At 42.5% G+C, this 1,009,630-nt stretch overlaps 15 protein-coding genes, 8 long non-coding RNA genes, 4 other non-coding genes and 2 pseudogenes across 64 annotated transcripts; 15 read left to right on the top strand and 14 right to left on the bottom strand.

Moving 5' to 3' along the window:
• Positions 1–17,314: 17,314 nt before the first annotated feature.
• NRBP1 (nuclear receptor binding protein 1) lies at positions 17,315–30,194 on the top strand. Of its 2 annotated transcripts, none has more exons than XM_055540664.1 (18): positions 17,315–17,471; positions 20,312–20,546; positions 21,089–21,211; positions 21,401–21,502; positions 22,418–22,507; positions 22,651–22,691; positions 23,069–23,163; positions 24,668–24,751; positions 25,047–25,105; positions 25,267–25,365; positions 28,012–28,144; positions 28,333–28,438; positions 28,578–28,628; positions 28,722–28,857; positions 29,035–29,088; positions 29,177–29,240; positions 29,501–29,556; positions 29,644–30,194. In XM_055540664.1, exons 2-18 carry the CDS (start codon positions 20,337–20,339, stop codon positions 29,746–29,748), a joined length of 1,608 nt encoding a protein of 535 aa, XP_055396639.1. In that variant the 5' UTR covers positions 17,315–17,471; positions 20,312–20,336; the 3' UTR covers positions 29,749–30,194. The 2 variants fall into 2 exon arrangements, with proteins under 2 accessions (XP_055396639.1, XP_055396640.1); XM_055540665.1 differs by having other exon boundaries at positions 17,323–17,471; positions 20,317–20,546.
• Positions 30,195–30,220: 26 nt separating this feature from the next.
• KRTCAP3 (keratinocyte associated protein 3) lies at positions 30,221–31,940 on the top strand. Of its 2 annotated transcripts, none has more exons than XM_055540667.1 (7): positions 30,221–30,377; positions 30,511–30,695; positions 30,786–30,845; positions 31,039–31,245; positions 31,373–31,507; positions 31,612–31,725; positions 31,844–31,940. In XM_055540667.1, the coding sequence occupies exons 1-6, from the start codon at positions 30,350–30,352 to the stop codon at positions 31,717–31,719; spliced, it is 723 nt and encodes a 240-aa protein (XP_055396642.1). In that variant the 5' UTR covers positions 30,221–30,349; the 3' UTR covers positions 31,720–31,725; positions 31,844–31,940. The 2 variants fall into 2 exon arrangements, with proteins under 2 accessions (XP_055396642.1, XP_055396641.1); XM_055540666.1 differs by having other exon boundaries at positions 30,222–30,377; positions 31,847–31,940.
• An 82-nt stretch (positions 31,941–32,022) lies between these two features.
• IFT172 (intraflagellar transport 172) lies at positions 32,023–69,476 on the bottom strand. Of its 3 annotated transcripts, none has more exons than XM_055540662.1 (48): positions 69,199–69,476; positions 66,565–66,708; positions 66,209–66,321; positions 65,736–65,775; positions 65,365–65,430; positions 65,073–65,152; positions 64,774–64,861; positions 63,557–63,771; positions 62,529–62,652; positions 62,016–62,111; positions 60,979–61,140; positions 60,571–60,624; positions 60,246–60,349; positions 59,985–60,070; positions 53,708–53,820; positions 52,699–52,866; positions 49,622–49,758; positions 49,305–49,412; positions 47,399–47,483; positions 47,010–47,102; positions 46,441–46,518; positions 45,953–46,201; positions 45,695–45,773; positions 45,411–45,531; positions 45,076–45,220; positions 43,800–43,889; positions 43,107–43,204; positions 42,807–42,942; positions 42,601–42,717; positions 42,121–42,263; positions 40,143–40,236; positions 39,917–39,981; positions 39,544–39,724; positions 39,203–39,312; positions 38,919–39,048; positions 36,218–36,316; positions 35,923–36,032; positions 35,733–35,796; positions 35,548–35,634; positions 35,153–35,269; positions 34,489–34,599; positions 34,179–34,298; positions 33,591–33,686; positions 33,313–33,372; positions 33,129–33,227; positions 32,673–32,826; positions 32,379–32,470; positions 32,023–32,159 (listed from the first exon to the last, which is right to left on the bottom strand). In XM_055540662.1, the coding sequence occupies exons 2-48, from the start codon at positions 66,682–66,684 to the stop codon at positions 32,070–32,072; spliced, it is 5,187 nt and encodes a 1,728-aa protein (XP_055396637.1). In that variant the 5' UTR covers positions 66,685–66,708; positions 69,199–69,476; the 3' UTR covers positions 32,023–32,069. The 3 variants fall into 3 exon arrangements, with proteins under 3 accessions (XP_055396637.1, XP_055396635.1, XP_055396638.1); XM_055540660.1 differs by having other exon boundaries at positions 69,277–69,476; XM_055540663.1 differs by lacking the exon at positions 36,218–36,316 and having other exon boundaries at positions 69,277–69,476.
• A 2,117-nt stretch (positions 69,477–71,593) lies between these two features.
• Positions 71,594–74,716, bottom strand: FNDC4 (fibronectin type III domain containing 4). The gene is made up of 7 exons (XM_055539136.1): positions 74,340–74,716; positions 74,010–74,154; positions 73,808–73,923; positions 73,356–73,560; positions 72,788–72,877; positions 72,354–72,478; positions 71,594–72,183 (listed from the first exon to the last, which is right to left on the bottom strand). Exons 2-7 carry the CDS (start codon positions 74,128–74,130, stop codon positions 72,148–72,150), a joined length of 693 nt encoding a protein of 230 aa, XP_055395111.1. The 5' UTR covers positions 74,131–74,154; positions 74,340–74,716; the 3' UTR covers positions 71,594–72,147.
• Positions 74,717–79,072: 4,356 nt separating this feature from the next.
• On the top strand, positions 79,073–107,881 carry GCKR (glucokinase regulator). Its single transcript, XM_055541751.1, is given in 26 exon segments — positions 79,073–79,132; positions 79,446–79,488; positions 79,491–79,585; positions 79,762–79,835; positions 80,670–80,733; positions 81,117–81,150; positions 81,153–81,180; positions 81,489–81,552; positions 81,740–81,791; positions 82,275–82,276; positions 83,271–83,321; positions 83,323–83,366; positions 85,624–85,728; positions 87,066–87,166; positions 87,837–87,958; positions 88,198–88,292; positions 88,620–88,698; positions 89,090–89,186; positions 89,385–89,437; positions 89,439–89,489; positions 89,582–89,665; positions 100,396–100,545; positions 104,535–104,630; positions 105,223–105,261; positions 105,264–105,312; positions 105,315–107,881. Coding segments are annotated over 26 exon segments (1,968 nt in total). The 3' UTR covers positions 105,551–107,881.
• A 40,070-nt stretch (positions 107,882–147,951) lies between these two features.
• On the top strand, positions 147,952–156,349 carry SPATA31H1 (SPATA31 subfamily H member 1). The gene is made up of 8 exons (XM_055541750.1): positions 147,952–149,062; positions 149,312–150,715; positions 150,878–151,056; positions 151,315–151,606; positions 151,880–152,227; positions 152,729–152,803; positions 152,915–154,130; positions 156,259–156,349. The coding sequence occupies exons 1-8, from the start codon at positions 147,952–147,954 to the stop codon at positions 156,347–156,349; spliced, it is 4,716 nt and encodes a 1,571-aa protein (XP_055397725.1).
• A 1,988-nt stretch (positions 156,350–158,337) lies between these two features.
• Positions 158,338–183,749, top strand: ZNF512 (zinc finger protein 512). 2 transcript variants are annotated; one of them, XM_055540658.1, is made up of 14 exons: positions 158,339–158,853; positions 159,375–159,433; positions 167,641–167,828; positions 168,758–168,853; positions 169,145–169,228; positions 169,886–170,010; positions 170,517–170,603; positions 171,006–171,104; positions 171,694–171,861; positions 174,669–174,863; positions 175,652–175,753; positions 176,632–176,694; positions 178,165–178,263; positions 181,768–183,749. In XM_055540658.1, the coding sequence occupies exons 1-14, from the start codon at positions 158,824–158,826 to the stop codon at positions 182,074–182,076; spliced, it is 1,704 nt and encodes a 567-aa protein (XP_055396633.1). In that variant the 5' UTR covers positions 158,339–158,823; the 3' UTR covers positions 182,077–183,749. The 2 variants fall into 2 exon arrangements, with proteins under 2 accessions (XP_055396634.1, XP_055396633.1); XM_055540659.1 differs by lacking the exon at positions 169,145–169,228 and having other exon boundaries at positions 158,338–158,853.
• Positions 183,750–187,588: 3,839 nt separating this feature from the next.
• CCDC121 (coiled-coil domain containing 121) lies at positions 187,589–191,692 on the bottom strand. Of its 3 annotated transcripts, none has more exons than XM_055540643.1 (2): positions 191,011–191,692; positions 187,589–190,221 (listed from the first exon to the last, which is right to left on the bottom strand). In XM_055540643.1, the coding sequence occupies exons 1-2, from the start codon at positions 191,556–191,558 to the stop codon at positions 189,255–189,257; spliced, it is 1,515 nt and encodes a 504-aa protein (XP_055396618.1). In that variant the 5' UTR covers positions 191,559–191,692; the 3' UTR covers positions 187,589–189,254. The 3 variants fall into 3 exon arrangements, with proteins under 3 accessions (XP_055396618.1, XP_055396620.1, XP_055396619.1); XM_055540645.1 differs by having other exon boundaries at positions 191,247–191,383; XM_055540644.1 differs by lacking the exon at positions 191,011–191,692 and adding an exon at positions 190,430–190,914.
• Positions 190,213–214,221, top strand: GPN1 (GPN-loop GTPase 1). 5 transcript variants are annotated; one of them, XM_055540654.1, is made up of 14 exons: positions 190,335–190,354; positions 192,528–192,621; positions 197,864–197,903; positions 198,704–198,770; positions 199,628–199,665; positions 202,746–202,824; positions 203,035–203,129; positions 204,063–204,108; positions 204,966–205,112; positions 205,878–205,960; positions 207,316–207,355; positions 208,255–208,345; positions 211,587–211,694; positions 213,546–214,221. In XM_055540654.1, the coding sequence occupies exons 3-14, from the start codon at positions 197,896–197,898 to the stop codon at positions 213,629–213,631; spliced, it is 888 nt and encodes a 295-aa protein (XP_055396629.1). In that variant the 5' UTR covers positions 190,335–190,354; positions 192,528–192,621; positions 197,864–197,895; the 3' UTR covers positions 213,632–214,221. The 5 variants fall into 5 exon arrangements, with proteins under 5 accessions (XP_055396631.1, XP_055396629.1, XP_055396628.1 ...); XM_055540653.1 differs by lacking the exon at positions 190,335–190,354 and adding an exon at positions 191,693–191,849; XM_055540656.1 differs by lacking the exons at positions 197,864–197,903; positions 198,704–198,770 and having other exon boundaries at positions 190,213–190,354.
• On the bottom strand, positions 214,190–228,436 carry SUPT7L (SPT7 like, STAGA complex subunit gamma). 7 transcript variants are annotated; one of them, XM_055540646.1, is made up of 7 exons: positions 228,238–228,436; positions 227,326–227,426; positions 226,222–226,320; positions 225,451–226,068; positions 221,154–221,478; positions 220,036–220,333; positions 214,190–217,293 (listed from the first exon to the last, which is right to left on the bottom strand). In XM_055540646.1, exons 4-7 carry the CDS (start codon positions 225,861–225,863, stop codon positions 217,031–217,033), a joined length of 1,299 nt encoding a protein of 432 aa, XP_055396621.1. In that variant the 5' UTR covers positions 225,864–226,068; positions 226,222–226,320; positions 227,326–227,426; positions 228,238–228,436; the 3' UTR covers positions 214,190–217,030. The 7 variants fall into 7 exon arrangements, with proteins under 7 accessions (XP_055396621.1, XP_055396627.1, XP_055396623.1 ...); XM_055540652.1 differs by having other exon boundaries at positions 220,036–220,273; XM_055540648.1 differs by having other exon boundaries at positions 226,279–226,320.
• A 171-nt stretch (positions 228,437–228,607) lies between these two features.
• On the top strand, positions 228,608–253,621 carry SLC4A1AP (solute carrier family 4 member 1 adaptor protein). The gene is made up of 14 exons (XM_055540642.1): positions 228,608–229,418; positions 229,620–229,815; positions 231,219–231,341; positions 232,190–232,250; positions 232,578–232,717; positions 240,628–240,788; positions 242,245–242,314; positions 242,691–242,877; positions 246,095–246,206; positions 246,882–247,119; positions 248,888–248,974; positions 249,637–249,704; positions 251,519–251,588; positions 253,283–253,621. The coding sequence occupies exons 1-14, from the start codon at positions 228,759–228,761 to the stop codon at positions 253,330–253,332; spliced, it is 2,223 nt and encodes a 740-aa protein (XP_055396617.1). The 5' UTR covers positions 228,608–228,758; the 3' UTR covers positions 253,333–253,621.
• A 28,420-nt stretch (positions 253,622–282,041) lies between these two features.
• Positions 282,042–292,850, top strand: LOC129623337 (uncharacterized). The gene is made up of 2 exons (XR_008700494.1): positions 282,042–282,696; positions 292,554–292,850. It is a non-coding gene; the product is annotated as an uncharacterized LOC129623337 (long non-coding RNA).
• Positions 292,851–298,410: 5,560 nt separating this feature from the next.
• On the top strand, positions 298,411–302,018 carry LOC129622492 (uncharacterized). Its single transcript, XR_008700016.1, has 2 exons — positions 298,411–298,841; positions 300,565–302,018. It is a non-coding gene; the product is annotated as an uncharacterized LOC129622492 (long non-coding RNA).
• Positions 302,019–306,100: 4,082 nt separating this feature from the next.
• LOC129623336 (uncharacterized) lies at positions 306,101–310,239 on the bottom strand. Its single transcript, XR_008700493.1, has 3 exons — positions 310,126–310,239; positions 306,617–306,789; positions 306,101–306,371 (listed from the first exon to the last, which is right to left on the bottom strand). It is a non-coding gene; the product is annotated as an uncharacterized LOC129623336 (long non-coding RNA).
• On the top strand, positions 309,220–324,807 carry MRPL33 (mitochondrial ribosomal protein L33). 4 transcript variants are annotated; one of them, XM_055540637.1, is made up of 5 exons: positions 309,220–309,606; positions 317,296–317,314; positions 318,945–319,047; positions 323,691–323,785; positions 324,503–324,807. In XM_055540637.1, the coding sequence occupies exons 1-5, from the start codon at positions 309,447–309,449 to the stop codon at positions 324,585–324,587; spliced, it is 462 nt and encodes a 153-aa protein (XP_055396612.1). In that variant the 5' UTR covers positions 309,220–309,446; the 3' UTR covers positions 324,588–324,807. The 4 variants fall into 4 exon arrangements, with proteins under 4 accessions (XP_055396612.1, XP_055396613.1, XP_055396614.1 ...); XM_055540638.1 differs by lacking the exon at positions 323,691–323,785 and having other exon boundaries at positions 309,309–309,606; XM_055540639.1 differs by lacking the exons at positions 309,220–309,606; positions 323,691–323,785 and adding an exon at positions 316,262–316,496 and having other exon boundaries at positions 318,945–319,051.
• Positions 324,808–326,339: 1,532 nt separating this feature from the next.
• RBKS (ribokinase) lies at positions 326,340–422,126 on the bottom strand. The gene is made up of 8 exons (XM_055540636.1): positions 421,765–422,126; positions 391,248–391,380; positions 377,882–377,945; positions 376,879–376,941; positions 373,371–373,535; positions 366,138–366,229; positions 360,870–361,058; positions 326,340–326,631 (listed from the first exon to the last, which is right to left on the bottom strand). The coding sequence occupies exons 1-8, from the start codon at positions 421,860–421,862 to the stop codon at positions 326,458–326,460; spliced, it is 978 nt and encodes a 325-aa protein (XP_055396611.1). The 5' UTR covers positions 421,863–422,126; the 3' UTR covers positions 326,340–326,457.
• Positions 383,203–853,695, top strand: BABAM2 (BRISC and BRCA1 A complex member 2). Of its 12 annotated transcripts, none has more exons than XM_055540625.1 (12): positions 422,003–422,116; positions 425,664–425,815; positions 470,124–470,200; positions 518,091–518,185; positions 552,645–552,839; positions 570,989–571,063; positions 649,698–649,807; positions 754,486–754,585; positions 759,068–759,138; positions 762,141–762,223; positions 814,565–814,718; positions 818,194–818,679. In XM_055540625.1, exons 2-12 carry the CDS (start codon positions 425,688–425,690, stop codon positions 818,498–818,500), a joined length of 1,395 nt encoding a protein of 464 aa, XP_055396600.1. In that variant the 5' UTR covers positions 422,003–422,116; positions 425,664–425,687; the 3' UTR covers positions 818,501–818,679. The 12 variants fall into 12 exon arrangements, with proteins under 12 accessions (XP_055396601.1, XP_055396600.1, XP_055396604.1 ...); XM_055540629.1 differs by lacking the exons at positions 422,003–422,116; positions 818,194–818,679 and adding exons at positions 422,211–422,364; positions 853,225–853,695; XM_055540627.1 differs by lacking the exons at positions 422,003–422,116; positions 818,194–818,679 and adding exons at positions 422,211–422,364; positions 844,785–845,148.
• On the bottom strand, positions 383,980–385,109 carry LOC129623335 (uncharacterized). Its single transcript, XR_008700492.1, has 2 exons — positions 384,397–385,109; positions 383,980–384,344 (listed from the first exon to the last, which is right to left on the bottom strand). It is a non-coding gene; the product is annotated as an uncharacterized LOC129623335 (long non-coding RNA).
• LOC129623926 (small nucleolar RNA SNORA40) lies at positions 384,602–384,724 on the bottom strand. Its single transcript, XR_008700675.1, has one exon. It is a non-coding gene; the product is annotated as a small nucleolar RNA SNORA40 (small nucleolar RNA).
• LOC129623950 (U6 spliceosomal RNA) lies at positions 409,536–409,642 on the bottom strand. Its single transcript, XR_008700694.1, has one exon. It is a non-coding gene; the product is annotated as a U6 spliceosomal RNA (small nuclear RNA).
• On the top strand, positions 435,393–436,226 carry LOC129623333 (mitochondrial import receptor subunit TOM6 homolog; annotated as a pseudogene).
• TRNAS-GGA (transfer RNA serine (anticodon GGA)) lies at positions 522,777–522,848 on the bottom strand. Its single transcript has one exon. It is a non-coding gene; the product is annotated as a tRNA-Ser (tRNA).
• On the bottom strand, positions 547,954–567,668 carry LOC129623334 (uncharacterized). Its single transcript, XR_008700491.1, has 3 exons — positions 567,422–567,668; positions 556,092–556,188; positions 547,954–548,091 (listed from the first exon to the last, which is right to left on the bottom strand). It is a non-coding gene; the product is annotated as an uncharacterized LOC129623334 (long non-coding RNA).
• Positions 625,766–629,939, top strand: LOC129623331 (BCL2/adenovirus E1B 19 kDa protein-interacting protein 3-like; annotated as a pseudogene).
• LOC129623936 (small nucleolar RNA U13) lies at positions 675,619–675,723 on the bottom strand. The gene has a single exon (XR_008700685.1). It is a non-coding gene; the product is annotated as a small nucleolar RNA U13 (small nucleolar RNA).
• A 24,901-nt stretch (positions 853,696–878,596) lies between the features above and the next one.
• Positions 878,597–893,935, top strand: LOC129623327 (uncharacterized). 3 transcript variants are annotated; one of them, XR_008700489.1, is made up of 3 exons: positions 878,597–878,615; positions 890,131–890,345; positions 893,566–893,935. It is a non-coding gene; the product is annotated as an uncharacterized LOC129623327 (long non-coding RNA). The 3 variants fall into 3 exon arrangements; XR_008700488.1 differs by lacking the exon at positions 878,597–878,615 and adding an exon at positions 889,555–889,674; XR_008700490.1 differs by lacking the exon at positions 878,597–878,615 and adding an exon at positions 889,929–889,946.
• Positions 893,936–906,808: 12,873 nt separating this feature from the next.
• Positions 906,809–909,125, bottom strand: LOC129623326 (uncharacterized). The gene is made up of 3 exons (XR_008700487.1): positions 908,490–909,125; positions 908,234–908,376; positions 906,809–906,945 (listed from the first exon to the last, which is right to left on the bottom strand). It is a non-coding gene; the product is annotated as an uncharacterized LOC129623326 (long non-coding RNA).
• FOSL2 (FOS like 2, AP-1 transcription factor subunit) lies at positions 906,941–932,588 on the top strand. 4 transcript variants are annotated; one of them, XM_055540618.1, is made up of 5 exons: positions 906,941–907,516; positions 917,274–917,525; positions 922,383–922,490; positions 924,849–930,795; positions 932,387–932,588. In XM_055540618.1, exons 1-4 carry the CDS (start codon positions 907,415–907,417, stop codon positions 925,368–925,370), a joined length of 984 nt encoding a protein of 327 aa, XP_055396593.1. In that variant the 5' UTR covers positions 906,941–907,414; the 3' UTR covers positions 925,371–930,795; positions 932,387–932,588. The 4 variants fall into 4 exon arrangements, with proteins under 4 accessions (XP_055396593.1, XP_055396594.1, XP_055396596.1 ...); XM_055540619.1 differs by lacking the exons at positions 906,941–907,516; positions 932,387–932,588 and adding an exon at positions 909,119–909,498 and having other exon boundaries at positions 924,849–927,736; XM_055540621.1 differs by lacking the exons at positions 906,941–907,516; positions 932,387–932,588 and adding an exon at positions 909,119–909,503 and having other exon boundaries at positions 924,849–927,736.
• Positions 932,589–932,884: 296 nt separating this feature from the next.
• Positions 932,885–935,147, bottom strand: LOC129623325 (uncharacterized). Of its 2 annotated transcripts, none has more exons than XR_008700486.1 (3): positions 935,020–935,147; positions 933,465–933,643; positions 932,885–933,011 (listed from the first exon to the last, which is right to left on the bottom strand). It is a non-coding gene; the product is annotated as an uncharacterized LOC129623325 (long non-coding RNA). The 2 variants fall into 2 exon arrangements; XR_008700485.1 differs by lacking the exon at positions 935,020–935,147 and adding an exon at positions 934,828–934,932.
• Positions 935,148–1,009,630: the final 74,483 nt, after the last annotated feature.

Raw genomic sequence — 1,009,630 nt, 5'->3', positions numbered from 1 at the left:
AAAGGGCTCTTAATCTAAGCATGAGAAAGGCTGGGACTAAATTGGTGGCAATGGGAACAGAGATAAAAGAACAAATTAGACAAAAAGAAATGGACAGGATTTAGTAATAGGTTGGATTCAGGGGATGGTAGAGAAAGGAAAAATTCTCAAAGGATAAACAGATTATTTTAAAATACAAAACTAATCATGGCTTCCTCCTGCTCTTCAGAAAGTTCTAATGCCTTAACATAGTTTCCCAGACCTTTCATATTTGATTCAATCACTGCATGTCTCTTCCACTTCCTCTCTGTTTCTGCCACCCAGTGCTCCAGCAATATGTTTTTGGGTTTCCAATGCAATGGCACCCACTCCAGTACTCTTGCCTGGAAAATCCCATGGACGGAGGAGCCTGGTAGGCTGCAGTCCATGGGGTCGCTAAGAGTCTGACACGACTGAGCGACTTCACTTTCACTTTTCACTTTCATGCATTGGAGGAGGAAATGGCAACCCACTCCAGTGTTCTTGTCTGGAGAATCCCAGGGACGGTGGGGCCTGGTGGGCTGCCGTCTATGGGGTCGCACAGAGTCGGACACGACTGAAGCGACTTAGTAGCAGCAGCAGCAGCAGCATGCTTTCTCTTCCTATGCTTTCACCCATGGAATACACCTCCCCTCACCCACCCCCATCTTTTCTTCCTTTAGGAATTCTTCTCTAATATCCCTACATTGGTTTGGATCCCAACTTGTCTTTTCCTGATAGACTATAAGCCTTCAGGAAGGCAGAAACTCTTGTCAAACTTTTGACATTCTTCCCTAGTACACTTATCTGTGCTCAAAAGCATTTAAATACTTGTTGAATGAATGAATATAACTAAGGTTTTGACCCTGGATGACAAAAATTGGTACAGCCACTAACAGAAAAGGGTGTGATGGGGAAGAGGGGTAGTCCTAATTTGGGGAGAAAATGGTTTGATTTAAGGTAATACTTTGCCAACAAAGGTCCGTCTAGTCAAGGCTATGGTTTTTCCAGTGGTCATGTATGGATGTGAGAGTTGGACTGTGAAGAAAGCTGAGCACCGAAGAATTGATGCTTTTGAACTGTGGTGTTGGAGAAGACTGTTGAGAGTCCCTTGGACTGCAAGGAGATCCAACCAGTCCATTCTGAAGGAGATCAGCCCTGGGATTTCTTTGGAAGGAATGATGCTAAAGCTGAAACTCCAGTACTTGGGCCACCTCACGCGAAGAGTTGACTCATTGGAAAAGACTCTGATGCTGGGAGGGATTGGGGGCAGGAGGAGAAGGGGACGACAGAGGATGAGATGGCTGGATGGCATCACTGACTCGATGGACATGAGTCTGAGTGATCTCCGGGAGTTTGTGATGGACAGGGAGGCCTGGCATGCTGCGATTCATGGGGTCGCAATGAGCTGGACATGACTGAGCGACTGAACTGAACAACTAGATTTGCAAACATCGGAAACATTGGCTTGAAGTTAAGCTATGAGGGTAGAAGATGTTAATTAGGCCAGTTGGTCATCATGAACCTGGATGAGATCTCTTACTTATCAAGGCAGTGTTAAGGGAATGTAAAATTACTCAACCTCTTTTTTTTCTTCTAAGAATAGAATGTGACATTGTGAAAAGAAAAAAAAAGCAGTTTTGATATATAATGCCTGCATATGTGGTCTTTCACAAGTTACTTATTCTGTCTCAGACTCAGTTCCTCATCTATAAAAGACATACAATATCTACTTTTCCAGATTGCTTTAAGGCTGCTGCTGCTGCTGCTAAGTCGCTTCAGTTGTGTCAGACTCTGTGCGACCCCATAGACGGCAGCCCACCAGGCTCCGCCGTCCCTGGGATTCTCCAGACAAGAACACTGGAGTGGGTTGCCATTTCCTTCTCCAATGCATGAAAGTGAAAAGTGAAAGTGAAGTCACTCAGTCATGTCTGACTTTTCGTGACCCCATGGACTGCAGCCTACCAGGCTCCTCTGTCCATGGAATTTTAGAGAAGCTAAATATCAAATGCCAAGTTTGCATAAATGTTGTATTATTAGTCAACCAAAAATCTACCATTTATTAAGTATACATATATACAAGCTAAATATGGAATGGAAATAACATTAAATTATATTTACAAAAAATAGAAGACAGCCTGAAACAAAATGGGAGAAAAACAGATAAGGAAAAATGTGGGAAAGAAAATATGATTCAAAGAAAAAGTAAGGCACTGGGAGGGTAGTGGTAACCCTGAGAGGAGAAATGGGGGAGACTAAGTGCCTCATGGAAGAAGATAGGGAAGAGACAATGAATATGAAGATTATCTTCTCCCTCCTTCATCTCCATTTCCCCCCAACCACCACATTACAATTCTGAGGACACAAAGGTTTCATGCTTTGATAGGGAGCAAAAAAAAATTTTTTTTTACCAAAAATACTCCAAAACACTGTATTTCCAGATTGATTTACCTGAGTTCGTAAACTCTGAGCCTCAAAAATCTGGCCAGTCACACGTGGTAGCAGAAGCAGCTTCTTCTGAACATGTACTTTAGGGGCTGGCCTGAATGTAAAAAAGATCTCTAAAATATATACCAAGTTCACTCAATAAAAAGGGATAAAGGCATGGAATTAGTTTGTTGTAGGTAGAAAATAACTAATTCTAAGAATTTGGCAATTTCTTTACGTATTCACAGTATCTATTGCATTTGACTTATTTTTTTTAATAATAGGTTTGGGGGTTTTGTTTTGGTTTTTTGCTTCACTCCCTGTGGGATCTTAGTTCCCCGACCAGGGATGGATTGAAGCCTGGCCACAGCACTGAAAGCACTGAGTTTTTAACCAATGGCTGCTGCTGCTGCTAAGTCACTTCAGTCGTGTCCGACCCTGTGCGACCCCATAGAAGGCAGCCCACCAGGCTCCCCCATCCCTGGGACTCTCCAGGTGAGGACACTGGAGCGGGTTGCCATTTCCTTCTCCAATGCGTGAAAGTGAAGTCGCTCAGTCATGTCCAACTCCTAGCGACCCCACGGACTGCAGCCTACCAGGCTCCTCCATCCATGGGATTTTCCAGGCAAGAGTACTGGAGTGGGGTGCATAACCACTGGACTGCCTGGGAATTCTCAACTTTTATATTTAAAATTAGATTGCTTATATTTTCTTGTCCCTCAAATTGGTCAAACATTGAAAATAAACTGACAAATACTTGTCATTTTAAAAACTTTTGTTTGTTTCTGTTAGCCTCTCATGAGCTTCTTTCCAGTTCTCTCTCCTAAGGAAAGAGAAGAAAGTAGTTAAAGCCAGTTTTTCAAGCATGAATAATTGTCTACCACTGAGACATATCTGCAGATTTTGAGGGATTTAAGGGACCCCACACACACACTGCCAAGGTTGGGCAATGTTGCCTTAAAAGTTAAATGCTAATTTCAGAGTATAATGGGACACTAGTTAAACTGTAAACTTAAACATTAATTCAGGATAACTCAAAAATGTCAGATGTTAATCCAGATGATCCAAAAATGCTAAAAGGCTTTTATTGTAAACCTAAAGCACAATGTTTTAAAAGTCTTATAGAAGTGCTCGCTTCAACAGTAATCCCACTCCTGGACATATATCCAGAGAAAACCACAATCTGAAAGGTTACATGAACCCCAATGTTCACTGAAGCACTGTTCACAATAGTCAAAATATAGAAGCAACCTAAATACTCATTGACAGAGGAATGGATAAAGAAGATGTGGTACATATACAATGGAATATTACTCAGCCTTTAAAAAGGATGAAATAATGCAATTTGTGGCAACATGAATGGACCTAGAGATTACCATACTAAGTGAAATAAGTCAGACAGAGAAAGACAAATATCATATGATTGCATGTATATGTGGAATCTAAAAAGGTACGAATGAACTTTATTTATAAAACAGAAATAGAGTCACAGATATAGAAAAAAAAACTTACGGTAACCAAGAGGGAAAGGGGGAGGGATGAATTGGGAGATTGGGATAGACATATACATACTACTATATATAAAATAGATAATAAAGACCTACAGGTGTTGAAGAAGACTCTTGAGAGTCCCTTGGACTGCAAGGAGATCCAACCAGTCCATTCTGAAGGAGATCAGCCCTGGGATTTCTTTGGAAGGAACGATGCTAAAGCTGAAACTCCAGTACTTTGGCCACCTCATGCGAAGAATTGACTCATTGGAAAAGACTCTGATGCTGGGAGGGATTGGGGGCAAGAGGAGAAGGGGACGACAGAGGATGAGATGGCTGGATGGCATCACTGACTCAATGGACGTGAGTCTAAGTGAACTCCGGGAGTTGGTGATGGACAGGGAGCCTGGCATGCTGCGATTCATGGGGTTGCAAAGAGTCGGACACGACTGAGTGATTGATCTGATCTGATCTGATCTGTATAGCACAGGGGACTCTAATTGATAAGAAGGCTGAGCACCGAAGAATTGATGCTTTTGAACTGTGGTGTTGGAGAAGACTGTTGAGAGTCCCTTGGACTGCAAGGAGATCCAACCAGTCCATTCTGAAGGAGAATCAGCCCTGGGATTTCTTTGGAAGGAACGATGCTAAAGCTGAAACTCCAGTACTTTGGCCACCTCATGCGAAGAGTTGACTCATTGGAAAAGACTCTAAAGCTGGGAGGGATTGGGGGCAGGAGGAGAAGGGGACGACAGAGGGTGAGATGGTTGGATGGCATCACTGACTCGATGGATGTGAGTCTCAGTGACCTCCGGGAGTTGGTGATGGACAGGGAGGCCTGGCATGCTGCGATTCATGGGGTCACAAAGAGTCGGACACAACTGAGCGACTGATCTGATCTGAATGATCCATATGGGAAAATAATCTAAAAAAGAGTGGATGTATGTATAACTGATTCACTTTGCTGTACAGCAGAAACTAACAGAATATTGTAAATCAACTATACTCCAATAAAAATTTTAAAAGAAAAAAAATAAAATTCTTGTAGAAGACTCAGAGTGCCTTGAAAATTCAAGACCCCCAGATGGTAACAGACCACAAATTGAGAAACCTAACCTGCATATGAAAGATGTTTAGTGAGGGGAGAATTAGAAAAAAGCAAGAAGTTGAGACATAAGTTCTCCCAGGCTAAGCCACATCCAGGCTTTTCTGGGGGATTCTAATTCTACTTTTGACTGTTCATGTACTTCCTTCACATCCAGTTTCTGATGACATTATACTATTGATAAAAGATTACCTTTGGAAGCTCAACAGATTTTATGCTACATTCCTTCCTATGTGTGATTTTTTTTAAATTTTTAATTGGAGGATAATTACTTTACATTGTTGTTTGTTTCTGCTATACAACAGTGCAAATCAGCATAAATATATATATATATATATATATATATATATATATATATATATATCCCCTTCTTCTTGAGCTTCCCTCCCACTTCCCCCCATGTGGGATTAAATGTGAAAGATTGGTCCATGGAGGTGGAAAAAGGTGTGGGGCCAAGATTTAAGGCTAAGAAAAAAGAAACACAGATATTTTGAAGTTAGAAAAGAGGAGGGAAGGAGTCCATTTCTGAGATCTGGTCCAGTCTATGCTCCTAATTGTACTCATAAATTTTAAAGGGTGACCAATAAATGAAACATTTTTTAAAGTCAGTTTTTAAAATTTCAGTTTCGTTTTATATTTCTAGAAGGCAAGATGTAAATTCATTTTGAAGCAGTCTGCCTTTACTTAGGAAAATCACCAGGATGGGCCCACTACACATACATAAAGCAAATACTCACTTTTATCCTAAAGAAAATCATGAAATTACCATTAACCAAAATCCAGATATTTCAGACTGAGTTGCAGGGATTAATTTATTTGTGTTATAAATTATGTCTTTCACAGGATTGCACCCTTGTGGAGAGAGAGATCTGTTTCCCCCTAAATAAGAACATAGACTGGAATATTTCTTAAAATCCTTGTTTGTTCTTAGGAGACCATTGTTTGTTTTTATCCAGTGTTTGCTCACAGGTGATCACAAAACTGGAGCCACCCTGAGGAGTGTGCCAGTCTTTTCTTCGTACCTCACACAGGACAGACTGGTCTGAACAACTGGTATCTTACAAAGTGGTGGTAGAGCTGGATTACCGGAAGTCTGGAAAGTGTCCATGATTCCTGGGACTGTGTCAACCAGGCCAAAGTGGAGGTGAGTGTTTCCCCCTAAGGAAAAGGATAGTGCTTCAGTCAGACGTTCTAAAGTGAACATAAGCAGGCCTTGAACTGGAAAAGAAAGATTCTCTTCAGACTTGTGCCTCTTGCTGGCATGAAGACTGCAAGATGTGGCACAATCTAGAGATTCCTATTGGGGAATATGGGTAGGCTGAGCTGGCTCTGCCTTATCGGGAATCTGAAGAATAGCCACTTCTAATGGCTTACTCCTTGGAAGGAAAGTTATGACCAACCTAGACAGCATATTAAAAATAAGAGACATTACTTTGTCAACAAACGTCCGTCTAGTCAAGGCTATGGTTTTTCCAGTGGTCATGTATGAATGTAAGAGTTGGACTATAAAGAAAGCTGAGTGCTGAAGAATTGATGCTTTTGAACTGTGGTGTTGGAGAAGACTCTTGAGGGTCCCTTGGACTGCAAAGAGATCCAACCAGTCCATCCTAAAGGAGATCAATCCTGGATGTTCATTGGAAGGACTGATGTTGAAACTGAAACTCCAATACTTTGACCACCTGATGTGAAGAGCTGACTCACTTGAAAAGACACTGATGCTGGGAAAGATTGAGGGCAGGAGGAGAAGGGGACAACAGAGGATGAGATGGTTGGATGGCATCACCGACTCAATGGACATGGGTTTGGGTGGACTCTGGGAGTTGGTGATGGATAGGGAGGCCTGGTGTGCTGTGGTTCATGGGGTTGCAAAGAGTCGGACACCACTGAGCAACTGAACTGAACTGATTGGCAGTTATGGACTACTCCTTGTGTTTTGTATCTGTGCCTGTGTCTGGACTAAACTGAGCTTTGAGGAATCAAGTGAGAAGATATGTATTCATTGCGATGGGGCCATGTGGGGAGACTGAAGAGGTGGTGGTAAAGTTCAAGAGCCACAGTGGTTTGCAGCAGGGACAGCTGGCAAAAGTGACAGTAATTTCCAGGGAGGATCTGTGTCACACTTAAACATTCCTTAGAGATTCCTCAGTATCCTTTAAAGAACTCCTTTGCTCTGTTGGCTACTGAGAACTGAGGACTTACAAGCTGAGTCTGACAGATTGGCCCAAGAGTACCAGAGTGTTACTTAGAAAAGTCTTGCTGGTTCTTGTAGTCACCGTGAGGACAGAAGTTCTTAACTGAGACTCACACGCAAAGTAACAAATGACCTCACGTTTGTAATCTCTTGGTTCTATGATTTGCTAAGAGGCTTCCCAGGTAGCACAGTGGTAAAGAATTCACATGCCAATGATGCAAGAGATGGGGGTCTGATCCCTAGGTCAGGAAGATCCCCCCGAAGTAGGAAATGGCAACCCATTTCAGTATTCTTGCCTGGAAAATCCCATGGACAGAGAAGCCTCGTGTGGGCTACAGTCGCAGAGTAGGACACAACTGAGTTATTGAGCACGCACACACATATACACCCAGTAGTAATAGGAAACCTGCCAGCTGGAATCCTGCTACCCTCTCCACCAAAATGGCTTTCACACCACTGGAAGATTGTTCCAACTCCTACTTTCAAATGATTCTTTCCTCAGTCTTGATAGTTTGTTTAGCCAAGATCTTGAGAGGCTCCTGCAGAGCTCCACAGTTCTCTCCGTGTTTATCTCCATGCTTTTAGGCTCAAGTACTTCCCTGAAAATGTTACCTACCTTGGCTTCCCTGAACTCCAGACATTCCCAATGCAGTGAGATTGTCAGGCTTTGTTTGGGTTTCCTCTTCCTACAAAGTGGCCTGAAGTGGGGGTACCCATAGGATTCACTTGATTTGTTTCCCTTCTCTCAGGGATCAGTGTCCTGTGCTGCCTGTTGTCCGATGTCTGAAAACTGTTGCTTCATATATTTTGTCCAGTTTTCTAGATGATTAAGGCAGGAGGGTAAATGTGGTCCCTGTAATACCATCATGGCCAGAAATGAGAGTTTCCCAAGCAGTTTTAAACTTCTGTTTAAAATCTTTTGGCTGTGCTACACCACATGTGGGATCTTAGTTCCCCAGCCAGGGATTGAACCCACACCCCCTGCACTGGCAGCAGAGAGTCCCAACCAGGGAAGTCCCCCAAGCAGTTTTATAAATTGTCATTTATAGTTTTCAGTGAGATTGCATGGGTGGTTTTAAAAATTTTCCTTAATTCTTTCTGGTATATCAAAATGTACTTTGCTCCCACTCTTTAATGATATCTTGTCTGGGGATAAAATTCTAAGTTTATAGGGAAGTCCTTTATCAGTCATCACTGTTGTTTCATAAGTAATCTGTTTTGTTTTGTTTTTCCCCCTCTCTTCTCTGGTAGCTTTTTATAATTTTCTCTTTATCTTTAATGTTGTATAAATATTCCTATAATGTGCCTCAGCATGTGTTTGTTTTATTAATACTAAACGCTTATTTTTAAAATTTGGTGACTGATGTCTTTCATCAATACTTAAAAATTTTATCTCTTACAGTTTCAAACACTGTTTCACCATCATTCTGCTATTTTCTTCTAGAACTCTCAATATACATGTTGGGGCTTTTCATCTATCTGCCCTCTCTCTTAACTATATATCCTTATGTCTGTGCTATATTCTGCATAACTTATTTTCTATTCAATTATACCCAGTTTAGAGCTCTTGCTAACTTTTTATTTTCACTATCTTGTTTCTCTTAGTCCCAAACAAATGAAGCAAGGAGTCTCTTTGCCTGTTTTTGGAGAGTGTTTTGTCACTTTCTTTCCAAGCTTTCTCCAATAATAAACAAGTGTCCTTATCAGATTCTCTAGTCTTTTCATTTGCTCTCTGAAGAATGTTTCTCCTAAAGTCTCTTCTCTCTGAGATGTAAGAAATTTTGCAAAAACAAAGATTAAAATTCAAACTGAAAAGCCAGAGGTGATGTGAAGGGAAGAAAAATAACACCTATGTTGGAAATCTTTTATTCTTACTGCTAAAAAATAAGGCATATGTCACAAAACTCAGGGTGGAAAATCATAAATCTTACGGTCCAACTTCCTATCTTCTGAGACTGGAGAGTCAGATAAAAGGAGGGTTCAGTCTTCTTCAGACTGTTCTTCCTTCTCTTTTTTTAAGATTCATGGCTGTACTAGGTCTTTGTTGTCTTGCATGGGCTTTCTCTATTGCGGAGAGTGATATTTCTCTATTTCTCTTGTGCAGCAAAAGCTCTAGGCGCTCAGGCTTCAGTAGTTGCAGCGTGCGGGCTCAGTATTTGTGGCACATGGGCTTAGCTGCTCCTTGGCATGTGGAATCTACCCAGACCAGGAGGCTGCATTGGCAGGTGGATTCTTATCCACTGCGCCGCCAGGAAAGTCTCTCTTTCTTCTTTTAACATTCCTGTTTATCCTTTAAAACCCAGGTCAGGCAGACATCACTCTTGTTCTCTGGGAAAACTTATGTACTAGTTTCTTATGACAGCTAAAACAAGTTATCACAAACTTGGTGGCTTGAAACCCCACAAATTTATTCTCTTACAGTTCTGGAGGTCAGATGGTTGAAACTCGTTTCACTAGTTTAAAGTTAAGGTGTCAGCAGTCCCGGTTCCTTCTAAGGGCTCTAAGGAAGAATCTATTTCCTCTCCTTTCCTAGCTTTTGGAGGCTGCTTGCATTCCTTGGCATAATAACAATCTCTTGCTTCTGTGGTTACATATTTTTCTTTTCTGTAGTCAAATTTCCTCCTGCTGCCCTCTTTAATGGGCACTCGTGATTATATGTAAGAGCCTGTCCTGATAATCCAGGATAATCTCTCCATCTCAAAATGTTTCATTTAATTGCATCTAAAGTAAATTTTGCCTTATGAGGTGACATTCACAAATTCCAAGGATTAGGACCTTGGCATCTTTGGGGTCATTATAAGCCTTCCACAACTTCCCCTGTATTTTCCTTCTGTGGAGTCAAGCAGGTCTTCTCTATTCAGCCTGTGGAACTTTATACATACTTCTGTTGTACCTGTTAAGTAGTCACTTTTTTGTTTACACAGATATCTTCCTGAATATATCTGAGCCCTTTAAGGATAGGAGCTTTGTCTTATTCATTTGTCTGCCTCGGATGGCACCTGGCATGTACTGTTACAAGCCAATAGATATTTGCTTAGTTAAATTGAATTTTGTTCTCTGATTCCAGCCTAGTTGTGAGCTGTGAAATAATGAAATCTAGTTTACTAGTGCTAAAAGGGATCTCCAAAGGTCTTTCCTTAAAGTCTGAATCTGTTTTTTCAGGAAATAATTTTAGATTTAGAAAAGTTCTCTCTATTGCTACAACAAAGGTAAATTAAGTGTATGAAAACAAACAAAAGGTTTACATTAGGAGTTTTAGCCCAGAAAAAGCTATGGAATGACTTGATAATTATTTTAAACTCACAACATCCCTGTGAGATAAAATAGGTATTACCTTTAGGCCAGTAAATCATAGAGCAAAATAAATAATAAAGAAACTTGATTTGAACATAATTGAATATTAGTTGCAGACATCTTATAATCACAGATGAATTCTTAATTTAGATGAGCTGGGGTTTTTTCCTTAATTTCTCAGGGCCCTATGTTTATTTTAGAAGTTGACTCAATTTCTTATGACATGATGTGAAGGTGTAGAGCTAAATCATGTTTCCATTTCATAACTTAAATAATGAAGCTCAGAGGCCTAAGTTATGAGGCAACGTCTCCAGGAATCATTCCTGGACAGGAATAAACATGAGCTGGAATGATGGTTACCACCCTTCAGCCTAGTGATGAGCCAGGCTACCTACATCAGAATCCCCTGGGCAGATTCTTAGGCATATAGATACTCAAATCCTCCCTGTCCTCTGGATTCAGATTCAGTTGATTTAAGTAGGATCTTGGGAAGGTGTATGTTTTAAACCACCTTGTGTGTGCTCAGTCTCTTCAGTCATGTCCAATTCTTTGCGACCCTATGGACTATAAGCCACCAGGCTCCTCTGTCCGTGGGATTCTCCAGGCAAGCATACTGGAGTGGGGTGCCATTCTCTTCTCCAGGGGATCTTCCCTACCCAGGGATCGAACCCGCATCTCCTGTGTCTCCTGCATTGAAGGTGGATTCTTTACCTGCTGAGCCACCTGGGAAGCCTCGCTTAAACCACCTTAGTTCAGTTCAGTTCAGTTCAGTCGCTCAGTCATGTCCGACTCTTTGCGACCCCATGAATCTCAGCACGCCAGGCCTCCCTGTCCATCACCAACTCCCAGAGTTCACTCAAACTCACGCCCTAAGTATAAACCACCTTAGGTCATTCACAATTATCACAAAATCTAGGTTTATAGTTAAGAGGTCCTACAGAAGTGTAAGTGCCAAGATTGAGGCAAAGGAACATTTCTATACCTTTGATTATGCCTTCATTCTGAAAGAGGCTCTTTTGGAAGAAAGAATCTACATCACATCCCCAGAAGAATGCAGATTGGAAGTGTGACTGGTAAGTTGCACACTGAGGAAGAAAAGCTTTGAGCAGAAACCCAACTGATTTTCTAATTGCCCTGATCCATGGAAACCAAGATCTGAAAGATTCTGGACAATTTTATTGAGTTACGATTTTCACATTTTAAGATTCACTCATTGTTAACTCAGTGATTTTTTTAGTAAATGTACAAAGTTGTGCAACTATTGTGTCACAATCCAAGCTATAGTCCACTTAGGAGATGAGGTTAGTAGGTCATTTGGGAAGCTTAGATATGGATAGACTAGAGGCATTGTCTTTCTTTGTCCCACAATTATTTAATAAATTATTTGTTAAATATTCTTTTTTGAATAAAAAAGACATACATATGAGGACTTCCTTCGTGGTCCACTTAAGAATCCACTTGCTAATGTAGGGGACACGGGTTCAATCCCTGGTCCAGGAAGATTCCATGTGCCGCAGGGCAGCTACCCCTGTGCACCCCAACTACTGAAGTCCGTGTGTCCTAGAGCCCATGCTCTGCGACAAGAGAAGTCACCACAGTGAGAAGCCCACACACAGCAACAAAGACCCAGCGCAGCCAAAAATAAACTTAAAAAAAAAAGTACATATGGTGCAAAGTTCAAAGGCATAAATGATCATACAAGAAGTTTCCCTCCCACTCTGTCACCTAGCCATCTCGTTTCTGTTCCTAATAAATTAGTTCTTGAGGTGGATTACTAACCTGAAATAAAAATCTTTAGGCAAGTTAAGTCTTTAAGAGACAGTGGAGCATTCAATATTATCTTGGAGGTTGGGCACGATAACTGTCATCCTGGTTATATGTTAGAAGCTCATCAATGGATGTATTTTCTAAAGGATGGTGTAGAGAGAACAAAGAATATAACTTTGGACACACTGATAGGCACATTAATAGTTAACGAAGGGGGATTTCCTGGCAACCCAGTAGTTAGCACTCGGTGTGCTCACTGCCAGGACCCCAGGTTTGATCCCTAATCAGGGAACTAAGATCCCACAAGCCGCATGGTGTGGAATAAAGAAAAAAAAATAATAAAGTGGGAAGAACAGAAAGTAAAGGAGAAAAAGAAGTTGAGAGAGAAATAAATTAGTATTATGAAAAGAGAGGCATTTTAAGAATGTGCTATTCAGTGGTCCAATATGCTAAAGAGGTCATGTGAGTGAAAGTTGCTCAGTTCTGTCTGACTGAAATTCTCCAGAGCAGAATACTGGAGTGAGTAGCCTTTCCCTTCTCCAGGGGATCTTCCCAACCCAGAGATTGAACCCAGGTCTCCCACATTGCAGGTGGATTCTTTACTAGCTGAGCCACAAGGGAAGCCCAAAGAGGTCATGGAGAATGGGAAATAAGAAAGGGCTTTTCAAACAGAAGTTTATAATAAACTGAGTGTAAAGTTTCAGTAGCGATAGAGAAAGGATGGGATTCACATTGTAGAAGATTGGGAAAATATTAGGATTTTCCTAATATACAAAGAGCTCTTAAAAGCCAATAAGAAAAAAATAACCAACCCAGTTAAAAATAACTATGCAAAGAACATATACAGGCAAGAAACTGAAAATGAAATGCTTTTGGGCCGTAAACACATGAAAACAATGGTATTGGAGCAACTGGACATCCACATACACACATGCAAAAAAGTGAATTTAGACCCAGGCTGTATATACGTCACAAAAATTAACTCACAATGGATGACAGTCCTAAAGTGAATTATAAAACTATAAAACTCCTAGAAGATAACATAGGAGAAAATCTAGATGATCATGGGTGTGATGAGACCTTTTTTAGATGAATTGATAAGCTGAACTTCGGTAAAGTTAAAAATTCCTTCTCTGTGAAAGACAGTGTCAAGAGAGTAAGGAGACAACACAAACAGGGAGAAGATATTACGTGGTAAAGACACATATGATAAAGGACTGTTATCCAAAATAAACAGAGAACCCTTGGAACTCAACAATAAGAAAACAACTCAACTGAAAAATGGGCCAAAGATCTTAAGAGATAGCTTAGCAAAGAAAATATACAGATGCCAATTAAGCACATGAAAAGATACTCCACATCATATGTCACCAGGGAAATGAAAATTAAAACAAAGAGATACCACCAAACAACAACCCAAGGCGATACTACTACACACCTCCTGGAATGGCCAAAAACAGAACAAAAGACAAATGCTGGTGAGAATGTGGAGCAATGGAAACTCTCACACATTTCTGGTGAAAGTGCAAAATGGTACAACCACTTTGGAAGACTGTTTGGTGGTTTCTTATAAAACTAAACATACTCTTAATGTAGGATCCAGAAATTGCACTTCTTGGTATCTAACTAAGGTAGATGAAAACTTATGCCCACACACAAACCTGTATACATATGTGTATAGAGAGCTTTATTCATAATTGCCAGAACTTAAAAGAAGCAACCAAGATGTCTTTCAATAGGTACATGGATAAACAAACTATGGTTCGTCCAGACAATAGAATATTATCTAGCACTAAAAAGGAATGTTCTATCAAGCCCTAAAAAGACATTGAAGAAACTTAAAGGTATATTACTAAGAGAAAGAAGCTATTCTGAAAAGACTGCATACTGTATGATTCCAACTCTATGACATTTTGGAAAAGGCAAAACTATGGAGACAAGATTAGTGGTTGCCAGGAATGGGTAGGCAGAGCACAGAGGACTAGGGCAGTAAAAACACTCTGTATGCCATTACACACTTGTCCAAACCCACAGAATGTACACCACCAAGAACCTTAAGGTTCTATGGGCTTGTGTGATTATTATGGATTCATCTTTGATACAACATATACCACTCTGGTGATTTGATAATGGGGAGGCTGTGCAAATGGATTGGGGGTATGTGGGCAGTCTCTGTACCTTCTTCTCAATTCTGTTGTAAAATTGTTCTAAAAAGTTTTTATAGAAGAATGTTTAACTTCACTACTAATTAAGTATATGTGAATCAAAACAGTAAGGTATCTGTTTTTCCCTTAATCTATCACAAAGTCGAAAAGATCAGTAATACCCAATGTTGGTAAGGATGGTGGGAAGAAGGAACCCTAACATACTCTTGGTGGTATTATCATTTGATATCTTTCTGAAGGGCAACTTGGCAATATCTACTCAAAATGTTCTTAGTCTTTGACTTAGCAATTCCATTTTTAAGAATTCTGCTGCTGCTAAGTCGCTTCAGTCCTGCCCAACTCTGTGAGACCCCATAGACGGCAGCCCACCAGACTCCTCTGTCCCTGGGATTCTCCAGGCAAAAATACTGGAGTGGGTTGCCATTTCCTTCTCCAATGCATACATGCGTGCTAAGTTGCTTCAGTCGTGTCCAACTCTGTGCAAACCCATGGACAGCAGGCCACCAGGCTCCTCTGTCCATGGGACTCTCCAGGCAAGAATACTGGAGTGGGTTGCCATTTCCTTCTAAGAATAAGTGAAATCATTTTCACAAGTAGGCAAACATGTATGTAGCAGAATATTCATTACAGCTTTATCTAAAATAAGTAATGTTGGAAATAATGTGAAAGTTCCCTGGTACTTATTAATCAAACATGGCATATTTGGATAATGGAATACTCTACAATGGTTGAAAAATTAAAATAATGCTATATGTGCTGCTGTGGGGGAAAAAAGTAAGAAGAGTAAACTGAAAAAGATTATGTGGTATAAGCTTGCTTTTATTTTAAACTATATATATTAATATACACATAGGAAAGTAAATATGGAGAAATATACATCAAAGTCTTTTAATTATTTTGGTGAAAATAAGAGGTTTTCACTTTCTATAGCAATTAATTCACAATATTCATAGGATAGTTGTATTAAATGATTTAATATGTCATAAGGAATTAAATGATATGTCATAGGACTTCCCTGGCGGCTCAGACGGTAAAGCGTCTGTCTACAATGCGGGAGACCGGGGTTCAATCCCTGGGAAGGGAAGATTCCCTGGAGAAGGAAATGGCAATCCACTCCAGTACTATTGCCTGGAAAATCCCATGGACAGGGGAGCCTGGTAGGCTACAGTCCATGGGGTCGCAAAGAGTTGGACACGACTGAGCAACTTCACTTTGCCTTTGCGGAGGAAGGAATTAAAAGAGTGGAATACAGCACATACAAGCAACTATATAGTTACTTTACACTGTTTTTTTGAAACAGTTTATTACAATAAGTACATATTATTTCTTTAAGCAGAAAAAAAGAGATAATAAAAAATAATGTGGTATAAACACGGGCAACGTTTGACCATTTTTATTTTGGCAGCACGGCTGCAACACGATGGGAATCTTAGTTCCCTGACCAGGATTGGAACACATGCCCCCTGCATTGGAAGGGCAGTTTTAACCCCTGGTCTGGCAGAGAAGCCTCCTGGGGCATTTTAAATATGAATGAAAATGGACTTTCCTGGCAATCCAGTGGTTAGTACTTCAGCTTCCTCTGCAAGGGCAGTGGGGAATGCAGCTGGGCAAAAAAACACAAAAAAACCATGAATGAAAGGTTAAAAACAAATAAGAGCTTGAGGATGCCTAGGTCCTTTATGCAGATTTGAAAGGAGCTAGTTTAAAGGTAAAGGTCAATGATACTAAGACCTAGACAGGAGATAACGGGAAACTGCAATAGTAGTATCAACTGATATTTAATGTTTACTGTGGGCCAGGTATTCAGTGCTTTGGAAATTTACAAAGTGAAGAGATTAATCTGGATAGGAGGAGGAACATTCTTTCTTTGAGATGAGAACAAAGATTCTTAACCTCAACTCCCTGAAATTATATGCTAAATTTCGCGGGCAAAAGCTTTCTTAAAATATCCAAAACAAGGTCCAGATTTCTAAGCGTGCTGGCGCCCTCTCTTTCAAAGGTGAAAGCATCAAGGAACAAAGTGATTTTAAAAATTTTGAGGTGAAGAGATGGAAAATGAGACGACTTTTGCCAGTCTTCTATCAGTTAAACAGGACTACAGATGTCCTTTAAGGATAGTGAAATTTGGTGATTATGACATTCCCAAGTACTGATTGATTCACCCTTCTCCCTCCATAATATGTGTCTAAGAGCCGAGTTCACTTCTTTCCTTTGGGCTCTCTTCAATCTAAATTTTTTCCAAACATCTTTTCAAGGAAATCTGTGATAAACCTTACTGTTTCGGATCCTAATTTAGTTCTTACCAACTTTCGGTGAATAGCTTAATGCTTCTGATTCAGTATTTTTCCATTTGACAACTACTGCTGAAAGAAATTTTCAATTTCTTATGAGGATCAAGAGAGATAACATCTGTGAAAATCTTTTGCGAAGTTTTGGCCAACGTCAGTACTATCCACTTACGAAGCGTTAACTATTAATTTTCAGTTTTAATGTACACAGTAATTCAAAGAAAGTTTTCTGAATAGGTGTCCTGCACAGTCTCACCCCCAAATACTGAAAGCGGGTGGGCGCTCCTCTCGGATTGTGGCTACGTCTTTCGCTCCTTTTGTCTTTCAGTCGTACTAGAACTGTCATGGCGCCTTCAAGAAAAAGGGCAAGGCCTTCCTTTCGCCCAGCAGAATCATCCGGGGCACCAGGACCGGACCGAGGGGTAGACAGAGAGACGAGCCTCACTGAGACCGAAAATACCGAACCCTCCGAGAGGTCTCAGCCGGACAGGCGCAGCGGGAGGAGACCGGGTTGAAGGCTACCTCTACGAGCGACAGTACACCCGGGGCACCGCCCACTCTGGCCGCCCTGTCCAATGGAAACCCAACGGCAGTGGGGCACCGCCCACTGTTGGTCAGGACGCCGCGAGGGCGGGGCCCGCAGTTCGGTTGCGCCGCGGAGCGCAGCTGTGAGCGAGTCTTTCTGATCCGGGGCCCCGGAACCCGAGCTGGAACTGAAGCGCAGGCTGCGGGGAGCGGAGTCAGGAGGTGAGCGCCTAGGGGAGGGGGGGTTTCAGCGAGAGGACCGAAGGATCGGCCTCTAGGGCCTGGATCTGGGACCCCAGCAGGCGAGTGTCTGGAGGCGGCCCTGCTCACTCGGTGGCCAAGGCCCGGCCCGCCGGAGCCGGGGGGCCGCCTCGGCCCCACATTTCCTGCCCGGCCCTCCCCGACTGCCCCCGAGTGGCGGCAGGGCGCCCGGAATTCTGCGGGCGCGGGGCGCCAGGCCCCGGCGTTCGTGTAGAACTCGGCCTGACGAGAGGCGGGGCCGGCTGCGGGGGCGGGGGCGGGGGCGGCGGTCGCAGGCCCGGAGGCCTGCGGAAGCGCAGCGTCGGGGCCGCGCCTGCTCGCGGGGCTGGCGCGCCGACTGCGCGGGGGCGTGGCCTGCGCCCCTGACGGCGCCGCGGGGTTGGCCTCTGGTGAGGTGGCCGCCGCTGGCTACAGGGCCTGCTGAGGGGCCCAACGCTCCCTCGCAGTCAGCGGGCTAGGCGACCTGTTGGAGTGTTCAATTCCTCCTCGAGTTTATATCTGTCTGACTGGTCAGTCCTGCAGGTCTCAGGTCCTCTTCGGTCCGCTCTGGATGAGAGCGGGCGAGAGGCCTGTGGCCTGCGAGCTGTTGCTGAGGAGTTGAGATGCTGAGAAACAGATGCTGAGAAGCTGCAGTCCAAAAAATGAAAAACTTTGCAGGAAAAAACTTTGCAATGTTTTACCTGCACGGCTCAGAAGTGAACACTGTGCATCTTGGGGTGGCTGGAGGCGGCGAGGAGATTCCCTTTTTCCGTCTGTGGTCTTATTTAAATTTCTGAACGACTGACCCTGAGACAAAACTCCCAGTGTGGCAAAGGTTTCTTCATCAGCAGGAGGGGTCCTGGGCATTCTTGGGCATTGCCATCATCTTGCCTACTGGGGAGAGACTGGGGAGGGAGAAGACAAGCACATTCGAAGAGCGTCTATGACTGATGAAGGTCTGGCATCTCGTGCCATACTGTGGATTAACTGTCTGTGCCCTAGGTCCAGAAGTTTCTTTAGAGCCACTGGCCACAGGCTTCCTGTATTACAATTCCACTGATATTTCTTATAATGTAGCTGGGAACTTTCCTTAGCTGTTCAGATTCAGGATACATTCTATAAATACTCTAGAAAGTAATCCCTGTGAGCTTTTAGCTACTTTTCAGGAGGAGAAGAAAAATGATCTGTAACTTGAATTTTTTGGTAGATTACTAAAACTGTTGATCGAAATCCATGATAGGCAAGGACTGAGGAAAAAACAGGTGAAAAAGCATCTTACCAGATTTTCTCTGTAGTGCTTTGTTGCTCTCTGATATTTACTGGAATGTCATCTAATAAAAATCTCCTCCAAAATGAAAAAAAATTTTTTAAAAGACCATAGTGCAGTTAAACAGGCAGGCAGATTCTTTACCATCTGAGCCAGCAGGGAAGCATAGTGCAGGTTGATGGCAGAGATGGGCAGAAGAGGGCATCTGAGTTCTAAAAAGAAATGAGAGCTTTTCAAAAGATCCTGATCAGAAGCTTCTGTATTTTGAACTGACTTACAGGAGCAAATCTACAGGATATTTTCATCCTGAGGAGCATCCCCTTTAGCCCAGCACACATAGGTTCCAACTTCTTCACAGCCTTCATTCTTAGAGATATGGAATAACATTCAGCGGGTTTCCTATGACTCTCTGAAGTTTGTGACATTTAGCTTTTAAGAATTCTTTTTTCCCAAGAAGCCATGTCCATGTATAATACTATACACTATTTAGTGTAATATAGTACTTTTCCTGTAATGGCTTTGTCTTGAATTATTTGTGCTTAAAAGGGATACCTGTGTCAGATCCAGTGCCTCAGAGGATGGAGCCTTTGAGCCATGTTAATGAAATGAAAACTGGAAGATTAACATCTTAGCTGTGCCTTAAATTTAGGCTTTATGAGTGTCGGCATCTTATTTATATTGTTCACTATGGTATCTCAAGCACCTAGCTCAGTGCTTGGCCCACAATAGGTGCTTAATAAACATTTGTTGAATGAGTGAATAGAAAAAAAATGTTGCTAACCAGTACCCACCCATTTGCCACACTCACATCACAGGGAAGGTGAGGTCATCAGGAATGAAGTCACTAACCACTACCAGTTACCTGGCCCAAGGGTAGCCTCCTCATGGACTGGCAGGCTTATTCTGTGCATAGGAGGGATGGAGAGTGGATGCCAGGGTTATTCCAAGTAGAATAAATCAGCTTAGGGTTTCAGTTGGACAAATTGGTTGAGAATACTACAGCTCTAACTCGAGCTGGTTCATTGGAACATTTGGGGATCTGGAGTCATCTGCCCTGCATAGTGCCCTTGTAGCTTGGTTCTTGAGCATAGTGCAGATGAGGTAGATGAGAATTCAAAGGGAAGGCTATTCGGTAGGTGTTTGCTGAGAAAGAATGAGGGCCCTGATTCTGCTGTTCCATTTGGACCTTACTAAACATGAGTTGTACAACCATAAATCTTTTGTTTGCCAGTCTTGGGTGAATCATCTTTTTACATGATAAAATATGTTTATTAACATGTTTATTCATAGAAGCATATTCTTTAAGCTTGATGTGTACTTCAGTTGGTCACTGACCTGGGTGAGTCATTTCAGCCGAGATAGCTCCCCTTCTCCAGACTTGGAGAGTAGTTAATGTTTAGGGTTCATACAGGACTAATTCTGATTTTGGACTTAAAGGAAACAAGGGAGTTGTATGTTTTATTTACTTTTAAACCCCAGATTAGGTTATTAGGATGGAATCTATAGAATCTATTCTAACCCTCTCTACCTTCTCCTTCACCCTTGCTCCAACCAGTGCAGGCCTGAGTGTTTGTTCCAGCATGTCGGAAGGCGAGCCCCAGACAGTACTCAGCAGTGGTTCGGACCCAAAGGTAGAATCCTCATCCTCAACTCCTGGCTTGACGTCAGTGTCACCTCCTGTGACCTCCACAACCTCGGCTGCTTCCCCAGAGGAAGAAGAAGAAAGCGAAGATGAGTCTGAGATCTTGGAAGAGTCACCCTGTGGGCGCTGGCAGAAGAGGCGAGAAGAGGTAAGGCAGTGGGAGTGTTTAGTGGGAGTGGTGTTTCCCTGGTAACTCATCTGGTAAAGAATCCGCCTACAAGGCAGGAGACCCCAGTTCGATTCCTGGGTCAGGAAGATCCCCTGGAGAAGGGATAGGCTACCCATTCCAGTATTCTTGGGCTTCCCTGCTGGCTCAGATGGTAAAGAATTTGCCTGCAATGCGGGAGACCTGGGTTTGCTTCCTGGGTTGGGAAGATCCCCTGGAGCAGGGCATGGCAACCCACTCCAGTATTCTTGCCTGGAGAATCCCCATGGACAGAGGAGCCTAGCAGGCTACAGTCCATGGGGTTGCAAAGAATTGGACACGACTGAGCAACTAAGCACAGCACAGCACAGTGCGAGTGTTACTTCACAGTGAATTCTAAGAGGTGAGAAGTGGAGGGACAGAGTCTCAAAGGGGCAGACCAAACTTGAACAGGTCAGAGGCAGGGAGAAGATGATCGTATGGAGTATTACAACAGACAGTTCATGTGGTAACTTTAATTCCCTTTCATTTGAATTTCTTCTCAGGTGAATCAGCGGAATGTACCAGGTATTGACAGCGCATACTTGGCCATGGATACAGAGGAGGGCGTAGAGGTTGTGTGGAATGAGGTACAGTTCTCAGAGCGCAAGAACTACAAGCTGCAGGAGGTAAGCAATGGTGAAAGGATGCAGCCTGTGGGTTGTTAGAATGCTGGTGTTAAAGAGGAATTGATGTTGGGAAGCTACTAGGAGAAGAGTATGTTGGGGTTAGATCATTTCTAGTGGGGATAGGAAATGGCTTTTTAGGATGATAATGCTTTCTGAACATTGTAATCCCAACGTCTCTCCTGCTTCCAGGAAAAGGTCCGTGCTGTGTTTGATAATCTGATTCAGTTGGAACATCTCAACATTGTCAAGTTTCATAAGTATTGGGCTGACATTAAAGAGAACAAGGCCAGGGTAAGAACTTTTTCCTGAGCTTACTTGAAACAGACTAGCTACATTTATTGTTCTTTTTACATTCAGAAAAAGGTAGTATTGAAACAGAGCTGGAATCAGCTGGTGTTGAGATATTGTTGTTTGGTCACTAAGTTGTGTCCGACTCTTTGCAACCTCATGAACTGCAGCACACCAGGCTTCCCTGTCCTTCACTATCTCCAAGTTTTCTCAGACTCATGTCCATTGAGTCAGCGATGCCATCCAGCCATCTCATCCTCTGTCACCTCTTTCTCTTGGCATCAGTCTTTCCCAGCATCAGGGTCTTTTCCAGTAAGTCAGCTCTTCGCATCAGGTGGCCAAAGTGTTGGAGCTTCAGCTTCAGCACCAGCCCTTCCAGTGAATATTCAGGGTTGATTTCCTTTAGGATTGACTGGTTTCATCTTGCATTCCAAGGGTATGCCTATGACTATTACCTGTGCCTTTTGTCTGGTTATAGTCGGGGCAAATATGAGTGAATTTTTGTTTCTTCCTTGCCATAACTCATATTGCTCAGTAATTTCATTGCCCTATTAAATCTAAGGAAGTAATACTAAGAACAAAAGAGAGAAACTTTATTAAAAATACAAGGCTTCCACACAGACACAGAGAGCAGACTTGTGGACACGGTAGGGGAAGGAGAGGGTGGGACAAATTGAGAGAGCAGCGTGGAAACATACACATTACCATATGTAAAACAGGTAGCCAGTGGGAATTTGCTGTCTGACACAGGGAGCCCAACCTGGTGCTCTGTGACAACCTAGAGGGGTGGGATGGGATGGGAGATGGAAAAAAGAAAAACACCAGGCTTCCAAATTTTATGTTTATATCATATAAAAGTTACCCAGATAAGGGATCATTTCTATTGTAAAGCTTTATTTGTGTGTTCTGCCTCTCCAGGTCATTTTTATCACGGAATATATGTCATCTGGGAGTCTTAAGCAATTTCTGAAGAAGACCAAAAAAAACCACAAGACTATGAATGAAAAGGTACAGAGAGAGAGCAGACAAAGCTTTAGGCTGGTTTGGAAGTTTAAAAAAGATTATGAAGCTGATCAGGAAAGGGATGGAGGGAACTGTGGAGGGTGAAGAGAGTGGATAACTGCTGACTCCTGGATCAAACTCTATTCCAGGCTTGGAAGCGTTGGTGCACACAGATCCTCTCTGCCCTAAGGTAAGCAAGATCTGGTAGTGTCTTTCCCATATTTATTCCTGATTAGTTCCTCCAAACAAATTTCAGGGCACTACTCTGCTGTTCTTTTCTGCCCCACTTCTTTTCTTCCCCACTTTCTTTGAACCATATTCTCAAGATTAGGCCCCTATGGATCTTTTAAAGGGTTCATTCCAATGGCTTGACCATGATACTGTCTCCCACCTCTTTTTCCTAGTTCTTATCCAGCTATTTAACTCATCAGGCATAATGGAGATTCAGAGTGTGGGTATTACCTTTGTGATGACCAGCAGGAGACCAGGCCCTTGCTCTTCTTAACCCTTGGGTTCCCCCTGCCCTAATTTCCCACTGGCCCCTCTAACAGCCCAGTGCCCCCACAGCTACCTGCACTCGTGTGACCCCCCCATCATCCATGGGAACCTGACCTGTGACACCATCTTCATCCAGCACAACGGACTCATCAAGATTGGCTCTGGTGAGGGGAGGGAGAGGTTCTGGGCAGGGGAGCCTCGGGAATTTGGGAACCATGGGGGTAAGATGAAAGGAATGGGGGAAAAGAGCAAAATTCTGAGGTGTGGGCTGGTGATAAGAGAAAGGACCTTACTAGGGGCAATTTATAGAGAGGCCAGTCAAGTAGTGGAAAAAGGGGTAGGGCCTAATCTTGAACCTTTCTGGAGTGAATTTGGGGTTAATACAGAGATCTCGATAGAAGGTTGGCAAAGGGCAAGAGTTGGGTGTAAGGTCTGACTTGAGCCCCTGGGGCTGGACCTACCATCGGAGGTTCCAGGTTGTGCCTGCTGTGAGTGCTTTCATTTGCTGTGTACACGTGTGCAGTGTTTAACATTTCTGTGTGCCGTGTCTGTGTGTTGTGTGTCCATTTGTCTGGGGCTTGGCTGCTCCATCGCTCACAACTTTTCTCTGTTTTCCTCCCTCCCGCTTACGGGCTGCTCTGTTCCCAACAGTCTTTCATAGGATTTTTGCTAATGGTGAGAGCTCCCTCTGCCCTGTGTGGGGCGCTGTTTGTGCTTCCTCTGCTCCCCTTTGCGGCTGCCCAGTGCATGCAGTCATGGGAGCAAACCCTGTCCCCCTGCCTAATTATGCCTGCTTGGCTTCTGCCCTACCAACCCTTCGCCTGCTTGCCCTTCCATAACCTGCTTGTTTCCTGTGGATTCTGCCTGGCTGGCCACTTATGTCCTGGATTCTTACTCCCCCCTCATCATCAGGCTGGTTCCTTAAGTCATACTGTGCTCCCAGACCCTCTGTGACTTGTAGTCATTGTTTATGATCCGAGTGAGTCCAAACTGGGCCTGGCCCTGGTTCCTCGTTCAGCCCTGTGGCAGGCAGTGTTGAGGAATGAGAGGGTAGAGCAGGGGTCTAAAGTTTTTGGTGGATTCCAAGTGAAACTGATTTAAGGGTATTGGTTCAATTTTGAGCTCGTTTTAAGTTTCAGTCAGTTAAGGTGGATAAGAAGGAGGCTATCCTTCTTATGGTTGTATGTTAATCCTTCTTACCCATCTTCATCCAAGTTTCTGAGGTCTCTTAATTGTTGCAGATTAGGAAGGGCTGCCAGTGTTTTTATGCTGTATGCAGGGGGGATGAAAGAACTAGACCAAACATTTTCATGAGATCAGGGGGTAGATGTACCTGGGCTTTGGGGCAAGTAAGCAGGTCACAAGTGAAAGTTTTTCCTTAGGCTGTGTTGTACCTTGCCAGCCCAAAGACCCTAGGTACCTGTTAGTTTAGTGTGGAGCCTTTGTTGCTACTGAGTTAGGGACCTTAGATAAGAAGTGGTAGATTGAGAAAGGGGAGGCAGGTGGTGTTCATGTTTAGTTTGGACTTCCTGATGGGAAAGAGCTCAGTTTATGCCTGTTGAGGGTTAGAGACTTCAGGAGAGAATTTGTCTTTTGGGGGCCTCTCTCTGGAGCAAAGCTGTGCTTTGTTGACGGTGGTCAGATTGTGGGTATCTCCCCTACTCCCAGTGGCTCCTGACACTATCAACAATCATGTGAAGACTTGTCGGGAAGAGCAGAAGAACCTCCACTTCTTTGCACCAGAATATGGAGGTGAGGCATCCTAGTTTCACTTCCCTGTGCCCATCCCCCAGATTCTCCAATTTATAACCTAAGGGTCAGCGGTAACATAACTGAAACTGCTGTCCTTCTCTACTGACATGTGCAAAGTTTTAAGACATCTCTGCCCTGTGCCCATCCCCCAGATTCTCCAATTTATAACCTAAGGGTCAGCGGTACATAACTGAAACTGCTGTCCTTTTCTACTGGCATGCACAAAGTTTTAAGACATCTCTACCATGCCCTGCCCCACATCTCTGATTCACCAAAGCTGCTCTGTTTTCCCTAGAAGTCACTAATGTGACAACGGCAGTGGACATCTACTCCTTTGGCATGTGTGCACTGGAGGTGAGGAGACCAGAGGGGTGGGTAGTGGAAAGGGGTGAAATTAGAAGATAGAAGGGGAAATGGAGGGTTGGCAAGTGAGGTAACTGGTCTAGGGGAGTGATTGTGGAAACACTGAGGTTTCTTAGGTCTCTGTTTTTCCTTTTTATTCCCCCTCTCTGCAGATGGCAGTGTTGGAGATTCAGGGCAATGGAGAGTCCTCATATGTGCCACAGGAAGCCATCAGCAGTGCCATTCAGCTTCTAGAAGACCCATTACAAAGGGTGAGGATTCTTAGGATCACTTCTCCTTAACAGACTTGGAAATGTTTTTAGGTTCTTCTTCCTTCTAGCCACTGGGAGGGCTTCCCTTGTGGCTCAGCTGATAAAGAATCTGCCTGTATGCCTAAGACCTGGGTTCAGTCCCTCAGTTGGGAAGATCCCCTGGAGAAGTAAAAAGCTACCCACTCCAGTATTCTGGCCTGGAGAATTCCATGGACTGTATAGTCCATGGGGTCGCAAAGAGTCAGACACGACTGAGCAACTTTCACTTCACCCACTGGGAATATGCTCTCTTCTAAGAGCAAGAGAATATAAAGCAGAAAGGCAAAGTAGCATTTCCCTAGGTGTTTTTGATACACACACACATTCTGTCTCTCTCAGGTCAGGGGTTTAAGATGGGTAATAAGGTTGAGTCTTAAGGTTGCATGTTAACTTAGGTGTCTCTACATGAAGGCAGACTAATTTGATGGTTACCTCAGGTAATTGATACATACTCTTAAACAACCATCTTGATATTTTTAAACAAATTAATCAAGCCTTTGACTGTGTGGATCACAATAAACTGGAAAATTCTGAAAGAGTTGGGAATACCAGACCACCTGACCTGCCTCTTGAGAAACCTATATGCAGGTCAGGAAGCAACAGTTAGAACTGGACATGGAACAACAGACTGGTTCCAAATAGGAAAAGGAGTACGTTCAGGCTGTATATTGTCACCCTGCTTGTTTAACTTATATGCAGAGTACATTATGAGAAACGCTGGGCTGGATGAAGCACAAGCTAGAATCAAGATTGCCAGGAAAAATATGAGTAACCTCAGATATGCAGATGACACCACCCTTATGGCAGAAAGTGAAGAGGAACTAAAGAGCCTCTTGATGAAAGTTAAAGAGGAGAGTGAAAAAGTTGGCTTAAAGCTCAACATTCAGAAAACAAAGATCATGGCATCTGGCCCCATCACTTCATGGGAAATGGGGAAACAATGGAAACAGTGTCAGATTTTATTTTTTTGGGCTCCATAATCACTGCAGATGGTGATTGTAGCCATGAAATTAAAAGACGCTTACTTGTGGCTCAGAGGTTAAAGCGTCTGCCTCCAATGTGGGAGACCCGGGTTTGATCCCTGGGTTGGGAAGATCCCCTGGAGAAGGAAATGGTAACCCACTCCAGTATTCTTGCCTGGAGAATCCCATGGACGGAGAAGCCTGGTAGACAGTCCACGGGGTTGCAAAGAGTCGGACACAACTGAGCGACTTCACTTTCTTTTCACTTTACTCCTTGGAAGGAAAGTTATGACCAACCTAGATAGCGTATTCAAAAGCAGAGACATTACTTTGCCAACAAAGGTCCATCTAGTCAAGGCTATGGTTTTTCCAGTGGTCATGTATGGATGTGAGAGTTGGACTGTAAAGAAAGCTGAGCGCCAAAGAATTGATGCTTTTGTACTGTGGTGTTGGAAAAGACTGTTGAGAGTCCCTTGGACCGCAAGGAGATCCAACCAGTCCATTCTAAAGGACATCAGTCCTGGGTATTCATTGGAAGGACTGATGTTGAAGCTGAAACTCCAGTACTTTGGCCACCTGATGTGAAGAGTTGACTCATTGGAAAAGACTCTGATGCTGGGAGGGATTGGAGGCAGGGGGAGAAGGGGACGACAGAGGATGAGATGGCTGGATGGCATCACCAACTTGATGGACATGAATTTGGGTGAACTCCGGGAGTTGGTGATGGACAGGGAGGCCTGGCGTGCTGCGATTCAGCACGTGACTGAGCAACTGAACTGAACTGAACTGAATCAGTGTGAATTTCTCAAACCAGTCATTTGGGGTTGTATATTTATATAGTTTTAGTTAGGGAAAGTGCCCTGAAATAAATGAGCTAAGATTGAAAGGATATAAGGGTTTTGAATCAGGTAATAAGATATGGTAAGTAGAGTCTGGAAATAAAGATACAAAGAGGAGGTTAGTTTGTAAGTCATTACATGCATGTAAAAGGGACTGAAGAGAAAAGAAGGAACACTAGTGGGAATCTTGAGGGTACTGTGGAATAAGTTTCTAGTTCAGATTCAGGGTGCGATGTTCAAGTAAAAGATGAGGTATATGGCTTTTTGGCCTTCTACAGGGAAAGGAGGAAAGCAGGTTAATTGTCATGGGACCTAGGAGAGGTAAATAGGTAGGGGTTAGAGAAACAGAGGGAAATCCAGTGAATAAATGATGTAGTGGACAAAGAAAATTGTGATAGTAGGCTTGGGGAATAAAAAGATGGTGAATATTACTGTCCACAGTGGATGAGTTTGGGAAGAGAGAGGTAAATTTGGCGAGAATTGGAGAAGAAGGTAGGCAGTGAGTGGGCTAATAAAGCAGAGAGATAGAAAATAAGGAAAAAGATATCATAACTTTGAACAGCAAAGGGAAGAGAAAGCTTGTGGCTAGGAAGCAAAAAAATAAAACAATGAAAGACAATGAATGATATTTCATATATAATACAAATAGTTTTCAAAGTCTTTTCAAATACATTTAGCAATTTGTTGCCTTAGCCATTGCTGAGCAATTAGTATGAACAAAGTCTTGTGCTAGATACAGTGAGAGAGATAAACACAGTGGGCTGCTTACCAGATGCCTGCTCCACTCCCTTGTTCCCCTTTTCTAGGAGTTCATTCAAAAGTGCCTGCAGTCTGAGCCTGCTCGCAGACCAACAGCCAGAGAACTTCTGTTTCACCCAGCACTGTTTGAAGTGCCCTCGCTCAAACTCCTTGCTGCCCACTGCATTGTGGGACACCAGCGTGAGTCCTCTTGACCCTTCTAGAAATTTTTTTTCCAGTCTGGAGCCTTGTAACTCTTACTGGTGTGTTCTTTTTCCTCTTCTACTTCCAAAAGGATTCTTTCCCACCCTCCCCCAGGACCCCTGTGCCCTCTATAATATTAATCTGAACTATCCTTCCATAACTTCCCATTCCATCTTGCCCTCTAGACATGATCCCAGAGAATGCTCTGGAGGAGATCACCAAAAATATGGATACCAGTGCTGTACTGGCTGAAATCCCTGCAGGACCAGGAAGAGAACCAGTTCAGACTCTGTGAGTAACTAACTGAGAGGTTCTGAAAGGGACAGATTGGTCACTCCCACCTGGAGGTTTCTGTCAACTGTCCTTTGGGAATGGTTGAACCTGCTGTTTCTCTTCTTTCCTTCCATATTCTTTTTTTTTTTTTCTCCAGGTACTCTCAGTCTCCAGCTCTGGAACTGGATAAATTCCTTGAAGATGTCAGGTGAGAGAAGAAGGAAAAAAACTTCCTTTAGGAGGTAGGGGTGGGTGTCCGAAGGCATCTAGAGCCCATCTGACCCGTCTGATCTCCATTTAGGAATGGGATATACCCCCTGACAGCCTTTGGGCTGCCTCGGCCCCAGCAGCCACAGCAGGAGGAGGTGACATCACCTGTGGTGCCCCCATCTGTCAAAACTCCAACACCCGAGCCGGCTGAGGTGGAGACCCGCAAGGTATGGCTGTGTGGATGTAGCAGGGAGGGACATCTCAAATAAGGCTTTGTCCTGTAAAGACAGGAATGTGTGTCTGCTCCCTGGCACCCACGTCCTGTGGGCTGGAAACCCCAGCTCTTGGGGGGTTTTTGCTCACTGGTCTCTACTCTTGTGACCCTCTCTGCCTCCTCTCCCTAGGTAGTGCTGATGCAGTGCAACATTGAGTCGGTGGAGGAGGGAGTCAAACACCACGTAAGGCTCAGGGCCCAGGGCTGTGTAGCGCTGGGTGGCCAGAGGGTGGGGAAGGGGAGCCTCATTTTCTGACTGTCCTATTCTCCAGCTGACGCTTCTGCTGAAGCTGGAGGACAAACTGAACCGGCACCTGAGCTGTGACCTGATGCCAAGTGAGTCTCTCCTGTCCCTCAGAGGATGGAGAGTCTGTGAGCCTCACCTGTGAGGGACACTTTCAGGGGTGGGGAAGGTGACCTGTCAGCAACACGGGGACTCACTTAGAATGACTATCTTCGCCCCTAAAACTGGAGGGTGGATCTGATTTGACAGTTTTGCTTGTGTCCCAGCCAGGGTCACCTGGCCGGGGCTGTTGAAAGGGCTCCCGTGACCCTCAGTCGCGCACTGTGCTCACCCTCTCCTGTTTCTCTGTCAGATGAGAACATCCCGGAGCTGGCGGCTGAGCTGGTGCAGCTGGGCTTCATTAGTGAGGTGAGGCGTCTGCCTTCCGCCCCCCGAGGTAGGGCGGCTCCTCTGCTCTCTCTCTAGGCCGGATCTCACTGAGCCCTTCCCCTCCAGGCTGACCAGAGCCGACTGACTTCTCTGCTGGAGGAGACCCTGAACAAGTTCAATTTTGCCAGGAACAGCACTCTCAACTCAGCCGCTGTCACCGTCTCCTCTTAGAGCCACTCAGCCCGGCCCCTCCTCCGCGCTGTGGCCTCCGGAGAGGCTGCGGCTCCCGCCCCGCCCCCCAGTCAGTATTACCCCGTGAAGCCGCGCTCTCCTGTTATTCAGGAGGGCTCTGGGCTCCCTGGTTCTGAGCATCACCCTCCCCAGCCCCCCCACCCCTTTCTCTTCCATCCCTCTGCACTTTGTTTACTTGTTTTGCACAGACGTGGGCCTGGGCCTTGGCCTTCTCAGCAGCCGCCTTCTAGTCGGGGGCTAGTAGCCGAATTGCAGCTCCCGCCCAGCCTGTGTGGAAGGAGGCGCACGGGCGCGGGGAGCTGAGTTCTACCATCCCGCTGGGGCGGACGGGGCGGGAGAGAAGGGTGGTGCTGCAGGGGTGGCCCCAGGGGGCCATTCGATTCGCCTCAGTTGCTGCTGTAATAAAAGTCTACTTTTTGCTACGCGCGTAGTGTGTGTGTGTGTGGTGTGTCCCGCTGTCCGCCAGGGGGCGCGGAGGCCGGACCGCAGGTGTGCCGGGCGGGCGGAGCCCGCCGGGGCGCGGGGGCGGAGCCACGGCCGGCAGGTAAGAGCTGCCCCGCGGCGAGCGCCGACGGACCGGATGAAGTGCCGCCGCCTCTGCGCATTCGGTAATTTCCGGCCCCTCCGGCCTTGTTTTCCCCCCGAGGGCCCACCCTGGACCCGCCCTCGGGCCAGTGGCCGACCTGGGGTGGCCTCCGGCTCCTCAGCCGGCTCAGCCCGCCCCTCGCCCGTGCCTTGCAGACGCGGCCCGGGGCCCCCGGCGGCTCATGCGGGTGGGCCTGTCGCTGATACTGGTGGGCCACGTGAACCTGTTGCTGGGGGCCGTGCTGCACGGCACCGTCCTGCGGCACGTGGCCAACCCCCGCGGCGCCGTCACCCCGGAGTACACCACCGCCAATGTCATCTCCGTGGGCTCAGGGCTGCTGGTGAGCGCGGCGGGGCGGGGCGAGCCGGGGCCGGGGCGCGGGCGGTGGGGGCCGCCGAGCGGTGCGGGCCTCAGGTTTCGTTTCTTCCAGAGCGTTTCCTTGGGACTTGTGGCCCTTTTGGCGTCCAGGAATCTTTTTCGCCCACGATTGGTGAGATTTTTGGAGCTTTGAGGAGGAGGCCTGGTGCCAGGGAAGCGGGGAGGGTGTGGGGGGGGGGGGGCGCCTGATTCAGCTTCGTCTTTAGTGGGAGAGCGAGCCCCAAAGAAGAGTAACCGAGGTGTCTGGTCAGTGGGCGAGGCAGCCACCCCCCAGGCTGCTCACCCTGACCTCCTTCCCCTGCCAGCACTGGGCCCTGCTGGCGCTAGCGCTGGTGAACCTTCTCTTGTCTGCTGCCTGCTCCCTGGGCCTCCTCCTCGCTGTGTCCCTCACTGTGGCCAATGGCGGCCGCCGTCTTATTGCCGACTGCCACCCAGGACTGCTGGATCCTTTGGTACCGCTGGACCAGGGGTCTGGACATGCTGACTGCCCCTTTGACCCCACGAAAATCTATGTGAGTCCAATTATCTTCTCAGCCTTTTTGCAGTCCACAGAGCCTGGGTCCTGCCCTTTAATCACCCGCACTTGCCACTCCTGCCTGACTTCCTCTCCTTGTCTCCCGCCGTTCCTTCACCTTTTAGGACACAGCCTTGGCTCTCTGGATCCCTTCTGTGTTCATGTCTGCAGCCGAGGCTGCTCTGTCTGGTTACTGCTGTGTGGCTGCACTCACCCTGCGTGGGGTAGGGCCCTGTAGGAAGGATGGGCTACAGGAGCAGGTAAGGAAGATGAACAGGAAGGGCTCATTCTACACAGATTGTGTTGAAGAGACGCTGGATTATATAACTGAGGGCTGGAGCACTAATCCCACCCTTTTGTGTAGCTGGAGGAGCTGACAGAGCTTGAATTTCCTAAACGTAAATGGCAGGAAAATGTGCAGCTACTGGACCAAACGCGAGAAATCCGGACCTCACAGAAAAGCTGGGTTTAGGGCCAGGTAATGGGCCAGGAGGACTGTGGCCTGGGAAAGGGCAGTGGTAGGGAGCACGCCTGGAACTGGGTTGAGTCCTTTGCTATGCTGCTGGCCCTCTGACCAGGCTCTCCCTTTTGTCAAGCAGGTGCAGGTCCGAAGGCTCCGTTCACAAGGGTTTTTCACTGACCCCTAGGATATGTTTATATAGTAACAGCTGTAATAAAAGGACGTCTCTTCTACTTGATTATGTTTCCTTTTGGGGGAAAGGGGTGCTGGGCTAGTGTTGGGGGTGACCTTGTTCAAAGAATACAGTGGTCTCGGTTACTTACAAGACTTTAATGAAGGATGGAACCTACTGACTCTCCCAGTTACTGGAAAGAGAAGCTGGTGCTGGGCAGCCCCCCGCACCACTGACTGATGAACTTCAGCACATCTTGGCACACGGGGCTGTGGGAGGTCTGTGAGCAAACAGAGCAGGAGAGGGACTCAGCAGTACTGGGAAGAACATTCCCGATAGAGGGAAAACCAGCTCCATCTCAGTGTGGGGAGCAGGCTGTGGGCCCTGCACCTGCCTTCTTGACAGTCCACCCCCAACACATACACACCACCCCAGTGGTTGGTGCTGGTTGGTCTTCAGTGTTCTCCCTGCCCTCAGCCCTCAAGCCTTCCTCTCTAACCTTGATAGCCATAAGGAACTTGTTCCAGTTCTTCTTGTTAGCTGCCTTCCCTGGCCGCTTAAATTCAATTTTGTTCCTCAGAATGGGGTATCCTGGGGGTTGGAGGGAGAGAAAAAGATGAATTGGAGTGTGAGGGGGATTGAGAGGGAATAACAAAGAGCAAGTGAGGGGCAGAAAGTAGGATGTTCTTGTCTTCTGCATCCTTTACTGAATCACAGTAAAACAGTATCTTGATCCTGCTGTTTCCCCCTCCTTTCCACCCAGCACAGAATATGGTGCTCTAGGGTTCTGTACCTGTAATGAGGCAGGGCAGGGCCCGAACCCCAGTGCTGGCCGCCACCAGGGAAGCCTCGTAGGCCCCACGCTCATCCCGAGGTAGAACCTGCTCCAGCCGCTGGTCCATTGAGACTGTGAGAACCCAGTCTCGAACCTCTTCTCGCTGAGCCTCCTGGGAAGGACAGAGCAGCTTCACGCAGGGCAGGGCAAGTGGAGGGTGGTAAGGAAGGGGTTTGCTAAGCTGTCATCCCATGTACCATCTTTCACCCACGAATGAAACTCCTTGCACTGGCGGCAAATTGCAGCCTTAGCTTTTTCCTCTGCTTCTACTTTCACTGAAGGGATAGTGAGGGCTGGGGCCCCTCCAAAGACATTGCTGTCTGATGCCATGAGAGTGTTGGAGGACCATCCTTAAGAGTGCCCTCCCTTCCAGTGCAGTCGTGCTCGCGAGGCCTCCTGTTTCTGTGCCCTTACCGGGACGTGCTGCTTGGCTGGGAGTGGCACCTCAAAGGGAATGTCTGTGTCCTGAAAGTCAGAGTGGTCAAGGGCATCCAGGGTCCCTTCTTCAATTGCCTGTGGCAGAGCGGGCAGCCATGAGATGGGCACAGCTTGTGACAGGCCAAATCTTGCAACTTCTGGGCACAACTGCCCTACTCACATCAGTCAGATCCAAAAAGCGGTTGAGGAAGATGAAGGCCATGTTCTCCCAGCCAACTGCCTGCAACAGAGAAATGTCAGTAGGAGCGAGCAGCTGGCCTTGGCTGTTGTTCTTCCAGGATGCAGGGGGGAGAATCCAGGAAGATGGAGGAAAATGATATCCTCCACGACATCAGCCCACACTCAGCTCTGCTCTAACTTGAGCAGCTGGGACAGTCTACCTTCCAACTTTTCTTCCTTCTCTCCTCGGCCCCACCCTTGGTTGGCCCCATTGCTCACCTTGGCAGCAGTGCCTGCTTCATAGAAGGCCTTATCTGCAGGTAGTAGTTGGGTGTGACGCAAGAGTGAAACAGAAAGCCTGGCAGCTACAGTTTCCTGTGAATTAAAGCATTATGATTCTGGCACTATAGTGACTGAACTACCAGACCAATGATCTTATAACTAAAGCAGCCATAGAACCAGATCAACGATCAATATTAAATTGCTCCGAGTCATGGTCTGAGCTTTTTTCATCTGCACAAGAGAACTGGGCCTAGGTTATTTCCTCCCACCTCTAGAATTCCATCATCCAACTACAGTAACTCAATATAGTATCATGAATAAGCTAAAAGTATGTATCTTTTATAAGAGGTCAATGTAGAAATCATGGAATTAGAATGTTTGAGCATAAGGAGGCTGGAGCTGTGTGGGCACAGAGCCCTAAGGAGGTCAAAGGGATACAGAAAGGAAACCATCTCAGCAAGGGCTAAAGATTTCTTTAAATGGAAAAGAGACTAGGGGAGAAGTGGGCCAAGCTTGAGACTGTCCTGAACTTGCATTCATTCAGCTTCACACATGTGAAGTTCCATCCTCCCTGCTCCATCTCACCAGCTCTTTGACACTCTGGGCTGCAGAGCGGGTGGCGTAGTAGTGAGCAATCAACAGCATGGTCTCGAACTCCTCGTGGGCTGGAGAGTTGGCCTCACTGGACTTCACCAGGTTTTCACACTAGAGTGGGAAGAACACACAGCCTGGGTCGGGGGTCAGAGGAGTGCCAGGGAGGGCCAGAGGGGTCAATGGATGGCTGCCCAGAGGAAGGCAGAGCTCGAGGGTGAGTCTGGGTGTGAAGGGAGAGATGAGGGCAGGGTCGGGCGGCCCGAGCAGCCCTCCAGCTCTGCTGCCCGCCTGGCTTCCTCACCAGGTTGAAGAGGACGTCCCGGAGGTCAGCCCAGCTGTGATAGGCGTCAGCACTGTTGGTCCCAGGAGAGCTCACCATGTCAGTGAAGATCCTTTTGTAGATGTTGAAGTTCTGGAGGCGGAGGGAGTAGGGGAGCTGAGCGAGAGGAATACAACTACGAGAGAAAAGGGGAGTGGGGCCAAAGAAGAAAACTGGGCTGGAAATGGCATGTGGAGGAGCTATGGGACGCTGCTGGAGAAAGTGCTGTGTTTCAGGGAAGAGCAAGAAGGAGGGTAAGAAAACACCCATCTCTTCCTAACTGGTGTTCTGTGTGTGGGCAGATATGTGACTGTGAATGCACAGTCACAGTGTTAACGGCATAACACTCGGAGAGCTGTGCTGCTCAGACCAGAGAGGGGTGTTCACACTCTGGAGGAAGTTAGTCAGGCCCTCGAGGTGTGTGCAGGGCTCAGCTCTGAAAGACTGTTCCCTGTGTTAGCCTTCAGAGGGTAAACCCTCCAGAGAGGCTGTACAGTTCAGAAGAGCCTGGGCGGAGTCTCTGGGCAGGATGCTCTCTAACGAAGGAATTCTTTGAGAAGCCAGATCCTGAGTGGGGTGAGCAGTTGTCGAGGAGAAGGTAAGAATTTCTTTGGGTAAACATTCACTCTGAGGAGCAGGCTGGTACCTGTGGGTTAGCAGGGGCTCCATGCTGCACGTACAGGGCCAGTGCCTGGGCATAGCCACCCTCCCGGATCAGGTGAGTTGCATACAATGCCACGTATTTGTGCAGAATCTTGTAGTTCTGTTTGAGGGGTGCAGAAAAAGCAGGGGGAGGTTGGGGTCAGACCAGGCTGTAAGGGTGGGGTCCTGACTTGAGGCCATGGATTTGTTTAGGAGGCGAAGGCCATGTGCATGCCATGCTCTGACCTGATGTCAGAGCGTGAAGACTGAGCTCTCTGATGCTGATTAGGGATCTTTGGGGTTTGGCCTTTGGAGGAAGAGAGAGAGACACTCTCCAGGACAGGTTGGGAGTCAGAGGAAATACCCAGAGGGGCTGGCGTGGGAGGAAGGGACCAGTACCTGCTTGGTGGCTGTTTCAATGCACTTGTCCCACTGGCCCTGCTCCACATAGAGGTCCAAAGCAGCCACCACGTCCACACCCACTAGCTATGGACCAGTTAAAAAGACAGAGTTACACGAGGGAAGAAGAGGGAAAGTCTCTGAGCCTCCCTGTGCTCGCCTCCTGCTGCCTCTGCCAGTCTCACCGAGTCCACTTTGCCCTGGCTCTTGAGGAACTCTTTATAACACTGGTCCACATAGTCTTCATACCTGTGAAGGCATGCAGAAAGCTTGCACATCAAAGCCCCAGAAGCACACCCTTCCCATGAGAACTTCCTCCCAGTCTTTACAAAAGGAAGTAAAAGAATTGCTAGTGAGAAGGGGTCATGAGCTTACCGGGGATCTAGCTCCTTAGCTACACGCTTGGCCTTGTTCCATTCCTCACCCTCAATGAAAGCATCAATCGCTTCCTTGACGAGGTCCAGGTTCAGATAGAGCTCTGCAGCCTACACAGGGGAAAATCTGAGACTGGAGATGTCTCTCTCCCCTCCTTCCCGCCTCTCCCTTCTGGGAACTCTGGGGAAACAGAAATGCATGCCGAGCCTGCCAGGAGACCCCCCCTCCCGACTTCACACGGCTTCTACCCATCTCTGTGGAATCTATTTCTGTTCAGTCCCAGTGCCCTACTTACTGCGCTGTGCTTTCCAATTCCAATCAGCTGGGGTCCCACAGCCCGAACTACTTCCAGACTACGTGGGGGAGGTAGAAACTTGATGGAGAGTTCAGCTGCCTGAGTGGTTGAGCAGAAGATGGAAGTGGGCAGAGAGACAAATACTGCCCAGGGGTCCTCGACCTGCTCTATTTTTACCTCCAGATGCCAAGTTTCTTGCCTTCTCCCTCACTTTCCATCCTCTGGGGCAAATCCTGCCTCATGGTCCATCAGACCTTTTACATGACCGTCAGAGGACCTGTCTGTTCCTTTCAGCTCTTCCTCTTTCAGACACTCACTGCTGCCTGAGAGCACTGCATTTGGTTCTGTCACCTTTCACAAACTGGTTTCTCAAGGTCTTTGTCACAAACAGAACCCTTGTGGCATGGTGTACAGAAAAAACCCCTAAAGCAGGAGCCCAGGACACTCTGCAACTATTTGTGTTGGGCATTTCTGAGTTTCAGTTTCTTCACCCATCAGAGTGATGGTTGGTCTAGATTCATACTGTCCAGAACAGCAGCCACGAGTCACATGTGGCTAGTCCTGAGACGTGCTGTAACCTTACATATTTCAAAGACTTAGTATGAAAAAAGGAATGCAGACTACCTTGATAGATTTTTATATTGATTTTGTATTGAAATATTGATAATAGTTTTGGTATAATAGGTTAAGCAGAATATAATTATTTTTACCTTTTTCTTTACACTTATTTCAGTGTGGCTACTAGAAAATTTTAAAATTACATATATGACTTAGACCTTTGTGACCTGCATTGTATTTCTACTGGATGGTGTTGGTTTAGATGACTTTGGAGACCCTTTCAACCATAAAACTCAGTAATTCTACAAATCCTAGTGTTCCATGAGCTCACTCTGTTTATGCTGTGATGCTGACATCCTCACCAGATTTTAACTTCCACAGAGTCTACTTCAGCTATAGTCTATGTGAATCCTCCTGGTCTTTCCCCACCTGTTCTTGCCTTTCTTCTTTACCTGCCAAACCCTTCAAGGCTTATAGTGCTCCCATCCAGAAAGCCCACATAAAGAAGGTATAGTCATGCACAGACCTGGGTAAACAATGCCCTAGAGTAAGGTACAGCAGATGCTTCAGTTCAGTTCAGTTGCTCAGTCATGTCCGACTCTTTGCGACCTCATGGACTGCAGCACACCAGGCTTCCCTGTCCTTCACCAACTCCTGGAGCTTGTTCAAACTCATGTACATCAAGTCAGTGATGCCATCCAACCATCTCATCCTCTGTCATCCCCTTCTCCTCCCGCCTTCAATCTTTACCAGCATCAGGATCTTTTCAAATAAGTCAGTTCTTCACATCTGGTGGCCAAAGTATTGGAGTTTCAGCTTCAGCATCAGTCCTTCCAATGAATATTCACAACTGATTTCCTTTAGGATTGACTGCTTGGATCTCCTTGCAGTCCAAGGGACTCTCAAGAGTCTTCTCCAACACCACAGTTCAAAAGCATCAAAGAAAGTTCAAAAGCTTTCTTTATAGTCCAACTCTCACATCCATACATGACTACTAGAAAAACCATAGCTTTGACTAGATGGGCCTTTGTTGGCAAAGTAATGTCTCTGCTTTTTAATATGCTGTCTAGGTTGGTCATAGCTTTTCTTCCAAGGATCAAGCATCTTTTAATTTCATGGCTGCAGTGATTTTGGAGCCCCCCAAAATAAAGTCTGTCACTGTTTCCATTGTTTCCCCATCTATTTGCCATGATGTGATGGGACCGGATCCCATGATCTTAGTTTTCTGAATGTTGAGTGTTAGCCAGCTTTTTCACTCTCTTCTTTCACTTTCATCAAGAGGCTGTTTAGTTCTTCTTTGCTTTCTGCCATAAGGGTGGTGTCATCTGTATATCTGAGGTTATTGGTATTTCTGCCAGCAATCTTGATTCCAGCTTGCAGATGCTTAATACCTGATAAAACTTGCTAAACTCTCAAAACCAACCTCAGTCCTTTCTACTTCCTTCCCTTCCAACTTCAAGGGACTATTCAATGACAAGGCCTCACAAACCTTTGGGAAAATCTGCAGGGGCATCTGCACAACATTTTCAGGGATTGATCAGTCTCACCCCTTCATAAGTTCTAATACCCTATTTCTCTGCATCTGAGGCACATCATTAAAATATACATGTATCCCCATCACAAAGACCCTAAGAATCCACCTTAGAATTGATGAAACATACTAGCTTGGCTTAACCTGCCAGAGGCTTTTTTTCAGGAGTTGCTGAGTGGAGGAGGGGCCTCTGCTTTTCTCACGGCCTCCATCTGGCCCAGTTTCAGGGTCTGGATTTGCCCTTCCAACTCTGGCCCTAGGCCTACTCTTCCCTCACAAGGCCTTCCTGACCCCTCCAGGCCACAGAGATCTCGCTCTTCTCTGAACTCTACTTGAACTTCACTAGTGAACTTCCGTCTTCACTAAGTTGCAGTATTAACCAACTGAGCCGTGTGTTAGTCTACCTTCCCCCAATGTCTGTGTCTCCAGGTTCTGTTTTATATCCCTTTTTATAGCCTTCATAGATTCTGGTCTAGCATCCATCAGGCACTCAGTAGACACCTGCTACCTGACTGAAAACAAAGACACAGGAGGAAAATGCTGAATGACTGAGAAGGAATGCTGGGTGTGAATGGAGACGGGGAGCAGAGCCCGGCAGGTGTGGAACCTCACCTTTAGCCAGCACTTCTCCACCAGGCTGCTGCTTCCTGCGTCCCGCACTTTGAGGTAGCAGTCGACTGCACGGCTGTACTCTCCAGCCTGTTCCCACTGTCGAGCCTGTTCCACCAGACCCTCCATGCCCCTGTGTGAACGAGAGCCCTTGTGACCAGGACAGGGAAGGGGCAGTGTGGCTGAGCCTGTGTGCACCTTCTGACCCACCCCCAGTGCTGCCAACATTTCCTGGTCCCCTGGCTTCATACCTGGCCCCCTTCTTTCCTGGAGCCCTGGCTTCATACCTGGCCCCCTTCTTGGTAGCTTCCCGTTCATACTCTTCCTGCAGTGCCTCCAGCTGGCCTGGCACGTAGTCCTTGCAAATCCGCAGGGCATCGCTCCATAGTCCAGCCTCCTGCTCAGATTTCCAGGTATCAGGATGGCATGACAGCTTCCCACTGCACACAGGCCCACCACTATAGCCCACTGGTCCCTGGGTCCTTGGACCTCTTTTCCTCCTTCCCTCTGCTCCTCCCCTTTCCCCAGGGTTAACCTTCTCAAACACAGGGTTCAGTGTAGTGTGCTATGGGCTCTCCTACCTCTCACCCTTCCTCATGGGATTCCTCCCCTGAATCTGCTGCCCCACCTTATAGTAATTGAGGGCCAGGCCTGGTCTCTGGGCCCGAAGCAGCAGCCCTTCTGCTTTCTGGAAGTCCTTCTCCTCCAAGGCCCCCCGAGCCTGCCCCATGAGCACCTCGGCGACACTATCAGGGTCATGGGCCTCGGCCACACGCTGAGCTGCCTCCCAGTCCTGGTTATGGACAAACCTGTTTCCAGATGAGGACAGAGAGGAGGCTGAGTATAGGACTGAGGCCTCAATGATGAGAGGCAAACCACCGTGTCACTGAGGGGGGATAAGAGTTATTGGTACTAGGTTTAGATGAAGGTGAAAATGACAATGAGAGGTCCCGGGGCCGAGTCTGGGAGGACAGGATTAGGGAATTTGTGGGGTAACTCACATGAGGACTGCTTCCTTGGGTTTACCAGCCTTGATAAATTCAGCTTCAGCCTCTTCAAATTTTCCCTAGAGGGAGAGGGAAACAGCCATACACGATGAGGACGAGACTGGCACCCCAGGCAGCCCTGAGACAGGAGGTCTGAATGCCTGGCAGGAGTGGACCAGGGCATGGGAAGGAGGGCTCTGTGGTCAGAGTCAAAAGCAGTGGGGAAGAACCACATCCATACCTCATCCTCCAGGTACATAGCGTATCGGAGATGGATCTCAGGGGTTTTGTGCTTGAGGGCCAGCCGAGAGAGTTCAAAAGCAAATTCAAAGGAGCTGAAATGGGAGGTCCAAACAAGGTTTGTCTACACTATACTTCCTTTTATAAGAGAAGAGAAACAGAGGGCACAGATTGAGGGGAAGAAAAGGGGCAGATTTTTAAAAATCAACAAAATGATAAGAGAAGCATAGAGAGCACTATATCAACAGGCAGGAAGGACCCCTGGTGCTTCCACCACCTCCCACAAAGCCACATCTGCACTAGCAGGAAAATAATCTTCTGGAAACAAGTAAAACCACCCATAGCAATTTGACTCATTGCAGGATTCCTACTGGTGTTCTTAACATTTGCTTAAGAAAACCTCGCTTTTGGGCAGAAGTCTTGAATAGATGTTTTCCAAAAGAGGATATACAGATGGCTAACATGAAAACATGAAAAGATGCTTAACAGCAATAATCATCAGAGAAATGCAAGTCAAAACCACAATGAGGTAACAACTCACATCTGTCAGGATGGCTATCATCAAAAAAGATCTACAAATAACATGCTGGTGAGGATATGGAGAGAAGGGAACCCTTATGAAATGTTGGTGGGAATGTAATTTGGTGTAGCCACTATGGAAAACAGTATGGAGGTTCCTCAAAAAACTGAAAAACAGAACTACCATAAGATCCAACAATTATACTCCTGGGTATATAGCTGAAGAAAACAAAAACACTAAAGATACAGGAACCCCAATGTTCATAGTAGCATTATTTACAATAGCCAAGATATGGAAGCAACCAAGTGTCCATCAACAGATAAATTAATAAAGAAGATGTCACACACACACACACACACATGAATATTCAGTTCACACACACACACACATGAATATTCAGTTCAGTTCAGTCACTCAGTCGTGTCCGACTCTGCGACCCCATTACTCAGTCATAAAAAATGAAAATTTGCCATTTCCAACAACATGGATGGACCAGGAAGGTATTATGCTTAGTAAAATAAGTCAGACAAAGACAAATACTATAGGTTATTACTTATATATGAAATCTAAAAAATGAAACAAATGAAAATAACAAAACAGGAACAGACTCACCAATATAGAGAACAAACCAGTAGTTACCAGTGGGGAGAGGAAAAGGGGGAAGGGTAAGACAGGGATAGGAGATTAAGAGGTACAAACTACTCGGTATAAATAAACTACAAGGATACATTACACAGCACAGGGAATGCAGCCAATGTTTTATAATAACCTTAAATGGAGTATAATCTATACAAAATACTGAATCACCACGTGGGACACCTGAAACAAATATCGTAAATCAACTACACTTCAAAAAATTAATAATTTAACTTAATTAAAAAAAAGAAAAGCTCATTTTGCATTTAATGGAATCACATTTCCATTGTGTGTGTATGTGCTTAGTTGCTCAGTCATGTCCAGCTCTTTCTGACCCTATAGACTGTAGCCCACCAGGCTCCTCTATCCATGGGATTCTCCAGGCAAGAATACTAGAGTAGGTTGCCATTTCCTTCTCCAGGGGAATCTTCCCAACTCAGGGATCAAAACCAAGTCTCCTGTATTGCAGGTAGATTCCTTACCATCTGAGCCACTGGAGAGACCCACACTTTACTCACATCACACATTACTCAGCAGTAAATTACTGGCTTAGAGCATTTTAGCTTTAAAAATTGTTCTCTTTCCTCCTTTCTCCTTAGAACAGCCAAAGATTAAACACCCTTCTGAGCCCCCAGGGGAACAGGAGCAGAATTACTAATTCATTCTTGCCTCTCTATCAAGCTCTTCCAAGGATCTCTCCTTACCACATTTCTTCACTCTTGCTTCAGCCTCTAGAAATGCTTTTCAGTTATACATCAATTTTCTTTCTCTATATAGAGGCTGTCTGGAATGGGGCCCCCAGAGAGAAGGCTTGGGGCCTCACCAGTTGTCAGCAGCATGGTCAATAGCAGCTTCCAGGAGTCCCAGCTTGTTGAGCAGTCTAACGGCAGCCTCTCCTCCTAGGCTTTTTGCCCACAGATAGGCCACGTGTTTGTGGGCATTAGCTCCTCCATGAGCCTTGGCCACCTGAAAAGCAAAGCCCCTTGGCAACCCTCCAACACAGGGGTACATGGCTGCTCCCTTGTCATCTCTGACTTGACCTCAGCTTGGAAAAAGATCAGGTACCTCTCCAGAGCAGTAGGAAGAGGGCTAAATTTCAGCCCTATTAACCTGATTAGAGTCCAAGGATGGATTTCAGGTCGTTCACAAACCATTAAAATTGTATGTGAAATTTTGTGTGTAGGTGTGGACTTTTTTCAAAGATACCCACGACCAGTTTAAAATTAGACAGTTACTTGAGCATGGGAAAGCAGGATGGAAGGACCCTGTACATCCTTACCCAGTAAGGGGAAGACCTCCTTACCCGGTAAGCCTCTTCCCAAAGCCCATTGGACCGGTACATGTTCACTGTCGCCTTCCACTCCTGGGCCTCAAGGTAGTGATACTCAGCCTCCTGGAGTCGGCCCTCGGCCTCCAGCTCCTGGGGAGGGAGAGGCAAGTCAGGATGGGGAGAGGGGCAGATGGAGCCTCTTTGGGGAAGAGATGGGCGGCAGCAGGAGAAGGGCTCACCTTGCCCAGATGCAGGTGTGTGTCACTGAGGAGGTCTGGGTGGTGCTTCCCTACTAAGCGGATCATATCATCATACAACTTGTGCTTTTTGAACATGGTGATGGCAAGATCAGGCTCTTCCACGGTCACATATAGCCTGGGGACAGGAGAAACACCTGTGGCCTCCTAGACCCAGATTCCTGCTGTGAGAGTCGTTCCTAAGGGATTCTGTCCCTGTCTTCTGGGCAGAGGGCATATATCTGCAGACCCCAGCCCTCAAGCCCCGTATCCTGCTACACCTCTCCTGGGGCCACGGCTCACCTTTCAGCCTCTCGGTACTTGCCCTGCTTCTCCATCTCCTGAGCCTGAGTGATGTACAGCACCGAGACATCTTCTGGTCTCATGCACTTCATGGCCAGCTGTGCAGACACAGAGGGTCAGGGCAGCCTCAGGCACTAATTCCCAAGGGAAGCAGAGGGCAACACAGAGCGGACAGGGAAGTGGGGTTTCTTCAAGAAAGCCTGTTTTCACAGGAACTCTGAACTTTCCCAATAAGCACAGGAGTTTGGTTACTGCCACTCTCCTACTCAGCTCAGGGATCCCAAGTCCATAAGGAGCAGAGTAAGAACTACATTCTGCTAAGGCAGGAGGGTCAGAGATGCCCTGTGCTGGGTGGGGGCACACAATCCCACTAACTTACTCCTATTGCACCCACTGGGCTCTGGAAGCATGAACGAGAACAGTTACCAGTGTGACTAGAGCTCCAGCAGAGGTATTTCAGATTCCCAGCTCCCAAGGCCATCTGCTCTCTTCCGAATTGCAGGTTTGGGAACTAGAGCCTCTCATGATCCTTGCCTTTCCTTTTGGCTAGGCATCAGTTACCCAGACCGTACTCTGGTACTCTTCCTCGGCTTGCGGGGAGCCCAGTGAAGTGGGGAGATTGGCGACTAGGGGAAGGGACAACACAGCCATGAAGGTAGCATTCTCTTCTCATGAATGTCACCCGTTGCCCACCTTGTGGGCTTGCTCCCAGCGGCCAGCCTGGGTGTACATGTCTATGGCGTCTTTCGTCCGGTCTCCCTTAGTGTAGAGCTCTTCCGCAATCTGCAGGTGAGACAGGGAGAGGCACAAGGTCAGAGCGACAGGGTGAAAGCAGCCTGGAGGAGGAAAGAACAAACCTCAGCTGGGAGGGAGCAGAGCCTGGGACTCCATTAGCGTACAGTCACAGAGAAGACAAGGTGACTGTAGGTGTCTCAGGCTTTCTTCTGTTTTGATAAAAGACCAGCCCCAAACAGTATGAGGACAATACAGTGGGAGTTTAAGATTACTTTGCCAACAAAGGTCTGTCTAGTCAAAGCTATGGTTTTTCCAGTAGTCATGTATGGATGTGAGAGTTAGACTATAAAGAAAGCTTTTGAACTTTCTTTGATGCTTTTGAACTGTGGTGTTGGAGAAGACTCCTGAGAGTTCCTTGGACTGCAAGGAGATCCAAGCAGTCAATCCTAAAGGAAATCAGTCGTGAATATTCATTGGAAGGACTGACGCTGAAGCTCAAACTCCAATACTTTGGCCACCTGATGCAAAGAACTGACTCACTGGAAAAGACCCTGATACTTGGAAAGATTGAAGGCAGGAGGAGAAGGAGATGATTTGGTTGGATGGCATTACCAACTTAATGGACATGAGTTTGAGTAAACTCCGGGAGGTGGTGATTGTCAGGGAGGCCTGGCGTGCTGCAGTCCGTGGGGTTGCAAAGAGTTGGATACGACTGAGTGGCTGAACTGAACTTAAGATGGCCTCATGTTTTTGCAGTCCATGATGATTCTATACTGTAAATATGTTGGTGATACTCTTTTTTTTTTAATTAAAAAAAATTTTATTGAGGTATAATTTACAATGTTGTATTAACTTCTGCTTCAGTTTTATATATACACACACACACACACATATATATATATATATATATTCTTTTCCATTATGGTTTATTACAGGATATTGAACAGTTCCCTGTGCTATACAATAGGACCTTGTTTATCCATCCTATATATAATAGTTTGCATCTGCTAATGTTGAAGTTATTCTTGAAGCATCTCTCATGCTAGAGACCTGCTTTATATGTCTGGGAGAGGGTTCTGTGTCACGTCAGAGTGAAATGGTGGCGTGTTTCATTTAGGGTGGTGACATTGTTGGGCCCCAGTAAGAAGGATCTAGGGAGGTGGCCCTTTCTGGGCTCTCTCCTCATCCTCCTGTACTATACTGCTCCATGCTGCAGAAAGGGGCTGTCCCTCACCTCATACTCCTGCAGCGATGCGTAGTGTTGGGCCACGCGAGGATAGTATTTGGACGCAGTGTTCCGATCCTGCAGATCTAATATATAAATTGCCTTCTTCCACTGGCGGGCACCCAGGGCAGCCTCAATTGCTTTAATGGAGCACCTGGCATAGTTGGAAAAGGGATAAATGTATATGAGGAAAGAGGAAAATGGATGGAGGTAGAGATATCTCAAGCATACACCAACCCACATTCGGAGATTTCCCTTGTTTTAGTGAGGCCTTGGTGCCCTTGCCTGTCCCATCACCTCTCACCTCATGTCCAAATGCCCTCTGCACCCCTGGACCACCACACCTGGCTTCGATGTAATGATTAATGGCCGCATCGAGCTGCTTCTGCTGCACCAAGTGGTCCCCCCACGCCTCCTCTAGTCTCACCACTTCCACTGGGAATGCCAACCGAGCCAGCTCCACCGCTGCCGGAGACAGAGAGGGCATTCAGTGCAGGCTTCGGGCACCATGAGGCAGAGAAGTGAGGCGTGGAGTACAAGGGAGAAGTGGAAGGATGGGGGATCCCTGAAGCCAGGTGTCAGGGGACTGTTAAGGCAGGAGTCTGCAACACTGTGGACTGGCCAGTACCTTTCATGAATGCGCTGCCTTTACAGTAGCACTCCAGAGCCCGCTGTGGATTTCGAATCTTCTCAAAGAGATCACCTGCCTGTTAACACATCCCATGTTACTTCAAAGATACCCCTACTACACAAAAATCAACTGTCAGTCCCCAGTGTGCAGGATTCAGCCAGCACTCAGGGAGGGCTGTGCACTCCAAGACACCACTGGGTAGGAGAGGGCACTGAGCCCTGGGGGCTACGGGATGGGAACTGGAAGCCAGGGTACCCGTTCATACAGCTCGCCCTTGATCAGGGCAGCAGTGATGTGCTCCACCAGCTCCGTGTTGGCCAGCAGTTCCTCTCGGTTCAGCACCAGCCGAGCAGCCTTGGCGGGGAGCCCAGCTTTGAGGTAGAGGCTGATGGCTGCTAGCCCATCCCCTTGGCTCTCCTGAAGTTCGCCTGCCCGCTCCTCTTGCTGTGTGTCCATCAGCCACTGGTAGTAAGCCCGGCGCAGCTTCTCTAGGGCCGGGTGCCCCTGACATGCAGCAGAAGATAACCAGGAGTCACGCCCCTCCTTCCTGCCCCGCTGCTTCCCATTATGTCCAATCCCACTGTAACAGCCGAAATCCTCCCAGTCACCAGAGGCCCAACTCCCAGCACTATAAGGTCCAGCCCCAACACTGTTTCAGCTCCTGCAGCCTCCTTGACAAGAAGGGGTTTCTGATACTGGTGGGCCCTAGTTCTGAACAACTGTGGGGAAGACAGAACCGGTACCTTGGCCTCAGCCACAGCGATACATTCATCCCAGCGGTGTAGCTCCTGGTACATGTCCATGGCCTCCTCAACGGCATTCTAGGGGAGGCCGGGCAGAGGGAGGAGGGACACCAGGAAGACACGAGGATCAGAAATTAGCAAGCTCTCCTCAGCCTGGCTGAGATGCCAGCCTGTGTGGGTTGAAAGCTTCATCCTTAGTATGAAACTAAAAGAAGCATAAGCTTCAGGGCACCTTATTTGCACAGGCTCCTTCCAAAGCAACTTTTCTTAAAGAGGGCTTCTCAAACTGAATAAGCATTGGGCCTCACAAAATTGGGATCTATCTCCATGCACAAGAATTGTGGAGAACAAAGGGAGATGGTAGACTTTCTATGAAGTAAAGAAGTGATTGTCAGAACGAACCCAGAGGAGGAAATTATGGAGCAGTGAAATTCACTGTATAAACCTTTTTAAAGTTTCTCTCCAGGCCTCTGATAGCCCAGCTGACCAGCGCTCATTCTTCCTCTGAGTTTGCCTCACTTTTTTCTTCTCTGATCCCCTCTTCCATCCAGCTCCTCTGCTCCTATTACCTGTTCTAAGAAGATCATTTCCGCCAGCTTGTAGTTCTTCTCCAGCATGGCTAGTCGTGCTCGGACCTGATAAAAGTCTGTTCCTTCTCCACCCTGTGAAAAAAAAGAAGGTTCTGGTTATTCTGTTGGTGCCCATGAACAATTCTGTCTGTGTAAGTGGAGACAGGGAGGTCAGAGAGATGTGGAGGCTAAAGGCTTAGGAAGCTGAAAAACTTGGGGCTTAGAGGCTTGAGGTTTGGCAAACAACTCCAAAATGGCCTGACTTGAAGGTGGCGATGGGGAGGGCAGGGTAGAGGAAATTAGCCATGGCTGGAAAGCTAAGAGTCGTGGGTCTGAGTGCCAAGAGAAATCTCAGCTCAAAAAAGTGAACGAATCAGGAGAATACTTACATATTCCCGAGACACTTGATCTGCAATCTCATTGGTTTCATGGAGGAACCGAGCTTTTGCAACATGTCCCAGAGCAGAAAAGCACCTAAAGTATGGAAGCAATAACAATAACAATATTATTATAGAATCATCATTAATTCATTGGTTTAGCAGATATACGATGAGCATCATTATATGCCAGGCACTTGTTCTTGCCACTGGGGACACAAAGGGGTCCACTGGGGACACAAAAACAAAGATGAGGGCCTGGCTCCCAGGGAACTTACTTTCTAGTGGAAACAGTTAATTAGCAAACAAATAAACAAAGATTAATTGAAATAATGGAAAATGAAACTGAGGGAACTATTTAAGTTGGTTGTCAGAGAAGGCCTGTTCCAGGAGCTGTCATCTGAGCTGAGACCTGAATCCAAGAAAGAGCCAATCATGGCAAGATGGAGGAAAATTACTCCAGGCAGAGGGAGAAGCTAGTTTAAAGGGCCCAAGGCAGGAGTGAGCTTGGTGTGCTCAAAGGGACAAAGGATGCCTGTGTGGCTGGAGACTAATGGGCAAGTACCTGATATGAGAAGGAAGTGGGGTCAAATCTTGTGGGGCCTTAGGTGTTTGTGTTTTATACAAAGCACAAAAGCAAGAGAATGATTTAATCTAACTTATGTTTTTAAAAAATTACCACAGCTGCTATGGTTCTAAGAATTGTAGGGGTCTAAGTAGCAGTTTCTAATTAATTAAGAGACTAATTAAGAGGTTTTTGCACCACTGTATGCAGGAGATGGTGGTGGTCTGTTCTAGGGTGGAGACAGGGTTGAACAACTAAGAGATTTGGGGTACGTTATAAAAACCCTGGCTCACTGTCCCTATGACTTGCAGTGAGTCTAGCTGTCGGGGGATGGGATAAAAGGGACCAAGGACGAATCTTTGCCAAAGCCACAGCAGCTGATGTTTAATGAGCACTTCTGGTCTGTGCCCTTTGCACAGATCCTTTCATTGAGTCTCCCCTATCACTGCCACTCTGCCACTCTTCTTTACCATCCTGCAAGATGAATACTGTTATTATCCTGATTTCATAGAGAAAATGGAGAAGCCAAGGCTTGAGAAGGTTAAGTTAATCTCTCTAAAGTTACACAGTTGGTAAATGGAATCAAGATTTGAAATAGGAGAGTCTGGAGTCCCGTGTTTTTCCTATTAATTACACTCCTATAGCATTATTGGAATATACGCATCAACACATAGATTGTAGGGTAGAAACGTTAAACACTTGGAAGCAGCACCTAGTTACAAGGTGGGGGAGTGAAAACAATAAAAGACATACTCTTATAGGAAGTCAGATAAAAACAAATATCATATAACATCGCTTATATTTGGAATCTAGAAAATGGTAGAGATGAACTTATTTGCAAAGCAGAAATAGTCTCAGTTGCAGAGAACAAACTTATGGTTGCCAAAGGAAGAAGAGGGGATGGGATGAAGTGGGAGATTGGGATTGACATATATACACTATGAATGTATCTAATCAAACAGATAACTAATGAGAGCCCACTGTACAGCACAGGGAGCTCTACTCCGTGTTCTGTGGTGACCTAAATGGGGAGGAAATCTAAAAAAGGGGGATATATGTATATATGTATGAATGCCTGATTCACTTTCTTGTGTTAGCAAGAAACTAACACAACACTGTAAAGCAACTACAGCCCAATAAAAATTTTAAAAAATAAATAAAAGCCATACTGTCGTACTCTAGGATGGGAGGATGTTTGGAATAACTGCACTGTGGAAGGGTTCCATGACATCTGTTGGCATGGGAAGGCAGGAGGTGCCCCAACTCTGGGGAGGAGCAGCCCACGGGGAAGACACTGTGCGGCCATCTCTCCCTCAGAGCTGCCTGGCACCTGGGTTCCACAGCCCGGCTCACCTCTCAGCAATGTGTAGCTGCTTTGCTTCCAGTGACAGCTTACTCAAGGTTTTCCACATTGCTTCTGTTTCTGGGGTCATTTCCAGAGTTTCCAAGAAGGCTGTGGCCCTGCAGAGGGAAGGAAGCAAAGCACAAGGAATGAGTCCAAGGTCAGGAAGACACTAAGGAATATTGGTGATGGGGCAGCAAGAGGATGGGGGAGGCAATTATTTGCCCTTTTTGTCTAATCTCCTCCTAGGACCACCAGGTCCTTTTCAGACATGGCTGGTTTTGCTGACTTCCCCACCACCGTGCTGGTTATCAGCCTCGTGTCTCACCGGGTGTAGTTGCCGTCATCAATGGCTGTTCCAAACTCAATAAGGCCCTCATCCAGGGTGTAGGCAACTGTAGTCACACCTTCGGTCACCATCACCTCTGTCTTTCCCCCACCTCGCTCCAGACCTACAACATCACCCTGTAAAAATTCAATTCCCCCACCCCACCAGAATTCCAGGTGAGTGTTAACACAGGCTCAACTGCAGAAAAGACCCACCCTCATCCAACCCTACTGCTCACACTCTGAAGGAATGACTATACTCTCTGTTTTTCTGACACTTCCCTCAGGCATATAAAAATTCCCCATCTGTGGGGTTAAAGTACATCCCTGGGTTAAAGTACACCATAGCTATGATAGCACTAGTGGCTAGGGATATGTTGACAAAGTGTGGCATCCACTTCTGCTGCCAGCAGTACCGTGACTTGGTATTCGTAAAGGTTCTCCAGCTAAAATTCAACTTGAACTTGGAACATCCTTTTTAATGTATTGCTGAGTTCAACTGAAGAAATCACTAGGAAAACTTCCTGCTCCCTCTCCCACCCTTCCCCTCCACAAAAAGGAAGGTCAGTAAGTTAAAACCAAAAGAAAAAAAGACAGAGAGAGCAGGAAAAAAATGGAAGGTGAGCAGATGGGAAAACTATAGTTGCCCTAAGGCAAACATAGTATTAGGAGAGTAAACTTTGGGTCCTTCAGCAGAATGGGGAGGCCAAATCTGAGGATTTCTCATTAAACGTGGATCCTCTATTCAGTAAAGGAAACCAAAGGAGTACATAGATCATTAACATGCCTGATTCCTGCATAAGCAAATACAGATCATCTCTGGAGGAAAGCACGTCCAACTAAGGCCCTCAGGATTCCAAAAGATGACATTCAACGTAACATGAGCTCACAATTAAAAACTACCAAAATACCACTTAACAAACCACTAGCAGGAAGTAAACAATAACTACAGACAACAGTTTCAGACCTCCATGGATCTAGGATATAAAAAATAATAGGAAAAAAGACAGTTATGGAATATAAAATAATTATGTGTGAAACATTAGAGACCCAAAAGATGAAATATCAAGCCAGGAACAAGAGACTATCAAAAAATAGTCAGGCAGGTTGGAGAAAGAACCAAGTAAAGCCTTTAATTTTTGAAGTGGAAAAACAATACAATAGATGGTTTAAATAGTAGACTAGACAATGATGAAAGTGAACTGATGAACTGAAAGATGTATTTTAAGAAATTATGCAGAATGGGAGGTGAGTTTGGGGGAGAATGGATACTTATATATGTATGGCTTTGCTATACACCTGAAACAATCACAACATTGTTCATCCAATATAAATCCAATATAAGGTAAAAAGTTTTTTTTAAAAAGAAATTACCCAGAATTTACCATGGAGCTAAAAAAATTTTAGCATGAAAAGGCACAGAAGACAGGACAAGAAATCTAACATATGCCTAATTAGAGTTTTGATGGAGAGACTAGAGAATATGAGAGAAGAAGCAATGTTTAAAGAGATTATGGTTGAGAAATTTCCAAGACTGATGGAAATATATGTACTTACAAATATAGGAAGCACAATATACACCAAGCAAGATAAATAAAAAGAAGTTTATATCCAGACATACTGTAGTGAAATTTCAACACATCCAAAAAAAAAAAAAAAAAGATTAAAAAAGAAAGATATTAAAAGCAACCAGAGAGAAAAGACAGACCACCTATACAGAAGGGGCTATTAGTAAACCTGCCAGAACAAAAGAAGTCAATCAATGGCACAACATTTGCAAAAGGCTAAGAAAAATTAACTGTCAATCTAGAATTGGGTAGTGAGTCCAAGTATCTTTCAGTAGCAAAGCTCTAAGTAAAAATAGTTTCAAATAATCAAAACCTGAGCATTTTATCATCAAAAGACTTTAAAGAATCTTCTAAATGTTACTTTTCAAGAAGAGGAAGAAAAATAACTCCCGAGGGAAGATCAGCAAGGTTAAAGGAAAAGGTGAATGGGGAAACTGGCACTATGATGGTAAATCTAAACAAATTCTGTCTGTATAAAACAATAATGTCTAGCTTTGGGGATGACAGAAAGGAACAGAATACTGGACAACGGGGTCTTCCCTGGTGGTCCAGTGGCTAAGACTCCACACTCCCAATGCAGAGTTTGATCCCTGGTCAGGGAACTAGATCCCACATGCCGTAACTAATAGTTCATACGCTGCAACTAAAAGATGCCACAGCTAAGACCTGGCACAGACAAATAAGTAAATAAAATAAATATTACAAAGAACAACAACACTAAACAACAATGGCAAAGGGGAGGGAATCAAAGTTAAAGCCTTGTATGGTCCTTGTCTGCAGTGCAATGGAGGGTGGGTGGATGCTGCTTAACTTCAGACTTTGTTAATTTAAATACATAGTGAACTTTTAAGGGTAATTACTATACAAACAGGACATTTAATCTTCAAACCAAAAAAAGGTATTTAGAAAAGGACAAGCTCCCACCCACCCCAATCCAACCTTAATCAGTCTAAAATGAAGCAAAAAAGGAGGGGAAAAAAAGAGATTGATAAAAGAATAAAAAGAAAGCATCAAGTGCTCTACATACACCCGTGGCAGTCATCCTAGCCTAGCACACGGGCCTCTTTTCTGTTTCCATAGGCTCCTCCCAGATTTGGGATATTACTGTGTGTATGAGGTTGTCATGGGGTAGGACAGAGGGTGTAATCAGCAGTCTGAAAAAAACAGAACTCTGAATGGCTTGTAACAGAGAATCAGCACATAAGGAGGTGTGATATGGAATTCCTCCTCAACTGGGGATCTTCCAGTCTAAGGGAACTCCACAATTCGACTTGGTGAATTCCCACTATAATAGGGACCAGTACTCTGAGGGTCTAATATAATGTCAGAAATCTGAACAAGGATGGCTCTGGGGCCCAGACCACTGTGGGAAGCAGTCTAAGTGTCACCTGCCAACTCCATCAGAGAGGTTATGGGTGGCAGGCAGACAAACCAAGCAGCCTTCCCAGTTTCCTTGGGTTCCGATTAATCAGCTCGACACTATGTGTGAGGTGCCCTGGCGTGGACATACCCTGATAGACGACGTGGTGACCCTCTCAGGTGCCTCAATGTTGTACCACACACACAAGTTGTTTCGGTTCTGAGCCACCAGCACATCACTTCCTGGGACCCATTGCACGTAGGAGCAGAAGTTGAGGATCATCGTCTTAGAGCAGCTTTCAATATCGTATAGATGCAACTGGAGGAGCAAGAAGTAGATACACAATTAAGAAAAGATGTGGGTGTCTTCCATCTGGACCATTTCCTAATGGGGAAATGTGGTGAGCTAGCCCACTAGTCAGGTACATGCTGAATTTCAAAGCTTACTGAACTTCGACCATAAACCCTTCAAGTTCATGCTCAGTTGGTATATTCTGACACTGGCCAAATAAGAGATGACCAAAAGAGCAAAGGGCTACACCCTAGGAATTTAAGTTAGGTGAAAGTCAGACTTTCATTCCTAGAATAACTCTGGGCCAGAGTTATCGGTCTGGATTACAAAAATAAGGCCATGAGACAAATTAAATGGCCTAGAAATATGTGATGTGGCTTTTACATCACAGTGAAAATGAAATAAAAAATCACCAGGTAGTCCCTGAGGTCGAACTCACTGGCGATACCACACTGAGATCAGAATCAATAAAGGGCTGGGGGAGACTGTTTTCAAGTCAGCGTCAGTGCTAAGTGTGGCCGAAGAGCACTGGAGGAGTAGGTGTGGTAAAGGTCAGCTGGGCGGTGAGGAAGAGGAACGCAGGGGTGAGGATGGTTCATGAAGTCACAGATTTGTGAATAGAAGAGACACACCACTCCCAAATTCCCCTCATGACTTTGGTGCCTGCATGATACAATCTCTCAGGGTAAAATGGGATGCGTGGTGATATTAGATTTAGAAAATGTTGATCCTTCTGTGCTGTTCATTATGCTTATGGCATAGCCCCAAGAAATCATGCCCCATTCTGCCTCCCACCGCCCCTGGTGGCAGCTAGTACCATATCCTTTACAGACCAGTCAGTGGTTAAGGCCTTAGTAACCCTTCTCACACGAAGTTTCCGGTCCCTGAAGAGAAGCTTGTGCCCAGTCTCATTAAGTTCCAGCCAATCCACACGGCTCTCATGGCTGATGGTACCAATGTTGTAACCGCCAATTAGGTCCACTAGAGAGTAAAGGAAACAGGGTGAAAAAGACAGATTCCACATAATTACGTACAAAGCATCAGGTGGCTTATGAAAGTTTGGTTTTAAGAATGTTGCATTAGTCTAGAGCACGTCACTCAGGAGTACAAATGGTCAGTATAATATAGTTTTGCTAAGTTGTTTCAGATGCCATGTTTCTTCTAAATTTACAGAGATTTCATTTAACTCCGGAGTTAAGTTAGACCCACCAAGAAATCTGATTCCCCTCTGGGACTCTGGGACTTGTCTTATAGCAGGTCAGAACTATGGCTTCTGTTAGTCATGATAAGCCCCAGTTACAGCAAGCCTACCAATGAGAGAAAGCTGATGAACGAAATGACCTCAGTGATCACAGGTGCTCCAAGGAGTTACGTGTACACCTGAGTGTACAGGTGACATAAAAACACAGAGGGTCCACCAGTGTTGAAGGTGCACAGACACAATAGGAGGAACCTCTGACTAAAGTTAGAGGGTTAAGTGTAGAGGATAAATATTAGCTGGGTCTGAATTTTGTAGGTAACATTAAGAAACAATCATGCTTAGAACAGACCACTCAGGGTTGGCTAGGATGCTTTCAGGGAGTCTCCTGAAAAAAGCCCATTCACAACTCTTATATATTATCTTATACATTGTGATCCACATAGTCAAAGGCTTTCGCATAATCAATACAGCAGAAATAGATGCTTTTCTGGAACTCTCTTGCTTTTTTGATGATCCAGTGGATGTTGGCAATTTGATCTCTGGTTCCTCTGCCTTTTCTAAAACCAGCTTGAACATCTGGAAGTTCACGGTTCACGTATTGCTGGAGCCTGGCTTGGAGAATTTTAAGCATCACTTTACTAGCATGTGAGATGAGTGCAATTGTGTGGTAGTTTGAGCATTCTTTGGCACTGCCTTCCTTTGAGATTAGAATGAAAACTGACCTTTTCCAGTCCTGTGGCCACTGCTGAGTTTTCCAAATTTGCTGGCATATTGAGTGCAACACTTTCACAGCATCATTTCTGCTTTATTGACTATGCCAAAGCCTTTGACTGTGTGGATCACAATAAACTGTGGACAATTCTGAAAGAGATGGGAATACCAGACCACCTGACCCGCCTCTTGAGAAACCTGTATGCAGGTCAGGAATCAACAGTTAGAACTGGACATGGAACAACAGACTGGTTCCAAATAGAAAAAGGAGCACGTCAAGGCTGTATATTATCACCCTGCTTATTTAACTTCTATGCAGAGTACATCATGAGAAATGCTGGGCTGGAAGAAGCACAAGCTGGAATCAAGACTGCCGGGAGAAATATCAATAACTTCAGACATGCAGATGACACCACCCTTATGGCAGAAAGTGAAGAAGAACTAAAGAGCCTCTTGATGAAAGTGAAAGAGGAGAGTGAAAAAGTTGGCCTAAAGCTCAACATTCAGAAAACTAACATCATGGCATCTGGTTCCATTATTTCATGGGAAATAGATGGGGAAACAGTGGAAACAGTCACTGATTTTAATTTTCTGGGCTCCAAAATCACTGCAGATGGTGATCGCAGCCATGAAATTAAAAGATGCTTACTCCTTGGAAGGAAAGTTATGACCAACCTAGACAGCATATTAAAAAGCAGAGACATTACTTTGTCAACAAACGTCCGTCTAGTCAAGGCTATGGTTTTTCCAGTGGTCATGTATGGATGTGAGAGTTGGACTATAAAGAAAGCTGAGCACTGAAGAATGGATATTTTTGAACTGTGGTGTTGGAGAAGACTTGAGGGTCCCTTGGACTGCAAGGAGATCCAACCAGTCCATCCTACAGGAGATCAGTCCTGGGTGTTCATTGGAAGGACTGATGTTGAAGCTGAAACTCCAATACTTCGGCCACCTGATGCGAAGAGCTGACTCATTTGACAAGACCCTGATGCTGGGAAAGATCGAGGGCAGGAGGAGAAGGGGATGACAGAGGAGAAGATGGTTGGATGGCATCACTGACTCAATGGACGTGGGTTTGGGTGGACTCCGGGAGTTGGTGATGGACAGGGAGGCCTGGCGTGCTGCGATTCATGGGGTCGCAAAGAGACAGACATGACTGAGCGACTGAACCGAACTGAACTGAACTGATACATTGTCAATTCCGGAGAAAGCACTGGCAACCCACTCCAGTGTTCTTGCCTGGAGAATCCCAGGGACTGGGGAGCCTGGTGGGCTGCCGTCTATGGCGTCGCACAGAGTCAGACACGACCGAAGTGACTTAGCAGCAGCAGCAGCATACATTGTCAATTATCTTATACATTATCAATGAGCAATGTGCTTGCTTTTGTTATATATGCTTAAGATCAGATTGCCAACATCCGCTGGATCATCGAAAAAGCAAGAGTTCCAGAAAAACATCTATTTCTGCTTTATTGACTATGCCAAAGCCTTTGACTGTGTGGATCACAATAAACTGTGGAAAATTCTGAAAGAGATGGGAATACCAGACCACCTGTCCTGTCTCTTGAGAAACCTATATGCAGGTCAGGAAGCACCAGTTAGAACTGGACATGGAACAACAGACTGGTTCCAATAGGAAAAGGAGTACGTCAAGGCTGTATATTGTCACCCTGCTTATTTAACTTTATGCAGAGTACATCATAAAAACGCTGGGCTGGAAAAAGCATAAGCTGGAATCAAGATTGCCGGGAGAGATATCAGTAACCTCAGATATGCAGATGACACCACCCTTATGGCAGAAAGTGAAGAGGAACTAAAAGCCTCTTGATGAAAGTGAAAGAGGAGAGTGAAAAAGTTGGCTTAAAACTCAACATTCAGAAAACGAAGATCATGGCATCTGGTCCCATCACTTCATGGCAAATAGATGGGGAAACAATGGAAACAGTGTCAGATTTTATTTTGGGGGGCTCCAAAATCACTGCAGATGGTGACTGCAGCCATGAAATTAAAAGACGCTTACTCCTTGGAAGGAAAGTTATGACCAACCTAGATAGCATATTCAAAAGCAGAGACATTACTTTGCCAACAAAGGTCCATCTAGTCAAGGCTATGGTTTTTCCAGTGGTCATGTATGGATGCCAGAGTTGGACTGTGAAGAAAGCTGAGCGCCGAAGAATTGATGCTTTTGAACTGTGGTGTTGGAGAAGACTCTTGAGAGTCCCTTGGACTGCAAGGAGATCCAACCAGTCCATTCTGAAGGAGATCAGCCCTGGGATTTCTTTGGAAGGAATGATGCTAAAGCTGAAACTCCAGTACTTTGGCCACCTCATGCGAAGAGTTGACTCATTGGAAAAGACTCTGATGCTGGGAGGGATTGGGGGCAGGAGGAGAAGGGGACGACAGATGATGAGATGGCTGGATGGCATCACTGACTCGATGGACATGAGTTTGAGTGAACTCCGGGAGTTGGTGATGGACAGGGAAGCCTGGCGTGCTGTGATTATTGGGGTCACAAAGAATCAGACATGACTGAGCGACTGAACTGAACTGAACTGACTGAAGCTAAAAACCAAATGCCAGCTGATATCCACAACTGGGATGACCAACTTAAAAATGAATTTTTCTTTAATTCAAAAGCAAAATCAGTAAATCTATGTTTTAACGCCTCAATTTTAAGTACAATTAGAAAGTGCTAAAGCTGTGGGGACCCTATTTATATGAGCACCCTGAAATTACATATAAAATTATGTGTGTAGATATTTTTCTGGGAAAGGATTTATGCTTTTAATTAGATACTCAAAGGGGTTGGTGACCCAAAAAAGTTAAGAGATAAACTCTGTCAATGTACACTGAAGATGAGACCTACAGAGTGAGGTGACTTGTCCAAAGTCATATGGCTCACTACTGCTGTTAGAACTTAGGCCAGTGGACTGTGTTATTATTTGCATTATACTTACATTTCTGAGCTCAGAAACCTCATATGAAATATAAAACTCTTGAAATGTAAAAATATCTTAAGGACAGACCCATATGTATATGGAAACTTGATTTATGAGAGATGACATAATGTATTATTGGGTGAAGAATGGATTTTCAATAAATAGTTACACATATGGAAAAATAAAATTAGATTTCTACTTATATTATGCACAAAAATAAATTCCAGGTAAAAGGCAAAAATTTTAAGTGCCAAAATACAGGAGGGAGTAGAAAGGGATTTCCTAAATAAGACCTCAAAACCTACAAACTATTTATTAAAAAGTGATACACAACACTGTAAATCAATTATACTTCAATTTTTAAAAAGTGATGAAATGAACTACATTAAACTTAAAAATGTCTAAACACTAAGAGATGCTGAAAAGGAGAGAAAAGACAAGCCACAGGCAGAGACAAAATAACTGCAGCGCAAATAACCATCAAAGTCTATACCTGCACACACACAGAACTCCTTCAAGTAAACAAGAAAGTAAGTGAAAGGCACTCAGTCATGTCAGACTCTTTGTGACCCCATGGACTATACAGTCCATGGAATTATCCAGGCCAGAATACTGGAGTGGGTACCCTTTCCCTTCTCCAGGGGATCTTCCCAACCCAGTGATTGAACCCAGGTCTCCTGCATTTCAGGTGGATTCTTTACCAGCTGAGCCACAAGGGAAGCCCAAACAAGGAAAAGACAATCTAATTTTAAAAAGAGGCAATGGATATAAACTGGCAATTCATGGAAGAAGAAATCCAAAATGCCAATAAACAAATGAACAAAAAATTAATACAATGAAATATATTTTCATATATTGAATACATCAGATTGAGCCAATTATGAAGTCAGGCAATTTCAAGCATTGGAGAGGATGTGGAACTGTAACTGCTAGTGGGACTGTAAACTGGTACAACCTCTTCAGAGAGCAATTTGGAAATATTTAGTGAAATTGAGGATGTACCTCTTTTATGAGTCAGCAATTCCATGCTGGGTGTAAACCTTAGAGAACTGAAATACTGCAACAGGGAAAAACCAACAACTTAAATGTCCACCAATAAAAGAAGAGAGAAAAGATCCAAGGAAAATATAATGGAACATTAAGGATTTGACAGAATTTGGTATGGGTATAGAGGTCTTCCCTGTTACTAAGTCATGTCTGACCCTTCTGCTACCCCATGGACTGTAGCCTGTCAGGCTCCTCTGTCCATGGGATTTTCCAAGCAAGAATACTGGAGTGGGTTGCCATTTCCTTCTCCAGGGAATCTTCCCAGCACAGGATTGAACCCCTGTTTCCTACGTCTCCTGCATTGCAGGCAGATTCTTTACCCACTCAGCCATCAGGGAAGCCCATGGGTATACAAGTAATAATAATAAGAAAAGCACTTAGACTACTGCTTGGTATATAATAAGTATGTAACAAATGTAAGCTATTCATATAATATTATTATGGGTATACAAGTAATAATAATATTATTATTATGAATAGCTAACATTTATTAAGCACTTATCATATACCAGGCACTAGTCTAAGTGCTTTTCATACGAAGTAGGTGCTATTTTTATCCCCACTTTGTAGATGAGGAAACTGAGATACAGAAAGGATAAGTAACTTACCTGAAGATCACACAGGTAGTAAGTAGACAAGTGGGGAGGTTTGACTCCAGAGCTCTGCTGTTAACAACTACACTACCTGGATATGTTATTCTCTAATAAGCTTTTTAGAGAATATCATGCTATTTTTTATATTTTTCCCTATGCTTGAAACATTTCATGATACAAAATTAACTATTAATATATAAGTACGATTTATAAATGTGAACACTTGTGATATGTACATACAATGTGTCATCACTACTTATTAATGACAAACTATACAGAGAGTAAGTCCCCTTCCTAAGGGGGCTTACCAGTTCTAAGAATCTGTGATCCTATGAAGTCTAAACAGGAAAATTCTTAAATTTTCTAATGGTTCTTCTCTACAATTCACAATTTCCCAGCCCTAAGATAAATGCCTACAGAACATGAATAATTATATGGGCAGGCCTATACACATCAAGGTATCTATATCTAGACTTCTAGACACAGACACACATGTGAATTTAAGCATTTCACATATCCACTGTAAGAATGCAGACACACATTTACCTGCTGTCTCTGAGAGTCTTGGATTCTCCACTGCACACAATCCTGTGATATGGAAGTGCTTTATAAACATCAATTTTGTTATTACAATTATGAGGGAGTCTTACTCACCTATAGCAATAGTCTTGATATCAACAAGATAAGCCAATTTCTTATTATCCTCCATTCCTCGCTGACGCCTCTCATTAATACGGACACTGAAACATGAAAGGTCAGGTAAGGCAAAATGGGCTTAGGTAGCTAGGATGTTTAACAAGAGCTCTGAAACAAGACATGGGATGAAGGTTTTAGATTAACTTGAGGATACAGGAGTTAGAAGTCAAAAAGGAATTCTTTTGGGTTTCAAAAATTTAGAGAACTAGGTGGGGTTACCTGATGAGATGGGGGTTCATGAATTCAGTACGTACAGAACCCAGGGTATCATTACTCCCATATTCCACCAGGGTGAGCTCTCCAGCGTTGAAGATCATGCACACCTGGGGATGAATGGGATTGTTATGTGGTGGAAAGACTGCATGAAGAAAGAGACAGTCGAGGGAGGCACATTGCGAGTTTACAGCAAAGTCCACTTTTCTCTTTATTCTGTTCCTCTATTTCACCTTCCCATTTTATCTGCTGTTTCCTCAACCCCTTACCACTTGCCATCCTAAGACACAGAAGCTAGAAGGAGGTTTATGGTGAATCAAGCTCTACTCACATTTTCATTTTCAAAGAAATACTTCTCATTGCCACCAGATCCCTGCCAAGCTACCTGTTAAGGGGGAAGAAGACATAAGGAACCTGTGGATAACCACCCGAGGCAATGCTGCAAGAACAACAGGGTGGGACGCAGAGGGATTGATCTGGAGAGGTCTGACATTGCACAAGAGAGACGCTGTATCAGATTCTGCCTTGGTCCCTGTGCTTCTGGGAGAAGGTGTTAAAAAAAAGTCCAACAGCAGCGATTCAAATTCCAGGATTCTAAACCTGGATCTCACTCCCTGAAACCAGGTCCCCAACACAGGAATGTTAGAGCATCCCATGGAGACCTTCCCCAGGAACCCTGCCTCACTTGGACAGCACCTCAGGATGCCCCATTCCCCACCTCTCCATGTTTGGTTCCTACCTCACTAAGGCGATTTGTGGTCAGGTCCCCCAGCAGCAGTGTGTCTGACGTGTGGGCCACCAGGTAGCGTTCTTTTCCCAGGATTTTCACTTCTTCCACCTCATAGCCATAGTGTGACTTGAGTACCACTCGGGTCCCCGATGAGAGGTTCTTCACAATCACCTTGGTAGGAGAGGAGTCTCAGCTCCCCCAGTCCGAAAGTGGGGGGAATGGGCTGTGTCCTTTGCCTACCGCCACAGTGCTAAGCAAAAGCACATCTTGTTTCCTTGCCTGGCCTGGGATATTCTCCGTAAAAAGGACATCTCACATTTATAATGCTTTTACTATTTATAAAACGCTTTCATCTATTATCTCTTTCGATGCTTATAATACAAATGATTCTGAAAGTTCCACTGGGTTAAACTAATCACTCACCCTACGTTCCTGTAGCTCTCTACAAACTTTTATAACTTTACCATGTGTGCTATATTATTTTTTGATACATGTGTCTCCTTCACTAGAATGATCTCGATTAAGGGACAATGTATTACAGATAACCATCTTTGAATTCTCAACGTCTAACAGTGCTGACAGAAAAAGAAAGGACAAATATTTCTGGAGAAACTGAAAGACTGAAGGAATCAATGAATAATAAATGAAGGAAAGGAGGGTAGAGGTAGAGAAAAGATAAAATTGGGTTCAGGAACTAAGGCAAGAGCTTGCAACATCATATACAGTGAGTTCAGAGGCCCTAAAACAAAGGAATTCAGAATTATAATCCTATTAATTTCCCCAGTTGACATCCTATAGGGAGTCAAGTTTTAAACCAGGAAGATGTAAATGGCAATCTCTGTACCCCTTAAACCTGGTATTTAATCCTTCTCTTACAATAAGCTGGAAGACCTACAGTGGGAAAGTTGTCAGACACATTCTGTTCCTCAGAACAGCTCTGCCAGAGGTTAAATTTGAGTCTATGTTGGGGCCAGACCACAGGGTAGTACTGCAGGGATGAATGAGCCATGGCATGACCTCAGTGTGGTAGGCTATCAGCTGCTTACCTGGCTAGGTCCCACATACGTCAATTCAAACTTATTCTTGTAAATGCTCCTTCGAAGGCAGCAGTCAAACTGTTCCACTCCACCACAGAGTGTGCCCTGGAAGGGAAAGTGGCAGCATAAAGGGCAACACACACAGGATAGAGGCATGAAGAGGGTATTTAGAGACACTCTCAAACCCTAGGTTCTAGAATCTACAGAAGAGTCGGCAGTGAAAGGGCTGGTAGTTTTTGGAAGTATCAGCAGGAAAGAGGTGGCGCTTGCAGGACTCAAGAGCATCACATAGTTAGTGATGGGATATGAGGGAGAAACTAGCCCTGCCTATAAAACTCTTGACCCATGTGATCTCCAATAAAGTATGGATTTCTCTTTCCTGCCTGGAACTTCGGAGTTTTAGACTGCGATCAAAAGGGAAGAGGAGTTTCTCCAGTGTCAGGAGAGAGTACTTTAAGATAGGTGGGATTCTTCTTAATTTGAAGAAGTCACCAAAGCAGAAAGGGGTTACTAGTTGCATACCGCACAGAGTCGTGAGCCATCCCGCTTCCAGGCCAAGGCAGTGATGGTGTATAAGTTGGCAATCTCCTTGGGCTTTGCCTCTTCCCAGATGTTTCTCCGAGGACTCCAGTTGAGCACCCGAAGTCTGAAATTAAGTATGTGGCTTTTAGAAGAGATGGAGGCTGAGAAAAAGTGAAAATGGGCTTGTAATGGAAGGAAATGAGTTTTGCTACATCAGAGAACAGAGGAAATAAAAGAAAACAGACAAGGTGACGGGGGGTGGGGGGTCTAGTAGGAGAGGACAAAAATGTTCGAGGGAAGTAAACTGGGAAAATCAAGTCAAAAGTAAAATAGAGTAAGACAGATAGGAGTGAAAAAATAAAGAGAGACTGTGGATATTTAGAAAAATGAGCTGTTAGTATAGAGAAATACAGAAAAAGAAAAGAGAATTGCTAGGAGTCAGAGAAGAAAGAAAGGAAGAGACATACATGAGACTGAAAGGGACAAAGAGAGCACTGACAAAGCTGGGGTTAAAAGCACTCCAGGAAGAGATGGGACCTAGACTCCAGCTGTTTATGCACCGTCCCATCATTCATGCATTCATTCACAAACATCTGAGCACCTATGATATACTAGATGCTAATCTAGGCTCTGGAGACTTGAAAAAGAAAATAATAGAGGCTCTCTTCTTAAGGGCTCTTCAAATTAGCCCGTTAGATACAAACACCAAAGGATAATACAGTGTGATAAACACAAAGCCAGTAGTCTGAAAAGGCGCAACGGGAATACAAAGAAAGTAGAGATAAAGTCTGCTGTGGAGTCCTGGGGAGAGACTGAGACACACAACCAGAGCACGGTGCATCTTGGAACTGATGGCATGCTAATGGATGGTGGGAGCAGGAAGAGGAAAATGTGCATGAATTAAAACTTGAGAATCACTTGATTCTGACACTCAACCAGTCTTCCACTTTGGTTGGGAAGCAAAACTGGGCTAAAGAAGAGTGTACACAGGGAAAGTAGGCAGAAGCCACAGCTGGACAGGAACCCACCTGTCATAGCTTCCCAGCACAACCGACTGGCCCCCAGGACTTGCTGCAGCTGTGGTGAACTCCCGCTCCAGAGGGTCACGGCTGTAGTCAAAAGTTTGTAGCACGTGGCCTTCCTTTCCATAGGCCACAATCCTCCGGTCACAGCCTGCAGCCACAATGCTGTTGGTTGCCCACGCCAAGGCATAGGGTGGGCACGGATGGTTCACCAACTTTCCCTAAGAGTAGAAGAGGGTTTCTGTCACTCTGAGGACACCACCTCAGAAATTTCTCATTCCTAGCATCTGACACACTCCCTTGGACAATTCTACTTGAGGAAATCTTTTCCCCAACATTTTCCTGCCATAACACATTCTAATCTGAAGACTTCACAAATTATCTGTCTTTACCACACACTCATCTTCTATGACATTTTAATATATATGCACTTATCAATTTTATGTTCAAAATGAAAGTCGCTCAGTCATGTCTGACTCTTTGCGACCCCATGAACGACGCAGTCCATGGGATTTTCCAGGCTAGAATACTGGAGTGGGTAGCCTTTCCCTTCTCCAGGGGATCTTCTCAACCCAGGGGTCGGACCCAGATCTCCCGCATTGCAGGTGGATTCTTTACCAGAGGAGCCCCAAGGGAAGCCCTTATGTTCAAAGGGAAACCTCAAAATACTTGTTTGGAGATCTTCAATACTCACCTAGTAAGGCCCCCAAAGGAAGCTGACCTATACATCAACCAACACTGTATAGGCCCACAGGGAATATACGACTCCTTTATTTTAGGAAGGGCACATTTAATTATGATACAGATAATTCTTATTGTAAATGATTCAAACAATAGAGGATTAAAACATGAACCTTCCTTTATTCCTCTATGTTTTCCCTTTCAAGCATAAACAACTCTTTTGTTCTTTGAATTTATAAATATATGTAAAGCATTTTACATAAATGAGAATAATTTTTAATTTTCATTTCTCTCAGAGTCTTTATTTCCCTTTGCCTCAAGGTCCCTTCCACTTGATTCATCCTTTCCTATAACTATTAAGCTCTGGCCTCCTGAAAACAAATCCTCTTCTGCGGCCACATCCAGGTGTCTCTCTGCCTGAGGCCTCACCTTCCAGCCTCCTCCCTGAGCACCATAATCTAACTTCCTTAGATGTCCAACCTCCCCTAGGACGGTGCTTGGGATTTGCTTCTCTCCTTTCCCAGAGCACCCTTTATTCATACCTGTGACTCTCCTGAGCCTTCGTCATCAAAGAAATACCTAACAATGGTGCCATCTGCATGACCAGAGAGAATTCCTTTCCCAGAGCAACTAAAAAAAGGGAAAAGGAAGAAAGGAGAGACATAAAGGAAGCAGTTAGAACATCCTGTCTCCCCAAGAAAGTCCCCTTCCTCATCAGACTACTCTGCCTGTGGTTCCCGCTCCCAGCCCTCCCCATCGTTCACACTATGGTCCCTCAAGCCAAGACCCGAGCTTTTCCTACCACTCCCAAGCTTCTGGGATACCATTCTTCCTTACTCACTTTGTTGTCAAGGACACCACATAAGAATCTGTCCCATAGATGGTAGATGATTTGTTAGTTTTGGTGTTTGCTAAACGAACCTGAAAATGGGAGAGTGGACACAAGTCTGGTTAGGCTACTTTCAACTCTACCGAGGACCTTAGGAACAGAAATAAAAACACAAGAACTGTTCCCTGTGTGGTCTCTCCCCAATAAGTAACTTGACCCTCAGGGAGAAAATGAACCATATACCTCTTTCCAGAACCATTATCCCCATCCACAGCCTCTCCTGTGCTTCTCTTCCCTCCTTTACCTTTCCTTCAGCCAGCCCAAAGACAATGACGTATTCTGCTGGCCACTGCAGGCAAGTAACAGCACTCTGGAAGAAAGCAAGAATGAAAAGGATAAGCCTGTCTATGTATATGAGCACACAGATAGACAATCTAAACCTGAACAGCCTATCACATGCCACCACCCCAACCGCCCACAGGGAAGGAGAGGGGAGGACATGACTGGGTTCTAAGGAGGAAGGCACAGCGGGGTAAGCAGCCAGGCAGCACCATTCATGCAGCAGGAAAAGTCTGAGCTAGATATTAACAAATGCCAACTTCTGGCTGTATTTATAAGCAGATATACTGATATGTTTGTTCCTCCTGATCTCTCAGGGATTGGTTAGAACATTACCGTCTGGATGAACTTGTTACAAATGACTTTCTTGTCACCCCTGCCAAATAAAGGAGAGAAGCAAATTAAAAACCACATCCATGAATAAATGTCACAAATGATGCTGGGGGAGGGGAAGGAGTTGCAGACACCATCCTTGGCCCACCAGTGTTGCCTGTCACTCCACGGAAGCCCTCAGAGGAGGCATAAGGAGCCAGAGTAGCTTTGGAAGAATAATAAAAACAGAACATCACTCCTGGCTCCCCAGGATCTCAGAGGGCCTCCTTGTTGATCTAAGACTAATTCCTCCAGGGATGGGATCACAGGAAACACAGTGCAGGCAAAGGGAGGGCAGCAACAGACTCCAGAAGGCCCCTGCCTTCCAAGCCCCAGCATGACTCCTTATTTTATCCATTCCCCCTTCCCACAGAGGCATTTCTTCCTGCCTTTCCCTTCTTCTCTGGGACACCCCATCTCCCAATCTCTATCCTCACCAGTCTTCTCCAATCTTGTAGACATAGATGATGTTGTCAGTCTGTCCTATGGCAATCTTCGTGGAATCAGGAGAAAAAGCCATGCCCTTCACCATATAGCTCTTCCTGCCATACTAAGAGTCAAAAAAGAAAAAAAAAAATAAGAAAGAAAGAAAAGGACAGAAAAAAGAAGTAGTGAGTATACTGAAAAGAGAAGAACAGGTGCATATGTGATGGTAGTGGGCTTGAGGGCTTTGTACTGAGAAAAGGAAGGGCAGGCCATTTCCTATGCCTGTGGCTAGGAAGCAGGTTAGGAAGCCTTCTAGGCTTATAAGGTCCCATCAACAGATTAAGGTACACGTGAGTATTCCCTTCACCTTCATGTCGGCTGGTTTGGTGGAGAATTTATCTCTTCGCTCCCCATGTTCATCATATAGTAAGACCACACGGTCCACTGTGCAGACAGCAAATTTGGCATTGTTCTGGGACCATGCCATGCAGGTGACCTTTGCAGCTCCATCCTGCAGAGGTAAAGGGGACAAAAATAATCCAGATGCTGGCGGAGAATGCTATTAGCATTTCTAGTTCCATTACTTCTAGTGTGACTTTGGTCAATTTTCCTTCTAGCACAGTCCTTAAAACAAAGAGATGCCCATGATCTATCCAGGTCTCTGAGGCCTCAGAGCCCTGGATGGTGGAACAAACTGCTTCTAGAAACCATAATGCAAACGCACTAGGAAGTGACACAGTAATAAGTACCAGTGTGCCCCTACAGTGGCCTTCTTATTCCCTCATTCTGCTACTGAAATAAATGCAACTGGTCTGATTAAGTTTTGGTCTTTAGCCATTAATTCAATTAATGTTTTTGAGTACCATACTGAAAAAGGCACTTGGCCAAGGGCTGAGAGATAGAGACAAAGAGCAAAACGTGGTTCCTGCCCAAAGATCTAAAAATGGGAAAAGTCCCATAAGGGAGGCACATACAAAGCACTATAACAGTTTGGAAAAGCCTGAGATAATTTTCCATTTAAATGATCAACACTAAGCTTTGAAGAATGGATACAGTTAAGTAGGGAAATTCTCTGAGGTAGAAGAAATGGCATGAGCGATAACAAGTTCTGGTGAATAAACAGTCATTTAATTTAGCTGACACTACATTGTTAATAGCAGAACATAAGGGGGAAGGCAGGAAAAATAGATGGAGGCCAATTCAGCAAGGCTCTTTTAAGCTAGGCTGAGTTTGGACTTATTTGGGAGAACAGGGAGAGACAGTAAAAGTTCTGGAATGGGAAGTAAAATAATCACAGTTGAGACTTAGGATTCAAAAAATGCCTTTGTTTTTTATTTTTATTTCTGTCATTGTTGTTTTTTTCCCTTAACAATCCACTTCACAGAGGCCCAAATTAGAAGTGATCAACTCCTGGTGAATTATTCTTGCCATGTCTGTCCCTTCCACCACCAGCCCTGGTGGTCTATGCAGCAAGTTCTGCACTAAGGATTTCCCTCCTAGAAATTGAAAAGAAAATCTAGTTTCTGCTCCATTTGATTAACTACTTGGGCTGTAGAGCCCTGGCTTAAAACATTGTTAATTTTTACTTCTAACCTACCCACTTTCAACGTCAGAGGTAAAAAGGGCCTTTTCCCCATCAAAATCCTCAAACCAGAATCAGAAAATAGTCACCCCACCACCTTTAGCCTTCTCCAACTCTTGACTAAATTAGGTTAGGAGTGTTGAGGGCTCCTCATTAATTGTTGCTGACCATCTTCCTTCATCATTTTGCCCCATCCTGGGCACTCAGTCCTTTCCTGCATCTGACATCACCTTATTTTGAAAGATTGAAGGGAGATTTCATTTCCAATTATTCCATTAGGGTAAAGGAATTTTCAAAATACAGATTCAAAGCAATGAGTACACCTCTCTTTTGTTCTAGTTTCCTTCTATTTTCCTAAAGCCACATGCTCTGTGAAGCCTTCCTGAGTCCCACAATCAATCAATTCTCCTTTCTCTACAATATGTACCTCACAGGACTGTTGTGAGGATTAAATGAGGTAGAGAAGAGGATAATAGCTAAGTGTGTGATACACATTATCTCACTTTATCTCATTACTGAGGTAGGTGCTACTCTTATTCATCTTTTCCAGATGGAGGCACAGATAGTCTAAGTAATTTGCTCAAGTTTACAAACACAGTTTAAGTGGCAGTATCAAGATTTAAATCCATATGTACCTGATTCTATAATCCACAACCCCAACTTCTTTATTTATGCTGCCCTGGTACACGTTAAACATTCAATTATGACAGATATTCTTGCTTTGTATTATTTTGTCCTTTGAATTTTTTTTTTTTGTCCTTTGAATTTTGAATATCGTTCTCTCTTGTCTAACAGTTTTCACTCTGCTTTTTAGTTTACAAGGTTCTCTTGTGTACACTACTGCCTTTAACTCTTTCCCCTAATCCCCTAAAGCTGCGATTACTATTATTCCCATTTACCAAATGTAGAAGTTTGGATGAGTGCTTAAAGAGCCTGTGCGATAAAGGCTAAAGTCAGGGGTATCCGGTCATTTATTTAAAGTAGTGGTGACGCTGGGACTTGAATTCTGGTCTCCTAACTCCAAAACCCCGCCTTTCTTCAACATGTTCTAGGGTTACATCCCTAGTGCCCAGCCTCTTCTGAATCTGAGATTTTCACCATCAGAACGAACGGTGTGGTCGCCTGCACTCCCTTCGGTGGGACATGCACCTAGAGCGCTCATTTAAGCGATGTAGATTATTGTTAGTTGTTTACACACGCGCTTCTTCCTCTAGAACGAGCCTCTCGAAAGCAAAGGCAACAACTGGGTAAGTTCTGGAGCCCCAGCATGGGACCTGGTACACAACTGATCCGTTAAATGAAATGAACGGAAAGCTACGGTGCTCAGCAGCCCCTCTCGCCTACTTCACACTCTATCGACGGAGCAGAGTCCGTATCACCGCTAAAGCTTTCGGTCTTCTGCACACAGTAGGCGCTCACCGTTTTCAAACTTCAATCCCCCACTTTCCGTGGAACACTAAGGCGGGCGAGGGAGGGAAGAGGCACGCGACTCCTCACCTGAGGGCTCAGCAGCGTCCTCAGGTGCTTCAACTGCATGACGAACACCTGTCTCTCAGATGCCTACAGACAGCGACAACTCCCGTGGTTACCTGGACAACCCGCCACGCAGCCGCAGCGACGGCCGCTGACGCACTAGCGACCTGAGCGCGACACGCGTCGCAAGGTCACCACGCAGTTTCGTAGCTCAGCAAACAGAGCGCGCGCAGGCGCGTTGAGATCTAGGGCGGGACCCTGAGAGGGTTTGCTGACTTCTCTTCTCGACCAATCCCGTTGCGGCATGCAAACCCAAACTCCAGCCACGCCCACAAGCCTTCCGCAAACTCCCGGGTTCTACGTAATCGTAGTCTCTCTCGGTGTTTGATGTACGTAAAGGCGGCTGAGCGCTTTCTTTTAATCCTCACAACCCTGGAGGAAAGCGGGGCAGTTGCTCTTATAGGCCTTTTACAGTTGACAGAATTGAACCCAAATAGGTTATATAACTTGCACAGGATTACAAAGCTAATAATGAATACTCAGTATGTGTCTGCCAGGTACCGTGCGAAGTGTTGTACATGTCTCACTTAATCTCAAAGCCACCTTTTGACGGTGATAACATTATTAGTCCCACTTTGCATAATAGGAGACTCAAAAAAATTAGAGGGCTCACTTGTCTAACCTAACACAGAGGTTTAAGGACGAACTGGGATTCAAGCCAGAGCTGGTACGTTTATACACCCTTTGAATTCCTTCTCAGTGTCTAGCTCCTTATCTCTGTGCCATGCTACTATATACCGTGTGACACTCTCATCCCCAGAAATGATGTATCCAGAGTCTGAGAGAAATGTGCTTTGGAACCAGTGGTCAGAGGGTGGTAAAGCACCCTACTTTTGAACTGAAAAACGGTGGGGTTAAGACTGCTGCTTAGATCAGGAAGCTTTTATGGTTTAGGGCAGAGGGCAGACCAACCCTTGGCTCACCTAACAGATTTAGTCTTGTGATAACTGGGGTTGGAGCTTGGATAAGTATCAAAGATACTTCTTGACTTTGGATTGGGGTTCCTTTCAGAGGATGTAATTGATGTAATTTCTTATAACAAGGTAGAGTGATCAAGATGCAGAAAAGGGAAGTTATTCATAAGCCTCCATTGAGACTGGGAGGGTCATACGTTGACTGATTACATGAAGACTGTTACCTTCCAGACAGTGTAGCTTGTGCTGCCCAGAAAGATTCTGGGTTCTGAAGTCTTTCCCCCTTAGTGGTTACAGATGTCAACAGGTATTTCTTTCACTGGCACCAACCTCCCCTTGGAACTTGGGAAAAAGTGGAGGACAGTCCCTATTTTCACAGGAAACAAGTAGGCCCCAGAGCCCAAATTATAATTCTTTTGACAGGAGAGTTCCAACCCCAGTTTTATTTCCAGAATGCTCCTCTGGATATAATGGCAGAGAGTAAATATAAACTCATATATTCTTTATAATTATTATTGGCTTTGACTGAACCAACAGAGAGGAAAAGGCAATGGCACCCCACTCCAGTACTCTTGCCTGGAAAATCCCATGGATGGAGGAGCCTGGTAGGCTGCATCCCATGGGGTCGCTAAGAGTCGGACATGACTGAGCGACTTCCCTTTCACTTTTCACTTTCATGCATTGGAGAAGGAAATGGCAACCCACTCCAGTGTTCTTGCCTGGAGAATCCCAGGGATGGCGGAGCCTGGTGGACTGACGTCTATGGGGTCACACAGAGTCGGACACGACTGAAGTGACTTAGCAGCAGCAGAACAAACAGAGAGACATACAGACAGACAAAAGGGAAAGCAAGGACAGGGAAAAATAGGCACAGAAATGCACAGGAGAGGAACACTTTGCCCCCCGGGGATCCATTAATCTTTCATTTGTTCTAAAACCCTGTTCAGTACTTTACTGATTACTAGCTCAGGGTTGATGAAGTCAGTGGAATAAATGATGAAGAGTTGGGCTGCCAATGTGGCCAGTGAAGATAAAAAGTCTCCTGGCCCTCTCATGTAACATAACTTTATTTTCCACTGGTGCACAAAGAATTTATATCCTCCATTTTTTCTCCCTGCTCCTCCTTCTTACCCAACAAAGCAAAAGAATCGAGGGCCCTGGTTTTCCATGCCCCTTTCTGGCCCCTCTCCACTCATTCTAGACTGAAGAATCAAAGCAAACACCTTCAAATAAGAGTCTGCTCCTGTCAAGTTGGTAGTGGTGGTGTGAGAGGCCCTTGTGGTCAGGGGAGAGGCAGTGGAGAAGTGTACTTCAGCATACTAGACAGTATCGCATACAGTCAGCTGCAGTTTGTCCAAGAACCTTTATTGGAAAAATGTCCAAGGGGTGAAACCACCAGCAGCTGGAGGGGCTGCCCGTGAGAGGGGAGCACCTGAGGCTCCATGGAAGACGTTGGAGTAGTGCGGTGCAGCGTCTGCCTCCAGACCCAGACAGTCCTTTTTATTTTCTGGGGGAGGGGGAGTACCCACAGAAATACTGCTCTCTGAGACCCGGAGGCAAGATGTGGGCGCAGCTGGGGATGCCAAGGGTCCTGATGCAGGTGAAATGGGGGCCCCATTTGGGACCTAATGGGTTAGGGTTGAACAAGTGACTCTCCTCTGGACCTGGGGGGTGGAAGGATATATCCCATCTGATATCCACTCCCCAGGTCCAGGGGCTCAGAGCCTAACAGACCTACCTTCTGGCCCTGCTCACAGTGGAAAGAGGATGGATACCAGGCCTGAGATTGTGGGAATGCCATTACCCTCTGGGAAACTGTGGGATCCTTCAGTCTTGGGCAGATCACCATCTTGGGCACTCCCTGACCCCAGCCCCAGCCCCAGATTATTAGTGCATCCATCTTCTGGTTCTGCTTCTTCTCTCATACGTCAATAGTATTGATGGATGGTGACTTTTTCTGTGAAGGAAGATGGCCTGAGTCTCTAATTTCAGGAAAGTGATAGTTTCCTCCATCCCAAATTTCCATTCTCCCTCTTCTCCTGCCCCTCTATGACCCTTCTCCCTTTCCCTCGATACTTCTAGACACAACCCCCACCGCCCTTCCCGCCCTCACTGGCCCCACATCACCTGTCTTGTCCCCACTGGCCTTCCCTGAGGACTCTGTTCCGGTCCCTTCCCCTTCTCCTTGGGGTTGTTGTTGGAGTCATTGTCCTTGATGATGTCATACTGACGGCAGAATAGCCCGATTACAGCTGAAACACAATCATACAATCTGAGCCTTGATCTTGACCTCCCCAATCATAGCCCTGAAGGGCAGTGACATACCCACTGTTTTTGGAAAATCAAAGAAGAAAATCTTTGAATTCCTGTTCCCCATGCACATTACAGTCTTCATCATCCTCTCTGGGCTCCCAACAGCCTCCTCTCCCTTTCTTCAAACTTTTCCTGCTTATCTCCCCACACCGTTGTTCTCACCCTGTTTTTTCCTGACAACCTTCACCAACTCCCACCTTCATTCAGCCCCACTCAATCCACTGTGCCCCATCCAGCTACTTACTCACCAGCCCACATGAGCAACACCACCACAATGATGACCACCTCCCCCGTCTGCAGTGGTCGCTCTCCATCCAGACCCTCCACTGTGATGTCACCTGAGAAGGAAAAGAAGACAGACACCAGGTTCTGGGGAGCAACTAGAGAGCTATGCCTGTGCAGACAGTTCAGGATGGAGATGCTGGGGATTAGAGCCAGTGTAGACCTGTCGCAGCACCGTTGCTGGTAGCCCCTCTCTGGGAAGCTGCTGGCGGACAGGTGGTTAGAGACCAAACAGCAGGAGGGCTGCAGGTCAGGTGCTCACTCATGCAGGCTGCAGCTGCAATGAACTGAGGCTGGGTAAAAGGAAGCTTTAAAGCCCTTCCCCCCAAACAATTCCTTACCAGCCTGTCTAAACCCAGTCTCCTGCCAACCTGCTTTCCTTCCTTTCCTGGCAGTACAATGAATTATATCATCCTTCTACTCATCTAAGCTAGACTGCTGCTTGCTTTGCGGAAGTAAACAGGAGGCCAAAGACCAGGTAAACAGTCAGAGAATCCAAAGCTTTAGGGGGTGAGGAATAATCGAAACCCTCACCTGGGCTTGAGCTGTTGGAGGGTAGCCGGTCAGACCCCTTGAGAGTTCGGAAGTGCACCCGCGGCCCTGGGGGGCTCTCTCCCCGGAGGCCGATGCTCCTGACCTGCACTGTGTAGTCACTGTCTTCAGCCAGGCCCCAGAGAGCACAGGCCCGAGTCGTGGTGTTCACCTCTCGGATCACACGTTGCCCAGGGCCATTCTGTCGCTGCAGGGAGATGATGAGAGAGGAGGACAGCCTCACCCTGGTCCCAGGCCACAAGGCTTAGCCCAGGATTCTTGAACACCCAAGCACTCTGGAGGACTGGGGTGGAAAGGGTAGCCTGAGCCAGGGAACCCCAGCTACATGTCTCCCAGGGCAGGGAGGGGAGCTGGTGGGGGTGGGGGGCGGTGACCAGAGGGAATGCTCAGAGATCCAAGGACACAGGTTGGGGCAGCAGAAGGGTGATTCATACTTGCTGGGAAATGGAGTAGCCAATGACGATGTTGCCTTCTGGGACGTCCCAGGACACAGTGGCCGAGTTGGCTCTGAGGTGAGTGACTGTCACATTCACAGGAGACGGAGGCCGGTCTACGGGCACCAGTGTGTGAACAGGTTACCAGGGTCCACCCCCAGACTAGCTCTGGTGACTCCTCACCTGCTCCCCTTTTACTCACCTGCTCGCACAAAGCCCAGGTCGCAACTGACCAGCAGGAGGACCGTGGGGCTTAGATATGGGGAGAGGGGCATTAGTGAAGCCATGGTCCCCACCGAGTCCGCTGGGAGGCACCCGGGCATCCGTTTGACATCCAGGCGGGGCTCCTGGAGGTGGCAGGAGTTGAGGGGGGGGCGGGGGTCAAGGACTTGCCAGAAAGCACAAGCGGGCAGCTGCTCTCCCTGCTCCCCACTACCCACAGCAGCCCCAGAACCCCCCTTTCCCCTTGCCTTGCCCACCCCCGCAGCACCCCGGCGCCCTCAGTTCGCGCCTCTGCTCTGCCCACACCCACCTCCGCCGGTCCTCGCGGTGGGTCAGGCCTCGGGGGGCTGCTCGGTGCCCAGAGGGCGGCCCATCGCGGACTCCGTGGCGCTGTCCCTACCCCATCCCGGCGCGGGCCCGGCCAGGCGGGCAGCGCGGGACCGAGCTGCGGGCAGAGAGCGGAGGCGTAGCGGGTGCGGGCCGCGGGGCCCCGGAGCCCCCAGAGCTCGGACCGGCCGCGCAGTCTGTCCGGGAGCAGGGGGCGGCGCCCGCGCGGCCTGGCAGCTGGCCTGGGTCCCCGGGGCGCGAGGCAGTGCGGCTGCCCCCGCCGGCCCCTGCAGCGCGATGTGACCGTCCCGGCGCGCCAGCCGCCGTCTTCTGCAGAGCTGGCCTCGGTCGCTCAGCCGCAGCCCGGCCGGGACGTGCGGGCCCGCCCCGCCCCGCTGGGGTTCTCGCCGCCGTCATCACCGCCCCCCCAACCCGGTTCTTTCGGGGCTCCTCCCACGACCCTCTCATTGGCGGCCTCCAGGGCCCCCCATCCCTCCTGATGCCGGCTCCCGCCTGCTGAGCCCCCGCAGGGGGGTTGGGGGGGGGGGGGAGGGACGTCCCTCCGGACGCAGGTGCGAGGGTCTCGGGATCTGAGAGGCCCCTCCTCCCCAGATGGAATTAGCCAAGTTGGGAAGAGGAACTCCACCTTCGGCGCGCGAGGGGACAGAGTCATGGAGATAATAATTATTTTGACAATCTCCTACTTGTAGACTGCGTCAGCTTTTAAGTCTCTTCCCCATTCATGATCTGATATTGATTCCCTTCCTTCTCTCATTCATTTTTCCACTTATTAGGCAAATATTTATAGAGCTTTCTCTATGTGTCTGACATGTTAATAGCTGGAGATACAGCGATTATTAAGGGTTTTGGGTTTATAGGGGAAATTTAAAGAGCGACGACCTGTCTCAGCTCTGCGACTTACTGTGTGGTCTTAGGCAAATAGGTTAATCTAAGTTTCAGGTTTCCCACCTGTAAATCAGAGGATGCAAAACCTCACAGGGCTGCTGTGAGGATCAAATGACACAATATTGGGGAACGATCTTTAAAAATCTCATAACACTGTGTGAAGAGAGATTATTCTTAATTTGCACCAATTTGTTAGTTACTTCATTTATTCAATAAACATGTAAATCCTTAAATTATTTCATGCTTTGGTTGAGCATGAGACCTGGAGTGAGAACCTGGGTGTGAGTCCCAGTTCTCTCTGCTGTGTAATCTTTAGCAACTAACTTAACTTCTCTGAGCTTCAGTTTCATCATCTGAAAAATGAGCATGTCAATATCACCTTTTTTTTTTAATTGAAATATCAGTTCAGTTCAATTGCTGAGTCGTATCCTACTCTTTTCGACCCCATGGACTGCAGCACGCCAGGCTTCCCTTTCCATCACCAACTCCCAGAGCTTGCTGAAACTCATGTCCATATAGTCGGTGATGCCATCTACCCATCTCATCCTCTGTCATCCCCTTCTCCACTGCCTTCAATCTTTCCTAGCATCAGGGTCTTTTCCAATGAGTCAGTTCTTTGCATCTGGTAGCCAAAGTATTGGAGTTTCAGCTTCAGCATCAGTTTTTCGATGAATATTCAGGACTGATTTTCTTTTGGATGGACTGGTTGGATCTCCTTGAAGTCCAAGGGACTCTCAAGAGTCTTCTCCAACACCACAGTTCAAAAGCATCAATTCTTCGGTGCTCAGCTTTCTTCACAGTCCAACTCTCACATCCATACATGACTACTGGAAAATCCATAGCTTTGACTGGATGGACCATTGTTGGCAAAGTAATGTCTCTGCTTTTTAATTGGCTGTCTAGGTTGGTCATAGCTTTTCTTTCAAGGAGCACACGTTTCTTGATTTCATAGCTGCATTCATCATCTGCAGTGATTTTGGAGCCCCTGTATATTGTCACCCTGCTTATTTAACTTCTATGCAGAGTATATCATGAGAAACGCTGGGCTGGAAGAAGCACAAGCTGGAATCAAGATTGCCGGGAGAAATATCAATAACCTCAGATATGCACATGACACCACCCTTATGGCAGAAAGTGAAGAGGAACTAAAAAGCCTCTTGATGAAAGTGAAAGTGGAGAGTGAAAAAGTTGGCTTAAAGCTCAACATTCAGGGGTGGGGGGGTTAAAAAAAAAAAAAAAGCTCAACATTCAGAAAACTAAGATCATGGCATCTGGTCCCATCACTTCATGGGAAATAGATGGGAAAACAATGGAAACAGTGTCAGACTTTATTTTTCTGGGCTCCAAAATCACTGCAGATGGTGACTGCAGCCATGAAATTAAAAGATGCTTACTCCTTGGAAGGAAAGTTATGACCAACCTAGATAGCATATTCAAAAGCAGAGACATTACTTTGTCAACAAAGGTCCGTCTAGTCAAGGCTATGGTTTTTCCAGTGGTCATGTATGGATGTGAGAATTGGACTGTGAAGAAAGCTGAGCGCCGGAAGAATTGATGCTTTTGAACTGTGGTTTTGGAGAAGACTGTTGAGAGTCCCTTGGACTGCAAGGAGATCCAACCAGTCCATTCTAAAGGAGATCAGCCCTGGGATTTCTTTGGAAGGAATGATGCTAAAGCTGAAACTCCAGTACTTTGGCCACCTCATGCGAAGAGTTGACTCATTGGAAAAGACCCTGATGCTGGGAGGGATTGGGGGCAGGAGGAGAAGGGGATGACAGAGGATGAGATGGCTGGATGGTGTCACCGACTCAATGGACATGAGTTTGGGTAAACTCCGGGAGTTGGTGATGGATAGGGAGGCCTGGTGTGCTGTGATTCATAGGGTCGCAAAGAGTCGGACATGACTGAGCAACTGAACTGAACTGAAAAATAAAGTCTGTCACTGTTTCCATTGTTTCCCCATCTATTTGCCATGAAGTTTTGGGACCAGATGTCATGATCTTAGTTTTCTGAATGTTGAGTTTTAAGCCAACTTTTTCACTCTCCTCTTTCACTTTCATCAAAAGGCTCTTTAATATTTTGCTTTCTGCCCTGAGGGTGGTGTTGTCTGCATATCTGAGGTTATTGATATTTCTCCCAGCAATCTTGATTCCAGCTTGTGCTTCACCCAGCCCAGCGTTTCTCATAATGTACTCTGCATATAAGTTAAATAAGCAGGGTGACAATATACAGCCTTGACATATAATAAAATCATCATCTTTTTTTAATTGAATTATAGTTGACTTACAATGTATTAGTTTCAGGTGTACAACAAAGTGATTCATATATATATGTATATGTGCCAGTGTGCTCAGTCACTCAGTCAAGTCGTGTCTGACTCTTTGTGACCCCATGGACTGTAGCCTGTCAGGCTCCTCTCTCCATGGAATTGTCCCAAGCAAGAATACTGCAGTGGGTTGCCAGGAGAAGGAAATGGCAACCCATTCCAGTACTCTTACCTGGAAAATTCCATGGAGAGAGGAGCCTGACAGGCTACAGTCCATGGGGTCACAAAGAGTTGGACACGACTGAGCAACTTCATTGTGTCACATTAATATATATTCCTTTATAGGTTATCACAAGATATTGAATATAGTTCCCTGTGCTATATAGTAGGTCTTTATTGTTTATCTATTTTATTTACAGTAGTGTGTGTCTGTTAATCCCAAACTCCTGATTTATCCCTCCCCTCCTTTACCCTTTGGTAACCATAAGTTTGTTTTCTATATCTGTGAGTCTTTCTCCATTTTGTAAGTTCATTTGTATCATTTTCTTTTTAGATTCCACATATAAGATTCTATCTTTGTCTGACTTACTTCACTTAGTAAGATAATCTCTAGATGCAAATGGCATTATTTCATTCTTTTCAATATCATCTTAACGTATCAAATGAGATACTGTATGTGAAAAGTGCATTGTTCAGTGTAAATAAATGTTGGCTAAACTTGTATTTAGGGCAGATACTTTGGTTTCTAATTCTCACTGCAGTATTTCTATTTCTGTGGCCCTTTCCTCTGTAATATCCAGTTCAGCGTGTGCACCCCTGGGGCTCTGAAGCTTCTGTTGCCTTCTTTCTGAGAGGAGAGTGAAATGGGGTATGTGGGGCAGGGAGGACTGTGTGATCAGGGAGGACTGTGTGACCTGGTCTTCTGACCTTTGCTGACCCTGAGGACCCTGATCTCTGGCTTCCTGAGGCATCCTAGTTCCAGAGCACTGATGCCCAGGGATTCTCTCTGCCCTGGGCCTGAGTATTGTCCTTCCAGGCTCCAGGCCCTCCCAGAGAAGAGGCCATTGTCTGAAGGGCAAGAGTAATGAACCTTGGGTCTTCCTCTTCAGGAGCAAAGCAGAGGCTGGGGACTCTGGGTGCCTCTAGAGAGGGACCTGGGGAGCTCCCTGGGGGTGACCAGAGGGCTGGGGGACTAGTGATCAGGAAAGGATGCAGGCAGAGGTGTTCAGACGGGGGTGTTCAGAGAGGCCAGGGTACTGTGCCTCATTATCACTGTGCCTGATGAGATGGTCGGATGGCATCACCAACTCAATGGACCTGAGTTTGAGCAAGCTCTGGGAGTTGGTGATGGACAAGGAAGCCTGGCATGCTGCAGTCCATGGGATCACAAAGAGTTGGACTCCACCGAGCAACCGAACTCCACTGAGCAACTGAACTGATTGTGCCTCAGGTAAGCCCCTGCCAACTGGAAGAACAGTCAGTGTGACACAAGGGGTTGTGTGGCTGAAAAGGCAAGCAAGACAGTGCATCCACAGCATCAGACCATGCCAGGCACAAAACGGTTTCAACTTGTGACTGGGACCCCGGAGCCTGGCAAGTGGGAGGTGAGACACTTTCCCCATGTTGGCCTTCTGTGCTGATTCCTAGAATCCTGTCTGTTTTGGGCTTCCCTTCCCCCTGAGTTTCTGCTGTTCCTGCCCTCCTTCCTATCTTCCTCCCTGATTTTCTTTCCTTGATAGGCCCAGAGTACCAACTGCCAGCTAAATGCTGTGTGCGTGTGCGTGTGTGTGTGTGCACGCACACACGCGCATGTGTGTATGTTTGTCTCAACACTGTGCCTGCAGCCACTCCCACCTCCAGCAGGCGTGAATGAAGCTTTGGCTCCCTGCCCTTATCCTTGTCCCCGCTTCCCTCTCCTTGTCTGGGTATGAGGCAGCCCTGCCAATCACAGCGAAGTCAAATCATTGACCAGGGATCTGGACAAAGCTGATGCTGAGCAAATGCAATGTGATGCTGAGCTCTTCCAGGAGGAGGGGCAAGTCATGCCCACATACCAGGTGACCCAGACCCACCCCCTGGACACTGCAAATAAAGACGCCAACCCCAACCCCACCTCAGCTTCTGCCTTCTCAGGCCATGGTTCCTTATTTTTGAAACCCTGAGAGCCTCTCCACCCCCGACCCCCAGTCCACTGTCCTTTCCTTGGCTGCTGATGCCTACCTGTTGCCTCCAGCGACTTTACAACGAGTCAACTCTGACCACCATGGAACAAGTGGCTGAAAAAGTTCAGAAAGTGCTGAAGGTACCAGCTCTCCATCTCCTCCCTGCTTAAATCTGTGTTTCCCTCTACATTTCTATTTTCTTGGTCTCTATGTTTCACTTTTATAGACTTTAGTCCTCCTTTCTTCCAGTCCTCCCTCTTGGATCCTTATTGTCATCTTATCAATCAATAATAATTATAATAAATATTGTTGCATACTACTTTATGATTGACCATGCACTTTCACATCCATTACCTTCACAAAACCCTGTAAAATTGGTGTTATTATCTCCATTTTTTTTTTCAGATGGGAAAATGAAGACTTAAGATAATCATAGTGGTTGTGGTTTAGTCTCTAAGTCGTGTCCAACTCTTGTAACCCCTTGGACTGTAGCTCACCAGGCTCCTCTGTCCATAGGATTCTGTCCATAGGATTTTCCAAGCAAGAATGCTGGATTGGGTTGCCATTTCCTTCTCCAGGGGAATCTTCCTGACCCAGGGATTGATCCCAGGTTTCCTGCGCTACAGGCAGATTCTTTACCAACTGAGCTACCAGGGAAGCCCATAGTAGCTTGCCCAAATACACCCAACTAATACTTGCTGGATAATGCACTTCTATCTGTCTACCTACCTATCTAGGACAAAGCTGCTTTCCTTTTTTGGATTAAGTAAGGGTTTGAATAAGTAGCTAAGCGAGAGTTTTGGGTCAGAATGAAGTTTCTCAAATCCGAGGTTCTTTCTACTGCACGGCACTCTGTGTGTTCTGTTCACTTTTGTGATAACAGGAGAGTTCTCTTACTGACAAAGAAGAAAGCATACTTTCCCCAATGGGCTGGGGCCAGGAGACCTAGGTGTTTTTCTTTTCTCAGGAGCCTGGGGTGGGGTGGGGGGCTGGTGGTGCTGAGTGGAGGGGGCACCTCTGGCAGGATGGCATTCCTCATGTCCGTGAGTATTTCAGTCCCTGGTTTTGCTCTCTCTGCCTTCTTGGGGTGACCCTCAGGACCATAAAGCTCATCATGGCTCAACTCCCAGGCAGACTCCCTCCAGCTCTGACTCTCTTTCTTCTCTGAAAGCTAGATCTTGCTACGGAGCCCCATTTCTTCCAAGCCCATCTGAGCCCCACCAGTCCATTGCCAGTATCTCTATGGCCCACACACCCCCAGTCAGTCGTCTCCAAGCAGTGTCTTTAAGTGTCAGATTCCAAGCAGCACTAGCTAAACACTAACCTAAGAGAATCATTATACAGCCTCTCCTTTCCAGGTGTTGCGAATCCAAGATAATTGTTCCTTCCCTGTCTTTACTACTTCATGTTGTCTCCCCGATGGCAGGTCTCCTTTAACCAGCTGATGAAAGGTCTAGGACAGAAACCTACCTCAATACAGGAGGCGACAGGTAAGCCAAGTTGGCCTATGACTACTGTGCTTGACTTGAATAACGTCTTTTAGAAATTGAATTTGAATGCTTTAAGGCAGAGATTGTGTCAATTTGCTTTCCACTTTGCATTCTTCTGTTGCCTGACTAACCCTTCTAGGTATTTCAAGTTTTTCACCCCTACTGAATGTTTATCATGGTGCCCAACAAATAGGAGGTGCTCCTCAGTGGTAGCTTCCCCTTCATTTCCTCCTCTCCGGGGCAGCCTTAATAAACCATAGGCTGCTGCTTCCCAAGCAGTGCCACTGGCCTCGCGTGTGTCCTTTTAGGTCTGTGGTGGCCTCTAGGGAGGGGACAGAATATAGTGCCCTGGACAGGATTGAGGAACGGAAGGTCTGTGTTTTCCACTGACACTCAGCCAGAGACCTCTGTCCGTTCCTTCCCATGGGAACATCAAAGCCCCAATATCCAGCCAAAGCCCATCCCCCACCTCTCCCGCCCCTCCCCCACCCAAATCCCTGCCCTGACATCCTCACAGTAGGTTTGTGTCTGGAATCCTCTTGGTGGCCTCCCCTCCTAGGTGGCTGCTGGGAAGAAGAGGGTGATTGTCACTGGCGCTTCGGTGGGACTCTGTGAGTATGAAGATGGGTTGTGTGGATCAATTTTACAGGAAGGCACGTATAGGAGTGGAATAGCATGGAAGAGACATTAACAAGATTTATGTCGATTTAGCTCGAAAACAGGATTTGCATAAAGAAGTTTGATTTTATGATTAATTAGGATCCAGTTGTATGCATGTGGATCAAGGGGAAGGGATCCTGTCTTAGAATAACTGTGTACCAATCCATTCCACAACCAAAACAGAGAAGTCCAGGGGTCAGTCAACTATGTTGGTAGGTCAGTCCAACTGCTGCCTGTTTTTGTAAATAAAGTTTTATTGAAACAGCCATTTATGTTTACATATTGTCCGTGGCCACTCTCATGCTTTAAAGACTGAGTTGTGGAACAGAGGTCATAGGGCCCAGAAAGCCTAAAAAATTTGCCTTCTGGCTCTTTGCAGAAAAAGCTGACCCAGGACTAGTCCCTTGCTACTTAAAGTGTGGTCCTTACACCAGCAGCATCAGTATTACCCAAGGTTTGTTAGAAATGCAGACTATCAGGCCTCCCCACCTGGGATTTACTGAGCCTGATTCTGCATTTTAACAAGATTCCCAGGTAGTTTGAGAAGCACTGGGCTAGAGGACCCAGAGTTTCCTCTCAGCTCCACAGCTCTGACTCTGACTCAGGATTCACTCAGCAGAGCCTGGACCCCAGCAAGGGCTGGATGTGAAATGAGGTACGTGAGGAGAGCAGGACACTGACCTCATGGAGCTTTCAATTCAGTATGTTCAAACTTTCCTCCAGATTCCTCAGGGGAACTTGTTAAAAATGTTAAGTCCAGGGCTTCCCTGGTGGCTCAGTGGTGAAGAATCTGCCTACCAATGCAGGAGACGTGGGTAAGATCCCTGATCAGGGAGGATCCCCATATGCAGCGGAGAGGCTGGGCTTGTGCACCGCAACTGTTGAGCCTGTGCTCTGGAGCCTGGGACCCGCAGCTGCTGAACTCATTTGCTGCAATTATTGAGGCCTGCAAGCCCTGGAGCCTGTACTCCCCAACCAGAGAAGCCACCATGGTAAGAGGCTTGCGCACTACAACTAGGGAATAGCCCCTGCTTGCTGCAGCTGGAGAAAAGCCCTCACAACAACAAAGACCCAGCACAGCCAAAAATAAATAAGTAAAATTTAAAAGAAAAAGAAAATTAAAAAAACGTAGGTCTAAGGGATTCCCTGGTGGTCCAGTGGTTAAGACTCAGTGCTTCCACTGCTGTGGGCTGCAGTTCAATCCTTGGTTGGGGAACTAAGATTCTGCAAGCTACATAGTACAGCCAAAAATAAAAATAATAATACAAAAAAAGTAGGTTCATGGGGTTCTCCCCTTCAAATTCAGATCCAGTAGATTTTAATTGGGCCCGGGAAATTGCATTTAAACAAGCATTTGTGGGTATTCTGATGCACATGGGCCTCCGGCAGCGCTAGAGTAACCCCCTCATGGTGCCCTCCTCCCTCTCTAGGCTCCCTTTTTGGCAGGCCACATGGACTACTGCGTGGATAACCCAGACGTCTTTTTTGCCAGTCCTGGTTGGTTTCAACCCATTAAGCATGGCCAGGTGAGCCTTCTGTAGTGAAAAGTCGTGTCCAGAGCCCCGGGGGAGGCTGGGAAGGAACCTGTGAAAATTACAAGGCGATCACAAAAGAGAGGGCAGGGCGAATATAGCCTTGTTCACCAAATCTCAGAATAAAAAAATTAAAAAAGGGTGTTTCTAGCTTAGAAAGCTTTTGGTTGGTCAGTTGGTTTGTTCTCTCATTTCAGAAAGGACTGAAGGCAGCTTACAAAGGATAGATAAAATATAAGAAAGCATACATTGAAAGCAGAGTGAAGAGGTAAGAAAAACACAGGTCAGAAGACAGAATGAGCTCAGGAAAATGATCCCACAAAGACCAGTACTTTCATCTGCTGTGGGCCCCAAGCCTCTTTTCAAAGAAGAAGTAGTGAGTGCTGACTAGCCGCCTACTCTCTCTCCTTTACCTATTTTGATTATTTTAGAGCCCTTTCTCCTTCATTCCACGAGCCCCTTGGGTCCCTTTCTGGTTACTCACATCCCCATCTTGTTCCCCTTTCCTGAGATCCCTGTGCCTCCAAATGACCTCCCTCTTATTCTCTGTCTAAATGGCCACTTTGAGCTCAAGAAGGTCAGCATATTAAACCAATAATGCTTAATTGTAATTCTGTGGATGCACTGCCTTGAGAGTATTAAAAAAACGTAAGAAAGATTTTTGTAGGAGAGGTCTGATGTAGGCTTGAGGTAAGGTCCTGAAATATCTGAATTTTGGAAGCATCCTTGGAGATTCTGATATACAGCCAGGCTGGGGAAACTCTGCTAAATAAACCATTGGAGTGGGCCTCCTGAAGAAGTGGAGGGTTTCCTGTCACTGGAGGTATTTCAGCAAAGGCTTGTTGATTACTCAACAGCTGCTTTGTGTATCTGGTGGTGGTCTTGGGGAGAGGGACAGCTGAGTTCTTTTGCAGACTTTTTGAACTCTCAGATTCCAGGCATGTGGTGTAATTCACATGAAGGTATAAATGATCTCTTTTAATGGAGGACCTTCCTTTACCAAAAATGTTTCTGCTGCAGTGGATGCTAATTTCAGGCACTGTGACTAAGTGAAATGAAGGATTTCAAACAATGTAGGCGTGGAGATCTTCCAGTTGTTCCTTAAATCAGTGGCTCCCAAACTTGGCTGATCTTCAGAGTCGTCTGGGAAGCTTTTTAAAAATACAGATTTGGGGGCTCCACTCCAGAACTTCTGAGGCAGATTCTCAGAGTGGGCATGGAATCTAGAAATGGGTAATTATTAAAAAAAAAAAAAAAAAAAACAAACCTCCCCAGGTGATTTTGATGACCAGCCAAGTCTGGGAATCTCAGTTTTCAACCACACAGTAAACACTCTCCTCTCTCTGCTTAGGTCTCCTCTGTCTGAGGTCTGTACAAAGTTTCAGAAGTAGTTTGAGGACAAGTTATAGAAAACACTTTACCCAGTAGGTATATAAATATGAAACTTGTTTGACCCAGAAGTAATGCAGATGAAAAAAATATTAAAATAGTTCAAGAAGAGAGGGAACCTTTCTGGAATGCAATGAAAAGAGGAAGTTAGGGAAGCCATAGACAGAAATAACTTTTTGAGTTCTTGCCATGGTGAGTAATTCCCAAATTATCCCCTTTCAAAGCCTGGAGAGCCAACCACAGAAGATCCCCATTCTTTGAGATTCTGTGGTTTCACCTAAGCAGATAACAAACCTGTTGCTCTCCTCATCCACACTTTGTCTTGTTCTTGATTAACTTATTCAAGGGAGATTCCCAACTGTTAGGTGCTATACTTCAGACCTTGTAGCTTGGTTCTCTCAGTAGGAACTTCAGCTAGTGAGGGGTTCACTATATGGAGAGATTTCCAGACTATATTTCCAGGAATGGGAAAAGCTTCTGACGGACCCTAAAACTGAATAGGTGGTGATTGTGACATTTGGTTGATGGGCATTCTCTCAGGCACCTGCAGAGGGTGTAGCTAGTGTGGTCATGGCAATGAGACCTGTGGAAGGACCAGGTCATGAGGAAGTTCTGGTCTCAGGCTGGAACTTTACACTGGAGTGTCGGTTTTGTTCTGGGCTTCAGTTGCTGAATGTTTTATTAACCCTCATCCTTGAGGTTCAGGGACACAGTGCTCCTGTGGGCATCAAAACACATCTCTCTAGGAAATTGTAGACCTCTGACCCCAATCCCAATGTGGTCTCTGATCTCGATTCCCATCTGAGGTCCTTCCTTTAGGTTCTTACAGACAATCCCCCCTCTGTCTCTCTTTGGGCCCTAAAAATGATCCCACTGAAGACTGGAGTTCAACATTCTGACAAATAGCGGAGCAGATGCAGAAACTGCAAGAGAAACAGGAAGCTTTTGTGCTCAATCCTGCAACTGGGGTGAGATCTGCCACTGCCCCTACCCCTTGCCCCCAACTCAGGATGGTTTGCCATCGAGAGCCTCTGATTTTAGCTTCTGTTACATCTTGTCTGGATTCCTGGCATTGTGTGTCTACTGAAATGTTGTAAATCACATCCTATTTTCTCATTTTGTTTTTCGTCTTAAGATGTGTTATTTCCATTCTGGCCCTGTCTCTTAAATCAGTAATTGTTAAATACCTAAATGGTCTAGGGGAAGTTTCTATTTAAAGACATTCTTTTGAATCTGTGTGTGTGAGTGTTGTTTTGCTAAGTTCCTTCAGTCATGTCCAACTCTTGGCAACCCCGTGGTTGTAGCCTGCCAGGTTCCTCTGTGGGTATTCTCCAGACAGAAATACTGGACTGAGTTGCCATTTCCTTCTCCAGTGGATCTTACCATATAGAAAGTATCAAGTAGACTGGTGAACTGCTTTATGTCTCTTTTATATGTTTAAATTTCAAATATGGGATTTTAAAAACAATGGGATGCAGTTTCATCCTTCTGCCTTTCTAAAAGTCTCCAAAATTGACTTGGGCTTTCTAAGTCTCCTGTGCTCCTGTTCCTTTTGTCTCTGGATCGTGACTGCATCTCACTAGCATCATCTTCTCTTCTTTTCACCTTACAAAGTACCTTAACCAAATCCCTGATCCTCTCTGCCAGGGATGGGCACGTCTGTGACATTTCCTTGACCTTCCTTCTGCGAGATTGGAAGGCAGGAATTCCATATCACCCACAAGTTCTGTATGTTTCATCTCCCAGGGACTTATCTCTCCTCCTCTCTGCAATTATTTACTTTTAATCTCCTTTTCTCAAGCTCTTCTTTTTATCATTCTCTTTGCTGTTATCTCTTTATCTGTTTGGTGTGTCATGTCACATATCATGTTATGGCTGTTTCATCGGTCTGTCCAAAGAACAGGAAATGTGTCTGGATTAGTAAACTGCTATTTAAAAAGGGGAGGATGTAGTGGGGAGAAAGTTCTTGGGAAAAAGAAAAATCGTCTCTGAAAACCCTTATCCCCAAGTAATGGAAGACTCATTATTCTGGCTTTGTCTCCAAAGTCCTGAAAGTACCATAGAAATGACCAGAGCGGGGCTCTTTCTCTCTCCTCTTCTCTCAGTTAAGCTCTCAACCCAGCGTTCCTCCTCACAGCACACTGGGGGCCACTAGTCCTACAAATACCTGTGGAGTGGCCACTAACCAGAGCACATGTCCAAGAGCCACTGTAACCAGACTGCACGCACAGTGGTCACTAACTAATAAGCTCCAGGACCCTCTTTCCACTCCCAGATTCTCCTGGGTGTCATCATCACTCCCCAACCTGAGGGCCTCAGTGACTCCTTCTGGATGAAAAGTCGAAGCGCCACTAACATCCTTCTGGAAGCCCTGTTGCCAGCAGCCCACAAGACTGTGGACCATTGTAGCATCAGGACCATTGGACCATTGTAGATGGGGCATTGCAGCATCTCCAAGGTAGGCAGGATCTGACCAGAGAGAGATCAGAGTCGGGCAGCTGGGGGGACAGTGCAGATGGAGGAATGGCATATCCAGACCTGGAGACTAGGCTTAGCACCAAGACTGGGGCCCTGTTGGTCCTTCCCTGAGAAGGGAGCTGGCTGGGGACACCGGTGGTCCCATGACACAGTCACGGCACCTGGCTTGTTCCCAAGGGACCCTGGGTTTCTCATGTCCAGACCTGATCCCTGTGCCCACCTGGGACATCCAAAGCTAACATGGCTTCTGAGAGTCTTTGCTTTGGGGATGGTCCAGGCCATGTGGGGTAGAGGTCATATTGCTGTGTGCCTGCTCCCCTCCCCAGGGTCTCTTGCCTGGCTTCCACGTGGTTCACTTACCTCCTCGTCAACTCTCTGATCCCATCCTCCTCTCAGTGCTCTGGATGCTCTCTCCTACTCTGCTCTTTAGTCTTCCCACCAAAGCCCTTCCTGCCCTTCTTGAATGCAATCTGGCCCTTCTTCCTGCACCTCCACCAGGGACCAGCAGAACTTAGTTTCAAGGGAATTGTGCCTTCCCTTGAATTGCATGGGAGGGACCTAGGTTTTCTGAAGGGTGTACTGGGCCTGCCCTGGGAGATGGTCACCTTTCTCCCAGATGCCTTTTGGAAATCCTGCAGACATTTAAGCGGGCTTCTCAGGTGACCTATGGTCAAAGCCCCAAGATCACCACCCTGATGAAACAGGCCAGCACCAGGTATGTAGATATATATTTGGAGGGAGGAAGTGGCTTGGGCAGAGAATGTTCTGAAAGCAGCGGAGACTCTATGGGATATGTTAATATGGGAAGTTCTGGGGATGGGGACCTGTGTGTTAGAGGGTCAGGATAGGTTTTTGGTTCATTTATTCCTATGCTCTTCCGTTTGTATTTTTCTCTGATCTCTGGACTTTTTTCACTGTAATCTCTCCTCTCACGTCCTGACCTCTGACCCATACTCAGCCTGGCGAGAAAGGCCAAGTGTACCTGGTTGGCTGGCAGACCCTGGGCATCATTGCCATCATGGATGGAGTAGAGTGCATGCATAACTTTGGTGCTGATGGGACTCCTGTATAGACTTTCCTCCTGATTCTTCCTGATCCAAACCAATCGGTCTGCTATCCAAATTCTTTCCTACTCCAACCCATGGCAGGACGCCTTATTCAGTGTTCATCCTGCTCTACCTAGATAGGCATTCAGTCAAATGCTCCTTCTTTTGAACCTTCACTCAGTCCTTGATCCCTTGCTTAGCTATGGCCTCCCATGTGTGTTATTCCACACCCTGCAGCCCACTTGCCACTTTCCTCCCAGTCCCACTGACACCTTCCCAAGCCTGGAACCTTCCTCTCCTATGAAGCCTCTCAATCCTCTCTCCCTGATTTCCTAGATTTCTGAGATGTCCATGGCTTTCTCATTGCTGATCGCAGTGGCATGTTTAACCTGGTGGCTGAGCTTATCAACCAGGTGGAAAGATGATGGGATGTGGGGAAGCTGGGAAGATAACTAGTGTGCAGAGGGTGGGAGAAAAGAGGAAGGTGGAAACAGATAGGGGAATACTATGGGATTCCTTTCTAGAGAAGGGGAAATGGGTTAAAGGTCATGAGGCTTTGGGGCAGCATGGAGACAGTGTGGGAAGCTCTGAATTCATCCCCCCAACCTGGCTCTAGTCCAGAGCTCTTCCATCAGCTGCGTCATCTTGGGCAAAACACTTTTTACTTCTTTGAGTCTTGGTTTTTTATTGTACATCTGTAGATAAAAGCTCTGGACTCAATGTCCTCTAAGGGCCTCTTTGGTCTCCAAGTCTGTGTGCCAGAGTTTTTCATGGGAGGGATTCTCTCCTCTTTTTCTGCCCCAGGGTCCCCATTTCTCCTTCTCCCAGGAAGACTTCCTGACTTCCATCCTGCCGTCCCTCACAGAAACTGACACTGTGCTCTTCATTTTCACCCTGGATGGTGAGAGGGAAGATGGGAATGGTGGGGTGAGGGGCTGGAGGCAGCAGAGTGACTCAGAGGAACTATCACTTTTCCAGGTCTTAGGGTGCCTGCTCGGAGGTGGGGGCAGCAGTATGTATCCTGACTGGGCCCCAGGGCAGGAGGAAGAGCTGCCAGAGAGCCAGCCCTTCCACTCTGATGGCCTCTCCCTCTCCTTAGACAGCTTCACGGAGGTGCAGACACTGGTGGAGCAGGTGAAGGAGAAGACCTCCAACATCCAACATCCAGGCCTTGGCACACAGCACTGTGGGGCAGTCCCTGCCGGTGAAGGGCCAGACTTGAGGAGGGGACCCCGGGGAACGGTGACAACCAGGTCTTCCTGGAGATGCTGCTCCTGCTCCTCTCTCTCTCTCCAGATCCCTCTGAAGAAGCCCTTCCCCTCCATCATCAGCATCACATGGCCACTGCTTTTCTTCAAATATGAAGGGAACTTCATCCAGGTATGAGGGATGAGGAGGTAACGTCTACAGTGAGGGACACAGAAAAGGAGGGATCCCAGGAATTAGAAAACCCAGGGCTGGGACTTCCCTGGTGGTCCAGTGACTAAGACTCTGCTCTTCTACTGCAGAGCACAGGTTCAATCCCTGGCTGAGGAATTAAGATCCCACATGCCGTGTAGGTGGTGCTAGTGGTAAAGAACCCGCCTGCCAATACAGGAGAGGTAAGATATGTGGGTTTGACCTCTGGGTTAGGCAGATCCTCTGGGGAATCGACACGGAAATCTACTCCAGTATGCTTGCCTGGAGAATCCCATGGACAGGAAAGCCTGGTGAGCTACAGTCCATGGGGTTGCAAAGAGTCAGACATGACTGAGCCATTAACACTTACTTATGCTGTGTGGAATGGCCAAAAAACAACAACAACAACAACAACAAGGAAAACCCAGGGCTGGAGGGTAGAAAGGGTTATTTGACCTCCACAAAGCCAGCTGGGCAAGTTCTTGTGTTCAGTTCAGTTCAGTCGCTCAGTCGTATCCGACTCTTTGCGACCCCATGAATCGCAGCACGCCAGGTCTCCCTGTCTGTCACCAACTCCCGGAGTTCACCCAGACCCAAGTCCATCAACTCAGTGATGCCATCCAGCCATCTCATCCTCTGCCGTCCCCTTCTCCTCCTGCCCCCAATCCCTCCCAGCATCAGAGTCTTTTCCAATGAGTCAACTCTTCGCATCAGGTGGCCAAAGTACTGGAGTTTCAGCTTTAGCATCATTCCTTCCAAAGAAATCCCACAGCTGATCTCCTTCAGAATGGACTGGTTGGGTCTCCTCGCAGTCCAAGGGACTCTCAAGAGTCTTCTCCAACACCACAGTTCAAAAGCATCCGTTCTTCGGCACTCAGCTTTCTTCACAGTCCGACTCTCACATCCATGCATGACTACTGGAAAAACCATAGCCTTGACTAGATGGACCTTTGTTGGCAAAGTAATGTCTCTGCTTTTCAATATGCTATCTAGGTTGGTCATAACTTTCCTTCCAAGAAGTAAGCGTCTTTTAATTTCATGGCTGCAGTCACCATCTGCAGTGATTTTGGAGCCCCCCAAAATACAGTCTGACACTGTTTCCACTGTTTCCCCATCTATTTCTCATGAAGTGATGGGACCAGATGCCATGATCTTAGTTTTATGAATGTTGGGCTTTAAGCCAACTTTTTCACTCTCCTCTTTCACTTTCATCAAGAGGCTTTTTAGTTCCTCTTCACTTTCTGCCATAAGGGTGGTGTCATCTGCATATCTGAGGTTATTGATATTTCTCCCGGCAATCTTGATTCCAGCTTGTGCTTCTTCCAGCCCAGCATTTCTCATGATGTACTCTGCATAGAAGTTAAATAAAATAAGCAGGGTGACAATATACGGCCTTGACGTGCTCCTTTTCCTATTTGGAACCAGTCTGTTGTTCCATGGCCAGTTCTAACTATTGCTTCCTGACCTGCATATAGGTTTCTCAAGAGGCAGGTCAGGTGGTCTGGTATTCCCATCTCTTTCAGAATTTTCCACAGTTGATTGTGATCCACACAGTCAAAGGCTTTGGCATAGTCAATAAAGCAGAAGTAGATGTTTTTCTGGAACTCTCTTGCTTTTTCAATGATCCAGCGGATGTTGGCAATTTGATCTCTGGTTCCTCTGCCTTTTCTAAAACCAGCTTGAACATCTGGAAGTTCATGGTTCACGTACTGCTGAAGCCTGGCTTGGAGAATTTTGAGCATTACTTTACTAGCGTGTGAGATGAGTGCAATTGTGTGGTAGTTTGAGCATTCTTTGGCATTGCCTTTCTTTGGGATTGGAATGAAAACTGACCTTTTCCAGTCCTGTGGCCACTGCTGAGTTTTCCAAATTTGCTGGCATATTGAGCGCAGCACTTTCACAGCATCATCTTTCAGGATTTGAAATAGCTCAACTGGAATTCCATCACCTCCACTAGCTTTGTTCCTAGTGATGCTTTCTAAGGCCCACTTGACTTCACATTCCAGGATATCTGGCTCTAGGTGAGTGATCACATCATCGTGATTATCTTGGTCATGAAGATCTTTTTTGTATAGTTCTTCTGTGTATTCCTGCCATCTTGTGTTCTTGTGTTACCAGGTCACTAAGCAGAGTTCTCAAGTCATTGGGCTGCTGCATTCAGTTCTCTTGAGAAAAATGCAAAATATAGGATGGGCCACCAATCAGCTGACAGATATTCTTCTGTCCTTTTTCACAGGTTAGTTATCAATACTAGAGTCATCTACACTGTGCAGAAGCCTTTGAGGCATATTTTTTTTGCAAGTTGTCCTATGAGTTCACTGCAGATAACAGTACACTGATACAGTCCCTGCTCACTAAGGAAATTATGATCAGTACAAGCACTGGTAGTAACTGTAGCAATAATAATCACTTCGGGTGCACTTTGCAGTTTAGGGTTTGGAGTGAGCACCAGGATGTCTGGATGCCACTTCAGCTCTGCTTTGTGGCCCAAAAGAAAAAGCAGTTTTACGTATCTCTGGTCCTCAGTTTTCACACACAACATCCCTTATCCTCCAGAGGGCAGAACCAGGCCCCTGAAGGGTGGTGCTGGAGAGATGTGGCCTCATCCATTATTCAAACCACTTCCTCCAGGAAGCTTCCCAACTTGACCAGACAATAGCTGGGGTGCTCCTTACCTGCCCTCAGAACTCAAAGGAAGCCCCTCTCCACCTGAGCAGGGAATCCACACTCTTTTCAAAGTGTATCTTTGTCTTTCCTTCTAAATGGTGTTCATTCATCATATCCCTATTTCTCTTGGCATGCTTTCCACACTATTGCTTTTGAGCTCTCACATCTCTCAGAAGTCTTTTCCAATTACACCCACCTTGTCTAGACCCCTTCCTTTTATATTATATACTTCTTCACACTTATAGGTTCCATTGCATAGTCATAATACCTCATACACAGAGGCCTTTGCACTTTACAAAATATTTTATGTATGTTTTCTCAATTCTCTTAACAACCTCCTAAGGATTGTGTGTTCAATGTCCCCATTTCCCAAATGAGAAAGTTGAAATGAAGACATTAAGGGATTGTAATCATGACTACACAACTAAGACAGAAATCAGGCTTTTTAAAAATTAATTATTATTGTTTTTTGCTGCACTGGGTCTTCACCGCTGCAGGCGGGCTTTCTCTAGTTGTGGCGAGTGGGGCCTACTCTTCATTGCCATATACAGCTTTCTCATTGCTGTGGCTTCTCTTATGTAGCACAGGATCTGGGCTTGTAGGCCTCAGTAGTTGCAGCAGGTGAGCTCTACAGTGCAGGCTCAGTAGTTGTGCTGTGAGGGCTTAGAAGCTCCACAGCATGTGGAATCTTCCTGGACCCGGGATCGAACCCATGTCCCCTACATTGGCAGGTGGATTCTTATCCACTGCACCATCAGGGAAGTCCAGGAGTCAGGATTTGAACCCAGTTTGAACCCAGGTTTTGTGACTTTAAATCCGTGGTTTATTTCACCATATGGTATAAATTTCAACCATGTCCATGAGTTGTGTGAGACTCTTTTATTCATTCATTCAGCAAATAGTTTTAGAGTACCTGTCACATACCAGGTACTATCCCAGGGGTGGGGGATATAGTAGGGAATGATAATCTGTGATATTTTAAAGAACTGTATTTTTAAAGAAAATTGTAACTATGATAGCAATATATATTTTTATTGTCAAAACTTTCAGAAATACAGAAATCAAAGAGGAAAGAAACCATCATAATTCATCTTCTTCCAGGAAAACCCCTCAGACAAATTTTAGAGAATATCTCTCTATTTTTTAGTGCATATGTAAAATATTTATATAAAAATAGTATACTCGGCATGCTGTTTTTAACTTGCTTCTCTTTATTTAAAATTATAAACACCTTTCTGTACTAATGTTATTTACCTCATAATTTTATTTACTTACTTATGGCTGTGCTGGGTCTTGGTTCCTTTGCATGAGTTTTCTCTAGTTGCGGCGAGTGGGGCCACTCTTCGTTGTGGTGCATGAGCTTCTCACTGTGGTGGCCTCTCCTTTTGCGGAACACAGATTGTAGAGCACAGGCTCAGTAGTTGTGGCCCATGGGCCCAGTTGCATCCATGGCATGTTGAATCTTCCTGGACCAGGGGTTGAACCTGTGTCCCCTGCCTTGGCAGGAGGATTCTTATCCACTGCACCACCAGGGAAGTCCCTACATTTAAAATTTTCTTTATTTAGTTATTTATGGCTGTGCTGGGTCTTCTTTGCTGTGTGCAGGCTGCTCATTGAGGTGGCTTCTCTTATTGGAGAGCACCAGCTCTAGGGCACTCAGGCTTCAGTCGCCGTGGCACATGGGCTCGGTAGTTTCAGCTCTGGGCTCTAGAGCACAGGCTAGTAGTTATGGCCCATGGGCTTAGTTGCTCTGAGGGACATGGAATCCTGACCAGGGATCAAACCCATGTTTCCCGCATTTGCAGGTGGATTCTTTACCACTGAGCCACCAGGGAAGCTCTCTGCTTCATCATTTTTAATGTCAGTATAGTATTCCTTGGAATGGATGGACCATCATTTTTTACTCTAACCCCAGTCATCAGATGTTATAGTTTCAACATTATGGCTTTTATTAAAGTGCTGCACAGAATATCCTTATACACATATTTGACACTCTCATTAGTATAAACCTCCAAAAGTGGAATCACTGGGTTAAAGTATGTCTAAAATTTTAAAGGCTTTTTGATGCATATTGGTACCTCCAAAAAGGTTTATAAACAGAGGGTAAAATTGGTTGTTCCCCCACACCCTTAAAACACTGGGTAGCATTGTTCTTTTGAATCTTTGCTAATCAGCAAAGGGAAAAACAAAAAGCATTGAAGTGTGAATTTATATTCCATTACTATGGAGATTGGCTGCTTAAAGATATTTGTTGGCCTTTGAATATACATATATATATATATATTTTTTTTTTCTTTTCTTTTTTTGACTGCACTCTGCAGCATGTGGGATTTTAGTTTCCAGACCCGGGATTAAACCCATGCCCCCTGCATTAGAAGCAATTTTTATTGCTTCCTGAATATTTTTATTTTTTTCTATTGCTTCTTCATATCTTTTGGGCATATTCACCCATTCTTTTTTAGGGTATTTTTTTCTTACTAATTTATAAGAGGGAGTATATATAGCAAGGATGGTAGTCCTTTTTTCCCATTCTGTATTTTCCCCTGGTTTATTATCTTTAATTTCTACGTTTCTGATGTCGAGACACTTTATTTACACTTTTTTACATAGTCAGATCTATCAGTTTTTTTGTATGTGTTTGTGTGGTTTTTGTCTTTTGCTTGATTCTGGTTTTTTATCTTTTAAATGTACTGACATTGTTTAAAATAAGGAGGCTTCTTTCAAAGCTTATAAATCTTTAGTTGTAGAAATATTTTTGATGTAAAATCTGCCCACACTTTTATTTTGAAAACTTTCAAATCTGCAGAAAAATTGCAAGAATAGTACAATGAACACCCATATGCTTTTCGCTAGATTACCAGTCATTAACATTTTGCCACATCTGCTTTATCTCTTTTTTCCCCTGAATCATTTGAAATGTAATTGGAGATATGATACTTGACACAAATTACTGTGTTCCCTAAGAACAAAGGACATTTGTCTTCATAATTACCACATAATTATTGCTCGGGAAAATGACAATTAATACAACATGATTATCTTATACAGACTATATTCAGATTCCCCCAATTATTCTTGTATTGTTTTTATCTTCCGGATCCAGGATCTGATCAAGAATAATGCGTTGCATTGCATTTCATTATGTTTCTTTAGTTTCCTTTAATCTGGCTGAGTCCCTCAGTCGTTTTTTCTGTTTTTCATCAAAACAGTGATGTTTTAGAAGTCTAGACCAATTGTTTCCCAGTATGTGCCTCACTTTGGATTTGCCTGATTGTTTTCTCCTTATATTCACCTTAAATTTGGGGGCAGGACCCTGCATAGATGTGGCTGCTCCTTTATCGTTGTATCACACGGGAGGTTCCTGATGTCAGTTCGTCCCTTTGTTTGGTGGTGCTATGTTTGATCATTTGATCAAGGTGGTGTCTGTTAGGCTTCTTTTAATCTTATTCCTCAGCATCTTTCACCCATGATTTTAGCATCCGCTGATAATTCTTGGTTGAATCAATTATTACTGTGACAGTTTTCAAATGGTGATTTTTCTGTTTCTACCCTTCTGTCTACATTTATGAGTTGGCATTCTTCTGTGAAGAAAACCTCTCTTCTCTCCCCATCTTATCTACATTTGTTTGGTACTGATATGAACTCATGAATTTTGGTTGCTCAGTGTGTTTTAATCTATTCCTGTTATTACTCATTTTAATGCTCAAAATGCGAGCTCATTCAAACTGGCCCTTGTGTTCTTGTGACATATCTATCCACATTAGCATTTAAACACTCTACTGTGCTGCTTTTTGCAAAAAAAAATTTTTCCTGTTCTCTTATGCAACATACATACTCTTCTATGCCTTGCATTTTTGCTTAACAAGATATACTGAAAAGCTCTCCAGTTTATAAATCTCTTCTTCATTATTTACATTTGTGTGTGTGTGTGTGTTTATGCACCCGGGGGAGAATAGTATGACTTACAGTTGACTCTCTGCATCCGTGGTTTCTCCCTAGCTACATGTTGTTGTTAGTACTCAGTCGTGTCCGACTCTTTTGTGATCTTATGGACTGTAGCCCGCCAGGCTCCTCTGTCCATAGGATTTGCCAAGCAAGAATACTGCAGTGGGTTGCCATTTCCTTCTCCAGGGGATCTTCCCAACCCAGGGATGAAACCCACATCCCCTGCACTGGCAGGCAGGTTCTTTATCAGTGGGCCACCAGGAAGGCCCCTCTCCACATGTAGGGGCACGAAATGTAGGGGCACAAAAATGTTGGCCCAAGTTCGCCTTATACTTCCCCTGGTTCCAGCCGTGGGATCAATCATTTTCCAAGGAACCCTGATTTTTCAGTAGAAATTGATATTTATAGAGCTAGGTACTTGGTATGCTCACTGCTCCTGGCTTGTTTTGCCTCCAAGCCCTTTCAGTAGAAAGAAAAGAAAATATATAAAGATATATGTTTTCGAAGACACATGTATATACATGTACTCTGCTCCAACATCATCAGTGTATGTATGCATCTGTTCAGTCCTGCAGTGAATACCAGTTTTGGAACTGCTACCCTCGTACCACTGTTATCAACAAACTTGCCAAGAAGTGGTCAAGATTTTTGCAGTTCTTTTTGTCCCTTGGCCACATCCCACTCAAGGTAGATAAAGTGTTCAAAAGTCACTTGTATTAATTTTTTTTCTTTGTGGTTATGTTATTAATGTGAGATACAGTTAGGTTCATTTGTTTTTGTTTTCAATTTCAGATTTTTTTTCGGTGCTTGATCTAATTTTATCTTTTGAATGTGTGAAATGTGAAAGTAAAAGTCACTCAGTTGTGTCTGACTCTTTGCAACCACATGGACTATACAGTCCATGGAATTCTCCAGGCCAGAATACTGGAGTGGATAGCCTTTCCCTTTTCCAGGGTATCTTCCCAACCCAGGGATTGAACCCAGGTCTCCTGCATTGCAGGCAGATTCTTTACCAGCTGAGCCACAAGGGAAATATAACATGATTTAAAAGTCAGAACTTAAAAAGTTGTCTTCTTCTCTATTCCTTCCCTCCCATTCCTACTCATTCCTGCAAGTAACAATTTCATTTGTGACTGACTTCTCCTCCTGTGTCTTTTTTTACCAAAAAAAGCGTGCGTGTGCGTGTATGCTTTGCACTTCTTTCTTATACAGGAAGCAGCTTACTATATATACTCTTTTGTGCTTTTGCGAGGCATACTGAAAATAACTGCACTTTGGTTTATAGAACTCTTTTTTGAAAAGCATCTCTATTTTTATTTTTTTAAAGAAAGTGGTTTATTTATAAATTTATTTTTTAACTATTTTGGCCATGCTGTACGGCTTGTGGGATGTTAGTTCTCAGACCAGAGATTGAACCCGGGCCCTTAGCAGTGAAAAGCATGGCGTCCTAACTACTGGACTCCCAGGGAAGCTCCTGTAGAACTCCTCCTCATTGTTTTCCACGTTCAGGTGCGCTCTACATGTGCAAGGTCATTTGGGTAGTCTCTTCTGCAGGGCATTTGACCTGTGTGTTTATGTATATACATGCTGCTGCTGCTAGGTTGCTTTAGTCCTGTCTGATTCTTTGCTACCCTATGGACTGTAACCCGCCAGGCTCCTCTGTCCATGGGATTCTCCAGGCAAGAATACTGGAGTGGGTTGCTATGCCCGCCCTGCCCTCCCCCCCAGGGATTTCCCTACCCAGGGAGTCTCTTTTGTCTCCTGCATTGGCAGGCAGGTTCTTTACCACTAGTGCTACTTGGGAAGCCCTGTAAAATATATGAAATACACTCATTTTCTAATGATGTGGTGGTCTTGATGATCCCTTGATTGTGAATTCTTTATAAATTAGAGATATTAGTCCTTTACTTCTGATAAACAGGTAACAGTTGAACAAGGCAGTGGTTAGGGGCACTGACCCTCTACAGTGGAAAATGGTGTAACTTATAGTTGACTCTGTGTATCCATGATTTCTCCTTATCCACATTCCTGGGATAGGAACATTGTAGTACTGTGTATTTACCATTGAAACAATCCACATATAAGTGGACCCTTGCAGTTGAAACCCATGTTGTTCAAGGGGCTCTATATATTATATTTTCTATGAGTTTTAACAATACAAAAGTCTTTGCTTTAATATTTCTGGGGTAAAACTTAGCAGTCTCTCTTTTATTGAATCTGTATCTTGGGAAACAGAAAGCACCCCTCACCCTACCCCCACCCCCAGACTGGAAAGGAACTCCATCTGTGTTTTCTTTTAGTACATGTTTTCTTCTAGTAAAAATGGTCTTTCTCTTGCTCTCTTTTATTAACATCATTTTTTAAATGGAAGTCTGTTTATTTTACAATGTTCTGTTAGTTTTGGGTGTACAACAAAGTGATTAAATTATATAGTATATATAATTCCTTTTCAGATTCTTTAGGTCATTATAAGATATCATAACCTATACAGTAGGTCCCTGTTGCTTATCTGCTTTATATATAGACATGCCTAAATGCTAATCCCAAACTATCATTAGGAGCTTATTCTTGTGTATAGGGTGAGGTATGGACTCAATTTTGTATTTTTCTGAATGACTATACAATTGTCCCAGTATATATTTTTAAAGTTCATCTTTTCCTAAGTGATATGAGATGCTATCTGTGTCAAACACTCAGTTCCCAGGTGCAATGGTTTATTTCTGGAAATTTGTGTATGTCTATTGATGTGCTAATATCATACTGTTTAAATATAGATACTTTATGGTATATTTAATGTCTGATAAGGGCTAGTCCTTGCTTCAGTACTCTTCTGTATAACTACTGCCCCTTTTCCACATGACTTTATTTTTTATAAGATTTATTTATTTTTATTATTTTTTGGCTGTGGTGGGGCTTTGTTGCTATATGCAGGCTTTCCCTAGTCACGGCAAGCTGGGGCTACTCTTTGCTGCAGTGCAGGGCTTTTCATTTCGGTGGTTTCTCTTGTTGCAGAGCATGGGCTCTAGAGCACAGGCTTAGTAGTTGTGGCACGTGGACTTAGCTGATCCGAAGTTTGTGGGATCTTCCTGCACCAGGGATTGAACTAGCGTCCTTTGCATTGCAAGGCAGATTCTTAACCACTGGACCTACAGGGAAGCCCTCCACATGAACTTTAAAATGAACCTGTCTAGGTTCAAATTTGTAAAACTTAAATATTTTTATGTTTGTTTGTGTGTGCTCAGTCCTGTCAGACTTTTTGTGACCCCATGGACTGTAGCCCACTGTGCTCCTTTGTGCATGGAATTTCCCAGGCAAGAATACTAGAGTGGCTTGCCATTTCCTATTCCAAATGGTTAGTGATATAACTCAGATTTGATTGATATCTCCCCAGCTGCATAGTCTGACATGTAGCCGATAGCATCAGTATTGCATACTGGCCAGCTTTATTCTGATTGGTCAGATTTCTATTCTTAAACTCGAGTGTTTGTTGATCAGTTGTTAAGTATTTTCAATGTAGGCCTTGCCAGGGGTTTGTGTGACCAGCTATTTATAGGGTTGCAGAACAAGTAGCAGTAGTAGTATCCTGTTTCCTCAGCCTGGTTAGATCCAAGTCCTTAATCCCCTCAGTTCCTTTACTGGACTACTGGTACCCTCAAAGATGTTACAAATGCAAGATATGAGGGCCAGGAACAGGTGATAATTAATACAGTCCCATGTATTTGTACAACTTTTCAATTTCATTGTGATTTCATATCCAGGAAATGATTGTGGCTCATCACTAAATCAGAAGACCTGGATTTAGGTCCTGATTCTACGTTTCACTATTAAGTTATTTTACTTATGACTTCTAGTTTCCATATATGTAGAAGTGGGTATAGAAAAAAAATCTATTTCATAGGATTGTTTTAAGAATTGAATTAATTTTTCAATAAACATCACAGTAACCATGGTATTGATCAGTAACCATGTATCAGCCATTACCAAAGCAAATTTTGTCTGCACTTTTAATCCCTGGATTCCTGTCTTATAATAAGGCCCTGTTTATTCTGCTGCTTACTGATCCCTCATTTTCGATATCCCCATATATCTGCCCTATTTAGAAGTTCCAGCATGAGCTAAGCACCAAGTGGGTGCTGAATACAATGAGTACAGGGGCCCATGTGCTTCTTGGGCAGATTCTCCAAAACCACATGTTGGACCTCCTCATTCATAACTCTAAGCTCTTCTGGTGAGCCCTGGCCATGCTGCAGGTAAGGATGTGATGGGGTGGGGCTGGGTGGGGCCTGGCCCCAATGCCTAGGCTGCCATAAGAAGCATATTTCAGAGGAATGGAGATGTGTAGATGTGAGGGCTGACTTTTATTCTGTGCCTCTCCTCCTCCTCCTATCAAGTCTGTCCTCCTCTCTAAGAAGTCAGTGTGCACACATAGATGCGTGTTTGTGAAATTATAACTATTAGGCAGGAGTCCCAAGGTAGCTAGATCCAGATATGCAAAATGATGTGCCCTAGAACTTTCAGCATTTTCATACTGTTCATGGGGTTCTCAAGGCAAGAATACTGAAGTGGTTTGCCATTCCCTTCTCCAGTGGACCACATTCTGTCAGACCTCTCCACCATGACCCGCCTGTCTTGGGTGGCCCCACAGGGGATGGCTTAGTTTCATTGAGTTAGACCAGGCTGTGGTCCGTGTGATTAGATGGAATTCCAGTTGAGCTATTTCAAATCCTGAAAGATGATGCTGTGAAAGTGATGCACTCAATATGTCAGCAAATTTGGGAAACTCAGCAGTGCCCACAGGACTGGAAAAGGTCAGTTTTCATTCCAATCCCAAAGAAAGGCAATGCCAAAGAATGCTCAAACTACCACACAATTGCACTCATCTCACACACTAGTAAAGTAATGCTCAAAATTCTCCAAGCCAGGCTTCAGCAGTACGTGAACCATGAACTTCCAGATGTTCAAGCTGGTTTTACAAAAGGCAGAAGAACCAGACATCAAATTGCCAACATCCACTGGATCATGGAAAAAGCAAGAGAGTTCCAGAAAAACATCTATTTCTGCTTTATTGACTATGCCAAAGCCTTTGACTGTGTGGATCACAATCAACTGTGGAAAATTCTGAAAGAGATGGGAATACCAGACCACCTGTCTTGCCTCTTGAGAAACCTATATGCAGGTCAGGAAGCAACAGTTAGAACTGGACATGGAACAACAGACTGGTTCCAATAGGAAAATGAGTATGTCAAGGCTGTAAATTGTCACCCTGCTTATTTAACTTCTATGCAGAGTACATCATGAGAAATGCCGGGCTGGAAGAAGCACAAGCTGGAATCAAGATTGCTGGGAGAAATATCAATAACCTCAGATATGCAGATGACACCACCCTTATGGCAGAAAGTGAAGAGCACTAAAGAGCCTCTTGATGAAAATGAAAGAGAGTGAAAAAGTTGGCTTAAAGCTCAACATTCAGAAAACTAAGATCATGGCATCTGGTCCCATCATTTCATGGGCAAATAGATGGGGAAACAGTGGAAACAGTGTCAGACTTTATTTTTTTGGGCTCCAAAATCACTGCAGATGGTGATTGCAGCCATGAAATTAAAAGATGCTTACTCCTTAGAAGGAAAGTTATGACCAACCTAGGTAGCATATTCAAAAGCAGAGACATTTTGCCAACAAAAGTCCATCTAGTCAAGGCTATGGTTTTTCCAGTGGTCATGTATGGATGTGAGAGTTGAACTGTGAAGAAGGCTGAGTGCCGAAGAATTGATGCTTTTGAACTGTGGTGTTGGAGAAGACTCTTGAGAGTCCCTTGGACTGCGAGGAGATCCAACCAGTCCATTCTAAAGGAGATCAGCCCTGGGTGTTCTTTGGAAGGACTGATGCTAAAGCTGAAACTCCAGTAGTTTGACCACCTCATGCGAAGAGTTGACTCATTGGAAAAGACCCTGATGCTGGGAGGGATTGGGGGCAGGAGGAGAAGGGGACAACAGAGAATGAGATGGCTGGATGGCATCACCGACTCGATGGACGTGAGTTTGAGTGAACTCCGGGAGTTGGTGATGGACAGGGAGGCCTGGTGTGCTGCAATTCATGGGGTCGCAAAGAGTCGGACACGGCTGAGCAACTGAACTGAACTGAGAACTTTCAGCCTTTAGCTCTGCTTTCCTCTGGGTCGCTCTTATTCTCAGGCAGGTGTTCTCCACTAGGTGGCAAACTGGCCACCAGCAGTGCCAGCCTAACATCCTACCAATCCAGCAACCCTGGTGGAAGGAGAGTTTATCTGTCCCCGTGATTCCTGCAAATATCTGAGGGAGGGTTCTCATTGACTTGTCTTGGTTCACATGCCTATCCCTTAGCCAATCACTGTTCTTTGGGGGAAAGCAGCCCTCTGCCTAGGCCTGGGTCATGTGTTCCAATGAGGAAGGGGCAGGAAGTGAGCGTCAAACATATGTCACACGTGGCTATGAGAATGGGGGAACAATAATTCCCCAGAGGAAAATCAAGGTGCTGATGCCAGGAGGAGGAGAAACGGATGCTGAGCAGATAGCACAACAGATGGTCCTGAAAGTAGGGTTGCTAGATATAGCAAAGAAAAGTACAGGACACTGGTTAAATTTGAATTTCAGATAAATAAAGAATACTTTTTAGTGTAAGTATATTCCATGCAATATTTGAGACATACTTTCTCTCTCTCTCTCTCTCTCTCTCTCTCTCTATATATATATATATATATATATATATATATAATCCATCTGAAATTCCATTTAGCTGGATATCCAACATTTTAATCTTCTAAATCTGGTAGCTCTACATGAAAGGGATCAGCCAACAGTCATTTAGTGAGCGACCACCAGGGCCCCAAAACAACTTTTTTAAATGAGTAAAACCAACAAGTCAACTGGGAAAAAAAAGCCTTCATGCTTTTCTTGTTTCCAAAGTTGGGGCAGGTCAGGGGGGCCAGAGTATACATGATCCAATCCTTGCAATCCCAGTATGGCCCAGCTAATGGAGGAGAGACAAAGCCAACACTTGAAACAGAGAACAATTAAGTGTCAAATTGCATGATCCTTACTGAGGTCCAGTAGAATGTCAGAGAAAATAGAATAGGCACTATAGCAAAGCAGAAGGTTTCACAGAAGAAGCGATGTTTGAGCTAGGCCTGCAGGTTATGGCTAGGGAAAGGTGAAAGGCAGGGCATTCTGGTGAGAAGGAACATTAGCCGAGGCCCAGAGTAGGGATTAGGCATGATATGTGGGGGAAAAAGATCTGGAGTCATTTTCACAGAGTGGTGAGGGGTGATGCAGGAGCAGGAAGGCGATAAATTGTGGAAGATTAAAAACCAGACAGGAATTTAGACTCGCCAAATGTAGCTAGATCTGTGCTGTCCAAGATAGCAGCCACTGGTCATATGTGACTACTGGAGCCCTTGAATTGAACTGAACTCTACATTTTGTTTAAAAAGTGAAGCAGTGTAATTTTTTTCATTAAACACAACTTTATTCTTTTGGTAGGACTTTATTTCCCTTTTGCATTGAAATTCAGTGCCTGAACTGAAATGTGCTGTGACTATAAAATGAAAACTGGATTTCAAAGACATGGTACAAAAATATTATAAAATATCTCACTCATAGTTAATTTTTAATACTGTTTACATGTTGAAATAATATTTTGGATGTATTGGATGAAATAAAATGACCAAAATTTATTTCACCTGTTCCTTTTTTAATGCAGTACTAGAAAGTTTTAAATTATATATGTGACTCACATTTTATTTCTATTGAACAGAGCTGAACTATATAGAGAGGAGAAGGGTGATGAAAAAGAATAGAAGCAAAGTTTGCAGATGAACAGTCTTACAGCAGCATAAAAGATGGATGTGGTTTGGTAGGAAACCAGAGGGAATGAGTTCAGTTTAACATGACCAGCCTCTGGGGTTGGTGGGATGTGGCCAAAAATGTGATCAATTTGTTATTAATTCTCCAGTTTAACCCAGCCAATCAAGGCCCACCACCAACACTTTTAGCCCAATTTTCCTTTATATCTGGGGATTTGAGTTTGGGATTGCTTACCGGGATGAATTCTCTATGACTGGTCTTCGAGATCCCAGCCTCCTCATCTCCTGATTGCTTTTCCTTCCTTGACCCCATTCGTAGCTCCCCTGGCCTTCTAGCCCAACATTGACCTTCCCGCTTCTTCCACAGCGGTTCTCCAGACAACCCAAGCATGATGGTTCGAGAGCCTCCTTCAGGTGATCCACTTCCCTTAGCCACTGTTGGATGATATGCAGGAAGCTCCCATCTTCCATGTCCAGGTTGCACACGAGAAGGAACAGGTAACTCGCCAACTGCTAGTCATTTAGGAAACACCAATGGCAACCCACTCCAGTATTCTTGCCTGGAGAATCCCATGGACAGAGGAACCTGGCAGGCTACAGTCCATGGGGTCGCAAAGAGCCAGACAGGACTGAGTGACTTCACTTTCACTCTTCTGAGTGCTTACGGTGTGTCAGGAACTTGACTTCGCACTGAATTTACAAAGCTCAGTAACACTCTGCCAGGAGTTCCCTGTTCATGGAGGCAACGTGGGTTGTGACAAGTATCATGGAAGTGCGAAACAGGTACTACAGAAGTGCAGAAAAGGGGTCTTCAGTTTTGCCTGGAGGGGAGTTAGGAAAGAGAGGGAGAAGGGGTCTTTGAACTGGGTCATGAACCAGGCCTGGATTAAGTTTTCTGGGTCAGGATGAAGGCTTTTCTCTGCTCTTGACCCATCTCATTCTAACTTCTAGTCTTTGGAAACTCCCTTCTATTCTTTCATCCAACCTGGTAGCTTCTGACTCCCACACTGAATACGTGAGCTCCTCCAGGGTTCTTCCTCAGATGACCTCGTATTCTCAGGCTTCAGTTCTCCCTGCCTCTTCCCTACAGATGATCCCCATAGCCTTGCTGAGCCTCCTCTTCCAGTGCTCCAGTGCTCCATCCCTGAGGCCCAGGCACACCTGGCTGCAGCTCCGTCTGTGGGGCTGTGAGGAGCGCCCTCTCTCGGCCAAGTCGGAAGCGCAAGGCGGACCCCCCTGGAGACCCTCAAACCTGCCCTGCCGTGAACTGGTGTTTCTGGGCGCGTGGAGGGGGCCAGCCCAGCCCAGTCCACCCCTTGGAGACTTGCTGGGCCAGTAGCAAGTGTGGTGGGAGGAGAGGCCCATTCTTCAGGAACACCAGCTGTCCGGGGTGGGGAGACGGTTTCTCTCCTGGGTGAGAGCTTGCTCTGCAGCCAGTGGTCTCCACTTCCCCTGGCATATTCCGATTTCAGAAGTAAAACTGAATGTCGTCTTCTGAAAAGTTAACGTTCCACTCTCAGTTGATCAGAGTTAATAGACAAAGTCAATAGATCAGAGGGGAACAGGAAGAATGGCATGTGTTGGTCCCAACAACTGGCTTGTTTCTGTACTTCTCCGCCTACCTCCCAATTCCATTTTCAGTGGCCACTGACCCAGATCTTATTCCAGCTTCTTTATATTCCCCCATCTCCAACATGTAGGTACAAATGTGCACACACACACACACACACACACACACACACACATATATTTCACTCCTACACAGGATCACACAAGGAAGGAGCAGTAGGAACTTAGCTAATTCCAAGGAAAGAGAGAAGAAATTGTGTCCCCAACAAAGGACATCCAGAAAATAACAATCCTGACACGACAGGATCCTCATCACTAGAATGAATGCTACATCCACACATTTTAACATGAAGTGAGCATTGCATCTCCTAGGCAGTGTTTGCAAAGGAATGTAGGGAACTCTGGCAGTGCTGAACACCTTTAGATGGTGCACCCAACACACACTAGAAACCCCAGTACATTTCAGACCTCAACTATCATCTGTTTTGACAAATCAGAGGCACCCTGGCCCATCCCAGACCCCTGCCAGCTCTTCAGTGCCTATGAGGTATGAGCCTTGTAATAGAGAGCTGGCTCCCCCTTGTGGCCAGAGAGTACCTTGGTGCTAGATACCCAGGAACTCTCCGAGGACAAAACTTCTCTGAAGCTCACTTGAAACTTTTGGTACAAGGGTGACTGCTAAGGAGCCAAATAGATTTCAGTTTTATGAGAACAGAGTATTCAGCCCTTTAAAGACAGCCATAAGGGCCCGCTCTATACCTGTGGGCCTCCAGCCTCTATTTGAACTCCCTTTTCTTGTTCTACATCTACATTTATGTGGCTACCTCAGGTCTTTAACCAGTGTCCCCTTCCTCAACATCATTCTTATAGGGCCTTCTGATGGTCATCCATTTGGTTTTTATCCTCCACAAACACCTTTTCCTAACCCTACAAGTCAAGATGGATAAAGTCAGGAAAAGGCCCTGCAAAGGCTTTCAGTTTCTCTTGACCCACAGCTCTCCCATGCACTCTGTTGGGTAAATTCTTCTCTCCTCTTGGCCTCATGAGCAGGGTCAGGTCAGAGAAGATACCCAGCTTTCCAGGACTGGAGGAGGCAAAGCCAACATGTGCAGCAGGCCTCCTCCCACATGTGGGATGGATAGAGTGCAGGGTCAGATTTCCCCAAGGCTGAAGGCAGGACTACTCTGGAAGTCCAGAAAGTTTTTCTTTTTGTGTTTTTAGTTTACTAGCCAAGTACTTGGATGGTGCAAAGACAGCAAGTGAATTCATTACATGCGCAGTTGCATGTGACACATGTTATGAAAAAGGTGGACGACAACTCACCTTGGGAAACTTCAGTGGCTTGGCTATACTCTGGCACTGTAGAGCAGACAAAGACTAAGATCTGATCCCTACCCTGTAGGAACTCACAAGCATATATGAGCAATTCCAGGATAGGACAGAGATCACTGAAGTGGGTTAGAATACCAGGCTAGGTACAGAGAACTGCCAGAATTATTCTGAGGAGATTACAGAGTAGGCCAAGAGTCAGGGACAATATTGAAAGAAGATTGGGGTGGGGTGAGGGAACATTCAAAGAAAACCTAGGAAAGTCTGGAGACTTGCATGGGTGTGTAGATCCAGTATCAGAGAGTCAGGTCGTTGTCAGTGGAATCTGAGTTCTAGGAAGAGCTAAAGAGATTCAAAGATCTTTTTTAGAACTATCCAGAAACAAAAGATAAGATGATAATTTTTACCACTATATTTTGAAAAAGCAAATATCTGAGGTCAGGAACAGCTGGAGAGTAATCTATAACACAAGGCAGTAATTTATCATGAAATGACTAAAAGAGTCTATCCCAGAAGACTGGGTTAGATTGTGGAAGATGATGGAAACAATTTCCCACTACATCCATTTGCTAGATGAAAAGTAAGAGGTGAGGAGGCAAAATATATCTGGACATTGCATATACTTCATATTTAATACATTTAAAAATTGAACTCATGATTAACATATTTTAAATCAACTATACCGCAATAAAACAAAATTTTTGAAAAAGAAACAAGAATGTAAACTATCAGAAAAAATAAAGTCCATCACAAGGCCAGAAGAGGTGAAGGGAGCATGACAAGTTAATACAATATAATGCCTTGGTTGTATCCTGGGCAGAAAAGGGGCATTAGTGGAAAAACTGATAAAATTCAAATGAAGTTTGGAGTTTAGTTAATAGTGAACGTACCAAATCACATAGTTTTTTTGAATGTACCAAAAAAATGAGATAAGATGTTAACATTCAGTGAAACTGGATACATGCCATACAAGAACTCACTGTGCTATCTTTGCAGCTTTTCTGTAAATTTAAAATTTCCAAAATAAAGTGTTTTTTCTTTTAAGGTCAAATTTATTGTCATAAAATTATTTGTAATATAGTATTATTCTTTTCTGTGTTGGTTATATGTTTTAAATATAGCAGTGTATACATGTCAGTCCCAAACTCCCACTCCATGCCTCCTGTTCTCCCTCCCCCAGAAACCACAAGTCTGTTCTCTGTATCTGTAAGTCTGTTTCTGTTTCATAGAAAGTCCATTTGTATCATATTTTATTAATAGTTGCCACATATAAATGGAGTAACAAGTAACATATTCAGATTTTGGTTTATTTTATATCCAATATTACAACAAAGGGATAGAGAAAGGTAGAAAGTAAAAGAGTGGATGAAGATATACCATGCAAATATCAACCAAAATAAAATTGCTATAGCAATATTAATACCAGACCCAATAACTTAAGGCAAAAAGTATTACTAGAAATGGAGGGTCTTCATAGTGATAAAATAATTCACCATTAGTAAGTTATGATTTTAAATAACAAGTAAAAAATATTTAAACCAAAAACTATAGTACTCAAAAAAAGTACAGTACAACAGAGGATGAGATGGTTGGATGGCATCACTGACTCAATGGAGGAGTTTGAGCAGGCTCCAAGAGTTGGTGATGGACAGGGAAACCTGGTATGCTGCAGTCCACGGGGCCACAAAGAGTTGGACATGACTGAGCAACTGAACTGAACAGTACACAAAGGAAAAACAGATTCACAATCATAACGAGAAATCGCACACATTTGTCTCAGTTGTTATTATTCACTCACTAAGTCGTGTCTGACCCTTTGCGACCCCATAGACTATAGCCTGCCAGGATCCTCTGTCCATGAGATTTCCCAGGCAAGAATTCTGGAGTGGGTTGCCATTCCCTTCTCCAGGGGATCTTCCTGACCCAGAGACTAAACCCACATCTCCTGCTTTGGCAGGGTGATTTTTGCCCCTAAGCCACCAGGGAAGCCCTTTGTCTCAGTAGGTGGTGGAAAACAGCAGCCAAAAGCTTAGGAATAATATGCATTTGAACATTAAGATTAGCAGAATTGACCAAATGGACATAGAGGGACACTATCCTCACCACCTCCCACCCCACCCCTTGTCCCATATGCAGAAGAGGAAGCTCTAAAGAGACACTATTTTTAACACTTGCAGAATATATCTTATCTTTAGGCACATATAGAATTTTTAAAATTGACCATAAACTGGGAATAAAGTCTTAAAACATTTCAAAGGATTGAAATTAAAGTACATATTCTGACCACAATGCAACTATTAGATAACTAGAAAATTCCCCTTTGTTTAGAGATGTTTAAATGAACTACTAAATAATCCATGGATGAAATAAGAAATCATGATGGAAATTAGAAAATAGAACAGGATGATAACAAAAATTCTATATATCATAACTTGTGGCATGAAGCTAAAGTAGTAAGTAGGAGGAAATTTATATCTTCTAATGCACAATTAGAGGAAAGGGGCTAAAAGTGAATGATCAAGTCATTTATCTTAAGAAGCAAGTTAGAAAAAAAATTCAGCAAAATTAATTCAAGGAACAAAGAAGTCACTATATGTCAGTTATATCTTAATAAGGCTGGGGTTGGGTGGCAGAAAGTAGAAGTAAGGAAATAATAATGACAAAAGCACAAAATACTGAAATAGAATACAAACATTCAGAAGAGTTGGTTCTTTAAAGAGATTACTTGACAAATTTCTAGCAAGATAGATACAGGAAAAGGAAGAGGGGGAGAGAAAGGAGGTACAGATAACCAATATCAGAAACACAAAGGAGACAGTACTATATTTGAATAGCTGTATGTCAATACATTTGAAAGAGTAAATTAAATAGAAAAATTGCTAGAAAATACACTTATGGTTTTTCCAGTAGTCATGTATGGATGTGAGATTTGGACTATAAAGAAAGCTGAGCACTGAATAATTGACGCTTTTGAACTGTGGTGTTGGAGAAGACTCTTGAGAGCCCCTTGGACTACAAGGAGATCCAACCTGTCAGTCCTAAAGAAAATCAGTCCTTAATATTCACTGGAAGGACTGATGCTGAAGCTGAAACTCCAATATTTTGGCTACCTGATGTGAAGAACTGACTCATTGGAAAAGAGCCTGATGCTGGGAAAGATTGAAGGCGGGAAGAGAAGGGGATGACAGAGGATGAGATGGTTGGATGGCATCACTCACATGATGGACATGAGTTTGAGTAGGCTCCGGGAGTTGATGATGGACAGGTAAGCCTGGCGTGCTGGATGGGGTCACAAAGAGTCGTACACAACTGAGTGACTGAACTGAACTGAACAGCTCTCCAAAGCTCAGTCAAAAAAAAAAAAAAATCCCCAAACAAATTCTCAACTGTATTATAACCTTCAAATAAATTGAATCTGTAGTTAAAAATCTTCACTCACAGAAAACTCCAGGCTTGTATGGCTTTGCTGACAAGTTGTACAATCACTGAAGTATCAAATAGTTCCATCTCATACAAACTCTTTCAGAGTATAAAGAAAGAGGAAACATTTCCCAACTCATAAGTCTAGCATAACCTTGATATCAAAAGCCTGACAAAGACAGAACGAGAAGAAAATCACAGGCTGGCCTCATCCTTGCAAATAGATCACAAAAATCCTAAACAAATTCAACTGGAATACAGCAGTACATTTAAAGATAGAATGCTCAATTTACTTATGAAGATGTGTTCACAAGTTAGTAATTATTAGTAATCAGAAAAATTTGAGTTATAACCACTATGAAATAACATTACCATATATGCCTAAGTGGCCAAAATTAAACAGCCTGACAGTCACAAAGAGTCAGACAAGACTGAGCAACTGAAATGAGCTGAAACAGCCTGACTGACAATCCCATGGACAGAGGAGCCTGGCAGGCTATAGTCCACAGTATCACAAAGAGTTGAACATGATTGAGCAGGAGACAAAAAAAAAAACAGCCTGACAATACCACATGTTGTCATGAAAAAGAGAGCAAGAAGAACTGCCATTCACCACTGGTGGAACTATTAATTTACATAACCACTTAGGAGATCTTCCCTGGTGGCTCAGACAGTTTGGCACTGTCTACAAGGTTGAGTTACATCTACACTATAACCTAGCAATTTCATTCCTAGATCAATACTTTGATCAGAGATCCTCAAAGTATAGTTCTTGGACCAACATCATCAACATCACCCGGAAACTTATTAGAAATGCCAAATTTCTGGGCTCCAGTCCAACTTAATCAGCAATCAGCATCCTGCAATCTGTGGTTTAACAAGCCTTTCAGATGATTCTGATACATGTTAAACTACTGCCATAGAGCAATAGAAATATATGTTCACTAAGACACATGGACAAGGATGTTTTTAATAGCATTGTTGATAATGGCCAAAATGGAAAACAAGCCAAATATCCATCAACATCAAAATGCATAAAAAAATTATGGGACAGCTATATGATGCTATATGTATTATCTATATAATGCAACACAATAATAATGTGAATGAATCTCAGCTTTACAAAATAGCATGAATGACTCAAAATAGTGAGTGAATATTTAAGACACAAAAATACATTTTTATAGAAATATATTTATATAAAAAAAAGTTCTTGTTGAAATATATACATGTGTTAAGACCCCAAAACTGTACCTCCACCCCTAATCTTTTTTTTTAGAAATGCAGTACTTGTCACGTAATGTGTGCTCTTGTGACAGGCTTCATTCCTTATAATCTTTATGGTGACTGCAGAGTATTTCATAATACGGATATATCACATTTACTTAACCAGGTCCTTGTTGATGGGCTTTTCAAGAATATTATTTTGGCTGCCTCAATAGACTGAGAATTCTATGAGGTTAGAGACCATGTCTGTCTTCTTTTAAGACAGTGCCTACTATTCAACAGTTATTGCATTGTTTTCCCAAATGAATTTTCCTATAAGAAAAAAATGCCCTGGCCAGTTTTATTTATCTTTGTTGTCTACTAGACCATTCAGTGAAGTGAAATTGCTCAGTCGTGTCCAACTCTTTGCAATCCCATGGACTGTAGCCTACCAGGCTCCTCCATCCATGGAATTTTCCAGGCAAGAGTATTGGAGTGGGTTGCCATTTCCTTCTCCAGGGGATCTTCCTGACCCAGGAATCAAACCCAGGTCTCCCACATTGCAAGCAGACGCTTTACTGAGCTATGACCTAAATCAAATCCCTTATGATTATACAGTGGAAGTGAGAAATAGATTTAAGGGACTAGATCTGATAGATAGAGTGCCTGATGAACTATGGATGGAGGTTCGTGACATTGTAGAGGAGACAGGGATCAAGACCATCTCCAAGAAAAAGAAATGCAAAAAAGCAAAATGGCTGTCTAAGGAGGCCTTACAAATAGCTGTGAAAAGAAGAGAAGTGAAAAGCAAAGTAGAAAAGGAAAGATATACCCATTTGAATGCAGAGTTCCAAAGAATAGCAAGGAGAGATAAGAAAGCCTTCCTCAGCAATCAATGCAAAGAAATAGAGGAAAACAACAGAATGGGAAAGGCTAGAGATCTCTTCAAGAAAATTAGAGATACCAAGGGAATATTTCATGCAAAGATGGGCTCAATAAAGGACAGAAATGGTATGGACCTAACAGAAGCAGAAGATATTAAGATGAGGTGGCAAGAATACACAGAAGAACTGTACAAAAAAGATCTTCGTGACCCAGATAATCATGACGGTGTGATCACTCACCTAGAGCCAGAAATCCTGGAATGTGAAGTCAAGTGGGCCTTAGAAAGCATCACTAGGAACAAAGCTAGTGGAGGTGATGGAATTCCAGTTGAGCTATTCCAAATCCTGAAAGATGATGCTGTGAAAGTGCTGCACTCAATATGCCAGCAAATTTGGAAAACTCAGCAGTGGCCACAGGACTGGAAAACGTCCGTTTTCATTCCAATCCCAAAGAAAGTCAATGCCAAAGAATGCTCAAACTACTGCACAATTGCACTCATCTCACACACTAATAAAGTAATGCTCAAAATTCTCCAAGCCAGGCTTCAGCAATACGTGAACCGTGAACTTTCAGATGTTCTAGGTGGTTTTAGAAAAGGCAGAAGAACCAGAGATCAAATTGCTAACATCCGCTGGATCATCAAAAAAGCAAGAGAGTTCCAGAAAAAACATCTATTTCTGCTTTATTGACTATGCCAAAGCCTTTGACTATGTGGATCACAATAAACTGTGGAAAATTCTTCAAGAGATGGGAATACCAGACCATCTGACCTGCCTCTTGAGAAACCTGTATGTAGGTCAGGAAGCAACAGTTAGAACTCGACATGGAACAACAGACTGGTTCCAAATAGGAAAAGGAGTACGTCAAGGCTGTAAATTGTCACCCTGCTTATTTAACTTCTATGCAGAGTACATCATGAGAAATGCTGGGTGGGATGAAACATAAGCCGGAATCAAGATTGCCAGGAAAAATATCAATAACCTCAGATATGCAGATGACACCATTCTTATGGCAGAAAGTGAAGAACTAAAGAGCCTCTTGATAAAAGTGAGAGTGAAAAAGTTGGCTTAAAGCTCAACATTCAGAAAACGAAGATCATGGCATCTGGTCCCATCACTTCATGGCAAATAGATGGGGAAACAGTGGAAACAGTGGCTGACTTTATTTTTTTGGGCTCCAAAATCACTGCAGATGGTGATTGCAGCCATGAAATTAAAAGACGCTTACTCCTTGTAAGGAAAGTTATGACCAACCTAGACAGCATATTAAAAAGCAGAGACATTGTCAACAAAGGGCCGTCTGGTCAAGGCTATGGTTTTTCCAGTAGTCATGTATAGATGTGAGAGTTGGACTATAAAGAAAGCTGAGCACGGAATAATTGATGTTTTTGAACTGTGGTGTTGGAGAAGACTGTTGAGAGTCCCTTGGACTGCAAGGAGATCCAACCAGTCCATTCTAAAGGAGATCAGTCCTGGGTGTTCATTGGAAGGACTGATGTTGAAGCTGAAACTCCAATACTTTGGCCACCTGATGCAAAGAGCTGACTCATTTGAAAAGACCCTGATGCTGGGAAAGATTGAAGGTGGGAGGAGAAGGGGATGACAGAGCATGAGATGGTTAGATGGCATCATTGACTCAAAGGACACAAGTCTGGGTGGACTCTGGGAGTTGGTGATGGACAGGGAGACCTGGCGTGCTTCAGTTCATGGGATTGCAAAGACTCGGACATGACTGAGCAACTGAACTGAACTGAACTGAATAGCATAGGTTGATTCCTTTTAAATTTTGTTTTCAGTGAATTAGCTCTAGAAAATCCAGTCAGTTCTGGATGTGATGACAAATGAAAGTTCTAGACTTGGAAAATGTTACAGACTTAGAGTACAGTGATTCTCTAAGGTCATTTAATTTCTCTATGTGCTATCTTTTCTCTGTCTCAATGCAATAACAACTAGGAAATGTGTCAAGCATCAGATTAGGAAATCATATATCACACATTTTCTGAGAGTACCTACTTAAAGTATTCTAGCTTTCTTAAATGTACTTGACCTTATATTCTAATGTCTGGTTTGAAACATATGGCACCATACCTGGACCTCTAGGAAGTGACTGACTCCAGAGAAGACACTTACAGGGCAGGGGATGCCTTTTGGAAGGCTTGCTCTTTTGAAACCTTGCCACTATATTCTCTGGCCTATAACAAATGGTCCAGTCCAATTCTAAAAGAATCATAAAGGAGCTTCCTTGAGCATTGGCTGTCAGAGCAGGGCACAAAGGCAGCTGCAGAAAAGGGCAGTGACTGTATGACTCAGAGAAGAGACTCAAGCAGCAAGCACATTGGCTGGACTCTTGGGATGCCCATTGTGACGTCATATGGAGTTACAGCCTTGAAGGATAAAAGTGTTTGGCTGAGACTGGCATGGGGTTGAGTAATGGCTCCAATCTGGGGGCTCACCATCCCACTGCCACCATATGTCAGCCTTCTACTATTGTTTGTTTTTTTTGTCTGGGGGCTTTGGATGCTGTTTTCTGGGAAACAGAATAGGGAACAGGTGGCAGCCAAGACATGCTCGGAGGTACGTGATGCAACAATCTCTTGAAATTATCTGCTCCTTGACTCTGCTCCTGGAGACATAGAAACTCCTAATCTTGGCCTGTGGGAGGAACTGACAGTGGAAAGAGGGGGGTTGAGATAGTGCCTATGGATGTCTTCCTATAAGTCATTCTCAGTCCTTTTCCTTTCAATTCAACAAACCTTAAGCACCTATTATATATGGCAGCATACTGGGCATTGAAGAAGAATAAAACACCATCTCCACCTTTTCAAGGTGGGAGAGACAGTCAGACAGATATACATATATACATATATACATATAGCCCAAGGAAAGAGAAAGGGATGAGTTAACAGATGTATAAATATTGCTAAAGAGATGGGAGGTAAAGAGTATTGTAAGATCTATAAAATATCTTTGAGGGGAGCTTAGGTTTGAGTTGTGCTTCAGAGGAAGGATAGGATTTTAAAAGTGGATAGGATGAGGGGAGGAGAGTAATGGATGACTTTCTGGACAGAAGGAATTGATTGGGAGAAAGCAAGGGAAGCAGAAGAGTGTTGGGAGTGTTTTGAAGACAGGGGAAGACGCCTACCTGGATGGAGTGTAGAAGTGTAGGGAATGGTTTGGGGAAAACTGAGAGGAAAAGAGGTTAGAACGAGGAAAGAGGTTAGAAGTCCCCTTGTAGAGGGATTCAAACACCAGACTGAATAGTTTGCATAAATACTACTCTGTCTGCAATTGAAAGATATTAAAGATTTTAAAGCCAGGTGAAAGTGTGCTTAGATCTGTGCCATCTAAACAGAATTTAAACTTAAAAAAATTTAAACTTTTTTCTTCAAACATCATTTGGGAGTCTAATTAAAAAGCAGATTCTGATTCAGTAGTCAGGGGAAGGGCTTGAGAGTCTGCAATTCTAAGGAGCTCCCAGGTGATATTGCTGCTGTTAAACTGAGCACCATACTTTGGGTTGTTTGTTTGTATTTGTACTTGTTTGGTGTTTTGTTTCATTTTGGTTTTTGGCCACACTGCCTGGCAGAAATCTTAGTTCCCTGAGCAGGGATTGAATCCTGGGCCGTGGCACCGAGTCCTAACCACTGGACTGCCAGAGAAGTCCCAAGTACCATACTTTGAATGTGAGGCTTTACATACCTCCAGTGAGTGCTTCCCTACTGGCTCAGCTGGTAAAGAATCCGCCTGCAATGCGGGAGACCTGGGTTCATTCCCTGGGTTGGGAAGATCCCCTGGAGAAGGGAATGGCTACCCACTCCAGTAGAATTGCCTGGAGAATTCTAGGGACAGAGGAGCCTGGTGGGTTACAGTCCATGGGGTCCCAAAGAGTCGGACACGACTGAAGCGACTTAGCACCGCACAGCACAGTGAGTGCCTACGGTAGTTCTCTGGCTTGGTTAAACCAAAGAAGGCTACGTTAAAAATGTAGTGAGAGAAAAGGAACTGAAAGAATCAGAGCAGCAAGATGAGAAAGAGGACCTTGATTCACTCCCCCAGTGTTTATCACCTGCCACCAACACCATGTACAAGGCATTCCTCTGGGGACCATGGACGAAGCACTTAATGGAAGGAACAAAAATCTCTGCCCTCTGGGCTGTAAAAGGATAAAGGCCTCGGGTGAAAATTCGGATGTAGGAAGAAGGCAGAAAGAGTGAAGGGGAAATGCCAATGGTTAGGACTCTGAGCTTTCATTGAAGGAAGCATGAGTTTGAGCCCTGGTTGAAGAACTAAGATCCTGCCACACTATGTGACCAAAAAAAGGGCAAAGAGAGAAAGTGAAGACACTGAGTCTTTTTTCCTGATTGGACCTTAAATACAAACAGTTGACTATAAACATTATCATTTTCCTATGAGGACTATATTCATCTCTGTATCCTCTATGCCTGGTATACTACCTTTCATGTAGTAAGCACTCCACATAGGCTTGTGAAATCAAAGAATGGCTTCTCAGTTTTAACCCTGAATGATTGAAGAGATGGCATTTTAAACAACACAGGAAACATCTGACAAAAGTTACAAGTGTGGCAGGAGGCAGAAAATGTATGTAATGTGGAGATATTAATCAAGCTTCTCAAATTAATAGTCTAGACTTGGGCTATCCAGTCTAATATCTGTTGGCTACATATGGCCATTTAAATTTAAATTAACCAAAATTAAATAAAATTTAAAATTTGGTTCCTTAATTGCACTACCTACATTCAAGTGTTCATACAGGATGATTTCCATCATCATAGAATATTCTGTTGGGTGGCACTAATCTAGACTTTAGATCTTGGAGACAGATAGTGGCTATGTATTTGGCCACAAAGTCCTTTTAATTTTTTTTCTCAGAAACATTTCTCAAATGTGGCAATCCAGATTCAGTGTCAGTGTTTTACCTACAATTCCTCTTGAACAGTTTTCAGTCTCTAAGTGGTCTCCTACAAATGTTTTACAGCCTAAGAGCATAGACCCTGGCTCTACAAAACAACACAACGGCACACACAAAACCTCCCAAAGCTAATTGTGCCACTCCACTAAAAGTAACTAAAGAAACTAATAGGGACTTCCCTGGCAGTCCAGAGGTTAAGACTGTGCACTTCCACTGCAAGGGGTACACATTTGATCCCTGTTGGGGAACTAAGATCCCACATGTCTCCTGGCATGGTCAAAAACAAACAAAAAGAAACTAAAAAAAATTTCTCAGCATCCCACTGCCTGTGGCATTTCTTAAACTTTTTGACTTTCAAACTTCTTTGCCAAAATTTGTCAATCACCTTAAGAATTTAAAAATTGTTTCATCACTCTTTCATAATATTTAAGTGATTTGGGATAAATAATATTTCATTTTACAACACCATGTTTTTTTTCTAATTGCAAAGTTCATTTTAATATCATCTGTAAGAGATAAATGTTCACTTTTTCTCATGTAACAAGAGATGCACTTAACAGATATGAATCACCCCCCCCAACATTTAGGCATGAAAAATGGCAAATGTATTTCTTTGTCTACATCAAATATAATCCGGCTTAAACTTCCTATCACCTGGGTTGGCACAAAATCTAGTATCTGTTTTTCTTCCCATATGAGAACTCTGGAGTGGGTGCAATTTATCCAAAATAGCAGAGGGCAGGTCCTTAGCTATGGAAACAGCTGTTGCTTTTCTTCTTTGCCATCCGAAGGCAAAAATTGCAGTTGTGTGCCAAGCTTGGTCACAGAGACCTTTGCCAAGGCCCCCAGTCCACTATATCTGAGCTCTTAAGAGCAGGAGGAATAATTTGCATCAGGCTGAGGGCCTCACTACCCAGCAAACCTGTAGTGTCCCTGTTGCATCCCAGTTTCAGTGAGTCAGCTCATCTCTTCTTAACTCCAGAAGCACCAAACACTAAACCTCTGGCACAGTTCAGCTGAAAATCCTCCACAGGCCTAGTCTTATATGAGGGTTATCTCACATATTGAGATATATCATTCATTGGAAGTTCCAACCAATCTTTTCAGCACCCAAAAACTAGCTCCCTATTCCGGATTAGGCGAAACAAGACCATAAGAACACCGTTCTGGCTATCTTTTTTGGTGAGGGGAAACATTAGTTTCTCTCCCAGAAGAATGCAGCAATAAACACAAAGTGGAGTGTAACTTATTCCATGTGGCTCTTCTACATAAAAAAAATTCTCACTACATATTTATATAAGAAGAAGCTATTTTTTTCCAAAAATCCTAGTTTTTATTCAGGTACACAGGTTCCCCTTGACTTTCACCACAATAAAAAATTAAAACAACTACAAAGAAAAGCAGAGTGAGTCTATGAAACCTTTTATAAGCCAAAATGACACAAAGAGAAGCGATAACCTTAGCACATATCTTTCTAATGGATGCATAGTATAAATTAAGATAAAGCGCAGATGCTCACAGACACATTTCAAAGCTATGACAGCCTGATGCTGAGATGCTGAGTATAGTTCCCAGGGAAGCTGTGTGGCAGGGCCATTCTTGCTGCTGGAGTGCGTGCTGCTTCTACAATAACTCGCCGCAAAACGAATGTTGAATGCTTTTTGCCTTTGTTTCCCCCATAAAAATAAAAATCCTCTGCAGATTTCTTTCAGCAAAAACATATTAATACAGGTCTTTCTTAAAATGGAAGCAGCATAAAGCAAATTTTAAAGAAGTGGAGGATACTTGTAGTTACATGCAGTAAAATGCACAGACACTAAGGGTACCACTTGATGAATTTTGATAAATTCATACACCCATTAACTAACACCCCAGTCAAGGTACAGCAAGCATTGCCATAATCCTGGAAAGTTCCCTCATGTTCTTTTCTACTCAAAGGAAACATCATTTCTGATTTCTATCATCATGGATTAGTTTTGCCTATTCTTGAAACATGTTTAAATACACAATGTTTTAATATACAATGTATATTCTTTACTATCTGGCTTCTTTTTGCTGAGCATTTTTTTGAGGTTCATGTATGTTGTCAACAATGAATTCTAAAGTGCCATTATGTCATGCTTATTAGTTTGGGGACCTAACGTATATTGAAATATAGAATGATATTTAACTACCTGTTGGCATAAAAAATAGACCAAAAATTTTCATTTCATGATCCAGTGGCTATAATTCTTACATATTGCATTTCAAAAAGCCAGTTGTTATTTTATACTTAAAAATGTATATTTATTTGACAAAGTGAGGTTTCAGGATGTTCATTGCAAATGGCACATTGTTGATACGGAACCCTATTTCCAGTAGGAGACAAATTCCTTGGGCAAGTGGTAATATGTTTAATTTTAGTAGATGTTGTTGAACAGTTTTCTAAAGTGATTATATCCATTTACACTCCCACAAGTAGGATACGAGTGTTCCAGTTTCTCCACATTCTTGCCAGTACTTGTACCTAAGTTCAGTTACTCTAACGAGTATGTATGGTATTGCATTGTGGTTTAATGAGCATTTCCCTAATGATTAATGATATGGAACAACTTCTCAGGTTTATTGGTCTTTTGGAAATCCTCTTGTGAACTGTCTGCTCAATTCCTTTGCCCATTTGTAAGGACTGGGTTGTCAGCCTTTTAAATACTTATTGACTTTTAGGAATTCTTTAATTATGCATATGAGTCTTTTGTCAGTTATAGGTATTAAAAACAAATCCTCACTCTGTGGCTTACCTTTTCACTCACAATGGTGTTAATAAACAGAAGTTCTTAATTTTAATGAAATCTAATTTATAATTTTGGGTTTATGTTTAGTGATTTTTCTTTTTCCAGTGTGAAAAATCTTTGCCTTTTGCTAGGCTATGATGATACTCTTTTATGTTTCTTCTAAAAAGCTTTTTTGTTTTTTCCCCCTTTTCACATTTAGATCTATGATCCATCTCAAATTACTTTTTCTGTATGATGTAAGGTAGGGATAAAATTTCTTTTTTGTTCTACACAGATATCCAATTCCTCAGTAGGGCAGGGAATCAGTGCAATTTAGTTGCTCAGTCGTGTCTGACTCTTTGTAACTCCATGGACTGCAGCATGCCAGGCTTCCCAGTCCATCACCAACTCCCGGAGCTCACTCAAAGTAAGGCAGGGATGAGTATGAAATAAATGAGGCACTCAACTTGGGGACAACATTTAAGGTCACCATAAAACTTTGTGATTAAGATAATATTTAATGCAATATTGTTAAAAAAGACAAACAATGTGGAAAATCTATGAGGAACAAAATAATAGAATTTTAAAACTGACTCTGCATTTACATGACCATACCTCACCACCTCACTCTAAAATCATGGTCCTTTCTTCCAACACCATTTATTGAAATAACCATCATTTTCTCATTGACTTGCATTGGTGACCCTGTCATAAATTAGGTAATTACATATAAGTGTGGTTCTGTTTCAAGAGTCTCCTCTTTGTCACACTGGTGTATTTTCTATACTTGCACTGACAACTGTTCTTAAATATATAATTGTTTTGTAGATAGTCTTGAAATCTGGTCTAGTAAATATTCCAACTTTGATCTTCTTCAAAATTGCCTTAGCTATTCTGGGTCATTGAACAAATTTTAAAATCACTCTGTTAATTGTCACATAAAGACATTCAGGATTTTCATTGAAATTGCATTGGATTTGTAGTTCAAATTAAGGATAACTGACTTCCTAAAAATAATCAGTCTTCTGACCTATGAATGTATTTGTATCTCCATTTATTTAGGTCTTCTTATTTCTTCCAATAATACTTAGCTTTCAGTAAAGAAGGTTTTTTTAAAATTATAGTAAGTGATTGTTTTTCATTTTTATTAGGAAAATTTTCAAACAAATCAACAGCATATAGAAGTATTTAATGAATTTTCATGAACCCATCACCCATGTTCAACTCTCTTACCACATAATTTTGTAGCAAATCTCAGATAATATAATTTCATTAATAATTAAATATGAATATCTAAAAATTAAAGGCTCTTTGAAAATACTTAATAATATTATTATGCCTAAAACTTTAATAATAATCCTTTAATACCATCAAATATCATCAGTATTCAAATTCAATTGTCTCATAAATGATATAAATTATTGTTTATGTTTAACTCAAGATCAAATAAGGTCCACATATTGAGATTGGTTGGTGTGTTTCTTAAGTTCTTTCTAATTTGTGTTAATAGATTCTCCACCTCTATATTTTTCTTTGCATTATTTTTTTCTTTCCATTTTTGTATTAAAGAAAGATTGGTTGGTGGTTTCTTACAATCTTTCTAATTTGTAGATTCCCCACCTCCATGATTTTCTTTCTTTCCATTTTTTTGTATTAAAGAAAGGGATTTGCCGGGGACCAGCCCCGGCTGATCCAGGGTATTCGAAGGAGAGACGGCATAGGCGAGGGTCAGGAAACAACTGCTTAATTACACTTTAATTAAGGATACAAAGAGTAATAGAATGAGGATAGCTCAGTAGGAAAATTCAGTGGAGAAAAGAGGCTGAGTAGCTTGGTTTACACGGGAGACCAATAAAACTTCAAGACAAGAAGTTTGCACCACTTATGTAGGCCGCAGGCGTCCTTCCGTTCTCCCGAAGGAGAGGAGACACTGAGGCCTCCCCGGTCGGATCTTAGAAGCCCAAGCATAATTAGCAAGCTTGGTGGGTTCCGCGCTCCAGATGGAGACTCAGCCAGAATTTGAAAGAGAGAGCGACGTGGGGAGACCAAGTTTCAGTGAACAAGGCCCGCACTTTATTTTCCAAAGTAGTTTTTATACCTTAAGTTATGCATAGAGGATAATGGGGGAAGGGGTGGAGTCATGCAAGGACAGCAGTTCCTGGTCCTAATCGAAGCCAGGCTTTCAAACTTATCATATGCAAAAGTTCAGGTGAATTACATCATCTTCTGGCCTGGAGGCCTGTTAACATTTTAAGAAACTTATTTTTCTCTAAAGGTGATTATTCCATAGTCAGGCACCAGCCTCCAAAAAAGCATTGGACAAAGCTGCATTTTACATTTCTATACACCCATTATATCAATCAATACACTGCCAAGGACACAGTAGGTAAGGAGTATGGAAACTTAGCAGCAAACATTGGCCCAACAAGTGAAAAACCCTTCACCAATACAATTTCTAATCAATCTTTTAACTACTCAAAAGAATCTGTGTTTAGGCAGTTTAGAACATCTCCTGCCTCTCACAGTTGGGAGGCTCTGAACAATCACATGTGGCCAGAAAAACCTATTCAGGCAGGCTAGAGGATTTCCAAAGGAGTTTTTAGGTTGAAACACTGTCACACCCAGGAATTATTAACTGGAGTTGTAAGCTAACTCTTTTTTCAGAGAGAGGTAGTGGGGGACAGCCCCCATAAAGTCAGAGGTGTAGGTGAAAGCACAAAGCAGAAAGTAGGCAGACTCTGGTTTGGGGGGTAGATGCTCGAGAATTTCCAGGGGGACTCCTGAGGCTTGATCCCGCCTTTGCGTATGCCGAGCCTCCTTCCTCATGACCTTTGTCATGGGCGGAGTTCCTCACGCTGGCTCCCGGCAGTGATAGAATTCCAGTTGAGCTATTACAGATCCTCACTCAATATGCAATATGCCGGCTCCCAGCAGGGATTGTTTATCTTCTAGAGTTTTTCAAGCAGAATTTTGCTTATTAAATGCCCCAGTTGTCATTTATCATGTTTTGTTGTCTTCTGTGTTTCCTATAAATGAGGAAGTTGGATCTAAGACTTATCAGAATTAGGTTTGTTTTTGGGGGGCAAGATTATTTCATAGATAATGATGGTTATCAGGAGGTTCAGAGCATTTGGTTTGGTATAGTATTTGAAGTGTCATCTTCTAAATGATGCCAATGCCTGGAAATAAGTAGATGTTTTTATATTGATCTTCTACTCAGTGAAGTGAAAGTTGCTCAATCGTGTCTGACTCTTTGCGACCCCATGGACTACACAGTCCATGGAATTCTCTAGGCCAGAATACTGGAGTGGGTAGCCTTTCCCTTCTCCAGGGGATCTTCCCAACCCAGGGAATGAACCCAGGTCTCCCCCATTGCAGGTGGATTCTTTACCAGCTGAGCCACAAGAGAAGCCCAAGAATACTGGAGTGGGTAGCTTATCCCTTCTCCAGCAGATCTTCCCGACCCAGGAATCGAACTGGGGCCTCCTGCATTGCGGGCGATTCTTAACCAACTGAGCTATCAGGGAAGCCCCTTATGCTCAGAGACTTTGGTAAATTTGCTTATCACTCCTTAAAACTTACCTATATATTCTTGTTTGAAAAGTATATTGTGATATTCTACACAATTGTATTGTCTGAGAGTGATAATTTTATTTCTTCTTTTTCAATCCTTATGCCTCTTATTTCTTTTCCTTGCTCTTATGCACTGACTAGAACTTCAAGTACATTATTCAACAGAAGTGATGCTAGTGGAAATCTTTATCTTCTTTTTATTTATTTAAAAAATATATCTGTGTATCTATTTCTTTGGCTGCATCAGATTTTAGTTGTGGCACCTGGAATCTTGGGCAGAATCTTCTGTTGCAGTGCACTTAGTTGCTCTACGGCATGTGGGATCTTCGTTCCCTGACCAGGAATCAAACTCTCATCCTCCAAGTTGCAAGGCAAATTTTAATCACTGGACCACCAGCAAAGTCCCTTCTTTTTTTTTTTTTAATACAGAAGGACTTTTTCCTTACCTCATCCTTCATGTATATTGTTTTCTATGTGATTTTTGCAAATGTTCATTAGATTAAGAAAGCTTTCTTTTATTTCTAGTTTGCTAAGAATTTTAGCATGAATGGGTATTGAATTTTATCAAGGCTTTTTCTGCCTCTATTGAGATGCTCATATGCCTTTTCTTGTTTATTCTACTAATGTGCTGCATTACAATTAATTTCTAAAATATTAAACTACATGTGAATTCCTGGAATAAATATGACATGTTTGTGATGTTGTTCATGATCCTTTTTATGTATTAGTAGTTAGCTGATATGTCATTTAGAGTTTTTATATCTGTATTTTTAAAAGTATCTTAGAAAACATTTGCATTTTTTGTAAATGTTGTAATGATGAAACATTTGTATCATCACTTGTAATGATGAAAATGATTGACCTGTAATTTTCCTTTCTAGTACTATCTTTATCAGATTTTAGAATCAAGGTTATTCTAGTATTAGTATAGTATTAGTCGCTCAGTCGTGTCCGACCCTTTGTGACCCCATGGACTGTAGCCCGCCAGGCTCCTCTGTCCATGGAATTCTCCAGGCAAGAAAACTGGAGTGGGTTGCCATTCTCTTCTCCAGGAAGGTTATTCTAGGCCCCTACAATAAAGGGAGAAGTAATCCCTTTTGCTTTTTCATTAAAATAGCCAAAGCATTTCTATTACTCAGGAAATTCCAAGGGTTTTTGGACCTCTGGGCCAGGAACCCAAGACAAACACCAAATATATTCTCTATTATTATACACAACACTGCTGTGTGGTGTGTTTAGTTGCTTAGTCATGTCTGACTCTTTGCGATCCCATGGACTGTAGCCCACCAGGGTCTTCTGTCCATGGGGATTTTCCAGGCAAGTATACTGGAGTGGGTTGCCATGCCCTCCTTCATGGGATCTTCGCAACCCAGGGATTGAACCCAAGTCTCCTGCATTGCAGGCAGATTCTTTGCCATCTGAGCCACACACAACACCTGCACACCTGAACACATATGTGAGAGCAAGAGAGAGAATTGGCTTACATAATTATATGGGCCGACAAATCCAATATTCTTATGGCAGGTTGAAAACTCGGGGTTTCTATTTTTCAATCTTAAGGCAGAATTCCTTCCTCCTCAGGAAACATACCTCATTCTCTGCTTTAAGGCCATCAACTAATTGGATGATGCCCACCTACATTATGTAGGGTAATTTCTTTTACTTAAAGTCTACTGATTTTAGATGTTAATCATATCTTAAAAATACTTCTACAGGAACATCTAGACTAGTGTTTGGTCACAACCAGGGGTACCATTGCCTAGCATATAAAATTAACCATCATGACATAAAATTAACATAAGACTAATCATCGCAACCTTTTTTTTTCTAAGAATGTTATAGTTTTGGCTCTGCAATCTAAGTCTTTGATACATTTTTAGTTAATTTTTGTAACTAGCATGAAGGGTTCTTTTTATTTTTGGCTGTGCTGGATCTTCCTTGCTGTGCGGTCTTTTCTCTATAAGCCTTGAGCAGAGGCTACTCTCTAGTTGTGATGTGTGGGCTTCTCATTGTAGTGGTTTCTCTTGTGGCAGAGCCAGGCTTTAGGGCACGTGGGTTCAGAGTTGTGGTTCCCAGGCTTGAGAGCACAGGCTCAATAGTTGTGGTGCATGGGCTTAGTTGCTCCACACTACGTGGAATATTCCCAGATAAGGGATTGAACCTGTGCCTTCCGCAATGGCAGGCAGATTCTTTACCACTAAGCCACCAGGGAAGCTCCAACCACCCCCACAACTTCATTCTTTTCTATATGTTTATTCAGATGTCCCAGCACCATTTGTTGAAAGACTGGTCTTTCCCAATTGAATGGTCTTGGTATCCTTATAGAAAATCAATTGGTTGTAAATATGAGAGTTTATTTCTAGACTCTCAGTTCTAGTCCATTAATCTATATGTCCATCCTTATATTAGTACCAAACTGTTTTTGACTACTGTAGCTTTGTTGAAAGTTTTAAAATCAGAAAGTGTAAGTAGTTCAACTTGTTTTTCTTTTTTAGGATTGTTTTGGCTATTCAGGGTCCCTTGTAATTTCATATGAATTTTAGGATCAGCTTTGCCATTTCTGCCAAAATGAAAAATAAAAGGCATCCAAATTGGAAAGGAAAAAGTAACTGGGATTTTGATAGGACTATACTGAATCTGTAAATTGCTTAGGAGTATTGCCATCTTAATAAAATTAAATCTTCCCATCCATTATTAAGGCTGTCTTTCCATTTAAGTCTTCTTTAATGTCCTCAACAATGCTTTGTAGTTTTCAGTATGTAAAACTTACATCCCCTTGGTTAAATTTATTTCCACATAGACAAATACTGTATGATATCATTTATGTGGAAACTAAAAAATAATACAAACAAATATATATATAAAACAGTGTCACAGATTTAGAAAAAAACAGTCATTACCAAAGGGGAGAGGGAAGGGGGAAGATCAAATTAGGGGTATGGGATTAAGAAATACAAATTACTATGTATAGAATAAGATATATATATCATATAGTAATATTTTATATTACTATGTATAGAATATATACATTGTGTTTAAGGAATTATAACCATTATCTTGTAATAACTTTTAATGGAGTATAATATATAAAAATACTGAATCACTATATGCTGTACACCAGAAACTAATATTACATTGCAAATCAACTATACTGCAGTAAAAAAATCATTCTTAAGTATTTTATTTTTTTAATTAAAAGATTTTATCCTTTATGATACTAAAAATGGAATTATATTCTTCATTTTCTTTCCACATTGTTCACTGTATGTAGAAATACAACTTATTTTTGTGTGTTGATATTATATCTTTTAACTTTTAGAGGTAAATTTATTAGCTCTAATAATTTTTTGTATATATGTATTCTTTAGGATTTTCTGTAAGTAAGATTATATCATCTGTGGACAGAGATAATTTTACTTTTTCCTTTCCAATTTTGGTGACTTTTATTTCTCTTTCTTACCTAATTGCTCTGGTTAGAACTTCCAGTACAATGTTATGAAGAAGTAGTGAAAGTGGGCATCCTTTTTTTATTGAATTATAATTGATTTACAATGTTGTGTTAGTTTGACTGAAAATGTCTCTTTTTCATCTTTAACTTTAAAAAATTTATTTATTTTTTTATTTGAAGGATAATGCTTTACAGAATTTTGTTATTTTCTGCCAAATGGATAGTTTCACTGAGTACAAAGGTCTGGGTGGTTATTTTCTTTTAGCATACTGAGGATGTTATTCCACTGTTTTCTGGATTCCATTATTTCTAAAAAGATATAAACTATTAATCTTATTGCTCCTTTGAATGTTATGAGTCCTTCATCTTTGGCTCTTTTAAAAATTCAGCAACTTTGATTTTCAGCATGTACTTTCTAATGTACTTAAGTTTGGCTTTTCTTTGTCTTTACATTGCTCATAACACTTTTTGAATTTATAGCTTGAATCTCAGGCTTTTTCAGTTTTGGAAAGTTCCCAGGGATAAACTTTCCCCCTAAATATAGGCTTTAGTTTTTAGAGCAGTTTTTAGGTTCACAGCAAAACTGAGCAGTAAGTACAGAGAATCCCCGTATATCCACTAAACTATTAAATTTCTCAAATATTTTTCTATTCTCTCTCTTCCTCTTCTGGAATGCTTATCAGTTTGTCCTTCACATTTCTTGATTCTTATATCTTTTTTCTCTTTTTTTCCTCACCATGCTTCAGTATGAATATTGCCTTCAGATTTCTCTTCAGCTAGGTGCGTCTAATCTGCTGTTACACCCATTTTAAGTTCTTTGTTGTTGTTCTAGAATTTCCATTAGATTTATTAAAATAGATTCTAGTTCTTGGTTAAGATTCTCCATCTTGTCACTTAATTTCGTGAAGACATAAAGCATGTATATTTTAAACCCCATGCCTTTTTAACAATATCTGGATTGCCTGAGAGTTTGTTTGTAGTGCTTGTGTATGTCTCTTAGTTTTCAATCATTCAGTCTTATCTTCAAGTATACATGGCAATTTTTAGTTGAATAACAGATATTTTAAAAGTAAAATTTAAGAGATAATTCAAAGCTCTGGATAAATTTACTTTCCTCTAAACAGTAGAATTATTTTTGCTTCTGGAAGTCATCTAGAGTAAGGAAAGATGATCTTAATCCAATCAAGTATTAGACTCACTGAAGGCTGAGCTTCAATTTTAGAGACTAGTTTATTTCAGGTTTATTACTAAGCTATGGCCATTTGGAGGTACCAACTAAAAGCCTGGAATTTCTATTAAGGCCCCTCCTTCTTGGTCCCTGAAGTCAGTTTTTGTCCATTAGCCATATAAAACTACTGAATGTTCTGCTTAGACTTTTTTACATAATTTAAAAAATAATTTTATTTATTTATTTTTGGCTGTGCTGGGTCTTTGTTTCTGGTGGGCTTTTCTCTAGTTGTGGTGAGTAGGGGCTACTCTTTAGTTGCAGTGCAAGGGCTTCTCATTGCTGTGGCTTCCCTTATTGCAGACAGAGTATAGGCTCTAGGGCACTCCAGCTTCAGTAGTTGTGGCACATGGGCTCAGTAGTTGTGGCTCCCAGGCTCTAGAGTACAGGCTCAATAGTTGTGGCCCATGAGCTTAGTTGCTCTGTGTTTGTGGATTCTTCCCAGAACAGGGATCAAACCTGTATCTCTTGTATTGACAGGTGGAATCTTTACCACTGAGCCACCAGGGAAGCCCTTGCTTAGAGTGAACATCGACATTTTAGGAATCAGTGAACTAAAATGGACTGGAATGGGTGAATTTAATTCAGATGACCATTATATCTACTACTGTGGGCAAGAATCCCTTAGAAGAAATGGAGTAGCCCTCATAGTCAAAGAGTCTGAAATGCAATACTTGGGTGCAATCTCAAAAATGACAGAATGATCTCAGTTCGTTTCCCAGGCAAACCATTCAATATCACAGTAATCCAAGTCTATGCCCCAACCACTAATGCCGAAGAAGCCAAAGGTGAATGGTTCTATGAAGACCTACAAGACCTTCTAGAACTAACACCGAAAAAAGGCATCCTTTTCATCATAGGGGATTGGAGTGGAAAAGTAGGAAGTCAAGAGATACCTGGAGTAACAGGCAAGTTTGGCCTTGGAGTACAAAGTGAAGCAGGGCAAAGGTTAACAGAGTTTTGCCAAGAGAATGCACTGATCATAGCAAACACGTTCTTCCAACAACACAAGAGACAACTCTAAATATGGACATCACCAGATGATCAATACTGAAATCAGACTGATTATATTCTTTGCAACCAAAGATGGAGAAGCTCTATATGGTCAATAAAAATAAGACCAGGAGCTGACTATGATTCAGATCATGAACTCGTTATTGCAAAATTCAAACTTAAACAAAGTAGGGAAAAGCACTAGGCCATTCAGGTATGACCTAAATCAAATCCCTTACACTTAACACAATGGAAGTGACAAATAGATTCAAGGGATTAGATCTGATAGAGTGGCAGAAGAACTATGGACGGAGGTTTGTAACATTGTATAGAAGGTGGTGATCGAAACCATCCCCAAGAAAAAGAAATGCAAAAAGGCAAAACGGTTATCTGAGGAGGCCTTACAAATAGCTAAGAAAAGAAGAGAAGCTAAAAGCAAAGGAGAAAAGGAAAGATATGCCCATCTGAATGCAGAGTTCCAAATAATAACAAGGAGAGATAAGAAAGCCTTCTTAAGTGAACAATGCAAAGAAACAATAGTCTTTCCCAATAAAATGGGAAAGACTAGATATCTCTTCAAGAAAATCAGAGATACCAAGGGAACATTTCATGCAAAGATGGACACAATAAAGAACAGAAATGGTAGAGACCTAACAGAAGCAGAAGATATTAAGAAGAGGTGGTAAGAATACACAGAACAACTATACAAAAAGATCTTCATGACCCAGATAACTACAATGCTGTGATCACTCACCTAGAGCCAAACATCTTAGAGTGTGAAGTCAAGTGGGCCTTAGGAAGCAGCACTAGAAAACAAACCTAGTGGAGGTGATGGAATTCCAGCTGAACTATTGAAAAATCCTAAAAGGTGATGGTTTTAAAGTGCTGCACTCAATATGCCAGCAAATTTGGAAAACTCAGCAGAGGTCACAAGATTGGAAAAGGTCAATTTTTATTCCAATCCTAAAGCAGGGCAAAGCCAAAGAATGTTCAAACTATCCCATAACTGTACTCATCTCAAATGCTAGTAAAGTAATGCTCAAAATTCTCCAAGCTAGGCTTCAACAGTATGTGAACTGAGAACTTCAAGGTGTAAGCTGGATTTAGAAAAGGCAGAGGAACCAGAGATCAAATTGCCAACATCTGTTGGATCATCGAAAAAGCAAGACAGTTCCAGAAATGTACTTCTGCTTCATTGACTATGCTAAAGACTTTGACTGTGTGGATCACAAGAAACTGTGGGAAATTCTTCAAGAGATGGGAATACCAGACCACCTTACCTGCCTCTTGAGAAACCTGTATGCAGGTCAAGAAGCAACAGTTAGAACTGAACATGGAACGGACTGGTTCCAAATCGGGAAAGGAGTATTTCAAGGATGTATTTTAACACCCTGCTTATTTAACCTATATGCAGAGTAAGGATATCATGTGAAATGCCAGGCTGCATGAAGCACAAGCTGAAATCATGATTGTGGGGAGAAATATCAATAACCTCAGATATGCAGATGACACCACTCTTATGGCAGAAAGCAGAGGGGAACTAAAGAGCCTCTTGATGAAGGTGAAAGAGGAGAGTGAAAAGCTGGTTTAAAACTCAATAGTAAAAAACTAATATCATGGCATTTGGTCCCATCACTTCATGGCAAATAGATGGGGAAACAATGGAAACAGTGACAGACTTTATTTTCTTGGGCTCCAAAATCACTGCAGATGGTGACTGCAGCCATGAAATTAAAAGACGCTTACTCCTTGGAAGAAAAGCTATGACAAACCTAAACAGTGTATTAAAAAGCAGACACATTACTTTGCTGACAAATGTCTATCTAGTCAAAGCTATGTTTTTTTCAGTAGTCATGTATGGATATGAGAGTTGGACCATAAAGAAGGCTGAGCACCGAAGAATTGATGCTTTTGAACTGTGGTGTTGGAGAAGACTCTTGAGAATCCCTTGGGATGCAAGGAGATCAAACCGGTCCATTCTAAAGGAAATCAGTCCTGAATAGTCATTGGAAGGACTGATGCTGAAGCTGAAGCTCCAATATTTGGCCACTGATGCAAAAAGCCAACTTATTAGAAAAGAATCTGATGTTGGAAAAGATTGAAGGCAGGAGGAGAAGGGGATGACAGAGAATGAGATGGTTGGATGGCACCACCAACTCAATGGACATGGTGAGTTGGTGGAGGACAGGGAAGCCTGGCATGCTGCAGTTTATGGGGTCGCAAAGAGTTGGACACAACTGAGTGACTCAACAACAACAATAGTCATGGTAGTTTTTTGAAGCTTAGGATGAAGCTCTTTCTCAGAGAGTATCTCATCTGTTTTAGACTATGGCGCCATCAATCCAGGATAACTTCAAAATCATGGTTTGGGGACCATGCAGATGATGTGAACTTGAGCTGCAAATTATACAAAAAGTCAACCTGTAGTTACAACTTCTCAGATACTTCCTTCCAGTCCTCTTAACTTCTCAGTGTCAAAGCAACTTTCCCTTCAGGTCTCTGATGTTAGAAGTGGCAGATTTGTCATTTTGTTGTCCCAGTTGGATATGGTAGTCTTCTATGGATTTTTTTCCCCCTCATGCTGGTATTTTTGAAGTATTTTTTAAGAAGTTATTCTGTGCCCTAGGTCACAATGGTTTTTTCCAACATTATTTTAAATTTTCTAGTCTACCTTTCACATTTTAGTTTTTAATACATTTAGAGTCCATCTCTATATGCAGTATTATAAAGTGATCCAATTTTATTTTTCTCTTTATATTGAGCCAATTTTTTCATCACTATCTGCTAAAGAATCTTTTTCCCATTCATTTGTAGAATTCCTTTTTTTCATTTTAAGTAACCATATATATAGGAGTCTTTTTGAGTTCTCTATTCTGTTCTATTGGCTTACTTGTTCCTGTTTCCATTACCATAGATTGTAGTGTGTCTTAGCTTTTGGTACAGCAAGTCCTTTCTTCGCTCTTCTTTTTAAGGTTGATTTAGCTGTAAATAGAGAAGGCAATGGCACCCCACTCCAGTACGCTTGCCTGGAAAATCCCATGGATGGAGGAGCCTGGTAGGCTGCCGTCTATGGGGTCGCGAAGAGTCAGACATGACTGAGCGACTTCACTTTCACTTTTCACTTTCATGCATTGGAGAAGGAAATGGCAACCCACTCCAGTGTTCTTGCCTGGAGAATCCCAGGGACAGGGGAGCCTGGTGGGCTGCCGTCTATGGGGTCGCACAGAGCTGGACACCACTGAAGCGACTTAGCAGCAGCAGCAGCAGACCTTTATTATCCATACAAAATATAGAGATTTTTTACAAGTCCTTGAAATAGTCTAACTGAAATTTGAATTGGGAATGTATTAAGTATAATCTAATTGGGGGTATACTGACATTTTTATAATCTTAAATTATTCCAGCCAGAGCCTAGAATGTCTCTCCATTTATTCAGATCATGCTGTATGTCCTTTAATGGAGCTCTAATAGTCTTTTACATGGTGCTGTTCTGTCTTTTTGGTTAATATCTTGGTACTTGGTCATTTTATTGCTATTGTGAAAAACATCTTTCATTATTTAAAATTACATTTGTCTAGATTTTTTGCTACAGTAGAGAAATGCATTTATAAGACATTTATAAGTTGTGCTTGTATTCAGAAACCTTGGTGAGCTCTTTCATTAGCTCTGATGGAGAATGTCTTTGATTATCATTTCAATTGCTTTCATGCTTACTGTTCTACTCAAATGATCTATTTTTTCCCCAATTTTGATGTTATATTTTTTCTAAGAAGTTAACCATTTCACTAGGTATTTCACATTTATTATTATAGTTATTCAAACTATTTTTCTTCTCTCTCCTCTTCTACTTCAATTTTCAAGGAGCTATTTATATTTACTTTTGCCTTTTGCCCAGGACCACTTTTATTTTCAGTTTGAGGGCTCCTGACTACATAGGGCGTATAAATTAGAATTTTAAATCAGTATGAGGGTAGCTTCTTGGTTAAAAATTTCAAAGAAGGCTTTTTCCCTACCCAGAGTTCAAGCTTCCTTGTTTGGCAATATTTTTCTTTTTTCTTTTTTTGTCTGTGCTGGGTTTCTGTTGCTGCTCGGGCTTTCTCTACTTGCAGTGAGTAGGGGCTACTCTCTAATTGTGGTGCAATGGGTTCTCACTGTGGTGCCTTCTCTTGTTGGGGGAGATGGAGCTCTAGGCATACGGGCTTTAGCAGTCATGGCGCTTGGGCCTAGTTTCCCTGAGGCATGTAGAATCTTCCCTGACCAAGGATTGAACTGCATTTTTCGAGGAAGGATTCTCCTGCATTGCAAGGCAGATTCTTAACCACTGGACCACCAGGGAAGCCCTGGTGCTATTTTTTTTCTAGCTACTTTTTTTACCAAGTGTGTAGCAATTTGTGAATCCTGGCTTTTTTCCCCTGGGGTCTCATTTAAATACCACTTCACACAGGCCTTGTCTTTGTCCCCACCTTGCTGTTTCCTCAGCGGCTGACACTGCAAATGACCAAGGGCATTTAAGTATTAACAAGTTTCCATTCTTGTTTCTCAGTTTTCTCCTGATTTTTGGCCTGGAGATTTCCCTTACTTTCTTGTAAGGAGCTACATTCTGCATTTAAAAAGATGTTTGTTGTATTTTATTCAGCATTCCCAAGTTTTTATAATGGGAGATTATTTTAGGTCTATAATATGTAGAGATCATTTTGAGATAAAAATATAGAAAGGTTATTTGTAAATATATCAACTTGTATTTCAACATTAATTTTCGTTTTGCTTATGTTTTTAATCAATAGTCCATTATGGATGTAAATAATATATCAAGAAGTATAAAATCAATTTTAAACTGTCTAAAAGTCAAAACTACCACTGCATCTAGGGCTACTCTACTGAGTAATAAACTGAGTTTCTTCATCATCAGCATATTCATGAATTCCCAACTAACTGTTGTAAGCTCTTTTAATACACTTTCAGACACTGATATCCTAATTTAAAGAGAAGAAAAAAAAAATGTTTAGTTGAAATTGTAACAATGTCCCTTCTGCTTTCAAAAGGACCTGGAACACCCTTGCAGAAACACTAGGAGTTTATTACATACTGAATGGGAAATTCTGACCTGCAGGATGAAATGAAAATCCCATATAATCTGGCTTCCCACCTACTTTTTCAGCTTCATCTTTCACTACTTAGCAAAGATGCATCTGACAGGGACTTCCCTGGTGGTCCAGGAGTTAAGAATCTGCATGCCAATGCAGGGGACACAGGTTCGATCTCTGGTCAGGGAAGATATGATATGCTGTGGGGCAATTAAGCACATGTGCCACAACTACTGAGCTCCTGCTCTAGAGCCCACGAGCTGCAACTAGAGAGAGAGTAGACTCCACTCTTCACAACTAGAGAAGGCCTGAGCACAGCAACCAACACCCAACACAGCCGAAAATTAATTTATTTAAAAAAGTACCTGACAATTGTGATGCTCAGTGATACTCCTGCTTGCCTGGAAGGCTCTTTCTTCACCTAAAAACCTTCTGTTGATTCTTCAAACTCCAGTACAAATGGTAACTTCTTTGAGTAATTCTTCCTTTTTCTCCCAGGCAGTTAATCACTATCCTTTTTATGCCCTCACATTTCTATTTGTGTTACAGCATTTACCACGTGATATTGTAACTTACCTGTTTAGACTTCTCTTTTCCCTACTAGCATAAGTTCCTAGAACACAGGAATCATATTTATCTCTACAGTTTCAGCACCCCACACATCACATTGAACATAGTAAGTACTCAATAAATGATTCAGTATTAAATGAATGAAGTAACTGTTGCTGTCTTTATGAATGCCAAGTGTTTATATTTATGTCTATGAGGTGAAATGTGCTATCAATAAAGTCTCTAACCTAGAGCATTACTTGATTTTATTTGTTCTTTTTGTGCCTTTCTAGACTTCAAAGCAGCATATATTGAAAAAGATCCAGAAATTCACAGGTCAGAAAGATCTTATCTTTTATTCTTCAGTTTAAGACTAATGACAAATCAACTGCAGGGTCTGCTTTAAGACTTTAACCTGTAATAGCAGGTAGAAGGAAGAAGGTTGAAAAGATTGTGTTATATGAAAGAAATATGCCTTCTCTTTCTAGCAACTACACTTCTGAAGAAATGTAAATGGCTTCATAATTCTTTTCATGAATGAAAAGAATCATGAATTCTTTCATTCCTATCCTCGTACTTCCTTTTCTAATCTCCTTTTGTGCAAAGCTTAAAGTATCAGGAAAGAAACTCTGTGAGAGGGGTTAACTATGAAGAGTTTGGTGTAGGAAGTTTTGATATCTTTTTTCTCTACCATGTGCTCAGTCACTTCAGTCGTGTCCGACTCTCTGTGACCCCATGGACTATGGTCCGCCAGGCTCCTGTGTCCATGGGATTCACCAGGCAAAAGCACTGGAGTGGGTTGCCATTTCCTTCTCTAGTGATAAAGTATGAAGTGAGTGAAGGGAGTGAAGTGAAGTCGTTCAGTCGTGTCTGACTCTTTGTGACCCCATGGACTGTAACCTACCAGGCTCCTCCGTCCATGGGATTTTCCAACCCACTCCAGTACTCTTTTCTCTACCGTAGAGACTGAATAATACTTATCTTTTCCTCCAAAAATATGTATTTCTTTGTTTTCCCTACTTCTTCTCCCTACCATGATTATTCCTGCTGTTTGCAATGGCTTACATTTATTACATGGTGAAGACAGCACACTGTAGCTAAAAAAAGAGAAACAAACAAAATGAGACATTGGTTAAATCTGAGCTCTACCACTAACTAGCCTTTTGATTTTAGGCATGATTTTGTCTTTGTTTCCTTATTTGCAAAATGAGGGGATTGAACTAAGGTAAGGTCAAGAGTCATAATTCTAATAGATTCTTCACCTCTACTTCCAGATTCACAGTTGGAAAAAAATCTCAGGATGGGTTGCATTGAAGCTAACCTGAAACGGTGAGTAAAATCAATCTTTTCTGTGTATATTTTTTCTCTCTCTACCCTACTGATAAATCCTGTGAAAGTTATGAGTAAGATACCTGGGATTCTGTTTCACTTTCCTCACTATGATAGCTGTCTCCTTTCTAAGTCTCTCTTTTCATTATTCTCATCAGTTCAGTTCAGTTCAGTTGCTCAGTCGTGTCCAACTCTTTGTGACCCCATGAATCGCAGCACGGCAGGCCTCCCTGTGCATCACTAACTCCCGGAGTTCACCCAAACTCATGTCCATCGAGTCGGTGATGCCATCCAGCCATCTCATCCTCTGTCATCCCCTTCTCCTCCTGCCCTCAATCCCTCCCAACATCAGGGTCTTTTCCAATTAGTCAACTCTTTGCATGAGGTGGTCAAAGTATTAGAGTTTCAGCTTCAGCATCAGTCCTTCCAATGAACACCCAGGACTGATCTCCTTTAGCATCAATTGGTTGGATCTCCTTGCAGTCCAAGGGACTCTCAAGAGTCTTCTCCAACACCACAGTTCAAAAGCATCAATTCTTCAGCACTCAGCTCTCTTCACAGTCCAACTCTCCCATCCATACATGACCACTGGAAAAACCATAGCCTTGACTAGACAGACCTTTGTTGACAAAGTAATATCTCTGCTTTTTAATATGCTGTCTAGGTTGGTCATAACTTTCCTTACAAGGAGTAAGCGTCTTTTAATTTCATGGCTGCAATCACCATCTGCAGTGATTCTGGAGCCCCCCAAAATAAAATCAGCCACTGTCTCCACTGTTTCCCCATCTGTTTGCCATGAAGTGATGGGACCAGATGCCATGATCTTAGTTTTCTGAATGTTGAGCTTTAAACCAACTTTTTCACTCTCCTCTTTCACTTTCATCAAGAGGCTTTTTAGTTCCTCTTCACTTTATGCCATAAGGGTGGTGTCATCTGCATATCTGAGGTTATTGATATTTCTCCCGGCAATCTTGATTCCAGCTTGTGCTTCTTCCAGTCCAGCGTTTCTCATGATGTACTCTGCATAGAAGTTAAATAAGCAGGGTGACAATATATAGCCTTGACGTACTCCTTTTCCTATTTGGAACCAGTCTGTTCCATGTCCAGTTCTAACTGTTGCTTCCTGACCTGCATACAGGTTTCTCAAGAGGCAGGTCAGGTGGTCTGGTATTCCCATCTCTTGAAGAATTTTCCACAGTTTATTGTGATCCACATAGTCAAAGGCTTTGGCATAGTCAATAAAGCAGAAATAGATGTTTTTCTGGAACTCTCTTGCTTTTTTGATGATCCAGCAGATGTTGGCAATTTGATCTCTGGTTCCTCTGCCTTTTCTAACACAAGCTTGAATATCTGAAAGTTCACAGTTCACGTATTGCTGAAGCCTGGCTTGGAGAATTTTGAGCATTACTTTACTAGCATGTGAGATGAGTGTAATTGTGTGGTAGTTTGAGCATTCTTTGGCATTGCCTTTCTTTGGGAGTGGAATGAAAACTGACCTTTTCCAGTCCTGTGGGCACTGCTGAGTTTTCCAAATTTGCTGACATGTTGAGTGCAGCACTTTCACAACATCATCTTTCAGGATTTGAAATAGCTCAACTGGAATTCCATCACCTCCACTAGCTTTGTTCCTAGTGATGCTTTCTAAGGCCCACTTGACTTCACATTCCAGGATATCTGGCTCTAGGTGAGTGATCACACCATCGTGATTATCTGGGTCGTGAAGATCATTTTTGTGCAGTTCTGTGTATTCTTGCCATCTATTCTTAATATCTTCTGCTTCTGTTAGGTCCATATCATTTCTGTCCTTTATCGAGCCCATCTTTGCATGAAATGTTCCCTTGGTATCTCTAATTTTCTTGAAGAGATCTCTGCTGCTGCTGCTGCTAAGTTGCTTCAGTCGTGTCTGACTCTGTGCGGCCCCATAGACGGCAACCCACCAGGCTCCCCCGTCCCTGGGATTCTCCAGGCAAGAACACTGGAGTGGGTTGCCATTTCCTTCTCCAATGCATGAAAGTGAAAAGTGAAAGTGAAGTCGCTCAGTAGTGTCCAACTCTTCGTGACCCCATGGACTGCAGCCTACCAGGCTCCTCCATCCATGGGATTTTCCAGGCAAGAGTACTGGAGTGGGGTGCCATTGCCTTCTCCAGTCTTTCCCATTCTGTTGTTTTCCTTTATTTCTTTGCATTGATCACTGAGGAAGGCTTTCTTATCTCTCCTTGCTATTCTTTGGAACTCTGCATTCAGATGCTTATATATTTCCTTTTCTCCTTTGCTTTTTGCTTCTCTTTTTTTCACAGCTATTTGTAAGGCCTCCTCACACAACCATTTTGCTTTTTTGCATTTCTTTTTCTTGGGGATGCTCTTGATTCCTGTCTCCTGTACAATGTCACGAACCTCCATCCATAGTTCATCAGGCACTCTGTCTATCAGATCTAGGCCCTTAAATCTATTTCCCACTTCCACTGTATAAGCATAAGGGATTTGATTTAGGTCATACCTGAATGGTCTAGTGGTTTTCCCTACTTTCTTCAATTTAAGTCTGAATATGGCAATAAGGAGTTCATGATCTGAGCCACAGTCAGCTTCTGGTCTTGTTTTTGTTGACTGTATAGAGCTTCTCCACCTTTGGCTGCAAAGAATATAATCAATCTGATTTCAGTGTTGACCATCTGGTGATGTCCATGTGTAGAGTCTTCTCTTGTGTTGTTGGAAGAGGGTGTTTGCTATGACCAGCGCGTTCTCTTGGCAAAAGAGTGCCAAACAAAGAGAACACAAAATAGTGCATTCTCTATTAGCCTTTGCCCTGCTTCATTCCATACTCCAAGGCCAAATTTCCCTGTTACTCCAGGTGTTTCTCGACTTCCTACTTTTGCATTCCAGTCCCCTATAATGAAAAGGACATCTTTTTAGGGTGTTAGTTCTAAAAGGTCTTGTAGGTCTTCACAGAACCGTTCAACTTCAGCTTCTTCAGCGTTTGTGGTTGGGGCATATGCTTAGATTAGCGTGATATTGAATGGTTTGCCTTGGGAATGAACAGAGATCATTCTGTCATTTTTGAGATTACATCCAAGTACTGCATTTCAGACTCTTTTTTTGACCATGATGGCTACTTCATTTCTTCTAAGGGATTCCTGCCCACAGTAGATATAATGGTCATCTGAGTTAAATTCACCCATTCCAGTCCGTTTTAGTTCACTGATTCGTAGAATGTTGACGTTCACTCTTGCCATCTCCTGTTTGACCACTTCCAGTTTGCCTTGATTCATGGACCTAATATTCCAGGTTCCTATGCAATATTGCTCTTTACAGCACTGGACCTTGCTTCTATCACCAGTCACATCCACAACTGGGTATTGTTTTTGCTTTGGCTCCATCCCTTCATTCTTTCTGGAGTTATTTCTCCACTGATCTCCAGTAGCATACTGGGCACTTAACGACCTGGGCAGTTCCTCTTTCAGTATTCTATCATTTTGCTTTTTCATACTGTTCATGGGGTTCTCAAGGCAAGAATACTGAAGTGGTTTGCCATTCATTTCTCCAGTGGACCACATTCTGTCAGATCTCTCCACCATGACCCGTTCATCTTGGGTGGCCCCACATGGCATGGCTTAGTTTCATTGAGTTAGACAAGGCTGTGGTCTGTATGATCAGATTGGCCAGTTTTCTGTGATTATGGTTTCAGTGTGTCTGCCCTATGATGCCCTCTCACAACACCTACCATCTTACTTGGGTTTCTCTTACCTTGGACATGGGGTATCTCTTCACGGCTGCTCCAGCAAAGCGCAGCTGCTGCTCCTTACCTTGGACGAGGTCGCCCCTCCTGATCGTGAATGTGGAGTAGCTCCTCTTGGCCCTCCTGTACCCACGCAACCACCACTCCTTGGACGTGGGGTTGCTCCTCTCAGCCGCTGCCCCTGACCTCGGACGTGGGGTAGCTTACCAGTACATTAATATCACTTCAAGTACACTAACACACTCTGCTGCATCTAGTTTTTCAGAACTCCCTGTGGGATGGACCCAGGAATATGTACTCTGGTCAATGGACAGGAGTCTTCAACAGATTTTCGAACACCTGGAAAGTACAAGGTCAGGTGGTTTCTGAGTGGAGGTTGAAAGTGGTAGAGCTTTTAAGAGGGAGGAAGGAAGGGAGTGAAGGAGGGAGGGAGGGAGAGAGGGAAGGAGGAAGAGAGAGGGGGAGGAAGAAGAAAGATGGTTAGTTAGTTTTTGTAGTGGGGCAAAGTTTAAGAACCACTGGTCTGTGAATCATTTCTGATTGGAATGGGGACAAATGCATCCCTTTTTCCTGGTGGAGGAATTCTTTCCATAAATAAGCAATTAATGTTGGGGAAAGCAAGCTTTTTTGTTTTCCCTCAGTCCAAAATATTTTGCATTCAAAATGGCCATTGTCTTTCCATTTTCCTACTTTTTCCTGTTTCAAAACAAATGGGAACTTTTCTCTTTATTTCTTAGATCAAGTCTTATGGAATTGGGTTTGCCTGAACCACAGGATATGATTTCTTCTTCCACCTCCTCTGTTTTTGTGGCTCAGGAGCCTGTCCTACCCTGTTGTGACTGTAAGAATGCAGAACATTCTACTGACAGTAGCATCTCCTCTGGATCATCCTACAGCTCGAGCCTGTCTCACCTTCCCGTCTTTTCTGAAGAAACAACTTGGCAATTCCGGAGCCATAGTTTACCTATTTTACCCCAAAATCAACCTCCTGTGTTCAGGAACCAAGGCAGATCTCAGCCTTCTTTTATGCTTTCAGAGCTTGGGAAATCAGAACTTTTTCAGAATTTGGAAACTGTTTCATCCTTAAGCCCTCAAAGCACTTTTATCAACTCTTCTTTTGAATCTCCAGATCTCCACAGACAAGAAGAAAAAACAAAGGATAAGAGAAGAAGCAAGAGTGATTTGACATCAGATCATAAGCCAAATATTATCTTCAAAGAGAGACCACTATTGTCAGGGTCAGCTCCAATCCAGCTCTCTCCTTTGGCTAGGTGGGAGTTAGAGGGACATATGGCTTGGAAGGTTTGTACTTTGCGGGAACAAACAGTGCCTCTGCCTGTGAGGGAATCATGGTCAATGCTGAATTATTTAATTGAGGTGCAAGGAGGAGTCCCTGAACCAGAAAAACCCCAAATCCAGCTATCGATGCCCATTCATCAAAGCACTGAGCAAAATATCAACAATGAATCCCCAGACCTTCCATCTCTTCAGCTCCAAAGGAACACTGGAGTGGCATCTGGATTAAATAGAACAGAAACAAGAATTTCTCAGACTCTTATCTCAGGTAAGCAGTCACAACCTGGAGATGGCCCCCAAATCCTTGAATCCAGGCCATTAATGACATCAGTAGATACTCTACTTCCCAAAAGCTTAGGAGCTGACATCACTCAAGAGGAAATGACTTTACTGAAGAAGCACCCAAAACACGTGCTAGAGCTTAATATAAAGCAGAGGGTCTTAGGTCTTCCAGAAAAAAGGATACAACAGCAACAGACCCAGGTGCCTAATATGGAGCTGAACCCACAGCTACCATACCAAGTCACAGATAGTGTAAAAGTTACCCCACTGGCATTACTTCAAGTCATGGATTCAATGGGGATGATTCCAGATTCACATTCAGAAGTGATAGAATCTGTGGGTTTGTTCCAATGGCCACCAAATGAAGTTGAAAAACCAATGGAAGCCATGGAAACAGTGCATGTAAGCAAAAAACCATCATATCAAGTCATTAAATCAGTGGAGGTAACCCCAAGACCTCAGCAGCAAGTTATGGAATCAAGAAAGATAACTTCAAGACAGCTGAATCAAGTAATAGATAATGTGAAGGTAACTCCGATAGCATTGCTTCAAGTCATGGATTCTATGGGGATGATTAAAAAATCACATCCACCTATCATACAGTCAATGGGAATGACCCCAACAATGCAATATCAAGTTATGGAGTCAGTAAAAAGGAGTACATTGTTGGACCATCGAGTCATACAACCAGGAAAGACGAATCCAAGACTACGACATGCAGTCATAGAAACTGTGGAAATAACTCCAGGGCCACATAAAGTTATGCAATCAGTTAATGTAACATCAAGGCCACAAAGTCAAGTCACAGAATCACTGAAGATTACTCCAGGGCCAATATGTCAAAATATGAAATCATTTGAAACGATCCCAAGGCCATTGCATCAAGTGATGGATTACATGAAAGTGACTCCAGTAGCACTATTACAAGCTATGGATTTTATGGGGATAATTCCACCAACAAAGTCACATGTTATAGAATCTGGGGGTTTGATCCCAGATACACAGTCTCAGATTGCAAATTTAACCCCAAGGGCAATTCAATCAGATGGTTTGACTTCAAGGTCTTTTACTACTATTGGTACATTTGGAGTGGTAGAATCTGTGGGCTTACCTCCAAAGCCACCACATAAAGTCATGGAATCAGGAGGAGTGATTCCAATATCTCAAGCCAACTCCAGGATTGAGTTGACTCCTGGGTCATGTATTCAAGTGCCAGACTTTGAGGGGATGACTCCACAACCATATTATCAAGGCACAGAATCTATGGCATTAACACCAGGGCCATCTCATCAAGTCACGGAGTCTTCGAGGTTGACCCCAGGGCATCAAATTCTGGAGTATTCAGAGATGAGTCCAAGGCAAAGTCATCATGTAATAGAAACTATGGAGTTGACCTCTGACCCCTGGATAAAAATGGAGAAATCTGCAGAGGTGACACATTCACATCATCAAATGATGGAATCTTTAGGGACAATCCCAAGGTCACTGGGTACAGGTACAAAATCTATGGGAATGGGCCAAAAGCCACTGCCTCAAGTCACAGAATCTGCAGAAATGTCCACTACATCAGTTCCAGATGTGAACTATAGAGAGATGAAATCAATTCCACAAATTAAGGTTATGGGTTCTATGACGTTATCCCCAAGACTGCAAAATTTGAAGTCTGGGAAACTGGTTTTGGCACCAGAGTCACAAAATATAAAATCTGTAGACATAACCACAGGTTCAGTCCCAGAACTGGGAAATCACACACAGCCAGTCTCAACTGTGAACTCTATAGAACTGGCCACAGAACCAGAATGGCAGAGTGTAAAACCTGAGGAGTTGGCCACCACCCCACAGGGGCAAAATGAGAAATCTGTGCAGTCAGCCCCAGGGGCTCAGCTTCATGGTGTGAAATCTATCCAACTGATGCTGGGACCCCAACAACAAAGTAAAAAGTCTACTGGGTTAGTTCCAGCACCACAGTTGCAAAGTAAGAAATCTACAGATTTGGTCCCCAGTTCACAGTTGCAAGGTATGGAATATGTTCATTTGGCTCTACCATCAGAATTTCCAGGTATAAAAACTGTGGAATTGTCTCCAAGAGTAGTACAAAAAGATATGAAACCTAGGGAGTTGGCCCCAAAGCCATGGTCACAGGATGTAAGATCTGAGGAGACAGCCCCAATACCACTGCGTGAAGATGTAAAAACTCCTCAAATGGTAGAAAGTACAAGACTGACTCCTGAGACAAAGGTAGAAGGTATGAAATATGAGGAACTGATCCCAGGAGCACACATTCAAGCAGTAAAATCTGTAGAGGTAGACTCCAGACCAAATCATCAAGTCACAGAACCTGAAGGAATGATCTCACGGTATCAAGCTTCAGAATTTTTAGGCATGATCTCAGAACCAGGATATCCAGAAACAGAAGCAAAGCTAACCCCTGACACTGGTCACCATGGGAAAGAGTCTATGGGGTTGATACAATCATTTTTAGGAAGTACCCCCAGGTCACTGAGCCAAGCATCTATGCAGATGAACTCAATGTCATTCAGGGGCACTCTTGAGCCTATGTTCCAAAGTGTGAGAGCCATGGACGAAACTCCAGTGTCACAGCACACGACACAAGAATCTCTGGAGTTGGTACTAGGATCAGAGATGCAAGGTATGAAATCAAACATGTTGACCCCAGAGTCTCAGGATACGAAGTTTGTTCATCCAAATCTAGGACCATATTCAGAAGTTATGAATTATGAGGAGCTGATCTCAGAACCACAATTTCAAAATGTGAAATCTGTGTCATTGACCTCAGAACCACAGTCCACAAGTATAAAACCTGAGGAGTTGACTCTAGGGCCATTAAGGCATGATGATTTTGTGGATTTACACGTACCACTGGAAGAATCTAGTAGGTTAATTCCTGAGTCACAGTTACAACATGTTGAATCAAGGAAAGTGACCATGGGACTGCATTTACAAGGATTAAAATCTGTGGGTCTAACTTCCAGACCAAGGCATCAAGACATACCACCTACAGAGTTAGCTGCTGAGATCTGGCCACAAAAGGAGGAATCTGTAGTCTTGAAACCTGGTGGTGTGATGCCCAGGCTGTATTTTCAAAAAATTTCAGAGTTGACTCCAGGTCAAGACCATCAAGACACAGAAACTGTAAGACTGATTTCTGAGGATTTGCCCCAAGTTAATTTGCCCCAATTAATGCAAAAACCAACAGATCAAGTCATAGAATCTGCAAGAATGACTCCTCTAAGGCCACATCTTCAAGATACAGGATCATCAGAGATACCCCTAAGGTCAGAATATGCAAACACAGAAACTGTGGGGTTAGCAACATTTCCAGTTGAAAACATCCAGGAGGTAATACCAGTACAACCATATTCAGAAAAAGGATCTCTGGAGTTGACTTTAGAACCAAGGATGCAATATGAGGTATCAGAGCCACTACTACAAAATTTGAAACATGTGAAGTTAACCTCTGAGTCATCCCCATTAGTGGTGGAATCTAAACAGTTTATTACAGGAGCAAAACCACAAGTTACAGAGTTGACTCCAGAGCCACAGCTCCAGGAAGTAACATCCAGGCAGTTGGAGTCAGAGCCAAAACTACAAGACGTGAAATATGTTAATTTAATTCAACAGCCAACTACTACCAAAATGGTAGAATCAGAGAAGCCAATACAAGAGCCAGTCCTACAAAGTATGATACCAGAGGAACTGACTCAGGAGGTACAGCCCCAAGGTGAGTCCCTGGGACCACAGTTGCATAGTGTAAGATTTTCAGAGTTACGTCCTGAACCACCACTTCAAGGAGAAAGACTTTTAGATTTAATCTCAGGGTCTCCACATCACAGTGTGACATCTGATGAATTGACCCCAGGTTCCCCAATGCGAGAAATAAAATTGTCAGATTGTACCCCAGGACCAAAGCGCCAGAGTGTTGTATCTATACAGTTGATGGCAAAACCACAAACTCAAAGTACAAAATTCATGGAACTAAGCTCAGGACCGTGCTTACAAGGTGTTAGATTTTCTGATCTGACTCCAGACCCAAAGCATCAAGGTTTTGAACATGTGCAGTTAATGCCAGGAACACAGCTTCAAGATACAAAGGCTGTAGGATTTGTAACAGAGTCATCTTTGCAGTTAAGTCAAGGGCTCCCAGTTGAAAATATGAAATCTATTCTGTCTGTTGAAGGGTCACAGTTTAACAGCATGAAATCAGTGAAATCGACCTCAGAACTTCAAGATATGAAATCTGAGGAACTGAACCTAGGGTCAAGGCAGCAAGATGTCAAATTTTCTGAATTGACCTCAGGGCCAAAGCTTCAAGGTGTCAAATTTGGGAAGCAAATCCCAGAATCACCATTTCATAGTGTGACTTCCATGGAGACAGCTCTAGAGTTAGGGCTTCAAGATTCTAAATCAGCAAAGATGTCTCCAGGGCTTCAAGGTGTGAAACAGGTGGGGCCATGGCTACAAGATGTCAAATTTTGTGATCTAACATCAGGAGTTCAGTCTCAAGGTGTGAAATCCTCTGAGTTAAACTCAGGGCCACAACTACAATATGTGAAGATTTTTGAGTTAACTCCAGAACCAATGATGCAAGGAGAAAGATCTATGAAGTTGGCCTCAGGACCTGAGCAGCAAGGGGTTAAGCCTGAGATGTTAAGTCCAAAGCCACTGTTTCAAGGCATAAAATGTGAAGCAGCAGACCAAATGTCAAGCTTTGAAGGTGACATTTCTTATAAATTAGTTTCAGAGCCACAGAGACCAGATGTAAAATCTATGGAGGTGTCTCCTGGACTCCAGTTGCCAAGTGTAAACTATTCTGAGTTGACCAGAAGACCACTGTTGCAAGTTATGAAATCTTCTGGATTGACCCAAAGACCACAGATGCAAGATGTAAAACCTGCAGCGAGGACCCCAATCTCAGAGGTTGAAGGTTTACAATCTGAGGCACTAATGCCAGAGCCACAGCTGGAAGATACAAAATCTGTGAAGTTAACCCCAGGACCACATTTAGGAAGTCTGAAATCTATTCAGTTGACATCAAAGCCACAACTGGGAAATGTTAAATCTATGGTGTTAACCCCTGGGTCACAGGGGGAAGATGTGAAACCAGTAGAGGTGACCCCAGGCTCAAAACTTCATGGTTTAATATCTGAGTTGCTGTCCTCAGAGTCAGAGTTGAAAGATGTAAACTCTGCAGTCTTAACTCCAGGACAACATCCAAGAGGTATGAAATCTACATTGCTAACCCCAAGTCCACAGCCGGAAGATAAAAAATCTGTGGAGATAACCTCAGGACCACCGAGAGAAGATGTCAAATCTGTGAAACTCACCTCCGATTCTAAGCTTCAAGGTGTGAAATCTGATATGTTGGCACTGTCCTTAAGAAATCAAGGATTAAAAACTGTGACATTCATCCCAAGAATGCAACTGCAAGATGTGAAAGCTGTGGAATTGAAACTTGGGCCAAGGATGCAAGATGAGAATTCTGTGTTTTTGGCACCATGGTCATTGCTGCAAGGGCCTAAACTGCAAGGTATGAAACCTCAGGAATTGACAAATTTGACAAAGCCCCAAATGCAAGATGTGAAAATTTTGCAGCTAACCCCATGTCCAAAGCTTCAAAGTTTAAAACCTGTGGAGGAGACTCCAGATCAAGAGCTGCAATTTGCAAAACCTATGAAGTTGACCTCAAGGCCAAAGAAGCAGGTAGTAAAATCTGTGAATGCAAGCAGAAGACAAAAGTTTCAAGGAGTAAAATCTGTGGATTTAGCCCCAAAGCAACAGTTTCAAGAGACGGCAATTGTGAACTTAACTCCTGGGCCAAAACATGTTGGTGAGATATCTGTAATCTCACCAGAGCAGCAATGTGTGAATTCAGAGTCACTGAAGAGAGGGTCTAAGTCAGAAGATGGGATGTCTTTGGAGTTAATTCCAGAGCTAAAATTTAAAGATGGAAAATTAGTAGATCTCAACTTTGAATTACAGTTGAAAGGTAGGGAATCATCTGAATTGACTCCAGAATCAAATATTCAAGGTGTAAAATCTAAAAAGTTAAAACTTGAACCACAGTTGCAAAGTATGAAGTCTCCCAAGTTGACCCCAGGACCACAGTTACACCAAGTAAAATCCTCAAAGTCAACTTCAAAGCCACAGCTTCAAGGTGTGAAAACTTCTGAGTTTAAACAAGAGCCACAGCCTGAGAGTATGAAACATATTCAGTGGATACCAGGATATGAGTTCCAAGACGTGAAATCTGCAGGGTTAAATCTTAAGCCACAACCTCAAGGTGGCAAATTTGTAGAGTTGAAATATTCAACACAGTTAAGAGATGCGAAGTCATCTGCATTGCATCTGGGGCCAAAAATTCAAGGTACAGCATATATGAAGTTTAACCTCGGGCCACAGTTGAAGAGGGTGAAAACTCCTGAGTTGTCTCCAGGACCACAGATGCAAGAAGGAAAAGTTTTGGCATCAACCTCAGAGCCACAGTTTCAAGGTATGAAAATTGTGGAGTTAAACCAAAAGCCACAGTTTGGAAGTATGAAAACTGTTCAGTGGATGCCTGCACCAATGTTTCAAGGTGTGAAATCTCTGCTAAATCTTGAGTTGCAACCTCAGTGTGTCAAACCAACAGAGTTGATACAGTTGAGAGATATTAAGTCATCTGTATTGACCCCAGGGCCAAAGCTTCAAGATATACAATCTTTGACATCACTCCAAGAGTCTCAGGCTCAAGGTCTCAATGTGAAACCCTGTCTACAGTTTAGCAGAATGAAATCATGTGACTTGACTTCCAAGTCAAAGCTCTGTGATATAAAATCTATGATGTTCAAACATAGGCTTAACTTGCAAGATGGCGAATCTCCTTCATTGACCCTAGGACCATGGCATCAAGAAGTGAAACCATTACAGTCAGCCCCAGGAACACAGCTTCAAGGTGTGAAGTCTCCACTGCTTACACAAGAGCCACAGTTTCCTGAGGTGAAATCTGAGGTATTAAGCCAAGGGTCACAATTACAAAGTGATAAAACTATAGAGTTGAACTCCCCCCTACACTTGAAAAGTATGAAGTCATCTCAGTTGACTCTTCAGCCAAAGCTTCAGGGTGTGAAATCTGAGGATTTCAACACTGGGCCACAGTGGCAAGGTCTAAAATCTTCTAAGCTACCGTTTGAGACAAAGTCCCAAGACAAGACAGTTACTGAGCTAATCCCTGGCTCACAGTTGCAAGGTACAATGTTTTCTAAATTGACTGTGGGGACAAAGACTCAAGGTATCAAATATACAGATTTTGACCCTGGGTCATTGTTACAAGGTGTATACTCTTCTGGGTGGACCTCAAAGGCCAAGCTTCAAGATGTAAAACATAAAGAATTTAGCCCCTGTCCCCAGCTGCAAGTTCTAAAATCTTCTGAGCTGATCCCGGCATCAAAACTTCAAAATGTGAAATTGGTGTTCAACTCTGAGTCACAATTTCAAGGAGAGAAATCTTCTCAATTAATTTCAGACTCAAATTTACAAGATGTGGAATCTGTAAAGTCCAAATCTGGGCCAGCATCGCAAGGTGTGAAATCTGAGTTGACACTGGGGACAAAGCTTCAAAAAGTGAAATCAGTGGAATTCAAGTCAGGTCCACAGTTGCAAGATATAAAATCTTCTAAGTGGATCACGGGTATAAAGCTTCAAGGTGTAGAATCTATGAATTTCAGGTCTGGATCAAACTTGCAGGGTGTGAAATTGTCTGAAGTTATCCCAAGGGAGAAGCTTCAAGGTGTGAAGTCTGTAGACCTGAAACCTAGTCCAAAGTTACAAGGTGCAAAATCTGATTTGACTCTAAGGAGGAAGATTCCAGTTGTGAGATCAGTAGACTCTGGCCAACACTTAAAAGATATGAAATGTTCTGAACTGATTATGGGTATAAAGCTTCAAGATGTAAAATCTAAAGGGTTAAATTCTAGACCACACTTTCAAGGTATGATGAAATCTGAAGCGGTCTTAGGGACAATGCTTCAGGAAGCGCAATCAATGTTCAACTCTGAACCACAGATTCAAAGTAAAAAATGTTCTGAATTGATTCAAGGGACAAAGCTTCAAGATGAAAAATCCTTCAAGTTCAATCGTGGACTGAAGTTACAATGTGGGAAATCTGATTTATCCCAGAAGAGGGAACTTCAAGGTGTGAAATCACTGGAGTTCAACCCTCAACCACAGAGACAGGGTGAGAAATCTGATTTGAGGCTAGGGTGGAGGCTGCAAGATTTGAAATCTGTTGTTCCACATCTGCAAGGTGTGACATCCTCAGAGTTAACACCAAAGACAAAGCTTCAAAGTGGAGAATCTATAGAATTCATCACCAGGCCAATGTGGCAAGATATGAAACCTTTTGAATTGACTCTTGGTACAAAGGTACAAGAGGTGAAATCTTTGGGGTTCAACTCAGCGCCACAGTTACAAGATAGAAAATTATCTATGTTGACATCAAAGGCACACCTTCAAGGTGTGAAATCTATGGAATTCAACCCTGTGGCAGAGTTGCAAGGTGCAAAAGCTTCTGGGTCTATAAAGCTTCAATTGATAAACTCTACAGAAGTCAGTCCTAGCCTAGAATTTCAGGTTGCAAAATCCTGTAAGTTGGCCTTGGAATCAAAGATTCACAGTGGGATATCGTCTAAGAGCAATGCTAGAAAGCAAAAGCAAGATGAGAAATCGTGTAAGCTGAACCCATGGGAAGAGCTTCAAAATGTAAAAGTCATGGTGTTCAGTCCTAGGACACATCCACAACATATAAAATCTTCAGAATCATGCAAGAGGACAAAGCTTAAAAATGTGAAATCTTTTGAATTCAATCCTGACCAACAGCTACAAGATATGAAATCTTCTGATTTGAGTCTGGGAACAAGTCACCAAGGTATTCAATCTTTAGAGTTCAATCCTGGACCACAGTTGCAAGAGGTAAAATCTGAGTTGAGCACAGAAACTAAGCTTTCAGATGAGAAATTGCTGGAATTCAACCATGAGCCTAAATTACAAGGTGGGAGATGCTCTAAACTGAAGCCAGGGCCACAACTTCAATGTGTGAATTATACACCATTCAACACTGGGTCACAAGTGCATGATAAAAAATCTTCAGAGTTGAATCCCAGTATGGAGCTTCAAGGTAGAAAATCTAAGGTGCTCTGCGTTGGGCCAGATTTGCAAGGTGTGAATTCTTCTGCATTCATTTCAGAACCAAAACTTCAGTGTGTAAATCCAACTGGATGCAAGCCTGGGTCACATGTGCAAGGTACAAGCTCTTCTGAATTAACTTCAGTTTCAAAATTTCAAGGTATGGAGTCTTCTAAGTTAAATTCAGGGACAGAGCTTCAAAGTGAGCCATCTATGGTGTTCAACCCTGGACCACATTGCCAAGGTCTGAAAGGAGCAAAATCATCGGACCTGACTTCAGGGAAAAAATGTCAACATATGGGATCTGAGGAGAGACTAAGCACAAAGAATCAGTGTGAGACATCTATGGTGTTCAACCCTGGACCACACTGTCAAGGTTTGAAACCTGAATTGAGTCCAGAGTCAAAGTTTCTAAGTGTAACACCCACAGAATGCAACCCTGGGCCACAGATGCAGTGTGCAAATTCTGAGTTGAATCCAGAGCCAAAATCACAATGTTTAAATTCTATGGGTTGCAAATGTGGGCCACCTTTGCAAGGTATAAAATCCCTTGAGTTGACTTCAGGGGAAAAATGTCAAAATATGGGGTCTGAAGTGAAACCATGTACAGGGAATCAATGTGAGACATCCATGGTGTTCAATCCTGGACCACACTGCCAAGGTCTGAAATCTGAATTGAATCCAGAGTTTATAGGTGTATCACCCACAGAATGCAACCCTGGGCCACGGATGCAGTGTGCAAAGTCTTCTAAGTTGAATCCAGAGCCAAAATCACAATGTTTAAATTCTATGGGTTGCAAACGTGGGGCATCTTTGCAAGGTACAGAATCCCTTGAGTCAACTTCAGGGAAAAAATGTCAAAATATGGGATCTGAAGTGAAGTCATGTACAGGGAATCAATGTGAGACATCTATGGTGTTCAACCCTGGGCCACATTGCCAAGGTCTGAAATCTGAATCGATTTCAGGGTCAAAGTTTCTAAGTGTAACAACCACAGAATGCAACCGTGGCCCACAGATACAGTGTGAAAATTCTTCTGAGCTGAATCCAGAGCCAAAATTACAATGTGTAGATTCTATGAAGTGCAAATGTGGGCCACCCTTGCAAGGTATAAAATCTCCTGAGTTAACTTCAGGGACAAAATGTAAAGGTAGGAAATCTTCTGATTTTAATCCAGGGCCAGAACTTCAAGGTATAAAATCTGTTATGTTCAACCCTGTGCAGGATTTACAAGACATAAAATGTGAATTGACTCCAGGGACAAAATCTCAAGGTAGAACTTCAACAAAGTTCAACTCTGGCCCACAGCAGCAAGGTGTAAATTCTACTGGGTTGAATTCAGGGATAGAACTTCAATACTTAAGTTCTGTAAAGTCTAATCCAGGGCCACAGATGCATGGTATGAAACCCTCTGAAATGAACCCTGGGCCAGAATCTCATGGTACAAAATCTATGTTGTTCAACCTGGAATCACACTTGCAAGAAGCAAAATCTCCTGAGTTAACTTCAGGGACAAAGTTTCCAGAAGTCCAATTTTTGGTCAATCATTCTGGGTCAGAGCAACAAGTTGTGCAGTCTGTGTTCACTTTGGGCCCTCAGTTAAATGTTATGAAACCTATGTTATTTTTACCAGAGCAACTGTTTGAAGATATAAAATCTATGAAGATGAACAAAGAGCCACTGCTTTGTGGTACCAATTCTACAAAACTGATTTCAGACTCTGAGCTGCAGAATTTGAAATGGAACGTGTTTGCTCTAGAGCCATGTTTTCAAAAAGTGAAATCTATGGAATTAAATTCAGGGCCACATCCTCAAGGTATGAATTGTGGGGAGTTGCCCTCACACCTCAGGCAGCATAGTATAAGATCTGTGGTGTTTGCCCCAGAGCCATGTTTTCAAGATGGGAAACCTCTGGAGTTGAAACCAGAGACACAACCTCAAGATGTGAATTCTAATAAACTGATTTCTTGCTTCAGGCAGAAATCTGTAGTGTCTGTATCAGTGCCATGTTCTCAAGATGTGAAATCTATGAAGTCAAACCTACTGCCCCAATCTCAAAGTATGAATTTTTTAGGATCATCATCATGTCTCAGGTCACAATGTGTTAAATCTGAGATCTCTGCACCAGAGCCATGTCTTCAAAATATGAAATCTGTAGAGTTGACACCAGGGTCTCAAGAACAAGGCATGAATTGCCAGGGGCTGACTTCAGGATTGCAAGGTGTCAAATCAGGAATCTCGGCACCAGAGTCAACTAAGAACTTCATACCAGGACCAATGTTGACTAGTGTCAAATTTTCAAATTTATCTCCAGAATCACAGCAACAAGGTGTGAAACATTTGGAGTTTACTCCAGAACCAAAGTTGCAAAGCACAAGGCATGCAAAATCATCTGCAGTGTCTCTGCAACAAGCTATAAAACCTGTGGAGTTAGCATCAGAGTCACTGTTTCAAAGACCAAAATCTGAGGATCTAACTCCAAGAACAAGCTCTCAAATGATAGGCTCCTCTGAAATCATCCCTAGGCCAGGGCATCACTTTATAGAACATGAAGAGATGATTCCAAAGCCAATGCATCGAGTCCCTAAATCTGTTAGTTTGACTTCAATACCAATTTATCAAGTTACAGATTCTTCAAAAATGGCACAAAGTTTGGCACATCAAGACACAGAAACTGTAGAGAAATCTGTGAAGTTGATCCAAAAGCCAAAAGGAAAAGCCATGAAAGCTTCAGGAATGCCTCTGAAACTAGATCTTCAAGTACCAGAATTTGTTGATCTGACTCCAGTGCTAAGGAATCAAGATTCAAAATCCTTAGAATCAACACCAAAGAAAAGCCACCGAATCCTGGAAACTCTGGAGTTGCTCTCTCAGTCAGGGTCCCAAGTTAAGGAGTTACATACAGGGCAGCTGCAGCAAGTTGTGGAACCTGAAGGGATGACTTCAGGACCCAAGGATCACATTACAGAAACTATGGGGTTGACCTTCAAGACAAAGCTGAAAGGGGAGGAATTTCTTGGAAGGAGTCCAAAACCAGTAAGTAAAACCACTGATGCAGACAGATATTCAAGGCCCTACCCTCAAGCCCGGGAATCTGTGGAGGTGATCTCCACGCAAAAACTGCCAAGAGGAAAGTCTATAGCATTGATTACAAAGGCATTTCAAGATGTCCCAGAATCTTCAGAGATGACAGAAGGGATACGATATCAAGTTCCTGGGTCTATAGGTTTGACCTCTAAGCGATTCCTAAAGGCAAAGCAAACAGGTCAAGTTGCAGGATACGCAGAATCTGCAGAGGTCACCACTGAGACATGGCAACAAGGGGAGAGAAAAATGAAGCTTACACAGTCACAGAATCAAAGTACAAAATATTCAGAAACAGCCCCAGGACTACTGGGTCAAATTACAGAATTCATGAGGATTAGTCCAAAGCCACTAGAACAAGTCACAAACTCTACAAAGACACAGTTTCAAGTTGCTCAAGCAATAGGGGTAAAGCCAGTAGCTCCCATCAGAGTTGCTACACCTGTGAAAGTGACTCCTGGGCCACCATATCAAGTTGTGAAGTCTGTAACGTTAACATCATGGCCAAACTCTCAAATGGTAGACTGTGCTGAGTTGACTTCAAAACCACAAGATGTGAGACTTTCGGAGTTTACCTCAGGCTTAAGGTTGCAAAATGCAAAATTTAAGAAATTAAGCACAGAACCAAAGTACCAAACTTTGAAAAGAATGGATTTTACAGGGTTTCAAATTGTAAAGACTATGGGGCCACCACTTCAAATTGTAAAATCTGAGGAATTAGCACCAGGGCCAATTCCCCAGATTGCAGAACCAATAAGAGTGGGGCTTAAGGCAACAAATTACTTGGATTTATTCCCAAGGCTACATCTTCAAGAACCAGTAGAATCTGTAGAATTAACTCCAAGGCCAAATACTGAAGTGAAATCTGCAGAATTAACCACACAGCCAACATCTACACTTGAGGCACCTACAGTGTTAAATCATAAACAAGGGCTTCAGGCTGTGAAATCTACAGGGATAAAAATAGGGCCTCCTCAAGTCATGGAATCTGAGGATTTGAATTTAAGTGAGGTGTGTCAGAATAAGGACTCTGAGGAGGGATCATCAGAAGAAGAGTTACAAATAGGGAATTATTTCTCTAGGTTTGTAAACAACTCTTCAGACTCACTTACCTCAAGTTCTGTCAGAACATCTGAATTAGATCTTTGGGATTCTGAGATGCCACAAGCATCAAATGTATTGGATATAAAAAACCTTGTGACAGATATTTTGCAACCTGAGGAGTCTTTTATAGACCTTGATATGATACAATCTTCAACTTTTTCCTTATCCCTTCATAACCAACCCCCTGCTGAGACAGCTATTACTGTAAAAAACTCAAATTCTGAGATCCCAGGAGTGGATGTCATACCTAATGAAAGGACTAAGAGGAAACATGTGGAGGAGTCAGAGAGCTCACTCCAGAGACTCTCACAACATTCACCACAAGACTGGAGATCACCACCTAAGTTTTTCCAGGCAGAGTCAGGGGCTCAAAGAGCCCGTTCCTGGCCTGTCCTGGGCAGGCAACAGAATGTCTGGGAGAGTCGCTCCTCGAGGCCACGACTACCTAGAAAATATCTCTCCAATATGCTAATGATGGGGAATGTCTTGGGGACCACTATGGAAAGGAAACTTTCTTCTCAAACATCTTTAACAGAAAGAGCCACTGAAGATACCTGTCAATCTATTCAGAATTTATTTGGGGTTCCAGCTGAATTGATGACATGTTCTGAGAGACTGCTTGAGAAGGGTCAAGGTACTATCTCTCAGCCTTCAGTGGTCAAAAACTACATTCAGAGACATACTTCATGCCATGGTCATGAGAAGAAAACACCTTTAAGGATATGGACACGTAGTTCCATGCCCTCCATAATACAGCACTACTCTGGGAGTAGAAAGAGAGAAAAGAAAAAGTCAAAACCCTGCGATATATCCCAGGAAGTCATTCAGTACATGCCTGTTTCATGCACAGGGAGTCAGCCTCCTGCCCCAGCAAAGTCAGAGTCTTCCCTCAACATATTTTTTGCCAGGAGAGATTCTGTTCCAATGGAAGAGACTGAGAACTCACAGAGTGATTCACAGACAAGGATTTTTGAGTCCCAACACTCCCTCAGGCCAAGTTATCTTCCCCAGGCCAAGACTGACTTCTCAGAACAGTTCCAGCTGCTACAAGATTTGCAACTAAAAATAGCAGCAAAACTGTTGAGGAGTCAAATACCCCCCAATGTACCTCCACCTTTAGCTTCAGGTCTGGTCCTAAAATATCCTATCTGCCTACAGTGTGGCCGATGTTCAGGATTTAATTGCTGTCATAAATTACAGGCTGCTTTTGGGCCTCACCTTCTTATTTATCCACAGCTTCACCTTGTAAGCACTCCTGAAGGCCATGGAGAGATTAGGTTACATCTTGGCTTTAGGTTGCGAACTGGTAAAAGACCCCAGCTCCCAAAGTATCACAGAAGAGACAGACCAGTCACACCAAGGAGCCTTAGATCAACATCATTAAGGAAAGCCAAAGGTTATACACGAGCTTCCAAGAGTCCTACTTCTACAATAAATTTCCAGTCTGGGTCGTCCCAGGCTCCTGCTCCTATAGAAGTCCATATCAGGCAAAGGCAATATGACAGCTCTAGCCTAATAGAAAAGACAGAAATTAGAGAGCCTGGACACTATGAGTTCACTCAAGTTCACTCTCTATCAGAGAGTGACTCTGAAAGCTATCAGGATGAAAAATGGGCTAAAGTGAGAACCAAAAAGACCTATGATTCAAAATATCCAATGAAAAGAATCCCCAAGGAAGTTAGATCACAAAATACAAAGTTCTATACAAATGGTAGAGCTATAATACAGAGTTCCTCTAGGGAATTACCAAACCAGTTAAGAAGGAAGAGGAGTGGAGCATCTCAGACAATGACTGCCTCTTTAAAAAGACAACCTAAGAAATCCTCCCAACCAAAATTTATTCAACTGCTTTTTCAGGGCCTAAAGCAGGCAATTCAAACAGCACACAGAATTATGGCTTTGGCTGGGCAGAAGCCTGAGGACACAACAAGGTCAGACTATTTCTGGTCAAGCAAAACCTACCTTCCAAAACAAAAAGCCAGAGACTACTGCTCAACAAAAGACAGCAAAAGACACAGGATGCCAACTCTCAAGCTAAGGCATTCAAACTCAGTCACCAAGCAGGAAAGCACACAGTGGGAAGAAACAGACCAATTCAGACCAGCTCAACAACCAAAAAGGGATAGCTCTTTCCAACTCAGACCTAAGCAATTACCCAAGCCCACAGTTTTCCAAAGAATTACCACTCTCAAAAACATCTCAACCAGCCAGTGTTTGGGTCCTGTTCAAAATGAGAGTAGTAGCAGAGCTAAGAAAAACTTTAACAGAAATGAAATCTCTAACCAGGAGTCCAAGAACTTCAAACCAGGAATCAGAGTTCATGCTGGAGGGAGACTCTTACAACCTGGTTCTCTTATGAAGAGGACTTCACACAGTCACCTTAAAGGGAAACCCACACACAAGGAACGAAACCACCAGAGCTTCGGCTTCAGTAGGGAAAGAACCCCATGTTACTCTTCTGGAAGAAGCCAATACAGTCCCTCTGAGAGGAGCCATAGAAGTACCTCTGAGAGGAGCCATAGAAGTGCCTCTGAGAGAAGCCACCGCAGCGCCTCTGAAAGGAGCCACCGCAGTGCCTCTGGGAGAAGCCGTCGAAGTGCCTCTGAGAGAAGCCATCGAAGTGCCTCTGAGAGAAGCCATCACAGTGCCTCTGAGAGAAGCCATCGAAGCGCCTCTGAGAGGAGCCATCGCAGCGCCTCAGAGAGGAGCCATCGCAGCGCCTCTGAGAGGAGCCATCGCAGCGCCTCTGAGAGGAGTCATCCAAACCCTTCTCAGAGGAGCCATCACAGTCTCTCTGAGAGGAGCTATCGAGGTCCCTCTGAGAGGAGATGTCGCAGTCCCTCTGAGAGGAGATGTCGCAGTCCCTCTGAGAGGAGCAATCGCAGTCTCTTTGAGAAAATTCGTCGCAGTTCCTCTGAGAGGAGAGGACACAGTGCTTCTGAGAGAAGACAGCACAAGCCCTCTGAGGGGAGCAGACAAAGTCCCTCTGAGAGGAGCCACAACAATCCCCTCAAGGAGAGACTCAAACACAGCTCCCCTAGGCAGAGGCCCAGGCATGGTTTGAGTAAAGATTTCAAGAGTAACTCTAACACGTCTCCTAGAGACCACACCAAAAATCACCAAAGGAGGGCAAGTTTGGAGGCCTGACGCTAGTAGATGGAAGAGACCCGCCCCGTTATTCATTGCCTAGCTCAAGTCTCCCCTGAGCGGCTCTGGCTTCTTTCCTACTCGGCCAAGGCCTCCACTTCCTAAGCCCTCAGCAATGAAAGAGCTTCTTCGTCTCTCTACCTGGGGGGAGGGAGAGCGGGAATGGGTCTGTCACTTCCCTAAGATAAATAAAGGGGCAATAATTGACCTTCCTGTGCATCAAGAAAGACCACTCTTCTCGCGGGGTGGAGCCTGGGGGCGCCGGAAGGGCAGGAGAGATTGTGCAAACCGAGGGAACGAAAGGGAGGGGCTCTCAGGCCAAAGTTGACGCTCCAAACCCCACCCCCAGTTTCCCGGGTCCCACCGCGCACTGCCGGGGCGGGGTCTCAGAGGAAAGGGGGGCTAGTCACGTGACTCGCCCCTGCCGCAGCCCCCTCGGAAGCTGCTAGGCGGAAGTAGACGTTCGCCACCGGGCTCGCGGACCCGACTCCACATCCGGGAGCGGAGAGGAGAGCGGAAGTGGCGTTGGTCTGGCCGGAGCCCTTGGGTGAATTTGTTAGGCGTGGAGAGGGAGTGATGTCTTCCAGACTCGGTGCAGTGCCCGCTGTGAGTTTCTCGGTTTGACCGTTACGCTTTAGGGGTAGCGCTGTCGAGCGCGCCACACGCGGTGCCTCGCTTTTGTCCCCTGCTCAGAGTAGGTTTTCTCAGAGCTCAGCGTAGGCCCCACCCTTCTAGGTCAGATCTGTGAGCCCCCGTATTTCCCCCCCACTTTCTGCTGCCCGTTCCCCACCCCCCTTGGACTAAGTTCCTCGTCAGATTACCGTTAGTCTCTATTCCTTTTACATCCCCAATGTCTCCCATATCCTTTGTCCTGTCTTTCCGCCTCCCGCGTAGAGTCTTTCTTGGACCAGGGCTTTGAGAATGGAAGAGATGAAGGCTCTGGTGTTGTCACCTGCCTTGACCCCGTAGGTAGGGCGGCGCACTTTTCCTAAAAAGTCTTGCCTTGTTCGGTTTGCAGTAGTAGCCCCAGGAGAGCTTCAGTTCTTGGCGCAGGGGGATTCATCTTTTTGTGGTCAAGTTTCAGAGGTCCCTAGCATACACTCACTCATGTGCTTACCATTTGCTAGACCCCGGGACCCACACCCTTTAAGCAGCAGAGGAGCACGAGGATCGTGGGAGCTAAGAAGTAAGTGAGGTTTTCTGCAGTCCATTTATAATTGTATCACCAGCGTTGTCCAATAGAACTTCCTGTGATGATAAAAATATTCTGTATTTACACTGTCAAGTATGATAGCACTGGAAATGTGGCTAGTAGCAGTGAGGAACTGAATTTTAAATTGTATGTTGATTAACTTAAATAGCCACCTGTGGCTAGTGGCCATCTGATTAGACAGTGTAGGTCTAATCTTGGTGTGGGGGAGAAAAACGTCCCTTGCAAAAAAAAAAGTACGGATTATAATAAAAATGGAATGTGACTCTGTAGCCCTGCATTTCTTTAGACGTCATATATGTACTCATGAATACATTGATGAACTAGGGAAGGACTGATGAAAATGAATAAGTACTTATATTTTCAAACTACTTGGCCTCAAGCCTGGTTTATTATATTGTATACTGAATGCACTAAGCTTTTCCATATTCGTTAATACAAAAAAAATTCTTGTTCAGGAGATACTCAAAAAGGATTAATTCCTTCATGTAACGTTTACTAAATATCTGCTTTGTGCCAGTTGTGTGATAGGTTAGATACACAGACATGAAAAACACAAGGAGATCAACACAATACTGTGTAATGAAATATTTTTATTTCAAGAATTGTATATAGCCTTTTGGGAAGGGGAGTGATGTTTGGAAGGGAAGGGTTGCTGGAGCAAATCACTCCTAAACAGACTTTCAAGTCAAGGAATAATGGATTTAACCATAAGGAAAAGGATTTTTTTTGTTGGCTTTTCAGAAGAAATAACAGAATGTGAATTTGTAAAAGGTTTTAATGGAATAGCAAATGGGTAATTGTTAGGAAATGTAAAGGTTAATGGCCTCTCATCCATTGATAATCAGAATCATCCGGCATCAGAATCCCTATTTTTAACTGGTCTAGGATATTGTGAAGTTTGAGAATCACTGGTGAGAATTGAGATTAGAAGAGTAAAGGATGAAAACGTGGAAAAGATCAGTGTTTAAGGTTTGGGTAGAATAAAAAAAGGCTGTAGATGATACTGAGATGAACTTAAAATATTTTTCTAATAAAATATAACTATTTTCACCTCGAGAATGAACTAGGGGCTCTAAAGAATTCTTGGTAGATCAGAAAGGAATTAGAAATAGGTTAAACTTTTCATCTTCGTGATAAGAAGCCAAGACTAAACAACAAATTATTTTAAAGTCACTACCATTATGATAGCCATTGTTGGAGCCAAAAGCTTTTTCTTGTCATATTTATGGAAAGTGAGTGAGTGAGTGAGTGAGTGAAAGTCACTCAGTTATATGTCTGACTCTTTGAGACCCCACGGACAGTAGCCCACCAGACTCTTCTGTCCATGGAATTCTTCATGCAAGAACAATGGACTGGGCTGGATTGCCATTTCCTTCTCCAGGGGATCTTTCTGACCCAGGGATCAAACCTGGGTCTCCTGCATTGTAGACAGATTGTTTACTGACAAGCCACCACAGAAGCCCCAGGAAAAAGAAGTTTGATATTAATCTGGTTTTTAATAAATAATAAAAAATAAATAAACTCTGAGTTGATGAGTACTGTAAAATACTTGAGAATTGTTTTTATTGAGTGCTTTAAAAATAAGAGACCTGGAGAGAGAATTCCCTATCCACATTGACTTAATCCTCAAGGTGTTAATCACACTGACATATAAACTATTGATATTTCACTATACTCATGCTTATTCATGAGCAGGGAGCTGGGTATGTCTGAGTCCAGCCTTGATAGTATAGAAATTCCTATGAGGATGTTTCTAAGAGGAGTCATATGGGACTTGACTCTTTATAGCCTGTTGATACTATCAAGTCTTTCTGGTAGAGATTATTCCTGGGTGGGTTTTGGCCCTAGAGGACTGGCTATTCCCATTAAATTTTTTTTTATACCTTCACTGAGGTATAATTGAAGTGCAGTGGCTGCATATATTGAAAATATACGGTACCTTCAGCTTTGACATAATGTAAGTACCCACGAAACTGTCACCACAAGATAAGTTTCCCTGTCTCCCATAAGTTTTTTCATGTCTTTGCAGTTCATTCCTCCCTCCACTCCTGTTGCCAGACACCCACTGACCTGTTTGCTGTCACTGTACAGTGGTTTGCATGTTCTAGGATTTTACATAAATGAAATCAGACACTATGTCCTCTTTTTGCATGATTTTTTTCACTCAGAATAATGATTTTAAGTGAAAAATAGTTTCTATTGCTAAAAAGAATTCCATTATGGATATACCATAGTTTGTTTAGCCATCTACCTGAGAGATGTTTGCATTATTTTCAATGTGGGGGTGTTAGAATAAGACTGCCATGAACATTACGTGCAAGTCTCTGGAAAAATATTTTTGTTTCCTCGAGAAATACTTAATATATATTTGTTAAGATGGTATTTACCATCTTAGGTTGATTAGCTCATATGTCAGGAGTATGTTTAACTTTTTAAGAAATTATTTTGCAAGTTGGTGGTATGATTTTACATTCCTACCAGCAGTGTATGAAAGTAAGTCTCTAATTTTAGCAACTTTAATAGTGTATAGTGGTGTTTCATTTTGGTTTTAATTAGCATTTTCCTGATGAATAATGATGTAAAACATCTGTTTATGTGTTTTATTGGTCATTCATATATCTTCTTTTGTCAGATGTGTGTTCATGTCTTTTGCCACCAAAAAAAAAGTTTCGTCTCACTATTGTACTATTTAATTAAAAATTTTTTTTTAATACAGTTCCTTTGTTACATATATCTTGACTATTTCTTCAAGTCAGTGGTTTGCATTTCATTTTCCTAATGGCATCTTTTGAAGAGCAAAAGTTTTAAATTTATCATTAAAAATAAAAAGAATTTTATCATTCTTTCCTTTTATGTTTTGTGCTTTTTGTGTTTTATTTAAGGAAACTTTGCCATCTCTAATTGCAAAGATTTTTTTCCTGTGTTTTCTTCCAGGTGTTTTATAGGTTTTGCATTCAGATCTATGGCTCATTTAGAGTTAATTTTTATGCATGGTGTGCTATAAAGATCAATATTAATTTCTTATATATCTAGTTGTTGAAAAGATTTTCCTTTCCCTATTCAATTGCCTTTGCACCTTTTGTCCAAAATCAGTTAAATGTACATAGGTGTGGGTTTCCTTGGTGGCTCAGTGGTAAAGAATCCACCCGCCAATGCAGGAGACATGAATTCGATCCCTAAGTCAGGAAGATCCCCTGGAGACGGACATGGCAACCCATTACAGTATTCTTGCCTGTAAAACACCATGGACAGAGTAGCCTCGTGGGCTACAGTCCATGGGGTCACAAAAAGAGCCAGACACAACTTAGTGACTAAACAACAACATATATAGGTGTAGGTCTGTTTCTAAACTCCTGTTATCCTATTCCACTGATGTATATGTTTGTCTTTTTGCTAATGCGGAACTGTCTTGATACTGTAGCATTAGAGTAAATCTTGAAATCAGTTGTCAAGTACTTGTTTTTTCAAGATTTTTTCCCCTGTTATATTTTCTTTGCTTTTTAATATAAATTCTACAGTTTGTCATATCTATAAAAAGAAGCAAAAATAAAAAAGGAAGCATGCTGGAGTATTGATTGGTATATATATTGAATCTGTAGGTAGATTTAGGGAGAATTGCCATTTTTAACAATGTTGTATTTTCTGATTTATGAGCATATTTTCCATTTGTTTCGGTCTTCATTTTTTCTTACCATTGTGTTGTAGTGTTCACTGTAAAAGTCTTGGATAGCTTTTTTAAAAATTTTAATTGGAGGCTAATTACTTTAAAATATTCTGGTGGTCTTGGATGGCTTTTGTTAGATTTGTTTTTAGGTTCCTAGATTTGTTCCTAGATGCCTGTGTTTTTTGTTATTGTCGATGCTATTACTTTTATAAGTCTATTTTCTAGTTGCTTGTTGCTAGCAGCTACGAATACAGTTGAACTCTTGTACTTTAACCTTGTATCCTGCCACTTGCTAAATTCGTTTTTAATTCTAGTAATTGTTTCATATATTTCCTTAGATTGTCTTTGTAAACAAACTGTGAAAAATCTGTTAAAAAAATCTGCAAATCAGTTCAGTTGCTCAGTCGTGTCAGACTTTTTGTGACCCCATGGAATGCAGCACACCAGGCCTCCCTTTCCATCACCAACTCCCGGAGTTTACTCAAACTCATGTCCATTGAGTCGGTGATGCTATCCAACCATCTCATCCTCTGTGTCCCCTTCTCCTCCTGCCTTCAGTCTTTCCCAGCATCAGGGTCTTTTCAAATGAGTCATTTCTTCTCATCAGGTGGCTAAGATTTGTAGAATTCTCTGCTTTTCTTTTTCTGTCAGTTTGATTTTGTATACTCTGAGCCTCTGTTGTTAGACATGTACAATGAGTAATTATGTCTTCCTGATGTTATTTTTATTATGAAGTGTTTCTTTTTATCTCTGGTAATACTGTTTGTCTTGAGTTTATTTTATCTGATAGTAAAATAGCTACTCCAGCCTTAGTATGTTTGCTGATGGCGTAGTATAATTGTTTTATACCTTTACTTCCAATCCACATATGTCGTTTATATTTAAAGTGTGCCTCTAGTGGATAGCCTATATTAAAATACTTTTTTATTTACTCTCTCAATGTCTGACTTTCACCTGGAGTAATTAGGCCGTAAACATTTAAATTAATTATTGACATGATTGGATTTAAGTTTGCGGTTTAATTATTCTCTCTACCTTGTTTTTTTATTCCTGTATACCTTCTTTTGGATTATTTAAATGTTTAGTCTTCCATTTTATTTTATTTAATTTTTACTCTCCCCCCCACCTTTTTTTTGGTGGGGGAGAGATTTGGTAATGGTTGCTTTCAGAATTACAATATACATACATACCTGTCGTTTCATCATCTACTTAAAGTTAATATCCAACCACTTTGCTTAAATGTAGAAGCCTTAACAACTATATAATTGCTTTAACTGCCTGTTGCTGACTATTAAATTATAGCTGTTGTATATGTTACATCTACATTTACCTTACTAGATAATGTTAAAATTTTGCTTTAAACATTTTTTAATATTTATCCACCTATTTACCATTTCTCTTACTCTTTCTTCATTATTAAAAATCCAAATTTCCCTCTAGTGTCATTTTTTCCTTCAGTTGAAATTATTTCCCTTTGCATTTTTCACAGAGCAGGTCTGCTGGTGACAAATTTTCTTGGTTTTTCTTCATCTTAAGGGTATTTTTTACTGAATATGGAATTTCAGGTTGATGAATCTTTTCTCTTAGGATCTTAAAGATGATGATGTGCTGTCTTCTGTCCTTGGTTTCTGTTGAGAAAATCATCATTTGAATCACTGTTCTCTGTAATATGTCATTTTTTTCCTGGTTGCTTTCTGGATTATTTTAATCTTCAGTTTTAAACAGTTTCATTAAGATATATCTAGGTGTGTTTTTCTTTGAATTTATCCTATTAAGTGTTTGATTTGCAGCTCCTTGAATCTGTAAATTTTAAGTCTTTCATTAAACTTGGGGGATTTTTCCACCATAACCTTTTAAAAAATATTTTTTCTTAGTCTCTCTCTTTCTTCTTCTGTGATTCCAACTATATCTAGGTTAGATTTTTTGATATTGATCCACAGGCTGTTGAGGCTCTGGGGACTGTTCTTCAGTCTTTTTCCCTCTTTGTTCTTCAGATTGGATAATTTCTCCTGATCTGTCTTAAGTTCATAGATTCTTTCCACTGTCATCTCCCTTTTGTTACTAGTCCATCCAGTGAGTTTTTTATTTTGTTATTTTTCAGTTCTTAAATTTCATTTGGTTCTTTTTTATGATTTTTATTTTTCTGCTGATAATTCCTGCATTTTCCTTTATTTCAAGTGTGTTTTCCTTTCATGAAGTGTAGTTGTAATAGCTGCTTTAAAGACTTGGATAGTTCCATCATCTGCATCATCATGGAACTGACATCTGTTTATCATCTGTCCTTTAAGAATTGCTTGCATTTTACGGGTTCTTTGTATGCTGCATAATTTTGGATTTTTATTCTCAAGATTGTGAATGTTATTTGTGTAGATTGTGGGTCTTTTTAGCATCCTCTGGGGATTGTTGCTGTTTTTATTTCTGTTTAGGTTCAGACCATAAATTCTGTCCTGCTTCTGAAGGCATTGGTTCAGTCTTAGTTCCTTTGAGTCTTTTTTATGATGGTTTAGAGCTAAGGGGTTAGTTTTAAACTTTTTCAGGTTTTTCAAATCCTGTTTTCAGTTTTCCAATCTTTTCATACATTGGTTTGGATCTGTTTCACACTGATAACACAGGGGTTAGTCTGAGACTTGTGTGCTTTGTTCAAATCTTATTACACTTTTCAAAGCCTTTGCTAAGTGGTTTGACTATGTTCCATACATACATAGCTCAGGTTAAGCAGTGATTTGTGTGGATTTGTACACAGAATTATGAGATTACCTTCTTTGCCTGCCTTTACTCCGTGATTCACTCACATTCTCTAGTATGTAGAGACCCCTTTTCATGGATTCTAAGGCCAAAAAGTTTCTACTGGAATTTAAGCTGTCCATGCCGGTCTGCAGGTGGAGCCCATCATATTGCAAAGCCACTTGTGAGAGGGAAAAAAAACTAGAAAGCATACCTGTGTAACTCACTTCTACCAGTTTTAACTCTTCTGCACAATCTACCTGCTTTTGTTTACTTTTTGAGGTCCAGAGTTTTTAGTTGTAATCAGCAGGAGGAATGGGCTATAGTGGGCGTATGCCACCATGCAGAAGTGGGACATTTCTATATTAAAGCTGTAATATCGGACCTCATGTACAGAGAGCTGAGAATCATTTTTCCCTTTTTGTGGCATACTGACATTGTAAGCCCCTGTTATTTTTCTGTTTTTCCAATCCTCATGTCAGTCCCCTTCCTCCCAGAGACAGCCATACTAACAAGTTTGATATTTGTCCTTAAGTAGTTGAGTTCTTGTAAAATAGCTAGTGCTCTTTGTGTATTTGATAATTTACTGAATTGACATTGTACTATAGATCTTGTTCTGTTTCTTTTTTAATTCCACAGTATGCTTTTTAGTTATGTTTGTAGATGTGTAGAGGTGGTTTCTTGCTTCTAACAACTACATAGTATTCTGTAGTAAGCATGTATCAAATTTTACTTTTTTTTCCCCCTAAGAATGGTCACCGGTGTTACTTCTAAACTCCCTGCTACACAGACCTCTATGTGTAATTCTTACCAACCTTACCTCTAAAGTATTGTCTTGAGTTTGTTGGTTTGTCATCTCTACTGCAAAACTTTAGTTCAAGTTCAAGCTTAAGCTTTCGTCATCTCTTACCCATACTGTTGCGACAAACTGCCAGCTCTTCTCTTTTCATTCACTCGTCCTCTGTGGGTCATTTTTTTCATACAGCATCCAGCGTGGCCTTTCTAAATCTATCTGCCATAAATCCAAGGCAGGTCTCATACAGTTGGTTGGAAAGGGGGTGTCTCAGAGATCCTGGACGACAGTTTGAGAACTGCTACTCTACCACACTTTGAGCCACCTAGAAGATACTGTGTTGCTACTCAGTAATGTTTGTTAACTATGTAAGTGACTGGTCTTAGATTTGGAAATTTGGATCTAGCTGTATACCAGATTTCTGGCCAGTGTAACTCAGATAAGATAGTACCCTTCCTTTAGCTATGAAATCTAAGTATCATGTTGCTTAAGTAAGACAGGGTGCCCTGACATCAAGGTTTAGGGCTGAGGCTAAGGGAAAAGGAAGATGGATCAGACTAGAGCCTACAAACTGTTCTTTTCCTTCTTTATTCTCAGGGGTACTATTTGGTTACTGTCCCTCTGCCAGAGAAATAGAGAAGCCTGGATATACCTTCCTGTAGATCAGGGGATCTTCTGAAGGGTCATCAAACACCCTGTTACTTTTACTACTTTCTTTTATTTGATGAATTTAGGAAAGAATACCTATTTTGGCTATAAAGTGATCATTATGGAGAGTGTTTATTCTTTCTGATTACAGCAAAGTATAATAACAATTTTATGTATTGTATCAGGCCAGCTATTTTGCTAGAAAATTACAATCTAAATTGTTTTTATTATCAGGCTTCTTAGTTTTTTTACACAGGTAACCAACTTGGTTATCTTCTTAGGATATAATATAATTAATAGGAACTTTATCCCAGACCCTCCTTTGTGGTATTTCTCTTTGTGTCATGTTAGTAGCAGGACCCAATGCTCCATAAAGGATAATAGTTTCCAGTACACTATCCCTCACGATGACTCCTTAAGCGGCTCATCATCTGCTTCTTCATGTGAACCAGTGAGTGATTTTCCAGCATCTTTCCGAAAATCTACCTACTGGATGAAGATGAGAAGGATCAAGTCAGCTGCTGCTTCCCATGTAGAAGGTATCAGTATTGTTATCTTATTCTATCTTATTCCAAAGACAGAAAACTCTACTTACATTTTGAGGTCGTGGTTTAGTCGCTAAGTTGTATCTGACTCTTTGTGACCCTATGGATTGTAGACCAGGCTCCTCTGTCCATGGGATTTCCCAGGCAAGAATACTGCAGTGGGTTGCCGTTTCTTTCTCCAGTATTTTGAGGTAGCTATTGTAAATGACTTTTAAAGTATTAAGTACCACATATGTGTTTCTTATTAGTGATTGAATTTTCTTTTGGCTGTGCTATGCAGCTTGTGGGATCTTAGTTCCCCAACACGGGATTAAACCCGGGACCCAGCAGTGAAAGCACTGAGTCCTAACCACTGGACAGCCAGGGAATTCCCTTGAAATTTTTTAAGGTGTTAGGCTGTCACATATTATTAGTTTCATGAACTGTTCCTCTATTTTACTGAGTGAAAGTCTGCAGATCTTATTTCTCTAGGCTATACTGCTATCACCTTTCCTTTTCATATGAATTGAACTTTTTTTCCCATTGTTCTAGTTTGATCCTCTGTTGAAGGTTTAGGGGCAGGTGGTAAAAGGGCTATTCTAAGTAGAATTTTCTTAGTGGTTGTAGTCTGAAGGGTTCTTTGGAGCCCTTTATCTTGGACAGTTAGCCTCAAATCAGGATCAAACAAATCACACTGCCTAAAGGACCTTATTATTCACAGGGAACAATGAATCACTTGAAATGGAGAACAGCACAGAAGGAAAAGGGGACGTTGAGTCAATTAATGGAAAGTTATATCAACTTCCCTAAAAAACTTCTTGAGGCCTCGCTCGCTGATGATCTTTTTCCTTTCATGATCTTGTGATAGATGATTTAGCGGCAGGCCCAGATGTTCACATATAAACCATACTAAGATTTTGTTTTGTTTTCTTGTGTTATTTCAGGGTCAGGTGGAGTGTCAACCAAAGGAAAAAGGAAACCCAGGCAGGAAGAAGATGAAGACTATCGAGAATTTCCTCAGAAGAAGCATAAGCTTTATGGTAAGGGAGTAATTTTGCTAATTCTTTTTCCCTGGGTGCCTAGGTTTTGTTCTTTGAAGGTGAAAGGAACCTTAGGTTTTGGCCCTTAAGCACTTTTGAGCCCTTTGAATTTTTTGGCAAGGAATGGCCTCCAACTTGCCTTATTTTTTACCCTTTTCTTCTCTCTTGACTTAAGGGAGTCAGTTGGTTGAGGGAGTGGGGCAGAGCGTGTTGAGGAGGGAAGAGATTTTGGTGGTAGTGCAGGATCAGCAGAGGTGATGTGTCAGGCTTCAAGTTTCTGTTTTGCGTCAGGGAGGAAGCAGCGGCCTAAAGCTCAGCCTAATCCCAAAGCCCAGACTCGCCGTATTCGGAAGGAACCACCAGCTTATGCAGCAGGTATGCTTTCGGAAGCTTTGTGAGATCTAGTTCTCTCATTCTGTCTTTTTTGTTGTTGCTGTTGGTAAAGGAATGATGTACCAAAGCATTTCTTTAGGAGGCACTTACTAAGGACATAGGTTTGAAGATAAGTCATGTTCGTTCAAGTTTTGGCTCTTCATTAATTCTTTGACCTGCGTCTTAATTTCTGCAAACTTCAGTTTCCTTGTCTCTAAATAGGAATAATAAAGCAGTCAGAATTGTTGTGAAAATTAAATGGGATAAAAACATTCACCAATCTCTGGCACATACAAACACTTAGCAAACTGATTGTTACATATCTCAGTTACATATTGCATTTTTACATGCTGTTATGAAAAATGTTACTCATTGTCACTTATAGGTTAGTAAAACTGGGAAAAAAAATTATTGTCCATTTCTATAAGCCACTGGGCTTGGGAGCGCTTCTTGGATGGTTTTTGTCATGGGAATTGAGTAGGAGTTTCAGAAACTCTTCACTGTCTGAAAAAAATTATTTCTAGAAGTTATATACAGCAAGAGTCTTTCCCCCAGGAAGAGAAAAAGCCACTTTATGATACTTTTCCTAAAGTCTGAGATTGTGCTTTTTGTTTCTGGAGAATACCGCAAATTTTAAGTGTTCCTTTCTCTCCTTTGTAGGCAGTTTAGAGGAGCAGTGGTACTTAGAAATTGTGGATAAAGGCAGTGTCTCCTGTCCTACCTGCCAGGCAGTGGGGAGAAAGACCATAGAGGGCTTAAAGAAACACATGGAAAACTGCAAACAGGTTAGATAATTTGTGGCATTTCATAACTCCTATGAATTTTTACCCAAACTTGAAACCTCCGGCACTGTGTTGGATATGCTGATTATTGTGGAGAAGAGGCAGCATTGTGTCATAAAGAGTCTGACAGACTTTGGTTTGAATCGTCATTCAGCCACTTACTTGTTGGGTCATTTAGCTTTTCATTTGTGGACCTCAATTTTCACATTTATAAAGTAGTACCTGTGTAAGTCATGAGGATAAAAAAGAAGTACTTCATGCTAAGTGCCTGTCCCATTTCTTGACAAATACTGGCATTCAGTAAATGGTAGTTCTTATTATTTTAAAAATGCATAGCCGTTACCTTTTTGCCCTTGAGGACATGACAGTGAATTTGGGGCATTTTGAGATTCGTTATTATTGTATAATTTGGGAAATGAAGATACAGATGAGAGCATTTGCATAGGACTTTGTGACATTCTGTTTCTTTGTTGAACAGTTTGGCACTGAGCAGCATTTTTCCCTTGTAGGAAATGTTTACTTGTCATCATTGTGGGAAACAGCTTCGTTCACTAGCAGGGATGAAATATCACGTCATGGCAAATCATAATAGCTTGGTAAGAGTGTCTTCTGTCCTTCATGAACATGTGATATTTGGATGTCTTTACTTGGATGAGTGTAGATACCTCAGTGGAGATGGCTAAAGCTCTGGGACTTTATAGGGTTGTAAGGAAGAAGAGATCCTTTTGATAGAAGAGTTACACACAATGAAATGTGGATATGGAAGTATTTGAGGTATTTGTGTGTTTAGGTTAGCCCAAAGGTTCATATCCTGGGAGATAGAGGCTTTTAACTCTTAGTTCCTTTACATTCACTTTACTGTTTAGGAGAAGATGAAGAAAGCCAGGAGTCAGATAACTTAGATTTCGTGATCATCAGCTTAGGTTCTAGTCCAGTCCTTGATTCTCCTCATGGAATTTTTTTCTGTGAATCATCTGCCTGTTTCTCTTGTTTTCTAGCCCATTTTAAAGGCTGGAGATGAAATAGATGAGCCAAGTGAGAGGGAACGTCTCCGAACAGTTCTCAAGAGACTGGGAAAGCTGAGATGCATGCGTGAGGTAAGAGCCCAAAGACAGAAACTCCATCTGCCTGGAGCCTCAGGTCAATGTCTTTCTGTTACTTGCTCCCATGTCTCCTCCTCCCTTACAGACCTAGTTTTGTGTCATCTTCCAGCATCAGACTGACTTCTGATTTTCAAGGTCTCCTGAACTCATTAACAGTTCTTTATTTTCTTTCTCATCTCCAGAAATGTGTGTGTCTCCCTTTTCCTTTTGTTTGAAGGAGTTTCTTTGTCATCCTTTCTTTTGTGTGATAAAGAGGATCGTAGTAACTTCATGTGAGAAACTTTGATATTGCTGGGTATTTGGTATAGGGATGGAGTTCGATCATAGATCAAGGAGGAAGCTCTGACACAGAGGAGGTATACAGTTCTAGTTTGTTGAATGCTTACTAAATTGGTTGAATTTCATGCTTGGTGGTAGAAAGGATTGCAGTCGGGCCAGGGAAAAGGAAGGGTTGTGCCAGTGGGAAATGTTGGAGAGGGTCTAGTAATATCAGAGGGTCTAGTTGTGTGATATGGCTCTTTAGGAATTAGAGGTCATATCAAAATATGTAAGATTAAAATATAGGCCTTTCTCCTGTGTTCAGAGTTGCTCTAGTAGCTTCACCAGCATCATGGGATATCTGTACCATGTGAGAAAATGTGGCAAAGGGGCTGCTGAGCTGGAGAAAATGACCCTGAAATGTCACCATTGTGGAAAACCGTATAGATCAAAGGCTGGACTTGCGTATCACCTGAGGTCAGAGCATGGTCCTGTGAGTACTGATTACTTTCCAGACCCTGTTTAGGGGTTTATTCTGTGGTGACTGCTTTGCTGCTACATCTTCGTATATCCTTGGTCCCTCATTTGTAGTTCCTTTTATTCTGAATGTTTTTGTTCTCTTTTTCCTTGTTTCTTGTGCTCTTCTTTCTGCTGTTTGATCACTATTAGGTTAGAGAAATCAAAGTTTATTGTACAGTCTGGGTCGAAGTAAACTCAATACTATATTTTTAAGGCATAAGGCATTTTCCCTTAGCTAGAAATTTTATGGGACTCTATCCAACTGGTTTGGTCCCTCTATTCCAGTTTTCTCGTCCTGACTTTTTCTTTTCCTCATTACATTTCTAGACTCCCCCACCTCATGTTCCTTTTTAGCACTAAGTTTCAAGGTATAGTTTAGATACGGTCATTAATATTCACCCTTTTTAGTGTACATTATAAGAGTTCTGAGAAAAACATACATAACTAGTACCACAATCAAGATATAGAACAATTTAATCATTCCCCCCAAATTCTTTTGTGTCCCTTTGTAGTCAGTTGTTCTTCCCACTCCCAGCTGGCTGACCACCGATATATTTCATGTCCTTATAGTTTTGCCTTTTGGGGAATGTTATATAGATGAAGTTGTACAGTATATACCTTTTTGAGTCTGACTTCTTACCCTAAGCATAATACATTTGAAACTGGTCCATGTCTTACATGTATCATTAGTTTTTTCTTTCTTGTTTCTGTCTAGGATTCCATTCTGTCTAGGATGTTTCACAAGTTGTTTATCCATTCACCAGTTGAAGAGCATTTTAGTTGTTTCTAGTTTTTGGCAATTAGGAATAAGCTGCTGTAAATATTTACATAAAGATTTTTGTATGAAAATAAGTTTTAATTTCTCTTTGGTAAATAAAACCTTAGGAATGGGATGGCTAGGTCATATGATAAATGTATGTTTACCTTTATAAGAAACGGCCAAACTTTTCCAAAGCAGCTGAGCCATTTTCTCACCAGCAGCATATGAGAATTTTAGTTGCTTTACATGTTTATCAACTCTTGGCTATTGTCAGGTTCATTTTTGAAATCCATTCTAATAGAATATAGTGGTATTTTACTGCTGTTTTAAATTTGCACTTCCCTAATGACTAGTGATGTTGACTGTCTTTTCATGTGCTTATTGGCAATAATGTCAGTCTTTAGTGAAATTTCTTCTTTAGTGAAGAGTCTATTGAAATCCTTTGTTCATTTTATTGTTGGAGTATTTGTTGTTTTACTAATAAGTTTTAGGGCTTCCCTGGTGGCTCAGAAGGTAAAGAATCCACCTGCAATGTGGGAGTTCTGGGTTTGATCCCTGCGTCGGGAAGATCCCCTAGAGGAGGGCATGGCAACCCACTCCAGTATTCTTGCCTGGCTTCCATGATAGCTCAGTTGGTAAAGAATCCACCTGCAATGCAGGTGACCCCAGTTTGATTCCTGGGTCAGGAAGATCTGCTGGAGAAGGGATAGGCTACCCACTCTAGTATCCTTGGGCTTCCCTTGTGGCTCAGCTGGTAAAGAATCTGCCTGCAGTGTGTGAGACCTGGGTTCAATCCCTGGGTTGGGAAGATCCCTTGGAGAAGGGAATGGCTACCCACTCCAGTATTCTGGCCTGGAGAATTCCATGGACTGTATAGTCCATGGGGTTGCAAAGAGTCGGACACAGTTAAGCAACTTTCACTTTCATTAAGTTTTAAATATATTTTGAATTTAAAAAAATAGATTCTGGACACAAGTCTTTAAGCAGATACATGTTTTACAAATATTTTCTTCTGGTCTTAGTTTGTCTTTGCATTTTTTATAGTGTTTTTCAAAGGGCAGAATTCTTAATTTTCGTGAAGTTCAGTTTGTCTTTTTTCTCCCTTCATGGATAATGCTTTTGTTGTTATAGCTAAGATATCTTTGCTCAGTACGATGTATAATTTTCTTTTGCTGCAGTAAAACAGTCATCATAAAATTAATGGCTTAAACAATTTAAGTGTATTATCTCACAGTTTATTAGGCTAGAAGTCCAGGCTCAGCTGGTTCCCCTGTGTAAAACCTCATCAGACTGGACTCAAAGTGTTAGTAGGACTGTTCCTTTATGGAGGCTTGAGGGGTGAATCTGTTTGCAGGCTCATTAAGCATTAAGCTTAATCAAGAATTCAGTTCCATGCAGGTATAGGACCTTATTTCTTTGCTTGCTGGGAGATGTGCTCGGCTTCTGAAGGCCACCTGCAACCTTTGGCTCATGGGCCCATTCGTGTTTGAGTCAGCAACAGTATTGAGTCTCTCTCACCTTGGGAATCTTTCTTGTCTCTTTTTTCCTGTCACACCTGTCTTACTTAAAGTCAGCTGACTATGGAGATGAATTAGATTTACCTTAAAATTAAAACTAGATTAATGTTTGATTGATTAACTGATGACAATAGCCTAACGAAGTGGAGGCATAGAACCCTTCATGCCCAGGATCATAAGAATGTTCTCCCTAGGTTTCTCCTAGAATTTTTATACTTTTTATGGTTTATATCTAGGGCTATGATGCATGTTTATTTCTTTTTATATGGGTATGTGGGTATGTCTTGATTTTTAACCACTTGTCACAACACAAGAGATTTTATCCTGCTAAGAAGCTTTTTTTACCAGTAAAATATGCAGTAAGATGATGGAGCTTGATACTAGTGGTTAGCAAGCTAGTAAAGAATTATTTTGATTTTTAAGGCAGGAAGGACAGCCTTTAATCACTGGCTCTAATGGAAACCATTTCTCAGGCCTGTGTTTTACTATGTCTTATTCTTGCAGATATCCTTCTTTCCAGAGTCAGGACAGCCAGAGTGCTTGAAGGACATGAGCTTGGAGTCAAAGAGTGGAGGCCGAGTTCAAAGGCGTTCTGCCAAGATAGCTGTATACCACCTGCAGGAACTGGCCTCTGCTGAACTGGCCAAGGAATGGCCTAAGAGAAAGGTGCTTCAGGATCTGGTACCTGATGATCGGAAGGTGAGGCAGAAACTTGTATTAATTTTGAACCGTTACATCTGATATTGTGCTTACTACATGCAGAAAGGTAAACACATTTGAATTACATGACAAACAGTATTTTGCTCCTTTATCCTCGGAGATGAAGTACATATGATCCAGCTTCAGTGTTTGAATTCATGTAGGTTCCTAGAGTGACAGTCTTTTTCAGAAGTTCTTTAAGGAGCTCTCTTAATTTTAGACTACTTCCAGGGGAACCTGAATTCCCAGATGTTTGTTTGGTCTTTGCCCAGTGTGTTTTTACTTTGTTAGTTCATATGTAGTAGTTTAATATTTAGTTTAGGTAAGAACTCCTCTTATTTGTTTCAGTTTGTTTTTATAGCAGACCTCCTCTTCCCACCTACTTTCTTTTCCCAAATAAAAGCTTATGCAAAACACCATTTTATATGCTAAAAATAGAGTTGCACTGACTGGGGGTAGTGAGCCCAAAAATGAAAGAAAAAAAATCTTAAAAGCAGCAAAGCAACTGCATATGTACAAGAGAACTCCCACAGGACTATCAGTTGACTTTTCAGCAGAAACTTTGCAGGCCAGAAGGAGGTAAGTTTGAGCAATCTCTGGGAGTTGGTGATGGACAGGGAAGCCTGGTGTGCCATGTTTTTTGTGTATGAAAATATACTTCTGAAAAACAAAATATATACTTCCGTAACTCCAGAATTACATGACCTGAAGAGCTCACATAATTCCCTTACTTATGGGATATTTTGGTTGAAAGTTGTTCCTCCAATAAAATGTTTCCTGTCTTACAGTTAAAATATACTCGTCCTGGGCTACCGACCTTCAGCCAAGAAGTACTACACAAATGGAAGTCAGATATCAAGAAGTATCATCGCATTCAGTGTCCTAACCAGGTGGTTCTTTCTCTTTCATCTAGTCATTAAATGTTGATCAAGTATCTGCTGTTGTTTCAGTTATTTATTCCTTTGTGACAAAGCACGTGAAAGAGTTAAAACATTGATTACTTTATTAACAGTTCTATAAATCACCAGTTCTATCCACACTCAGAGGGCAGTTGTAGTAATACATGGCATCAGCTGGAATCATTTATGGGTTGCTTTTAGCTGGAAGTTCTGAGTGTTGAATGGCTTCTAAGCAGCCACTTCAACCGGGATATTGGCTGCCCATATGGCCTCTCTATCTTGCATTGTAGTTGGGTTACCACCAGGATACATGGTGACTGAATTCTCAAGAAGAATATTCCAAGAACATAAAGGAAAAGCTCAGATATCTTAGGCCTAGCTTCAGAATTTGTTCAGTATCATTTTCATGGCATGCTGTTTGTCAAAGGAATCACAGGACTTAACGCAGTTTCAAAGGGAGGGTTTATGACTCATTTCCTGATTGGAAAAGTGGGACAGAATTTCTCTCCATCCTTAATCAACTGCAATTGTATATGCAGTGCTTTGGGGAGGAGTAGATATACGAGAGACATTTATACCAGAGAAAGTTAATTTTTGCAAAACCTGAGCATACAATTTTTTGTGTGTTTCTAAGTATTGGAAAAGCACCAGAGAAGAGAATGTTTTAAGTTTTATTAAGCAGCTTGCTTATCTCTTTTTCTTTTACCTCTTCTTGTTCTCTGGCTTGCATATGTTTCTGTGTGGTTGTGGTGCAGTTTATTTGACCTCTTTCTCCCGAGGGTAGAGTGGGTTAATGTGAATGGCCAGATTGCTAAGAAAATGATGCTATTTGGTGTCATCTTCACATGCTTTCTTCTTCTCTTTTACAGGGTTGTGAGGCTGTCTACAGTAGTGTATCTGGTCTTAAAGCTCACCTGGGCTCTTGTACATTGGTTTGTAACATTCTGAACTATTTATCTGAACATGACCTCTAAAATAGTCTGACATGGAAGAGAATTCAGATTCGGTGAACAGCTAGTTATCCTGTTGTCTGTTACTTCAAAGACTGGTTTAGTTTTTTTGTGTGTGTCCCAAAAATTCTTGGTCTGTTACTAGGTGGGATACCAGGGCATGCCAAAGATGCAGAATACCCCAAAATAGCCATAAGTCATATCAATGAAAAAATTTGGAGAAAAATACATAGTTCTCAGTGCCTATCAGGGATTTAACTTTTTCCACCTGAGCCTGTGCTACTCTGGGCCTGTCCTGCTTTACTGGGCCTTCAGCTTCCTAGAATCAACTTAACATGTGTTTATCTAGATTGGTGAAGATCTCCAGAGCCATCTGAACTATACTGTCTTTCGGGGATGGGAGATGGGATCCGTGGATGTCAGGTTCACAGCCATTCACCTCACTGAATCTTTTCCATGTTGACCCAGGGGTCCTATAGCCCGCCAGCCCTGGGATTGTTGCCACTTTCCATTCCTGTTCAGCAGTATCTGCTCACACAAAATGAACACCATGGAAACCTGAAACTTCAGGAGGGGAGAGAAGTCTTTTAATTCAAGGCAACAAGGGAGTGATAGGCTCCCAAACCAGACCTGTGCAGGAATGCTTAGGGGTTTGTCACCTTGATCCTAGTTTGAGTCATTCAGCTAGGTCTTACGGAGGGTGCTCTTCTGATTCTGGATTCCCAAGGCATTCTGTGCAGCAGTTGATTCTAGTGGGAAGAATTACATGTTGGTCCCTCATTGAACTTAAGGCGTTTGATCATTTAGGGGGAGAAACCTGGAAGGAAGTAGAAGACATAGGGAAAATAGAAGAATGTGACATCTTACATAATAAAATTGGGGAACTTCAGATTGTGTTGGAGGCTTAGTGGGGCCAGTGTTTGGTATAGAATTGCATTAGAATAGATGTATTATGGCGATAATATACCCAAACGAGTTTTCCTAAATATATTGCTGTTCTTCACTTTGCTGAAGTCATATTTCCTCTTTTCATCTCTAATAGTCCCTACCCATTGCCCAGGTAGCACATGTGGCTTGTTGGAAGGGTAGTGTGAACTATTTAACATGTAATGGTGTACTTTAACTTTTACCTAGCATGTTGTCTTCTCCGTACGTTGAGGAAGGGAGGGTCTCTCTTGGCACTAACTTGCTTATCTCCTGAATTAGCAGTTTACTTGTGCTGTAACCATTATTTGTAGGTGTGACTTAGGATAGGCTTAAAGTGCTGGGTGGTGATTTGAGTTCAAACAATAAATTGTATTTTTTCAATATTGTAAATATATGTATGTGTATATATATGTGTGTGTGTACACACACTCACACACACACATAGATACATACATTACTGTTTGGGATTTTCGTAAATTTGTTCCTAAATTGACCAGTCATGCTTTTTTTCTTTCTTGAAAATAGGGAACGTTTGTGGCTGGAAAATACAAGTGTCTTCTCTGTCAGAAAGAATTTGTGTCAGAGAGTGGTGTCAAGTATCACATCAACTCTGTCCACGCTGAGGTGAGGGTCCTTTTTTCCCACAACTTCATAATCTTGTGGACCCCATGACTGTGCCACAGGGCACGTGGATTTTGTGACTCTTACTATGGGCTGGGACTGTCAAGAAAAACTAAAGGGTCCACTGGACTCATTAGAGTTAAAAGATGTCCTTAAATCAGATGTAGACTAGTATTTTTCTATGAAAGCATTTTGGCTTCCTTGGTATCTCAGCTGGTAAAGAATCTGCCTGCAATGTAGGAGACCCTGGTTCGATTCCTGGGTCAGGAACATCTCCTGAATAAGGGAATGACAACCCACTCCAGTATTTTGGGGCTTCCCTGGTGGCTCAGATAGTAAAGTATCTGCCCGCAATGTGGGAGACCTGGGTTTGATCCCTGGGTTGGAAAGATCCCTTGGAGAAGGGAATGCCTACTGACTCTAGTATTCTAGCCTGGAGAATTTCATGGACAGAGGAGCCTGGCATGCTACAGTCCATGGGGTCACAAAGAGTCAGACATGACTGAGTGACTTTCACTCACTCATGAAAGCATTTGAAATAACTGTGGCTATGAGCAGCCCTGATTCTTCTAATTAACTTGTGTGCATGGGCTCAGTCGTGTCTGACTCTGTTGTGAGCTCATGGAGTGAGGCCCACCAGGCTCCTCTGTCCATGGGATTTCCCAGGCAAGAATACTGGAGTGGGTTGCCATTTCCTTCTCCAGGGGATCTACCTGACACAGGGATTGAACCCATGTCTCCTGTGTCTCCTGCTTTACCACTGAGCCACCTGGGAAGCCCTCTGATTACCTGAAGTCCAGTTAAACTAGGCATTTGACAACCAGGCTGCATTTACACCTTTGGAATTCTTGTTTCACAGCAATGTCTATACTCCTGTTTTCTGGTATTCCAACATCTTTGAGCAACCTGTTTTGAATATTGTTGAAATACCGCATAGAAACAATGTAAAAGATGTTATTGAGAGAACTGAGGTAATTTGAATACTAACTATACTGCAAAGTGATAGTAATGAGTCATTGTTAATATTCCAGAATGTGATAACTGTATTGTAGTTATGCAGGGAATGCCCTGCATAACTTAGGCAGATACATGATGTTTTTAGGAATAAAGTATCGTGTCGGTAACTAAACTGAAGATGGTTCAGAGGAAGGAAGAAAGGGAGAGTTGGAGGGAGGGAAGAAAGGGAAGAGGGATTAACATTGGTCAGACTAGGTATTCATTGAACTATTGTAACTTTTGTGGAAAGTCTGTAAATTTTCAAAATTAAAATGTTAAAAGTTGAAAATGCTTTAAGTTCAGAATGTCAAGAGTTTTCTCTTGGGGAAAGTTTTTAGGAGTTCAGATGAACAGAGAATTTGTTTACTATAGAATAAACCCCTTATTGCAAAAGCTCAAGGAGTAGAGTGTGCATTCTCTTGGCATATTTTACTGAAGAAACTATTGTTGCTTGTTGGGGAAAAATAGCAAGCCCCTGCAGCAGTTCTCTGCCCTCAGATGTAATAGTTCTTAGCCATGTGGGCTTCAGTTCAGTTCAGTTGCTCAAGTCGTGTCTGACTCTTTGCAACGCGATGGACCGCAGCACTCGAGGCCTCCCTGTCCATCACCAACTCCCAGAGTTTACCCAAACCCATGTCCATTGAGTCGGTGATGCCATCCAAGCATCTCATCCTCTGTCGTCCCCTTCTCCTCCTGCCCTCAATCTTTCCCAGCATCAGGGTCTTTTCCAATGAGTCAGCTCTTCACATCAGGTGGCCAAAGTATTGGAGTTTCAGCTTCAACATCAGTCCTTCCAATGAACACCTAGGATTGGTCTCCTTTAGGATGGATTGGTTGGATCTCCTCACAGTCCAAGGAACTCTCAAGAGTCTTCGCCAACACCACAGTTCAAAAGCATCAATTCTTCTGCCCTCAGCTTTCTTTATAGTCCAACTCTCACATCCATACATGACCACTGGAAAAACCATAGCCTTGACTAGATGGACATTTGTTGGCAAAGTAATGTCTCTGCTTTTGAATATGCTGTCTAGGTTGGTCATAACTTTCCTTCCAAGGAGTAAGCGTCTTTTAATTTCATGGCTGCAGTCACCATCTGCAGTGATTTTGGAGCCCAGAAAAATAAATTCAGCCACTGTATCCCCATCTGTTTGCCATGAAGTGATGGGACCGGATGACATGATCTTAGTTTTCTGAATGTTGGAAGCCAACTTTTTCACTCTCTTCTTTCACTTTCATCAAGAGGCTCTTGAGTTGTTCTTCCCTTTCTGCCATAAGGGTATTGTCATCTGCATATCTGAGGTTATTGATATTTCTCCCAGCAATCTTGATTCCAGCTTGTGCTTCCTCCAGCCCTGCGTTTCTCATGATGTACTCTGCATAGAAGTTAAATAAGCAGGGTGACAATATACAGCCTTGACGTACTCCTTTTCCTATTTGGAACCAGTCTGTTGTTCAATGTCCAGTTCTAACTGTTGCTTCCTGACCTGCATACAGGTTTCTCAAGAGGCAGGTCATGTGGTCTGGTATTCCCATCTCCTTCAGAATTTTCCACAGTTTATTGTGATCCACACAGTCAAAGGCTTTGGCATAGTCAATAAAGCAGAAATAGATGTTTTTCTGAACTTTCAGTTAGTTTTTCTGGGCTTCAGTTAGTGTCATCCATTGTGGTTCCTGTTGCTTTACCAGTTGAAGCTTTGGGAATCCCTTTCCACATCTGAGATTTCTTCAAGAAGGCCAGTCCTTATTTTCTTTTTTAATAATACTGTAACTTTTTATGCTGCAGGAAGTGTTTGAGAGATAATTATCTCCTAACAAAATACGGTTTTGTGTAGTTCATTTGTTTCTCCAGTTTCTTCCTCAAAAGTTGGAACCAACAAATTTCACTTAGTCTGGGACTTGCTCCCAAGCATTTGTTCAATGATTTATGATGGCATTTATGAACTCTGTACTGTGGTAAACATGTTCACCTTGTTCCTACCGTTTTGCCTCACTTTCTTAGGCTACATTTTTTTAAACAGATGTTCATAAACATGTAAGTGCACAGAGTAGTGTAATGAACAGCTTTCACAGTCCTCTGTGTGGCCCATCTTGTGTCATTGATAATTGCATCCACTTTTCTTGTCCTTTTATGCTTATTTTAAAGCAAATTCCACTTAGGTGGTCTGGCTGCAAAATTAAAAATTGAAATAAAAATCTTCTATTACCAAATGCTTTATGTTTCATGAGGAGATCTTCAAAAGGAGAGGAATGGGTGGGATGATGCTAAGAAATCAGGCTTTGTAGATCCCTTACAGTAGTACCTGAAGTCATGTCTTAAATAAGAAATGCTTGTAATGACTGCTTTGTACTGAATTTCTCCAGTTTATAAGACACAGTTCTAAGCTCTAGTTTCATATCTGTTTCCTCCTTACTGTGTTCTTCCCTAATCTTACCTTAAAAAAAAAAGTCTTCCATACCGCTTCCTCGGGCACTGTATTTTGACTGGATGGTGTTTCTGTTTTGCCTCTGTAGGATTGGTTTGTTGTCAATCCGACAACAACCAAGAGCTTTGAGAAGCTGATGAAGATAAAACAGCGACAGCAAGAAGAAGAGAAGCGGAGGCAGCAGCACAGGAGCCGACGGTCTCTAAGGCGGCGGCAGCAGCCTGGCATTGAGCTTCCTGAGACAGAGCCAAGTCTTAGAGTAGGGAAGGATCAGAGGAGGAATCATGAGGAACTGCTAGTGGCGACATCCCGTAAAGAACCAGAGCAGGAGCCAGTGCCAACACAGTTTCAGAAAGTCAGGTCCCCAAAGACGAATCATAAACGAGGAAAGAAATAGGCAGTCAGTGTGAAAGCACTCCTGGGAGAATGGATGGGAGGCTGTGGTCACAGAGACCTGTGTGGAGAGGCCTGAGTCACGGGGGCTGAGTGAAGAGAAATTTACTCTTTCAGCTGTTTGTGTAACGCTGTGACACTCTCAGCTCCGTCCTCCTGTGTAAATTTCACTGTTTTCCCTACTGATTCTTGTGAACCCTCCACCACCCCCACCCCCATCTCCTTTTTGGTAGATTTTCCTGCTATTCTCATTGGAGTCCCCCTGGTTTTCTCTCATCTTGCCCAAAGAGCTCCCCCTTAAGGTCCACTGTAGGCCCTCTTGCCCTGTACAAGACTAAGAAACCTGTTTGATTATCCTTCCCATACTGGGGTATAGAATGTTCTTGGAAACGCCATTGATTTCGTAGTTACTCCATCATCTATCTTATAAAATGATTCCAAACTAACTTTTTAAAACCATACTGATTGATGATTTTGTATTTGTGATATAACAAGCCTAGAACCTAGAACTGTTGTCACTCCTTTAATAAGGAGTGACACTTATTAAAGCAGACACTCCCCTGTCTGCTTGGGTGACAGAATTTCTGGAGGCTGTTTGTTGTCTCATTATGGTTTTAGGATTGAAAGTGAGAAGATACTTAGAATAATAAAGCTAGACCCTCTGGACGCAGGTTTTCCTGGGAAATACTTCGTCCCAGGTGGCAGTAAGTAACGATGCACAGGCATGATATGCAGCCTTAGGAGGAATATGTCTCACATAAAATGACTGGAAAGAAGAAGGCAGCAGAAATAAATACCACCTCAAATGAACTTTCCTGCAGTTTATTTTGTTCCTGCAGTTTTGAGGATTGAGAAGTAATACCCTTTTACCTCTGATATTTGACACAGAACCCTAATATTGCTGGTACTGCCATGAAGATTGGTAGCCAGGGTGCACATTCCTTCTCCCCTGGACTTGACCTGATGGTTAGTCTGCACTCTGTTAAGTCCTTGTATCTCCCATTAGCCAAAGTCTGTCTCTGAATTTTCTGAGAATGTTGTTCTCTACCCTTTTTTAGATGTTGTGTTCTGTCCTCTTTATAACCTGAGACTTTGACACCAGGTGTAGATACTTATCTGGAGTTGGAAGGAAAAGTTCTTTTTCTGATACTCATGCCTAGCTGATAGTATCTGTTAGGCTGTTTCTCCTTAAGGCTGGCTTTCCCTGGAGCATTAATTAGAGCAGCTCTGTTATTGTATTTCTGAATTCTCTTCCCCCTTTCCATAAATATCGGTCTTCTATATTCTTGCCAGTTTCTGTGGCTTATGCCACATAAAAAGCCAGAGACCCTTAACCCTGATGTGGACCAGTACTGCCTTTTCAAAATCTGAAAGGCTGTTACCACTCTTAACTGTTCTCTGTGCTCCTCCATATAGCCTTAAAATGTGGGCTTTTGTGAAGACCACTTTGAAACATAGGAGCATTGAAACCTGGTTGGGATACTGCCAGAACAGGTAGTTTTGAAACGAAGGACATGGTCTGTCCACTCCACATTGTCATTGGCAGTTGCTCTCTTAAAGCCCTTTCCGTTCATGAGGATTGTCAGGGAGGAAAATGGAGAAGCTCTGTTAATTTCTGGTGAGTAAGATTTGGGGAGTGTTTGGCAATGGCAAGAAAAATAAATGACTGTGTTAGAATGATGTTTTCCATTGTTCATTGACTCCAATGTGCTACCTGTCTCCTTGCTGACACTGTGTGTGAAGGGAGGGAAATGATGACTAGAGATGGGAATGAGTTTTGAAGAAGTAACATACAGTTTCTCAGTAGTTGCTTAGGTTCAAAATTATGCTGGTTCAAATGAATCTACTCATACCTTGCTTTATTGCTCTTCCCTTTACAGATACTGATTTTGATTGAAGTATGTACAGTTGTTGGTTTAGACATAATGGTATTGCACACTATAAAGCAACTACAATGTAGTGTAGTCTACATTGCATACCTTTTATATGCACTGTTCAGTTCAGTTCAGTTGCTCAGTTGTCTCCGACTCTTTGCAATCCTATGAACCACAACATGGCAGGCCTCCCTGTCCATCACCAACTCCCGGAGTCCACCTAAACCATGTCCGTTGAGTTGGTGATGCCATCCAACCATCTCATCCTCTGTCGTCCCCTTCTCCTGCCCTCAATCTTTTCCAGCATCAGGGTCTTTTCCAATGAGTCAGTTCTTCGCATCAGGTGGCCAAAGTATTGGAATTTCAGCTTCAACATTAGTCCTTCAATGAACACCCAGGACTGGTCTCCTTTAGGATGGCCTGGTTGGATCTCCTCACAGTCCAAGGAACTCTCAAGAGTCTTTTCCAACACCACAGTTCAAAAGCATCAATTCTTCTGCCCTCAGCTTTCTTTATAGTCCAACTCTCACATCCATACATGACCACTGGAAAAACCATAGCCTTGACTAGACAGCCCTTCGTTGGCAAAGTAATGTCTCTGCTTTTTAATACGCTGTCTAGGTTGGTCATAACTTTCCTTCCAAGGAGTGTCTTTTAATTTTATGGCTGCAGTCACCATCTGCAGTGATTTTGGAGCCCAGAAAAATAAATTCAGCCACTGTTTTCCCATCTATTTGCCATGAAGTAATGGGACCAGATGCCATGATCTTCGTTTTCTGAACGTTGAGTTTTAGGCCAACTTTTTCATTATCCCCTTTCACTTTCATCAAGAAGCTCTTTAGTTCTTCACTTTCTGCCATAAGGGTATTGTCATCTGCATATCTGAGGTTATTGATATTTCTCCTAGCAGTCTTGATTCCAGCTTGTGCTTCCTCCAGCCCAGTGTTTCTCATGATGTGCTCTGCATATAAGTTAAATAAGCAGGGTGACAATATACAGCCTTGACGTACTCCTTTTCCTATTTGGAACCAGTCTGTTGTTCCATGTCCAGTTCTAACTGTTGCTTCCTGACCTGCATACAGATTTCTCAGGAGGCAGGTCAGGTGGTCTGGTATTCCCATCTCTTTCAGAATTTTCCACAGTTAGTTGTGATCCACACAGTCAAAGGCTTTGGCATAGTCAATAAAGCAGAAATAGATGTTTTTCTGAAACTCTCTTACTTTTTCGATATGCACTGGGAAACTGGAAAATTCACGTGACTCACTTTATTGTGAATTTCACCATATTGCAGTAGTGTGCACCCAAGCCCCCAATAATAGATGTGTGCCTGTAATTTGTTTGAGATTAAACTTGTCCAGTCTCATCCAGGGCCCTCGCAGGGGATCCTTTTATTTTTGCTGTCTGAGCCAAGGATCAGCAGGACACACTAGAGAGGGTTCTAATCATATTACTGAGTGTTTAAGTTTTTAAACCAAATTCATCAGGATAATATGTCCTGAAGTTGGACTGTATCAAGTCCAGCTAGATTTTGGAGCAGTGTGAACTCCCTGGACTTGGGAATGGACATTGGTACAATCAATTTATAAACAAATTGGCAAGATCTCTTAAAATTGAAGATCTGCCCTGGGACTCAGCACACCCTAGGGCTATATAGATTCCTCCTGCTCAGGGGTTCCAGTAGACATCTACAAGAATGATATTCCAGTCTAAAAATAATGATACTACAATCTTATTCCCAATTCATATTGGAAGCATCCTTGTACCAGACTACTGGCTGTCCAGCAAAATTGGACAGGGTTGCACAGTTACAGGGTTACAGGACAAATGACTACACTTCCCAGGGCTCCACCCAATCCCCCTATAGTGATAGGCTAACCAGCTAACTTCTCTAGTGGAGTGTGAGTAGAAATGTATCAATTCTGTGCCAGAACGTTTAAGAGGGTGAGTGTACCTCCATGCTCACTTTCCTCTTCTGGTAGATGCATATGATAAGGCATCTCTAGGGCATGGTAGAGCACAACATGAAAATGTTTGATTCCCTGAATCACCTCAAGAAAGACTATTTGCCCTTCAGGATGATCTCAGACTATTATATGGACGAAAAATAAATGTTCTTTGAGACATGATACAGTCTTGGGTCTGTTCATGAGCCTAGTCTGTATAACCTATTTGTCCCCTCCCACTAAGAGTCAGCTCTCCCCTATGCCTTCTGTTCACTCCCATATTTGCCTTTCCATTCTGAACAGTCATCACCTCTTGCCTTTTCAAGAGCTTCCTAACTGGATTCCTTTCCACTGGCTTGGTATACTCCACATACAACTGTGCTGAGTTTTTTATACTATAAATCAGACTTCATTCACTTGCTCAAAGCCTAATGATTTCCCAGTGCACTTAGAATAAAATTCATCCCACTTCGTCCTACAAGGCCTCCTTGTTGTCACCACTAACCTTTTTAACCTCCTTGGTCTCTGCTTCACCCTTTTTCTGTCCAGTCCCCAACTATACTTGGCCACATTGACTTCTGTTCCTTAATCCTCCCAAGCTCCTTCCCATCTTGGAGCCTTTGCATTCTCTGTTCCCACTGTCTGCTGCTGCTGCTGCTAAGTCGCTTCAGTCGTGTCCGACTCTGTGCGACCCCATAGACGGCAGCCTAGAATGTCTTCCCCCAATTGTACTGCAGGCTTCATTTTATCATTTAAGTCTTAACCTAAATTTTACCTCTGAGGTCTGTTCTAACACACTTTCTGTAACATCATCCTCTTTCCTTTCCAGCATAGGAAAGCAGACAAAAACTAGACTGAAATCTTAGTTGGCCAACCTGCTGCTGCTAAGTTGCTTCAGTCGTGTCTGACTCTGTGCGACCCCATAGACGGCAGCCCACCAGGCTCCCCCGTCCCTGGGATTCTCCAGGCAAGAACACTGGAGTGGGTTGCCATTTCCTTCAATGCATGAAAGTGAAAAGTGAAAGTGAAAAGTGAAAGTGAAGTCTCTCAGTTGTGTCCGACTCTTTGCGACCCCATGGACTGCAGCCTACCAGGCTCCTCCACCCATGGGCTTTTCCAGGCAAGAGTACTGGAGTGGGTTGCTGTTGCCTTCTCTGAACCTACTGCTGGCTTGCTGTTAAGAATTTCCAAGGGCCTTTATCAGATGACCCAACCCTTAAAGTTTTCAGAAGCCTCACTCCCAACAGAGAAAGCCAGAAGTACTATATGAGATCACATCCGTTATCTGGGATGAGAGGAATTCAAAATAGACAGGATGGAAATTATTCACTCCTGAATTAGATAATCAGGGTAGCACTGGCAGGAGGGGGAATTAACAGAATAATAAGATTCTCCATCCATCCTCCATTCCAACTCATTATCCTTAGTTATATATTTTCCTGTGGTTTTTGCATCCATAGAGAATAAAAGTTTCAAATTGTTTTGGATACCACGTTTTAAGAAACAAGCTCTATTTTCAGCTCCACTGACAAACTCTTTAGGTTAAGGTTTTTGTGTGCTACCTAACATTTGACTGTACACTAATACTGCATTTTTATTTTATGCACACTAGTATGAGGAAGACATTCAGAGTTGGTAAGAAGTGAGGAAAGATGAGTAGAATGTATTTACATTGGAACAATAATGAAATCACTGGGTAATCTTTAATTTTTTATTTTCAATAAAAAATTAGGAACCAAGACATTACACATTTAACAGCAAAGTTGTTAAAGCTAGAAGTAAAGGCACATGGATGCAGAATCCTTTTCTGAATCTAAGTACAAGAATTCATTTTACATATGAATGAAACTGAAAACTGGGAAAATCATTCTGAAGGTTTTCATCACTGACAGTTTCTTAAAAACATAAAGTTGATTCTATTTTTTCATAAGGGAGTGATGTTAAAATATGAAGCTATATTTCTACCAGGATTCAGCATTCAAAGAAATCCCTGATCTGATCATTAGTATGTCCTAAGTGCCAAAAATGTAACTATCCTAAAAGTCTAAACTGATTTAAAATACTATTCCTAGTTCAATTGAAGGGGCATAGATGTAGGATACCATGACCTAAAGCTAAAGTGCTCTTTCTGTTAAAACCAGTCATCTTTGTAATCTTAGAATTTGAGGATGTTGCTAGGGAACAAGATGGCAAAAGAATCTTCAAAAAGTTCTTCAAATATATGATCACTTTCTTTTGATACATTTTTCTAAAACAGGCAGAAGCAGTCAGTCATCTCACTCAGGTTAATGGTATTTCTCCACAGAAAATGGACTATACTGTGCTCTCTACCCTTCCTTCACAGAGTTAGATGGTATAAGTGAAAGTGTTAGTTGCTTAGTCGTGTCTGACTCTTTGTGACTCCATGGATTAGAGCCTGCCAGGCTCCTCTGTTCATGGAATTCTCCATGCAAGAATACTGGAGTGGGTTGCCATGCCCTTCTCCAGGGGATCTTCTCAACCCAGGAATTGAACCCGGGTCTCCTGCATTACAGGCAAATTCTTTACCGTCTGAGCCACCTTCGTAAAGAATCTGCTTGCAATGCAGGAGACCCAGGTTCAATCCCTGGGTCAAGAAGATCCCCTAGAGAAGGGAATGGCTACCCAATCCTTGCCTGGAGAATTTCACGGACAGAGGAGCCTGGCGGGCTACAGTCCATGGGGTCACAAAGTGTCAGATACCACTGAGCAACTAACATCACACAGTTTACTCAAAGTTAAAATTGTATGGGCTGAGCATCAGACAGCAGGTCATCCTGTTTACACTTGCTGTTATTAATCTTTCAATCATGAGAAAACTACAGAAGCAGCTACTTGATCACTAGCAGACTTTATAAAGAAGCTTGAAAACATTGCACGTGTGTGCTAAGGTGGCCAAAGAAGGGAGGATACATGGACATTGATTGTTTACAGAGCACAAAGCAGAATCTAACAATCTGAAATGCTATTCCTCAGGGGTTTCTTTTTCTGTAAAGAAACCTAACTTAGCTAGGTGGAACACACCACACAACTGTTCCTCTGTCACTTTCTCAAGGTGTTTTCCTGAGATGTTTTCACAGGTGGGTTTTTGGCAAATGTTACTGGGTTATCTGGAGGTATAAGGAACAGCCCAGTTATTACCAGGAGCTAATTAAAGAAAAACCTAACTTAAAGGGAAGCCAGTGCTACCAATAATCTAGCAGTACTGGTAGAGAAAAACACCTAATCCTTCACATTAACACATTATAATGGGTATTTTACTATAGCAACCTGAGATCTCAAAGCCTTCCTAACCAGGGTTATGTTATATAGCACCTAAGAATCCTTGCTCCAGTCTTGACTTAGTGTTATTTTAGAAATTTCTTCGGATGCACCTTTGATTTGGTGCCTAGGGCAGGGTTCCTTGTGGTCTTTGGAGAACCCTGTCCATTTGGGCACCGATTACGCCTTTCTTGCAGCTGTTGCCTCCCTCGCCTTAAGCACTCCACGTACCAGTGCTCCTGCTGCAGCAGCTGCTTCTTCTTTTTTAATTGGCTGTGAGTATCCTCCAACTGATGGCATTTCTGAACTAGCTCTGGAAGTTCTTTCTGTAACTGTTGGTGCTGTCTGTTGATGTTACTGTGGAACTCAGAAACGTGCTGCTTTGCTGCCTTCTCCAAGGCCTGGTTCTTGCTTTTCAGCTCCTTTGTTAGCTTCTTTCCCGACTGCCTTGCCTCTAGCTCACTCAGCTGTGCCTCCAGTAATGCTTTGTCCTGGAAGAACTGGACGAGCATCGCCTGTTTCTTTGCAGCGGTCTCAACGTGGGTCTTCTTTATCTCCTGCTGAAGTTTCTCAATTTCTCTGTCCTGTTTTTCCTTTATCACTGAAATGTCCCTCATTGCCTCCAACTGCTTATTCAAATTGGATAGAGTGTTTTCCTTCTCCAAGAGCTCTCTTTTAAGTGCTGAATTTTTGTTCGCATATTTGGAGGTTAATTCTTGTTTTCTTTGTTCAATCTTCATGCTTTGTTGTAGATAGTAGTTCCACAGCTTCTCAGTTCTCTGTCTAGACTCCTCTGTTTGCTTGGTCAGGTATTCCTGAAAGAACTGGTTTTCCTTCTGTATGTGATCTTTTTCCTCCAGTAGCTGCCGGGTTTCCACCACTAAGGGTTCTAGCCGAGTTTGAGTTTCTTTGATTTCTTTGTCCAGCTTCATCATTTCCATTACTGCTCTTCCCTTAAACCTCTTCTCAACCCTTGTTAGCTTCTCTGGCTTGAGAAAAGTATGTATGAAATTAACATCTGGTTGAAGGGAATTACTGGTGTCCTCAGCCAACCTGAAAGAAGAACAAAGGAGACATTTGCTCATGTTTTTCACGAGAAATTAGAAAAGAATTTTTAAAATGCACACTTGTACTGTAATTCATATCTCAAGTATTTGGGAGGACAAATTGATGTCCCTCACACAAGGTAAGTGGGTAGGAGTGGTGGGGGGAGAGGGGTAGAACTAGGGGTAAAGACAAGGGAGTGTAATTTACAACTGACATGTCTTGGCTGCAACCCTGAGAGGTAGTATCTCCAGCTTAAAGAGGAGAAAACAGGTTCAGAGAATTGAAGTGACTTCACCACAATGTACACCCCCAGAAATTACTAGTTTCTCCGAACTAGTCTCTGCGGATCTCGGTGTGGCCCAGCAACTCTGGGGCTCGGATCCTGCCAGGGTCCGGAGTCGTGCAGTCCTAAGCCGTATAACGTCCTCAGCTCATGGCCAGCCCTCAGTTCAGTTCAGTCGCTCAGTCGTGTGGGACTCTCTGCGACCCCATTGACTGCAGCACGCCAGGCCTCCCTGTCCATCATCAGCTCCCGGAATTTACTGAAACTCATGTCCATTGAGTCGGTGTCCAACCTCTGTCGTCCCCTTCTGCCTTAAGAAGTTAACTCCGGGAGTGTACAATGTACAACAGAGCCTGGGTGTAAAACCCACATCTCACAGCTTATTGAACACTACAGCCACTCCAAAGGACCACTGGAGCCAACTGGGTGACGGAGGAGTACACGCCTCAGCTCTTCAGCTTTCCGGGTGCCAAGGGAGCTAGGGTGGAGGGAGGTGCCCCTTCAGTACCTACTTGACAAACTTGTTAGCCGCCTGTTTTTCCCCGGTGTCACGGTTCTGTCCCTTTCGGGAGACCACCAGCGAGCGAGAGCTACTTTTGGGGGCCGGCAACACGCGGAAATAGCGTGTCATTACGGGGGTTATCCCCAGTTTCTCCGAACTAGGCTCTGCGGATCTCGGCGTGGCCCAGCAACTCTGGGGCTCGCATCCTGTCAGGGTTCCCTGTCGTGCAGTCCTAAGCCGCCTAACCTCCTCGACTGACGGAAGAGCTCTGACGGCCGCTTCTCCAGAGGCTCGGTTCCCAGCTCCCCGGGGGCTGACAGGAGAACGCACTCTCTTCACTAACGTAGCGCGGGAATCCCTGGTCTTCCCTGGGGTTCCTGGAGTTCCTGGGGTCCCTGGTGGACCCTGGGGTCCCTGATTGTCCTGCCCGCCCGGGGTCCAGAGCTTTGACCTTCCCAGGCCCTGCCCGACGACCGTGAACAGCTCTTTGGTTGGCCTTTTCCAGCCGTCCTCCCAGTGCCTCCACTTCCCCGACGGGGTCCCTAGTTGGGCCCCCATCCGGGTCACGACGGACAGAAAAAGGTGCACGCCTCGCCCCTTGGCCCTGCCCTTTCTGGCCGGTTGGGTTGGATTCGATTGGTTTTGTTGGGTTCTCGTCTCATTCAGAATCCGGAAAGTCGCGGGTGTCTCTCTAGCAAGTAGCGTCTCTATTGTCTAGTGGGCGGAGCCAGGAACAAGATGGCCGCGCCCGCATCTGCCACGGAATCTCAAGCATCAGGGGGACCTCGGCCCCCCGCGTGTCTGTTGGTGTTGGGAATGGCGGGGTCTGGGAAAACCACCTTTGTACAGGTGACCTACATGGCTCGGGCGTAGTCGGGGCGCGCGAGAAGTTGTCTGTGGTGGGAGTAAGGCCAGGGGAAAAAGTGAGGGAGGTCTCTCTGGGGAGTTGGAAGGAACTGATGCCTGCTTTCAGGGACATACCGGCAACTCCGGTTTCTTTCTCCGCGAAGCCTTCTCAGATCCTAACCTGGGTTCATTTAGACTCTTTTACGCACCCTCAGTGCCGATTTGGTACGACTGTAGTTGGTATAGGAATTGTCATGTTATTGCCAACTCCACAAGGCAGAGGCTTAAAGGAATTCTGGCGGTTAATAGAGTGCTGGGTTTCTAAAGTGTAGATTTCTAAAGAATTCTTTCTGGGATGCCTGCAATGTTTCAGGCACTGGGGATACAGCAGAAATGACAAAGTTCCCGCTTAGGTGGAGCTACTATTTTGGCGGGGAGATAGAAACCCCGCCCCCGCTCCAAGTTAAGTGATGGAGTGTAGAGGAGACTCGTGGATGTGTGACGAAGAAAGGTAGCATTTCAACTGAGAGTGAATGTTGTAGGTGGAGATCAGAGACGAATAAGGTAGAGGGAAATGGAAGTACAATTCTTCTGGTAAGTTGGATAAAGGAGAGGAAGTTCACTCTTGTCCCTTTGTCCTGCTCTTGGTCTCAGTCTATCCCTCTCTCCATGTCACTGCAGAGGCTCACAGGATATCTGCATAGTCAAGGGTGTCCACCTTATGTGATCAACCTGGACCCAGCTGTGCATGAAGTTCCCTTTCCTGCCAATATTGGTGAGTAAACTCTGCCAGAACTTGTGTAAAATTTCTTAGAGAATGGGAAGCTGTCAACCTATCCTACCCATCTTCAATACTTTCATTTTTAATGTTTTCTAAACTGCCTGATTTCATTTCCCTTAGATTTGCTAGTATCCTGAAACAGCCTTCTTCCTATTTACCATTTTTTCCTTGGTTTACTCCCTCCCCTTCCTTGTTATTGTTGTTCAGTCCTTCAGTTGCTCAGTCGTGTTCAACTCTTTTAGACCCCATAGACTGCAGCACGCCAGGCTTTCCTGTCCTTCACCATCTACTGGAATTTGCTCAAATTCATGTCCATTGAGTCGGTGATGCCATCCAACCATCTCACCCTCTGTTGTCCCTTTCTCCTCCTGCCTTCGATCTTTCCCAGCATCAGGATCTTCTCAAATGAGTTGGCTTTTCCCATCAGGTGGCCAAAGTATTGAAGTTTTAGCTTCAGCATTAGTCCTTCCAGTGAATATTCAGGGTTGATTTCCTCTAGGGTTGACTGCTTTGATCTCCTTTCTGTCCAAGGGACTCTCAAGAGTCTTCTCCAGCACCAGGTTTGAAAGCATCAATTCTTTGGTGCTTAGCCTTCTCTGTGGTCCAACTCTCACATCCGTACATGACTACTGGAAAAATCATGGCTTTGACTATATGGACCTTTGTCTGCAAAGCAATGCCTCAGCTTTTTAATATGTTGTCTAGGTTTATCATAGCTTTTCTTCCAGGGAGCAAGTGTCTTTTAATTTCATGGCTGCAGTCATCATCTGCAGTGATTTTGGAGCCTAAGAAAATAAAGTTTGTCACTGTTTCCATTGTTTCCCCATCTATTTGCTGTGAAGTGATGGGACCAGATGCCATTAGTTTCTGAATGTTGAGTTTTAAGCCAGACTTTTCACTGTCCTCTTTCACCTTCATCAAGAGACTCTTTAGTTCCTCTTTGCTTTCTGCCATTAGAGTGGTGTTATCTGCATATCTGAGGTTATTGATATTTCTCCTAGCAATCTTGATTCCAGCTTGAGCTTCATCCAGCCCAGTATTTCTCATGATGTACTCTGCATCTAAGTTAAATAAGTAGGGTGACAGTATACAGCCTTGATGTACTTCTTTCCCAATTTGGAACCAGTCTGTTGTCCCATGTTCAGTTCTAAATGTTGCTTCTTGACCTGCATACAGGTTTCTCAGGAGGCAGGTAAAGTGGTCTGGTATTCCCATCTCTTTAAGAATTTTCCAGTTTTGTTGTGATCCACACAGTCAAAGGTTTTAGCATAGTCAATGAAGCAGAAGTAAGTGTTTTTCTGGAGTTCCCTTACTTTTTCTATGATCCAATGGATGTTGGCAATTTGATTCTGGTTCCTCTGCCTTTTCTAAATCTAGCTTGTACATCTTGAAACTCTGGTTCACATACTGTTAAAGCCTAGCTTGAAGCCTTGCTAGCATGTGAAATCAGTGCAATTGTATGGTAGTTTGAACATTCTTTGGCATTACCCTTCTCTTTGGGATTGGAATGAAAACTGACCTTTTCCAGTCCTGTGGCCACTGCTGAATTTTCTAAATTTGCTGGCATATTGAGTGCAGCACTTTAACAGCAACATCTTTTAGGATTTTCAGTAGCTCAGCTGGAATTCCATCACCTCCACTAGCTTTGTTTGTAGTAATACTTCCTAAGGCCCAATTGATTTCACACTCCAGGATGTCTGGCTCGAGGTGAGTGATCACACCATCATGGTTATCCAGGTCAAGACTTTTTTGTACAGTTCTTCTGTGTATTCTTGCCACCTCTTCTTAATATCTTCTGCTTCTGTTAGGTCCATGCCGTTTCTGTCCTTTATTGTGCCCATCTTTGCATGAAGTGTTCCTTTGTTATCTCTGATTTTCTTGAAGAGCTCTCTGGTCTTTCCCATTCTATTGTTTTCTTCTATTTCTTTGCATTGTTCACTTAAGAAGGCTTTCTTATCTCTCCTTGTTATTATTTGGAACTTGCCCATTCAGATGGGCATATCTTTCCTTTTCTCCTTTGCCTTTAGCTTCTCTTCTTCTCTCAGCTAGTTGTAAGGCCTCCTCAGACAACCATTTTGCCTTTTTGCATTTCTTGGGGATAGTTTTGATCACCGCCTCCTGTACAGTGTTAGAAACCTCCGTCCATAGTTCTTCTGGCACTCTATCAGATCTAATCCCTTGAATGTATTTGTCACTTCCACTGTATAAGTGTAAGGGATTTGATATATGTCATACCTGAATGGCCTAGTGCTTTTCCCTACTTTCTTTAAGTCTGAATTTTGCAATAAGGAGTTCATGATCTGAGCCACAGTTGGCTCCCCATCTTGTTTTTATTGACTTCTCCATCTTTGCCTGCAAAGAACATAATCAATCTGATTTTGGTATTGACCATCTGGTGATGTCCATGTGTAGAGTTATCTCTTGTGTTTTTGGAAGAGTGTGTTTGCTATGACCAGTGCGTTCTCTTGGCAAAACTCTGTTAGCATTTGCCCTGCTTCATTTTGTACTCCAAGGTCAAACTTGCCTGATACTCTAGGTATCTCTTGACTTCCTACTTTTGCATTCCAGTCCCCTATAATGAAAAGGACATTTGTGTGTGTGTGTGTATGTGTGTGTGTATGTGTTAGTTCTGGAAGGTCTTATTGTGGGTCTTCATAGAACCGTTCAACTTCGGTTTCTTTGACTTTAGTGGTTGGGGCATAGACTTGGATTACTGTGATATTGAATGGTTTGCCTTGGAAATGAACAGAGATCATTTTTTCATTTTTGAGAATACATCCAAGTACTGCATTTTGTACTCTTTTGTTGACTATGAGGGCTATTCCACTTCTTTAAGGGATTCTTACCCACAGTAGTAGATATAATGGTCATCTGAATTAAATTTGCCCATTCCGGTCCATTTTAGTTCACTGATTCCTAAAATGTTGATGTTCACTCTTGCCATCTCATGTTTGACCACTTACTATTTACCTTGATTCATGGATCTAACATTCCAGGTTCCTGTGCAATATTGTTCTTCACAGCATTGGACTTTACTTTCACCACCAGACATATCCATATGCTGAGAAAGATTGAAAGCAGGAGAAGGGGACAACAGAGGATTAAGGAAGACCTGGTATTAAAAACCAGAAATCATTATGAGAACAATTTTGGAGAAAAAATGTTTCCATCTTTTCACTTAAAGCCTCAGTTCAGTTCAGTTGCTCAGTCGTGTCCAACTCTTTGTGACCGCATGGACTATAGCTTGCCAGGCTTCCCTGTCTGTCACCAACTCCCCGAGCTTGCTCAAACTCATGTCCATTGAGTCAGTGATGCCATCCAACCATCTCATCCTCTGTCATCCCCTTCTCCTGCCTTCAGTCTTTCCCAGCATCAGGGTCTTTTCCAATGAGTTGGCTCTTCCCATCAGGTGGCCAAAGTATTGGAGTTTCAGCTTCAGCATCAGTCCTTCCAGTGAATAATCAGGACTGATTTCCTTTAGGATGGACTGGTTGGATTTCCTTGCAGTCCAAAGGATTCTCAAGAATCTTCTCCAACACCATAGTTCAAAAGCATCAATTCTTCGGTGCTCAGCTTTCTTTATAGTCCAACTCTCACATCCATACATGACTACTGGGAAAACCATAACTTTGACTAGAGGGACCTTTGTTGGCAAAGTAATGTCTCTGCTTTTTAATATGCTGTCTAGGTTGGTCATAGCTTTTCTTCCAAGGAGCAGTATTTGATGGGGTAGGTCTACTGACTGCTGCATAGGTTTAGTTAGATATTACTGAATAAATCAATTTCCTTTTTATTTTGAATTCCATCCAAATAAATTTTTTTCTAGTTCTATTGAGATATAATTGACATATAGCATTGTATATGATTAAGTTGTATAACATAATGGTTTGATTTACAAACTCAGGAAGTGATTATCATAGTAAGTTTCAGTTCAGTTCAGTTGCTCAGTCGTGTCCTACTCTTTGAGACCACATGAACTGCAGCACGCCAGGCCTCCCTGTCCATTGCCAATTCCCAGAGCTTACCCAAACTCATGTCCATTGAGTCGGTGATGCCATCCAACCATCTCATCCTCTGTCGTCCCCTTCTCCTGTCATCAATCTTTCCCAGCACCAGGGTAGTGAACATCTATCATCTCATATAGATATAAAATTAAAGAAATGCAAAATCTTTTTTCCCTTGTTATGAGAACTCTTAATAGCTTTCACATGTAACATACAGCAGTGCTCGTTACATTTATAATATTGTATATTACATCTCTAGTGTTTATTGGTGTTAGCATTGGAAGTTAATACATTTTGCCTACCTTCATCCAATTGTTCCCTCCCTCCGCACCCACTTCTGGTAACTACAAATCCAGTCTATTTTTTCTGTGTGTTTGTTTGTCTTTCAGTGTAAGTGACCTGCCAAAGTATTATCATTAGTTCCTGGTATACAACATACTAATTTGAAATATCTGTAAACGTTTCAAAATGATCACTATGACAAATCTAGTTAATATCTGTCACCATACAACAGTATTATATTATTATTGACTATATTCCCCACACTGTACATTTCACTCCCATGACTCATTTGTTTTGTAACTGAAAGTTTGTACCTCTTATCTCCATCACTTATTTGTCTCCCTGACATCCACTCCCCAAGTTAATGCCTTTATAAAAATGTTATCTGCTTTAACTTAGTTACCAGTAAGTGAGGAGTAAAAAATAAGCCTTTTTTCTTGCTTTAACTCCCTTTTTCTATATGTATGGTCACTGAGAAAGTATTTAAGTTGTATAGAACTTTTCTTTTCATCTCAGACCATCCCTACTGTAACTGGAGAGCTCCTAGCCTAGCCTTCTTCTTGGGTTACTTGGCAGTTATCCTTGGCCATAAGGAAGTAAACCAGTGTGAAGCTGCAGAAGTTACTAATAGACAGTGCTGAGCATAGAAGCTTCAAAAGCTGGTTTCAGTTTCTTGTTGGGAGGAAAGATACTTCCAGGGTACCTTTTGTTCTCCTAGTCTGTTCCTGAACTTGCTTCTTTTGCTATCACAATTCAGTGATCTTAGCTTGAAAATTTGGGAAACAGATTTGAAAAGTGACTTGGATGCTAAGAGAGAAACTGATTTATTTCCTCAGAGGAAGCAGAGATGACTTGAGAGGTCAGTTGGCTTAGATATTAAGAGAGTCCCAAATTGTATTGTTTCTTATGTGTTAAATTCCATTTCTTTGTTTTTTTTTTTCCCCTCACAGACATTCGTGATACTGTGAAGTATAAAGAAGTCATGAAACAGTATCCTTTTCCACATCTACTTTGATGTTGGCTCATCTCTGGTTAGTTACTGTCTGTGTATTGTGTAGCTTTGAAAAAATATCTGTGCCTTTCCTTGTGAAGTATACTAGCAAAAGCATTTGATAGCTTTCAAGTAACTTTATAAAGAGGAGGGATGATGAATATGAGGAGAGGCATTGTAGGTGGTTAGACATCCTATTTTAGCTTGTGAGTTCCATTTTCTGCCTTTGTCCCAAACTGCAGGATGTTGTGATTAGCACAGAGGATGAGCAGCTAGCTGGTGGTGTGCCTGGGTCCACAAGGTAGTATTGCCTTGGTGGATACAGCTATTAGTCACCATCTCTTTAGACTGGGAAACTCAAAGGTTAGTAAGATCAACTCTAAGTTTTGGGTTGGTCAACTCTTAGTACATTGCCCATAAAATGTGTACTTTCCCTTTAGGTCCTACTGAGTAGGAAGACTGACTCCAATCCTCAGGTGACTTGAAGAGTGAGAATCAGAGCAAGGAGTGGTACATAGACGGTCTTCATGGCTAATACTCTCAGGCTGTCAATCCCTGAAATATCTGTCCATTCCATTTGGCCCATTTACGTGGCCATTTTTAAACAATAAATGAATGAGGTAGACATCAATAATGAATGTTTCCCTATGAGGTTAAGATTGTGTGGTACATTCCAGTCAATGGAACACTAATGTTATGCTGAGTTTGTGTGTGTGTGTGTGTGAGGGATTGTCAAGATAATAAACTTTATCATCTAAATTGATCTATGAGCAATTTAAATCCTTAACTTAATGTCTAGGTATGGACTTGGACCTAATGGTGGCATAGTGACCTCACTCAATCTCTTTGCTACCAGATTTGATCAGGTATATCTGTCTCTATTTACATAGACATGGCTGTGTTAAAACTTGTGACTCTTAAATGCCTTAGCTTGATCACATCGGGAAAGAAGGGCAATCCGTCTGGATGTCCAAATAGAACATAAGGAGGCATTTTGGTGGACAGAGAAGTAGGCTATGTGAGGATGATCAACATGGCGAGAGACTTCACACTGAATGTTTGTGGCAGCCAACAAAGCAGACACCTAAGAGGCTTGAGTTCTTTTGCTCTCTCTCTTTTTTTTTGGCCATGTGGCTTGCAGGATCTTAGTTCCCCAACCAGGGATTGAATCCTGGGTCTTTGGCATTGAAAACACAGAGTCCTAACCACTGGACTGCCATGGAATCCCCCCGGGTTCTATTCTTCATCTGTGCAGTTTTACCCCAAGGATGGGTTGGAGGGATGAGGAGTGGGAAGGTCTGCCAGGCAGAGAATGGAATGATTATGGGGCTTTTCACTTGCAGCAGATAGTTGTCATCTATTAGGTTTTCTCTGTCACATTCCACTTCCTTAAGAGAGTTTTGCATCACTATTTTTTTTTAACCTCGGTTTCACTCAGTGAGACAAGCTGTTAACACTTTACCAAAGCACCAAGAAAGAGACTTGGGACTGACAGATCAAGTCTTCAGCTCCTCAGGCCCTTGCCCTGTGCTCCAGGGTGTTGTGGTGCTGCAGGTGTGGCTTTTTTTTTAGTTCCATGAGCATGTTAGTTGGTGTCCTCAGATGCAGAACATAGAGATTCAGTTGTTAATGGTGCCTGTGAGGTGGGCCACTCTGGACAGGGCCCTGTAATTTTTTTTTGTTGAACTTGGATCCTGTTGTAATTGACATCTTTCTCTTTTAGGTGATGAAATTTATTGAGAAGGCCCAGAACATGTCTAAGTAAGTGATTTCAGTCTAATGCCTATTTATTACTCTGTAGTAGATGTATTTCTAGGTTTTTTTGAAAGATTTTGGGATACTATCAAGTTTTGAAAGAGTGAAGTTTGAGATGAAACCATGACAAGTGAAAAAACTGTGGGCAAGAAGACAAGTCATTGAGATGCTCTACAGTGTGGAGCTCAGTTTAATAGAATTCCACCCCCAATCACTTTGGAATATGGTTCTGGCTTCTTAGGAGGTATCTTTAGAATTTGAGTCAACTTGTTCAGTTGCCTTCTCTTGCTTGTTGGCATTAAAGTGTCTGAAATACCTTTCTAATCCTTGTTTAAAGTAATAGAATTCACATGATTCAGAGAGACTATTTTTTAACTAAAAAGTATTTAAAAATAAAATAGAGTAATATTCTTATTATCATTGTCTGTGATTAACTGTTGTTAAATTTTTAATAGGTTTGCTTTTAAAGGAAGATAATTTGTTTTTGTAAAGAGTATAGATATTACTGTGACTATTTCATACCATGCCTAGATTTAAAATAGGAAGCTATCACCCTTATTATTAGAAATAACAATCATTATTATCATTATTGCTACTATGAGGATATAGTAGCAGTGATTTATCATCCCAGGTGTTTCTGTTTATATGTACATAAATAGAAGGATGGCTGGGTAAGGTGTTTTTACAAAAAGAGGATCATATAGGAGTAGGTTTTTTTTAAAGTAACAGCTTTATTACAGTATGAATTCACAGACCATAAAGTACACTCTTTAAAAGTATACAGTTTAGTGGTTTTTGGTATATTCACAAAGTTGTGCATTGATCATAATCACCTGATTTCAGAACATTTTCATCTCTAAAAGAACCCCATTCTCATTAGCATTCATTCTATCCCCTGTTCCTCCAAGCTCCTGGTGGCTGCAGGCACCATTTTACAACATACATGCATTGAGGGTTCCGTTTTCTATACATACTTAACAGTACTTATTACTGTTTTTGATTACAGTCATCTTAGTGGGTATCAAGTGGTGTCACATTGTGTTTATGGTATGAATTTCCTAAATGATTAATGATGTTGAGCATCTTTTAATGTACTTCTTAGCCATTGGTATGTATTTGGAGAAATGGCTATTCGAATTTTTTTTTTTTTAAATAAGTTTCCAGTACACATTATAATTTAACATCTGTGTACACTGCAGAGTGATCACCCCCAAAGGCCAGCTATCATCTGTCACCATAGTTGATCTCTTTCACCTCTTTGACCCACCCACAACCCCTTTTCCCTCTGATAACCACTGATTTGTTCTCTGTGAACTTGCTTTTGGTTGGTTTTCTTTTCTCTTTGTTTCATTCTCTCTCTCCTTTTCCCAGATTATTCCACTTACGAGTGAAATTGTACAGTAGTTGTCTTTTTGCTTCTGATTTGTTTTACTTAGTGTCATCCATATTGTCACAAATGGCAAGATTTCATTCTTTTTGTATGGCTAAATACTTTTCTACTATGTGTATACCACGTCTTCTTTATCCATTCATCCATTGGTGAACATTTAAGTTGCTTCCGGGTCTTGGGTGTTGTACATAGTGCTGCAATGAACATATGGGTGTGTATATTTTTTCTAATTAGTGTTTTTATATTCTTTGGATAAATACCCAGAAGTGGAATTACTGAATCATATATGGTAGCTCTACCCTTCAGTTTTTGAGGAATCTTCCTACTGTTTTTCATAGTGGCTGTACCAGTTTATACTCCCACTAACAGTGTTCGAGTGTTTCCTTTTCTGTACATCTGCTTCAACACTTGTTATTTGTCATGTATTCGGTAAGAGCCATTCTAACAAATGTGAGTTGACATTTCACTGTGGTTTTGATTTGTATTTCCTTAGTAATTCGTGATGTTGAACGTCTTTTTTATGTGCTGATTGACCATCTGTGTATCTTCTTTGGAGAAATGTCTACATATTAGATCCTCTCTCATTTATGAATCATGTTGTTTTGTGAATTGTATGTGTTCTTTATGTATTTTGGATACTAATCAGATGTGATTTGCAAATATTTTCTGCTGTTTGGTAGGTTGCCTTTGGGTTTTTTTTTAGCCATGCCCAGTGACTTGTGGGGTCTTAGTTCCCCAGCCAGGTATTGAACCCTGGGCCACTGCAGTGAAAGCACCAAGTCCTAACCACAGGATCGCCAGAGAGTTCCCACCTTTTAGTTTTGATGATGTTTTCCTTTGCTGTGCAGAAGCTTTTTCATCTGTAGTCTCATCTTTTATTTTTGCTTTTGATTTCCTTGCCTTTGGTGTCCAATCCCCAAAAACTTCACTAAGACAGATGACAGGCTACTGCCTCTGTTTTCTTTCAGGTGTTACATTCTAGTTTTTCATCCATTTTGAGTTAATTTTTGTATGTGGAGTGGTCTGGTTTCATTCTCTTGCATATGACTGATTTTCCCAACACCATTTCTTGAAGAGACTTCCCTTTCTCCATTGTATGTTCTTGGCTCCTTTGTTGTCAGTTAATTGTCTGTGTATGAGTGAATCTTTGTTCTTTTTTACAAACAGCTTTATTGAGATATAGTTCATGTGCCATACAGTTTACCCATTTTGATTGTGCAATTCTGTGGCTTTTATGGTAGTTATAGAATTGTACAGCCATCACCACAAGTTTAGAACATTGCATCCCCTCAAGAAGAGACCCTCTTCTTTAGTTACCACCTTCTTCTTATTCTCTTTTTCCCTTTCCTCCATTTTCCTCCAACCCCACCGCTAAGTAAACAGGTTTCCCAAGAGATTTACACACCGGTTTTGCTTATCTCTCATTTTTAATGCAGTGTGTTTCTAAAACTGTCAGTTTCCTCTATGACTGTTTGCAGCACTGATGTATTGCTGCTCTTGCCAATGAACCTGAACACCAGACACTGACCAAAGCCTGGGGGAATGTGGTCTTCACTTTAATGGCAATGGGAAGATGTGAGACTTGGCATGGGAGGTTATTTCTTGTCTTAAATGCCCAGATGTTAATGTTTTGTGGTCTGGAATATCTTTCAGAATGCACAAGTAAAAACTTCTTTTATGATCTTTTTTGACACAGGTATGTCTTGATTGACACACCTGGACAGATTGAGGTATTCACATGGTCAGCTTCTGGGACAATTATCACCGAGGCCCTGGTGAGTATTCTAGGACTTGTTACTGAGGGTTAAGTAGAGAGCCAGACAAGAAAAACTTCATCTTTCTGCCTGGGAACTTATGTGGGATAGAGTCATAGAGCTCTGCACACCCTCCTAAAGTGGTTCTTCCTCTCCACAGAGGGTAGGAGAAGAGTTTGGGGACAGGTCAAGGACCTTTTGACTAAAGCTGTGATTATTCTGTGGCTTCAGGCATCCTCGTTTCCAACGATTGTCATTTATGTAATGGACACATCTCGAAGTACCAACCCAGTGACCTTCATGTCCAATATGCTCTATGCCTGCAGGTAATGCATTATTGTTGGGCATAGTGTTGTGTCAAGAAGTGAAGTCTCCATTTCTTCTTTTCCTTCATTTTTGAGTCCTGAGTGCTTCCCTCTCGGTTTGTGCTGCTCACACCCTTTAGTGTTTCTGGGTTGGTGAGGGAAGAGAAGCACATATGCCTTGGCATCAGCCCCTGGTCGTCTTTCTCCTTTGCTTATTACAGAACAGGTGATGAATGAAAGTGCACCTTCTGGTAGATGCATTGCTCCCAGTTGAATGAAATCCAGTTCTGAATAGAATAGAGGCTCTGGTCTAAATGCTTTTTTTTTTTTTTTTGTGCTAGGAAAAATGAGATTATAACATGAGGAGAGACTGAATTAAAAGATTCATCTGTGATTCTGCATGCACATATTTTCTCAAGCGTGGGGCTATTAGGAGAGGAGGGGCATGCCCTACTAGGCTATGTTAGTGCATTAGACCTAGGAGCAAGGTGGCCCATTATTAACACTGAGTTTAATTTTAGGCATTTGCAAAAAGCAAGCACTCCAGTTTGTCTCTTCTAATGTGACCAGGGATATTCCTTCCTGTTAAACACAAGAAATCCTGGTCCAAATAGAAATCTGACATTTGATAGCATGATTTTGTCTTCATAGTAACTGTTTAATAGACAGTTAATTTGGTGAAAAACAACACACATACATACACACATAAACATACCCAGGATCAGTACCAAAGCATTATTACTCCTAGAATAGGAGAGAGTGTATGTGTGTCAGTTGCTTAGTGATGGTGGTTTCCTGCTTGGGATGAGAGCACACGTGAGTGCTGTGTGAGAACGGATACCTGTATTAGAGTCTGAGCCCCTCTCCCTTTTAATTACTCAGTTCCATTGGATTAATAATGCAAGCAGGAGCTTAAGTGTTTTTACTAATAATGCCTTCATATTTGATTTTCAGCATCTTATACAAAACCAAGCTGCCTTTTATTGTTGTCATGAATAAAGTAAGTAGAGTCTTCTTCCAGTCTTGCCTGAATATTTCTTTTTATCAGAACCTTGTGTTAGAAGTTTGGTTAGGTGAGAAGGATGATTTCAGATGCTGCAGAGCAGATTGAAGCTAACTGAAAGCAAAGTTGTGAGGACTTCTCAGAAATGGACTCAATTAAATTGAATGGATATACTATATGTCACTGATTCTTCTCCAAAGTTATTTTAGGCTAAATAGAGTAACTCCTGGTCCACAGCATATGGCTTATCCCTCAAGATTAGGACTCTGTAAGTGGGGGAGGGACTGCCAGTCTGTGGGGAGTGGCAATTAAAACAAAACCAAAACTTCTCTGTGGTTGGTTGTTGGCCAGAATGCAAGAGACTGTGTACTTGACTTTGGAGCCTGGAAAATGCTGGCCTCCACTGTGGCCATGGTCACTTGGCAGTGGATAGTGAAGGGTCTGTTTTAACCTGGAATATACAGATCTTCATTTAATTATTTATACTGCATTCTTGGCTCTTTGTGGCTTGTTTCAGTGGAGGAGGAAATGGGGGAAGTAGAGAAGGAAAATCTATGAATGATTGCTCTTTGTTGTCAGCACTTAATTAAAAGAAATTGGGAGAAGGAACTTCCCTGATGGTCCAGTGGTTAAGACTCCATGCTTGCACTGCAGGGGATGGGTTCAATCCCTGGTCAGGGAACTAAGATCCACATGCTGTGAGATGTGGCCAAAAGTTTAAAAAATTTTTTTAATTAAAAATACAATTTTTAATTAAAAAATTAGTTTAAAAAATTTTTTAAAAATAAAATTTCCCATTGTTTGGGGTCTGACCTCATCTCTGGTTGCTGTTAACTGTCTTCTCTCTGGTACAGACTGACATCATTGACCACAGCTTTGCAGTGGAATGGATGCAGGATTTTGAGGCTTTCCAAGATGCTTTGAATCAAGAGACTACATATGTCAGTAACCTGACTCGTTCAATGAGCCTGGTGTTAGATGAGTTTTACAGCTCACTCAGGGTAAACTTTCTCTGTTGCTTATGCTGTCCATCTCTCCAGTTAACCTATTAATCCAAAGGACTGGCTTTGAACATATCTTTGGAGAGGAAGTTCATTACCTTCCGAAAAGTAATTTATAAGGCATTGCTTATTAAAAACTGGAGATTTAAAAGATAAATATGATAGAGACCCTACCTTCAGAGAGTTTATGGTCTAGTTAGGAGAGAAGGCTAAACACAGAGTTGAAATATAATGTATTGTAACTTATATTGTGATATCTTAAGAAAGATTTAAAGTTGGCCTGATAGTGGTTAGGTGGTAGATCACTTTTGAAATGAGGGATTTTGGAGGATATAGCACATATAGGTGTGCTTTGAAGGAAGGGTAAGATTTGTGTAAGCAAAAGAGGGTGTGGGTAGCAAGGAGTATGTTCACTGTCCAAGCAAAAACATTGACATACTAATTTTTATAGAGAACAGACTGTCGTTTGATGTGATAGGGAACAGATGAAAAGAACTGCTGCTTGTTTGGTCCTCATTTTCTTTTTCAGTTCTCTACTTTCCAAGGACTTATTACCATGACTTTTAAACTTAAAAAATTTTTTATTTCCATGACTTTTGAGTAAGCATGCTGTTCTGTATTCTTTTAGCGTCATTCTTTGCCAGGGACTTCTTAAGGTATCCAAACTTCTTCTATGACGAGTTTATGAAATTTGAACCAAATAATGTACACTATTTAAAAATAATGCCGTTGTTTCCTCAGTGGCATTAATGATGCTTTTGGCAGGTGGTGGGTGTGTCTGCTGTCCTGGGTACAGGTTTAGATGAACTCTTCGTGCAAGTTGCCAGTGCCACAGAAGAATATGAAAGGTGAGGACAAAAGAACATTTAATTGATGGCATTCTTAGTTACTCACAATTCTGATATGACAGCAGTTTTGTAAGGCAAAATGTTTTGGTTTTCATAATATTTGTATTATATTTGCCATGCAGATGTGTACTGGGTCTCATCACATTTAGGGTTAACAAGTACCCATTAGATTAAAAAAAAAACACACAATAATATAAAAAGACCCCACAATAATATAAAATCTTCACTTTATTGAATGATGAAGAGCAGGAGTCACCAGACATTGTAAAAGTCAGATATTAAAATTTTTGGCTTTGTGGACTGTAATAACTCTGTCATTGTGGTGTAAAAGCACCTATAGACAATTCCTAAACAATTGGGTGTGGCTGTGTTCTAATAAAACTTTATTTATAAAAATAGACAGTGGGCTGGATTTGGCCTGTTTGCCACATTTGTTGACCCCCGATTAAGAACATAGACTTTGGAGTCAGATAGACATGAGTTAGATTTCTTTTTCCTTCATTTAATAAATGAGTAACTGTAGCATTTATTGTTAAGATTGGTCATTGTGAGGATTATTTGAGATTATTTGAGATGATATACCTAAAGCACCTAGCATAATTGCCGGCAAATGGAAAACATGTTTCTTTATAAGTGCTTGTTATAACTGTTGTCATGGTTAATATTCGAGTTCCAATTTATCTAAAGGAAAGTGGAGTCAGAGCACCTATACACTTTCCTTAGGCCTGATAACTGGCTGCTTTCTAGCAAGCTTCATACTTAGTAAGATCCTAATAGCCACATTATTATTTTCAGACACATTATTTTTTGTTCATCAGACAAGAGTTGTGGGTTGTTTTTTTTTTTTTTTTTTGCGAGTGTTATCAAAGCCTCAGGATAGGCTCTTTTCTGTATCCTTTCATTGTTGCCCAGATGAACGACATAATTTATATACTGCTTCCTGAGTAGGCCTACCTTCTTTTACTCATCATTTAAACATCTTTTATTCATATTCATCCAAGTGTATGATGAACTCATCAGTCATGGTCTCTCCAGAGTTGATCTTCCCAGCTCAGCAGTCAGTCTTTTGTCTCTTTGCTGGTTTCAGGGTGGGGGTCAGGCACCTTGCTTTTCATTCCTTAGGGATAGAGTCTTAGTGACTAAGAGTTGTTACATCTGATGTTTGGTGGCATAAGATCGTTTGTTATTGTCAAAGTACTAGGAAAATAGAAGTGACATGGGGGCAGGCAGGGCCCACACTGCTTAGTGTTTCTGTCATCATTCATCTTTTATCTCCCTCATTGTTTAAGTAGCCTCTAGTATTTGTATAATTTGTCATTATTAATCAAAGGGATTTAGAGTGTTTCTCTTTCCAGAGAGTATCGTCCCGAATATGAACGTCTGAAGAAATCACTGGTAAGATAAGAAGCTGTTTGTGTTTTAGGGCTACTGAAAAACAGTCGCAGACTATGTCCTAATCCATCTATAATAAGTGATTTTGTTTTGGTATATCCTTTAGATACTTGTAAGTTCTTCCCTTGTAGCTCAGCTGGTAAGGAATCCGCCTGCAATGCAGGAGACCTGGATTCAATATCTGGGTTGGGAAGATCCCCTGGAGAAGGGAAAGGCTACCCATTCCAGTGTTGTGGCCTGGAGAATTCCATGGACTGTAACGTCCGTGGGGTTGCAAAGAATCAGACACAACTGAGCGACTTTCACTTTCACTTAGATACTTGTGAAGATACTTGTATCTTTTAGATACAGTGTATCCTTTGGATACTTGTTAATTTGACCTGTAAATTTGTATGTATGTTGTCTGGATGCACAAAGGTCTCTTTTTTCCTTCTCTAAATTTGAAGTAATAAAAATCAAGTTTTTCCTGTTATGTGTGCTGAGCCCTTCTAGTGCTACACCTCTACCCTGATTCCAAGGTCATTTAAAGGCTGTTGTAGAATTTTGTTTAAGAACAGAGAGGCAGTTCATAACTCTTACCCCAAAAGATCAGGTGTCCTGTCCCCATTGGCTCCCTTGGACATCTTATCATTTAGTCTTCCTGCTATGTCTGCTTGAGGGTTCTTTTGAAGATTTTGTGTTGAATTTCTGAAACCTCTAATACAGTCTGCAGAGCCCTCTGGAATGAATTTATGCTAATATGGGCCTACACTGCTTAGTGTTTCTGTCATCATTCATCTCTTACCTCCCTCATTGTTTAAGTAGCCTCTAGTGTTTGTATAATTTGTCATTTCCATTAGAAGTCTGGCATCTAACTTGGGCCTTCTTTTTTAATATAATGACATATTTTTCTATGTATATAGGCCAGTGCACAGAGCCAGCAGCAGAAAGAACAACTGGAACGCCTCCAGAAAGATATGGGCTCTGTAGCCTTGGACACAGGAACTGCCACAGGTACTGGAGGGTCTTCTGGTGTTAGGAACTAAAAGAAGGGTACAGTTATCTCCACTTAGTAGTTAGGTGCTTGGATTTAAGGGAGAGAAAGAGAAAAAAATAAAGTAAATGTGGTATTTTATGTCTGTCAATCAATTTAGATAAATCCTAGATCCAACAAGTAATTGGCTACCCTGTTTCCCAAGAGCTTTTTTAACCCTTTTAGGCTCCTGAAGAGGGAGTGGTCATGACATCCCATGGCCTTAGGGTACATGGCTTGATGTTAGGTTCTCCTAGAGACCATTCCCTAACAAGCTGAATCCTCTGCTCAGGACTCAAACCCACTTAATTAGACTTTCTCCTGACTATTGGAGCTCAGCCCTTATTTAGTTTCCCTGTGTAGGGAGCTTACTTCTATTAGTATATTCAGTTTTCCATTTTTTTCTCCTCTTTTTCTTTCTTTTTTTAAATTAATTTATTTTAATTGGAGGCTGATTACTTTATAGTATTTTAGTGGTTTTTGCCATACATCAACATGAATCAGCCATGGGTGCACATGTGTTCCCCATCTAGAATACCCCTCCCAACTCCCTCCCCATCCCATTCCCCCAGGGTCATCCCAGTGCACCAGCCCAGAGCACCCTGTCTCATGCATCGAACCTGGTCCAGTGATCCGCTTCACATATGATAATATACACGTTTCAACCCTACTCTCTCAAATCATCCCACCCTCGCCTTCTCCCAGAGTGCAAAAGACTGTTCTTCTGTGTCTCTTTTGCTTTCTTGCATATAGGGTCATCATTACCATCTTTCTAAATTCCATATATATGCATTAGTATACTGTATTCGTGTTTTTCTTTCTGACTTACTTCACTCTGTATAATAGGCTGCAGTTTCATCCACCTCATTAGAACTGATTCAAATGCATTCTTTTTAATGGCTGAGTAATATTCCATTGTGTGTATGTACCACAGCTTCCTTATCCATTCATCTGCTGATGGACATCTAGGTTGCTTCCATGTCCTGGCTATTGTAAACAGTGCTGTGATGAACATTGGGGTACACGTGTCTCTTTCAATTCTGGTTTCCTCGGTGTGTGTGCCCAGCAGTGGGATTGCTGGGTCATATGGCAGTTCTAGTGCCAATTTTTTAAGGAATCTCCACACTGTTCTCCATAGTGGCTGTACTATTTTTTTTCACACCAACAATGTAAGACGGTTCCTTTTTCTCCTCACCCTCTCCAGCATTTATTTGTAGACTTTTCGATAGCAGCCATTCTGACTGGCGTGAGATGGTACCTCATTGTGGTTTTGATTTGCATTTCTCTGATAATGAGTGATGTTGAGCATCTTTTCATGGGTTTGTTAGCCATTTGTATGTCTTCTTTGGAGAAATGTCTGTTTAGTTCTTTGGCCTATTTTTTGATTGGGTCGTTTATTTTTCTGGAATTGAGCTGCAGGAGCTGCTTGTATATTTTTGAGATTAATTCTTTGTCAGTTGCTTCATTTGCTATTTTCTCCCATTCTGAAGGCTGTCTTTTCACCTTGCTTATAGTTTCCTTCGTTGTGCAAAAGCTTTTATGTTTAATTAGGTCCCATTTGTTTATTTTTGCTTTTATTTCCATTACTCTGGGAGGTGGGTCATAGAGGATCCTGCTGTGATTTATGTCAGAGAGTGTTTTGCCTATGTTTTCCTCTAGAAGTTTTATAGTTTCTGGTCTTATGTTTAGATCTTTAATCCATTTTGAGTTTATTTTTGTGTATGGTGTGAGAAAATGTTCTATTTTCATTCTTTTACAAGTGGTTGACCAGTTTTCCCAGCACGACTTGTTAAAGAGATTGTCTTTTCTCCATTGTATATTCTTGCCTCCTTTGTCAAAGAAAATGTATCCATAGGTGTGAGGATTTATCTCTGGGCTTTCCCTTTTGTTCCATTGATCTATATTTCTCTTTGTGCCAGTACCATACTGTCTTGATGACTGTAGCTTTTTAGTATAGTCTGAAGTTGGGCAGGATGATTCCTCCAGTTCCATTCTTCTTTCTCAAGATTGCTTTGGCTATTCGAAGCTTTTTGTATTTCTGATACAAATTGTGAAATTATTTGTTCTAGTTCTCTGAAAAATACCGTTGGTAGCTTGATAGGGATTGCATTGAATCTATAGATTGCTTTGTGTAGTATACTCATTTTCACTATATTGATTCTTCCAATCTGTGAACATGGTATATTTCTCCATCTATTTGTGTCATCTTTGATTTCTTTCATCAGTGTTTTATAGTTTTCTATATATAGGTCTTTTGTTTCTTTAGGTAGATTTATTCCTAAGTATTTTATTCTTTTCATTGCAATGGTGAATGGAATTGTTTCCTTTATTTCTCTGTTTTCTCAGTGTATAGGAATGCAAGGGATTTCTGTGTATTAATTTAATATCCTGGAACTTTACTATATTCATTGATTAGCTCTAGTAATTTTCTGGTGGAGTGTTTAGGATTTTCTATGTAGAGGATCATGTCATCTGCAAACAGTGAAAGTTTTACTTCTTCTTTTCCCATCTGGATTCCTTTTATTTCTTTTTCTTCTCTGATTGCTGTGGCTAAAACTTCCAAAACTATCTTAAATAGTAGTGGTGAGAGTGGGCACCCTTCTCTTGTTCCTGACTTTAGGGGAAATGCTTTCAATTTTTCACCATTGAGGACAGTGATCACTGTGGGTTAATCATTCATATATGGCTTTTATTATGTTGAGGTATTCCTTCTCTGCCTGTTTTCTGGAGGGTTTTTATTATAAATTTTCCTTTTCTTGAAAAATACTCAGCTCCTCTGTCATTTCACCCTCTGTTCTCTTCAGACCCTCTCTGAACTTAAATTTCCATCAGGAAGTTTCCTGAACACTCCACACTTTTATGTTGGACTGTACCAGCACACTGGGTCCGCTCACATGTCTTTAGCCTTCATAGGAAAAACCATAGCTGCTTTCAAGCTGAGAGCTAGTAAAAACAAATGACATTACTACTAAGACAAGCTTCTTGAGAGTTGAGTTTTTCCTCAACTTAAAAATGAGACTTCTTGGGTTACTGGCACTTTGTGAAATAAACTAGTGTAGAAATGTTTAATGGTATGAACAGTACATTTAGGAGAGAGAAGATACTGCATTTTATCATGATCACTTTCATCCTGCCAATTTTTAATCATAGTTACTAATTCAAAATTACCCTTTTGAGGAGGCCTGTGTTCCTGATATGCTGCTGATAGTATTTTACATGCAGGCAGCTCATCTCCTGTGCTGGACCCTTCTGATTTGATCCTGACTCGGGGAACCTTGGATGAAGAGGATGAGGAAGCAGACAGTGATACTGATGATATTGACCACAGAGGTGAGAGGTGGCTGAGGTGACTCATGAAAACAGAACAACTGCTTATCCTCTCATTGTTTGCCTGGAGCTTTCTGTCATTGAGAGACTTTAACCATGCAGCCAGTAATAGGGGAGAGAGGAAATGGTAAAGGATATAGCACCAGAAAGGAGTTCCATACACTGAGAGTTCCTGGCCTTCCACAAGAATGGTTAGTACTGAGCTTATGGCCTTTTCTTAGTCTTGTGTCTTCTCTTTAGGTCCTAACTCAATTTTGAGGAACCCAGGATTGTTTATTATAATTGTTTTAAGAATATAGGAGGCCTTAGTGAACCTAAATTAGTCAGAAGGGACTGTAACATTGAGGAGAGAATGGCTTTGGAAACCCTAAAGGGTTTTATGTGGCATAGTTTTATAGACTGTGGACAGAATCTATTTCTTGAAACAACCCTTTTAGGTCCTTGCTGTGCTCAAGGGTAAACCTCTCTTTATTTCAGTGTGCTGGATGCTAACATGTAAATTGCCTCATTTAATAATATTTATTGAGGTATAATTTACAAATAATAAATCCCACTCCTTTAAAGTGTATAGTTCAGTTCAGTCATTCAGTTGTGTCCGACTCTTTGCAACCCCATGGACTGCAGCATGCCAGGCTTCCCTGTTCATCACCAACTGCCAGAGCTTGCTCAAACTCATGTCCATTGAGTCAGTGATGCCATCCAACCACCTCATCCTCTGTCATCCCCTTCTCCTGCCTTCACTCTTTTGCAGCATTAGGGTCTTTTCCAGTGAGTCCATTCTTTGCATCAGGCGGCCAAAGTATTGGAGCTTCAGCTTCAGCATCTATCCTTCCAATGAATATTCAGGGTTGATTTCCTTTAGGATTGACTGGTTTGATCTCCTTGCACTCCAAGGGACTCTCAAGAGTCTTCTCTAACACCACAAGTATATAGTTAGATGAATTTTAATACATATAGTCTTATAGTAATTACCATTATAAGCAAGAAACAGAACACTTCCATCACCCTAAAAGTTCGCTCATGCCCATTTTTATTTAGTCCCTTCCCCTACACCAGTTTCTGGCAACCACTTATATGATTTTTGTGCCTATAATTTTGCCTTTTCCAGAATGTCATGTAAGTGGAATCACAGTATTTAACTTGGCTTTTTTCACTTAGTATAATGCTTTTGTGATCCTTCCGTGTTATTGCATGTATGAGTAATATGTTTTTTTTTAATTGCTTAGTAATATTCCATTATGTGAATGTGCCTTTGTTTATCCATTCACAAGCCAAATGACATTTGAGTTGTTGCCAGGTTTAAGCTGTGGTAAATAAACTCCTATAAAGATTGGTTAATAGGTTTTTGTGTGGACACAGGTTTTCATTTCTCGCAGTTAAAAATATGTAGGAGTGGGATCTCATTTTAGTTACTTTACGAGGGAAGCATCTTCCCACCTATTGGTCAAAGAAATTGTACATTTTGGGCAACATGATAAATAGAACCTGCTTCTAGGAAATAATTCCTTATTGGGAGAAGTGAACATGGAGTGTCTTAAAGAGTACAGTTGACTCTTGATCAACTCAGGGGCTGGGGTACCTATTATCCTTGGTACAGTTTTAACAGTCCTCATATAACTAACTTATAGTTGGCCCTCCAACTCTGGTTCTGCATTTGTGGATTTCATCAACCATGGATTATGTAATACTGTATGTACTACTGAAAAAACTTTGTGTGTAAGGGGACTCACCCAGTTCAAGCCCATGTTGTTCAAGGTTACATGTACTATTTCTGATGGATGGGAGACAGTGGCTCTAATCCACCGGTCTAATGGGGAGAGTTTGAAAATAACTCACCTTCTTTTTTCCTTATAGTTACAGAGGAAAGCCGTGAAGAGCCAGCATTCCAGAATTTTATGCAAGAATCAATGGCACAGTACTGGAAGAAAAACAACAAATAGTTTCTAAAGTTCAAAATTTTGGAACTCTGTGTGAAGGACTATCTTTATCTCTGACTGGGGGCTACAATCTATAAAGGATGGTTTTGTTCAGAATAGCAGTTTGTTTTACTAGTGAAACTTCCTGACTCCGATGAAGCCAGGAATAGATTATTTGGACCTGCTAATAATTCCCATTGGCCTTCCCCTCGGATTTATGCAAGGAAGCATATTCTGTTTTTGGACACTGATATCCCTTTGAGCCTAAAACCGCAAGTTGTATCATTTGAACTCACATACTTTTGCTACTGATGGATGAAACAGAGAACTTAGTAGGCTGGATCTCTAGCCTCTACTTCCTGAGCATTTGCCTTTGAACTTGTACCGTGAGTTCCCTTCCTTTTTATCAGAAAGGGCGAGAGGAAACAGGAGCTTGGCCAGAATGACAGTGGAGTCTCCTTGGCAACCAGTCAATGTTGGTATGAAATGTGCCTCCCACTGGGGAGCTCATTATAGAACATCAGGTTCACTGAAGAAAGTGGGCAACACGTAGTTAGTAAGAATTCTACTTTAGATGGTGGCTTAGATAAAGAGTTTTTAATTTTCACTCTGTTGTAAGCCTGCTTGTCATCATTTCAAGTAAGAAAATCATCACAAATAGTCACTTCAGTTCAGAAGAGAGATTTAAAGCCACATGATGTTTACTAAAGTTCTGTGTACACACCACACCTAATAACGAGCAATGAAGCCAGGCCCTGTTTGTATTGTACTTTAATGCAGTGTGTCCTTCCTTAGTGATTTACTCAAAGGACATGGGTTTGGGTCAGGTGCACATTCCATGCATAATAGCCCTGGTAAGGGTTTGCTTCGCCTCCACATTCTTCACAGTATCTTAAAACATAGTAATATTTCTCTTAAGACATTTTATTCCTGCCTAACCTGTATTTCAGTTCAGTGGCTCGCAAAGTGTGGTCTCTGGAACAGAAGCATCAGCATCATCTGGCAAGTTACCAGAAATGGGACATTCAAGACCAAAATCAGAAACTGGGGGTGGGGCATGGGGCCTAGCAGTCTGTTTTAACAAGGCCTCCAGGGGATTCTGATGCATGCTAGGTTCAGAACAGTGTTCTAACTCAAACAGCCTATGGCATAATTCCAGACCAGGTGAATCTCAGGTATCAATGCTCTTATGACCTTTATCAGAGTACTTGAACCTTGGCCATCTAGTGCCTATTCTTCAATTTAAATCTTCTAAAAATAAAAATACTTTGTTTTACATAAAGTATTAATTTCAATACTATGTAACTAATGGGAACCACTGGTCTAAAAACTTGAACTTGTTCTTTAAGAGGGAACCACTTGGACAGCAAACTTGTACATACCTGTTTTTTTCCCTAGTGCCTTTGAATACTTTTTCATTTAAGAGGAAATCATCTGGCCTAAGCTCCATAACAGCAGAGACAGCCTTACGCATCTGTATATATCCCTTGCAAAGGACCCAGTACATAATGGGTACTCAATAAATGTTTGCTAAGTGAACTAATTAAATACTAAATGGCTACTTTCTAGAAACTGACCACCAGATGTGTACTTTCATCAGTAAATAAGGGGAAGTGAAGTGAAGTGAAAGTCGCTCGGTTGTGTCCAACTCTTTGCGACCCCATGGACTACAGTCCATGGAATTCTCCAGGCCAGAATACTGGAGTGGGTAGCCTTTCCCTTCTCCAGGGGATCCTCCCAACCCAGGGATCGAACCCAGGTCTCCCGCATTGCACGCGGATTCTTTACCAGCTGAGCCACAGAGGAAGCAAATAAGGGGAAATGAAACTAAACCTGGAACAGGAAAGGTTTAAACATGCCAAGGATGTCCAATTAGCAAACTTACAAATGCTTTGGCAACAGTTTAAATCATAACCTTATTTTGTTGCTGTTGTATTCATATTTATTCCCAATACCTGAGACATTTAAGGCACTCAGTGATATGGGCCTTGATTTCTAGTCTACTAAAAGAGTGCTCTAAATTTCACAAGACTTGTATTCTGCACCCCCAAAGCAAACTTCAGCAGTACTTAACTTGCACACATTTGCTAATTACTCCTGATTATTCCAGTGCTACATCAAGTATTTAATAAATAATGATTGACACTATCAGATGCCAAGTAGGGCAGATACTGCGATGGATAAGTAACAGCAGTCAAGCTGTTCAGGACATGATGTAAAGCAGAAAGGTGCATATTGTTAGCCTTTTAGAGGCTGCCCATCCAGTAGAAGTACAGTGTGCAGATGTAGAATTCTGGTAAAGGAATGGACCACTGTCCTCTGATGGCCAAGCAGATGCAACAAATGAAACAGGCACAAGTCTGTCTACGGACAGGTCCTGTTTGCTTCATTCACAAAGTGGAAGTGTTAATCGCTCAGTCGTGTCCCAGCTTTTTGCGACCCCATGGACTGTGGCCCGCCAGTCTCCTCTGTCCATGGGATTTTCCAGGCAAGAATATTGGTGCAGGTTGCCCTTCCCTTCTCCAGGGGATCTTCCTGACTCAGGGATTGAACCCAAGTCTCCTGCATTGCGGGCAGACTCTGATGAGCCATCAGTTTAATCATTCAAAAAGGAGAAAATGAAAAGAGCAACTGAAAAATGTACATGCTGAAAATACTGGGTTGCCCAAAAAGTTCGTTTGGGTTTTTCTATAGCATATGGAAAAGCCTGAATGAACTTTTTTGGCCAACCCAATGTTAAAAAAAAATCTGACTGGAAATAAAGAGAATTGGAATACATGGACTAAGTCTAGAGAAGGAAGAAGAAAAATATATGGTTGAGATAGGAGAGGGCTATTTGGATAAGCAAAAAGGCTGTTCACAGACTGCTGTGATTTCACAGGAGATTCTGTGGGCAGCAGAAACAGTTCGAAAAAAAGTACTGATAGATAAGCTGTGCAATGTTTAGCTATTTCCATTGGATTCCCAATGACTTGAACCAAAAATGAAGCAAGTTAAAAGAAAAAAATTGACATCTGATATCAGCATATATGTGAGTCTGTTCAAGCACAGCTGTGAAGCTTAATAGCATCTTCATCTTCATGCAGTGTAGGCCAGACCCAGTGTGATTCTTCTCGGTTGTGCAAGAGAAACAGCTTGAGAGAAGCTAAGTCACTTGTCACATGGTAAAGACAAGTCAGGGACACCGTTTTGGTCTCTGGATCACCATCCCGGTGTGATATCTGTGAAAGGTGGCTTGGTTGTGGAAAACAAAAACTGGATGCAGAAGGTAAAAGTAGACTTATTTGGTTAAATCCAGCTCCACTGATATCAGGAAAACCCATTGTGTTTTAAGAGTTCAATCATTATTTGTGGAAACAAATTAGAATCCATCAGAGTTTCTGTTGGGTCTTCTAGGTCTGAAGAGGTCTCCCTCTTTGCCTTTTATATTTTCCTCATCCTCTTTTTGCAGCGCTGGTTGAAAACAGGGGAGGAGCCCATGAGGCTGTCAGTGGAGTGGGAGCCGTAGCTGCTGTCTGAGTCATCAGGGCTTTGGGGGATCCCAGCTTCACTCATGCCTGACATTGGCTCCTCGAACACATCACTGCCCAGCACGCCGTGCCCAGAAACGTTGCCTTCTTCACTCTCTTGAGGCTCCATTTTCACGTGGGCCAAGTTCCAAAGAGGGGAAGCATTTACCTCTGTACCTGGGAATCGAAAAGAACACAGAACTAACTAGCAGCAAGAAAGGCTGGAACAAAGCAGATGGCATACACCACCCAGGGCTGGCTGATGGCCTTTGAGCTCAGTTTTCATTCTGATTCTCTACCTGCCTAGAGAATATGGTTGTTATTCTCTGCTCAAAAAGTTACCAACTCAAAATATCTTCTTTTCCACTTCCTCCCCTTCCTTTACCTCACCTCATCCATCTCCATTTCCCCTAAGCCAGGGAAAGTAAAGCTACGCAGGTGGAAATATTCATGGTTCAAAGGCAGGCACAACCATGGGTTCTTGGGCAAGTGTTACATTTGCCTGTCTTTTTACGGGGCTGTCTTGTTTTTGTGCCTTGTGTTTGGGTTCCTGGTTCTCTCTCACATTATGAAAAGTTAGTGATCACTACAAAATGGTGGCAGCAGTTCCCAGACTGCTGAAAAGAGACATGACCCCTATGTCTGCAAGAATTTCTTTCTGGCTCTCCTGCCTCTGTGTCTTCTAGCAATGCTGTTCTGTGGTTATTACGTCTCCCATAGTGAAAGGCTCTCTGCCCAGTACTTTGAAAATGTGGCCTAATTCTGTTTAGGCCACACTGAAGGACTGGCTGTTTACATCATTACTTCACTGATGACATAATTTATATTTCTAAAGAACTGGGACTTCCCTAGAAGTCCAGTGGTTAAGACTTCCACTGCAGGGGGCTCAGGTTTGGTCCCTGATCGGGGAACTAAAATCCCACATGCTGCATGGCACAGCCAATAAATAAATAAATAAATTGTAAAGAACTGAGCGTCTAGTGTTATTTGCAGTCCTTTTGACTTAGGGATCATTGAGCCATCGGGTTCTGAAGGGAATCACAGAGTCTATCTGGAAGAAGCAGCCAGCTGCCTATAACTGAGTTGCCCTATTTTAATCCCTTTCAGGTTCAACTTGTTGGTACTACTCTGACCAAGGAACCCCAACTATTCAAACGTCCTTGAGCAATTAACATTATTCCACTTGTCTGGAAGTTGCCTTAATTAACTCAGCACAAGCATCAGGAAAGACCAGAATACAGAGAACAGGAGGCCATCTGTCCACCTAGCTGGGTCAGCTGAATTAACTGTCATCAAGAGAGTAACAACAAATTTGGAAAACTTAGCAGTAGCCACAAGAATGGAAAAGGTCAGTTTTCATTCCAATCCCAAAGAAAGGCAATGCCAAAGAATGCTCAAACTGCTGCACAATTGCAGTCATCTTACACGCTAGCAAAGTAATGCTCAAAAATCTCCAAGCCAGGCTTCAACAGTACATGAACCATGAACTTCCAGTTGTTCAAGCTAGATTTAGAAAAGGAAGAGGAACCAGATATCAAATTGCCAACATCCGTTGGATCACTGAAAAAACAAGAGAGTTCCAGAAAAACATCTATTTCTGCTTTACTGACTACACCAAAGCCTTTGACTGTGTGGATCACAATAAACTGTGGAAGATTCTTAGAGACGGGAATACCAGACTACCTGACCTGACTCCTGAGAAATCTGTATGCAGGTCAGGAAGCAATAGTTAGAACTGGACATGGAACAACAGACTGGTTCCAAATTGGGAAAGGAGTATGTTAGGGTTGTATATTGTCATCCTGCTTATTTAACTTACATGCAGAGTATATAAGAAATGTCTGACTGTATGAAGCACAAGCTGGAATCAAGATGGCTGGGAGAAATATCAATTACCTCAGATACACAGATGACACCACCCTTATGGCAGAAAGGGAAGAAGAACAGCCTCTTGATGAAAGCTAAACAGTGAAAAAGTTGGCTTAAAGTTCAACATTCAGAAAACTAAGATCATGGTATCTGGTCCTATCACTTTATGGCAAATAGATGGGGAAACAGGGGAAACAGTGTCAGACTTTATTTTTTTGGGCTCCAAAATCACTGCAGATGGTGACTGCAGCCATGAAATTAAAAGACTTACTCCTTGAAAGGAAAGTTATGACCAACCTAGACGGCATATTAAGAAGCAGAGACGTTACTTTGCTGACAAAGGTCTATCTAGTCAAAGCGATGGTTTTTGCAGTAGTCATGTAGAGATGTGAGAATTGTACTATAAAGAAAGCTGAGCGCCGAAGAATTGATGCTTTTGAACTGTGGTACTGGAGAAGGCTCTTGAGATTCCCTTGGACTTCGAGGAGATCCAACCAGTCCATCCTAAAAGAAATCAGTCCTGAATATTCATTGGAAGGACTGATGCTGAAACTCCAATACTTTGGCCACCTGATGTGAAGAACGGACTCATTGGACAAGACCCTGATGCTGGGAAAGATTGAGGGCAGGAGGAAAAGGGGATGACAGAGGATGAGATGGTTGGATGGCATCACTGACTCAATGGACATGAGTCTGAGCAAGCTCCGGGAATTGGTGATAGACAGGGAAGCCTGTTGTGCTGCAGTCCATGAGGTTGCAAAGAGTAGGACACAACTCAGCGACTGAACTGAACTGAAGAACTGCATCTACATCCTAACTATAAATAATTTCAAAGAATGTCTGTAAAGCTGTGCTAGTTCCCTCTTCACTAATTAGGACGAGAATCTTTGTATCTCTAGATCAGTGAAGCTATACTTCTTTTTCGACTTTCCATTCCCCTGCCCATCCCTATTTTTGTTCTTTCATCTCCAGACTTTGAGTCTAAAATGCAAGAAGTACTGAGGCTGGCACATCTCCCAGAATCAAGATGGGTAGGTTGTTCTCTCTTACTTGAAGCCTGTGGTGAAGCCTCGACCTCCAGGTTAGATGGGAAGCGCTCGGTCTGAGTGCCGAGGACTCCCATAGGCAGTGACTGGTCTCCAGAAGCAAGGTCGGCCTCCAGTTCTTCACTGATAGGGAAGGTGATGTCGCTTACAGGTTCCTCCTTGATCTTGACAGGCTTCGTGTCCTCTGTGGCCTTCTCAGGATTGACGATCCTCTCATACTCTTCAGAGAGCTGCTTACTAATCTGTTGGCAAGCAAGAGTCAATTTTCCAAAGGAATGTTCAAAGCAAGTTGGATAGTCAGCCTGTGGCATCCAGTGGAAACAAAATATGAATATGAATAAAGCATCACAGCTAATGGGAGGAATTTGAGTTTGAAATTCATAAATGACAGGGACATGTAAAGAAAATTTGGCAGAGAACGTGTATGTGATTAATTAAAAGATACATAAAGGTAAAATATTTAAATGTATTATATCAGAACTGGGACAAAAGGTGACATTTTTGGCTATAAAAACTAACATTTGACATAAATACAACAGGTGGCTAATAAGCACTGTAGGACATCTGGATCACTTAGCAAAGCCGACTGGGTGTTATGAATTTCTTGTATTTCAGATTTGGGGAAACCAAAACAGTGAACAAAATGCCTAAGGCCACAAGGGTGGAAGAGATTAGATAGGTCTGGTTTTAACCAAAAACGCTGTCTCCCCCATCACACTCTACCTTTGAGGGCAGTGTCGTCTCACTGTTTTGCTCCTGGTTCATAGCACTTAACGCCATCTGAAATGATTTTGATCATTGTTTACCTGTTTTTGTCTCTCTCTCAACAAGAATGCAAGCTCAAGGAACTTGTCCTATTAAACTGCTGAATTCCACAATAGGCACTCCATAAATATGTATTGAATAAAAGCAGGCTAGCCACATGCTATAATTTCACTGACTGTAGAAGAACCCTGGGTCTGGCCAGGTCAGTGTGGGTCACAGCCGGGGCCAAGAGGAAAGTCAAGTTAAGTTCACTCTATTCCAGGCCCTGTGCTCTGCACCCTAGGCCAAGTGTTAGGGATCCTGCTGAACACCCCCAGATCACACATCTTTGCGCACCCCTCCTCGGGATCCTCTCACCTGCAGCATGTAACTGTGATAGTCCTTGATGCGGTGCTGCCAGAATTTCTGGAGGGAGAGCACGCTGCCGATGCCCACTTCATGGAATACCTGCTCCATCACGTCAGGGAAAGGAGTCTGCCCCAGCCGGGCTTCCCGATCCACAACAAAGCGCAGCAGCTTGGTGAACTTCAGGCAGTACTCGTGGGCCACATCAGTCAGGGTCTCCAGGACGCTCTCGTTAGCACACTCAAAGCCCGCGTGGGCCAGGATTGTGGCCACTGCCTGGTAGAGGAGCTGTCGGCAGGAGTGCCAGCTGAGTTCAGTCACAGGCTCCCCTTTCCCCCTGAAAGTGGAGACATGATGAGTGTCATTGGTTCTCTTGCAAAGGGGTGACCTGTCGTGTCTTCCTAGGCGGTTTATAATCCTAATCAAATGTCTGGCTCAGTTTTCCAGGAGAATTTTAGGCAGGTTATATGGTCCAGTTTTACCTTGCTGCCATTTCAGGGCATGTCTCAATGACCCACAGTCATATCCCTGAGTGGTTCCAATTACATAAAGCTTGCATAGGTGATAGGTGTTTATAGTAAACAGTATAAAAGGGTATCTACTGAAAAGTAAGTTCCCATCTTCTTGTATCAATTGCGTGATTTTGATCATTTTTATGGAGAAGGAAATGGCAACCCACTCCAGTACTCTTGCCTGGGAAATCCCATGGATGGAGGAGCTTGATGCAGGCTACTGTCCATGGGGTCGCAAAGAGTCGGGCATGACTGAGCGACTTCACTTTTAGGATCTGATTAATTTTAAGAGCATAGCTCAATGGTGCACATTTTCAGCATAGCATAGGTTCCTCACATGCTGGGCAATATATGGACCTCTAGAATTTAACTGCAACAAACCGTTTGTAAAATAGGAAAGCAATTCAATTTTATAAAAGCAGTTTAAAACATATATTGCTTACAAGCGACAGAGGATGAGATGGTTGGATGGCATTACCAACTCAATGGACATAAGCTTGAGCAAACTCCGGGAGATAGTGAAGGACAGGGAAGCATGGCTTGCTGCAGGGTGGGTCGCAAAGAGTCAGACATGACTGAGAGACTGAACAACAACAATCGCTTACAAAGCATTTTTATCCTACTTTATGCTGTGAAATTGGTAGGGGTCCATATTGTTATTCCTATTTGGCAGGTGAAGAAATTGAAGTTCAGAGGGGGTGATTTGCCGAATGTTTTTTGGTAATATAAATACAGCTTCTGACTCTAGATCCTGTGTTCTTCATAATACTCCTTTTTGCACCTAATCATTGTGGCAAAAATCCTATCTTTCTAAAACAAAACAAAAAAACTTCAAAAGTTGTCTGATTTCCTAAAAGTAACTTTTAATGAGCTCCTAATAATTCACCTGTTCTCCTGAAATTTCCTATCTTCTGCCTTCCCCTGACAAAGGCAGTAAATAGATAAAAATAAAATAGGGTACAGAAAATGACTCTTCCCTGTACACACTTTACATTTGTCACCCCGTGATTGCTGAGCAGAGTGCCTGAGGAGCTCTTCACCCACGCTGCTATTATCTGCTCAGCAGCAACTACTGCAATTCACCTAGTAATTGGAAAATAAGAAAACCAACTGTCAAGTAATTTTTCATTTACTCTTTATATCATCATTTCCCATGACCAGTTTCTCTGGACCAAAAGCTAAAGACTTCAGAAGTGCCTAATAAACAGAGCTAAAAAAATAAAAAAATAAAAAAAAATAAACAGAGCTAAATCAGTACTGTTTTACTTAATATGTGGACCCATCTTAAAGGAAAATAATTCTTCCTGCAGCCCCATAACTGATGCAAATTATTTCTGTAACAGTCTCTTAAATATATATAAAATAAACTATGTGTAAACTTCTGATGTTCACAGAATCTTCTTAATAATTAAAATTAGAAAACTGACACAAAACTACAAATTCTAAATAATAGCATCAATTTAATATGAGGGACAGTATTATTTTGTAAAAGCTAAATTTCTCGCAAAATGTAAAGTTGGTACTGAGTGCTACAGAGTAAGTATTCTTAAGTTGGGCACATCTATACCAATATGTGCCAAGCATGTAATGACACATTTCTCATTCCCTTTTTCACTATTTCAGTGTCTTCAAAACTTCCAATTAAACACGCACCATGACATCATCTTGCCTTAATCTGAGCCAACTGCAAACCTTACATAATAAGTCTATTTCTCTTCTTTTTTCATTAGTTTGGGACAATTAAAATAGTAGCAACTATCAACAGGCAGATGCAGTAAGTGATGTACAACACAATTAGTTATGAAGCATTTTTACCAAACATTTAATCTGAATCTTATCTTGAGAAAATAATCAGCAAATCCAGTCTGATTTGGAACAGACAAATGACCTGAACTCTTAAAAAGGATTAATATCATGTATTATAAAAGGGGGAAGCTATTCTAGCTTAAAAGACACTAAATAGGCAGAGAAAGACAAATACTGTATGATATCATTTATACATAGAATCTAAAACAAACTAGTGAACACAACAAAAAAGAAGTAGACTCACAGATATTGAGAACACACTAGTGGTTAACAGTGAGAGGGAAGGATGGGGCAAGATGGGGTAGATTAAGAGGTACAAGCTACTATGTATAAAATAAATAAGCTACAAGGATATATTGTACAACACAGGAAATATAGCCAATATTTTATAATAACTTTAAAAGGAGTATAATCTATACAAATATTGAATTACAGTGTTGTACACCTGAAACTAATACTGTAAATCAACTATACCTCAAAAAAAAAAAAAAAAGACACTAAAGAGGTGTAACAATGAAATGGAATACATGGTTTTTATTAGGTCCAAGACTGGGGAAAAATATACCTAATAAAAGATATTTTTGGGACAACTGGAAAAATCTGAATACAGATGTATTAAATGACAGTACTTAATTCCTGTTCACTTACTTTGATGTGATACTGGTTATTGGGATTATGTAGGAAATTTCCTTATTTTTAGGCTAACGTGAAGAATTTAGGGGTGAAATACTGTGATATCTACAACTCTAAAAGATTTGGCAAAAAAACTGTGTGTATGTATATATGTATACATAAATGTTTGTATATTTGTGAGTAAATGTGTGTATACACACTTATCCATATGTGAGAGAAAGTAAATGTAGTAAAATATTAACAATTGTTTAATCCAGGTGAAGGGTGTTTGGGTTTTTGTCATCCGATTATTTAAACTTTTCTGTAGGTCTGACAAATTTCAAAATGAAAAGACAAAAGTACTTATTTGGCATCAAATGCAAACTTTCATACTGAAATCCAGTAGTAGCACTAGCTTTTAAGGCAATCAGAGGATATGCAGCAGGGCTTCTCAAATTGAAATTTACGTATGAATCTCTGGCTGCTGCTGCTGCTAAGTCGCTTCAGTCATGTCCAACTCTGTGTGACCCCATAGATGGCAGCCCACCAGGCTCCCCCGTCCCTGGGATTCTCCAGGCAAGAACACTGGAGTGGGTTGCCATTTCCTTCTCCAATGCATGAAAGTGAAAAAATAAAGTGAAGTCACTCAGTCGTGTCCAACTCCTAGCGACCCCATGGACTGCAGCCCACCAGGCCCCGCCATCCATGGGATTTTCCAGGCAAGAGTACTGGAGTGGGTTGCCATTGCCTTCTCCGATGAATCTCTGGAGATCTTGTTAAAATGAAAATTCTGACTCAGGAGGTGTGGGTGAGTCTGACACTCTGCATTTCTAACAACCTCCCAAGTGATGTTGATGTTGCTGATCTCGGATCAGATTTTGAGCAGCAAGGATCAGGAACATTGTTATACTATTATTTCTTGAACTGTGTTATCAAAATGAAAATACACCATTAAAAAATTCTTGTATAGAACTCGTGGATTCCTAATAGTAAGAGAATAAGTCCATAAATCTCATCTTGAGGACAATGAGCTAAACCCACAGTATATCTTTTAATTAACAAGAAAAACTAGATTTGGAGGACTATGAGACCATGGCCTCTTTTACAAACCAGTGTAGTACTTTGCTCCTAGTAAAGTGCTTGGCATATATTAGGTACTCAATAAATATTTGTTGCATCAGAAAATAAAAAAATACAGACTCTGGATTTGGAAGAACATGGTTCAACTCTTATTAGACTTTCCACTAATTACCTGAGCAACTTTGGCCCAGTCATTTACTCTCATCTTAAGTTTCCTCCTGGAAATGTGGTGACATGCTTAACAGGGTTGTTGGGAAGATTTTTAGAGAAAAGTAACATACAGCAAAGCCTTGTCTTACCGATAAAAGTCACTCTCTGGGTCACTGTGCCGGACCTGGAATGGTGCACTGGGATTCTTACAATCTAAAGGAAGGAGATCATCAGGAAGAGGAGGTGACCCAGGGCAGGACGGAAGAGGTTCAGTCTCTTCAGTCTTTACACCTTCTGTCTGTTGCTGATTCTGGGCCTGTGCTGTGGCGATGAGGTTACGCAGACGTCGGTTGTGCTGGATCAGCTGAATGGTGTGGATGGTGAGGCTGCAGGGCTCTGAGGGGATGTCCAGCATAGTGGGGGGCTTGGGCTTGTTGGCTGAGGGTTGGTGCAGAGGCGGGTCATGGACTTCTACCAGTCGGAACTCCCGAGGGAGCAAGTCAAAAGAACTTCTGTTGGTCTGGCTTGACGAGATTGGTATCTCTCCCCAGTATCTCAACATTTTGGAATTACAAAGGAAGAGCTCCCAAGTTAAATGTGGATGGTATCCTAAAGGCAGTGTTTTAAAATCTCTAGCAACTGCAGGTTAAGGGCTTCTGTAGTGAAGAATACGAGGTCTAGCCAGGTATTGACATAAAAACTAGGCAGTTCAAGACCACTTAGAAAAAGTCAGTGTCAGCAACACTGTTGGACCAAGGACGTTCTTCCTGAAGAAATTAAGAGAAATATAACTGTTAATATCACAGTCATACACTGTGACAATTCCTACTGGACTGAACCACAAGGTAGAGTTTGGGTCTTTAGTAGACTAATAGCTGCAAGAGTATATTAGGCTATAGTGTCCATATTTTCCAACTCACCCCACTAACTTATTACCAATCCTGAATGATTTGCAAGGCAAAACACTTAAATGAGACCTGGAATATTTCTCAGAGTATCTTGACACATCTCTCCTGGATCTGCAGGAGAAAAAGGAGTAGAGTTAAAGATAGGAAAAGGTTCTTCTTCTTTTTCTTTTTTTTTGCTGTGCCAGGCAGCCTGTGGGATCTCAGTGCCAAGTCCTAACCACTGGACTGCCAGGGAATTCCTGAGGTGGTTATTAATCTGTGAATGCTTCCCAGGTGGACTAGTGGTAAAGAACCTGCCTGCCAGTGCAGGAGTAAGAGACAAGGGCTCAATTCCTGGGTCAGGAAGATCCTCTGGAGAAGGAAATGGCAACCCACTCCAGTATTCTTGCCTGAAGAATCCCATGGACAGAAGAGCCTGAGGGGCTACAGTCCAAAGGGTCGCAAAGAGTCAGACACTACTGAAGCAATGTAGCATGCATGCATACATGCCAAGCATGGGAACCTTTAACTAATCCTGGTGGGAAAATTTATGAACCACTATCCTAAACAGTCTTATGCATTCAACTTCTGACATTCATAGGGAAGAATCTCAGATATCTGCTATCTCTTAAATAATATCCCTTCTTTTAGTCTCTCCTTGTATCAAATCTACTCTCTACAGTGATGTGCTGTGCTTAATTGCTCATTTGTGTCCAATTCTTTGTGACCCCATGGACTGCAGCCTGCCAGGCTCCTCTGTCCTTGGGATTCTCCAGGCAAGAATACTGGAGTGGGTTGCCATGCCCTCCTCCATGGGATCTTCCCAACCCAGGGATCGAACCCAGGTCTCCCACACTGCAGGCAAATTCTTTACCAACTGAGCCACCAGGGAAGCCCAAGAATACTGGAGTACCCTATCCCTTGGCCAGGGGATCTTCCCAACCCAGGAATCGAACCCTTGTCTCCTGCACTGCAGGCTGATTCTTTACCACAGCTGAGCTACCATGTAAGCCTCTGTAGTGAGGCTAGACTTAATACTTTAAACTTAGACCTAATGACTTCCCATTGACTACTGGAAAAACGTCAGATTTTTTTGATTTACCATTCAACACCAATTACAATCCAGCTTCAACTCACCTTTCCAGATTCATTGCCCATGTGTCTCTTCAAATTCAATAAATATTTATCAAATGCCAAGTGTCATGTGAGGAGATAAAGACTAATTCAAAGTCCTTACCCTGAGGTGAGGGAGAAAAACATGAAAAGAATGTTTCAACATTAAAGTGTGTGGTCAGTGCTGTTCTAGAGACACAGACCAAGTTCAGTGAGAAAACACAAAGGAGGAACTTCCTGAAGAAAGTGATGATCTTAGTTCCAACAGTATTAGACTTCTCTGGTTGCAAATGCCATGCATTTCCACAGCTTAATGACGTGATCTCTACAGGCAATGCCTTGCTACCTGCCACATCCCTGGCAGGCTTGTATTCATTCTTAAGTATGATTTAAGTCACCACCCTATCACCTCCCCAACACATCTCCCCTTGTTAAGTCTCACATCACTTTCTATGTTTCCATCACAGCATTTATACCTGTATTTAAACTAGTACTTGTTTCAATTTTATTCTTCCATCTGTCTCTCACAGCTGTGATCTTGGTGTCTAAGATTTGAGTGCCTACTACATGCCAGGCTTTGCCTCTACTGTTAATTCAATTTTCCCGACCTTTCTATAAGTAGATATCATTTTTTTTTAAAGTAGATACTATTATTACCCCACTTTTTAGACGTGGAAGCTGAGGCCTTCTGTCTTGCCTAATGTCGGAAACACCTGAGAGGGAAGATCGAAATGGTCAGGATCCAGGGTGTGCACTCTTACCAACTACACTATGCTGCCTCAATTGGTTTCAGAAAGAATAAAAGAAGGAACGAATGCATGAACGAACCAAGTGACAACAAAAATCGCCCTCTCCCCTAACTTAACCCAAAGGAGCAGGAAGGACAGGCACCAAGCACGAGCAATGCCCACATCGCTACCAGGGCTCCTCCCTCACCATCAGCGGACTCGGACGCCAATCACAGTGTCCTGGGGTCGTCTAATGCTGGGGCAGCCCAGACACAGGGAGATGTGGACTTGGACCGAGGCAAGGAGACTCCACTATGGACTGCCACTTCGCAGGTACTGAACTCGGCGGCTGATGGGCTCCGAGAGGCCTGAAATATCAGGTCGTATCATGTCCGGAAGGCTGGTGTGTTGACCAGCGGTTCAAGGCTGCCGGAAGCGCGTCTTCTCAATCAGGCTCCGCTGCAGGAAGTTATTACGACTCGGTTGCAACCTCTAAAGATGTCCCCATTCTGACAGTACACTGACCGCCTTTTTCTTGTTTTCCTCTTACTACAACTTCCAGGGATAACTCGCTTCTTCACAAAGCTCTGGGTCGTAAAGGATCAACTCCACTGTCGCTGCTAAAGAAGCGTCTGGAGGCTGGAGAGAGGGAGACGTGGAGGGGAATGTAGAGACCTGAAGAGGGTGAGGTTTCCCAGGGACAGATTTTGAGGCTGCTCCTGATTGAGGATGGCTGATAGTCCCTCTCAGTCCGAGCCGCTGGCTTCGCCGGAACTCGATGACGACTTCAAGAAACCATCCCTGCCGATGCCCTCGGCGGCGCGGATTAAGGCCCCGGCCAACAATCCTCCAAACCCGGAGGAGGTGAAGGAAAGGTCCACGGCGCTGCCGGACTCTGATTCCGGGGAGCCGGATGTCCCGCCGGCCCTGCCGGACAGCGGGGAGACTAGGGGTCCAGCGGAGGAGCAGCCGCGACCCCACACGGCGGCTCCTTCCCCTGGCTGCCCGGCCCGGGCTTCCCCATACCGAGAGCCGCCGTGGGGCGGCCCCACCACGGCCCCCTACAGCCTCGAGACACTAAAAGGCGGCACCATCCTGGGCACCCGGAACTTGAAAGGACTGAGTTGCTGCCTTTTCGGGAGGCTCCCTAGCTGCGACGTGTGCCTGGAGCATCCTTCGGTGTCTCGCTACCACGCCGTGCTGCAGCACAGGGTGTCCGGCCTCGATGCAGAAGGCGACGGCCACGGGCCTGGCTTCTATCTCTACGATTTGGGAAGCACCCACGGCACTTTTCTTAACAAAACCCGCATCCCACCCCGCACCTATTGTCGGGTCCACGTCGGACATGTTCTTCGCTTTGGAGGCAGCACCCGGCTCTTTCTTCTTCAGGTAGGTAGAAAACCCTAGAATTGAAATCTCTGGAGCCCACCCGGGTGCGTTCCTGAGCTCCTTAAGTTTTCCCTGAGAAAGGAGATTGTCCTTTATGAAAGTGCGTTCCTCATCACCAGACGTCTGTATGCATTGCCTTGTTTCTGAAAGTGACTTCAGCCATCTTAAACTCTAAAAGAATTCTTTCGCTTGATTCATCAGGGACCAGAGGAGGATCGAGAGGCAGAATCCGAGTTGACAGTAACACAACTGAAGGAACTGCGCAAGCAGCAACAAATAATGTTGGAAAAGAAGATGCTGGGAGAAGACTCAGATGAAGAAGAGGAAATGGATACCGCTGAAAGAAAGAGAAATACTAGTAGTCAGGACGATGAAATGGGCTGCACCTGGGGAATGGGTAAGGCATTAAAACTGCTGCCAGAGGTTAATAAATCCGTTTCTATTGGTACAGTTAATTTTTAAAAATCATACAGCTTTTATGACTCTTTGAGAAAGGGCAAATACAGTTTGCACATAGGTTACCAAAACTTAGATTTATTAACTTTTATGATGCCAAAAAACTGAATTATGGGCCTAATTGATTTCTCTTCATGTGTTTTACAATGCACTCCCTTGTTCAAAACTCTTAGTGTATAGTTTAACAATTAAAATTTATTTCATTAATTAAGTACTGATTATTGCTAGAGGGAGTGAAACTACATTCAATCAAATAAAACGGGATATTATCTAATATAGGAGTTCTGTCGAATTTTTTGTACTTTGTGTAAACACCCTGAAATGTGAAATATCTAATCAGAGGGATAAATTGAATTTTCTGTAACACCAGACATTTTGGCAGATAGTTATTCAGGAGTGGAGTCTGAAAAGCTGGATGACCTTAACTGTGTTGTGGGGAAGACAGATAAATCTTATGAAATTACTCGTGGTAAGTGCCAAACAAGCTGGAAACCACTAGTATGCTGAAGTAAGGGTTCAGAGAAGGGAGCAGCCCCTGAGTACCTAGACCTGCACTATCCAGTGTTGTCGTCATCAGTCACACTGGGCACTTACGGGGTGGCCACTCCAAACTCACATGTGCCGTAAAGGTAAAACACACACTGGGTTTCAAAGACTTAGTGTGGAAAGAGAATGTAAAATATCTCATTCATAATACTTTTATTTTGATTACATGATAATTTCACCTGTTTCTCTTACGTTTTTAATGTGGCCAATAGAAAATGTAAGATTGCATATATGGCTTTCGTTATAATGCCTGTTGGGCAGCACTGACAGAACTTTGGGACAGTGTATAAGTTTATAAACAGAAGGGTTTTAAGCTGGGACTTGAAGGAAAGGAAAAGAAGCCCTTAGGAAACTGAGCATTGGAACGGTGTCCAGGGCAGGGATTGGTGATTTTTAAGGAAGTACCGAGTAGATCAGTCTGTTGGTGGACATGATAAGTAATGGAAAATTATATTGAAGACAAAGTATAAGACCTGGCTGTGAGAGAATGAGAATGCAGGACTGAGGAGTTTAGATTTTTCTTTTTTTTACATAGAGAATGTGGTAGGCAGTCTTGCTTTTAAAGTACATATATTGATGGAGAACAAAAGTAAGGTGCCATGAAAACAAGTTTTAACTTGTCACACAATGTAGAAAACCAAAGATATTCAGATGGATGGTTTTGTGCTTGTTCTTCCCCACCCCACCTTTCTTTTCGTCATTGGTAACTTATCTTTGTGCTGCCTAAAAGGATAGTGAGTGCCAGTCAGATAGGCTCTTATGTCTGATTGTCTTTGCTTTCTTTCCTGTATCCTGTAGGAGAAGATGCTGTAGAGGATGAGGCTGAAGAGAACCCCATTGTCTTAGAGTTTCAACAAGAAAGGGAGGCTTTTTATATAAAGGATCCAAAAAAGGCTCTCCAAGGTTTTTTTGACCGAGAAGGTATGTGTATAGATTTTGACCCTGTTGGTAAAAATGAATCCACAAGAGGGTGCTTTTCTAGACTTCAAGTACTTAGAAATGCTGTATTTTATCTATCGTCCTCCTTGTTCAGTTCTTGGCTGTGTGGTCAGTTGCTTCAGGTTTGTTTTGGAAATTGTAAAAATTCTGTTGGTCTTTTTTCACATCTTGGAAAAAGGAAGTACTTTTTTCCAATTCATCTCATCCTTCTCGGAAGATACAGGACAGGAGTGGTTGGGAGACGTACCCAATTTGTTACAATTTCTTTGTTTCTAATTCCCCTGATCTTTTGTCATTCTTAACATGGATTTCCACTTTATGTGATTTAAAGATTGTTTCCATTAAAAAAATAATTAAAACTGGAATAAAGCCTTTGAGATAATAATTAAAAAAAGAACGTTTCTGCAAAGAATTGTTTCAGTAGATAAGCTTTTAGGGAACACTTATATGTATGTGTGTGTATGAGTATAAATATATACATATGAACTATTTGCATTCTTCACTTAATAGTTACACTTCTAAAAACTAAGCAAGTGTGACAAGTTAACATTAAGTCTACAACTTACAAGTGTGAAAGCTTCTATTTAGTGGACAAACCTGTGTGTGGAGACTCGATTGTTTTGAGTTTGCCGTTCTCTGTCTCAAGCTTGTCCTAGTTTTATTATCAGATAATAATTCCTAGGAATAGGAAGTGAAATGCTTTGAAATTTAGTGTTCGATGTGGCTTGAGACATTTGTATTCTTACTCAACCTCTGCTATCTTTTCCCTTTGTATCAACTGGTAATTTTCAGATGCTATTAAAATTGTTTTGTCTTTCCTCCTCCCACAGGAGAAGAATTAGAATATGAATTTGATGAACAGGGTCATAGCACTTGGCTCTGCAGGGTGAGGTATGTTCTTTTCTCATAACATCCATTTCTGGAAAGTGGCTAATTTCAAGTTTAATTTATGGTTACAGACAACAACCCAAAGGGCAATTTTAGTCTTTTTGAGACTATTCATGAATTTGGGGATTGATAGTTTAGTAACACATTGGGTTTATAGAGGGATCGGTAAAAGGTGTAAGGAAAAGAATTGAAATTCAGCTTTGGCAGGATAGAACAAAATGAACTGAGATTAAAAAGCTATCTCAAAAATATGACTTATCATAAAATATTAATGTTTTTCATGTGATTGGAGCTTAGTTCTGTGCTTAAATCCCTCCCATACCAATGCAGATTACCTGTGGATGATTCAACTGGAAAACAGCTAGTGGCAGAGGCCATTCACTCAGGAAAGAAAAAAGAAGCAATGATTCAGTGCTCACTGGAAGCTTGTCGAATCCTCGATACTTTGGGATTGCTGCGGCAGGAGGCGGGTGAGTATGTGGGGACTCTCTTTCCCTTTTTAAAAAAAAGATGGATAGAAAGAAGGAAGATTGAACACATAAAGTAATAAAACCTCTTTTAGGGGAAAAATGTAAATTGTACAGAATTCTATGAAATGAGAAGAAAAACATTCTCTATCTCTTTAACCAAAGGTAACCTTTGTTTATTTATATTCTCCCAGACATTCTCTATAGACATGTGTTCAGAACTAGAACCTTTAACAAAATACAAACACTCACAGCAAATGCATTTATATTTATATTCTTTTGTGACTTTAAAAAAATTTTATTTATTTTTGGCTGCAGTGGGCCTTTGTTGCTCTGTGCGGGCTTTCTCTAGTTGCAGAGAGTAGGGGCTACTCTCTGGTTACAGTGTGCGGGCGTCTCATCACGGTGGCTTCTTTTTTTTGCGGAGCACTGTCTGTAGACTGCTGTCTCAGTAGCTGTGGCACACGGGCTTAGTTGCTCCATGGCATGTGGGATCTTCCAGGACCAGGGATCAAACCGGTGTGCCCTGCATTACAAGGTGGATTCTTAACCACTGGACCACCAGGGAAGCCCCTTTTGTGACTTTTTAACACAAGAATGTATCATGGATAGTTTTTATATTGTGTTAAATTTACCTTATTTTGGTAATTTTTATATCATTGCATTAAATTTGCCTTATTTTTTAAAAAATTGGGTAATTATTTTTTTTATTCCGAAGTTACTTTTTATTATTGCAAAGTAAATTACATATACTTTAAAACTACCAAAGTCTTAGAATATACCTGTTCTTATCCTGCCCCTCTGCAGTCTTCGACTCTAGAAGTCCTTTAACTCTTTCAATTATTTCTTCTGGCATTTAAATATATCCATATGTCTAATCCAATATCTTGTAATAACCTGTAAGGGAATATAACGTGCAAAACAAAAATTAATTACTATGCTGTATACCTAAAACTAATGCAGTGTTATAAATCAGCTATACTTCAATAAAAAAAAGTTTAAAAATTTTCATATTTCTAAAAAGCATGAGCATGCTGTTATATTTTTAGTCATGTAAACAAGTATTTAATGTTTACAAGGTTATGTTTATGCAAATATTAATTACAACTGAGCAGTTTTGAGTTAATAATTGTGTTTGTGTGTCATGTGTTTGATTTTTTTGGTACCTGTTTCTCATTCTTCCCACACATTTCAATAACCTTTTAGTGTGTTCTTCCATATGGTCAATTAGGTTAAGTAATTTATCAGTTCTGATTTTTTGGGAGACATTTCTCCTGAAGAACACTCTTCTTTTAAGGATGCCTGCTGCAGAACAGTAATCTAGGGCTTCATTTGTTATCTTCCTTGAGATTTCCTTTCTTTTTCTCTAGGGTTGGATTTTCTGTTTCATGAATTCTCATATTTCTTGGTTTATTCGTTTGTTTTAGTGGAACACATCTTTCTGTAGTTTTGGCAGGTTAGGAAGCTGGTACCAACAATAAGGGCATGGATGGTAATAATCTTCAGTGGAGTTCACATCTTTCATTTTTCTTGCTCTACTGTTGTTTTGGTGGACATCCTCTAGTAGATTCCTAAGAAAGGATAGATAGCAAGTCAGCTTTATTAAACTCTCCACTTTGGACGTAAAATTATTCCGGCTTTACTTTTGGTTAATAGTTTGGGAATAGAACTCTCAATTGGAAGTAATTTTCCTTCACAACTTTGAGGGCATTGCTCTTATATGACATCCAGCACTGCTGTTGAAGTCCTAAACTATTCAGGTTACTGATCTATCATCAGATCAGATCAGTCGCTCAGTCATGTCCGACTGTTTGCGGCCCCATGAATCGCAGCACGCCAGGCCTCCCTGTCCATCACCAACTCCCGGAGTTCACTGAGACTCACATCCATCGAGTCAGTGATGCCATCCAGCCATCTCATCCCCTGTCGTCCCCTTCTCCTCCTGCCCCCAATCCCTCCCAGCATCAGAGTCCTTTCCACTGAGTCAACTCTTCGCATGAGGTGGCCAAAGTACTGGAGTTTCAGCTTTAGCATCATTCCTTCCAAATATGTTATCTTTTTCCCCCTCCTCTCACTAGAAGTTTGTAAGAGTTTCCCTTTGTTCTTAAAGTTCTGAAACTTAACTATGATGTACCTTTCTGTGGGTTTATTTTTATCCATTTCCCTGGGTACTTGTTGGCTCTGTTTGATCTGGAAATCTGGACAGTTCAGGAACATTTTGGGAATTGTGCCATTCCCTCATTTTATCTTTCTGTTCTCTGGAAGTTTGTTTGTTAGATATTGAACCTTTTGGGCTGGTTGTCTGTGTTTCTTTTTTCCCTTCTCTGTCCTGTTTCTGTGTCTCTTTTGTTCTTTCTGGGATATTTCTACAACTTTCTTTCTGTATTTTGCTATCAAGATTTCAATTTCCAAAGCTCATTTTGTTCTTTGGATATTCATTTTTAAAATGTAATATGCCATTGTTGTTCATGGAATATTAACGTCTCATTGGTCTGCTGATATCTTTTCTCCAGGTTGTTTTTCTGTTTATTTGATGTCTATCCTGCATGGTAGAGGTCTTTCTCAGGTGTCATGTAGTTCTTAGTTGTAAAAACTACTTAGGGACAAAAAGGTGATGAGCAGGTGGGGCTATTTAAGTTTGAGCAACACTATAGAAGGATGTGGGTGGGCATTTTGCAGGGGAACTCCTGATGTAAGTATCTGTAGATTTTCCTTTTTCTCTGGGCAAGATTCTCCAGAGTACCCCTCAGTCTCCTGCATGAAGAGAGAGGACTGGCTGCCAGCATTCCTGGACCTATGTGGTAGAGATAGCTGAGCATGTTCTCAACATTTAGCCATTTTCAGGACAATGCTAGTTTTTGAACATAGTACCCATGCCCTCAATTATACTAGTCAATCCATAGTCCAGATACTTTCTATCTTAAACTCGGGGTTTTTCCTGGGGGTGGGAAGGACATGAATAGGTGGGGTAGATGATCTGTTTCTCCATCAGCTTTTACTCAGGCCTCTTTATTTTGTCACTGCTATCCAGCCCCAGTTCTAGATCCTTTTGAGGATTCTGTAGTATGATCAGATTGGTTCTGTTTTTTCCCCCCTGTTGGGTTAGGATTCCTTTTTTTTTTTTTTTTTTTTAGTTTTGCTAAGTTAGTTTCCACTCATCTGTCTGCTTTCTAATTTCCAAAAATGTGGTGGTGTTGCTGTCCCCATTCCTATTCTTCCTGTCTTTGTAGATTCAGTTCAGTCGCTCAGTCATGTCCGACTCCTTGCGACCCCATGAATCGCAGCACGCCAGGCCTCCCTGTCCATCAACAACTCCCGGAGTTCGCCCAGACTCACGTCCATCGAGTCAGTGATGCCATCCAGCCATCTCATCCTCTGTCGTCCCCTTCTCCTCCTGCCCCCAATCCCTCCCAGCATCAGAGTCCTTTCCAATGAGTCAACTCTTCGCGTGAGGTGGCCAAAGTACTGGAGTTTCAGCTTTAGCATCATTCCTTCCAAAGAAATCCCAGGGCTGATCTCCTTTAGAGTGGACTGGTTGGATCTCCTTGCAGTCCAAGGGACTCTCAAGAGTCTTCTCCAACACCACAGTTCAAAGGCATCAATTCTTTGGCGCTCAGCCTTTTTCACAGTCCAACTCTCACATCCATACATGACCACAGGAGATTTGGAAAACTCCGCAGTGGCCACAGGACTGGATAAGGTCAGTTTTCATTCCAATCCCAAAGAAAGGCAATACCAAAGAATGCTCAAACTACCGCACAATTGCACTCATCTCACACGCTAGTAAGGTAATGCTCAAAATTCTCCAAGCCAGGCTTCAGCAATATGTGAACCGTGAACTTCCAGATGTTCAAGCTGTTTTAGAAAAGGCAGAAGAACCAGAGATCAAATTGTCAACATCTGCTGGATCATGGAAAAAGCAAGAGAGTTCCAGTATTTCTGCTTTATTGACTATGGCAAAGCCTTTGACTGTGTGGATCACAATAAACTGTGGAAAATTCTGAAAGAGATGGGAATACCAGACCACCTGATCTGCCTCTTGAGAAATCTGTATGCAGGTCAGGAAGCAATAGTTAGAACTGTACATGGAACAACAGACTGGTTCCAAATAGGAAAAGGAGTACGTCAAGGCTGTATATTGTCACCCTGCTTATTTAACTTCTATGCAGAGTACATCATGAGAAACGCTGGACTGGAAGAAACACAAGCTGGAAAGAAGATTGTTGGGAGAAGTATCAATAACCTCAGATATGCAGATGACACCACCCTTATGGCAGAAAGTGAAGAGGAACTCAAAAGCCTCTTGATGAAAGTGAAAGTGGAGAGTGAAAAAGTTGGCTTAAAGCTCAACATTCAGAAAACGAAGATCATGGCATCCGGTCCCATCACTTCATGGGAAATAGATGGGGAAACGGTAGAAACAGTGTCAGACTTTATTTTTTGGGGCTCCAAAGTCACTGCAGATGGTGACTGCAGCCATGAAATTAAAAGACGCTTACTCCTTGGAAGGAAAGTTATGACCAACCTAGATAGCATATTTAAAAGCAGAGATATTACTTTGCCAACAAAGGTTTGTCTAGTCAAGGCTATGTTTTTTTCCGGTGGTCATGTATGGATGTGAGAGTTGGACTGTGAAGAAGGCTGAGCGCCGAAGAATTGATGCTTTTGAACTGTGGTGTTGGAGAAGACTCTTGAGAGTCCCTTGGACTGCAAGGAGATCCAACCAGTCCATTCTGGTTGGATCAGAACCAATCAGATCTGGTTGGATCTGGTTGAAGGAGATCAGCCCTGGGATTTCTTTGGAAGGAATGATGATAAAGCTGAAACTCCAGTACTTTGGCTACCTCATACGAAGAGCTGACTCATTGGAAAAGATTCTGAAGCTGGGAGGGATTGGGGGCAGGAGGAGAAGGGGATGACAGAGGATGAGATGGCTGGATGGCATCACTGACTTGATGGACGTGAGTCTGGGTGAACTCCGGGAGTTGGTGATGGACAGGGAGGCCTGGCGTGCTGCGATTCATGGGGTCACAAAGAGTTGGACACAACCGAGCGACTGAACTGAGCTGAACTGACTAGACGGACCTTTTTTGGCAAAGTAATGTCTCTGCTTTTGAATATGCTATCTAGGTTGGTCATAACTTTCCTTCCAAGGAATAAGCGTCTTTTAATTTCATGGCTGCAGTCACCATCTGCAGTGATTTTGGAGCCCCCAAAAGTAAAATCTGACACTGTTTCCACCGTTTCCCCATCTATTTCCCATGAAGTGATGGGACCAGATGCCATGATCTTCGTTTTCTGAATGTTGAGCTTTAAGCCAACTTTTTCACTCTCCACTTTCACTTTCATCAAGAGGCTTTTGAGTTCCTCTTCACTTTCTGCCATAAGGGTGGTGTCATCTGCATATCTGAGGTTATTGATATTTCTCCGGGCAATCTTGATTCCAGCTTGTGTTTCTTCCAATCCAGCGTTTCTCATGATGTACTTGGCGTATAAGTTAAATAAGCAGGGTGACAATATACAGCCTTGACGCACTCCTTTTCCTATTTGGAACCAATCTGTTGTTCCATGTCCAGTTCTAACTGTTGCTTCCTGACCTGCATACAGATTTCTCAAGAGACAGGTCAGGTGGTAGATTAGTGTCTTTTAAAAAAGAGATCTCTTTGCTGCAGTCTTAGTGGGGTGTGGGGAGAGAATGAAATTAGATATGTGTGTTCAGTATACCATCTCAACTTGGAAATTACCAGGTTTATTATTAATAAGGACTGTTTTGTTTGCAAATATTAGAAACCTAATGAAAACTCATATGGGGAAAAGGTTATTGGCTGCAGAAGCTAGACAGAGTAACTCACAGGATTGAAGAAAGAACTGCATGAACCAGGACTGCAAGTTCTGGAAGCAAAACTTAGTGCTGTGAAACCAGAACTCAGTATTCTGAGGACATATGCAACCTGTATATGTGTATATGTATGTCTGTCTCATGAGTGCATGGTTTTATTTTGCAGAGAGATTCTAACCCCATATGGAAAAGCTGGATGCTTACAGCCCTGGATTTGTATCTTCTGTCTGTAATAACCTCATTGGAAAGAGAGCCTCTTTTTCTCCTATATCTAAATATAACTCTGGGGGAAAGATTCTCATGAATCTGGCTGTGGTCACATGTCTATACCTAATCTAGGTGGAATGGGAGAAGAATTTTCTAAAGAAAGAGGGTACTTTTACCACACCCAGGAGAGTTAAATGATATAGGATAGATAGAAACATAATGGCTACCATAGTCCCCTGCTGAGGGACTGTCTAGATTTTCATTGTTACAGTGTTGCATTGGTAAATATGGTATGCTGCTGCTAAGTCACTTCAGTAGGTCGGACTCTGTGCAACCCCATAGACCCATAGACGGCAGCCCACCAGGGTCCTCTATCCCTGGGATTCTCCAGTCAAGAATACTGGAGTGGGTTGCCATTTCCTGCTCCAGTTCATGAAAGTGAAAAGTGAAGCGAAAAATGAAAGTGAAGTTGCTCAGTCGTGTCCGACTCTTCGCGACCCCATGGACTGTAGCCTACCAGGCCCCTCCGTCCATGGGATTTTCCAGGCAAGAGTACTGGAGTGGGTTGCCATGTCCTTCTCCTTACAAATAGAATTGCTGGATTAATTACATCTTTAATGTTGATGGATGTTGTAAGATTGACCATCAAAAGCATTGTGTCAGTGTGCTTTCCCACCAACTGTTTGAGAGTGTTTCCCCATATCCTTACCAAGTGAAAGTGAAAGTGTTAGTCGCTCAGTTGTGTTTGACTATTTGCGACCCCATGGACTGTAGCCCACCAGGCTCCTCTGTCCATGGTATTCTCCAGGCAGGAATACTGGAGCGGGTTGCCATTTCCTTAGACATTATTAATCTTTTCATGTTCTTTCCAGTCTAATATATGCTTCCCTTGTGGCTCAGCTGGTAAAGAATCCACCTGCAATGCGGGAGATCTGGGTTCAGTCCCTGGATTGGGAAGATCCCTTGGAGAAGGGAAAGGCTACCCACTCCAGTGTTGTGGCCTGGAGAATTCCATGGGGTCGTGAAGAGTTGGACACGACTGAGTGACTTTCACTTTGAGTCTAATATATATGAAATGGTATCTCATTATTTTAGTTGGTGTTTTTAATTGTTAAAAAAAAGTTTGACATCTTTTTAAATGTTGGCCATTTGTATTTCTTTTCTGTGAACTACTTTGATTATTTTTAAGATTTTCTTTTGGATTATTGGCCCTTTTCTCATTTATTTTTTTCCTTTTTCACTAATTGATTTTTGAGAGCTTTTGCTCATTAAATAAATTAGCTCTTCCTTTGTTTGTTTTAACTTTTTTATTGTGGTAAAACATACATATCATAAAATTTACCTTTGTAGGCATTTTTATGTATACAGTTCAGTGGCATTAAATGCATTCATGTTGTATAACCATCACTACTATCCATCGCAGAACTTTTTCTTCATCTCATACTGAAACCTTGTACCCATTAAATAGTAACTTCCTATTCTTCCTCCCTCCAGCACCAGGTAACCAGTGTTGCACTTTGTCTCTCTGAATTTGACTAGTTTAGGTACCTCGTGTATGTGGAATCATGCAATATGTGCCCTTTTGTGTCTGGTTCATCTCATTTTTAATAATGTCTCCAAGGTTTTCTCATTTAATCACTGTCTTGTTGGATTTTTTGAGACCGCCATGGACTGTAGCCCTCTAGGCTTCTCTGTCCATGGGATTTTCTGAGCATGAATACTGCCCTTTGTTTTTATATGTATTTTGGCAGCTTGTTGAGTCCTCTCTTTTAATAATTGGTGGTGGTATTTTAAGCTGCCTGCCTACTTGCCTTCTTTCTTTTTATTTTATTTTTTAAATTTTATTGTTTATTTTATCTACCTCTAGTATCTCGGAAAAGGAAAGCCAAGAACTGGGAAGATGAAGACTTTTATGACAGTGATGACGACACATTTCTTGATCGGACTGGCCTGGTTGAAAAGAAGCGTCTGAGTCGAATGAAGAAGGCTGGGAAGGCTGATGAGAAGCCAGAGACCTTCGAATCACTGGCAAGTTTTAGTTATAGAAGTAGCTGTGGTAGTATTATAAATAATGTATTATTCATGTTTGTTTTTTAATTTTTAAAGCACTAGCATTGAAATCTGGTAGTGAAGTATTATTTTTGTGATCTGTAAGTTTGATGGTAATAAACAACCATTTAGTCTTATCCAAGTTGGAAAAAAGTTTGGCTTGTTGCTAGAAACTGTATCTACCTCTAGGTGGGTTCAGTTCAGTTCAGTTCAGTCGCTCAGTCGTGTCCAACTCTTTGCAACCCCGTGAATCGCAGCACGCCAGGCCTCCCTGTCCATCACCAACTCCCGGAGTTCACTCAGACTCACGTCCATCGAGTCAGTGATGCCATCCAGCCATCTCATCCTCTGTCGTCCCCTTCTCCTCCTGCTCCCAATCCCTCCCAGCATCAGAGTCTTTTCCAATGAGTCAAGTCTTTGCGTGAGGTGGCCGAAGTACTGGAGTTTCAGCTTTAGCATCATTCCTTCCAAAGAACACCCAGGACTTATCTCCTTCAGAATGGACTGGTTGGATCTCCTTGCAGTCCAAGGGACCCTCAAGAGTCTTCTCCAACACCACAGTTCAATGATCCATTAATGAGCATTCTTTGGATATGATCTTACCATATCTTTGGATACGATCTTTGGAAAAAGAAAAGGAAAAAGTTCCAAATTGTGACATTCTGAGGTGCAACTCAGCTTGGCTTTTGGTAGTCAAGAATTGTGAAAGGAATTTTTGAGGAGTATAGTTCTGGTAATATAGGCACACCTCAAAGACATTGTGGGTTCAATTCCAGACCACTGCAATAAAATGAATATTGTAATAATATGAGTCACATGAATTTTTTGGTTTCTTGGTGCATATAAAAGGTATATTCACACTGTACCGTAGTCTCTTAAGTGTATAGTAGTACTATCTCTAAAAAAATAGTATATATTTTAAAAATACTTTATTGCTAAAAAATGCTAACCATTGTTCTATCAATGCAGAGTTGTGACAAATCTCTTATTTACAATATCTGCAAGTTGCAAGTAAAGTGAAGCTTCATAAAATGAGGTGTGCGTATAGTCTTAAACAATTTTCCTTCATAAAATTATCATAAGATGGCCTGCATTTTCACTATATTAATTAGTATTCAGAGTTTAAAACATTACTCAATGTCTAGCTTTTTGATTCATCAGTGAAAACAAATGCTTTGGGTTCTTTTGAATAAAATAAAGTCTGTGTTTTGTATATTGCTTCTATTTAATTCTTGGTTCTTTAATTCAGAAATCACTTCAATTAGAATTAAATAAATGAAAAATGTTAACTCCATGAGGAGCAGGTTTAAATGCACTTCTGAATTAATCCTCTTAAAACTTGTCACAATAATGAAAATAAGAGGAAGAAGAAAAGGAAAGCTACCATATTTTGAAAGATACAAAACATGCTAACCCTGTTAATTTGGTGTTATAGGTTGCGAAGTTAAATGATGCTGAAAAGGAACTCTCTGAAATTTCTGAGAGACTGAAAGCCTCCAGCAAAGGTAAGGGAGTGACTCATTAAACAAATATTTATTGAGTGTCTACTGTGTGTAGTGCACTTTGCTAGGTACTAAGGCTGTATTGGTTAGTAAGATATAACAGATATGGAGCCTTTCTAAGGAGCAACATAGAATTTTAGAACTACAAAGAATATTATAAATTATTTGTTTCAACCTTTTTATTTAATAGATGAGGAGAATGAAGCCCATTGAGGCAAAGTGACATTCTAAGATCTGGTACAACCAGTTTCCTTATTCCTAATATCAGTATCATTCTCTGTCCAGCTTCAAGTTAGTGACTTTTCTATGGAAACTTGGGCCGAATTTTAAAATATTTTCAGCCGTCTTTCTGAACACGTATTATCCCTTTCTTGGACAGCTCTGTCAGAGTCTCCGTCTCAGGACTCTTTAGATGCGTTCATGTCAGAAATGAAGTCAGGGAGTGCATTAGATGGTGTGTCCCGGAAGAAACTTCACCTGAGAACTTTTGAACTGAGAAAAGAACAGCAGAGACTTAAAGGGTTGATAAAGATTGTAAAGCCAGCAGAGATTCCAGAACTAAAAAAGTAAGTAAGTCTTAGTTATACTTGAAATTTTAAATAAGCATGTTTACATAGATACCATTCTGAATTATATCTTTGTTTCATAGCTAATCACTTTGGACTAGAAATAGATTATAAGAAACTCTTTAAAGCACAAAAGGCAGTGGTTTTGAAATGGGTAAAAAAAAAACATTTTATTTGTGAAATATAAACTGCTACAAGATTTTTAAAGAAAACTATATTGATTCCAGTTTCATTGGAGGGCTCTAAATTTTTACTTAATCTTTTAGTGCAGAGTAAACTTCTTTAAAAAGCAGAGACATTACTTTGCCAACAAAGGTCCGTCTAGTCAAGGCTATGGTTTTTCCAGTGGTCATGTATAGATGTGAGAGTTGAACTATAAAGAAAGCTGAGCACCGAATAATTGATGCTTTTGAACTGTGGTGTTGGAGAAGACTCTTGAGAGTCCCTTGGACTGCAAGGAGATCCAACCAGTCCATCCTAAAGGAGATCAGTCCTGGGTGTTCATTGGAAGGACTGATATTGAAGCTGAAACTCCAGTACTTTGGCCACCTCATGCGAAGAGCTGACTCATTTGAAAAGACCCTGATGCTGGGAAAGATTGAGGGCAGGAGGAGAAGGGGACGACAGAGGATGAGATGGTTGGATGGCATCACCAACTCAATGGACATGGGTTTGGGTAGACTGCAGCAGTTGGTGATGGACAGGGAGGTCTGGCGTGCTTCAGTTCATGGGGTCGCAAAGAGATGGACATGACTGAGTGACTGAACCGAACTGAAACTTCTTTAAAAAACAACATGCACAAAAGGCTAATTTCCCTAATATATAAGGACCTATCCACCAAAGAGACAAATGGGCAAAGGGTATCAACTGAAAGCCCACTGAAAAAGAAATACAAATAACTCTTAACTGTATAAAAAGAGAAATACAATTACTATACTTAAAATAAGAGAAATACAGGCACTACAGTGTATTACCATTCTTATCTATGATTTTAAAACCACAGATGAAAAGATATGAGTACAGATTGTCATTTTAATGCCTGTATCTGTCATTCTCAAGAACAAATTGATAACTCTTTAGTATATTTAAATACTTTTTAAAAGTGGAATCTGTTCCTTTAAAGTGGGGGAAAAAGCACAATCTCCTGAAGTTGATTTTATCGTTAACTTTGGTTTCAGGGGAATTATTGGACACAAATGATATTTGAATTATGTTATTGATAGATGGTAGATTAGCACTAGAGTTAGACTTCCTAGGTTTCATTCTCAACTCTGTCAATTACTTTTTGGGAATTTTTTTTTAATATATATAAAGCATCATTTTGTTTATAAAGTAGATTTGGAGTCTGTCAGTAGTTTAGCTTGACAGTCGGTCATAAATTGTACCTAAATGTTCTTTTTTTAAAATTCATTTTTATTTGGAGGATAATTGCTTTACAACATACTTTTTGGGAATTTTAAAGCAAGTTGTATAACTTCTTTGATCTTTACTTTCCTCGTCTGTAAATTAGAAGAAATGATGTTACAAAGATTAACTGAAAAGCAGTTAACAATGTGCTGGCATATATGTATTGTCATCTTGTCATAATTTTTACTGTCACTGATATACTTAGCAGCTATTTGTGGAATTGTTTTTGTGGAGCAAAGGTAAAAACTCAGGAACCATAGTCCAGAGCAAACAAATTAACAGTGAGTTTCAATTCCAATTCTGTAATCCTTTAATCTGCTAAGTCAGCTCTGTGAAGTAGTCCAAGCTAGAAGACAAAACATCAGCTTCCTCCAGAACCTCCCCTCCTGCTGTCTATGTGTCTTCAGTTTCTCCTCCCTTTCTTACTTTAGAAAGTAAAGTAAGAAAAAACTGCTTTAGAAAGCATCTGGCCTTCAGAGGCTGTGTATTTTCTCCCTCCTCTTCTCACTTGAGGGTTGAACTTCTAAACTTCCTACCTAATTCCATTCCTCCTCCACCCACAGCAACTCTTGATTGTGATCCCATCTTCTACTTTCATCTCCTTTGGGAGTCTTTGCGTGTCCTCCAGGCCAGCCAGGCTATTTAATGGAGCAGAGAAATATCTGTGTGCTCTTGCCTTTGCTTTCCTGTGCTTCCTGACACTTGTGGGGAGGGGATATGAGGGATATTTGACAAAGCATCTTTAAGGGCAGGCAGGCAGGATTTCCTCCGGTGGCCTTATCAATGCAATGGGTCTGTCTCAGTAGAGAAAGTGGGAGAGCACCTCTGAGAGGGGAAGACTAGGTAAAAGAAGGCAGGATTGAAACTGGGGCTTCAGTCGAGCAGAGTAATCAGTTTCTTGTATGGGTCCCTGTGAATCAAGAGTGCCAGTGCTGTCCTTATGTTCCAGAATGCAGGGTTGTCCTCTCGTCATGCAAAGAAAGCATAGGGCTTTCTTCCTTCTGTCTCCTCATGCTATCTTGTCCCTGTCACTTCTGCCTACTCTCTGAGTGTCTTGTCAGCTCAACTGCTGTCCTTTTTGTTTTGCTTTCTTTTTTTCCTTGCATCTTTTCTAATTTTTACAATCTCTTCTTTTTGCTCTTCCTTAGCTTTACCCTCAGGTGCTTAGCTTTTAAAACTATATTCAGCCAATGAGAACATTGACAGCTCACTAGCTGTGGGGTCTGTCATTAAGTCTTTGTCAGGATGTCCTGCCTCCCCTCCCCATACACATACTTTTTTTTTTTTTTTTTTTAACTTCTGTGCTCAGAGCTGTTGTGTGTGGTTATGATAAGTGTGGCCTCCAGGTAAGTAAGGTATTGAGTCCTTTTCCGAGGTTGGTGGAAAATAGGGCTTTACACCATGGATCCATTTCCTGCCACTTAGTGGGAATGGGTCATGTCTATGTGTACTGGCATGTTATGAATAAGTAACATACCGGCAGTACCCAGGTCAGTGTCCTTTGCCACTGACCTGTGTACTGTATGTATCATTTTATGAATGTGAAGTCAGATAGCATGTTGTAAATTAAGCACCTTGTAAATTACTAGACTGCGGTAGCAGCTTCATCTGACCCTTAATAGCTCTGTGTCAGTGTTGTCCATTCAAACTCTGCTGGCCTGAATCCCTCTTCATTGGTGTATGCGTAAGTGTTTACTTTATGGAAAGTTTTGTTTTGCCAAAAGTTTCTTTCTCGTGGTATTTTTAGATAAAACCTTAGCCTCACTGTGAGAGATATATATATATATAAATAATTATTTTTTCTTCCTAGAATTGAAAGTCAGGCTACAGATGGAGAAAACAAAGCTAAAAAGCTCACATTGCCTCTCTTTGGTGCCATGAAAGGAGGAAGCAAATTCAAATTAAAAACGGGAACAGTAGGGGTAAGTTGTAGGTCAAGGTCTTAAACTTTTAGCTCTTGAGTTATCCTGAGCGAATTTTTTTCTTTTCTTTTCAAAACTCAATGACTCATTGCACAGTAGTGTGAAAAGAGGCTGTGGACTTGTTACGATCACATCTTTTCCAGGATGTGGTTCTTGGATTTTTCTCTTCAGCCTAGGGTTATCAAGAATTGATGAATCAGGACTTCCTGGTGGTCCAGTGGTTAAGACTCTGTGCTTCCAATGCAGGGGGTGTGGGTTCAATCCCCGGTTGGGATCTAATATCCTACGTGCTGCCCAGCTGAAAAGAAAAAAGAATTGATGAATTGATTCATGCCAATTTGCATGTAACCGATTTGTGAATTAGAATACCAGTTTATTAATTTGTGATCAATGTTGCATTTAAGAAAGAGTCTCCTGTGGTTTTTTGGGGTTTTTTTTTCCTGGTGGATAGATGTTATAATATTCACACTCAGCTAACACTTGTTAATAACATAATCTATACACCTGGTTCTGCCATATGATTTTTCTTCCTTCATTTAATCCTTCCATCACTTTATGAGACCTTCCCTGCTGGCTCAGATGGTAGAGGATCCCCTGCTAATGCAGGAGACCTGAGTTCCATCCTGGTCATACTGTAAAGCTACTTGTTCATGGATTTTTTTTTTCCCCTCATAGAAGTTACCCCCCAAGCGTCCAGAACTCCCTCCAACTCTAATGAGAATGAAGGATGAGCCTGAAGTAGAGGAGGAGGAAGAGGAGGAGGAAGAGGAAGAGGAGAAAGAAAAGGAGGAGCATGAAAAGAAGAAAACGGAGGCTGGAAGCAGTAGGCTGCAGCAGGAGACAGAGCCGGAAGAAGCAGCGCAGGAGACGAGTCCTCCCACAGACTTCACATGTTCTAAAGAAACAAACCATGGTAGTGTCTTCTCTCTCCTTCCTATGCTGTGCAGTGGGCATTTGCATTCATCACGCATAGGTTTGAAAAAGCAAAGCCAGTCCTTGCTTATGCATTTTGACTTTGTGACACTTTGTGATAATGTGATACAGCTGACTGTAACATACCTTCCTGGTCTTTCTTTGATTGCCAGTTATTATTTATTCTCACTGCAAAATATGGGCGAGTATTTCCAGTGTGTTCCAGAGTTACTGAAAGTTGAAAGCTGTGGACTCTGAAACCTCAACGGCTGTGGAGCAGTCCTGAGCTGCTGCCACTCTGTGACCGGAGGCTGGTGGAACAGGGTGGATGACGGGGCCTGACCAGGTGGTCTCAGGGAAAGCCTTCCCTTAGTCATTTTTCCCCCGCAGAGGCTAAATATAATTGTATCTGCAGCTTGTACTTCTCAGGAAACATCATACCTCATTCATCTTTTTGCCACAGTACCTGGCCGAGAACCTGACATGTAGTTTTCACCTACCTCAGCAAAGCGCTAATGAAAAATGTAAAAGAGGAAATTGATTGGTTTTTAAATATTAAGTATTTCTTCTGCTTATAAAAGGCATATATGTTCATTTTAGAAACTTTGGATCATACATAAAAGTCCAAAGAAGAAAAGAGGAATCTGCCACCCCTAGATATTATTATCTTTTTAGTAGGCCCTTAATCCTTGTCAACTGCAGGGGTTATTTTCCTGCAGGTTTGTTGAACTGCTTTGCAAGATTAAGACTGCAGAGAAAAAAGGGAACATTAGGGAAAACAAAAAACATTGGCAGTAAGCATGTGTGGAAATGTGTGCATATGGACTTCCAAAACCAGGCATGTCCATGTGAAAACACCAGGCCTGCCTGGTATTTTTAAGTTACTTTCAGCTGTTTTAGGCACAGAAAAGTTACTGTTTCCTCATCTATGAGAAGTAAATCTTTTGTTTTTGCATTTTCCTTTGTTATTGGCACCATGCTTGACCTTTTCAAAAAAGGCAGGTATACATACTTTTTTTAGCATCTAGTCTTTGATTCATTCATTGTAAGGATGATACATAAGCAGCATTATAGGGGAGCAGTAAGTATTGTATTTTTTTATTTGTTTGTTTAAGGGCCCAAAAGCAAATGTGTGTGTCTAAAAATAGCCGATTAAAAGTTTTGGTTTATAAGATACATTAGTAAATGCACCTGATTAGGGGTTACTCCAGGCATTCATTTATTTATTAATTTACTTATAAAACAACATTGGGATCATATTGTACACGCTATTTTATCATCTATTTTTTTCTGTGTCTTAAAAAAATATTCTTTTAAGTGTGGTTTTAATAAGGGGCAAAGTGGCCCATCACATGAATGTGCCATAATTCATTTAATTAACTATTATTATGCATGTATATTTTTATTAATTTTTGCTATTATAAACATGCTTGTATGTAATAAATCTTGGTGCTCATCTTTGATTATTTTCTTTGAATATATTCCTTGAAGTAGAATTTTTGGTTAAGGAATATGTCCTTTTTTCAGGCTTTCAGTAAGTATTGCTAAAAAGTTTTGCTTCAGAGATGGCCAGTTTTTGAAGTAGAAAATTGGTGGTTCTCTGTTAGACATCTGGAGGCACGTTTATTGAAAACCTAATTAAGCTTATTGAAGCTAATGATAGGAAAACTGGATGATTATGTATGTACTTAGCTTTTCTTGCTTTTGTTTTCTTGGGTCCCCACCGCAAATTAAGTTAATACAGTATGCTTTGGTTCTGCATTTTATAGAAAACATGTCTCAACTCAGCCAAGTGGAACAGAATAAAGATTACCAAGAGATTAGTGAAGCAGCTGCATCGTGTGAGGAGCCCTCAGGCAAGTGGAACAGTGACTCCTCCGCTGCTCCTCACACCGGCAGCCAACCGGTGTCAGAGATGGGGTGGGAGCTGAGCTGCGGGGCGCAGACCTGGGGTCGATGCTGCTGCCAGGGCCATGGACAGAGTTGGAATATATGAGAGGTGTCTGTTTGGTGCCATCTCATTTGTCCTTCTTTTCCTCCTCTGCCTCCTGGGGTTCCCCCCCAACCCACAAAGCACCCTAATACCTTTGTTTTCCTCTGGCTCTGCAAAACCCTCTACAATTTTACCTCTTGCAGAGTTGAGTATGTGCCTATCATGAGGGTAATTCCAACATTCTTAAATTGGTTGAAAGATTGGCCTATTAAAAGGACTGGTTTTTTTTTTTTTTTCTGCTTTTAACTATAATGATTAAATTGTAAAATAGTAAAGTCACTCCATTTTCCTTTACCTTTTCAAAAGCTGTGATTAAATTCAAGCTTAGGATTTGAAAACTAAGGTTATTAATGAAGGGACAGTTCTGTCTTTATATAGTCTTTATGGTAGTCAGAGTTTTTGAGAATTAGATTGTGATGTTTTCTTCAATAATTATAATACTGTTTAAGGAGGAATTTTTCTTTTCTATTTTATTTTTCTGAAATAGCCATAGCCTCTTTTTTTTTTTTCTTTTTCATAAATTAGCATCAAAGAATGAGAATGAGAAAAGCAGAGATGAATTCAAGAAAAAGAAAGCTCCTGGTCCAGGCAAAGTAAGTATTTTAGTCATAATCTTCACTTCTGAAAGTAAAAATGAATCCCTTTGTCATGAACCATATCCAGAAGAATGAATCCAGGGGCTGTCTTAGCAGAATTCCCAGATGTCTACTACTCTTTCTTCTAGAAATCTGGGCTCTTTTATTTTTGAATTTTTATTTTTTTAACCTGTGGTGGAAATCTTTGTATTAATATATCAGTGCAGTGAGAGCTTCCTACCATGTGAAGTGAAGTGAAATAAAAGTTGCTCAGTCATGTCCAACTCTTTGCAACCCTGTGGACTGTCCATGGAATTCTGCAGGCCAGAATACTGGAGTGGAAAGCATTTCCCTTTTCCAAGGGATCTTCCCAACCCAGGGATCAAACCCAGATCTCCCGCATTACAGGTGGATTCTTTACCAGCTGAGCCACAAGGGAAACCCGAGAACACTGGAGTGGGTAGCCTATCCATTCTCCAGGGGATTTTGCTGACCCAGGAATTGAACCAGGGTGTCCCGCACTGGGGATGGATTCTTTACCAACTGAGTGATCAGGGAAGCCCTCCTACTGTGTGGGTGTACTCTGTTGAACCAGTTTCCTACCAATGGACACTTGGGTTCTTTCTAGCCTTTTATTATAACAGTGTTACAGTGAATAACCTTAGTGTATATATAATTGTGTTGCTGCTGCTAAGTCACTTCAGTCGTGTCTGACTCTGTGCGACCCCATAGACGGCAGCCCACTAGGCTCCCCTGTCCCTGGGATTCTCCAGGCAAGAATACTGGAGTGGGTTGCCATTTCCTTCTCCAGTGCATGAAAGTGAAAAGTGAAAGTGAAGTCGCTCAGTCATTCCGGACTCTTAGCGACCCCATGTACTGGAGCCTACCAGGCTCCTCCGTCCATGGGATTTTCCAGGCGAGAATACTGGAGTGGGGTGCCGTTGCCTTCTCCGTATAATTGTGTTAGGATAATGTAAGTTCCCAGAAGTGGAATTGCTAGGTTGTGTCAGGAAGTCCACCCTCAGGCTGGGTAGTTTCACAAGAGGCCCAGCATGTGATGGAATTTACAGCTGTGGTGTCATCATTCACATGAATACTGAGCACGGCCAGCAAAGGGAAAAGGCACGTGGAGTGAAGTTTGGGAACCAGGTACAAACTTCTAAGGGTCCTTGGGAACCAGGTACAAACTTCTAAGGGTCCTTTTCCAGCAGCCACATAGGCTGTGCTTAGTTCCCTTCACAATAGGTGACAACTTGTGAAACCGGAGAAGCTCATTAGAGACTCAGTCCCCAGGACTGGTATTGGGGACTGATCACATAGTAATCCTGCCTGGCATCTACCCAAATTCCATTGTCCTAGAAGGAAAGCAGGTGTTCGGCATAAACCACATTGTTTTTATAGTTTTGGCTCAGTGGGCCACTCTTGTCAGGTAGGGTAGTGGGAACTCTTCTGAAATCCAAGTTCCCAGATGCCAGCTAACAAGTCTTTCACACAGGCCCTTCAAAGGGTAACAGTTAGGCTGCTTTGTAAACTTTTTTGCACCTGGATCAAAAGGCAGATGTCAAATTTTCCTCTCTGGGGTTAGAACTCTGACCTGCATTGACTGCCTCTTTTAGAAAAAAATGCCACTCTCACTGGCTGACAATAAGCTTGTTGAAGCTTTATGGAAAAAAAAAAAATAAAGATTCAGAGAGTGATCCCCCATTTTTGGTTACTTATGTCAAGTTCATTAGTGGAAACTGTTCTCTCAATTTTTGTTTGTTAACAAAGATAAGGACAATAGTTCTTAGACTTAAAATTCTTTTGAATAAAATAACATCTTTTCTTTGCAGGTTCCACTGATACTTTCCTCCAAATATCCAGAAGATGACCCAGATTACTGTGTGTGGGTCCCACCTGAAGGTAGATGGGTTTTACTTTTCTTTTACTTTAAGATTTATTTATTTAGGTTTCAGAATAGGTAATATGTACATAAGTATAAGAACTTTACAAGAGTATATAGTAGAAAAGTCTCCCTTCTGGAGGAATAGGTAGATATTTGATGATACTAGGAAATTATTGTTAATTTTTTTTAAAGTATGAGTGATATTGAGTTATTTTTTTTTTAGAGAAAGTACTTATCTTCCAGGAATATTGTACTGTATAGAAGTGTTTGCAGATGAAATGATAGCTGGGACTTGCTTAAAATAATCCCGTGGTGGAGGATGAGGGAAGATAGAGGAGGGGCAATAGATAAAGCAGGATTTGCCACATACTGATAATTGTTGAAGCTGAGTTCTGGGTACATGGAAATTCATTATATTTTTCTCTTTACTTTTATGTATGTTTTAAATTTTCTGTAAAGTGGCAAAAAAAAAAAAAGTCTTCTAGCTGTGCTTTAGCTACTCAGTTTTTTCCTTTAAAGACAACCAAATATTAGTTTCTTATCACTTCTTATATACATTATATAAAATGCTTTTGAAAGCAAAATTTCATCACTTTTTTTTTTAACGTAAATGGAAGCATATCCTATACCTTACTGTTTTTGCATTTAATAGTATATGGAAATCCTTCCATAGCTGCTTACAGATTTCTTTTCTTTTTTTTTATGGTAACATAGTTCTTTTTTTATGGTATGGATATATCGTTACGTATTTAACCAGTTCTCTCAATGTATATTTGCTGTCTTTCCAGTCTTGTGCCATTACAAATAAGTCTACAATAAGTAACTTCTAATAAGTATAATTTTGCAAGTGTAGACGTGCACTTGTAGAAAACAAACTCATAAAAGTCAACATATTGCAGCAGAGGCTATGAACATTTTTAAGATAGTATAAATTGCGTTCTATAGGGATTGTCTAGTTTATGTTCATACGTACACCCTTAAGGTAATATAGGGCTTCCCTGATAGCTCAGTTGGTAAAGAATCCAGCAATAAAGGAGACCATGGTTCGATTCCTGGGTTGGGAAGATCTTCTGGAGAAGGGATAGGCTACCCACTCCAGTATTCTTGGGCTTCCCTTGTGGCTCAGCTGGTAAAGAATCCGCCCGCAATGTGGGAGACCTGGATTCGATCCCTGGGTTGGAAAGATCCCTTGGAGAAGGGAAAGGCTACCCACTCCAGTATTCTTGGGCTTCCCTTGTGGCTCAGCTGGTAAAGAATCCGCCTGCAATGTGGGAGACCTGGATTCGATCCCTGGGTTGGAAAGATCCCTTGGAGAAGGGAAAGGCTACCCATTCCACTATTCTGGCCTGGAGAATTCCATGGACTGTATAGTCCATGGGGTCCCAAAGAGTTGGACATAACTCAGTGACTTTCACTTAAGGCAGTATATGAGATACTTGTTTCCCCATGTACTTACCACAAGTTGCTTTTTCTGTGGGTTGGGTTTCTAATATGCTAGCAATTAATAGAAATGTAGGACTAAAATGTTTGCTTTTTATTTGCTAGTAAATGTTAGAGTAGTGGTGAAAAGACTGTAGTTTGAAATTATATACAAAAGGTCATATTTCTATTTGTTTTACTTTTCGGCCTACTGATGACTGGATATCTTTTCCCTCCTGACTTGGAAATGTGAATTATCTATTTTTCTTTGTTTCTTTTTATGCTGATATAGGCCAAAGTGGAGATGGCAGGACCCATCTTAATGACAAGTATGGGTATTGATTGCTTCTGAATCTTAAAGGAAGACCTTGTGGACCATGTGACATGGGATATTTAGGATAATATATCAAGTTGAATGTCCGGAGAAGGAATTCAGATGCTCATTTGTAAAATCTGGTGACTGGCATTTTCTTCTGTACTCCTAGCTTCCTAAATTTACCTACCTATCTGATTCTCTTGAATTTGATTATTTATGTTTAAAAGTGTTTGTGTATGTATGTAAAAAGGAACCATATATTTTGAGAAGTAGTAAAGTGAGAGACATGAGTGTATTAAAGTAAGAAGCTGAAAATGTCTCATGTTTATTTAAGGCCACAATGTCTTTCTTAAGCTTTAGGGACTATGCTTTTACTGAGCAATAGGGTGTTTTTGTCAGATGGGCTCTAGGATTCACTGATAATTGCCTCCTCAAGTAAGTGCTGAAATAGGAGGTCATGCCAGGGCATAACCCTGGGTTCTCTGTCATTCTTGGAACTAAGAATAGATACACAGTGGGGGTTTCCTACTCCCTCTCACTGTAAGCCTCCTGCCAAGTTTGAGGACAAATCCTGGCTTACCAGGACACAGTTCAGGAACACACAGCACACCTCATGCACTCAGGCACCAATGCTGATAGAGACTCAGCCCTTTGAATATCCTGGATTCTGACCAATCGGGTTAGTCACTCCTCCTGTGGAAAGGTGCAAATAAGGTTCACAGAATGAAAAGCTGGATGTCTTCTGCCCACTGTGGGGCTTCTCACCTTTGTAACGAGGGGAATAAAAGTTCCTTCCTCTCTGGAAACATGAAGAAATGCAGAACTATGTCTATTTCCACTCCCACTTCCCATCATTAGTGCCTCTTTTCCACAGGAAAGGAAAGCCTAAGAGTGGAAGCAAGGTGGAAAACCTGTGGATTCGGCTGGAGGCAGACATAGTAAGCAGGCAGGAGAAAGGCTGTGGCCCAACGAGAGGGAGTGGATGAGGTGTGGATTCTATGGGATGATGAGGTGGGCAGGAAGCAGTAACGAGAAACTTCAGTTACCCTGACAGATGTCTGGCCTGCTAAAAATAAGTCTGACTTCTCAGAAAACAATACCAATATTGGCGTTAAGAGAAACTACTATTTTGGACTTCACTTAGACCAACAGACAAGAACTTGATGTAAGGAGTGACTGGAATTTGGGGGCAGAGCGGCCATGCCACTGTAGATCTAAATAGTGGACTAATCCGGATCACTGATCTTCAAAGGTAAAACTCTTTATTTAAACAAAATTGCATGTGCAATCCTAATACTTGAACAGTTAAAAATATACCTAACTCTGGTTGAGTTGAAGGCATCAGGATTGGATGTACACACATACATACACCTGCATGCATATCTTCCTCTCCTCACTCTACTCTCACAGTGACCTTGAGGAATCCTAGGTGCTTCACAGAGCACAGTCTGCTTTAGGAAGGCAGATTTCTAAATGTTCTGGGAATAGTATGTACAGTCCTATGTCTGGAGAGCATGAGAGCAAGTAGGATTCCATTGGCCAAAATAAAATATAAACATGTAACTTGTACAGTTAACATCAGTGTTTAAAAGACCAGCACGTGGATCTTAGCTTCTTTTTTATCAAATAGGAGGCTTTGGGGACATGACTTATATTCCTTGAGCCTCAGTTCTGTCATGTTTGAAGCCGGGACAGTAATGCTTTTAGCTCTTTGGATATCGGGTTTATTCTAGGATCAAATGAGGCCATGTAGACAGATGTGCTTTACACAGTTTTGAAGATACTAGTAGCTGTTATTCACCACAAAAAAGATCATGACATCTGGGCTGACTTACCTGTGAGAGACTGGATCGTATCAGTGATTCACGACTGTAGCTGCTTATTAGAATTACCTAGGGAAATTTTAAAAGTTTTGATTCCAATACTTGAATCCCATGTCAGATCAATCTAATGAGAATCTTTGGCTTCCCAGGTGGTCCAGTGGTTAGGCTGCTGCACTTCTGCTGCAGGGGACACGAGTTCAGTCAGGAACTGAGATCCCATATGCTGCGTAGTGTGGCCAAAAATAAATAAATCAGAATCTCTGGGTCAATCCCTTTTAAAAGCAGTCCAGGTGATTTTAATGTACAACCATAGTGGAGAACCTCTGAAGCGGAGTTGGCAGACCATTTTTTTTTTTTTTTAATTAATGGCCAGGTATTTTAGACTGGCATGCCATACAATCTGTTGTGACTATTCAGCTCTGCTGTTGGAACGCAAATGGCATAGACAGTATACAATGAATGAGTGTGACTGTTCCAATAAATATTTACTCATAAAAACAGGTGGTAGGCCAGGCTTGGGCCAACCTCAGCTCTAGGCTAATTCACTTTTCAGGGTCTCATTAGATTCAAGATGTTCCTTACAACTTCTTCAGGATATTTGAAAAGTTTCTAATCAAAAGGCTAATTACCTGCTCCTGTACTATATGGTTGTAGTTGGTTATTAGAAATCTAAGTGATCCAGTGTCCTTTTCACAGAAACGGAGGCAAGGTTATTAGACATTACAAAAAATATTGTTAACACCAAGAATTCAACAAGTTATCTGTGAGCAGGGTGTCCCTAGTCTACTCTTGTGGCCTCCTTAGGAATTCTGCATCATATCTGCCTCTGTATTTAAAGAGCAATGGGAAGCCACTGGGATGTCAGTGATAGTGAAATGGTCAGATTTGGGTCTTTAAAGAACACTCAAGCTACAGGTGGGAGGAAGGATGGAAGAGGAAAGAGGATGCAGGAAGACCAGTCAGGAGTCTGCTGCAGATATCCAGCTGAAAGAGGATGGCAGCTTGAATTAAGTGGAGATCAAGATGCAGAGACCAGAAAGGGGTCCTTGCAACAATTTAACAAGTAAGATGGCGGAGACTGAGTGATGGATTGTCTGGGAGTAAAGGGGGAGGAGGCTGGAGGGTAATTACTCAGTCACTGGCTTGTACATCTGAATGGCTGATGCTGTTTGCTGAAATGAGGGGATACTGGAGGAGGACCTGCTGGAGGTGGAGGATATCATAGATGTCATCTGGACAAGTTGAACTTGATGTCCCTTTAAGACATCTAAGTAAAGATGTCTAGAAAACAGTTGTATAAAGAGGTCTGGATCTCAGAAGAGGGCTTGAGAACAATTTCAGTCTTCACCAGCTGAGCCTAAGATTCAGACCAGGTGGCAGGCAGAAATTTTGCAGGCAGACTCCAGTCTTGGACAACTGGTCTCCAAATCTTTGGTACTGGGAACAGTGTTTTTGCTACAGGTACTCATTTATTTGGGGAAAAAGTAAGTGCTACAGTGAACAGCATTCTGGAAAGAAAAGGTCAGTGGCATGAATTTAAACAGAATCTCGGTCTGCTTTAGGACATTTCTAAGGATTTTGCACAGTACTTGGTATATGCAATAAATGTTTGTTGAGTGCCTTCTCTAAAAATTTCCCCTGGAATTGTCCCAATCTAGGATGGAAAGTATGAAGTCCCATTATTTACCTATAGCCCATTATAAGCCTTTACGCATTACTACTTCACTGGAACTAGAAGGAGTTAACTATGTGGGAAATAATGACACAGTTCCTATCTATTGAACTTTGAAATCATCACCACAGCCTGGGGGATCTGTTGCTTTACCATTGAAATGCTGCCACCTCCCGGATAGGGTGTGACAAGTGACCAGCAGCTGTGGACGGCTTCCTGAGAATGGGAGCCAGGGGGAAGCCTGCCAGCCCTGTGGCAATCAAAAGCAGGAATCCAAACCCCTGTTGAGGCTGAGTTCCCTTGCAAGGTTTGGTCCACCCCTGTTTGGACCCAGCAGGTTTGATGAACTGTTGGGAAATGATGTAAAACTCTCCTTGACCTTTCTGGAGGGTGGGTCACAGTATCAAGCCAGTATGGCGTCTTCTCGTGACAGGCTGCTCTTTGATCCTGAGATTCCTCACTTGATGTGGGCATTGAGAACCATTTTTCAAGATTTCTTCTCAGCAATCTGAGAGGACTTTGCCCTGCTTTGTTTTAGAGATTTGGCGCAAGCACAGTCCAGGGTGGGACTGAGAGAGACTTCTATTATAGGGTTGACCAGAAGTTTTTACCCCCAAAGAGGACCCAGCATGGATGACAGGTTTGAGGGCTCAGCATACGATGGGAACAGTGGTTCCCACTGAGTGTAACTCCACCTTCTTCATCCCCCAAATCAATCTTTATTTCGAGTCTTCATAGAATTTGTTATTCATTTTAATGAGATATCAATAGAATTGATGGTATGACTTTGAGTAGATTTCTATTTGGAAAATGGGAAAAGATTTAAGAATAACTCTCCTTTTAAACTTAGTCCACATCCTTGGTTCTGACTGTGCTAATTGCCAATTTGATATGGAATTTTAAGTGTAGCATTTAGAGTCCTCATTTATCCTTAAAAGTAAAAGTCTGTTTACTTTCTGCAGAGAACAATTTTTCTTGCCATCTAACCCGTGAAAGAGCATCTTATAAATCAAGTGTATATCTTATATCTCTTGACGAAGCATTTCTGCAGGCTTCATAAGCCTTTAGTGGAAAAGGATTCTATAACCATCATGTCTAAATGTTTGTAGTAGAGGGTAGTATATAACATGAAACATATATCTCTTGAGGTCTTTGTCTGAAACCAAACACTGTGATTTTGTTTTGCTCAGCCATTTAAAGTACCTTCTTTTTTTTTTTTTAGCATTAAAAAAAGACTGACCCCAAGTCGATCTTAAAAATTTCTCCATATAGAGGTTTTAGGATTCATTCCTCTGTATCACCCACTGCCCTGACCCAAGCTCCACTCCCCCTCATGATTCCTCCCAGATTTCCCTTCCTTTAGTCTGTGCCTCATCCAGCTCTTGTCCACACCTCTGAGCTCTCCTAAAGAGAGAAAAACCCGAAAGAACTTCTTGGCCAGTACATCACTGAGCAGAATCCTCGTGTCTGAAACCTCAAAAGCCTCTCCATTATCCAAATTCATTTGAGGCTTTAGAATCTGTATCATAGGGTTCCTGTAATTTTTGATCATAACTCATTCGCATATGCTCTTATCACTTCCCTTTCTGCCACCCAACCACCTGTACCCTATACTCTAGTAACAATAGATTTGCCCTGAACAGAACTTTTACTTCTTCCCATATTGTCCATCAAGCCTTGCTGTACATGGCCTTGAGCCTCCGTTTCCTTGTTTATTAAATAGAGAAAATATGAGCTACCTCAGAGTATTGTGGAGATTAAATAACTGAGCTGTCTATAAAAACTTTAGCCATTCTTGATACATAATCAGCTCCCCAAAATATGGTCCTCTTGGGCTTCCCAGGTGGCGCCAGTGGTAAAGAACCCGGTAAAGAATGCAGGGGATGCTAGGGACTGGGGTTCTATCAGTGGGTGGGAAAGATCCCCTGGAGGACGGCATGGCAAGCCACTCCAGGATTCTTGCCTGGTGAATCCCATGGACAGAGGAGCCTGGTGGGCTACAGTCCATGGGGTCACAAAGAATTGGACATGACTGAAGCACCTGGGCATGCAGCATGCAATGTCCTGGCTTATGTCTACTCGGTAAAGTCCTACCCATTTTTCAAAAGTTCAGCCTGAGTCTCACTATCTTCAGGAAACCTTGATCATCCTGATTGTCACTAAACCCCCCTCTCTCCAGCAGCCCTACACACTGCATTTCTGCTTCTGTGATGGCTCTTGCTTGGATGGCCTGACAGCTGTTAATTATGTGTGTGCTTGGGCCATTTACGTTTGTAAGCATTATGAGTTGAGGACGGGAACTATCTTATTTTGGACCCCACTTGCACTTCATGGAACTTACCAGTTCACAAAATAGGTGCTCAGCTAACTTGCTTTACATGACTGAGGGTTGGAGGGCAAGTTCAAGTCCTGGCCCTTCTTACCATTGGGTTTTCCAGGCAGAGAAGGGACCTTAGAGCTCTTTGTTTCCAGAACTTTTCCAGATAAGCTGGATAATCTCAGCACCTACCATTTTAGCAGTGTTAACGCAGGCAGAGGCCTGGATTCCTGTCCTACTTGGGGAAAAATCAGGCAGAACTACCCCTTCCCATCAAGGAGTTCTGGGTTACAGCAGCTGGCTTTAACTTGGGCTTTTAAGTCCTCTGCTGGCCCTGGAAAATCTTGATCTGGATGGTTGGCTCTGGTTTCTTCAGGCTGTCACGCACAGCCCTTCAAAAGTCAATGCAACTATGTCAGGGAGTGACCACAAGAGGGCAGTAAAGCTCCATCGCTATACAGGAGTTGAATGCCAGAAGACAAACGTTTCAAAGCAGAAGAAAGAATAAGATCCTGAACTCTTTCACAATCAGGATTCTGAAAGACTTCAGGGCAGCAAGCTGGTTCAGGTCACCAGAGTCTTCCCAGGCCTAAGACCCAGAAGCAGCAAATTAGGGACTCTGACAAGCTCCCCAAATCTCTTCCCAGCCTGTTTTTTTTGGTGCTTCGTTTCACCTGGAGAAAGTCATCCTCCAGTCTTCATGCAAATATTCTATGGAGGAGTTTGCTGCTGCTGCTATCTGTCTTAAAAGTAAAAAGAGGAGCTATTATCACCTTTTGTCTAAGGAAACTGAGGCTCAGAAAATGAAGCAACTTGCTCAAAGGCATGCCAAGTTCATGGTGGAACCATAATTTCAGATTCTTTACTCATTCCTTCTAGTTTTCAGTTGTTTATATTTGTAAGGTTTGTGAGTTTCTCAAACAAAGACTACAGCTCATTTGTCTTTTTGCCTCTGCCTGCTGCTCCCTTAACCTTTAGGACTGTGAATGGGTGTGCTGTATATGACTCTGCCCATTAGGAGTTGGATTCTATGACCTCTCTTATCCCCTCTGTTTTAGTAGTTGTGTGATTTGGAGGCAGAGCCCTGACAACGACAGTGGTGGCCCTGAGTGATCCTACTGGCTGAGCATTTCAACAAGGGCAGCCACTTGGCTGCCAGCCTGTGACAATCCATCATTAGTAATGCAGGGAGGGCGGAGGACAGTTGGACAGTTTCTCAAAGTGTGCACCAGCATCGCTGGCATTATGAAAGTTGACTTTGGGGGAGGAGAACGAACATGTTTAATTTTAGTAGTTGTGAATATAAATATATGCATTATTATTTATACATACATACACGTATGTAATGTTGTATAGAATGAGGTCAGCTTTTAAGGTGAGTTTATTTGAAGAAGAACATTAAGTAACAATATGGTGGAATGAAACAGGTATACCATTGAGTGAAGTTCAAGGAACTGTGGTGGGACTTCCCTGGTGGTTCAGTAGCTAAGACTCTGCGCTCCCAGGGCAGGGGGTCCAGGTTTGATCCCCGGTCAGGGAACTAGATCCCAGACTACAACTAAGATCCCACATGCCGCAGCTAAAAGATTCTGCCTGCTGCAGTGAAGACTGAGGATCCCACATGTCGCAACTAAGACCTGGCGCAGCCAAATAAATACATTTTAAAAAAAGGGACTGTGATGAGGTGGGAAGATGCTGAAGTCACAAAACTATTTCATATTTGGCTCTGTGACCCTTAAGCCATGAAGCCCTAAGTTGCTGACCTTAAACAAGTCTTGGTTTTCTCATCTGTAAAGTCAGAGAAGAATTCTTGTCCTCCTTAACTCACATGAGAACAAATGAAAGCACAATGAAGTCTGGAAAAGTGTCCAGTGGTGCTGTATCACGATTCCCACTTGCACCCAGCTCTCCGTGGGATCTCCTCTTTACCACCACAGAGGGGGCCCCTCAACTAGCATCCGGTTCCCAGATCCCAAGGACCGAGTCCAGTGCTGCTTGTTGTCCACATCTGGGCCTGCCATTCTGAGGAGGAGGAGGAAGGAGGGGCTGGAGAAACCCTGGAATCAATCCAGGAACAAGTCCCAACACGTCACTGTTTGCTTTGTCATCCTGATTCAATGACCTCATACAAGGAAGGGAGGGAGCAGAAGGAGCTGTTCTCTCCCAGATACCTAAGGAGGCTTCTGACATCTCCTGTTTTCCTTGTCATGAGAAGAGCAGGCGCCAGGCTGTGATTTTTAAGGTCTGAGCTAATGCTGGAAGCGAAGGAGAACAGCACCTCCCATAACTGGCCAGACTCTGCTTCTTGGGGAGCTGCTTGGAGCAGAGGGGCAGAGGTGGCTGCGATGGGCATCGGAATCCAGGCTGTTGCCCCTACTCCCCGGAGGGCTCGAGAATACACAGCCTTGTCCCCGGGTTCTGAGCAATCTCAGCGCTACTGGGTGAACCCTGAGGATTGCCAGTTAGCTGTCCCTGAGGCTAGGGCAGCTCCTGGACTGGTTTTTCATCTGGTCCCCAAGGGGCAGCCACTAGAGTTGACAGAGGCTTCCGTGACCCTAGTGTTGTCATCCTCATATACCCTGCACCTTCACATACAGTATCCAGTGATACTTTCTGAGCATCTACTGTGTACCAGGCCTTTTGGGGAAATGAGACAGCTGTGTGTATCAAAAGGCTACACAGGACCTTAGACTCACCTTCTTACCATGGAGCTTGCTGTTGTCCTTACCATCTTCTGTGGCGGCTCAGACAGTAGACAATCTGCCTGCAATATAGGAGACCGGGGTCCAATCCCTGCATCGGGAAGACCTCCTGGAGAAGGGAAACGCAACCCATTCCAGTATTTTCGCCTGGAGAATTCCACGATGGAGGAGCCTGGGGGGCTATAGTGCTTGGGGTTGAAGAGAGTCAGACACGACTGAGTGACTAACACACGCACACACACACACACCAATCTCTTCTGCTACCCTGAACTTAATATTTAAATGAATTATCTTGTCAGCCAAACAAACTGCATTTGTAAGGTGTTCATTTCCAAGTTTTTTGTAATCAGACATTTATGTAACTGCAAATAAGTGCTTCTGATCAACACAAGATAATAACATTATGACACTGAATATCTAGTCACACAAAAGCAAAGAGATTTCAGCATTTTTGCTATCCTATTTATCCTGGTTGGGCTTTTTAAAACTTGAAAAGTAGCTGGCAGTCCACCTGAGGAATCAGTTCAAGGTTTTTGAGGCAGTGACATCTCAGTTTGGTTTAGAAAGATAAGCAAGCTTTCACAGGCAGGAAGAAAGAGATCCCTGCAGGCAGAGGGCGCAGAGCGGTCCAGGTGCTGGGCCCAGCAGCTCCATCCCTGGGCTGGTCAAGGGCATCAAGCTGTGGCTTGAACTCAGTGGGGTGGAAGCTGCGGTTTGGGATGGAGCTGATGGGGGTGGAGATGGGAACCAGGAATCTTATAGTTGAGTCTAGTCATGTGATGGTCCTGGAGAAACCGAGGCAGGAAATACCACTGGAGTCCCTTTGGTTCCCAAGGGCAGGAAGGAAAAAGATAGCAGAGGCCAAGCCAAAACTCTGCCCCAGAGCTGGCTGGAACCCTGTCTCCCACCCTGGCTGCCCCGCCCCTTAACTCCCAGAGCAAACCATTTTTCTGTGATTTTTTGGCTCATCTCTTAAATGTTCCAGAGTCAGAACAGGCTGTGCCATGGTTGAACAAACCTGTTGAATAAATAAACAAGGCAGGCCGTGGGGCTGGGAAAGCACCAGACGTGGGCCCCCAACCAGACCTATGACTTCGGTAAGTCTGTCCCAAGCCTGGGCCTCGGCTTCTTCCTTCAGCCATGAGAGGTGGGAGCCTGGCAGTTTGAGGGGTCCCTCCTAGCTCTGTGATATAAGCAAGTTGCCCACAGAGAGGAAAACTCCAGAGCTGCGAGTTCAAAAGAAGCCTCCTTTCTTCTCACTACCCAATGCAGCTGAGGGCTGCAGTATTGTGGCATGTGGGCTCAGTAACTCCAGCTCCCTGACTCTAAAGCACAAACACAGTTGTGGCACAGGCTTAGTTGCTCCACGGCATGTGGGATCTTCCCGGACCAAGGATCACACCCATGTCTCCTGTATGGGCAGATGGATTTCTTACCACTGAGCCACCAAGGAAGCCCCGAACTTTTCCACCTGTTGATGATTGTTGACCGAATCAAGAATTAGTTGTAAAATCAAGATCCTGGCTCTGATTTTAAGGCTGGTGTCTGTATTTCAGAATGATAGCATAGGATGGAAGGGAGGAGGAAGCAAGAGACAACATCTGGCTCTGTAAACTGTTTCTCAGATGTCTATCATGGAAAATGGAAGGTGACTGGTACTGACTTGCTAACCCTATTAAGAAAAAAACTGAGGGGGTGGAGGATTGGGAGCTTAGGACCAATACATAACCACTATTAATACTATGTATAAAATAGGTAACTAATGAGAACCTGCTGTATAATGCAGGGAACTTTACTTAATGATCTGTGGTGACCTGAATGGGAAGGAAGTCCACAAGTGAGGGGATATATGTAGACGTATGGTTGATTCACTTTGCTGTACAGCAGAAAGTAACACAACATTATAAAGCAACTATGTTCTTATAAAAATTAATTTTATTTCTTTTTATTTTATTTTATTATTATTTTTTTAATAAAAATTAATTTTAAAAAAGGAAAAAAACGACCTGGGAAATCAGACTGGATTTTAAGCAATAAAAGCTTTTACTTCCTAATGGAATAAGAATTTCTCCTTACCTAGCACTAAGTCCCAAACACCACACCAGCCATTAAGGAGACACAATATTTTTGGCCCTCATAACCACTCTTCGAAAGAGTACTGTAATCTCCAATTTATAGTTGAAGAAACTGAGATCAGAAGAGTGGAGGTGTGTGCCTAAAGTTATACATCTAGGAGTGGAAGAGTGTGGATTCTGACTAAGATCCGTTGGGCTCCACACTCTTACTCTTTTTAGAGGGAAGGAGCTTGGGGTCATGTCATGGCTTGCAGCCTCAACACACATCCCGCCAGTGCCAGTTTTCAATGAATTCCCAGCTTAAGAGTGAGGTAATTCCCACTCCCCATGTGGATGTTAAGCCCTGGAGTCCTGCAAAGAGGCTTATGAGGTCCCAGTGCGGTGATCTTCTGGCCCCAGCCAGCTGGTCCTTGAACCCTAGCAGCCCCCTGGCTGGAGTGTCCTGAGAGGACCTCCCTCAGCTCTGCTGCTGCCCCTGCGGCCCAGGTGGCAGGGCCATCCAGACATTGACTCAACAGTTCGCCTCGCTTGCCCAGCACGGCTGCATCTCCCATGCTTAGAAAGGCAGGAAACTGAACTCCGGTATTTTAGAAAGTCTTTTAACAATAAGCTTGATTAAAAGGGGGTTTTCCAGTTAACCCTGGAGAATTTCAGTTAACCAATGACTTATTGTGTTCTAGTTCTTTGAAATGTGGTTATCTGTGTTCATTGTGTATTTAGGGTAAATCTCATTTGCCAGACGATTCAATTAAACAGGATTTCCCTAAAGAGGGAAATCCTAAAATTACCGTTTGGTATAAGCCACAGAACCAGAGAATAACTATGTTGAAAAGGTTTTAGGGATCATTTAATAGGATTTTTTTATTGTTCAGATGAGGAAACTGAGGCCCATAGAGGACTATAACTTACCCAAGGTCACACGGCTTATTATTGACATAACCATTAATTAGGAACCTCACATCCAAAGTGCTTTCTGCCACATCAAGAATAATTACAAGGCAGGAAACCTTTATGTCTAGGGTTACCTGCAGGCTGAATTTATCTTGAGGCTGTGTCTTTTGTTTGTCCTGTACAGTGTTCTAAAAGTTGGGAAGTTTCTTGTAAAAATCCAAATTTGGTGTTTCTTTGGGAAAGCTGGACAATCCGGCCACACTGAGCCCAGTGGCAATGAAGAGGGGGCTGAGCTGCAGCAAGCCTTCTGGAGTGGGGTCATGGGATCTACATTCCTCCATACCCTGTCAGCTCACACCTGGGTAAGCTGACATTTCATGACCTGCTGGTCACTCTAGGCATTGGGATTTGGGTTCTCTGCTTTCTGGTGGAAGGCACTCCTTAGTTAATTAAAATAAATAAATAAATAAAAGAGGGCTGGAGTGGCCAGACTGAAAAATAGGGGAGACAATGAGGGATCAGAAACACTTGTGTTACATGCCAGGGTGCAGTGCTGGGCATGCAGCTGGTCCCAGGCAAGCTCAGATCAGGAGCTAGAAAGAGCTCCAAGAGCTTCTCATTTAGGTGAAAAAGGTTAAAAGTTCAACAGCAATAGGAGGGACTTCCTTCAGGGTCCAGTGGCTAAGACTTAGTGCCTCCCAATGCAGGGGGCCCAGGTTCGATCTCTGGTTGGGGAACTAGATCCCATATGCCTCAAAGGAGTTTGCATGCTGTAACTAAAGGTTTTGCACGCTACAATGAAGATCGAAGATCCTGTGTGCCACAACTGAGACTTGGCACACCCAAATAAATAAATATATATAAAGAAATAAACAGCAAAAGGAGATATAGCAGCTGGCAAGATAATATGTACTGATAAAGTGAGTGGAACAGGAAAGATGTGCTAGAGTAGTTCAGATGGTCAAGGAAGTTCTAGTAGAGGTGGATCCTGACTCAGAAGTTGACTTATTTTAAAGAATGGAGACACTGTGGGCAGAACAACTAGCCAGGAAGCTATTTCAGCCATCAGAGCCAAGAGCCAGGGTTAGGTGAGTGGAGACAGAGAGAGAGGGAAGAGGTGGAGGCCAGAGAGACATCCCCCAGTGGGGATGGACAGGATCGGATGCCTGCATGGAGGAGAGAGAAAGAGAACAGTCAAAGCTGGTGGATCCTTTGTGCCTGGGTGACCAGGAGGAGGTCATGCCCCAAACAGAGAAGGGGAGCTGGAAGGAAAAGCTGGATGGGAAATGATGAAGAATTTATTTCTAGACATGTTGAGTTTGAGGTGATAACAGGGTCAGGCAGGTCCAGGTGAGGAATCAGAATGCAGACCCAGAGCATGCCCCCAACCCCCAGTAAGCACTTTACAATCTAGCCTCCCTTTGCCCATTTGGGAGTGAAATCCTTAAACATATAGACACACTGATTAAATATAAGGAGGCCTACGTAGGGGAGGGGAACAGCAGAAGGGAGTGGTGAGCATGGTTGGGAGGAAACTGGCGAGAAGAGATGCATCTATGAGTACTCAGTTCTTTTGTGCTGGAGCTTTTAATCTGGGGTCTTGGGACACCTAGGGTCTCATGCACAGCCTTGTCCTTAGAGGCAGAACTGAAGTGTGTGTGTGTGTGTGTGTGTGTGTGTGTGTGTGTGTGTGTGAAGTGGAGGGATGGGAGTTGCCTAAGGACATTTTTTGGAAAGAGGGTGCATAATTTTCATTAGATTCTCAAAGGGGACTTGTCTCCCTGGCAAAGTTGAAAACCACTGAAATGGAAGCCCCTGCAGTCCCCCTGGTGGATCTGGAACACAGTGGTACCATTTATCCTGGTTCCCTGTCATTTTTTTTTTTTTTTTTTTTTCCAGATCCTTGCCTAGAAGTGTATTCTAGCCGGCCTCTCTCACCCGGAACAGGGGAAATGTCCCTCCTCCTTAAAGGCCTCTTTTTTGGGGTGGGCGTGGCTGAGTGAGTCCCCGAAGTCCCTGGGGTGCAGCGGAGAGGGGTCGAGGAGGCACAGCTTCCAGGGGACGGGAGGGGGAGGCTGCGGGGAGCCGGAGCGGATGTCACGGCTTACCTCAGAGCCTGAATTAGAAGGCTGAAAAAATCACAGCAGGAAATAACGTGGTGCCTAAAATAGAAGCATCAACTGGGAGAGAGGCCGGGAGTAGGTGGCATTTGAGGCTCCCGCCGCGTCCTCCCCAGCGGCTGCCTGACAAGCGCGTCGGAGGAGGAGGAGGCGTGCGGATGAGCAATGGGGCCAGAAAAGGCCAGAAAGGCCGAGGCCGCGTTTCTGCTGGGGAGGAGGGAAGGAGGCTCGGAAAACAGCCACAGTCTGAGGAGCAGAAGGGACCCTGCTGTCCTGGTCATCTCCCCGACACCCCCCCCCCCCGACACACACACCTCCACTGTCCCCCTAACCTCCCCCTTCCTTCTCACCACCCCCCAACACACACACACAAAGCCCCCTCTCCCCTTCCTCTTCCTTCCAGCACCTTCAGTCTCTCACCTTGCTTACTGCCTTAGCCTGGCCACCCCCACTACCTTTTCAGCACCCCTCCCTCCTCTCTCCTTCCCCCAAAGTCCCCTCCAGGCTTGTCATCTACAGCAGCGCCTCCACTTCCACCCCCTCCCACTGGCCCTGCCCCTCTCCTCCAAGCCCCTGGACTGCAAGGCCTTGGTCTCCAGACAGGAAGCTGCCTGCAGGCCCTTGCCGCCTTCCTGGGCCATGTAATCAGAGGTCATTCTAGGAGCAGCAGTGCTCAAGGTCAGCCTCCCTCTGCCTGACTGTAGTAACCCCTCTACCACCCCAAGCCCAGCCCCTTCTCCTCCTCTATGAGACTGCCAGGGCCTGGTGCCTTGGGAAAGGCCACAGGCAAGGGGTGGGGGTCCTTCACCTGGACTCTGGCCTCAGGAAGGTTTGAGACCACACAAAACCTTTGCCTGCAGACCTGGGCTGGCCCTCCTTCCATGGCCACGTCTATAGAGAGGACTCTCAGAACTGTTCCCTGACTGTTGGTTCTCCCGTGCATACATGCTCAGAGCAAACAGCCAGGCACAAAAACAGTAATGGCTACTACTTATAGAGCGTTTATGTGTACATATTAACTCACTAATCCTCACAACCCCACGAAGTAGGTATTTTTATCATTCCCATTTTATGGATGATGAAACTGAGGTTAAGACTCTTTCCTTCCACTGCAGGGGGCTTGGGTTTGATCCCTGGTTGGAGAAGTTCTACATGCCTTGAGGAACAGACAGAGAAAAAAAATTTTTTTTTAATTATGCAAAAAAAGAAAACGATGAATTAACTTGGCCATATTCACAGAGGTAGTCAGGGGAAGGGGGTCTGACTGCACGTCCTAACTGAATTTCACACACCATTGCCTCTCAGCTTAGTGCTGTTCTACGCAGCTCTTTTTTTCTGAAAAAGTGGATTTTGGTGTTTTTTTTTTTTTTTTTTCTGAAAATAAGCATAAGGTATTTGAGATTCTAAGCATGATGAGTGCTTGGAAATTTCAATTTTTTAAAAATCAGATAGTTTTATTTTTACTTCTCTGGGTTGTTTTTCCCCCCAGCTGTTGCTCTTCTGAAAACAAGTGTTCTCATTTTTGCCAGTCTCAAGTGCTGAGCGTCCTCATCACCATCTGGAATGAAGGGGCATTCATTCACGCTCAAGTGCACTGCCCACACACATACGTGGACCACTCGCTCCCTCCCGAATCACGCCTTTGTGTTGTTCTGGGGTTAATGGCTGATGATTTGCCAAACAGAATTCTCAGGGAAGGTATGTGGCTAACGTGGCTTCACGCAGGCTTTGTTCCCTGGAGGCTGGGAGTTATTGGAATCTTGGTAAGAAACAGTGGCTAAGGTTGTGGGTAGGGGACTCAAAAAAATGTCAGAAGGAAATAATAATGTAGTTAACATTTATTCATACTTACTAAATGCAAGGCTTTGTGCTAAACATTTTACAGGAATGATCTCATTTAAGTGACACAATAACCCTATGACATTAGTAGTATCATTACCATTTGACAGAAAATTTGAGGTCATGTAAGGCTTAAGGGCAGAGGTTCTGATGTACTGAACCAGCACTTACTGCAATGAAAACTTGGTGGTTTCTGCAAGGTTTTTTTTTTTTCTTTCCAATATGGAAATATCTTTGTCATTGCTAATTATAAAAGTAATACGTGCTCAGGACTTCCCTGGCAGTCCAGTGGTTAAGACTCTGTGCTTCCAATGCAAGGGGCAGGGATTTAATTCCTGTTGGGAAACTAACATCCCACATGCCATGTGGCTCAGCCAAGAAAATAGAAAAAAAAAAAGGTAGTACATGCTCATGGAAGAATTAAAACAACACATAAGTGTATAAAGTAAAACATTGAAGTCTTCCCCAATAATGCCCTTCTGCATAGACTTTTAATGCACTTCTCCATTTTAAGATACCTGGTATCTCACCATTATACTCCACAGTGGACAACTTTGCACATGTCAGTACACACTAGATGATTTCCTTAATTCTAGCAGGGGAATTGGTGAGTCAGAAGGTAGAAACATTTACATTTTGGTAACTTGTTGAAATGGATGAAGTATTTTATTTTAAGCCATGGTATTAAATGGAGGGTAAAGAGGCAGGGAAAATAGGCCTTTGTTCTGCTGGCAATAGTTTAACTAGTGCAATCTTTCTTTTTAAAGAAATTTTGTTTATTTATTTATTTGATTGTACCAGGTCTTGGCCACACGTGGGATCTTTGATCTTTCTTATGGCATGCAGACTCTTAGTTGTAGCATGTGGGGTCTAGTTCCCTGACCAGGGATTGAGCCAAGGACCCCCTTGTTGGGAGCATGGAGTCTTAGCCACTAGACGACCAGGGAAATCCCTAAGTAGTACAATCTTAAAGAAATATGTTAACATATATTTAGAGACTTAAAAATGTTCACACTTTTTACTTTAGAGCAACTTATGGAAGTCTATTGAAATCAAGGAAATAAGTGGAAAAGTAATATTTAGCATGATGATAGGCAAAATTTGGGTATGACTTAAATGTCCTTCAATAAAAGAATGGTTAAACAAGTCTTGAAAAAAATTATGACCATCTTCATGCTGGAATACTATATAGTCATTAAAAATGATGGTTTTGAAGACTCTCATAACATGGTGGAAATGCTGAGAAAGTAAAGTCAAGTGAAAAAGTAATATACAAAATTATATGCATGTATGGTTATAGTTGGAAACCCTCTGTAGCTCAGTTGGTAAAGAATCTGCCTGCAATACAGAAGACCTGGGTTTTATCCCTGGGTCAGGAAGATCCCCTGGAAAAGGGAATGGCAACCCACTCCAGTATTCTTGCCTGGAGAATTCCATGGACAGACCATGGGGTTGCAAAGAGTTGGATGTGACTGAGCAACTTTCATTCATTCCATGGTTACAGTTGTACTGAAAGAAACAGTAAAGAAATAGTAGCAAAATGATAGCATTGATATATTAAGAGTGTTGGGATTAATGCTGTTTTTCTTTTTCATTTTTTTTTGGTAGTATGGTTTATTTTTGTAGTAAATGTTATATTCGTTAAGAACTGCGGAATCATTGGAAATTATCAAAAGACTTTGCTTCCTTTTTCCTCTCTGGATTTGAGTTCTTACCTCTATAAATGAAGCAGTTAGATTGAAGTTGATGACTTCTAAGTCATCCCAGTCCTGTTATTGTATATTCTCTGATACAGGCAAGTGGTTCTTTCTGTTACAGAGTCAAAGCCCAAAGTCAGTCTTCATACTGAAAATGGACAGATCAGACTGGAACCTATTTTGTGACCATGAGCTCAGGTTATGCTTACATGTGTCAAAGCTTCCATATGAATTTGAAGAAGAAAACAGAATGTTGGTAGAATCTTCATAGATACATCTTTAGGCTCAGTGTTTCCCCCTAGGACCTGGGGTATTCGAGCAGTGACTGCCCAGCTTGTCCCAGTGTTGAGGGGCTGTGTCTTAGACCAGCTCCCTCCCTCATTCCCCCTGCTGTGAGTCTGTTACATTGGAGACCAGTAGGATTTCACTGACCCTGGGAAACAATGGGAAATAAGTGAGGCTAGCAGTCAGGGGAGACATGTTGAGTTGATCTGGAGAAATCCAGTTGATCTGGAGAAGTGTGTGTGTGTGTGTGTGTGTGTGTATGAAGGGACAAGGCTGGAAGAATGCTACTCTGCTGGCACAGCCTTCGTCAGAGCCCTGAAAAGGGCTGAGTGGGCTCTGACTCAGCTCTGTGACTCACCCTCTGTACTGCCGTCTCCATGCTCTGGGCACACCCTCTGGACCATTTCAGCCCAGCCTCCAGTGGAGGAAGGTGAGATCTGGGCCGGCAGCTCCGGATGACTCATCCTGCTGAGCTGGAAGGAAGGGGCCACAGCCCCCTCTCCTACACCCCTCCTCACCACCCTGCCTCCCCAGGAGTCCCCATGCAGGCCCAGACCCCATGTGGACGTTATGGCTGCTCTACTAGCAGCCCCCATCGAGGCTCAGCCCACCCACCCATTCAAATACCTGCTCCCATACCATCATTTCCTTGGTCCCTTTCCCGCGTTGTCCCCTGTCCTTCCTGTGGGCATCTGAGGTCAGCTTATAGGGAGGCTTGTAAGCCTCTCTGGATTGCCTGTCATTCTGTTCTTTGCATCTCACAACTTCCCAGCTTACAAAATAGTTTTACATCCCTTTTCTCATTTGATTCTCTGATACCCTAAGAAGCCTGGCAGGGCAGTAAACATCACCATTCTACAGGGAAGGACATGGAAGGTCACAGAAATGAAGGAAATATTTAAAGGAATTCATGAAGAGCATTGAGGGCTGTGATGCAAGAGGCTTGCTGGGGAAGGGCAGAGCTGTTAGGGCAACTGCAAGGCTTTTGACTGGACAGTGGGCTGGGGAAGAGGGACAGTGCTGGCCACTTTGTGACATGACAAGAAATGTGCCTGCCTTAGAGCAGAAGATGGGTGAGGTGTTTTGACTTTATCCCAAGACCAATGAGAGGTTCCAATGAGAGGTTTTAAGTGGGGGACCTGAGGGTGGCATGCCAAGGAGCCAGGAGGCTATTTCCATGGTTCAGATGAGAGTGGATGATCTACCTGTGAGCAGTGGCTCCTGGGATGATGTCAACCCTGAGAAAATTGTAATTTATTCCTGTAAAGAGGCCTGGAGCTCTCTGTAGATGGTGACTGGAGCCAAGCAGAGGGTAAGATGGATCGGGGAAGAGGAAGGGACACAGGGGACACCACAATTAAGAGCTGAGCCAGGGAAGGAGTGCTTTCCCTGCTTTACCTGAACAAAGGCATGTGTGGCCCCTGCGACAACAGCCTTTCAGGAAGAGGACTTGTAATAAGTGAAAGCGCTGCCCACCATGACCTCCATCCATGTGGACAAGACCCTGTGAAGGAGATGGGTTACTGTCACCTCACAGAGGCAAGTGTGAACACCCGAGGGAAGCCCTTGCTCCCCCTTCTGTTGTGGTCCTTCTCCTCTTCTACCCAGTGCTGGGCTATGCGGGTCACCAACTGAGGACACAGTCTTGGCAGGCAGCCAGTGAGTGGCCTCTTGGGAGAGTTCCCGGAACCTCCAGTGAGCTGTGGCTCCAGGCTCTGGGAAGGGGCTGGGCTTCCTGAGCCCTTTTACCCTTGGGCATTGGTGGAGGTGACAGGACTTCCAGATAAAATAGGGAATGTCCAGTTAAATTTGCATTTCAGATCGACAAAAAAAAAAAAAAAAAATTTTTTTTTTTAGTATAAGTATATCCCAAACATGAGATATACTTATATTTTTAAAGTATTTGATGTGTATCTGAAATTCAGGTCTGACTGGGTATCTGTCCTGTATTTTTATTTGCTAAATACAGGACAGACATCCATGGAGGTGCCTCACTGCCCCCTGCCTACCAAGGCCTCAGGGATTTTCCTTGGTCTGAGGTCACGATAAGACCCAGCCTCTGCATCCCTCAGCCTCCCCTGGGACTTCATGTGGGACTCAGGGTTGCATGGGGAGACATGCCTGCCCCGATGGCCTCCCACCTTCTGGTTAACTAGCATCGAACCCAAGCTACTGTGAGCTTCCACATGTCTGTGGCTTCCCACCTGGATGGACAGCTTGCTGCCTCTGCTTGTGAGGCCTAACTAGTGAGGGGACCGGGGCTCTCCTGCTCTGGCCATCAGCATCCCTCAAGGTGTCAGTTGCATCCAGGCCCAGTTGGTGGCCCCAGGAGCCTGCCGCTCCCAGCCACCAGCAGCTTGCACAGTGGGGCCCAGGCTGAGGACTGGAGGAAAATGAAGGTATAAGCTCTGCACTTGGGGTAGTGTAGGTGTGTGTTTGTTCAAAGGCCTATGTTAGAAAACAGCAGCACCACATCTGGCCTGGGCTTTAGAGTTCAAGGTGCTTTCCCATGTCTGAGCTCATTTGACCCTCACCAAGTCACGGTCAGGGGTGCAGAAAGGGAGCTGCCTCCTCCTTTATGGATGAGCGACCTGGGGCTGAGAGAGGTTAGGTCTTTGTCCAGAGTCCACCTATCCTAACACATGTGAGAGTGGCTGCTTCGCCCTGGCACAGAGCAAAGTGCTACAGCTCGGAGTTGGTGAGTTGGTGCTCTGGGCAAAGTTCCTTCGTTCCCACAGTAGGGGGCAGACCTGAGACCTTGCATTGAGAACCAGGTGGACCAGGTGGACAAGTCCTTTGTCCTGCCCTGGCTATAAGCAAAAAAGGCGGGCCTCCCTACCCCACCCCCTGCCCCGCTCTCACTGGCAGAGCTTAGAGAGCTTCCTCGGGATACATCTTATCTCCCAGCCTCTCCAACAGGAGAGGGGAGCGGAAATCTTGGTGAGGACCTCCCTGGGGCAGCAGGGCTGGGCGCTGAGTACCCTGAGTGAGGATCTGGCTCAGTCACAGCAGAGTCTTGGTGAATGCTGAGCAGACTTTGAAGGAGGAGGTCATAGTGAAGAGTGCGTACATGAGGAATGGTATATATTTACTCCACAAATATTTTCTGAGTATCCGCTGTGTGCCAATCACCATTCTAGATATTGGAGATACTTAGTGAAAGTCACTCAGTTGGGTCTAACTCTTTGCAACCCCGTGGACTGTAGCCTGTTAGGCTCCTCTGTCCATGGGATTTCCTAGGCAAGAGTACTGAAGTGGGTTGCCCCTGGAGAAGGATCTCCAGGGGATCTTCCCAACCCAGGGATTGAGCCCAGGTCTCTTGCATTGCAGGCAGATTCTTTAGTGTTTCTTTACCAAGGAAGCCCTGGGGATGCTTAAGGATAGAACAAATATGCATACACTGACACCTCACAGATTGCCTTCTCTTGCTTGTGAGCTATCTTGACCCCAGCAAATAGAATGTAAAATTCAGCCCCTTTACCAGTTTCTAGAAAAAACCTTTTTCCTCCAGACATGGGGGTGGGGTAGGGCATGTGTGTATAGGGTAGCGGTATTGTACTAAAGATTTATGGGGCCATGATGAGAGGCTGTCAACCCCCTCACAGGCTCTCACTCTGAATCAGTCCTCAGTGTAGGACACCCTTCTCCCAAGTCCCCGTTTTGGCCCTGCAGCCATCCTGGGGGTGCACCTGCTTCCCTCTGCTCTGCCTCCCACCTCAAGCTCCCAGCCTAGCCAGGCTTTCTCCGGCAGTTTTCTCTCAGATGTCCACTCTTGGGAGGGAGGGCTTTTGAGTCATTCTGTTGTCACTGTTTGGTCTCAAAGGACACAGTCTCTTTCTGCAAGGTCCCTACTTTCTGACATAGGGATGCTGTCCCTATTCCATTTCTGCTTCTCAGAATTATTCCAGGGTGAAATGACCTTGTATCTGAAAAGAATTGTTCTCAGAACCCTCCAGCGCCGTAGGTCATGTCAACGAGAAACACCCTTGACAGCGGCTTGCTCTCAGTGGTTGGGTCAGCCAGCGGAAGAGCAAGCCCAGCGTGTTTACAGGAGGAAAGCTTGAGCTGCGCCCCTCTAGTCCGAATCGCATGTGATTTAGCATCTTATTCTCACACTTTTGTTAATAAAACAAAACAATAAACACACACTACCATCAAAAGAACATTGACAGCCTGTGTTTATGTGTTTATGCTGTATCTGTCTCTAATGCAACCACTATGTAGATTTTTTAACAAAATGAGTTTTCACTCACTGTTGGGGGCTATGTTAATTAAACCAAAGAGGGAGAGCTAATCCTTTTACTGTGTCTTTCTTGCACTTTCTCTTCCTTTTCTTTCTTTCTTATTTTTTTACTTTCTCCCTTAAAACAGAGATGTAGGCCCTTCCATTAACATTGATTTTGGCCATCTCTGACAAGGCTAAAGCAGAGAAACTGGGCTCTGAGTATGTCGGTTTTGACTCTGCAAAGACTCCAACCAGTCAGGCAAATACTCTTTCCATCTGCTGTTCCCAGATAGGGTAGCTGCTCTACCCTACCCTTCCTGGAAAGGACCTTCCTGTGAGATCTGGATACCTGAATATGGTGCCTAGGGCAAGAGAGGTGTGAATGAGGAGAGCAAGGAGAGAGGAGAGGAATGGAAAAGAAGAGAAAAGAAAAAAGGAACATTGAGAGAGACAAGAGAAGTAGTGTAAGCTTTGTGAACTCAGTGACAAGAATGACAGACACGATGGCCATCTATACTTTTTAATGAGGAGTTTGATCTTTTGGCTGAAAGTAATAGAAACACAGCTGTAATTAGCTTGGGCTCCAAAGGAGGAGGCATTAGTTCACTTAAGCTGACTGTGGAGACAGCAGAGGGAACAATTGGGTTCATGGACGCCCTCAGGACTCACCCTCCTCTTTTGGGTGTTGGTTCCCTGAAGCTCTCAGGGCTGTGCCAGAGTAGAGAGAACTCCTCCCACCAGTGCCAGCACTGACACAAACCCCTGAGACATCTTGGCAAACAGCAACATACAGTTTTTCAGTCGTCAGATTTCAAAAATGTTCAACTCTGATCCTCTCAAGTATCGGTGAAGAACGAGGAAAATAGAGATGCTAATGCTCTGATATACTGCTGGAGTGGGTGTAACTTGTCCCAGCCACTTTAGAGGGACAGTTGACTCTATTTATTTTCATTTTTTTTTTTTTTTGGCCTTGCTGTGTGACTTGCGGAATATTAGTTCCCTGCTGCTGCTAAGTTGCATCAGTCGTGTCCGACTCTGTGCAACCCCATAGACGGCAGCCCACCAGGCTCCCCCGTCCCTGGGATTCTCCAGGCAAGAACACTGGAGTGGGTTGCCATTTCCTTACAGGGATCAAACCCATACGCTGGGTTGGGGGGTGGGGGGCAGTGAAAGTGCAGAGTCTGAACCACTGGAACACCAAGGAATTCCCTCTATTGTGATTTTAAAGGGCTTCCCTGGTGGTCCAGTGGTTAAGACTCTGCTTCCACTGCAGGGGGCGTGGGTTCAATTCCTGGTTGGGGAAGTTCGCATGCCTTGAAAGTGAAAGTTCCTCAGTCGAGTCCAAGTCCGACTCTTTGTGACCCTATGGACTGGGGCCTGCCAGGCTTCTCTATCCATGGAATTTTTCAGGCAATAATACTGGAATGGGTAGCCCTTCCCTTCTCCAGGGGATCTTCCTGACCCAGGAATCAAACCAGGGTCTCCTGCATTACAGGCAGATTCTTTACCAGCAGAACTACCAATGCAGCCAAAGGGAAAAAAAAAGAAAAACAATTTGCAAACTATAAAAACAAATGTGAAAATTATTACTCTGATGATGCCACTTCTCAAAATCCTGACCAGTAACTCTCACACGTGTACATAAGGAAATACAGGCAAGGGTGTTATTTGAAGTGTTGTTTGTAGCACAAAATTAGGAATAACTTAAAGGTCCATCTTTATAGTATCTTTATACTCTGAAAACATGGAAACTTAAAAAGAATGAAATATACACTGACATAAACCCCTAAGATATCTTGGTAAATGAAGAAAGTAATTTGCAGAATGATACATACAATATGGTGTCACTTAAGTATAAACAAAAACAAAAGTTTGAAGGTATGTCTGTGTGTATATTTATAACATATTTCTAAATGTGCCCAAATGCATAGAGAAAGTTCTGGTGAGGGACTAAGATTAAGGGTTGGGGGGGGGTGGTCACAGGAGACTATCAGGCTTGAATTTTTTCAATGATAACAAATTATGTATTTAGACTTAATTTTTAAAACTTAAAATGAAAAAGCTATGGAAGCATTCTGATCGGTTTAACTTTGGTCATGTGACTATTTCTAGACCAAGCACAGTAGCCAATGAGCCCCTAGGGTTCTATGACTGGCCCCAACTGGGTTACACACTCACCTCTGTGAACCTGGGCAATACATTTGATTGGCAGCTCTTTCCATAATTACATGTTGGAATGGTGAAAGAGGTGTTCCCCTAAAGGAGGGAGGTGTTGTTCTAGACAGGCAACATGATAAGTCCCTATAGTGAAAGCTTTTGAGCCAGCATTGTTCTGGATTTATGTAGGTGTCATCCAATGCTGAAATGCTTCATCCAGTATATTTCTGTGACAATATAGGATAAGGATTTGTTCTGCTCACTGGAAGTTCACCCATGGAAGTTCTGGGAATACAGTTGTTGTTGTTCGGTTGCTTAGTTGTGTCTGACTGTTTGCGACCCTATGAACTGCAGTACGCCAGGCTTCCTTGTCCTTCATTACCTCCTGGAGTTTGTTCAAACTCATGTCCATTGAGTCGATGATGCCATCCAGCCATCTCATCCTCTGTTGCTCCCTTCTCCTTCTGCCTTCAATCTTTCCCAGCATCAGGGTCTTTTCCAATGAGTTGGCTCTTTGCATCAGGTGGCCAAAGCATTGCTTGGTATAATAGATATTTGTAGAATGGAGACAACACTACCACAGTCTATGGTTATTTTCATAGTAATCTACAAATGGACAGCTGCAAAGGCAGCTCCTCCCAATGCTCTCAGCAAGGGCAGAAGAACAAAGGAAAAGGAAGACAAACCACCAGCTTGGGGCTTCTCCCAAGGCCAGGGAGTTGTCGTGACACAGGCTGGGACAGTTTGAGGATGATGTGGACTAGGTGTGGGGTTGGGCAGGGGGAATGTCTTCAACCCAGTTGCTCACACCCACTCATGACTAAGTGGTGATTTCTTTCCAGGCTACTGAGAGTTTGTAAATGCTCCTTTAGCTGGTGTAATACCTCACAGTTCAGCTATGAGAGATGGAGACACAGTAGAAGAGAAGGTGGCAAAAAGGCCCAGGTCACCCAGGATGGGAGACCCTTGGGGGGGAGTCACCTAACTCATCTAGATCCTTTCCTCCTCTGCAAAGTGATGAGGATCTCCTAAACAGTCTCTCCATGACCCCGTGACCATGTTCCTTCACTATCCATTGTAAACATGGAGGCATCAGCCACAACCATAATGAGGGTGTGGTTTTCGAAGAGAGGCCCCCTGAAGAAAGAAGAGCAGAGTCCCAAGGATTGAATCTTGGGGGGTACCCCCAGCAGGGAGGGAAGGGTTTGTAAAGGGTACCAAGGAAAAGAAGGAGTGGTCTCAAAGGAACAATGACAGACAGCTAGAGGTCAAGAAAACCAAGGGTACAAAAGCTTCTAGGAAGGCCTTCCCCTACCCCTGCAATGTTAACACTGGTGCTGTTGGAAGGATGCCTATGGGGCTTTGGAAAGAGAATGGTCCCAGAAAACAGGTGAGGCTAGAAGTCAGCCTGCAGAGGAGAAAGAGGGATATGACGTCCAGTTCTTCCTCAAAAACTTTCCCAGCTGTATCTAGCCTATGAGGTGAGCCCCAGGACAACTGGAGACCCCTTCTTCCTTCCTATCTTGCTGCTGGATGCTCGCCTCTGCCCCAGAGAACAACCGTTCTGCCCCTGGTCTACAGGCATGGAAGCCTCAATCCTGAGCCCCAGACCTGACTCTAGCCATTGTCACCCCCTCTGCAAGATAACTGGATCCTACTGGGTCCTGCGCCCACCCCACCTCTCTACTCCCTGTGGGCTGAGGTCCTCCCTGGAAGGGCGCAACCACCTGGAACCTTTCTTCCCAGGACTGGCCTCCCAAGAGCACGATGGCAGAATGAGCTTCCTTTAGCCAGCTCCAGAGCATGCCTGCCCAGAACCTCGGTGTTCCAGACCATGTGGTTTTCCTGTTTATAGTCTTCCCTGCTAGGCACGCTGTTGAGTTCCCAGCATACCTCTCACTTAAGCGCACTTCCTGAATGGAGAAATAGGGGAGAAATAATATGGTCTTAAGACACAGCACTAAAGTATTATAATATTAGACATAAATATATAGTATATAAATCATATAACATTGTAATGTATACAGCATCCATATTCCTATTAATATTAGTTTATTTTAGGGGGGTGAGGCTTTACTGTAGATACACAATTTGTATCTCTCTTTTTTTCCTCACATAACACCAAATCACAAGCATTTTACCAGGCCATAAAAAAACGTGTGAAGGCATTTTAATTAAGGCCAGGAGAGGCCAACGTAGAAACCAGTGTATAGTTGTAGGCAAAAGAGAAGGTGTGAGTGGAGAAAGAAAGCATAAAGATACTACAAGGTGAAGGAGTTCAGCCAGGGGTCCCAGTGGGGCCACGAGGGTGGAGGCTGAAATGGCAAAGCTGGTGGTGTCCCAGATAAGGAGTTGGCTTGCCCCTGTTTGCTGACCTGAATTTGATCCCTGGGTTGGGAAGACCTTCTGGAGAAGGGAATGATGGCAACCCCCCATCCAGTATTCTTGCCTGGAGAATGCCATGGACAGAGAAGCCTGGTGGGCTATAGTCCACAGGGTCACAAAGAATTGGACCCAACTGAAGTGACTTAGCACTCACTCACTGCCTTACTGTCACTCCTGCAGGTGCTCTAGTGACCCTCAGAGATCAGGCAGGGAGTCTACACTCTTTAGGTTCTATGGATTCTTCTGGTTGGAGAAACTTGAGAATTTTAATTGTGGCAACCAAACCGATTTAGTTGCTGTACGTTGGGTTGAGTCTAGCTTGGCTCAGTTTTCCCTAAGGAACCAAGAGGAGCTAGAGATGTGTATGTCTGGTAGAGATGAGAAACCCAAGCCAGATAGCCCACGGACTGTGCACATTCTAGGGTGGGTTTTCAGATACATTTCTTTCGTTTCCCACCACCTTGTCCCCTCCCCAGCCTCGTCATCGCTGGCCACCTCAACTCACACAGCTGGGATTCCACCCTGGTGAACACCTCCATCCTTTGCTGTCATCTTTACCCAGCATTTCATTCATTCATTGGAAATATTTAATGAGCATCTCCTGGGTGTCACATGCCATGTTATGCTGTTGTTATAAGTCACATCCATGTCCTCAAGAAGCTTCCATTTACCTAGCAGTCAGCTCAAGGGACCACAGAGATCACCAAACCTTTTGTCTGATTATCAGACTTCTCCCCTCACCATTAACAGATGACAGCTTTGCACACTTCCCCAGAAAAATATGCACATGCATAGACATGTGCATGCAACTGTGGGCAGCACCAACCTCCTGAGGCCCATTTATCATTTAAGGATCTATGTTCCCCAAGTTGCAAACAACTGATCTAACTGTCTCATTTTATAGATCAGGAAACTAAGACCTAGAGACAGAAATGACTTGTCTATAATGGATTATGGGCTGAGTCAGCCCTGGAAGCCAGGTGACTGGCTCCCCAGACACTGCTCCACTGGGCTCCTCTCTCTTCCCTGTTGGCTGGAGGAACCAGGCTAGAGAGGGGACGTAGGCCAGTTCCCTTTTCAGCTGCCAAGACCAGGATGTCCAGCCTACAGGCTCTGGCTTTCACCAGCCCTCTGGCTCCTGGGGTATACGGGCTAGTGAACAGGAGCTCCCAGAACAGTCTCTCTGACCCTGACCACCCCAACAGGTTCCCCCAGACGTCAAAGGAAATGTGATAGAGGGAACAGGATGTGTTTTCCTGCAAAATCACTTGTCTCACAAGATGATTTGCATACTGGTGGGACACAGATGTCAGTCCCTGCCCATTTCCTCCCTAGAGAAAAGTGTTCCCATCACAGCTTTCCCTGCAAGGGAGGAGACAGCTGTGTGGGCACAGCCCCAGGCCCCCGGGGATGACTTCCTGATAGAAGGGAATCAGACATTAGTGAGGACTCCCGGAAGTAAGGAGGCGCCTTTATTTGACTTCTTCCCACTCCCAGAGCTTGGCTGGAAGGGGCTCATGGCTCCACCTCTGGCAGTCAGCCTGCTTCTGTGATCCCTGGAGCCCTGGGCATCCCACCTTGCTCTATATTTGTTGTTGTTTAGTCTGTAAATCATGCCCAACTCTTTGTGACCCCATGGACTGTAACCCACCAGACTCTTCTGTCCATGAGATTTCACAGGCAAGAATACGGATCTTTCCTCCTCCAGGGGAATCTTCCCAGCCCAGGGATAGAACCCACGTCTCGAGTCTCCTGCATTGGCAGGCGGCCTCTTTACCACTGTACCACCTGGGAAGCCCTATATTATTATTGGAGTTAAATAACTGGAGGTTCACTTGCTAAAAGAGAGGGTTGACGTGATGATAGGTAAAAAATAATAATACTTAGTGTTTACTTTGTGTCAGACATTGCTCTAAGCATGTTACATGGACTGTAAATTCATTTAATCCTCACAAGGATCCATTGTGAGAAATCAGAGTTCAGAGAGGTTAAGTACCTTGCACGCATTGCATTTAGTTGTCATATTCTCTTCCAGTTTGGAATAGTTTCTCAGCCTTTGTTTATCCTTTAGTGGCTTTGTGAAATGCTCCTCAGTTCAGATTTATCTGCTGTCTGGCTGGCTGAGCTTGTATGGTCCGTTTGGTGGGCACCGAGGTCAGGTCCCGCAGCTGCAGAGGGGAGGAGCCCGGGCCAGGCACAACCTCCGGAGAGGGGCTCAGGGGAAGCCAGAGGAGGAACCTGGGCTGCCAGCTTCCCCACTTGGCAGATTTACTGGGAAGTGCCCCGAGAACGACAGAGGCTCTGTGGGGGCTTCTCCGTCACCCTTTCCCAGGAACAGCCAAGAGAGAACACGAGGGTGTGTCTCGAGGCCAAGTGCTTCCCGTTGTGGCTTCACTGAGGGCTCCACCAGCCCGGCCCCGCCTGGGAAAGGCAGCAGAGAGAGACGTCGGGATGTCCGGGAAAGGGTGGGTGGGGGGAGACCAGCAGGCCCAGTGCTAGGAAGGCGCTGCCCCTTTCTGGGAAGGACTTTGATGCAAGAACCCACCCCTTCACCCCTCCCTCCCCCGCGCCCTGCACTCCAGCTTCCGGAGGTCCCAGCCCGGTTCTCTGGAAGGCTCTCGGGGAGGAGGCTGCAGCCTGATTCTAATCAGAGGCTGGAAGTGGAGATGGGGGGCTGGAAGGCGGCTGGCTTCACTTGGCCCTGAGTCTGTGTGTTCCTCAAGGACTCCCAGCACAAGGCCCTGCCTACCTTTGCAGGAGCTCCATCAACAGGACTGAGGGCAGCAGAGTCTTTGATCCTGCCCCTCAGCTGCCCAGAAAAGTTCTGCCTTAGGCAGTAGTGGCTTGTTTGTTCGTTCATTCCTTCCTTCATTTTGTGGCTGAAGATCCATGTTCCTCACCCTGGCCTCACCCTCCTGGGGAAGAAGCTTGGTGGGCCCTCCAGGTGGCTGTCTGGGACTGGCCCTGCTTCTGTTGAGAACACGAGTCCACTCAGCTCCAGGGCCTTGGGTTCAGGCCACAGCCAGGGCTGAGCCAACCCCAGCTCAGTTTACAGTGTGGTAACTGTAACCACCTGGGGAGGGCGGTGCCTTAGGGAGCCAACCAGAAGCGGAGCAGGGAGAGGAGGAAGGAAACTAATACAGAGTGAGCCCAGAGGCCAGCAGGCAAGTGGACATCGCCTGAGTTCATGCACTGATCACAGGTATGCTGTGTTCTACCCTCACTAGCTGTTGACAATTGAACAAGTTCACGTAAAAATCCAGACTTCTGATTTTTCTTGACAAATAGAAAGATTTGGCAACCCTGAGCCTGCCTTTCACGTTGGCAGCCATTGTAAATCAGGAAACTTGATTGAGGAAACTCTCTTCACTAGTTCCATTACCTGCCTGTTCCCCAAGGGCACCTGTGATCTCATTCAGGCCTCACCACCATCCTGCTGAGGCCAGAAGCATTAACCCCATTTTAAACATGAAGAAAGTGAGGGGAGAGGTCGGTAGCCTCGCCCGAGGTCCTGGCCAGGGAAAGGCAGAACTGGGCTTCTCATCCAGGTAATCTCCTCCAGGTCTGGGCTCTCTGCATGCCCCTCAACTTTTCCCTGGTCAGAAGGCTGGTACTCCCAGCAGCAGCTGGGAGGACTGCAGATGCAAACAGCAAATGAAAACCCTCTGACTGTCCAGGTCTGGGGCCTCCTAAGCCTAAGCAGAGTCCTGAGCTGGGTGAAGTAGTGCTTAGCTGAGGCACTAGAGAGGCAACTCTTTACCCACACATGGAGCAGGAAGTGGCTGGTCATTGGTCCCACCTCCTCTCAGACAGGCAAGAGGACCCGGGCACCTCTGGTCAGTCTGGGTGGTGTCTCCCTTCCTGGCTTCTCTCCCTTTGCTGGAAGCTGTCTCCTATGGCAGGATCTTGCTCCATTTGGCCTTTTTACCACACATGGTGCAGGCCAGAACCATTGCTGGTTGCGAATCACAGCACAGTTCAGACCAGTCAAGCTTCCTTGAGTGGAAGCCCTCTTCCTAGTCGGTTGTATGTGTTCCTTCCTTCTGGAGAGGCTTGCTGACCCTTTTCCTGGAAGCGTTTGTCCAGTGTTCCCTGGCAGTTTTTAGGAATGAATGGAGGAGCAGTGCCTGAGGATGGCAGGGCGTCAGAGGAGGAAGGGTAACTGCCTTTTAAAAATAGCTCCACTGTGTATGGCACTCTATAAAGCCATTCACATCCACATATAGTATTTGGTTCTCACAACTTGGTGAGTCAGATAGAGTAGCAATTGGCAAATAACGCTCATCTAGGAACAGGCACGGGATTCTGAGTTCCATTCTTAATCGTGCAACTTACCTTGAGCAAGTTTATGCCTTCTCTTTCAGCTTGTATCTCCTCATTGACTAAAAAAGATAACAGTTTCTTTATAATGGGTGGTTTTTTGTTTTGTTTAATTAAAAAAAGATGCCACTCTCTCCCAGCAAGGCTCCTCTGCTCTATAACTTCCGGGAGTATTGTTCACATGGACTACCATGGATCCCCTTGAAACTGTGCCACCCATGGAACTCCTCATGTGTGTGTCATGATGTAATCTATGTGCTAACACAAAGCCTGGGAGATAGTAGGTGACTAACAAATGCGTATTGAGTGGATGAAGTAACTCACTCTGTTGGGATGGATTTTGAGGGGAGCTCACAGGAAGGAGGAAGTGGTGCTGGCTCCCTGTGGCTGGTATTGCATTTCCTGCCCATTTTTTCTGTGACTCTTGCCAAGTTGCCCTTTGTCCTAGGCCTCTGGGCTCCGAGCTGGCTGGAGGCACAGACTTATCTGTGGGGACTGGAGAGCTGGGTCTGGACTGGGTAATGACCAGCCTTCCGCTCACTTGAAGTTTCCGCTGGGGGGACTGGAAGCCACAGCATCCAGATGGCTAATTGCTTTGTGCCTGTTTCTGCAAATCACAGTGATTCACTGTCCCTGCTGAAAACATGCTCTCGTTTCAAAGATTTAATGGTTTCCAAAATTAATTTAGCCTCATCTGTTATCCCCCTGCCCTTCTGCACTGTCCCCTCCCCCTAGTATCCTCCCCCATCCCAGGATAGTGTTTTCCGATCCAGAAAACCCGCTTTCACCCTGCAGGGCATAGTGGAGAGGGGTGGGGAAGGTAGGCTCCTTTCCAGGGTCACCTGAGCACATACTGAGCGTGGATTTTGGGGGGAAGAAGCCTAGGAGGACAGGGCTAATGTTAGGAACACACTTACCTCCCACCATCCTACATGCTTTTGACCACCCAGCTCACTGACTCTCCTAGATGAAGAACTCCAAGAAGCTCCCATTTGCACTGCTTTGCTTATAAGACTTCCAAAAATCATCTTTTTTTTTTTTTTCTTCGCATGTGAGAGACATGGGCAGCTCTGTTTTAGGCAACTCTTTATGGTTCCCTGAGACCTTAGAGCCAGAGCTCTGGTTAAGAGGCCAGACTTTAAGAAGTTTTCCTCCATCTGATTCTGAATTGTTTCTTGACCATCTTAAGACTTCTGTTCTTCCCCGGTGATATAATCCCTCCCTCTGCCCACTATTCATTTATTTAATAAACAGTTATTGAGCTTCTCTGTATATCAGGCATGTGCTAAGGATTGAGAACACAGTAACCAAAAACCTCCACAATCCTGGCCTTTCAGGATTAACTTCCAGTCTAGAGTAGAGAAAGAAAAGGCCTGAGGCTAGCAGGCTGATACATTCTGTGTTAGGGAACAGTGGGGGTAAGGGAATACCCCATCTGGAGGAGCCAAGAAAGACCACTGGACAAGGTCATGCCTGAGCTGAGCCCAAAGTGATTAGAAGGAGTTATCCTGAAGAAGAAGAAAAAAGAGCGGGGAGAAGAAGAAGAGGACAGATGAGCAGTGTCCAGGTAGAGGAAATAGCATAAAGTCCAAGGCGGGAGAAACCGTGGTTCATGCTGAGGAGCTGCCCACCTGTGCAGCATGACTGGTGGGAAGACAGGGAAAGCAGGAGTGCTGAGAAAGGTGGCTGAGGACACATGTGGAGCCAGAGCAGCAAAGTCCTGTTAGCTCTTGTGGAGTCACTGCGGGATTCTAAGCATGGTCCAGTGCGTGCTCTGGAGAAAGCAGTGTGGAGAATGGATTGGATGGATAAGACTAGAAGTAGGAAGTCAGTCTGCAATGGCTGCATCTTAAAAGCATTCTGAGACCCTGGGTGAGATATTGCTAACCATATTTTATGATACAAATCGAGAAAATATCTGTATGGACTTGTAAAATTCTCTCTGTGACTCTTTTGGATTTTGCTTTATATATTTTAAGACTGTGATGTTGAAAACATTCAGATTCCCAGTTATCACATCTTCTTGGTAAATTGTTCCTTTTATCAGTATGAAATGTCCCACTTTTATCCTTATAATGCTTTCTACCTTAAATTCTATTCTGTTTTGTCATTGAATCAATCATGGTATATCTATGGCCAATAAAATCACAGAGAGAGGCATTCAGATATAATATGCCTCCTGATGAAAGTCTACAACACTGTCTATTAAGTATTCTGGTCAAAAGCTGAACCTGAATCAGATAAAAATTCCATATCTTGTTACTGATTCACAGGAAATACAGGGTACAGAAAAAGATGTAAAGAATACACAAAGAGGCAATCATAAAAATCCAGACCAAAATCCAGAAATTCTCAAAAAAAGATACAATTCAATAGATACAATAGAGAAATAGAATTTTAAATATATTTAACATATACTAAATATAATATTTAATATACATAATGTAAGTATATATGAAGAATAAAAAAGGAAGAACCTTACAAATTAAAAGAGACTTAAAAGATATATAGAACAAATACAATTTGATAAAAACAAACTTGATAAAAACATTTTCAGTGTGATACAATAGCCAAGAAGTGGAAGCAACCCTAATATCCACTGACGGATGAATGAATAAACAAAAGGCGGTATATACACAGAGTGGAATATACAGTGCCACAGCATGGATAAACCTTGACAACATTAAGCTAAGTGAAGTAAGCCAGTCACAAATGGACATATACTGTATGATTCCACTTATATGAAGTAATTAAAATAGTCAAATTCATAGAGACAGTAAGTAGACTGGTGGTTACCAGGGATTAGCGATGTTTCATGGGTATAGAATTTCAGTTTTGTGAGATGAAAAAGTTCTAGAAATCTGTTTATAATAAGGTGAAAATACTTGACGCTACTGAAATGTATACTTAAAAATGACTCAGATAGTAAATTTTATGTTATGTATTTTTTTAACCACCGTTTTTAAAAAGAATAGGTTCAAGGCAAAAAAAAAAAATGTGTGATAACGACACTGTGGTTATTTTTAAAGAGAGTCCTTAGCTGTTCTGGATGTGTACTGAAATATTCACAGCGTAAATAATAAGGAATCTTGGACTTGCTTCAAAATAATCTAAGACAAAGACAGAGGAGTGAGTGGGGATAGAGCTGAAATAATGTTACTTACATGCTGCTGCTTATTGAAGCTTCTATAATGGGTATAGGGAGCATCATTATATTATTTTCTTTATTTTGCTTACGTTAGAACATTTCCATAATGTATTAGTCAGCTTTTCTGTGCTAACAATTCTTTAAATCTCATTAACAAAATTTAGAGAGGCACTCAGTCTCTGGTGTGGACTCAAAGGACATTTTATATCCTAAACTGTCACAGTTTCTTTTTGTACAGGTTGGTAGTTCTTTTGGTGATGCAATTTTCTCAAAAACTTCACCTTTTTTTTTTTTTTTTTAAAGAACTGTTTGATTTCAGTCAACTCTGTGTGTCCAATGTTGTACCCATAATTCTTTTGGAGACTTGCCTCTCTTTCCTGACTTTGTTATAGATGATTTGAGTTAATCTGCTCCTGTGGAACACTGTGCATACTCCCTTTTTTAATCCAACTGAAAGGATTTACTAGGGGCCATCTCATAATGAGCTTCCCTCATCGCTCAGATGGTAAAGAATCTGTCTGCAAGTTTGATTCCTGGATTGATCCCTGGGTTGGGAAGATCCCCTGGAAAAGGGAATGGCTACCCACTCTAGTATTCTTGCCACCACACCCCCAGGCTTTAGATAATCAGTTCTTTTTCTGTCTTGATTTCAAAACTTTAAAATTTATTCTTGATATTCTCTTGATAATGTTTTTGATATCTCATTTGTTATCTCATTTCTGGAAAATTCTCACATATTCTTTGAAAAAAATTACTTTTTGTCACCCTTTTCACTGTCTTCCAGAATTCTTACTATCGGACTTTTGCCACTTCTTTCTTATCCCATCTTTTTATCTCTTTGATGTTTCTGGTTATGATCTAGAAAACAGTCCTTACTTCTGTTTTCTAACTCAAGTGTCACACCTCAGAATAGAGCTACAGATGGTGTAAAACTGCTTAGCCACAGTCTAGAATTGGCCCCACAGTTAATGCACACCCCACAATTCACGTTTCAGTCATCCAACCCCCTTTCTTTCAGTTTGTTTGACTGGTGTCTGGGACCAGGAGCACAGGGAACTGGCATCTTTGGCTTCTTCCTTTGCTGTCTATGTGAGTAAAACATTGTCTAAGTCTCAAGGTGGCTAAATACATCTTTACTGGTTAAATCAGTTAGGTCTTGACTTTGCTTTGCCTTATATGCATGGACTTGACAGATACCATCTGTTGATTTTCTCCATGGTAATTGAGGCGTTAGTTCTCTTATATTTCCCCTTTCTCATGTTCCCATATAAGTGTAGACGTGATTTTAAAAATTAGTAGTCAAATGTGAAACTGTACAACCATACAACACTGGGACTTGACTCCTGGGACACAGCAGAGCCTCCTTTCCCCTGTTGCAAATGCTTATCTTATGAATTTGTAAATATAATTTACTGCTGAAAAATAGTATTATATAATTATATTCCCTCTGACTTTGTGATGTTCTTGCAGTTAACACTTGTCACAGTTTTTGTTTTGCTTAGTTTCTTTATAATAGCTATTGCTTATGTTCAAAATGTTCTTTCATTTCAGTTCAGTTCAGTCACTCAGTCATGTCCAACTATTTGTGACCCCAAACATTGCAGCACGCCAGGCCTCCCTGTCCATCACCAACTCCTGGAGCTTGCTCAAACTCATGTCCATCGAGTCGGTGAGGCCATCCAACCATCTCATCCTCTGTCATCCCCTTCTCCTCCTGCCTTCAATCTTTTCCAGCATCAGGGTCTTTTCAAATGAGTCAATTCTTCACATCAGGTGGCCAAAGTATTGGAGTTTCAGCTTCAGCATCAGTCCTTCCAATGAATATTAAGGACTGATTTCCTTTAGGATGGACTGGTTGGATCCCCTTGCAGTCCAAGGGACTCTCAAGAGTCTTCTCCAACACCACAGTTCAAAAGCATCAATTCTTCTGTGCTCAGCTTTCTTTAGAGTCCAACTCTCACATCCATACATGACTACTGGAAAAACCATAGCTTTGACTAGATGGACCTTTGGTGGCAAAACAATGTCTCTGCTTTTTAATATGCTGTCTAGGTTGGTCATAACTTTTCTTCCAAGGAGCAAGTGTCTTTTAATTTCATGGCTGCAGTCACCATCTGTAGTGATTTTGGAGCCCAAGAAAATAAAGTCTGTCACTGTTTCCATTGTTTCCCCATCTATTTGCCATGAAGTGATGGGACCAGATGCCATGATCTCAGTTTTCTGAAGTTTTTAAGCCAACTTTTTCACTCTCCTCTTTCACTTTCATCAAGAAGTTCTTTAATTCTTCCCTTTCTGCCATAAAGGTGGTGTCATCTGCATATCTGAGGTTATTGATATTTCTCCCGGCAGTCTTGATTCCAGCTTGTGCTTCATCCAGCCCAGCATTTCTCATGATGTACTCTGCATGTAAGTTAAATAAGCAGGGTGACAATATACAGCCTAGATGTACTCCTTTCCCAATTTGGAACCAGTCTCTTCCATGTCCAGTTCTAACTGTTGCTTCCTGACCTGCATACAGATTTCTCAGGAGGCAGGTCAGGTGGTCTGGTATTCCCATCTCTTGAAGAATTTTCCACAGTTTGTGATCCACACAGTCAAAGGCTTTGGCATAGTCAATAAAGCAGAAGTAGATGTTTTTCTGGAACTCTCTTGCTTTTTCTATGATCCAACGGATGTTGGCAATTTGATCTCTGGTTCCTCTGCCTTTACTAAATCCAGCTTGAACATGTGGAAGTTTACAGTTCACATACTGTTGAAGCCTGGCTTGGAGAATTTTGAGCATTACTTTGCTAGCATGTGAGATGAGTGCAATTGTGCGGTAGTTTGAGCATTCTTTGGCATTGCCTTTCTTTGGGATTGGAATGAAAACTGACCTTTTCCAGTCCTGTGGCCACTGCTGAGTTTTCCAAATTTGCTGGCATATTGAGTGCAGTACTTTCACAGCATCATCTTTCAGGATTTGAAATAGTTCAACTGAAATTTCATCATCTCCAGTAAGTTTGTTTGTAGTGATGCTTCCTAAGCCCCACTTGACTTCTCATTCCAGGATGTCTGGCTCTAGGTAAGTGATCACACCATTGTGATTATCTGGGTCATGAAGATCTTTTTTGTGTAGTTCTTCTGTGTATTCTTGCCACCTCTTCTTAATATCTTCTGCTTCTGTTAGGTCCATACCATTTCTGTCCTTTATTGTGCTCATCTTTGCATGAAATGTTCCCTTGGTGTTTCTAATTTTCTTGAAGGGATCTCTAGTCTTTCCTATTCTATTGTTTTTCTCTATTTCTTTGCATTGACCGCTAAGGAAGGCTTTCTTATCTCTCCTTGCTATCCTTTGGAACTCTGCATTCAAATGGGTATACCTTTCCTTTTCTCCTTTGCCTTTTGCTTCTCTTCTTTTCACAGCTGTTTGTAAGACCTCCTCAGACAACCATTTTGCCTTTTTGCATTTCTTTTTCTTGGGATGGTCTTGATCCCTGCCTCCTGTACAGTGTTACAAACCTCAATCCGTAGTTCTTCAGGCACTCTGTCTATCAGATCTAATCCCTTGAATCTGTTTGTCACTTCCACTGTATAATCATAAGGGATTTGATTTAGGTCATACCTGAATGGTCTAGTGGTTTTCCCTACTTTCTTCAATTCTTCCCTACTTTATTCTTCTTTCTTCAGACTTCTTCAAGTCTGAATTTGGCAATAAGGAGTTCATGATCTGAGCCACAGACAGCTCCTGCTGTTGTTTCTCCTGACTGTATAGAGCTTCTCCATCTTTGGCTGCAAATAATATAATCAATCTGATTCAGTATTGACCATCTGGTGATGTGCATGTGTGGAGTCTTCTCTTGTGTTGTTGGAAGAGGGTGTTTGCTATGACCAATGTATTCTCTTGACAAAACTCTATTAGCCTTTGCCCTGCTTCATTCTGTACTCCAAGGCCAAATTTTCCTGTTACTCCAAGTATTTCTTGATTTCCTACTTTTCCATTCCAGTCCCCTATAATGAAAAGGACATCTTTTTTGGGTGTTAGTTCTAGAAGATCTTGTAGGTCTTCATAGAACCATTCAACTTCAGCTTCTTCAGCATTCCTGGTCAGGGCATAGACTTGGATTACTGTGATATTGAATGGTTTGCCTTGGAAACGAACTGAGATCATTCTGTCGTTTTTGAGATTGCATCCAAGTACTGCCATTTCAGACTCTTTTGTTGACCATGATGGCTACTCCATTTCTTCTAAGGGAGTCTTGCCCACAGTAGTAGATATAATGGTCATCTGAGTTAAATTCACCCATTCCAGTCCATTTTAGTTCACTGATTCCTAAAATGTCGATGTTCACTCTTACCATCTCCTGTTTGACCACTTCAAATTTGCCTTGATTCATGTACCTAACATTCCAGGTTCCTATGTAATATTGCTCTTTACAGCATCGGACTTCCATCACCCGTCACACCCACAACTGGGTGTTGTTTTTGCTTTGGCTCCATCTCTTCATTCTTTCTGGAGTTATTTCTCCACTGATCTCTAGTAGCATATTGGGCACCTACCGACCTGGGGAGTTCATCTTTCAGTGTCCTATCTTTTTGCCTTTTCAAACTGTCCACTGGAGAAGGGAATGGCAAACCACTTCAGTATTCTTGCCTTGAGAACCCCATGAACAGTATGAAAAAAATGTTCTTTATGTATCTGTTAAATATCTAACAATGTTTTTACCCCCAAATAAATAAATGTATGAAATAATCTATCACTATTCTCTCTCCACTGCCCCACCCCTCAAATTCTCTGTTTTCCTGCTTCAGTTTGAATGGGTTTTTCTCTATACCTGGGCCTCAGATGTCATCTTAGGACTTCCTTTTATCAGTCTTCTCCTTTGAATTGTTCTTCTGTTTTCTGGAATTTCTTTGTTCCTCCTTCTTGGCTTAGTCTTGCATTTCACTAAATCACACCCTTCACTATCTTCCTAAGAAAAGGTATGTGGGAGGTAAAATTTTTGAGTTCTTACATATCTGAAAATATCCTTATTCCACACTTACACATAGCCTTTATTTGGATAAGTATAGAACTCTAAGATTAAAATAGTTTTCTCTCAGAACTTTGGGTTCCCAACACTACTATCCTCTAGTATCTTGTACCACTGTTGAGATGTCTGATGCCCCAGCTTTTTACTCCTTCACATACGATGTGATTTTTCTCTCTAGATGCTATGATGTTATTTCTTTTATCTGGGCATTCTGAAATTCAAGTTATTCCTTGGTATTTTCCCTCCATTCTACTGGACATTCAGTGGGTATTTTCAATTTGGATATTTATCTCTTTCACTAATGGGGAATTTTCTTACATTGTTATTATTTTTAAAATAATTTATTATCCTTTGCTTTCTTTTTCCTGAAACTGCATACAGATGTCAGAACTTGAATAATCCTCTAATACTCTTTCTCTCCTAATTTTCATCTGTCTTTCTATTCTACTTTCTAGGAGATATCTTCAAGTTTATTTTCCTACTCTTTTGTTTAATTTTTAATTTTAGCTATCTATTTAAAATTCCTAATTGCTCTTGCTCATTCTCTGATTATTCCTTTTTTTTACACCATGGCTTCCCCAGTGGCTCAGTGGTGAAGGATCTGTCTGCAGTGCAGGAGACCTGGAGACTTGGGTTCGATCCCTTGGTCAGGAAGATCCCCTGGAGGAGGAAATGGCAACCGATTCCAGTATTTTTGCCAGGAAAATCCCATGGACAGAGGAGCCTGGCAGGCTACAGTTCATGGGGTCGCAAAAGAGTCGGCCACAGCTGAACAACTCAACCATTCTTTTTCATGGATGTGTATCTTCTTTTAGCTTTCTGAGGCTATTAAATATATACATAAAATTTTAAAATTCAAAAAATCATTTTCTTAAATTATCTGTATTTCTTCTGAGTTCCTTTTTTATTTTAATGTTTGTTTGCTTTAGTCTCTCTCTTTCATGGGGGATACTTTCTGTAGATTTCGGGTGATTTCAGGCTGTCCAGTTCTGTGTAACAGTGAGGATCAGTGTGATTGACAGCTGTGTGTGTGGGCAAGGATTTGACTGGTGGGCTTCATCCTCAGGCCGTTTCATTGGAGAACCATGAAAAGCCAATACTTTGAGGATTTCTCTTGGAGGCAGGTAAATTTTTTTCCAGTGAATCTTCTATCCAGGGGACATATGCCTGAAAGTTCCTTTCTGGGAAGGAGTCTGGTGGAGGGCCCTACTATTACCATATGAACTAACACTTAATGAGACATCTGCCCTTTTTTCTTGCTGGAATCCTGGAATTTGGGGATGCTCTGATTCAATTTCTCTAGAGAAACCTCCACTCTCTGGTAGGGGCATGGTTCCTGACCATGTGATGGAAGGGTATCTAGAGTTGTAATTTCTTCATATATCTCTTCCAGCCAGTTCCCTAGAGTCTAATCCCATGCTTCAAGCTCACTTCTTGCAGAACCTGGTGCCTCTAAATCCCCTGCCTCTCTGGGCTCTGTGGGGAGAGTCTACTCACTAATGACTATCAGTTCCTCTCCAGGTCCTTCATGTCTTAGTTTTCTCTAATCTGGCGACTCTACTACCATTCTCCAAGCCACTTTCTTTCTTCTTTTTTTCTTTTAAAAAATATTTATTTATTTGGCTGTGTCATGTGGCACGCAAGATATTCTATCTTCATTGCGGCTGCAAGATCTTTAGTTAGGGCATATGGGATCTAATTCCCTGACCAGGGATCAAACCTGGGCCCCCTTGCATTGGAAGAGCAGAGTTCCAGCCACTGGGCGAGCAGAGTTCTAGCCACTGGGCCAGCAGGGAAGTCCTTTCCAGCCCTAAATTACTGAACTCGGTCTTGTCCACTGATGTCCTCATTTCCACCCTCTGTATTCTCATGAGTCTATACTTTAAAAAGAATTTTGTGGAGTCTGTGGAGGAAGAGGAGATAAAGATACACGATCAGTTTGTTATCTCTAACTGGAAGTTCATACCTACTTTAAAAAATGGTTTCAGATTATATAAATAGTACATACTTTGTAGAAAATTTGAAGCAAAGTTGTATGATCCTACCATCCAGAAATAATCAATATTAACATTTTGGTGTATGGTACCTTTTTTTTACATAAACTTTTTGCTTTAGAATAGTTTTAGATTTACAGAAAAATTGCAGCGATGGTACAGAGTTCTCATATACCCCTCACCCAGTTCCCCCTATTATTAGCGTCGTACGTTCGTGGCACATCGGTCACGATTCGTGAGCCGGTGTTGGTTCACCGTTATTGTTGTTCAGTCTCTCAGCCGCGTCCGACTCTTTGTGACTCCGTGAATGCCAGAGTCCAGTCTTTATTCAGTTTTCTGTAGTTTTTCTCCAATTTCCCTTTTCTGTTGTAGGATCACATCCAGGATACTATGTTATCTAGTTGTCATGTCTCCTTAGGCTCCCCTTGACGGTGACAGTTTCTTGGAATTTTCTTGTTTTTGATGACTTTAACAGATTGACAGTTAGGTATTTTATAGAATGTCATTCAGTTGGGATTTGTCTAATGTTTTTCTCATGATCTGACTTGGGTGTGGGTTCTGGGGAGAGGAAGACCACTGTTATCATATCAAGAACACATATATCAGCATGACTTCTCCATCTCCTTGAAGGCAGAGTATCTATAATACACGAGTTATTTGGAATTCTTCTATATGGAGGTTCGTCTTTTCTCCCTCATTTATCTAATTATTCAATTTTTTATTTGTATTAGTATGCACTCATGAATATTCATTTTATACTTTGGGTTATAATACAATAATACTTTATTTTCTTGTTCAAATTGTTACAGCTTTAGCCCTTAGGAGTTGTTTCAATTGGCTTCTGTATTCCTTTGTGTTATGTACCCACTCCAAACCCCATCATTGTGGAGTTTTGAACTTTGTAAGATACTCCTGGATCATTCTGTATATTTCCTGCCTCAGTTCTAGATCAACCATTTCTCCAAGATGACCTAGTCCTTTTATTGAAAGATGGTATTAGAAATTGAGTTCTGGGCAGTAGGTGTGCTTGTTGCTACTGGGATTTCATTGCTTCTCGATCCTGTAGGCTGACATAGCAAGGAAATAGATGTGTGTATGCTAACCCATGTATGTGTACATATATCTATAAACATTTCCATATGTAACCATCTGTATTATATCAAGTTATACATGATTTCCCACTTATGTCTCTAAGTCATTACCACATGGATCATTCTACCCTGCTCCTGTTTGTCTGTAAACACCTACTCCAACAATAAGAAACCTGGCTCTCACCATCTGCCATTCATTTACTTAATTATTCAATTCCAGTGTACATGTGTTGTCAACCACCTGCTTTTTAAGGTAGGAATTTAATTATTCCCAAACTACTTATTTAACATGTCAAGATTCCATAAAGGACTTTATGCACTCAGTCCTTATCATCCCTGATCTGCTGCCAGTCTTCAGTTCGCCAGTCCAGGTTCAATGCAGGATACAGGAAGCTTGGGGCTGGTGCACTGGGATGACCCAGAGGGATGGTATGGGGAGGGAGGTGGGAGGGGGGTTCAAGATTGGGAACAAGTGTACACCCATGGTGGATTCATGATGATGTATGGCAAAACCAATACAATATTGTAAAGTAAAAAAAAAAAACAAAAAAAAAAAAAACAACTTTATAAAAAAAAAAAAAATAAAATAAAATAAAATGCCGATTCTCACACCGATGTCCTCTCCAGGCTTGGGTTGACTGAGTTTTTCCTAGTCTGTCTCCAGCTGAAATGTCCTTCTGTAGGTCTGCTGACAGGAATGCATCATTTCAGACAATCTCCGAGTAACAAACTCTTATTCTACCAAATCTATGCCTAAATGGTTGACCAGGTGGTATAAAAGGCAGAGCTTGCCTTTGCTGCGAGGAGAGGAGTACATTCTCTACATTCTTCCTCACTGTAGACAAAGTTCTCAGAAGCCACTTGGGCTGCAATGAGAGAGAGAAGTATCCCTTAAATGGTGTGTTCCCACATCACCACACACCACACTGCCTGAGGAAACACTGCTATAAATAGCATGTGGTCTCCTTACCAGTCGGCCACAGCCGAGTTAACCCAGACATGATGGAGACTTGGTAGGAAGAGGCAAAAGCAGAAAACTAGATAAAGCAAGAAGTGGGGAAGAAGAAGAATGATGTGGAAAGGGTGGTGATGATATTAATAATACATATAATTAATGATTTTAGTAATCACTGATATTTGCAGAAATCTTCCACATGCATGGTCTCATTTATTTCATAAAGTATAACAACTTGAAAAAGTAAATATTTAGTTCATTGTAAGGTATCTTATAGGTTAAATTGACTTTTGTGGGTTCTAAATTCAGGGTTCCTTGAGTCTAGAATCCAAGCTGGGCCAATGAGAGTTGGTCCTGGGACCATTGCTATTAATAGAACTATTGGAAAATAACATGTTCTCTTTTCATTGGAATTATAAAATAAGCATGGGTGGATGTTCAATATATCTAGTTATCTGTTTATTTGTTTATATGCATAGAGGAAGATCTGAAGATAGTATCCCAAGTGTTGACATCGATTCATTTTGGGGGGGTTAGGTAATTGGTGATATTTATGGTTTTTACATGTTATGTATTATTTATATTTTCTATAAAGCAGCATATTACTGTATATTATCATAGATTTTTCTGTTGTAAATTATTGGTTTAAATTTTATACTATATGTATGTTAAAATATAAATATAATACATTTATAATGTTTTCTTATTAATAGAGTAGTATAGTTTTTATACTAATATAAGACAGAAGTCCTTTACCCCCCATTTTTTAAGAATCATTTTGCACCTTCATAGCTGTTATTTTTTTAAAGATGTTTATTTATTTGGCTGCATCCAGTCTTAGAGTTGTAGCACGTGGGATCTTCGTTGTGGCACATGGGCTCTATGGTTGTGGTGCATAGACAGGCTTAATTGCTCTGCTGCATGTGGAATGTGGGATGTTAGTTCCCAGACCAGGGATTGAAGCTGTGTCCTCTGCATTGCAAGGCAAATTCTTAACCACTGGACCACTAGCGAAGTCCCCATGTAACCTCTTAATGCCCACTGATTCCTTCCCTTGGTTACTGACTCAAGCCCAGTTCCATATGCTTGGTAGGACACGCACCCTTAATCCCAGGATGATCCAGTTCTCTAGAATAACTTTTTCAAAATAAAGTTTTTTACCTTTTCAAAGTAAAGTATTTGTAAAAAAGAGATTTTTCAAAATAAGAATATTTAGGGACTGAGAGGTTCTGTTGGTTTTGGCCACATTCCATCAGACACTGCTGCTGCTGCTGCTGCTAAGTCGCTTCAGTCGTGTCCGACTCTGTGCGACCCCATAGACGGCAGCCCACCAGGCTTCCCGTCTCTGGGATTCTCCAGGCAAGAACACTGGAGTGGGTTGCCATTTCCTTCTCCAATGCATGAAAGTGAAAAGTGAAAGTGAAGTCGCTCAGTCTTGTCTGACTCTTAGCGACCCCATGGACTACAGCCCACCAGGCTCCTCCATCCATGGATTTTACAGGCAAGCGTACTGGAGTGGGGTGCCATTGCCTTCTCCGCCATCAGACACTAGGCCTCATCAAGGAGCAGAGTGGAAAAGTGGGTGAGGTTCTGGTGTCATGGAGGTGCTCCTGCTTGAGGCTGACAGTGGCAGGGGTTCCAGGGGTGGATGGGTCAGTTTCACTTGGATTTGTAGTCATTTTAGAAGAAGCTTGGTTATTTTTCTGTAGCCCTGCCAGAGGGAGGAACAAATCACAACCCCCAAACAAAAGAGAAGCAGCGCCAGTGGCCACGATCTTGCTGGGGTTCCCTCCTCCAAGTTTGTGAGAAATCTGGGAATTGTACACAGACCTGCCGTCCCTGCCCATCACCCACTCAATCCAGCTCTCTCCCACTGTAGACACAGGCCCCACTCTCAAGTCCCCAAAGCACAGCTAAGGCCAGGCTGCAGCAGAAAACTCCCCATAAACCCTGCCACTCATTCCATAAGAAAACCACCTTTTACAATTACGATGCAGAGCCTGTAGTTTCATGTTGTTCTGAATTGCATTGTCTCTTTTCCAGAATAGGTTTACATTTTATCCCTGCACAACCCCAAATCCTATTAAAATATTTGCCTAAAAACAAAAAGGATTATTCCCACAAGAGCAATTGGCTTCCCCCTCCACAGGAGATAGAGGAACTGGGATGAAAACCCAAACCCACACAGTTTAGACTAGCGCTTTGTTCCCTTTTCTCACCATTGCAGTTTTCAAAAATAGTAGAGACCACTTTCTTCTACACATTTCAGTATCTGCCCATTTGGAAGCAAAAGCCTGGGTCTAACAAGGGTCAGGGGCTTGGCTGGGGGACGGGGTGGGTGTGGGTGGGGAGTGTGGATAAATCCCAGGGGTGTGTGCCCTGGGATTGACTTTAGGAGGAGGGAGGGAGGTCAGGAGACAGAAAGTACCAGATTCCCTTTGGCTCAGATTTTACATCTTGGAGTCAGAAGTAGGGACAGAGGGATAGACAGCCATCACGGGCAGTTGACCTGACCACTGAGTGTTTATTTCATCTTTAAAGGAGGCACCTGGGATAGAGGACCTCTCAGCCTCCTTTCAGCCCCCAAGCTCTCTGGACCTCAGCCAGATCAGTGAGGCAAGGGGCTTGCTACCCACAGACCTTTTCCTGGATGGCAATCAGCGGCTGCCTGCCCACCTGCCCGGGAGCACTCATTCTCCCGATTCCAAGGCACCTACACTTCCCAGACTCCTTAGCTTGAGCTAACAGCCTGTTGTCCTCTCAATGACTCCACACCCAAGGGGAGAGGGAATGAGGAAACCTTCGGGAGAGTGGGGCCTATCTGATGAAGGTAAGAGGTGGGAGGCTGCCCCATTGCTCCTCGTGCCTTCCAGGTTCCCAAGGGCCCCCACCCAGCTCAGGAGGCATTTCTGGGCTTGGCTTCCTGGCAGAGGAGGTTTGCAGGCACTGAGGGAGCTGAGGAGGGTGGTGAAGGCCCTTGGCTCATAAATCTTCATCTTGGGGATTCATTAGGGATTTTTTCCAAGGACTCTTCCAGGGTGGAGGTGGGTGTCTTCTAATAGGTTCCCATCAGACTCAGGATCAGGTCCCAACTCCTCAGCCTGGCATCAGGATTCTGCAAAATCTTGCCTCAGCCTTCCTGGCCAAACCTCTCTTCTGTTATTTTTCCCAGACCCACTGAGGTCTAGCGACATAGAACTACACTATTTCCCTGGACACACTATGCATGCTCACATCTCTGTGGCTACTTTGCATATTGTTTCCTCTGTCTGAAGTGCCCACTGACACTTCTCAAAGAACTCCTATTCATTCTTCAAGACCCTACTCACTGCCTCTTCAAAGCCTTACTTGACTCCTTACACAGGGTTGATTGTTCTGTGCTCCAAGGGATAGGGTTCCTTCCCTGGCTCATCACCCAGTACGGTAATTATTGGGATTTGCATGTTTATCTTCCTCCTAGTGGCTCCTCTAGGGCAGGGAGCGTGTCATTTACTTCGGTAAACCAGTGCCAGGCTAATAATTCTTCAGGCAACATTTGTGTTAGAATGAACACCATTTCTTCTAGATTCATGGTATTTTGAGTAGCATTAAGAGAACGCTTCTGGGGACTTCCCTGGTGGTCCAGTGGTTGGGACTCTGTCCTCCCAATGCAGGGGACATAGGTTCAATCCCTGGTCAGGGAACCAGATCCTACATGCCACAACTAAGATCTGGCGCAGCCAAATTAAATAAACATAAAAAAAGAGAGCGAGCAAGAGAACACTTCTGTTACCATGGCCATTTCTTGGCCCACAATGCTATTTCTCCAGATAGGAGTCATATATCTGTTAGTCTGTGTATTCACACAGCATCAGTACAGCACTCCTCAGGTAACTTTATATCTGATTTATTTATTTTATGCATTTACCTGATGGGTGGTTATTATAGTTGCCATCATAAGATGAAGAGACTGAGATGCCAAGAGATTAAGCAACGTCATGTTCAATGTTACAGTCTGTGTATGGCAAAGCTGAAACTTGAACCCTGGTATTCTTACTGCAAGATCTCTGCCTACACCAGAGATTCTCAATAATCTTTGGATCAGCATCACCTGGGAACTGGTTAGACACGCCCATCATTGGGCCCCACCCCAGACCTACAGAATCAGAAACTTCTAGGGTGGGCCCAGCAATGCTTTAACCACCTGCAGGTGATTCTGTTCCACACTCAACTCCAAGCACCCAGGCCTACATCCTCAGAGCTACTCCAGTGGCTGCCCAGAGCCAGAGGAGGGCGCTCCAAGGCAAACTTTTACCCCTGAATAGTCATGGCTTCTGCGATAGAAACCTAGCCCCTGGGTAAAGGGGAAGGAAACAGGTGGACTGGGAGTTAGGAGCCAGAGTTCTAGTCCCACGGGTTCTGCAATTACTGACCTTACTGACCGTGATTTTGAGCACCTCCCTGGGTCTCAGTTTTCACATCTGTAAAGTGAGGATGTTGACTAAATGCTCTCGTCTCTGATTTCCCTTTGCGCTGTTATTTAGCTCTCCTTTGCACTATGTTGTCCATGGCAGGACTGCGATGAAGATGGAGTATGCATGCTCATGTTTCAAGACTCTTCCCCGTCCTTGGAAATTGATTGTTCCCAAAGTCCAGATCCTTGGGCCAGCTATCCTCCTGTCATCTTCTTCTTTGGCGGCAGAAAATGGGAGCAAACATTTGAGTTGACTCATGAAACTTAATTAGGCAAAAGGTAGGAAACTGTTTAATGATGTTGGATTGGACCCCCTCCGGTTGCCCGAGGCTCCTCATCTGAGCCTCTCCCCTGATTCCTCTCCTGTCGCCTGCTTCCTCACTGTGACTGTGCCAGACACTCTTGCTCACAGGACCATCTCCTGTCCCTGTCCCCGCTGTGAGCTCCTATGTGTCTCCTGTCCCTCTCTGTGGGGTTGCCTGGTTCACAGGCTCTTGGTAACTCCCCATCCTTCTGAGGAGGGGTTAAGGGTGATGTGTCAGGGTGACTTCCTAGGTGCACCAGCGAGGGGCTTGGTGACCAAATAGGGGAGCCCCATGAACACAGTGAAGCCCTGTCCTACTGTTTCACGTGGACCTCATGGCTCTCCCAGGAGTACATCTGATTGTGGATGTGTTGTGCTCATTGGTACCTGCGGGGGCCCAGCATTTAACCGGCAGCTGGCAAATCTCCTGTGTGCAGCAGGCTGAAAAAAAGGAAAAATGCCTCTTGCCCCTTTGAGATAATGATAAGAAACTCAAGGTGAGTAATTGCATTGTAAGAGTAGAGCCCTAAGGGACGTCCCTGGTAGTCCAGTGGTTAAGAATCTGCCGTCCAGTGCAAGGGACATGGCTTCAATCAAGGATGCCCCGGTCGAGGATGCCCCAGTCCCACATGCCGCAGGGCAACTAAGCCCACACACTGCAACTAAGACTCAGTGCAACCAAAAAAAAGTAGAGCCCCCCTGAATCAGAAAGGTGGATTGAAGAATTTTAATCTCTCAGGACCTGGGTGTCAGCAGGAGAACATGGCTGAGCTGTCAAATCCTGAAGGGCCCTGAGAATGTGGGCAGTTCTAGAAGTCAGTTAAAGAAGACATTGCCTTCAGCAAAGTCACAGGTGCCAGATAAATAGCACAGGTGTCTGTTAAATTAGTGTCAGGCTCAGAGAGAGACTCATCATGAGGTTTCCAGAGTCCAGGAAAAGCCTAAAAACTGCAGGACATCACATGTTGCTGGCAGCCTTTGGGTTAGAAACCAAAAAAGGTGGTTCTTAAACGAGGTCCCAGAGAGAGCAGGAGCCGACGATGATCCTTCATCAGCTAAAGCTCAGTGAGGCTGCACTTCTCAGCTGCAAGTAACCCAGGAAGCTGGGCTTCTCTTGGACTGAGCATTGGTGGAACTACATGTAGATAAAGAATATGTGTATATTCCAAACTCATCAAATTGTGTGCATGAAGTATCTTCAGCTTTTTGTGTGTCAATCATACCTCAATAAAATGATTTTTTAAAAAGAATATGTATGTGGATTTGTGTGTAGCTCTAGCTTCTGTTGTTGTTGTTCAGTCACTCAGCCTTGTCTGACTCTGACCCCATGGACTGCAGCACTCCAGGCTTCCCTATCCTTCACTGTCTCCCAGAGTTTGCTCAAACTTGCGTCCATTGAGTCAATGATGCCATCCAACCATCTCATCTGTCACCCCCTTCTCCTCCTGCCTTCAATCTTTCCCAACATTAGGGTTTTTTCAAATGAGTCGACTCTTCGCATCAGATGGCCAAAGTATTGGAGCTTCAGCTTCAGCGTCAGTCCTTCCAACGAATATTCAGGGTTGATTTCCTTTAGGATTGACTGGTTTGATCACCTTGCTGTCCAAGGGACTCTCAAGAGTCTTCTCTAGCACCACCGTTCAAAAGCATCAGTTTTTCAGTGCTCAGTTTTATGGTCCAAATCTCAATATACCCTTTAAATCAGGATACACTGTCAGTAGTTAGTGATCTCCACCCAGTGCCCTGGAGTCCCATGCTCATACCTTCAGCTGATGGATGCTTTCTTTGTGCATCCTGGGCCCCCACAGTGGGCCTGGTAGTTGAGTTCAACCTGGAAGCTAAAGACCTGCCTTAGTGGACCTGAGACTTCCCAGTATTCCAGGGACTTGAAGGCTGGGGGAAGAGCCAGGCATTGGTTAGGCTTTCTGGGACTGCTCCAGAATGGGTCCCTCCCTTCCCCAGTCTGCTCCTGTCCAGCTCAGTCTAAAATTGGCCTGCTTTCCTGCAAGACTTGGATTAAGGGATTCTTCTGCACAGGTTCAGAATGGATTTCAACCTCACTCATTAGAATCTCCTAAGCATCCTGCTCTCCATCTTAAATGACTTTACAGGTCTCAGAGCACTCATTTCTGGTGTTGTCTTCCATTCAAAGATTTCTCAAGTCCAAATACTTTGGTCCTTTGTTTCTGAGGTTGTGCAAGGAGAGAGAGGAGATGTGAGCTTTAGACTCAGCAAGCTGATGCAATCTAGCTGTGGGCTCTTTGGCGAGTCATTTTGCTTCTCTGGGCCTCAATTTTATCATCTGTAAAATGGGAATGTTGGTTCAGGTGCCCTCTGAGGTGTTCCAGCCCTAACATTCTGAGATTCTAGACCCCACTTTGACCAAAAGAGAAGGCTCAGAAGTCCTGTCCATCACTGCATGATGTCCAGGTGGAGGTAGAAAGGGCTAAGTGTAGTGTTAGGACAGCTGGGAGGACTCTGGGCCCGAAATATGCTTTCCCTTCATGGACTTGGATTGGGAGTGCCTGTTGGGTGGCGCCTGGCTGGAAGAAGTGAGACAGTCTCTTCCAGACGTCCCCCTGCCTGAGTGGTTGCCTCACAGGCTGTTACGTAGCTCTCCCTACCACTTTCCAGGGTGGGGCGGGGAAGGGCAGCTGGGGAGCAACTGATGCAATAGGCAGGCTCAAGCCTGTGTTCTTCGAAGACTAAGCAAAAGTCGGCTGGCTGGGCTGGGCCGACCTAGGCAACAGCTTCAGGGCCCTACTCTTCGCAGGGTTTTAGCTTCCTCTTCTCTGCCTGTAATTGAAATGGGGTTCATTCTCTGGTCACCAGAGCCAGTAATTGACACTTTGTATTATACGTTTACTCCTAGAGCTCTTTAATCTTATAGCTTAAGAGAATATCCTTCCTTGCTAGGAATGGGGACATGCACGAGTACACATACACAGTATAAGGACACACACACATACAATGCAGGGACATTCATGGATACGCGCATGCACACACACAGTGGGGTCCTCCAGAAGTAGGGTAATTGTTTTGAGAATCTGCTCCCACCAGACCGTGCTTCCCACCAGCTCTTCCAGGAGGAAGTGGATCCAGTCAAAAGGATCAGAGAGCATCAGAAGATGGGGACATTTCCTTTGTATAGCCGAAGCCTCCAAATATGCCCCAAGGGATGCCATTTCTATTCAAGGCCCATCTATCATATATAAATGAGTCTCTGGGCTACTTTCCATCTCCCAGGGATCTGGATGCCCAGAACACAATAACTAGTCTTTTAAGTTAGTGAGAAGGAAAAAAAAGGAAGTGCATCAAGTTCTCAATAAAAGGAACATGGCTAAATATTGCACTCAAACTATGCCTCCATCATAAATTCCAAGGAACTTTGTCTTACTAAATCCATGCTTCAAGGCTCTGTATTCCCTGCAAAAGGCTCAAGAAGGAAAGCTGAAGTCCAGTTGGGTTCTACGTCCCTTGTAATTATCATAATTTACTTTGTACTTACTATGTTTCAGGTCCTATGCTAAATGATTTATGTGATTTATCACATTTCATTCTCACAAAAATCCTATGAGATAGGCTACTATAATCTCCATTTTACAGATGCAGAAACTGAGGCACAGAAGTTTAAGTAACTTGCCAAAGGACACAGGGCTAGTAAGTGGTAGAGTCAAGGTGTTAACCTGATTCTCCTGACTCCAGGACCTAGGCTCATAACAATCTGAAAAACCCACACGTACAAATAGAGAGTTTAAGTGGCATAGACTCCTTCACATTACAAAAGGATTCGTCAGAATGTTCTCTAAATCCCAAATTCCTCTATAGCTTTAGTCGATAAAATCCATAATTTTATTTTCCAGGGTTTGTTTTATGTCCAAATTTTTAGGAATGTATTGTTTTTCTTTTTTAAAAAGTTATTTTTATTTATGCGGGATCTTTGTTGCTGCATAGGCTTTTCTCTAGTTGTGGCAAGTGGGGGCCGCTCTCTAGTTGTGGTGTGCAGGCTTCTCATTGCAGTGGCTTCTCTAGTTGTGGCTCCCAGGCCCAGAGTGCAGCTCAGTAGTTGTGGTCCTTAGGTTTAGCTGGTCTGCGGCACGTGGAATCTTCCCAGACCGGGGATCGAGTCCATGTTCCCTGCATTGGCAGGCAGATTCTTATCTACTGTACCACCAGGGGAGTCTAGGAACATATTTATTAACCTAACACACAGACTTTTGCTCTTTGGGAAGTGTCACTCCTAGACTTTCATCAAATCAGTTCATTCTGTTAATAGTTAACAACTGACTTGCTGTCTTATTGGCACTGAATACATTTAGAAAGGAGCTTTGGACAAGGTAGTTCTAATTTAAGTATGAATTGTATAATTATACATTTGAATATATTCACACATAATCAAATTTAATCAAATGGACAGCTCGAAAGAGTGAAATTGGAGTGTTTTCATGGTGGAGCAGGAGTTGGGGGCTTTCTTCTTGATTTGGCCGTCATCTTGATTTATAGATGTTTTATCTCATTAACCTTAATGTCACGGAGCTAATTAGTAACTCTGAAAACTGCAAAACACACTTGAAGCAGTCCTGTAGCTCTTTAACTTCCCCATGCACCAGATTAAACTGGACTCAGTTATTCTGAATCACAGAAGACATCTTTCAAAAGGTTTTGCCTCCTTCATTTGGAATGGCTTACTGCCATGAAGATCAAGCTGGATGTGGATCCCAGTTTTCCCTTTTGGCTGCACATCACATTACATCAAAACCGTCTGAATCCTTCAAATCCCTTGCTTCACAGAGAGACACACATATGCAGATTACTGTGATTACCTCTGTTTGGGTTAAGTACTCCCAGGACCCTGTGGAGGGGCCCAAGGATCTCACTGCCTGCGTTCTGCCTGCTGGTGAGCATCAGGGCAGCTATGTGGGGACCCAGCCCTGTTCAGGAGGCTGCCATCTTCAGGATGCAGAAGGTCCCTTGGGTCCTAAGAGCACTATGGGCATCCTTTTCCTTCTTTCCCTCTTTTCACCTCTGGACCAAGACCCTGAGGCATAGGTAGGTAGTCTTTCTTCCCTTCTGACTTTTTATGGGAGGAGGGCTGCTTGGCAAGTCCTCCCCACCCCCTCCCTCCCTTTTCTTATGGCTGAATTAGATGGTTGCTAGGATAAAGGATGGTAGACATCAAAGAGGCTAAATTAATCTACAAGATAAAGGGGAAAGCCATTCTCTGGAGAGAGAATGGGCTAGAAATGGCTGTCGAATGGGACTTTGGGTGAGAAAAATGGCCACTTCTCAGGAAACTTCTCAAAGGTTTCCATGATTTTTAAGGCATTTGGAGTTCAATTTATGTTTCTTTGAATAGGATACCATGTGAAGATGGAACTACATAAGGGAGGAAAGGGGCTCAGGTTTATTCTTTTTGAGAAAGGAAAGTGATTTAGGTAGCAAAATCTAAGATGATGACTTGCAGTGGGGTTTTCTGAATTCGCCTGGTCCTGGAACAGGACTGTGAATTGTAGGAGTAATAGAGAGCAGCCGGGAGCCTTGGATCTGTGGGTGAAGCTGAGGTTTCTCCTAGGAGGATTTCACACGAAGGACAAACTCCAGTGCTGAAATAGGTGATAACAAGTGAATCTCTATTCTTGATTTAGTTTGAAAATGGACTAGATTGTTAACATACAGACGAATTTTTGTGTGGGCCCTTGTTCCTTAAGTGCCAAACTGATGTTCTAATGCCGTTTGACGTGTCTCCCCGCTGAGTGACTCAGCGCTGGCCTCATGGACCCTCCACAGGCTCTCCCTCCCTCAGGGGTGCAGGTGTGTCCCCACCTCGGTCAGAGGCCAGGAAACTAACCACAATCTCCTGGCTAGAGACTCAGGCTTCTGCCTTGGAGGCAAAACAGGGTGAAACACAGGCAGGCAGGATCCCAAACCACAGAAGCTCAAGTTAGGTCATCCTTGTGAACATGACAACTCGCTGTCGTTCTCGATCAACAAAGAAGAAACACAGACCCATTCAAAATGGCCCTAAAAGACAGAATTTGCATGACTATGGCAACTTGCCATTGAATGCTATTCCTAAACAACTGAAAAGTTAATAGCCATTCTTTTCACAAGGCAAGAAAGGTGCAATGGTACATTCACACCAGGACAGGGGAGTACAGGAGTTTAAATCACTTTTCTGGCAGCCAATGAGTCCAGTGTCGGAGTTCACGATCCCTCCTTATATGCACCTGGCAACTTGGGGGACTGGGTGCTGGGCAGGGACCATCCTCCCAGGAGATGCTGCCGAGACATTCAGAGGATTGTCCCTCTGTGGGACCCGCCTCTCTGGAACAGTTAGAAATTAGGCTGAGGATTGGGTTGAAGGGAAGGAAGTCATAATGGAAAATTATTATTCTTTTGAAAACAGTTATTCATGGGGACTTCCCTGGTGGTCCAATGGCCAAGACTCCATGCTCCCAATGCAGGGGGGCCTGGGCTCGATCCCTGGTCAGGGAACTAGATCCCACATGCTGCAACTAAGACCCAGGGAAGCCAAATAAATAAATAAACTTTTTTTAAAAGGAAGGAAAATATTTATTCATGGAAACTTTGCCATGACTGGTATGGCCATTACCGTGGTCATTTTACTTTACCTTAAACATGGACCCCAGTTCAAGACAGAGGTAGATGAGCCCTAGGGAATGCACAGTTACTATTTATTCAATTCATTTGCAGGAATCAAGCAAATGAAGTTGATGATAAAAATGACATTGCTTTAGAAGGCATTCTCTCATGTTCACGGTATATTTAAAATAATCATTAGGAAAAAGGTCACGGTGTTTTGAAGAATCTGTCAGAAATCTTCAGCCCAATTTGTTCCTAGGGCAGGATGAGAATGGATTTCCTTTGGCTGAAATCCTAGCTTCTATTGTTAGGATGATGCAGAAATTTTGGATAATAGTACACATAGGAAAAACAAAGAGAAATATTTTCTCTTCTAGACTGACACCCTTGAAGACTACTTCAAATATGAATTATTGGTCTGTTCCTCTAAGGCTAGTTAAGAACAAACACGTTTGTCTTTTGTAGGATCTACTATTTCCCCAACTCACAAAAGCTATACTGGTTGCCTTTGACTCTGGGGTAGATCTTACTGACATCCATTTTAAACAGAGGAAAGAGGAGGTATGCTAGAATTGTTGCTGAGTGTAATTAAATTCTACCCACTATAAACATGTTGGAGGCAGCTTCATGGATTCCCTCCTCCAGACCAGAAGAGTTATTTCTGGAGCTGGGGCTCCTTTGGCCACCCATACCCCACTGGTTGGCTCACCCCCCGGTTCTTGTAGCGGACCTACTTGAGAAGACCAGTGTATTTTTTGGCTGCAATTTCATATAGCCTTTTCGTCTTCACAGATGAGACAACTAAATGCATTCCGGCCTCACATGGCCATGAGTTCTTCTCTGTGCCAGCATTAGGACCAATCTTGTCTTGGACAGAGGGCTGGAAAGGCTTAGACCCTAGAAGTTGGCATCTAGTCATGGTGATTACTGGCCCCACTCTAGCCTCATACCTGGCCCCAGAAACTGGACTCTTAGCTCATCCACTCACTTTACAAATATTTATTGAGCTCCTATCATGTGCCAGGCCCACAAATATGGCAGTAACTAAAAGAGGTGAAAATCTGTGCCCTTCTCTAACTTAGACTCTGTTTTAAAGAACCGAGCCTTGTCTTCCCATTCTTCTTTCAACCTTGATTCCCTGATCAGTTAGTCACTTCTTCTAGAACAATCTTCCTCAAACTTCAAGGTGCTTATGAATCACTTTGAGTTGCAGATTCTGATTCAGTGGGTCTACGGTGGGGCCTGAGATTCTGAATTCCTCACAAGCTCCCAAACGATGCTGCTGCAGCTGCGGGGGTGTTGCCTGGATTACACTATGGGTGGCACTGATGCACAGCCAGTAGCACCATCGGTGAGTCTTTCAGAAACACAGAATCTCAAAAAAAAAAAATCTCAAGCCTTACTTTGGACCTCACGGCTGAGAATCTGCCTTTGGACAAGATCCCCAGGCGTTTCTCCCCAAGGTCTAGAACAGTGATTCCCAAAGCACATGAAACATCAGAAGCACCAGGTGAGAGTTACAAACCGCCTGCGGGCCCTCATCCCCCACTGAGTTGTATTATTTGGCGTTGAACACCCCACGTGATTCTGATGGATAGTAGGTTTGAAAACCTCAAAGAGCATTTTCGGAGGGCACTTTCCTAGGCTCATGGGACCTCACAGCGAAAAAAGCCTTTGAGATGACCTGAGGATAATCGTCTGAGATTGTGGTCTCCTCTTAAGTTACTGTCACACAAGTTCCAGGTAAGGAACTGAGGCCAAGTCCTCCGGCAGGGCCCCTGGCTGGCACACAGTGGGGTCAGGCCTTACACCAAGTTCTCCTTCCACCACAGCTGCCTCTCCTGCTGCTGTGATGCAGAATGGCTCCCACCCACCAGCATCCCCAGATTGCTTCTCCTTGACCACACCCCAAATCTTCCTTTCCTCCTGCCAAGAGTCTCAGCCCATTACCTCCACACCCTCACACCCGCTTTATTTCAGCACCCACAGTTGCCCCCCTCTCCCCACCTGTGTCACCAACCACGTATTTAACTGGTTGACTTTCCCCAAAGGCCGATTCTGCCCACCCTTTGATAATGTTTGGAGCTCTTCTTGGGGAGGTGCAGTGTGTGGGTGGGAAGGGTGTTGTCTGCTGGCCTTCCATCCATCTCTCAGGAAGGCAATTAAGCTTCCTGCTCTTTGTCTTCAGTTCCAGCGCCTTTTTTGCTAAGTATTCTGCAACCTTCTGGAATGCAGGTGAGCACCTCCTCTCTTTACTGACAGCCCCAAGACTTCCTCATTCTTTCAACCTGGCTACATTCTCCCCTCCCCTGCCTGCACAGGTAGGTGCTGCTCACCGTCAAAGTTAAATGGACACACATGGAATTTATGGTCTACGCTAGGGGCCTTCACTTGGAGTCCACAAATCCCTAGCCCAATACTTTAAAAATTTGAGTGTACGCTAAAATCTCCTAGGGAGTTTTAAAACCCAGACTGCACTGAAATCAATTAAATTAAAAACTCTGGGGGTGGGAGGCAAGCATCAGTTGCTGATAAATCTCCCCAGGCATTTCTACTGTGCAGCCAAGGTTGAGAACTTCTGGAAAGTCCAGGTAAAATTGTTTCTGGACAAGTATATGTCCTTTTGGTGGAAAAACTAAGCCACAACTTTTAGCAGATTCTTAAAGGCTCCAATGACACTCTTCTACTTCCCTTTCTTCCCCTTTCAAAAACGGTGAGTTGACTGGTCTAAGATAACAAGCAGGAAGAACTTACCAGTTATTAGAGAAACACCAAATACATGTGTTAACTAAATAAGCAGGTATTAACATGTAGGGCAGAGAAAGTGCCTATTGTTGCTTCACGAAGTGAAGGGGGCTTGGGGATATTGTGTTTGGTGAGATGGGTTGATCCCTGTCTCTCTCCCAGTTAACAGGAAAAAGATGTGATTTCAGATGCTACCACTACAGAGATCTGATCACATCACTTAACTCCCCTGCTGCCCACAGAACCACGGACACGCCCCCACTACATCATCTTGGCTCCTTCCTTCCTGGTTACCTAGCCCCAGGGATCCTTTCTAGTCACCACACTCATTTTTTCACACACTCTAGCCCCAGAAAGATGTGCACTGCTTATTTTTTTTTTTTTGGACAAGTCTGTGCCCTTGCTTCTATTCTTCTCCTGGTTCCTCCCACTCTCCTTGTCTCAAGTGGACCTGGGAGGGGAGGTAGGATTGAAGAGACGGAGAATGGCTGAAGGCAGGGTTCCCTAGTACAGAAGGTGCTCAGTTCATACTTGTCAAAGTTAGTGGGGCACTGCTTTGTGTTAAGAGCTCCTGCTGGCGGGGAGTGGAGGGCGGCACAAGTGTGGGATTGGGAAGATATACAGAGACTCGGAAGCTCTGGCTTTCAAGGGACTTAGATGCCAGTAGGGAGGCAGACCAGTGATCCAAGGAGGGAAGGAAACATAACAAGTGCTCTTAGGGGAACCTGTGGAAGGTAGGATGGGAAGTGGAGGGTAAGGAGAGACTTCCTCCAAAGAGTGACTGTTATTCATTCTTCCAGAAAGGTCAGGCTCCATGGAAGAGAGATGGGGCTGAATTAGGAGAGTGAGGCCAGACTACAGAAGGCACTGAATGCCAACTTTAGGATACTCTGCACACAGATTGAACCTGGTTGGTTCCCCTAGGTCTTGCCAGCCTTTAGTCTTGCTCCCTCAGGAAGTTTTTGCTGTAATACTAAGCTGTTGAGGTGGAGGACCCGATTTTGAAACTGTCCAATCTGCCAGGAGGTGCCTGAGTTGGTGAAGTGAAGTGAAAGTCATTCACTCTCTGCTACCCCAGGGACTGTAGCCTGCCAGGCTCCTCTGTCCTTGGGATTTTCCAGGCAAGAATACTGGAGTGGGTTGCCATTCCCTTCTCCAGGGGATCTTCCCATCCTAGGGATCAAACCCAGGTCTCCTGCATTGCAGATGGATTCTTTACCATCTGAGTCACTAGGGGAGTCCCTACAGATGCGAGAGCTGGACCATAAAGAAGGCTGAGTGCAGAAGAATTGATGCTTTAAAACTGTGGTGTTGGATAAGCCTCTTGAGAGCCCCTTGGACTGAAAGGAGATCAAACCAGTCAATCCTAAAGGAAATCAACCCAGAATATTCATTGAAAGGACTGACGCTGAAGCTGAAGCTCCAATACTTTGGCCACCTGATTCAAAGAGCTGACTCACTGGAAAAGACCCTAATGCTGGGAAGGATTGAGTTGGTGAAGGTAGAAGCTATTCTTACCTTGTCCTGTAGTCTCCCTCCCTCAAATGCCCATGTGCCCAGGCCCCTGGGACAGCCAGGGAGCCGGGATCACTGACCCTGTAGACAAGAACAGTGGCTGTACTTCCCAACTATAAGTCAGGCAGGATGTAGGTAGGACAGTGGGCTGAACAAATAGGCAGTTAGGGGCCTCTCAGCACAGCAGAGAGGGGAACAGCTGTGATCCTAGATCCTCACGGTCGAATCCCAGTGCTAAGCAATGTGGGGCCGACCAGCACAATGCAGACACTGGCTAAGGCCCTGCGAGAGCAGATATTCAATAGATGTTGTTTCCCTCCATTTATTTTTCTGGGCTGAGAATCTAAGTTAAATAGCTCTACCTTCTCCCAGGTGCCAAAAAAGGATGAGTGCCCCTCCCCTAAGGACTATACCCTTTCCATTTGGGCTGCCAGGATGCTCTAATTGTTCTGCACTTTAATAAGGCACAGAGGGCTCATTATGTAAATTCAGACAAATATACACACATACCCCAGATCATAAATTACATCTATATTAATAAACATTTTAATTAACACTTACCAACTGCCAACAAAGTGTTAGGTATAAATAACAGGTGGATGTAGAGTGACGTAATAAGACTAGAAAGCCACTGCTTCTCTCTACTCCATACAAGAATATCAACAAACAGTGTACATGCTCTTTTTAAAAGTAAGCTTATAAGTTTGCCTGAAGCCTGAAACAATCAACAGTATACAAATTCTTATCATTGTTTGCCATTTAAATGTAAGTATTTATTAATAATTTAACATTTGTATGGTGTATCTCATTCCAGAGTCATTCATTCATTCATTCAACAGATATTTAATAGAGGCAGCAAGCATTGTTCCAGGCACCAGGATACAGGAGTAAAGAAGACAAAATTCCTGATCTTAAGATGTTTACATTCTGGTGAACAAAGATAGACAATAAGGAAATTAACCAGTACACAAGTAATATTAAATGATAATAAGAACTGTCAGAAAATATAGTGGGGTGGAGTGAATAGGGAGTGTGTGCCTGTGCATGCATGTGCTTGCCTGCTGCTTTTTTACATAGAGTGGACACAGAGGCCTCACAGATAGGTGAAATTTGAGTGACAGGACTTGTTGATGGGTTAGATATAGGGTGTAATAAAAAGAGGTATCAAGTTGGCCGCCAGGGTTTTCATATTTGCAACTGGAAAAGTTAAATTGCCACATACTGTCACAGAGGAAGCCTGTGGGGTGCAGTGCAATTTTGGGAATTTGATTTTGGATGTGTGATGTCAACGAGGCAATTAAATGCACCAGTCTGAAATTTGGAGAAAAGATTGGGACAGGAGACATAAATCTGAAAATGTTCAGCGTGTAGATTAAAAAATATATATTTATTTATTTGACTGTGTTGGGTCTTATGCAGGATCTTTGTTGAATCATGTGGCATCTTTCTTTACGGCCCACAGACTCTCTAGCTGTGGTGTGTGGGCTCAGTAGTTGCAGTACACAGGCTTAGTTACTCCACAGCATGTGGAATCTTAGTTCCCTGACCAAGGGTCAAACCCATGTCCCCTGAATGGCAAGGTGGATTCTTAACCACTGGATCGCCAGGTCCCAGCTTGTAGATTTTTAAAAACAAAGCCAGATGTGACCATCAAGGGAATGAGTGTGGACAGAGAAGAGATCCAAGAACTGGATCTGCCCTCATAACCTCATCACCTCCCAAAAGCCCCACTTGCAAGCACCATTATGTTGGGGATTAGGTTTCAACATATGAATTTGGTGCAGGCGAGGGGATATACAAACATTCGGTCTTTGGCAGATACTCTATAACTGTGGTCCTGAATTGATTCTGAAGTGCTGTTTCCTATCTCTGAGGAGGTATAGGTTTTGAGTGGTCTTCTGCTCCAGGCTGTTCCTGCTGCTGCCAATGCGCCCATAAAGCTCTCTCCTCCCTGGACAAGGCCTCTGCATGGTCAGACAGTTTGGGAAGGAAGACAATGGAAGTATGACAAAAGGCTGCCGGGCCTGTGGGTGGGATTTGAAACCTCAAACTGGAATCCAGAGCAATTGGGACTGGAAGAGAATGTGGCCATTTCCACAATCCAGAGTTTCCATGACTTGTGGAGTCCAAGATTCTGAAGTCATCCCTCAAGAGATGATGCTTCATTTTACACTGTGAGCTCTGAGACAGATTTCATTTAAATGAAAATTCTATGGCTTAAAATAAAACTTGAAATCCCCTAAAATCTAGTCAAGTGCTGTGCATCAGATGGTGGCTTCTATGTATCACTTCCTTCCAAAAGAACCAGAGTACCTTGAAGAAACGGCTGATTCCATGTTTGGGCCAGGGAAAGTACAAGGTTAACCTGAGATAGCTGGCGGCAGAAAGCAAGGAAGGAAATGCATTGAAAAAACACTGGACCAGCTTGAAGGGACTCCTAATGACCTCCTTTGGGAAACTTTGAACATCAAAAATAATGATGACCATGTTTGATTATAAAACAAGGGAAAAAATCCATTATAGTGATACTAAAAATTTAAAGAAAATTACACAAAGGGGAAAATGTCTTTGTCACCATTGGAAGTGACTCTTATGCTAATGTCTTACTTGAATATTAGTAATTAAAGAGAAAACAATTAGCATTTATCTTGCCTTTTTAGGAAAAATTATAATTCTGCCTCAATTGATTATAGAAAGCTTTTCTTTACAGAAGAAAACTAACAAACGAATAAGGAATGTAATGTTAGAAAAATTACCACTGTGTACCCCAAAACATAATTCCTGAGTAAAAAAAAAGATCAACAATGAATGCTAAAACCATTGAGGAAAGGTTGATGGGGAGCAAGATATTTTCATATGCTGAAGTATCACCATACAGAAAACTGCAAAGAGAAAATCTACTTTTACAATGAAAAGGAGGGAAAGGTTGTGATGTCTCTAATTTGCTTTTACACAGCTAGCCAAAAACCCAATCAAATAATATATATATATATAAAACATATATGTTATATATGCATATTAAAAATTCAATATACATAGCAGAATCTTAACATTTACTGAATTGCGTATACGGTTTGTTCATTATAATATCTTTTCTACTTTTTGATATATTCAAAATGCTTCTTCATAGAAAATTAGGGAAGGGGAAGAAATACTGTATAGACTCTGGGCCTCACCTCTGCTTTTAAAAGACCCCGGATGACTGATACACTCTCAGGAATGAGAATCACTGATTCAGTGCCCACATTCAGCCTGAAACTGAGGTCTGGAGAATTGAAATGACTTTCCAAGGGACAGAATAAATACTAGAATTCATATTCCTTGGCTTCCAATCTTGTGTTTTTTTCTTATAAATCTTCAAAAGGAATTTCTTAAATAAGAAGCCTTATCCTCTTGAACACCTGAAGCTCTTGTTTGTCAGCAGCTGAACTACACATGGTAAGGAAGGATTTGGCCACCTAGAGGGGGTTCATTTGTTGGAATCTGCTGCTAAGTTGCTTCAGTCATGTCCGATTCTGTGCGACCTCATAGACGGCAGCCCACCAGGCTCCCCTGTCCCTGGGATTCTCCAGGCAAGAACACTGGAGTGGGTTGCCATTTCCTTCTCCAATGCAAGAAAGTGAAAAGTGAAAGTGAAGTCGCTCAGTCGTGTCTGACTCTTCTCGATCCCATGGACTACAGCCTGCCAGGCTCCTCTGTCCATGGGATTTTCCAGGCAAGAGTACCAGAGTGGGGTGCCATCGCCTTCTCCGTGTTGGAATCCAGGTATGGGGAAAAAACCATTAGAGGTACCCAGGGCAAGGAAAGTCCTAATTTTTAAAAATTGAGTTGTATAACATTTTCTCTTTTCAATAATTTTATTACCTTCAGTGAGGATAATCCATGAGAATAAGTCTTTCACTTGTTTGTAATATTTAATATATATCTAAAACCACAGATTAGAAAAAAAAATCCTAAAGTCCTGATTATTAGTTGGGAAATGAGGTTTTGGCTGAAGTACCTGGTGTTGCAGGACTTGCAGGTTTCTTGCAGAGAGATGAAGATTGGAAGATGGCAAAGTGGTTAGGTCCCAATGCTAGTGGGAAAGGCATGAGTCTTTGCAGTCAGACAAACTCTGGGTTCAAATTCTGACTTTGCCATTCACTAGTTTTGTGACATTAAGCAAATTATGTGACTGCTCTCAATCTCAGTTATTTGCCCCCTATTGCCAGGTAGGTGCTTAGATACAGCAGTTAAGATGCCCAGGGCCCAGCCCTCCTAGAAATCCAACACATAATCAAGGAATAGGGATATTCAGGTGGAGTTCTTAATTCTGGAGAGACTGACAGTAGATCTTAACCAGATGGAGATGGAGTTGGGCCGGAGGAGGAAAACGAAGGCAACAATTTAAGGAAATAGTGCAGAAGCCTGATAGCCTGGAATGGGTGAGGAACATGCAGAGTTCCTGTGTCTTTAATGTAGTCGACTGCGATTATTTACTGAAATATGTATGGAAAACATTTAACTTTGACCCAGAAGTAGGAGTTAGGGTCTGGGGCACGAACCCCTAGCGATAACAAAGGTCCTCTCCAAAAATGAACAGGACTCCACACTCCAGCACCACATAAGAGGCACCTGGACTGTAGAGGACACAGAAAAGAGGCGGGCTCACCCCTGAGGTTTACGTAGGGGGCGTGGCTGTGGAGAACTTCCGGACTCCTTTTCCGGAATAGGTCTGTGCCCCGGAAGTAGTTGTTTGTTGCTGGCCCTTTGGGCCCGTTACCGAGTCTTCAGGGGTACTGTCGCCATGTTCCTGTCGGCGGTTACGTGTAAGTGGGGCTGGAGGCGGCGGCAGGGCCTGCAGCGCGGGCGGGAGGTGGTGACAGGTGGGCCCTGGGACATTGCAGGGTGGAGTGCGCACGCCGGTGGGGAAGCTGCCGCTGCGACGTCCCAGGCCTTCAGGACTACAGCACCCGGCATGCCCCGCGGCACGCTCCCTGTGGGGCGAGTGGGTCTTGGGGGTCTTCGGCGCAGATTTTGGGTCCGTTGCGGCTCATTCGGATGGTAGAGTCTGGCCGGCAGAAGTGGGGCTCTCCCTCGCCCTCTGTAGCGGTGTGTAAGCAGAATCGCTGGACGTTCTAACTGAGAAAACTTCAGAATTTTTAGTTCACTCATTTCGAGTTCTCAAGATGAGAAACAGTGATTGACCCTAGGTGGTACAGCGGGCTGGGAAAGAAGCCCACTGGTTCTTTAGTGCACCAGGCTGACTTCCCGGATGGATTTAATTTCCTTTCTCCACCTGATGTGATGGTTGTTGAATTTGCATAGGTTAATTTACCAGACAAGAGGCTTGTTCTAGTGCAAATATTTGCACCTTAGAAGAGGAGCAAATGGAGCAGATCTTTGGGAAGATTTAAAAGGTAGTCAGTTCAGCTGAAAAGAGATTGTGTAGAGCATTCCATCCAGAATTGTGGTGGTCCGATTGGATTTTTAAAAAGCATCTATAAAATCCTAACGGGATCCCCCAAAGCTCAGGAGTAGTTACTTGAGTGACAATTTATGACATATTTCATGACTTAAATATTTTTATTACAATCTTAAAATTTGAGCTGTATTTGAATTTTGCATAAGCAAGATAATGGTTTTTTTTCCTTTTCTATCCGACTTTTCCTGCCTATGAAAAAGTTGCCAAGAGCAAGTCAAAGTAAGTAGAAGTTTTTTTTTTTTTAAAGCTTGTTTATGTTAGATTCATTATTTCAGCTACTCTCAATGAATCCTTATGTTAAATTAAGCATTTGGCTTCAATTTTCTAAAGCCTGATTTGAGAATTACACTCGGTGAATTGTTTTGGCCCTATGAACTGTTTACTAAAATATTTTCCCTCCCTCCCAACTGATCTATTTAAGTGAGCTTTCAGTTAATTTACTTAAAAGTTGCTTTTGCTGTCTTGTTCCTAAAGAAATCATCAGGGTCCCCATGCTCTTTGGACTACTACTGCAGTTCTGTTTCCTCAAATTGAGGACCAGGGGCCACTTGTGTGGAGCTCACTACAGGAATATAACAAAAAAAGCTGTGATTTGACTATCCACAGAGCCAGTGTTGAGTTTTGTAATCTTTTGCATTCATGGTACAAGCATTTCAAAAATGGCAAAGGCTAAAGATTCCATGCTGTACCAGAGAGACTATTAATACCAAACTGGTATTTCAAAAATAAAATTTGTAGACAATAACTGAAGTAAGATGATCTGTGTTAAAAATAGAAAAATTCTAAAGCAGGCAGCATTTGTTTATAACCCAAGACACATAATAAATCCTTAAAGCTAGATTAAAGTTAATGAAAAACATATATGCTAGTATTCTTCCCTCAATATCTTTTATTGCTTTATATAGCTTTTCGCACAATCCAGTTAACTTATTTTCCTTCTTCACATTCTGTGGGAGTCTCCTGTGTCTTCAGTTTCTTTAGAGGTGCGCCCTGCCTCTCATGTTCTTTGTGTCCTTCTGGTGCCATGTGTCATATGTCTTGCCTTACAGACCTTGTGTACACAACTCACCTTCCATACTGTTGGTGTTACTTCTCCAGGATGCAGATGTAGACTTAGAGGGCCTTGCATATTGTGCTTGCCATAGAGCAAGTACTTAATATTGTATCACTCTAATGCATGAAGCACTATGCTGAACATTGAAAGGGATGCAAAGGTGTATAATATATTTTAGGTGCTTCAAATTCTTTTTGGAATTAGATGAGAAATCAAATAGCATGATCTACATAGGAAGATAAGACACCTGAAAAAGTAACAAACAGTATGAGGTATTAAAAGGTCCAGTGGGACAAAACATGAACTTTCTGCTTTGGATGATTGTAACTTAAACTATGAAAGGGAGCAACAAGGTTTTACACATTGTCAGTGTGAAAATTCCAGTCCCTTTATTCTGTTACTTCCTGATTTCACTCTTACTGCTCATACAAGAAAGATAAAGCTCTTCCAAGACAACTGTCCTCCTGACTGGCCTGCCAGGGTTACCAGTACTTGTGTATTTTCCTTGTCCTCATTTCTCCTCCTGAAATGTGGGGGTCTGAGTCTATTCCCACAATGCAGTTTGATTAGTCTTCTTGCTTTGGTTAGGTCATTTCCAAGGCATTCTGTGTAATGGAACAAATATTGGGAATCAGAACCATTCTAAGATATAGACTGTCTTAGAACTGAACTTAAGGTTTAATTGATGTCCCCACAAGTAATACTACTTGTATGGTGTTCTTAGAATGTGGCATCCCCCTATGACTGATTTTAGTCTATTTCCTTAGCTTGTAACAGCTTGCTTTTAAATCTTAGGACAATTCTGGTGAAAATGGTGAGCCAAGCTGGAACAGGTTTTTCCTTCAACACTAAGAGAAGCCGACTATGGGAGAAACTGACTCTACTGCATTATGATCCAGTAGGTAAGATTCCAGAAAAGTTGCTCCATAATAAATTCAAATGCTTCAAGGCCTGTTGCCCTTTTCAGATGATGTTGAACAAAGGCAGTTTTGTGGCCCCTTTGTCACTATAGCATTCATTCCTAGTGAATATTGAAAGTTTACTTTGGTGCTAGTTACTGTCCCAGGTGCTGGGATATTCATGGACATAAGATAGACTCACTGCCTTCAGTCTTGATGATCAAAGCCTGGTTTTGGAAGGGAGAGGAAGGAAGACGACAACTAATGCTCAGTGCTATGCGAGAAACAAGCAGGATGCTGAGATACAGGATAGAGTTGCAAGGAGGTAGATCCCATCTTCATTCTTTAGGTAGGATAGTTCAGGGAATGTCTCTCCGGTAAGAGATAGTTAACTGAAGATTTGAAGGTAAAAAACCAGATATGTAAATAGAATAGGTGATACTGTTCAGGAAACAGAAAGAGAAGTATGTCTAGGTTGAGTTGAATTCTAAGACACTTGGTTGGTGTTTAGAGTTGGAATTTGTGCTAGAATCTTATTTCTTCAAATTAATCCATTACATAATGAAATATAGGCAGTTAACGTCATAATCCCTGAGGGAGGAAATGGCAGCCCACTCCAGTATTGTTGCCTGGGGAATCCCATGGACAGAGGAGCCTGGCAGGCTTCAGTCCATGGGGTCGCAGAGTCGGACATGACTGAAGTGTCTTATCATGCACGCAGCATCATGATCAGTTATTTCGTTAACTAAGAACAAGGCCTGATAGACTCACTTCTGGCCAAGATGGAGCAATGGGACTGAATTTACCTTCCCTCCTGAAACAACAACAACAGAAGGACAATATAGGCAACAGAAGGCAGTGACCCTTGAGAGAAAGGAAACAAGTGCTTGTGAATAACCGGACAAAATGGAAAATTCTGTCTTCTTTGTTTACCTGCCTTCAGTCTTCAGATACATGAATGCGTCATGACACAAGCACCTGTACTCTCCAGGCAGTCTGAACCCCATTTTACAGATGACAAGCTTGATGCCAAGGATTTTAGTTAAGGACACATAACTAAAATATGTGACAGAATAAAGGTTTGAATTTAGGACTGTCTGACTCCAAAACCTAGGCCCTGAGTCACTTTACGTATGAACCTCTTATTGAGAGAGGAGGCTAAAACTCGCTCACTAGTGTGTGACCTCTGGTTGGGCACCAGTATGAATCTGCCTGACAGCCATCTTAATAGCTGCTTTCAGAGTTTGTAAAGAAGATCTTACAAGCTGTTCATTATGCTGAATTCATCAAAATCAAAAATAATATCACCTTCAAAAAAATTGGGGCTGTACCAGTGGAAAAAAGGGCTCTGAGAGGGATTTCCCTGGTGGTCCAGAGGTTAAGACTGTGCTTCCACTGCAGGAGTGAAAGTGAAAGTGAAAGTGAGAGTTGCTAAGTCGTGTCTGACTCTGCAACCCCATGGACTGTACAGTGCATGGAATTCTCCAGGCCAGAATACTGGAGTGGGTAGCCTTTCCCTTCTTCAGGGGATCTTTTCAACCAGGGATCGAACCCAGGTCTCCCGCATTGCAGGCGGATTCTTTACCAACTGAGCCACAAGGGAAACCCAAGAATACTGGAGTGGGTAGCATGGGTTTAATTCCTAGTTGGGGAACTAAGATCCTGCATGACATGTGGCCAAAAAAAAATTGTTATGAATTCCATTCTTTAACAGAAACAAAATTTCCTGCTGTTTTTATGATGTGAAACTTTCTGGTCATTCTTTAATAAAATGGGAATTCTAGGTTTATCCCTGATGATTAGCAGTCTGAATTTCAGGATATATATCTCAAATGATGGAAAATTATTAGAATGATAAGGTACAGGTCTTAGTCTGGGTTGATATAATGAAATAGATGACTTATAAACAGCACAGTTTTATTTCTCACAGTTCTGGGACCTGGAAAGCCCAATATCAAGGTGCCAGCATGGTGACTTTCTGGTGAGGGCCCTCGTCCTGGTTTATAGGAGGGGGTTCTTGCTGTGTTCTCACATGGTGGAAGGGCAGGCAACTTCTGTGGGGTATCTTTTATGAGGATTCATCCCATTCACGAAGGCTCCACCCTTGTGACCAAAGCACCTCCTCAAGGCCCCACCTCCTAGTACCATCACCTTTGTGGGTTAGGATTTCAACATAAATTTGGGGGAACACAAACTTTCAGACCATAGCAATATGATATTAGATTGATGTGGTGGTTTTCTCCCTCTGATTTCTTTGTATCAGCTGGTGAAAACCCAAAGTGATGAACTTTACAATAAAGTGGTTTTCTAGCATTTTAGCTCCTTTAGAGGTTTTTTAGGAACTTGTACAATGTTAATAAATGTTGATTGAATAACCTGTGAGATTTTAAGCGTGAAAATGTACTGGAATTTTCAGTCATAGTATGGAGATACTAGGAACTTTCTGTCAGATTGATTTTACATTTTGAGGTCGGGAAAGGATACAACCATAAACAGTTCCAACCATGAGCTGAAAGTGGAAGAAAATATTCATATCTATATTTCAGACAGACGATTAGAGCTTTTCTGAGAAGGAATCATTGGAACCTTGACAACACAACTTTGTCTCTTCTGAAGAAAATGTTCTGGGATAGCTGACTGCTTGGCATTCTGCCCACCTACCGAATGCCCTGTGGGCTTGCATGATGTTTGCCTTGCGGCCTGCCCCATTGCCCAGGGTACCAAATAGCTTGGCAGTTGTCCTAGCATGTTTTACTGCAGTGAGAAAATGGTGTAAGGGTTAAGGGTAGTGTTTTGCTTGTCTGCTTTACAAAGAAAATCAGGCAAGGAAACATGGAAAAATTCCCAATTATTTGAGGACTTCATGGTATATACTCTATGGCTAGAACCAGCCTATGTCTTTTCAAACTCCTTTTCCTCATGTGAATCTAGATGCAAATTTCCCAGGAGGAAGGATTAAAGGCTGAGGCATAAGTGTATTAAACTCTGTTAAATATATGAATTATATTATAAAGAAAATGAAAACTTGTCAGTTTTAATTCCTTGGATGACTAAACAAGACAATATTGACTTTAATTGAAGCAGAATAGATTTAGGTTAGATGTAGGGCAAGAACTTGACAGATTCATTCTTCTATGAATTAAGCAGCAAATATTTTGACAGAAAATTAATTTATTGTTTATGACTGAGGATAGCAGCGTGTCATCTGGACTCAGCTAACACATAGTGAGTGTTTGCTCTCTGGCAGCCCTGTGAGGGAGATGGAGTTAGCCCTCTCATGGGGAAGAAAACTGAAGGAAGAGTATTTTGAGAAATTTGCCCAAGAACTTAGAGTAGATAAATGGTGGCGGCAAGGCTTGAACCCAGTCTTTCTGATCCAGGCCCCCTATTTTTTCTATTACATGGAGCCAGTCTAGTTTATTTTTTTCCTTTTTTAATCAGGACCTTCCCCTGTGATCAGCACTGTTGTTCTTATCTCCTGCCACCATTTGTCTAAACTAGATGCTCTTCCCTGTTAGTTCATCCAAATGCTGCTGCTGCTTGAGAGCCTAAACTTGACCCTCCTTGTGAGATGTTTGCCTCACCATTCCAGTCCCTTTTAGTCTTTAGGTTCCTGTGGGGCTTACTGGATGTTCATACAGGTACCTCATGGTATATTGGTACTAAGTCAGGGACTCTTCTTACACTTTCATAAATCCCACATTGCCTAGCACAGTTCTGTGGACTTAAATATTTATTCTTTGAATTAAGGGAATGAACGCAGCAAGTATATCAAATTTTCACGAGTAGTCTTCATCAGTTATTCCTATCCAGGGTCACTTAAATAACCTCCTGACCAGTTATCCATGAGACAAGTTCTTTTTTTAATCCATTTTTTTAGTTCCATGTAGAAAAACATGGCAGAGAAGGCAATGGCACCCCACTCCAGTACTCTTGCCTGGAAAATCCCATGGACGGAGGAGCCTGGTAGGCTGCAGTCCATGGGGTCGTGAAGAGTCGGACACGACTGCACAACTTCCCTTTCACTTTTCACTTTCATGCATTGGAGAAGGAAATGGCAACCCACTCCAGTGTTCTTGCCTGGAGAATCCCAGGGATGGGGGAGCCTGGTGGGCTGCCGTCTGTGGGGTCGCACAAAGTCTGATACGACTGAAGCGACTTAGCAGCAGCAGCAGCAGAAAAACATGGAAATATTTTTTGCAGTGAATAACATTGATGGGAAGTTGTTTGGGTTCTTTACTACTGTCTTCAATGCTTTGTAGTCTTCCTTGGAATTTGAAGGAGCACTGGTCCTACTTATGTTTAATACTAGATCTTTTGAAATATATTTAAAATATTCCTATGTACAAAGTAATAAAATACATTATTAATTTTGTAGATAAGTTTCTGTTGACTGGTTAATGGTTATTAATTTTAGCTGCCATCAGAATCATCCTAAGAGTTTAAAAAAATACAGACTTCCAGTCCCACTCTAGTTCTACAGAAACAGAATTAGGGTAGAGATGGAGGTAAAAGTAGGAATGTATTTAAATAAGCTCCCTAGCTAACTGTTGATAATAGTTTGGGGATCTCACATGCAGGGTATCCATATTAATTAAAGAAGAATAACAAAAAACAAAGCTAAAATTTCTTTGTGTGGTAGGGACAAGTGAGTTGCTGTCATGTCATACATAGTCTTTGGAGTTCCTGGATCTTCCTTGGTGCACTGTTCTTGTTTTTTTGCAAAGAAAAATTCAGGTAGGGTGGTTTTGTGTGTGTGTGTGTGTGAGAAAGAGAGAGAGAGATGTGTGATGTTAGTGGAATGCTATATAGGGCATTACAGGAACTATCAAAACCTTATTGCCTAGCATCTAGTCTCTAATCTTTCATGCAGGCAGTGAGCACTTTTGTTTGGTGTGTTTCAGAGAACTATACTCTGTTATGATATTCATAATAATAAGATTTGGGTTATAATAGTAAATCTGTACTTGGATATATGAAACCATTTCTGGAAAGTACAAGGTTTAATGTGTATTTACTCTTCAGCCAGGCTTCCTTTTCTTCTGTGGTCTGCTCAGTTTTTACCACTCTTTTTCTGGAGTCCAGCTTTTTCCTACAATCTCTCCTTGCTTTACCTCATACAAGAGTGCGCATTAGCTGAGTGAAAAAATTTTTTTGCCTGTAATTTTCTTTTTTTAATTTGAATATTTCACATTGGTTATATGTGACTTTGTGGGGTATCAGGGATGCCACTGGTTGGCTGGTGGGCCTTCCCTGTTTTCCTTACCATTTTCTCCAGTCCTCTCTGGTCTCTGGGATCAGTGAACTGAGTTTGCAAGTCAGCTCCATTCTCATGACAAAGGAAAGTAAAGAAGAGAAAGGAGAGGGCTCATGGTCTGATGTGTATTTTTATTAAAAAATGCTGACGATAAACTTTTTAGTTTTCTGCTACAATCCTTTTTTCTCCTCCTACAGTGAAAAAAAAAGTCCTCTTTGTGGAACAGAAAAAAATACGCTCCCTCTAAACAATGGATTGAAAATGAATTTGATTTATAAATGAGAAGATCGAGGGTGGGATACTGATTCAGAAATTCTGCAGCGTGTAATAAAAGAAGAGGAAATGGCATGGAATCACTGCCTCCTGTGATTTGAAGGCCATTGTGAAGGAAAACAATGCAGTGAAAACAAGTTCTTCATATTAGGACATATACCATTGCATCACATTTATTTATCTTTCTGGATATTTTTATAGCCCTTAATAAAATATATTAAAATAGCCTGTGCTATTGTCTTTTAGTGATGTTTTCCCCCACTATTTGAAATTTAAAAACTACAGTACTAAAAAATAACCATTGTTTCATATAAGAAAAGAAAATTTTCCATAGTGAGATTTGTGCAAGAGTTTCCAGTCTGCCCTCACTTGTACTTCATAGAAAAGGCAGGGTCATGGTCCAGAGAGATCTTGAAAGAACTCCTGTGCGATAACACAAATGGCAGAGGTGAGCAGGAGTGAAAGGAGGAAGCCAGCCTGTTAACACAGAAGAAACCAAGAGAACTTCTGTTTTTGATCTGTGCTTATATAATTAGAAAAATGCCATTGGTCCACACTCTCAAACTCAGGTCACCAAAGCAGTATCTAGGATTTTCTAGGAACAGTTTGGACTACTAGAATTTTTTTTTTTTTAATAAGAGGTGCTATAGTGTATTTCCATAAAGCTAATGGCTCAGCTCTTGGGGCAGTGGTACTACACAGCCAACCAGCTTGGAAATTCCACTGATTATCCCTAATGTACAGGTAAGAACTCCTGCCCTCCCCAGATCTGTAACGCTTTCCCACCCAAGCTGTTGTTTACCACAAGTTTTCAAAATTGCCCATTTCTCTCCCTGTCAAATTTCTCGTTGAAGGTAAGGATCAGCTCATATTTTGAGCTCTGCTGGTATGTATCCTAAAGCATTTAAAGCATTTATAGGGGAGAAGGATGGAGTGTCCACCATGACCACAAGCATTAAGAAACCAGTGCTGTTCCTGAGTAACAGGTGTTCCCTCCCTGCGGCCCAGTCTTGTCTCCTGAGGAAATGTGAGAGCGCCTCTCTGGAAATGGAATTAGACAGTTGTTGAGTCTTAGAGGCCTGTGGCATTACAGTCAGCTCTTTTTCTGGCATCTTTTGTTAAAGCTCTAATTGAAAGCAATAATAGGTGAGATCTTGGCTATTTTTAGATTGAAACTCTACATTGTGGTATTGGGTTACAAGAAAAGTACTTCACTTGATTCTACCTAAACCCAGTGTAAAGGGTCTGTGACATGCATGAATCACTTAAAAAAAAAAAAAAAACAACTTAAAATCTGGCTTAGCAAATGACTTGTCTATTTAGAACATAGGCTAAAAGTGGTCCACAGGTGGTGTTTACAATTTTAAAAAACTCAGTTGCTGATACTTAAATGTTGAAAGATTTCAATAAACATCTAAACTTCTGGCTTCTCTTGCAGAACCAGAAGCTCTGACAACACTCAAGGCAAAGCTGAACATCAGCTGCCCTTCTTAGGAACTACTTGTGTGACCCAAGTCATACTCCTCTTTCCCTTATTTAACATTCTCTGCTCTGATTCTAGACACTGTTGCTTGCAAATTCTGCTGTTTGGTGTACATAACAGTATTCATGATGTGTTGGCAGTAGAGTTTGCTGGTTCCTGAATGGCGGGGTTGTTTGTACGGGTCTTTGTTGTAGTATCCTTAATTCTGTCTAGTTGACTTTTGCATGAAAAGCAAATCATTATAAAGAAATAATTGAAGGCTTGAGGATGACTTGGTAAATGAACATAATATTTGCAAAGAAAGGAGGTGGCATTTTATAGTAAGCTGCTAATTAACAGTGCTCATCCTTAAGTACATTTTATTTCCAGGTATATTTACTTTGGAGTTAATAGCAATCAAAACAGATCAAGGGGTAGGTCTTTTTTGTATGGATAAGATGACTGTGTTCCTGTGACCAGGACACTGACCGCTGCGATGAAATTAGATCTCTTGAGCATTTCTTCCAAGGACAGATGGGAGTAGTAAGCCAGGTAGAAGGCCAAAGCGCCCACAAAACTGTCACCAGCACCCTGTAATTCAAAGCACATTTATAGAGAGAAGCATATAGTCATTTGTTGCCCAATCTGTGTTTTCAAAATATTTAAGTATACTTTTAACTTTAGTTTTAGGTTTACAGAAGAGGTACAAGGATAGTAGAGATTTCACATAGCACACATCCAATTCTGTAAACATCTAACATCACTAGGGTACGTTTGCCACCACTAATGAAATAACAGTGTTATAGTATTAACTAAACTCCGTTCTTCATTCTGGCTTCCCCGATGGCTCAGTGGGTAAAGAATTGCCTGAAATGCAGGCGATAGAAGAGATGTGGGTTTGATCCTTGGATGGGGAAGATCCCCTGGAGGAGGAAATGTTCATCTTCTCCAATCCTTGCCTGAAAAAATCCCACAGACGGAGGAGCCTGGTGGGCTACAGCCCAAAGGGTCGTAAAGAGTCAGACACGACTGAGTGAATACACATACACACCCATACTTCATTTGGATTTCATTAGTTTTGCTTAGTGTCTTTTTTCTGTTCCAAGATCTCATCCAGGATACCTAAATTACATTTCATTGTCATATTTCCTGAAAGTCCTATAGCTTGTGACAATTTCTTAGACATTCTTTGTTTTTGATGACCTTGATAGTTTTGAGGACAGGTTGAGTATTTTGTAGAAAGTACCTCCATTGGGATTTGTGTCTGTTTTTCTCAAGATTAGACTGTGTTTATGGTTGTAGGGAGGAAGACCACAGAGGTGAAGTGTCATTCTCATCAGAGCATAACAAGGGTACATACTGTCAACATGACTTACCACTGATGTTGATCATGATCGCTTGGCTAAGGTAGTCTTTGTCAGCTGTCTCCACTCTAAAGTTACTCTGGTCCCTCTTATCACACTGTGTTCTCTGGAAGCACATGACTAAGTATAATCCACACTTAAGGGGTGGGGAGCTATGCTCTACCTTCTTGGGGGTTGAGTATCTCCATAAATTATTTGGAATTCTTCTCTGTGGAAGATATGTTTCTTTTCCCTCATCTATTTATTTAACTTTATTTATATGAGTATGAACTCAGGGATATTTATTTCATTCCTTGGGCTATAATCCAACACTACACTATTTTGTTGCTCAAGTTGTTCCAGCTTTGACCATTGGGAGTTCTTTCATCTGGCACTTGTGTCCTTCTGATAAACTCTCATCATTTTGTTTTTTGAGTGCTTTCCTTATTTTCTGACATTATAAGATGCTCCAAGCTCATTTTGTATATTCTCTGCTCTAGAGCTCGAATTAGCTGTTTCTCCATTAAAAATTCATCAAGGAAGTGGTGAGAGGCATTCAGATGTTATTTTCAAACTAAATGTAGGGACATATAAGGCTTATTCCATTTTCCCTGAATTTCCAAAGGCCTGCATTGGTGAAGGCCTTTGGAAGCAAAAACCACCAAAGAAAGTCTGTTGACCTCGCCTTCAGATTGGGCAATACTTAGTCATGTGTTCATCCAACAAATGTGTTTAAAATAAATCTGATGACACAATTTCACTTGAAAAATCACTCTGGTATTTAACGGCTTTCAGGGTCATTGTCCAGTTTTCCCCAGTTTGTTGCTTCCTTAGTCCCAAGGGCTTTCATAACAAATCTTGAGGCTCTACTCGAGCCTTTACAAAGAACCTTGGTATGCAGTACTGTTTCAGTTGCAGTTTAAGTATTTAATGAGCTATGTGCCTAGCACAGTGATGGGTATTTGAAAAACAGTAAAATCCATTGTGGATTAAAGGCTAAGGTGGCAGTACTTGACACATACTGTTGAACTACAAGGAAGGGTTTGAGGAAAGCCTGCTTAAGGGGAGTCCTTATGAAATGGGACAGATTTATAGGGAGAAGGAAGGCCTTAGAACAAAGATATAGGAGGCGGAAGGAACTGGGTGAGCTCATGAGACAGCGAATGGCTTAAGGAGAATGACATTTCCCCTTGTTTACACAGATAAGCCGTCAATATTAAACTTGCCAAGGAGTCATAGTAACACAGGTGTGAATTCAACACTTTCCTTCCTCCCATAATGTTTTCTGAGTACTGAAAAATGTCAAGCACTATGCTAGGTGCCTTAAAATTGTTTATTAGTGTTTCCTCATGGAAACAATGGAAAAAGAGACAGATATGCCCTCCCTTAGTTTGGAGCACAGCAGTGCGACAATAGACAGGTCTGAAAGCAGAGAAATCATGAGCTAGGTCGAGGGTGTATTATGAAAACATGGGAAATACTACAATATATGAGGAGTTACGGCAAACCCCCCCCCCCTTTTTTTTTGGGCAAACTTAAGATTTCACATCTTCATTCCTCCTTATATCATACACAAAGTTAAGCTCCAGGTAGGTTAAAGGCTTGAATGTAAAAAAATAAAACTAACATAATATGAAAATTTAAATGAATATTTGAATAATTCCAAGTAAGGAAACCATAAGCAAGTCACTAAACCCCAAAACCATAATGAAAAAAAGAATAGATTTAATTTATAAAAATTAAAAAAAAATATGTCCAAAGACACTGTAAATAAAGTTAAATGAGGGACTTCCCTGGTTGTTCAGTGGTTAAGACTCTGTGCTTCCTCTGCAGGGGGCCCAGGTTCAAGCCCTGGTAGGGGAACCAAGAACCCACATGCTGTGTTGGTCAGGCAAAAAAAAGCCAAACGAAAAAGTACAAATTTGGTGAAAATTCTTTTAGTATATATGACATATTCCTAATATTCAAAGAACACCTCCAAATTGCTGGGAAAAAGACAAAACCCAGATAAAAATGGACAAAAGATACAGGTTTGAAACTTCAGAAAAGGAAAAGTAAATTGCCAATAAGCAAACAAGAAAAGTTGCCACATTATCAGCTATTAAAGAAATTCAAATCAATATTTTTTACCCATCAGACTGATAAAAGAATAAGATTGATAGCAAAAGCAGCAGGATGAAGATAGAGAGGACAATGATACTCTCATATAATACATTTGTTGGTAGGAATGGAAAAGAGCAATACAGTATTTGTTAAAAAATGTGTATGTCTTTTGACTCGGTGGTCTTGCTTCTGGGAATCTACAGAACTGAAGGCTCTTATATATTGGGATATATGCCCAAAGATGTTGACTGCAGCATTGTTTCTAAAGACAAAATACTAGAAATAATGTGATTTTCTATCAAATAGGAGAATGGATGAATAAACTTATACTTTTGTATTATGGAAAAAATATGCAGCTGTTAATAAGGAAAGGTTAGCAGTATATGTACATACCTGGAGGAATGTCCATTACTTGAGGCAAAAAAGATTTCAATATCATGATTCTATAGAGGGTTAGTGGGAGAAAAAAGAAAAACAGCTGTGCCTAGAGTATGTGTGCATTTTTTAAAAAAATACAGAAAAAATGAAGGATAGGTATCAAATTATTAAAATTTATTTTTCTTATCTGCAAAGAATGGCAAATTCTTTTTTTCCTACCTACTTGTATATTATTGTTTAACCTTGTTATTTAAGCTTACTGTTTTAAACTTGTAATACTTTTCCAAAAAAATTTAAGGCAGTAAGCATATTTAATGAGAAGTTAAGTCATGCCTCTATGCCTTGCTCATTTTTAACTTGCAGCCTAACCAGAGCAGAGGCACAGGGCTGACGGGAAACATTCTGGCACCAGTGAAGACATTAGGCTTACATACTCCAGTCAGCTAATAGGCCATTTGACTGCAAAGGGGATTTTTAAGGAAGTTTAAAAAATACTGTACCTATATCTGAAAAGACTCTCCTAGATCACTTAAATTTTTCCCCACTATAGCCAAAGTCATGGAAACACAGTGCTTGGTAGAACTGTGTGTGCCAGAAGCATTATTTCGGCACCAACAATTTTTACAGCTTGATTTCCATTTATTCTCAGTGCTATACAGTTTGTTGGTAGATAGCAAAGGCAAATCCTTTCTGTATTAAAAAAAGGGATTTTTTTTTTTCCCTGCAAAGAAAACTCTAGGCTAGATGAAAGAAAACCGAAGTCTTGATGACTTCACTGGAGAATTCTAGCAAGTGTTTAAGGAAGAAACAATACTAATTCTACATAAATTCTTTCAGAAAATAGAAGAGACAAGGGAACACTTCCCAAGTCATTTTATAAGGCCAGCATTACTGTGGTACCAAATTCAGACAATGACATTACAAGGAAAAGCAAAATAAAACAACAGATCAGTATCTCTCATGAATATAGGTGTATAAACCTTAAAATTTTTAGCAAATTGAATATATATCATGACCAAGTAGGGTTTATCCCAGGAATGCAAGACTGGTTTAACATTTTAAAAAAAGGAATTCACTATATTAAAAACCTCAAAACATTGTATATTACTTATACTCCAAAAAAAAACCAAAAAAAAAACAAAAGCAGAAGCAGAAAAAGCATTTGATAAAATTCTACATTCATTCATGATAAAAATTCAGTTTGGAATAAAAGTATAACTCAATCTTCTTGATAAAGAACCTTTATGAAAAATCTATAGTTAACATCATTCTTAATGAGAAAGACTGAAAGCTTCCCCCTCTAATACTGAAAACAATTCAAAGGTTTGTTCTCACTGTTTCTGTTCAGCATCATACTGGATTTCCTTGCCAGTGCAATCAAAAAGGAAAAGCAGGAAAATGTATACAGATTTGAAAGGAAGAAGTAAAACTCTTACTATGCAGATGGCATAATCACCTATGTAGAAAATCCTGCTACTGCTGCTGCTAAGTCGCTTCAGTCGTGTCCGACTCTGTGCGACCTCATAGAAGGCAGCCCACCAGGCTCCGCCGTCCCTGGGATTCTCCAGGCAAGAACACTGGAGTGGGGTGCCATTTCCTTCTCCAATGCATGAAAGTGAAAAGTGAAAGTGAAGTCGCTCAGTCGCGACCCCATGGACTGCAGCCTACCAGGCTCCTCCGTCCATGGGATTTTCCAGGCAAGAGTACTGCAGTGGGGTGCCATTGCCTTCTCCGATGTAGAAAATCCTAAGAAATCTAAAAAAGTTACTAGAAGTAGTGGTAACCAGTAACTAATAACCAATATTTTAAAAAATCAATTTTATTTCTATGTACCAGCAATTATTAATAATAAGAAATTAAAACAGAGCAATACCATTTGCAGTAGCATAAAAAATATGTTCAGTTCTCCCTAAACTGATCTACAGATTCAATGCAATTTCAATAAAAACCCTAGCTTGCAATTTTTAGAAACTGGCAAACTGAGTCTAAAATTAATATGGAAAAAATAAATAAATAAAATTAATATGGAAGTGCAAAGGACCTAGAATAGACAAAACAATTTTGAAAAAAGTAGAACGAAGTTGGAGGATATCAACTATCTGATTTCAAGAGTTACCATAAGTTATAATAATCGCAGATGTTGATGTAAGGATAGACATGTAGATCACTAGAACAGAAAAGAGAATATAGAAATAGACCCACAGATATATATGGTCAACCTATTTTTGAGAAGGCAATTCAATGGATGAAAGGACAGTCATTTCAACAAATGGTGCTGGAACAAATGGGAATCTATATGCAAAACATGAAACTTTACCTCACACTGTACACAAAAACCAACTTCAAATGAGTCAGAAACCTAAATGTGAGCATTAAAATGACACAATATCCAGAAGAAGAAGATACAGGAGAAAAGCTTTGTAACTTTGTGTTAGGCAGATTTCGTAGGACACCAAAAGCATGAAATATTAAAAAAAACTGATAAACTGGACTTTGTCAAAGTTAAAAGTTTTTGCCCTTCAAAAGAATATCAAAAGGCAAGCCACAGACTGGGAGAAAATATTTGCAAAACATATGTGATAAAGAACTCATAACTCGATACTAAAACTCAATATGACAAGCCAATAAAAATGAGCAAAAGATTTGAACAGAGGGGTCTTCAAAGAAGACACAGATGGCAAAAACAGTATATATAAAGATTCTAGACATTATCAGACACCAAGGAAATCCAAATTAAAAACAATGAGATAATAATACATACTCATTAGAAAGGATAAGTTTAAAAAGACTAAAATACTGACTTTTGGTGTAGATGTGGAACAATCTCATTCATCGTTTGTGGGAATGCAAAATGACACAGACACTTTGGAAAAGACTTGGGCAGTTTCTTATAACATGTAACATACACTTAACGTATAACCCAGCAGTTCTCCTCTTAGGTATTTACCCAAGAGAAGTGAAGACATACATCTACATAGAGACCTATATGTGCATGTTTATAGCAGCATTATTTATAATTGCACCAAACTGGAAACAATACAAATGTCCCTGAACTGATGAATGGGTAAACAAACTGTAGTATATCCATATAATAAAATACTATACTTACAACGAAAGGAAATGAACTGCTAATACAACAGCATGAATGAATCTCAAAAGTATTGTGCTTAGTGAAAGAAGCCCATCAAAAGACTACATAGCATATTGTATGATTTCATTGATATGAAAGTATAGAAAAGGCCGAAGTATTGAGATAGAAAGCAGGCCAGGGGCTGGAGAATATCAACTGCAAAGGGACTGCATAGAGAGCTTCCTAGAATGATAAAGTTCTGTATTATGATCATGTTGGTAAATGATTATATGCATTTGTCAAAACTCATTAAATCATAAACTTAAAATGGGTGAAATCTTATTGCATACTAAAATGATATCTCCATAAAGCTGATATTTTATAAATAAAGACTGGGATAGGGTGGGGGCATTCAGACATGCAGGGTCATAAATTGTGAAAACCTTAACTTTCTTAAGCACACTGGGATTACTACTGATTTTCTCTAAAGTGCATGGTTGGGATAATTACTGAGATGTTATGACTGTCACATAGGAATCTGTCTGTTTTTATATTGAGAGCCCTAATTCTATCACTGCTCTTCCACTACAGATGTGTCTCTTTTGACAGCGTGGGCTTTAAAGTTAGATAGATTTGTGTTTAAATCTTGGCTTTAAACTTAGTATTTTGGGGACATTGGGAAAATTAAATTCTCTGCGACTTAGTTTTCTTGTAAATAAAATGCAACTATTAACATCTTCCTCATGGGGATTTTAGGAATCTGTCATTCCCTGCTGCTCAGTATTCTTACCCAAAGTCATCAAATAGAACTCTTAAGTACTTCACATACCTTTCCACCGTACTTCTTTGACCTCCGTTGCTCTTCTACCCTCAGACTGGGCATATTAATTCCACCTTTGGTTCTTTCCCTGCTCTTTCCCATCCTCAACATTTCTGCTGAGTCCCCCTTTCTCTGTGTCTAGTCTGAAAGACATTGATTGTACCTTCTCTCACCTGTCTGTGGAACCCCTTTCTTTCCATTTTCAAAAAGGCCTTCCAGATTACCCCATTTTGCCACAGCTATTCAAAACACTTCAGTCATCTATGTGTTTAAGCTTAAAAGTGACATAAACATTTTCTACTTCCTGTTCACCTTTGCAGATATTGGGGTGTAGATTAAATGTTCAAGTTCACATAAAAAAGAGATCCACTTGCAATTAGGTTGACCTAAAAAATGGAGAAGTAATTTATCTAAGGAACAGATCCCAAATATGGATAAGTTGTTAACAATTACATTAAAATTTATTAAGGGAAGACTTCCCTGGTGGTCCAGTGGTTAAGAATCCATCTGCCGATACAGGGGACATGGGCTTGACCTGTGGTCCAGGAAGATCCCACATGTCGCTATGGAACAACTAAATCTGTGCTGCAACTGCTGAAGCCTGTGCACCCTCGAGCCCGTGCTCCACAAGGAAGCGTAGCCCCTGCTCGCTTCAGCCAGAGAAAGCCTGAGTGCAGTGGTGAAGACCAGCACAGCCAAAAATAAATAAATAAAAAATTTACTAGTAATCCATAAATCTATACTGATATTAAATAAAGGGAAAAAAATGCCAGCTAGTAAATACAGAAATCTGAAAAATCACCATTTTGAACCCAGAGTAATAATAACTAATTCAGGGAAGAATCATCAATGGATACATGAAAACTGCTGAACAAAGGTCTGATGAAGGCAGAATATTTCCAAGTTTCAAAGTCTTTCCCCACAGATTACCTATTAATTACAAAAGGGAAAAAGAGTAACTCTACATGGAGAAATCTGGTGGACAGCACCTTGACCAAGGGATCAACATACCAGTAAAGGGAGAAACGGACATCACATGCTCCCTGATGTGGGGCCTCGAAAAGGAAATACAGTCACTTGTGTAGTATTCCTGCCCCAAATGCATAACCTAACTTGGATTATGGGGAAGCATCAGATAAACCTAAACTGAGAAGAATTCTATAAACAATGAGGTTGTGCTTTTCAAAAAAAGATCAATATCAAGAAAGGCAAAGGTTAAGGACCTGTTTCATAGTAAAGGAGACTAAAGTGACATGACAGTTCAGTGAGATGCATAATCTTGGACTGGCTCCTGCACAAAAAATTTATAAAGAACATTATTGCACTGTGCATGGAAGATAAGATTATCTCAGTGTTAAATTTCCTGAATTCAGTAATTACATTGTAGTTTTTTTTTATGTCCTTGTTCTCAGGAGATATATCCTGAAGTATTAATAGGTAAAGAGTCACCGTGTCTGCAACTTACTCTCAAACTGTTCATCAAAAAAAAAAGTATCTTTATGTATTTTGAGAGACAGCAATAAAACAAACTGGCAAATCTGTTCGCATTGTAAAAATGTTAATAATTGGTAAAACCGTGAAGAGTATATGGGAGTATTGCAACTTTTCTGTTCTTTTAAAAATTAAAATTTTTGTTAAGAGAAGTTTTTAATAAAAGAAATTTTACTAAAGAAGTTTAAAAAAATCAATGTTGGTCACTCTTGAATTTTTAAATGGTCCAATTTCAGCCTCTGAATGATTTCCCTCTTTTTCTAAATTCAATCAAGTGGACATCTGAAACAAGCTAGAGCGAACTGAACTGAGCAAACCTCTTTCCTGCAATTGGGAGTACCCCATCTCATTGAGGCAGTTTCCTCTGCCACTGAGGACTAGGCAGTGACACCCACCTGCAAGCCCAGGGGACTGGAAGGAACATTTTCTGGCTGTGACACTGAGTGCAGAGAAGCTGAATTCTGCGATGTCTGTGGTAGCACTGCAATGGTGCCCAGTGCTCCATGCCAGTAACACAGCTGGTTTTCAACCAGGAGCTTTGACTGAGGCAATTCCATGTGTCAAAACTCCTCTGCGAGGCCAGAAATCTTATCTGGTTCTTCCCGATCTGCTGACTCCCCAGAGTTACACAATCCTTAAAAGTACAATGTGCTCAATTAATGACTGCTGATGGGCCAACTCTCAGCTGCCTGGGTCTCCACCTTCTCACCAGAAAAGAGATGGTGGGAGTCCGGGGTGGTGGTGGACTACATTCTTCTTCACAAAGAAGGCAGCCGTCTAGCCTCATTCCAAAAACAGTACAAGAAAGCAGGGAGGCTCCTGGCTGACAGGGGGCCATCAGCTCAAAGACGTGAAGGCCAGTAAATACTATCTTAAAAGTCACATTGCATCAAACAGTGAAAAAACTCTGAAATTTAAGCATGAAGGGGTGGGACAGTACTACTTACGTAAAAGAGTGTTAGGGAAAGGAAGGGAGTGAACTTCTATTGTCTGCTCTGCATCCATCAGGAGGCCGCAAATCTGGGTACTTTCATACACCCAAGACTGACCTCATTTCATTTTACAATGACGCCCCCTGCCCCCAACCCCCCACACACACACCCCAAACCAAGCTGAAAAGAGTCTCCCTCCCTTTCGAATATTTATTTGGCCGCACAGGTCTTAGTGTGGCACTCAGGATCTTTAGTTGTGACATGTCAGCTCTAGTTCCCCAACCAGGGATTGAACCCGGACCCTCTGCCTCAGCATTGGGAGTGTGGAGTCTTGGCCACTGGACCACCAGAGAAGTTCCTCCCTCCCTTCTGATGTATTTGTTTGTACTTCTTTAGGACACTTAAAACACTGTAGTGACTATTTGGTGTATAGGCCTAGAGTCTGGGACAACTTGAAAACTCCTTGAGGGCAGAGACCATATCTCCGTCCCCTCTGTCTCTGACTGCCTCACTCAGCGTTGACTGGGTGAGCTGACCTGAGTCTTGATCCTAGCTTCACTGTGTTTTTCTCTCCTGGTGCTCTCTTCCAAGGGGGCCACATGTCCCTCACTGAACTATGTGTGACTTTGTTTTGTATCAGTGAAAATGGAGGTTAGGTTGCCACGGCCCAGCTACTTGATAGTCTCATTGTTGAATCTATTTATACCACAAGGCTTTCAAGTGCCAATAAATTACTCGGCTGTTGATTCACATCTTCAGTATAACTATTTTTATACATTGGTAAAATTTTTTTTTTAATGGAAAGTGCTTTAAAAGTAGAAGCTGTATTGTATCACTGTGATTTTCCTGTAAGTAACGTTCTTTCCAATCAATCATTCTTGGAATAATGGAATAGTTCTCATTGATACAACATGATGGTTTTAACCTTTTACTGAAAATTATTTTTGTGCCAAAAGGGGTGATGGCATAATTCATCTATCTTCAATAAAAATACCCAGGTGGCTACTATTCATTGCCTTCTCAACAATAACTTCCTCTTAAGGAAGAGCCGCCCTTAGAGAATGGATGTGCCATTCTGAAAGTCCTGCTCTCCCGAGGGCCTGCCACTCCTGGATATCCTGCCACAGCTGGAGTACCCATGAAGTGGAAGGAGCAAGACACGCCTGTGGAGAACCTGAGGCCTCCAGTGGGGTGGAGGGTGGGAGGGCAAGGCACTCTGCAGGGCTGGTGGGGCAGAGATAACACTCATGAGCAGCTGATGAGAGGAACCCCAAGAGGAGAATCTGAGAGGTGGGTACTCCTAAGGACAGCACCCAAAGGTGGCTTGGGGAGGGGACAGCCTCTGGCACCAGGACTCGATGCAATGTGGCCCTGGGGAGGCTGGTGGCTGTTTTCCCTTCTCCTCCCTTTCAGACCATCCTCTCTGTCCACCTGCCCCCACTGCCCATTCCCTCCCACTGCCCCTTGCCTGCCTGAGTCCTTGACTGTGACCCTGGTCTGCTCCTGCACTGAGCTCACCGGCTCAGTCTCTCAGGGCTCTGCTGTCTGACAAGAGACACAGTGATAAACCTCATAGGTATTGATGGGGCTGTAGAGTCTGGTTATACAAGGTGGTTCTGCATGAGGGTGCCCAGGTGACAGGGTGACCCTGGGTCTGCAGGCCAGGCTCAGCACTCTGAGCTGCGTGCCTATTCAGAGGCACCTTCTGATTTGCACAAAGTGCCTCAGGGGTTGGCAGCAAGCCTGGGGGATCCTTATTTTAAAACAGAGGAAACTAGGATTTAAGGAGGTTAAGTAACTTGCCCACTGTAGGAATAAAGGAGGTAGATGGCAGTAAAGACTGTACCAAGGACATCTGGGTGGAAATCTAGCGGCAGAGCAGGTGGATAAGCTATTTTGGGACTGAGATTGGGCTTCTGGCTACTGCTCAATTTTTCCTGTTTCCCCAGGGGAAGGACTTATGTTTTCTGTAGTGATGAAGAATGCCAGGAGTGAAGACCATGAATGTCTTCTGGAGACATTCCAGAAGACCAGAAAGACCATGATGTCCCTCTGGAGGGGGTCCCGTTTCTCTCTGCATGTTTGGAGCAGGAGCGGAGAAGAGAATGGGAATCAGAGTTGCCCTGAGCAGGTGTGGTGGAAGAGGGCGGGTCTAAAGGGAGCAGAGATTTCAGGAAAGAATAACCAGATAAATAATCAGTTTAGCCTGGGTAAGGAAGGAAGAGGTCAGGAGGGGTCAACAGGTCAGAAGAAAACAGGTAACTAAGGAATATGAGAACTAGTGTAGGAGAAGAAGGGTGCGAGCTGGTTGTGCGATGTGAGTTTATTCCCACAGAACAGAAGCGGTGCCAGGTATTAACCATTTCCTGGGAGTCGTCATGGGAGTGGGAGGCTGGAGTGGAGGTGAAGAGTCCTGGAGTCATCGTATGTTGGTAGCATTGCAGGGGTGGGAGGGGGATGGAGAGAGAAATGGTGATGTGGATGCCAGCGTCTTAGATAAACAGAGAATGACCAGGAAAAGAGGTCCAGGCTTTGTAATTGAATTGCATGAGCCTCGAAGATGCAGGAATCTACAGGAGGGGAGAGAAGGGGCGGCTGGAAGCCGCAAGAATGTGCCTTAGGACCAGGAGCAGCTTTCACCTACAGGGGCTGTGTGGGGAGTTAAGGATGTGAAAGAGCTTACTTATGAAGAACAGGACAGCCAGAGGTTTAGGGGGCAGAGATGTGCAGAGCAGTAAGGCACCCTCTTGGGGCCCTGTGGCTCTGTGACCCTCCTTGGTCTCTGCTCTGGGTCTGTCTTCCCCCTCCGGCACTGTGGCTGTTGGTATTCTCCCAGGTTCTGCCCTTCACCCACTGCCTTTCTCGTCCCCCTAGTATCCTGGGTGTGTCAAATACTGTGCTGTTACGGTCTCGACTGCTATGAATCTGAGGAGTCCTCAGTCATTACGTTTAGCCCAGATTCTCCTCTGTCTTCAGGCTTGTGTATCTTACCTACCTGTGAGTCAGCTCAACCAGCCTCATGTCTCTCTGTGGCAGGTGACTCTAACTCCACATGCCTGAATCAAACTCCTAATCTTGACCAAACATGAGCCTTTTCTTGTCTTTTCAGTTTGTGGCACTTCCACCCTGAAAATCTTGGGGGTCTTCTAGATAGCCACCAGCTGCCAAGTTTAAATTCTAAATATTTCTTTAATCTGTCCCCTCATCTCATCCCTACTCCATCCCTACCTCATGCTCACATAACCACTGGAGGACCACGTTCACTTCCTTAGCTATTCGCCCTGTCTCTGATCTGGCCCCTTCTACTCCATCCTCCATACTGCTGTACATCGGGCCACCTCACTTCCAGCTTAAATCCCTTTGAACATTTCTCATCTTTCTTGGGATAATGTTTTAGCTCCTTAGCATGGCACACGAGGCTCCCCCTGCCCACCTCCCCAGTTTCATCTCTTACTTTTTCCTACTCACACATGTAACCTTGGGTCTTCATTCATGGAGATGTCTCTGCTTGACCTCATTCCTACATTAACTCCTAGACTCAACTCAGCTATGAACTTAGTTATCACATATTTATTGACTGGTACCATATTCAAAGCACTGCGTTTTCCCGGATCCCACAAGTCTGGGTTACATACCCTCCTACACACCCCCGCCCTCCTCTGTGGTCTTTATCACTTCCATACCCTCGCACTAGTGCAAGGCCAGGCTCACTGCTGAAATATGTGCTGACTGAATCAAGGACTGTCAGGAGGCTGGGTGCTGAGTGATCAGGTGAGGAGCACACGCTGTCTCAAGACTGCCCTGTAGGAGGGATGACAATGAGAGACCTGTGAAGGTCCTAGTTTGCCAACTTCCAGTTGATAGAAAAATGGAAGAGTTGTAAGGCGTGATGGGTATTAAGTGTGGCTAGAAAAAAAAAACACCATGTGGTGAAAATCCCCAAGGTAAGAACTGTCAGGCGCCTACAGCAGAACCTAGATGATCTTGCAAGAATGATGTCATCACGAGGGTTCATTTGTTAGGAATCTGTACCCACACGGGATGATTCATCACCCAAACTGCAGAGGGACCCTAACAGTTAAAGTCCTTGCATTCCTGCCCAATGTGTTAACACATTCCATCTGACAAGCAGATACCACTTTCCTTTCTTCTCAGAACCTCTCCCTACACAAAGCTATTCAAAGCCTACCCTGTGGACCTGAATTCCTCAGCCACGCTTGTGGTTCTTGAGGCCAGGGAAAAGGCAAATGGGATGAAACATGACTAAATCCCAAATCAAGGCGCTACTTCTCCTTCATAAAAAAGAATATTGCAAGGGGCTCAGGAAAGGGACAGAGAACAATGGAAATGCACCAGGCTCGCTGCTCCATCCCATCCCTGTGCAGGCAGGGCTGCTGAGGCGCACTGAGCTGGCTTACCCTCAGGCTAGCTTGGTGGCAAGTCCTGCTTTGCTCTTGCTCCCAGGTTCCAAGAATGGGGCTTCTGCCTCATTCCTGTGTACTGGAGGTTTAGGCATGAGCATCTGGTTAGACCTGGGAGAAGAAACGTCATCCTTTGTCCTTAAAGGGCTAGTCATGGATGGGCAGGAGACCTGGTGTCATGAACTTTGGTCTTGGCTTTGAAGGAGCACAGAGGGAACACACACATGGAGTTAAATCCCACCTTCTTCCCTCTATGTTTCCTCTGTCATCATTTGGGAATGGTAAACCTACAGTGAAGTCCCTCTGTACACAGCTGGGAAAAATGTGTTTCTCAAGCGGAAACATGTTTTCTCAAGTGGGACAATGCGGTAAACGGTGTGGAGTCAGACAGACCTGACCTGAAGCCCTGATTTCACCACTTTGGCGAGTGGACTCAACCTCTCTGGTAAACACTGAACTGGATAACGCATGTGAAAAGATCTAGCACGGTGCCTGGAGCACAGACAGTGCTCATCAAGGTGGGGGGTACTGGGTGGTACCATCTCAGAGGCCCTTTAACTTGCTAGCGTTTTGGGAAATGAAAGCCTGTGATCTAAGTTGGAGGGTTCTAAGGGACAAAGAAGGTCATGTTCCTGTGGATCCCACGGCTGGGGGTTTCTGCTGTGCCTGGCATTATGTCCCCAGCTCCAAGCAGAAGAGGGCCTCCAGAAATGCTCTAAGAGTTAGGGAAGGCAGAGGAGGCAGAAGCATGTCCCGCAGCTTTTAATTACAAGGAAGCTAGGCTCCAGAGAGTTCTAGCACTGACTATCCATGTGTGCTGGGGTCTCTGAAATCCATTTCTCTGTGGGGGCAAGGGAGATCTTTATGAGGCCTTTAAAGAGTTTGTGAGCAGAGACTATAGAGTGTAAAATGAGAAGCAGAGAGGTCAGCGCAAGACTGGGGAACCTGGTAAATCTCCTGCTTTCATTTGGATGAAGGAACAGAGGGAGAACAGTGAGCAAGGGTTCCGGGAGAGGCTAGAGCTGGGAGGGGCTGGAGGACTGCCCGGGAGGGAGAGGCCCTGCTGCACACAAAGCTGTGCATCTCCACCTGCGCTGCTGCTTTGATGGAGGAACTGCCTGCATCCCCACCAGCCGGTCACTGGGCTGGTCAGAGGGCTCCTGCCAGTGAGAGGAGGTGGTGGCAGAGCCCCGAGGGTGGCAGGCAGGCTGCATGGATAGTTGCGGGGACAGTGTGACTCAAGAGGACAGTCCTCAAGCTGTGCTGGAACCTGATGTCAGGGCCTCTCCTGGTTAGTGATGGACACTGGGTCAGCTGGTCCACCTTCTCTGTGTCACTGACCTTACCACTCCAAATGTGAGCAGAAAGAGAAAGGCCCTGTTAGACTCTTCATTCCCTCCAGGGCATGCATTCTTAATGGAGGGTGAAAATTCATTCCTGTGTGCATGGGAGAACCACAGTATGTAAACAGACATACACGTATATACACACATGTGTATATATAATATATACATATGTATATATATTACACATATGTATATATTATATACACATACATTTATTTATATATATATACATACACACATACACAGAGAGAGAAAAAATATGAATGAGTATCTGTGGTGTTAAAATTTCATGGGAGAAGATGACAATTAGGAAAAAAAAATCTCTTAAGAGGCTCCTTGGGGTGGTAGGTGGTGATTAATGATTAAAAAAAAAAAAATGTTTGAGATACTCTAAAGTAGGGCCTCTCACCACAGAGAATTGCCAGTGGCCAGTCATATGCTTCCGGTGCAATAAGGAGCCCTAACCAACAGCCTCCAAACTGCAAGGCTTGCTAGGCAGGTGTTGGTAACTCCCTGGTTTCTTTCCACTGAGCCAGAAATTCCTCCATCTCCCAGCCAGTTCCCTTCCTGTTTACCTCATTCGACAGTCTCCATGGACACCAGTGAGCCGAGGGCAAGCCTCAAACCCTGGAGCGAGGACTTTCATGAGGAGATTAGAACTAGTGTAGCCTGGCTTATCTTGCCAAGGCAGGAAAAGGGCAAATGTTCTCCTGGGCAGACAAAACTGAAGCTTAGACGATAAACATACCACAAGATATGATGCTGCTTATACAAGAGCCCCATTTCATAGCTTGAATCTGAGTATTTCTAATTTCTCTTATCAACACATATTCCCATCATAAGGATGAGATCACATCCTTTCCAACTTCAACCTTCCAGCCTTCCCTAACCAGATCAGCTTAGGGATTCATGATGGATAGTGAGAATCCAGTCTTCTTATCATTACTGTGTAAATGCTGCTGATTTTTATTTTAAATAAATCTTAGGGAACATGGACTAATTATTCTGTCATAAATGTTTTGATTTTGGTTTCAACTACTGGTCACCTTAATTTATTACATTTAAATTTCAGTTAGTTGGCTGAGACAGTCTGCTTTTAAAATAGTGTGATTGAAAGAAAACAAATATTTTCTGCCTTAATGTATTTCAAATGATCACTATTTCATATTTATCAAGTAGGAAGCCACATGCAACAAAGTTTTGATGTGATTTTTATTTCTGTCTTAAATAGACACAGCATTTTCCTTGGCTCCACAATTAATTAGCAATTTGACTTAAAAAAAAAGCTTGGTTGCGATATAATTCATATTCCAAATAATCTATCCATTTAAAGTATACATTTCAGTGTTCTGAATATTCAGTTCAGTGCTCAGTATATTCACAGGGTTGAGCAACTATTAGCACAGTCTAATTTTAGGAACTTTCATCTCCCCTAAAAGAAACTTTGGACCCATTAACAGTTACTCCTCACTCCTCCCTACTCCCCCCAGACCTAGGAACCACTAATATACTTTCTGTCTCCACAGATTTATTAAATAGGCACACATTTGGAGCAAAATCATTTCCTTTTCTAATTTCATAATTAACCAACAGCTTATTTTCCCATAATTAACCAATAATTTAATCCTAATTAACCAATTAGATTCCTATAGAATCTCTTGACTTTAGCTGCCACTGTGTGTGAAAAGTAAAGCTGATGTTGGCCTAGTGGGAACTGTTCTGTGTCACTAAAACTGAATTCTCAGTAAGCACTAAGGCCACAGATTTAGCTTTCTTCCTGCCCAGATATGGTCTCTCAGGAGTCTGTAAAGTTTTCAAGTTAAGTAATAAATGCACCAGGAGCTTGGTGTTTATGAATTCCTATGGTGAAGCTGTTTGTAAGTGCTAACCTCTGAGGGAAAATCCACCCACACTCTCTTCAAGCACAGACACATTAACGGGTCTGTTTTACAATCTTGGTTGCTCTAGATTTGGTTTGCTGGAGGGAGCTTCTCTTTGGTCCTCTTGGCAGTGACTAGGATGCAGCAGTGGACACTGAGCTTTCTTTTGGAAGGTTGTGATTCCCTTGCACAGGGCTGATGTGGGTGGTTTCAGCGCAGACCCTTTCACTGCTAGTGTGTGCCATGTTCTGGCATGAGTGTGCAGTGCCCACATACATCGTCCATCCATTCTCACCATCACTCATCACAGAGCTTTCCACAGAAAATAGCATGTCTGAAAATGAATATATTTTCCTTGCCCCTTGTGGCCACTAGTCAGGCAATAGTTTCTCTCTCTTAATACCAAATAAATCGGTGGGTTGCAATGGCAGAATCTTAGACATATCTACCAAGGTGATGAATCAGTCATAAAATGAACAAAAAGGTGGATCTGGCCAAGCAAATGATAACTACAGGCCTTTCCCCAACTCTTTGCCCTGACATAACGCCAGGATTACCAGATGCATTTCCATAGTACTTTCTGGTTTCCAGTGCATATTTGTAGTTGTGACTCACTTTGAATCTCATTACAATCCTGTGAAGTAGGTAGGGTGGGCCTTTCATTTTCCAGATGAGAAACCAAGTGTTAAGAACTTGCTCAAGGTCAAATGGCTAGGTGGCAGACCTGGAACGTTTCAGTGGAAGACCAGTCTCTATTAAAGCAGTCCCCTGGAGAGGCATACATGTATTCCAGCTATGCTCAGAAAGGTTTTGAAACCCGTTTTTGGAATGTCTTAAAAAAGCAGTAGCACATCTTTGAATATCCTCAATAAAGGCAAGAGTTCATCTTGTAAGCCAGTGGTTCTTAAACTAGGATTGCCTTGCTAAATGCAGATCATTGAGCTCCACCACCACCGTTTCTGATCCATTAAACCTGGCCCAGGATATGTGTTTCTTGGAGAAGGAAATGGCAACCCACTCCAGTATTCTCCCCCAGAGAATCCCATGGACAGAGGAGCCTGGTGGGCTACAGTCTATAGGGTCACCAAGAGTCAGACATGACTGAATCGCATGCATGCATGTGTTTCTTATGAGTTCCCAGGTGATGCTAATGTTACTGGTCCAGGGCCACACTTTGCGAATCACTATCCTGAAGAATTTCTTTCTGGGAAGAGTAAATCATTTAGAATCAAGTCTAGCAATTAAGGTGGGGGATCCAGCTAGGAAGTTCCACCAATGGCCAGAAACAATGGCAACTGTAAAGAACAACACTGGCGGTAAGGGAGATCTGAATGAGCGCTCCAAAAGGTGCTGAGTAACGGCCGCGCACTGGACTGACCCTTCTGGACGTGTGCTAAAGAACAGTTCTCCTAAGTGTTAGGAACACCTCGTGCAGTCATACATGTCTGAAATGTTCATTATCAACCTTTTATTTTCCAGCTTTAGAAAAACAAGAGAAACCACGGACGAAACACCCACATTAGAAAGAATCCATATTAAGGAAGAATTAATAGCTATTTACAGCAGCTGAACTAGTCAGACTGGTCGAGTGGGGTCCTTTCTGTGCTGCAAACGTGATGGGTGTGGAAGATGAGGGGAAAACTTTGAGTATTCCTACCCTGACTTTCTGTTGAGATCAGGATGGAAAAAGTGAAAAGATCTAATTCTGGATGCCAAAGATAAACAAGCAACATGTTATGGGGAAAAAAAATACCAGCAGAAAAGAAAAATGAACTGCATTAGGTACTTAAGCTGGGAGTCAATCCTTCATGTCACAGTAGGGAAGAAAGAGGTGGAGAACTGCCTAAATATTGCTTCTAATTTTATTTTCAATTCTACATTACATTAAACTCTCCGTGTACTCGTCTTTAATTTACAGCAACTGCTGACACAAATTGGTGTGCCTTCTCTTCTTTGACATCAGTATTTCTCTTGAATTATGCATTTCCATCTGGAATGAGGTTTATGGGGCTGAAGGCTTCTTTCATTTAGATGGATGAAAAAAGAGAGGGATCAATGGGGGGTCGAGTGCAAAATCTAAGTAAGGTGGGGCCAGATATGTACATGGCAGCATTTCACTCTCTCCAAAGGTTGTAAGTGGTGTTAAAAAATGACTCTGGTCTTTCAACCTTCAACATACTGATTAAAATTCAACTACTAGAGAACAAGAAAAACTCTACCAACTTTCATCCCAGAACTGCCAGATTCTTTATTTATTGGTACCCTACTAATATTTAATAATAATTTGTAAGAGTAGGGTGATCATAATAACTGCATCACTTTGATCTGATCTAAAATTGAGTCAGGGACTTCTGTGGTGGTCCAGTGACTAAGACTCCCTGCTCCCAATGCATGGGGCCCGGGTTCAATCCCTGGTCAGGGAACTAGATCCCACATGCTGCAACTAAGAGTCTTAGCCTATTCCGGGGCAGGGGCAGGGGCATGGCCAGCACGTGCCCAGCATGCTAAGCTGCACAGAATGGCCTGTGGAGACTGAAATTGATTAAAAACTCCATTCTGCCCCAAATGACTGTGGTGTATTAATTTATGCTATAATTTAAAGAATTCCACTATTAACGAGAGAGAAGTAAAATCCTGAATATGAGCTAAAACTGGAATAAAAAAGGCCCATTCTTCAGGCACTATTAATGGAAGCTTTGTATATAAATAACTTTATATATTGATGAATAAATGGCACTGACAACTAAAATATCTGTTCATCATTCACGGGGTTCTAAAGACTGCCCTGGCCTTCTGTGGTCAGTGATCTTTTTCCGTTGTGACGCCACCATTCGAGACAGAACACAGTTAATCCAATATGATTTAGTATCTCAGAGAAGATTTCTTCTACAACATTTTCTGCCAAATGTTCCTCTTCTAACAGCTGCTTTTTTATTTCGGTAAAAGCTACTTGAAATAAAATCATTGTTCTCTGTGAAAACTGCATGCTAAATAATATAGAGCTACCAGATTATTAAACAGCAAAGGCATCTGATAATATTAGCACCAACCACAGGTCCCACTTCTGCTGATGCACAACATTTTGAGTAATTAGTCATTGCACAATATTGTATTTATATCCTTTTTTTTTTTTTTTTTGCTTGAGCTGTTAGGCCACAAAATCAGCAGGCAGTTGCTGTTATAAAAGGGTTCTCTGGGTTATTTATAATGTTTCTGCTTCCTTACAGTTACTGCTTCACTCTTGGGTCTTGGGCCAGGTCTATACTGTGAAGGACCTGAGCAATTGTTCTGTGAATCTAACTGCTGAAAGCTGGTGTAGGTGATTCACAGTGCGCTGTGTGGGCCTTGGCTGGAATACCTGGTATTCTTGTCTGCCTAACCCAGATTCATCACATACTGGCTGTTGTGTCACTTCATCAGCGGGGAGACTGTGTAGTTTCATGAAGGCTGTGTCTTTATCAGGAGTCAGCTATTGTCTAGGGCACCGGTGGTAGGGCGAGATAGGTGAACTAGCATCCTGTTGCAAAAGAGTTTCCTTCAAATGTTATTTACTTTAAATGAAGGATAAGTTTTTCTTCCAAATGTTTCTCTGTTGCATAGACCAGTGATTCCCCCAAATGGTGGCAGGCAGCCAGGCCTGCCCAATAGAAGGACACAGAGGAATCAACAGAGCATTTCATTGTCTTTTTTTGTAAATGACAGAGGCGTCTTTGGTGCCCTATGCAGAGAATCACTGATGATATGAACTGTATCTAATGGGAGGAGGTCTGAGCCTTAAGTGAGTCTGGGCTCAAAAAAAGCTGAGAACCAGAGACCAGTAGAATGATCTATTTGTTCTGACAATGAAATAGGCATCTTACGTAGCCCCCACCCTGCCACCCCCATTTGTAAAAAAAAGGAAATGAACTACCATTATGTCCTCTGAATTCTTAAGAGCTCTCAAACCCACGTCTCCACATCCCTCGTTGCCTTGTTGCCAGTCTAGGCTGCCATAATCTCTCAGATCAATGCAACACTCTTTGGATGGTTCTCTCTGCCTCCACTCTTGTAATCTCCAATTTATTCTTCACTCAACGGCCACGTTAATCTTTTTATGAAGTACAAATCTGATAAACTCTATCCCTGGCTTAACCTCTTTTCAATGACTCCCACTGCCGGCCAGAGAAAGTGCAAATTCCCAGGAGTGGCAAACCAAGGCCTTCACGACCCATCCCCGTTCCAGATGTGCGTGCCTACATGTGTGCTCAGTCACGCCCAGCTCTCTGTGACGCCATGGACTGTAACCTGCCAGACTCCTCCGTCCATGGGATTCTCCAGGCAAGAACACTGGATCGAGTTGCCATCTCCTCCTCCAGAGGATCTTTCCAACCCAGGGATTGAACCCGTGTCTCTTGTGTCTCCTGCACTGGCAGGCAGATTCTTTACCCCTGCACCATCTAGGAAGCCCTGTATTCCAGCTGTATCTCATCCTTTCCCACTCTTCTTGTACTTTGACCTCTTTACAATCAGAACTACTTAAAAAAGCACAAGCACAACCTGTTCTCTTGCTTCTGAGCCTTTTCATGAGCTGTTGCTATAGATTTTAAAGGAAAGAAAGTAGGAGGTGGGAAGCAAGAGCGACTAGTTACCCCTTTAACCTCTGTCCCACGGTAGTACATTTCTCACCCCCCTGCCACACACACACACACACAAACACATGGCATTCATGCAACTCCTCACTCACATGGAGCACACGTCATCAACACTGAAAATACACAAGGCAGACATACCACTAACCTAACACACTCACACTTTATAACACACTTACACACAAAGGGCAGACAGATGGTCAGCAAGCTGTACCCCACACAGCTGTTTTCTCACGTCTGTGTCCCCCTGTCAGCAGCCATGGGCACCGAGGGCAGTGGGTTCCAACTCACTGGGCTCTACAGTTTGGCTCCAAATGGGTTTTTCAGCTCCTTATTCCAAGCCTACCCAAGAAGTGTCCTCACACGATGGAAACCTCTTAGGAGACCTACAGTACAGTCCTGGGAGCTCTGCTCCTGGGGATACAAGCGTAGCATCCTAGAAAGATGAGCAAACAGCAGACTGCCAGCTCACTGCTGTGCCCTCACACTGATGTCCAGGACACTGAAGGAGCAGGACGAAGGGGAGCTTAGGCATAGGAAGCTAAGAAGACTTAATCATGGATGGGTAAGCAAGCTCCCGCAACCTCATCCTATCCTTTTTTACAGGGAGAGGGACTGTTTCCTGTCCCTTCTGTTAGGGGCCTAATGGATTTAGATTTTGCTCTCCTGACTTTTGCTAAGGCTATAACAGTTTTTTTTCCCCACTACATCCTACTCCCACACCCCTGCCCCTATTATCCCCACCACTGCTCTTCTTTCATCTCTGGCCATTATGGCTTCTGAAGCAGGGCCAGGGGAGACACTTGGGAGCACCTAAGATGTCCACCTCTAGGCATCTGTACCAATACATGCAAGTCCAGTTCTGGCCATGGGATGGTACTTTAGAAAAATGGGAAAAAAACCTCACAAAAAACAGCCTTGTATCTGGCCCTGGTTCAATTCTTCAAAGTGAAGATGACATTTCTGGTAAGCAGTTACAATTAGATTTTTAGAGCCCTGGGTTTTCAAATGTTCACATGCAGGATTAAGGAAGATAATTTAAAATGTTTAATTCTGCCTGATTAGCTAGTAAATGAGGTGATCTGCTGATGTGGAAATAATGTAATAGAGTTAATAAGGCCCCCCGGCATGACAGATGTCTTGTGCCTTGTCGATCAGTCTCCTCAGCAATTACCTTGTCCTCTGTCCTTTTTTACTTACTTTTTTTTTTTTTTTTATTTTTATAGTCAATGAACTTTGTTTTGTCATCTTCATCTTTTATGGCAGCCGGAGTCTGCAGAGTTTGCACAGACATCATGCCCATTTATTAGTATCATTCCTAAGGTGAAGATGACTATCTCAGAGCTCATTTGGATGTAGGTTTTCTTTCTTCTATGATGCCGATTTCAGAGATGTCATTTAGCCTCTGTAACTTTTTTTTTTTTTTTTGGGACCTGGCCTTTCTATGACTGGAGGTAAAACAATCAAAGGGTATGTTTTAAGATGGGAAACTGGGTAATTATTTTGTTTGCAAATCATTAAAAAAGAGCATTTGTACCTGAGATTGAGTCTCTCTGTTGGCATACTCAATGTGGCATTGAAATACTGAAAGGCATCCTGTAGCTTCTAGTACCCCGAGAACACCGGGGGTCAGCAAGGCTGCATGCGTGCATGCTGAGTCGCTTCAGTTGTGTCCGACCCTTTGCGACCCTATGGGCTATATAGCCCGCCAGGCTCCTCTGTCTATGGGATTCTCAGGCAAGAATACTGGAATGGGTTGCCATGCCTTCCTCCAGGGGATCTTCTTGACCCAGGGATCAAACTCACATCTCTTATGTCTCCTGCCTTGGTAGACAAGTTCTTTATCCCAAGTGCCACTGGGGAAGCCACTCAGTGAGGCTAAGTGACTTACTACTTTCCCAGTAGGAGCTGGAACTCTTTCCTTATTTCAGGAGGACCAAGCATTGTACTGAGCGCTGGGATGTTAAGAGTCAGATAGATGGGCAGGCAGACCTAGAACCAGTTCCTGACTCTTCCGACTAATGAGCTGGATGACTCGGGGCAAGTTGTTTACCTTCGGGAGTATAACTTTCTCCTCTCTAAGTGGCATCAGCCCATCTTGCAGGGTTGTTCTCAACATGTGAGGAAATGCACAAGGAGTGTAGCACAATGCCTGGCCTAAAGCAGCACTCCGCTTTTCATTATTAGTCAAAGGGTCCTCACGTTCCCAAGAATCTGCAAGAACCAAGGGATTTCAGAGGTTGAAGACACCTCCGAGATTGCCCACTCCAAACACATCATGTTTGGATGTACCACCTGAACCCCAAACATAGTGAGTCATTTCCCCAAACTGTCTGCTGTTACTGGTTAAATGAGGATGAGAACCCAGGACTTCACCTGCCCCTAGCTACTGGGACCAGTGATTCCAGTTAACCCATAGGTAATCCTCTTGAGATATTTCATTAAAAAGGTGTTTTACACTGACCCTAAATTTAGGGTTAGTTAGTTTGCTCCAGCTTATTTTTTCCTCACAGAACAGCTGACCTTTTGAGATTCAATCTCAGTCACCTCTGAAGCATGCTCATTTGCTTTCTTGTGCCAGTTGACTTGGGTCAGTTCGGTTTAGTTCAGTCGCTCAGTCGTGTCCGACTCTGCGACCCCATGAACTGCAGCACGTCAGGCCTCCCTGTCCATCACCAACTTCCGGAGTCCACCCAAACTCATGTCCATTTAGTCGGCGGTGCCATCTTACTATCTCATCCTCTGTCATCCCCTTCTCCTGCCTTCAATCTTTCCCAGCATCAGGGTCTTTTCAAATGAGTCAGCTCTTTGCATCAGGTGGCCAAAATATTGGAGTTTCAGCTTCAACATCAGTCCTTCCAATGAACACCCAGGACTCATCTCCTTTAGGATGGACTGGTTGGATCTCCCTGCAGTCCAAGGGACTCTCAAGAGTCTTCTCCAGCACCACAGTTCAAAAGCATCAATTCTTCTGCGCTCAGCTTTCTTTATAGTCCAACTCTCACATCCATACAGGACTATTGGAAAAACCATAGTCTTGACTAGACAGACCTTTGTTGACAAAGTAATGTCTCTGCTTTTAAATATGCTGTCTAGGTTGGTCATAACTTTCCTTCCAAGGATGTGTCTTTTAATTTCATGGCCGCAATCACCATCTGCAGTGATTTTGGAGCCCCCAAAAATAAAGTCAGCCACTGTTTCCCCATCTATTTGCTATGAAGTGATGGGACCAGATGCCATGATCTTAGTTTTCTGAATGTGGAGCTTTAAGCCAACTTTTTCACTCTCTTCTTTCACTTTCATCAAGAGGCTCTTTAGCTCTTCTTCACTTTCTGCCATAAGGGTGGTGTCATCTGGATATCTGAGGTTATTGATATTTCTCCCAGCAATCTTGATTCCAGCTTGTGCTTCATCCAGCCCAGCGTTTCTCATGATGTACTCTGCATATAAGTTAAATAAGCAGGGTGACAATATACAGCCTTGACGTACTCCTTTTCCTATTTGGAACCAGTTTGTTGTTCCATGTCCAGTTCTAACTGTTGCTTCCTGACCTGCATACAGGTTTCTCAAGAGGCAGGTCAGGTGGTCTGGTATTCCCATCTCTTTCAGAATTTTCCACAGTTTATTGTGATCCACACAGTCAATGGGTCACCATAACATAAAACCACAGTCTAGGTGGCTTAAACAACAGAAGTGTATTCCCCACAGTTCTGGAGGCTAGAAGTCCAAGGTCAAGGTGCCAGGAGATAAGTTTCATTCTGAGGCCTCTTTTCCTGGCAGGCAGGAGGCTGCCACCTTGCTATGTGCTCACATGACCATTGTGAATGCACACACAGGAGAGTGAGCTCTCTGGTGTCTCTTATAAGGGCACTAATCCTACTGGGATCAGGGTTCCACCCTTATAATCTCATTTAATCTTAATTGCCTCCTTATAGGCTCTATCTCTAAATACAGTCACTTTGCGGGCAAGGGCTTCAACATATAAATTTTGGAGGAAGCACAATTCAGTCCAAAGGCTTGTATTACATATGCTCCTCCATCCCTCATGAACCCTTCCATTTAGGTTGGTTTCTTTTTTTCTTTCTTTTTTTGTCATACCATGGCGGCATGTGGGATCTTAGTTCCCTGCTGAGGGATTTGAACCCGTGCCCCTTGCACTGGAAGTGTGGAGTCTTAACCACTGGACCACCATGGAAGTCCCTCAGGTCTGTTTCAAATAGAAGGTGCACGAACAGTGAAGTCCATGAACTAGTTAGTACCTCAACCTGAGGCATCTCTTATGGCCTGGCCCCTTTTACAGCTCCTCCAGGTCATCCATTAGCCAAAGACCAAGAGATGTGGTAAAGCCAAAGTCTGGATCATTCATTCTGATATCATTTGTGAGAATGAGGGTTAAAGAGTTACGCTGAGATATATAAGCAGACTCATTCAGAAAGAAAACCTGAACATGAGTGAAGTTTCTCTGAAGATCTGCTGTGCATTTGAGTGACAAACAGGCACAGTGCAGCTCTGACATTTATTCTGATATTTCCAAAGGAAACTGTATAAAATAACATGTTTTTGATGGAAATTGTTTCTTTAGAAAGATTAAGGAAAAAACCGTCAAAAGTGTGTAGTGAAATATCCAGATTTATGGAGGCTCAAGTATGATGGATCTGAAGGACATGCAAATCTACGTGTCCATATATAATCAGGACTATCCATTCAGAGGTCATCCTAAATCAAGGGCTACTCAACCTACACATAGAGACTTGGGAATGCATGAGAGGTTCCTTATGAGACTGGGAGTGAACTGTGGTCCCTTTGTGAGAACAATGCCCAGTTTGCCCCTTGAGAAATATTACCTATCTTACTTGCTAGATGTGGCTCCAAATAGGTTTTTTGCTATGTCTGAAAGTCGTATTTATTCCAAATTTCAAAGTAATACATTAAAAATACAGGTTTATGGAAAAATTGCAAACAAATAAGAAGAATGTGGAGTAGAACATAGAAGTCCTCCTTTATAACACTTTCCTATCCTCCAGTTTATTCCCTTTCCCATGAGTAACGGAAAACAGTTTGCTGTTTTATCTTTTTCATTTTTATATTTCTTTTAAATTATACTTATGGATAGCTAGAGGTATTTTTAAATCAACGGCACCATACTATATCATTTGACCTTTTCTACTGATGATTATGTAAACCTGTCTAGTCAATTTTTTGGTTATAGCAAACAAAGCTAAAATAAACATTCTAGGACAAATATTTATATATGTGATCAATCCTGTAGGACAGATTCTTAGAAGGAAATATACTGGTTTAAAGGCAACACATGTTTTAAAAATTGCTATTGTCAAATTGCCTTCCAAAAACATTCTGTGAATTTATACTCCCACCAGAATTACATGAGAGCATGTGCTTTCCAATTTATTTGGACTTTGACATTAGCAATTTTTTATTTTTTGTGACCTAATGGGCAGTGAAGGGAATCTCACTGTTATTTTGATTTGCATATTCCTGATTTCTTGTGGGGTTGAACAGTGTCTAATTTCTTTTTCTTTTGTATTTCTTCTTCAGTGAATTGTCTATTTACATTATTCTAAAGAAATGTTTGATTTTTTTGAGTTGTAGAGCCTTCACATAATAACACATTCACATTTGCTGTTAACAGATATTCAAAATTATGCATAGAAAAATCTGGATGAATTTATACTAAAATGTTACAGTGGTTACATCTAAGTGGTAGGATCATGAATATCAGACTTTCTTTTTTATACCTCTCTATGTTGTTTGTTCTTTTCTCCTCTTGAACACTAAGCATGTATTAATTTCAGAAAGTGGAAAAAAGTGTGATTGGGGGGTAAAGGTGATGAAGGCTCTCAAGGCAATTCTAAAAGAGCATTTCCCAAGGTACTCTGAGTATTGGCAGTATCAATATAGATGTAATTCACCTAAGGTCAAAATTTGAAAGAAACAACAGTCACTTCTTAAATAATAAATTGATAGTTAAAATTAGCCTTATTATTTTATAGTTACCTCTTTAGCACCCAAGATCCTGTCATTCAGGATGTCATTCATTCATTACCTACTGTATTTTATGGCCCAACCCTTTCCGAAGTATTGGCAATCAACAGTGAGGGGCATGCAAACATTTTGGCTATAACAGAAGTTTCTGGACAGAAATGTGCAAAGTCTCTATTGAAGGACAAAATGGCTACTAAGCTTCAAAGACCCCTTAGAAACTCTACCAATTATTAACAAGTGCAAAGAATGTACATGTTGATCAGAAAGAAGGAGGTGGGAGAAAGAAAGGGTTGCTAGCAAAACACAGTTTAAGGAGCATCACAAAAACTGCCACTGGCGGGGCCATGTGAGACCTGGTGAGTCCCCAGTCCTCTCAGCAAGCCTGTGGCTCAGGAGGAAACAGAACCTAAATCTGCTGGAGTTGAGAAACACCTCCTGAGAGCACCTAAATTCAGTGGTCCTAATTATATCTGACAAATGGCCAGGTGGCTGGGGATGGGAAGCAGGTGGAGACTGGGGGCAAGGTCACACCAAGATGGAAATAATGATCTTTCCGTTGTTGGATTTTCAAAGACTGAACTACCATTCTGGATGACATCTCAGAAGTGGGTCAATGGGAACCTATGCTTGAGAGCTGAATAAGCCTGTGCTTGGATGGCTGAAGGCCAGACCCCAGGATGAGGGCAATATACCAAGGAGGTTACTTTAGAAAGCTGTGGGTAGCCCACCGGCCCCAGCAATCTCCCCACCCTCATGAGCTGGCTTCCAGATCAACTTTAACAGAAACAATTCCACTTCCTACTGGTACAGTCTCCAGTTTGAAGCTGATTCTCCAGCCCTGTATTGTCCCTTGGGGATATCCTAGCTGCGCTGATGCTGTCTAATGCCTCATCAACAACTGTGAATACCACAGGACTCAAATGGATAGAAAGAAAGAGGAATAAAAAAATAGGGAAGATGAATCCCTCATCTCACTGGCTTCTGATTTTTCTCAGTTTACTTATATACCCTGAATTATGATGATTTATTATAAAGCGAGTGATTATTGAAAAGACAGATTTAGCCTATGGGCTGAATTCTTAAAATTAAGAGTGTCAATGTAGCTTCTAGGACTTAACCATTTACACATGGAAACTTGTAAATCAGGAATTTTACAGAGTCGACAGACCAAGGATAATTAATGTTACAGTATGTTATTTCACACGGTCACAATAATCCTACACCATGCTTACACGTGTGTAACTCTGACAGTGGAGTGAGTGTTCAGTGCAGTCATGAACACAAGAAAGCAAGCTCCTGACCTTCAGGTTGGAAGGACCTGAGCGAGGACATGAGTGCCAGAGATGGGAAAAGAGACACATCTGTCACGTCTTCCAAACTGAGCTGAGGACATCTGCAGCTATTGCCACCCTCTCACTCTAGTACAACGGGAAAAACGGATTAAAAATAGAAGCGATACATCCAACTATTAACACTGAGGCAAAACCGAACATAGCCTACAGAGGCCTGGTGTAGAGGGGGCGATGGCTCCTTCTAGGGCTGGCTGGCTCCAGTGGACAATGTGCCTCCTAACTAAAGAGGTTTCCACCATCCATGCCATTCCTGATGTACTGAATTCCCCCCAAGATTTACAGATATATGACTGGAAAATAAAAAAGTTGGCTATATTTAGGTTGCACAGCAGGAGTTTTTGCTAAGGTGTAATGGATGAGGAGGAAGAGAAAAGGGAGAAGGTTACAAACCGCCTGAGAGCCAGTAATACCCTCCTGACATGAAAGTGAAGGAGCCCATTTATTCAGAAGAAAATGCCTCCCTGGGAGTTCCTCACCTCACCAGGTGCATTAGCTCATCTTTACCAGGCTTATGAAGAAGCTGAACAGTTGTGTGCAGAACAAGCAAGAGTTTTAATAATGAAAGTGCTGGATGAGAGGAGAAAGACAGCGTACAAAAGCTTGAGGGAGATTCTACGCCCAGAAAATAACTACCCTTGTTTCCTGTGGCACCTTCGTTGCTTGGAGTTGAGGAGAAGGATGTTGAGTGCCCATTCAGTAGATTTAGTAGAGCAATTAAGTGAAAGATTCTTTATCACAAGAGTATCCATTAGTGAAGTAGCTTTTTGTTATTTTTGTCTGTTCTTTGTTTTCTCAATTGAGAGAGAAATACACACACCATAAAATTCACCCTTAAAAAGTGCACAATTCAGTGATTTTGAGTATATCCGCAGGGTTGTGCAACCATCAGCACTATCTAATTCTAGGACATTTTTTATTACCCCCAAGAGGAAGCCCTATGCCCATTAGCAGTCACTCCCCTTTCTGCCCCGTCTAGTAACTGTCAATTCACTTTCTGTTTCAACAGATTTACCTACTCTGGATATCTCATATAAATTGAAGTGAATTTATATGAAGGGTACAATATGTAGACTTTTATGCCTACCTTCTTTCACTTAGTATAATGTTTCAGATGTTTATCCATGCCATAGCATGTATCAGGATTCCTTTCTTTGGCTGAATAATATTCTATCATATGTGTCTACCACAATTCGTTTATCCATTTATATCAGTTGATGAAATTTGGTTTGTTTCCAATTTTGGTCTTTTATGAATAATGCTGTGTGAATACTTGTAGATAAGGTTCTGTGTAATATAAATTTTTATCTCTTTTGGCTATATACCTGGAAGGAGAATTGCTGAGCCTGTTGTAATTCTAAATTTAACTTTTTGAAGCACTTCCATAGCGTTTTCCAAAGTGGCTACATCATCTTGCATTCCTGCAGGCAATGTTTGAGGCTTCTGATTTCTCACATCTTAGTCCAGAGTTGCTATTATCTGTTTTTGATTATGGCCATCCTAGTGAGTGTGAAATGGTACCTCTTTGTGTTTTGCCATTAAAAAAAAAATCCAAGCCATCCATATACATAGTGGATGTACACTAAAAGACAAAGCTTAAAGTGTAAATGTCCCATTCCTCTCCACTCCCATTTCTATGAAGGAAATACTTTAAATTCTTTTATTGCTTTCCTCTGTTTTTATCTTCTATTTCTTGGAGTGTTTATACTGTGTGGTTTTTTTTTTTTAAATCTGTTTTAGATATTATCTGTTGAATTCTAGCTAAAGAAGATGAGCATTTAGTTCTCTTATCTTCCCTGATGTGCACGCAAATACACACTCATTTTATTTTTCCATTTTCACAATATGATTATAATCTCCATGTTTGGTTAATTAATTATTGTTTCACCCTTAAATTCTGCAAGAGAGCTAAAAATCTCTGGGCGTATTCAAACACACTGAATAGCTGGCTATTCCACTATTTCTTTCTTTTTCCTTGTTTCTTTTTTGTTTCTGGAAGACATTCCTTCCGGAATGGAAGAGCCCTCCAAGCTCCTGCTCTAATCTGGACTGACTGAGGATGGGGTTTCTGCATAGCTATTGTCCTGGAACTTTCCTTCATTGTCACTGACTTCTCTCTCTCTCTCTCTTTTTAATTAGTTTATTTTTTAATTGAAGGATAATTGCTTTACAGAATTTTGTTGTTTTCTGTCAAACCTCAACATGAATCAGCCATAGGTATATCCTCTCCCTTTTGAACCTCCCTTCCACCTCCCTAGCCATCCCACTCCTCTAGATTGATACAGAGCCTCTGTTTGAGTTTTCTGAGGCATACAGCAAATTCCTGTTGGCTCTCTATTTTACATATGGTAATGTAAGTTTCCATGTTACTCTCTCCATACATCTCAGCCTCTCCTCCCCTCTCCCCATGTCCATAAGTCTGTTCTCTATGTCTGTTTCTCTATTGCTGCCCTGCAAATAAATTCTTCAGTACCAAGTTGCATCACCTGTTTCCTGGACCCTATATCTTCCTCGGTCTTAGTTTTATCCCAGTTTACACCAGCGTATCTTTCAGTATCTTTATTCCTCTGTCCCTCCATTACTATCTTCCTTTGTGCTTAATAGATATTTTCTAGTGTACCATTTAACTATCTTGATTTTTTCTTTTTTTTTTTGTTCTTAGTAATTGTAGTTAGTTGGTGATTCCAATTAACACCTTAACTTAACCTAGTTTAGATTAATATTAACTTAATTTCAGGAGCATACAAAGTTGTTTATGGATGCTTTCATGTTACCACGATAGTGCTGAGTGGTTTTAACAAAGCATGTATGCATATGGCATATAAAGCCTAAAACTCTACCATCTGGCCCTTCACAGAAAACTTGTCAATCCTGATCCAGCACCCTGATCTTCCTGATCCCATCTTCTCTCTCTTGCCTCCAAGTATTAAGTAATCTGTTCTCTCTAAACTGTCACTGCTTCTCACCTTTCCTGAACCTTAAGAATTAATTGCAGGAGCTCAGAAACCAAACGAAAGGGCACAAGACAATATCAGTGAAGTGTGAAAACCTCCTTGGCGCACACGGCTGTACCTAAGATGCTCAAAGTTATTACCCACCCTCATCTGTGAAAGCCAATCCTTCAACGTGAAATCACTGAGCATTATTACTATTGATTCCAATTTGAACATTTCCAAGGCTAGTTTCTCCAATCAGTCCTATACCCAAGCAGTGCATTTCCACATGAATGTTCTGTGTGGGCACAGGTGGCTTTCCCTGATCAGTATCCACTTCCCATCCTCTGAAAAGAGCTCTTTGATTTTTATTTGACATCGGGGATGGGATCATGATGTGAGATAGTGCGGGAAGGGGGCTGCCAGGGGCTACCACCCGGAGGGTGCCGGTCTGAGCTCAAAGCCCACCACAAGGCAAGCAGAGCTGACAGAGCAAGGGTGAACAAGTGAGTCCTGAGGACACGGTTTAGTCTCTGCGTTCTGTCGTACCTTTGAATGTTCTACTTATGTGCACCAGATACAACCCTTGTTTGGAGTTAAGTCGTTTAGGTTGTACTTCTGGTTGGTAACTATGAGCGAAAGGAGTTGTGACTGCCACAGATGCTGAAAGCAGAGGCTGAGCCACTTCTCGGCAGCCACAGAGGTCCGACAGCTTCACAAGGACCCTTTGTTTTATTTTCAGCAAAAGAGAACAAACTCTTCTGCTCTAGTTCAGGACCTAGAATAGTTTTAGTCTAATGGAGGACTTCCCTGTTGGCTCAGACGGTAAAGTGTCTGTCTATAACGCGGGAGACCTGGGTTCGATCCCTGGGTCGGGAAAATCCCCTGGAGAAGGAAATGGCAACCCACTCCAGTATTCTTGCCTTGAAAATTCCATGGAAGGAGGAGCCTGATAGGCTACAGTCCATGGGATCTCTAAGAGTCAGACACGACTGAGCAACTTCACTTACTCAATGGAGGACTGAGTTCAGAACTAATAAGGAGTCTCTCAAATGCAAGTTACTGTCTTTCTCGACAAAGCAGAAAAACGAGTGGTTTCAGAAATAAGTAAATATGATGAGAATAACACTGCCAAGTATAGTTTATCAAATTCCTGATAAAGCACATTTTAAAAAGCATTCAGGATGTAATTTTATGTAATAGAAGTACTCCTTGCACTTATGTATTTCAACACATATTTGTATCTAAAACTTTATCAAATGCCCATAAACTTCTGTTTTGATAAATGATCCACATTTTAAAGTCTTTCCTAAGCAACAAAATAAACATACTGTATAAATATAATAAAACATACAATATATAATAAATTAAATATATTATCTAGTATATATATATAATACAATAGTAACTAGTGCTCCTTGCTATTTCATTCTAGGCAAGAGGCTTGTAAGATCCGGCAGTGTGCTTATTGTTTAAAAATCTGGCCCCATGAGGGCAGAGACTTTGTCTTGTACATCACTATATGCTGCTAAGTCACTTTAGTTGTGTCCAACTCTGTGCGACCCCATAGACAGCAGCCCACCAGGCTCCCCCATCCCTGGGATTCTCCAGGCAAGAACACTGGAGTGGGTTGCCATTTCCTTCTCTAATGATGAAAGTGAAAAGTGAAAGTGAAGCCGCTCAGTCGTGTCCAACTCGCAGCGACCCCATGGACTACAGCCCACCATGCTTCTCCGTCCATGGGATTTTCCAGGCAAGAGTACTGGAGTGGGGTGCCACTGCCTTCTCCACATCACTATATATATGCACGTAATACATGACTGGCATATAGCAGGTATTCAATCAAGGCTTATTCAATGAATGAATGAATAAAGGTAATATGGGTATAATTTTACTGATATTCCAGTTTTATGGAGGAAACTGATTCAGAGAGGCTAAGGGACTTGTATAAAGTCCCACAGTGGGCTAGAGAAGGTTAAGATACAGTTCTCCAACCTGATTGATTGTTCTTCTCTTCCAACATATTACCTCTTAGGGCCTCTACCGCATGATCCAAAAATTCAGGTGCAGTATCTTAGTTACTAAATGATGATTTTCAAAGGCCAAAAGGATTCTGAAATTGAAAAACCTACCGTAGTATCCACAGCCTTGACCTTCTCCGTGGGAATGTGCTTTGGGACAGGTTCTGTCTGTGACAGCATCACACATCCTTCAGCACCTAAGGTGATGATTACGACCTGGCAGCCCCTTTCCAGGAGCACCAACGCAGCCCTCCCAGCATCTGTGGGGCTGCAGACCTCAAGGCCGGTCAGAATCTCAGCCTGAAATACACAAAAGAGAAACGAAACAGTGTTGAGAATAAGTGACTGGGTCCACTTCTAGATTAGATCTGTTTTTCTAGGAGATATCTCCCTTCTTTTTCATAACAACCAAGGTCATGGCAAACACTGGTGGATACTGGAAATAAATGAAATAATAACAGGGACAACAAAAAAACTATGAAAGATGTTCCTGGGACAACTGGGAAAATTTAAATGTGGCATGAATATTAGATGATAGTATAGAATTACTGATAATTTTCCTAGGTGTGATAATAGTATTGTGGTTCCTCTTAGGAGATGCAAGCTGAAGTGTTCAGGGTTGAGGGATCATGTCTGCAGCTTACTCTCAAATAAATCAACCAAAACAAAAATAAATACACACAGGGGAGAGGGGAAGCCAATGGAGCAAAATGGTAACAACTGATTAGGTGGAGAGGATATGAGTATTCATTGCCCATTTAGCTTTTCCTTATTTATGATGATTTTCATAATAAAGAGTTAGAAAGAAGGGAAGGGGGGAGGGAGGAAAAGAAGGAAGCAAGGGGCCACTGCCAATGATTTTTGATGTAAATCATACCCATAACTTTCACACCTAAATCCTTTTAGTCCTCTCTTGGGCCATAATGCCTTTTTCATATTACTAGTTTGCAAACCATTCATTTCTTCTGTTTGTTTTGCTTGAGAAGATGGAAGCAGAGTAGGAGAGGCTCTGATATATAGCAGAAAAAGTAATACACTGACATTCAGAGACCTCCACTGCTCACTCACCTGGAAACTTCTCCAAGTCACATAAAATCTGTAAAATGTGGGGCTTGGACAGGATCAGTAGTTTCTCCCAGAATATAAACAAGACTCTAGCTAAGTAGGGATGAAGGGCTGCAGTCCTGCTTCCTTGCCCGGCCAGCATCTCCAGGGAACCTTTATGGTTTTGAGATAAGCAGCTGAAAGTACACTGGACTAGATGAATCATGTGATGCTTTTTGACATAAAAAGTTTATAGCCAGATTCTGTCTTTTCTGTGTTACAGTTTAATCATATACCATATTTACTTAAGAGTGGGTCTGTCCCTTCCTGTGCTTGCTCCAAACGTGCCCAGATTAACCCTTCTTGCTGCCTATAAATCATCTCAGTATCTGCTCATTCTTGGTGTCAGTTTTCCCAAGAGCACAGGTTTCACTAACCTCACCATGTACCCCCCAGCTTGATCTTTTCCATAGACCCTTTCAGTCTGAGTGGGTTATACTGTGAGGCCACTTTCCTTTTTCTTTTTATAAAAAAGAAGGTTTGCATTAATCTTCATTACTGGGATCACTTATGTACACTGAGCTAGATGGTTCATTTTCAGAAACATTGATTTCTTGTGGTTTTTAAAAAACCTTTTAAACAGCTATTCTTTAATGAAAAAATCTTGAACATGAAAAATAATGCATAAACACTCATGTACTTACCACCCACCTTTAATAAATTTTACTTAATTTTATTAAATTGTACTTTATTTGCTTCTAATATTTTTCTTTAAAAAAGTTAAATGATATCTTCCACATATATTATTTAGCAATGTAGTTTTCCTCTTAACATTTAAAAATTTGTGTTGATATATATAGCTTAAAAAAAAAAAAAACTGCTCTGTATTCCATACTGCAAATATGCTACAGTTTAAACAAAATCTGTTCTCTTTCTCATGGACACTTTCATTTTTTTCCATTTTCCCCCTTTATAAGCAATGATGTATTGGATATTCTTGATATTTATATGTAATCTTTTTTCCTCTAGCTGTTTAAAAATATTTTTATCTTTATTAAACCCCTTGATTTTATACAGTTCCAGTAAAATGTACATTAATAGAAAGTTATATTTATTTACTTTATATGGTGCTTTTAATACACTTTTGATGTTTTGAGGGCTCATGTCTTTTCTCAATTCTAGAAAACACCCTGCAGTTTTTCCTCTAATAGAGTTTCTCTTCAGTTCCATTCTCGTCTTCCTTCAGTGCAGTTTGACACATGTTGAAGCCTCTCAATCTGTCCTTCATTTCTCTAATTTCCTTTTTAATAGTTAACTATTTTTCTTTTTGTACTATTTTCCAGGAGAATTGAGTTTTCTTCCTCCAGGTGAACTGATCAAGATTCTCTTTCAGTTTTCAAATTCTTCATCCCACTTTAATGTTTATCTTTCTATGAGTGCTTTAAAATTTTTTTCAATGACTACTTTTTCATTTTCAAGACTTCTGATTGGTTGGTTTTCATATTCACATACCATTGCTTCAATTCTGTTTTTCTTTCACAATTTCTTCTTTTTAAAAAATTTTTAATTGGAGGATAATTGCTTTACAGTGTTGTGCTGGTTTCTGCCAACAACAGTGTGAATCAGCCGCAAGTATACATTATGTTCCCTCCCTCTTGAACCGCCCTTCCATCCCACCCCATCTCACCTTTCTAGGCTATCATAGAGCGCCAGGTTGAGCTCCCTGTGTTCACCTTTTTTAATGAATGAGAATCTTAATCATACTTATTTTAAAGTCTTTTTTGCACTGTTTTATTATTTGGATTTCATCTGGGGCAAATTCCTCTTCAGATTGTTGATTCTGCTGGATCTCTCGCAGCAGTACCTTTCTGTGTCTGCAGGCTCACTGCTCGCTGTGAGGTGGAGAGTCTGCAGATTTCACTCCCACCAGGTTTATCCCTGTCTTTCTAGTGGTTTAATGGCTGCATCCACTAGGTCCCAGAGTGAGATGTTACATCGACAACAGGGAGTTCCTCTTCTGGGGTTCTTGGCAATACTGTACCGCCCGTCCAATCTCTACGTCATCAGTTGGCTTGGTTTTCTTTCTGATCTGAGGCAGTCTCTCTGTTCTCCTATCTCCACATGTTGGGAGCCTTCTACATGTTCTCAGCATAGCAGCTTCCACCACTCTTTCCTTAGCAGGGAAGCCTTTGCCCAGCACTTCTGGTTTCCAGCCATGGGCACTGCTCCATGCTCCCATGAGTGGCACCCTTTCAGTGCCCATTACCCATCCAGCCAACAATGCCAGCTTCTGGGGCTGGAGTATAGCATACCCAGGGCTAAATGCTCTGTGATTCTGTTCCATTTCTGATCTGTAGAGTTATTTATCTTGTTTTTGAGCTTGTATGTTTTCGTTGTCTCTTTTTATATTTATGAATCAGTGGTTTGTATGTGGTGCGCAAGGCGTATCTTAGAGCATGTATTTACACTGTTATTATGATTAGAAGTCATCCATGAGAATGTTAAGTTTAAAAATTTTTTTTATTCCATTAAGTTTTTGAGGTCAATTTCCTTAAAGACCAGAGTTCAATTCATTTGTTCATTCATTCCATAAGGATTTACTAGGTGCCAACTATGTTCCAAATATAATATAAAAGGTGAAAATTTCCAAAGATAACTATCAATATATTATCACGTTGTATATGCTCTTTTCACACTGTGACAATGAAAATCTTCTATTGAGAGGGTACCAGGGTGTACTTTCCTATGTCAATCATTAGAATGGGCTAGAAAAGACGCTGTGTGACTTACAAAAGTCACATAAAAGCTACCATGTCTTCTGCCAGGCTCTTGTGCTCTCTCCTTCACCCTTCCTTAGGAGACTGGATCTAGTGGGAACCTAACTTCCATATTGTGAGGAAGCCCAGGCCACAAGGAGAAGCCATGTGTAAGTGTTCTGGCCAACAGCCAGCATGTGAATGAAAGAAGCTTTAGATGATTCCAGCCCTCAGTCTTTGAGTCTTCTAGCTGAGACCCCCAGATATTGCAGAGGAGAAACGAATCATGTCGCTGTGTCCTGTCTCACTTCCTGATGCACAGAAACCATGATGGACATAAATAGTTACTGTTGTTGTAAGCCACTGGATTTGGGGGTAATTGATTATGCAGCAAAGATAGCCATTGGGATACAACAGTGAATAAGAGATGTCCATGCCCTTCCAGGAGAAGACGGAGGTATTGAATAAGGAATCCGAGCTGTGATGAGTGTTTGAAGAATAAACAGTGATGCTCTGTAAGTGTCTAACAGGGAAATCTCAACCAGTTTGGCAGTTGAGGTTAGTCTAACATCTTATTGTGAAATGGCCACTATCTCCCACAGTTTCTTTTTCCCAGCACAATGCTTGGCTGTGATGGTTGCTCAAAAATATTGCGTAACCTATTGTGGCTTCTTGAAATTATTCTCCTTGTGGCAGTCTTCTTTCTTGTTTCCTTTATGTTCTTGAGAGATGAACTTAACCAAAAGGCAGATCAGGAAATCCTAAAAACCTTCATTCGGCCTTTGTACCAAGCGGAAAACTACTATTACAGTTTATTAATTATAAACTGTCTTTCTCTGTATGTTGCATTGTATAATACGTCTTGCCTCGCAATGGTGGGGGTGAGTGCTGGTCTAAAACTGTCTAGTCGATAAAAGGGAAAACACGGAAATTTTTTCCCTAAAATACTTCAGAATGAGTGGCATGATATGAATCTATATAGACATTTTATGCAGATATATACATTATGACCCTGAGATGGACTGAGAGGGTGGTTCCCCGACGGAGTTGCCACCAAGGGCTTCCCATGGCATCAATGGAACCTGTGTCTGTCTACCAATGCAGTCACAGGGTCTTCACAACAGAATGTAGCAGATGCTCCAGGGTTATATGTTAATTATTAATAGCACTGCTTGATAAAATATAGGACTTTCAGTTAAACTTGAATTTCAGATAAACAACAAGTAATTTTATAGTATGTTTAGTATATTATTTCTTGTTTGTCTGAAATTCAAGTTTAACTGGGTGTCATACTTTTGTTTGCTCTCTCTGGCAGTTCTAATGGTAATTAGTCCATAGACTATGGAATGATTAAATAAGAAAACAGAACATGGGTATGACTCAGGGAATCCTTTTCCTTCTAGGACTGACTACTTTCCTTTTTTTCTACAACCCAGTCATCCAAAAAAATCTGTTTTCATTATGCCCAAGAATTCACATGCATTAAGGTTCATGTGGTTAGTCCTGGATTCTTTGCTTTATCCACATACATGAAAGTCTTTTGGTCTCTCAAGGAATGAGCACAACCTTCCATCCTTACCTCACTTTCATTGCAGCAGAACACATCCGAGAGGGTGTAGAACTCGGGGTCCAGGTCAGCAATGGCAGGCGCCGGATTGAACAATGTTTTCACTACAAAGGAGTGAAAAGGGAGTTCCGTGGTTACTGTTTTTAACATGGTGCATTTGTGAACATTCAGTAAGAGAAACCCCTGAGTACAACCATTTTCCCCCAGCAGATTAAAAAAATCAACTTAGTTATAGATGTAGAAAAGTTTGGACTGTCAATCTCTGTGATAGCCTAGTATCAATTCCTTCTTATGTCCATTTGGTCTGCTTTTTACTTTTCAACATTTCAGCCCCAAGGGCAAGCATCAGTATTTACAACTAAGGTGGTAACAATGGCTGCACCTTCTTTGGTCTTACTCAAAGTTCTGGCAAAGAGCAAGAAGAACATTAAAGAAGAATTTGAATGATGTGGCATGAAAGGACATGTGCAAATGTGAACATCCAGGCTGGTGAACATTTTTGCAGATTACTTTAAGCACTTTTAGTCGCAAGGCTAGTTCGTAAATGCATTTTCCAGGAAAAAAATAAAGACATGATAGAAAGGAAACAATGAACAGCTCAAAAATTTCCTGGCAAGGATAGTAAGTACATGCATTTCATGTACATATGCATGTTTTGAGCACCTATTCTTTTAATATCTTACAAATATATTCCACGTACTCACGCAACCATGCACATGCACACAAAAGCTTACAATCTTGGCTTCTATGGGCAATCTGGGAACATAAAGTAAAGATTGATAAAGGAGGAGAAATTCAATCAGAGGCTGAGAGCTAGCTCTGATAGGAGACTGCAAGAGGAGAGTGGGTGGGGACAGCAGAAAGGGGAAAGATGAGAATGTCACAGCCACCACGGTGTCAGAAGTACATTTTTCAGAGGAGGAAAGTGAGCCTCAGAGATGAGGTCAGCCTGAGGACACACACTGGGAGATGGTTAAGCAGGGTCCCTACCCAGGGTCCTCTAGCTTGAAGTCTAGGGTTTAGTCATTTCTCAAGTGGTTGCCTCTCTAGGACAGGACTTTGTCCATAGCAACACAAGCCCCCCATGCCAATGCACAGTATTTAACAATAGTCTTTGTTGTGGAACTTTGTAAACATTTTTAAAAAGTATTTAAAAATTATATTCACAGGAAGTTCTCCTGTCAAAACACTTATGTATCCACCAGAATACCTGACTAGATTGGTCGGTTTTTTTTTTTTAACTTATTTTTAATTGGAGGATAGTTGCTTTACAGTGTTGTGTTGGTTTCTTGGTTGGTCATCTTTTCCTTACCCAGGTCCACTGACTTATGTGTTTAGTAACTCTAATTTACTATAAACCTGCAGAGTAAAATACTCTAGCTGCAGTCCTCAGAGACTCTTCTAGAACAGTGGTTCACAAACTTGGCTGCATATCAGCCTCGCTGGGAGAGCTTATTAAAATGCCCGATTTCTGGGTTCCACCTTCACTGAATCAGAATCTCCGGGGCTAAGGTCAGTGAGTGTGCATAGTAACAAGTTCTGTAAGTGGCTCTCCTGTGGTTAGTTTGGTGCAGATCCATCCATGTTCCTGGGGAAGATGTGTATCTGCACGTAGCTAGTGAAAGCTGTCCACTCCTTCTGCCTGGGGAAGTGAGCTGGTGTATGGCTGCACCTTCTTTGGTCTTACTCAACATTTTGGTTTGGTCGGTGGATGTTGACCAGCGGTTTGTAGGCCAATGCTATTCCCACATTTTCATTATTTTAGAATCTAGAATGTCCACCCACAGAAATTCTATGGTATATTTTTGGCTGCTCATATTTTTGCACAGGGCTATTGGGAAGCTTAAATTAGAAAATGGATGTAAAAGCCCTGTGTAAACTGTAAAGTGTTGTACAAAAGTAAAGGATTATTACTGTTATTGTATTGTCCTTTAGCCATAGCCCCATACCCCTGCCTGTCCACCCATCTTGTCTGCCTTCTGTTGAAGTTTGGATCCTGGCAAAAATCTCTCTCATTGGTTTTCCCGCTTCAGCAAGGTCTCAGAGATGTCAATTATGCATAAAGGCTGTCATTGCCCAGCATTCTAAAACACCCATTTAGTTTTTAGGTTTTCAAAACAAATATGTTGTTCCCTATTTTCCACAGGCATAGAGTTGAAACACCATTGCTCACCCTATCTGATCTTCAGTTCTGTACCCAGCAGCTCTGAGCACAGGTTAAAGCAAGCTGTCAGAATGGAACAATGGGACAGAGTCATTTTTCTTATAAAAGTTCCATTTTATTGCAAAAGAGCCTTGATCTAGCAATTCCTTTTCTAAACCTGTCCTACTCACACACACCCAGGCCTGCAAAGATGAGGCACAGTAGTGTTCATTCAGCTCTGCTTATAACAGAAAAAAACAAAAGAAACTAAGTATCTATCAGAGTAGATAAAAAATTATGACAAATACTCCCGGCTGCTATGCAAAAAAATGAAGCAGATCTCTGTTTTGTTATAGAAAGACTTCTATAATTTATTTATAAGTAAAAAAGTATTATAGTAAAGTCTGTGCTAAGAGTCCCCTCTTTTTTTAAACAAAAGAAATAAAATATAACTATATGTATATTTATATTTATATACCTACACAGAAGAGAAAAAAGTCTGAGAGATTACTCACTAAATTAATAAGTGATTAGTTACAAAAGGCTGAGAATAAATCTGACCACAGATTAGCTGCTATATACCATGCAAAGACAAAATTCTTAAAATATATATACTATCTCACATCAAAAAACAAGTACACTCTGAGTGAAATGATATAATGTCTTGGTTTCATTTCTAAATAATCCAAGGGTATAAGTGAAACAAGATTGGCTAAGTGTTGATAACTGTTGAAGCTAATGATAGTATATATGGGTTTACCATACTATCCTCTATATGTTCACATATATTTGAACTTTTTCACAATAAAAAAACAAATTTTAAAGAAACAGTTACATTGAATTTTAAGCAATAATTGCTGGATTGAGAAATTCTGCAATTTAATTTGACTGTAAATACTGTATAAAAACCAGTCAAATCTTATTTGCCTATATCTTACTAAGGGGAAGCATTCTTACCAAAAGAAATTGAATACGTAGGATTAGAGTCCAACTAATAACTAAATTTAGGAGAAAAGTGAAACTACCATAAAGAAAGGATCCTCTTTGGCTCATGCTACCATAAATAAGCATGGATATTTTACCATGATGACAAAATGAAGAATCAGTAGATGGAGCTCATCAAAGAAGAATGCAAATTTGTAATAGTCAAGATGGAAAAAAAAAATGATGTCATCCTAGAACCATGCGAAACTAGAGAACACAGGATGTGCAATGCCGTGGAGTAACTTGGAGTTGCAGAGGTGACAGACGGTACCTGACAGTAATTATTATTCATTACCACATACAATGGACTAAACTCCCGATTGTCTTAGCCTGTTGATGGCTGGCACAATAATATCAGTGAGGAACTGGTGAGGCCCAGGAAGGCAATTGTACAGGCAAAGACAGGAAAATGAAGCTGACTCTTAATGATGTCAGCATGAAAGGCAGAGGCTGGATAGTTAAGAAGGCCCTACGAGTGAGCTCAGAGAAACAGAAGACATCACCCTAAGTAAAGAAACCATGGGAGAATTGGGCTACCCAAAACACCGGCTAGCCAGTCTCTCACTCTAGAGCTTCTTCTCTGTGACTGGAGCAACAAAAACACCCAAAGCTTGGGTGATGTGCTGAACTATGTCATCAAAGTCAAGGTGGCCAGCCAAGAAGCCTGGTTTGCTAAATGGAAAAGGACTAAAGTGGCATTAAAATATATTTTGTATCCTACCTAGAATTTAATTTCTTGGCAATCTTATAATTTCAATTATTTATAATTGTTCCTGTAATGTTCCATTTGCTTTAAAATGGATATAAAGACCAGAACCAACATGCATAATTTCATCACAAGCAGCTGCAGCACCAGCTCTGCTGTGGGCCTTTCTTCCAACACTGTGACCTAGACAGGAGAGGGCTGCGAGGGATCTCACGTCACTTTTGACGTTGCAGGTGTTGCGTAAAACCAATGCTTTCATTTTGGTAAATTCTGAGACAGTATATACAAAGATGGAGCGGGGACTTTCTTCTCTGTATTTTAACACCTGATATATAATCCAGTTGTACAATGTGTTTAATTCAAACCTCACTGCTTATAAATATAGAGATAAGGGAGTTGTGAAATAAACCCATGGCAATGGGTTTACTGTCGTCAATGGATGACGACAATGATTTTACCATCTTTGTTGTAGATGGAATAATGCTGATCAGCACCTATGCCAGCCCTGGGCAATGGACAGGACACTCAGTGCTCAACAGATCTTCATGCTCTGCCTGTTCTGCTCTGTGATTAGCCCACTCTCACATTACAACATTAAAGGAATGTGAGGGCTCTCAGTCCGACTCCCATGTTTCACGGAAGAAACTGAGGCCCAGTGTGAGGAACTGACATACTTGCACGAAGTCCTCCATTTGGTAAGTGATTTGACTCTGAATTCAAAGCCATACGTCATGACTCCCAAACCAGTGCTACTTCTATTGTACTATACACTTCTCTCAGGTGAGAACGAAGACACATTAAATTCAAACACACACACACACACACACACACACCACTCACAGTACAGAATCTAAGCTATGTCTGACTGATAAGTACCAACTGGAGACCAGCTGGATACTAGACAAAGGCACACATGTGCACGGTTGCTTGTGTATGTGTTTTATGTGGGCAGGTAGGGGACACTGCCGAAAACACTGTAGGGTCTTGTCTCTGTGACTTAAGCAGTAATAACACTGAAAGCTTAGGCTACATGTTGGAGAGTATTACAATTCATTGGTTTCACTTTTCTACAGATACTCTTCATAAAGGCTCAGTTCCTTGAAATCAATGGGACACGGCAGTTTCTTTATTTAAAGTTTGCCCTAGGACACAGAACTTGGGTCTTGGAGTCTGGAATTGTGGTATCTACAGTGACCTTGGTTGAGCCAATTACTTAACCTCTCTGAGTCTATCTTCTCCTCTTTAATCTGGGAGAAAAATGTGTGCCTTACTTTGTCATAAGGCTTTTCTGAGGATCAAATATGTATGAAAGTGCTCTAAACTGTAAAGTACATATAGGTGCAGGTATTACTAGTCCCAATATTACAATTTAAGAAAGATCATGCAGAATTTCCTGAGGCATGCTGGCTCTTCAGGGAAAATGTAAAGTAGACTAGGTGGACTGTGGCCCTCCATCACCTACTCCTGCCCATTCCTGATGCCCCAGGTCCTCCAGCTCCTCAACAGAAAAACTGCCTGGCAGATAACAGAGGAAACACTGCTCGACCCCAACCAAATGACCGCCCAGGTCAGGCTGCCTGCCCATCCAGATAACTCTAGCCTCACCTGTGAAAGGTTAGCTCTTCCACTGTGGTTGCTGTACCTTTCTCTCCTCCACAAGCTGGGTAGGTAACAGGCTATTAGACTAGGACAGAAGGAAGAGTCATCTCTGAGAAGCAAGGGATAGCAGGAAAAAAAGAGAAGTTACATGAGAACATGCTTTGACCTATACAAGGAAAGATAAGAGCTTGAATGAAGAGGCTCATTGTACTCACATCGCCTGATTACGATGTGCAGTGTGGAGAATGTTTACCATAAGCCTTAGACTTTATCTGTGACACCCTAAGAAAACGTAACCAAATGAGTTTTGGCTTAAAATTCTTTCTGACGGCTTCACGTCCATTAGAAATACATTAAATGTCAGTGAGAATTTGCCACAGCATGTTGTTTTGCCAAGAGGAAATTTGTTAAATCAGGACATACGTTTTAAAATTCTCCACAAAATCATTTTCATAACTTATTTTCCATTTATTGCTATGTAGAACACTTATACTTCGAGAGAAAGCACTTATAAACATACACACACACACACACACACATACTTTTCCTTTTCTTTTTTTCCTTTTTGTCTTGATGAGAAAGTTTGATCTGGAAAAGTCAGTGTGGTTCTCTCCCTATTTTCTTCTTAGTATAAGTCACAAAACTATGGCCACAATATCAAGAAGAAGCCACTATCTTAGATAAGTGGCTACTTTTTATTTTTATTTTTTTCACCAAAGGGTGCTGAGATCAGGATATTATCCTAATTTTAATTTAAAAAAAGAGGTGAAAGAGGGAAGACAATTGGTGTCTACTGAGAAGTACTACACCAAACTTGGCATCCTATTTTATTTCATTCTTAGAACAATTCTTCAGTGTTCTTGCGTGGAGAATCCCAGGGACGGGGGAGCCTGGTGGGCTGCCGTCTATGGGGTTGCAGAGAGTTGGACACGACTGAAGCGACTTAGCAGCAGCAGCAGAACAATTCTGTAGGGGAGTATGTCTATATGCGTTTAACAGATATGGCTCAAAAATATCAGATAATTCTGCTAAGACTATAAAGCTAACAAGGAACAGAAATGGGATTCTAACTCAGATGATTTCCTATTAGTCAGTGGTTAAAAAAAAAAGAAGCAAACAGAAAGAAACTACTTAGATTTTTTTCAAGTTTGTTATATGTTGGGGTGAGAGAAGGGGAGTGGGCGAGAGAACAGATGAATCAAGATTAACCATGAGTTGACAACTGTTGAAGCTGGGTCATGGGTTTCCTTATAGAATTCTGCCTGCTTTTGTGTGTTTGAAAACTTCCAAAGCCTAAGATAAAACAAAAAGGGCTACTTAAAGGACATTGACAACATAGAAAATATTACATATAAATAATCTTTTGTTGTTTTTAGGAAAGATGATAAAGTTTTACAAAAAGGAGGAAGATTTAATCTTCAGTCCTTGAGATGTTTATCCAAGTGTACCTGGGCAGTGATTATCCATGACCTTAAGCTTAAACTCTGCTTCTCAGAATGGAACTTATTCTACTACTTAGAGTATATCTTGGACAAGGGGCTCTTTCAAAGATTCCAGCTACTACATGAGTTATTTCTGCTACTAGACTCAAGATTTATATTTCAGAATATCAGAAAGGCTACTCATGTTATTTCTCCCCTCCCCATTTGCAAGGTTTTCTAACATTATTGAGAACTACAGGAAGACAGTGAATCTCAGATGGGAGAAAATATTTTACTGCAGAAAAATATGGCATTGCTTAACTTGAAAGGTTAACTTTCACTGAGACAGTGATAAAAGCTTTATAGAAAGAAGGACAAATGTGTAAAATTACCTCCATTGCTGTGGGCTATTCTCAGGGCTTCCAAAGAAGTTGCAGGAGTTACTTCTAGCTGGCAGATCATCACTTTGGCTCTGCTGATGGCACTGGCTGCTTCCCTCAGGTCTTCTGTATTCAAAAGTAAATTTGCTCCAGCTACTATAACGATGATATTCTGGCCTATAAAGAATTTCTAGATGTTTATATTAAAAATCAAGCAAAATCAAGCAACAACATCCTGCAGTGTTACATTCACCCTCAGAAAACCATTATATAACAAATGTGTTATAAGTATGATTTTTAATATTTCTAAGCCATTCAGGTTAAATTTTGTATTCCCCATGGATCTTCTTTTATATCTCTGTAGGAATTATATTATTCTTATCATCTTGAGCAAAATCTAAAAAAAAAAACAAACATATTTCCCTTTCAATATTCTTATGTACACAGAATATTAGCTGATAAATTATACATAACATTTTGTTTCTCTTATGGGAAATGGCTGATACAATGTATGTGGTAAAGATTCTGAATCCTAAATGACAGACGTCATAATGATGAGTATAAACAGGAAGAAGCTTGCTTAATGCTAAAAACTAATGCTCTGTAGTACGCAGTCAGTTCACGTGTATGTCCCAGGGTATTTTTAAAAGTGATTTTGTAAATCAAAACACATTTTATAATATTAAACAGATAAAAACTGTACTAGGTAAGTAGGGAGACAGTGGTATCTGGACTGTACTGTACTAGATCAAACAGAAGCAAGACTGAGGAATCTTGTATGCTCATCACTTGGAGCCACTCTCTACAGTCTGACCCAAGCTGGGGAGGGGTGGTGGTGCATTTTCTCTGTCAGGTGAAGTCTCCAGAGCTGTGCCGTCCCTTAGGGTAGTCATGAGTACAAGCCATGTGTGGTGACTGAGCCCTTGAAATGTGGCTCGTCCCAACTGAGATGAGCTTCAATTGCACAATACATAGCAGATTTCAGAGACTGAGTAGTAAGATAAGAAGGTAACATATCTCATTAATTTTAAAGAACATTTTGATTACATGTTGAAAGGATAATATTTTGGATTAAGTCAATATATTAAGATTAATTTTACCTGGTCCTTTTACTTTTTAAAATGTGACTAAAAAGGTGGCTCAGTGGTAAAAAATCTGCCTGCCAATGTAGAAGATGTAGCTTCGATCCCTGGGTCAGGAAGATCCCTGGGAGGACGAAATGTCAACCCACTCCCGTATTCTTGCCTGGGAAATCCCATGGACAGAGGAGCCTGGTGGGCTACAGTCCATGGGGTCACAAAGAGTGAGACACGACTTAGCGACTAAACAACAACAGGGGAAAATGTAGATTTATGGATATAATTTGCATTATAGTCTATAGGACAGCCTGACTCAGAGGGATGGGCTGCAGCAGTCTTCTAGTGCTCTAGGCTGCTTGTGCTGATCATGTATAGACATGACCTAAAACCTCTTCCGACTACAGAACACGTGCCGGCCTGTCATCTTACCACAGGTATGTGTGTTGACCAAGGAGGACCTGATAACATGGGGGTGGTTCAGGGTAAACCCAATCTCAGTACTGGAAAAATTCAAAGTACCTGCATCCTGGAAGACAGCATACCTCCTCTCCTCTCTCCTCCAGTGACTTCATTCTCTCGGCCACAGTCCACTGCTGCTCTGTGTTGCTGATGGGTTTGGCCTGGCTTTGGCTGATGTGCAACAAAGCCCAAGACTACAGCTGTCTGGTGGACACTGTCATATGGCTAGCTCATTCATACCTTAAATTTAACTAGTCAGAACCACTACTCATCCCTCCACTTAAAGATGCTGCTTGTTGCCTCTCTGGGTGTTTGTGTTAGCTCTTATCCCATATGCTGTATTGGAGAAGGAAATGGCAACCCACTCCAGTGTTCTTGCCTGAAGAATCCCAGGGATGGGGGAGCCTGGTGGGCTGCCGTCTATGGGGTCACATAGAGTCGGACACGACTGAAGTGACTTAGCAGCAGCAGCAGCAGCATATGCTGTAAACCAGACAAAGTTTACTGTAATAGGCAGCCCATACACAATATTAAATTATATCTTTGCATGGAAAACGTGGTATTGTGTCACCCAGATAAGGAAGAAATAGAACTTGACGATATCCCTAGAAACCCCCCCACCACCGAAAAAGAGGATTCAGACAGGGAATGAGCTGTTGTTGGAAGTGATAATTACATAAGATATGGCTTAAAGTAATGGACACAGACTGCTGTTAGAATGAAAACTTTCGTCTACTGTTTTTAATTGGAATATATTTTTTGGGGTTGTTATTGCAACTTTGAGATCACTAAAGTAGACTAAAAATACCATAATTTCTGTGATAAATGATTTTGTGAAACTGCATTATAAATAAAAGACACATTGGGACAGTTCAGTTCAGTCAAATCCTAATTTAATACAGTGTACTCTGACTCCTGACAGCACAGTAGGTTCTTCTGTCCTAGGAGCTCCATGAAATGCTTGGTCCTTCTGAATATTGTGTGTGTGTGTGTATGTGCCCAGTCATGTCTGACTCTTTGTGACCCCAGGGACTGTAGTCTGCCAGGCTCCTCTGTCCATGGAATTTTCCAGGCAAGAATACTGCAGTACGTTGCCATTTCCTACTCTGGGAGATCTTACTGACCCAGGGATCGAACCCTTGTCTCCTGCATTGGCAGGTGGATTCTTTATCACTAGCACCATTCAGAGGGTGGTGGGAAGCTCTCTGAATATTAACTCTGATTAAAAAAAATCTTATTTAGGAGTTTTTATACTTAAAATAGTTGGCAGAAATTCTAAAAACTTTCCTTGAGGGTAAAGAGAAGTTACTGTTTTTTTTTGACTGCACCTTGCAGCATGTGGGATCTTTGTTCCCCAACCAGGGATGGAACCTGCACCCTCTGCAGTGTAAGCATGGATTCTTAACCACTGGAACATGAGGGAAGTCCTGGAAGGTTACTGTTTTTAAAAGACACATTTCAACTATTGCAAAGTCCTGTGACAGACATGGTTGTATATATATACTTTTGAGATTTGATTGCTGTTTAAAGAGCAGACAAAATTGAACACTAACGACAAGTTATAGGCAATTGGTTGCTGCCATTTGCTCAGTAAATATTCTATAAATATGATTCATCAACTTTCCTTTGCACCTATCTATTTACATGTATTTACTTAGTAACTGAAGTGACAGATGAATACTTAACTACTTTTAGAGATAAATATCAATTCTGGGTTCACATGAAGGGTAATGGGATGCTACAGAATTTAAGTATAATTTTGAGGCAACTATATCACCTCATTTGTATTGGACGGACAATTTTGTATTTGAGCAATCGACTTGGGAAGTATAAATAAAGGGAAACATATATATTTAGATTGGAAAGACCATACATTAGGCCTTGGAGTGGTGGGTATGGTAAGAGATCCACAGGAATAGGGTAAAAAATGGATGTTTCTGCTCTAGTTCTGGGAACGATACTCCAACGTGCAAAACATATACCTTCATTATCGACAATGATAGAAGCAGCTCCTGTCGCAGCATCTTTAGTCTGATATGTAAATTCTAAAAGAAAAAAGAAATCATCACGTATGTACAGCCTGGCAGGGATAATCTATTTTTTAACAATTTCAATGCAACACTAATCCTTGGAAAACTTTTTAACCTTTAACCATCTGGAATGATAAAAAAGAAATAAGTAATTAGTGCTAATTTATACCCATCACCTACACAGTGAGGAACATACAAGTCTTCACACTTAGTTGTGCCTTTTTTCTACATTAGTGGCAGCCCAGTAAACCACCCCAGCTTCCAGTTCCTTCAGATTATTCACAGTGGTACATGTGCATTTTCCTAGACCACCATATTTCTTTTCTTTAGTGAAAGAAATGACAGACTTGAGATGAAAGACTAAAGGTCAGACTCGTAAAATGAACTTGTTTGATTCTCTTCATTTTCATAAGCTTTGCATCTCATCAAGGATTATGGTCTGGCGTGTAAATGGAAATGTTGATCAGGCAGCCTTTGGCAGCAGCAAAAAGCCCTGAACTGGAGCCAAAGACCTGCATTCTAGTCCTAGCTCTGGCTCCAGCTTAGCTGTGTGCTCTTGGACACATTCAGAACCAATCTGGCCTTCAGTTTTCTCTCTTGTGAAATGATGGTATCAGCATCAGTGGTTTCTCAGATCATTTCCAGCTATGACATTCAATGACTTTTCTTAAAATATCTTCTGTGAATGCAGCACCTGTTTTCTCTTGTCACCTACTTTTGAAACATTTCTACGAGATGAAGGTTTGTAACCTCCTACCATTTTATTCCCATCTGGAGAAATGTATATGAAAGAAGTAACCAAAGGGTAGTCAAGCAAGACTAGACAAAGCTGAGCATAAAAATTCTCTGGCCACCAGGGGAGGATCTAATAACTCTATTCTATATTTGACTTTTCTTATAACCAGATTCCAGAAGAAAGTTATAAAAACTAACTTTAAGAAAGATGAAATTTTACCTGTAGAAATATCATTCTGTTTTAAGTTTTCTATATAATCATTGCCAAAGGAATCTTTGCCAACCTGTACCAAAGAAATGATGAACATTAGATGTTTTACACTTAGTAAAATGCTACAATGTAGTTTTTAGAATACTTAGCATTTTAAAAGGGCATATCTGCACGGTACTTTATAAACATTAACTAATTAATCTTCTTAATGTAAGATGCTAGACTTGATTTCAACCCAAAGAATTGTTATATATTAATGTTCCATTTATATCCTGCCTAAAATGTGAAGCATTTAATGACTGTCACAAGTTCCATAGCTTCATTCTCATTTTGATCTGTTCGTACGAAAATTCCCATTGAGACAGAGCTGTCCACCATCAACAATCCTCAATATTAATGAAGAATCTCTGTTATTCATACTATCTATACTATTTATAGATAGTATATATCTATATATACTACAGAGATACTATATACTATCTATAGATAGTATATATCTATATATCTACACTATCTATAGTACATACTGATATACTATAAATCACTATACATGAAGACAACTTTGGATGACCTGCCTGCTGTTTGAGAATCTTCTTTATCTTCTCCTCTGACCCAGACATAGGGAGCAAAGAAGAGGGAATTTAAAAAGCCCTAGCTAATTTGGGTAAGTTGGTACAGTTGAATTCTGTTGTTTAGCATCCTAGCATGCATTCTGGTAATGATACTTCAGTTTTTCCTTTGGACTCTTCCAGTCATAGACAACATGAGTAGGGTGACCTATTTGTTACAAATAGTGAATCTGTATTGACACATAATTATCACTTAAACCCCACAGCTTACATTTGGGTCCACTTGGGTATTGTACAATCTTTGGGTTTCGACAAGTGTATAGACATGTATCCACCATTATAGTCTCATACAGAATTTGTTGTTGTTCAGTCACTAAATTGTGCAACCCCATGGATTGTATCACACCAGGCTCTTCCATCCTCCACTATTTCCCGGAATTTGTTCAAATTTATGTCCACTGAGTCGGTGATGCTGTCTAACCATCTCATCTTCTACCACTCTCTTCTCTTGCCTTTAGTCTTTCCCAGCATCAGGGTCTTTTCCAATGAGTACACTCTTGTACTCAGAATACACACACACACACACACACATAAAGCTATGTATCTTATTCCTTTCATAAGAATAATATAGTCAACTGGGAGCATATCTATGCCTAGGTTCCAATGTTTATTGTATTGAAATGTGGACAAAAAGCAATGGAGATCTGAGTCCTATTTAAAAGGACTTTCTAAGTCCTTTTATTTGTACATTACAGAGTTGCACAGATGACTTGTGCAATGTTTTGTTGTTGTTGTTGTTCAGTTGCTAAGTCGTGTCTGACTCTTTGTGACCCCATGGACTGCAGATACCAAGCACCTTTGGCCTCCACCATCTCCCAGAGTTTGCCCAAATTCATGTCTGTTGAGTCGGTGATGCTATCTAACCATCTTATCCTCTGCTGCCCACTTCACTTTTTGCCTTCAGTCTTTCCCAGCATGAAGGTTTTTTCCAAAGAGTCAGCTCTTTGCATCAGGTGGCCATAAAAGCATGCCATCTTCCCTATTTCCTCTCCCACAAAATCTCTTACACATTCATTCTTCTGGATTTACTTTAAAAAAGGATGAGAGAAGTGAGCGTCTTCCAATCTCCTGTTTACTTCTGACTCAAATGTAAGCCTCCTCCCCAGCAACTGGAAGTTGAAAACCAGAAGACCACTGACAAAATGTGGTCCACTGGAGAAGGGAATGGCAAACCACTTCAGTATTCTTGCCTTGAGAACTCCATGAACAGGCAGAAAGATATGACACTGAAAGATGAACTCCTCAGGTCGGTAGGTGCCCAATATACTACTGGAGAAGAGTGAAGAAATGACTCCAGAAAGAATGAAAAGATGGAGCCAAAGCAAAAACAACACCCAGTTGTGGATGTGACTGGTGATGGAAGTAAAGTCAGATGCCGTGAAGAACAATATTGCATAGGAACCTGAAATGTTAGGTCCATGAATCAAGGTAAATTGGAAGTGGTCAAACAGGAGATGGCAAGAGTGAACATCGACATTTTAGGAATCAGTGAACTAAAATGGACTGGAATGGGTGAATTTAACTCAGATGACCATTATATCTACTACTGTGGGCAAGACTCCCTTAGAAGAAATGGAGTAGCCATCATGGTCAACAAAAGAGTCTGAAATGCAGTACTTGGATGCAATCTCAAAAACGACAGAATGATCTCAGTTCGTTTCCAAGGCAAACCATTCAATATCACAGTAATCCAAGTCTATGCCCTGACCAGGAATGCTGAAGAAGCTGAAGTTGAATGGTTCTATGAAGACCTACAAGATCTTCTAGAACTAACACCCAAAAAAGATGTCCTTTTCATTATAGGGGACTGGAATGGAAAAGTAGGAAATCAAGAAATACTTGGAGTAACAGGAAAATTTGGCCTTGGAGTACAGAATGAAGCAGGGCAAAGGCTAATAGAGTTTTGTCAAGAGAACACATTGGTCATAGCAAACACCCTCTTCCAACAACACAAGAGAAGACTCCACACATGTACATCACCAGATGGTCAATACTGAATCAGATTGATTATATTATTTGCAGCCAAAGATGGAGAAGCTCTATACAGTCAGGAGAAACAAGAGCAGGAGCTGTCTGTGGCTCAGATCATGAACTCCTTATTGCCAAATTCAGACTTAAATTGAAGAAAGTGGGGAAAACCACTAGACCATTCAGGTATGACCTTAATCAAATCCCTTACGATTATACAGTGGAAGTGACAAATAGATTCAAGGGATTATATCTCATACAGTGCCTGAAGAACTATGGATGGAGGTTCATGACATTGTACATGAGACAGTGATCAAGACCATCCCCAAGGAAAAGAAATGCAAAAAGGCAAAATGGTTGTCTAAGGAGGTCTTATAAATAGCTGAGAAAAGAAGAGAAGCTAAAGGCAAAGGAGAAAAGTAAAGATATACCCATTTGAATGCAGAGTTCCAAAGAACAGCATGGAGATATAAGAAAGCCTTCCTCAGTGATCAATGCAAATAAATAGAGGAAAACAATAGAATGGGAAAGACTAGAGATCTCTTCAAGAAAATTAGAGATACCAAGGGAATATTTCATGCAAAGATGAGCACAATAAAGGACAGAAATGGCATGGACCTAACAGAAGCAGAAGATATTAAGAAGAGATGGCAGGAATACACAGAAGAACTATACAAAGATCTTCATGACCCAGATAACCATGATGGTGTGATCACTCACCTACAGCCAGACATCCTGGAATGAGAAGTCAAGTGGGGCTTAGAAAGCATCACTACAAACAAAGCTAGTGGAGGTTATGGAATTCCAGTTGAGCTATTTCAAATCCTAAAAGGTGATGGTGTTAAAGTTAAGTGCTGCACTCAATATGCCAGTAAATTTGGAAAACTCAGCAGTGGCCACAGGACTGGAAAAGGTCAGTTTTCATTCCAATCCCAAAGAAAGGCAATGCCAAAGAATGTTCAAACTACTGCACAATTGCACTCATCTCACACTGCAGCAAACTAATGCTTTAAAATTCTCTAAGCCAGGCCTCAACAGTATGTAAACCATGAACTTCCAGATGTTCAGGCTGGATTAGAAAAGGCAGAGGAACCAGAGATCAAATTGCCAACATCTGTTGCATCATTGAAAAAGCAAGAGAGTTCCAGAAGAACATCTATTTCTGCTTTACTGACTATGCCAAAGACTTTGATTGTGTGGGTTGCAACAAACTGTGAAAATTCTTCAGACCACCTTACCTGCCTCCTGATAAATCTGTATGCAGGTCAAGAAGCAACAGTTAGAATCAGACATGGAACAACAGACTGGTTCCAAACTGGGAAAAGAATGCATCAAGGCTGTATATTGTCACCCTGCTTATTTAACTTATATGCACAGTACATCATGTGAAATGTTGGGCTGGATGAAGTACAAGCTGGAATCAAGATTGCCGGAAGAAATATCAATAACCTCAGATATGCAGATGACACCACCTTTATGGCAGAAAGTGAAGAACTGAAGAACCTCTTGCTGAAAGTGAAAGAGGAGAGTGAAAGAGTTGGCTTGAAACTCAACATTCAGAAAACTAAGATCATGGCATCCAGTCCCATCACTTCATGGCAATAGATGAGGAAACAATGGAAACAATGACAGACTTTATTTTGGGGGGCTCCAAAATCACTGCAGATGATGACTGCAGCCATGAAGTTAAAAGACTCTTGCTACTTGGGAAAAAAGCTATGACCAACCTAGATAGCATATTAAAAAGCAGAGATATTACTTTGCCAACAAAGGTCTATCTAGTCAAAGCTATGGTTTTTCCAGTAGTCATGTATGGATGTGAGAGTTGGACTATAAAGAAGGCTGAGTGCCGAAGAATTGATGCTTTTGAACTGTGGTGTTGGAGAAGACTCTTGCGAGTCCCTTGGACTGCAAGGAGATCAAACCAGTCAATCCTAAAGGAAATGAACCCTGAATATTCATTGGAAGGACTGATGCTGAAGCTGAAGCTCCAATACTTCGGCCACCTGATGTGAAGAACTGACTCGTTGGAAAAGACCCTGATGCTGGTAAAGATTAAAGGCAGGAGGAGAAGGGGACAACAGAGGATGAGGTGGTTGGATGGCATCACCGACTGGATGGACATGAGTTTGAGTAAAGTCTGGGAATTGGTGATGAACAGGGCAGCCTGGCGTGCTGCAGTCCACGGGGTCACAAAGAGTCAGACATGACTGAGTGACTGAATTGAACTGAACCAGAAGTCAGAGGAATAGAAGCCAAGTAAAGGAGTCATTCATTGCCCACCACTGAGAGCTAAGTGAAAGTACCTTGAAATCCACAGTGAATGCTACAAGGGCAAGGCCCCTGGAATAATGACAGTTACAAAGGAATCCTCATGGGTATTGTTGGAGGCTTTCCCATTTTCCCTTCACACTTTGGCTGTCAAATGTGTGAAAACTTTAAATGTTCCATGAGGCAAAATGGCACTTGTGTGAATCAGGGCATCTGGAACTGAATTTCAGTTTTGTTATTATCCTAATTAAAAGGCTTTGCAGTTTGCTGTAAACTGTTCCACCTGAGCCAGGCTGTAGGGTGGGACTTGTATGAGTTATCTCAGGCAGGTAGGAAACCAAGATTTCTCAGCCTGAGGATGCCCAGGTTACACCCCAGACCAATTAAATCAGCCCCCGTGGCAGGCGGGACAGTGGCAAGGTCCCCAGGTGATTACAATGTGTGTAATCACTGAGAGCTAACCTCCAGTCAAGGCTGCTGATTGCATGGTTAGAGCTGGGAGAGTGTCCGGAAAGCTGTGTCTGAGTGGAAATGAAGAGGGGGAGCATAGTCTTGCTTGGTTTCCATTGGGAAGTCAGCTCAGTGGGAGCCTGGAGGGACCTGCAGAATCTTCTGGGGGCAAGGGGCCCATCAGGGTCCAACACTGCATCAAGGTACTGTAAAATCTGAGCTTTCTTTGGCTTGTGTTTGCTGACTCCAGACTGATTTTGACGTGGCCCAGGCTTGCTTCCCCTTGCTTCTATTTCTCCGAAACTCATAGTTGGCAAAACAGTAGGATTTCTGTTTTTCAGAGTGGTCAGTAGAGGCACTCCTAACTTGAGTGGTCAGTGTTTGTATTAAAAACATGCTGCGAGTACAATATATTTATGCCTATTTCCTTGCCTTCTACTTACAAGAACTAAGAAGTCCTTTCGTCTCTCCTCTACCTAACCAAACCTCACCTGTTTTTTAAGCATCAACTTAAGGCTTACCTTCTCGATTCTAGCCCTTGATATTCCTTTCATTTCCAGAACTCCTACAGCATTCCTCATGGATACCCTATAATTAAACACTTAATTGAATACCATCTTATCATGTTTGCCCAAACAGTCTTGAAGTCTAGTCTTCCTAAAAGCTTACTGGAGACTCTAGCTTAGCATATATTTATCCCTCCCCCAGTCCTGTGCACTAAAGGTGTTCTGTAAATATTTGATCATCTTAATTGCTTGTCAGTTCATTTTCCTTGAATCTAGCTTATCATTCTTTTTTTTTTTTTTTCTGCACAAAGGTTTCTTTTTATTCATAACATAGACAAAGTTATTTAAGTCAATAAATTTTTAAGGATTTTTCACACGTCCTGATTCTTTCCACTGCCAATCACCATAGCTCCTCCAAGGTTGTCATCTTCAAGGTAGCCCTTTCAAAAAGTTCTGCTCAATCCACAGCTGTGATGCCACAGTTTTAGTTGGGCCTCTTAGATCTTCAGTGGAGTTCACTTCAAAGTTTGCCACCTGTAATCTTCAAGATCCAATATCCTCAAGAAGTTTACTATAGGATCCTGTTTAGGGTCAGGAGATGGGATCTGTCTAGTTCAAAAACTTACCAAGTTCAAATCATATTAATTCCTAAGTTATCACACCCTAAAACTTGACACAGATCATTGGGATATGCCAATACCTAAAGCATTAGACATATCTTTGCAAAATCCAGACACTGTATTCCGAAGATAAAAGCCTAAAAAAAGGAGGCCATCTTTGTTTGTTTTATGTCAACATTAAAACTGAGTACTAGGATCAATATACCTGGTAATTTAGAAGCTTATTTAGCTTTACAGCCCTGGAAGCAATCTTTATGCTCATCAATACACATCCATTTTATGGATCATGTTCCTTCTTATCTGTATCAAAACTCATACTGAACAATGAGTTGTGGGTTGCAAAAGAGGATTTACTTTCGCACTTGTCTGTAGCTTATCATTCTTAAAGGGACATAATTTACAGGCATCTAGACTATGATGGTTATGGCTACAGAAAGCTTCTAGCCAAGGTTTTGCTTAGATCAGCCTTCTTAAAGGCCCCCTCACATTCTCTTGATTGCAGCACTGAAATACTTTTGGGAAGAAAGACTCTGGGAAAACCACATAGTCTGAGGTAGCCTGTGTCAGGCTGTTGCAGGTGAGAGAAGCCAAGTCAGCAGCAACTAGGGATAACCACTCACACGTAAGCCAAGGCAACTTACGGAACGCCAGGTGCTCTTCAGGAAATCCCAGGTTTCAGCCCTACCTGAACATTGTAGAATGGAACTTTCTGCAATCATGAAATGTTCTATATCTATGCTGCCCAATACAGACACTTGAAAATGTAGCCAGCATGACTGAGGAACTCAATTTTTTTTATTTTTAATTGAAGGATAATTACAATATTGTGTTGGTTTCTGCCATACATCAAAATGGATCAGCTATAGATATACACACATCCAATCCCTCTGGAGCCTCCCTCCCACCTCCCTCCCCATCCCACCCTAGTAGGTTGTCACAGGGCCCTGGTTTGAGTTCCCTGAGTCATACAGCAAATTCCCACTGGCTATCTACTTTACAAATGTTAGTGGTTATGTTTCCATGCTACGCTCTCCATTTGTCCCAGCCCCTCTTTCCTACCCTCTGTCCCCCGTGTCCAGAAGTCTGTTCTCTTACGTTTGCATCTCCATTGCTGCCCTGCAAACAGGTTCATCAGTACCATCTTTCTAGACTCCATATATAAGTGTTAATATACAATATTTGTTTTTCTCTTTCTGATGAAGAACTCAATTTTTTATTTCACTTGAATTACGTTGAAATATAAATAGCCACATGTGGCCAGTGGCTAGTGTAATGGACAGTGTGGCCGTGGAGAGACGTGAATTAGGATCATGGAAAAGTAAAGGGCCGGACTGTGTTGGAAACAAGAGCAGTTCCTCATGCTGAGGGCACCGAGGTGCTTCCTTCACTCCGAGGACTGGAAAGATCTCTCTGCATCGAGGGAGAGCCACTCAGCGGCTTCCACAGTCCAGAACTATGACCGGTGCTGAGAAGAGTAACTGCAGTTAGTACGGTCATGATAACCAACATTGTCAAATGGGTGAGGAATGATGGGCTGCTTGGAATCCTTGAATGGCAGAAAATATCTAGTAATTCCACCCATCAACATATACTTGAGGTAAATGAAACAGGGGACCAAGATAGCATACCCAGGGACACATGAAATGATCTATACTGCTAAAAAAATCACATGTATTAAAACAGGTTCCTGAGTTTCAAAGTTAGAATACATGAAGATACAATTAACAGTAAATCTAAGTTGAACATAATTTAATCTTTGTGATTCAAGAGATTTTGTGGCTTTTCAGTGCCTGAGGGTCACAATGAGCAGCATGTTGAAGAGGCTATAGGCTGCATTTGTTGTCACATAACAAAACTCAGCAGTTGCTTTTTTTGGAGGAAAACCCTCCTGGTAATTTTATAACTTGTCATTTGTGGCTTTATCATAAAAGATGAAAGAAGAATACATAAAATTCCAGTTTATGCTGTCTGGTTGTTCAAATCCTAGATAAATGGGTGTTTACCTTACTGAATGACGGCTTTTAACATGCAAAGTTAATGTTTCAGTCTCCATTATCAGGCCTGCTTATCTGAGAGTGGTGGTGGGTTTGTGGTAATCCAACTGTTTCTTCCATTCTTCCTGTATGAGGCATATTGGTTAGGGTCATAGGATCCTAGTGTTTGAACATGCATTTCTATCAATACAGCCAACTAGTTTTAGCTAGTCATCTTTCAACAGAGTTCAGAAAAGAGATTTCACTTCATTATGTATGTATGTATGTATGTAAAGGCCTGGTGACTAGTTTTTGATCTTTGAAGATTAAAATCTCAGTGCACAATCAGTGGATTGTCCCACAGTAATCTAACATAGAGGGCTTTCCAGGTGGCACTAGTGGTCAAGAACCCGCCTGCCAATCCAGAAGACTTATGTAAGAGACTCAGGTTTGATCCCTGGGTCAGAAGATCCCCTGGAGGAGGGCATGGCTACCCACTCCAGTATTCTTGCCTGGAGAATCCCATGGACAGAGGAGCCTGGTGGGCTACAGCCCATAGGGTTGCAAAGAGTTGGGACATGGCTGAAGCAACTTAGCACACGATCTAACATTTAGAAGGGTACTTTTATGGCTAACGTGATGGATACATTGCTTTTCAAGTTTTTTGTGGTGAAGGATCAGGTTTCTGTTTAATTTTTTTCCCTTTTTTTCATTTTCTATACATTATAGACTAATAATTTTTAAAATACAACAGTAAAATAAAAATACAAGTCATATAAAATACAAGGCCTAATTTATTATTGTTATATTCAGCAGCTATAAAGGTACCTTCAGATTGCTGAAAATGCTCCTGCTTACTCTCAAGTTTCTGTACTGTCCTGATCAGTGACAGTTTGCCCTGAGGAGCAGATTTTGAGTGGAACTGCTCTAACATACTGCCTCTGTCACAGACCTTTATGCCTTTAAAAAATTAAAAAAAAATTTTATATTGGAGCACAGTTGATGTTCTGTGGGAGAGGGCGAGGGTGGGATGATTTGGGAGAACGGCATTGAAACATGTATAATATCATATGTGAAACAAATCGCCAGACCAGGCTCGATGCATGATACAGGATGCTTGGGGCTGGTGCACTGGGATGACCCAGAGGGATGGTATGGGGAGGGAGGTGGGAGGGGGGTTCAGGATGGGGAACACGTGTACACCCGTGGCGGATTCATGTTGATGTATGGCAAAACCAATACAATATTGTATTTAGCCTCCAATTAAAATAAATAAATTTATATTAAAAAAATGTTGTGTTAAGTTTTAGGTGTACAGCAAAGTGGTTCAGTGTATACACATACATGTGTCTATTCTTCAAATTCTTTTCCCATTTAGGTTATTACAGAATATTAAGCAGAGTTCCCTGTGCTGCACAGTAGGTCCTTGTTGGTTATCCATTTTAAATATAGTAGTGTGCATATGAATCTGACCATTCTTAAGAGAAAATAGATGCTTGCTTATATGACAGTTTAGACTATCCCACTGTGTGAAGGAGGGGAGACCAGGTAATTTTGTGAAGGTCCTCCCAGTTTGCTGATTAGCTGTGTGGGCTGTCAGGGTCCACACCTGCTCATGGCTTCTTTCTACCCTCACGGGAAACAAGGACCCTGGGCTTATGCTGGGTCACTGAACCTTGAGCTGTTTATGCTATCATGGTCCTTCTAAGCTGCCGGTTTTTGATATTTAGAAATAACTTCCTTCTAACGTTTGGCTTCAGTGAAATGGAGGAGGAGGAAATACTTAATTTGGGTGAGGTCCGATGCAATGTGTCCTAACAGGCTCTTTGCCCTGCCAAGTAGACCTTCATTTTCTATATCTGCCTGAATTTTTAATGTTAAAACATCACCTCCAATTATGCTTGGACCATGACCTTGGCTCATGACTCAGTTAAGTACTGACTGCACAGCTCTTAACTTCTGGAAGTGTTTCATTACACATGCATCACTGTACACATGTTGATGGACTCTTGTTTAGCAGCCCTCATCACAGCTGAAAGACATTTCTCCTGAGTTCAGTGCAAGATGTTGTACCTGTATCATCAAACAGTGTTCCTTCATCAGAGCTCGAATCTGAGCTTACTGCAAGGCAGTAGTAGATAGGTTAATGTTGCTAAGAAAGCCATAGAACATTTTCTACCTGTTTTTCTTTTGCTTCATCTATTCATTTTTATCTTGAGTAATTTAATGATTTTGGTTTTCTACTTGGAATTTGTTATCTTTAAGAAATGGAGAAGGCAATGGCAACCCACTCCAGTACTCTTGCCTGGAAAATCCCATGGACGGAGGAGCCTGGTAGGCTGCAGTCCATTGGGTCGTGAAGAGTTGGACACGACTGAGCGACTTCACTTTCACTTTTCACTTTCATGCATTGGAGAAGGAAATGGCAACCCACTCCAGTGTTCTTGCCTTGAGAATCCCAGGGACGGGGGAGCCTGGTGGGCTGCCGTCTCTGGGGTCGCACAGAGTTGGACACGACTGAAGTGACGCAGCAGCAGCAGCAGCATAAGGCAGTTAGGTTAATTTGCTCGATAAAAATATACCTCACAATTGAATGAAATATTATGATTAATGGTTAACAATAACTCTAATTACAAAGATATTTTATTTTTAAGAAGCCTAAGAATATGATGCACTTTGTTTAAGCTTAAATAAATCTATATCTAAAGGTGCCTCAGGGTATCTAAGCAAAGTAAACTTGTACAGGTTTTAGATGAGGCCATGTTTCCATGTCCTTTCAGTACAGATAATCAGGGTAAATTTTCACTGTGGGGCTAAACCACAGACGACTAGATCAGGCACTGTAGACATAAAGAACTTTCAGAATTGTACAGGTGCTCACATAGCCATCACACACATACCAGAATAAAACAAACAGCACAGCTGTTTAATCAACCTCCTTACTGGAGCACTTCCCAAAATACAGCCCTCTGTCTTCTATTCTGCTCACCTCCACTCCTATGGTTTCATGATTCATTTCCCAAGTTCAATTCCACAATTCAAATATTTCTATTTTGCATTTCTCTTTGCCTCAATGTTCAACAGACCTAAAATAAAACCAACCTCAAAATCATTGAGTTGGGTGACATTGCAGGGGACATCCATTTTTGACTTTAATGGGCTACAGGAATGGCTTTTATAAAGCTTCCAACAGGGGGTTCTCTAACTCTCCTTTCACATCTCCAACTCTAGGGGACTCCCCTCTGCCCAGGGCACCCATTTTTGGTACCTTGCTTCCAATACCAGTACTAATTCTCTGTCCAGGTTTCCCAGCCAGGAAATGATACCATCTTCTTTTCACTTCCCAAGCCCTGCTTAAAGCCTGCACCATCTGATTGTTCACCAAACCCCCATTTCTAATCAGGTATAGGATGGGTCAGGCCTAATACTTTTAATCAGCTCCTTCTCCCAGTCCCATAATTCTTAGCACATAATAGGTCATCAATAATTAATTGCTAATTGATATTTTAAAAATATTAAGAGCTCAACCTTAGCAAGTGAAGGTTTCTTAATTTGAATTTTGTGCTTCATGTGATGTTTTTGACCAAATAGCCAGGTGAGAATTATATCATCAATTAGAATAAAGATACAGTTCCTTAGCAGATGAAGTGATAATTGTAGAGTTTATACATCATTTAAAGACTCCTGTGGAGAGAAAAGTGCTGTATATAATGGGAAATGACATTTCAGAGAAATTTTGGTAAAATCTACCCAGCTCACAGGAGAGAGATTATTCCTTTAAATTTCTCATGTTTTTCTTATCTTCTACTGTGCAGACCCTAGCTAGCTTTCCTAAAGCAAATAAATGATTTTCCCCGTTATACCAATAACAAATACAAATAACGGGAATTTTTCCTGTTATACCAATAAAATTTCATTAAAGATGCAAAAATTGAAACTTTGGCAGCCAATTTTGTTTTATTTTCAAATAATTTCAGTATAATGGATAGAAACAAGATTTCCATACTTTACATGTCTTTTCTTAACATACCTGAAAACAGAACTAAAGATCAGTTATGTGCAGTTCATTAAGGCCCAGATTCCTTTCTGATCTGAGATATAGCATTAGAAGGAAACAGCTTAGAGGTGAGGCAACCACCAGTTATTAGACCAAGTTTCCAAAAGCCATGCTGCTGGAGTGAAACTTGCTAAAAACAAGATGATTCATGCTGTTGTTTAGAAGCTGGACCACAGGAACCTGTCAGAGTAGACTAATTCCCCTCACTTCTCACACTCCAGTTATAAAACCTGTTAAATTCAGGGAATGCAGCATTAAGTTATTTGAGGACTGCTACTTCCCAGAGGATTCAGTGAGGTAGAAATTAATACAAAGGACAAGGAAGATTACTCTCTCCTATTTAAATCTTTAAAAACAATGAGCCTCTCAAAGGCTCACACAGATACTTAAACATGCATGTACATGTACTTGTTTATAGCGGCACTGTTCACAATAGCCAAAAGGTGGGAACAGCCCATCAACAGATACATGGATAACTGGTATATACAATGGAATATTATTCAGCCACAAAAGGAATAAAAGTACTGATACATGCTATAAGGTAGATGAACCTTGAAAACATTATGCTCAGTAAAAGAAGCCAGACACAAAATGTCACATATCATATGATTCCATTTATAGGAAATATCCAGAATAGATAAATCCATAGAGACAGAAGGCAGATTGGTGGTTGCCAGGGGCTGAGAGGAGGGGGAATGGGGAGAAACTGCTTAATGGGTAAGGAGTTTTACTTTGAAATGATGGAAATGTTCTGGAACTAGATAGATATGGTGGTTGTATAACACTGTGAATATACTAAATGCCACTGAATTGCTCATTTTAAATAGTTTATAAAAAAACGAGCTCATGTCTTAACCAGGTTCTTGCCTCTAGAACCCTCTTCACTGTACTTTGTTCTTACCTTGCACACCATGGATGTCTTTGCTCCAAGCCTAGCAGCTTGGACGCACTGGTTGGCACCTTTCCCTCCAAAGCCAATAAAAAACTTATGTCCATGGATGGTTTCTCCAGTTTTTGGCAGACGAGAAGTAAGGCTATAATTTAAAAGAAAAAGAGGGGGGAAAAGCACATTGGAAACTGCAGTCAATTTGAGTTTTTCAGAAGACAGAGGCAAGTTTATCTGATGGAGCCCTGGTCTTAGCAGCCAGAACTGCAAGCAGGAGCAAGAAGGATTCTCTTTTCCTTAAAGATAATATTCAGTAGTTTGTATCACTATCAAGAAGTCATCTGTTTGACAAAATTCCTCACTCTCACACCACTGTAGCTCTACTTCACAGCACAACTCTTAGCGTCTGTACTGCATCAGGGTTGTTCATGGGTGCCTCTGTTTTCCTTCTCGTGGAACTCTAAGAGGGAAGTAACTTCATATTCTCCCTTCCCAAGGCCCAGCACAGAACTTTATTCACAGTGGGACTTGAAAAATGGGACCAAGTTAATGTGTTCTGTACAGGTCTATCTAGTCACTTACGAGAAGGAGGAAGTGTGCTATAATTCTGGTAACCATGTGTAAGGCCTAAGGAGAAGAAGGAAGTTGCAAATCCAGGCATGAAACAGTCTTATTTGTTTCCTTGGGGGTGGGGTGGAAGTAGGGTATTTAGATGGCAGGATTAGGTTTTAGTCCTAGTCCACCTTGTATACCATCCATTTCATGCACTGACTCAAAAAGAGCATTAATCAAAAAAAAAAAAAAGGATTCTAAAGATCTTAGTTTACAATTTTTACTATAGAAAATTCCAAACATAAAACTATAGAAAATGTTATAGTGACTTCCCCCAGCCCCATGTACCTATCACCCAGATTTGATTATTGTCAACTCAAAGCCAATCTTTTTTCAGTTTGTACCTTCACTGACGTCTCCAAGTGCTAAGGAATTTTACTGACATGTTACTGCCTAGTGAGGATAGTATTAAGTGAGGCAGAAAGAGTAAAAGACTTTCTCTAGGATAACATTAAAGATGTAAGATGTGAGGAAACAGTACCTTTGAAGAATAGACAACTTTAAAAGGAGAAAGAGTTCTGGGTATAGGGACAAATGGAGAAGATGGACTCCAGCAGCATGAGGACTGCTCAACTGGCCACAAAGAAGTGGGCCAAGGGCTGTGCGTGTGTGTGTGCTAGGTCGCTTTAGTCATGTCCAACTCTTTGCGACGCTATGGACCGTAGCCCAACAGGCTCCTCTGTCCGTGGGGTTCTCCAGGCAAGAATATTGGAGTGGGTTGCCATGCTCTCTTCCAGGGGATCTTTATACCCCAGGGATTGAACCTGGGTCTCCTATATTAGCAGGTGGATCCTTTACCACGAGGGCCTGGAGCCAGTGGAGAGATAGCAGGCATTAACTAGCTTTAGACAAGAAAGAAAGGCCAAGAGATAAGTCCACAATAAGTCAACTGAGAACCTACTCTGCTTTAGCAGGTTAGAAATTTATATTCATTTCCCACATAGGCTGCAATCTAACAGAAGACAGTATCTTACTGTATTAGAGTAACAGAACAGTGCCAATTCCTACAGGTCCCTAACAGCCTATTTGCAATGACTGATGCCAGGAACACATGATCATGTCAATAAAAACCAAGTTTGACCTGTGAACCTCCCTTATGAAGTTATAAAAGTCTCAATAAATTGGGCTAAAACATTGCTCGGTTCCCTAGCAATGCCCTGTCAAATATGGTTATTTGAGATTCAAAAGAGATTCATCAATAATTTGAAAACATCCCACTCTACTCCTCCCCTTTTCAATTCTATTTTTATCTTGGATTCTAAATGCATTTATAGTACCGATGGAAAAAATATACATCTACAAGGTTCACTTCTGAAAAAGGTACTCAATCAAGAGAAAAATGCTCTTAATGTAATGTTATTATCCTGTCATTTAATTTAGCAATGACAAGTGATGATGAGAGTTTGATTTGCATCAGAAATCTTAAGCACTTTAGGATTCTGTTATGAACAGGCAATGATGAGTAATCTGTGTGATTGAGTAACTGTGTGAATTCTTGGCTTATTGATGCTGCTACAAACAACATTCATAACAACCTTAAGAAGAAAAAAGTATCCAATGTGGCTAAAAACAGGCCGAAATAACTTAATTAGTAAGACTGTCACTAAATAAACTTATGACTTCCACTATATTTATACTTAGATCTGGGTCACAATTCACTGGTTTGAATTAAGTGTATTTTTTATTATCAACTGTGGGAAATCATGAAAAACATATCACCAGATTATTATTGGGATGTACGTGTTTGTGGGGGAGGAGTGAAGTCAAGGGTACAGCATGTATGTGTTTGACGTGGGAGCAGATGGCTGAGATTTAAACTCATTTCTAAACAACTTATATTAACACAAGCACTGTACTGATTTAGCCATCACTTAAATTTCTCACTCCTTTGGAATGCTCCTATTTTCTTTCCTGTCTGCATCTCTGTTCTACTCTTATCTCTTCCTCCCCTCAGTTGTCGCCTTTTCCAGTACGAGGACAGGGACCAATGTCTGTACCATCTTATCCCCATTTGCTGACTGGATGAACCTTTGTAAGAGTCTCCTCTTGTCTCTGAAGAGCAGCAGAACATGCCACCCCAAAATATGACTGTAGGAGTTGAGGACATGCCACTGCAAAATGTGCTGCTTTGGCATATTATCTGGAGTTGTGGGTACTTGAAAACCAGCAGATGCAGGGACAGGTTTGCTCTGAACTCCCTTATAGGAACTCAGCTGTCATCAATCCCCTTCCTGGAGTTTGATCAACCAGATGGGATGACTCTTGTCACAGGAAAGGAGAAGAGAAGTCAATACCATGCCTAGACAGCCTTTCTTGCAGACTATCACACCTCTCATCTATTTTTCTAAGGGCCATCAGTTCAGTTCAGTTCAGTTCAGTCGTTCAGTCATGTCCGACTCTGCGACCCCATGAACCGCAGCACGCCAGGCCTCCCTGTCCATCACCAACCCCAGGAGTCCACCCAAACCCATGTCTATTGAGTTGGTGATACCATCCAACCATTTCATCCTCTATCGTCTCCTTCTCCTCCTGCCCTCAATCTTTACCAGCATCAGGGTCTTTTCAAATGAGTCAGCTCTTTGCATCAAGTGGCCAGAGTACTGGAGTTTCAGCTTCAACATCAGTCCTTCCAATGAACACCCAGGACTGCCATCAATCTGTTCTAAAAATCATTTACTCTCCCCTAAGGGTTCTACCAGGCTTCCCAGGTGGCTCAGTGGTAAAGAATACACCTGTCAATGTAGGAGACATGGGTTTGATCTCTGGTCCATGAAGATCCCCTGGAGGAGGAAATGGCAACCCATTCCAGTATTCTTGCCTGGAAAATTCCATGGACAGAGGAGCCTGGTGTCCTACAGTCCATGGGGTTGCAAAAGAGTCAGACATGATGTAGACTAAAAACAATGAAGAGACCTACCACTCCCCTCTCCCTTCCCTATTAAGATGTTATTTAATCCCAAATTCTTGTGGATTCATTTCTTCCCCTGGATATCTCCCATGTATATCTGAGGGATACATGTTACTACATTTCTGTTTTCCTCTTGCTAATCTGTCTTTCATTACAGGGGTCTCAGTCAAGAACTGAGAAAGGTAGAGGGAAGGTGGTTATTTCCTCCCCTACATCTCTTTTCCATGTCTCCCTTGTAGGGCATCCTTTGTTTCTTATTTGAAGATGTGGAGGTGTTGATAAATGGGGAAGAGGAGGCTGGGATGACTGTTCAATTGTCTGGCAATTACAATTCCATGTTTTACAAGACCTTGTCCACTGCATTCCCAATATCAGCAGCATTCCTTTTCTATTAATATAAGCAAGAACTGTAACTATCGTTCTTACGTTCAGACATTAAGTCAACAAATGTTAAATCAGTGTTTTCCAATGAACTTCTTACAGGGGCAAAATCAGCTTGCTGACAATAAGACAAAATCTAACCATGATGCAAGTAACAGAGGCGTGAAAAAACATGTTACAGAATAAGATTAGTATAACCTGATTCATGTTTCTTAAAAGGAAAAAGATACTATGTATATATCCTCTTATGATATGCAAGTGTATAGAAAATGAAATGTTAATGACAGATATCCATGAGAAAGATGGGAGTGGGGAAAGTACATGGAAATGTATGTACCAAGCATATCTTTGTGTTTTATGGGAAGCCGCTTGTAACTATTTTAGATTTATCTGGCCTCCCTGCATCCCAGCACCAGTTGGCTTCTTGCAGGTGCAACCTAACAGAGCCTTGCCTTGGGTGACCCTCTCACCATTTCAGGGTTTCTGTTTCTGTTCTGGCTGTCCTGCAGGACAGAGAAATCTGTTAAAATACATCAAGTATCTTGGTATAGACACTTCTGCTTCTTGGCTTCACTTTCTCTGGATCTTGCTTCCTGGATTATAGTCCAGCATAGAGGATGTGCACTCAAGCCTTTGTCTTATGGATCTGCTTTCTGCTGAACCCAGAGTAAGGCAGTTTATTGCTGATTTATTATTTTTTAAAAGTGAATGAGTTAAAGAGTGGAAAGTGGACTGGAGAGCAACTAGAAAATTAGTTATAAATGGGCAGAAGAATTTCTGAATTAAAGATCCTAATTTACTTTGAATTAGGTTTTTCTATCTTTTTCTTTTCTTTATTAAAGCCATGAAGTTAAGGTCAGGTTCATGAAAGAACCTGCACAAAGTACTGTCCTCTGTATGAAAGCATCACCATGATTCTTCCCAATTCAAACATGAGCTCTCAGTAGGGTGTCAAAGACTGTACTCAAATAAATACTCAGAGGAAAAAAAAAAGGAAGTAGTACTGGTAGAAATATGGGCATCCCAGGTTGCTCAGTGGTAAATAATCTGCCTGCCAATGTAGGAGACTGGGGTTCAATTCCTGGATGGGGAATATTCTCTGGAGGAGGAAATGGCAACCCACTCCAGTATTCTTGCCTAGAGAATCCATGGGCAGAGCAGCCTGGCAGGCTACAGTCTGCAGAGTCAGAGTTGGACACGACTGAGCATACACTGGTAGAAATACACTGTTGCTACCATTTTAATTTTTAAATAGTATAAATTTCTGAATGAAGGAGAAAACCAGATATAAGAAATATATTTGAATTTAAAACAAATCTGTAGCTTTAAAATGTCATGATATTTCAAATTTGGACAGAAGGAAGAACCAATAAATGTTTAGAGGTGGCCCCCCAGTCTCCTGGGCCATGAGAGGCCATGCAGTTAGAGCTTAGTTGTACAAGGCAGGAGGCCTGAGCCACTCACAGACTGCATTACCTTTGACAGCTTTTCCCTCTTTGAACCAGATTCTTCTCTTGCAAAACAGGTTTAATAATACTTGTCAACTCCTTAAATGCCTGGGTTTTGTACTCTGAGTTATTTCACTGACAGGTATTATCAGAACAACTTATCAATTGCTTTTAACTTCTTGACAATGACGTCCCTGTTAAAGATTCTCACAGATGATTCATATTGAAGGAAGGAATGACCTGGTGAAACACGGATGAGAAGTGTTTTGACCAAAGAGGTCACACTGATACTGACTCCAGCCAAAAGTCAAAGGATGTGCTGCTTTTTGGCTTTTGAATTCCATCCTTTCTTCTTTCAGGCTGCAAGCTTCTGACACATGGTACACCCCTGTAATGGGGGATTGTACCATTCGTTTTTACTCAGTTAACATTCATTATGCTCATTTATTATTCCTACAGCCTGTATTTTTCACCCATATCTATTCTTCTCAGCATTTGTGTATGTCACATTTACAAGCATAAGAGTAATTCCCAAACCAAGCTGGTGACAGCTATTTCTACCCTTGTAAAAAGAACTTAGCCTCAAAACTAAAACTTCATTTTGTGGAGCCTAACCCTACATTTTCAGACATATACTTAAGGTTTATTTAAGGAAATGAAACATGAATTAGGCTTTAAATGCGTCTTAACTGATTTCCATTTCTAACTCTTTTCCTGGCTAAACAAGCCTGTGGCTAAAAAGTCATTTTGTCTGAAGATACAGCTACTCTTGAATCAATATAGATAAACAATATTCTAGTCAGAAGTGGCCAGCCTTTCAGCATGTCATATACCTGACCCTTATTTATTTAAATTTTGCTTATGTGTGAAAAAGCATGCTAGTCATTGGAAGAGCTAGTAAAGCTTGAGCATGTTATGGTCTTCTTCCGTGTTATGGTCTTCCATGGCATTTCATTCACTACTGTGCTCAAGTGTTACCTCCTCGGAGGGGCCTTCCCAGACCACCTTACAGGTGAGATACCTGTACCTAACTGAATTTTTGTGAAGTATTCATTCATTCATTCTGATAAGAAGCACTAAGTTTTTGAACCAGATCCAGGCTTTTAATTACTCATAATTGTGTTAGTTCTCTGTGTACCAATGCCCCATGGGGTGAGGTGATGAGAGAAACCTTTAAATAATGAATTTTGGGAGCTGATGCAGGACAACCACCACAGCTGCTGCTCCTCCTGCCCTCTAGAGTGGGATGGGCAGAGAGCAAGGGTGGGAGGGAGGGATGGCGAAGAACATGACCTACTGACCTTTGCTCTGCACTGTGAACCAATCCTCTTAGGCGAAAGGAGGGGGAGGTCTCTAGCTTTATAACCCCAAGAATGTAAATAAATGTATCCAAGGAAAAGTCTAAATCTCTCCAGAGGTCTCTGACTTTTAGGCTTTGTTTGGCATTCAAAAACATTCTTTAATCCAAGTGCCAACAGACTTTCTCAGAAAGTCCTGATCGCACAGCAACGTGAAAACATTTATGGAGAACTGCTTCCCAACAATTTTCTTCATAGCAACACCACTGCCCAACATTACAGCACTCATTTCTGTCCTCTTGCCCTAGTTTATTCAGGATTAATTGTACTCTATTTCTTCTTCACTATACTTCCCGGGTGGCTCAGTGGTAAAGAATCCGCATGCCAATGCAGGAGACACAGAAGACCTGAGTTCAGTCCCTGTGTTGGGAAGACCCGCTAGAGAAGGAAATGGCAACCCACTCCAGTATTCTTACCTGGAGAATTCCATGGACAGAGGAGCCTGGTGGGCTACAGTCCATGGAGTCACAAAGAATCAGACAAGATTGAGGGAGTAACAGTGATGTGTTATTGACTCTCTTTTTCTATTTTTAAAAGTGACTGATCTACGATTTACAATATGCACTTTAACTTGGTTTATTTCCCAATGTTACTACTTTACTTATAAATGTAATTTACAGTAGTATTCTTCCATTTTCCCTTCTTAACCTTTGTGCTATTCTTGGCATACATTTTACTTCGACATGATATAAACCTTACAATATTGTGTTATTTTTATTTAAGTTGTCAGCTGCCTTTTAAAGAAATGAAGAAATGAAGAAAATAACTCTTTGCATTTACCCAAAGATTTACCACTCCTGGGGCTTTTCATGCCTTTGAGTGCATCTGAATTTCCGTCCAGTATTATTTTAGTTTCCCCTGAAGAACTTCCTTCAGTATTTACTGTAGTGCAGGTTTCTACTAAGAAATTCTCTTGGCTATTGTTTTTGTCTTTATTTCCCCATCATATTTGAAGGATATAGAATTTTATGTTGACAGTTTATTTTCCCAGTACTTGAAAGATTTCTTTTTTTTTCTGGTTTGTATTGTTTCCCACAAGAAGTCTGCAATCAATTTTTGTTCCCCTTATGTAATGTGTATTTTTCCCTCTGGATACTTTTAGGAGTTTCTGTTTATAATTGGTTTGTAGGAATTTGATTACACAGTGTCCTTTGCTATGGTTTATATTGTTTATTCTTCTTGGGGTTCATTGAAATTCTTAGATCTATGTGTTTATAATTTTTATAACGTGAAAAAAATTCAGTCATTATTTCTTCAAATATTTTTTGTGCCTCTCCCACTATGTTTTTCTTCTTAGATTCCATTTACATATACGATACACTGCTTGTCTCACATCACAGAAGCTTGTGCATTTTGCTCAGTCGTTTTTTCCCCTCTATGTTTCAGTTTAGATAATCTCTATTTTGTCTTCGAGCACAGTGATCCTTTCTTCCATAATGTCTACTCTGCTGATAAACCCCTTCAGTGAATTTTTCATTTCAGATATTGCATCTTTCATTTCTTAGACCTCCATTTGCTTCCTTTATACATCTTCCACTTTTCTCCTCACTATATTCATGTTCCTCTTTAAATCACTGAGCATATTTATAAGGGCTCTTTTATAATCCCTTTCTGCTAATTCCATTATCCTTGTTGTTTCTGTGTTGGTTTTGACTTTTATTTCTTGGTTATGCATAACATTTTCGTGATCCTTTGCCATGTCCAGTGACTTTTGCCTGAATGATGAAGATTGCAACTACTGTATCAATGAGTATCTTAATTTTGTTGTATTTTTCCAAAGGGTTGAACTTTGTTTTTCCAGGCAGCTAAGTTGTGAGTCTGTTTGTTCCTTTGAGGATTGTTTTTAAGAGTTGTTACACTGAGTATCAGATCAGATCAGATCAGATCAGTTGCTCAGTCGTGTCCGACTCTTTGCGACCCCATGAATCGCAGCACACCAGGCCTCCCTGTCCATCACCAACTCCCAGAGTTCACCCAGACTCACGTCCATTGAGTCAGTGATGCCATCCAGCCATCTCATCCTCTGTCGTCCCCTTCTCCTCCTGCCCCCAATCCCTCCCAGCATCAGAGTCTTTTCCAATGAGTCAACTCTTCGCATCAGGTGGCCAAAGTACTGGAGTTTCAGCTTTAGCATCATTCCTTCCAAAGAAATCCCAGGGCTAATCTCCTTCAGAATGGACTGGTTGGATCTCCTTGCAGTCCAAGGGACTCCCAAGAGTCTTCTCCAACACCACAGTTCAAAAGCATCAATTCTTCGGCGCTAAGCCTTCTTCACAGTCCAACTCTCGCATCCATACATGACCACAGGAAAAACCATAGCCTTGACTAGACGAACCTTTGTTGGCAAAGTAATGTCTCTGCTTTTGAATATGCTATCTAGGTTGGTCATAACTTTCCTTCCAAGGAGTAAGCGTCTTTTAATTTCATGGCTGCAGTCACCATCTGTAGTGATTTTGGAGCCCAGAAAAATAAAGTCTGACACTGTTTCCACTGCTTCCCCATCTATTTCCCATGAAGTGATGGGACCGGATGCCATGATCTTCATTTTCTGAATGTTGAGCTTTAAGCCAACTTTTTCACTCTCCACTTTCACTTTCATCAAGAGGCTTTTTAGTTCCTCTTCACTTTCTGCCATAAGGGTGGTGTCATCCACATATCTGAGGTTATTGATATTTTTCCCAGCAATCTTGATTCCAGCTTGTGTTTCTTCCAGTCCAGCATTTCTCATGATGTACTCTGCATATAAGTTAAATAAGCAGGGTGACAATATACAGCCTTCACGTACTCCTTTTCCTATTTGGAACCAGTGTGTTGTTCCATGTCCAGTTCTAACTGTTGCTTCCTGACCTGCATACAAATTTCTCAAGAGGCAGATCAGGTGGTCTGGTATTCCCATCTCTTTCAGAATTTTCCACAGTTTATTGTGATCCACACAAAGGCTTTGGCAAGAGTAGCCTTTACTTCAGGACAAGTTGACCCCTTTTACTAAATCCAATAAATGGTCCTTATTGGGTCTCTACTGAATGCTCCAGGGGTTCAACAATGTCTCTGGCTGGACAGAACTCAACACCTCCCATTCCTGTATAATCTCTGGGACATGTTCAGTTTGCAGCTCTCCAGTAGGAGCCCAGTTTTGTGGCATTTCTTTTTTTTAAACATTTATTTGGCTGTGCCAGGTTTTAGTTGTGGCACATAGCATCCTTAGTTGGGATGTGTGGGATCTAGTTCTCTGATCAGGGATCAAACCTGTGCTCCCTGCATTGGGAGCACAGTGTCTTAGGCACTGGACCACCAAGGAAGTCCCCAGTTTTGTTGAGTTTCTATGTATGTCCATTGAGCATTTAGTAATAAAATCAAAGGGACTCCTATGCAGATTTCTGGACCTTTCTCTGGTTAATTTCCTCCTTCCCAGTATGTGTTGCCATAAATTCTAGCCACTGTAGTCTTCCTAAATTATAAACTCAGTTTTCTCAGCTCATGAGAAAATGCCACCATGCTTTCCTTGAACTCCTCCTCTTTGTGCCATGGTTGGTAACGTGCTTCCAGGGCTCACCCTATTTGTTTCCTTAGTCTTCTGGATAATACTCCTGTTTGTCCAGTATCAGAAACAGTTGCTTCATAGGTTCTGTCCCATTTTCTAGTGGTTTATAGTGGTAAGATAAGTCTAGTATTAGTTATTCTAATACGGCCAGAAGTAAATATTTTTGAACGAATGGTCTGTACCTTAAAAGGTGCTTAGATAGTTCTTCCAATGTAAACTGACTCCTCTTCCAATAGAGGACCGAGTACAGAAGGCACCAGGAGAGGCACACAGGTCAAAGTATTAAAAACTTTAAAGTACCAGCTAATGTCAACTATTCCTATTCATATATGTGTGTGTGTGTGTGTGTGTGTGTGTGTGTATATATATATATATATATATATATATGTATATGTATGTGTATATATATACAGACACATATATATGGCTTGCGCCTGCAAATGCCAGAGACATAAGAGATGCAGGCTTGATCCCTGGGTCGGGAAGATCCCCTGGAGGAGGAGATGGCAACCCACTCCAGTATTATTGCCTGGAGAATCCCTTGGACAGAGGAGCCTGGTGGGCTACAGTCCAGAGTCGCAAAGAGTTGGACACTACTAATGTGACTGAGCACACACACAAACAACATACATACATAGCTCCTTACTCCCAGCTGGGAAAAGTCCTGGAGAAAGAAGAAAAGCTTGGATAGGTAGGTGCAGAATGAGCTAATTTTGGAACTACAAGGTGCAAGAGGAGAGGGCAGGAGAAATACATATATGTGTATATGAGAGATCAGTGAGGGGGGACTGGACAAGATAGGATAGCAGAAAGGTATGTAGGATGAGGAAAGAACTATTGAGGCCAAAGCATTTATCAAAGTTCCTGATGAAAATGTTTTAATTCTTTGAAGAAGACAAGCAAAGTATGATAGTGACAAAGAACTATAAAACCAATATTTTATTTTCTATTTTGCCAGTTAATTATAGTACATTTTAAATTTCAAAATGACTTCTGTCACCACCATTGTAATTATCTGTAGGCTACTTCTTGCCATCTGCTGGTGTGTATGCTAAGTCACTTCATTCGTGTCTGACTCTTTGTGACCCTGTGGACTGTCGCTCTCCAGGCTCCTCTGTCCATGGGATTCTCCGGGCAAGAATACTGGAGGGGGTTGCCATTTCCTTCTCCAGGGCATCTTAACCCAAGGATTGAACCCATGTCTGCTGGGGCTCCTGCATTGAAGGCAGATTCTTGACCGCTAAGCCACCATTGTTGACCGTCTCCTATGACTCCTGCATTGGCAGGTGGGTTCTTTACCACTAGTGCCACCTGGGAAGTCCAGCTGTTAGGTGGATGAGCCTAAATTATAATTCCGGACTTAGAAATCCACTGCCATGGTCTTTAAACCACTCAATACTACTTTTTTTCACAATCAACTTTCAATTTTTTAAAATGAAAACTTAAAAAAACTACTCTCTTAGCAATATAGTATTATTTCCTATAGTCACCCTGTTACACTACATCCTTACAACTTTTTTATAATGGGCAGTTTGTTCCTTTTGAGCCCAGACCCATTTTACCCACCCCCGAACCCCACCTCTGGCAACCAATAGTCAATTCTTTGTATGTATCTTAGTTTTTAAATTAAAAAAAAATTTTTTTAAAGATCCCACGTATAAGTGATATCTATTTATATTGTTGCAAATTGTAATTTTTTTCTTATGGCTGAATAATATCCCATTGTATATATGTATAACCACATTTTCTTTAACTGTTCATACATCAGTGGGCCCTTAGGTTGTTAGTTCTATTTTTAATTTTTTGAGGAACCTCCATTCTGTTTTTCAGAGTGGCTGCACCAATTTACATTCCCACCAACAGTGCACAATGGTTCCCTTTTCTCCAATGCTTATTTCTTGTCTTTTGATAATGGCCACTCTAACAGGTGTGAGATAATACATTGTGCTTTTGATTTGTGCTTTTGATTTTCTTCATGATTAGTGATCATCATTAGTGACTGAGCATCTTTTCATGTACCTGTGGATCATCTACAGGTCTTTGGAAAAATGTCTATTCAGAACTTCTGCCCATTTTTTAGTTGTGTGTTTATATATATATGCTATTGAATTGTGTGAGTTCTTTATATATTTTAGATATTTTTCCTCAATTTTAACTATAACACTGGACATTCAGTAGCTATAACATATATTTAACATTTTTATGAACATAGAAAAGAGCAAGCTCTGTATTCAAAAAGACTTGTAGTTCATTGCATTCCTCTACTCCCTTTGACTGTGGCACCAAGTGATATTACACAGGAGAACAGTGGCCGCCACACAATGTCATAATAGATAATTGTTCATTCGGCTGCAGGATCTTCACTGCGTCATGAGGGATCTTTCCGCTGTGGTGCACACTCTCTAGTTGTGAAACATGGGCTTAGTAGTTGCGGTGAGCGGGCTTAGTTGCTTCATGGCACGTGGAACCCTAGTTCCCTAACTAACTAGGGATCGAACCTGCATCCCCTGCATTGCAGGGCAGATTCTTAACCACTGGACCAGCAGAGAAGTCCCGATAAATGTTCATTCTTAAAATTTAACTTGTATGTTGAATCTCTTTGCATACGCTATTCCCTATGATTGGAAATTTCTTTCCCCTGCTTCTTTTTGGAGCCAGTCTATACGCGTCCTTTAAAATTCAACTCAGTTATTACTCCCTCTGGGAGTCTGAATGTAACTGTGTGGGTTAGCTGCCCTGCCTCTACTCTCTAGCAGTCTATGCTATCTCTCATAGACTGTATCCCATCTGCTTCTATATCACCATGGCCTAAGACTTTGCACATACACACCAAGTGTCCAATAAACAGCCGTTAAAATATATGTACATCGATAGTGCCAGATACCATTTCTTCTTCTTTTAAAAATATATTTATTTATTTGGCTGTGCCAGGTCTTAGTTGTGGCATGCAGGGTCTTTGATCTTAATTGCAGCATGTGGGATCTTTGTTCCCTGACCAGGGATGGAACTGGGCCTCCTGAATTGGCAGCATGGAGTCTTAGCCGCTGGACCACCAGGGAAGTCCTCAGATACCATTCTTTGAGTGCTTGTAAGACAAACAGTGCACTAAGCATCTTACGACTGCTAAGTCACTTAATCCTTACAATAACCCCAAGACAAGGTTATTATTTTCATTTCCATTTCACAGATAAGAAGAATGAGAATTAGATTAAAAAACATACCCAAGTTCACCCAGTAAAAGACAGAAGAGCTAGAATTCAAACCAAGGTTGGTCTGACTCCAAAACCCATATAAGATACTATGTACAAATGTATTTAATGTCCCTTGGAATTATTTACATTTCGTGTTTTTATAATTTCTCACATAATTTTTGGTAGCTGTACTTTTGAAGAACATTGGAATTTTGCAAGCTGAACCAAGATGGTAAGGTGGGAAAACCAAAAATGGTGTTCTTTTCCTTAGAGTTCAGAAGGAATTAAGTTGATGGATCAAAGAAGAAATCCAATGATATTTAGGAAGTAATAAAAACTAAGTTATAACAACAACAAAAAGTTACAAGCATACCTCAGAGATATTTCTGATTCAGATCCCAACCAGCACAATAAAACAAATATTGCAATAAAGTGAGTCAGATGAATTTTTTATTTCCCAGTGCATGTAAGTTACCTTTATATTATATTGTAGTCTATTAACGTGCAATAGCATTACATCTAAAAAAAACAATATACCTACCTTAGTTAAAAATATTTCATTGCTAAAAAATGCTAACTATCATCTGAGCCTTCAGCGAGTCATAATCTTTTAGCTGGTGGAGTGTCCTGTCTCGATGTTGATGGCTGCTGATTGATCAGGGTGAGATAGCTGTGGCAATTTCTTAAACTAGGACAACAATAAAGTTTGCCACATCAATTGACTCTTCCTTTCATGAACGGTCTCTCTTTACAGTGTGCAGTGCTGTCTGATAGAATTTTGCCCTCAGCAGAACTTCTTTCAAAATTTGAGTCAATCCTTTCAAACACTGCTGCTACTTTACCAGCTAAGTTTATGTAATATTCTAACCCCCTTGTTATTGTTTAAACAATCTTCATAGCATCTTTACCAGGAGTAGATTCCATCTCATGAAACCACTTTCTTTGCTCATCCACAAGCAGCAGCTCCTCATCTGTTCAAATTTTGTCATGAGATTGCAGCAATTCAGTCATATTTCAGGCTCCATTTCTAATTCTAGTTCTCTTGCTATTTCTACCACATCTGCAGTTACTTCCTCCATTGAAGATTAAACCCTCAAAGTCATTCGTTAGGGTTGGAATCAACTTCTTCCAAACTCCTGTTAATGTTAATATTTTGACCTCTTTCTATGAATCACAAATGTTCTTAACAGCATCTAGAATGGTGAATCCTTTCCAGAAGATTTTCTATTAACTTTGCCCAAATTTATCAGAGGAGTCACTCTGCCAGGTTTAGCCTCATGGAATGTATTACTTAAATAACAAGATGCAGAAGTTGAGATTACTCCTTGATTCATGGGCTGCAGAATGGATGCTGTGTTAGGCATCTCGAAACATTAATCTCATTGTAAACAACGGTAATCTCAGTGTATATCTTCATCAGAGCTCTTGGGTGACCAGGTACACTGTCAATGAACACTAATATTTTGAAAGGATTTTTTTTTTCCCTGAGCAGTAGGTCTCAATAGTGAGCTTAAATAGATGTTGTAAACAGACGTCCTGTCATCCAGGCTTTGTTGTTCCATTTACAGAGCACAGGCAGAGTGGATTTAGCCTAATTCTTAAAACACCTAGGATTTTCACAACGGTACATGAGCACTAGCTTCAACTTTGAGTGGCCAGATGCATTAGCCCCTAATAAGAAAGTCAGCCTGTCCTTTGAAGCCAGGCATTGACTTCTCTCTAGCTATGCAAGTGCTAGATGGTATCTTTTAACATGCAGCTCTTTTGTCTGCACTGACAATCTTCTGCTTAGTGTAGCCACCTTTTTATGATCTTAGCTAGATCTTCTGGATAACCTGCTGCAGCTTCTAATCAGCACTTGCAGCTTCACCTTGCACTTTGATGTTATGGAGATTGCTTCTTTCTTTAAACATCATGAACCAACCTCTCTGCTGGCTTCAAACGTTCCTTCTGCAGCTTTCTCACTTCTCTCAGCCTTCACAGAATTGAAAAGATTAGGGCCTTGCTCTGGATTAGGCTATGGTGTAAGGGAATATTGTAACTGGTTTGATCTTCCATCCAGACCACTAACATTTTCTCCATATCAGCAATAAAACTGTTTTGCTTTCTTACTATTTTATGTGTTCACAAGAGTGAACTTTTAATTTCCTTCAAGAACTCTTCCTTGGCAGTCAAAATTTGGGTAACTCTTTGACACAAGAGGACCATCTTTCAACCTCTCTCTGCTTTAGACATGCCCTCCTCACTCAGCTTAATCATTTCCAGCTTTTGATTGGAGCCTGAAATATGACAGAGAGATGTGCGACCCTTTCACCTGAACACTTGGAGGCCACTATAGGGTTATTAATTGGCCTAATTTAAATATTGTTGGTTGTCTCAGGAAACAGGGAGGCGTGAGGAGAGGGAGAGAGATGGGAGAACGGCCGGTCAGTGGAGCAGTCAGAACACACAAAACATTTATCAAGTTTGAAGGCTTATATGGACGTGATTCAGCAGCTCAAAACAATTACAAGAGTAACATCAAAGATCCCTGATCACAGATCACAGTAACAAATACAATCATAATGAAAAAGTTTGAAATCGTGCAAGAGTTACGAAAATGTGACACAGAGACATGAAGTGTGCAAATGCTGTTGAAAATATAGCATTGACAGACTTTCTCCACACAAGGTTTATATAAAATTTCTGTTTGTGAAAAACATATCTGTGAAGCACAATAAAATGATGTTATACCTGTACTGAAGAACTGCTTATAATCTTTATGAAGCCTGAAGGACTTTAGAGTTGAGTTTCTTTAAGAGTTTTGGCAGAGTACAGCTGACCCTCGAACAACTAGCTTGAACTGCGTGGGTCCACTTATAGTCAGATTTTTATTCACTAAATACACACTGTTGTGCCTCATGACCTGTGGTTGGTTGAATCCACGGATGTGGAACCATAGATATGGGGGGCTGACTTAACCCCTGCATTATTCAAGAGTCAAGAGTACTTATTTGCAAACAGGTAACTGACAATTTAGATATGTTATTTCTCACTTGAAAAATGAAGATTTCTAATTTAGAAAAAAATTAATATTATTGCTATCACAGTCTATGGATTATATAGCATTTTAAACTAGTGGTGAAAATCCAGATGTAAAATATAATATGTAAAAGGTTCTTAAAAACTGCTGCACAAGTTACTTTCTGCAACATTATGGAAGAATTGCATTAGAAAAAAATTTTGGCCACAGAGGAAAAGCCAGTATCTAAAATGTGATATATTTGGGAAACAAACTAAAAACAAAACAAAACACCTCTAAGTCCCCCAAAATCCAAACCCCAAACAAAACCCCCAAATTTTGTTTAGAAAGCAAATCGACCATATACATACAAAGATCATTTATACCTGCCTGCCTTCTGCAGATATACAAGAAATGCCCCAAGTCAAGCTAGTATTACAAAAATTGTGAAGAAAGTAAAGATAGATGGAGACATTTAAAGTGCTCACATGAAGATTTTAAGAAGATAATCAGTTGTCATAAGAACTTTGCACAATTCAAAGAAATCCTCCCCTGTGACCTTTGTTGTATGACCTTATCCTACAACGAAAGGGTAACTCATCACCATGTAGAGAATACTAACACGTGATTAAAATTATATCCAATGAGGCAGACTTTGACTTAGTAGTATTCTTGCCTGGGAAATCTCATGGACCGAGGAGTTGGCAGGCCACAGTCCACAGGGTCACAAAAGAGGTGGACATGACTGAGCAACTGCATGTAACTATGGAAGAAATACATTGGAATCATCTCAGACCTGTTTGGGGTACTTAGTTCAACTGTCAGCACACATTAATTATGTTATTACATTCCAGGCTCTGTCTTGAGGTTCTGGGGACATCCACACCCTGTTGTCACCGAGCTTACAGTCAAGTGCTAACACTGTAAGCTTACTCTCAAAATGGAGGAAGATCCAGCCACTTAACTATGAGGTAACTATCCTTAGCAGAACTCATGTAATTCAAGAACTGATATCCATTGGGTCACTGTTCTGTGACACAATGTGTCAGGAGTTAACACTCTGTATTATCACAGCTGAGAGACTGTATAACCAGGTATTTGCTGTTATTTAGTTGTTAAGTCGTGTCTGACTCTCTGCGACCCCACGGACTGCAGCACGCCAGGCTCCTCTGTCCATGAGATTTCCCATAACCAGGTATGGTGTCACTTAAAAACTGATGTGCTCATCTGTGCCAAGGATGACTCCCCAGGGTCAGGAATAACCCTACTCCCATTCTCTCAAAGGGTGATTTCTCCAAAAAATTGAGTGTGTTTTGCCACATTCACATGACTTCACAGTTCCTGGTTTTATTGATTAATCACTATTCTCTACCCTGGTGGCATATAAAAATCTATGGTGGTAGGATGGGAGGGAGAAGGGAGGCTCAAGAGGGAGGGGAAATATATATAATTATGGCTGATTCACGTTATTGTATAGCAGAAACCAACACAACATTGTAAAGCAATTATCTTCCAATTAAAAAATAAAAACATATTTTTTCTCTCTGCAAAAAAAAAGAAGTAAGATAACTGGGCTTCCCTAGTAGCTCAGACAGTAAAGCATCCACTTGCAATGCAGGAGACCTAGGTTCGATCCCTGGGTCTGGAAGATCCCCTGGAGAAGGAAATGGCAACCCACTCAAGTATTCTTCCCTGGAGAATCCCCATGGAAGCTGGTGGGCTACAATCCATGGGGTCACAAAGATAATTGTAAAGGTGAATAGTTATTAAATATTTCTCTATCTTTATTGATCACCTTAAAAAAAATCTATGGGAGCAATTTTTTTTTTTTAGAGAAATCTCTGCTTTTATTGGCCAGCAGGTAAAAATATGGAACGCTTCACGATTTTGCGTGTCATCCTTGCGCAGGGGCCATGCTAATCTTCTCTGTATCGTTCCAATTTTAGTATATGTGCTGCCAAAGCGAGCACTATGGGAGCAATTTATTTAAAAAAAATTTTGATGACTGGGCCCTATCCCTGGAAGTCTAGTTTAATTGATTCTAAGGGCAGCCAGTGTTGAGACCTTTTTCTTCTTCATTTCCACAGTGTCTTATGCTAGCTGGAGTCAATTTTCTAGCTCTACTTTCACTTTTACTCTGTTAGTTCTTTGCTAGAGAAAGAACTCTCTTTCATATTAGACTCCTCACAATTTTTTTTTTTTTCCCTCTGAACACTCTCATTTAAAATCTCAAAGGGAAGGCAACAGAATAATGGACAAAAGACACATGGACGGCCAATTCTCAAAAGAAGAAGTACAAACGAACAAACATCTGAGAAGACACTCAATCTCACTAGTAGTAGAACAAGAGAACATTTATCACCTTTCAAACCAGCAGTGTGTTGGTTAGTTTTCTAGGAAATAGGTGTTTCTCACATTGCTGGTGGGAGTGTATTTCAGAACACTTTTTATGAAAGCAAATTGGCAATATATTACAAAAATGTTATTTCCCTTGATCTAGAGATTCTACATCTAGGAATTTTCCTAAGGGAAAGGAAACAAGTCCAAAAGATGAGAGTTCAAAGAAGTTTATCAAAGCAAATAGATCAACTTACAGATAAAAATTTAGGACATTGTATCTTCAAGTACTACAGTGGTGAAACCATGCTGTTGCTGAGTGTGGGGCTAGTGGAGAAGGTGTGAGGTTTACTGAGCTCCTCTTCTGCACAGACATCCCCTCCCCCACCAAGCATATACTTGTAACATGTATGCATGCACAAGGGAGATACATAATTGCATAAGAGAACATAAAAGAGGGATTACTAGGCAGGACCTGCCTCTTGAGAAAACTGTATGCAGGTCAGGAAGCACCAGTTAGAACTGGACATGGAACAACAGACTGGTTCCAAATAGGAAAAGGAGTACTTCAAGGCTGTATATTGTCACCCTGCTTATTTAACTTATATGCAGAGTACATCATGAGAAACGCTGGGCTGGATGAAGCACAAGCTGGAATAAAGATTGCCGGGAGAAATATCAATAACCTCAGATATGCAGATGACACCACCCTTATGGCAGAAAGCGAAGAAGAACTAAAGAGCCTCTTGATGAAAGTGAAAGAGGAGAGTGAAAAAGTTGGCTTAAAGCTCAACATTCAGAAAACTAAGATCATGGCATCTGGTCCCATCACTTCATGGCAAATAGATGGGGAAACAGTGGCTGACTTTATTTTTGGGGGGCTCCAAAATCACTGGAAGTGGTGATTGCAGCCATGAAATTAAAAGACACTTACTCCTTGAAAGGAAAGTTATGACCAACCTAGACAGCATATGAAAAAGCAGAGACATTACTGTGTCAACAAAGGTCCATCTAGTCAAGATGATGGTTTTTCCAGTGGTCATGTATGGATGTGAGAGTTGGACTATAAAGAAAGCTTCTGAGTGCCGAAGAATTGATGCTTTTGAACTGTGGTGTTGGGGAAGACTCTTGAGAGTCCCTTGGACTGCAAGGAGATCCAGCTAGTCCATCCTAAAGGAGATCAATCCTGGGTGTTCATTGGAAGGACTGACATTGAAGCTGAAACTCCAATACTTTGGCCACCTGATGCAAAGAGCTGACTCATTTGAAAAGACCCTGATGCTGGGAAAGATTGAGGGCAGGAGGAGAAGGAGATGACAGAGGATGAGATGGTTGGATGGCATCACCAACTCAATGGACATGAGTTTGAGTAGGTTCTGGGAGTTGGTGATGGACAGAGAGGCCTGGTGTGCTGCAACTCATGGGGTCACAAAGAGTCAGACATGACTGAATGACTGAACTGAACTGAAATGAACTAGGCAGGAGCTAAAAATAAGAGATAAAAGAAAAAAATCTTACCCAGATTTTATAAACTGGAAAAAAAAAAGGAAGCTTAAACAGGTAAGATGAAAAGTGGGCAGTTTAAAAAGAAATGCAAGATAGAGGAAAAGTACAATTGCTATAGAAAATAATATGGTTCCTCAAAAAATTAAACAGAATTACCATATGATCCAGCACTTCTAGGTACGTACCCCAAAGAACTGAAAACAAAGGACTTGGAACAGATATATGTACAGCCAAGTTTCATAGTAGTAATATTTACAGTAGCAAAAGTGGAAGCAACGCAGTGTCCATCGATGGATGAATGGATAAACAAAACGTGGTGTCTACACACACTGGAATATTATTCAGCCTTACAAAGGAAGGAAATTCTGATACATGCTAAAACACAGATAAACCTTAAAGATGTCATGCTAAGTGAAATAAGTCAGTCACAAAACGACAAATACTGTATGATTCCACTTATTCATGAAGTACATAGAAAAGTCGAATTCATAAAGAAAAGTAGAATGGTGGTTGCCAGGGGCTGGGGGGAGGGGCGGTAGAGTTATTATTTAAATGAGTACAAAGTTTAGGTTTGGGAAGATGAACAGTTTTTAATTATGGGCTTTTTGAGTTAGTGGTTCTCAACCCTGATGCATATTAAAATTATCAGAAAGTAATCCAAAAAAACCCAAGGGGGACTCTGTCTAGCTGGAGGAAATCGACCAGGTAGGGTGGGTCTATTTTTAAATTTTCCCTGCTGCAGCTAGGGTGGTAAAGACTGGTGTAGGCCAGAGGAAATAAAATATTGTGATTTTTCTATAACTTAAGAAAATAAGTTCTGGAGATGGATGGTGATGATGGTTGAATGTACTTGATACCACTGAACTGTGTACTTAAAAGTGGTTAAAATAATTTTATGTCTAGTGTATTTTACCATAATTTAAAAAAATCTGAAGAAAAAAAAAACCTGTAAAGGACAATATTAAGCCCTTTGATACAGGTAATTGCATTATTTGCTTTTTCTTCCTTGCAAGGAAACTGTTCCCTAGTAGCATTTTGAATTCCTCCTTATCTCTTGCAAATATATGTCAAACTGCTGAAATGCTACTCTAACCTTCACGATAATGTGTTAGTATCTGAGAGTCATGGAGAAGGCAATGGCAACCCACTCTAGTACTCTTGCCTGGAGAATCTCATGGACGGAGGAGCCCGGTAGGCTGCAGTCCATGGGGTCGAGAAGGGTTGGACATGACTGAGCGACTTCACTTTCACTTTTCACTTTCAAATAGGTAAATTTTGATCCTGGCTCCAACCTTTATAGGTTGGGGCCAGATCACTTAAGTCTTCCCAAGTCTTGTTTCCAATAATTAAAATGAATAGGGTAGCAGACAAAAAAGAACTGACTCAAAGTCTCTAGTTTCATGGTATTTAAGTTTCCAAACCACACTTTTGCTACATTACAAATATCTTTGTTACATGGGTAGCTGAGTTTGTATAGTTTCTGTGTTTTTAAAAGTATTGGTGTATTTACTATCTTAGTTTCATTATTTCCAATAAGCAGTTGTGAATTTCCTGAGCCAACTTTGTCATTAATTTCTCCATTATAATTATAAAAGCCTATCTGTTTTTTCTTAAATCTCAAAGCCAAATTTAGGATTCACTCCCTCCCACCCCCTGCCCCCCTACTCCCTGCCAGGAGGGATTTGACTGCCTTATAGTTACTTGATAACACTTACTTTGATTTTTTAAGGAGTAGAATCCTTTTCCCTGCTAAAAAGCATGAAACCTAGAATTCTTTTGTTCCACAAAGTGCGATTCTTTCTAAGAACTCCACTTTCCAGGTCTTGTCAGTGTGGGAAAGCTAACAGGGTTTGCTCATAAAGAAGAAGCTTGACTCATGCCCATTTTACTTAACAGATGTTTTGAAGTCTTTTACTCCCCAAGTATTTAACTTTTTTCCTCTTCTTTACTTCTCACTACTGTCTTAGTTAAGGCCCCCATCAACTCTTGTGAAGACCACTGCTTTCCCTTGGGTGTCTCTGTCTTCAAGGACAGGATCTTTGATGGCTTCCAAACATTGCCTTTTTTTACATCTGCCTTTGGCACTTAGCAAGCTAAGTGAAATGCAAACCTGACCTTGTCATTTCTATACTTTGAATCCTTCACTGGCTCTCCGAGCCTACAAAGACAGACCCAAGCATCTTAGCATGGCTGGTGGGGCCTTTAATTGACACCTTTTATCTGATGCTCAGTGTACAGTGAACAGACCCAGTGGTTGCTGTCCCTGGCACACCCATGCATACCCACAGCCATGACTTCATTCCTGTGTGACCATCCCAACTGGCCAGGATGTTCTCCCTTTTCAAGACTTGGCTGGGGAGGCATCTTATCCAGGAACATTCCTCTGTGCTCCCACAGAACCTGCAGGTACCGAGCCCATCATACTACAATGATCTGCCTCTGTGTCTGCCAACTTCTTTGGTCTGTAAGTTCCTCAGGAACCTGTTACACTATGGCCATGTTACACCAATTGCAGTATCCCCAGCACTTAGCAGTCTCAGCATTTCAACATTAAATATAAGTAATCAAAATACTGGAGCACATTCATCACAAAGCCCACCTCACTGTGCTCTCCTCACCATGCAGACACTAGGGCATGAAGAGCTGGCCAAGGAATAGATCACTAAGTGAAAGTTGCTTAGTCGTGTCCGACTCTTTGCAGCCTCATGGACTATACAGTCCATGGAATTCTCTTGGCCAGAATACTGGAGTGGGTAGCCTTTCTCTTCTCCAGGGGAATCTTCCCAACCCAGGGATCGAATCCAGGTCTCCTGCATTGCAGGCGGATTCTTTATCAGCTGAGGCACAAGGGAAGCCCAAGAATACTGAGGTGGGTAGCTTGTCCCTTCTCCAGGGGAGCTTCCTGACCCAGGAATCAAACCAGGGTCTCCTGCATTGCAGGTGGATTCTTTACCAACTGAGCTACCAGGGAAATCCCAAAGTGTAATAATACCAAGCAATAGGTGCTCTTTCTTTGTCACATGCAATTTACCTTTTAACATGTATTTTCTTTGAAGGGACCAAAATTTGCAAATTTCCCAGGCATGATTGCTTTTGAATTTAGAGAATTCAATCGACAGAAACATGTTCAATGAAATTTTAATTGAAAAATTGATTTGTAACTGATAAGCAACTTTCAAGGCCAATTTAAGGAGCAGAAAGAATAATGATGATATGATATTCTTCTTATATTGGGAATGCATGATACTTCTTGGACCAACATTACTTTGGCTTTTACTTTCCTGAAAATGTGACTGCTAGGGAGATCTTTCTGTTCTAAATACAAGTCAAGAAGCTTTTGTGGAAGGCAGGTTAGAAGGTACTATAATTCGCCAAACACATATAACCTTTTCTAGGTATAATATAAAATTTTGCCTTTTTTTTTGTAATCGAGGTCCAGCATTTCATCCACTTTGGATCTAAAAAGCTTCTAAATTCACTTCTGCCACCATCCAATTAAAATCTTTTGAGAATTAAGCAATCATTTCCTGACTTGCCAAGGATTAAATTTAGATGCTTGGTTGAACATGAGCCTTATCTCTCCAGCCATCACTTTTAATTGGAGCATGTAAAAGGATAACATAGGGTTTTAGTTGACATCATAGTCTATTGCCATGGAAATGTAAACATGGGTTTGTATTAAACTTGTCTCCAAGCAAGTTTTAGGGGTACAGATAGACTGGGAGACAGGAGATAAATTATGTAAAACAGATCCTCTCAATGTTGGAGTGCCCCAGGAGCACAGACCTGGGTGATCTCATCTTGTCTCATGGCTTTAAATACCATCTATACACTGATGACTCTCAAATTTATATCTCTAGCTCAATCTTTCCTCTGAACTCCAAACTCATATATCTGTCTTCTTGACCACTTCAGCTGGATGTCTGACAGGCACCTCGTCTCACACATCCAGCCTGAGCTGTTAGTACCACCCTCTCCCTGTGCAATTTGCTCTATCACCATCTCAGCACATGTCAATTTCCCCTTCCACTTGCAGAGGGCATAGAACTGGGGGTAATGCTTGACCTGTCTCGTATTCCTCCGCAACTCCTGTCAGCTCTACCTTTAAAATATAATCAGAAGATGCTCACTTCTCCCCACTTAAACTGTTCAAACTACCATCGTTTCTTGCCTGGACTACTAATTGACTCTTAACTGGTCTCCCTGTTTGTGTTCTTATGGGTCATATCATGTCACTTGCCTGCTCAAACCCTCCAGTGGCTTTTCGTTTCATCCAGGGTAGGACCCACTGGCCTTTAACCATCAATTATCTTCTCCTCTCCCTTGTTTTCTTCTTCAGCTGCACTGGACTCCTGGTAGTTCACTGATCCTACGAGGTGTGCTCCAGCCTCTGGGCCTTTGCATGTGCTCTTCTTCTGGTGATCTGTATGGCTTGCTTCCTTTCTTTCGGTAGGTCTTTACTCAAATCACTTTCTCGCTGAGGCTTTCTGTAGCTAACGATCTAAAATTACTATTTCCACCCGTTTCATGCTTTATTTTCCTCAGCAGTTCTGTAACAGGCTGTGAATTTTACTTATTTCTACTGATATTGTTTGTTTCTGCCACTAGAATGTAAGCTCCAAGTGGCAGGGACCTTTGGCTGTGTTTTTCATTGCTGTATCCTCTGCCCTTAGGGAAGTGCAAAGGCACACGGTATAAAACCAATAAATATTTGCTGAGTGAATAATTTTAAAAAACGGGTGATACATGTCATAAGAAATAAAGACTAGTGAAAGCATGATTAACCAGTGTCTAAAAAAATTCATCCGTTATTGTGTTTTCATGGGAATCTGTCTTTGGTGGAGCTCTGACTTAATTTTCCACAAGAACAGACTTGAGTTCTCTTATCTTTGCCATTTGGAACTTCAGAGATGATTGTTCAAGAAGGAAGAGAATAATTAAATAAATACAGGTGGGTAGTAAATAATGTTCATTGTTTGCCATGTTGGATGAGCTAATGATTTTTAAAAATTATTAGCACACAGAGCTTACTATTCATAGTGGACTGAAATTAGAAATGAAAAAAGCTGCTCATTGATTGCATTAGCAGTGTCTGGCACCCAGTAATGTAATATATAAAGTGAGTTAGACTTGGATACTATCCAAGAGGGCTTAGTTACTGAAGTAGTTTCATTTCTAAAGTGATTCTACAGTACAGGCATGGGTGTCCAGGTTGCTTATAGTTAAGCTTAGACAGAAACTAAGAAATAGTAATGGAGATCCTATCTTTAGACTTGAAAATGATAAATCTTTAGTTGCTATTCCTTGCCAACTTACAAAGTAAACACTTAATGAATGCACAGACTATAAGCCCTTAAATGAACTGGAGATGAAAAGGGCAATAAATATGTGCCAGAGTTAGCGGTACAATGATATAATGGAAAGATAAAGGTTGAGAAACCCAGGTTCCCACTGACTGGCTCTATGATTTGGGGTGAGTCATCTAACCTCTCTTAATTACCTCATCTGTAAAATGTGGAGGATGGACTGATAGGCTTCAGTGGTCCTCCAAGCTCTACGTATTATAAGATTTTTTGACTTTAATCACTGTGGCAGGCAGAATTATGCCCCACCCCCACCTCAAGAATGTCTACATCCTAATCCCTAGAACCTGTTAATATGTTATATTATATGGCAAGGGGGAATTAAGGCTGCTAATAAGCTACCTTAAAATAAGGAGATTATCCTGAATTATCCATTTGGGCATAGTGAAATCACAAGGGTACTTAAAATGTAGACGAGGGAGGCAGAAGAGTGAGTGTGAGAGTGAAGCTATCTGAGAAGGGCTTCACCAACCATTACTGGATTTGAACATGGATGGGGAAACAATGGAAACAGTGCGAGACTTATTTTGGGGGGCTCCAAAATCACTGCAGATGGTGACTGAAGCCATGAAATTAAAAGACGCTTGCTCCTTGGAAGAAAAACGATGACCAGCCTAGACAGCATATTAAAAAGTAGAGACATTACTTAGCCAACAAAGGTCCATCTAGTCAAAGCTATGGTTTTTCCAGTAGCTATGTATGGATGTGAGAGCTGGACTATAAAGAAAGCTGAGTGCAGAAGAATTGATGCTTTTGAACTGTGGTGCTGGAGAAGACTCTTGAGAGTCTTCAAGGAGATCCAACCAGTCAATCTTAAAGGAAATCAGTCCTGAATATTCACTGGAAGGACTGATGCTAAAGCTGAAACTCCAATACTTTGGCTACCTGATGCGAAGAACTGACTCACTGGAAAAGACCCTGATGTTGGGCAAGATTGAAGGCAGGAGGAGAAGGGGACAACAGAGCATGAGATGGTTGGATGGCATCACCGACTCGATGGACAAGGTTTGGGAGTTGGTGATGGACAAGAAAGCCTGGTGTGCTGCAGTCCATGGGGTCGCAAAGAGTCGGACATGACTGAGTGACTGAGCCAGTCACTGAGCTGAAGAGGCCATCAGCCAGAATGTGAGCAGCCTCTAGAAGCCAGAAAAGGCAAGAAAACAGATTTCCCTTAGAGCTTCCAGAAAGGAATGCAGTTCTACAAAAGACATGATTTTAGCCCAGTTAGACCTGTATCAGACTTCTGGACTTCCAGAATTATAAGTATTCAATTTGTATTGTTAAAGCCATTAGGTTTTTGGTAATTTGTTAATGGAAGGGATAGAAAAATAATACAAGCAAAGTTGGACCCAAGTTTATTACAGACGCAGGCTTTTAAGTAAAAATCCTATACTCAGGTATTCTGTAAAGATCTTCAGAGGTAGCAATAATCAGAAACCATGAGAAGCCTGTTAGAAAAATCGTGGGAGAGTATATGTGTGTGTGTGTCCATGTGCACACTTGAGCTAAGTCACTTGAGTTGTGTCAGACTTTTTGTGACCCCATGGACTGTAGCCTGCCAGGCTTCTCTGTTCAGGGGCTTCTCCAGGCAAGAATACTAGAGTGGGTTGCCATGCTCTCCTCCAGAGGATCTTCCTGACCCAGGGACTGAACCCTCATCTCTTACATCTCTTGCATTGGAAGCCGGGTTCTTTACCACCAGCACCACCTGGGAAATATACTAGCAATTCATGTGAAGAATAGAAATCTGGGTACCTTATAAAGAAAAGAAAATGTCAAGAGAAGAGAGATCAAAGATTATCTACAATGTAAGAGTTTCTTCTCTGGATCTCACTGTACTCATCTATAAGTACAGGGAAGGACTGGGATAAATAATCTCTAAATTTCTCTAGCTCTGAGATAAGCTTTTTTTTTTTTTAATTTATTTTTTTTAATTTTATTTTTAAACTTTACATAATTGTATTAGTTTTGCCAAATATCAAAATGAATCCGCCACAGGTATACATGTGTTCCCCCTATCCTGAACCCTCCTCCCTCCTCCCTCCCCATTCCATCCCTCTGGGTCGTCCCAGTGCACCAGCCCCAAGCATACAGTATCGTGCATCGAACCTGGACTGGCAACTCGTTTCATACATGATATTTTACATGTTTGAATGCCATTCTCCCAAATCTTCCCACCCTCTCCCTCTCTCACAGAGTCCATAAGACTGTTCTATACATCAGTGTCTCTTTTGCTGTCTCGTACACAGGGTTATTGTTACCATCTTTCTAAATTTTTTAATGCTGACAGATGCTAACATGGGCTTTTGAGACCCTCCCCTCCCCAAAGTTTGAAGAGTATTCATTTTAGAAAGTAACTATAATTATCTTTAATGTGTAATAGTCAAGCTTCACAGAAAGCTCTACTTAGTTTAACAAGGAGGGGGCTCTGAATTCTAACCCTGACATTCTTATTCAGGTAGATTGCATGGGGAAATTGTTCAGCTTTCCTTTTCTTCTGTTACTTCCCCTATAGGAGTATGGTAAAATTTTAGTTAGATGGATTTTCTAAAGAATGAATTATTTCAGATGTCTCAAGGTTTAGTCCTTTATGTATTGAATAACTAAACTTTAAATATATTTGATGGAACTATATCTAAAGTAAAACTCATGCTCCATTTTTATATACAATTTAATGATTACCATAGTCCCTTCTCTTGAAAAGAGTCATGACTAATAACATCAATTACTAGAGTAATGCTCTAGACAGCAGTTGGCAAGCTATGGCCTGCAGGCTGTTTGTAAGGTGTGCTGCTGCTGCTGCTATTGCTAAGTCACTTCAGTCGTGTCCGACTCTGTGTGACCCCATAGACGGCAGCCCACCAGGCTCCCCCGTCCCTGGGATTCTCCAGGCAAGAATACTGGAGTGGGTTGCCATTTCCTTCTCCAATGCGTGAAAGTGAAAAGTCAAAGTGAAGTCGCTCAGTCGTGTCCGACTCTTAGCAACCCCATGGACTACAGCCTACCAGGCTCCTCCATCCATGGGATTTTCCAGGCAAGAGTACTGGAGTGGGGTGCCATTGCCTTCTCCGTTGTAAGGTGTAGTTTTTTATATTCTGTACATGTTAAAAAAAAAGGTGTGTGGGGGGATATATGATCTTAGACCCTATGTGGCTCAAAAAGTCTAAAATAAATATTATCTGGCTCTTTGCAGAAAGGTTTGCTGACTCCAGCTCTAGAGAAAGATGTGTAGGCCTTTTCATCAAATGTCCAAAACTAGACTGAACTTTTGTTATGTCACTAAATGAAAAACATTCATCTTGGCACAAGGTAGCTCAAGTATTTGTGGAAAAATAAAGGCTCCAGGCATTTTTTTCTTTTTGGCTGAGCTGCACGACTTGTGGGATGTTTAGTTCCTGAACCAGGACTCCAACCCCAGGTCCACATCAGTGAAAGTGCAAGAGTTCTGTCCACTGGACTGCCAGGCATTTCTCCAGGATCTCGGCATTTAAAATTCTTCTGTTGCTTGTTGATACACTCTCCTCACTTTCAGGTTTTTTTTTGTACTTACTACCTGCCCCAGGCAGTCTCTCCCCCTTTCTAATCTCAGTCCGGAAATTTGATAACCTAGCTTATAAACATTGTAAACGATGTAAGATTTAGTCAGTTATGTGAAGACCCTAAAACTAGTTTTTAAGTAAATCACAGGTGGTTTAGTGCAGGGATTTGGTGACTAATTTTGCTGGTCCCAAGACCTTTTTATTTATTTCCAGGTTCTCAGCTGTCCTTTGAAAAGACAAGGTGTCAGGACAGATAAGGTCTTACTGTAGTGTGATCATTTTTTATTTTTATAATATAAAAATAGCAGTATATCTGAAAAGCCACTCACCAAAAAATTAAACTCAAGCAATCTAAATGGTAGGATTTTCTTGGAACATTTTTTTTTCCTTTAAAATAAATAAACATTACTTTTACAATCAAAATGGCGATTTCATTAAAAAAAAAAAAAAAGATATCTTGTAACGATCTCTCCATCCAATCTCACTGCCCTAACTCAACTATTTTCATCTAGCATATTTTGCTTATTCAATGACTTTAAAATGGTTGTATATACTGGATTTTTAATTTGACTCACATTTGGTTTGCCATGGGTAACCTGTGGTTACTCTAATACTGAAAAATAAGCTGTAAATATGAAATGCAAGAAAGCTGACAATCAATATGGTGAAAGATGACTGCCTAAAATTTTGGCTTCGGCTCCACCCATTTTTCTACACATTCACACATATAATACCCAACCTGGATAGTGTTACTGCTCAAAACACTTTCCTCCATTTAGTGTGCAAAAAACAACTCTATTAAGTGGGCACATTCTCGGAGATAAAATGACTTGGCCAAAGTCACTCGGCTAGCCAGGGAACAGGTTTAGCAGCCTAGTCAAGAAAATAGGAGCAGGTCTTTGGAGGCGCTGCTAGTTAAACGAGAGCTTTCACTACACGCTGGCCTTTATGTTCCCTCATCTGACAATGACCTTTACAAACTCAAACCTGCCTCTTCTACCCTGTCGAGGCACGTGAGGCGGGCTGCAGAAATCTGTGGGCCAGTCGCTCAGTTGTGTCCGAGTCTTTGTGACTCTATAGACTGCAGCTCGCCAGGCTCCTCCATCCATGGAATTCTCCAGGCAAGAATACTGGAGTGGGTAGCCATTCCCTTCTCCTGGGGATCTTCCCGATCCAGGGATCGAATCCGGGTCTCCCGCACTGCGGGCAGATTCTTTCCAGACTGAGAAGCTCACATCCCAAGTCAACACTCCATCCCCAAAGCCCTAGTTCCAAGGCAGAGAGAAGAGAGAGCACAGTCCGCCCCTGGCTGGAGGCGCAGCTTCTGCGCGCTGGTCCCGAACTAACCTGACCAGGTCGGTCATGCAGGAACCCACCACCACCACCGCCGCTGCCTCCGTCACCTCCTCCTGCCACTGCCTCCCAGGGTCCCCAGACGCGGCCATTGCTCAGAGTCGGCAGTATCCAACCTGGAGGCTGCCCTTTAACCTTTGCCCCACCCCGTAACCAGAGACGCCGCTCCCACGTTCCCTAACGACGCGGGCCTTCCGGACGCCCGGGTGGGTCGCCCACCTGGATGCCCGAAATAACCCCATCCACCAACTGCCCCCAGTTCTTCCAGGAATTATCTTCCTGCACAGCCTCTCGTAGCAGAGCCATCCTACGAGTTCCAGACTCCGCACAGCTCGCCGCGCACGAGGTAGGCGCGGAGGTAGGAACTTTCAGGCACTAGGGGGACGCCCTTCCGAGCGCCCGGCCTGGCGCGGCCGGGGACGCGCACGCCGCCCGGCTCCAGGGCCGCCGAGGGGGCGGGGCGGGGCGGGACGTCCGCGGACGCGCACGCATCCGGCCCGCGGTGCGCGCGCAGGTTGGTGCGTCGGTCGGGGGCGCGCTCGGGTAACCTGTACCCCACGTAGTCGCCGGTTACCGATCCGACTTAAGTTCCAGGTACCTGGACTGGGGCTGGTGCGGGGAGGTTGGATCCCGAGTTGCACAGGTGGCGCTGAGGACCGTGGTTTTACATATGCCCAGGGCTCGCCTTCTCTTCCTATAGAGAAGGCCCCTGTCCCAAAGATGCCCTACTCATTCCCGTCACGCTGGTCCCCTCAAGAACGAGCCCGCAAGGCCAGAGGCTGCTCTCTCTCCACACCTAGCCCGCCCCCTGGTTCCTGATTAAGCTCAAGACTCTTTGGTTTTTCCTGCCTGATTAGGGGATCATACAATTTGGGAGAAGGTGTCCCCTTTTAGAGCGGGGTGGTCATTCTTTGGGTTCGAGCTGATTGTTTTTCTTGAATGCTGCCCCTTGGAGAAATTACTTCCCCTGTGTACTTCCCTCGTGCGCCGTATGACGTCGACGTGACGCATCAGGACGCCACCCCTTTCCGTTCCATGACGTAAGCTGGGCACGTGTTTCCGTGTTTGTCATCCCATCTTAATTGCGAGAAGGTAGACGATGCTTTAGACGTGTTTGTATTCCCCAGACTGCCCATTGAAGTACCTCATGTGACCCTATCTTGAGGCAGCAAAGCTGTGTAAAAATTGTATTTCTGCATTTCCTTCTGTATATTACACGTCAAAATCAGGAAATAGAAATTTCACAACTAGCTGTCAAGGGAAACGGGCCACAGTAAATTTTTGCCTATCTGGGAACGATTATTGTGCTTTGTTGTGTAAAAAATACTACTGGGAGATCATCCCCCATCTGTGTACCCCGCTCAGAAGCCAAAGAACGCTATTTGGTGACCTCTGATTTTGGAGTCAGGTTTCTCCCCCCCCTCACTTGTCTAGAGAAGTCACAGCAGCTGTGCTTGTAACATTTTAATGCTGCATGAAATCTTGCACTGTCAAAAGATAGTATTATGGCTGTTCAGGAAACAAAGACAGATTCATTCCTTCAGGTGTCATTCTAAGGTCATGACAGTTGCTGAATTGGATGGGGTGTTGTCACCTTAAGTATAGTTTGGTTTCTGGAGCAGGTTTGTTCCCTCTAGCATTTTACCTAGTGAATCACTTAGGCCAGCTTCAGCAGTAGGCCAACATTAGTCTAATTTGTTTCTATTTGTCAAGCAACCGTTAGTCTAAATTCATGACTTTTTAATTCATTTTACTAGATGTATACTTTAAAAAAAAACAAATTCACTTTGATGCTTTTCTCTTTGCTATTTATTTGAGAAGAAGTTGGGTATAGTGGACTTTGAGGGAGATCTGGATTTGAATTCCAGTCCTTCTGCTTGGTAGGTTTGTGACTTTGAGTAAGTTACTTAGTCTTGCTCAACATTAGTTTTCTTATCTTTGAAATGGGAACAATAATATTAAACAGAGGATGAGTTAGTTGTTGGGAAGTAAATGAAATTGCAGCTAGAGATGGGTAATATAGTGCCTAATATTCACTAGATTTTGAGAATGTCTTGGTTCTGTTTCCATTTTTCATAGAAATGAGTGATGAAATAATAATAGGTATTATGGGAAAACACATGGAAGAATAATTTTGTAGTGTAGGTAAGGTCCTTTTGCTTTTTTCCAAAATGACTATTTCTGTTTTGCATATGATCTAGATAAGTATCCTTTCAAGAACTGTGACATCAATAAGCAGAAATAAAAGTGGAAATGTTGCAGAAATAGGAAAAAAATAGACTTCAAAGGGATAATAGGTCTAGTATACTATTCAAAGACAAATTATAAGTTATCTATGTCATCTGTAAAATGGGAATTCTAATATATGCCTTACCATCCAGAATTGTGGAGGTCAAGTGCACTAATGTTTATGGAAGCTCTTTATAAGTGATAAAGTGTTATAAAATGTACTTGATTTTTATGACTGATAATACAGTGCATTAGATGTTTATTCTTATTTTGTGATGACATATTGGAATGGTGGTGGGAGGCCATCTGTTAAGTGGTCAGAGGAGGACCTTATTTTATATTTGCAGAAAAGATGATTTGAACACTAAAGTATAAAGCTTTTTCTACTTCAGAGGTACTTTTGGGTGTCATCAGTATGTAGGGTCACAGTGGGTTTTTTGTTATTATTTGTTTTTATGATTGTTATTTATTTTTTTGCCCTTTATTACTCTGAAATGTTTAAAATGGGTACTAGTTTTCAGCATTTATAAGGGAGCTGTAAATCCTCATAGGGCATAGTGTATGAAAACTAGAATGAGCACATCATTTACTTGCAATTGTAACTTGCAGGAAATTAATTTGCTTTTGATGTGGGATTATCCTTTCAGATTGAGGAAGAAAATGATCATTTAAATTGACTTATTCACCTCTGAAAGTGGAGGCTTTCATTTAGAAATCTATTAAGAGGAATTCATGTACTCCCTCCGCCAGCCCCATGGGTTTCCAAGTAATTTAGAGATGATTTATTGGTTTTACTTTTGTATTTTCAAGTGTAAGAACTTCTTAGTGCCTTAGAGTCAAAAACTTTTAGATCTATGATAGTTTGTGTTGCTTAATATCTGGATAGGTGTGTGTTTTCATGATTTAATGGTTACCTAGATTTTTGCTACATCTCAGATATGCTATTTTCTACAAGATTTTTTGAGGGCATAATATCTTTTCTTCATACCTAAATATTTTTGTAGCTCTTGTCTCCTTATTCATCTTTATTAAAAGATGCTTCTTGATGCTTATGGTGTACTAGGTACTTCTGTTAAACACTAGAGAGTCAAGACAGTTCTTCAGGGAATAGATCACTAAGCAGGTAATTATACTGTGGAGGGGAAATAAGAAAGAGGTGTATCAGTAAATACACCTACAAGTAAATAACTTGTAAGTAATAATTGCAAGTATATTTGCTTATTCTGAAATTTTGCAGTTTTATCAATCAAGTTCTTTCTCTTTGTGGGGACACAGAGGGGGGACTCCTAACCTAGCAGCGTGTGTGTTTTTTATGTCAGGGGAGAGGATTGTCAGTAAACCCTTCTTGAGAAGGAAGGACCTGCCAGTTGTAAGACAGAGTAGGGCAGCTTTTAAGTAGAGTGTGGCAGCATAGAAACTGGCTTTGAAAAGGGGGAGGCAGTTAGATTTCAGGGGTTGCTGCTCCTCCTGCAAAGTCTGTGTCTTGAGTAGGTGAGCAATAGTGAGCTAGGCTCTTTTGGAGGGTCAGTGCAAGAGGCTGCCATAAGACAGGAGATGAGGTATCAAGCAGGAGACACTTCTGTGTACTGCACCAGTTTCCAGTAAGATTGTAATGTCTAGTTCCTTTGGATATTCTGATCATCATTCTTTCCTTCTTCTTTCAGTGGTGATTTGCAAGGCAAGTTAAAATGTCTCCAGAAGTGGCCTTGAACCGAATTTCTCCCATGCTCTCCCCATTCATATCTAGCGTGGTCCGTAATGGAAAAGTAGGACTGGATGCAACAAACTGTTTGAGGATAACTGACTTGAAATCGGGGTATGTACCAGAACCAATTCATCCGTTTCCTCATAACAGACCTTTCTCACCAGGCTTGTAAAAGTTGAACACCACAAAAATTCATCAAGTCATGCCCTTATCATGTGTTAAGTTGGTTTTGTCCAGTTGTTGACATTTTATGTTTCAGGTTATTTAGTTGTGCTGTGGGCCGTTGCCTCATGATCAGAATGTTTTGTGTGTGTGTGTGTGTGTGTTTGTGAGATTAAGGCATATCTCTTTGTTAACAGTGTGCCGTGTGGTTTTTAGCTAGTGTGTTTTTCATCATTGACTTGTTTTCTTGTTCTGTGTTCTGCAATTCAGTATGCACTATAAGAGTTGGGATTTGAGATTGTGAATCTGACATTATTTGATAGTCTCTCCTAATAGGAAAATTGTAATTGCTAGTCCAAAATGAGTCATTTTTCACAATGGAGTTGAAACAGTAATATCTCATGCCTAGAAATGTTGCATTAAAAAAACCCAACTTTTTATTTTGAAATAGATTTACTTAAAGAATAGTTACAAAAATGCTACAGTAAATTAATGCTGTTACATGCTGATAATTGTTCTATAAGTCTTATTTGAATTTTACCAGTTTTCCGGTTAATGTCCTTTTTCAGTCCAGAATCCAATCCATGATACAGATTGCATTTAGTTGTCATGTGTACCTTATCTTCCAAATCTGTGACAGTTCTTGTCTTTCATTGTCTTCCATGATTTTGAAGCTTTTAAAGATAGCATTGGTTAGTTACTTTGTAAAATATTGCTCAATATGGGTTTGTCTAATGTTTTCCTTTTATCAGAGTGAGAAATAACTCACTCTGATACCTGCCCTCAGTATTACAGAAGGGATGTATGATTTTCAGTACATCATTAAGATTGTGTGTATCAGGTTTTGCTACTGTGAAACTGATTTTCCCTTTGTAATTAGTAAGTACATTATGCAGTGTGTTTGACATTGTGCAGATGTTCTGTTTCTCATCTTACTTTTGTTTGTTAATTTCAACCTCCATTAATGGTTCTTGCCTGCAATAATTGTTACAGTGGTTCTTGGATAAGAGTGATTTTTAATTTCCCTTTTCCTCCTATACTTAGTCATTTAATTCTTCTGTAAAGAAGCATTACCCCTTCCCTGCCAATTATCTGTTTATTTATATCAGTATGAATTTTGAGGCATTTATTTTATTCTTAGAGTCATAATCCTCAATGAACTGTGTTCATTAATTTTTTTGCTCAGTTGTTCTAGCCTTTGTCATTGGGAGCTCTGTCAAGTTGTCTTTGGAGCATATCCCCATCATTTTTTGAACATTTTCTTACTAGAGATACTACATTCTTGATTTAGCTCTTCTTTTAAAAGGTCTTTTATTTTTACTTTCTACAAATCTTGCTATTTTCTGACTAAGCTGAAGACCTGGATATAAGTAAGATAGAGAAGACTAGGTTAGTTGGACATTTCATTGGAATGGTACGATGCTTTTTAAGTAATCAGTGGGTAGGGGTTTCTTTTTGAGGTGATGAAAATGTTCTAAAATTAGTAGTAATGGTACACGACTCTCTATTATTCTAAAAATGACTGATTTATGCACCTATAAAGGTGAATTTTATGGTTTGTGAATTATCTCTCGTTAAAGTTGGCATTAAAAAGACAAACCTGTGTACCCAGGGTTATTTACTGGCTTGAATGGATAGGACATGGAAAAAGATCTTTCTTCTTTAGTTTGTCACAAATATTCTTTTCAGAGATATTGAAGATGTGACAGGACTGATGGCAGAGGACTGGGAGCTGGTTTATGTCAGATGGTAAAGCACATAAACCTGAACTTCCTACTCTTTTGTTGGTATCCTGAGAGCACAGTTGGATTCATCCAGATAAAGTCACTTTACTTCTTCTTTGTAGACTCCCTGTTTGGTGCTCCCAAATTCCTGAATGTTTAGTTGAGTGTTTAGGTGCAAATAGTGGATCTGATGATTAATTTGAAATGAATCAACTAAACCTGGCCCTGCCTGGACTAACTCTGTAAAAAATACTTGAAAGGGTATTTAATGACTTGTAGTATTTATGGAGTTTACTTTCTTTAGATTTAGAAAACGAATAAAATTATCTCTACCTACATTAACAAACCAGCTACAGATAAAATGATGTGAAAAGCCTTATTAATCTAGAGCATTATTGATGCCTTTTATGTAGTACTTAACCGAAAGATTCATGAAAGTTCTTTTGAAGCTCATTAACAATTCTTTCCTCAGTGTTTCAACCAAAGTATGAATTCCTGAAGTTTCTATAGAAAAACAATGGCAGAGTTAGAGAAAATGGTTTTTGTGTGTGTGTGTGTGTTGATTTTGGCATTTCCCATTCTTTTAGACCAGCAGCCAACTGGTGACTCAAACGGTAAAGAATCTACCTGCAATGCAGGAGATTCGGATTCAGTCCTTGTGTCTGGAAGATCCCCTGGAGAAGAAAATGGCTACTCACTCCAGTATTCTTGCCTGGAGAATTCCATAGATAGAGGAGCCTGGAGGGCTAGAGTCCATGGGGTCACAAAGAGTCGGATGTGACTCAGTGAAAGACACTTTTATTTTTCAGTCAGTTATGAGAATTGGGATCCATGTTTGGAATTTCTCTTAACTCAAATGTTTAAAATGAGGAGACTAATTTTTATAGATCATAAGAGCCAGTATTGTTACTATAAATAGCTACTTGCCCTTGAAGAGTTGAGGTACCAGGGTTTCTGTATTCTAGGTCTGACTCACAAAAGGACGAGTTAGGCAAGAATCTATGCAAAGTAAGTTTTTTTTTTTTTAAATAGCAATTCACTTTTATTTCTCTTATGGCAACTAAATCTCTCTGCCTTATGTAAGATTATGTGTGTTTCCAAATTCCATTGCTAGGCTGTCAGTATCAAGGACAGGATTCTTATTTAAAATATTTTTATGCCTCTCTATAAAAACAAAAAATATTTTTATGCCTTGAGAAACCTGTATGCAGGTCAGGAAGCAACAGTTAGAACTGGACATGGAACAACACACTGGTTCCAAATAGGAAAAGGAGTACGTCAAGGCTGTATATTGTCACCCTGCTTATTTAACTTATATGCAGAGTATATCATGAGAAACGCTGGGCTGGAGGAAGCACAAGCTGGAATCAAGATTGCCGGGAGAAATATCAATAACCTCAGATATGCAGATGACACCACCCTTATGGCAGAAAGTGAAGAGGAACTAAAAAGCCTCTTGATGAAAGTGAAAGAGGAGAGTGAAAAAGTTGGCTTAAAGTTCAACATTCAGAAAACGAAGATCATGGCATCCGGTCCCATCACTTAATGACAAATAGATGGGGAAGCAGTGGAAACAGTGGCTGACTTTATTTTTTGGGGCTCCAGAATCACTGCAGATGGTGATTGCAGCCATGAAATTAAAAGACACTTACTCCTTGGAGGGAAAGTTATGACCAACCTAGATAGTGTATTCAAAAGCAGAGACATTGCTTTGTCAACAAAGGTCTGTCTAGTCAAGGCTATAGTTTTTCCAGTAGTCATGTATGGATGTGAGAGTTGGACTATAAAGAAAGCTGAGCGCAGAAGAATTGATGCTTTTGAACTGTGGTGTTGGAGAAGACTCTTTTTTTTTTTTTTTTGGAGAAGCCTCTTGAGAGTCCCTTGGATTGCAAGGAGATCCAACCAGTCCATCCTAAAGGAGATCAGTCCTGGGTGTTCATTGGAAGGACTGATGTTGAAGCTGGAACTCCAATACTTTGGCCACCTGATGCAAAGAGCTGACTCATTTGAAAAGACCCTGATGTTGGGAAAGATTGAGGGCAGGAGGAGAGGGGGACGACAGAGGATGAGATGGTTGGATGGCATCACTGACTCAATGGACATGGGTTTGGGTAGACTCAGGGAGTTGGTGATGGACAGGGAGGCCTGGCGTGCTGCAGTTCATGGGGTTGCAAAGAGTCGGACACGACTGAGCGACTGAACTGAACTGAACTGAATGCCTCTGTAAGTTCTACCATGGTGTCTTTCTAATGTAGTAAGTAAAGGTTGAATGAATGAATGCATTAGCTTTTTTCACAGAGAAGTTGCTCTGTTTGGGGATCAGAGTAGTTTGGACATGTGGTTCAGAACATGTTTGTTGGTCTGAGAGTTGCTCACTTAAATTCTGTTATGCATAATCCTTTTAAATGACATTCCCTGAAAAATGAGTTGGTTTTAGAGATTACGGTCAAATGTGTTACAGTACTGGGTTTACTCTTCTAGGTGGAATTAATATTGAGATCTGGAGGGGCTGAATTTTTAATGTTAGGGAATTATTCCTTGAGCCTACTGAACATTTATTAGCTCTCTGCCCTATGTTAATTTGATCACGAGCATGTGTTATTTGTAAGATGCCATATTTTGTCTTTTTTTTTAGTGATTTGCTAATCTCGAAGATGTCTAAGTGTTCCACATCCTGGAATGGTGCCTGAGAGGAAAGCAGGGGAGGGCTCACTGCAACCTGCGACAGCTGAGCCGTAATATCTTTTTTCAGCACATCACAGTGACTCAACCTTACTGGCACATGGCTGTGTTTGGGGCATCTGCTATGACATCTCATCCACCCACAATTACCTGTTGCATTTTTTGGGTCCATGTTCTGAATTTCATTACTTAGTTAAAAATAGATACTCAGTGTAGTTGATTACTAAATGGAACAGTTTTGAAATATGAGTGTTGTCGGCTTTGAAGACTGATCTCAGATTGGCTGCTTTACTCTCTAGCTGGCAGGCTGAGCCTCTTTAGCCTCATGTCTAGAAGGGAGTTGCTGCCCTGAGAAAGTGTTAGTCGCTCTGCTGCTGTTGCTGCTAAGGCGCTTCAGTCGTGTCCGACTCTGTGCGACCCCATAGACGGCAGCCCATCAGGCTCCCCCGTCCCTGGGATTCTCCAGGCAAGAGCACTGGAGTGGGTTGCCATTTCCTTCTCCAGTGCATGAAAGTGAAAAGTGAAAGTGAAGTCGCTCAGTCGTGTCCGACTCTTAGCAACCCCATGGACTGCAGCCTTATCAGGCTCTTCCACCCATGGGATTTTCCAGGCAAGAGTACTGGAATGGGTTGCCATTGCCTTCTCCAAGTCGCTCAGTTGTGTCTAATTCTGGGACCTCCAGGTTCCTCTGTCCATGGAGTTCTCCAGGCAAGAATACTGAAGTGGGTAGCCATTCCCTCCTCCAGGGATCTTGCCAACCCAGGGATCGAACCTAGTTCTCCCACACTGCAGGCAGATTCTTTACCATCTGAGCCACCAGGGAAGCTTCCCTGAGAGGCAATAGTTTAATTTGGAAGATGGGCAACTTAGTTAACAATTTAACTATCTAGCTGTTCACTTGGTCTTTCCATTTTACTTGCTTTTTCATACTCTTCTGTGATCTTCCTTTTTCCCTGTGCATATTTTTATACTTTATTCATTATGTATAAATGTATGTCTAAATAATATGTAGTATTGTTTTATATGTTTAAAAAGTTTATGCAAAGGATACCATACTGGATGTATTCTTCTGCAACTTGCTTGTTTTGCTTAGTGTTAAATTCATGAGAGTTACTGATAATTATATTTAACGGTTCTCATTCTTTCATTGCACCGCTGTATCATATTCCATTGTCTGAATATGCCTCCAGTTTTTTAATTCACTCTCATGCTGACTGACTTGTATGTTATTTTGAGTTTCTTTTGACAAAGCAAGCCATGATGAACATTGTCCCACCTTTGCTCAAGAAGATATTTTGAGATTATTTTCTGGGGCAAAGGTTTTTGAATTGGGTATGGTTACCCATTTTTGGTTGTAAAATCAGTGGAATGAGTCACCCCAACATTTAACAACTGAATGAGAAGAGAATGGAACTATCAGAATGTGTCACACTTAATAAGAATAAGCACCATTTTGTGAATTTTCCTTTGAGTTGTATGCTTGAACTGGGTCACAGTATAAAATGTATGTGATGATCAAAAAAGTTTGAAAACTACCCCTTTAGGGTATATTCATAGAAATGGAATTGCCAGCTTTTAGGGTATGTGGTATTTTATTCCATTAGATATTGCTGGATTGTATCAATTTCCTTCTACCAAAAATGAATAAGAGTTCTCATTTTTCTATAGCCTTCACAATACTCTGTGTTGTCAGACTTAATTTTTTGTGAAGCTGATGGATGTGAAGTGGTATCTCATTATGCTTTTAATTTGTATTTCCCTGATTACTAGTGTAGTGAAGAATCTTTTCATTGATTTCTTCTTTGGGAATACCTTTGCTCATCTTTTGGACTTCCCTGGTGGCTCAGATGATAAAGAATCCGCCTGCAATGTAGGAGACCTGGATTTGATCCCTGGGTTGGGAAGATCCCCTGGAGAAGGGAATGGTTACCCACTCCAGTATTCTGACCTGGAGAATTACATGGACAGAAGAGCCTGACAGGCTGCAGTCCATGGGGTCACAAAAAGTAAGACATGACTGAGCGACTTTCACTTGCCCATCTTTTAAGTGGATTGTTTATATGTATGTGTGTGTGTATGTGTATATATATCTATATATATCTATATCTATATCTATATATATATATATAGAGAGAGAGATATCTTAAAATGTTGTTTATGTAGTTTGGATACTAATCTTTCAGCAGTTACATATATTACAATCTCCATTTAGTTTGTGGTTTATGTTCTTAATTTGGTGCTACTGATACCTAACAGTTTTAATTTAATGAAGTCATTCATCAACATTTTCCTTTTTAGATTTGTTCTCTTGTGTGTGTGTGTGTGTGTGTGTGTGTGTGTATTTGTAAGAGAGAGAAAAGAACCATTTCAGGAAATTCTCTCCTACTCAAAAGTTATATGTCTTTCTCTCAGAATTTTAAAGTTTTCCTTTTTGGGTCTTTAAATAGGAATTTATTTTTCTATAAAATACGTTGTAAGATAGGAGTATAGTTTTTTTCCACCAATGGATAATTGGTTGTCCCAGCATATTTCTTGAAAAGCTCATCCTTTGCTTGTGGCTCTGTAATGCTGTGTCTCTTATTATGTCAAGTTTACGTTGCACATGGATCTATTTCTAGGCTTCCTGTCCTGACCAGTCAACCTCCTTGTCCTTGTGCTAGTTTGTGCTATATTAACTATTACAACTTTATAGTGTATGTTGTGATAGCTGGTAGGAAAATTTCTCCTCATGTATCTTGTTCTAATTCTTAAAACTTGTCTTGCTTAACCAGATATCCTAAATACTCTTTTTTATAACCTCATTTATTTTGTTTGCTTGTTTGTTTTTTGGCCACGCCATGCGGTTTGCAGGATCTTAGTATCCCAATCAGTGATTGAACCCAGGGCCATGACTGTGAAAGTACTGAGTCCTAACCTCTGGAACTCCAGGGAAGTCCTTCATTGAAATGGTTGCATATGTAAAGAATCTGCCTGCAATGTGGAAGACCCGGGTTCAATCCCTGGGTCAGGAAGATCCCCTGGAGAAGAAGACAGCAATCCACTCCAGTATTCTGGTTTGGAGAATTCCATGAACAGAGGAGCCTGACAGGCTCCAGTTCACGGGGTCTCAAAGAGTCAGACATGACTGAGTGACTTGCACTTTCACTTTTCACTTTCATACTGTTCTTTAAGGATATACCGTAATTCACTGAACAAAACTCCTTCTTTTTGACTCACTGAGAAAGGAAATGAAAGGAAACTGACTTGATGAGGGGCTAATTGAGAATTGACCATCAGGAAAGCTCTCTCTGAGGAAATGACATTTAAGGTGAATCATGAAAGATGAGAATACTTCAATGTGAAGAGCTGGGGAAGTTGTTGTAAAAAGGGAATATCATGTTCAAAGACAGGAGAAAGCTTCCATGATCAAGGATCTGCAAGGCCACTGTGGTTGGACTATAGGGAGGGAGTGGGAGAGGAACATAAGGTGAGATTCTAAAGATAGTCAGGGGCTAGATTATGCAGAGTCTGGTGGGCTAAATTTGGGAACTTGGATTTTATTCTGGGTGGAATGAGAAGCTATTGAATGATTTTAAGCAGAGTGACATGATCTGATTTATATTAAAAATATTACTGGTTGTTATATGGAAAATGGTTTGTGCAGGATAAGGTAGAGTAGTTAGCTGTCCATTACAATAGACCAGGTGAGAGATAATAGAGTCTTGGAATATGGTGGTGCCAGTGGAGATGGAAAGAAGTGAATGTATTTATAAGTTATTTAGAAGGTAAAATCAAGAATATGTTGAATTTGGGTTTTGAGAGAGTCAGGAATGACTTCTTTGTTAGCTTGAGTGGGTAGGGTAGATGGTCATGTCATCTGCTGACATGGGAAGGTAAGAAGATGGATGGAGGAACTGCTTAAATCTGGATTGATTGTGGTCTAGGTCTGCCAGGCAGCTCTCATTGTATCATGTATCATTCCCTTTACCTCTTTCCTGTGTTGAATCTCATATCTTACTTTCTTGTTTTACCTTCTAGCTTTGTTGGAGGAAGTACTCCAGTAGCATCCTAAGAAAAAGAGAAGAGGAGGTTCCTTTTTGAGTTCTTGGAAGTCTAGAAGTGTCTTTATTCTACTTTAAGCTTGGTTGATAATTTGGACAAGTACAAAAGTGTAGGTTGCAAGTTATATTCCCTGTGAAATTTGGGAGGCTTGATCGGTAATCTTGGGGACTCCTAACACATATTGTAATTTTATGGATGGAGTATTCACTTTTCTGCAGGGATAGTAATTGTAGTTTTTTTTTTTTTTTTTCAGTTGAGGTATAATTGACTAAATTTTTAAAAAACACTTCTTCTTTACCTTGTAGTATCCCTGTTTTCTCTTTCATCTTGGTAGCTTTCCTTAAACTGATGATTCTTGGCTGTCCATGTCTATTAAAGAGTGTGAGGTTCTGAAATGTGAAACTGAAGCTCTTTGAGCGTAGGTGGGCTTGTCAACTATTGAGCCTCACTGCAGTGTTATCAGGCAGTGTGGTGCTGTGGTTTATATTTATCTCCTATATATTTGGTCTTCATCCACAGTTTGAGGCTCATAGCTCCCCAATTCCTTGGAATTTCCTGAATGATAAGGGCAATGGGATAACATTTGGTCTCTTGTCCTCAGTTCCTGAACCTGCTTCGGGGAAGGTGACTATTCGTTCCCACCCAAGGTTGGGAGCTGGCCCCTTAGATCGTAGTCTTACAGTATTGAGTATTCCTGCTACATATTATTGAGTATACCTCTTCAGGAATATGGTCAATTTCTCTTCTTCACATCTCTTTTTGTATCTATGAATAAAAGTTTGTGTTTTCTTCATTTTGTTCCTGCACATTTACTGTTAACTTATTCCTAGGTTGTTTATTCTTTGTGTGCTATCAGATAGAAATTCTTAGTGGTTTTTTGGCATATATGAAAGCTAGTACAGAAGTTAAAGTGAAATCAGGAGATGTATTGAAAAATTTAATAATTCAGAAATCTATTATCAGAATACTGAAGAATACTTAGGGAGAATTTGGAGAAAGGAAACATAACCATGACTGGAAGAGCTGAAGCATGGCTGGGGAGTGGGGCTGGGTGGGCACAAGCCAGAAGTCAGGGTGATGGGACTGGAACCCTCTGAGCCATCTTTAGAGGTGTTGGGTAGCAGCATCATATAGTGGTGAGTATGCAGGTTTTTTAGCTGGTGAGGTCTGAGTTTGAATCCTGACTTTAGTGCTTAGTAGCTTATGACCTTTGGCAACTTACATACCCTTTCCGTGCTTTTTCTTACACAGGGATGATGTTAATAATTATCTTATTAGGTAGTAATGAGAAGCCTTGTGGAGCCCAAGGTGCTGCTATGGCTTCCAGTGGGGCTGATGTTAACATTTTTGGCTGGGCAAATGAAGCTTCTGAAATGCCAGATTACATGGGCGATTGGCTTGAGGGCATCTACTGCCTCATCACTGATAGGAATGCTTTTCGGAAGAACTTAGTTTGGGACTTTTTGCTGTGGGAATGTGGCTCTCCAGGAGTTTGAGTGACATTGATCTAATGGTACCTCAGCTTGGGGTGTAGCCAAAAAGGCACATAGAACCTCTGTGCTGTACTCGAACCTTCTAGAAACAGAGCCTCCAGTCTATGAGTGTCACAAGAACTTGCCCAGAGGGGCACCTTTCCTCCTCTGCCTGATTTGCTTTCTCCACAGAGTCTACTCAGAACACCATTCTCTGGTCAGCAGTCAGGTTTCAGCTACAGTGGTTTTCTGTAAAGTTCTGTACATGGTTGCTAAGTTTCTGTAGGAAATTATCTTTGCTCCTGTCTTGTGGAATGACGTAATAGTATTTTAACAAATACGTGAAATAAAGACTACTCATAAAGATAAAATAATTATAGAGATGAAATGAGATAACTTATGTAAAGCACTTAGAGTAACTTGGTCATAGTGCTCAATAAATGGTAGCAACTATTATATTACTATTGTTATATTACATATAGTATATATATTTTTTTTTCATAGTTTATATATTTTATATATTTATTATTTCACTGTATTATTGTTGTTTGGTAGTTGGTAGAGTCACATTGGCATTCCAGAATCAGGGACTCTGTGAAGAGTGAGTGTCCATGTGAGTGGTATAAAGGAACTGTCTAATAAAACCCAGGTGATTTGAGCAAGCTAAGAACTCACACATGTATAACAGAGATCAGAAATCATAGAGCAGAAAAGCACAGGAAAGCCAGAGACTTTTGTTTCTAGGGTAACTTTCTGTAACTTTCTATCTTGTTCATTGCTTTTTGGAGTTCTATGGAGGGAGGAAAAAGTGTGGCTAACTGAGACCCAGCAGGGGGATATATTCATTGGGAATATTTGATTATATTGAAGAATGAATGGGTGTGAAGATACAAACTTTTTTTTTTTTTAAGCAGATGGAGCCTAACAGTTTTAAACAGCTATTAGAGACTGAACATTGCTTGTCCTGAGCAGAGACAGCAACAGTTTTTAGCAGAGGGTTAATAAGCCTGCCTGGCAAGGCCTGTTAAGATGGTGTGCAGGCTAGATTAGGGAGCTCTGTTGGAGGGTGGAGAGTTAGTGTGGGGAGTGGGTGGATGGGGTTGTGGATATTACAGAGCAGATCTTTGGCCATGGTTCAGGGTGTTATTGGGAGAGGGCAATGGCACCCCACTCCAGTACTGTTGCCTGGAGAATCCCATGGATGGAGGAGCCTGGTAGGCTGCAGTCCATGGGGTCACTAACGGTTGGACATGACTGAGCGACTTCACTTTCACTTTCCACTTTCATGCATTGAAGAAGGAAATGGCAACCCACTCCAGTGTTCTTGCCTGTAGAATCCCATGGACGGAGAGGCCTGGTGGGCTGAGGTCCATGGGGTCGCACAGAGTCGGACACGACTGAAGTGAGTTAGTAGCAGCAGCAGCAGCAGCAACAACAGGGTGCTTATCTAGGTACCGAAGCATCTAGAAACCTAGTGAACGGTGCATGGTGTTGACGTTTTGAATGCTGTCACCATGTTCAGGTCATCCTCTAGGAATTAGTCCTTGAGCTGTTTCAACCATTAGAAGCACGTCCTCCTCTGCCCCAGCCCCATACTCTGTACTTGTCTAAGATCTTTGTCCTGAGCAGCCTTCTTCTGATCATAATAGTATACTGCTGCTGCTGCTGCTGCTAAGTCGCTTCAGTCGTGTCCGACTCTGTGCGACCCCATAGACGGCAGCCCATCAGGCTCCCCCGTCCCTGGGATTCTCCAGGCAAGAACACTGGAGTGGGTTGCCATTTCCTTCTCCAATGCATGCAAGTGAAAAGTGAAAGTGAAGTCACTCAGTTGTGTCCGACTCTTAGCGACCCCATGGACTGCAGCCCACCAGGCTCCTCCATCCATGGGATTTTCCAGGCAAGAGTACTGGAGTGGGGTGCCATTGCCTTCTCCGATAATAGTATACTATGTAATATAAATAATGTTAATGAAACAGTTAATGGGTCTTTTTAATGTTTCAAAGAGCTGTCATTTATTTTATATTTTGTACTTAGGATTTTTGGGGAAAAAGTCAGAGTGGTGATACTGTCTTTGACCCAGTGAACTCTGCCATCACTAGCCTTGGGAACTTTTGCTAGGATTCCACAGTCTTCCCACAGAGTCTGGGGTGGTGAGTGCTAGGATAAATCTGAGTCTGGAGTTTTAGATGATTATCAGTCTTGGGCTTTTCGTGCCTTATAGTGACTTCATTTCAGGGTGGCTTCTTTTGGGTAAGGGGAATAAGTAGAGGGAAGTAGCCAATTTAATGTGTGAAGGAAAGAACAGAAGATTCATTTAGTCAGTTCCTGGCTGTACTTTGCATTGTTCAAGGGAACAAAAAAATCACTCCTACCCTTATTTTTGTCCTCTCTGTTATGTGCAATTTTAAGGTAGTATTTTTTGACTAGTTTTTGTTTAATTAAAATGAAAAATTTGTAAATGGCCTGATTAAAGTGAGGCTCTTTCAATACATGCTAATAGGCACATCAGTTTGTTTCAAGGCTCCAATTAAGTGTTCCTGTGCCATCACTTACATGTTAAAGGACCCCCTATGTCCAAGTAACACAGCCCCCTTTTTAAGCTTCCATGTTGTTTGAATTATCTTGCTTTTTGATGCCATGGTCTTGAGAAATAATTTTGTAATTTTCCTTTCCAGGGCCACATTTCCTGAGTCATTTAGTTATCTTTCTAATGGCATGTTATGAAAGTTGTTTTTCCCATTGACCTTGCTTCTCTTGACTTTTTGAAAAATGTATCCCTTTTGTTTTCTGAAAAGGTTTTTTATCTCAACCTTTGCTCTTGCCAACTTATTGATAAGAGATCTTGAATCAAGTAGAAGTTTTGGGAAACATTTTGATGTTCTACTATTAAGTAGATATACTGCCCTCAGAAAAATTGCTTGTTTCATCTGTAGACAAATTTGTAGCCTGCTAACACTTCTTCAGTTAAAAAGGATTATTTAAACATTTTTGTGTTTCAGTAAAGTATGAACATGTAGGTTCAATTTGGGACTTAATGTGGTGACATATACATAACATACATTTACCATTTTCACTATTTTTAAGTGTACAGTTCAGTGTCATTACATACTTTCACATTAAACAAGAGCTGCCCATTCCTCCCTTCCCTCAGCCTTGGCAGTCACCATTTTATTTTTTGTCTTTGAATCTTACCACTTGAGGTACCTCATGTAAGTGAACTCAGGAAGAATCTGTCTTTTTGTATCTGGCTTATTTCACTTAGCATAATATCTTCAAGTTTTATCCATAGCATGTGTCAAATTTTTATTTTCTTTTTCTTTTTTTTTGGCTGCATCTTGAGGATCTTAATTCTTATAGGATCTTAGTTCTCTGGTTAGGGATAGAACCTGGGTCCTTAGCAGTGAGAGTGCAGAGTTCTTACCAGGGAATTCCCAAGATTTTCTTCATTTTTAAGGCTGAATATATTTCATTGCATGTATATGCCACATTTTGTTTATCCACTCTTTCATAGATAGACATTTAGGTTGCTTCTACCTTTTGGCTATTGTGAGTAATGCTGCTATAAACATGGGAGTACAAACATCTGTTTGAGTCCCTATTTTCAGTTTGGGAATATACCCAGAAGTGGAAGTTCTGGATCATATGATAATTTTATGTTATCACCATACTGTTTTCCATAGTGTGCTTTATGTTCAGTCACTCAGTGGTGTCTGACTCTTTGCGACCCCGTGGACTGTAACCTTCCAGGCTCCTCTGCCCATGGAATTTTCCAGGCAAGAATAGTGGAATGGGATACCATTTCCTCCTCCAGAGGACCTTCTAGCCCAGGGATCACACTGGCATCTCTTGTGTCTCCTGCTTGGCAGGTGATTCTTTACCACTAGTGCCACCTGACTGTTCCCACAGTGGCTGCTGCCTTCTGCATTGCCCCTAATGCACAGGATTGCAGTTTTTCCACACCCTCACCAACACTTGTTGGTTTTAAAAAAAATTTTTTTTTAAATAATTTCCAAATGTATATGAAGTGGTATCTCATTATGGTTTTGATTTGCATCTCCTCAATGATGTTGAGTATCTTTTCATATGCTTATTGGCTATTTTATATATCTTCTTTGGAAACATGTCTGTTCAAGTCCTTTGCCTATTTACATTTTTTCATTGATGTTGTCTAGGAGTTTTTTTATGTATTCTAGATATCAAATTCCTTATCAGATATTTGATTTGTGAATACCTTCTCTCACTCCATGGGTTGCCTTTTCACTCAGTTGACAATATCCTTTGATGCATAAAGTTTTTTACTTTTGTTGAAGTTGAGCTTATCTGTTTTTTCTTTTGTTGCCTGTTCTTTTGGTGTTATATCCAAGAATTTTTTTTTTTTCTCTTTTAAACCAAGAAGTTATTGCAGAATCCAGTGTCATGAAGCGTTACCCCTGTGTTTTCTTCTAAGAGCTTTATCATCTTAGCTCTTGTAATTAGGTCTTTGATCCATTTTGAGTTTTGAATTAAATATTTTAGGGTATGGCATAAGATTGGGGTTCAACTTATGTTTTTTTTTGCCCATGCATATCCAGTTTTCCCAACACTGTTTGTTGAAAAGACAATCTTTTCCCCATTAAATGCTTTTGGTACTATTGTTGAAAATCATTTGATTATATATTCAAGGGATTATTTCTGGGCTCTCTATTCTGTTTAGTTGGTCTGTATGTCTGTCTTTATGCCAGTACCACACTCTTGAGTATTATAGCTTTGTATTAAGTTTTGAAGTTGGAAAGTATGAGACCTTCAACTCTGTTCTCCTTTTTCAGGATTGTGTTGGGTATTTGTGAATCCCTTGAGTTCCCATTTGAGTTTTAGGATAGCATTTTCTGTTTCTGCAAAAAATGTCATTGAGATTTTGATAGACATTGAGTTGAATCTATAGATTGCTTTGGGTAATATCAATATTTTGACAATAGTAAGTCTTCAGTGAACATAGAATGTCTTTCCATTTATCTGTGCCTTTAATCTCTTTCAGAAATGTTTTTTAGTTTTGAGTATTCCAGTCTTTTGCACCTTGGTTAAGTTTATCCTTAGGTATTTTATTCTTTTGATACTATTGTAAATGGGATTGTTTTTGTAATTTCCTTTCCAGATTATTTATTGTTAATATATGGAGCTGTAACAGAATTTAGTGTGTTAATTATGTATTCTGCAACTTTGATGAATTTATTTATTAGTTCTAACGGCTTTTTTTCTGGTGGAATCTTTAGGGTTTTCTAAATGTATGACCTTGTCATGTGCAAACAGAGGTAGTTTGCTTCTTTTTCAGTATGGATGCCTTTTATTTCTCTTTCTTGCCTAACTGCTCTAGTTAGGACTTTCAGTACTGTTTTGAATAGAAGTGGTGAAAGCAGGCATCCTTGTCTTGTTCCTGACCTTAGAGAAAAGGCTATCAATCTTTCACCATTTTTTCCCCCTTCAATTTATGCTTTGATTTAAGTCTTTGGCTGAGAAGGCAAACTAAATTAAATACTGTGAGGAAAGCTACAACAGTACTGAAGTTGTGAACTTATTCTTGAACTGTAAATTCTTATGAAACTAGCTTCTGTAAAAGAGGCTGCCCTGATTTATTATTAGCCAGAATAATAGCAAGGGGAACACCTTCATAGTTTTACAAACAGTTGAGGGTCTTAAAACTCAAAGAGGCTTTTTTTACCTTTTCAGTCTGTGCAAGCACATGGGTTTGTGTCCACACTGTATTTTTAGCTTTATGGTGTAAATGTGGCTGAGTACATTCTGTTCTGTGTAGGACTGAGGGATACAGTCAGGAAAAATAGAGGGGATGAACCTGTTGACAATTTGGGCTGTATATGAGTGGCTTTTAGTGGACTTCTGTCTATAAAATAGTCACAACAATAGTAGCAATAATAGTAGCAACAATAGTAGCAATAATAGTAGCAATAATCTTGGCTAGGCAAGTTAGGTATATAACCTCCTGCACATCACATCACTGCATAAGGTGTAGATATTAGCATCCTCTTGTTACAGGTGAGGAAGCAGTCCTGAGAGGTCAAGGTAAGGGTCTCAAGCTGTTACATGGCAGAACCAGAATTTGAAACTAAGTCTCTGATTTTTACAGCCCTTTTGCTTTCCCCTGAATTTGTTGTTTTTGTTTGATTTTAGTTATGCCACCATATCTTTAGTATGGACCTTGATTCATTGTGGTACCAAGAACGTACCAGGTGATAAATGAAGGTACTGCATATATTTTATTTGGTTGGTTAATTTGAACTCTGAGGTGATGTCACTTGTCTTGCCTTCTTTCTTAGCTCTGTCTGTCTGTGCTTGCTTCTCTTTAAAGGCTGGAGACGGCTGTGCTGAAATTGAGTCAGGCCTTTGTGTCAGCGCTTCTTTAGAGGGAGTGGAGAGCCTGTTATCAATACACTTGCTTCTAGCTAGAATAGAAGCCTTTTTATTGAGAATTAGTGACCTAGAAAATACTATTCCTTGTTATTATTTCTGTATTAGTGTAGACCAGGCTGGGATTGGTTAACTCAAGCAACTTTATATTGAGCATGTGCATGCTAAGTCCCTTCAGCTGTGTCTTACTCTATGTGACCCTATGCACTGTAGCCCACCAGGCTCCTCTGCCCATGGAATTTCTCAGGCAAGAATACTGGAATGGATTGCCATTTCCTTCTCCAGGAGATCTCTCCCCAACCCAGGAATTGAACCCTTGTCTCTGGTGTCTGCTGACGAGACGAGTCTTTGCCACTAAGGTGAGTCTTTGCCACCAGCACCACCTAGGAAGCCCCAAAGTGTTAGTCTCAGTCGTGTCTGACTCTGCCACCTCATAGACTATAGCCCACTAGGCTCTTCTGTCCATGGGATTCTCCAGGCAAGAATACTAGAGTGGGTAGCCATTCCCTTCTCCAGGGGATCTTCCTCACCCAGGGATCAAACCTAGGGCTCCTGCATTACAGGCAGATTCTTTACCATCTGAGCCACCAGGGAAGCCCTCTTATACTGAGCAGTAAGGACAGTAATATGATAAGAGCTGTTATCATTAATAATGCTATCATTATAAGTGCTTTGAAAGATATTATCACATTTGATCCTTATAATAATCTCTTAAGGCAAATGAGGTAACTGAGAGATTCAAGTAAGTTAAGTGACTTGTTCAGGGTCATCTAGCTAGATGATACCATCAAAAGCAGGTCTCCCCTCTTTTTCTCCATTACAGTATCTGCCTTTTTGCTAATTTCAAGCATATATATATACACACACACATACACACACTCACACACACATAAACTTGAAATAAATGTACATACACACACATGTATTTGTTGCCTCAGAGAAGGCAGGCTTCTCATCTGGCATCACAGCTATGTCCTCAGTGCCTAGAATAGGACCCAGCCCAGTAGAGGAGCATTAAGTATAAAGCTGGGAATCTGAGAGTGGATTTCATGGTTCCAGGTTCAGAACCATATCACAGTTGTCTCCTGGGGTAAACAAAGTAAGTCATTAGGATCTTGAGGTTCTAATGATCCATGAGGGCATCATGGATCAAAAAAGTGGCTAGTTGTTGCTACTGCTCACTTCTCCTGGACATTAAAGTTTTAAGCTCATTGATTTAAAAAACTTTATTGAAGTACAAAATACATTCAGAAGACTACACTTAATCAAATGTGAATATAACTGTGAATTTTCACAAACTGAACACATTTGTGTAATCAGCACCCCCCAAAACGGAACATTACCAGCTCCTTAGACATCCTTCTGGCACTCTTCCTTCTCCATCACACACAAAACTACTATCCTGCCCGCTAAAAGCATAGATTAGTTTTGCTTTTTTTTAAAAAAAAATCTGGTACAAGTAGGATTTATATTCCACAAGACACCATTTTGTGTCTGGTTTCTTTTGTTCAACGTTACGTTTGTAAGATTCTACATTGTGGTGGATATATTGATTCTCCTGGCTGAGCAAGGAGTATTCCATTATTTGAACACACCTGTTTATCTCTTTGGCTGTTGGAGGATATTTGGGTAGCTCCTTGTTTCTGTCTTTTTAAAAAAAAAAAATTATTTAATTTTTGGCTCTGCTGGGTCTTCCGTGCGACATGGGCTTTTCTCTAGTTACAGTGACCAGGGGTGCGCTCTAGTTGCTATGTATGGGCTTCTCTTTGCAGTGGCCCCTCTTGTTGCGGAGCATAGGCTCTAGCACTAGTGGGCTTCAGTAGTTGTGGCTCCCAGTCTCCAGAGCACAGGTTCAGTAGTTGTGGCGCTCAGGCTTAGTTGCTCCGCCACATGTGGGATCTTCCTGAATCAGGAATTGAACCTGTGTCTCCTGCATTGGCAGGCGGATTCTTTACCACTGTGCCACCAGGGAAGCTCCTAGTTTTTGTCTTTTGTGAATAGTGCTGATGTAGACATTCTGGTTCATGTCTTTTGGTGAATGTGTATAAACATGTTTGAATCCTCCAGATTTTAAATTAAGAACTGTTCATTAAGGAGAATAGATATTTAAAAATGATTTCCATTTCATATTGTATCTAAATAAGGGAGGAGGTTATGGAGGGAAAAAAGAAGGGCTGGAAAGGAGGCAGAAGGGCAATATGGGGAGATTAAATTGGGAGAGGGAAAGATCAGAGAGAAGAAAGGGTGAAGAAAACCAGAGGCCAGTATCCAGACATTGAGAAGGGCTCCTATGTAAAGGGAGCTACTGAAACAGACCCCTAACCCAACCTTGAGTGTGGATTTCAAGGTTACTTTACTTCTTTTTTTCAAGGAAATTAAAAAAAATTTTTAAATTATTTTTATTTGTAGGATAATTGGTTTGTAATATTGTGTTGGTTTGCAATACATCAACATGAATCAGCCATAGGTATACATATGCCCTCTCCCTCTTGAAGTGCGTCTCTTTTTAGTCTCATCAACTCTTCTCAGAGGCTGTTTGATTTCGTCTACCCATTTCCCTCCATCTACATTGTCAGCATCAACTCTTATCTAACTAGTCTCTTCATAAGTGCTCTAGGTCTTCTCTGTAATTCTAATGAATTTAAGTTAAAAATAAAAAATAGATCCTGTGACTCATTCAGAATTATTGAACAGCTTCCCTTTGCTCTTAGAATAAAATCTCCAAATGCTCATTGATTTGCCATGTGGTTGGGCTCCTCTCCCCTGTTCTGCCTTATCTTGTGTTGCTTTCCTCCTTGTTCCCTTCCCTGAGCTTCACTGACCTCTCTGTTCCCAGAAGGCCCCAGACCTTTTCCAGGTGGGGCTTTTGCTCACCTTCTTCCTTTTTCTGATTCATTCTTTGCCATTACTGATTGTCTGATTTTTGTAATGCTTCAGATTTATCTTGCATGCAGCTTTTTTTAGTTTCAGAGGAGTCCCCCAGCCTCTGTCTGAATTAGATCTCCTGGCTGTGTTCTTCTGTAACATGTTATTTTAGCACTTACTGCCATTTGAAATTATGTGCACAGCTGATTATTTAATGCTGTGTCTTGCCAGACTTTTAGCTCTATGAGGGCAGGCACCATACCTGTTTTGTTCAAAACTTAAAACCCTGCAGATGGCACAAAGTAGGCACTTGGTAAATACTTTTTGAAGCTCTAAGAAACTGTGCTGTGAGTGGAGTAATCTCAGTGGCTCACCTCTGGGAAGTATTGCCTGTACTGTCAAAGTGCCACTAAAGGAATGTTGATCAGGACTGAATGCCAAGTAGCTTAAGTGTCAGTCTACAGCATAACAGGTACTATATGACTGTGTATACCTGCATGCATGTGTGCGTCCTAAGTTGCTCAGTTGTGTCTGACTCTCTGTGACCCTATGGACTGTAGTTCACCAGGCTCCTCTGTCCATGCAATGCTCCAGGCAAGAGTGTACTGGCATGGGTTGCCATGCCCTCTCCAGGGGATCTTCCTGACCCAAGCATTAAACCTGGGTCTCCTGCATTGCAGGCAGATTCTTTACTGCTGAGCCTTCAGGGAAGCCCTTATGTATACCTCTGAATTTCTAAGTGTACACAGGAAGGTTTGGAAGGATATTAAACAAACTTTTTTCAGTGTTTAACTTAGGAAAGGGAAGGAGTGTGAGCAGTAAAGGGATTCTTGGTACTTTCATTTCCGTATTATTGTAGTTTTTTATAGTAAAAGCTTTTTTTTTTTGGCTTGTGTTTATTTTAAAAAAAGGTAGATTTGGCTTAAGAACAGTTTCTGCTGTAGGAGCCCAGTGGGATGAGACAGTAGCAGGAGATATTTGTCTTAGTATTAAGAAATGGAACTTGAGGAAGAATGAAGTTCTAGAAAAAGCGTATTTTTCACTTTTTGCTTTTCCTGGTGTAGGTTTATCATCAGGATTATTGTGTGAGTATATTTTATATTGTAATAATGACGGAACTTTCAGTAGTATTCCTGGAAGGAATATAAAATTTGTTTTATTGTGAATTGAACAGTAGATTCAGAGCTCTAAATAGACAATATCTTTTTGTATATCTGCCTGTCTTTTACCATAAAGAAATGAGTGATAAATGTATTTAGCATTTGTGAATAGTATAAAGCTCTCTTTTCATTGGCTTTCTTTGTCTAGAGTAAATCCATGAGGAATGTTTTTATAATCATCCCTTAAAATTTATGTGTATATATTTTTAAAACATGTGAGGACATAAGTCTCAGAGAGGTTAAGCAACTCATTCAGGGTTACTTAGCTGATAAGTGGTGGAGGATAGGACTGGATCCTGGGTCTTCTTTATCAGATGTTGTTTATTTTTCATGAAAGCATTGGCCAGAAAAAGATAAAAATCACTTATTAATACAGTATGCTGGGGAACGGGTGTTTTGACCATCTACATTTGTGAAACATCTTTATATATGACACTAACAAAACCCATTTACTGGATAGATTTTAGAAATTGTTAGACAGTTGAGACTAAAACTTAAACATCAGAAAGAGGTCAGTAGTTGAAGTTATTCAGAAAAAGCTGTCTGAAATAACATTTTCTAGGCAATAAGTTACTACAAATGAGCTAGCTCTCAGCATTTTAGATAATTTGACAAGAGTTTGTAGATGTCTACAAATCAAAAAGACTATGGGGAGAGAATATAATTTTATAGTTGAAACTGGAGCAGAAGTTAAAAACATGTAGTTTTTTTATTAAGACTGTCACTGATTCATTCTTTGACCTAAATCTCAGACTCCTTCGTAGTTCCTTTTTTTTTTTTTTTTTTGCTTTTTTCCATTATTCAGGTTATTGAACAGTTGGAAGCTTAAGTGATATTGCAAATCTTAACTAAAAGTATGTAATTATTGGCATTCTGGAATTTTCTTATAGTACAGCCTTGTATATTTATTCAACTTTTTCCTCAGAGTAGTATTGATCATATTTTTGTGTAATAAAAATATCTTCGGGAATTGTTTGTTCTTGGCAGGTTTTTATAACTACAGCAGTTCCCCTCCTCTCCTCATTTTATCCATGAGAGATACGTTCCAGAAACCCCCAGTGAGGCCTGAAACTACAGATAGTACTGAACTCTACATGTATGGTTTTCTTTCTCTACACACATATTTATGATAAAGTTTAATTTATAAATTAGTCACAATAAGAGGTTAACAACAATAATAAAATAGACCCGTTATAACAATGGGGCTTCCTGGGTAGCTGAAACCGTAAAGAATCTGCCTGCAATGCAGGAGACCTGGGTTGAATCCCTGGGTCTGGCATATCCCCTGGAGAAGGGCATGGCAACCCACTCCAGTATTTTTGCCTGGAGAATTCCATAAACAGAGGAGCCTGGTGGGCTATAGTCCATGGACTCGCAAAGAGTAGGACACGATTGAGCAACTAACAAACACACACAGTTATAAAATATACTATAAAAAGTTGATGCTTTTGAACTGTGGTGTTGGAGAAGACTCTTGAGAGTCCCTTGGACTTCAAGGAGATCCAACCTGTCCATCCTAAAGGAAATCATTCCTGAATATTCATTGGAAGGACTGATGCTGAAACTGAAGATCCCAATACTTTGGCCACCTGATGTGAAGAACTGATTCTTTGGAAAAGACGCTGATACTGGGAAAGATTGAAGGCGGGAGAAGAAGGGGACAACAGAGGATGAGATGGTTGGATGGTATCACTGACTCAATGGACATGAGTTTGAGTAAACTCTGGGAGTTGGTGATGGACAGGGAGGCCTGGCATGCAGTCCATGGGGTCACAAAGAGTCGGACACAACTGAGCAACTGAACTGAACTGAAAATTAAGTGCCTGCAGTGTCTCTCTCAGGTTATATTGTGAGCACCCTTTTTCTTCTTAGGATGATGTGAGACGATAAAATGCCAGCATGATTAGGTGAATTGAGGTGAATGACGTAGGAATTGTGACTTGGTGTTAGCTTCTCACGACCTGACCATTTGTCAGAAGGAGGATCATCTGCTTGGGGTGATCCTGGATCATTGAATCCTGACAATGTCAGTGACTGGATGTCAGGAGCAGACTGCATTGATTGTTGGGAATTCCTTATGGGATGGCCGAAAATTTCATCCTGCTACTCAGAAAGGACATGAAACTTAAAACTTATGACTTGTATATTTTTGGAATTTCCCGTTAATTCCTTTGGACTTTGACCATTGGTAACTGAAATCTTGGAAAGGGGAACTGCATTTAAGGGGGGACTTGTTATTGTTGTTTAGTCACTAAGTCATGGCTGACTCTTTTGTGACACCATGGACTGTAGCCCACCAGGCTCCTCTTGTCAATGGGATTTCCCAGACAAGAATACTGGAGTGGGTTGTCATTTCCTTTTCCATTAAGGAAGACTCTGTATGTATTCTATCCATCTTTGTACTTATTTGTGTAAGAAATGAAAGAACATGTAAGTCAGGAAAGAGTTATGGGGACCAAAATAGTTCAAATGGAGAATTGAGAGTCCAGGTAGATTGGCAGAATTGCAGAGGTATCAGATCTTTAATCATGAGTTCAGGATGCAGCAGGCCACTACTTCAGGTGTGGAGGCCCTAGGATTTAGACTTGAGCGATACTTTCTTTAGACTTTCTAAAACATTGTGACTTGCTGCCACAGATTCTGCCAGCAGTCATATTATAAGATTGGGTGATTCCCTTCAAACTGGATCTCAAATTACTTAATATCTTTTTAAAAGGAATGAATCCAAGAACATGTTGGAACTACATCTGGATACAAATGAAGTAGTGTTACAAATTCTGAGCAGTCAGATAATCTGATGATAAATTATAAGCAATGAACTATATTGATATTACTGTCAGTTTAGCAGGGATATCAAAAGAACACTTGGCAAGGAATAAATTAATAGTGTTTGTTACTATAGTGGGAAAACCAAAGTGAGTGGAGGGACTGGGGGACTTCAAAGTAAAGCAGTTTATCTTTATAATCAAAGACCTTCAGCATTTAAATAAAGGATATTTAGCTAAATGCTTCTCAGTTGTCTTTGGTGAAGGACTAGAATTTTAAAAAGCTTCCAGTCTGTCACCAAGTCCTACTTTTATAAAATATAATAAAAAGGAAATAGTCAAAAAATGAAATTAAAAAAGACACATGATATACAAGGCGTGGCTTTTTTTATGTTAAACTCACCAGACTTAAAACTGCACTTGTAAATTGTTATAAAATTTTCCAAATTCTTACTCTTAGTATCTATTCTTGTCTCATCATGGATTAGTAATAGTTTGTAGTCTAGTACTGGTCCATGGGTCTCACTTTGAGTATCACTGTTCAGGGGGTTTCTGCATTCTAACAGTCTAAGAGCTGGCCTTTTCAGAATTCTGAGCGGTGAGACGGTGGTACACTAGTGATAAGTAATTGCTAGCTACACATGGGATAATCTGAGATAATTTTTTTCCTTTTTAAACAAATACAATAGAAAAATATGGTAGGAGGTTGTAAGAATGCAGACTTCTCTCAAAATTACTAAAGTTTTCAATTAGTGGGTCAGTGAAAACTGAGAGCATCCTTATTTTATTTATGTTTTCTGCATATAGACCAAAGAAGCATGACTTTTGAGTAAGGAGAGAATGTTTACAATATAGTTCTTTTTTGGGAAACCTTCTTACTTTATTCCTGTTCATTTAAAAATTTTTTTTTTTTTTTGCTTTTTGCCTGATACAGCTATGTATAGATTTATATTTTCTAAGTAGGTAAACATCTTAACACTATGACAGTGACTTGGGTGGTAATTCAGTTTTTCTCTCCTTGTAACTGATGAAGGTTTTTATTGACTGGGCTAGGCACATTTCGGAGAAGGCAATGGCACCCCACTCCAGTACTCTTGCCTGGAAAATCCCATGGGTGGAGGAGGCTGGTAGGCTGCAGTCCATGGAATCGCGAAGAGTCGGACTCAACTGAGTGACTTCACTTTGACTTTTCACTTTCATGCATTGGAGAAGGAAATGGCAACCCACTTCAGTGTTCTTACCTGAAGAGTCCCAGGGACAGGGGAGCCTGGTGGGCTGCCGTCTATGGGGTCGCACAGAGTCGGACACGACTGAAGCGACTTAGCAGCAGCAGCAGCAGGCACATTTAGTCAATTTTTATTACACTATTTTTTGTTAAAATGTTAACATTTGCCGTTTCAAATTGTTTAATGTAGTTCATGGTAGAATTTGTTTCTTTATAAAAACTTAATATAGTTGTAAAGAGAAAAACAAATATATTAATGCATATATGTGGAATCTAGAAAAATGGTATGGATGAAAGTATTTGCAGGGCAGAATAGAGACGCAGATGTGGAAAACGGTCGGGTGGACATGGAGGGGAGAAGAGGGAAATGAACTGGGAGATTGGGGTTGATGCATGCGCACTGCCGTGTGTAAAACAGGTGGCTGGTGGGATCCTGCTGTGTAGCACAGGGAGCTGAGCTATAGCGCAGAGCCGTGCTCTGTGATGGCCTTGATGGGTGGTATAGGGGGCAGGGAGGGAGGTCTAATAGGGAGGGGCTGTATGTATACATATAGCCGATACACTTTGTTGTGCAGCAGAAACTTACATAACATTGTAAAGCAACTATATGCCCCCAACCCCCGCCAAAAAAAAAAAAAAATAAAGAACTGGTGTTGGCTTTGAGGTCATATTATAGTTTAACATTACCTTAATCTAGTCTGGAGTTAATAGAATTTCAGGATTGGAGGCATTAAACCCTAACATCCACCATGTGATCTATTAGCCCTTCCTGATGCTTCCTTGCTACATACCTACTCAGGCTGTGCCTTAGTATCTCCAGTCACAGGAAATCTCGAGTCCCAAGGCTACTCATTGGGCACCTGTGCTTTTAGAAAGTGCTTTTGTGTCACTTCTGCTTACTGACACAGTAAGGAACAAACTTAATCAGTCCTCCACGTGACAGCACTTTGAATAAAGGAAGGTAGCTGTCGTGTATTGTGTTTTTCTCTTCTGTAGACTGGCATATAACCTCTGCTTATACCCTATGATTTGTGTCCTTTTACCATTCTTGTTGGCTTTTCTGAAAGTGATCCAGTTAACCTCTCTGCTTCTTAAAGTGTAACACCTAGAACTGAGTGACTTGTTCAATGGATAGCTTTGACCGCTGTGTAGTATAGTACTGTTGTCTTCATTTTTCTGGAAGCTACATTCTTGGAGGTTGTTTTGGACAGAGCTCTGGTAGCAAACCATTTGGTAGGTTGTAATCCATTGGTGTGTTATAAAATCATGTTAGTGGGTCTTGATCCACATTTTAAAAAATATCAAATAGGATAGAATTGAATAAAAAATTTCAGTGCATTTCATGTAGTATTATAGCAAAAAAATTTTCAATTTATGTAGACACATACACACTCTTGTGTACACTTGTATGTGTGCATACTCAGCACATGTGTGTGTACTGGGTGGTGGTATAAAGTGGTGACATGTAAGTTTGTTCCTGTGTGTCAGAAACGTGTGTATGTCTCTGGTCTTGACTTGAGGCTTTCTTCCTTGCCTCTCTCTGAGGGCTGCTTCCGGTCTCTTCTGGCTCTGCCACCACTTAGATCTTCCAGCTGATACTCTTTGTTCTGCCATAGGCCCTGCTATGCAACCTGAGGGGCATCCTGGGCTCCATTTGAGTTGGCACCTGGGGAAATCCCAGCTCTGATTCAGTCTCTGCACAGTGGGACTACTTCTGATAACTTTTGTCTGTAGATTAAAGAAGGCATAGTAATGAGGTGAGGAGGTACACTGAAGGTTTTTTTGGTGGTTGCTTTAAATTCTAAAAATTATTGCCCAAGTGAAATTAAGGCTTTAATGAAAATAATGTTTGAGACAGTCTTTCCTTCTCCATATTTTTGATTTTGCAGTTGTGCAAAACTGTTTCGCAGTACTTCTAACGGTGAGTACTTATTCTGTGCCAGAATCTGTTCTAAGTACTTTATCTGTATCATGTCAGTGGATCCTCATACAACTCCATGAAGTGACTATCATCCCCATTTTACAGATGAGGAAATTGAGGAAGAGACATACTGTTTAACTCACACAAGGCTTTACAATTCATGGTGTTTAACTGTTATATCCCTGATGGCAATCTAAGGAAAAAATCCTCTAAAACAACCTAACAATGTAAAATACATGGATAGTGTGTTTATCCCATTGCCCTGTAGTTCTTGATACATCTATATTAATATTACTAAATCTTTTCATAATCACTTAGAAGAATTTGAGAATTAAAATTTTTTTTTCATCTTAAAAAGCACCTCTCACCAACAGTAGTGGGAATCCTTTAATGACACTGCAGTCTGTTAATTCCCCCGCTTCCCTTCTTCTCTGCTCTCCCATTCTATCCTCCATTTTTATCTCTGCCTTGTCTGTCTCCACTGCAGTTCACTCTTCTATTTTTTGCTTGTTGTTTTTTCTTCTCTCTGTCCCCTGCCAGTTTCCCATCTGTTTTTTTTCTGTACCTTCCCTTTGCACCGTTCATGTTCACTCAAATTTATTTATTTTTTTATTAGAAAAGCATATATTGAGCAGCTAGTAAGTGTGAGGCACTGTGGAGATACAAACATAAATAAAACGAGTATCATGAAAAATCAGTAAGAGAAAGATCAAGGCTCTGCTAGTTCATTCCTTTGAGAATCTGAACCACTGGAGCCTGCCAAGATAAACACTCTCCAGTCCTTTCTTGTAAGGAGCAGGAATTGAGATTGAGATCTAGATACATAGGATATAAATGATACAGAATATAAAGCCGAGTTCTGAGAATAGGGAATACATCCATTTAGGTCATGTTTGGGGTCAAGGATTGAAAATGGTGGCATAAAACTGTTATAGGAATATTTTTATTGAACAAATTAAAAGTGTTTAGTGTAAAAATTGCTTTTTCTAAACTTATGTTGTATAATACATTAAATGTAAAGGAGTAGTATGTAAGTTGGCCTTGTCCCTGGGGATTTCTTACGTATTTTTTTTTTTTTTTAGTGTAAGAATTAACGGCATTTTCACAATTGGAATAAGAATCTGTCGAGGACATTTATGTAACTTATTTTGACTTTGACATGACCTTGAAGTGTGCTTGTCATCTCTGGCTCCACTTGCTCACCTGTACTATATATGCAGTAGTTATCAGGTACCTCCTGTGTGTTGTCAGGTATGCTGCTGAGCACTAAGGGATCAAAGATTTAAAGTACTCTAGTTCATTATAGAGCTTTTATTCTAGCAGACTATTTGTGTCTTTGGTTTTGCCCTGTTAAGGACACTTGCTGGTAGGTATTTTTCCTTCCTCTGTCTTGATCAGACCCAACTTATTCTTTGAGGCCTGTTATATTCCAGTGAACCTTCTTTGATTCCTTCTGCTGAAAGTGGTTTCTCTGCTCCCTCAGCTTCTATTGTGTTTATTTTCTTTAGCCACTAATTTGGCAATTAATCATGTTAATTGCTTTGTGACTTGTATCTATTGTTGTCTTGAGTTGTTATTTAAGTTGTGCCTTGTTTGACTTTCACAGATTTGATTTTTGTCTTCTGATTACAGTTCAAGGTTCTTGAGGAGAGAGACTCCTTTCTGTAACTTATAGCAGTGATCTTGTTCAATCATGAACCTCAAATAATTTGATTATGAACCCCTAATATATGCAAGTTTATTTAATTATAAAGCATGCTTGTATATTATAAAGCAAATATAAAAAAGAATGATATATCCACTCTATATATAAAATAGATAATCAACAAGACCTACTATATAGCACAGGGAACTCTACTCTGTATTCTGTTGTAACCTTTGTGGGAAAGAATCTAAAAAAGAATACCTGAAACTAACAATACACTGTAAATCGACTATACTCCAATATAAAGTAAAAATTAAAAAATGATATAAAATGGAATAAGCATTACTGTAAATATAATTTATATAATTGAAAAATTGTTTTTGGCTGTGCTGTGAAAAATGCAGGATCTTAGTTCAGTTCAGTTCAGTCGCTCAGTCGTGTCTGACTCTTTGCGACCCCATGAATCACAGCATGCCAGGCCTCCCTGTCCATCACCAGCTCCCGGAGTTTACTCAAACTCATATCCATCGAGTCAGTGATGTCATCCAGCCATCTCATCCTCTGTCGTCCCCTTCTCCTGCCCCCAATCCCTCCCAGCATCAGAGTCTTTTTCAATGAGTCCACCCTTCGCATGAGGTGGCCAAAGTATTGGAGTTTCAGCTTTAGCATCAGTCCTTCCAGTGAACACCCAGGACTGATCTCCTTTAGAATGGACTGGTTGGATCTCCTTGCCGTCCAAGGGACTCTCAAGAGTCTTTTCCAACACCACAGTTCAAAAGCATCGGTTCTTCAGTGCTCAGCTTTCTTCACAGTCCAACTCTCACATCCATACATGACCACAGGAAAAACCATAGCCTTGACTAGACGGACCTTTGTTGGCAGAGTAATGTCTCTGCTTTTGAATATGCTATCTAGGTTGGTCATAACTTTCCTTCCAAGGAGTAAGCATCTTTTATTTTATTTTATTTTATTTTATTTTTAAACTTTACATAATTGTATTAGTTTTGCCAAATATCAAAATGAGTCCGCCACAGGTATACATGTGTTCCCCATCCTGAACCCTCCTCCCTCCTCCCTCCCCATTCCATCCCTCTGGGTCGTCCCAGTGCACCAGCCCCAAGCATCCAGTATCGTGCATCGAACCTGGACTGGCAACTCGTTTCATACATGATATTTTACATGTTTGAATGCCATTCTCCCAAATCTTCCCACCCTCTCCCTCTCTCACAGAGTCCATAAGACTGTTCTATATATCAGTGTCTCTTTTGCTGTCTTGTACACAGGGTTATTGTTACCATCTTTCTAAATTCCATATATATGCGTTAGTATACTGTATTGGTGTTTTTCTTTCTGGCTTACTTCACTCTGTATAATAGGCTCCAGTTTCATCCACCTCATTAGAACTGATTCAAATGTATTCTTTTTAATGGCTGAGTAATACTCCATTGTGTATATGTACCATAGCTTTCTTATCCATTCATCTGCTGATGGACATCTAGGTTGCTTCCAAGTCCTGGCTATTATAAACAGTGCTGCGATGAACATTGGGGTACATGTGTCTCTTTCCCTTCTGGTTTCCTCAGTGTGTATGCCCAGCAGTGGGATTGCTGGATCATAAGGCAGTTCTATTTCCAGTTTTTTAAGGAATCTCCACTGTTCTCCATAGTGGCTGTACTAGTTTGCATTCCCACCAACAGTGTAAGAGGGTTCCCTTTTCTCCACACCCTCTCCAGCATTTATTGCTTGTAGACTTTTGGATCGCAGCCATTCTGACTGGTGTGAAATGGTACCTCATAGTGGTTTTGATTTGCATTTCTCTGATAATGAGTGATGTTGAGCATCTTTTCATGTGTTTGTTAGCCATCTGTATGTCTTCTTTGGAGAAATGTCTATTTAGTTCTTTGGCCCATTTTTTGATTGGGTCATTTATTTTTCTGGAGTTGAGCTGTAGGAGTTGCTTGTATATTCTCGAGATTAGTTGTTTGTCAGTTGCTTCATTTGCTATTATCTTCTCCCATTCTGAAGGCTGTCTTTCCACCGTGCTAATAGTTTCCTTTGATGTGCAGAAGCTTTTAAGGTTAATTAGGCCCCATTTGTTTATTTTTGCTTTTATTTCCAATATTCTGGGAGGTGGGTCATAGAGGATCCTGCTTTGATGTATGTCAGAGAGTGTTTTGCCTATGTTCTCCTCTAGGAGTTTTATAGTTTCTGGTCTTACGTTGAGATCTTTAATCCATTTTAAGTTTATTTTTGTGTGTGGTGTTAGAAAGTGTTCTAGTTTCATTCTTCTACAAGTGGTTGACCAGATTTCCCAGCACCACTTGTTAAAGAGATTGTCTTTAATCCATTGTATATTCTTGCCTCCTCTGTCAAAGATAAGGTGTCCATATGTGCGTGGATTTATCTCTGGGCTTTCTATTTTGTTCCATTGATCTATATTTCTGTCTTTGTGCCAGTACCATACTGTCTTGATAACTGTGGCTTTGTAGTAGAGCCTGAAGTCAGGTAGGTTGATTCCTCCAGTTCCCTTCTTCTTTCTCAAGATCACTTTGGCTGTTCGAGGTTTTTTGTATTTCCATACAAATTGTGAAATTATTTGTTCTAGCTCTGTGAAGAATGCTGTTGGTAGCTTGATAGGGATTGCATTGAATCTATAGATTGCTTTGGGTAGTATGCTCATTTTCACTATATTGATTCTTCCAATCCATGAACATGGTATATTTCTCCATCTGTTAGTGTCCTCTTTGATTTCTTTCACCAGTGTTTTATAGTTTTCTATATATAGGTCTTTAGTTTCTTTAGGTAGATATATTCCTAAGTATTTTATTCTTTCCGTTGCAATGGTGAATGGAATTGTTTCCTTAATTTCTCTTTCTGTTTTCTCATTATTAGTGTATAGGAATGCAAGTGATTTCTGTGTGTTGATTTTATATCCTGCAACTTTACTATAGTCATTGATTAGCTCTAGTAATTTTCTGGTGAGTCTTTAGGCTTTTCTATGTAGAGGATCATGTCATCTGCAAACAGTGAGAGCTTTAGTTCTTCTTTTCCAATTTGGATTCCTTTTATTACTTTTTCTGCTCTGATTGCTGTGGCCAAAACTTCCAAAACTATGTTGAATAGTAATGGTGAAAGTGGGCACCCTTGTCTTGTTCCTGACTTTAGAGGAAATGCTTTCAATTTTTCACCATTGAGGATAATGTTTGCTGTGGGTTTGTCATATATAGCTTTTATTATGTTGAGGTATGTTCCTTCTATTCCTGCTTTCTGGAGAGTTTTTATCATAAATGGATGTTGAATTTTGTCAAAGGCTGTCTCTGCATCTGTTGAGATAATCATATGGTTTTTATTTTTCAATTTGTTAATGTGGTGTATTACATTGATTGATTTGCGGATATTGAAGAATCCTTGCATCCCTGGGATAAAGCCCACTTGGTCATCGTGTATGATCTTTTTAATGTGTTGTTGGATTCTGATTGCTAGAATTTTGTTAGGGATTTTTGCATCTATGTTCATCAGTGATATTGGCCTGTAGTTTTCTTTTTTTGTGGGATCTTTGTCAGGTTTTGGTATTAGGGTGATGGTGGCCTCATAGAATGAGTTTGGAAGTTTACCATCCTCTGCAATTTTCTGGAAGAGTTTGAGCAGGATAGGTGTTAGCATCTTTTAATTTCATGGCTGCAGTCACCATCTGCAGTGATTTTGGCGTCCCCCCAAATAAAGTCTGACACTGTTTCCACTGTTTTCCCATCTAGTTCCCATGAAGTGATGGGACCAGATGCCATGATCTTAGTTTTCTGAATGTTGAGCTTTAGGCCAACTTTTTCACTCTCCTCTTTCACTTTCATCAAGAGGCTTTTTAGTTCCTCTTCACGCTTCCCTGGTGGCTCAGAGGTTAAAGCATCTGCCTGGAATGTGGGAGACCCGGGTTCGATCCCTGGGTCAGGAATATCCCCTGGAGAAGGAAATGGCAACCCACTCTAGTACTGTTGCCTGGAGAATCCCATGGACGGAGGAGCCTGGTAGGCTACAGTCCATGGGGTCACAAAGAGTCGGACACGACTGAGCGACTTCACTCACTCACTCATCTGCATATCTGAGGTTATTGATATTTCTCCTGGCAATCTTGATTCCAGCTTGTGCTTCTTCCAGCCCAGCGTTTTAGGGGTCAAACCTGCACCCCCTTGCAGCAGAAGCACAGAGTCTTAACCACTGGACCAAGAGGAAAGTCCCAGGTGTAACACTTTATGTTCATGTTTAACAAATACTTATAATTTGATTTGGAGTAAAGAAATGAGTATTCCCAGTTAGAAATTTTTAGAAAACTTACTGGCTCCATAAGAGTTAAGAAAAATTCAATTAAAGAGGAGATGAAGATTATGAAAATAAACTATTTCAAAATGATTTGGTATCATGGGAAAGGAAAATGTGAAGTTGCATATGCAGGTGGCTGTGTTAATCCACTGACAATAAAAAATCCAGCTCAGATTACTGTGATCAGTACTAAGCCTAGACATGGTACACATTCATAGCAGTGGTCAAACCGAGTGTGCATTAGAGTCTCCTGGAGGGCTTGTTAAACCATAGATAGCTTAAAACATATTCTTACAACTTAATGAATATTAAAACATGAACGTCTGAGTTACCACTACCCTGATCAAGAAATACAATGTTTGGCAATGCCCCAGAAACCCGTTATGTGCCTCTTCCCAGTCACCACCCCATTCTTCCCTCATTGGTAGACCACTGTTCTGACTTTTGTAGTCATCATTTTCTGCTTTCTTTGCACTATTTTTATCAGTATACAAACATTATAGTTTTTTTTTCTGGTTTTGAATTTCAAATAAATGGAAACACACAGTATGTATTCTCTCTTTAAGCAATATGTTTGTGAGATTTATCCACCTTGTTGCCTGTAGATATGGTTTATTTATTTTATTGGTATATAATATTTCTTTTGATGATTACATCCTAATTTGTCTTCCTAGCTTCCTGAGCTTCCCTGGTAGCTCAGCTGGTAAAGAATCTGCCTGCAGTGCAGGAGATCCTGGTTTGATTCCTGGGTCAGGAAGATCCCCTGGAGAAAGGATAGGCTACCCATTCCAGTATTCTTGGACAGTGAAGAATCTGCATGCAGTGTGGGAGACCTGGGTTTGATCCCTGGGTTGGGAAGAACCCCTGGTGGAGGGCATGGCGACCAACTCCAGTATTCTTGCCTGGAGAATCCCATGGACAGAGGAGCCTGGTGAGCTACAGTCCGTGGCGTCACAAAGACTTAGACATGACAGAGCGACTAAACACATCCTGTAGCTAATAGGCATTTATATGGTTGTTCAGTTTGAAATTCTAGTTTAGTTGTTCAGTTTAGGGCTATTTTCAAAGCTTGCTACTGTTATTGACATTTTTGTATTCTTTGGTGAGGGCTTACCTGGTGGCTCAATGGTAAAGAATCTACCTGGCAGTATAGGAGATATAGGTTCAATCCTTGGGTTGGGAAGATCCCCTGGAGAATGAAATGGCACCCCACTTCAGTATTCTTGCCTGAGGAATCCCATGGACAGAGGCATGGTGTCACAAAAGAGTTGGACACAACTTAGTGACTAAACAACAAATTCTTTGGTGAGGTGGTGGTGGTGGTGGTTGAGTTGCTAAGTGGTGTCTGACTCTTGCAACCCTATGGACTGTAGCCCACCAGGCTCCTCTGTCCATGGGATTCTCCAGGCAAGAATACTGGAGTGGGTTGCCATGCCCTTCTCCAGGGGATCTTCCCGACCCAGGAATCGAACCCAGGTCTCCTGCATTGCAGGCAGTTTCTTAACCGACTGAGCTATGAGGGAAGCCCCATTTTTGGTGAGGTATATGTACACATATCAATTGGGATCATTTTAGGAGTAAAATTGTTAGATCATAGGGTTGTATATGTATTTAGCTTCAATTACTACTGTCTAGTGGTTTTTCAAACTGGCTGTACCAATTTATACTTCTGCCAGCAGAGTGTAAGAGTTCTCGTTTGTCTTCATCCTTGTCAGTACTTGGTTGAGATTTTAATTTTAACTACCCTGATGGGTGTGTTGTGGTAACTTATTGTGGGTTTAAGTTGTATTTTTCTGGTGACTAATTCAGTTAAGCACATTTTCATATGTTTATTGACCATTTGGATCCCCTTTTATAAAGTTCCCCTTTGGATCTGCTAACTTAATTGCCATTTTCTTACTGACTATACAGGAGTTCTTTATATATTCTGAATATGAGCTTTAATCAATTTTGTATGTTGTAGATATTGTTTCCTACTCTGAGGGTTGTCTTTCACTGCCTTATGTGTGTGCTAAGTTGCTTCAGTCATGTCCAACTCTTTGCGACCTCATGGACTATAGCCCGCCAAACTCCTCTGTCCATGGGATTCTCTAGGCAAGAATACTGGAGTTGGTTGCCATGCCCTCCACCAGGGGCTCTTCCAGACCCAGGGATTGAACCCACATCTCTTATGTCTCCTGCATTGGCAGACAGGTTCTTTATCGCTCGCACCACCTTCACTCCCTTAATGGTATTTTTTGATGAACAGATCTGTAATAATATTAATGTGATCCTATTTACCCATCTTTTCCTTTATAGTTAGTGCTTTTGGGGAATTTTTGTTCACCCCAAGTTCTTTTTTTAAAGGTTTTAATTTTGTATTGGAATATAGCTGATTAACAATGTTGTAATAGTTTGGGTGGACAGCAGAGGAACTCAGCTATGCATATACATGTATCCATTCTCCCCCAAATTCCCCTCCTCTCCAGGCTGCCACATGACATTGAGCAGAGTTCACTGTGCTTTAGAGTAGGTCCTTGTTTGTTCACCCCAAGTTCTTGAAGATATTCTTCCATCATCTCCCTCCATCCCAGGTTATCTTCTTAAAATATTTTTCTTTCTTTTTTTTTACATTCAGAGCTTCAGTCCACTTGGACTTGATTTTTGTGGAGTGTTATGAGGGTAGGCATTGGGTTTCGTGTATTTCACTGTAAGTATCAATATGTCCAGCTGACCCAGCATCATTTATTGAAAACAGTTTTCTTTCCTCACTTCTGTGTAGAGCTACCTTTGTTAGAAATCAAGTGTTCAGGTATGTGAGGGTCTTTCTCTGGACTCTGTCTTCTGTTTCTTTGTTCTTTTTGTCTATCTTTGTACCAATATCAGTACTTTAATGATTTATAGTAATTTTTGATAGCCAATAGAGCAGGTTCTCCTACTTAGTTTTTTTCTTATTGTGGTAAAATATCACACAAAATTTACCATTTTAATCATTTTAAGTTTATGTTCAGTATCATTAAGTATATTGATGTTGTTGTGCGGTCATTGTCACCATCCATCTCTATAACTTTTTCATCTAGCAGAACTGCAACTCTGTACCCAGTAAACACTCTTTCCCTTCTTCCCTCAGCCCCTGGCAACCATCATTCTCTTCTAGGTCTCTCTGACTTGGACTACTCTGTGTACCGCACATAAGTGGAATCATACAGTATTTGACCTTTTGTGGCTGGCTTGTTTCATTTAGTGTAGCTTTTTCAAGGTTAATCCATATTGTAGCATGTGTCAAAATTTCTTTCCTTCCTAAGGCTACTGAATAACATTCCATTATGTGTGTAGACTACATTTTGCTTATCCATTCATCAGTTGATGAGCACTTGGATTGTTTCCACCTTATGGCTATTATAAATAACTCTTTCAAGTTTTTCTTCCTCAAGAGAATCTAGTCTATTCTTAGTTCTTAATATTCCATTTACATTTTAGATTCTGCCATTCGGTTCCAGATCAAGTTAAGAACTGGTGTCTTTTCATTAAGTTTCTTTTAATTTATGAACATGGTATCTATGTTCTTTATTTTATTTTATTTTATTTATTTTCTTCTTAATAATAGCTTTTCTATATAGTGCTCTTGTGCACCTTTTGTGACATTTATTTCTATATATTGATTGTTTGATGTTATTTTTAATGGCATCTTTCTAAAAGTTTTTTATTTTTTAACTGACTATTGATGGTATATCAATATACATATACAGTATACAGTTGATTTTGTGTATGTTTTTTGTCTAGCAGCTTTGCTAAACTTGAATGTCATTTCCAGTGATAGATGTGAAGATTTTAAAATGCTTTCTACATAAGGCCATATTACCTACAAATAAGTATAGTTTTATTTCTTCCTTTCCAATGTTTATACCCTTATTTCCTCATACTGCAAACTTGGTACTAGCCAGGATTTCAATTTCAGTGTTAAGTAAAAGTGGTAACAAAGGATATCCTTGTTTCATTCTGTCTCAAAGGTAAAAATTTAACATTTTGTTCCTAGTATAATGTTGCTGTACGTTTTTTATAGATGGCTTTTACCATATTAAGGAAGTTTCTTTTTTATCCTTGTTTTCAAAGAGTCTGAAAAAATATGAATGGATATTTAATTTTATCAAACACTTATCCTGAACTTACTGAGATAATCCTCTTAATTTTCTTTACTGTTCTGTTAACAGAGTGAATTAAATGCATATATTAGAAAAGAAGAAAGGTTGAACAGTAATGAGCTAAGCATCTATCTCAAAAAGTTAAAGGATTTCCCCTTGCCTACTTAACTGTTAAAAATAGTATTTGAGCCCATCATTCCTACTGAAACGATATTATAATGTAAACCACATTTTTGCTATAGAACACCTACTAAGATTTAAAAATACTCCCCACTCTAAAGTCAAGTTGAAACCTCTCATTTGTAAATGGAGATACAGCGGAGAAACTGAGAATAACAGTTGATGCCACATGAACTGGCAAACACATATTTTTGAATATTTTAATTTTATAATTTTTAAAACATTCTGGGCTGAGTCACTTATTTTGGTAATGCCATTTTGGATTCCTATGCTATGAGTTAAATCCCTCACTTTCTAGTAGGGTTCAGAAATAGATTTTAGACTTTAGAGATGTAGAGGATGTACTTGGTATATCAGGAACATCATATGTCATCAAGTGGGTAGTTCAATCTCCTGAATAATCATCTGAAACATCTACCTCAGTGTGATTTTGCTGCTTTCTTTTACCAATTTTAATTCATGAGTCTTCTTGTAGAAAGGCCTAAGACTTGCCCTAGTGGGTTTTGATGTAGTCATCTAGTTGTACCATAATTTCCTTCCAAGACTGAAGGTGAAAGATTCTGTGAATCAGAAGTTCAGATACCGCCACAGATAAAATGCCCATTTTATAGATTATTTAGATAGCTGTTAAGATATCCTACTTCAGGCTTCTAGCTTCTTTATTGCTGAATTTCAGTCTGGAAACCATGATAATTTTGAAAGTGCTTTAGTCTGAGTGGAATTGTTGATGTTAGAGTTAATTCAGAGAAAATGTGCTGAATATCAACTCACAGTAATTCGCTCTAATTTATGACTTAATAGTTATTTAAAATGCAGTTATTGGTCTTTGAACCTGTTTTTGCTTCATACTCACCTGGTATTTTAGGTTGCCAAAGCTGAAGACTTCCTTCTTAGCTGATGTTAAATATTGTTGGTTAAGCACACACGTCATTGTCAAGAAAACAGGAAGCTATGTAGGAGAACATGCCAAATGGTGAATTAATAGTTAGAGTAAAGGAAACTGACGTCTACTCAGGGAAGAAACCCTAGACTCATCTACTTTGTTCTTTTTAGGTGGCTTGAGGAATAGAAATGGTTTGTCATTACTTTTTTCCAGAAAGTATGTCAAATAATAGGTTTAGCTTTAAACTGGAAAGCATATATTTTGCATTGTCTTAAAAATGCTGATGTCTTAAAGGTTGTACAATATCTTCATTTAACTTTGTTAAATCAAGATTAATTCTTGGCTGTTACTCAGATCGTGTGAAGTCTTGTGAAATTGCCTACCTTTTCTTCTTTATAGTGAAACTCTCCTTATTTGAGTACGATCTCAGTAATTAGGAACAAGTAATGATTTAAAAAAGATTCAAATCTAAATTTACATTTCACTATTATTTAAAGACTTTGTTGAATAAATCAAGAGTGTCAACACTGCAGCACAGATTTAATCAAATACATTTGTTGAGAAGAGTTATAATTCACATTTTTCATTAATTCTGATGGTTTTCTCTTTAATTATTGAGAGACAATTTAGTTTGGTGGTTAAGAAAATGGGCCTTGGAGCTAGATATCCTGGGCTTGGATCCCAGGTCTGTCACTTACTAGCAAGTTATATAGCTTTTATTTGCCTCAGTTTCCTCATCTGTAAAATGGAGACAATAATAGCACCTATTGCTGAAGGTTGCTGTGGGCTTAAATAGTTTAATTAAAGAACTTAGTGCCCTTTGCACAGTAAATGCCCAATAAATGTTAGCTGCTATTGTTATTATTTATTTTGAAAATAGAGTAATTTTTAGGTTATGGCTTTAAATTCTGAGTTGCATGGACAATTCTTCAAAGGGAGGACCTTCCACAAAAAGTCACTTTTAACTTTCTCAGAGGTGCAGATGAGAATGGCTTCCCAATTCCAGTTAAATCATTGCTTCTTGCAGGAAAAGAGCACTAGACTGGGAATCAAATTTTTTGCAAACCTTTCATTCAGCAAACTGTTACCTCCATGCATAGTTGTTGGACTCTCCATGTCCTCGACATAAGTGCTGCTGGATTCTAAAGATTAGAGATGATTTAAAGATGCTTAGGTCAGGGAGACTAAGATGTGACTAGAGTGCCTTGGAAGTGGTTTCCAATCTGTTGTCGTCTATAAAATGACAATTTTTGAGTTTAGTTGATGATTTCAGTCATCAGTACTGGGTTCGTAGCACTGTGCTGAATTGCTGTACTAAGACATTTTGAAAATGGTAAAGCAGTTCTTGGCACCAAGAATCTTAGAACTGGTAGGAAAAACAAACCACCATTAGAAAATAGATCAAAGATAATATTGAGAGTCATGTGATTAGATGGGAAATAGGAAATTGTAGGGATGATAGTTTGAGAAGATTATTATGCTTAGCATTTTATCACATCAGTGGTTAGCTCCAATTTCTTAATAAGGTACCAGAGTAAACTGCCTGATTTGATGTTAACTTGAGAGGAACCTTCTTTTTCTTAGAGTACATCATGAGGAACGCTGGGCTGGAAGAAGCACAAGCTGGAATCAAGATTGCCAGGAGAAATATCAATAACCTCAGATATGCAGATGACACCACCCTTATGGCAGAAAGTGAAGAAAAAGAGCCTCTTGATGAAAGTGAAAAGAGGAGAGTGAAAAAGTTGGCTTAAAGCTCAACATTCAGAAAACTAAGATCATGGCATCCGGTCCCATCACTTCATGGCAGATAGATGGGGAAACAGTGGAAACACTGGCTGATTTTATTTTTCTGGGCTCCAAAATCACTGCAGATGGTGATTGCAGCCATGAAATTAAAAGACACTTGCTTCTTGGAAGGAAAGTTATGACCAACCTAGACAGCATTTTAAAAAGCAGAGACATTACTTTGTCAACAAAAGTCTGTCTAGTCGAGGCTGTGGTTTTTCCAGTAGTCATGTATGGATGTGAGAGTTGGACTGTAAAGAAGGCTTTCATCAAAGAATTGATGGTTTTGAATGGTGGTGTTGGAGAAGATTCTTGAGAGTCCCTTGGACTGCAAGGATATCCATCCAGTCCATCCTAAAGGAAATCAGTCCTGAATATTCATTGGAAGGATTGATGGTAAAGCTGAAACTCCAATACTTTGGCCACCTGATGCAAAGAGCTGACTCATTTGAAAAGACCTTGATGCTGGGAAAGATTGAAGGCAGGAGGAGAAGGGCATGACAGAGGATGAGATGGTTAGATGGAATCACTGACTCAATGGACATGAGTTTGAGTAAACTCCGGGAGTTGGTGATGGACAGGGAAGCCTGGCGTGCTGCAGTCCATTGGGTCGCAAAGAGTTGGATACGACTGAGTGACCAAACTGAACTGAACCGAAGCATCACTTGGGAATTCCCACATGCATAATCTTTTTTAAAAGGGAGCTCAACACCCTTTGTTTTCTTACCTGTTAAACTTTAAAATAGTGAATCCCCAGTATAATGAGGTAATTAGAATTTAGTGGAAGATACATTTTTAGAGCATGGTTCATCCCCAAACCCTTTTTATGTTATAATGGTAAGATGTCTTTTTGTTCTTGTCATTGCTGTATTCCCAGCTTCTAGCGCACTGCTTGATGTGTAGTCAACACTCAAGAAATATATTTGAGAGGGAATCCCGCGACGATCCAGTGGTTAGGCCTCTATACTTTCATTGCTGAGGGCATGGGTTCAGTTCCTGGTCAAAGAACTAAGATCCCACAAGCCTCCACTTGGTGTGGCCAAAAATGAAAAAAAAGTAAGAAAACAAAAATATCGTTGAAAGGCAAATTTGAAGTTACATTTGAATTGTCAGCAATTTTTAAGTCATTAAAAATTATTTTATTACTAAAAGATATTGGTCTTTTTAAACCTTAGATCTAACTATGTTAGCGCAAGTTGCCATTATGCAAATATAATTTTAATGAAGTTAGTAGCTTCTTACTTACTAGCTTTTTCATACTTGGGTAAGGAGATGTCTTTCTAGGAGAATGAACTTGCGTACTGTATTAGTTCTCTGTTAACTGCATTTGACCGCAACTTCATAGGAGACCTTACACCAGAGTTGCTCTGCCAAGCCATTCCTAAACCCTGACATGTGAGAAACTGTGAGAGATAATAAATATTAGAAATGTCATGTTTTGTGATATCATAATATAAAGAGTTTCATACATCTCATTTGAAGACTGTTCATCAGTAAATCACCCTGCCTTATTTCCTTTTGAAAAGGAGTGAGGCACTTTAGAAGAAAAAGATTAATCAAGCCATCATAGCCAAGTTTCCTGAGTCAAGATATAAAAGAATATGTTTAGCTTTAAAATATTTACTTGTAGAATAGTTCATGTTCATTATTAATCAAAACCATGCAGAAGGTCATTGAAGAAAGTTCTAAGGATCACCCCAAATCCTACTACATTTGGTGATGCTCTCTTTGAAACCTGTTTTTGTACGTAGACATAAGCACACTTAGATCTTTCTTTTCCATATGTGGAACCTTTCTTTTCATCTGTGTTTTTCAGTATTTTTTAAACCCAAACGTTTTTTTTTTTTTTTGTATTAATTGAAAAACTATTGGCCTCCTTGAGTATGGTTTGAAATTTCACAGAAAATTAAACAACATGACCAAAACCAGTTTTAGACGGAGGTAATTTAAAAAGGAAACAGTTTAATCTTAAATGAACCATCAGGTAAGATGACATTAGCTTGTTTCCCATCAAGCTGTTTATCCTAAGAAATATGGAAGACAGCATAACAAGATATTTTAAATAATTTGCTCAATGTTTCCTTGGAGGAGAAGCTGAGTGCTGTTTAGGAGAGAGAGACAGCTTAGCCTTTCTTCTCTGCTCCCTTGAATAGTTTGGTTCTTGGCCCCAAATTTGTGTATACCTCTCAGCCAGACAGAAGCCCTGCAGTTAACTGGAGATTAGCTAATGTAACCCATGTATAGTCCTGCTTGAGGACTGTTACCCCTGCCACCATCGCCACTAAGTAAGTGATCTTTCCAACAATAGACAGGGCTCTTTTTTGATGAGTTTTTCTTCTATCTTCTTTTGTGTGTGTGTGCTGCTTTAGTGGCTCTTTTAGAATGGCTGTCCCTCCCATGGATCTGCCTCTGTTTCCTGGAAGAATTGGCTGTCAGCTGACACTCAGCTCTTGACTTCCCTTCTCCCTCAGCTTGCTTCTCTCCTAGTTGTCCCTGTTGAGTAAATCCTCTCGTCTCCATCGCCCCTGGTCTTTCCCCAGCCTAAGGGCCCAGCATCTTTCTTGCCTGTAATGGATTCGTCTTTGGTTTCTTGGTTTCTGTTTTACCTTTTCACAGTCCCCTTTTCCATACAGTGTACTGGATAATCTTTTAAAAACATAGACTCAGATAATAATACTCTTCCTAAAACCCTCCTTTGTACTCAGAATAAAACCTGAATTAATCGCCACTACTTCCGTGGCTCTGCGTGGTCTGTCCCTTGTGTATCTCTTTTCCTGATCTTTTGCTGTTCTGATCTCCTGCAGTCACTCTGCTCTAGCCGCATTGCCCAGACTTAGCAAGATCCCTTCCCCCAGAAATACCCAACTTGTTCCTGCCTTCACGCCTTTGCACCAGCTGTTTCCTCTGCCTGGAATGCTCTTCACCAGAACTGTGCATGGTTGGCCCCTTTGCATTATTCAGGTTTCAGATTTCACCACCTCCAAGGGTCTTTCCCAGTCTTCCAGCATCGTGTGGCTCCTGTTTTATTGCAGCTCCCTGTTTTATTTTCTTCATCACATTTAGCAGTCTTAAACTATCTTTGCACATTTGTCGCTTCTTTTTATTTTTTAAATCATTTCTCCTTCCCTTGCCAGAATTTAAGTATCATGAGACTGTAGCTCTTGTCTATCTTGTCCACCCTCTATTCCTAAGACATGGAACAATGTTCAGTCAGTATTAGCTAAGTGAAAAGAATCAGTGAGTGAATCACTCAGATGGAGAAATGAATTTTTTTCTGCCCTGAGGTGGCTGGGACCAGCCATTCAAGTAGAAAAGGAGGAAGGTGAAAAGGCAGAGCACAAAGACACTTTCCTAGACCTGGTTTAAGCCTAAAGTGAATAATATAAAGTGTGGCACCACAGTGACTGTAATTAATTCAAAATTTAGTTCACATAGTAGAAGGATGAATTTATTCAAATTAGAATCAGATTAATCTTGAGGATTTCCTGTACTACTAATAACTTCAGTCATTAAGTGATGTAGGTGATTTGATCTTCAAGCCTCCAAAGACACTTGATTGTATGTTTATTTGTTAAATTATTTAAAAACATTGTTGAATATAATGTAAGAGAAGAAAATTCTTAGTGTTGCTTATAGAGTCATTTCTGTCATTAGATTATACTTCATATTTTATAATGTTAGTGTTTAAGTGTTTTCCGTAAGTGTTTTCAAAGAACTACTATGTTGTAGGCTAGAAAAGATGTTACTATAAGAGAGAGATTTTAGTACCTTTAATAAAATGTGCCCCAAAGAATTTTTTATGTTGAAAGGTAAAGGAGACTGTGATCTTAAAACTTGTAAAAAAATTAAAGTAAGTTACTCTGTAATTACTAGTGCAGTTTTGTTGTTTAGTTTATAAACTAATGTTTTTATTGGCCCCTAAGGATAAAGAGGAATACTCGACCTGGTGTGCGTGCGCTCAGTCACTCAGTCTGGTTTATGCTAAATACGTTAAAATTTCTGTCTATTTTTCTCTTTAACATTTATAGAGTTTTGGGAAAAAGTAATAGTAAATCTCATATGAGCTCTGAGTTAGTGTTTTTAGAGTCAGCACTTCTCAAATTTCGTCTCACATGCTGGTTGCCTTTCACAGTGGCCGTCTAGGGAAGTGGCACATTTGTTCCAACAGCTTCCTTTCCTTAAACCACTTAGGTAGGTTCTTTTTCAGAAATGTTTCTTAGGCAGTTTTGGAGTTCTGAAAAAAATCCTTCTTACTCTACCAATGAAATGCTTTGCTTATTTTTTTGACTAAATGAAGACATACAACTTCCTCAACTGACTTCATATTAATATTTTATTAATTTATGAAGTCAATATTGCTGTTACACAGTTGAAGTTATGACTCAGAAGATCATGAGAGATAGTTTACAAAGTAAATCTGTGTAAAGAACAAAGAACATTGTATAACCTTGCGAAGTAATAGATTTAAAAATAAAACAACAAGCTGTTGAGACCTGAGTGACTAACTCACCCACCCCCCCTTTTAAATTTGCATTTTATCTGAAACTGAGTGCAGAGCATTGTGCTCTGCTACAGATGTAAGTTATGGGGTGCCAAATCTAGAGGAAGCGCCTTGTTTTCGGGGAAAGAGAGAAAACCATCTGGTACCAGAAAAAGGCCAAAAGTGGGCTCTTTTTAGTACTAACTGAGTGAAAACTAAGAGTCTATATATAAAATATGACCATAAAACTACGCTTCTTTTACAATTCTTGGCATCAAAGACTACAGACCTGTTTTGGATCATGTACCTGTTTTCAAAGTTGAGATACACTTCTTTGAGAGAAGTAGCTGAAGCAGTGTTGGTATTTAATGTTAGAAGGCATATAGGTTTTCTTGTGAGATAAATGAATTATTTCTTTGAACACAGATCTTATTTTGTCTTAGCCTCCATGACCATTAAGGGCTTTTATTTTGGTCTATAAGTCAGTGTTTTAATCACTGGTCTGTAAGGATTACTTTTAATTAACTTTATTTAATATTATAAATATGTGGGGTTTTGAGAAATGCTTTTCATTTCTTTCTTTTTTAAAAAGCTGCACGTCATTGACTCCTGGACCCAACTGTGACCGATTTAAGTTGCATATACCATATGCTGGAGAGACATTAAAATGTAAGTAAATGATGACTATTTTCCTGAAAATGTAGATTACAGTGCTAGCTATTGGACTTGGTGCTTTAGTGTTTTTATTTCTGGCTTTTAAGTGTTATCTCGTAAGATATCAATCAGAAGGATTTACCATTTTTTGAAAATTTGTCTTTCAGTCCTAGTTCTAGTCAAAGTAAGACAGTTGGCAGGCAGTAAGTTGTGGTCAAGTGGGCATGCATGTGTTTTTTATTGCAAAGATCAGAAATATAAATGACTATAAGGCCAGACTGGTAACATGAATGAGGGAAGTAGGCTAGGGGTGGCAAGTTGGAGCACTCAACCCAGTTTTGAGGGGTTACCCTTACTGATTCATTGAGAAAAGGTGGAAATCTGCATTTTTATTTGAATTCTCTGTTTTAGACATTGGCCACTTCTTCAGAATTACAGTGTGGGCCAGCATTATGTAGGCCAAACCAAATGTGTGTGTGTGGGCTGCCTTGAGCTCTTGAAACTCTGGTTTGTGACCTCGATGAATAATATGCAAGACCTCCTGTTGGATTTAGTCCACCATCTGCAGCACTTGCCTGGGTTGCGTCAGCACTTCTCTGCCGTAATCACCAGGACTAAAGCTGTAGCCTGTGATGATGGAGATGATGATCGCTTTGGTTGGTTAGTATCAGTACTCTCATCAGGAATTTTCCCTTGAAACCATTCTACTGAACAGGGTATGAAAGTCTGACTTTTCTTACAAAGAGGAATAAAGAGCAAAGATATTGAAGGTGGGACAGATGGGCAAACAGTACCTTTCAGACCATGGATTGTGTGTTTTGCCATTTTAGGCCAGGAAAGGCCACATCTTAATATTTGTAGAATCACTTTATATTAATTTACCAATTGAAACATGAACTGAAAAATTTGTGACGTGCTGACCTGTTAACCTTTTATTGTTAGGTCATTCTCTGGAAACCATTAAAATAGAAAAGAATTTCACCTGACTAAGATAGTAGGACAGATTGGATTGCTACTTTTTTGGGGAAAAATATTATTAACTAAATTTGAAAGAAATGATAAAAGTAAATCATTAACATGGTAAAAAATATAAGTAGTTCAGAATTTTTTAACATATGAAAGCAGTGGTCCTCTGTCCCATTTCTCTCCAATCCTAGACCTATGTCTCAAAGGTCTAGGATTTTAAAACCTTAAAAAAAAATTGTTTCAGTGTCTAGTTCTCCTGGGGATGATCTCCATATATCTAAGAAATATGCTTATGCCTCTGTTTCTTGGCTTATCAGTTTTAGATGTTACTATCTTTTGACTTCCTGCACTGATGCATGAGGTATTGGCCTGTTTTCATTGTACCATTTATCTCTCTCTTGTCATCTTCATCTTATAAAGTTACATTATTGTGATTATATCACCACTGTTGGTTCCTGTATTGGGAAACAAGGGAACAGTGAGAGACTTTATTTTCTTGGGCTCCAAAATCACTTGCAGATGGTGACTGCAGCCATGAAATTAAAAGACGCTTGCTCCTTGGAAGAAAAGCTATGACTAACCTAGACAGTGTATTAAAAAGCAGACATTACTTTGCAAACGAAGGTCTGTTTAGTCAAAGCTATGGTTTTTCCAGTAGTCATGGATGTGAGAGTTGGACTATAAAGAAAGCTTTCGCTGAAGAATTGATGCTTTTGAACTGTGGTGTTGGAGAAGACTCTTGAGAGTCCCTTGGACTGCAAGAAGATCCAACCAGTCCATCCTAAAGGAAATCAGTCCTGAATATTCATTGGAAGGACTGATGCTGAAGCTGAAACTCCAATACTTTGGCTACCTGATGCAAAGAACTGACTTATTGGAAATGACCCTGATGCTGGGAAAGATTGAAAGCAGGAGAAGAGGGCAACAGAGGATGAGATGGTTGGATGGCATCACTGACTCAGTGGACATGAGTTTGAGCAAACTCCGGGAGTTGGTGATGGACAGGGAAGCCTGGTGTGCTGCAGTCCATGGGGTCTTAAAGAGTCAGACATGACTGAGTGACTGAATTGAACTGATTGGTTACCCTATAGCTTCAATTTTTTTTTTTTAAAGATTGTTTGATGTGGACCACTTTTAAAACCTTTATTGAATTTGTTACAGTTTTGCTTCTCTTTTTTTATGTTTTGGTTTTTTGGTCCCAAGGCATGTGGGATATTAGTTCCCTGACCATGGCTGGAACCCCCACACCCTGCATTGGAAAGCAAAGTCCTAACCATTGGACTGCTAGGGAAGTTCCTTCTTTTTTTTAAAGACTCATTTAAAGCATTGTATTGTATAGTTAAATGAACAGCTCCTAAAAATTCTTAGTAAATGCCTGGCACACAGTTACCACTGTTGGTTCTTAAGCAAAATCTCTGTGCAATAATGATGCTCACTTAGTGTGCTTTTGTTTAGTTTCCCATTAGCCAGTATTCTTGCCTAGAGAATCCCATGGACAGAGGAGCCTGGTGGGCTGCCGTCCATAGGGTCACACAGAATCGGACACAACTGAACCGACTTAGCATGCATGCATGCATGCATTGGAGAAGGAACTGGCAACCCACTCCAGTATTCTTGCCTGGAGAATCCCAGGGACAGAGGAGCCTGGTGGGCTGCCGTCTGTGGGGTCGCACAGAGTTGGACATGACTAAAGTGACTTAGCAGCAGCATCAGTAGCCATAGATTGTGTCTTTTGGCTCCCCACTGTGTAAGATGATGATATTAACCCCTGTCCTCCTTCACCTCTCAGTTTTTGTCTTCTGTTATTTTCCTTTTGCATTGTCAAAGTTGATAACTTATTGTCTGTTCTAAATCTGTAATTGCCGTATGTGCTTTGTCTATAAATTGCTTGATTGATTACCTTGCAGGCCTGCTCCTGCAGTTATCCCTGTAGGCTTCACCTTTATTCTCTTGGGTTTGACCTTGCTTTAAAAAATTATCTGAAAAACTCTCAGATAGATACCCTTTGAGGTGCCTCAGTGCTTCAATATGGAGGCCAAACTAAAACCTCTTTAGATTTCCAGATGGAAATTGTTTTTTAATATCTGTTGATATTAAAATAGGATAGAATCATCAAAATAACTGAAACCAACTGCATAAATTTTGAAACAAGTTACTGCTGTCTGATAGTATAAACTATAAAAATTTATATAAATAAAGTCAAAACAGATGAACGGACCCTTCAAACACCTAGTTAAAATTCAAGTGAAGATCCATTGAACTTATTGGACTGGTGTTTTGTGAATCTGCCCACCTAATGTCAGTGATTATATAGCAAGGTTATTTTGCTTTCCTTAATTTGTGTAACTTTTAGGCCATGGCAATTAAAGTTTCTCTCTTTGTAACTGTATTTATTTAAATTATTTCAAAATTAAATCTCTTTACAGTATTTTATACAGTTTAATCCCTTGGTATCGATGGGATTGGTTCCAGAAGCCCCTGTAGATACTCAAGTCCCTTAGATAAAATGACATAGAACATTCGGTCCTCCATACTCATGCGTTTTGCATCCATAAATATGGAGGGCTGACAGTAAACATTTCTAAGCAGAGTTTGTTGAATTATGATGCATCAATGGTAGTAGTAATGTAAAAACCTTCTTTATCTAATGGTTCTCATTGAAAACTTATGGTATGAGATTTAAACTATAATTTTAACCAAGGCTGAAATCAAAGTATTTGGAGTTTACTTATTACATAACTTTAAACTCAGCGAAGTTAGAAATGGAGACCTTTTTGTTTATTTTGTTTATCAAATTATATCTTCAGACCCTAGCACTGTAATGATATTAAGTTAGATATTTATTGAAGGAATGTGATGAATGCATGCATGAATTTTTTTTTAAATTTTTTTAAATTTTATTTTATTTTTAAACTTTACATAATTGTATTAGTTTTGCCAAATATCAAAATGAATCCGCCACAGGTATACATGTGCTCCCCATCCTGAACCCTCCTCCCTCCTCCCTCCCCATACCATCCCTCTGGGTCGTCCCAGTGCACCAGCCCCAAGCATCCAGTATCGTGCATCGAACCTGGACTGGCAACTTGTTTCATACATGATATTTTACATGAATTTTTGAATCTTAGTGTTCAGATTTTTGTTGGTTGAAGTATAGTGTAGTAAAGAATGTGACATTCTGTTACTTGTATCAGCCAACAGAATTCAACAGAAATTCAATCTTTAGAAGTTATTTATTACACAAGGAATTTGTAATTGGAACATTGCTCTTAACAATTCAGAAAACAGGAAGGACATACAGTATTTTGCAGATTTGGAGTCTGTTTCCATTTTCTTTCTATATTTTACTGTGCCTTCTTAAAGCAGATTAATGAAAATAATGTGTGACTAAATTTTATATTTTGGAATGTTTTATGTACTAGGAAATAGTTCTTCTATAAATGTTTCATCTGGAATAAAGGAAGCTGAATAAAGGAAGCTTTGCAGTTAATAATAGTGAAAATGAAAGACAAAGGAGAGGGCATATTTCTACCTGTAAATTTATGAATTGATTCCTTAGAATTACCTGTATGTAAAATGAAATAACAGACATTAAAAAAAAAACACAGAAGATTATCGTGCATTAAGAATGATGTTTCCTCAGCTTTTTTTAATGTGAAGAGAAAACTGTTGGGTGTTGAAAGAGGTGCCAATTTGTGTAAGATTCTCATGGAAAATATCAAAGGATATCTGAATTGAAGAGAAGTCCTTGAATTGCATGATTGTAGAAGAAATAACTAGTACTTACTTAAAGAGGATTGGAAAAGTGACTCTTCAGTGATCAAATTGATTTAAATAAAACAAATAGTAATGTCTAGGACAGTGCCACTGAAATGACTCAAAATATGCAAGGTACAGCAAAATTCACAGAGGAAGATGAGAGTCATGTATATGCGTATTTGTAATAACTGTCATGCTCTATAGCACTTAACTCTTGAAAAAATTATTGTGTTTGTGCTTTTGTGTATCCTATTTAAATAGGGTGGTAGTGAGGCTGTTTTGATCATTTTATTTCCAGTCTGTATCTCATATTTTATTTCTAGTCTGTACCTGGCATTTAAAGGGACTAAATACATGTTTGTGAAATGAATGAACCATGCTCATTCTTTGGATATAACACTAATGAGGTTTGATGAAGTGGCAGAATCCTGAAATATTCTCAATTTTACAGGTTTTTTGAACAGCACTATTTCATAACTATAAAGAGAGATAATGAAAATATTTTAAGTTTTATAAAGCAAATCTGTGGCTAGTAAATCAAAAGATTTCCTAACATTGGTTTCAAATATGAAATTATCTTTTGTTTAAAATTTCTGTTTTTAATACTCATTTTGTTTCAATCAGGGACTGTTTGGTTATAAGAAACCCATTGGAACAAACATAAACTAAGGAGTTTGTTTGTTTGTCTTTATAAGGAATTAAGTGAATTCCAGGGTGCCCATGGACAGGAAGTATAACCAGGCCTGGTAGGGACTGGAAGGATGGTGGGCACAATAGTAACCACGCAGTATCTGTGTTCTTGAGTGTCTTTGTCCTGTAACATATTTTCTTGTCATCATATTCACTTTGTTCTTTTTAAAAAAATTTATTTATTTTTAATTGGAGGATAATTGCTTTATAATGTTGTGTTGGTTTCTGCCATACATCAACATGAATCATCCATAGGTATACATATGTCCCCACTTTACTCTTTTTCCACCAAATTTCTCTTTCTCCTCACAGAGAATAGAAATGACTTCCTGAGCCCCCCTAGGACATGATGACTAAGCTCATGGCCAGCAGAGACAGCCTATGGTCTAAATTCCTGGGAGAGAGGGTCTGATTGGCATCTTGGGCTGGGTGTTCACTTGTGATCCAGTCATATGGTCAAGAGTTTTGGTTAATGGCTTGGGTACTAGAGGCCAGTTTAACACAAAGTGAGCATGGGGTGGGCAGGTACCCACGAACCTATCTATCACACTGTTTCAGGAGTTCTTTCTAAAGAGCTTCCAAGTGAAACTAGAGACATTTTCCCTTTGTCTTTAGCAACAGAAGCAATGCCATTGTTTATCATCTGAGAGGAATGATGAATATTTCAAAGCCATTTGTGACAGAGTCAAGAAGTCATGCCAAAAAAATTATCTCCAAAGGTTTTTGAAGTTGAAAGACTTTCCCAGAGGAAAAGCTTTTTTCCCACAGGAAAAAGTGAAAAAAAAAAAGATAATGATTTGAATAATATATTATTATCCTCTTCCATGTCTTCAGAGGAACAGTATAAAATTACTGTTCATTTCCAAAGCTTTGATACTACATCACTAAATTTAAACTTTTTTTGAGAATTATTACAAGAAAAAGAAATCAATCTCAGAACTCCTATTTCAGTAGAATGCACCATTTAATTGAACAATGGTCAGACACATACAAAAATTTTTATAGGCAAATTGCAAATAGTGTTCCCGAATTTCTGCTTTACTGAATCTTGAAATTCAGCTTCATTTTTGATTCTGTCTCAAGTAGTTTGGCTGCTTTATGTGTGTGTGTGTGTGTGTGCACGCTTCTTTCATCTCAGGTCTATTATATATTACTTTGTCTTAGCCAGTCAGCATAGTAAACTCAGAATACTCTCTTTTCCTCCTCTTTGTCCTCTAAGACTTCACTTATGTAGTACTGTGTAGAGACACTCAAGGTCTTCATACTGATGACTGTCAAACAGAAACTAAACCCCAAACTGGTAACACCAGAAGGCCCCAGTGGTGTTGTGGAGAAGTTTGTTGCATCAGCTGAAGGAGATACTAGGGTTCTGTTGATATATCTAAAAGAATCTTGCACTTGCCGTAGGTTTGTTCTCATACCTTGTGTTTTGAACTTTGGTGCATCCAAAGGTTGGCTGCTGTGGCTGTAGCTGTTGGCAGTTTTGTTGGGATGACAGTGTTATTTTATGAAAAAGTTCTAAATAATCTGCTTGGGAAATGTTAACCACGTAGTCTTTCCCCTCTTCCCTTCAATATTTTAGCAGCCAAATCCCACAGCCTAGCATTAACACTGTCACAATCTGCCCTTCCAGCCCCTCCATGGGCCCCCTTGGTGGACCTAAGCTGATGACAGTCCCAGTCAAAAGCCTGTACAAATGATTTGCTTGTTGTCCTTCTCAGATATCCTGCTTGTCCTCTTTCTGCTTTTGTTCACACTGTTTAGTTTTCAGTGTTTGTGCTTAGTTGCTCAGTTGTGTCCGACTTTGAGGCCCCATGACTGTAGCCTGCCAGGCTCCTCTGTCCATGGGATTCTCCAGGCAAGAATACTAGAGTGGGTTGCCATGCCCTCCTCTAGGGGATCTTTCCAACTCACGGCTCGAACCCGCATTGCAGGTGGATTCTTTATCCTCTGAGCCCCAGGGAAGCCCTTTAGTCTTCAGTAGGACTTCCTGATAGCTCAGTTGGTAAAGAATCTGCCTGCAATGCAGGAGACCCTGGTTCCATTCCTGGGTTGGGAAGATCCCCTGGAGAAGGGATAGGCTACCCACTCCAGATAGGCTTCCCTTGTGGTTCAGCCGGTAAAGAATCCGCCTGCAATGCGGGAGACCTGGGTTCGATCTCTGGTTTGGGAAGATCCCCTGGAGAAGGGAGAGGCTACCCGCTCCAGTGTTCTGGCCTGGAGAATTCCATGGACTATACGGTCCATGGGGTCCCTAAGAGTTGGACATGACTGGGCAACTTTCACTTTCAGGATGGACCAAAGAAATAGTAAAATGGCCTGACAGTTCTGTGACATATTTGGTTCTTCACTCGCACTCACCAGCCTGCCTCTCCAGTGGTTGCACTCTCTACAGGGCTCCTTGGCCAGCACTCTTCTTGTCTTCAGGATCAGCTGCAAGGAGAGGAGGAGTGAACCAGGACTTTTACTAGGACTTGTAACAGTTGCGCTAAGTAAAAAGTTGGATGTGCAGTCCAGGGATTTAGTTTGGCATCATGCTGAGAAGCATTATAATTTTCCTTAGTAGCATAGTTCATTTTACTTTATTTTTATCTTTTTAAAAGATTCATTTACTTAAGGATTATTATTATCTAGCATTCAAGGTATATTTAGAGGCTAATTAGGGAGGCAGGTCACCTTTGATTTAGTGACTGTTCTAAAAAATGCTCATTGAAAGGCAAGTAAAAAGTGCTAATTTTGTGGATTAGACATTAACTCTCCCTTAAACTTTGAGGATTCCTTTGTCTTGGTATTTCAGAATGTTTTTTTCTTGGAATTCATGGAATGTTAGAAGAATTTTTAAGAATAGCAACTAACATTGTTGAAATTTTGTAAAGTGAACTTAGTTATAGCTAACTGTATATGTTTAAATCTGGTTTTGATGCTGATTATTATATATTAAAAATGATATAATTGTTGAAAGTAACTTATTGAACATATATTTATAGAGTATTAGACTTATTTTTATACATGTTCTCATTTAATCACACAGTAAGTTTGGAATAGAAATTTATATCCCACATTTTTGTATTAACTTTATAGAGGTATAATTTATATAAAACAAAATACCCATTTTAATGTACAGTTCCATACATTTTGGCAGTTAGAAATAGCTATTTAATTACACTACAAAATGTAGAACATTTTCATCCTCCAAAGATAATAGAACATTTTTTTCCTCCCTGTCAGTCCCTTCCACCGTCATCCCCCAACCCATGATCTTTATCTTCTCTCTGAAATTGTAAAACAGTCCTTCCTAATTTAGTTAGAATTTCATATAAATGGAAGCATATACTATATAGTTTTTGGTGTATGGCTGCTTTTATTCAGCCTGATGTTTTTGAGATTCATCCATATTATTCCTATATCGGTACTTTGTACCTTTTATTGCCAAATGGTAGAACATTGTAATTGTATGGATATACCACAGCTTCTTTTTTTTTTTTTAATCATTCATCAGTTGAAGGTTATTTGAGTTATTTCTAGTTTTTGGCTAGTATTCATAACGGTGCTATTAAATTTTTGTTCACATCTTTTTGTTGAGATACGTTTTTTCATTTTGGGGGGTAAATATCTAGGAGTGGTATTGCTGTATTGTAAACTCTGTTAATGGTTCAACTGTTTTCTAAAGTGATTATATTATTTTGCATTCTAGTTATGAGCAATTTGCAACCATATTTCATAGTCATGCCAATGTTTGGTATTGCTGGTCTTTTAAATTGTATCTGTTCTGGTGGATGTGTGTAGTGTCTCCTTGTGGTTTTGATTTGCATTCTCATGTGCATATTGGCTATTCATATATCTTTTCTTAACTGTTCAGATGTTTTGCTCAATGTTTTGATTGGATTGTTGGTCTTTTTGTTGAGTTATATGTTCTTTATATAGTCTGGAAAGAAGTTGTTTGTCATCTTGTCAATATTTTCTAATAGTATGTGGCTTTTCTTTTCATTTTTTTTATGGTATCTTTTTAAGAGCAAAAGTTTTTAACTTTGATGAAGTCCAGTTGGACAGTTTTTTTGTTTTATTGTTTATGCTTTTGACTTCTTGTTTAAGCAGTCTTTGTCTACCTGAAGGTCTTAAAGGTTTTATCCTAGAAGCTTTCCACTTTTATCTTTAACATTTTGATCCATTTTGGGTTAACTTTGACCATATCTGTGTTAATCAAATGTGGGCCCATTTTTGAAGTTTACGTTGTATCCCACTTATTATGTCTGTTCTTACATGAATATAACACTGCCTTGATTGTAATAGCCTTGTAGTAAATCTTTAAATCAGGTACAGGAATCCTACTACTTCTACTATTTCTGTTTCCATAGAAATTTTAGAATCAGTTTGTCAGTTGTCTACAGAAATCCTGCTGAGACTTCCTTGAATCTGGAGGTCAATTTGTGGACCTTAATAACATCAAGTCTTCCAATGGATGAAAAATGATAACCTCTTCATTTATTTAGGTCTTCTTTAATTTCTTTAAGTATTTCATAGTTTTTAGTGAACAGGTGTTATACAAATTGTGTTAAATAAATCTCTGAATATTTCATATTTTGATGTTAATTTGTAGTACACATATTTAACTTCCTTTTTCTCTTTATTGCTCATCTATTGAAAATAAAATCCCCCCATGTTTCTTTTTCTTACTTTAGTGCATTGACGAGAATCTTGTTGTTGGATTCAAGTGATGAGAGCATATATTCTTGCCATGTCCAGATTTTAGGGGAAAGTGTAAAGTCTTTCACCCTTAACTATAATGTTGGCTATATATTTTTCACAGATACCCTTTATCAGTTTAAAAAGTTCCTTTCTATTCCTAATTAATTGAGAGGTTTTTGTTTTGTTTTAAAATAAAAAAATGGATGTTGTATTTTGGCAAATACTTTCTTCATCTATTGAGATGATCATGTGATTTTAAAAAATTTTACTAATATGGTGATTAACTTTTGAATATTCAGGTTATCTTGCATCTCTGATATAAACTCCAATTGGTCATGATGTATTAGCTTTTTAATATGTTGTTGATTCAACTTGCTAAAACTGTTTAGAATTTTGCATTTATGTTCATGAATGATACTGGTTTGTAATTTCTCTTATGCTCTTTACTGGTTTTAGCATCATAGCAAAACTGATTTCAGAATAGAATGAATTGTGAAAGAATAGTGAAGGAAAATTGTGAACCATTTTCCTTAGTATTTGGGAATGGTTTCTGAAGAATTCATATTATATCTTCCTTAAATGTTTGATGGAATTCTCCAATGAAACTACTTTCAAGTATAGATTAAATTTCCTTAATAGATATAGGCTTAGGTAATCTACTTCTCAAGTGTCAGTGGTTTGTATCTTTAAAGAAATTTGTCTGTTTCAAACAAGTTGATGAATTTATTGACATAATTTTTATTTATTTATTTTTCTTGTTTGGTTCTTTTATTTTTTTTTAGTAATATATATATTTTTTTAAATATGTAGTCTGCAGTGATGTCACATTTGTTTATCCTGATGTTGGTGACTTGTTTCTTCTCTCTCTCTCTCTTTTTCACCAGTCTGGCTGACTTTTGAATTTTCTCTTTTCAAAGAAACAGCTTTTGACTTCATTCATCTTCTCTGTTGTATTTCTGTTTTCTATTTTATTGATTTCCATTCTGATCTTTAATATTTCATTCTTCTCTTTGATTTTTCTTGCTCTTCTTTTTTTAGTTTGTTAAGTAGAAGCTGAGGTTACTGATTTGAGATCTCTCTTTTTCTACTAGCAGTATTTAATGATATAAATTACTATCTAAGGACTGCTTTAGCCTTGTCTCAGAAATCTGGATATGTTATATTTTCATTTTAGTTCATCATATTTTCTTATTTCCTTTTTGATTTCTTTTTTGACCCATGGGTTATTTAGAAGCATATCATTTAGTTTCCAGAATTTTCTTGATTTTCCAGATATCTTTCTTTTAGTGATTTTGAATTTGGTTCCACTATGGTCAGATAACATATTTTGTATGATTTACATCCCTTTAAAATTGTTGTGACTTGTTTTATGGGTTATGATTTGGACTGTCTAAGTAAATGTGTAGTGTCTTGTGAGGGTACAAAGTTGTTGTCAGTTCAATACATGCTTACCTTAGTTATCTTTGGGCAATTTCCCCCTGCTCTCCTTTTTGGCAAGATTATGGCACTGGCAATAGTGTCTTCATATTAGAAAAGAGGGACTTGAAGTTTTTCAGAGTAGGTAAAGCAGAGACTTTAAAATTCTGGTCTGACCTAAGAATTAAAGGAAGCCAGTTAGAACCTTACATGGAACAACAGTGACAGATTTTATTTTCTTGGGCTCCAAAATCACTGTGGACATTGACTGCAACCATTAAATTAAAATAGGCTTGCTCCTTGGAAGAAAAGCTATGACAAATCTAGACAGTGTATTAAAAAAAAACAGAGGCATCACTTTGCTGACAAAGGTCCGTATAGTCAAAGCTATGATTTTTCCAGTAGTCGTGTATGGATGTGAGAGTTGGACCATGAAAGAAGACTGAGTGCTGAAGAATTAATGATTTCGAATTGTGGTGCTGAAGAAGACTCTTTTTTTTTTTTTTTTTTTTTTTTTTTTATGGCCCATGTAATTTTTATTTATTTTTTTTTTTATTTTTATTTTTTTTTAATTTTATTTTATTTTTAAACTTTACATAACTGTATTAGATTTGCCAAATATCAAAATGAATCTGCCACAGGTATACATGTGTTCCCCATCCTGAACCCTCCTCCCTCCTCCCTCCCCATTCCATCCCTCTGGGTCGTCCCAGTGCACCAGCCCCAAGCATCCAGTATCGTGCATCGAACCTGGACTGGCAACTCATTTCATACATGATATTTACATGTTTCAATGCCATTCTCCCAAATCTTCCCACCCTCTCCCTCTCCCACAGAGTCCATAAGACTGTTCTATACATCAGTGTCTCTTTTGCTGTCTCGTACACAGGGTTATTGTTACCATCTTTCTAAATTCCATATATATGCGTTAGTATACTGTATTGGTGTTTTTCTTTCTGGCTTACTTCACTCTGTATAATAGGCTCCAGTTTCATCCACCTCATTAGAACTGATTCAAATGTATTCTTTTTAATGGCTGAATAATACTCCATTGTGTATATGTACCACAGCTTTCTTATCCATTCATCTGCTGATGGACATCTAGGTTGCTTCCATGTCCTGGCTATTATAAACAGTGCTGCGATGAACATTGGGGTACTCGTGTCTCTTTCCCTTCTGGTTTTCTCAGTGTGTATGCCCAGCAGTGGGATTGCTGGATCATAAGGCATGTCTATTTCCAGTTTTTTAAGGAATCTCCACACTGTTCTCCATAGTGGCTGCACTAGTTTGCATTCCCACCAACAGTGGAAGAGGGTTCCCTTTTCTCCACACCCTCTCCAGCATTTATTACTTGTAGACTTTTGGATTGCAGCCATTCTGACTGGTGTGAAATGGTACCTCATAGTGGTTTTGATTTGCATTTCTCTGATAATGAGTGATGTTGAACATCTTTTCATGTGTTTGTTAGCCATCTTTATATCTTCTTTGGAGAAATGTCTATTTAGTTCTTTGGCCCATTTTTTGATTGGGTCATTTATTTTTCTGGAGTTGAGCTGTAGGAGTTGCTTGTATATTCTCGAGATTAGTTGTTTGTCAGTTGCTTCATTTGCTATTATCTTCTCCCATTCTGAAGGCTGTCTTTTCACCTTGCTAATAGTTTCCTTTGATGTGCAGAAGCTTTTAAGGTTAATTAGGTCCCATTTGTTTATTTTTGCTTTTATTTCCAATATTCTGGGAGGTGGGTCATAGAGGATCCTGCTGTGATGTATGTCAGAGAGTGTTTTGCCTATGTTCTCCTCTAGGAGTTTTATAGTTTCTGGTCTTACGTTTAGATCTTTAATCCATTTGGAGTTTATTTTTGTGTATGGTGTTAGAAAGTGTTCTAGTTTCATTCTTTTACAAGTGGTTGACCAGAGTTCCCAGCACCACTTGTTAAAGAGATTGTCTTTAATCCATTGTATATTCTTGCCTCCTTTGTCGAAGATAAGGTGTCCATATGTGCGTGGATTTATCTCTGGGCTTTCTATTTTGTTCCATTGATCTATATTTCTGTCTTTGTGCCAGTACCATACTGTCTTGATAACTGTGGCTTTGTAGTAGAGCCTGAAGTCAGGTAGGTTGATTCCTCCAGTTCCATTCTTCTTTCTCAAGATCGCTTTGGCTATTCGAGGTTTTTTGTTTTTCCATACAAATTGTGAAATTATTTGTTCTAGCTCTGTGAAGAATGCTGTTGGTAGCTTGATAGGGATTGCATTGAATCTATAGATTGCTTTGGGTAGTATGCTCATTTTCACTACATTGATTCTTCCAATCCATGAACATGGTATATTTCTCCATCTGTTAGTGTCCTCTTTGATTTCTTTCACCAGTGTTTTATAGTTTTCTATATATAGGTCTTTAGATTCTTTAGGTAGATATATTCCTAAGTATTTTATTCTTTCCGTTGCAATGGTGAATGGAATTGTTTCCTTAATTTCTCTTTCTGTTTTCTCATTATTAGTGTATAGGAATGCAAGGGATTTCTGTGTGTTGATTTTATATCCTGCAACTTTACTATAGTCATTGATTAGTTCTAGTAATTTTCTGGTGGAGTCTTTAGGGTTTTCTATGTAGAGGATCATGTCATCTGCAAACAGTGAGAGCTTTACTTCTTCTTTTCCAATTTGGATTCCTTTTATTTCTTTTTCTGCTCTGATTGCTGTGGCCAAAACTTCCAAAACTATGTTGAATAGTAATGGTGAAAGTGGGCACCCTTGTCTTGTTCCTGACTTTAGAGGAAATGCTTTCAATTTTTCACCATTGAGGATAATGTTTGCTGTGGGTTTGTCATATATAGCTTTGATTATGTTGAGGTAGGTTCCTTCTATTCCTGCTTTCTGGAGAGTTTTGATCATAAATGGATGTTGAATTTTGTCAAAGGCTTTCTCTGCATCTATTGAGATAATCATATGGTTTTTATTTTTCAATTTGTTAATGTGGTGTATTACATTGATTGATTTGCGGATATTGAAGAATCCTTGCATCCCTGGGATAAAGCCCACTTGGTCATGGTGTATGATCTTTTTAATGTGTTGTTGGATTCTGATTGCTAGAATTTTGTTAAGGATTTTTGCATCTATGTTCATCAGTGATATTGGCCTGTAGTTTTCTTTTTTTGTGGGATCTTTGTCAGGTTTTGGGATTAGGGTGATGGTGGCCTCATAGAATGAGTTTGGAAGTTTACCATCCTCTGCAATTTTCTGGAAGAGTTTGAGCAGGATAGGTGTTAGCTCTTCTCTAAATTTTTGGTAGAATTCAGCTGTGAAGCCGTCTGGACCTGGGCTTTTGTTTGCTGGAAGATTTTTGATTACAGTTTCAATTTCCGTGCTTGTGATGGGTCTGTTAAGATTTTCTATTTCTTCCTGATCGAGTTTTGGAAAGTTGTACTTTTCTAAGAATTTGTCCATTTCTTCCACGTTGTCCATTTTATTGGCATATAATTGTTGATAGTAGTCTCTTATGATCCTTTGTATTTCTGTGTTGTCTGTTGTGATCTCTCCATTTTCATTTCTAATTTTATTGATTTGATTTTTCTCCCTTTGTTTCTTGATGAGTCTGGCTAATGGTTTGTCAATTTTATTTATCCTTTCAAAGAACCAGCTTTTGGTTTTGTTGATTTTTGCTATGGTCTCTTTTGTTTCTTTTGCATTTATTTCTGCTCTAATTTTTAAGATTTCTTTCCTTCTACTAACCCTGGGGTTCTTCATTTCTTCCTTTTCTAGTTGCTTTAGGTGTAGAGTTAGGTTATTTATTTGACTTTTTTCTTGTTTCTTGAGGTGTGCCTGTATTGCTATGAACTTTCCCCTTAGGACTGCTTTTACCGTGTCCCACAGGTTTTGGGTTGTTGTGTTTTCATTTTCATTCGTTTCTATGCAAATTTTGATTTCTTTTTTGATTTCTTCTGTGATTTGTTGGTTATTCAGCAGCGTGTTGTTCAGCCTCCATATGTTGGATTTTTTAATAGTTTTTCTCCTGTAATTGAGATCTAATCTTACTGCATTGTGGTCAGAAAAGATGCTTGGAATGATTTCTATTTTTTTGAATTTACCAAGGCTAGCTTTATGGCCCAGGATGTGATCTATCCTGGAGAAGGTTCCATGTGCGCTTGAGAAGAAGGTGAAATTCATTGTTTTGGGATGAAATGTCCTATAGATATCAATTAGGTCTAACTGGTCTATTGTATCGTTTAAAGTTTGTGTTTCCTTGTTAATTTTCTGTTTAGTTGATCTATCCATAGGTGTGAGTGGGGTATTAAAGTCTCCCACTATTATTGTGTTATTGTTAATTTCTTCTTTCATACTTGTTAGCATTTGTCTTACATACTGCGGTGCTCCCGTGTTGGGTGCATATATATTTATAATTGTTATATCTTCTTCTTGGATTGATCCTTTGATCATTATGTAGTGACCATCTTTGTCTCTTTTCACAGTCTTTGTTTTAAAGTCTATTTTATCTGATATGAGTATTGCTACTCCTGCTTTCTTTTGGTCCCTATTCGCATGGAAAATCTTTTTCCAGCCCTTCACTTTCAGTCTGTATGTGTCCCCTGTTTTGAGGTGGGTCTCTTGTAGACAACATATGCAGGGGTCTTGTTTTTGTATCCATTCAGCCAGTCTTTGTCTTTTGGTTGGGGCATTCAACCCATTTACGTTTAAGGTAATAACTGATAAGTATGACCCCGTTGCCATTTACTTTATTGTTTTGGGTTCGAATTTATACACAATTTTTGTGTTTCCTGTCTAGAGAATATCCTTTAGTATTTGTTGGAGAGCTGGTTTGGTGGTGCAGAATTCTCTCAGCTTTTGCTTGTCTGAAAAGCTTTTGATTTCTCCTTCATACTTGAATGAGATCCTTGCTGGGTACAATAATCTGGGCTGTAGATTATTTTCTTTCATCATTTTAAGTATGTCTTGCCATTCCCTCCTGGCTTGAAGAGTTTCTATTGAAAGATCAGCTGTTATCCTTATGGGAATTCCCTTGTGTGTTATTTGTTGTTTTTCCCTTGCTGCTTTTAATATTTGTTCTTTGTGTTTGATCTTTGTTAATTTGATTACTATGTGTCTTGGGGTGTTTCGCCTTGGGTTTATCTTATTTGGGACTCTCTGGGTTTCTTGGACTTGGGTGATTATTTCCTTCCCCATTTTAGGGAAGTTTTCAACTATTATCTCCTCAAGTATTTTCTCATGGTCTTTCTTTTTGTCTTCTTCTTCTGGGACCCCTATGATTCGAATGTTGTAGCGTTTAATATTGTCCTGGAGGTCTCTGAGATTGTCCTCATTTCTTTTAATTCGTTTTTCTTTTATCCTCTCTGATTCATTTATTTCTACCATTCTATCTTCTAATTCACTAATCCTATCTTCTGCCTCTGTTATTCTACTATTTGTTGCCTCCAGAGTGTTTTTAATTTCACTTATTGCATTATTCATTATATATTGACTCTTTTTTATTTCTTCTAAGTCCTTGTTAAACCTTTCTTGCATCTTCTCAATCCTTGCCTCCAGGCTATTTATCTGTGATTCCATTTTAATTTCAAGATTTTGGATCAATTTCACTATCATTATTCGGAATTCTTTATCAGGTAGATTCCCTATCTCTTCCTCTTTGGTTTGGTTTGGTGGGCATTTATCCTGTTCCTTTATCTGCTGGCTATTCCTCTGTCTCTTCATCTTGTTTAAATTGCTGAGTTTGGGGTGTCCTTTCTGTATTCTGGCAGTTTGTGGAGTTCTCTTTATTGTGGCGTTTCCTCGCTGTGTGTGGGTTTGTACAGGTGGCTTGTCAAGGTTTCCTGGTTAGGGAAGCTTGTGTCGATGTTCTGGTGGATGGAGCTGTATTTCTTCTCTCTGGAGTGTAATGAAATGTCCAGTAATGAGTTATGAGATGTCTATGGTTTTGGGGTGACTTTGGGCAGCCTGTATCTTGAAGCTCAGGGCTGTGTTCCTTTGTTGCTGGAGAATTTGCTTGTTATGTCTTTCCCTGGAACTTGTTGGCCCTTGTGTGGTGCTTGGTTTCAGTGTCGGTATGGAGGCGTTTGATGAGCTTCTGTCAATTAATGTTCCTTGGAGTCAGGAGTTCCCTGGAGTCAGGGATTGGACTTAAGCCTCCTACTTCCAGTTATCGGTCTTAATTTTACAGTAGTTTCAAAACTTCTCCTTCTATACAGCACCACTGATAAAACATCTACGTTAAAGATGAAAAGTTTCTCTACTGTGAGGGTCACTCAGAGAGGTTCACAGCGTTACATGGAGAAGAGAAGAGGGAGGAGGGAGTTAGAGGTGACCCAAATGATATGAGGTGGAATCAATAGTGGAGAGAGTGGGCTAGCCAGTAGTCACTTCCTTATGTGCACTCCACAACTGGACCACTCAGAGATGTTCACGGAGTTATACAGGGAAGAGAAGAAGGAGGCAGGAGACAGAGGTGGCCAGAAGGATAAAAGGGGGAAATGAAAAGGCGGGAGACAGATCAAGCCAGTAATCAGTTCCTTAAGTGTTCTCCACCGTCTGGAACACACAGAAATTCACAGAGTTGGGTAGAGTAGAGAGGGGTTAGGGAGGAGATACAGGTGACCTGGTGGAGAAAATGGAGAGTCCAAAGGGAGAGAGAGCAGTCAAGCCAGTAATCTCGTACACTAGTGAAAAATGGGTCCTGAAGATTGGGTTCTTAAAGGTACAAAATTGGTAACAAATACATAAAAACAAAAATTAGAAATTAGAGTAGAGTTTGGAATTTCAAAAATGCAATATTAATGAAAAGGAGAGGGAAAAGAAAGAGAGAAAAAACGAACAAAGAAAAACAAACAAGGTCGTGAAAGTAATAAAGAAACTACAGGTACAAAATTGATAACTAATACCAAACAGCAAAAATTAAAAATCCAGAGTAGAGTTTGGAATTTCAAAAATACAACGTTAAAAAAAAAAAAAAAAAAAAAAAAAAGAAGAAGAAGAAAAATAAAGAGAGAAAACAAACAAACCAACAAAAACAATGTCGCAAAAATTATAAAGAAAATACAGGTACAAAATTGATATCAAATACCAAAAAGCATAAATTAAAAATCTTGAGTAGAGTTTGGAATTGCAGATATACGATGTTATATAAAAGAAGAAGAGAAAGAAACAGAGGAAAAAAAAAAAGTCACAGCAATTATGAAAAAAACTATAGGTACAAAATTGATAACATATATCAAAAGGCTAAAATTAAAAATCTAGAGTAGAGTTTGGAATTTCAAAAATGCAATGTTAAAGAAAAGAAGAAAAAGAAAAAAGAAAAAGAAAAAAAAAAAAAAAAAAAAAAACCACGGTCAAAAAATTATAAAATATATATATGAAGTTTGCTGAAGAAGAAAAAAAAAAAAAATATAGGGTCTTTTTTTTTTTTTTGCAAAGTAATAGTTATAAAAGTGAGAATTAAAGAACAATAGAGGACTTAAAAAAAATTTTTTTTTAATTAAAAAAAAAAAGAAAGAAAGAAAGATTGATCGTAAAAATAGTAAAAATATATCTAGGTCTTTCTCTGGTTTTGTTGTGAGTATTGTGGGTTCAGTTCATTTTTGGCAGTTCCTTAGTCCGACTTATATTTCTCGAGATCTATAGGCCCCTTCCTATGTAATCCGTAGTAACCACAGGGTTTTAATCTATGGCCTGTAGCTTCCAAGGCGTTTCCCTCTGTTAGAGCTTCTTCTGTTTGCTGGTCTCTTCAGTGTCTGGTTCCCGCCCTGACACAAAGGGGACGGTGGAGGACCCTATTTTTTTTTTTTTTTTTTTTTTTTTTAATTTAGGCTCACTTGTTCAGCCGCGCTGTGGGGAGGGAGGGAGGGATGCTGCAAACAGATAACACTGGTGTGCGCTCGAAGTGCCTCAGCCACACTGGGTCTGCCCCCGCTCACGGCGCGTGTAACCTCCCTGCCCACACTGCTTGGGCTCTAGGTTGTTCCGCTGGGAACAATCAGAGGCCAGCCCTGGACTGAGCTCCCAGGTCCAAGCCGCTCAGGTTCAGGCACTCGGGTAGTCCTCAGAGGCGCAGACTCGGTTGGGCCTGCGTTTTGTGTTCTTCCCAGGTCGAGCAGCTCAGGCGATGAGGTGCTTGGCGGGCGCCAATGCTGCGACTTATCGCCTCCCCGCCACTCGGTTATCTGGGTGTAAAACCGGCGCACCTTCTCAGGCAGATGTTGACCGTCCAGACCCCCAAGAAGTTTTAGTTAGCAAAGAAGCCTGCTTACAGTTTTATAGATAGTGTCTCTCTGGGGCTGCGATTGCCCCCTTCCGGCTCTGGTTGCCTGTCACCGGGGGGGGGGGGGGGGGGGGGGAGGTCTGCAGCCGGCTATTTCTGTTCAGTCCTTTGTTCTGTGCGCGGGCCTGGCGGTGTCTTAGGTTAGGGCTGGCTTTTCGCGTGGTAGATATCCCACAGTCTGGTTTGCTAGCCCAAATTATTTCGCTCAGATAGCGCTCAGGACATTCGGCCCGATTCTTACTCTAAGGGACACAGCCCGCGCCGCACTTCCCTGCCCAGCCCCCGCTTGCTAATGCCGTGTGCAGGCGTCTGCGCTGCTTCTCCGCTGGGGGAGTTCCCGTAGGGCTCACAGTCCGCGATTTTTAATTGTTTATTTATTTTTTTTTTTTTCCCCTCCCTTTTATGTTGCCCTCTGTGCTTCCAAAGCTCGGCACAGATTCGGCAGTGAGAGGGTTTCCTGGTGTTTGGAAACTTCTCTCTTTTTAAGACTCCCTTCCCGGGACGGAACTCCGTCCCTCCCTCTTTTGTCTCTTTTTTTGTCTTTTATATTTTTTCCTACCTCCTTTCGAAGAGTTGGGCTGCTTTTCTGGGTGCCTGATGTCCTCTGCCGGCATTCGGAAGTTGTTTTGTGGAATTTACTCGATGTTTAAATGCTCTTTTGATGAATTTGTGGGGGAGAAAGTGTTCTCCCCGTCCTACTCCTCCGCCATCTTGGCTCCTCCCCCCTGAAGAAGACTCTTGAAAGTCCCTTGGACAGCACAGAGGTCAAACCAGTCAATCCTAAAGGAAATCAACCCTGACTATTCATTGGAAGGACTGATGCTGACACTGAAGCTCCAGTACTTTGGCCACCTGATGTGAAGAGCCAACTCATTCAAAAAGACCTTGATGCTGGGAGTGATTGAGGACAGAAGGAGAAAGGGGCAACAGAGGTTGAGATGGTTGGATGGCATCACTGATTCAGTGGACATGAGTTTGAGCAAAGTCCAGGAGATAGTGAAGGACAGGGAAGCCTGGCATGCTGCAGTCCATGGGGTCGCAGAGTCAGATATGACTGAGCAACTGAACAACAAGAAGTCAGATTCTTAATGGAAGTGTATGGAGGGCCCAGATGTGCTCTGTTTGTTTTGAACTAGTTCTTTTTCTTCATTATTTTGGTCCTTAAGTACATGCAACCTCTCTCACCTCTAGGATATTTCTACAGAAGGTAGTATAAGACCTTTTGGGACATTTGATGGGCATTCCAGATGGCATAGGCACTCCAGATCACTGTAGGTTGCATGGCAGGATTTGTGTGTTAGTCACTCATTCATGTCCAACTTTGTGACCCCATGGACTCTCTTAGGTGGCATTTTCTGATTGCTGATCTCCATTGATTTTCATTGGGTCATTAGTCTATTTTAGAGGAAATAATTGAGATTTCATATTTCTGTTAGGTAGAAAGTTAGGCATGAGCAACAAGGGTTGGCCTAGCTGGAAAGGATGCAAGCTGATCTCTAAACCCCACCCCAGACACACCCAGGAGAGCTGCACAGATATGCTACAAAAATAGCCACAGAGACTTCCAACTCCTGCACTTGCTCCCTAGGCATGCAGTGGATACAAACTAACCACAGGGGTTTCTCCAACTTGGTCACATGTGCCCTTGACATACAGCTATATCCTCAAGTAACCTTAGGCAGCCTGGAGCCCATTAAGGGTTCCATGTATGTATAAATATTCTATACATACATACATATGGTTATAACAGACTGAATTATGGGAAAGGCACCTGCAATAGAGCCTGTTGTTATTAACTTGCAACTGTCAATCAAAACTCTCAGTCTAGGCCCACTTGGATGAATATGTAAAAGCCCTAATTTGCATATACCCAGACACACCCCTTCCCTGATTGGCATTGAGCATACACCTATTTGTATTCCCTTTCCTGATTGGTGGTGGGTACAGGCTGTGTTTTGCACAGGGCCAGAACCAAGAGTTGGAAGTATAAAAGGGAAGCCAAGAGGGATCATGGCCTCTGCTTTGGGGTTTGCCTGCTCCCATGTCAGGAGTGTATTATCTGCTGTCAGTTTAATAAAAGTTCTGTCTACTTGAGCTGTAACTGAATTGTAACTAGTCTGTTGTTTCAAATCCTTGCTACCGCTACAAGAGCCTAGAAATCCTGCCTAGTTGAGCTGTAATTAGGCCCTCTGCCATACCAAATCTTTGTTACAACAAAACAAGAACCAAGGCAGAGAAATAAACCAACCTGACATTTCCATCCTCCCAAAGGATATGCTGCTGCTGCTGCTAAGTCGCTTCAGTCATGTCAGACTCTGTGCGACCCCATGAACCATGTCTAAATTTCCTAGTATGTGATATCATTCATATTAACTTGTATGTGTTGGTTCTTAATGACTCAGTCTCTCTTTATATACTTGTTTGTGTGGTAGATATGACTCTTCTGTTTCTACTGAAATTAAAAAGTGAGACTTCTCTCTGATATAAGAAGCCTAACTCTTCATAGCCTTTTAATACTTTTCCCAGGTTGCTGTCAAACTTCCAATTTATTGAAAGCCTTCTTCACATTTCCAGAATCAAGCAAAATCTTTTGATTCTTCTACAGGTTCTATATCAGTATATAAAAAAGAAAACCAGCAGTGACTTTATCCTTCCCATTTCCCTTTTGATGCCATTCATGTTAATATCATTAGTAACCACCCCACCAGAAACAAATAAATAAAATTCTTGTTTTTCTTCTGCTTTTGGCTACAGGCTAGGTTGTAAAAAGAAGAGAACAAAATGTTTTAGTATGCTCATGTCTTTAGTGATGGGGAATTAGAGCCATTAAAAAAAAATAAACAAGTTAACCAAAAATATGGCAAAATAGGAAGGTAGATGCAAGAGGATTTCGGAAGTCCCAGAGCGTTTTACAGATACGGGATTTCAGGTGAAGACCACATACATCCAACTTTTCAGGGAGGTGAAGGGACACAGGAAGAGAGTTAGCTTGAGGAGAAAGAGAAAGGAATTTAAAAAAAGTTTTCATGCGGTCTGAATAAAATTTATAGCTTCTCCCTCCCCGGGCCTTAGAAATTAGACTCTTTTCCTATTATTGTCACTCTGTATGAGAAACTGTTTGATAGTGGTGCTGTAAAGCTGAATTGATGTGGCTGCAGTTAGTGTATAGAAAAGTTCCAACTCCATCTCTAGTTAGTTCTTCCTTTGTACTTATGCCTAAACCTCTTCATCTGGAGAAGTGCCAATTTACCACTACATTTAAATAAATAAGAACATTTCTCATCAATAGGGGTGGCAAATTTAGCCCCTCTTTAGAGCACTGAGCAATTTATGACCATATGTTAAATACCATAAAACAGCTTTAAAGACTTGGTCCCTGGCCATTGCCAGATTGTACCGTAGGAGTAGGCAGCACTGCGAGGGACTGGGAATGTTTCCTCCGGCCCTTGGAGGCCTCAGTAACTCACTGATGTCACAGCCAGAGAGGCCTGTTTTCAAACATTCCCTTTATAAAGGTGAAATACTAAAAGATTCCATTTTGGCATTTGGGTGCAAAGAAGGCAAGGCTTCTTTTTTAATTTTTAAGGGTCGAAATTAGTATGGAAAGTGTTGTGTGGGAGAATGAGTAACTTGGCAGCAGCGAGTCCAGAAGGCAAGTCTAGGAATAGGTAATAGATATCCTACTCATTCTTTTTCTTGGAGTGTGAACTGGACTTTTATAAGGCGTAAGCAAACCAAATATCACGTTTCTCAATCGTTTTCTTTTTGCCAGCTTTTATGGAATTAATATTAATGTTAAAAACAATTTTGAAAATTTCGTCCTATAGGGCTGCCAGTTCCAAGGATTTCTTTTCTTCCAGGAGTGTGACTCATTATTTGGTGAACTCCAAATATTAGTTTTTATTCTTACCATCATCACAGCCTGTGAATCATTTATGGCATTCTGTGGGCTCATGGCTGAGAAAACGAAGATGTGTGCCAGCAAGCATGTGATTTTTTGGTCAAGTAAGTGCCATAGGATCTTTGATGGACTTCTGACACGTGAGGAAACCACTGGTTCAGGCAGGGGGACTTACTAAATAGGAATGGGCCTCAAGATGCTTTGTCTAAGATCTTTCTGACTGTTCTCTCTGACGGATAACTCTTCCTACAAAGGAAGATGATGAAATTGGGTGTCAAAGGTCTAGGAATCCTAGCCTTCTTAAATGTGTCAGTGCCAGCCCAAGGGCTGACTTCCTGTCAGTTCCTGTGTGGTTTGCACTACATCCTCTTTGCACCAGATTAGTGTTTTAGATCATCTATCATAACTGCTATCCTGTGAATTCTTGGCAATCTGATCTCACTCTGCAGAAGGCAGCTGGCACCCTTGTCTAGGAAGTGCAACTGGAGAGCTCCCGTCTCCCTCTTCCTCAGGCCAGGAAGTACACTATTGTTATCCATCGGTGCTTTCTTCCTTTGAAAGAACAAAAAAATCTTCAAACTTTGGCAACTCCTAAAAGTGCTGGGTAGCAGTTTGAAATGACCCTTTCCATTTTGTTGGTCTAGGGCAAAAACTTGAGTGATCTTTGACATCACTTGTAAATCTTGTCTGTCTGTCCCTGATGCACGTATATGCATTAGTGGACATTTTCCCCCATTGTGAATGAAGTCACGCTTAAGTCTTCAGACTCACATCAGAGTGCTTTGTTTTATTTTGGGCTTTGATTTTCAAGGATATTCTTTTGACTTAGGCTATGTTGTTGCCCAGTTATTTCTTCTCTGTGTGTCTTCTTAACAGTGGGAATTTTCAATTCCTGTTACCAGCATTCATTAAAGACTATTCACTTTGGATATGACTTCAGTATTTGCATTGGATTTTCACTCTTTGGAATAAGTGATAATTTAAAGCACATTTCTTCACTGTTGAATGTAAAGACAAATGTCATCTTAGTTGTCCTGATTTGTCATGCCATAGTTTGGCATTTGTCATGCCAAACATGACATGGTTCATGTCATACCATGAGCTATATTGTGGATCTTAGAATAGTTTTTTTCCTTTCTCATGACTCAGAGGTCTCATTTGGGCAACTTGATTTTATTCACATAGAATAGGAGTTACCTTTAGCTCAGGTCATCTAAAGAACTCGTTTATAAGGGAATATAAACCCATGGATGAGTTATTTTAAGTGGCATCCTTCAGTCTCTCTTGGCACACATCATTTTTACTTCTCACTCTTCTTCCTTTCATCTTATGAAAACCCCATCTTCTGTAAGGTTTCAAAATTGATGTAGCTCTTGGTTTCTTTTGTGTTCTGCTTCTTAAGATGAGTGAGGGGAAAGGAAAGGTAAATTGTGCTTCTTTACAGAAAAAAGGTGAACTTTCTGAAGGTGAATTTTATATTTATGGATGTCAGGCAGTATCATCATATAAAGAGCCTGAATCCTACTAATGCACTAAGAACAGCATGAACGGAGAAATTTGGATTTCAAGACATGGGAGAATTTGTTATTCAGATTATTTATAGCCAATCAAATCTGTGGTTCCTGAAATAATACACTGTTAAACTCTAGGGGTGGTATCCCTGAGATCTGTAAGGTCTATATACCTCACACAGTAGCTGATAAAGAAATGCTTGTTTATTAAATAAGACCAGAGCACTAAAAGAATTATTTATGTGGAAAGTCTCAATTGGAAGGATACTAAATTTCAGAGGGACTTTAAGTAGGACATGGGTTATCTAAAGATATTTGAGAAAGAGCATCATGGTTTCTGCATTGAAGACAGGGAAAGAGAGCTCTGAAAGTTTATATAAATCTACCAGGTTGACATGCATATTTAGAAAGAAACAGGAAAAAGACTCACAAAGGCAGTTTTGCCAACACTTGGCTACAACAGGACTAAATGACTTAACTTTGTAAGAACAACTCTTAATCAATGAATCTCTTATTTTAAAATGAAAAATATAGTATATTGGGAAGGAAAGAATAAATTGACTTTGTCCTGTGGGTAGCAGCGCTTTTGATTCTATCTTCAGAATGGATCGGAGAAGCAGATCATGAAATGATTAGTGAGACATTAAATACGTTGCTTGACAGTATGCCTAAAGCCTGTGACGAAGAACGAATGCTCCGTATTGTTGAAATCAGACAATTTGGTCATCCTAATGTAGAGCAAATTGCAAAATGGTTTGTTTTGCAGTTAATTTTTTATTGTTCTTATTTTCCTGTTTCTCCTTTTTCTGTTTTTCTGAGTATAATTTCACTACTCTTGAGTAAGACAAGTTCCAGGCAGTTGTCCTCAGACATCAGACTGTTTACCAGCTTTCTCAGGGTTGGCCGTCTCCTGAAGAAAGGAGAGGTAAGGATCCACGAATCTCAAAGCACTTTCGCCCATCCACTCATCCAGTCCTTATTGAGCGCCTCCTCAGTCCAAATTCGGAAGCCCAATACTTGAGGGCCTCCACTATTTGGCACCATCATAACGTTGTTCACATTCTCCCTTTACCCACTTCTTGACTCTGAACAAGACTGCTTGAACAATCTGTCCCTAACCTTCATTTTCATCTCTTACCTGCCCTCTCCCTTCTGAACATCTCTTTCTTACCAGTGTAGTCTACTTGCTATCCCCTGGGCACATAATTTGCTTTCTGCCCCCAAGTTTCGCTCATTCTCTTACCTTTGCCAAATTTCTCTGTTTTTTTGAAGCCTACTATGGAAAGCCCTCAGCAGTCATTTTAAGAGAGATTGGATTAGACTGAGCATGATTTCAAATTGAAGCAAAGCAGGCAGTGAAGTGGGAGGCTGTGGCAGGTTGTCTGTAGATGGTCATGGCAGTGTCTCCTCCTCTGCATGCTCTTCTGTACTCAGTGAGACCTTGCCACCTCTCCTTCAAGAGTTGGAGTGTAATTTTCCTCCCCTTGAATCTGTGTGGGCTTGTGACTGTTTTGATCAGTAGGGTATGATGCAGATAATGGTGTTTGACCTCTGAGGCTGGGTCATCAAAGATAATTGAGTTTTTGTCTTATTAGCAGGGACACTTGTGCTTGGCGCTTTGAGCCACTGCCTGAGAAGTCTGACTGCTTTGAGGTTGCCGTGCTGTCTGGTAGCCAGGCCATCTGGAGACTTCACATATAGGCACTGCAGTTGGCTGTTCTTGCCTTGGGATTATCCCAGCCCAGATATTAGACCCTTCAAACGAATCTGTCCACTAGCTGAGTACCACTTGGCGATATCAGTCAGTGCTGTGAAGAGTAAAAGAATCACTCACCTGCATTCTACCCAGGCTTCTTTCTTGGTTTCTCACTCGCTCTCTTTTTTTCTCTTTTTTTTTCATTCTTCTTGTTGCTGTTTTGGCTGTGCTTTGTGGCTTGTGGGATCTTAGTTCCCCAACCAGAGATTGAACCCACACCCTTGGCAGTGAGAATATGGAGTCCTAATCAGTGGAATTTTCTCTACCCAGGTTTTTAACCCATAGAATCTGTGAGCATAATAAGAAAGTTGTTGTTTGAAGCCTCTGAGTTTTGGGGTAGTTTGTTAGGTAGCTTTAGTAATTAGAATACAGACCCTGATGAACAAGAGTGGATTAAGAGCCTGTAGGAGGGCGGCAGAGGTGGGACCCAGGGCAGAGACCAGAGGTGAGGTCTGCAGAGGGAAGAGGAGAAGACAAAACGATTAGGAGAGAAATGGGAAATTACTTTTCATTTTATATTGGAGTATAGTTGATTAACAATGTTATGATAGTTTCAGGTGGACTGAATCAAAGTGATTCAGTTCTATTCTTTTTTGAATTCTTTTCCCATTTAAATTGTTGCCCAATACTGAGCAGAGTTCCCTGTGCTATACATCGGTCCTTGTTGCCCCTGTTTTAAACATATCGGTGTGTACACGTCAATCCCAAACTCCCTAACTCTCTCTCTCTGCTTCCCCCCAACCATAAATTCATTTTCTAAATCTGTGAGTCTGTTTCTGTTTTGTAAATAGGTTCATTTGTATCATTTCTGTTTAGATTGCTTATATAAACAATATCGTGATATTTCTGTGACTTAACTTCAGTCAGTATGACAGTCTCTAAGTCTACCCATGTTGCTGCAAATGGCATTGTTTCCTTCTTTTTAATAATATTCCACTGCATATATATGCTGCACCTTCTTTATCCATTCCTCTGTCAGTGGACATTTAGGTTGCTTCCATGTCTTGGCTGTTTTAAACAGTGCTGCAATGAACACTGGGGTGCATGGACCCTTTTGGATGCTTTTCTCCAGATGTGTGCCCGGGAGTGGGATTGCAGGATCATATGGTGCTTCTCTTTTTCGTTTCTTGAGGAACCTGTATACTGTTTTCCATAGTGGCTCCACCAGTTTACATTCCCACCAACAGTGCAGGAGGGTCCCCTTCTCTCCACACCCTTTCCAGCCTTTACTGTTTGTGGAGTTTTTGATGATAGCTGTTCTGACTGTGTGAGGTCATATCTCGTTGTAGTTTTGATTTGAAATTTCTCTGATAATTAGTGATGTTGAACATTGTTTCATGTGCCTCTTGGCTATCTGTATGTCTTCTTTGGAGAAGTGTCTGTTTACGTCTTCTGCCCATTGTTTGATTGGGTTGTTTGTTTTGATGGTATTAAGCCACATAAAAATGGGTAAATTTTGAGGGAAAAAGGTGGGGAATTCACATCGATGATCTATTATTATTAATTATATATGTATATATATTAAATTTGTTTTTGAATTATGTTACTTATTTTCATCTCTGGGTGAGGTTGGAGTTGAGGTCATCTTTCAAGAAGCAGAAGCTCTGGAGAGGGCCTGGCTGCCTGATGGAGAGAACTGAAGATAGCTGACCTGCTGTCAGCTCTGGCCTTTGACAGGTATCTGGTGAGGAAAGACAGAAGCTTGGTGTATATTCATTATGGTGTGCTTTCCTCAAGTGTATACTGTCGGTGTGAAGTACTTGGAACCCTCAGAAGTACAGGAGACCCTCCCCAGAAGGCTGCCTTGGACCTCTGTGGCTGTGTGGGAGTTCTGAACCTCAGCATGGCTCTTCAGGATTAACAATAACACACAGCTGCCTGTGGTTTTGGGGAATGAAAAGGATCCTACCTTTGCCTGGGGACATTGTTTTTAAGTAGCAACTTTCTTGAGAGAAAAGGGGAACACACCTCCAGTTTTAGTTAAGGACCTTCAGAGGGCTTTTGTCCACACTGAAGACTCAGCACGTGTTATGAATTGAGTGTTGGCATTGCTTTCATAAAAGAATTGTTTTCTGTATCCATCCAGCAGTCTGGCCGCCAGCCACATGCAAGTCAGTTTATTTCTGCGAAGAATTACATGCTCCCTGTCTAAGTGGACTCTTAAGAGTCTGGGAATCTGCAAGTTTTAGACAGCTTTCCATTTAGTAAAATATTTAATTCATAGTTGGAATTACTGTTGTAAGGAGAAAGATGCTATAGCCTCATTGAAATACTATTACTGGATAAAAGAGTGCTACTTTCGTGACAAAGTAACCATGATGTATCAACCCTTTGCTTCATGTATTATGGTCAGGATAGAATTTGCCCCTGTGCTGTAAAAGATTCTTCTGTTTCCCTTGGTCTCTGTTAGGTGCTTTTAGATTTCACTATTTCTTATCCCAGCTCCCCGCCTCCCCCCAACTGTGTTGGAGTGACCCTGGCACTTCTGAGATGTTGTGACTTGTTTTTGTATACCTCTCCAACCCTTCCCTGAAAATGGCAGGACATGTAAATAACTTGATCTTACAGATCCTGCTTGATCTGTTTCTTTCTGACTTGTGAAATTTTCCTGTCTGGAGCTTGACTGTCTCTGTCCTTTGTTATTATCAGTTTGAATTTAAATTAAACAGAAAATCTGTCGTGATACCATTGCTTAAAACTGTTCATTTTCTGTTGCTTTATTTTTCAGTTTTCTTTTTTTTTAGGGGGTATTTTGTTTGAATGTTGGCTAGAGCTTTAACTGTTCTTACTTTGGTAGTGGTTTTATTTTTATGAATTTTATCATTCCTTGCTTTCTGCAAAGCATTTTCTTTTATCTACTTTTGAAGAATTTTATTTAGTTTGTTCATCTTTATTGTTCAGCATTCTAAATTTTCATTCATTTGGATAGATTTCCCCCCTACTTTAGCTTCTGTGGATTACATGACTTGCTTTTGTTCATTGTTAGACTTGTTTGACTCTTGTCGTGTGTGAACTCAAAGGATCCTTCACTATTTATTTATTTATTTATTTTTAGCATCTTTTTTGGTCCAGCTGCTGGGCATTTCAGAGTTATTTGACAGTGAGAAGTATTATTCTGTTTTTTTTGTTTTCATTAATTCCACAGGCTAGTCCTTGGTTTTCACAGGGTTTCTGAAAGTTTATGAGTGGGCTTTTGCACCTTCTTCCAAGCCCTGTTTTGTGGGAGCTGAAGCACAGGGCCCGGACTGAGATTGTTCTTTGTGTGCTCGTTTGATTCTGCCACTGGTGCTCTGGTTTATGCCAGTGGGTGCAGTCAGCAGAAGACACATTGCTAAACAGTGAACTCATAACTGAAAGAAAGATTGGTGTGGTTTTTTCCTCCCCATCTAGCATTCTGTGGTTATTTCTCCTGATTTTTTGGCAAGTGTTATTTGCCTTTGTCAAGCTGTGGCCACATCAGCCTTAAATTTCTGCTTTGTATAATCCAGCTAGGAATTAGAAAGAAGTATTTGCAATTGTATAGCATTCCATATTTTTTGAAGTATTTATACTTAAATGATCTCACTCTAATTGCCCGACAGCTCTCAGAGGGCCAGTGACTTTGCTTCTTCACATACAAGAGCGGACTTACAGAGTCTAAGTGACAAGGTCACATAATTGGGAAGTCAGGGACCCAAATCCAAGACTTCTGAGTACAAGCCTGATGCTTTTCCTGCGGTTAACATGCTGGGAAAGAATTACTGTCTTTATTACCATACACTCATAATTGGCTTTTCAAGTAGACTCAGATAAAGGCAAGTCGGCGTGGTGAGAAAGTCATGCAGGAAATAAGGACAAGCAGTGGCATTGGTGAATAGGAAGTAAACACAGCATCGAACACTCATGCCTTCTGCCATACCTCAGCTGGTAAAGGTGTGGTGGTCAGTTTGACTAATAACCTGATTGGGAAACTAACTGACATGCTTCCACTTTTGTGTGGATCTTTCTTGGACACTTGAAGAGTAATAGCTCATGGCTGGATGTATTTGTTTTGTTTGTTTCTGAAGGCAGAAATCACAAGCAGAAGTTGCTGAAAACAGAATGAGAAGTTAATCAGGTTTGTGAGAGATAAAGGCTAAGTGTCACCCCCGAGATGCAGAGAATAGTCCAAAACGCTGATTTTACTGTGTGTGTGTCTTTAAGCCTGTGATCTTCAGTTATCTTATAGACCTTGACCTAGCAACATAGCTTTATCATTCAAATCTATTATCTGGCCTAATACATCTTTCATTGTCTTAATTATATCTTTGTGATATAATAAAATCTGTTGTTTAATTTGCAGTCAGATCATAAATTAAACAACAATTTTAATCAACTTTTCAAAATCACTTGGATGGTTTCTCTTTAATGTGGAAAAGATGAGGGAAGAAAATTTAAAGGTCAAGATAGCTTAAAAGTCAAGATAATAAAATGGATCAGTTATGTAGAGCCAAACTCTTTGGGTATTTTTGAATGAAAGAATTGGCTTTTCATTTAAAAATGTAGTTAACGTTTATTTAGAAATGAAATTATCAAAAGATTTTGACCTTAGCATAAGCTTTAAATATCAAATACTCAGTTTTATTTTATGAAACAAAAGGAATCTTAAAGGAGTTAGATATGATCAAAAGCAAATTTAATTAAAATAGAATATTCTACCCTCAACCTATTAGTCTTTCTGTAATTCCTCTTATGAGACACATTGTATTGTTAAAACTTATGTCATCCTAATAATTAATTGAAGTAAAAGAATTTTATTTTTAGAGCTGTAGACTCTTTGATGTCAGGTAATCCACTACCAGTTGTAGCAGTTTCTTTGGTAAATGGAGATATGGCTACTGTCATCAATGGGAATCTTATCATTCATAACACAGCACTGCAGAGTGCTCTTCAAAAAATATTTTTTGTCCCAGAGACAAAACAACTTTATTTCCTCATCTGTATGACAGTTTCATGGTACTAAAAGGAATGCTTAGTGGAATTCTTGTTTGAATTAATTAGCCAAACCAAGATTCTTTTTAGAGTGGTGATCTTTTTTTGAAAATGGAATTGCTGGAATTACTAGAATTACCAAATAATTATTAGGGTTGAGAAATTGTGGGTAATAAGCAGACTACAGATGAGGAAAATCATGGACCCAGTATTTAAAGAAAAAAGAGAGATATATTCTTAAAATGACAGATTAATTTTTATGTTGATGCTGGTTAAGCTTCAATAACTGATTATTTATTTATTTTTGAGCTGATTGTTAAGCAAATGGTTTGAGAGCATTTAAAACATGTTATATTTTTAGTAGCCAGCATAGGTTTCCTTATAAACAAGTTATGCCAAAGTAACTTATTTCTTATTTTTGGTACATCAGCTGACCTAGGAAATAATTTTAGCAAAAGTCTGACCATATCTCTGTGATGTTCTTCTGGATATATATATTAATAAACCAAAAAAATGGTTAAGTAAATTTTCAGTAATATGTACAATCACTGAAAAGTCTCTAAATGAAATACTCTAGGGTTGTATTTTTGACTATGTTTTAAGATTTTTATGAATGATACGGGCTTACGTGTTCAACTTGTGGGAGAACACAAGTTTAAAGAGGCTAATACAATCTCATTACCAGGCAGTATTCAGATTTCCCTGAGTCGATATATACACACAGACACACACATACATATGTAAACAAAATGTATTTGTGTGTTCACAGTTTGTTTGGATAGTGAGAGTGTATGCATTGCAATGATAGGCTGGTGTGTTATTTACAGTCGTCTCATCTCCCATCCTTCCTTCTTTCTCGTTTTTCCTTTTTCTCTTCATGGTCTTTTATGTCCTGTTCTCTTTCCTCCTCTTCCTCCTTCTTCAGTTTTCTTTCTCTCTTTCTTTTTCAGTCTATTTGTGAAGAAACTGGGGCATTTTGTCCTACAGAGTTTTCCCCCATCTGAATTTTGATGATTTCAGCCACGTGATTTAGCATGTTCCTTTGCTGATGTGTATCCTGTATGAATTGGTTATCAAAATGAGTAGTTTCCTTTGCATTTTTCAAAGATAACTTGATTGTTTTAGTGTTTCATTGTTAACTCATGGTTAACTGGTTATTGGAGTTTCCCAGATGGCACAGTGGTAATCTGCCTGCCAATACATGAGACACAGGTTTGATCCCTGGGTCGGAAAGATCCCCTGGAGGAGGAAATGGCAAACTATTCCATGTTTCTGCCTGGGAAATCCCATGGACAGAGGAGCCTGGCAGGCTGCTGTCTGTGGGGTTGCAAAGAGTCGGACACAACTGAGCACATGGGCCTGACTGACTTAATTGGTTATTAATGTGTTTAGCCCATTACATTTATTGTTGTTGATACTTGAAGCGACCCCTCTTTGGCCAGTGAGAGCCTCTCCGTGATGTTCCTGAGTCTTTTCAGTATGACCCCAAAAGCTTTGATAGCTTTCTTGCTTGCTGGCGTGACCAGATGTTCCAGGCTCATCTTGTACTTTTTTTGCCCTGGGCCCCCAGCTAGCCTTTTCACTCTTCCTCTTCTTCCAGGGAACAACTGGGAAAGGAGTTTTTTTGTAGGAAATTGTTGTACTTTGCAAAGTTGTGTGTCTGTCTCTAGTGAGTTGCTGAGCCAGATTCTCTCAGGTCTCAACCTACACTTTGGTTTGTTAAGTTGGTAGAGGTAGCTTTAATAGTGTGAACCATTCTCCTCTGTTTGAAGTAGCTTGGTTTGTTTGTTTAGCCGTCTGTTCCATTTTTTTGCCTTTTGGGTACAGGGATTCTACATTCCTTTTCTGGCTGTGGATTAGAAGTGGAAGGACTGAAGCCCAGTCTCATGACACTAAACTGTAGGGGCTCAGACAGAGCCCTGAGCAAAAAACCGTCAGCGATGTGGTAATGAAAACGCCCACCCAGTCATGGTTAAACATTTCATTTTTCCAGGAGGAACGTACCTTTCTTCTCTGAACAGCCACATGTTCTGCCTTAAGTTTGGATACTTAGAACAGCGGAGCCTGAGACAAGGATTTGGGTACAAATAGTTTATTTGGAAGGTGATCCCTGGAAACATAGTGAGGGAGTAGGGAAGAGAGACAAAGGAGGCAGAAAAGCCAAAAAAGGGTGTATAAATGAGTGGGTTATTGCTGTGGGCAAATGGGGTTAAACCGTACTTCCAGTCTTCCAACTGTAAAACTCTTCCATATTGTCCCAAGGAAGGGCAAGGAATGTTTATATATCCATTCTCATCCTTTAGTCTTAGTGTCATTCACTTTCACTTTTTGTAGCCTTTGTTTTTTGTTTTGTTTTTTGGCCAGGCTCTCTTTTAGGCCAGAGAATGCCCTTAGGGAAATAGGTGAGGTTACTTAATCTGGGTGGGATTGGGGGCAGGAGGAAAAGGGGACCACAGAGGATGAGATGGCTGGATGCCATCACTGACTCGATGGACGTGAGTTTGAGTGAATTCCTGGAGATGGTGATGGACAGGGAGGCCTGGCGTGCTGCGATTCATGGGGTCACAAAGAGTCGGACACAACTGAGCGACTGAACTGAACTGAACTGAAGCTGGGTGGCTATTAGTTTATAGTGTGTGTGTGTGTGTGTGTATGTGTGTGTGTGTGTAGGGGGTGTGTAGCAGGATTAAGAGGTGAGGTAGGGGAATGGGAGTGGGGTCTGGGGCGGGGAGGTTGGTTTGCTCCCCAGTGACCATTTGGCAGTATCTGGAGATAATTTTGATGGTCACAGCCAAAGGTAGAGGAGAGTACCACGGGCTGGTATTTAGTGGGTAGAGGCCAGGGATATTGCTAAACATCCCTCTCATAGGGTTGCCCTGTGCAGCAAAGTATGGAGCCCCAGATGTCAATGGGACTGAGGTTAAGAAGCTCAGGTGGAATCCAGAGCTGCAGTGAGTGCTGCGGTGGGGGGACCAGGGGGTGTGTTGGGAGCACTGGAGGTGTCTGCTACATTTCTCTACATGTGCTTTGGGTTTCCTGCGACTCTGCTTTTTGCTCATGATGCTCCCTTCATAAATTCATTTTTAAATCTTTTTCACTCTTTAATTTTTTGGTATAAATTCTGTTGTTATTTCACTTTTTATAAGAGAATATATTAATGTATTTTGTAAATTTTTTTTTTCTTTTAGAGCCATTTTTGTTATCTAACACACAGCTCAAGTGCCACTTCTCTGATGAAGCCATCTCTTACATTCCTTACTAATTCCTCCATTTTCAGAATTTCCGTGGCATGTTATTTGTCTGTTTACTGTGACACTGATCTGTTTTAACCTTATACCATTTTTTTCTGTCAAATTTTTATTTTTAAAAATAACATCTATAAAAATTTGAAAGAACTGTATGATGAACATCTGTAAACTCTTTGTCAGTTGTCAACATTTTACCATATTTATTTCTCTCTTTACTCACACACATGTGCAGATGTATGAAGTTATAGATTTTATTTATATCTATATGTCTTCATTTTTTGTAGAATCATATTAAAGTGAGTTGCAGACATTTTGATACTTCACATGTAGTACTTCAGTATCTCTAATGAAAAGGACATTTTTCTTCTACAGAATCTCATGCCATTATCATACTCAAGAAATTTAGCATTGATACAATGATATTATCTAATATGTGGCTCATATTTATATTTTCAGTTGTATGGTGATGTCCTTTTAGCTTTTTTCTGCTGATCTATGGTCCAGGGAAGAATCATCACTGTTCTTACTGCTCATCTCTCTTTTATTTTCTTTAATCTTGAAGAGTTCTCTAACCTTTTTTTGTTATTGTTGTCATTGTTGTTGTTTTCTTTTTTCATTCGTGATATCTATGGTTTTGAAGACTCTAGGCTGGTTGTTTCATTGACTATCCCACAATTTGGTTTGTCTGATTATTTTTCTTCATGATTCCATTTAGCTTAAACATGTTTGTCAAACTTTCTAAACCAGTGACATTATGTCCTCAGTGCGGTCTTCATAAGGTCCATGTTGCCTGTTCCATTGTTGGTGTTGCTGAGCTTGACCATTTGGTTAAGTTAAGGTAGCATCTGCCAGGTTTCTCTGTTATAAAGATAGCCTTTTTTCTATTGTAATTTATTAGTAACCTGTGGGGGTGATGTTTGAGACTATCCTGTTCCTCAACAAGATTTTGTAAAATGGTTTTAGTATCCATTGGCTAATCCTATACTGAATCAATAATTTATCAGTGTTTATAGTTTTTCAGAGAAGACAATGGCACCCCACTCCAGTACTCTTGCCTAGAAAATCCCATGGATGGAGGAGCCTGGAAGGCTGCAGTCCATGGGGTTGCTAAGAGTCAGGCACAACAGAGCGACTTCACTTTCACTTTTCACTTTCATGCATTGGAGAAAGATGGCAACCCACTCCAGTGTTCTTGCCTGGAGAATCCCAGGGACGGGGGAGCCTGGTGGGCTGCCGTCTATGGGGTCGCACAGAGTCGGACACGACTGAAGCGACTTAGCAGCAGCAGTAGCAGCATAGTTATTTTCTTTTTTTTTGCGGGGGGGCGCGGTGTTAGTTCTAAAAGGTCTTGTAGGTCTTCATAGAACCATTCAACTTCTTCAGCATTACTGGTTGGGGCATAGACTTGGATTACTGTGATATTGAATGGTTTGCCTTGGAAACGAACAGCGATCATTCTGTCGTTTTTGAGATTGCATCCAAGTACTGCATTTCGGACTCTTTTGTTGACCATGATGGCTACTCCATTGCTTCTAAGGGATTCCTGCTCACAGTAGTAGATATAATGGTCATCTGAGTTAAATTCACCCATTCCAGTCCATTTTAGTTCACTGATTCCTAGAATTGCCAACATCCGCTGGATCATGGAAAAAGCAAGAGAGTTCTAGAAAAACATCTTTTTCTGCTTTATTGACTATGCCAAAGCCTTTGACTGTGTGGATCACAATAAACTGTGGAAAATTCTGAAAGAGATGGGAATACCAGACCACCTGACCTGCCTCCTGAGAAACTTATATGCAGGTCAGGAAGCAACAGTTAGAACTGGACATGGAACAACACACTGGTTCCAAATAGGAAAAGGAGTACATCAAGGCTGTATATTGTCACCCTGCTTATTTAACTTCTATGCAGAGTACATCATGAGAAACGCTGGGCTGGATGAAGCATAAGCTGGAATCGAGATTGCCAGGAGAAATATCAGTAACCTCAGATATGCAGATGACACCACCCTTATGGCAGAAAATGAAGAGGAACTCAAAAGCCTCTTGATGAAAGTGAAAGAGGAGAGTGAAAAAGTTGGCTTAAAGCTCAACATTCAGAAAACGAAGATCATGGCATCTGGTCCCATCACTTCATGGGAAATAGATGGGAAAACAGTGGAAACAGTGGCTGACTTTATTTTTTTGGGCTCCAAAATCACTGCAGATGGTGACTGCAGCCATGAAATTAAAAGACACTTACTCCTTGGAAGGAAAGTTATGACCAACCTAGATAGCATATTCAAAAGCAGAGACATTACTTTGTCAACAAAGGTCCATCTAGTCAAGGCTATGGTTTTTCCAGTGGTCATGTATGGATGCAAGAGTTGGACTGTGAAAAAAGCTGAGCGCCAAAGAATTGATGCTTTTGAACTGTGGTGTTGGAGAAGACTCTTGAGAGTCCCTTGGACTGCAAGGAGATCCAACCAGTCCATTCGAAGGAGATCAGCCCTGGGATTTCTTTGGAAGGAGTGATGCTAAAGCTGAAACTCCAGTACTTTGGCCACCTCATTCGAAGAGTTGACTCATTGGAAAAGACTCTGATGCTGGGAGGGATTGGGGGCGGGAGGAAAAGGGGACAACAGAGGATGAGATGGCTGGATGGCATCACTGACTCGATGGACGTGAGTCTGAGTGAACTCCGGGAGTTGGTGATGGACAGGGAGGTGTGGCGTGCTGGGATTCATGGGGTTGCAAAGAGTCGGACATGACTGAGCGACTGAATTGAACTGAACTGATAGTTATTTTCATATCTCCTAGATTGCAAGCTTTATTGAAATAGAATTTCTTGGTTCTTTTTCTGTTACTGACATGACTCAGAGTACTGTATATGGTTAATATTTTTTGAGATATTGAGTGAATTAATAAGATTATCTCTCTAGAAAATGAGAAAAAAATTATTCTTTCATTCTGCCAGTTCAAGCTAAATCTTTACAGTATGTAACTACTTCAGTGGTTACATACTTTTTTTGTTAAGCTTCTTCAAGTATAGAATAATCAGTTACTCTTTTGTTTGTTATTGCTTCACATTTCAAGATTTTTTCTATAGTGTCTTCCAAATGACAGTGTTTCTTATTCTGTAAGTGCAAAGTTACTTACTCTTTACTTTTAAACTAACCTTTTTATTCACCCAAACATGATATTTAGTTCACAGAAAGTGAAATGCAAATACATAGCAGTTTAGAGGCTATACCTAAATTAATTAACATCAGTTTTTCACTATTTCATGACAGTCATCATTACTGACTGTTTAAAAATTATATTTGATTCCTAACTACTTTTAAAAACTATAAAAGAATCATAGAAAGGTTGAGAAAGCTTACTTTCTTTGTATGGTGTCAGATACATTATAGTCATTAAAAAAGATTTGGTAATAAATTGTATTAATGAAACATTTTGTGAATATGCATTAGAAAATTATTACGACTAAAATTGTCTGCAGTAGAATATTTATTACTCAATAAGTAATGCTAATTCACAGCATTTGGCTTAAGATATTATTTTATGTGCTGAAATAAGAACACAGAAATTCGAGGGTGAAGGTTCATTTAAAACATATTATAGCATCTGAAGATGGGACATTATACTACTAATTAGCCTAAGTTTCTAAGAATCAGCAACATAGCAAATTCCCTTTGATAACTTAAGAATTATGTAGCTTAGGGTTAATTTCCTGAGAACTGTCTCTTATTGTACAGCAACCACTGAAACAACCGGCATATTTTATCTGAAGAAGAGAAAACTAAAAGAAGAGGTCATTTGCAGATAGATGATTTAGGGACTGCCGTGTAGAATAATGCTTAGGTTAGGATTTCCATGAATAGGTAAAAGTGATATACAGGCATATATATTCTTCCTATATAAGAAGGTACTTTATCCATCAACTAATAACTGTCCAGCAACAGAATATGCTGCTTATGAAGTTGTAAGCACATTTTACCCGGAAGTGGCCGTGGAAGGTTGGGTGACCTCTCCTTACTTTCCTTTCATTTCCTTTGTTCTCTTCTTTCCTTTTATTTGTTCCTCTAGCTCTCTGCTGCTCAGTGTGGTCACTGCTAGCCACATATGGCTGTGGAGTACTTGAAATATGAATAATCTGAATTTGAGGTGTGATGTAAATATGACACATCAGATTCTGAAATCTTAATACTAAAAATAATATAAAAATCTCACTAATTACCTTTATATTGATTATGCATTAAAATGATACTATTTTGTATCTGTTGGCTAAATAAATATGTTAAAATTAATTGAGTTTAATTATTTTATGATTATTTATAAAATATTTATTTCTTAAGATTATCAATTACAGATAAGAAGATGTAAATGTATTCCACCCTATCTCTCTCAGTGGTTGCAATTAAAAACCCTAGAATACCTAAAGAATGTAAATAGCAACTACTTGAGGACTCAGAAAAATAAATAATAGATACTAAGAAGAGAGATATGAGCTTAAAGAATGGCCCATATAGAGCTAAGAGGTTAATTTCCTGCCCCCCTTCCCCATCTTTCTTCCTTTCCCTGGATCCTGGAACCATGTGGGTGTGGACAGAAGAAGCTTCAAGGAAAACCCTTTCTCTTGGCTCAGAAGATCAAAAGGATTGAGTGGGGGTTAGGATGGAGCTGTTTTTAAACTGCTGGCCCTAATCGGGTAATGAAACCGGACTCCTGCAGCAGCTTCCATAACTCTTTTCTTTTGTTCTTTCATCTTTAGGTGGACATAGACATAAGAAGTGCACTTGGGGAGGCTATAATTCCTACTTGCTGCCATAACACCAGGCAGATGCACCCCTAGGAGCCAGAGAGTATAGAGAGAAATTGTGAAGCGGAGGGAGCTGGAGAAAAAGCATCCTTTAGTTTGTGTGTGGAATCTCAGACTTATCCTCGGGCTGCCCGTGTGTGGAACTGGACAGAACCAGTAGGGCAAAGTCTTTGAGAACTGGACTGTAGTGTAGCCTCTTGCCCAGGTCCTAAACTGGTTTCTGGGTAATAAACACTTGGGGAAAACCAGGATAGCATGAAAAGGCTTTGAAAACTATACTGACATTTGAACCAAGCCCACAGAATGTAGTTCTGCACTTCTAGTCTGAACCTAACTTTTTATCAACTCATTTGACAACTTAAATGAACAAATTCCTCAAAAGACTCAAATGATTGAAATTCACTCAGGAAGAAGTAGGTAGTCTGAAAAATCTGATATCTGTTAAAACAATTGAATTCATAGTTTATAAAAGAAATATTTCAAAAGTAAAACTCGAGCTCCAGATTGTCTCAGGAGAATCCTACCAAACATTTAAGGAAGAAATAGCACCAGTTCTACACAGTCTCTTTCAGAAATTGAAGTGGACACAGAATTTACCAACTGAGTCTATAAGACCACATTTTCCTGATAGCAAAACCAGTCAGAGAAAGTACAGGAAAAACAAAGCATACTATAAACCAGTATCCATCATTTAAAGAGAGAAACCACTCTTCAAAAAATTACCAGCACATTGAATCTGTTCTGTTTTGTTCAGTCGTCAGTCATGTCCGACTCCATGTTGCGACCCCATGGACTGCAGCACACCAGGCTTCTCTGTTCCTCACCATCTCCCAGAGCTTGCTCAAACTCATGTCCATTGAGTCAGTGATCTAGTGGGGAAAAAATGTATCACTACCAGGTGGGTTTTATCCTAGAAATAGATAACAGGTTCAACATTTAAAAATCAATGTTACTTCCATTGTTTACAGACTAATATAAGCTATATGATCATACCAATAGATGCAGAAAAAACATTGAACAAAATTAAAAATCTCTTAATGATAAACCTAAAAATATTATGATGGGCTGTAAACTAGAGAGCTAAATCTGACAAGTTGGAAGTGGAATAGGGGTAAATTTAAAATCCTGAAATGGCTTCTGAAATTCAGGTGTCCAAATTAAGACCAAGTCTTAGCATTAGTGTATATGTAAAAGTTTGGGGGCTTTTTTAGTTGACAGGAAGTATAACATGAGTTAACATTGATACGGCTGCCAAAAAAGCTACTTCAATATGCTATGATATTTGTTGGTACAAGTTTAGGGTCTAAAATGAAGGCATGGATTTTTATTTGTTTATTTATTTATTTTTTTACTTGATCTGTGTTCTTTAGAGCATACCTGAAATCTTGTGTTTGGTTCTGGGTATTACCCTCAAAGAGGACTGTAGACAAACTGGTACACATGCAGAGAAGAGAGAGGAAATGGTAATAAAGGAAACGGAGACCAAGTCATAAGAAAAGTAGTGGAAGAAGCTGGGATATTTAGCCTGGTTACTAGATGACTTTTGGTAGGGTTGAAAGAGAGGTCATAAGAACTGCCTGTGAATAATTGAAGGGCTATGATATTAAAGTGAAACTATACTTGTTCCATAAATTCCTAAGAACCAGTGGATGAAGTTTTCAGAGAAAGAGAGATAAAATTTTCAGAGAAAGGTAGGTTAAATTTCAGTGTAAGGAAACATTATATCAGGAGTTAGAACTAACTCTTGAAAAAGAGTTACCTCTCCAAAATCTTTGGTAAAACTATTGCCTAAACCTACCTTTCCAATGAAAATTTCCTTCAACCTGGCATTTCCACAAGACTCTTGTCTGACCCTTATTTCCTATAGTTGAGAGTTTCAGTAAATAATCATTTTATGTAGCCACTGAAAGAGTATTTCTTCCATCACTAGTGGGCTTCCCTGTACACCAGTCATTTGCCATTTGAATTGTTTCTTTGAAACTGTGTTTTCCTGTCAGTTATTTCAGCTTTAAGGTAGACGAAGTAGCACGATACTATTCATTGATGAAAATAAGGAAGGAGCTTGGGGACAAGCTGCATTCCTTCTATAACGGGAGCAGGACAAGTGACCCACTCTGCAGCTCTGGTGACTGGGCTTCCTGAGATGGTGCTCATATGTTCCAAAGAGTGTCAGCTACCAAGACACAAGAATGTAGACAAAAACTTTCTTGCTCCTATTGTGCTTTTTATGAAGAATTACAGACATATTTTCAAAGAGAAGAATTTCTGCCCCATTGGTCCTACAGTTGTAGTGCGTGAATTTTCAGGGAATCATGAAAATTAAGACTTACAACAGCCCCATTTTGTTGTTAGGTATTTGTTATACTTCTAGCCATTCTAGGAGTTTTGTTTCTTTACTTACTTTTTTTTTAAACTTCACCTTATATCGCCTCTGATTCTATTTTTATTTCTTTGTTCTCTTGCCTGCTCTTCCTTTTTATGAAAAGTTGGAGCAAGCAGTATCCAAGGGTTCTGTCCTCTGAGTTCCTATCATCTTGTCCAGGGTGAAATAAAGGAAACATGATGTTATTGCTCTTCTCCGTGATTTGTGTTGGTCTTTTCTCCACCATCTCTGCCTTGAGGTCAGGGACTGTGTTTTCTACTTCCTGTATCTCTCCCCAGGTGTCCAATATGTGCATCTGTGCATGGTGGGTTTTTAATAAATGTTCTTGACTGATTTACTGACTGTTCTTCCTAGCAAGGAAACAATGCTGCATTTTATTCCAAAGAGGCTATACAGTATTAAGGTAAAGTATTTTAGGAGTTCTTTGAGGTTGAAGGTAAAGAGTTTGAGAAATTCTGAAATGTTTAAGAGTGTGAGATTCTGGAAGACATTTAAATTTATTTTTTGTTTTGAAAATTACTTGTATTTTGCTCTGTGTAGTATGGTAATGTCTCTGCCTCTAAAAGGATTGTTACAGTTGAGGATATAATCATTGGTATACATTGTTTCCTTGAAAAATTTTTTTTGTATATTTAAATAATTTTGGCAGCTTAAAAATTTTTTTTAGATTAAAAAAATTAACACCCCCCCCCCCCCCGGTACTCTCCTTTAAAAAACCCATTGGGAGACTTCTTGAAAAATAAAGATCTTTGTAAGTATTCATCTTATAAAAAGATTATTTGCTTTTAAAAAGGACTCATTGCAGAGTTTTTTTTTTTAATGGAGAACTCTACAATTGAATTTTCAAGATGATTTTATTTATAAAAAGTAATTTACTCATAACCATTGAGTAAACACCTTCTAATTTATTTGTGTTTAAGTTCAGATTAAAGTGAGGTGAATTTTTGCATCAGAGTAAAAAACAACAACAATGGCTTTATTGAGATAATTCACATACCATGCAATTCACTCTTCGAAGTGTATAGTTCAGTGGTTTTTAATACATTCATGAAGTTGTGCAATCATCAACACTAGTTCCAGAACATTTTCATCTCTACAGAAAGAAACTTTGAACTCATTGCCTGCTGCTGCTGCTAAGTTGCTTCAGTCGTGTCCGACTCTGTGTGACCGCATAGCCGGCAGCCCACCAGGCTCCCCTGTCCCTGGGATTCTCCAGGCAAGAATACTGGAGTGGGTCGCCATTTCCTTCTCCAGTGCATGAAAGTGAAAAGTGAAAGTGAAGTCGCTCAGTCGTGTCCGACTCTTAGCGACCCCATGGACTGCAGCCCACCAGGCTTCTCCGTCCATGGGTTTTCCAGGCAAGAGTACCAGAGTGGGTTGCCAGTGCCTTCTCCAGAACTCATTAGCAGTAACTCCCTATTCTGTCCTTTTTAGGCCCCTGGCAACCATGGATCTACTTTCTGTCTCTATGGATTTATATATTCTGGACATTTCATAGAAGGGGAATAATACAGTAATCATATAATATATGGTCTTCGGTGTCCGGCTGTTTTCACTTAGCATAAAGTTTTCAGGGTTTATCCATATTGTAGCATGTATCAGTATCTTTTTTTAAACTTGAATAATATTCTGTTATATGTATATACCATATTTTGTTTATCCATTTATCAGATGAACATTGGATTGTTTCTGCTTTTTGGCTATTGTGAATGCATTCATGTGCAAGTTTTTGTGTGGACATATATTTTCATTTTTCTTGGGTATATACCCAGGAGGAGTCATGACCTAACTCTAGCATTTTGAGGACTTGCCAAACTATTTTCCAAAGTGATGGCACCATTTTATATTCTCACCATCATCAAATGAAGGTTCTGATTTCTCCACAACCTCACCAACACTTATTATATTCTCTCTCTCATTTTTTTAATTTAGTCTCATCCTTATGAGTATCAAATTATGAAAAACTCTTTTTACTCCATTGAGTTGTCCTGGCACCCTTGCCAAAAATCAGTTGACTATAAACAGAAGATTTATTTTCAGACTCTGAGTTCTATTCCATTGATCTGTATGTCTGTATTTATGTTGTTGCCACACTGTCTTAATTACTGTGGCTTTGTAATCAGTTTTGAAATTGGGATGTGTGAGTGTTTCAACTTTGCTCTTTTTCAGGATTACTTTCTGTTCATACAGAATCCCTTACATTTCCATATGATTTTTAGGAGTGGTTTTTCAGTTTTCTGCCCAAAGAGAAAAAAGCCAGCAGGATTGTTTGAAATCCGTACCTTAATTTAGGTAGTATTGCTATCTCAACAATATTGTCTTCTGATCAGTGTACAAGAGATGTTCATCTCCCTTATATGTAGGCTTTCTTAAAGTCTTTCAACAATGTTTTGTAGTTTTCAGAGTACACATCTTCACACTTCTTTTGTTAAGTTTATTCCTAAGTATTTTATTCTTCTTGATATAGTTGTAAATGGAATTATATTCTTAACTTCATGTTTGGATTGTTTGTTGGTAGTGTATAGAAAAGCAATTGATTTTATACATCCGTCTTGTATTCTTGGAACCTTGCAAAACTTGTTTATTAGTTCTCATTGTGTGTATGCATGTGTGAATTCCTTAGGCTTTTCTCTATGCAAGATCATGTCATCTGTGGATAGAGATAAGTTTGCTTTTTCTTTCCAATATAGATGCCACTCATTTCTTTTTCTTGCCTAATTACCCTGCCTAGAACCTCCAGTACAGTGTTGAATAGAATTGGCAAGAGTAGATATCCTTGGATCAGATTCATAGTATTTAGTGGTTTGGAAATATGTATTACTGACAATGCTCCTTTGAGAATTTGAAAATCCAACTTTGTGTCCTCCTGTAGTAACAAAATTTCTTCTATTGGAGTTTAGCATGCTATTTATTTTTTGAGCATCAAGGCACAATAGATTCTAGCATGGCCTTCCCCAAAACTTCAGTGCCTCTGTTTTATTAACTTATGAGTATAGTTGAGTAAGAATGAATAATTAGAACGTTCATATTGTCTTTGACTCTTAGTCTTAGCTTGGGCTAATGCTTTATAGTTAGCGCATTTGAAGGAGGTTTATAATTTGTAATAGATACTGTTAAAAACCAGAGATGGTGATAGTGGTAGGGTGAAGGAAAGGTAGTGCTTTTATTACTTTTGATAATTTAACTCTACACCCAACTTCTGATGAGTGTAACTCTTCTGTACTTTATTCCTTACTGTAGATTTTGTCAGTACTTAGATATCCAATTCAGAGAATAGGATTTCTTTCATATATTGAACATTTCTTGAATATATTCTCTATGTATTGTATTTTGCCCTGTCAAACACATGAAGTCAGTATAAGAGCATGCTTATTCTCTGACTGCGTGTGAGATATGTAGGAAGATCAAGTGTATGTACTTACTTTGTACCACTGTGGATTTGTGCTTCAGTGTATGTGTTCTGTCCCTCTTACTAAATGTGAGCTCCCTGAGGTTAACCATCCTTGTATTGAAAGGCTGTATATCATAAAGCCTCACATATACCATGTGTTTATTATGAATTTTTAAATGAATGGAGCCACTCAAGTATAAGCCTCCAGTTAAGTATTCTCACTCAATGGCATGACCAATCAGTATTGTTGAATTTCACAAATAACAAGGATCAGTGTGTCCTGGATTTATCAGGGAAGGCTTCATACAAGAGAAGGTAATTAAAGGGGCTCACACAGGATGAATAAGAACTGAGCAAAAAAAAAAGAACTGAGCAAAGAGAAAGAGCATTTCAACTAGGTGTCATAGTTTGGAGTTCAGTGAGTAGATTGTGTTGATTGGAATAGAAATTTAGTATTGGCTTTTAGATATCTAAAGAAAAGGGTAGATAAATAAGGAACATTGTGTTTTGGAGGCCTTAAATTCCAGTTTGAAAAGTTTGCTCTTACTCTGTTAGAGAACCATTTGAAATTTTTGGAGGCACAGCAGTACTTTAAGATTTGCTTTATGATAGTATGTGTTATGGGCTGGAGGTATTGGGAGAGCACTTAGGAGGGTATGGTAATAATTCTTCTAGTCTGTTGCTTTTTTAAGAACAGAGTTCTTCATTTGCTTTTTCATGCTCAGCATAGTGCCTAGATGAGAGTTCAAATATTTGTTCTTTGGATGCACACATATATGGACTAAGTCATCTCAGCCTGGGTTGAGCAGTTAGCAGTAGGAAATAGCATATAAGAAACACTTTGGGGGAAGCATTGAGATGATTTGTTTTCTAAGAGTATAAGGATGTGGGTCAGGTCAAAGATGACATTGAAGTTTCAGCCTGGGTGATTAAGGAGTAGCGGTGCCATCCTTAGAAACAGGGAAGTCAGTTAGGGGAAGAGAGGAGTGAGAAAGTGATAGTCGTGGGCATGTTTTTAGACATGGTTGAGTTTGAAGTTGAAATCCAGAGTACACAGGGTTAGTTAGGCTCAAATGAAAACTGAAGTCTGAATGTTTAAATTTAGACGTCACTACGAAGTATTATTGTTTGAGTAGTAAAAATGTTTGGACTGATATAACGCTATGTGTGTACAGGGGTGCAGAGGTTGTGTGCATGTATACAAACAGATACAGTCTTACACACTAGAACCCAATATGTGATTTAGAGTGTGGATATGCTAATCTGTTAGTGGAATGATAAAGACTGATTCTTTGTGTGAGCAGAGGGGAAAGAAAAGGAAGTTAAAGAAGGAGAAAGGGGAGGAACAAAGAGGTAGAACTTATAGCACAGATTTGGCAAGGAATTTTTGTCTTATGCTTGAATATAATACTAGTAATAACAGTAGTGGTACTCCTGTATGACTTGTTGAGTGCTTGCAGTATGCCAGACATCTGGCTGGACATGCTATCTTTTTTACCCTCATAACAAATCTGTGGTGTCAGTACTATTATATCTCCTTTTTAACTGATGAGGAATCTGAATACTGAAGAAGTTAAAACTTGCCCAAATGACTTGAACTAATAAACAATTAGGAAATCTTATGAATATAAATCTGACTTTTTGGATTCTGAGCCAAAGGTTCTTTCCATTATACCAAAGGTTTGTATGTTTAATTTCTTCAAGGCCAGGACTTTATCTTTAGAAAATCAGCCCTTGATAAAGGCTTATTAATTAGCAGGCAGTGATTGGACAGTCATGTTTGCTATTAACAAAATCTGCATGTACTGTGGATGTAGTTGTTTCTACTTTTCTACCTGGGTATTTATATTTATGTGCTTCCCAGGTGGCACTAGTGATAAAGAACCTGCCTGGAGTTCAATGCAGGAGACAGAAGCAGGTTTGATCCCAGGGTTGGGAAGATCCCCCTGGAGGAGGGCATGCCAACCCTCTCCAGTATAGTGTATTAGGAGGTAGCACTTTTGACTGCTTGTTGTGAATGTTAATTTAAAAGAAGGTATCAATTCTTTTTGTTTCTGAATGAAAGTGCTTTTCAGTATTTTTGTTAAACTACTATAAACTTGTTTTAGAAGTTTTTCTGATGCACTGCTCCGATCATTCATACATTTGCAAGGAGATAAGAACTGACATTTTCTGTATTACAGGGGATATAATTTTCAATGCCCAGTACCCAGAGCTGCCTCCCGATTTTATCTTTGGAGAAGATGCTGAGTTCCTGCCAGACCCCTCGGCTCTGCATGTGAGTACTACAGGCGTGTTCTGTGTTCAGATGATCTTTATTTGTTGAAAGGAAAATAAAGTTGCCTGTTGACAATTCTTTAACAGATACATTTGCTGAACACATAGATTTTTTTCCACCCCTTTTTTTCCCTCTGTCCTGTGAAATAAGTACAACTCCTTTTGTGCCAAAATTGTTTAAATAAGAGGTTTTTTTTTTTTTTCCTTCATTGCAGCTTTACTTGCAGACTATTTTGAATTAAATAAAGTCTCTAGCCTTTTGGTTAAAATATTGTTGCTTCAGCTTAAGGAGACATGTTGAAAACATTTTCTTTGTTTTAACTTAATATTTCATGCCTGCAATCAATTTTCTAATGTTTACTAACACTTCATCACAGGACTTGTTAGGAGAGTGTTTCTTGGCTTTTCAAGAGGCCTTTTTTTGTATAGAAGTGAAAGTGGCAAATTTGGACTTGTATGCGCATTATCTCAGTCTTATTATCAGAAGGGTAAAGACCAGATTAAGTGTTCTTTATAAAGCAAGACCAAAAACTGTGTAATTGAAGTAAACTATTTCTGGATTTAAAGCAGAGAAAGGGGTGGTAGAATTGATAGTTGTCAGAGCACATGCGGTTTGTATAAAAAGTGTGTTTTTCATGGCTGGTGGAGAAAAACATATGCCGTTTTGTTTAAAAGGTCTGACCAGACAAAATGTCTCTTTCTTTCCTTTCCCAAGTTTTGGTTTTGCTATGATGCTTGTACCATAAGAAGTTCTATTGTTGTTGAAAAACTTTGTTCTTAGTTGTGTTTTTTTGAAAATTTTTTGCTGCATTGAAGTTTTGTAATTAAAAGTTTGAGAATTTGCTTTGAAATCTTGCCCTCTGTCCCTTTTTTAAAAAGGGAAGTATTAAACAGGAAGTATTAACCCAAACCTAAAGAATTATCTTAAATTTTGGAACACAACTGTATAAATACAGTTGACAAGAGTAGAATGGATTTGTTACAAAATTTTTAATATTTACACATAAACTGTTACTTTAGGTGATTTTTTTTTTTAATTGTAGTTTATCTGTTCAATGTTATGTGGCAGCCTGGATGGGAGAGAAGTTTGGGGGAGAATGGATACATGTTATGCATGGCTGAGTCCCTTTGCTGCCCACCCGAAGCAACCATCACATTGTTAATCAGCTATACTCCAATATAAAATAAAAAATTTAAGAAAAAGAGAGAAAAGAAATGCCAAAAAAAATTTAATTGAAGCTTTGTAAAAAGAATTTCAAGTTTGGACCCTTTAAATGCTTCCCTGATAGCTCAGTTGGTAAAGAATCCGCCTGCAATGCAGCAGACCCTGGTTCGATTCCTGGGTCGGGAAGAGAATCCGCCTGCAATGTAGTAGACCCTGGTTCGATTCCTGGGTTGGGAAGATCTATTAGAGAAGGGATAGGCTACCCACTCCAGTATTCTTGGGCTTCCCTTGTAGCTCAGCTGGTAAAGAATCCACTTGCGATGTGGGAGACCTGGGTTTGATCCCTGGGTTGGGAAGATGCCCTGGAGAAGGGAACAGTTACCCACTCCAGTACTCTGGCCTGGAGAAATCCATTGTCTGTATAGTCCATGGGGTCACAAAGAGTCAGACAAGATAGCGATTTTCACTTCCCTTTAAATGCTTTGTATTACAAATTCACCCCATGTTGAAGCTGAAGGCCTTACCTGAAGAAAATAAGGCAGAAGTACCCCTGTAGATCTCTCCTGTATTAAACCTGCCCAGTGGAAGTAGCATATGCTAAATGCCAAAGTTATATAACAGGCTAAGTGCTCCAGAAGTTTAAGGATACTTGTCAGAAAAGGCTTTGTTGTGGAGATGAGATTTGTATCAATGTTTGCAGAATGGAGTAAAAGTGTGGGCAGTATAGTGGAAAGTGTTTCAAGTGAAGGGAATGACATAAACAAATGATAGGTATAATATATTATAGAATAAGGTGCTTGACAGCTTTGCTGAAGAGTAAGTTAATATAAGGAAGGGCTAGAAAAGGCTAGAAATATAAAGTAGGGTGAGATTGTTGAATCCGTTGAATTCTAGGTTAAGCGTCACTGAAGGAAATGAAACATGGAGAATTGTCTAATAGTAAGTAGTGTGGTTAATATACTAGATTAGAAGAAATTGAGGAAGAGAATTGAGAACTGTTGTATAGATCTAGGTGGAGGTGGGAAAGGGGCTTTAAGCTAAGATGATGCAAGAGGAAACAGATGTAAGCGATAAATACATGTATACAATTTATTTTTTTGGAATTGCCTTTAAAATTTGCAAGGCACATCTTCACTATTGGCAAGGATTGTGAGTGTATTAGACTTTATGTTTCTATTTATTTATTTATATACTTATTTATTTGTTTTGATTAGAGTGTGGACTTTAAAAGCTGTAAAGGGCTTTAAGTTTTATCTTATTCCACTTTTCGGTTTTAGTATTCAGGAAATTGACCTAGATTTATATTGTTGCGTTGGAGTTTATATTATAACTTCACTTATCTGATGTTTAGTTTTAAGTGGAGTTACTATTAAACATTTTTGGGAAATTAGCTGCAGAAGAACAGCCCAAAAAATCAAAGCACTGTGTCTAAAAGAAAGATCCCAAATCTAGGGGAACACCTGTCTCTAGCTATAGTTAATCTCAGCCCTCAAGCAGTCTACCCAGTGCTTCTTCACAGACTAGTGAGTGAGCTGGGAAAGCCTAGAGAATCAACTGGATACCACCTTCCCTAGTTGGGTGACGTCTACACAGCTCTGGAGGGAACCCTGTATCTTTCCAAACAGTACTTTGAAGTAGCTTATAGGATACACAGAGGGTTAATAAAAATATATGAGGTGGTTATATATATTTAAATATTTTCTTTGGAAAAATGTCTATTCAAATCCTTTGTCCATTTTTAAGTTGGGTTATTTGTCTTTTTATTGCACTTTTCACCATTTCATAAATTTGGGGCTATGTGAAGTCAAGTGGGCCTTAGGAAGCATCACTATGAACAAAGCTAGTGGAGGTGATGGAATTCCAGTTGAGCTATTTCAAATCCTGAAAGACGACGCTGTGAAGGTGCTGCACTCAATATGCCAGCAAATTTGGACAACTCAGCAGTGGCCACAGGACTGGAAAAGGTCAGTTTTCATTCCAGTCCCAAAGAAAGGCAATGCCAAAGAATGCTCAAACTACTGCACAATTACACTCATCTCACACACTAATAAAGTAATGCTTAAAATTCTCCAAGCCAGGCTTCAGCAATACGTGAACCATGAATGTCCTGATGTTCAAGCTGGATTTAGAAAAGGCAGAGGAACCAGAGATCAAATTGCCAACATCCACTGGATCATGGAAAAAGCAAGAGAGTTCCAGAAAAACATCTATTTCTGCTTTATTGACTATGCCAAAGCCTTTGACTGTGTGGATCACAATAAACTGTGGAAAATTCTGAAAGAGATGGGAATACCAGACAACCTGACCTGCCTCTTGAGAAACCTGTATGCAGGTCAGGAAGCAACAGTTAGAACTGGACATGGAACAACAGACTGGTTCCAAATAGGAAAAGGAGTACGTCAAGGCTGTATATTGTCACCCTGCTTATTTAACTTCTATGCAGAGTACATCATGAGAAATGCTGGGCTGGATAAAGCACAAGCTGGATTCAAGATTGCTGGGAGAAATATTAGTAACCTCAGATATGCAGATGACACCATCCTTAGGCAGAAAGTGAAGAAGAACTTAAGAGCCTCTTGATGAAAGTGAAAGAGAAGAGTGAAAAAGTTGGCTTAAAGCTCAAAATTCAGATCACTAAGATCATGGCATCCAGTTCCATCACTTCATGGCAGATAGATGGGGAAACAGTGGCTGACTTTATTTTTCTGGGCTCCAAAATCACTGCAGATGGTGATTGAAGCCATGAAATTAAAAGACGCTTACTCCTTGGAAGGAAAGTTATGACTAACCTAGACAGCTATTAAAAAGCAGAGACATTACTTTGCCAACAAAGGTCTGTCTAGTCAAGGCTATGGTTTTTTCAGTAGTCATGTATGGATGTGAGAGTTGGACTGTGAAGAAGGCTGAGCGCCGAAGAATTGATACTTTTGAACCATGGTGTTGGAGAAGACTCTTGAGAGTCCCTTGGACTGCAAGATGATCCAACCGTTCCATCCTAAAGGAGATCAGTCCTGGGTGTTCACTGGTGGGACTGATGTTGAAGCTGAAACTCCAATACTTTGGCCACCTGATGTGAAGAGCTGACTCATTGGAAAAGACCCTGATGCTGGGAAAGATTGAGGGCAGGAGGAGAAGGGGACGACAGAGGATAAGATGGTTGGATGGCATCATCAACTTGATGGACATGGGTTTGGGTGGACTCCGGGAGTTGATGATGGACAGGGAGGCCTGGCGTGCTGCAATTTGTGGGGTCGCAAAGAGTTGGACACGACTGAGTGACTGAACTGATTAAAAGTGAAAGTGAAGTCGCTCAGTTGTGTCCAACTCTTTGCGACCCCATGGACTGTAGCCTACCAGGCTCCTCCCTCCATGGGATTCTCCAGGCAAGAGTACTGGAGTGGGTTGCCATTTCCTTCTCCAGGGGATCTTCCCAACCCAGGGATTGAACCCGGGTCTCCTGCATTCCAGGCAGGCGCTTTAACCTCTGAGCCACCAGGGAAGCCCAAGGACTGAACTGATTAGGTATCTATTTCTGCTCAGGTGACCAAATGCCCATGTTCAGGAGAGATGGATTTTCTGGGATTTTTATGTTCACTGTTAAGATAGGACAGTCCTGGGGGAACTGGGATACTGAACATTGTTGTTTATTCACTGGACTGGAAGCTTCTTGAGAGTTTGTTTTGTTCCCTGTTGTATCCTATGGTCTACAAGAGTGCCTAGTGCATTGAGATTAGATGAACAGTTTGCCTTCAAGGTTCTATATTCCTCAAGGGACTTGTTGGTTTCCAAGACTGAAATGCTTTAAATGAAAAATTCAAACTAGAAGAAAGATTCAAGTTTTGATAAATTTGGGGGATAAAAATCAGTTAACAGAAACTCTGAAGCAGTGATTTTTCAGCCTTGCTTTTGCAACACCCTGTGGTGTGTTCAACTGCCTCAAAAGGTATTGTGAAATTCTTTCCCCTCAAAGTAACAGTGATAATTCACTTTAATTAAAATAAAATTGCATAAAGGAGGAAGGGTGGATCATATGTTTAAATGAGAAGAATGTGTTGCAATTATTGTGTATTAGAAACCACTGATATCTGACTTCCTAATTTAAAGAAGGTGACGATCTTATGTTTGGGACAAGCATCTTCAGGGTAGGGAACCTAATGCTACTGCAGGTAGTACCTACTGGTTGTGTAATTCCTTCACTAACTCTGTTCTGCTCGCGTGGAATGTGACTGTATAAAGAGTATTGTACTAAACATCTTGTCATGTCTCCTCCCCTGCTCTTCTCTGTGCTCGAAGACATGTTTTGAATGTATCCATGCAAAATAGTTCATATCTGGTGTACATAAAAAGTATTTGAAATACATGTGAAGAAAGCACTAAGCTAAGATGGACTGCATGGCCTATTGAAAAATGCCATCCAGGTGTGTGGTGCTCCTGCTCCTGGACACGTCCATTGCCATGGCCACTAATGTATTATAAAATAGGATGCTCTGCATTTTTTAAATATCTATTTAATGTTTCATTGGAGGGCTATAAAAGAGTCATCTTTCACCCTGAAGCTGGACATAATCCTCAAGACAAGTAAGTGAACAGAATTGCAGCCTTGGGTGATATGAACAGGGATAGAGGTGTATGCACAGGGTGCTATGGGACATTTAGGGGAGAAGTTTATCGGATCCATGGATAGTTAAGTGTCGGTGACTTAAAAACATATTATTTGGTTGTTTATGCTCTCTTTTTCTAGAAGGTTCATCGTTCCCTTCTAGAAGGTTCATCATATCATAGGCAGATACGCATTGATGGATCACCTTAATCTGGACAGGGACTCTGCTGGGTTGAGGCTGATTTATGGCTCTCGTCAGGATGTGTCTACCTCTGGTTTGCTGTTGCTCTTGAGGTAGAGCTCTTCAGGATTTTTAACTGAGAATCTGGCGTGGTCAACATTCCTAGACCCTTCAAAGTGCTTGGGCCAATAAAATATTTTAAAATATACTGACATGTTATTTGGGCTTCCCTGATAACTTAGTTGTTAAAGAATCCACCTGCCATGTAGGAGACCCCTGTTTGATTTCTGGGTTGGGAAGATCCTCTGGAGAAGGGATAAGCTACCCACTCCAGTATTCTTGGGCTTCCCTTGTGGTTCAGCTGGTAAAGAATCTGTCTGCAATGCGGGAGACCTGGGTTTGATCCCTGGGTTGGGAAGATCCCTTGGAGAAGGGAAAGGCTACCCATTATCCAATTATTCCAATACCCACATGGCATGGATCTTTTCTTAAATTTATTTAAATTGGAGGATAATTGCTTTAACATGTTGTGTTGGTTTCTCTGATATATCAACATGTATCAGTCATAAGTATACCTATGTCCCCTCCCTCTTGAACTTGCTTCCCACCCCTCTAGGTTGTCACACAGCACCAGGTTGAGCTCCCTGTGTCCTACAGCAAATTCCCACTGGCTATCTATTTTACATACGATAATATATGTTTCAATGCTACTCTCTCAGTTCATCCTTCCCTCTCCTTCCCTCACAGTGTCCACAAGTTTGTTCTCTATGTCTGTGTCTCTATTGCTGCCCTACAAATAGGTCTATCAGTACCATTTTTCTAGATTCCATATATATGTGTTAATATACTATACTTACTTTTCTCTTTATAACTTACTTCACTCTGGAAACAGGCTCTAGGTTCATCCACTTCACTAGAACTGACTCAGATTTGTTCCTTTTTTTGACTGAATAATATTCCATTGTCTATGTGTACCACAACTTCTTTATCCATTCATCTGTTGATGGACATCTAGGTTGCTTCAACATACTGGCTATTGTAAATGCTCACAGCATGGATCTTGTCCTGACAGGTGTCATATTCTAAATTTTGTTTTGTAAGACTGCTGATAACTCTGCTCTGCTTTTCAGAAGTGGTTGCTTAATTTTTAACTTCTTGCCCTGGGCTGTCCAGAACTTATCAGATGTTTTGAGGAGAACTGGCTGCATGCTTGATGTCTCTCAGGACTCTGTTCTGATGATTTTTTAGAGTTCAGCAGCAGCTTTGTGCTGTGCAAAGCTTGGTTTATCAGTTTGCCTCCTTTGCCCCGAATTTGTAAATGTCCCAGAGATACCTTTCCCTAATGCTTTCTCCTCTGAATTCTCAGCCCCTCCAGTTCTCATTGCTTCAGCAGATGTTGAATACCTTCAGATATCTGGCTTTCTGGTTGTTTTGCTGAGAATGTCGGTTTATACAAAGCCATTCCATCCTATCTGGAAGCAAAAACAGTTGTCCTACATATCATTTTGTCCTTTACTTTAGAAGCAAAACTAAAAATCTTTCAATTCAGTTCAGGTCAGTCGCTCAGTCATGTCTGACTCTTTGAGACCCCATGAATCGCAGCACGCCAGGCCTCCCTGTTCATCACCAACTCCCGGAGTCTACCCAAACCCATGTTCATCGAGTTGGTGATGCCATCCAGCCATCTCATCCTCTGTCATCCCCTTCTCCTCCTGCCCCCAATCCTTCCCAGCATCAGGGTCTTTTCCAGTGAGTCAGCTCTTTGCATCAGGTGGCCAAAGTATTGGAGTTTCAGCTTCAACATCAGTCCTTCCAATGAACACCCAGGACTGATCTCCTTTAGGATGGAATGGTTGGATCATCTTGCAGTCCAAGGGACTCTCAAGAGTCTTCTCCAACACCATGGTTCAAAAGCATCAGTTCTTCAGTGCTCAGCTTTCTTCATTGTCCAACTCTCACATCTATACATGACTACTGGAAAAACCATAAATCTTTAGTGGACTGTAAATACCACTTACTTTCTTGGTAAGAATACAGAATTAAAAAATTATTATTCATAATAAAAATACTTAATAAAAATTTCAGTAACATTAATAAAAATTAATAAAATGTTAAAAATAATGTACTTTTTTGTTTCTTCTAAAAACCTAGATTTTAAGTTCCAATAGATTTTCCTAAGGTGGAAAGAAGGAAGGGTAAACATTAAATAGAAATGGCATCTCTGGTTCTCTTGGGTTGTTCAGCTTGGATTCAAAGGATACATCAATGTATGGTTTCAAGTGAACATGAGAAAATTACCAGAAATTTCAGTGTGAACTTGGTTTATATGCTGATGAGTTAAAAACTCTATATTTACACCATGATCTATTTTTACTTACCAGCCATGGAAGCATTTTATGAGGTAGGAAGATAACATTGTTCTTTGTAAAATGTACCTCCTAAGGGGAGAGAGTAGAAAGGTCCCCAGTCTAAAAATGACAGTTTATATAAGTTCATCTATTTTTTTCAAAGGTGTTGCTACTATAACAATTGTGGATTAAGGAGAGGAGTATTAATACACACACATATGCATACACACACAATTCTGAAGGCATGTGTTATAAACAAGGCTTTAAAAGCACAGTTGTAGAAAAACAGAACATCTTGAAAGTACAAACAAGGTACATTTAAAATGTTCACTCTCATAAGACAAATGAAAAAAAGGCAAACCAAGTTATTTTTTGAAATCCAATGGCAAATATAACATTTAGCAGATGTTGCCAGTTTTGATTTACTCAATTGAATTTGTAAAAATGCTTTTAGGAAAATGAGGTACTGAATTGAATATGAAGCATTTCTGTTCAAAAATTGCTTACTCAGAGGATTATTTAATGATCGGTTTTGAAGATTATTCATTGTCTTTGGTTGGTTGGTCATCTCTCTTCATCATCCTCTCTTTTTTTAATTCATTCTTTTATATATAATTTTATTTATTGTTTTTGGCCATGCTGGATCTTCGCTGCTGAATGGGCTTTTCTCTAGTTGCGTTGAGCAGGAGCTATTCTCTAGTTGCGGTGCATGGCCTTCTCATTGCAGTGGCTTCTCTTCTTGTGGAGCACAGGCTCCAGGGCACATGATCTTCAGTAGTTGCGGCACACGGGCTCAGTAATTGTGGTTCCCGGGCTCTAGAGCACAGGTTCAATAGTTGTGCCACATGGGCTTACTTGCCCCGTGGTATGTGAAGTCTTCCCAGATCAGCGATCAAACCCGTGTTTCTTGCATTGGCAAGTGGATCCTTTACCACTGAGCCACCAGGGAAGCTCCATCATCCTCTCCATATCACTTTTCTTTCTCTCCAGCACTCTCCTCAAAGAGTTGGATTTTTAAATTAAAATAATGTATTTTTTTAATCATTAATGACAGATTGTATAGAATACAGATAAGTACCAAGAAAACATATCCTTAGTCACACAGTTAAGAGATGAGTATTAAAATGTTAATTATTTTAGTGTTTTTACTCCCAGTATTTTTCTCTGTCTCTGTCACATGCATACATGTCCTTTCCACTTTTCAGCAGTTATTTTTTTACCTTACATATTATTGAAAGCATTTTTCCTTTGATGTTATGATTTCATCTGAAACATCTTTTAAAATTGACTTCTGTTCTTCTGCCCTGGAGAGGTTAGTGCCTTCCCAGGAAAATAAATATGAAAGTCACTCTCTGAAAAACTAATGTATGCATATTAATTTCATAACTATTCCCAGAAGTGCACCCCCCACAACAGGTAGCTAAAAAAGAAAAGCATCAAAAATCTGTGGAATTCTTAAGACCACAGGGGTATGTTTTCTTGATACTGGCAAGATATTTTATAGCATGGCTCTCAACTGGGATTTGTCTAGCATTTTTCTTATGGTTAGACCATACTTACGGTCTTTTGGTAGGAAGACCTCAGAGCTAAAGTGCTGTTTTCATCACATCAGGTTTAGGGTACATACTATGAATATGACTTATCACTATTGATATTGACCTTGATCACTTGACTTGAGAGAGTGTTTGTCAGGTTGCTTTACTGTAAAGTTACTCTTTTCTCATCCTTTCTGTACCGTCCTTCTTAGAAAAGAGTTACTGTGTGTAAGCCACACTTAAAGATTAAGGGGTATGATCTACCTCTTCAAGGGCAGAATACCTGCATAAGTTATTTGTAATTCTTCTGCATGGGAGATTTGTGTGTTCTCCCATGTCACTTATTTATATCATTATGGGCTGATAGGTATTTGTTTTATACTTTGGGTTACAATCCACTGCTGCTGCTGCTGCTAAGTCACTTCAGTCCGACTCTGTGCGACCCCATAGACGGCAGTCCATCAGGCTCCCCTATCCCTGGGATTCTCCAGGCAAGTATACTGGAGTGGGTTGTCATTCCCTTCTCCAATGCATGAAAGTAAAAAGTGAAAGTGAAGTCACTCAGTCGTGTCCGACTCTTAGTGACCCCATGGACTGCAGCCTACCAGGCTCCTCCAATCCACTACTGTATTATTTATTTTGTTGCTAAAATTGCTCCAGCTTTGGCCATTGAAAGCTATTCAGTTGGCTCCTATCTTCCTTTGACATGCCTCCATTATTATAGATTTGTTTGTTGGAGCACTTTCTTTCTTTATAGGACTACAAGATACTCAGTCCCAGCTTATCTAGTTCCTGCTCTAGCCTTAGAATCAACCATTTCCCCAAGAAGCCCTAGTTCTTTTATTTTATTGGAGAAAGGTATTGGAAACCAAGATCTGAACGCTAAGTGTGCTTGTTGCTACTGGGGTGTCCCCTTTTGGGTCCTCTCAGCATATAGATCAAGGAAATATATATATATAGAAATATATGTATATATTAGCCATTTGTATCTATATTAAGTGAAACAGGATTATTACTGATGTTTTCAACTCTAATTCACTACCACATGGATCATTCTAGTCTCTGAAAAGTGTTATTTCAAGATACCATTTGTGTGTGTCCTGATCTCTGCTTTATTGAAATACTATTTCCAGCTGCTTATTTGTCAGTTAATTCCTTCTACAAGCATGTATTGAGTCTGTAGTATATTTAAGCCTTTGTATTAAGTATTAGGAATATAAAGATGGATGATTTAGTCCCAGTTTCTTCAGTATATATTTATCCAGTACCTCTCTTGTCAGCACCTGTGCTCCATGCTCACAGTTCAGTAGCGGAAGAAATCTGGCTGTAGATAATTATGATATAAGGTAGAAAGATAATAACAAAATTCAGATGAAGAAATGCTTCAAGAAGGGAAATCATATGATGAATTGTATCAATTAGATTCTGGTAGCATTCAAGTGACAGAAAATGTAACCTAACTGGCTTAAGTAAAAAGAGGATTTATTGGCTCAAATAACAGAGAAGACCGGGGTGGAGCTAGCTGGGGGCATGGCTGCTTTTAGGGTCAAATACTTAGTAGCATCAGGGCTTTGTTCTACCTCCCCCTCTTCTGGCATTGTTCTCAGGTTCTTCATAGCATCTCCTAATACCTCTAGGTCAACATCACAATACCAGAGTAAGAGAAAATCTGACATCATGAACAAAAGTCTTAGAATTGAGACTTGTTAGTCTTGATTAGCCTCACTTGGGTCATCATATCCATGAACATTGTTGCTCTGGGGGCTAGAATGTGCTGGTCAGCTTAGCTTTGTACATGTGCTCCATTCCTTTCACAGGTGCTGGTTTTATGATTATTAATTGAGCTATATACATTTTTGTTTTGTGACCTTGTCTATGTATGTATTTTATAATAAAATATTAAAAAATTGAATTCATCACTCAAAAATTAGCATAATTACTCAGATTCAGAAAATTCAGTTAGAAGAAAAACACTTCTAGATTCATGATGTCAAAATTACAGATAACTAGGCAGTAAGAGAAATCTAAGAATAGCTAGAGAAAACGAAAGTGTGACTATTAGACTGTTAGCTGACTTCTTATGGCAATATGGATGATAAAAGACAGTTAAACAATATCTTTAATGCAGTTAAACAAAACCACAGTCATTTAAAATTTGTTGCTAGTAAATATATCCTTCAAGAATTTAAGTGAAATAATTACATTTTTAGGTAACAAAAACAGAGAGTTCATCATCAGCAAATCTTTACTAATTCTTCAGGGAGAAGAAAGGTTTCACTTCGAAGATTAGAGATTTATTAGGAAGATTAGGATATATTCCTTCGGAAAGGAATGAAGAATAATAAAATATGATGAAGGGAGATAGCAGTAAAGAAAGTATAAAATTACACATCATCCAGAAGGTATTTCAGCTGCAGTTGTCTTTTATATTTTGGTGGATGTTAGGATTTATGTTCCCAATAGACTTCATATGTGCGTGCTAAGTTACTTCAGTCGTGTCCGACTCTTTGCGACCCTATGGACTGTGGCCCACCAGGCTCCTCTGCCCAAGAAATTCTCCAGGCAAGAATACTGGAGTGGGTTGCCATTTCCTTCTCCACACTTCACGCAGGCAAATATTAAAATTAAATGAGTTTTTCTTAGTATTTACTAATTTGGGAATGAGGATGTGGATGTATGTAGGGTGAGAAAAAAAATGGCATTAAAGCTTGCCTTTACAATTGGTTGGCTTAATATTGCCATCCTTCTTGCTAACTCTTCTGTTCTTATGTTGCTGCTTTGTGTAATACTGTGATTCTTTCATGGGGACACTGGAAATATACCAAACCTCCTATCTCCTAAAGATACTACCTTAGTCTAGGTTAGAGCCGGGGTACCAGTGGTTTTCGAAAGCTCATTCTCGTGTACAACCAGAGCTGAAAACTAAGGTTACTGAAAACGAATATAATTGAAACAGATCTGAATTCTGGTTTCAGCTCTGTTGATTACTATGTGGACTGTGCTGACCAGGGTACTTAACATCTATGTGTTTATTTATTAATAAAACTACTAATATTAGTACCTATCTCACAAGGCTGTTGTGAAGAATAAAGTAACATTTGAATGGAAAAATGGAAATAAAAATAGAGGTGGAGAAACCAAAATGACCAAGGGCAACGTATAATCTTAACTATAGAAGGTTTAGCAGATGTTTGTATTTTCAGAGAAGCCCTCTGGTTTCCCTTTATAACTCAAAGCAGTTTATTCTGATCTTTGAGTTTGCATTTTAACTCACATCAAAGTGAGGTTTTGTACTTATTTAATGTCTTTAGGTTTGGGATTATTTTACTATACTTGGGTTATCTGTGGGGATAAGAACATTAGAAAGGGAAACAGTATTATAAATTTGAAACTAATTCTAATGTATGCTTTCTCCAACATTTTTAAAAAGAAAGAAAAAAAAAAACTTTAGCCATTTAAAAACGTTTTTCGGATAAATTATCTGTATCCGGCTGAGAATTTTATGCCAAACTGCAGCCCCCACATAAGCTTGGAGGAGCCAAGATATTTAAACCTGCAAAGTAAAGTGCCAGCACAACCTTTACACTGGTCTGATGTAATCATTTAACCATAGAATGGTTTGTAGCCTCGAATTGACAGTGACTCAGTAGACCTTGTATACATTTAAAAATGTTTTTAAGTTGTTGGGATTATGAAAATACCATAGAAGCACAATATTATCATAAGTAAAACACTTAACATATTTAATGAAGCTTCTTGAATATGTTTCAAGAACATTTGTGAAGAAGCCAGATTGAAATGTAGCAAGTCTGGATTATAATAGATTTTTAAAAGAAGGTCAGCTCATTACTTATAGTATCTAAAATATAGCATACCAGAAGTGATCAGTCACATTTTTAAATCAAAGGAGTTCTTTAGAAGATTTGAAAAAATTAATTGGTAAGAATAGTGATTAGTATAACCATTGTATATAATTTATATGTTTAAAGGTACATTTTAAAAGGATTTATTTCTTTTATTACTTTGGAGATGTTTGCAAGGTTAACACGAACTTTTAGCACAGCCAGGTTCTATGAGAATTATTTTAAAAATGTAAAAATTTGTCCCAGTGAAGTTTGATTTAATGTAAAAACTAGTATATTATTTTTGTGTTATTATATGAAAAGTGTATGTTAACCATTTGTTTTACTTTCAACCTTTACCTAGGTAATACTGCTCCTAAAACCAAATTAACTAAATCCACCCATGTTAGATTTAAAGAATTTTAGGGTCAGAAAAATATGAAAAACTGTTTTGAACATTTGAGTTTGTATGTTTGTCTTGATATATGAATAGAACTGACTAGAAATAATTTTGGTATTAGGTATAGATTTATGTTATAAATGTTTCTTTTGAAGTTCATAGTGACTATATCATAGGCACCCTTAATTATATTCTTACTGAATCAGAAAATCTGTAAATAGTAATTTTCAGGCTTTTAGGACTAAAAATAAACAATTGAAATATATCCATTAACCTAATAACTTTAACTTCCTGAAGAGAGCAAAGGATACTTTTCTTAATTTTTGTTGGTACTTTTTTGTACCTTTGTATTTATGACTATTAAAATTATGATCTAAAATTTCATGTTGTTTTGCAACATGTCCTGTGAGAATTCATTTCTAAGACAGTAGTGCAGTGTAAAATGTTAATAACATTTAAGGTAAAGGATGAATGAAGATTTTGAAAACTGAGAAACTCTTTTAACTGGATTAAAAAATTAAGATTACTGATATAGTTTCTTTAACTTTTAGTATGAATTTTTAACTAGCGATTTTTAGAAATCAAAGCAAAACAAAATTCTAACTATAGAGTTGCTTTATTTTAAAAAGTGCTTCATTTTAAAAAATTTTATTGTGGAAAATTCCAAGTATATACAAAAGTAGAAAGTATTATATAGTAAATCCTCATGAGTCCCACCCAGCCTCAATAATTGTCAGCCCATCATCAGTCTTGTTTTATCTGTACTCTCATCCACTTACTCCCTAGCATATTATATTGAAGCAAATTCTGTACATTTTATCATTTCATCTGTGAATATTTTCATATGTTACTAAAATAATAAGGAATCTTTTAAAACACATAACCAAAATATCATTATCTTGTCTAAAAAAAAAAAATAACAGTAATTCTCTAGCACCATGGAATAACCAGTGTTCAAATTTCAAATTGTCTGAATCAAAATCTATGCATTGTAATTGTTACGTCTTTTAAATATCTTCTAACTTGTCAGTTTTCTCCATGTTCACCCCGCCCCCATTTGCAGTTTATGATGGAAGAAGCAGATCTATTTGTCTTATAAAATTACCACAGACTAGATTCTGTTGATTATATTCCCGTGGCACAGTTTAACATGTTCCTCTGCATTTCCTATGAATTGGTAGGTGGAAGTATGTCCCAGATTTTGTGCACCTTCAACCACCTGGTACATAGTCACAAACCAAAAATAACCCCACCCTCCCAGAGAAAGAGGTTCTGAATTTTATGATAGGGACTACATGCTGTATTTTATATATGAGCTATAGAAGCATCTTTAGTTTTCATTTAGATAATTGTGTATAATGTATGACTGGAGATTAAAATTTACAATGACACTGGATATAGCAAAATGAGACAAACGTTTGTATAGTAGATAGAAAAGAACTATCAAAAGCAACAGAAGGATTATTAAGGTAAAGTATCCTGGATGAGTTCATTTTAAGGACAGCCTATTCACTTAAAAACCTCTAAGGATATCATTGTTTTTTAAAAACATACTGGCAGTATAATACGCTCTCATAAAAATGACCTTGGTTCATCAGGAAAGGTGAATTATATTTAATATGGCTTATTTTAAAGAATAACCACAACTAGAGAGTCAACAGTTTGGTATTTAAAGGACTGAAGAATTACCATGGCTATAAAATATGGTGTTGTGGTTAATCTGCAATTCCTGTTAATAATATATGTAAATATGTACATTTCAAAGATAGGAGTCATATATAAAAATTATAAAAATTCTGCTTTATCAAGAATAACTGGGAAATATGTGTACTGGTTAATCAGATATTCAATATCATAAAAATTTGCTGTGGACGTTATATATAGATCACCAATTCTTTTAAAATACTTGATTTTTGATAAAATTACTCTTTACCCTTAAAGTAAAAGATAATTTGATCTTTTTTTGATGATTCAGAAGCTTTTAAGGGACTGTTTATAGCATCAGAATTATTATTCAGCTTGATTGTCATATTGTAGCTGCATCGTAGAGTTGATTAATGCAGATTTCCAAAGTAATGTTAATTACCAGAGCATTATCACTGGATTCAGAAAGCCCAAATGGGCTTTGCGTCTGTGGTGTTCGCCGAGAGTCACGTAGAGAGACTTACAGGAACCAGTGTGCATGCATTTGTGTGTGTGGCTGCGTGTATAGATGTTGACACATGTGCACATGTGTACATATTACTGTTAGATTTATAATCTATATTGTTAAACACATAACACATATATACCGACTTGTGACATGTGTAGCCATTACTAGTGCTGAGGAAATTGCAAATTGAAGGAATTTGATCGAAATTTACCAAGAGGAAATTGGCTCCAAGGCATAATGATTTTGGCTGGAGGAGAGAGTGATCCTGGCACGGTATGCTCTCTGTTTCCTTGTGAGGGCTCCAAGATGATAAGAATTAGCTACATAGAGGCAGATGCTTGGTAGTTTTCTGGAAGCACAATTATAAGGTTTATGAAAAACAGGAAGATCAACATCTCATGCAGGTTTTTTTGAACGGAGAACTGATTTAATGTGCTATTTTGTACCCCTTAGACCTTGACTGTTGAACCATGATAATTTGATTTTTAAAATAATTTTTTTTTCTTATTTTAAGTGTGCTAGCTTTTGGAGAGAAATTGTGTCTTAAAAATGCTTTTAAGATAATATTTTTCAGATTGTTCAAACTTTTAATGATTGATGACTGTAATTAGTCATATTGCAATATTGTATTTTCAGAATTGCTGTCCCATTTCCTTTTGTCTACTTCTTCTCATAACCACAGATTAACTTGGCTCCCAAGAGCCAGTATCTCTATTGACACTGGAAAATTTTCAGATCCTTTAACTTAGTTTATAATGAATTGAATAGTAGTGGTCATTTGACAAATAATTTTGAGTGCCCACATTGAATAGCCCATGATGTCTAGCATGCCTCTTGCACACAGATGAGTAAGATACTGTCCCTGTTCTTGGGTAGTTTATAGTCTTATAGAAGAAGGTAATACGAAAGAACTGTAGCACCCATTCTTCATGAACAGTAGTGGGTACACTGAATAGGAGAACTTTCTTTTCATCTTCAGTTTTCAGTGTCTGAGAAACTAGCCATTTGTTTTGCATTTTGCTTACGTGACGCCAATAAACACCTTATGTATCTACTGTAAGTGAAGGGACCAAGGAAGGAACTAAAAATTAATCTTAGTAAATTCCCTAAAATCTGAATTTAGGTGTTGCAAACTCAGATGCCTAGAGGAGCCAGCCAGGCAATACAAATGAGTGAAAAAGGTCAGTATATAGCAGTTGTAATTGGTGGTGGTTGTGTCCTGCTGAAATGTGTATGCTTTGTCTGAAGATTTTCAAATAGAAATTTTGTGTAAGTCAAAGAAAGTGTGTCTGCAGGCTGAAGCTGCCAATTTGCAGTCCCTCTGTAATTCCTTTCCATGAAATGTTCCTTTGGTATCTCTGATTTTCTTGAAGAGATCTCCAGTCTTTCCCATTCTGTTGTTTTCCTCTATTTCTTTGCATTGATCGCTGAAGAAGGCTTTCTTATCTCTTCTTGCTATTCTTTGGAACTCTGCATTCAGATGTTTATATCTTTCCTTTTCTCCTTTGCTTTTCGCTTCTCTTCTTTTCACAGCTATTTGTAAGGCCTCCCCAGACAGCCATTTTGCTTTTTTGCATTTCTTTTCCATGGGAATGGTCTTGATCCCTGTCTCCTGTACAGTGTCACGAACCTCATTCCATAGTTCATCAGGCAGTCTATCTATCAGATCTAGGCCCTTAAATCTATTTCTCGCTTCCACTGTATAATCATAAGGGATTTGATTTAGGTCATACCTGAATGGTCTAGTGGTTTTCCCTAATTTCTTCAATTTAAGTCTGAATTTGGCAATAAGGAGTTCATGGTCTGAGCCACAGTCAGCTCCTGGTCTTGTTTTGCTGACTGTATAGAGCTTCTCCATCTTTGGCTGCAAAGAATATAATCAGTCTGATTTCGGTGTTGACCATCCGGTGATGTCCATGTATAGAGTCTTTTGTGTTGTTGGAAGAGGGTGTTTGTTATGACCAGTGCATTTTCTTGGCAAAACTCTATTAGTCTTTGCCCTGCTTCATTCCGTATTCCAAGGCCAAATTTGCCTGTTACTCCAGGCGTTTCTTGACTTCCTACTTTTGCATTCCAGTTCCCTATAATGAAAAGATACCAAAGGAACATTTCATGCAAAGATGGGCTTGATAAAGGACAGAAATGGTATGGACCTAACAGAAGCAGAAGATATTAAGAAGCAATGGCAAGAATACACAGAAGAACTGTACAAAAAAGATCTTCATGACCCAGATAATCATGATGGTGTGATCACTGACCTAGAGCCAGACATCCTGGAATGTGAAGTCAAGTGGGCCTTAGTTAGCATCACTATGAACAAAGCTAGTGGAGGTGATAGAATTCCAGTTGAGCTATTCCAAATCCTGAAAGATGATGCTGTGAAAGTGCTGCACTCAATATGCCAGCAAATTTGGACAACTCAGCAGTGGCCACAGGACTGGAAAAGGTCAGTTTTCATTCCAGTCCCAAAGAAAGGCAATGCCAAAGAATGCTCAAACTACCGCACAATTGCACTCATCTCACACACTAGTAAAGTAATGCTCAAAATTCTCCAAGCCAGGCTTCAGCAATATGTGAACCATGAACTTCCTGATGTTCAAGCTGGTTTTAGAAAAGGCAGAAGAACCAGAGATCAAATTGCCAACATCTGTTGGATCATGGAAAAAGCAAGAGAGTTCCAGAAAAACATCTATTTCTGCTTTATTGACTATGCCAAAGCCTTTGACTGTGTGGATCACCATAAACTGTGGAAAATTCTGAAAGAGATGGGAATACCAGACTACCTGATCTGCCTCTTGAGAAACCTGTATGCAGGTCAGGAAGCAACAGTTAGAACTGGACATGGAACAACACGATGGTTCCAAATAGGAAAAGGAGTACGTCAAGGCTGTATATTGTCACCCTGTTTATTTAACTTATATGCAGAGTACATCATTAGAAACACTGGACTGGAAGAAGCACAAGCTGGAATCAAGATTGCCCGGAGAAATATCAATAACCTCAGATATGCAGTTGACACCACCCTTATGGCAGAAAGTGAAGAGGAACTAAAAAGCCTCTTGATGAAAGTGAAAGGAGAGTGAAAAAGTTGGCTTAAAGCTCAACATTCAGAAAATGAAGATCATGGCATCCTGTCCCATCACTTCATGGGAAATAGATGGGGAAACAGTGGAAACAGTGTCAGACTATTTTTCTGGGCTCCAAAATCACTGCAGATGGTGACTGCAGCCATGAAATTAAAAGACGCTTACTCCTTGGAAGGAAAGTTATGACCAACCTAGATAGCATATTCAAAAGCAGAGACATTACTTTGCCAACAAAGGTTCATCTAGTCAAGGCTATGGTTTTTCCTGTGGTCATGTATGGATGTGAGAGTTGGACTGTGAAGAAGGCTGAGTGCCGAAGAATTGATGCTTTTGAACTGTGGTGTTGGAGAAGACTCTTGAGAGTCCCTTGGACTGCAAGGAGATCCAACCAGTCCATTCTGAAGGAGATCAGCCCTGGGATTTCTTTGGAAGGAATGATGCTAAAGCTGAAACTCCAGTACTTTGGCCACCTCATGCGAAGAGTTGACTCATTGGAAAAGACTCTGATTATGGGAGGGATTGGGGGCAAGAGGAGAAGGGGACGACAGAGGATGAGATGGCTGGATGGCATCACTGACTCGATGGACGTGAGTCTGAGTGAACTCCAGGAGTTGGTGATGGACAGGGAGGCCTGGCGTGCTGTGATTCATGGGGTTGCAAAGAGTCGGACACAACTGAACGACTGATCTGATGTGTAATTCCTTAATATGAATGAAACCATCATAAAAACATTTGAGAGAAAAGAAGTGGTTTAAAATTAAACACAAATAGGGACTTTCTTGGTAGTCCAGAGGTCAAGACTCCTCACTTCCTCTACAGGGGATAAGGGTTTGATCCCTAGTCAGGGAACTAAGATCCCACTTGCCACGGTGTAGCCAAAAAAAAAAAAAAAAAAAATTAAACACAAATAAATACTTCCAATTTAAGAATGATCGCACCATTTAGTAAGCTATTTGGTGCTTTTTTCTGGGGCATAGATGATGGTAAAGAATGCACCTGCAATGTGGGAGACCTGGGTTTGATCCCTGGATTGGCAAGATCCCCTGGAGGAGGGCATGGCAACATACTCCAGTATTCTTACCTGGAGGATCCCATGGACAGAGGAGTCGGGCGGGCTACAGTCCATGGAGTTGCAAAGAGTCAGACACGATTAAGCACAGCACACAGATGGCATTAAATTAGGGATGATGGGTTCTCAGGAGGAGCCTGGAAGATAGAAATCTAGGCAGATGAGGGGGATCGAGTTTGTAGGAATTCACAAGAGTGATGTTGGTTCTCCATCGTTGAAGATTTTCTTTTCTTGGTATAGACAGCCCTGGATTTCAAATGTTAGTTATTGTTAAAAATAGGTCACAGGCCTGAAGACACATTCTGTTATTCCTGGGAAATGTTCAGGGCAACTCGAATGGAAAGCTCTAGTGGATGGAGCCTTTAGCCATCATTTAAACAGTGGATCTTATGTGAAGGATCAATGAATTTATATGAAATTATTTGGGTCTTTGAGCACAATAAGAAAATTTGTCAGAAAGATGATCTAACTTCCTGAGTTTCTGCCTTGCTATCAGGATACGTGAACATGACTCCAAAAATTACAAAACAGATTCTCTAGGGCCACGAAGTGGGTGTCCCTCCAGGCTTACTGAATCAGTGTCTAAGTGTGTTATTGTTGTTCAGTTACTAGGTCATGTCTGACTCTTTGTGACCCCATGGGCTGCAGCATGCCAGGCTCCTCTGTCCTCCACTATTTCCTACAGTTTGCTCAAATTTATGTCTGTTGAGTTGTTGATGTTACTTAACCATCTCCTCCTCTGCTGCCCAGAGTGCAGGATCTGTTGAGTCTGTCTTTTTAATAGATACTTTTACAGTTATTCTGGTGATAGACAGGAGGGGAACTAGAGCTGTAGGTAGAAAAGGTTTCATATATTGCTGAGAATACCAGGTTTCTTTGGTCAATGAAGATTGTATACCGACAGACCTTTATTAAAGAATTTTTTTTTAAAGTGGTATTTATTGGTAGAAAGAACCCCATTGTATCTGATAAAGTGTGTTGATGGTAATAGATATTGGTGGCCTAGGTTATAAGGGCATTGTTAAGATTCTTGAGGTACGTCGTTGGCAGGGTATGTATTTGTAATTATTTACGCTGAGACCCAGGGAAGATTGGGTGGTACAATTTGAAATAGATACTTCTCTTTAGTTGACTGTGAGGAGCACCACAGTTTTGAAAGAAGTGGTTAGAAGAATGGCCTTGGGGACTGGAGAGGGATGTTGAGTTTAAGGAAGTAAAAATTGATGAACCTGAGCAATAATCACTGTGTATGCTGAGTTGACAAATGGCTTGGGGCCGTCGCTGTGGCTGCTATTGTGGGGCCTATTTTTAATCTCTCTGGAGAGAATCTGTACAAAAGATGTAAAGGCTTATTAGTCAAAGCTGCACACTTCAGGCTTGGCATGGAACCAGCATTCATAAGACACCTAGTACAGTGCGTCCATGCTGATTGTTTCACTCAAGTGGAAGAAAGGTAAAAATACCTCCTGTTTACAGGACCACGAAGTCAGTAAAGGCCTCTCCGAGCTCGTGTTAACAAAGTGCTCCCAAGACACATGTTACTAATCAAAATGTTCTTATCTGGTTTGAAACAGTTGTTCACTTTTCTTCCTTGCAACCTTCAACAGCACTATTGAGTTTTTCAGAAATCTCACTTTATTACTGAATCAAACACTTTACTGGTATTTGAAAAGCTCTGGGATGGGGAACATCTCCAATACCTATTTCAGATTCATTTTAACTTAACGTGTATTGAATGAGCTGTAATATATAGCAGTAGAGTCTTCCATCTTTCCTTCCTTCCTTTTAATTTACTTTTTCCTTAAGGGAAATTATTTTAATCATTGTTGGGTTTGTGGAAATAGATTAGTCCTCTGTGTAGATTTTCCTGCAGTAATGTAAGACGCTTTCTTTTTTCCTCTGGCAGAAAACATAAGGACCCATGTCAAATGTATACTTCAGATTAAAGGGCTCTCAAATAATGATCAGAGTTTATGAATGTTTCCCTCTTTTCTTTGTCTTAGGGAGGTGAAATAGTGACATGGTGTATCAGTACTCTTTTATTTCTTCTCTCCCTCTCCTTTTCCTCCTCCTTCCTCATTTTCTTCCAACAGAAAATCTGATTGAAATTAGCTTAAACAATAAAGGGAGAGTTCATTGACTTACAGAACTTAAAAGACCAGAGGTGGGCTTCAGATAAGGCTTGGTCCAGTGGCTACAATAGTGTCATTTAAGGACCTAGTTTCTATTCCTTTTCTTCTGTGCTCTGCCTTCCACTGTGTTGACTTTATTCTTACTCTTCATATTCACCCAGCAGCTCAAGTCTCTTCCTTAGTGAATATAAAATTGTTACTCAAGTTCAAACTTTGTATTCTCCTATCATGGGAAGAAAGAATACTTTTATTTCTCAGAAGTCCCAGCTGATGTCTTCATTTTCCTCATTGCACTTGATTGGATGTGTGCACATAGCTGAATTTCCTCGGTGCACAGGAAATGTTGATGGGGTTAAGCAGTCAGGACCATGGAGCTTGAAGTAGAAGGTCTTACTCAAAACTCATGCCTGAGAGTGGGGAGGGGTGGTTTCCCAAGAAAATTTGGGTTTGTCTTACCAGAAGAAGGGAAATGGATGTTGGAAATCAAACAATAGATGTCTACTAAATGTGGGTTTAGGCCAAGGACGTTATATGGACCTGGGGTGAGGTGGAGTTTTTAGGGGGAAGGATAAAGACATTGAAAGCTTTACTATCTTGTGTGTTACATTTTTTGGGTATCTTTTCTTTTAGTTGATGGTCTACTTTACATTGCTTTTTCTTCCTTGCTCTTTTAGCAGTTGCCTGTGGCTGGTGTAACAGGAAGAGCTTGAAGAAGAGCTTTCTTTTCAGTTGGCGTTTCCCTTAATTATTTATATGCACACTGTGTTACTAGGACTTTGGTTGCTTCAAGACCGCTGGCCAGAAAGGCCCAAGACTGGGATTTTGGCTAAGAGGACAAAGGTCTGTCAAATACTGCCAGTCTGGAATTAAGTCCAGGGAGGTCGCTATGGTGAGGAGAAGCAGTTGTGTAGTATAAATCACTGTAGCCCAGGGGCCAAGTCTAGCTAGGGAAATCATTAATAGGGCAGGGGTCAGAAACCAGGCGTCGGAGCTTGCAGGTGTTTGTCTGGTTAAAAATAACAACTTGGTTGAAGCTGTTTGTTCTCTTGTTTTGTTCCATATGGCTCATTCCTATAGGTCTCTTTGTGATTATCATAGTTGGAAAGAAATGAGAATCTACCCTGAGGTCTGGTCCTGACTTAAGTGGAGAAGAGATTATTGTCTTGACAGGGGAGACTGGGTAGGATTCCTGTGGTGTTGTGACTCACCTATGGCTATAAAACACTCAGCGCCAACAAAGGCTACTAAGCTTGAATCATCTTCTTCCATTATTTAAATAATTTGCTCCAAGTTTAAAATCTCTGTGCAGAAATTGGGATTCATCTTTTAAGTTTAAAAGACTCCTGAAGACATTTTTCTAATGAAAAGTGAAATCCTAACAAAGTGTTTGCTTTAACTAAATGATTGCAGTTAATTTCTTGTAAAGAAACACAGAAGCACACTTTAACTTAAAATAAGCTCACACTGTTGTTTCTTGTAGTACAGCCAGGAAAACCAGAAACAAGCTGTTTCCTTCAAAATCACATCCCTGGATGATATTCGAGCAACCTGGACAATTTAAATGCATTCCCAGGAAAAACAATTTAAGTCAAGTTGGAAATCATATTTGCTAATTTCCTTTCTGTCATGGCAGTGTTGCCTTTTATTCTCAGAATCCCAGTAGGCTTGATTGAGAAGGTGCATGGCATCTGCGGCTCAGGTGAATAGCAACATTCACTTCAGAGCCACAGCCAATCTGGGGTTATGAAAGGTTTTTTTTTTTTAAATTGGGGTTTTGGTGAACTGGATACATGTACAGCCTAAAGGAATTTAAATTGCTTTGAAACACTTTGCTGGCCGGACAGAAGGATTTCTAAATGTTTAGGGATCACTAGTCAAATTCACTTTCATGCATTGGAGAAGGAAATGGCAACCCACTCCAGTGTTCTTGCCTGGAGAATCCCAGGGACGGGGGAGCCTGGTGGGCTGCCGTCTATGGGGTCGCACAGAGTTGGACACGACTGGAGCGACTTAGCAGCAGCAGCAGTCAAATTTTAGTCTACACTGACATTTTGTTCAAATATTGAACTTAATAATATTATTTATTTATGCTTTTTAAAATTTATTTGAGAAGCATTTTGGCCCCAATAGATTTGATTTTGTATTTTAAAGATAGCACCTTAAAGTTGTGTGTGTAGAGACAATATCTTAGGGAAGAAGTAAGAGTGGATTTGGTCATTATTAAATCCAGCAGTTAGTGATTTTAGTGTTTCCAGTCTTAGTTTATATTCATTTTGGAAAAGATGCTGGTCCTGTGCTCTAAATGGTTGTACTGTTAAGAGAAGAAAGGCTCATAAAGGCTCTGCGGAGCCTCTTTGTTTTCAACTTTGTTCCACTTGGAGCAGGGTTTCCAAGATAGAAAAGAATCTGCTCTTTACTTTCTTCCTCTTGATAGACAAGAAACGCTGGGTCAACAGATGTGGTTTGAGATTTCTTTCTTCCCCTAGTCTCTTCCACCCTAGGCTGCTCCCATCTCTCCAACCCAGCTCCAAAGAAACAGAACTTAGAAATGTGCCGGGTGATCCTAGAGACCTATTTGAAGTAGCAGTTTAGCGTGTCCTGGGGTTGCATGCTGGTCACTTTCTTTTTGGAGGAGCTGAAAAGTCATTTGTAAGCAACTTCTCATGGGCAAGAAGCGATATTACAGTGTGTTTTTTTTTTTTTTTTTTTTTTGAGTTTTCTAAATGGAGCTAAAACTCTGTTTTTGAGATATATTGTGCTGTGCTTAGTCACTCAGTCATGTCTTACTCTGCAACCCCATGAACAATAGCCTGCCAGGCCCCTCTGTCCATGGGGATTCTCCAGGGAAGAATACTGGAGTGGGTTGCCTTGCCCTCCTTCAGGGGATCTTCCCAACCCAGGGATCAAACTCAGGTCTCCCACATTGCAGATGGATTCTTTACCGTCTGAGCCACGAGGGAAGTGTGTATTTTTGAGATACTTTTGTATATTTTAGATTAAAAGCATGCTGGCCTGTGGAAGAAAGCAAACATGTATGTCAGTTCCAATGAGTCTGCTGAACATAAAACAGGGATGGTAGAGAAATTCTGGTGTGATGCACCAGTAGGTGGTAGATATTTGAAGATTCCCCAGAACTCCTCTGTTATTTGGAAGTTTTGCTTACCTAGCAATTGTTGGTGAGGCTGCCCACTGAATGGCATTTAAAAAAAATTCAGATTTAGGATTTATTTTTCCTTTTCTCATTTGTGAACCTGCAAATGAGTGATCATGCGGAAAAGTGATTTTTCAGAAACCAAGCTATTTGTATATTTTGCCCAACACATTACCTTTGTCCTTCTCAAAGATGTTTATCTGTCATGTTCTATATTGGCATAGGGTTAGTATCACATTACCATTAGTATCCAGAAGATTTAAGCCAGAAAATGGACTGCTCTCCTTTTTCTTTTTTTTCCTGCAAGGCAATAAATCAGACCTTTTAGAAAAGCCTAGGTCACAGAAAATCCAGGGAAGTTAGTTGTTGATTGAGAGGGAGGTCAGAACCTTGGAGAGCTCTAGAGAGAGAGCGGGGACAGAATGCAGTGGAAGCTGCCATGGCTGGCCCCAAGCAGACTAGGTTTTTTTGAGAAGATTGTGGTTCCACTTTGTTTATTGTTAAGATATGTATGATTTAAGGAGATAAATCCCTTTTACTCCCAAGCCATGAGTGTGCACGCACGCACTCTCTCTCTGTATATATATAGATATATATAAAATATATAATTTCATGACTTGGGGCTACAGCGTTATAAACCAGAGAAATGCTTTTCTTCAGCACATCTGGAAGATCCTCCAGGCATTGTATGATTTCAGATTCCTCCTGGGAGGACCTCTGGTATCATGATGAAGATGGTCACAAATAGGAAGGATAAAAGAAGCATAAGATTTCAGCGAAGTGTTTACTACTTACTAGACTAGATCCACTTCCCAAAAAATAAAATTTTTTTCCAAATGACATGTTAGGTAAAACTTCAACACAACCCAAACTCAAACCAAACCAAAACAACCAACCAAACAAAAACCAAAAGCAGAATGACAGAGGTGTTCTGGTTAAAGCAGGTTAAGAGGCTGGGATGCCTCTACTAGGACTACTCCTGGCTCCAGCAGTAGCCACTGAACACAGGCTGCAAATTGCCACATTTGAGCAGAGTACTTCAGTTTACTTCTCAGACATAGTTCTTAAGCAAGTGTGAGAATTTAACTTAATTGTACTTCTAGGAATATTTTTTACTAGCCTGTATTAATCCCAGAAATGGCCGTATGTTGGTCGTTGTCTTAGCTTTTCATTTGGATGTCACAGATTTGCATCTCTTTCTAATTAGCTTCTGTGCTTCCAAGAACCCACTGAGTTTTCAAGACTGTAATTAACAGCAACTTCAAAGAACATGGCAACATTCTCAAATCTCAGATTCAATAGGCTCTGCTTATAAGAACGAAGAGAATTATTAGACTATTTGAAAATAAAGCCATTGAGGATTATAAAACTACCCTAATTAATTTTTTGCCATACCAATATTTATTTCTGTGAGTACTCTTATAAATTATAGAGGTCTCAGTGTGGCTCCATCTGGGGAATAAGAATAGTCTTTCTGGAGAGTAGAGGGATCTGATAACATAGGTTGTGAGGAAGACTTACCTTTGTTCTTTATTCTCTTATGCTATCAGAAAAAATGCTATTTCTCCTACCATGTGTATATTACTGTTTCAATGAAACATTAGTTTATGAAAAAGAAATCAATAAAATCACATTTATTTGCTTATTAGTAAGGTTATATACTTTTCACACATTGTTTTTTAACTTTTTATCAAGATATAATTGACATACAACATTTAGTTTTAGGTGTACAACATGTTGATTTATGTATATATTACGAAATGAATACCACAATAAATTTAACTTTCATCACCATACAGTTATAGATTTCTTTTTCTTGTGATGAGAACCTTTAATATTTACTCTCTTAGCAGTTTTCAAATATATAGTACAGTATTATATGTTGTGTACAGTACTAGATAGTTGTATGTAATTTTGTAATGTTTCAGATAATTTTAAAGAAGTGTTTCTAATTCATATCTATACTTTATCCTCTTATTAAATAACAGTTTTTATTATAAGCATTTTTTAAAAGAAATTTTTTCCCCCATATAAGATTTTTTTTTCCCCTTCCTTATTAGTCAATGATGGTTCCAGGGCTCAATTACTAATTTGCTTATTTCTCTTCTTCATCTCCCCAGTGCTGTGAATCTAGTACATTGTTTCCCGACTCTTTTCATATATTTGTGTCATTGTGAGTGAATTTGCTTTAGTATGACTGAGAAGCCTTGTTTTGAATAAGTGAGATGTGATTTGGGGGTGAAGTGAGTTAGGCATTTGTAAGAGTTATAATCTGCTCTGTTCTCACGTAAGGAAGCTCACATAAGAAGCTGAGGATTGGTTGTGCTTTTTCAAGTCTGCAGGGCCATCGATTTGGGAGTATAACACGTGTGGTAGAGTGTATTGATGAGAGAGACGTGGGAAGGTTGAGGGTCACACAAACAGGAGCATCCCTCAAATCAGGCAGTCTGTACAGTGAGCCAGAGTGGGGAATCCAGAATTACTGCTAGATGGGAGACAGGTTGTGACTACAAAGAGGCAGATGCCAATTCTTTGGTTAGAAGCTGATACTTTAGTGAATATCATGTCACTGAGGGTTGGCAAGTTTACATTCTACACTCTCAGTTGTCTATGCTTGAGTATCATCAGAGTTGTTCAACCTCTTTAATTAACCAGCATTTAAAAAGCACTGGCATGATATCTTCCCTGAACTGCTTCATATGTGTTTGGTGAGAATGAATAAAGTTTCATGATAGTAGTTCATTTTTTCACTTTTGTCTGTTTTCTCTTATACTTTTATCACTTTCTCCTAATGCATTTTTACTCCTTCCTATGTTGATATATTACATGTCCCATGCCTACTCTTCTTGACCATCCTCATTTAAGATTTCCTCTTTCATATATCACCAATAATAAGTAAAATAAGAACCTTGTGCATAGAGAGAAAAACTTACTTTTCTCTTTTTCATAAAGAGGCTTCTTAACTTATGCTCCCTCACCCTTTCCTTGAAGAAGCTTTGCACATTTTTCTCTTATCTCCTTCTCAAGAGGGTGGAAAACCCCAACGTCTTGCATTGTTAGACCTGTTTTTAAAATATGCTTTAGTCTTAGAAAGTGACCAAAATCTTGTGTATCTTCTGTGTTCTCCCCTTCTAGGCCAAGTAATTCAAAGCACAAATGACTTCATATGTAAAAGTGGTCATGCAGCAGCAGTAGAGGAATTTTTATCCGAGTGAACATATCTCTGCTTCCCTTGATGGGAATGTTTTTCAACTAAGTTGTTTTCCACTGAAGTGCACTTGGAATGGCCAGAGAGGTCAAATGCATTTCCATGTATTGGGAGGTTGTATTTAATGGAAAGGAACTGCTTGGCATGTCGTTACTATGCATTTAATAATTAGATTGAATCACTTGAAATGAATTCAAATTGGTAAGAGGTGTTTGCCAGTTTATATGCTTTCATAATTTAAAAAAATTTTGTAGATATAGGCTGTAACTTGCCAAATAGCTAAAGAGAAATGATAGAATTAACAATTTAAAATGAGAGACTTCTCTGGTGGTCCGGTGGTTAAGCATTTGCCTTCCAGTGCAGGGGACACTGGTTTAATCCCTGGACTAAGATCCCATGTGCCACGGGGCAGCTAAGCCTGTGGGCTTCAACTGCTGGCCCACACGCTGCAGCTACTGAAGCCTGAGTGCCGAGAGCCCGTACTCTGCCACAGGAGAGGCCACTGCAGCCAGGGCATGTGGCACAACCACCAGAGAGCAGCCCCTGCTCACAACTGGAGAAAGATTGCTCGTGCAGCACAGAAGAGCCAGTGCACCACAACAAAGACCCAGTGCAGCCAAAAACAAGTAAATAAATGAGGTGAATAAAGAGTTTAAACTGAGGCAACTGAAGCTTTTTCTTTTTGTGTTGGAAGAAGGACTTGAATACTTGACCAAGAAAGGGAAGATTGTGTATTTTTTCTATATGTCAGTGTTTAATGATGATTTCTGAAAGAAATGCATAGCCAGCTATATAATGATCATTTTGAGTTTTATACTGTGTTGTTATATCCTGTTGATACTTTAAATGTGGTCTTGAGTACCTCAAAAGGACCTCAGGCTCTTGAGATTCAGAGGTTTGCCAGTGAGGAGTTTATACTCTTTTTGTTCAGTCACTTCACAGCAAGGGCTGTCTTTGATTCACTGTAGAATGCTGAAGCTCCTGCTTTTTCCTCTGTTCATCAAGTCTTTATTGGATATTCCCGAAGAGCTATCTTTCCTATAAGTGAAAGAGCATTTAGTGACTTTTCCATTGTCATTTATTCCCTAAGTCAACCCACTCATTGGGGAAAAATCATTATTATTCTTTTAAAGGATATATTTCTTTACCTTCTGTTTGTTTTCTTTTGATAGAAGACTTCTCTGGTGAGATTGGTCATGGTATTACTGAATGTGATTTTTTGGTATTATATAAATGAAATGTGTTAACATTTGGAATATTTCCATAACTCAGTAAATCAGTATTTTCTAAATGACCAATGAATGATGGTGCAAAGTCATGCATGAGTAAGTTTCATTTAAAGTACAGGATAGACAAATGGAATTTAGGGTAAGAGTGTGAAATATTTATCAATATAATTTTATCCTACTGATTAACACAGGGAATTGCATTCAATATCCTGTAATAAACCATAATGGAAGAGAAAAAAAGTAGTTTTAGATTCCACATTACAACTAACCTTTGAGAAACCACCACTTGTTGAGTTTTGGTGTAGTATCAAAGAAGAACATCCAGAATTATTTGGAAAGGCTGTAAAACTACTCTTCTTTTTTCGAAGTATGTATTTGAATGAGGCTGTATTTTCTTCATATACTTCAGCCAAAACAACATATTGCAACATTGAATGTAAAAGCACATATGAGAATCCAGCTCTTTAATTAAATCAGACATTAAAGAGTTTTGCAAGAATATGAAACAATGCCATGCGTCTCATGATTTTTTGGGAAAGTACAGTTTTTTCATTAAAAATGTTTTTATGTTAACATGTAGTAGGATTGTTAATTTTAAATGAATTAGTATTTGAAACTTTCTGTTTTAACTTTTACTGTAGTAAATTTAATCCATATAATTCATATATGTAGAAGCTCCTTGGGGTCCCCAATACATTTAAGAAGGTTCCTGAGACCAGAGTGTATGAGAACCTATGCTGTAGTGCTTAAGCGGGGACTTGGAGCCAAATTGCTTACGTTCAAAACTCAGCTTTATTATTTAATAGCTCTGTGACCTTGGACAAGATACCAAACTACTTTTGGCCTCAGTTTCTCATCTAAATAAAATGCTATAGTAATGTAACTTGTAGGTTGTCTTAAGGATTAATTTGAATATATGAAAAGTTATTAGAATTTATATAGTACTCAGCAGGCTATATAATTATCACCTTTTGAGCAATTATAATGTATTGGTGTTTTCCTTTATAGATGCCAGATTTCTAAATTTCCGGAGATTCAGTGTTTTGCGGTATTAACATGGTCTGTCATCAGTAAAGTCCCAGATACCCTTAACTTCTCTACACCATTCCCCCCGCCCCAACCCCGTCAAAGTCAGTGGTTCTCAACCTTTGCTGTATTTTAGAATCACCTGGGGAGCTTAAACAAACAAACCCTCAGTGCCCAAGACACACTTCAGACTGACTCAGTTAAACCAGAATCTGGAGGTGGGAATAGGGACCAAACATAGTATTTCTCACTCTTGAAGCCTGAATATTCAGATCCTCTGCCCTGAGATTCTGTCTTTCCTTCCATGTTCTCAAATAATTTATTTATTACAGCTGATTTCTCTCTCATCTTTTGTATCACTACACTTGGAGGGGCGGTAGGTGTTCTCCCTGCTCAATGCTGCTGCCAAGGAAACCATCGTTCCGTTTTCCCTGACACCCCATCCCCAGCCCTGAAACTCAGCCCATCAGACAGAGGGGGTAGGACACACCCCTCCCTCCTTGTTGTTATCTAGAGACATCCTTTGAAGATTTTGGCACATGGCTCACAGTTATTTTCTCAGCACTGTTGATTGCTCTTTTTGTGATTGCAGGTGATTTAATATTCACATAAACGCTCCTTCCCACATGCGGGCCTCTCAGTCCCTGACTTCCTTTCCTACAGGGATCTTGTCCTTCCTCCACCCCCCTCAGCCAGACACATGCTCAGCCAGTCCTTGTGAGTACCCATTACAGATCAAACATCCCGTTCTCTGACCACACCTCCTGTCTTTTAGAATTCATTTTTTTTAGAATCTCCCAGCTCACCAGAACCATTGGTCCTGTCATTTTCCCACCAACTCTCACTTCTCTTATGAACTTACTTTGCTTTTTCTTGGCTTAGGGCGTCCATGTCCATAATTACAATCATTCTTCTGCAAGCCCTCAAAGATCTCTTGCCCCTCTTTCTTTCTATTGTACTTATCTGGCAAAATCCCAACCTTTGTTAAATCTAAATTCCTCCCACTCTACATTGCACCCAGGCGAGGGAATTTATGCTGATTGGTCTCACTTAAAAATCATACCTCAAGCTCAGTGGGGCTTTTAGTGCTGTCTGGAATTCCTCCTCCATTTCCCCAGTTCATTCATTGTTTATTGTTCTAAATGACTATTGCATACTCTCGTCTCAAACTTCCTGTATCCCCTCCTTCTTCCTCACTCTCAGCCGATGGCCTTGTTTCAAGGAGAAAATGTAAACTCTTAGGAGAGAACCACCACAAGCTTCTATCACCGCATAGAACAACCTGCCTACATTTGTAATTCTAAGCTGGCCTTTTCTCTTGTACCTACAGATGGATTCTCTGTGCTCGTTTCTAAGGCGTCCCTCTTGGAGATCCCATTCTGCCTACCTAATTGTTATCTTCTCTGATGGTGTTCTGTGCCCACTTCCCTTTACAGCAGCATGTTCCCTTCTCTCTATGGGGATATTCCCTCAGACTATAAACATCTGAGCAAAACTTTCTCTTCCCCTCTGGTTACCAGTTTGCATTGTCTGTATCACGTTTCTAATTTCTTTCTACTCATTCTCTCTTAAAGCCTCTACAGTCAAGCTTCTGCTTCACCAAGATAGCCCTTGTGGAGCACACTGCTGACCTGTGTGTCAACATACCCAGCCGTCAGTTCCTAGGCCTCCTCTTACTCAGCAACACCATTTGGCACAGCTGATCACTTCTCTCTTTTGAAGCTCTTCCTTCACCAGTTTTCTCAGTAGCATTTATTACCATCTGATTTTGTTGATTATTTATTTTGGCCAATGAAACTGTAAGCTCCTTTAGCAAGGACTTGGTTTATTCCCGTCACTGCCTGTAACAGTGGCTGACACGGAATAGGCACTTGATACGTATTTGTTGAATATGTATCAACATACGTATACTGTGAGCTTAAAATACGTGACTGTGAGCGTAAAAGCAGCTATATACTTGTCAGATCTTTCCCATCTCCTTTCCTGGTCAGGCTATCACAGCCATGTCCTTTATCTTTTTCTCCGGACCTTGCATTTCCTAACTGTATTTTCTGTCATCTCTACTCCAGTCCTGTCTTTTTCAGGCTGAACCACCACCATTGTGCTTACGTGTCTGTGGGGCTCTAATGTTTACAGAGCGTTCATTTATATCTGGTATTATAGATGCAGATGGTCTGTGGATCTGAGTTGAATGACATTAGCATTTAATGCTGAATTTAGGTGCAGATGGAAGAAATTAAAATTATGAAAAAATAAGAAACAAGTCTTCAGGGCTAAAATTTTGGTCTTCTTAGGATGTTTTGGTTTCTTGTTTTGTTACTACCCTACTTTACACTTTACTATTTCTGCCTGCCCATAGTGGAATTCTCCTTGATTGTCTGCAAGAATTTTTAGAAAGCAGAAGAAATCAACAAGTTCAAGAGGCCCTTTTGACTTCAGCTCCGAGCTTATCATTAATTAAGAGTAGTCTGTTTTTCTCTTAGATTATTTGTGGGAATATGAATTGGTGCAGCTTCTATGGAAAACAGTATGGAGGTTCCTTAAAAAAATAAAAACTATAGAGTTGCCACGTGCCCAGCAATCTCACTCCTGGGCATATATCCAGAAAAACTAATTGGAAAAGATACATGCTCGCCAATGTTCATAGTAGCACTGTTTATAATAGCCAAGACATGGAAGCAACCTAAGTATTGCTTAGGCAGCATTCATTGGCAGATGAATGCTAAAGAAGATGTGGTACATACATACAATGGAATATTACTCAGCCATAGAAAGAAGGAAATAATGCCATTTGCAGCTACTTGGAGGTTAGAGATTATCATACTAAGTGAAGTAAATCAGAAAGAGAAAGACAAATACCCTATGATATCACTTACATGTAAAATCTAAAATATGATAAAAAGGAACTTATTTACAAAATAGAATCAGACTCACAAACTTAGAAAACAAACATGGTTACTAAAGGGAGAAGGGTGGGGGAGGGATAAATTAGGAGTTTGAGATTAGCAGATACAAACTACCCTATATAAAATAGAGACGCAACCAAGTCCTACTCTATAGCAAGGGAACCGTATTCACTATCCTATAATAAACCATAATATGAAAAAGAATATATATATACACATATATATATCTGTGTGTATAATTGTGTCACTTTGCTATACCCCAGAAACTAACAAAACACTGTAAATCAACTATACTTCAATTAAAGAAAAAAAAGTAGTCTATTTCTCTTAGATTTTCATCCCTCTTTCCCTGTATATTGATGAGCCAGTGTGATACTGGATTTGTGTGAAAACTCATTTGTTACTGGGCTTTTCTTTTTGGCTTCTACAGAACCTTGCCTCCTGGAATCCATCAAACCCCGAATGTCTCTTACTGGTGGTGAAGGAACTTGTGCAACAGTATCACCAGTTTCAGTGCAGCCGCCTTCGTGAGAGCTCCCGCCTCATGTTCGAATACCAGACGTTACTGGAAGAGCCACAGTATGGAGAGAACATGGAGATTTATGCCGGGAAAAAAAACAACTGGGTAAGGTTTTTCGAGAAAGGGAGAAAAAGGTCACTTTATCTGTAATAGAATAAAATAATCAATTCCAACATTCATTTATAATAAACCCTGGCCATTTCCTTAGATAAACATGATTGAGGATGCCCGGATACTCTCTCAGTCTCACACCCACAGCCCCTGACTTCTGAGTGTCTGCAGCTGGGAATATGAGTCTCCAAATTTTGCAGACTTCCCAGCCGATATCTTTGAGAAACCACATAAACATTAAGGTCTCTTCAAAACTCTGAATTATGAGAAAGTATATCGTATCTCAGCCAGACGGGAGAGGTCAGTAACTCTGGAGCTAACTAGCTTATGTGGAGCCTTTTATAATTTCTTTTACATTGTGTGATCCTTTAAAGACACAAGTCAGAGTGTATCACTTCTCTGCCCAGAACTTTCATATCCCTCTCTTTTTCTCACCGTAAAAGCCACCGTCTTTCCAGGGGTGTAAAAGAGCTCAGCGTGATTCCCGTCACCACCATCCTCCATCCATCGTTCCTGCTCTCTCTTCATCTCCTGCTTTCCTGTCTAAAAATAATCATCTCAGCCACACTAGCGCCTCGCTGTGCTGCAGACACACCAGACATGCCCCTGCCCTTGGGTCTGTGCATAGCTTTCCTGTCATCTGGCTTGTTTCCCCTATACAATCACAAAGCTAATGCCCTTCCTCCTTAAAGATTTTACTCATATGTGACTTTCTTAGAAATGCCTGTATTAACACCCCCAATTTTTTTAAACAACCTTTTTTGAGGTATTATTTTGATATCATATATCCACCCATTTTAAGTGTAAAGCAAGTTGAACAACCACCATCAATCCAGTTTTCGAATGGTTCCATCATCCCAGTGATATCCCTCAATGCCCATTTATAGTTAATTCTATTCCCACCCCCAGTTATGGGCAACCACTAATCTAGTTTCTGTCTATATAGGTTTTCTTTTCTGAACATTTCATGTACTTGCATACTTGGGAAATACTGTGGGTTTGGTTTCAGACCCACTTAAGCAAATATCAAAGTGAGTTACATGAATTTTTTGGTTTCTGAATATACATATGAGTTATATTTACACTACACTGTAGCCTATTAAATGTGCACTAGCACCATGTCTATAAAAAACTTTTGATATGTTCTGCTTAAGTCCAACGTATACACCGAGGAGGCATTACATAAGAGTGAATACCCCCAGAGATCATCGGGAGCCTACCACACTTCCTTATTATGTTTGTTGTTTGTCTCCTCCCAATGGAACGTAAAATTCCACGAAAGCAGAGATATTTGTTCACTGGAAATATCGTAAATACTTAGAACAGTGCCTGGCATATTGTTTACATTCCATAAACATTTGTTGAGTGAATGAATGAATGAGTAAACTCTAGTTTATTTAAGCACAGAGTAAGTTTAGGGTCCCTTCTCCGTGTTAAGCCTTTCAGATTTCTCTCAGTCTTTCTTTTCGTAGGTTAAACATACCTCTCCCTTTTTGATCTTCAGCTCTTTCTCAAAGGACATGTTTTCCAAGGTCTTAGATGTGATTAATGCCTTTGAATCAGTAGGACTAAAATTTATCCTTGTTACAAATCATCTTGTTTGTTCAGTTCAAGGCTTTTGGTTTGTTTGCACTTTGTAAATTTATTTCATTTTAAATTAAATTTGCTGTCTTAACCGTCTGCAAGTGTCAGTGCGGTAGTGTTAGGTTAGTTCGCCTTGTTGTGCAGTCACTCTCGAGAGCTTTTCCATCTTGTAAAACTGAAACTCTGGACCAATTGAAACACTAACTCTGTTTCCCTGCAGGCCTTGGCAGCTACCTTTCTACTTCCTGTCTGTGTGGTTTTTACTCCTTTAGACACCTCATATAAGTGGAATCGTCTAGCATTCGTCTTTTTGTGATTGGCTTATTTTGCCTAGCATACTGTCTTTGAGGTTCATCAGTGTTGTAGCATGTGACAGGATTTCTCTCCTTTTTGAGACTGCTCGGTATTCCAGTGTACACTTATGCCACATTTTGTGTTTGCATTCATCCATCAGTCAACATTTGTGTTGCTTTCACCTCCTGGCTATTGTGAATAATGCTGACTACACCTGAGTATGTACAAAGATACTCCTTTGAATTCTTTTGAATACATCCCCCAGAGTAGGATTGCTGGATCATATTGCTAATTCTGTTTTTAATTTTTTTTTTTTGAGAAATCTGTATAATGTTTTCCATAGTGGCTGCACCATTTTATATTTCTACAAGTAGTGCAGAGTTCAAGGTTTTTAAACTGTTATTTTGAAACTTTAATCTATTCATATGGATAGTAAGGAAAACTTTACTGAACTTAGTTTATCCTCTAATCCAAGCATTTCTCATATTAAACAATCAACTTAGTTGTCCTTTCAAAAGAGTTGTTAGGTTAATTTGGCATGACTTCTTGATGAACCTGTTTGTGTTGTCTTTAGTACTGATAGATTCCTTTAAAGACAGGAATCACTGTCAAACTAATTGGTCTTTAGTTTTTAGGATTTTCCTTCCTACCTAATTCCCCCTTTTAATATTAAGGCTGACTTTAAATTTATCCAGTTTTATGGTGCCATTTCTGATCTAAGAATGTTTGAAATTATGTTCATTGGCCCAGCTAATACTTGAATTGTAGTTCTTCTGAGTGTAGGAGTATAGTTAGGTAGTTTGAATTTATAGTATATTTAAAACTTTTAATTTAATGTTACTGATTCTCCATTCTTTACTTATAAAACCTACTACTGCTATGTTACCCCCAGATTATTTTCATATGCTGTTGAGTAGTTTGTAAGCATCAGGGCAACAATGATTATGGACTGAGGGGAAGTAAAGAAACTGAGAACCCTGTAACAAGACAAGGTGGACAATTGGAGGTTAAGCTTACAGCAGATCAACCCAAGGAGGAGATCAACAGAAGTAGGAGCTGAGACACTAGAAGTGAAAATATAGGTATATGAGTTAGTTCCTGGTCCAAAAACAGAACATAAAAGTGAGTCTTGCAGAATGAAACACATTGGAGCTTGATGTGCTGCTTCAGGAACATGGTAAAGGACAACTTGCTACTGGAATTCAAATACACCCCAAGAGTTTGGTTGACAAATGTGGGATGCTAGCAGAAAGAAAGGAGTTTGATTTTGAGGTGAGATCTTTTGAATCAGAGGCTTTATTAGTATCCTACTGCTGCTGTAACAAATTACCACGATCTTGGTAGCTTAAAACAACACAGATATATTACCTTATAGTCCTGGTGGTCAGAAGTCCGAGGTCAGGCTCCCTGGGCTAAAATCAAGTTGTTGGCCAGGCTGTGCTCCTTCTGGGGGTCTGTTTCAGGGCTGAAGAAACCAAAGAAATGGGCAGATGTGCTTCAGAGGAATTATCTTTGAGAAATGGAGAAGCAGAAAGATCCTCAGGGCTGTAGAAAGTAAAAACATTCTGGAGATTTTTGAAAGAAATTGCACTCAGGTCTTTAAGTGGATGATTTGCAGGCATTTAAATTAGAATGCAATAGTCAGTTGGAAGAATAGTTAGGTAACTAAGAAACAGTTATGGCAAACTTATTTTATCCTTTTAAGGAAGGTGAATATTATTAGATTATCTCATTTTCAGTAAAGCATTCAGTCATTCTCTCTTAGTATTCTACTGTGTGCTCCTTTCTTAGTTGTCTGAGTCTCTGGAAGAGCTACATCTAAGAGATTGGATGTACGTCTAGTTTGCCATCAGATGTCTTGTGAAATGTCACAGAGATGCTCCTTTGATCCTATTTTGTTCCTTCTTTTATTAGGTAATTGAAAGGCATGCTTTTCAGTTTTTCTGATAATACAGAGCTTGGAAAGATAATTATTTTGAAAGACTACAAAATCAGTATTTTAAATGATATTTATACGCTCTGGAGTGCTGCACCATACCTGTAAGATATAATTCAACAGGGCTAAGCCAGTATACAAGTGATAAAGAAAGTCTACTATGCTGCTAATGGTTGGAATAAAAAAAGCAGTCCTGGCTTTTGCTCTTGAAGATGTTAAAATCCAGTTAAGAAGACTCAACACGTATTTGTAAAAGATGAAATAGCAACGCTAAATAGATTGCCTCAAATGGCATGGACAGCCTGTGTATGAATTCAGAAGAAGACCCAATCACTGAGAAATGAAGTAACTATGGAGCCTTCACTGGTGAACCGGAATTGACCTAGGCCCTAAAGGAAGGTGGAGATAGGTAGCACTATAGGTAGAGGAGGTCAGCAGGTTATATGGTTGCAGAGAAACTTAAGAGGGAAATTCCCCAGTGTTCAGTGATTAGGACTCCACTGCAGGGGGCCCCGGTTCTCCCTCTGGTTGGGGAACTAAGATCCTGCAAGCCATGTGGTGCACCCCCAAAAAAGAAAGAAAAACTTACAGGCGTAGCATATGTGGGAGACAAGAATTATAAGTATTCATATGACTGGTTTACGGATCAGTAAATCACATCTCTTATGTCTTACTGTAGCAAGAAAACATTTTAATATGAAATAAATTGATATAGGAAATAAAATATGAAAACTAATATATTCTTTTAATAAAATAGAGCAAGAATCAATATGTTCTTCCTGGGCTAAATGTGAATCCATGTATTGTGGTTCTCCTGATCCTACTAGTCCACCTGATAAATATTTTCTGTAAGGAATCTAAGACTGTGCATAATGACTGAAGATCCTTGGATTACAACATCCTGTGTTCATTTGAGAGGATGGTGGCTTTCTATTCCCCTTTCTGTTTCCACCTTTGCCATTACTGAAGTTTTCTTTCTAGAACATATGTTTACATTCTTAACCTTCCATTTCTGCTCTAAAAGTACAAGGCTCTTAAAATCCTGAGATGCCTCTTCCGTTTTACCATCAGTTGGCAAAAGGAAAAATTTAAAAACCATGTAGAAGAGAGAGCGAAGGCTCTCGTCTCCTGTCAACCTTCTGACAAGCAAGTTAATTTGAAATACACTGCTTCTCCATGTCACTGCAGACACTCTTCTTTTTTCTCCCCAGTTTCCTGTTAGAGGATTTCACCAAGCGCACATTTGAAAGTAAACACTAAAATTAAAAAAAATATATCAGCACAAACTCTTTATTATTCTTTGCCATGGTCTTTTTATGAAGCCATCTCTCTTATTGCTTTGTCCATCTCCTTTAATGAATAGAGTTTTTAATGAGTGGGGTTTTGAACACTGTTTTCTTAGTCTGTGCTGGTTTTATAATTTTTAATAAATGCCATTTTTTTTTAAATCGAGAGAAAACAGACGATACATTGGGATGCAAGGTTACCTGTTCAGAATGAAGAGTTCTAATGTTCCTGCATGATCAGAGTAATTTTAAGAAGATATATTAAATAGTTGCAGATTCACAAGAAGTTGCAAAATAGTACAGAGAGGTCTTATACCCCTTCACCTGGTTTCCCCCAGTGGTTATATTTTATAAACCAAGACATTGACATTGACACCAAGTATGTGTATGCCATTTTATCACATGAGTAATTTCCTTTAACCACCACTGTAGTCAAGATACAGATCACCACAAAGACCTCCCTCCTGCTATTTGAGCAGTTATTTTTAAGATTAGAATTTTAATTTTGATGAATGTCCCAATGTAAGCTATAGATACTAAAATTATATATACTGTTTTGATACAATATATCAACATAAAGGTACATTATAAGTTTTCTCAATGGACAAAATTTAAGGTCTCACTTTATACTGTAAATAATCAACTGCTTTCCTGCTTGTGTCAGTAGTATCTAAAGAACCAATGTCAGTTAATAGTACCAAAGCACAGTAAGCAAATTTGTGAGTTTTTCTTTGGCTTTTGTTTTAATTATCAGAGCTCAAAGTTAGTTTATCATCCCTAATATTTTGATCAAAGGCATTTTTCTTTCCTGCTATGAAAAGAATGTTTTGAGATGTTCTAAAACCACATATTTTCACATATTTTACATATTAAAGATCACCAGTGGGTGATCTGTGAGATAAAACATTTTTTTAGCAACTGATTTTTTCCTTTTGTGGGAATTTTCTTAATAATGACATATGATGGAGACTGAAACAATTACCCCCGCCCCACCCCACCCCCCCTTTTTTTTTGCTGTACCTGGCCACAAATCCCAGTAAGATTTTAAGAATGTATGGCTTATCAACTCTGGCAACATTTTAAAATACCGTGCAGAGAAGAAAGGAGCCATTTCATGATAGCTCTTCATCTGAATTAATGACATGCTTTTGTCACCCCAACTTGCTGTGATATTATGTTTGAAGGAAAGTATATGAGCAGTGTTAAAAGATAAACTGAGACATACTAAAATTTTTAAGTTTATTTGAGCAAACGTTGATGCATGGTGGTTAGGAGCATTCTACTGCTAAGAGTTATGGGCAAGGGATTTAGAGAGAGGACTTGGAAGAAAAGCAAGGCAGTTGTTTGGCTAGAGCTTGAAGTGGTTGCATTATTTGGGAAAGACTAGTTGGCTGTTTGTGACTGGCTGTTCTTCTTAATCTTAAGGCATTTACAGGAAGTGATTCTGGCTTAGGTTTCCGTTTGCTTAAGTTGGCTACCAAGACATTAGAGTCATCTCATCCTTATGGTCTCCTTGTTTGATTAATTTTATAACAAGGTGGTTCGAGTGTAAGCTCCTTTAGGGCAGAGCCTTCAACAATACGTGAACAGTGAACTTTCAGATGTTCAAGCTGGGTTTAGAAAAGGCAGAAGAACAAGAGATCAAATTGCCAACTCCATTGAATTATAGAAAAAGCAAGAGAATTCCAGAAAAACATCTTACTTCTGCTTCATTGACAATGCTAAAGCCTTTGACTCTGTGGATCACAACAAACTGTGTCATACACTAGTCATATAACACACATGAGGCTACTGAGCACTTGAAATGTGGCTGGTCTGAACTGAGATGTATGCAAATGTGAAATACAGAGTTCAGGAAACTGGCACAGAAAGTGGTCTCATTAATAATTTTTCATGTTGATTATATGCAGAAATGATAGTTTTTTAGATATACTGGATATATATTTTTGAAATTAATTTCACCTTTTTTTAACCTTTTTAAATATGGCTATTGAGTTCATTTCAGTTCAGGTGCTCAGTCATGTCCGACTCTTTTCGACCCCATGAATCGCAGCACGCCAGGCCTCCCTGTCCATCACCAACTCCCGGAGTTCACTGCGACTCACGTCCATCAAGTCAGTGATGCCATCCAGCCATCTCATCCTCTGTCGTCCCCTTCTCCTCCCGCCCCCAATCTCTCCCAGCATCAAAGTCTTTTCCAATGAGTCAACTCTTCGCATCAGGTGGCCAAAGTACTTGAGTTTCAGCTTTAGCATCATTCCTTCCAAAGAACACCCAGGACTGATCTCCTTTAGACTGGTTGGATCTCTTTGCAGTCCAAGGGACTCTCAAGCGTCTTCTCCAACACCACAGTTCAAAAGCATCAATTCTTCGGTGCTCAGCTTTCTTCACAGTCCAACTCTCACATCCATACATGACTACTGGAAAAACCATAGCCTTGACTAGATGAACCTTTGTTGGCCAAGTAATGTCTCTGCTTTTGAATATGCTGTCTAGGTTGGTCATAACTTTTCTTCCAAGGAGTAAGCGTCTTTTAATTTCATGGCTGCAGTCACCATCTGCAGTGATTTTGGAGCCCCCAAAAATAAAGTCTGACACTGTTTCCACTGTTTCCCCATCTATTTCCCATGAAGTGATGGGACCAGATGCCATGATCTTCGTTTCTGAATGTTGAGTTTTAAGCTAACTTTTTCACTCTCCTCTTTCACCTTCATCAAGAGGCTTTTTAGTTCCTCTTCACTTTCTGCCATAAGGGTGGTGTCATCTGCATATCTGAGGTTATTGATATTTCTCCCAGCAATCTTGATTCCAGCTTGTGCTTCTTCCAGCCCAGCGTTTCCCATGATGTATTCTGCATAGAAGTTAAATAAGCAGGGTGACAATGTACAGCCTTGACATACTCCTTTTCCTATTTGGAACCAGTCTGTTGTTCTATGTCCAGTTCTAACTGTTGCTTCCTGACCTGCATACAGGTTTCTCAAGAGGCGGGTCAGGTGGTCTGGTATTCCCATCTCTTTCAGAATTTTCCACAGTTTACTGTGATCCACACAGTCAAAGTCTTTGGCATAGTCAATAAAGCAAAAAGATGTTTTTCTGGAACTGTCTTGCTTGTTCGATGATCCAGCGGATGTTGGCAATTTGGTCTCTGGTTCCTCTGTCTTTTCTAAAACCAGCTTGATCATCTGGAAGTTCACGGTTCACATATTGCTGAAGCCTGGCTTGGAGAATTTTGAGCATTACTTTACTAGCGTGTTAAATAATGTCAAATTGCATAGAAGGATCAGAATAGCTGGAAGGTCTGGAAAAGGGTGACCCTTTCACTGCTGGCCACGATGATGGAGTAGATATTCTGGTGACACCATTCTGCCACATGGAGCAGGGGATACAAGGGGCTTCTCATCATCTCTGTTTAATTTATGCCACTTGGGAGTTAAAGTCTGATGGCATTTCACCTGTGGCAGGGATAAACTTGTGTTTGCTCCTTTGGAAAAATGTGTAGCATGGTAGTGAAATCTATTAGAGTCACTTCTTATAACTGTCCAGGTTTGTTTGTTTTTGTTTTTAACCGCATGGAACTATTGGGAGTTGAACAGTATTTAAAATAATAGAACCAATGACAGGGGCTCTCAAATTTTTATTGTTTGTGTAATGGAATTTGCTATATTCGATTTTGACCTGTATGTCACTAAGAGTACTTAGGATCTTGTCACAACCATTTATTTGTCAGGTTTTTACTTTATTTACTAAAAGTGGTTGTGTGCATGTATGGGTGTGTATGTTTGGGCCTAAATTTCTTTATATCTCAAGATGTTTAAATGAATATGGTAGGTTTTTCAATCTTACTGATCTTTAAAAGGACCTTTATTATTATTATTTTTGGAGGCCTGGCGTGCTGCGATTCATGGGGTCGCGAAGAGTCGGACATGACTGAGCAACTGAACTGAACTGACTGATCAGTAGAAAATTCCAACTTTCCTTTAGCAGCAGGGCCTATCAAGTAGAAAAAACCTGGTTTTACAGAAACATATGAAGCACAGAGAAAATCCTTTGCCTGCACCTCGCAGAGCAACGTGTGAGGAAGGACTGGAATTGTGTCGCCTCACTTGTATTTGTGATGCCACTTGTTGGTTCTGAAGTCTTGGGTGCCTTGCCACATTTTTGGTAGTACTTAGCTGTTGGGGGCACCCCTTGCACAGTTTCCTCAGTGTGAGGAGAACATATGAGTATCTTCAAAGAACTGACTGAGTCCAGTTTTAAAAGCTTCTCTCTACATATAAAAGGAAGAAGATCAAGAATCTCGTATTTGAAGTGTTCTGTAAGACAGGTCCTCAGACTTTTTTTTAGGGCTTTGGGGAAATGTATGTATAACTGTACCCTACCTCTCCCAAAGAGTTGCCTGGTTTTCAATTCTTTTCAATGAATTTATGGTAACAGTAACTTTTTCATTGTAAAAACTGTGGAAATAGTGTTGATTAGATCAGGAGACACCTGAGCCAAGCAGAGTTCTTGCCTAGGAGTGTGGAGTTAGTTGTGAGAGTAAGATTGGTCTTGCTAGGAGTAGCTGGTCTATAACATGTATATCTAGGACCTTTTTTCCCCTCAAATTATCTAGTCAAAAGAATCAGAAAGTGGTAAATAGAGAGTAAGATGAAGCACAGAGAGAGTAGAGATAAGAGACAGAAAGTCCTGGGGGCATTAGAATTCTTTGAACTGAGGCTGGACTGCTTTTAAAATATTAGATTCCCTGAGATACTGCATATCTTTAAAATAAACTATCTTTTATTTGCTCAATTTAGTTTGAATTAGAATTCTCTCACCTGAAACTAAGAGTCCTAACTTAGTTACCTCCAATGCATCCTGTAAATATCTCCCTCCAAGCATCCCTTTGTAATATTTTGTCTGTTTGTCAAGATAGACTTTAAGCTCTGTGAATACAGAGACTGTATTTTGTTGATCTTAACATCTCTATTATCCAGCCTGGGACTTGGCATGGTGGGTGCTCAATAAATGCTTGTTGAATACATGAATGAGTATATGATTATAAGCATCTCATTATATATACTTCTAGTTTTATTTTTCAAATCTCTAAAATGTTTTTGAGTGGGTAATATATTCTAGTGTTCAGAAATCAAAATGTATATAGTAAAAAGTCTCCCTCCCATCATTGTCTTGTGTCCACCCAAATCAAACCTCCTTCCTTCCTTTTTCCTACCCCAAAAAGCGCTGGTGTAGCTTTTATCTAGTGTAGTTTTTCAGGGTTTCTTTATGCGCATATAAGCAAATACAAATACACACATACACATATATACATACATATATGTATGTGTGCATGCAAAGTTGCTTCAGTCATGTCTGACTCTGTGCGACCCTATGGACTAGCCTGCCAGGCTCCTCTGTCCATGGGATTCTCCAGGAAGAAATACTGGCGTGGGTTTCTTTGCCTTCCCCCTGGGGATCTTCCTGACCCAAGGATCAAACTTGCATCTCTCCTGTCTCCTGCATTGGCAGATGGGCTCTTTACCACTAGTGCCACCTGGGAAGCCCCTATATACATTGATATTCCACCTTTTTATGCAAATAGTAACATATATTACATACCCTGTTTTGCAGCTTACTTCTGACTTTATATAGCTCAGATCTTTTTTCCATATAAGCATTCCTTTAAAAAAATGATTGTATATTACTACACTGAATAATTGAACTGTAATTTATTTAATATGAATTTATTGTTGGGCATTAAAGTTGTTTTAAATCTTTCACTGTTACAAATAACACTGTGGTAAATAATCTTGTACATCTGACTTTGCCTGTGTTGCAGTATGTCTATAAGATAAATAACTAGAAATGGAATTGGTGGATTAAAGATCATATGTGTTTATAATTTTATCACCAGAATGCCCTCAGAATGTTTATACCAATTTATTAACCCAGCAGCAACATATGAGAGTGGTTGTTTCTCCACAGCATTGCCAGTTGTAAATTACACATATTTGCAGATTTCTGTCATGTTCCACTTTGCATAATGGCCAGGTAGCTCCTGTTAGACTAACCCATCCACAGATACAAAGCCATGTGCCTTAAGGCACTGGAGAGTGATCAAAAGCAGGCAGATATTAGGTGGGAGGTTGATACTTAGAAGGGAAAGCAGAGCTTATGGGATAAAATCTAAACATCTCATATGTGTGAAAGAAAGCAGGCAAATAATTTGATTAAGTAATGCCCAGATATTTTCAAATAGAATGGAAGACATGCATTTACAGATTTAAGAATCTCAACACACCCCAAACAAGACAAATGCAAGGAAAAAACAAGGCACGTCATAGTCAAAATACTGAAAACCAGACATAAAGAGAAAATCTTAAACCACCACAGAAAAGAACACTCTACATAGAGGTGAAAGTTATTTGTGTCACCACTAACTTTTCATCAAAAACAGTGGAGATCAGAAGACAGTGCAGTGCTATCTTTAAAGTGCTGATAGATTTCTCCCGGTCTGTTTGGTGAAAAATGATACTCAATTTAGTTTTAATTTGTATTTCTTTTGATATGAATGAGGTTAAGCATTTTTTCATATGCTTAAGAGTCTCTTGTATTTCTTTTCTGTTTATCCTTTCTTTTTATTCTCTTGGGTTTTTAATCTCTTCATTAAGAGCATTGTTATTTGTGGTGGAGTTGCAAATATACTTTCCTCAATTTGCCAGTTGTCTTTTAACTTTGTTGATGGTGGTTTTTCTCATCCAAGCAATTTTTATGATCAGGTAGTCAAGTTTGTCTATCTTTTCTTTTGTGGCTTTTGAATTATAAAGTCATTCCCTGCTGCCAGCTTTTATAAAGACAGTTGTCAGTGTTTTCTTCTATATGGTTTCAGTTTTTACACTGAAATCCTTAGTCCACTTGGAGTTTTTCCTTATATATGATGTGAAATATGGGTCTAAGTCTTATTTATTTCTAGATGACTACCCAGTTGTCCCACATTATCAGCCAGGCACTAAATCTTCTGGACTGGTTTCCTGTCCCATTAGTATGTCTGCTGATGTAACAGCAGACTATCCTGCTGTAATTACTTTGTTTTTATATGATGCTTTGCTGTTTGGTATAGCTAGCCTCCTTTCATTGCTTTTCCTTTCATTGCTTTTCTTCTTCACAGTTTTCCTGGCTGGTATTTAGTCTTTTATTCAGAATAGAAGACATTTATCAGTTCCTGGCTGGTATTGATTGTTTATTTTTCCACACGGTCTTTTGACTCAGCTTTTTAAAGTTCCCTCAAGTAATGAGCCCCAAAGCCTGGACAGGGGCTTCAGGCCAGGTCTTCCTGAATATGCTCTCAGAGCTGTCTTCCCTTTTATGGATATTATTTTTTGGAGATTTTAAATTATAGGAGTATTATTTTATTTTGGATTAATGACTGACTCACTCACTAGAAATATAAGCTCCAGGAGGGCAGGAATCATGTTTCTTTTACTCACTGCATTTGTAGTGCCTCATATAAGGCCTGGCACATGTGAGGCTCTTAATCCACAGTAATGAATAGGTGAATAACTTTTGAATCTTGAGGTTGAGTTTTGACTCTCTCTTATACTCTCAATGACTTCAGGCAGGTTTCTTGACTGTTCTAAGCCTCAGTTTTCTCATTTCTCAAGTCGATGTAAATGAATTATTCCTACTGAACTGGGCTTTGGGAATAACTAAATGATATATCTTAGAAAACATTTTTGTGAAGTGTGAGATGTTCTAATTAGACTAACTTTGGCTTTCCTTGTCACCTGTGGCAGATAATTATGCATTTAACAAGGAACAATCTCTAGATTTAGGCTGTTGGTTCTGAGTCCATTTGAAGATTCATCCTTACTAAGCTGTCACACAGCTGAAGTTAGTTACTCTTGAGTATTTCTTAGCTTTTAGCCACCTAAGCATTAAGACAGTCAATTTCAGATAACAGCTTGTTTGTTGACAGCAGACTGTCTCTAAGAAAGGAAATACAATTTCACTTTGCAGAGCAACCTTGTTTTGGAATCCATTCTGCACAAGATGTCTACCTGCCACTTCTGAAAGGAAAAGAGAACTACGACGCAGCTGCTGTTACCAGAAGAAAAGCTTAGACCTAATAAACAGCCAAAACTCAGCGTTGTTAGTTTAAGTTACTTGCCAATGTACTATAACTTGAAGGAAAGGGAGGATGTGCATATTTATTGCTAATGCTGGGGAGATTGCCATTAAAGCAGTTGGCAGAACGGCTGACATTTTAACGGTCGTAGGTCAGATCATCTTCTGCGTCTATCAAAGAGAAGATTTGACCAAGGATTGACAAAAAGGAAATCAGATGATTCTGTTGACTTGGCTGCATCTAAATGTCTCCTTTTCGGCTTACAGGAAAGATTGCTATGGAAGCAGTCTTTGATGTTGCAACAGAGTGGCTGTAAATTGCTTGACTAACTGTTGGAACTTCAAATATAAAAACACAGGAAGAGTCACTGTCTGAGGTCGAACTTGAGGAGTTTTCACTTGTGTTATGCTCCTCATGTAATGTTTGGGGCTCAGATTTTACATAAGATGTGTTTTCAATCACTGTTTACTCAGTTTCCCAAAAAAGGGTTCACTTACAGGTTGCAAGGAAAATCTGTGGCAACTGAAAACTGAATTCTAGAACCTTAGTCTCCAACGTTTCTGACGCTATTGGAAACAAGTGCAAAATTTTTTTTGTTCTCTCAAAGGCAAAATAAAGAATGTATAGTAGGCTTGAAAGTTAGAGATCATAAAGCACTTTTTATGGTTTCCAAAAAGTTCAAATTCTTTACACACTCTTAAGTTTTTTTATTATTAATTTAGTTATGTAAATCAACCCTTTTCTGATAAATAAATTAATATTAATCCCGAGATCAACATTTCTTTTATTGTGAATTTAGCTGTATAAATCAGTCTTTTGCCACCAAACATAAATTTATATTAGTTCTAGGATCAACATTTTGAGAAGGGATAAAATAGGGATCGTCTGAGCATTTTAAAAAGAATGTTGGGCAAAAATAGCCAGTAGAATAAAAATACATTGTGCAAGCTAAAATAGGGCAAAAGAGCTAAAATGCAGCCCATGGACTAAAATAACTGGCAGTTCAAATGAGTCCAAGGGCTAAATATGTGAATATCTTCCGATTACCTTATATGTAGAAGAGTTTTTAATTTTTTAAATTGCACATTTCACTTCTTTTGTTTTCAAAAATACTGTAAGAGCCATTGAGTTTAATAAACTACAAGATCGGAGTTTGTTAACATTTTAACCTACAGGTTGACATTTTTAGGCTAGTAGGTAGAAATGGCTATTTATTGATTGGTAGGGAGTTTATCTAGTAGGCATTTAATGTTCACTCATTTTATGAGTGATTCTTGCACAGCCTACAGGGGTTTAGCAGTGGTGCACACTGGGGAAGTTTCTAGGAGACCTGAGATCAGTGTTAGTGCTTATTTGTGCCAGAGACACTGACCTTGTTGCTGTTTCTTGAACATCCAGGTGGACTCCTGCATCAGGCCTTTTTACGCTTGTTCTCTTTACCTGAGATATTTCCGCCATGTTTCATATGGTTTACTTCCTCACCTCTTTCACATCTTCGATCAGTTGTTACCTTGTCAGATGCCTCTATGAAGAAGCTAAATGCCTACCATCTGAGACTTTTGAGCCAAGGAGAAATGTAATCTGACGAACATTGAAAGGATCTGTCTTCCTGTGGTGATGGGAATCAGTTGCACGTGAGCGATGGCTGCAGCGTTTAGGTGTGGTTGCAGTCATCCGGGCTGGAGATAACAATGGCTCAGGTCAGATGGTTATGGAGGTGGGGGAATGTGGCTGGACTGAGGATATAAATTGACAGTAGAGTCAGCAGGATTTGCTGCCACTTGGAATGTGGATGCAAGAGAAACATAAGAGTCAAGAGTGATGCTGAAGTTTTTTGGCTTGATAGAATGAAATCGCCATTCTTTGCAACGAGGAATGAATATCAAAAGGAAAGTACAAAATCAAGATTTGGGTTTTTGTTGTCATAGCTGGATAAATGAAACTTGAAGTAGAAAAATATCTGAGATGGAGATAAAATATTTGAGAGTCATCCCGGCATAACATCAGGAACCTGTAGGAAGTAACCTGGTCACCTGGGGAGTGTAAAGAAAAGAGGTCTTGGGAAGAAGTGCTGGTACACAACAGTATTAAGAGGTTGGGGAGACCACAGCGAGGGCCAGTGAAATAAAAAGCTCAGAGAGACTGGCTCTTGGAAATCAAGTAGAGAAGTTTCCAGGAAAAGAGTGATCAGCTATGCTGGAATGCTGCTGATAGAACAGCAAGAAGATAAAGACTGAGAAAGGACATTAGAGTTGGCAATGGTGTGGTCACTGGTGACCTTCATGAGCTGTTTTGGGAGAGGGATGTGGTGGCAGGGCTGACTTAAGAGGCTTTTGGAGAGAAAAATAAAAGAAAATGTAGACCTCAAATGTAGACTAATCTCTAGAGAAGATAATTTTGTATAGTAGAAATGAGATGGGACCTGAAGAGGGTATGAAGTCAAGAAAGACCTTTCAAATGATGTTTTCACGCTGATGGGAGTGAGTGGATAAAGAGGAAAAAATAGAGTTTACAGAAGATGGAAAAGGGGGACCATTCCTGGGAAGCTGTATTCTTTGATGAGTTTTCCTCCCTCTATAGCCTTGTATGCATCACTCAAGGGAGACTTTTCTGTTCTTTCCAAAATCTCACTGGGCTGGATTACCCTCTTATGTGTTAGTTGCTCTGTCATGTCCAATTCTGCGACCCCATGGACTATAGCCTGCTAGGCTCCTCCATCCATGGAATTCTACAGGCAAGAATACTGGAATGGGTTGCCATTTCCTTCTCCAGGGGATCTTCCCGACCCAGGGATGGAACCCAGGTCTCCTGCATTGCTGGCAGACTCTTTACCCTCTGAGCCTGCAGAAAAGTCCCATATTCCCCTCTTGTAAGTTCCTGTATAATTCTGTTTCTCCCATACATACCCCTTTCAAAGTATGACCTCCTGTACTTACACTTCACAGGGTATGTTAGTCCTCTAGCAGCTTCAGTTCAGTTCAGTTCAGTGGCTCAGTCGTGTCCGACTCTTTGCGACCCCATGAATCGCAGCACGCCAGGCCTCCCTGTCCATCACCAACTCCCGGAGTTCACTCAGACTCACGACTAAAACCACACTTTCTAATAATCTGGGACTATAACAGAAGATAAGAATTTTATCAGGCTCTTTCACAAACCTTCTCTTCCCGTCCATCATGATGAGGTGTTTATAGATCCTTAAGTGACTCTCAACTGTTCTCTTAAGTGTTGGGTTGTTAGTAGCCTGTGCGACTGGGGTTCCATACTGTGTCAAAGATGATTCTGAGGTTTCTGGCTTGAGAGACCAGAAGAATGGAATTAGTATTTACTGAAAAAAGGAATAAATATCAAAGGAAGAGCACAGCTGCTGAGCCCTAAGGAGTAGCATCATTTCTCACCATTGGCATTCCTGGTGGCATGATGACCTCTGGGACCTCAGCATTGATTCTGGCCATTTGGTTCTCTGTTTTCTGCGTTTTCTGTCATGGGATTAGGCTTGTGGGGTTGAAGAAGTACTCTGTCCTTAGCCAGAGGTTGATGTTAGTTAAAAAATGTTGCATGCAGTAAAACAAACAACACACAACTATGTGGATGGTAGCTATCATTTTTATCTTTTGAGCTCAAGGTTTATATTTCTGTTTGCATTTTCAAGGTTTTAGGTCACAGTTAGGGCCAGGACCTTGAAGCCAGTCACTTGGGTGTTTGTAGAAAGGAGTGGTGACTCTTGTGAAATCTTATGTAAGAGGTGTGCATACATCCTTAAGTGTGTTCATCCACCCATCCATAAAAAATGTTTATAAATGCTTGCTATATTTAAAGATGTGTTAGGGAGTTTGAAGTGCTTGTTTTGTAGGAGGGAAGAGGTAGAGATTCAGGGACCTCTTTAGTGGTCATAATGTGAAAAAGGCAGAGACCACTCTTTAGAGTAGTTCTAGCTCATCCCGAGAGTTCTTTGTTCAAACAGCACATCGTAAGAAAACCCATGGTATCGTAAGGAAATCCCAAGCTGCACTGCAGGCTTGCTATCAGAGAGGCTGAAAGACCTAGACCCTCACTACCTCAGCACCCCTCTTTGTTGCCTTTGTAGAAGTTTCTTCGAACTCTGAGGTGTCTGCATAGCACAGGTGGAAAAACCCCTCCTTCTAGACCATGACAGAGTTGTTTTTCTTTTTTTTTTTTTAATGTCATTCCTTAGTCTTTCCCATCATAAAAAATACAGTAAATTATGATGATTTCCCATTTTAAATTGAGAGGGAAACTTTTACATGAGTTTTCTGTTTTAGAAAAAAAAATAGAAGTTATTATTTAACTTGGTTAAATGTTTTAAATCACAAAACCTCTGTACATCTTTCCTATAGAGACTAGTTCATAGAACTGCTGAAAAATTTTAGTTGATGATGATGCTATTAACAGATCATCAGGAGTTTAGAGTCTTATTTGGGGTACCTGCTGATATACTCCTTTATATACGTGGATAGAAGTTTGACCTTTGTTCTTACTTCCAGATGTAGTATAAAGATGGTGATTTATGTCAGTAGCCCATGGGTTATAAGTGAAATGGTCTGAATGCTTTAGTAAAATCAGGTGAATCGAATGGGCAGGTCTGTGCCTATTGTTTGGATTTAAAAAAAAATCACACATTCATGTATTCTTTTCATACTGTTAAAAAACAGAAAGGTAATACTACTGCATTATAATTCTAGTGCACATTTAAAATGCAGATTAAAAATTCTAATTGTATTTTTTAGTAACTAATAATTTAATAATGCTTTTTGATCCTCCCCTACTTTTCCAACTTTCTTTTCTTGCTTGATGTTAGGAAACCCAAATTGAAGATGTCTACAGTTCAAATAGGTTGAACTTGTGGCCTTGGCTGTAATTGTAACTTCATAATCTATTTTTTATTTTAATCTTATTATTAAACCTTTTTTATTTCTTGCAGACTGGTGAATTTTCAGCTCGTTTCCTTTTGAAGTTGCCAGTGGATTTCAGCAATATTCCCACGTACCTGCTCAAGGTAAAAATGTATGATTATCACTATGAGAATGCAGTTGAGCTTTTTAAGTCATTATTTAACTTTGAATATTTGTATAGTTTGCCAACATTTTGTTTAGATGATGAATTCTATTAAAAGTTTTATTGCATGAAGATCCAGTGAGTTAGTTACCTAACAGCTAAAATCTTAGCCCTAAAAAATAATTTCAAAATGGACTTTGCTTATAAGATAAAACTAGTATAAACAAATTAAGCCTTGGGAAAAAGACTGCCTTTAGTTAATGATCTTTTGGGGATGAAAGACTCTTAAAAATTACCTTAATATTCATTTTGTCTTTAAGTAGGATTGCATATTAACTATTTTGTGTTACAGGGCATTTAATTTTCTTTATTTATGTTAACACTTGATCTCAGGCATCTTCAAAGTTAGACTGCCCCAGAGAGATCTATAATTGAATTAGGCCAGTGTATATGGTACTTTAAAATACAGTGAGGGCAGGGGATGGCTTGGGAGCCACTGCTTTGGGAAGGGGTCTGCAAAATGCTTTGTAGAGGAGAGGTGGAACCCAAATCCACATGAGGCTGTGATTGTTGTTGGTTAGTAGCTCAATCGTGTCTGACTGTCTGTGACCCCATGCACTGTAACCCACCAAAGTACTCTGTCCATGGGATTCTCAAGGCAAGAATACTGGGGTGGGTTGCCATTTCTTTCTCCAGGGGATCTTCCCAACCCATGCATCGAACTTGGGTCTCCTGCATTGGCAGGTGGATTCTTTACCACTGAGCCACCAGGGAAGTCAGGTGAAAGAAACTAAATGGACCAGTGAAATGGCAGGTTCCGAACAGGAACTCTTGAGACAGGGGCCTAAGTTTATCGTGGATGTGGTTTTGGGTATCACCTCAGCCATGTTTAGCCTGTGGTGATATAGCTTTGCTGTAATGTAAGAAAAATTTCTGCCTTCCAAATTTGATGTTATTCAGAAAGTTAATCATATTTATTACAGTCTAGAGAGAAGACAAAATCCTTGTGCAAGTATTCCTGTGTATTATTGTAGTCATAAATAACATGAGATTATTCCTGATAGTGATTGGAATTAAAGTATAGTCTGATAGAATATAAACTGTAGACCATAGGAAAAATTAGGACTTTTTTTTTTTTAGCATTCTACCCATGGGATTTATTAGTTTTTCCCCCCTAAGTAAAACATGGGATTTTTGTGCCTCATTAAATTTTCATTTTTTATTTCTAGTTGACTGTTTTCCCACTCTGTATCCACGAGTTGTGAAATCCAAGTGAGAATGAAAGTTAGCAATTTATATTAGTTTCTCAATACTCCTGTTGTGGAAAATATACATATTAGACCTGTAATTACCAAGCATAATTAATTTGGTTTCAACAGTTACTGTGCTCTATTAGAATAACAAAGTCTCCTTGGAGACTCTTACATAACAGACTCACTGACTTCCATATGTCCAGTTAAAACTCTATTTCTGCTCATTTAAAACAAAATTTAATAGTATATGAGAGGATTATTATTCACATAGTCACTTTAATCCTTAGTTTATAGTTACAGTGTCTTTGTTTTGATCTTTTGGGCCTTATCAGTTTGAATGGTTATCCTGTTTATTTGAACTTAGTGTTGCCTCTGCTCATGTTCTTGAAGGTCAAAGGAAAAAAAAACCCACTTCTTGGATCATAATCTCTGTAATTTTTTTCCCTCTTCAAAATCAAATTTCTGTATTTTCTGTTCTAAGAATTCTATCTTCCGATTGTTATGCCCTTACTTTCCTTGCCAGTCAGATAGGAAAAAGGTAGAACCTATTTGGCAAAATTGGAAAGTGGTTTTTTTTTTCCTCTCCCAAAGTACAATGAAGTACTTTTTCTACTCTAAGTAAAACACCTACCTTGCAACACTAATATCTTTCTGGATCTTTTAGTTCCTGCAAAGAGAGTAAAACAACAGGACAAAAAATATCAGTGTAGGCAGGTTCATTTTTTGCCATACCCTCGCCAGCATTTATTATTTGTAGACTTTTTGACGATGGCCATTCTGATTGTTGTGAGGTTATATATTATTTTAGTTTTGACTTATATTTCTCTAATAGTTAGCAGTGTTGAGCATCTTGTCATGTACCTGTTGACCATCTGTATGTGTTCTTTGGAGAAATGTCTATTTAGATCTTCTGCCCCTTCTATTTAGGTCTTTTTTATTTGATTTTTTTATTGAGTTGTATGAGCTATTTATATGGGTTTTTTTTTTTATTGGGTTATATGAGCTGTTTGTATATTTTGGATATTAACCCCTTATTGGTTATATCATTTGAAAATATTTTCTCCCATTTAGTCAATGGCCTTTTCATTTTGTTGATGGTTTCCTTTGCTGTACATAAGCCTTAAGTTGAATTAGGTCCTGTTGATTTATTTTTCCTTTTGTTTTCTTTGCCTTAGGAGACAGATCCAAAAAATATTGCTGTGATTTATGTCAAAGAGTGTTCTGCCTATGTTTTCTTGTAGGAGTTTTATGATTTCAGAGCTTACATTTAGGTCTTCACTTCATTTTGAGTTTATTTTTGTATATGATGTGAGAAAATGTTCATATTTCATTCTTTTACAAGTAGCTGTCCAATTTTCCGGGAGAAGGCAATGGCATCCCACTCCAGTACTCTTGCCTGGAAAATCCCATGGATGGAGGAGCCTGCTAGGCTGCAGTCCATGGGGTCGCTAAGAGTCAGACATGACTGAGCGACTTCACTTTCACTTTCCACTTTCATGCATTGGAGAAGGAAATGGCAACTCACTCCAGTGTTCTTGCCTGGAGAATCCCATGGACGGAGAAGCCTGGTAGGCTGCAGTCCATGGGGTCGCACAGAGTCGGACACTACTGAAGTGACTTAGCAGCAGCAGTAGCAGTCCAATTTTCCAAGCACAGTTTATTAAAGAGACTGTCTTTTCTTCATTGTATATTCTTGTCTCCTTTGTCATAGATTAATTGACTGTAAGTATGTGGGTTTATTTCTGGACTTTGTTCTGTTCCATTGATCTATATGTCTGTTTTTATGTCAGTACCATACTATTTTGATTACTGTAGATTTGTAGTATAGTCTGAAGTCAGGGCATGTGATCCCTCCAGCTTTGTCCCTCTTTCTCAAGATTCTTTTGGCTATTTGGGGTCTTTTGTGTTTTCATACAAATTTTAGAATTCTTTGTTCTAGTTCTGTGGGAAAATGCCATTGATATTTTGATGGGGGTTGTAGTGAATCTGTAGGTTGCCTTGTGTTGTATGATCAAGAATTAATGATATTAATTCTTCCAGTGTATGAACATTTTATATCTTTCCATCTGTTGTGTCATCTTCAATGTCTTTCATCAGTGACTTATAGTTTTCTGAATAAAGGTGTTTTACTTCCTTAGGTAAGTTTATACCACGTTATCTTATTTTTATGGATGTGATTATAAATGCAATTGTTTTCTTGATTTCTTTTTCTGGTAGTTCTTTGTTAGTGTGTAGATATGCAATGGATTTCTGTATATGAATTTTGTGTTCTGCATCTTTAGTGAATTCATTGATGAGCTCTAGTAGTCTTTTTCTGGAATCTTTAGGATTTTCTACGTATATTATCATGTCATCTGCAAACAGTGACAATTTTACTTCTTCCCAATTTGGATTCCTTTTATTTCTTTTTCTTAGCTGATTGCTATGACTAGGACTTCCAGTACTGTGTTGAATAAAGGTGGTAAGAGTGGGATGCTATCATTCTTTTATATAGTAGGGGGAAAGAGATAATAGCATGATCATTTAAAAAGTTTGTGTATGATAGTCACATTTTGTGACTTGTCATCGGAAGACTGAATGTTAGTAAATTTGTGGATTTAAAATTCCTCACTCTTCTTACCTTCCCTTAGGAAGAGGGGAGGGTTTTGCATTCTGTGCAGCCAGAAAAAGGATTAGGCTGATTAATCTCCCTGGATTTTTTTTTCCTTTGGATGAATACTTGCTTTGTCCTTTATTATGCAGAATTGTTTGAAAGTCCATTTAATTTTACATATTTGCTAGGAAGGAAACTGATAACTTCCTCCAAATAGTTTCTTTTTAAAAATATAGCAAGCTTGTTAGGGTGATATATAATATATTGATTGAAGTTGTTTCTCAGAAAGCATAAGATACCAAATATTAAAAACCCCCCTGATCCTGGTAAATGAATATAAATTCAATGAATTTTTATTTAGTGAAAATAAATTTTATCCTTATAAAATTTTTTTTCTCTGAACCATTCATTAGATGATGCTTCAAAGTTTGAAACTTTTTAGTTTATGAAATTTTTTGGATCCAATAAAGTCACACTTAATAAGCAGCTTTTATAAATAAAGACTGCTTTAATTCACTGCTGTGAAATCTGGTCTTAAAACAGTTGTCTGGTGCTTGAAAGACCATAAAAAATTCCCAGGAAACCCTCATCTTATCTGAAAGGAAATAGTTTCTGTCTAATCAAATAGGAGTAGGCATACCTTTATAAAAGCAGGAATGTGTACCTGGAAGAAAGTGCCATAAAAGTAGGGTGCTGTTTATTCCAGTAATAATTCTGATTTATCATTGCTAAAATTGAGCCAAATTTGCATTTGAGACTTAATCATGTGGAAAGTAATGAGATGGTCTAGAAATAGCCTGCAGGATATTTCCCTTTATTCCTTCATTAAGTAGGAGACAAATGACTGCTTTTAGTTCATTGTCCTTGTCCCACCTCCCTTCTGTAGAGAATCCGGGCTTAGAGGAAAGCATACTCTAGATCAGGGGCTCTAGATGTCTGCACTAGAGGGCACGATAGTAAAATTTTAGGCTTGCAGGTCATGTGGTCTCCATCACCACTACTTAACTCTGTTGTCACAGCGTGAAAGCAGCTATGACAGTAGCTAAATGAATGATTATGTCTGGGTCCCAATAAAACTTTATTTACAAGAAACCAGACATTAGATTGGCTTTAGACTGTGGGCAGTTGTTTGCCAGTCCCCTTTCCTAAATTATAGGATGGAAAGTGGGAGAAATATTGCTTCACAGTATCTTCGTAGAAAGATGAGAAAAAAAAGATTTGGTTCACAGAGTTCAAGTTGTTTTTTAATACTGTGGTCTGTTTGTTTTTATTTAACTAGTACCTTGAGGTTGGTTGTAGTCTCCCTCCCTCTTTTCTTCTTCCTCTCTTCCTTTCCTTCCTTATTTTCTTCCTTCCTTTATTCCACCTTCTCTCTTATATTTAAACAGTCTGTTAGCAGCATATAATTTACTAAGTTCTCTTCCAAGTCTTAGTTCCCCTAACTGTTAAAATGTGGTCAGGCTATTGCATACCATATTGGGTTGTTGGGAATATCAGTGAGATGATGAAGATGGTAGTACTTAATACACTTCTGAGCTTGGAGTAAGTGCAGAATAGAAATGGTTTTGATTTCATTTAGTCATTAATTTATATTTCAAAGTATTGAACTTGTTGTGTTCTAGGAAGAAAGTAAGCACTTCATTGAAATTAAGATAGAGTTATAGTTACTGCTTCTTTTTTCTTCTGTCCTGTTTTCCCCCCATCTAGAATTCAAAACCCAAATTTTCACTTGCCAAACCCAAATTTTCACTTGCCTCAAATTTTTGTATATAATTTATGGTAATCTGAACATAGTATTTTTCCCTACAGAAAATGAAGAATAGTCACAGGCAGCTTCTGTGAAATTTCTCCTTTTGGTTTTGTTTTATTGTTTTACTGTTTTCTTTTGCTCTTATTTTTTTATGGTATGCTTTTGTTTTTTCCTCTAAATTATAATTTTATAGTGGAGCTGTGTCTCAGATCACTATTAGTTGACTAGCTTTGTTGCCTTGTCCCCATATATCTTGTTAGTTCTTCAAGTAGAGTGTATTCTATTTCATACAATGCTTTAGTATCATGAATTAGTTCATACATGATTGATAAATAGTGGAAGTATATCAGTATAAGGCAAAAGTTGCCATGGTTTATAGTTATTAGGTTGGCCACCAAATAACAGCTGAATGAAAGTTCACTAGTGCAGATGAATTTAGCAAGCTGTGAAGGGTTCTTGTGGCACACAATGTCCATTCACTTCATTCCTTCCACTTGGCTCAGTTTTGCTGTACATTCTGTTTTTAAGTATTTACTGCATAGCCTCTTCCCATCTTTGTGGAAAAGAAACAAACATAAGACAATAAGCCAGAGCTCTTTCTCTCTGGCATCATTACATTTTGTCCAAAACCTGCTTCTCCGCTGTAACTTCTAATGATCATGTCCCTCTACGCTTTCCTGTAACTCAGCTGTTTCAGGCTTTCCTTGTCACCCCTTTCATTAAGTTATCTTCAGCTTTTTAAAAGTCCTATACTTAGTATAATAGTTCTTTGTTTATTACAACTAGAGCATGTCATTTTAGGTATATTAGTAGTTTCACTGGATATACTTTGGTTTTTGTTAATGCTATAGTTACAGAGTTGTACAGGCAACTGTAAGGTAAAGTCTAGACTTGCCATAGTTTTCTCATAAGCCTCTTATTTTTAATGTGTGATTTATCAGAGTGCAGTTTTTTAAAGGAATGCAGTTTTTCACTTTATAGCAGAAGCACTTATATTCAAACAGCCAGAGATTCTGTTCTTTTGTAGGCTAGGCATCTTTTGTCCTTTGTGCTTATATGTCATAAGTCTGTAAATCCTTCTCTATCCTTGTGCTTGTCTTCAGTAGGTATTCCAGATTGCTGGCATCTCTCTTAAACTGTGGTGCCCAGAAATATGCACAAAGCTTCAGATAGGATTGATCAGGGCAATGTTCATTAGAACTCTGATCATCACCATTAATTAGTATTTATTGAGCTTGTGAAGAAAAATTAAACCTTCTTATTTTACTAATCCTGTTTTATGTAGTTGGTTTTTTAAGGCAAAGTATAGATGAATCCCGTAATATTGATTCCTTTTTTCCCCCCCAGTTCGTTTATGGGGGAAGTATTGCCACCTGTAATTCAGAAAGGAAAGTGTGGATTGAAACCAGATAGTTCAGTGAGGGTAACAAGAATTATAAGATATGATCATTACAGGTTGACCGTTTTTTTTTTTTTTGGAGCTGTTTTCTCAATGGTGACATTTCCCCTACTCACATCATAAAGTTACTGCCCGGCACTTGACAGGGGTAGTGTCAGTTTATCACTGTCATCTGTTACTGTTAATGTGTTTTCATCAATCAGCGGACGTACAATTCAAATAAAAGTAAAATCTAGTTTGGTGTGTAGGATGATTGCATAGACAATAGTAATGTAAGTCATAATAAATTAAGTACCATAAGAGAAGTACAAAGTTCTTTAGTGGATTGGTGAGAGATTACATCTAGGTAGAAAAGACCTTTATAAAGGAGGTGATATTTGAGATGGGCCTAAAAGACTTGTTTTGATAAAGTATGAGCGTGGTTTTAGGTGGCAAGGAAAGAACATTTGGAGAATAGTGGAACAGTTTAGTTTGCTTAAATGACAGAACATGTGTACAGACTAGTGAGAAATAAGAAAGGAAAGGCATTTAAACATACATAATCATATAGAAAGTGAAAGAAGTGAAAGTGAAGTTGCTCAGTTGTGTCTGACTCTTTGCGACACTGTGGACTGTAGCCCACCAGGCTCCTCCGTCCATGGGATTCTCCAGGCAAGAATACTGGAGTGGGTTGCCATTTCCTTCTCCAGGGGATCTTCCCGACCCAGGGATCAAACCCAGGTCTCCCGCATTGCGGGCAGACGCTTTAACCTCTGAGCCACCAGGGAAGCAAGGGAATGATATAGATAGAGTCTTAAATATTCAACCATGGAGTTTAGTGACTGTTTTAAGTAGTACTATGATTGGGATTGTATTCAGGAAGAGAAATCTGCCAAAAAAACAGTATATAAAATGACTGGGGAGAAGGAAGAGGGAAATGAGGCAGGTAGGCAGGGTTCAAGGAATGTAGAACTGAATATTAAGGCTCAAGGTGACCATGTTTCAGACTCGATGAAGTTTTCATACATGTAGGTGGTGTGCTTACCCACTCCAGTGTTCTTGCCTGGAGAATCCCAGGGACGGGGGAGCCTGGTGGGCTGCCGTCTCTGGGGTCGCACGGAGTCGGACACGACTGAAGTGACTTAGCAGCAGCAGGTGATGTGCTTACTCACCTAACTCAATGATCAACCTGAGAAAGTGAAGGAGAGGAAACGGTATAGTCAGAACCTTCTAGTCAGTCCTATCCAAAGTATATGTTTTTACTCATGAAGAAATAAGTACAGAATTGATAGTCTTTAGAAGCATTTAAAGCAATTTGACAGAATAATCATATGTCTGTTGACTGTAATGATAAAAATATTGGGTTTGCATTTTGATGTTTAAATTTTTTTCTCTTTATAATAACTCATTTTTAATGTATTTTATGAAGCCATCAATCTGTGAAGGATTAGAAAAAAACAAACAAACAGTAGCGTCTCCTTTATCGTAGATATTTTGAGAAGTACTCTTCTGGCTCATACCTTGTCTTCTAGGACCCTGGCTGCCCTTGCCTCCCTTATCCTGAGACACAGCAATCTCTTAAGTATCCTTGGGGGTGTTCAGTTTTGTTCTTTTTTGCTGAGCTGGGTGTTGTATTCACTGTTAGACAATGTTCCAGTCTCCTTTTTTTCTTTATAAACGCACCACCAAGATTTGGAGTAGCAAAAGGAAGCTTCAGCCCTTGATTAGGATGGCATCTAATACAGAACTGGTGGAGAGGGATTTTGTTTTTTTCTTTTATAAAATATTTTAAAACAAATTTTAACAGCACACTTATATTTTGATCTTAGTTTCATTACAAAATAATGTCACTGTGATATTTGCCCTCTTTCTACTATTTTTCTGAAGATCCCATTCCTTTCTTGAATCCATTTACTGCAGCTTTTTTTTTTTTTTTTTTTTTTTACATGATAACCATATTGTTGAAATGGGTGACTCCCAGAAACAATGTTGGTGTCATTCTTTGTTCCAAGGGTGCTTATAAAAAGCTTTGGCTCCCTTGAAGTAGGATGGACAATAATTTAGGTTTTTCAAACTTTGTGCTAACTCTGGAAAAGTAGTCTATACTGCTTTGAATATCTGTTCAGTTTGTGGCTATTTCATGAAAATAGTCTTTAACATAAAATCCTGGAATATTAATGGTGATGGTATTCTTAGCCTCTGTTGCATAGCCTAGTACTCAGCAAAAGTGTGGTCCCCAGACTCCTGGTGTCACCAAGACCATTTTAGAGGGTCCATGAAGTAAAAACTATATTCAAAATAAAATTAAGAATTTATTTACCTCAAGATTGAGTAGTGAAGTTTTCTAGAGGCTACATGGTGTGGTAACATGTCATCATCACTCTGATGGGCAGTGACGTGTTGGCTTATGTGTTCTTGTATTTAAAAAATTTTTCAGTGTTTACCAAAACACATTCAAGAAGAAATGGCTAACTTGAATAGTCTTATGTCTGTTATAGTTAAATGGTTAAATACCTTCCTGTAAAGGAAACTATAGGCACATGATGCCTTCACTGGTAAGGTTTATCGACTATTTAAGGAAAAATAATACATGAATTCTACATATTCTTTTGGAAAATTGGAAAAGAGAGAATACTTTCTGACTGGTTTTGTGAGGATATCATTACCTGATCATTACCATTATCAAATGAAGATATTACAAGAAAAGAAAAATACAAATGAATGTCTTTCGTGAATATAGATGCAAAATTCAAAATAAAATTTTGTATTGTATTGAAATTCAATACAGTAATATATAAAAAAAGGTAACATATATCATGACCAAGTGGAGTTTATCCCAGGGGTGCAAGATAGGCTGCATGTTTAAAAAACCAACAATATGATTCACCGTATTACCAAACAAAAAAAGAAAGACTGTATGATCATCTTACTAGGCACAGAAAGAACATTTGGCAGAACCAAACATCCGTTCCTGATTAAAAATCTCTAAATAAAAACCCAGGACTAAAAAGGGACTTCCTCACCTGGTAACTTGTATCTCTGAAAAGTCTATAGTTAATATTATACTTAATGGTGGAAAAGACCACTGTTTTTCCTCTAAGGTTAATAGCAAGGCAAGGATGTTTACTTTCACCAGTACTGTTCATTACTGGAGTTTCTAGCCAGTGCAATAAGGCAAGAAAAAGGAATAAAAGGCACACAGAGTAGAAAGGAAGAAGCAACTGTTTTCATGCACAGAGGATATGATTATTATGTAGAAAAACCTAAGGAATCTACAAAAATGTTTCTAGAACTAATACATGAATTTTGTCATGTTGCAAGATACAGGATCAATATATAAAAATCAATTATAGCACTTTCACTTTTTTTCCCCTAACAACAAATAATTTGATATAAAAGCTGAGAGAAGTTAACTGGGTTATGCAGGTTACCTTATCTATATGTGGCAGAGCACAGGGTTTCCGTTCAGGTTGGTCTCACTTGAAAACCCAGGCTCTTTCCACCATGAGAGATTGTCGTGCAAGCTAGTGGTAGAGCAGGCCTGTTTCTTGGCACAAAGGGGAGGAACTTTATTGTTACACGTTTGTAGATCAACATAGGTCTGTCTAGCCTCTGATATAGTAGAATTATGAAAATACTTCTATTTTTGACAGGAACTTTTTGGGGCAAATACATTCCACCTCTACCCCTCTCTAAAAAGTTACTTCAGCAAGTCATTTGGCCATGAATGGAACCTGCTTCAGTCTTGCGTATCCTGTAGTCACATGTGTCCTGCTTTGTAGACTGGTAGAGTCACCTAGCCTTGTTTCATTTGAAATCTATTATAGCCTGTCCAGGAAACTTTATTAGTACCTCTAAACAATTACGTCATTAAAGAGCAAAACTTACGAGCCCTGTTAAGGCTGCGTAACATCTGTTTTCCACCCTGAATATAGTTAAGCAAGTTCCCACAGTAATTTCAGAATGATTCAGTCTTTTCTAGGTTCCATAACTGATGTTGCAAAAAAATTGGAAATCAACATGAGGCTATTCTTTTTCAGTTTTTCAGTCATTTTGAATGATTACAATACTCTACTGTTTAGTTGACAGTTGATCTCTTTTAGGAAATTTGTCATAATCCTATATGCAGAGGATTAACAGGCACAGAGCTGAGATTTTATGCTAGAACATTCAGGCAATCCATAATCTCAGTAAAAAAAAAATTTATACCTGAAATTCAACTTATTTACCTTCTTAGCACACTATCAGCTGTTTCATTATTAGACAATAACACAACAGTTCAAAGCAGTTTAATTTTAGTGAATAATGTGGCATAAAGCTCCCTAAAATTAAAATCTACAAAGCAAGAGTGCTGTCTGATTTACAATGTGAGGTCTTAACCTGCTACCACTGTTACATCTCATTCAGGAATTCCATCCATGCCTCTTTTATGCTATGTATTAAAATTTTAAGGAAGAAAAGATAATAGATTGACATTAAGGGGCTTCCCATTCATGATCCTGTCACACAGCTCTTGCTTCTCACCCACAGGTTTTACAGTTGGCAGCCAGGTCTTAATGCTGTGGGAACTCTGCTCATGAGATCCTGGCCATGACGAGATCACCCCTTGGATCTGATTCTCCTTTAATCTCCTCTTTCTTTTCTAAGCATAGTCTGGTTCTTTCCTTGCTTAGATATGGGATGTAAGGAAACTATATCTGCACACATGCTCTGTTTGGAGGGGCTCTTGGGATAGCTGACAAAGTTCTATTTTTTGACCTGGGAGGTTCTTTTGAGGGTGTTTGTCTTTTAGTAATTCACTAAGCTATAGATATTTTTGTGTGTCAGTTTCTGTACTTGTAGTTGTATTCTTTAATAAGAAGGGTTAAAAAAAAAGAAACCCAAAAATATTGAATGTAGAGGGTTTTAAGGAATTGTATTCTAACTCCATTTGTCATGGCTAGTCTTGTCTTTTGCTAAGAAACTCAGGGCTGTAAAATCTATTATATTGTAAGAAAATCTGCTTCAGAGCCATCCTCAGAAAGGGGTCCATCCATTCAACAAATATTACTGAATTGTTACTGTATTAGGCTCTATACTTGATACTGAGTATGTGTATGGGGGAAACCTTAATAAATATGATCTGTGTCCTCACTGTGCTTTCTAATTGTATCACTGATATCACAGGTTAAGAGGCTATTTATTCTTTGATATACTGTTTGGGAATATTGTCATAAAGATTTATATTTTTATCTGAAGTCATTATTCCTGGTAGACATTTATCCCATAGGTAGTATAGCAGTTATTTACTATTGCATAATAAATTATTCCAAAACTTAATGCCTCAAAACAGTGAACATTCACTATGTCATAGTTGCCCTGGGTTAGGAATTTGGGAGTGACTTAGCTGTGAGTTTCCAGCTCAGAGTCTTTCATATGGTGACTGTCAGGATGTTGGCAGTGATGTAGTCATTTGAAGGTTTATCTCTACCTGGAGCATCCACTTCCAAGATGGCTCACTCACAGGACTATTGGCAGGAGAATGTAATTCCTCATTTAGACGGACTTCTCCATAGGCTGCTTGAGTGTTCTCACAACATGGCACGAGCCTTCCTCCAGGGCAAGTACTCTGAGAGAGTAAGAAGGAAGCTTCAGACCCAGTGTCTAAAGTCTCACAGTGTCTCCCTCATTCACTTAGATAGAAGTGGCTTAAGTCCAGCCCACAAATAGAGGACTTTCTGGTAGTCCAGTAGCTAAGACTTGGCACCCCTGATGCAGGGGCTCTGAGGTTCAATCCCTGGTCAGGGAACTAGATCCCACATGCCGCTACTAAGAGTTTGCATGCTGCAGCTAAAGATCCCCCTTGCTGCAACTTAGACCTGGCACAGCCAAATAAATAAATACATATATTTTTTAAAAGATTTATTGGAGATGGCACATGGAAGCCAGAAGTGTAGGTTAGAGGAGACAGCAAATGTCTAGACGTGACATGATACAGTAGTAGTGGTACATAGAAAGGAAAGGATCATGTTTGTGAGCTTAAGCTCTTTATGGCAGAATTAGTATTCTCTTTATATTTCCCTGCATTTTAGGATACTCTCCTGAACACAGTATATACTCAGGAAGAATTTGCTTTAAAAAAAATATGTGTTTGTGTATATCTCACATGCTAGTAAAGTAATGCTCAAAATTCTCCAAGCCAGGCTTCAGCAGAATGTGAACTGTGAACTTCCAGATGTTCAAGCTGGTTTTAGAAAAGGCAGAGGAACCAGAGATCAAATTGCCAACATCCGCTGGATCATTGAAAAAGCAAGAGAGTTCCAGAAAAACATCTATTTCTGCTTTATTGACTATGCCAAAGCCTTTGACTGTGTGGATCACAATAAGCTGTCGAAAATTCTGAAAGAGATGGGAATACCAGACCACCTGACCTGCCTCTTGCGAAACCTATATGCAGGTCAGGAAGCAACAGTTAGAACTGGACATGGAACAACAGATTGGTTCCAAATAGGAAAAGGAGTACATCAAGGCTGTATGTTGTCACCCTGCTTATTTAACTTATATGCAGAGTACATCATGAGAAAAGCTGGGCTGGAGGAAGCCCAAGCTGGAATCAAGATTGCTGGGAGAAATATCAATCACCTCAGATATGCAGATGACACCACCCTTATGGCAGAAAGTGAAGGAGAACTAAAGAGCCTCTTGATGAAAGTGAAAGAGGAGAGTGAAAAAGTTGGCTTAAAGCTCAACATTCAGAAAACTAAGATCATGGCATCTGGTCCCATCACTTCATGGGAAATAGATGGGGAAACAGTGGAAACAGTGTCAGACTTTATTTTTTTGGGCTCCAAAATCACTGGAAGTGGTGATTGCAGCCATGAAATTAAAAGATGCTTACTCCTTGGAAGGAAAGTTATGACCAACCTAGACAGCATATTAAAAAGCAGAGACGTTATTTTGTCAACAAAGGTCCATCTAGTCAAGGCTATGGTTTTTCCAGTGGTCATGTATAGATGTGAGCGTTAGACTATAAAGAAAACTGAGTGCCGAAGAATTGATGCTTTTGAACTGTGGTGTTGGAGAAGACTCTTGAGAGTCCCTTGGACTGCAAGGATATCCAACCAGTCCACTCTAAAGGAGATCAGTCCTGGGTTTTCATTGGAAGGACTGATGTTGAAGCTGAAACTCCAATACTTTGGCCACCTCATGTGAAGAGTTGACTTATTGGAAAAGACCCTGATGCTGGGAAAGATTGAAGGCGGGAAGAGAAGGGAACAACAGAGGATGAGATGGTTGGATGGCATCACTGACTCAATGGACATGAGTTTGGGTAAACTTTGGGACTTGGTGATGGACAGGGAGGCCTGGCGTGCTGTCATTCACAGGGTCGCAAAGAGTCAGACACAACTGAGCGACTGAACTGAACCGATACAGTATCTGTAGAATGACAACATGACAGTGTAGATGATTTCTTTTATTATTTTAGCAAACTCTGCTTTTTCTGCTGATTTTTAAAAAAAAATTATGATCCACATTATAGCAATTAAAATCTTAAATCTGAAGAAAACATGGAAAAGGATATATAATTCTAGAACTCATTCTATTTTTATTTGGTATATATATTTTACTTGGTATGATGAGACTAGTCTAATAAAGGATAGAAACAGACTCCTGATTATGTAATAGCCTGCAATTATTTTTATGGCTATTGCATTCCAGTCTTCTTATGCAATATTTACAATGTACATGTGTAACAAGGGTGCAATACAAGTTCTAACAATCTTAACTGTAAATCAGAATCAAGTCACGCAATGTAACATCTGTGAACTTGCTTGGCTGATGCAGACAACCTTTGTTAAGAGTACATAAAATTCTAAGTTTACAACTCTGTAGTAGATTTGGGGTTTTAAGCTCTAAAATTTAATTACCCTTCCCACCCTATAATTAATTCTGCCAAGACATTTTGATATTGGTTTAATTGTGAAGATGGGGAAAACTCATATATTACAGTTTGAAAAAAAATGAAATGTTTTAAATATTCTATGAATGTGATGAGAATTTCAGCAGATTATGGCTACAAAAGATTATGATTCAGCCTGAAAACATAACCTATGGAAAATCATCAACTGTGCAGAATGAGCTCTTCCAGATGACAGATCTTACTAGGAAAACCTGCCAATAAAAGAGAGAATGCTAGAAGAAAAAGAATCCTGTTGACTTTCAACATATGGCCTCTACACTGACATTCTTATAGCTTTTAGTGAATAGCAACCCAAAATAACTGGGTTGATAAAAACCAAAAAAATAAAAAAAGAATGCATGAATTAAAAAAAATTCTGCTCTGATTTTTTTCTTTACTTTTAGTTCAGAGGACTTAAAAAAATTTTTTTTTAAATCGAATATTGAAGTATAGTTGATTAACAGTGTTGTGTTAGGTGTACAGCAGAGTGATTTATATACATATACATGTATCTATTCTTTTTCAAATTCTTTTCTTAGGTTATTTGAGAGTATTAAGCAGGGTTTCCTGTACCATACAGTAGGTCCTTGTTGTTTATCTGTTTAAAATACAGCAATGTGTACCTGTCAATCTCAAACTCCTGATCTATCCCTCCCCCTTCCCCTGGTAAGCAATGTGTACCTGTCAATCTCAAACTCCCGATCTATCCCTCCCCCTTCCCCTGGTAATACATGAAGGTGATGAAGTGGTACATCTTCCTTATAGTTTCACCTTTCAGGATAGTAGTGACTCCTAGCAAACTGAAAATAAAAGACAAATATCCATATATATTTAGGCATTAGTGAGAAAATCTGAATCATCACGTATTATCCTCTCTATCGGTTCTCTTGGCTACATACTCCTTGCATTGGTCTTTTTCTTTCCCACTCTTCTTTCCAAGGATCCTGCTTTTTACCCTTTTTTCAGTTCAGCCTTTTGAACTACTTAAAAAGAAGTAGGCCACTAAAGATGATCAGTTTACTTCTTTGGAACTATGAAGATTATACAGTGTGTCTCAAAGTTTTGTGATTGTTGACTCATGTATTTGTTTTCACTTTCATTCAATATGGAGTACCTACTGTGTGCCAACAACCACTGTAATAGAGAAATCTATAGTTTATAGGCTAAATCCTGTCTGATAATGAGTCAAAGATTTAGTTACAGCAAGTTAAGCATAGAGATCAAGTGTACCTCTAATATTTCCTTCCCTGAAATAGAATGGACTCAGATTATTCCCTCTAGAGAGCTCTTAGTTTCTTCTGAATTCCATTAAGGTTGTACCACTACCATGGGGATTGTAGTGCTAATTTAGAGCAGTATTGGCCCAACTAGAAGATTAACTGCCAGGTAACTGCAAAGCAGTGCATAAATTAACACACAAGAGCCATAAAAGTCTCTGTTCCAGGTCTGTTGCTTACTAGTTGTGTGCTTTGGTACATACAGAATTGCAGCCTACTTCCAAGAGTGGCTCTGAAGAGTAAATGAGTTGATATCTGTAAGTGGTTAGTTCAGGGACTACCGCAGAGCCCTCTAGGAATGTTACTTACTATCATTACTCCTATTGTGATTGGTATAAAAACTAATTCTTAAAATAACAGTACAAATATTTACTACTATGATTTACAAACAAATCCAAGGCTAGATGTTACACTGAATATATGCAAAAGAGCTAGACCTATTTTAAGGTACAGTTTCAAATAGTTTCATTAAACCTAACTGAAATCAAAGTACTTTTTCATTCTAGTTTTTTTTATAGTTTTAAGAAAATTTTTAATTCGCACAAATCTTTCTGGTGTCTTTTTTTTTTTTATGTATCAGGGATTTTATTTTATTTTATTTTATTTTTTTTTTTAATTTTATTTTATTTTTAAACTTTACATAATTGTATTAGTTTTGCCTTTTTATGCCTGCTCTGGAGATGCTGTGAAAGCTTACCCCTTTATTGCTGCTGCTGCTGCTGCTGTGTCCCTTTAGTCACGTCTGACTCTGTACGACCCCATAGACGGCAGCCCACCAGGCTTCCCGTCCCTGAGATTCTCCAGGCAAGAACACTGGAGTGGGTTGCCATTGCCTTCTCCAATGCATGAAAGTGAAAAGTGAAAGTAAAGTTGCTCAGTCGTGTCCGACTCTAGCGACCCCATGAACTGCAGAAAATCCTCCGTCCATGGGATTTTCTAGACAGAAGTACTGGAGTGGGGTGCCATTGCCTTCTCCGAACCCTTTATTAGCTAACCTAAAAGTTTATGTCCATGGTAGCCCTTATTCTAATACCCCATGCCTGTCTCTTTGTGGAGAGAAAATACTTTGTCATCTCTAACTTCCAGTGAAGCCATACCTTGGCTTTCTTCACAATTCCCTGGGGAAGTATTAATTGGTCAGTAAAAAAAGAAAACTGAAACACTAGATCACATAGGAAGCATCATCCTATCTTATCCCCAGTTCCAGGAAACGCTCACTTACTGCTGTGGTCTCTAAAGTACCTTTCTTGTTAATCTTAAATTGTTAACAACTTGGTTTTGCCCTGGCAACATATTTTCTTAAAGAGATTATGCATTTCTCTCTTTAAATGGATATTAAAACCATCAGAAGAAAGCAGTGTTTCACATGTAAAGTTCATTGGGCTTTACTCTCAAGTACAAGTTATACTCCAAGTGTATGCACTTTAATTTTTGTAAGTTAAACCTTAAAAAAAAGATGCTAAATTACAGATAAACCCTGGGCAGGAGCTCAAGTCGCTGGAGCTCAAGCCTGTAGTCAGATAGTCTGTGTCTGAGATACAACTACACAGCCACCGCTTACTGTGTTACCTTGGTGAGTTGCTCAAACCCACTAAGCTTCAGTTCCCTTAATTATAAGATAGTAATATCTGTCCCTGCTGCTTCTGCTGCTAAGTCGCTTCAGTCGTGTCTGACTCTGTGCGATCCCATAGACGGCAGCCCACCAGGCTCCTCTGTTCATGGGATTCTCTAGCAAGAACACTGGAGTGGGTTGCCATTTCCTTCTCCAATATCTGTCCCTAACAGGTGACATCTCTCTAATGTCACCTATTAGTTCTCCCTCGAATTTCTGTGCCTCATCTCAGTCACAGCCTTCTTCCTCACATCAAGGATAAGCACTACTCTGAGTTTTAGGAAAAACCATTGAGATTCTTTATGGTTTCATTAACCAAGTGTGTAGCCTTCAATTATGTAGTGAAAAGTGAAAGTCGCTAAATGGTATACGACTCTTTGACTCCATGGACTGTAGCCTGCCAGGCTCCTCTGTCCATGGGGATTCTCCAGGCCAGAATACTGGAGTGGGTAGCCATTCCCTTCTCCAGGGGATCTTCCCTACTCAGGGATTGAATCCAGGTCTCCCTTCTGCATTGCAGGTTGATTCTTTACTGTCTGGTGGTTACCAGGGAAGCCCAAGAATGCTGGAGTGGGTAATCCATCCCATCTCCAGGGAATCTTCCTGATCTAGGAATTGAACTGGTATCTCCTGCATTGCAGGTGGATTCTTTACCTGCTGAGCTACCAAGGAAGCCCCATCCTTCAACTATAGTTGTGTCCTATCTGTTGTTTTAAATTTGATGTGTCTTCATGTGCCCCCGGAGAGGCAATGGCACCCCACTCCAGTACTCTTGCCTGGAAAATCCCATGGGCGGAGGAGCCTGGTAGGCTGCAGTCCATGGGGTCACTAGAGTCAGACATGACTGAGCGACTTCACTTTCACTTTTCACTTTCATGCATTGGAGAAGGCAATGGCAACCCACTCCAGTGTTCTTGCCTGGAGAATCCCAGGGACGGAGGAGCCTGGTGGGCTGTCGTCTATGGGGTCGCACAGACTCGGACACGACTGAAGTGACTTAGCAGCATGTACCCCAGTGTTCATTGCAGCAACATTCACAATAGCTAGAACATGGAAGCAACCTAGATGTCCATCAGCAGGCGAATGGATAAGAAAGTTGTGGTACATATACAAAATGAAATATTGCTGAGCTATAAAAAAGAATGCATTTGAGTCAGTTCTAATGAGGTGGACGAAACTGGAGCCTATTATTCAGAATGAAGTAAGTCAGAAAGAGAAACACCAATACAGTATATTAATGCAATTTAGAAAGACGGTAGTGATGACCCTATATTCAAGACAGTGAAAGAGACACAGATGTAAAGAACAGACTTTTGGACCATGTGGGAGAAGGCAATTTTGTGACGATAGGAGAGAAGAGCATTGAAACATGTATATTACCATATGTGAAATAGATGACTGGTGCAAGTTTGTTGCATGAAGCAGGGCACTCAAAGCTGGTGCTCTGGGACAATCCAGAGGGATGCGGTGGGGAGGGAGGTGGGAGGGGGGTTCAGGATGGGGGGACACCTGTATTCATGTCAATGTATGGCAAAACCACCACAAAATTGTAAAGCAATTAGCCTCCAATTAAAATAAATTAATTAATTTAAAATTTTGATGTCTTTTAAGTCTTCTTCCTTTTTTTGGGGGGCGGGGGGGCTACAGGTTCCTCCTTTATTCCTTTCCTTTCATCTTTCCCCCCCCCGAAAAACACAGGTCACTTACATTTAGAGTTTCCCACAGTCTAGAGTTTGCTGATTGCAGACTCATTGTCTGTGAAGTATGTTCCTATGTGTTTCCCTCAAATTGGCAGGTAAATCAAAAGGCTTAATCAGATCTGGGTTTAATTCCTTTGGCAAAACTATAGGTGGTGGTGTGTTCTTTTCTCAAAAGGCACATAAATATTCTTTTTGTGATGGTAGCAACCATTGGCACTTAATGCTTAGATCCATTAATTCATAGGGAGTTGCAAAATGGTGATGCTTAATTTTATCATTGTCTTTCTGTGGATTAGCTGGAATAATTGAATAAGGAGATACTTTCTCTCATCTGCAATTTGGTTATCCAACGATTGAGTTCATATGGGAAAGGCTGGTCCAAAAGCACTGAATCCTAACCCCTCCCCCCATTTTTGTTTCTATAATGCAAATCTGTTTCTTTGACTTTAATTCTTAGTCTCTTCATATCAATTTACATAATGATTAAATTCCTGAAAAGTAGTTAAAATTTTCTCATATATGTTGCAGTAGTTTGAAGGGGAAAACAGCTTGGGTTTAGTTTCTTTGGTAAAACTATATGTGTTTCATGCATTGGAGAAGGAAATGGCAACCCACTCCAGTATTCTTGCCTGGAGAATCCCAGGGACAGAGGAGCCTAGTAGGCTGCCGTCTATGGGGTCGCACAGAGTCGGACACGACTGAAGTGACTTAGCAGCAGCAGCAGCAGCAGAGGTGTTTTTGCCTTTTCCTTGAACAGTGAAGACAATTTGTGGGAAATGTACCATGTTGAAAACTTATTTATGCAACACAGTGATTTATAATGTTCAGTTTTGCTCACTCCCAACCCTGACGCCCGCTGTAAACTTGGCGGTGCTGTCCCCCTGTGTTGCGTCCGATGTCGCTCTCTGTGGAGCCTGCGGCCATGCCGGTCACCTTCCCTTTATCTTCATTGCATCTGAGGACCACCTGCCCCTCTAGTTTTACTCAGTGGTGATAACCCTTTGCTGCTTCTTATCTGGCCATGGTTTCTCTTAGAAGTGTAACACTCCCCCACCCACTAAACCACAAATGAATTCAGAGCATAATCTTGGAATTTTCTTTCCAAGCTAGAAAGTTGCGTATGTGGTGTTTCTGTTGGAGCTGAAGCTGGTGGAGCTGATAGAGACCAGATCTTGAATGTTGCAGAGAGCAGACTGCGCTTTGTCAGTTTTACTTTTCAAAATGTTTGAGGTGGTATGTAAAGAAATAAGAATCATTTGTTACCACAGCTTTACTCTTGTGACAGGAGCCATGACAACAGAGTCCTTCTCTGACCCTGAACTCAGTTCCTACCTAAGATTTAGGATTGCAAAAGTGTGTCCTAATAAAGAGCTAGTTACGGATTTAGGAAGATGCTTGAAGTGGGTGAAATGTCCACTTGACCTTCAGATTCCCCCTTGACTCAGTTAGGAAAAGTTGATGGTGTGCTGTGCTTTGATGTCTCCCCTTGTTACTGTCTATTAATGTGAACCTTAAGTTCAGAACACTTTTTGGTTGTTCAGCTTAGCATCTCTTAGGGCCATACCAAGTTCTCTCTAATCTCTGGTCGAAAATCAGATGCTACTGGTATCATTTATATTTCTTTATTCAACAGATTTACAGAGTGCCTTATTTCTGAGAAAAGGGGCTAGGACCAATGCTTATGAGGCAGAAGTGAAATTTTGTGCTTTGTAGATTTGTGTGTATGTCTGTAAATAAAACAGGATATTGACTTCCTCAACCCTTCCTAAGAGTGTCATTATACTATTGGTAAATCTTCAGTAGACCCATTTTGCTCTCTCTGGACTTTCACATTTTCTCGTCTTTAAAACTCCATGGCTTTAGTACAGGTAGGGGAAGATTGACAGTGTGCAGTATTTATTGGAGGGAATGGTCATCCAAGCAGATGAGGACCAGTGGATGGCACTTGTTTATCATCCATAGACACCCCATTGATTCAGATAAATTTGGATTTTCAAACTCGTTTGAAATGTAGACTCTCCTTGAGAATAGTGAACTTTATACTCTTAGTGTACATTTAACCTAAATAGTTATTTGAGATCATGCTTCTGCCAAAAATCTTTGGGAACTGGGGAGATTGCTACAGACCAGGAAAAGGAGGCTTTTTTTTTTTTTTTTTTAAGAAGTTCCCATAGGGCATGCCTAAGGTAGTCACAGACTTTCCCAGTTCATGGACCATCAGGACCACATCTGTGTTGAACTTTGAAGATTTTCTATACTACTTAGTTAAGAAGTCAGCTGTTGTCTTTGCCTCCTTCCAGTTTTAATACAAAGTACACCTAGTACAGTTAATACAAGTTCTGACAAGCAAGCTTTTTTCTTGATCACAATGGAAACTATTTGAATCTAGCAGAGTATTCTGGGACATACAATTGTCTGGATTGGACCACACCTCTGGTCCAAAAAAGCTGAGAGGGCTGTTTTTTTTATTTCTTCTTTAAAAAAAAAAAAAAAATGCAGGTTAACTTGGCCTGCAGGCTCCTAACAAGTTAGTGAGGAAGTTGTACAACTGTGGGGCCCCATCTCTATAGTAAGCGGTGGCTCCTTAGTTCATAATGGCATTCCCTTCTAGGCAAGGAAAATTGGTACTTATATAAGAAAGGATGAAAGTACAGTCATCTCTCAGAATCTGTAGGGGATTTGTTTCAGGACCCTGGGAGGTTACCCTAATCCTTGGGTGCTCAAATTCTTTATATTGCTATAAAGTGGCACAGTATTTAAATATAACCTGTACACATCTTTTAGTGTACTTTAAGTCATCTGTAGATTACTTATAATACCTAATACAATATATAAGTGCTATGCAAATCATTGTAAATAAACACTATGAAATTAGCTTCAGGGCAAATTCAAGTTTTGCATTTTAGAGCTTTCTAGAATTGTTTTCCCCCAAATATTTTTGGTTTGTAGTTGGTTGAATCTGTGGATCTAGAACCCTTGGATACAAGGGCCAACTGTAAGGTTAAGTTTGAAAAAGCATTGCATTTTCTTATTACCATTTCAAATTAGAGCTACCTTAAAAACAAAGTATGTTAGTATGTATGTATGTGTGTGTATGCACCTACCAGCCCAGCTTTTTCCTCAGGTCCATCACTTGTATTTGTTTACAAGTCTTTGTGTTCTGCAGTTTTTGATAGATAGGGAAAATCACTTTATCTGTTCAAATACAGTGTTCATATGCAGCGTTTGCTGTTGTAGTTCAGTTACTGCAGTTACTGTAGGCAGCTAATCAAATAGAGTGCTTTTGGCCTGTGATTCCTCTAAGTCTAATAAAATCTTTATTTTCACTTCATTTGAATAAGACTGTGTACTTCCATATTGTCTCATGCCTTTTTCCTCATTTGCTGTATATATTTTATAAATTACATATTATAGATTATTACTGGAGAAGGTGATGGCACCCCACTCCAGTACTCTTGCCTGGAAAATCCCATGGACAGAGGAGCCTGGTAGGCTGCAGTCCATGGGGTCGCTAAGAGTTGGACACGACTGAGTGTCTTCACTTTCACTTTTCACTTTCATGCATTGGAGAAAGAAATGGCAACCCACTCCAGTGTTCTTGCCTGGAGAATCCCAGGGACGGGAGAGCCTGGTGGGCTGCCGTCTGTGGGGTCTCACAGAGTCGGACACGACTGAAGCGACTTAGCAGCAGCAGCAGCAGCAGCGTAGATTATTACATTTAATTAAAATATTGAGGTCGAAAATTTCATCCCTGTTTTTTATAAAATTTTATATTTGAAATGTTTATGGAGATAACTCCTGTTTTAGTAATTTAACATACAGTTTAATTGGAGGTCATTTCAATCCTAGATGCCCACCTAACATTTTTAATAAAGTATCTTATCATTTCATTTTTTATGCTATATATCTGTACCATGAGCTTGTAAAAGATAGATTCAGTACTTTATCTTTGTATCATCGGTACCTAATTTAGATGATCAGCAGTGTTTTTCAGCTCGACATATTCTTTCATTAATTGCAAATTGGTAGTGGGAGTAAATGACTGAGAAAATCTATAAGTATTCTCTCAAATACTATCATCTTTCATTTTCAGAACCTGAGCAAACCTTTCAGCCTTTAGGTTTTGGAGACAAACACTAAAATTGCCCAGAGTTTTGTCTACTTACTGACAATAGAATTAAATATAATTAATGGGAGTGGAGAGACTAGTTAATTATAAAAGTACAAAAACGTTTGTAATACAAAGTTTAACTTTCTGTATTTGAATATCTTCTTACAGCATATATAAGTAAACTTTTTGCTCTTTAAGGACTAGATCCTTAAGAGAAGACTGCTGCTCTTTGTTCCTATGTTTTATGAATTTAAAATACTTTTATAGAGTATATAAAATGCTATTAAAATTGTAGTAACTTTTGGTTTTTATGCTGTGGTATAATTATCCTTGATTACAGACTTCACAAGAGGTAGTGTATGGAAGAGCTGTTTATCTCACAAACATTTTCACATAAGATTCTAGAACTTACATTCTAAGAATAAAGGCTCTTCTTTTTGAGGTAATTTAAACCTAAATGAATATTATTTCAGAGAAAGATGAACTTTATTTTAAAAAAGGACAACTGTCTTTGGTTTTGAAGTACAAATATTTGTTAGCATGGATAGTTCTGAACACCCAGAATGCTCCCAATGTCTAATTTGATCATATCGCTTCAATTCTTTTCCTAACCTCCCTCCCCCTCTTTAATCCCACCCCAAAGAAAATGCTCAGAAAATACAACATAGGCGCCAGACACTATTATCAGACTTCTTTTCTTTACTTCACTAGAGTTTCAGTATCTTGAGAAGGAAGGACAGTCTTAAGTGCGGTTTTCATCAGATTATTTGTTCAGTTTCTCAGTCGTGTCTGACTCTTTGCACGGACCCCATGGACTGCAGCACGCCAGGCTTCCCTGTCCTTCACCATCTTCCGGAGCTTGCTCAAACTCATGTCCGTTGAGTCGGTGTTGCCATCCAACCATCTCATCCTCTGTCGTCCCCTTCTCCTCCCACCTTCAATCTTTCCCAGCATCAGGGTCTTTCTAATGAGTCAGCTCTTTGCATCAAGTGGCCAAAGTGTTAGAGCTTCAGCATCAGTCCTTCCAATGAATATTCAGGATTGGTTTCCTTTAGGATTGACTGGTTTGATCTCCTTGCTGTCCAAGGGACTCTCAAGAGTCTTCTCCAACACCACAGTTCAAAAGCATCAATTCTTCGGTGCTCAGTTTTCTTTATAGTCCAACTCTCACATCCACACATGACAACTGAAAAAACCATAGCTTTGACTATGCAGACCTTTGTCGGCAAAGTAATGTATCTGCTTTTTAATATGCTGTCTGGGTTTGTCATAGCTTTTCTTCCAAGGAGCAAGTATCTTTTAATTTCATGGCTGTAGTCACCATCTGCAGTGATTTTGGAGCCAAAAAAATAAAGTCTCTCACTGTTTCCATTGTTTACCCATCTATTTGCCGTGAAGTGATGGGACCGGATGCCATGATCTTAGTTTTTTAAATGTTGAGTTTTAAGCCAGCTTTTTCACTCTCCTGTTTCACTTCCATAAGAGAGGCTCTTTAATTCCTCTTCACTTTCTGCCATAAAGGTGGTGTCATCTGCACATCTGAGGTTATTGATGTTTCTCCTGGGAGTCTTGATTCCAGCTTGTGCTTTATCCAGCCTGGCATTTCACATGATGTACTCTGCATGTAAGTTGAAAAAGCAGGTGACAGTGTACAGGCTTGACATACTCCTTTCCCAATTTGGAGCCAGTCCATTGTTCCATGTCAAGTTCTACCTATTGCTTCTTTCCCTTCCATTATTAAGTCAAGACAATTCATTACTAATAGAAAGCAAGGATGACTACTAGGTTTCTGGCTTGGGTAACTGGGTATATAGTGGTGCCTTTTACATAGATGGGGAGGATAGGGAGGGAGAGGGGTACAAGTTTGGGGTGGGATGCAGAGGTTGAGGGGTTGACTAAGAATTCCAGTTTTGACACATTAATTTGGAGCTGCCTAGTAGACATTTGGGCTTCCCAAGTGGTGCAGTGGTAAAGAATCACCTACCGATCCTGCCAATGCGGGAGACACAAGAGATGCAGATTCCATCCCTGGGTCAGGAAGATCCCCTGCAGTAGGAAATGGCAACCCACTCCAGTATTCTTGCCTGGAAAATTCCATGGATAGAAGAGCTTAGTGGCCTACAGTCCAGGGGGTTGCAAAGAGTTGGACATGACTGAATGACCGAGCACACACACACAATAGATATTTGGGTCAAGATATTCAGTAGATAGAATCTGTAAGTTAAGTCTGGAGTTTGGAACAGAGGTTGAAGTGGAAATGTAAACTTGGAAGTATTGCCCAGATGTATTGGTAATTTGGATTGTTAAAATAAAATTCCTTTCCAAATCTCTTGATACTTGAAAAAATAAAACAACTTGGAAGTTTTTAGCACGGAGACATTGCTTAGACGCATTGGAATGCCCGGGGTCATCTGAAGAGAAAGTACAGAGACTGAGTAGTCCAAGCCCTGAGGATTATTTAGAGGTCTTGCAGAGGAAAAGCAATCAGTAAAGGAGACTGGTTAGTAAAATGGTAGAAAACCCAGGAGAGAGTGACATTGCAGAAGCTGAGAGAGGAGATAGCCCAGAAGAAAGCGCGGTCAACTGTGTCTATTGCAGCTGAGCACTGACTGAGAGGAAGATAGTGTTAAAATATGATGGCTACGTTGCTTGTTCTTCATTTATTCATTTGTTCACTTGTTATTCATTAAACAAATGATTTTCAACTCAGATCTTAAAGTTATTAATATTTGCAACTTGAACCAGTTTTTCATCTCTTATTTTTGTGTCAGTTAAACATACAAATTGACATATACTCTCAAATAAATTGGGGAATATTTATCTCAATTTCTCTATCAAATTATCAATACTTTCTAAGCAATAGAAATTTATAGAAGGGAAAAATGACAATAAAAACCATTACTCAAAAAGGCATCAGGCTTGCCAAAGTGGCCTCAAAAAATTTCAGGATGTTGGATAATTGAGAAGGGTGATAGGGGGAGGGATATAAAAGGGTGGAGGATACACAGGCACTTCTTTTGTATTTTATGTGTTTCTTTATGTGCATAATTGATAAATTGGTGTTAATTGTATCTGTCTGAACTATTTCATTAAAGGGAAAAAAAAACCTTTTACATGCATGTCTAGAGAAAGTCTTCAGAATTTGATGATGGCTTCAGTGACAGTGTTTCTTCATTTTCTTTTTTGTTGTCATAAAAATAAGGCAGGAATTAGAATAAAAGGTAAATAAAAGCTCTTTGTTTCCTTTATTAGGAAATATAGCTTACTAAAGAAAAGTTTTATGATTACTTATTGAATTGCAGTACAATTTTATTTGTACATTATTTCACTGTTGATAAGTATGACCAGTGTATTTGTTTTTTTTAACAGGATAAAACCACAAAAAAGTTCAGTAATGTGTACATGGGAGAGATCCAGGAAATCTGAGTAACTCCCTTTGTATATATTTCTAAATAAAATTTTGAGCTCTAGATCCTTGGTCAAGTATCTTTCCTTCATAATTCTTTTCATGGGAAATTCAGAGTCTAATTACATTATTTGGATTTACAGTGCTTATTAAGGAATATGATTCTCTGAGAATGTAAGCACCCCCTTTAATTTGCAGTAAAGATGGATGGATTTAATTTTATTGATTGAAACAGTGTCAAAGACATTAGAAGATAAAATGCTTTATTTTTTTATTCTCAGATGGACCCTTTTGAAGAAAGCAGAATTATCCTAATTGTTCACTATGGCATAAACAGTAAAAGTTATTTTCTACCGTTTTACAAATATGTTACCCAAAGATCAGTCATGAATCTGGGCTGATAGTTAACTATGTACTAGAGGTATATTTCTATGGATTTACTGTACATTTATTTGCATAGTAAATTCTTAAATAGCTCCTAACTACAGAAGCTCATTTTTTAAGGAACCCTTCAGCAGTCCTTTTATAAAATGAGTAACTTTTTATAAGTACCAATTTTTAAGTTGGATTTTTCAAAATAGTTAACATTGGATGCCCTGTATTTTATTTGTCCTTAATTAATCATGTTTTCTGGGAACGGTAAGAAACCTGTCTGAGTTTCAGCCTTCTTATTTTTAATTCCAGAATTTGACTAGATAATCTCTGAGGTTCATCCTTAAAATTCTGTGATGCTCATTTAAAAATAACTGTGTCATACAGCATTTAAAAAATTATTAAGGGCCTGTGTATTATTAAATGAAAACAATATTGGAACATTGTGGGGAAAGTGAGTGTGATCTCAGTTATGCAGATGGACAGTTACATAGTCTGTCTATTGGGCAGACTACTTGGATGAGGCAGAAAAATCCATAAACTCCCTGCCTTGCCTAAGAGGGAAAAAAATCTCCAGAACTAGTGGAAGAGATGGTACTGCTTATAGATGAGCTATCCATCAGCTGATGGTTTTTTAAACAATTGTGGTAAGATATATATGACAGAATTTTCCATCTTAATCATTTTTAAGTAGTATAGAGTTCATGCATTCACATTGTTGTGCAGTTATCACTGCTATCCATCTTCATAACTCTTTTCAAGTTGCAAAAATGACACTCTATGCTCACTAAACAATAACTTCCCATTCTCTCCTCCCTTCAGCCCCTGGAAATCATGGTCACACTTTCTGTCTCCATGATTTTGATGACTCTAAGTATCTCATATAAATAGAATCATATAGTGTTTGTCTTTTTGTTAACTTGCTGATTTTACTTAGCATAATGTCCTCAGAGTTCATCTGTGTTGTAACATAATGCAGAATTTCATTCCTCTTAAAGGCTGAGTAATAGTCTAACGTATATATGTGTGTGTGTGTGTGTGTGTGTGTGTGTGTGTGTACACTATATTTTGCTTATCTGTTCATCTTTCAGTGTACACTTTGGTTGCTTCCACATTTTAGCTATTGTGAATAATGCTGCTATGAAAATAAATGTACAAATATCTCTTCAACACCTTGCTTTCAGTTCTTTTGGGTATATACCAGAAGTAAAATTACTGGATCATTCAGTAATTCTATGTTTAATTTTTTGAGGAACTGTCATACTGTTTTCCACAGCAGCTTTACCATGTTACATTCCTACCAACAGTGCACAGAATTTCAGTTTCTCCACATCCTTGCTGATACTTGTTGTTCTCTGTGTTTTAGAGAGCAGCCATCCTAATGTGGGTGAGGTGGTGTCTTATTGTTTTGATTGGCAGTTTCCGTAATGATAAGTGATATTGGACATCTTTTGATGTGCTTATTGGTCTTTCATATATCTTCTTCGAGGAAACATCTGTGTAAGTCCTTTGTCCATTTTTGAGTCAGGTTATTTTGTTTTTTTGATGTTGGGTTTCAGGCATTCTCTCTATATTCTAGACATTAGTCCCTTATCAAATGTGTGCTTTGTGAACATTTCTTCCCTTTCTCTGAGTTGCCTTGTTATTCAGTTGATACTTTTGATGCAGAAAATTTAAAAAATTCCTTATGGAATCAGATTTGCCTGTTGTTTTTTGTTATCTGTGCTTTTGGTATCATATCCAAGAAATCATTGCCAAAGCTAGTGTGAAGCTTTTGTCCTGTGTTTTCATCTAAGAATTTTATTGTTTTAGTTCTTACATTTAGGTTAATTTTTTGAGTTAATTTTTGTATATGGTGTTAGGTAAGGGTGAAACTTCATTCTTTTTCGTGTGGCTATTCCATTTTTCCAGCACTTTCTGTGGTAATGGTTATGAATAACAGTAAACAAAACAAGTGATCCTGTTATGAGAGACCAATCCATGCCCTTGATTTTCAGTGCCCTGTAGACCACATTGTTTAGAGCATGGTTCAAATAAAAGAAAATTGCTTTTAAATCCTTGTAAAATTACCTTGACATTCTCATTTTTAGTAGCCCTCAACAAGCATATCAATTTCATTATTTCAGTGAATTCCCTGGTTGATTAGCTGGTGACTTGATTTAGTAAACATTTGTCAGGCTATGTCTTCCCTGGAGATATACTAAGCTCGGAGTATGTAAGGCATCTTTTCCTCATCCAACAGTGTTAAGTTAGGAAAGTGTTGTGGTAATATTATGAGTACAATTGTCTAAGAACATTAAGAACCTTAGTCTGGATCTTTTGTAACCATAAAAGGCAATGTGTCATGCTTTCCTGTTTTGCATGGATGAGAAGGGAGTAAAAAACACCAAAAGAATTTTTATTGCATAGAAATATTTCCTTCCTAGCAAGGAGTGTGTGAAGCAATAATGAGCCTAAAAAACAATCTTATATATTAATAGTAAGGGGAGAGAAAGGCCGGGAAACACAGTACAGCCACACAGACTCGAGGGCTGATCATGAAACTGCTGATTCCAGCCAGGGTCCCTTCTCCCTCCCTGCATAGCACTTCACTTTAATGTGCATCTTCTCACAGCCCTCTTAAGATGGGTTGGATAAGTTGTAGCTTCCTCTGTTTGGAAGAGGAACTTGTCAGAGTCTGTGGTGCAGATAATTGATGAAGACAGGCTAGAACCACACTTCCCTAATTGCCAATCTGTGGCTAAGACCAGAGGAGTGTCCTTTGTGTTGAGAAATTGTTTTCCATGATGCAGATTGCTCAGTACAGAAGATGTCATTTTTAGTGTATCCAGTGGTAACTTGATCATCATAGACCGTCCCCACGAAATACCATCCACCTGAACTGCGGGTTTGAGCACAGCTTGACGTGGTCATCACACCTCAGCACATCTTAAGAGCACACATTTTCCACCAGACTGATTCACACTGGGCCCTTCTCACATTGTTAATGACATACTGCTCACACTTCTTTTATTACCATTTCCTTCATCTTGTTCCTAGAAGAACTTAGGTTGCTGAATTGAAATGACTGTGAATCTCTGTTTACACCAAATTAGAAGAGGCCAGGGGCTTCCTGAGTTTGTTTCAGACCCATTGCCTTTCGGTAGACAAATCTGCTTCATTCTCTGGGTGTGGAAATGATAAAGCTACTGAAAAGGTACAGGAATTCTGTCAGGTACTCTTCTAAAGATGTGTTTATGTGCAGTTTATTTTTTTAAACAATTCTGCACTGTGTATAAGAATTAAGGTAATAATACCTTAATATATGTTCTTACATATTGTTGTTGTTTAGTTGTTAAGTTGTATCCAACTCTTGTGACCCCATGGACTGTAGCCTGCTAGGCTCCTTCTGTCCATGGGATTTCCCAGGCAAGAATACTGGAGTGGGTTGTCAGTTCCTTCTCCAGGGGATCTTCCTGACCCAGGGGTCGAACCCATGTCTCCTGCATTGGCTGACAGGTTCTTTACCACTGAGCCACTAGGGAAGCCTCTCTTATATAATAATAATATCTTTTTAGTAATGTATCTTTTTAGTAATGAGTTATAGTAACAAAGTGAAGATAATCTAAAATTATTTATTTTCTTCTGAGATGAGGAAATAAATCTTGAGACTAAACAGAGCTGCCTAACATTTTGTTGGTGTGACGGTGATGTGTCCTTGGGACATGATTGGGGAGGAGAAAATAAAAACCAAGCCATTCACTCTGATACCAGTGATTTGAAAGTGGAGAGCAGTTGTTCTTCAGCATAATGCATTTTTCTGTTTGAGGTTAGAAGTGTCGCATTCCCCGGGAAGATACTACAGTGCATTCTCAGTGCAGTGCAACTGTGTGGTGTGAATTCTCTGATGTGGTTGAGAATTGGTATTGCATAGCTTTAAAAGACATGTTTTAAAGATAAAAGAATGAGGAACAGAAATGTGGGAGGAGGGAATACTTTATACCATCTTAATTCTGTTAGTGGCTAAGAACAGCAATGGCCCAGTTACCCCTGGGTTCCAGTTCCATCTTTATCACTGACTCTGACCATGGGCAAGTTATTTGACTTATTTATGCATTTGTATCCTCTTCTCTAAAATGAATGTAATATCTATCTCATAGTCCAGTTGTAAGGATAAAGTTAGATAACTCATGTCCACTTCATTATAGTCTCTTGCATGTAAGTCCTCAGAAAATTATTCTTAAGTCATTTCTTCACTTCTATATGTAGTTTCCCTCCTATTCTTAGCTTCTCTCATAGCTCAGGTGATAAAGACTCTTCCTGAAGTACAGGGGACCCAGGTTCAATCCCCGGGTCAGGGAGATCCCCTGGAGAAGGAAATGGAAACCCACTTCAGTATCCTTGCCTGGAAAACACCATGGACAGAGGAGCCTGGTGAGCTGCAGTCCATGGGGTTGCAAAGAGTCGGGCACGACTGAGCTAATAACACTCTCCTCCTATTCTAAGTGAAAATTGATTCTTCCCTCTTCTGTGGAGGTCTCATTCCCCCCCCCCTTACCTTGACTTGTTGAAGAAGTATTAAAATGCAATCTTTTGTCAACCTGTACCATTCTCTTCCTCCTTACCAACTTTGGATGTGAGATGGTGATCCACTCATCATTCTTCACCCTGCTATAGTCTTTCCACCTTCATCTCTGCTTCCACTGCCCCTTTTTGCTGTGCCTTATACTCATCATTGCTTCTCTGCTTCTAAGGTTCTCTCTTCTGTTTGCAGAGTCTTGAGCTACTGCCTCTTCCATCCAGGTCTGTGCCTTGAGCCATTCGCTCCCTGTTGTTGTTGTTTAGTTGCTAAGTCATGTCCAACTCTTTGGCAACCCAATGGACGGTAGCCCATCAGTCTCCTCTGTCCATGGAATTTCCCAGGCAAGAATAATGGAGTGGGTTGCCATTTCCTTGGGGATCTTCTTGACCCAGAGATTGAACCCACATTTCCTGTTTGGTAGGCAGTTTCTTTACCACTGAGCCACCTGAGAATCCCACTTACTCCTAGACACTGCTAATCCCCTACCCTTCCTGGTCCCCAAAACCTACTTCACTACCACCTCCTGCTTCACTACCACTTCACTATCACCTAGCCATGCGCTTGGTCTGCTGTGTGCTCTTCCCCTTTTTGCAATCTGATGGTAGAACAGTATGGGAGAAATTTCCAGAACCATGCTGATTTGGTCCACTACCAATTTGTGATTCTAATTTCACCTTGGGCCCTTTTTGTGGCTCAAAAATTTCTTATCAATTCTTTAGCATATTTTCTGCAATGACTGAAAATATATATTCCATTTTCTCTGTGCTTCCAGTTCTAAGTAGCCATCCTTCCTCTTGGGAAATGATTTTACCTGTTACTTCATGAGATTATTGATGTTTCTTGCTACTGTGCATGTATGGTCATGATCCCTGGAAAACTCATAACAAAATGTTACCTGGCAGCATTGTATCTCTGAGGTCTGATTGAACCTTTAAGTAACCAGGTATCTAACTCTTGCCTTTGTCTTAGCTTTAGAAAGTGGCCATCTTTGACATAGATGATGTTTCCTTCCTTGTATGTGTGTATTCAGTAATTTGATGAACTGTGTTTATTGAGGGCACTGTCCTATGTTCGATAGTAAGAGATGTTAAAAAGAGAGTAAAAAACACATGCAGTTTTTACACTTGTGCTAACACTTAGAGAAGGTCTAAAGATAGAAAAGTCACAGAAACTACCAAATTGACTAGAATAAGGGTCTGAAAAGGCCTCTGAAGGGGTGTTAAGAGGGAACTCAGAGCTGGGCTTGGAAAAGAGATGTGTCATTTGATGAGAAGGTCTTGCGGAGGACATCTCAGGGATGTGAGTGGCATTCTTGGCTGGAACAGCCTGAGAGCAGACCTCAACTCTGTTGAGAGATGCGTGCAGATAGGCATTTCTCTAGCAGACAACATAAATGTAAACCCTTGTAGAAGCTTATATATAGAATGTACCCATCATTTTTTTGTGGGTGTGTTGAATTATATTTGAAAGTAGAACTTGGAAGGGCTCCATGACCTAGGCAGTTCCTTTCCTCCCTTCTAGTTATAGGTCTTGAGGTAGCCAAGGGGTATGTGGAGGGGAGGATGTTTATTTTGGTTGTGCACCTTGGGTATCTCCATTTCAGGTGGTTTCCTGAAGAGAGAGTGTTGATGCCTTTTCACGTGCTGTAGACATTTTAGTCTGTTGCTGAGGAGAATAATCCTAGAGATTTGATCCGTTGGAGGAATCCAGGAAGCCTAAGTGGTGGACTCTGACAGCTGGTCTAGACCGGTAGTTTAGGGGCCATGGTCCATGAAAACAAGGCCTAAGAATCCCTTCTTCCTTCTCATAGTCTGTTAGGAAACCATGATAAAGAAAGAAACCCAAGGTAAACTTTAAAGCGTCCCCATTTTTGACACCTTCCCAGTCCTGTGTACTTTATTTTAAAAGATAGACTATGTATCTGGGCTTGCTGGTGTCATTTTACTTAGTGTAGTGTTAGAAGCACATCAGACTAATCTCTTTTTTATTTTTGTTTAAAAAAAGAAAAAGAAGGTTGCTCTTACAGAATGAAGAGTAATAAATAGTACTAGAACCAATAAAAGGAAGGCATTTCAGTCCATTTTTACAAGAAATAACACTTTCAACCTTTCCACTTTGTGTATTTCCCAACTTGAATACTGCTCTTAAATGTCATTTATAATCAGCTGTAACATAAGGAATGTTTTAAATACCACATTTCAGTTGGAGATGAATAGAACATAACTTATATTGTGTTAACAAATACATAAATTGCTCTAAGGTGCATATTAAGCTTTAATGGGCAAAGAGATAAATATTTTGTGTCTGTTAATGTTTAACTCAAGTAACAGTAAATCTCTAAAGTCTACCAAAACATGAAATCATTGCACAATGCATGGTGCTTTGTGAATGTATTCTTCAGAAGTGATTTATGTATCTGACTTTTATGGCACTGAATTTCAAAACCTCATAAAGAAGTCTTTTAGAGAAATGTCATGCTGACCTGTGTTGAGGGAGAGGTAAGATTTGCCTGTGTGATCAGCTTCATACCAACTTCACTTTCAAAATTATAGATGTAGTTGAAAAGTTACATATTGCTGATATTCAATAAGTATTTGTTAAATGAATTAATTACTTGAGTCATGTGTTAATGATCTCTCTAAAATTTGAGCTTTTTAGCCCCAATAACTGAAAGTTTATTTCTCATATATCATATTATCATTCTTTCCTTCCTGTTGGGCAAACCGAAGAGAATCTTAGTGTTTCTGGGACTTTGCCTCAGGATCATCACAAACTACTTGTATGTACTTTAAAAATTCATATCATGGCATCTTTAATATATGGCAGTTTTAATATTTTGGCATCTCCTACACATTGATTTATCAGGGAAAATTATGTCTTTATTTTACTTTAAATGAAGTACTGTTTTCAGAGATGATTTCCTTAAATCCATCTGCACTGAAAAAATGTAATTGATCTGACATTTTGTAAAGGTTTCATTGAATTATATTCTTGTCTTATGCTGTGCAAGGATACGTACGTATACATTTTCAGCTAGGATTGGCTTTAGGATGTGTTAAGGAAAAAAGATAACAGTACATATTTTATGATCAATATATTTTAATTAGTCAGTTTTCAAATGAGCTTGTCCATCTGTAAATTGTAGATAGGATATGCCCAACTGCAGGAAAAAATGATTTAGCACTTAGACAAATAGAAGAAAGCATTTTGGATATATCTGTGTGAAGCTCATATCCAGGAATTGGCTGGTTTGTGTATGACCCAGTGTTCTAACACATTGACACAATCCCCAGTACAAGGAAAAACTTGACTTGGGCTTTAAAACACAAATACTCTTTGAGTTCATAAAACAGTTTTCTTTTTTTTCCCCCTTCCTAACTAAATTGATTTAATTATTTATTAACCACTGTGAGTAAATTTGGACCCTGGAGTAAACATGCCTCCATTTTTGAGGAGCTTACATTTTCACTTTACCAGTGGAAGGGTTTATCAATGAATACTTGTTTAATGCATGTGGACACCTGTTTCAGGGTTAACAGGTTTTTTTTTTTTTTTTTTTTAAGTTTAGCATGGCATGGCATGTAAGTTCCTTTTGTGATTGATTGAGGTGTTTTTTTTTTTTTTTTTTTTCCTTGCCTGAAGGAAAGCAAATGTTTAAATATGCTTTCAAGGGCCTTATCTATTTTTCTAGTCTTGTGATTTTATAATTTAACTACTGTAAAACTTCTTAGAAATAGTAAAACAAGTACTTTGGTAGAGATGTATTTTTCTCCTCTTCAAATGAATAATTTCAAAAGAGTTCTTAGGACAAGCACAAAAATGCACCTATAAGTCTCAAATAAATTGCGTTTTCCTTGATTCCAACATGGTTTCTTGAATTGTTTCTAATAGCTTCATATATCTTCAAAATATCTGTGTAGTCAGCCTACTCTCCAGATTGTTGTTGCTCAGGTGCTCAGTCATGTCCGGCTCCTTGCAGCCCAGTGGACTGCAGCATGCCAGGCTTCCCTGTCCTTCACTATCTCCTGGAGTTTGCTCATACTCATGTCCATTGAGTTGATGATGCCATCCAACTGTCTGATCCTCTCTCGCCCCCTTCCCCTCCTCCAAATTAAGAGAAAACAAATGTTGACTTGGTTTTCCTCTGCTCTGCCACTGTACTTTAGCAACCTTTTGATATATTTTTGTTTCAAGAATGCAAAATTAATTTTAATATCTGTTTAAGCAGATCTTCTCTGTAAATTAGCAGAGAAGCAACCCTGCTGTTTAAACAAAACAAAAACGTCTACTCATGTAATTCATCATAATATAGTTGCCTGTTCATTTTGTCCTTCAGTGTGGATAAACAGAAGGTGAATGTGTAGGCAGTTGGGACCCTTTTGGCATGGAGACTCTTATCTTTCTAGGAAATTGTCTTATATTTTTTCTTTGAAAATGTACTCCATTTCATTTTCTTTGTTCTCTTTCTCTAGAACTCCAGTTTATTGGAAATTAGACTTCTGGATTATATTTCTTTCCTTTTTTTGCTTATTCCTCTTCTGATTCTCTTTGCCTTTTTTCATTCTACTCTCTGGGAGGTTTTTTTTTTTTTGTCGTTATCTTTTCCATTGATATTTTAAACTTTGCTATCATATCTTTAGGATATTAATTCTGTGTTTTTTTAATTTCAGTTTTTCTCTGAGTTCTTTCTTGTTTATGTTGGAAGCTTTCCTTGAAAACCTGGTAGTTCTTTTATATTTAAGAATGAGATATTAAAAGTCTAAACAGAAGCTGTGTCTTGCAGTGGGTGGTGGTGGGGGAAGAGAGATTGACTTTGTGTTTGTGTGTGTGTAGGGAATGCTTCGGAGAAGGCAATGGCACCCCACTCCAGTACTCTTGCCTGGAAAATCTCATGGGCGGAGGAGCCTGGTAGGCTGCAGTCCATGGGGTCACGAAGAGTCGGACATGACTGAGCGACTTCACTTTCACTTTTCACTTTCATGCACTGGAGAAGGAAATGGCAACCCACTCCAGTGTTCTTGCCTGGAGAATCCCAGAGACAGAGGAGCCTGGTAGGAGGCCGTCTATGGGGTCGCATGGAGTCGGACACGACTGAAGCGACTTAGCAGCAGCAGCAGGGAATGCTTATTAATTGAGGACTCAGCTGTGGAAAAGATCAGGCAGTGAGCACTCTTTTTCACTTGGAGATACTCAATGGCCAGAATCAGTAGGTGCTTCTGGAGGAATTTTTAACTTCTCTAGAGGGTAATATTTTGTCTCCTGCCTGGAGACAGAGGAGAGGTGTGAGAACATAGAGACCTGACTGCTGACATTCTAGGAGTGAATTTCTGGTTTCAGCTCTGTGATGTGAAGAGTTCGAACAGCCTAAGACCCATCCTTACCACAAGAAAAATGCTGGACAGACAGATTTTTGTGAACCTATCAAAGAGCCAAGGTTACAAAACAAATGACCACCCCCAAATCTGGAAAGAGACAGGGGCCTTCAATAGATAAGAACATAAGCATTCTCTTATCTGAAGTAGAAGTCACTGCATGGTGGTAGGACGATGGAACTAGAAATTTTGATGAATTGCTGGAAGCCAAGGCTGTTGAGAACCTGATGTTTCTGGGGCCCACAGCCATAAAAGGACTCTGTTCCTCTTTTGCAATCTTATACTTAGAAGATTCTCTCCTTTTCTTTTGGCTTGTTGTCATCTAGATGTTTAGGATCATAAATGGCTAGTATTCTACTGAAACTTGTCATTTGGGTGCATAAAGTGGTGACAAGCATAGTTCTTTATAGCTGGACCCCAGTGATGGCCCTAAAGCTCTTTCTTAGGGTCCCCTCCCAAGCTGCAGGGCTTTAAGTTGAACTGCTCTGGAGCTGCACATGTGGAAGACAATGGCCCGTGAACTCCTGCAATTATTCTTTCTCCCAGGTGAGGAAACTTTTCAGGGCAGGGTGACTATTGAATTCCCAAGAGATTTTGAGCTTTTTGATGCCAGTGGTGCTCAACCCTGGCTACATTTGAAGAGCTTTCACAACTCCTAATTGCTTAGGTCACACCCAAGACCAGTTAAATCAGGATCTCTGGGGCGGGGTCCCAGACACCTATAGTTTTTTAAACTCTCCAGATGATTTCAAAGTCACTGTTCTGAAGGACAAATTAAATCTTTTCATTTCTGAGTAGCCCTCTGTATCTTCAGAGACAACCTGGAAAAATAATCTCTGACTACCTGTATCTAGTACACACCTGGTAGGATTCTGTAGCCACTTTATACCCTGTGGCTGACAGGCCACACTCATTGTGTGTCTGTGTGTGTATATCTGCCTCGATGTGACAAATCTTCTGTTTTATTATTGTATCCCAAGTGTCCAAAATCACTGCAGGTGGTGATTGCAGCCATAAAATTAAAAGATGCTTACTCCTTGGAAGGAAACTTATGACCAACCTAGACAGCATATTCGGAGAAGGCAATGGCACCCCAGTCCAGTACTCTTGCCTGGAAAATCCCATGGACGGAGGAGCCTGGTGGGCTGCAGTCCATGGGGTCGCTAAGAGTTGGACATGACTGAGCGACTTCACTTTCACTTTTCACTTTCATGCATTGGAGAAGGCAATGGCACCCCACTCCAGTGTTCTTGCCTGGAGAATCCCGGAGACAGAGGAGCCTGGTAGGAGGCCGTCTATGGGGTCGCACAGAGTCGGACACGACTGAAGCGACTTAGCAGCAGCAGACAGCATATTCAAAAGCAGAGACATTACTTTGTCAACAAAGGTCCGTCTAGTCAAGGCTATGGTTTTTCCAGTGGTCATGTATAGATATGAGAGTTGGACTATAAAGAAAGCTGAGCGCCGAAGAATTGATGCTTTTGAACTGTGGTGTTGGAGAAGACTCTGGAGAGTCCCTTGGACTGCAAGGAGATCCAACCAGTCCATCCTAAAGGAGATCAGTCCTGATGTTCATTGGAAGGACTGATGTTGAAGCTGAAACTCCAATACTTTGGCCACCTGATGCGAAGAGCTGACTCATTTGACAAGACCCTGATGCTGGGAAAGATTGAGGGCAGGAGGAGAAGGGGACAACAGAGGATGAGATGGTTGGATGGCATCACTGACTCAATGGACATGGTTTGGGTGGACTCGGGGAGTTGGTGATGGACAGGGAGGCCTGGCCTGCTGCAATTCATGGGGTCGCAAAGAGTCGGACATGACTGAGCGACTGAACTGAACTGGAGTGTCTAGAACAGTCCCTGTCCTAATAGGTTATCAAAGATATTGGTAAAATTAATGAATTCAGCTTTTTTTCTTTAAAAGGGGGCAAAGACTGTTAAATGGTCAAAACATCATTGCATAGTCTTGATTGTTAAGGGCTGTACCAGCCTGGACTGTGTGGCCTTCAGTGAGGAAAGACCTTTCCTTTTCCTGTAATGTGTGTTTTGAACACCCACGGTTTGCAGAGGGCTGTGACGGCTGTGATGAAACACACACCTTCGACACTGTGCCTCGGAAGAGCTAAGACTCAGAGAGCCAGACCTCTAGAGAAGTAACAGACTTCTCAATACAAACGTGAAAAATCACTGTGAGCTAGATTCACTTTTCCATTTAACAAGTGGGTTTTGACCATCTCTGTCTTGTACTCATTGTTCTAACCATGGGAGGCCCTGAGGTCAGTTTAACAAATTCCCTGATATTGGTCAGTAATTTAAAAACGTAACTTTAGGGCCTGATTTTCATTCTTTTCATAGTCATATTTTGGACCAGAGCCCAAATGATGGATTTCTGGCTCTGATAATAGATGATGAAATCTGTAATTGCACTTGTAGTTTATAGTAAACAATCTGATGAGGAAAAAAAGTGGATATTTTTATTATCCTTATTTTATAGATGAGGAAACACTTTTTAAAAATTATTTATTTATTTATTTTTGACTGTGCTGGGTCTTCATTTCTGTGAGGGCTTTCTTTAGTTCTGGTGAGTGGAGGCTACTCTCTCCTTTCTATAAGTAGGCTTCTCATTGTGGTGACTTCTCTTGTTGTGGAGTAGCAGCTCTAGGTGTGTGGGCTTTAGGAATTGAAGTTTCCTGTGATCTTAGAACAGAGTCTCAGTAGTTGTAGCGCATGGGTTTAGTTGCTCCAAGGCATATGGCTACTACTGCTAAGTCGCTTCAGTCGTGTCCGACTCTGTGCGACCCCATAGACGGCAGCCCACCAGGCTCCCCTGTCCCTGGGATTCTCCAGGCAAGAACACTGGAGTGGGTTGCCATTTCCTTCTCCAATGCATGAAAGTGAAAAGCAGCCCACCAGGCTCCTCCGTCCGTGGGATTTTCCAGGCAAGAGTACTGGAGTGGGGTGCCATTGCCTTCATATGGGATCCTCCCAAATTAGGGATCGAACCTGTGTCTCCTGCATTGGTATGCAGATTCTTTACCACTGAGCTACCAGGGAAGCCCAAGATGAGGAAGCACTTTTAATGTACTTCGAGTAACTTGCCCAGGTTCATAACCAGTAGTAGGACAACTGGGATTTCAATCTAGGTCCTCCTGTATCTTCAAATATTCAGAGTAAGAAGCTTAGTGTTTTGCTTGTTACATTATGGCAGATTGGATTAACTTTGTACTTAGTGCAATGAAGTTACTGTTAAAAATTTAGTTACAATAAATCAGTTTCAATGCCATTTATATTTGTTTTGAAATCACCTAGCAGTTATCCCTTTTAAGCTCTGTGGTGTTTTTGTGTGCATGTGTACATACACTTGTGCATGCATGTGTGCGTGTGTTTAACGAGTTAGCATTATTTTACAGGAAGATGTGACCTTCTGAAGGTGCCTTCAGATGAGTTGGCAGAGCCACTCATTACACTTAGAAAGGGTTTTTCAGTCTCCAGTGTTCAAATAATCTTGGAATAATTTTTACCTGTCTTTGTTAACAGGGATTATACTTATAACTTCTTAACTCCTAATACACGATTAAAAGGTACTAATCAAGAGATGGCCAAATGACAGAGAGCTTGTATCTGGCACAAAGAACTTAGGTCATTGAGAAAAGTAAATTACCTCTTCCAGTTTCTATTCTAGCTGTTGTTTTCATGTCCTCATTGTCTTTCCTGAAGATTTCACCTATCAGAATATTTAGTTTTGGACTTGAAATAGATAGAAATGGTTCTAGGTCAGGGTGCCTCCAAGGGGGTTGTTTTTCTTTAAGATCTCTATTCTTTAAGACAGATGTATCTTCTGGTTTATCTCTGGAAGATACTCATGTGTAAATTATACATATAGCCAAGCAAAGGACCCACGGCCAAGTAGAGTCATTTTGTTTCTGGAATTGGAGGGCAAGGGTTAAAGCCCAGACTTGCCATTTGCTGTGAGCGCAACCTTGAGCAAATTACTTAGCTTTCTGAACCTGTTTTCTTACCATGAAGATTAGGATTGTACAATTTATGTTTCTGTATTTCTGGGTTTTGGGAGAATCAAGTGAGATGTGTGTAAACACACATTCTTAACTACCAAGTGCTGTGTAAATGATGGACTTCATTGTTTAAAATCTACCATGGTGATCATGTCGTTTTCCTCACTCTTTAGCCTTAATAAAATATTTTCCCCCTGATACTACCTTTATATTTTAGTTTTTCAATTTCATGTAAAGATATGAAAGCAGTCAGTTTGTTTTCACGTACGTTCTGCTCTCCATCAGTACTTCTTGTTTTCCAGTCCTAAAACAATTAAAATGCAGCCAAATGTTAATTAAAACCTTGCTTTGATTAAAAATGGTGTAAAAAAATGCTATTTTCTTTAATAGAGTTTTTTTTTTTGTAATCAAATGGTACTTAGGTGTTATTTGCTCGGAGTTTCAGTTTTTCTGTTGAACTTGCCTGGGAAAGTAGGGGTGCCCTTCCTGGTAGGGGTGAGGTTGGGGTAGGGCCAGGGAGACTAGAGTGTATCTTGGATGACTGTAGGGATGGGAAGTAGTAGAGTTTCATTGCTGCTTATGGTGTGAATGGAGCAGTTTTGTTTCTCAGAGTCAGGGAAGCATGTGTAAAGATACAAGCAGTAAGTAAATACAAATCTCTGATGTTTAACATCATCCTGAATTGCTTCCTTGTCTCTGAAAGATAAATTATTAGGACTAGGGAATATGGAGTTAAAGTGAAATATGGCTTAGTTTTCTCCTTATGCTACCGTGGGAAAATAATTTTGTCAATAAAGGTGTGTGTGTGTGTGTGCTTTAGTCACTCAGTTGTGTCTGACTCTTTGTGAACCCATGGACTGTAGCCCACCAGGTTCCTCTGTCCATGGGGATTCTCCAGGCCAGAGTACTGGAGTGGGTTGCCATGCCCTCCTCCAGGGAATCTTCCCAACCCAGGGATCGAACCTTGGTCTCCTGCATTGCAGGTGGATTCTTTACCATCTGAGCCACCAGGGAAGCCCAAGAGCGCTGGAGTGTGTAGCCGATCCCTTCTCCAGGGGGACTTCCTGACCCAGGAATCGAACTGGGGTCTCCTGCGTTGCAGGTGGTTCTTTACCAGCTAAGCTACCCTGGGGGCCCCAATAAAGGTGTACAATATGCTTATATAATAATTTCTCTAATTGTCTTACACGTAAAATTTAGCAACCATTCTCTGAATTTGCCATTTTCAATCTATGCATTGCTAAAATCAGCTGTAAATTTCAGCCCATCAATTAGTAGATTTGGTTATTATGAGGCCAGAATAACTCTACTGAAACCTACTAGGATACTGCAAGAATAGAAAATTATAAACTGTTATCCATCATGTGTGAGCACACAGAAAGCTTTAACAAAATATTAGCAAATAGAATTAAATATTATATTTAAAATGATAATAATACATCATGACCAAGTAGAATTTTTCCTTGGAATACAAGGTTGATTTAACTTCCAAAAAGCAATGTAATTAACTGTGTTAACAAAGAATAAACATATGATCACTTCAGTAGAAACAGGAAACACATTTGACAAAATTCAATACCCATTCATAATGAAAGAAAAGGAAAACTTAGTGAACTCTAAGTATTAATAGAAGGTAACATCTTCAGTCTGATTCAGGGCATCTGTAGGAAAACCGTAAGTAACATCATACTTATGATGAAATGTTGAACGTACTAAGCATCAGGAAAAACACAAGGATGTCTGCTTTTACTACTTGCATTCAACATTGTATGGGATGTGCTAATCTGTGCAATAAGGCAAGAAAACTAAATAAGAGACACAACGATTGAAAGGGAAGAAACAAACATGTATTTGCAGACATTACAATTGTGTGTGTAGAAAATCCGATAAAATCTACAAAAAGGCAATACCTTTACAAAGGGTGAATTTAGCAAGAGCGTAAGATACAAGGTTAATATTAGAAATAATTTATTATATTTAAGTACACTAAGAGAAGAACTAGAAAATGTAATTAACAGCAACATAATTTAAAGCAGCATCAAAAACATAAAATAGTTAGCAGTAAAATTAATTAAAAATGTAGAAGATCTCTACACTGACATTTATAGGATATTACTGAGGTAACTTATAGACCTAAAAAAATGGAAAGATAAAACATGAGGTAGACCTTGGGAATCTTGAAAATACCCCACGATGCTTTGAAACAGGGGCCTGGGGGAAAAAATAGGTTAGAATGGGTTCCTAAAACTGCCGTAGTACTCTGTACCTAAGCAATCAGTCTTAATCATTATATGGAGGCTCCCTCAGCCCCTCCCTCCTTCCCTCCTTCCTTTTTTCCCTTTGTTACACACATGCACTCACACAGACACACACTATCGTACCTTAATCACTTGTACATATTTCTGCCATCCTCAGTGGACTGTGAGCCCTCATAGGTTCAGGATCATAGGATCTTATCTTCTTTGTCTTCATATTCTCAACATTGGGCTTAGTCTCTCTGGCACGTGTTCCCTGAGTAAGCTGTGCAAAATACATTTTGCTGGTGTCATCTTCAGGCCATTCTTTTTGGTTTCCATTGAAGTATAAAATGGCAACTTTTGAGGAACTTAGTTTAAGATGTGATTTGTCCCTGTTGTATTTAGTCTCACTGAATTTTAATCATTAACAGATCTTTGGGCTATTTTGATCCAGATTTGAAGAGTAATCTTTCTATCCATTGTCTGCATGTACTTTACAATCATGAAACTCTCATAAAGAGTGTTTTCTGTGTTAATCCCAACAATTTCCATGTGGTAGATAGGACATATACTATATATATATATATATTTTTTTTTCCATTCTCAGGAGGAAATTGAGCCAGAAGGTAAACAGCTTGCACTGGGTCTTGTGGCTAGTACCTAGTAATGCTAGGAGGGCTGAACCCATTTCTTTTTTTAAAATAATTTTTGACCACACTGCAGAGGCATGGGGAACTTCCCTGACCAGGGATCAAACCCATGCCCCCTGCAGTGAAAGCGTGGAGTCTTATCATCAGGGAAGTCCCTGAACTCATGTCTTTCTATTTCAAATTCATTTTTCTTTACTCCACCATATCACTCACCACCATCTTAGTTGAGCCATTTGCCCCTCTTTTGGAGAAGACAGCAAGTCAGCAACATTGTGTCAGCGCTCTGCTTACTTTATTCTCTGCATAACCACACCTTGCTTTGGGGGCCAAGAGCCAGCTATTGTGTATACTTGTAATGGCAGTAAATATAGAACATTAATTTCCTTGTGGTTTCTTTTCAATATTTAACTTATCCTTAATTTAGTTTTTTTGTGATGTAACCATTCCTTTGTTTGTTTACTTGTTCATTCTTTTATCCGTCCAACAAATGTTTATTGACCATCTACTGTGTTTTTCAGGTGTTGAATAAAACTGGGGCTGAGCCCTCAAAATGTTCACAGTTTGTGGGGAAACAGATAAGAAATCAATTACTGTAATAATTAAGAGACAAAAGCAGACTACCTTGTGAAATATTTGAACCAGTCTGAGAATCAAACATTAATACTGCTATTAGAGATTGACAACATGAATTGATGGCAAACTAGGGGGTGGGAGGGCTAACTTATGAAATGATAACCAAATTCTTATCTGTCCTGAGCCAGGTTGAGGAACACATTGAAATGTCCAGCAGTATTTTCTGGCCTGTTCAGGGCAGGCCCAGGTTAGATCACCAGAACAATGAGCTGTCCCTTCTCAAATTTAATTTAAGTTTTAAATCAGATTTGAGAAAGTTTTCTATAAAAAAATTAAAAGCAACTCAAATATGTATTTTTATGTAGAGAAAGAAATGACAACATTATATTTAAATTCAGTGTTAACATCTGTAATGAGGATAATTTAAGGTCTGTACAGTAAATGCTTTGTTAATTCAGAGACCTACTTTTTAGTCTTGGTCATAACTATGCCTGGCCCAGATAGGTACTCAGTAAATCTTCATTAAAGGTTTACTTTAATTAAAATTTATTTCAATAAATTTCCATTTATTTTTCAATAAATTTAGAGGCATTAAAAAGATCTAAATATAAGTAGAAAGAGGAGATTGTGTTAGTCACATAATATAGTGTTTTAAGATACTCCTCTTGGTCTGATGTAAGTATTCAATTTTTAAAAAAATAATAAGCTTTAAGCTTTCTTACAAATGAAGAATCTGATGAATATTTGGTTATAAGTTAAATGTAGGTTAAGTCATATAATTACAGAATGTTAAGAGTAGAAAAGCTTTAGAAATCATCAAGTCCAATTTTAAAGTTAATGTAAATAAATAGATTCTGAGTCATTTACATGACTCAGAAATTGTAATATATAAACAGGTACCCATTGATAAAAAAACTCACTGCCATCCCATTTTCCTGAGCTCCATTCACCTTCCAGTTCTCTATAGACAATCACTTTTATTACTTATTCTTATATATCATGGACAAGAGGAACCTCGTGTGCTATGGTCCATAAAGTCACAAAGAGTCGTACACAACTGAAGTGACTTAGCACAGCACAGCACACACACGTTTCCTTCCAGGATGTCTTTATACTAGTACATGCATGTGCATATATGCAGTCTTATTTATCCTTCTCATACAGGTGTCATACCACATACACTACTCTGCATTTCAGGGTGTTTTTTTTTTTTCCTTAACAAATGTATTTTGGCAGTCTTTTTATGCTCCCATATAGCCCCCTGTTACTATGTTTTTCACACATGCCTAGTAGTTTATCATGTGAATGTATCATGGCTTCTTTACTCATCCACTGGAGACACCTGATTGTTTCCAAACTTTGGCTATTATAAATAAAGCTGCAGGTGAATAACTTTGTATATGCGTTATTTCCTATATTTGCTGGTATATTTGTAGGCCAAATTCCCAGAAGTAGGATTTCCAGGTCAAAGGATAAATGCATTTGTTATTTTGGTGGGCAGTGGCGAGTTTCCTCCATAGCAGTCACTCCATTAGGAGTGACAGAGTGAGGACATTTCTCCAGGAGATCTTTCTAGACCAAGTTTTGGTCAGGTGCATGTCTTCCGTGCTCCCATAATACCTTTTGCTTCCCGTAGCAAAGCCTTTATCACATGTGCTGTAATTGTTGATTTATTTACCTGTCTTCCTGACTACATGTTCATTATTATAGTTTTGATACTTAACACAGCACAGAGCCTGATGCAGAGTTGATACTCAATAAATATTTGTTGAATGGATGAATGGAAACAAGTTCAGTCTTTTGATTTATGGTCCTCCTTCCTTCCTACTTTCATTTTCTCTCCTTCCTCCGTCTTCTTGACCACATGAAATCGGGCAGGACCCACATCATACACCGAAAAATCTGGGACTAGCTGGGGAGATCAGTGGCGAGATGGGAACAGGAGGCAAAGCTTTGTACCCAACCCTGGCCTAATTGGATTTTCATAATTTATTCTACTAAGTTAGTAGTTATGGTTGTGATACCTTAAAATGGTCTTTCATTGCCTAATTAAGCTGTATATATTTCCAGGGTTCATTTTTCTTGGACTACTTTTTCAATTAAATTCTGTTGATTGACTCTTTTTCTTGATATGCTATGGGTAGTAACCTTACATCACATGCATCACATCTCACCAGTCCACTCTCTCTGTCTTTAGATGTCTAATATCATATTGCATTCTATTGGTATGTTTGATATTTGATATATTTAGGGGAATAGATATTTTTATCATGGAAAATGTCTTGTCTGTGATAATATTTTACTTTTGGGGGAGCAGTTTTAAAGTTCTCTCTCTTCCGTAGTTGGAATAAATACGCTATTCTGGTTTCTTCTACATGTATTTTCGCTCTTTAGCTTACATGTATGAATGAGCTTAAGGCTCTAAGTTACTTCTTTGCATTTGGGTTCACTTCCCAGTTGCTCAGTAGCACCTTTTCCTCTCATAGGATTGCTTTAGCCTGGTCATTATTTATGAATTCTATTCTGAGTTTTTTCTGCTTCAACTAATACCCTGTCTTTCTTTAAGAAATAATTTTCCTTTTGTAAGAATTTAAATAGTTGGAAACCACTATCATAACTTCAGTGTTTTTCTTTTGGTGTTTTTCCAACTTTTCAGACAGATGTGTTTTAGTACCAATATCAAATTCTGTAAAATCAGTATTTTATTTAATCTACATAATAATTTGGGGAATGTTGTCATCTTTACTATATTTAGTTTTCCCAGCATGGAGCAAATTATATTTCTCCATCGTTCTTTAATTCAACTATCAGACCTTATGTCATTTTGAATAAGATGTCTCTAATTTTCTGATTTAAATTAATACCCACTTACTGAAATTTTTGTCATCGTTATGAATGGGGTCTCTTCCACTGCATTTTTTAGCTGTGGCCCTTGTTACTTAGGCCCGTAGTAGTTTCAAATGGCTTTTTATCCTGCAATTTTGCTGAAGTTGTTACTTTAAATAATGACTTAGTTTTGTTTTTTTTTTTTTAATTTTAAATATTTTTGTGAATTTTTTTTTGGTTCTGATTTTTGTTTTTTGGCCATGCCACACAGCATGTGGGATCTTAATTCTCTGACCAGGGATCAAACCTGCACCACTTGCACTGGAAGCATGGAGTCTTAACAACTGGGCTGCCCGGGAAGTCCCAACTAATTTTAAATTGATTTTAGTAAGTTGTATAATCATGTAATTTCACAACATGATGTTGAACTATGTCATATATAAAACATATTTTTTCTTACCTTTCTATGTTTGTACTTTTTAATCCTTTTCCTAATACCTAATGGCTCATTCAGTGAAGTAACTATTAATATCTTCACTTCTCTAAGAACTAGGAAATAGGGGAATCAAATTACCCTGTGAAAGCTGTAGCCAGCACATAAACAGATGAAGATATTAACATGAGATATTCTCTTTGGGAGGTGAAATGGACCCCAGATGAGCGATATTACACCTGTTTGAATGTAATCATGTATCTGGAGAAAGAGTATATCAAATGAAAACTAAGGAAAGAAGAGGAAAAAAAGATTGTTATAGAGTCAGTTTGGTAGTAACTGTTCCAGTCTTATCCAAGATAAAGGAATGGGTGAATTTTGAATAATCTGAATTATTGCAGGATAAAAAGCTATTTGAATCTACTACAGACCTATGTGCCATGGGCCACAGCTAGAAAATGCACTGGAAGAGACCCCATTTAGAGTTGGATGCAGGAGGATGTTGCTCATAGTCTAAGCACTCCTAGTATCCCATTGGCCCCACTGACAAGATTATTCCTAGGGTGAGCTTGACGCATCAGGCTTTATTAAAATGCAGTTCCTCTAACTCACCTGGGTTGCCTGGCAGCCCACATGGGTCTTTCTCATGCAAAGAGCATGCCGTGATAAAGGGGCTTGAAATATTCCATTCCCTGTGATTAATTTATCATTACAAAGCAATGGACTGGCATTATGGGGATAGAACACACTAACCATGTGAACTTGGAATATTTTAGTACCTAATTTCCCATAGTAAACTAACAAGTTAGCATTCTGGATGTATGTCACCTACCCTTGGGCCCTGGCCCTGCAGTTGGTGTGCAAACAAAATTGAGTTTCTGAGCTCAGAAGGCTCAAAAAGAATATAAATGTGCTCCTGAGGTCTCTTGGAGAGAGCCCGACAACCTGGCTGTGGTGTTTGCATTGGCAAAAGGCTGAGAATGAGTATTTTAGTTTTCTATGAGCACTTACTGCAGTGATGCTGGGATTCTTACCACTTCTCCTTTTCATGTGACGAATTTTAATATTTTCCTTGTGTCCAGTCATGCAAGTGTAAACTTTGCTTGTTCATAGTGGAAAATTATTTTAATGTTGTCTTGTATTTTATTTATTAAGATTTTTATTTAGTTATTAGAGCCATACTCATAAAAAACTATTGTGACTATCTTGTCTGTTTATGGGAAAGAAAACCATATTTGCTTTTATTTCATAATGTATATAAATGTTGAGTCACTGTATTATGAAACAAATGTAATATATGTTAGTTATACATCAATTAAAAAATTATATTTGCTTTGTGAAGTAGATTGAAAAACATAACATTCTTATCTATTTTTGGAAAATTTAGAAACATTCTACACCAAACTGATTGGCCAGAGGCATTTTTTAAAACAGTAGTTCCTAATAACATTTCTTTTTTTATAATTTTTTTTTTTTTCCATTTTTCTTTTCCGTTTGCTGTTTCTGGGTAATTCTTTTTTGTTCTCCAGTTATGTTGAATTTTTATCCACTTCTGTTTAACTACTAAATTTATTAGCAGATAACTAAAATTTATGTTGCCCCAATTAAAAAAATACTATTTTCTAACGTGTAGTCTTGATTTAATAAAATGATTTTTCTCTGGATTAGTGTTACATTTTGCTTGTTATGTTTTTTCTGCTCTTGGTTTTATTTTTGCCTTTTCTGATTTTAATTTGATATTCTATTTTATTTTCCTAAATTCTTTTAGACAGATTCGTATTTGTTTTTATTTCTTTCCTTGGTAATCTATACAGTTGACAAGCCTGATTTTCCTTAAGATGGCTACCTGACTTTTGAAAGTCCTGTGAACTGAAATGCTTTCTTTATGGATATACATGTAGGGCTATACCTGCAGCCACTTGTAAATCATTTGAGAATTGCCTTCTAGTCTTCACAGTCAAATGATTTTATTACCTTTTATTTGAATAGAGATAGGAAGCACAAACAAGAAGGCACTGGAGAGGAGACTATAACTAGAAGAGAGAAAATATTATCTGTTGAGTTTTTTTTTTTTTTAATGCCACAGAGAGAAAACAGCCAGGAAGTGAGATGTCAAATGAAAGGGCAGATGAAGGCTGCTGGTCCACGGAGGTGTAACCCTGAATTCAAAGTCAAGGGGCTGGCCCTCTGCCAAGCCAAGCAGGAAGTGGCTTTAACATCATCAGTTGTGGGGCTGTTCGTTTATCATGGTTAGAAGGGACCAAACTAGAAACTGATGCTGCACAGTCAGGCCAGAATTTGCCAACAAAGAGTTTATACACAGAGAAGGCAACTGACAGGTATCATTTCCAGGTGCACGGGCCAGGATCAGTGTGTGCAGGAAACAGATGCGCCAGGTGTTCCAAGGTGATCTGGGATAACAGTGACAATGATGGTGGCCACAGTGATGGCCACCCTTTATTCATGGTGTAACTGATACCGTCGTTTTATGTAACTACTCCCATTTTACAGTTGAGGAAGCAGAGGCTTATCCAGGTGTTAAATAACTTACTCAGCCAAGTGGACATAGCAAGCAACCAGGGGAGAGCCTGATTCTCACTAGCTTGTCTAATCTGGAAGCCTGCACTCTTTCTACCTTTATCACATGGTCAGGAATCTAACATGCACAGACACATTCACACATGATTCAAACGACTGACACAACAGGATTACAGCTGCTGAACCTAGGATGGAGTTTATATGTTTTTCCAAGTGTGGTTTTTCCATACTTGGTGTATGTCAACAAGAGCTGGCAGGTATGTGTGAGGCAAGGTCTCCTGAATTCCTGCCACTGAGATTATAGTTCTAATGCCCTCTGCCTACTTCTCTCCCCTGTGCCATAAATGAGAAAGTGTAAGTTTTCAGAGCAGAGTGAGGGCTGAGGCAGAGTCTGTCTTTCCAGGCTGTGAATCAAAGGGCTTCGCCTTCAGTTGCCCTGCTTCCCAGTCTGTGTGTGAGGAACCTTCCGGCCTCTTGGTTTGCCCCACTTCATAAATTGCAGCCTGTGCAGGCAGCCAGCCAGGTTGGGAAAAAATATTTGTTTATATTTATTTTTATCTCACCTTCCTAGAATTTCTACTGTTTGTACATGTTTTATGATATTTATAATGTATTAGCATAGCAGTCCATGTATATAGCTTTTCAGTAAATACATAGAAGATATGTTGATCTGAAGCCCAAACTTTAAAAAAAAATTTTATTGAAGTATAGATTACAATGTTGTGTTAATTACTGCTGTACAGCAAAGTGTCAGTTTATATACACACACACACATACACACACACACAGGCTTCCTTGGTAGCTCAGATAGTAAAGAATCTATCTGCAATGCAGAAGGCCCAGGTTTGATCCCTGGGTTGGGAAGATCCCCTGGAGAATGGAATGTCTTCCTAGTCCAGTATTCTTGCCTGGAAAATTCCGTGGACAGAGTCTGGTGGGCTACAGTCGGTGGGATTGCAAAGAGTTGGACACAACTGAGCAACTAACACACATACACATATATACATACACACATCTCTTTTTCATAATCTTTTCCATTGTGGTTTATCACAGGATATTGAATATAGTTCCCTGGGCTATACAGGTTATCCATTCTATATATTGTTTTTAATCTATTCTCTATGTAATAGTTTGTATTTGCTGATTGCAGACTCCCAGTCTATGCCTCCCGCCCACCGCACCCCCAGCTTGGGAGCCACAAGTCTGTTCTCTCTGTCTGTGAGTCTGTTTCTTTTTTGTAGATAAGTTCCTTTGTATCATATTTTAGATCCCACATATAAGTGACATCTTTTGATATTTGTCTTTCTCTTTCTGACTTATTTCACTTAGTATGATAATCTCTGGTTGCAGCCATGTTACTGCAAATGGCATTCATTCCTTTTTATGGCTGAATAATGTTCCATTGTATATACGTACCACATCTTTAGCCATTCGTTTGTAAATGGACATTTAGGTTGTTTCCATGTATTGGCTATTGTGAATAGTGATGCTATAAACCTGGGGGTGCATATATCTTTTTAAATTAGAGTTTTGTCTGGATATATGCCCAGGAATGAGATTGTTGAACCATATGGCAATTCTATTTTTAGTTTTCTAAGGAACCTCCATACTATTTTCCATAGTAGCTGCACCAACTTACATTCCCACCAGCATTATAGGAGGGTTCCCTTTTCTTCATGCCCTCTCCAGCATTTGTTATTTGTTGACTCTTTAATGATGGCCATCTTGACCTGTGTGAGGTGGTACCTCATTGTAGTTTTGATTTGCATCTCTCTAGTAATTAGCACGGAGAAGGCAATGGCACCCCACTCCAGTACTCTTGCCTGGAAAATCCCATGGACGGAGGAGCCTGGTGGGCTCCAGTCCGTGGGGTCACTAAGAGTTGGACAAGACTGAGTGACTTCACTTGCACTTTTCACTTTCATGCATTAGAGAAGGAAATGGCAACCCACTCCAGTATTCTTGCTTGGAGAATCCCAGGGACAGAGGAGCCTAGTGGGCTGCCGTCTGTGGGGTCGCATAGAGTCAGACATGACTGAAGCGACTTAGCAGCAGCAGCAGCAGCAGCAGCAGCAGCAGTAATTCGCAGCGTTGAGCATCATTTCACATGCCTACTGGCCATCTGTATTTCTTCTTTGGAGAACTGTGTCTTTAGGTCTTCTGCCCATTCTTTGATTGGGTTATTTGTTTTTTGTTGTTGAATTGTATGAGCTATTTGTAAATTTTAGAAATTAAGCCCTTGTTGGTCACATCATTTGTGAATGTTTTCTTCCATTCTATAGGTTGTCTTTCATTTTGTTTCTGGTTTTATTTGCTGTGCAAAAGCTTATAAATTTGACTAGGTCCAATTTGTTTATTTTTGGTTTTATTTCTATTGCCTTGGAAGACTGACCTAAGAAAACATTGGTATGATTTATGTCAGAGAATGTTTTGCTTATGTTCTCTTATAGGAATTGTATGGTGTCACATCTTAAATGTTTAAGTCTTTAAACTATTTTGAGTTTATTTTGTATATGATGAGAGGGTGTGTTCTAACTTGATTTACCTGTGGCTGTCCAGCTTTCCCAGCACCACTTGCTGAAGAGACTGTCTTTTTCCCACTGTATATTCTTGCCTCCTTTTTCAAAGATTAATTGACTATAGGTGTGTGGGTTTATTTCTGGAAACCAAATATTTTAAATTGATATTTTTAACTTAATGCTTTTAAATGTTTGGAGGTCAGTATTCTAGGGCAGTAGACTCCAAACCTGATGAGCAGTTCAAGCTCTTTGATAAGTTGAAAAAAAAAAAATCCATGTTTCCTTGGCCCAGATACGTGTACTGAATCATAATGGCCAGGGGTAGGGTCCAGTAATGTGCTTTTAAATAAGGACCAGGGTTGGAACCACTGCTCTAGGATATGGTTCCTAAAAACTATCTTATTGCTTATAGTTGCTGGGAAAAAATCTTAGTGCCAATGGTATCAAATAGACAGTTGGAAACCTATAGTGCTTTGAAGAGTATTTATGAATAGGCTTACTTGTTGTTTGTTTTCCCCTGTGGAAAGGTAAGCTCCAAGAGGTGGTCATTATCTATCCTGTTCCCCACTTGTTCCTAGAATAGTGCCTGACACATAGAAGTGTTCAGTAGTAAATATTTGTAATAATAATAATAATGAGTAAATAATGAGACCCTTTCCCTACTGTAGTTAGTATGTGTCCCTGCTTTCTTCAAGTACCAAAGAAAGAATTGGTGTCAGCTACACTGCTGTCAATTTGAAGTAATCTGATAAAATCCTTGGTTATTCCACTCTTATTGCAATGTTTTAATGTTCAAAAATTATGTAAATTCTCATATTTTATTACATTTGTAATGCCATCAAAGAAAGTAGTGGAGGTTGGAAGATGACATAGAGAATCGCTTTGATTTCATTTCATTTCAAATCCCTGTGTCTTTAAGGAAAGGGCTAAGCTACAACTTGGTCATTCTCCAGATCCAAGAGGAAATGGATTGTAGCAGTTGTGCCTTTGTAGAGCAGATGTTTTGGTTGGAAAGACTGTCAGCCATCTGACTCATAATAAATCCTCAATTCCAGTAAATTCCCAGTTTTCAGTTATAGTAGGTAGGATGCAAGAAAACAATGTCTTCCACTTTGGGAACTTTGAGCTTGTTTCACATATTACCACTACCCCCTGTGCATTATTGTGTGTGAAAGGATGAAATACTAGGGGAGGTTAAGAGCAATTCCAGGAATAGACTCAGTGGTGTTTGTAACGGAGACCATTGGAGGTAAAACCAAAGCCACGGACTTGCCTGACATAATACTAATGATGAGAAACATAATAGCATTGAGTTTTCTTATATATTCCCCTATTAAATCATTTTTAAATTATACTGATATGAATAATATATAAAAAAGCCTGTAGTTTCCCTTTGTCTTATGGGGAGGATTCCCTTTTATTTTTTTCTTCATAAAACTTTGAAAGTAAGTATATGATTACTTACATGTTATCTTGAATTTTAGAAATTTGTTTTATGGGGAAACCTATTCATACATATAAGCTTTTCAAAATTCTGCCAAGACCTATATCCAGTGTTTTATATGGATAAATCAAGATTACAGAAATGATAATAAACATTTCACATTTTGTATTATGAGCTTGGTGGAGGGAATTCATTATTGATGAAGTAAACTAGCATCTCATTGTCATCCCTCTGCTTTTATGTAGCAGTCAGTTTCTTTTTTACTATCACCAAAGTGAGCAGAATACCATAATCTTCACAGAGATAAATGAGGAATTCAACATCTCATTGCTTCCTCAGAGAATGACAGTCCAAGCGAGAGCACCATTGCTCTGGTCAGGAGCTTGAGATTTCTGAAAGCTCCTTTTTTTTCCTTAATATTTATTTATTTATTTTGGCTGTACTGGTCTTAGTTCCAGCTTGCGGGATCTTCATTGAGACATGGGGGCTTCTTAGTTGCTGGGCATGCAGACTTCTTTGTTGCAGCATGCATGTGGTATCTAGTTCCTTGACCAGGAATTGAACCTGAGCCGCCTGTAATGAGCGACCAGCATCTTACCCTCTGGACCATCAGGGAAGTCCCTCTGAATGCTTCTTAGGTGACCTCTTCAACCAAGTGAAACAATAAAAGTTTGGAAGGAAGCAGTTCACTTGTCCAGAACTCCTGACATTTCCTGGATTGGTCTTTGGCTTTTTCCTTATCTAGTATCACATTATTTAGAAGTAATACTATTTTCTATATACTCCTTCTGTATCCTTTTGTTCTTTCTGTTTTTAGCTGATTAAGTGGTCATTGTATACTCAGAAACCTCATTTAACATGGTATGTTAAGTGCTCATTTTTTTGGTCTTTATATTCTAAGGCACATTTGTACATCGTCAGAATTGCTGTCTCATCTCTTCAGTGACAGAAAAGGTAGAGAAAACAGTGCTCCTGAATTCACCCACTGATAAAATCTGAGATGTGGGAGAGTCATAGCAGGAGGCAAGAGGCAGACGATTATGACTGCGACATAAAGGGGAGAAAGCAGAAGTGGTTAGTTCCGTGAGAACATGTCTTATTAATCTTGTCTCTCCTGTGGTGAATCACATGATGCCTTGCATGTAGCAGGCTACTGGATTGTGTGGGAAAAGCATAGGCTATGAGTGAGAGAAATCTGAATTTATTTTCTAATGCTCCACTTACTAGTATAAGATTTTGGACATTTTGCTTAATCTCTTGGAGAAATTTTTAGATCTGCAAAATAGAGATGACAATATCTATCTTGAGGGTTGTTGACAATGTAAGTTTAGGTGTGATGTGTGGTACCCAGACAGAAATCAGTCTTATTAAACTATTTTCTGTAAGAAACTGGAACTACTTTAGGCATCAGATCTTGACTCCAGGATCAGGTGGAGGTCAGCCATTCCTGGTAGATAATTGTAACCGTACCTGGCAAAATTCCTTAATTTGGGGGAAAATGGCAGTATTTGGAGAAATTATTTAACTGTGTTGTGATTTGAGAATTATATATATTTTATTATGCAGTTAAGCATAAACATGTACCATAAGACTTTAAAACATGTATAATGGGTTTCTAATTTAAGATTCCAACTCCTCTCCTCCTTTTTCTTCCTAAAGAACAGTGTCTTTGTATGGTCTGGTCTAGATTTTTATCATCTATTAATTGTCCTTTTTTATATTTGGAACAATATCAAATTCATACTAGAAATGTAAGAACAATACAAAGCATTTTTTTTAACCATTTGAGAGTAAGTTGCAATGTGATGCCCTTGATCTTCATATACTGTAGCATATTTCTTAAAAATAAGTACATTTTCCTACACAATTCCAGTATAGTTATAAAAACCGGGAAATAAACATTGATGTAGTACTACCATCCAAATGTGAGACCTTATTCAAATTTTGCCATTTGTCCCACTGATATCCTAATGGAGAGAAGAATTCCACTTAGAATCATGGATTCTATTCTTTTGTCATAGCTCTTCAATTTTTAATAGTTCCTCAATTTTTCCTTGCCATTCACAACCTTTTTGAAGATTATAGACCAGTGTTTTAAAAATGTGTGAATATGGGTTGTCCGATGCTCAGCCATGATTGGATTCCATGTATGCATCTGTGGCAGGAATAGCACAGAAGTGGTGCTGTGTTCTCACTGCACCTCAAGTGGCACATCTGATACTGATTGATATGATCACCTTGATGACTTGTTTAAATTGGTATCTGTAAGGCTTTTTACAGCAAATTTGCTTTTTTTTTTTTTTAATGTAGTCAGTAAGGATTTTGTGGGGTAGTCCTTTGAAACTATACAAATATCCTGTTTTTCATCTAACTTTCTTTACAGCAGTATGGACCCATGATTTCCTGTTTGAGTTAATGGGCTATATAGTCAGTTAGCATCATTGTTTATTTTGATGCTCAGTGTTATTTCTATATCTAATCTGTGTGTATTAACCAACCATGTTCATACTGATACCTCCATTTCCAGTTTAATATGCTGAATTTGTTTATACATATTTATATCTTTCTTCTTTGAAAGTGATAAATCCCATTATCCATAATATATTTTGGATATACTTCCCATTGCCTATAATATATTATAGCTATATTACATTAGTTATATATGTAACCAACATGTAACCAATTGGTTACATATGTCCCAGTGTTTCTGCTGTCCCTCCGTCATGTGGGCACCTTCTGCACTCCACTTGGGCTCAGACATCCTGCACCAAATTGCCTTTCTATGGGGACATCCTTCATGTTCTGCTCTGGCCCACTGTAGAGCTCCCCCTTCCTGCATTTAGTCTTGCTGTGCAAGCTGCTAGAATGTTCTTTGTAGAGCAGTCTGATCACGTCATTACTTTGTTTGTAATCCATTATTGCCCTGCCCTTAAAAAAATAAACTCCTTGGTTGTGTTGCTGCCTGAGAACTGGAGAAGGTCCTTGCTTCGGGGCTGCAGCTCTTCAGCCGCCTGACAATGTCACCTCATTTAGTAGAACAGCCACTGCCCCCGCACAACAACAACTGTGAGAGAGGTGAACAGTCTCTGCCACTGCCTGCCGGCCTCAACAGTTCCTGGGTGGAGCTCCCCGTGAACAGCAGCAATGGCAATGATAATGGCAATGGGAAGAATGGGGGGGCTGGAGCACGTACCCTCCTCGTCCTCCATCCACAGCAGGGACATGGAGAAGATTCTTTTGGATGCACAGCATGAATCCGGACAGAGCAGTTCAAGAGGCAGTTCTCACTACAACAGCCCTTCCACAAGAAGATGGGCAAGTCATGTTTGATATGGAAATGCACAGCAGCAAGGACCATAGCTCTCAGTCAGAAGTTGCAGAAGGAGAGAAAGAAGTGGATGCTCTGAAGAAAAGCATAGACTGGGTGTCCGACTGGTCCAGTAGACCTGAAAACATTCTACCCAAGGAGTTCCACTTCAGGCACCCTAAACATTCCGTTTCCTTAAGCATGAGTTAAAGTGGAGCCATGAAGAAAGGAGGGGATCTTTTCCACAGAGTTTCTTATGGTGTTCATTCCATCTCTCTTCCTCTCCCATGTTTTGGCTTTGGGGCTTGGCATCTACATTGGAAAACAACTGAGCACACCTTCTGCCAGCACCTACCGAGGGAAGAGAGGAGCCCCGGGCCAGTGTGTGACTTGTGATGTGGTGTCTTCTCACAGTAATTCATTTGAACTTGAGACCATTGTAAGAATGACCCAACCTCCACCCTCTTTTAACATATCCAAGTTCCAGTAATTCTCAAATCCAGTATTTTATTCCAACTTTGTTGAGGCATTTTACTAAGCTCATTCCCTTTTTGGCCTGTAAAACACTTTAGAATTTTCTAATAAGAGTTTACTCTTGTTTAGAAATTTGCAAGGGCTTCTTTTCCGCAGATGCCACCAGCAGATTGTAATTTTGTCAAGAATGTCATTGTCTCCTCTCAGTACCACCAGACCCAGAACTGCATCCTTCATGGTATAAATCTTACTCTTGCAAGATAACTCCTACCTGTCTCTTCAAACTAGACCAGGTTGCAAATGATATGAAAGCTTTGGTGTTTTGTTTTTCAAGACAAAGGCAAGCTTCACTAAACTTAAGAAAAAAGAAAACAAAAACAAATAAAACAGACAAAATATGACACAAGGAAAAAAAAATCCTGGGCAATAAAATTATTTAAAAAAAAACCAACTCCTTGGCTGAAATACATCGACGTTATTACGATCAGGCCCTTAAACTTGTCCCAGAACTTTCCTGTGGGCCAGTGGTCCGGTGGCTAAGACTCCACAGTCCCAATGCAGGGGGCCCAGGTTCCATCCCTGGTCAGGGAACTAGATCTCACATGCCACAACTAAAGGTCCCACATGCTGCAACTAAAACCCGGTGCGGCCAAATATTTATATATAGACTTGTTCAGCTTCATCTGTCACCCCTCCTCACTAGTGTCCATTGTTTCAGCCTTTCTGAACCCTGCCCTGGGTGTGCCATATGCCTCTGTACCCCCATATCTTTCCACGTGCTCTTCTTTCTTCCTTTCACTTCCTTATACTTTCTATTCCTTCAGAGCACTGTGATTCATTCCAACTAAAAGCATTATCTCCTTGATGTCATTTAGTCACTAAGTCGTGTCTGACTCTTTTGCAGCTGTAGTCAGCCAGGCTCCCCTGTCTGTGGGATATCCCAGGCAAGAATACTGGAGTGGGTGGCAGTTTCCTTTTCCAGAGGATCTTCCTGACACAGGGATCGAACCCCCATCTCCTGCTCGGCAGGGGGATTCTTTACCACTGAGCCACCCGGGAAGCTCAGCATTATCTCCTTAAAAAGCTGCATGTGACAGCCAGTTTTGCCCTGTCTCTAACTCCTCTCCTTTTTTCTACCAGAAGTTCACACCTGCATTATAATATACCTTTATTCTAACAGGTTTAATCAAATGGTCAGTTATTTTTTTTGTTTGTTTGTTTATTAAGTTTTCCTACTTGTCTCTGAAGATTTTGAGGGTGTGTGTTCCTAGCACCTTCTGGGTGGTGCCTAACACATAATAGGGCGTTAATAACATGTTTATAGGGATGAATGAATGAATGAATGAGTCCTGAGGTCAGCACCAAAGATATAATCAGTATAGAAGGAGAATGGAACTAATTGAAGGCAGAAGAAAATAAAAGAAATCTGCAATATATTTTGCCCATAGTGCATAGGCTATAGTAGGTCCAGTCATGGTTATCTTGGGGAGAAGCCCAGTTTAGTTTGCTGAGGCATTGGGAAGGTGTTCTGTCTGCCCTTGTATTTTTTTTTTTTAATAGTTTGCTTGTTTGTTTTTTAACATAGTTCATGAAACCTGTTTTGGATTATTGTGCAGGTTTTCTTGTACACTTAACCAACATTTGATTCTGTAATTAACAGACCCAAGAGAGCCTGGAACTTAAAGGGTTCAACTTAATCTGCTTAATTACATTCTTTCATGCTTATTTGATATTAATATAAAGGTTTTTTTAGTAAGTTTAATCCACATTCCAATGTGAACCAGAAATGTTAAGCTGTTAATAGCTTCCCTGGAGAATTGCAACTTGCTTGGATGCTTCAGTACTTTGATCATCATTTATGCATCGTGAAATGTCACAATTTCTGTTCATAAGCACAAAACTGCAAATGTTCATCAATTGGTCTATCTTCAACCTGTTATTAGCTTAGAAATGAAGTATTCTTCACTAACCCAAGCCAGTGATAAAGTCTAACTCAATTTTTAGTTGATCTAAATCTAGTCATCAGCACTTCTATAATTAGTCAAGTTCTAAATAACAAAACCACCTACTCAATAGTTATGCTAAGTCCAACATTGAGTTTTTCATTTTGGGAACTTTTTAGTATAATATGTTCTTCATATGAAAATTTCCACTCTTCATAACTTCCTCCTCTTTTGGGGTCTTACATTTTCTTTTTGATTCACACAGACCTCATTTAGTAAGTGGCACAGTTTTGGAAGCAGATTTGGATATAGTAGATTGATGTAGTGAAAAGAAGCATTGATGCAAGAATCAGCAGTCATGAGTTTTGGTTTCAGCCCTGTGACTAATCAGCTCTACACATCAGACAAATCACTTCCCTTATCTAAGTTTCTCCATCTATAAATCTATGAAGGGTGGGTGTTGGGATCAATGGCTACAAACTTTATTTTTAATAAAATAGAAACCTTCTTACAAGTGAAATCTTTCTCCCAGTGCCCAGTATGCAAAACACAGTAGTAGTTGCTCTTAAGACACTTGTAGGTACACATGATCCCAAGTTTTCCTCAGAGCACGAGGTTACAACCCCTGGCCCAGATCTCTAAAGGTTTTTTTTTCTTTTTTTTTTTTTTTAACATTCTCTGATTTTATTTACCCTTGACTCATGTCCTTTCACCTTTGGCACGTTACCAGTATCATTGACCCAAAGGGGATAGTGTCCACAATACTAGCTCTCTTGATCTGGCCCCTTTCTCTGGCTCCTCCATAGCTTATGGATGTGGCCAGTTAGAAGAATTTTTGAGAAATATCTTATTGTATTTTTCAGCTTCTACCACAGTTCTTTCCTCCATTTAACTCTGAGTTTTTGGAATATGCCACAGAGACTTATTTTTAAATCCTAAACTTTGTCTAAGATACCTTCCATAGCCCCGTGTGACATCACAGTTCCTCTGTGTTCTCCTGTTTAATCACAGGATGAATATCTCAGTCCATTGCTTTTCATTTCTCTCTCTATTTTTGAACCTGTTTTCTCTTCCTTAAATGTCATTTCTCTAAGTCAGTGCTTCTCAGACTTTAATGTTCTAGAGATCATCTAGGCCTTTGTTGTAAGTGTCCCCAAGGTGAAGCTGATGCTGTTGGTCTGATTAGCGAGGCTCCACCCACATAGGCTTCAGCTGCTGGCTGTTCAGGAAGGTAATACCACACCTGCATTTGGGATCTGGTATTGGTTCTCTGTCTCTATGCGTTTTGAACTAGATAACCTGGAATACCAAAGTGGTAGAACTGATTTTCCTGGGAAAACACCAGGACTTGCTGTTTAGCATCTTCCAGGCTGGGAAAGTTAGAGCTCCTTTTCCTGCTTTTTACTACTTGTAAAAGTTTTGCATTTTTTCACTTAGGATGCTCATTACTCTCCTGCTTTATCTCCTTATAAAAGTCTAATGTCAGAAAAAGTCTGATGAATTCACTCTTAACACATAGAAGAATTGATGAGTTTTTCAGCCTTACCTTATAATGATTAATCATGTCTTATCTTACTGGATCTCTTATTGAAGAAGGAAGAAAAAAGTTTCTCATCTTCATGTTTTTACATATGAAGTTGGGAGATGGATTCTTGCCATTTTTTCCCTTATTGTTTCCATCAAAATGTCTTGCACATGGTAGGTAAATAATAAATGAGTACTGACTTAGTGATAGCACATGGTGTGTTATTTGGAAGTTGATTAGAAATGGCAAAAAGATTGCTTTTGCCTTTTTATCTTGTAGGGTTTGATCTCTCAGTCAAGTGTTAGAACTTGAATTTTCCTATTATTCTAGAGGATATCCTGAATCCAAGGATAATGGCTCATTCTGCCCTAAATTACACCTACTAATTTATATTGGAAGATCAAATTAATAAGAAACATAGACCTCTGCTATTTCTGCAAGGGAAGTCTGCTTGTGGAACCCAGTTTTGGATCAGTAGTTTCCTGGCAAGCATATGTAGTCATTTTTTTTCATACATATATTCATACATTTGTTCATCAAATATTTACTGGGTGCCTACTTTTGTGGTAGGCACCTATATAGTAGGCACTGGGAATACGACAGTGAATGCAACACTGCCCTTAAGGAACTCAGCCAGATACATGATAAGAGCACACACGTAAGTAACTTTAAAACACAGACAAAACAATCAAATGTTATCATATGAAGGGTGTAGCTAAACATCTGTAGGATCCCAGAGGAGAAACCATTACATCAGAGGGAAGGGCCAGGAAGTCTTGTGAGAGGACATGGCAGCTGAGTGTGACTTCAGAGAGCAGATAGAATTGGGGGGTTTGGGGTTGAGGGATGCAGGGTTGGAAGAAGGCATTCAGAATTGAGTGGCAGGATGGCGTGTGGGCAGCTGCTGCAGTTAGGGTGTGTCAGTGACGTAGTGTGGAAATGAGGTTGGAAAGATACATTGTAGAGGCTGGAATGCCAGGGGGCACTTTTGAGTCTGAGAGAAAGATGCAGTATTTACTTCTCAGAGCTCTTTTCCATTCTGAAATCATTTATCCAGCCAGTTCCAGAGGGATATGGCTCCAAGCCACTAGATTTTTTCAGAGCTCCTAGCTGCCCTTTAGTTTCTGAAGATAACATCAATATGCAAATTAGAAGATCTCATTATAATACTTTAAGGAGAGAGTGTCTAGTAGGTTCCATTTTCTGTGCTAGCACCTGTGGTTTTTGATTGTCGCCAATTAATGAGGGTGCGGTACCAGGTGGCTCAAATCACGTGGAAGTAACCAATTGCCTAGTTGCCATGGGCACCAAACAGTTTGTGCGAAGAGACTGGCTGGGTGGGTGGGTGCAAAGGTGTTATGCGCTTCTAGGATGCCTTTCCCTTCTGTCCTCACTCACAGAACCTTCCAGGAAGAATCTCTAAGCCCCATAACTCAAAGCCACCTACAAGGAGAGGAAAGGGTGGAGCTTTAACAGTAGGAAGAATAGCATGGCAATGGATATGATCTCAGACCCGGAGTCAGGGAGGAAGGAATAAGAGAAATGAAACAGCGTTTAACGAGCCCCTTCTTCATGCCTGGTTCTGTGCTCAGCTACTTTCATACACTTTTGCCAACGCCATGAGAACCTGTTGCTTCCTGTGATGCCCACATTTAGCACGTCTTACTGAAAAAATACAAAAACATGCAAACTCTTAGCAATTTTTATTTGTATTTCTGTAGGAGGAGGCAATGGCACCCCACTCCAGTACTTTTGCCTGGAGAATCCCATGGACGGAAGAGCCTGGTAGGCTGCAGTCCATGGGGTCGCTAAGAGTCGGACACGACTGAGTGACTTCATTTTCACTTTTCACTTTCATGCATTGTAGAAGGGAATGGCAACCCAGTCCAGTGTTCTTGCCTGGAGAATCCCATGCGGAGGAGCCTGATAGGCTGCAGTCCATGGGGTCGCTAAGAGTCAGACACGACTGAGCAGCTTCACTTTCACTTTTCACTTTCATGCATTGGAGAAGGAAATGGCAACCCACTCCAGTGTTCTTGCCTGGAGAATCCCAGGGACGGGGGAGCTTGGTGGGCTGCCGTCTATGGGGTCGCACAGAGTCGGACACGACTGAAGCAACTTAGCAGCAGCAGACAGCATATTCAAAAGCAGAGACATTACTTTGTCAACAAAGGTCCGTCTAGTTGAGGTTATGGTTTTTCCAGTGGTCATGTATAGATATGAGAGTTGGACTATAAAGAAAGCTGAGTGCCGAAGAATTGATGCTTTTGAACTGTGGTGTTGGAGAAGACTCTGGAGAGTCCCTTGGACTGCAAGGAGATCCAACCAGTCCATCCTAAAGGAGATCAGTCCTGATGTTCATTGGAAGGACTGATGTTGAAGCTGAAACTCCAATACTTTGGCCACCTGATGCGAAGAGCTGACTCATTTGACAAGACCCTGATGCTGGGAAAGATTGAGGGCAGGAGGAGAAGGGGACAACAGAGGATGAGATGGTTGGATGGCATCACTGACTCAATGGACATGGTTTGGGTGGACTCCGGGAGTTGGTGATGGACAGGGAGGCCTGGCCTGCTGCAGTTCATGGGGTCGCAAAGAGTCGGACATGACTGAGCGACTGAACTGAACTGGAGTGTCTAGAACAGTCCCTGTCCTAATAGGTTATCAAAGATATTGGTAAAATTAATGAATTCAGCTTTTTTTCTTTAAAAGGGGGCAAAGACTGTTAAATGGTCAAAACATCATTGCATAGTCTTGATTGTTAAGGGCTGTACCAGCCTGGACTGTGTGGCCTTCAGTGAGGAAAGACCTTTCCTTTTCCTGTAATGTGTGTTTTGAACACCCACGGTTTGCAGAGGGCTGTGACGGCTGTGATGAAACACACACCTTCGACACTGTGCCTCGGAAGAGCTAAGACTCAGAGAGCCAGACCTCTAGAGAAGTAACAGACTTCTCAATACAAACGTGAAAAATCACTGTGAGCTAGATTCACTTTTCCATTTAACAAGTGGGTTTTGACCATCTCTGTCTTGTACTCATTGTTCTAACCATGGGAGGCCCTGAGGTCAGTTTAACAAATTCCCTGATATTGGTCAGTAATTTAAAAACGTAACTTTAGGGCCTGATTTTCATTCTTTTCATAGTCATATTTTGGACCAGAGCCCAAATGATGGATTTCTGGCTCTGATAATAGATGATGAAATCTGTAATTGCACTTGTAGTTTATAGTAAACAATCTGATGAGGAAAAAAGTGGATATTTTTATAATCCTTATTTTATAGATGAGGAAACACTTTTTAAAAATTATTTATTTATTTATTTTTGACTGTGCTGGGTCTTCATTTCTGTGAGGGCTTTCTTTAGTTCTGGTGAGTGGAGGCTACTCTCTCCTTTCTATAAGTAGGCTTCTCATTGTGGTGACTTCTCTTGTTGTGGAGTAGCAGCTCTAGGTGTGTGCGCTTTAGGAATTGAAGTTTCCTGTGATCTTAGAACAGAGTCTCAGTAGTTGTAGCGCATGGGTTTAGTTGCTCCAAGGCATATGGCTACTACTGCTAAGTCGCTTCAGTCGTGTCCGACTCTGTGCGACCCCATAGACGGCAGCCCGCCAGGCTCCCCTGTCCCTGGGATTCTCCAGGCAAGAACACTGGAGTGGGTTGCCATTTCCTTCTCCAATGCATAAAAGTGAAAAGTGAAAGTGAAGTCGCTCAGTCGTGTCTGACTCTAGCAACCCCATGGACTGCAGCCCACCAGGCTCCTCCGTCCATGGAATTTTCCAGGCAAAAGTACCGGAGTGCCATTGCCTTCTCTGGACTGAAGCGACTTAGCAGCAGCTAAAAGATCACCATTTTTGTGCCAGTTGTTAAGTTGTGTGATAAACTTGCAAAGCAGTGTATGTGTTCAAATAGCGAGCCTCTATGGTTTGACATCCATTAGCATTGGCACCCCTGATCCATTTTCCTTCATTGGGTGAGGTTAGGGAGGCTACAGAACAGTGAGGGCAGGCTGTTCCATCCAAGGCTTGGGGTGGGTTACTCTGCTGTTTCAGATCTTCCCGGATGAGAAGCAGTAAGTGCAGGGAAGTAGCCTAGTTGCAGCCGTAGCCTGGTGCTGAGGCAGATTGCTCCAGTAAAGCTTTCTTCTGGCACGTGCAGAGACATGCCACACCTCTCAGTCCTAAAAGCCCTTTCCAGGTTCTGATTAGAGCCTGGCATTTAATAGTATGCATCAAGTATTTAGATAACCCAAGGATGAAAGTCTCTTTTTAGCACTTAATTCTGTAAATTTCCATTTGCCATGGTTATCATCTGTATGAGTCAGTTTAATCATTTACGAGAGAAAATGTTGATTGTACATGAAGGAAAACTACCTCCAACCAGCTGAAGCACGTAGGCAATTTATTGGCTTTCTGAAGTCAGAAAAAGGTTGAAGGCAAACAACAGGAGGAGCAGGACACAGCTGGACCAAGCACATGGGTGTGTGTGCTGCCAGGACTCTCTTTTCTCTCAGCTCTCCTTCTCTTGGTTGTCATTGTTACTGTTCAGTCACTAAGTCCGCGTCCTACCCATGGACTGCAGCATGCGAAGCCTCCCTGTCCCTCACTATCTCCCAGAGTTTGCCCAAGTTCATGTCCATTGAGTTGGTGATGCCATCCAACTATCTCATCCTCTGCTGCCCTCTTCTCCTTTTGCCTTTTCTAGGGTGTGGGCTTTGTTCTCTCACGATAGCCTGGCCTCTTTTGTGGATGGGGAACATGGCTACTGACAGTTTCTTTTGCCTCTGCAAAAGAACTAGGTCACTCTTCTAGGGACCCCTCAGCTCTTCCCAGGGGGTTGGAACTGGTATCTCTGCCAGGTACTGTAAGGATTGGGGTCTAGGAGTGGGGACTGGAAGAGAAAGGGGCTTCCCAGGAGAAGAGAAGGTGTCAGCCAAGTAGTATCACAGATGTCCACTATATCAGCTTTCATTTCAAATCTGTGTTTTCTATCCTTTACAAAGAGCTGTATGAACTCCTATGTAAAAGCTTTATCTACCTTTTCGTTAAGTTTTGGAGACATACTGAGGATGTGGTAAATGGTGTTCATATTTGTTCCATATGTGCTTAAAGAAAACTCACTATCGTTTTAACTTGTTTTGTTGGGCTCCTGGAGAACAGTCTGGCACAAGGTTTTTATCAGTAGGTGTGCGTAAAATCACAACTCAGATGTCTGAGGATGTGGTTTGGTACAATTTGTAAAACAGTTGCAGAAACTGATGCTTATATAAATAAACTTAGCTTCTTATCAACTCATTAAGAATACATTTTTAGAGTAATAGAGGAAATCCCACACTCCAGGTTCTTTCTCTAAAAATGTTGGTGAGGAGAGAAGGTAGTGGAAGCCAGGGAATATTCTGTGCTTCTAATGAGGACCTTGGCTGTATTGCAACTCCCCACCCATCCTCCTATCCCCCCAGCCTCCAGCTTTCTAGAGAAAAGGCTCCATTTCACACACCATTTAGTCAGAAGGTTAGTGTTCTCAAGACTATGTCTGTTAGGTATAATAACTGTTGAGACAGTAGTTGACCAGTGAAATCTTGATTATGATTGTTTTGAAAAAACCAGGAATTCTTTTTCCCCAAAGTTATTTGTACAACATGTGTTTCAATTTAGTTTTATAAACAGAAGCTATAACCAACATATTAGGGGTGAGTACAGCTTCACAAGCAGATTCCTGCATAAATGAGGGCAGTAAAATGGTTTCTGTTTATGAAAATAATAAGCAAGATATAAATTAGAAAAACGCTAGAGCCATACTATATCATGACATCTCGTAGGAATGAACTCAAGGTGTCACTTGTAGGAAACACGGTGGTGACAGCAGCGCCATCCTGGTGTTTGGGGCTCCCCTCTTAGAGCTGCTGTTCCAAGAATATGGCAGTTATCCTTTCCCGACCTCATGATCAGCTCTTCTTATTTCCAGAGTGTAGTTAGTTAATCATGTGCTGTGCTGTGCTATGCTTAGTCACTCAGTCGTGTCCGACTCTTTGTGACGCCATGGACTGTAGCTGGTCAGACTCCTCTGTCCACGGGGATTCTCCAGGCAAGAATACTGGAGGGAGTTGCCATGCCCTCCTCCAGGCCTGGGATCTTCCCAACTCAGGGATCGAACCCAGGTCTCCCACATTGCAGGCAGATTCTTTACTGTTTGAGCCACCAGGGAAGCCCTAGTTAATCATAGAATGTGCCGAATCGTACATACAATTGAAGGAAGGTTGATATTATGCCTTAGAACTCCACAGCCCTCATCAGTGTTCTCAGAGAAGCCATCCTTCTTCCTTCGATGAGTCTGTGTAAAGATGTCAAATAAATACATTTTGTTTGGCATGGTGATCTTTATAGCTTTTAGTCTTTGTACTCTTGGAATTTTAAATTTCTTGCTCCACAGTTTCTAAAAGTAAACATTAAAATACATAAAGCATATATTCTTTTCAATTTGCTTTGAATACGTATTGATGCAGTCAGGATAGTCTTCTTGGGATAAAAAGGGAATAGGGAGTGGTTCCTTAAGTTTCTCATGGTTGTTTGAAGCACACAGGATTTAGACATTAAATGGAGGACGAGTACATGTACAGCAGATCTCTGCTACCTTTTCTGCATGTGAGTTTCCACGGTTTTTACATTTTTCTCTGAGCACTGATACTGTCTTCTTTGTGCCCAACAGCATGTCAGTGGGTATAGCATTGTGGCTAGGAGTCTGGGTTCTGAGTCAACATACATGACTTCAAAATGCATTTTCACCGTTTGATCACTTTCAGCCTCAGTTTCTCCATCTGCAAATGTGTAATAACAGTACCTACCTTATAAGGTTGTCATGGTGATTATATGAGAGAATGTATATAAAACACTAAGCAAAGTGACTATTGAGTAAACCCTTAATAAATGTCACCTGTGGTTGTTAGACATAATAGGAAGTAGATCTCTACCCTGCCCTCAAGAAATTCACAGTCTATTTGAAATATAAACTCTACACTGCTTAAATAGCATGAGGAATTCATAAGGCAACATGTAAAAACTACCAAGAGTAGACATAGATCACAGTGCAGTTGAAAGGAATCTTAATGAAGCAAGTGAATTTACAGAGTTAAATTAAAATCACACCACTTAAGAAAAGGAGAGAAAGAGCATTTTTAAATTATACTTTATTTTTTGATTGAAATATAGTTGAGATACAATATTATGTTAGCATCAGGTGTACTACGTAGTGATTTGACATCTGCATACATTAAGAAATGATCACCACGATCAGGCTAGTAACCAACTGTCCCCACACTAAGTTATTGCAATATTATTGACCATATTCCTTATTCTATATATTATATCCCTATGACTGGCTTATTTTATAACTGGAGTTTTGTACCTCTTAATCCTCTTCACCTATTCTGCCCTTCTCAACAATCACAAGAGAAAGAACTCTTTTTTTTTTTTCTTTTTGGCTGCATGGCATGGCATGTGGGATCTTAGTTCCTCGACCAGAGACTGAACCTGTGCCCTCTGCATTGGAAGTGTGGAGTCTTAACCACTGGACCAGGGAAGTCCTGAGAAAATGTTTTTTTATAAGGGGAATGGCAAGTGCAAAAGTGTTAGTCAGGGAAACACATGAGAAGTAGCCCAGTTTCTCTGGACTAAGCAAAGAGAATCGTTTTATTCTCATCTTCATTTGGTGAAACCAGATCCAAAGTAACTCTCTTAAAGGCTGTCTTCACACGATATATCAATATATTGAAGTGAGTGTTAGCCAAGAACTCAGTATGTGGTGAGGTAAGCTGTAACTCGGCTTTCAGAATCCCGACCCCAGTGCTGCAAGCCCTGCTGCATGGAACAGAGGGGCACAGGGTCAGGACCAACTAGCAGGCCAAAGGGCCCAGTATGACGCCCATTGATTCCTTACTCTTGTATCCATTTTGCTTTCTGACTGAACTGCCTTTCCTTGCACTTATATATTTCCCAGCACACTGAGGAAGAGAAAATGACCTGATTTCCAAAACGAGCAGTGTCATTATTGGACAGAGAATTCTTAGCAGTGAGACCAAGGTCTTCCCTTAGGTACATCATTTTTCTTATTCTTCCATATTTCTTTTGCTGTTGTTCAGTCGCTCAGTCATGTCTGACTCTTTGCAACTCCATGGACTGCAGCACGCCAGGCTTCCCTGTCCTTCACCATCTCCTGGAGCTTGCTCAAACTCATGTTGATTGAGTCAGTGATGCCATCCAACCATCTCGTCCTCTGTCATCCCCTTCTCCTCCTGCCTTTAGTCTTTCCCAGCATCAGGCTCTTTTCCAGTGAGTCAGCTCTTTGCATCAGGTGACCAAAGTATTGGAGCTTCAGCCTCAGCATCAGTCCTTCCAATGAATATTCAGGATTGATTTCTTTTAGGATTGATTGGTTTGATATCCTTGCAGTCCAAGGGACTCTCAATAGTCTTCTCCAATACTACATTTCAAAAGCGTCAATTCTTCAGCTCTCAGTCTTCTTTATGGTCCAAACTGTCACATCCATACATGACTACTGGAAAAACCATAGATTTAACTATATGGACCTTTGTTGGTAATGTCTCTGCTTTTTTAATACGCTGTCTAGGTTTGTCATAGCTGTTCTTCCAAGGAGCAAATGTCTTTTAATTTCATGACTACAGTCACCATCTGCAGTGATTTTGGAGCCCAGGAAAATAAAGTCTGTCACTGTTTCCATTGTTTCCCCATCTATTTGCCATGAAGTGATGGGACCAGATGCCATGATCTTAGTTTTTTGAATGTTGAGTTTTAAGCCAGCTTTTTCACTCTCCTCTTTCACCTTCAAGAGGCTTTTTAGTTGCTCTTTGCTTTCTGCCATAAGGGTAGTGTCATCAGCATATCTGAGGTTATTGTTTTTCTCCTGGCAATCTTGATTCCAGCTTGTGTTTCATCCAGCCCAGCATTTTGCATGATGTACTCTGCATATAAATAAGCAGGGTGACAGTGTTTCTTTTGCTTAATGTCTTTTTTTTGACTGCATTGCATCTTAGTTGTGGCAGACGGTATCTTCCTTCCATCGTGCAGGATCTTTCGTTGTTCTGCACCAATTCTAGTTGAGGTGCGTAGACTCTCTAGTTGCGACCCTCGGACTCAGTTGCCCTGGAGCATGTGGGATCTTAGTTCCCTGGCCAGGGATCAAATCTGTACCCGCTTCATTGCAAGATGGAGTCTTAACCCCTGGACCACTGGGGAAGCTCCTTGTTGTCATGTCTTAATGCTAGTAGAATCCAATTCAAATTTTAACTGGGGCTGCTTGTACTGATATATAACAGTGAATCTAGAGGACATGTTATTGTAAATCTCCTGTCTCAAGTAATGAGAGGCCACTGCTGAGTCTCCATAAACTGTCTTGACCACTCTTGAAACTTCTGTTCTCTCCTCACTCTTTATCCCTTTCTCCAGCTTTGATTTTCCTCCATAGTATTTGTAACATACTATATGTTTTACTTACTTTGTTCCATGCTTGTTAAATGAATGGTAGCATTGTGAGTGTCTCATTCTCTTACTTGAAAAAACTTGACTTGGAAAAACCTAAATTTATGTAATCTGATGACAAATCTATACTGTCAAAATTCTGGGGCCTCTAGAGTACAAACCTCATTTAGTGTATTTTAAAATAAGGTTCTGTTTTGGAAATTTTTAATTTGCTTATATCTTTAAAAAAACTCATACCTTTTGTATAATGAGGTGCTTACTCAGACGTAGTTTTTAGTCACCCTAGGAATCATGATTAATCCTGGGTCTTATTTAATATAATTTTAAATATAACTCAAAGTAGTTCTTACTCTGTTTTTGACAGACGGGATAATAGCTTCTTTATAGTCTTTATGTCCACAAACTGGTTTTACTAGTAATGGTTATAGTTTTGTTGTAAAACTTTTAGAATTGAGAAATGCAATTTTTTTTTACAGTCTTCCTATGTGACATGTGGTTTGTAATATATATTGTCCAGCTAATATTTTCTATCAGCAACTAGTTAATTGATGGTTTGATCCTACATATAGGATCAACATATAGGGGCTTGTTTAATGCCTGCTTTCCTCATTTGGAAAATTAGCATATCAAAAAAGTACAGCATAATGATAAATTGTACTTGTGTCTACTTTCATTTCCAAGGCTAATTATTGTCTTTTTTATACTCTTTTGATATTACAGTGAGCCCCAATGGAGAAAAGGTGTATAAATAAACCATTATAACCTAAGCAGAGTGTTAACTTTTATTGGTCAGTATATCCTTCGCTTATGTATGGTTCAGATTTGAGTTTTCTTTGATAAAATCTGAACTAGTTGTAGATTTAAGGCACGGAAGAGATAAATATTGAGAATCTTTGTAACAGAAAGCATTTTCTGTTAAACTCCATCATTTACTCACTCTTACAGTCATTCCTGTGCTAATTCAGTTTTTTTCAACCAATTTGCTATGTATTTACTATGTTCCAGACACTGGGGATACAAAAATGAACAGGAAAAACTCCCAGCCTGCAAGGAACTCACCATCTAGTGACTATTCACTGCAAGCCACAGGAAGCCCTTTCTGCTATAACCAAGTGCCATGCCAAATCCACTGATAATGCTCAGCAAAATATCACAGCCATGATTGCCTCGCCATATGCATATCAGTGCCTGACGTGCTTTTGTAAAGGTGTGAGGCAGTATTTTTGTTTCAGCTTTAGCAGATTCGGCATTGTCCCCCACCCCATTTTAGTCTGCTGCAGTTTCAAATGGCGCAGATAGGAAGCCCTGAAAATGTGTACTTGTACATTTTAAAATTTCCCCTGCTACACTGTTGCCACCCCCTGTTTTCCAAATGCTGCCATTAGTGGTTACAATAATCATCTGTAATGTTAGCTTCTAAGAACCATGGTACAAGAGCTTCTTTTATAATTTCCCAGATGGGAAGGAACACATGTACAAGCCTGTTAGAGCTGCAGAAACTGGAAGCAGCACTGTGTAGATTTGTATTTTTGGAACTCTTTGGGCTTATTTAAGCTCTCAAAGTCAAACTTACGTATCCATTAGAAATCAAATACCCGCTCGGGGGAAACTCATGTGCCACACCAAGGGGAATAAATCATATTAAAGAAGTTCGTAAAAGGAACTCCTAGAAACAGCTATTTTCATACTCAGACTAATGTTTCGTGTACTTTTTGCAGGATGCCAGATAATAAATGTTGATTATGTAAACAAGGGTCATTCTGGTTGTTTGGAGGACTGTCTCTGAGCATTTCTGTTCTTTGCTTAAATAGTAGTGAAATGCAAAGTTCAAAAGCAGGAAAGGGAAATAACTATGTTATTCATAGGCATATGGAATGAAGCTGTTAATTAAAAGGATTTTTAGTGGCCCCCATTTTTTTCAGTATTTTTTTTTTAAATTTTAACAGAGTTCTGTGGCTTGTAGTCAGAGACCTTTAACAAGGAAACTCAGTTGTTGGGCAAAGGTATCTGAAAGTCAGTTCAATGTTAATTCTTTTTTTATTGTCTCTCTGAAGGTGACTACCCTAACTCCAAAGGGAACTACTTTAGCACTTAGATTATAAAATGAATTTGTCTCTCTGAATCTGAATGTTTTCAAGCTCAGCTTCACCCTTAATTTTAAATATTTTATGAGTTTTAGAATCATATAATTACATAGTTTCTATTTGCTGAGCCTATAAGTATTTTTAAAATTTTCCATCCTTACTTTATAGAAAGGAACATACAAAGTTGGATTCTTTCTCATCTAGAAAAGAGTTAAAAGTGATAGATAAACTCAGACTCCCAATCTTGGCTTTCCTTTTAAAACCACTAGTTCTGGGGACTTTGGTTTACTGGGGAGGGGAGGTAGGGGAGAGGACAGGAGCCAGGAACCAGTACTTAGTTTCCAGACATCACTGGTAACAGCAACTTTTGTAAAATCACTAGGTGTGGAGGAAAAAGGTTAGGAATTAACATTAAATTGTTTATTGATTTATCCGTTCAGCAGACACTGAGTGGTTTCTGTGTCCCAGGCACTGCGCTACTTGTTCCTTGTACATACTTCCTCTGTCAGCCCACCTAAAGATATAGTCCAGATATACATGCATTGCAAATCTGCATGTAAAAATAAAAGTGTAACAGTGTTAGATGAAAAACTAAGAAAACGGTTAAACAACCTCTGAGTTATTAGCCAGATTTAACCCTATAGAATTCTCAATTTTCTTCTGATGTCAGAAGAGCCCCCAGACAAAGTCCAAAGCCAAAAAGAGAAAATATTTATAATACATGGGATAGACAAGGGTTAGTAAATCTAATAAACAATAACAAAAACAACAAAAAAGTCCAAAAACCTTTAAGCAAAATGGGCAAGAGATTTGATGGGAAAGTTTATAGGAGAAATGTAAATAATCTATAAACAAGTAAAAAAAAAATGGCCCAGCTTCATTCATTGAATATAAATTGAGGTACAATTTTCCAGCTATCAGATTGCCAGTGTCAAATGAAAGAGAAACAGCCAGTATCATCCAGTTACTCAGGATGAACGGAAAGAGGCTCTTTCTCATACTGATGCAAATTCATGGGCCCAACTGTGAATTTTAGAAAAACAATCTATTAAAATGTAAAATGTTTATAGCCTTTGACCCAGCAAGCTGAGTTTTAGTTATCTCCCAAGAAATAGAAGTCCCACTACTAAAGGGTATTTATCCAAAGATACTTACTGCAGCAATATCAAGTGGCTAAGAACTACAGGCAACCTGAATGTCTGTTGCTAGGGAAATGGCTAAATACAAAATAAATCCATGACGTGAAATATTATGTGACTATTTAGAAAGCCAGTGGTAGAGTCCTGTGTATAATAGGACTCTTATTAGGGAAAACAGAAGACACAGTTAAAGAGTTATTTATATGCAAGTGTGTGTATGTTTTTATGATCATAGAAAAAGCTGTTTAAGGCCACATACACGGTTACTATTGGTTACCTTGAAAAGCAAGGATGGAAATGCCTTTTTAAAACAACAACACAAAAAAAACTTCTGTATTGTTTGAATTGTTACAACAAGCCTGAATTTTGTAATGTAAAATGAAAAAACAATTGCGAAGTTAAAAAAGAGAGGAAGAAAAGAAAGGAGGAAGTGGCCAAAGAGACAAGAGAAGACCCGGAACATATAGTTTCTTAGAAGCAAGAAGGCATATTTTCAGAGGAGGGAGAATTCCATGTCAAATACTGTTTAGAGATTGAGTAAGATGGGGACCGAGAGGCATTTGTTGTCTTTAGTGACTGTCCTGGTAGGAAGTAGGGTCAGAAGGCTACTAGAGTGGGCTAAGGGGAGGTTAAGAAGAGGGGAGGGAGTGAGACAGGGAGTGTGGAGCAGTCTTTCAGCAGCAGTCTATGCAGTGGAGGAGGAGAGATGTCAGAACGCAGGGAACTAAGCAGAGACCAGCATGATTTCTTTTCTTTCTTTTAAAAATTTTTGTATTTTAAGATGGGAGAGACTTCCAGTCCTTGTCCCTGTGTATACTTGCCACAGTGGTGCATCCTGTAGACACAGGAGAAGGCAGAGCAAGGAGATCAAAGATGCTAGAGGTAAGCAGGTGAGTGTGAGGACCAGCTTCTGAAGATGCAGGAGAAGCTGGGCTGAGGCCTGTTTTAGACCAAAGGAAGGACATGATGTCTGAGATTCCCAAGTATCACAGGCAGTGATTCTTAAAGTCTGAGTTGGGACCCTCCTAGGATGTCTGCTGAGAACTTGCGATCTGATTTAGAAATGTGGGTGGGCTCTTAGCAGTGCCTTAGTGTGAAAAATGTGCAATTCTATTAAGTTTCTTAAAAACTTGTATTTGATTTGGAGCCATTTGTGTGTGTGTGTGTGTGTGTGTGTGAGTCACTCAGTCATGTCTGACTTATTGCAACCCAATGGACTCTAGTCCACCATTCTCCATCCATGGGATTCTCCAGGCAAGAATACTGGAGTGGGTTGCCTTTCCCTTCTTCAGGGGATCTTCCTGATTGAACCCGGTCTCCCACATTGAAGGTGGATTCTTCACTGCCTGAGCCAACAGGGAAGCCTTTGTAGCCACTTACCAACCAGAAATGAATTGTTAAGGGTTATTAAAATTTTCTATTCTCAAATTGAAATCACCATGCTATGAGAATTTATTCTAATTTGGTATTTGCTTCAGAAGTCTGCCAAATAGTCAGTGCTTGGCAGTGATTGTAAAGTACATTCACATAGTGGTAAGTCCCACAGTTTTAATTCAGGACAATTTAGTGTATCACCAGTTTGGCTTGAGTTGATTATGACATTTGATTGTTGCTATTCTTATTTTTTAATTATAAATTACAGTAAGGTTAGCTTTATCATTATCAGTTCAACCTCTCAATGTTTCTTTGTTTTTGTCTTATAATATTCTTATAGTTCAGTTCAGTTCAGTTGCTCAGTCGTGTCCAACTCTTTGCGACCCCATGGATTGCAGCACGCCAGGCCTCCCTGTCCATCACCAACTCCCGGAGTTCACTCAAACTCATGTCCATCGAGTGGGTGATGCCATCCAGCCATCTCATCCTCTGTCGTCCCCTTCTCCTCCTGCCCCCAATCCCTCCCAGCATCAGAGTCTTTTCCAATGTGTCAACTCTTTGCATCAGGTGGCCAAAGTATTGGAGTTTCAGCTTTAGCATCATTTCTTCCAAAGAACACCCAGGACTGATCTCCTTTAGAATGCACTGGTTGGATCTCCTTGCAGTCCAAGGGACTCTCAAGAGTCTTCTCCAACACCACAGTTCAAAAGCATCAATTCTTCAGTGCTCAGCTTTCTTCACAGTCCAACTCTCACATCCATACATGACTACTGGAAAAACCATAGCCTCAACTAGACGGACCTTTGTTGGCAGAGTAATGTCTCTGCTTTTCAATATGCTATCTAGGTTGGTCATAACTTTCCTTCCAAGGAGTAAGCATCTTTTAATTTCATGGCTGCAGTCACCATCTGCAGTGATTTTGGAGCCCCAAAAAATAAAGTCTGACACTGTTTCCACCGTTTCCCCATCTATTTCCCATGAAGTGATGGGACGAGGTGCCATGATCTTCGTTATCTGAATGTTGAGCTTTAAGCCAACTTTTTCACTCTCCTCTTTCACTTTCATCAAGAGGCTTTTGAGTTCCTCTTCACTTTCTGCCATAAGGGTGGTGTCATCTGCATATCTGAGGTTACTGATATTTCTCCTGGCAATCTTGATTCCAGCTTGGGCTTCTTCCAGCCCAGCGTTTCTCATGATGTACTCTGCATATAAGTTAAATAAGCAGGGTGACAATATACAGCCTTGACGTACTCCTTTTCCTATTTGGAACCAGTCTGTTGTTCCATGTCCAGTTCTAACTGTTGCTTCCTGACCTGCATATAGGTTTCGCAAGAGGCAGGTCAGGTGGTCTGGTATTCCCATCTCTTTCAGAATTTTCCACAGTTTATTGTGATCTACACAGTCAAAGGCTTTGGCATAGTCAATAAAGCAGAAGTAGATGTTTTTCTGGAACTCTCTTGCTTTTTCCATGATCCAGCAGATGTTGGCTATTTGATTTCTGGTTCCTCTGCCTTTTCTAAAACCAGCTTGAACATCTGGAAGTTCACGGTTCACATACTGCTGAAGCCTCGCTTGGAGAATTTTGAGCATTACTTTACTAGCGTGTGAGATGAGTGCAATTGTGTGGTAGTTTGAGCATTCTTTGGCATTGCCTTTCTTTGGGATTGGAATGAAAACCGACCTTTTCCAGTCCTGTGGCCACTGCTGAGTTTTCCAAATTTGGTGGCATATTGAGTGCAGCACTTTCACAGCATCATCTTTCAGGAGTTGAAATAGCTCCACTGGAATTCCATCACCTCCACTAGCTTTGTTCGTAGTGATGCTTTCTAAGGCCCACTTGACTTCACATTCCAGGATGTCTGGCTCTAGGTGAGTGATCACACCATCGTGATTATCTTGGTCGTGAAGATCTTTTTTGTATAGTTCTTCTATGTATTCTTGCCACCTCTTCTTAATATCTTCTGCTTCTGTTAGGTCCATACCATTTCTGTCCTTTATTGAGCCCATCTTTGCATGAAATGTTCCTTTGGTATCTCTAATTTTCTTGAAGAGATCTCTAGTCTTTCCCATTCTATTGTTTCCCTCTATTTCTTTGCATTGTATAACTAGACTTTTAAAATACATTTGTCTTGTGGTTCACATATGAATCATCCATGATCATTTTGCTTAAGCAAATATGTATGTAACACCCTGCCATTTGCATGTACAGTGGTACACTTCATAGTAATATGTTTCTTGGTAATGTTTACTATTTAAATAACTTACAGTATATTATCAAGATAGATATAATAAAATTCCTAGGGTATTTTAAGATTTTGTTGTTGTCTGATGATATAAATCATGTTTATAGTGCATCTTCTTCCTAGGAAAAGTAAATTTTAAGCCATTTGTATGTATTATATAAATTATAAGACATTATATATCTTGCTAGCTACTGTAACTTCACTACGTTTTCGTCTAATCCTTTATTAACACCAGATTCACTTTTCCCTTCTTGGAATGTGGAAACAACTGAAAGATTGGTGGGGATCTTTTTATTACTATGGTGGAGTTTGATCGGAATGTTTGAAAGCTGTCACTGTTAAAGAGTGACTAGATATGTGGCAAAGCATGTATGGAGTCTCAAAACTTGAATCCAGGTGACCCACACTTCTGGCCTTATTGCTGGCAGACAGTAAGCTGGTCACCAGAAAAATGTTACGAGAGCAAGTACTAATAACATTGTGTTTTTCACTAACTGTTTAAGGATGTGAATGAAGACCCAGGAGAAGATGTGGCCCTCCTTTCTGTCAGTTTTGAGGACACTGAAGCCACTCAGGTGTACCCTAAGCTGTACTTGTCACCCCGAATTGAACAGTAAGTATCGGTGTCATAATTTTATTTAGCCTGATGATTCTTCTTGTTAATGAGACGTGATTGCTACTTCTTTTGCCAGTCTTAAATTCTTAGAATGGCTTCTCTTTATTGACTTTTGTTTTCTTAAAGTGAATTGTATTCAACGTTTAGATTCCAGATTAAATGCAGACAGTATTTGCCATAGTGATCTTTGGATAAGACTTAGCTCTGCAATTTGTGATGTGAATACTGTGCCTGGGTCCAAAATTGTGACTCCTTATGAATGTCCCTGGGTATGTGTGGTTGGGCTTCCCCTGATGGCTCAGTGGTAAAGAATCCGCCTGCCAAGTAGGGTTGGGAAGATCCCCTGGAGAAGGGAATGACAACCCACTCCAGTATTCTTGCCTGGAGAATCCCATGGACAGAGGAGCTTGGTGGGCTACAGTCCATAGGGTTGCAGAGACAGACACAACTGAAGTGACTTGGCACGCATGCACTGGCTAGTGGAGAGAGGGAACCATGCAGACATTGTGGGGGCGGATCTTTCAGCCAGGGGAGAGCATTCCAGACAGCAGGAGGGAGGCTGCTGGGGACTGGGAATCCCAACTCTGGGGCTGGTGCCGCTCGTATGAGCTCCTGAAGCACTCCCCTGTATCCCTAGCAGAGTGCACCCTAATAGTTAATGCATGCGGGTTAACCCATCTGCCTCCCCTCCATTCAGCAACTCTGAGGATTGTGCCCTGCTTGCCAGACTAATAGCTTAGCCCTGTGTCCCCTGGCAGTCCATGGGGTTGCAAAGAGTCGGACACAACTGAGCAACCGAACTAAACTGATGTCCCCTAGGGCTTCCCTGGTGGCTCAGTTGGTAAAGAATCTGTCTGCAATGCAGGAGACCCGGGTTCGATCCCTGGGTCAGAAAGCTCCCCTGGAGAACGGAATGGCAGCCCACTCCAGTATTCTTGCTTGGAGAATCCCAAGGACAGAGGAGCCTGGCATGCTATAGTCCCTGGTATCACAAAAGAGTCAGACGTAACTTAGCGACTAAACAACAACATGTGTGGTTGCCTTAAAGAGGACTGCTGAACAGCATCCTACTCAGTTTCTTGTGTATTCATAACTCTTCTCATTGTTTGTAAAAATGTAACCAGTATCCTGACAGTATTAATTTACTCAGAAGTTAGTGAAGGGAATATTAGAGGCAGGTAGCTTAAAAAGATGACACATTTTTTGCATTGAAATAGTTCTGTATCACTTTACACAACATTCAGACTATGTGGTACCAGTAGTTTGATATTACGTTTGTGTTTTAACTCAGTAACTTTGTTCATCAGTAATGAATCTTATAAGCACTAACCTCACAATGTGCTTATTGTTGGCTAAAATGCTTTAGTAGCTTATTCTATTTCAAAGGAAGTTGAGGTTCATTGAAAATGGATTGTAAGCAGATTTGGTTGGGAACTTCTGACAGGACAGATTTTTCATCAGCAGAGAGAGTTTTTACAGACTTCTGCTTGAAATGTATTATTAAAATTCTCTGTAAGTCATCTAGTCAGGGTTGGCTGATTTCTGTCTGAGATGTGGTCACCATCCACCTTCATATACCAAGCTCATTCACCCCCCCTCCTTAGTTGCTCTTAATTCATGAATCATAAACATACCATCTTACACACTGATAAAAGACATGGCTCTTTATACTCAAATATGGAAGATTATGAGCATTAATAACCCACAGGCATTCTCTCATCTATTTATATTACCTCTGACAATACCTGGAACAGGATCTTACAGTAGCAGTCACTCAGTGAATCTTTTCATTTTTAATTGAAAATACTGAACCATAGCAGTAAGTGGCCAAAGGGTATTGGAGATAATACAGTGAAGTGGTAACAGGCAAGGGTTCCGGAGTCAAGCATATGTGATTTAAACCTGGATTCTGTCACTTACCAACTGGCAAAATAGTTAACATCTCTGAATTTGTTGCCTCATCCGTAAAATAGGGATAATCATACCTTTTTCATAGTTTTGTTTTGAGGATTATATTAAATACTGTTCATAAAGCATTAATTGCAATGCCTGTCACTACAGCAAGTTGGAGCTAGTAATGTTATTATTATTGATAGTGTTTACAGGAGAAGAATGAGTGACTGAGTGAGTGGTTGGTAGAAAAGGAGAGGATGAGTAGCCATGTGAGCAAATACTAGTTCCGGAGTAGCCACTCGGTACATACAGAATGCATTAAACTAAGAAGGTATTTTGATGATGCGAAAAGAGAGTTGTAAACCAATCACAACATATAGGTAATAAGAATATTATCAGTTCAGCTGCAGCCAAGAATTTGCCAGCATTTACATTATTTTTCTTTGAAGTGACTGCTCCTAGTTTGCAAGTAAACTTGGTAATAAAATATTTCTCGCTCTAAAATCAAAGATATGGTGGGAAAAATTATTAGTAAAGGGTATATTTTAAAAGTGATTTCCTGTTTCTAAAATCTGGCTTTCTACACCCCCAACCCCTTTTATGTTAAGAACTGGCCACAGCTTACTTTTCCAGATCAGTTTCCTGTCATTTCTCCCCATGTATCCTGTTTTCCTGTCCTTCAAGCTGGATTCCTTCACTTGAAGTTTTCTACATTCACATGTACTCTCTTGCCTCTGTGCCTTTACTAAAACTGTTACGTCCATGTAAAATGCCCTTCTCTAATGCTGTCTTTGTGTTGAAATATTATACGTTTTGTAAGGCTTTTTCAACTGCTGTCTACCACCCATTTTCCCTGGGAAAAATTAATCTAGCCTTCCTCTGAGTTCTTACAACACTAAACTTATATCATCACTCTTATAATCTGTACATAGATTTAGTTAGTGTTGTGCTTTTTTTTTCCCCATCTTTTATCTATATCGCAAGCAACTCACAGGCAAGGAGCATTCCTTTAATGCTTTTACAAATGCAGTGCAGGGTAAATAATATCAAATAATAGTAAATAATTGACAGTGTTCTAGGGCAGTAAGTAATTTTCACAAGAAAATGTGAAAATGCATCATTGAGAGGTTGTACATTTTTACTGTTTGATACAAGTTCCCTTAATAGAACTGCATGTGTAATACCAAAGAAAACGATTAAACGTTCTTATACCCTTGAGTAAAAGTTGTAAAAATGAGCTTTTAGAGAAAGTTAAAATGGAAAGTGGTCAAATTGTGGTATGATCTTCTACGGGCTTACATAGTTGTTAAAGTTATTCATATCTTTGGCCTGACTCTTATAGAGTTCAGAGCATAGAAAAGAAGTAATGTCATTTCACGAAGGTCAAGGTCATAGGATAGATTTTAGGAACTGAGAGAAGAGCGGTTGCCACTATCTTTGATATTGTGTTAAGCTCTCATTTCTGTGTTTCATACAATCCGTCAACTTTTAACTGTTGAGGCATTGATTATAGAGTCAGACTTGGAGAGTTCTTTCAGGAGTCATGGGAAAAGCATCCTACGTGGACCCGCCCGAAGCCGATGCCAGACGCTTGCCCTAGCTCAGGCTTGCACACTTTTTGGCTTCTGCTATGGCTCTTTCGAGGAAGTCCCAAGTCCCATGCACTGTATTTGACAGGCAGAAGCCCTGGAGATCGACAGCCTGATCCACAGTAGGTAAAAATTGATAAAAGACTTTTCATGGCATGGGAAGCTGTCTTGAGCCTGGGAAATACCCTGTTTTAGTCTGGCTGATGTAATGTCTCTGCCCCAGCTAGTCCATGCAGTAGGCAAGGGCACTGTGCTCACATTAACTAGTCTCAAAAATAGGAAAAGGCTACTCTGGGGTCTTGTCATCACATATAGGAAGAGGGATAAATTTACTTTACCCTAAAGATTTCTAGGGATATGGATACCAAATGTCCCCAAATTAGAGGCTCCCACAAAAGAGAACATCTGTCAGAGACACTAGGTAGAAAACTCCCAAATGTATTATAATTTATGAAGCTCTGCAATGCGGTCTCACTTCAGAAATCTGTCCTGGAACGGTTGTTTAGTGTTTCTGGCAGTGCCGGGACGCATGACTGACTGAACGCCTGTATAGTGTTTAGATGCTTGTTGTTTCCTGGTCTCTCGCTGTGTTTTGTATATGGCTTGCAGAGTAAAAGGTTCTGAGGACTTTGTGTTCTTCTCCAACAAGGGGCTTTTATAAAATGCACATGTTTCTGGGTCCATACATTTGTTTTCAAAGGAACCCAAGCCAATCAGTTGAATTAGACACTAAGTAATGTTCATTAAAAAAAAAAAAAAAAAGTGGTAAGGTATGCAAGAAAAGCTAATGGTCAGTTATGTAAAGTAGATTTTGGTTGAATAACAGGAGAAGCGGGGTGAAAAACTAGATTCCAAACCAGTTGCCTTTTTTTCCTGGCAGGAAAGCTGGAATCGTAGGGTTACGTCATCAGAGCTGGCACAAATCCTTCCTTGCCTTCACCTCCGCCCCAGACTGTGGCAGTTCCAGCGGTGACACCAGAGGTCAAATGGCAGCAGAGGCTGCACAGTTCTCTTCCCCAAAAGGTGTGGGCCTGTCCTTGGCTGCAGCCGGTTAGTGGGAGTGGTTTGAAGAAAACCAGCTCGTCACTCCCTGTGCTGTTCCCACTCCGTGCATAAAAAGAGGACTTCAGCCCCTGAGGCGGACCAGGTGGCATCTTTCACAAGTACAGAATTTGTTTTTAGAACTTTGTGTTGTTGAGTTACAGTCCCGCCTTGGAAATAAATACTCAAAGCTTACCAGCCCACAGACATTCACCATTAGTGAGGCCTGTGTGCCTGCGAATATCCATGCATGCGTTCTTTCAAGCAACAAAAACACATTGAAAAGTGACCCAGTATAAGGTCCTTTACTAGATGCTTCAGAGAATGTCAAGAAAAATGAGATACGGCTTATGCCCTTAGTTTGCATATAATCAGTAAGGGAGATCAGAACAAATATGGCAAGTTCCAACTTGTGTGTAGAAATAGCACAATAAGACTTGGCATGAGAAGCCCTCTGTTCCTCCACTTGCTAACTGGCAGTCTTGCTCAAGATACTTTAACCTTTTTGAGCCTCATTTCATCTTCTGTAAAGGGAGATAAATCTTAAGCTTCAGTTTCATCCAGTCCAAGGGGATATGGAAGTGCCTACAGTAGTGTTTGACTCATGGTTGATGTTCTGTTAGTGCTTCTCGAGTTATATAAACACCCAAGAAAAGATATTAACTACTGAAAGACTTCAGGGAAAGAGAAGGAAATCACAGTTCCAGTCAACCTGTTGAGGAGGGGACTTTGGAAAACTTTGGAAAGTGTGGCTCTGCCAATGTGACGTGGCTTTTCTAGAGATTAGATATGGTAATACTGTAGCAATAAAAATATTTTTGTTTAGTGTTTTGAAATGTTCAAGTTGCTTTACAATTTACCATCCCATCTAATCTTCATGGTAATATTCCTGGCTTGCATTTTTTTTAATTGACATATAGTTAGTTGATTTACAATGTTGTGTTAATTTCTGCTGTACAGCAAAGATACACAGTTATACACACACACATTCTTTTTTGTATTCTATTGTGTTTTACCATAGGATATTAAATAGAGTTCCCTGTGCTATACAGTAGGACCTTGTTTTTTTCATCCATTCTGTGTACAGTAGCTTTTATCTGCTAACCCCAGCTTCCCACTCCATCCCCCCCAGCCTCCTCCCCTTTGGCTACCACAAGGCTGTTCTCTGTGTCCATGAATCTGTTTCTGTTTCATAGATAGTTTCATTTGTGTCGTACTTTAGATTCCACATGTCAGAGTTATCATATGGTATTTGTTTTTCTCTTTCTGACTTCATTTAGTGTGGTAGTCTCTAGTTGCAGCCATGTTGCTGTAAATGACATTATTTCATTCTTTTCATAGCTGAGTAGTGTTCCATTGTATACATGTACCACGTCTTCTTTATCCATTCATCAGTAGATGGACATTTAGGTTGCTTCCAGGTCTTGGCTACTGTGAATAGTCTAGCATGACTTTCATAATACATCTTTTCCTCTCTAAAAGCTGGATTTCTTAGATCCTTCCTGGTATCCTTCACTGTCTTTACTTCCTTTCCAAACACATTAAATTATGCTAAATTATGTTTCCCGTAATTCCACCCTAGGCCTCTTTCACGGCCTCACATCTTTGTGGACGACCCCCAAATCCCCATTTCGAATCCCAGCTTTCCTCCCTGTCTACAGGTCTGCTTTTCTAGCCATTTGATAGATTTTGTGTCTGTGTGTTCAGCTGACACCTCAAATTCAAAGTGTCTGAAATGAAACTCATCATTCCTCGAGTAGATGTTTCTGCTTTGCAACCTTCTTTCTGTTCATAGCGCTCTCATGGTCTTCAGTGCCCAGTGCTGTATCTCAAGATCAATAGTCAGCCCATTGTTTTATACTAGAAACCCTCTCTCCACAGTGTCTTTATTTTTGTCACTCTTCCTGTCATTTTAGTTCAGTTTTTCAATTGCCACATCTCCTGATAGCCTTTTAACTTTCCCTGCTATTTCAGTTTATTTAGCACAAAACTCTCCTGTCTTCTTAAAGTAAGTTCTAGTCATATCATGTCCTTTCCTTGCTCCATCCACACCACCAGTGCCTCCCTGTTACCCACTGAATTAAGCACATCTCTCTCATCATCCAGAGTATTCTCTCTTTTAATCCCATCTGATCTTTCTACCCTGATCTGGCCTCTATGTATTTCCTGTTGTTCAGCCAAACTGGTTTTTTGTGTGTGATTTCCTGTGAAAACAGTTTTTATTTTTTTCATTGTTATACCTTACTACTTCTTATACTTGAACATTAAATTTATTTCCCTCTCCTGTAGGGTCTGTCCTCTTAGGCCTTTTCCCTCACCACCTCCTTTGTGGAGTGTTCGTGACCGCCACCGTCTGTGTGCCCAGCATGACTGTACTCTCCCCTATTTGTGCTTCTGTTGTCATATTGTTTCCCTGAACTATAAACTCCTTATGGGTGGGCTTCTTCTTCCAACAGTTGTGGCCTGGCAAGCCACAGCCTACCTCCTGCCAAGCTGGCCCTGCCCTTAGTCCCCACGTGAGCTCAACCACAACCCCCACTGATTAGACTCCCTGTAGGGGCAGAAAGCTCTGAACTCCTTATATCCTGTGCCTGCGAAAGCAAGTGGTTTCCATCATTATTTCTTCTTGGTGTACTTTGTGACCAGCCAGCAGGCTTTTCCCCCTTGTGGACCCTGGCTTTGTTTGGAGAGGTGGAATTTATTTTGTAGAGGGGCTTATCAGCTGAATCCTGGAAGTGGTGCATATGCTTGTGATCGCATATAATATATACAGTATGAAGTGTTAGTCGCTCAGTCGTGCCCGACTCTGCAACTCCATGGACTGCAACCCACCAGGCTCCTCTGTCCATGGGATTTTCCAGGCAAGGATACTGGAGTGGGTTGTCATTTCCTTCTCTAGGGGATCTTCCCAACCCAGGGATTAAATCCAGGTCTCCTGCACTGCAGGCAGATTCTTTACCATCTGAGCCACAAGGGAAGCCCATGTGATCACATATGACCTGTCAACTCCTCCTCCTGTGGCCTCTCCAGCCTCCCCTTTGCCTGTCTTTTCCCCATGGTGTGCCTAGCCACAGACATAATCACTGTGAATATTTGGCTGGCCTGTAATCCACAAAGGCTGGGATAAACTGAAATTTGACCAAAGGGACTAGAGAAAAAGGGGATGAAGAGAACTGAATATTAATACTTAGGGGTGAGAGTCAGTGAGATTGTGGATATTAAATTCAGATAAACCAGATAAAATAAGTTAAAAGCAGTGAGCTAATTCAGTATTTTGTGAGTTTTATTTAAATTTGATACTGAATACAACATCTTAACAGGATGGGAAATTTTCATTTTAGATGCTAAAAAGATTTTTTAGAATAATTGAGGAGGCGTGCGATTAAACACAAATATATTTAAAAGAATTCTTGCCCTTTAACTTTTAAAACTGTATCAGTTGTCTCAAGAAATGGACCCCAAATCTCTTGTGGTGATTTTGTGTCAGGATTTAAGTAATAGAACATCATAGTAAACATGGTTTAATTTAGCTTTACTTATGTTTACTTGAGTCACAGAGATAATCCTGTAATAAATATTGTGCTGCTGGAGATTTTTTATTTTTACCTTTGATAAATACATAGTCCTGAGTATGCTAAGACAACCAGCTGTCAGAAGATGCATATTTGGTTTTAGTGGAGCAAGCTATCTTCGCCTCTGGGGACTTGAGATGTTCGTTTTACTAGTCTGGGAGCAGGGCCAGAAGGGTTCTTCGTGACTTAGAATGGAATTCTGAAGAGTAAGTTCAGCAAGTTTTCATTAGCGAGTTTGGCCTTTTGTCTTGCCCGTGCCTCCCAAAAGATCAAGGGCTCAGCCTGCACTTTGAAACAATACAAAAAAGAACCAGAACAGAATTTAGTTCTGGAAGAAAAATCAATCAGTCCCCAAATAACCATATTTTTTGAAACATTCTGGTGCAGAACTCCCACCTCCCCAGCCACCCAAGTTAGTGATAGATTAATGTTTTTAATCTAGCTGTCTTTTCAGGCAAACAGTAGACTTTCAGAAAGAAGATGTATATAAATCTGTGATAGCTTAAATCTCACTGGTACATGGTTCTTAAACTCGTTTGACCTTTAAGCTCTTAGATTTGTTTTGTGTCTTTGGGCAGTTCTCTGCCTTGCTTCTTTTAAATGCTTTCCTCTTCTCTATTTTTTTTTTTTTTTTTTTTGATCTGATCTATCTTTATTTATTTTTTTTTTTTAATTTTATTTTTAAACTTTACATAACTGTATTAGTTTTGCCAAATATCAAAATGAATCCGCCACAGGTATACATGTGTTCCCCATCCTGAACCCTCCTCCCTCCTCCCTCCCCATTCCATCCCTCTGGGTCATCCCAGTGCACCAGCCCCAAGCATCCAGTATCGTGCATCGAACCTGGACTGGCAATCCTCTTCTCTATAGTGTAATGATTAACTTACATTCTTACAACTTAGCTTGATATCTTTTAAACTATAAGATATAATGTGTCCTCGCTTAAGAGTGAGTGAAGCCGCTTAGTCGTGTCCGACTCTTTGTGACCCCGTGGGCTATAGCCCACCAGGCTCCTCCGTCCATGGGATACTCCAGGCAAGAATACTGGAGTGGGTTGCCATTTCCTTCTCCAGGGGATCTTCCCAACCCAGAGATCGAACTCAGGTCTCCCTCATTGCAGGCAGACGCTTTAACCTCTGAACCACCAGGGAAGCCCTCCTCACTTAAGAGCTGAGGCCAAGCACCTTTCCATTAAATAGCTCAAAGATTTTGTGCCGAGTTTTTTCTGTAATGAAAATGAGAAGTTTATGATTTTCAATTTAAATGTATATATCTCAACAGTGAAGCTCTGAGCACTGATCATTACATATAGCCAGTGTTCATTTATATTTCACAAGTAGGAAAATCTTCCTCAATGAAAGGTCTGAGATAAACAGTGAATAGTTCTTGAAAACATTAAGCTGTTTTCAAGAAGCAGGAGCAGAGAAATTACAAAGCAGAAGAGAAAATGGTCTAGAATGTTCCAGAACTGATGGAAGACACCAAATAAAGGAAATACAAGGAATCTCAATAGCCTAAATAAAACAAAATTGACATCTATACACATCATCTGAATAGCAAAGATGTAAAGTATCTGAAATAGACACATCATGTGTAAAGGAACAGCAGACTGACACAGACCTCTTTGAAAATCTTGGAGAGCCATGGACTTTATCCAGGGAAATATACAGGTGCAAAAAGTTCAAATGCAGTTTTGAGAATACCACACCTGCCCCTAAAATCAATTCATAAACTTTGTTTAAGAATCATTGTTCTTGGTTTCATTTCTGCATTGTTAATTGCCTTCTACAGTATCTCATGCTGGAACAATCACTGAAGCTTTGAATTTAATATCTAGAGTGTAAGTCATCATCTAACGTTACCCATTTCCTCTTCCTCATAATCTGCTTTTTTTCTATGTTCTTATTTTCAGTAATGATTTAACTATGCTTCTACTGACCTTAGCCATGAAACCTAGGCATCCTATTTTTGACCTTCCTCCCGCCATTGTTTCCTGAACTTAAAAGCTAAGTTCATTCTCTTTTCTCATAAGCGATCACTCACCAGTTTTATCCAACTCGTTACTTTTCCTTGTATCTCCCAGGCATATTCCTTTTTAAAAAAGAGCTATCTATTCTACTTTATACTCAAGTTCCAGCATTTTTTCTTTCATACTGTCTTGAAGTCTGAACTCCTCCAAGACTGTTTCTTCTTATCCCATTGTTTCAGCTACTTTACCCTTTAATCCTTTTGGTCAAGAACTGAGTGGAAGTACAATAGAAACCCGTGTGTAAAAAAGGTGGCATGAAGGTATGAAAAAGTTGATCATCGGTGCTATGAGGCACTCATCCTCATTCTTTTCAAGTGTGAGGACCTGTTTTTAATGTTGAAACCTTTTACCCAAGGTTGACTACAAAAAGTCAACACAAGAAAATTTTAGTATGATGGAATTGTTCTGTATCATGATGGTGGTAATAGATATACAACTCTATGCATTTATCAAAGCTCAAAGAACTGTGTGTCACAAAGAGTGAATTTTACTGTGGGTAAAAAATAAACTTAAAAAACATTTCACAGACTTAAATAGAAAATAGTAGTACTTTTTAGCATTTCATGTTATTGCTGCTAAGTCACTTCAGTTGTGTCCAACTCTGTGCGACCCCATAGATGGCAGCCCACCAGGCTCCCCCGTCCCTGGGATTCTCCAGGCAAGAACACTGGAGTGGGTTGCCATTTCCTTCTCCAATGCATGAAAGTGAAAAGTGAAAGTGAAGTCGCTCAGTTGTATCCGACTCTTAGTGACCCTATGGACTGCAGCCTACCAGGCTCCTCCATCCATGGGATTTTCCAGACAAGAGTACTGGAGTGGGGTGCTATTCACGTTATTAGTGATGAATTAAATGCCTTTTCAGTGACCTTACATTTTATTAATCATAATAGGTTATATATTGGAAATAGGCTATATTTAGGTTGTATAACCTAAATAGGTTATATTTAGGTTGTATAACAACAGGTTATATAAATTGGAAATGGATACACACACACACACACACACACACACACACACTTGTATGTGCTGTATATTTGTGGATAGTATATGTATATAAGTATGTGTATGCATATATGTATCAGTTCAGTTTAGTTGCTCAGTCATGTCCGACTCTTTGGGACCCCATGAACTGCAGCACACCAGGCTTCTCTGACCTTCACCAAGTCCCAGAGCTTGCTCAAACTCATGTCCATTGAGTAGGTGATGCCATCCAACCATCTCATCCTCTGTTGTCCCCTTCTTCTCCCACCTTCAATCTTTCTCAGCATCAGGGTCTTTTCCAGTGAGTCAGTTCTTTGCATCAGGTGGCCAAAGTATTGGAACTTAAGCTTCGAATGAATATTCAGGGCAGATTTCCTTTCAGATTGACTGGTTTGATCTCCTTGCTGTCCAAGGGACTCTCAAGAGTCTTCTCTAACACCACAGTTCAAAAGCATTAATTCTTCATCACTCAGCCTTCTTTATGGTCCAGCTCTCACATCCATACATGACTATTGGAAGAACCATAGCTTTGACTAGATGGACCTTTGTCAGTAAAGTAATGTCTGTGTTTTTCAATATGCTATCTAGGTTTGTCATAGCTTTTCTTCCAAGGAGTGAGCATCTTTTAGTATGATATGTATATATACATTTGTGTGTATATACATACATATACATATTTTTATATATGTGATATCACACACAGCATTTACATAGCATTTAATTGGAATTCAGATGCTTCAGTTCAGTTTAGTTCAGTTCAGTCGCTCAGTCGTGTCCGACTCCTTGCGACCCCATGAATCGCAGCATGCCAGGCCTCCCTGTCCATCACCAACTCCCGGAGTTCACCCAGACTCACTTCCATCAAGTCAGTGATGCCATCCAGCCATCTCATCCTCTGTCGTCCCCTTCTCCTCCTGCCCCCAATCCCTCCCAGCATCAGAGTCTTTTCCAATGAGTCAACTCTTCGCATCAGGTGGCCAAAGTATTGGAATTTCAGCTTTAGCATCATTCCTTCCAAAGAAATCCCAGGGCTGATCTCCTTCAGAATGGACTGGTTGGATCTCCTTGCAGTCCAAGGGACTCTCAAGAGTCTTCTCCAACACCACAGTTCAAAAGCATCAATTCTTCGGCGCTCAGCCTTCTTCACAATCTAACTGTTACATCCATACATGACCACAGGGAAAACCATAGCCTTGACTAGACGGACCTTTGTTGGCAAAGTAATGTCTCTGCTTTTGAAAATGCTATCTAGGTTGGTCATAACTTTCCTTCCAAGGAGTAAGCATCTTCTAATTTCATGGTTGCAGTCACCATCTGCAGTGATTTTGGAGCCCAGAAAAATAAAGTCTGACACTGTTTCCACTGTTTCCCCATCTATTTCTCATGAAGTGATGGGACAGGATGCCATGATCTTCATTTTCTGAATGTTGAGCTTTAAGCCAGCTTTTTCACTCTCCACTTTCACTTTCATCAAGAGGCTTTTGAGTTCCTCTTCACTTTCTGCCATAAGGGTGGTGTCATCGGCATCTCTGAGGTTATTGATATTTCTCCCGGCAGTCTTGATTCCAGCTTGTGTTTCTTCCAGTCCAGCGTTTCTCATGATGTACTCTGCATATAAGATAAATAAGCAGGGTGACAATATACAGCCTTGAAGTACTCCTTTTCCTATTTGGAACCAGTCTGTTGTTCCATGTCCAGTTCTAACTGTTGCTTCCTGACCTGCATACAAATTTCTCAAGAGGCAGATCAGGTGGTCTGGTATTCCCATCGCTTTCAGAATTTTCTACAGTTTATTGTGATCCACACGGTCAAAGGCTTTGGCATAGCAATAAAGCAGAAGTAGATGTTTTTCTGGAACTCTCTTGCTTTTTCCATGATCCAGCGGATGTTGGCAATTTGATCTCTGGTTCCTCTGCTTTTCTAAAACCAGCTTGAACATCAGGAAGTTCACAGCTCACATATTGCCGAAGCCTGGCTTGGAGAATTTTGAGCATTACTTTACTAGCGTGTGAGATGAGTGCAATTGTGTGGTAGTTTGAGCATTCTTTGGCATTGCCTTTCTTTGGGATTGGAATGAAAACTGACCTTTTCCAGTCCTGTGGCCACTGCTGAGTTTTCCAAATTTGCTGGCATATTGAGTGCAGCACTTTCACAGCATCATCTTTCAGGATTTGAAATAGCTCCACTGGAATTCCATCACCTCCACTAGCTTTGTTCGTAGTGATGCTTTCTAAGGCCCACTTGACTTCACATTCCAGGATGTCTGGTTCTAGGTGAGTGATCACACCATCGTGATTATCTTGGTCGTGAAGATCTTTTTTGTACAGTTCTTCTGTGTATTCTTGCTTAGTGTTCAGTAAATTAGTAAACCTGTAAGTCTAAGGTCGCATAGTGTCTTGAAACCAAAAGATTGAAAAGGCTTGCTACAAGGGGTGTATAATGAATGACCATTTTTCTAAGAATGATGATGTTCATGCTTATCAATATTTGCTTCAGTAAGAGCACATTTTAACTTCCTTCTTGTTCTCAAAATAGCTAACATAATCACTATGTTAGGAAGCAGTTTTTAGCCTCATTGTTTCGGCTCACAGTGGAAGGACAGATTCATGAAGACCCTGCCACTTGCATTCCTCTCTGCCCAACACAAGCACCTAGGTTTCTGAGTTTAGCTTACAGTGGAGAGAGGAGCTCCAGGAGCAAGGATCCAGGGGGCTGAGCCCCGACACTTTGGGGCTTTCTTCTGATGTTTGGGCCTTGATTTCCAGGAAGCTCATGGGTTCACAGCACTTCTTTCCCAGGGCTTCCAGCTCTCGGATGTTCCACTGGTTCTCATTTTTCTCAATATGTTTCCATCTCCACAAGGATCTGTGAATTGGTCGGTTGTTGTTTAGTCACTAAATTGTGTCTGATTCTTTGTGACCGCAGGGAATGTAGCCCTCTAGGCTCCTTCTCTGTCCACAGGATTTCCCAGGCAAGAATACTGAAGTGGGGGAATCGAACCTGCATCTCTTGCATTGGCAGGCAGATTCTTATTGTTGAGCCACCAGGAAAGCCAAATTGGTCTATGACATTAATATGAATATAATAGCTTTTACTTAGTTTTCAGAGCAGAGTGTGGATGTGCATAGGGTGATAAGTCAGTTGGGTTTTAAAAATAAAGTCATTCTACCTCATCTTCTTCATAAAAATGTATATGATTTGTTATGTCCACAACATGATTTCAGTGGGTAATTACTTAATACCAAAAGGTAATGGCATGGTTCTTGATTACAAGTGTTTGGTAGGAGTAGGTAATGACTAAAGCTCTTAATGTGTAAAATTAATGTATAAAGTGGAACCCTTATATTGTTGTTGGAGGAAAGGTTGAACACCAATGTTGTCAGATTTTACTGTGTGACCTTTTATTAAAGAACATGTAATTTGATCCTGGTATGTCTGATTTTGAGTCTTATAATATAGGGCTAATAATTATATTGGACTTTTTCTGCACTGGTTAAAAGTCAGACATGCTGTCTTTCACTAGCAGCACTAATGACTTTAATGAGTGGATAAGCCTTTAGTTTAAAACAAAACAAATGATGAGTTAATATAATATTGTAACTAGGACCGTAACAGGGAATGGACATCCTGTCTGTGAACATTATCTTTTATAGACAGCTTCAATAAAATAGAGGTCGTACCTGAAAAAGACTGAAATCTGCTACCTTGCCAACTTTAAGCTAAAACCAAGCCATTAATTTGAAGAATTTATATATCAGTGGAAAATTTATTTTACCAACAATTTTTTTTTCTCTTACATGTAAAGAGCTTTGCCCTCCCGCTTTTTAATCCCTCCCATCCCTACTCCACCCCAATCTTTGAAAAGGATGATGTAAGATTGGGTTATTTTGTGCCAAGTTTTCATCCTGAAACACGTTTTTATAGCCCTGTTTCTCTGAGAAAAGTTTGTGACCAAATGGCAATAATGTTTCCATGTTTCCGTTTCCTCCTCTGATCTTGTGCTTTTGTGCAAACTTCAGTTTTGTCAGAGTTTGACATGACCAGTATAATATGTGTGCTAAAGAAAATTACATTGAAAGCTTTTGAGGATTTATTCATTATACTCAATATGTATTGAGTATATGTGGTTCCTTGGGAAAAACATTCAATGTATGTGGTTCCTTGGGGAAAAAAGACTGTAGAGGGTATTATCTTTAAATTTTAGATTCTTCTGTTCTTACAATTAAAAAACCCTTCAAAATATTTGTTTGTAGGTATCATTCGTTTTAGTGATTGGTTTCTGTTATTTCTATTCTATTAGTGACTCTTCATTTACTTTTTGCACATACTTTCTTAAGGACACAGATAAACTTTGGAGCCCTGTTTTTTCTTGGTCAGTAGAGAATTTAACATTAAAGGTCCAGATGGTAGAAACAACTGAAATGGTTGTCAGTAGGAAAATGACTAAAAATACTTCGGCATAGAATGAAGCAGTAAAGGACCAGGTAGATTTCTGTTTACTCACATGGAAAGTTTTCTGAGTTAAAAAAAAAAAAAAAAAAAGAGCAAATATCAGAAAGATGAGCAGAATTGTACGTTTTTATGTTTTAAAAAAGCTAAAAATCAGAATCATAGTATATATTCTCTACAAGGGAGTGTGTGTGTATGTGGGTGTGTATATGTGTACTGGATACTAATGGTAGCTGATACTTAATGAGTATTTGGGTCACATGTTTTTAGTATGCTGTACCCATTAACTCACTCAGTCCTCACAGCAACCCTATAAAGTTGGTTACTACTGTTGCCCCCATCTTATAGATGATGAAGCTGAAATTCAGAAGGGGTCTCTTCAGTTCACTGTCTGTCTGCCTCCTATCCTCCCATAATCTCAGGAAGAAAGCCCATAGCTTTTTACTTGGTACCTTATTTAAAGTGTGTTTCTTCATTTGTAGCTTTGATCTTTTTCCTACTTTCCACTCCATACTCAGTACAGACAGATATTTCCTAGTCAGTCTTCAGTTTCCTTACACACTTTGTTGATCAGAGCAGTTTTGCCTGTATACCTTTCTGGGCTGATTTTTATAGACTGTTTTGGAAGGATCCCCCATCATTTTAGTTCCAAAGGCTAACATAGCTTGAAGACTAACTGGGTCCAAGGTCTGATTCAGCCCTTTTGCCCAAATTCTCAATTCTCGATAAATGTAGTTGAGCCAAGGCATACTCCTCCCCTCTGCTCTCAACAGCCACTTCACCTCTCTCCGGCCCAGCTACCCTTCCCATCAGGAGCAAGTCTCTAGTGAAACACCAAGGCAGAGCACTGCTTGGCCATAAGACAGATGGCAGTTTATGGCCTGACTGTAACTTTCTGGTTCTGTTAACCTAGTGCAAATTACATCTCTGTGACTCAGTTTCTTTATCTATAATCCTCTTAGAAATTTTGCTAAGATTGAATGAGAGAATGTATATAAATTGTTTTAAGATCAGTTCAGTTCAGTTCAGTCGCTCAGTCATGTCCGACTCTTTGCAACCCCATGAATCACAGCATGCCAGGCCTCCCTGTCCATCACCAACTCCCGGAGTTCACTAGTGCCTGGCATATTGTAAACACCAGATACTTAATAAGTTGCTGTGTTATTATGACTGTCATCTCAATCAATGTTATCATCTTCCTCCTCCTCTTGAAATACTTGGAGATCCCGATTTTTGAAAATTCTACTCCAGATACTTCCCACCAGGACCAGGGGTATTATCAGTCCCCTGAATTCATTTAGGATAGGCTAGTGGGGGAAATACAGGAATAGACATGAGAATATCATGGTAACTATGACAACCATGACCATCAGTGGGCAACCTCAGACTGCTGACAGGCTAGACCTATTGAGTATTAAATCTGGATACTGCTCAGCCTCTGAGATCTTCAGGCTGAAGCAGGCTTGCAGTCAGAACGAGAAGGTCTGGAAAGTCTTCAGCGCTCTAGTGAATCCATACTGATTTTGGCTTGGGTCTTAGTCTTAAGAACTCTTACGTGGATCAGATTTCCAGCATTTTTAGGAATTTTAAGAAAGGTCAGTTATGGGCTTTTCAGTTCAGTCTGGATTTAGAGGTTTTCAGGATTCCCAAAGGGAGTCCTGGAACTAAGGAAGTCTTCTTCTGTGTTAACCAGATTGTCTGGGTCCTGAGTTGGGCTGCTTACAGAATGAAGTGGGATCTGAGGATCTGCCTGTCATTTGGGCCTTTCTGGAGATCTGAAAGGAGGCTTTTGCACATAATCCCTGTTCCTCTGCATAATCACTGTTGCTTGCATACACGACAACTAGAAAGTTTCAGTTACTTGCAGAGTGAAGAGAGGGCCTATCCGAACCCTGACCTTGGACTGACGAATTCTGAACGCAAAGATTACAGTAGGCCTCAGGGCAGCTTTACCCTGTTAAGCCTGGCATGGAACCTCTTACTCCCACCAGCTTTTTGGAGCCCTGTCTGTCCTTTCTTAGAAATTAAAGTCGCTTCCTTCTTCATTTTAAGAAGTCATTTTTAACTTTTACATCATTGGCTTAACACACTCGTCAAACAGATTAAGAACTTTAAAAATATTATTTAGATTTTTTTGCCCCCTTCCTTTTTATCTTTCATTTTTTAAAGAGAAAAGACAAGTGGTAACACGTACATTAAAAAAATTTAATTTAAAAAAGAAGTACATTAAAAATTGATTATTTTTCTCATTAGGAACTTCTTTTGAGAACATGACACATTTTCTCATGTGGATGTTATTCTTTGTTTTGTCATGTGGCCCTGTCCGGTGCAGGGCACGGCATTTAGCATCCTCAGCCCTGCCTGTTGCTTGAATGACCTCTCAGATATTGAGACCATTTCATGGTGTATGTCCCCATGCATTTCCATATCCCCCTAAGAGGGTGCTGTCACCCCGATTGAGATGGAAACTAATAACCTTTTTCCTTTGAATTCCAGATTATAAAATGAGCACTTTGTTAGACTGTTTATTTGAGAACCTTAGTCCTATTCTTAGCAGAGATTTCTAGGAATCCCAGAAGTACTTTACTCTTACTCTGTGGATGTCAAGCCTCTTCTTTACAGACCAGGATCTCATCTCTTGGGACGTAGCTTCCACAGAAACAGTGTCACATAGCTCAGGCTGGCACATTTCAGGTTTGGCCTTGCCCTTCTGTGTTACGGCACCCTTCAAATTGGGCTGCATGGAGACGTCTGCTTTGGGGCCGCAGTAAGGGTATCATGACTTTTTAAGATTACTAATTTTTTCTAGTGTGACCAGCCCCCTACTAATAAGTTACATTTCAAATTGTATGCGTATGTTGATTATTTGGACTCTGGGATATGCTTTGCCATGGAAACCATTCAGTACATAGTTAGGTTACCAAGGAAACTAGATGTTCTCAAGCCATAGTGCCTGCCGTGTAGAGCAGCACATTTAGAGGGATAGGGCCCAATCCTTTTATTCCTCTTCAGTGGCTGTCACTTGTACAGCTTGCCTTGCTGGGCGGTGGCAGGGGGCCAGCAGTGACCCAGTCACAGCAGATTGGGCAGACTCAGTTCAGCCAGTACAAGTCTATATACCATCTTTCTAAATTCCATATATATGCATTAATATACTGTATCAGTATTTTTCTTTCTGACTTAGAAACAATGACCCTATATATGAGACAGCAAAAGAGACACAGATGTAAAGAATGGACTTTTGGACTCTGTGAGAGAAGGCGAGGTTGGGATGATGAGAGAATAGCATTGAAACATGTATATTATCATATGTGATATAGATCACCAGTCCAGGTTCAATGCATGAGACAGGGTGCTCAGGGCTGGTGCACTGGGATGACCCTGAGGGATGGGATGGAGAGGGAGGTGGGAGAGGGGTTCATGATGGGGAACACATGTACACCCATGGCTGATTCATGTCAATGTACAGTAAAAACCACTACAATATTGTAAAGTAATTAGCCTCCAATTAAAATAAATAAATTAATTTTTTAAAAAGTATATACCAAGAGGTCTGCAAACAAAGCTCAGGCATATCTTCTCTATATAAAGTATAAATGCAAGGCAAACCACAGCTGAGCTGTCGCTTGGCCCTGGATTGTTGTCTGAAACAGTGGTGATCGCCTTTCCTTTATTGCTTGTGAAACCCCCTATGCATCCCAAAGCCAGGGCAACTGGAGCCAGAATGAACACAGAGCGAATGGGGTACTTTTTTTTCTTCCTTGAATTATCAAATGTCCTTGCAAGAAATTACTATTTCTGAGCCTCCATGTGGGCCCTCTGTCACCCAAAGAAAGCCAGCCAGCTCAAACCAAACAGGAGTCTGTCCACAAATGCTTATTAACCCACGATCTAGGTTCTTGAGTATTAACCACGTTTCTCTGTTATTTGCCACTTATTCCAGTAAAGATAGGAACCGAGTGACCTCTAGACCCATTGTAGTCTTCTAAAGACAGGGGTAGTAAGAGTATTAGTGCTCTCCTGTTTTTATTGCCTGTTTTGAAATTAAGCTGAATTTGGCTTAAATGTTTATAGTGCCTGTTTATTGCCTGCCCTAGCATGGTGGGTTAGAGTCGCCTTGCCAAGCAGTGCTGAGCCCTTCCGTGTTACTCCTGGGCCTCTTCACTTGGTGTCCTCTAGTCAGGGTGATGGCTGCCATCCTCCTGTCTTGTCATCACCCTTTGGGCCTTCCTCATTTTATAGTCTGTTATTTCTCATCTTTGTATGCTGTCTTACTCAAAATATTTTCACTTTACATACATATTGCACTTCCGACCTTAGAAGTATATTCTCCACATTTACCTTTGCAGGCTAGATAGGACACGCATGGCCATCTCCATTTTCCAGAGTTAAAGTCACAGCTCAGATACCTTAAAGGCCTTGCCCAACTCTCCCCCTTTCCCGACAGGTCTGGAGCTGGATCTCGGGTTCCGAGGCCCAGGTTTCTCATGCTCTTCCCACCGTGGCAGTCTGCGTGCCTGTGCGGTTGCTGCTTCCTGCAGCCCTGCTTAGATGCTTAGTTGCTCAGCAGACCCCATGGACTGCAGACTGCCAGGCTCCTCTGTCCATAGAATTCTCCAGGCAAGAGTACTGGAGTGGGTTGTCATGCCCTCCTCCAGGGGATCTTCCCAACCCAGAGACTGAACCCAGGTCTCTCACATTGCAGGTGGATTCTTTACCGTCTGAGCCACCGGGGAAGCCCATGAATACTGGAGTGGGTAGCCTATCCCTTGCTATTTTCCTGCTTTGGGTTTTTACTTCAGTGCTAACCATCCCTGGTAGAGAGCTAAACTTCCTTCTCCAGCTGCTCTAGACAGAGTTCTTGGTGCTTTGGCCCTGCTGTACCTCTTCAGCAAATTGGCAGTCTCAGACTGCCATGACTCCTGCCATGACTTATTTATTAGTGAATTAGTACCTTTGCATATTTTATAAAGTGAATTAATGCCTTCAGGTATTCATCTTGATGGTTAATAATCATATTTTGTTTTTATATAGTGTCTTTTCATCAGAAGCATATATTATCTTCCATTATGTAGGGGAGGTTAACTAGTTAATTACTTGTCTAAAATCTTAATAAGAGCAGAAGAGGGGAAAAGGGAACTCATTTCTTTGAGAAGCTCATGTGAAACAGACATCGAACTAGGAACTTTAAATATATGATTTCATTTCATCTTCGCAAAAGTTCTGTGATGTTTCTGTAAGATGGTATAGAAAAACTGAAATGAACTTTTTGGCCAACCCAGTATTTTGAAAAAACTGTAGGTCAGATAAGCCAAGTAACTTATACTGCAGGGAAAAAGTAGATGAAATATTGAAATCTAGCCTTCTCTGGTCTGAAACTCATGTTCAGTCTACTCTCCTGTGTACCTTCCTCTTGGGCAAAGGGCTCAGTTTGCAGGGCTTATAGTAACAAACAGAAAGGTGCCTGGGACACTGGGTAACACAGAGGGGATGGAGGTAAGCTGGAGGACAGCTATTTCTTTTTCCTGATAACTCCCAGCAAAGAGCGAACTCACTCCTTTCCTTTTCCTCTGAAGATCATGAATGTATTGATAAATGCTCCGATACAAGTTTGAGCTTGTCACTTAGTTGAACCAGATGGTAAAGAGTCCACCTGGAGTGTAGGAGACCCAGGTTCAGTCCCTGGGTTGGGAAGATCCCTTGGAGAAGGGAATGGCTACTGTAGGGGAAGAGCAAATTAGCCAAAATGGCTCTCTGGCACCACATCTCGCCCCCTGTTTTGTAAATAATGACTTTGTATGGTTATGCAACTGCTGAGATAATTTGTAGACCTATATAAGCACCACCGGAAAAGCCCTTGTGGCTGTATCCGCTGGGTCAACCACAAGAGAATACAGCGTGTCTGCTGCTTGTCTGCCTTGCTGCTGTGGCAGTCGAGAGAGAATAAAACATGTTTGCAGTTCCTACGGCCCCTCACATCTTCTTCCAGCTTCCCCACTTGCTCCTTGCCTACCCTGGGTTAAGTGATCAGCGATGCAATTGGCATAGTTGGCAGGATACAACGAGACAGCTACCCACTCCAGTATTCTTGCCTGGAGAATTCCGTGGACAGAGGAGCCTGGTGGGCTACAGTCCATGGGGTCACAAAGAGTTGGACATGACTGAGCAAGTAACACTTCCAAAGTAATCAGGAGCAACGAGTCAGTGTTTTAGGAGCTGTTCAAGGAGGGCCCATTCAGAAACATCACCCACGCCAAGCAGTTAGAAAGCTGCTTGGAAAGAGTGGTGCTTCTCTCCTAGAAAGGCAGTGAGACCTGGGGAAAAGAGGGCCAGCCTGGAAGGCAGGAGTACCGTGTTGTGGTTGTATGACCTAGGTCAGTAAGTCACCTCACCTGGCTGGGTTCCAGTTCCCTTAGCTGTGAACGTGGGAACTGAACTCAATGGGCCCCCCAGCAACTGCCGTTTTATTATCATAAACATGTCTTTAGCATATTCGTAGGAAAAGAATCTTTAGAAAACAAGACTGAGAGAATGATGAAAAACCTCTTGCTACTCAATGTCCTTGCCAATGACAGTTTTTCGTTGGGAGCCTAGTGTCAGTCGCTCCCAGGGGTCTGACTCTTTTGCAGAAAATAGGGCACCACTGGAGCCGTGCTGCAGTCAGACTTGTGGGTGAGACAGTTATTGATTAGTGAGTGACTGGGGATAGTGTTTAAGGTCTCCAAAGATACCTGTGATTTGAGATTTTGCTCTGTAGGTTTTAAAGAAAACATATCCCAGGCTTTGAAATTTCTCTTGGACACTATTTACAGCTCTTCTTGCTGACTCCAGATGACTTGTGTTTATGCCCACGTGCTCCAGGCAGATCGGCTGCTCTGGAGGTGTGTAATCACTAAGAAAGGAGGATAATGACATACTTGTTCACTGGACAGTCAAGTGTTCCTACAGTAATTCTTAAATAGCTAAAGCTAATAGCTAATTACTTATATAATAAGTATGAAAAAAAACTATAATTTAGAGCAAGATAGTTAAAAATACTTTGGTCCAATTTGATCTCTTAATAAACTACAAAAAATTTAACATTTGTGGTTTAAACTGCCTCTGGCTTTCTTTCCCTAAATAGAAAATTCAGTTCAAATCCTTTCTTGGAGAAAGACAGGAGAATTTCCAGAGCTTTCAGGGGACCTTCCCTCTTCCTTGAATCTAGCGTGGGCCTTTTTTTGCTCTTGGCGAGGAGAGGGGACGTTGCAGGAGCGGAGTAGCAAGGAGGACCTGGGAGGCTTCCCTGCTCTACCATAAAGGTGTCTGTGGTTGGAGGTTGGGGAGGCAGGACTGGACAGAAGGAATTGCAGAGAACCAACAATTGAAAAAAACCCAGGATGAATGATGCTGTCTGGCCCTTGTGGATTCATGCTGGAATACCAACAGAAATATCAGTATTTTGATTTGTAAAAATAGTGTGATACCAGAATACCAAAACTAGTAAAATTTCCCTTGGTGGAGTAAGGAAGGGAAGACTTCACAGAAGAAGTGTGATTTGAGCTGAGTTTTAAAGGACAGTCACTAACTACTAGGCCTTGAGCCCTAAAAAAACATCAGTTGATTTGGCTGGTGACCACAAGGAGAATTTCACGTGGTGTTCGTTGCTCTGTTGTGTCTGGCTCTTTGCGACCCCATGGACCATAGCCTGCCAGGCTTCTCTGTCCATGCACTTCTCCATGCAAGAATCCTGGAGTGGATTGCCATTCCCTTCTCCAGGGAATCTTCCCAGCTGAGTTACATGCTATTCCTTGCAGGAGTTCAGTCTGTAATTTAACTGGGGGGCAGAGGAGGGAATAGTGTAGATAGCTCTTCTGTTCTTTCGTTCTGTTCGTTTATAGTTCTGTTCTTCATTCAGCTGCATCTTTTCTACCCCTTCTCCTCTTTGTAATAAAAGCTTCCAGTAATCACTTGAGCAGTTCTGTGTGTTATTCTTAGTGGGTAACACTTTGATACATTAACACCTCATAACATTTCACATAGAGTTGTTTTTTTCTCCCCAGTGACTTTAGCATTTAAGAATGCAAAGACACATTAGGATTTTGGATCCTGTTTCTTGGATGCTCCTCTTTTCAGAGGCTTATTCACAAATGGCTTTTTTTTTCCTCATACTTTTTCTTTAATGGGCATTAAATTGGCCCATTGTTTGTCACACCTGTTTTCTGAGCTGCTAGTTGGTGTATTTGAAAATGCAAAGCCTGTAGCAATCACTTTTTCTATCTAAAGGCTTTTGTTCTGCTTTATTCTGTTCATATACGTGAGTATTTCTTGAGGTTGCGTTTTTGGAACAGCTTTTCAGTTCAGCTTCTTTTTGGTCAAGATTTTAGAGATTCTAGTCCAAATCTTAGCCATTTACATTGCTGTTTAATTAAAGCTGTGTTTAAAAAAAAAAAGTAGTTCATTCATTTCACTTAGTTTTGCTGTCTCTGAGACCTCCAAGTCTTTGTTGAATGTGTTGAATCAGAATTTTGCTGTTTTAGATGGCTTTCTGGAACCCCAAAGAAGTGCTTTTCAAAAGTATGACCAGAAGACTGTTCATGTGTAGTATAGATTTCCTGAACTTGTCCCAGAACTACCAAGTTAGACTTTTGAGGGCTCTGAAATCTAGGCTTTTAAAAGCTTCATAGGTTGTGCTGTGCACATAAAATTTGGAAAGTTCTGTCTTGAGCATTTATTTATATATTATATTTGGGATTTATTACCTAATTGTCTTTAGGACATGCTTGAGTGAGGTTTGGACTTTCTGCGGATTCTCTTTGATTTGACTTTTGTGAAGCATACTCCTCAGAAAGAGTAGGGTCATACTTTCCCTGGTATTCAGGAGCATTACAGAGAAAATCAGGCTCCAACAGTGTTATCTGAACCCAAGTCACCATAAGGCCTCTTGTTTGTGCGATGCTTTGATACGTACAAGGGCAGCACACCTACACGTGATGCTTGGAAATCACCCTCCTGGGTCACAGAGGGCCACATAGCACATTAGACATTAGAATATAGCTAGTCTAAGCTCTGGAGCCTTGTAATAATAGTAATTACCATAATGATACTTTGTATTTCTCAAGTGTTTCTAAGCTGAAGGTCTTCAAGTGCCGTATTAAATATGGTATGCAACACCCGGGCAAGAGACAGTGTTAAGTTTCTCATTTTATAGATTCAGAACCTAAAACTGAACAAGAAAGTTAAGCTTTGACACTTTGACACTTCTTTGGGATAATGACACATTCAACTTAGAGAAATGGGACTCTTTCCAAGAAAACGTTTGTGATTTGGGGGGAATTGGAGGAGCAGTAGTGGTAGGATATTTTGGTGTTCCAGATTATATCCTAAGTGAAAACGTTTTTTGGTTACTTTAATTAATGCCTTTAATAACTAGAGGTGTTACCTGGAAAACACCATCATTTTATTAGAATTTCTGTGCATCTTATAAATCCCATGTTCCTTTGGGCTCCTCATCTGCCTTTCCTTTACTGAGTCTTCTTTATTTTCAATCATTTATACAAGTCAGAATATTAAAAATAAAATAAATAAAACCTTCTAGAAAGGACCTTAAAGATCATATGATCAGGCCCCTTTGTTTTATACGACAAGATACTTGAGACTTGAAGGGTTAAGTAAAAGACTCACCCAAAATGGCCCAGAAAGTTTGGATATGAAAGATACAAACATTTAACTTCTGTAGTCTTAACAAAGCTCAGTGGTGCTCTACTACAGCATTCTCAACTGTAGTCACCACACTTTACATTAGACCCTCAGACTTCATTCATCTTACAGCTACAAGTTTGTATCCTTTTACCAGCTTCTCCCTCATGCCCCACCTCCAACAACTTTCCTTCTGTTTCCAGAGTCCTTACATTTGTGTGTTTTATTATATCTCTGTTCTCAAATGAGCTGAAATATACATTAAGTGAATACAGTATAGGGTTGGGAGTCAGTCCAGGTCCTTCAGAGTCCCTGTATAGTTATCACCTTTTTTTTTTTTTTTTTTTTTGCCATTTTTCTTTCTTTAATGTTCTTTTTAAGTTCACCTTTGGAGCCTACAGTGTTTCCTTGCTATTACTACCTTTTACATTTTCTCCTATTTGCTTTTCCTGTGTTCTTCCCGTCATCTCCCTTCTCTTTCTTCTGCTTTTGTGAACTAATAATACTGTTGCATTTTAAATAGTTAAATATCCAAGAAACATAAAATTAAGTTTTTTTTTTTTTTTCTCTTCACGTCAGACGGGTAATGTGCCAGTGTTGTAACAAGGTTTGCGGAGAGGCACATGTCACGCAACAGCGTGAACACCCAATCATCACGCTCACGAACTACAAAAGGATCCATCCTGAATATGTTTATCATTTAGAAAAGGCAGACTTAATTAAAGAAAAAGTACTGAGAGACTTCTGGAATATTTGAGGTTTTTTTTCTTAAGCACTTTAGCAACTGTAGAAATAAATCATTCTTAATTATCTCAATCTTCAGCATTCTTTAGCTCAGCAACAAGTGTATGCATAACTAGCATTCCTCTTATGGGTGATTTCTGGTGACTTTTGCCTTACAAATAAAATGAAGAACAATTCCTAAGATAACAGATTAAGAGAAGATAGGAAATTTATTCATCAAATGATTGATAGAAAGGGATCATCTCCTTATAGCTAGAGTGCAGTGTAAAAATCTCAGTGCAGGCTGAGAATGCTGGTGACTTATGCAACAGAGTTCTTCATCTTCATACCCAGATGACTGAGCTAAAGGTACACAGTATAAGTACTTGGGAAAAATGGAAAAGGTCTTACAAAAGTGTTAAATTAGGAACTTCTTATTTGAAGCAGTTCAACTCTGTAAATATTTATTGGGAATCTGAAGAATAAATATTAGTGTACTAAAATCCAGGTGCTGGAGACACTGAACTACAGGAAGAAAAGTAGGAACAGTGAGGGAGCATAGTATTTATTCTTCCCCCTGGGAAAGGAAGACAGGGACAGAAATACTAACCACATAATTCCCCATCTTGACCACCAGAGGGGGCTGTCAGCCATAGGCAGCTCAGTTGCTGTTCCATCACGCTTCCATTTGGAAAGCAATGGGGTGAAAGAAGTGTGAACTAATTGTTATCTATCTGGATAATTCATATCATGAGATACCCCTGTGTTATGTTTACCAGAATTTTCTACATCACTTTCCTGTTTTTACCTCCTGGTACCTGAGAAGAAAATGGGAGTAATCTGATGTGATTTGTTTGTAGAATAATGTTAGTTATTATTGACTCCTCTTTTTCTGAAGCTTATAAATTTATTTGGGGGCACAAGTATGGATAGGTTTTTCTAAGTATATGTACCCACACTTAAGAGACAGCATGAGAAAATTTATTTCCTACTTTTTTCTGCCTGTAATCTTGCTATCCTAGTCAGTTTTTAGTCTTCCGTCAAGATTCAGATTAAATGTCATCTCCTCTCCAGAGCCTTTCTTGGCACTATTCTGTATAACAGAGCTAAGTGCTCTCTTTCATACTCCTGCATGGCCTTTATGCTCAATCAGGGTTTTTAACTTCATTGAATTAAAATTTCTTCAGTTTATCTCTGTCACTAGTTGGAAGATCCTAGAGACTACATGGTATTTATATTTCTGTTCCCATTGCTGTGTACAAAACCAAATACAAAACCTGGTGAGTATCAGTCACAGAGTGAGTAAATTTTAAAATATTTGTGAATGACAGTTCTCCATAGACTATTTAAAGAATATTGTATTATATATTAGTAGTTATGGAGCCTTTCCCAGAATTATAAATAAGCTATCAGGAGTCATCTTACAAAATAATTGATTTTAGAAGATGTTTAGAAAGTCATATTTATCCTAAAAGGGAAGAGGTTATAGGGTTAGCTTTGCAGACCAGGCCCTATATGTGGCTTATCTTTTCTTCCTGTAGTTTGCTCCCAATGCCGCAGCTTTATGAAATTTTGAGACCTATTTGGAATTTTGATTTTGTGACTTGTTTGAAATGCATTTTTTATTACTTTGATTAGAGAGAAATAAGTATTTTCTTTAAATGAGTTTAGGTAGTCTAGGGACATCTTTGAGTAGTAGGTCAAATTTGATTCAATATTATAAATTTTAAAGTGGAACTTAATGGGAAAATGTGATTCACTCCATTCAATTCAATTGATAGAAATCTTTTTCATAGCCAACTTTTCTTTAAAGTGAATTATGTGTTTCTGTTTAGAAAACAAATGTATTGATGTATAATTTTTAGATTTCTATAAGGATGAAAATAGTAAGCTCTTTGACTTAAAGAAAATTGTAAGACTTTTTTTTTCTAGAAATAACATCCCAGTTACTTCCCTGTATATGGAAAATTTCCATTTCTCTTATCTTGACTGGAGAAGTTTCTCCTGGGCAGTTTAGAACTCTAAAGAAAAGTATTTCATCATCTTAAATGAGCATTTATCAAGTGACTGCTATGGGAAAGTCATACTACAGTCTCTTGGAAAAACCCCACTTATCCAAAGGTGAGACTCCTGGTAACCCCCAGGAAAAGAGCCATGCTCCCTGGACTCAGGGAAAGGGAGTGAGTCTGAGTATTGAAGAGCCTATTTTATTTTTATTTTTTAATTAATTTTTATTGGGGTATAGTTGCTTTACAGTGTTGTTGAAGAGCCTGTTTTAAGGACAAACTCTGATTTTGTTTTATTAATATACTGACCTGGCAAACTTGGTCAGCCTATTTTTACACCCTCAGCATATATGAAGTAACATACGTGAAGGTAGGTAGGCTGATCTACGTATACTTTTGGCAGCAGCAGCAAATACAACTTTAAGAAAGCAGGAAAAAAAAAAACAAAACCTAAATTACATTATATCAACTGACTTCTCCAGTGTTGGCTCCACATCATCAATAGAGTTTAATAGTGTAAAATTAATTCTGTTCAGCAGATTATTTAAGGACATGAGTGGGGAGATCAGACAAGCCTGGGTTCTAATCTCAGATACATTCACCCAGCCATTCAAGCTGAACTTTTCTTCTATGTCAGGAATATCATGAAAGCAATTTAAAAACAAACTGGAAAGTTATCTGTCACAAATATAACAATAATTAACATCATTTCTGTATAAATGATCAGAAGAACACTTAAGATCCCATTGTAATAAGATAAAGAATAATGTCTTTCAGTTTCCAAAAGAGGAATAAGACAACAAACAAATATCAAACCATGTTCAGTGTCCCCTGATGATCCAGAAACTCAAAACAAAAACAGCACAATACTTGCATCAGGTTTAAGTCTGCAGGACAGTAACCTATACAAACAAACTCAAAATGAAGAAGGGAGAAAAGACACAGATCTAGAGGAAAAACAAAAATGACTGTTTATATTATATAGTTTCATCAGGAAAGTTTCAAAATGCTGATATACACACAGTTCTCTTAATAAGGTGGCTCTCACTTCATGCCTCACTATGTGATCCTACAACTCTTGGTAGCAAAGGTACTTTTGGTCAAGGACTCCCTGTCTCTATTCTGTATCTCTGTGCTACTACTGTTTTACCCCACTAAGAGGGTTTATCCCTTAGGACTAGAATATTCACTCTTACATTTGTATTTTCCTTTTTTCAGACCCTTCTGGTCTGTCTCCTTCATTATTGAGAAGCCAATTCTTACTCTTTCAACATTACAAAAGAGGCGGTGAACTCAGCTTGAGACTTCCACCCTACTCTTGATCCTGCGTGCCTAAGGCAGCTTTCGCCTGCATTATTATTATTTATTATTGCATGATTGACACTTTGACTCTTTAGCTAGGGATTGTGGGAGGTTTTTTCAATAGAAAAGAGGTTGAAGTTGGCAGAGTAGGAAATCTTTGTTTATTCTCATTAATGCCTTTGTCCTTTCTTTCTCTGTTTCAAGTTATCACCTGTGGTTTAAGCTATCTGGCAGCCTCAATTCTGCTTTTAGTTCATGCCTGGAAATTTTATTGGTATGGAAAGCATATTTTGGAGTCTTAAGTACCATCAACAAAATTGTCTTTTCAGTTGAGTGGGTGAGAGAAGAAGCTTCTGTTTGATCTGAAGTTCCTATGTTCTGAGTGAATTGATTTATGTCAAAGTATTTCAGGATTTGTTTGTTTATTTGAAGAAATGAAAAGTATAGTAACCAGTTTTTGAGTGCCTGTCACATGCCAGGTGGCTCAGTGGTACAGAATCCACCTGCCAAGCAGGTTCGATTGCTGGGTCAGGAAGATTCCCTGGAGGAGGAATCGGTGACCCACTCCAATATTCTTGCCTAGGAAATCTCATAGAGGAGCCTCGTGGACTACAGTCCATGGGGTTGCAAAGAGTTGGACATGACTTAGCGACTAAACAGCAGCAGCCCACGCCAGGCACTTGACTAGCATTGTTTGGGTCGGGGTAGGGAGTTGTGAAATAAGGATAAAGATGTCACTGCCTCAAGAATGACAGTCTCCTGCTAGAGACAAGCACAGCAGTAACCAGCTGGAACAGTGTGGTCAGTCCTGTACTGGAGGTGGGCACGCAGAACTGCAGAACTTGGTCTTCTGGAGGCCCAAGGACTCACGGAAGGTGTGGCTCCTGACGTGGACATTGCAGGAAGAATAACAATTTTCCAGGAGGGGAAGGGCAGCCAGAAGGGATGTGTGAACTAGGCCCAGGTGGGAGAATGTGCCTGGCATTTTCAGACACTGTCAGGGAACCACTATGGATGTTTAATCATGTGTCATCCTGGCCGTAGCTTAATCATGTGCCAGAATTTAGTTAGGTAATACATGTACCCAACTAAAAGTTAATGATCCAGAAGGATTCTACATCCTCCAAAAAAAAAAAAACCCACCAAATTATTCTTTTGTTCTGGGCTCTATGCACAGAGCTTACCATGTGTTCAGCTGGAGCCAATGTCCATCCAGGTCCCTCAGCCCCCTAGCCTGCTGGGTTAGTGTCTGTCTTCATATATTATGTGGCCAGCGTTTCCCCATTCACTTGGCTAGGGCACTGGGCTGCGGAAACAACAGTTTAAAGGAGCCCACACACGTGCCCTTGCATTAAGCACCACCCACACAGTCACACACATATGCTTTTTGTATTCCTTTCTATTATTCCTGATAGAAAATTGAGCTCCCAGAAGGTACTTTCTAAATATTTGGTGGCTTTTTTTTTCTTTTTCTTTTTTGGCACAAGCACTACATTTAGCACATGCAAATATCACATACACATTTATCCAGAAGACTGAATTAAGTGAACTGGGAAGGGACACAATTGTTTAATAAAAGAAAAATAAAAACAGTGGTAGGTGGAACTTCAAAGGACTTCATAATGAATAGTGAGTGTGGGCAAGTGAGCAAAGGGTGTGATCTGGTGGCTGTTAGTGACAGTGGTGAATAGGAGAGTTTGGAAAGTACAGAAACTTGTGGTCTAAGAGTTGTCAGAATCTGGTACATGAAAGATTTCTGCTATCCATGCTTTTTTCCCCTTTAATTTAAGGCTATTTAGTCAAATTTCTGGAGACTACTACAAAGTTAAAACTATTAGTGTGGTTTCTCATGAATTTATTAATGATGGCTCATAACTGTGGTGATAGCAGTTTGCAATTGTGAAGAGCCAGCTTTCCAGCAGATTCCCTTTAGAGGAAAGGCTCATAACTGAGGAATTAGTTAAACCAGCCAGACATCTTCAAGGAATTATGGGTAAGCAGTTTTCTTTTCAAGTGGTTTATAAAGCATCTGAAAAATGGCACTGTGGGGCAGAGGGCACATGTCCAACCATTGCCCTTCTGGGGGAAGGGACACTAGTTGGCACTTTCTTGTCTTTAGTTGCCTGAACCCCAGGACTATTCTGTGATCCCTAGGGTTCTTGGGGTGACTCTAGGGCTTGGGGCTGGTGATGGAGGAAGCCGAAGACCCGCCTGCTTGAGCAGGTTTCAACAGTGCACATGACCCCAGAGTTTGTCATGGGGATGAGGACAAGAATTGGGTTGAGAGTAGGTGGAAAGTGGAAATTATATATAGGTTAGATAAGAATATGCCAATTTTAATTTTCCCCATTTTCAAAGAGTGTCTGATTTGATCCAGCCTCCCAGTGTCTCAAAGCTCCTTCTTCCTTTTATTCTGAAACTGTTTAGAACCCAGATTCTCCTTCTACTTTTCAAGCAAGGATTAGCCAGAGCTCTGTGGCAGACCTGTCCCGGATATTATCCTGAAGCCCCTTGAGCAATGCTGAGCCCTGCATTCATAATGTAAAAGGGAACACAAAGTGGGTGTGTCCCTTCTGGCACTTGTCCCCTTCCAGTTCTTTTGTGGTCAAAGAGTCCTGCACAGCAATTGCTCAATGCCAGGGTGGCACAGCTGCAACTCATTTAACCACTCATCTGTTGAGTGAAGGACTGTTTCCTTTCTACATTTTGGGTAAACTGAGGGATGAGATGGTTAATTGTTTAATCTAAAGCCAGAGATAGACTCTGGTGGATCTTGGACCAAACATTTGGACATCCCTTTTGCTTGCTTTCAATTTCAAACATAATTCAGTAGGTTATACTGTTTCCTGTACCTTAATTAGCATAAGTTTAAATCTGAGCAATGGTAACCATCTCTTCAGATCAAATACTATCAAAAAATGAATACCATTGGTTTCAAATAAAGCCTTTTGAATTCATACTCAAGTGGTTAGGGGATTGGCAGTTAGTTGTTGAAGCATAAAATTTAGAAATTTGAAATGTTGAACTTTTCCTGTTCGATGCTGCCTTTAGGAGATGTTAAGGGCAAGATGAAGAAGGTGCCACCTTTGGACTCTTGAGTACAGGGCTCACACCTGGGCAGTAAAGATACAGGACACTTGAAATGTACACCACTTTCTGCAGAGGGGCACAGTGAGAAACTAGAACTCGCATAGTGGTTAAAGTATGGGCTCCAGAATCAGAAGGACCTGGCTTTGAATCCCACCTTTGGTGCTTACTAGCTGGTAATACTGGACTAGTTCCTTAACCTGTCTATGAGTCAGTTTTGTCCCCTGTAAACTGGGCATAGGGACAGTTGTGGGGATTGAGTTCCAACACATAAAGCACGTAAAGTGTCTGGTATACACAGCCACACACAGAAAGCACTCATGCAGGAGAGCTCTTCCTGGCGCGACCTCCTCTGTTACCAGCCTCTTTCCTAACTAAGCACTGTTATGCTCATTAACACATTTCATTTTCCCCACCAACCAGCCAGGTAATCCTCTTCCTTCAGCAGCTAGAACAGTGTTAGCTGAACATTTGCATTTTGAAGCATCTTGACTGAATATGACACTGCATTGGTGACATTTTGATAGCTGTCACTGCATGGTTTAGTTCCAGCATCTTTCAGCACATTCAGAAGCATCAACCTTTACATGTTGGGGCGTCTCCAGCAGCAATTATAGCCACAAATGAAGAAAAGCTATACATGTTCCCATAAAATATCGAGATTTGTGTCACAGGCCTCTGGTGACAAAGACTTGTTGAACTGCTAGATGTCAGCTTTTTTCCCCCTTCAGATAAAATTAAACTGTGGTGTAACCATCCACTCCATTAGAATACATTGGTTTTTCAATCACAGTTCTATAGAAAATCAAATGTGGTACCATATGCATGCATAAGCATTTTTTATTGTGTGTGGACAGATAGAGGGGTGTCCCAAAGAAAAGATGTTGGAATTGTGTTTGAGGGCAGGCTTCTGGCATGCCCCACCCTACCTCCGACCCCTGTGAAATCCTTGCTGTTCCCTACACGCCTTCCCAGCCTCAGCTACTCTGCTTTCTCCATGACCTTCTTCTGAATGTGAAGCTCTGAGTGCTGGTACTTGTTCCAGCCAACTCAGTAGGTGGACTCTGGTAAGTTTTATAATTAGTTTTCTTAACAGCCCCAACTGGCCACTTTCAAAGTGATTCTGTTAAATGCAGCCTCTTTATGTTGTATGGCATAAGTCAGTAGCTGGCTCTACCAGGAGACTTCAGAGATATAGAGAGCTATATGCCTAGGCGGGGGGCGCCGGGATGGGGGGAAGAGTTTTTTTTTCTGGACTTGAGGCAGGTCAGAGCAAAAAGATATCTGGGGGAAAAAAAAATCCCGTATGACTTAGATAATCAAGGCACCATGGTTATCATGACTTAAACTCCTTGTGTAAATAACACAGAGCCAGGAACAAAGGTCAAGGGAAGAAGCATAAGGCCGTCACCCCTGCCTGGTACTTAATAAAATGCCAGATTTAGACATTAATGCCATAATGAAAGAGAATCATAAAAAGCCTGTGCTCGCAAGGCGTTAGGAAGAGAAAAGGCAAGTAAATTGAATGTCAGTACAAGTTTTGACCACAGTCAGAAAGAAGGATGGAGAATGAGGCAAAGTCTGTCTTCATCTTGACACGATGTACTGTTCAGAGTGAAACTTGTGTAAGATGGGCTGGGCTGACAGACTGGGTCAGAGGGTGCAGAAGTGGACCCACGTGGCCCAAGACACTGAGGTGAGGTGATCTACTGTCTTGAGGATAAATTAAAGCCACCCATCCCTCCTTGGGGGTGTTTCCCTCAGGGCACTCACTGCCCACTGAAAATTGTTAGTGTTCCCATCTAATTTCACCTCTTGGCCCACAGCTACTCACTTCTACTCTGTTAGGGAGGCAGAAACTAACAGGCGATCCTGGAGACTGGAGAAGAATTTGCCCAAGGATCTCTCTCCTTAACAGAAAGTCCCAGACTCAGTGACTGATTGCAAGGGACACATCTGGCACAAGCAAACAGGTGCTTTCAGCGTATTGTACTGAGTATCTTGATACCAGGAACCATAGGGATGGGAAACAAATGCCGATCCCCCTGCATGTGACATGTCTGGTGACTTTAATGGAAACAGTGAAAATGGAGTGTTGGGAGAAACCCGTACAAACAGAGCAAGGCAGTTCTGTACGTACACGTGATTGGTGTTTGCCCTTCCCTCCTTCTGTGTGTTTTTTGCCATGTCAAACACACTAAAGGAGAGCTGCCCCCAGCCCCAGCCCTGACTGGAGAGAGTGGAGTGTGTGCTAGCCTGGAATAGGCCTCTTTCTGGGCCACTCTCTGGACTGTCTGCACAGAGAAAACACAAATAGAAACCTCGGGCACGTAAGGACACACACAGGCCACAGATCCTGTCAAAGGGGCTCCATCGTGTTCCGAGTGAACAGATGTTTATTCCACAACATTCTCCTTGGGGTTTGTCCAACGCATTAAAAAAAAAAAGGCAAAATAAAACAGTTTACACTAATTATTCCCTTTTGCTGCCTTTGCTTGTTTTGCTTTGCTCTTTTCTTTTTCCCATACGTTAAAAACTATTCGTGTGAGGAAGTTCTGCCCAGCTGCTTGCTGGAACAGACCCTTCCATAGCTTAAACCAGGAACCCTTTGTTCTTGGATCGGAGTGGAGCTCAGATTGCCTTGTCACATGTGTCTTGGCACTTCTTCCTTTAAGTTTATAGGCTTTTTAAAATCCATTTCCTTTTTACTCCAAAGATGATCGGCTTTCATAACTTTTCTTCAAGTGAATTAATCCAGAGCGCCTCATTGTTTTGGGTTTTCTTCCATGGTTCAGTCAGTATTTTACTCAGCAATCATGTATTAAGCACATCCTAAGTTTGGTGACTATCATACCACTATACTGGGTATTAAAAGAGGAATTAAACACTATTCACTGTCACTATTTTGTTCATATCTTCACTTCATTATTCATTTCCTTCATTCAAGAAATATTTTTTCTGCTCTTGCTGTGCACCAGGTCTGCACTGGGTGCAGAAGAATCAGTAATGAGGAAAACCAGGCTTGGTCCTTGCCTTCAAGGAATTCCCAGTGTAGTGGTGGAAAAAGACATGGAGAGAATTAATTGCAGTTCAGGGTGATACATGCTGTATTAGCGGGGTGTTCAGGGTTCTTTGAGGAGTGGGAAGAATGTAATGGGCTCTGCCTCAGGCATAGAAATTACAGAGCGTACCTGATATGGGAGAGTATTGTAGACAGAGACAACAAGATATTCAGAGTCAAGGAGGTATGAAAGAGTATGTTTGGAAAATGAACATTGGTTCAGTGGGGTCAGTATCTAGGGTGCAAAACCAGGAGATACAGCAGATGAAGCTGGAAAAGTAAGATAGGCATCCAGGTTGGTAAGGTCATTTTACACGCCACGTTTAGAAATCTAGAATATGTTATATAGAAAACGGGGGGAGGGAGCAGCAAAGGCTCTTAAGCAGAGAAAATACATACTCGTTGCCATGGGCTGAATTGTGTTCTTTCCAAATTCATATATTGAAGCCCTAACCACCCCCCCACCCCATATGTCAGAATGTGACTATGGAAAGAGGATTTTTAAAGAGGTAATTAAGTTAAAATGAGGTCATCAGTGTGGACCCCAGTCTGTATGGCTGGTATCTTTATTAAGAGGAAGTTAGGGCACAGATACACACAGAGGGATGACCGTGTGAAGACGCAGGGGAAACTGGCCATCTACAAGCCTGAGACAGAGGCCTCAGAAAAAACCCAACCCTGCCAATACCTTGAGCCTGGACTTCTAGTCTCCAGAATTATGAGAAAATAAAGTTCTGTTTTTTAAGCCATTGACTAGTGAAACACTTTCAAAGAGAATATTTAAGTAACTTAACATAGGAAAATATTTTTGAGACTTCTTAAAGATTTCAGAAATATATTTATTTTTAAGTACAGTTGGCCCTCCATATCCAGTGGTTCTGCATCTGTGGAGGTGGCCAACCAGGGATTGAAATACTCTGGGAAAAAATCTCCAGAAAGTTCTGAAAAGCGAAACATGAACCTGCTGTGTTCAGGCAACTATTTACACTGTGTTTAAACTGTTTACATAGAATTTACATTGTATTAGGTATTATATGTAATCTAGAGATGATTTAAAGTATGGGGAGGACTGTGCCATAGGTTTTATGCAAATGTCACACCACTTTATAGCAGCCATAAATTTTGATATCTGCTGAGGTCCTAGAACCTACTTCTGATGATTGCTAGGGGACAACTATAATCTGTGTGTTTCCAGTTCCAGTTCAGTTGCTCAGTCGTGTCCTACTCTTTGCGACCCCATGAACCGCAGCACGCCAGGCCTCCCTGTCCATCACCAACTCCCAGAGTCCACCCAAACCTAAGTCCATTGTGTTGGTGATGCCATCCAGCCATCTCATCCTCTGTCGTCCCCTTCTTCTCCTGCCCTTAATCTTTCCCAACATCAGGGTCTTTTCAAATGAGTCAGCTCTCCGCATCAGGTGACCAAAGTATTGGAGTTTCAGCTTCAGCATCAGTCCCTCCAGTGAACACCCAGGACTGATTTCCTTTAGGATGGACTGGTTGGATCTCCTTGCAGTCCAAGGGACTCTCAAGAGTCTTCTCCAACACCACAGTTCAAAAGCATCAATTCTTCGGTGCTCAGCTTTCTTTATAGTCCAACTCTCACATCCATACATGACTACTGGAAAAACCATAGCCTTGACTAGACAGACCTTTGTTGGCAAAGTAATGTCTCTGCTTTTTAATATACTGTCTAGGTTGGTCATAAGTTTCCTTCCAAGGAGTAAGCATCTTTTAATTTCATGGCTGCAACCACCATCCACAGTGATTTTGGAGCCCAGAAAAATAAAGGCAGCCACTGTTTCCATTGTTTCCCCATCTATTTGCCATGAAGTGATGGGACCAGATGCCATGATCTTAATGACAGGTTATTTTCACTATTTGTTAAAGCAGTGTAAGTCCCTTTGGTAGACAACATTTTGTTGGTTGAGATTAGTTACTCTATATATTCCAAGGTAATTAACCCGTGGTACCTATAACAATAATGTTCACATATTGAGTGTTTTTCCTGTGCTGTCTTATTTAATCTGCATTTTTACCCCATAAGGTGGATGCCATTAATATCTTTCTTATTACTGATGATGAAACAAAGTCTTAGAGAAGTTAGTAATTTTCCCAAGACCATACCACTACTAAATGTCAGAACTAAATTATTTTATCTATCTAAATGAGAGTTTTCATTTATACTTGGAAAGACTTTTTTGGACCCCATCCAAGAGCTTTTTGTTACAGAAGAACTCAAGGAACCCAATGTAATGTACTTTCACCTGAAATGTGTCCTTGTGGTCTAGACTTGGAAGATACTTTTAAAGAAGATCCAGCACAGAGGTGAACCATTTTATTATAAAGGGTGGATTGAAAAAAATACACCTTTTATCTCTTTGGCTATTATAAAAGTTTTATCCTTTGTACTAAATTAAGTAATTTAACCAGAATCTGATTTTGTTGGAAGACCATTCTTCATACTTTGGATACTGTTATCAGAGTATGTTTGATTCTTTTATGAGCCATGGCCTACTACTTCTAGAAGTCTGCACATAGCCTGGTTTGGTATCATGGGGGTTCGTTTCTGCTTTGTACAGGTAATAACCACTTCTAGTGGCTGTGAATTTTTCTCCTTTCATTTACTCCAAATTCTACCCCCTTTTTAGGTTTTGAAAGGTGGGACCATGCAAAAGCTGAAATGGATTGGGTTTATGACCCAAGGCCCTTTTTACCATTTTTGCCCAATGCATTGTTCAAAGTTATCAGCGTGTTTATAATTCTCAGAGGACAGGAAAATTAGTTCTGAGCAAGATCGTAATATCTGAAACTTGTTTTTTAAATGGATTTGAAGGACCTGCCTAAAAGTTGAATGGTTTCAAGTCAGACTGGAAATGCAGACAAGAAGTTATTATAATCTTCACACTTTCTCCCTTTGTCTTCTGTCTGGGTGGGCACAGATCTGCTAACTTCCTCCATGGTGTGAGATAGTTAGTCTCACTTGTCCCCAGATCACTTACTTCAACTAAACTTTCAAAAAGACAGTGACACTAGGCATAAAGGTTCAGTCTTATTAGTCAGTCATTTATTGGTTTAATTCTAATACCCTGCTTTTTTCCCCTCATGGTGTGGTGGGGCTTCTGAGCAAACTATAAAAGATGTAGCTTACTTCCAATATGTGGGCTTCTGATTATCTTCCTGCTCACATTGAAGACCTGATAACGGAATTTTAGTATGGATTTATTTAAACCTTTACTTCTTTTTAAACCCTAGGAAGGACTGTGGGTTGTTTTTTAAGAGCAGTTCTGAGCTCTGTATTGGAATTTTATTTCAAGCTGTGGTAACAACACTTGAAACCTATTACCTTAACTATTGTTATAGCTGTCTTTGGTTCAGGGATAAAAATCACTTTTATTTTATGTGTATGATAAAAGACATTTCTATTTTGCTCTAAATATGTCCAGTGTTGTTGGCATTGTTGCTTCTGGAAGATTATATGAGAATATTATCTTGAGAATATGTGTTGAAAACTTTTAAAAGGTTCATATCAATTGTTCAGGATTTCACTATGTTAATATAATTCTAACCTGGGTCTAATCTAACATGAGGGCTTTTTAGCTGACATTTTTATGTTCTTTGTGACCTCTTCAAAGAAACAATCTAAATATCCAGTAATAAGGGACTAGCCAAGTATATTGTGACATATCAGTGTAACAGAATCCTGTTATCCATTTAAAAAATATTTAATGTCATGAAAATATATTTATAATATAGGGCATTCCAGAAGTCTTCAGTTCAGTTTTAAGCTTTAATAACCTTAGAAGTATAAATGCTTCAAATTTTCAAAAAGCATTCTTTGAAAGTTTAATTATGTAAATTTCTTTTATATTGGTTTCACTTTGTGAATTTTGAGTCATTTAAATTTTTTTGATTTCAGGTAATATTTGTCAAAGAGACTAAAACAAAATTAAAATTAAAATTAAAAATTTATCTGAAACTTTACAAGTAATGCATATTTTATAATCTTAAGCACAACAATTATAAAACAAAAGATAAATAGGAGTGATAATTTATTAAAGTAGACTTTTAAAACAATTAGTGCAGCTTGATTCCAAGTATTTAAAATATATATACTTGAACGCATTGAAAATAGAAAAGGAAGGCTATACATCAAAACTAATAGTAACTTTCTCTGGGGTAGTAGGATAACGAATTGTTTTAATATTCCTTTTTGCTTTTCTCTATTTTTCAAATTTTTCTATTTTAAAAATTTTTCTATTTTTCTCTAATTTTCTACATGAGCATGCATTACTTTCTTATTCAGAAAAATGTTATTTAAATACTTTAAAGAATAGAACTAATATTTTGACTTCTCTGAAACCCAAAGGTCATAGTTAGTATATGTAAAAAGCCAGGAAATATTAACTCCATCCACCAATTGTCATTAAAGTAATTAACTTAGCTATTAATTCTGAAAATAAAGAACAACTATAAAATATAAGAAAGAGTCCTCCCTAAAATAGCTAAAAGCTGTGTTCCAAAGCTTTTTGTTTGATTGAAACTATCATATTTTAAGATATTTTTAGATGTTTTTGAACTACAACAGAATCATACAACTGAAAGTGGGAGATTAGAGGGCATTTTGATTATCATTGTTTTGTATTTTATGATTCTAAGAGATTATACAAAGATTAATGAATAGAAGCTACAAAGGAAAAGAATTTAACTTCACAAGAAGAAATTCATTTCTCTTTCACATTTTAAGACATTTTTTAAAGAAAAATCAAGCAGTATATCCATAATATGAAATTAAAATTTTAAAAAATTTAAGCAAAGAAAATGATATAAAAGGATATACAATGCAAAGGACATTTTCTGCATTCCCAGACCACCTAGACTTCCAGTTTCTCTCCCCCATTATAGCCAGTTATAAAACTGTGTTCTTCATGAGTATAAAAGTATGAAAGTATCTTTTCTGTCACTTGTATATCATACTATACAAAGTATGCTGCAACCTTTTTTTTTTTTTTTAAACTACACAATATATCATGGAGATTATTCTGTATTAAGCCAGGTGGGTCTATTGAATGTTCGTAACATAGTTTATTTAACTAAATCCTTGATGATGAACATAGCAGTTTTTATTTTCATTTTTCAGCCTTTTGCTACTCTCCTTAACACTGAATATCTTTATACATACCTTGTGGAATACTGTTCTAACAATCATATATGTCAATGAGAGATGATGGTGGGATTCTCATATTCCTATAGTACTGATAGTTTTGAAGGCTTTTCCCGTATATCTTCTTTGCTTCATTTGTTTGCCTTCTGAAATGATTAGCTGTCCGCTGCTGGAAGTGGGCGACCATCAGGTGCATCCAAGGTTGCTATGGAGAAAGATCATTCATTTAATGGTTGGGAGTGCCCTCTGGTTAAGGAGTCAAGAAATAAGACAGTCCATTCATGTTTTCCTGTCTAATGGGTCTTCCCAAAATAAAGGCTTTCCCCCCAACCCCCACAGTTGGTATTTTCTTATTGATAGCAACTGAAGGCAAAGGAGGGGAAATCTTATTGTCCTTTAATTGTTCTTCATGTTTTGTGCTCTATGCTCATTGTTAATTGGACTGCTGTGGCTGAGAATTTCATTTATCCCTTGTTGGAGGCACCTCTTAATTCCATATTGAAAGTGAAAGTCGCTCAGTTGTGTCCAACTCTTAAGTGATCCTATGGGACTATACAGTCCATGGAATTCTCCAGGCCAGAATACTGGAGTGGGTAGCCTTTCCCTTCTCCAGGGGATCCTCCCAACCCAGGATCAAACCCAGTTCTGCATTGCAGACGGATTCTTTACCAGCTGAGCCACAAGGGAAGCCCAAGAATACTAGAGTGGGTAGCCTATCCCTTCTCCAGCGGATCTTCCAGACCCAGGAATTGAGTCGGGGTCTCCTGTATTGCAGGTGGATTCTTTACCAACTGAGCTATCTGGCACCTTGAAGCCAGGGATATGGAATTAGCCCTAATCCCATATTAATGAATAAATCATGTCATTGACACCAGGACTGACTCTTCTAGGATAGGTATAGCACTTGAAATGTTTAGTGATTTGTAGGAGACATGTCAAAGTTTGTAGATTGGGACCTTATTTTCCTCAGATTTAAAAATTAATGTCTTTTCCTTCTCTTCAGCTAACTTAGAAACAATGGCTACTTGATTTCTTTGTGTGTAAATTTTAGAACAAAAGACTTTCTTAACATGTTGTATGTTCTTTAGAGTTTAGTTCAGAGATGTGATCAAAAGGGAACAATAAAGTCAGAGGAACTCAGGAAATGCAGCTGTACTAGAGGCTCCCTACCTCTGCTGTGCTTTCTTTTCTTGCAAGGGGTGCATGTGTGTATTTACATTGTCCGGCACACCATCCTTAATAGAATTGACCAGTCCTTTTTTTCTGGCATCTGATAGCATGATCAGGTAAGTGTGTTTGTTCAGGGCTTTGAAGGACAACATCTACGATACCATGCATGGGTTTATCTCCCTATTCCTAACTTGGACATTCATTGTGTTAATTTTTCTCATCAAAAAGCCAAGAACAGATTCTTGTGCGAGTTTGGAGGAGCTCCTCTGAATGGTTGCAGAACAGGGACGATGCAGCTGTGTGTATCATGCCTCTGTGTTTAGCCCTAGCGTGCATTAGCCCCAGCCCACCTTCTGTGCATTTGCTTCCCTGTCCTGCATCTGGCTCCCTTGGATAAGAAGAGCACTGGAGGGGGTGGGGGCCAGGGCTTTGGGACCCTGCCTTGACATGTCTTTTTTTCACCGGGACATTCTGGAATTGTTCTTTCCATCAGCTTATGGTTCCCTGTAAAGAAGACTTGTCTCGGCATGATGTGGCTGCTCTCAGAGTAGTGTGTGTGTGTGTGTGTGTGTGTGTGTGTGTGTGTGTAAGAGGGAGGCAGGGAGATGAGGATGGGCAAAAATATTCCTATATTCTCCTGTAGTGAATAGCAGAAATCAAATTTAGAATGTTGTCAACAAGCATTACAAATATGCTTTCTGAGACTTGGCAATTTAATGCAACTTTTAAGATCTAAAACCTCATGTATTAGTCAGCTCAGGCTGCCATGACAAAACACCACAGACTGGGTGCCTTAAACAATAGAGTTTTATTTCTAACAGTTCTGGAGACTGGAAGTCCAGGTTCAAGGTGCCAGTCTGCTCGGTTTCTGGTAAGGGCTCTATTTCTGGCCTGCAGACAGCTGCCTTTTCACTGCCTTCCTCACAAGGCACAAAGAGCAAGCCCTCTGGTCTCTTCTTCTAAGTGTGTTGATTGCGTTGGTCCAGGGCTGTACCATGACTTCTTCTCATCTAATTACCTCCCAAAGGCCCCTTCTCCAGATACCATCACACTGAGAGTTAGACCTTCAGCACATGACTTTGAAGAGAGCACAAACCTTCAGTCGTTACATAAGGAAGCCTTGGTGGGTAGGGTGCCCTGGCACAGGTTAGCATCTGCTTTTGACAAGAACCTAATTGAGCAAAAGCTGACTAATAATACATAAATAAGTGACTCTTTACTTTCCCCACTTTGGTGCATACAAATGGCACCTCACTCCAGTTCTCTTGCCTGGAAAATCCCATGGACGGAGGAGCCTGGTAGGCTACAGTCCATGGGGTCACAAAGAGTCAGACACGACTGAGCTACCTCACTTTGCTTTACTTTCCCCACTTTGGTGCGTACAATTCACAGCTTGAACTCAAGCCTCTAGGCCTCATAAGACTTCAGGCAAGGACCAGGTGGGCTGCCCATATCCCTCAAGTCCACACAGGCCCAGGAAGGCATAAGAAGGGTTTTTGTTATTGTTAGTTATCTGGGGTGTCCTAGGATTCAGAGCAGCAGGAGGATGTGCTTTAAGTCATTACAAGCAGCTACAGTGACCCAAGCCAGCCCCAGTGATCTGGCTCCCAGATTGTAGAGTGCAACAGGGGCGAGGCTTTGGATCACACTGAGTGTGGCTTTAATGCGTGCAGACTGACTTCATGCCAGGATCACAGCGTCCCTAATCTTTCCTTGCTGTTTTTAGATTTTTAACTCAGTCAAATCTAGTTGTTGGATTAACATGATGTCATTTCTGTTTGATTTATCAATGCATCACTTGACAATGTACTGCCAAGAAATCAATGACAGTTCTGTATTGCCAATGAAAATTTCTGGCAGCTTAAAGCATTCTGTGGTACAGGTTGATACATGACCTTTGGGTTTGCAAGCCTTGGATATAATCCAGGAGAAAACAAAAAATGAAGATGAGATTGAGAAGTTGAATTTACAAAGTTTAAAGAATTAGGAGAATGAAGAAAAAGATTAACCATAAACTCCTTTAGTATATAGGAATTTGAGTAAAAAAAATTATTAAGGGGCAGAATACCTTGCTTGAAGTCATTAAAAGCAGCTAGGAATGCAGGGAGATCAAACCAGTCAATCCTAAAGGAAATCAACTCTGAATATTCATTGAAAAGACTGATGCTGAAGCTGAAGCTCCAATACTTTGGCCCACTGAGACTAAGAGCAGACTTATTGGAAAAGACCCCGATGCTGGGAAAGATTGAGGGCAGGAGACGAATGGGGCAACAGAGAATGGGATGGTTGAATGACATGACCGGCTCAATGAACATGAGTTTGAGCAAAATTTGGGAGACAGTGAAGAGCAGGGAAGCCTGGCGCGCTGCAGTCTGTGCGGCTGCAAAGAGTCACACATGACTTGGCTACTAAACAATGACAATCCCTTGCTTTAGAGTAGAATGGTACTTTCTAGCCAATTTATTTGTGAAGTACCTTTCACTAAGAAGTTTTGATTTTCCCATTAGTCTTCATAATAGGAATCAGAAATATAGTTTTGCATAGGACTGTGTTGTAAACCCTTGGGATGGCCTATTCGCCCATTCATTCACTCATTAAACAAATATTTATTGTACATTTACTGGCAGTGTTCTAGGCACTTGGGGATACAGCAGTGAGCAGAAAAGATGAAGTTCCTGTCCTCATGGAGAGTACACTGTAGCTGGCAGAGACAGACAATAAAGTAAACAAGAAATATTCAGAAAAATAAAGCTGGGAAAAGGGACAGGGTATGTGGATATGGGTAAGGGTGAGAGATGAAGTTGATGTTTTGGATAGGGTGGTCAGGGAATGCCTCCCTGAGAAAGCAGCATTTGAGCAGAAGGAAGTGCAGGAGTGAGCCATGCATAGATCTGGGTGAGAAACACTGTGGGGAGAAGAGTCAGCAAGCATGAAGGCCTGAGATGGGAGGCTGCTGAGAGTGATCCAGGATCAGCCAGGATTCCAGTGAGGCCAGGGCACAGCCAGGCAGTGGGGAAGATGAATGATGTGCTCTGTCATTTTATCCAGATCACTCTGACTGCTGTCATGTGAATGGATGAAAGGGATCAGGGTAGGAGCCAGGAGACCAATTAAGAGGCTCCTGCAAGAATCCACGGGAGAGATGATGGTAGCTTTGAGTGATAGCAGCACAAGTGATGGTGAGTGGCAGGTTTCTGAATATATTGAGGCAGTTGAGGATTCGCTGATAGATTGGATGTGGAGTGAGAGTGGAATTATTGGAATTAGGGGTAATTTCAGGGTTTTTGTTTGGTTGGTGAGTTTTTATTGGTTTAATTTGAGAAATTAAATAGCCATTTACTGAAATCAAAAGCACTGTGGATAAGTGCAGATAGAGGAGAGAACACCTAATCTGAGTGCTGGAGCTCTAGAATGAACCAGTCCAGGGCAAAGGTGAAAGTCTAAGTCAGAGGTCAGCAGATTTTTTCTGGAAAGGGCCATATAGTCAGGAGTTTATGCTTTGTGGGCCAACAATTCAGCTATGCCAGTGTATCAAAAAAGGAGCATAGACAATGTATAAAGTAAGGAACAAGGCTGCGTTCAATAAAACTTTACAAAGCTAGGCAGCGGGCTGCATTTAGTCCATGGACCATAATTTGGACCATAATTTGCACATCCCAGTGTTTGTCTCTATGCCAGGAGTTTCCCTTCTTTCTTTCATTCTTTCTTAGACTCTGGGATTTTCTTTTATTCCAGGCAGACACGTTACCGTCTAAGCCACCAGAGAAGCCCCTTTATTCCAGGAATCCCTTTTAATTAGATAGCCATACTGTGTAATAGAGCCAGGATCTAACATTACACTTTACTGTTAAATTGGTCTGGCCTGATTCAGTCAAGAGAAGTCCTAAATTCAAGATACTATTTTAACGTTCTGTGCCTTATTATTTTTTAATTCACTTATATGAGGAGAATTACACAAAAATCACTGATAATGCAATGATGGATAATCAGTAAAAGTCAGTTACAGAGAAGGAGACAAATTTGCAGCAGGAAAGATTTAGGCTCTATATAAGTAATAATATTTTGATGGTAAAAGTTGTTAAATATTTTGCCCAATACAGTTCATGGGATAACTATCTTAAAAGATGTTAGTTTTCTTAGGATTTTGCTTTTTAATGTTATTTGTACAATTTGAAGTAACCCACTGCGGATGGTGATTGCAGCCATGAAATTAAAAGACGCTTGCTCCTTGGAAGGAAACTTATGACCAACCTAGACAGCATATTAAAAAGCAGAGACATTACTTTGCCAACAAAGGTCTGTCTAGTCAAGGCTATGGTTTTTCCAGTGGTCATGTATGGATGTGAGAGTAGGACTATAAAGAAAGCTGAGTGCTGAAGAATTGATGCTTTTGAACTGTGGTGTTGGAGAAGACTCTTGAGAGTCCTTTGGACTGCAAGGAGATCCAACCAGTCCATCCTAAAGGAGATCAGTCCTGGGTGTTCACTGGTGGGACTGATGCTGAAGCTGAAACTCCAATACTTTGACCACCCGATGTGGAGAGCTGACTCATTGGAAAAGACCCTGATGCTGGGAAAGATTGAGGGCAGGAGGAGAAGGGGACGACAGAGGATGAGATGCTTGGATGGCATCACCGACTCAATGGACATGGGTTTGGGTGGACTCCGGGAGTTGGTGATGGACAGGGAGGCCTGGTGTGCTGCAGTTCATGGGGTTGCAACAAGTCAGACATGACTGAGTGACTGAACTGAACTGAACTGATGTACATTTTATAGTCTGAGGATAAAGGCATAAATGCATGGCTTTGAGTTCTCTTTTTGACCATTAATAGTAAGTAATCTGTTCAGTTAGTAATACGTGTTTAAGGTTCCTTTGTGTCTTATTATGGCACGATCATTTTTTTTTAGTGCTGAATAATATTCTGTTGTCTGGATGTACCACAGTTTCATTTATCCATTCATCTACTGAAGGATATCTTGGTTGCTTCCAAGTTTTGGCATATGAATAAATTTACTGTAGACATCCACATGTAGATTTTGGTGTAGATCTAAGTTTTCAGCAGGAGCTATTAGCTCATACGGTAAAGCGTCTGCCTGCAATGCAGGAGACCCGGCTTCAATCCCTGGGTTAGGAAGATGCCTTGGAGAAGGAAATGGCAACCCACTCCAGTATTCTTGGCCTGGAGAATCCCATAGACAGAGGAGCCTGGTGGGCTACAGTCCATGGGGTCACAGAGTCAGACACGACTGAGCAACTAACACACACGCAAGTTTTCAACTCTTTTGGGTAAATGTACCAACCTAGATAGCATATTGAAAAACAGAGACATTACTTTGCCAACAAAGGTCCATCTAGTCAAGGCTATGGTTTTTCCAGTGGTCATGTATGGATGTGAGAGTTGGACTGTGAAGAAAGCTGAGCTCCGAAGAATTGATGCTTTTGAACTGTGGTGTTGGAGAAGACTCTGGAGAGTCCCTTGGACTGCAAGGAGATCCAACCAGTCCATCCTAAAGGAGATCAGTCCTGATGTTCATTGGAAGGACTGATGTTGAAGCTGAAACTCCAATACTTTGGTCACCTGATGCGAAGAGTTGACTCATTGGAAAAGACCCTGATGCTGAGAGGGATTGGGGGCAGGAGGAGAAGGGGACAACAGAGGATGAGATGGCTGGATGGCATCACCGACTCGATGGACATGAGTTTGGGTGAACTCCGGGAGTTGGTAATGGACAGGGAGGCCTGGCGTGCTGTGATTCATGGAGTCGCAAAGAGTTGGACACGACTGAGCGACTGAACTGAACTGAACTGAAAGGCACACAATTGCTTTTGTTTGTTTGTTTGTTTTAAAAAACGAAAACTTTTTTTTTTTTTGGTGTTTAAAGAAACTGCCAAACTGCCTCTCCCAAAGTGGCTGTACCATTTTGCATTCCTGCCAGCAGTGAATGAGAGTTTCCATTGCTTTGCTTGCTTCACTAGCATTTGATGTTGTTGATGTTCTTAGATTGGGGCATTTTAATAGGTGTGTAGAGGTGTCTTTTTCCCTGATGACATGTGACATGGAACATCTTTTCATATGCTTATTTTCCATCTGCTTATCTTCTTTGGTGTGGTGTCTGTTAAGGCCTTTGGCCCACTTTTTTATTTGGGTTGTTTGTGTATTTGGGCTTCTCTGGTGGCTCAAAGGTTAAAGCTTCTGCCTGCAATGTGGGAGACCTGGGTTCAATCCCTGGGTCGGGAAGATCCCCTGGAGAAGGAAATGGCAACTCACTCCAGTATCCTTGCCTGGAGAATCCCATGGATGGAGGAGCCTGATGGGCTACAGTTCATGGGGTCGCAAAGAATCAGACACAACTGAGCAACTTAACTAACTAACTTGTGTATTTGGTGTATTTAATTGTTTGTTTGGTTGATTGGTTGGCTGGCTGGTTGAGGAGGCAGAATGAAAAGTGTATTTCCAAAGAATTGTTACTCATGTGTAAACAATCCTAACAACCATCTAAATAAAGCAGAACTGTGGAGAGTCAGTGTCAGAAAGGATTTGGAGCATTTGTATTGCAGTTCCGGATTCTTAGCCTTTAAACAGAGAACCCAAGTTGGGGTGGGTGTGTCTGCTGTGAAATTATTGCAAAGATGACAAACTCATATGAACACTCACTGTTGTTTGTAGACTAAATAAATAATGTATAACATCTGTATACCATTCCTTTAAAAATGAATGCAGACTCTGCTGTGATTAGTAAATTGGAATTTTATTTTCAACTGTCACTGTATTGAGAGTTTCTTTTTATCATTATTTATTGCACAGATTTTTGAAGTGTAACTGCTTTCTAATTGCACAGATTCTTGAGGTATAACTGCTGCCATTTGATTAGGCCGAGAGAGATTTTGATGTGTTAAAATGCCCCTCATGCCTGAAAAGTTTGAGAAATGCATTTCTAGTCCAAGTGCTCAACTTACTTTACAGCCTGGGACACTGAGATCCAGAAGATTTACCTGACTGCCTTGGGGTGATGGAGATTGTCAGTAAGAAAGTAAGGACTAGATCCTGGTTCTTTGGGTTCCAGAAGTGAATTTTTTTTTTTTTTTAAATAGGTCATATATGGCTTCCGTTAATCCAAAACATCCCTTTGAATCACACAATACACTTCTTACACTAATTACACTTCAATACACAATCACACAATACAATTTACAAAAATATACTTCTCCCCTCAATGTAAGTGAAGGTTGTATAATAATGAGGCATGAAGTAAGCAAGCCACAGCAAAACAGTGTGACACATGACAGTGCCTGGGTTCACTTTAGAAAAGTTGGGACATTTCTGCAGTTCAGCAGCCAGTCACCAGTGCAGACAGCATCTAAATAAGCCTGACAGGTGTTCGCCCCCTTATCATTCTTAGGCAGATTCCATAGACGCACTGTCAAACCAGCCACACAGCTTTTCACATCGCTTTTGGAGAGAAGATGCTACACAAAAATCAAGTGCACTGATCTGTTTGTGAAAGCTGAGAGCAGACGCCAACATCTGTTAACCAAATGGTGGTGGTGTACAAAATGCGTCTCCTGTTTATGTTTGCGTGTGTGTTTTTCTTTTTCCTATTTTTTTTTTAAGAAGGGACTTATTTCCCTCGGAAAATCTTCATATTAGAGAGCCAAAAAGTAGTTATTTGATCACAGAGATACATACATAACGCTTCCCTCCGTGCTCTTATTCATACAAAACTTAACTCCTAGTCTGTTGAAAGGTTGCGTTTGGACACAGGAGATAAGTGTGCACTTGCTTAGCTGGGTCTCCAACTCCTTTCCTGTTGTTAGCTTTCTTTTGTAAGTGAAATAAATTCCGGGCTTTCTGTGAAGCTTAACCAAAGTTTCAGGGCTATGACTTAAAAAGGTTATCTGCCCTGCCTTCTATTCAATTCTCTCTCTCTTTCTAAGTAGTTTTACAATTCATAAAACAGTTACTGTGCATTGCCTTTCCATATAGGACATATTTAATATTAAATGCATCCTTGGATAGCATCCACACACTACTTCATGAGGTGGTTTTAATTAAGTCACTTATTTTCTTAAGACTTCATCTTGATAATTTTCTTTCTTGGTTCATAATGAGATGGAAAATATTTCTGCCTCTACTGTCCTGAAACCTTTGTACTCTTGTCTTATGTTTATTGAGACTGAAAGTAAGTAAGGCTGTTTAAATCATGGGTGTCTGTAACCCATTTATGTTGAGAAATGGGTCTTTGAATAGATTAAAAAGAACATAAAGGCAGGTGTAGAAGATGCTTGTCAGCTGAGAAGACCCACCCAGTTTAGAGTAGTGTAAATGCCTCAAAACCTCATTTCTTATAAGAACACAGTTATATTAGAACAGAGCTCCAGAGATAAATTCATCTGCCTGCAGACAGAGCCATACACCTGAGCCCCAGGTGGGTGTTTGTGTTTGGGTTGTTTCTAGGTAGAATGATCTCATGTTCTGCCCTTACCTCAGGATTGTGCAACACTGATACACACCTGTGTTTTGATCTTTAAAATCTGTCGTGCTTACATGTCAAGCAATTGTAAATAACTCATGGATGATCCAGAACACACACCTGCCAGAAACAGCACTGGGCACAGTTTTGGAACTGGCTTAGACTCCTGTGATATTAAACTCAAGTTATACTGAAAATATATTAGGTCTCAAGTTCCAGTCTAGAGCCTGAGACTCTTGTCTCAATGTGTATTGGTCCACAAGTGACCCCCAGTGCAGGAGTCGGTGCATGAGGGCTTTCCAGATACTCTTAAAGAGAGTGGGACAAACTACCTAGAAAGTAAGGCAAAGTACCTGAATCACCACCTTTCTTTTATTTTCAGTATTTATCTTAAATACTTAAAGTATTTTTTGACCCTTTTAAATACATCTTTATTTTTAAATGTGACCATTTAAAAATGTGTTAGTCGCTCAGTTGTGTCTGACTCATTGCAGCCCCATGGACTCTAGTCCACCAGGCTCCTCCATGCATGGAATTCTCCAGGCAAGAATACCGGAGTAGGGTGCCATTTCCTTCTCCAAGGGATCTTCCGGATCCAGGGATCAAACCCGGGTCTCTCACATTGCAGGCAGACTCATTTCTGTCATATCTGCAAATCCGTGGTGAATTCCTACCTTAGCGTACCACATTTTCATCCTGTCCTTTCTGGGCGTCTTATCACTTTCTTCATCCTACTTCCACATTCCCCTGTGTGACAGTGGCCCAACATCCCAGCCCTTCAACTGGCTTGCTGCTTAAAAAACACTGTTGATGACTTCCTTAAACTGTCCCGCATTCTTTGTGGCAAATAAGTTTGAAACTGATTTATTATGTGGATTGGGGGACCCTAGAGTTCAAGGGTTTGAAAACAAGCTGGTTACAACCTTAAACTCTGCTGAGAAATAGTTAGGGCCGGAGTTCAGTAGTGGGCCCAAAAACACTGAAATAAATTACTGGATATTGGAGGGTAGAGTTTGGCCTGTGTCTTGTAAACAGACTCAATCAGATGCTAACAGCTATTTGTCAAAACTGTACATACCAGAGACTGAAATGGAAAGTGGACAGAAGCCTCCATGCAACTAGGCTTCCCCTGACAACAGGCCCTGGGGCTCTTTTAGAACTGCCATCTAGGAATGTAGCGGGATGGTCTCTTCAAGTGCTTTCCTTCCTAGTGAGCTCCCAAAGGACAAGAAAACAAATGTACAGTTCCTTGAACCCCTTAGTGTCCAGGCTATTGTTGAATATAAGAAACACATATTTAATATTTGTTTTTTTATCTGCTTAACTGTAAGGTAGTACTGAATACAGGCTAGAGTTTTAGACAGGTTTTGTTTGCTGAATTTATGAGTGCCTTCACTAAAAAAAAAAAAAAAAGGATTTATTTCCTATTTGCCTATCAATGTTCTAAGCATTGTAGATTTATAATTAAGTATAAATTATAGTTTTACTCCCAAGGGGTTTGCAATTTAATTGGGCAGATAAGGCATATACAAGAAACAGTTAAAGAATACAACAACAGACATAACAATGTTGTGTGATGCAGTTAGAATAAATGTACTGTTTGCATATTATAGGCAGTGAGAGCAAAAGGGAAGAGATCAGCATGGGCCAGAGTCTTCAGATCCTGGTACATGGATTGCACAGAAAATATCAGTTGTACAGAAGGACGGAAGATTGGAGATAGGCAGAACAGAACAAAAAAAAAGAAAAAATCTTTTCTTTGAAAAGGAGCTGTTTTTGTTACATACCATCTACAGTAGTATCAAAAATAGGAAGTACTCAGGGATAAATTTAACAACAAAAAAGGTTAAAAAATCTAGATGCTGAAAACTATAAAGGAGAAGTTAAAGAAGACATAAATAAGTGAAAAATATATTATCCACGGGTCATAAGGTTCAGTATTAAGATGTCAGTTCTTACCCAAATTGATCTTTAAGATTCAAGGCAATCTCAAGCAAAAATGTCAGCAGACTTTTTTTCACAGGAATTGACATCCTGACCCTAAAATATATATTTAAATGCAAAGGACCAAGAGTAGTCATAACAATTTTTAAAAGAGCATAGTTGGAAGAAAGACTTATACCACCTGATTTCAATACTGACTATAATGTTATAATTATCAAGGCAGAGTGATCCTGATATAAAGAGATAAAAGTAGATAAATGCAACAGAGTACTGAGTCCAGAACTAGATCTACATATACATGAACAATTTGATTTTTGACAGAGGTGCCAAGGTGACTCAACAGGGAAAGGATAATCATTCAACAAATGATGCTCGAACAATTGGAGCCATAAGCAAAATGATGAACCTCAGTCCTTTCCCCATATCAAATACAGAATTAACTCAAAGTGGATTTTAGACCTACATGAAGGAGCTAAAAATCTTAGTAACTTTGGGTTTGGAAGAGATTTCTTAAGGATGGTACACAAAAAGAAAAAAAATATTAATAAGTTGGACTTCATCAAAATAATAATGTTAGCTCTTCAAAGGCACCATTATTAAAACAAAATGGCAAGCCAATAGGCTAGAGAGAAAATATTTTCAAAACATGTATCTGACAAAGAACTTTGTCAACGTATACAAAGAACTGTTAGAATTTAAAAAGAAGACAAACAGCTCAATAAAATATAGGCAAAAAAATATTTGAGCACATACACCGCCTTTAGGGAAAGATGAATTAAAACCACAATGAAATAACACTATACATCCCCTTTAACTGCTGAAATTACAAATACCAGCCAAACCAAGTGTTGGCAAGATATAGAGAAATTGGAACTTTAATGGGAATATAAAATAGTACATCTACTTTGCAAAGCAGTTTGGCAGTTTCTTACAAAGTAAAGCATGCACCTGTCAAATGACCCACTCATTCTACTCTCAGTACTTAGCAAAAGAAACAAAAGCATATGTCCACAGAAATATTTGCACATGAATTTTCATGGCAGCTTTATTTTCAGTAGCTAATAGGTGGAAACAATTCAAGTGTCCATCCAGCGGGTGGTTGGATAAATATATATTGTGGTATGTCTATACAATGGAATATTACTCAGCAGTTAAAAAATGAATGTACTGTTGAAACATCCAGCCATTCTGGGTGGGGAAAAAAACTAGATAAAGAAGAATACATACTGTATGATCACATTTATATAAAGATGTGGAGAACACAAACAAGTCAACAGTGACAAAGCTAATCAGTGGTTGCCTGGGGATAGGAGTGATGTAGTTACAGGAGGGAGAGATTACAAACGCAGGAGGAAACTTTGAGAGATGATGAATGTGTTCATTATCTTGATGGTGATGATAGATTCCTGGGTGTAGTGTATACCTATGTCAAAAGTCTCTAACGTTGTATGCTTTGAAAATGTGCAATTTATGTCAGTTTTTCCTCAAAGCTGTAGGAAAAAAAAATATTGATTGCTTAATATGATCATTTTCATCTAACTGATGACATCAGTCAAAGAGATATTTCCGACAGGAGCAAAGTGTCCCACTGATGTTGGCAGAAGATTATACATGACGCCAGGTAGAGAAGCTAAAGCATCACAATTTGTGGGTTTCTATCTCCTGTCTCAGTTTCCTCATGTGTGAAATGAGAAGAGTCATAATATCTGTCCAGCCTGCCTCCCAGAACTGATATAAAAATCCTGTGACCATTCCTAAAAAACTGTAAAATAGCATAAAACTACAAGGGGTTATTGCTACTTCTGTTGTATCTTGCCTGGGATCTCATTGTCGGCATATTCGTTGCTCAGGAAAATCCAAGGTATGTCAGTCACCCTTGCGGTTTACAAGAAGGAAGAGAAGGCTATGTCATGATCACTTCTATGTAGAAACAGATGATGTCCCTAAACTTATGACATGACTGCCATGGACATCCCAGCCTGCTCCTTCGGAAGCAGTGCTCTCTCTTCCCTTTTTCCTCTTCCCTTCTCTGCTTCCTCATTTTGCTTCATTCACTTAGTCAGCAGATAATCTCTGAGCACCTGCCAGGTGTCAGGTCCTGTAGGCAATAGAAATAAAACAAGGAAGAAAACAGATGAGTCAGTGCCTTTGAGAAACTGCCTTTCTAGTGTGTGTGTGGGGAGGGTGGAGGGTAAGCAGTTTGATATGTATTATGAGAGGAAAGAAAGGGGTCCTATGGAGCACTTGAGAGGACCCCCTAACCCAGACTTGGGGTGTCAGGGGAAGGAGACATCTAAATTGAGACCTGAGGATAATTAAGGGTCAGCCACGCAAAGAATGGGAGAGAGAGTTCCACTCAAAAGGAACAGCATGTGCAGGGGCATAGAAGAAAGCTTAGTATGACTGGAGATGAGAGTGGAAGGCAGGTGGGTGAGGTGAGGATGCTTTCTGGGGTTCGTGGTAAGAGCCAGGGAGCCGTGGGGCAGCTTGCCCACTCTCTGGCTCCTACTTGGTGGTCCTCAAGATTAAGAAGGTTGCTAGGCAAGATTTTCTTGGACAGAACTAAGCGTATGGTGACCAAACTGACTTTGTTTACATTGTTTTCTGCCAAGAAAACAGAAACTTCTTTAAGTAAGCAGCAACTATCACTTATGCTGGTTAGTAAAACCATACTTCTCACTGTCTTCCTCACAACGTGTGATATGTTTGCAACATAGACATTTTAAATGGGAATCCTATACCAGAGAGAAAAGTGTGCTCTAGCAGGAACAACTAGAAAGATTTGAGTACAAGGAAAGCTCTGAGGTTAAATGCAAAGAGTTTATTTTTTAACAGTAGAATAGTTTCTGTTTCCCCTTTTCACAAATGTCACATTGGCACTTTTAAACACCTTGGGAGAAAGGCATGCTAACTTTAGCAAGTTGCAGCTTGCTGTTAAGAATTCATCTTCAGTTTTTGCTTATTGGTACTTGCATTGGTCTTCCCTTTATCTTTTTACTGTATCATTTTATATTTGTTTGGACAGGGTTTCTTCTCTACTTTTCAGATTCCTTAGTCTCTTCCAGATAGTAATACAGACAACCTTTATAGAATTTTCCATAGTTGTCAGGGTATTCTATTTATTTTTATATCCATGATATAAGAATTCCAAAGGGCAGAGGGCATGGACCTTATGAAGCAAACTCCTGGATTCAAACTGCAGCAACTGAGCAAAATTCATCCTTTTGGGTCAGGGGCAGTGAGGGGCGGGGTGTCTTAGAAGGCCAGAGCCTCTGGATGCACTAGTGTATCCTGATTGAACAAAATAGTGTTATCTGTTTACATTACGTGTGTGTGTGTATGTGAACAGCCTGTGTGTGTAAAAGTGGCTCCCATTGGACATAAGGTCTCAGTCAGTGTATTTCACAAAGACCATTGGTCCACTTACTAGCAGAAATGAGTGTGCCAGGTGAAAATAACACATTTTCCACTCAAAATAGTTAAGAATTCAAGTCTGTCTAATACAGAAGTAGCTTTGGGCAAGTCTAACACACACATAAAATATTAGCTTGAACAAGCAAAGACAGAATCCCATCCCAGAGGCACTGGGTTGTAACTAGTGCCAACAAGTTTGAAGGTGTTGGCCTGTGGGCCGCCATACTTGAGAAGCATCAGCTTCCACCATAGTGAGCAGAGCGCCTCTCACCATTGTGCATAATTAATCCAAGGTTAAAGACTTTTCCACAAAAATAATTTTACTTTTTTTTTTTTTTTTAAGTTAAGCCTGGCGTTTGCAACCAGGGACTCAGCAAACAGTGCCCGCTCTGCCATTCTCTTGGACTGTGTCTGTCAGCCTGTCCCTGACCCTTTTTTTAACCTTAGTTCCTTCATCTCTGAATTGGCACACTGGTTGACCAATGGAAATGTCAGCTCCAGGAGGACTTGAGCCTTTCAACTCCTCAGGAACAACATTATGGGTAGAGGAAAAACACATTCTTTTGAGTCACACTGACTCTTGGCTCAAAGCTTCATGCATGTGTGTCCTTGACCAGTTTATTTAGCCTCTCTGAGGTCACTGCTTTAGCTCATAATACTTAACTTACTAGGTTGAAAGAAGAAGTCAAAGAAATAGTGTGTGTGAAATCAAAAATCAGAAGACTTATGCTTTTCAGGTGCTCAGAATGTGCTTTCCTCCCTTTTACAAGCACCACAGAACTTGCAATGGAAAGTGGGCATGGCATATTAGAATGCTTAGAATGTTTCTTCTGTATAGTTGTCTACACATCCTACTCTTTAACCTAGATGGGAGATGAAGATGGTAAAAGAGATTAACCAGATAATTGCTATTTTTGTTAGAAGGAATCAGGAAATTATGTCTACTGCAGCCATGGTTGAGAGCTCTCGTAACCACACCTGATTCCATGTCTGAATCATTTGGGGAACTTTCTGACACAAAATACACGTCCCAGCTTCTGTTTCTCCTGGTATGCAAGATTAAGTACCTAAACAACTCTGACCAAAAACTCTGGAAATGAAATAAAATAAAAACTTAAAGAAAGTTACATAGCTTCAAAGGCCAGAAATAATGTTTAAGCAGAAATAATAGGTTAGCACTCAAGTCAGCTTTCAGTCCAGGGACATCTACTTAACTGTGATGTCCTTGGGCTTGGGTTCTGATAACTTGTTGGATCTGGGGCTTCCCAGGTGGCGCAGTGGTAAAAAATTCACCTGCCAATGCAGGAGACACAGGTTTGATCCCTGAGTTGGGAAGATCCCCTTGAGTGAAAAATGGCAATCTGCTTCAGTGTTCTTGCCTGGAGAATCCCATGGACAGAGGAGCCTGGCGGGCTACAGTCCGTGGGGTCACACAGAGTCAGGCATGACTGAGCATGTGTGCACACACACACACAACTTGTTGGATGTAGGGGACAGGAGCCAAATCCAAGGTTTTGTCCAAGGTGAGGGGTCTAATAAGAGGGACCCGAGCAAAACTGGGGCCCCAAGGTACAAAACCCTCCATATAAGGCTAAATGAGAAATCTGTAGTACAGAAGGGGACAACAAGGAAACATGTCTCCCATGACGTTGGGATTGGGCAGAAGGGAACACAAGCTCTTTCCTGAGAATTCACAGCTTCAGGCAGCCTGCAGGCAAGTTTGCACCTGCATTTACACTGTCAAGAGGGTCTGAGAGCCTTTAGAGAAAGCCTTTCCTTTAACATAGTATTTGGTTGTTGGTACCCAAGCTGCCTTCCAGCTCCACATCCAAAGCACCTGCCCCTCCTTAACCTTCTTGCCTTTAGCTCCAGTGACTAAATACCGGGAGAGTGGGTCTTCTTTTGACCTTCAGATATTGGAGTTTTTAGTTGGCTGCAGTATTCGTCATTAATATCAGTCTTACCTCAGGCCTTTAGGTAAGCAGAGACCACCCCCCCCCCCACCCGTGATATCCACAGTCTTTGGTCTTTACCTGCAGGATGCAAGTGGGAAGGGGGAAAGAGAAAGGAAGAGAGATTTTTTTTTTATGCCTTAACTGTATTAAAAATAATTTCTGATTGTAATAAATTCCCCAAAATAAGCAACCCTAAAGCAGGCCCTTTGTGGGCTTTAGGAAGCCAGGGGGTGTGGATTTTGGCAGCAGGACAGAGAGGGAAGGATTTCGACTGTAGCAAGATCTCCTAAGGCAGCCAATGGAGGAGAAAGTGGATGACTGGGCCTTAGGTCCCCCAGGGCCACTCCCACTAAACAGCCTGGAAAGGCAGGCTCAGGGTGCCTGCTGTTTAGGTGTGGTTATTAAAAACTAGAATTTGGGCTTTGCTGGCTCTAGCTTGTGTACCTGTTCCCATGGTTCCTACCCAGCATATCTTTTTAGAGCCTTCCTTGTCTTTGCAATTCTTGGATTCGTTTTTTTTTTTTTTTTTTTTTTAAATAATGCAGTGCTAATCTCTTTGCTGGGCCAGTATTGGGGAGAGACAATTGATTTTGGAAGCATCATGCCAGTTGGTGTAATCCCAGAAGCAAAGTGGCATGTGCTACATTACATGCTGAATTGACTTCTTGGCCGACTCACAGCCTCTGCTCTTTCATTACATGCTTGTAGCAAGTTGCATGTTTTATGTGTGTATTCTTGGCCAGGCTGGCACAGGTTAGTGCCACCCAGCTCTTCATGTTCCCAGCCTGTATTTGCTGCTCGGGCAGCTGTGGGTTTTTCTAGCAGATTGCAGTCTTTATTTCCTCAAAGTAAAAGTTTAACAAATGACTTTGTCCACTCCTATACACCCAGCTCCTAGAATTGTGTTTGGCAAATAGTGAGCACTCAATAAATTCTCTGAATGAACTCTTATTTTTGTATCAACGGCAGTTAAAGTACAGAGGATAAAACGGAGACTAGGTATAAGCTAAGGAGATTAGGGACGAGTGACCTAAGGCGGAATTGGAGAAGAGCTCAGGAGTTGTGTTGTCCCATTAGTTGGCAGTAAAGCAGGTGAGGAGTGAAGAACCAGCTAGAGTGCTGGGTCACATTGGCAGATTGGGTTCTGGGAAGCTTAACAGTGTGTTTGTGGCCATAATTTAGGAGCCACGGTGAGGCATAGAAGAAAACACCCTGGACAGTAAGACAAAGTAAGTGCTCTGTAATTGACATTAAAGCAGGGCATGGGTAGAGCTGGTCTGTGAAGTAAATATTAGGAAACCCCTTTCCATTTTGTGCGTGTTAATGAAAATGAACTGTTAATCACAGTTAGCACTGCTGTCTTCTCTACTAAATGTGTGAAAGGTGCCTTTTAGGGAAATATGCGTTCTCTTCTTGTTTATCTTCTTCATGGTTGATTTAGAATCTACTTTCTGAATAACCTTCCTGTCTGCTAGACTACTGACGGTGCACAGCACTTAAAGGAAAAGGCAGGACAAAAGACTGTGGTCTTTGCACTAAATTCCTTTCTCTCATCAGTCACTGATGAGTCTTCTGTGTTCATTTTTCACGGATCATCATTCAGTGTTTGCCTCTCACTAAGTCCCAAGTGTCTCTCCACTGAATGTTTTTGTATATTATTACTGTCTACTAATGAAAGGCTAAAAAGGCTAATTTGTTAGAGAAGTGAATGAAATATAAAGTAATTTATAGATATTAACCCTCTTCTTCATTCCCTGTTAATAAAAGCAGTGTATCATTGCAGGTGGAAGAAGGGACCACGAACTATCCATTTGTAACCATACTCTGCACACTCTCAGTTGGCCAGAAGGGTCAAGTGTATATTAGTAGGCAGCTGGGAGTTTGCTGAAGCAATTAATTGGACTTGTCATCTATAAATAATAGTTTAAATAACTTCCTCTTCTTGCTCACTTGACTGAAACAGCCATTCAAATTCAAATCATCAACGACCTTTCCAAAAATAGACTAGAACTACAAGGTTTGGCTGTTTTATTAAAAACTCTATTCAGTACTCTGTGATGGCCTACATAGGAAAAGAATCTTAAAAGAAAAAAAAAGGAGTGGATATATGTATATGTGTAACTGATTCACTTTCCTGTACACTTGAAAATAATACAACATTGTAAATCCATTATCAGTTCAGTTCAGTTACTCAGTTGTGTCCGACGCTTTGCGACCCTATGAACCGCAGCACGCCAGGCCTCCCTATCCATCACCAGCTCCTGAAGTTTACCCAAACTCATGTCCATCGAGTCAGTGATGCCATCCAGCCATCTCATCCTCTGTCGTCCACTTCTCCTGCCCTCAATCTTTCCCAGTATCAGGGTCTTTTCAGATGAATCAGCTCTTCGCATGAGGTGGCCAAAGTATTGGAGTTTCAGCTTCAACATCAATCCTTCCAAAGAACACCCAGGTCTGATCTCCTTTAGGATGGACTGGTTGGATCTCCTTGCAGTCCAAGGGACTCTCAAGAGTCTTCTCCAACAACACAATTCAAAAGCATCAATTCTTCTGCTCTCAGCTTTCTTTATAGTCCAACTCTCACATCCATACATGACTACTGGAAAAACCATAGTCTTGACTAGACGGACCTTTGTTGGCAAAGTAATGTCTCTGCTTTTGAATATGCTATCTAGGTTGGTCATAACTTTTCTTCCAAGGAGTAAGCGTCTTTCATTTCATGGCTGCAATCACCATCTGCAGTGATTTTGGAGCCCCCAAAAATAAAGTCAGCTACTGTTTCCACTGTTTCCCCATCTATTTGCCATGAAGTGATGGGACCAGATGCCATGATCTTAGCTTTCTGAATGTTGAGCTTTAAGTCAACTTTTTCACTCTCCTCTTTCACTTTCATCAAGAGGCTTTTTAGTTCCTCTTTACTTTCTGCCTTAAGGGTGGTGTCATCTGCATATCTGAGGTTATTGATATTTCTCCTGGCAGTCTTGATTCCAGCTTGTGCTTCTTCCAGCCCAGCATTTCTCATGATGTACTCTGCGTATAAGTTAAATAAGCAGGGTGACAATATACAGCCTTGACGTACTCCTTTTCCTATTTGGAACTAGTCTGTTGTTCCATGTCCAGTTCTAACTGTTGCTTCCTGACCTGCATACAGGTTTCTCAAGAGGCAGGTCAGGTGGTCTAGTATTCCCATCTCTTTCATAATTTTCCACAGTTTATAGTGATCCACACAGTAAAATCCGCTATACTCTAATTAAAAAAAAAAAAAAAGACTCTAGGCTGTTTATAAGTTTACCAGGTTTTTTGGATTTTGTTTTTTGATGGGGTGGGGGGTGGTAAATTTCACTAATAACCAAAGAGTTGTAGCCTGTGTAGAAAACAAACTATAGTTACCAAAGGGAAAAGACAGGGGGTCGTGGAGGGTGGGGGGAAGGGAGATAAATTAGGAATGTGGGATTAACAGATACACACCACTATATATAAAATAGATAAAACAACAAGGACTATAGCATAGGAAACCATATTTAATAGCCCATGATAAACCATAATGGAAAAGAATATGAAAACAGACACATATATGTAACTGAATCACTTTGCTGTACAACTGAAACTAACACAATATTTCAACTGCAGTACAGTTTTTTTTCTAAGTAGGAAAAAAATAGAAAAAAAGAATTATGTCCTGAGTTCTATTTTTTTATATTTAAGGTTTTTTTGTTGTTGTTATTAAGGATTTAACTATAAGGAAAGGAATCCTAGTATTATATGACGAGGATAGCAAAAATAAACAAGATACCAGATTTTAGAGATGAATCTGAATGTCATATTCCTTGGTTCTAGTATCACATAATGATTTTTTTTACCCAAAAATACCATATGGCTAATGTGGACCCAATCTCCTCGACATTTGTTTGCTGTTCTATACACACATTTTCATTTATATTTATTTTTTTTATATGAGGCTTTGAGGATGCCAAGAGAGATGATATTTTTGGAGGAAGTCAGTGCCCACTCAGAGAGGCTGTGGTGTCAGCATGGATGTTACATGGTGCTCTAAATCTCAGGGTGCGTAAGGAATAACCTTCAGCTTGTGGCTTTCATTGTCACCAAGGGACAGATCATTGGAAAGTTTGCTTAAAAGTTCTTCTGTTGTGTATAGGTGGGTTTTTAATATGAAGGGAAGGAAGGAAAAAACAAAGAATAAGCATGACCCAGCTCTTGAGATTTGGCCCTACCAGGAATTTCATCTCCATTTTGTAGCCTCATCTAACCCTCTCCAGCTTCTTGCCAGGGATTTCTTAAGTCTTGAGACGCACAAAGATCCTGGCTGGCAAGAAACTGCAGTGCATCAGCAGGAACAGGTTGCAAAATGAAGACAAAGCCTCTGGCAAGACACGAGGGAGTGGTAGAGGCCTGGCTGCAGAATGGAGATGAAGGCCTGGGTGGTGAAAGATCACCGTGGTCACCGCACACATGCAAAGACGGGCTGTTCCTCCCTCAGGGGAGTCATGTAGGGTGAGCCACCGGGAGGGTTGGCCAGGCCAGCAATTGGGAACAGCAGGCCAGGGGCATCCTTTGCCAGAGGAAGTTAAAAGCTTTAGAACTGAGGGTGCTCCCGGGTCTCAGGACTGTCTCTGGGTGCAGTTCACTCCTCCATGCTGATAAGGAGTGTGCGACTAGTTGGAAAAGCACTGCAGGGTCAGAGAAGCAAAATAAATCTCAGAGAAGATACCAGAAAGGTTTGGTTAAATACTGCTTAATGGAGTACAACTTGTGACCAGGGTGCTTACTGTGTTCCCAATACTGGATTACTTTAACCCTGCTCTGTTAGTTGTCCTCAACTTTGACCTTCCTCTCCCCTTCCTTGGCTCCTACCCCACCCACGTGTCCCCTGCTTCCTGTTGCCTCCCCTCCCCCTTCCTCCCTTTCTTTCTCCCTCCTTGTTTGTACCCTCTTCTTTTTCCTCCGATTTAAGAAGTGACTCTTCTCTCAATAACTTTATCAAGAACTGCTTATATTCTTACAGTGTTAAGAAGTTCCTCGGAGGATAGAAAATTTTACTTTAATTCCAGCATCTAGTTGCTTCAGAAACAGCAAGGTGAATTGGACTTGCCAAGCTGAGCTTAGTGTTATTGTTCTGGTTAATGAGATGGGAACAGGTTAGCTGGAGGCTTTTGTTAATTTAAGACTTGCAGCTAGGGAAAGAAGAGAGGACATGGCATTATTTAACTTGTCCGTATGTCCGAAAGAATATCTTCAAATGTTCAAAAGAAAAAAATTGAACCTTTGAGTACAAATCATCAAAAAAACTCTCATCCTTTCTTTAGAGGTCTTTTTAAAATAAGAGAAAATCCAAGCGAAAAAAAAAAAAGAAGAGACTTAAACTTAATAAAAATCTTCAGTTAGTAGTACAAAATACAGTCTTTAAACACAATATAGGGCTTCCCAGGTGGCTCAGATGGTAAAGAATCTGCCTGCAATTCGGGAGACCTGGGTTTGATCCCTGGATCAGAAAGATCCCCTGGAGGAGGGCATGGCAACCAACTCCAGTGTTCTTGCCTGGAGAATCCCCATGGACAGGGGAGCCTGGCAGGCTGCAGTCCATGATGTTGCAAAGAGCTGGACACAACTAAGTGACTAAACACACAACACAACAGGCAAACACAATACAGATGTGTGTTTTTAGCACTTCAAACATGGGGGGAAGTTCTTCCCTTCTTTTACTACCGTTGATTATGGCAAAGCATCGGCAGGTATTTTGTACTTTAACCTCCTGAGAAAGAATAGGTTCTTATCGCTGAATCTTTGTGGGACACTTCCTGCCTTGTGTATGGGTAGTCATGTCTCAAAATTAACCCATACCAAAATTAGAACAGTCAAAATGAAGTGTCAGAGTGAGCTAAGGTGGCAGGTTGGACTTCAAACCTTTGTAATGAATTCACTTGGTTTACTTCTTTTTTAAAAAATTTATTTTTAATTGAAGGGTAATTACAATATTGTGTTGGTTTCTACCATACATCAACATGGATCAGCCATAGGTATATGTATGTCCCCTCCCTCTGAGCCTTCCACCTCCCACCCTCTCCCACTCCTCTAGATGATCACAGAGCGCTGGTTTGAGTTCCCTGAGTCATGCAGCAAATTCCCACTGACTGTTTTACATATGTTAGTGTTTATGTTTCTATGCTACTCTCTCCATTCATCCCACCCTCTCCTTCCTACCTGCCACCCTGTGTCCATAAACCTGTTGTCTATATCTGGCGTCTCCACTGCTGCCCTGCAAATAGGTTCATCAGTACCATCTTTCTAGGTTTCATATATATGCGTTAATATACGATATTTGTTTTTCTGACTTCACTCTGTATAATAGGCTCTAGGTTCATCCACCTCACTAGAACGGACTCAAATGTGTTCCTTTTATGACTGAGTAATATTCCATTGTATAAATGTACCATAGTTTCTTTATCTGTTCATCTGTTGATAGACATCTAGGTTGCTTCCATGTCCTGCTGCTGCTGCTAAGTCACTTCAGTCGTGTCTGACTCTGTGCGACCCCATGGATGGCAGCCCACCAGGCTCCCCCATCCCTGGGATTCTCCAGGCAAGAACACTGGAGTGGGTTGCCATTTCCTTCTCCAATGCATGAAAGTGAAAAGTGAAAGTGAAGTCACTCAGTTGTGTCTTGACTCTTAGCGACCCCATGGACTGCAGCCTACCAGGCTCCTCTGTGCATGGGATTTTCCAGGCAAGAGTACTGGAGTGGGGTGCCATTGCCTTCTCCGGCTTCCATGTCCTAGCTGTTGTAAATAGTGCTGCAGTGAACATTGGGGTACATGTGTCTTTTTCAGTTATGTTTTTCTCAGGGTATATGCCCAGTAATGGGATTGTCTCTGTGACTATGTTTCTCCAGGGCTGCCTTTTATTTTAGGATCTTGGTTTCTTATTTTACAACATCTGTCAGTTAATTCATTAAGAAAGGGACTTACTTGTAAAGGCTACTGTGAAACAATCTTGATCTACTCTAGCTGTTAAAAAACAAGTAACAACATCAATATTTTTCATTTGCTTAAAGTCTTTTATATTCAGATCACCATCACTCAATAGCCCATTTCATTTTATTTGTCTGCATACTTTAATCAGTAATTTTAGGAAGAACTTCATGAATGGTTATCATCTAACTCTTGCCAATGCTTTTCTACTTTTTGTGTATGGTGGTGGTGGTTTAGTCGCCAAATTGTGTCCAACTCTTGCGATCCTATGGACTGTAGCCGGCCAGGCTCCTGTGTCCGTGATTCTCCAGGTAAGAATACTGAATTGGATTGCCATTTCCTTCTCCAGAGGATCTTCCTGATCCAGGAATTGAACCCAGGTGTCCTTCATTGCAGGCAAATTCTTTACCGACTGAGCTGTGAGGGAAGCCACCTTTGTATGTGGGTATGAGTATCTATGGAAACTTGGGGTGGAAAGTTGAATTCGTCCTACTGCTAGGTTAATATAAGCACAGTACCATGACCACCAGTCTGTTCAAGGGTTACTTATTTTCCCTGTTTACTTCTTACCCTCATCTCCATTCGATTCTCATTCCCATGAATAATGTTCGTGATATACCCTTAAAAATATATTGTGTTTTTTTGTGGACTTTACAGAAGTGATGTTTTTCATTCACATAGGTGATTACTAAAGTTCATGTTCTATTTCTTACATTTGCTAGGCTTTATTCTTTTAAGATCTTTCCTTTATATCTAGGTTGTTGAACTTGATTGCCATGTGGGGTTCCATATCAGGCATCCATCACATTTTCCTTTTCATCCCCATAGTGACAAACAGCTAAGTGGTCTCAGCGTGCTGTGTGTGGTGAACATTCTTACGGCACGGCCAGGTTGCTCTCCCAGAAGGGCTGTGCCACGTTAGAATCTCATCAGCACTTCCAGAGATGCTCGTGGTCCCACAACCTCACCAACACTTTGTATTATACAAATTGATAGTTTTTGCCGATCCTTATGGCATCTTGCTTTAATCTTTATTTCTCTGATTATTAGTAGACTGATCATCACTTTGTTTGCTCTTACACATTTAAGTTTCCCCTTCTGTGAATTGCCTGTTCATATTTTTGCCCATTTTTACATTTTTTCTTATTGATTCACTAGAGTTCATTACATATCTTAGTTATTAATTCCCTGTTATAATCTTTGCCATTATCTTCTCTCTGTGTGTTACCTATCTGTTCATTTTTTCTGTTGTGCCCATCTTTGAATGGATATCATTGTTTATTGTATTTAAATGTTTATAGCTTTCCAGGAAAAGTATAATTTTGTATTTCCATTGAACTAGAGATTGGCAATAAATGGTATAAAAATTATGATGTTTAGGCCATGACTTTAGAGAATTCAAGAAGCAGCCTGATCTCTGGGATGAGAAGCAGCGTGCAGAATGTATTCCCTGGGAACTTACAGGGAAGACCAGGACTCCATTGCATGCTCAGTCACTTTAGTTGTGTCTGACTCTGTGAGCCCATGGTCTGTAGCCTGCCAGGTTCCTCTGTCTGTGGGATTTTCCTGGCAAGAATACTGGAGTGGATTGCCATGCTCTCCTCCAGTGGATCTTCCCGACTCAGGGATCGAACATGCATCTCCTGAATTTCGGGAAGATTTTTCACCGCTGGCTGAGCCACCAGGGAAGCCCCAAGACACCATTAGAGACATGGAATTCAGGAATATTAGAAAGATCAGCAATGGAGAGTAACCAGAATTGCTGACATCTTTTTTGAGTCTTCATTTTTCATCTGGATTCTTGATAATGATGATGATGAAGATGGTGCTGAGATGAGATGATGATCAGGGTCTGAGATCCCACCACTTGCCCAGCTGCTCTTGTTGCCAAACCAGCGCTTTGGCACGTTTCTCAATTTAGAGGAAGGGGCATCTTTTTGTCATTTATATTTTGGGGAGGAGTATATCTTTTTAAAAATTTCTGTCAAGATTCCTTATATGCCTGCAGCAGCCCTGATTAAGTGGCAGTGCTATGATTTGACTGCAGCCCTATCTGACTACAAACCTTGGTGACTTTGCCACAATTTACTACTATTACAACAGCTGCCCCTATTACCACTACAGTTACTAGGAGAGAGAGGGAATATAGCATCTGATAGTCCTTGAGTGCTTGCCGTGTGCCAAACACAGCATTCAGTGATGTACACATATTATTTTATTTAATCTTCACAGTCTCCCTGTGAGGTGGGTCCTGACACTAGCTATCTCACTGGCAGAATGGGGATTGAAGCCAGTCTTTCTCACTCCAAATCTGAGGGCTCACCCAGTATGGTAGTAGTCCCTCTGAACACTCAAGGACGAAGTATCTCAGAAAACAAAATTGCTGCGCTACTAGAAATCAAACAACACATTTTTTAAAGCAACAAACTTGACCAGGGGATAGCATTAGTTCAGTACTCTGCCAATAAATGTTTCACTTAATTTATACACACAACCATCTTGAATGCTGACACTTGAGGAAAAAAATATCAGGTTAAAGTGGAGGACACGGTAAAAATAGATAAAGATTATTGTGAAAACTCTGATGGTGAATTTGGGATATTGCCCAGAGAGTTTAAGTTTGGTGTTATAGGCTGCCTGTTAATCGGGTCTAATTCTTCTACTTTTCCTTCATATGAATAAATGCCTAGTTCACTGTTAAATCCTGGTAGCTTCTCTGTGGTTTAGATCCCTGGTTTCCACTATTATTGTTTTCATTTCTGTTTTGTTCCTTTCCTTTACAAAGGGAACAAACACAGAGAATAAGTTTTTCTTGAGCAATTCATCAAGCATTGTGAGTGAGAGGGGAGGTGTTAAAGGCTGTGTGCGTTTGTGTGTGTGTGTGTGTGTGTGTGTGTGTGTACACACCTATATGAATGGAACAGCCCACCGGAAGTAGGTTTCACTGAGCTCTGATAGAAGATCCCTGCCTGCAGGCAGTTAGCTCCAGGTACCGCTCTCCAGAGTTCATACTGCCCAGCTGCGTGCGATGAGAACAGACTCAGGGTGGGACAGAGGGAGCCTGGCCCAAGATGTTGTGTCTGTAGCCGGCCGTGTATATTTATGGAACATTTCCTAACAGGGTGTTGCTATTTGAAAATAAAAAAGCTTACTTGTTGAGTTTGGTACTGTAGGACAGTGGTTTTGAAACTTTTAACATTTTTTTTTTTTTAAGTTAACAAATACCTCCTTTTCCAACCCCCTTATTTACAACTTAGAATCAGGACCCAGCCTGGTGGAACTCTGTTTACTCAGTCTTTGGTATGTCCAAAAAGGGGCCCCTGAGGCACTGCCTTCTAGACAGATTCTTCTTTTTGTACCTTTCCCACAATTTTGGTTTCCCTTTTTTTTCCTTTTCCTTTGCATACCTGCCTGAGTGTTCACCCTCTTCTATTCTTCAGACCAGTATGGGAGTTCCTAAGCAGCCCCAGGGACTTGAGAGTCCCTTGGACTGCAAGGAGATCCAACCAGTCTATCCTAAAGGAAATCAGTCCTGAATATTCATTGGAAGGACTGATACTGAAACTCCAATACTTTGGCCACCTGATGTGAAGAACTGACTCACTGGAAAAGACCTTGATCCTGGGAAAGACTGAAGGCAGGAGAAGGGGTCGACAGAGGATGAGATGGTTGGATGGCATCACCAACTCAATGAGTTTGAGCAAGCTCCAGGAGTTGATGATGGACAAGGAAGCCTGGCGTGCTGCAGTCCATGGGCTCGCAAAGCGTCAGACACGACTGAGTGACTGATCTGACTGACTGAAGCAGTCCTATGCTATTAACAGTTTTATCCTCTGTTTAGATAGGATTTGACAAACCTACCAGGTGAGCAGGGGCTCTGGAGGAAACAAGTGGGGTTATGCGATAGTGATCTCTAATAAAGTGTTAGGTGGGTTGATTGATGATAGGTTTCACCTGCCTTTTTCTTGGTCCCCTTTCTCTGCTGGAAGGTCAGAAGAACGGACAGGTGATTCTAGTTATAACGCTGCCTCCACCGGCTCTGTGATCTCAGGCAAGCCTTTTTACATATCTGGGTCTCAGTTTCCTAAAATGTACAAGGAGGCTAAATTAGGTCTGAAGGTCCATGAGAAGTTATTTGCAGTAATAACTTAGGATATTCTCGGCTAGCTGAGTTGGTCATAGTTGCTGTCATGCCCCATTCCCAAAGCTCAGAGATCCTTTACTGGATAAATGTGGGCCCCCGGGCTGCATGTGTCCATAGCAGGAATCAACAGCTCCTGTGTGGATTCTTCCACTTGAGGGTGGAGGTGGAGTTGGGTGAGGATTGCTTTGTTTATCTCTGAGGCAGTGTTTCCTGTCTTGGCTGCATTGGGTGGAGAAGGTTCTGATTACCTATTAGCTATCTGCCTAGGATTGACATCCCACAAATTGGGGGTGGGGACTTGGCCAATAACAGAAACTTTGGACTTTAACCTGATTTTCAGATTCCCCGTAAAAGGTGTGGCCTGGAGGAAAAGGGTTACCTTGATAAGGAACAGAAAACATTTTGAAGTTTCTACACATTGACTTTAAGCATTGCCAACTGAGAATAGGGAAGGCCTTGCAGATGAGTAGATGATGTGTGTGCTGTAATCGTGTTGTTACTGTTGTCACGTTATTCATTCATTCATTCATTCATTCAACATTCATTCACTGAACAGCCATGTGGCAGATACTTGTCTGGCCACTGAGGGCTCTTTTTATCCTAAGGGCCAGTACTGAGAACTGTTTTTACTTATACACATTTGCTCTGCAGTTAGGGTTTCCTGCCATTAGGAGGTAGTGATTTCTTTTTTTATACTACATAATCCAGTCCTAGGAACTGAGATATTAGACATAGTTTACGTGAGATAGGGATTCTAGTATGATTTTCCTTCTTCAGTTCAGTTGCTCAGTCGTGTCCGACTGTTTGTGACCCCATGAACCGCAGCATGCCAGGCCTCCCTGTCCATCACCAACTCCCAGAGTCCACCCAAACCCATGTCCGTTGAGTTGGTGATGCCATCCAAGCATCTCATCCTCTGTTGTCCCCTTCTCCTCCTGCCCTCAATCTTTCCCAGCATCAGGGTCTTTTCCAGTGAGTCAGCTCTTCACATCAGGTGGCCAAAGTATCGGAGTTTCAGCTTCAACATCAGACCTACCAATGAACACCCAGGATTGGTCTCCTTTAGAATGGACTGGTTTGATCTCTTTGCAGTCCAAGGGACTCAAGAGTCTTCTCCAACACCACAGTTCAAAAGCATCAATTCTTCGGTGCTCAGCTTTCTTTATAGTCCAACTCTCGCATCCATACATGACCACAGGAAAAACCATAGCCTTGACTAGATGGACCTTTGTTGACAAAATAATGTCTCTGCTTTTGAATATGCTATCTAAGTTGGTCATAACTTTCCTTCCAAGGAGTACACATCTTTTAATTTCATGACTGCAATCACCATCTGCAGTGATTTTGGAGCCCAGAAAAATAGAGTCAGCCACTGTTTCCCCATCTATTTCCCATGAAGTGATGGGACCGGATGCCATGATCTTAGCTTTCTGAATGTTGAGCTTTAAGCCAACTTTTTCACTCTCCTCTTTCACTTTCATCAAGAGGCTCTTTAGTTCCTCTTCACTTTCTGCCATAAGGGTGGTGTCATCTGCGTATCTGAGGTTATTGATATTTCTCCCGGCAATCTTGATTCCAGTTTGTGCTTCTTCCAGCCCAGCGTTTCTCATGATGTACTCTGCATAGAAGTTAAATAAACAGGGTGACAATATACAGCCTTGACGTACTCCTTTTCCTATTTGGAACCAGTCTGTTGTTCCATGTCCAGTTCTAACTGTTGCTTCCTGACCTACATACAGGTTTCTCAAGAGGCTGAAATAAAATTATTCCATAAAATAGGCAACTTTAAACTCACTTTGCCAACAAAGGTCTGTATAGTCAAAGCTATGATTTTTCCAGTAGTCATGTACGGATGTGACAGCTGGACCATAAAGACTGAAAAATTGATGCTTTCAAAGTGCAATGCTGGAGAAGACTCTTAAGAGTCCCTTGGACGGCAAGGAGATCAAACCAGTCAATCCTAAAGGAGATCAACCCTGAATATTTATTGCTGAAGCTGAAGCTCCGATACTTTGTGGCCACTTGACATGAAGAGCATACTCATTGGAAAAGACCCTGATGCTGGGAAAAGTTGAGGGCAGGTGGAGAAGAGGGCAACAGAGGATGAATGATTGGACGACATCATCGACTCAATGGATATAAGTTTGAGCAAACTCCAGGAGATAGTGAGGAACAGGGAAGCCTGGCATGCTGCAGTCCATGTGGTTGCAAAAAGTTGGACACGGCTAAGCGACTGAACAACACCAGAAAACTCTAAGGCTTGATTCTATATTTTAAAGTCATTGGTATGGAGAGAAAGCAGAAATCTTAAGTATAATTACGTACTTTGTTCACATACCTTTAACTTCTCTAATTGTTAACCCTGTGGTTCCATTTCCCTGGTGTCTAGAAGAGGAACTATTTATTCTTTTCTTGCACCTCCTTTCTTAAATGTAGAAATCCCTGGACTCGTTGGCTCTGTGGGTTTGAATAATGCCGTTCCATCTCTGCAACATTATTAGCCTCTTGACAAAGAAAAGCCTGCAGGGGGAGCAGAGCCAGAGGAGCTCCTCTCTTCTATGATTCTCCTCCCCTGCTTCTTGCTTTTTATTAGTTTATAAGGTATTTGGTACCTCTGCCCACAATGCAGAAAACCTGGGTTCAATTCCTGGGTCAGGAAGATCCTCTGGAGGAGGAAATGGCAACCCACTCCAGTATTCTTGCCTGGAGAATTCCATGAACAGAGGAGCCTTGGTGGGCTACAGTCAATGGGATCGCAGAGTCGGACAAGACTGAATGACTAATACACATGTGTCTAGGATGGAGCCAGGGCCTACAGCTCTAAAAATAAATAAGAGGTGTTTTCCACCCTTGAGCTGCTCACAGTCTGCGAGGAAGAACAACATAGGAAATAGTAAATTATGCTATACCATAGAATGTGTGGTTTTTTTAACTTAAATTTTTTTAATTAGAAAAACTTTATTGTTAAAATTGTTCTTTTTCATTGTTGCTTTTAACTTTTTATTGAAATACAGCTGATTTACAATGTTGTGTTAGTTTCAAGTGCACAGCAAAGTTTTTCAGTGTTACATATATATGTATATCTATATATACACATACACATATATTCTTTTTTAGATTCTTTTCCATTTTGAGTTATTGCAAGATATTGAGTATGGTTCTCTATACTATACAGTAGGTCCTTGCTGGTTATCTATTTTATATATCATAGTGTATATATTTTAATCCCAAACTCCTAATTTTAGAGTACTTTTAATGCATGTAAAGAATTACCATAGCACTTGGCACTATGGTGCTATTCAAAATATTTAACAACCAATATAGCTCTGGCATTGATCAATCAGAATTCATGGAGCGCCATCCTCAGAATGGAGCCAGCTAGTGCTGTTGCTCTGACGTGTACAGGCTGAATATCTGTGATGCCTGGCACACACAAACTAGGAGTGTGGTGCACCGACTGATCAAATCCAGTCTTTACCCCCTTTCCCTAGTAGAAAGTGCTGTGTTTGCAGTATACCAGAATAGGAGAGAGTGCTGCTGACGTCCTGAAAGACCAAGGAGTAGGACTTTCACCAAGGTATGATAATAGATGAGCTGGGCATTAAAGAGGGCCCTGAAGCATGCCCAGTGGCAAGGGTGGTAGCAGGAGATAGTATTTCACCTTCAAGCCTCAAGAAAAGAGAAAGATATCAAAAGCATGTGCTCCAGTGACTCTTGTTTTCAGAGAAAAAAAGGAAGTACTTTGTTTTTCCCTTAAGAGAGAGTTATAAAATGCAAGAGAAAGGAAGAGCAAGGGCAGTCAAGATTCAGATCAGATCAAATCAGTCGCTCAGTCATGTCCGACTCTTTGTGACCCCATGAATTGCAGCACGCCAGGCCTCCCTGTCCATCACCAACTCCCGGAGTTTACTGCGACTCACGTCCATCGAGTCAGTGATGCCATCCAGCCATCTCATCCTCTGTCGTCCCCTTCTCCTCCTGCCCCCAATCCCTCCCAGCATCAGAGTCTCTTCCAATGAGTCAACTCTTCGCATGAGGTGCCGAAAGTACTGGAGTTTCAGCTTTAGCATCATTCCTTCCAAAGAAATCCCAGGGCTGATCTCCTTCAGAATGGACTGGTTGGATCTCCTTGCAGTCCAAGGGACTCTCAAGAGTCTTCTCCAACACCACAGTTCAAAAGCATCAATTCTTCGGCGCTCAGCCTTCTTCACAGTCCAACTCTCACATCCATACATGACCACTGGAAAAACCATAGCCTTGACTAGATGAACCTTTGTTGACAAAGTAATGTCTCTGCTTTTGAATATGCTATCTAGGTTGGTCATAACTTTCCTTCCAAGGAGTAAGCGTCTTTTAATTTCATGGCTGCAGTCACCATCTGCAGTGATTTTGGAGCCCAGAAAAATAAAATCTGACACTGTTTCCACTGTTTCCCCATCTATTTCCCATGAAGTGATGGGACCGGATGCCATGATCTTTGTTTTCTGAATGTTGAGCTTTAAGCCAACTTTTTCACTCTCCACTTTAACTTTCATCAAGAGGCTTTTTAGTACCTCTTCACTTCAAGATTGCCTCCTCCTAATACTCAGTGCCCGTAGATGCTCCTGGATTATGTGTTCCTTGAAACTGAAGTAACAGTAGCGGAGCTTAGTCACTGAGTACTTTTGGCCAACCCCTTACAAATGAATATCCAAAAGGAAAGAAAAAAGTACTTCCTCAGAGCATATCCCTTGAAAAGATTATATTTCTTTAAAGTAAAACATTTAAAACATTTAAACAGAACACTCAACAGAGATTTTGGAACAGAGATATAAAGTGATTTCATCTCAGCATTAACTGTTAATTTCTGATGCAAATGAAGACAGAGGTAAAGACAATTCAGATATTTTAAATCTGTTTTCAGAATGTGGTTTATATGATTTGGTTTACAAGTTTACCATGATACTTTTCTTGGCTCAATAATAAAATTCTCATTCCCTATAAATGGGGCTAATAACTGTCTCATGTTGTTGTGAGGATTAAACGAGGATTATATATGTATATAGATATACATACATATATATAATGCTTAACAGATAATAGACATTTAGTAAAGTGCTGGCTATTGTTTTTATATTGTTCTTACAGTGTTTGTATATTTAACAGTAATTTATTAAGCTCTCTTTAGTTTGTGATGGAGTTAAGTGTAGATTTTCTTACAAGAATGTACCATTTAACTTTCAAATATTCCATATATTTGAATAAAATAATAAGCGATCTACTCTTCTGTCAGTCCAAGACCAGTCAGTGTTTGGTCCTTAACCTTCCACTCCTTTCCTTTGCACATGTCCTCTTTTTCTTCCTTTCTCCTTCTTCTTCATTTCCCTGTTTTTTGGTCACAACCCAGCTTCCCAAGTGGCGCTAGTGATAAAGACCCTGCCTGCTAATACAGGAGATGAGGGCTCAATCCCTGGGTTGGGAATCTGGGTTGAGAAGGAAATGGCAACCCACTCCAATATTCTTGCCTGGAGAATCCCACGGACAGAGGAGCCTGGCAGGCTGTGGGCGAGCTATGGTCCGTAGGGTCGCAAAGAGTCGAACAGTACTGAAGCGACTTAGCATGCACACACACAAACTGTTTTAGGTGAGCCAGTTTCTACCCTTCCACTCTAATGGGAATTTCTTCTTCTCCTCTTCCTTCATTTTATTTTTTCAGTTTTTCATAGTTCCCATAATTGTATTTTAGGCTGTCTTTCTCTTTAATCTCTTAGTTTCCTTAGAGAACGTCTAGATGGCCCAGCAACCTCAGGACAGCCACTCCTCATGGTTTGCTCTTTTATTTCTGAGCCCAAAACGACCATGATCATGACTAAGCTATCTGAGAGATACCTGAATCCAAAGTAATAATAATATAAAATTAGTGACATTAATGTCTAAAAGCCTTGATGGTGCCCAGAATTCCTTAATAGAATCTCTTCTAAATTTTCCATTTCTCTACTCATTTTCTTCTAATTAAACCTTCTTTCCCTCAAATGACAGTATGAAGAAAAATTAAAAGCTCCAACTTAATTTTTGTTTAATTGCCACATTTCAAAAGAATTCACTTCTATTATTTTCTCAATGCAAATTTACAGTATTTCTGCCACTTTATGAATTTTAAAAAGCTTTAGTGGATTGGCCTGAGTCTAACCTCCTTTATAACATTCTTTCTAAAGGAAGATGCATTCCCCAAACTCCTCACAAACAAGCCAAGTTTAGGAACCCACTTTGTTGGTAATTTGGGCCCTCCCTGAACTAAATGTTCGAACTTGTAGAGGATTGCAGTTCTCTCAGGTATTGTAGAGAACCAAATCAGCCTGTAAGTGTATTACTTGGTTCATCCTCCTTGGACAAAAACCCATCTAATTAGAATTGTCATGGCAACTCTGTTTTCATGCAGTAAAATAGACTTACTGACCTGAGGTTAAGGTTCTTGGAGCAAAGGTACATGATGGTGACAGAAACCATCATTCATGATCTTAGAGTATTGGCTCCATTTCTCTCCTAGCTGCTTTTCTAATTTTTGCCCCTAATAAGCATTTATTAAGCACCTATTGTATGGAGAGTTTATATAAGTCCATGAAATATCTACCATAAGGAGAAAGAAACAATGTAAAACCCTTTCACAGACATAGAATGAAGTCCAAATACCTTACCATCACCTTCATAATCTGCCCTCTGCCAGCACGTTTGACCTTCTCCCACCTACCCCTGTGCCCTCCGCTTTGTCCTCACTTGTTGACCTCTTTCTTTGCTTCGGGCCTGCCAGGCTTCTTACCTGCCGTTTGAGTTTTTGCACTTATTCTTGCCTCTGTGAAAGGGACTTTCCCCCCAGAGGTTTACTTGCTTGGCTCCATGTTAGCATTTGGGTGTCAGTTTAAATTTATTTCCTCAGAAAGCCTTTTCTTGATCTCACTAAAGTTGCCCCCCACGTAAATAGTTATGCTGTTTAACATTATGATATTTTCGTTCTTAGTGCTTTCTGTTCTCTTCAATTACTCTATTATCATTATTGTATTGTTTGTCTCTTATTAGAATGTAAACACTATGAGAGAAACAGCAGTATTTGTCATGTTCCCTGCCATGTGTGTTAATATTTGTTGAATGAGTGAATGAAGAGAGATGGGTGATCGAGTTTCATGGGGGTCAAGAAAGGCTCCATGGATTGGCACTTAATTGTTTCGGAAAAGGTGATAAGTATTATTGGGCAGAAATAGTGGCCAGAAAGCATTTTATGTGTGAGGATTTATCCATATGAGTAAGTGCTGTGTGGAGGTCAAAAATCATTTGTTCGGTAAGAGCATTTTTGAGTGTCCAGATCAACTGTGGTGAAGGGACCTCTTAGAGAGTGAGCGTGAAGGAAGCTGGATCAATGAAATTCAGAAATAAGGAAGTAGTTCAAATTTGACTTGAGCAACACAGGGACCCATTCCAGATTCAAGAAAATAAACAGCAGACCTACAGTAGAAAAAGCAGAAAGCCTTACGTGCTTAAGCAAATCTCTATTTGAAGAAACATGTCTAAAGTTGTACAGCCTCGGAGGAGAGGGGAGGTAGGAAGAGTGAGACTAGTGACCTGGAAAGTTTACAAAGAACGTTTAGTTGCTCTTTTCTCCAGGATAAACTGAGTTTTAAAGTTCATTAAAAGCATGATTTTTCAAACATTTGACAGTGGATACCCACAAAATGAATTTATTTTTTAGCTTGGTTTCAATGTTGGTTCTCTTTCCTGTAAAAGAAATAATTAAACTTAAGTACAGAAGTAGTAGAACTCAATGACAGTAATAAATAACATTTAAAATTGTGCTGAGGCACAAGATTCTTTACTTTTCACAGTAACCCTGTGAGCTTTATAATTATACTCATTTCACAAATGAGCAAAACTGAGGCTTGTGTACATGCGTGCCCAGTTGCTTCAGTCATGTTCAACTCAGCAACCTCATGGGCTGTAGCCCTCCAGGCTCCAGTGTCCATGGGATTCTCCAGGAAAGAACACTGGAGTGGGTTGCCATGCACTCCTCCAAGGGATCTTCTCGATCCAGGAATCGAACCCGCGTCCCCCACGACTCCTGCATTGCAGGTGGATTCTTTACCTACTGGGCCACCTGGGAAGCCCAAAACTGAGGCTTAGAGAAATTTTAAACAACTTGCCCTAAGGTCAGTATACTACATGGATCAGTTCAGTTCAGTTCAGTTCAGTCACTCAGTCGTGTCTGACTCTTTGCGACCCCATGAATCGCAGCACGCCAGGCCTCCCTGTCCATCACCAACTCCCGGAGTTCACTCAGACTCACGTCCATTGAGTCAGTGATGCCATCCAGCCATCTCATCCTCTGTCGTCCCCTTCTCCTCCTGCCCCCAATCCCTCTCAGCATCAGAGTCTTTTCCAATGAGTCAACTCTTCGCATCAGGTGGCCAAAGTACTTGAGTTTCAGCTTTAGCATCATTCCTTCCAAAGAACACCCAGGGCTGATCTCCTTCAGAATGGACTGGTTGGATCTCCTTGCAGTCGAAGGGCCTCTCAAGAGTCTTCTCCAACACCACAGTTCAAAAGCATCAATTCTTTGGCACTCAGCCTTCTTCAGAGTCCAACTCTCGCATCCATACATGACCACAGGAAAAACCATAGCCTTGACTAGATGGACCTTTGTTGGCAAAGTAATGTCTCTGCTTTTGAAAATGCTATCTAGGTTGGTCATAACTTTCCTTCCAAGGAGTAAGCGTCTTTTAATTTCATGGCTGCAGTCGCCATCTGCAGTGATTTGGAGCCCCAAAAAATAAAGGCTGACACTGTTTCCACTGTTTCCCCATCTATTTCCCATGAAGTGATGGGACCGGATGCCATGATCTTTGTTTTCTGAATGTTGAGCTTTAAGTCAACTTTTTCACTCTCCTCTTTCACTTTCATCAAGAGGCTTTTTAGTTCCTTTTCACTTTCTGCCATAAGCGTGGTGTCATCTGCATATCTGAGGTTATTGATATTTCTCCCAGCAATCTTGATTCCAGCTTGTGCTTCTTCCAGCCCAGCGTTTCTCATGATGTACTCTGCATAGAAGTTAAATAAACAGGGTGACAATATACAGCCTTGACATACTCCTTTTCCTATTTGGAACCAGTCTTTTGTTCCATGTCCAGTTCTAACTGTTGCTTCCTGACCTGCATACAGGTTTCTCAGGTGGTCTGGTATTCCCATCTCTTTCAGAATTTTCCACAGTTGATGGTGATCCACACAGTCAAAGGCTTTGGCATAGTCAATAAAGCAGAAATAGATGTTTTTCTGGAACTCTCTTGCTTTTTCAGTGATCCAGCAGACGTTGGCAATTTGATCTCTGGTTCCTCTGACTTTTCTAAAACCACCTTGAACATCTGGAAGTTCACGGTTCACGTATTGCTGAAGCCTGGCTTGGAGAATTTTGAGCATTACTTTACTAGCGTGTGAGATGAGTGCGATTGTGTGGTAGTTTGAGCATTCTTTGGCATTCATTGCCTTTCTTTGGGATTGGAATGAAAATTGACCTTTTCCAGTCCTGTGGCCACTGCTGAGTTTTCCAAATTTGCTGGCATATTGAGTGCAGCACTTTCACAGCATCATCTTTCAGGATTTGAAATAGCTCAACTGGAATTCCATCACCTCCACTAGCTTTGTTCGTAGTGATGCTTTCTAAGACTCACTTGACTTCACATTTCAGGATGTCTGGCTCTAGGTCGGATTTCAAATCCTAGAGCCTATCAATTCCAGATCAAGGACTCTTAACCTCCTCATTTTTCTGGCTCATTTAGACTTTAAGCTAATTTTTAAAAAAGTTTTTATTTCATATTATGTATGTATCTCCATGCTTTTATTTGGAGTGCTGACTTTCCTACTAAAAATAAATTACTTCTTTTTAGCCTGTAGATATATACTGCTTGCCTACCATAGTCATGGTATTAAATAACATATTAACATTCATTGAAAAATCGCCTAGCCAGTTATATATTGTATTACTTTAGAGAAAATTAAGTTCATTGAATTCATATTTTCCTCCTCAAAAATTCTCTTTGTATGTATAATAGTATATCTAGTATAAACATAAGAATTGAAAGCATAATTTATATAGTTTGGGAATAGAGTTTTTTATGTTGATATCTAAAAAGTAAAAATAAGTTACTAGAGTGAGGAACTGCCTCATATCTTTTACCCATTTTCACCAATTGTTTATATTTTGCCCCAGTTGCCTTACTATTCTGTGTATTTCTATTTGTGTATTATGATTATCTTTTAACACAGCCATCTGAGAGTAGGTTAGAGACGTGGACGCTACCCTAAATGCTTCCGAAGGCATTTCCTGAGAACATGGGCCTTCTCTTTCATAGCCACAGTACAGTTATCAAGTCAGGAAGTGTATCACTGACACAGAACTATTATCTAATCCCCAGCCTGTATTCTAATTTTGTCAGTTGTTTCACATAATATCCTTTTTAGCTATTTTTTACCCTGGTCCAGGATCCAGTCCAGGATCACATGTTGCCTTTAGTTGACGTGTCTCTTTATTTTCCTTTAGTCTGGAATGGTTTCTCAGTCTGTCTTTATCTTCCTTGACCTTGACAACTTTGAAGAGTAGAGGCCAGATATTTTGTTTCTCAATTTGGGTCCCTTTGGTACTTCCTCATGATGGGATTCAGATTATGACATTTGACTACAGACACAATAAGTGTCGTGAGTACCTCATTCCGAGATGCATGTGATGTCAGTTTGTCTCCGGATTGGTGATGTTAGCTTTGATCATTTGCTTAAGGCAATGTCTACAAGATTTCTTTACTGTAACATTACAAATTTTCTCTCTATGACTAGTAAGAAATTTATAGAGACCAGTGTTAAGACTATGTAAGTGTCCTCATCAGACTAACCCATTAGTTTTAACATCCATTGATGACTGATGATTTTTCTAGCTTCGTATTTCCTTTTACATTTATTAGTTGGCCTTCTACTGAAAAGACGAGTTTTTCTTATCTATTTATTTATCCATTTATCTATCAGTATAGGACTTAGCGATTCTGTTTTTTTTTTTAATTCTTATTTTATTTTTTAATATAAATTTATTTATTTTAATTGGAGGCTAATTACTTTACAATATTGTATTGGTTTTGCCATACATCAACATGAATCTGCCATGGGTATACACGTGATCCCCATTCTGAACGCCCCCCACCTCCCTCCCCGTACCATCCCTCTGGGTCATCCCAGTGCACCAGCCCCAGGCATCCTGTATCATGCATCGAACCTGGACTGGTGATTAGTTTCATATATGATATTATACATGTTTCAATGCCATTCTCCCAAATCATCCCACCCTCTTCCTCTCCCACAGAGTCCAAAAGACTGTTCTATTCATCTGTGTCTTTTTTGCTGTCTCTCATACAGGGTTATCATTACCATCTTTCTAAATTCCATATATATGTATTAGTATACTGTATTGGTGTTTTTCTTTCTGGCTTACTTCACTCTGTATAATAGGCTCCAGTTTCATCCACCTCATTAGAACTGATTCAAATGTATTCTTTTTAATGGCTGAGTAATACTCCATTGTGTATATGTACCACAGCTTTCTTATCCATTAATCTGATGGACATCTAGGTTGCTTCCATGTCCTGGCTATTATAAACAGTGCTGTGATGAACATGGGGGTACACGTGTCTCAATTCTGGTTTCCTTGGTGTGTATACCCAGTAGTGGGATTTCTGGGTCATAAGGCAGTTATATTTCCAGTTTTTTAAGGCATCTCCACATTGTTCTCCATAGTGGCTGTACTAGTTTGCATTCCCACCAACAGTGTATTCCCACCAGCAGTGTACTGTTTGCAGATGACATGATCCTCTACATAGAAAACCCTAAAGACTCCACCAGAAAATTACTAGAATTAATCAATGAATATAGTAAAGTTTCTGGATATAAAATCAACACACAGAAATCCCTTGCATTCCTGTACACTAATAATGAAAAAATAGAAAGAGAGATTAAGGAAACAATTCCATTCACCATTGCAACAGAAAGAATAAAATACTTAGGAATATATCTACCTAAAGAAACTAAAGATCTGTATATAGAAAACTATAAAAAACTGGTGAAAGAAATCAAAGAGGACACTAATAGATGGAGAAATATACCATGTTCATGGATCAGAACAATCAATATAGTGAAAATGAATATACTACCCAAAGCAATCTATAGATTCAATGCAATCCCTATCAAGCTACCCTGGTGGCTCAGACGGTAAAGCGTCTTGTCTACAATGCGGGAGACCTGGGCTCCATCCCTGGGTTGAGAAGATCTGCTAGAGAAGGAAATGGCAATCCACTCCAGTACTATTGCCTGGAGAATCCCATGGATGGAGGAGCCTGGTAGGCTACAGTCCATGGGGTCACAAAGATTCAGACACAACTGAGTGACTTCACTTTCCTATCAAGCTACCAACGGTATTTTTCACAGAGCTAGAACAAATAATTTCACAATTTGTATGGAAATACAAAAAACCTCGAATAGCCAAAGCAATCTTGAGAAAGAAGAATGGAACTGGAGTGATTCTGTTTTATTTGGTGGAATATGCACCACTATTAGTATCTTATTGTATAAGGAAAGATAAATTCATCTCATTGTATTTGCTTTAAAAAACAGTTGTATTTGGAGATCTGTATTAGATTTCTACAGCTACTATAACAAATTGCCCCAACTTTAGGAGCTTAAAACAACATAAATATATTATAGTTCTGTAGGTCTCAAGTCCAGTACAGTTGTCACTGGGCTAAAATTAAGGTGTTAGCAGGCTGTATTCCTTTTTGAAGGCTCTAGTGGAGAACCTATTCTCTGGCTCCCTTGCATTGTTGGTGGAATCCAGTGCCTTGCAGTCATAGAAGTGACATCCTTGTCCTTGCTGGAGGTCAGCCAAGGGCCTCTCCCAGCTTTTCGGGGCCGCCTGCATCCACTGGTTCCTGGCCTTCTTCCTCCATCTTCAAAAACAGCAGATCCAGTCCCTCTCACACTTCACATCTTTTCTGTCTCTTCATTGGTTGTCACATCTCTCTTACCTACTCTTTTGTTGCCTCTTCCACTTTTAAGGACTCCTTAAAATCAGATTGGGCCCACGAGGCAATCCAGGATAGTTGTATTGAAGTCCTTAACCTTTATTGCATTGCAGGATCTCTTGTGCCATGTAAGGTGATGTGTTTGCAGGTTCTGGCAGTTAAGGCTTGAACATGTTTGTGGAGCCATTATTCTGCCCACCACAAATGCTTATTCTTGTTCAAGGCTTATGCTGGAGACTTCTATTTAAACAGACAAAACATCAGGCAGAGGCTTGCAAGCAAATAAACTGTTCAATGAGAGACTGAACAAAGTCTGAACTTTTGTTAACTGAACTTTTAGTTAAAAGTATAGGTTTGTGGGCTACTCCGGTGGCTCAGCAGTAAAGAATCTGCCTGCAATGTAGGAGATGCAGGATCCCCGGAGGAGGGCACGGTAGCTCACTACAGTATTCTTACTTGGGAAATCGCATGGACAGAGGAGCCTGGCGGGCTACAGTCCATAGTGTCGCAAAGAGTCAGACACGACTGAAGTGACTGAGCATGCATACATGCACAATAGACTTGTAGTAGTAATAGTCAAAAGTCAGAGCTGAGAAGAATATGTAGTAGCAACAGAGCCTCAACCACAGTCTTGAAATGTTGGACAGACCATTTAGGAGCCAAGCAAGCATGTGGGGCTTCTTGTCCAAGTGACCCTGTTGCAAAATAAAGCCATGATGCTCCTGGCCACAGGGACTTCAGGTGCACCCAGGCTGGTGAGCAGAATCAATTGGACAGTTGTGGCTCAGGGTTTCTGTTTCCTGGATTTAGGACCTGCCCTCTTTACAGCATCTAGACCATCTGTTTATGAATCATGTGCTTTCCTCAACTAGTTACTATTTCATAATTTGGTGCCAGGAAAGTTTGGGCATCAAGATTGGATCTTCCAGGTATTATAGGACTTCTTATAAAGCTTTCCTTAATGAGATACTCCCAGCTTTTTGAATCCAAATATCTACCTGTCAGTCTGTACCACTGCATCAACCCAGAGTAGAATGAAGGAACCAAAAGAGATCTGAGAATGAGTTGGCCTCATCCTTGTGCATATAAGGAAACTGGACAGTGGGAGAGTTGAGTGATTACTAAGGCCTCACTACCAGATGGTCTGTGGTAGGAGGCAGGGTGTCGGGTGGTGGTGAAATTGTGTGGCTTCAGGAATTAAATGGCCCAGCTCAATCCAGTGTCCGTGATTTACTGGATGAGTTAATTGAGTCAGTTACTTAACCTGCCAAGCCTTACTGTTTATCTGTAAAATATATCAACCTTATAGGGCTTTTGTAAGGAGTAAATAAACATAATAAATGAGAATTCTCAATACAATGCCTGGCTCACAGAAAGTGTTCAATATGTGTTAGGCATTTTGACTGCTCTTCTAAATAGTGATAGGAATCAGATCAATAATATGGAGTCCCAAAGTCCTTGGGAATTTTAGGTTCCCAACCCCAGAACCAAACGTGAACTACTCTGCACACCCCTCAGGGGCTCCATCCATTGGGTCCCTGCCTTTTTCCTTTTCACTCTCACCTGTCCAAGTTCAGTACCTTCTCTTCTTTGCATTCACTTCTTTTTATATCCTGGTCCCGGTTACCCTCACAGGTAATAAATGACAATTGTAACTTTCCAATAGCACCAAAGAACCAAGTATACAGGGTGAAATGTCAGAGCCGTGCCCTACGGCAGCTCCCCCTTGGTGTGCAGGTTGTTCTGCAGCAGCATCTCCTCAGCCCCAGGGGGAAATTGGAATAGAAACCCCTCTCCACTTGGATTTTTGTCAGGTGATATGGAACTTATAACCTCTCATTATCTCTACCCTGCTTCTCCCGCACCCACTTCCTCCACTTATTTCTTTTTCCCTGTCTGTCTGTCTCCACACAGACACACGGAGGTCCAAGGCCGGTCTCTCAGGCACCCAGGCAGACCTTGTTTTTGCAGATTCTCTCCCCCTTCTGCTTCTGTTTCTCTTCCTTCCCTTCTGGTGGATGTGAAATGGCTCTAGCCATCTTCGTCCCTGAACTGGGGGCTCGTCTGACCTGGGCGGGACCACCCACTTCCTTAGGACAGTAATGAGCCTCAAGTCTCCACCTCAGTGATAGGAGAGGAAGTACAGATTTACTGGGAAGTGCAAAGTAGTTCGATTTTGTGTTTTCACAGTGTTGTCCCTGCTAGTTCATTTGGGGTTTTTGAAGTTATTGCTGTTGCTTTAGTCACATGGATGGTTTGACATCTTACAGACTGGTCTGCAGCTTGCTTTTTTTTCCTTTAACAACACATCATGGCCAATGTTCTCACTCAGGACCTTCTCATGGTGGTGCAGTACTGCGTCGGAAGAGTTCGCTCTAATGTATTCAACTCTGCAATTGACAGATACTTCGGTTGTTTGAAATTTGTTGTTTATGTCTGTGATTAGGTCCTACCCATATGAACCTGTCATTTCTTCTCTAGGAGTTGGCTTTAGTTCCCCCCACCCCACTCCCTGCTTCTGAGGAGGCCCCAGTCTCTCAGAATATGCCCACTGCGTGTGTTGAGTCTGAAGCACAGTTGGTGTGTTTGCTGCTCAGGCAGCGAGCGTGGCTGCAGCTTAGTAGCTTGGGGATGTGATGTGAGTGAGCACAAGGGCTCCCCTGGTTCTGAAATGACCTTGACCCCATTCAGTGAGAAAATACTCAGAAGAGACAGTTGTGTGGAATTTGTCATCACTAATACTGAGAAGCAGTCTTGGTCTGATCGGGAAAGAGAGGTACTGCTGGGAACCCAGCCCCCTTGCAAGGGGCTGGAAGCTCTGTGATGGACCACTGAGCCCTGCATGCTCAGAACTTGCCAGGTGGCCCCAAAGCTGTGGATCCCTCCCTGCCTTTCTCCTTGAAGACTATAAATGTCCACATAGATTTCTATGGGATATTATTCTTGGAGAGTACTTCGGACTCCGGAGAATTAAATCATGTCCTAAGCTGAATTCTTATATCGAGCGGTCCATTTGGCATCTTCTGTGGGACTCTCGGTGACACTGATGCCATGCATGTAATATTGACACATTCACTACTGCAGGGTCAGGATTCAATAGCTATGGTTCAGCCACACAGCTTGTTAAGTAAGTCATTTTGACAGTCCCCTGTATGCTCTTAATATTGCTCTGTTAGTAAATTTTGAGTGTTTGATTTTAAAGATTTAAGAGAACAGTAGTAAAAAAAAAATTCTGAAGCAACCAAGAAAGTGAGTTGCAAAGAAGTTAATAATAGGCCAACTTCAATTATATTTGACCACTTAAATTGGCATCATCCTTATCTACCTTTTCCAGAACTGGTTTCCTTCCTGACACAACCTTTCTACTTCTGTTGCATCTTGTGCCACTGAGTTAAAGAAAGCAAACACATCTCCTTCTGGGGTTATTGTGTTCCCCCCAAACAGATTTCCCCAAGCTGCCTGGACCAGTGGGCTCTCCCAGGCTGCCTGCTGCTCCTCCTCAGGCCTGCCTGAGAGCCTTTGTCTGGGAGCGTGTAGACCTGTGTTATTGTCGTGGCTGATTTGAATCATCTATTGCAGAGAGTCGGATAAAAATATAATTTAAACTGACGGAGGTATTTTTAAAGCAAAAGATGCAGGTAAATAAATTAAGATATTCAGAAACAGGCTCCAGTTTTGCACAGATGGGTGTTAACAGAACTGAACTCCTACTTCCTTCATTAGTAAGTAAACAGTTTATTTAGTAAGATAAAATGTGTTTTTAAATGACAGGAATCTACTCAATACTGGTTGTTTTTGTTAAGTTCTGACTATGCCGATAGCCTCCTCGGTTCCTCACCTCTTCAGGTTCCCAAGAAAAGACTTTCCCAAGAGAAAAGACTTTCTTGTCATCTTTTCCCCAGTTTCCTGTCCATAATATCTCCAGAAAATGGGTCATCCAGCTTCCCGGGTGTGTTTTGGAGGTCAGGGCCTGGCGGGCCGGGAGTCCCATAGAAGGGAGCAGTGTTCCCATCCAGCATCCGTGCCATGTTATAGTAGGATGATAGCACCCTGCATTCACATTTGTAGGCACGTCCTGGGGCTGTAGCTGGCATCGGGGCCTGGCACCTCTGCGGCAGCAGCACAGTGTGGAGCAGAAGTGGGTCTGCTAAGCAACAGCTGCCGGCGGTGCCCCCTTCCCTTCGCTGCCTTGCGTCAGTCACACACTGTCCCATTGGGCAGCCAGGGGTGTGTGGCAGAGAAGAGGGGCTGGGAGAAGGGCAGGAGGATCAGTGGGCAGCTAGAATGACATGGATGATTTGGCTCTTAAAGGGGTAATTAGGGCCAGACTGAACATTGCCAAAATTGGAAAACTGGCAGTTTCACCTGTTAGCTAAGAGGGTCTTTATCTCCTAAGGATAAAGGACTCTTCCTTCTGTATGTTTGACATGTGATTTTTCTGCTGGTGCGAGGGCGGTTGAGAACCTATCCTATTCATTCACATCAGAACCAGCTACAGGATTTGCTTTTTCAAATCACACATTTTTCTAAGGTTCTAATATGCTACTCTACAACAGGGATGTGTGTGTTAGTCATTTAGTCATGTCCAACTCTTTACAATCCCATGGACTGTAGCCCCCCAGGCTCCTCTGTCCATGGGATTGATTTCCCAGGCAAGAATACTGGAGTGGGTTGCCATTTCCTTCTCCAGGAGATCTTCCCGACCCAGGGATTGAACCAGGCTCTTCTGAGTTACAGGCAGATTCTTTACCATCTGAGCCACCAGGGAAGCCCAGAACAGGGATTGGTAGAGATTTCTCCTCTCCCCAGAAGAATCTCTGGAGGGTTTCACATCATTGGGTATAGTGGGGTATAGGTAGAGAGTCACTGCATAGTGGTTGTCTGTGGATGGCTCATGTCAAATATGCTAGAGATAATGTTCAAGAACGGACGAATTTCCAACATTAACCAGAATCGCATGCGACTATTGGCCAGCTGTTATTAAACATCAGTGATGACCCATATATCCTGAGGACAGGGAATAGTGACTTCCCAATGTTTGGAGATTGTGGCACCTTACTGTTGTCTCTAAATGGCATGGATGTTAGGCATATGTTTTTAATTTTTTTTTTTTTAAAACACTTTAACTTTACACAAGCCCTTTTGTGATAAGTACAGGTATCATGAGAGCCAGACCTGAAAATTGCTGTTGCCTGTAAGCTGAATGTAGATTTTCAATGTCTGCATGCGAATTCAACCCAAACTTTACTCAGCTTGCTAAAATTTGGGGTGCTTCATGCTCCAGCCAGTGGTACTTGGAGTGGCTGCCCCCCCTTGCAACGGCAGAAGAATGCCTGAATAATGCTTGAGGCCTCTGCTGACAATCCTGAGCTCTCACAAAACTTTGAAGGTTTGGCCCACATACCATCAAGAAGCCAACATCCCGATCCTAAGTACAGGCCTAGCCTAAGGTTAACAGTAAGACCAACATTTTGTTGCTTCATTTTCCTATTAAGCTCCAGATCGCTGATTGAAGCAGAATTCCAATGTATTGACACACCACCACATTGTTAACACGACAGGGAGGATTTGATTATGGGAGATCAAGTCCAAAAACGGTAAACTGGCAAAAAAAAAAAAAAAGAGAGAGAGAGAGAAAGAAAAAAAGACTCTGGGGCCTTGCTTCTCAAGGCAGCTTTTGTGGTTGCATTCCTTTATTTGATGTGGTTCCCTCCTTCTCCTGTGCCAAACGGTGCAATATGGGAAAAATGATGAAGTTGCAAAAAGGGTGGGATGGCAGGGGGCAGGGGAGATAGGGAGTGAACCATTTAGTAACAGGAGAAAGAAAACAGAGCTTAGGGATCAAAGACAGAAATACCTGTCTCTCCAAGCAGGAAGCAGAAAGAAACACAGGAGTCCTTTCCCTGTGCTCAGGGAAAGGCTGAGATGCTGTCAGCTGGCGCCTTTCAGGCCAACCCGGGCGGGCACAGTAGACGGGGTGGCCAAGAGCTGCCTGCAGGTGAGAAGAATCAGCTTGGGAAAGTCAAGGCTGAGCATGCTGTGCCTGCGTTACCAAGAACTGCGGGGTTAACCTGGGAGGGCCCCGGGGAAGAGGGGTGGGGACCAGAGGTTGCCTCCCATCAGCAGATTATGGGAATCAACACGTTTTAACACCAACCACCCTCAGAGGCCAATCCTCGGACACTATTGGAATCTAGATGAGGAAAAAGCTTCCATGCAGAATCAGAATTTTATTTATTTACAATTTTCAGGCTGGGCAGCCTTTCTGTTGTGTGGTTTGTGACTTCCCAAAGTGACATTTTCTGAGTTTTAAAATTATCTCTCTTTGCACTGTGAAAAGAGCATCTATGATTCATCTTAATATTTCTGAGGATCAGTCACCAACGAACAGCTAGTATTTCGGGTGGGAGGGAAGGCTTTTGTAGGCAGCTTTTTCACCTAGCATAGAAGTAAAAGCACCAGAATATGCCTCAAGCGTCATTTGAGATCATATAAATAGCTCTCTCTTGCAGTTCTAATCCAATATCATTATGAGAACTCCCACAGTCCACGAGTTGCCTAATGTTCACCTCACCCTTGCCTGAAAAAGGCTAATGCTTGTGGTTTACCTGCGGATTGAATATAGTTTCTGAAAATGCTTGTGGTTTACCTGCTGATCGAATATAGTTTCTGAGAGGTTTGACCAAAGGATCTGCTTTTCATTTTGGCTGATCTAATCTAGGTCTTTTGGCCTGTATTTCTTCCTGGATATTTTCCTCAGCTTCAGCATCTGTAGAACTGTCAAGTGATCCTTTAATCCTAGTTCAAGAGTCAGCAAAAACTACCGCGGCCCTGGCTGTATCTGGCCTGCAGCCTGTTTTGTATGGCCTGTGAGCGCCAAATGATTTGTACATTTTTTAAATGATTAGAAAAACATGTAAAGAATAGTATTTTGTAACTTGTAAAAATTATGTGAAATTCACATTTCAGCATCCATAAATAAAATTTTATGGAAACACAGCCACGCACACTTATTTACATATTTTGTCTGACTCTCTTCCTGCTCTGATGCTCTTCAAGCATCAGACTTGAGTAGTCCCCACAGAAATCTTAGGGGTGCAAGGCAGTGATATTTACTACCTGTCCCATTGCTGAGAAAGTTTGCCAATCCCTGTCCTCGACCCTTAAAACCTTCTTTTTCACACTGACTGTTTCAGAAAATGTGGATACATTTACAGACTTCTCATGTCCATTTTAGAAATTAAACTCTCATCTTTCTTTATTCTTTCAACTTTAATGCCACAAATATTTATTGAATACATACAATGGATGTGGCCTTATTCTTATTTCTGGTGTCTTAGCAGTAAACAAAACAAATAATTCCCATTCTGGAGAAGTTTACATTCTAGTGGAGGGTAATGGGAGAAGATGGTAAACAAATACAATATGGAAAAGTGTTTTATGGAGCTCTGTGCTGTAAACAAAGTTAAACAAAGAAGAGGGGTTACTGGAAAAGGAGGTGGATTGTTTTAAATAGGTTGTTGAGGAAGCTTTACTGAGAAGGCGGTGTTTGATTAAGACCTGAAACAGGTGAGGAAGCCCCACACACAGCTGGGAAGAGAACTGCAAGGCAGAGGGGACAGTGGAAGAACTGAGCCAAGTACACTGAGGTGGAATAACCCTTGCATATCCTTGGAGGCAAGAATCCAGACAAGAAGCTATTCTAGCTTGGACTGAGTCTAAGGAGCCCATCAGTTAGAGCTGGCTTGGGCTGAAATGGGAGAGCAGGAGCAGTAGGTTTTGCAGGCAGAGTTTGCTGATGAACAGGTTAAGTTTGAGGTATATGTTATACACCCAAGTAGAGGTGATGAGTAGGCAGTTGGCTCTATGAGTCCTGAGTTCAGTGAAGGTCTAGCAAGGGTATAAATTTAGAACTTGTGGGTATAAAAGAGCTATGTTAAGCAGTGAAGCTGGCTGAAATTCAGGCTCAAACCCCAGACTCTTCCTTCTCTTCAGGACATCTCTCACTATAAAACTACACAGAACTTCTTTTTTAACCTTGAATTTTCTTTCCCATCCAGTTCACCATTGGCATGCCTCAGGATGGACATCAGAGCTTTTTTTTCCCCTCTCTGGGCAGATGCCCTTTGATCAGTAGATATCCCAGACAGCCTGAAGAATGAAATAGGCTTTTCTCCTTGGGGCAAAAAACTGCCTGGTGTGGTCCAGACCCCACAGCCTGCTGTCCGTAGAGTTTCTAGCCTTTGATCACGTGCCTTACCTTGTTGCATAGAATCTGTTTCCTCCTTCCTTCCAGCTGCAGTCCTGATTTGACAACTCTTTGCTTTGCGTTTTGGTTACCTGCATGTGACTGGACTTCATTTTGCCCATGTACACACTTAGCTGTAATCACCTTTTTCTAGTTGTTTCCATAAATGTCTGCTCTCCCATTCTAGACTTTGAGTCCTTAAGAGCACATCTGTGTGTTGTTCTTTTCCTCTTGTCCATACTGCCTTTCAAATAGTCAGTGACCTCATGCCTTGGGGATGGAAGGCAAATTTGCTTTTGCCACACGCCTTCCCATCCTCATCCCTGTTGTGCATCCTCAGGAGGTACAGGGCAGGGTGTGAGGACCACCTGCACCTGATCCACTGGGAACCAGGTCAGCCTAATCAGTCACCTTCTCTGTGGATGGGCCTTGGGTGTCTGAGTTATTAATAGGCTCCTTAGATCACTCTTATGCAATCATGAAAAGAGCGCAGAGGAAAGATTCCAAACCCACTTTGACTACTGCCAGCCTTAAACCCTGGACAAATTATGCATCTAAAGCCTCTGTCTCACCATCTCTACAGTGAGTTAACACTTGTTACAAAGCAAAGGAGAAAGGGAAGGATATAAGCATCTGAATGCAGAGTTCCAAAGAATAGCAAGGAGAGATAAGAAAGCCTTCCTCAGTGATCAATGCAAAGAAATAGAGGAAAACAACAGAATGGGAAAGACTAGAGATCTCTTCAAGAAAATCAGAGATACCAAGGGAACATTTCACGCAAAAATGGTCTCAATAAAGGACAGAAATGGTATGGACCTAACAGAAGCAGAAGATATTAAGAAGAGATGGCAAGAATACACAGAAGAACTGTACAAAAAAGATCTTCACGACCAAGACAGTCACGATGGTGTGATCACTCATCTAGAGCCAGACATCCTGGAATGTGAAGTCAAGTGGGCCTTAGAAAGCATCACTCCAAACAAAGCTAGTGGAGGTGATGGAATTCCAGTTGAGCTATTTCAAATCCTGAAAGATGATGCTGTGAAAGTGCTGCACTCAATATGCCAGCAAATTTGGCCACAGGACTGGAAAAGGTCAGTTTTCATTCCAGTCCCAAAGAAAGGTAATGCCAAAGAATGCTCAAACTACCACACAATCGCACTCATCACACATGCTAGTAAAGTAATGCTCAAAATTCTCCAAGCCAGGCTTCAGCAATACGTGAACCATGAACTTCCAGATGTTCAAGCTGGTTTAGAAAAGGCAGAGGAACCAGAGATCAAATTGCCAACATCCGCTGGATCATGGAAAAAGCAAGAGAGTTCCAGAAAAACATCTATTTCTGCTTTATTGACTATGCCAAAGCCTTTGACTGTGTGGATCACAATAAACTGTGGAAAATTCTGAAAGAGATGGGAATACCAGACCACCTGATCTGCCTCTTGAGAAATCTGTATGCAGGTCAGAAAGCAACAGTTAGAACTGGACATGGAACAAAAGACTGGTTCCAAATAGGAAAAGGAGTATGTCAAGACTGTATATTGTCACCCTGCTTATTTAACTTCTATGCAGAGTACATCATGAGAAACTCTGGGCTGGAAGAAGCACAAGCTGGAATCAAGATTGCCAGGAGAAATATCAATAACCTCAGATGTGCAGATGACACCACCCTCCCTTATGGCAGAAAGTGAAGAGGAACTAAAGAGCCTCTTGATGAAAGTGACAGTGGAGAGTGAAAAAGTTGGCTTAAAGCTCAACATTCAGAAAACGAAGATCATGGCATCTGGTCCCATCACTTCATGGGAAATAGATGGGGAAACAGTGTCAGACTTTGATTTTTGGGCTCTAAAATCACTGCAGATGGTGATTGCAGCCATGAAATTAAAAGACGCTTACTCCTTGGAAGGAAAGTTATGACCAACCTAGATAGCCGAAGAATTGATGCTTTTGAACTGTGGTGTTGGAGAAGACTCTTGAGAGTCCCTTGGACTGCAAGGAGATCCAACCAGTCCATTCTAAAGGAGATCAGTCCTGGGTGTTCTTTGGAAGGAATGATGCTAAAGCTGAAACTCCAGTACTTTGGCCACCTAATGTGACGAGTTGACTCATTGGAAAAGACTCTGATGTTGGGAGGGATTGGGGGCAGGAGGAGAAGGGGACGACAGAGGATGAGATAGCTGGATGGCATCACTGACTCGATGGACGTGAGTCTGGGCGAACTCCGGGAGTTGGTGATGGACAGGGAGGCCTGGCGTGCTGCAATTCATGGGGTTGCAAAGAGTTGGACACGACTGAGCGACTGAACTGAACTGAGATAGCATATTCAAAAGCAGAGACATTACTTTGCCAACAAAGGTTCGTCTAGTCAAGGCTATGGTTTTTCCTGTGGTCATGTATGGATGTGAGAGTTGGACTCTGAAGAAAGCTGAGCTCTGAAGAATTGATGCTTTTGAACTGTGGTGTTGGAGAAGACTCTTGAGAATCCCTTGGACTGCAAGGAGATCCAACCAGTCCATTCTAAAGGAGATCAGTCCTGGGTGTTCTTTGGAAGGACTGATGCTAAAGCTGAAACTCCAATACTTTGGCCACCTGATGCAAAGAGTTGACTCACTTTAAAATACCCTGATGCTGAGAGGGATTGGGGGCAGGAGGAGAAGGAGACGACAGAGGATGAGATGGCTGGATGGCATCACCGACTCGATGGACGTGAGTTTGGCTCAACTCTGGGAATTGGTGATGGATAGGGAGGCCTGGCGTGCTGCAATTCATGGGGTTGCAAAGAGTTGGACATGACTGAGCAGCTGAACCGAACTGAACCTACTCTGTAGTGCTCAATCAGTCGAGTCCGACTCTTTCGCAATTGCATGGACTGTAGCCCACCAAGCTCCTCTGTTCATGGAATTTTCCAGGCATGAATACTGGAGCAGGTTGCCATTTGTGTACTCCAGGGGATCTTCCCGACCCAGGGATTGAATCTGCATCTCTTATGTCTCCTACATTGGCAGGTGGGTTCTTTACCACTAACACCACCTGGGAAGCCCCACCTATTAGGTAAGCCTATTGTAAAAACCCAAATGAGGAGCACTTTGGAAACAAATTATAAAGTGCTGTGTACTAGTACCCTGGCTAACTGCATCTCCTGGTATCCTTTCAATCTTGGTGTGTGAAAGCCAGGCTCCAGCTCCCTACAGGTTAGCTCTTGGAGTGCAGAGACCAGTGCTCTATGTGGGAAGTCATTTATGCTGTTTATAGGCCTGTAGCATGTGTGCTTAGTCACTCAGTCATGTCTAACTCTTTGCACCCCTTTGGGCTGTAGCCCCCCAGGCTCCTCCGACCCTGGGATTCTCCAGGCAAGAATACTGGAGTGGGTTGCCATTTCCTCCTCCAGGGGATCTTCCCAACCCAGGGGTCCAACCTGGGTCTCCTGCATTGCAGGTGGATTCTCTACCATCTGAACGACCAGGGAGGCCCATTCATAGGCCTGAACCTTCAGTGAATACCAACAAACAGGAATCAAGTGGATACATTTCTCCACCCTTGTCAGACAGATGGTAGTTTTTTTCCTCTTCTTTTGTCCATGATTAAAACCTGTGTACAATGAGGAGGAAGGAGTTATAAAAATGCTTGTGGGTTTAGTCTAGGGTAACTATTACATGCATTGATTTTTTTCCCAGCTTTATTGAAGTATAATTGACAAATTAAAATGTAAGATATTTACAGTGTACAATGTAATGATTTGATATACTTGATATGTATTGATTTTTCTCAGTAAGTATGTTTCAAAAGTAATTCATAGGAACAACAGCCTCTACCTGTGTAGTAGCAGAGCAGTAAAGTCATTCATTAGAGTCTCAAAGTTGTAAATAACAAATTCGCTCATTCCTAATGACTGGTGTTTGAGAAATTGTGATGGAATCATACTGCAGGTAACAGGCCAGGGATCAACATACAAAAAGAGGGGAAAAAGCTTTGCCTTCCCTTAGCCTGTTCATGTCTTGCGTGGCCAGGCATCATTATAAGTAGTTCATACCAGATCTTAATAGAACATCTGCTAAGTTCATTGTTGTTTTCCAGGGCTTACTTTAAATGCTTTTCCACATGCTAACAAAGTCCTGATGGTGGACATCTGTTAAGATTGTCCCTTAAAGGCTTTTCTGAGATGTTAACAAACTTAAACACATTTCTGAACAAAAACTTGGTTAGTGTTCATGTCATTAGACAGACTCTGTTTGCAATTAAAATATTCTCATCTTTTGTATTTCTTGAAGTATAAAGTTTCCTTGCTTGTATTTCCCCTCCTTTCTCCTGGAAAGTGCCCATCAAGTCTTCTGGCCCTCAGAGTTTCTAACGGTTCATTTGCCAAGGATGAAAACGTCTCTAACCGCTTCAACTTCAGGTACCTACAGAAGTTTAATGAGTGTTCCTGGCACTGGCTCAGGGCTCAGTCAGCCCAGGCATCTGCCTGAAGACACCCAGGCCGGAGGGAGCCTGATGGGCCTGGCACACAGGGAACCGGATGTCAGGCCTACAGATCAGGATTCAGTAGTCACAGAAGTGATCAGTGAAGACCCGAGAGTGGTAGACTGAGGTCAGAGAGACCTAGATGCCAAAATGGCCACCTCTCCAGTATTCTTGCCTAGAAAATTCCATGGACAGAGGAGAGGAGCCTGGCGGGCTACAGTCCATGGGGTCCCAAGGAGTCAGACAGAACTGAAGCAACTTAGCACGTACCCACTGTCTACCACCTGTGTGACTTCAAGGTGGGTTATGTGGCTTCTCTAAGCTTTAGCCTTCTCATCTGTAAAATGGGACAACACCTTTCTTGTAGATTGATGTGAAGAAGAAATGATATCATTCATGTAAAGCACTCAGTATAGTGCCTTAATATTACACATAAAACTTCATAAATGGAACGGTTATTCACACAATTCTGTGGAGAATTCATTTTACCAACTAAATCCCCCATATTACCTTTTAAATTCTCTTCTTTTATACTGTGAGTCAGCAAAGAATGTGTATGTGCTTTTTTGCTCAGTCATGTCTGACTCTTTGTGACCTCATGGACTGTAGCCTGTCAGGCTCCTCTGTAAATGGGGATTCTCCAGGCAAGAATACTGGAATGGGTTGCCATTCCCTCCTCCAGGGGATCCTCCCAACCCAGGGATTGAACCCAGATCTAGCAAAGACTACCTGATTCAAATTTGATCATTATAGTATGCCTATACCTTTTAAAATTACTCTATTTAATAACTCCATAACCTTCTAGGTAATTTAACTCAGCATTTCAACTTCTTTAGACTTTGCTCCAAATAGGAACATTTTCTGAGTGTTTAATCCTACTCACCCCATCTCAGAACATTTCCATTTTTATATGTTCCTCTAAAAATGGGAAACAACAAATGGAATAATAAGATCTGATTTTATGCCATGAGGTACGTTTAGTGGAACTTTTTGATCAGGTACACAAATGGAATACAGCTAGGCCCACGTCCATGTCTCAGTGAACGTCTCATCCAGTGTGACTCCCGGATTTTCTCCTACTTTTAACTTGTCATTCCAATCTTTTATTTTATTTTCCTGTTATACTATTTTATTCCCCTGTTATAGTCATTGAGATTTTCAGTATTTTGAATTACACTCTGATTTTGTTTAACTGAGGGGTGGAGAGGCTCTTAAGTAAGGGCTCAAAGCTGAATCTATAAAATGAGACAGTGGCTAACAACAGCTATAGAAAATGCTTTTCTAAGAAAAAGAAAATCCAGTTAGGAAAACAACAACAACAAAACTCAGACTCTTCGCTTAGTGTAGTTGTACTTTTGGAAACTACATATGATTTTTCTTTATCCTACCCAGTTAATATCTTGTGACATGATATCTTAAGAAAAAGTGGGATAACAAGGTGATGAATTTCATGGATGAAGGTTTTCTGAGGATAATTTCAGCCACTTCTACTACTGTTTCAGTATATAGGTAGGGATTAGTAGAGATTAGAGCTTTAGAAATTCCACACCATCCTTCTTATGAAAAAATTTCTAAAGAAGGGCACAGGCTTTGGAACCAGAGAGACTCGGATTCAAACCCTGCAACTTACTTGCTGCATAATCTCGGACAAGATACTTAGACTCTTAGAATCTCAGTTTCCTGATCTGTAAGTTGGGCTAATTAGATCTGCCTGGCAGAATTCTTGGGTGGTTTCAAGCTAATGAAACATTTAGTAGAGTGCCTGGCAAAAGTGGATACTCAATAAATAACAGTGACTTTTGCTTTATTGTAATGGCTTTCCTGGCACGCTGCCAGGAAACATACTCTCTCATTATAGAGTGCCCTAGATTCTTGAGGTCCCTGGCATTTCTCTACCTTGAAAGGAGTTAAAAGTGGTTCCCGAGTCTTGTATTCAGAATGGAAAACTCAAGTCCAGAAACAGATTTAGGCATATAGTTCATGTTTATTGGATTGAATTGAAGGCTCACCTTTCTTTAGGATTTCTCCTAACTTCGGGGCCAGTGGTGGATGGTGTCCTTCTATCATCCTTGAAGTTCTCCATTTTCAGGCTTCACCCTCACACTCCCCTGAACCCTGCTGTGGAAGAGGCAACCAGGTCAACTTCCTGTCCCTCAGAACCCAGTTCAAAGGCAAAAATGAAACATCAAGACCGCTTCACGCATCTCTGACCATGACTTGATGTAACCCTGGACATGAAACACTCGCACAAGAGGCATTCTAGAATAACATTTCTCTTGGAGTGTGTGGTGCTATTTCCATATTCAGTTCAGTTCAGTTCAGTCGCTCAGTCGTGTCCAACTCTTTGCAACCCCATGAATTGCAGCACGGCAGCCCTCCCTATCCATCACCAACTCCTGGAGCTCACCCAAACTCATGTCCATCGAGTCGGTGATGCCATCCAGCCATCTCATCCTCTGTCATCCCCTTCTCCTCCTGGCCCCAATCTCTCCCAGTATCAGGGTTTTTTCCAATGAGTCAACTCTTCGCATGAGGTGGCCAAAGTATTGGAGTTTCAGCTTTAGCATCATTCCTTCCAAAGAACACCCAGGACTGATCTCCTTTAGAATGGACTGGTTGGATCTCCTTGCAGTCGGAGGGACTCTCAAGAGTCTTCTCCAGCACCACACAGTTCAAAAGCATCAATTCTTCGGCACTCAGCCTTCTTCACAGTCCAAATCTCACATCCATACATGACCACTGGAAAAACCATAGCCTTGACTAGACGGACCTTTTTTGGCAAAGTAATGTCTCTGCTTTTGAATATGCTATCTAGGTTGGTCATTGGAGAAGGCAATGGCACCCCACTCCAGTACTCTTGCCTGGAAAATCCCATGGACGGAGGAGCCTGGTGGGCTGCAGTCCATGGGGTCGCTAAGAGTCGGACACGACTGAGCGACTTCACTTTCACTTTTTCACTTTCATGCATGGAGAAGGAAATGGCAACCCACTCCAGTGTTCTTGCCTGGAGAATCCCAGGGATGGGGGAGCCTGGTGGGCTGATGTCTATGGGGTCGCACAGAGTTGGACACGACTGAAGTGACTTAGCAGCAGCAGCAGGTTGGTCATAACTATCCTTCCAAGGAGTAAGCATCTTTTAATTTCATGGCTGCAATCACCATCTACAGTGATTTTGGAGTCCCCTAAAATAAAGTCTGACACTGTTTCCACTGTTTCCCCATATATTTGCCATGAAGTGATGGGACCAGATGCCATGATGTTAGTTTTCTGAATGGTGAGCTTTAAACCAACTTTTTCACTCTCCTCTTTCACTTTCATCAAGAGGATTTTTAGTTCCTCTTCACTTTCTGCCATCAGATCAGATCAGATCAGTCGCTCAGTCGTGTCTGACTCTTTGCGACCCCATGAATCGCAGCACGCCAGGCCTCCCTGTCCATCACCAACTCCCAGAGTTCACTGAGACCCACATGCATTGAGTCAGTGATGCCATCCAGCCATCTCATCCTCTGTCATCCCCTTCTCCTCTTGCCCCCAATCCCTCCCAGCATCAGAGTCTTTTCCAGTGAGTCAACTCTTCGCATGAGGTGGCCAAAGTACTTGAGTTTCAGCTTTAGCATCATTCCTTCCAAAGAAATCCCAGGGCTGATCTCCTTCAGAATGGACTGGTTGGATCTCCTTGCAGTCCAAGGGACTCTCAAGAGTCTTCTCCAACACCACAGTTCAAAAGCATCAATTCTTTGATGCTCAGCCTTCTTCACAGTCCAACTCTCACATCCATACATGACCACAGGAAAAACCATAGCTTTGTCTAGATGAACCTTTGTTAGCAAAGTAATGTCTCTGCTTTTGAATATGCTATCTAGGTTGGTCATAACTTTCCTTCCAAGGAGTAAGCGTCTTTTAATTTCATGGCTGCAGTCACCATCTGTAGTGATTTTGGAGCCCAGAAAAATAAAGTCTGACACTGTTTCCACTGTTTCCCCATCTATTTCCCATGAAGTGATGGCACCGGATGCCATGATCTTTGTTTTCTGAATGTTGAGCTTTAAGCCAACTTTTTCACTCTCCACTTTCACTTTCATCAAGAGGCTCTTTAGTTCTTCTTCACTTTCTGTCATAAGGGTGGTGTCATCTGCATATCTGAGGTTATTGGTATTCTCCTGGCAATCTTGATTCCAGCTTGTGCTTCCTCCAGCCCAGCATTTCTCATGATGTACTCTGCATAGAAGTTAAATAAACAGGGTGACAGTATACAGCCTTGACGAACTCCTTTTCCTATTTGGAACCAGTCTTTTGTTCCATGTCCAGTTCTAACTGTTGCTTTCTGACCTGCATACAGATTTCTCAAGAGGCAGATCAGGTGGTCTGGTATTCCCATCTCTTTCAGAATTTTCCACAGTTTATTGTGATCCACACAGTCAAAGGCTTTGGCATAGTCAATAAAGCAGAAATTGACGTTTTTCTGGAACTCTCTTGCTTTTTCCGTGATCCAGCGGATGTTGGCCATTTGATCTCTGGTTCCTCTGCCTTTTCTAAAACCAGCTTGAACATCTGGAAGTTCACAGTTCACGTATTGCTGAAGCCTGGCTTGGAGAATTTTGAGCATTACTTTACTAGCGTGTGAGGTGAGTGCGATTGTGCGGTAGTTTGAGCATTCTTTGACATTACCTTTCTTTGGGATTGGAATGAAAACTGACCTTTTCCAGTCCTGTGGCCACTGCTGAGTTTTCCAAATTTGCTGGCATATTGAGTGCAGCACTTTCACAGCATCATCTTTCAGGATCTGAAATAGCTCAACTGGAATTCAATCACCTCCACTAGCTTTGTTCGTAGTGATGCTTTCTAAGGCCCACTTGACTTCACATTCCAGGATGTCTGGCTCTAGGTGAGTGATCACACCATCGTGATTATCTTGGTCGTGAAGATCTTTTTTGTACAGTTCTTCTGTGTATTCTGTCACCTCTTCATAGCTGTGAAAAGAAGAGAAGTGAAAAGCAAAGGAGAAAAGGAAAGATATAAGCATCTGAATGCAGTGTTCCAAAGAAGAGCCAGGAGAGATAAGAAAGCCTTCCTCAGCTATCAATGCAAAGAAATAGAGGAAAACAACAGAATGGGAAAGACTAGAGATCTCTTCAAGAAAATTAGAGATCCCAAGGGAACATTTCGTTTTCATATTAGTGTAACTCTAATTGTTACTTTAACCCTTGAGAGAGGTGGGTCTTTTTGGAGTAGTAGTATCCCCACTGTACTCAGGGGAAAGTGGAGAAGGACCAAAGAGAGCAGACTTGGTAGAAGCAAGAACTGCAGTTGAAAATCAGTGACCCTTCTGGTTTTCTCTGGTGCTAAATCAACGTTTTCTTCATTTTTATTTGGCCTATAGGTAAGGCCCCACAGGAACAGAGGGGAGTTACTATTTCATAATGGGTTAAAAACCCATTGTCCCAAGTCAAGCTTGCAGACAGGCTGATTGCCTGCCTTTTTCCATGCCAGAATGCCCCAAAATATTTCCTTATGCTATTGATTGTAGCCAAGTCAAGTCTTCAATATTAGAGACACTTTGAATATTTGCAGACCGAGCAAGGTCCACAGAGGCTCAGTTAGCTGTATTTGCATGGAAACAATAATATTAGTACATAGACAGTTCTTGTATTTGACTTTTGGAACCCAAGGAGGACAGACTTGGAATTGTTTCTCTGGCTACCTTTGGGTCTGTTACCTCCACCGGTGGAAAGGTTTCTCCAGCTCTGGCCTTGTCCTTGTTGTTTCTGTCCATGGACTCAGTTTCAGTTCTATGAATTATCAGCTAGTTTCATGTTTCATTGCATCCCATAAGGAGATAGAAGTGCTTTCTCATCAAAGCAGCCCTTTTCACCCTCTCCTCTCAAGTTCAGCCTGAGACCCTGGCACACCAATTTAGTTTCTCCATCTTCTAACCCACCTTTCTCTCTGAACCGCTCCAGAGATCAGAAGAGTCAACAGCCCCAGTGGTCCCTTTCATCTCCCCGTCACCCCGTCCTAGCCCCTACTCAGCCATGGAGTGGGTTAGTGAGGCCCGGCTTCTCGCCAGCCAGCCTTGCATTCCTGAGAAGAGCTGAGTGAAGCTGGGCATGCCTGCAGAGAGGGAGTTTTCTCTTGTACATGCTCAGCACGGTATTTTTTGATTCATGAATATTAAAGGATTTGAGATCACAAGGCCTTACCTCCTCCATCTTGCACCCTTTGAAAATATAATAGCTCTTTTATTTCATGGCACTTGACTTTGTTTATTCAGCACGATCAGGGCAGCATTCAGGCTATAGCAAGCCTGTTAAATATTTACCCATGAGGCGGATATTTATACATGAATCAGCAGCACTTATCAGCGTGCAATGCTGGAAGTCAGGTTCAGAACTCTCATAGGCTGAAAAACTACTGAGTTAAATAAAGAGTGCAGCGAGTTTCCTTTAAGAAATCAACTCTGATTTAAAACTATCCTTTGTAGTATCTGAAGTGCTTCACACATTGAGGCTTCCTTCCCCTGCACAGCTAAGTCGTTCACAATTGAACATGACAGAGTGGTTGGTCCATCACATCCGAGATGCAGTGAATCTGGTTGTTTGACCATCTGGGTGTGAACAAAATCAGGAGGAATGCTTGCCCTGCTGCCATGTGGAAAGTTGCAAAGGGAGATGAGCTGTGCAGCACTGTGCTTCTGTGGTGGTCTGAGTGCTTCTGCTGCTGCTGCTGCTAAGTTGCTTCAGCCGTGTCCGACTCTGTGCAACCCCATAGATGGCAGCCCATCAGGCTCCCCTGTCCCTGGGATTCTCCAGGCAAGAACACTGGAGTGGGTTGCCATTTCCGTCTCCAATGTATGAAAGTGAAAAGTGAAAGTGAAAGTGAAAAGTGAAAGTGATGTCCGACTCTTCGCGACCCCATGGACTGCAGCCCACCAGGCTCCTCCGTCCATGGGATTTTCGAGGCAAGAGTACTAGAGTGGGGTGCCATCTCCTTCTCTGCTGAGTGTTTCTAGAAGCCCTTTAACCTCATTGAAATCCTGACCCTGCTCACTGGTGGTCACCCCCAGTGTGTCTTTCCATCCTTGCAGCCCTTTCAAGATTATACTCCACCCCCACTTGGGTGGCATAGTGGTAAAGAACCCACCTGCCAATGCAGAAGATGTAAGAGACATGGGTTTGATCCTTAGGTCGGAAAGATCCACTGGAGGAGGACATGGCAACCCACTCCAGTATTCTTGCCTAGGAAATCCCATGGACAGAGTAGCCTGGCAGGCTACAGTTCATGGGGTGGCAAAGAGTCAGACACGACTGAAGTGACCTAGCACACACCCCACCTCCCCAGGGAGGTGCATAATTCAGCAGTCACAGCAGCCTGGACACTAGCAACAGGCTTCCCTGAATTCAGATCCCAGCTGTACTATTTCCCTGTTGTGTGACTGCAGGGAAGTTTCTTCTGCTCTCTGAGCCTCAATTTCTTCACTTGTAAAATCACAGTGATGATTTCCACCTCATTGAGTTGTAGAGAGGGTTCAATTAGATAATGGGAAAGCACCTAGCGACCAGTTAGTTCTTGATAATCACAGAAGCAGGGTGCAGAGAGATGGCCCTGGCAGCGGAGTAGCCAGCCTTTGGGTTTCTCCAAACCTCTGCTTCTTTCTATTATTATAGGTAATTTTTGTTTAATGGCTGTATCTCAGAAGCAGAGAGAGAGATTCGAGTTGATTTTTCACACACTGTTTTTACTCATTGTATTCAATTTAGTGAATGATTTAAAACTTACTCTGTAGTATTTTATACAGATCAAAGTCCAGTGCTATCAATTCCAGGGAACTATCCAAATCATTTGGTGGGGGGGAGGGGGTGTTGGTTTATTATGCTAAAGATTGTTTCTCTAAGTAACCTATGAGAAGCCTGAATCTTAGTATTCTGTTATGCAGATATTTCACCAAAAACCACAGGCTATAGATACTGGATTTATTGTTCTCATAATTTAAAATTTTCTTCTTAGTCAGTTTTCCATCCTAATAGAACCATTAGACCCTTGGAGTGAGATGCGCACCCTCTGTGTACTTCTGCATACATAAGAGGAAACAGAAAGCCTTCCTCTAGTTCACAGAAAGTCACAGGAATTTTCCTAGCTTTCTTCAGAGTTGAGGCTAAATCTTGTCTAGTGTCTACTCTGAGAGTAGCAAATGGAAATGACGTTCTTGCTAATTCTGTGCAGTTACAGGGTGTATGTGATTCATGAATGTCATACTTAGTCAAACGCTGTCTCAGAATCTTCTCAGTTGTCAGAGTAGTGCGTTTTACTTATCTTCTGAGGAGGCTAAGTCAACAGTGAATGTTTCCACTCTGTGTTGAGTTACTTGCATCACCTGAAATTTTGTTTCTTGGGATTTTTCATTCCCATAAATAAACATAATATTCATTTTTACCTAAAAAAAATAATTTCAGAAATCTGTAGTCAACAGAGTGACAGACTGGTCCTGGAGTCCTTTAGCTAGTTACAGATATTATTCCACAAACTCAGTGAGTGTGTGTGCTCTCAGTCACTTCAGTGACCCCATGGATGTTAGCCCACCAGACTCCTCTATCCTTGGGATTTTCCAGGCAAGAATGCTGGAGTGGGTTGCCATTTCCTCCTCCAGGGTTATTCCTGACCCAGGTATCGAATGCGCATCTCCTGCACTGCGGACAGATTCTTTGCCACTGAGCCACCAGGGACGACCACAAACTCTAGACTGAGTCTCTCTGCTCTAAACTATTTGAGAATGATTTTCCAGACTGTTATTGTCAAATATTTTGTTTCCATTTACAATCTCATTACTGTGGGGACTTGGATAATGAATAATCACAGCATTAAGGGATTGAGGGGTCTTTTTATATCCTGTTTGTCTTAAAGAAATGGTTTAAGGGGGTCATAGAAATATGCACATTAAAATAAAATTCAAGTAAGACAAACAAATTAGGACCAAAGAAGAGTAGGACAAAAGATGAAATCAAGATTAAGAATGATATACAAAATGCATGCTATAAGGTTCTGAACAATTTTCTTAATAATTCTTTGTGAGTTAATTTAAACTGAAAAGAGAATCTCCAGGAAAGTTCTGGAAACTGTTTCTAGATCAGCAGTGTGTCTTAGTGCTTGGATTGATGATTTTTTACTGTCCCTTCTTGTTTAGATGAATCGAATATCAGTGTTGACTGATTAGTTGCTCACTTTCTACCCATATTGGCCCTCAGACTCCAGACCAGTATTTCAGAAAATGCTTAACTGCTTAACACCATTTAAAAATTGAGAGCTTAAATCATCTGGATTTCTGGCTTCAGTTGAAAAATTAGGATCTGATAAGACCAGGCATGTGTTCCTACATATTAGAAACCAGCCGAGGCTGAGCAATGGGAGCCCTTCCCACTGTGTGCAAAATCTCCAGACCCTACCTGGTTCTCTGCACTCATTTACAAAACCTGCCTGAGCTGCCTAACCACTGGGGCGACTGCATCCCCTTCTCTCAACCACCTACTTCACATGGCTCAGTGGTAAAGAATCCACCTGTAATGCAGGAGACGTGAGTTCGATCCCTTGGCTGGGAAGATCCCCTGGAGAAGGAAATGGCAACCCACTCCAGTATTCTTGCCTGGAAAACCCCATGGACAGAGGAGCCTGGCAGGCTATGGTCCATGGGGTTGCAAAAGAGTCGGACACGACTGAGCGACTGTCACTCACTTCACTCACAAGAATGAGAAAACTAAAGTCCAAAGAGGCTGCTCAAGGCTGCCAAGCCGTGAGCTGCGCAACTAGTCCCTTTGGTTCTCTATAACACCAGCACATCAGTTCAGCATTTAATGAATGACGTATCTTTGCTTGGCTCAATTATGAATTGGGCATAATAAAGAGTATACAAGTCTGTGTTTCAGTAACAGGTACAACCCATTCGTGTTGATAAGACATTTACCTATGCCAATCAAAATATGCTTATCTGTACTTTTGTGCTAGGATCATGAGTTGTCATTAATCGTTAGTTGTTAGTTATGTATAATGTGAACATGCTGCTGTAACAAAATGGATTAAAATATAGAAACGGAATCATAAAGTGAAGCACCTAATTTCACCCTCATTGATTCAGGCAGTTGGTGGGCAGACTTGGACAAGAGAAACCAAGTGTGTTGGGAATGTCACATAAGTTGCTTGAGCCCTAAGAGAAGTATCCACTGTACTCTTGTCCTTTCAGTGCACTTGGCGGCTCCTCGGCTCTTCACATCCCAGCTTTTCCAGGAGGAGGCTGTCTCATTGATTATGTTCCCCAAGTGTGCCACCTGCTCACCAACAAGGTAAAAGCAAGTCCCCTGCCTCCCCAGCCTTGTAAGGCCCCTTCCTCCACTGTCATTTCCCCAGCATCGTGGTGCAGACGCCATCCTCTCCACCCTGTCTTAGTTTCAGCCTCCATCTGACATGGCCTTTCCTGCTCTGAATAGATTTCATCAGTTTCTCTCCCACTTTGTTTGCACTCCTTCCTTTTCTGAGGATTCTGACCTCCCTGTTCCAGTCTTACCTTCATATTCTTTAAAATTGGAGGACAATTGCTTTGCAATGTGTTGTTTTCTACCATACAAAAACTTGAATCAGCCATAAGTATATGTATGCCTCCTCCCTCAAGAGCCTCCCTCCCACCCCCCCAACTCACTCACTCCTCTGGGTTGTCATAGGCACTGGGTTAAGCTACCTGTGTTATACAGCACTTTCCCACTAGCTATCTGTTTTACATGTAGTAATGCATATGTTTCAATGCTGCTCTTTCAATTTGTCCCCCTTCTCCTCTCACTGTCTCCACAAGTCTGTTTTCTATGTCTGTGTCTCTATTCCTGCCCTGCAAAAAGGTTGCATCAGTACCATTTTTCTTGATTTCATATATATGCATTAATATGCGATACTTGTTTTTCTGACTTACTTTACTGTAAGTTTACAAACAGGCTCTAGGTTCTTCTACTTTACTAGAACTGACTCAAATTGGTTCCTTTTTATGGCCGAGTAATATTCCATTGTATATGTATACCACAACTTCTTTATCCATTCACCTGTTGATGGACATCTAGGTTGCTTCCATGTCTTGGCTATTGTAAATAGTGCTGCAGTGAACATTGGGGTACATGTGTCTTTTTCAATTATGGTTTTCTCAGGGTATCTGCCCGTTAGTGGGGATGCTGGATCATATGGTAACTTTATTCCTAGTTTTTTAAGGAATCTCCATATTGTTCTCTGTGGTGGCAGTGTCAATTTACATTCCCACCAACAGTGCAAAAAGGGTTCTCTGTTCTCCACACCCTCTCCAGCATTTCTTATTTGTGGACTTTTTTGATGTTGGCCATTCTAACTGGTGTGAGGTGATACCTTATTGTAGTTTTGATTTGCATTTCTCCAACAATGAGTGGGAGAAGGCAATGGCACCCCACTCCAGTACTCTTGCCTGGAAAATCCCATGGATGGAGGAGCCTGGTAGGCTCCAGTCCATGGGGTCGCTAAGAGTCGGGCATGACTGAGCGACTTCACTTTCACTTTTCACCTTCATGCATTGGAAAAGGAAATGGCAACCCACTCCAGTATTCTTCCCTGGAGAATCCCAGGGACAGAGGAGCCTAGTGGGCTGCCCTCTATGGGGTTGCACAGAGTCAGACACGACTGAGGCGACTTAGCAGCAGCAGCAGCAACAATGAGTGATGCTGAGCATTTTTTAATGTGTTCATTGGCCATCTGTTATGTCTTCTCTGGAGAACTGTCTGCTTAGGTTCTCCATCTTTTAAACATATATCTTCTCATTCTTGAATTTCCATTATGCCCTAAGTTTTTTCTTCTTCTTATGGTTTAAAAAATTTCATCTCTTTCATTTCCCAATTATTATGTGTGTGTGTGTGTGTGTGCCACTAGTTAATATCACAGTGATCCTGTCAAGCGACTCTCATCTCTTTCTGCTTTTCTGTACAGCACGTTTTAATAGTTGGTTCCTGATTCTTCCTGTCATGCCCAGGAACAGTTTGCCAGAGTCCTGCTTGTTGGGACAGGGTTTCCAGGTCAGATTGGCTTATAGCCACATTATACGGAGAAGGCAATGGCACCCCACTCCAGTACTCTTCCCTGGAAAATCCCATGGATGGAGGAGCCTGGTGGGCTGCAGTCCATGGGGTCGCTAAGAGTCGGACACTTACTGAGCGACTTCACTTTCACTTTTCACTTTCATGCATTGGAGAAGGAAATGGCACCCCACTCCAGTGGTCTTGCCTGGAGAATCCCAGGGACAGGGGAGCCTGGTGGGCTGCCGTCTGTGGGGTCGCACAGAGTCGGACATGACTGAAGCGACTTAGCAGCAGCAGCAGCATCCAGATTATAGCCAGATTATCTAAAGCTTTCCCTTAGCTGCGTTAATGAGCCTTTACACTGGCAAGTAACTGAGCTTACACTATTGGTTCTTATCAGGCATTTCTGAAAGTATAGAATATACTTGTTAATGTCCAGCCAACTTATTTAGCTAAAAACTGGAGCTATTAGTCCACAGACAATACTGACTTTCTTTCTACTCCCACATGGACTTAGTTTGCTTAATTCACCAAATCCTATTTTCTTTGCTTCTGTTGACTTGTTCACAATGGCTTGGAAAATAAATCTTTTGTTTGTCTCTTTCATTCAAAAGATAGCTCATCTCTATATAGAAAATGCTTTAGAAATATAATATTTCAAAGTCTTCAGTATTATTTTTTAAATGTCAAAGGAACTAAAATCTGGCAACTCTGCAGTCTGTGGGCTTGGCACAGATTCTAGGGCGTTTAACTCTCACGGAGTGGTTGCTGTTCATTGGACCAGATTCCCCCAGCCCCTGCCCTCCCACAAAACTGATCAGAGGACAGCATTCTTACTTACAGTGTAGGTTTTACACTGCCTTCAAATCTGTGTCCCAGTATTATAGAGAAAAATGCAAATTTGGTCTTCCAGAACTGAGAAGAAAAGCCTTTTTAAAGCTCTCCAATTGAGATTAATTTCTAGTCATACATTCTCCTCAAAAAAAATTATAATACCATTTTCCCAGAAATACAAGAATCAGTCAGTTTTTCTTATCTGGTTCCCTTTCATTAATTTCACTTGTCTTTCAAAATTGATGTTCTTCTGCTTGCTACAAATGAGGACAGTATGGGCTGCTTTTAGAAACAATCTCTTCAAATGAATTTCCATAATTGCATTGGAATCTATCTTTATAGCCAGTTTTGTTGTGGGTTTCTGTTAAAATGGTTTTCTGTTTTTAAAATCAAGTATACAGAACTGTTTTCATCCCCTTTTTAAACAAAGCCACTTAAGCAAACTTATCATCTGTTTTTCTTTCCCCAAAATAACATTTCTGATCCTGCGTTGAGCTTGCAAAGCAAGCACTGTTTTTATAAATTGACATAAAACCCCTATTATATAAATAGAATTGTTTTACTTTTAAAGGGTACAAATGGCTATCAGTACCAGTTGTGTCAAGGTTATTTCAAGCACTTTATCTTGAGCTTTTGTTATCCATGGAGACTCAGTGTGGCTACAGCCAATATAAACTATTTGGGGGGTCTTTTTCTCCCACTGTTTCTTTCAGCCATTATAAAGACGTTTTATAAGGAATGTATTTTTGCGTTAGAAACTGATGGGTAAATGACTAACTTTCAGATGCCTAGCTTAATGAGTTCACAATTTTTTTTATAGAAACTGTCACTTGGTGTTAAGAAGGAAATATAAAAAGGCAAAATCGCCTGTTGTAACACTCCTTATTCTGAATGTTACAAACCTAAAAAGAAATAATTGAGCATTACTGTCCTTTTCAATAGGAGTTGTAGTTCAAGATAATCAATTAGGCCCATTTGATGAGAGGAAACTCTTCTTTATGGAGAATGCCAGCTGTTAAATGAGATAGAATGAGAAAATACAAACATACCATTTTTCAGGCCTCAGTTGAAGTAATTGATTCAGACAAGGATCTCCAACAAATACTGAAACCATTAAGGAACTTGATCTTCCCATGCTTCGAGGAGTGTACCCCTGGATTACTCATTCTGGCAAAAGGGAACCATTCCCTTACAGTACCTTGGTCTGGCTGACGTCAGCTTAACCGGTGATCAAACTCAGTATCACCTAGGAAGTTTTCTTGCCAAAAATGTTTAACCTGGATCTAATCACACCTTTAGCTCTAACTTCCAATTCATAGGAAATACAGAAGGTAGAGAAAAAAGGAAGGAGACAATCAGAGAGTCTAGAACGCAGGATAAGACAGTTAGCCCAATCTCTGAAAAGTCAGTATTAGGCACACACACTCACATCCCAGGAGGTACTATTATTCTATAGTAAAAGACTTTCTAGATTAAATGCCTGATCCCTGTTTATATCCTTGCTTTTTTTTCAACGTATTTTGGGGACAGTTGGGAAGTTTGGAAAATTGTCAGGGTACTAAATAAATTCAGAGAATGAATTACTAAATTTTGTTGAGTGTGATAACAGTATTGTGATTGTGTAGGAAACTGTCTTGTTTTTCAGAGATGCATGCTGAAGTGTTCAGGGGCACACTGTAATGATGTCTCTAATTTCTTCTGAAACATTTCAGCAAGATTGATTGACAGGTTGATAGATAGGTAGATGGCTAGATAAAGCAACTAGACAAAATATTCACAGTTATTGAAGATAGGTGTGGGAATATGGGTGTTCATTTTACTATTCTTTCTACTTCTGTGAATCTTGGGAATTTTACATGATAAAGCATTTAATAATTCCCTACTGTACTCAGCTGTGGGTTCGTGTTCCAGGTGCAGTATGTGATTCAAGGCTATCACAAAAGAAGAGAGTATATTGCTGCCTTCCTCAGCCACTTTGGCACGTAAGTTCTTCATTAAGACCATAAATCAGTGATGCCCTCACATCCTGGTGACCCTGAGGGGAGGGCTCAATGAAGAAAATAGCACTTAGTTCTTCCATATGATACCTTTCAGTGCTATTTTGGTTCTTCCTGGTGTGTTGCTCACACTAACACTCCCAGAAAGACATATTTTTCAGCTTTGTTTGGCAAATAGAGTCAAATATCTTCCCTGGAGCAGCCACATAACTAGCCCCAAACACCACAGTCAAAGTGGTTGTCATACCTGCTTCTTCTTGCACTCTTTACAGTCTACACAGTACTTTCACCTCTGTCATCTCACAGTGGTCATGAGGTGAGCCAGGAGGGCATTCCTGGCACATCCTACAAAGAAAAGCCTATAAAACTTGACCAGTTCAGTCACCTATGGAAGTCTCAGAGATAGCTGGGGCAAGAACCCTGTTCCTCAGAACTCAGGTCTCCTGATAAGACTCCCACTCCCCACAGGGCCACAGAGATTCGGGAAGGAAATCTGACTTTAGACACCAGCGCCATGACTCACACTTGGGATTAGTGTGTTGGAAGAAGGCCCTGCGAGGGAGGAGGGCAGTGTGTAGCTGCAGTCCCAGGGTGGGCGTCTCCTCTGGCCACCCACCCTGTGCTCTGGCCCTTTCCGTCATGTGGCCCGTGCTGGCTGCTCTGCAGCTGTTTCCTTAATGGTGGCAGAGCCCTTATCAACCTCCCACTTAGGGCTTAGCTCAGGGGGAGGGGGGAGGGGGTGTTGCATTTTCCTCCCAGTCTCTTTAAAAGGTGGAGCACACTCTGCTAAGCACTAAGCATTTTAGTGCTCTCATTACCTCCCACCTCATTCCAGAGAAGATGTGTATATTAAAATTTTAAATCAGTAACTGAAGAAATTAAGATAAAAGGAATGAGAAGATGAAATCAAGAATAAGGTTAGGATATAATTTTTACAAATGTGGCATAATTAAAAGAAAATTTCTGACTCCTCAAGACAATTTCAAGAAATTTTCTTGTTATCCATTGTGGAATTTCTCATATCGCCAAGATAGAGTAACGATATCTAAACAGCATAACTGTTAATGAGTCTCTTAACACTTACGGTATTTTTCAGCTTTCTTTATGCGCGTTTTGAGAAAGTGCTTATGATATGAACAGTGCCTAATAAATAACTCTGTTAGTCTTCTCATTTTTGAGTAAGATTATTTTTTGTGTATGTTACTGAAAATGAAGATGTTCACACAGTGACCGGCAAAGCCGGGTGCGTGAACCTCGAGGGAATGTGCCTCTCCCCTCACTCCAGTGGTGTTCAAGAAAAGGGTGAAAAATTGCCTTTACACTTGTTAACAATTCTTTTTAAATCTCATTCTATGTATGCACATTTTTGTGTTTTATTACACATATAATATAGTAGTACTTGTCTACAACTGCAAAATCATATACAAATACTACTATATACTGTACTATATGCATAATGAGAAGGATTCTCTCAGTGCTTGTTTTTGCTTATGGGGTGCAGTATCTAAAAAGTTCAGATATCAGTGTTGTAATATTGAGTAAATTACATATCCAGAAAAGAAATACCAACTGATGAATAAAGTTGTTGACTGAAGTCAGCAGACTTTAATGATGTGTCAACAGTCTTTGAGCAAATCACTCAACCTTCAGTGTCTCAGTTCCTTTACCTTCACAGTGGGGTCAACTGTTCCTTCCTACTTAAACCTGGAGGCCATCAGTATTAATGGTCTGTTTAGTCTGACTCAGCCAGGGAGAAGGCATTTCTAAGGGCAGCAAAGGTCTCCTTGTATGGATGAGAGAGAAAGTTATCCTTGTCCTCTCTGTGTGGTTAATATTGGCACATTGTGGTGGTGTCACCCGCTGTACACTCAGCTCCAGAGGGAAATGGGGGAGAGGAGCCCATCAGAATTCAGTCTAGGCCCTTCTGTGTTTGGAGACTGTTCTCCTTTGACACAGGAGGTGTGCATCTCCCATCTGAACCCCACATCCACCCTGCTAATGTTGCTAATTTGTCTTGAGCCCAGTGGGTAAGATTGGGGGACACAAGAGAAAGGATGCCAAGTACTTTGGAAGATAGTCATCTATAATCCTGAACTTAGTAATATTGTCATTGCTTGTGACTGTTTAGTACCTGAATGAAAGTGAGACTGGACAATCACTGTATAGACCTGGGGTCTTTGCTGCCCTGACTTCTTCATTTGTCCTTTTGCTCATCACTAGTGACTAACATTCGGAGAAGGCAATGGCACCCCACTCCAGTACTCTTGCCTGAAAAATCCCATGGACAGAGGAGCCTGGTAGGCTGCAGTCCATGAGGTTGCTAAGAGTCAGACACGACTAATCGACTTCACTTTCACTTTTCACTTTCATGCATTGGAGAAGGAAATGGCAACCCACTCCAGTATTCTTGCCTGGAGAATCCCAGGGACGGGGGAGCCTGGTGGGCTGCTGTCTGTGGGATCACACAGAGTCGGACACGACTGAAGTGACTTAGCAGCAGCAGTGACTAACGTTTGCATAGTGTTTTGTGGATTGTTATTGTTGTTCTCTCACTAAGTCATGTCCAACTCTTTGCAACCCCATAATCTGTAGCATGCCAGGCTTCCCTGTCCTTCACCATCTCCTGGAGTTTGCTCAAACTCATGTCCACTGAGTCAGCGATACCATCTAACCATTTTATGGGTGGCCTTACTTGTTTTTCACAACTCCATGATGAAGTTTGCACATATGATTATATTTGTTTTACAGATAAGGAAACTGAGGCTCCAAAGGCTAAGTGATTTGCCAGAGGTCATAATAGTAAAGCTGTAATTCAAACCTAGATGCTTTCATTCCAAATCCCACATCCTTCCTATGACACTCACTTGTCTTAAATGTATCTCGGATTCAATAACCTTGCTTTATGAATATATTCTTTACTTGGTTCCATCTCTTTGATACCTTGTTTTTATGAAGGTTTTTTGTCTGTGTGTGTTTTTATTACTTAGGGGTGTCGTGGAATATGATGCAGAAGGCTTTACAAAACTCACTTTGTTGCTGATGTGGAAAGATTTTTGTTTCCTTGTACACAGTGAGTATACTTTTGCTATTAGCATGTCAACATACATTTCTGAATGCACTAAACCACATGTAATAATGAATATAACAGCCTTTAGTGTCCTGGCTTAGTTCCTTTTACTTTAGCATAAGTGTATTTACTGCATGATCTCAACCAGGTATAATTTGCTACTTGGGGGACGTTTGGTAGTGTCTGGAAACGTTTTTGTTTGTCATGATGGTTAGGGGACCAGGGCTGGCTTTGTTGTTCCTGCATCAGTGGGCAGAGGTCAGAGATGCTGTTAAACACCCTCCAGTGCACGGGACAGGCCCCTAAAGCAAAAAGTTATTGAGTCCACAGTGTCGGTAGTGCTGAATTTAAGAAACCCTGTCCTAGAGAGGGGTCTTCCCCAGTGGTGCTAGGAGTAAAGAACTCGCCTGCTAATGCAAGAGACATAGGAGACGCAGGTTCGATCTCTGGGTCAGGAGGATCCCCTGGAGGAGGGCATGGCCACCCACTCCAGTATTCTTGCCTGGAGAATCCCATGAACAGAGGAACCTGGTGGGTACAGTCCATAGGGTTGCAAAGAATCAGACACCCCTGAAGCAACTTAGCATGCATGCATCCTAGAGAAATTTCTATTTTCTAAGTATCTTTCCACATTCAGGCCTCAAAATCTTCAAGATTAGTCAAAGTGTAGTGCCTTGATCATTTGGTTATCATTCTTACTTTTTAAGGCAGGGGTTCCCAACCTCTAATCCGTGGACCAATCCCTCCTGTTAGATCAGTGATGGCATTAGATTAGAAATACAGCACACGATAAATGTAATGCACTTGAATCTCCCCAAACCATCTCCTCCCTGCCCCCAGTCTATGGGAAAATCGCCTTCCACGAAACCGGTCCCTGGTGCCAAAAAGGTTGGGGACCGCTGGCTTAAGGTATTTCCCAATAATAACTGCCTTGTCCGGCAGTGCTTCATATGGAGCTCCTACTGTATATAACTAGTCTTACATGGGACCATCATTTTAAATGCGTCTGAAAAGTGCAAGCATATTGTCTACATTAATTATATGCACAGAAAAGCAGAGTTGGAGAGGTGACAATTTTCATCTTGGGTGTGCCTCTAACTAATTATATGACCTTGTTCAAATTGCTGGGACAAGCCTCCCCCTGCTTTAGTCCCCTTTTATGTCACTGGGGATCAGGTTGTTAAGTCCTATAGAGACATCAGCAGACGGAGCTTATCCTGCAATATAGGACCAGGTGGAAGACGGAGTCCCAGTCAAGGCCTCCTGGTACTCTCCTCTTTGCTCACCATCTTCTGTGGCCCTACCCGGTTGAGCTGTATACTAGTGCTTCCAGCTCTTACTTTGATCCTGACCTTTTGTATCACAGCTTTGGTTTTCTGTTCTGAGTGTTAATTCCTTTCTGAGATCTCACTTCCTATTTGCCATGTCCGCTTTGCCCCACCATCTTGATCCTGTGATTCTGTGATTCTGTTTCTAGCTTGGTAATCTGACCCTAGATCCTGAGTATATGCTTGGTTTGTCTTTCATGACCCTGGACAGCTGCCTGGGAGATTAGTCTGGTGTGTTTCCTCTAGGCCGGCTCAGCAAGAGGGGTCTGTAACCTGCCACAAATGGTGGCGGCTGTGGGCAGAGGCCTCCCAGAGGAGCTGTGAGAGAAGGATTCAGAAGGAAGGACACATGGAGAGACGGAAACAGTAAATTACCAAAGTGGCATGAAATCTCAACAGTCTTCCTGAAAACTTACTTTGGTCCTCTGGCCATGATTCCACTTTCAAAAAAGATGTTTTTCAGTCACTAAGTTGTATGTATCCAACTCTTTGCAAGCCAGGCTTCCCTGTCCTTCACCATCTCCCAGAGTTTGCTCAGATTCATGTTCACTGAGTCTTTGATGCCATCCAACCATCTCATCCTCTATTGCCTCCTTCTCCGCCTTCATTCTTTCCTAACATCAGAGTCTTTTCCAGTGAGTCAGCTCTTCCAGGTGACCAAAGTATTGGAGATTCAGCTTTAGCATCAGTCCTTTCAATGAATATTCAGGGTTGATTTCCTTTAGGATTGACTGATTGATCTCCTTGCAGTCCAAAGGACTCGAAAGAGTCTTCCCCAGCACCAAAGTTCGAAAGTAAAAATTCTTTGGCACTCAGCCTTCTTTATGGGCCAACTCTCACATCTCTACATGACTACTGGAAAAATCATAGCTTTAACTATACGGACTTTTGTCAACAAAGTGATGTCTCTGCTTTTTAATACACTGTCTAGGTTTGTCATAGCTTTTCTTCCAAGGAGCATCATCAAAAAAGATGATGTCAGGTCATACCAGATATATGGAAAAAAGAATTCCTTGGCACTGATCTTTCTTGCTGTGTTTTCCACATGGGACTCAAGAATGGCTGCTCTGGTGGTGCTGGCCGGAGCGGTGTTCAGAGACAAAAGAGCGCCCGCCTCTCAGTTCCTGTTAGCTCTCTTCTCAGTGTGCTCAGTGTTACAGCAATTCCTGTTCCTTAGGAAGCTCTACTCCCCAAAGAATATTTTCTCCATAGTACAGTGTCCAGTATTTCTTACAGCTCCTTCTTTACCTTCCTTTGTTGGACATGCAGAATTAAGTCCCAGAGTCATATTTTCAAAGTTACAGTTTCATTTAGTTTTGATTACTTCTTCAGAAACATAGAACCCCGAGACACTCATTAGAACAGGTACAGGGACCTTGAGGTTTGTATAATTAACTCTTTCCAAAGTGTTTCCTCAGGCTCTTACTCCTTTCTTCCCCAGCCCATTTGCTCCCTGCTCTTAGCATCATGGCCACATTCTTGGCTCTGTGGCAGATAAGATCTTATATACACAAGGGACGGAATCAAGGGACTTTGATGCTATTTACTACTCCATCATTAGCTCACAGCCTGTCTTTAAATAAATTATTTCTACCCTTTTGCTTCTTATATCTAAAATGTAGGACTTGCTACATCATCAGAGTGAAACTTGGTTGTTGTTCAGTCGCTAAGTCCTGTCCTACTCTTTGTGACCCTATGGACTGCAGCACACCAAGCTTGATTAGGTAATGCATTTTATTCAGTCATACTGTTAAGCATCTGAAACTTACTTTCTTTGGGAAACAGCTGCTTGCTAGGTTATAACCCCCAAGGGACCACTTGTTGCTTTTGTTCTTGTCATGAAGATGGGAGTTGAATATGAAGTGGCAGAGACTTAATGATAGAACATTGCAGTGAATTATTCTGAGACCCCAAGAACATGAAAAAGAAAGAAGTGCCTAGAGATGGAGCCAGTTTTCTGTGGCTGGCTCACTACTTCATGGAGATTGAAGAGCTGGCGGGACACAAAATAATGTCTCTGATCTCCCCCACCCTCTGTTCTGCCCAGGCCTGGGAAGAAGACTTTTGAGAGGATAGGTGCTGGCAATAATTCTGAGCCTTTTGGATGCTACAGGAAAGAGGCACTGTTCTCTTGAGGCCAGTGGCTCTGACCTCAGCCTTTGCCAGAGCGCGGAAGCAAAAAGCACTAGGGGAAAACATTGTACACATTCTTGGATCTCTCAGGAGACACTGCAACTTCCTGGCATTCTGGTGGTTCCAGGAGTGGGAGCTGTGGCCATGATTATGGCCAGGGAGTATTTTTATCCATTTATTCCTTCTTTCCTTCCTTCATCTAGATCAGTATATCACAAGATTTGGAACCACAGCAAGAGCAAGTACTTGCTCTCATTCAGAAACTGTTTTCAGAAAGGTTTCCTGGTCACCATCTAAGAATTATCTGTAGTGGTTAAATATGTAATTCTATATTTGTCAAGCTTTTTTTACCTCTGGAGGTAGATGCTGTCTTTAAACCAGCAGCTTTTCAGAATGCTGGGTGACAAGGGAACCAGAGAGCAAGGCATAGTAATGCAGAACAAAAGTAACCACTGGGGAAAATTGACTCTTTCTTGGGCCCCTGTCAGCCACACTGGACGGAGGGCAGCTGCCTAACTTCACAGGGTTGCTGCTTGGAAGCAGAGGGTATTAGGATTGTGACAGAATGAGAAGCTGTCTTTTCCCATTACCTGTAATCCCTGTAAATGATTCTTTGAGTCATTCAGCCTGGACCATAGGCCTTCTCTCCCTGCAAAACACCTGTTAGACGAAATCTGACTGTTTTAGGTGTTCCATTTCGTTTCTTCTCTATGCCTAACCCAATCAATTTAGCCCAATGCAACTGAGTTCTGAGTTTATGGAGAACCTGCTGTGTGCTCAGTATTATGCTACGTCCCAGAGGATATAAGTAAATAACTCAGGCTTGACCTTAAGACAGTTGGAGTCTACACAAGGGTTGACTGCCTACAGCCTATGGGCCAAACTCCACCCTCAGTCTATTTTTATATGGCCCTCGAGCTGAGAATGGTTTTTATGTTTTTAAAGGGTTGTTGAGGAGGGATGAGAAGAATATGCAACAAAAATGATAAAGTCTCAAATATTTACCCTTTGACTCTTTACAAAGTTTGCCAACCCCTGACCTAGTTAATGGGACAAGAGATCAGATAAAGGTTGAAGTATACTGATATGCATTTTTTAAAAGCAAATATTTTGTGAGCTTGCTTACTGTATACAAGGCACAAAGTGATATATAGCCCAGAGAAAACTTCATGTATTTTATATATGAGAGAATTAGAAAGACACCCTCCCTAATGGAGTCTAATAAGAGAAAGAGACAATAAAGAAGTAAACTAACAAATATATGTTACAAATGGTCATAAATACCATAATGGAGCAAAACAGAGGGCTTTGAAAGAGCTTAAAAGGGGAGCTGTTGTTAGGTGGTCAGGGAAGCCTTCTCATAGGAGGTGACAATTCAACTGAGACCTTGATGAGCAGTTATTCAGATTCAGGGAGATTTCAGGTGGGGAAATGTCAGCTTCCGCAAAGAGCTACAAAAGGCAGTAAAGAATTCTGCATGTGCCCGAGTGGCTGGAGCACAGTGAGCAAGGAGAGAGTCATACAAGAGAGGTTAGAAAGAGAGTCAGGGCCGGGTATGAGTGCCTCACAGGCTGTATGTATCAGGATTGAGTAGCAGGTGCTTGAAAAACAATGGTTTAAGCAAAATAGAAGTTTATTTCTTTCTTGTGTATAAACAAGCAGTCCAGGGCCGGAATGACAGATCCAAAGGACACATGGGACCAAAATTCCTTCAGGCTTTATCCTCTATCATCCTTCGGTGTTTCCTTGCTTAAAGTCCAAAAAAGCTGTTGGAACTCTAACCATCACATCCATTATCCAAGTAACAGAATAGATAAATGATGGAAAGAGGGTGCAGACCTTCTCATTTACTGAGACTTAGTTCATATGGCCTCAGCATGTGTGCTCAGGCAGACTGGGAAATGTAGTTCTTTTTCTGGGGCAACAAATGCCCAGCTAAAAATCAGAGTTCTTTTAGCTTGAGTGAGAAAGAGAGAATGGCTATTGAGTAAGCAACTGCTAGTCTCTTCCAATCCAAGGAGAAGAATTTAGATATAGGTCAGATTTCCGTCAGAAAATGGATGGCACATCACACAGGTGGTGGTGGTTTAGTTGCTAAGTCGTGTTCGACTCTTGCGACCCCACGGACTGTATCCCGCCAGGCTTCTCTGTCCATGGGGATTCTCCAGGCAAGAATACTGGAGTGGGTTGCCATTTCCTTCTCCAGGGGATCTTCCCAACCCAGGAATCGAACCCAAGTCTCCTGCATTGCAGGCAGATTCTTTACTGATGGAGCTATGAGAGAAGCCCCATTACATCTCAGGGGTACCTAGGGAGAATTCAGTGGAACCAAAAGGGCTGATTAGCAGCAGCAATAGGGAGTCATGACCTTCCCTAGGACCCCTGGGGTGAGAGGAGAGTGTGGGTGCCAGAAACTGGAAAGAACTATAGTTGTTGCTGTAGGAAGGGGTTTTCTGGCAGGAACTGGGGACGGCCTTTTATTGAGGAGTGTGGATACTACTAACAGATGCAGGAAGGATTATTTCTAATTTCAGTTCTATCTGTTTTGTTCTTAGGTACATGTCAATTCATAATTGTTTCATCCTCCAATGTTTTGACCTTTTTATCATTATGAAATAGTCCTCTTTGTCTCTAGTGATCTGTCTGAACTTAAAGTCTATTTCATCTGATATTAATAACCTGCTCTAGCTCTATTTTGTTTATTGTTTGCTTGGTATACCTTTTCCAGCTCACTGCTTTCAACCTTTTTTTTTTTTTTTTCCCCTAAATGCCTTTAAATCTAAAGTGTGTCTCATAGATAGCATATGTTTGGGTTTTACTTTCGTATGCATTTAAAGAAACTCTGCTGTTTTATTAAGATAGTTTGCTCCATTGACACTGTATGTAATTGTTGGTATGGTTGGATTGGGGTCTGCCATTTTGATATGTTTTCTCTTTGTCTCATTCTTTTTTTGTTCCTTTTTTACTGCCTCATTTGTGTCAAGCAGAATTTTTTAGTGTACTGTTTTGATTGTTGATATTTCAGCTACCATTTGGTTGTTATTTTCTTAGCAGTCTTTTCTAGATACCACAGTATGCATCTTTAGCTGACCCAGTCTACTTCAAGATTAATGATGACTTGATTCTGGTAAAATATAACAACTTTGCCCCTCTGCCTCCCCCTTTATTGCGCTCTTATTGTCATATGTTATAGCGATATGTGTCACTATGTAAATACAACAGTACAGCTTTTTGTCTTATTGTTATAAATAATCTTATATTTTTAAAAAAAAATTAAAAGAAGGTAATAATTTTCTTTGTATTTTGCTCGGTCCATTATTTAAGGTACATCTTAGTAGGACCTTGTTACTCCATTTCATGGTTGTAGTGGAGGCAGAGGGAAGTGGCAGGGTTTATTTTTTCTAGCAGATGATGAGTTTTTACTCTGATTTTTTTCCTACAGTTTTCTCTTTTTTTTCTTTTTTTTTAAAATTTTATTTTATTTAACTTTACAATATTGTATTGGTTTTGCCATATATCAAAATGAATCTGCCACAGGTATACATGTGTTCCCCATCCTGAACCCCCCTCCCTCCCCGTACCATCCCTCTGGGTCATCACAGTTTTCTTAATATACTTTTCGTATTTGTTTTTTATCTGTCTCTTTCCATTCATTCATTACTTTTAAGCTGACTTTTAAACTGTTCAGAAAACAGTTATTTTACTTTATAAAGAGCTCAGTTTCTGGTAAGGTTTTTTTGTTTTTTTTTTTAAGCTAGAGGAGATTGACATCTGGAGACTAATTTTGCTAGTCATTTAAATAATTCTTTCCTCATAGGCCTGTAATCAAGGCCAATAAGCTAGAAATCAGGACAGCTTTTGAAATTTTAAGTAAAAATCAGAGGCTTCTGTTTATTGTTGCAAATGCCCCTTCCAAGCTCTGATTGTGTTAGGCTGTGTGATTGCTGGTCTAACCAAGGAAATTATTTACATTGATGTATCACTGTCTTTTCACCACTCAAGGCAGAGCTATTAAAGTGACAGCTACTCATCTCCTGAGCAAAGTGGTGTGAACTCATCTCTTTGTCACAGAAACAAAGTCTTGTAGAATATTTAGCAGCAGCAAACAAGATAGCTACTAGATAATTTAGTAAAACCCCAACTGTGCGGTTTCCCAAACCTACTTACTTTTTGAATACAGATCACATTTTTATATAAATAAGCAGATTTGAAGAGTAAATCAGTCAACAAAGTGATTAAAACTAGGATATGCCTGAGAATTCATTTCAAACCAGATTTATGAAAAGTGTAATATAATTTTAGAATTAGTATACTTAGATCAGGCATATATCAAACTTTATGATTTAATTTTATCATTTTGGTAGAAATAATAACTATCAAAGCAACAAGAACTAAAATTGATTATGAACAAAAGGCGAAACCAATCAATTCTCTGTACTGTTCAAAATGATTTAAAAATACAGAAAAAGATAAAAGAAAATCTGCTTTCTAATGCCAAATGCCTTTTTGCTTTGATTAAGAGAACTATGGGTCTTTTAGATACTTTAAACATTTGGGTTAATTTTTATCCTGGACTTCCTTGAAAGTGGTTAGCTCTGCTGGGCAAAGTGGTTTTTGTCTTTTGATTACACACACAAACACACCCTATTCAAGGTTTACAGCTCAAATAACTCCAGTCCTTTAGAAACCACTGTCACTATTTTGATTCAAATTGAAACTTCTGTTTCATGTTGAGAGTTTACTTCCAGAAAGTCTTTTTTTTGTAATTTCTGACACTGATCTGAGAATTCATTTCATTAATTTTCATCGGGAATATTCTCATCGTTAGAATACCTTGTGAAACCTTTTCACTGACTTTAAAGGACTTGTAAGGAAAGACGTTGTGAATATCAGGTCAGTTCAGTTCAGTCGCTCAGTCGTGTCCAACTCTTTGTGAACCTATGGACTGCAGCACGCAAGGCTTCCCTGTCCATTACCAGCTCCTGGAGTTTACTCAGACTCATGTCCACTGCGGAGAAGGCAATGGCACGCCACTCCAGTACTCTTGCCTAGAAAATCCCATGGATGGAGGAGCCTGGTAGGCTGCAGTCCATGGGGTTGCTACAAGTCGGGACGCGACTGAGCGGCTTCACTTTCACTTTTTACTTTCACACAATGGAGAAGGCAATGGCAACCCACTCCAGTGTTCTTGCTTGGAGAATCCCAGGGACGGCAGAGCCTGGTGGGCTGCCGTCTATGGGGTCGTACAGAGTCGGACACGGCTAAAGCGACTTAGCAGCAGCAGCATGTCCACTGAGTCAGTGATGCCATCCAACCATCTCATCCTCTGTTGTCCCCTTCTCCTCCCACCTTCAATCTTTCCCAGCATCAGGGTCTTTTCAAATGAGTCAGCTCTTCGCATCAGGTGGCCAAAGTATTGGAGTTTCAGCTTCAACATCAGTCCTTCCAATGAATATTCAGGACTGATTTCCTTTAGGATGGACTGGTTGGATCTCCTTGCTGTCCAAGGAGCTCTCAAGAGTCTTCTCCAACACCACAGTTCAGAAGCATTAATTTTTCAGTGCTCAGCTTTCTTTATAGTCCAACTCTCACATCCATACATGATTACTGGAAAAATCATAGCTTTGACTGACGGACCTTTGTTGACAAAGTAATGTCTCTGCTTTTTAATATGGTGTCTAGGTTGGTCATAGCTTTTCTTTCAAGGAACAAGTGTCTTTTAATTCCACATGATTCCAAATACCTTCTTATATATGTTATAGTATTCTTTTCAACTGTAATTATTGGATTAGTGCAATTGCTAAAGTGAATTTATCTGATTTAAGAAAGGTCATAAAAACTCAGTGTTTTTAACTTAAAAATGTTTGTAACTTCTTTGAAATTAACAAATTATAACACAACAAGGCATCTAACTCAATGAAAGAAAGGACTCATTTTACAGAGAGTAACTTTTATAGTATCAATCTCATTTAGTCTAATTCCTTAGAATTAATTTTGAGATATTATTGAAACATGGGCATTGGTGTAAAACTTTTGGTGGTGTTGAAGATAATAGTTATGGTAACAGTAGGTAGCAGATATTAACTGTATACCATGCTCCGGACACTATTCTCAATATTGTGCATATATATATATATATGTGTGTGTGTGTGTGTGTGTGTGTGTATATATATATATATATATATATATAGTTATTCTTCCTCATCCTCCTTCTGAGGATAATTACTAGTAGTTCCCCATTTTACAAATGACAAATCTGTGGCACAGAAAGAATAAATATATTCACTGTGACAGAGTTGGGATTTAAATCCACGAACCGATTCCAGAGCTCATATGAAAATGAACTGCATTTCTACAATGGCTTCATGTCATTGGTTGGCAGTGTCCCCACAAATGTGATGAATGTTGCAAGCCTTTGGAGTTTCACAGAGAACTGTGAGTCCCAGGAACTAAAGTAAAGGGTCAGTGTCCATCCATGCAGTGGGAGATAGGCATGTAGTGTCTCATCTGCCAGGAGCATGGGTGAACATCTCACCAATGACGTTACTGATTTGAAAGCAGTGGGGTATAAAACTGGTGTTGCTCCTCAGTGGTGGTAACAGTTTGTCCAGCTGTGATCCCCTGTCCAGTGGCACAGGTATATTGGCTCAAGAAGGGTTTCACTCTGTGGCCACAGGAAGAGAAAAATAAGTGGTTTAATTAAGGAATTACCAGCTCCTGCAGCCACTATGAAAAACAGTATGGAAACTCCTTAAAAAACTAAAAATAAAATTACCATATGATCCAGTAATCCCCCTACAGGGCATATAGCCAGAACAGATAAAAACTCTTAATTCCAAAAGATATAATACATGCACCCCAATGTTCATAACAGTACTATTTACAGTAACCAAGATATGGAAGCAACCTAGGTGTCCATCAGCAGATGAGTAGATAAAGAAGATATGGTATACATACAAAATAGAGTATTACTCATCCATAGAATAGAATGAAATATTATCATTTGCAGCAACATGGATAGACATAGAGATGATCAAACTAAGTGAAGTAAGTCACACAAAGACAAATATTATATATCACTTATTTGTGAAATCTAAAAAAATAATACAAATGAACATATTTAGAAACAGAAACTCACACATAGAAATCAAACTTATGATTATCAAAGCAGAGAGGGGGAAGGAGATAAATTAAGAGTATGGGATTAACAGAGACACACTATTATATATAAAATAGATAAACAAGGGTTTTTACTGTATAGCACAGGGAATTCAAAATCTTGTAATAACTTATAATGGCGAAGAGTGTCAAAAGAATGTGTGTGTGTGTGTGTGTGTGTGTGTGTATCTGAATCACTTTGCTATATACCTGAAACTAATACAATATTGTAAATCAACGATAGTTTAATTTTTTAATAATGAAGATTTGGAAAAAAAAACAAAATGAACAAAAAAGAACTACCAGTTCCTAATTATTAAAAACTAGATTTAAGCTGTTGAGACATAGTGAAAGTGGTCAGTTCTAGTGGTTCATTATATAAAGACTATGCAAACCTACAAAGTCAAATGTTATGTGAGCCAAATAGGCAACATAGATGGAGTAGCCCAGGTTCTAAGACAAAAGGGTGTGGTAGGAACTGTGGCAAGCTGCAGACTCCTTTACATGATTTTTTTAATTTTTAATATATAGAGTACAATGCAAACATTTCTGTGGGCTTGATCTGTCCTGAAAGTCTATGAAACTTTTTTAAAAAAATATTTTTTAAACACTTTTTATTATAAAAAATTTCAAACAAAACACACAAAAAAGAGAAAAATATAATGAGCCCCCATGTACCCATCATCCATATTGCAATTTTGTCTACCTTATTTCTTTTTTTAAATTTTCTGAAATATTTTGCAGCATATGTGAAATATGATCTCACCTATAACTCAACATGTATCTCTAGCAGATAAGAAAATTTTCAAAGAATATGTAACCAAAATAACATTACATCTAAAATTCTTTAATATTATCTAATAGCCAGTCTATGTTCAAATTTTCCTATTTGTCTCAGACATGTTTCTTTTTTGTTTTTTGTTCTTTTTTTACAGTTCGTTTTGTTCAAAGCAGGATCCAAATAAGTCAAGACCCATAAATCTTGAAAAATCTTTTTTTAGAAATGTGGGCCCAAATAATGGGTATCACCACCCATTTTCCTTGCCCTAAATTTAGTTTAAAAAGCTAAGGAGTGAAATCGGTGAAGACATCACTTCACCCATGAGCCCATAGAAGACAGCTTCTCACATTAGTGTACTACCTTCCAGTTTCAAAAGTGCTTTTAATCATCTGGTTTACAATATGAGCTATCTATCTCTATGCCAGTTTCGGATAGAATTCCTAGCACTTGAATGAATGGTTAGAGGCCATCTTGCCTAGGGATTTTTATTTTTTTTTACGCCAAAGACTCCTTTGATGAACCCTATAGATTCATTCTTCAGTGTTTTAAAATGCATAAAATAAAGTATATAGTATACTACAAGGAAGCCAATTAAAATGCTGTTACCACATCTTTAAAAAATAATAACAGAGATATAATTCTTTTTAAATGCCTTAAATAACCATATCCACGGCAAATCTAATAATCACTGCAATTTTGAAGTAGTGACGAACATAGACTATTTTGAAAATATGAGCAACAACCACAATGTGATATAAAAATACCTGTGATTTTTCTTGATACCAAAGTCAGGGTACTGCTAACACTGCTACAGATGGTTGCCTGCATTCATAATTAGAAGAAATGCTAAATTTCAGTTAAAAGTGGTGAATATAAAGATATACATTTTTCCCATGCAAGTTCCAAGATGCCCTGAATTTTATCCAAGGACCTTTGTGGAAGGCAAGGAAGAGAAGGGGGTTGCATGGACCTCAGATTAAGAATCTCTGAAAACCTGTGTTACAGGAGTAGGATGTGGCTCAGTGGCTGACCTGGGGCCATGTATGATGTTAGGGGAAGAATAGGACTAGAAACCAGGTTTCCTAAATCCAATTGTTTTTTCTATGTTTGAATGGGTCAGTTCCAAGATACTAAGATAGGTGAGCACTTTTATAACAGTATGTGTTCAGTATTGTACTGCTGATATCTTAACACTAGCCTGAAGAACTAAATAATGTTCAGCATAAGGAAAATGCAAGAAAATAGTGCTCAGATTTGAGGTTTAATGGCTTTTTCATTTACATATTGTATACTTCCTAACTGTACAAGTGCAACTTTCATAAGTCAGTGAGGCAGATTTTACCATGAGGATAGCAAGAAGTTATTGAAGGGACTTCCCTGGTGGTCCAATCTGCCTTCCAGTGCATTTGACCCCTGGTTGGGGAGTTAAGATCCCACAGGCCATGGCCCAACTGAGCCTGTGCGCCAGAACTGGAGAGAGTCTGAGCACCGCAACAAAAGATCCTGCGTGACATGACTAAGACCCCAAACCAAAAATAAATAAATAAATATATTTTTTAAAGTCATGTAGCTTTAAAAAAAAAAAAAAAGTCACTGAAGAATGCCTAATAGAGAAGGGACAAATATTTGCTTTTTATAAAAACAGATTATTCTCATATATAGATGGTTTGAAACATGAACCAGGAAATCGGAAAGATAGATTAGGCAAAAGATGATTAGACCAGAACTAGAGCAGTCATAATAGAGATGAAGGGAAAGAAGATATTTCCAGAAATATTTTGGAAGTAAAACTGGCAAAACTGAGTAACTGATCCCAGTGAAGGACTGAGAAGAAGTAGGATGAGTCCCAGCTTTCTTCCATAAGCATCTGTTAGCCGATGATGCCAAGCACTTGGAGCAGGGGTTATGTGAGGAGGAGCAGATTTGGAAATGCTGAGCCCAGTTTGGGATATGTTGAGTTTTATGAGCCACTGGATATCCAGGTGAAGAATCAATGAATGAACATTTACATAAAATGAATGTGTGGTGGAGATTCTCACGGGCTTCACCTGGAGTCCATCCCAAGCTAGAAACCCCTGGTCATCCCCAGTCTGGACGATTCAGAACTATTTGGCCTGACTGAACCCTTAACAAAAGGATTCAGTCATACGTCACACTGACAGAGTTTTGGTTTGAAACTTGAAACCTTGTTGGTAACTTTTCCTCCAGATTCTTAACATGCTCTGGTGTAGAATGTACTGTAAGAGGCTTTAGGGAGTGATTTCTGAACTGAGAATGACCTTTGGGTAAATTTAAACCCTTGTGTTCAGATAGGTGAAGTGAATGTCAAGACACAATTGAAAGGCCAAATACCGTGTGATTCTACGTGTATCAGGTACCTACAGTGGTCAGTGTCACAGACCGAAAGCGGAATAGAGGTTACCAGGGAAGAGGCAGAGGGGGAGTGGGGTGTTGTTTAACAGGAGAGGTTCAGTTTGGGAAGATGAGAAAAGTCCTGGAGATGGATGGTGGTGCTATTTGCCCAACACTGTCAGTGTACTTAAAGCCACTGAACCGTTCATTCAAAAATGGCTGAAATGGCAAGTTTTATGTTTTACCACAATTTGAAAAATGAAGAAATAAAAAAACCAATTCATTAGTAGGCAGGCATCTTATTGACCACATTTCTTCAGTCTTAATTAACCTGGTATTTTTTTCTCTTCAATTCATTCTCAGAGGATACTGAGATGATAAGAAGCGCCTTCTGGTGATAGGTGATGATGATAGTGATCATGATGATGCCATTGTCTTATTAATACATAAATAAAATCACTTATTGAATGCTCATTATGTGCAAAGTACTGTGCTAAGTAGTACTTAACATTCCTAATTCCATATACTTCTCTCAACAGCCTTATAAGATGGCTACTTATCCCCATTCTACAGTAGAGAAAACTGAAGCACCTAGAAATAAAGTAACTTGCCGGGGTCACCTAGCTAGTAGTTGAAGAGAACAGCATTTGAACTAAGACCTTTCCAGAACTCTTGTTCTCCACATTCACTAAAGCTTCCCAGCCCACGTGCTGGGACACGCTCCTGGGGTGGGGACAAGCTCCAGGTAGCCTGCTGATCATTTCAGTCCTTGGAAATAAGGACTGGGCTCAGGACTGGCTCCTATAGTTAGTGATCTCTGCCTGCCTTACATAATTTTCCTGTTGTGCCATAAAATAGCCTTACATATTTTTCCTGTTGTGCCATAAAATCCTAGCACTTTCCGAGTTCAGTTCAGTCACTCAGTCATGTCTGATTCTTTGTGACCCCATGAGCTGCAGCACGACAGGCCTCCCTGTCCAACAACTCCCGGAGCCTACCCAAACTCATGTCCATTGAGTCGGTGATGCCATCCAACCATCTCATCCTCTGTTGTCCCCTTCTCCTCCTGCCCTCAATCTTTTGCAACATCAGGGCCTTTTCAAATGAGTCAGCGCTTCGCATCAGGTGGCCAAAGTATCAGAGTTTCAGCTTCAACATCAATCCTTCCAATGAATGCCCAAGACTGATCTACTTTAGGATGGACTGGTTGGATCTCCTTGCAGTCCAAGGGACTCTGAAAGGTCTTCTCCAACACCACAGTTTAGAAGCATCAATTCTTCAGTGCTCAGCTTTCTTTATAGTCCAACTCTCACATCCATACATGACTACAGGAAAAACCATAGCCTTGACTAGACGCACCTTTGTTGACAAAGTAATGTCTCTGCTTTTTAATATGCTGTCTAGGTTGGTCATAACTTTCCTTCCAAGGAGTAAGCGTCTTTTAATCTCATGGCTGCAATCACCATCTGCAGCAATTTTGGAGCCCCCAAAAAATCAAGTCAGCCACTGTTTCCACTGTTTCCCCATCTATTTGCCATGAAGTGATGGCACCTGATGCCATGATCTTAGTTTTCTGAATGTTGAGCTTTAAGCCAACTTTTTCACTTTCATCAAGAGGCTCTTTAGTTCCTCTTCACTTTCTGCCATAAGGGTGGTGTCATCTGCATATCTGAGGTTATTGATATTTCTCCCAGCAATCTTGATTCCAGCTTGTGCTTTGTCCAGCCCAGCAGTTTCTCATGATGTACTCTGCATAGAAGTTAAATAAGCAGGGTGACAATATACAGCCTTGACGTACTCCTTTCCTATTTGGAACCAGTTTGTTGTTCCATTTCCAGTTCTAACTGTTGCTTCCTGACCTGCATACAAGTTTCTCAAGAGGCAGGTCAGGTGGTCTGGTATTCCCATCTCTTTCAGAATTTTCCACAGTTTATTGTGATCCACACAGTCAGAGGCTTTGGCATAGTTAATAAAGGAGAAATAGATGTTTTTCTGGAGCCCTCTTGCTTTTTTGATGATCCAGCAGATCATCAAACTTGATTTGGCAACTTGATTTCTGGTTCCTCTGCCTTTTCTAAAACCAGCTTGAACATCTGGAAGTTCACATTCTGTGAGAATGTGGTCCACTGGAGAAGGGAATGGCAAACCACTTCAGTACCCCTGCCTTGAGAACCCCATGAACAGTATGAAAAGGCAAAAAGATAGGATACTGAAAGATGAACTCCCCAGGTCGGTAGTTGCCCAATATGCTACTGGAGATCAGTGAAGAAATAACTCCAGAAAGAATGAAGGGATTGGAGCCAAAGCAAAAATAGCACCCAGTTGTGGATGTGACTGGTGATAGAAGAAGCAAGGTCCAATGCCGTAAAGAGCAATATCGCATAGGAAGCTGGAATGTTAGGTCCATGAATCAAGGCAAATTGGAAGTGGTCAAACAGGAGATGGCAAGAGTGAATGTTGACATTCTAGGAATCAGCAAACTAAAATGGACTACAACGGGTGAATTTAACTCAAATGACCATTATATCTACTACTGTGGGCAAGAATCCCTTAGAAGAAATGGAGTAGCCATCATAGTCAACAAAAGAGTCCGAAATGCAGTACTTGGATGCAATCTCAAAAACAACAGAATGATCTCTGTTCATTTCCAAGGCAAACCATTCAATATCACAGTAACCCAAGTCTATGCCGTGACCAGTAACGCTGAAGAAGCTGAAGTTGAATGGTTCTATGAAGACCTACAAGACCTTTTAGAACTAACACCCAAAAAAGATGTTCTTTTCATTATAGGGGACTGGAATGCAAAAGTAGGAAGTCAAGAAACACCTGGAGTAACAGGCAAATTTGGCCTTGGAGTACAGAATGAAGCAGGGCAAAGGCTAATAGAGTTTTGCCAAGAGAACGCACTGGTCATAGAAAACACCCTCTTCCAACAACACAAGAGAAGGCTTTACACATGGGCATCACCAGATGGCCAACACCGAAATCAGATTGATTGTATTCTTTGCAGCCAAATATGGAGAAGCTCTATACAGTCAGCAAAAATAAGACCAGGAGCTGACTGGCTCAGATCATGAACTCCTTATTGCCAAATTCAAACTTTCTGAGTACATGCTATCATTTGAAAGCTGTTGGGGAGCACAGTATATAAATTATATAACAGTATGTATGCAACATAATACTATACTGCCTCTTCTATAACAATCAAAAGACTCTATGCGTGTGATCAAGAGAGTCCCTACCCTAGTGTACATGAGGGTTCGAATTCTGAGTCTTAGTTCTTTTCTGTAAATGAGTTATTTATCCCTGCGTTACTTCTGATGCTCCCAACTGTGAATCTGTCTCTTTGTACTGTGAGTCTTTTGAACTCTCCCAAGTGTTGAAAAGGTGGATTAAGAATTCCCTGTCTCTAGGGAGACCATAGTACCCACCAGTGATCAGCACTTTGCATACAGGGGAGCTTAGTGAAGATAATTACAGAAATGAATCTCTCCATGCGGCCATGGAATTAGCAACTACATTCACATTTAAAATGCCACGCACCCAGCAATCTCTGACCTAAACCCGTGTCTGAACTCAGTTTGTTTCCCAATAAAGATACAAATTTAGTTCTGTGCATGTTTCCAGTTCGTCTGTTAGGTTAGGTCTTATTTAGCTTTATAGACCCTAACATTTGTAGAAATGGAGTTTGTCTTTTTATGTCCTCCCAGGTGGCAGCTGCGTTTAACTCCGTGAACATTTAAGCATATTCTTTGTGACAGGCACCATACTGAATACTAAAGATAGAGGGCTGAAGGGGACATGTTCATTTTCCAAAGGAACTCACAGTCTGCTATACTCAAATTCCCTGAGGCTTTTCCTAATGAACACTCTTCTTTTTTTAAAATCTCTTCTGCTATGCTAATATTTCTTATTTTTCCATTTGGCTGTAGCATGGAAACCTCATGTGTTTTGTAAACTGTCTCCTATGTCAGACAAATTAAAAGAATTTGCAAAGTTTATGCTTCGGTTCATGTTTGGTTGAGACCTCAGAAATGAACTGTGGTCTCAGCAAAGCATCTCCCAATGGCATAGCCTTTGTTTTATGTTGGAAGAATGGAGAGGGCCAAACCTTCTGTTCAAACTGTTCCACCACAGTCAGTCAATGAGAAGGTAGAAGCCATTTCAATTGGGACAGTGCTGGAACACTGTATTTACAAGAAAATGAAAACATGCGCACTTGGCCTTCAACCAAGAGGACAGAAAACTTCAAAAGGCCCATTCTTCTGGAAGGTGAACAGCCCAAGATTGCAGGCTTAGTGGACTCCACAGAGAGTAAACAGAAAGAGACTATACACTCTAAGGTTCAAAGACGGTTTACTCCACATCATTGACTGTTTCCATTATTGTCGAGATGGTGAAAGCTGCAGAAAACCAACACAGTCAGAAAGAACTGCTTCTTGATTTCAGCTTTTCAAATTTAATTCTTGTAACAACTAGAAAGTCCTTTGAGACAACCCAGGTTTTACTTTGGTACCCTGAGAGCATTTGTGTTTTAAACTGCTTAAAACCCAGAGGAAGTCCTGACTGGTGGTTATAGAGCAGATATGGGAGGAAAGACCTCAGCTGCTATTTCTAATCTCCTTTTGTCTGGTTGAGTGAGTTAGGTCAGCCTCAGTTTCCCCATGTAAAGTGATCATTTAATTAATTGGTGTTCTGAAACATTGTAATAAGCTAAGGAGCAGAAAATTGAAAAGCAAGAGTAGCAGTTCCAGTGGTCCCCCACTCCATGATTCCTGGGTATTTCCAATTTGGAGAGACAGGAAGGAAGTAAGACCTCGTCCAGAATTCTCTGGCATGTGCAGACTTATACTAAGACACACACACTGGTATACACAAATACACACCCCAGTGATAACACTCAGCAGACTTCATCCTTCTGGAACTAAGGCTTTGAGAAAAACAAAAGTAACTGTCACACCCACACACACAAAATAGGAATCCTCCCTAAGAATGTCCCTTAAATATTGTATTTTATTGTTTGAATAGGCAATATATATTCACCTAGTTTTAAAAAAAGGCACACTATGAAAAATCTCACCCCCCTCAATCCACTCTGTTCGTCATCTTGTCACTTTTATTAGTTTTTAAATTCAGGCTTACATAGTTTCTTTATGCGAATAAAGTAAAAATGAGTATATATTGTTGATTTTTTTTTCTTTATTACATGAGAAGCAGTGTATTTCACACTCAGTCTGCACCTGGAACAAGGAGGACCTTTATCTTGTTACCACAAAGGCGTAGTCCCTAACAGCCCCTCAGTCTTGGTCACTGAGTTAACACAAAGGCTCAGCGCCCACAGCTTTCCAGTGCTTATAAATGTAGGTGGGATTTGTATAATGCTTTGTCATTGCCAAGTTGTTACTAGAAATGAGTCTTCAATATTCTGTGTAAAACTTTTCAGTGTTTCAAAGTACTTTCCTATTTATCATCTTGTGTAATTTGAATCTGCCAAAACCCTATGAAGTTTTAGGGCAGGTACTGTCCTTGTTTTTAAGGTGAAGAAACCAAGGGCATAGGGTGTTCCCTGGGGCACACCCCTGGGTCTAAGGGCCATCCTCTGTACCTGACACCACTTTATTTTGCTGTTTTCTGAAAACAAGGGAGAAACTGCCTTCCGTCTTTTGTTTAATACTTCTCCATATTGACGATACTGTCTTTCACAGTTTTGTAAACCTTTTTCTTTTGAGATAATTCTATAATACCTGTGAGGGTAGCACGTAACACAGAGGGATGCTGGGTTCCCTTCACCCAGTCTCCTCCTTGAACAAGTGTGGTGCATTATCAGCAACCAGGATATTGACAATGACACCACCAAGATGCAGAAAGTCTCCATCACCCCATGGATTCCCTGGTGCCATTGTATAGGCATACCTCCCTTATTCCCTCCTCAACCCTAGCCCTGACCTGACCCCTTCTGACACATATACACACACTCTAATCTATTTTAATGGAGGTTGTATTAGTCAGGAAAGCCTTACAGATATAACAGGCAACCAGCCCCCATCTCTGTGGCTAACAGTAAAAGTTTATTTTTTGTGATATCACTTCACTGATGGTCATTGGGCAGTTTGGGGAGAGCCCTGCTTCTTGCAGGCATCCCAGGACCTGGGTGTTTCTATTCAGTAGCTCCACCGTCCCTTGGGGCCTCAGCATTCTCCACTGCATCTTCTGCCTCAGGCCAGCACGTCCAGGGTTGTAGGGCCAGGTCTAGAAGGGGCATTTATCCCTCCCGTCCACAGTCCATAGGTCAGAATTCAGTCATGTGGCTTCACCTCATTGCAGAAAGGCTGAGAAATTTTGTTTGGCTTTGCCCAGGAGGAAGTGTTTGAGGCACACGTGTACAAGAGTAGTCACGGTGGCATTGTTAGCTGTGGTATCAGCTAATGAGAGAGTGAGTGTTCACTGATAGGGGAATGGATAAATAATGTTAAACTCACCCCACAGAATATTACGCAGTTGTGGAAATGACAAAACTGTATTTGCACATGATGAAGATGAAATCTTAGAAACTCAATGTTGACTCAAAGAAGCCAGTTACAGGAGACACCCTAGGTGATAGAATTTATATATAAAAAGCTCAAAAGTAAGCAGAACCAGACACTATATTATTTAGGGATAGGGATATAGGCAGTAAAATCATGTTTTAAAAAACAAAGAAGGGACTTCCCTAGAGGTCCAGTGGCTAAGATTCTGTGCTTCCAGTGCAGGGGTCCCAGGTTCAGTCCCTGATCAAGGAACCAAATCCCACATGCCATGCCACAACTAAGACCTGGCACAGTCAAATAAATAAATAAAATATTTTTTAGAAAGGAATGACAGTGGACAGTGGCTATCTCTGGGCAGAGAGGCAGGGGGTGAGTGGAGAGGGAGCACACAAAGGGCTTTCAGCTGTAGGTTATGTCTTTGTTCGGAGAAGGAGTGTGGATTCATGCACGTTCTGTTTTTTAACATGTATGTGCATTACAAGTATTCTTTGATATGTATCAGATATTACATAATAAGTTTAAAAATGAACTGAAACACTATCATTAGTAGCAATACAAATAAAGCTTTATTAGTTATAAGAATGTGACAAGGAATGGACGCATCACTTGAAAAGGTGACATAGTAATTGGTGTTCCTCAGGCAGTGAAAGCCACCCACTTTGGGGCTGGGTCCACCTGAGATCACAGACATTGCTGACCCTGTGGTCGGGGTCAGAGATCAGCCCCTGTGCCCTGGTTCTCCTTTCTGGTTCTCCTGTGTGGATCAGTCATCATCACACTCTCAGCGTGTCACATCACTTGATGTGTACTGTGGCAATTATTCCTTGCCATGAAAGGCAAGCTCTGTGTATCTAAATTTCCTAAAAACTGTCCCTTTAAAAGTATCTCCTGCCTACAAAGATGCAACTGAATCCTGCATCTCAACAAACAAAAGCTGAGGCTTGTAACAAGCAGGAGTCATCGCTAGAAAGTTAGCACCACAGGTAAAGGCCCAACTTCCAGGGCAACCAAATGACTTAATAAACACATCAAATCTCCTTTATCATTAAGTGAAAGACCCAAAGCAGCAGCATGGTAACAGTCGCCAGCCAGGACCCATCCCTTATCGAGCTGCTGGCAGACTGTCTTGTAAAGAATCAGTCCAGCTCTCTGGGTTCCTGTTTTCTCCACCCCTCTCCCTTCCCCCTTCTCCTCCTTCCAAGTTTCACCCTCTGCTGTCTCCACCCTCTGTAGGCTCCACCTTCTGTAGAGGACTCTGCTCTCTGCACCCAGAATGAGTCAGCATATGGATACATACCCACGTTTTCAGGAAAATGGACTGAGGTTATCAAAAAATGCAGTCCCTGTAACCATAGATAAAAATCAAGGCATTTACAGCAGCCTGGAGAGTGAGTCCAGCAGCCGCCTGCACACTGGAACGGACAGTACATCTCCTTTGGGAAATACCTCCCTGGGGAGTGACTTTTGGTCTCCTGGGTAAAATGTTCACTTGTCAGACAGCAAGCCTTTTGTAAAAGGGAAACAGACTCCATCAAAACTGGGTGGCGATGAGATAAAGGCAGGCCACTCCTGTTTGAATGTTTGTCCTGTTGGTGGGGATTTTGTTTAACAAGGTGCCTACCTTATCTGTCTTCTTTAAGATTTATAGCTTCAGAGCCCATAAAAGGGAGGCCACAGATATGACCGTGGGCTGTAGAAAGATTAAAAACAAACCTAGGCTATTCGATAAAAATAATCTTGAGATATTTTGGATTTTCTTCTTTTTTTCCCCACTGAAGATCACATCAGAGGCTCTAACAGTACTTGACTAATAGTACTTAGCAGCACTTGGCTAATATACATATTATGAAAATGCTGGAAGGAATATTGTCTTGGCACTGTTTATAGCACGTGTGCTATTTTCCTCTACTCTGCCCTGGAAAATGGGGTTAAGCCCACTACTCAAAACCTCATCTTGGACCATGCAATGTATCAGGTACACAAATAAAATATGATCCTTCCCTCAAAGGAACTTAGAATTAAAAATTCACCAACATATCCTACTGTTACAGAAAATGATGTTAAAATTGTCTCTTAAGAAAGGACCAGATCTAGGAACAAGTCCTTTTAGTGCTGATGTCTGACACCTGTGTTACCCATTTGCGGACTTTATGCTTTGAAGAGCATTTCGGCTGCTGCTGCTGTTGGTCATGGATTTGACTGAACCTACACTGGAAACCACCTTCATCTTCTCATTCCTGAACCACGAATCCTGTTCTCCCAGATGGCGAGTTCTTTCTCCAGTCTCCTGATAGCTACCCTGCTGTTTTTATGGAAGAGAAAGTATCTGGGCCCGATAGTTGTCATGGACCACTCGTTATGAGACAGTCACTGTGCAAGATAGTTTACGTGCATTGTCTCCTAATCCTTACAGCAATCCTGCCAGATAAAACTCATGATTGCCATTCCCCAAATGGAAAGGTAGAAAGCAGAGAGGTTTACTGATGTACCTAAGATCCCATGGGTGGTAAATGCAGGATGATTAGATCAGGTTCCAGATGTTTAAATTCAAACTCTGAGCCCTTTCAGCTCTACCTTGCCTTATCTTACTCAGTGATGTAATGCTATTATTTCTTGATTATTGCAATATGCTCTTGCCCTGTTTCCATGGGATGCAGGTATCAGGTATGCAATAGGTACATGAACACCAAGTTGACATATACCGAGTATGTGCCAGAGCCTTGAAGACAAAAAAGGATGCAGAGCGTCTTATTTGGGTTTCCCGATGTAGAAGATAGCCGTCCACAGACATAAAGCTAAAGCTCAGTGGAATGCTTTACTCGTCTAACAGTGTTGAAGATAAAAGGAGGCAGCTGTGTCACATGTATGCAGTTCTTCAGGAGAATACAGAGCCAGTGTTCAAGTTTTCACCTCTCATCCAAACAGAAGAGGTTTTTGTAAATGCCATGGTGGTTGGCTGTGTTTGATTTGGTTGGGCCTCAAGCTGGACCAGAGCCACCAGGGCCACTTCCTGCTGCACCAGGGACATTGTTCCTTCAAGGTCTCACCCACCTGGGGAGTGAACCAACATAACCTCCCCTCCTCACCACTTGGGCCCTCACGGGCACGACTGTGCCTCCAGCTGCAGTGATGTGACTCAGCTACAGTCTTCAAATAGTTCCTGGTGTTCTCGTTCAAAGAAAGAAATTCTGAGAGAGTGACCTGTCAACATATTGTGAAGGAAGCAAGGCTCTTCAAGTTCCATGCCACCCTTCCCCCACCCTTTATTGAGGTATATTTGACAAGTGAAAATTATATATATATAAGGTACACAACTAGATGTTCTGATATATGTATATACTGTGAAATGATTGTCACTGTCAAGTTAATTCACATATCTAGAACCTCAGATAGTCACCTTTTTTTTTTTCCTTTTTTTATTTTTGTGTGTGGTGATAACATTTAAGATCTACTCTTTTAGCAGATTTCAGGTGTACAATACAGCGTTGTTAACTATAGTCACTATGCTATCCATTAGATTTTCAGAACTTACCCATTTGGTATAACTGAAACTTGGTATCCTTGGACAACATCTCCCCATTTCCTCCTCCCCCACCACCTCTGGAGACCACCGTTGTACTCTCTGTTTCTATGAATTTGACTGTTTTAGATTCCACATAGAAGTAGGATCATGCAGTATTTGTCTTTCTGTGTCTGACTTATTTCACTCAGCACAGTGTCCTCCAGGTTTATCCCTTTTGTCACAGATAGGAAGGTTTCCTTCTTTTTGAGGCTGACTAATACTCCATTGCCTGTGTAACCAGGTTCTGTTGACCCTTCCGTCTGCTGATGGGCATGTAGGTTGTCTTCCTACCTTGGCTGTTGTGCTGCTGTGACTGTAGGAACACAGATGTCTCCTCAAGACACTGGCTTCATTTCCTTGGATATATACCTGGAAGCGACATCGCTGGATTATATGGCAGTTCTATTTTTTATTTTTTGAGGAATCTCTATGTTATTTTTCATAATTTCGTAACCAGTTTACATTCCCATCAGTAGTTCCCTTTTCTCCACATCCTTGCTAGCATTTGTTATCTTTTGTCTTTTTGCTAAGAGCCATCTCTTTCTGTGAGGTGATAGCTCATTGTGGTTCTGATGATTATAATCTTGAGCACCAGTTGGCCACTTGTATGTCTGCTTTTGAGAAATGTCATTTCAGGTCCTTTGCCCGGTTTTTATTGGGTTATTTGTTTTTCTGCTATTGCGTATGAGTTTTGTAAATATTTTGAATATTAACCACTTATCAGATAAATGGTGTAAAAATACTTTCTTCCATTCCACAGGTTGCCATTTCACTCTGTTGATTGTTTCCTTTGCTGTGCAGTAACATTTTAGTTTGATACAGTCCCTTTTGTTACCTGTGCTTTTGGTATTATATCCAAAAAATTTTTACCCAGACAAATGTCAAGAAGCTTTTCCTCTATGTTTTCTTCTAGTGGTTTTATAGCTTTGGATCTTATGTTCAAGTATTCAATCCATTTTTAGTTGGTTTTTATATGGTGTGACCTAAGTGTCCAGTTTCATTCCTCTGTATATGGCTGCCCAGTTTTCTGAGCACCATTCTTTGAAGAGACTATTCTTTCTCCATTGTGTGTTCTTAGTAACCTTGTCAAAGATCACTTGACTGTAATTGAATAGATTTATTTCTGGGCTCTCTATTCTGCTTCTTTGGTCCATATGTCTGTTTTTAATGCCGGTATCATACTATTTTGATTAGTGTAGTTGTGTGATATTTTTTGTAATCAAGAAGTATGATGCCTCCAGGTCTGTTCTTCTGGCTCAAGATTGCTTTGGCTATTTGGGGTCTTTTGTGGTTTCATATGAATTTTAGGATTTTTAAAATGGTAAAAATTACCATTGGGATTTCAATAGAAATTGCATTGAATCTGTAGATTGCTTTGGGAGTATGGTAAATACCCATGTATTTTACAGTAAGTATTCCATTAACAAAGAGAGTGTGAAGGAATCTCATAATATGGGGTAAGATTTTAGATACATACAGAAGCATGTATCACCTCCATATTCATCCTTTATTGAGTCATTAGCTAAAAGGGAAAAGGCCAACCAAGGAGGTTAACTGTACAATGTAATATTAGAAGACTCTGCCTATCCATTTGAAATTGGTATTTAGAATGGATTTTCTAGTTTCATAGATATGTGCTTAAGCTTGATAATTGCCCTCATCTTATGACATTTATGCTAATTAGTAACATTTATTAATTTCAAATTATTCATGTAATTATATTCTAAGCACATGGTAGATTTTAGAGATGGTTTCTACTCTTAATGGTATTAACTTTTGGTTGGCATGTTTGTAGAAAGTATAGATAGAGTGGGTACAACTACCCTTTAAGAGGAAAGGAGAAGGGAGAATTATGTTAGCTGGTAGAGAATTGGGAGAATTCTTTTGGGAAAGCATCCAAGAGGTCTTAAGTTTCTCCTATGAAGGTAGGGTATGGTAAATAGAAGATAAGAGATTCTTTCTAGTGTTTAGACCAGTTTAACTATTCACAAAAGCATCAGTGGAGGTCTATGACCCAACTGTGTTCAGAGGTGTAATTCAGAAAGCCTAATAGAAATCAAAACTCGTGGTAAAGCTGTATCATGGATAAATGGAACATTAAATTTTTTGCTTTGGTTTGGAATTGTCAGTTTGGCCTAGTAAATGTGGCAGTTTCATGGGAAAACCATTGTTAAGGCAAAATCTCTTAAAACCTGTAGCTTCAGGGAGGGAAACAGAGTGTGGGATGAACCCCGTATAGTAAAAGGGGCAACCAGTCCCTTGGACAAAGGCAAAACAGTCCAGTGAAGACATGGTTTGATGCAAGTTTGTGTTTGCTCCAGAGGATGGGGTTGGGGTGGGGGGGTAGGGTGAAGCAGGAAGCTGAGAATTGGACAAAATTTTATTCAGTTTGGTTTAGATTCAGTAGTCACACAAAGTAAGAGCTTCCCAGATGGCGCTAGTGGTAAAGAATATGCCTGCCAATGCGAGAGACGTGGGTTGGGGAGATCCCCTGGAGGAGGGCATAGCAACCCACTCCACTAGTCCTGCCTGGAGAATCCCATGGATAAAGGAGCCTGGCGGGCTATAGTCCTTAGGGTCGCAAAGAGTCAGAAACCACTGAAGTGACTTAGCACATGCACGTGCACACACATACACACACACAAAGTAAACCAATAGTCCCCAGGTCTCTCCTGTGTCAGGAAACAAGATGGTGCCCAACTGTGCCTGCCAGCAAGCGGTTCCGTGTCTAGCAGGGGACTCTGTGAAACCAAGAAAGCCCACAGCAGGGTAGGAATTTCCAGAGTTCTGTGGAACTGGAGAAAGTTCTGAGGAAGCTGGGGAAGGCTTCACAAAGACCCCGTGTGGACCAGGAACTGACAGGCTGACGTAGCAGAGGGAGGCATGAGTGCAGAGGGAGGCATGAGCGGTAGGAGATGGGGAGGCTGGGGCCTGGCGGCACTGTGCTCGCTCAGAGCCGGGAGAGTGCAAAGCCCCCGACACACAAGGTGGTCTTCACAGCCACTGCTGTCAGCCAGTCTTCTGGAATCCACAGGACCCTTTACTCTGACTGGTGAAGGCACAAGATAAAAGCTAAGACAGACACATGGAGCTGATAGACGGCATCCCAGGCTAGGAGACAGTTTTTACCAGATTCCCTGGATTAAACAGCTTCTGCCCCACCCAGCATTTAATGGCAGGGCCAGACTCCCATGAACTGAGGCTTCAGACCTTGGAATGGAGGATCATTTCTCCTCTTCTCTTACCCACTTTATCCACTTGGGCTGCACAGGGTTCCAGACCCAACCCTACGTCAGGACCCCTCAAAGTCTTGAAAAAGTCTGACACCTGAACACCTACCTCCCTGCCTCTGTCCTCTCGTCAACCCACCCCCCCCACCCCTTATTACTGAATCAGAATCCAGAATTGGTGAGGAGGAGATGCTGAACTTACATATTTTTTAAAAACTTCATGGGTAAGCCTGAGGCATAGCTGGTCTTGAGAACCACACACATCGTAGAAGGAACCCTCACCTCACAGTCAGGAAACCTGGGTTGAGTTTCCAGCCTCACCTATACACTGGCCCTGAGACTGTTTCCCCATCTATAAAATGGTATTGTTGCTTATCCTGCCTACTTCACAGGGGTTTTGTGTGGATTAAATCACATGATAGCCAACTGGAAGCCCTCCTCTGCTCTAGAAATGCAGGTGCGCCTTGGCCCTCTTTGCCCCACCCCTGCCTCCACCCCAGTTTACAGCCAGTCACCTCACCCCTGGATTGTTTCTGGGCTAGCTGGTTGGTTTGTAGTGCCTGCGCCCTGCCACCGAGTTAATCCTCTTGAAACACCACTTCTGTTGTGTTTCTCTTCTGCTCAGCATCGCCTCTCTCAGGACATAGGCTCCCCGTGCCCACTGCGCTTTCTCTCTCTTTCCTGCCTTTAGCCTCTTTGCTGTCAGTCCTTGACCTCCATATATTTCTTGCATAGTTTCGTTTCTGAAAACCTGTCCCCAGTTTTTCTAATCTGATCACCTCCATCTCAATTTGAATAACATAATTATGAGACTTTAACATATATTATATCATATATTATATTGAATGGTTCCTTCATTGTTATGTGTATTTGCTTCATTATTCTGGTTGGTTTGCTTGCCAAAGTCCCAGACTACTAGGGCTGATTGATCTTTTAAATGATGTTATTATTATGTGCAGTGCCCCCCACGGTGATAGGCCCCGGGCCAAGCTGGGAAGTGCAGTGGCCAGAGCACCCTGACTGGTCTGTAAAGCCCTTTCCTTTATAGGTCTCTTTTCATCTCACCACCCTGAGAGGTAGATAGTTATGCTCCCTGTTTTACAAGTGAGGAAAGAGAGGCTTGGGAAGGCTAAGTAACATCAAAATTGCAGGAAAAACAGGGAGGCGAGGGGACTCTGTGTCCTGAGGAGAACCAGAGTGGCTGGAGCCCACGGTAGGGTGCGGATGTGAGCGACAGCTCCTGCAGGTAGTGCTCAGGCCACAGCAGGTGCCCAGGGCTGAGACTGAATTAGTGGAGAGACCTCGCAGAAGGGACCAGACCTGACAGGCTGCAGTAGGTGCCCCTGTAGGGAGCAGCTGCACCCCTGGGGTGAAGGTCAGGCCAGGGTGACCCTGGCTGGCCTCCTGGGGACAGGTCAAGTGATCGGGAGATGGGAAGGGTTTAATGTGACTCGGCCTCTACCCGGGTAGGAGCCAGGCAGTGGGCTTTGTAGGCCGTTTCCTGGGGAATTTTGAGATGGACTAGTGGTTTCATCTTCCTATTCTAAAGCACCCCGTACCCTGTGTGATTATCCAGTTGTGGCCAAGTGGTCTGATATCTTAAAGGAGAAGCTAAAACAGCAGTGGAAACTTCCTAGGTTTCGAGGCATCAGTAATTCCATTCCTGAGTAAACACTGATGAGAAAGAAACCCTTCCAGTCTTCTCTGGCTTCAGCCAGAGTCTAATTTAACAGTGCTTTGATATTTCCAGGTTGCTCCCTGACTTACAAAGGTATAAGCTCCTTGCAGGTAACATGTTCCCACCCCAGGTTGAATTCCTTGCACTTATTGCCTAAGTGGGACAGGCCCGGGGTGGGGCAGCTGAGAGCTGGCAATGCCAGGCCCACAAATGCAGGCAAGCAACCTAGAGGCCAGCATGCAGGCCTGAGGGCTGGACAGCTATCCAGCAAGTGGGTGGAGTACTGAAGCTTAGTTGTGTGGCTGAAGAACCCAGGGCGTGGCAAAGAAATCGACTACTGGAACAGTAAAGATGAATGCTTAATACCCATGCATTTATTAGCATGGCTGGGTCTTTTGTCAAATATGTCATACATTCACAGTTTAGGATTTTAGAATAAACAGGATTACTGATATTTCTTTCAGAAGCTGATAAGCACACCTTACTAAAAGTTCAGAGTCTTTGATTAATCTTCAACTTAAAATATTAAAAATCTAGTTTTCCTAAGCTATTAGAAATATTTTTCAAAAGAGTCCTTCCCCCATCCTGCACCCCAAAGCACTGCCCACGTCAAAGGTTAGGAGTAAACCATATTTTCTGTAAACCATCTGATGAAATTCTCCTCCCATCCCCAAGTCTACCAAATTTTGATCTTTAAAAAAAAAACATAAACAAATGGGGCTAATGTGACAATAAGATTTATACCTTCACAAGTAAATATTACAGTTTGGCTGGGTAGCTTGTGGAAGCTTGTCAGGTCACAGTGACTCACTTGCATAGATGAAGTTATTTTTAGAGATGTAATTTGTACTGTTTAGAAAAGAATAAAGAGATGGTAAAAGGCTAGATCGCTCATTATAGTTTACAGAGCTCATGAACCCAGCATCCATGCGAAAGATGACTAAGCAACGGGTCGGTTGGTACTTTCTCTCAGAATTTTACAGGCATGAGTCACCCACTGGAGATTGCAGACACAGCACTGAGGTACCTGTGACTCAGCTCCCATTAGGACGAGCACTTGAATTCAATTCTGATACACTCTGGTAGTTAAGGACTGAGGAAATTACATAGCAAAGCAAAATATGCCTTTCTAGCACGCAGCCATCAGATGTTTTTAGCAAGGATTGATTGATCTTCAGCTCTGGCCTTTGAAAGACTCTCCACTTTGTGCTGGGTGATCTGCCCGTTCTATCTGCTGCTCTCCATGGACCTGACCCTAGGGCACCACTGTCCTCACCCTTTCTGCACTGAGCTGTCCAGCATTCAAGCCCACTTCCTGTGTGTGTGTGTGTGTGTGTGTGTGTGTGTGAAAGATCTTGAGCCTAACATGGAAATTCTAGTTTTCTTAAGCTGGGAGAAATACCTTTCAAAGACTTGCTTCCCCCACACTGTGCCCAGGTCAGGGAGTAGAAGAAATAAATGCTATTTTCTTAGGGTATTTTTTTATGTTTTTTAAAAAGCCATATACACAAACCTACACATCCACATGTGTGGTCACAGATCAATAAGAACTATCTGTGTACGTAAGCAGACTTTTTGAAGTGAATGCGTTATTCTCTCTTCAGGGCTGCTGCTTTGTTCTCAGGCACAGGGCTCTGCTGGCCCCGAGGTGCAGCCGCACACTAGGATTGCCCCCTGGTCATCAGCACACGTGCCTTATGCAGCCCCTTTGGGCTGTTAAGCCCTCAGAACTTGACCCCTCCGTTCAAACACACAGAAAACGGTCCTTTGCAGCTTGTAGACATATCAATAGACTATTCATAACCAACAAAGAATATTATGTTTGCTGCTGCTAAGTCTCTTCAGTCATGTCCGACTCTGTGCGACCCCATAGATGGCAGCCCACCAGGCTCCCCCATCCCTGGGATTCTCCAGGCAAGAACACTGGAGTGGGTTGCCATTTCCTTCCCCAGTGCATGAAAGTGAAGAGTGAACGTGAAGACGCTCAGTCGTGTCTGACTCTTATTATGCTTATTACTTTTATAAAAGAAACACAAACATGGTTACAAAAGCACATACTCCAGAAAGAAATGCAGTGAAAAGTGAAAGTACTCTGCCTCACACCACTCATGGACAGTCACTGTTAACCACTTCTGTCACCTGGCAGTTCCTTCTGAAACCATTGTATTCCTCAGCTGCTATGCCTGTAGCACTATTACTAAGAGCGTCAGGCCATGCAGCGGCTATGAACTGGGCCCTGTTGTCAGAGAGAAAAGCCTTGTGTCCATACAAGTCAACTCAGCAGACATTTGGGGATCTCCTATGGACTGAGCCCTCCATCGGGAGGGGTGGTCACAGAAATGGGTAAGAGTTTGCAGATGTGCAAATACATGAATACAACCACTGTACAAAAATTTACAACACAGATGTAAAATACAGTTGTATAAAACCCCTTCTGTGGGATTTTACAGAAGGATCCAAGAGCTGGGTCTTGAAGTGCTTAATAGAAACATACTGTGGAGAGAACCAGGCGAGGATGCCCCAGGGAGAGTAGCGTACTCGTGGACTGATGTGGTACATTCAAAAGACTGGGAATAATTCATAAACTTGAGTATTTAGAGTGTATGAGTTAAGGGAGTGTTGGGAGATGAGGCAGGAAAGAAATGTGCCTGATAAGGAAGAGCCTTGCACGTGAGGAATTCAAAGAATGTCCTGTTCCTGATGGAGAGTCTAGGAAGGATTTTAAACAGAGCTGTGCTGTGATCTCACTTATGCCACAGGTCTGATGGCAGGGTGGAGTATGAGTTCTAGTGGGAAGAAGCCTGGGGTAGGAACTGCTTCTCCAGCAGGCCTTCGTGAACACTCAGATTTTAGAAGCGAGGGGGAGTGGCAGATGGCTGTGTGATGCCTGGTGGGGAAAGCTGAGTAGAGAGTGAAGGGTCCCAGAATTGAGGGGAAAAACTGAGCTTGAACTTGTTGAGTTTGAGGTGTTTAGGTGGTAAGCAGGTGAGGTCAATAAGTAATCAGCAATGTAAGGCTGAAGTTTGGGAAGAGCCCTCCTAGTTGATACAGATCTGTGATCCACGTAGCATGGGACAGAGGGAATGGCCAAAGGACGAGCCTGTAACAGGAGAGGACTGAAAACAGCTGTGGAGAAGGCAGCAGCTGGTGGCAGTCAGAAGACTCGGGTGGAGACAGAGAAGCAGTGGCGAGGTAAAATGAGAACCAGGAGAGAGCGGCCCTAGGAAAGCAGGAGGTGCAGATGAGGTGGGAGTGAAAAACATTTGCTTTGGTAATTAACATGGACAGTGTCCCAGCTGAAAAGCAGTTGAAAGAAACGTCCATGTGTTAGAGTTGGCAGAAGCCAGGTGTGAATGGGTTACAAAATTAATTGATAATGAAGAAGGTGGACCAGTCCTCTTTATGGGGGTTTAGAGAATGAAAAGAAGAGCATGTGGGAAGTAGCTAGTAGGGGTGGTGGTCACGAGGGGTCCTTATGCGAAGAGGAGGTTCTTCAGCATGATGAGAAGGAACCAGTGGAGAAGAGATTGTAATTTAGAGGGAAAAGAGAGAGAGAGATCTTTGAAAGAGCAAAATCCTAGAGGTGGTTTAAGAGTATGGAACCTGGAACATGGGTCAAGGAAGGAGATTTGGACAAGAAGGAACTGCACCACCCCTGAGGCAATAGGAAAGGATACAGATATTGGAGTTAATTCATCCCTCTATCACCACCACCCAGCAGTGCCTGGAGTATAGTCAGCACTCAGAAATGTCTCTGAATCAATGAATTTTTAAGTCATAGTATTTTAGAAGTTATTATTTTGTGGCTTGGCATGAATAGATGATGAGAAGGTTGGGGGTGTGGCCACAGGGAAATGGGTGCTAGGTAGGTTGCCCTTGTTAGATGCTGATGTTACACTGGATGGTTACAGAAACCATGCTGATGTTACACTGGATGGTTACAGAAACCCAAGTGGAGAGGAGGACTTGAGGCCAGTGTAGAGGTTTCTCAAGAAGTTAGTGTGTAACCAGGAGACTGGGTAGGTAACACACAGTGAGAATCAACAGAAGTGATCTAGCCAAATGGTAGAAGCTTCAAATAGGGTTGCTTTTCTTAGGGGCAAGGTTGAGTATGTAGGCAAGTCTGGGAAAACAAGTGGCTTCTACTCAAGGGAGTGGCCAAGGGGGAAAGCTAGGTTTTGCTTGGGACAAAGAGGTGGCAGGAACATTCTGGGAAGAAAGTGAGAAGGCTTATCTTAGAGTCAGAGCAGAGATAACGGTCTGATACAGTGGGTATTTGTCCTGTGAGGATCCAGAGTGACAGGACATCAGGAAGAGTTGGGAGGATGGATTTTTTTTTCCCAACAAAAGATGAGTGTCACTGTAAGTGAGAGACTAATTAGCTAGGGAGGCAGTGGCTGAGAAGGACGGTATGCAGGGGCCTCTACACGGGCAGTGGGTTGCAAGGCAGTCCCAGCAGCCAGGAATGTCGTGGTGGAGAACTTGACACTGTCTGAAAGTCTGCAGACCCTCAGAGGGCCACAGTTAGTTGGTGGTCAGATGGTCCAGGATGCCACCTCCACGAGCCCACGTGTTCCAGGAGAGCTCCTCTGGAGGCCTGGACTGTCCCCGCTCCAAAAACGCTTCGGGCATGTCTCATGGCCTCTCTGACCCGAGGCTCAAAGTACGGTCTGCAGCTGATTACCTGACCATGAAGATGCATGGAGACATTGCGAGTAAACAGAAACTTTTATAGCTGTTTGAAATTGCTACGGCATCTGGGCATGATTCTTTTTCTAGTCATTCAGTTTTATTTTATCAGTCTATGACAGATTGGAATTTAAAACGAAACACAGTAGGATGTCCCTGGTGGTCCAATGGCTGGGAATCCACCTGCCAATGCAGGCCATTATGCACAAGGTCCATCTCTCATACCAAATCAAACTGATTTTTAAATAGTTAAAATCCTATAGGTCTTTATATGCTGTGTAGAAGGTGCCTCAACTCTCACCAGTCAAGAATCCCATGGTTGGGAATGCTCATGACCACTATCTTTGAGTTTCAGACAAGCAACTGTCTTCTCATTTGTACAAGTCTTAAAACTTTCGAGTTCTTTAAACCAAATACATGCACATATATACCTGCATGTGTTTAGATATGCATGTGTGTGTTGTTGTTGTTTCAGTTACTCAGTCATGTCCGACTCTTTGCAACCCTGTGGACTGAAGCCCACCAGGTTCCTCTATCCCTGGGATTTCCCAAGCAAGAATACTAGAGTGGGTTGCCATTTCCTTCTCCAGGGGATCTTCCTGACCCAGGGATCTCCTACATTACAGGTGGATTCTTTGCCACTGAGCCACCAGGGAAACCCATATGTGTGTGTACACACACATAAAAGATGACATCTCTTGGTAAAGAATTCCTCTGGACCTGGGATTCCCACACCTCTCCTATAGATCCATATTGGTGCCTACTCAGGGCACCCCTTTGCAGACTCTAGTTTAATCTAAGGGTAAGTGATGACTTAGCAAGTTGAACATTGAAAGAATCAAACCTGTTTTTCCATGCAGCCAATTAATAATATACCTAAATAATATTAACCTTTTGGCTTATGGAAACAAAGAGAATTCTATCACCAAGAGCATTGATAAGGGGTAAGAGAAAGGGTGGGGCAGGATAGAATAGCTATTGTGAGAGCAGCAGGCAGGCTGAACGAGAAGGGGTTAGCAGTAGAGCCCAGATCAGGTTCTGTTAAGGTGTGCCCTGGTTTAAAGTACTTTATTTTAAAGCCCTTTGGATCTTCCCTCTCTTTTTTATTCTTAATCTGATTCTTTACATCTGTCCTTCAATACTCTTGTGTATATGAACTTCAACTTCTATATTCAAACCTTAGTCTTAACTGAAGCCTGATGGGCTGTACCATACACACCCTCTTAAGAAGGGCAAGCTGTGTAGGCCTTTCCTGACCTGCTCCACCAACATTTAAGAGTTATGTTTTTATCCAGGAGACCATGGTTAGTCCCTATCGGCTGAAACAAGGGGGGAGAATTAAGGTAATCAAGCTGGCACCAGTGTGTAGGACAGACAGAGAAGCAATTCCTGGAGGCAGAGAAAGCTTATTGAATTACTTCAGGTGTGAATTGATTAGTATTTGGAGCTGACCGAAAACGATTGGCATGGGAGGCCTAACGCGGTTGTCCTTAGGTTTAAACAAAAGTATATTCAGTTGCATAAAGTGGGCTGCTATTTTTAAAAATACCCATTCCCACTTCTCTTTGTCATGATGGAAGTAGATGGGCCTCCCACCCCACATAGGACAGCGCCTTGTGGACAGTCCTCTCCAGGATGTGCTGCCAACAGTGAGCCTTTCAGAGATGCAAACGGCAGGATGAAGAGTCAACGGTGACCCAAAGGTCCTGAGCTTGGCTGAATATTAGACCCAGCCTTTGTGGGTGAGCAAGCTTACGGCTTTTATTTCAGACGTGTGGTATGATTCTTCCCCTGTCGACAGTAGGACATCCTGATGATGTCAGAACCATGGGTTTAAAATCTGAAGACCTGAATCCAAGGTCCAGCTCTGTCACATAACTGTAATTTTAAATGAGCTTCTTTCTGTTACTGAGTTTCAGTGTTCTTACCTGTAAATGGGATAATATGCCACCTTGACCATCACAGATGAGATATAAAAACTTTAAAGCCAAAAAACGTATATTATGACATTCGCCAGGCCTCTGGTCTAGAATTATCAGATTGCACAGGTGAGCAGTCAGAAGGATACGTAGATTTTGAAGACATCAGAGTGTACTGAGATGGAGCTTTCTGGGACTTTCTAAAGGAGGAAAGCTCAGGGCCAACCCTTCATGGTTAACTATCCCTTACCTGGGCTTTGTGGGGGGGTTGTTACATGGATGGAGAAAGGAAACAGTAAATGTTTTAAAAGGAAAGGAAGTACAGGTCGATGTGGTATCATGGAAACTATGGGAAAAGAACAGACGTGAGCACCAGGGTCTAAGGCCATTAAAACCCCATAGATATGACCGTAAAATATCTTCCCAATCCAAAAGAAAGAAAACAAGGAAATTGAAACATCAAAAATAAAAATCCTTAAAAGCCTGAGCTCATTGAACCCAGAGGAATAACTCGTGAGGTCTGGAAGGCAGGCACATTCTGTTCTTCCTTTTGGTCTGTGAGGACCGTGAGAGTCAGTCGCACTTTCTGATTCACGGCCAGAGAACGTGCATGCCCATAGCAACCTCTGACTGAGACGGCAGAAAGCCAAAGTGTCCCTGAGTAGAAACTCCTTCCAGAATGTCAGAAACGAGCAGTAAATCTAATTTGCAGCACTTGTGATAGAAAGAACACGGACTCCAGACCCAGACTGGCCAGGGCTCACCCTGGCACCATCTCTTCTTCCTGGCTGCAAGAAGGTTCTTGGGCTTGCCACAAGGCATGGGCTTCCTCTGTAGTGAAAAGGGACAAGAGAACCATGTGGCAGGAAGCACCCAGCACATTGTAGGTATTCAGCAAATGCTTGTTTCCTTCCCTTTTCTTAGCATTAAAAAAAAAGTACTTATTAGAATGGAACACAAAAATAAAAACCACCATGCCTAACTTTTCTCTAGTGAGAGATTTTTCAGACTTGGGTTAAGGGAGAACCCAGAGTCATACTGTGGACTTCCTTGGTAGCTCAGTGGTGAAGAATCCACCTGCCAGTGCAGGAGACATGGGTTCAGTCCCTGGATGGGGAAGATCCCCTGGAGAAGGAAATGGCAACCCACTCTAGTACTCTTGCCTGGGACATCCCATGGACAGAGGAGCCTGGCGGACTACAGTTCATGGGGTCGCAAAAGAGTCAGACAGGACTTAGTGACTAAACAACAGCAACAACAAAGTCATACTGTAAAAGCAGCTTTGGTAGCTGTGGTTTACTTTGCTCCTGTAGGGAGATTTGCTGAGCCACAAGAGGCTTGCTGGATGGGGGGGTCAGGACCCTGGGGTTCTCTGTCAGCTGCCCAGGCAGCTCACCACTCTATACCACAGGCTTTTCAGTTAAATGGATAGATGACTTCCAAGCCCTCTTTGTGAACTGTGGTTTAATGAGTTTGTCCTCTGTCGTGACAAGACATGGAGATCTTTAAGCACTTCAGCTCTTCCCTGAAAGCACATCTGTCAAAAACACAGCTGAAAGAGAATAGACTAAAGAGGTATTGCAACGTTTATGTATTTCACTCACAGGGACCTCAGGCCTGACTCCTACACCTGCTGTTAAGCTTGGTACATTACTTCCCTGATTGCTAGCAGCCTAACTGCTCAGAGAAGGTCTGTGGTCTCTAGACAGCCTAACCTATAGCCTGAGCTGGGCGGTGGGGGTGGAGGGAACTAAGAAACTATAGACAGCAGAATGCTAGACACTTAGACACACACACCTCATTTGGCCTGGGTTGTCATGACTGTATGGCCCACTCTGAGAGCTAATATTCATAATTGTGATTTAAGTCATTTAAAGGGGGATATGGAAGAGTAAATGTGAAGGCTGCTTTGGAAAGATTTCAATCAAAAGCAATAGAAAGGGGAAAAAAGTTTTGGAGCTCGCAAGGAAGAGCTCTCAGTTACTGGGCGCAAGTCTGCTTCTCTTAGGAGAACCTTTGCTTGAAAAGATTTTATTCCTTTACGTTTGGATGTACAAGTCAAGCAGCTAATTTAAGTCAAAGGCTTGCCTCAACATGCTCACCTTGTATTTATACGTGTGTTCTCTATAATTCAAGTTAGGAGAATATGACAGTTTAAAAACATCATTTTAGACAGCTGTCATACTTTCATCTGAAGTGAAATTTCTAAATGGAGTTGCTATCAAGGAAGAACATGAATTAGTTTCTCTTTTCCCACTGTATCCCCCTCCCATTCTCACAGAAGAAATAATAACTAAGGAGATGGCCAAAGAAACAACTAAACAAAAACTAGGATAGTTCAGGGACCACATAGCAATCTTTAAATATACAAAGATTCATTATGTTTCTGGTCTTTTTTTTATCTAAGCACAATGGAAAACTGTCTGAGTTTTCAGCAGGCTTCCTCTCTGTTTAAATGTTTTATGGTCTTTGGTCAGCTCTTGCTGCAAAACCCCATTTGACCTTATATTCTCCAGAGCTGTGTTTTTTGTGTTTTTTTTTTTTTTTTAATTTGAAGGAAGATGAATATAGAATTAAAAATGGGGAGTTCCCAAGGACTCTGAATATGCCCCACATAAAATGATGGGCAGAACTAAGTTGGAAGCTTAATTGAAAGAACCTGGCTACCTTAATCTATGGGTTGTATTTTCTCAGCTGGAAGTCAGGTTGGAGAAAGAAATTATGTAGACTCAGGTTTGTTTTAATTGCTTCTAAGAAAAAAGTGATGATAATAGGTATCATTATAAATATCTGCTAGGTGCCAAGTATTCTACATGTATTCATTATATCTTATAAACCACCCAACAGCCTTGCACGGTAGGTACTATCCCATTTTAAAGACGAGAAAACCTAGACTCAGAGAGTTTAGCAGATTGCACAAGGTCACCCAGGTCATAACCGGTTGAGTAGGAATCAAGCCTGGATCTGTCAAATTCCTAAGATCATATTCTCTCCACTATACTTGCCCGTTCTTACATTCCCTTAGGCTCCACCCTTTATTTATCGAGCGCTTTCTACGCGCCAGATGCTGTACCACATGCGTTATTTTCAACCTGGAGGTTAGAGTCTTTCCAGTTTTACAATGAGGAAGAAGCTCGGAGAGGTCAGTGAATCTACCAGTGCGATATGATCACTAGGTGGAACCTAGGTCGCCACCTCCAGGGCACGTGTTTTTCACGTGACCCTTCGGCCTCAATAAGATAAGCTCTTTCCTGTTCATCTCACCAGAGGGAACTGAACCTTAAGCAACCGAAGAATGGAGTGACTTATCTCTGAACATTTCCACAACCACCTAATCTAGTGGGTCAGACATTTTCCTGTACTTTTGATACCCCAGCACAGTATAAATCTGGAGTGGAGAATGCTTGGGAAGTGTAATACACAAAAAATAACTTCATGCAGCTTTCTGCATAGGAGAGTGACAGGGTGGCCAGGGTTCTAACGCTGTCCTGTAAGGAAACATACAGTCACTCTTGAGGGTTCTGGTTTCCAAGCGCTGCCACATATTTGACCTAAACTATTTCCCATCCCAGTCTTAAACCCAGTCCCAAATCTCAGGCTCTGCTGTAGAATTGTCCTCATAGAAAGTTAGAGTTGTTTGAGAGAAAACGGAAGACTCCTATAAGCTGATGGAGCCCATCGCCAAGCTTACCCCTCAGAGCCTCCCTCTGACCATAAGGGACACACTAGTAAGTCTTAAGAGATGTTTTGTAAAGTGGAATCGGTTCACGAACTGAGAAGTGAGTGACTGCACTCCTCTAATAATAAATAATAAATTATTTGTGATTTGTGCATGTGTACCTTCTAAAACAGTCTCCTTTCTAGAAGACTTCTACCATTTGAGGGTATTTAAATTACAGGAAAATTTCTGACCAGAGGGGGTGAAATGTTCAAGGATTTCGCTGCTCATGGAAGAAAGTCCACACTGCTTTGCTTTGTGCTCATGACTCTCCACAGTTTGGAGTATTTATCCAAAGCACCCCCACACCAGCGTTGTATCCTCTGGTCAGTGCTCCCTCTGCCCTGATCACCCTCATCCCCTCACCCTCCTCTGCTCTGACTGCTTGATGCTGTTCCCTCTGCCTGGAATCCCCTCACCTTTCTCTGTCCCTTCCCTGTCATAAGCCTCCCACTGCAACTGCCTGTCCAAATCCTAGTGGTCTTTCAAGGTCCTGCTTATCTAACAAACCTTCTAGAAGCCCTTGGATTATCTTTCCACCCCGACCCAGGCAGTTACTACCTCTATTATAACCCACCGTCATTTTCCTGCCTGAGAACAGTGATGGTCAGCGGGAAGGACCAGGCTTTACTCAACTTGTCCCCTAGAGCTGGCTCATAGTAGATTCTCCAGGAATGCTTCTCAAATTGGATACTTGTTGCTGTTTTCTCTAGCATATAAAGCTCATAACCAGACCCTTTTAAAAATAAAAATAACTAGTGTCAGAATTCTTTTTCTTCTTAAAGCCTAGTTAGTCATCCTTCACTTTGGAGTAGTTGTGTTATTTGCAAATTTGTGCCTGGCAGGATGTTCTAATTTTTCAAGACTGGAATTTAAACTGACCATTGTCAGTCCTCCTCCTTTTCAGAATTTGTCCTATTCCTTCTAATCATCTGCCTTTGGTAAATCATCCATGATATTTTGAAATTAGAAGCTTATGACTCTTTAAAGACTTTGCCCAGCTTTTAAATGCCAAGGATTTTGCATTTGAATATATTTTAACTTATTTAAGGATTATTCTAATCAAATTCTTCCTTAATTTAGCCAGATTTCTGTTTTAATCCTCCCAGGCCAGGAGTTTATTTATTGTGACTACATTCTTTTAAAGATAGAAGTTTAAATGGTATTAAATTATGTTGGACTATAAAGGAAGCTGAGCGCCGAAGAACTGATGCTTTTGAACTGTGGAGTTGGAGAAGATTCTTGAGAGTCCCTTGGACTGAAAGGAGATCCAACCAGTCCATCCTAAAGGAGATGAGTCCTGGGTATTCATTGGAAGGACTGATGTTGAAGCTGGAACTCCAGTACTTTGGCCACATGATGTGAAAAGCTGACTCATTGGAAAAGACCCTGATGCTGGGAAAGATTGAGGGCAGGAGGAGAAGGGGACGACAGAGGATGAGATGGTTGGATGGCATCACTGACTCAATGGACATGAGTTTGGGTAGGCTCTGGGAGTTGGTGTTGGACAGGGAGGCCTGGCATGCTGCAGCTCATGAAGTCACAAAGAGTTGGACACGACTGAGCGGCTGAACTGAACTGAACTGAAATGCTATTTATGATTTTTCTCTGCATCTCTTAAAAACATGCTTCCTTCTTTACGTCTCATGCCATTGACCTCTCCTCACTTTTATGGTCTCTGCCAGGCAGAGTTCCTAGACATACATCAACTACCTGCCTTGTGTCTAGCCCAGTGTTCACATGTGGAGAATATAGAATTACGACGGGAACACTTCATTGTTAGCAATTCAGCCAAGACTATATCATGGGCACGTGTCACTTAGTGACAAAGTGGGCAAGAGAGGCTTCCTGGAAGAAGGCCGCAGAAGCAAGAGCAGCTTGTAGGGACTGAACCAGAAGCCAGGCCCGGGGAAATGCCAGGGTCCAAATGGAACGCATCCTCAGGGGACACAGAAACCAGAGGACATCACAGGAAGTGCACAGTGTCGCGCCTACCATTCATTTCCAGGAAGCGTGGGTCTCATGTGTAGCCTGGGACCTGCAACATGGGATGTGCTCACTCAGTGTGTGTTAGATGAGGGAATGGACAAACCTGGAAAAGCAGGCAGAGAAACACCAGGCTAAGGAAGGTTTCCCATGCGGGGGACCCCTCAGTCCTGGCCTCGGCCATTGGCTGCTTTTCTCCTGGGGAGGACAGCCCTGATGAGGCCTTGTTTGGAGTACAAGTTGAAAGCATGCAGAGTTCTAGGACAGAGGCATTTCCAACAAACTGAGTCATGATGAGAGGAAACCCAGATAAACCTAGGGAGGGAAGGAGGTTCCTCCAGGAAGGGAGAGCAGCTTGGCCGTGAGCTTCCAAGGGCAGCATTGGCTTCCTTCGTCTTTGCGTCCCCTGTTCCTCTCCACGTGTGCAAAGGTGAGGGCAGTGGTGAGAAAGAAAGTGGGATCAGTGAAATAGGACAGGTTATAGCTTCTCTGAATTGAATGTATACAATACGAAAAGAGTCAAATAAAAATGGAAAACTGATGACTTCCCTGGTGATCCAGAGGTTAAGACTCCGTGCTGCCCCTGCAGGGGTACCCAGTTTGATCCCTGGGCAGGGAACTAGATCCCTCATGCCCCAACTAAGAGTTCACATGCTGCAACTAAGACCTGGCACAACGAAATAAATAATTGTTTTTTAAAAAAAGAAAATTTTTACACCTGCACAACATCAAAGCTTTATTGACTTCTTCCCTGTTTACGGATATCCCCCAGACTCTGGTTCTGATTCAGCCCTTAACCTTCTGGATCCAACTCAAAATCCATCTCTTCTGCAAAGCATCCACCTCAAGCAGTGTCCCCTCCCTCCGCACCTCTGCTGTCATCCCATGTGAGCTGTGGGAACTTCTCCCCTTCCCCTGTGCCTGCCAGTGCTCAGGGCCCAGACACCTTCACTCTTCCCAGCACTCCGCCTTCCACTCAGCAAATCTGGGAGCAAAGGAGTGACTCAGTGGGCCAGCTGACTGTGCCAGCCTGACAGTGTTCTCATGAGAGAATGTCCCTCTTCTGCAGTGCCTCTGTAAGCTGTATTCCAGGTTTTCTGCACCATTTTCTTCTATGTTATTTTATTTTTCTTTACAACTTTGGTGTCTTATTTTTCCCTGAAGACCATTCAACTTTCTAAACTCTCTTAGTTTTATAAATGCTCCCATTTAAAAAATATTTCTTTGAATATATGTACAAGGATCATAGAAAACATACCCATGTACTTTAAAGACTAATAAAACACCACCGACTTCAGAAATGGAACACAGTGCCAGTATCTTAGAAGCCCTAAGCATGTCCCCCTCAGGAGTAACCACTCCCCTGAATTTTATGTTTACATGATACTTCTGTCACGTAACATATACCCATAAACAATATATCATTATTTTTTCCTGTTTTTGAAATTTATACAAATGGAATCATATTGATTGTTTTGTGCTGCTCTGAATATCAATGTCTGTCTGCTTTACTTGAGTATATGCTGCTGCTGCTGCTAAGTCGCTTCAGTCGTGTCCGACTCTGTGTGACCCCATAGACGGCAGCCCACCAGGCTTCCCTGTCCCTGGGATTCTCCAGGCAAGAACACTGGAGTGGGTTGCCATTTCCTTCTCCAATGCATGAAAGTGAAAAGTGAAAGTGAAGTCGCTCAGTCATGTCCGACCCTCAGCAACCCCATGACTGCAGCCTTCCAGTCTCCTCCATCCATGGGATTTTCCAGGCAGGAGTACCAGAGTGGGGTGCCATTGCCTTCTCTGACTTGAGTATATAAAAAGTACCAAAACAAACACCATGTACCCACCTTAGCCAAATCTTAATGTTTTGCTGGTAATTGCTTCTGCTTTTGTTTTCACTTTGTTTTTTAAAGAAAGAGCACATTACTAATTTGGTTACGTCCCCCTGAGGACCCCTCCATGATGCATTCCTATCCCTCTCTCCTTTCCCATTACCCCCAGAGGGAACTTCTTTCCTTAATCTGGTGTTTATCATTCCCGTGCACGTTTTTATACTTCTACTACATAGGCATTCATAAGCAGTGTGTAATACTGTATGCATGTTTTTGGACTTTGTTAGTATATACTGAACACTGCTCATCTGTAACTTGCTTTTTCCTCTGAACATTATGTTCTTGAGGTTTGTCTGTGTTGATACATGTAGCCCTAGCTCATTCGTTTGAACTGCTGTAAGGTATTCCATTGAGGAATGTACCTCAGTCTCCTGTTGATGGACACTTTAAGATGTTTCCAGTTTTTGTTATCACAAACAGTGCTACAGCAAACCTTCTCCTGCCTTCTTATGCACTTGTGGCAGTGTTTTAGAAGTGGGAATACCGAGTTATGAAGTCTATACATCTTCACTTTAACTGTGCAGGAGGTTATATAAATTTATATTCTCATTGTCAGTGATGAGAAAGTCCAGTGTTCCACATCTTTGACAATACTTGGGGATTGCTGGTGCTTTTAATTTTTGCCAGTCTAATACGTATGAAATGGAATCTCCTCGAGGTTTATAATTTTGCATTTCCCTCAAATACTCCTTTAGTTCAACAAGCATTTATTGAGTGTCTCTCCTGTGTTATGTGATGCCCTGTGCCAAGTGCTAAGAATATGAAATAACTAATTCATGACCCTTACCCCTAGGAGCACTCAGCTTTTGTAGTAATTCCCAGCTGGGGAGGCATATCAGAGACACTTCAGGTGCACTTTCAGGAACCAGAGGTCTGAGATGGGGCCCAAAGGTTAATTCCTTGGTGATGCAGATGCTGACTTCTAGTTGAGACCCTCTGAGCTCATGGCAGGAGAAGCTTAGCTGATATGGTTCAGCCTGGGCTCATTTATGTGGCCAGGTGGGAGAACCTGGCTCTTCCTGGGCCCACACTATGGCATCCCTTTCACAGTGAGATTCTTCCTGGAGTTTTGTGTGAATGGCTCATTGGGGGTCGGAATTATTAATTTGTCTCTAGAAAGTACTTCAAAAGCAAATGCTAAACAAAATGTAAGCAGGAACCAGATTTCCTATAACTTCACCTACCTGGGAAGTTAGCTGTAAACCTGGAAGGAAGCGAACAACAGCAGGCGGAAGAGGAGGAGGAGATAATATCTGAACTCCAAACAGTGCCCGAACCAGAGCTCACATGGCATCACTTCACATCATACAGCCCCTGCTGCACACCAGGTCCCGGCCTACGGATAGAGAATCAATCACGCTGACTCGTCAGGAGCTGAGACGCAGGCTGGATAAAGCAGACCAAAGGCAAAGAGAAGAGGCAAGAGAGAGAGACCATACTGAGGCCGGGCTGGCCATGGTGAGAAGTGGCGAAGGAAAAGGAGCCAGGGAAAGGGACAGAAATAAATAAAGTTTGTGGTCAGGGGGCGAACGGCACACACATGCCAGTAGCACTGGGGACCTCAGCACCACCTCAAAGGCATGCCAGCTCTTTAACCGAACGGTTCTGGGGGTTTGGCTCGTGGTAGGAGGCATTTGTGAAAGAGCAAGTGAAGTCTTCTCTGTTGTTAAACTTTTTATTTTATATGGGAGTATAGTTGATCAACAATGTTGTGTTAGTCTCAGGTGGGCAGCAGAGTAATTCAGTTATATCAGTACATATACATACATCTATTCTTTCTCAAGTTCTTTTCCCGTGTTGGTTGTTACATAATATTCAGCAGAGTTCCCTGTCTATACAGTAGGTTCTTGTTGGTTATCCATTTTAAATATACCAGTGTGTACAGGTCAATCTCCAATTCCCTAACTATCCCTCCCACCCCCCTTGTAATCATAAATTCATTTTCTAAGTTTGTGAATCTGTTTCTGTTTTGTAAATAAATTCATTTGTATCATTTCTTTGTAGAAGGTGAAGTCTTATTAACACTTGAGACTCTCATGTATAATGATCTTTTCATGTGTTGTTTGTCATCAAGAAAAGGTTAAATTCTTTTCAGTGTGTTATTTTTACTGAGATGTAAAGGTCTGTACAAAGTTTAGAAAGAGATCCATCAAAATAATTAAACACTGTGAAAATTTATGCTATAGGTAGAAATTTCACATATATAGAAGTGTATAAAACTAGACTGAAAGAAAAATACAAAGTAAGGAAAAAGGATGAGTCGGAGGAAAGAATAAATGTTTATTTACTACCTGTTCTGTTTTTGTTCAGTTCTTTCAACAATGCTATAAGAATTATTACCCTCATTTTTCAGGTGAGAAAAATCAAGATTCAAAGAGATGAAATATTTTGCCTATGGTCTCACCACTAATTAATGAATAGGGCTCAGAATTGAAACCCATTTTTATCAGACTCCAAAAGCTGTGTATACTTTTTCCATCATATCATGCTGTCACCTCCCATGCTAGGAGTTTTAGCATTTACAGCAAAATCCAGGAAACTTCAGCTTTTAGTTTGTTAATATTACTACACCCGCAAAGGTTATCTGTTTACATGATCAAATCACACAAAAAAGTGAAAAATTGAAACCAATGTATTAAAATGTGGTTAATATTTGGTCTCCTTGGTCACTTAAATGTAAGGCAGTGATGATAAAAAGAGACTCCATTTGATTTTTAATGCCTTGAGTAGGGACACTTCTGAATTGGAAAACGACTTGTCTTTTGTGTTTCTTATAGGTGAGTATTTTGGATATGTGGTAGTTAACTTTCTAGTGGTTGGGATCCATGTGTCTCAGAGGTACAATCAGGGGTGGTCAGTCAATAAGTGGCAACTTCCCTAATTGGTTGTGTGCCCACTGGGGGGGAAGCCTAGGAATGAGACGTGTACAAACTGCTCTTAAGAAGAATGGACCTCAGATGGAATCATTGTCAGAAGAGGAGTTTACAGCCAGTCAACATGGGGTTAAAACTAGCTCCTATTGAGGCTTCGAGGAACTGGAGGGGCCTGAGAGGACTGGAAATCGGAACGTAACCATTGCCACCACAAAGTGAATCCATGAAGCATCTTCCCTACTAGCCCAAGCACACAAGAATACAGAGTTGGGAAGGTTTGGAGGAATGAAATAATGGCTCACTTGTGAATAATGATGAAAATATTTGATGATACGACTCCCAGGGAAGCAATTATGGTTAACCCCTCATTTGTCTGGCATTTTCAAGGGTTGAACTGTCCCACATAACTGAATTTTCCAGACAGCTAAAACTTTCCTGTTTATGTGCCTTGAATGTTTTTAACCATGCTTGATGGAAATATTTCTGAAATAGATTATACGATTATCCTGCCTTCTTGAACAGAAGCTGCAAGGAATAACATTTCCTTTAGTTTCCTTGCATTGCAGGTCCAAGAAGACCTGATTTAAAAAGTTGAAATAGTTAGGTCTTGTAATGTCTGACATAACAAGGAATCCAGAGCTGGGCAGTACCAGAGAGAGATGAATTCGACAGCTCAGTGATGTCAGGCTGACTTTCTGCTCATGGTCACGAGATGAGTGCCAGCTCCAAGCCTCAAGATCTCACATGATAAGATCTAGGCAAAAATGAAATGGGGGCTTCTCCATATGTGTCTTAAATTAGGAAAAGATTTCTCAGAGACCCCTGGCCGACTTCCGCTCAGGTCCCATTGGCAGAACTGAATCACATTTCTTTGCCTTGGTTTTATAGAAGGTTGAGGAAGTGAATGCTCTCTGACTACAGGAGGAGGTGTCTGAACATATAAAAGAAGATGGAGAATGGCTGTTGGTTAGGCAACCAAGAGTGTTGGCCCCGTTACCAAGATTGGGAGTGAACATAACTATGTATGGTAATAGCTTGAGGGAACGATCAAGCTCTTTGTTCCTACACTGAATCGCGTCCCCCTCCCCCACCACCCCTCCTGCAACTGGGATGCTTTGTGATTTCCTAAGTCTGCTTTTATTTATTATTCTCTCTCAGTGCTTTGTGCCAGACTGCTAGTTATCACTATTTGCTGTTAATGTCCCTTGTTCTAATCTTGCCATAATTAGATTTTTTTCCTTTTTCCTGGAAAAACCATATGATCAAACTTGTTAGAACAAAGCCTGAAATGTTGAGTATTTGGCAGCTGTCCTGTGGATCGAATACACAATGTGGCATTTTCCTTTTGGCTGTTCAGTGTCTTTTTTCCATTGTTGAGGTCTGAGACTGGGAAGTGAAGTTTCTCGAGAGTCTTGTGAACTTAGATAAAACTAATGAAGTCTTCTGGTACAAGGATGAACACATAGGAGCAGTTAAGCATATTTACTAGAGAAGATAAAACCATCAGAACTTCAGCATGGTTTGGAGAGAGGCGGCAAAAGTTTCTCAGTGCATCCGGTGCCTCTCAAAGCTGCACGGCGGGCAGTTCTCTGGGACTGTGACCAGTAGAACCTGTCACTGCTGTGACTGTCCAGCGTGAGGCAAGCTGGTGCAGAACTTAATTATTCCTGCCTTCTGCCAGGGCGTCAGAGCCCTGTGAGCAACTCCTGTGAAGTGCCCAGGTTGAGCAGAATTAGCAGTGTTTGAGTGTGACTCGTTTCAACAAGTTCTTGAAGAAAATAATGCTTAGGAAATGGCTATTGAAAATTATACTGAACAAGGAGGGGACCATTTCTTCTGTGGCTCAAGAGCTGGGCAAAATTCAGTCTCTGAATCCAGAAAGAAGGAAATAGGAAGCACTTGTGAAAACAACGCTGACAATGAGTAACTGAATCCAATGAAATGATTCTACTCTGGGAATCAAACCTGAGCTAGTAGAGGAGTTGGATTCTAAGGAAGCAGATGTTCAGATGCTCAGATTTAACATGGCTGAGACAACGAGCCCAAACTGCCTAGAAGCTTAGGAGTTTCTTAAAGCAAGTTAGCTGTTTGAAGGCTCAGCAGTCATTATTTTAATGTTCAGAAAAATCATGACGTAGCTTGAAGGCAAAATGTAGTGTCAGAAGCATTTGGGGATAAGGAAAACAAAAATTTTTTTTTAATTCTAACTAACTTGTACCATTCAAATCATTCTTATAAGAAAAATGCAAAGTATTTCTCATAGGTATTTTAGTTATTAACTCCTTCTTAGAACATTTTTAAAGAAGTCATCCTTCTACTGACTGCTGACTGATCCAGGCAGGATATGCCCTCGTTAAACTAAGCAAGATATTTATATTTTTTAAATTTTATTTTCTCATATGTGAATTAATATGCGGATTACCAAGTTTTATCTTTGAAGGACTCTGACCAGTCCTACCCCTTCTAATGATGTAGCCACTGTGTTCAAATTTTAGTATTGACTCCAGCTACACTTTTTAAGAAAAATCTCCATGGCAAAATAATTATGTAATCAAATACTTTTGGGGAAATCTTGGTATATATCAGCTAACAGGTTTTTTAAAATCAGAATAACTCACTCATTTAGGTAAATAAAATTTTGTTTATATTTTGAATTGTTCCTGGTCTTAATTGGGCATTAAGGGGGTCAGAGTGGATGTTTCAGCACTAGGTGGGAAAATCATTTTTTAGCCTATCAAAATACCAGCAGCTAATTTTCTACAAAACAAAATAACAGGAACAAAAAAACAGAATGAATTTCAAAGCCCCAGAAAGCTGGTAGCTTAAGAGTCATGAAGCTTCTGATATTATGTATATTGCTTGGACACTAAATGATGACTGTACTTACTTTGAATTGGTAAATTATTGCCATTGAATTTTATTATTGAAAATTACTGCTGTTTTAAAGGGAACCTTGCATGTTAAATACTTTGCACCAATGCTATAGCTATTGCTTTGGAGATTAATCTGAATCTCATTTTATGTATGAAACATATAAAATATAAACATGGTTGAAGTCAGATTAAAGTACATGTGAATAGGCATTTTTTTCTAAAATTAATCAGAGGAAATGAAATGAGTAATCAGAAGAGAGATAAACAATTTTGGAAAATGATATTTATTCCAAATGACTGAAGATATTTTATATCAAACTCTGTAAGATGAAGGGATTCAAAAGGGTTTTCTGAATCCAAGTACTTGTCATGTGAATTAGTCTGTTTTTCATGTTTTGTATTATTCCTATATGTTACCAAATTTTTGCTTTGGCACAAACAGATATGTATTGAAACTGCATTGAAGCACTTGGAAAATGTGACTAAAGAATGGACATTCAAAATCTTGCCACTTTTCTTTGGTTGGGGGGTGATTCATCTGTAGAAACCCCCTACAGCACTGAGTCAGAGTCAGATATGCTCAGAGGTCTAAGAGGCCTTACCAACTGGACAGTTTTTGTTTTTTAGGTTTGCTGCAAGCCTAACTTCCTTCAAAAAAATCATTTTGGGTACTTGGTGGGCCTATTCCAAGTCAAAGGTCACCCTAACTGACTTGGTGATACATGTATAGCTATCTAGTATGTCTTTTTCTTTCCTATATTTGCCTCATGGAGCCAAAAGGATGAACCCTGTACATCCTTCACAGCAGAGACTTTAGCTTACTAAGTTGTAATTTTGACATAGTGAGCAGTAAACCCAAGAGCAAAAGGCAACGAGAGCCAGTGGAAGGAGCATAGGATTTAAATTACAGAACTAGATTTGAGCCCTGCCTCTGTATAGCTATGGTATGAACAAGTTAATAAACCTTTTGGAAACTCAAGTATGTCATTTATTAAATGCAGCTGGTGAAAATAATGTCTGCTTCAAGGAATTATAGGTATCAAATTAGATGAAGTATATAAAAGTACTCTGTAAAGCTAGAAAAGTCTATACACATTTTTCGTATTATTTTTTTAAACGGATGTGCCTATTCTGTGTCCTCAGAGTGAGTAACATTTACAGAAATACATGTTATATGCCTTGAGGAATTTGACATCAAAACAGTCTGTGTTTTTAGTGATAGTTTGCCTGAACTGAAAATAGGAAGTCATTTTATTTTTAAAAATGGAGTTAAAGGATCCCCAAATGAACATAAAGCACATAATATTTGTAAATAGCAAATATTAAAATCAGTATATACTATAACAGTAGACATATGTAGTCCCTGTGGCATTCCATTAAGCAGCTCGTACTGATTGAGGAGGTATACATGGTAACATATACGGAAAGACGTAAAACTGCTCAGTATCAAAGTTCACCTCTAGATTGAAAATAAAGTGATATACTTTGTTCTTTCCCGTGGCCCAGTTCACTTGCCCTCTTGATCCCCTTTCCAAATCCAATCTTTAAGAACAGTCTTCTTCAGATTCTGGATGAGAAAGACACTGCCCAGCCTTTGATGAGCTTATGATATAATAGGTACTTAAAAGAGAGACATAATTAACTTCTCTGTGAATACTGGACAGGTAATTAGTGCCACAGCGGTTCAGGGGCCTGGGGTTGCCCAGTCTCTGCGACCATTTCCTAGTACTCTTTCAGCACCTGTCTATACATCATGCCTCATATTGGTTAAATTTTTATTTATGGGTGATTTACCTCTCTACAGAAGAACTGTACAAAAATATCTTCACGATCCAGATAATCACGATGGTGTGATCACTCACCTAGAGCCAGACATCCTGGAATGTGAAGTCAAGTGGGCCTTAGAAAGCATCACTACGAACAAAGCTAGTGGAGGTGATGGAATTCCAGTGGAGCTATTTCAAATCCTGAAAGATGATGCTGTGAAAGTGCTGCACTCAATATGCCAGCAAATTTGGAAAACTCAGCAGTGGCCACAGGACTGGAAAAGGTCCGTTTTCATTCCAATCCCAAAGAAAGGCAATGTCAAAGAATGCTCAAACTACCACACAATTGCACTCATCTCACACGCTAGTAAAGTAATGCTCAAAATTCTCCAAGCCAGGCTTCAGCAATATGTGAACCGTGAACTTCCTGATGTTCAAGCTGGTTTTAGAAAAGGCAGAGGAACCAGAAATCAAATTGCCAACATCCGCTGGATCATGGAAAAAGCAAGAGAGTTCCAGAAAAACATCTATTTCTGCTTTATTGACTATGCCAAAGCCTTTGACTGTGTGGATCACAATAAACTGGAAAATTCTGAAAGAGATGGGAATACCAGACCACCTGACCTGCCTCTTGAGAAATCTGTATGCAGGTCAGGAAGCAACAGTTAGAGCTGGACATGGAACAACAGACTGGTTCCAAATAGGAAAAGGAGTACTTTAAGATTGTATGTTGTCACCCTGCTTATTTAACTTCTATGCAGAGTACATCATGAGAAACACTGGGCTGGAAGAAACACAAGCTGGAATCAAGATTGCTGGGAGAAATATCAATAACCTCAGATATGCAGATGACACCACCCTTATGGCAGAAAGTGAAAAGGAACTAAAAAGCCTCTTGATGAAAGTGAAAGTGGAGAGTGAAAAAGTTGGCTTAAAGCTCAACATTCAGAAAACGAAGATCATGGCATCTGGTCCCATCACTTCATGGGAAATAGATGGGGAAACAGTGGAAACAGTGTCAGACTTTATTTTTCTGGGCTCCAAAATCACTGCAGATGGTGACTGCAGCCATGAAATTAAAAGACGCTTACTCCTTGGAAGGAAAGTTATGACCAACCTAGACAGCATATTCAAAAGCAGAGACATCACTTTGCCAACAAAGGTCCGTCTAGACAAGGCTATGGTTTTTCCCGTGGTCATGTATGGATGTGAGAGTTGGACTGTGAAGAAGGCTGAGTGCCGAAGAATTGATGCTTTTGAACTGTGGTGTTGGAGAAGACTCTTGAGAGTCCCTTGGACTGCAAGGAGATCCAACCGGTCCATTCTGAAGGAGATCAACCCTGGGATTTCTTTGGAGGGAATGATGCTGAAGCTGAAACTCCAGTACTTTGGCCACCTGATGCGAAGAGCTGACTCATTGGAATAGACCCTGATGCTGGGAGGGATTGGGGACAGGAGGAGAAGGGGACAACAGAGGATGAGATGGCTGGATGGCATCACTGACTCTGTGTACATGAGTCTGAGTGAACTCCGGGAGCTGGTGATGGACAGGGAGGCCTGGCGTGCTGCGATTCATGGGATCGCAAAGAGTCGGACACGACTGAGCAACTGAACTGAACTGAACTGCCTCTCTACCTAGATCATAAACTCCTTGAAGGCAGGGAAGACACCTTGTCTTGGATTGGCCAAAAAGTTTGGAAAACCCAAATGAACTTTTTGACCAACCCAGTATTTCTTGGGTTCTCTCTCCATACCTGTTACCTAAGCGTCAACCAGTGTTCATGGTTTAAGTAGAGTCTTGTACCCACCATTTGTATTTAGCCAAAAATGTGTATTAAGATGCATTTAAACCCTAACTTCCTTTTCCTTTCTTCTGTCTTTACAGTTGACCTGCCCCTGTTTTTTCCTCGAGATCAGCCAACTCTCACATTCCAATCTGTCTATCACTTTACCAACAGTGGACAGCTTTATTCCCAGGCCCAGAAGAACTACCCATACAGCCCCCGATGGGATGGAAATGAAATGGCCAAAAGAGCAAAGTAAGTGAATCATTGTTTTTGTTGTTGTTTCATTTGGCTGTGTTAGGTCTTAGTTGCACACGAGGGATCTTCTTTGCATCTTGCAGGATCTTTCCTTGCAATGTATGGACTCTCTAGTTGTGGCACGCAGGCTCAGTAGTTATAAAGATGCTTGGACTTAGTTGCTCCACAGCATGTGGGATCTTAGTTCCCCAACCAGGGATTGAACCTTCTTCCCCTGTTTTGCAATGTGGATTCTTAACCCCTGGGCCACCATGGAAGTCCCCTGAATCAATTGTTATTTCTTGCAAATAGATAACATATTATTTATCTAGTCCAGGGGTTGGCAAGCTACTGCCCTGTGCCTGTTTTTATAAATAAAGTTTTATTGAAACATAGCCATACCCATTTTTAAACTTATCTTCTGTGGTTGCTTTCATGCAACAATGGCAGGATGAATAGTTGAAACAGACCACATATGGCCTGGAAAGCCAAAAGTAATTGCTATTTGGCCCTTTATAGAAAAAGTTAGCCAACTCCTCATCTAGCCTCATCAGGTAGATTGCCTTTAAAAAAAAAATGGGTTACAGGATATCTCTGAAATCTACCTTTCTATTTAGATTAGATTCTATGTACTAGATGGGAATTGGAGTTATGGATAAACAGTGTCTATGATGAAAATATTGACAGCTGCTTTCACATTTTTTAAAATGGGAAATTTCAGCAGACAGTAAACAAATAGAATTTTGGTCTTGTTAGTCAACATGTGGATCCAGTACCTAGTTCTTCATATGGAACTGTAATGCCTTTGAAGGAACAGAGTGAGTTATATTCCTCATTGCATCTCTGCAGCCACTGCCCAGAGTAGGGCCTGCATCATCTCTGAATAAATGGCTATACAGATAACTTAGAACTCTTAATATCCTTAGGGAAATAAGTTGGGAATTTGAAGTTGAAGTTTAGCTGGAGTTTGGAATTGAGAGATATAACTACTGCACTTGAACCTCTCTATAGAAAGTGTTCCCCAGTCATATGAAATAGGTAACTATAAATGCAGAATGTTTTTTATAGGTAAGACTTTAGTATCTGGAGCACAAGTCTTCGTGAACCATGGCCTTCCTAGACTGAAGCAACAGTGAGTGGGTCAGTGTCATAGTTTCCAAAAATAAATTGCAATGTGGCAGGTGATTATTACTTTATCACAGCTGTATGCTCACACCTGTGATTCCAGCTAAAGGATGTTCAAATCCAAAGAATTACAGAGATGAAGAATATCAATTCAGCGTCCTCTTCATTGCTCATCCAGTATTCACTGAGCATCTCCCATGTTCCAGGCAGTGTGCCCAAGGCTGGGGATACAGTGATAAACAAATCAGAAATTTTCCATGTCACCATGGAATTTATAGCCCAGCAGGAGAGATCAAAGCCTTTATGATGTCAAACCAACTTGTGATGGTTTTTTAAAGTGTATACTAGTAAAACCTGGCCTTCCAGACCTAGAATGCTCTTGATTGGTAAGGCTTCTTGCTCTTTTCTTCCCCACTGTGGGTTCTCTTTCGGTCCGCAGGTGCCCCCTGGCATCTCCTATACTTTCTGTAGTACGAGGCTTTCACTCACAGCAGAATTGGGACTCTTTTAAATAATGACAGGACAATTTTCTCTAGAAACCCAGATCGCCTCAGATTCATATGTGGAATCCAGAGCTGCTGTTGTCTGAACCTTCAGTGTGCCCTTCCTCCCTGTGTTTTTCCTTTTTGTCCACGATGCCCAAGTCTGAAATTCTATTTAAGAAAAAAAACAAACATATGCAAAGGTAACTAATGACGATGAGTAAGATTTACTTATCTTGAAATAAACTTGAAAAGGGGGATTATGAAATAAGTTTTATGTTTGATGAATTGCAGTTTAATTTTCTGGGCTTTCCTGGGTCTACATAGGATCTGCCCTTAAAAGATGGGCTGTTATTTGTGGTATGTGCTGTGGAGTCTAAACTAGACGTGTTTTTGTGGTTTCCATGGCAAAGTTATCTCCGTGTGTGTGTATGCACATGTGCATGTGTATGCCCATAGACACACGTACTTTTTCAGTAAACATTTTAGCATGTATGAATTTAGTCTTTAAGGAGTTGCAGACCAAAGCCTATGATTTCAGTGTAGGCATATCATAAGTGAAGCCTGTTTATCTTAACAGATTGGTTCAGAATTGCAAGAGACATTTGCTTTACGTTACCACCAGCCTAAAGAAAACATCTGAGGTAGTGTTTAAAAAAAATCTGCCTTCTACTGTAGTGAAGATGGATCCATTTTAAGTGTAATAAAAGAGAAGGTCAGCAGCTCATGCTAGAAAGAAGTAGTTTAAAAACTCCCTTCTTAAACTGACCCGAGTAACTTCGCTGAGCTGTGTCAGAAGTCCAGGTAGTGGATAAGCACAACCAGAGAACTGTCCTGCAGTACAGATTAGAGATTGGGGGAGAAGGTGAAGAGACAGGACAGAAAGAGACAGAGGCCAACTGCAGCCTTCCTTATACTCCCTGCTTCTTTGTCCTGTGAAAATACTGTATGTACACAGTGCGCACAGGGCTGTAATTCACTAGGAGAGCTCTGCCCAGGACATAAACACTCTCATGGTTTATGAACAGCACTACAGTCCTTGGAGTGGAGTCAGCTGTTTATTCCCTCCCATAGAGCAAAATTCTAAACATGTGAACTCAGAAAGGCCACTTTCTGGCACTGACCAGGGCTTCTCCTGTGACTTGTACTTCTTGCTCATGGCTGTCCAGCAAATTCTGTCCTCACAAGTGAATCCCCTCTGCTGAATGAGCATAGGCCCTGGGGTCATGTGCACCCCAGTTCCCATCACAAGTTCTAATCTGTAAGCTCTGTCACCGTGGGCAGGGCTATTAATCTTCCCAAACTTCATCCTGTAAAACAAGACTGTACTCCTCCCTATGATAGGCTTGAGGCGAAGAGTCAATCAGGGGGTGGACATGGGAAAGACCCTTGGTTGGATTTAGTGTCTGCTTTGACTTACAGTGCCTTTGCCTGCTGCTTTCGTCCTGCTCTCTTTCTGCTCTTGCAAATCTCCCCTTGCTTCCACAGTCTTCCTTATGGTTTTCCATCCACGTTAACTTACAGGCAGTTCTTTCACCTCTCTCCAGTTTGGGTTGACTATTGGTCATAGACTGCTTTGAAATCCCTTTTGTATTGTTCTTTGCTTTTTCACATCTTTGTATACATCTCATTTCCTTCATCTACCTGTGACTCCTTTGAAGGCAAGGGTTTTTGCGTATTTCTTTTAAAGATATCTTTATCATTTAAACGTATTTATTGTAGCATAATTTAGGTACACTTATAGTTTAGCAGTGGCCACAGGACTGGAAAAGGTCAGTTTTCATTCTAATCCCAAAGAAAGGCAATGTCAAAGAATGCTCAAACTACCACACAATTGCACTCATCTCACACGCTAGTAAAGTAATGCTCAAAATTCTCCAAGCCAGGCTTCAGCAATATGTGAACCGTGAACTTCCTGATGTTCAAGCTGGTTTTAGAAGAGGCAGAGGAACCAGAGATCAAATTGCCAACATCCACTGGATCATGGAAAAAGCAAGAGAGTTCCAGAAAAACATCTACTTCTGCTTTATTGACTATGCCAAAGCCTTTGACTGTGTGGATCACAATAAACTGTGGAAAATTCTGAAAGAGAAGGGAATACCAGACCACCTGATCTGCCTCTTGAAAAATCTGTATGCAGGTCAGGAAGCAACAGTTAGAACTGGACATGCAACAGCAGACTGGTTCCAATAGGAAAAGGAGTACGTCAAGGCTGTATATTGTCACCCTGTTTATTTAACTTCTATGCAGAGTACATCATGAGAAACGCTGGGCTGGAAGAAACACAAGCTGGAATCAAGATTGCTGGGAGAAATATCAATAACCTCAGATATGCAGATGACACCACCCTTATGGCAGAAAGTGAAAAGGAACTAAAAAGCCTCTTGATGAAAGTGAAAGTGGAGAGTGAAAAAGTTGGCTTAAAGCTCAACATTCAGAAGACGAAGATCATGGCATCTGGTCTCATCACTTCATGGGAAATAGATGGGGAAACAGTGGAAACAGTGTCAGACTTAAATCACTGCAGATAGTGACTGCAGCCATGAAATTAAAAGACGCTTACTCCTTGGAAGGAAAGTTATGACCAACCTAGACAGCATATTCAAAAGCAGAGACATCACTTTGCCAACAAAGGTCCGTCTAGACAAGGCTATGGTTTTTCCCGTGGTCATGTATGGATGTGAGAGTTGGACTGTGAAGAAGGCTGAGCACCGAAGAATTGATGCTTTTGAACTGTGGTGTTGGAGAAGACTCTTGAGAGTCCCTTGGACTGCAAGGAGATCCAACCAGTCCATTCTGAAGGAGATCAGCCCTGGGATTTCTTTGGAGGGAATGATGCTGAAGCTGAAGCTCCAGTACTTTGGCCACCTCATGCAAAGTGTTGACTCATTGGAAAAGACTCTGATGCTGAGAGGGATTGGGGGCAGGAGGAGAAGGGGACGACAGAGGATGAGATGGCTGGATGGCATCACTGACTCGATGGATGTGAGTCTGAGTGAACTCTGGGAGTTGGTGATGGACAGGGAGGCCTGGTGTGCTGCAATTCATGGGGTTGCAAAGAGTCGGACACAACTGAGTGACTGATCTGATCTGATCTGATAGTTTACATACAGTGAAGTAGACAGATTCAAGTGTAACTTTTGATGGAGTTTTGACAGTTACCTTCTACTCCTTTCCAGTTAGTCTCCTCACTCCCAAAACAATGCTTTTTCTATCACCATGTCTTAGTTTTTCCTCTTCTAGAAGCTTCTTATAAATGGAATAATACAGATTGTACTCTTTCACGTCTTTTGTGTTCAACATAATTAATTTTAGACTTATCTGTTATGGCATTGCTTCTTTTTGCTGCTGAGTAATATTTTATTATCTGAATATACTATAATGTACTAATCCATTCATCTGTATTGTGTGTTTAGGTTGTTTCCAGTTTGGGGATTTTTATGAATACAGCTGCTATGAACTTTCATACATAAGTTTTTAATAGACATGCTTTCAATTCTGTGGGTAGATGATTGGTAGTGGGAATGTGTGTATGATGAACTTTATAAGAAACTAACCACCTTTTTCATAATCATTGTGCCAGTTTGTACTCCCACCATTAATATGTCAGGTCCCAATTGTTGCATATCCTCTCCAACACTTGGTATTGTCAGTCTTTTTAATTTTAGCTATTCTAGAGGGAGTGAAGGGATATCACATTAATTTTGATATTCTAATGATTACTGATAAGCATATTTTCATGTGCTTATTGGTATAAGTGTTTGTTCAAATTTTGTGTATTTTTAATCAGGTTGTTGGTCTGTTTATTATTAAGTTTTAAGAGTTCTTTATATATTTGTCAGAAATATGTATTAGAAATATTTTCTCCCAATCTGTGGCTTGCTTTTTCATTTTCTTAACAGTGTCTTTTGATGAGCAGAAAATTTTTAATGAAATCTATTTTATCAGTGTTTTATTTTTATGTTAATATTTTTGTATCCTCATAATTATTTGCCTTCCACAAATGCCTGAAGAGATTCTTCTCTTTCTCTAAAGCTTTGGTTTTGGTTTGACATTTAGGTCTATAATCCATCTCAAATTCATTTTGGGGTATGGTATGAGGTAGAAGCTGAAGTTAATTTTTTTGTTTATGTATCTCCAGGTATTTAAGCAACAGTTGTTGAAAAAACTTTTTATTTTCCCCATGGAATTACCTTCATGCCTTTATCAAAATAAATAGACCATATATGAGTGGGTCTGTTCTGGATATTCTATTCTATCTAGTTTTGTGTTTATATACCAATAGTTCTTAAAGTCAGGAAATATTAATTCTCCAACTTTATTCTTTTTAAATATTGTTTTGTCTGTTTTAAGTCCTTTGTATTCCTGTATAAATTTTAGAATCAGTTTGCCAGTTCCAACCCCAACCTTCAAAAAAGACCTGCTGAGATTTTGATTGAGATGGCATTGAGTCTGTAGCTCAGTGAAGAACTGACTGACATTTTAACAATACTGAGTTTTCCAATCAACATGATTTTTGTTTAGATCTTCTATATTTTATCTCAGATATGTCTTAAGATTTCATGTGGAACTCTAGTGTTTTTGCTTTTATTGTGAATGATAGTTTTTCAGATTTCATTTTCCAGTTGTTGCAAGTATATAGGAATACAAATGACTTTTCTAGATTGACTTTGCTAAATTTATAATCCTACCAAATTCTAGTAGCTTTTTTGTAGATTTCTTAGGATTTTTTACATAAACAGTCATATCTGTTAACAGCTTTACTTCTTTCTTTCCAGTGTTTATAATCTTTATGTTTTTTTTGTTTCTTCTTTTTTTTTTTTAACCTTCTGTACTGACTGGGACCTCCAGTTCATTGTTGTACACAAGCACTATGAGCAGACATTTGGCTTTATATATCCCCTTAAGGTTAATGTTAGCATTAGGTTTTACTTAGATGTCTTTAGCAGATTAAAGAAATTCCCCTATATTCCTGCTTTGCTAAGAGATTTTTATCATGGCTGAGTATTAAATTCTGTAGAATGCTTTTGTATCTATTGACATGATTCTGTGTTTTTTCTTTTTTCTGTTAAAATGGAGAATTACATTCATTAGTTTTTGACTGTTAGACCAACCTCGCATTCCAGCAATAAATAAACCCTTCTGAGTCATGATATTTTATCCTTTTTTATATTATTTGATTCTATTTGCTAAAATTGTATTGAGAATTTTATATCTGTGTTCATGAGTCATAGTGGTCAGAAGTTACTTTTCTTGTATTGTCCTTATTAAACATATTTATAGTAGCACTAAACTGGCTTCATAAAATGAATTGACAAGTTTTCCTTCCTCTTCTGTTTTCTGAAAGAGTTTGTGTAGGTTTTGCATTATTTTTTTTCCTCAATGTTTGGTAGAGTCTATTTGTGGAAAAAAATTAAACATCTGTACTACACATAGGGATATTCAGATTTTTACAATTTCTCCTTCCGTTAGTTTTAGCAAGTTGTGGGTTATTTTTTAAAGAAATTTATCCATCATATTTAAGTTGTTGAATTGATTGGCATTAAATTGTTTATGGTATTGTCTTACTTTCCTTTTAATATCTGTAGGATATAGTGATATAACTTCTTTTATTCCTTATAGTGAAAATTTGTATCTTTATCCGCTTATCCCTTTTTCTTTAAAAAAAAAATCTAGTTAGGGGTTTATCAGTTTTTCTAATCTTTTCAAAGAAGCAGCCTTTTACTTTGTTGATTTTTTTCACATGGTTTGTTTTCCATTTTGTTCATTTACGCTTTTATCTTTATTATTTCCTTTGACTTATTTTCAGTTTAATTTCTTCTTTTTCAGTTTTCATTTCTCAAAATGGAAGTTTAGATCATTGATTTTAATCCTTTCTTCTTTTTTAATAGAAGCCTTTAAAGCTATAAATAAGGTTTGTTTTAGCTGTCTCTCTCAAATTTTGATACGTTGTTTTTCTTTATCATTTTGTTAGAAAATTTTTTAAATTTCTCTTGTGATTTCTTTTTGAACCATGAGTTATTTATAATTGTGCTGCTTGAATTTCAAGTGTTTGGGGACTTTTCTAGATGTTTTATTGTTACTGATATCTAATTTCTATTTTGGTCAATTATAATCTGTATGGCTTTAATCCTTTGAAATCTGTTGAGATTTGTTTTATGACTCAACACGTAGTCTATCTTGATAAATAGTCCATGTGAACTTGAAAAAAATGTATGTCCTGCAATTTTGAGTATAGTGTTTTGGATACTAATATATTAGTTACTTGTTAGTAGTATTCAGTCTTCTATATCATACTATTTTTTGTATGTTTATTATTATATCAGTCCTGAAAGAAGGTGTTAAAATTCCACCTATGATTTTGGATACGTTTATTTCTCCTTTTAGTTCTGTCATTTTTTTGCTTTTTGGATTTTGAAGGTTTGTTATTTACGTACATACATATTTGGAATTGTTACATCTTCTTGATAAATTGACACTTTGACTCATGCTATTTCTGATAATACTCCTTCACTTGAATTCTGCTGGGTCTAACATGAATCTAGTTTCACCAGCATTCTTGTACTTATTTTTTGCATGGTGTATCTTTTTTCATCCTTGTTCTTTCATCCTGTGTGTGCCTTTATATGTCAAGAAAACCTTTTATAGGTTGTTTTTTTAAATCTAGTTTGATAATCTCTGCCTTTTAATTGGAGTATTTCATTCATTTACATTTCATATTATTAATGAGCTGGTTGCATATGTCTGCCTTCTTACTATTTGTTGTTTAATTTCCCCTGTTCTTTGTTCCTTTGTTGTTCCCTTCCAAATCTTTCGTTTGATTTATTTGAGTATTTTTTAGTATACCATCTGTCTTCTCTTGGTCTTTAAGTTATCATATTTTAGTTTTTAACACACTAAAACACATTCTTAATTCGTCTCAGTCTATGATGAATTAATACTATAACATTTCAAGTATAATGTAGAAACTTAAAACAGTATAATTCTCTTTATACTTTCTGCTGTCCTCTGACATATCTTCATATATCATGAATCGCACAATATATTGTTATTACTTTGGCTTTAAATAGTCAGTTGACTTTTAAAGAATTTTAGAAAAGAAAGAAAGGTTATGCTCCACTTTATTTGGTGATTTCCAAATAAAGGTAATGGAAAATATATTTCCCCTCCAAAAAAGAAAAAAAAAAACACTTATTTTTAAATGTCTTCTTTGGAACAAGCCATCAGAGAGCCATGTCCAGCCTATATGCAGAGGACATCGAGACTCTCAGTCACCAAGAAAAGATACACCTGCATGACATCCAGATACCTCTGCCTTCCCCGTGGACTTTGCCATTTATCATGCACCCTCACATACTTTCTTGAAATCATCACTGTAGTCCTATGAGGAGTTTAGTAAAGAAATTCTCACCACCCTTCATACATATAAAAAAAACCTGAGGCTCAGAGAGACTCAGGGACTTTCTTAAGGGCACAAAGGTAACTTATAGTGGAGTCAGGACTCAACATAGGGCCTCTGACTTTCTGTACATCCACACCTAGGCAGATAGATTAAGTTTTCCATTCTCTTTACCACTTCTGAGCCTCCTTTCTCAGAAGCCTGGTATTTGAGTAACATAAATATAGAGAAGAAATACATGTGGCCTTTAAGAGCCCTGACCCTAAAGTCAAGAGAGAGTGGATTTAAACCTATCTCTGCTGCTTACTAGCTGTGTGACTTTAGGCAGATTCATAATCTGAGTCTGTCTCCTTATCAATAAAATAGGGAAGCTAGTTTAGAATATCAAGTCAGTTCAGTTCAGTTGCTAAGTCGTGTCTGACTCTTTGCAACCCCATGGACTGCAGCACACCAGGCTTCCCTGTCCATCACCAACTCCCAGAGTTTACTCAGACTCATGTCCATTGAGTCGGTCATGCCATCCAACCATCTCATCCTCTGTTGTCCCCTTCTCCTCCCACCTTCAATCTTTCCCAGCATCAGGGTCTTTTCTAATGAGTCAGTTCTTTGCATCAAGTGGCCAAAGTATTGGAGCCTCAGTTTCAGCATCAGTCCTTCCAATGAATATTCAGGACTGATTTCCTTTAGGGTGGACTGGTTGGATCTCCTTGCAGTCCAAGGAACTCTCAAGAAGGCTTCTCCAGCACCACAGTTCAAAAGCATCAATTCTTCAGCATTCAGCTTTCTTTAGAGTCCAACTCTCACATCCATACATGACTACTGGGAAAACCATAGCTTTGACTAGACAGACCTTGTTGGCAAAGTAATGTCTCTGCTTTTTAATATGCTGTCCAGGTTGGCCATAACTTTTCTTCCAAGGAGCAAGCGTCTTTTAATTTCATGGCTGCAGTTACCATCTGCAGTGATTTTGGAGCCCCCCAAAATCTGTCACTGTTTCTATAGTTTCCCCATCTATTTGCCATGAAGTGATGGGACCAGATGCCATGGTCTTAGTTTTCTGAATGTTGAGTTTAAAGCCAACTTTTTCACTCTCCCCTTTCACTTTCATCTAGAGGCTCTTTAGTTCTTCTTTGCTTTCTGCCATAAGTGTGGTGTCATCTGCATATCTGGGGTTATTGATATTTCAAGTAGGATATGTGATTTTCTATTGTTGATGAACAACAGAAATTTAACATCTTATAACAGCACAAATTGTTATCTCATACTTTCTGTAGATCAGGAGTCCAGCACAGCCTTCCTCATTTCTCTGTTCAGGGTCCCGAAAGATTAAAGTCAAGCTGTTGGCTCAGGCTGTTACCATATCTGAGGCTCAGGGCCTCTTCCAAACTCATTCAGATTGTTGGCAGAATTCATATCCTTGTGGTTGTAGGACTGAGGTCCCTGTTTTCTTGCTGACTGTCAGCTAGAGGCTTTTCCCTGTCGTGTGGGCCCCTCCATTTCAAGCTTTTAGTGGTACATGAAATCTTCATATTTCCAATTTCTGACTGTGTCACTGACATCTAGACTCAGATTTAAAGGGTTTATTTGATTAGTCCAGGCTTACCAATTAATACCTCTTCCTTCAAGTCATCAATCCATTCCATGTAACATAAACCACTTGTGTGTGTGTTTGCTCTGTTGCTCAGTCATGTCTGACTCTTTACAACCCCATGGACTGTAGGCAGCCAGACTCCTCTGTCCATGAAATTTTCTAGGCAAGAACACTTTCCTGTTCCAGGGGATCTTCCTGGCATCAAAGCCACATCTCTTGCATCTCCTGCGTTAGTAATCCACTGACAGGAACAAAATACATCATTTTCACAGTCCTGGGGCTTATACAGGGAGTATACACCAGGGAGTGAGGACATAGGAGCTATCTTAGAATTCTGCCACTACACAAGTGATACAGGTGAATTGTCTAGCAAAGGATATGGCATGTTGCGACCATTCATTAGATGTTAGCTATCAATGTCATCATCCCTGAAGGAAAAACAGATTTTTGATTAGAAGGTAGCAGAGTCAGCATTGCTATCTACACATGTGACCCTGTAAAACAGGCCCTCACCTCCGTGACTTCACCAGAGATTCTTCAGTTCTAAGCTGCCCCATTCATGGTTGCTACCCTCTGTGGTTGTGTCTTCTTGGTGCCAGTATCAGTTCAGTTCAGTCGCTCAGTCGTGTCCAACTCTTCGCGACCCCATGAATCGCAGCACGCCAGACCTCCCTGTCCATCACCAGCTCCCGGAGTTCACTCAGGCTCATGTCCATCAAGTCAGTGATGCCATCCAGCCATCTCATCCTCTGTCGTCCCCTTCTCCTCCTGCCCCCAATCCTTCCCAGCATCAGAGTCTTTTCCAATGACTCAACTCTTTGCATGAGGTGGCCAAAGTACGGGAGCTTCAGCTTCAGCATCATTCCCTCCAAAGAAATCCCAGGGCTGATCTCCTTCAGAATGGACCGGTTGGATCTCCTTGCAGTCCAAGGGACTCTCAAGAGTCTTCTCCAACACCACAGTTCAAAAGCATCAATTCTTTGGCGCTAAGCCTTCTTCACAATCCAACTCTCACATCCATACATGACCACAGGAAAAACCATAGCCTTGACTAGATGAACCTTTGTTGGCAAAGTGATGTCTCTGCTTTTGAATATGCTGTCTAGGTTGGTCATAACTTTCCTTCCAAGGAGTAAGCGTCTTTTAATTTCATGGCTGCAGTCACCATCTGCAGTGATTTTGGAGCCCCAAAAAATAAAGTCTGACACTGTTTCCACTGTTTCCCCATTTATTTCCCATGAAGTGATGAGACCAGATGCCATGATCTTCGTCTTCTGAATGTTGAGCTTTAAGCCAACTTTTTCACTCTCCACTTTCACTTTCATCAAGAGGCTTTTGAGTTCCTCTTCACTTTCTGCCATAAGGGTGGTGTCATCTGCATGTCTGAGGTTATTGATATTTCTCCCGGCAGTCTTGATTCCAGCTTGTGTTTCTTCCAGCCCAGCGTTTCTCATGATGTACTCTGCATATAAGTTAAATAGGCAGGGTGACAATATACAGCCTTGACGTACTCCTTTTCCTATTTGGAACCAGTCTGTTGTTCCATGTCCAGCTCTAACTGTTGCTTCCTGACCTACATACAGATTTCTCAAGAGGCAGGTCAGGTGGTCTGGTATTCCCAGGTGGTCTGGTATTCCCATCTCTTTCAGAATTTTCCACAGTTTATTGTGATCCACACAGTCAAAGGCTTTGGCATAGTCAATAAAGCAGAAATAGATGTTTTTCTGGAACTCTCTTGCTTTTTCCATGATCCAGCGGATGTTGGCAATTTGATCTCGGTTCCTCTGCCTTTTCTAAAACCAGCTTGAGCATCAGGAAGTTCACGGCTCACATATTGCTGAAGCCTGGCTTGGAGAATTTTGAGCATTACTTTACTAGCGTGTGAGATGAGTGCAATTGTGTGGTAGTTTGAGCATTCTTTGGCATTGCCTTTCTTTGGGATTGGAATGAAAACTGACCTTTTCCAGTCCTGTGGCTACTGCTGAGTTTTCCAAATTTGCTGGCATATTGAGTGCAGCACTTTCACAGCATCATTTTCAGGATTTGAAATAGCTCAACTGGAATTCCATCACCTCCACTAGCTTTGTTCGTAGTGATGCTTTCTAAGGCCCACTTGACTTCACATTCCAGGATGTCTGGCTCTAGATGAGTGATCACACCATCATGATTGTCTGGGTCGTGAAGATCTTTTTTGTACAGTTCTTCTGTATATTCTGCCAGTATAGCTGGTTTGAAAAGTGGAAAAACTCCAGCCTTCAATTGTTTAATCTACACAAAACCAACAATCACTGAAAAAAAGTTGAACCCATTAGTTACCTACCTTTGTATCTTTTACATAGCTTTAGCTCTATCTAGAGGAATGAACCAGGTAACTGTTATAATCCTTCCTAGCTTGATAAATCTATGAATAGATGGCATGAGTTTTCCCTGAGTTTCATTGTATAAAGCCTTAAGTTGATTCTAGAGATCTGAGTAGGTTCTTAGAATAGAATTTAACCCCCAAACCACCTACTACAATGGCTTGTCACATTAAATCCATTATATAAATGGAATATTTTGAAAAATAGCTTCTCAGTCAACACATGGGAGTAATTCATTGTGAACCATCTAAAACATCTTGTTTCCCCCTTGCCTCCAGGTCAGAAAGAGATGTTAGTTTCTTATTTAGAAACTTATCCAAAGCTGTCTATATTTCCCCATATGTGGCTTTTCACCATGCATAATAATTTGTCATTCCGTTGTCCTTGCAGAATAACTTTCTCTTTCAAGAATTTTTTAAATTATACATTCTGGACTACTACAGTTATTTTTCATCATTAATTCCTTAGTATTCCCAAAGACACTGTTTTCTTCAGACTTCTCATTAGTGGCCAAATGCTTCAATCCAATCTTACACATTAGTCTTCTAAGTCAAACAGATAAAAACAGATCTCCTGTCCTCAAGAGAAAGGGGTTAGATGTCCCGTCACCTGATATACCCCCCATCCCATCCCTTACTGTGGCCTCTGGGCCCCTCTGGGATGCCATGGAGCACAGCGTGGAAGTCCCAATCCTAAGAGGGTACTTCACAGCATGCTTTCAGGACCCCTGAGGCCTGAGAATTCCTTGGAGACCAGGGTAGGGCTGGTGATGGGGGCGGGGGGGTGAGGATGATCATGAAGTATAAGTGGTTATAATGTGAGCCTATTTATGTGTTTGTTTCTCCAGAAATTACTCACTCGCGTCTTCCGGTAAGATTTAGTTGTGGCATCAGGCCTCTCTCTCAGTCCCTGTGCTTGGCCAGCTGACCACAGGGAGTCCTGGCTGAACCAGCTTTGGGGCCCAGGTAGTCATCACTCAGTGTTAGGGAAAACCCTGATGGGGACTTCACAGCACTCTCCTGGGACCACTGCCCCCCCCCTCCCCTTTATGGTTATATTTTTGGAACTCCCATCTGGCATCCAAGGGTAGGGGTTGGCCAGGAAGGTAAGAATTGTGGCCACTATGATTTCTTACCCCCACAGCCCTTCTGGGGCGGGGGTCGGGCGGTGTAGCTGCAGAACTGACCCACTCTGGGCATGAAGCTCCCTGGGCAGAAGGGAGAACCCTGAGCTGGGCAAAAGCAACCAAGCTTAGGCTCCCAGAAAGCTTAGCTTCAGGGGCCCATCAGGGCTCAGACCTCAGTGGCAGAGCCTGCAAGCCCAACTGCTGCTATTATTCATGTGTTTTTTGTTTTCTTTCTTTTTTTTTTTTTCTTTGAGTTTCCTAGGAATAGTTCCCTTTAAAAACTCCCAACCTCATCTCAGCTGAACTCCCCCAGAGAGAAGAGGGAATTTTTCAGGCCCAGGCTAGCCTAGCTTGGGGGATGAGAGCACCCGTTGAGGACAAGAGAAGAACCAGTGATGGTACCTGCAGAGGAACTGGTCGAGGACCCCAAACCTTCCTCTCCTCCAACGTGCCCTGGGTTCCTGCATGCACATGCTTACCATCCCCCAGGTTTAGAGATAGACAGCGTATGCATGTGTGCTCAGTCATGTCCAAATCTTTGCAACCCCATGGACTATAGCCCATCAGACTCCTCTGTTCATGGGATTTCCCAGGGAAGAATACTGGAGTGGATTGCCATTTCTTCCTCCAGGGGATCTTCCCAACCCAGGAATCGAACCTGGGTCTCCTGCAGAAGCTGTGTGAAATTATTGCATCCTTAAACTTGCAGAGATTCATTTTGAAAAGTATCTTCAAGGGATTCAGTTTGTTTTTCCTCTGAGAAGAGAGAGCAACAGAGATGGGAGGAATCCAAATGTGCCTGGCGTCCAGGCCTCCTCTCCAAATTGCGTAGGTCAGAGAGAACATGTTATTTATTAGAACCTGACATCTGTTGCTGTGAAATGATAAGCTCCATTAAAAAGCCTGGCCATCAATTACTGCTAATACAGCCCTCATCCTGGAGTAGGCTGCTCACCGTTCTTCCAGCCTGCACAGACCATGCTGTACCAGGCACGGAGTGTTCGCAGCCCCGAGCAGCCTCCCCACTCCTTCCATATGACCCCACAGGCCATCTCTTCCAGGTCCTCCATCTGTGTTCCTGGCTTCCTTTGATTCCACTCTTTGGCCACTCTGTTTTGGGGACTGAACCCCTTGTCCAGGCTGCTTTCTCATTGGAAAACAGGGTAAGGCTTTACCCTCTGGTCTCAGTCATGCAAGCCTGAGTCACACCAGAAGCTGCAGGTGGAAGGGTAACGGAGTGATCAGCAGGTCTAATTGGAGGAGTTCACCTAGTTGTCTTGCTGTGAAAGCTACTGATCAGCTCAGGCTTGGATTCTGATTATCCCTCCCAGATGGGAAAATGTTCATGATAACCAAGTACAGCTACTTCCTTGTTTGTGAGTTACACTCCTAAATTTTCTTGGAAAAATAGACAGATGTCTTACAAAGTCAGAAAGGAAAAAGTCGGGGAGTTGGTTTGGGATTTTTATAGTGTACCAAAGTAGAAACTTTGGAATTAAATACTTCCGTAATACTTATGGAATTAAAGTTGCCTTTGAATGGATGGAAGGAAAACCGTAAGTAACGAAAATGCAAAGAATAGTGGCCTGGGAGTTAGGAGACCTGGGTCGCATCTGGACACCATTATTAATTTCCTGTGTGAACTTGGAAAGGACACTTCACATTTCTGGGCCTCAGGACCCTCATCTGAAAGTATTGGGCAAGTAGCCGATGATCACCAAGCTCTAACTTATTTCTGGAATTGTAAATGAAAATTGTGTTTAAGGTAATTTTACATATTTTTTTATTCTTGTTGAGAAAATTCCATCTCTGTTGCCAGAGGTCAGGCACAAATTGAAAACACTGCTAAATGGAATTAAGTACACTACGTACGTGATGCTTTTTTGTACAACCCGTATCTAATATTTATAGAACACTTCAGCTGTGGAACGTGCACACAGATGCCCTGAACACACACACCCAGTAAAATAATTCTCGATGTAATACTTTTTCAGATGTCAAGTTAAAACAGCTTCTTGGGAATTAGGCTTGACTGTTCAGATGTGTGTGTTGGTTTCTGACAGGTGCTGTTGGGGCTGCTCAGGGCTGTCACGTGTGATGTGGAGTCCAGCCAAGGCAAGAGGGCCAAGCCTCACGGTTCTATCGCTTCTCATTAAGGCATGAATTTTAGAAAAGGGCGGAAGCATCAAAGAACAGCCATCCAATCTGTGCACATCATTAGTGACAAGCAGAGGCCTTGTTTCTGCAGAAATGAGATTCTGTCTTGTTTTTTCAGTTTCCTCAGCACAGGGGCCACCTGTGAAGATGAGCTAGATTCATGACTTGTTAAAATCACAGCTTTATAGACGTGAGCAAAAACGGGGCACAGATACTGGGGTGCTTACCACTGTGTCAGTGACCTTCCAAATCCACAGCCAGGAACAGAGCTGGGTTAGGTGGCCAAGCAGGACTGCATCTAGGAAGGTAAGTTTGCCAGCAGTGGCCAGTCTCAGGCTGGGAAACAAGGAAGGGCCCTCAGGGATCATCCAGTACAGCCAAGGTTGAGTGTGGTCAGCATTTGCCATTGTGGCACAGATTAAATGGAGTGATTGGTGTATTTAAAACCCTCAGCGCAGTGATTGGCACAGACTTGACACTTCATTTTCATTTCCTGGAAGAATTTGTTCAGAGCCATACAGTACAGAGATTAGAACCCTGTGTCCCTGATTGCTGGTCCAGGGCCAGCCCAAGCCATCTCTGACCTCCCCCCTTTTCTGTGCCTGTTTCTTGCTCCCTTGCTCACAGGAGCAGCACAGTCGAGTCCAGGGCTGAAGGGTAGCATGCCTGCATTCACGTGCCCATCACCTTCCCATGGGGTGACCTGGCATGGGAACCTTCTTCCTAGCGGCTCCCCTTGGAGGCTGAGGGCGTCTATGGCCGTGGAGGCAGCCCAAGGTATTCTTGAGTAGAAATAGCTCTTCTGAGAGTGTGGAGACCTGGCACTGAGCACCTTTAAGGGAGGGTAAACATTCCTGTGCCTTGACTTATTACTATAATCAATGGGCCAACGAAGAAAAGGGGTGTCATAGCAGAGCAGGCCAAAGGAAGGACACTGCTTCACAGCTGCCTACAAACCAGCAGGAAGGCTGCACATCGAGAAAAGGACGAAAAATTCCAGTGACTCCTATCTTCCCAGACAGACAGAACCTCTGGCACTTAGTCATGCCTAATGGAAAATGGAAGCTGAGAAAGCAGAAGTGAGCCTGGAGTGATCTCAGGTAGTCCTTAATCCAGAGTCAGTTCTGAGGAAAAAAAATGGTTTGCTTCCTTTTGTGCCCTGGATGATCAGGGCTGAGTTGCCAGGTAGAGATATCATGGCGTGGAGAAAACAGGCTTTAGGGCAACTGTGATTGTAAGAATCAAATGCAGCAATGGCTTCTGCAGTGAAGTTATTGCTAGTATTGCTAGTAAGTCATTCAGCAAACAGTTAAGAGCTATATACACTACAGTTGACCCTCAAACAATGCACAGGTCAACTTACAGTCGACTCTCTGTATCCAGAGTTTCTCTGCATCCACGGATTCAACCAACCACAGACTGTGGTATTTACAGTTGAAAAATATCCATGGTTAAGTGAACCCTCACAGTTTAACCTGTATACTTCAAGGGTCAACTGGATATACAGAGTGCAAGGCACTGGGGACAATGCACACACACACACGCACAGGTCGCTGCCCTCCAGGTGCTGAAACTCATCTACCTGTGGTGTAGAATCCCAACCACAAAGCTTGCTGATTGATTTTTGGAATGGTCCATCACTGGGTGAGATTCCATTCCAGAGATGGGGCATCCATGGCATTAATTCCTCAGTATATTGAGTACAAGTCAGAATGCAAAGCAGGAAGCTCTGTAGCTCCTCTAAAACTCAAATTTAGAAAACCAAAATTTTCTGTTATTGATCATTTTGGGAATCAAATAACCCTTAAATTGTCATTATTTGAGTTGCCAAAAAAGTGAAATTAATGGGAACATATATGTAAAGGCAAGATTATATTGTTTCTTTGTCAGAATAGGTGATAATGGATTGATCATTCAGTTGGTCCTGATCATCTTATAGATGATGATAATAATAAATATACATCAAGTACAGCGGCACAGCTGTTAACAGCTTATGTATTGATATTTTAACACTGCGGCTCTCATAACAACCCTGTGAGACAGGTACTGCCGTTACACCCATTTTACACATGGTAAAGCTGACGCCCCACAAAGTGAAATGGCTTGTCCACTAGGTCATAGTGTGATATAGTGTAGGATCTGAGGATGTAGTTTGGGTTTCCCAACTTTTAGACTGATATTCTGCTCTTATAACGCCCTGCCACTCTTCCACAAACTGATTGCCTGAGGTATCCCCAAATTGCCAGACAGCTGAGCTCAGCTGTCTGTCTGGAACTGCCGGGTGCTCGCTCAGGTTTGGTGAGCCATTGTATGGATCTGTAGTGGCAGACATTTAGGTTAGGTTCTGTCCAGATCACCAGCACTCTTACCATTTGTTTTTTCATTGAGCAGATGTTTTATTGAATTCAAAGTAGGTGTCAGGCACCATGTTAAGTGATGCGTGGGATGCAGTCTGCCTTCACTGGACCAGCTTTCTGAGATGAAGTTTCTTCATAAATGACTTATCAGGCAGCAGCCTGTGCAATGTGCAGGCAAAACACAGTCGGCACAGTTGGGAGTCCAGGGGAAGGAGATGGTGTCTGTCTCCTGAGATTGAAGTGGCTGGCACTGGAGGTCAGAGGTTGGACAGGAGCTGATGTGCAGAGATGGAGAGAGGACGCTCCTGCCAGATGATGCTCAGAGGCCGGGAAGTACAAGGGTTCCAGGTAGGCCAGTCTGCTTTGAGGAGGGCTGCAGTAGCTGAGGCAGGAGAAAAAGAAAGCAGAGTTCTGCAAGGTGGAGAGAATGTGTGCTCTGGGCTCACCCAACCAGGATTCACATCCTGATTCTGCCACTTTCTGCCGCATTGTGTCACCTCTATGGATGTTGGTTTTCTCATCTGTGCAGAGGGTGACAGTCCTCTCTCACAGGGGGCCATGGGTGTTTTTTGGTGCTTGTTTTGGGGTCTTCATTGCTGTGTGGGCTTTCTCTAGTTGTGGTGAGCGGAGCTGCTCTTCATTGTGGCACATGGGCTTCTGATTGTGGTGGCTTCTCTTGTTGCAGCACAGGCGCTAGGCACGTGGGCTTCAGGACTGCGGCACGCGGGCTTAGTTGCTCTGTGGCATGTGGACTCTTGCCAGAGCAGGGATTAAATCTGTGTCCCCTGCACTGGCACGTGGACTCTCAATCACTGAACCACCAGGGAACTCGCTGTGGATGTAAAATGGGGAAATGATTGTAAAATGTCTGGGTTATTGTTGTGTGCAATTAATGGTAACTTGTTATTAACTGCTGTGCTAAGACACTTGATTCTCTTTTCTGTAGGCAATAAGATTTTCCTTAAATCAGCAAATTACATACTGATATGGTGACCTGCCTTGGCATAGGATCACAATAGATCCTCCTTTCCTTGGAAATAATAAGGAAAGCAGTGAAAACAGAGATCTGTGGTCACACATGTCCATTCCTATAAAGGAATCCTTGTCTTGGGCCCTTTTGCCTTTCCTTTGCCGCCTCAATGCCCAAAGACCCAGTCTTACTCTCCAAGTTAGGGGCTCCAGTTACAGCAATTGAAAATACAAGTTGCCCAGGTAAATTTGAATTCTATAGAAACAATAAATACCTTAGTATAAGTATATCCCTTGCAATATTTAGGATATACTTATATTAAAATATTATTTGAAGTTTAGTTGAAATTTAAATTGATGTGGGCATCCTATGTGAAGGGACAGCTCAAGAATCAATTGAACAGTCTGTCCACTGACTTGGGGAGGAGGACTCACCCATTTTCTAGTCCTCTCCCTCTGGTAATAAAGGCTCAGCAAGACTTTGGCTGTGCCTTCAAATCATTTCCTGGGTAGAGACAGTAAATGCTGACAGGTCCTGCTGTGTGTCTTTGGGGTGGGAGCAGAGGTGGGGGGCGGGGTGTAGGATGTCTTGTACCAGCCTTCACATCTCCTCAGCCCTCTTTCTTCTGAACATTCTCAGAGACAGTTGGCAGAATAAAGACAGCCCTTGTGGTCTAGTAACTTGTCTCGTGAAATAAGGGCAAGCCCTCTTCACAGAGGTTCTTCTAGGAACATTGCTAAAAGTGGGGACTGTAGCTGCTCCTGTGATGTGAGTAACTTGAAACAGCCAGAGCAGGCGTGATGGTAACCGACTGGATGCTCCTTACTCTGGGAAGTCTAGGGACTGAAGAACTGGAGCTTGGGGGATGATCCAGCTGCCTTACTGCAGGTGAAGTGAAGTGCTTTGCCCAGGGTCACACAGCTTTTCAGAATTGGAGTCTGAACTTCAGTCTGGGTCTGCTGCCTTGCATTCTTCTGTAATAATTCAGGGGGTCTGAGAATTCCCCACACACTTGTTTGGTGGACTTTGCAACGTTTTCTCTGGATGACTTGATAACTCTCATCTCCAGATGTCAACTCGATCGTGTGTCCTTCAGCACTGCCATGCTCAGCTTCATGCTTGCCACCCTTAAGAGCAAGATCACTACTGGTAGAGAGCTCATGGCACTTTCTAGACCAGCTTGATCTTGGCCCGCCCCAACAGTGCCTCCTTGCTGATCCCTTTGCCCCACCCTGATCAAGTGTTCTGTGGTTGAGATGGAAAAATCCACCTCAAAGCAGAGAGCTTTTAACCTCAGTTTCAGAGGAGTAATTTGTCCACATAACAGGAGGTGAAAATTAAAATAAAGCAGGGCGTAGGTTGGAGCAGTACAGCACTCCAGAGCTTAAGAGTGCCTTTGACCTGTCCCCCCGAGAGTGGAATGATGATCTGGCTGCCAGAGAGTTCTTAGAGGACGCCCTCTGTTCAGTAGTGTCACTGGCGAGGTGGTATTAGCCCTAAGACCAGCTTTATCTGCACACTCTGAAAGCGGACCTGACGGTGCAGGCAGAGCCAGCCCACGTGGAAGCCCGGAGCGGTGATCATGGGATCTTCCACTCTTTTTATTTTCTTGTTCTTGCCACAACCTGTCATGAGACCAAGAAAACTTGTTTTGAAAATGCTTGACAGCCAAAACAACCTGTTCTCGGCCCTGGACGAGAGGGTTTGTCCTCTCTGACCATTTCTGTACTGTTTGATGTTTGACTGGCTGCTGACTGGAAAAAATGAAGTTGCTGTTTTCTTCTCATATTGTTCACAGACTAGGGCCAGTAGCTTGCCAGGTCCTTGTTTCCCGTTTTTTTCCCCAGCCCTTCACCAGAGAGATTTTAAGACAGTGCCTGAGTTTAAGTGATGAATGAACATTAGCAACATAAACTTAGGAGAATTTAACCGATGGTTACATCTCTGCAAGCAGAGCTTGAAATGTGGGTTGTCTTTCCCAGTCCCATTAGATTTCAACCTGTGATTTTCCACTTGTGTTTTGGTCCTCTTTCCTGAAGTTGAGCGTGTGAGTCAGAATCCCCAGTTATCCCAGTGGCAACTTTGGGCTTCCACACCAATGGCTGTGAGACAGCAGCATCTCTTCTCTCGGGGGTCTTGGTTTTAGATGGTCTCAGGTGGGTCCTGTGAGTGGCAAGGAACCGCTTCACTTCTATTCTGCAGATAGAGGGATTGGACTGGATAAAGTACTGGCAAAAAATTTGTTGTTGTCTAGTCACCAAGTCATATCCGTCTTCTTTTGCGACCCCATGAACTATAGCCCACCAGACTCCTCTGTCAATGGGATTTCCCAGGCCAAAATACTGGACTGGATTGCCATTTCCTTGTCCATGGGATCTTCTCGACCCAGGGATTGAACCCGAGTCTCCTGTATTGACAGGCGGATTCTTTACCACTGAGCCACCTAGGAAGCCCTTGACAAACAATAGCCAGAGGGTGAATTTTGCCAACTGCTTGTTTTCATAAATAAGGTTTTATTGGAACATAGCCCCACCCATTTATCTTCATGATGCTCATGGCAGCTATCACTCCAAGGGCAGAGTTGAATTGTAGACAGGGTATACAGTCAGCAAAGCTGAAAATACTTGCTATCTGGCCCTTTACAGAAAAACTTGCTGATCCCTGGATTAGTTGACCTTTAGGGTTTTCTAATCCAACTTTTTATGACTTTTAAACTCGTAGCAGTTTTTTTTTTTTTTTCTTTTATAACAAGAACTCCTGAAGTAACTACTAAGGGGCTAACTAGAAGGGACTTCTCTCTTCCCTGCAGTAGTTACAATGCAAAAGGTTGGGACTTATTTTGCTTTATTTTTAGTTTATTTTGCTGTATGTCTGTATTTGTTTATTGGTCTGGCATCTTTGGTGTCCATCAATTTTGGTAAAAAGACACCAAAGCTGGGTAGATCTGATTGCATTCAGTGGCATGGTTCAAGGTAGGACACCCGTTTGTACCCACATGGAAGAAAATGAAGATTTGTTTGCTTGATGACTATGGCAGGAAAGGGAGCCAGTGCTGCCTTGAGAACCCGTGTTGCTGCCCAGACCCACCCCACCCGCTGTTTGTGTTTGCCTGTCTGAGTCTGAGCTGTGAGATGGGGGCAGGAATAGCTCAAAGTGGTGAGGTAGGTTGGTGGCCGTGGCTAGAAAAACAGGAAGAAGCCTTGAAAAATGCAGAGACTAGGAAAGAACTAATCTTTTTAATCTTCTTCCCTCGGTGCCAGTCCAAACAAGAGGCCAACACAAAATTTGCATCCCAGTGACATGCATTCCATACCCACATTGCCAGTGCATAATAGGGGATCTCAGGCACAGAGCTGCATGGTCCTCCTATCAGGCCACCCTAGCCTAGAAAGAACTTTTGTACGAACTAGGAAAAAATGCCCCTTTGGGTTGGTGCAGGCTTGGCTAACAGCTTTGAGTAAGAAAACCTTGCCCCTTTCTCTTGGCATCTAGCCCTGGGTAAACTAGCAAGTGGGCAGGGGCTGGATTTCAGCCTCCACTTGGCCCCTTGGCCAGACTTCTTTTGCAGGACAGACACTGCATTGCCTAATGCAGCAGCCACTCCTGCTACCTGGCATCTCTGAAGTCTAGGCGGGGTAGGGTAGGGGTTCCTCTCACGGGGGCTTGCTGGCCAAAAACAGGTCAACTCTGCTTGACTTTGGTTTTTGAGACCACAGCAGCCTGGGCTGGACCACTGCATGTCCATTAATACCCACTCACTCAGCAGTGCTATGGAGCAGGGTGGCCGAGAGCATCGGGACAGGGAGCACAGAGATGTGGTCCCCCCACAGCTGCACCAGGGTCCCCGATCTGGTACTTTGGAGAGCCACGGCCTGGCTCTTCTTTGCCAACTTCTGACCTAAAACTGGCTCAGCTCAAGGAATGCACACAATTTTCCACAGAGTTACATCTCAGAGGTAATACGCTGGCAGCACAAAGAAATGTGCTAAGAGGGCCAGAACAGACGAGCTCACAGCAGTAAGAACTGACCTCACCCCCTGGGCTCTGGGTTACATGTAGCCCAGGGTGCGCAGTGACGACATTGTGCCAGGCCACCCTCCTCTGCAGGGTGTGTTGTTGGCGTGGTTTGAGAAGGCTGTTATGCACTCCCTGTGGGTGAGACAACTTTGCGGTCAGATCTGGTTTCCACCTCTCAGCTCACGTTGGAAATTGTATTGAGCCGGCCATGTGGGCAAATTTTGAAAGATCCCTAACCTACCCTTTTCATTTTGCATCTATCAGCAGTTCCCAGCAGATAGTTCAAGGCTAGAGGATTGGGAAGAAAGCCTGGGAGCCCGGAGTAGCCAAAGACCCAATATCTACTTCCGGTCCCCTTTCTTGGTTCTTAAAAGGCTCCTGGGAATGAGCAGGAATGTAGTTTGTCGCTGTTCTGAGCCCCTTGCCAGGGTGGGGTGCTGTGCCAAGGAACAGAGTCCTGTGGACCAGAGCGCTTCTCTCTGTGTACAGGAAAGATGCAGTGGAGGGGAGAAGGGGTGGAGTGTGGGCATCGGTGCTGCTGCACCCTGTGGGGAAGATGGGGGGAGCCCATGAAGTTGACCCTGGAGAATAGCCCTGTACCCTAGTTTCGGACCAGAGCCTCAGGGCTGAAAAGAAAGAAATCTCCCAGTTAAGAAATGTTCCCAATTTAAAAATTTTACTTTTCCAAGTCACCAGATATGTGATGGTGCCCAGCACTTTTAGCTGCAGATGTTATGACCAGATACGGGGTGGGGAGCAGCACTCAGCAGGCCCTTCTAGTGGAACACGGGTGCCCTAGAGCCATGCTTATCCCACTCCAAGCCTGTGACCACAGAGGGCCCTTGGAGCTGGCAGTGTGCTGCCACAGGGCCCTGGCTCATGTCTGAACCTCACTCTGCCTTTGCCACGCACCTGACCCTGGGTAGGTTATCTGCTCTCTCCCAGCCTGCCTCTTCATGTGTACAGTGGGAGCAGAGCAAAACTATCTATTTCATACACATGACTGTTTCTTGGATTAAAATGGGGTTATTTTTAAAAACACAATATAAACTGTAAAATACTAAGGATCGAGTTAGTTCATTTACTTATCCAGTAAGTATTAAATGCCTGCTGCTGCTGCTGCTGCTAAGTTGCTACAGTTGTGTCTGACTCTGTGCAGCCCCATAGACGGCAGCCCACCAGGCTCCCCTGTCCCTGGGATTCTCCAGGCAAGAACACTGGAGTGGGTTGCCATTTCCTTCTCCAGTGCATGAAAGTGAAAACTGAAAGTGAAGTCGCTCAGTCGTGTCCAACTCCTAGCGACCCCATGGACTGCAGCCCACCAGGCTCCTCCGTCCATGGGATTTTCCAGGCAAGAGTACTGGAGTGGGGTGCTAGGAGCAGGCATTTTCAGGCAGTGCCCCAGGTATTCCAGGCCCTCCCGTAAATAGGAGCTATTCAACACATGTGTGTTAAAATCGAGTGAAATGGGAGTTCCTCAGCTAGGTGATGGGAGGGCAGAGTGGGAGGAAAGGAAACTACTCGGGTGTGAGTTCTGACTGTGTACCTGACACTGTTGCTTAACAGTTTCTCTCTGGGTTCATCAGAGAGAAACACGCAGAGACTCAGAGAGGTTAAGTATGACTTCGCGGAGACACACGGCCACCGAGTGACTGACCCACGTTAGAATTCAGTTCCCAGTGACCCAGATGTTCCCTTGCCACAGAATGACACGAGCAGATCCCCTCTCTAGCCCACTTTTCTCCTCCCAAGCTTCCCTCAGATCAATGAGCTAGGCCAAATCCAAGCCAAAAACGACCACCCCCACCCCATTCTAGGCCAGTATAAGTGGGGACCATGTGAAATCAGGGCAGAATGAGGCTCTATCACCACAAGCCAAATCTCTGTTCACAAGGGCGCAGGTTTTAGGAAAACAACAGCCTTCGATGCATGCTCGGAATTCCTTCCATGGCAAGCCACTGTGAGAAAAATCTCACCCAAACAATGCACTCTTGGCCGCCAGGGGAGGGTGGCTGTCTTTTCAGGCTTAAAGCTACCAGCAAGGACCCAGAAGTCACCCCAGGGAGTTGTTGGTTTCCCCAGAAGATCTAGCTGTTTGAAATCAACTTAGCAAAGGATTCCATTTACCCCTCTGCCTGGCCTCCCAGTGCTGAGGCCTCCCTTGCCTCTAAGTCCTGGGAGAGCAGGAGGGTCATGGAGCTCGTTGTCTTCATGTGGGTTTTCAGTTGAGCAGTTGATGATTCCTTTTCTCAAATGTAACACCGAGTATTTATTCTGAAAAAGGATTTTAAAGAAAAAAGAACTAAAGAGATCATTGTCTGGCTTGGTCTCCATAAACCAGTCCAGGTATTGTCTAGATTTAAGGTGATCGATTTAGGAAAGATTATTCATTCATTGTCATTCAGTCATTCAACAGAAGTTTAGGGTATTTCTGGGTCAGTAAGGTGCAGCCCCCAGAAATGAACACAGGAAGCCTCCCGTGTTTACACCATAGGGGGAAACAACTAAGGAACTGCGTTTAAAGATGGACAGACCCAGGGCTCCAGCTGGAGGAGGGCATGACAACACACTCCAGTATTCCTGCCTGGAGAATCCCAAGGACAGAGGAACCTGGCAGGCTACAGTTCATAGCGTCGCACAGAGTCGGACACGACTTAGCAACTTAGCACACACAACTCCAGAGCCAGCAACATCCAGGAATTCCTGCCCAGGAAGTCAGCCTGGCCCTGGAACTCAGAGCACATGGGGGAGGCCTCAGCTGACCTCCACCATTGAGTTCACAAGGCCTCCCTGAACCTTGGTAACACTGAGCCACCAAGCTCCACCCATGGGTGACTATAGACGTAGACAACATGTGTACAAGGGACAGCAGCCAGCAGCCCCAGACAATTTAGTTGGAATTGTTTTGTTCCAGAAGGCAAAAGTAGACTCTCTGGGTGGGGGTTCCCAGGGGACAAATTCCAGTTCAGGAGAAGGAAGACCATCATAACTGTTCAGTGCTGCAGGCTCTGCGGAGGGCCTGATGCTTATGCCAGGCCTTGAGGGCGGTTCAGTTTTGAGTAGATACGGAGGCCCTCAAAAAGTGTTGCATGGTTCAGGAAAGTACCCTTCGCCTGCAAAGCAAAGGGACTCCTACTTAGCTGGCTCCCAGAATTGCCAAGGGGAATTAATTATTGTTTGTGAAACACTTTAAGATTCTCCGATGAAAGACCTTGTATAAATGCAAATTATTATTATTGTCATTAAAAGTGCTAGACAGACGTCTGGCCTGCTGGATAATACGCTGGCATAGCTCTGAGCAGCAAAGAAAGTCAGTTCCAGGAAGCAAGTTTGCTCTAGTTGCTCCAGAGGAATAGCAGGAAGAAACAGTGGGTGGAGGAGGGCTTAGCCCTTGACTGTGAAGTGAAACCACCCAACTCCCACCCAGGCTGAGCAGGCAGCAGTCTGTCTGGGAGTTCAGGGCCCGTGTGTCTTCTGAGGGTCCCTTGCCCCCTGCAGGAAACAGCCCTTGTGGAGTACAAGAGCTCGCCATGAGTGAGTGAATGTCTGGTTGTCTGCTAGTCTGACAGATGAATGCTGGCCTCCATTCTTGGAGTCCTAAGTCAGATCTGGAGACAAAAGAGAGATAGATAGAAACCTCTTGCCATGCCTTTGATGGTGCTTATTAAGGCTCTTGAGGGAACCCCTTTAGCAAAGCCCAGGGAGAGGTCATTTATTAAATTACAGCTTCCACTAAAGAAACTGTCTCTGGCTAAAGTGCTTGGATTGATACCAAAGCAAGAATAATAATAATAATGGATAATAGTACAGTCGGCCCTTCATATCTGTGGGTTCCACATCCAGAAAATATTTCAAAAATATTTGGAGGAAAAAAACTCCAAAAAGTTCAAAAAGCAAAGTTTGGATTTGCCAAGCACCAGCAACTATGTACATAGCATTTATATTAGTATTTACGTTGTATTAGGTATATAAGTAATCTACAGGTGATTTAAAGTATATGGGAATATGTCCATAAGTTATAAGCAAATTCAGTCAGATCTCCACATTTGTACATTCCGTACCCACAGATTCAACCATTGGAGGATAAGATACCCGAGTTGGTTGAATCCAAGGCTGTGGAATCCAAAGATATGGAGGGCCAACTGTACACCACTTTCTATAAGGGACTTGAGCATCCTTGGATTTTAGTATCCAAGAGGGTCCTGCAACCAGCCTCCTGTGGCAGGTTCCACGGGATGACTGTATATTAGACCTGGAAGTAAACGCAGAGGCCATCCCCTCACTTTCCAGATGAGGCATCTGGGACACAGAGAAGTGAAGTGGCTCATCCACGGTCACATAGCAAGAGCCAGGATCACAACTCATGCTTAATTATGTCAGGGTAGTAATCCCTCCCCCTGTATAGCATTTTACAGTTACATCACTTCTGAACAGCTCTGGAGAGTTTTCAGAAGCCCACAGACGTTACTGTTAAAGGAACCTACTGGTACCTTTGCTCTTCTGGAGCTCATAATTTGGAGAACATTTCTGGTGCCTCCTGTGCCCTTATGGGGATTGCAGGTGCCTTTCCTTCTCCGGACACTTGGACTAGGCCTCGTTCTTCCATAGGATGTGTTGATACTTCCAGGAACTAGATGGGCAAGGGAGCGGGAGGTCTAGTTCCTCCCTTCCATCCCTTGTTATCACAGTCATAATTCTACTGGAAAGTCACCCAACGCAGGTTCCTAGATGAGAGCTAAGGATACCAGTCACCACCTCTGGACACACAGACTTACAGGATGGAGGAAGCAGACATAGGTGTAATGGCAGTTAGCAGTAAGCAGCCCTCGGCGTTCGTTACTGGGCCAGTGGCAATTCCAGTATTATGGAGTTTTAATGAAGGAGAATAAAAGATCCTAAAATGATGTTTGGGAGGGGAGGATCACCAAATCAAAGAAATTTAGAAATCATCTCTTCCACGCCTTCATTGTGTGGATGAGGAAACAGAGGCGTGAGTCAGCGTCACACAGCAGACACGGACGTGGAGGCCTCGGCTCTGCTTAGCCACCAGCACTCTTTCCACTGGAGATCCTGGCGGTGTGCAAAGTATGTGCACTCTGGAGTCGAGCAGCATTGCCACCTGTTAGCGATGTGATCTTAGAAAACTACTTGGCTTCTCTAAATCATAGATTTCTCATTGGCAAAATAAAGATATAGGCGTCCCCCTCTTTTGGAAAGTTCACTTTATGCCACTTCGCTTTTACAAAAGGCCTACATTAGTGCCTGTTTTCAGTGACCCAAAGACATCCAAAGAGGATTTTCACTTTTATTTTTTTTTTTAAGGCAAAAAGCAAAAATAGCTTTCATTGTTTGTTTTGTGGCAAGCCCTTGTAGAGGCAGCATACACCCCTAGCAGCCGGAGTGGCACCGCCAACCTCGTTCCCCAGGAACCACGCTTGCATCTCAGCATCAAGCCACCATAGCTCACTTTCTGGAATTGCTGCGTTTCTACCTGTGAGCCCAGGTGTCTGGGAATATCATTTTAGCTGCTGGACCAGGGGATTAGCCTGAAAAGAAGAGGGACCATAGCCCTCCTTGCTGTCCCTCCCTCAGATCTTCAAGGGGTATCTGTGAGCACCCAACTAGGAGGGCAAACACCCAGAGTATTGGCGTGACCAGGAGGTGCCTTCAAAAGCCAGTAGACAGGGGCCCAGGCAGCTATGGAAGACAGAGCTTCGTCCTCTAGATGCTGCAAGTCTAGTGGGAGAAACCAAATTTACACCCAGGCAAACAACACTTAAAAGCCCCAGAGAGACTCTCTGGAAAGGAAGAGAATAGTTTATGCTCCAAGGAGTTGATATCCTAAGTGTTCCTCTGGGGGTCTAGTACTCCCCTGTGCCGGCTGATGCCTGGTGATGCTGAGTGGAAGCCTGAAAACACCGTACCCCGCACGCTGCCGTGGTCAGCTCCGCCAGGACCCTGGGCACTTCCTCTCTGTGGGCAGTTCTTTGGTTTTTCCCCTCTTGCTGACTAAGGGGGAGAGGGTTGTCTGTGATCTTGACGGTGACTCACTACCATCAGACAGGCAGCTGGCTTCCCCTCAGCAGTCCAGCACAGGTGAGCTGCATGAGTAGCCCTCCTCCCGACAGGGCCTGCGGACGATCCCAGCACTCTGCACAGGCATCTGCCTGGCCATAGGCAGAGCCAGAGCTGGGCTCCTGCCCATGCAGCCCCAGGCAGAGTGAGCAGATGACTTGAGATGTCCGTTGCCATGGCACCTACCACCTGAGATACGTCAGATGTAGGTGCAAATACGGCAACAAAGTGGACACAAAGAGTAGCTCTGCTCTGGGGTCCCAGGCCTCAGGGAGCACCACAGTCCTTAGCCCCCTACACCCACTATCTGGCCTAAGCTTAGCACAGCCAGATGCACTGGGTCATCACAGCCTGCCCGCCCCTGCTTCCCGGGTAGACGGGGGCCAGCCTTTCTCTGTGGCCACACTGTCGGCTCCTCTTCACAGTGTCTCATCAGGTTCACAGTGGAAAGAGCATCAGCCGGAGAGTAAGGAGATAGGGAGGACGGGCTCAGATTCTACCTACCAGCTCTGGAGCTTCAGGACAGCCCCTGGGGACAGCCATTCATTCGTTCATTCCTGCCTGTGAGGCCTATGGACGGTGAGCATCATGGGGCACTAGGGATGAACCATCACCAAATTCTGCCCTCGAGGGGCTTCCAGAGAAGAGCTAGGCCTTGTGAGAGGGGACCATTAACTTCTCCAGCCCTTAGTTTTTTTCCCTTCCTCATAATGGTTGGAGTATACGGCTGCTGAGGTTCTGTTATAAAATTGTATCATTCTAAAGTACATCTTTAAATAAACCACATGTTTATTACATCGTTTGAGAAATGTTTGTTGAGCTGCAGTGTGTCGGCGCTAGACTTGAAGCTGGGCTGCAGAGAGGGATGAATATGTGCAAAGGGGCTTGCAGTTAAGGAGCTTCTGGTTGGATGTGGCGGGGTGAATAGACAGATGCGGGCAGAGCTAGAGCCCCGGGGAGGAAGGCAGCCCTGGGGCTGGGGGAGCCCACGAGGACTACCCTCCCCCCCCCACCATCCTGCCAGCTGGCCATCTCATGGCCTCCTCCTCAGACCCTGCACCAGGGGATGCTGAGGGGCACAGGCACCTACGGCTCCCCCCAACCAACCCCCACTCCTGGGCAAGGACTGGCCCTGCAGTTGCAGAAGCTGGCTGATGCTGCGTTAGCCCCAGAGGAACTGGCTAGGCTCCAGAAGGCCTCCTGGGAGAGCCTCAGAAGGAGGGAGAACCACTAGGTAATTTTGATCATTTCAGTACCCATTGACAAATACCCTATGATTTAGAAGGAGGCAGATTTCATCCCAATACTTTGATGTCTAGAAATGGATTCCAGTTGGTTGGTTGTCCTCCTAAAACAGCATTTTATTTAATTCAACACATACTGAGACTACAGCCAGCTTTCTCATGGGCGAGGAGCCCGAGCTGTATAAGACAGAGTCTAGACACCAATCTAAACATCTCAAACTCAAGGCAGACCATGGCTGGGCCTGAGGTTAGAGGCCAGTGTGCCATGGAACCCGGCAGAGGGGAGATTGATTCCAGCTGAGGGCGAGGGCCTCTGCCTGAAGCTGCGAGCATGTTCTCAGTGTGATATCAAGCCTTTTGCAGCTCTTGGGTTAGTTTCCTTGCTTTGCGAGCTTAGATTCCTTAAAAACAAACCAGGCCTGCTTGAGGATTGGCACCTCTAAGGAGACTGTGTACATGAACCAGTTATAACCACTTGTTTGTTCCTAAAGCCCATACCAGCAATCCAGGCTGGCCTGGCAGGGCACAGCTACAGATTAAGCTCCCATTGTGCCAGGCATTTGCTCACCAAGGCGCCCAGAGTCGGGTGGGCCATCTTTACAGGGGCTTTTGGAGGGCTTGGGGTGATGGGCATCGAGGCAGAACCAGGTCTCTTTGTAGAGATCCTATTATGAGGATGACCCTTTGCCACCGGAGAGTAACCCCCGATGAGTCAGTCTTTACCATGGCTGTTCAGGACCATGAGGACAAGGCGAGACCACAAGGATGATTAGCAGGACTTGTCTTACACTATTTACAGGACCGCTTTGATTTTCAGACCACAGTCAGCTTGCATATGACTGATTAAAAACATGTGCCAGTTGAAGTCACAGCTGCAGAAGAAAACTCAAAAAAAGAAAGGAGCCTTAGATGTTTAGGAACTCGCCTCTATTTGCAAAAATGAATTCTGACTTGATTTGTGTGTCCTTGATTTCCTGACAGTGAGGTTCGTGTCCCCGAACCACTTCTCCCACCCTGCCCTACCCACCCCCACACTGGCCTGACTCGAGCAAACATCGTAGGGCTTATCTTATGATTGCCCAAAGAAAAGCATTTGGGAATTCCAGAAAGAGACCTCAGAGTCCTATTTCGGAAGAGAGCAGCTGTTTAGGCTTCTGCAGAAACAAAGGTCCCAAGTAAATGAGGCTAAAGGCAGCAAGATCCCAGGGGCTACTCCGTCAGGTCGTGCTCCCGTGGGAAGACGAGCTCTGGTGGCACTAGTATCAGAGGCTCTCTTGACTGAACTCGCTCAGCATCTGTTTTCTCACCTGCAAAATGGGACCATGACTCCTGCCACACGCGGCAGTACTGTGAGCAATGTTCAATCTGCTTTGTGGGCTTCCTTCCTCTTTCCCCGGAGTCTCCAACCTCTTGGGACTTTTTATTCTCTGTTTTTTGTTTTCATTTTCTTAAAGTGGTACTGATTGAAATGTGTAGATGTTGATTTCACAGATTTTTGTCCTTTTGAAAAGGTCCATTGAATAAATCGAGGCTTATAATTCCAGCAGGGAAAACCCCTTTTGATGAGAAAGGCTCCTAATTGCCTTTATCTCAAGGCCTCTGAGGATTCCTCTCTCAGCTCCCTGTCCCCACTCTCCTTAGTGCCCCCAGAGCCCCTGCCCAGGAGCACCTAGATGATGGATTTTCCAGGCATTGTTACCCGCTGGCGACTTAGCTTGAGCTCCCTGACTCTACCTCTGCTCAGTGGGAAGGCAGACATGGCCGAGAGAAACGAGCCTCCCTCCATCTCACCACTGCCTGTGGTTCCCAGAACATGTGTTCAGAGCTCTGCATGTTCGCAAAAGAGCATCCCAGATACTGATGAGCTCTGCCTCCCCACAAGTCCTAACAGTGCCTCGAGGCCTGGGCTTGGCTGGTGCCTTGACTTAACCAGTGAAGGTCAAGACACAAAGAGGTTAAGTGGCTTGCTCAAAGTCACGTGGATTTCTCAGAACCATCACTGGGTGGCACCTAGAGAGGACCAAGTATCCATCTGCCTTTTGGAGGTGAGGAGCCAGGCCTGGACTAGAGTCCATGACTTCTGCCTCGTGGCTCAGGGCTCTTTCTGCTCACCCCGCTGTCTCTCCTTTTCAGTACTTGTTGTCCTGGACAGAGAAAGATCTGTTCTAGGACTGGGCCAACTGTGATACCCCTACTTCTGGTAGCCAGAGCCACGTGATTACCTTAAACATCTGTCAGGCCCACAGCCCACCTTCCCCCAACCACACTCTTGACCAGAACTGCACACAAGAGCACACCCAGAACTCAGGCAAAAGCCAGCCAGGGATGCAGGTGCCTCCCGCTGCAGAGCCCATCCTCAGATACCATGAGTCCACCTCCAGCCACTCTGGGCTGCATTTCAGGAGGTTCACAGTGTCCTGACAACTTTGGCTGGGTGTCAAGTCCTGAGACCAACCATCTCTGTGCCTCCAACTGCAAGCACATATGATAAGTGAAAAGTGATCCAAGAAGGCCCAGAGGAAAGGATGATCTGGGACCTTTCCATCCACACAGGGTTATTCTCTTTTTCTCTTTTGCAGCCACACATGCCCTGGCTGTTCCCAGGGACTCAGTCTTTCCCCCTCAGACCCAACTGGGTCCCCATGGTAACAGTTGACATCTATTGATCAAGTAGTATGCCAGGCATCAGGCCAAGTGCTTACTTGGAGCATCTCATTTAATCCTCATGAGGATTACTCTTTAAGGTAGGCATTATGGCTCCCCTTTTATAGGCGAAGAAATTAAAGCTGAAGAGGTGAGTCACTTGCACAGGTGGGACAGCCAGTAAGGAGCAGGGCCAAGCCTTGAGCCCAGGTGTGGCTGGCTCCAGAACACACAGTGCCTGTCTTGCACAGCCTCCAGCCTGCGAGGCCTTGGAGATCATCGAGCACAGCTCCCTGCCTTGAAGATGAGGGATCTGGTGCCCAGAAGGGAAAAAACTTACTCCTGGACCCCAGACCCAGAAAAGCAGACCCACTGAGCTCCCCAGCACCCTGATTCCTGACCTCAGGGAATTCCCTCCTGGCAGTGCCTGTGAGCTGAGGCCAGGAGCCAATCCTGCTTCCAATTCATGGAAGACCTATCAGACCTCGGCCTAGAGTCAGTTCTTTAAGTTTTATTCTGTTGACCTGAGACTCTGTGACGGACCAAGTTGTGATTTTATAAACCCAGAGCGAAGGAACTGAGGTCAGTGGAAAGGGTCAGAACCTGATGTCGTCCTCAGGCATATTTAGCTCTAATCTGGTCTAAAAATAATTTCCCTTCCAGTGTGAGTAGAATGGGAGCTTGACTGACTCAAGGCCTCTATCCTGCAGGTCCTTTTGACCCGTGAAGGGGGATGTGAGAAGACCTTCCCTTCACCACCCCTGTAACACACTTACACTTTTGAAGCTTACCACACGCTTTGTCTTTGGGTCAAAGAGTTTTTTTAAAGGTGACAGACTAGTGCCATTGGCAAGTGATATATTCTGAGCAGCTCTCCACTTTCTCTGATAAAAAAACCTGAAATAAATGAAAACGGTGCTTCAAAAAATATATATAAATGGCTGGGAGCCAGTTGTCATTTTCCCCTTCCTCCCCCTTTCCCCGAGCTGACTTCGTGCGGCTCCGTGTTGAGAGGCACTCACTGACAACAGCGGGTAGCATCATGCCTTTAAATAGCCCTGCGCCGTACTGCTTCCCCTTGGCGTCACACAGTTTGCCCTGGCAGGGAAAGCCCAGGACAGAACAGGAAACTTCAGAATTTTCTTGAAGAAGGAAAGAGCTTGCTGTAAGACTTTCTCCCTCTTGCCAAGACCTTTCTGTCGAAGGAGCTTGCACTGGTGTGGCCCCTTCCCCCAGAAATTTCCAAGGAAAAAACAGCTGAGGAGATTCGCTTCATCAGATTTGCCCCATGTGACACCAGGCATGAGGAGAGAGCATGGGAGAGAGGTGCCCATCCTGGAGCCCAGGGCCCCGTTTCAGCAGCAGTCAGTCCCACTCCCTCGTCAGGCACCTATTGTGGGGCCGACGGCCTCTCTCTATAGTGTCCTCACCTGTGACCTAAGACAGGGGCTCCACCCCACCCAGTGCTTGGACTCCAGATGTCCTTTGGGCAGGAAGGCAAATGCAGTAAAGGTTGGCAGCAGCCCATTGGTGCCGGACCCCCTGAAGAAGGGCCAGAAGGCCCCCCTCCAGCAAACACAAATTCTGCTGGGGAAATAGCACGTGAAACACAGAGAAGGAATGAACAGCCCTCACGACTGGTGGCGGCAGCCATTCAACAAGCTTCCTTCCCAAACGTGGTCCTGTGAGAGCATCACATCAGGGTGGGTTTGTCGCCCCTTCTCACCCTGGGGAAACAGAACTTGGGGCTTCTCTTGCCTGGTCCACCTGGCTGTAGATCTGGGGCAGCTCCTGCCTCATTGCAGTCCTCCTCCCCATAAGGATGATTGTGGGCAAGGGTTCCAAGGTTCTGCGGCTCAGAAGAGGTGGCAGATTGGCTGGAACCAGGATGGTGGAGAGTGTTGATCCTTCTCACTGACAGTCGGCATAGGCTGAAGTTTGAGAATGGACAACACTTTTGCAGTTTTCTTCCTCAGAATCTAAATGTCTCATCTGCCTGCTTTCTGGGCTTGCTCTCTTTCACCCCGAAAAGCCTGCAAGGGACCTGCTTTAACTGCTCTCACAAACCGGTGGTCATCAGTAGTTACCTTAATTACAGCCATGAAGTCCTCACCCGGCACTCCGTACAGGCCAGGCCTGTGGGGCCACCGGGGAGACGCGCTCCCCCCTTGCTGGAGCCGGCAGTGCCACCCAGTCCACAAGCCGTGTGCACACCTGAGACATGCCCAGAAGGAGCACAGAGAATGTCTGCACTCTGGCAGAGAACCTTCTGGTGACCAGGGAAGGCTTGATGGAGGCAAGGGCATTTGGCCTGAGCATGACTAAAGGCCTGGGGTGGTAATGGCATGTGTGAGGAAGAGCAGGCGGCCAGACGGGAGGACGTGGGAGTGGAGGTTGGCGTCTGGACCGTGCGTGGGCCTCAGGGGGCTTATGACACCCCCGACTGCTCTCTTCTCACCGGTGGACATTCCCTCGTTGCCTCTCACGGCTTCAGCACGTCTGCCATCTGCCTTTAAGTGAGCACCCTGACTCCTTAACATGCTTCTGATCTCCTGTGACATCACAGTGAGGAGACTCATCTGTAGGTTTTCTGGAAGAGGATCTTCAGCTTTCTTAGCTTCTCAGTGGTGAGGGCAGGGCATGATCCCAAAATGTGACTGAGGAAAAGTGCAGATGACGATCACGGCACTCCAGGCTGCGGGTTTGGGCAGATGAAGGGTCTTGGTTGGGATAGGGACACAGACCCACACTCAAAGAGAATTCATTTACCTGCAACAGGAAGGTGAAGCCTTGCATCCCAGGAAGAAATAGCAGTGTTGTAAAAGGTAACAAGACAGGGAGCCCAGGGTGTGGGGACACCAGGGAAGAAGAGGAGGAAGCTGCAGGATGAATTCGCTGCAGAGGTTTAGGGAGAAGTGGAAAGTGAGGGTCCTGTTACAGAAGCACCAGGGCCCGACGCACTTTCAAATGCGTAATAGCGATGAGCACATCCATGTGGCACGCACTGGCTTGGATGAATGATAGACGTTCAGGTCATGATGTCCTGGTTGGAAATGTGAGACTGGCAGTTTGGGAGAGAAGGACTGGAGATCCAGATTCCAGGGGCGGGGATAGGTGTTCTCTGCTGAGGGTGTTTCAAGCCTGAGAGGAAGCGAGGGGAGTAGAGAGCAGGACTGAAGAGGCCAAGGAGACATGTCACCTGGAGGTGAGGAGGAGCAGGGAGAGGAGGGAGGGAGCAGGTCTGAATGTGTAGTCCAGGCAGTAGCTTCCAGATGCAGGAGCCGCTGCAGAGAGGCTGCAGAGGCTAGGACTGAAAAATCTAAGCAAATCCCTGAAATGTGAAAGGGGGCTTCCTGTGACCTGGCGTTGCGGGGCGGGGATCAGGCAGGTGTCGTCAGTGACGTTCTGTGTGGCTACCTCATGGCAACCCGGGGGCTGATGGGTTTGTGGGGCTCCTCGCCCAACATCGAACCACTCGTTTGAGCTTCTTGACTCCTGAGCGGTTCTCTGCTCTTTTCTCACGGGTGGCCATCACCTCATCACCTCTCATAGCTTCAGCACGTCTGCCTTCTGCCTTTAAGTGAGCGCCCTGACTCCTAATGTGCTTCTGATCTCCTGGGAGCCTGGAGCACCAAGTTTCCTAGGACTGTATCCTAAATATTAATAGCATAGACTTGGGTGAGGTACCTGAGGCCTTTATGGTACCGATGGTGACAGGTCATCTAGCTCGTGTCCCAGGTCCGGGGGAGCCACTGCTGGATAAGTCAGCTGCTCTGATCTCACCGGCATCAGGGGCAAGAGAGGGGGGACCGGGAGCACACAGAGTGCCGACCCCAACCTCCCCGTCTTGTTGCCCTCCGCCTCCCACCATGCCCTTTCTCTTCTGGAACAGTGTTGCGTTCCCAGCTCACGTGCAGCAGTCCCATGCTCCCCAGGCCTCTGCCCCTGCTGTGTCTTTTCCTGGAACGTGTAAAATGCCTGCTTCACCTCCTCCTCCATTGACTGCCCCAGGCTGGTGCCTCATGGCAGCTCCGTAAGCGCCCTCACCACAGCAGTCAGTATTTCTTCTGTGTCTGCTGCTCCTCAAAACTGAGCTCACCTGCATGGGGTGCCATGTCTGGAGCATCTCCCAACCCCTGGCACCTCAGACTGCCAGGCACAGCCTCCTGCTTTTGAACGGAAAGTCTGCTTCTACGGGTTCAAATCTGGGTGCCAGAAGAACCAAATGGTCCGCCCCAGATCCTGTCACTAGTCTGAGAAGGCTCTCCTGACACCCAGCCTGATTTTCTTTTCAGTAGATCAAACCACGAGCATGTTTGCAAATAAATGGAGACCATGGTTCACTTAGAAATTCCTCGTATTAGGCCTTGCTTATCTATACGCAGGAGACCTGGGTTTGATCCCTGGGTTGGGAAGATCCCCTGGAGAAGGAAATGGCAACCCACTCCGGTATTCTTGCCTGGTAAATCCCATGGATAGAAGAGCCTGGTGAGATACAATCCACAGGGTTGCAAAGAGTCAGACACAACTGAGTGACCAGCACTTTTTTCTTTTCTTTGTCTGTATGAAGTTGATCCAACTGAGTGAAAAGTACAACCCTGTTGATATTTCAGATCACGAAAATGACTGGTTGCTTGGCTTGGTCACTCTCTGGCTTGTAGCTTGGACCCTTGGTTTTGACCTGGGAAAGGGCAGACAGAACCTGAGTACTGATGTCTAATGGGAATTGGCAGCCAGGAAGTTCTGAATACAGGCCTTTTAAGCATCCAGGAGAGAGAGCACGGCAGTGAACTGCATGGACCTCTCTTGGAAAAATCCAGAAGGCTTTGCATCAGCAGAGAATGAAAATCCGACCCAAGATGCATGAACAATAAATAACAACTGTTCTGAGTTAGGTTGAAAGCTCTGAGTTGCACTTTTTTTTTTTCAAGTTGTTTGTGCTAACCACAATTTTTTTTTTCTCCCCTTTTCCCACCAGGGCTTATTTCAAAACCTTTGTCCCTCAGTTCCAGGAGGCAGCGTTTGCCAATGGAAAGCTCTAGGAAACACCAGTCTTGAGAGGTGGCCAGCCAGACTGCTCTGTCCACATGCGTGTCAGCACATAGGGCTGCTTCCTGGAAGCCATTGGAATGTCTTCATGGCAGCGTTTCGCTCACACAGCAGCTTTGCTCTGCGACTGGAACCCAGACTTGAGCTGGCTGGCGGGAACCTGGGTCCCGGAGCCCCCGCCTCTGGTGGCTCCCTCTTTGTTTCCTGCAGTATATTTCTTAGTTGAAAGAAATAAAGTCACAAATCATGATGCCGTATTTTTCCAGGGAAAGTAAGACATCCTGAATGCACACACCCTGATTCCAAAGCCTTTGTCTCTGAGACCTCTAAGTTTTCAGATTAAATGCACCTTCGCTTTTCTCTTCCCCCAAAATGAGTGCCTGTGTGTTTCACAGCCCAGTGTGTCCCATCTTGGACAGTCCTCCAGAAGCACTTGTAGAGGTGCTGCCTGAATGAGCCTGACCAGCTGGGCCCAAGACCGGCGCTCAGGAGCAACTAGGTTCTAGCACCAGCCTCGCCTCCAGGCCCCTGTGTGTGCTCCAGGTACAAGGCCCGTCCTGACCCAGGAGGCCATCATTAAAGTCATTAAAGCTTGTTGAATGCCTCAAGAAATTTCTCTCTCTCCTCCCGTCCCTCGTCCTGATGCCACTGGGAGAGTTGTTTGGGCTTATGAAGCACTCTGTGAATTATACCTGGAAGACACAGGTAGGGTCCCGTGGGCAAACCCTGGGCTCAGGCCTGCCAGCTCTGCTGCCACCCAGGAACAGGACTGGGCGAGGTACCCTGAGCAAGCTCCATCTTCCCTAAATTTGTGGATTATCAGAGCCGGGTGGGGTTTCAGAAGTCATCTGTTTCCACCCCCGAATCCCTCTCCCCTGCTACTCCCTTTAGTGTCAGAAGTGAAAACCAAGGCCCACAAGCTAAAGAAATACTCCAGTAAATCAGGGCAAATCTGGGAGCTGAGAGCCATCACATGACTTCCCTCAGCTTACACCCAGGCTGGCCATGGCCAGCTTGTCCACTTGACAAGGTCTAGTTTAGTTTAGGGGTTCCACCCTGAGGGCTTTCAGCCCCGGAAGTGGGACCCTGGCGTGGAGGCGAGAGAAACAAGCTGACCTGCGTGACCTGGGCTCCTTTCTTCAACTCACCTGCCTCCCACCCTGTGTAGGGCCTGCACAGGTGGAACCCGACCCCTCACTGTTCCCTCAGCTCCTCTTGTGGCTCCTGGAGCCCACATAAACCTGAAAGGGAGCCAGCTCAGGGCCCTTGTGGGGGCTGGTGAGAGACACCCCTCCTTCCTGTATTCTCCAGCACTCGAGAATGTTCTCAGAAGGCAGGGGAACCACTAGAAGAGACCTCTCAGCCTGGCTTCTAGGTGAAGGGCTGCCCTCCTCTGGGATCTTTCACCACGTGAGTACTTCACCTTGAAGCCTTGGGAATTCCTGTGACAGAGAACAGTCCGGTGTCCCATGTCCGCACCCCAGCTCTGTCGTCAGCCAGCTGTGTGACCTGAGTAAGTCCCTTCCCTGTGTAGTCAGAACCACCCAGGGAGCTTTTTAAAGAACCACTGCCCAGGGCCCCACTGCCGGCCTGCTGAATCACATCTTGTTAGCTGAGGCTTGGGTGTCTGGATTTTGATAAAACTCCCAGGTGATTCTGTTGAGCAGGTGGTCATGACCACACTGGAGTCTCTCCTGACTGTGGCCAGCTGCCTGCCTCCTCTACATCAGGCCAGCTGCGGGCCAAGCTCCATGCTCCTGCTCCATGACACGGTCACTTAGGACGGAGGGCATGGATTGGGCTAACTGCACACGGAACCAAGAGTAGACTGAGTCAGACTTTGTTTCAGACCCAGTAGGGGTTTCCAGCTCGAGTTCTAGCAGGGGCTGGTTGGCAGGTATGAGATAGGTGCGATCACATGGCCTGGACCCTTGGCATTTCAAATAGTAGTGACAGCAGCCAGTACTGGGCAGTGCAGCCCAGGAGTGGCCTTCCTGCCCTTGCCAACCTCTAGGGGTCCAGACAGCTCAGGCTGGCCAGATCGTCCATGGTAGCCCACACATCTGTGAAGCACACCTGACCAACTAGAAGTGCTATCTGTGCTTTATCTCAGCACATCTCTACAGCAGACCTGTGAAATAAGCAAGTGAGGAGGAAACAAGATCAGAGAGGTTAATTGAGTTACCCATGATCACCAGCTAGTCGATGCCAGTCGGGACTCAGCCCATGCTCCAGATCCAGTGCCACTTCTCACTTTTGTCCGTAACTCTAGGAAACAAGGGCTTCTCTGGTGGCTCAGCGGTAAAGGATCTGCCTGCAGTGCAAGAGATGCAAGAGACTCAGGTTCAATCCCTGGGTTGGGAAAAATCCCTGGAGTAGGAAATGGCAACCCACTCCAGCATTCTTGCCTGGAGAATCCCATGGACAGAGGAACTTGGTGGGCTACAGTCCATGGGGTCGCAAAGAGTCAGACACGACTGAGCAACTAAACACACATGCACACTAATAAACAAACAGCTTTTTCCCCAGTGAAGGATGATGTACTATGTGTAGCTTTGTGAGCGTGGAGATGATAGGATTTTTGAGACTTTCAGCCCCAGTAGCACAGAGGGAAGGTTTGGGCTGCTTTTCTTAGGGGCAAGCAAACAACAGAAGGTGACAGTAGCCACTTCAAATTCAAATGCCAGGGACTCAGAACCAGTATTTGTGAGATTTTTATCTCCACCCCCAACAGCAACGGAAGCAAGTGGCACTTGTAAATGGGCGACAGTCGCCTGTGTGTTTTTTAAACACTTCTTGCTAGTTCGGCCCATCGCTGTATTGTATCTCCACACAGAGTGCAGCCCAGGACTAATTAGTAAATGGCTATAAAATGCTTTGAAGATGAAAAGTACCATATATGAGAGCACATTATTATTACCTCATAAATTCTGTCTCCAGCTTACTCAGCCCTTGTAATTTCAGTTGCATCTTTAAGCTCAGCACAGAGAAGGAAAAGGTGTTATGAGTGTTTGCTGCTAATAGCTGGATCAGGGCATCTCCTCGGGTGCCAGGGAAGAGGCAGAAGAGACTGGAGAAGCAAGTGTTCATCCTTCTCCCAGCCGTTCGGCTTCCTGAGGACCCACCACCAACAGAGAGATGGTGCTTCGTTAGAGAGAGAGAGAGAGATGGGGCCCATTTACTCCTCAGGATGAACTGAGAAGTGGGTGAGCTTGAGGAGGAGAGAGACTTATATTTGAATCCTGGCTCTGCCCACTGAGTCACTAGCAAATATATAACAAGCTGTTCTTCAGCAGTTTAAAAAAGAAGACGAGGGTAGAAGATGAGGATTGGGGGGAGGAGGAACATCCTTTTTATCATTTGCTGCTTTTCATGGTGTGAATGCTCCCACCATGACCAATTCCAAGCTCCCAGCATGAGGTCCCTAGACGCGGGCTTGGGGAGAGCACAGAGAGCCGCATGGTGGAAGCCTCTTGGAGTGAGCAGGCTCCGGTGTGGATCTTAAATCTCGCTGAGTTTTGTTATCCTCATCTGTAAAATGGGAATAAATACCATCTGCCTCCCAGAATGGTGAGAATGAAGAAAAGTACATGAAGCACCAAGTAAGGAGCTTGGCACACAGAAACATTTGCTAAACCATAGCTGTTACAGAGCAGAAAAAGGACTTTTTGATGTTGACTTTGGCCTTTTCCTAATAAGTCAGAATGTCCCTGCTTGGACTTCCCTGGCAGTCCAGTGGTTAAGACTCCATGCTTCCACTGCAGGAGGCATGGGGTTGATCCCTGGTGGGGGAACTAAGATCCTGAATGCTGTACAGTGTGGAGACCCAAAAAAGAGTTTTGCCAATGAATATGGCCTTTGGAAGAGTGACCCTGTCTTTATGACTAGGAAGAGAAGATGCTGTCATCCTGATTTTAATAAATGAGGGATTAGATGTATCCATGAATGTTCCCTCCTCCCCTCCCCCCACACCAGTCTTGGTTTAACTCTCAGCAGGTCCCCAGGCACTCGAAGTGACCTGCTTTTTTGCCCCCACCTCCCATGGGCAGGAGAATCAGAACAGCACAAGCCACTTTTGCTTCTGACTCAGTTTCGGTTCCTGACAGCTACAGGTCCTTGTTTTGGAGTCACAGCCTAGCCAGAGAAACGACCACACTTGGTTGGCCTGTTGCTTGGGCCTATAAATAGAAAAAGCCCAGAATCTGCCCCAGTTCATGGGGACTGGCCTGTCCCACAGTTCTTAACGTGAATGTTAAAACAGCAGCTAATGGTAAGGTGACATCGAATTCTCTCAATGGCATCGTCTTAATTCACTGGTGCTTTTAAAAATGAAAACAAGAGAAGAAACAGCCCCTTTATGTATCTTTGGTGCTTATGTGCAGTGGCAGGAGAGTAAAAGCCGAGAGAGTAGACCAGGTATGTAGCAGTCACAGTGTGCTGAGCGGAGGCCACACTGATCACTGCCTGAGGGAGCTATGAGCGATAATTCCATACTAGCTGCTTTCCTTTCTTTTTCACAAATATTTATTTATTTACTTGGCTGCTCTGGATCTTAAGTTGCGACACATGGGGTACTTGATCTTAGTTCCAGCATCCAGGATCTTTAGTTGCGGCATGTGGGATCCAGTACCCTAGTCAGGGATGGAACCCAGGCTGCCTGTACTGGGAGCCCAGAGTCTTAGCCACTGGACCACCAGGGAAGTCCCACTAGCTGCTTTTCTAATCCTTGCAACAGCTAAGCGAGGTAGGTGTTATGATCCCCATCTTATAGAGAAACTAAGCCTCAAAGAAGTTAAATAACTTACCTACAGACAGGAAACTGGTACATTTCCTTATTCATCCATCGTTTCTAACTTTCCCTCCCTGACCCTCATTCTCTCCCTTTCCATCCCCTTCCTGATTTCACAAAGGAAGTGAACTCAGATCTCTGTTTCTACTTCCTTTTTCCATCTTCCCCAAATGAGAGAGTTATTGAGCATCTATTGTGTGCATAGCTCTGTATAAGACACTCATATACCTGTTTTCGCTATTTTCCCTAGGAGGAAGAGGGGCTTGGATGGTTGGGACTGGTCAGGGTCAGATGCCCAAGGCTACTGGTTCCAAGGCTAGGCTTCACACAGTGGTTCTGTGTGTCTGTGCCCCAAGTAAGATGCTCTGCAGCAGTCTTTGTAAACATGGATAGGTCTATGTGGCTACCTAAATATATATATAAATACCAGTTGATTTTCAGATGGTTGAGCCAGGGTCAGCCTACAGTTTAAAAAAAAAGTCTGACTTCAAAGCTTGTGCCATATTCTCAGGTTAAAGTCCAACACACACTTGGTTGAAATAATGGCCTAATATCTGGGAAAAACAAGATGAAAATAGTTGTTGTAATCATTAAGGAAAATTACCAAGGTATTACCAAAGACAGCAGGATCCATGACTGACTCCAGGTTAAATATGAAATAACTCCAAGGGTTATTTCCTAACAGAACTCATGTTTTTTTCTTCAGGGTTCCCACATTGACTCCTTCATTCTTCTCTGATTCCCTGAGAAGAACCACACTTTACAAGCCTGCAAGGTCATGGTTGGGGTCACAATGAATTATGACTAATGGTGGCAATAAAAGTAGCCCCACAGGCCCCAGGAGTGACCAGATGGCCCTCCCTGCCCTGTGTCAGCTGCCTTGGTACTATCTTGGGATGAGCCAGATGGTGTGGGACACACTTGTTCCTCCAAGGCAGAGCCCACCACCCCCTTCTTTAAAGCCCCCAGGGGCAGAGTCCATCTACAGAGGTCTCCTCATTCCAGGGTCTCTTGGAATATGCTCTTGAAGCCGGTTTAGAAGCCACTCAAGAAAATTCATTCCTTTTGATTCCATGACCACATTTCTGCCACAAAATGGAACTCCCCAGCTCCCGGAGACCTGTGGCTGTTTGAGTAGGTGCCAATAGAGTAGAAGCTAGGAGGGTACCAGGTACCTCTAGAAATAAGGTGGTGGATGGCTCTCAATAGTGACACTGAGTGATATTCCAGGCCCTTGTTCCGGGTCCTTCGCATCCATTGCCTTCTTGGTCCTCTGACCCTTCAAAGCACTAGGAGAGGCCACTGCTGCAGAGAGGGAGTCAAAGGGAGGGGTCAGGGCTCTGCTGGCAATTCCTGAGAAGGTCAAGATCATTTGAGGAAGGCAGCGTCCCCCACCTCCCCAGGGGAAATTTTGAATGACATGGTTCATGCGGGTGCATGAGTTCAAGTAGGTTCTTGGAGGGGTTTTCCCTTGGAGTTATTTTATAGCCCAGCTGGAGCCTGGTGTCATGCCATGCCTGGGAACACGAGGACTGGGGCAGGGGTCACTGACAGGCCAGACTGCCCTGAGAGGAGATGCAGTTCACCTGGAAGTGTGCGCACGCCCGCACATGCACACGGCCGGGGACTTAGCTGACCTGACCCTGCTTATCCTGTCCCAGCAGTCACTCCTGGGACTCAGCGCAGGCCCAGGCCAGGGCAGACGCCTCACCCCAAATCCACGCCGTGGTGCTTGGCCTGTTCTGGCCAGCGGGTTGCACAACCCAGCCATCTCCCCACTTGCCACCTGCGCCGACAGCCCCGGCTGCCCCCGGGCCGCCCCGTTGCCTCACCTGCTGTCACCCTAGCCTCCGGAGCTGGTGGCGCCTCCCCCACCTCGCCCACTCCAGCTGCTGGCTGGTCAGCAGCCGGCAGCCACCGAGCAGTGACCCCTTCCAGAACTCTCCCCAGGCTGGAGCCTCGTGTGGGTGAAGCCAAGCCCTGGGCTAATTGGCTTGTTGTTGGAGTTGAGGCCGTGGGCTCTGGAGCCAGCTGGCCTGAGTCAAATGCCGCCTCCACCACTTTCTGGAGGCGTGGACTTGAGTAAGCCGCTTGACCTCAGTTTCCTACCCTGCGAAATGGGGCAACTGCCTGTGTCCTGGGCCTGGCAGCGGACTTGGTGAATCCAGCCATGAGGGCCGCTGAGACCAGCGTTGGCAGAGTCAGTGCCCAGACAAGACTGTCTGGTGTTAGCGCATTTTCAGCCTGACGCAGGCTGTTCCTCGCCTTCTTCTTAACTGCTTCCTTTCCTTTAACATCCCTGCCCTTGAGCATCACCTGACCAAAAAAAAAAATCCTTTTCTGCTCCTGCTGTCCAGTCTCATAGATGCGGCTCCTTCCTAGAACATCTGGGAGCCCTTGCTGCCAGCCTCCTGCAGTCCCACTGGCCCACAGCTGCCTCCTCCCCTCCCGGGGTCCCCAGCAAGCCTGTGCTGAATGAACCTGGGCTCCTCAACTTGTCACTTCTGTCAAGCTCCTAAGACCTCCTTTTTTCAGAACGTTTTGCTTATTCCACTGCATTTCTTAAGGAATCATTTGAAACCAATGACTTAGATACTTGCTTACATTCCAGTGAGCACCAGAGACTGGAAGTTACCTCACTGAATGGGCACGTTTCCAGTCAAAACTAGAACACTTTACTAGCTGGGGTTCCTGCTTTCTGGTAAACAGGCAGTAGGTATTAGCCTTCCTTAAAACCTTGACTATCGATGGTGGACCTGTTTCCTGCCTTTCGGACCCCCGGTAGAAAAGCCTGGTCTGCCTGGGCCAAGCCCAGGGGTTAAATGGAGAAACAGAAGGAACTCCTAGTGTAACTATCCCAGCTCCCTCTCTAGTACCCCCTCCTCCTCTCTCTCACATGTGAGCCACCCGGGTCTTGACAGGCCGCCCAGAGAGTGAAAAGCAGGTTTCCAGGGCCGGAGACGGTAACGTCATCCAGAAACCTTGAGGAGAGTCACACACCCATGGAAGGGAGGCCAGCCCTACTGAGGCTGTAGGAAGAGATGCCAGGGCCATCCTGGAACTGAAAGATGGACTGAGTTCAAGGAGGACACAGGTGATCCCAGGCTGTCAGTTTAGGATAAACGGATGTGAAGTAGAATAGAAATCAGTGCCCAGCCAGGTAGCCCTCCATCCCTTCCACACTTGTTTATTGAGTACTTTCTGTGGGCCCAGACGTGGGAGTTGCTTCCCCAGAAAGTAGGAATTGAATTCCGTCTGTCAGCACTCCGCCCCTGATCCTGGCACTGAGGCTGTACTGATGATAAAACCAGCCCTGCCCCAGAAGAGCCAGGAGGATAAGGCAAGTACCAAAGGTCAGTCTATTCAAAGCTATGGTTCTTCCAGTAGTCATGTATGGATGTGAGAATTGGACCATAAAGAAGGCTGAGCACTGAAGAATTGATACTTTTGAACTGGTTTTGGAGAAGACTCTTGAGAGTCCCTTGGACTGCAAAGAGTTCAAACCAGTCAATCCTAAAGGAAATCGATCCTGAATATACACTGGAAGGACTGATGCTGAAGCTGAAGCTCCAAAACTTTGGCCACCTGATGCGAGGAGCTGATTCATTGGAAAAGACCCTGATGCTGGGAAAGACTGAAGGCAGGAGGAGAAGGGGATGACAGAGGACGATATGATTGGATGGCATCACCGACTTGATGGACATGAGTTTGAGATGGTGAAGGACAGGTGAGCCTGGCGTGCTGCAGTCCATGGGGTCACAAAGAGTTGGATACGACTGAGCGACTGAACAGCAACAACTCCCCTCACCCCCCACTGCTGACTGGGAAGACAGTGATGAGCTGTGTGGTGAAAGCAGATTCACCCTGCACATCAGGGAGGGCTTCCTGGAAGAGGGGCCAACTATGCACACATTCAGCCTCTTGGCCCCACTAATACTTTATCCCTTTACCTCACCGTGATGTTCCAGCTTCCTGGCAGGCTCTGCAACGGGGCTAAGGAGCACATGATGCCTAGTTTGGATGTGTATTCAGTTATTGCTGAGCATGTACTTGTTGCCCAGGCACTGTTCGAGAACAGCAGGGCATAGAGCATAGCAGTCCCTGCTCTCGTGAAGGTTCCACTGCGGGGAGAGCACGAACAGGATACGGAGGAAGTGGCCCACATGGTAGACGATAAGAGAGGAGGAAAATCAAGCAGGGAGGGGGAGGAGTGTACTTTTAACCAGGGTGGTTAGGAAAGGCCTCACTGAGGAGGTGACATTTGAGCCAAGACCTAAAGGAGGAAAGCGAAAGGGGCAAGGCATGGTCCTCCACCTTCCCTTCCCAGAACCTGCTCCATCCCCAGGGCCTGGTGTGGACTTGCCTCGGGTCCCCTGGGAACCCATCCAGAAATTCAGTGCCGGAACCCAGAACATCCAGGGGTGGCAAGCAAAGAGCAGTGAAGCCCTCGAATCTCCCTGGGACACAGGAGGTCTGGGCAGTGAGGAGAGACCCGGAGCCCAGCCCTTCCCCCGTTTCCCACGCTCTCAGCCCCTCTCTCTGCCTCTACTCCTGCCGCTTGGTGGAAAAGGCAGGTGGCGGGGGCCCTGCCAGGCAATGGGCAGCTTTTACTGTGGCTTTTGTCAGTGGATCACCAATGTCTGGGCTTCTGAGGGCCATCAAGATCATCGGGGCTAATGCTAACTCAGGTGGGCAACCCGAGGCCCAGAGAGGAGCAGGGACCCAGCATGAGGCTAAAGCCCAATCTGACTCCAGCGATTTTTCACCTTCCTCTTGAACTCAGATGAAGTGCAGTGGCTCAGTTGTGTCCGACTCTTTGCGACCCTATGGGCTATAGCCTACCAGGCTCTTCAGTCCATGGAATTTTTTCAGGCACAGAATACTGGAGTGGGTTGCTATTTCCTTCTCCAGGAGATCTTCCCGACCCACGGATCGAACCCAGGTCTCCCGCATTGTGGGCAGATGCTTTACCATCTGAGCCACCAGGGACGCTCAGCTGAGGCAGAGGCCAAGCAGGCTCTTCCCCAGTATCATGGGGCCATGGTGATGAGGAGGGAAGGAAGATGCCCTGAAGGAAGGCAGGAGGGTCGTGATCTGCAGGGGGCCTTACCCTGTCAGGGCCACCTTGAACGGGAAGGCGGGGGAGGTGAAAGTGCAGCACACCCCCCTGTACCCCCACCTCCAGCTACTCTGCAAACCCGGGGGCAGACCCCGGGGCAGTGGCCCAGGAGGAGCACCTTTTTTCAATTTTCCCTCAGGCCCTGCAGACACCCCCCCACAGCCCTGATGCAGTTCCCCTGGCCTATTTTGGAAAGGCTCCCTGGCCAGCCTGGGCTGTAGCTGCAGCTCGCTATTGGAGAGCCCGTGGGTCTGGGGGTGCCGGAGGGGACAGTGGTAGCTGGAACGCTGGCCCAGCCCTGGGCTAGTCACCGCTTTCCTCCTGTCCCACCTGGGAGCCACGGCACTGCATCTGTTTGGGGTACTGTTTTCTCACATGGTGTCCATTCCCGTCCAGGCCGGATGTATCTGCTTTGGGCTCCTGTCTCTTCTTGTGTCAGCCCCTGGCCCACCCAGAGCCCCACCAGAGCCACCCTTACCCCACAGGCGGGGCTACCACACCTGTCCACTGTGGTGGGCCAGGGCCCGGTCCTCAGGGTCCCTGGCCTGACTCTGAGCCCCTGGGGACCACCCATGCTGACCGGAGCCCGGAGGCTGACAGGGCCACACACACAGGGCCGGAGCTGACCTCCCTCTGCCTTGTGGTCTGCATGATGTCGGCAAGACCGTCCCCTTGAGTCTGGGTGCTGGTGTCCACCCCCTTCCTCACAGGATGCCCTGAGCGGTGGACCTTGTCCGTCCCCACCCCCGTCTCCATTATGAGGTTCAGAGCCGTCTGACGGTGACCCAAGTCTGGGGAAGGAAGCTTCGTGTTTGGCGTCTCCTTTCTTCCAGGGGCTCAAAGCATTTTTATAAGCATTAATCTCCTTTATCCACACTGGCTGTTGTCTTGTTTGCTCTTTGTGTTTTATTGTTAGCTGACGTGTTGTGTTTAAACCTTGGGCAGCCAGCAAGGGGGAATTCCCCAAGCCCAAGATGGCGCAAGCACAGGACGCCTCCTGGCCAGCATGGCAGGGACCCTGGGGCCAGGTCCCACCCCGGCTGCTGGGCAACGCCTTCTCCCTTACCTGCCTTTGGCTGGGTGTCTGCCTTCAGGATCTGTCTGGGCAGTGGGGAACGTGTCCCTGTGAGGCCACTGCTGGACGAGCTGTGAGGTGGGGATCCCAGTGGCCAAGACATGTGGGAAAGAGAGTGCTGGAAGGGGAGGGAGGATGCCTAGGCTCCACCAGGCGCTTGCTGCTGTGCGACCTTGGGCCAGTCACTTCACTGCTGAACCTGGCTTTTTTGAGATATACAACAGGGGTAATGAGACTCTGTGAGTATTGAGTTGGAGTCCGTAACAGTGATCTGTAAATGCTACAGCTCTGGGCGAACGTCCAGGGCAGGGCACCCCTTCTTCGGGACAGGTGTTGGTTGAGATGATCCTGTGGGGATGTCAGTCCAGAATCCCACTTGGATTCTAAGATGAAAGGAGCTTTTTCCCTTCTCCCTACACCAGGCTGAGCCTGTGTCCTGGGGCCCAAGTGACCAGAGCAGAGGGCAGTGAGGAGAGGGAGGGAGATGTGTCAGGAATCAGCCTCAGGTGCCCCCAGACAGATGGCCTGACCTGAGGGGGCTCCTTCCACTGCTCTGCGCCACAGGCAGCCTCTGTCACTCACAGCTCTTAGACATAGGTGAGCCCATGGCGTGAGGGTGTCTGTCAGTGTCTGCCGGGGCAGGGCCACTGTTGAGCTGTGTGGTTTGCTGGTGTGGTGCTGGCCTGGCCAGAGGAAAAGATGCTTTCCCGGGTCACAGTCCGCTGTCTGTTGACTGTGTCTTACTCTCATGGGTGCTGAGCCGGCACAGGAGGATTGCTGTTGTTTAGTCACTAAGTCATGTCCGACTCTTTGTGAACCCCTGGAACTGTAACCTGCCAGGCTCCCCTGTCCGTGGGATTTCCCAGGCAAGACTACTTGAGTGGGTTGCCATGTCCTTCTCCAGGGGATCTTCCCAAGCCAGGGATCCAACCCGTGTCTCTTGTATCAGCAGGCGGATTCTTTACCACCGAGCCACCTGGGAAGCCCTGCATGGAGGGATGCTTTACTCAGATTCACACAAAGGTGCCCAGTGCCTGGTGGAGGCCCTGCCTGACTGGGCACTCTCCAGGGCAGGCCATGGTGGGCGGTCCAGTTGGGCAGACCCTTCACGTGTGGCTCCACACGTTGCCCGCCCCGTCCATGGCCCAGAGCCACCGGGGAACCACCACAGAGCAGTGGAAAGCATTCTAGCATTTCCTCCTGAAGAGACCAGCATAATAACAATTATTCCCCAGTCCTTCACCTGCCATTGCAAACTCCCCAAAGCACTGAAAACCCAAGTTTTTGTTTTTTTTTTTTTCTTTTTATAACTTAGTTGGCATAAGAATCTGGCCTGATCAAACATGAGACTACCTATAATTTTTCCCACTTAGGGTGAATAGTCATGGGCGTTGATGAAGAAATAGCAATGTGTTTCATCATGGGGTGCTGCCCAGACCTCACTGCATCAGATGAGGTTATTTATATTACCTTCCTAAAAATGCAATAATGTATAAACTCTGAAACACAAGTGACCAAAGGTTCTAGGTAAGAAATTCCAGATCCATAATAACCAGCACTTGGTGTGGGCCTTTGAACAAGCTCCAGAGGGTGGTGAAGGCAGGGAAGCCTGGCATGTTGCAGTCCATGGGGTGGCAAAGAGTCGAACACGACTGAGCGACTGAACAACAAAGGGTAGGCCTTGCCATTGCCCAGACATTGTGCAGAGAACTTCACTCATATAATCCTAACAACTCAACTTATTTCCATTTTACAGATGAAGAAATTGAAGCCTGAGGAGCTCTGTAACATTCATATAGTTAACTGAGGGTGGTGCCAGGATTTGAATCCTGCTATTAACCCTCCACCGTAAAGATGAGGAGATTGTGGTCCAGAAGGAAGAGGGATGGGCTTGAGGTCATCCAGGGAGTCCTGGGTGGAGCTGGAGCCACCCACCCCCCCACCGCCAGCTGTGCCTGCTCCTGCTGATGGGGGGCCGGCTGGTTGGGGGAGGTGAGTCCCCCAGCAGTTGCTCAGGGGCTCACAGGCTGCTCAGGCTGGGTTTGCCCAGCCCATCCGGGAGAGTTTAAAATAGAAGACGTTCCCGTGAAAAGTTGGAAGATTCCACTGGATTGAAACCAGATGATGCTGTGCAAACAGACCCCATCAGCAGGCGCAGAGTCTGGGCCTGCGCTGAGCCCCATGCCTATTCCCAGCCCAGGGAAGGGAGAGAAACTGCCCTGGGGCTTCAGAGAGGTCAACGACACGGGACGCTGGACAGGACGAGCTCTGGCTGATGGGCAGGGGCAGGAGACCCTCCTGCCAGCAGAGAAGTGTCCCCAACATTTTCACCTGCTCCATCTGTTTTCCAGTTTCTGAAGATGGACAGAGACTCTAATAAAGCGCATTTCCCCATTGCCACATGCTTCCAGTCATTTCTTTACTCCACCAACTTGTTCTCCTGCAAATTCAATCGTTTATTTGCATGCCCTCAGTCATGCCGCAAACATATGGGACTTCCCTGGTGTGATGGCTGCATGTGAAGCAGAGCACAGTGCTGCCCTTCAGAAAGCCCCAGACACACCAAATAGTCATCTTAACAGGGCTGGGGGCTTGAGGCTGCGGGCATAGGAGCAACCCCAGGCTGCTCAGGGAGGGCTTCTCAGAGCAGGTGATGAACAGGAGCCCTGAGGCAGGGAGAAGTCACGTCTTCCTGGAGCCAGGCTGTTCTAGGAAGACTCGTCTCCTGGCAGTGGCCACATGAAAGCAGCCTGAGCAGTTTCCACAACAATCTCTAGGTCATACTCCTTCTAGGAGCAGCAGACTGATTTCTCGGACATAGAAATTCGAGCTGGAGATTGTCATTCAGCACACAGATCACATCACGGGTCACCTCAGCTCAGTGATCTCTCCCTGAAGAACGAAGCTAGGAGCTAGACTACAGAGGTGACAAGGGCAGGTCCTGACCCAAAGGAGGCTGATGTGGAAACTGCTCAGGCCACTTCCACGTGGCCCCTGCCAGGAGACAAGATGTACTTATGGGTAATAACATGATGTCTAGGATTATTTCCAAATATTTTAAAAAATTGGACTGGGAAGTAGAGATTAGAAAATGTTGATGGGTATTGAAGCTGAATGGTGGGCTGATGGTGGGAGTAGGGGTGTGGATCACAATACTTTTCCCTTCTTTTGAGTGTATTTGGACTTTTTCATGATTTTAGTTACAAGTAGAGAGGAAGTTTGTGAGTTTTTAGAGCACTGACCCCATAGAGCAACTGAAGCCAGGCAGACAAGACCTCAGTCATCCCACCTTGGAAGCAGATGGGATGGGGGAGCCTCTGGAGTTAGAGGGTGACTACATAGGCCCAGAGGGGCCTCAGGCTCAGATGATGGCACCCCAAGTTGCCAAGAGACATCACCCCTACTCTCTCTAATCCCTCATCCAACCAGGCACTGGCCCTTCTTGAAAGTGAAAAAGTGTCACCGCTCAGTCGTGTCCACTCTTTTGCAAACCCATGGACTATAGCCCTCCAGGCCCCTCTGTCCATGGAATTCTCCAGGCAAGAATACTGGGAGTGAGTTGCTATTTTCTTCTCCAGGGTATCTTTCTGGCCCAGGGATTGAACCCGGGTCTCCTGCATTGCAGGCAGACTCTTTACCATCTGAGCCACCAGGGAAGTCCTTCTTACTCTACCTTCAAAACTGAAGCAGAGAGCAGTGCCTAGGAATGAGGTTCCCCTGAGCATCATGCTCTTTGAGAGCAGAGGTCTAGCCAGATTTCCAGAGAAATCGAGGCGCTGGTCATTGGTGTCAGACCCTCACCATCCTGGCCACCTGCAGAGGTCACTGTGGCCGCTGCAGCCACTACACAAGGTGGCCGAGAGCCTGCGGTGGCCGCATCTCTATCCCTGTGTCACCCAAGCTTGGCCTTTAAGTGGGCCTCACTGGCTCACTCTGGGGACGGCTACCATGATCTGGGGACCTTGCTCCTCCCAGGTTCCAGAGCCAGGGCCGCAGCAGGGCAGCTGAATGGCAGGTTGGTATGGAAGAATGCTGCCCACCCCTCAGAGAGGCTCTCATTAATTACCATGGCAGCGAGGAGAGCGAGGAGCCTTCTAAGGACCGAAGGAGGCAAACCTGCTTCCCCTGGGGGCCTGGCTGCCAGGCCAAGTCTGGATAATTGGAAAAGCCTTCCTGCTGAGTTCTTCAATCTTTACCCAGATGCCTAATGAAGAAAACGGCTTTTCCGTGTTTCTTGGGCCCCCACACACAGCCTGGGCCGGCCCCACAAGGCCATGCAGGCCCCACAACTTGACTTTCCCAGGCCCCTCCCACCCAGAGCAGGGCCCAGGAGGCAGCTTCTCAGTCACGAAGCAGCCTGTGAGGCCAGCTCTGAGCCTGGGCCTCCTGCCAGGAGTGTGAGCCAGGGGGAGCTGGGCTCAGACACCAGCCCAGTGCCTTCGCTCAGGGCTTGCTGCCCTTGGCCCTGCCCCATCCCTACCTCCCAGTCACCCTTGGGCCTGGCAGACCAGCCCAAGGTCCTGCCTGCTCTGGGGCCTCAGAGAACAGCTCCTGTCGATGGAGGAACAGATGGTGGGCTGACGAGAGGAGTGGGTGTCCGAGGGCAGAGAGTGGAGAGGAGCTGCCCAGGACTGTGGCTGTGGAATTATCACCCCCTCCCACCCTCGGGTGCAGGAGAGACCTCCCCACCCCAACCAGGAGCTGCTGGCAGGGTAGACAGGCAGGCAGTTATGGCTGCCTAAGAGTGATTCGTAATGACCAGCAATGATCTGGGGGACAGACTCCAAGGGGCCTGGAGGCCCTGCAGCCACCCAGCCTGCGGTGTGGACGCGCCTGCTCCAGCTGAGCTCTGGGAGCCCAGGCCAAGGACAGAGGCGCCCCGCCTGGTTTCCTCCCAGGCTCTCCCGGAGACCACCCACGTGGGCGCTATCTGCTCCCATCATTGTCCAGATCTCCAGCTCAGCCCACAGACCCAGCAGTCTCTGAGTGGCTCAGGCTTTCCGCTCGCTCGGGGACAGCTTAGTCCCAACAGCTGACCCAGGAAGGCATCTGGGCCACAGGGAGTAAGGCGGGAGGTTGACACAGCTGAGGAGGGTGGCCCCTGGAGAAGCTCCCGCCTGGACTGGCCATTGACCCCAAGGACACAAGCTTCTGCGAAGGGCTTAGGCTACACCAGGGTGGGGTCTGTCCCCTAGCATCTACTTTGCCGGCTCAGTTCTTCATCTCTCTCCCCAAAGGCACCCCCTTCCCACGCCCAGGTTCTGTCCTAATGGGACGATTTGTACCATGAACCTTGGCTCAGGCTGCACCCCTCTTAAGAGTGCCCTTTGCCTCCTCTGTTCCCTTCTCAGGCCCCTGGCTCCCTTTCATCCCTCCCTCGGCACACTCAGTCCAGCTTTCTGGACTTGGGGTTTCTGCTTCAGGGCAAAGTTATTGGAGCTCTGTGGTCAGGACCACAGTCCTATAGTCTTGACTGTCCCAGATTTGAATCTCAGCTCTGCCATTTCCTAGCTGGGTGACCTGGAGCAAGAGACTGAAGCTCATTTTCCTCATCTACAAAATGGAAACAGTAGCCACTTTGCAGGTTTTTAAAAAATGCTGATGTACTTATTTATTTTGGGCTGTACTGGGTCTTCATTGCTATGTGGCCTTTTCTGCAGTTGCACAGAGCTGGGGCTACTCTCTAGCTGCAAGGCGTGGGCTTCTCATTGTGGTGGCTTCTCTTGTTGCGGAGCCCAGGCTCTAAGGTGAGTGGGCTTCAGTAGTTGTAGCACAAGAGTTCAGTAGTTGCAGTTCCTGGAGCTCAGGCTCAGGAATTGGTGGCGCACAGGCTTAGTTGTTCCCGCGGCATGTGGGATCTTCCTGGATCAGGGATCGAACCTGTGTCTCCTGTGTTGGCAGGCGGATTCTTGACCACTGAGCTACCAGGGAAGCCCCTGCAGGTTGTTTTTAAACGGGTTCAACGAGACAAGCGTGTGACATGCCGAGTGTGGGGCTAGGCCCCCAGTCACACAGTGGTCACGCACGCTGTGGCGGTGCTGGCCCACACCCTGTCATCATGTCTGCAAAGAGTGCAGGTTCCCCGAGGACGGGAACCAGGTCTCTGTGTCCTCTCCCCTCCCTTCGTTCCCTGCAGCACCCTGTGGAGTGAGCGGGACAGGCACAGGGTGGAGGCCCAGTAAGGATTTGGGTCAAGTAGAAGAAAATGGCCCCCTGGGAAGGCAGAAGGGCCATCATGCTCCCCAGCAGTGGACAGGCCTGAACTGAGCTGACTCTGGGTCGCTCTAGCCATCCCTGGCCCCAGCCTGAAGTCCAGTGTCTTTCTGAAGAGGCCCTACTCGGCCAGGACCCCTCCCACCGTGGGTACAGGTGCCCCTGGAAAGGAACTGGTCTCATCCTGGGAGTCCTGGAGACCTCTGCTTCTCTGGAAGGTACCATCGGGGCTCATTTCTATGCAGCATACATTCTTGAACACTGACTGTGTGCCCATGGCTCACTGGGGCCTTGGGCAAGCCTCAAACCTCTCTGAGCTTTAGGTCTGTCATCTGTCATTGAGCACTCTATAAATTACCTACTTCAAAGGGCAGTTAGAACATCACTTGAGATAATAGAGCACAGAGCCTGGGAGAAGGGGGATGTTCGGCAGACATAAGCCACCCCTTCCTTGTCCCCCAGCCCTGGCATCCTCCAGACTTTGTGGGGCTGGCAGGGGGCAGGGAGGGGTTTGTGGCCTGATCTGAGGAAGGGGAAGGGTCCTCTGTGGATCTTGGCAGGGGGGCCTGGTTCTGTCACCTGGGACCGTGGAGGTCCCAGCCCTTCCTGACCAGCCTCAGGGTCCCCAGCCCCTGCCCTGAGCCTGATTCCCACGTGTAGAGAGCTCTGTCCAAGCCTGTACCAGCCCAGGTTCTCGGTGCTAGAAAACCCGCTTTGGCCATCCCAGGTCAGCCTGGGGACGCATGGCCTGGGGATGCCTTCAGCTGCCCTCTCTGAACCTTCAAAGGACTGTGCAGGCCCCATTTCCCAGGACCAGCGAGATTTTGAGCGGTAAAGTCTCTTCTGGTTTATCTGGAGGAAGGAAGATGACGTCATGAGGTAAACCGCACAGTCTCAAACCACGAGGCTGGGTGCCCCAGTGATGTTTGCTTTTTAGCAAAAGTTACTCATGTGCACAGAGGGACAGAGAGCTCGGGCCATTCTGGTCAGAGGAGAGCCGGGAAAACAGAGGGAGATTTCCAAACATGGAACCACAAGAAAGGAGAGGGCTCCCAGACAGGACAGACGTCAGAGGCCAGGCAGGGTGGCTTCCTGGGGTGCTGCGGGCAGGGGCCCTGGGGCGGGGCGTCTCCTTGGCACCTGAGGCACCAAGGATCATGTTTACTGTGGTGGGTATAAAGAGTAATAATGATAATAATATTGACAGTAAGGCCCATTTGTGTGGGTCCCTGACCCTGTTACCTCCTCAACAGCACCCCCGAGACTGTACCCCGTGAGGTCGGCGTGATCCCCACGCAGAGATGAGGGAGAGGGGCTGGTGGGCCTCTGCTGTGTGCCTCCAACCTTAAAACAAGCTTGTTTCCCTTCCAAGGCCGGGGTGGAGGGCTCCCAGGTCCAAGCCCCAACCCCTTCCTAGTTACTAGGTTACCCTCGGAGGCTCAGCTTCTTCATTTGTTCCATGTCCTGCTCATAAACTAAGAGGTTTCCTCACATGAACCCCACTCTTCAGCCTCATTCCATTCCTTTCTCTATCCTTTGAGCAGCTTTCTCTGGAGAAACTGGCTCTGAAGGGTAGGCCTGGGCACTGTCCTGATGGGCTGGTGAGCCGGGATGGAGGGGTGTACCCTCTGTGTAGGGGAAAACATGGACAACTTGTATGAGGATAGAAAGCTGTCTGTGGAGGCCAGAAGGGGCTTCCACACCCCCTCTCCAGGGCGGCATGAGTTGGGGAGCCAGTGCCTAAAGGGAATGTGTGGGGTCTGGGTGGGTCTGGGTGCTAGTGTAGGGGTAAGGGTGATGCCCTCAGGGGTAGGTGAGATCCTTGATCCTATGGTGTGCACTGACCTGCCCCAGGTCCAGTCCCTCTACCTCGGGGAGGGGCCATTGCTCCAGCTTTAACCTACTCTAAGAGCTGCAGGGGCCGCTGTGTGGGGCGGGAGATGGGAGGGCTCTGTGCAGACAGTTAGCCAAGGTGTCTTCACTGGACTCACAGCTGTTTGGGCTGAGGCCCACCCTTTTCACATCTCTTTCTTATAATGTAAATACACAACGAGAGAGAGAGCACTCCATCAGCCTCGAAGGTCAGACTGTGTAACGATGAGGCGACATCCGACAGGAGCTCTCTTTCTATAGAGGAGGACACTGAGAGTAGAGAGGGGACAGGATTTCTCCACAAGCGCATGCTTAGCTATCAAGAGCCCAGGAGCCAGAACACAGTCCCACCCCCTGCCCCCTACTTACCAAGGGACTTTCCCTCCCTGGCACAGATGTTACCATCCCAGTATAAAATACCCATCAGATTCTTTCCAAGGCACCCCCAGCTTTGCGCACAGAGCAGGCTTGGGATTGAGGAGCCCTGGCATGCAGATGTGGAACTGGGGGAGGGTCCTGGGGGTCCAGGGCCCAGGGGAGGCTGCCAGAAACAGATTTAGCCTCCCTTGCCCTTTTCCCAGGGCCAACTCAGCACCTTGAGTGTGAGGATTAGTCATAAGCAACTGCTTGACCTCAAAAGTCATTGTTCACCAGGTTGGTGTCACAGTGATGCTTCTGTGACTCATGGCACGAGGTGACACGAGGGCCAGAGGGACGGGCAGAGATCCACTGGCCCAGCCAGATGCTCTGGGGTCTCTCCTGCCCGCAGCCATCTCGCTTGGCAGCTGGGGCTTTAAGGAAAAAGAACCGCCGGCAGTGGAAGGTGGGCAGAAGTGGAAGTGGAAGAAGAGACAGGCAACTGGGGTCCAGCCCTCCATCTGCTGGGGCTTAGTGGTGGGCCTGCGGAGTTCTCTTCCCTTCCCCAGGATCAGTCTGCTTGTCTGTACAGTGAGAGGGCGGATTAGATGGTCTCCGGGTTTCTTCCCAGCTCTGAGAACCCAGCAGTTCTCTGGGAGGAGAGTAGTTTGGTCTTGATGCCTGGGCCCCGAGGCTATCAGAGTAAGCGTCCTCGCGCCCTGCTCCCATGCCATCCGGGTTCTACTGGGGCCAGGCCGCCGACGCTCGGAGCTCACCCCTGCGCTGGCTCCTCTGTGGGGAGAGCCTCGGTGTGTCTCAGCTGAAAGGCCTCCCAGATTCCTGAATCCCACTGTCTCCTAGATGGGCTGAGTGAGGCCAAGAGAGGGTAAGGAGCTTATCCAAGGTCACCAGTGAGCCAGGAACCAGCTTCCCATAGCACCAGCTGCCTTGTGTTTGCACTTGAAGGAACCCTCTCATGGGAGAGCTGGAAGCAGCCAGATTCCTCAGCAGTGCCCCCTGCAGCACCACCTCCACCAGCATTGCCAGCATGGGCTCTGACCCTCCAGCACCATCACCCCCGCCCCCATTCCGCTCCCCTTCCTCCACCTCTGTGCTTATGGCTCTTCTCACTCATTCTCAGAGGCAGGATAGTGCCTGTAGGAAGGAAAGTGCAGATCCAGGCAACCTTGAGCTGGGGTCAGCTTTCATTCTCACTGTGCTTTAGTCCCTTGACTGTGAAATGGGAATGCTAGAAATGTCTTCTCAGAGGGTTGTTGGGAAGCTTACATAAGTCGATACCATAAGGTGCTTAGAACAGGGCCTGGCATTTACGCAGGGACTGCTACCATCCATTCATTCATTCACTCAGTCTGTCCTGACTGTTTCCAAATAGGTTAGAGATGACTCACAATGGAAAATACAGGCATAAGAGGCCTTTAAAGTCTGGTTTCAAGGAATACAAGGCTGAGGTAGAAGAGGAGAGAGTTGTCCCAGAACCGCGGGCTAAGTGGCTGTGGCCTCAGAACACAGCTTCCAGGCTGGCTTGTCCTAAAGGTGATGCTGTTGGTGCCAGGCTCTCTTTTCCTAATAAAAGGAAGCGCACCAGCTTTTCAGGAGAAGATTTTTCTGGTTCGACGTTTTAAATGGCAATGTCTTGGGCAGAGATTCTCCCCGGCCTTCCCGTTCCACTTTTTGAATCCACCCCTGAGAAACTCGGGGCTCCTCCGCATGCCCTTCCACTCCCCACCTTTGGAAGCTGGGGAACTGGGGGCCCGGGACCACTGCCCTAAAGCGAAGCCATTGGCCGTCTCAGGAGCAGAGCTAGCAGCTCTGAGAGAAGCCAAGTCAGTGAGACCTGAAGGGCCTTCCCTCTGAGGCAGAGCTGCCCCTCCCACAGGCCGCTTTCCCAGCAGCCTCCGGAGCAGCCAGTGCCCCAGGGAAGGGGGCCTGGGATCGGTCACCAAGAAATCCCGGAGCTGCCCACACACTTCCCCTTCTCTCAAATGCCAGGAGGCAAGGGGAAGGTGAGCGGGGCACTCCATACTGAGTCACTGGAAAGACTGGGGGACCCAGTGGGCAAGGGTCTCAAGGCATCTCCTCCAGAACCCCTGACGGGGAGTGCAGTCCTGGGTGTGGCCCAAAACCACCTGCACAGAGCTAGGTAGCACCAGGGGATGGAACCCCCCTCTCCCCTGCCTCCACATGTACACACACATGTTATGGGGACAATGGGAACTGCCCTCCAGTCCTGTGCAAAAGTCCTTTGCAAAAGACTTGTGGGGCCCCCAGCTGTCACCCACCCCTTGGCTGGAGGAGTACCCCCTTCCTAAGCCAGCCCCAGGGGTGTTTCCCCAGTGTCTCATGGGCTTCCATCCTCAGCTGAAGCCTCTCTGCAGTGGGAGGAATCCCCCTGCTTGCTGTCTTCCCAGAGAGCCCGCTGAAGCCCAGCACAAAATGTACCAGCTCCTGGGGGCCCAAGTGCAGCCGACCCCCATCCAGTTCCCCTGAGCCAGCTGGAGGGAGCGGGGAAGCCAGCCCAGCAGCTGGCCTGGCAGCTCTTCCTCCTGAGGTGGTTGGGGAAATGCCTTTGGTACCAGGATGTAACCATCAGGATGTAATGATTTCCCCACATCAAGGTCTGTCCATGCATCGGTCACAAGAACAGTTTGTCTGGAGGGGTTTTTGAAGGCCAACACTAGACATGAGTGTGAGGGAAGTCCCAGCTGGTCCTTGGTCCCCTCCTATAGTTTATAGCTGGTATCAAGAGGCTGAGCTCAAGAGCTTCCCTGGCGGCTCAGTCAGTAAAGAATCCACCTACAATGCTGAGACCTGGCTGGGTTCAATCCCTAGGTTAGGAAGATCCCCTGGAGAAGGGAATGGCAGCCACCATCCCCCACCCACTTCCCTAGAAGGACCCAACCAAAGGCCTCGGGTCTCTTCCGACTCTAGGCCTCTCCTTCTCCTGGCTGGGCCTCCGCTCCCTCACCTCAAGGCGCAGCCCAAGCCCCACCTCCTCCAGGAGGCTTTGTCTGATGAAAACACCCTATGAAATCTTGGCATTCACCTGTTGGGAAACAGCCCAGTTTTGGAGTCAGAAAGGTCTGGGTTAGCGTCTCAGCTCCCTTCTCATTCACTGATTCCAAGTTTCCATCTCCCACTCAGTAAGCGGGAACAAGCCCACCCTGGGAGTCCAGAGGCCGAGAAGCATCTGTTATTCTGGCCTTCCCAGGGTCCATTCCTTTTTCTTTTGGTGATATCACGGACTTGCACTTGGATGTGTGGTCCACGTAGGGCTGACCTTAATTCCTGGTTCCCATGTGAACACACGGGGATCAGGATAGTCCATTGCCCTGGCCACAGACATAGGTTCCCAGGGATGGACATGCGACTCACACCAGGCCTGTGGGAATCCTACTTGAAAATTTACTGGAGTTACTGAGACTTCATTCCCATCAAAGTTCTAGGCTTATAGAAGGAAAACTTGAGCCTTTAGCCATTGTTATGGGTTGAAGTGAGTCCCTCAAAAATATATGCTCAAGTCCTAGCCACCTCTAAAGGTGATCCTGTTTGGCCAGAGGGTCTTTGCAGATGTAAAGTTAGGATAAAGCCATACTGGATGAAGTTAGACCCTAATCCAGCGACTGGTGTCTTAATTATTGTTGTTGTTATTTAGTTGCTAAGTTGTGTCCGACTCTTTTGCGACCCCATAGACTGTAGCCCGCCAGGTTCCTCTGTCCATGGGATTCTCCAGGCAAGAATACTGGAGTGGGTTGCCATTTCCTTCTCCAGGGGATCTTCCCAACCCAGGGATCTAACCTGTCTCCTGCATTGGCAAGTGGATTCTTTACCACTGAGCTCCCAGGGAACCCAGTATCTTTATAAGAAGAGGGAAATTTAGAAGTGGAGATACACAAGGAGAAGACCCCATGACAAGAGACAGCCATGTGAGTGATGCAGCTACAAGCCAAGGAGCACCAAGCGGTGCCAGTAGCCACCCGCGGCTGGAAGAGAGGCCTGGGGCCGGTTTTCCTCTCAGCACCTCCAGCGGGGACAGGCCTTGCCAACAGTCTGGCTTCAGACTTCTGGCCTCCACAACTGTGGGAGAATGCACTTCTGTGTGTTAAGCCACCCAAGTTTGTGGTGATTTGTTACAGCAGCCATAGAAAACTAATACAGGCCCAGAGGAGAGAATGAGCCTGAGCCCGAAGCCAACACTGGAAACAGGGCCACGAACCACACTCTTGGCACCAGAACCACACTCGCATCCAACAGGGGCTGAAGCAAGAGGTTTACCGGACTTTTCAGTCGTGTGAGCCAATACATTCCCTGTTTTACGTAAAGCTGCTTCAGCTGAGTTTGTGTGTCTTTCAACGAGAGAGGCCTGGCTAATACAGCGATGGTGGATGTAAAATGCAACAGTACATTTTTCATCCACCATCCTGGCCCATAGGAAGCTCTGTGGTTACTGTTACTGCTGCTGTTGTTTCTGTTCCCGACTAGGTGGAGCACTCTTTAGAAAGGGTCATATCTCTCCTTGGCGTCACTGGCCGGGTTCCCCGGAAGCAGGCTCTGACACAGTCAGCATGCAAGACGTTTCTTAGGGAGGGACCTTGGGATTAAACCCCAAGGGGGCAAGGGGGCAAGCAAGCAGGACTGGGCAGAGGGAAGCCGAGCAGGGCTGCCCAGTGCCAGCCTCAGCCAGCCCTGTGGGAGTCATAGAACCAGAGCTGCTCTCCAGAGTCATTCCGGAGGGGTCCTTTATACTCTCGAATGCATCGGCATGAATCTGTGCAGCCCTAGGAAACATCAGATCTTGGGAGAGGTGGATCCCTGGAGCTGAGGCCATGCCTAAAGGGCCAGATGGCTGGCCAGCCCCCTTGGGAACCTGGGCAACAAGTCCTCACCTTAGGGGACCCAGCTGGGCCATCATGATGCCCACCACACTTGGGGTATAACTCAGAGCCTGGCACCCAATAACTAATCGTTGTTGAAAACATTCCTTCATTCACTCAAACCCAAGGTTCACAGGGCAGAATCAGGTGTCCTGGTGGTCTGACATGGAGTCCTTGGCAGAGGGGTCCTGGTGGCGGTTGGGACTGATGGAAGCCCCGTGAGGAAGCTGGCGAGAATGTGGTCAGGGTGATGTGACCGTGACTGGTGGTAGGACCTTGCCTGACACAAAGTAGGTCAAGTGAGTACTGAGGGATCAGGGTGCTGAGGCAACGTTTCCCGTGCTTAGAGCTTTAGGCTCCTGGGGCTGTAACTCGCTGCTTCCTTTTCTATGTTGATTTCTGTATGTTAGGGTGGAGTCTGGAGGCCAGCTAAGTCTTCAGAGTCTTCTTTCTTGTGTCTCTCCTGCCTCCACAGGCAGCTCTTCTTATAGCTGGGTGTTCCCCAAACTCAGCCCCGAAGGCTGGCCTCCTGCACGGGCTCCACGGGCCCAGGGCCTTGGGATCCGTGCTGGCGGGGTCGGGCCCTCCTGAGAAGCCAGGTGCTCCTTATCAGATGAGAAACCAAGAGTCAGAGAGAGGAAGCTTGTTGTTCAAAGTAACAGTCCGTGGTTGAGTCAGGAAGCAGGACCCACTTCTCCCTGCTTGGCCTTCCCCGTGCGCAGCACAAACCGCAGCTCTAGCCACAGCCCTCCATCTAAGGAGCGTCCGGCCCCTCTGCCTGCAGCTCCTCCTTGCAGAGGGCTGCCTCCTTGGCATGGCGATGGGGGGCAGGGGCTGCCAGCTGCACGTGCCACGGGGGTTAGCCCGGGGCCTGGGCTGAGAATCAAGAGGGTGTCAGGCCTCCCAGGACTTCTCCAGGAAGCAGGGAGCAAGCAAGAGGTCCTCCGGGACCACCTCGTCCTGCCCTGCCCCCTTCTGTCACAGGTGAATGGAAAGTCTTGAGGTAAGATCTTCCTGAGGCCACACAGTAAGGGGTTGAACTCAGTGGTCGTCCTGTTTTCTCGATAGTTACTCACCTCCCCAAGTTTACATAGAGCCCTTAACTCTGTGCTGTGGGCCAAGTCGCTTCAGTTGTGTCCAACTCTTTGCGACTTTATGGACTGTAGCCCTCCATGTTCCTCTGTCCATGGGATTCTCCAGGCAGGAATACTGGAGTGGGTTGCCATGCCCTCCTCCAGGCAATCTTCCCGACCCAGGGACTGAACCCATGTCTCTTCTGTCTCCAGCATTGGCAGGCAAGTTCTTTACCACTAGCGCCAGCTCATCTTATTTCCAAGTGGTCTTAACAGAGAACAATGCAATAATACGCCAACTAGAACACACACCCGTGAAGGGTGGGTCGCCAGCAGGGAAGTATGTTGCTGATGGGAAGGGAAAACCCCTTCACCTGTGGGCCCTCCTTGGCTTAGGTGACCTAAGTTGCTGTCTAAGAAAGGTAGCTACACTAGATGAAGGGCATTTTGCTCTGTGAGCACCTGGCTGACTTGGATGTGCAGAGAATGGTCTAGAAGGAGTCAGGCAGGAGGGGATGGGGAAGTTGGGCTGCCGGACAGACGAAGAAAACCTGAGAGGGCACTTCGGGAGGGGGGAGGGTGGGGGAGGGAAAGGGGGGCAGAGCCCAGGAGAAGCTGACCCTGGGACTCTGGGGCCCTTCAGGGAGAGGCAGATGGGAAGTCTTGTGCCTGAAGAGCATTTGAAGAGCTGGAGGGTGCAGTGTGCATTTAGGAGTTCTTTGCTTCTCTGTCCTCCCAGTCTACTGCGCAGTGAAGACCTCTGGCTCTGGGTGTGGGAGAGCTGGCTTTTGACGGAGAGGAAGGGACAGATTGCCTGGGCTGTCACAGGGTGCCACACACAGAGAAACTCAGAGGCTGAGGGGTCCTGAACCTAGGTGCCCCCAATCTCACCCCACTGGGTGATCTGCAGACATCCTGGGGAGGGCCCTGGACTCCTTAGAGCCTGGTGTGGGGTCTCTCGCTGATTCTTGGAGACCTCCGGGGCTGGGGAGACCCCAGCTGACTCTGTTACAACTGCATTTTCTGATTTGTTCTTCTTCACCCCTCTCTGTGGGTAGTAACGTTCTACCCATTTTCCAGCAGAGACACCTGGGGCCCAGAAATGTTCAGTAGCCCCCGCCTGACCACACTCCTGGTCAATGGCTGAGCTCACTCCATCTCTCCAAACACTCATCCTCTGCACATGGAGGGGACTGAAGCTCAGGCCCCGGGCTCCATAGATGGCATCCAAATCCTGCTCTGACCTGACCAGCTTTGGTGCTGTAGGTAAATCAGACTCTCTGAGTTTCGGTTTCCTCATCTGTCAAGCGTGGCTCTGATTCAGGCACGTGGCAGATGCTGAATGAGTATTAACATCACCATCACTATTACTCAGCAGCCAGAGCCTGGAATGGAAGCCCTCCCTTGGGGAGAAGCTCGTTCTGCTGAGGGGGTCCCATCCTCCCTGCTTCCTTTCTTCTCCCTCCCCGCTCTGCAAGAAGGACAAGCCTCCAAGTTCATCCTGGCGTTTCTGGCATGTCCTGTCCCTCGAGGAGTGAGGGTCCTACCCAGGGGAGAGGTGTCCCTAGCCATGACCCTGGGAAGGGCCTGTGACCACACAGACTCCAGGAGGGGCCTTTGGGACGAGGAGCGTGGTCGGAAATGGGCGGGGAGGAGGCGTGTGGTGCCGGCTGTTCTCTTGGTTCCCAGCGTAAATGGAGAACTACAGAGACCACCCACTGAACCACAAGCCAAGGGCCTGTACCTTCCCTGCCTCTCCGTGCTCCCCTGCCATGGAGTTCCCTGTGTCTGAATTCCGTTCCTAGATCCTAGGCCTGACAGATTAGCACCTGTCTGGACTGGAAAACCTGCTCTCGATACCCCCACCTCTAACTCCACTGCAGGAATCCGGGCCCTCTCTCTCCCCCTTTCTGCCCGGGGATCTGCTCAGCCTCTGAGCAGCCACCAAACCTGCAGTGCTAGGTGGTCCTGGGCTCAGAGCAGGGCAAGATTCAGTGGCATGTGGTCGTAGCACTGGTGCCCTGCTCCAACTTCAGGAGGCATCATTACCCATTTTCCAGATGAGACCCAAGATTGCCCAGGTCTGTGGAACTTGCCATTGAGCTGCTGGACTTTGAGTCTAGGGACCTGCGGATGCTGACAGCTGCTGGGAGGATCTGAATGAGAAAGGGAATGGAGGATGGAGGTGGGGTGGGGAAAGGCACCCAGTTCTGCCTATAAGTAGAACATATCAATCACGTTTTGTGGGCACTACCTGCAAAAGCCATTTAGCATCTACTTGAAGACGTTTAATTACTTAGTACAAATAATAATAAGAACGGTGGTTCTGTTGGGCTCTCTTTGTGCTAGGCAAGTCTATTAACTCATTGAACTGAATCGATCCTCACGTTGAGATTAGGAAAGTCACCCCTCCCTTGGCGGCAGTTCTGACCTCTGCCTGCTCTGATGCCTGGCCTCACAGAGCAGGCCGTCAGCTTCCCTCTCTCACCTCCGCACCTGAGCTCAGGAGAGGGCAGGACAGTACTCATCCACCATGGTGTGTGTTGAGCCATTTCACCCTTTTTAGAAAGAAAAAGAAGTCACCTTCCCCTTGCGGGTCTTCTCAGCAAACCAGGCCACCAGCCCCTCCCTGCTGTTGCAATCTCACCGGCTTCCAGGTCATGACCCCACTGGCCTGGGCACTGACTCTGCCAGTTTCTTGGCCTCCACTTGGGGAGATTTCGACAGCCAAGTGGGCAGCCTATCCAGATCCTTGCCTCACAGTTTCTTGACCTTTCCAAACCCCATGACTTACAGCTTTTCTTCAGCAAGTCACCCCCTAGCCAAAATGTGAGACGACCCCACCGGGATGGGCTCCATTCTTTAAATTCCGCTTTAGAACTCTCTGCAGCTTGCTGTGCATCTCTCTCCTGTGCCTTCCAGGGACATTCCCCCTCCCGCCACCCCGCTTTTCTCTCACTTGCCCTCTGTCCTTTCCTCCCTACCTGCATCCTGGTTCCACCCCACCAGGACATCTAACCAAGAAAAGAAAGAAAGGGAACACCAAGCTCTTCTCACTTATGAATATTGGATTCATAATTCCTAAATAATAACACACTGAATCAAGTATTATATTCTAAAAAGCACATCCTGACCAAATAGACTTTATTCTAACCACAGAGAAAGAGATGTGGTTTTAATACTGCTAAATTTGATACTATAACTCATATTAATATATCAAAAGAGGAAAAACAACTTGGCCATTTAGATGAATGCCAAAAAATCTACTTAATAAAATTCAATACCCATACCTCCTTAAAAAAAAAAAAAAAACTCCTAATAAAATTGAAATAGAAGGATACTTCTTTAATGTGGTTTTAAAATATCTATGTCAAACCAATAGACAGAGCCACGTGTGATGCTAAAGCATCAGGGATATCGCTTGTTAAAGCAGGTATAAGAAGAGGGTGCCAGGATTTGCCCCCGTTCTTTGACATTATTCTGGAACAGACAATCAATGCTATTGGTTAGAGGCAATTGCCTACAGGCAGTGATACCCTGGTAGCACTCTCCACTCAAAGGAATCAGAGCTAATAGCCAATCCCAGGGCTAGAACAGGAAAAATACAAGATGAGTTTAAAATACCTTTTTGTGCCAGAAACTAAAGAAACAGTCCAAAAATAATAGGGACATGTCAAAATGACATTGGAATCTCCCAAGGCCTAATTTTAAACAATCTGAGCATCAAAATAAACAGTGATGGTAACAGATTACAACCTTTGGATTAAAATAAGAATCTGTGAGTCTCTAATGATATAAATGAATAAATGGTGGAGAAAAAAACCTCTTCCTTACAGTAGAATGCCAACTAATATGTGTAGAATGAGTGATGGAAATAGATCTTTTCCATTTGGCAACCAACAGCCTTGTGGTTGAACAAGGCTGGAGTCATCAAAGGTGGGTGGAGATTTGAAGAGAAACGGGATATTAGGGTAGTCTTGGAGTACCTCCCCACCACATAGGTATCAAAGACCAAGATGATGAGTTTACGGTGGAGAAACCCGGCAGGCACCAGCCTGACCTGTGATCAAGATTGCATCACTGTTGGTGGGCCAGGTCAGTGACATATGCCCAGATGTGATGCCCTGAGATGAGCACATTATCATTTTCATGGGATTCTTACCAAGAATGCATGTCCTGAGAGTGGACATGAGGAAACCAGGACAGACCCACCCTGGGGGACATACCATAGACTGAATGACCAGTACTCTTTAAGACTATCAAGGTCATCATAGAAAGATCAGCTTGCTCCAGATTGAAGGAAATTAATGAGGCATGGTAACTAAATGCCAGTCAGACATGGACCCTGGGCCAGAAAGGCAAATGAAGCATTGCTGGATCGGTTGGAGAAATCCATCCAAGTCCATGGATTAAGGGGTGGCATTAAACTAATTTTGATTTCCTAATTTGGAGGGGTGAATGACGGTAACATGGAGTAGGAAATGACAACCCACTCCAGTATTCTTGCCTGGAGAATTCCATGGACAGAGGAGCCTGGCAGGCTACAGTTCATGGGGTCACAAAGAGTCAGACACGGCTGAGCAACTGAGCACACACAGATAGTAACAAGCAGAGGGTGTTTGGGGGAAGTACAAACTGGAGTATCTGGGGCTCATGGGGCATCCTGTCTACAAGTTTTTATCAAATGGTTCAGGGGAAAAAAGGCAGATCTATATGTACGTCAGAAAAGAGAGAAAGAAACAAATAGAGATTGCACAATTGTGGTTAATCTTTATCAGAGAATGTGGGGGAAGGGGATATAGAAGTTCTTTGCATCATTCTTGATAAGTTTCTATAGGTTTGAAATTATTTCAAAGTAGTGATAAATGATCAGTGAATAAACCTCACACTGGTCATGGAGCAGACAGCTCTCTCATGGCTCTGCTGACAGGTGCTGCCGCAAGTGTGTGGTACCTGATACTCGGGCACTTTTGTGTCCATTTAACTGCCCCTTTCATTCCTGACACAGAATCTCCAAACTTTTGCCAGTGACTCAAGCCCATATCTGTCTCTTTCTCCCTCCCATTTTGTCGGATGACTTATGTTTCAGAGAAACTATAAGACGTCATGAAGGGTATCTATTAATTCCCCTAAACTTATCTCGGTATCTATCCTTCCCATTTATTCTCAACACACTGCAACATGGTTCATCTAACCTTGAGATGGGCTTCCCTGATAGCTCAGTTGGTAAAGAATCTGCCTGCAATGCAAAAGATCCCGGTTTGATTCCTGGGTGGGGAAGATCTGCGGAGAAGGGATAGGCTACCCACTCCAGTGTTCTTGGGCTTCCTTTGTGGCTCAGCTGGTAAAGAATCTGCCTGCAAGGTGGGATACCTGGGTTCAATCCCTGGGTTGGGAAGATCCCCTGGAGAAGGGAATGGCTGGCCACCCCAGTATTCTGGCCTGGAGAATTCCATGGACTACAGTCCATGGGGTCACAAAGAGTTGAACATGACTGAGCGACTTTTTAATTTTATTTTATTATAACCTTGAGACAGAGTGTAAAAGCCCCCTCAGATCTGTGGTTCATCAACCACGTGGAAAGCCCTCCCGGAGGCCTCCACCCTCAGGCTCTGATCTGGATGGGTCGCCCTCCATGCCTGCAACACACTTGTCACCTGAGACGTCTCTTCACCACTCATTCCATTCTTGGGCTCCTAGCGCTTCCCCTTTTCACTTTGTTAGGGAAGCAACTCAAATAACAGCTTCCAGTGAAAGAATTCACAGGAGGTAAACTTTTTTGAGATTTTCCATGTCTGAAGATTGTGCATAGCTAGTTTTTGTATATATTTTTCTACCCTCACAGTTTAACCAAGTATTCATTAAACACTGTTTTTCTTCACAATTTTTAAAATACAGCTTCCTTGTCTTTTTTGCTTTCAAAATTGCTCTTAAGAAGTCTGATTTCATTCTGATTCCTAATCCTCTTCATGTGACCTGCTTTCTTCCAATCCTGAAAGTTTTTAGATTCTTTTATTTCTCTCCGTTCTGAAACTTGAGAGTGATGGTCCTTGGCGAGGGTCTTTTCTCAGCTATCGTGTTAGGCGTTTGGTAGGTCCTTTCATATTGGTCACCTATTTCAGTTCTTTGATTATCTCCCCTCAAATTTCTCCATTTTCTTTTTCTCAGATTATTTACAAGCAGATGTTGGAACTCTTGGATCCATTCTCTAATTCTCCATCTTGTACTTTTCCCCTTTTCTAATATTTTGCCTTTTTACTCAATTTTCTGGGAAAGTTTCTTGACTTTATCTTCTGACTTTTTCTATTAGATTTTTAAAAAAGGTTTTCCATCACATTAATTTCCAAGCTCTTCATTAATTTTCCAGTGTCACCTTTTAAACTGTCACCTTGCTCTTATTTCATGGATGCTTCTGCCATTTCTTTGAATACTATAGGTTATTTTAAAGAGGCTGCTTCTGCTCCCCGACTGGTTAGTTGGAGGCAGAGGAGGCTCGGAATGCTGTGCTTGAGGCTCCCAGCCAGAGCCTCTACCCTGAGGCCTCTCACTTTGACAGTCACCTGGACCCCTTCTAATTCCTTGCCTTCACAAAACCCACCCATCTTATGCCCATTTCCTTAGCAGCCTTCTACCACATCTCAAGAAGACACCCAGGGAAAGAGTCTTACAACCCTGGGAGTAGGTAGGTGCCTCAGCCCTCCTTCTCTCCATCTATGTCAGAGCTCTACTGGAATTGAAGGTTTCATAGGAATTTCTGGTGACAGAAGAACCAGTGAAGAAACCACTTTGAGCGAGAAGGACCCCCCGGTTCCCTCCCTATGGTACCAGTAAGCTCCCTCTCTCCTTGGGGAAATGGTCTCAGGGGATGGTGGTGTGAAGGAACTGGCTTGAACCAGCTTAAGAGAACCAGCTGTTAGGGTTTTGGGAGATGAGTGAGCTGATTGATGTTACAGCTCTAGCTTGAAGTCAGCGATGGTATTTACACCACTGAAATTGGCAAACGCTACATGTCAATCTTTTTTGCTTTTTTTTTTGGCTTTGCTTTTTGAAAGGTTGTTATTAAACATTTAGAACATGTCTCTGAATATCAGTATTGCTCGCTCAGTGCTCTGGTTCCTAGGGAATGGAGCTGAGGAGCAAGACAAGGACTAGGAGTTGTGCAGCCCCAATGGGGCTTCATGCTCTGAGGCTGGATTTGCTGTAGAATACCTCTTTAGCATGCCACCTTAAAGCACTGATTTTACTCCATGTACTTGGAATCATGGCTTGTTCTGCAAACTAGTGCAACCTGTCTTCAAACTACCAGCTCTGGGATACTTAAAAAAAACAAAAAAAATTACCATATCCATATAGCAGGGCACCAGGGAGCGCGTCAAAAGCACCAGGGGCTCCTGATTGTCTCCAGGAAGCAAGTGGGCTTCCCTCAGAAAAGGCAGATAGGGATGGGGCTCTCTAGTCCAGTGAGTCCTCGATAGACTGACAGCCCAGAACCACCCGCCTCATCAGTCATAGAGCCTCATGCTTCTTCCCCTTCTTGAATGCCCTTGGAGAGATAGCTTGGAAGGCTGGACTCACGTTGGTTCACTGGAACTTGATGTGATCCCACCCTCCAGGTGACAAGAGGAATTTCTTGTCAAGAGGGAGCTTCTGAACCCAGCACCCAAAGCAGTGAGCTGCCCTGCGTCTCGTCTCCACTCCCCCGGTCCCACTTGTGCCCTCTGCTTTCATGGTCCTCCTTCCAGTCCCCTCAGTGCCAGCTTCTGCCACCCAGCCAGACTGGAGATGGGCTGCCCTGAGGGAAGACTTAGAGCAACAGGTGAGGAAGCACCTCACCTGCCCCTTGTGGGCCCTGGCTGGCTGGTCCAAAGGAAGATGCTCAAGTGTACCCTGGGGGCTGAGGATATGAGCCAGGGTGGCAACAGATTCTAGGAACCCTGGGCCAGCTCTTCCCTTTTCTACCCTGCTCTGACTTCACTTCTCTCTCTGCCTTGGTTTTCCCAAATGTGAAATGGGACTAATCACCCTCAAAATATCCCTGCAAGGTACTAATTACCATTTGTAAGAGACTTTGAGATCTTTGGATGGACTATAACAGTACTAATAATGGATAATAATACTCTGCTCTTCTCTGGGGCCTTTCATCCATGGGTCTCAAAGCCTTTTACAAACCTTAATTAATTCTCCCTACATCCCAGTGCAGGAGGCTGATGGTCATTAGCCCGATTTTTACTGGTGGGGAAACTGAGAGAAGCCAGGAGGTTGGCTTGAGGCCACACAATAAGTCTGCAGCCCTGTGAGAGCTAGAACTCACAGCCCCTGGCCCCTGGGAGAGGATCACATGATGTAGGCTCCAGCCCAACCTGCAGTAAGGCTGATGGAGCAGCAACAGAGCCTCCTACCTGCGAGAGCCCTGGAGTGGCTGCCAAGGGGAGTCTGGACCACTGAACTCTCAGAGGACGTGGGCAATAGGAGGAGGCCCATAGGCATGGGTTTTGCTAGCTGGTCTAGAGATTTGGGGAGAGAAGTAGCATTGATAGGGTGCCCCATGGGTGCCAAGCCCCTGTTTAAGGCACTTGTGTCATTTGGTTACATCCCACCTGTGATAGGCATAGTGTTCCCATATCGTTCCCGTATCACAGGTGAGAAAACTGGCTTGTTGAAGAATCCACCATTTATGCTCACCTATGTTGGACCAAACAACGTGCTTGTGCCTTCATTGTCACTCATATGGGCCACAAGTCATCCGGGTAGCATGAAGCATAATTAGGCATCATTTTACAGATGGGGAAACTGAGGTACCCAGAAGAAAAGTGACTCGTTCAAGGGTGTGACCTTGGACAAGTCCTGTTCTTCCACAACCTCTCCCTACCCACCAAGTCCTCAGAGTTCCCCAGCCCTGACTCCCTCCCAATCCCAGCTGGCCGGCAAGGCTATGTGAGATCATGGCAGGAAAGGCTTTGAAGTGCTCTGAGGCAGCACCTAGGTCCTCCCAGGGGCAGATGAAAAGCTTCCTCCCTTGGATTCTTTGTCATCCCACAGGAAAGCTCTCAGAAGATGGAAATGGCATAGTCACTGGGCTGACCAGGGATCACCTGGGGACAGTGGCCCATGGGCTTCCCTCCAGACTTCTAGAGTGCACCCCCATGTCCTGCCTGGGGGATCCTCTGGGGAAGACCAGGCTTCCTGGGACAGAGGGCTGAGGATGTCCCTCCCCTCCAGAACAGGCTAGGGAGAGTCTGAGGCCAGGGCATGTGACCGGACAGTTCCTGCCCCTCTTTGGGGCCCTGGTCTGAAGTCCCTTCCGGCTCTGATGATCCCTGACACCCTAACTTGGATCCATGCTCCCCAGAATCCTGTTTGTTAATGATTGCCCCGCAGGAACCCAAAGAATTTGTTAGAGAGCAGATTCCTCCGACATGACAGTGATAGGAGCTTTAGGTCCAAGCAGGGTGTCTGGGGAAAGATTGAAGGCAGGAGGAGAAGGGGACAACAGGATGAGATGGTTGGATGGCATCACCAACTCAATGGACATGAGTTTGAGCAAGCTTCGGCGGTTGGTGATGGACAGGGAAACCTGGCATGCTACAGTCCATGGGGTCACAAATAGTCGAACAGGACTGAGTGAGTGAACTGAGGGTGTCTGGAGATCTGGCTCTGGCCCCCACAGACATGCTGTGTGGTCTGGACAAGGGTTTTCCTGATCCTTGCCTCAGCTTCCCTGTTGGTAAAAACAGCAGTGGGGGATGCCTGAGGGGCCTTTGAAACTGGAGGAAAGAAAGAGAGATGGCGAGATGAGTCTCTGTCTGGGGTGGGGAGTGGGGGACAGGGCACGCAGGGGACACGATGCTCACTGAGTAAAATGCGTTGGAGGCGGGGGTGGGGTGGGAGGATGACCATGGAGTGATATTTGGCAGCTGGAAGGGGCTGGAATGAAGCTCCAGCAGTGCTCTTGCCCACTGCCTGCTTAATCTTGATAGAAATTCTACCTAATATTTATTTATGCTGCCTTTCATCCAACTTAACAGAATGCTTTCTCCCGTGTGGTCCCTTTCGACTGCCCTCCGCATCTGTGGGAGAGGTCTATGAGCACTCCCAACCTACAGATGAGGAAACTGAGGCTCAGAAAGATGAAGTCATCTCAAGGACACCTAGGTAGTAAGGAGCAGACCCAGGCTTCTTGCCCAGGTCTGTCCCTGAGACATGCTTCTCTAGCAAGTTCCATACCACAGGGTCCCTGCCGGAACCAGTGCAAGGCAGCCTTGACCTGGGTTGAGGACCTTGACGGCAGAGTCCCCTCATGGGGCCCTTTTCCTCCTCCCAAGGCTCCTTGGGGGTGGCGGTTGGTTGGGTGGGGGTGGCTGGCCCTGAGGGAGGAATCTCAAATGGTGAGTCCAGGGTGCGGCCAGCAGTGGGCGGAATGCACTGGAGGCTGCTGCTAGCTGGGCCGGGTGGGGCAGGGCGGGCACAGGAACAGTGTGACCTGGACAGTGTGACCTGTGATAATTGAGAGCTGCACACAGTGGCTGTGATGGAGGCAGGGAGGCCCCCCTGTGCTTGGGGGTAGCCTCGCCATCAAGGCTGAGGCCTCTGTGCCTCCCGCCTTGCTGGTCCCCCTCAGCCACAGCTTGGCCGCTTCTAGGAGATGGTGCCGTCTCTCCCACCAGCAGGCCCTCCCCCGGGAGCCTGCTCAGACCTGCCTTCCTCACAAAGCTCGGTAGCAACTCCCTGGGGCAGAAAATGTCTCTTCTGAAAGCAAGACAAGAGTTTAATTAAGCCCTAAACGCACACAGTTGAGCCTGAAATTAGGGTGGTGATGGGAGGGGGAGAAGGCAATCGAGAATGGGGGATGGGGGGGTGGGCTTCAACCCAATTCTGGCCCAGCTGAGCCAAACAAGCCTACAAGCAAACATTTACAGAGCCTGTGGGCGTGGTTACAAAGCCTCTCTGACCTGGAGAGGGGAGAATGCCACGTTTCCTCTCGTGTTTGGGGTAAGTCTGTGGAGGACTTGGAAAGTGGGAGAAGGAGCAGGGAAGTGAAGCAAGGCCAACCTCTGAGAGCAGATTCTGAGGCTCTAGGGACACACGAGGGTGCCAGGGGCAGGGGTGGGGGGACGCTGGGGGTTCCTGTGACACTGCAGCTGGGCCAGTGGGAACCCTCCCCACACCCAAGGCCAGCTGGGCTCTGGGTGAGCCCAGCCAACCGCACGCGCAGGTGTGCCAGGGCTGGGGCTCCTGCCCAGCACCCCGCTTGGCTCACCCAGGTGTGTAAAGCTCATTCTGCTCCCTAAGAAGGCAGGCAACAGCCAGCCAGGTGCCTGCTCGGCTGGGCTCCCAGCTGGAGGACAAAGTCGCTGACACTGGCTTTGCCATGGCTGCAGGCCTTAGGGGCAGTCAGGAGCTTTGAGGGGGGCAGAGGCTTCACCCTCCTCTCTCTCCTGTCCCCAGCTCTCCCCAGGTTGTTGCTCAGACAGTCAAACCACAGCCTCCTCCTCTACCTGGCAATTAATCCTGCTGTGCCCTGCAACCTGGGTTGGGTCTTACTCTGCCAGGGACTGAAGCAAGAAGAGACGGGCCGCCGGGCGTGTTATCGCTTGTCTCTGGGGCAGAGAGGCGGTTGCGACAGAGCCCCTGCGTGCGTGTGGACGTGCCTGCGTGGAGCGGTGAGGGAACAGGCTGTCCTCGGGGGGCGCCCTGTCCCCCTTCCCTGTGTGTGTGGCAGGGAACCCAAGGGCAGACCCCACTTGATGGACACAGAAGCTGCTCTCACAGAAGCCAACCCCCCACCCCCTTGGACAGGTCATCTGATCAGTTAGTGGAGATGCTGTAGGTTCTTTGATTTAAGGGACTCTCTGCTGAAGACACCAAAGTGGGGGTCTTTGCCAGGGCCGTAGGGAGCACCAGCCAGGGTGCAGCCACTAAGCGGCCCCCATTGGCTTTTCCTAACTCGGGCCTTGTGCCCTGTTGGCTTCCCCTTCCCAGGGCAGATGGGGAAATCCTGGCACAGGCTTTCTGTCACTGAGTCACAGGTGTCCTGGAGGTATAATGACCGCTGGGCAGAGGGTCAGAAGAGGCCCCAAGGTTCATTCAAGGAAGCCTCCCTCCACCCATCTGTGCTTATCTCCCCTTGACAGCATCTCTTTACCCTGTGGCTTATCCTTATCCTGTGGGTGCTGTGACAAATTACCACAGACAAGCTGGCCTAAAATGACAGAAACGTGCTCTCCCACAGTTCTGGACGCCTGGCGTCTAAACTCAGGGTGTGCACAGGGCCTCTTTCAGCCCCTGGGGGCTGCGGGGTTTTGTAGCCTTAGCACGTCTGTCTCCATGGTCTTCACACGGGCACCTCCACTACGTGTGCCATCTCCCTCGGCTTCATTCTTATCCAGACATTTGTCACTGGATTTAGGCTTCATCCAGATAATCTAGGATGAGCTCCTCTGTTGAAATCCTTAATTTCATGACACTTGCATAAACCCATTTTTCCAAATAACACATTCCTAGGTTCTGGGGATTGGAACATGCACTTATCTTCTGGGAGCCATCTGTTACCCCACCCGCTGGTCAGTTAGCATGAGTTGGACTCCTCCAATGATGGGAAGCTTGCTACCTCATGGGTTGGCTCAGTTCATGTCTGCTGCTGCTAAGTCGCTTTAGTCGTGTCCGACTCTGTGTGACCCCACAGATGGCAGCCCACCAGGCTCCCCCGTCCCCGGGATTCTCCAGGCAAGAACACTGGAGTGGGTTGCCATTTCCTTCTCCAATGTGTGAAAGTGAAAAGTGAAAGGGAATTCGCTCAGTTGTGTCCAACTCTTAGCGACCCGATGGACTGCAGCCTACCAGGCTCCGCCGTCCACGGGATTTTCCAGGCAAGAGTACTGGAGTGGGTTGCCATTTCCTTCTCCCAGTTCATGTCTAGACAGGTCTAATTATTTTAAAGTTCTTCCTTGGGTGGAGCTGAAATTCCACTCACAAGAACCTCTACCTGGCCCTGGTTCTGTCCTTCAGAACATATATAATGTGCCTAAATAAATAAACTCTATTCCCACTGCCCCATGCCCTCGATTACAATGCAAAAACAAAATTCAAAAAAAAATGACCTAGCTTAATCCTGGAGTCAGAGACAGTACACAGACCCTGGGGTCAAGAGACCTTGACTCACTGAAGGTTCTCTCCCTAGAATCTTGTGCCTCAGTTTCCTCACCTAATGCCAGAGGGCTGGTTGAATCACTCTTCCCAAGGGATGCTTTTGGAAAATGCATCCTGGATATTCATAATTTGTACTGGCCTACAAAAGCCTCTGAGAAGCCCTGACTAGAGAAGCCCACTGAATTCAGTCATTTCCGAATTTATTTGAAAATGGAGCCATTTTATTGACTACCATCTTTTTTCATCACCCTGCAGAACTTCTGTGTTGCTTTGGAAGAAGAACCGGTCTCTGTGATGCCTGGGCATCCTTTCAGCTTTCACAGTCTGTTAAGGTCAAACCAAAGAGCTGAGTTCAAGTTCCCATCCCTAGAGTTGTTGACAGGCATTTTGCTAGAGGTGACACACCATCCATTACAAGCTGAGAGTCCAGGATCTGGAAAATAGGAAGCCCCTCCCCTGAGCCACAGACAGCCTGGGTGAAGTTGTGGGTGGGGGTCTCCTCCCAGGGGCCCTGGGCCTGTGGGGGGTGCCCTGTGCGAGGAAGCCAGGAAGGAACGAGCATTTCTGCTGTTCTGCCCCCACAGGACCTCCTCTTCACATCCCCGGGGTCCAGACTTGTCTGCTTCAGACTCCACCTACTCAATCCTCCTTCATTAGGTAAAGCTACCTCTGAGCCTGGGGGCTTTCCAGGTGGTGCTAGTGGTAAAACACTTGCCTGCCAGTGCAGGAGACCTAAGAGATGTGGGTTCAATCTCTGGGTCAGAAAGATCCCCTGGAGGAGGGCATGGCCACCCACTCCAGTATTCTTGCCTGGAGAATCCCATGAACTGAGGAGTATGGCAGGCTACAGTCCACAACGTTGCAGAGTCAGACACAACTGAAGCGACTTAGCATGCACCTCTGAACCTGGCTCTTCCCAAGCTTTCTGCTGAGGGTGCCAGTGAAATCCCTCTTACATTTGCTGGGGGGAATGGGGTGGGCAGGAATACCCCAGAGAAGTTGGATCTTCTGAAATGAGAGCAAGAAGAAACCTAGACCTCCCGAGGGAAAGGCAGGGCTGGTGGGGGAAGAGAAGGGCCTGCAGGTGTGTCCCAAGGAGAAAGGGGAGCTGAGGGTGGGATGGAGGGGGCGTGGGGCTCCTACCCTGGGAGCAAGAGAAGGATGGAAACATCGAAATGACAGCTAAACTGAAGATGACGATCGACTGAGAAGGCTACCAGGGTTATTTCTCTGGCCCCAGGTGAGATTACTTCCAGGCTATTATCCTCCCCAAGCAGGGGCAACCCAGCTCAGATCCACCTCGTATTGTATGGAGTCCCCGTGGCCTGACAGTTTCATCTGCAGATACAGGTTTACCATGCCCTCAGACACAGCTCCGGGTTACTTGCTGCTAAGTCACTTCAGTCATGTCCGACTCTGTGCAACCCCATAGACGGTAGCCCACCAGGCTCTGCCGTCCCTGGGATTCTCCAGGCAAGAATACTGGACTGGGTTGCCATTTCCTTCTCCAATGCATGAAAGTAAAAAGCGAAAGTGAAGTCACTCAGTCCTTAGCGACCCCATGGACTGCAGCCTACCAGGCTCCTCCGTCTATGGGATTTGCTAGGCAAGAGTACTGGAGTGGGGTGCCATTGCCTTTTCCGGGTTACTTACTGAGCACCAATATATCAGGGACTATGCTAGCTGCTTTTACATGTATACTATTTCATCTTTGCAACCCCTAATATTTTACAGATGAGCACACCAAGACGGAGGTTCAGTATCTTGCCGAAAATTGAGAGGAGAAGCTAGGAATAAGACCAGCTCTGTCTCCCAATCCACCCCACAGCTTTCGATGGTACTCAGTGGTGCACCCTTGGACCCCGATGGTGTGGGCAGTTCTCCCACAGGTCTGGCCCGAGTCTTTCCTACTCTCGTCTGAATTGGATCAGATGGAAGGACCATGTCAGTAGGTCGGTTCTGCTCCCAACCCAGCCTCAAGAGACATCACCCATCCCTTGGTACAGGTGGTAGCCTTCCAGTTACTGGGGTGGGGAATGTTTGCCTTCTGTTAATGAAAAGAAATAGATGTGATAATAAATAAATGCCCAACCCAGTGCAGCAATCGATGTCCCTAACAATGAGGCTCTGTGTTTGCTCTCAGCTGTGGGTTATGTTCATTGGCCATAGTCACTGCTCAGGAGCCCCTGGGCACATCATCCTGGGTGGGGCCACAGGGGAGGGAGCAAACCTTCCTGACTTCAGCTACCAGAATTCATTCCACAACGTGAGGTTCCTACAGACCTGCTTCCAGGCACCCCAGGCCAGAGTGAGGGGAAATGGGCCAGGTTCACAGAGAAAACAGAGCCCTACCCTTTTTATCAGGAAATGAGTCTGGCCTCAGCTCTGCCTCCTGAGACCAGCCTAGTTCCTTCTCTGAGCCTCAGTTTCCTCATCTGTCAAATGGGGTAAGGGTAGAGTAGTAATACATGATCTCTCATGTTCCTTCTAGCTCTGACGTTACAGGACCCTGTAGCCATGGCTTCTCCCAGAGGTTTTTTATGAATTAAGTATATGGGCCCCTAGCTGGTGCCCCTTGGGGCTCCAAGAACACAAACTCTTCTCCTGTTAGGAGACCAGACGTCCATTCCTGCCTCAGCTTCCCTCAATCCTTTTCTTTCCCATTTTATCTAGCTGTCATGGGCCTGGAACTCCCCAGTTTGCAAGGCATTTTTCTGAAAAATTATCCCATTTGAGCTTCACCCCAACCTTGTGAGTTAGGCAGAGAAAGGGATGTGGGGCTTTCAGCACAACCAGGTGTCAGGCCCCTCCCTTGATGCTGCAAGGAATCTTCCCCATAGCTACAGAAATCCTTTTGGGAATAAGCAGAATATAAGTAAATAGACGGTGGGTGGATAATTAGATGAATGCATATGTGCGTGATCCTCACCACACCCTGAGGTCTTGGTGTTATGATGGTCATCCACTTTACAAGGGAGGAAAGTGAGGCTTGGAGGGATTCAGTAACTGCCCTGGGTCCCTTGGCTCTCAGGCTGCAGAGCGAGGATTGGAACCCAGACCTCTCTGATCTAAGCCCACAGCCCTTTCTGAGCACCTCCCTGTGCACAAATTAGCCTTCTCCACCCTACTTTGCAAATGAGTGAATTTGGTGTCTAGAGATGATGTGATTTTGTCAAGGGTTTTGCAGCTCTGAGTAGCAGAACCAGGATGCATGCCTTGTCTTTTGCCTACAAACCTAGGGCTATTTCTGGAAACATCTCAGTTGCCTCCAAAGAAAAACCAGTGGTGTCCCTTCCTCCCTCCCTTTCTGCCTTCCTTCCTTCTGGGAACATCTCTTATCTCTCAAGTGCTTCCTTGTCCAGGGAATCACGTGATGTGCTCACTGTGCAGATAACAGGGCCACCACCCCCTGGGCTCGGTGTGTCTTCAGGGGTGTGGGTCCCCATGGCAGCCCATGTGCTCTGTGGCCCACATCAGCTGATCCACAGGGGTGCCGGGTGGGGTGTGCTGACACCCGGGGGCTCTCAGTAGGGGTAGCGCCTGCACCCTCTCTATGTGTCATTCTTGGGGTGCCCGTGAAACTGTGCATGGCTGCCCTCCCCAGGTGAGCATATGCTGGACGGCTGGAGTGCTGGGGACTGTAGGGGGTGGGCGAGGAGCCCTGGGCACGGACGCTGCTCTCCCAGGCCCTTGCCCTCTGTGGTCCCCCCACCTCGCTCCTCTTGGTCTCCACTCCGGGCTCTTCTCACTCCCTCCCACCCTCTACCGTGGTGACTTGCTTAACACTAGATTTTTGTCTTCTGGCTGCAGCCCATGATGTGTGTCTCTGAGTAATGCAAACACAAACAGAACACTTCTCCCTGAGGGGAGCATTCAAACTTGTTTGGAAAACTCAGGCTTAAGGCCACAGCTCATGTAGTGTCTTCTAAGAAATTATCAGTGGAGGAGTGGTGTGTGCTTCAGGCCGCTCTCCCTCTCACGTGTATATCACAGTTCTGGTCTCTGTCCCACGTATATGCACGTGTGTGTGCACACATGTATGTAGGGGTGGCATTTTGGGGTAAATTCATTGATGTATGAAACATACATCCAGAGGGAGGGGACATATGTATACTGTGGCTGATTCGTGTTGATGTGTAACAGAGGCCAACACAATATTGCAGAGCAATTGTCCTCCAATAATTGTATTTTGTTCTATACTGCTCCATATTGTACAATTATAATCTTTGATAATTATTAGTTACTCAAGAGTTATGTTTTATGAGTATTGTTCAATTGTCATCACTAATAGAATGATGGCATCACCAACGCAATGAACATGAGTCTGAGTGAACTCCGGGAGTTGGTGATGGACAGGGAGGCCTGGTGTGCTGCGATCCATGGATTGCAGAATTGGACATGACTGAGCAACTGAACTGAATAGAATGATACTCAGAAAACAAAAACATCCAGTCAAGTACACAAATTGTGTGCAAATTCACTGAGTTTTTACAAAGTAAACACACAACACACATGTAAGCCTAACCTAGCCAAGAAACAGGACTCAGCCCTCACGCCCCTACAGTTTGCCTGAACTGCAATGACTTCTAGATTTGTTTTGTCTTTAAAAATTATATACTAGAACAACACAATCAGTATCACTTTCTATCTGGTATCTTTTGTTCAACATTATATTTGCTAATTTTGTGTATGTGTCTAGTATACATATATACACATATACATACACTTGTGTTTATCCACACATACACATGTATGTGTATGGGAAAAAATACATCTTTTCTTGCTTAAATATTCTAAATCAAAATGCAAACATTATGTCCTTTAAAACCTGTGTTCTTCAGCATGCATCTAGAAAATATGGCTACTATCTTAAATGAATGAATACCATTATCCCATCTAACAACAACGAAAAGTTTCTGGGGATTACCTCTGATCCCATCCATACTAAAATTTCCCAAACTGTGTGTTTACAAAAGAAAGTCACCGATACAGATATATCTCTGACCCCATCACTGTGCCTGCTTCCTTTCCTCCCTCTTCAAGTTGCAAAATATTAGCACTCCCTTTGAAATGAAATCCAAATCCCTCCAGTATCAGCCAGATTTCCAAGTCTGGCTCAGTATTCACAGAATGGTGAGGGTCAGCCAATTCAGACTCCCTTCTGCTTTCTGAATCCCCTTATAAGACACACCAGAGTCTGGCCTCTTTTTGAACATCTTCCCCAAACTTCCCATGATATTGACTGGCAGGGCTGCCTTCCTTAGGCTAAGGTTAACTCTGCCTCTCCCAATACCGGCATCCACCCTTCACCCTACCCTCATCCTTTAGAGCCATACCAAATAGACCTAGTTTTTTGTTGTTTTTTTTTTCCACAGGGAATGCCTTCAGATATTTGGAAATAACTCAAAACCATTCTCTCCTCACCACCCCCCAATACTGTAAATTTTAGAACATTCCCCTGGTCTCAGTCAACCCTATCACTTGATTCTTGCCCCTGCATATGCATACTTCCCTGAACCTGGGCTCTTCCTAAAGCTGTCCACTGTGCAGCCTCCCCCACCTTCACGTGTAAGCATCTCATCTGACTCCTGAGGCCAGTGGCAGTGCCACTGCCTTCACAAAGCCTCTTCTCAGGTGTTCCATGTGATATGTTCTCACCCTCTGCATCAGCCAGAGAATCCTGGTGGCTGCCTTGTGGTGTTTACTGTGCTCTAACTTGTTTTAAAACTGTTTGAGAATCTTTCTCATGCCTCACCAGATTCCAGATACTTTGAAGACAGCCACTTCCTTACCTGACATTGCTTATTTCTGAAATGTCTAGAAAACAGTAAGTGCTAATAGTCGGTGCTCTTTAGGTGCTCCCTAGTGGACTCTTTCGCTTGAAACTGACAGATCTGCTATTGTTCAGTTGCTAAGTCATGTCCGACTCTTTGCGACCCTGTGGACTGCAGCACCCCAGGATTCCCTGTCCTTCACTATCTCAAACTCATGTTCATTGAGTTGGTGATGCCATTTAACCATTTCATCCTCTGTCATCCCCTTCTCCTCCTGTCTTCAATCTTTCCCAGCATCAGGGTCTTTTCTAATGAGTCAGTTCTTCGCATCAGGTAGCCAAAGTATCGGAGCTTCAGCTTCAGCATCAGTCCTTCCAATGAATATTCAGGATTGATTTCCTTTATGATTGGTATGATCTCCTAACTGTCTAGTCAGTCAGTTCAGTCGCTCAGTCGTGTCCGACTCTTTGCGATCCCATGAATCGCAGCACACCAGGCCTCCCTGTCCATTACCAATTCCCGGAGTTTACTCAAACTCATGTCCATCGAGTCAGTGATGCCATCCAGCCATCTCATCCTCTGTCGTCCCCTTCTCCTCCTGCCCCCAATCCCTCCCAGCATCAGAGTCTTTTCCAAGGAGTCAACTTTTTGCATGAGGTAGCCAAAGTATTGGAGTTTCAGCTTTAGCATCAGTCCTTCCAATGAACACCCAGGACTGATCTCCTTTAGAATGGACTGGTTGGATCTCCTTGCAGTCCAAGAGACTCTCAAGAGTCTTCTCCAACACCACACTTCAAAAGCATCAATTCTTTGACGCTCAGCTTTCTTCACAGTCCAACTTTCATATCCATGCATGACCACGGGAAAAACCATAGCCTTGACTAGACGAACCTTTGTTGGCAAAGTAATGTCTCTGCTTTTGAATATGCTATCTAGGTTGGTCATAACTTTCCTTCCGAGGAGTAAGCGTCTTTTAATTTCATGGCCGCAGTCACCATCTGTAGTGATTTTGGAGCCCCCGAAAATAAAGTCTGACACTGTTTCCACTGTTTCCCCATCTATTTCCCATAAAGTGATTGGACCATATGCCATGATCTTCATTTTCTGAATATTGAGCTTTCAGCCAACTTTTTCACTCAACTCTTTCACTTTCATCAAGAGGCTTTTTAGTTCCTCTTCACTTTCTGCCATAAGAGTGGTATTATCTGCATATCTGAGGTTATTGATATTTCTCCCGGCAATCTTGATTCCAGCTTGTGCTTCTTCCAGTCCAGCGTTTCTCGTGATGTACTCTGCATATAAGTTAAATAAGCAGGGTGACAACATACAGCCTTGACGTACTCCTTTTCCTATTTGGAACCAGTCTGTTGTTCCATGTCCAGTTCTAACTGTTGCTTTCTGACCTGCATATAGGTTTCTCAAGAGGCAGGTCAGGTGGTCTGGTATTCCCATCTCTTTCAGAATTTTCCACAGTTTATTGTGATCCACACAGTCAAAGGATTTGGCATAGTCAATAAAGCAGAAATAGATGTTTTTCTGGAACTCTCTTGCTTTTTCCATGATCCAGCGGATGTTGGCAATTTGATCTCTGGTTCCTCTGCCTTTTCTAAAACCAGCTTGAACATCTGGAAGTTCACAGTTTATGTATTGCTAAAGCTTGGCTTGGAGAATTTTGAGCATTACTTTACTGTGAGGTGAATACAATCGTGCGGTAAGGGACTCTCAAAAGTCTTTTCCAGAAGCACAGAAACTGACAGATACTCAACTCAAATTGGCTCCAATGGAAAAGGGAATCTCTTTTAAAAATGGAAAGTCTAGGAGCAACCATTCTAGCCTTGCCAGTGTTGAGAAGGTGCAACAAAGTCATCAGAAGCCTGTTGTTCTCTGTTGAAAAGAGAGGACATCTTTCCCAAAGGTTTCAGCCAAAGCCTCAGGTCTGCCTCTTAGAAGCCAGTCTTGTGTCATGAATACAGCTCTCAACTGTCGGTGCCTATGGCCAGGGAAACGGGCGTTCTGATTGGTTAGGACTGCATCATATGTCCTTGTGTCCATCCCTGGGGCCCAAGGGTCAGGATCAGTGGGGAAGTGGAGGCTCTCCCAGAGGAAAATCAGGGTGCTCCTACCAGAAAGGGAAGTGGGCACTAGGCTGCCACCTGACAGAGATTCATCAGCACTGGAAGGAGACCTGTGACAAGAAATGAGGTCTCCTGCTCTTGGTTGTTCTATGAGCTCCTTTTGCATCCCCTGTGGGCCCCGTGTATGGAAAAGAAAAGCAAAGGCCAGGCACATGGAAGTCTGAAGACCTGGGTACACTGTGCTCTGCCTGCAAGGTAGGTATGACCCTGAGCCCATGGCTTACCTTTCCTGAACCTCAGTTTCTCTGTTTGGAAAATAGGCCAATAACACAGGTTGTAGCTACTGCATACCCAAATATGCAGAGATGGTTTGTCATGATTCCATGCCAAGCTAGGGGGAGATTCATTAACCCCTCCCATACCAATACTGGGGCCCCATACCCCATACTGGGGCCTAAATCAGTTCAGTTCAGTCACTCAGTCATGTCCAACTCTTTGCAACCCCATGGACTGCAGCACACCAGGCCTCCCTGTCCATCACCAACTCTCGGAGCTTACTCAAACTCATGTCCATAGAGTGGGTAATCCATCCAACCATCTCATCCTCTATTGTTCCCTTCTCCTCCTGCCTTCAATCCCTCCCAGCATCAGGGTCTTTTCCAATGAGTCAACTCTTCGCATGAGGTGGCCAAAGTATTGGAGTTTCAGCTTCAGCATCAGTCCTTCCAATGAACACCCAGGACTGATCTCCTTTAGAATGGATGCACTGGTTGGATCTCCTTGCTGTCCAAGGGACTCTCAAGAGTCTCTCCAACACCACAGTTCAAAAGCATCAATTCTGTGGCACTCAGCTTTCTTTATAGTCCAACTCTCACATCCATACATGTCTACTGGAAAAACCATAGCTATGACTAGATGGGCCTGAATACTCGTGTTCAAATCCCAGCTCTGTTTCTCTTTTGCTCTGGAATCTTGAGAGAGTTTACCTCTCTTGACTTCGGTTTTCCTCATCTGTTGAATGGGGATAATTGTAACTAACTCATAGAGTTGTTACAAATATTAACTCAGTTAATATATATGACAATTAAAACACTGTCTGGTAGGGGAAGCCCTATAAAAGGTTTTTATGGGTGTCACTATTGTTGGTGCTTCCTGCCCAAACTATTGTGCGTGTTACTATTTTTCTCAGCTAGATTGTGAGCTGCCTGGGGGCAGGGTCCAACCAGGCTCCAGACTTCTACTCCCCCTTCCTCAGGAAGTGCTCAGCAAATCCTGGGGTCAGGCTGATGGACAGCTGCGAGAACCCGGCAGGTCTTGGACTCTGACCACATTAGAAGTGGAGGGAGCCTGCCTGGAGCCTCTGGCCTGGGGTGGAACAGGAAGGGGAAAGCTCATGCTGGAGTCTGAAGAGCCCCTGGGTTTCTATAGTCCTCAGGAGAGACAGGGTAGATGTTTCTGTGTGAGACTTGAAGATGCCTGGCAGGAGACTTGTCCTGGATGGAGGAGGGGTGGGGAAAGTGTCTCCCTCTTTAGGGCTTCTCTGTATCCCTTGCCCTATGACAGGGCTTGCGTTCAGTCCAGCCTCTTGGTGGCAGATGAGGAAGCAGAGGCCTGGAGATGTCAAGGGACTCGGTCCAGGTCACACAGCCAGCCACAGCAGGGCTAGCCTTGGACCTCTGTTTCTCAAAGCCCAATCTGAGCTCCTCTCCTTGTGCAGATCTTGGATCCAGAAGAGGAAGCGAAGGAAACTGTCCTGTTCTTCCTCTCCAGACCCAACAAACATTCCTACCAGGGGTCACTTCTGTTCTGACTCATAAAGATATTTCTGAATAATAGCACTGGTCACCTTATCTCTGGAATGTATCCTGCTTACACACACACACACACACACACACACACACACACACACACACACAACTGGGGAAGTACCTTTTTCCTGCCTGAATCTTCTAAGGCAGTCACTACTCAGAGTCTCTTAGGAGCCACGAGCAGAGCTGGGACCAGAAAGGCCTCATTTGCATATGCTTTCTGAGAAGTTTCTTGCACAAACTTCAGTATAATGCTAAATGTCTAAATCAATCAAAAGGATTTGCTGTTGTTTGTTTGTGTTCTTTAAATTGGAGGTAACGTACAGTAGAGGGCCCTAAGCTGAGGGCAGAACTTGATGAGTTTGTCACATGCATGCAGATATAACCACCACCCAGATGCAGAATATTCTGTTTTAATATTAATATTTGGATGGCCTCTAGAGCAATAGTTTTTGGACTCCCTTGCTTTCACATCTCCTCCTTGGTGTGCATCCCATACGTGAAATGGAACTCATTGTGGGTAAGGGCACGGGTCACGTCTCAGAATACTTCAGCTGGGTGGGCCCCTCTTGGAATGTAAAGGAGGTTGTGTAAGGCCACAGGGAGGAGTCAAACATTGCTTATTCACCCAGCTCTTTCTTCCAGATGCTGATCTCTTTTGATCCATGGTTCCCAGCCTTTCTTTCTGCCCCCACACCTGAGGGATACAACACATTCCCTTGGGATTAGTGGCTGAGTGTATCCCTGAGGTTTAAAGGGAGGGGAGGTGCAGCTTGAAAAGCTGTGTGGGTTATTCTGATGTTTACCCTGACTTGGGGTGAGATGTGAGAGTCACTGATGGACCGTATTTCCCCCATCCTGAAATGCCACCCGTGAGAAGATACATCTGGGTTTAACAGCATCTGTGCTGGTTTTTCCTCATTTGCTGAATGTGTCTTCCCCACCCCCACCAGATCCACCATCACCCTTCCTTGCCCTCTCTGTACCCTGGGAGGCTGACGGGTGGGAGAGATGGGCTTGGGATCTTGTTGCCATCCTCTTCAGGGCTCTCTCTGGCAGGGGCTGCTTCTCTTTATCCTGCCGGATGGCCTTCTTCCATGGTCCCAGGGTGCACAAGGCTCTTAATAACTCTATTTTCTTCCCTTTTCAACCCTGGGGGTGGTCAGCAGTTTCCACCACCTGTTACTAGGCCTGGGGTGCAACAAGGTCCCTTGTCACTCTCTTCGCCCTGCTCACACCTCTTTATGGAAATGTTCTATTAAAGCCTCTTCCTTTGAACCATCTGGGCTGAAGTCTGTTTCCTGATGGACTCCTGACTGATCCAGAGATCTTGGGACAAACAGAAATGCTTCCAGGTTAGTCACTGGTTATAACTTGCACCTGACTTTCAGAAATGTTCAAAATGTATGGTTTACAGTAGAGAAATGATGGCAGATTCACTCAGGCTTGGTGGATAGAGGACCATTTATCATGAAGCCATGGACTTTGCTTCTGACCTGGCAAGGCTGGGAGCACAGGGAACAGGCTGTAATGAATGTAAAGCTGGGTGAGAAGGGTTTGTGTTCAGACTCTGGTTGGGAAATCTTGAGCAGGATGCCTTGCCACTCTGTTCCTCAGCCCCCTCTTTGTCAATCCAGAGTCACCCTGATTGTTGTCACATCCCTGGCAGGGATGTTGTATGAGAAACGAGACCATGTATGTGAAAGGGCTTCATGAACTGTCCAGCACTCAGACAGGAGGGCCAGTGCAGTCCAGCCAGGCAGTCATTTTGGTCAGGAGTCAGACATCAGAAGGGGGAGGGACAGAGGAGGAAACACCTAACTTTAGTGCAGGGAGGTCCCAAGACCCAGAGAGGCAATGAAAAGGCAGCCCAAGTACCTTTTTCTCCCCATCTCATTTTATGATCTTGTCTTCTGGCACTTGACATGACCTTTCCTTAACCTGAGTGATAGAGGTGGGCACTGAATTAAGGAGCACCTCTAAATGTAGGACAGAGTCAAGCACAAGATAAATTCTATGCTTTCTGGGGACCAGTAAGAGAGAAACCTGACCCGTAGGAGGCAGGTCATGCATGTCCTGGGTAAGAGGAGTCTGGTGTCATAGAGGATCAGCTGCACTTCCAGCTGGGTCACTAACCCTCTAACTAATTCTCCTGGGCAAGTTACTTCATCTCATTTTCTTGATCTGCAACCAGGGAATAATACCCACCTCACACTTTTGTTGGGAGGATTGCATAAGACAATCCCTTAAAGTATTCCGCCTGGTAAGTGTTCAATAAAGATTGGCCCCTATTCTTCTTAGTATCTTATTCCAGGGAGTCAGAGAATCCTTTGTTACTGGGTGATCCTGGAATGATTCCCCAGGGAGGGGGCCATGAACTGGGCTTGGAGGTTAAATTCTCGGCTTGGCATTCAGTTAGTCCGAGGCACCAGTTGCACCAGTCGGTCGGTCCCGCAGCATCAGGGCGCTGCTCTGCGCCTGGCGTTCAGGGACTGAGAGGTGAAGGCCGGCTGCAGATCGCGGGCCTCCCCGCGGACAGAGGGAGCCAGCACAAGTTCTGGAGCCGGGAAGGCCGGGATCAAAGCGCTTCGAGGCAGGCCGGGGCGCACCAAAGGAAGGCTAGCGACTTGCATCAGCACAGATTCCGTGATGCTCTGCAGACGTCTCGGGGCTGCTGGGCTTTACGGGAACCCACAAGAAAGGAAAGGGCTGGGGAGCAGGCAGGGCGGGGGCGGGCGAAGGCGCGAGGGTGCGCTCGCCCGCCCGCGCGCTCCCGGCGGCGCCTGCCTGGGCCTGGACGCGCCTGGGACGGCGGAGGCCACGGAGGAAGCATAGGCTCCCTTTCCCCCTCCTTCTTTCCCCCTGAATTACTGGAAGGACTGTGTGGGAGAGACCCAGAAGCACTGGATTTTCAAGCGCTGGGTGGGGGAGGGCCGGATAGCCGCTGCAGCTCAAAGAAAAAAGAAAAGTGCGTCTGTTCGCGCCGCTTGGACACGCGGCTGCTCCCAGGAGGGAGCTGGACGCCCGGACCGCGCCTAACTTTGTAGCCCCACCTAGGAGTTCGCCAGGCCGGCCGAGGACCGTGCGGTGCGGGAGGCGACGGAGGGGCGAGTCAGAAAGTGTCACGATTTCTTCTGCGCTCTCCCCACACGGTCCCCACCCCCAGTTTTCTGGGTTTTGCCGCTGCCGCTGGGGAAAGGGCTGAACGGTTTTGCGTCAAAGGACTGCATTTACTCAGTCCTGCTGGAAGAGGAGCGTAAACACACCCAGGCAGGCAGGACGCAGGATTAAAAAAAGAGAGAGAGAGAGAGAGAGATGGCAAAAACGGCGAGACCCGCGCTGGGTGCGCGCATCCATCTGCCTCGCACTTCTCGCCCCGACCCGTGGAGCTGCGGACGCTGCGCTGCAGGCGGCGAGGGAGGTGCGAGAAGCCCAGCCAGCCTCGCCTCTCCACGCGCGTCCTTGGGGATGGAGCCGAGGACAGAATGTGTTTTATAGTTGTAAACAATGACCCCGAGTATTGTTTAGGATTACCGTATCTTGGGGCCATTGGGGCGGCCAGATGCCGCCAGCCGTCCCGGAAACGCCAGCGCTTTATATAGAGCCCCGGGAAAGCTTTGAGTTCCCGGCTGGGTTCTATTTTTCTTTCCTAGCAACACCCCCACTTTACAGATAAGGAGACTGAGGGCCGAAACTGTGATGTGTTACAGTGCACAACGCTTCACAGCCTTCACGCATCTTCCCGCTGGTACATTAAGAGCTGGATATGAGACTAAGGCAAAGCCTGGAGCAGAATTCGATTTCCTTGACTCCTAGTACAGTGCTCCTCCGGATCATCATCTCTGCAGAAGGACTGAAGTTCCAGAACTGACAAGGGCCTTAGAAGGTCATGTCTCAATCCCTTCGTTTTACAGACAGAAACTGAAGCCCAGATAGGTTAAGGGACTCGCCCAAAGTCTCACAGCTCGTAAGCAGCACAGCCTGGCGTTCACACTCCAGGGCCCGTGCTCTTTACCCCGCACCTCGCCCCGCCCCGCCCCGCGAGGCAGGAGAAGCTAGGAATCCGGACTACCTACTGCCTGAACTTCGCTCCAAAACAGCTGAAGACAACGTTGGGGCACGCCCTCTCTCGGGCCTGCCTCTTCCCTGTTTGTTTGTTTTTTTTTTTTTCTTTCAAATTCGTAACAGTCGAGGTTGCTTATAATGCCCGATTACTCCTATTAGATGCGTCCTAATTGCCCAGCATAGAGGGCGGCCGGAATGTCTTGACTGGTTAATTTCGTCTTCAAGGCTACTCCTAACAAATTAATTGCAGGGCCGAAAAGAAAGGGGAGGGGGGCGGGAAGCAGTGGGGAGCCAGCCGCGGAAGGGAAAATAGGCAGGCCGGCCCCGCCCGGCTGCGCTGCGCCCCGCCAAGGCCCGGCCGCAGGGAGGCGCGGATGCCCAGGGCGCCCAGGGCGCCCGCTGCTCCGGGTGGCGCCGCGAAGGGCGCCGACGACCGTGCGCGGCCGCGCCCTCCCTGCGAGCGGCTCTGCGCGCCCGGCTCTCGGCCTCGCGGTGGCGCCGCACTGAACCGCCCGTCTAGCTCTTCAGGACTGTGATTATTTTCTGAAACACGGCGCCGAGGCCCCCGCGGCGGCTCTCAGGGGCCCCGCCCCGCGCCCCTTCCCCGGGCGGTGGAGAAGGTGGGGAGGCCGTGGCGCGCTCGGGAGCCGGCGAGGGAATCCCTCTCCCTCCACGTCACCCGAAAGCTAGGGAACCCGCACTCGCGTCCTCTAACGCAAATGACCATCTTTGGCAACGTGCGCCAGTGGAACAGACCAAGGGCGCGTGGCCCGGGGGAGTGGGGATAAGCCAGGCTGCCTCGGCTCCCCCAAACCGCGCCAGCGGTCCGCTCCCACCCCCGCCACCGCCTTCCTTCCTCGCGCGGGGTGTGCGGCTGGCGTCAGCGCGGCCAGGAGCCGGGGCAGATAGGGGAGCGCTGCGCCCGCCTCCTCCCGCGCGTCTTCCTCCTCCTCCCCCTCCTCCTCGGCCTTCTCCCCCCGCCTCCCCGCGCGCTCCTCCCTGCAAGGTGGAGTCGGGTTGACGTGAGGTACAGGGGCTGGAGAATAAAGAGTGTGGAGTTGAAATCGTGCCATTGTAGTGACTCATCTCGGGCAGAGCGCTGGGGCTCCGAGCAAACCAGCGAGCAAGCGAGCTGCGCTCGGCGAGGACCGAGAGAGGGAGAGAGAGAGGCGCGGACGGGCGAGGCGGGCCCGTCCGGGAGCGGGCGCCGGGAAAGGGGTGCAGGTCCGGGCGCCGGAGCCGCGGCACCGCGTCCCTCTCCACGCCGGCTCAGCTGGATCCTCCCGGGCCGCGGGCCGGGCGCAGGCTGCCTTCTTCTCCTAGTCAAGTGTCCGAGCCGCTCCAAACTCCGGCGGCGAGTCGGCCACAGGAAGTTTATTCTCAGCTCCTTTTCTAAAAGGAGGAAATAGAAGTTTCTCCAAGCGGGCAGCCTTTCTTTCTGCCTTTTTTTCCCCCTCTTTCTTTTCTGCCCTGACATCGGGGGTCCCCAGACCTGGCAGGCTTGACCCGCCGGGTTGACTCCCATTCTTTTTTGATTACCGATTTTTGAGCCGGCGGTCTCGGCTGGGCTCCGATTGCGCGCGGGGGCGAGAGGGCGCGCGCAGGGGAGGGACCGAGGGACGCGCGGACTTTTTAGAGGGAGGGACTGGGTGGACAACTGGTCCCGCGGCGCTCGAAGAGCAGGAAAGAAGTGGTGTAGCGCTCGGCGCTCAGGGGGCCCTGTTCCCGGGGTGCCTCCGCCAACGGGGACAAGCCCGAGGCGCGGCCAGCAGAGAGCCAGCGCACAGCAGCCGGTGCGCGGCCTCGGCGAGGGCGGGGGAAGAAAAACACCCTGTTTCCTCTCGGGCCCCCACCGCGGATCATGTACCAGGATTATCCCGGGAACTTTGACACCTCGTCCCGGGGCAGCAGCGGCTCTCCTGCGCACGCCGAGTCCTACTCCAGCGGCGGCGGCGGCCAGCAGGTAGGTGCGGGCCCCGGGTGCACCTGGCGGCGCGGGTGGACCCCCGCCTTCCTCTCGCCGCCACTGCCTCTTTTGCTTTCTTTGCCCTTTCTCGGTTTGGTGAGAAAATACCTACGGGCCACCATTGTAAGTTCTGAATTCTCATCTCCTGCCCACACCTCCTTTCACCCCCTCTACCCTCGCCAACACTTTTTTTTTTTTTTTAACTGGAGCGGCGAGTGGGCTGAAAGAACCTACAAACCCTGTCCTTCACACTACATCGTATCCAGACAAGCTCCTGGAATTGCAGGTCCCGTTCCCAGAAGCCTGTGCCTCCCTCCTCTCCCAGGAATTCATCTCCATTCCCCTCTATCTCCGTGGTGGACCCCCCTCCCCAAATTTTTCACGCACGGGCCCCTTCCGACATCTAGAGAACTTATTCCTGCGAAAAAGCCCTCTCCTTTCCCCACTCCGACCCCACACCTTCTCCCGCCGTTGGTCTTAGTTAATTTCGGAAAGAGGTTGGGAACTCGGAAACTGGTTGGGCTCCTTCAAGTGATCAGAGTGAGGGCGAGAGTTGTCACTCAGGGAATCAGGTGCGAAGGTCAGGAAGGAGGTCAGCCTTGATTGGCTCCGGCTGCGTGCGTCTATGTACCCTGCGCCCATCCACCTCCTGTTACGGTCGGTCTAGGAGCCTGAACTGCCACCCAAAGGGGCGCCTTGAGGCCTGGGGAGTACCTGGGGCCAGGACGGCTGCACAAAGACGGGAAGCCGGAGAGACCTCTTCTAGGCTCCTGAATGGTTCTGGAAGCCGAGAAATAACTTGTTTCTAAAGCAGGCGGACTGGTTTGCACTGGAGAGGTTGTGCCTGCCATCTCTGTCTATAAATACCAGAATAAATACCAGAAAGTTGTTGCTAGGTTGGTGGTGCTGGTGGGGTGCCTACCCTCTGCAACAGCCACCTCCCACCCCACCCACCTACTCACCCACCCACCCAGAGGCTTGTGAGGGAGCTGACTTAAACAAGGCTGCAAGACCCTGAAGCCCGTCTTGGTCAGGATCTGCCGAGTTTCTAGCCCAGTTGGCTGAAGCAAGAGTTGCTCTGGTTAGGCGGTGGCCTTGGCCTCTATAAGCCAGCCAACCAGGAGGGGCTGCGGTGGGCTTCCAGGGAGGAGGGACCCTGATGGAGAATAAAATGGAAACGTGGCTCTCTTAGTAACTGAGGAGGATATCTTATTCCAAAGTGGTTCCCCATACCTGGTGGATCCTCAAAACGCTTTTCTGTGCCTCGCCTCTACCTGCCCTGGTATCCCCATAAGCACCCATTGGAGATAGCCTTGTCAGTGCATTGAGGGCACAGTCAGTGCATGCACCCTTAATAATGAACACTAAGGTGATGAGTTTCAAATCTTGTCCCAAAGTGATTTTGTTTGCTTTCCAGCCCCATTGGTGGTTTCTATTGAATCCAGCCATCATTAGGCAATGGGTTGGAGTCATTTGACATCTATTCCCTCATTCTCCAGTTCAACAGCCCCAAAATGTCCCTCTCTGCCTCTCCAAATCAGGAAGGAATCTTTTGATTTCTCATTTGCTCCTTTGGCTGCTGTTTCTGCGGCAGTCATCACTGAAATGTTACAACCTTGCAGCCGGGCTTTACTCAGACCCTGGGGCCTAGATGGAAAATCAGACCGGACATCAGTGCCCCGATTGAATAATCTGTGTCACTAGGGCTTTGAGCCCAGGATGTGAGTGGAGGCAATTCCCTGTTTTGGAAGAAAATCAGACAGGAAACCAGAGCTAGGAAGAAGGAAGAGAACTCAGTCCAGCAGAGTGTAATGGGGCCTCATTACCGAAGCAAAAAGCAGCTGTTGGCTAATTCCTAGCGTGCTGTAACACATGAGGATTTTGCAATTAGTAATAACTGGTGCACGGGGTTCTTGCGTATGTGCCTGTCCATTCGGCCCAGCAGCTCAAGCAAGGAGCCTTTCAAACCAGAGGGATTGGTAAGGTAATGCCGCTTTGGGCAAGTTTCTCAGCCTGTCCACTCCTGAGGAGGGGAGGGGGTGGCGGGAGGACGGGAGAGGGTTTTTCCATCATCCCTGTGACTGGGAGCAGAGCTGTTCTGTGGTCCTAAGAGCTGACGTGAGAAGCTTTTGTTACTTCACATGTCTGTGACCCCACCCGGGCTCAAGGTAACTTTATTGCATACCAGATAAAACCTGTAATCACTTTATTTCTCTTAGCTTCCTTTATGGAGAGACTTTCCTGGCAGTTGGTGATGGGCCTTCCTCCTTTTGTGGCAGCTCAGTGTAAGAGCTCTGGTTTTACCTTGGGCAAGTGAATATTATTTTTTTCTCCTCTCTTTGTTTGTGGGGTCTAATATTCCTTAGAAATTTGTTGCTGTTTACTCAGCCTAGGACTTTCTTCTCACTTCATGAAGCTTGGTCTTAACACATGGCTGTGAGTTTCAGTGACTTGAAGGGGGGCGGCAGATAACTCTTTGTTAAAACCTCTGTTCTTGTATGTGGCAGGAACTTGAAGTATGAAAAATATTTCCTGTTCCAGTTATAGTTTTAATCTCAGACGTTGGTCATTGGTGATTTGATTTGCCCCTAATAGTTGCACACACACCCCCACCCCCGGCTTTTCCTTTTTATTGTTGTTTTCTCTCTTTCCTAACTTTCCTAGGAAAACACCTCCCAGATATATGCCCTGGCTGACTGCTCGACTCACGGTTTCAGGCCCTGAGCATTACGCAATCCAGTCAGTTACACAAACATAGGTCATTTCATAACTTGTTTTCATCAGCTTGGCCCCCTTTTAATGAAAAAAAAACAAAACAAAAACAAGACCCAGAACTTTTCCAAGGCTGCCATTTGTCTGTTTCTCAGATAACTTGTGAAAATAAATCAAAAGGGACAGTTCCTTTTTGGAACCAAGGAATACCAGAATAACTCTCTTCTTTGGCAACCATTCTTTTCCAAGAGACAGACAGACACACATACACGCACGCACGCACGCACGCACACACACACACACACACACACAAAATTCCCCAGAGTGAACTTTTGCCAACTGTACCAGGCTGGGACATTCCTCACATCAAAGAACTTTTACCAGAAATGACTGTGATTCCCAAGTCAGCCCCAATCGTGCCTCTTTAGTGCCCCCTACGGGACATTATTAGAAGAACTATCTGGGGAATGTATTTTTCCAGCCCCAGAGAGTGTTAACTTGGTGAGTTTTCAAAATTCTTAGGACTTTTTTTTTTCTTTTTAATTCAGGACAAATAAATGCCACATATTTAACAGTGGTTAACTAGGAGTTGCTTGACTTCGAAATGCAGTTTCTTTTCTAATTTTATTTTGTTCTAAATAAAGCATGGTTGAAAAAGGAGTGCTTTTTTCTTTCTCTATTTTTATATCTTTTCATTGGCAGCACAATGTCTTCAAATTCCGAAGGCTTGTTTTCTTGATATTGTTTGTAGCAGGACACTGGAAATTGTTCGAGGAGACGGTCTTCAGAATTGGTGGGAAGGTGGGAGGTGTATATTAAGGGTCTGGTACGCTTTTTTTTGTTGTTTTTGCCTTGATCTCACAGATGTTGTAGATTAGGATCAAACAAAATGTTATCCCAGGAATTTGTCTGTCCCGCTGATTCTTGCTGGTGGAAGTCAGTGTCACTGGCTCATCCAAGTGAATGGGGTGAAGCAGCAGTCATGTATTGTCCGAGTGGCAGTTGAATTTTCCTATTCAAACCCCTGAGTGCACTTCCATTGCTTTATTTCTGCCTGGCTCATTATTCAAGGTGAGTGTAGAGTTAGGAGCCTCTGTTTTTTTTCTTTCTGTCTTAAAACAAACACACCAGAACTTATGCATCCAAATCAGCTGTTGTCCCCTTCATAATTGTTCCTTGAGGAGACTAAATTCTTATTTGGATGCTGTGGCTATTAGTCAGACTCAAAAAGACTTTACAACACCCCTCTTTGGAATTGGCTCCAGCAAATTCTTTTGAAAACCCTCCCTCCTAACATATTTTTGTCTTTTGAGGGTGAATTTAATATTTGGAAGTTATCAAAAGATCTGGCATAGAAGGAACCAAGAGTGATGTGTGAGGTCTGGGTGATCTGGCAGGGTCCAAAGCAAGATGTGACCCTAAATCCTGCTGGTCTCCATCTCAAGAGTCTTCCTGGGAGAGCAGTCACCAAGACAAGGCACACCAAAGCAGGCACCTCTGCCACCTAGACCTTTCGATCCCCCCCCAACCCCCACCCCGTTACAGAGGAATAAATGCACTGATTTTGAGAATTCAGGAGGCTAGGTTTCTCGTCTATGCATTGAAAGAAAGAAAAAGAATTACTGTTTTGTGACTACGTCTCTTCCATGCTGTGTGTGGCATCTTTTGTGGCCACAGCATTTCAAAATGACGGCAGCTGCCCTGATGGAGGCAAATAAATCTGTTCCCAACCCCAGCTGGTAACTCTGTTCCTCTTGGACTCACTGGGCCAGAGAGGGAAGGTGTAAGAGTCATCTTACCCAATGCCCCGTCACGGGACAATGACTTGGCCATGCTCACCTGCTGTGGTTGTAGAGAGGATGAGATGGCATGCCATTCCCGTGGAGTGCAGAGCTGTCTTAGCTTGGTGGGGGTACAGAATGGGGTCTACAGAAGGGTGGAGGGAATTCCCTCTTGCTTTGGAGTGGAATTTCTGTCCAAAAGGGCCCTGGAAGGCAAGACATCAGGGAACCTGGTGGACAACTCAGTACTGGTCACCTTCTTTTCCTTGCTTTTGTCTTTTCTTTGCTGTTCTTCACCCTAGCAGTTAGGTGAAGGAGGATAATGTGATTTGTTCAAGTGAACCTGACAGGAATCACTTGGAAAATGGGTGGTGGGGGGGGGGGCGGAATTATGAGTTATTGATGACTATTTCCATGATGACATTAGTGCTGAGCCTCAGGAACGAAAGGTCAAAGGTCAAGGTGATGTCCCATATAGAATCTGTGAAAATTGGTTGAATTCCACAGAGAAGGCTTTGGAGAACACCCCACGTTTAGTAGAAGTACAGAGCATTTGAGTCAAACTGGACCTCAGCAGGTTTATTCTGGGGCATTTGAGGCAGCATTCGCCCTGCCCTCTCCTCTTTCCCTAAGCGAGTCTCCTGGGATGTTGGAATTTTCCTTTTCCTGTGCTGGGAAACTAAAAAAAAGGGGCTCTTAAGAGAGAGAACCCAGTCTCTTCTCAGACATGCATAATCATTTCTACCTGTCGAGGCAGGTCCCAGGTATTCAGGGTTTTGATGGCTTGAGTGCTTGGTGGCCCAGTCAAGAGTCAACCTGGTGGAGAAATGCCTGGCTGAGGGGATGGACCTTGAACACCAACTCTGATTCCATCTTAAATGCCACTTCTGGGCCCCTCACGCCAGGAGTTTCTGGGATAGGCCCTGCCACATCCATGTCTGCAGGAAAGCAAACCCTACTTCCTAGACCTTTCTGAGCCTGAGGCCCTACAGAGTTCAGAAAAGTCATTTCTTCAAGTTAGCAGTTTCTGGACTGAAGGGACCTCTCTGATCTGATGAAGCTGGGTAGCACTAAAGGCCCCGTGTTCCGAGCTTTCTCATAGGCAGCAGGACACACATACTTACTGAGCGGCCCCAAGGCTCCCTTAAATTCAGGATAAGGAGGTTCTGCTGCCCAAAGACCCCCATCAAGGCTTGCAACCTCAACATTTGGCTTCAGGTTCTGGAGATTCACGCTGACTAGTGAGAGTCCATTGCTTGATTCCCTGGGTTAGAAGAATGGTTCTGCTTTTTTGCTTTCTCATTTCCTCTCTTTATTCTTTTCCCCTCAACCTGAGCTTACCGAGATGAGAATAATCCTCTAGGACAGAAGTCGCCAAACTATGGCCCAAGTCTTTTTGTAAATAGGGCTTAAGAGAGCCCAGGCACGCCTGTTTGTTTACATCTCGTCTGTGGCTGTACTCACGCTACAGTGCCTGAGTTGAGTAGTTGCCACAGAGACCTTACGGCCTGCAGAGTCTAAAATATTTACTATCTGGCCTTTTACAGCAAAAGTTTGCCACACTGCCAAAGGAGGTTGGGGGGAGGGGGGCAATTTGTCCTTTTATAGGCATTCTTGCCCACCCAGAAGTCAACAGGATGACACAGTTAAATAAAGCATTTGGAGGCTCTGCCAGACTGGAATACCACATAGCCATCCAGCACCTTCCATGCTGTCCTTAGAGGAGAAGTTTTCAAGGGAGTGGAGAGCTCCAGGGGGGTCAAGTGAGGGTCCTGGGTTACCTCCTCTAGCCCCCCACCCTCAGCACACCATGCAACACATGGTGTTGCAGCACCAACAGGGATCAAACCACCGTGTACCTGCAGCTGAGAAGCCCCATCTTGGTTTCTGTTCGGTGTTAACCCATTGGTAGAGAACTGTGATTTCTCCCCAGCATGACATGTGACTGGTTCTTGGGTCCTCTTGGGAGAGAAAAATGCCAGGCTAACTTCTGGGACCACAAACTCTGAGGCTCACCTCTTCTCTCCAACTCCAGTGTCACTTTCTGAAAAATACCTTCAGAGCTGACACAAAACACAAATCTGCCAGATCTCACTTCAACTTTTGTGTGTGTCTCAGAGAGGCTCCTTCTGGAGACAAAAGCCTTCTTTAGCAGTCCCCTCTGGGGCTGGGACATTGTTTTCCTTGCAGCTCAGAAGCAGTGTGTTACCCAGATGGCTTTACCTCCCTCTGAAACGAGTTGTGCATGCATTTAGAGGCAGTCATTACCTACTGCCTTGTTTTTATTGCGTCTTGTTTTGTCTAGACCAAGCTACTGCTGCAAGGAATCTGGCTGATGGCCGGGTATGGCCTTCTGTAGACCTGCCATCACAGACAGAGTGGACCGGAGGGCCCCCTGAGAGGGGCTGAGAGTCTGCCACTTAGTCCTAAGCAGAATTAGTCTTTCCAGCTTTGCTTCAGGCTTTTGGCTCCCCTCCCCTAGCCTGAAATGGGAGCTCTTTTTTTGTTGGAATGAGGAGTCAACTTCTTGGGTGCTCTCCTGAGAGGAAAGCTGACAGCCCCCTGCCCCTCCAAGGAAGGACGTTAAACTGTCCTACTAGATGCCGCAGGTGTCTTTCAAACCCAGAACCTGACTCAGGGAGAGAAACAAGAAAAATGTTGGGTGCCCCCAGGAATGAGAAGCTGGCAGTTCTCCCAGGAGCCACCCCTTCCCCCAGACACTTCCAATGACAATGTGTGTGGTGATGGTGATGGTGGCCGTGATGGTTGTCACTGTTGTGATGATGATGATGATAGCACCTTCCATTTATTTGGAGCATCATTTCTCAACCCTGACTGCACATTAGAACCTCCTTAGTTTTTTTTTTTTTTTTTTAAACAGCTTATCAGAACCCCACCCGAAAGCAGTGATTTTAGAACTCTAATGGTAAGGTTGGCTCCTGCATTGGTGTTTTTGAAAAGCTCCTCAGAATATTCTAATGTTGCAGCCAGGGTTGAGCACCACTGATGTGCTTTCATAGCCTGTGATTACAAGTAGCTCCTTATTTAATTCTTGTGATAGTGCAAAGAGTTTGGTGTTACTGCTCCCCTTTCCAGACAGGGAAACTGAGTCCCCAGTGATTCACCAAGGCCTCACATCCAGGCCTCCTGACTCAGATGACCTCCCAGCCTCCCTCCCAACGCAGCATCCTAAGAGAGACATAGCTGCCTGGGCTTTGGTGCTTCTGCACACACTCAGCTGCTCATGTGTTCCCAATGCCCTCTTCCTTAAGGCCAGCCCTGGTTGTCTGTTTTTCCTCCTTGAAGATCATTTCCCACTTGTATCCTTCCATGTTCACTGCACCCAGCCCTCCTTCACACACACCACACATACTTAGGTACACCTGCTACTTTTCATTCAGCTCCTGATAAAAAGCCCAGTTGTCTTTGCCCTGGGAGATGACTCAGAATCCATTCTTGCACTGGGCAGCTCTCCTCATTGCCTCCCAGAATCCACTGCACTGGCAACTTCACAGAATCCCAGAAGCCATTTTATCCAGGTTAGTCTGGGTGGTGAGGCAGCCCCATCCCACCTCCTAGATTGGGGTCAGGCAGGGGAGTGAGCAAGGAAGGGTCCCCAGCTCCCTGAGCTGCAATGAAGCACTCTTAAGCTTCGCTTTTATTTACACAGAGGAACACAGATGTCATCACCATGGGCAAAGACCATGGTAGAGGCAGCTGCCATTGCTGCTGATACTTCTAATCTTGGTTGGGCTGCAAGAGCAGGGATGCTATAGCATCCATGCTAATGTCAATGGGCTTTCGTCTGGGGTCAAACAGACCTGTGCGGCCTCCTGGGTGAGGGACTGTCTGTAGGGATCCTGGGTGGGAATGACCCTGATGCTCTGTCCAGGTGCATTGGGGGTGGATACCAGCACTTGGGGCTGGACTTCATGATAGGAAAAACAATTCTGCAAAGCGTTGCATTGTGTGGGAGAGACCTGGCCTCTCTGTCAGACTGAACTGGGTTTGAATCCTGACCCCACTGCTTATTAGAACGTGGCTTTGGATAAGTTACTTAATCTCTCTAAGCCTAAATTTCTGCCTCTAAAATGGACATAATGGTAGTTCTTACCTTGGAGGGAGAATTAATGGGATAATCTAGGTTAAACACTACTGCGGTGCCTGTCATTTAGTAAGTGCTCAGTAAGTGTTAGTTATTATTGTTGTTATCATTGCATCCCCCAAGTTAGGGAAGAAAGGATGTGCAGAACCTTTTGTGGGAACAGGAATCATCTGAGGCTGAGGGTTCCAGAAGGGGGGCTCTCCCCTGAAAATCTGGAAGTTGGGGGGTCTTCCCCTTCTCCCTCCTTCTCACTTTCTAGTAGCTGCCCTGAAGGAAGGTCAGGCCCAGCTGCTGAGGAGCGTGGCCCAGTTTAGCTTTGGTACTCTGTCATCATGTTATATTTTAAATAGACTGCTTCCTGCAGCATGTTCCACAGGGCTCTGCAACGTGGTCTGGGCATAAATTAAGTGACAGGGAGAAAACTCAGAGCTAGCAGCGCTAAAGTTTCCCACAGACAGGCCCGTGAGCTCAGATAGACAGATACATGAATGGGTAGAGAGAGATGCAGGGTCTCTCAAGATGGGGGTGAAGGTCAAGGAGGGCAAGGACAGCAAGGGGAAGTCTGGCAGCAAAGGCTACCACTTTCAGTCTCGTGGGTCAGGGGACATCTTTTCATGGTCTCACCCTGATGGGATCACAGCCCCATGATGAAACTTTTTGGAAAGTAACAGAAGCAGACACGATAAACTTCCTGGTGATCTTTGTTGCTGTAGAGCAGTTGGTCTGCAAATCTCCTCAAAGGATACTAAGCTGGTACCTGGGGAATAAGAGCAAGTGACCCAGAGGCTTAGGTGACCCAGATGGGAGGCCTGCTCTCCTGCAGATGGGGGCATAGTTGGCCTGGAGGGTTTCAGAGAGGGCCTGCTGGGATGTGACCTGCTGAGGACCACATCTGTCCTGGCAGCCATTGGGGATATGACCACATCTTTCCTGAACCGGTGGGGGATGGAGTTTCCAGGACCTCAGTCAGGGAGCAGATCTGATGGGGAAGAGTTAAGATCCCCTTGATTCTTGGATGTGCAGGAAGCCCGCCCAGTTATCCTGACCTCGGCACTCCAGGCACTGACCCTACTTTCTGCTGGTTTTGGCCTTCTATCTCGGCTTGGCCTGTTTTGCAGTATTTGTTGGCTCAGTCCTATCTTCCTTTTCATTTCAGAAATTCCGGGTAGATATGCCTGGCTCAGGCAGCGCCTTCATCCCTACCATCAACGCCATCACGACCAGCCAGGATCTGCAGTGGATGGTGCAGCCCACGGTGATCACTTCCATGTCCAGCCCATACCCCCGCTCGCACCCCTACAGCCCCCTGCCAGGCCTGGCTTCTGTCCCCGGGCACATGGCCCTCCCGAGACCCGGTGTGATCAAGACCATTGGCACCACGGTGGGCCGCAGGAGGAGAGATGAGCAGGTACAGTTCTGTTTGGGAGCCACATTAGTGACTTTATAATGCAGAGTGTTTTCCTGCAGACTGGCGAGGAGTAGGGTGTGTGTTCTGGGAGCACTGGGGAGATGAAGGAACTCAGGACCCTCTTCCTTGGAGGCAGAGCATGTGACCTGAGAGTTAGGCATCTTGCCCATGTCCATTAGAATTTCTGAGTCTCAGTTTCCTCAGCTGCAAAATGGGGATGGTGTCTTGCCAGCCAGGACTTGCTGCCACTGGAATGAGATCATGGTGGGAAAGCACATGGTGAATGATGAGGCGTCAGCACACGGGCAGGACTGTTGGGAACTGCCTACAGCAGTATCCTCTGATCCTTGGCAGAGGGACCGTGGGACAAGCAGCCGATGAACCCTGGCTGGGAGCCTTTTGTGGGCTTATCCCTTAAGTGTCTCCTAGTATCTAGTATGGGCAAGAACCCAGCTGTCCTAAAGGGGCCCCCTTCCAGGCCAGTACTGCCCACGGTGTGTCCATCGCCCCTCCATGTCCCAGGCCTCCAACTCGAGGCTAGAGCCCATTTCAAGTGCCTGGGATGCACATTCCGGAAATACATCTGGGACTCTGGGGTCTTTGGAGTCTGCTCAGCTCCTTAAGCTCCAGGGACACATTGGGGAGCGGGGGTCAGACAACAGCAGCCTTTTTTCCCCTCAAGGGGCTTAGCTTTGAGCAGGAGCCAACCTGGCTGGGAGGGATGCCAGAAAGGGGCGGGGCCTCTGCTCTCTAGATAGCATCTACCCGAGCCTCCAAAGGCCTATTGTCTGTATTAGCGGAGAGTGGGGCAGTGACAGCCCCCCGCTTCCCAAAAGAGAAATCAGAGTCATGCATAATTCTAGAAAGGAGGGAATGAGCCTTGTAAGAGCCCCACCTGTCCCCCTTCACAGATGACACAGCCAAACAGCTACCTGGGGCTACTTGGCCAGTGAATGGGGAAGTGTTGTCTAGAACCAGGCCTCTGGGATTCCACCCCTCTGCAGTGCTCTTTCTACAATGCCATGCCACCGTGAGTCCAAGGAAGGGAAATACTTTAGTAGCAGAATCCCTTTTTCAACTGAAATATTAGCCTGGAGAATTACTTCGATTACAGCTTTGGAACCCCTTCCCATTTCAGTCACTGTCCACCTCCACTCTGGGATCCCCAGGCCCACAGTGTTCCAATACAAGGACCTTTCAAATGTGGTGCCAGCGGCTAACTGTGGGTCCAGTGCCACTAGTCCCTTTGTGTGTGTGCTAAGTCATTTCAGTTGTGTCTGATTCTTTGTGACCCTATGGACTGTAGCCCGCTAGGCTCCTCTGCCCATGGAATTCTCTAGCCAAAAATACTGGAGTGGGTTGCCATGCACTCCTCCAGATCTTCCCCACCCAGTGATCGAACCCACGTCTCTTATGTTTCCTGCATTGACAGGTGGGTTCTTTACTGCTAGTGCCACCTGGCAAGCCTGCCACTAGTACCCAGGATACTTAGAATTACAAGGATCACTGCTTTGAGGAACCAGAAGCTTTTACATGAGTCCCGTTCCTCTGAGGACAAAGCTGGGCCTTATATCCGCTACTTGTTGGCTTGTTCTCTTAATGGCCGGACCTTGTGCAGGGGCAGCATGGGGAGATGTGTGTAATAGACACTAACAGTTCCCAGGTCCTGTTGGGCTTCTGCTCCTGGGGCAAGTGGCCAATACCCCCCTCCTCCCTGCTGCTTCCATGCTTGTAGTTATAAATATGCAGTAGCAGCGATCCCAGTGTCCTCTATAACTGTGCTTCCTTCAGGGAGCTCAGGGTACCAAACTTTATCTCCCGATATATAAAGGACCCCTTATCCTTTACAAGCTAGGCTTGTGAGGGACTCCCAGGTTAGCAGGACAGCCAAGCAAGATGTGCTAAATACTCTTCATTCTTTTGTCCAACTCTTTGTGACCCCACGGACTGTAGCCTGCCAGGCTCCTGTGTCCATAGAATTCTCTAGGCAAGAACACTGGGGTGAGTAAGCCATTCCATTCTCCAAGGTATCTTCCCGACCCAGGGATCCAACCAGGGTCTCCTTTGCAGGTAGATTCTTTACCATCTGAGCTACCAGGGAAGTCCTTTTTCTGGACCCAGGTCACACCAAATTTGCAAGATTAGAGAGGAAGAGACTTTGGAGACTGGCTTTTCTAAATTTCCCTCTGTACCCATTTTACAGATGAGGAAACTGATGCCTAGAAAGAAGGGCCTTGCCTAGGCTCATGCAGTGAGTGGCAGCAGAGCCAGGATTGGAATCCATCCCCTTTGACCTTCAACCCTGTGATTTTTCCCATCACACCACCCAGGCGTGCCCTTGGAGAGTTTCTTTCTGTTTTTGAGAGAGAAGAAGAGAGCCAGGAACATTTTATCCCATGTCAATTAGGAGTTCAGACCATCATTTGGCAGCTTGGAGGAAGCCTAGGCAGCAGCATCCTAGAACTTGGCTCCTCAGGTTTCTAGCTCTAGGGTCTTTTCTCTGAGGCTCACTTCCGCCTTCCCAGCCTCCCCCAGGGGGCAGGAGGCTGTTATGGCCCTGGCCTGGTGTCTCATTGCCCTCCTCGGGGGCCTGCCCCGGAGGCTCCCTCTGAGGCCACCAGTGGCGGGGAAGGGAGGGTGTGTGTGGCTTGTGGGTGGGTACGTGGTGGTGTGACACACTCATGCTGTAACCATATTGTCACCGCCCCTGAACACTTCCTATGCCAGGAGCTCCCACAAGTTGCCCTGTACCTCACCAGACACTTCTTAGAAGAGAGAAACTTCTAAGGCACTGGGGAGGCCAGAATCTGTCCAGGGGGAATGGAGGCAGAAGTGGATCAGGACCAGCTCTCTGTCTTGTCTGCCCCTCGTCAGTGAGGGAGCGGGGTGCTAGCTGGGCCTCAAGGGGAGCCCTGGTAGCCTTTTGATGCTGAGCCCTGAACCTGGGGCTGCAACAGGGCCATCAGGCTCTCTCAGTCCCTCTCGGGCTCAGGCTGAGATGGATTTTGGAGCGGCAGGTATTCAGGGCCTTGGCCAAGTGTCCTTTTGTGACCTCAGCCTGTGATCCTCTGTGATCCCACAGAGAATAGGGTTCCCCCGTCTGTGTTCTCTGGGTGTCTGGTTGATTTGCTGCTCAGTGAGTGCAGCAAGGGGAGACCTCTGGACTGCGTTGTCTTCTTTCCAGCACTTTCTGGTTTAGAGAAGACTCATACTGCATCTCATCTGATCCCTGCAGAAGCTTTGTGGGAGGCGGGCAGGTCCTATTAACCCCACTTTCCAAATGAGGATCTGAGGCTCGGAGGGTCAGTAATCTGTCTGGGTCCATCCAGAAGTGCCACATCTGCATTTGGCTCTGAGCCACCCGACACCTCTCAGGAGAGAGACCATGGAGCCATCAGCTTTCCTGGGGAGGTGGGGCAGGGGCTTGAGGAGGGAAGTGGAGCCAGGATCCAGTGTGGGCTCGAAGACGAGGCCTTTGTAAGAAGGTTGAAGACTAACAGGAATGTAATGTTATCAGCTGGATGGGCTCAGGTCAGTGCGCCCCATGTGGAGGCCGCTGCAAGGACAGATGGCTAGGGAGGGACACAGTGATGCTATGCCCTGCTCTGCAGGCAGCGTCCTGGGGACTCTGGCCTGGGCCCAGCCCGGGGAGTGGCTCCCTTACTTGCAGGCTGGCTGGAGGTCCAGACAGCATCCCTCAGCGGGGCAGCTTCTCTCTCAGCCCCTCCAAAAATGGCTTTGGCCTTTTCCCCACATGTCCCTTGAGGGGAGGACTTGGGCCTTACTGCCCCCAGAATCTTCTAAGCCCCCAGTACATCACTTGGCACCTAGATGGTGTGCTGTCAGGGTCTGATCACTGAAAGAGGGGGTCTTTCCTTTTTAATTCCTTCCTGCCTTGGCCCACAGCCATCTACTCACATCACCTCTGGAATGGCTCTGTGTAAACAGAGTATCAGCCCTGTTGATGGAGCAGAGTTCTTGCCCTCTGGCCTGAGCTGCAGGCCCCTAACCAGCTTCCTGGTAAGGAGCTAGGTCATAAGCTCTGCAGGCAGATTTTTGTTCATTCGGTTCGCTGACAAATCTCTAACCCCTCAAAACATGCCTGGCATGTTGAAGGGCTGGTTGGTTGAATGAGTAGATGTGGTGGGCAGCAGAGTTTTAACCTGCTCCAGGGCTCCTCCTACTTTTAGCCCGTTCTGCCCAATCCAGCACTGTGCCAGGCACACTGGTGAGTCCTCTGGGTTGAACTGCGAGCAGCCAGCACTCGAGGGCTGGCAGAGGGACCTGGGAGTGGGGTGGTCCTCCCTCCCTCCATCTGGCAAGAGAACATGCGCCCCCCCACTCCGGGTGGTTCTTACTCTGGGCCCACCTACATAATCAAGTGGGGATAATAAGGCTTGCAGAGCAGGCAGAGTGTTGGGAAGGAGTAATTAGGCCAAGTTGGGAGGAAGCTGCTTAAGTGGGTGGGGCCAGGCCTGGCACAAGGGGACTCTCTGGGGAACGGTCCCAGCTCATTCTCTCGGGTCTTGGCACTGAATCAGGGCTGACATGACACATGCTACCATCATGCCTGGGCTGGTGAGTCTCTGACCCATGGCTACCCTGCTCTCCCTTCAAACATGTGACATCACCTTCTGGGGGCTGGGGTTTAGTTCTGAGTGCTCCCCCTACCCCCAGGCACCCAAACTGGAGTGAGGTACATGTTCTGGGGCCCCTGAGCCACGTTCCTCTTGCCTTCCTCCTTCCCTGCCCAGTCCCAGAAGGGGTTCTTCCCCTACTTACAATTCGGTTAAAAGCGGAAAATCTTGCTGAGCCACGCACCCGAGCCTAACCGTGATCCTTGGCCCTGGCCTCTAGCTGTCCCCTGAAGAGGAGGAGAAGCGTCGAATTCGGAGGGAGAGGAACAAGCTGGCTGCGGCCAAGTGCCGGAACCGCCGCCGGGAGCTGACGGAGAAGCTGCAGGCGGTGAGGAGCCCTGCGTGGGGTGGGCGCACTCCTGGGTGGGCTGGAGCTGGGACCCCAGGGCTCCCGGCCCTCTCCCCTCCCTCCCTCCCTCATCCCTAGTAACTGACAGGAGAGTTAGTATGGGCAGAAGCATTCCTTCTTCTGAGCACATGGGTCAGCCCTGCCCTGATTTGAAGGAGGCGGGTGGGGAGAAGGGAGCTGGCCTTTATCACCCAGCATGGACCCAGAGAGAACTGGATAAGCTTCTTGGGCCTGGCACCCTGTTCACCTCAGCATCTGAAGGATCCTGTGCTGAGATCTGCTGGGGCTCCTGGGCGAGGAATGGCAGAGGGTGTCGCCGTTGCTGGCCAGCAGCCAGGCAGGCCCAGGCCTGTCCCCTCCAGGGTTCCTCTTCCCAAGTTCCAGCCGCCCCCATGCCTGCCTGCCTGCCGCCGGCAGGAGTGGGCCCAGCCTGGCTTCAGCCATCTGGTTCTCTGGGCTTCTCCACCTCTGCAGGGTCTTGGTGCTCCCTGGGTCTCATGGGTATGGATCATAGGCAGCTGAGTTGTACTATCTTGGGGTTTTCTCATATCCTCCGTGGGCGGGAGGGTTCCCCGCCTCTGCTCTGAGCCTAAAGCTGTCACCTCATTGGTACCTCATTCTGCCCTGTGAGTCATTCTCCCCTGCTAGCTAATTGCCCCCACCTGGGGGCCCTCAGCCCCACCCTTCCCTCCCCAAACCTTGACCTGACCGACATCACGTAACTCCCTCCAGAGCCCAGCCCTCCAGGAGGGGCCGTGTGCCGTGTGGAGGAAACCCAGAGCCAGGATTGACTCTTCCTGGGTGGAATGTTTTCCAAGTGAGGAGATGAGGTGGACTGTGTCAGTGGTCATTGCACTGAGCAGCCAGGTTGGAGCTCTGGAAATCGAAATGGACTTGCAAATCCTATTATTTTATTTAATCCTCCTAGCTACCATTCCCCTGCTTCCACTTCTCTTTGTCCATCCTGGAGCCCTTGTTCATGGGCCTTAAATGTGCACCGGGTGAATTCTATGACGCCCGTAGTAGTGGCCTGTGGAGTTGTTAGAGGCGGGAGGAGGAGTGGGAGCTCTCCGATGCCAGGTGGGACAGATCCATTAGTGATCATCACTCCCCGGGAGAACCCCAGAGAGCCCTCCCCACCACTAACCTTTCAGGGAACCATATCCCCCTGGGTCTACCCCCAGGTGCTTCTGCCACCAGCCCCAGAATAGCCTGCGCCCCAAGGCCCGTCGGTTTTCCTCCCCTCTCTCCCCTTGAAGCCTCACACCCTACACCCCCGCCTCCCCACGACCTCGCCACCCAGCCTCTGAGCCACATCCTGCACAGGAAGCCTCTCAGAAGCTCATGACGTTCATCAGACCCTTGAGACAGATGGAAAGTTTTTTTCACTCCGGAATATGCTGTACTCTGCTTAGCAAAGCTCTGGCCCATGTCATCTCGTTCTCAAACAGGAATCTGTGTTCGGGAAAAGTGGGGAGGAGGCTGGTGACACATACCTCTCCGTAAATTCCATGACGACCCCCCCACCCCCCGCCACCACGTGCATCTGTTGCTTCTCTAGCTTTGTGTGAAAGGAGGGGCTGAGGTCCTTGCAGAGGGTCCCTGCCGGCCTCATTTGCCAACTCAGGCTGGCAGGGGTCTCATCTGTTGAAGCATGGGGGCTGAACTGAATGTTCTCTTGGGGTTCTGTGAGTCCTGAAGAGCAAGAAAAGAGAAGAGGGGCAGGGAAGATCCAGTGGGATGGATTGAGCGCTTCCTACAAGCCAGCTACTCCTAGGCTTGTGTGTGCAGACAAATATCCAGTCACGCAGCTCAGAGTTCAGTGTCGATATGTCCCTGGCGAGCTGGAGGGGCTTGAAGAGGCATGGGGGGTGGGGGGAGGGATGCAGCTGCCTGTTCTGCTCCCTTCCCCCGCCAGGTCTCACTATTACTCCCTCGGAGTACCAGGGGCAGTCCTGACAGAAAAGCGTAGTAGCACGTGGACTCTGCAATCAGATATATTGGAGTCAGATCCAGGCTACCCTATCTGCTTACTCTGGCATCGGGCAAATGGTTAAACCTCTTGAAAACTCAGTTTCATTATTAGTGCTCAGTCATGGCCACTACAAGGGTTAATTCACCCTTCTTCCAAGCTGACTCACCTCTACTCTCAACCTGGAGTTCTGGAAACAAGGAATCCTGAACATGCAGGTGGCCCAGAAGCAGTCGGGTGTGAGCTCACTAGCTTCATGGTCAGCCCTCTGAGGACCGTGTTTGGTTTTCCCTCTCTCACCCAGATCTGACACCCCCTGGCCCATCTCCTACCATCCTTCATATCCTTCCCCTCTTCCCCTGCAGGAGACCGAGGAGCTGGAGGAAGAGAAGTCGGGCCTGCAGAAGGAGATCGCTGAACTGCAGAAAGAGAAAGAGAAGCTGGAGTTCATGCTGGTGGCCCATGGGCCCGTGTGCAAGATCAGTCCCGAGGAACGCCGGTCCCCGCCGGCCTCCGGGCTGCAGGCCCTGCGCAGCGGGGCCAGTGGAGGGGTCGGTGCCGTGGTGGTGAAACAGGAGCCCCTGGAAGAGGACAGCCCCTCGTCCTCATCGGCGGGGCTGGACAAGGCCCAGCGCTCCGTGATCAAGCCCATCAGCATTGCTGGGGGCTTCTATGGCGAGGAGCCCCTGCACACCCCCATCGTGGTGACCTCCACTCCTGCCATCACTCCGGGCACCTCGAACCTCGTCTTCACCTACCCCAGCGTGCTGGAGCAGGAGTCGCCAGCATCGCCTTCTGAGTCCTGCTCCAAGGCTCACCGCAGAAGCAGTAGCAGTGGGGACCAGTCATCAGACTCTTTGAACTCCCCTACTCTGCTGGCTCTGTAACCCAGCTCCCAGGGGCGGGGGTGGGGGTCCTCGTCACTGCCTCCTGCCCAGGGACCAGCACCTTCCAGCGCTCTGGGGCCGTGAGGAGAAGAGGGGGACCCTGCCAGAGAGCTTCCTGGCTCTGGGGAGAAACAGGTGGGATTTGGTGGTGAGTCTCCGGAGGACTTGGATGAGCTCTTGGAAGTCACAGGACCTCCTCCTCCCTCGTCCATCTCACGAAGCAAATCCTGTTTCTTGAAAAACATTGGAGAACTTGGTTTGGTGGACTCGGGCATCTCCCTGGCTTCTGAAGAGCCTGAAGCTGGTTTGGGCCGTTCTTGTCCCTCGGTTCCGATGTGTCTCTGGAGTGATGGTGTCCTTCCTGCCCCACCAAGCATGCTCAATGCCTTTTTGGTTTCACCTTCCCTCTATTCGCCCCTTCCTTCCCCCAGTGTCAATTTCACTTCCTCTTAGTTTTTTATCAAATTTGCCATGACATTTCATCTGGGTGGTCTGAATAGTAAAGCTCTTCATTTCTGAAGAGAGGGCAGCAGGGTGACTTTTTGGCTGGGGCTGACTTGTCCAGAAGGGGACAGTCCATGTGCAATACAGAACCTTCCCTCCTCTGACACTTTTGGTCCACCACCATCTCCGGAACCGCCAGCAGGGCTTCTTGAACTCTCCATGAGAGGCCACCATCACCAGGAGGTTTGGAGGACCCTTCCTCCCCATCCTCGGAGACGCTTTTGGAGGAGCAGCTTGGCCAGAAGACAGGGTGTGAGTGAGACAGCTGGGGCATGGATTGGGTTTGCCAAATGCCTAATTACCAGGCCAGGAATGGCCAGGAATAGTGCCAACGGGCCACACGGGTGTCCCAGCCAGCCTCTCTTCACCCCGTGTCTTGAATAGGACGTCTCTTGTAATTACCGCCTCGTCGTTCAGCCCTGGACCCTTCTCTCCTTCCTTCCTCGGAGCCACACGTCACTCCAAGTCCCTGCCCGCTCCACCCTCCCCCACCCTGCCTCTCAGGGTGACGCCACCCGTGGAGGTTTAATGAGCGTGGGCCTGGCCCCTCCCCAAGCCTCAAAATCGCCTCTGCTGTGGATGGAAAGGAAGGGGGAGGAAGGAGGGAGGCAGTCAGAGTGGGGTTTGCCTCGCAGCAGCCCCAGCGCCTGCTTCTCGCCTCTCACCAAGGTGCTGGGCCGTGCTACCCTCTGTGGTCATCTGCTACCTGATGGATCTCGTGCTTGTTCTCTTACACTCCCCTGCCCCCTCACCCCAGTGTGCTTCCCAGGTCCACCAGCCAGCTGTGAACAGCTGGCCCAGAGCTGTTGTTGTGGCTTGCAGCTTATGTGCCATTCCCCAGGGGCTGCTGAAATCAGAGATGAATCCCACTGCAGGAGAGCTGCCCTTTCCCGTGGGGTGGAGGATGGGGAAAGGGGGTCCTCCAGCCGCCCCCCCCACCTCCTCCCGGGAGCACAGCTCCACAGAGCTCAGCGGAGTCCCCGCCTGCCACCCCTCGGAGACTTTTTTTCTCCCCAAGGCTGGTCTTCCAGCATTGGCCTCTGCTGGGCTAGTGCTCTGAGGGAGGCCCCACTATTGTGATTCAGCTCTAGAGATCATTGTATGATAATTTAAAACTATATAGATATTATTTAAATCAACCCAGTGGGGGTTAAATCTCAAAGTTGGACTTGGGAGAGGGAGAAAAAGCAATGACATGATTGCTCACCTGTTCCCTTCACAGACCCAGGCCTGGCACGCCGGCTGATATTTAATGTTCATTACTCACTTGCCATGCCCTAGACACACAGAATGGAACAACCCAATGCCTAAAATACGCAGCCCACTATGACCGGGAGTGATGTGTGGAGGGGTAGGACTTGCAAAGAGAGGAGACTAAAAGAAACAGGATTTTCCCCCCAAATGCTTTAAATGTGTTATTTCCCACATTCCTTGGCTGTGACGCTGCCCCCTAGTTCCCCAGAGGTTCTGGGAGGGGCACTCCTAATAAGATGGGGCCTTTGGGTTTCTGGCTTCAGATTAATCAAGGACACAGAGGTCAGCTAGGAGTAGCAGGAGACGGGCAAAAAGAACTGGGGTGAACTCAGCTCTGAAAGACTTAATCATCTCAAGTGGTATTTGTGGCCAACTGGGAGCTATTTCTTTTTGAATATATGTATTATATATTTCTTAAATGAAGCTGCTCTCTGGTGTTTTGTTTCTAAAGTCCCTTTGTGCCCCACTTTGCACAGCTCTGATCCCAAGGCAGGCCCTGGCATGTGACGTGGGGCCAAGCTGGACATTCCTGAAACGGAGTCTGGCTTTAGTTCAGATTTCAAACTGCATTGGTTTTGGGACCAGCAGAAAGCAAGAACCCAGCCGCCTTGCAGGACTTCGAGGCCTCTGAGCTGTGTTTCTATTCAGGACCCTCTAACTTTGTTCTTGGAGGTAGTTTGGCTTCCTCAAAGCCAGAGGTTATTTGGAGAATTCACTCTTAACTCACAGGCATATCTTCAGTCACTGCCTTCTGGCTGGTTCTCTAAAGTTGCTGCCAGACACCAGGCCTGCTGCTTCCTCCTCCTTCCTTTCTCCTCCTCCTCGGGAGCAGTGGCAGGGGGAGCCTTTGGACTTGGGCAGGGAACCCCATGTCCCCCTGTGTCCCCAGCCATGAGGCAGCTGGTGTGGACTCCAGCTGGGCTGCAGGCAGCTCTGGGACCACATAGGGCAGGCACTCCTTGACAGGCTGGTGTGAAACCCACAGTCCCCTTGGCCACCTGGCTAGCCTCTTGGGAACAGCCCTCTTCCTGTCGAGTGGATGGGGACAGCTGCTGACACAGGACAGAGAGGAGATCCCAGGTGAAGCTTAGGCAATTACCAGAGCCAACTCAAAGCAGAGAATTCACTGGGGAAGTTTTCAGTAAGAAAGAAATTTTTCTGCCTGTGAGACTGGCCAGGTGTCTTCACTGTGGCCCATCCCACAAGCATCTCAAAGCCAGGAACCATCAGAGGCTACTGGTTCCCTTTCTCAGGCTTTGGGGAAGGGAGTCTCCTCTCTGTTCCCACTAGGCTCCATCTTAAGGTTGAGCTCAACTTACAGGCGTTGGGACTTTTCTCCCTTTTCCTTGATGGACCAACAGTGCTTCTTGCAATCTCACCTTGTAACTTTTAGGTTGATTTCCTCCCTTGATCAGACATCCATGTGGCCTCTTTAAGAAGGAAAAGAACAGCACCTACTATGTGCCAGGCACTGTGTTAGGCACTTTTATATATATATACTCTCTTTAGGGTGAGACTAAGTGATGGGGACTTCCCTTATTAAAAGCCCACCACTAATGGATCAACAAAAACACTTGGAGGTGAGAAGGTCTTTCTCCAAAGATCCAAGGCAAGATTGCCTTCAGTCTGAGGTTTGTTCTCAAAGACCCACCCCCTACAATATCCTCCCACCTCTAAATGTGTTTCCCCTGTGATGTGCTCCTTTGCACTCTTCAGATGGTTAACCAGAGTCCTTATAGAATTTGTGGACCAATAGGATATGTGGTGTGTGTAACTTTCTTTTAAAAACTTAAGTAAAGTGGTCTTGCTACTTTCTGCTTGTTGAGTCTTCTTGGCATTCAATCTTAAAAGCCAGCATCTCACTATTTATTGACGGGTCGTGTGTATGTGTGTGTGCGTGCGTGTGTGTTTGTGTATACATTTCTAGGTGTGCCCATGTCCTCCTGCACCTTTTAAAAAGGAAACCCAGTCACCCCACTACCTATGTGACATCTTCTCATGCTTCTAGTATATTGGTCGTACATCAACAAAGGGTTTTAATTTTCTAAGGCTGACATGTTCAGGAGGAGCTGGGTCAAATTTTGAGCAGGGCATGGGAAGGGAAGGGGGAGAAGTAATTGACATTTATTTTATTATTTATTTTAAATGTTTACATCTTTGTGTTGTACCAAGCCTGAATAGAAACAGATAGCATTAAAATGCTCAGTTCCTCTCTCCCTCTCTTTCTTCTTTATAATCTTTTTTTTAAATTTACGCTAATGATGCTTTGTTTCTAAAATGATTTGTGACTTGTGCTGTATAAACTGTATAAAAAAAGGTTCTGTTTTTAAAGATGGTGTGTCATTCCCCTGGGGACAGTGGTCACCAAGAACTCTACATTAGAACACAAGGAAAGATACTGCTCTGTTCCTCAAAAATTATTTTCTGTGTATGATTAAAATTTTATTCCATTTATTTTAGTTTGTGGTTACTTGATGTCGAGGAAGAAAAATGTTCACATTTGTATAAAGAATAGGTATCAGGGTGTCTTTTCTGAAGTGACAGATGTATATATAGTATTTTGGTATATCGTGGCAAATCAAAAGCTTCGTGCATCTGTATTTGAGGTATGTTGATGATGTGGAATAAAGACTGCTCTAAGATCCTGGAGGTAAAAAAAAAAAAAAAAAAGTTGTACAAGATTCCTACAGCTTGATGGGGGAATTTAATTATCTTTCTGAGCACCTTGTCTTTTTTTTTTTTTTTTTTTTTTAAGTATTGGTGAAATGGTCCCATTGGAAAGGCTTCTAAATAAGCCTCTCCAGGCAGGACTATGAGCTCAAAAATCTTTGTATAGTTTTGAAATTTGAGGAGTAGCTCAGCTCTGAAGCATCTCTGGTGGTGTTTTGTTGTTGTTTTGTTATTTTACTGTAATACAAGCCTACAGTATTTGCACTAAAGAAAGCTTGTTAGAAAAAGCTTGCTGCTATGGAAGAAAGAACATATTACAACTTTTTTTCCTTTTTTTTTGTTAGCTTTTTCACTTTCAATTGAGTAGCTTTTTGTAGAATAAAATGAATTAAGATTGAAGAGCCTCTGATGGTTGGTTTATTCTGTCTTTTCTTCCTATCTCTTCTGTCGCTTCTCTTTTTTTCCTTCTAGGCTTTTCTACCTTTGGCTCCGTGGGCAGAGTTGGTCTTTCTGTTGGGAATGGGGAAGCAGGGAACAACTCCCTGGGAATCTCTTTCAGCAAAATTAGAAGGTGAGCTGCTGGGGGTGGGCTGCCTAGACCTTCCCCACCTCCTTTCTCATGCTTCTTTCTCTTTACCCTCTCCAACTTCTCCCAGTCCCATTTCCCACTTCTTAGGGCCTGATTCTCAGCTAGCTGCCAAGTACTGCCAAATGCTAGCCACTAACAGTTCACAGGGCTCTCCCTTCCTGGGGGCACTTTGGATTTTGTTTCAATAAAATTGACTCTGGGGACTTGAGAATCTTCAAAAAGCCAATTTAAGGTATTGCTCAGAGGGTCCAGGTGGTTGTATGAGGTCATACGCAGGCCTCTGGAAACAACCAAGGCATGTACATAAGTGGGACAATCACATCCGGACGTCTTTTTTGAATAGACACAGGTTGGTGGGTGTGGAACACTGAGAAGTGTCAGCCGGACCCTGCTGCCCAGGAAGCCGGGGTAAATGAGAGTGTCTGTCCTGGGTGCTCTTCCCCTGCAGTGTAAGTGCTAGGGAGGCACACGTGTTAGTAGTTAGCAGTCAGGATGGTTGGCAGCAGCTGAGTGTTAGGTGCTGAGTTAACACCACTCCTAACCTGCGGAAGAGGAGCCCAGAGTGAAGGCCTCATTCCTTGGAGGACCCAAGAGCTCTGGACTGTGAGAGTTACGGGCACTCTGAATCCTAGCCCTGCCCCTCTACTCGTAATCTCTCTGAACCAGAGTTTCCTCTCTGTAAAGGGGGAGGGTATTGATAGTGCTGTGGGAACCCCCATGTTTTATCTCCTTTCCCTTTTGAGAAGGCCTGGGGTGTGAGGAACCGGACATTCAAAACTCTTGGCACTGGGCCTCCCAGCAACAACTTCTGCCTGAGGAGACAACACAGGCCATGGTACCTGGGGTGTCTCAGCGGTACCTGCATTTTTCTGAGCAGTTGATGCGGCTCTTATAGGTGTGTCGGGGAGGCAGATGCTGGGAATGTTCACATCAGCTTCAGTCGGCTTTCCGGGTTATGCTGTCCTGACAGAAGCATGTGTCTCTGCTTGCCTCTCGTGCCTAGGCGCTTCCGTCACATTTTTCATCTTCCAGTAACACTTCGAAATCTCCTTCGTTTGTTTGAATTCCCACCTCTTCACCCACATGGCAATTAGAGAGGTTGGTGATTGCCAGGTGCTTATTAAGTGGAGTCATAAGTAGTCCTGCTTCTCTGGGCAGCTGTAAATGCCTTAAAAGCATGCAGAAAGCTTTTTGGTTTTGTTTTTTTTTAATTGAGAAAAACAATAAGGGGCCACCTCCACTGGGTTCTAACAGAGTCTGTTGGGGAATTCTGCAATTCCGGCTGAGTCTAGGCTGTCTTGGTCCAAACTGGTTCAGTGATCTGGCTTGATGGTAAATGCTGTCGATTACATTTCTAACAAAGTTGGAGTTCTTTGGACTGAATGGGGTTCTCTCCCAGGAAAGACATCTTGGTGAGGAACTCCCAGGACCATTCCCTATGTTGGACCTAGAGTTTCCCAAGTGGATGCTTGTCACTGGGCTTTCTTTGTTCACTGGACCACTGCTGGGTAAGGGAACAGGAATTTCCCCTGGAGTTGCTGTTTTCCAAGGTGGTCAGCTATGTTTGTTTCTTGGGCTAGTGAATGAAATGGTATATGTGAAGGCACAAGGAAAGGTATCAAGTGCTAAAAAAGGAAAAAAAAAAAGAGGAGACTTGGTTATAAACTTGACTGATGCAACTTGATTATAGCATAGCCCCTGGTTTTGAGCTCCGAGCTGTGTTTGAAATGAAAAGGTGTGATTTCCCCTTGGGTCCTGTGTGTTTAAAGGATGGATGGGTACTTGTTCGTGGGCAGCCCAACCCCGCTGGCCCAGGGCCCACCAGGCCTGAAGGTCGAGAAGGAGTGCTGCTGGCCTTCCCTCCCCACCAGCCTCGCATCTGCCCTTGTTCACGAGTCTGTTCCTTCCCTGACACAACAAAAGGACTGTTTGCTGAGAAGCTGTGAGCTGTTAGGACAAGTCCACCCGCCCTTCTTCACAACTGGTCTTCTCCTTTTAGGGACCTGCCTGGAGTGGAGAGAAACTGTGACCCCCGATTCTGCCCTCTGGGATGGGATCGTCCTCCTTCCTCCCCACAGGCCCCAGTGGACAGACAGATGGCCCAGGAGAGCATCTGGGGCGCCATCCGCAGGCTGTGAGTTGTTGTTTCTGGGACGTTCCCCCTGGTTTAAAGGAAAAAATAAAACCTGCTCCAGGCTCCACCTCTGGAACTATCAAATCCTTAATCAAACTAAGTACCTTCAGAAGTCCTTGTTAAGGACTCAGCCAGTGAAGTAACAAACCAAAATACACACACTCAGCTGGTTGGTAATAGTGCTCAGCTGAGTGTCTCTGAGGACACTTGGAGGTCATGCTTATACATGGGGGGACTCCAGTCTTGATCCAAAGGTGCAGTACAAGGTGCTATGGGACCTTGACTCTGGGGCTGCCCTAGAATATAGCACTGTCGTGCCCTTCGGGACATTTAGAAATGATTCAGTGTTTATGCAATTTTTTTTTTAATTGAGGTAAAATTCACAAAACTATAAAAGCAACCATTTTATGAACTTCTCTGGCAGTCCAGTGGTTGAAACTTTCAGTGCAGTTTGGATCCCTGGTCAGCGTGCTAAGATCCCATATGCCTCCTGGCCAAAAAAAAAAACCAAAAACAAAACATAAAACAGAAGCAGTATTTTTAACAAATTCAGTAAAGGCTTAAGAAATACTGGTCCACATCAAGAAATCTTTTAAAAAGTAACCATTTAAAAGTGAACAATTCAGTGGCATTTAGTACGTTCACAATGTTGCTCAACGACCATTTCTGTCTAGGTCTAAAACATTTTCATCACTGTGAGAGGAAGCCCTGACCCATTACACAGTTGCTCCCTTCCCCTTACCTCCAGTCCCTAGCAACCACCCATCTGCCTACTGTCTCTATGGATTTATATTGAGGTAGAACTTTTGAGAATCCCAATGACTCTATTTTCTGAACTAAAAAAACAATCGTGAGACCTTAGCATGGAAAATAATAGCTATGAATAGTGATGTAGTTTCCTTCTTATTTTAGCGCTTTGTAGATTTTATATGCTTTCACTTACCTGGGCTTATTCAGAAGCCCAAGAGACAAATGTTGCTGAACACGGTGGAAATTATCAGCTCCAGGAGAAATTCCTTTTCCCTTACGCAGTGGTGTGTCTGGTACGCTGGCAAATACAGTCACCACCTTGATCTGCTGCATGAGGCATGCATTTGTTTCTCAAGAAAATATGGAAAAAATCTGAAAAGACAGATTTTGTTCATGGATAAAAACAGGCACTCTCTTTGTGTTGTAAGCATAGGAAAACCACATTTAAATTAACTTTAAAAATTAATGTAGATGGAGACTGTCACCATCATATTCTTACAGGTATGATGGAGAAAATATTCATTCAAAATTATTTTTGTGTCCCTACCAAGTCCATGACACCATGCAGACACCACTGGGGATAAAGTCGTATAAGACTGTTTATACAGATGTTATATAAGGTGTTTCTTTGCCTCACAGTCATGTTTTCATTTGAATAACAATTACTACCTAGAGGTTTCCCTCAAGGAGGTTGCAATGTGATGGGAGGAAAGGGACAGGAAAGAGATATTCACAGTAGAATGTGGTAAGTGGCTCAGCTTGTGGCTGGTGGGGGTTTCAGAGAAGATTCTGCAGTGGAAGGGTCCCTGGGCTGGGAGGGGAGTAGAGTCTGTACAGAACAGAGTGGAGGGTGGGCATGCTGGGCAGGGAACAGTCTGAGCAAAGACCTGTGTGGAAGGAAAGCATGGGGCAGCCTTGGGAACCAGGAAGGAGTACCCAGCATCTGGAGCATGGGCAGGTTTAGGGGATGCTGGAAATTTAACCTGTGATCTTAACAGCCTCAATGAGAGTCTTGAGTCTTGCTGTCAGTTGGTCATTCAGCCCAAAGTAGTGCCTCTTTGTGCCAGGCTGTCCCCCGTGCTTTGGAGATAGAGGTGATAAGCACTCACATGCACACACACCCACACGCACACACACCAGCCATTGTCTAATGGGGCGGTCTGATCACATAATTACAAGGTCAGTGAGCGCCTCAAAGACATATAAGCTGTTGTGGCTGCGGATTATCACCGGGACTTTCCCTAATCGGGGGGGCTTTTCCAGAACTAGCCCCACTTAAGGTGAGACCCCAAAAGTCAGCAGAAATGAGACCTTTGTTTTGAGGTATTGGGAGCTGTAAACGAAGGGCCAGTGGATGCGGCTACAGTCACTCTAGGAAGATTAAGGTAGATGTGCAGGATAGACGGGGGTGGGGCGGAAGAAGGCCAGGGGCTGGGAGCCCTTGAGAAGGCTCTGCCCATAGCCCAGGAGAGAGCCAGCCTGTCTCCCGTCTGCCCTCCTTCACCTGCTTTAACAGAGAAGGGGTTCTCCTGCTCCCCAAAACTCATTCCTCCCACCTTCTTCTCAGGGATCCTCTTCAAGTAGCTTCTTCCTCTTCTTATTCCATCATTGACCTCTACCTCTCTAAGGGTCCTTTCCTTTAAATGAGGCCAAGTCTTGCCCATTTAAAAAATAAGAACCCTCCATGACTCCACCCCCTAGGTCAGCTTCAGAGGAGTTACCTCTACGTGCTGGGCCCACTTCCTCACCTCCCACTCTTCCTTCAACCCACTCAAGTCTGCTTCCACCTCCACTGTCCTGAGGCTACTTCCTTGTGACCAAATCCTGCAGACTTGTCTCGGCCTGCATCTTCCTGGGCTGTAGCGCCGCTGACGGCTCTGCTCACTGTTCCTTCCTTGCAGGGCCATTTTCTTTGACTTCCTTCTTCCTGTCCTCGTCTCTTCCTCACCACCACCAACTCCTGTCTTACCTCCAAAGTGTGTTTCAGATCTGAGTGTTCTATCCAGCCCTACAGTTACCATCCTTGTACAAGCCTCTGTCACCCCTCACCCGCACAACTCCGGTCACCTCCAATCCCCTCCTGCAGCCAGAACATCAGCATTGTGTCTGCAGGTTTTGGGTCCCAACCACTAAATTGATGATGTAAGTCTCCCACCCGACCCCTGTCTTAGAGGTATATCAATTAGGATTACATTCAGCTGCCAGTGACAGAAAACCCAAATAAGCAGAACTGTGAACACACAGAGCTTCTTTCTCTCCCTTAAAAGTCTGGAGCCAGAAGCTTGAGGGCTGGTCTGGTGGTTTCAGGAAGTTGTCAGGGGCCAGGATCCTCTTTTCTGTCCGTTCCCAAGGTATGGCTCTAATTTCCATGATCTACATTCTAGCAAACTCTAGCCATCATATTTGCTTTCCAAGAAACAGTATGGCAAAAAGGGAGAGGGGCATCCCTTTCCCTCTTTTATTTCAACTCCCATTTTACTGAGACTTTCCTGAAAGTCCTTTTGACATTTCTGCTTATATTTTGTTAGCTAGAACGTATACACATGGTCAGAGCTAGCTGCAAGGGAGTCTGGGAAATGTACTCTTAAATACAGCCTTAGTGATATACAGCCTTAAGGCATAAAATTGAGGATTGTGTTATTGAGGCAAAAAGGGAAGAATGGGCACTGGAATAACCAAAGAGCAGTTTCTGCCATAGTCACCCTAAAATTCGCATGCCCCCTTCTTGTACATCAAATTCTTTCCTTTCCTCCCCAGGGGAGATGACCCCAAAACCTCATGCAGATCAAGGATCATCAGGCTATGTGCAACCCTCTTCATGGGCTCCACATGGTCTGAGCACATAGACACGAAAACCCTCCACCCCATGCTGACTATGGCAGGTGGAATAGGAGCAGGATAACTGCAATGAGGACTCCCATTCAGAGAAAAGAAGCATGGCAACACATCTGGCACTGGTTCATGACAACGATCAGATGCTGATGGGCTGGAGGAGGGAGCCCCCCTACCTCGGCAGTGGAGCTTTGTCCATCGTCCATGTCTCTGGGCTTTTCCTTCTGGGAGGCTCTTATCCCCCATGGCTACCCCTGAAACAGGCATTGGTGAGAGGGGCCCCTGGGAGCTTCAGAGTGTTCACCTCTACCTCCTGCTGCTGCAGACTGTGGATCCCAGCGATTGTATTAGGAAGTAATGGTCATAGTCAATACTTTTTATTGTTTGTTCAGTGCTTTCAAAAAAAAAACTTAGCAGGCTTTCAATCTATCTGCTTCTGATCAGTTTCTTATATAAAATCCACAACTACAGACCTACTGCAGCCATCATTCTAACACTGCAGGGGAACCAGGGGAGACTTGAGAAAGTTAAATTCAAACTTGCCCTGTGCCTAACCACACTGCAGTTTACTTTGATGTGAAGACCTTTAGAGTGATATGTAAGGGCATCTCTTCCCAGAGCTCCCCTCTCCCTTTGCAGTCTGGGACTTCAACTGGAAGATAGACAATGAAGATACACACCTGACTTGCTCCCACACTTGCGTCCTTTCTCACCTCCTCCCCGCCATCCTCCAGACCTGAGATCAGGGCTCTCCTGTCTGTTCTCCTCTTTAGATAAAGCTCTAAGGTCAGTTCTGTCAGGCTGGCTTCTTGATATATTACAGAGAAAGTTAAAGACATCCAGAATATCCTTTTTCTTAATAAAGACCGTCTTTCAAGACCATTGTCTGGCTGAAGAATCTGATTTTGAATGTCTGCAGCTCAATACTCCTTATCCCCTTCTCTGAATATTTTTTTCTTTGATCACTCTAACACCACTTTCAAGGCAAGCAGACCAATGCACTGACCAGGAAGGTCACATACACAGAAATGCAAAAGAGAAATGCAAGTGATCCTATTTTTCAAAATAGGATCCTGCTTACATCATTCAAGACTTCCTGTTTTGCAGAGGGTAAGTCCAAAATGTGTAAGAGTGTTCTGTGGGGTTTGATTCCTGCTACCTCCCCAGCTTTATCTGGTCAAACTTCCAGCCTCACATTTTCACAAGAACCACACTGGACTTTTCTCAGTTCCTTCAGCATGTTTTGCTGAGGACCTTCATAACAGCTTTAGTGTCGTCTGGAAAGATCTTTGCCTCTCTCACTGACCATCTCCTGTTCATTCATTCCTCAGGTTTCAATTTAAAGGACCTGCCATGGCATCCCTTAGAGTACCTTGCACATTTTGGACTATTTAATTATTTTAAATAACATATGATGTATCTCTGCTTCCCATTGGAAATCAGCTGTAGAGGGGGGCAAGAATGACCTCTCTTCTGTCTGCCTGGCACATCCTTAGGTCATCATAATCTCTAATCTACGTTAGAACAATGAGTTTCTAAAATGCAAAGCTGCTTAAATTCCTTCTCTTTTCACTCAGGTTAAAGTCAGTCTCCTTTATGCAGCTTCCAAGGCAAAGTGTGATCTGGCCCTATCTTTTCTCACTTGTCTCCCTCTCCCCTTCTGTGTTCATCTAGATTGAAATATTGTTTAGGGTATTGTAGGGGCTGAACCTTTGCCTGTAAGTCTTCAGGTAAGTTATGCCTAACTCCTGGTATAAATGACTCTCATCCTTTGGCTCCTAGCTGAGAGAGCTGCACTGATGGATGGATGGACGTGCCATTCATCCTGTTCTAGGTGCCAGAAATGGTGCTAAGTGCAAAGGAAACAGCATGAACAAGGCAGACAGCATCCCCAGTCTATCTGCCCTGGATAGCCTCACCCTGAGGCTGAGTTACCTGTCTTTCCTCTGGGTTCCTCTGGCTCTCTGAAAAACCTCTAGCAGTGCCTCATCACACTGCTGCAATGATTGCTACCTGTCTCCCCTGCCAGCCCAGAAGCTATTTGTTGAATGACTCTGCTGCCGCTACTGCTGCTGCTAAGTCACTTCAGTCGTGTCCGACTCTGTGACCCCATAGACGGCAGCCCACCAGGCTCCCCCGTCCCTGGGATTCTCCAGGCAAGAACACTGGAGTGGGTTGCCATTTCCTTTTCCAACGTGTGAAAGTGAAGTCGCTCAGTCGTGTCCAACTCTTCGCGACCCAATGGACTGCAGCCTACCAGGCTCCTCCATCCATGGGATTTTCCAGGCAAGAGTACTGGAGTGGGTTGCCATTAAGAATGAAAAATGGTACAGTCACTTTGGAAGACAGTTTGGCAGTTTCTTATAAAACTAAGCACACTCTTAAAGTTTTTTCTTACTTTATTGAAGTATAGTTGATTTACAAGGTTGTGTTAGTTTCTGGTGTACAGCAAAGTGCCTCAGTTTTATATATATACATAATAGTTTGCATTTGCTAATCCCAAACTCCAACTCCATCAGTCCCCCTTCCTCCAGCCCCTTTGGCAACCACAGTCTGTTCTCTATGTCTGTGAGTCTGTTTCTGTTTCACAGATAAGTTCATTTGTGTCATATTTTGGATTCCACATATAAGTGATAGCACATGGTATTTGTCTTTCTGACTTCACTTAGTATGATGATCTCCAGGTCCATACGTGTTGCTGCAAACAGCTTCACTTCATTCTCTTTATGGCTGAGTAGGAATCCATTACACACACACACACACCCCCCACACACATCTTCTTTATCCATTCATATGTCAATGGACATTTTTGTTGTTTCCAACACATACATATCTATCAACAGTTACCTTAAATGTCAATGAACTAAATACTCCAATTAAAAGACAGAATGGCAGGTTGGATAAAAAACAAGGGCCTACATTAAACATACTCTTTATGAACCCACAGTGGTGCTTCTAGGTATTTTCCCAAGTGATTTGAAAAGTTCTGTCCATGCAAAAACCTGCGCATGGATGTTTACAGCAGCTTTATTCATAATTGGCAAAACTTGGAAGCAACCAAGATGCCCTTCAGGAGGTGGATGAAGACAGAAACTCTGGTTTCCATCCAGAAAATGGAATATTATTCAGTGATAGAAATAAATGAGTGATTAAGCCACAAAAAGACATGTGCAGGGTATTGTGTGGATATAGAAGGTGTGCTTTTATTCGATGAAATTGCTATGTAAAGGGTATGTGTAATAAGCTCTTGGAAAGAACAGTTACTTTAAACCGAGGGCAGCGGCCTTTCTCAGACCTGTGGAAACAGGAGCAGGTGTGTGGGTTGTGGAGGTGCCAGAGCTCTCACTTCCTCTATGTTCTCAGGAGTCCTGGTGGTGACCTGGGTCATCCCCACCCACACTCTGCATACCAAGCCCAGGGTCCAGCCCTCAAACAGCAGTGAGATGGAGCATAAAGGAACCGGGGTGGCCCTTCTGGATTTTTCACACTCAGGATGGAGCCAAGAGCTGACCCTGAGGGATCTAGCATTGGGGTTAGCAGGCATTCAAGTCTTTAAAGTCCTATTGGGTGGCTCATTAGCTGTGTGAACTTGGATGAGTTACTTAACCTTCCTGAACTTCCATTTTCTTATTTGCAAGATGAGGCTAACCCTCCAGAGGATTATTGGAAGGATTATGTGAGATAACATACTTAAGGTGACTCAAACCCAGTAAGCCCTGCATAATGATTTACGCCATTGTTATACAGCCCTCCTTCCTTCTTACAACACAATGGAGGTGCAACCCAGAGAGTGGAAGCAGCTGGTTCAAGGCTACACAGCTGGCTCATGGCTGTCTGGGGCTTCCTCTGAAATCATTTCCCGGGCTGCCTTGGTCGGGCCTATTCTGAGAATCCCTAACAGATAGGATGAATTGATAGCCTGCATTTCACATCATAATGGAATTACAAAACCATAGGCTGCTACTTTTTTCCAGCTCTGCCACTAGTTTGCAAACTGGGATGGTTTGTTTGAGTTCCTCTGTGCTGAGTTCCACCCACTTCACGGAGCTGGCCTCCCTGTGGGAGACAGCAGGGCTCCAAGGATCACACACCTCTCCCTCTGCAAGAGCTATGTTAGCATTCCAGAGCCCCTGGTCTGCTCATCCTGCAGCCAGACCCAGTGCCAGACACCCCACCCCCACCTCTCCTGAGTGGACCCAGACTCATCAGCATTTCCCTGACTTTGTGACACCTTATCCCCTTCTCAAAAGTGCTGCCTGACATACAGATCTTTTGTACAATTAAAATGAATCAAAAATACGTTATTCTCTTTGGAACATTTCACAACAGCCCTGGAGATAATGAAAGACATGTCTGTGTTGTGAAATAGAACCAGGAGTTCCAGCTCCATAAAGCTGTCTCTGACACCCCAAAGCCAGGCATTTGGTGACCTGCAGTGTCTGCCCTGGGCACATCTCTCTGTTGAAGTCTCTGCTACTTTGGACCCCTCTCATCCCCTCCTCCCACCATGTCAGAGCTCCTGCCCCCATAACTACTGTCTCAGAAGCCATCACTCCTTCCCCTTCTCTGTGCTGCTGACCCTGCTGCCCACACCACCCCAAGGGCTGGAGGAGCAGGTGTGAGCAGGTTAGGGCCATGGCCAAGAAATGCAGGTAGCCTTTAGCAGCTGGAAAAGACAAGGAGATGGATTCTTTTCTGGAGCCTCCAGAAGGAATACAGCCTTGTAGAAACCTTGATTTTCATCCAGTGGGATATCTGATCTACAGAGTAAGATAATAAATATGTGTTATAACATATTATAACATGTTATTGACCAGAGATGTATTAATATGTCTTTTGTGCAGTTCAGTTCAGTCGTTCAGTCATGTCTGACTCTTTGCGACCCCATGAACTGCAGCACACCAGGCCTCCCTGTCCATCATCAACTCCCGGAGTTTACCCAAACTCATGTCCATTGAGTCGGTGATGCCATCTAACCATCTCATCTTCTGTCGTCCCCTTCTCCTCCTGCCCTCAATCTTTCCCAGCATCAGGGTCTTTTCAAATGAGTCAGCTCTTCGCATCAGGCGGCCAAAGTATTGGGGTTTCAGCTTCAACATCAGTCCTTCCAATGAACACTCAGGACTGAGCTCCTATAGGATGGACTGGTTGGATCTCCTTGCAGTCCAAGGAACTCTCAAGAGTCTTCTTCAACACCACAGTTCAAAAGCATCAATTCTTTGGCATTCAGCTTTCTTTACAGTCCAACTCTCATTTCTATACATGACTACTGGAAAAAGTATAGCCTTGACTAGATGGACCCTTGTTGGCAAAGTAATGTCTCTGCTTTTTAATATGCTAAGTTGGTCATAGCTTTTCTTCCAAGGAACAAGTATCTTTTAATTTCATGGCTGCAGTCACCATCTGCCGTGATTTTGGAGCCCCCAAAAATAAAGTCTGACACTGTTTCCACTGTTTCCCCATCTATTTCCCATGAAGTGATGGGACCGGATGCCATAATCTTAGTTTTCTGAATGTTGAGTTTTAAGCCAAATTTTTCACTCTCCTCTTTCACTTTTAAGAGGCTCTTTAGTTCTTCTTCACTTTCTGCCATAAGGGTAGTGTCATCAGCATATCTGAGGTTATTGATATTTCTCCCAGCAATCTTGATTCCAGCTTGTGCTTCCTCCAGTCCAGTGTTTCTCATGATGTACTCTGCACATAAGTTAAATAAGCAGGGTGACAATATACAGCCTTGACGTACTCCTTCTCCTATTTGGAACCAGTCTGTTGTTCCATGTCCAGTTCTAACTGTTGCTTCTTGACCTGCATACAGGTTTCTTAAAAGGCAGGTCAGGTGGTCTGGTATTCCCATCTCTTTCAGAATTTTCCACAGTTTATTGTGATCCACACAGTCAAAGGCTTTGGCGCAGTCAATAAAGCAGAAATAGATGTTTTTCTGGAACTCTCTTGTTTTTTTGATGATTCAGCAAATGTTGGCAATTTGATCTCTGGTTCCTCTGCCTTTTCTAAAACAAGCTTGAACATCTGGAATTTCATGGTTCACATGTTGTTGAAGCCTGGCTTGGAGAATTTTGAACATTCCTTTACTAGCGTGTGAGATGAGTGCAATTGTGCGGTAGTTTGAGTATTCTTTGGCATTGCCTTTCTTTAGGATTGAAAACTTTCTTTGGGAATGAAAACTGACCTTTTCCAGTCCTGTGGCCACTGCTGAGTTTTCCAAATTTGCTGGCATATTGAGTGCAGCACTTTCACAGCATCATCTTTTAGGATTTGAAATAGCTCAACTGGAATTCCATCACCTCCACTAGCTTTGTTTGTAGTGATGCTTCCTAAGGCCCAAGACTTCCCTGGTGGCCCAGATGGTAAAGCATCTACCTACAATGCGGGAGACCCAGGTTCAAACCCTGGGTTGGGAAGATCCTCTGGAAAAGGAAATGGCAACCCACTCCAGTACTCTTGCCTGGAAAATCCCATGGTCAGAGGAGCGTGGTAGGCTACAGTTCATGGGGTGGCAAAGAGTTGGACATGACTGAGCGACTTCCCTTTCACTTTTCCTAAGGCACACTTGACTTCACATTCCAGGATGTCTGGCTCTAGGTGAGTGATCACACCATCATGATTATCTGGGTCGTGAAGATCTTTTTTGTACAGTTTTTCTGTGTATTTTTGCCACCTCTTATGTCTTTTGTTACCTGAAAGTTATTGACCAGAGTGTTTCAATACTCACCTACATAACAATTTGTTGGCCACAGGCATTTCTTTCTGCAAAAATACCCCAGTCGATAATGTGTTAGGCCAGAATGTTTGAGATGATTTGTTACAGCAGCCAGTGAACCAGTGAAGTTGCTCAGTCATGTCCGACTCGTTGTGATCCCATGGATTGTAGCCTACCAGGCTCATCCATCCATGGCATTTTCCAGACAAGAGTACTGGAGTACTTTTTCCTTCTCCAGGGGATCTTCCTCACCCAGAGATTGGACCCAGGTCTCCTGCACTGCAGGCAGACACTTTACTGTCTGAGCCACCAGGGAAGCCCAGTTACAGCAGCAGTAGGAAACTAACATGGTGGGTGTACAGCTGAGATAAGCAATAATAGTCATGGCAGTAATTAGTGTTCATTGAGTGTACATAATATGACAGATGTTATTCTTCTGCTTTGGATCGTGTATTAGTGGGCTAGGGCTGCCATAACAAAATGTCACAGACATTTGTTTTCCTAGGTTTCTGGAGGATAGATGTCCAAGATCAGTGTGCCCACAGAGTTTATTTCTCCTGCGGCTTCTTTCCTTGGCCACCCTTTTGCTCTCTCTTCACGTGGTCTTTTCTCTGTGTGCCCATTTCTTTGTCTTTTCTCAGTCATGTCCAACTCTTTGCCACCCCACATTGCATTAGGGCCCCACCCTAATGGCCTCATCTTAATGTCATCACCGCTTATAGGGCCTGTCTCCAAATAAATTCTGAGGTACTGGGGAGTTAGGGCTTCAATGTGTGAATTTGGTGGGGGACACAATTCTACTCATAATATGTGGATTATCTCATTCAATTCCCAAGTAACCCATGCGTTAGAACCCTTATTGTCATAATTTTGCAGATAAGGAAACAGGCTCAGAGTGGTTAAGTTGCTTCTCCAAATTTACATAGCAAATAAATAGCAAGGCCAGGTCTGAGAATAATCAGTTCATATCCTTTGCTCTTTGTTTCTATGAGAGAAATGTCTGCCGTTTGGGGTTTGCAGGTGCACGGGGGCTGAGGAAACACTGATTGATGAAGGAATGAGTGGGAGTCGCTCCCACGGCTCCTAGAAGAACACGGGCCAGGCTGGGCTGAGCCTGAACACAGCTTGTGCCCCAGTTCCCCAGGTTGGCAGGGAGTGCTTCCAGGGGAAAACCAAAAACCAAGCAGGAGATGGGTAGCCAGGAGGGGTGATGAGGCATGAAAGGTGCTATCTGCTATTCCCCAATGAGCACACTCCTCAGAGGTTTTCTGGGTGAGGGGGTGGTCTGGTTTCTCTTAACCCTCAAAGAACTGTGGCAGTTTTATAGCTTGAGGTATCCCATGGGCAGCGCTGGGATGCTAGTGTCAAGTCCCTTCACCTCTAACTCCAGATTTCAGGTATTCAGAGGTCCCAAGAGAGCTCCTCTTCAATATGGACAATCGTGGCCAGCTGCAAAAGAGGGATGGACAGTGACATGGCCAGCTGTCCTTTGGACACAGGTGGCTGGCCAACACCCAAGGCTGAGGCTGGACTTGCCTTGACCTGGCCTGACAGCTCATTTTGGTCACTGTGGCAAAGGAGACAGCTGCCCATGAGGGCCAGGCAGGTCTTTGGCTGGTCGCCCAAATCAATGGGAATGGCCCAGTTACCTCTCGGGACTGCAGAGAACAATGGCCTCGGAGTGCTCAGCCCTCAGAGCATGGAGCTCGAGCAGACCCTTCCCCAATCAGACTCTCAGCTTGCTGTGGTCCAGAGCCCGCCATGCAGCCTGCCATGCAGCCCACCATCCCTGCTCTTGGCATCTTCTCTCCATTCTATCCCAGCCTGTAACAGCATAAAGTAGAGACACTCTGCAACAACTTTATCATGATCCAATATGGCACTCATAGAGGGTCGCTCAGTCATGTCTGACTCTTTGTGACCCCACAGACTGTGGCCTGCCAGGCTTCTCAGTCCATGAAATTCTCTAGGCCAGAATGCTGGAGTGGATAGCCATTCCTTTCTCCAGGGGATCTTCCCAACCCAGGGATTGAACCCAGGTTTCCCGCATTGTAGGCAGATTCTTTACTGTCTGAGCCACCATGGAAGCCCCATAGAGAGGAAATTGAGGCCCAAAGGGTCAAATAGAAGCTAATATGGCTCCCATTTCATCCTAGGCTCTTGGTGTGGGAAAAATGTAAATATTGTATAGCCTTATTCTTCCCACTCACCATGACAAGAGTTGAATTTCCTGTATAACATTCCCAGGGTAGAATGATTACCTAGACTTTACTTGAACTCCTTCAGCGATGGGGAGCTTACCTCTTTGTAAAGCAGCCGATCACAACCCCTGACCAGGCTGGAGAGTTCATCTTCATACTGATCCTTCTCTACATTGTGTCCCATCTGCTTGCTGCTGCTTCCACCCGTTGTCCCCACCAAAGATGGCCATTCCCCGTTCCTTACGGCTCTTCAAAGAACGTCATGGGTTTGAGCAGGAGGAAAGAGGTTCAGCCTTATCTAGCCTCAGGCAAGGTCTGCCCTGAGTCTCAGGCACACTAGAGAATGACTTCACTTTTCTGACCTTCTCGATGAACCGGCACTGCTGCGAAGGGCAGAAGCGTGGTGGGCCTCTGGGCCCTTTGGACCACAGATACACAGCCGTGCTGGCTGGGAAGGCCTCAGCCCACTGTCTGAGTCCTGGTGGGGCTTTTCTGGGTCCCTAAGGCCTGAGTGAGGGACACGACATCCCAGAGACAACGATGACCTTGGAATTTGACCACCTGGGTCCCTGTCCTAGATTTACCGCTTCCTAGTTGGTATCCTTTAAGCTCGTTGCTTGAACTCTGAGCTTTAGTTTCTTCCTCTGTAAAATGAGGAAATATTGTTTTGTTATGAAGATCAAGTGACATCACATGTGAGAAAAAGGTTTATCAACCAAAACAGGCTATGCCAATGAGTAACCAGTTCTAGCCGTTAGCAAAGGGGCTTGTGGGGCTTGGAGATTTCTCTGGTCTGGGCCTTCCTGGGAGGGTGAATGTCTGAAGCAGAATTGGTTTAGACAGGACTTCGAACTCCTCCTCAAGCCCTGTGGCTGGTCCTTTGGCACCCTCAGGGCCTCCCTGTGGCAAAGCATGATGATGGAGCTCCATGCCTGTGTCTTCAAGAGCAGACTCTGGCCCAAGTGCCTCAGCCCTGCTTTAGAGACCTGGAGAAAGCAGGTAAGCCTCACGAAGTCAGGGTATGGAGTGGGGGCGAGGTGGGAGGTACCAGGCAGGGCCCCCTCACCCCCAGCTTTCAGGTGATTCTCCTCTCCTCTCAGGAGACCCCAGGGCTGCCTGCCCAGAGCCACACATGCACGGCCTCTGCCCATCATGGCCTGTCATCCCTCCCTGCCCAGCCTTTAATATGCTCAGACTCTTCAGTTGTGTCCAACTGAATGGACTGTACCCTGCCAGGCTCCTCTGTCCGTGGGATTCTCCAGGCAAGAATGTTGAAATGGATTGCCACTCCCTTCTCAGCCTTTAATATAGACACAGGTTAATTCTCATTTCCCAATAGAAGGGTTTACTGAGGGAAGCAATTGAGGAGTGGGTGTGAGGCCCAGCCTGACAATAGTTGAGGAGCATGAAGTGAGGGGATCTCATCTAATCCCACCCCTCACTGGACAGATGGGGCCCTGGGAGGGGAGGGCTGCTCCAGCCCAGTACGAGGGGGCTAGTTTGCTGTGCTGGGGACTCGTGCGTCCCAAGCCTGGGTTCTTTCCTGGCAGCTTCCTTGGCTCTCTGCAGACTCTGGGCCTCCAGGCTGGCTTCTGGCAGCCCTGAGCCCCGTGACGGGGCAGAGATGGCAGTTGCCCTCACCCTGCTGATGTCACAGGAGAAGGAGGCCAGGATCCTCCACAAATAGCAGCATGTCACCACCCGCCTAACCCCAATCCGGTTTATCCTGAGTTAGCAGAGGCATCTGTGGGACGGACTCCCCAGGTGGGGCCGGCTGGGCGGCTCCAGCCTTCCTCATGTCACATGCCACAAACGTGGGGGTGGGGGAGCTAGGTCTGGATCATCTCGGGGCTGTGAGACAATTTGGGTCTGGTGGGTGGGGGCAGGCAACTTGTCTCAGTGGGGCACACCCCTGCCCCACAATGGCAGTGGCCATCCAGGAGGCTGAGGCCAGTATGGGCAGGGCCAGTCCCCTGGCTGGTCCCAGATACAGGGTAGATGCTGGGCTGTGACCGTGGCCTCCCCTCTCTGCCTGCTCATCCACTCAGCTTGGGCTCCCATGCTATAAAGCAGGAACAAGTCCCATCCCTTACCTGCCTGGGGGGACATTGAGCCAGAGTGAGATAATGTCTGCATAGCTCAGCCCTCCACCAAGGAAGGCAGCCTCTAAACACGAATCTATTTTTACTGCCTAGAGCTCTGCCTGGCTCCTTCTGGGGGCCCCTGCTGCTGCCTGGCCCCCTGGAGACAGACACAGGAGCTGGGCCTGTGTGCAGGCCCTTCAGGCCTGTCCTAGGCATGGTAGCGGCAGAGGCAGCTCCGAGCCAGCACCCAGCCCCTAGCTTTCTGGGCCCCCTGGCCCTGGGGCTGGATTAACTCCTCACAGGCCATTGTTCAGGGTTCAAGGAGCCGCCCGCTCCTGGCATTCTGGTTCCACCAGGAGTCTGGGCGGACAGGCGTGGCCGGGGCCTAATGAGCAGGGTGTGCCCCGAGGAGTTGCTAGGAACAGGGTGACAGCTGTGGGCAGGCCCCCGCCCTCGGCTGGCGGGCGGGCCGGCTTGCACAATAGTCACCTGGGCTGGGGGCACCGCACGGCATCCTGGCCAAGTATTTATTTTTAAAAAACAAATACTCAGCTTTGGTGGTGGGGCGGAGAATGTTTCTAAATATTTAAAGGACATCTTGCCAACACTTTTTAAACCCCCAAATCTATTGTATTAGGAAAGATGATGCGCGTTTATAAAATTGCTCCCAACTACAAACTCCAGGAGATACTGAAGGACAGAGAAGCCTGGTGTGCTGCAGTCCGTGGGGTCACAAAGCATCAGACACGACTTAGCGACTGAACAACAACAAAATGAGTAGAACGCCAGACCTATATCTGGGTTCTTATCTCCCTCAGCTTACCCTTCCCTACCAGTTTTAAAAGGAAAGGCTTTCTGCAATCACTAGGCAATTGTGGGCAGGTGGCCTCCCACCATGGCCATCCTCCACGCCTGTGTCAGGATGGGTCTCCTGGTCTCAGTCCTCTGCAGGCAAACAGCCTGCTGTCATTTCCTGGGGTGAAAATTGCTGGTAGGAGGGTGGCTTCCTGGCCTTCCTGGTTTTCATGGTAGAATTGTCACCTAGATCTCCAGCAGCTCATGGAGTCTGGAATGAAATCAGTCCTCCAAGTAATAACCAAGTGGAAGTGGACTCAAAATGCAGAGTGTTTGTGTGTCTTCGGGGGACTGTTTCTCTGTTTTCCAAAGCAGGTCTCCTGCCCCGCAGCAAAGGTTAGTCTGTCTGTCGCATATGTGGGAGAGGGCCTGTTGAGACAATGCTGAAGTATGTATGTGTGTGTGTGTGAAGTGGAGTCTTGCATCCCGGGTCCTGCTGTCAGCTGGGAGGCTTCTAGCTTAGAAATGGGACTGTGGAATCCAAGGGCTCAGTGGGAAATGCTGTGGGGAAGACAAGGGCAGGCGGGCCTGAGAACACTGCGGTGGTAGCAACATGTTTTGGAAGCTTTCCGCGGCTGCTGCTGGGTCTAGCAACAGGGCAGACCTTGGAGACACCAGAATTTCTGTGGAGTGGAGCTCAAAATAGAGGCCGTTCCTCTAGAATCTCTTTCTAGGATCATAAGCACTAGGGCCCCAGCGAGGACATGTGCTACAATCCACCAGTCGGCCATTTCTGTTCTCAAACAGCTTAGTCATTCACCGTAGCAGACTCTGAGAAGACCATGAGATGAGCGAGCCTGGGGTGATCTCCAGTCAGCCCAGCTTCTGGTCTCACTCTAGCCTGGATCTCTCTGCTGAGCCCCAGACCCTGTGGACCGCCCACCTGACACTACTCATCCAGTCTTCACAGGGCTGCAGGGTGAACACCATGGTCTCTGCTAGGAACACCCAGGGGATTAAAAAATGCAAACCTCATCTCTCCCACCTCCCCACCTCTGCAACACACTATAACTTGTATCCTTCCCTCCATTTTTTCCAATTGATTTCAGAAAAATTTAAATCCCACCTCCCCTCTTCTGGAGAGCATTCTTCAGCCAAACTTTTAAACTCTATCTCAGTAGAGGGAGTTACCTTCACCAGCAAGGGAAGAGGGTCACTGGAAAGAACTGGAAGTTGTTAAAGCAGATGACAGCCACTGGGGTGCGAGGAGCTCAGAGTAGAGCATCTAGAAGTATCTTCAGTCTTACAAATAAGATGGTTCTATGTTGTGATGAAGGGATTGAGGTAAGGGGGTGCAGGGGTGATGACTAATTTAGGAGACCTTGAACAAATCCACTTCCCATTCTGAGCTTTCATTTCCCCATTGACAAAATGGGAATGATGAGTTCCATCTCTCAGGGTATATGATATACCCCTTATGAGTTTTTAACACAGACCTGACCAACAGGAGATGCTTGCTAAATGCCAGCTCTCCTTTCCCTTTTCATAAGGCAGCAGTCTGCTTCAAAGGCCAGGGGAGTCTGGAAAGTGCCCCCAGAGCACTGACATCCCCCAGGGCACTCTTGGGAGATTGAGGAGGTCAGGGGACCAACCAGCAGGGGTGACAGGGGCTCTGAAAACTGGGAATCAAGACATTGCCAGTACCATGGCTGTCATGCTGGTCTCTTAATTAGCCTGCGTTAATGAACAGCATGATTCATGATTTGCTACTTCTCAATGATGCCCTTTCTGTTTGCCTTCCTCCCACCTGGGCCCAACAGCTGTTTCCACCCCAATTCCACCGTCTACATCACCCATCAGCCATGTCAGGGAGGTGGGGTCTGTTCTCCTTGGTCCCCTGCGCCTCCAGCTCTGCCCTGTCTGGTTCTTGGATGGGCTGAGCCAGAGGGGAGTCCCAGCCACTGCTGAGGAACTTTGTGTAGGAGGCCTTGAGCTAGTCCCTTCAACACAGGTGACAGACTTGGCAGAAGCCGCACAGGGTGTTATGGGTGGAGTTCAGGCTAGCGGACTGAGGCCTCCTGGTGCAGGGACTCAACTCATTCTCCTCCACCTACTTCCTTCCTTCAGCCCCGCATGCACAACTGAGGCCAGGGCCTTGCCCTTCTTGTACATGCAGACCTCTAGGGGACTGGCAGTGTCCAGTTCTCAGAAAATGCATTCATGAGAGAGGTCTCCTGAACTTTCCAGCTCCATCTGTCTCTGTCCTCTGGGGAGCCGAGATGGGCTGAGACCTGGGAACTTTAAAGAGTCTGCCATGTTGCTCAGCTTAGAGCAGGGCAGCCTGCTCTAAGACAGAGAGGACTCACATCCTTCTTGGTGCCCACTCACTTGTCCACGGCCATCTGCAGCACCTTCCATGCCCCTGAGTTACCTTGCCTTCTATTTCAAGGACTACATAAATATTATGAAATTAACTTGCTTATGTTTGACTCCTCATGAGAGTTGGACTGTGATAAGCTGAGCACTGAAGAATTGATGCTTTTGAACTGTGGTGTTGGAGAAGACTCCTGAGAGTCCCTTGGACTGCAAGGAGATCCAACCAGTCCACTCTAAAGGAGATCAGCCCTGGGATTTCTTTGGAAGGAATGATGCTAAAGCTGAAACTCCAGTACTTTCAGCACCTCATGCGAAGAGTTGACTCATTGTAAAAGACTGATGCTGGGAGGGATTGGGGGCAAGAGGAAAAGGGGATGACAGAGGATGAGATGGCTGGATGGCATCACCGACTCGATGGACGTGAGTTTGAGTGAACTCTGGGAGCTGGTGATGGACAGGGAAGCCTGGCGTGCTGCGATTCATGGGGTCACAAAGAGTCGGACATGACTGAGCGACTGAACTGAACTGAGTAATATTTGTTAGGCTATATGTGGTAGAATATTTTGTTTTTTAAAATGTGGTATCATGCTGTGCTGTGGTGAGTTGCTTCAGTCGTGTCCGACTCTTTGTGACCCCATGGACCATAGCCCACAAAGCTCCTCTGTCCAGGGAGTTTTCCAGGCAAGAGTAGTGGAGTGGGTTGCTATGCTCTCCTCCAGGGATCTTCCTGACCCAGGGATTGAACCCGAGTCTCCTGTGTCTCCTGCACTGAAGACAGTTTCTTTACCACTGATCTACCAGGGAAGCCCTAAATTGTGGTACAATACATATTATATCAAATATACCATTGTAACAGTTTCTAGGTGTACATTTCAGTAATGGTAAGTATTTTCACATTGTTTGCAACCAATCTCCAGAGGTTTTTTTTTTTTTTTTTTTTTGCAAAACTAAAACTCTAGACCTATTAAATTGAAGAAAGTAGGGAAAACCACTACTCTTCAGGTATGACCTGAATCAAATCCCTTATGATTATACAGTGGAAGTGACAAATAGATTCAAGGGATTAGATCTGATAGAGTGCCTGAAGAACTATGGATGGAGGTTTATGACATTGTATAGGAGGCAGTGGTCAAGACCATCCCCAAGAAAAAGAAATGCAAAAAGGCAAAATGGTTGTCTGAGGAGACCTTACAAATAGCTAAGAAAAGAAAAGATGAAAAAGGCAAAGGAGAAAAGGAAAGATATACCCATTTGAATGCAGAGATCCAAAGAATAGCAAGGAGAGATAAGAAAGCCTCCTCAGTGATCAATGCAAAGAAATAGAGGAAAACAATAGAATGGGAAAGACTAGAGATCTCTTCAAGAAAATTAGAGATACTAGGGAACATTTCATGCAAAATGGGAACAATAAAGGACAGAAATGGTATGGACCTAACAGAAGCAGAAGATATTAGGAAGAGGTGGCAAGAATACACACATGAACTGTACAGAAAAGATCTTCATGACCCAGATACTCACAATGGTGTGATCACTCACCTAGAGCCAGACATCATGGAATGTGAAGTCAAGTGGGCCTTAGGAAGTATTACTATGAACAAAGCTAGTGGAGGTGATGGAATTCCAGTTGGGCTATTTCAAATCCTGAAAGATGATGCTGTGAAAGTGCTGCACTCAATATGCCAGCAAATTTGTAAAACGCAGCAGTCCACAGGACTGGAAAAGGTCAGTTTTCATTCCAATCCCAAAGAAAGGCAATGCCAGAAAATGCTCAAACTACCGCACAATTGCACTCATCTCACACGCTAGTAAAGTAATGCTCAAAATTCTCTAAGCCAGGCTTCAACAGTACATGAACCGTGAACATTCAGATGTTCAAGCTGGATTTAGAAAAGTCAGAGGAACCAGAGATTAAATTGCCAACATCCGTTGGATCACAGAAAAAGCAAGAGTTCCAGAAAAACCACTACTTCTGCTTTGTTGACTACAGCAAAGCCTTTGTGTGGATCACAATAAACAGTGGAAAATTCTGAAAGAGATGAGAATACCAGACCACCTTACCTGCCTCCTGAGAAATCTGTATGCAGGTCAGGAAGCAACAGTTTGAATTGGACATGGAACAACAGACTGGCTCCAAATTGGGAAAGGAGTATGTCAAGGCTGCATATTGTTATCCTGCTTATTTAACTGATATGCAGAGTACATCATGAGAAATGCAGACTGGATGAAGCACAAGCTGGAATCAAGATTGCTGGGAGAAATATCAATAACCTCAGATATACAGATGACACCACCCTTATGGCAGAAAGCAAAGAAGAACTAAAGAGCCTCTTAATGAAAGTGAAAGAGGAGAGTGAAAAAGTTGGCTTAAAACTCAACATTCAGAAAACCAAAATCATGGCATCTGGTCCCATCACTTCATGGCAAATTGATGCGGAAATAATGGAAACAACTCACTTTATTTTTTGGGCTCCAAAATCACTGCAGGTGGTGACTACAGCCATGAAATTAAAAGACACTTGTTCTTTGGAAGAAAAGTTATGACCAACCTAGACAGCATATTAAAAAGCAGAGACATTACTTTGCCAACAAAGGTCTGTCTAGTCAAGGCTATGGTTTTTCCAGTAGTCATGTATGGATGTGAAAGTTGGACTCTGAAGAAAGCTGAGTGCCGAAGAACTGTTGCTTTTTAACTGTGGTGTTGGAGAAGACTCTTGAGAGTTCCTTGGACTGCAAGGAGATCCAACCAGTCCATCCTAAAGGAAATCAGTCCTGAATATTCATTGTAAGGACTGATACTGAAGCTGAAACTTCAATATTTTGGCCACCTGACATGAAGAACTAACTCATTGGAAAAGACCCTGATGCTGGGAAAGATTGAAGGTGGGAGGAGAAGGGGACAACAGAGGATGAGATGGTTGGATACTATCACCGACGCGATGGACATGAGTTTGAGTAAGCTCCGGGAGTTGGTGATGGACAGGGAAGCCTGGTGCATAGCAGTCCATGAGGTCACAAAGAGTCGGACATGACTGAGCGACTGAACTGATTAAACCCGTTTTCCCCATTTCTCCTCTCCCAAGCCTCTGACAATTGTGTTGTTCTTTCACTGAGATACACTACATATGGTGAGATAAATAGATCTTAAGTGTAAAACCCATAAATTTTGACATATGTATGTACATGTAAACATGTCTCCAAACAAGATGTAGCATCTTTCTATCACCTCACAAACTGGCGTTATTTTCCTTTCCTTTTTCTTTTTTAAAAAATTTAGTTTATTAAAGCTAAAGCTAACAAAAAAGCCAGTTCATCTATTTCTCCCCGCTGTCCCCCTTTCCTGTCTGGCAACCACCAATCGGTTCTCTTTATCTGTTAGCATGGTTTTTAAATTAAAAAAAAAAATTTTTTTAGAGTCTTCATATAATCCTTCTTTTAAGAAACAGTTTTAACTATAATCATATCACCATGTTGTACATTAGGTCTCCAGCATGTTTCTGTCAGTCCCCATCTGATTTCTATCATCATAGATCAGTTTTCCCTTGTTCTAGAACTTCATGTAAAGGACATTATACGGTATGTATTTTCTTGTGCTGACGTTTCTTTCAGCATCATATTGTTGAGATTCATCTATGTAGCATCTGTCAGTATAGGCACACCCCAGAGACACTGTAGGTTCCATTCCACTGCAATAAATCAAATATTTTTGTACTTAATTCTTTGTCTGATCTGATCTTTTAGACTCCTTTGTCTTGTTGGTTTGATGACTTTTAAAAAACTTTTAATTTTATATTGGGTATAGCCAATTAACAGTGTTGTAACAGCCCCAGGTGCTAAAGCAAATATTGTAAGAAAGCAAGTCACAAACAATTTTTGGTTTCTCAGTGTTTATAAAAGTTACATTTATGCTATATTGTAGTCTATTAGGTGTGCAATAGCATTATGTCTTAAAAAACAATGTACATATCTTAATTGCAGAATACTTCATTGCTAAAAAATGCTACCCATCGTCTGACAATACAAGGTTGCCACAAACCTTCAGTTTGTTAAAAAAAAGACAGTATCTTCAAAGCTCAGTAAAGTAAGGCACAGTAAAGAGAAGTGCAGCAAAACCACACATGGCTATAGCTTGCTCATGTCTATTGCTGAGTGGTATTTCAGTGCACAGAGATACCACAGCTAGCTTATTGACCCACATATGGATGGCCGTTTGGGCTATTTCCAGTTCTTGTGGTTATGAATAAAACTGCTGTGAACACTTTTGGACAAGTGTTTGGTGACTATATGTTTTTATTTCTCCTGGGCATATGCTTGGGAATGGAATTGGTGAATTACAGGGCAGATGTATATTTAACTTTATAGGAAACTGTCAAACAGTTTTCCAAAATAGACCCTTTTACAGCCCCACTAACAATGTCTGAGTCCCAGTTGCTCCATGTCCTTGCCAACATTTAGTATTGTTGGTCTTTTTAGGTGTAGCTGTTCAGTTGGTGTAAAATGTGATTGTATGGTGGTTTAATTTGCGTCTCCTGATTAACTCAATGATGTTGAGCAATCTTTGTTTATTGGCCAGTCTTCTTTTGTGACATGTCTGGTCAAGTTTTCTGCTCTCTTTTATCTAATATTTCTTTATTTGGGGGGAAGTTCCTTTTTATTGGAGCTTCCCAGGTGGCCCTATTGGTAAAGAACCTGCCTGCCAACACAGAAGATGTAGGAGATGTGGGTTCAACCCCCGGATTGGGAAGATGCCCTGGAGAAGGACATGGCAACCCACTCCAATATTCTTGCCTGGAGAGAGAACTCTGGCTGGCCATAGGATCGCAGAGTGGGACACGACTGAAACGATATTGATCTGCTGGTATTCTGTATATATTCTGGACACCAAAACTTTGTCAGATACATGTTTGGTGAATATTTCTTTGTTAGACTGGCCTGCCGATTTTTGTGACAATGTCTTTTGATTTTTAAAGAAAATTTTGATGAGGTCTAATATATAAATCTTCCATTAAAAAATGGTTTGTGCTTTTCATGATCTGTTTAATAAAACTGTGTTCTGCAAGGTCACGAACATTTTCTGCTCTGTTTTCTTTTGGAAGTTTTATAGTCTTAGGTTGCCTGTTTAGGTCTATAATCCATCTTAGCATAGTTTTGGAGTATGATGTAACAGTCAATATTCATTGTTAAATATGTGAATATCCAGTTATTCTACCGCCATGTGAAATTAAAGACTTTCCTTCCCCATTGAATTACCTTGATTTGCTGATGATCAGTTGACTGTATGCATGTGGATGTAGTTCTGGATTCTGTTCCTTTGATCCCATTGTCTATTCTTATGCCAAGACCCACCATTTGATTACTAGAGCTTTAAACCAGCTCTAGTAATCAATCAAGTCCTAAAGCAGGTAGCAAGAATCTTCCATGAGGCAGCACAGTTTTGAAATATGAACCCATTCCCTCAAGTATGTATCCTCTGCCCTTTTCACCACAATTCCGTGCTGATTGCCAAGGGGAAGTAAGCACAATCTCAAGAGCAGTCAAAAAAGGGAGACTTCCTGGCTTTGGTTTTGAAAGCCCAAGTCCTCCGAGGACTAGAGACAAAACATTTGGGGAACACAGGGTGATAAAAAGTGGCTCATCCATCCACTTCTAGTTAACAATTCTTCTAAGAGGAGAGAACCCATCCTAGGCTTGGTGGAAGGAATCAGAACAACCATGCATCCCTACATTGGGGTTAGGATCTCAGGGATGCAGGGGAACCCTTGCAGAACACCTCCTGTCTCTGATGGCCCAGGGAAGCAGAATGAATCCTGGACCCTCACTGCGGCCCTGGGGAAGAGCTGTGCCCTGAACAGCCTATGTATCAGAACAATGGCCATCCTAGAAGGGGGATGAAAAGTTACCCTAGTGCCGTGGTTTCCTGTCTGTCCTGACCCTAAGAAAGGGGAGAAGGAATCATGAATTGACTGTGATTAATGTCCTGCCACTCTAGTAGCAAGGGGTCTGAGCTGAGTCATAGGGAAGGAAAGCAAGTAATATCCTGAAGCACATGAGTTTATTATTTAAGGTTTATCCTGCTTTAAATGGAACTTCTAACAATCCATATTTAAATAACTGAGGCTAATGATAATAAAGAGTGAAGGTGGAGGAGAGGAGCCCTCCTTTCTGCTGGGAGAGGGACTGGCGAAGAGGAATCAGAGCGGTGCAATAGCCAGTCCATTCACCTGCCTCACCAATGTTTTAGCTCCTGCATCTAGGATCTCAAGATGCTGTGAAACAACTCATCCTATATTCTTCTGAGATCTAGTGCCTCCTCTGTTCTGAAATGCCTTATTAAAATCCCTCCCCTTGATGCATCAATCTTGTCTTGAGCAATTCAAAAGACATCAGAGTGGGTCCCATGTGACACCTCAAGATCCTCATGGGGCAACGCTTGAAGGTAAGTCCCATTTCCTACACGGAGGGACCATCTGGGGAGCCGAGGCTCAGAGTGAGGACACCGTCTTACCCTGGTTGCAGAGAACACCCATGTGGGTCTGCCTCCGCTTCACAGCCCTGCCGCTGTTGTCCATCCTGTCCATGTCCTGACCGTGCCCATGCTAGGAATGGGGAAACTGATGCTTCAGCGCTATTTATTAAGTGCAGGAAATCTAGTTTGCATGTTGTTTTGCTTATAGTAGTATTTCTGCTTGTACTTTAACTCCAAGAATGTAAAGCAAACATTTCAGAACACGTTGAATTAATACCTCCCCTTTGCTGAGATCCCATTTCCACCAAATGTCCAGAAATGGGACATGTGGATAATGGAAAACAGACCCAAAATATTTGCTTGACTGGCACCATGGATTAGGGCGTACAGGAGAGTGTAAACACACACACCCACTCCACGTACGCACCCTGCAGATTGAGCCCTGGATTAAGGTCCTTTCAAAGCAGCCAAGGCTAGGCTGCCAAGTTCAGGGTTGCCTGGGGCCTGGCTGTGCTGGGGTGAGGCTGGGGTGCTTGGGTCAAAGAAACACAGTGTCTTGGAACCCAGTGAGAGCTGCTGCACCCGCTGTCCAGAAAGGGGTGGGGGCTGTCAACCCATGTTAGAAGGCTACTGTCACCCAAAGGTTGGCAGAAAGCCTGGGGGAAGGGGGAAAGGACTTCTAGCTTGTCCTGACTGGCTTTTCCTAGCTCCCATCTAGGGTCTTGTAGCCCCTTCTGCCAGCAGGACTCCTGGCATATGTTTAAGTGGTCCAGCTTGAGGGAGCATTGAACTCATTCACCCTCCCAGCAGTTGGGCCATGACGCGCATGGGCCTCTTACTCATCCCGAAGTCATCAGTCATGTTTCCAGGAGTATGAGTAATTCAGGGAGGGAGGGGGAGGGGAGAGGACTGGCGATTGTGGGGGTGGGATGATGTTGAAGAGGCGACGTGGCCCAAAATGAGCCCTCATCCCTCTTATTCCAAAGCTGGAAATGTTACTTGTTTTGAGAAGTAATGCATCCTTAATCTGCTGCAAAGTGTGGTGTGTGTGTGTGCGTGTGTGTGTAATGCTGACAGTTTAAGGAAATTGGAACCTAAAGCAATAAGGACTTCTCCCTTCATTCCAAGGCAGCTGAGAAAGTGTGGTAGCCCAGAGAAGGGCTGCCAGTAGGATACCTCTGGGACTTATTGATAAAATATGAACTCACATTGTTCTAACACATTATCCCATGTGTCTCTCTGAGGGGAACGTAAGCTCAGAGAAGTCTCGTGAATTGCCCACCATTGGAGACTATCAGAGCTGAGAATAGAACCTGGGTCCCCACACTAGTCCAGTACCCACCTCTCTGGACTGTGAGATCTGGTCTATGCAAGCCCCTGGACTTGTTTTCTCTGCCTGACCAGCTTCCATAGCTGGGTCAGCCTGGACCCGATGGTTGTCCTCACCCTTTCCTACATCACATTCTCACAGAGGTCCTGGCAGTGGGTACTGCTGATGAAGTTCAAGTCCAGATTGTTTTCCCCTCTTCCTGCTTTGGGGCCTGGCTGCCCCAGAAGAGGGTGGAACCTCTCCTAAGCCAGTAACAGGTGGAAAATTCGGGAGACCTCCTGTGGGATGGAGAGCTGGTGAGCTGGTCAGCCTGGACTGTAAGAGGTGCCCAAGGAAGGGTCCTTCTGGCCCAAACCTGAGGAGTCAAGTACAGCAGTCAGGCATTTGGGCTATGGATCAGCTGAGGAAACTGATGTTTTAACCCTGTATCTGAATTTCTTATGTTTCCTGGCACACTCCTCTCCTGGGAGAGAGAATGGATGGAATACATGGAATACATCCTTAATACGCTGGAAGAGGAAATCTTGCAGGAGATACACCTGGAAAAGGAACTCCCACTAGGTAAGCGGGCTTCCCAAGTGGACTAGTGGTAAAGAACCTGCCTGCAAATGTAGGAGACGTAAGGAACCAGGGTTCAATCCCTTGGTCGGGAAGATCCCTACAGGAGGGCATGGAAACCCACTCCAGTATTCTTGCCTAGAGAATCCCATGGACAGAAGAGCCTGGCAAGCTACAGTCCATGGGGTTACAAAGAGTCAGGTATGACTGAAGCGACTCAGCACACATGTACTTGGTGAGTACTTACCGTGTTCCCAGACATTGTACTATGTTTCACGTGTATTATCTTTTTGGATCTTCACAAAAACTCCCTGTGAGACAGGCAGTATGATCCTCATTATACTATGAAGAAGCAGAGGCATCAGAGCCTATGTAACTTGAGCTACATCACCCAACTAGTAAGTGAGGGAAGCAAAATTTGAATTCCGATCTGAGTTCAGTGCCTATTCCATAGAGTCATCCTGCCTTAGAAAGTCTACAACAGCACAGGAAATACATCCTAAACCACCTCGTCTCAGGGGCTAACCTCAGATGGCAATCAAAGAGAAAGCTGTTGTCACAGGAGAACGCCTTGTTGAAACCAGAGCCTCTTATCAGCTGAATTGCGTTCCCCTTTAATTCATAACTCCAGGAGATAGTGAAGGACAAAGAAGCCTGGCGTGCTGCAGTCCATGGTGTCACAAAGAGTCAGACACGACTTAGCAACTGAACAACAACAAGATTCCTAAATATTGAACTCCTAATATGATTGAATTTGGAGACAGGCTCTTTAAATAGGTAATTAAGTTAAAATGAGGTCATATGGGTGGGTTAGGGTGGCTTTCATCAATATGACACGTGTCCCTATAAAAAGAGGAGGTTGGGGCACAGACACACACAGAGGGAAGACCATGTGAAGTCATAGGGAGAAGGCAGCTGTCTGCAAGCCAAGGAAAGAGGCTTCAAAAGAAACCAGCCTGCAGACCCGTTGATCTTAGACTTCCTGCCTCGAGAATCATGGGAAAATAAATTTCTGTTTAAGCTGATCCATCTATGACACTTGGTTATGGCAGCCCCAGTATATTAATTCAGAACCTCCTTTAAAATTCACCTCTGTGTTCTCTGCACACAGTAGGCACAGCATCCACGTTGGCTGACGGGCTGCTGCTGCTGCTGCTAAGTTGCTTCAGTCGTGTCTGACTCTGTGTGACCCCAGACACGGCAGCCCACCAGGCTCCCCCATCCCTGGGATTCTCCAGGCAAGAACACTGGAGTGGGTTGCCATTTCCTTCTCCAATGCATGAAAGTGAAAAGTGAAAGTGAAGTCGCTCAGTCGTGTCCGACTCTCAGCGACCCCATGGACTGCAGCCCACCAGGCTCCTCCGTCCATGGGATTTGCCAGGCAAGAGTACTGGAGTGGATTGCCATTGCCTTTTCCGGGCTGACGGGCAGGAGGAAGGAAATGCAGCTCCAATAGGCAGAGAGAATTCAAATTTTGACTTTTGCAACCAGCCTCTATCCTTCTGTTGAAACTTCCTGTTTCTGAAGAACAGAGATTTTTACAGATCCCAGAGGGCATCCAGTAAACCCAGCAGTGATTACCAAATAATTCTGGTTTTGATGAGCTCAGTGGGTATGAATCAGAAGCAGACAGAGAAGTGTTTCCCTTGAAATACACTCAAGGTTAAATGTTAGAGGGAGAAACAAAAATATGTTTGGGAATTTGTTGCCAGCCAGGAAATATGGGCAGTGTCGGCACCCCAGGCCAGGTGGAAAAGGCCTTTCCTTCCTTCTGTGCAGAACAGAAGCCACCACGGGCCTGGGCGAGCCTGATGCTGATGTCGTTGCTCATGCCAGGGCCTGTCCTCGTGGTTCTCACCCAGGTCTCCTTTTTGAAAAAGGAATTTCCGGGTTAAGAGTCCCTCCTGCAAGCCCCGTCATCTTGTTAGGCTGTGGCCTAGAGCAGTGGTCCCCAACCTTTTTGGCACCAGGGACCAATTTCGTGAAAGACAATTTTTCCATGGACTGGGGAGTAGGGATGGTCTTGGGATGATTCAGGCCCATTGCATTTATTGTGCACTTGATTACGGGCTTCCCTGGTGGCTCAGTTGGTAAAGAATCCGCCTGCAGGGTAGGAGACCCCGTACAACACAGGAGATGATGGTTCCATCCCCTGGGTCAGGAAGATCCCCTGGAGAAAGAAATGGCTAGCCACTCCAGTGTTCTTGTCTGGGAAATCCCATGGACAGAGGAACCTGGTGGGCTATGGTCCATGGGGCTGCAAGGGTTCGACTTGACTGAGCAACTAAACCACCACCTACTTATTTCTATTATAGTTACATTGGTTCCACCTCAGATCAACAGACATTAGATTCTGGAGGTTGGGGACCCCTGACCAGAGGATAACCTGGCTTCAGCTCCCCCAGGGGAGAGTCCTGGTAACTTCCCTGGAGGTGTAGAGGTTTGGGACAGGGTGGCAGTATGGGGTCCTCACAGCTAGGAGCCCCCCAGACCCTGACTTGGGGAGCCAGGGCTCTGGGTCCTGTGATGGGATCAGAAGGGGCATGGGTGAGAAGGTTGAGGTGGGGAAGGCCACACATCATGGTGAAGCCTGGCTGTTGTTAAGAGCAGCCTGTGAAGCTTCTGTACCTGAGGAGGAGCTGTGAAAAATCATGGAAAGTGAGTTCAAGCAGGAGGTCCTAGGAAGGCCTCGTGGTAGTCGGGTTTGGAGTGGGGCTCGTGTGAAAGCTTCTGGTTTCTCAAAGCAGTGGTCCTTGTAATTCTAAGTGTCCTGGGGACTAGTGGTAGGCTTCCCAGGAGGTGCTAGTGGTAAAGAACCTGCCTGCCAATGCAGGAGACATAAGAGATGTGGGTTTGATCCCTGGGTTGGGAAGATCCCCTGGAGAGGGAAATGGCAACCCACTCTGGTATTCTTGCCTAGAAAATCCCATGGGCAGAGAAGCCTAGTGGGCTGCAGTCCATAGAGTTGCAAAGAGTCGGACATGACTTAAAGTGACTTAGCACGCAAGAGCTCAGAAGGCCTGGCTTCTGATTTTGGCTCTGCCACTTATTGGCTGTGGGATGTGGGCAAGCTTCAATGCCTGTGGCACCCCAGACCTTACATTCATCCACAGGGGAAATAGGATCTACCTCCGAGGGCCACGGGAGTGTGGCAGTGGGGGGGATGTGTGATGAAACCTCCAACGCAGGCCTGACCCCGTGAGAGCACCGTACTGAGGCCAGTCTCTTCTGAGCAAGCCGGTCACCCATATATCAGAGTCATTTGCCCACATTAGACATGGGGTCTCCTCTCCCAAGAGGGGGCCTGATCCACGCTCTCCTGGGTTTACACCTTCCAAGGACCTTGATGCCTGGAAAGAGCATCTCAGTTCCTTCAGGATCAGCTGTGCTTAGGTCTTCAAGCTCATTTCTCACCACTGTCCCCTGCACCCTTCTCAGGAACTACCTACAGCTCCCCAAACCTCCCCCACCCTGCAACCTCCGTGCCTGCCAGCACGGTGCTTCTTCCTCGGCCTGTAACTCCCTTCCCCCTCCCTCTGTCTGGCGACAGACACTACTCCTCCCACACCACGTCTCCTCCCCACCCTCCCCTTCCCTCCTGGGGGGCAGTCTTTCCTGCCACTCCCTCAATGCCACCCCTGCCCTCCAACCCCATCTCCCTCTGCCCCCTGCACACCTACACTCTGCAGGAACCGTCTTTCCTTCGAGGCTGCCAACTCCCAGTGTCTTAGTTCTCGCTCCCTCCCCTCTGCCTAGTCCAGTGTCTAAAACAGGATAACAGCTCCATCGATGTGTATTGAAAGACTTAATGACTTACTAAATGAATGACTTCTCCTGGGTATGGGGGCCAGACTCATGAATGAGTCACAGGGCCTTGCTCCCACCCACTGACCTGGGTTTAACACTCCCCATGATAACATCACTAGTTACCCTTAATTCTCAGAATTACCCATGCCTTCTTTCTTCTCCTTTTGGTCCTGTCATCCCCCTCCTCTTCCTTCCTCCTCTGGGAGCAGCACATCTAAATAAGGCGATGCTGTTCCTGGGGCCGGCCGTGTACAATTATGATTTTCACCCAGTTATCCTCTGGGATAATTGTGAGATAGTCATGAGTTCGATCCCTGGGTGAGAAGGTGGGACAGATAACACAGAAACCCTGCAGCAAATGTGGGTCCTGGTGATCAAACTGAGTAGGAACCTGGGAGGACGTGGGTGGGGAAAGGACGAGAGTGTCTGATGAGACCTGAACCAAGAACAGTGGGCACGGGGTGAGGGAATCTGGCAGGTTTGGGCCCCTTAAAGCCTCCATTTCCCAAGAAATTCCTGGTTCTGATTTGTGTGGCCAGAGGGGGACCACTCTTACCCATACACTCATGTCTGGCCGCCTCCAATACTTTCTGGAGACAGTTGTCCTCCCCTGACCCAACTCAGATGATCAGGCACGAGCGCAGAGGTTCTTGCCCCTGACATGAGCCCCAGCCAAACCCAGGGGCACCCTGCCCCTTTCCTCTCATTTCCCCAAGGCTTCCCCCAACTTCATTAAATTTCATGGAAGTGTTTCAGGCATGTTATGAGGTTTGGCCTTGCAGAGGGTGCCTCTAGGTCACTGCCATTTTCCAGTTGTCTACTTTGTCATGAAAATGAAAAAATAAATTAGCACCCTGCTTCTGGAACATTGATGTTTACAGGATCACAAAGGAGCAGACAGGCTATCTGCGATTCTTAAAAAAGAATGCCCCACCATCTGAATGGAAGGTAGCTCCTGAGGCTGGCGAAAAATATTATAATGAATAAAAGGAATGCTACTTCATATCTCTGGTGGAAAATGCATGGCGTGAAAGTTGATTTGTAAATAAGTAAAAGTAAATTAACCCAAGGAGAGAGAAATCAAAGGAGGCTTCTAGGTAGGGTCTTAATGGGCAGAGGGGCACCAGCTGGCCACACTTCTCCAATCATCTCACCTGTTTCCTCACTAGCTGGTGAGCCCTATATAAGGCTTTATAAGCCCAGTGGCTTTATATAGCATCCCTCTCTCTCAATCCTTAGGGCCTAGCACAGGTTCCAGCACACTAAGTAGGGTGATCATATAGTCTATCATCCAAAGCAGGACACCTCAAGAGTGAAAGGAGGCCATTAATCATCATGTCAGGACGACAGTTGTAATCTGGGACTAGTGCATGAATGAACAAATGAATGAATGAACAAATGATGCTTTAAAAGGTTGAGGCTGTTGGCACTGAGACAGCCATGGCTTCCTACATCCCCTGATGTCACTGTCAAATAGAAAATTCATCCGCATGTACCATAGGTACCATCACATGTTTTATGGTCCATCATTGTTCTTCTCTTGCAGACAAGGACTCCGGTTGCAGAGAGAGAAGCTGGGCTGGGACTGAGGGGCCCTGCTGGTGCTTCCCAGGGTCTCCTCCACCGAGGGCACTGTGTCCTCAGGTGCTAGGCACTGAACATGGTGCTCTGTGTTCTTACTGCATTTAATCCTCCCACCACCTTTGCGAAATAACTGCTCTTATAACCTTTGGTAGGTGAGTCAACTGAGGCTTAGAAAAGTTAATTAATGCGCCCAATGTCACACATCAACCAATATCAGAGCTACAACCCAGGCCCAAGTCTGTTGGAAGTCAAAGCATGTGGTTTTAACAGTCCCCAGCCTTGCTTTTGTGTGGCCTTCTCTCTACCGCTTGGGGCCCCAGTAATATTGGGTTCATCAAGGAGAGGGGTCATGGGGGTTGGGGGCTGGGGAGAAGAACAGAAACAGGGAGTTTGCCTCCCAGGTGGCCGATCCTGTGTCCAGATGTGGGTTGGATGGGGCAGTGGCCAGGTCAGGATGGTGAGCAGTGGGCTCTTGGCAGGTTATATGCCTTCCAGGCTCTCCACAGGAGAGGATGCCCAGACCCAAGTGTTGTGTCTGAGTCTGTATGATGGGGAGGGTGGGTTAAGGAAGAGAAAGCAGGCCCCTCCTACCTCCTGCCAGCCTCCTCCCCACCTTCACCCCTGCAGGGTTGTGGGGTTTCCTTTGACCTGGCTGGGCCATTTTTCCAGAATGGCCATCTGAAGCCAGCCCCAGCCCACTGGGAGAGGCCCAGTGGTCTGAGGCCTCCAGCTGGGGTGGACCATGCCACACCCTGGGGAGAGAGGCTAGCAGGGACTTGGCCAGGCTGAAGTGGAGAAGGGGAGGCAGAGTGGGTAGGGCTCAGCATTCTGCTGGGTGGACGGGGGCAGTGAGAGGGGTGGGCCAGGCTGGGTGCAAGCCAGGAAAGGGTTTGACTAGGGCTCTGCTGGGCACTCGCCCCCACCTGCACGTCTCTGCCTGAGATTCTCTTCAGACAGGTCTTGGCCCCGGCTGCCAGTCGGCCCATCCTGGAGACTTTGCCGGCCCAGCACAGCTAACTGGCGCCCTCTAGTGTCCACCTCTCTGGGCCCAGTTGCCCCCTCTTGGAAACCACACATCACACACAGCTCCCCTGAGCCCGTCCCTCAATAATCCCCCCAAACCTATCATGTGTCTTCCAAACCAAGACACCTCTAAGAGTGAGAGGGGGGCTCTGAGGATAACGAGGCTGGGATGACAGACATAAAATGGGACTGTCCCCAAGACAGGGCATTTGATCCCCCCAACCCAGGTCAGAAACAACCCCCCCTCCCCTGCCCCACAACCATTGTGGCTGCCAGAACCATCTCTGGGAGGCATCCCATCAAGGAAATGAGAATCTCATCAGCACGAGGCCTGGGAGAGCAGGTGATCAAGGACCGTGAGGTCAACACACAAGTAGTAGCTGCATGGGTGGTGGTCATCACCTATTGGTCTAGCTTGCCCAGTTCCAGCTGGGCAGCTGCAAGGGAAGCTGCATCTGAAGCTCCTTGTGAAGAGGGAAGGAGGACCTGATTCTGGAGTCCAGTGCACAGCAGGAGGGTGGCAGGTCATGGAGCCGATAGACTGACCGAAACATCGGCCTATGAGTAACTGAGACATCCCTGCTCCTGCCATTTTGGGTGTTGCCGGGGCATCTGGAGAGAAAACCGCCTCTCCACCAAGAGAAGGACATTTTGACATGGCATCTCTTCCAGCTAGTTTTCAGGTGGGTCCTCCATCTCCTCGCCCACCCCTTTTGGGGTGGCGTTCGCCATGACCACATCTCTGCAGGGCAGGCTTCATGCTCTCAGTGATGAACACAGGCTAGTGCATGGGCAGCCACCTGTCCCCACCCCTGTCGTCCCCCTCCATTTTCTCATCACTGCCTCGTGGCTTCTGGAACAAGGCTTCGGGGTGATATGATAACTGCTGACTCCCTGGGGCTCCCTGATGTGGGCTGATGTGAGGTGGCTGGTATCCGTGACCCCTGCACCCAGTGGGGCCTGGCATCAGGGCTGCATCCTACCCTGGGGAGCCAGCCGAGAAGCCCAGGGGCCAGAGCCTGGGCAGAAGGACCAAAACAGGCTTGGGAGAGCAGAGGAGAGGAGGTGCCTCAAGACTGGGGAGGTGGGATGGGAGCAAAGGGTTTCCACAGGTGGATCTGGGGTGGGGTGGGGGGGTGCGCAATGCTGACTTGGGCTCAGCCTGGGGACCCCCGGGGGAGGGCCCTGGGGTGGCACTCTGTGTGTGTACGATTTGAAGAGACTCATGAGTGACTTTGGAGAAGTCAGGCAGCTTTGGAGGCAGGGCAGATGTCGTTCTGGAGAATTCTTTGGCATAGGGATGACAGGGCAGGTCTGGTGCCTTGTGTGGGAAAGGGAAGAAAGCTTTCAGTTGGGTTTTTTTGTTCCTCAAACCAGTCTGCCCACATCCTTGGCATCTGTGCCCCGGGAAGGATCTGTTCGCAGCCCTGCATGTCTGGGCCTGAGGGGCAGAGCGCATACGTGAGGCCTGCGGTCTCTCCAGCCTCTCCCGCAGGGGTCGCGGCCACTGCTGGAGTGGAGGGAGCGTCAGGCTCTGCCTGTGCCCCTCCTGCTCCTCACTCCCTCCTCCCTCCACCCCATCCCCCAGCCAGTGGGCTCTGCTCTCTGTGCCGCCTTTTCTCTCCTGGGGTGCTGGCTCTAACATAAGGCTCCTTCTCCCGCCACGTGCAGGGCTCTGCACGACCAGCAACACACAGGCACTGGGGCTGGAACAAAAACCCAGGGTGTGAGATCGGACTCTGCCATTTACCAGCTATGTGGCCTGGGGCAAGACAAACTCTTTGAACTTCAGTCATCTCATCTGTAAACTGGGGATAATAGCACTTGATGGTCCTTATCTCATGGGGCTGTCAAGAGGCTCAAATGCATGATGCATGAAAACTGTGCAAAGGGCTCCGCCCGTGGGAGGGATTATTATTACTGTTTTCATACCACGCGGGAGACCCCAACAGAACACTCATCCAAGACTGGAAACACGTGCTGAGAGCTGTGCCTTGACTCATTCCTCACTGTCTAGTGAGCTTACGGTGTGCCTGGCCCTGTTCTAGGCACATGGGCTGCACAAACAGACGTGAGCGCTCACCATCCTAGAGCTCACATTGTGAAGGAGGAGCTCCCCCACACTCCCCTCTACTCGGCTCACACTCTGACCCATCTCCTGCATCTGCAGACGTAGCCTGAGAAGTCAGGAAACATCGATCGGGCTTCTAGGAACTCTCTTCCTAAAGACCTCGCAGTCACCCAGTGGCCTGGCAGAAGCCCTTGAGTGGAAAAACAAGGTCATTCTGATACTTGCTGGAACATTCAAAGCATTGTAGCAAGAAGAGTGCACAATCATTAAGTCTAATCACCCATTTTACAGATGAGGAAATCGGAGTCCAGAAAAGTTTAACTGCCTTGCCCTGGGTTATGCAGCTGGATACCCGATTACTCATTCAGTCAACAAACATTTTTTGAGCTCCTACTCTGTGCCACCCACCAGGCACCAGGGACAAGGCTCTGTCTTAGTTTTGGCCTGTGTAAGCAAATAAGCTAATTTCAGGTGGTGAGGAGGGCTGGGCAGAAAACCAGGCCTCCAGATAGGGAGGTGGGGTGACTAGGGGTTGGGGAGGTCAGGGGAGGCCTTGTGAGGGGTGACATTTAAGCTGAGGAATCAAGTAGAGGGCTTGAAGGAATCCCCTCTCCACACTTCCAAGGGAAAGGAGCGCCTCTCCATCCCTGCCCCTGGGAAAAAGAAATGGCATAGGAAAAGAAGATGGGGCTGTGAGCCCTCCTGCTGCTGAACACGTGCCTCTGAGACCACAGCTGAGTCACTGTGCGTGAGGAGCGAGGTGGTAGCCCTCTCTGGTACCCAGATCTCAGGGGTCTGGAGCTGCTGTTTTGTTTTTTTTTTTAATAGACTTTATTTTTTTTTAGAGTTTGAGGTTCACAGCAAAATGGAGCAGAAAGTACAGAGAATTCCCATACGCCCATGGTCCCATATATACCCCCACCCCGCACGCGCACAGCCTTCCCGCCATCCATATACCCCACCAGTGTGGCCCGTCTGTCACAATCCATGAACCTGCCCTGACATGTCATTATCACCCAGAGTCCACGGTTTCCCTTTTAGGGTTCACTCTGGATGTTGTACACTCAACGGGTTTTGACACTTGTATCCATCATAATAGCAGCACGCAGAGTAGCTGCACTGTTCTAAAAATACCTAGGGCTCTACCGTTTCATCCTGCCCTCCTTCCTAACCCCTGGCAACCACTGAGCTGTTTACTATCTCTGTTGTTTTGCTTTATCCAGAAAGTCATAGGGTTGGAATTGTACTGTATGTAGGCTTTTGAGCTTGGCTTCTTTAGTCATCTGTATTTAAATTCCTCTGTCTTTTCATGACTTGATAGCTCATTTCTTCTTCTTTTTTTAGAAATTTATTTTTATTTTTGGTTGCACTGGGTCTTTGTTGCTGTGTGAGCTTTCTCTAGTTGCGGTAGTCAGACTTCTCATTGTGGTGGCTTCTCTTGTTGCAGAGCGCGGTCTCAGTAGTTGTGGTGCGTGGGTTTAGTTGCTCTGTGGCAGGTGGAATCTTCCCAGACAAGGGATCGATCCCTGGCATTGGCAGGCAGATTCTTAACCACTGGCCCATCAGGGAAGTCCTCATTTCTTCTTAATGCTGACTAAAGTTCAGTGTGGATATAGGGGCTGCCTTTCTTCTGGTTCTGGTTTTTATCTAGCTTTTCCTGCGGTGGTTTCATCTTGCAAACCTTTCCTTCCCTGGTGGTGGGGTTGAAGCCGGCATGTTGCTGCCTGGTGCTTGTGGCAGGTCCAGCTGGAAAGGATGGGGTCTCTCTCTGGGCCCCAAGGCTGTACCACTCCTGGTTCCCAACAGGTGGCCACACCACCCTGTCCTGGCCAGCTTCTAGTTGGCAATGACTGAGAGGGACAAGGGCATTGTGGGAGACTGGGTGAGGGAACAAAGTAGAAGTGGTAGCTGTCTCCATCGGCCACCTCTCTCCCCCTCTCCCCCGGCAACTCAGGTGGCCAAGCTACATTTCTTGGTTTGGGGCAGCAGAAGGACCTGGAGCATTTTGCCATCCCTGTTCTTCAACAAAAGACACAATACTGTCTTCTAGAAGACTGGAAACTACCACTGTTCTCATAATGGGATCTGATTCAAAGGTGGTAATTCCCTGTGCAAATAACCCCATTGCATGGGGAGAGCATCCCTGGGGTAAAGAACAAGGATACTGGCACAGTCTGCTCTTGGAGCTGACAGTCTAAAGGGGGAAATATTTCAGGAGAAACAGGCTACTCCTTTTGTCAGCAAGACTGAACCACAACAACTGGGAATGAACACAGAAAATGTGGTATTTAATACATAGTTCAGTTCAGTTGTTCTGTTGTGTCCGACTCTTTGCGACCCCATTGACCACAGCATGCCAGCCCTCCCTGTCCATCACCAACTCCCAGAGTTTACCCAAACTCATGTCCATTGAGTCGGTGATGCCATCCAACCATCTCATCCTCTGTCATCCCCTTCTCCTCCTGCCCTCAATCTTTCCCAGCATCAGGGTCTTGTCAAATGAGTCAGCTCTTCGCATCAGGTGGCCAAAGTACTGGAGTTTCAGCTTCAACATCAATCCTTTCAATGAACACTCAGGACTGATTTCCTTTAGGATGGACTGGTTGGATCTCCTTGCAGTCCAAGGGACTCTCAAGAGTCTTCTCCAACACCACACTTCAAAAGCATCAATTCTTTGCACTCAGCTTTCTTTGGAGTCCAACTCTCACATCCATACATGACTACTGGAAAAACCATAGCCTTGACTAGATGGACATTTGTTGGCAAAGTAATGTCTCTGCTTTTTAGTATGCTGTCTAGGTTGGTCATAACTTTCCTTCCATGGAGTATGCTTCTTTTAATTTCATGGCTGCAGTTACCATCTGCAGTAATTTTGAAGCCCCCAAAAATAAAGTCTGCCACTGTTTCCACTGTTTCTTCATTTATTTGCTATGAAGTGATGGAACCGGATGCTATAATCTTAGTTTTCTGAATGTTGAGTTTTAAGCCAACTTTTTCACTCTCCTCTTTCACTTTCATCATGAGGCTCTTTAGTTCTTTTTCACTTTCTGCCATAAGAGTGGTGTCATCTGCGTGTCTGAGGTTATTGATATTTCTCCCGGCAATCTTGATTCCAGCTTGTGCTTCTTCCAGCCCAGCGTTTCTCATGATGTACTCTGCATAGAAGTTAAATAAGCAGGTTAAGAACATACAGCCTTGATGCACTCCTTTTCCTATTTGGAACCAGTCTGTTGTTCCGTTTCCAGTTTTAACCGTTGCTTCCTGACATGCATACAGATTTCTCAAGAGGCAGGTCAGATGGTCTGGTATTCCCATCTCTTTCAGAATTTTCCACAGTTTATTGTGATCCACACAGTCAAAGGCTTTGGCATAGTCAATAAAGCAGAAATAGATGTTTTTCTGGAACTCTCTTGCTTTTTCAATGATCCAGCAAATTGGATTTGGCAATTGGATCTCTGGTTCCCCTGCCTTTTCTAAAACCAGCTTGAACATCTGGAAGTTCACGGTCCACGTATTGCTGAAGCCTGGCTTGCAGAATTTTGAGCATTACTTTACTAGCGTGTGAGATAAGTGCAATTGTGCGGTAGTTTGAGCATTCTTTGGCATTGCCTTTCTTTTGGATTGGAATAAAACTGACATTTTCCAGTCCTGTGGCCACTGCTGAGTTTTCCAAATTTGCTGGCATACTGAGTGCAGCACTTTCACAGCATCATCTTTTAGGATTTGAAACAGCTCAACTGGAATTCCATCACCTCCACTAGCTTTGTTCATAGTGATGCTTCCTAAGGCCCACTTGACTTCACATTCCAGGATGTCTGGCTCTAGATGAGTGATCACATCATCGTGATTATCTGGGTCACAAAGATCTTTTTTGTACAGTTCTTCTGTGTATTCTTGCCACCTCTTCTTAATATCTTCTGCTTCTGTTAGGACCATTTCTGTCCTTTATTGTGCCCATCTTTGCATGAAATGTTCCCTTGGTGTTTCTAATCATCTTGAAGAAATCTCTAAGTCTTTCCCATCCTATTATTTTCCTCTATTTCTTTGCATTGATCACTGAGGAAGGCTGTCTTATCTCTCCTTGCTATTCTTTGGAACTCTGCATTCAGATGCTTATATCTTTCCTTCTCTCCTTTGCTCTTTGTTTCTCTTCTTTTCACAGCTATTTGTAAGGCTCCTCAGACAGCCATTTTGCTCTTTTTCATTTCTTTCTTGGGGATGGTCTTGATCCCTGTCTCCTGTACAATGTCACGAACCTCCGTCCATAGTTCGTCAGGCACTCTGTCTATAAGACCTAGTCCCTTAAATCTACTTGTCATTTCCACTGTATAATCATAAGGGATTTGATTTAGGTCATACCTGTATGGTCTAGCGGTTTTCCCCACTTTCTTCAATTTAAGTCTGAATTTGGCAATAAGGAGCTCATGGTCTGGGCCACAGTCATAATACATCAGTGAAATATTATTCAGGCTTCTAAAAGAAGGAAATTCTGATAAATGTTATGATACAAATGAAACTTAAAAACATTTTGCAAAGTGGAATAAGCCAGACACCAAAGGACAAATATTGTTTCATTCCAAATAGGAAAAGGAGTACGTCAAGGCTGTATATTGTCACCCTGCTTATTTAACTTCTATGCAGAGTACATCATGAGAAACACTGGGCTGGATGAAGCACAAGCTGGAATCAAGATTGCCGGGAGAAATATCAATAACCTCAGATACTCAGATGACACCACTCTTATGGCAGAAAGTGAAAAAGAACTAAGGAGCCTCATGATGAAAGTGAAAGAGGAGAGTGGAAAAGTTGGCTTAAAACTCAACATTCAGAAAACAAAGATTATGGCATCCAGTTCCATCACTTCATGGCAAATAGATGGGGAAACAGTGGCAGACTTTATTTTTGGGGGCTTCAAAATCACTGCAGATGGTAACTGCAGCCGTGAAATTAAAAGACGCATACTCCTTGGAAGGAAAGTTGTGATCAATGTAGACAGCATATTAAAAAGCAGAGACATTACTTTGCCAACAAATGTCCATCTAGGCAAGGCTATGGTTTTTCCAGTAGTCATGTATGGATGTGAAAGTTGGACTCTGAAGACAGCTGAGCGCCAAAGAATTGATGCTTTTGAAGTGTGGTGTTGGAGAAGACTCTTGAGAGTCCCTTGGACTACAAAGAGATCCAATCAGTCCATCCTAAAGGAGATCAGTCCTGAGTGTTCATTGGAAGGACTGATATTGAAGCTGAAACTCCAATACTTTGGCCACCTGATGCGAAGAGCTGACTCATTTGACAAGACCCTGATGCTGGGAAAGATTGAGGGCAGGAGGAGAAGGGGATGACAGAGGATGAGATGGTTGGATGGCATCACCGACTCAATGGACATGAGTTTGGGTAAACTCTGGGAGTTGGTGATGGACAAGGAGGCCTGGCATGCTGCAGTCCATGGGGTTGGAAAGAATTGGACACGACTGAGTGACTGAACTGAACAGAACCACTTATATGGCATACCTGGAATAGTTAAATCCATAGAGACGAAAAGTAGGATGGTGGTTACCACGGGCTGGGGAAGGGGACAGAGCTTCAGTTTGGGATGATGAAAAGTTCTGGAAGTGGATGGTGGTTATGGCTGCGCTATCTTGTGAGTGTACTTATTGCCACTCACAGGAGTACACTTAAAATGTACATTTTTAACTGTACACTTAAAAATGATTAAAGTGGTACATTTTATGTCAGATATATTTTACTACCATAAAAAAGCTTTGTAAAAAAAGATTGAACCAAGATCATGAAATCATAAAGTGCACAGATTCCATCATGTTCTACCTTGGTTCACGTTCCTTCCCCCTGCCACCGTCCCCCCATGACAATCCAACATGCAGCCCTACTGCTGCTCTCAGCCAGCACTTCAGGAATGGAGCTATGAGAGTCTCAGATGAACTCTGAACTTCAACTGAATGGACTCGAGTTGAACCTAATGGCTGAGTCCCTGCTGCCTCAGGTGTAAAATAGGAAAAGAATACTTGCCCTTTCCTACGTTACAGAACTGTCACAGAATCAGTGAGGTTACGTATGTGAAAGCACTTGTAAACCCTGAAGTCCTCTGAACAGATAAGGAATCATTAGCAGTATCGTCCTTATTGCTTGCCTAGGTCGTTGGCTCCATCTGGGGACATCTCTGACTGTTGGAAAGGTCAGGCAGAATTGTGAAGTAGCAAAGGTTGCTCTTGCTGTCCCCTCCTCTTATATATTTCTTAGGATGTCCCTCTCTGTTTAGCAACTTCATCTTGCCTCCCAACCCCTTGATACTGTGAGCAATGCTAACCTCCTGCCTGTATCTCGTCTCTTGGGAACTGTGCAAGGAAAACCCACTTCTCTGGTGTGTTTCCTTTGCTCTCACACTTCTGTCACACTCACAGCACTCCTGACACCAGATGTGTGGGGCTCGGCCCCACCCCCCGACATCAAGTAAATTTGTGACACCAGCTGGTTGTCCTACATGGAATTTCATCCAGTTCTGACACTGTCTACCTGGAGATAACGTCAGATGCCACAGGTTAGGGCTTAGTCCCACAAGGCTGCCCCCGTCTACCCCTCTTTCTTTTTTCCTTCTTCCCTCCCTCCCTCCCTCCCCCTTCTCTCTTTCTTTCTTCCTTTCTCTCTCTCTTTCTGTCTTTCTCTCTCTCTCACCATGCAGCATGCAGGATCTAGTTCTCCAACCAGGGTTCAAACCCATGAAGTCTTAACCACTGGACCTCCAGGGAAGTTCCTTCTACCCCACTATATATTTTTAAAATTTTTAATTTTTTTAGACTTAAAAAAGATATACTTAAGACTGTGCTGGATCTTCATTGCTGCACGTGGGCTTTCTCTAGTTGAGGCAGATGGGGACTTCTCATTGCAATGGTTTCTTTTGCTGTGAGCACAGGCTCTAGGGCACTCAGGCTTCAGTAGTTGCAGCTCTGGGGCTCCAGTGCGTAGGCTCAGGAATTGTGGCTCATGGGCTTAGTTGCCTTACGGCATGTGGGATCTTCCTGGGCCAAGGATCAAACCTGTGTCCCCTGCATTTACCATCCCCTGCATTGGAAAGTGGGTTCTTTAGCACTGAGCCACCAGGAAAGTCTCTCCCACTTCACTTTAGATGCCAATTTGCAAATCCGGGTTGCCACCTATGCTGCTGACTGACTGACTATAAGTCGGAGGAGGTTCAACTAATCTGCTGCAGTGGCTCACAGACCTGAGGAACAGCTTCTTTACTGTTTACTGGTTTATTATGCATGTGCGCTCAGTCATGTCTGACTCTTTGTGACCCCATAGACCATGGCTGCCGGGCTCCTCTGTCCATGGAATTCTCCAGGCAAGAATACTGGAGTGGGTTGCCATTTCCTTCTCCAGGGGATCTTCCTGACCCAGGGGTCAAACCTGAGTCTCTGGTGTCTCCTGGGTTGGCAGGTGGATTCTTTACCCCTAGCACAGCTGGGTGATCATCAACTCCATTTCCCCTCTTCTCTCTCTGGAGAATGTGAGGTGGGACTGAAAATGCCAAGTTTCTAATCATGGCTTGGTCTTTCCAGAGACCAGGCCCCACCCAAGAACCTACCAGAAGCCACCTTATTACAGCAAAAGCATTGCTATCCACCCAGGAAATTCCAAAGGATTTAGGCATTCTGTGTCAGAAACTGGGGTCAAAGACCAAATATTGGAACAAAAGATGGTCCTAGTGCTCTTATCATGCAGGGAATTATAAGGGTTTTAAGACTCTGTGCCAGGAACTGGGAAACACATAAATATTTTTTCTCTTACCTCACAGGATTCAGAATACCACCTCCTCCAGAAAGTCTCTCCAGATACTTCTGGTCTCTCCCTCATCTGAACCAGATAGGGGTTGGGGAGCTGTGTGAGGCAATGAATGTATCAATGAAATTAATAATTTCATTGTTGAATGAATCGCCACCTTCACTTACTATACATGTGACCTTGGCAAACTACCTTTCTGAGCCTCAACATCTCTCTGTAAATTAGTGGCAATACATGATTTAACAGGCTAGTAATGAAGATTAAATGATGTAACCAATAGTGATAGAATATGAAGAATGCTCAGTTAATAATAGTTTCCTTCCTTTAAACTCTCATAACTCTTTGTCTGAGCTTTCAGTCTTGTGTTGTAGGTATTTGCGTCATTCATTCATTCAACAAATGTTTAAATAATTATGAAGCCAAAACGTGTTATGAAGAAAAGTAAAAACAAAAGAGGCTGTTTAGGAAAGACTTTACTGATAAAGCATCATTTAGGCAGAACATTGAGGGAGTGGATCCTGAAAATACCAGAGAAGGAGGTTGGGGCAAGAGTAAAGTCCCTAAGACAGCAACATGCTGATGTGTTTGAAGATTGAAGGCAGGAAGAGAAGGGGATGACAGAGGATGAGATGGTTGGATGGTATCACCTACTCGATGGACATGAGTTTGAGTAAGCTCCTGGAGTTGGTGATGGACAGGGAGGCCTGGTGTGCTGCAGTCCATGGGCTCACAAAGAGTCGGACATGACTGAGCGACTGAGCTGAAGGAAGCCAAGGTGGCCAGATCAGAGTGAGCAAGAGACGGAGGGAGGAGGAGCAGAGAAGGAGCAGGGACCACATCATGTGAGGCTTTTGCAGACAGTGGCAAAGACTCTTTTTGTTTACTGGTGAGACGAGAAGTCGGCAGACAGTGATGAGCAGAGAGTGAAAGAACTGACATAGGCTTTAAAAGGATCACTTTGGGGGAACTTCCCTGGTATTCCAATGGTTAAGACTTCTCCTTCCAGTGCAGGGGGTACAGATTCGATCCCTGGTCGGGAGCTAAGATTCCATGTGCTTCATGGCCGAAAACCAAAACATAAAACAATACTGTAACAAGTTCAGTCAAGACTTTGAAAATGGTCCACATAAAAAAAATATTAAAAAATTCTTTGACTGCTATGTCCTATGCCATTGACTGCATGGTAGCAAGGGTAGAAATAGGGAGATTGATTAGCAGGTTAATGCAGTAACCCAGGCAAGATATGCTAGTGGCTTGGACCAGAAAGGCAAATGGGGGTAGAAAGAATGGTCAGAATTCTGAATATATATTGATTTGAAAGGAGAGCCAAGACTACTTTCTGGGGAGTAAGAGAAAGGCTTAACCCTAGTATTTTTGGCCGAGGAACTGTGAAGATGGAGTTTTCATCATCAAAATAAGAAACCTACAGGGAAAAGCAGATTTGGGTGGGGCAAAGTGGAAATTACAAATTTGATTTTGTATTCATCCAGTTATTACTATTTGCCATGGTCTTAATTTGTTTCTAATAATCCACATTTCCTTATATTACTTTCCTTCAGCCTGAGAACTTCACTTAGCATTTTCTGTAGTGAAGATCTGGCAATGGTGATATTTTAGTTTATCTTTAACTGCTACTGCTAGGTCACTTCAGTCGTGTCCGACTCTGTGCAACCCCATAGACGGCAGCCCACCAGGCTCCCCCGTCCCTGGGATTCTCCAGGCAAGAACACTGGAGTGGGTTGCCATTTCCTTCTCTAATGCATGAAAGTGAAAAGTGAAAGTGAAGTCGCTCAGTCGTGTCCGACTCTTAGCGACCCCGTGGACTGCAGCCCACCAGGCTCCTCCGTCCATGGGATTTTCCAGGCAAGAGTACTGGAGCGGGGTGCCATTGCCTTCTCCTGTCTTTAACTAGAGATATCTATTTTAACTTCAGTTTTGAAGAATATTTTTGCTGGGGTAGAATTCTGGGCCAAAAATTTTTACTTTCAGTACTTTAGAGATGTTTCTCCATTGTTTCCACTCCCCATCACCATTTTCAGTTTTATTAAGGTCAGTTCAATTCAGTTCAGTCACTCAGTCATGTCCAACTCTTTGTGACCCCATGGACTGCAGCACGCCAGGCCTCCCTGTGCATCACCAACTCCTGGAGTTTGCCCAAACTCATGTCCATTGAGTCGGTGATACCATCCAACCATCTCATCCTCTGTCATCCCCTTCTCCTCCTGCCCTCAATCTTTCCCAGCATCAGGGTCTTGTCAAATGAGTCAGCTCTTCACATCAGGTGGCCAAAGTATTGAAGTTTCAGCTTCAACATCAGCCTTTCCAATGAACACTCAGGACTGATCTCCTTTAGGATGGACTGGTTGGATCTCCTTGCAGTCCAAGGGACTCTCAAGAGTCTTCTCCAACACCACACTTCAAAAGCATCAATTCTTTGGTGCTCAGCTGTCTTCAGAGTCCAACTTTCACATCCATACATGACTACTGGAAAAACCATAGCCTTGACTAGATGGACATTTGTTGGCAAAGTAATGTCTCTGTTTTTTAGTATGCTATCTAGGTTGGTCATAGCTTTTCTTCCAAGAAACAAGAATCTTTTTATCTCATGGCTGCAGTCACCATCTGCAGTGATTTTGGAGCCCCCCAAAATAAAGTCTGCCACTGTTTCCACTGTTTCCCCATCTATTTACTATGAAGTGATGGGACCAGATGCCATGATCTTAGTTTCCTGAATGTTGAGTTTTAAGCCAACTTTTTCACTCTCCTCTTTCACTTTCATCATGAGGCTCTTTAGTTCTTTTTCACTTTCTGCCATAAGAGTGGTGTCATCTGCGTGTCTGAGGTTATTAATATGTCTCCCAGCAATCTTGATTCCAGCTTGTGCTTCATCCAGCCCAGCATTCCTCATGATGTCCTCTGCTGCTAAGTCACTTCAGTCATGTCCAACTCTGTTCAACTCCATAGATGGCAGCCCAGCAGGCTCCCCCATCCCTGGGATTCTCCAGGCAAGAACACTGGAGTTGGTTACCATTTCCTTCTCCAATGCATGAAAGTGAAAAGTGAAAGTGAAGTTGCTCAGTCGTGTCCAACTCTTCATGACCCCATGGACTGCAGCCCACCAGGCTCCTCCATCCATGGGATTTTCCAGGCATATAAGTTAAATAAGCAGGGTGATAATATACAGCCTTGACGTACTCCTTTCTCAATTTGGAACCAGTGTGTTGTTCCATTTCCAGTTCTAACTGTTGCTTCCTGACCTGCATACAGATTTCTCAGGAGGCAGGACAGGTAGTCTGGTATTCCCATCTCTTTAAGAGTTTTCCATAGTTTGTTGTGATCCACACAGTCAAAGGCTTTGGCGTAGTCAATAAAGCAAAAGTAGTTGTTTTTCTGGAACTCCCTTGCTTTTTTGATGATCCAAAATTGGATATTGATCCAAAATTGGATACTGGCAATTTGATCTCTAGTTCCTCTGCCTTTTCTAAATCCAGCTTGAATATCTGGAAGTTCATGGTTCACATACTGTTGAAGCCTGGCTTAGAGAATTTTGAGCATTGCTTTGCTAGCGTGTGAGATGAGTGCAATTGTGCAGTAGTTTGAACATTCTTTGGCATTAAGGTAGAGCTGATAAAATTATAAGATATCTAAAGTACATAACACAGTGATTTGATATGATATTTATTAAGGTATAACTGATAAAATGATAGGATATCTAAAGTACATAACAGTGATTTGATACACGACCCATGGTGAAAGGTTGCCCCCATCTAGGTTGGTTAGGACATCCATCACCTCATATATTTATCTTTTTGGGGGCTGGGTGAGAACATTTAAATTTTCCTCTCAGAAAATTTCAATTATACAATACAATGTTGTAACCTTTAGTCATTATGTTATACTGTAGACCATCAGGGCTTATTTATTTTATACCTGAAAACTTGTATACTTTTACCAACTTCTGCCTGTTTCTCTGACGTATAGCCCCTGGCAACCACTCTTCTGATCTGTTTCTATGGGTTTGGCCCCTGCCCCCTTTATTTAAGATTCCACATATAAGTGTAAGTGATACCATGAAGTGTTTGTCTTTGTCTGCCTTATTTCACTTAGCACATTGCCCTCCAGGTTCCATACTGGTGCATATGACAGGATTTCCTTCTTTTTTAAGGCTTAACAGTATACTGTTGTACATATACACCACATTTTCTTTATCAATTTATATTTTGAAAGGCACTTCAATTGTTTCCATACCTTGGCTATTGTAAATAATGCTGTGATGAACATGTGGGTACAGATACCTCTTTGAGATAACGGTTTTACTTCCTTTGAATATATATCAAGATGTGGGATTGCTGGATCATGTGGTAGTTCTATTTTTATTTTCTTGAGTAGCCTCCATACTATAGTGACTGTATCAGTATACATTCCCACCAACATTGTACAAGGGTTCCCTTTTCTTCACATCCTTACCACATTCTTCTTTCTCTCTCTCTTTTTTTTTTTCTCATAATTTCTTTGATGATTAGTGATGCTGAGCACCTTTGCATGTACCTGTTGACAATCTGCCTATCTTCTTTGAAAAAATGTCTATTCAGGTTATTTGTTCATTTTAAAATTGGGTTACATGGTCTTTTTCTATTGAGTTGTACAAATTTTTTTTGTATGTTTTGGATATTAGCCCCTTTTTGAATATCGGTGTCCATTATTTCTGATGAGAAGTCAGGGTCATTTGAGTTGTTTTTCCCTCTATATGGGGTTCCCTTGTGGCTCAGCTGGTAAAGAATCCACCTGCAATGTGGGAGACCTGGGTTCAGTCCCTGAGTTGGGAAGATCCCCTGGAGAAGGGAATGGCTATCCACTCCAGTATTCTGGCCTGGAGAATTCCATGGACTGTGTAGTCCATGAGGTCGCACAGAGTGAGACACAACTTTCACTTTCCCCTCTATATGTAAAACATCTTTTTTCTCTGGTTACTTTCAAATTTTTCTCTTTATCTTTGATTTTTGGCAATTTAATTACAGTGTGCCTCGGGGAAATTTTCTTTGTATTTGTCTTGCTTGGGGTATATTGGGCGTCTTGAATTTGTAATTGTATATCTTTCACTTTGAGGGAATTTTGGCTATTTCTTAATTCTTTTTTTTCTGTCCAGCAGTCTCTCCCCTTTTTTTCTGTGATTCCGGTTACATATGTTAAACATTTTGATAGTGTTTCTTATGCTCTGAGGTGCTGCTCATTTTTTTGCAACTTTTTTTCCCTCCTTGTCTTCAGATTGGATGCTTTATACTGATCTAACATCAAGGTCATTGACTGTTTCCTCTGTTTTCTCCATTCTGTTAAGCCTAGCCAGTGAAGCTTTTATCTCAAACATTACCTTTCTCAGTTCTAGAGTTCCCATTTAGCTTTTTTTTTTTTTTTTTTTTTTTTATTTTTAAACTTTACAAAATTGTATTAGTTTTGCCAAATATCAAAATGAATCCGCCCATTTAGCTTTTTAAAAATAGAGCTTATTTTCCCCCAAGATTTTCTATCTCTTCATTTGTTACACACACACAACCACTTACCTCATGAAGTATAGTTATAACAGCTTATTTTAAAATTATAATCTACTGATTCTAATGTGTGGGTCATCTCAGTTTTCATTGATTGTCTTTTGAGTATAGGTCACATTTTCCACATTCCTCATGCATTGAGTACTTTGGGGACATTCTGGACTTGTGATTAAGTCATACGACTCTGGTTTCTGTTGTACAACTCCCCCCAAAACGCTGGACTGTTTGTTTGCTTTAGCAGGCAATCAACTTGATTGTATTATCAGACTATAAACTGTCTCTTAGGCCACAGTTCAAATCTCAGTCCTTTTATTCTTATCTGGGCCTCTTAAGCCTGCCTCATGTATTACATTTCAGGAACTGTCCAGAGATCTGGACAGAGCTTATACATAAAAATGTATGGCTTTTCGTCTCTGGGTCTCTTTTCTTGAATTCCTCCCATCATTTTCTACAGGCTGTGGCTGCCTTAAATTCTCTCATTCGAATCGTCAGGTGAGAAGGACCACAGATTTTCTATTATTTTAGCTGCCCTGTGTGACTCTACTGTGGCCTGCTTCAGGCTAAAAGCCATTTTTTTTTTTAAAAAAAAGGAAACATGCCCTATGCATTCTCCTTTTCCAAATGTTGATTCCTCTCCAGAAACTGCTTGCTTTTGTTCACTCTCCAGGGTAATTGGTAGTGTCTAAGAGTTCATAGTCGCTCTCTGCAGGAGTCTGTCTCCTATGAGCTTAACTGAACTATCCTGGAAACAGAACTGTTAACATTTTTGGTTTGGACACATTAAGTTGCAGAAGTCCATTAGACATCCAAGTGGAGGTGTTCACTATCCAGTCAGAAATGCACCTGGAGCTTCTGGAGAGAAATTATTCAACATTTGAATGGATGGTGTATAAAGTTATGGGTGTAGGAAAATCAACCAAGATGTGAATATACCTATAGAAGAGGGAACCAAACCCAATTGTGCCAGGGTCCAGCCCCAGTGGATCCAGGGAATTCGAAGGGGGAGCTCCGCCCGTGGCACAGTTGTATTCCAGGGCTTAATGATCAGTATGATGAGGAAGAATTAGCAAAGAAAGTCAAGAAAGAGTGTACAACAAAGGAAGAGAAAAACCAAGAGAGTGTTATCGTGAAGTCCAAGTGAACAAAAAATTTCTGAAAAAAAAAAGGGCAAGGCAGTCACCTGTATCCAATACTGCTGATAGATTAAAATGAATAGTAAAAACTGACTTCTGGGGGACTTCCCTGGTGGTCCAGTGGTTAAGACTCCACATTCCCAGTGCAAGGGACGTGGGTTGGATCCCTGGTTGGGGAACTAAGATCTCGCATGCTACACGGTATGGCCAAACAAATAAATAAAAACTGACTTCTGAATTTAGCAACAGGAAGGTCATTGGTAAACCTAAAATAATTGTGTTGTTCAAATGGGGTCAGTTCAGTTCAGTCACTCAGTCTTGTCTGACTCTTTGCTACCCCATGGACTGCAGCACACCAAGCCTCCCTGTCCATCACCAACTCCCAGAGTTTACTCAGACTCATGCCTGTTGAGTCGATGATGCCACCCAGCCATCTCATCCTCTGTCTTCCCCTTCTCCTCCCGCCTTCAAATTTTCCCAGCATCAGGGTCTTTTCAAATGAGTCAGCTCTTTGCATCAGGTGGACAAAATATTGGAGTTTCAGCTTTCACATGATTTCCTTTAGGATGGACTGGTTGGATCTCCTTGCAGTCCAAGGGACTCTCAAGGGTCTTTTCCAACACCACAGTTCAAAAACTGTGGAGTCAGAACTCACTGAAAGTGGAGTCAGAACTTACTGAAATAAAGTGAGGAATTGAAGTCCAGGAGAATGGAGAAATCTATCAGGGAATTTTACCATCAAAGAAGAAAGAAAGATGTGATTGAAACTGGAAGGGGTTGTGTGACATCAAGAAGTTTTGCTTTGCTTTTTGACATCAGGAAAAATTAGACCATGTTAGTTTGCTAAAGTAGAAAGTAGTTGAGAGGAAATAACTGGTGTGTTGACAGAGAGAGGACAGGATTCTGTGCACATGTGGGGAGTTGGTCTTAGATAAAATCATGAGCAGCTCTTTCAGAGCAGCCGGAGGCAAGAAAGGAAGCTGTTAGATGTCGGATGTGATGGGGGTGGGAAGGTCTATTATGAGAGGACCCAGAAGAGGGACAAGTAGAAAGAGGCAACACACCAAAAAGAAATCCCCTTCACTTCTTAAACCAGTTTGTGTCAGATTTTGTGTTGCTTAGGGTCAAAGTTAACCTAAATGATAAATATAGTTCTTATGAATCTTTCAAAAATGAATTTTCATAGACCAGAGCATTACTGTTTATAAGAAATGACCACAAGGGACTTCACTGCTGGTCTAGTGGCTGAGAGTCCGCACTCCCAATGCAGGGGGCCTGAGTTTGATTTCTGGTCAGGAAACTGGATCCCACATGCTGCAACTAAGAATTCACATGCTGCAACTGAAGATGCTGCATGCTACAACTAAGACCTGGTACAGTCAAATAAATATCTATATATCTATAAAGAAATGGCTATAAAGTAATAAACTTTCTTATTAATGGACAGGTCAGAAGTTCTGAGTCCAAATGGGTATTTACTATGCTTTCATTTACTTCTGGGAACCAATTCCAAAGAATGTCACACCTCAAAATATCTTTGGACTCTATTCTATTTTGAATTCCTTTAAAAATCTGTTACACATTTTGAGTACTCTCAAAGATGACAGATTTGGTCTTTTGTTGGTAGATTTGGTGTTGGAAATATACATAAGCTATTTGGGGTTGAGTCTGGCAAAAACCTTTTTATTTTTAAAGTTTTTAAAAAATTTTGGCCATGCTGCACAGCATGTAGGATCTTAGTCCCCTGACCAGGGGTTGAATCTGCACACTCTGTACTGGAGACCTTCCCAGGTGGCACTAGTGGTAAAAACAAAACAAAACAAAACAACAACAACAACAAAAAACCTGCCTGCCGATGAAGGAGACATAACAGATGTGGGTTTGATCCCGGGAAGATCATCTGGAGGAGGGCATGACAACCCACTCCAGTATTCTTGCCTGCAGAATTGCCATGGACAGAGGAGCCTGGTGGACTACAGTCCATAGGGTTGAAAAGAGTTAGACATGACTGAAGTGACTTAGCACACACACACTTAACTCTGCATTGGAAGCACAGAGTCTTAACCACTGGACCTCCAGAGAAGTTCCTGGCAAATATCTTTTTAGATCAAAACTTGTTCCATGGAAAGTCCAGTGCAACCTGGAGCCTGAGTATGGGAAAGAAAAGTCACTATCCAGAGCTTGTCCTTTAGGAGTAAAAAAAGTCATCTCAAATCCTTCTTAGTTAGCCTGACCATTCAACCCTGTGGATTATTTTCTGCAGGCATCATACTGCTGATGGCAAGGAAAACAGCCAATGTGGGCTTCATTTCTGATGTGCAGAAAGTTAAATTTTCTGCTTTGAAACAGGATTATCCTCAGATGTGTGTGAGGCAAGAGAGCCAAAGAAGGGTCTCCTCTTCTCATTTATCTTTCACAGGGAGTCTGCATCTTTCTTACTTTTTTGCTTTCTCTCTCTCTTCCTCACCCCCTTTCTCATTCTCATGCCCCCTCCTCCCCTTTGTTATGGAACTATAATTGACGTATAGCAATGTAAGTTCCAGGTGCACGACGTTGTGGTTGATATTAATTATCACCACAGTAGGTCCAGTTACCATATGTCAGCATACAAAGATACAATATTATTGACTATATTCCCTGAGCTGTTCATTTCATCTCTATGACTCATTTATTTTATAACTGGAAGTTTGTACCTTCTAATCACCCTCACCTGTTTCACCCATTCCCACCTATTCCTCTCTGCTTTAGCAACCATCTGTTTGTTTTCTGTGTCTATGAAATTGTTTTGTCTATTCATTTGTTTGGTTTTTAGATTCTACATACAAGTGAACTCATACAGTGTATATCTTTCTATGTCTGATTTATTTGACTTAACATAATACCCTCCAGGTCCATCCACGTTGTTGCAAATGACAAAATTTTATTTTTTGTAGCTGAATAGTATCCCATTGTATATATACACCACATCTTCATTATCCACTCATCTATCAACTGACCCTTAGGTTGCTTTCATATCTTGGTTATTGTAAATAATACCAGTATGAACATTGCGTACACATAACTTTTCAAACTAGGGTCTTTATTTTCTCTGGAAAAATACCCACAAGTGGAATTGCTGGATCTTATGGTAGTTCTATTTTTAATTTTTTGAGGAACCTCCATACAGTTTCCATAGTGGCTGTACCGATTTACATTCCTGCCAGGAGTGCACAAGGATTCCCTTTTCTCTGCATCTTTGCCAATACTTGTTATTTTTGTTTGTTTGTTTGGTTTTGATAATAACCGTTCTAACAGATGTGAGATGATATCTCGTGGTTTTGATTTGCATTTGCCTAGTGAGCATCTTTGCATGTATCTGTTGGTTATCTGTATGTCTTCTTTGAAGAAATATCTACGTATTCAGATCCTCTGCCCAACTTTTAATCTGATTGTTTTGTTTTTTGAGTTGTATGAGCTTTTTGTATATTTTGGATATTAACCCCTTATCAGATATATAATTTGCAAATATTTTCTCTCACTTGATAGACTGCCTTTTTGTTTTGTTAGTGATTTCCTTTGCTGTGCAAAAGCTTTTAGTTTGATATGGTCCTATTTGTTTATTTTTGCTTTTGTTTCCCTTGCCTGCTGTGACTGATGTCAAAGGATGTACTTCATATGTTTTTTCCTAGGAGTTTCATAGTTTGAGGTCTTACATTTACATTTTTAATCCATTTTGAGTTTCTTTTTATATATGTGTGAGAAAGTAGTCCAGTAGGATTCTTCTGCATGTAGCTGTCTAGTTTTCCCAGCATCATTTATTGAAGAGTCTTATCTTTTCTCCATCATATATTCTTGCATCCTTTGTCTTAGATTAACTGATCATGTAAGGGTGACTTTATTTCTGGGCTCTCTGTTTTGTTCCATAGATCTATGTGTCTGTTTTTGTACCAGTACTATACTGTTCTGGTTACTATAACTTCATAGTATACTTTGAAATCAGGGAGAATGATACCTCCAGCTTTTTCTTCTTTCTCAAGACTGTTAAGGCTATTTGAGGTCTTTTGTGTTTCCATACAGATTTTAGAATTATTTGTTCTAATTTTGTAAAAACTGCCATTAGACTTTTGATAAGGATTCCATTGAATCTATATATTACCTTGGATGGTATGGTCATTTTCACAACGTTAATTCTTCCAATCTGTGAGCATAATATATCTTTTTATTTGTTTGTGTCATCTTCAATTTCTTTCATCAATGTCTTAGAGTTTTTTTTGAATACAGCTCTTTTACCTCCTTGGTTAGATTTATTCCTAGGTGTTTTATTCTCTTTGATGGAATTTTAAAATGTGATTGCTTTCTTAATTTCTCTTTTGATACCTCATTGTTAGAGTATAGAAACACAACACATTTATGTATATTAATTTTGTATCCTGCAACTTTACTGAATTCATTTAAGCTAATAATTTTTGGTGGTGTCTTTAGGATATCCTGAATATACATTGGAAGGACTGATGCTGAAGCTGAAATTCCAATACTCTGGTCAGCTGGTGCAAAGAACTGACTCATTGGAAAAGACCCTGATGCTGGGAAAGATTGAAGGCTGGAGGAGAAGGGGACAACAGAGGATGAGATGGTTGGATGGCATCACCGACTCAATAGGCATGAGTTTGAGTAAACTCTGGGAGTTGGTGATGGACAGAGAGGCCTGGCATGCTGTAGTCCATGGGGTCGCAAAGAGTTGGACACAACTGGGCGACTGAACTGAACTTAGGATATCATGTCATTTGCAAACAGTGACAGTTTTATTTCCTCCTTTTCAATTTTGATTATTTTTTATCTTTTTCTGTTTGATTACTGTGGCTAGGACTTCTAATACTATGTTGAATAAAAGTAGTGAGAGTGGACATCCTTGTTTTGTTCTTGATCTCAGAGGATATGCTTTCAGCTTTTCACCACTGAGTATGTTAGTGGTGGGGTTCTTATGCTGTGCTGTGCTCAGTCGTATTTGACTCTTCATGACCCCATGTACTGTAGCTCACCAGGCTTCTCTGTCTGTGAAATTTTCCAGGCAAAAGTTACCTGATCCTACTCCAAGAGATCTTCCCAATCCAGGGATCAAACCTGCATCTCTTGTGTCTCCTTCATTAGCAGGTGGATTCTTTGTTTTTCTAATTCCTTTAGGTGTAAGGTGAGATGGTTTATTTGAGATATTATTTGCTGTTGTAGGTCTGAATCACTATAAGCGTCTCTCTTAGAATTGCTTTTCCTACTTATCATAGATTTTGGATCATTGTGCTTCCATTTCCTCTTGTCTCCAGATTTTTTAAAATTTTCTTTTTTATATTTTCAGTGACCCATTGGTTGTTTAGTAGCATGTTGTTTAACCTCCACATGTTTGTGTGGGTTTTTTTTGTAGTTTCTTTCTTATAGTTGATTTCTAATCTCACTTCATTGTGGTCAGAAAAGATGCTTGATATGATTTCAGTCTTCTTAAATTTATTGAGACTTGTTTTGTGGCCTAATAGGTGATCTTTCCTGGAGAACATTCAATGTGCACTTGAAAAGAATATGTATTCTGCTGCTTTTGAATGAATGTTTTACATCAGAAGTCCTGTATGTATTTAATCTGTCTGATCTGTGTCATTTAAGATCAGAGTTTTCTTTGATTATCTGTCTGAATGATTTGTCTGTTGATGTCAGTGGGATGTTAAAGTCCCCTAGTGTTACTGTCTTACTGTTAATTACTTCTTTTATGTTTGTTGATATTTGTTTTATGTGTTTAGATGCTCCAGGGCTGGGTGTGTATATATTTATAACTGCTATGTCTTTTTGTTGGCTTGATCACTCGATCATTATGTAATATTCTTCTTTGTCTTATTAATCTTTGTCTTAAGTTCCATCTTGTATGATTGTATTGATACTGCAGCTTTCTTTTTGCTTCCATTTGCATGGAATACGTTTTTTCATCCTCTTACCTTCGGCTTGTGTGTACCTTTAGATCTGAAGTGAGTCTCTTATAGGCAGCGTATATATAGGTCTTTTTTTCTTTTTTAATTCCATCAGCCACTCTATGTGTTTTGATTGAAACATTTATTTACATTTAAAGTAATTATTGATAGTTCCTTATTACTCTTTTGTTAATTGCTTTCTGTTGTTTTTATAGTTCTTTGTTGTTCTTTTCTTCTTTTGCTCTCTTCTCTTGAGATTTGATGACTATCTTTAGTGTTATTTTTAATTTCCTTCTCTTTTTTGCATGTACGTATTATAGATTTTTGGTTTGTGGTTGCCATGAGATTTATAATAGCTCTAACTGTGTATAAAAGCCATATAACATATATACATGATTATTTTAAGTTGATCTCTTAAATTTGTACACATTCTAATAACCCTGCATTTTTATTCTCCTTGTCACATTTAATGTTTCTGATATCATATTTTACATATTTCTGTTTTGTGTATCCCTTAACTACTTATTGTGGCTACAGATGATTTTTACTACCTCTGTCTTCTAACATTCCTACTAGCTTTATAAGTGGTTGATCTGCTACTTTTACTATGTATTTACATTCGCCAATGGTATTTCAGTTTATATTCTTCAGTTCTGATTGATTCTTCTTTATATTTTCTAATTCTTTGTTAAACTTCACACTATGTTCATCCATTCTCCTGAATTCATGGAGCATCTTTATGATCATTAACTTGAACTCTTTATCAGATAGATTACTTATCTCCACTTTGCTTAGTTCTTCTTCTGGGATTTTATCTTGTTCCTTCATTGGGAACATATCCCTGTTACCTCATGTTGATTTTCTGTTTTTATTTGTATGTATTAGGTAAGTTGGTTGCATTTCACAATCTTGAATAAGTGGCCTTATGCAGGAAACATCCTCTGGGATCCAGCAGCATACTTCCTTTTGGTCACCAGAGTTACATGCTCTAGGGGTGCCTATGAGCTGCGTGGATCCTCCTGTTGTAGCATGTTGACTACCATGGCACACTGGTAGATGGGGCTAGCCACCATCCCTGTTGGCTGTCAGGCCCTACTTTGTATAGAGGCTGCTGGCTGCTACCTGGAGGGTAGCCTCAGGACTGGTGCCAAATGACTGGTGAGTGGTAAGACCCTGATGCTAATAGGCTAGAGAGTGGATTCCAAAATGGCACGTGCCAGCACGAGTGTATTTGGGATAGAATGAGCTCCCCAAATGCTGCCACCAGCATCTTTGTCTTCAGCGGGAGTCCCATTTGCCTCCTGCCTCTCTGGGGAGGCCCTCTAAGATCAGTAAGTGGATTTGACCCCAAGCTCCTTTCAAAGTACTGCCTCTGTGCTTGATCTCAGAGCAGGTGAGATTTTGTGCATCCTCTAAGAGTAGGGTCTGTTTCTTACAGTCCTCTGACTCTCCTGTGTGCAAGACGCCCTGACCTTCAACACCAGATGTTCTGTGGATACATCTTCCCACTGCAGGACCCCTAGGGTTGAGGAGCCCCATGTATGGCTCAGGCCCCTTATTCTTTGGGAGTAATCTCTGCAACCATGATTATCTCTCATTTGTGGGTCACCTACACAGGAGTAAGGGTCTTGACTACACTATATCTCTCCCTTCATACCTGTCTTTTGTAGTTTCTTCTTTACACCTTTAGTTGTGAAAAATCCTTCCTGCTAGTCTCGGTCATCCTCATTACCCTGTAAACAGTTGTGATTCTGGTGTGCCAGTCAGAGGAGGAGCTCAGGGTCTTCCTATTCTGCAGTCTTAACCATAATCCCAAATCTGCATCTTTAGCTAAAACAAAGTCGCCAGCAGGCATTTGGACTGTTAATTTTCTTGAAAACTTTGAATTCCCCAAGGAAAACTACTCATTGGTCTTCCCTGGTAGCTGAGACAGTAAAGAATCCACCTGCCGTGCAGGAGACCCAGGTTTGATCCCTGGGTCAGGAAGATCCCCGGAGGAGGAAATGGCAACTCATTCTAGTATTCTTGCCTTGGAAATCCCATGGACAGAGGAACCTGGTGGGCTGCAGTCCATAGGGTTGCAAAGAGTCAGACATGACTGAGCGACTAAGCACACACAAAGGAAACTACTCAGGAAGTGCGGAATACAAACTAGAATAGGCGTCAGAAGCTACTGGCTCAGTTTCGGCTCTTGCATTTATTAGCCCTGCAACCTTGGATAATAAACTCACAGGGCCCCCAATTTCTCCATCTGTAAATAGCAGTGATTCATATTCAACCCAAGAAGGTTAAAAGAGGAAAGGTTTATGAAAGCACCTAGCAACATGCAATAAAGGAATCGTCTTGCTCAAGTTCAGATCCTGGCTCTATTGTACTAGCTATGTGACTTCAGGCAAGTTTCTTAGCTACTCTGCCTCAATTTCTGGGTAAACAGACATAATAATAATACCCACTTCATAGATTTTATATCAATCAGAGTTTAGTGCAGAAAACAGCAGAGAAACAGTTTCTGCCTTCCTTCTGTATTCCAAAATTCCTTCTAATTGGTGGAACCTATTTCATATCCAGAGCGTCAGCTGCAAGCTCCTTTCCAGCCTCTGCAGTAGGAAGTACACAGAAGGAGGATGCTGTGGGGGCTGAGGAAGTCAATGCACACACACCTCCCGAGTTCCCATGAGGATGAAGTGAAATGATGTGAAATGATGTGAAATGATGTGTATGAGGGCTTGGTAAGGGTTCAGTAAACACTAGCCATGGTTACTTTCAGCACACATAGATAATGCTTGAAATATATTTCTTTATTCATTTGTAATAGATCAGAATATAATCTACTCTGTTTACACAAAGAGCAACCCTCTACTTCCATGTATTATGGACCCAGATTTTCCCACAGCAAACTGAAGGTCTGAGTTTCCCTATTTCAATCAATATTATTCAGGCTTTAGACACTGGTGTCTACTGTGGAATGTTGCTGCCCTTCTTTGAGAAAACTACTGAATGATTTGAGATAATGTGTGTAGAATGTAAAATGTTCTCAGTATCTTTGGAGAGATACTTAAGAAACTATGACAGTTGTTTCAATGGTGTGTGCAGAGCTGGGGGTGGGGACTGGTTGCATGGGGAAAAGAAGGGGGAGATTTGCATTTCACTTTCAGTGAGAGGAGTTGACATTGTCTCATTCCTTTGAATTTTGTGATATGTTTATATATTACCTATTTCAAAAATTATAGAAAAGGTAAATCTTTGAAGCATTTGCTGATTTATTATTGGCATTCCACTTCAGAACAAAGCCATCCTAGGATCAAGCTACCTGAGTCATAGCATCCTGGTTTTTAATGCCCATTTAGGGCACTCATCACAAATCAGCTGCCTGCAGTACAGGAGGCCAGGGTTCAATCCGTGGGTATGGAAGATCCCCTGGAGAAGAAAAAGGCAACCCACTCCAGTGTTCTTGCCTGGAGAATTCCATGGACAGCTAGGCTACAGTCCATGGGGTCACGAAGAGTTGGACACAACTAAGAGATTAACACATGCACTCATCAAAAATCAGGGTGGGTAGAAATGGATTATTTACAGAAGTTCCAGTGTGAAAGGCAAAAAGCAGTGTATAATTCTGCCCCAACTCCAGTTCTTTTTTTTATGATTTATAAAAAACCCATTTTACTTCCAATAAATGCTTTTATTTTCCAGAGGTTTTAACTTCTAATACATTTAAGGATAGTCTTATTATGGATAAAGATAATGAAAATTTATCAATGTAAAATGACATCCTTTAGAATTTTCATGTCTTTAGAATTTACCAGGACTACTCATGCTCTTGCCAGTGTATTTTTCTTGACATCATATTTATTCTCTCTTGATCATCTTTTTCTGAATCTATGAAGGCATCTAGAATATACCACCGTGGCATAAATATTATTTTGAGCTGAAGATGTCTAAGAAACAACAGAAGTTAAAAAAAAAAAACTTCATCTGAACCGCCTCCCATCCCCACTCTCTGCCTAAAAGCAGACACTTCAAAAAGAATTCAAATGCCTCAAATCCTTTTTAAGGAAGATTTTCAGATGAGAAATTGCATTAAACAGGCATTGTCACAGGATTATCATAACTCCCATCTATTTTCCTAAAGGTCCATTTTGTCTTCCCTAAAAGTCATTTGTATGACTGTTGAGTATCCTTTCCCCCTCCTCTTCCCCTATTAAGATGGTATATAAACTAAATTCTAGCCATTTCTTTTTTTTTTTTTAATTTCAAGTTTATATTTTTTTATTTTATTTTTTAACTTTACAATATTGTATTGGTTTTGCCATATATCAACATGAATCCACCACAGGTATACACGTGTTCCCCATCCTGAACCCTCCTCCCTCCTCCCTCCCTGTACCATCCCTCTGGGTAGTCCCAGTGCACCAACTCCAGTTCTTGTGAAGCGGTGTCTAAACAATCTGCTCCAGCCCTTAGGTAAGCCCAAAAGGGTACTTGTGTTCTCCAATTCTGATGGCCAGGTACCTTCCAGCAGGTCACTGAGGACTAGCTGCTTCTAGTAGGCAGCTCCTGCAAGGAGAATAGCTCAGCATAAACCACACCATTGTGCTTCTGTTTTTTTCCCCCCTCTTTGGTCAGTTTCTTCAGTCTGCAGATAATAGTAAAGGAACATATTTAACAGATTACATAATTCAGGAAATGGGGAAGGGATACGGATTATGCAGCTAGTTCCTTGCCATAACTCGGGCACTTAGGTAATCTTGGGTGAAAGGTATCAAGGAGCTGAGGTGGAAGGGTCAAAGGAACAGACCTGGTCATGGGGCAGACTCCAGAGGCTCAGGCTGTAGAAAGAAGTTTCTGGCTTAATCCCAGGGTAAATTAAGGCCTGTGATCAATGAAATTACCAAGACAGTAGCTGTAATCATGGAGAGGTATTTCTCCAAGTGGCAGGATACTCAAGGGAAAAATTTCATCTGAGCAGACAGACACCATCTTCCTGACAAAAGTCTGGGATCTGCCAGTGCATTCTGCCACTGCCTCCTTGACTTGTGTACGGCTGCTAGCATAACTGACGCCATCTTTGACCCTTACAGTTTCTCCTGTCCTTTGGCTGACCCTACCCAGGACTCTGCTGTGCATGAATCACTCTTCTGTCATCAAGGGCTTTGTAGTTAACAGATATTGCTTAATAATGATTAGGACTGAGTAGCCACTGTGCTCAGTTAGTCCCCAAACAATGATAAAGACCTTTGGTGACATATTCCTGGAGCCCATGTGACTTGTTACCCAGCATAGGAATGCGTGTCCCATTTCCAAACTCCTACCCCCACACCTTTCAGTCTTTTTGCAGTCCTTGCATCTCCATTGGACTGCAAGGGGATCCAACCAGTCCATCCTAAAGGAAATCAGTCCTGTATATTCATTGGAAGGCTGATGCTGAAGGTGAAGCTCCAGTACTTTGGCCACCTGATGTGAAGAACTGACTCATTGGAAAAGACCCTAATGCTGGGAAAGATTGAGGATGAGAGGAGAAGGTGGTGACAGGGGATAAGATAGTTGGATGGTGTCACTGACACGATGGACATGAATTTGAGTAGGCTCTGGGAGTTGGTGATAGACAGGGAAGCCTGGTGTGCTGCAGTCCATGCGGTTGCAAGAAGTCAGACACAACTCAGCAACTGAACTGAACTGAACTGAACCCCTACACCCCAGGTCAACTATAAAGTTGTCCCAGTGGTGCTTTGGCAGCACAGAGTGTAGCTGCAAGTGATTCTAGATCATTGCCTGCCTGATCCCACCTGTGAGTAGGTTACCCTGCAACAAACTGATCCGTGGATTATATGGAGCTGCTGCTGCTAAGTTACTTCAGCCGTGTCCGACTCTGTGCGACCCCATAGATGGCAGCCCACCTCAATTTTCAGTCTCCAGATGCTGTATCAGTTTGGTGGGCACTTTTGTTCCCTCTGTCCTCCAACAACTGGGAACAGAGCCCATCAAAGTTTGGTCCAGGAAGTTGGCTTTTATTCACCAATTTCACATCATAAATCAGCACACGCACACATATTATATGTGGACTTACCCATTATTGAAACTAAACTTTAAAGAAATAGTTTGTAGTAAGTTGTGATGCACTCTTTCTTTTTTTTTTAAATGCTGGTCACAACCAATCAAATTGATTTCATAACCCACCAACGGGTTCCAACCAGTAGTTTGGAAAATACCACCCTAACCATATAAGCTAATCAGTTCTGGGTCTCTCTGTTCTCAAGGGTGGGGAGCCACACAAGATCCCAAGAGTCTCTTACACAACCTATTATCTCAGCATATCTATCCATTCCCCACTATTTGCATATACAAACTTCAGAGTGCACTTATGTAAATGCACACTTTGTCCTCCTTGACCTAACCTCAAATAGTCTCACTTTCCTGACAGTGGAGCCACAGTGCTGAGTTCACCTCTTTATTCCTTGCTTCTGTCCTTTGAACCCAGCACTCCGCCTTTTCCACTCAATCCCCATGGGAGGTCCCAGAAGGTAAAATATTTGAGTCACACAATGTCAAGGATGAAAGAGACCTTAAGAATCATGTAATACAACCACCTCTTTGATGTGTCTTGGTAGTCTCTGGTCTCTTCTTGCATTCCTCTAAGGACAGCAAGCTCACTACTGCCAGGGACAGCCCCTTCCCTCCTCGGACAATATTAGTTAAACCAAAATCTGTTTACCTATGCTTCCATTTATTACTTTTTGTGTCAAAATTAGACTTCTTGGAACAGTGCCTGGCACAGAATGATAAATATTTGTTACTAGTATGAAAAACCTAGACAGTATGCTAAAAAGGAAAGACATCACTTTGCCGACAAATGTCCGTATAGTCAAGGCTATGGTCTTTCCAGTAGTCATGTACGGTTGTGAGAGCTGGACCATAAAGAAGGCAGAGCACCGAAGAATTGATGCTTTCGAACTATGGTGCTGGAGAAGAGTCTTGAGAGTCCCTTGGACTGCAAGGAGATCAAGCCAGTCCTTCTCAAAGGAAATCAACACTGAACACTCTTTGGAAGGACTGATGCTGAAGCTGATGCTCCAATACTTTGGTCACCTGATGCAAACAGCCGACTCATTGGAAAAGACCCTGATGCTGGGAAAAATTGAAGGCAGAAGGAGAAGAGGGTGACAGAAGTTGAGATGGCTGGATGGCATCACTGATACAATGGACATGAACTTGGGCAAACTCTGGGAGATGGTGAGGGACAGAGAAACCTGGTGTGTGGCAGTCCACGGGGTTGTGAAGAGTCAGACCTCACTAGACGACTGAACAACAGTGTAACTAGCAGTGGTCGTGTTAGTGCTATAAATAGTAATAACTAATTTCTAAACCTTTTCTCACACAACTGCTCTTCATGTGTTCAAAGGAAGGCATTGTGTTTCCCGAGTCTTGTCTTTTTTCTGCTAAACACCCACAATTCCGTCAGTCCTTGCTGTAGTGTGCTTTCCTGTCCTTTCCCATCCAGTTCACTGTCCTCCCGATGCAGGTGGGTCTCTGACAGGTTGATGAAGTGAAGTGAAGTCGCTCAGTCAAGTCCGACTCTTTGCGACCCCATGGACTGTAGCCCACCAGGCTCCTCCGTCCCTGGGATTCTCCAGGCAAGAACACTGGAGTGGGTTGCCATTTCCTTCTGCAGGGGATCTTCCCAACCCAGGGATCGAACCCAGGTCTCCTGCATTGCAAGCAGACACTTTAACCTCTGAGCCAGGTTGATACTTCCTCTGAAAACACCAGCCTTCAGAATTGGCCCCAGGCTTCCCTGGTGGCTAAGAATCTGCCTGCCAATGCAGGAGACACGCAGGAGATGTGGAGGAGTCCGATGGGCTGCAGTCCATGGATGGAGGAGTCTGGTGGGCTACAGTCCATGGGGTCGCAGAGTTGGACACGACTGCACACGCAGGCACTCCCCGTGTGGGGCACCAGGGCAGAGAACAGAGACTTGCACCTCCTGTGACCTGAGAGCTTGGTGGCTAATTATGCTGCCCAGGATTAATTAATATCCCACATCAGAGCAGAGAGAGCCCTGCACCCACAAATAATGGAAGAACGGGAGAGATGGCATCCCCCTCTCCAGAGCACATTCCCCTGGGGGAAATGTACCAGCTGCTCTCCTGGAAGGAATGAGGCCTGCAGGCATGTAGTGAGCCCACCCAGGAAGAATTAAACATCCCATGGCTGCCCCAGGGAGTCTCAGTGTGGCCGAGTGGTGGGGCTGTGATGATCTTGGGAGGAAGCACTTACCCTGCTCCAGCCAGTTATCACCATGCAGGAATGTAGGCCCTTGTGTTTCAAGATCATCCACCTTTTCTAAAAAGCCAGAAATATGAAGCTTTAAAATAGAATCATCCCACTTGAAAAAGTCAGCTAGTTCTAATTTTTTCCCCCCAAATATGGTGTGAGGCAAAAATGTCCAGGCTAGACCAAATGGTGTGACCTCAGCTCTCCTGTTAGACTTCAGTTCTCTATCTGCAGAGCAGAGGGCCTTGGAGGGTGAGGCTGGGACTCAGTGGAGCCTGATGACTTCCAGGCTGGAGCCACCCTTCTCTTGCTTCAGTCTCTCCAGACAGTTTTCGAGCCACGTGGCAGCCAGGGCCAAACTTGGAAAAACAGCTCTGTTATCTGAGCAGCCCGAGGGAGCTTACCTGAGTCTCACACGAGTGTTTTCTGGGCAGGTGGAGAGGGCAATTAAGCCTGCCATATGGGGTGGAGGAAGGTTTTAAATGGAATCCACCCCCTCCTCCTGCAAGAGGCGGAAACACTGCCACCTAGTCAACATCACCTGCTCCGTGGGGCTGGGAATCAGGCTTTCCTCGGCCCCTGGCTTCCTGAGTGACCTCATCTCTCCTTCCTTGTGACTGCAAAGTAATGAACATAAAAATGCTTTTGTGTGTTTTCAGATATAAAGCATGCAAGACAGGGCCAAAATGTAATCGGTTTTCCTAAAATTTTTTATTCATTATGGGATCCACAGAACTATAGATTTTTAGGGCAAAAGGGAGCCTTTCAACTGGTGAGCTGGCCAGATGGGATAAACTGAGGCAGAGCGTCATTTGCCTAAAGTCTTGCTGTTGGTTCACTAGTTCCTTTATTTCATGTCATCCTCCCTGTGATTTGAAAGAATGAACCCCAGTTTCCCCTCACCCGATCCCACCACTCACAGCTGGCCTGGTTAACTCACCTTTGCCATAGTATCATATCTTGTGCAGAGTATAAAATTTGGATAAAATATAAATAAATTTTAAGTTATAATTTTATTTTAAAAAGTTAGTAAAATAATTAATAAAGCCTTTATTTATATGTAACACATGAAATAATGAGAGTCCTCAAAAGTTTTAAAAATTCTTCACCGATTGCATGATTTGAAACCTGGCAGGCCAAGTGAATGATAAACTGTTAATACTACTACCATATGGAGCTACGACTTCAGTGAGTAAACAAAAACTACTGCCGGACACTGTCAGAATTGGTTTTAATTTGCATGAGCTTCAAAATGTGCAGGTTTCCAAAAGTCATGTTTCACATACAATGAAGTGCCTGGTACTCCATTGAACAGGTTTTATTGTTTTCCCGATTGATGAAGCCTGCTCTGATCTGAGAGCTCTTGGTGATGAGGGAGACATTGTTGGCTCCCTTCCCAACAGCTATTCTTGCTTTCTACCTTGGGAGCAGAATCCCACTTTTGCTTAGATATTGATCAACAATATGTTCAAAGAAGGTGGTACCAACCCTAAGAGATGAGTCATACTTGCTCTAGGCCAGACATGGTAATACCATCTCCCTTGCCAACGACTGATCCAGTTCTGCCCCTGAGGAGGAGTCAGCTGGAGACCTCTGGGAATGGTTTCCTCTGACAAAAACCAGACATACACCAAAAGAGCCATGTTTCTGTCCTGCCTTTGGACATTGTTATATAGACATGAGATGCTTGGAGATGTGGCAGCTATTTTGCAACCATGAGGGAAAGCAAAAGAGACTTGCAGAGAACTATATGCCAGGCTGAAACATGTGTTTTATGGTAAAAATAAAGGGACACGTAAGAAAAGGGAATAGACACAGAAATGTGAGGCATATAGGGCCTTAGCACTATATGCCTCCCAGCAAGTCAGGACCAAAGCAGAGGTGACACTGGGCTCCCCCTCTTAGCCTTGGAAAGAAAGGAGCTCTTTTTCCAGCACCAGGGATATGAAAGAAACATATGTAATTGGAGTGGGAGAAAAGGGTTCTCAGAAGGTATGGGAGACCCAGAGTGTCCTGTGCACCCTGAGGGGAGTGTGTGGGACACTCCTGCATGTGTCACATGCAAGGGGGCTCCAGAGAGGACATGAGAGGGTCCTTGTGCCCCATACTTATGTATGGAGTTGTGTGACAGTGTGGAAAATCTTCTCCCCTGGAAATGAAGCTATTCATCAATTCACTCAGTCATTTTATTAATTTACAAAATGCTGACTTTGGGCCATACTCTGTATTGCTTCTTTGTGGGATGCAAAAAAGGAGAACATAGCCTTGCTGCCTTTTTGGCATTTGCTATCCTGCACAGAGAGACAGATTATGCTTGCAAATTCAGAACCAAAAATAGGAAAAATCAAATAGCAGGTGAAGAGCCCAGGCAACCAGGGCTTGAAGGTTGCCCTGAGGAATTGTCTCTGGGACCTTGGTAGTCAGGAAGGGCTTTGTGGTGGCAAGGACAAGAAGAGGAAGGAATCTGATGATGCAGGTTTGGGACCTGGAAGACAGGGAGAATGGAGATTCACAGAGTTTGGGGTGTCAGAAGGAGGCTTCATCTTATTTCTTGGCACCAGTGGGAGAAGTTTAAATTCTAGATCTTAATCTACATTCTAATTTGTGGTTTCATTCATGTCAATACATTTTCACTGAGCAGCTACTGTGTGCCAGCATGTGCTGGCAACTGGGGCCAAAGACAGGCAGATCCATCCAGGAGCTCTTTGCCTATGATGAGACAGTCAAAGACAGGGGTGAAGCGCTGTTCCAGGAGAGACACAGGATGCCACTAGGCCTGGCCAGAGAAGGGACACCAAGGAGGGCAGAGGGGATGGCAAGGTGGTTTTTCAGGGGCACAGATGGAAATTTGTCTTGGGGCTCCAGGGAATCTGCTAGGCTGGGGGTTGGGCTGCCAGTCTGCTGATGAACCCATCCCCCACTTTACAGTTCAGTCTCTAAGGCCAAGAGCTCACCCTGTCTCTTTGTGCGGATGGTACCCCTGGTCCATCTGATCGTTTTGGTCTCTTATCCCAGTTGTTGTTCAGTTGCTAAGTCATGTCCGACTTTGCAGCCCCATAAACTGTAGCAAACCAGGCTTCCCTATCCTTCACTATCTCCCTGAGTTTGCTCAAATTCATGTCCATTGAGTCAGTGATACCATCCAACCATCTCATGCTCTGTTGTCCCCTTCTCTTGCCCTCAGTCTTTCCCAGCATCAGGGTCTTTTTCAATGAGTCAGTTCTTTGAATCGAGGGCCAAAATATTGGAGCTTCGACTTCAGCACCAGTCCTTCCAATGAATACTCAGGTTTGATTTCCTTTAGGATTGACTCGTTTGATCTTGCTGTCCAAGGGACTCTCAAGAGTCTTCTTGAACACCACAGTTTGAAAGCATCAATTCTTTGGTGCTCAGCCTCCTTTATGGTCCAACTCTCACATCCATATATGACTATTGGGAAAACCATAGCTTTGACTATATGGACCTTTGTCAGCAAAGTGATATCTCTGCTTTTAGGAAGGAGGCTGAACAAGGAAAGACTGCTTTGCCACATTGGGCAGATTCTCTTTGCCTTGAGTTATATGGATGTCTGTAAGTTGACACCTGTTGTGCTGGGATGAGGAAGTACAGTGCAGACCCACCCTGCACACATAGTTCTCTGTAGGCAGAGCTTGAAGACTGCTGGGAGGAGATGGGCAGCTGTGAGCTGCCTTGAGGACCTGCTTCCGGCTCACGGAGCGGGGACCATCAACACTAACATTTCTACTGAAAGTGACTGCGTCTGAGGTCACCTGGTGGGAGACAGCACCAGGGGCCTTGGGAAGGAAACCCCTCGAGTGTGGTGCTCCATTGGCTCAGTGCAAAGACACGAGGCCATGTGGAGTGCCCAAGCTGGTGAGGCAGGAGCCCGGAGAGGGGACACAGCTTCTCCTTTGGCCCTTGTTAGGGGTCTTTTCTGCTCAACAAGGCCTATTCCTGCCCAAGGTCACTGTGTTGGAGGGCCAGGAGAAATGGGGAGGTGGCAAAAGTAGTCCAGTGCCTTGGGATGCGGTATAAGACCAGATGGGGAGGTAATTTGAGGATGAAAAGGCAGCCGCTGGCCTCTGTTGGTTTGGGGGCATCTCCAACCACAGGAAGTATTTGTCCTTCCCAGGTTGGGTCCTTACTGGTCCATCCTCATTTCCACTCAACAAATACCTTCTGTGTAGGACCCACAGGGGCACAGAAGCAGTTTCTGTTTTAGGGAAGTCTGTCACCTATAATAGAGGGCCAATTTGGGTGAGACCCCAAATGTGCCAGAGCTTCAAAGCAGGGTGAGGTCACAGCTGGTAGGAGGGGAATGGAAACAAGCTCCAGTAGTTAGCTTTCCTGAGCCTCTGCCAGGAACCACGTGCTGCCCTGAGCACCTTGCACACCTGGCCTCCTTTCATCCTTGCTTCACTGAGGGATGGATCAGCGCTTGCTTTTATAGATTGGAAAACAGGCTCAGGAGACATGAAGTAACTTGCCCAGGGGCAAAGAGCTTCAAAGTGGCCAAGCAGAGATTAAGGTCAGAGGTCTCTGGCTCGAAAGTGCATAGTCATGTACATTTGCTTGGCTGCCAGATGAGACAGATGGGGTTTGAGATGAATCCAGAGGGGAAGGAACCTGTTAGATGGAAAGAGGAGGAAGGTAGTTCAGGCTGAAGTTACAGCCTGAAAAGAGGTGTGGAGGCAGCCTGGTACCAGTGATGTATGGTTTGCTCAAAGGGAGTCTTTCAGGGCAAGAGAGGAAGGGAAGGTTTCGACTCATCATGGAGGGTATTGAGGGCCCGGGCCAGGGGCCAGAGGAATCCCTAGTGGAGGGAAGAGCCTCAGTGATGGAGAGAAGTAATGACAGAGAAGGCTGAGGGCTTTTTGCCCCTCCTTGTTCCTCCTGTTCCTCCAACACAGTGACCTTGGGCAGGAATATGCCTGGCTGAGCAGAGAAGAGCCTTAACAAGGAAGGGTTGATAAGAACCTTGGTTGAGGAGGAAGGAGGGCAGCTGGGCATGTGGGCTGAGGGGAGGGGACAATGGAAGAGGTTGCTTCCATTGTGTGGGCAGTGGAGCTTCTCGGACAAGAGAGCCCAGAGCACTGCTGTCTTGGGCTGGAGGTGCAGTGGGGAGACCCCAGGAAGGAGCCTAGCAGCACCCACCACCCTGGGGAGGAGAGCAAGAGGCCCGGCACGAGGCAGGTGAGCAGAGGGAGAAAGGGCTTGTGAATGGTCAAGGTGAGAAAGGACCCCCCTGTTGGCTGGGGTGGGGGCATGAGGAAGGGCCAGGGTCTGGTGACAGCCACAGTCAGTTCTCGAATATTCTGCCACAGCTCTGGCTGTGACATGCCATGAGTCTGTGAGTTCATGTATCTTGGTCAGGGCTGAAGTCACTCTTTGGGGAGCAGGTCCCTATGGGGTGATACCTGTGTTCACAGGTCCCATGAGGCATTTGACCCATGGTGCTGGCTCTGCCCTGGGGCAAGGTCTGTGCCCTGGACCCAGACGGAAGCAGCCATGCACACATGTCCCCATCTCTGGGGATCCCCGCCCTGCCGACCTGTCAACCAACCTTTTATCAGTCTGCTCATGGCTCTCCTCCATGCCTTTGCCCAAGTTCTTCCAATGAGCACACATCCCTTCTTCCAGACCTGGGGCAAGGTTTGCCCACTCCAAGCAGCTTGCCCACGGGGACCCAGCCCTTATTTTCTGCTCGGTGGTTCGGTGTCCACCTACATGCTCTTTCCTCAAACTTACACAGTCTCTAGGCTTTATTTTTGTGTATGTTCATTGTGTTCCCCAAAGAGATGATAAGATCATTGAGGGTAGGGATCACATCTTAGATCTTTTCTGTCTTCCTCATAATACCTAAACTTGACTCATGGAAGGCCCAGCACTCACGGAATGCCGGATGAATGGGAATTCCCTTCCACCCACATGTAGGTCCTACACCTCTAGGAATGTAACCCTAAAACATACCCAGAGGATGCAGTAAGATGCAGGTGGGGAGCAGGGCCAGGCAGGATCCGAGGCATGCCTCCATCATGATGTTTCTCTGGAATGATGCTCATCTGGGAGGGACCTTGTTGATGATCCAAACTTCTTCCTCCACTGACTGGTAAACGGAAGTCTCAGGTGGATGCATAGCTGCCCCCAGGGGCAGAGAGCTGAGCTGAGACTCAAGGCACACCATGAAGACCAGCAACAACTCCCTCTGCTAGAACCCAATTTCCCAGGTCTCAGATCCTTGGCTTCTCGGCACCATCCCCATGCTTCTCTCTGACACAAACCTTTTACTTCTCTGGCCAGTTTTTCTCTGGCTAATCTTTAAATAACTAGTAGTCTAATGATTAGGATTGGGATGAAGTCCTTGGAGTTTTCTCTTTTCTCCTTCCATCCTCTCTCCATAGGCAGACCCATCTCACATCTGGAATGGCCGTCTGATTCCCACATGACTCTGGTTCAGAATTCTCTGCAGAGTTTTCGATCCATTCATCTGTTGCCATTCTGGCATCTCCTGAGTATCCGAAGTGACACTTCTGAAGACTTCTGAAGTCGTCCCTCAGCATTCTTCCAAACCCTTCCTCCCTGCCCCATAGTCCCTACTCAGCATGTGAACCACTGTCTGGGCCAGTGCACAGGCCAGAAACGGAGACAGTTTTCCTCCCCTCTTGTGCATAATCTGTAGGTATGACTTCCTGAGCATCTCTACATCCCCACTACTGTCAGCCTGCTTCAGACTTCCTCCACCTCCCGCCCAAAGGCTGACAGCCTCCTGACTGGGCTCCCTATGGTCCCTAGTCCACTCAGCCATCAGTCCACTTTTAAAAACATTAGGTAGATTCTGTCACTTACCCATTTCGATCCTTCATTGGCTCCTGGACTCTCTTGGGATAAAGGCCCAGGTGTGACTGAGGCCTGTGAGGTTTGACTAGCTCCTCCTGCCTCCCCTGCCTCTGTCTCCCTTCTCTCCGCATTGCAGTCACCCAGGCTTTTCCCAGGATCCTGCTAATCATAGAGTCTTGAAATGAGCCCAGGAAAGATCCCCTGGCCACAGGTTTCCATATTCTTATCTTACATGCATTTGTAAAATGAATTCATGTTTCCCTCTCTAGCTGCCTAGAATCTAAGCTCCAGGAGGCCAGGGGCCTCCCAGGGCACACAGAAGTAGCTCAGGAAGCACATGTTGGCGCTTAGGTCTCTCAGGGATGATGTGCCTGGGTTCCGGTCACCGAGCTGTGGGCAGATGTGTGCCATCTTGTGCCGGGTAAGATGTGAGCACCTGGGCTGGCACTGGGGGCAGTGGGCTGGGGGGCAGGGGATGTAGAGAGGGCTTGGAGTACAAGATCCAGGGAGGTGATGGTCACAGGGAAAAAGGCATTCTGACTAAGGGACTTGGCTTTGAATTTGGGGAAGAATTGCTTTGTTTCCTGGCAATATGTGATGGGAGGAAGGAGAATCCTCTTGATCACAAGGTGGGCAGTTCTTGTTTTCTCTTTAAATCATTAGCACACACTGGAGACTCATGAGGTGATTTAGGGTCCAGAATTAATGGAACTCAGCAATGAATGATACATCGGGGCTGAGGAGATAAAGTTTTTAAGAAGAATTCTTGGGTCTGTCTACAACCACTGCTGCCATTTGCTGTAGGAATGCAAATGAATGTGGGAAAATCATATGTTCAGTTCTCAGTTTCTTGAGTTTGAGGTCCCATAAAACATCACAGTGGAGATGCTGAGTCAATGAATCTTCATGGGATTTGAAGGTTGGAAGAGAGGACTGGCTGGGAATTGAAATGTGGGAGTTACCAATGCATAGATTTTAAATGAAGCCATGAGTTGGGGAGGAGGTATACATGAGATCACCTTAGGAGACAGGGAAAGAGACAGAGTGGTGTCCAGACCAGCCTCCTGAGAAGCCAGCAAAGGAAGCTGAAAAAGAACAGCTGGAGAGAAGAAACCAGGAAACTAGAAGCATGGGGGTCGTTTTCTGAGAAGAGGGGTAGCAGTCAGGGAAGGAACAAACTGGAATGAACAAAAGCAAGGCAGTGCTGTGTCTAGGGTTTTGAGGACAGGCCTTTGGGGCAGAAGAATCAGTATTAAAAACCGGGCCTCATCATCTGTATTCTGTGTGATCTTGGGCAGATTTCTAAACCTTTCTGTGGTTTATCAGAGTCTGTTTTCAGATATGTTACAGTATGAAAATGGACAAGGCTTAGAACGGAGAAAATCGGGAATTTGAAAATTCCTTTTTCTCAGGCTTTCTGTTTGAGTTATAACCAATTATAAACCCTCCAGTTATAAACAAGGTCCTTCTAGAATCAGAGAAATAAGAACAGGCTGGCCTGCCTCTGTCAACAGTGCCCTGAAGAGGGGCACACAGGTGCTCCCTAGAAAACAGAGTTTGCGATGACAAAGCTCCTCGGAGCTAAGCCTGATCTAGGCCTGTCTGTCCTGGGGGCTGGAGCTCACCACCGATCAGCCCAGCAGGCCCCCTGCATCAGCGCCCTGGGACAGGAGGGACCCCACCCACTCCCAGGCCACTCGCACAGCCCTCAACCCGGGTGATGCTCATCAAAGGCAAACAGGGAGCCAGCCAAGCAGACACACTCGTGTATCATCATTATTACCAAAGCTATTAACACTGAGCACGGTGTGTGTGTGGGTGGCTGACGGCCCAGCCCCACAACAAGCTGGTGATGCCAGACTCCAGCCATCCCCTGTCCCACAGCCAAAGGCCCAGAGGCCCCCTCCTGGATCAGCAGCGTGGATCAAAGACGTTGACAGCCGGTAAGCTGCCCTGATTCGGTGGTAGACAGGCTCTCGTCCCCCTCTGGCTCCGTGGTCTGGGAGACACCCTCCTGGCTGGAGGTCTGCTCTGAACACAGGCCAGGGAGGCATGTGGGGTCAGGCCATGATGGCTGGGGCTGCGGGAGCCAGGAGCCTCCCAGCATGGCCTTACACATGTGAGATTCCCAGGAAAGACCAGGAGACTTTGGTTATACCCTTTAGATTTGAAGGATAGATCATAACTCTCCAAGGATGCAAAAAGGATCAAATAAGAGAAAGCTTAGCCACATAGCACAATTCTGTGTGTGCCCCCAGCCCCACCCCACAGTGGGCAGAGTATTCTCACCACCACTTCTCTCCCCCAGGGCATTCCCCGACCCGTGCGCCGGGGACCTTGGCTCTAGGAGCTCCAGAGAAGAGCTTCTCCTGTGTTCTAGTGCCTACTGGCTATGTTGGCCAGCCTGTCTCCACAGAAAGCCCCTTCCCAGAAAGCCCAGAGGTGTGGGCCCTGGGTTTTAGTTGGTATCTGCTAGTGCGAGGTCCATGCCGAGTCTCTCTGCCTTGAACTTGGCCATTCCTGGGCTGTGGTAGACAGGGCAAGTGCCCTGGGTTCTACCCTGAGTAGCTGAGCAACTGGGCAAATTCCTAATCCTCTTTGGGTTTTCATTTCTTATTGGTAAAACTGGCCTAAAATTTCCATTGCTGCAAGTGTTCTGGGGTGACTCAGCCCTGCAAGATGAGTGGGAAAGAGCCCTGGACTTGAAACAGGGCCTACAAGCCCTAGCTCACAGTCACAGCCCGGCCCTGCTGCTTTCTTTGCCTCACTCTTCTCCACTGTATGGTGGGGGTGGAGGGGACTGACGAGATGGCTGCTAAGGCTTAGGTGCCCTCTGACCAGTTCTGACCTAATCCCTGCTGCTTTCCTGCCTCTGGGTGGGATCCTCCCTGGCAGGGGAAAGTACGTCACCAGCAGAGATGGAGCAGGGCATCCTTCTTTGGTCTGCTGGTCCTCCTGAGATGGAGCCACGGAGGACAGCACCTCCCCTACAGGTTAGTGGGTGCCCCAGGTCTGGGCTGTGAGGCAGGCAGTCTGGGTGGTCTGCTCAGACTCAGTGCCCAGGAGGGAATGGTCACGTTGCCAGACTCTCCTGCCAAACTGGGTGCATGAGCCAGAGGCTGCCCTCCACCAACGCACCAGCAAGAATCTTAGTGGGTTTCAATGGGCTCATCTCTCAGTCATGCCAAGGAGAAATTAACAGACATGGAGGTAGAAGCCTTCGGTCAGAACCTCCTCTTTACAACTTACTGGTTGGGTGACTTTAGTCGTGGCTTTTAACCCCCATGGATATAACTGGTATTAAACGAGATAACATTCATTTACGAGTTGGATTAGAAAGATTCCTGGGACCTAGTAGGTGCTTAGCAAATGCTGTTCAAGTCTTCACCTGGGTGTAGGTGCATACGGTGTATAGATGGGGAAAGGCATTGACGATCCCCCATGCCCAGCCCTGCTTGGTGTGGCAAAGGTGGAGGGGAAGGCGGGGAAGAGGTTTGGGAGCGGTCCTGGCTGATCATTTCAGGCTGCAGATTGCCCCATCGGCTCCCTCAGTGTTGTGCAAGTACTACCATCTTCCATGTGCTGGGAGGCGTAGAGGTTGGGAAGCACTGGAGGATCTGGGGGGCTCAGCGTCTGGAGATGGTGGATGAGAGAGGGGAGAGAGGAACAACAAGTGTGTGACTTGAGGATGTCAGAGTTCATGCTGGGGATGCCTCATGCTCCCCATCTGTAAATACTAGTCAGAAGACGCCCTTCTCTGTGCAAAGGGCTGTGTGGAAGCGGGTACTCTGTATGCCTGAAGGAGGCAGCTCATCTCACCATTTCCCCAGTTGCCATGCTCCTCTTCTTTCTATTGCATGTAAGAATGGAATTCATGCCATCAATTTCACAGATCAGGAACCAGGAAGAGGAAAGGCCTGCTGGTGAACTGTAACCCACACAGCCTGGAACTCAAGGACTGGGCATCTCCAGACACCAGGATCTGGCCCTTTCCCATCTACTCCCTGACCTCAGGGGGAAATCCCAGAGTTTTTATCCAGTATGTTCACGTGGGTTTCCTCTCTGGAGAGGCTGCCAGGTCAGTCTGACTTTGTCAGCATCCATAGCTTGTTCTGGCACCAAGCCGCATCCCCTGGACCTTTGGTCCATCCAGAACAGCAGAGATGAAGCTTCTTCATCCCTCAGTGCTGGGCACTAGGCAGGCCTGGCTCCACTAGACTACATCACTGAACTTGATGCCCAAGTTCCTGTTTAATTTAGAATGTCCGAGGGTAAAGCCAAGGCCAGGGTATTTTTCTTTCTTTCTTTTTTTGGCTGCTCAGCATGTGGGATCTTAGTTCCCTGTCTGGGGTTGGAACCCACTCTCCCTGCATTGGAAGCATGGGATCTTAACCACTGGCCAACCAGGGAAGTCCCCCACAGGTATTTTTCTTAGAAAGCTCTCCAGGTGATTCCTTTGTGCAGCCAGGCTTAAGAACCACAAGGTGGGAGAATAATGGTATGACCTGGGGGAAGACAGTGGGCTGAGTGCCTCAATATTGCTTCTCCATTATTTTTCCCATCCTGCTACACGGTATTGGAACATCATGCCTCTCTCTCCTCAGTGTTCTATTCTAAAACAGAATGTGTGTTCCCTTCATCTTTTCTATTCTGCAGTATTGAGCTGATCTTTTTATAGCAGTCTTGGTTTCTTTCCTTTTTATTATTTCGTTCATTCATGTATTTGTCCAACATTGAATGAATACCTGCTACAACAGGCAATGTGCCAGCAGCCAGGGACATAGCAAAGGACAAAGAGGTCAGGTCTCATGAAGTGAAGTGTGCATTCTACTGGGATTTATCCTTTTGTTCTTTCTCTTTTTATTAATAAGGCTGTGATACTTGAAAATCATATTTTTTTCCTAGACCTCCATTGCTGGGCCCTTTTTCATTTTGTCTCTTTACTGATTCACTTCTTAACTGAACTTTTATCTTTAGTATATTGACTGTAAGAAAATCCTCTGCCCCAGGCAAACTAAATCTGCTCAGTCACTCACACTGGACAGTGTTTTACTGGTGTGTGTGTACACATAGGCTTGTGTTTTGTATCCACAGGAACATGCGTCTGGGTAACATTCAGGTCTGGAGATGCCTAATCCAAGCCTCCTTTTACTTCTGTGACCAAGAAGGGCTAGGAGAACATAGGTTTGGTTAGACCAGTTGTTGCTTTGCCCTTGGAGAATATCCAACCAATGAATGAAGATTTGTTGAGGGCCTTGTACATGCAAGACATCGAGCTAGATGCTCTGTGGGGAGGGGTTCCAGGAATGCTAAGATGGCAGGAAGAGAAAGCCCCAACCTCTCCCTCAGGAAACCCACCAGGATCATGGGACTATTTCCATGCAGGACTGAGTGACACAAGGCTGTCATGGTGAAGGCCAGTAGGTGCTTCAGAAAAGCCAGAACTTGGGGCAGACACTCCCCAGGGCCTGACATCATCTGTGCAGATTATTCTGAAATGGACACTCCTGGTTCCACCCCTCCCACAGTTCTGGCATGTACCCTTCCTCTTCCAGCTATGGACCTTCTTTAGAACAGGCCCCAATGGGTACTTGTCCTAAATAACAGGCACACACTTCCACCTCATTGCCAGAGTGCACCTAGGAGCCAAAGACTAGATTTTCCTTTGTTGAAAGAAGAGAATAATTTTATTTACTCCTTGCTCACAACCATCTAAAAGCTTGGTTTGTACTTTCTTCCCAAGGCCCAGATCTAATCACAAGTATGGCAGGCTTCCCAGGTGGCACCAGTGGTAAAGAGCCCACCTGCCAATGTAGGAGAGGTAACAGACTTGGGTTCCATCCCAGGGCCGGGAAGATCCTCTGAAGACAATGGCAACCCAGTACAGGATTCTTGCCTGGAGAATCCCACAGTCAGAGGAGCCTGGCAGGCTATAGTCCATGGGGTCCTAGAGTTGCACATGACTGAGTGACTGACTCTTTCACTTTCCACTATGGCTTCTAGCTCCTGGCACATGGGAATTTGGGGTAGCTGTATCCTTCCCCAGAGGGAAAAACAAATCAGCTTTCTTTTTTGTGAAGTCTAGGGATTTCTTTGTGGATACGATCAACTACTCTCTGAGGTAGTGGTTTTCTTTCTTTTTTACTGTGATCCATGTTTAGAAAAGGAGAAGGCAATGGCACCCCACTCCAGTACTCTTGGCTGGAAAATCCCATGGAACGGAGGAGCCTGGTGGGCTGCAGTCCATGGGGTCGCTAAGAGTCGGACACGACTGAGTGACTTCACTTTCACTTTTCACTTTCATGTTGGAGAAAGAAATGGCAACCCACTCCAGTGTTCTTGCCTGGAGACTCCCAGGGACGGGGGAGCCTGGTGGTCTGCCGTCTATGGGGTCGCACAGAGTCGGACACAACTGAAGCGACTTAGCAGCAGCAGCAGCATGTTTAGAAATGCATATTGTAATATTGTATCACCAGGTTTACTTGAAATTAAAGTTTCTTAGAACATTACTTATCCTTACTATATACAATGCACTCCATTACATTATATGCTTTTCAGTTTTTTTTTAATGGGATTATCATCCACCAAATAAAATTCATGGGGTAATAATAGATTGTAACCCTCCAGTTTGAAAAATACTCTTCTAAGGCCAGTGCCCCTTTAATCCACCCAGGCCCTGTGGCCGAGGCTTGGTCTAGCGCCCCCTTGTGGATTCTTGGACAACAGCAAAGTGAAAGTGAAAGTTGCTCAGTCCTGTCAGACTCTTTTTGGCCCATGGACTCTCAGTCCACGGAATTCTCCAGGCCAGAATACTGGAGTGGGTATCCTTTCTCTTCTCCAAGGGATCTTCCCAACCTAGGGATCGAACCCAGGTCTCCCACATTACAGGTGGATTCTTTACCAACTGAGCCACAAGGGAAGCCCTTAGCTTTTTCAGCACCAAGAACTAACAGCAAGCACATAGCTTTTTCAGTCACCAAAATGCCTTCTGACCAAGGCATGGGCTGCC

Source organism: Bubalus kerabau, chromosome 11 (genome assembly GCF_029407905.1).
Source record: "Bubalus kerabau isolate K-KA32 ecotype Philippines breed swamp buffalo chromosome 11, PCC_UOA_SB_1v2, whole genome shotgun sequence".
Classification (NCBI taxonomy): domain Eukaryota; kingdom Metazoa; phylum Chordata; class Mammalia; order Artiodactyla; family Bovidae; genus Bubalus; species Bubalus kerabau.
Note: the sequence above shows the minus strand (reverse complement) of the source record. Positions and strands in the feature narration are given on the sequence as shown.

Excerpts from the sequence above, each read along its gene's own strand:
- NRBP1 (XM_055540664.1), top strand. The coding sequence starts at position 20,337 with ATGTCGGAAGGCGAGCCCCAGACAGTACTCAGCAGTGGTTCGGACCCA. Across the intron at positions 20,547-21,088 it reads GGCAGAAGAGGCGAGAAGAG|GTGAATCAGCGGAATGTACC; the intron begins GTAAGGCAGTGG and ends ATTTCTTCTCAG. Across the intron at positions 29,089-29,176 it reads AGGAGGGAGTCAAACACCAC|CTGACGCTTCTGCTGAAGCT; the intron begins GTAAGGCTCAGG and ends CCTATTCTCCAG.
- KRTCAP3 (XM_055540667.1), top strand. The coding sequence starts at position 30,350 with ATGAAGTGCCGCCGCCTCTGCGCATTCG. Across the intron at positions 30,378-30,510 it reads CCGCCGCCTCTGCGCATTCG|ACGCGGCCCGGGGCCCCCGG; the intron begins GTAATTTCCGGC and ends CGTGCCTTGCAG. Across the intron at positions 31,508-31,611 it reads AGGATGGGCTACAGGAGCAG|CTGGAGGAGCTGACAGAGCT; the intron begins GTAAGGAAGATG and ends CCTTTTGTGTAG.
- IFT172 (XM_055540660.1), bottom strand. The coding sequence starts at position 69,315 with ATGCAGTTGAAGCACCTGAGGACGCTGCTGAGCCCTCAG. Across the intron at positions 43,205-43,799 it reads GCTGGGAGCAAGCCCACAAG|CTGGCCATGAAGTGCATGAG; the intron begins GTGGGCAACGGG and ends GTGTCTGCACAG. Across the intron at positions 33,228-33,312 it reads GCTTTTTGGATCTGACTGAT|GCAATTGAAGAAGGGACCCT; the intron begins GTGAGTAGGGCA and ends GCTCTGCCACAG.
- FNDC4 (XM_055539136.1), bottom strand. The coding sequence starts at position 74,130 with ATGCCCGGGTGCCTCCCAGCGGACTCGGTGGGGACCATGGCTTCACTA. Across the intron at positions 73,924-74,009 it reads CCTGGGCTTTGTGCGAGCAG|ACCGGCCTCCGTCTCCTGTG; the intron begins GTGAGTAAAAGG and ends TGGTGCCCGTAG. Across the intron at positions 72,479-72,787 it reads GGTGTTGCTCATGTGGGCTG|CTGTAATCGGGCTATTCTGC; the intron begins GTGAGTAAGTAG and ends ATTGTGTTTCAG.
- SPATA31H1 (XM_055541750.1), top strand. The coding sequence starts at position 147,952 with ATGAAACATATTCAGTGGATACCAGGATATGAGTTCCAAGACGTGAAA. Across the intron at positions 149,063-149,311 it reads CCCTGGGTCATTGTTACAAG|GTGTGAAATCTGAGTTGACA; the intron begins GTGTATACTCTT and ends CAGCATCGCAAG. Across the intron at positions 151,607-151,879 it reads ATTGAATCCAGAGTTTATAG|GGTCAAAGTTTCTAAGTGTA; the intron begins GTGTATCACCCA and ends AATCGATTTCAG.
- ZNF512 (XM_055540658.1), top strand. The coding sequence starts at position 158,824 with ATGTCTTCCAGACTCGGTGCAGTGCCCGCT. Across the intron at positions 171,862-174,668 it reads TGAGGTCAGAGCATGGTCCT|ATATCCTTCTTTCCAGAGTC; the intron begins GTGAGTACTGAT and ends TTATTCTTGCAG. Across the intron at positions 175,754-176,631 it reads GCATTCAGTGTCCTAACCAG|GGTTGTGAGGCTGTCTACAG; the intron begins GTGGTTCTTTCT and ends TCTCTTTTACAG.
- CCDC121 (XM_055540643.1), bottom strand. The coding sequence starts at position 191,558 with ATGGGGGCCCAACTAGGGACCCCGTCGGGGAAGTGGAGGCACTGGGAG. Across the intron at positions 190,222-191,010 it reads GCGGCTAACAAGTTTGTCAA|GTTGGCTGAGGACACCAGTA; the intron begins GTAGGTACTGAA and ends TTCTTCTTTCAG.
- GPN1 (XM_055540653.1), top strand. The coding sequence starts at position 191,739 with ATGGCCGCGCCCGCATCTGCCACGGAATCTCAAGCATCAGGGGGACCT. Across the intron at positions 205,113-205,877 it reads AGTTTTACAGCTCACTCAGG|GTGGTGGGTGTGTCTGCTGT; the intron begins GTAAACTTTCTC and ends TGCTTTTGGCAG. Across the intron at positions 211,695-213,545 it reads TGATGATATTGACCACAGAG|TTACAGAGGAAAGCCGTGAA; the intron begins GTGAGAGGTGGC and ends TTTTCCTTATAG.
- SUPT7L (XM_055540646.1), bottom strand. The coding sequence starts at position 225,863 with ATGTTGAGATACTGGGGAGAGATACCAATCTCGTCAAGCCAGACCAAC. Across the intron at positions 220,334-221,153 it reads ATCACAGTTACATGCTGCAG|GCTGACTATCCAACTTGCTT; the intron begins GTGAGAGGATCC and ends TGGATGCCACAG. Across the intron at positions 217,294-220,035 it reads GGCTTCACCACAGGCTTCAA|GTACAGAGGTAAATGCTTCC; the intron begins GTAAGAGAGAAC and ends TTCGATTCCCAG.
- SLC4A1AP (XM_055540642.1), top strand. The coding sequence starts at position 228,759 with ATGGCTGATAGTCCCTCTCAGTCCGAGCCGCTGGCTTCGCCGGAACTC. Across the intron at positions 232,251-232,577 it reads ACTTGGCTCTGCAGGGTGAG|ATTACCTGTGGATGATTCAA; the intron begins GTATGTTCTTTT and ends ATACCAATGCAG. Across the intron at positions 251,589-253,282 it reads TGTGTGGGTCCCACCTGAAG|GCCAAAGTGGAGATGGCAGG; the intron begins GTAGATGGGTTT and ends ATGCTGATATAG.
- MRPL33 (XM_055540637.1), top strand. The coding sequence starts at position 309,447 with ATGTTTGGAGCTCTTCTTGGGGAGGTGCAGTGTGTGGGTGGGAAGGGT. Across the intron at positions 319,048-323,690 it reads CTCTACTGCATTATGATCCA|GGACAAGTGAGTTGCTGTCA; the intron begins GTAGGTAAGATT and ends TTTGTGTGGTAG. Across the intron at positions 323,786-324,502 it reads TTTTGCAAAGAAAAATTCAG|TGAAAAAAAAAGTCCTCTTT; the intron begins GTAGGGTGGTTT and ends CTCCTCCTACAG.
- RBKS (XM_055540636.1), bottom strand. The coding sequence starts at position 421,862 with ATGGCCGCGTCTGGGGACCCTGGGAGGCAGTGGCAGGAGGAGGTGACG. Across the intron at positions 377,946-391,247 it reads AGACATCCATGGTGTGCAAG|GTTGGCAAAGATTCCTTTGG; the intron begins GTAAGAACAAAG and ends TCTTTGGTACAG. Across the intron at positions 376,942-377,881 it reads ACAGAATGATATTTCTACAG|AATTTACATATCAGACTAAA; the intron begins GTAAAATTTCAT and ends TTTTTCTTTTAG.
- BABAM2 (XM_055540625.1), top strand. The coding sequence starts at position 425,688 with ATGTCTCCAGAAGTGGCCTTGAACCGAATTTCTCCCATGCTCTCCCCA. Across the intron at positions 425,816-470,123 it reads ATAACTGACTTGAAATCGGG|CTGCACGTCATTGACTCCTG; the intron begins GTATGTACCAGA and ends TTTTTTAAAAAG. Across the intron at positions 814,719-818,193 it reads GAAATGGCCAAAAGAGCAAA|GCTTCAGCAATATGTGAACC; the intron begins GTAAGTGAATCA and ends TCTCCAAGCCAG.
- FOSL2 (XM_055540618.1), top strand. The coding sequence starts at position 907,415 with ATGTACCAGGATTATCCCGGGAACTTTGACACCTCGTCCCGGGGCAGC. Across the intron at positions 917,526-922,382 it reads GCAGGAGGAGAGATGAGCAG|CTGTCCCCTGAAGAGGAGGA; the intron begins GTACAGTTCTGT and ends CCTGGCCTCTAG. Across the intron at positions 922,491-924,848 it reads TGACGGAGAAGCTGCAGGCG|GAGACCGAGGAGCTGGAGGA; the intron begins GTGAGGAGCCCT and ends CTTCCCCTGCAG.